This window comes from Pan paniscus, chromosome 23, assembly GCF_029289425.2.
Source record: "Pan paniscus chromosome 23, NHGRI_mPanPan1-v2.0_pri, whole genome shotgun sequence".
Taxonomy (NCBI): domain Eukaryota; kingdom Metazoa; phylum Chordata; class Mammalia; order Primates; family Hominidae; genus Pan; species Pan paniscus.
In genome coordinates, this window is record NC_085927.1 from 43,004,652 (window position 1) to 44,108,272 (window position 1,103,621).

At 43.3% G+C, this 1,103,621-nt stretch overlaps 1 protein-coding gene, 1 long non-coding RNA gene and 1 other non-coding gene across 8 annotated transcripts; 1 reads left to right on the forward strand and 2 right to left on the reverse strand.

The window, feature by feature from the left end:
- Positions 1-5,088: 5,088 nt before the first annotated feature.
- On the reverse strand, positions 5,089-857,248 carry LARGE1 (LARGE xylosyl- and glucuronyltransferase 1). 6 transcript variants are annotated; one of them, XM_003821497.5, is made up of 16 exons: positions 853,662-854,001; positions 790,455-790,517; positions 694,420-694,607; positions 581,446-581,747; positions 561,472-561,554; positions 539,664-539,787; positions 500,055-500,226; positions 369,477-369,581; positions 321,726-321,838; positions 319,453-319,578; positions 275,686-275,841; positions 254,146-254,309; positions 242,329-242,607; positions 222,808-222,954; positions 216,660-216,855; positions 212,669-214,210 (listed from the first exon to the last, which is right to left on the reverse strand). In XM_003821497.5, exons 3-16 carry the CDS (start codon positions 694,523-694,525, stop codon positions 214,013-214,015), a joined length of 2,271 nt encoding a protein of 756 aa, XP_003821545.1. In that variant the 5' UTR covers positions 694,526-694,607; positions 790,455-790,517; positions 853,662-854,001; the 3' UTR covers positions 212,669-214,012. The 6 variants fall into 6 exon arrangements, 5 of the variants coding, with proteins under 5 accessions (XP_003821545.1, XP_003821546.1, XP_003821544.1 ...); XR_010111820.1 differs by lacking the exons at positions 212,669-214,210; positions 216,660-216,855; positions 790,455-790,517 and adding exons at positions 5,089-5,991; positions 105,901-106,097; XM_003821498.6 differs by lacking the exons at positions 790,455-790,517; positions 853,662-854,001 and adding an exon at positions 856,136-857,248.
- On the forward strand, positions 47,566-67,683 carry LOC130541151 (uncharacterized). Its single transcript, XR_008955196.2, has 4 exons — positions 47,566-47,662; positions 48,140-48,270; positions 49,443-49,677; positions 55,226-67,683. It is a non-coding gene; the product is annotated as an uncharacterized LOC130541151 (long non-coding RNA).
- On the reverse strand, positions 635,910-636,044 carry LOC112438195 (small nucleolar RNA SNORA76). Its single transcript, XR_003026672.1, has one exon. It is a non-coding gene; the product is annotated as a small nucleolar RNA SNORA76 (small nucleolar RNA).
- Positions 857,249-1,103,621: the final 246,373 nt, after the last annotated feature.

The following is a 1,103,621-nucleotide window of genomic DNA, read 5'->3' on the forward strand; positions in this document are numbered from 1 at the left end:
CTCCAACCCTTTAAAGAAACCCTCATAGTGTCTGTCCAGATTGGATGAGAACAATAATGGGAAATAAAAGGATCAAGGAAATCCCAAATGAAAAACCCAGCATAGTCTTTAATGGCATTTGGCCCGCCCCTACCTCCATTTACCTGGCACATATCTTCTAAGCCTTAGTTTCCTTCAGGCTAGAGCACAGCTCCTCCAAAACTCCTCCCAACTGTAACCTTTGGAGCTGTAACATCATCATAATTTTTCTTAACTACTGGTTTTCAAATATGCACAGGAATGTTGCTTGGGGAAACATGGAAGGTGTGTATTCATGTCTGGGTCTGTAAATCTAAAAGGCCTCAGTGCTGTCAGTCTGAAGCAAGGAAGGAAAGAGGAAACAGAATGGGATAGAGGTTTAGATGAAAGCCAGATAAATTATTGCATGGAAAATTATTTTTTATTGCACTCTGAATAAGAAAAAATGGCAATTAGATGCAGGAGTGCTTAATGGTTTCTACTGAAAATTCAATGTATTGTAGCCACTTCTCAATATATATCACCAAGGGTTTTGCAGTAATGAGGTTCTCCCATCATGCATTGGAGGTCAGCTGCATTCTAGCGTTATTTATTCTTATGTACTGAGCTCATGTAATGAAAAAGGCCTGAAAACAGAAAATCACTTTCTGTAGAGTCAGTCCCTTTTACTCCTATCTCCTCCACCTTAGACATCATTTAAAGCTGGAGAAATGGCTTATGATTTTATAAATTGCTGGGTTTTGTGTAGGAGGGTCAACATGGATTAGGAACCAGGAGACCTGACACTAAGTCCTTGAATAACTTCTCTGAACCTTCTTCATCAGTAGAATGAGAGCTGACAAAAGGTGGCTTCCTAGGAGACTTGTTTATTTCTATTTGTACTCCACATTTCTTTTGGGGGATTTTTTTTTTTTTGTATGGTGACCTGGCAATTCCCAGGGACAGATTCTTGCACAATTTGCCACTCCCCAACTACCCCAAAAATCCTTGAAGAAAGGACGTTGTCTAAGTTGAGCCTATTGGATGCTCACTCCTGGGACTTTCCCTCACCCGAAAGTGACAAAGATGAAGAGAGAAATTGGACATAAGACTGCTTGCTTACAGTGACGGTGGTGGCAGCAGTTTCCTGGACTCTTGGTCATGAATCTTGCCGCCCAACCTCGTGAATTTCCTAGATTTCTGTTTCTCAAGTTTGGTCCTGCCATCCCTGTCCCCTACCCAATTTTATTTTGTGAGTCTCCCATCTCTGTTAAACTGTCTTCTTGTGTTAGCTACTCCAATTATTTCTCTTGCTTTTAACCAAAAATCCTCATGGATCTAGGAAGAAAAGAAACATATTGCATCATATGATCCTTTCCCCAGGGCAACAATTCAGCGCAGGAATTTGCATACAGATGGACGCACACACGGTGATAGGTATACATGTTCCCTCACTACTCAGTAAGAAATCCAACCCCATGGGGTGGTGGTGGTAGTGTTTAAAAGGTTATTTGTTTTTGAAAAGAACCCAAGTCTGCTATTCTTAACAGATTTTTTTTTTAAGTGAGCAGGCTCTTATAATAACAAAACCACTCTAGAAATAGCCCTCTCGTATGTAAATTTTGTAGTTTTTCAAAGTACTTTCATATAAATTCCCTCATTTCATATGCACTCCTGCGAAGTAGGCAGAATAGATAGTATTCACAGTTTATAGATTATTATAATCATAGCTACCATTTACTGAACACATGTTATGTACCAGGCACTGCTAAATGCTTTATATACCCATATGCCGATCTTGTTAAGGAGGTATTATTATCCTCATTTTATAGATGAAGAAATGGAGGGTGGCCCAAGGTCATATAGATAATACATAGTTGAGGTGAGAACTCGAACTCAGTTCTGTCTGACAACAAAGGCCATGTGTGATTTTAGCACACACAGCTTCATGTCATGTAACACAGCTGGTGAGTGACAGAGCTATACCTGGGACCTAGGCCCTAATTCAGGACAGTTTCCACTTCATTCAGCTAAGACTTAACCATATGGACCGAAAAGAGTGGAGTCTTTTTGGTTGTGCATCCAAAGCAAGATTTTTAAGGTGATAGAAAAAGCTCGTTAATATTTTCCCCTACATACCTATCATGGTGCCTAAACTCCATATCATTAAAGATGAATTGCTAGGTGTGAAAACTGATGGGAGTGTGGGTACAAATTCAAACCTGTCCCTGAGGGGTAAAATGCTAAGCTTTATCAGCTGGAGGAGTAAAGTACTCTTGAGTCTATCCAGAGGGTCAATGACAGGGTGAAATTAGGAGAACTGTTTGGTTTCACTTGTTTCCTATTTGAATTAAAAAAAAAATCTTTTGGGAAGATGGGGAAGTTAAGGATAGAATAAAAGAAATTTTGAAAGTATTAGTTTATTCCTCAACATGAGGCAATTTGTTTTATCTCTGAAACCTGGTCAAATGAAGAGAGTGTTTAGAACTTCCTAACATCTATGGTTCTTTCCTGGGATTCCTGAGTAAAGGCTCAGACGTGACATGTCCTGATCTGGTGTTGAGGTTCATTCTGAGCTGAAGACTTTGGGAGATTTTTGTGCTAGCTTGTTTGCAGCACAGAGCATTTTTGCTGACGTTGCAAAGGATTGTCATGGCAACCAGAGAAATAAGTTTCCAAGTCCTTGGAGTCCCCCTTAAAGGGAGGCAGATGTCAGTGGGTGTTCATTTGTAATTAAGGGTGCTTGAAGGTTTTAGCTGATCATGTCACTTTCAAAGGTGCTGTTCTAATACATCTGCCTCCACGACTCACCAGGGAGCAGCTGCAGCAAGGCAGAGAGAAGACTAAGTCCAGTGGGAACATCCATGAAAACACCTTGGCAGCAGTTCTCACTGCTGGCTGCATGTTAGAATCACCTCTAGAACTTACAATGCACCAGTGACCTGGCCTCCAATGCCCTTGGCCCCTGATGCTCCAACCAAATCAATTGACAGGGAGCGGGGCCAGGGTTTCAGAAGTTATATGTATTTTTCAGCCTCCCAGATGACACTAATGTATAGTCAAGGTTGAGAGGCCCTGAGCTGAAGTTAACGTCTCAGGTCCACTTCCTGGACTTTGTCTAGCGTCTTCATTTCAACTTCTTGTCTGTTAGCCTCTTCATTTTTCCAAACTTTGGGTGGATCGTGAGGCCAGGAGTTCGAAACCAGCCTGGCCAACATGGTGAAACCCTGTCTCTACTAAACACACAAAAATTAGCCAGGCATGGTGGCATGTGCCTGTAATCCCAGCTACTTGGGAGGCTGAGGCAGGAGAATTGCTTGAACACGGGAGACGGAGGTTGCAGTGAGCTGAGATCGCACCATTGCACTCCAGCCTGGGCAACAGGGCAAGACTCCGTCTTTTTAAAAAAAAAAAAAAAGTAAAATGGGCTTTGAAATCATATACACCTTGGCTTGGGTCTCAATTCTGAACTTCCTAGGTGTGAGACACTCTTTATGCCTCAACTACTTCATAATAATAGCTGCTTCTCAGGGTTGAGAAGGTAGGGCTGGAGGGACCATGGAACAATGGGTATGAACCATTCAAGTGCCTTCTGATGTTAGGGGCTAACTACGCCCTAGTGAAGACATTTCCTCACCAAACATTTTCCAATCACAATCATGTACCCAGCTTGAAATGTGTATCTATTTTGTCCTTTATAACTCTAAGCAAATCCTAAAAACTACACTATATTGAGTATGTACTATTTGTCAAGCCTTTTTAATAGCATTTGCTTGTTTTTATTTTATTTAGGTTTCACAAAACCCTCTAAAGTTAGTACTATCGTTGCTTAGAGAAGGGAACTGGTTTGTTCAAGTTTTTAGCACTTCTTTGTTGGTTAAACTGATTAATTAATCCATGCATTGCGTGTCACCCTTCTGAGATAGTGTATTTATATTCTTACAAGAGCCTTCTGGAGACTGAATACTTTTTCTCCGAAGGAGGACCATTAATAAGGGAACTCTCAGGTATGGTTGCAGGCTGACAGGGGTTGTGCTTTGTCACAGGACTCTGGACACCTTTCAAATTCTTCCATTTACACATCAGCTTATCCCTTCTGTGCATGATCTATTTTCTAGACCCATCTGTTCCCGTGCATGTGGTGTTATTTAATCAAGAAAATATTTTATCTCATTTCCTCTTTGGTGTGGAAGGAATAATTCGGCAGCAGTAACCCTCAAGCGACAATGTGCATCAAGAGAAAGGAGATGAGGTTGTCTCAACATTTAAAATGCTCATGTGCCACAAATCAGCTGCTTTACCTCTAGGGACTGTCCCTAATGACAGGTTCCCTTACGTGCTGAAGGAGGAGGGCACAATATGACGATATCCTTTGTAGCATTGTCTGAAATCATCCAACAGTTCATCAATAAGGAATGGGTAAGTATACAATGGCAGGGCCATATACGTGGAATATTACAAAGCACTAAAAAGAGTGTGGCAGATCCATATGTGTTATAATGGCTAAACATTATTGCTGAATGAATAAGGCAAATTGAAGAAAAATGGATATAGCATGTATGTACACACACATACATATACATACACATCTACTCTAAGATCACAAAAAGGGCCAGGCGCGGTGGCTCACACCTGTAATCCCAGCACTTTGGGAGGCCAAGGTGGGTGGACCACCTGAGGTCTGAAGTTCGAGACCAGCCTGGCCAACATGGAGAAACCCCGTCTCTACTAAAAATACAAAAATTAGCCAAGTGTGATGACACATGCCTGTAACCCCAGCTACTTGGGAGGCTGAGGCGGGAGAATCGCTTGAACCTGGGAGGCGGAGGTTGCGGTGAGCCGAGATTGTGCCATTGCACTCCAGCCTGGGCAACAAGAGTGAAAACTCCATCTCAAAAAAATAAAATAAAATAAAACACAAAAAGTGCTAACAATTATCTCTAAGGGCAGCAAGGAGAGAACCTCATTATATGTGTATTTTTGTGGGTGGATTCCAAAGAGGGCATTAGCCTTTTCCATTATGTTTAAATTTTTGTGATGTTATAATTATTATGGATATACAGTAATTAAAATTTAATTAAAAATCCAAACTCTTGCAATTTCTTTTTTTATTTGAACAATGCAGTACAATATTTTTAAATGGGAAGATTTTAGAATGGAAACTTGAAAAAGGGTTCTGTATTCAGTGCCATAAAAAAGAAAGCACATGAGATTGGGAGTCAGGGCATTCGACTGTGTGACCTCAGGCAAATCACTTCCCTCCTCTGGGTCTCTGTTCCTCCTCTGTAGAATGAGGGGTTTGGGCCTAGTCAATGGTTTTCTCATTACTTTCCAGTGCCCCAGGATTTGCCAGAGGTGGCTCAGGTGCCATTGCAAAGTGTATGTGCATGTGTTGGGGCAGGGGGCGGTGAGGCGTGGAGAGACAGAGATAGAGAAATAAAGACAAATACAAAGAAGGTTAAAAGGAGAGAGAGAAGGAAGGAGAAAAGAACTGAAGGCGGAGAAAGAGAGGGAGAGAGAAAAAGAGAGAGGGAAAAGATTTTCTTTTGTAAAAGAACCACTTTATTCAGATATGATTGACATGCAAAAGAGAGAGATTTCTAAGATCCATGCGGCTCAGCTATTCTAAGCAGAGGCAAGTAGCAACAGAAGCTAGACGACTGGCTTTAAATTTGTACCCTGTGTGTTGCGGGGAGGCAGTGGAGAAGCACCTGGCTGAAAGTTAGAGAACTTGCCATCGGCAAGAACAGATTCAGCCTGAACTCCAGCCATCTGGCCACACACCGGTACCTCCATGCTGGACTCCAGAGACACACTGATGCTTCCAGTCCTTTGTGTCGAGCAGAACAGGCATGAGAGGAGGACCAGCTGACTGGCCTTTCTTCAGGCTCTGTGAGACTGGATGCTAAGTTCCAGCAGCAATCCTGGTCACCTTCTGCTTGGACTGGCTCCGCTACACTGGGAGAGGGGCTCCCTCTCCTGGTTTTCAAGCCCCTGGAAGGAGAGCAGAGCTTAACTTCCAGAAGCAGATCATTGCTTTCTTCAAAACCATCTCCATCTGGACTTCAGAGGAGTAAGCATACCATAATCAGTGAAAGAAGGCATTTGAAAGCACTGCTTGGTCTATAAAATGCTATATCACATAGTGGCTGAAAAATAGTCATTGAAAGAATACATTCTTTTGACTTTTCCTTTCAAAGAAGAAACGAGATAATGGCAAACATTTACCTTGGCATTACTAGAGATTTGGGTTCAAATCCCAGCTTTACCACTTAAATAGTGTGTGTGATCTTAAGCAATAATGATAATGATAGTAATAATTAATAATAATACACTTGTGCACCAGCCTCTCTGCTAAGTATTTAACCTTCATTTTCTTATTGAATTCTTTCAGTGACACTTTAAGATAGGTATTAATACCTCCATTTTAAAGATAGAGACGTACGGGCTCAGAGAAGCTAAGAAACTTACTAAAGTCACACACTCTAAGAGTGCCAGGGTCAGGAGTTGAACCCAGATCCACATCCACATTCTTTGAAAAGCATTGCTTTTAACCATTCTAAAAGACTTCTCTGAGGCCAGGCGCAGTGGCTCATGCCTGTAATCCCAGCAGTTTGGGAGGCCAAGGCGGATGGATCACGAGGTCAGGAGTTCGAGACAAGCCTGGCCAAATAGTGAAACCCCGTCTCTACTAAAAATACAAAAAATTAGCCAGGCGTGGTGGCGGGCACGTGTGATCCCAGCTACTCAGGAGGCTGAGGCAGGAGAATCGCTTGAACCTGGGAGGCAGAGGTTGCAGTGAGCTGAGATCGCATCACTGCACTCCAGCCCGGGCGACAATGCGAGACTGTCTCAAAAAAAAAAAAAAAGACTTTTCTGTCTACTGAAGTTCAGTTCTTCCTGTCTTGTGAGATGATCATGAGGATCAATTGGACCAATTTATATGTCCTGTCCTGAAATCCAGAACCTGGAATGTATCACTAAAAGCAAGTGGAACAGAGAAAACCATGGCTTTTTACATGGAGGGAAATCTTTTATTATTAATACTAAAGCACACCTGTGGTTGTGATTTTTGTGATTGGGTCACCTCATTATGGGCAGGTAGCATTTTAATCCCTTGAGATTGTGCATAAAGATTTTTACCACCTTTGAAATGGAAATTCTTCTTCTTTCCCCCAAATATCTCCATTACGCTGCTATACTAGCAGGACGGGCAAAGCACATTCAAGACAGACAGAGTTGGGGCCGGGCACGGTGGCTCACGCCTGTAATCCCAGCACTTTGGGAGGCTGAGGCGGGCAGATCACGAGGTCAGGAGATCGAGACCATCCTGGCTAACACGGTGAAACCCCGTCTCTACTAAAAATACAAAAAATTAGCTGGGTGTGGTGGCGGGTGCCTGTAGTCCCAGCTACTTGGGAGGCTGAGGCAGGAGAATGGCGTGGACCCAGGATGTGGAGCTTGCAGTGAGCCGAGATGGCGCCACTGCACTCCAGCCTGGGCCACAGAGCAAGACTGTGTCTCAAAAAAATAAATAAATAAAAATAAATGACAGAGTTAGGAATTCTGCAATGCACTCCTCTGGCTGTGGCCACTGCTCCCAGAGTGACTATTTCTGCTCATTCATTCATTGCTCCTCTGGGAATTGGTAGTCTCCATCACTGTGTTGCCAGGCAACCAAAACAGCACCTGCCTCAGGAGGTGAACAAACCAATCAAAACACTTGAAGGAAAAGCTTTACCTGGTTGGCCTCCAAGATGGAAAAGGGGCTCTCCGGGTGGACTCAGGGCTGTGGCTGCTGGGATCAGCATCAGAGCTGGAGGGAACCCAGGAAACTAGAAACCTCTCATTTTTGTGACTTAAGTGGAGGCCTGTTTGACTGTGAAGTCCACAAGGTTACAAAGAAACTCTGTGGCAGAGCCAGGAGGACAAGTTGGATCTCCCAGTCCTAGTCTAGTGTTTCATCCCTTATACCTCATCGCCATCATTTCAAGTCATGTGTGTGGCACTGTCTATGTATGAGACTCCTGCTTGCAGTGTGAGGGATGCAGAAGCCATTTAGACGCCATTCCTCATTCGGCCGTCTAACAATGCTTTATTTCACTTCCATAATGAAGGCAATGAAGCATAGTGATGAAAGATTCAGGCACTCACAGCCAGACAGAGCACAGGGTTCAGCTCAGCCCGTTACTACTTATGGGAGAATGGATATTACTTAACCTGTCTGTGTCACGTTTTCTCAAATAAACTGATGTTAAGTATGAGAATTAAAGCACAAAGGAAAGTTCGGTAAATGTTGGCCATCGTTGGAGATAACACTTGGGGCTCTTGAACTTAGATTCTGAAACTGGGCTGCCTGGTCTCAAGTCTCAGCTCTGCCTCATACTCACCACATGATCACTGCCAAGTGACTTACAATTTCCAGGATTGGTTTCCCTATCTGTAAAATGAGTGTAATAATCGAACCTATTAGGTTCATTATGAGCTAAAATAATTTCATATGCATAAAGTGCTTAGAATACTTTCTGGTACACCATAAGTACCCTATAAATTTTAGCTAATATGATCCATCAACAAATATTTATTGAATACATTGTATGTACTAGGCACTGACCTAGGAGCTCTAGATATAAAACAAATAAAAAAAATAGGTAAATGTCTCTCTGCTTCATGCAACTATGACTGTTATTACATTCTTTTTTTTTTTTTTTTTTTTTTTTTGAGACGGAGTTTTGCTCCTGTTGCCCAGGCTGGAGTGCAATGGCGCGATCTTGGCTCATGGCTCACTGCAACCTCCACCTCCCAGGTTCAAACTATTCACCTGCCTCAGCCTCCCAAGTAGCTGGGATTACAGGCATGCGCCATCGCACACCGCTAATTTTGTATTTTTAGTAGATGGGGTTTCTCCATGTTGGTCAGACTGATCTCGAACTCCCGACCTCAGGTGATCCACCCGCCTCGGCCTCCGAAAGTGCTGGGATCACAAGCATGAGCCGCCGCTCCTGGCCTGTTATTACATTCTTAATAAAGTCTGTTTATTTCTCAATTCCTGCAAGGACCTGCAATTCCTGCAAGCATCTTAAATGCCCAGTATGTGTTTGGTTCACATTTGTATTACCTGTGCTTGGCACTGGGCCAGGGGTCTAGTACATGTTCAGTAAATATTTGTTTAATGAATGCTGGGCACTGTGCTATGTATAGAACAATGGTTTGCAACCAGAGATGACTTCGATCCCTCTGGGGATATCAGGCAATGTCTAGGGATATCTTTGGTTCTCACAGCTTGGGGGGTGGGTTAGAGAAGGTGGTGGTGGTGGTGCTACTGGCGTCTAGTGGGTAGAGGCAAGTGATGCTGCTAAAATCCTAAAGCAACCAGCACAGCCCCCATAACAAAGAATTACCCAGCCCCAATATCAATAGCAACAAACTGAAAAGCCCTGGTAATAGAACAGAGATAAACAAAGCCTTGTAATGACCCCTTCCCTCCAAAAGCTCTTGTTCTGTGCAACCGTGAGAGCATAGCACACTAAGTACTGTGCAGGGGGCAGGACTGTGAGAACATAGAGAAGAGGCACCTGAACAGCTGAGGCTTCTGGCAGAGGTGGTGTCTGAGGGGAATCTTCAAGAACATGTGTGAGTGTTCCAGGCACATTTTGTGTGTTCTGGGAGAAGTTATAGGACTTGGGGAAATGTGCAGGAAGGGTGAACAGCATGAGCAAAGGCTCGAAAGTAAAAAGTAGTTTGGGTTTCTTAAAGTGCAACAACAGAACAGGAGTGGGAGCAGAGGCTTGGCAGGCAATCGTGGAGAGCTGGGCGTGATGTGATCAGCCAGAATTTCCAAAGTCTGTTTTCTAAACACTAGTCCTTCAACACATGCCAGAAATAAAAAATTTAAAAAAATAAAAAAAGCCAACATCAAATAAGAATGAGAAAGTAGTGAATGCTACCTCCTACCCTTTTGGAGATTTGCAAGACATGTTGGTATCATGCAGCCTCTGACAAATCCTGCAGTAAAGAAACTTGATTGATTTCATTTAGTTTAACCCAGAGTCTTCCAAAGGTTTTTGACCATGAAAACTTCTTTCCCAGACACTTATGTACCTGGATTCTACAGACCCCACTTTGGGAAGAGGAGCCACAGGCTATGAAGATATTTATGGGTTGCCTTTAAGAAATACAGTGGCTGGATTTGAGTTTTGGGAAGATCTCTCTGGCTCCTATGTGAAAGTGGATTCAGTAGGTAGGAGATGTTTATACACGTTGTTAAAGTGTGTGTCATGATGCTGTGATGTATTGATTCCTGGGCTGTCTCCTCCACTAGACTCTGAAATTTTTGTTGTAGGGGGCACATTTGTCGATCACTGTATCCCAGTGCCTAGATAAGCTGGACAGATAATAGGCACATGCTCCTATTTTTAAATGAATACATGCATATTGTTTTCAGGCATTGTACTACACATTGAGGCTGAACAAGACACATGGAGCCCCTGTTCTCACACAGTTAACAGACCAGCAAGCATGTAGAAGATACTTTATATTAATACATGTTTATGGACTAGTGGAATGACTAGCATAATAAATAAGACAGAAAGTGGCAAGGATCAGAAATTGGGAAGGGCCTATGAATCTGTACTGGAAACTAGTTACTTGATTACTTCTGATGTCCAGGGGCCCACGTTTGGGAACTGCTGTGCTGCCAGTCAGAGATGAGGTCTCTTTAATTGGCCTGCCAAGATCAAGGCCCCAGCCTTCCTACACTGGCTGTTCCTGACTCTTCCCACGTGGGGCTATCAAGCCTCTGGATTCTCTGTTCTGGAGCTACTACCCGGCCGTTTCTGATCTTGTTTTGATCCTCTAAATGCAGCTTGGAGCACTACAGGTCCTTTATAGCCCAAACCCTGATGGGAACCATCACTTTACTGGACACCAAGTGGGTTGCTTGCTTCTGGTTTCCACCTCCCTGCCCTCCCCATGCAGAACGTACGCCTCCCTCATGGGACACCATCACATCCCTGGGTCCAAAAGACTGTCTCTCGAGATCTGCTCAAAAATGCCTATGAGGCAAAACATATTTCTGTTTTAATGTAGGCTGTGTACACAGTTAAGCTCTGTTTTATTTTTGATGTGCAAATTAAAAAGAAAAAGAGGAGGAGGAGGAGAAGGAGGAGGAGGTGGGGGAGGAGGAGGAGATGTCTGTATGGTATTTTAAGAGAGGCTGGAGCACTTTTCTTCATTTTGTCCTGGATAGGATTTTCCAGGGAAATGAAAAAGAATAAAAAGGCCCTGATTGACTGGTTCATGGCAAGGGGAATCATTTTCTTAGCTGGCTGATCAGGAGACAATAGATAGTTGTGATTGACTTAACTGGTGGTTTTTAAATTCCTGCTGGTGGAAAAACTTCACCAGAATCATTTGGGAAGCTCATAAAAAAGTGATGCTCAGGTCTCATCTGAGATTTATTGAATCAGGGCTCTAAAGGTAAAGTACCAGAATGTATATTTCTAAAAATATTCCCTGGAGATACTGATACATAGCCTGGATTGGTGGGTGGTGGGCTAGTGTGGGTCAGTGATGGAGCACTTCTCAGCTTGGCACAATCTCATTCTCTCATAAAGTCAATTCTGACTCTCTCTCCCAAGTCTAAATCCAAACTCAGCGTCACCCACCCCAGACCACAGGGCATAGCCTGAAGACCTTTTCTCATCCATTCTCCGGTCCAGCTCATGCCAATGAAGGTTGTTCGTAGTCCTGGCTGTCAAACACTGATCTATGAAACCCCAGGGCTGGCCTTCATTCCAGCTGCACCACCTGTTAATAATGCTCAGCACAGACATTTCTAGGCAAGGGAGAAAACCAGTTTTTCCTGCGGCCGTCTCGAGGGATATACATTTCCTATCATTACAGTTCATAATTTCCCTGATGATGGGAACATCATGTCAACTCTCATCCAATTTAAACAGGTCGTCTGTTGACCGATTTTCTTCCCCCATATGGGATGGGGTAGTTGTGAAATGCCTGCTATTTCTGTTCAGGAAAAGATAGAGGATTTTGTTTTATGTACTTTAAACTTCATTCCTAAAGTTTAAATAAACTTTGCAGACATTTTCTCATTTGCCTTCATCAACAACTCTTTAGTACAATAAAGGGTCTTGCAGGTCCCAATCCATCTCTGTAGAGTGGGGCTGAAATTTGAAGGATCTGTGTGCACACACGTAACCCTGATTATTGAACCCTGGACCAGCCTCTGAATATTAAAAATCATATTTTAGAAGTCCAATCTACCAATCAAAAGGAATTTTAAAGGAGTTTTAAGCTATGCCGGGTTCTCTTGAAGACCAATACATGGAATCCATTTTATAACCTAGAACAATTTTCTAAACTCCTCCTTAACCTTTCCCTCCATTCTCTCCCACCTCTTAGATGCTCTAGAGCCCACCCCTCATAAAGTCTCCTCCACTCTCTCTAACACCCAACCCTGCAACTTTTATTTTTATTTCCTCTTGGCATTCCTTTTGGATCTCTGAGCCTGACTTCCCATTCACATTCTTCATATTCTTTTGAATTTATATCACAAAACCCTACAAATTGGGATAGCAAGCCAAAACATCACTGATTGCTAACCAAGTAAAAAGAAAATTGCGTTAATATGAGTGAGGTAAAGGATTTGGTAGCCGAGAACATATACATGCTAATAAACCTTACCTCCTTCACATGTATGTTTGGGGTTATCATCTGTACTCCAGACAACAGCCCTGCAGACAGCGACTGTAAGTAATACCATTCCTATAATCCTCCCATGGCAGCATGAGGGCATCCACATCTCCTACCTTTCCTAACTAGAAGCTTCCTTCCTGGCTCTCACTCTCTCCCTTTCCCCTTAAACTCATCCGGGCTTATTGTCTGCTCATTCTGGTGATTCATATTATGTTTCTATCCCCTGGACTGATGTCAACAGGAAAGCAGTGTGACTGGCTGAATCAGCTGAGATGTAGCTCAGCACTTGTAAATGTCAGGAGGAGAACATGTGGCTTGGCTTTGTGTCCCCCTCCTCACTCTTCTTCTTTATGGCCAGGATCACCTACTCCTTTATCGGGACCGCTTCCCACCTCTCTCCTCCATAGAATTCCACTCATTCATACATTGTTGTGAGTTGCAATAAAGTACCTTTGATATGATTTTCCTCCATAATCATGACCGCAATGTGAGTCATGATCTGAGCAAGGAATGGCCTTAAGAAAAATAAATATATAAAAGTCATTGTTCCGGCTGGGTGTGGTGGCTCATGCCTGTAATCCCAGCACTTTGGGAGGCCGAGGTGGGCAGATCACTTGAGGTCAGGAGTTCCAGACCATCCTGACCAACATGGTGAAACCCCATCTCTACTAAAAATACAAAAATTAGCCAGGTGTGGTGCCGCGTGCCTGTAGTCCCAGCTACTCAGGAGGCTGAGGCCAGAGAATTGCTTGAACCAGGGAGACGGAGGATGCAGTGAGCCGAGATCACATCACTGCACTCCAGCCTGGGCAACAGAGTGAGACTCCATCTTAGAAACAAACAAACTAACAAACAAACAAAAAAGAAAAAAAGAAAAAAATCATAGTTCCATAATAAGCAGATCTACAGAGGAGAAAGGGTCCTTTGTCTTTAGTCTTATATCTGGGAAGTAAGTGAAGGGGGTCCTTGCCCCAGGGGCCTGGATTACTTTAGTCCAGCATGTTTTCTATATATTTGACATTTACTGAGTTTTTATTCTGCACCAGATACTGTTCTAAGTGCTTTACACATGTTAACATTTAAAATCATCATAACACAGGCATGTGATAGTTATTCATATTATCTACATTTTGCTGATGAGGAATCCCAAGCTTAGCGAGCTTATGTAACTTGGCCAAAGTTACTCAGGCAATGAGTGTTGGAACCAAGATTTAAATGCGTACCAGTGTTATAGCCCGAACTATTAACCATTATGCAACACCTGCTTCTCTCTTTTAATCCAAGTAGCTAATTGGATTCTTTACCAAGAGACAGTGATAGCCACCATTTCAGTGAAATAGCTATGTTTCTGTAGCTAGGTAAAGTCTTGGTAGGGAGGGAGATATGGTAGCTATTATGTGATAGAGTTGGAATCAAGTCCAGATCTTCTTACTCCAAATACCGTGGTCTTCTAACTTTAGAATAGTTGAAGAATTTCATTAGTAGTGACAAAGAAAATCCTGTGTCTATCTGTAGGAGGATTTACTTAATTTGTTTTATCAAAAAATGTATTTGATCTTCCTTAGGTGAATCAGTCACCTGGGCCTCATTTCCTCTGCTTCTGTTTCCTACAATTCTACACCATGTGGTGAGAAATTGTCTCATTATTCCTCAATGCTCCAGTGAGGAATCCTAAGTAAAACAGCCCTCATTGTATAGATAAGGGGACCGAGGCTTGGAGAATGTTAGTAACTTTCCATAATTACATAGCTAGTAGGTGGTAGAACCTGAATAATTGTTGAAAGGATCTTGGAGGAGAAAGATTTATGACAATTCGTATTTACTCAATGAAGACTTCTTTGAAAAGCTTTGCACTGACTATTATAGTAAATATGGTCTTGAGTAATTAAATCTATAATTCTATTTTCCTTCACAGTATCACATTCCTTCCTCTTCAAAGATGCTTCTCATAGCTGTTATAATTGAATAGGATTAGAGAAACATAACAAATGGAAAATTTTCCTTTCATGAGCTCTGGGGACTATCCACCTAAAATGTGTCTTCCAGATAAGATGATGTCATGCAGATTAGACATATCCTTAGAGAATGATAACACGTTTACTGCGAGTGAGTCACCTTCCTTTGGGATGTCAGAATTAGGCAATATCAAATCTAATAAACATCGATAGGCTGGAAAGAATTCTAATGTATTCAACAAGGTCAAAGAAATTCAGTGTCTAAGGCAAGGGCAGTAGTAACTTGAATCTATTTCTCCTCTACCTGACCTTGAAACTCATTTTCAACCCATGATTTCAAAAATATTAGGAAACAGGAAATAATAAGTTATACTGTTAGGAAATAAGTCTCCCTAACTGATTGGATAAGATATTTCTCTGGCACTTAAATCAGAGTACGTGACTTCTTCCTTAATTCCTATTTGAGAAAGTGTCATAGTAAACACACCCATGTCACTGGAGATACACACAATTCTGCTTGATGGTGACAGTATACTTGTGATGGGATTTATTATAAGTAGATTAGTTCTAGTAGCTTAGTTCTTGGCTTCAGCTATGTGGCCTTGTGGATGCAATTTTCATTCTCTGTTCCAAGGACTTGTGTTTTGTAATTTCTTTTTTTTTTTTTTTTTTTTGAGACGGAGTCTCGCTCTGTCGCCCAGGCTGGAGTGCAGTGGCGCGATCTCGGCTCACTGCAAGCTCCGCCTCCCGGGTTCACGCCATTCTCCTGCCTCAGCCTCCCGAGTAGCTGGGACTACAGGCGCCCGCTACCACTCCCGGCTAATTTTTTGTATTTTTAGTAGAGACGGGGTTTCACCGTGTTAGCCAGGATGGTCTCGATCTCCTGACCTCGTGATCCGCCCGCCTCGGCCTCCCAAAGTGCTGGGATTACAGGCGTGAGCCACCGCGCCCGGCCGTGTTTTGTAATTTCTAGGATTCTTCTGAAGATATTTTTGAGTACCTAATTGGATGTGTGTGTATCTGTTTTGAAGCACCAGATTTTCATGAATACTGAAAGGAAAACTTCAGATTTATTCTGTCAATGGGATTTTTCCTGCTGTCCGTGGTGCTGAATTGTATTATACAAGTCCTTCAGGTTTCAAGTGTGAATATTTCAGCTGGAAGAGGGAAAGGTAAAAGGGAAAGAGTTAGACTTCATAAAAGCCTACAGATCTGTCAAATAGTGTTTATCCATATGTCTATAAACAAAATAAACACAAATAAGCTTAAGATAAGCCATATAGCTATAGAAATTGTAACTTTTTTGAGAGACTCTTTCTTCTTTAGCGTTGTATCTTAAGAGCTGGGATGTTACTTGACCCAGAGTTCATTCTCAATGGATTTTCTTTTTAGTGAATAGTGAATAAATTCAGTCACAGTGCTCAAAGAATTGGATACATATTTAATGCTCAAGTGGGAGATCTCTGGAATCAGACTGCCAGGGTTCCTATCAGGGTTGTACTACTCACTGGCTGTGTGACCCTGAGCAAGTCATGTCACTTCTACCCAGTAAGACTATCTCAAAAGGTTGCTATGAGGATCAAAAGAGTTAATACACAAGAAATGCTCAAAACTGAACCTGCAACAGTGTAAGTGCTATGTATTATTGTTATTATTATTATTACTCCTTGTTTGCATTCCTTTTCAAAAGGAGATTTAGGAATAGTACATACAAGTTACATAATAATGATTAAAGTTATTGAGTGCTTATTATGTACCAGGCATACTAATTTACTAATTACTTACAATACTACATGATCTAGGTACTATTATTATTCCCATTATAAAGTGAGGAACCTCATAGAGTGCCTAAGTAACTACCCCAGAGTCATATAGTACTTTTGGCACTCAGATTTAAACCTAGGCTGTTTAGAAATCTGGGCTCTTATTTAGGTTTTATAAGACTAATACATCTAAATAAGACGCCATTTTACTGCTTCTTAATATTTGGATTCCCTAATGTTAGTAACGTAGAGAGCAGATTGGATATGAAAGGGGCATTTTCTATAAGTGATCAAGTCTTTCTTTAATACTGAGCTATAACAGCCTCACAATAAAACGAGATGAATTTCCAATATTTTAATCTTTTTTCCTTGAGGGGATAGAAAGAGAAGGGGTATTTGTCCATGCCTTTTCCAATCAGCACAATTAGCATGTAGATCCTAAACATATATTATGCATATTTTACCTGATCAACTTAACACAGGGATTAGAACATTTTATGCTTTTTGGTTTACTGTCTTCACCTCTAATTCAGTTATTAAAATAATTCTGATGGTGCAGTTTAAGGTTCATTTCATCGTTAGTCTAAATTTTAATAATACTGAACATTCTTCACTTTACATTTCACTTATACACTGAGTATAATAATCTGTAGTTCATGTCCATCTAGGATTAAGGTGTTTACGCACAATTGTTTCATTTCCTTTTTTTTTTTTCAAAACTAGTCTCCTTTTGAGTGAAATCTGAACTGCATGTACTATTTGCAATTTGCAGTAGAAGACTGGCGTAAAAAAGAAATAATGAAAGCTATATTAGTATTGTCCCAGAAAATAACTGGTAATGGTGTAATCAGTTTTCTCCGGTGATTTCTCTTTCCCTAGTTTTGACTGCTTTGCCTCCATCCATCTGAATGGAAAAAAAATGCTGAGTGCTTTTGCTGATTGCTGTTGGTCATGGACTACATTAACTAGAGTCCTGCAGCTTTACAGATAATTTGGTTTACACCTCTAAGTCTGCCAAATTATCATCATTTAGCCATATTCATATGAGGCTCTTTCCTCATTAGTCAGTGATAGGCATAGCTATAATACATCTTTAGCGAGAAATGTACCAGGAAGCTCAGGCAGTAGGAGCCAATATTTATTGAGCACCTACTATGTGCCAGGACCCAGGTTAAGTTCTTTGCTACATTATCTAATTTAATCCATGTAATAATCCATTACAACATGTACTGTTATTATACCCATTGTATAGGAGGAAGATACTGAGGCACAGAAAAATAAGTTAACATGTCCATGGTCATACCAGTTAGTTATGAAAATTACTGACCAGGATTTGAAGGCAGGCAGTCTGACTCCACAACCAATGCTGTCTGTCACTATATTGTATTGCCCTCTATGTACTCATGTTTTTTGAATCCTTACAAATCAATTCAACAACATTGAATTAGCCTTTATTTTGTGCCAGGGACTGTGCAAGATACCAGAGATGCTAAGATTATTAAGATGTAGTCTCTTCCCCTAAATTACTCATGACTTAGTGTGAAATTTGTTGTAATAAAGGCAGAGAGGGTCACAGAAAAGTAAGTGACTGCCTCAAAGGAGAGGGTTAGAGGCGAGGTCAGGGCAAGCTCCACAGATGAGATATCTCTTGATCTAAGTTTTAAAATGTGAGAGAAAACATCACGTGCAAAGGCATGGAAGTGTGAAACTACGTAACACCTTAAACAGGTGAGAGACAACACAGCATACTAACTACAAGCATGGATGCTGGAGCTGGATGGCCTGGGCTTGAACCTGGCTCTACTTGGTATCAGTGTTGAGTTCCTTAGCTTCTTGTGCCTCAGTTTCTCATCTATGCCATGAGGATGGTAATACTAGTAACTCCCTAGTAGTGTAGGGTGGTGATTAAATGATTAAGGTACATAAAGTGCTTAGAGGCAGCGGTGCCTGACATAAGTCTCCATGATATCTAGTTATCGTTCTTTTTTTTTTTTTTTTTTAGACAGAGTCTCACTCTGTCACCCAGGCTGGAGGACAGTGGCGCGATCTCGGCTCACTGCAAGCTCCGCCTCCTGGGTTCACGCCATTCTCCTGCCTCAGCCTCCCAAGTAGCTGGGACTACAGGCGCCCGCCACCACGCCCGGCTAATTTTTTGTATTTTCAGTAGAGATGGGGTTTCACTGTGTTAGCCAGCATGGTCTCGATCTCCTGACCTCATGACCTGCCCGTCTTGGCCTCCCAAAGTTCTGGGATTGCAGGCGTGAGCCACCACACCTGGCCATCTAGTTATCATTCTTATTACCTACAACTTTTATTATTTTTGATGCCTATTAACTCCTCACTGCTATGTTACTGATAAGATAGACTAGACTGGATCACACTCTATTATTTGTTTTCAAGTGTCTCTAAGCTTTTCAGAGGTACCAACCCAGTTCGTTTAAGGAAACTCTAGTTTCCTTACAAAGTTGGTTGGCAATAAATGAGTTGTCCATTCTGCTTAGAAGAACCTAGCAAGTAGTGCTGCTTGGAACTTTCCCCTTAAGACATAATTTTACTCTGAGCCCCCAAGAAAAGAAGAAGGAAGGAAAAGATGAACAGGAATGACTCGTTGAGGGCAAAACCCATGAAAATTGATCATGGCTCTTTTCTCCGACAATGGCATCATTGGCCTGGCAGAGCACAAGAGAGCTATCAGGGGGACTGTCCTCTTGCATGTGCTCAGGAACTTGTCCTCATTGCCTCCAGGTGCTGGGTTTCTTAGAGCCAGAGGTGGCAGGCATGTGGAGGGAAGGCTTCTGTGGATCCTCCCCTCTTCCTCTCAAATGTTCCTTTGTAGATTTAAGAATTAAAAAGTGCAGCAAAATTTATTTTATACTTATAGCCCCAGGAAACATGAGTTTTAGTCTTAGCTTCGACATTCACTGAGTAATAATTATTGCAAGCACTTATGTAGTGTCTACTATGTGCCAGATGTTTTTGAATCAAGTTACTTGCATCACCTCATTTAATTCTTACAAGAGCTCAGTAAGTTGGTATATATGTGTATTTGTCAAGCTTAGCTAGGTTATGCTGTGATAACAAACAACCACCAGATCTCAGTAGTTTGTTTCTCACTCGTGCTCTTTGTTCGTTGTAGGTTCATGGGAATTCCGTTCCACTCTGTCTTCACCCCAGGATGCAGGCTAAGAAAATGACCTTCATTCAGAATGTTTCAGATTTTATGTCAGAGAACAGGAAAGGGCAAATCTCACTTTAGCTCTTAAAAGCTTCCACAAGGGGATGACACAGTCACTTCAGCTCACATTTCATATCCAGACCTGACTTCGCGTGGGCATGGAACACATGGCTTATGTGCCTAGAAGTGGAAGAATCAGAATACTGGTGAACAGCTCTAATGACTAATATCATATATAATTATTAGCAGCATTTTGCAGATGAGGACGCTGAAGAACAGAGAGATTAAGTAACTTGCCCAAAGTTACATAATTTATAAGTGGCAAAGCTGGGATTTGAATTCAGGCAGTTAGCTCCAGAGAATACTCTTAACTGCTGTCCATAAGCCTTTTCCGAGGCACTGAACCTCGGTTCAGTTTACCCATCTGTAAAATGGGAAAAGCAACTTTTCTTCTATACCTTACAGGGATGCACTCAGAAGTCATCCATCCATCCATCTATCCATCCGTTCATCCGTTCATCCGTCTGTCTTCCATCCATTCATCCATCCATCCATCCATCCATCCATCCATCCACTCTTGTAGTAATTGGCACACAGTTCTGGACTGAACTGTTTTGCCTCAGAATTCATATGTTGGATCCCTATTCCCCAGTGTGAGGTATGTGGACATAGGGCCTTTTGAAGGTAATCACTCTCTCTTTGCCATGTGACAGCATAATGAGAAAGTGGCCATCTACTAGTCAGGAAGAGAACCTTAACCAGGAACTGAATTAGCTGGCACCTTGATCTTGGACTTCCCAGCCTCCAGAACTGTGAGAAATAAATGTCTATTGTTTAAATCACCCAGTCTATGCAGCAATCTATAGCTGCCTGAACAGATTAATACTGATACAATAGAAAGTAACTGGAGAAGATTCTTTGGATTAGGATGTCAGGGAAGGACCATCTCCAGAAGTAACCTGTGAACTAAGTTTTGCATGTGAAGACCTAGGAAGGAGAAAGAATGATAAGTAAAAGACTGAGGCAGGAATGAGCATGGCATCTTTGAGGAATAAAGGGAGTCAGAGTAGCTGGAATACAGTGATGAGGAAGAAAACAGTAGGCAATATGGGTGCAGGGGGAAGCAGAGGCCAAGTCATAAAAGAAAGATAAAATATACCAGGGATTTTTTCAAACTTTTTGAGAGATTAACCCTTTTTGAGAATCTGCTGAAAACTATGGACATGCTCATCAGAAAAGACCACATTCATATGACATTTTGCATAAAATACCAGAGGTTTTGTAGCCTTCTACCCTCATGTCTATCCAGAACCTAGACTGGGAACATCTGACAAATATAAAGACACTTTGAATAGCACATAGGGAAAGGGAGGGGAGAAAGAGATTTTCATTGTCTGCAAGCTTTCTCTGTGCTGGGAATTCTGCCAGTTATGATAGATTAATTATTTAACATTTTCCATGATCCCATTTTATAAATGATAAGATTCAGGGAGATTCAGGGAGGCTAAGCAATATGCTTTAGGCTAAATGGGTAATAGACAAAGAATTTAAATCGAGGTCAGCTTCACTCCATAGATACTATTGTTGTTCTTGTTGTTGTTATTATTATTATTATTAGGTGTAGGGTCTAGTTTTACCCTGCCAAGGGTATTTTAATTATTTGGTGGAGGCTCTACATTTTCAACCAGCCAAGAGTATCCATTTCCTTTTCACTGGCTCTAGTTGAATAGCAGAGCAGCTCAGATTCTAAGTTTCCATTTCTCTACTGCCACACTGATTATAATGTCGGCCTTTATTACTCCCAGCAGAGCAGTGAAATACAATCCCTACACCACTACTAATTAAGGCAGCTTCAATTCTATCTACATGTTCTTCCTCTGTGCAGATGCCAGCAGATCTGTTCCAAGACCCTTCCGGTTGTTTAGTATTCTGCTCAGAGGAGTCATTTGCTGATCATCTTCTTTCTTAATTAGGGATCTAATGTATTGCAGCTGACCCTTGAACAAGAGAAAGATGGAGACCTGGCTGGAAAGGAGGTGTGACCATTCATTTCAAGGTAATCAGCTTTGAAGCTGCTTGACATCCGCTATTGATTTTCTTGTGCCTGGAAAACCTCCTGAGAAAGGTTTCTGATCTCAGAAGTCTGAGCAATCTATGCATTTACTTATTCACTCACTGTGCAAGACCAGGAAATGGCCTGCAATGAAATGAGCAGAGAAATACCTTCTCTGAAAAACCAAATGCATGGGAATGATTTCAAAGCTCCTTCCGGACCACAATGAAGGAGAGATAGTTAGCAACAGACAAGTTCCCTCCCCTCCATAAAGCCTTATACAGAAACTAATACTTAATAAACTATCTTGGGAGGCTGAGGTGGGTGGATCACAAGGTCAGGAGATCGAGACCATCCTGGCTAACACAGTGAAACCCCGTCTCTACTAAAAATACAAAAAATTAGCCGGGCGTGGTGCAGGCGCTTGTAGTCCCCGCTACTTGGGAGGCTGAGGCAGGAGAATGGTGTGAACCCGGGAGGCGGAGCTTGCAGTGAGCTGAGATCATGCCACTGCACTCCAGCCTGGGTGACACAGTGAAGACTCCGTCACAAAATAAAAATAAAAATAAAAATAATAAACTACCATTTACAGTAGACACTCTAAATATATCATTTCTAATATAAAAACACTGTTGGTTTTATTGCTTTTTCTTATGAATGGGGAAATTAAGGCTTAGAGATGTGAATTACTTTGCCCATTGTCACACAGCAAGTAAATACCTGAAGTGGGGAGGAAAACCCATGTCAACGTGAGTCTCAAGTCTCTGTTCTTTCACTATGCTAGGCTGCCATAATTTTCTAGGTATGCATTTGCCTTCCTTGACTTTTCACTTGTTGTAATTTTGGGCCAGTTAAGTCAGCATCATTCAGAGATAGGGACTCCCTGCTGATGGAATTTGTCTTCCTTAGGTGTCATATCCAAGTAATTACAGAGTGCAGTAGAGCTAGATTACAATACTACACATTGTCAGTAGGTGTCACTATCTTATCTAAAGTGATTATTTGTTCAAAAGTACTCACTGAGCACTTGCTATATGAAAGTCTCTAAGGATACAGTCATGAACTGACAGAGTCTCTGTTTCACTCAGCTTACATTTCAGTAGGGGAAAGTCTGAACCATGAAAAAATATATAATATATCATATAGTGATCAGTGGAATAAATAAATGCTGAGATTTAAGGCTAAATTAATCAGCTTTGTGAGTTCAAAGTGTGTTGAATGAGGGAGGACTGTCTCTAATGACACGAAACCAGCTGCCACACAATGTAAGAGGCCATCTCTTGAGAAAGGTCCCTGCCACTGACTCAGTTCAATCAAGCAATGAAAATGATCAGTACTCCCACTTCCACAGTGAAACAGATTGGGAAAGGAAAACCTCCCAGCAAGAGTTTACAGGGTTTACTGCCTGAGTGCTCTACTTAAAACCCTTAGCTGTCACCTATAGAATAAGTCCCAATCTTAGCACAATCTACCAGGCCCCTCATGATCTAATTTGCCTCTTCAGCCTGATCTCCAGCCATATCTTCCTTACACTTTACACCCCAGTAAACCAGAACTGCTTTTCGTCTCCCACATGAGTTTGCTACTTCACTCCTATAGCCCATTGTTGAAAATGACCATTCCTTTGGAAAGTCATGTTTATTTTTTCTTATTTATTTAATCTCTACTCCTCTTTTAAGATCAAATTCAGTTATCGCCTCCTCAAAGAAGTCCTCCTTGGTTTCCCCAAGCTGAGTTAGGTACACTCTCTGATACTTCTTCAGCATCTTTGAATTCCATCCCTTGACTTCCATAATGTTTTATGATTGGCTGTTTCTGTGTTTAGTTTTCTGCTTGAAGGAAGGAACTAGGTCTTATTGATGTCTATACCCTCATTGCTGTCTGATAGAAATATAATGCAAGGTCAGGCACAGTGGCTCATGCCTTTAATCTCAACACTTTGGGAGACCAAGGTGGGAGGATGGCTTGAGCCCAGGAGTTCGAGGCCAGCCTGGACAACATAGTGAGACCTTGTCTCTCGAAAAAAAAAAAAGCCTGGTATGGTGGCTCACACCTGTAGTCCCAGCTACTTGGGAGCTGAGGTGGGAGGATTGCTTGAACCCCAAGAGGTTGAGGCTGCAGTGAGCCGTGATAGCAACACTGCACTTCAGTCTGGGCAACAGAGTGAGACCTGGTCTCAAAAAAAACAAAACAAACAAACAGAAATATAACATAAGCCACATATGTAATTTTAAATTTTCTAGCAACCACATTAAAAAGTAAAAAGAAACAGATGAAATTAATGTTCATAATGTACTTTATTTAACCCAATATATACAAATACTACCATTTCAACATCTAATCAACATGGAAAATTATTAATTAGATAGTTCACATTCTTTTTATTATAACAACATCCTCAAAATCTAGTGAGTATTTTACACTGACAGCACATCTTAATTTATAAGCTAATTTTCATCAAAAATATTTTATCTATATTTAGATTTTATAAAGTATATTCTCAAAAACAGTAGAATTGGCCAGGCACAGTGGCTCACACCTGTAATCCCAGCACTTTGGGAGGCCAAGGAGGGTGGATCACCTGAGGTCAGGAGTTCGAGACCAGCCTTGCCAACATGGCAAAACCCCGTCTCTACTAAAAATACAAAAATTAACTGGGTGTGGTGGCGGGCACCTGTAGTCCCAGCTACTCGGAAGGCTGAGGCAGGAGAATCACTTGAACCCGGGAGGCGAAGATTGCAGTAAGCCGAGATCGCACCACTGCACTCCAGCTTGGGTGACACAGCGAGACTCTGTCTCAAAGAAAAATAAAAAAATAAACAGTAGAATCACATGCTCAAGCTGTTTGAAACAAACTTAAAAGTTTTCTAAAAACAGAATGGAATACCAAAGCATCATTTTCATTTAATTTTTAAATCTATATTGACAAAACTGGCTCATCATTTTAGAACAATCAATTTGACTTTGAATATGCTTTGAAGCCAAAGCATATTCATTTCAAAATCATGTCTGTCCACAGTAAATTCACTAACTCTTATGTCAACACAGTATCAACACTGGGTTCAAACGGGTATTGCAAAAATTGGAAAGCAGCTCTAAATTTACTAATATCAATACAATGTTCTTCAAATTTGTCTTGTCATTTTTGCAGCCAATGTACATAATACTGTCAATTACAATCTTCTGCATATTAATTCACATTAGAAAAACGTGTAATATAATTATTGTTGATTTGTATAATGAAAATTATAATTTCAGCAAATTCTCATACTGGTCTTGCTGGGTCACAAATAAACCTTTTCTTTCCATGAAACTTCAAATTTAGCTTGTTTATATGAGTGTGATAGTGTCTAGGAATGTAAATCACAATGTCATTTTTTGTCTTTGATTTGGTGAATTTTGCTTCAAGCAAATGGAGTTAATAATACAGTAAATTTTTGTATAACTGTTCCACCACACAACTGATGAACACTAGCAAATATCACAAGATTGTTAAGTTAATTGTCTTCTATTTTGCTCAATAGATCCATAACTGGCAGTAATTCACAACTTTTACATGTATATACTGAAGAATTTTAACACCTGTGCACATGAGGCCTTTCACAGAATATGCTTCAGAAAAATATGCTTCAGAGTACAAATATTTTCATAGTACTTAGTGAAATGAAGCAATAAAGATAGTATCAGTCTGTTGTTTTAAATTCCAATAAATTTGGATTTTTAAAAAAAATCTAAAATAGTTTGAACACCATCCACCATGATAGAAAAATTTTCTTTCCCACATCTAAGTAAAATTCTTCTTTGGCAGATATAAAAGGGTTTAAAATAACTTTGCTACGAGTTCCATATTTTAGGTCATGGGTTAACAGATTTTTGTCTTCTAACTTTGCAAGCATTTTGAGACAACCTGCCCCCAGGTTGGGTAGTGTCTCTATTATTCTCAACTCATTTAAAGCTAAAATGAAGTCCTTTCAATTTATTCATATTTGAATAAATTTATCTTTGATATTGTTAGAAAAGTCTTCAATTATATGGACAATTGTTTGGTGGCATAATTGAAGTTCTTCTACTTTTTTTTTTTTTTTTTTTGAGACAGAGTCTCTCTCTGTCACCAGGCTAGAGTGCAGCGGCGTGATCTTGGCTCATTGCAACCTCTGCCTCCCGGGTTCAAGCTATTCTCCTGCCGCAGCCTTCCCAGTAGCTGGGATTACAAGCGCATGCCACCACACCCAGCTAATTTTAGCATTTTTAGTAGAGACGGGGTTTCACCATATTGGCCAGGATGGTCTCGATCTCCTGACCTTGTGATCAGCCTGCCTTGGCCTCCCAAAGTGCTGGGATTACAGGCGTGAGCCACCAAACCCAGCCCCACTTTTTGTAAAATATCATTTTTAGTCTTTTCCTTACTACAAGCTTGGATTCTGTTAAAAATCATTTAAATTTTTTGACATTATTTCTGATGCCAGGTGGCTAGTTCAGTTAATCATTTTTTAATTGTTCAGGAGGAACTTATCAAATTCACCAAGTATTTGCTATAAATGTCTCGATATTGTCTATTACATTTTTCTTTCTGTTTTGTTTCTTTCTTTTTTTCTTTTCAAAACAGAGGGTCTCTTAGATTTGTTCTGCTGAAGTAAATTGCAATTATCATTCATTGTAAAGTTTATAATATGCTTTCTTCCACTCCCTTATTTTTTTTCCATTCTAATCATAGTATTAATTTCTGCATCTCCATTATTTTAAGTAGAAAAAATTTGTCCATATTTATTTTTATACTAAAAAATAATTTAATTGTATTATAATTAAAATAATAACAAGTTCTTCAATTTAATTACCAATTAAGATTCACATAGTTACCACAGTAATTGGAGTTATTAATATAAAACATTCAAAGATACATGTTACAATATTGCATTGCTGTGTAGGAAAAAAACATTTCAACTGAATCAATCCATCCACACTGACTGGATCAGTGATGTACTTATGCATAATAGTGGAAGCAACATGTGTACCCAAAAAGTGCATTAGTATACAGCACTGCTATATGAGGCCATGCAAAGGCTAAAGTGAGGTAGAGTTCAATCAAAACAATAATGTTGAGTTTAATAGAAAAGTATTTTATGTTGTTTCCATTTTAAAATTTAAATCTAAATTAATAATACAAATTTTAGGCCGGGCGTGGTGGCTCAGATCTGTAATCCCAGCACTTTGGGAGGCCAAGGCAGGTGGATCACCTGTGGCCAGGAGTTTGAGATCAGCCTGGTCAGCAGGGCGAAACCCCATCTCTACTAAAAATACAAAAATTAGCTGGGCTTGGTGGCACATGCCTGTAATCCCAGCTACTTGGGAGGCTGAGGCAGGAGAATCCCTTGAATCAGGAGGTGGAAGTTGCAGTGAGCCGAGATCGTGCCACTGTGCTCCAGCCTGGGCAACAGAGTGAAACTCTATCTCAATAAAATAAAATAAAATAAAATAAAAATTTAATTTCTCAGTAACATAATCATAGATCAACTGTGTTTAATAGCCACACGTAGCCAGAGTAGCTACTGTATTGGACAGCACAGGCCTAACACACACACACACACACACACACATCATTGATATATACCCCAACTTTACATCTGAAACCCAGAAATTAAGACCTAAATATAGTTGCATCATACTCAACCATTCTGTAATCTAGGATCAATTACACAGAGAAGATATCCAATTTTTAATAGACTAGTGGGGATACTAGAGGTTGGAGGGGTCTAGAAAACCTTCTATGGTTGACAGCAGCATGGCATCATGGAAAAAGCACTGCACCTGCGGCCAAATGACTGGGGTTGTAGTCCCCATGCCACAGCTCATTAGCTGTGTGTGTTAGATTTCCCTTCTTCAAAAAAGACAGCTTATAATACTCCACATATTTGCTGTGAGGATCAAATAAAAATATTTCTATTCATAGGTTTTAAAACACAGTCCAAATGTTAGTGTTTTTATCTTGTCTGTGCCAGTAGGAAATCTGTCTCGGGCTGAATGCCACACCATTCAGAAAGTGTCCGTGTCATAGGAAGCAGGATGGCTTTGCTATGTTGTCAGGGAGGCCCGTGTTACTGGCAGAGCATGTGTAGGCTCAGTCAGTACCAGAGAGATGTCCCACTATTAGCCAATCAGTTGCACACAAAATCCGGACGCTAGTACTTAATCATACTTTCGTCTGTTTGTTTTTTAGGAGTGGAACTTAATAGTTAAGAGTACAGGCTTAAGAGCCTAGGGTTTTGAATCCCCGACTTTTAGAGAATTTAAGGTTTAGAATTTAGTACTCGTAAGACTCTGAGCACATTAACTTGCCATGTCTCATTTTTCTCATCTGGAAAATGGGGATAATGGTGGGTCCTATTTCACAAGGTTAATTACAGTGTGAGATAATCCTTTGAAAGTATTTAAAAGAGTGCCTGGTACATATTCAGTTCTCAATAAATGGTTAGCAATTGTTATCATCCATGCTGAGTCCCCCATGGATGAGCTTGTGGGAATTTCCCTCTTTTCGTGATTCCTATCCATCTACTTCCTCACGAGTTCCTCTGGGTTCCAACAGTATCCTGGTTTCATACTAGGTCACTGCAACTCCAGATCCGATTAATCACTGCAGGAGACAATACATCTTTCATTTTCTTCAGAACAGAGTATCTGTTAAGACAACTCTTCTTGCTGACTTTGACCACCAAATCCACCTCACAGCTGAATTCAGATGTGTTACCATGCTAGGTTGTTTCTTCTGTCTTCTTCTTCTCCTTCTCCTCCTTCTTCTCCTTCTCCTCCTCCTCCTTCTTCTTCTTCTTCTTCTTCTTCTTCTTCTTCTTCTTCTTCTTCTTCTTCTTCTTCTTCTTCTTCTTCTTCTTCTTCCTCTTCTTCTTCTTCTTCCTCTTCCTCTTCCTCTTCTTCTCCTCCTCCTTCTTCTGTTTTTGAAACAGGGTCTTGCTTTGTCACTCAGGCTGGAGTGTAGTGGCATGATCATAGCACACTGCAACCTTGAACTCCTGGGCTCAAGGGATCCTGCCACCTCAGCCTCCTGAGCAGCTGGGACTACAGGCACGTGCACCACATTCAGCTAATTTTTAAATTTTTTATAGAGATGGGGTCTCACTATGTTGCCCAGGCTGGTCTCAAACTCCTGGGCTCAAGTGATCTTCCTGCCTTGGTCTCCCAAATGCTGGGATTACAGATATGAGCCACCATGCCTGACCTTTTTCTGCTTCTTTATGTAGCCTTACAGAAGAACTTCCTCTTAAGAAGGGGACTGAGAGTGAAATGAAGTCTCATTCATTTATCCATTTATTCATTCCACAAATACCTACTGAGCACTTACTTTGTGTCTGATACTGTTTATGTGCTTAGGAGTCAACAGAGAATGAAATGATAAAAAAAAAAAAAAATTCCTGCCATCAGAGTTCAAGACCAGCCTGGTCAAGATGGTGGTGAAACCCCATCTCTACTAAAAATACAAAAATTGGCCAGGTGTGGTGGCGGGCACCTGTAATCCCAGCTACTCAGGAGGCTGAGGCAGGGAATTGCTTGAAGCCGGGAGGCGGAGGTTGCAGATAGCCGTGATCACACCACTGCAGTCCAGCCTGGGTGACAGAGCAAGACTCCGTCTCAATAACTAACTAAATAAATAAATAATAAAATAAAAAATAAATTCCTGCCCTCATGGAGCTTCCATCTTAGTGGGGTGAGTTGGACAATAAATAATCATAAATAAGCACATTATTCACTATGTTAGAAAATTATAAGCACTGAAAAACAATGAGCAGACTGAGGGGGATGGGAAGTGGGAGATGTGGGATTGGGTAATAATTTAAACAGAATTCTCCAGGAGGGTCTTACTGAGAATAGAGCACTGGGCACATGCTTGGAGGAGGTCGCAAGATAATCATAGGGTTATTTTGGAGGAAGAGGTGCCTGGCAGAGAGAGTAGCACTGGAAAACTTCTAAGTTGGGAATGTGTCTGAACTTTCAAAGCACAGCAAGGAAGCTGATGTGTCTGGAGTGGAGTGATAGCAATGGGGCCATAGCATGTAGGGCTTTGTAGGACATTGTAAAGACCATGAGTTTTACTTCCAACAAAATTATTTGGGGACACAGGATGTAACCATGGGGTTAGAGTTCCTATTGCATAGTTATTTCAAGTCTGATTTAGGCAGTGACAGTACAAATAGACCACAAAATTAGATTGCCTGAGCTGTCAGAGGCCTTTAAGGAAATTGAGTTCTCTTGCTTATCAATCCTTGAATTCTTTCCAAAGCATTGGTACCATATAGTCAATTTGCCTGTTCTTGGACACCTGGTGATAGGGAGCTCTCTTCTTCCCAAGGCAGCCCTCTTTCCAGTCCTGTATGGTAGAAGTCTCCCTTTTATAGAACTGACATCTGTCGGCCTGTCATTGCCATCCATCATCTTTATTTCTAACCCTTGGAGGCCTTTCAGGATAAGCATAATCTCTCTTCCTCATGACAGCCCTTCAAATATTCGAAGACGATTGCCATATCCCTAGAGTTTTCTCTTCCGCAAGCCGATCAACTCCAGTTCCTGCTATCATTTCTCACGTGACAATTATATCCGGCATCAGATCTCTCTCCTCTGACTCTGCTGCAGGTCTATATATTTGATGCCTAGAAGGGAAGCCAGGTGTGTCCAGCTGGGGGAGACCAGTTCAGAGACATCCCATCCTTGGGCCGGGGCAGTGGTTCACATCTGTAATCCTAGCACTTTGGGAGGCCGAGGTGGGTGGATTGCTTGAGGTCAGGAGTTCAAGACCAGCCTGACCAACATGGTGAAACCTTGTCTTTACTAAAAATACAAAAATTAGTCAGTGTGGTGGCAGGCGCTTGTAATCTCAGCTACTTGGGAGGCTGAGGCAGGAAAATGGCTTGAAGCCAGGAGGTGGAGGTTGCAGTGAGCTGAGATCGCACCACTGCACGCCAGCCTGGGTGACAAAGCAAGACTCCATCTCAAATAAATAAATAAATAAATAAATAAATAAATAAATAAATAAATAAAGAGACGTCCTATCCTTGGTCTGGGCCAGGTTCTAGATGATAGCATGGTAAAGCGAAAAGACTTTGAAGTCAGATAGACATGGACGGAAATCCCAGCTCTGCCCCTTCAGGGCGGTGTGAAAGGTGATTTAGTCTCTCCGAATCTTTACTTCTACATCTGTAAAGTGAAAATGGTAATACCGATCCTGGAGATTCATTGTGAGACTTTAGTGATTTGATGTGTTTACAGTTGCCTGGCACCTCATAGAGGTTCAAAGTTAATTTCAGAAATAGTCCTCATGTTCTTCTTCTTCGTTTTTTGTTTGTTTGTTTGTTTATTCATTTGAGATGGAGTCTCACTCTGTCACCCAGGCTGGAGTGCAGTGGCGCAGTCTTGGCTCATTGCAACCTCTGCCTCCTCACTTCAAGCCATTCTCCTGCCTCAGCCTCTTGAGTAGCTGGGATTACAGGCACCCACCACTACGCCCAGCTAATTTTTGTATTTTTAGTAGAGACAGGGTTTCACCATGTTGGTCAAGCTGGTCTCAAACTCCTGACCTCGTTATCCACCTGCCTCAGCCTCCCAAAGTGCTGGGATTACAGGCGTGAGCCACCGTGCGTGGCCCTATGCTCTTCTTCTAAATCCTTAATAAGACTATGTAGAATCTCCAGGTTTTTTTTTTTTTCTATTTTCTTCAACAAATTAAGAAATACAGAAGAGAAATTTCATTGGCTGCAGGTCCAGCTCCTCAGAGGCTGTAGAGGTGGTTTGGAGTCATGGGCAAGTCCTATGGGGAGGAGCGGTTCAAGTGATCTGCCTATGTCCTGGCTGCCTAACCTCAGAACAAATAAAGTGTAGACTTCTTTTCTTTTCTTTTCTTTTCTTTTTTAAATTTAAATTTTATTTTATTTTAAGTTCCAGGTTACATGTGCAGGATGTGCATGTTTGTTACACAGGTAAACAGGTGCCATGGTGGTTTGCTGCACCCATCAACCCATTAGCTAGGTATTAAGCCCTGCATGCATTAGCTATTTATCCTGATGTTTTCCCTCCCCCTCCCCCACCCCACCCCACAAGAGGCCCCAGTATGTGTTGTTCCCCTCCCTGTGTCCTTATGTTTTCATTGTTCAGCTCCTACATGTGGTGTTTGGTTTTCTGTTCCTGTATTAGTTCGCTGAGAATAATGGCTTCCAGCTCCATCCATGTCCCTGCAAAGGACATGATCTCGCTCCTTTTTATGGCTGCATAGAGTCTCATGGTGTGTAGGTACCACATTTTCTTTAACCAGTCTATCATTGATGGGCATTTGGGTTGATTTCACATCTTTGCTATTGTGAATAGTGCTGCAGTGAACATACGCATACATGTACCTTTATACTAGAATGATTTATATTCTTTTGGGTATATACTCAGTAATGGAATTGCTGGGTCAAATGGCATTTCTGGTTCTAGATCTTTGAGGAATCGCCACACTGTCTTCCACAATGTTGAACTAATTTGCATTCAAATAAAGTGTGAACTTATTTTCACTCAGGAGAGTGAGCTCCTTTCTTTGCAAAATGGGACAAAGATGTAACTAGAACTTTCTGACTATTTCAGAACATCATGGGCACAGCTCTGCAATGAGTCTGACTTTCATTGCTCATCTAAAGCTGATGATAAGGGAGACATTTTCTCCGAATGGTTGTAACTGTAAAGGGTGAAAAAGAAAGGCTTCTCCATTGCCCTCTGAAGCTTCTCTGAAAATGAACTGACAATAGGCGGATTAATAGGAGACAAAGGCATAAAATTTATTTAAGATGCATGGGGAAAACCACAGGAGAGTGATTACCCAAAACCCAGTAATGCTTATATATCCTTCTTCATGGGAGAGGTAGAGGAGGGAGAATGTAGGTAATTTTGAGGGGTAGTAAATAATTTCAGTAAACGTAAATGGACCCAGGAGACAGAAATTATCTTGTAAAGGATTCTCTTTGGAATGTGAATGAGCCTGAGATGGAGACAATATCTTGTAACAAAGTCCATCCAGGTGTGGTTACATTCCTCAGTCTTCTTTCCTGCCATAGATAATCAAATTTCAGGGATGAGATGGAAGGGGAATTGTGTTCTCTTTGGTGGGTCTACTCTTAAGACAGGTAAGGGAATATCAGAGTAAAATTCTATTCTGCACTGGGTGTGGGGGCGGTGGGGTGGAGGGGCTGATGGGAGTGGTCAGAAAGTCCTTGATTCTTTTTTTTTTTTTTCTTTCTTTCTTTTTTTTTTTTTGAGACAGAGTTTTGCTCTTGTCTCCCAGGCTGGAGTGCAATGGTGCAATCTCAACTCACCGCAACCTCCTGACTCCTGGGTTCAAGCCATTCTCCTACCTCAGCCTCCTGTTGGTCAGGCTCGTCTCAAAGTCCCGACCTCAAGTGATCTGCCTGCCTCGGTCTCCCAAAGTGCTGGGATTATAGGTGTGAGCCACCTTGCCCGGCTATTCTAAGGCAATTTCTAAAGCCTTCCTATTTTAGTTCAAAGTGCTCAGCTTGCATTGAGCATACTTTTGGGAAATCATTTTCTGAGCTCAAAGCACCATTCTTTCAGGGTTATCATTTTCTGAGCCCCAACATAACCATTTCGATATGGGAGCTAAGGAGCTGAGGAAAAGGCGTATCTGGCACATGACGAGGGCTGGTCATTTTGCCAAATCGAGCCCTCTTCTCCACTGTCCTCATTAGAGGCTCCCCATCTTTTGCACGGACCGTTGCACTAAGTGATCTTTTTACCAGGGCCCTGCCTCCCTTTCAACTCCAATTCCCTCTGTGACTCCTCTCAACAGCTCCCCTGGCAATCAGGCTCCTACACGATCCACACTCTGGTCTCAGCTAAACTTCCTAGCCTCACATCCAGCCCACCCTTAGCTACAGCCTTTCAAAATTCTTTGCCATCCTCTGACAATACCACCCGAGCCCAGACCTCCAGTCCTTTGCATTTGCTGTCAACTCCACTTGACGTAATGCCTTTCTCTACTTTTTCTTTCTTTCTTTCTTTTTTTTGATTAATGAACTCTTCTCATCCATTCTTTCACATCCTACTCAAATACCACCTCATTTACGAGATTCCTTCAGGAAGAGTTTATGACTCTCTCCCGTGTTCTTTTTTGTTTCGTTTTGGTTTTGAGACAGTTTCATTCTTGTCGCCCAGGCTGGAGCGCAATGGCGCGATGTTGGCTCACTGCAACCTCCACCTCCTGAGTTGAAGTGATTCTCCTGCCTCAGCCTCCTGAGTAGCTAGAATTACAGGCATGCACCACCACACCCGGCTAATTTTGTATTTTTTAGTAGAGATAGGGTTTCTACATGTTGGTCAGGCTGGTCTTGAACTCCCGACCTCCAGTGATCCTCCCACCTCGGCCTCCCAAACTGCTGGGATTACAGGCATGAGCCACCGCGCCTGGCCTCCCCTGTGTTCTTATAGCACTTTGCGTCGCATTGCACTTTGCATTGTATTATTCTTGGCTTATCGTATTACAACGTTCTGTTCATGCATCTCTCTCCTCCACGGAGTCTATATTCCTTTCCTAGGGCTGCTGTAACAAATTACCACAAAGTGGCTTAAATCAACAGATATTTATTCTCTCACAGTTCTGGAGGCTAGAAGTGCTAAAATCAAAGTGTCAGCTGGGCCACGCTCCCTCTGAAGGCTCTGGGGAAGGATCCTTTCTGCTTCTTCCAGCTTCTGATGATTGTCGGCAATCCTTATTGTTCCTTAGCTTGCAGCTGTGTCACTTCAACCTCTGCTTCTGTTGTCATATGGCTTTCTTTCCTGTGTCACTGTGTCCTCTCATTTCTCTTATAAAGACACTAGTCACTGGGTCAGGGTCCACCCTACTCCAATATGCTTTCATTTTAACTTGATTATATACGCAGAGACCCTATTTCCAAATGAGGTCATATTTACAGGTAGCGGGAGGGTTAAGACTTCAAAAATATCTTTTTGGAGGAGAACATAATTCAACCCACAGCACTAGGCTTTACATGTTTGTGCATTGCCACTGCCTATAAAAGGTGCATAAAAATGCTCATTAAATGATGAAGGAATAAATGAAAGAAGAGAGACAGAATAAGTTATCCCAATATACAGGTATTCGCTACATGCCCCATCTATGCTAGGTCCTGTGGTAGGCACGGAGGTCAGAGAGAATAAGATGTGGCTTCAACCATCGTTTCCTCCCCGTAATGTGCCTGAGCTTCCCAGTAGTGTGTCCTCTGCAGTCCTCAGCTCACCCTGAGCCCCTTAGCTTTAAATAGACCTACCCGCGTGTTTGATACCAGAGTGCTCATGACTAATTCAGGACCTTCCTAGCAGTGAGTTTTGGAGTACGGGAGTCCAGCTGGAACCCCCATTCCCCTAGGATCATTGGATCCTGCTCCCACTTGACAGCTGTGGGGATTTTACTTCCTGCGTCTAGGCATAGAATTAACCTACGGGCTCTTTTGAAACAAGTCCCACTTCCTCCACTCTGTTTTCCTCTGAGTTTTATTTCCCCATTTGTAGAAAGGAGATAATACCCAGGCCAGGCGCGGTGGCTCATGCCTGTAATCCCAGCACTTTGGGAGGCCGAGGCGGGTGGATCACGTGAGGTCAGGAGTTTGAGACCAGCCTGGCCAACATGGTAAAATCCCGTCTCTACTAATAATACAAAAATTAGCTGGGCATGGTGGTGCATGCCTGTAATCCCAGCTACTCTGGAGGCTGAGGCAGGAGAATCACTTGAATCTGAACGCAGAGGTTGCAATGAGCCGAGGTCATTCCAGTGCACTCCAGCCTGGGCGACAAGACCTAAACTCCATCTCAAAAAAAAAAAAAAAAAAAAAAAAAAAGGATATAATACCCAATTTCTCGAGGTAGTTGAGATAGGAAACATGGAAGTAATTGATGAAGCTAATTATTAGTTATTTAGCATTCAACATTTATTTTGTTCTTTTGTTTTTTGTTTGTTTGTTTTTGTTTTTGTTTTTTTTTTTGGAGACAGAGTCTCGCTCTGTCACCCAGGCTGCAGTGCAGTGGCGCGATCTCGGCTCACTGCAAGCTCCTCCTCCCGGGTTCACGCCATTCTCCTGCCTCCGCCTCCCGAGCAGGTGGGACTACGGGCGCCCGCCACTGCGCCCGGCTAATTTTTTTGTATTTTCAGTAGAGACGGGGTTTCACTGTGTTAGCCAGGATGGTCTCTATCTCCTGACCTCTTGATCCGCCCGCCTCGGCCTCCCAAAGTGCTGGGATTACAGGCGTGAGCCACCGCGCCCGGCCGATCTGGAGCATTTTTAAAGTATCTGGGTCTATTGACTCGATGACTGGATATGTTCAAATCTGAGTTCTTTACTGCAGAGGATTGGCTGTAGTTTTAATCTGGGCAAGACTGGGGAACCCCCAAATAACTCCCCAGAGACTTCTTGTGCTGGAATTGGAGGATTTTCCACACACACAAAAGGAAAGAGGGAGTGAGTGTTTAAGTACCACCCTTGGGTGTCTTGGGGTTTTTATGCTCCTCACCTGGGCCCCCTTCCTTTGCCTCCTGAGACACCAGATGGATGAGATAGCCCACGGAGGAAACACAGCACTGGAGGAAGAGATGGTCAAGGATAAGCCTTGGGCACATCTACATTCAGGGGATTAGCAAAGAAAGAAACAATAGCAAAAGAAAATGAGAGAGGTCAGGAAGTCTGGAGGAGAACCAGGAGAAAGCAACTCCATTTATTCTCCTTCCCCCAGAATGGCAGAATTATCAGACATCCTGTCTATATCTTGCCCTTCTGTCCTCTGGAGTCCTCTTCACCAGACAGTTAATTTCTTTAAAATGTTAAGTACTTCACCAATTGCTATAAACAGCCGTAAGGTGCACATCCAACACCCACCATGCAGATTAAAGTATTAATATGGAGAAAAGGAGCAGCAGAAGAGACAATCAAGTTTAATTTGATTTTTCCCCAAGTAAAGCATAAGTCAGTACAGAGTGCTGTATCTTAATAGCCTCTGAAGACACCTCTTTCCAAGATAATTAGCTCCCTTTCTCTGGATATTAGCATTATCAGCTCCAGTGCCTCCTATTAAGAGACCTTTGTTATCCCAATTATTTCTAATATGGCTATAGCTAATTAAAGAATTAACAGTTGAGGTCAAATAAGAGGAAAGTGGTTGTACTTTTTCTGATTGTCAGTTTCTTCATCTAAAATAACGGGTATAATATCACAGCTCTCTCAGGGTTGTTGAGGAAATTAAATGGTATGTTTGTCCAGTCCTTTGAATGGTTCTGGCATACATCAAGAACTTAATTATATGGTAGCCATTACTATATAACTGGATACATGAAACCCTTGGAATGTCCATTTTTCTATCTCATACACTTAGCATTTGCCTTCATAAAACTTTTATTGAAATGAGGCCATACAAATAAGCTAGTAAAATATATAAGCCAGGCACAGTGGCTTACACCTGCAATCCCAACAACTTGGGAGGCCAAGGCAGGAAGATCTCTTGAGCTCAGAAGTTTGACACCAGCCTGGGAACATGGTGAGACCTTGTTTTTACCAAAAGTCAAAAAAAATTAGCCGGGCGTGGTGGCACATGACTGTAGTCCCAGCTACTTCGGTGGCTGAGGTGGGAGGATCACTTGAGGCTTGAGGCTGCAGTGAGCTATGATCACACTCCACTACACATCAGTCTGGGTGACAGAGGAAGACCCGGTCTCAAAAATTAAATAAATAAACTTAAAAAATAAAAATAGGCCGGGCGCAGTGGCTCAAGCTTGTAATCCCAGCACTTTGGGAGGCTGAGGCGGGCAGATCACGAGGTCAGGAGATGGAGACCATCCTGGCTAACACGGTGAAACCCTGTCTCTACTAAAAATACAAAAAAAATTAGCGGGGTATGGTGGCGGGCGCCTGTAGTCCCAGCTACTTGGGAGGCTGAGGCAGGAGAATGGCATGAACCCAGGAGGCGGAGCTTACAGTGAGCCTAGATCGTGCCACTGCACTCCAGCCTGGGCGACAGAGCAAGACTCCATCTCAAAAAAAATAAATAAATAAAAATAAAAAATATAGTATGTTTTTGGCACAAATCTTACTTTGAGCTGGAGGCATTTGTGATTCAATAGATGCAGAAAGAAGCCTTCCTAGAGCTGGCCCTCTCTAACTAAAAGTGGAAAGTTCTGAGGAATGAGGACTGTTATAAATCCCACCCCACACTGCACCTTCTCCAGGGAACTTTCATGGCCGTGAAGAGGACAGAAAGTGAGAACCAAGATGGAACTGAATAAACAAGCTTCGCACTGTTAGTTTCCCCATATGCTTACCTTCCCACAGATGCCAACCTTGGAGGCCTAAGAGGCCTAGAACATTATCCTTTGTCTGATCATTTCTCTACAAATTTATTGTTCTTTGTTAAGATGCTACATAAGCCCAAATTCTAACCACCCCTTTCAGTTACCCATCATCAAGTTTCTCCCATGTGTTAATCAACTCTGTTTCTCTCCTCTTAATCTAGTTTGTGTCAGTCTAATTTGCAGGGTCCCAGCCAGAGAACCTAGGAGGGTAGAGGAAAAAGGTTTTGTATCCTTCCAAATATGTGTGAAATGATACAGAGCAAAATAAGGCATGGAAGATAGCTATGGAGTGTGGAAGAGGAGGATGCTAAGTTAATTAATTAATTAATTTTTTTGAGATGGAGTTTTGCTCTTGTTGCCCAGGCTGGAGTGCAATGGCGTGATCTCAGCTCAGCACAACCTCTGCCTCCTGGGTTTAAGTGATTCTCCTGCCTCAGCCTCCCAAGTAGCTGGGATTACAGACATGTGCCACCATGCCCGGCTAATTGTGTATTTTTAGTAGAGACAGGGTTTCTCCATGTGGGCAGGCTGGTCTCAAACTCCCGACCTCAGGTGATCTACCTGCCTTGGCCTCCCAAAGTGCTGGGATTACAGTCTTGAGCCACCATGCCCGGCGAGGATGCTAATTTAAAATAAGAACGTGGGCAAGGCGTGTTCCCAGTGAACATTTCTTTCCTCTTACTTATGGCTGAGGGCATCCTGAGGGTTATATTATGCTTCCTAATAAGGTTTGATTGTGGGCTTGGACAGCTTGAAGTTGGCATTGAATATAGTTGAGTAACCAGAGGATGACAATAAATATGTAAGCATAGGAAAATGCACAGATTGCTGAAGAGGCACATAGGTGTACCAGGCAGGGAACAGGATTGGCCAGATCATGAAATGCCTTCAGTGATGTGATTCCATGCTTCCTATGACGCTCTGGCCCGAGTCAGGAAGAGACACAAAATCCTCCACTGCATTTCCATAACAGCTATTTCAAGACTGGACTCTTCATAAAACTTTACAGAGATTATTGGATCACAGAGAAATACACACAGGGGAACAATAAATCTAAACTCTGTACTGTCTAAAATGGTAGCCACTAGACACATGAGGCTATTTTTAAATCTGAGTTTGGCCAGGCGCGGTGGCTTATGCCTGTAATCCCAGCACTTTGGGAGGCTGAGGCGGGTGGATCACCTGAGGTCAGGAGTTTGAGACCAGCCTGGCCAACATGGCAAAACCCTGTCTCTACTAAAACAAAACAAAACAAAATAAAAATTAGCCAGGCATGGGGGTGTATGCCTGTAACCCCAGCTACTCGGGAGGCTGAGGCAAGAGAATCGCTTGAACCCAGGAGGCGGAGGTTGCAGTGAGCCGAGAGATTGCGCCACTGCACTCCAGCCTAGGTGATAGGATGGGACTCCATCTCAAAAAAAAAAAAAGTAAAAAATTAAATAAATAAATAAATCTAAGTTCATCAAAATATCATAAAGAAATCACTTCCTCAGTTGTACTGGTCACATGTGGCCCAAGAGTGTAGCCACATGCGGCCCAAGACTGTAATAGCCACATAAGGCTAGTTACTAGTGTAGAGATAGAACATTTCCAACTTGCAGGAAGTTTTATTGGACTGTACTGGTTTAGGTAATATTTTTAGAGTGGTGCTACTCAAGTTTAATGTGTACATGTATTACCTCGTGACCTTGTCAAAAAGCAGAGTTTGATTCATTAGGTGCAGAATGATTCATTAGGTGCAGATTCATTCATTCTGCGTTTCTAATTAGCTCCCTGGTGATCCGATGCTGCTGGTTCACTACCACCATTTAGTAGCAAGAGCTCAGAGATTGCATCTTGTTCTCCAGTGCTTCTAGAAAATACCTGGTGCCCAGGGAGCTTCTGCATTAACTTCTATTTTTTTTTTTTTTTTTTTTTGAGATGGAGTTTCGCTCTTGTTGCCCAGGCTGGAGTGCAATGGTGCGATCTCAGCTCACTGCCACCTGGGAGGCAGACTCCCAGGTTCAAGCGATTCTCCTGCCTCAGCCTCCCGAGGAGCTGGGATTACAGGCATGTGCTACCACACCCGGCTAATTTTTTATTTTTAGTAGAGACGGGGTTTCTCCATGTTGGTCAGGCTGGTCTTGAACTCCTGACCTGAGGTGATCCGCCTGCCTCAGCCTCCCAAAGTGCTGGGATTACAGGCGTGAGCCACCATGCTTGGCCTGCATTAACTTCTTTCACATCCATTCGTGGTCTTATTTTGCCATTGGAGGTAGAATGCCTGCAGTGTATTATCCTCACCGTTCCTTACTAGATGATCATAACTTATGGCAGGTGCATGGACTAAAGACCTAAATGCTTATATTAAATTTCTGGCTTTAGCATTTATCAGCTGTGTGAACTTGAGCAAGTCACTTAACCTCTCTGTGTCTCAGTTTTCATAATCAAAACCGGGAAAATAATAATATCTTAGAATGCTTTCTGAAATTTTGTAAGTAATGTATTCACGTTAGCTATTACATTTATTAATCAAATAGGTTTGATTGCAAGCCTCCTTTTCTCATGTATCTCCTTTGTGCTAGGAACTAGGAAAAATAGATATGATCAAGACACAGTTCCTGACCTTGAAGGGCTCTCAGACAGGATTCCCAGATGTCTGGCATTGGCGTGGGTCTTTGGGAATGAGATTCTAAGTATTGTGTTTAATAAATGAAGTAGATGTCTCACAATGTCAGATGGCACACATTTCTATAAAAATAAATGCTTCTCTTTTACCTTGCTGCTTGGTGCTTCAGTTGACATTATAGGGCAACCCTGCTTGTAGCCTAACCAGGCAGATAAGGTACCTACATGTGCAATAGGAAGATATGTCACCAGGCTCAGTCCCTGCACAATGTCACATTCAAGGAAAGACAGCAAGCAGCCAACATTATTCAAAGCAAATTTATGTTTCTGTGAGTTCCTTTCAAAGCATGTCCCAAAGGATGCAATTTACAACTGAAAGCAGTGCTTTTAAAATCTTTTTGTTTTATTCCTTTCAATTTCCTTTCTCATTCTTTTTCCTACCAAATGTTTACCTGAAATGAAATCTGTGATTCTTTCCTGCCTCTTTCTCTCCGTTTCCCATTCATATGGTAGCCAAGCCCTGCCTCTCTCACATGCCCATCCCCTTGCCCACAAACTGTTTCCCTCTCCTTCCTCTTCCTCCAGTCCTGATGTTCACGGGCCCCAGTTCCTTTGTCTTTTTTTTTCCTTTTTTTTTTGAGATGGAGTCTCACTCTGTCACCAGTCTGGAGTGCAGTGATGCAATCTCGACTCACTGCAACCTCCACCTCCTGGGTTCAAGCGATTCTCCTGCCTCAGCCTCCCGAGTAGCTGGGACTACAGGCGCGGGCCACCATGCCCAGCTAATTTTTTTTTGTATTTTTAGTAGAGAAGAGGTTTCACCATGTTGGCTAGGATGGTCTTGATCTCTTGACCTTGTGACCTGCTCACCTCGGCCTCCTAAAGTGCTGGGATTACAGGTATGAGCCACTGCACCTGGGCCCCCCTTCCTTCCTTCCTTCCTTCCTTCCTTCCTTCCTTCCTTCCTTCCTTTTTTTCTTTCTTTCTGAAGGAGTTTCACTCTTGTTGCCCAGGCTGGAGTGCAGTGGCATGATCTCAGCTTACCCCAACCTCCGCCTCCCGGGTTCAAGTGATTCTTCTGCCTCAGCCTCTTGAGTAGATGGGATCACAGGCGCCTGCCACCTTGCCCAGCTACTTTTTTGTATTTTTAGTAGAGACGGGGTTTCGCCATGTTGAGCAGGCTAGTCTTGAACTCCTGACCTCAGGTGATCTGTCCGCCTCGGCTTTCCAAAGTGCTGGGATTACAGGGGTAAACCACTGCACCTGGCACCCCCATTCCCTGTCTACAAGCCTGTACTCCCGGCCCTTTCCACGCCTTGCAATCTCTTGGGAGAGGAAATCTGGCTCCGTTTCTCACTGTGTCTGGGTGGAAATCTGCCCATTTCCTGGATAACAAGGGAGAGTCAGAAACAGACCCCGAAAGAAAAAACTTCTTCCTTCATAGAAAGGATCTTGGAGGTTGTGGTATGCAGAATTTTTGGACGTCCCCTAGGATCTCCCGTGCCCCCCGCCCCCTGCCCCCCGGTGTAGATGCCCTACATAATCCTTGGGCCTGTGAACATGATGGATATTATTCCCGTGATTAGGTTATGTGAGATGACACATTCACTTTAAAAAGGGAGATCATTCAGCCGGGTGCGTTGGCTCACACCTGTAATCCCAACACTTTGGGAGGCCGAAACGGGCGGATCCCGAGGTCAGGAGATTGAGACCATCCTGGCTAACAAGGTGAAACCCCATCTCTACTAAAAATACAAAAAATTAGCCGGGCGTGGTGGCGGCGCCTGTAGTCCCAGCTACTCGGGAGGCTGAGGCAGGAGAATGGTGTGAACCCGGTAGGCAGAGCTTGCAGTGAGCTGAGATTGTGCCACTGCACTCCAGCCTGGGCAACAGAGTGAGACTCTGTCTCAAAAAAAAAAAAAAAAAAAAAAGGGAGATCATTCAAGGTGCACTTGACCTAATCAAATGAGCTCTTTAAAAGCAGAAGTGTTTCTCAGGTTGGTCACTGAGGAAGGAGTCAGAGATGTGCTCTTGCTGGGCTGGAAGAGGTAACAACCATGTTGCGAGCTGTCCATGGGGACCATGTGGCAAGGAATGTGGGTGTCCTATAGGAGGTAAGAGAAGCCCCTGATAAGGAAACAGGGACCCCAGTCCTACAACCTCAAGGAGCTGACTTTGGCCAACAACTTTAATGACTTTGGAAGTTGATATGGTTTGGCTGTGCCCCCACCCAAATCTCATCATGAATTGTAGCTCCCATAATTCCCACATGTTGTGAGAGGAGATAATTGAATCATGGGGGTGGTTTCCCTTATACTGTTCTCGTGGTAGTGAATATGTCTCATGAGATCTGATGGTTTTATAAGGGGAAACCCTTTCCACTTGGCTATCACTTCTCTCTTGTCTGCCACCATGTAAGAAGTGCCTTTCACCTTCTGCCGTGATTGTGAGGCCTCCCCAGCCACATGGAACCGTGAGTCCATTAAACCTCTTTTTCTTTCTAAATGACCCAGTCTCAGGTATGTCTTTATCAGCAGCATGAAAACAGACTAATACAGAAATGGATTTTTTTTCCCCAGAGTATCCAAAAAGAAACACAGACTGGCTGACACCTTGATTTCAGCCTTGTGAGACCCTGCAAACAGAACCCAGCAATGCTGTTGCTGGACCTCTGACCTACATACCACTGTGAGCTAATAAGTGGGAGTTGCTTTGGACCTCTAAGTTTGCCATTATTTGTTACCTAGCAATAGAAAATCAACACAGAGCAAGAGTAAAGACAGATAGGATAAGACAGCTCATACATGAATGATTTCTGTTTCTGTTGGAGATGAAAGTATTACTAGTCACACAGAGCAAGGGCTAGGGGCTAAATGAGCTGCACTGAAGGTAAATGCTGATAGAGGCCTATGGAGGGGACCTTGTGGCCCAGGGCAGCAAGAAATGCTCCATTGGAGAGATGGGGTACATGCGAGTGACAATGGGAAGAGTTGGTAGCTGGAGAGAACTGGGAAAGCCTTCAGGTAAGGGGAGTGATTTAAGCACAACTGTGTGAGCAGAAATATGCAAGAGGTGCTATAGGAAGAGTAGGGAGGCTGCCACCGATCCCATTTATCTTCCCTGTCTGACTTGGCTGAGGCCATTCCAGACAATTCTCTGAATATGTTATGCATTTTCACATCTGCAGGCATTTGCAGATACCTCTTCTGCCTATAACAACTTTTCTGCCTTCCTCCCTTGTCTTTTCAAGACCCAGCCCAAGGCTCCTCCCCTACAGTTCCCAGTCTCAAAAAGGTGAATCTCGAGCCCGTTTTCATGGCTCATAAATAGAAGCTGGGACTTCAATAGACTTTCTCTTTCTTTCTTTCTTTCTTTCTTTTTCTTTTCTTTCTCTCTCTCTCTTTCTTTTTTTGATGAAGTCTTGCTCTGTCACCCAGGCTGGAGTGCAGTGGTGCTATCTCCGCTCACCACAATCTCCGACTCCTGGGTTCAAGCGATTCTCCTGCCTCAGCCTCCCAAGTAGCTGGGATTACAGGTGTGTGCCACCACGCCCAGCTATTTTTTTTGCATTTTTAGTAGAGACAGGGTTTTACCATGTTGGCCAGGCTGGTCTCGAACTCCTGACCTCATGACCCACCCACCTCAGCCTCCCAAAGTGCTGGGATTACAGGCATGAGCCACTGCACCCGGCCTCGACTTGTTCTTTCTACTGTCCCACATTTAGTAAAGAAGGGAAAGAAACTCTTTCCCAGGTCAATAATCAACCTCAAATGTATCCTTTTGCTCTAATTCTCGTTTCCAAATGGCAGGCTTTCTTACAGCGGGGCCCACCCGCCCAGGCTGGCCAGGCTGACAGCCCAATTCTGTAGGAGCCCTTGGCTGTGAGTTTCTACAGTAGCTGGAACTGCGAGGAGCTTCCCGAGGCTCCCCGAGAGAACTGGAGGGCCCCAGGCTCTTCCCACGGCATCCTTGATCATGTTCTCGTTTCCTCCTCCAGAAACGTGGGGCTAAAATAAGCCCAGAAGCTGAGGAAGGGCTGAGTCAGACCCTCAGAGTGGAGCAATCACTGCACGGCTGCTCCTTGTAAGAAACATCCCGTTGCGCCTGAGTTGTTTATTGCCAGGAGCTGTAAGTGAAAAATGAGCTCTCCTAAGCCAGGCTGGGAGCAGGCTCCTCTTCCTGGAGATGGCACGATGCTTCACAGCTTGGAAACGTTCTGTGCCAGTATAAAGGGGGTGGCATACGTCCCTCGGAGCAGGAAAGCCTGATGACAAAGGGGAAGGAGCCTGGGCTGGAAGCCAAGTGGCACTAGGGTTAGTCTCAACTTCATTGCTTACCAGATATGTCAAATGAATGATACCTTTACCTGCTGAGAGTCTACCTTTTCTCAGTTGCAAGATTAAAATGTAAGCCCAGATGATGTCTGAGTTTCTTTCTGGCCCCGGCTTTCTTTTGGTTTGTCCAGGCAGCTCCGCAAACTCACTCTCAGGCCCTAAATGATGTGGGCTGTTAACGGTGGAGAAAGGAATTCCGACGTGGCCTATGGCAGCCATTGCTTCATTGAGTCTGGTTCAATCAGCACCCACTGATTGGGCACCTCTGCTGTCCAGGCATCTGGGAAATGGCTGGGGATACAGAGGTGAAAAAGACAGGGTTTCTTCAGGAACTCACTTTCCAGCAGGTGAGAGTATGAGTAGAAAAGGTGGACAAAACAAAAAGCTGCTTAACAACACAAACTCCTTTGCTAAGCCCTGAATGAATGATCCGGACAAGCTGCTCAGAATGAGGAACGGTTCACAAGAGTCCAGGTGGGAGTGGGCTTTAGCCGGAAATTCAATTCTGTTACCATTAGGTTGGTACAAAAGTAATTGCAGTTTTCGCCATTACTTTTTTTTTTTCTTTTTTTGAGACGGAATCTTGCTCTGTCGCCCAGGCTGGAGTGCAGTGGCACGATCTCGGCTCACTGCAACTTCTGCCTCCCAGGTTGAAGCGATTCTCCTGCCTCAGCCTCCGGAGTAGCTGGGATTACAGGCATGTGCCACCATGCCCAGCTAATTTTTGTATTATTAGTAGAAATGGGGTTTCACCATGTTGCCCAGGCTGGTCTTGAACTCCTGAACTCAGGTGATCCACCCACCTCAGCCTCCCAAAGTGCTGGGATTACAGGCGTGAGCCACTGCGCCCAGCCACACCATTACTTTTAAATAGCAAAAACCGCAATTACTTTTGCATCAACCAAATAGATTTTCCCCCTCTCAGTGAAGTTTTATTGAGAAAGAGGTCAGTAAGAAATGATTAGAGAGGTCAAAATTTACCTTCTTCAGATGATCTAACATTTTAATGTCCATGTAGTTTTTCCCAGACAGCAAGAATAATTCAGGGTTGGTTTTCATCCCAAAGTTTTCCCATACTTAAGAGAAAAACCATTCACACGCAGTGACGGGGGCCACTTAACTGAAAATACTTCTAATGCAAAAGAGTAAGAGACTAAATCATTACTGAAGAGTTCAGGTCCTATTTCAATGATACTCTCTCTCTCAGATTCACCACAGTCAGCACTTCCAAAATGTCTTTCAAACATTTAAAAAACATTTATTAATGACATTTGCATTTTAAGCCATAATTAAAACAAATGTTAAGATTTAATGACATATTTTAATATTTCCAAATATCACACTGCATGCAATGGCTCATGCCTGTAATCCCAGCCCTTTGGGAGGCCAAGGCAGGCAGATTGCTTGAACTCAGGAGTTTGGAAGCAGCCTGGGCAACATGGCAAAACCCCATCTCTACAAAAATGAGCTGGGAGTGGTGGCATGCACCTGTAATCCCAGCTACTTGTGGGGCTGAGGTAGGAGACTTGCTGGAGCCCAGGAGGTCGAGGCTGCAGAGATCCACGTTCGCACCACTGCACTCCAGCCTGGGTTACAGAGCGAGACTTTGTCTCAAAAAAAATCATTTAAAAAGCTACATTTACTCAGGCGCAGTGGCTCATGCCTGTAATCCCAACACTTTAGGAGACTGAAACTGGAAAATCACTTGAGGCTGCTAGTTTGAGACCAGCCTGGGAAACAAAGCAATATCCTGTCTCTACAAAAAAAGTTTTAAAAATGAGCTGGGCACAGTGGCACATACCAGTTGACCTAGCTACTAGGGAGGCTGAGGAGCAAGGATCACTTGAGCCCAGGAGGTTGAGGCTGCAGTGAGTTATGATTGTGCCACTGTACCCCACAGGAAGACCCTGTCTCTAAAATAAATAAATATTTTTAAAGGCTTTATTTAATTTTATGATTTTCTCATTGGGATTTTTTTTTTTTGCCATCAACTTTTTAGTTTGAAGCTTGAAAAATGAATTAAAATAAGCAAAATTTGAGACATCATGCATATAGAAAATGAATAAAACAAATGGAAGACTGAATAAAATGTACTACATTATATATTCATAAAGCAAACGCTATATAACCACCAATCAGGTTCTATGGATTCCCTCTATTTTCATCTGAATTACATGTGTGCCGTTGTAACTATAACTGTAATGCAGCACATAAGGCACCTAGGATGCTTCCTGATATACACTCAGTACTCAGCGTGTACTCATCCTAATTGTGAGTCACTGATTCATTCAACAAACATTCACTGAGTTTATATTATATGCCAGCTTTGTATCAAGCACTGGAGAAAGAAAAATGGCTAAACATAGTGCTCCATCCCATCTCCATGAGGGAGACAGACACGTGCAACTGAAAGTGATTACAGCTCAAGTTAGTGGAGAGCTCTCCCCAGTGACCCCAGGGCATAGAAGAAGGAGTGGTTTTTCTGCAGAAGGAAAAGGAGTTTGCCCATGAGCACGCTGGGAAGAGAGCTGTTTTTCCACCACAAGTAATGACATGAACAGAGTCACAGAGACCTGGGTGAGCAGCCTCATCCCTGTGCACTGTGGGGCAGGAAGGATGGGGGTTGGGGGATGAATCAGGGAAAGCTGAAGTTTTTCTTTGGAAACAGGGGAACTAGTAGAATCCTGTAAGTACATCAACTCTATGGCGAAGATTTTTCTGACAATGGGGTGGAAGTTTTGAGCATATGTGGAAACATCATTTACCTCCACATAGTAATAATAATAATTACTAATATTATTATTAGCAATTATACTACTGTTGCTGAGCCTCCTGAGCATTGCATATGTATTATGTCATTTATCACCACAAAAAGCCCCTGAGGTGTCTACTATTATTACTGAGAGGCAGTAGAATTTAATTATTATGAATGCATGCTCTGAAGCTAGATTATTTGTGTTAAGGTCCTGGCTCCACATTTAGGCAAGTAGCTTAATCTCCCCATGACCGAGTTTTCTTATCTTTATAATGAGGTAATAAAAGTGTCAAGCTGATGAGGTTGTGGAAAGGATTTAATAAAATTCTACCTGTGAAATGTTTAAAATAATGTCTGTCCAATACATTGTGTTTAATGAAGGTTGCCTTTTATTGACCCATTTCACAGAGGAGAAAACTGAGGCTTGGGGAGAGGAGGTCACATTTCAAAGGTCACCTGGCCAGTAATTTGAAGGTTCTGGAAACAAACCCAGGAAGTCTCAACACAGAGACCCATCTCTCTACCATCTAACAAGCCAGGTTTGGTTGCTAAAGTTGGGGCTTTCTCTGGCAAACTTTTGACATGCTTAACTCTGTTTCAAGGACTTTCTTTATTAAATTAAAAAAAAAAAGTTAACAGACAGGATCTGGCTCTGTTGTCCAGGCAGGAGTGCAGTGGCTATTTATAGGAATGATCATGGCACACTGCAGCCTGGAACTCCTGAGCTCAAGTGATCTTCCCGTCTCAGCCTCCTGACTAGCTGGGACTGCAGGCATGCACCACCATGCCTGATTCAAGGATCTTCTTAAGTCATCCCCTGCCAAAAGGTCCAGCCAGAAGGGGATGAGGAGATGTACCTTTATTTGCTTATTGCTACCTAAAGTTACCATTAATTAATTAATGGATTTTATCAAACATTTATTCACTTATGGATATAGTTTCAATGTTTGCCACCTCCAAATCTCATGTTGAAATGTGATCTCCAATGTTGGAGGTGGGGCCTAGTGGGAGTGGGAGATGTTTGAATTACGTGGGCAGTTCTCTCAAGAATGACTTGGTGTCCTCCCTGCAATAATGAGTTCACTGGAGATCTGGTTGTTTAAAGGAGCCTGGCATCTCCTCCTCTCCTTCTTGCTCCCGCTCTTGCCATGTGACACCACCTGCTCCACCTGCATCTTCTGCCATAATTGTAAGATTCCTGAGGCCCTCACCAGAAGCAGATGCCAGCAGCATGCTTCTTGCACAGTCTGTAGAACCGTGAGCCAAATCAATCTCTGTTCTCTGTAAATCACCCAGTCTCAGGGAATCCTTTACGGCAACGCAAAGTGAACTAACACGCTTACTCATCCCCTAAGTGTTCAGCATCGAATTTTGTCATTTCACATAAATTATCTCAGATACTGTCCACCACCAAAACTGTCTGACTATTCCCATTTTCTAAGTGGGGACACTGATGCTCAGAGGAGTTAAATAACATGTTCAAGGCCAGACAATTGCTATTGACATTGCAATGTCTACCCCACACCATCTGCAGGGGTGGGGCCTGATTAATGTGAGCTAGTCACAGAAATCACATCTCCATTTCCAGTGGGAGAATTCAGGCCTAAGCCAATTAGTGCAGAGCATCCTGCCAGCTGTAGGGATTAGTTCAGAAATGAGCGTACGTTTGAATAAAAAAGGTGCAAGGGGAAATTTTCTGGGGCTTCTGCAGATATTGTCCTCTTTCTCTGGAGAAAGCATCAGCAGGAGCCAGTTTGATCCTCTGACATTGCTGTGTGTGGATATGAGTTCTGGGGATGCTGCAGCCACCTCACAAGAAGCTTGTGCGTGACACTGGTGCAGCGGTGGGAATGGCCAGGAGCATCACGGAGACCACTGGATAAAGCCAATCCTGAAGCTTCCTGCTATGTGGGCCAATAGATGTCCTTATTGTTCCAACAGTCTGAGTAAGAATTTCTGCACAGTTCGCACAGCGCGGAATTTGGTTCCAAGTCCAAGTCCAAACTGGGGCTACTCCCCAATCCGTGCCTTCCTACCATGCACGGCTGCAGACTTGGTTCTTCTAGTTGTTTACCATCTGGCAGGAGGTTTTTGGCATTCTGTTACAGTGGCAGATTTGGTCATCAGTCACAATGCCAAGCTGATGGTGGTTTGAGTCATTGTTTTTCTGTTGGCCTATTTCTTTCATAATAAATATGTATTGCTTAGATAATAAAAACAACAAAGGGGAAAATTCCATGTGAGGCAGAGGTAAACAAAAAAGCTCTGCTTTTAGGAGGCTTATATAAAGATCAAGCTGTATGATGTGTGTTGAGCATGCTTTAAAGAATGCCAAACTGGGTGGGGCCCAAGACAGATAAAAGACACTAAGCCTTTTATCATACCACTAGGCACCAGTGACTTTTGAGACCTGGCAATTAATTAGGAGGAGCTGGTTGTAGTTATTATCAAACCTCCCTAATTTCCCCAAGTGAATGGGTGAGGGCTGGGTTGAGGAGAGATGGGGGAGAGGTGGTAAGAATCCTCTGAAGCCCATTTCTGGAACCTTGGTTTCTCAGGATCGCCGCTTCCTTGGTGGATTTCCTTTCTGCTCTCCTGCAAGTGTCCCTTGTGAGACTCTGACTCCGTAGGACTGGCCCCAGCTAACCCTTTGTTGCTAAGGATGTATCATCTTGCTGGCTTTACCAAGGGCGTTAATAAAACAGCTTCTATGATTATAGCCACACAAAGGTAGGCAAGGAAAAGACCCTAATTTGGAAAGCAGAAACCCACTCTGCAGCTGGAGCCCAACTCCTGACCTTCCCACCCCCAAAGGTATAGGATAAGATTCCTTTCCCCTCGCTGATTGGATTAATTTCAGCCTCACTGACAATTCCCCCCCTCCAGACTCATTTATCTACTGTTGTTTTTAACCTCAAAAAACGTCATGGCAACAAAGATCAGAGGAAAGATCACAGTGTCAAGTCAGAGAGACATATGCATTTGCAACCCACCTCTGCCTCTTGCTAGAACTCTGATTTTGAGAAGGTTGCTTGAGGTCAGCTCCCTCATCTGTAGGGGGTTGTGATGAAATAAATGATGTAATAGAAACCTTATAAATGCATGAAATTACTGAGGAATTTATGTGCTTTTGGAGGAATTATGGTGTAGGGAAGCAAGAGAGATGCCTTTATTTTCTCCCAGGAATGACAGTGGAAAGCAAGGAAGAGTGTTACAGCTGAGGGAACAGACAGTGGAAGGCCTGGGACAAATAAAGTCCAATATAGCTGGAACGTAGAATATGGGAAATAAATGAAGGCTCGAGATCTGAGGGTTCAAAGCCATATAAGGACTTAGCACATTATCCCAAGAGAAGGGAGGAGCCATTGAAGGGTTTTAAGCAAGGGAATAGCTTGACATGTGTTTTTAAAACTTTACTGTGCCTGTGTAGAGAATAGTTTGCAGGGGGTCAAGGCTGGAGCTGGCAGCCCGGTTAGGAGGCTGATGAACTAGTCCAGAGGATGGGTGGCGGCCTGAGCCAGAGAGACAAAAGTGGGGTCGAGAAAAGTGGATGGCTGTGCCACTTGCTATGGCTTCAAGGAAGTTACTTAACCTTCACTGAGTTAAGTCTCAGGTTTTTCCCCATTGTTTATGGAGGACAGTAATAGTATGTGCATTCTAGAGTTTTTAGGGGATTAAACGAGAGAATGCATATAGAGCGCATAGCACAGCATCTGCCACATCGTATGCGCTGGCAAGATGGAAGCGACTATTACCATTGTTAGTAGTGGAAGTCATGTTGGCAAATATCACAGGGCGCATTCGGGGCATGCTGCTTAAATGAATGAAATAAGTGAATAGACAGTGAGTGCCAGAAAAGGCCCTTTTCAAGACTGAAATCTTCTTTAAAAGGTATAAATGGTCCTGGTGAGGAAGGACAGAGAGAGGTAGGAAGGGTTGTTGTGTAAAGAGGTCAATGTGCTCTCTTGGTGAGCTCTTCTGAGAGTTAGGACACAAAGAGAATGTGTCCAAATGGTGAACAGGTGGGGCAAGCAGGCTGGAGTCCTTTTGAAGAGGGTCAGGAAACAAAAGCCTGCAAGCAGCACAGATGTGTGAAAAAGCTATTTTTAGTCTGGTACAAAAAGCCCACAGGAGAAGTACCACCCCTAACCGTAGTCCTCTTTGTCTCTGTCTTCTCTGCCGGGAAAATCAATCATCATGTCAGGAGGGCAGGTGTTAAAATTGGTCAGAGGAAATAAAAATCCACGAGAGCTGAAGATATAGTGAGAGAATGTTATGCTCTATTACATGTGTTCAAGTCTCGTTGCTCAGAGAAATGACATGTTAGGGTTCAACTCAAAATATAGATGTTTTGTTGTTTTTGTAGGTTTTAAAGGAATATATGCTCATTTTAAGACTCAAACTATCAATAGAAACATTTTAAGCACCAACTATATGGCAGGAAGTAAGTCTAGAGCTTTATGTATATTTACGTCACTTAATTATCTTTATTTTTTTTTGAGATGGAGTTTCACTCTTGTTGCCCAGGCTGGAGTGCAATGGTGCGATCTCAGCTCACCACAACCTCTGCCTCCCAGGTTCAAGCAATTCTTCTGCCTCAGCCTCCTGAGTAGCTGGGATTACAGGCATATGTCACCATGCCTGGCTAATTTTGTATTTTTTGTAGAGACGGGGTTTCTCCATGTTGGTCAGGATGGTCTCGAACTCCCGACCTCAGGTGATCCACCCGCCTTGACCTCCCAAAGTGTTGGGATTACAGGTGTGAGCCACTGCACGCAGCCGTCATTTAATTATCACCCAAACTTATTGTGTGCATATTATCACTTACCCATTCTACAACTAATGAGCCCAAGACCAAGAGAGCTTAAGTGACTTGCCCAGACTCGCACAGCTTGTTCTATGACCTGCTCATTTGGACAAGTTACTTAATCTCCCTATGCCTCAGTTGCTTCAACTGTTACAGAGGATAAGGACCCAGCTGGTTGGGCTGACTTGAGTTTCAAATTCTCTCTCCCAGTAGACTGAAGTGTGCTTAGACATTAGAACCACACTGTCGTTCAAAATCTTCTTTTACAACTTACTTACTTTATGTCTTTGGGCAAGCCATATAGCCGTGTGCCTCAGCTCCTCTTCTGAAAACTAGGGATTTTTTTTTTTTTTTTTTTTTTGAGACGGAGTCTCGCTTTATCGCCCAGGCTGGAGTGCAGTGGTGCGATCTTGGCTCACTGCAAGCTCCGCCTCCCGGGTTCACGCCATTCTCCTGCCTCAGCCTCCCAAGTAGCTGGGATTACAGACACACAGCACCACGCCCAGCTAATTTTTCTATTTTTTTTTTTTTTTTTTTTTAGTAGAGATGAGGTTTCACTATGTTGGTCAGGCTGGTCTCAAACTCCTGACCTCGTGATCCGCCTGCCTCAGCCTCCCAAAGTGCTGGGATTACAGTCATGAGCCACCGCGCCCGGCCGAAAACTGGAGATCTTAATAGTGACAATGGGCTGTTGCAAGGATTAAATTAGCTAATAGAGGCTAAATGCTTATAATAGTACCTGCTCTCTCATAGCTAATAGCTGATATTAATATAATTGGTAGCAGTAGTATTTCTATCCTGTCTTGTTAGGACAACATAACTTATCCCAGCAAAGTTCATTAGAAGAAAAAGAACGGACTTCCCAGGGCAGGCAGATCTCTTCTGAGAATTCAAGGGGCTCACACCTGTGAAACACTCAGAATAGTGCCTGGAAAATAGTCATGCTTATGCCCATGTTTAGTTATTATTATCTATAAATTCCACAACACAGCTCTTAACTTCTATTTGCTACTTCTTCACACTGCATTATGCCTAAAAAACTCATCATCCAGAGACAGATATTGTTGATAGTTTCTTGTGTATCTTCCCTTACTTTTGAAGCAACTACATAAATGTGTTTCTATGCCAGGTTCACATTTAACTGAGTTAAACATAGTGGGTGTGAACTCTGGCATTGGCAGATAGTGGCTCTGTGGCCTTAGGGAGGTAATTTCACTTGCCTGAATCATAGTTTATTTATCTGCAAAATGAGGATAATAATCTCATAGAGTGGTAGTGAGGACAAAACATACCATTTTAAGGCACTTAGAACAGAATCTTGTCACATAGACTTGAAAAAGACTTAGTAATTTAAAATAGATGTTCTACACAATGGCCAGAGTAATCCTTATAAATCAGATTGTGTTACTTTTCTGCTTAAACTCTGAAATTTTCTTATTGTATTTGGAATTAAATTCATATGCCTTACCTTGGTCTATGTGAAGTGTCTTGGTGTCCTGAAAAATGTTATTTTCATTTTCTACCTAGTTCAGAACTGAGGGAGATATAGATGAATGTTTGGTGTGTGTCGTTTACATCTGTGGGATAGTAGATATTACAAACTAAATTGTGCCTCTCACCCACCCAAATTAACATGTTGAAGTTCTGACCCCCCGTTATGACCATATTTGGAAGTGGGGCCTTTAAAGCGCTCAAAAATATTCCAGTTGCAGTCCTAGCATATGCAGACATCAGAAGTGGGGGATATGAATTTTCCTACTAACAATCTCCAAGGCCAGGCCAGGCACAGTGGCTCAGGACTGTAATCCCAGCACTTTGGGAGGATGAGGAGGGTGGATCACGAGGTCAGGAGTTCAAGACCAGCCTGGCTAAGATGGTGAAACCCGTTCTCCATCGCTTCTGCCTGGGCGATAGAGTGAGACTACCTTTCAAAGAAAAAAAAAAAAAAGAATCTACAAGGCCATGAAGGAGAGGCCCTAATTCAATATGACTGGTGTCCCTCTAAAGAAGAGAAGAGGCCGGGCGAGGCGGCTCATGCCTGTAATCCCAGCACTTTGGGAGGTCAAGGGGGCGAATCACGAAGTCAGGATATGGAGACCATCCTGGCCAACATGGTGAAACCTCGTCTCTACTAAAAATAAAAAAAAGTTAGCTGGGCATGGTGGCACACACCTGTAGTCCCAGCTCCTCGGGACGCTGAGGCAGAAAAATTGCTTGAACTGGGAGGCGGAGGTTGCAGTGAGCCAAGATCGCACCACTGCACTCCAGCCTGGCAACAGAGCGAGACTCTGTCTCAATTAAAAAAAAAAAAAAAAGAGATACCAGGGATGCACCTATAGAGAAAAGGCCGTGTGAGAACACAGCATGAAAGTGACCATCTGTAAGACATAAAGAGAGGCCTCAGGAGAAACCAAACCTACTGACACCTCTATCGAGGATTTCCAGTCTCTAGAACTGTGAGCGAACAAACTTCTGTTGTTTAAGTCATGCAGTCTGTGGTATTTTGTTACGGCATCCCTAGAAAACTAATACACTAGGTGTCCTAGGACAGCACCCAAAAAACAATCTTATATTCCAGATGACAGGCAAAGGTGGGCATTGACGAGGGTGGACCTAGGGACTTAAACAATGGCAGGACACCGTCTTTCTCTCCATATTTCAGATCCATCCACCTTCTTTTCCCGCAGGAGCTCTGACTGCAGCAGGTCGATGGCGACTGGCACTCCTAACCCTCCATCCTTAACAGGGCGTTTTGCAAAAGGAGGGGAGATTTGCTGTTTTCCAGCCACCTAAGATCAAACCTTAAGGTACTCTTTTGCCTTTCCCTGATTAGTTTCTTTTTTGTTTTTTTGAGACGGAGTTTTGCTCAGTCGCCCAGGCTGGAGTGCAGTGGCTCGATCTCGGCTCACTGCAAGCTCCGCCTCCCGGGTTCACGCCATTCTCCTGCCTCAGCCTTTTGAGTAGCTGGGACTACAGGCGCCCGCCACCACGCCCAGCTAATTTTTTGTATTTTTTTTTTTTTAGTAGAGACGGGGTTTCACCGTGTTAGCCAGGATGGTCTCGATCTCCTGACCTCGTGATCCGCCCGCCTCGGCCTCCCAAAGTGCTGGGATTACAGGCGTGAGCCACCGCGCCCAGCTCCCTGATTAGTTTCAATGATTATTTCTGGGCCAATCACTGGCCAGACAGCCTCATGCTCTGGGTTGAAACAAAAGGGAACATGATTTTTAGCACGCTGTGAGGTTTTCATAAAGTGGGGGTGGAGTTGGTTGTTGAGGGGAGGTGGGGATTCCTATGTAAGTCAGAGCTTAGGAAAATAGAGCATACTCCATGTTTTACAAGTAGCACGGGATTTAAAACAGAGCATTAGATGCTTCTAAAACTACAGTAAGGGGCAGAGGGAAATAAATCAGGAAAGGTCACAACTAATCTTTGTATGCTGCTAGTTTTCAAGGAAACAGGAAGGTGGAGGGCCCCAGGAAACTGCTGGCAATGACAGATATCTTCAGTACTGTGGTGAGTGAGTCACAGGAAAATGCCTAGAGGCCTCTCTGAGTCTCATGTCTACTGAAGTTCATATATCTTCTTGCTGTTTCCAAAGGAGCAGTGATTCTCTGTCTATCAATCATCTACCTTCCTAGTTACCTTCCTACTTACCTATCTAATTCTGGTCTTCCAAAACTTGTGTAAATTCCTCACACTGGCAGACTCTAGTTTTCAGAGATTCTGGGATATGTGGCTCACAGTCACAGGTTTCTGGCCCCTTTGATACATGGAAGAGCATAGAAGGGAGGATGGCATTGAGTTGCTAACACAGTCTGCTGCAGATCCTCAGAGTAAAGGATGTTGGACAAACAACACCCATGCTACCTTGAGTCATAGATATTGTAAGCACTTCTCTCACATTATTAACTTTTTTTTTTTTTTTTAACATGTAAGGGTCCTAGGGGAGCTTAATCTGTTTGAACAGCTTAGAGGGTCTTAGAGACATTGAGGAGATTGGGGAGGGTCAGGATACAGGAAAACATTTTCATTTCCAAATAGAGAAAGAAAATCGAAGTCATAAGCTATAAGTTGGTGAGCTTGGTGGAAATTCTAGGAGAGTTTCTAGACAGGAACATCAAGAAGATGGTACATGAGGACTTTGAAAATAAAACAGTGCTCACAAAGAGGCATCAGACGTTTACAAAGAACAAATTGTACCAAAATCACCTTATTTGTTTGTTTATTTATGAATGACTGAGGGGATTACTGGACCCATGGAGCATGTGGATTTTCATGAGGCATTTACCAAAATCTCATTATGTCTCTGTGAACAAATGGCAAAATGCTGGTGGCACGACTACTAAGTGCAATCATAACTGAAGGGCTGTGTCCTGAGAATGTTGACTAATGGACCCGTGTCAGCCTGGAAAAATGGTCTCAGTTAAGGAGTCCTGGCTTTGATTTTGTCCAGTTCAACCTTTTGATCATTGTTTCTTTTGAGAGCAGTGATGGCTCTCTAATCAAATCTGAGGATGCACCAAGGCAGAGAGAAAGGATAAATGGATTGTATAATAAAATTAGGACCAGAGGCAGGGTGGGGACACACATCCAAACTATATCCCAGCAAGGAAAAAAGACATGTTTCTCAGGAGGAGGCAGTTGGACAAAGCATTAGAAAAGAAGTATTATGGCTGGGCACAGTGGCTCATGCCTGTAATTCCAGCAGAGTGGAAGGCCAGAGTGGAAGGATCGCTTGAGCCCAGGAGTTCAAGACCAGCCTGGGCAACATCATGGAACCTCATCTCTACAAAATAAAAATAAAAATAAAAAATTAGCTGGGCATGGTGGAATGCACCTGCCGTCCCAGCTACACAGGAGGTTGAGATGGGAAGATTGCTTGGACCTGGGAGGTCAAGGCTGCAGTGAGCCATGATCATGCCACTGCACTCCAGCCTGGGTGACAGAGAGGGACCCTGCCTCAGAAAGAAAAAAGAAAAAAAAAAAAAAGAAAAGAGGTATTACAGTCAGGAAGAAGAGAGACAAAAAAGGACAATTCCCACCCACAGTATCTCATTACCACTTCTGGTTGAGTGTTGATTCTTTTAAATAGGTAGCGGCGGTCCTCCAAAGGTTCACAGATGTAGGCTGTGGTATCCTCCTTTTGCACATGTGACTCATAAGAAACAGGTCTAATCTTGGTACCCAACCAGTTATTTCCTGGAGTTTAACAGTAGTGCAGGTACTCAATACCACCTGATAATGACCTTTCTATTTTGGTTGTAATTGATCCTCAGAGGATCCATCTTTATAAGGTTTCAGTAAGACTAAGTCTCCTAGTTGAATGGGAGAGTTTATTTTTTTCCCCTGTGGGAGAAGGCAATACTACATTTCCATATTCTTGAAGGGCCTTTTGAATCTCGTCTAAGTTGATAATGTGGGTGAACAATCTATGTGTCTCTTCATCAAACAGGAGGTCTAAAGTTAACAAGGGACTTCCATTAAGTCATTTCAAATGGACTAAGCTTTAAGGTTTCCTTTGGAGCAAAAGGGCTATGGGTAGGAGAGGAACTGGGCCTCTAAGGTCTCTCGAGAGTTTTGCTAATGTCCTTTTAAAAATATGGCTGGCTTTTTCTACCTTCCCTGAGTATTGAGGCCTCCAGGAGGAGTGAAGATGATAGGTAATGTCTAAGCTAAGGAAAACTGCTGGGTCACCTTAGCTGTGAAGGAAGGTCCATTATGACGTTGCAAATATTTTAGTAACCCAAATCTTGGGATGATCTCTTTAAGTAAGAATCTGGACATTTCTAATGCTTTTATATATATATATATTTTTTTTTATTTTTTGGTCTTTCTAGGGAAAGCTTTTATCCACCCAGTGAAAGTGCATATGAATACTAGCAAATATTTTAGTTCCCTATAAAGTGGCATCTGGGTGAAATCTATTTGCCTGTTTTCCTCAAGGTATGTTTCTCAGTGTTCTATAGGTTTGAGTAGGGCGGCGGCATGGGGTGGCTTCCTGGCCTGTTATGGGCACAAAGTCCCCAGGCCCTGATGACTTTTTTTTTTCCCATGGTCTAGAACAGTTTCTTTCCCAAGATTTGAGAAGCCAATTTGAATAGATTCCTGTCCCAAATGTGAAGAGTCATGGAAATATTTCATTATTTTCAATTGCTTAGCTCCAGGGAGAAAGAGTTTGTTGCTTTCTAGCAACCACCCTGAGGGGTCTTTTTGTAAGCCTTTCTGTTCTGCCCACTTAATTTTTTCAAGGGTATTGTAGGGTGCCACTGACACGTGTGGAGTGCCTGGTATTAATGCAGTGACCTGTAATGCTGGTATTTTTTCAGTTGTGGCCTTGGCTGCCCTGTCTGCCAGAGCATTTTCTCTGATAATCGAGGTGTCTCCTTTTGATGTCCCTTGCAGTAGATAACTGCTGTCTCCTTTGGGAGCTGAACAGCAGCTAAAAGTTCCAAGATCTCAGAGAGATGTTATATGGGGGATACCTTGGCTGTTAATAGTCTCCTTTTTTCTTCATATGGCCACATGAGCATGGTGTACCAGGAACCCATATTTGAAATTAGTAAATATATTGACTATTGCAGTAAAAAAAAAGTATATTTTTTATATACCTAAGAGTAAATATATATACATACACACACTCTCTTAAGTCTATATATATGTATATATACACTCTTAAGTCTTTTCCCAATTGGAGGACCCTAATTAGAGTAATTAATTCTGCTTTTTGAGTGGAAATCTGGAAAAGTAAGTCTTTGGCTACCATGACTTCTTGCTGGATAACCACATCATAAACTGCCTTTTCTTTCTTTCTCTTTCTCTTTCTTTCTTTCTTCTTTCTTTCTCTCTCTCTCCTTCCTTCCTTCTCTCTCTCTTTCTTTCTTTCTCTCCTTCCTTCCTTCTCTCTTTCTTTCTTTCTCTCCTTCCTTCCTTCCTTCCTTTCTTTCCTTCTTTCTTTCTTTCTTTCTTTGAGATGGAGTCTCATTCTGTCACCCAGGCTGGGGTGCAGCGGCATGATGCACTGGCATGATCTCGATTCCCTGCAGCCTCCACCTCCTGGGTTTAAGTGATTCAGAATAGCTGCCTCAGCCTCCAGAGTAGCTGAGATTACAGGCTCCTGCCACCACGTGCAGCTAATTTTTGTATTTTTAGTAGAGACAGGGTTTCACCGTGTTGGCCAGGCTGGTCTCGAACTCCTGACCTCAGGTGATCTGCCTGCCTGAGCCTCCCAAAGTGCTGGGCTTACAGGCTTGATCCACCATGCCCAACCACAGCCTGCCTTTCTTACTCCCTCATGAATAAAGCTGCTCCTGCCTGTAAACCGCTCAATACCAGGGTTATGCAGGGGCTCATCTTTGAGGTCAGACCTGCTAGAATAGGTCTGATCTGTGTTTCCACATAGGAATGAATGAGCTGGGGATCTGCTTTTTGGGATGTGAAGTCTGGCAACAGAGTAGCACGTTTAAAACCTGACATAGTTTAAGGTAACATCTGTGGTGTCAAGCAGAAGGTCCTGATATTTAAACAACTTGACTACCTGTTAGCCATTGATGTCCTTTTGCCTCTAGGACCCCCTGTATTTGGTTGGGGGAAGGGTAATGACATCTAATTGTTGTTCCAAGGTAAATTTACTGCCTTTTGTTTTTTTCCCCCAACAGAGCGGTGGTGGGCACAGCTCAAAAGCATCCTGGCCACCCAGCTGCCAACTGGCCTAGCTGTTTAGAAAAGTAAGCCACTGGTTTAGGATTATTCTTGAGCCTTTGAGCTAGAACACCCAAAGATGTCCTTTGTTTTTAGTCACATAGAGAGTGAAAGGTTTGGGACATGTTCCCAGCATTTCTTTTAGGGTTAAGAATGCCTGTTGTGAGGTTCTGTCCCAATTGAAAGGCTTGTGATCACGCTCTTTTAGAGCTTTATAGAGTGGTTTTGATATGATCCCAAACCTGGGAATACAAATATGGCAGAATCTGGCCATTCCCAAAAAGGCACTTAACTGTTTCTTAGTCTGAGTGGGCTGGAGTGCCAGAATGGTCTCTTTCTATTCCTGGGCTAAGGTTTTTGTCCCAGGAATAAACACACATCTCAGATACTTCACCCTTTGGGCAGAAATTTGGGCCTTGTGGGGAGATACCCAGTACCCTTCTGTATTAGTCTGTTCTCACACTGCTAATGTGTGAGATATAAAGACATACCTGAGACTGGGTAATTTATAAAGAAAAGAGGTTTAATTAACTCACGGTTCCACATGGCTGGGGAGGCCTCACTCATGGCAGAAAGCAAATGAGAAGCAAAGTCATGTCTTACATGGCAGCAGGCAAGAGAGCTTGTGTAGGGGAACTCCCCTTTATAAAACCATCAGATCTCATAAGACTTATTCATTATCATGAAAACAGCATGGGAAAGACCCGCCCCCATGGTTCAATTACTTCCCACCAGGTCCTTCCCATGACACGTGGGAATTATGGGAGCTACAGTTCAAGATGAGATTTGGCTGGGGACACAGTCAAACCATATCACCTTGTTTTCCCAGAAAATTAAGGATCTGGATTGTGTTTCTGTCAGAGGATTTTAATCTTTCCCCTGAGTTATTTCTCTAATCTTGTCATAATTAACTGGCTTGACCACATACTTTTTCATGCCTTCTATTAAGTGAGTTAGTATGTGATTTCTGCATTCAAGATCTTAGGAATTGATCTGGAACTGCCTCACCCCCCTCCACACAGTAAATGGTATGGCCTTGGTTACGAGTAGCCACTCCATCTGCATGTTCGTGGGCAGTATCTAGAGTCTTTTTTTCTTTTCTTTTCTTTTTCCTTTTTTTTTTTTTTTTTGAGACTGAGTTTCACTCTTGTCGCCCAGGCTGGAGTGCAATGGCGCTATCTCGGTTCACTGCAACCTCCGCCTCCCGGGTTCAAGCGATTCTCCTGCTTCAGCCTCCTGAATAGCTGGGATTACAGGTGCCTATCACCATGCCCAGATAATTATTGTGTTTTTAGTAGAGACGGGGTTTCTCCATGTTGGTCAGGCTGGTCTTGAACTCCTGACCTCAGGTGATCCATCCGCCTTGGCCTCCAAAATTGCTGGGATTACAGGCCTGAGCCACCGTGCCCAGCCTCTTTTGTTGTTTTTCTATGGCAAAACAAGTGGATAATGATATTTGCATGTCGTGCCACCTTAAATCAAAGGACATGGCCAATTTAACAAACTCCTGTACAAACTTCCCTGGATCCTCTGAAAACTGGCCACATTTTCTTGCATAAAGCCAAATTGGACATGGAAAAGGTACATATATTCTGATTTTTCCACCATCTCTGTCAACTACCTGCTGATACGGACACAGGTTTGATTTGATGGGCTGATACGGGACCCTACTGCTGGTGGTACTGGTTGGGCTTACTTCCTTGGGCAGCAGGGGGCATAGGCTGGGATCTGTTGGTTAAGGGGGAGAAGTTCTTGATGACCTTGGAGTGGAATCCTGTGCTAGAGAACTGGTGGGAACCTTCTTAGAACTGAAGGACTGAGGAAGCTCCAAGGCGGGCTTGTAGGCGTTCTAGCTGGAGCAGCTAGGAAGGGGTAATCTAGGATATCTGGGGTAGCTTCTTGGTGCCAGAGGTGTTATGAGCCAGACACATTTTATAGCTATCTCTTAGGTCAGGATCTTGGTAGAGGGCCATAAAAGCCTGAACATAAGGAACTTCTCCCCATTTTCCTTTCTTTTTACAGAATAAATCTAATTGTAAAATAGCATTATAACATAAAGAGCCATTTCTAGGCCAAATTTGTTGATTCCCCAATTTGTATTCGACTCAGTGTTGCCATGGAAAATGAGTTTTTTTTCCTCTTTAAATCATCAGATTTGAATTTACTCCACTTGCCTAAAAGACATCCCGGTGGCAAGGCCTATGGGATGCTCACTGCTGTCCCCATGTCTAGTAAGGATTTCTACAGGAGTTTTGTAGTTAGTCTAAGTCTAGCAAAAGCTTAGTCACATTTTCCTTTCAAATTTTCACTTTTTGCAAAGAAGGTGTAAGTATAGGTAGCAAAGCATTACAAAAGCCAATTATGAGCTATGAATGGGTAGTAGAATGACGAGAGTGAATTCTACAGAGAGCAATGAAAGCATCTTAGTTTGGGCAGAGAGGGGCTAAACAGAAAGTAAACACAGAAGGGAGGAAGGGAAGGGGTGAACAGCATTTCTCAAGGGGAGACCTTGGAAGCTCGGATTCACCACAGAACCTACTTGGCAATGGAGACAACTGTCTGCAGGAGCCAAAATGGTGCCAGCCAGGCTTGTGGAACTGGGTGAAGGCCTGCCTAGGTGACCCCCAGCTTGGGTGGGCTTGGTTGCTAGAGGGGAACAAGTGTGGAGATCAGCAACCTGGTAGGTCCCACATGAGGCGGTGCTCTGGCCACTTGCCTGTCCTCTTGGCTCCACTGCCTGCCAGGATAAATGAGGGCTCTGGCCAGGCACGATGGCTCACGTCTGTAACCCCAACACTTTGGGAGGCCATAAGGGGGCGGATCACTTGAGGTCAGGAGCTCTAGACTAGCCTGTCCAACATGGTGGAACCCCATATCTACTAAAAATACAAAAATTAGCCAGGCATGGTGGTGGGTGCCTGTAATATCAGCTACTCGAGAGGCTGAGGCAGGAGAATCACTTGAGGCAGGAGAATCCAGGAGGCGGAGGTTGCAGGTTGCAGTGAGCCAAGATTGCACCACTGCACTCCAGACTAGGCAGAACAAGACTCCATCTCAAAAGAAAAGAAAGACAGAAAGGGAGAAAGAGACAAAGAGACAAAGAAAGGAAAGAAGGAAGGAAGGAAGGAAAATGATGGCTCTGAAAAGAGCCTTTGGTTGATGTTACACCTCTCTGCAGTGTCAGCAGCTCTTTGGTATTACAGTCTTAGTGTTACTGCTCTTGCAGTTTTGATGACCAATTTCCTCACCATCTCTCGCTGTCTCACTGATCATTGCCTCTTGCTGTCTCTCTCACTGCTTGCTGTCTCTTGCCATCTCTCACTATCTCACCAACCATTATCTCTCACCATTGCCTCATCAATCACTGACCACCATCTTCTCTTCACTCCTGGCTGACTCATCACCGATGCAGGGCAGATTCTTGGCTTTGCTCAGGAAAGAACTCAAGAGCAAGGCTGGGCGTGGTGGCTCACACCTGTGATCCCAGCCCTTTGGGAAGCCCAGGCAGGAAGACTGCTTGAGCCCAGAAGTTCGAGACCAGCCTGGGCAACATAGCAAGATCCTGTCCCTACTTAAAAAAAGAATTCAAGAGCAGGCTGGTGATGAAAGAAAGCAGCTTTATTGAAGTGGCAGCAGTGTCAAGTCTCTGTGACTGCTCCTTGTGGAGCAAAGCTATCGCATAGGCAGTGAACTGAGTAAAAACATATGGGTGGTTTGCTTTCATATTTATATCTACTTCTAATGACATGCTAATTAAGAGGCAGTTCTATTCAGAAATAGCTAGAAAATGGGTGATAACTCTCTGGGTATTGCCGTGGCAAAGGGTAGTAACTTCAGGCATCTCCAGGTGTCGGTAAACTGTGGTAGTGTCTTATAGGGATGGGCGGCGAGAGCAACTGGAGATGCTTTCAGGACCCCTTCCTGGTTTCTGCCAGTCTTCAGTCTGGTCTGGAGATGAGTCCCGCCTGCCTCCTACCTCATGTGGAGTTACTGACACAGGCATTCATTCAACAAATATTTTTTGAGAACTATAATCAGAATTTGGTTAGGTGCTGGGTACACATATGTGAAAAAAATGGACAAGATCACTACCAAGGAGGAATGGGAACATTTATTGAGCATCCTATATGTATCGTGCACTGTATTGAGGCTGTGAAGACGAGTACAGATCCTGCTTTCAATTTTTTTTTTTTTTTTTTTTGAGACAGAGTTTCACTCTTGTTGCCCAGACTGGAGTGCAATGGCATGATCTCGGCTCACTGCAACCTCTGCCTCCCGTGTTCAAGCAATTCTCGTACTTCAGCCTCCTGAGTAGCTGGGACTATAGGCCCATGTCACCATGTCCGGCTAATTTTTGTATTTTTAATAGAGATGGAGTTTCACCATGTTGGCCAAGATGATCTCGATCTCCTGACCTCGTGATCCACTCGACTTGGCCTCCCAAAGTCCTGGGATTACAGGTGTGAGTCACTGTGCCAGGCCTATTTCTTTTTTAAATACATTTTTATTTTATTTTATTTAGTCACCCAGGCTGGAGTGCAGTGGTGCAATCTTGACTTGCTGTAACTTCCGCTTCCTGGGTTCAAGCGATTCTCGTGCCTCAGCTTCCTGAGCAGCTAGGACCATAGGCACCTGCCACCACACTCGGCAAATTTTTGTATTTTTAATAGAGACGGGGTTTCACTGTGTTGGCGAGGCTGGTCTCAAATTCCTGACTTTCGACGATCCACCCGACTCAGCCTCTCAAAGTGCTGGGATTACAGGCGTGAGCCACAGCGCCCGGCTGGAATTTGGATTATTTCTATAACCTTGAGATAAGAAATCCTAGGGCTGGGGTTTGCTTAATGGGCACACAATATATGAAGAGCTGTTATATAAAATGAAGAATGGTCATGTGCTTATGTGGCTGCAAAGGATGGCTTTAGGACACGGCTGGAAGTTTCAGGGAACACACTTAGGGTTAGATGAGGAAAATCTTTCTAACAGAGCAGTTTATCTAGTGGAAGGATATATTTCTGAAGTAGGAGTTTCCATGTGATTGAAGACATTCAAACCAAAGCTGGAGAGGCCCCTTCTAACATATGTTGAAGAGTCACTCCCTGATTTGTGTTTTGGACTAAATGTCCACTGAGGTCACATTTAGCCATGAAATTCTTTGATTTTATAAACCTTTATATGTTGCATTTAAAAATTTTGTATCATGCATTGCTATTTTGCTTTGTGTATGTAAATCAATGCTTGCTGAATTCAATTGTGAACTTCCCCAGAGCCTGAGAAAAGGACTAGGTGGTATATTGAAGAGATCATGGATTTGGAATCTGTTCTAATACCAAAAAGCTATGTTCTTTGTGGGCAGGCTGTTCACCTTCTCTGCAACTCAACTTTCACATCTATAAAATGTATGTAGTAAAATTTAATTTATTCTGTTGCATTGCTATGGGGCAAGACATAATGTGTGGTAAAACACTTTGAACACAGTGACATACAAAACTGATGCACATTTAATGGAAGTTATATTTGCTTCGCTTCATTCTCATACACTGCTACCCCACTGGCACCTGACACTGTGGAATGCACAGATAAATTCTGTCCCCAAAGATATTGGAAGATGAAGGCCAAATGCTGGTTGCAATACTGTGGCCCAAGCCAGAGAATCCATGATGGCTGATTCTTTCCCCAAAGGCAGGGGGATTTTGCTCTGTATTCTGTTATTTCATAGCTCTCTCTTCTCCTTCTTTGCACTATTCCTTCCTGGGATCTTCAGTGTTCTTCACTTTAGGTCCTGAAGCTGCTTGTGTCTGGATCAGTGGTTTCTGAGCACCCTCTAGAGACAACAGAGGGATTTGTTCCATTTGAGAGAATAGATTTTTCCCATCATGTGGTTGCTGGATCAAATGGAACGCATAGGAGCAAGTGAGGAGGACCCAGCTTTCTTCAGCCCAGCCCTCCCTAGCACTGCTCCAGTGGGGCTGCCTTCTTCTATATATCCAATCCCCAGGTGTCCCTGAGACAATGAGCAACCCAGGATTAAGAAAAACCTTCCCTTCTCTTCCTAAGCACAAGTGGTCAAGTGAGAGTGTGTCTCAATGGGAACATAACTGAATCTCTAGTGAATTCTGAACAAGCCAATGACTCAAGTCCAGAGTTAAACGCACTAAATATGATGCATAAATTACCTCTTCTGACCATCCAGGCGGCATGTCTTGCTCAATCCTCAGGAAAAAGAAAAGAAAAACTTACTCAAGCACCATAAACAACAGAAAGCAATATGAACTCTTATTTTTCTTTAAATATTTCATCTCTAGTTCTTTCTCATATTCAACTCTTTTAAAGTTCCACATCATTCCTGTCCCTAAAGAAACTTAAAGAACAACATTCCTGTTTCTAGGATAGTGGAGAAGACAGTGAGGGGTAAGAGATCAAGGGACTGGGATGGGTAATAATAAGAAGGGTATGATAAAATCCACTTCAGGAGTGTCACACCTTGAATACGTAGCAAAAATGACTGACTGACTGAGAAATCAGACCACATATCCCTTTCTGAAAGAAAATGATGAAATAATTTCCTAGAGACATAGAGTGAGATATTGGGAGATAGAATTACAGACATCTATCTTGAAATTTGTTGAGTTTCTTGGCACTGTAAGTTAATGTTGTTCATCAAATCTGGAACATTTTGTCCATTCTCTCTTCACGTGCTTTCTACCCCTTTTCTTTCTCTTCTCTTTCTAGGATTCCCCTCATACATATATTAGTATGCTTGATGATGTTGCACAGATGTTTGAGGTTCTGTTCAGAGAAAAACCTTTTTAAAATTATTTTTCTTTATTCTTTCCTTTTAAAAATAATTGCTAGCTTTGATGAGGCTGCAGAGAAATAGGAATGCTTTTACACTGTTGGTGGGAATGTAAATTAGTTCAACATTGTGGAAGACAGTGTGGAGATTTGCCAAAGAAATCCCTTTGACACAGCAATCCCATTGCTGGGTATATACCCAAAGGAATAGAAATCATTTTATTATAAAGATACATGTGTGGGTATGTTCATTGTAGCACTATTCACAATAACAAAGACATAGAATCAACCCAAATGCTCATCAGTGATAGACTGGATAAAGAAAATGTGGTAGGCCAGATGCAGTGGCTCATGCCTGTAATCCCAGCACTTTGGGAGGCTGAGGCAGGCGGATCACCTGAGGTCAGGAGTTCGAAACCAGACTGGCCAACATGGTGAAACCGCGTCTCTACTAAAAATACAAAAATTAGCCAGGCATGGTGGCAGGCACCTGTAATCCCAGCTACTCGAGAGGCTGAGGCAGGAGAAGCTCTTGAACCCGGAAGTGGAGGTTGCAGTGAGCTGAGATTATGCCATTGCACTCCAGCCTGGGGGACAAGAGTGAGACTTTGTCTCAAAAAAAAAAAAAAAAAAGAAAAGAAAAGAAAAAGGAAAAGAAAATGTGGTACACATACACCATGGAATACTATGCAGCCATAAAAAGGAATGAGATCATGTGCTTTGCAGGGACATGGATGGAGGTGAAAGCCATTATCCTCAGCAAACTAGTGCAGAAACAGAAAACCAAACACCACATGTTCTCACTTACAAGTGGGAGCTGAACAATGAGAACACATGGATACAGAGAGGGGAACAACAATGGGGAGAGTCAGGGGAGGGAGAACATCAGGAAAAATAGCTAATGCGTGCTGGGCTTAATAACTAGCTGATGGGTTGATAGGTGCAGCAAATCACCATGGCACACGTTTACCTATGTAGCAAGCCTGCATATCCTGCACATGTACCCCGGAAATTAAAATAAAAGTTTAAAAATTGCTTGCTTTTAATTGATATTTTCTATTTGGTGAGTCATAACCTCAAAACACTACACATTCTATTATTCCATTTATGTAACCTAAGAAAATGATCAAATTTAGTGATGGAAAACAGATCAAAGATCGAAAGGAATTAGGGATGGAGAGGTGAGATTACAAAGGGGTAGCATGAGGGAGTTTCTTTGGGATTGAAAATCAGGTTTTTATCTTAATTGTAGTTGTGGTTACATGCATGTATACTCTGATGCATTTTCATAGAACACTCAAAAAAAGAAACAAAAGCAAAATACAAAAGGATATGAAAACTGGTGAAATTGCAATAAGGTTTTATACCTTATTATTATACCAAGGTCAATCCCACGGTTTTGATCACTGTATTAGAGTAATGTAAAGCACGTTGTGCACATGTACCCTAAAACTTAAAGTATAATAAAAAATATATATATACGCACGTATTAAAAAAATAAAAGTCATCGGTGTTAGTCCGTTCTCACACTGCTATGAAGAAATGCCCGAGACTGGGTAATTTATAAAGGAAAGAGGTTTAATTGACTCACAGATCTTCATGGCTGGGGAGGCCTCAAGAAACTTACAATCATGGTGGAAGGCAAAGGAGAAGCAGGCACCTTCTTGACAGGGCAGCAGGATGGATTGAGTGCAGGCAGAGGAAGTGCCAGACACTTAAAACCGTCAGATCTCATGAGACTCGCTATCACGAGAACAGCATGGGGCAAACGGCCCCCGTGATCCAATTACCTCCACCTGGTCCAACCTTTGACACGTGGGGATTAAGGGAATTACAATTCAAGATAAGATTTTGGGTGGGGACACACACAGCCGAACCGTATCATCATCGTGGGAAGTTAAGTTAAAAGCATATGTGAGCTCTATTATTTTTGCAACTTCTATTTCATTCTAAAACTATTTTAGGGCCAGGAACAGTGGCTCACGCCTGTAATCCCAGCACTTTGGGAGGCCAAGGCGGGCGGATCACAAGGTCAGGAGATCGAGACCATCCTGGCTAACACGGTGAAACCCCGTCTCTACTAAAAATACAAAAAATTAGCCGGGCGCCGTGGCGGGCGACTGTAGTCCCAGCTACTCGGGAGGCTGAGGCAGGAAAATGGCGTGAACCCGGGAGGCGGAGCTTGCAGTGAGCCGAGATCGCGCCAATGCACTCCAGCCTGGGCGACAGAGCAAGACTCCGTCTCAAAAAAAAAAAAAAAAAAAAAAAAGCAACTATCGAAAAACTTCATCTGTAAGTCATGATGCTTCAGGAAAGTGAAAGAGAACTTCCTATGAGATTTGCAAGTGGGTGTACTGTTTAAGGACTAGAATAATTAAATACATCTCTTATATCAGAACTGCTTTCCCTTCTTTTAACCTGCTATTATAGCCCAAGGTAAGGATCCGTGTAAAACCTACAAAGTTTCTACTTTTGTCCCCATCCCTCTCTGTCCCTGAGTCTGTTCTCTCTCTCTCTCTCAGTGTGCCACTGTGATTCTGTGTTTGACTCTTTTTCCTTTTTTAATGGCCCTTTTCTGCCTTCCTTTATCCCTATTCCCAGATGTTCTCTCATGTCTCATTGCCTATTCTCTCCCTAGCCTCCTGTATTAGTCTGTTCTCACGCTGCTAATAGAGACATACCCGAGACTGAGTCATTTATAAAGGAAAGGGGTTTAATGGACTCACAGTTCCACATGGCTGGGGAGGCCTCACAATCATGGTCGAAGGCAAAGGAGAAGCAAAGACACCTCTTAAATGGTGGCAGGCAAGAGAGCATGTGCAAGGGAACTGTCCTTCATAAAACCATCAGATCTGTGAGACGTATTCACTATCACGAGAAAAGTATGGGAAAGACCCACCCCCAAGATTCAATTACCTCCCACTGGGTTCCTCCCATGACACATGGGAATTATGGGAGCTACAATTCAAGATGAGATTTGGGTGGGGACACAGCCAAACCGTATCACCTCTGTATTAGTCCATTTTCATGCTGCTGATAAAGACATACCTGAGACTAGGCAATTTACAAAAGAAAGAGGCTTAATTGGACTCACGGTTCCATATAACTGGGGAGGCTTCACAATCATGGCAGAAGGCAAGGAGGAGAAAGTCACATCTTACATGGATGTGCAGAAAAACTCCCGTTTTTTAAACCATCAGATCTCATAAGACTCAGTCACTATCACGAGAACAGCCCAGGAAAGACCCACCCCTACGATTCAATCACCTTCCACCAGGTTCCTCCCATGACACATGCGAATTGTTGGAGTTACAACTAAAGATGAGATTTGGGTGGAGACACAGCCAAACCATATCAACCTTCATAACTATTTATTTGTGTATTTACTTATTTATTTATTTATTTTTTTTTTTGAGACAGGGTCTCACTCTGTCACCCAGGCTGGATTGCAGTGGCACAATCACAGCTTATTGCAGCCTTGACCTTTCTGGCGCAAGGGATCCTCCCCCCTCAGCCTCCCAAGTGGCTGGGGCTACAGGCGTGCACCACCATGCCTCGCTAATTTTTGTGTTTTTTGTAGAGACGGGGTTTCACCATGTTGCCAGGCTGGTCTGGAACTCCTGGGCTCAAGAAATTCTCCCACCTAGGCTTCCCAAAGTGATGGAATTACAGGCATGAGCCACTGCTTCTGGCCTCCATAACTATTTAAATATAATGTTGAATTAAAAGTCATTATTAGTATTTTTGTACTTAAAAATTTAATTTGGAAGCTCAAGTTTTTATGAAGCAAAGGAGTTTTTACTTTTGATTTATCAGCCTAATAACTCCTCATGTATGATAGAACACACAACACTTAAATTAAAATTTATTACAGGGAGTCTGGTTGTCTAAGATTTTTTCTGGCCTTTCAGCAACCACAGATTCTTTGGTCCTTCCTTGATGTGTCCACCCTCCTCAAGTAGCAAATCATTTGCTTCTTTTATTCCTCCTTGATTTTCACCACATCACTTCCAGACTGCCCTGGGAAAACGAAATTCTTCATCTATTATCGTGCACGTAACATACACTTTTAAGATGATAATTTATTCTTTCCCGTCTTACACTTTCTTTTTTAGGCTCTGGTTATTGTGTCCTGGGACATTTAGGGCAAGGTAGGAAGCAGAACCTCCTTTAAAGATATTTCCCCTATTGGTTTTTATTTCTAAAAGACTAAGGCCATTGAAGAAATTAGGCCTCCTTTATTTCTTCCTGGAGAGAGATGAAACAGTTTTTCCTTTGAGGAAGATGTTGAAGAAGGGATTGTTCATATAGTAAAAAAATATTTCAGGAGATTATGGAGAAAATTTACTTCCTGTAGGAAGAAGAAACAATTACCTGTGCCAGGGCACTTATTTTTATTTTTTTAATACTTTAAGTTCTGGGGTATATGTGCAGAACGTGCAGTTTTGTTGCATAGGTATACACGTGCCATGGTAGTTTGCTGCACCCATCAACCCGTCATCTACATTAGGTATTTCTCCTAATGTTATCCCTCCCCTAGCCCCCTGCCCCTGACAGGCCCCAGTGTGTGATGTTCCCCTCCCTGTGTCCATGTGTTCTCATTGTTCAACTCCCACTTATGAGTGAGAACATGCAGTTTTTGGTTTTCTGATCTTGTGACAGTTTCCTGAGAATGATGGTTTCCAGCTTTATCCATGTCCCTGCAAGGGACATAAACTCATCCTTTTTTATGACTGCATAGTATTCCATGGTGTATATGTGCCACATTTTCTTAATCCAGTCTATCACTGATGGGCATTTGGGTTGGTTCCAACTCTTTGCTGTTGTGAATAGTACCGCAATAAACATATGTGTGCATGTGTCTTTATCGTAGAATGATTTATAATCCTTTGGGTATATACCCAGTAATGGGATTGCTGGGTCAAATGGTATTTCTAGTTCTAGATCCTTGAGGAATCACCACACTGTCTTTCACAGTGGTTGAACTAATTTACACTCCCACCAACAGTGTAAAAGCGTTCCTATTTTTCCACAACCTCTCCAGCATCTGTTGTTTCTGAGCCAGGGCACTTACAAAGAGAATGTGTGCTGGGTTAAAGATGACTTCTCACTTTAAGCCTTCAATATATTATTTTTCATAGTGATCATAAAGCATTTAATAATTCAATAAGCATATTTAAGAAAAAACCATGTTCAGGGAGATTAAATAAATACAAAAATTTGCAGTACAATGAAAATCAAAGACAATCACTCCTTCAACTAAGTCAGTCCTACACTAGGATGAGTGCTGTGATGAAGGAACCAAAGGAACTAGAGAGGTTCAGGAAAGTTAACTTCCCCGTAAACCAGCAAACCAAATTTGAAACTTGATGCATTTATTTCTAAAGTCAATGAATGATCTTGTGCCAGTACAGGCTGTAAGTCTACCCATGTCATAGTATGCACTCACAAAGAACTCCCTTTTTTTTTTTTTTTTTTTTTTTTTTGAGACGGAGTCTCGCTCTGTCGCCCAGGCTGGAGTGCAGTGGCGCGATCTCTGCTCACTGCAAGCTCCGCCTCCCGGGTTCACGCCATTCTCCTGCCTCAGCCTCCTGAGTAGCTGGGACTACAGGCGCCCGCCACCACGCCTGGCTAATTTTTGTATTTTTAGTAGAGACGGGGTTTCACCGTGTTAGCCAGGATGGTCTCGATCTCCTGACCTCGTGATCCGTCCGCCTCGGCCTCCCAAAGTGCTGGGATTACAGGCGTGAGCCACAGCGCCCGGCCAAGAACTCCTTTTTATTTCCACATTCTATGTTTTAGGATAGTGGTCATACCTGTCTTAATAACGGCAGTCATTGAGCATGTAGAAGTTGCTGGACCTCCAGCACACCCCAGGCCCCCAGAAGAAGTGGGGCCTCCTGGTGCACCAGGTAAGAAGTCTATTTCTTTTGCTTTAAAATGCCCCTCTCCTTTTCTCCTTTTGTTTGGGAATGTCATCCTTCTCCTAGGCTCAGAATCTTGGAAAACTGATCATTGTAGAGTGATCATCAGCCCGAGTCATAGATCCAGTGGAAAAAAATGAAACTTTCTGGACGCAGATTTCTTTTATATGTGAAGAGTCAGATTCATAGGTGGAGGCAGATTTATGGTAGGGGCTGTGAAGCAGTTGCCATTTGTGATCAAAGAGTGCTGGGGCTGGGTCATCTGCCTGGTTTAGAGCCAGGAAAGAAAGGCAGCAAAAACTTTAGCAGGAAAACAGCCCCAGGAGAAGAGCAGGGTTGAACCATATTAACTGGGCAAATAACAGATTATCCTTGGGTTGGCTCTCAGTGAGCACATGGGTATGGCAGAAGGATTCATCTTAGACACTACCCACTGTAGAACAGGCCTGCAGAAGTCATTTCCTTTCCAGATTGGCTCAGGAGTGGATGGGACTTGATGCCCCTCTGCCTGTAGCTGAGTAAGGCTGGGTTGGATGAGAGTTTCAGGGAAGTCCACACATTGTGCAAAGTTTCCCTTGCTTCTAATAGAGGAGTCACTGGATATCCAGGTGTTGTCCTGCCTTGGGTTCAAGAGGCTATCAGTTTGGTGACTTCCAGTCTCATTTATCTCCAAGATAAAAGACCGAGATCCTTGGATTCAAAATCTCCAGGAAAAACAATATCATTAAATACATTTTAGATTAATTGAAGTTAGGGGAAAATAAACAACATTCCATAAATTTGCTGCTACATTTTTCTAAACCTTCATCATGAGCACAAAGCCTAATCTAAAAGTGAGAAGCCGACCGGACACAGTGGCTCATGCCTGTAATCCCAGCACTTTGGGAGACGGAGGTGGGTGGATCACTTGAGTTCAGGAGTTTGAGACCAGCCTGGCCAACATGGCAAAACCCTGTCTCTACTAAAAATACAAAAATTAGCCGGGCACGGTGGCACATGCCTGTAGTCCCAGCTACTTGGGAGGCTGAGGCAGAAGAATTGCATGAACCGGGAGGCAGAGGTTGCAGTGAGCTGAAATTGCACTACCGCACTCCAGCCTGGGCAACAGAGCAAGACTCCATCTCAAAAAATAAAAATAAAATAAAATAAAATAAAAGTGAGAAGCCAATAGAAATAAAATAATAGTTTATATTCATTTAGAACTATTGTTTCCCTGACACTGTGGTAAGTACTTTTATTGGATTGTCTCTTTCCTATCTTCTTGAAGTTTCATAATAGTCCTACGAGAATATATGATTGTTTCCTCCTCCTCTGTTGTGTGGTCAAAGAAACACAGGCTCAGAGAATTTAAGTAATTGGACTAGGTGCTGGACAATAGGACAATAGGACAATAGGACAATAGGACACAATGTGGCTTGCTCTCTTTATAAACCAAAAGTTCATATTCTTAAAAATGATGCTATGCCAACTGTATTAGTCTGTTTTCATGCTGCTGATAAAGACATACCCAAGACTGGGTAATTTATAAAGAAAAAGAGATTTAGCCGACTCACGGTTCCACATGGCTGGGGAGGCCTCACAATTATGGTAGAAGGCGAAAGGCGCATCTTACATGGCAGCAGACAAGAGAGAATGAGAACCAAGTGAAAGGGGTTTCCTCTTATAAAACCATCAGATCTTGTGAGACTTATTCACTACCATGAGAACAGTATGGGAGAAACCACCCCCATGATTATTAATTCCCACTAGGTCCCTCCCACAACATGTGGGAATTATGGGAGCTACAATTCAAGATGAGATTTGGGTGGGGCCACAGCCAAACCATATCACCAACAAAGCAATATTTTTTTTACAATTAACCTAAAACAGATTGATAGTGTTGAATTGACACCCTAATCATTGCTTGGGATGTTAAGGGCAAAACAGGAAACACCTGAGCAAGCATGGGGGATTTAATATAAATTTTGGGAACTTGGGAAGGCAATACAAAGCCTTAAGATGCAATTAGTTTCATGATCATTTAGGTCCAGAAATAGCCATGGTTGAAGTCAAGGATAATGAAGCTTGGGACATGTGATCCAGGGAAAGCTAAGTATATAGATCAAGGCAGGGTGGGAAATAAAGGAGTGGGTATTACCTTCCAAGGTGGGTTGTTTTGAGGGCTCTGTTAGGGGAGGAGAAAACTGAAGCTGATATTAGAACCACAAATATTAAGGTCAAAAAAAAAAAATAAACCGGAGATCTATATGTCTCAAAGAGAGCTTGTGAAGTTCCATAGCCGTGAAATGAAGGACTAAATGTTCCCACTGAGTTGTCAGCTTCTCGTTGGTTGTTTCTCAATTTTTCTGGAATGTCCTGGTGCCCCAGGTTTACCACAATATACAGGAGAAATAAGTGAAATGACAAAATGTCCCTGTCCTGATATAGAAAGGTCAGCCTTTACCGTGAAGCTCAGTGGAAAACTTCCTCTTCCTTCCAAGCCCATCATCTTCACAGGCGTCCTGTACAATGCCCAGAGGGATTTAAAGGAGGCCATGGGAGTCTTTGCTTGCAGGGTGCCTGGGAATTACTACTTCAGCTTTGATGTTGAGCTGCATCATTGCAAGGTGAATATTTGGCTAATGAGGAAGCAAATTTTGGCTAATGAGGAAGAAATTTCTAAGCAGCAAAGCATTCAGACCTTTAACAGACTTGGGTGCTGTTAAAGGCGTTCGGTTTCATAAGGGAGGCAGAGCATAAGAGTTCAGAAAATTTGCACCCTGATAATGTGATAAAAAAGAAAAACCCATTTTCTGAGGGGAAATTCAAGCTGGCTGCAGAAATTTGCATATGTAATGAGGAGCTGAATGTTAATCCTCAAGACAATGGGGAAAATATCTCCTGGACATGTCAGAGGTCTTCACAGCAGTCCATCAAATCACTGGCCTGGAGGCCTAGGAGAAAATGGTTTTGTGGGACAGGCCCAGGGTCCCTGTGCTGTGTGCAGCCTAGGGACTTGGTGCCCTGTGTCCCAGTTAATTCAGCTGTGGCTTCAGAGGGTGCAAGCCCCAAGCCTTGGCAGCTTCCACGTGGTGTTGAGCCTGTGGGTGCAAAGAAGTCAAGAATTGAGGTTTGGGAACCTCCAATCAGATTTCAGAAGATATATGGAAACCCCTGGATGCCCAGGCAGAAGTTTGCTGTAGGGGCGGGGTCCTCATGGAGAACCTCTGCAAGGGTAGTGCTAAAGGGAAATGTGCGGTGGGAGCCCCCACACAGAGTCCCCAGTGGGGCTCCATCTAGTAGAGCTGTGAGAAGAAGTCCACCATCCTCCAGACTCCAGAAGGGTAGATCCACTGACAGCTTGCAGCATGTGCCTGAAAAATCCACAGACACTCAGTGCCAGCCTGTGAAAGCAGCAGTGATGGAGTCTGTACCCTACAAAACCGTAGTGGCAGAGCTGACCAAGACTGTGGGAATCTACCTCTTGCATTATCATGACCTGGACGTGAGACATGGAGTCAAAAGAGATCATTTTGGAGCTTTAAGATTTGACTGCCCCACTGGATTTCGGACTTATATGGCACCCGTACCCCTTTGTTTTGGCCAATTTTTTCCATTTGGAACTGCCGTATTTACCCAATGCCTGTACCTCCATTGTATGTAGGAAGTAACTAACTTGCTTTTGATTTTACAGGCTGATAGGCATAAGGGACTTGCCTTGTCTCGGATGAGACTTTGGACTGAGGCCTTTTTTTTTTTTTTTGAGACGGAGTCTCACTCTGTCATCCAGGCTGGAGGGCAGTGGGGCAATCTCGGCTCACTGCAACCTCCACCTGCTAGGTTCAAGTGATCCTCCTGCCTCAGCCTCCCAAGTAGCTGAGATTACAGGCATGTGCCACCACGCCTGGCTATTATTTGTGTTTTTAGTAGAGACAGGGTTTCACCATGTTGGCCAGGCTGGTCTCAAACTCCTGACCTCAGGTGATCTGCCCACCTCGGCCTCCCAAACTGCTGGGATTGCAGGCATGAGCCACCACACCTGGCCAGGACTGTGGAGTTTTGAGTTAATGCTGAAATGAGTTGAGACTTTGGGGGATGGTTTGGAAGGCATGAATTGGTTTTGAAATGTGAGGACATGAAGTTTGGGAGGGGCCAGGGGTGGAATGATATGATTTGGCTGTGTCCCCACCCAAATCTCATCTTGAATTCCCATGTGTCATGGGAGGGACACAATGGGAGGTAATTGAATCATGAAGGCAGGTCTTTCCCATGCTGTTCTCGTGATAGTGAATAAGTCTCACAAGATCTGATGGTTTCAAAAAATGGGAGAGTCCCTGCACAAGTTCTCTCTTTGCCTGATGCCATCCATGTAAGACATGACATGCTCCTCCTTGCCTTCCACCGTGATTGTGAGGCTTCCCCAGCCACGTGGAACTGTAAGTCCAATTAAACCCTTTTCCTTTATAAATTACCCAGTCTTGGGTATGTCTTTATCAGCAGTGTGAAAACAGACTAATACAGGTGGTATCTCATTGTGCTTTTAATTTGCATTTCCCTGATAATCAGTGATGTTGAGCATTTTTCCATGTGCTTGTTGGCCATTTGTATATGAATTTTCTATTCATGTCCTTTGCCCACTTTTTGATGGGAGCATTTGTTTTTTTCTTGCTGATTTGTCTACTCCCTACTCTTTTTCCTCTCCTTCTGTTGCTTCCTTTACACATTTGTCAGTTCAGTAAATGGGGTCCTTCATTTCTCTCAGACTGTTTATTTTCCCTCATTCTTTTTTTCCTTCTTAGGATCACAAAACTTTTCATTTTCCTTTAAGTTTGCTGATTCTTTCTTCTGACAATTCAAATTTACTCTTATACCCCTCTAGTAAATTTTCTATTTCAGTTCTTTGCTGTACTTTTTAACTCCAAAACTTTCATTTTCTTTTTTATTTTATAATTTATATCTCTTTATGTGCTATTCTTTATCTGGTAAACTAGCTAGCCTATGGTTTAGCTTGCTATTCTCATGGAAATACCAGCCTCTTCTTAATTGCTTACCACCAAAATCTACATTGCCTTTAAGGGAACCCTTAGGCTTGACTTTCCCCATGCTCTTTTCCAAAGCAAGTTAGCTCCTTTGGGGAAAGAAATGACCTTTGTTTGTGGTCATTGCCTTTCTCTCCCCACTTGCAAATAATCTTTGGGCCATTTCTTCAGAGCTAGTGGGTGCAGAGGTGGTCTGATTCTTTTGGAGTGACACTCTTGCTTTATGATCAGGAAACTGGGCTGGAGGGCTGCCTCTGGTCTCCTTGGCTTGCTTCTCCAGTAATGGAACCTCTGCCCTATGAATGAGTTGGGTGGGAGAGGTTAGAGCCCCATTATTCTCAGCCTGCTGTGTCTGGGATAGAGCTTCCTATGAGTAAGGGCTTGGTGGAAGAACTCTGGGCTGCCCTCTCCTGGAATTCAGCCTCTGGAACATGGATCTGGGAGGGGGTTGGGGGTGGTGGGAAATGCTGGCAGCCTCCCCCTTCTGGGAAGATGCTGTGGTCCTCAACTGGGAGCTGGGGGAAGAAAGACCAGTCTAAGTGGCCCTACCCACCCAGAGCAGAGCTCCATCATACAGAACAGTGGGTGCAGTGGGGAAAAAAGGGGATGAATTGTAGCTCAAGTGCTACAGTCTCTTGTTCTTACTGAGATTTAGTAGGTGTGATGGTTAATATTAAGTGTCAACTTGATTGAAGGATACAAAGTATTGTTCCTGTGTGTATCTGTGAGGGTGTTGCCAAAGGAGATAAACATTTGAGTCAGTGGACTGGGAGAGGCAGACCTACCCTCAATCTGGTGTCCTCTAATCAGCTGCCAGCGTGGCTAGAATACAGCAGGAAGAAGTTGAAGGGATTTGAATTGCTGAGTCTTCTGGCTTTCATCTCTCTCCCATGCTGGATGCTTCCTGCCCTCGAACATCAGACTCCAAGTTCTTCAGCTTTTGGACTCTTGGACTTACACCAGTGGTTTGCCAGGGGCTCTCAGGCCTTCAGCCACAGACTGAAGGCTGTACTATTGGCTTCCCTACTTTTGAGGTTTTGGGACTCAGACTGGCTTCCATGCTCCTCAGCTTGCAGACGGCCTATTGTGGGACTGCACCTTGTGATTGTATGAGTCAATATTCCTTAATAAACTCCCTTTCATATATACATCTACCCTATTAGTCCTGTCCCTCTAGAGATACAGAAGATTTTCTTGAAAAAAATATTTCTTTACTTACTACATGCCCTTAGGACAATTTAAAGATACTTTACATTAAAAAGAAAAGATTTTTAACAATTATGGTTGCTGGTGAAGGAGTCATTAAAGCTCTTCATGCCGCCATCCTGGAGATCGTCTTTGCCCACAAATATTAACAAGTAGAACATAATATCTACTGAAATCTATGGAAAAAATTATTTACACTCTGAAAGGGGTCAAGTTATTCTCAGAATCTCTCTCTCTCTCTCTCTCTCTCTCTCACACACACACACACACACACCACTTTGAAATTCACATAATCTATCTTCCTTATATGACAAAAAAGAATAGCTCTAAAAACTGGCCTTGAAGATGCATATGAAGGGTTTGACAAACTTCAATGTTCCTTGTAGAACTTGTAGAAGTTACATGTCACTGAGAAGTGTTAGTGTTTGAAGAAAAATATGGAAAATATGAAGACGAAGTATATGACCTACATTTTATCTGCTGCATTCATGAAGCACTCAAAATTTATGGCAAAATAATTTTTTTGTTTTTAAATATTTCTTGCCTTTTTATGGTTACAGTTATATATGTATAAAATACATATAATTTATATCTATATTATACTTATATGTATGGATATAATTTTCTCATCTAAAGGACAATTTTTAGAGTAAAAGGGACAGTAGTTATAATGCTCCCAATACAATATGAAATGGTATTGGCATGATGTACATAAAATGAGGTTGTTCCAAGCCATTTAAGACAAGCGCCCACTCTACATACAATATGAAGTGAATTGTGAAGGCACCAGGTATGCTTTTGGTATATGTAAGATTAGTTTCTTGAACATATTTCTAATAGCTGTTTCAAGTTTTGTCTGCTAAATCTAATACCTGGGCCTCTTTAAAGACTATTTCTACTGACTACTTTTATTCCCTGCAAAAGGGTCACACTTTCCTGTTTCTTTACATATTCTACATTTTTTATATTTGAATATCATTACTAGTAGATTGTAACAATTTTGGATTCAGATGTCACCAATTTATTCCATACTCTGCTGCCATTGATGTCTCTTACAGCTCAAAATTACTGCTTACTTAACAACAAAACAAAACAAAACAAGACTTTTTTTTATACCCTAAGCCTGGCTTTCTGGGATTGTCACAGGGTCAGGATAGGTTAGTGGTCAGCCAATGATTGATCAGAGCTTGTGCTTAAACAAAGATCAGGCAATGTTCAGCTCTGTCTGCCTTTACTTTCTGTGTTTGCAGCCTTTCTAGTTAGCCAGGGACAATTGGCTTTGTGCTGCTCCTTCTGGTCTTTTCCTGAGCTTGAAAGAAGCCTGTGCATGTGAACAACCTTCCAGACCACAATGGATAAATATGATCTTATCAAAACCTTTGTTGGCTCTCGCATTCCCCCAAACCCCTTGTTAAATTTCTCGTGGGTCTATTGCTTGCTCCAGCTAGTATGAAGAGCTCAGACTAGCTGTGACATTGGCCTTCCCTGATCATTTGCTCCTTAAAACACTGTTGTTTTTGGCAGTGCCCTTGGGCATATTTCCCTCTTACTGCTGAAAATAAAGTCAGTAACCTCTGCTGCCAGTCCTCTCTGCCTGCCACACACTGATAGAACTTCTACACTCCAGAGCTGGGAGTTAAATAAGAGTAACCCCAAAGGAAGAAACCACAGGCTGTCCTTCCTGAGATTCAGTGGACAGTTTTGAATAAATACTCAGTTTTTGGTATGCATTGGTCATTTTCCAAAGTTTTTAATGTTTGTTTTTGGCTATTTTGCCCAGTTTTATTGTTGACTTTTGAGAGGATTGCCAAGCTCATCACTCAACGATTTTCAAAGGCTCACCCTCAATTAATTCAATTTTGATTAACTTGGGTTTACCTTGGCAAGCACAGAGCCTGGCTGGCACATGTGAGGATGTCAGTAGAAGGATTATTATAGCAAAGCAGAAAGTTATCAGAACATATGGAGAGCAAGGGAGAGAGAGAGAGACATTCGAGGAAAATGTTTGGGCTCTAAATTAGGAGGAAAATCTGTAGTGTCCTACATTTAACCCTGATTTGAACAACTAAGCCACTTCCTCTACCTGGCATCATTTTTTCAGCCTATGAAATTATGGATTTAGATGACAGGAAATGAGACATATTCCTTCTCTCATGTCTCTGGAATAGTCAGAGATGGGTTCACAAGGTGATACTGATGAAATGACCAAGAGAAAGGGAAGAGCCAAAACAAAGTTGATTGGCATAAGAGGCCCAGGCTTGACTATGAAAATTGGAGGTGGCTGGCTATCAAAGGTTGGTGAACATAAGTGTTTCAGTTTGAATGTCAATGGGTCAACTTTCCTTAATATATTTGAGATTTAGCTCTTCTGGTTAAAAAAATAACCCCAACTTCAGCCTCATGAGACCAAAAAATCAAATATTGAAAGAAATCAATGTATTAAACCATCCATCACAATGTTTCAAAAATCAAGCAGATATATCAGTAATAGGACAGGTAAGAAGATGGTCACCGAAAGAGCTTCAATGCCCAGAGAGAGGAAAAGCTCTTTCCATGAGCGTTGCAGGTAAGTTTTCTTATTAGTATCTATCATAATAAAATTAACCCATTGCATGAGTACAGAGCACTTTCTAAAGCACTTTCTTTTCCCTGCATGTGATTTTTTTTTTCATTAGAACAACTCTGGAAGACAATTACCCATAATTCTGGGCAAAAAGAAAGACACCTACTCAACCTTGCCAATTGGATATTGCAAATAGAAGAGATTAGAAAGAGTAGAAGCCAAATCTAGCAACCAAGACTCTTGCCTTCCATATAGAATTAATATCAAATCATTCAAATTAAATCAGGATCATTAGTACATAAACAAGAGTATGAATAACAAAATCCATTATACTGACTTTCAATTAAATCTTAAAATTTAAAATGAAGATGCTCATAGTCATAGTAAACCAATAACATACTACTTTGCTCTATATGTTAAAATTTTCTTAATGTCTTAACTCTTCTTGGTATCTGTTTCTGTTTCTGCCTTTCTTTATCTTGATTTAATTCCCAGATGTATTTTGTTTGACTGTCCGTATGTTTACTCTTTATTTTCTTTGATTCTGTTTTCTATTTACTATCTCTCTTGTCCTATGTCTGTTTCAATATACTGTTTATTATCTTTCAACTTTTCTTTTATAACTTCACTTCGATCTTAAAAGAGTATCACTTGAGTTGAAATTAGGGCCTGATTTCATGCCCAAAAAAATGATTGATGGCTTGTTTCAATTTGAAGGCATGTTCTAAAAGTTATGGTTACTGACTAATACCACTTAGAACACTCTACTTTCAAGGTGTAATTGATCATGTTGAAGTTAATTGTGTTTCCCAAGACAAAATTTTATAGTTTTTAATCATAAGATTAATAATTATATAGTTGTTGCATAGAATCAATTCTATAGTTGTTGCATATATTGATAACTACAGAATTATTGATTCTATAGTTGTTGCATATATTGAGTTATATGTATATATACATACATATATAGTTGTTGCATATATGTTGAGGTTGATTATTGGAGGCAAATAACAGATTCAGTGCTGTCAAGAATCTAATAGTGCTGCAAAGGGTTTAATATAAGAAGTGCACTCATAGAAGTGAGAATGATGCAACCATACTGTTATTGGCTTGACATCTCAGAGTGAAATGAAAGCCACTTAACTAAATAAAAATGCCAAAGGTGGTAGAAAAGAGTAGCTGGCTAATTCAGTGTTTGGTATTAATTCATTCACCACCCAAGAAGTATTCATCATACATCTTTTATGTTCCAAGCATGTAGAGATAGAGCAGTAGCAATAAGACATAGAATAGGAAATGGGCAAAGCAAATGCTCAATCATCATAAGGACATGATTACTCAAACTGATTATTTAAATATAATTGCTAAACAGATGGCAGGAGGCTGCAAGTCCCCAAGAAACAACCTCTACAGTTGGCATGTGTTTGAGAAAGCAGAATAGTTTTCAAGCAGAATGTATTCAAGCAGAATGGCTTTCTTGGATTTTGTTGTGCCCAATAAAATAAAACTTTTCCAAGTCTGGAGTAGAAAGGAGAGGCTTCTTGGAAGTAGCAATGCTTAATTTGGGCCCTGACGGGGGAGGAGAAAGTAGTTGAGATGGGAGGAAGGGCAGGAAGGAGGGAGATGTCCATGTACTATGAAATACAAAAACATATGATTCTATTTTATGTTTCTTTTGAAATCTAGGAGCCCAAGGTACACCAGCATGAAGAGGATCACCTGAGTTACCTGGAGATATTGAGATATGCCCACCCCTACCACCATGTGCCTGCTGTGTAAAGCTCAATGGGCCACTACCAGGACCATCCCAGTCCACTGTCTTCCAGGAAGCTCTGTACAACCATCAGAATCATTCTGACCTGGCCACTGGAGTGTGTTCTTCATTCTCCTGCACCACCCTCGTGTATACCACTTTGGTTCTGACATTGCACTGTTTCAGAATGCTGTCAAGGTGGGTCTCATGAGGAATGGTATCCAGGTCAGGGACAAACAAGGAGAGGCCAAGGACAGCCATGAGCAAGTTTCAGGAAGTTCCATCACACAGCTGAGAAATGGGATATGATGTGGCCACAGTCTAAGCTGGACAAAGCGGAGTCTGAAAAAGGAACTTATCTAACTGTATTCTATGGGTATTTGCTCAGTGGAAATTCAGAAGGCTGGAACTAACGGCATGGGCCTTTTCCTCAAGTACCTCTGCACTTAAGAAAGGATGCTTTCTACTGCTCTCAGCCCAAGTATTCCCTCTAGTATCATTCAATGGTGAATAGCTCACCAAATTGGCAATGGCTAAGTTTGAACAAAATGAATATATTAGCAATGACTGAAACCAATAAAGACCAACAACTCATCAATTTGTTGACAGTTTCTTATTTGTCATTCTCAAAATTCAACATCCTGGGTGGCAAAAGTATGGGGAAAATCAAACAAAAACCTCACAATAAAACAGGGAGAGAGAGGAAGCTACCCAGCCAGTTTACTATTGAATACACCATGAAAACTCCCATTCAACTCCTTTATTAAGCACTTTTTCCCACGTCTCTAAGGGACAAAAATCTTGCTCAAATTCCTAAACCTGTTTTGAGAATTAAGTATATGGATATAAAAGTAAATATCCTTGGGACAAATACAAGTTGCTTAAAGGACCTAATGAAAATGCTTCCCACCAGAGGATTTCCTTAAAGCACAATTGCATGGGTGGTGGCACCTGGAGACAGAAGGTCAAAGATAGAAGTGAGAGAATTTCTAAGGCTTCATAGATTTTAGACTCTTAATTTACTTCAGACTGTTAGCTACTTACCCAATACCCATTCTCCCTTTCTTCTACCTAATTTCTATTCTAGCTAATTTGTTCAAGTTGGCTCAAGGAGCCCAGTTAAGATACCTAATATGATTAGTCTCTATTACATTCAGGGTGGCCATAAAAAGCACCATCCTTTCCAATGACGTGTAAGTTAGTAGTGCTTTCAGGGTTCATATTTAAAAGGGGAAAGACTCAGTTGGCTTATGTCTTCAGGCTTTGGCCTCTACCCTTTACTCTCTCCATTTCTTCCTTTGCAGAATGTGGTTCTGGTGGCTGCAACAATCATCTTGCAGGCAGCAAACCAAAGCCACATATTCCATGGTGGAGCAGAAGAGAAGTGCCCCCAATCCTTGCAGACTTCCCTGAGCCTCTTGTCAACTTTATACTACTTAGGACTAGACTTTGGGGAAAAAAAGTCTTAGCAGGTTTTTTTTTAATTGAACTGTAAATTAAATACTTTAAAATGCAAAAATCTAAAGAGTGCATGGAATTTTTACTTACACATACAAGCATGGACCCACCATCCAAGTCAATGTATAAAACATTTCTATCACCCCAGAAATGTCCCCTGTGTCCTTCCAGTCTACAGCCGTGTCTGTAATGTTCAACCCATTAGTCTGACCTTCAGCATTATCAGTTATCTTTGCCTATTCTTGAGCTTCATATCAATAATATCATGAAATATAAAATCTTTTGTGTCCAGTATTTTTTCACTCTTCATAATGTCAGTGAAATTCACCCACACTGTTGTGTGTGACAGTAGTGTAGTATTTCATTGTATGGAGATGTATACCATTTAATTGTATGACTATACCACCATTTGTTTGTCCACCCTTCTGTTGATGGACATTTGAATGGCTTCCAGGGATGGGCTATTATAAATAAAGCAGTTATATACATTATTGATTATGCCTTTTGTAACACAAACTCTCATTTCTTTGAGGTACATACATCTGAGTGAAATTTGAGGATCTTTGAGTAGACGTATGTTTAAAAATTAGTAAAATAGACACAGATTTTTCAAAGTAATAGAACCAATTTATACCACCAACAAGAATATATGAGTGATCTAGTTGGGCCTCATCCTCACAAAGACTTTATATTATTGAGTTTTAAATTTTAACCATTTTGGTGAGTTTACAGAGTATAATTAGGTTTTGGTTTATTTTCTCCAGATAAGCAATAATGTTAAAATGTTTTAAACATTGTATTTGAAATAATTTTGGACTCACATAAGAGCTGCAAAACAATTTAGAGATTTTCCATGTAACCTCACCTAGGTCTCGCGATTATAGCTTTTTACATATATGTGATCCAATTATCAAAACCAGAAAACTGATATTGAAAGAATACTAATTCAACTTAGTATTGACTGTCTATATAAACAGACCTTATTTGGTTTTCGGCAGTTTTTGCATACGCTTTTTTTGGGTAAATAGTTCTATGAAATTCCTTCACATTCATAAATTCATATAACTTCCACTACAATTAGGATAATTTAATTACTGTTTAATTACCCCAGAGAAACATCATCATCCTACCCTATAAAGTAACAAAGCAAATCTATTCCATCAACCACTGATCTGTTCCCCATCTGCTATGGTTTAAATGTCCCTACCAAAATTCATGTTGAAATTTACTTGCCATTGTAACAGTATTAAGAAGTAATCCTTTAAGAGGTAAATGAGGGCTCTGTCCTCATGCATAAATTAATTCTGTTATCATGGGAGTGGGTTAGTTACCATGGAAGTGGGCTCCTCTTCAAGGGATGAGTTTGGGCCTGTTTCCTCTTTCTGACACCCACATGCCATGTGATGTCTTCTGCTGTGGAATGACCCTCTACAGATGTCAATGCCATGTTCTTGGACTTTCCAGACTTCAGAGCCTGGAGCCAAATAAACTTCTGTTCTCTATAAATTACCCAGTCTGTGTAACCTGTTATAGCAACAGAAAATAGACTAAGATGCCATCACTATAGTTTTTAACTTTGAGACTGTATTATAAATGGAATACTACAATATGTGATCTATTACTATTGGATTTTTCACACAACACCATGAACTTGAGATCCATCCAAGTTGTGTTCATCAATATTTTTTCTTTTTTGTTGCTCAATAGTAGGCCATTGCATGAATATGCCACAGTTTGTTTATCCATTCCCTCACTGAAGACCATTTGCGTTGTTTCAAGTTTGGGGCTATAACAAATAAAACTCCTATGAATATTCATGCACAAGTTTTGTTTGAACATAAATTTTTCTTTTGCTAGGATTCCCAGGAGCAAGATGGTTGAGTCATATAAAATGTATATATACAGTATAAAATTCATATAAAAATTTTGCCAAGCTTTTTTTCAAAATTGGCTGTATTATTTTACTTCCCATCAGCAATATTTGAGAGTTCCAGTTGCTCTCCATCCTTGATATCAGTTATGTTAGTTTATTATTTTAGCTATTCTGGTAGGTGTGTAATATCTCATTGTGGCTTTAGTTTGCATTTCCCTACTGGCTAAAAATATTAAATTTTTTTGTGTTAATTTACTATTTATGTATCCTCTTTGGTGCAATGTCTGTCCAGGTTTTGCCCATTTTCTAATGAGATTGTTTGGTATCTTACTAAATTTGGAGAGTGATTTAAAAAATATATTTACAATGTAAGTGCTTTTTCAGATATTTGATTCAGAAATATTTTTTCCTGGTTTATGGCTTCATTTTTGTTTTCTTTTTTTCTTTTTTTTTTTTTGAGACAGAGTCTCGCTCTGTTGCCCAGGCTGGAGTGCAGTGGCGCGATCTCGGCTCACTGCAACCTCCGCCTCCTGGTTCACTCCATTCTCCTGCCTCAGCCTCCCGAGTAGCTGGGACTACAGGTGCCCGCCACCATGCCTGGCTAATTTTTTTTTTATATTTTTTAGTAGAGACGGGGTTTCACTGTGTTAGCCAGGATGGTCTCGATCTCCTGACCTCGTGATCCGCCCACCTTGGCCTCTTAAAGTGCTGGGATTACAGGCGTGAGCCACCGCACCTGGCCTGTTTTCTTAACAGTGTCTTTCATGGAGTAAAAGTTTTAGATTTAATAAGGCCCACCATATTGGTCTTTTTTCTTTCATGAATCATGCTTTGGTGTTTTGTGCAAGAACTCTTGCCTAAACCTAGGTCATAAAGGTTTTCTCCTAAATATTTTTCTGAAAGTTTTGTAGTTTTACATTTAGATCTGTGTTTGTTTCCTATTGCTGCCATAACAAATTGCCACAAACTTAGCTGATGAAAACTATCAATTTATTTTTTCAGTTCTGTAGGTCAAAAGTCCTGATGAGTTTAATTAGTTACTTTACTCTTTCATAAAGCTGAAATCAAGGTGTCAGCTGGCTGGGCTCTTATTGGGAGTTTCCAGAAGATTGCACTTCTGGAGTAATTCACGTTTTTGGCAAAATTCAGCTCCTTATGCTTGTTGGACTGAGGTCTCTATTTCTTGGCTTGCTGACAGTCAGAGGCCAATCTTAGCTTCCAGAGGCTTCTTTCCAGTCTTTGCATTTCAGAGCCAGCAATGCATCATTGAATCTTTCTTATGCTTAGGATCTGTCTGAATTTCTATTCTGCTCTGGCTTCCTTCTACGTAATTATTTTTTATCACTTGTCTGTCACCTAAGTTGGAAAAAGTTCTCTGCTTTAAGGTCTCATGTTAAAACTAACCCAAAAGTCCCATAGACAGGTTTTTAAAAATAAAAGTAGAAATGGACCCTTCTGGTCTTAAAGCTTAAAACTTACATTTGTTTTATCTGAGTTTCTTCCTCAGGAAAGAACCCCCAAGCCTCTCAAAAAGTATCAAAGAACTGAAACTCACCAGATCACCACATCCAGACAATGAGACACCAGGCCCCTTGTTCATCGTGATTGCTTCCTTATCACCCCTTAGTTCCTGTTTTCCCACACATAGTTATATTTCTTCCCTGCTAAATAAACCCCTCATTTTAGTCAGTAGGAGAGATGAATTTGAGACTGATCTCCCATCTCCTCAGCTGCAAGCCCCTGATTAAAGGCTTCTTCCCTGGCAATCCTCATTGTCTCAGTGGTTGGCTCTCTGTGGGCAAGCAGCAGGACCTATACTGAATCCCTGGCATTTCAGTAACAATGTGATTAGATTGGGCCCATCCTGAAAATTCAGGATAATCTCCCCAGTATAAGGTCCATACATTTAATCCCTTCTACAAAGTTAAAATTACGTATTCCCAAATTCCAGAAATTAAGACATGGTCATCATTAGGAGGCCATTCTGTTTACCTCAAGATCTATCATTCATTTTTAGTTTCTGTATAAATTGTGAGACTTAGGTTAAGGTTCAATTTTTGCCTATGGAGATTCAATTATTCCAACATCATTTTTGTAAAAGACCATTATTTCTCTACTAAATTGTGTTTGCTTGTTGGCAAAAATAAATTTGCTTTTGTACTTGTATGGGCTTATGTGTGGACCCTCTGTTCTATTTTATTGATGTGTGAGCATATCTCTTTGTCATACCATCCTGTCTTGATTACTATAGCTATCTAGTAAGTTTATAAATCCTGTAGTGTGATTCATCAGCTTTATTTTTTTTAGTCAAAATTGTTTTCCCTAGTCTAGTTCTTTTTCTTTTCAATGTAAATTTCCGAATCAGCTTATCTGTATCTCAGAAAAAATCTGCTAGGGGTTTTGAGAGGCAGTGCATTAAACCTGTAGATATTTCAGGACAATTGATATCTTTACTATGCTTAGTCTTCCCAAACATTAGGCACAGTATGCTTCTCCATTTATTTTGGTCCTCTTTGATTTCTTTGAAGAGGAGCATTATGTAGTTTTTAGCATACATTTCCTCTATAGGTTTCATTAGACGTTTATGTAAGAATTCAATTTTTAGAGCTATAATTTATAGTATTGTTTTTTAAATTTATATTTCCAATTGTTCACTGATAGTATATAAAAATATGATTCATTTGTGTGTGTGTGTTGACCTTGTATCCTGTGACCTTGCCTAACTCACTGAGTACTAAGAGTTTCCTTTGTAAATCCCTTGAAATTTTAATATAGACAATTATGCCATCTGCAAATAGGAACAATTTTATTTCATTTATTCTCAGTTGGATGTCTTGTATTTCTTTTAATTTCGTTATTCCATTGGCTTCTAGTGCTATGTCAAATAGCAGTGAAAGACATCCTTACCTTTTTCCTGCTCTTAACAAAATGGAATTCAGTCTTTCACTGTTATTGGTATGATACTAGCTATCGTCTTTTTGTTGTTGTTGATACTCTATCAGATTGAGGAAGTTCAAGCTATTCTTAGTTTGATGAGAGGTTTTATTGTGAGCAGGAGCTGAATTTTTTTGAATGGCTTTGTCCATTCATTGAGACAACTATGAGACTTTTCTTTTTTAATCTGCTAATATGATTGATTTTTGCATACTGAAACAGCCTTGCATTCTTGCAATAAAATCTGCTTGGTTGTGGAATATTATTCTGTTTATATATTGTTGAATTTCTTTTGCTAATATTGTATTATGGATATTTGCATCTAGTTCATGGGAATATTGGTTTGTAGTTTTCTTCCTTTGCATTATCTTTGTCTGATTTTAGTATTGGGCAATGTTGGCCTCAAAAAAAAAAAAAAAGTTGTGAAGTGTTCCCTTATCTATTTTCTGGAAGTGATTGTATAGAATTGTGTTTATTTTTTCTTCAAATGTTTGATAAAAGTTGCCAGTGCAATCATCTTGGCCTGGAGAATTCTCTTTTTGGAAGATTTCTAACTTCAATTTATTTAATGACCCTGTAGGCATTTACGCATTCCTAGCTCTGCCAGCTCATGTCTCTCCAGGCCTCATAATTTCCCTTTCAATGCCAATCCTTGCCTGAAGAGCAAGCTTTCCTTTAGGAACATACCAGCCCACTATTGTCTACATCAGCTGAGAATTCTCCATCAGCTACAGTGACATTTTGATTGAGCCCAGTGGCATGCTGGCTGGTGCTGGCTGGTGCTGACCAAAACTGCACCTCTTCTCTGGTACAGGCAGTGTTTCAAAGAATGTTTCCACTCCTTGCCTCATGACATGTGGGAAAAGAGTGCCTACTGGCCCGAGCATTGTGCTGGCCATAAGATTCCCACTGTTCCCAAAACGCTAGCTCACATTGGATCACACCAGCTGAGAGGTCTTTTCAGTTCTAATCATAAGTTGACTTCTCACCTATTTTTACTGAGTATAACATTTTTTGGATTTTTTATTTTTATTATATTTAAATTTTTTAATGGTTAAATTTTAAATTTTTGTGGCTACATAATAGGTGTATATATTTATGGGGTACATGAGATATTTTGATATACATGTGCAATGCATGATAATCGCAGCATAGAAAATTTAATAATTTCTTGGTTATCAAAGGATCTGGTTTCTTTTTATTTTGCAGTACTTTGAATTTGTCACTTTATTTTCATCATATAAATATGGCTTTCATATTACACATATGTTAGTTCTTTAGATTATGTCCCGCATATAGTTTGTGCTCTATTTTGTTGTTTTTTATTTTGTTGTTATTATTATTATTATTATTATTTTATTATTATACTTTAAGTTTTAGGGTACATGTGCACATTGTGCAGGTTAGTTACATATGTATACATGTGCCATGCTGGTGCGCTGCACCCACTAACTCGTCATCTAGCATTAGGTATATCTCCCAATGCTATCCCTCCCCCCTCCCCCCACCCCACAACAGTCCCCAGAGTGTGATATTCCCCTTCCTGTGTCCATGTGATCTCATTGTTCAATTCCCACCTATGAGTGAGAATATGCGGTGTTTGGTTTTTTTGTTCTTGCGATAGTTTACTGAGAATGATGATTTCCAATTTCATCCATGTCTCTACAAAGGACATGAACTCATCATTTTTTATGGCTGCATAGTATTCCATGGTGTATATGTACCACATTTTCTTAATCCAGTCTATCATTGTTGGACATTCGGGTTGGTTCCAAGTCTTTGCTATTGTGAATAATGCCGCAATAAACATACGTGTGCATGTGTCTTTATAGCAGCATGATTTATAGTCCTTTGGGTATATACCCAGTAATGGGATGGCTGGGTCAAATGGTATTTCCAGTTCTAGATCCCTGAGGAATTGCCACACTGACTTCCACAATGGTTGAACTAGTTTACAAAAGATAATTTTAGACCAATATCCTTGATGAACATTGATGCAAAAATCCTCAATAAAATACTGGCAAAACGAATCCAGCAGCACATCAAAAAGCTTATCCACCATGATCAAGTGGGCTTCATCCCTGGGATGCAAGGCTGGTTCAATATATGCAAATCAATAAATGTAATCCAGCATATAAATATAGCCAAAGACAAAAACCACATGATTATCTCAATAGATGCAGAAAAAGCCCTTGACAAAATTCAACAACCCTTCATGCTAAAAACTCTCAATAAATTAGGTATTGATGGGATGCATTTCAAAATAATAAGAGCTATCTATGACAAACCCACAGCCGATATCATACTGAATGGGCAAAAACTGGAAGCATTCCCTTTGAAAACTGTTATTATTTTTTATCTATGCTTCAATTTAGTTGTTTTCCATTTTCCTGATGGTAAGTCCACTAGTTTGTCTTCTGCTGTGTTTACTTTGCTATATCCCAAGAGTCTTTTATTTTCCAGTGCTATATTATCAGCTTGGTTTTTACTCTGATTATAATTCTCTGTTCAAATATTTCAATTTCATCAACTTTGTCCAGCAGTTTTCCTATTTTATTTTCTGTATTAATCACAATTAATTGGAATTCCTTGTCTGCTACCTTAAACTCTGGATCATCTCTTGGTCTATCTTCATTGACTTTTAAATTTTTTCATTTATTTTTTATTTTATGTTTTATTTAAAATTTTTTAGGCATGAAGTTTCATTATGTTGCCCAGGCTGCACTTAAACTCCTGGGCTCAAGCGATCCTCCCACCTCAGGCTCCTGAATAGCTGAAATTACAGACACATGCCACAGCACCAAGCTTTCACTGACTTTTTATTTCTTGATTATCAATAACTTTTTCCTGTTTCTTTGAGTATCTGTTCATCTTTTTACTGTATGTTCAATATTGTAGGTGACAGGCTGTGAGTGATATGGATTATATTTCTGAAGAGTTTATATTTGTTTGGACAGTAGTTAAATTATCAATGAATTATATCCATCATTTCAAACCTTTCTTAAGGTTTGTTGTGGGTGAATTGAAATTTCCTGTCTTCATGGAATATCTTTTCTACCTGCAGCATAGTAGTTACTCATGGTGGGGTGTGGGGAGTGTCTTTCTGTAACTTAAATTAAGGTCTCTCCATTTTCTCAGACACATTTACTTAACACTCTGTGATTCCTGAAATTTCTCTTTAGTTTGCATTATCTTACCAACAATTCTCTGTAGCCCACTATATCCTTGAGCTTTATTTGCATAGTTTATAAGTGAATTAGGAACTTCAGGTGAATATTTGCAGATATTTGGGTTTCTCTCTCTGTGACTTCCTACTCTTTGATACTTGCCCTTCAAATCCTAGGGGACTGGCGGTCCCAAATTTTAATCTCTGTTTCAAAAAACCAGTGAAACCATCATTCTCTAAGTTTGGTTGTATTACACCAGGATGTTGTTTAGGAAATTCTCATAAGCAGAAATCTGGGACCAATGTGGGGTTCACTTCTTATCCTCTTCTGCCAAGGTCATATTCCTCTATTGGTTGCTACCCAGTGCCTACAAAGTGTCGCTTAATGTATTTTGTTTATCTGTTATAATTGTTTATGACAGAAGGTTAAATCCAATGCTAGCTAATCTCTAATGGCCAGACTTTGGACTTCTTGTTATATGGAAAAAAAAAAAAAACAGTAAACTCCTCTTTTATTAAGCTACTGAAGTCAGGTTTACATTTTTGTTTTTGTTTTGTTGTTGTTATTGTTTTTGAGACAGAGTCTCACTCTGTTGCCCAGGTTGGAGTGCAGTGGCATGAACTCAGCTCACTGAAACCTTTACCTTCCAGGTTCAGGCGATTCTCCTGCCTCAGCCTCCCAAGTACCTGAGATTACAGGTGCCTGCCATCATGCCTGGCTAATTTTTGTATTTTTGTAGACATAGGGTTTCACAATATTGGCCAGGCTGGTCTCGAACTCCTGACCTAAGGTGATCTACTTGCTGCAGCCTCCTAAAGTGTTAGGATTACAGGTGTGAGCCACTGCGCCCAGCCAGGTTTATGTTTAATACAGGCAGAAACAACCTTATATTTTCTTCTGTGACTACGCTTTCTCTGAGATCCATTATCTTTTTCACTTCTATAATTCCTCATCACTCTTTCTTCCTTTCCTTCTTCTATTTAAGAATCATAATAAGTTAGTCTTTTTTTTTCTTGGGTTAAATGGAAAATATTTATTTATAAAGATGGATAAGACTAGGCCTCATAGATAGACATATATGTAAGATACAGATTTGATATGGTTTGGCTGTGTCTCCACCAAAATCTCATCTTGAATTGTAACTGCCACAGTTCCCATGAGTCATGGGAGGAATCCAGTGGGAGGTAATTGAATCATGGTGGCAGGTCTTTCCCATGCTGTTCTTGTGATAGTGAATAAGTCTCATGAGATCCGATGGTTTTAAAAATGGGAGTTTCCCTGCACAAGCTTCTTCTCTTGTCTGCTGCCATGTGAGATGTGCCTTTCACCTTCCACCATGATTGTGAGGCCTCCCCAGCCACGTGGAACTGTAAGTCCAATAAACCTCTTTCTTTTGTAAATTGCCCAGTCTAGGTATGTCTTTGTCAGCAGTGGTGCCAATTTACTGTATCAGAAAATGGACTAATACAGTAAATTAGTACCAAGAGTGGGGTGCTGCTGAAAAGATACCCAAAAATGTGGACTTTTGAACATTTTTACAGGTAGAGGTACCTGTTACATTTTAACAGGTAGAGGTTGGAACACTTTGGAGGGCTCAGAAGAAGAGAGGAAAATGTGGGAAAGTTTGGAACTCCCTAGAGACTTGGTAAATGGCTTGACCACAATGCTGATAATGATATGGACAATGAAATCCAGGCTGAGGTGGTCTCAGATGGAGATGAGGAACTTGTTGGGAATTGGAGCAAAAATGACTCTTGTTACATTTTAGCACAGAGACTGGTGGCATTTTGCCCCTTTCCTAGAGATCTTTGGAACTTTGAACTTCAGAGAGATGATCTAGGGTTTCTGGTGGAAGAAATTTCTAAGCATCAAGGCATTCAAGAGGTGAGTTGGTTGCTGTTAAAGGCATTCTGTTTTAAAAGGGAAACAGAGCATAAAAGTTTGGAAAATTTTCAACCTGACAATGCGATAGAAAATAAAAACCCATTTTCTGAGGAGAAATTCAAGGAGGCTGCAGAAATTTGCATAAGTAATGAGAAGCCAAATGTTAATCACCAAGACAAAGGAGAAAATGTCTCCAGGGCATGTCAGAGACTTTTGAGGCAGACCCTCCCATCAAGGGCCAAAGGTTTAGGAGGGAAAAATGGTTTCATGTGCCAGGCCCAGGGTCCCTTTGCTGTGTGCTGTCTAGGAACTTGGTGCCTTGCATCCCAGCCACTCCAGCTGTGACTGAAAGGGGCCAAGGTACAGCTCGGGCTGTTGCTTCAGAGGGTGGAAGCCCCAAGCCTTGCAGCTTCCATGTAGTGTTGAGCCTGTGGGTGCACAGAAGTGAAAAAATGAAGTTTGGGAACCTCTGCCCAGATTTCAGCGGATGTATGGAAACGTCTGGATGCCCAGGCAGAAGTTTGCTGCAGGGGTGGGGTCCTCATGGAGAACCTCTGCTAGGGCAGTGTGGAAGGGACATGGGGGTCAGAGTCCCCACACAGAGTCCCTATTGGGGCACTGCCTAGTGGAGCTGTGAGAAGAGGGCCCAGCATCCTCCAGATCCCAGAACGGTAGATCCACCAACAGCTTGCACTGTGCTTCTGGAAAAACCACAGACACTCAACACCAGCCCATGAAAGCAGCTGGCAGGGCAGAATGGGGAAAGGGGGCTATACCCTGCAAAGCCATAGAGGCAGAGCTGCCCAAGGCTGTGGGAGCCCACCTCTTACATTAGTGTTATCTGGATGTGAGACATGGAGTCAAAGGAGATTATTTTTGAGCTTTAAGGTTTGACTGCTCCACTGGATTTCTGACTTGCTTGGGGCCTGTATCACCTTTGTTTTGGCCAATTTCTCCCATTTCGAATGGTTGTATTTACCCAATGCCTGTAACCCCATTGTATCTAGGAGGTAACTATCTTGCTTTTGATTTTAAAGACTTTTAGGTGGAAGGGACTTGCCTTGTCTTTGATGTGACTTTGGGCTGTGGACTTTTAAGTTAATGCTGAAATGAGTTAGGACTTTGGGGAAATATTGGGAAGGCATGACTGGTTTTGAAATGTGGGGACATGAGATTTGGTGGGGGCAGGGGTAGAATGATATGGTTTGGCTGTGTCCCCACCAAAATTTCATCTTGAATTGTAACTCCCACAATTCCAATGTGTTGTGGGAGGAACCCAGTGGGAGGTAATTGAATCATGGTGGCAGGTCTTTCCTGTGCTGTTATCATGATATCAAATAAGTCTTACGAGATCTGATGGTTTTAAAAATGGGAGTCTCCCTGCATGAGCACTCTTCTCTTGTCTGCCGCCATGTGAGACACGCCTTTCACCTTCTGCCGTGATTGTGAGGCCTCTACAGCCACATGGAACTGTAAGTCCGATAAACCTTTCTTTTGTAAATTGCCCAGTCTCAAGTATGTCTTTATCAGCAGGATGAAAATGGACTAATATCATAGTTAATAAAGACTGGCCTTTTGTAGTATTACAAAAGAAGGATAATTCATCAAGTGAGCTCAGAGTCCAAAGTGAGTGAATAATCATTATGAAGTAAGTAAGATAACTTGATGACTTTCATGTATAAAAAGCTGAGAGATTAACCTTCTGGTCCTTTTTAAGTTGATACTTTTTTCAGCCACTCTACCTATTAACCCATGTGAGCTTTCAAAAATGGAAATCTGGTCATGGTATCCCATGCTTAAAAACTCTTTAATGTTTTCCCACTTTTTTAAGGATAAAGACCAATTTCTTTGCATGGCTTACAATGTTGCACATGGCCTGGCCCCTCCCCACTTCCCATTTGCATCTCAGTCCCTTCCTTGTATTATTTACAGCTCTAACTAAACTGCCTTTTAGTCCTCAGTAACATGCTTGTACCAACAGAGAACCACTGCTCATTGTCTTACCTCTGCATAAAACTCATTTTCCTCCTACTTATCCATACTTCCATACCACTATCAACAATGTTGATGAGTAAAAATACTCATGAAGGATGATCGAACTGACTTGTACAAATCCTCCTTTTTTTGTATTATTGAAACATCATGATACCCTTCTTTTAGTACTTATCATAGCTTTAATTTTACAAAGAGAAAATCTGATAGCAATCAGATAAAAATAATACATTACTTTTCAAGAAAAACTAGCTTTCACAAAAGAAATTACGAAATTCAGAAGACAAAGGAATTACATCTTTAGAGTGATGAAAGGAAATGACTGCCAACCTAGATTTGTAGACCCAGTAAAAATAATCTTGAAAAGTCAAGGTGAAGAAGGAAGCTCAGATTTACATGAATAAATGAAGAATACCAAAAATAGTAAATTTGCAGAACAATGCAAAATATATTCTTCATTTAATCACTTTAAAAGATAATTATTGAAAATAAGAAAAATAACAGTGTATTGTATATTTAAAATATATGAGTGTGTAAAACATGTCAAAAATATTAGAAAGAATGAGAGAAGGGAAATGAAATTATACTACATTGAAGTTCTTATCCACTAAGTGATGTGGTATAATATTATTTGTAATTATACTGTGCTGAGTTGAAAATGTATATTCTATACATTGCAACAGCATTCTAAAATAATAAAACAAAATGGTGTAGATAACAAACCAATAGTGGAGATAAATTTAAATCTTTTGAAACAACTGCTCAATTATTGCAAAAGAAGGCAGTAAGAGAAAAATAAATGAACGACTAACAAATAGAGCCTATGTTTGAACATCAATTGACACAACTTCACTCTAGTTAGAAACCAACTTAGGTTGTTGGCCTCAGACATGAACAAAAAAATAAATATTAAGAACAATTGATATATTATAACATCTTCCCTCTAGCTTTGAAAGAAAGGCAGGTGAGAGAAGAATGAAATGACCAGAAGCATATTTATTATAATACAAAAACTTCCATCTGAATATCAGGATATTCAGAATATAAGGAAGAGGCCTCTCCATGGGAATTGTAGGTAACTGTAATCAGTGTTAACTGATAAAGAATTGAGCCCCACATGTTGATACAAGTAACTATCCAAAGTAATGTCTTCTGCTATCACTTGCAATTTATTTTATCATCAAAACTATCCTGAGATACAATTTTCCCGTAACACTGGACAAAGGGATAAATTCCATCTTAGTTCTTCAATCAGATATGGCAGATAGAATAGGGTGGAATTAGAAGTTAAATGTAGATAAAACCTTAGGTTGTCAATAGGTAATGAATTATATTGTACCAAATTAGTCCAGGGAAACTGTGACATTCAAAAAGCAGAAGGTTAAATAATGCAAAATGTTTATACATTTGACTATAGAATGTATATTTTTTATCAGTACTCTGATATATAACCTAATATTAATATTCTCATCCCTATAATCAAATATATCAACACTTGCAGATTCTCTGGGCCCTCTTTGTCTTCATCCCTGTTTCAAACCCTCATTTCTTCTCTCTGCCCATCTGGGTGTGGCTGTGTCTTCCTGTCACTTCCCCTTTCTGATTCCATCATTCTCTTCTATCTTGGCCTTTTCTCCACATTCTCTAATTGTCTGACAGTTCTCTGACTTATTTCACTATTTAACTAATTATAACATAAAATCAAAATCTAACACATAATATTTGTTGTATATACTAATTTCAATTTGAAGTTCTCAGTCTTTGACAAAAGCAAAATATCTGTACACTTTTCATTCACATATATATTCATTTATTATCTGTTGTCACTCTCTCTTCCTCCTGCTCACCTTTTTCTGTGGAGTATTTAAGGTCCCTAGTGTGCAATCATAAAATAAATTTAAAACATTTTACCAGATAAAAATTAGGAATGAAAAAAATTAAAAGACAACGCAAATACGCATTGATAGACTGATAGGTTTAAATGTAGTTACTCTGCCTCTTGGTACCTAGATCAATTTAAAATTTTTTTTTTTTTTTTTGAGATGGAGTCTTTCTCTGTCACCCAGGCTGGAGTGCAGCGGCACAATCTCGGCTCACTGCAAGCTCCGCCTCCCAGGTTCACGCCATTCTCCTGCCTCAGCCTCCTGAGTAGCTGGGACTACAGGCACCCGCCACCACACCTGGCTAATTTTTTGTATTTTTTTTTAGTAGAGACGGGGTTTCACCGTGTTAGCCAGGATGACCTCGATCTCCTGACCTTGTGATCCACCCGCCTCAGCCTCCCAAAGTGCTGGGATTATAGGTGTGAGCCACAATGCCTGGCAATCAATTTTAAATTTTACCTGAAAATTTGGATCTGAAACTATTAGTGGTAAAAAAAAAAAAAAACAACACTCAAATCAAAAAGAGAAACAAAATAACTTATGCACTTAGCATTTGCATAAAAGAAAGATATATCAATTACTTGAGGGACTTGAACTTATACAGAGGGAAATCTTTCCCATAAGTTTTCACATAGGGGACACAAAGTAGCATAATCAACTTCAATAAAAGCCTACAGCACATTCAGTGTTAAGCTTTACATTACAGTTGTAGTGTCCTTAAAATATATGACAAGTTCAATGTTCTAAATGCTGAGCAAATCAATTGATATCTCTCTTGGTTTTAGTGGGAACCTATTTGAATTACATTTTTTGTTTGGACTTTGTGTGTGTATGTGTATGTTGAGGACAGTTGGAAGGAGGAAGAGTTAATGAGTCTGTGTATCTGCATTCAGACGCTGACCCTTCCATATTGTTGAATGAGAGAAAAAATCAGCTAGGAGTTTCATACTTGGCTCCTCCATTACTTAGCTGACTTTGGGGGAGTCCAACCACTCTACCTTGCTGGCTTTCTATTTCCCGTTCTCTACAATGTAGAATACAATATGATTCTCTTCTTCACTTCACAAAGTTGTCATGAAAATGGGATTAGAGACATGAAGCAGACATGTCTGGAGACTCTATGTAATTTTTATATCCACCTTAAAATTACTGTGACAGATGCTCTGTGTTGTCATGTGAGTGATTGTTAACACTTTTAGTGGCAGTCCTCTCCTGTTCAGAAATCAGCACAGTGCATGCATAGGAGATGGGAGGTTGCGTGGAGGCAGTAATGTGCATATAGGAAACACACCCTATGTTCCAGACATAGTGATAGACCCTTTTCATACAGCATTTGCTTTAAGCTTCACAGCTGGCTGACAAGGAGTGTAGCATTTATTGCACTTCTCTAGATCTCAGGCTGAGTGAAGGGAAGTTGGCCTGGGCCAGATCTCCCAGGATGAAAGTAGCAGAGTGAAGATTTGAATTTCCCTTTCTCCGTCTGACATTGGAAAACATGTTTTAAAAGTGAGTGTGGTTTTTCCTCTGTATTAGTCCATTCTCATGCTGCTATAAAGAACTGCCTGAGACTGAGTAATTTATAAAGAGGTTCAACTGACTCACAGTTTAGCATGGCTGGGGAGGTCTGAGGAAACTTACAGTCATGGAAGGCACCTCTTCACAGGGTGGCAGGAGAGAGAAATGCCGAGCAAGTGGGGAAAAGCCCGTTATAAAACCATCAGATCTTGTGAGAACTCACTCACTATCATGAGAACAGCATGGGGGTAACCACCTCCATGATTCAATTACCTCCCACCAGGTCCCTCCCACGACCCATGGGGATGATGGGAACTAGAATTCAAGATGAGATTTGGGTGGGGATACAGAGCCAAGCCATATCATTCTGCCCCCGGCCCCTCCCAAATCTCATGTCTTCTTCACATTTCAAAACACAATCATGCCTTCCCAACAGTCCCCCAAAGTCTTAGCTCATTCCAGCATTAACCCAATAAAAGTCCAAGTCCAAAGTCTCATCTGAGACAAGGCAAGATCCTTCCACCGATGAACTTGTAAAATCAAAAGCAAGTTAGTTACTTCCTAGATACAATAGGGGTACAAGAATTGGGTAAATACATCTGCTCCAAATAGGAGAAACTGGCCAAAACAAAAGGGTTACAGGCCCCATTGCAAGTCCAAAATCCAATAGGGCAGTCATGAGACCTTAAAGTTCCAAAATGATCTTCTTTGATTCCATGTCTTACATTGTGGTCATGCTGATGCAAGAGGTGGGCTCTCACAGCCTTGGGCAGCTCTGCCCCTATGGCTTTGCATAATACAGCCCCCCTCCCAGCTGCTTTCATGGGCTGGCATTGAGTGTCTGTGACTTGGTCTAAATTGTTGGTGGACCAACCATTCTGGGGTCTAGAGGATGAGGATCTCTAGGGGAGGGACAAAATGCTTCCAGTCTGTTTGCTAAAGCATTTCAAGAACCACCTTTATTCCAGTTCCCAAGAAGTTCCTCATCCCCATCTGAGACCACTTCTGCCTGGAATTCATTGTCCATATCACTATCAGCCTTTTGGTCAAAACCATTCAACAAGTCTCTAGGAAGTTCCAAATTTTCCCACATTTTTCTGTCTTCTGAGCCCTCCAAACTGTTCCAACCTCTGCCTGTTACCCAGTTCCAAAGTTGCTTCCACATTTTCAGGTATCTTTACAGTAGCACCCCACTCTCATTATAATGAGATAATACCAATTTACTGTATTAGTCCATTCTCACACTGCTATAAAGAACTGCCCGAGACTGCATGATTTATAAAGAAAAGAGGTTTGATTGACTCACAGTTCAGCATGGCAGGCAAGGCCTCAGGAAATTTACAATTATGGTGGAAGGCACCTCTTCACAGGGCGGCAGGAGAGAAAAGTGCTGAACAAAGGAGGAAAAGCCCCTTATCACACCATCAGATCTCATGAGAACTCAGTCACTATCACAGAACAGCACGGCGGTAACTGCCCCAGTGATTCAATTACCTCCCACCAGGTCCCTCCCATGACATGTGGGGATGATGGGAACTACAATTCAAGATGAGATCTGGGTGAGAACACAGCCAAACTATATCATCTTCCCTATGACTTTTCTTTCTCTTTACTTAAAGTATCAGAAAAATCATAAATCAGGATCAACTTTGCTGGCAAGGAAGTTACTGATGGCTTGCTTATCTACAGAAGAAAGAATGGCTGCCTGGAGGTTGGGGTGAAAATAGAGGATGTCTGTAAATTGGCACATGAAGCCTTTTCGGGGTGATGGAAATATTCTAAAATTGAATTGTGGCAGTGGTTGCACAGCTCTAACAATTGACTGAAAATTACTGAATTGTACACTTATGACAAAATGTTATGGCACACTAAGTACCTCTTAAAACTTTCATAATAAGGAGATTGTCACCAATTAAAAGGTTAACACTTGGACGTGTATGCTTACAAAGTTCTTTCATTAGTGTTGGAGGTGGATTACAGTCCTCTGGGAAAATTTCCTTTAGTGTTTGCTCATGCCGGTACCCATAAATAGAGGTGTCTTCTCAGATTCTCTTCTCATGTCTACGTTGTAATTGCACTGCTTAATCAATGTGAGTAAAGGGGTGTCTGTCATTCCATGAAAATCCAGCATTTGCATATATTCTCAAATATTATGAGTTTCTTTTAAGTCCAACACTGTACTAGATACATCATATAAATTATCACAGATCCTTAACACAGTCGTCTTGGGCAGCCCTCATTGTCCCCATGTCGCAGGTTGGAAAAGTGTGCTCAGAAGAACTAAGTAAATTGTTCAAGCTCTGATTCTTTTTGCTATTTACCAATTTGTCACTTGGGCCTTGAATATATTTTCTATAACTCTGTATTACATTTTAAAATGAAGTGTGGTATGCTTTTACTGATGTAGGAAAAAAAACAGTTTCCAACATTTCCAATGACCATCTTTGTGTTTCAATACTCCAGAATGAAGTGAAGGTCTTTGGCTCCAAAATAATTGAAAGCTACTCCACTGTTTGGCATGAATTTGTCCATTACAGGTACATTCACTTAACAGGCTCTCTTTCCACCCATGTAGAAATACAAAAATAAGACTTAATACAGACGATGGCATGGGCTTAGTAACTACCCCTTTACGCTTAAACAGCTCATCGCCCCTTTACGGGGAAGGGCTAAGTGCAGTGTACGGTTTTATCACATTCCAGTGTAAGAAATGCATCGTGAAAAGCAGATGGAGAGGTGATGCTGGAGAGAGAGTGCATAGCTCTCATGGAAAAAGTCTTGTAGGATTTCTTAAACTGGTGATCTCTAGCTATTCTGTAAGAATAAAAAGAAATTTACGACACAGATATGAGGGAAACATTTAGCAAGTGGTGAATAGTAAATGAAACTCCCAATTGGCTTGTTTTTGAGGAAATTCCATGCTTAATTGTGTGGGCTATCAGTGCCAAATCATAACAAAGATAGCACCACTTAGTATATTTACTTAAAGAGTCAAAGGCTTGAGTGTCCTCGAGAAAACCTCTACGTCAGCAGAAGTTCAAGTTTCAGCAAACAATATTAACATCAAATACCAGGTAGCTATAGGTCGCCTTTCTCCCTGTTTGTGCCCCATTAAGAAGGGAGGTAGGAGGAGAGCATGAATATGACCAAACTCAAAATTATTTCTTGGGATTGTGAGTTTGCTGCCCCCTAACAGTGCTGGGAACATAATCCTTCACGAGGAGCAGAAACATCTTGCAGTTTATGTCCGTTTTTATCCATTGATCTCCTGCTGTCGATGTCTGACTTTTCGCTTTGTCTGTTTTATCAGTGGGAGCTGATGTCAACTCTTCAGAAATGTCAAGGTTCTGCAATTCTCATAGATTCCCAGGAGCTCGAAGTCCCCATGTACGTCTTCCAGGGATGAGCGGCACTCCAGGTGAGAAAATAAAACATTCAGATGTTATTGGTTATTTCTTTTCTTGTTTTTCTTCTATTGAAATATCCATAAACCAGTGAAAATATACAGGTGTTTCTGACAAGCAGTAATAATCAATGTAAGATTTTGTTTTTATTTTTTTATTTTTATGTATATTTTTATTTTTGAGACAGAGTCTCGCTCTGTCACCCAGGCTGGAGTGCAGTGGTGCGATCTCAGCTCACTGCAACCTCTGCCTCCCAGGTTCAAGTGATTCTTCTGCCTCAGCCTCCCAAGTAGCTGGGATTACAGGCACACAACACCACACCTGGCTAATTTTCGTATTTTTAAATAGAGAAGGGGGTTTCACATGTTGGTCAGGCTTGTCTCAAACTCCTGACCTCAGATGATCCACCTGCCATGGCCTCCCAAAGTGCTGGTATTACAGGTGTGAGCCACTGCACTCGGCCAAGACAAGAATTAAAAAAAAAAAAAAAAAAACTACCACAAACTCTCATCCCAAGCACAGGTAAGCACATAGGTCCTTAAAACATATGCTGAGGAACAGAAAACCGAATACCGCACATTCTCATTTACAAGTGGGAGCTAAACATTGGGTACTCATGGGCAAAAAGATGGCAACTATAGACAATGGGGACTACTAGAGGCAGGAGGAAGGGAGGGTGGAAAAACTAACTATGGATACTATGCTCACTACCTGAGTGACGGGACCAATCGTATCCCAAACCTCAGCATTGTGCAATAAACCCATGTAACAAATCTGCATGTGTACCACTGAATCTAAAATAAAAGTTTAAATTATAGAAAGAATAGATGCTTTGATTTTACCCCAGAAGAACTTCGGGGATAGATCCTGAAGAAGCCACAATTTGATGTTTATATGATTAAGGAAAAATCTTGATGATAGTTGAGATAGCATTAAAATTGGTGTGCTCTTTGAAGTGGCATAGTTGCTCTGTGCTCACCCATTGTTAACACTGGAGCACTGGTGAGTTTGCTGCAAGTCCAGGGATTTGCTGCAGTTTGGTGTCACCAACAACAACCTTGGATACAGTATTAGGAGATCTCCCATAGGTTCTGAGAAAATGCTCTGCCATTTGAACCTCACGGGAAGCCACTCACCGGTTTGATTCCTCATCTGCGATTTTTAAATCTAGCTGTGCTTCAAAATCATCTAGGGACCTTTACTAATATGCAGGTTTAGATCCAAACCCCCAAAATTCTGATTTAGAAGGTCACGGCATTATTAGCGAGGACACTGGGTTATTCACAGGCTCTACAGCTGATTGTATCACACACAGCCCAGCTGGGAAAACATCACTCTAACATCCCTTTTATCTCTGATATGATAACAATCCCTGGACTTCCCTGGGTCAACGTTTCCTTCGAGTCCTTAACTGCTGTTTGTGATAATAAAATCATATGATCAAACATATGAGATGAATTTGACAATCTAAGCAACTATTTATTCCATCATTGCTTCAGAAAAACACCAAGAGTACCAACTCTATGCTGGACACTGTATGGTAGCACTTCAGGAACAAAATCAAGTAAAATACCTGCTATGGCCTGTTTAAGGAAACAAAACAGGTACATAGAGGAGAGATTATTATTCAGTGCGGTAAACGCTGTGGCCAGAGTAAACACTAGATTTTGCTATTCTGATGGCATAGAGGAAAGGACTTCCTGGGAAAATGATGCTTACGATGATTCTTGAAGGGTAAATGAATGTTAGTAAGGAGGGTTAAAATGGAAAGAAATTAATAAACTGTGAAATGCATGAATTTCAAATATCCCGTTTCTGTTTACCTTGGTGTTTAAGACTCCCACGCCATCCAGGATACCTAGGGCCACCTGGAACTCCAGGAGACATTGAGAAGTCCTTCCCCACTCAAGTCTGCCTTTGCAGTGAAGCTGAGGGATCCCATCCCAGGCCCCTCCCAGCCCATTGTCTTCAAGGAAGTGTTGCATAATCATCAGGGCCACTTCAATCTTACCAAGGGGATGTTCCCCTGCATGTACCACCTCAATCTTACCACAGGGATGTTCACCTGGCATGTACCACCTTAATCTTACCACGGGGATGTTCATCTGCACCTACCACTTCAATCTTACCACGGGGATGTTCACCTGGCATGTACCACTTCAATCTTACCACGGGGATGTTCACCTGGCATGTACCACTTCAATCTTTCCACAGGGATGTTCACCTGCCATGTACTACTTCAATCTTACCACGGGGATGATGTTCACCTGGCATGTACCACTTCAATCTTACCTTGAGGATGTTCACCTGGCACATACCACTTTGGCTTCAACGTTGAGCCGTTCCAACATGCTGTAAAATTAGGGCTCATGAAGAACAGTACCCAAGTCCTCGAGAAGGAAGCCAACGCCGAGGACAATTACAGGCATGTGTTTGGAACTGTCGTCTTGCAGCTGATGATGGGAGATAGGGTCTGGCTAAAATCAAAGCTAGAAGCAAAAGAGAATGAGAAAGGGTTGATTCAAAGTGTGTTCTGTGGTTATTTGTTCTATGCAATTATACTGGCTAAGAGTAACCACACACTTCAATTCCTCAAGTGGGTCTAAATTTCAGAACGAAACTCCCCCTTCTCCAGTATATTTTTCCCTAAGATCATTACATGCATAACATTAAGAGTAACCCAATTTATCAATGTGAATGTAATTCCAAAAGCAGTAAAGATTAATAATCCATTAATTGGTCAACAACTTCTTATTGAAAGTCTATCACATTTCCAGTATTCTGCCATATCCTAGGAATTTCCAGGAGAGGATGTCAGAAAATCAGATCTAATTGGAAGCCTCTTGCCACTTGAAACTGAGGGGACCAGGAAAGTTCTCATTCCTTTTTGTGATTATGTCTGAACATTTTTCTCCATACTAAAAAAGTCTTAATTATAGCCCCTTCTATCACTTCAATTTTACAACTTACAGTACAGCTAGGAAAGCACATATCCCAGAGAGATGAAGAAAATTTGTTCAAAGTCACATGAAGTTGTGAATACATACTATTAAATGCATATTTTGCATTCGATGTATAGTGCATATTTTGGCCACTGTTAGAGCAAGGGGCAAGGGTATGGTTCGGAGGAGCAGTTTCTATGGCTTAATACCCATAAGACCCTATTAGTTGCCTGCTAAGTATCCATTCACCCATTCTATGTTTCAATTTATTCCTAACAGGTAAGGTTCCTGTTGCATTTTACAGACTAATAATTTGAGATTCGAAGAAGTAATCCTACTTATTCCCAACCAGATTGCTAGTTAAAAGCCTGAGACAGGATTCTAATCCCAGGTTTCCCAGGAATCCGAGTTCTTAACCATAGTGTTTTTGATTAGTTAATTGTCATCTACTCATTTCTCCAAGCTCTGCCCTTGGCTTTTGCTTTTCATTTCCAGCTAAGCCTTGGAGTACAGCAACCTACAAGAAGCAACCTTACTCTGGCTGGCATTTACTCTGTTCATTCTCTCCCCTAGAGCAGTAGCCTCAGGAGATAATGTCAGAAAAAACAAATTGTTGGCACCAGGATCTGCATACCCCAATTAACAAAATGATGCTTTCCACCCACCCTCCTGCAAATATTTGAAGCAGGAAGCTGCCCCTCCCACAACCTGGGTCAGCCTCCTACCAGCCATTCTTAAGACAAAAGTCTTTTTCCTTTTAGTGGGTGAACCTTCTCCAGGAGTTCTTTCTGGCACGCCTAGCTGTGGGGTCTAAGGCTTGGACCCGTCTCTGATCACCCTATCAAGGCCTTAAGTAAACAGTACAATATTGCCTCTTCAGATATTTACCCCTGGTACAACCAGCTGCCAGCAACAAGATTAATATTTAACCACAAGGTAGATTCACCCATTCTTACTGGCTCTGGATCTCAGCGTGGATAGGATTATAGATTATAATTCCTAGGCCATTTTTTAGATTTTCCTTCCAGCATGTCTGTTCTAGGAGTAGCTGTATATATAAGGCCAAAGTAAAGAGGCCATGCTACCTCCTACCCTGACTTCTATTTGAAGATGTATTCCTTGTGCTGAACCACAGGTTAGGAGTTATCACAAACCATTTTCGGTATAGGAAGTCAAATGCAGATCAAAAAGTCTAGAATTGGAGGCAATTTCCAATGAGAAAAATGTGCAGGAAGAAACTAACATTAAGTGCTACATATTCAAAACGGTCTAATAAACATAAAGCATGAAATGCTAATTAATGTTAGTTACTGTTTAATATGCATGCCATCTCTTTTAATCCTCATAACAACCTTATAAGGAAAATATCTACTATATATTATACTTCATACAAAGCAAACTATTTACATAACATTCCAAGTTTTTTCCCATTACCCTTATTTTGTTCTTTCTGCCTGGAATTCTTATGTTCCTGATCTTTGATGAACTCATCCATTTCCTAAGGTCTAGTTCAAATGTCTCCTTTAATATCTACATCAAATATACAAGTGTATAAGAAGAAGACTGTTTTACAAGAAGATATTAGAATTTAATTCTGAGTTGGAGTGGTGGAGCAGCATTGAACATAGTAAAGCAGAAGAACTATAATTCAACAGTAAATAATCCCTGGGTCTTTTCCTGTAAACCAGCACTTGGCCTGCAGTGCAAGGCCAAATAGCACACTGATGATTGTCAAAGATAAGAATAAAATTGCTTGACCCACCACTGGACTATAAATGCCTAGGAAGCAACCCAGAGCATGTGAGCAATGACTCCATTTCCGGAATATTTTTGAATGCAGGAGTGTCAAACAGTTATCATTTGCTTTTGTATAAGATATGATAAAGATTTTAAAAATCTGTCCTGTTACAAAGTCATATGTAATTGATGATAGATATTGTCTTGGTAAAATAAGGATTGAATTAGGTCTTATGTATAATGAGGTAGTAAAACATTTCATCATCTTCCCATGTGGGCCCTAAAATTCTGCTTGGAGACAGTGCTTCTTGTTATGGGAAAGTCTTGCTAAGAATTTGTGCTTGATGTGGGTTGCAACTAGAGTCAAGCCCACAAAGAAGGGAGCCAAATTAACATGCATATACCAGACATGACTTTCAGGCTATAAATCATATATTTTCTTGTTTTAGTCAGCTAAGTTTTACCTTTAAGCTTCAAAACTTAATGAACAAAAGTGAATAATTGAACCTCAGTAATAGATAACCCAGAGTTATAAAAATGTCCTGAGGGGCTGGGCGCGGTGGCTCACAACTGTAATCCCAGCACTTTGGGAGGCTGAGGCGGGCGGATCATGAGGTCAGGAGATTGAGATCATACTGGCTAAAATGGTGAAACCCCGCCTCTACTAAAAATACAAAAAATTAGCTGGGTGTGGTGGCACGTGCCTGTAGTCCCAGCTATTAGGGTGGCTGAGGCAGGAGAATTGCTTGAACCTGGGAGGTGGAGGTTGCAGTGAGCCAAGATCTTGCCAATGCACTCCAGCCTGGGTGATAGAGCAAGACTCTGTCTCAAAAAAAGAAGAAAAAAATGTCCTGAGGTTTTACATAGCACTGAGACACCAGGGAAATCCTTTTAACCTTTAGATACCTAGATATCTATCTATTCAAGTTACTGCTAAGGAACTTGCTATGGTCCAAATATTTGTGTCCCCCTTAAATGTATGTGTTGAAACCTAAGCTCCAACATGATGGTATTAGGAGGTGGAGTCTTCTGGGGTGATTAGATCATGAGGGCAGCCCTCATAAATGAGATTATTGCCCTGGGCTGGTGACACATGCCAGTACTTTGGGATGCCGAGGTGGGGGGATCACTTGAGTTCAGGAGTTCTAGACCAGCCTGGCCAACATGATGAATCCCCGTCTCTACTCAAAATACAAAAATTAGTCGGGCATGGTGGTGCACGTCTGTAATCCCAGCTACTCAGGAGGCTGAGGCAGGAGAATCGCTTGAACCCAGGAGATGGAGGTTATAGTGAGCCGAGATCATGCCACTGCACTCTGGCCTGGATGATAAAGCAAGACTCTGTCTCAAAAATAAATAAATTAACATAAAAATAAATAAAGGAGACTTCATAGAGCTAGCTTGATATGGTTTGGCTTGTGTCCCTACCCAAATCTCATCTGGAATTGTAATCCCCACGTGTCGGAGGAGAGACTGGTGGGAGGTGATTGGATCATTGGAGTGGTTTCCCCGATGCTGTTCTCGTGGCAATGAGGGAGATATCATAAGATCTGATGGTTTAAAAGTTGTAGTTTCCCCTGCACTCTCTCTCTCCTGCCCCCTTGGGAAGAAGGTACTTGCTTCCCCTTTGCCTTCTGCCATGAGTGTGAGTTTCCTGAGGCCTCCCCAATCACGCAGAACTGCTGAGTCAATTAAATCTCTTTCCTTTAAAAATTACCCCATCTTGGTATCTTTATAGCAGTGTGAGAATGGACTAATACAGAGAATTGGTACCATCAGTGGTACTGCTATAAAGTGGGTACTGCTATAAAGGTAACCTGAAAATGTGGAAGCAACTTTGGAACTGGGTAAAAGACAGAGGTTGGAACAGTTAGGAGGGCTCAGAAGAAGACAGGAAGATGTGGGAAAGTTTGGAACTTCCTAGAGACTTGTTGGATGGTTTTGACCAAAATGCTGATAGTGATATGGACGATAAAGTCCAGGCTGAGGTGGTCTCAGATGGAGATAAGGAAGTTTTTGGGAACTGGAGCAAAGGTCACTCTTGCTATGCTTTAGTAAAGCAACTGGCAGGATTTTGCCCCTGCCATAGAGATCTGTGGAACTTTAAACTTGAGTGAGATAATTTAGGGTGTCTGGTAGAAGAAACTTCTAAGCAGCGAAGCATTCAAGATGTGACCTGGCTTTTTCTGAAAGCATTCAGTCATATGGGTTCACGAAGAGATGGTATGAAATTGGAACTTATGTTTAAAAGGGAAGTAGAGCATAAAGGTTTGGAAAATTTGCAGCCTGACCATGTGGTGGAAGACAAAAACCCATTTTCTGTGGAGAAATTCAAGCCTGCTGCAGGAATTTGCATAAATAATGAGGACCTGAATGTTAATAGCCAAGACAATGAGGAAAATGTCTCCAGGGCATGTCAGAGACCTTCACAGCAGCCCCTCCCATCACAGGCCTAGAGGCCTGGGAGGGAAAAGTGGTTTTGTGGGCTGCACCCAGGGCCCCACTGCTCTGTGTAGCTTCAGGACTTGGTGCCCTGCATCCCAGCCACTACAGCTGCAGCTGTGGCTAAAAGGGCCAAAGTACAGCTCATGCCATTGATTCAGAGGATGCAAGCCCCAAGCCTTGGCAGCTTCCACGTGGTGATAGGCCTGAGAGTGCACAGAAGATAAGAGCTGAGATTTGGGAATGTCCACCTAGATTTCAGAGGATGTAAGGAAATGCCTGGATATCCAGGCAGAAGCTGGCTGCAAGGGTAGAGCCCTCATGGAGAACATTTGCTAGGCAGTGAGGAAGGGAAATGTGGGGTTGGAGTCCCCACACAGAGTCCCCACTGGGGCACTGCCTAGTGAGAAGAGGACCATTGTCCTCCAGACCCCAGAAAGGTAGGTCCACTGACAGAGGCACCATACACCTGGAAACACCACAGGCACTCAATGCCAGCCTGTGAAAGCATCCACAGGGGCTGTACCCTGCAGAGCCACAGGGGCATAGGTGCCCAAGACCATGGAAACCCACCTCTTGCATCAGCCTGCCCTGGATGTGCGACATGGAATCAAAGGAGATTGTATTGAAGCTCTAAGATTTAATGAATGCCCTGCTGGGTTTCAGACTTTCCTTTGTTTTGGCCAATTTCTCCCATTTAGAATGGGAATATTTACCAATGCCTGTACCCCCATTGTATCTTGGAAGTAACTAACTTGCTTTTTATTTTACAGGCTCATAGGGACTTGCTTTGTCTCAGATGAGACTTTGGACTTGGACTTTTGAGTTAATGCTGGAATGAGTTAAGACTTTGAGGGACTGTTGGGAAGGCATGATTGGTTTTGAAATGGTGGTTTCTCCCATGCTGTTCTCATGACAGTGAGGAAGTTCTCATGAGATATTATGGCTAAAAAGTGAAAGTTTCCCCTGCTCACTCTCTCTCTCTCTCTACTGCTGCCTTGTGAAGAAGGTACTTGCTTCCCCTTCCCCTTCCTTCATGATTGTAAGCTTCCTGAGGCTTCCCCAAATTTCTCTGCAATAGAATTTTTTCTGGATATTGTCTATGATGCGAATTCTCCACCCCTATCCTAGGAACTCTAATTACTCTAGTATATTTCACCTCCTAAGAATAATGTGCTAAGTATCATGTGATAAGATTCTAGTGCTCTATTCGAGAACTTCATGAAGCATACACAAGTATCAATAGTCAAACTGATCAAGTGGAAGAGAGGATATCAGAGATTGAAGATTAACATAATGAAATAAAGTGAGAAGACAAGATTAGAGAAAAAAGAGTAAAAAGAAATGAACAAAGCCTCCAAGAAATACGGGGCTATGTGAAAAGACCAAATCTACATTTGATTGGTGTGCCTGAAAGTGACAGGGAGAATGGAACCAAGTTGGAAAACACACATCAGGGTATTATCCAGGAGAATTTCCCCAACCTAGCAATACAGGCCAACATTCAAATTCAGGAAATACAGAAAACACCACAAAGATATTCCTCGAGAAGAGCAACCCCAAGACACATAATCATCAGATTCACCAAGGTTGGAATGAAGGAAAAAATGTTAAAGGCACCCAGAGAGAAAGGTTGGGTTGCCCACAAAGAGAAGCCCATTCGATTAACAGCAGATCTTTCTGCAGAAACCCTACAAGCCAGAAGAGAGTGAGGGCCAATATTCAACATTCTTAAAGAAAAGAATTTTCAACCCAGAATTTCATATAGAACGAAACTAAGCTTCATAAGCGAAGGAGAAATAAAATACAGACAAGCAAATGCTGAGAGATTTTGTCACCACCAGGCCTGCCTTACAAAAGCTCCTGAAGGAAGCACTAAACATGAAAAGCAATAAACGGTACCAGCCACTGCAAAAACGGACCAAATTGTAAAGATCATCGACACTATGAAGAAACTGCATCAACTAGCAGGCAAAATATCACAATGACAAGATCAAATTCACACATAGCAATATTAACCTTAAATGTAAATGGACTAAATGCCCCAATTAAAAGACACAGATGGCCAAATTAGATAAAGAGTGAAGACTCATCATGCTGTATTCAGGAGACCCATCTCACGTGCAAAGACACATATAAGCTCAAAATAAAGGGAAGGAGGAAGGTTTACTGAGCAAATAGAAAGAAAAAAAAAAGCAGGGGTTGCAATCCTAGTCTCTGATAAAACAGACTTTAAACCAACAAATATCAAAAGAGACACAGAAGGCCATTACATAATGGTAAAGGGATCAATGCAACAAGAAGAGCTAACTATCCTAAATATATAGGCACCCAATACAAGAGCACCCAGATTCATAAAGCAAGTTCTTAGAGACCTACAAAGAAACTTAGACTCCCACACAATAATAATGGGAGATTTTTAACACCCCACTGTCAATATTAGACAGATCAATGAGACAGAAAATTAACATGAATATTCAGGACATGAACTCAGCTCTGGACCAAGTGGACCTAATAGAAATCTAGACAACTCTCCACCCAAAATCAACAGAATATAGATTCTTCTCAGCACCACATTGCACTTATTCTAAAATTGACCACATAATTGGTAGTAAAATACTCCTCAGCAAATGCAAAAGAACGGAAATCATAACAAACAGGCTCTCCGACCACAGTGCAATCAAATTAGAACTCAGGATTAAGAAACTCACTCAAAACCACACAACTACATGAAAACTGAACAACTGCTCTTGAATAACTACTGGGTAAATAATGAAATCAAGGCAGAAATAAAGATGTTCTTTGAAACCAATGAGAACAAAGACACAACATACCAGAATCTCTGAGACATTTAAAGTAGTGTGTAGAGGGAAATTTATAGCACTAAATGCCCACATGAGAGAGCAGGAAAGATCTAAAATCGACATCCTAACATCACAGTTAAAAGAACTAGAGAAGCAAGAGCAAACAAATTCAAAAGCTAGCAGAAGACAAGAAATAATTAAGATCAGAGTAGAACCAAAGGAGATAGAGGCATGAAAAACCCTTCAAAAAATCAATGAATCCAGCAGCTGTTTTTTTTGAAAAGATCAACAACAAAATAGATTGACCATTAGCCAGACTAATAAAGAAGGAAAGAGAGAAGAATCAAATAGACACAATAAAAATGAAAAAGGGAATATCACCACTGATCCCATAGAAATGCAAACTACCATCAGAGAATACTATAAACACCTCTACGCAAGTAAACTACAAAATCTAGGAGAAATGGATAAATTCCTGGACACATACACCCTCCCAAGACTAAACCAGGAAGAAGTTGAATCCCTGAATAGACCAATAGCAAGTTCTGAAACTGGGGCCGTAATGAATAGCCTACCAACCAAAAAATGTCCGGATTCACAGCCGAATTGTACCAGAGGTACAAAGAGGAGCTGGTACCATTCCTTCTAAAACTATTCCAAACAATAGAAAAAGAGAGAATCTTCCCTAACTCATTTTATGAGGCCAACATCATCCTGATACCAAAACCTGGCAGAGACACAACAAAAAAAGAAAATTTCAGGCCAATATCCCTGAGGAACATCGATGTGAAAACCCACAATAAAATACTGGCAAACCGAATCCAGCAGCACATCAAAAAGCTAATCCACCATGATCAAGTCGGCTTCATCCCTGGGATGCAAAGCTGGTTCAACATCCACAAATCAATGGGCAAAAACTGGAAGCATTCCCTTTGAAAACTGGCACAAGACAAGGATGCCCTCTCTCACCACTCCTATTCAATATAGTATTGGAAGTTCTGGCCAGGGAGGAAGGGAAGGGAAGGGAAGGGAAGGGAGAGAGAAAGAAATAAAGGGTATTCAAATAGCAAAAGAGGAACTCAAATTGTCTCTGTTTGCAGATGACATGATTATATATTTAGAAAACCCCATCATCTCAGCCCAAAATCTCCTTAAGCTGATAAGCAACTTCAGCAAAGTCTCAGGATACAAAATCAATGTGCAAAAATCACAAGCATTCCTATACACCAATAGCAGACAAGCAGAGAGCCAAATCATGAGTGAACTCCCATTCACAATTGCTACAAAGAGAATAAATTCCTAGGAATAGAACTTAAAAGGGATGTGAAGGACCTCTTCAAGGAGAACTACAAACCACTGTTCAACGAAATAAAAGAGAACGCAAACAAATGGAAGAACATTCCATGCTCATGGATAGGAAGAATCAATATCATGAAAATGGCCATACTGCCCAAAGTAATATATAGATACAATGCTATCCCCATCAAGTTACCATTGACTTTTTTCACAGAATTGGAAAAAACTACTCTAAATTTCAAATAAACCAAAAAAGAGCCCGCATTGCCAAGACAATCCTAAGCAAAAAGAACAAAGCTGGAGGCATCACGCTACCTGACTTAAAACTATACTACAGGGCTACAGTAACCAAAACAGCATGGTACTGGTACCAAAACAGATACATAGACCAATGGAACAGAACAGAGGCCGCAGAAATAACACCACACATCTACAACCATCTGATCTTTGACCAACCTGACAAAAACAAGCAATGGGGAAAGGATTCCCTATTTAATAAATGATGCTGGGAAAACTGACTAGTCATATGCAGAAAACTGAAACTGGACCCCTTCCTTACACCTTATACAAAAACTAACTCAAGATGGATAAAAGACTTAAATGTAAGACCTAAAACCATAAAAACCCTAGAAGAAAACCTAGGCAATACCATTCAGGACATAGGTATGGGCAAAGACTTCATGACCAAAAGACCAAAAGCAATGGCAACAAAAGCCAAAATTGACAAATGGGATCTAATGAAGCTAAAGAGCTTCTGCACAGCAAAAGAAACTATCATCAGAGTGAACAGGCAACCTACAGAATGGGAGAAAATTTTTGCACTCTATCCATCTGACAAAGGGCTAATATCCAGAATCTGCAAAGAATTTAAACAAATTTACAAGAAAAAAAACCAAACAACCCCATCAAAAAGTGGGCAAAGGATATGAATAGAGACTTTTCAAAAGAAGGCATTTATGCAGCCAACAAACTTATGAAAAAATGCTCATCATCACTGGTCATTAGAGAAATGCAAATCAAAATCGTAATGAGATATCATCTCACTCCAGTTAGAATGGCAATCATTAAAAAGTCAGGAAACAACAGATGCTGGAGAGGATGTGGAGAAATAGGAATACTTTTACACTGTTGATGGGAGCATAAATTAGTTCAACCATTGTGGAAGACAGTGTGGCGATTCCTCAAGGATCTAGAATTAGAAATAGCATTTGATCCAGCAATCTCATTACTGGATATATACCCAAAGGATTATAAATCATTCTACTATAAAGACACATGTACATGTATGTTTATTGTGGCACTGTTCACAATAGCGAAGACTTGGAACTAACCCTAACGTCCATTAGTGATAGACTGGATAAAGAAAATGTGGCACACATACACCATGGAATACTATGCAGCCATAAAAAAGGATGAGTTCATGTCCTTTGCAGGAACATGGATGAAGCTGGAAACTGTCATTCTCAGCAAACTAACACAAGGAAAGAAAACCAATCATCGCATGTTCTCACTTGTAAGTGGGAGTTGAACAATGAGAACACACGGACACAGGGAGAGGAACATCACACACTGGGCCTGTCGGGGCTGGGGGACTAGGGGAGGGATAGCATTAGGAGAAATACCTAATGTAGATGATGGGTTGATGGGTGCAGCAAACCCCCATGGCACGTGTATACGTATGTAACAAACCTGCACGTTCTGCACATGTACCCCAGAACTTAAAATATAATAATAAAAAATTATAACTTATGAAGAAAGATTATAATGCCTTATTAAATAAAACAATAGATATGGATATTTAATATATTAGAGAGAACATTTATTCTTTTAATTATTCATTTAACAAACATGCATGGCATATCAGTTCAATGTCAAAATCTACCCTCTAAATCTAGATGCAGACTTTGTATCTCCTGCCTCAAGTAACACAAAAAGAGAGAAAATATAGAATTAATTCAATGTTCAAAATTCCTATGACAAGGACTATGATCAGTGTTAGCACATAATGCTGTGATTCCCATATCTTAGAGGATAAAGAAAAAAAAATCTCAGTCTAAAGTAGATAAAGAAGAAATATTTGAGTTGAGTCTTAACAGATGACTAGAAGTTGCTTGGAATGGGTGGATGTGGGATGGTGTAGGAAACCACTTCGTGTGAAAAGGATCAACTCAGAATCACCCCGTCTCACTTGATATGGTTTGACTCTGCATCCCCACCCAAATCTCTTCTCAAATTGTAATTCCCATGTGTCGAGGGAGGGGCCTGATGGGAGGTGATTGGATCGTAGGGGCAGTATTCCTTCATGCTGTTCTCGTGGTAGTCAGTGAGTTCTCACAAGATCTGTGCTTGAAAAGTGTGTGGCTCTTCCAGCTTCACTCTCTCTGTCTCCTGCTGCTACCTTGTGAAGAAGGTACCTTGCTTCTCCTTCACTTTCCGCCATGATTGCGAGATTCCTGAAGCCTCCCAGCCATGTGGAACTGTGAGTCATTTAAACCTCTTTTGTTTGTAAATTACCCGGTCTTAGGTAGTACCTTTATAGCAGTGTAAAAACAGACTAATACACCACTTTTATTTATTTTATGATTTAGGAAGGCCTGCATCACTAGGATCACCAGGGCCAAATGAGTTTCCAAAAGATATTGAGCAGTGTCCATACACACACAAGTTTTCCTTTGTCATGAAGCTGAGTGATATCTTCCCAGGCCCCTTGCAGCCCCTTGCCTTAAAGGAAGCCCTGCACAACCATTAAGGCCACTTTGATCTGAACACTGGAGTCTTTATGCTGTTCCTGGAATCCACCAGTTTTGTTTTGATGTTGAAACACACAAGCATCCTGTGAAGGTGATACTCATGAAGAAAGGCACTCAAGTTATGCAGAAGGAGGCTGAGGCTTAGAATGGGCATGAACAGGTTCAGGGACTGCTGTCTTAGAGCGGATGAGTGGGGACAGGGTTTGGATGGAGTCCAAAGTGAACCCACAACATGAAAAATGAATTCTTCAAACTATATTTTTTGGGGTTTTGCTTTATGAAAGTTAACTGGGGGAGAAGCAGTAATTTTTTCCTTTCTTCAAAAAGTCTGACTTGAAGAACAGAATATTCTCTTCCTCCTCAATATACCTAAGAGGATAATAGAGTTGAATAATTTCTAGTATACCAATGTGAATTTAGTACTAATGCTGAAACCATAAATATTATACCAGTTTATATTTGAACACTCAACTATAAACTGTTGGCATCCTCTCATGTTTCCAGAATTATGATAAAATGTATATGTATCCATGTCTTACTCCATTTTCTATTGCTATACCTGAGACTGGGTAATTTATAAAGAAAAGAAATTTATTTCTTACAGTTTTGAAAGCTGAGAATTCCAAGAGTATGAAACCAGCATCTGGTGAGGACCTTCTTGCTGCATCATAACAGGGTGGAGGGCATCACACGGCAAGAGGGCAAGAGCATGTGTGTCAGCCCAGGCCTTGATGTTTCTTCTTATAAAGCCAACAGTCCCATCATGGGGGCCCCACCCTGAAGAATCTTATCTAATCCTAATTACCTCTCCATTATCCCACCTCCAATCAACATATAAATTTTGAATAAAGTTTCCAACACATGAAATTTGGAAGGCATATTCAAACCATAGCAATCCACACATGCAGCTATGGGGGCAAAAGCTGTGAAGGAGCTATTCTAAATCAGAACCACCCACATGTACAGAGGAAGACAGCTGTCATTTAGAATGAGGTTGGAGCACTAGAAAAGCCCTTTGCCCCCTACACACTTATACCTGGATCTTTCTTCTCTTGAGCAAAATCTTTCCCAAATTAATTAAGAGTGAGGTTAATGACACAAATAGCCCTGGGAAATATAAAGTTTTTGCTTTTATTACATGAAAATTTACATGGCTTCATGATGCTTTCTGTGAGGCCAATTTCATGACAGAAGGGCAGAGCAGTACAAGATGCATAGGTACTGTTCAAGGAAATATTTCTGTTGTTCTGCCTTTATGAAGTTACATTGTGGCATCCTGGTAGCTCCTTAAATCAATGTAGTGTTTTACTCTTCTGTATATCCCAACAATTTGTTCTCCCTATTATTTAAGTACTTTGGGGGTTGTCCATTTATTTGCTGGGTTTCTATTTGGATTCAATTAGACTAGCAACTGCGAGCAGACTCCTTATTATGGAAAGGGTGGGCAGGTTCAAAGGGTTTTTCAAATACAATTTCCTCCTTACTGATTTACCACTTTAATCCCCTGCTATGGTTTGAATGATGGTGTCTGTTCCAAAATTTGTGTTGAAACGTAATGGCTACTGTGACAGTATTAAGAGGTGGGGCCTTTAAGAAGTGATTAGGTCATGAGGACTCTTCCTTTGTGAATGGGAGTAAGGCCCTCGTAAAAGAGAAGTCATGCAATATTTTGCCTTTCTTGCCCTTCTGCCTTCTGCCATGTGAGGACACAGCAGTCCTCCTCTTTGGAAGATGCAGCAACAAGGTACCATCTTGGCAGTGGAGAGACTGGGCCCTCACCAGCCAGCACCTTGATCTTGGACTCCCAACCTACAGACCTGTGAGAAATACATTTCTGGTCTTTACAAATTACCCAGTATCAGTTATTTTGTAATAGCAGCAGAAATGGACTAAGACACTCCCCTTCACACTTCAGTGATATAAATTTGAATGGTATAAATTTGATAAAGTTGATAAAATAAACAAATGTAAATGATAAACAAAGAGCACATGAAAAGATGCTCAACATCATTAGCTATAGGAAAATGCAAATCAAAACCACGATTAGATACCACTTAGGCCCACAAGAATGGTTATGATTTTAAAACGATAACAGGTGCTGATTAGATCATAGAGAAATTAATACCCTCAAACCTGCTAGTGGGAATGTAAAACCTGCTAGTGCCTGCTAGGCACTGTGAAAAACTGGCAGTTCCTCAGAAAGTTAACCATAGTGTAATCATATAACCCAGCCATTCCACTCCTAGGCATAGAGCCAAGAGAATTGGAAACATATGTTCACACAAAAATGTGTCACAATTATTCATAGCAGCATTATTCGTAACAGCCAAAAGGTGGAAACAACCTAAATATCCGTTAACTGATGAGTGAATAAATAAAATGTGATAAATCCTCGCAACAGAATGTTATTTGGCAATTAAAAGGAATGTAGTATGAATACATGCTGCAACCTGGATAACTCTTGAAAACATTGTTCTAAATGAAAGAAGCCTATTACAAAAGGGCACATATTGTATGATTTCATTCATATGAAATACCAAGAATAGGCAAATCGAGAGACAAAAAGTAGATTAGTGATTTCTGGGGGCTAGGATTGGGAGTAGGCATGAGGAGTGACAGCCAGTGGGTACGGAATCCTTTTGTGGATGTGGTTCTAAAATTAGCCTGTGGTGACATTTGCACTGCTCTATAAATGTAAAAACCATTGAGCTGCACACTTGAAAGTGGGTAAATTATAAGGTTTATTAATTATATCTCACTAAAGCTGCTTAAAGACCCATGAGTCTATTCTGATGTAAATACATAAACAGGAAAGAAGGGGAAGTTTTTCTTTACAGTAGAATGTAAAACTACATAAAGAATAATGGAGTTATAAATTTAAAATAGAATCTAAAATCAGTGGATAAAATTTTTATGAAGAAGAGGTCCAATCCAGCAGTTTAATTAGCATACTCTTTAAAGATACATGATTTTATGGAGTATCTACTGTATACATGATAATATTCTATTTTTATGTATTTTCATTTTTATACCATATCTCAGATCAATTGATGAGCATATCTCCATTTTAAAGATCTTTTATTGAGGCTAACTAAACTTACCTAACTAGTCAGAAGTTACGCTGCTAGGAAGTGGCAAAGAGAGTATTTTTTGAACTCAGACATTCTTCACGTGAGCACATTGTTAGGCTATTAGGCTACATTACTCTTTTTTTTTTTGAAATGTAGTCTCGCTCTGTCACCAGGCTGGAGTGCAGTGGCGCTATTTTGGCTCACTGCAACCTCCGACTCCTGGGTTCATGCCATTCTCCTGCCTCAGCCTCCTGAGTAGCTGGGATTACAAGCGCCCGCCACTACACCCGGCTAATTTTTTGTATTTTTAGTAGAGATGGAGTTTCACCGTGTTGGCCAGGATGGTCTGGATCTCCTGACCTCGTAATCCACCCACATCGGCCTCTCAAAGTGCTGGGATTACAGGCGTGAGCCAGTATGCCCGGCCTTTTTTTTTTTTTTTTTTTTTTACATGGAGTCTTGCTCTTTTACCCAGGCTGTAATGCAGTGGCACGATCTCAGCCACCTCTGCCTCCGGGTTCAAGAGATTCTCCTGCCTCAGCCTTCTGAGCAGCTGGGATTACAGTTGGATGCAACCACACCCGGCTAATTTTTGTATTTTTAGTAGGGATGGGGTTTCACAATTTGGCCAGGCTGGTCTCAAACTCCTGACCTCAAGTAATCTCCCCGCCTTGGCCTCCTAAAGCACTGGGATTATAGGCGTGAGCCACCGCACCCGACAGGGTATATTACTCTTGACTAATTTGCAGTCAATAACCAAATATTGAAACTAACAAACGATTAAGGTAAAATATAAGTAGTCCAATAGACTTGAAATGTTTAATATTTGAGTTTAGAATGTTTTATTATATATTAGGGTTCTACAGTCCCACAGCATAAGTGACCAGCTGCAAAATTTAGTACATAAATTTTGAACTAAAAACTTTTTGTACTCAAAACTTTTTGCTTTTTTACTCTTTCCTGTTTCTGTTTGTTTTCTCCCTTTCATATTGTGTGTGTGTCAGTGTGTCTGTATCTCTTTCAGTTATGTGTTCATGATTGATTTTCAACAAGGATGCCAAGACAATTTAATAGGGAAAGAATAGTGTTTTAAAAAATAGTGTCAGACCCTGAATAGCCAAAGCAATCTGGAGAAAGAAGAACAAAGCTGGAGGCATCACACTCTGTGATTTTATTATATTACAAAGCTATAGTAATCAAAACAGTGTGGTACTGACATAATAACTAATAGATCAATAAAACAGAAGATAGTCCAGAAATAAACCCATGCCTATGTTGTCTACTAATCTTTGATTACAGAATACACAGTGAGGGAACAACAGTATCTTCAATAAACTGTGTTGTAAAAATTGGATATCCACATGCAGAAAAATGAAATTAGACTTTTATCTCACACCATATACAAAAATCAACTCAATGGATTAAAGAGTTAAGTGTAACACCTGAAACCATAAAATGCCTAGAAGAAAACATAGGAGAAAAGCTCCATGACATTGGTCTTAGCAATGATTTTTTGGATCTGATACCAAGGGCGCAGGCAACAAAAGCAAAATTAAGCAGGTGGGATTACATCAAACTAAGAATCTTCTGCACAGTGTAGGAAACAGTCGACAAAATGAAAAGGCAAACTACAAAATGGGAGAAAATACTTGCAAATCATATATCTGATAAGCAGTATCATGTATACATATATAAATATATGATATATAAGATATATAAGGAGCTCATCTCAATAGCAGAAAAGTTAACCCAATGAAAAACTGGGCAAAGGAACTGAATAGACATTTTTTCAAAGACATACTAATGACCAATGGATAGATGAAAAAATGATCAACATCACTGATAATCAGAGAAATGTAAATCAAAACCATAATGAGATAGGACTCACACTTGTTAAGATGGCTATTATCTACAAGACAAGAGATAACAAGTGGTAGCAGGGGTGTGAAGAAAAGGAAACCCTTATACACTGTTGCTGGGAATGTGTATTGTTACAACCTTTATGGAAAGCAACATGGAAATTCTTCAAAAAAATTAAAAATAGAAATACCACATGATCCGGCAATCCCACTTCTGGGTACATATTCCAAAGTAATGAAATCAGCAGTGTCTCAAAGAGATAGTTGTACCCCTATATTCATCACAGTGTTATTCACAATAGCCAAGATTTGAAAACAACCTAAGTCTCTATTGATGGATAAAACACACACACACACACACACACACACACACACACACACACACACACACAGTATTTATCCATAAAAAAGAAGGAAATTTGTGATGGCATCGATTGCTCTGGAGCCCATTATGCTAAGTGAAATAAACCAGACACAGAAAAGTGAGTACTGGATGATATTTACTGTATGAAAGATGGGTTATATGTGGACGCTAAAAAGTCAAACTGACAGAAGCAGAGAGTAGAACGGTGGTTGTCAGAGGCTGAGGGGTAGAAGAAATGGAGAGATGTTGGTCAAAGGGTACAAACTTCCAGTTATAAAATGAATTAAGTTCTGGGGATCGAATGCACAGAATGGTGACTATAGTTAATGAAGCTGTATTGTTTACTCAAAATTTGATAAGAGAGCAGATTTTAAGTGTCCTCACCACCCCTAACCACCACACAGTGGTAACTATGGGTAGTGATGGGTGTGTTAATTAATTTGACTGTGGTAATCAGTACACTATATATATATATATATATCATATCTTTATGCTATATACCTTGAAAATGTACAATTTTCACTGGTCAAATATTTTAAAATAAAAAAATTGAAACTGTGTTGAGAGACACATGTTGAGCAGGGACATAAGGCCAAAGATTTTCAAGTGCTTGATATCTTGTAGAGTAAATAGCAGGATTACAATGAAACAAAGTATAATGAAATACCTAGATAAGCTGAAAATATTTGGAAGCTAAATACTACACTTCCAAACAAACAACAGTCAAAGAAGAAATCACAAGAGAATAAAAAATATTATAAATTTAATTATAATGTAATTACATCATATCACTACTATTGAGAAGCATCTAAAGTAGTTCTTTACAAAGTTTTATATCTATAAATTTTTGTATTAATAAGAAAAAATGGCTTAAAATAAGTTATCAAAATCTTCACCATAGGAGTTAGAAAAAGATAAGAAAATTAAAATTACAATTAATAAAACAGAAGTAAATTAGGAAGTCTACCAGAAATCAATGAAAGAAAAAAACAAAAAATTAATCATGGGAATGAAAAGATAAGCTACAGACTAGGAGACAATATTTGCAAAAACATATCTATACAAAAAACTCTTAAAACTCAACAATAAGAAAATGAACAACCTAATTCTAAAAATGGACAAAAGACCTGAACAGACATCTCACCAAAGAAGATATACAGATGGCAAATTAGCATGTTTAAAAATGCTTAATACTATTTGTTAAGGAAGTGTAAGTTAAAACAACGCCATGATATCACTATACACCTATTATTAAGGCCAAAATCGAAAACATTAACCATATCGAATGCAGACAAGGATGTGAAGCAACGGGAACTATTACTCATTGCTTCTGGGAATTCAAAATGGTACAGCCACTTTGACAGTTTGATAGTTTCTTATAAAATTAAACATAATTTAGTGTATGATCCAGCAATCACTCTCTCTGGTATTTATCTAAGTGAATTAAAAACTTATGGTCACGCAAAAACCTTTATTTGAACGTTGATAGTAGCTGTATTCACAATTGTCCAAACTTGAAAGCAACCAAGATATTTTTCAGTAGGTGACTGGGTAAATAAACTGTAATACATCCAGACAATGGAATATTATTCAGTGACAAAGATATAAGCTATCAAGCCATAAAAAGACACGGAGAAAATTTAAGTGCATATTACTAAGTGAAAGAAGCCAATCTGAAAAAGCTACATACTGAATGATTCCAACGATATGGCATTCTGGAAAAGGTAAAATTGTGGAGACAGTAAAAAAGAACAGTGTTTGCCAAGGATTAAGGTGATAAGAGGGATGAATTGGTGAAACATGAAGGATTTTTAGGGCAGTTAAACTATGTTGTATGAAACTATAACAGTGAATCCAACTCATTATAAAGTCATAGAAACCCGTAGAATATTTAACACCAAGAGTGATCCCTAATGTAAACTATGGGCTTTGGGTGATAATGATATGTCAATGTAGGTTTACTGATTGTAGCAAATGTACCACCGTGGCATGAGATCTTGAGAGGGAAGAGTCTGTGTGTGTGTGAGGAAGGGGTGTATGAGAACTCTCTGTAATTCCACTCAATGTTGCTGTGAATCTATAACTGTTCTAAATATAGTTTACTTACACAAATTAATAAAACCGAAAGTCTGTTCTTTGAAGAAATTCATAAAATTGTTAAGTCCCTTTGAAGACTAATAAGAAAATAAGACAGAAAACACAATTAACACTGTTAAGAACAAAAGAAGCTCTATTACTAGTGATCCTACTGACATGAAAGAATATTAAGGGAATATTATAAAGAATTTATAACAATAAGTTTGACAAATTTGATCAAAGAAAATTACTAGAATTTCTACCTTATCAAACCAGCACAAGATAAAATAGAAAATCTGAATTACTCTGTAGCTATTCAAGAACTAAACTTTAAAAAGTTCTTTATAATAAAAACCTACAAAAAAATTCTAGGCATAGTTTCACTGTTGAAGTCTATCAACCAATTATGGGAAAAAAATCAATCGCACACAAATCCAGAAAATAAGGAAGAAACAACATTTTCCAATTCATTTTATAATGCCAGAATAATACTGATACCAAAACTTGACCAAAACATAACAAGAAAATAATATATCAACCAATACTTTTCAGGAATATAGATGCAAAAAATCACCAAATGTTAGCAAATCAAATCCAGTGATACATAAAAAAGGTGACAAATCATAACAAGGTTTATCTCATGAATGCAGGTTTGTCTTAACATTTGAGAAGTAGCTACTGCATTAACAGAATAAGGACAATCAATTATGTTGATTAATGTAGCAAAAGTATATGACACAATTCAGTACCCATTCATAATGTACCTCCCAGCGAAATAGGAATAGAAAGCTTCCACTATAATCTGGAAAAAAAGTTACATACAAAAATCTTTGAGCTAACATAATTCTTAATGTTGAAACACTGAACACTTTCTCCTAAAGATTTGAAATTAATTAAGTATGACCACTCTTATTACTTCTACTCAGCATTCTACTGGGAGTCCTAGCCAGTGGAATAAAGTAAAAAATAAATAAATTAAAGCATAAGTATCAAAGAGAATGTGATTGTTTACATTGAAAACTCTAAGAAATCAAAAACAAAGTAAAGTAAAAATCTATTAGACTTAATATGTGAGTTTAGCAAGGTCACATGATATAATATCCAAACACATAAGTCAATTGTGTCTCTACATGTTAGCAGCATTGAGAAATAAAATTTTGAAAATTAATTCATAATATAGAGATGAAATATTTAGATATATAAATTTATGTATCTATATATTTTCTAAATGTTCAAAGCCATCAGTTCAGCAACATGGTGGGTTCATGAATTATGTATCCTGTCTCCATTAGTGTCAGAAATAGATGCACGCTTCTATGCTCAATTGATTTTTGAAAGGCACCAATGTGATTCAAAGTACAGCCACTATGAGAAATAGTATGGAGGTGCCTCAAAAAAACTAAAATTAGAACTACCGTATGATCCAGCAGTCCCACGACTGGGTATAAATTCAAAGGAAATGAAATCGATTTGTTGAGGAAGTATTTGGTCCTCCATGTTCATTGCAGCATCACTCACAGTAGTCAAGATATGGAATCAAACTACGTGCACATCAATGAATAAGCTCAATAAAGAAAATGTGGTATATGTACATAATAAATACTATCCAGCTTTTAAAAAGAAGGAAATCCTGTCATTTGTGACATGGACAAACTTGGAGAACATTATGTGAAGTGAAATAAGCCAAGAATAGAAAGACAAATACTGCATGATCTCACTTATATGTGGAATCTAAATAAGTTGAACTCATAGAAGCAGAGAGTAGAATTGTAGTTACCAGTGCTCAGGGATGGGAGTGAGGTGGGATGGGAGTGAGGTGGGATGGGGTGGGGAAATGTTAGTAGAAGAATAGCAAATTTTAGTTACATAAGGGAAATAAGTTCAAGAGATCCATTGAACAACATGGTGACTATAATTAATAATGATGCACTGTAGTCTTAAGAATCACTAAGAGTCACGCCTGTAATCCCAGCACTTTGGGAGGCCGAGGCGGGCGGATCACGAGGTCAGGAGATCGAGACCATCCTGGCTAACACGGTGAAACCCCGTCTCTACTAAAAAAAAAATACAAAAAATTAGCTGGGCGTGGTAGCGGGCGCCTGTAGTCCCAGCTACTAGGGAGGCTGAGGCAGGAGAATGGCGTGAACCCGGGAGGCGGAGCTTGCAGTGAGCCAAGATCGCGCCACTGCACTCCAGCCTGGGCGACAGAGCGAGACTCCGTCTCAAAAAAAAAAAAAAAAAAAAAAAAGAAAAGAATCACTAAGAGGAGGCCGGGCGCGATGGCTCACGCCTATAATCCCAGCACTTTGGGAGGCCGAGGCAGGCAGATCACGAGGTCAGGAGATTGAGACCATCCTGGCTAACACGGTGAAACCCTGTCTCTACTAAACAAAATACAAAAAAAAATTAGCCGGGCATGGTGGCGGGTGCCTGTAGTCCCAGCCACTCGGGAGGGTGAGGCAGAAGAATGGCGTAAATCCAGGAGGTGGAGCTTGCAGTGAGCTGAGATCGCACCACTGCACTCTCCTGGGCGACAGAGTGAGACTCCGTCTCAAAAAAAAAAAAAAAAAAAAAAAAAAAAAGAATCACTAAGAGGATAGATTTCAAGTGTTCTCCCACAAAAAAATAGTGTGTGCGGTAATGTCTATATTAATTAGCTTGATTTAGCCATTCCACAACGTATGCATATTTCAAAACATCATGTTGTATATAATAAACATACTCAACTTATATGCATCAATTAAAAATTTTTTCTAAAAAAGAAAATGTTTTTGCTGATAATAATTAAATAAATAAATAAATAAATACTCTTGTTCATAAGTCACCCATCCTATGGTATTTTGTTATAGCAATCCAGACAGACTAAGACACAAAATTAAGGAGAAACTCTTACTGGACACTAATGGAGACAGGATGCATAATTCACGAACCCACCATGTTGCTGAGGCCCAATCTGCCCATTTTGAACCGGGTCAATACTATCCCAACAAATAAGGAGGGGCAGGTACAACACAGGTCCATCATTAAGGGGAAATGGGATACAGAAGACTGAGCTCACACCGGGCCTGCTGCAAATGCTACTCAACAATAGGCAGCCTCTTGTGGCATCCAATAGAGGATGCATGACTCATATCATCCTCAAGCTGCTGGGCTGAGAGAACATTACAAAGAGTAGCTAAAGCAACAACTAAGGTGAGGGTCACTGCAGGGCGCCTTCAATGGCTGAACAATGAGGTTGACTAAAGCCATCTGGACTCTAAATACAAGCACACAGCAGAAGGGAACCAGGCACTGAATCACTTGCTTAGATATAATGACAATTGGAGCTGGAGGAGTTGCCAGCCTCATTCTCATGGGAGTCCTATTGCCCACACTCATACTCTGAACTACCCTATATGATAGCTGGACCACTGCCAATTTGGATCTCATGTGAGGGGATATGCCTGCTTTGAGTTTCTTGACTTCCAGGAAGGCACTTGCAGGAGGTTGTGGGACAAGGGCATCTCTCTATTGCCTGTCAGCAGTAACCTACAAAATAGGCGCAGTCATGGGCTATGTCAAGGTGGTCGCCAACATTGTCCACCCAGTGGGCTTCAATGATCATGGACACAAGGTGTGGGCACTCTCAGCCAGGGTTGGGTGCCCAGTAAAGTTATGATCCCTGGGCAGAGCCAGAAAGACTAGGCAATACAGGCCAGTCAGGCAACCCCCTTTTGACGGTTTAAGAGCATCTGAGATCCCAAGAGGTCCACAAAGCTGGAAAGAGTGGGAATATTAACCTTTCTTCTCATTTCTACAGTAGCCTTTGGTGTGCCTCACAGGACAACATCCTGATAAGAATTAGCACAGCCATGCCAAGAGGAGGCAAATGCACACAATGCTGGCTTTGTCGTCCCAGAATGAAGTCCCCCATGCTCCCATTGTAATGGCTTGGCCAGTATACAATGACTTGGATTTTCCTCAAGACAAATAAACTCACTAAATTCCCTAGTCAAGGTGGTGATGGATGACTAAATCATCCTCAGTTATCTGATGGTGGAAAAATCTTGGACATTCTGCCTTTTTCTTTCTGAGTTTCTTGATTCACACACACACACACGCACATACACACACTCACGATACTCATTCTTTTTATTGCGCTGCTTTCTAGTGGAAAGAAGGGATAACCACATGACCTCTACTTCCCTAACAAGAGAAAGGATCTCCAAGATTAACAGATCTTTGTAAAATTTGTGAGTGGTTCCAATAATGAAGACTGCCACATGATTCCCCAGATGGAGGTTGTAAGGATGGAGGACAAGCCCCAGTGCTGCTGGCATGTGGGAAAGAGCATTGTGGAAATGGAGTGGTGAGATGGTCAGCTGGGAAGAGAGGGCACAGACTGTTCCATCAGTTTTCCACACATTCACAGAAGCAAGGAATATTCATCGCAATATGCCCCAGATCCAGAGTTAGGAGTCGAAGGTAAACAAGTATGAGGAGGTAACAGTAACGCAGGGAGAGGGCACAGCAAGGACAGCCAGGCTTGCCGCATCTAAGCTTTTGATACCAGAATTCACAAGAAGTTGTCCAAAGGGACAAAGGGCAACCCCAGGGAATAGCCAGGCTAGTTCATCTGTCTACACTACTGGGATTATCCATGCTCATACTTTTATGAGATAATTAATATTTAAAACTGACTTGAATTAGCAGTAAGCAATGAGAATAGATGTGTAGCTTGGTTAGTATTTTTCAGGTCTGCAGTGATAGCACTGTATAAACAAAACATCATTTTTTTTTTTTAGCAGCAGCTCAATAGTGCTGGGGGGATTATGTACAGAATTGGGAAAGTAAGATTTGCTCTTAATACCAGGTCTTCTTGGAGACTGGGAAGAGTACTGTTACTCCCCAGCCTTCTTAATTTCCATAGAGTACATAAAAAGAACAGAGTTTGAATATTTCCTTTTTCAGACTTTAATTCCTATGGCTTAGACTACAGCCAGACCACATCCTCCTTCTCCAGCTGCAATACAGCTCCTTCTGCAGCTGCAATACCACTCCAGCTGCAATATGGCGGTTCCTGCTCATAGCCATCCTTGGCCACAGCATGTTTATTTCTCATATGGATGCCATTCCTCATAATACCCACATTTGCACAGCTCTGAAACAGCTCAAATTCAAAACCAAAGTGGTACACACTAGGGATGGTACAGGTGAATCCTTCACCAGAGAAATGGAAATGGAACTGAGTATTATAAAGGGCTTCCTTGAAGACAATGGGCTAGAAGGGCACTGGGAGGGGTCCGATCAGTTTCAGCACAGATGCAGATCTTGGTGGGGATGAACGTTTTTCAATATCTCCTTCTACTGCTCTTGGTCTTTGTTCTCCATAGAAACCAGGGACTGCTAGACTCCAAAATAAGCAGAAGGTAGAAATAGTTGACTTTGAAATCATGCATTTTATACTCAATGCATTTCTCCCTTCACTGCTACTTTCTCTTTTCTAGTCAAGGCTCAACTTAAGCATCTTGTATCCTGGGAAATCTTTTTTTGCCTTTCCCATATTTGGTAAAGCTCTCTCCTCTGCACCCTGGTAATAGCAGCACCTTGTGCTAAGTTTTATCACAGCCCTTAGCATTATGAATTGTAATTTTTCTTTTTAAACACCTGTTTCCTTGACTAGGCTGTGAGTCTGCGTTTTCTTCAATGTGGTATCTTAAGCACTCTCACAGTGTGTAGCATAGTTGACAGTTTATGTATGTTTGCTGAATGAATTATTGAATACATTCATAAGATGTTTTTTCAATATTATTTTACACAACTGCCCATAGGGTTTCATTACATAAAATGTAGAATTAAAGATGAATATTGGGATATGATGATGGAAACAGATACAGTTATGTAAAAAGTACATTCTGCTACAACTAAAAAAGAATTTAAACAGCAGTTCCTAAATTTACTTATTATTAGAACCATTGACAGAGATAGTAAAAATAAAATCGCATCTTGGCTATTCTCTGGCTTTTCTGAATCAGAATCTCTGGAGCGGTGTACCCAGGAACTAACATGTTTAATGAGGTCCCTGTTTAGCAAAGCCCATAGGTCAGTCTGATGCACAACCAGGTTCAAGAATCCCTGTGTTTGAAATAATGTCATTGGTTTTCAAAGGGGCTTCGTGGTGAGATCAGATAAATTTAGAATTAAAAGGAGACCTCAGATTCCTAGTCCATGGTTTCACCCATAATACCACTCTGCCCCCAGAGTTACAGGTGCTGTTGAAATGTTGGCCAGTGGTGCTGGCAAGGTGAGCACAGACATGAGTGTAACTCTGTGAGTGCCACAACATAATCTACAGGGTTTCTAGAAGGGTCATGTAGGCATTGGTGAGTGGCCCTTTCAGTGTCCATGTTTCTTTGTCCAAAATACATTACAGGAACTAAAATATTTAAAATCATAAAAATTTAAAATTGAACAGAACCAACCATGGAAACATATTTCTTATGATGTGTTCACTAAGCACATTAATCATAGATTTTCTCTACTAGCGTATCAACATAGACTGAATCCTTAAACCTTTTAGAACTGGGCTCTTATATGACTTCAAGCATAATCAGAAATATTTTTCTCAAGATTCTTATATGAAAACTGAACATTAAACATGTCTAAATATACTTCTTATTTTCCAACCCTGGATTAAGGGTCAAACTAAAAATCTTTTCATTTTCTCTTCTGATTTTAAGAAAACTACTTTAAAAACTAATCTTAGTATCTATTGTTTATGAAAGGCAAGTGCAGTGACTACATAAAATTTTGTGGAAGAGGAGTTTTACATATCGTTAGGAGTATCATCAGTAAAAGGAATTATTATTTGCCCTTTTAGAGGTGAGGGAACTGAGACATCCGAAAGGTGTTTTGATGAATATCTCACTTGTGTGTTAACTCAACCCTCAAATCTCCTTGATGCTTTATTGGAACCACTGCCTATTAAAAGAACTTTCTTCATAATCACCATCCCAGGTGTGAGGTGGCATCTCACTGTGGCTTTGATTTGCATTTCCCAGACGATTAGTGATGCTGAGCATTTTTTTCACAAGCCTGTTGGCCATTTGTGTGTCTTCGTTTGAGAAATGTCTTTTCAGTTCGTCTCCCCTTAAAAAAAAAATCTGGTTGTTTACTTGCTATTGAATTGTATGAATTTCTTACATAGTTTGGATATAAACCTCTCATCAGATGTACAGTTAACAAATATTTTCTTCCATTCCATGGGTTGTCTCTTTGCCCTGTTAATTATTTCCTATACTATGCATAAGCTTTTTAGTTTGATGAAACCCTATTTGTCTATTTTTGCTTTTGTTGCCTGTGCTTTTGGGGTCATATTCAAAAAATCTTTCCCCAGATTAATGTCAAGAGGCTTTTTCTCTGTTTTCTTCTAGTGGTTTTACGGTTTCAGGTCTTACATTTAAGACCTTAATTCATTCTGAGCTGATTTTTGTGTATGGGGTGAGATAAGAGTCCAATTACATTCTTCATGTGTGGATAATCAGTTTTCCCAACACCATTTATTGAAGAACTTGTACTTTCCTCAATGTGTGTTCTTGGTATCTTTGTCGAAGATCAATTAACTAATAAATTAACATTTTGAAATTGCATTTTAATTTTTCCGTTTGTCCTACTTTTCATTTTATTTGTTTTTATTTTTCACATATAACTTTATTCTGATTCTGTTTATGATGTGTGTGTGTGTATGTGTATGTGTGTGTGTAATACTCTGGACGCAATGAGGAAAAAAGAATAAAGAGGGAGAGACTGAGAGAGAAGAGAGTGGGTAGACAAAGGAATGAAAAAAGTATAGTTTAGTTAATTTCTGGATATTTTAACCTAAATCACTAAGTACAACCCATTTTATTACTTTTTAAAAATATTATAATCAGTGAAAAAGCAAGAGAGTTTAAGGAACGAATGGGCAGGAAACCATTCAAAGAATATTGAGAAAAGCAAAAAGAGAGACAGTAAAGAAATCAAAGGAAGAAATGATAATATAGGAACATCACAGCAAATCACATATGAGTAGAGTGATAAAGAAAGAAGCAGAGATAGATATAAGAAATCAGGAAGATAATCAGAATGCATTAATGTGCTATACAATGCATTACACATCTGGTTAATATAATACAGATGTCGGCCGGGCACGGTGGCTCATGCCTGTAACCCCAGCACTTTGGGAGGTCAGGCATGAGGTGGGCAGATCACTTGAGGCCAGAAGTTCAAGACCAGCCTGGGCAACATAGTGAAACCCCATCTCTACTAAAAATATAAAAATCAGCTAGGTGTGGTGGTGCATGCCTGTAATCCCAGCTACTCAGGAGGCTGAAGCATGAGAATTGCTTGAACCCGGAAGGCAGAGGTTACAGTGAGCTGAGATCTTGCCATTGCACTCCAGCCTGGGTGACAGAGTGAGACTATAAAAAAAAATTTATATATATATATGTTCATATGTTTTATATATATTGTTTTTATATATTATATATAATTTTTATATATTATATATGTTATATATGTTTTATATATATGTTTTATATATTAAATATGTTATATATTATATGTTTTATATGTTATATATGTTTATATTTATATATAATTTTACATATATATAAAAACATAGATGTCACATTATTAAAACAATATATTATTTAACAAAATATGATAAATTTTATACTGTCTGCTTTATTCATGTCATAAATTTTTATACTTACTTTTTATAATTCACAGTTATTTACATAAAGACTAAAAGAGAATTGGCCCCAATTTGACTTCCCTCTCTTCTTCATTCTGTTTCAAAATCTATGGTAAAGCTAAATGAAATATGTTTCTTTGTCCAAAGTTATGGTGAAATTGTTTCCTGGGGTTGTTATGGGCATAAATTAATTGCAGAAGAAAGTGCTTTGAAAAGAGTTCTAAACAAAGACAAATGGCTTATTTTATTGCAATCGTCCTTAACATATAAACTTATCTGAGACTTGCACGGCATGAACTCTTAGTCATTCCTCAGATATCCAGACTTAAGGACAGACGGTCATTTGCCAAGTTTTTTTTAGCTGTCATTTTCCTATCCCATCAATTTGATTTTCAAGGTTTAGAGATGGAGAGTTTATTCAATTGATTAAATTTTGGATTTTAGTCTCTTCTGAGCCTAATGTCTGGGTTATATGAAATATTTTTAGTATAGATATTAAGAGAAGTTGACATTGAATGTTAAGAACTTCTGTCCATCCACTTCTTGCAGTCTCTACTAAGATTAAGGGTCAAAACTGGGCCTTGGAAGTAGACAAAGTTTGGTTTGTTGCTTCTTCTCTGGCCTCTTCTCAAGCCCCACCCTGCAGGCCACATTCTTGAGATGCCAGGGACACGGAATGATAGTGCTGGAAGACTCCTAAACTTCCATATTCCAACTGCGTAATCTTACGAAAGGGGAATAGAGAGCCAGAGTGAAGGAGTAACTTTTGCCAGACCAGTCAGCATTACACCTAGGTTGATAGAAAGAGTGCTTCTCTTGACTCTCAGCCCAGAGTCTTAACCATCTGCTATTCCCCAAATCTCTAGACAACTCATTGCTCCGATATTTTAACTACCCTGTCAACACCCTAAAGTTGCCCAAGGTTTTTCAGCTTGCTAAGGGGATAATACATTAAAGGAATAAATTAACCAACTATTTATTTTTTAAAATCTGTGTTCAAGCATTTATCAGGAAGTGGTGTAGTATATGTGCCTGTATCAAGTTATTAGAACCGTCATATCTCAATCAAGATTTAAATTGGTTACTTTTAGTATAGAAAAATACCCTTATTTCAAACAGATGCTCTTAAATATAATAACTATATATCTCCAAAAGGGGTAAGTTGACAACTCCATAATTAGAGTAAGACATTTGGGCATTCCTCACTCAGCAACTGGTAAAATGGTAAGCAGAGAAAGATCTGAACATTATGAACTATTCTGAACTAACTGGTATCTGTAGAAAACTCGACCCAATAATTGCAGAATACATATTAATTTTAAGATTTTATATTATATTTATCATTATTGGCTATATTTGGGGTCATAAAATAAGTTTTATTAAATTAAAAGATTGAAATTACCCAGAATACTTATCCGACATCAGCAGAATTAAATTAGACACAAGTAACAAAAGGGTAACTAAGAAAACCACAAATATTTGACATTAAATTATAGATTTAAAATAATGTATGGGTCAAAGAAGAAATCAAAAAAGAAACCAGAAAACTGTTTGAATTAAATGAAAATGCAAATATATCAAAATCTATATGATACAGCTAAGGCAATGCTTAAAGAAATATTTATGACACTCTACACTTCTATTAAAAAAGAAGTAGTGCCTAAAATTAGTTTCTGTTTTTCTTTTCTTTTTTTTTTTTTTGAGACGGAGTCTTGCTCTGTCGCCCAGGCTGGAGTGCAGTGGCGCGATCTCAGCTCACTGCAAGCTCTGCCTCCCGGGTTCACGCTATTCTCTTGCCTCAGCCTCCCGAGTAGCTGGGACTACAGGCGCCCGCCACCACGTCCCACTAATTTTGTTTTTGTATTTTTAGTAGAGACGGAGTTTAACCGTGTTAGCCAGGATGGTCTCGATCTCCTGACCTCGTGGTCTGCCCGTCTCAGCCTCCCAAAGTGCTGGGATTACAGGTGTGAGCCACCGCGCCTGGCCTAAAATTAATTTCTTAACATACCACCTTTATAAACCAGAAAAAGAAAAGCAGAGTAAACACAAAGTAAATTAAAAAAAAAAAAGCGTAAGGATAAAAACCGGTATCAACAAACTGAAAAAGAGAGAAACAACGGAGAAAGATAAGAAAGCCAAAAATTGTATCTTTGAAGAGATCAATAAAATTGATAAATTTCTAGCTAAACTAAGCAATAAAAGACAAAAGAGTACGTATAACATATAGGAAAGAAAGCAGAGTTATCACTAAAGATGCTGCAGACTTCAAAAGGGTATGAAGCAAATATCATGAACAACTTTATGGCATTCAATTTAGTAAGTTAGATGAAATGGGGAAATGTATTTTTAAAAGCAATTAGCTAAAACAATGCAAGATGAAACAGAAATTCTAAACAAACATATGTCTATTAAAAATAAAATTTGTAATTAAAAATTATTTTTATTAAGAAAACATTATGCCCAGATTGCTTCACTGATAAATTATATCAAACAGCAAATGAATAAGGAAATTCACCTTAAATAAAATTTTTCACAAAATAGGGAAGAGGGAACAGTTACTTCATTCAACTTTGGGATCTCCACAACAATAAGAGTAAATACTAATAAGAATATTATAAATGAAAGAGCAAAAGGATGAGGAAGAGAGAGGGAGAGAGGAAACGAAGAATAAGGAGGAGGAATAAAAAAAGTAGAAAGAAGAAGAGGAGGAAAAGAGGGAGGAGGGTGAGAAAGGATGAAAAAAGAAGAGAAAAGAGAATTAAAGGCCACTATGCCTCATGGCTTTACACTCAAAAGTCCTTAACTAGCAAAATGAACTACTCATGACTAGCATAATGTAAAAAAATACATACATACAACATACTAGCATAATGTGTAAAACTGATAATTCCCCATGATGTGGTTTTCCCAGAAATTCCATGTTAGATTAACATTTGAAAATTAATCAATTAATTCAATATATTAACAGAAAAAAAGCACTTTTGATTATTCAACAGATACAGAGAAAAACGTTTGACAAAATGCAAATACACTTTCATGGAAACAAAACTGAGAAAAATAGTAAGAGAAGGAATCTATTAAAGAAGAGCTACAAAAATCCCACTGCCAACATAATTAATGGTGAAATATTAAATAATTTCCCACAAGAGTGGAAACAAAGCAAGGATACCTGCTCTTACAACTTGTATTCAATTCTGTATAAGAGGTTCCAGCAGTGCAGTAAGGCAAAGATACATAAAATAAAACAAAGAGCACAAATGTTTGAAAGGAAGGAAAACTGTCTTCATTTACAGAAAATGTGATTGTTTATATATAAAATTCAAATAAATTATAAAAATAATTACTAGAGTTAAAAAGTGAATTTATTAAATTTGCAGAATATAAGGTTAATAAAACTCAATTGTCTTATCTTCTAGAAATAAAAAAATGGTAAATGAAATTAAAAATTAATTTCATTTATACTAGCACCAAAAACATAAATGTAAATTTACTTAGGATTAATTTAATAAAAGAAGTATAATAGCCCTACTATAAATACAGAGTACTGTTGAGAGAACTTAAAGAAGTTCTAAATAAATGAAGATACATACAATATTTCTAAAATGGGAGTCTCAATTTTGTAAAGTTGTCAATTCTCCTCAAATGAATCTATATATTCAATGCACTCCCAATCAAAAGCCCAAAAGGCTTTTCAGAGACACTGATAATCTAATCCTAAAATTGTTATGTAAATATAAAAGGCCTAGAATAGCAAAGCAATTAAAAAATAACAGTGGTAGAACTGATATCAAAATTGACTATAACTCTATAGCAATCAAATCAGTATGGAATTGGTATATAAACAGACATATGGATCAATGCCACATAATAGAGTCCAGAAACAGACCCACTAAAATGTGGTCAAACGATCTTCAACAAAAGGCTGTGCAACAAAAAGAGAAAATTTTTATATCTATATAAAACATTGACATTGACCCTCAGCTCAAACCACATGTGCATACAAAAATTAGTTTGAAGCGGATCATAAACCTAAATGTAAAAGCAAAAATATGTAACCTCCAGAGCGGTGTGGTGGGTGGGGGGAACAGGAGAAAGACATTGATTAGGAAAATAATTTTTAAAAATATAACAAGCATGACGTATTAAGAGAAAAATACTAATGAATTGAATTGTATAAAGATTAAGAGTCTTTGCTCTTTGAAAGACATCTTTAAGGAAAGACACTTTTAAGACATCTGCAAGCTATGACATAAAATGTATATATCTGAGACAGAGTCTCACTCTGCCACCTGGGCTGCAGTGCAGTATCATGATCATAGTTCGCTGCAGCCTCAAACTCCTCTTTTATTAAATTTTTATTTTCAGATATTTAGGGGGCACAAGTACTGATTTCCTACATGCGTATATTGCATAGTGGTGAAGTCTGGGCTGTTAGTGATTCACCAGAATTCTTAGAATTTTTAGAATATTCACCAGAATAGTGAATATTGTACCCAGTAGGTGATTTTTCAACCCTCACCTCCCTCCCACCCTCCAAACTTTTATAGTATATATATACACCATGACACACACACACACACACACACACGCACACACACATATGTATCTAAAATACTATACTACATGGAATGTGAGATACATGTATATAGAACATTGTCTTCATCCAGTCTTCTGTAGATGGACACTTAGGTTAATTCCATGCCTTTGCTATTGTGAATAGTGCTGTGATAAACACACTAGTGCCAGTCTCTTTTTGATATAATGATTTGTTTCCCTTTGGGTATATACCCAGTAGTGGGATTGCTGAATTGAATGATAGACTTTTAGTTCTTGGAAAAATTTCCATGCTGTTTTCCATAAAGGTCATACTAAGTTACATTCCCACCAACAGTGTATAAATATTCCCTTTTCTCCACATCTTTCCCAACATGTTGTTTTTTGACTTTCTGATAATAGCCATTCTGACTGGTGTGAGATGGTATCTCATTATCTCATTGTGGTTTTAATTTGCATTTATCTGATGATCGTGATGTTGAGCATTTTTTAATATATTTGTCAGCCGCTTGTATGTCTTCTTTTTAAAAATATCTCTTTGTGTCCTTTGCTTACTTTTTAATAGCGCTGTTTGAGGTTTTTTTTTTTTTCTTATGGAGTTGTTTGAGCTCCTTGTAGATTCTAGATATTAGTCCTTTGTTGGATGCATAGTTTGCAAATACTTTTTCCCTGCTGTAGGGTAACTGTTTACTTTGTTGATTGTTTATTTTGCTATGCAGAAGATTTTTAGTTTAATTAAGTCCCATTTATCTACTTTAGTCTTTGTTCCATTTGCTTTTGAGAACTTAGTCATAAATTATTTGCCTAGGCCAATGTTCAGAAGAGATTTTTCTAGCTTTTCTTCTAGAATTTTTATAGTTTCAGGTCTTACATTTAGGTTTTTAATGCATCTTGAGTTAATTTTTGTATATGGTGAGAGTTATGAGTCCAGTTTCTTTCTTCTCCATATGGCTATCCAATTTTCCCAGCACTATTTATTGAATAGGGTATTATTTCCTCAGCATATATTTTTTTGACTTTGTCAAAGAGCAATTGATTGTAAGTATGTGGCTTTACTTCTTGGTTCTCTATTCTGTTCTGTTAATCTATGTGTCTAGTTTTATACCAGTACCATGCTGTTTTAGTTACTATAGCCTTGTAGTATAATTTGAAGTCAGCATATGAATTTTTGGAGGACACATTCAGTCCATAGTACGTGCCTTGTACGTGCAGACACTTTTTTTTTTCTTTTTTTTTGAGATGGAGTCTCACTCTGTCGCCCAGGCTGGAGGGCAGTGGCACAATCTCGGCTCACTGCAACCTCTGCCTCCCGGGTTCAAGCAATTCTCTGCTTCAGCCTCCTGAGTAGCTGGGATTACAGGCACCTGCCACCACGCCTGGCTAATTTTTGTATTTTTAGTACAGATGGGGTTTCACCATCTTGGCCAGGCTGATCTTGAACTCCTGACTTCATGATCCACCCACCTCAGCCTCCCAAAGTGCTGGGTTTACAAGTGTGAGCCACTGCGCCCAGCCGACACTCTTTTAATTGCTAGGAAACGTCAGTGAACAAAAGTGACGAAGATTCTTCCCCTTGTAAACTTTCACTCCAGCAGGGAGAGACAGATAAATATAGTAAATAAGTAAATTATATAGAACATAAAATGCTATAAATCACAATGAGATATTACTTTACATCCATTATAGTGGTGATATCAAAGAGAAAATGACAAGTTGTGGCGAGGATGTGGAGAAGTCAAAACCCTCATACGTCGCTGGTGGGAATGTAAAATGGGGCAGCCACTTGGGAAACTATTTTGGCAGTTCCTCAGAAAGTTCAGCATGGAGTTACTATATGATCCAGCAATTCCACTCCTAGGCATATACCCAAAAGATCGAAAACGTATGTCCACATAAAAACTTCTCAGAATTTATTCATAACAGCATTATTCATGTTAGTCAAAAAGGAGAAAGAACTGGAAGGTTCATCCACTGATGAATGAATAAACAAAGTGTAATATATCCATACAACCTGGATATATCCTACAACCTGGATGAAATTTGAAGACATTATGCCAAGAAAGAAGGCAGGCACAAAATGCCACAGATGTTGTGATTCAACTTATATAAAATGTACAGAATAGTCAGATCCATAAAGACAGAAAGTAAATCAATGGTTTTCAGGAGCTGAGCAAAGGAAGCATTGGAGAGGGAGTGCTAATGGGTTCAGGGATTCTTTGGGGGATGATGAAAATATTCTGGAATTACACAGTGGTGATGATCATCACAACTTTGTGAATATCCTAAAAAATCACTGAATGGTATACATCAAAGAGGTGATTTTTCTGGTGTAAGAATTATCTCAATGTTTTTTAAAAGGTCATGGTTGCTATGAAATGAAAGAAAAATAGAATAGGGCCGGGTGCAGTGACTCATGCCTATAATTCCAGCACTTTGGGAGGCCGAGGCTGGGGGATCACTTGAGGTCAGGAGTTCGCGACCAGCCTGACCAACATGGTGAAATCCCATCTCTGCTAAAAATACAAAATTAACCTGGCATAGCAGTGCATGCCTGTAATCCCAGCTACTTGGGAGGCTGAGGCAGGAGAATCACTTGAACTTGGGAGGCAGAGGTTACAGTGAGCTGAGACTGTGCCATTGCACTCCAGTCTGGGCAACAAGAGCGAAACTCCATCTCAAAAGAAAGAAAGAGAGAAAGAGAGAGAGAAAGAAAGAGAGAGAGAGAGAGGAAGGAAGGAAGAAAGAAAGGAAAGAAGGAGAGAAGGAAGAAAAGAAAGAAGGAAGGAAGGAAGGAAAGAAGGAAGGAAGGGAGGGAGAAAGGGAAACATAGAACAGGTAAGGGGTAACTGAAATGGATTGGGCAGACAGCTTGTAATTTTAAATAGGGTGGTCAAAATTATTTTCACTGAGAAGAGGACATTCAAGCCAGAATTTGGAAAGGTATGGCAGACGGTCTGGTCATCATCTGGGAGAGGTACTCCAGAAAAAGCAGAGGGACAGGAGGGAATCTGGGAAACAAGAAAAGCCCAGTGTGGCCTGAGTAAAGAAAGAGAGTGGAGGGGGCTGAGGGTCAGAGAAGTGATAAGGGCCAGATCCTGTTGGGTCTTGCAGGTCATCATCAGAACTTAAGCTTTTACCATGAGCAAAATGGAGATCCGCTGAAGCGTTTTGAGCAAACAAGTAGCCTGATCCAAGTTACATTTAAAGAATCATTCTGGGCTGGGCTTGGTGGCTCATGCCTGTAATCCCAGCACTTTGGGAGGCCGAGGCGGGTAGATTACGAGGTCAGGAGATGGAGACCATCCTGGCTAACACAGTGAAACCCCGTCTCTACTAAAAATACAAAAATTAGCTGGGCGTGGTGGCACACGCCTGTAGTCGCAGCTACTCGGGAGGCTGAGGCAGGAGGATCACTTGAACCAGGGAGGCGGAGGTTGCAGTGAGCTGAGATCACATCACGGCATGATAAAAAAAAAAAAAAAAAAAGGAATCATTCTGGCTGCTGTGCTGAGAAACGTAACAATTGTTATTACATTAGGAGCTTAGGTCTGCTTTGACATGAAGCACTGGGACACTAGAACAGAGAAAGAGATACTCTCCTCACTCCAAACTTTAGAAACTGGCCCCTAACAGGTGAATATGATCCACCGTTTCTGTACTGTGAGCAGAGTCTGTGCCACATTCAGCAAGAGTGGCAGGTCTCCTTGACCTCAGTGCTTCCCGGGGTGGACAGACTACGGCCACCTTATCTTTTTACACGAGGACTGTCCTTCCTCTCTCAGGCATGAAACCATAGGCCAGCTTGGCCATCTTAATCAAAGGGAACTTGAAGCCATTCATTTCATTCATTTTATTTCAAGAAGACATGAAATTATGTTTTATGCCAGGCCAATAAAAGACGACACATAATTTCCTTGGGCTTACAATATTTCTGCCTTTGGAAAGGTGTCTGAGAACTAAATAACCTGAAGTTTACTGTCTAGTACAGTGCAGATTGACAGTAGCTGCTCAATAAAGCATAGTGCCATTCTTCCTCTTTCTCATTCGCCTTGACTTCCCCAAGGTCTTCATTTTCAGAGATGGCAACTGATACCTAGAAACCCCACGAAGTTCTACAGTGTTTACATCAATCCCTCAAATCTGGTTGAACCCAAGAGCCAGAGACCTGCTGATTTTTCTGGAAAAATGGCTGTCTTAAAGAAGAACCAAAGGACACAGTGGAAAAGACAGCACCTAAAAGTTAGCATGGATGGAAGGGAAAAGTTCCTGGAAAGCAAGGCATTAGCAGGAATTAGCTAAGTTCTTGTCCACCCTTTGCTAGTGATGATTCATTTTTGTAGGATAATAATATAATAAGACTTTAAAAAACAAAATTTAAAAAACGTATCTCTGAAGTTTGACAGGCAAGATAGAACCTAGAAAAATAGAATCTAAACTCTCTCTCTCTCTCTGTCTGTGTGTGTGTGCAAGAGAGAATGAGAGAGAAAGAGAGAGAGAGACAGACAGAGAGAGAGAGGCTGGTGATTCAAGGTCCCAGTGCAGATAAACAGACTCACTCTTTCTCCTCCCCAAACAAAACTAGATTTTTTTATTTGTCACACTTGAAGCTCATCTGCTTTCCCACTCCCTCATTAAAATTCTGAGCTACTGCAAGACAGCCTCGTGCAGGATAATTAGAGCCTGATCTCCCAGGAGAATGCGGGGAACCAGGCTTGTGAATTAGCCTTTCCCCTTGGTGGGTGGACACTGCCACCCTGTGTTCAGATACTGGAAACCACTGAGCTCTGGCTCCTCAACTTCATAGTGCTTAGTCGATTCCCAGGTGTGCCCACAATATCAATATGTGTTGGTTATGGTGTGAAGGCTTCCACAGCTGTCAGTGTTTTCAGCCAGGGCATGGAGAGGTTGTTTATAGCGAGGGGAGAGGGAAATGAGATGAAGCTAGGGAGGCAAGCAGAGGTGATAGAACGCATGCTAGGGAAAAACCCACGAGGAACTGCCCTGGATTTCCCCAGCAACTCAAGCATTTGGATTTCTGTGACTTTGCTGCCGCTGCTACCTCTTCCCAGAATGCTTTTCCCACAGACTCTGCCTTGTGAAAGCCCACGCCTCTCAGAGATCTGGCTGAAGCATCACCTTACCTGTGAACCCCTGCCTGATCACCACTCCCCGGACCTTACCCTGGTAGAATCAGGGATTTCATTCTGCCCCATCATCGCCTCTTCCCTACACAACTTAAAGGTGGGTGTCAACATTTCCATATTTTTCTCCCATGAACCCTGGAGGCCCTGGAGTGTGACTGAACTTGTCTTATTGTTCTGTATGTCCCCAAGGCTTAGCAGATCTTTCATTAATATCTTTGGGAGAGCAAATGAATGAATGGATGGATGGATGAACAAAATAAATAGTATGCATATAACGTTTGGAAAATCAGATTAAAGCCTTTAAGGAAGAAAAATCAATGTTATTAGGAGAGGGGAGGAATACCAGAACTGAGAGAAGAAGTACCAGAATTGAGGGGCTGGAGAGGGCTGAAAACGGATACGGAGTGTTACTGAGTTGTAGGAAATAACTCATTTCACCACCAGAGAAAGAGCTATTTATGTAATACTAGAATTAATATAATAATGGTTATTATGTCAGAAGCACAAGAGAGTCATAAAATGGCTTATTAAAAGGGTTGCAACTCAGATCACTAAAACCATCAGAGAGGATTCCAACTTTGCATTTCACTAAAATGTAAGACTTTTTGCTTGAAAACGTCTCATTTAATGGGCTTATCAGCTTCCCAATCTCAGTATCTTCAAGACTCCTATAAACCTCCACTCTCCCTGATTCTAGCACCTAATTAATCAAAGTCAAGCACTGTTATCCCAGAAATGTCTCTTAAACACCTTAAGCCACCTCCAAACACTTTCACTTCTCCAAACCTTTGAATAGAAATGTGCTATTTCCTCTGCTGGGAGTATGTTTGAATCCCTTTTTTAAAAAAGGCTAAATTAGAGGTCTCCCTTATAGACTTAGCTTTGGGAAGAGCCTTTCCCATTTTCACACAGCAAAGGTGGCCATTCCTCAACTGTGTTCCCCTTGCGCTGTGTTCAAGCCTTAATTCCAGCATTTTTTTTCAAGCCTCTATTGTAGGAATTACTATAGAAGGGTTCTGTTGAAAGTATCTTAACCTGCTCCCCACTGTCTGAAAGCAACACCAAGGAGGTATACAGCTTCAGTATCTTTGTAGTCTTCCGTTCTAGCACATGGATGAAATATAGCAAAAGAGTGCTCAGAACACATTTATGAAATAAATGAATAAAGAAATGAAAACGAATGGACAAGCATGGAGGACATATTAGGTTGAAAAAAAATAGCTTTACCAGTCTGTGTAGCTCCTGATCACAACAGTATATACTGGTCACACCTTGTCCCATTATTTCCACCCAAAATCATACTCTTTCTTAAAGACCTGTCTCAGATGCTACCCCCTTCAAGCTTCTGTCTGTAATTAATCAACATGCAGCCCTTTGCTTCTGGGCAATGCTCACATGACACTCATCATTTACTACATTTTATGAGAGATCATGCACTAAAAAAATAAAAAATACCTAAAATAAACTGAGAGACTGCTATGTGCCAGCCACAGGGAAAGTCTCTTTCCAAAGCTGAGTCTCTAAGGTAGACCCCTAATTCAGCTTTTAAAAAGTTCCAGATGCTGAGCACAAAGAGTTGAACAAAATGGAAAAGGTCTCTGTTCTTTTGAAGCCTATATTTCAGTGGATGGAGACAGATAATAAATAGCACATAAACAAATAAATAAAAAGAGAGTTTCAGTGTTTTAAGGACAATAAAACTGGGTAATGTAATAGTGTTTCCCTCAGCATTCTCATTTGTAGCCAGCAGAATTCAGTTTCACTAAAGGAGAATTTATTAAGCAGGATTCCTTCAAAAACTCAACAGAAAGACCAAAGAAACAGGCTCTTGTCAAGTTTCCAGCAAAAAAATTGGACATTTCATCTCTAGCATATGATACATGTGGAGAGTCATTGATTTAGTACTACTCAAGAGGGGAGAAAACATTCATTGAAATCTGATCATATTGTGTGACTTCGTTGTTTTTTTCCGAGACAGAGTCTCGCTGTGATGCCCAGGCTGGAGGGCAATGGCCCGATCTCTGCTCACTGCAGCCTCCACCTCCCAAGTCAAGCAATTCTCCTGCCTCAGCCTCCTGAGCAGCTGGGATTACGGGTGCCCACTACCATGCCATGCTAATTCTTTTTTTTTTTTTTTTTTTTGTGAGAGGGAATCTCGCTCTGTTGTCCAGGCTGGAGTGCAGTGGCGCGATCTCTGCTCACTGCAAGCTCCGCCTCCCAGGTTCACACCATTCTCCTGCCTCAGCCTCCAGAGTAGCTGGGACTACAGGCGCCCGCCACCACACCCGGCTAATTTTTTTGTGTATTTTTAGTAGAGACGGGGTTTCACTGCGTTAACCAAGACAGTCTTCATCTCCTGACCTCGTGATCCGCCCGCCTCGGCCTCCCAAAGTGCTGGGATTACAGGCGTGAGCCACTGCGCCTGGCCTAACTTTTGTATTTTTAATAGAGACGGGGTTTCACCATGTTGGCCAGGCTGGTCTAGAACTCCTGACCTCAAGTGGTCCACCTGCCTCAGCCTCCCAAAGTGTTGGGATTACAGGCGTGAGCCACCGTGACCGACCAAATTGCATGACTTTTTATTTCCATTTTGCCATGCAAGTTTTCCCTTCCCTCCTGCCTTACTTACCTACAGATTCAGATTTTTTAAAAGGAGTTTATGCTTTCTATGACTTTTTGCATTAGGGTTGAAACTTTCAATCACAAGTCGTTTGGGACAGATAACCTACTAAAGGTCTAGAACAAATGACCAGCCACCCAAGGACACATATGCAGGCTGGCATGCCTGCAGCCAGAAAGAAACCATATGGAAAGCATAGGACAGTCCAATAGGTCTCTGCTCCTCCATAGGACAGTCCAATAGGTCTCTGCTCCTCCATAATAACTCTCTTGGAGAAAAGTTGGGTTCTGTGTCTAGTGTGAAACTCTCATAAATAGTTTTTTGAACAATCATGTACTTGGTGGACTACAAGACAAAATGATTTTGTTTTTCTTCTATCAGTCTTCAAACAAATGCTGTTGGCTCCTCCTTTCCTGCTGCTTCATGGCATATTGGGCAGATCCCACAGGTGGTGTTAAAATGTCCAGCCCAGTTAGTCCAGTTTAAAATTTTATTTTTATATTCAATTCAAAGCATTTCCCCTCTCCAGTGCAGAACTGCCTTGCATACTGGGAAGCAGGCCCTTTTGATTCTCCTTCATTATGGGAAATAGACTTGTTGGTGATACTGGAAGCTAGTGCCCCAAAACGGAGCACAGTGAGCCTTAAGCATCCCACTTTGTAAAATGAAAGCATGGTTTTCCTCTTCAGGCTTATTACAATGAGGTAAAGCTAGTACTATGGCCAACACTCATCCATACCCTCTCCAGTCCAAAGAAAAGACTAGAAATTTGAAAAGATTGCCTAAACTAAATTACCATTCCTTTTTCCTCCTAATGCTTTGGAGTTCTCCAAGATCAGGATCTGAGAGCAAGGATTATGGGTAAGTGGCAAAAGCACTTTTACTTCGCAGCTATAGTTGACGCTTCTTCCCTAGCTATTTCAGTGCTTCCAGAGGTCCCTGAGGCTTCTCACTGCATGATTCTCTTATGTGGGAGAACCTTTTTGACTTGACTTCCTCCAAATATCTATTCCCCTTCTGCCCCCAGGTAATACTTTCCAAAATACCTTATTGCTATGGTACTCCTCCCCTGCTGGCCAGATTCCTTGCAGGTAGGAGGGAGCAGCACTGGCAAGACAAGCTCGATACTGGCTGACTCTCAGTTTCCACATGGCCCATTGAAAACTCATGATCCTCACCCACCACAGAGTGAGAGCGTCGGCGACCCCATTATAAGCTTCTTTTTCCACCCAGCCATTGCTCTATTTCTTCTTTTTCCTTTGCTCACACAGACAGATTGAAGATTGGCAAATCCACTGCTCCAACAGATATCCAACAGGGCAAAGGGGATGCCAGGCTAACGTCTTTTAGGCATGTGTGGTCTCTGCAAGTGGTCCTTGCAGAATACTCCCTAGTTTGACTTGGGTGGGGAGCGGGCCCCATTAAGAAGGGAGGGGAGAGGAAAAAATAAAGTTTTTCTCCCCTAAAGGCACAATTACTCCATATTTTCACAAATTCCATTGAGTTTAGGCAATCTTTTCAAATTTCTAGTCTTTTCTTTAGACTGGAGAGGGTATGGATGAGTGTTGGCCATAGGACTAGATTTACCTCATTGTAATAAGCCTGAAGAGGAAAGCCATGCTTTCATTTTACAAAGTGGGATGCTTAAGGCTCAATGTGCTCCATTTCAGGGCACTAGCTTCCAGTATCACGAACAAGTCTATTTACCATCTTATTATACCTGTTTAGATGCAGGTGTTCTAGAAAAGAGAGGAATTAGGGTGAGGATTTTAGAAATGGAACGCTAAGGAAATGAGATCTATGAAAATTGTATAGGTCACATAGAACAGGCTGGAAGATCTCTCTGTGTTTTCTCTTCCAAGAAACTAAGAATATGTCAGTCCCCTTCACCTTGCATGGATGTTTTAGGTTTCAAGCAATCCAAGTCATCTTCAAATCTGCTTGGGTTTCTTAGCAATCAACAAGATAAGTACAAGGTAACTACGTCACAAAGATCAAACGTTGTTACTCATTGTAGTCACTGCATTCCAAACTTTCCCAGTGTAGTAGCCATTGGAGGTCTATGAGCATCCTTCTAGAAGAAAGAAGAGTCTCAAATGGACTCTTTACTAACCTTTAAAAACAAGTCACTTTTTTTTTTATTATACTTTAAGTTCTGGGGTACATGTGCAGAATGTGCAGGTTTGTTACATAGGTATACACGTGCCATGGTGGTTTGCTGCACCCATCAACCCGTCATCTACATTAGGTATTTCTCCTAATGCTATCCCTGCCCTAGCCCCCACCACCAGACAGGCCATGGTATGTGATGTTCTCCTCCCTGTGTCCATGTGTTCTCCTTGTTAAACTCCCACTTATGAGTGAGAATATGTGGTGTTTGGTTTTCTGTTCTTGTGATAGTTCGCTGAGAATGATGGCTTCCAGCTTCATCCATGTCCCTGCAAAAGACATGAACTGATTCTTTTTTATGGCTGCATAGTGTTCCATGGTGTATATGTGCCACACTTTCTTTATCCAGTCTATCATTGATGGGCATTTGGGTTGGTTCAAAGTCTTTGCTATTGTGAATAGTGCTGCAATAAATATACAAGTGCATGTGTTTTTATAATAGAATGATTTATAATCACTTGGCTATATACCCAGTAATGGGATTGCTGGGTCAAATGGCATTTCTGGTTCTAAATCCTTGAGGAATCACCACACTGTCTTCCACAGTGGTTGACAAAACATCACAAAAGTGCTGTGAACTAAACAAGTCACATTTTAACAACTATGTATTAAGCCCTTTACAGCTTTCATTGCTTAACTTTCTTTCTATAGCTCTTTTCCACCACCTTCACCCTCCAGAACTAACAAATGCAAAGGCAGGAGGTAGCAGATGCGATCTATGGTAATTTTCCTCCAACATTAGAGCTCTTCACAGTGATAGTATATTATGAGACTCACACAGGGTGCCACATAAAATGTATGTTTGTTAGATACCTTTCAAATTAAATTCAGTCACAGGAAAATATGATGTGGTGGGTTCAATTTCCACACTCTGACCCCTGCTCCAAAAAATCCATTGACTTTCCTTTATTCAGTTTTGCTCATAACAACAAACTCCTAGAGTACATTTCAACTGCAATTCAATTGATAAATATTTGCTCTACGTACAATATCTGGATTCATAATCACAGCCTACAGTAGCAGTTCTCAATCGTTTCTTTTAAATAATAGAGACAGAGTCTCACTCTGTCTCTCAGGCTGGAGTGCCATGGTGTAATCACAGCTCACTGCAGCCTCGACCTCCTGGGCTCAAGTGATCCTCACACCTCAGCTTCCTGAGGAGCTGGGACTACAGGCATGCACCACCAGGCCAGCTAATTGTATTTTTATTTTTCTGTAGAGATGGGGTCTGGCTATTTTTTCCGGGCTGGTCTCGAACTCCTGGCCTCAAGGGATCCTCCCACTTCAGCTTCCCAAAGCAATGGTATTACAGGCATCAGCCACCACGCCCGGCTGTGGTTCTTAATCTTAATCTTGGCTCCACATTAAAACTACTGGGGGATTTTTCAAAACTCTCAGTACCCACCCCAATCCTCTTCTAATTCACACAGAAGTTCTTGAGGGTGGGACCCAGGCATCAGTTTTTTTAAAGCTTTCCTGGTTTGCAGCCAAAGTTGAGAAACACTATTGGAAAGTCATCCGGAGCTGTGTTCTCCAGATCCAGGAGGCTGTCGCTTTCCATTAGCTCCTTCTCAACCTTGGTCCCTACCAGCCGCCCTCCCAGCCTCCACAGGCCTTTGGGGCATGTATCCTTGTCCTCTTTGCCCTCCACAGAGCATGGCCTGGCAGATAGACGGGGGTGGCACAAGGGTGACATCTAGTGGTTTAAAAAATGAAGTTAGCGTCTTAATGGTCCCATTCTCTGAAAAATGGCAAGAGAACGACACCGGCGGAACCTGGTCTGTGTGCCGCCTGGGATTGGCTCAGCCATGGTCTCCTGTCCTCTGCAACTGACGATGCTCTAGGAGCCCTACAGGGCTGAACCTCATTCTTGGAGGCCTCAGAGGGAGGTCCTCCTTGAACTCAGTCTTAGCCTTCATGCTGTTTTGCCTACCCCGCCACCAGGCTCGCTGCTATGGTGGCTGTTCCCTGCCCTTATATCACCGGCAGATATAGCCTGATGGCATCTAGCCTCAAGCCTGACCCACCACGCCATGCAAGCTTCCACCCCTGTTGCCATAGAGAAGCACTGGGCGCTCACACGCACACGGGCTCACCTGGCCTGGTTCCTTGGGCTGCAGGTGAATGGTGGACCTCTCTTCCCTCTCTGGCTCTCCCCTGTTCCCAGGCTGCCCCTATGCTCTGGGCCTCACACCACGATGCCTCTGCGGCTTCCCAAAAATGTGGGCGAGTCATTGCCCCGGGGCCTTGCATTCATTGGCTCTGGCTGCCGTAACAAGGTACAGGCAGACCTCGTTTTCCCGCACTTGGCTTTATTGAACTTTGAAGATAGTTGTGTTATTTACAAATCGAAGGTTTGTGGCAACCCTGCATTGAGCAAGTCTATCGGTGCTATTTTTCCAACAGCACGTGCTCACTTTGTGTCTCTGTGTCACATTTTGGTAATTCTCAAGTATTTCAAACTTTTTCATTATTATTATATCTGTTACAGTGATCTGTGATTTGTGATTTGTAATTGTTTCAGGGCTCCATGAACCATGTAAGACAGAGAACTTAATCTATAAATGTTCTGACTGGTCATTCCCTCATCACTCTCCTCCTCATCGGGCCTCCTAAGACACAATAGTATTGAAATAAGGACAATTCATAATGCTACAAGTGTTACACTTAAAAGGCTCTAAGTGTTCAAGTGAAAGGAAGACACACCTCTCACTTTAAATCAAAAGCTAGAAATGATTACACTTAGTGAGGAAGACATGTTGAAAGTGGAGATAGGCCGAAAGCTAGCCCTCTTGTCCCAAACAGCCTAGCTGTGAACACAAAGGAAAGGTTCTTCAAGGGAATTAAAAGTGCTGTGAGGCAGGGCGTGGTGGCTGAAACCTGTAATCCCAGCACTTTGGGAGGCCGAGGCGGTGGATCACCTGAGGTCAGGAGTTCGAGACCAGCCTGGCTAACATGCTGAAATCCCGTCTCTACTAAAAATACAAAAGATTAGCCGGGCGTGGTGGCACACACCTGTAGTCCCAGCTACGTGGGAGGCTGAGGCACGAGAATTGCTTGAACCCCAGAGACGGCGGCTGCAGTGAGCCGAGATCGCACCACTACACTCCAGCCTGGGCAACAGAGTGAGACTCTGTCTCAAAGAAAAAAAAGTGCTGTGACTCCAGTGAATGCACACATGATAAGAAAGCCAAACAGCCTTATTGCTGATATTGAGAAAGTCTGAGTGATCTGAATAAAGATCAAACCAGCTGTATAACATTCCCTTAAACCAAAGCCTAATCAAGGGCAAGACCCTAACTCTCTTCAATTCTGTGAAGGCTGAGAGAGGTGAGGAAGCTGCAGAAGGAAGTTTGAAGCTAGCAGAGATTGGTTCATGAGGATTAAAGAAAGAAGTTGTCTCCATAACACCAAAAGTGCAAGGTGAAGCAGCAAGTGCTGATGGAGAAGCTGAAGTTATCCAGAAGATCCAGCTAAAATCACGGATGAAGGTGGCTCCACTAAACAACAGATTTTCAAGGTTAAAAAAAAAAAGCCATCTAGGACTTTCTTAGCTAGAGAGAAGTCAATGCCTGGCTTCAAAGCGTCAAAGGACAGGCTGCCTCTCTTGTGAGGGGCTAATGTAGGTGGTGACTTCAAATAGAAGCCAGTACTCATTTACCATTCCAAAAACTTTAGGGCCCCTAGAATTATGCCATATCTATTCTGTCTGTGCTTTATAAATGGAACGACAAGCCTGGATAACAGCATATCATTTACAGCAGGGTTTACTGAGTATTTTAAGCCCAGTGTTGAGAAATATTATTCAGAAAAAATATTTCTTTCAAAATATTACTGCTCATTCACAATGCTTCTGGTCATGCAACAGTTCTGAGGGAGATGTACAAGATTAATGTTGCTTTCATGTCTTTTAACACAACATCCATTCTGCAGCCCATGGATCAAGAAGTACATTTAACTTTCAAGTCTTCTTAATTAAGAAATACATTTCATAAGGCTATAGCTGCCATAGACAGTGATTCCTCTGATGAATCTGGGCGAAGTAAATTGAAAATCTTCTGGAAAGGATTCACCATTCTAGATACTATTAAGAATATTTGTGGGCCGGGTGCGGTAGCTCATGCCTGTAATCCCAGCACTTTGGGAGGCCGAGACAGGTGGATCATGAGATCAGGAGATCGAGACCATCCTGGTTAACACGGTGAAACCCTGTCTCTACTAAAAATACAAAAAAATTAGCTGGGCGTGGTGGTGGGCACCTGTAATCTCAGCTACTTGGGAGGCCGAGGCAGGAGAATGGTGTGAACCCAGGAGGCGGGGTCTGCAGTGAGCCGAGATCGTGCCATTGCACTCCAGCCTGGGCGACAGAGCAAGACTCCGTCCGAAAAAAAAAAAAAAAAAAAAAAAGAATATTTGTGATTCATGGGAGGAGATCAAAATATCAACATTAATAGGAGTTTGGAAGAAGTTTATTCCAACCCTCAGGGATGAATTTGAGGGGTTCAAGATTTCAGTGGAAGAAGGAGTTGCAGCTGTGGAAATACCAAGAGAACTAGCATTAGAAGTAGCGTGTGAAGAGATGGAGTTGCTGCAGCCTCATAATAAAGCTTGAATGGATAAGGCCTTGCTTCTTATGCATCAGCAAAGAAAGTGGTTTCTTGAGATAAAATCTACCCATGGTGAAGCTGCTGTGAACATTGTTAAAATGACAATGAGGTATTTAGAATATTACATAAACCTAAATGATGAAGCAGTGGCAGGGTTTCAGAGGATCAACTCCAATTTTGAAAGAAATTCTACTGTGGATAAAATGCTATCAAACAGCATCTCATGCTGCAGAAAATCTTTCATAAAAGGATGAGTTGATCAATGAGGCAAACTTCATTGCTGTCTTATTGTAACGAATTGCCACAGCCACCCCAGCTTCCAGCAACCGCGAACCTGTCAGTCAGCAGCCATCAATCATCAAGGCAAGATCATCCGCCAGCAAAAAGACGATGATTCACTGAAGGTTCAGATAATTGTTAACATTTTGGGGGCAATAAAAATTTAAAGTATATGTAAATTAAGGTCTATACTTTGTCTTTTTAAAATATAATGCAATTGCAAAGTAAACAGACTGCAGTATACTGTAAACATTACTTTTATATGTACTGGGAAACCAAAAACTTTGTGTGACTCACTTTATTATGATATTTTCTTTTTCTTTTTTTTTTTTTGAGACAGAGTCTCACTCTATCTGTCCCCCAGGCTGGAGTGCAGTGGCGCAATCTCCGCTCACTGCAAGCTCCGCCTCCCAAGTTCACGCCATTCTCCTGCTTCAGCCTCCTGAGCAACTGGGACTACAGCCGCCCGCCACCACGCCTGGCTAATTTTTCATATTTTTAGTAGAGACAGCGTTTCACCGTACTAGCCAGGGTGGTCTCGATTTCCTGACCTCATGATCCACCTGCTTTATTGCAACGGTCAGGAATGGAATCTCCAATGTCTTCAAGGTGTGCCTATGCCACAAACTGAGTAGCTTAAACAGTAGAAATTTATTTCTCACAGTTCTGGAGGCTACAAGTCCAAGATCAAGGTGTTTACATGGTTCCTTTCTTCTGGGGTCTCTCTTCTTCACTTGTAGATGGCCATCTTCTCCCTGTGTCTTCAGATGGGTTCTCTTTGTGTATCTGTGTCCTCGTCTCTTCTTCTTATAAGGACACAAGTAATACTGGATTAGGGCCCAACCTAAAGACCTAATCTTAACTTAATTGCCCTTTAAAGTCCTGTCTCCTACTTCAACATACAAATTTGGGGGGCTGGGGGGAGCAAAATATATAAATAATAGGCATGTTTGGTCAGTGTGAGAAAGGTGCTCAAATAAAAAAATTCCTCTCCTTTCTTCTTCCCATCATGTATTTGGAGACACAGTCATTTAAGCAGCCCTTCTGAGAACGACCTCAGAGACCAAGGAATCTCCTGGCCCTTTACAAAGCTGTGGCCAGTCGCCAGCACACTCTTCTATTTGCTCTCCCTCCTTCCTTGCCACACTCCCTCTTTGATCTCATACCTACTTTGCTGAGAGAATGGTTCCCTACTGAAGTGTGTGCATGCAGGATTTTCCTTCAGGTTCCATTTTCGAGGGAGCCTGGTCTTTCACATGAAATTATCTGTTTTCGCCAACCTAAGGCAGAATTAGAACTTTCTGGGGCATCGACTTTGCAATGTGGCTTTATTCCTTTATGTTACAGCCTGGCCTCAGCTGGGACAGCTGAGGAGTGCTGGGCCAGAAAGCAGGGAGTAAAGACTTGAGGTGGCCCTGCACAGCAAACCCCAAGGTCCCATGAGCACCCTGGGCCCTCCTGGTGCCCTGGAAACCATTCTGCCCCCAAGGCCCTACTCTGGGCCTACAATGGGAGGGGGAGCCTCAAAAATCTCTGATATACTTTCAGGGGCATTCTTCCATTTTCTTGATGACTAGAACCTGGCTTTCTTCTAGCAATACTAAACTCCATACCAAATGGTTAATTGGCCACACCTTGATTTTCTCTCCAAAATGTGCTTCTTTCTTTATATCCCTTGTAAGCTGTATTCCTAGGTATACAGCACTAAATGCCACCGTGCCCGGCCTTACAGTCCCTACTTTCTTGTGATTCTTGGAGTCACCTTTCAAGTAAACTACTTGCACCAGAGGTCTAGTTTCATGGTGTACTTTTAGGGGGAACCCAAACTAAGAGCATCACTTTATGTTTATAGGTCATTTATTTATTAATAACAGGTTGTTTCTATTTTTGCCCATTTTCCTATAGGGATGTTTATCTTTCCCTTTTTAACTCATAATAGTTATTGTATATACTAAATATTGACCTTAATTATTTATGTAGAGAGAGAATATTTTATCCCAGTTTGTGATTATCTTTCCACTTTTCAATGGTGTCCCTGATGAGTAGAAATTTCAAATGCAATGTAGGAGAAACTGTCAATAATCTCCTTTATGATTTGTGTGTGTGCTTTTTTTCCCCTTAAGACATCATTCTTGAAGTCATAGAAATATTCCTCGTCTGTTTAAGGCTGGGCGTGGTGGCTCACGCCTTTAATCCTAGCACTTTGGGAGGCCGAGACAAGTGGATCACCTGAGGTCAGGAGTTTGAGACTAGCCTGGCCAACATGGCGAAATCCCGTCTCTACTAAACATACAAAGATTAGCCAGGTGTGGCGGTGCATGCCTGTAATCCCAGCTACTCAGGAGGCTGAGGCAGGAGAATCAGTTGAATTTGGGAGGCAGAGGTTGCAGTGAGCCGAGATCATACCACTTCACTCCAGCCTGGGTGAAAGAGCAAAACTCCATCTCAAAAAAAAAAAATTATTCATCTGTTTCTAAAATTGAGATTTCTAATTCAGCTGGAATTGGTATTTATTTGGTGGAACGAAAGGATCCAATTTTATTTTTTTCCATATGGATAATCAGTTGTCTCGATGCCTTTTACAGAATACCCCTTCCTTCCTGCATTGTTCTTCAATACTAGCTCTGTCACGTGCTAAATGTCCATATGTGCCTGGGTCTAGTTCTCTCTTTATTCTGCACCATTGTTCTGTTTGCCAGTTCCTGCATTAATAATACCACATGCTATGGTCTCAATGTGCCCTCCCCCCCAAATTCTTGGGCCAAATCAACAGTGTTGGGAGGTGGACCTAGTGAGAGCTATCCCACTCTTGAGTGGATTAAAAAGGGCTTGGGGGGCTGGGCGTGGTGGCTCACGCCTGTAATCCCAGCACTTAGGGAGGCTGAGGCAGGTAGATCACAAGGTCAGGAGATCGAGACCATCCTGGCTAACACAGTGAAACCCCATCTCTACTGCAAATACAAAAAAATAAGCCAGGCTTGGTGGCAGGTGCCTGTAGTCCCAGCTACTTGGGAGACTGAGGCAGGAGAATGGTGTGAACCCAGGAGGCGGAGCTTGCAGTGAGCTGAGATCGCGCCACTGCACTCCAGCCTGGGCGACAGCGTGACACTCCATCTCAAAAAAAAAAAAAAAAAAAGAAAAGAAAATAGGGACAGTAAGACAAGGATTGTAGAAAGCAAAACAAAAACAAACAGGAATTAATGATCATTTCACCATGGAGGGCAACAGAGTAAAGCCCCAGTGATACTCTCTGAGATACCATGTGGCACATGACCCCACACTGTCCCACAGAGGAGCTATCCCATCTGCTGGGTAAAGCCCTCAGGCAGAAAAGAAGAAAGATACATGCAGGAGACTGCAGTGGGAAGCCAGCAGAGGGCTTGGACATGTGGGAGCTAGAGGCAAACTCAGGTAAGGCAAGGAAAATGGAGCATTTGCTGCAGGTGCTCAGTCTCATTAATAGGAAAACGTAGATGAAAACAACAATAAGCATCTCACCCTTCTAAGATTGGCAAAAGTTAAAACGTCGGACAGTACTTAGGGTTGGCAAGAATGTGGAACAATGGGGACTCTTTCATGAAGGCTAATCAACAAGGAGGGATAGAACTGGACAAGAGTTTTCTATGCAAATGAAGCTCTCCCACATGTACACAATATTCATAGCATCATACAAAAGAATCTGGAAGCAACCTAAATATCTATCAACAGTAGAGTGAATAAATAAATTTTGATAGGTAGTTAACAATATCTAACAGCAAAAAAAAAAAAAAAAAAAAATAATGAGCAGTAGTTCTCCAGGACTGATAGCATTGGCATCGTCTAGGAACTTATGATAAATATTCATTCTCAGGTCCTTACGTAGTCCAACTGCAGAAACTCTGGGGGTTGAGCTCAGCAATCTGTGTATTACCAAGCCCTCCAGGCAATTTTAGTGCACACTAAAGTTTGAGAACCACTGAAGTTGAGCTATGGCAGCACAGATTAGTCTCCCAAACATAATGTGGGGCAGAAAGTCGGGTGCATGATGATACATTCATATGACACCATTATAGAAAATGTTTAAATGTTCACTATATTATTATATTGCCCATGAATGTAGTAAAATGTGAAGTAGTAAAATGAAACAGAAATGCATGGGAACGATAAATACTAAGTTCAGGCTGATGGTTGCCTCTGGGATGGAAATGAATAGGATATATAGTTTGCAGGAGTATACAGGGGACTTCAACTATATTGATAATATGGTATTCCTTAAATAATTTATTGTATTATTCCTTATAATAGGAATAATGGTTTAAAAAACATATAACATGAAATTTACCATCTTAACCAGGATCTCACTGTGTTGCCCAGGCTGGTCTTGAACTCCTGGCCTCAAGTGATCCTCCCCTACTTAGCCTTTCAAAGTGCTGGTATTACAGGTGTGAGCCACTGCAATTGGCCTTATCATAACTTTTTTTTCTTTTTTTTTTAGATGGAGTCTCACTCTGTCGCCCAGGCTGGAGTGGAGTGGTACAATCTTGGCTCACTGCAGCCTCTGCCTCCCAGGTTCAAGTGATTCTCTTGCCTCAGCCTCCCAAGCAGCTGGGATTACAGGTGCCTGCCACCACGCCCAGCTAATTTGTGTATTTTTAGTAGAGGTGGGATTTCATCATGTTGGCCAGGCTTGTCTCGAAGTCCTAACCTCAGGAGATCCTCCCACCTCGGCCTCCCAAAGTGCTGGGATTACAGGCATGAGCCACCATGCTGGGCCCCATAACTTCTTAATTATCTTCTTGAATACTTCATTTTTCTGACATTTAAGTCACCATCACTCACCTATATATTCCAACCATATTAAACATCCTCTGCATATTTTTTGTCCTTTCTCTCTGCCATGCCTATATGCATACCATTGTTTTTGCTTGGAATGCCCTTATCTCATACCTTGCATGCGCAAATACTATTCATCCTCCAAAACCCAGTTCATAGGTCAATTCTTTGAAGTCTTCCCTGATTTCAGTATTTGCAAGTGGTCTCTTCCCTCTTCCAAATCCCCATAACACTCTAGCTTCTCCTTTTTCGGGGTACTCACATCTGACTACCTTGTTGTCTGTACATGCCATGATCTCCTTGGGACAGAATTCATAACTAAGAGCTAAAATGTATTGGGTGCCTACTGTGTGCCAGGCACTGTACATATAGTACTATATTTATTTGCTCATATGATCCTTTTATCAACCTGATGAGGTAGGTAGTGTTAGCTCCATTTTACAGATAAGGACAGTGAGATTTAGAGACTCAGCCAAGTTTACACAATGTGGCAGAGAAGGCTGTGGTCTGGCAAAATGTATTGTTTCATTGCCATAATACAGAGTGGTTGCATGGAAGTGGAACCTAACATGACTATTCCCCAGCCACCTGGCATCCAGGCAGGACCTGTGACTAGTTCTCAGCAATAGAATCCAAGTGGAAGTGATGTGTGTCCATTCCAAGTGAAGGTATTTAAGAATCAGTTGTGCCTTTCCCCACTTCCGCCTTTATCTGCTATCTGGATGCAGAGAACTCTAAGGAGCCCACCGTAAAGAAAGGCTCTTGAATCTCTCTGACTACACCAATCAACCAGGAATATCCACCTGGAAGCACCACCTACATGAGAAACAAATGTATTGAGGCACTGAAATTGGGGAGTTTATACAGCAGCTGGCATTATCTTAACTAATTCAAACAGCTACTAAGGGGTGGAACTAGGCTTCAGACTGAGGAAAGCTTATTTTAGAGGCTGTGATTGGTATGAATCCATATCTATAAGATCAGAAGCCTGCACTTTTCACCACGAAGCCAGTGTCTCTCATCGAGTCAGTCAAAGGTCATTTCTATAAGGATTACAAAGCTGCCTGTAAAACATGTAGACATGGGACCTCACTCTAGATTTTCCAAATTAAAATCTTTGGTATTTGTGACAAAAATCTGCCTTGTTAACAATCTTCCCAGGAGAACCTGGTGTATGCTAAATATTGAGAAACTTCTCTATGAATGATATTGTCTCCTTCCTAATATTCAGCACAGTGTTTTACAGAGAATAGGGGATCCGGCAGCATTGCATAGGTCAATGAACAAAAGTGTGAGCCAATAGGGCATTTCTGTGGAAAGGGACCCCAAACTTTCCATCTCTTCTGGATCCTAAATCCAGTGCTGATTCCTTAAATCCTATTGGACAGCATCCCTCAGGATTCATTCTTGAGTCAGAAAGGTGTTCAACCATTGCCAGAAGTGACCCTCTACTATTCTTGATGCTGAAGCCTCACTTTGAAGCTGCCAGAACTCAGACGCCATGCCTGGTGGATTTATTGCCCAGCCTGCCCACGGAGCAGGTAATTAGTTTGAAATGGAGAGCAACAGTGAAGGTCAAACTCCCCCACTGTCACAAGGGACAGTTTGTTCCCAACAATTTCTCTCATAAAGGACCTGGAATCCTCCCCTCACACAGCCTTAGTCCTGAGAAGAGAGAAAAAAAGAAAAGAAAAGAAAAATACTTTCTCATAAAAGTCCACTCTAACCTTGATTTTTGTTGTAGCATTCTACAAGGGCTGATAACTGCTGGGATAATACAACGGATAGTGAATTTGATTCAATCCTGAATTCCACTGCAGAGGGCTCCTGTGAGAACCGCTAACCTATCTTAATGGAAGAGGACAAAGAAAGGTCACCTTTGGATTTGTGAGGTCACGCACAGCTCAGGAGGAATGAAATTTACTGAGTTTGCTGCCAGCTCAAGCCATTTTCTCAAAATGACCAGCTCTCTAGGGAGAGATATTATGCTCATACTGTTAGAAGCTCGGAGGCTAGGTAATAAAACAATATATGTTTGCTGTTTTGTCAACTTTGGTTTTTGCTTTAGCAGTTGTTTAAAACGTGAAAAAAATCAAAGAAGAACAGAAAAATAAACAAGCAAAAAGACTAAAGAGAGAGGGAAATGGAGAGTCAGCATATGAGGGGGAAAGAGCAGAGTGAATATAGAGACAGATAAAAGAACAGGGCGGAGTGAAAGGGGAAAAAATAGATTCTACCTCCCTCCTTTTTCATTTGAAGAAAGCTTGGACGTCAGCTTTTCACTTTCCTGATCCATAAAAATTGTCAGTGACCCTGTTTCTTCTCTCCTCTGAGCCTGGAACAGGTATTGAGGGATAATCTTAGAAAGTTTTAAATTGCCTGAGCACGGCGCTGAAGCTGCCCATTGACTACTGGGAGTCTGGTGTGTTCAACAGAGGATGCAGCACAGAAAAGGAATCAACCTCTGAATCTTGTACCTTTATCAGCCCATGCTGGCTGCCCTCCTCCCTCTCCTACCATCTCCTGGAAAAGCTTTCAGCTGAATCCTTCATGTGCACTCTCTCGGATAAACAGCTGCATGTAATCCCTTGCTATGCAGGGGACAGAGATTCGGCCTTGCATGGTTAGAGCAAGGATTCTGGGCTCTGATTTCCCCATTCCTCCCTCTCTTTCTCACTCCCACAGGAATGAGGCCCTGAGAAACTGGAAGGTCAGGGAAGATTCCTGTGGGACCCCTGGGTTTCCCCCTCAGCACACCCTCCCCAGACACACCTGACGGCAAAAGCAGACATCCTCCTATCATTAAGAAACTTATAAAATTATAATGTCCTTCTATCTTCAGCTTAATACCTTGCCGTTGTTAAAAAAAAAAGAGAGAGAGAGAGAGAGGGAATAACACAAAGGAATTAAGCAAAAGGCTATTTCCACACACGATTCTGATTACAAATTTAGTGCTGTGTACATCTCTAGCAAGGTCAATTACAAACATCGAGGGGAAATGCCTGTGCCGGTTTTTTTCCGTATCTCCATTCTCTCTCTCCTGCCAATCCTGATATTCTTCTGCAAGGGACCACCTGCTGCGTAAAGGTTGGGACATAGTTTTAAAGTCAAAAATTTTGCTGCTTCTTAGCATTAAAAAGATGCAAGTTATTTAAAAATGGGTATACATCTTCAAGGTCACTATTCTGGAATTTAAAAATCAAGCAAATGTTGAGTCATCAAAGGAAATTTGCATTTATTTCAATAACTGAGGAAAAACGACTAGAAAAAATGTAACCCAGCTTTTAGATGGATATCTCCTTACCCCCAAAAGATGGATTTATATCGGCTTATACCTCTCCCCAGTCCATGGCCTGTGGAAGTCCAAAGCTCTTTTCTTGTGTTTTTGAAAATTCTTGGAATCTTCCTTTTCCATTCCCGCCTCTACTTCCTGGATACTGACTCATTGTGGACTGCCTCTTTTCTGGGCTTTGGGTTGACCCAGATATGAAACTTCCTGAAACCTCCACTCACCAAATAGGAACCAGCCCCGCCAATCATCTGTGAACACTAAAGTCTTTACTAAAGATTTTAAAAGGGAAAGGAGGTTTATATGACAGCAATAAGAACACCACAGTCCTCCCCCTTCTTAAAATATCTACGGGCGGGCTACATATCAACTAAACATTTTCATTGGCCCCTCAGCTTGTTCCACTTAATTCTGCTGGCTCTTTGCCATTTTTCTCCCTCCCTCTCTTTTCCTTCCTACCTCTTTCTGGAGCATTAAAATGTAATTTCTCTCTATTTCCACTAAAGCCTTAGCTCTAGCCAGCATGTGGGTTGGGTTACAAGGGAAGGACTCACCAAGGAATCATTTCAAACACGATACTTAAAATACATTTAAGAAAAAAGAAAAAGGGCAGAGAAGTTGGTGGTCACCACTGCGTAGGACCTTTCTGTGCCTCCAGGGTGCTGCATCTGAGTGCTCCAACAGGAGAGACAGCCAGGGTTAGGGGTGAGGGGTCTAGAAGGGAGGGTTACCAGCATGAGCCTGGGGTCTGCACTGCTGAGAAAGAAGGGCCTTGGGGGAGAGCATTTATCCTCCATTCTTCATGTTTTCATATTGCAGCATGTTGAATGGTGCCCCCCCACAAAAAATATGTCTATATCCTAATTCCCAAAATGTGCAAATGTGACCTTCTTTGGAGAAAAGGTCTTTGCAATGTAATTAAGTTAAGGACCTCGAGATGACATTATCCTCGATTATCCGGGTAAACTCTCAGTCCAATAGCAAGTGATGTTGTAAGAGTCAGAAGAGGAGACTCGCACACAGGAGGAGAAGACCATGTGAAGACAGAGGCAGAAACTGGAATGAGCAGGCACAAGCCCAGGAACCCTAGAGCCACCAGAAACTGGAAGAGGCAAGGAGTAGAGCCTTCAAGGGGATCATGGTCTTGCCCACACTTTGATTTGGGACTTTTGGCCTCCAGACTGCAATAGAATAAATACCTGTTGGTTTTGGCACCTGGTTTTTTGGCAATTTGTTACTGCAACCCTAGGGTACCTCATTCACACCTAGAGGGGCCTCAATTTGAGTAATGTTCCTGGACTTTTTCCCCAGAGGGAGCAACATGACTTAAACTACAGAGTTGCAGGCACCCCCAGTCTCCCCTAAATGGGGTCTGCCTACATGCACACTTTTTCTCACCTGCTCGCTTACGTGTTGTAAAGAGCCTGCCCCTATCAGGGGAGACGCATGGGTGTGAAGTTGTACCAGCAGCTGGATGAATAAACGTGCCTTATTCAGGGTTAGTTAGCAAGATCGCTTTCCAACAGGCTGACCCACTTTACTCCAGTATCATTCATAATAACGGTGATAGTTTCATCTCTATCTGCCTGATTCTTTGGCCTCTCAGGTGGAGAAAGCAGACTGTTATTCGTTCGCTTCCTAAAGCCTTGAAATAAGTCAAAGGGGCAAGGCAGAAGCTTGAGCAGAAAATGAGCCAAGAATTTGATGGTAGGCAACATCCAGATTTAAAAAAACCGTGATACCTCACGTGGTGCCTGCCACTTGGGCATTTCAGGGATTGGCCTGTGCATTTGCTATAAGCACCTTTTCTTCAAGATACTTTACTTCCATCTACTAGAAAATGGTTATAGTAGGCTGATTGGGATAGAACCAGAGAGTTTACTTTCATCTGCCTGGAATCGCCACAATTCAGGTGCAAGCAATGCCTAAGATGAGAATGACGCCCTCCAGTGTTGTGTGGTGCCCAATCTGTCCTGTGGTCAGTAAGTGATGGTTCTTATACAATATTAGGGAAAAGGGTGATACTCATACGCCACACTTCTCCCTCCCTCGTTCAACAGAAGCAGCCCTCATGCAATTCAGCCCCTCAAAGGTCACCTACTAGATTAGGCTTGCACGTCAATGACTCGGTTTAGACTCAAGGAACCGTACTTGTTATACACTTATCTAAAAATGTGAAGTTCTGCCTGGACCAGCCTTTGACATTATCTTACTTTAGGTCTGGTACCAGACCCTTCCACTTAGAGTCACAAAGCACCTGGCCCTGCAGCTTGTTTTTGCTATAGGACAGTCAGTCAATCCCAAACAATTCACAAATGCTCACCCAGCCCCACCACTGGTCGGCATCCTCGTATGCTCACAGCCACCTCTATGCCCCCAGCTCTGCAACAGCCTAGCATAGTGAGGGGCACATAGAAAGTGCTCAGGATGGGCGCGGTGGCTCACGCTTGTAATCCCAGAACTTTGGGAGGCCGAGACTGGCAGATCACGAGATCAGGAGATCGAGACCATCCTAGCTAACGCAGTGAAACCCCGTCTCTACTAAAAATACAAAAAAATTAGCTGGGCGTGGTGGTGGGCACCTGTTGTTCCAGCTACTCGGGAGGCTGAGGCAGGAGAATGGTGTGAACCTGGGAGGCAGAGCTTGCAGTAAGCCGAGATCGCGCCACTGCACTCCAGCCTGGGTGACAGAGCAAGACTCTGTCTCAAAAGAAAAAGAAAAGAAAAAAGAAAAAAAAAAAGAAAGTGCTCAAAAAGTGCTGGATGAACGGATAGATGAATAAATGCTCTGTATGACTAGACAGCTCAGCTTCCTCCCTGAGTCAAATTTGCCTACATGGTATTCGTTCATAGATTGCCTTCATGACTTTTTCCATACCCATATTGTGCCAGCGCTATTATCTCCTTTAAATTGACTCACTTTTTGCCTCAAGTGATTTGAGTAAAAAACCTAACCTAAGGAGAAGCTCTATATTCTAAGAGAAAACAGGTGTCTTTCTACTACAGTAAAGTGTTCAGTCCAAGTACCATGGAAAACCATATCATCTATTACCTGTTGTGCACATATCACACTTTGAGTAGTGTGGGCCTAGGACTCGGGTCCACCGTGACCTAAACCGAGATCCAACAAGCTCCCTGGTGCCAGCTGAATAATGCATCTCATCCCAACCTGCATGCCTTGTCAAAGGTAGCACAGAGTGTCACACTTGTTAGCAACAGGACAAAAAGATGCTGGTGTCTAGAAGAACAAGGAGAGGCAGGACACAGGCTCACAGGATGTCAGCCCCTGTCAGAAGAAGACAGAGCCAGGCCTGTCAGCCAGAGGAAGTGAATCAGAACAATTATTCAAAGTCATTTGTTTGGAGGACAAGGGAGAAGAGATTGATTTTTCTTCTTTTGCAGGAAATGCTTAGGTGAGCACAGACCCTGCTGGGTAGGCAAGCACCTGCCAGGTCGCTGACTGGAAACCCAGGTAATTCTATACTCCACATTTTCTGGATGAAGGTCCCTCTGGCATGGGCTGTCAGGGCTGTCAAATGGCTCATTGAGAAAGCCTCTGCTCAGCATGCCAACAGAAGACACTGCTTTTCCACATCTACTCTGATGTCAGGGAAGAGGTGTCCCTGGGTGCTACAGCTGTGGGCATGATAGAGACCAACCAGGAGAGGCAAGGTAAGACGGTCTGCTTGGCAAAGCGGTTGAGGCTGTTCTGGGCCTGGGAGCAGGACACAAGGAAGCCACTGCCCTCTTGGCACTAGTTCTGGGTGCCTTGGGAGGACCTTAGTTCACAAAGGATACAAAAGAAAAATAAGGAGATCAATGATTGAGCATTTGCAATGTGCTGGGCACTGTGCTAGCTGCTTTAAGAATAAACATTGGATGCCCATATTCTACAGATGTTCAGAGTTAAGTCTTTATTTTTAAATAATCAGATAATATAAGCACTCATCCTACAGCTTGCTGGAAGGCCAGGGCATTTTCCAGGCGTTTCTCTTTTTTTCTTTTTATTTCTTTATTTTCTTTCTTTTTTTAAACTTTTATCTTAGGTTCAGGGGTACATGTGCAGGTTTGTTATACAGGTAAACTTGTGTCATGGGGGTTTGGTGTACAGGTCATTTTATCACCCAGGTACTAAGCATAGTACCCAATAGTTATTTTTTTTCTGACCTTCACCCTCCACCCTCAACTAGGCCCCACTCTCTGTTGTTCCCCTCTATGTGTCTATGTGTTCTCATCATTTAGCTCTCACTTATAAATGATAACATGTGGTATTCTGTTTTCTGTTCCTGAATTAGTTTGCTAAGGATAATGGCCTCCAGCTCCATCTATGTTCCTGCAAAAGACATAATCTTATTCTTTTTAATGGCTGCATAGTATTCTATGGTGTACATGTACCACATTTTCTTTATCCAGTCTACCATTGATGGGCATCTAGGTTGATTTCATGTCTTCGCTGTGGTAAATAGTGCTGCAATAAACATTTGCATGCATGAGTCTTTATGGTAGAATTTACATTCCTTTGGGTATATACCCAGTGATGGGACTGGTACATTGAATAGTAGTTCTGTTTTTAGTTCTTTGAGGAACTGCCACACTGGCATTCTGAGAATTTCCAAAGACTGCTTTATGTTTCAAAAATCTTTTTGCTGTTTGTCACCTCTCCTACTGGGCTGCTTCTCTGAGCTTAAGTCCGTTCACCATGGTTGCCTTGAAATCATGTCTCCGCATTGCCACCAGCCTCTCAGGGCCACCTTGCACCTTGCTATATCTATTTCTCCACCATAGTAGAACCGAAGTTCTTCTCGAAGTCCCAATACACAGCAAACACAAGGTCTTCAGGTTGGATGTGTTTTGCCAAAATGCAAAAATAAAATGAGGACATTACACTGTGACTGGATGTCAGGCATCATTGCTTCTAGGACACATCCACCCTGTCCCTTCCCAGGAGGCCACTCCTGTCACCAGGACCTACAGCCACTGACCTCTAGCCATGACGAGCTCAGCCTCACTTATCTACCCAGACAAGAATCCTGCTTTTAAAGTCCTACAATTACAATTCCAGCACCTTCTCATTCTCTGGGCCTGACAAGAGGAAGCAACAAAATAAAAAACTTAACGAAAACATCTCACTAGAGATGCACCCACCTATGATGAAGATAACCTTTAAATTATTAAGTAGAGGTTTTAAATAAGTGTCCAAAGCATATGCATTTGAAACTCACCATTCATCTTTAACTCTGAGTGACTATATTATTTATTTATGTAACAGATCCTTACATAAACACCTTCTAAGTGACAGCTACCAAATATTAGCTCATTTAATTTTTATAGTTATCTTATAAGATAGCGTCTATTTTTATGCCCATTTGACAGACAAAGACACTGAGGTACAGAGAGCCTTGCCCAAAGTCATACAGACAGCTAGTGGCAGATTAAGGTTTACAGCAGGTCATTTGGCTCTGTAGTTAGTGCTCCTGACTACTAGACCATGCTGCTCTGCAATGGTTCCCTTCTGCACAGAGGGAGGGCCAATCCCAAGGACAAACCCAAGCTTAAACGGTGAGGCCTTAGAGAAGAAATGATGTGTCCACTCTTTCCATCATTAGGGGTTCAGAAGTACCATGACTCAGACATGGAACTCCCTACCCTAGTTACATTATCTAAATTAGTCTTCAAAACAGCCCTACTAGTTTAACTCTCCATTGCTCACTCTACAAGTGGGGAAACTGAGGTACAGGAAGCAGTGAAGCTTAGATTTGACCCCAAACCTGTCTTTTAAAAATATGCTCTTTCCACTACACAGAACATTGTATCTACAGGATGCTACCAAAGATCATTTTAAAATTTGCTTTATTTCAAGTCTCTATCTGCAGTTCTAAGAACTGAAGCTTTTAGAAGAAATAAAGCTGGATCTAAAAGAAAAAGTTTTCACAATGCTTAGCTGCACAAGTAGTGTGCTTGGAGCTATGTATGGGGAAAAAAGGACAATTTGTCACGGTTCTAATTAAAAATGTAAACCTTTGGGCTAGGCACATTCCTATGCAGCTTACTTAATGTAATTCTTGCCTGTAGGTTTTCTTGTTCATCCATCATCTATTTGCTCATAGTCAGCAAGGATCTATTTTAAATGCATTCTTCTTCCCCAAAGATAATGATGATGATGACCGTAGTAATGGTAATAATGTCAACATATTTCTATTCATTCATTCAACATATATTTATTTAAGTGCTCACTTAAATAAGCATGAGGCTGTAGCATTAGAATGCCCAGATTTGAATACTGGCTCTACCACTTGTGTGACCACAAGCAAGTTATTTATTCTCTCTGTGCCTCAGTTCTTTGTTGTAAAGATAAAATGGAATTATACATCTGAAGTATTTAGAGCACTGCCTGGCACATAGGTAAGAGCTCAATGAATGTTCTTTGTTATTATTTGCCAACCATAACAATGGGTAGCAGTGACACAGATAAATGCAGCATAGCTGCAATTCAAATTAAATCATTATAATGAAAACGGAAGTGCATCCTTACCCTGACTGCTACATTGTTAGGCAAACATTACATGGGAATACCCAGCACAACTATTCTGCTTCTTGACTAGTGTCTCAAAATCAGAGTGGTGCTATGGAAGCTACCCTTAAGTGAACCCTGCAAACTCTTTCAAACATTGGTTCTATCTGAAAACTAAAGAACCATGATATTGGGTGAAGGCAATCTGTAACAACTTGGCAGGCTGAGCTGATGTTGCAGGACTTCCTTAGTACCATAAATATTGGCCAAAGTCAGGAAAAATGTAACACACAGTCCTTTAATTAAATACATCTTTCTCTGCAATACCAGCTTTGCTCCTGGCCTTTATGCTGAGCTCAGAGGAAAGAAAAAAATACTTAAGGGATAAAAACAAAATGGAAAATTAAGGCAAGAGTGTTAAGTAAGAGACAATGTTGCACTGATTCACAGGGGTCTTATCAATCAGTGGCTGGGAGTTTTACAACCACACAGTAGGTAGGAGATTTGGCCTGGGGAGGTGAGAGGGTGGAGAGATAGAAAAAGGGGTAGGTGGAGAAAGAAAGAGAGAGAAAGAGAAAGGAAACAAGTTGTAACACAGACCCTTGCATAAGGCTGGGAACCTTGAAATGCCATTCCATCTATGAAAAGGAGATAATATTTAATTATCCAGCTCAAGGAAGTTTGTATCTAACTGTAAGTGAGAAAATAAAGTTACCATAAGAAATGGAAATGCCAAGCCTGAAGCATGTGTTGTAGGTGATCTAAATTCATTCACATTATTGCCATAATTTTTAAAAGTCCAAATAAGAAATAAAGACAAAATCTGTTTTGAAATTAGTGTGACCACAAGGATCTTATCAGCTACAAATTCAAAACCACTATGTAAGGATAGTTCCAAGACACATGGCCCTCCTACAGAAGAAACATCATCCAAATATTAGTTTCCACTTAAGATTATAAACTAACAAAATAAATTATAATGAAGGAAATTCAGCAAGTAATAATGAGGAAAATTAGCATCTCGCAAACTAGAAAAAAGTATTTATATATGTGTGTGTGTGTGTGTATATATGTATATAATTAGAGACAAAAAGACAAAACAGAAATTATAAAGGAAGTATGAAAAAATAATATGAATATTTTTAAAATAAATAATACTTTGAGGAATAAAAGATAGTCACTAAAATTGTAAACAGTATGGTAGATGTAAATAGATTAGATACAGCTGAAAAGAGACTCAGTAAACCGGAAGATAAACACAAGGAAATAAAGTAGAGTTTAGAGCTTGTCACAGAAATTATGAGATATTTGAAAATAATAACATAAGAAGGTGCAAGGACATATCTTACAGGATGTTCAGAAAAGGAAAATTAGAAGATTCTAGTAGGAGGAAATAGAAAGACGGAGAGTAGGCAATATTTGGCGAGACAATGGCTAAGAATTTTTCTGAGTGGAAAAAAGATGACTTGAAAAGGTACATTGAGTCCTGAGAAGAATAAATTAAAAACCAATCCATATCTTAACACATCATGGTAAAACTTCTGAACAATAAAGACAAAAGTAAAACCTTAAAAGCAAGGAGAGGGGGAAAAATATCCTACAAAATAATTAGAATTAGATTGACAGCAGAGTCTCATAAAAAAAATTGAATTCAGAGAACTATGGAGTGACATCTTCAAACATTTTCAAAGTTCTTTTTTTTTTTTTTTTTTGAGACAGAGTTTTGCTCTGTCACCAGGCTGGAGTACAGTGGTGTGATCTTTGCTCACCGCAACCTCCACCTTCCAAGTTCAAGCAATTCTCCTGCCTCAGCCTCCCTAGTAGCTGGGACTACAGGAGTGCGCCACCATGCCCAGCTAATTATTGTATTTTTTTAGCAGAGATGGAGTTTCACCATGTTGGCCAGGATGGTCTCGATCTCTTGACCTCGTAATCTCGTAATCCACCCGCCTCAGCCTCCCAAAGTGCTGTGATTACAGGTGTGAGCCACCATGCCTGGCCTCAAAGTTCTCATGTAAAATAACTGCCATACTGAAATTTTGTGCCAGCTCTCTTATATTCAAGAGCAGTGGTGAGACATTGCTTTGGTGAGATTCCTAGAGTGATTATTTCTAAGTCTTGCCCTCACAGAGCAGGAGATTAGAAGGACCCTGAAAATCAGAGAAAAAAACAGTATTTATAAACCTAGAATTTGCATAAAGAAAACAAACATGTCTTTTTCTCCCAAGAAAAAGAAAGGAAGCCCAAAGCAAATAAGTTTGAGCTGATTTTAGGTTCTTAATCTATTCCAACTTCTGAGAGAAAATCCCTTCTCAGAGATAGGTGGGGCTCATATTATGGGTGGGTTATTGGACTGGCCCATGGGGCCTTAATGGTGGACACACAGTTGTCTGCACTGGTCACAAGAATTTTGAAATTGTCACAGATCTCAAAGAGCTTATAAATAGCTTACTAAAGGAAATAGGTAAGTTCATAATAATTATAAAGCATGTGTGTGCTCAAAAAGAGACCATTCAGACCATCCATAGACACCTCTATGACCATCAAGACAGCAGGTGTCCAACTCCTCGTCATCTATAGTTCAGGCTTAGATTGACATTCTAGGCCTTTCGTCATCGTGTCCTATTGTAACTTTTCCAATATAATCTTTCAATTGTCCCAGAATTAACCCTCTCCTTCTCAAATGGACTCTTCTTTAACCTTTAAAAAAGTCACATTTTAATAACTATGAATTAAATAAATATTGGTAAATATTGGCTGTTTGTTGGTTGATTTGTTGACTGTTTTAATAAACAAAAACAGTTCTTATGTTCTTATATCTTGGCATCTAATCTGTGCTAAACCACTGTTGACAAATTATAACACAAGACTGTACATTAAAAAGTGTAAATCTTCTCTATCAATCATGCAAGCCATGTGCCCTCAATTCTGGGTTGTGACAACTTTCACGGTATAGTACAGAACAGGAGTTTAGACAGAAGCTTTGGAGTCAGGTTCCTGAGCTGTAATTCTGATTCTCCAACTAGCTCTGTAACCAGGGGTAAGATATTTGATTCCTTTGTACTTCAATACCTAACTATAGAAATAAAATTATGAAACATTTCATAGGGCACTTGAAAGAATTTAATGAAGCAATATGTGTAAAATTGAAATGTGTTTGATACATAGCATGTGCTCAATATAAGTTAGCATAGGGTGCCATTATTTTTAATAGCATTTAAATCACACAAAGAAGGAAGAAACATCTGCTATTCAATTTATATGTTATTGCAGGTGAAGAGAAGGCATTTAAATGAAGATTTGGAGGGGACCATAAAACTTTTCCAATTTTCTATAATTCTACACTGACTCTCAAAATGTTGAGAAACTACGAAGACTAATCCAGGTCTTTTGATTCTCCGTCTATCACTCACTCCATTAATTCCACCGCTTGTACAATCCAAGTCTCCTGGCTCCTCTCTAGCACTTTCATCACTTTACTTTTGCTATTACAACTACAACTACTATTAGTACTTATATTACAACTATTGCTATTACTACTATTACTACAACCATCATTAATTCTGCTGTTGTGCTCTCCTCTCTACTAGAAACCATTTATGATGCATAACTTTTGCCAGACACCTTAAAGGTATTATCTCTAATCATCACAACAATCCTGAAAGAATTGTATGTATGTCCCCATTTTACAGATGAGGAAACTGTTAACTCACTTGCTAACCATTCACAGCCAGTTAGCAGAGGGGTCAGGATTCCAAACTAGGTCCCTCTGCTTCCCAAGACCATGCATTTTCACTTTACCAGTCTGCCTCTCTGCCTAAAAGTTATTTGAACACAATAGAGCAGATTTTCACCAAAGTCTTACAGCTGTTTCTCTCAGCCTGCAAAACAGATTGCTCCCAGTTGCTAAGCCTAAAGATCTGTGTCAATTTGTCAAAACGCCCATGGCGTTTTAATGATTTAGAAAAGCACAGGCCAATGGCTTTTTCTACGCACAGCAGATGCCTCTGTTCCAAGAACTATAACAGCATCAAAGTGAAGTGCACCCACTGATTTGCAATTTTTCCTGCAAGTGACAAGTCCATGGATGTGGACTTGCTGGGAGGTGGGGGGAACCAATGGCAAGGATGAGTTCTGTCATGCTCATCCGCCAGGAGAAAGGGAGCAAAATATGACCAAGATAAAACTACCTCAGGGTGGGAATCTGGCAGAGGATGGACTAAAGATTAGCTTAAAATAAGTATTTTCTTCCTTCTGGTATTTGGAAAGCCTTGACCCTTTAGCTTTCTTATTTTGGCTTTTGCCTTCCAGCTCCTGGCCTGATTATTTTGATAAAGTGCATCCCTAAATGATGGTCTCACTGGAGTCTAGTTTACAGAAATGCAAAGCAGTAAAGAGGAGAAGAAAGCTGTGCAGCATGGAAGCTGCAGATAAATGAGGCCTATTCTCAAGGCAGGGTGAAAAATGGGGGAGTAATGGCAGCCATTTTGCAAGGTGCTTGACTTATGGACTCATAAGTCTTTTAGAATCTGGAGTTAGTGCTTCAAAATGATGGAGAAAAATGAGAAAATGACTGCACACCAAATATAACCCATGTTTCTGGGGGCAGGGAGCAGGAGCCTATGCTTATGCCTCGTGTGGCATTTCTGTGCCCCATTCATTATCTGGCCTGGGGGATTCACGAACCCTGGAAAACTCTGAAAAGCTTCAAAGGTTGAATGTGCTTTGAATTATTTGAACTCATTCAAATTCTCATTTTTCCAAGGGCTGCTAAACCTCATCAGGAGCTTGTTTTCTAAAGCAGGTACAGACATCTGAGCATGCAAGGTAGCAAGGAGAAATTTCGAGTAGACTCTGGGGAGAGAGAGAACAGAATGAGTGTGGAGGAGAGGTAACTTCCGGGTATAGGAAGTTGTCTAAGTCAGGTTGTTAGCAGCCTAGGTGGTGGCGGTGTTAGTGATGATGATGATGATGATGATGACGATGACAATGATGATGATACAATAATAGCAGCTACCACTAGTAAAGCATTTACTTTATGCCAAGCCTGTGCTAAGAACCTTTATATGTGACATGTGTCCTATGTCTACAGGTGTCATATGTTTCCTCCTTCCTCTTGTCCTCTCTCTGGCTTTCACCCCATTCCTTCTTTACTTGGCCTCCTTCCTTCCTTGTTTTTAGTCTAGGATTGAAAAGTCTAGGCTGTGGGGGGCCTCAGACCATGGAGAATGCATGATCAAGTTTCCTGGGATAGAGGTATGGTTGGGCAGATGAGAAAAGAGTTCCCAGACAAGGGATGGGGGAGAGGGAACACCTAGCTTCAATGTTGGTGAAAGTCCCTAAGAAAAGGGCCTTGTAGTTTGAGACCCTGGAGATAATTTTCTTTGCTTTTTAAGGCTGCCATAACAAAGTACCACAGACTGGTAACCAATGGAAATTTATACATATCCTCATGATTCTGGAGGCCAGAAGTCCAAGATCAAGGTGTTGACAAGATGATCTCTCTCCTTGACTTGTAGATAGTGTTTTCTCTCTGCATCCATCTTCAATTGGTTCTTCCTGCCATTCAGATTGGCGTGCCTGTGTTATACTAATTGTGAAATATTTTGAACACATCTTGCCCATTTTGCCCTATACTTCTGTATTACACTGCCTCCCATGAACCAAAATGTCCTACCAAATGCCTTCACCCTAGGAAATGCATTGCATCATTCAAGATAGGCTGCAGTAACAGCCTTCATATCCAGCAAATTAATCTACAAAAGTCTTGCTCATGTTACATATCCAGCATGTGTCAACAAGGAGTCTGCTCATCCATATCACTCAGGGGCCTAGCAAATGAAGCCTTCATCTCACCATGTGCTTGCACAGTGAAAATGCTTGCAGAATGAGACAATGGTATATTAAACACTGACTGTCAATGCTCCTTCAAGGAAGTGACATATATCATGCCCACTTACATTTCATTGGCCAATGTGAATCACATTGGCATATGCCTATCTTCAAAGGGAACAATCCTACCTGTCATGTGTCTGGAAGGAAGGAACAATCCTACCTGTCATGTGTTTGGTGATGAGCATTAATGACTGCCCCACATACCTAGCACTTAGTGACAAGAAAAAAGAACCTGAGAATCCTAACTGTTTTGAGATTATGTTTCTGACACAGTGGATTTATAATAAAAAAGCAAGTTTTTTTTTGTTTCTTTGTTTTGTTTTGTTTTGTTTTTTGAGACAGAGTTTTGTTCTTGTTGCCCAGGCTGGAGTGCAGTGGTGCTATCTCGTCTCACTGCAGCCTCCACCTCCCAGGTTCAAGCAATTCTCCTGCCTCAGCCTCCTGAGTAGCTGGGATCACAGGCATGAGCCACCATGCCCAGCTAATTTTGTATTTTTAGTAGAGGCAGGTTTTCTCCATGTTGGCCAGGCTGGTCTTGAACTCCCCACCTCAGGTGATCTGCCTGCCTTGGCCTCCCAAAGTGCTGGGATTACAGGTGTGAGCCACCACACCCTAAATAAGCAAGTTCTAATAATATTAATTGTATTTTTTAAAAATTTGAGTTCCCCAACTGGAATGTGTACATGCTACACATAAATTATTTCATCAAATAATTACAAAAGCACTTTGAGATGAACATTTTGATTCTCCAGACAACAAAACTGAGCTATGAGAAATTAAATAACTTGCACGAGGACTCAAATAAATGGTACAGCTAAGATTTGGACCCCAGTCTACCTGACTCCCTTCTAACTTGAAAACACATATTCTCATTTGTTTATTCATTCAACATTTCTTTATTGAGAATCAACTATGTGTTCAACACTGTTAGGAAGTTGCCAATAGTGCAGTAAGCAAGAGAGACAAGGTTTCTCCTGCATGCAGGTTAAATTTTAAGGGAAAGAGTAGGAAATCTGGAATAAAAACCAAGTAGACAAATACATAAAGAAGAGAGTTTCAGATATCAGTAAGTTCTATAATGAAAATAACATGGGGTTATATATTCGAGTGGTTATTTTGAGGAGGTAATATTTGCCCTCAGACCTGCATGTTAAGGAGCTGACCATGTGAATGCTTGAGGGAAAAGTCATTTGGACAAAAGGAAGAGTTAGTTCCAAGGCCCCAAGTTTGGGACAAGCTTGGTGCACGTAACAAACAAACGGATCTCTCATGTAGTTGCAAATGTTAGCTGAGGCTGTAGTCACATGAAAGCTTCATTAGACTGAATGTCCAAGGTGGTTCAGGCATATGGTTGGCAAGTGATGGTAGCTGTTATCTAGGAGCTTAACTGAAGCTCCATCTGAACACCTTCCCCTACGTGTAGCCTCTCCGGGTGGCATGGACTTCTCATAGCAGGATGGCTTGGTTCCAAGAGGAGATGTCCAAGACTAAACATCCCAGGAGGCGAAAAGCAAAAACTAGCTTGAAACTGGCACCGAATCTCTCCTACAGTATTCTAGTGGTCAAAGCAATCACAAGACCTGCTCAGATTCAAAGGAGTTATACTGGGTAGAAAATGGCCTCTAAAATTTATATCTGCCCAGAATGTTAGGATATGGCTTTATTTTATAGGTTCTTTGCAGGTATAATTAAGATGAGATCATACTGGATTAGAGTGGGGCCTAAATCCAATGACTGGTATTCTTATAAGAGGAGATATTCAGACACAGAGAGATGCAGGGAAGAAAGCCATGTGATGATGGAGGCAGAGACGAGTGATGCAACTTTAAGTCGAGGAACACCAAGGGTTGCCAGCAACCACCACAGCTGGAGAGAGGCATGGAACAGATCCCCCCTTAGATCCCCCAAAAGGAACCAACTCTGCTGACACCTTGATTTTGAACTTCTGACCTCCAGAACTGTGAGAGCACAAATTTCCACTGTTTTGAGCCTCCCAGTTTGCATGACAGCCCTAGGAAACGAATACATGAGTGGAGAAACACCCCAGCTGAGTGTGCTAAGGTTGCATTACAGAAGAATAAAACAATGATGAGAGATAGTGGTGCCATCTTTGGAAAAGACAATCTGCTACAACTGTTTATATCCAAAAGCAATAATAGACTCAGTAGTTGTCAGCTTGGTTTCATTTTTCTTTGGAAATTCATATGTTCTGTTTCTGTTCATGACTGTGTGTATGTATGTGTTCCTTGTGATAAGTCTCCCAAAATCTTCTTTGGGAAGTGCTGGAACATGAGCAAACCAATATTTTCCCCTGGGTTAGTATTACAGCTTATACCTCAACCTGCAAGTTTCATGATTTTTTCCGCCAGACTGAATTTCAAACACTTTCTCAGCAGGATGTAAACATTGAACTCAAGCTTTGACAATTTCTGAGCTCCTGCTGTGGCTGAGATCAAGGAATCATAATTAATCATGAAGGTGTTGGTGGATGCTGCTGCTCCTCTCCATGCTCCTTCCCACAAAGCATTAGGGCCAGTCTAGCCCAAACCTACCAGGAGACCACAGGAATTGAGTAGATGTGGCAGCTACCTCAGGGTCTGAAAAGTTGGAGTCTGTCCCAATCATGGGAAAGAGAGACTTAAGTAAGCGTCCTGGGCCTTCTGAACATGCCTGTATAGGTTAGGAGATTTAAGTTATGAAGCCTAAAGACCATTGAATCGCTGGCATCTCATTGTCAAGTAAGACAGTGGATGTGGACAAGCTTTGAAATGTAACAAATATAAGAGAGTAGAGATCATCAGCGTGGTTAGAATTGGACCATAATGGTGTTTTAGTCCAACTCTTACCAAATCCTTCCACTATATCCCTCTGGAGATTATGCAGCTTGGTCTGAATTTCTTCACTGACAGGGAGATCACTGCCATATGAACATATTAAGGATCCAGCCATCAATGGTGAGGAAACTTGCTATCCGTCCAGACAATTTATTAGCAAAATATCACGACTTTGCCGTGCGTAAGTGTAAGAATTAAACATGCATGGTATATTTAAACCATGATAAGTTTAAACATGCATGGTAAGAAACACAAGTTGAGAAAGGAAATGTAAAATTAGTCCAAGATAACTGAACTCTGTGGTTTCCTGGTTCTGTCCTCTTAACCTAAAACCAAAACCAAAAAGACATGCAAATCCTGCTAAAGTTGACTTTACTAGGAAAAAAAAGAATATTTAAGGAAATGAATGTTTATGAGCTCATGTAATAAGAATTACTCCCCCTGAAAAAAAAACCCTGCAACTAATACATTAAATCTAAAAGAACTGTAAGTATATTTAAAATGAACAAAGTAATAAGAAATAGAAATACTGTAACTGGCAAAAGGGTCTGGCTGCTCACCACTTGTGGAAAAAAGTCAAAAATAATAACGAGTTGTGATAAAAGGGAGTGAGATTTCATTATCCATGCTAGCAGGGGAAGAGCAGAAAGCAATTCCACTCTTCAGGCAGGTGTGGGTTCCATCCTTGAAGTAGACTTTTGTTGGAAAGAGATATCCAGAGGTGCCTGGCCCCATCAAGATCCGACTCCTGAAGCTTCTAAGGAAATATATGACCAGATGAGATAGCATGGTCCATGCTTAACAAGCACTTAGGTAAATAAATGTGCATAAGGCACGGGAGTATAGTATGGTAAAGGAAAGGGAGTGGAGGCTCACATCACATTCAGAGGTTGTATTTTAAGATGAAAGGTAACATATATGTAGTTTGTCTCAAAGTTATATCTTGAGACCAGGATGGGGACGAGGAAAGGGGACAGAAGAAAAAGGTTTCAAATGCAGTTTGAGGCTGAGCTGCTAAGCTGCTGGTTACAATAATAATAAATTGGAAACAACAACCAAAAAAGCTGTTTAGAGTTTTTAAAGGAGCACAAATATAACTTCAATTAATTAAAAACTCAGCAGTTAGGTTAAAATCAAATTAGATGCAGCTAGAAAGAGAATGAGTAAACCAGGAAAATTAGCCAGAATGCAACAAAAAGAGATAAAGAGAAAATATAAAATAGAAGTTAGAGACATAGAGGATAAAATAGACTGTCTGGAATATATCTTGAACCTGTAAGTGGCTAGCCAGAGAACCTCAAAAACTGACATAATTGCAAAGAAAAAGTAATATATCTATAATCACAGGGTGTCATTGGACAATATCTGTCCTAGGAACTGATATATTTAGTATACCAAATATTAGTGGGAATTAGAACATTTAAACAATCTCATGAGCAAACTTGAGCTAATGGACAAAATAGAGAAATTTACCACCAAAGAAAATGCATTTGCTTTCTGGCTTATGTGAAATTATTGAAAAAATTGACCACAGAACAGCCCATAAGTAAAATCTCAGCAAGTACCAAAGAATAAATATTTTACAGTGCCATAAAATTAGAAATCAATAACAAGAATATAAAGCCACACTCACTTGGTAACTGAAAATACACATCTTTATCATTCATAGTTTGAAGGAAAAATTACAATGAAATTAGCAAACATTTAGCATCATATAACAATGAAACCAGTACATACAGAACCCTTTGTGACATTACTGAAGTAGTGGTTCCTGGAAAATGTATAGCCTTAAATTCATATATTGAGAAATAAGGAACACTGAAAATAATTTAGGAAGTGGTTACATTTAAGAAGATCAAAGAGAAATAACAGATTAAATCCAAAAGGAATAGAATGGAAGCAATAATAAAAGTAAGAGTCAAAATGAATAAAATAGAAAAAAAAAAGATCAAATCAAAGTTATCTTCAAAAAACAAATAAATTAAAACTTTGGCAAGATTAATCACAAAAAGGAGAGAGAAGGCAAAAATTAACCTTATTAGGAATGTAAAAAAAAAAACACCTCAACAGACCTGCATATTTTATAAACCATAATAGAATACTATGCTAAACATTATTGTTTCTCTGTTCATGCTGGAATTTAAGGGGATGGGTACATACCTAGTGAAACTGCTGCATCAAAGGGTATATACACAGTCTACTTAAATACATATTGCCAACTTCTTTCCAAAGTAATTAGTGTAATTTACAGTCCTACCAGGAAGATAGTGCCCACTTACACACAGGCTGGCCAGCATTTAGTATCAACAGATTTTTGTTGTTGTTGTTTGAAACCAAACGGGTGTGAAATGGTATATCACAATGGTTTTAATTGCACTTTCCTGGTTATTAAGCTGACAGTACTTCCATATATTTCCTCTGTGAATTATCTTTTCACATCTTTTGTACGCCTTACTATTTCTTTTTTTCTTTCTTTTTTTTTTTTTTTTTTGAGACAGAGTCTCACTCTGTCACCCAGGCTGGAGTGCAGTGGCGCAATCTCGGCTCACTGCAACCTCCACCTCCCAGGTTCAAGTGATTCTCCTGCCTCAGCTTCCCGAGTAGCTGGGACTACAGGTGCATGACACCGCACCTGGCTAGTTTTTGTATTTTTAGCAGAGACAGGGTTTCACTATGTTGGCCAGGTTGGTCTCGAACTCCTGACCTTGTGATCCGCCCACCTCGGCCTCCCAAAGTGCTGGGATTACAGATGTGAGCCACTGCGCCTGGCCTGCACCCCTTACTATTATATGCTTTGCGTTTTCTTTTAGATTTGAAGAACCTCATTATAAACTCTAGCACTAATCTTATGTCAGTTAAATGCATAGCAAATATCTCCTGACGTGGGAGAATATATATTTGCAAGTCTTCTTGTGAACATATGTTTTCAGTTCTAGGGAGCCAGATGCCTACGAGTGAAAAGCCTAGTCATCGTGGAGAAGTGCATTCAACTTTGTAAGAAACTGCCAAACCTTTATTCATAATGGTTGTATAAATTTTACATTACCACCAATAATGTATGAGAGTTCCAGTTGCTTCACATCCTCACCAGCATTTTGTTTTGTCTGTCTTTTTTCCTTTGGTTATTCCAGTGGGCATAAGATATAATAGTATCCCTTGTGGTTTAATTTAAATTCCACTGAAGACTAATAACATTTGCATATTTCTAATTAATAAGCCTTTTTAAGTGACTTTTCAAGTCTTCGCTTATTTTTATTAGATATTTGCCTTCTTATTATTGATTTGAAAGAATTATATTTATATGCTTATATTCTGGTTATAAGCCCTTTGTCATTATTTTCCAAAAACAATATTTGGTTGTTTCTGTACCACTTTCCTTGCTCCTTTGAATTGACTTGGTGCCTTGGCCAAAAATCAATTGACCACATACATGTGGGTGCATCTCCAGACTACCACATTCCGTTTATCTATTTGTCTCTCCTTGTGTCAATAACACTCTGTCTTGATAATGGTAAGTTTTGAGATCAGGTTGTGTAAGTCCTCCTAATTTTTCCTGGGTTTTCAATATTGCTTTGCTTTTTAAAAATTTTGTATTTTCATTTACATTTTAAAATAAACTTGTTAGTGGGATTTTCATTGGCATTGCACTGAACTCGTGGATCAATTTGGGGAGATTGGTCATTCTTATATATGGATCCCGTGGCCATCAACTTTAAGAACTCTTTCTCATCCATTACTAACTCAATCTAGGTTCAGATGCTACTCGTTTTCTGCTCAGTCTGTGTCTGAGCCCCTTATGCTCTTCATTTTGTCATCCAATTAACCTCAGCTTTGCATCAATACTATTTCTTGCTTTGGTGCCTATTACCTCTCCTCTAATCACCAATCCACAACTTACCTCCAAATTCAGGGCTTGTCTCATTCTTCCCAGGGGAGTGCTGCTCAGTCTATCTACTTAGTATTATAATTTCTCTGGCTTGGTATCAAGGCACTCCCATTTCCAGCTTCCATGAGATGTCCCAGAGGGCATGCTGCCGGGTGTAGCTGCATGGTCAAGCTTCTTCATATCTCTTGCCTCATCACTTAAACTCACTATTTTGTACTCCTGCTTCAGCTATAGGGAGCTACTGTTAGTTTCTTGAAGACATATGCTCTCTCTCTCTCACATCTGGACCTGAGCACATCCTGTTACTGCTACTTGAAACAATGTGATCCCCAGGCACACACCATTAGCTTAGAAGCCTCCCTTGATTGTTCAAGGCTGGTTGAGTCCTTTCTCTGTGCTCTCATGACAACAGTTCGCAATTCCTCGTTGCAGCAACTAGCTCATCATGCTCTTTGGAGGCAGAGACTGAGTCTTTCTCACTATTGAATTTCCAGCATTCATCACAGAGCGTGGCATATATAAAGCCCTCCATCATATGTATTAAGTGAATGGATAAATGAAAAAAATGTTATATATATGTACATATATACATATATATGTGTATATATGTATATATATGTGTGTGTGTATATGTGTGTATATGTATATATATTACAATGAAATACTATTCAGCCTTAAAAAGGCAGAGAATCCTGTCATTTAACACAATATGGATAAACCTAGAGGACTCTAAAGGCAAATACCACATGTTCTCACTCACAAAATCTAAACAAGTTGAACTCCTACAAGCAGAGAGTAGGATGATGGTTACCAAGGGCTGGGGGACGGGAGAGGATGGGGAAAGCAGAGCTGTCCATCAAAGGGTAGAAAGTTTCATTTAGACAAGAGGAATCAGCTTTAGTGATCTATTTCACAGAATGGTGACTATAATAAATAATAATGCATTACATAATTCAAAATTGCTAAAAGTAGATCTTAAATGTTTTCACCATAGAAAAATAAGTATGTGAGGTAGTGAATATGTTAACTAGCCTGATTTAATCATTTCACGTTGTAAACATATATCAAAACATCACATTGTGCCCCATAAATATATTTAAAATATTTTTTCAATTTAAAATAAAATTTTAAAGATAAAGAATGAATAGTAAGTAGACTGTCAGTATGTTCATAGAATACTCTTAGCAGGTGGGAACCCTGAATCACTAATGACCTCAGGGCAGTTATGTACCTCTGGTGGAGAGAGGTGATTCATTCTGCTCCCAGAACTTGTTAAAAATATCCCTTAACCACGGCTGGGCGCGGTGGCTCACGCCTGTAATCCCAGCACTTTGGGAGGCCGAGGTGGGATCACGAGGTCAGGAGATCGAGACCATCCTGGCTAACACGGTGAAACCCCATCTCTACTAAAAATACAAAAAATTAGCCGGGCGAGGTGGCGGGCACCTGTAGTCCCAGCTACTCAAAAGGCTGAGGCAGGAGAATGGCGTGAACCCCGGGGGGCAGAGCCCGCAGTGAGCCGAGATCGCGCCACTGCACTCCAACCTGGGCGACAGCGAGACTCCGTCTCAAAAAAAAAAAAAAAAAAAAATCCCTTAACCAAATTCAATTTATATGCACCTATCAATCTTCTAGTCTTAATGCACTTCCCCAAGTAGATTTCTTAAACTGGAACAGAAATGTGTTGGCTGAGTGATACATTCTCAGTCTATTGCTAGATAGACTGAGAATTGCACAGTGTTAGGTGAGTATGTTGGCTCTGTACTTTTTAAAGCTATTTTATACAATTTTGATTCATATGGACACAATCTCAGCACTCCTGCTGGGAACTAACAGAACCAAGCTTTTCTTTCCTTTTTTTTCATATATATGTTATCCAAGGAGGACAATTTTTATTTATGTTTTTCTCACAGGGTCTTGAGGGTGCTCAATTAACATATTTGAGTTGAGCAGTTGGTGAAAGTGAGAACTAAACTCTAGGGACATGTATGAGTTTGCTAGGGCTGCTGTAACAAAGTACCACAACTGGTGGCATATCAACAGAAAAGTATTGTCTCATAGTTCTGGAGCTTAGAAGTCTGAGATGTCACATAGGTTTGGTTCCATTTGAAGACTGTGAAGAACAGCCTGTCCCATGTTTCTACACCAGCTTCTGGTGGTTTGCTGGCAATCTTTGACATTTTTGCCTAGTACAAGCATCACCTCCATCTCTGCCTTCCTCTCCACATGGCATTTTCCCTGTGTGTGTCTCTATTTGTCTGAATTTCCCCTTTCTATAAGGACATCAGTCACATTGGATTGAGTGCTCACCTTTCTCCAGGATGACCGCATCTAAACTCATCTAATTCCATCTACAGTGACTCCATTTACAAATAGTCACATTCTGAGGTAGCAAGGGTTAGGACTTCAGCATATGAATTTGCATGGGGGGCAGTAGAGCTAATTCAACCCATAACAAGACAGAATTAACAATAACCATTGAAAACTTTAAATAAAGCTTTATATCAAAACATACTTTTAAGTAAAACTTTATTTAGATATAATTTATATATATTTTAAGTGTACAGTTTGATGCATTTTGACACATGTACACATCTATTTAACTTCTACCACTATCAAGATATAAAACATTTTTTATCACCCCAGAAAGTTCCTTTGCTTCTCTTTTTAATCAATATTCCCCAACCCAATCACCATTCTGACAACCACTTATTTGACTTCTGTCACCAATGATTAGTTTTGTCTATTCTAGAACATCAAATATTCCTTGGAATTATATACTTTGTAGTCTTTAATGTCAGGCATTTTTTCTGTAAACGTAATGCCTGTGAGATTCATCCATTTTATGTGTATCAGTAATTTTTTCCTTTTATTGCTGAGTAGTATTTCACTTCATGAATATACCAACATTTCTCTATCTGTTCATTTGTTGTTGGACAGTTGGGTTGTTTCCAGTTTCAGGCTTTCCTGAATAGGCCTTCTATGAGCATTCATGTGCTAATATTTTTTTGTGGGCATATGTTCTTATTTCTTTTGGATAAATATTTAGACATGAAAGTGTTGGGTCATGCATAAAGAGTTTTCAGGTCACCTTTTTTTATTCTGAAAGTAGTAAAATCAGCCAAGCACTTCATTGGCGTTAGGGACTTACCCATGGAGCCCATTCTCAATAAAAGTCCTGAAACCCACTCCAGGCAAAAGTGTAGGTATCATCATTCCAATAGTAAATAATGTGGTCATTTCACTTTGTGTGGTGGTTTATAGTTTTTTGTTTTGTTTTATATGTTCTGTTTTTTTCTGTTTTGTTTTGAGACGGAGTCTCGCTCTGTCGCCCAGGCTGGAGTGCAGTGGCGCGATCTCGGCTCACTGTAAGCTCCGCCTCCTGGGTTCATGCCATTCTCCTGCCTCAGCCTCCCAAGTAGCTGGGACTACAGGCACCCGCCACCAAGCCCAGATAATTTTATTTTTTTTTTGTATTTTTAGTAGAGATGGGGCTTCACCGTGTTAACCAGGATGGTCTCGATCTCCTGACCTCGTGATCCACCCACTTCGGCCTCCCAAAGTGCTGGGATTACAGGCATGAGCCACCGCACCCGGCCTATAGTTTTTAAAGTCTTTTCATATTCACTGTCTAGTTCAATTATTGTCACAAATTCTAAAAAGCTAAGCAAAGATGACCATCCCCATTGTGCAGATGAGGAAACTGAGACTCAAAAAGGCTAAGCAACTTTTTAGAAGAGAGCTGAAATGTGAATCCAAGCCTCTGACTTTTTATGCTCCCTGAACTCCATTCTTTAGCCCCATTTTATCCAAAATTCAGCTTGTTTGGATCAAAGTGGAAGGGAGTCCCTGGAAGAAGCACTTTGCAGGACAACCTAAGCCCCTTTGAACATGAGCACCAGATATGCTTTTAGGGTCTTCAAAGAAAAGATATACATTAGTCTCTGTAGGCAGTTAGAAATCAACTATGCCATCTGTCATCATCTTGACCTGCCACAGCTAAGGATCTTCAACTGATGGCGTAAATCATCGTGTCTAAAATCTGATCCATTCATGAAATAATTACAAGAAAGGATGTTGAAGTGGCGGAGCTCTTAGTGATCACCAGGATGCTTCTAATCATGGAGTGTATGTAAGGAGGGGGAGGGGAAGTGGATAACAACTCCAACAACTGGAACAGTGGCAAAAACAACAGCCCCTGCCCTCAAAATGCCCCACCAAGTCTTCGTACAAGGGGACTTTAAAAAGTTTGTGGAAAAATAAAATTAAAAGATAAAAATAAAAAATATAAATTTTATTTCTCAACATAAGCTCCATCAAGTTCAAGACACTTGTGTAAGCAATGATACCAGCCATTTAGTCCATCCCTGGAGAACTGAGGGTCCTGGGAATTTAACTTGTCAATGCCATCTTTTCTCATTATTAACTAAACTGAATGCCCTTTAAAGATTTTTTAAGATTAGGAAACAAAAAGAAGTCAGAAGGAGCCAAATCAGGACAGCAAGGTGGTTGTCTAATGATTTCTCATTGAAACCCTTGCAAAATTGCCCTTGTTTAATGAGAGGAATGGGCAAGAGCACTGTTGTGTTGGAGAATGACTCTCTTGTGGAGCTTTCCTGGGTGTTTTTATGCTAGAGTTTTGGCTTTTTCAAAACACTCCCATAATAAGCAGATATGATCACACTGTCGTCCTCCAAAATTCAACAAGCAAAGTGCCTTGAGCATCCCAAAAAACTGTTGCCAAGATATTTGCTCTTGAATGATCTGCTTTTGCTTTGACTGGACCATTTCTACCTCTTGGTAGCCATTAGTTTGATTGTGCTTTGTCTTCAGGATTGTACTGGTGAAGCCATGTTTCATCTCCTTACAGTTTAAAAAAATGCCTTAGGATCTTGATGCTATTTAAAACGTCTTTTGAAAGCTCTGCTCTTGGCCGGGCATGGTGGCCCATGCCTGTAATCCCAGCATTTTGGGAGGCTGAGGTGCACAGATCACCTGAGGTCTGGAGTTCGAGACCAGTCTGGCCAACGTGGCAAAACCCTGTCTCCATCAAAAATACAAAAATTAGCCAGGCGTGGTGGTGCATGCCTGTAGTCCCAGCTATTTGGGAGGCTGAGGCAGGAGAATCGCTTGAACCTGGGAGGCGGAGGTTGCAGTGAGCTGAGATCGCGCCACTGCACTCCAGCCTGGGCAACAGAACGAGACTCCATCTCAAAAACAAAAACAAACAAACAAACAGAATTCATCCAAAAAAATGAAAAGTGTCAATAAAAAGATAATAGGAAATATCTGAAAATGTATTTTATTAAACTTGCAATTCATGGCTTCTGCTGCTCAGGGAACTGTCAATCTTGAAACCTTGCAAATACTGCTGTAGCCATAGAAATGCAACATTTTAAAATAAAATAGCAACCTCTTTGGAAATCCAGTAAAGTTCTTTCCTCAAGTCCTTCCACCAAATAATGCTTTTTAGGGTGATATGAGAATTTTATGTTCAAGCGTAGAAGAGTCCAACACTGCAGAGACATCATTCAAAACATGTAGAAATCACACTATTGCTGAAAACCCCACCATACTAGTCAAAGCTTTTATGGAAATTTTGCCAAATTCCTTAATCAAGTAACACTTTGGGATATTATGTACTGTCAGTGATTTTATAAAGTAAAGTGGCCAGGCGTGGTGGCTCACCCCTTTAATCCTAGCACTTTGGGAGGCTGAGCGGGATGGATCACCTGAGGCCAGGAGTTTGAGACCAGTCTGGCCAACGTGGCAAAACCCTGTCTCCACCAAAAATACAAAAATTAGCCAGGCGTGGTGGTGCGCACCTGTAATCCCAGCTTCTCAGGAGATTGGGGCCAGAGAATAGATTGAACCCAAGAGGTGGAGGTTGCAGTGAGCTCAGATCGCACCACTGCACTCCAGCTTGGGTGCCAGAGTGAGACTCCATCTAAAACATAATAAATAACAACTTTTAAAAACTAAAGAGAAATTATTAAGCATGAATTTCCAGCATGTATTTTGCTTTACATTTGGATTAAACCACTGATAGGCAGAGTATGAATCAATTCCTCAAATACATGTAATGTATATATGATATAGAGTGTGGTCAACAACTTTTTATCACTGAAAGCCTGTGGCACAAGAAAAGCCTTTTAAAAAATTAAAGTGATTTTGTGAGCCATGAGAAGAACAGCACAAAATGTGCTGGGATCTATGCCAACAGTACACATAAATTTTTTCTAGCATTTTATTCACAGAGAATAATCAGTAGCCAACAATATGTCTCACAATCTTGATCTAAGGTTGAAAGACACTGTGAAAATTTTTACTATGAGAGAACTGCAGCCAGTATGTGTGTGTGTGTGTGTGTGTGTGTGTGTGTGTGTGTGTGTGTTGTATCTTTTCAGTGTGGTATGTTAAGAAAATGTCAGTGAATATAAAACTCTACTTTTAAAATAGTTGCACAGAGTGATTCATTAAAAAAAAACAAAACCAAAATGTTCTTTTTTAAAAAAAGTTAGCCATAAAAAGGAAATATTTCTTTGTGATTTAATTACTTCAATTACTTAGAATGGATTGATATGTTTCAAAATTGTAGTCAGTATCTAGAATAAACTGAATCTATCATTTCAGAGCTAAAGGAGCATAATTTATAATATTCAGGACACAATATTGGAATATCTTAAGAAGACCAAGCCGTGAAGAAATTTGTCAATCATTACAGCTGATAATTTTCTTCCTTTGTCAGTGAAAGAAACTAATGATATATTATTGATGATGTTTGAAAAATCACATCCAAATGCTGCCACAGATCACATAAAAATATTTTCCAGAGACACATTCAACCAAAGAATTGATTGATATTCATCTTTCAAGTTGAAAGATTAGCTGAAAGCTAAAACATTGCATGTGCTGTGTTTATGTCTAATGAAATATGGACAATAATCGTCAGTGATAAATCTATTCTTTCTGCGTCAATGTTTCATTTGAATATCAATAATTATCTAAATGTTCTTATAAGTATGAATGGGAATCTTCCAATATTGATGGGATAAAGAACAAGGCAGTGTACTGATTGTGGAGCCCGGACATATATCTCAAGCTATTCATTATCAAGCTAGACATAGATAACCTGACTGGTGCCTTGCCTGAAACAGATGCCCGTGAGCTGGTCTGGAAATGCTGAGGAACTGAGAAACACTATTCTAGAAATCCTGACTAGGTTTCTCTTTCTTCTGAAAGCCTCCAACCCTGGACCAGGGAATTTACCCTGAATCACAGATAAATTTGACTCTTGACAAATTTAACAATAGTACTCACTCTTGCCATTTCCTTTTGCCAAGATTGGAACCTCATAACTGAGGTTTGACTCATGACTCAATCTGATTTCTTCTTTTTTAAAGTCTTTACTTTTTAAGAGCAGTTTTAGGTTCACAGCAAAATTCAGAGAGAAAGATACAGAGAGTTTCCATATGCCACCTTCCCCAACACTTGTAGACTTTTTTTTTTATTTTTTTGAGATGGAGTCTTGCTCTGTCACCCAGGCTGAAGTGCAGTGGTGTGTTCTCGGCTCACTGCAACCTCTGCCTCCCAGGTTCAAGCAATTTTCCTGCCTCAGCCTCCTGAGTAGCTAGGACCACAGGTGCGTGCCACCACACCTAGCTAATTTTTTTGTGTATTTTTAGTAGAGAGGGGGTTTCACCATCTTGGCCAGGCTGGTCTTGAACTCCTGACTTCCTGACCATGATCCACCCACCTCAGCCTCCCAAAGTGCTGGGATTATAGGCGTGAGCCAACACGTGAGCCACGTGTAGACTTTCTATCAGCACAGCCCACCACAGTGGTCCATTGGTTACAATTGATGAACCAACATTAACGTGTCATAATCACCCAAAGTGCATAGTTTAGAGTTTACTCTTGGTGTGGTCCATTCTGTGGGTCTGGAAAAAATGTATAATGACATGTATCCACCATTATAGTACCATACAGAATATTTCCACTGCTCTAAAATTTCTCTGTGTGGTCAACTCCCAACGCTCCCTCCCCAACCCCTGATCTTTTTACTATCTCCACAGTTTTGCCTTTTCCAGAATGCCATATAGTTGGAATCATACAGTGCACAGGCTTTTCAGACTGGCATCTTTTACTTAGTAAAATGTGCATTTAAGGTTCCTCCGTGCCTTTTCATGGCTTAATAGCTCATTTCTTTTCAGAGCTGAATAATATCCCATTGTCAGGATGTACCACAGTTTATGTATCCATTTACCTACTGAAGGATATCTTGGTTGCTTCCAAGTTTTGGCAATTTTGAATAAAACTGTTATAAACATCCACATGTAGGTTTTCGTGTGGACATAAGTTTTCAACTCCCTTGGGTAAATACCAAGGAGTGTAATTGCTGGATCACATGATAAGAGTGTGTTTAGTTTTATAAGAGGCTGTCAAACTGTCAAATCAAAGTAGCTGTACCATTTTGCATTCCAACAGCAATAAATGAGAGTTCCTATTGCACCTCATCCTTGCCAATGTTCCAGATTTTGGCCATTCTAATAGCTGTGTAGTGGCATATCATTGTTGTTTTAATTTGCATTTCTCTGATGACATATGATGTAGAGCAACTTTTTATATGTTTATTTACCATCTGCATATCTTTGGTGAGATGTCTGTTAAAGTCTTTGGCACATTTACTAAGCTGGTTGCTTTTTTTCTTATTGCTGAGTGTTAAGTGTTCTTTTTATACTTTGGTTAGCTGTTCCTTATCAGATGTGTCTTTTGCAAATGTATTCTTCCAGTCTGTGGCTTGTCTTCTCATTCTCTTGATATTGTCTTTCACAGAGCAGAAGTTTTCTATTTTAATGAAGTCTAGCCTATTAGTTATTTCTTCCACAGATCGTGCCTTTGTTGTCGTATCTAAAAGTCATTACTATACCCAAGATCATCTAGGTTTTCTCCTATGTTATCTTCTGGGAGTTCCATAGTTCTGGGTTTTACATTTAGGTCTATGATCCACTTTGAGTTAATTTTTGTGAAGGGTATAAGTCTATCTCTAGATGTATTTTTTGCATGTGGATGTCCAGTTGTTTCAGTAACATTTATTGAAAAGACTATTTTTGCTCTGTTGTATTGTACTTGCTCCTTTGTCAAAGATCAGCTGACTATATTTATGTGGGTTTATTTCTGGGCTTTCTATTCTGTTCCATTGATACAGTCGTTCTTTCACCAATTCCACAGTGTCTTGATTACTATCACTTTATACTAAGTCCTTCAAGTCAGAGAGTGTCAGTCTTCCAACTTCATTTTTCTCTTTCAATATCGTGTTGGCTATTCTGAGTCTTTTGCTCCACATATAAACTTTAGAATCAGTTTGCCAATATTCACGTAATAAACTTGCTGGGATTTGAATTTGAACTGCATTGAATCTACAGATAAAGTTAGGAAGGTCTGATATCTTGGTAACATTGTCTTCCTATTCATGTACATATCTCTCCATTTATTTAGTTCTTTGATGTCATTCATCATTATAGTTTCCCTTATATAGACCTTATGCACATTTTGTTAGATTTTTACCTAAGTATTTCATTTTAAAGGTGTTAATGTGAATAGTCTTGTGTTTTTAATTTAAAATCCCACTTGTTCATTGCTGATATGTAAGAAAGCAATTGATGTTTATACATTAACCTGGCATCCTGCAACCTTGCTCTAATTGCTTATTAGTTCCATGCGTTTTTTGTCAGTTCTTTTGGATTTTCTGCACAGACAATCATGTCATCTGTGAACAAAAACAATTTTATTTCTTCTTTCTCAATATGTGTACTCTTCTTTCCTTTTCTTGTCTTATTACATTCATTAGTAATGCCAGTATGATGCTGAAAAGTAGTACAGGAGATATCCTTCCTGATTTTAGTAAAAGAGCTCTAAATTTCTCACCACTACGTGTGATATTAGCTGTAGGTTTTTTGTATTCTTTATCAAGTTGAGGAAATTCATCTCTATTCATACTTTACTGAGACTTTTAATCATGATTGACTTTTGGATTCTGTCAAATGCCTGTTATTCATCTACTTATATGATCATGTAATTTTTCTTCCCTGGCTTACTGATGTAATGGATTACATTAATTGATTTCAAATGTTGAATCAGCCTTGCACAGCTGGGATAAATCTTACTTGATGGTGTACAATTCTTTGTATGCACTGGTGAATTTGATTTGCCAATATTTTGTTCAGGATTTTTGCATTTATGTTCATGGGAGATATTGGTCTGTAGTTTTCTTTTCTTGTAATGGCTTTTTCTGGTTTTGGTATTAGGGTCATGCTTGCCTCATAGAATGATGTAGAAAGTATTCCCTCTGTTTCTATCCTCTGAAAGAGATTATAGGGAATTGGTACAATTTCTTCCTCAAATGTTTGGTAGTCAATCTTATCTCTTACTGTGCTCAATACCTGGGCCCTTGACACCCTACACTACTGGCCTTATTTGATATCCTAGAGCCAAATGCTTCCAACTTTGGCAGTAAGATAGACTACTCTGTTCTTTTGGATGTGGAACACCCACGTGTCCATTCTGGAGCTCATTGTTAAGAAAGACGTGCCTCTTCTTTACTCCTGATGGCTCTTTCTCTGTGGAGGGAGCTCAACTAGTGAAACACACCTGTACTTAACTATTTTTGTTTATCTGATTTGTGATTTTTGGAGAAGAAATTGGGTATGCATCAGCCGGTGACTTTCTGCTCTGTTTTTTTTCTTGGGATCATGCCAAACATGAAACAGGGTCTGTTGTCACATGGGCAATCTGGACATGATTCAACACTCCTGTGACATGGAGGATATATATGCTTAATTCTAGTACTAAAGATTCTCCTGGCCTGAAGATGTGTTAAACTTATCAATAGCAACTCTTGGTAATAAAGGTGGCATTTTGGTTTTCCCTTTGCTTGTTATTTTTATATCTCTCACACTTTGGTAAATTAAGTTGGAAAAAGAGGTGCTATTATTTAGCTTCTTTCAAACCCCATTGCAAACCTCTATTGCCAGATCAGTTTCTGCCACAGCTGTCCAACTTTGGTGATGGAAATTTGCACAGTCTTTCAGCTCAGTCTTTCTCACTGTTTGGGGAACAATATGCCTGGCTCATAAAGAAGTGCAAACTATGGTAAGACTGACAATTAGACAATAACCTCTGTCTATGGTGATCTACCCAGTTGAGTGAACATTTAATAACTACCAGCCAGTCCATATATCTCCATCTGGTCCATAAGCTATTAGAGTCCATCTCACAGAGCTTGCTGAAGTCTAAATGCATCCCAGTGTTCTACTTAGCTGGCAAAAGCAACAGAAAAGAAAGTGACACTAAGTTTGTCCTGACCTTTCGTTAGTAAAGGCTACTAAATAGATGGCAAAGCTAATCTTAGAAATTTTTTATTACCTGTATATCTGGGATATACTGCATACTCAACAAATGTTTCATGAATGAGTTAATTAATCAAATAAACCTTTGATAACTCCTAATAATTATTTTTAAGTTATAAATATTTATAAGCCATCTTTTTAATGATAATTCCTTCATTCCCCCCCCCCATTTTAAACTCATTAATATATATGTAGAATCCCTCCTTTTTCCCTTGTTGGTAAAACAAATCAATATTTACCTTACTCTAGCCTTCCAGCCTAACTCTCCTTCTCCATCATTTCTTAATGAGTAGTAATGTTGACTTCATCAACATGCATGCATTTTATTAATACATTCTGTGCCCTGAGATGTAATTATTCTGGTCCCGGGAATTTGAATTCATTTAAAGCATATTAAATGTTCTCTTATTATTATCTTCTATCTTTAGGGAAGTGTCCTCTTCAAGATAGCTTTTCTACCATTTATAGTTAGGAATTGTTCTTTTTGGCAGTAAAGCAAAGTAGGAATTGAGTCGTTTATTTTTCTGCCTTTTAAGTTTTAACATTCTAACATTTGCCCAAAGACGTGTGCCTTCCTTTGTTTGTTGGTGGTGTTATGTACAACTTTGTCAGCCTCTGCTCTTCCAAGCAACATTCTTTTGGGTTCATGTAATTCTTTGTTGGTTTTTCTTTTTGGCTAGGAATCCCATCGTATTCTTTACAAATGCTTAAAGAACAGAGTTTAGGAGACACTCTTTGAGGTCACTCCGTTTTTCTGAGAGCCCACTGCTAGAGTCAGGGTTTGTGTAACGTCATCATGGTCTTTGACCAAAGTGTGATAGACAAGGGATGGATACATGGGGAATCAGACTCTTTCTCTCAGCAATTTGGAGCTGAGACTGAATTGGCATTTTTAGTCTGCGCTGGCCATTAGAATGGGGAGATTATGAGCTCAGAAGGTGTGACGTGGAATGTAACTGGATTATACAGAAAGATTTATTGAAAGGAGAATGAACAGACGTGTCAAGTGAAGTGGAGACAGCAAACCAGGCTGTGAGACCCTGAGAAAGCTACTTAGCCACTCTGTTTGCTCGTAGATATGATAGGGATAATGCTGCCTATCTTATAGGGTTGTTGTGACAATTAAATTGATTAAAAACATAAAGTTCTTAGAACAATTATAATCATATCATAAGGGAACTAATAAGTGCAAGTCATTTTTATTACCCTTGTCTTTCCCCCAGGCCCTAAACTAATTAAAGAGTAGCACTATCTGTCTCAGAGGGTGAAAGAAGATGGAGGAACGCCTCTGAGACTGTAAGTATGTTGGGAGGAAACAGACTAGGTAAAGAACAGAGATTACATGGCTCATGCCTGTAATTCCAGCACTTTGGGAGGCCCAGGTGGGCAGATCACTTAAGGTCAGGAGTTTGAGACCAGGCTGGCCAACATGGTGAAACCCTGTCTCTACTAAAAATACAAACATTAGCTGGGTGTGGTGGCAGGCGCCTGTAATCTCAGCTACTCTGCAGGCTGAGGCAGGAGAATCGCTTGAACCCGGAAGGTGGAGGTTGCAGTGAGCCAAGATTGCACCATCGCACTCCAGCCTGGACGACAGAGCGAGACTCCATCGCAGGAAGAGCAGCACCTCGTGCAGCACTCTAGAGTAGTGTCTGAGGATGGGGCTGCACCTCGGAGGGGAAGGCTGCCTTCTGAGTCTGAGAAAGCAGGGGCTGGCTGGCATACTTTGCCAAAGGTCCCTATGCCCAGGGGATGGTGGGTATGACCAACACTGATAGCTCCTTCCCAATTTTCATTCTTTCCTTCTTCGTTTTTTTTTTTTTTTTTTTTAGTAAAAGAACGCTAAATCTTTAGCTGGCCACCTATGTAAAAGACTGCACTTCCCAGCCTCCTTTTAGCAAGGTTTGGTTATGTGACCAAGTTCTAGCCAATAAGATGCGTGGGAATAAGTGAAAGCTACCCAAAGTGGGAGCAAACAGGCTGTTTCTTCAGAACTTGCTACAGCAATGAAAGCAGCCACTACCATGTGCATTTGGCAGGGACTCAAAGGCAGGCCAAAGAGTAGGAAAGCTTATCATGAAAAAAAGAGGAAGGCTTCAGGAGTGCTCCGATTGAAGGTTTTTGGCCTGGGGAAGCTGGAGGTGGGCTAACTAGAAATGGGACATGGTGTGTGACTGGATTGGGGAGGATGTTTGGATTTCCCTCGTTGGGCCTGTGTTGGAAGCAGGGGACAAAAACTAGGACAGCTGGCAGTCTTTGACCAAGCTCTGACAATACTAGGCCCATTGTTGAAGAGGTTGTGGTTTGGTTGGTTGCTACAGAGGTTGTGGGTCAGAGTTCCATTGTCAGATATGGTCTGGCCATTGTCTATTTTATATACAGTTTCTCCGTGCTAAGCAAATGTGCTACATATCACTGTGGGGACATCTCCTTTCAAAGAAGGGATAGCTAAGGCTATAGACTCCAGAGCCAGAATGACTCAGTTTAAATTCCAGGTCTGCCACTTACAAGCTGTGTGACCTTGAGCAAGTCACCCAACCTCACTGTGGTTCAATTTCCAATTCTTAAATGGGACAATAATACAACCTGCCTCACTGGGTTGCTAGAAGAAGTAATGAAATAATATGTAAAGCAGTTAGGACAGTCTCTGGTCCATAGTACTTACTAGGTTTATTGATAGTATCATTCTTCTTCTCTTTCTCTACTTGGTCTGTAGTTCAAGCTCCTTAAACTATCTTGGACCTTGAAGCAGAATTCTGATGCTGGAGGTGGTGACATAAAAGGAGCTCATATCTAATAATCTCACAGTAACTGTTCCAGCCCTGCATGGTCTACCTGTAGATTTTTTTTTTTTTTTTTTGAGACGGAGTCTCACTCCGTCACCCAGGCTGGAGTGCAGCGGCGAGATCTCCGCTCACTGCAACCTCCGCCCCCCAGGTTCAAGCAATTCTCCTGCCTCAGCCTCCCTGGTAACTGAGATTACAGGCGTCTGCCACCACACCCAGTTAATTTTTGTGTTTTCCGCAGAGACGGGGTTTCACCATGTTGGTCAGGCTGGTCTTGAGCTCCTGACCTCAAGTGATCCGCCTGCCTCGGCCTCCCAAAGTGCTGGGATTACAGGCGTGAGCCACCGTGCCTGGCCCGGGAAGTAAACTTCTATCTTAGTTGAGTCATTGGTATTTTAACTTTCACATTCAGTAATACAGAATCCTTTCTCATATAGCAGGAAAGGAGTAGAGCTGCTAGATCTGAAATGCAGACTCAAACAGCAGGAAAAATGGAACAACGCGTGGACACTCTGGACTGCTGACCAAATGCTGGAGAGGCTTCCTCTGCTCTCTGGTATCCTCTTGGATGAAGTTGGGTGAGGATGTCTCCAAAACAATCAAAATTTTGTGTCCCTCCAGCCTGGCAAAATGAGAGCATCAAACCCAGATGTAAGTTGATTTTAATCAAAGAAAGCCATGCAATATTCTCGTATATCTGAGTTTGTTGCTTGAGATTCACAACAAGCTACACAGGCTTAGCTGCCCTTAGGTTTTTTAATTTGTCCCAGAAACCTTTAAATGCATTCCTCTTCATTTGATTTTTTAAGTTAACTCAAAGTGAATTTGTTAGTTGCACCCAAAAGGACCCGTACCTAAAACATAGGTTCTATCTGTGCAGCCACATTCATTTCTGAAACTATCTTCTTTTATCTCTGGCTAGGAATGTTTTAAATCATATTGTCAGACTCATTTTGAGGGTCCTGTTATCCAACTTGAGGTGTTTTGCTTTTTTGAAGAGTCAGTTCCCGGGATCAAGTTCATATTTCTCTTCCCGTTTGACAGCCGCATTATCAAAGTTTAGCGCCTGGGGTTTCCTCTCTTCACCCCCTGCAGATTCCATGCTGACCTGTTTCTTTCATTTCCTTGTCATTTCCAGGCAACCAGTCAGTTGTCCCTTATTGATCTAAATCAAGTCCAGAATGGCAGGTCTTGCTGCTTCCTCTGCCAGCCGAGCAGGGAACTGTCAGCAAGACAAGCCAAGAATTTATCAGCTGTAATTCTTCCTGCAGAATTGGTCTACCTAGAGATGTATAGCTCCTTCAATCTTTCCAATGTGGTTTTGCACATCTGCAGGACAATAGAAGAGATTCTCAGGCATGGTATGAGTAACATCTATGGGGAATGTCTGTGTTATTTAAACCATTCACAGAGCCAGCGTTCTTTGAAATGAGTTGACTATTAAATAAACCGAAGCCGAAAGTTGCAGAAAAGTTGAAAAGAACGCAGAGAGAAATGGGCACCAGGAGTGTGAAACTTAAACCTCCCGCTCTGCCACTAATTCACTGTAATCCTGGGCAAGCCATTTTAACCTTCTAGGCTTTACTTTCCTCATCTATAAAATGGGGATAATTAATCTCTTTTCTGGATAGCTTGCAATATTGTCTGGTAAAGTGCTTGGGAACATAATAATGTATAATATTGCCATGACCTGAATATGCCAACAATGCCAGACTTCCATTCCCATATTAATTATTGTTCCAGTCATGCATGTGGAAGGAGAAGAAAGAAAAGTAGCATCTATTCAGCACCAAGTAGGTACCAGGCACTATGCTAAGGATGTTACACATGCATTTTCATTTCACCTTCACCCTAGCCTCATGCGGTCTGTATCAGCTCATATATTTCTGTTCATTTTGTTCATATATTCATTTTGCAGACAAGACTCAAAGAGTTTACATGATTAGTTACCCACAGTCTCAGAGCTGGTAAATTTCAGAGACAAAATTCAAATTTCTGGGTTTACTCCAAAGCTGGTGATCACACACAGATCATTAAAAATGGAGGTGAGGCCGGGTGTGCTGGCTCACGCCTATAATCCCAGAACTTCGGGAGGCCAAGGCAGGTGGATCACCTGAGATTGGGAGTTCGAGACCAGCCTAACCAACATGGAGAAAACGCATCTCTACTAAAAATACAAAATTAGCCGGGTGTGGTGGTGCATGCCTGTAATCCCAGCTACTCTGGAGGCTGAGGCAGGAGAATCGATTGAACCCAGGAGGTGGAGGTTGTGGTGAGCTGAGATCGCACCATTGTACTCCAGCCTGGGCAACAAGAGCAAAACTCCGTCTCAAAAATAAACAAACAACAACAACAACAACAACAACAAAAAACAAGTGAAGGCTGGGCACTGTGGCTCATGTCTGTAATCCCAGCACTTTGGGAGGTGGAGGTGGGTAGATCACTTGAGCCCAGGAGTTTGAGACCAGACTAGGCAACATGGTGAAATCCCATCGCTACAAAAAATACAAAAACTCGGTGGCACACACCTGTAGTCCTAGCTACTTGGAAGGTAAAACAAAAACAAAAAAACAAAAAAAAAAGGCAGAGGGGAGGGAGGGAATGAGTAGCTGGAATTCCAAGTTAACCTTAAAGAAGCCATTTTCTCTTGGCTGTGAGGAGGAAGTAGACCTCCCTAGGAGATAATGCATCTGCCCAGAGGACACAGAAAGCCTTTAAACAGCCCTTAATGGGATAGGAGCAGGAAGGGCTTTAGAAATCATCTCAACCAACTCTCCCATGTTAGGGACGAGGAAGAGGAAGCTCAGAGAGGGGAATAAGTTGCTCAAGAATGAGCAGCTGTGGAGAGGTGGGTTTGGGAAGAGAATCTACATTCACTCATCCACCCATTCATTTAACAAATATCTATTTAGGACCTACTACATGTTAGGAACTGGAGCTACTCTGGTGAATGAAAACAGTTCCAGTTCTTACCCATATGTAGAAGTCACAGCCTTGAGAGAGAGGTAGTCATCAAACAAATCACTGCACAAACAAATGTGAAATTCAGCAGTGACCCATGTTAGGAAGGAGAAGTACTTGGTGCTGTGAGAGCATAGGTTGGGGGGATTTACCTGGATGGGGGGATCAAGAAATGTATATATATATATTTGAGACTACAGAGTCTTGCTCTGTCCCCCCAGGCTGGAGTGCAGTGATGCGATCTTGGCTTACTGCAACCTCCACCTCCCAGGTTCACCGCGATTCTCCCTGCCTCAGCTTCCCAAGTAGCTGGGATTACAGGCAACCACCACCACGCCCGGCTAATTTTTGTATTTTTTAGTAGAGATGGGGTTTCACCATGTTGGCCAGTCTGGTCTTGAACTCCTGACTTCAGGTGATCCACCCACCTTGGCCTCCCAAAGTGCTGGGATTACAGGTGTTAGCCACCGTGCTCAGCCAAGCAATGCATTCTTGAGGGAAAGATGCTAGAACTGAGTGCTGAAGAATGCCTGAGAGGTTGCTGGGTAAAGGAGCAAAGGCCATTTTAGGCAACTGGGTAGAGTGTGGTGTTAGATGCGGAGAAATAGAAGTGTCAGAGGCATTTGAATCAGAGCAACTCCATCTTCAGTGAGGACTAGGAACATGAGGCTGGGACTTTCTGGACTGCATTTCCAGAAAGTTCGGTATTTCTAGCCTCTAGATGTTTACGGTTAAGGGAACAAATTAATACGTTTACTAAACAAACCCAGACTTGGGAGCGTCCTGATATCCCAATATCTTGAGAACAGAGGCATTCCTAATTTTGTTTTAAAGATAATATCAATTCTTGCAAAATATAGTAACTAATATAGTAATTAAGAAAACTTGCTTTTGCTTTGTATCGTGGACTCGCTCTGATTCCTTTACCTCTCTTGGGGTCTGGATCGGGACCCCTTTCCTGTAACAGCAGGAGAGAACAGAACCTGCAGCACAATGTAGGCCTTGATATAAACTTTATGTTTCTTCTTCTTTTTTTTTTTTCCAAGACATAGTCTTGCTCTGTCATCCAGGCTGGAGTACAGTGGCACGATCTTGGCTTACTGCAACCTCCGCCTCCCAGGTTCAAGCAATTCTCCTGCCTCAGCCTCCTGAGTAGCTGGGATTACAGGCGCCCGCCACCACACCTGGCTAATATATTTGTATTTTTAGTAGAGACGGGATTTCACCATGTTGGCCAGGATGGTCTTGAACTCCTGACCTTGTGAGTTGCCCGCCTTGGCCTCCCAAAATACTGGGATTACCGGCGTAAGCCACTACACCCGGCCAACTTTATCTTTATTCTAAGAAATGCTGAAGGGTTTATCTGATTCCTGTTCCCATTCCTTACCTTTAACCACATTGACAAATAATGTTAAGGACAAGTGAGAGAGAAGGCAGATTCAATTACTATCCATGAGAAATCCAAAGGGCAACATACACACACACACACACACACGAATGGACACACACACACATACACACACTCACACTTACGAAAAAATTCCTTCACTTTTTTGCCACATCGTAGTTTTCTAGCAACCTGGCTGGTCAACTGCCTTCCATTTCTCTGCAAGCCTGATTTGTATGTGCACAGTACGTGTGTGTGCATGGACACACACACACACTTTACATGCATATCTTCATCTTAGCAAACAATGTCTTGACATTTCTGATACAGGAACTACAGAGCTTATTCTGATTAATCTCATTAAATTCCAATTAGTTTACCCACTTGGGTCATTGAATCCACAATTACTTGCTGTCATGATGGTGAAAATAAGGCCCATCCTGGCTCTCCAAATGACGACAATTCAATGGTGAGGTCTCTCCTGGTGTGATGAAGTTCCACTCTCTGCTTCCAGAAGTTAGAGAAGACCCAGGAGTGCCATTCTTAAGCCACTTTGGAAGGTCTGTGCTGCAACCTGCCTGCCTTGTTGAATGTTGAATGTTGCTCTTCCGTATCTACCACATGCGTCTGGTATTTTGACATGTGGGGTCTTGCTGACCCTGGAGAGACTGGCCCTCCCAGGTCTGGCCAATTTGCGTTCCATATGCAAATTAACCAAGCCCATGCTTATAACCACCCTCAACTCCCATTATCGAGCAGTTTCACTTTGGGCCATTATTCCCTTGCTATAAACATACCAGGTACCAAGCAACTAGAGATCACCCTTACACCAAAGAGCCCACTGAAATTATTCACACTAGCCAATCCTAAGCCTGTTTATCCTACCTCACCTGCTCCTTCCCACTGAAACCCTGCAAAGCCTCTTGCCCACATTTTCTTCCCACCCCCCTGCCTCCTGACCCACCCTGGTGCTTCCCCTGTGGCCCTGTAAGGCGTGGCATGCCCCCTCCTCTCCTCTGGGGAACGGTGCGTAACAAACTGCCTTTTCAACGGCATCCCTAAATAATAAAACCAACATTTAAAAACACCTTCCTCAAACTCTCTTCTTTCATTTGCTTCTGAGAAATCCCACTTGAAAGCTCTCTGGCCTCCCTGGCATGTGCTAGCTGGAAGGCATGGGCTTTGGGGTCTGGCTGACCTGAGCTGATAGCTCCACTGTGCCCCTTTCCAACCGCTGGGCTGTGAGTCTCTTATGTCACCTTCTCGACCCATCTGGAGAAATGAGGATCACGGCGTCTATTTCATAGGGTTTGCCTGGGGATTAAATGAGATAATGCCGGCCATGCATCTAGCAGAGGACCTGGGACAGCGGTTTGCTGAACCCACATTAGTTGCCTTCAGTGAACCGAGAGCCTCCTTTGCTGTCTGCCTCTGCCTGCCAGTTTTATTGTTCAGTCACGCAGGAATCTTGAGAAAACCCATGGAAGATTTATTGTAAGCTTTTCAACCTTTGCTTCCTTTATTTGTTAACCTCCATCCAACCAGATCCTTTTATTTTCCCCTTCATAAGCCCCTTGCAGGCTCTGGCAGGCTCTCAAAGAACACTTTTGATGAACTGTTTGGACCCAACACTCATCCTGGCTGCTCTCTCTTGCTGATGGCTCATTGAAGAGTGCTCCAAAGAGCACAGAATTTGAAAAAGGCACATCTCCACCCCAGAAATGTCAGGGTTTTCAAAATGAAATGCCAATGAATTGCCCAAGGGAAGAACCATGCCTGGCATGACCCAAAGTAACAGCAGTTCAGTCTCCGGAACATTATGGAATTTCAGTCAACAATCATTCAGCATGCATGTACCAGCACCCCTTCGTGCTCGCCTGTGCGCCGAAGGTGGGGACACAGTGGTGAATAAGACACGGTCCTTTCTCTCAAGCAGTGCCCAGGTTAGCCTGAAGAGAAGAGGGTGGTGGAGGTTACTTATTGTGACAGCTAGAGGCTTCTCCACACAGTACTGTAGCTGACATTCTCATGGTTTCCCTTTGTTTATCTATTCTATCTTTACGGAAGTTTTGCCATGTTTAAACTTCCAGAGAGCAATGAGAATGGAGGCTTCTGGAAGTGCTCTGGGGCCCTGTCTCAGGCTCCCCTCTCTTCTTTACCTATGCTCACTCCTTAGACGATCTTATGCTGCCTCTACCAAAGGCACGTGGGCCATTTTTCTGCGTCCCAAATTCAAATTGTAATTCAAACGTGGCTCTCAGGAGAATAGCATGTGTGAAAATCTTGTTTCTTTTATAAAAGGTATGACAAAGAAAAATAAATGAACAAAAACCAAGACATAATACAAAACAAAAATCAAAAAAGAAAAAAAAAAAGACCAAAACCAGCACTAAACCCTGTATTGGATTCCAGAAGTTGAGGAGGGTGAATTATACTGACTTTCTGTTAGTGTGGGGAGGTGTGAAGAAAATGAGACTCAGAATCAGAAGACAATGACTGCTCTGCTAATGAGTTTAGAAAATAATGCTCTTTTTGACTGTTTTCTCATCTCTGAAATGATTTTTGCTTCTCTCTGTAGTAGAGAATCAAACTCTACAGCAACCAGTTGCAATGCTGCCTGTGATGTTTGCTCTCAGCTCTTAAGCTCAATGCCTCAGAGGAATCTCTGTTGCAGGAATGCTCATAAGAACCAAACTCTTGGCTCTCTTTTCCCACTTAGTGAAGCACTACAGCTGAACAAGAGAAAAAAATAACGGATAAAGAAAGAGTTCTCTAGCAAATGATGCCATGTATTGATGGGGTGTTTGGAGTTGACAAAGTATCGTAAACACTCATGTTAGCACCTTTGATCTCCACGAAAGCCTTAACAGATGGGCAGGATTTCTTCCTTTTTTATAGGTGAGCAAACAAGGGCAAAGATGTAAACTGGCTTCACCGTCACCCGGCTGTTCAGTGGTGAGTAGAGACAGTGGTTCTGGCACATCCGACTTCAAGAATGGAGCTCTCATGCCCAGGCCTACCACTTCCTAAAAGAACTCCTGGAAATTGTCCCTTCTCCTTTGATTTCAGTCAAACCCTTTCTGGGAGTACACGGAACAGTTAGGAAAGTCCCATTCCTTTCTGTTGAAAGCCCCTTAGCCAGTCATCACTGTGGTTGCTGGTGCTACGACTGGGCCTCCTGCAGCCAGGGGACACAGGCTAGAGAGGGCCCCGGGTGCCTATCAGTGGCCCCAGACCATTGCTCTTCCTGAGCACACCTGCCGCTCATGCCACCTTGCTTCCCCATGAACTGTTTCCTCTGCTGGAAGATCTTCAGTGCCCCCACCTGTCAATGTTGGACTCAGAGTCACCTCCTTAGGAACCGTTAACTGATGCCCAGCCTGGTCAGGCAGCCCCTCCACACTCCTGCAGCATTCTATTACGCCTGCCAGTCAGGATGATAACCAATGATCTCATTCTCTTTCAGGGGCAGTGGGCTCCCTCTGCAGACATCCTTTCTTTCCTTCTTTCCTTCCTTCCCTTCCCTTTCCTTCCTTCCTTCCTTCTTTCCTTCCTGACTTCCTTCCTTCACTCCCTCCCTCCTTTCTTTTTCTTTCTTCCCTCCCCTCCCCTCCGCTCCCCTCCCCTCCCCTTCTGTTCTTTCTTTCTCGGAGTCTCACACTGTTGCCCAGGTTGGACTGCAGTGGACTGATCTCAGCTCACTGAAACCTCCATCTCGGGGGTTCAAGTGATTCTCCTGCCTCAGCCTCCCAAGCAGCTGGGATTACAGGCACGCACCACCATGCCCAGCTAGTTTTTTGTATTTTTAGTCAAGACGAGGTTTCACCAGGTTGGCCAGGCTGGTCTTGAAAACTCCTGACCTTGTGATTCGCCACCTCGGCCTCCCAAAGTGCCGGGATTACAGACATGAGCCACTGTGCCCGGCCGACATCCTTTCTTTGACCATAAATTCCTATCAGAATTCCTCTCTGTGTCAGACTTGTAAGAGGACCTCCAAGATTCCCAAGCCCTGGTGTATCTCCCTATATAATCTCTCTGTGAAGATGAGCAGGACCTGGGAATATGATGGGATATCACGCATGTGATTATGCTGTGTTACAGAAGACTCAGGTTGAGCAGGATGAAGGGAGAAGTGCTCTTGCTGGCTTTGAAGAGGTGAGCTGCTATGTGTCAGAGAGGACTCCTTTGCAGGGAGTGGTGTGTTCTCTCTAGGAGCTGAGAAAAGTCCTGGGTCAATAGCCATGTAGAGAGCAGAGCTCTCAGTCCTGCAACCCACAAAGAACTGAATTCTTCCAACAACCAATGAATTTGGAAAAGGAAGTCAAGGCCCAGAGGAGAACCACAGCATGGCTGACACCTGCATTCAGCAGCCTTGCAAGAGCCTGAGCACAGGTCTGCCATAACTGGTACTTGGACTCCTGATCCATGGGAACTATGAGATAATACATGCGTGCTGTTTGAAGCTACTTCATCTGTGGTAATTTCTTACACAGCAGTGGAAAACAAATACACTCCCCATGGAGATTAAATGCACAATGAAGGACCTGTTACAATTGGATGCCATTTCATCTCCCATCAGGGATGCAGAAGAGCACAGCAGTTAAGAACGAACTCTGGGGTTGAGCTACCTGGGTTCAAATCTCAGTTCTGCTACTTACTGTTACGACTTTGGGCAAATTACTTAACTTCTTTGTGCTTTGATCTGCCCCTCTGTAAAATGGGTCTAGTAAAAGTATCTATCTGAACTAACTTACCATAGAACTTACTAAATGTAAACGCTTAGAACTATGACTGAAGCATAGCAAGGACTACCCAAGTGCTTGCTCACATAATTAGCAAATCAACTGAATTTGTGTTTACAAACACAGAAGATCAACTCCTTCATATTATAGACATGGAAACTGAGCTCCAGGGAGATGAAGTGTCTTGTTTAAGGCCAGAGGGACAAGGCTAGAGGGATAGGTCTAGATTCACAAACTAAATTTAACCGTGAAGGTAAAGGCTCTGGGAGTCCATAGGATAAAAAGTTTCATCCTAATCCATTCATGAAGAAATCAGGCCTAAATCAAAGAAGGCAGTTTCAGGCTTCTCCGTACGAGGCATACAACTTAAATTAGGTTTGTAGTGGCTCACGCCTGTAATCCCAGCACTCTGGGAGGCCAAAGCAGGTGGATCACTTGAGGTCAGGAGTTGGAGACCAGCCTGGCCAACATGGTGAAACTCCTGTCTCTAATAAAAATACAAAAATTAGCCCACATGGTGGCACACACCTGTAGTCTCAGCTACTTGGGAAGCTGAGGCAGGAGAATCACCTGAACCCGGGAGGTGGAGGTTGCAGTGAGCCGAGATTGCACCACTACACTCCAGCCTGAGCGACAGAGTGAGACTTCATATCAAAACAAAACAAAACAAAACAAAAACTTAGTTTTGCCTTTTTGGCTTTTCCTTCTGGTGTGACAAAGTCTCTCTGCTTGATGAAATATTAGATGAACTCTAGTGAGCTCTCTTTCCAACTAGACCTTATCACTGGGCGCTGTCATCTTCAGCCTGCTGAGTTCAATTTTAACAAGAATCCTGCTAAGTCATTTTAGAGGAAATCTCTCCCCTTTGACATCTGATCAAATTCTTTTTTTTTTTTTTTGAGATGGAGTCTCGCTCTACTGCCCAGGCTGGAGTGCAATGGCACGATCTCGGCTGGGCTCACTTCAACCTCTGCTTCCCAGGTTCAAGTGATTCTCCTGCTTCAGCCTCCTGAGTAGCTGGGATTACAGGCATGTGCCTCCATGCCTGGCTAATTTTTTTTATTTTTAGTAGAGATGGGGTGATTTCACCATGTTGGTCAGGCTGTTCTCAAACTCCTGACCTCAGGTGATCCGCCCATCTCAGCCTCCCAAAGTGCTGGGATTACAGGCATAAACTACCATGTCTGGCCTGATCAAATTCTTTATACCCCACCTTTGGGGTCTAAGTTCTTGGACTGCCTCTAGCAATAATCCTGGTAAGTCAGTTTAGCAAGAACCAACCAACCCTTGATGTGTCCTCTGAATCATTTTGCATCCACTGACCCCCTCATTCCACTGGTTGGCTTTCCATCTCCAGCTATCCTTGCTGTATTCAGAGCTGAATCCAAGCGCTCTCTCGTCTTGACACCTATTGTGGCAATAGTCCTGAATAGAGTCTCACTTACCGTTTTGACAGGTGTTAGAATAATTTTTTCCTTACTAGGTGTCATCTGTCTTAGAAGCCTTCCATGATCCCCAGCCTGGAGTGAGCACCCTTCTCCCAAGCTCCCATCACACCCTGGGCACCACTTCCCTTTACCAGCCTGTACGTCACTACTCACACACCCATCTGTCTCCCATGAGGGCAAGGATAGTGTCTTATTCATTTTTGAATAATTATCAGCTGGCACAGCTGTTGGACCCCCCAGCAACTATTTTAAAAAATGAACCAATCACTTATTTACAGGAGGGTTTCTGTAGTGTCTAGTGGTGAATGCCAGACATGCTGTTAAGGCTCCACAAATATCTGGAAATAAGGGGATTCTTAAAGGTGTAAGGAGACAGTGTTATGTGTGGTCCTCTGCATCACAAGGGGGTTCGTTAGAAAATGCAGAATCGCAGGCAGCACCAACAGAGTCAGACTTTCCTGAGACCCTCACAAACGATTCATATACACATTCAAGTGTGAGAAGCACTGGTATAGGCCAAGAAAAGATAAATTCCCCAAGGACTAGGCATATTCTGGCTACTAAAGTCCTTTCTAAAGCAAAGATTCCTTAATCTTGTGTTTATCTGAATCCCTAGGAAACTATCAAGACAATTGAAAACATGAGAATATAAGATGGGATAAAAATCAGTAAGCAAGAACTCAATAAGGAAAAAAAAAAAAGAATGAAAGCAAACATGAGCACTGGGGCCACGTGGGCCTAGGTCTGATTTTCAGGGCTTTTTTTTTTTTTTTGAGATGGAGTTTCACTCTTGTTGCCCAGGCTGGAGTGCAATGGTGCTATCTCGGCTCACTGCAACCTCCACCTCCTCGGTTCAAGCGATTATCCTGCCTCAGCCTCCCAAGTAGCTGGGACTACAGGCACTCAACACCATGCCCAGCTAATTTGTTTGTATTTTTAGTAGAGATGGGGTTTCACCATGTTGGTCAGGATGGCTTGAACTCCTGACCTCAGCTGGTCTGCCTGCCTTGGCCTCCCGAAGTGCTGGGATTACAGGCATGAGCCACAGTGCCGAGCCAGGGCTCTTATTTAAAACCTCTCTGAGCTTCTGTTTCCTTATCTTTAAAATATGGAGAATACTACATCGTGCTTCCCATTGCTGATTAAATAAGAAAATGTATATTGTCCAGCATACGTTTGTTCTCCATGACTCTCCAGCAGGAGTATGAAAAGGCTAAGACGCTAACTGAGCGGGGAACAGCTGGTCTGGCTGAGCCTACGTATGACGGGTTTGGGAACATCATATGAGGCCAACCAACGGACTCCTGTCTGCTGATTTACTCCATGCTCCCTGTCCTTATACCTCACATTCATTTCACTCCCATTCAGGAAGCTGTAGAGAACAGTCTTGGAGTCAGAGGAAAAAAAAAAAAGAGTTTGATTTGTGGCTTCACCAATTACTCAATCTCACCAAGCCTCAGTTTCCTCGTCTAGTAAATAATATCTTTTCATAGCCAGTCACAGTGGTTCACGCCTGTAATCCCAGCACTTTGGGAGTCTGAAGCAAGTGGATCACTTGAGGCCAGGAGTTCGAGACCAGCCTGGCCAACGTGGCAAAACCCTGTATCTAGTAAAAACACAAAAATTAGCCGGGTGTGGTGGTGTTCGCCTGTAATCCCAGCTACTCAGGAGGCTGAGGCACAAGAACTACTTGAATCCGGGGAGGCAGAGGTTGCAGTGAGCTGAGATTGTGCTACTGCACTCCAGCCTGGGCGACAGAGGGGACCCTGTCTCAAAAGAAAACAAATAAAATCCCAAAAAATCCCTTCTCTCATGGGAGTCCTGTAAGCTACGGAAGCAACAAATTTAGCACTCAGCGCCCAAGGGCTCCATTAATGGTAGCTGCGATTGCTTAAAGACAGCTCTGAACAATATTAGAACGTTGAAGGCAGATCTGTTGTCAAAGGACAGGATTACATCAAAGTCTTCCATCAATTTCTTTCTGCTGAATTAGACATGGGTTATGTTCAAATAACTCAGAGTTAATGAAATTGTGAAGCTCAGAATTGCCTTTCGCTTACTACAAGATGCACTAGACTGCAGAAGGCATCACTTACGTAGGTTTTCCTGGGATTCGGGGGTCTGAGAGTGATCAGCCGATTGTGACCCAGTACCCAGGGACCACCAAGAAAACAGAGGAATTTCTCAGAGACTTCTAAGTGGAGCTTTTTACCTTGAGGCCGGATTGCTAGGCCACTGCACATAAAGAGGCCTCTATGCGCTCCCATTGCATTGGTGCTGGAATCAGTAGGGTGACGCAGTTTTCTATCACTTACGTAGAAGATGTTTCTGATCTTCTCAATATTAAATGTTGATCTTAACATTCATGGGGAAAGGAACCAAGTCACTTAGTTTTACCTAAGTATTATATAATCTTTGGGGAGGGTGAAGATTCAAAGCTGGAATATTAATGAGCTAGATTATGTGGGCCCATACATAATGGCAAAATTCAAGAATTTTTTTTTTTTTTGAGACAAGGTCTTGCTCTGTTGCCCAGGCTGGAGTTCAGTGGCGCGATCTCGGCTCACTGCAACCTCCACCTTCTGGGCTGAGGCGATTCTCCTCTCAGCCTCCCGAGTAGCTGGGATTATAGGCATCTGCCACTGTGCCCGGCTAATTTTTGTATTTTTAGTAGAGATGGGGTTTCACCACGTTGGCCAGGCTGGTCTGGAACACCTGGCCTCAAGCGATTCACCTGCCTCAGCCTCCCAAAGGGCTGGGATTACAGGCGTGAGCCACCATGCCCGGCCCCCAAAAGTCAAAAATTCTTACATCGCCGTTTTGATGTATCTTTTCTCCTTGCATATCTAAGAAACTAAAAAAACTATGAAGGTTCACATTTATATCCACACATAATAAACACGCATTCTAACACAAAAAGCATTTCAACTGAAACTGATGAATATATCTTAATAGCTGTTAAAAAACTTTTTTTTTTTTTTGAGATGGAGTCTCACTCTGTTGCCCAGGCTGGAGTGCATGGTGCGATCTTGGCTCACTGCAAGCTCCGTCCCCCAGGTTCTCACCATTCTCCTGCCTCAGCCTCCCAAGTAGCTGGGACTACTGGTGCCCGCCACCACGCCCGGCTAATTTTTTGTATTTTTAGTAGAGATGGGGTTTCACCATGTTAGCCAGGATGGTCTCAATCTCCTGACCTCGTGATCTGCCTGCCTCGGCCTCCCAAAGTGCTGGGATTACAGGCATGAGCCACCGCGCCCGGCCTAGTTGTTATAAAACTTTTAAGCAGGTAGAAAATAATCACTTTCATTGTCTGGTAATAAGGCAACTAAGTTAGTGACATATTATAGTACACATTGCCTTAGGGACCCACCTATTGAATCATCTCAGAAATGTATACATGTGGATGGTAAACCTTCCGAATCTGGCTTTTTAGCACTACCTGCCATAAAATTTTGTCACATAATATGCTATATAATATTAATAAACTCAAAAAATTACATATGCATAGACATATGCATAGCCTTGTGTATGCATGCTTATTTTTCATTCAAAACACTGAACTAACAAATCAACTTCTGAATTTAACCCTTGTATTTTGGTTATACAAGACAATGTTATGTTTTTAAAAAATACACGCTAAAGTATTTAAATTTAAAGGGGCATGGTATCTACAATTCATTTTCAAATGTTTGAGGAAAAAAACTATGAAGAGTTCATTTTCAAATGTTTGAGGAAAAAAACTATGAAGAGTATGTGGCAAAATGTTAACAAATGGTTAATCTAAATGTAAGGGATAAAGTTATTTGTATTATCCTTGCTATTTTCCTGTTAGTTTTCAAACTTACAGTTTCAAAAATAAATGAAAATAGAACAAAACTAAAACCGTTTATGTGAAAATCTTAAGGTGAAACCAGCCTTGGCATTATCTGTTTACTTTTCTGCTGTCTAGTGAATTGCACTTACATGAAAGTAGACCGTACCTGGTTCATTGTTGCATTCATAATGTCCACCAGTGAGTAGATGCTCAATACATTACTTGTGGAATTCAGAAAAAAATGATAAAAAGTGCAGTGAAATTACTGATGTTACTAGAGCCCTTATTTTCTTTCTTCAGCACCACTGCAGCATTACTTACCCAGGAATCTGTCAAAGCTTTGCTCTCAGTGAGCCCTGTCAATCATTTCATGACATTGTCCTGGCCTCAGTGATCAGATGGCCTTGGTACCACACCTTGGGAAACACTTTCCCAGAAGTGCCTGGCATTTTTTCATTCCAGAAGACATTATCTCTTAAGACTATATGAACGTGAGCCACCGGTGGCTCACGCCTGTAATCCCAGCACTTTGGGAGGCTGAGGTGGGCGGATCACGAGGTCAGGAGATTGAGACCATCCTGGCTAAAACGGTGAAACCCTGTCTCTACTAAAAATACAAAAAATTAGGTGGGCGTGGTGGCGGGCGCCTGTAGTCCCAGCTACTCGGGAGGCTGAGGCAGGAGAATGGTGTGAACCTGGGAAGCAGAGCTTGCAGTGAGCCGAGATCGTGCCACTACACTCCAGCCTGGGTGACAGAGCAAGACTCTGTCTCAAAAAAAAAAAAAAAAAAAAAAAAAGACTGTACGAATGTGTTACAACAAACCAATGACCAAATCCATTAAATATTCACAATCAGAAACCCCACATTTTTGTGGCACCCCCATTACCTCCTTTTGGATATCACCAGTTATTTCTTGAAATTAAAGGACACTTCTTAAAAGGAGTTTTGTTAAATGAATGGAAACAAAGATCACGGTATATCTGACATTAGATCCTATGGGTCTGAAACCTCTTAGAATGCATATGGCAGATAAGTGACATTTCATAAACTTGAATGGCACTAAGCTGAATAATAAACCCTTAGGGTTAAAAAAAATGAGGAAAACGAAGTATATGAAGTACATGAAGATACGACTGTACAAGCCTCGCAGCTAAGCTGATTTCAGTATTGTATGGGAAGGCAGTAGCACATTTTAGTGGAAAGACAGGGGTTTTTGAAGCCAGCCAGATTTTGGTTCAAATTCTGGCATTCCATTAGCAGCCTGTGTGATCTTGGGCAAGTCACATTAATTTCTCTGGGAGCTAGTTTTATTAGGTAAATAATGGGGATAATAATACCTCCCTTATTTTATAACATAGCTGTGAGGATCCATCATTGCCAACTACCATAGAAGTCTTGGTTCAATAAAGGGTAGTTCTTATTATCTCTACCAAGAGTGTGCAGGAGCTGTGTCTGAGAGGGGATTTGAATCACATTTCTTTCACTAACACAGAGCTCCCTAAAGGCCTGGTGACCACAAATGAAGCCTTAACTCAAAGACAGTAGAGCCTTTGAAAGGAACAGAATTAAAGTAGGGTCTGTCCTTTCATGATGGGGCACAAAGAGGCTATTAGTCAACTCAGCAAATATGTGCTCTGTAAATCAGCTCAACACATTCAGAGAGATCACTCTGAAGCAGCATGCTAAGTCGGGGTACAAGGGAGAGCTTAAAACTTAGTGTCTCTACCTGAGCCATGTAATCTAAGAAACAACCCAGGAGAAGCATTCAGAGCATCAATTACTATCCCCTAGAGTGGAACCCAGCTGTCTGAACATGATTATAGATCACCCAGGTCTATTTCAAATTAATTTTCAGGAAGTCCATGAGCATAGCAAGATTTGGCGTATTTTAGGAGATTGCTGTCTGGATTGTGTGTGTTATTGGATGGATGTTGAAGAAAGAAGACTAGAAATCCAAGAATCTTCCTACATAGGTTCAAATTCTCTTGTCTGTCACTGTTTCATATCTGTTTCCTTCTTATTGGGAAAGGAAGTAGCATTGCAGGTTATGTGCCTTTGGATTCAAAGAAGTAGGATTTGGTTTAAATTCTAGGTCTGCCATATATTAACCATGTGAATTTGGGGGAGTTACTTAATTACACAGAATGCATTCAGGTTCCCCAAGTAGAAATGTTAATATCCACTTTGCAGTTTTGCTCCAAGGGTTCGGTGAACTCATGCCTGCCAAAGGCTTCTGCACATAGTGGTTACTGAAAACATCTCAGTTCCCCTGCACACTGACTGTTAAGGGGGCCACATGAGGGAACCTTGTCCTTCCTCTCAACTGAAAGCCAAGATTAGTATTGGCTTATTTAAGCATGAAAACATCCGTGTGACACATTTAAAGGCCTGTTTTACCCCCCAGGGAATTGATGCAAAGGAATCAACATCTTTTGCAATTACCTCTGCCCAAATGGCTATAGCTCCCCACACATAAGCTGGGGCTGGCAGTGAACTGCTGCTCCCAGTGTAAGTTCTGGGAATGCAGGCTGCCGGCTCTGCGGACCTCAGCCTCCACTGGGTTGGCAGCCTCTCTGTTGAAGTTGGGCATCCGCCAATGTCTGAGCTCCAGCCTTAAGTGAGATTGGCTTACAATGTAAGGCACCTGTCTTTGGGGAAATAGGATTTTCTCCTGTTGGTGTGAAGTATCAGTTTCTGGCCTTAATAAATTCATTGTACGTGAAGGTACATCATCTTCTAGTTTATGCCTATTGTGTAAAAATAATTAGCACCTTTCATTCTCAGAAGTGACCCGATTTAGATGACAAATTACATGGTCACCAGCTATGGCCATAAAAATGCAAGTGAAAGCAAGGTGGCTGGGCATGAGTCAGGGGCCAAGCAAAATTTTAAAAATAAAAAGGCTTTAGGGAATTAAAAATGGATTTTTAACATTGAGGAACCAGTGCTACCATCAGGTTTTCACTTGGCTCGAGTAGTCGGTAATGATTAATTCAAAAACTGTATCGGTATGTGTACATCTCCTAACAGTGGTCCTCTCTAGGGAAGGAGGAGAAATTAGTGAGTGCCTCTGCATCTGTGTATCTGTCTGTGTGTGTTTGTGTGTACACAGGGGAGAGAGAAAGTCAATGATATGCTGCTGGTAAATATTTAACAATTAGCTCTTGGGGATGGGGACAGAGGAATCACTGAACGTGGAAACTGGAAATATGCCCAAAAAGGCCTTGTGAGTATGTAGAAGCTGGCCTGCCACACCACTGAACAAATTGGACTTTGACATGTACTTTGAAAATTTTTGTTCTGCTTTATACATATATGTCACTTTTTATTTATAAATGCTTGTATATAGGCTATATACTTGTATGCTCTGTCTACATATATATTTACATACATACATAAGCCTAGCTAGATCTATGCAAAAATTAGCCCTAATGGTAATTTTCCTAATTCTTGTATAAATTTCCGTGTAACATCCACTTGAGCATGTAACATCCTGAGTGATCTCACAAACCGGATTGCTATAGGGTCCCACATGACTACCAGGCCCAAGGATGGGATGTTCCCTTTACAATTGATTACCAGGATTTACCCTCCTAGCCCACAGCTGGTAGAAGACAACATCTGGCTCCAGTGTTGAGAAAGATGCTGAATGGAAAACTTGAAGATGGTTTGAGTTAGAGACAGAGTGGGATCTAACTTCAGGCAAAAGGGGAAAAAAAAGGTTAAAGTTCAAATGATGAGAAAAATAGAATGGGGGAACAGAAAGTGTGAAGTTGCTGTTTATCCACTGCAATTTAGCTCTCTATGTCAAGGTGTGTCTCAGTAGCTTCTTGCAAGAGTGGGAGGGGAATGGGGAAGAAACAGTCTGTACTTTCATTTATTAAATGCAGCTTTCGCTGGTCACATTGCAACTCAATACAAACAGCCCAGCAGAGGGTAGGGCATTAACTCTTGTTCTCATCAATGTAAACACAATATTAATATTGAAGATTAAAGAAAATGGGTAAAAAGTCCAGTGTCTCCTCAATCTCTGTGAAGGTGAAGGTGGTTGCCTACCCTTGGACAGGTCCCAAAGGGAGACTGAGGTTGTCACCTCTTCCCATCCACAGTGAAGCAGGCAAGAACCAGAGGAACCCAATCACTTTCTTCCTGTAGGTCTCCAGATGGATACGTGAATCTTCAGAACTGGGCTTTCATGAATTATGAAAGTTCTTCTAAAGGCCTGAGAGGTTCGTACCTTGTGTGTGCACTGAAATAGTTCCTTCAAAGCCCTTTCCCATGAATCAGTCACTGCCAATAGAAAATGTGACCGGTGTAAAACAGCCCTCGTAATTCCGCAGTCCCCATCGTAGCCCCTGGATTCTGGAGAGTAGGGAGTTCAAAGTCACGGGAGCCTCGGTGATCGTCCTGAAGGAAGCTGCCCATGTTTAAATATTGGCCGAAGATGCTTGGCCTCCTTCCTGGGCCACTGCTGATAGAGGGTGGTTGGTAGAGGCAGCTGATTTTCCTTTAGAGCCTCAAAGGATCAGATTTTCTATTTTGGATTGCCAGCCCCAAAAATAAACAAACAAAACCCCCAAAGAAAAACAAATAAAAACAAAACAGGAGTGACTCTGGGGATAAGGAAACCCATCAACCCCACCTCCAGGACCCTCTGGTTACAATGTCCCCATTGGGTTTTTCCAAGTGATTGGTTTAGATCATCGGTTTGCCCTCCGTTTGAATGCCCAGCTACATTGCAGGGCAAAGGGGAAAGTTTTCACTTAATAAAGACAATTTCACTTCTATTTCCTGGGACAAATAACCCCTAGCACCCTGACTTCCCTTTCTCCCCAGTTATGATGGGAAGCATAATTATTAAAAAGCAACCAGAACATCCTAAAGCCCTGCCTTGATCTTGTGGCTTTGCAGTAAGATGATAACCCTTTTACTCCCTGTCACCCCTTGATTTCCCATTCTTGAAGAGACTCATCTAGGTGGGCCGCATAGCTAACCTCTGGGAATGCAGGGTTGTGGGGCAGAGAGGGACTGGCTGGATCCTTGCCCAAGGTCTCTGTAGTGAGGGCAGCTTGGCTGGGCCAAAGAGATAAATAAAAACAAACCAAAAAAGCATGGCTCAATTTTGAATTTGAAGGCCGGGCCCCAAACAGCGAGTGGCACTTCCCCTACAGCATGTCTCCCCCTAGTGGTGGGCTTCTTGGTGCTAGCTGTTGTTCTCGGCTGTGAGATATTTCAGGGCAGCAAAGCCGTAGCGGCGGGACATGTCCTGCTGAAACTCTTCCTTGAGGGTTTTGAGACAGATGCGGTATTGCTTGTTGGAACGGAACTTGGTAATGTCGAAGCTGGGGGCATGAGGCATGTGGATCATGTAGGCGTTGGGCAGCACAATGAACTCATACTCCTGGAAGAAGACAAGAGCAGCGTGAGAACCTGCCAGAGCCGAGGGTCATGCATGATGAAGGCCCAAGCGAATGATTGAATGGCTAGTGAATGAATGACTTGATAATGGCACCCACAAGCAGGTGGCACAAGGACAGCATGACAGCTTTGGAGTGGGGTAATTCAGGGCTGTTTCCATGACCTTGGACCAGGAAACTGGCTTCTCTGAGCCTTCATGTTCTCATCTATAAGGTGAAAGTAATAATATCTTTGAATGATGACCATGACGGGAAAGCCAGTACTGTATAAACAGTGCTGAGCCGAGCTCATGGCCTAGAAAAGATTTCTTGATAAATAGATGTGAGCTCACACCCACAGGGACACTCTAGGATGACACACGCCATGGGATATTCTCTTGCTCGATTAACTGACATCTGTTTATGATTCCTCATAGGACTTGATGCGATCTGACAGCCTCAACAGATGAGTGCAAAAGAGGGTACAAAACAAGAATGAGAGACCAGATGAAATAAAAACAAATATTTCGCTGGACCTAAGCTCACCAAGAACAAACCTCTCCCTGACACATCCTTATCGCAGGTCACACTGTCACCCAGTATTCTCAACTTGGCAGAATACAGCTTAATACTCAGGCCAAAAATAAAAGGCCTCTGAATAACCAAAACAGGTGACCCAGATTTAGGTCATATTGCTTAGAGGAGAACTCAGCACACTTTTACTCAGATCTATTTACTCTCATTTTGGACATATTGTCTGACAAGCTTTTGTTATCTAGTTTCCCAGCTCAGAGCAGATAAGAATAAACTCAGGGATAACTGGGATGGGGAAAGGCGGCTGTTTTAGGTAGAACAATACAACAGCAGCAAGAAAAGACAGTTGCTGGTGAGGAATGAGTGAGGAAAACCATCAAAAGAAAATGCAAGATCTCCCAGAGCTGAACTGTCTGGGACATTTAATGGAGTTACAAAGAACCCCACCAACCGCACTAGCCCCATGGGTGTGGGTGTTAATACCTGGAGGTGTGCACTCATTATTTCCTTAAGGTACTGGAAAAGGTTAAGAGTATGTTTGGGACATGCTATTCGCAAAAAAAAAAAAAAAGAAAATATGCAACGTATTTTCAAGAATTCTGTCAAAACTGTCCAAAACAAACAAAGTCCAGGTCTCATGGCTAGAAAAATTAACTTTCTTTGAACTAGTTCATCTCACAGCACTGCTGGACACATGAACATGACATTCCTTTTAAGCAGAAGCTGAGGCTGACTGAACACTGTTGTCTGTGAGTGGCACTCTGCTCATTCAAAGTATTATAAAAAATATGGATACTGACAGCCCTGCTTTCTGTTGTCAAATATGGACATGATTCTATAACCTATCTACATCAGTGGTTCTCAACCCTAACGCTTCTCAATCACCTGGGACTGCTCTCAAACATATTGGAACTATTGGAAGGAAAGTCCTCCTGGTGATTCTCATGAACGGCCAGCGCTCAGTATCCAACCTTAGCTTTTTCTGAATTGGAGGTGCTCTTGTTGAAAAATATTTGCACTGTGCACCAGGAGGAGAGATCTTGGAGAACAGCATACAAAAGAAAAGAAAAAAAAAAAAAAAAAAAAAAGGCTGGGGCTGGAGGGACCGAGGAATCCTTCTTCTAATTTAACCAGAGCAGTTTTGCTTTTGTTTGTTTAACACAGGGGCTGAAAAACTGGAGCACGTCTGGTCCATTTCATGTTTTTGTAAACAAAGTTTTATTGAAACAGCCACACCCATTGTTTAAAGACTGTCTAAGACTGAACTACAATAGCAGAGTTAAGTAGTTGAAAAGGAGCCTGTAGGTCCCATAAAGCTCAAAACACTTACTATCTGGTCCTTTACAGAAAATGTGTGCTGATCCTTGGTTTCACCTACTAGAATTCTGTAGAAGATTCATACTTTGAAGTAGGAGCTCAATACGTATCAGTTGGATGAATGAAGGAGTTCGTGATTAAACACAGTCTCAAAGTCGCCACTCTTTTAGTAATGATGGATGCATCTATAAATCCTTTAGTAAAGGGTGGAATAACTAGCTGCATCTTAGCAGCATGCTTTGTCATGTATATGGAACTCTAAGGATGCTTCGTGTCTGTTACGTGACTCAAAGACCAAGTAATGAATGGTCACATTTGCTTGTCTTCATCATCAGGTTGGGTGAGGATGAGGAGATGAAATGGTTTGTCACAGGAAACTCACATTTACCTGGGTCTTGGCCAAGAACCCAACTCTCACCCAAGGGTTGAGGAAGGAGCAATGGTTTGGGATCAAGAGCCCGAGGATCAGTACTACCACGGGTCCTCAAGCATATCTTGTTCCCTCTTAGCTCACTGCTTTCTTGTCTCCAAGGATCCCTTAAGCTCTAGGATCTAGGCCTCTCCCCCGTCGACCGTACCAGGTGGATGCTCCGTTCTTCTCACCTGCACATCCAGCTCCATGATATGAGCCACTTTGTTCCAGCCAAAGCCTACAAACCTCCGGTCGTACTCCGGGCAGTCACGTCTCACAACAACATACGGCTCAAAATCGGCCTCCCACTCGACCCGGTAAGGCGTGGTGGCGGTCCGCCACTTGGCGAAGTTTGTGGGTGCGTGGCCTTTCGTCCAGACGTGGTACCTGAGACACACGGAGAAAAGCCATTGGGTGTAGGGAAGGAAGCCAAGCTCTCCAAATGCAGCCGATGTGGAGGAAGAAGGGGTGTACACTGATGTAGTCCTCGGGTGAGTTGAATTGTCTCCCTCCCAAAAGCTATGTTGAAGTCCTAAGCCCCAGTACCTGTGAATGGGACCTATTTAGAATCAGGATCTTTGCAGATATAATGAGGTTATCATGAGATCACAGTGGATTGGGGTGGGCACTAATCCAGTATTTGTTGTCCTTATAAGAAGGGGAAAATTTAGACACAGAGACACACAGCAAGAATACCAAGTATAGACATTGGGAGAGATTGGAATGACGCGTGCATCTATAAATCAAAGATTGCTAAACACTGCTGGCAATCACCAGAAGGAGGCCTAGGACCTCAGGGAAGAAGCATGGACCTGCTGACAGCTTGATCTTTGACTTCTGGCCTCCAGAATTGTGAGAGAATAAATTTCTATTATGTTAAGCCATCCAGTTTGTAGTATTTTGCTGCAGCAGCTACAGGAAACCCTAATCCCATCTGCTATCTGCACATTTCACTAACGAGGAGATTCTCACTATGAAAAGGAACTCCTGGAGGGCTCCATGTCATTTCTCAGGAATTGACTGCAGGTGAGCTTGTGTAGTGATTGCTGCCAGAGGTCACTGTGGTAGGAGTATCAGACGGTCCCCCATGACTCTCACCCCGTCCAATGCTCTCCCCTTAAGGCAGAACCTGTGAGTATGTATGTGATCACTCCTGGGATTATGGTACATTATATGGCAGAAGGGATGGTTCTAGATATAAATAAGGTTACTCACCACTTTACTTTGTGTGAAAATGGGAGAAGATTGAATCATGTGACCCTTTAGAGCTGGGTCTGGAAGAAAGCAAGGAGCTATGTTGGGAGCTGCCTATGGGGGCCATGTGGCAAATTAACCAGACTCTAGGAGAGCAGTCCCTGGCCAAAAGCCAGCAGGAAAATGGGACCTTAGGCTTAGGAATGAAAGGAGAGAAATTCTGCTAACCACCAGTGATCTGGGAAGAGGAGAACTGCAGGTCTGCTGACTCCTTGATTTCAGCCCAGTGAGATCCCAAGCAGAGAATCCAGTCATTCCATGCCTGAATCTCTGATCCCTAGAGACTGTGAGATCACAAATTTGTTTCAAGCTGCTATGTTTGTGGTAATTTGTTATACAGTAGTAGCAAATGAATACAATCATATAACCACAATAAGCAGCAGCTAATATCAGTTAACCACTTACTGTGTACTGGGACTATGTTAAATCTCTCTCTCTCTCTCACACACACACACACACACGCAGATATTGTTTTAAATTCTTATAACTTACCAAATGTCAAAGTACAAGTAGTCAGTGGTGGAGTTGTGATTCAAACCCGGGAAGCCTCGCTCAAAGGCCAGGAGCCTCCTTAAGCACTTCACCTCTCTTTTTTTATTTTTTTATTTTTTGGGATGGAGTCTTGCTCTGTCTCCAGGCTGGAGTGCAGTGGCACGATCTCGGCTCACTGCAACCTCTGCCTCCCCGGTTCAAGCGATTCTCCTGCCTCAGCCTCCCAAGTGGCTAGTACTATAGGCACGCATCACCGCGCCTGGCTAATTTTTGTATTTTTAGTAGACACAGGGTTTCACCATGTTGGCCAGGATGGTCTCCGTCTCTTGACCTCATGATCCGCCCGTCTTGGCCTCCCACAGTGCTGGGATTACAGGCATGAGCTACCACGGCCGGCTGGGTCACCTCTCTTATATGTCCCTGTCCCCCACACTTCCTGGCCTGTTGAATGAGTACTCAACAATTGTGCACTAAACTGAATGAATGAATGAGTAACCTAACAACATGAGAGGCACCTGAGACGGGTCCATGTGTGGGATGGCAATATGCCTCTGGAAGCTACAGAGAGACGGCAGGAAGCTGGGCATCTAGTGAAGGACTAGACAGGGCCCAAGAGAAGAGTTAGGAAGAGTATCCAGAGCTGAAAAGAAAAGCTTCATGAAATGAAAACAAGACAGAAGGGTGGGAACCCAAGAGCTTAGCTGCAGGGAGAGAGGAAGTGGAAGTCTGGGTTCCATCTCATCCTGTGGGCAGTCTCTCCAAAGCAAGGGAGGCGCTAACTGAGACTGAGTGTTCCGTGTGGCCAATGGGACACTTTCTGGCAGGGAATGCAACTGCTTCCTTCTTTTGCTTTTCTACCACTGAGGCTGGACTCCCCCCAAACCCTCAGGGAACTGGCCAGTGCGGCTGAATGGGCACTGGCCAATGGGTGGGCTTTGATCAAGTTGTGCTGTTGGGTGAGACGGCCAGGCTAGGGGAGGGCAGGAACTTGAACTTCAGCTCCATCAACACAGCAACTTCCATCAAAACCAAAGCCACTTAAATGGAAGAAAAATGAAAGGTGAAGCAATGCCATTTTCATGGAGTGTGGAAAAGGGATATTGCGGGAGATGTCAATTTCGGGCATGATCCAACAATTAGGCCCAGAAGCAGTTGCTTTTCCATTTGTGAACTTGCTGAACGGGCAGTCTTAACACCTGATGCCTTCAACAGAACTGGCACAGCACAGCTGATGGCCGTGAACTTGTATGAGGTTTAAAGCACAATGGAGCCATCAGGCCAGGGTTCAAATCCCACCTCTGCCACTTAGAAGCTGAATGCCTTGCAGAACAAAATGCTTTAATTAGCCATTAATTTCCTTTTGTGTCAACTGGGGAAAAGAATACCTATCTGGTTGAACTGCCAAAGAGCTTAAATGAGAAAATATAAAGAGTCTGGCACAGTATTGACATGTAAGAGGAATTCAATAAATGCTAGTTTTATAACAAAGTGGTTAAAAGCAATGGTTCTGGAGGCTGCCTGCCTGGGTTCGAATTCTGTCATTCAACAGGTATGGGTACATTAACTACTTGGCACCTTTGTTTCCTTCTCTTGGCAAAACGGACACAGCAATATCTACTTCATAGATTTGTGATGATTATGTGACTTAATTCACATACAGTACTCAGAGTAGTTTCTGATATATGGTTAACTCCTCAAAAAAAAAAAAAAAAAAAAGAGAAAGAGAAAATTCTCTTTATTATTTCTCCTGTTTGCTTCCCAGATATGATGTCAATTCCTCGTGGTCTGGCTCTCAGTGATATTGACAGCCATGTTATTGGTCATCCACCTTTAGAATCTAAACTCTCGGACAATTATAATGCGAAAAGGAAGGGAAAACAACGGGGGAGACGGCGCCATTGCACTCCATTGTAGGGACAGCTGGGTCAGTTCTAGTCATCTGGCTGAGGAGGCAGCTTTGATCAGTTCAGCCTGGACACTGGCAGCTTGCGGAAAGGCTGGGCAGCACAGGGTGCAGTCAAGTTACAATGAACCTCTCGTTAAAACAAGCCCCAGCCTGTGAATGACCTATTGCCAAATGCCAGGTAGCCTCCTTCCCTGCTAAAAAAGGGATGGGAAGATGAGAGAGGTTTCCTAGGTACAACTTACAGGATGCTACTGGGGAGAAGAGATTTGGGGCACTTTGCTTTAAGCAGTGGTTCTCAAACTTGAGTATGCATTAGAATGATCTGGAAGACTGGTTCCAATTCCAGAGTTTCTGATGCAGGAGGTCTGGGCTAGGCTTGAGCCTCTGCATTTCTAACAAGTTCCTAAGTGATGCTGAAGCCACTGGTCCAGGGACCGCATTCTGGAGCCACCGCCCTAGAGGACTTGTAGGGGTGTGGATGTTTTCTCATTCCAGGTGTGGTAGGGAGCAGATTTCGGCTGCTCAGAGGCTGAAGAGTATGTTATTTGGAGAGCAGGTGACAATAGCAATTTCTCGGAGACAAGGGCTGTAATTTAGCACTTGGCATGATGGCTGGCAAGCTGCTGGCCAGAGCAGCAATCATGGACACAGCAGGCCACACCCCAGCTCTTGTGGCCACAAATGTGGCTGTGAAATGAGTTCTCGGTTCACTGTGGTATGAAGCCGGCAGGAAGGATGCCTTGGAAATGTGTCAGGTGCTCAGCCATCAGACTATGGCATTCATGGGAGACTTATATTAAGGTTTGGTTTGAAAGTCTCAATTCTGAGGAGCAAGTTTTTACCCTGCATCTTTAAACACTGGTTAAAAAAAAAAAAAATTCAGGACTCAATCAGTAGCCAGATGGCATTCTGACTAAGAACACAGGTTCCTCAGACCTGGGACGAATCCAGGCTCTGCTATTTACTGGCTGTGTGTCATTGGGCAAGTTATTAAACTTCTCAGAGCCTCAGTTTCATTATCCATGCAATGGGGATGATAGTATCTGTCACGTAGGTTTATTGTGAGAATTAAATATGTAATCACGGTGCCTGGCACATGCTAAGCACACAATAAGTGGTAGTTATTTCTTTCAGAAAAGAAGGAAGGCTTGGGTTGGGTGGGGGGTTACTAACTCTTCCAGGCCACTTTCCAGAATTCTGGACAGAGGAAGAAGCCTGGAGTTTGAGTCTTGGCTCTACTGGGACCTCTCCACTCCTCAGTTTCTTCATCTGTATAAAATGTGAAAAATGACAGCCTCTAAACTGTTGAATGAACAACCCACCTCATAAAGTTATTTTCACAAGATAAAGTTGATTTGAGGAAACTTGCTAGAAATCTCTAGAAACTTAATTATGGTATGAAAACCCAAGTTATTAAGACTATAATGTTTTCAGTAAAATTCCGATGGTCTAGAAACATATGCTTTTTAGCTTCCAGGAAGTGTTGGCCATTCTGACATCATTCACAAGGGTGGCCTCACTTTAACACTGGAGCAGGGCCAGGCGCAGTGGCTTAGGCCTGTAATCCCAGCACTTTGGGAGGCCAAGGCAGGTGGATCACCTGAGGTCAGGAGTTCGAGACCAGCCTGACTAATATGGAGAAACCCCGTCTCTACTAAAAAATACAAAATTTGCCGGGCATGGTAGCACATGCCTGTAATCCCAGCTACTCAGGTGACTGAGGCAGGAGAATTGCTTGAACCCAGGAGGCGGAGGTCGCAGTGAGCTGAGACCACGCCATTGCACTCCAGCCTGGGCAATAAAAGCGAAGCTCTGTCTCAAAAACAAACAAACAAACAAACAAACAAACAAACAAAACAAACAAACACAAGCAAACACCTGGAGCAGGCAGAAGCACCAGCCCTCTCTTTAGACTGCTCAGTTACGGCACCTAGCAGGCCACCTACTTTCCCCTGGATCACTACATGTAATGCTGCAGCCTGTCCCCAGGACATGGAACCTGTTCGCACCTGTGCGGTGGTACAGACTCCTGGGACACTGGGGACAGGTGACAGGGGAGCTCCCTTGCAATGTTCCTGCAGGACTCAGGGGCCTGGGGAAAAAGGAAAATCAGGGTTCTGTTTGCGACGGTCACTTGGGCAATAGGAAAGCTGGCTGCCACATGTGCTGGGTCACCTTGATGACTTGAAGTTGTTGACACAACGGCTACACGTCCCCCAGGCCTCAGGGGCTCAAAGAACAGACCACTCATACCACAAATAAAAAGGAAAACTGCCACCGTGGTGCTAATAGAATGAAACCCACCTACCAGACGAATCAATGGACAAGCACACAAAAGAGAGAACTCGGAGCCAGGAGATGGGAGCAGGAACCTAAACTGAGTTTAGAAAAAAGGACAAACAGAAATAAGCTAAACCTTCCTACCCTTCCACCCTCCAAACATGCCTACGCTTCCATCTGAACACATAACGTCTGTCATCCATGCACAAAAAAGTACACGGCACGTACCGGCATGGGGAGAGGAGGGAGATTACAAGGGCGTTGTCTGGAGAAAGCGGTGCTTTCCTGGCCTCACAATGGACTAAGGCGAGCAACAAACTTCCAGATCGATAGCTTTGGCATCTGGGTTTCCCAGGAGAAAGAAGGCCTTCGAGCACCCCCAGAGTACAGCAGCTACAGCCACTCACCTGAATGTGAAGAGGGTCCCCATGTCCAGCATTGACAGCAACTCCGCTTTCGACTTGGGGAAGGACAGCCGGTAGCGCAGTGTCTCGAACGCGGGGACAATCATTGCTTTCTTGGTGTTGGCAAGATCGAGCTGGATGACAGACTTCCTGAAAAGAGGGGACAGGCAGAGAGACAGAGTCCCTGTGACACCAGGCCAAGGTCTTTCCCCCATGAGGGCGGGGTGGTCATTGGCCCGGGGAAGTGTGGGAAAGCAAGCTCAGGTCATCCTCTCAATTAAAGATGGGGAAACTGGGCCAGGTGCGATGGCTCACGTCTGTAATCCCAGCCTTTGAGAGGCCGAGGCAGGAGGATCACTTGAGTTCAGGAGTTTGAGACCAGCCTGGCCAACATGGTGAAACCCCATTTCCACTAAAAATACAAACAAATTGGCAGGGCATGGTGGCACACACCTGTAGTCCCAGCTACTTGGGAGACTGAGGCACGACAATTGCTGGAGCCCGGGAGGCAGAGGTTGCAATGAGCTGAGATCACGCCATTGCACTCCAGCCTGGGTGACAGAGATAGATTCTGTCAAAAAAAAAAGGGGGGGGGGGGGAAGGAAGAGAAAGAAAGAAAGGAAGAGAAAAGAAAGGAAAGAAAAGAAAGAAAAAGTAAAGAAAGAAAAAAGAAGGAAAAGAAAAAGAAAAAGTAAAGCAAGAAAAAAGAAGGAAAAGAAAGAAAAAAGAAAGAAGGAAAGAAAGAAAAGGAAAAAAGAAAGGAAAGATGGGGAGCCCTGGGAGGCAAAGCAAGTTGCTAAACACTTGGGGAACCCAGAGTGGAATGGGATCTGCTGTCCCCGAGACAGAGAACTTGGTCTTCCTGGAGAATAAACAGAGGGCAGACCAGACTGAGGGGCTGGGAGAACCTCCGACACGTTTTCAGTGTGTGCTCCTGCCAGTCAGGCACAGAAGGAAGGCTTCAAAGGACCACAGGGCTTAGAGCCCAGCCTGCTTGGTTCCCTGGGCTGGTCAATCACTCCGACTGCACCCCTGGCCGCACCAGAGCAGGTGGACAGAGAGCCGATGAGAGAATCACCAAACTGGGCACTTTCAGGTTCCATTTCAGCGACTCCTCAACTCCTTGAATTCTCCAGACTCCAAGCCTTTAAAGCAGCCAGAGCCACCCTAGGCAGCCAGTGCTGGTGAGATAGAGCTCTGGTATCCCCCTTGGGGAAAGTTAAAGTCTTGCCTTAGTGCCTGGCCTTCCACTCTGCTCCTCTGAGACCCGATCCTGCACGCCTGGGTTTGTCTGCCTTTTCTCAGCTCTGTGGTGGTTACTTGGAAAGGGAAAAAGGCTCATGGAGAGCCATCCATGGCCAGGCATTTAGTGCCATATGGCATGAGGCTTTTTTTTTTTTTGGAGATGGAGTCTTGCTCTGTTGCCCAGGCTGGAGTGCAGTGGTGCAATCTCGGCTCATGGCAACCTCAGCCTCCCGGGTTCAAGCGATTCTCCTGTCTCAGTCTCCCGAGTAGCTGGGACTACAGGCACATGCTGCCACGTCCATCTAATTTTTGTATTTTTAGTAGAGACTGGGTTTCACCATGTTGGCAGGATGGTCTTGATCTCCTGACCTCGTGATCCGCCCGCCTTGGCCTCCCAAAGTGCTGGGATTACAGGTGTGCACCACTGCGCCCGGCCAGCATGAGGCTTTTAATAAATGCAGACTGGATTTGAACCCTGGCAAGGTCACTTTATGAGAACTGCCATCCTGGGAAAGCGATTTAGCTCCTCACTACCTTTGGTCCCTCGTCCCTAAAATGATGGCAATAACATCTACCTCCTGTGGACCGAACAAGGTCGTCATATACTGCCACTTGGCACACCTGGCCGGGGCAGGCATGCTGGGACAAGTGGTCACTATTACACTGCAGTGCTATCACGACTCCCTGGCTTGGATATTCTGTGATCACTCTTGGCCAGGACCTAGGAATTCATTCTGGCTCCTGCTTGGACACTGACCTTTGGGTCTCAAGGTCATCATGGCTGTCTGTTTCCATCTCTGAGATAGAGAAAGCAGCCTTTCCTGGGGAAAAGGTAGGCATTGTAAGGCATTTTGAAAAACCACTGAAAGCAGCAGGCCTCCTTGGCCATACAACTATCCATTGAAGGGCAGGCATGGTGGCTCACGCCTGTAATCCCAGCCCTTTGGGAGGCTTAGGCAGGCGGATCACAAGGTCAGGAGTTCGAGACCAGCCTGGCCAATATGGTGAAACCCTGTCTCTACTAAAAATACAAAAATTAGCCGGGCGTGGTGGGGGGTGCTGGTAGTCCCAGCTATTCAGGAGGCTGAGGCAGAAGAATCGCTTGAACCTGGGAGACGGAGGTTGCAGTGAGCTGAGATCGTGCCACTGCGTTCCACCCTGGGCGACAGAGCGAGACTCCATCTCAAAAACAAACAAACAACAACAAAAAACTTGTCCTCCATTGCTGTATTATTAAAGTCACTTCACTCAACCAGACGTTGAGCCTGTGCATTAGCAGGGACTAGGGCTGGCGTGCAAAGAGGAATCATACCATAAGGAAGTGACTAAGTTAGCCCAGGCCTGAATGGGACAAAACAGGGTGGCAGTCCCAGAAGGACACAGGACATCAGCAGGGCTTCGTATCATTGAATAATGAGGGGGAACCTGGATCAGGTCAGAATAAGGACAGTTTCCTAAAACCATCCTTGGTTAATGGATCTCACCAGCTCCCAGTAGAGAGGGGGTGGTTGGGATGGGCTGGAAGTTCACTTTGGAACCCTCTGAATATCATTTGCACTTCACTCTTTACCACAGTGTTCATGTTAACTATATACCAAATAATATATAGCTCTCTCACCACTATTACAGAGGAGGTTCGTAAAGGACGACAACAAGATATAGAGTGTGGGCGAGCTCTACTTAGCCAGTCTGAGGGCAAGAGGTTTGAGTCAGCCTGTCCTGGCCTGGATTCTTCTCCCGCTTTGTCTGTCTGAACAATGTTAATTTTCAAACATCCAAGATTACCTCCTCTGTGGCCAGGCATCTAGTGTCAGCTAGCACTCTCTTTTAGATAGGGGCAGAGCTAGGCTATTTACCTTTCCCCCTGGAGAGGTGAGTACCTTATCTATTGATTCTGGGTATTGGGGGTTGGATATATGGATCTAAAGAATATGCTTGGACCAAGACAGCAAAGCCCTTGGAATCCCTGGGGCAGGGGGGAAGGTGTCCCAGTATTGGTGGGTGGTTGCTACCCATTCAGCAATCACCCAGCACCTATGATGTGCCAGGCACTTGAAGATACAGGGTGAAAAGAACAAGCAAAGTCTCTGCCCGCATGGTGCTTACATTCATATAAACGTCTCGAGATGCTAGAAGCCTCAGGACAAATTTCTCTAAACTGGGGCCCCAGATTACATTTGTAGCTGATTATTTTAGAATACAATGCTATAGAAACAGAATAGAAGGCTGCGAGGGCAGAACTATAGGGAATGGGCAAGATATAAAGACACATACACATATATACGCGATGGATACAGAGATCTACAAACATGGATGTTTGTATCTATATAAGGATCAAGTTACTATTATCATCAGTTGCTATAGGAGCTGCTTCTTGGAGATTAATTCCTGCTAGAAAATAATTCCCCTTTCTATGGGGGCAACCTGCCCCTATACATAGAAGCAAGCTCTCAGAGCTCTCTGCCTGCCCTACCTGCACCCCTGGCAAGGGCAGGTTGTTTAGGATTAGACACTTGACCCAGGCTGAGCACATCAGTTTCTTACTCTTGGAAATTTGAATAGAAATAGAGACTGGGAAAGCACAGAATTGACTTTCAGTGATGACAGACCATGCTCTACAGACTTCTGAACTGCTGCAGAGGGGACCAGAGCTGCCCTGGTTAATTGCTGTCTTACGTGTTGGTTTTCCAAGTCCTAGTTTGATTCTATAAGATAACCCATCCATTATTTGCTTTGTTTTTCTTTGATTTGTTTTTATTTTACTTAAGCTACCTGGTATTAGTTTCTGTTGCCTGCAACTAAACAACCCTAACCAATATACTGGAAGACCCAAAGCAGACAGACTCAGTAAGCAGCATGCCTCACAATTACAGTCCTAGCAAGCCTTATTTCCCTCTGCATAGATAGCACCAGATTCCAGAGTGCTTTCTGCAAACTCCCTTTCATCTCACTAAAATACAAACTGCCACAAAGATGGATCTGTCACCAGATAGATCCATTTCAGAGTCAGTTCAAGGAGGTTTCAATACCGATGTCCTGAAAGGGTCTCATTATGAAGTTGTTTCAGCAATAAACAAGGCTTCATGGTACAAACTCTGAGCTCATCTGTTTATTGAGAAGGTAACAGCAGCCTGGGTCTTTCTGCTCTGTGTTCTGTTAGTACATCTTACCCTGGATGGGCTTGCTGTCTTAGGGGTCAACAATTTGCAGCCATTAGTTCTCTGGAAAGTGAGTCCTGCAGAGGATGGAGTGCAGAGTCTTCCAGGAACAGTGGGGCAGGACGATGAGCGAGAAAGCTGGGCGAACAGCCAGGAGACCTGAGTTCTAGGCCCACCCTGAGAAGCTGAGTGACTTTGGGTCACTCTATTACTCTTTAGATTGCTAAATGTAGATTATTAAGATGGAAGCTTTGGAGGACAGTCAGGTGTAGTGGTCATCAGACCAGGCGTCTAGCTCTGACTCTACTAGGCTGTCTTCTTGGGCAAATCACTTTCACTATTTTGAGTCCTGGGGTTGATGCACTTGAAAAATATGTTGATGGGGATAAGCACAGTGCTTGTGGAAGGGCTTGCTACAAGGCCTGGCACACATTAAGCACGGGGTACATGATGCCTATGATGGTTCCTTTTCTGTATCAGATGGCCCAGGCTATGGCGCCCAGTTACTGGGTCACATACTAGTCTAGACACTGCTGTGCAAGTGTTTCATAGATGTGTTAAACTGCAATTACTTTTGCACCAACCTAATAGCTAACATGTACAATCAGTTACCTTTAAGGAAAGGAGATTTCCCTTGATAATGTGCGTGGGCCTCATCTGATCAGTTGAAGGCCTTAAGAACAAAAACTGAGCTTTCCCAGAAAAGATGGAATACTGCCTTAGGACAGTAACACAGAAATCCTGCCTCAGTTTCCAGCCTGCTGGCCTGCTCTGTCAATTTCAGACTTGCCAACCCCACAACAGTGTGAGCCAATCCCTTAAGCTCTATCGATCTATCAATACACATATCACTATCTAGCTCTGCATATTGATACATATATTACTATCTGTAGGATATACTATATACATCTCCTATTGGCTCTGTGTCTCTGGAGACCCCTGAGGACTGTGCTGGTAAGACATGCTGCTTACTGAGTCTGTCTACTGTGGGTCTTGTAATATATTGCTTAGGGTTGTTTAGCTGCAAGCAACAGAAATTAATACCAGGTACCTTACCTAAAATAAAAAGTGTCCTGATTCCGACCTGGTCCAGATTCCTCCTCATCATTCAATGATACCAAGCTCTGTTGATGTCCTTCTTGGACTGCCACTCTGTTCTTGTCCCCCACATGGGCCTGAGCTGACACAGTCACTTCCTTATGGTCTGACTCCTCTTTGCAGACCAGCTCTAGTCCCTGCCTATGCACAGGTTCAAAGTTTTGTTACCCTTGTCTTGTCCAAGACACCTGCAAAAACATTCACAAACCTACTACAGTATATTGGATCAAGGAATTATTATTATTATTATTTTAGACAGAGTCTCACTCTGTTGCCCAGGCTGGAGTGCAGTGGTGCGATCTCAGCTCACTGCAAGCTCCGCCTCCTGGGTTCACGCCATTCTCCTGCCTCAGCCTCCAGAGTAGCTGGGACTACAGGTGCCCGCCACCACACCCAGCTAATTTTTTGTATTTTTACTAGAGACAGGTTTTCACCGTGTTAGCCAGGATGGTCTCGATCTCCTGACCTCGTGATCCACCTGCCTCAGCCTCCCAAAGTGCTGGGATTACAGGCATGAGCCACCGCGCCCAGCTGGACCAAGGAGTTCTTAAAACAATCTAAATAACTCAGAACCTTGCTGATACAATGGGAAGCCCTGTGAACATAAGTGACTTGGAGCCAGACAGCAGCAGCTTCCAAACCTGACTGCTCCTCTCTCTCCTGACTTCAGGCACATTCTGCAACCTCTCCCAACCACAGGTTCCCCATCGTAAATGGAGATAATAAAGGCTTATCTCTCATCTCTCAGGGCTCTAGAGCCCAAAGCAGTGCCCGACTTAGAATTAACTCATTAACAAACAAGTCCCCTTCCCCTGTCACAGCTGAGCCTACTGGTGCATCCAAGGCAAGAGAACGGGCGAGAGTGAAGGAGGATTCAGAGAAGTCAACATACTACTTACAACCAGGGAAGACTTCTGCTCGCTCATCTACAGAAACAGAACTTATGAGATCTCGGTCTCTAGCCGGCCCTCTGAGTCCCTCTTTGTGTCAAAAACAATTCAGGTGTTGCTCAGAGTAAATTCACCTCTTCCAGCCTGGCAGAGCTAACCAGTGGGGAAACTGTGAATTTGATAAAGGTTATCCTCCAAAGCCCCCCACAGCCTCCTCTTCTGTATATCTTTTTCCCCCGAGCCCCTCCTCTCAGCTCACTCAGGTATATGGGTAGTTCGTATCCTCTTTTGCTCCAATCTGGCAAAACTGGCGAGCAGGGGAGGGGATGTGAGTGAGCAGTGAGGCTTCCCATGCCAAATGAAGGGGTAGGGGTGGGTGCAGATGGTAGGCTTGCCCGGGTTCTGCGTAAACCAAAGAAACAGCATGGACGGAAGGGCAGAGTATTAGCTGGATGGGTTTCCCTGATGCTACGGTGGCGTGGAATTACCAAGCCTCAACCTGACCCTGGCTGTTGATCTCTCTTTCACATACATGCACACCTCCCTCCCTCCATCTCATTCTCTCTTTTTAACTCCATCCTTTCCTCTAGAGGCAGGTCCCTGTAACGAGGGAAACAGCCCAGGTTCCTGGCATGAAGAGATTACGGGAAAGTGTCTCGGAAGACATAAGGAAACGCCGTGCACTGCCTAGTTCTGACAACTTCACCTCCTCGGAGTCACAGTGATTCACATTCTAGAGGCAGGCTGCTTGGGTCTGCATCCTGGCTAACTACTTAATTAATCTCTTGGTTCTGCAATTTCCGTATCTGTAACATGGAATATCTATAAAATGGGAGTCAGATAGAACAAGAAGAGGAGCCAGCAATGGGAACTCCTGGGAGGGACCAAGAAGATTGAAGAACCACAAAGAGACTGCGATGAGCACCTAAAAGCCAGGAGAAAATAAAACGTGTGCCATGGAGGAGTCACCGGCAGTTGGAGGTGGCTGAGAAGTCAAATGAGATGAGAGCTGGGGGCTGGCAACTGGGTTTGGCAACATGGAGGTCGCTGGTGGCATCTTCCCTGACTGCTAGCATCTAGGGCACCAGTCAAGTAGGTGGGTGTGAGGGCCATGGCCATTTAGAATTTCCCTTCCCAGCTAGGCGCGGTGGCTCACGCCTGTAATCCCAGCACTTTGGGAGGCCGAGGTGGGTGGATCACCTGAGGTCAGGGGTTCGAGACCAGCCTGACCAACATGGTGAAACCCTGTCTCTACTAAAAATACAAAAATTAGCTGGGTGTGGTGGTGCGTGTCTATAATCCCAGCTACTGAGGAGGCTGAGGCAGGAGAATCGTTTGAACCTGGGAGGCGGAGGTTGCAGTGAGCTGAGATTGCACCACTGCACTCCAGCCTGGGCAACAGAGCGAGACTCCATCTCAAAAAAAAAAAAGAAGTTCCCTTCCTCACCTCTGGTTCTGCAAAAATAAGTCAACACAGTGCAAGGCTGGATTGCTAATCAGGAAAAGGATCCACGTCACAACGCTGGCCAATTTAGTTTCATCTTAAGTGTCTAGAAAAATTAACCTATGTTGGTCCACAGGAGAGGATATAAGGAAAACTCTACGACCAACACCTAACTCCTTCACAGTGAGTGAAGACCCGGGAGAAGAGACCCTTGTGGTCCAATCAGACCCATCCTGGAGTCCCACAATGGTCAGGACTTGCCTGAAAATGGGATTCCAGTTACTTGCCAGTTTCCACCAAAGGAAGAACTCCCTAAATCCTGTCTGTCTACCCTTATGCATTCTCCTCTATTCAGCATTCCCTGAAATAACTTCCTCCTCTCTCACTGGCGCGTGCTTAGGTATTGTGCTATGGTGTCCCCCAACATTCATGTGTTGGAAGCTTAATTCCCAATGCAGCAGTGGAGGTGGGGCCTTATGGGAGGTGTTTAGGTCATGAGGGCCCCACCCTCATGAATACATTAATGCTATGATTAAAAAAAAAAAAAGCTTGACAGAGAGAGTTTGGTCCCATTTTTTTTTGCCTTTCCACCTTCTTCCACATGAGAACATGGCGTTCCTCCTCTCTGCAGGATGCAGTGTTCAAAGAACCACCTTGGGGCCGGGTGTGGTGGCTCACACCTATAATCCCAGCACTTTGGGAGGCTGAGGTGGGGGGATAACCTAAGGTCAGGGGTTCGACACCAGCTTGGCCAACATAGTGAAACCCCGTCTCTATTAAAAATACAAAAAATTAGCCAGGCATGGTGGCACGCACCTATAATCTCAGCTACGCAGGAGGCTGATGCAGGAGAATCGCTTGAACCAGGGAGGCGGAGGTTGCAATGAGCCGAGATCGTGCCACTGTACTCCAGTCTGGGTGACAGAGTGAGACTCTGTCTCAAAACAAAAACAAACACAAACAAACAAAACCCACAAAGAACCATCTTGGCAGCAGAGAGCAGCCCTCCCAGACAACGAATCTGCCACCAAGTTTGTTCTGACTTTCCAGCCTCTAGAACCATGGGGAATACATTTCTATTCTTTAAAAATTACCCAGTCTCCAGTATTCTGTTATAGCACCACAAAACGAACTAGGACATATTACAAACCCAATTTGATGCCATCTTCAAGAAAACAAAATTAGAAAAATAATCCATCACTGAGGTTAAGAAAAGGAGAGAGCACAGTCAAGTTTAAACAGGGACAAAGGATTCTGGAAGTATCTCTTTTTTGTGTCTTTCTATACTGGGGGGTTTGGGGGGCAACCTCAAGCAGCTGCAGGGCCAGGCCAGTGATGTGGATAATGGTGCAGGCTGATGGGGAGAGAGCACGATGCTCAATGGCAAAGGATGCCAGGCTTCCATGTCGAGGAGACAAAAGGGAGAGGGGAGAGCAGGGGATGGGATAAACAGGAGAGTCCACGCCTAGCTGCTCCTCAATTCCAGCTGTGTGCCTGACATATGGGACTGGAGCCACAGAGTCTGATATTTCAAGAGGAGCCAACTGAAATTATCTTCAGCACACCTGATGGCTGGGTACCTCTCATGGCATGCCAGTTTGAAGGGAGGCTGAACAGTGAGAAAAAAAGAGCATGATCTTTTTAATCGGATGACGTAGATTCCATCTTAATTCCACTACTTCCCTAACTGTGCAATCATGGGCCATTTTCTTAACACCCCGGGCTTTTGTTTCCTTATCTTGATAATAATAAATGCTTTATGGACTTGGTGATTAAGAGAACTAAGATAATATATTCATCAATTAATGAATATTAATGAAGCCAACACCTACACGTTGGGCACAGAGCTAAATGAACACATATAACTTTGTCCATGCATAGCTCACAGTGTAGGGAGGGAGGAAGACAGAAGCATACTCCTCTCTGTGTGCTGAGTCATGGAAGACTTCTCATCACTGAGATGTGTTCCAATCAAGAAGCAGGAGTTAGCCAGTCAGGAAAGGGTGTTCCAGGTTATTTGCAAAGCTCTGATAACGAGAAAGCATATAGGATTGGAGAAACTGAATTTCTCAGCACCTGCCTGGTATACTGTAGGTGGTTGATAAATTATAATAAATGCTTACATGCATTGAGTTTCAAGCCCCATGCTAAGTGCTTTATATGCATTACTTCTCTTAATTATTGCAACCTATGACTTACATGCTCATATTTTCAGTTTATGATAAAGATATTAAAGTTCTGAGAGGTTAACAAGTAACTACCACACAGCTAGTAGTTATCATCATCATCATATAATGATATTAATGAAGTCTGCACCAGCTTGAAATTAAGCAGGAAAGATCAATAACCACAAGATGTACTGGGACCAAGTCTGTTAATGCAGTAATTGTGTCTGTCTTCCCAACCTTGCAACCGGAACAATGAACTTCTTTGAGTTCATGGGTCAAGGCAGTAGTGGGAGAGTGGTTAGGAATGGAAAAAAGGGAGAAGGCAGGAGGCTACAATCTGTGTACCTATGTTCCTTAAATGCAATCTCATCCACATGGCAGATTCCACCTTGAAGGAGCAAAGTGGGGCGGAGGTCAGAAAACAAAGAGTATTATGAGATTGGGAACATGTGTACTGATCCTACATGTCACTGGCTTATACTAAGCCTCCTATACTGGCTATTTCCTTTCATTACCACCCATGAGTCTCTCAAACTATTATATCTGTCTTTGACTCTGTGGATCTGGCCAAAGTCAGCAATGTCCCCTCACTGTCAAGTCTAACAGATTTATCCATTCTCACCTTGTTTGAATTATCTCTGCATTTAGCACTAATGGCCACTCCATCATTTTCTTATTTTAGCTTATTCCTGGCAAGGTGTGTGGGCATGAACCAGTGAGCTAGTGATGTGTGATGAGAAGCAGCAGGGCCAGTGCAGACACAGGTGTGATCAACCAGTGAGAGGCAAAGAAGGGCACACGTGTGTGTGTACATGCATGTGGGTGCCTATGTGACTTTGGGAGACTACGAGAAGCCCTCTTGTCTCCAGCTGTCCCTCATAGCTGTTTAAACTGACTAGCTTCAATAGTGCTAGATGTAAGCATGGCTTTTGACCAAGGCAATGGGAAATCATGTGAATGACACCTGAGGATTTAGCAATCTACCTCAGGGTGACAATACATGGGCAGAGAGGAAGGAAGGAGCCATCTGTGCTGCTCACTCTGGAGGCCACCTCAGCACAGCCCTGTCCTCCTCTTGTCTCATCCCTAAACATAAAGGCCAGGGAATAGGGTTTGCTCGATTCTACTCCAGTTGTCTAGGAAATGAGCTCTTGGCTGACTGGCTTCCAGGAGCTATGTGGGGACAACAGCAAGGACTTGCAAATGAGGGAGATAGGGCAGCCCACAGAGTGCCACTGTAGAATACACACATAATACATGAGGTCAGACATGGGCATGTCATCTGACAGCCAGATGGGCTCACAGGCATGAGCAAGATCCGGTGATTCCTTAATGGGTGGCATTAACATTTCCAGAGGAAGAACCTGTCAGTCAGAGAGGGGCAGGTGAGAAAGAGAAGCTAAGAAGGAGCTTTTGGGGTAAATTTTACAAATAAAAAGTAGTAATGATTGCCATAGTTTACTGAGCACTTGACCATGTGCGAGGCTCTGTGCTAGAGACTCTGTCTCCACCATCTCAGGTAATGCTCAACATTCCTGTTTAATTACCCCGCTGTCCTGATGTTTACTGTTAGTAATAATAGCTAAACATTGTAGAGCACTTGCCATGTGCTGGCATAGAGTTAAATGCTGGCCGGGGATCAGGGGGGCCTGGCACTAAGGAGGGCAGCTGTGCGGCAGACTGCCTGGATTCAGATCCCACTTGCATGGACACTCACCAGCTCATACTCTTGAACACGTTACATCTTTGTGCCACAGTTTTCTCCTCTGTGAGCTGGGGACTGTATTAGCAGCTGTGCTGTGTGACTTTGTGAGAACTACATGGATTATCTGGTGCAAAGATTAAAATACTTCCCTGGTGTATAGGATACATTTGGCAAATACAAGCCATGATGACGGTCATGGCCATCACGATGAAGATAAAGTGGGCCTATCGGGCAACTGGATCAATAAACAGGCTAAGCATAGAACACCTATGGATAAGCCTAAGATGAGCCAGTTATCCTTTTTCTTTTCTTTTCTTTTTTTTTTTTTTGAGATGGAGTTTCTCTCTTGTTGCCCAGGCTGGAGTGCAATGGCGCGATCTCGTCTCACCACAATCTCTGCCTCCGAGGTTCAAGCGATTTTCCTGCCTCAGCCTCCTGAGTAGCTGGGATTACAGGCATGCACCACCACGTCCAACTAATTTTTGTATTTTTAGTTGAGACGGGGTTTCTCCATGTTGGTCAGGCTGGTCTTGAACTCCCAACCTCAGGTGATCTGCCCACCTCGGCCTCCCAAAGTGCTGGGACTACAGGTATAAGCCACTGCGCCCAGCCCGCCAGTTATCCTTTTAGTGCTGCTGTGCCCTTGGGCATGTTACTTAGCCTGAACGTCCTCATTTGTAAGATGAATTGTGGTGAGCCTTAATGGTAAAATACAGGTGAAAGGGCTCATAACAGTGCTTGGCGCGTAGTAAGTGCTCAGTAAATGTTAAATGTTATAGATACAGCAGAGTTAAGACAATGAATGGGCCCAAGGAAATGTTACCAGGTAATGTCTCTGGGCAGGCAGCCAGTCAGCTTCGCCTGGTGCCACCTCTACCTGGCTTTGTTCACATGTCTGCACTCATTCAACAAGTATTTATAGAACAGCCATGATGTGCCAGGGAAAATGTAAGGGGGTAGGTGGTTAGATGTCAAGCTGGGGAGAAAAGGGTCGAACAGAAATCTGGCATTCCTACACAGTGTCAGAATACAGTCTCTACCGAGTGTGGCCTATTTGTCCTCAAGAAGGGGGCTGGGCGTGGTGGTTCACACCTGTAATCCCAGCACTTTGAGAGGCAGAGGTGGGCAGATCACTTGAGGTCAGGAGTTTGAGACCAGCCTGGCCAACATAGCAAAACTCCGTCTCTACTGAAAAATACAAAAAAGTTAGCCAGGTGTGGTGGCACGTGCCTATAATCCCAGCTACTTGGGAGGCTGAGGCAGGACAATTGCTTGAACCTGGGGGGCAGAGGTTGCAGTGAGCCAAGATAGTGCCACTGCACTCCAGCCTGGGCGGCATAAGACTCCGTCTCAAAAAAAAAAAAAGAAGGGTTTGTCCCCAAGAAGGCAAAAGGCAGTGAGGACAGTAGAGATACTTTACACTTTGGGCATGGATTAAAGATGAGGATTCCTCACGCCTATAATCCCAGCACTTTGGGAGGCCGAGGTGGGCAGATCACCTGAGGTCAGGAGTTCAAGACCAGCCTGGCCAACATGGTGAAACCCTGTCTCTACTAAAAATACAAAAATTAGCCAGGCGTGGTGGCAGGCTCCTGTAATCCTAGCTACTCAGGAGGCTGAGGCAGGAGAATCGCTTGAACCCGGGAGGCAGAGGTTGCAGTGAGCTGAGATCACGCCATTGCACTCCAGCCTGGGGACAAGGGCGAGACTTCGTCTCAAAAAAAAAAAAAAAAAAAAAGATGAGGATTCTGCAGGGTCAGTGAAAGGGGTCAGAAACCTGTACCAGTCTCATGAATGTGGAAAGTCTCAGCAGAGTGAAGCTGTCCAGGACTTGGAAATGCCACGATGTCTCACGTCTTCCTCTCTCCTCATTTAGAGACCTTCAGTGTGCACCCACATTGGGTCATTCGCTTGTTAGTTTGAGCTCCTGTATCTCTCAGCCTCGTATCTGTGTGAATCCCGATGCTAGCAATGGCACATGCAGCTGCAATGACCACCAGGCTGTAAACTTGAGGGCCAGAACTTTGTCTCCCCTGTTCACTGTTCTAGCCCCAGCACCTGAAACAGTGCCTGGCCACGCAGAGACATGGAACAAAGAATGTTTCGGGCATTCCTGGGTGCTTTGCAAATACTATTAGCTCTTATCTTCTCAGTTCCTTAAGAAGTGGGGAAGAGGAAAAAGCAGTATGATTCCCACTTCACAGATAAAACAAGTTAGAGAAGTTAAGTGCCTTTCCCAAGGTCAAATAAATTCTAAATAAAGAGAACTCAGCATCAGTCAGTCATGGTGGCTCACGCCTGTAATCCCAGGGTTGTGGGAGGCTGAGGCAGGAGGACTGCTTGAGCCCAGGAGTTTGAGGCTGCAGTAAGCTATGATTGCACCACTGCACTCCAGCCTGGGTGACAGAGCAAGACCCTGTGTCTAAAGAGAAGTAAAGGAAAGAAAGAAGAAAGAAAAGAAAAAAGAAAACACAAGAAAAAGGAAAGATGGAAAGAAAGAAAAAAGGAAAGAGAGAGAGAGAGAGAGACGCGGGAAGCAGTGGCTCTTGCCTGTAATCCCAGCACTTTGGGAGGCCTGGGTGGGCGGATCACTTGAGCCTAGGAGTTCAAGACCAGCCTGGGCAACATAGCGAAACTCTGTCTTTACAAATGGTAAAAAAAAATTGGCCCAGCATGGTGGCGCATGCCTATAATCCCAGCTACTGGGGAGACTAAAGTGGGAGAATCGCTTGAGCCTGGGGAGGTTGAGGTTGCAGTGAGCCATGATTGCACCATTCCACTCCAGCCTGAGCAACAGAGTGAGAGAGAGAGAGGAAGCAGCATGGAAAGAAACAAAGAAAAGAGAGAAAATGAGAAAAGAGAGAAAAAGAAAGAAAGAGAGAGATAAAGAAAGGAAAGGAAGGAAAGGAGTGGAGGGGAGGGGAAAAGAGGGAAGGGAAAGGGGAGGGAGAGTCCTCTGCACTGAAACGCAGGTCTGAATGAACCCCGGGGACAGCAACATCACCTACAATGTAGCATACAGCCTGGCACATAGTAGATGCTCACTACACAGTTTTTGAAAGAATGAGTAGTATCAATATATAGTTTCTCATTTTCAGAAAGCGAAAAAATTGAGATGGTCACATGAAGCTACCCAGGCTGCACAGAAGGTGGCAGAGTTTGCAATGGCGGGGGTTGGGTTGGGGCAGGGGCCTAGCACAGAAGTCCAATACTGAATAGGCCAAGGGGCAGAAAATGAACTCCTGCTGGGCACCCGCCATAGCCCCACAGGAGGCTATCATTAGCTCCTATATTAATTGAGGAAGTGAAAGAATGAGGAGACGAAGCAAGCAGCCCCAAGTCACACACTTGATTAGTGTTGTGGAACCTGGCTTCAAAGGCAAGTCTGCGCAACTTCTGCCATGCCCCGCTGACTTTCGCCTGACATTTCTGAGATCAAAAGTGAAAGCTGTACATCCAGGAGCTCATTCTTCAGAAAAAGTAGATGAAGGGGCTGGAAGGAGATTTTAGTAAAACTCTGCAGCTATTGTCCATGCATACAGCTTATTCCATTATTTTCCAATTGATCTGTTTGTTTTGGCTGTAGTATTAGCTGGTTGCTAAGCAACTGCTCAAAGAGCTAACATGCTGAACTTTTTTTGGTAACCAAATAGAACCCCAAAAAAGGTGATATAAATCAGTGTTTGGGGGTACAAGCCGAGGGCTGCCGGTCGGCCTGCTCTGGTACCCTGGGGGTTTGGGAGTAACCTGGCCCCTTCGACAGAGTGAGCAGGCTGGCATGGAGGAAGGCTGCTTTCCTCATCCTCTAACGCTAACATTTAACCTCTCTGGGGCCTCAGTTTGGTCACCTGTAATGGTAGTTACCTTAAAGAGCAGTGTGAAGAACAGAGGTAATGACAGAGTGCAGCTGGCAGGGTTTCTGGCACATGGTAAGGGCTCAGTAACTTGTAACTGTCATCATTCTTAAGTAATTAACAAATGTGTTTTTTTGAGATAGGGTGTTGCCCTGCTGTTCAGGATGGAGTGCAGTGGCACAATCATGGCTCACTCTAGCTTCAACTGCCTGGGCTCAGGAGATCATCCTGTCTCAACCTCCCGAGTCGCTGAAACAACAGGCATGTTCCACAATGCTCAGCAATTTTTTTTCTTTTTTTTGGAGATGGAGTCTCACTCTGTTGCCAGGCTGGAGTGCAGTAGTGCGATGTCAGCTCACTGCAACCTCTGCCTTCCGGGGTTCAAGCGATTCCCCTGCCTCAGCCTCCCGAGTAGCTGGGACTACAGGCGTGCACCACCATGCCCAGCTAATTTATGGTATTTCAGTAGAGACGGGGTTTCACCATGTTGGCCAGGATGGTCTCGATCTTCTGACCTCGTGATTCACCCGCCTCGGCCTCCCAAAGTGCTGGGATTACAGGCGTGAGCCACCGCGCCTCGCCAATTTTTGAAATTTTTTGTAGAGATGGGGTCTCACTATATTGCTCAGGCTGGTCTCGAATTCCTGGGTTCAAGCAATTCTCCCACCTCAGCCTCCTAAAATGCTGGGTGACAGGTGTTAGCCACTGCACCTGGCCAATATTAATATCTTGACAGAGCTTGGGTACAGAATTTTATGGGAGATCAGTGCTGAGAAAGTCAGTTTCTAGAAGGGTCTGGGGGCTTCATTGGAGTCCTCAGCTGCCACAGCAAACAGCAACCTTAACCTCAACTCCCACCAGTGATGCTATGGTGTGCACAAGGGGCATCCACTAGTAATGTCTGGGTCAGAAACGAATCCATCTACTCACCAGAAAAAATGTCCCTGAAGCCAAGGGTAAGTTGATATGATTATGTCATATGAAAAGAACAGTGTCTGCTTATTTGGGGCTTCCGAGAGAATGACATTCCTCATTGATTCTCATAAATACTTTGGTGCCTAGGAATTGTCTAGGTCAGAGGTTACACTCTGGTAGTTTGGGGTGGGGGTGTGAGGGTCAAGGCAGCCTGAAGGCATATTTTGTCGGCCTCAACAGCATTTGAAATGATTTTTTTGCTCCAAATCATCATCTAAAAACAATTTTTAAAAATTAGTTGCCAACATTAAAAAAACATTTTATATGAAAATCCAGATTCCCAACTCCTCTTGAAAAATATGAATACCTAGTAACCTTCCCTGCCTCCCTAAAGCAATAATGGCAAGATTGTGTGGAGAGACGACTGGCTCCCTGAGACCAGGGCTCCGGTCTCTCTATTGAATTGTACTCAGCATTCTTGGGAAAAGTCTGGGAAGAAAGTAATAAAGTTTTAAAAGCAATTTGCAATATTTCAAAACCCCTGAGGGGAACCACATACCTTCTTGTGATAAGGTAGCTAAGGCCAACTACCACCTCAAGTGACTCTGCATTAAGCAAATGCTAAGTAGAAGGGCACACTAGCTACCTCACTTCAAGTAGGGTCTGGATTAGCAGTGAACGATGTCTTTAATTAATAAAACATAGAAAGACAAAGAAAAAAACTGTTCATACGTATTGTTTTTTAAAACTTGATGCCCATGAGGTCAAATAATTAAATAGTCCTTGCACAGGGAGTAGAGACCACAGACTCATATGGGGCCAGCTCACTTTCAACTGGCTGGAGCAAAGAAGAGTCCCAGAGGGGTGGAGGGTGGGCAGGGGTCCAATCCTGAAGCCTCTTTTCTTAGTCTAGGGTGGCACTCACTCCCATCATCTATCTGTTCCCTTGGGAGCCTGTCATCCTGGAAGCTGCCCAAGTTTCAGAATCTGCAGGCATCAGAGGCTGCAAGCCCCGTCTGGCCACATGGGGGCACCCTGGCTCCACACACTGGATTCTAAGACCCAGCAGGCACTGGCACAGGCGCTGGGGCTGGAGGGAGTGCTCCGTTTCTGCAGCCTGGTGGGTCAGGGGTTGAGGCTCATGGTGCTGGGTACCACAGCACCTCCCATTCCCGATTCAGGGTCATGCTGCCTAGGGGTCGCTGACCCTACTGTTTTTAACAGAGTCTGGTAGGGACTCCTCCCGCCCCAGGGGAGGGATTAACACTAGGAAACCCGGAGATGTCCCTGGAAGGACACGGACTCAGAAGCTGGAGAGAGAACACAGGCTGCCTGACCTTGCTCCAGACTGCGCAGGGCACGGAGGGTACGCAGGCTAAACCTACGCTTTGGCTTCCCGACAGTTTAAAGACTCCTAGAAGCTCTTTTAAGAGAGAAAGAGACAGAGGCAGTAAGAAAGATACTAAGAGACAGAGAGACAGAGTCAGAGGGAGGGAGGGAGAGCAAGAGAACAAGAGAGAAAGAAATCAGACCTTCCCTGGTTTGGGACAAACAGAAACCCCAGCGCAGCCCAACAATGTGTAGCAGGGTGACCGGCAGACCTGGGGCTGCAGACGCTGGTTCACACCCTGGCGTGAGCTCTCTGGACTTGAACTGTTATTTTGCTTCTCTGGGCCCCACTCTTCCTCCCTGTAGAATGCAAGTAGCTATACCTGCCTCTGGGTTCGATGTGTAGAACCAATGGGATGATATATGCAAATCACCTCTCATGGTACCTGGATCTAGGCAGGCACTCACTAGGTATTGGCATAATTCATGCTGACCAATGGCAGTAAATAAAGGATTTTTAAAAATGTCATTGGACCATGATACCGTGTGACTTTAGTTTTCTCATGTGTGAAATGGGACCTTTGGGCCATATGACTTCCATGGCTCCTATCAGTCCGAATTGTGTACTATTCTGTAATAAACACACTCTTCACACAGCCATCTAAGACTTCCATTAGCCGAGTGCTTTCTCCAGCTGCTGACACCCCGTCCCATGATGTGGGGGGAGCTGGAAAGGGACACTGGAGATTCACAGAAGCAGTTGTGATGGTGCTTATGCACTTGGCTCTGCAGTCAGACTGGCTGTTTCCACCCCAGTTTCCCTTTCCTAGATGAGTAACCCCGGGCCAACGGCTCCTGGTCTCGGTCCCACAGTTCCCCATTTAGAAAAGGAAGGTGATAATACTACCCACGGCAGGGACATTGGGGGAGGAAATGAGATCCTACCTCTCAAGCACTCAGAACAGTGCCTGGCGCGCAGCAAACACTTCCATAAGCACTAGGCATCATCATCACTTAGATTTGTTTAAAAGACTGGGCAATAATCTTTCTTGGGTTATATGAAGGTTGTCTGGTCCAAAACCAGAAGAAGGAGGGTATGTTTTCCTCTATTTATTATTATTATTTTTCGAGAAGGAGTCTTGCTCTGTCACCAGGCTGGAGTGCAGTGGAGCAATCTCGGCTCACTGCAACCTCCGACTCCCTGGTTCAAGTGATTCTCCTGCCTCAGCTTCCCAAGTAGCTGCGATTACGGGCATGTGCCACCAAGCCCAGCTAATTCTTTTGGTATTTTTAGTGGGGGGGGGGGGTTTCACCATGTTGGCCAGGATGGTCTCGAACTCCTGACCTCGTGATCCGCCTGCCTCAGCCTCCCAAAGTGCTAGGATTACAGGCGAGAGCCATCGCGTGCCTGCGTGAGGAGAGTATGTTTTCATAGATGCTACAGAAAAAGCAATAGACTGGCAGACAAAAAGAGATGTTCCCTGGACCAAGCTCTGCCATCAACATTTCCTTCTGCAAACTCAGGTTTCAGTCTGTTCACTGAGAACTCTATTGCTGGGTGGCTGTGGGCAGGTCCCTTCCCCTTTCTGGGTCTCTGCTGCCCCATCTGGAAAAGAAACCTGTTGGACTAGATGATGACCCTAAGGGCCTTCTGGTCCTGGCACTGCAAGGCCCTATGTGCCTTCTGGCCTGATGGCCAGGCCCCTGCAGGTCCTTACCTGAGGTACTCATAGAGCCCATACATGGGCAGGAAGTCAATGTCAGACAGGAACATGTAGGGAGTGCTGATGTGCTTCATGGCCACGTTGCGCAGCAGGTTCACGGGGTAGAACTGGCCCTCCTTGTACACGATGTGGTAGCCCACGTTGTGGCGGCTCATAAGCACCTCAGAGCCCTGTGCGTAGCGGAGGAACTGCTGGGCCTCGGCGTCTGACAGGTAGAGGGCCAGGCTGATGGGCCCCTCCCAGTGCTTGCAGATGGCCTCCAGCATCTGGAGCCTGGAAGAGACAGGGAGGGTGAGCCGCGGGACCTGGGCCATCCATGCATCATCCGCCTGGCCTGTTGTGGGGCTCTGCCTCCAGTGACACTTGATCAACCAGCTGTGGATCAAATCCCTGCTTTCAACGTGACTCACTCAGTTCCTTTACCTGTAAAACAGGCATCAAAACACTTACCTTGCTGGCTCTCATCTTTCCCTGCTTCCAATTGAACATGTGATATCAAGTTGTATCCCACTATAAGCCTTGGACTCCTCGTTTCAAAGCCAGGTGGTGAGTATATTAAATGATCTGAAGATCCCCTTCCAGCCCCAAAGTGCTACACTTCTCTCTCCACAAAGGTATAAAAAAGCTATGCTGATCTCCTAAGGCAGTGACCAGCCAGAGAGGACTTAGACAAACTTAGAGGCTGCTAAGTTACAAGGAATGCTAAAATAAACAGTAAACACAAGAGCTACAACTATAATTACAGATGTGCTGCAGTGTGCCAGGAGCTTCCCAGAATTCTCTCAACAACCTCGAGCACTAGCTGTCATTCTCCCCATTTTCCTGATGGAGGAACGGACGTGCTGTATGTTCAGTCAGCTTGGCCTCTTACACTTAGAGGCCAGACATGTGTAGACAGGTACCCTGATGGGACCCTGGAGTCAGGGAGAAAAAAATAACACTAAAAAAGGGAATAGAAAAATATGTGAATGTTGGAAACAAAAGTCTACCTGGGGTGATGCTGTCTGCATCACTCGTCTTCAGAGCCCCTACTACCCAGGGCGCCAGCCAACTTTGCAAGGCTACCTCAGAGATGCTGAGCCAGGGAGAGGGGGAAAAACAGAGCCCAGGGAAAAATTTTAAAAAAAAAAGTGTGTGTGGAGGTTTGCAACAGAGAGGGTTCTGCAAAGACGTTTGAAGATAAATCTATAAAGATATTTTCTTTCAAAGGCGTTAGAAGCATCCGGTACATAAAATCTATGGCTAAGAAACAGCAAAAGCCTACTTGAATTGTTTTTCCTTACCCAGCAAGAGGTACGTAATCAGCAGTCTCCTGGTCGAATGCCCACTTTATTCGGACGATTACCAGGAAATCGATTCCATGCATTTCCATGCTTCTAAACAAAAGGAAATGGGCACACCTATCTTGTTTCAATGGCCTTTTTGATGACTTCCAGAGTTTTCTCTCAGTAATTCTGTTAAGTGGCACTGCCCAGATTTGCTTCCTCGTTCAATAGGGAGGATTAAGATATTCACCAGTGCAAAATGCTCTCCATTTCTCATCCATTATAATGCTTGCTAGCCAAATTGACCAGAGACATTTCTTTTTCTTTTCTTTTTTTTTTTTTGAGACGGAGTCTTGCTCTGTCGCCCAGGATGGTGCAGTGGCGTGATCTCAGCTCACTGCAAGCTCCGCCTCCCGGGTTCATGCCATTCTCCTGCCTCAGCCTCCCGAGTAGCTGGGACTACAGCCGCCCGCTACCATGCCCGGCTAATTTTCTTCTTTGTATTTTTTAGTACAGACGGGGTTTCACCATCTTAGCCAGCATGGTCTCGATCTCCTGACCTCGTGATCCGCCCACCTCGGCCTCCCAAAGTGCTGGGCTTACAGGCGTGAGCCACCGCGCTTGGCCGACCAGAGCCATTTCTTAAAAAGGCACACATTCTCCATGACGCCTAATTGCACTGAACTTTGTACTAGGCTTCTTCTGTGGGAGCCTGAGGATCTGGAATTTTGAATTATGCCTCCTGCACCTGTTTTACCTTCTGCAAATGTGGGGGACTCTGCGCTTCACGAGAGGGCCATTTGTACAACTCCTCTGAGAATTGGAGAGCAAAAGGCAAGAATAATTTCTAGCATGCAGACATGAGACCTGCTGAAGGAAGTGGGTGGGAGGAGGGAGGTCTGGCTGGGCATGAAGAGAGGACCACTTCTCAGGATTCTCTCACTGGCTTGGTTTTTGCCTCTGTGTCTCAGTTTTCCAAGAAAGGAACCCCTCCCCTGCCCCGTGACCTGCCACAGTCCCTCTCCTAAGCTCAGCCAAGAGTTTAGGGTAAGAACAGAGAGGCCAGGAGCGGTGGCTCATGCCTGTAATCCCAGCACTTCGGGAGGCCAAGGCGGGCAGATCATTGAGGTCAGGAATTCAAGACCAGCCTGACCGACATGGTGAAACCCCATCTCTACTAAAAATACAAAAATATTAGCCAGGCGTGGTAGTGAACGCCTGTAGTCCCAGCTACTTGCGAGGCTGACGCAGAAGAATCGCTTGAACCCGGGGGGTGGAGGTTGCAGTAAGCTGAGATCGCACCACTGCACTCCAGAGTGAGACTCTGTCTCAAAAAAAAAAAAAAAGAATAGAGAAAAAATACTCAAGGTTCTCAGAAGGTGCTGTGCACATGAAAAATAAGTTGAGCTTTACAGATAACACAGCTGGATGATGTTCTGTGGAACCTCCACAAGCGAGACGGAATGGTGACACAACGCACTGCTGTTTCTATGCCCCCCAGCCTCAATCCCTCCAATCTTTAGTTCCTTAGAACCAACTTTTCTGCCAGGACCTGAACAACTGTGACAAACTGAGGTTTCTAATAATGATGGTAATATTTAAAGTGTGATCATGATCTCATCCATCTCCCCCTTTACCTGCTGCTTGTCATGCCTTTGCCACACTGTGGCTATCACATTTAATCCTCATAGTAACTATAATATTGAGATTGTCACCACCCTCTTACAGGCAAGGAAGCTTAAGGGGGTGAAATAACTTCTTTCAAGTCACGCAGTTACAAAGTGAAGGACATAGATTCACATTCGGGTCTACCTCACCCCAAAGCCCGGATCCAGGTCATTATTTACTATGGATTGGGGTTAGGCTGAGAACAACGTTCCCAAGTATCTTTGCTTCATTGCCTGTTTCCCCAAGTCAGAGCGTGTTCTTCTCCCGGTGTCAATGCCTCCCCACTCTTTCCCCTCCTCAGTCCCTCTTGGTATCTGTCTCAAAGTTCCACAATCCCCTCGGCCCTCTCCTCAGGTTCTATTTCTGCCTCTCAAACATGTCTTCACCTAATACATATTTGTTATTTCCAATGCATCGGATATACTATACAGACAAGGGGCCTGGGCACCAGCATTTCAGGAGCTTTTATTCTAGTGGGGAAAAAAGACAATCAACAAACCAGAGTTTGATTAGGGAGGTGATCAGGTCATGAGGGTGGAACTCTCATGAATGAGATTGGTGCCCTTTTTCTTTTCTTTTCTTTTTTTTTTTTTTTTTTGAGACAGAGTCTCACTCTGTTGCCCAGGCTGGAGGCAGTGGTGCGATCTCAGCTCACTGCAACCTCCACCTTCCAGGTTCTCTCCCCTTGTCTGTTCCCTAAGGGTCGTCCCCGTGCAGTTCTTGCTGATGCCAAGCTCTGTGGCCAGACTTTCTTTTGCTGGATGAGTCCATGGAAGAGCTGACCCTAAACCCAGAAAGCCTGTCTCTGTCCCATGTTGGTTCCCACTTCCCCATGGAGCCCACCACTGCTTCATCTAGGGAGGGGTGGGCAAAGGCTCAGAAATGTCTGGCAGATCTAGAAACAGGTGGGGGCTACTCCAGAGAGTCCCGTCCTCACGCAGTCTTTGTAGTCATAAAGGAAAAGGCAGGGAGACGGCCAGGTCAGAAACCCAGAAGACCAGGGCTGGAAGGAATTCTAGAGCCTCAGTGGGACTAAGCAGCCCAGGCAGTGATCACTCAGTGTCTGCTGGGATGGGGAACTCACACCCACCAAGGCGGACCATTCTAATCTGGTGCACTGCCCATGAGGCAGGCTGTGTAGCATATCACACAGCTTGCAACTGTAGGTTTTGGGGTCAGACAGGCCTGGATTTGTCAGTATTCCTGGGCAAGTGACAGCTCTTTGAGCTTCAATTTGCACATATGTATTTTGGGGATAATAAGGCCTTTGGTAGATTACAAAATAGCTATCAATCGTCCCTTTGCCTCTATCCATACCCTCTGGAAATAATCTCCCACATGAATCCTGGCCACATGACTTGCTTTGGTCCATGGGATATTAGCAAACATGACATGAGAAGAGGTGAGACAACTGGCTTGTGCCTGCCGCCATGTGAACTAGCCCTACACCACCTTGCCCTGGCATTCCCATGGTCCCTGCTGATAGCCAGACAAACCCCCGAAAAGCTACCTAGTTTACGGCAGACACAGGAATGAGCCCAGCAGAGTCTAGCCCACACTGCCAATCCAAAGAATCACAAGCTCATTCCAGTTCTTGTACTAAGTTGCTAAGACTCAGGGCAGTTTGTGAAGCAGTAACATTTAGTTGGATTTGAGGGTTAAATGAGATCATGATACAAAGTGTCTGGTGCAAAGCTAGATATACAGCAGGTACTCGGTATATGAGAGCTGTAATTTCCTCCTTAGGTTCTATTTCTGCCTCTCAAACATGTCTTTACCTAATAAATATTTGTTATTCCAATGCATCTGGTATACTATACAGGCAAGGGGCCTAGGCGCCTGCATTTCAGAAGCTTTTATTCTAGTGAGGAAAAAAGACAATCGACAAACCAGAGGTTTGATTGGGGGGTGATTAGGTCCTGAGGGTGGAACTCTCTTGAATGAGATTCATGCCTTTTTTTTTTTTTTTTTGAGACTGAGTCTCACTCTGTTGCCCAGGCTGGAGTGCAGTGGTGCGATCTCAGCTCACTGCAACCTCCACCTCCCAGCTTCAAGCGATTTTCCTGTCTCAGCCTTCGGAGTAGCTGGGATTACAGGTGTGCACCACCACAGCTGGCTAAGTTTTATATTTTTAGTAGAGGTGGGATTTCACCATGTTGGCCAGGCTGGTCTCGAACTCCTGACCTCAGGTGATTCGCCTGCCTTGGCCTCCCAAAGTGCTGGGATTACAGGTATGAGCCACCACACCTAGCCTTCATGCCCTTTTAAGAGGCCCAGGGAGCTAGCTGGCTCTTTCCACCACGTGAGGACACAGTAATGAGGCACTCTCTGTGAGCCAGGAAGTGCACCCTCGCCAGACACCAAATCGACCGAAGCCTTGATCTTGGACTTCCAGCCTCCAGCACTGTGATAAATACATTTCCATTGTTCATATATCAAATAATTTGTGGCATTTTGTTACGGCAGATAATGAGAAGGATCTGGCGTTGTGAAAAGTCTGGGGGGAAAGCTTTCCAAGAAGAGGGGATGGCCCTTGGGGTAACAATGGGCTCAGCATGTTCGAGCAGGAAGAAACAGGACCAGTGTGGGTGCAGCACAGGACGGTGAGGGGCAGGGGTGAGATGAAGGTGTCAGGGGTTGTACAGATGCCAGGCTGGATGGGCCTTGAAGACCACAGCAGGCGGGTGGGACACTGTTCCACATGTAACAAGAAGTCATCTGAGGGTTTTAATGCCATAACCTGATTTACATTTTTAAAACATCGCTCTGCCTGTTACATGGAGAAAAAATTACCTTTCACTCTCCAGAACGGTCAGTGCTTTCAAATGTAAGCTTCTTTAAGATCACCTGGGGGGCTTCTTAAAACCCCTATTTCCAGGCACCACCCGAGATTCTGGTTCAGGAGGTCTGGGGTGGGGCCTGAGAATCTGTATTTCTGACAAGCTCCCATGCAATGCTGTGTTGCTGGTCCCAGGAGCAGGCTTGAAGCAACGCTGTTCTAAAGAGTAGGGCTCTGTGAGCCCAGCCCATTCTCTCTCCTTTACTCAGAGAGAGCAGAGAAGTGACCTGTCATCCCCATGAGGCCCCACAACTGTAGTCAACACTTAACATCTTTGTCAAAAACACACTAAAGAAACAGGCTCTCCCTGGCGTGGTGTCAGAAGATAGGTGAACCCCTCGTGATCAGCTCCCTCTGTCCCTTTGCCATTGGTGTCTTCTGCTGGGATGGGAGGGAAGGGTGCTGAGCTGCTGAAGGAGAAGCAGATCTCCTGGCTTCATGGCCATGGTTGCAACGTTCATTCTTTCTGAACGGAATTCCAGAGGGAGCTGGGTACGGGAGTGCGAAGGCTGGCTCTCCTAATTCGTTGTGGCATTCACGTAGGGCCTACTTCTGACTCGAAGGTTTACAAATATATCTGAAACGTTTCTTAAATTAAAAATCAATCCAACAGGCACCAGTCAGCGTGCTGCATCATAATCGGATGTGTTGACAGAGTGGAAGTGGCTGCAGGAATTTCTACCATTCTTCATCAGCCTGCAGTGCCGCTTTATAATTTTTAATTGCGGCCCGCTAAGCACCTCTCATTAGGGCTTGGAATCCCTTGGGTTCTCTTGAGATACTGTCCTGATGGTGATACATGTCACAATACAGGAGTGGGTATCATGTGTCTGCTACGCTTGGGCTGTCCATGCTTTGAAGGGAAGACCGCTATGGTTGGTGTTTGCTGTATATGTGAGTGGGGCCCGGACTTTTTTTTTTTTTTGAGACCGAGTCTCGCTTTGTTGCCCAGGCTGGAGTGCAGTGGCACAATCTCAGCTCACTGCAAGCTCCGCCTCCCGGGTTCACACCATTCTTCTGCCTCAGCCTCCCGTGTAGCTGGGACTACAGGCGCCCGCCACCATGCCCGGCTAATTTTTTGTATTTTTAGTAGAGATGGGGTTTCACTGTGTTAGCCAGGATGGTCTCCATCTCCTGACCTTGTGATCTGCCTGCCTCAGCCTCCCAAAGTGCTGGGATTACAGGCGTGAGCCACCACGCCTGGCCCCGGACTTTCTTTTAAATGCACTGTGTCTGCAGCCCAGGCCAGAAGGATGGATCCCACTGGCAATAGAAGGAGGCACTTGGTTTTGTCTGTATTCTCTTCTTGCTAACTAGTGTATACAGAAGGATGGGTTTGAGCTGTTAATAACTAGAAACATGTTTGTTCTACTTGTTTGCAAATTCCAGATAGCAAATTCTATAGCCAGCAGAGAGGTGAGAAACATTAAGAAAAGGGAAATTAATATTTTCTCACATCAACTACTTACTAGGCACTTTACACCTTATTTTGTAGAACCCAGACAATAATCAGTAAATCTGATGTTATCACCATCTCATAGATGAGTCAAGTGAGGCTCAAAAAGGCTAAGTAAGTTGTTCAAACTTACACAGCTAGGAAGTGGCACAAGTGTACTTTGAATCCAAGTCTTGCTTTTTTTTCTTTTCTACTACATCACTTTACGTCTCCTAAATAACTATCATGTGCACATGCCTTCGTAAGGATGTTCAGATCTAGCCAGTATTTTACTGGATGTCAAATATGTGCTCAGGGCTTTTATAGAGGATCTCTTATTTACTCCTAAACAGGACCCTATGAGGCAAGTAATTTTATCCTTCTTTTATAGAAGGAGGAAACGGAAACCCAAAGATGTTAAGTGACTTGCCCAGAACACCAGCTGAGGATGAATGAGTTGGTGGGATTTGAACCCGGAGCTCTCTGTCCTTCCGTCTAGTGCCTTTTTACCCAATATCACAAATATTAAGATTCTGGTCAACAGTACTGGTATCATTCTGGGAGCCTCTGAATGTATGTCAGGACTAAGCACTGGCACGCTTTCTCTCATTTGATCTTTATAACAACCTTAGGGATGAGGATAATGATACAGTTACCACTTTCAGATCACAGATGAAGAAACTGAGGCTTAAAGAAGTTAAGTGATGCACTTTGGGAGGCCAAGGCGGGCAGATCACGAAGTCAAGAGATTGAGACCATGCTGGCCAACATGGTGAAACCCCGTCTCTACTAAAAATACAAAGTTAGCTGGGCCTGGTGGTGCGCGCCTGTAGTCCCAGCTATTGGGAGGTTGAGGCAGGAGAATCGCTCGAACCCAGAAGGGGAAGGCTGCAGTGAGCCGAGATTGCAACACTGCACTCTGGCCTGGCGACACCGCAAGACTCCGTCTCAAAAAAAAAAAAAAAAAAAAAGTTAAGTGACTTGTCCAAAAACAAAGTGACAGGGCAACAAAGAACCCACAGTGCCTGACTCCAGGGACCAAGTGTCATTCACTGTTATGCTACTCTTTACTTTGATTAGAAAGTATATCAGATTTCTTTGGTAGCCACTGGCCACTAATATTGACTCAGAATATTTTGCTGATAATCTGAATGCATTATCAGGAGGCCTGAATGCAACAGAGAGCCAGTGATGGTTGGAGAAACGGGCACCTGGCTTTAAGTGAAACCCTCTCACTTGCATGGATTATAGTACCTGAGTTTCAGTTAGCTCACGGGAGGGGACAGGTGCAGTCGAAAGAGACCAATCTAGACCATCATTCAGCACTGACATGGAGTATTCCATTTTCTTTTTACTATAAATGCCATGGAGGAGAAGGAAACACACATGTGAAAAGAGGGACTTTGTGGTGAGGTGGCTTCCTGATGTGGCTGCTTAGTGGTGGGGAGCCTGGGTGTCCAAACTGAAATCTGGGTGAGAAGCCAAAGGGACCTGAGAATTTTAGGGGTGACTCTGGGACACCAGTTGGGTGTCTCTATGGAGACACACAGGATGCAAGATTTGAGCTGGAAGGGCTGGCCACCTCCCCTGGTTTCCTTGAGGCCCTCTGTGATCCAGCCCTTGCCTACCTGGCCAGGTGTATTTGATCTCCTCTTTCTCCCTCCTACACCCTAAGCCCTAACCACACCTTACTATTGTGTTCCCCACTGGCCCTGACGTCTTCTCTGTCCCGTGAACATGCTGCACGCTCTACCTCAGGGAGCCCTCCTTCTCTCCTTCTGTGCCTTCTATCTCAGTCCACTCAGCCTCCAACTCAACTCAGGTACTACCTCCCCTCGGACACATTCCCTGCCTTTTCCTTTCTCCACTTCCTTGGGCTCTCATAGAATCGGTGCACCTCCTGCACGACACTCAGAACTAAACATCCTACTGTAGACCTGTTTACCTGTCAGTGACAGGCAGAGTTCTATGAGGGACCCCCCAGATTCCCGCCCCGCTGGCGGACATGCCCTGTGTTATCGCCCTCTTGGGTGTGGGCAGGGCTTGTGAATATCACATTGTGATCATGTGATGTTATAGAAGACTCCAGGGTCATGGGCCAGAGAGATTCTCCTGCTGGCCTTGAAGAAGTGGGCTGCCCTGCAGGGAGGGGGCTGCATGGCTAGGAACTGAGCATGGCTTCGAGGAGCTGAGGGGGACACCCATCAACAGCCAGCAAGGAAATGGGACCTCCATCCTGGAACTGAATTCTGCTCCAACCCAAATGAGCTTGGATGTGGATGCCAATCCCCAGATGACATCCCAGCCCTGGATAATCCCTTGAGATTTCAGTCCTGAGACCCTGGGCAGAGGGCCCTGCTAACATCTTCCAGATTCCTGACCCATAGTGGCCACAAGGTAACAAAGGTGTACTTTTTAAGCTGCTCAATGTGTGGTACTTTGTCACCTAACAACAGAAAACGAATGGGGTGCCTGAGCCCCACATAGGCTGCATACTCCTTGAAGACAGGGATAGGTCTTTTAACACATATTCCCCTCCCGCTAAGTGCCTGGTGCAGAACGGTGAGCGGTATTTGCCGAGTGATCATGTGGATGTGGAGATGAGAAAACTGTGGCCCCAAGAAGGGACAGGGCTCGCCAGGGCCCTCACAGCAGGTCAAGCATGGACCTGGTGCTAGAGCCTCCATGCTTGTCCCTTGCTCTTTTGTCCCATGCTGTCTTTACCCGTTACCTGCTAGGATCCGCAAGTTCTCTGTGCACAGGAGTCCCAGTGGCCTTTCTCCAAGTTCTTTTGGAGCCTGTGAATCCCCAAGAGACCGCCGGCCCCTGAAGCCATTGAATTATGCATGTGGTCATTTGCTTGCATGTGGCGGGACTCACAGAGCAAGGAATCCACTTCCCTGAACCACCCTCAACATGAATCATTCCATGTTGCCTCCAGCGCCAGGTTCCTCTCACTTCCTGGAGCTCTCAAGTGCCTTTATGAAAACGCTTTTGCGTCCAGGTGTTTGTTCTTTCATCAGTTTGTCCATTCTTCAGTCATTCATGACTAATAACACCTGGCATTTATGGAACACTTATGTGCCAGGCACTGTTCTCGGCACTGTACGGGCATTAGCTCATTTAATCCTTAGAACAATCCCATGGAATCTCACCCATAGGCTGGATAGGCATCTCTGATGTGGCTCAAAAGACAGAATGAGGAATCAAACTTCCTTCCTAATTGTAGGAGCTGAGGGGGGATGACATGTGAGGGACTTGGGGTAAGGGCAGCCACCGTGGGCCATGTGTAAATTGAAGCGGAAGCCAGTCAGACAAGGTGGGAAGGGGCACCTGGAATGGCCAGGTATAGAAAAGCCACGTAGCCCTGGCTGAGTGACCTTGGGGCTTCAAATCCATTCACTTCTTGGCAGCCAGAGATGTTTTTAAAAATATATAAATTAGGACAGGTGCAGTGGCTCACACCTGTAATCCCAGCACTTTGGGAAGCTGAGGTGGGAGGATCACGAGGTCAGGAGACCGAGACTATCCAGGCCAACACGGTGAAACTCCGTCTCTACTAAAAATACAAAAAATTAGCCGGGCATGGTGGCTGGTGCCTGCAGTCCCAGCTACTCGGGAGGCTGAGGCAGAAGAATGGCGTGAACCCGGGAGGCGTGTATTGCTGTTTATGTGACTAGCTCCATATTCTCAGCCCTGGCTACACGTTATAAGCTTAAAACAAAACAATGCCAAGGGCTCTATCCTACAAAGGTCCTTACTTAACTGCTCTGCAAGGGAGCCTGGATGTGAACGTGTTATACAACTCCTGAGGTGATTCAATCTCCCCGGACAAGGTTGAGAAGCAGTGCATTGGCCTGTAAGCTACATCAGGGCGGGGCTCATGACAGTACTGCCTGGAAATGCTTGATGGATGTTTGTTTCATCAATACACACAGAAGGAAAAGAAACAGCGTTGCTTTCCAGCCGCAATTGTAGCTCCAGTCTCCCCACTGTCCCTCTTCCTGAGGTAATTCGAGTAGGGCTCTACTTCTTAAGAATTGATCCTTTCATCTATCTTCAGACAATGATAAGATAAGAGCCCTTGGTTTTCGGTGCTGGGGAGGTGGTAGGGATGTGACACAGCTCACCCTTATCAGTACTCTTTTTTTTTTTCTTTTTTTTAAGATGGAGCCTTGCTCTGTCACCCAGGCTGGGGTGCAGTGGCACGATCTTGGCTCACTGCAACCTCTGCCTCTTGGGTTCAAGCCATTCTCCTGCCTCAGTCTCCCCAGTAGCTGGGATTACAGGCACACACCACCATGCCCAGCTAATTTTTGTATTTTTAGTAGAGACGGGGTTTCACCATGTTGGCCAGGCTGGTCTAGAACTCCCGACCTTGTGATCCACCTGCCTGGGGCTCCCAAAGTGCTAGGATTACAGGTGTGAGCCACCGTGCCCGGCCCAGGCTTCAATATTCTAAGCCCATGTGCCATCTCTTCCTGCTCCATCCTCCAATTTTAGCATAATGCACTGCGGAAGCAAGCACACCCTTCTCCATTGTCTATCCTCCATGCAAAGAGCCGCGGTGAGGAGACTGGGGTGGGTGAGGCCGTCTGCCATACCTGTCCATGGACAGCTGAGCGACCAGGGTGACGTCCGTGCTGTCTGCTGCAGGCTCATACTCGTAGTGCAGGAAGTACAGGTGGGTGCGGTGGACAGTGAAGCGCTCTCGCCGGAACTCATAGCACAGGTCGTCCTCGTCCAGCTCAGACAGCTGCTTCTGGAGCTGCAGGGCAGGAGAGAGGGCTTGGGCATGTGAAGAAGAGGTCCGAGGGGGCCCATGAGCTTGCCCCTTGAGCCCTGCCCTCCCCTGAGTTTATTACCCATCAGGACATTGTTGATGGGTCTGACGTACATGGAGGGGATCACCACTTTTATTTCCCTCTGGAACTTAATCTATTTCAAAAAGGTGATGGTAAAAATCAGATGCCTGGGGACCGGCTGTGGTGGCTCACACCTGTAATGCCAGCACTTTGGGAGGCCAAGGCGAGCAGATCGCTTGAGCCTGAGAGTTCGAGACCAACCTGGGCAACCAGGCAAAACCCTGTCTCTACTGAAAATAGAAAAATTAGCCGGACGTGGAGGTGTGTGGCTGTAGTGCTACTCAGGAGGCTGAGGTGGGAGAATCACCTGAGCCCGGGACATGGAGGCTGCAGTGAGCTGAGATGGCACCGCTGCACTCCAGCCTAGGCTACAGAGCAAAACCCTGTTTCAAAACAAAAACAAAGAAAAAAAAACAAAAAAAAGAGGATGCCTTTAACACCTGAGAAATGAGTCCCCTCTTAGCTAAGAAAAAAGGTGGAGCTCACTGAAAAACATATAACCAACCATAAACTCCTTAGAAACAAATGAGAAATGTTTTCCTAGACAACTCAGCATAAGAATTTCAAATAACATGGGAAAATGGGCCAGGCACGGTGGCTCATGCCTGTAATCCCGGCACTTTGGGAGGCCAAGGTGGCTGGATCACCTGAGGTCAGGAGTTCGAGACCACCCTGGCCAACGTGGGGAAACCCTGTCTCCACAAAAAATACAAAAATTAGCCGGGCATGGTGGCAGACACCTGTAATCCCACCTACTCAGGAGGCTGAGGCAGAGAATCTCTTGAACCCAGGAGGCAGAGGTTGCAGTGAGCCGAGATCGCACCACTGCCTTCCAGCCTGGGTGACAGAGTGAGACTCCATCTCAAAAAAAAACAAAAACAAACAAACAAAAAAACAAATAAAACAAATAAAAATAAAAATAACACAGGAAAATGCCCAAAGAAGAAAACGCTCAAAACTGACAAGGACCTCCGTATGACCTGATGCTTTTCTCTCCCTAGAGCTACTGATTTCAATTTTTGTACTAGGTCTCAGAAAAAAACAAAACAAAACAAAACTTAGCACGTTAACAAAACAGAAACTCTTTTCCTTTCATTTCACCTAAGTTTAATCAGAATCTTGGCACCCGTACTTTTTTCTCTTTTCTTTCTTTGAACTCTCTGAAAGTCTTACTTCATTAATCTGCTTGTAGAAGTTGTTTAACTAGCTGTACTTCTCTCTTCCTTCACCAACTTGTGAAAAGAGCAGGCACACCTGCTGACAGGGAGCTAAGAAGATAACATTTCAGATATGCAGAGGCAGATACACAGATGTGCAAATCTGCAGCTGCCCAACAGACATGGTCTCATGTGAACCCCTACCAGGCAGGTAGGCTGTATGTTTTACAGATGAAGAACTGAAATTAAAAAGTGACACAACTTAGCAGAAAGCTAATCCACAGTGACAAAAATTGAACCCGGGCATGTGGGGTGGGGGAGTGAAGCCTGGGAAGAGGCAAGAGAGGGTTGGGAGTGACAGAAACCCGCTCCACCATGACTGGAGCGATGGGTACATGGATGTGCACTTTCGTGAAAATTCAACAAACTGTGCACTTAGAATGGGAGGACTTGGCCAGGCGCGGTGGTTCACGCCTGTAATCCCAGCACTTTGGGAGGCTGAGGCAGGTGGATCACGAGGTCAGGAGTTTAAGACCAGCTTGGCCAAGATGGTGACACCCAGTTTCTACTAAAAATACAAAAAGTTAGCTGGACATGGTGGCGGGCATCTCTAATCCCAGCTACTCGGGAGGCTGAGGCAGAGAATTGCTTGAACCCAGGGGGCAGAGGTTGCAGTGAGCCAAGATCATGACACTGCATGCCAGCCTGGGCGACAGAGCGAGACTCCATCTCAAAAAAAAAAAAAAAAAAGAATGGGAGGACTTGTCGGAGGCAATCTGTATTTCCATAAAAACAAACTTTTAAAAAATAATAATTTGTTCTCATTGTTCAATTCCCACCTATGAGTGAGAACATGCGGTGTTTGGTTTTTTGTCCTTGCGATAGTTTGCTGAGAATGATGGTTTCCAGCTTCATCCATGTCCCTACAAAGGACATGAACTCATCATTTTTTATGGCTGCATAGTATTCCATGTTGTATATGTGCCACATTTTCTTAATCCAGTCTATCACTGTTGGACATTTGGCTTGGTTCCAAGTCTTTGCTATTGTAGTCACATGGACACAGGAAGGGGAACATCACACACCGGGGCCTGTTGTGGGGTTGGGGGAGAGGGGAGGGATAGCATTAGGAGATATACCTAATGTTAAATGATGAGTTAATGGGTGCAGCACACCAACATGGCACATGTATACATATGTAACTAACCGGCACATTGTGCACATGTACCCTAAAACTTAAAGTATATTAAAAAAATGATAATTTGCCAAAGGTCACAGGAAGGCTGGTTCCATTTTTTTTTTTTCTGTTAAATCAGCCTTGTCTATCACACGATAGAATACAGACAAAAGTTTACATGGCAAGGGTTACCAACCTAGCTGAATACCACAGAATGTTTTTCAAAGAAGGTGTACTTTTTTAAATCACCAAATCAACAGTGCAGCAGTCAATAAGAAAATATATTAACTTGCTTCTGTATAGCTTTGTACCTGTTAAGACCATTGCCTTGACAGATTACTTGACGGCGTTATTTCTCAAGATGTGTGCTATGGACGATGATGGCATTAATTGCTCCAATTCCTTCTCTCTCCCCCACTCCTTGCCACCCCAGATATTCTTGTCCTTTGCAGTGGTGCTTACTAAAGAGGCACAGTTTATTTCTCTAGTCTTGAATAAGGGCTAGAATCATGATGTACTTTTGTTAATAAAAAGCAGGGGAAGTAATATTGTCTCAGTCTTGAGGCTAGACCTCAAGAGAAAGTGTTTCTTGCACCCCTACCATTGCCATGAGAAGATGCCGAGGCTAGCTTGCTGGAAGATGAGACATCTGGGGCAGAGCAGCTCCTCCCCAACTGCCAAAGTCATGCAAGCCAGCCCGGCCCAGCTGCCTCAATAAACACTACTTATTTTTTTTTGAGACAGAGTCTAGCTCTGTTGCCCAGGCTGGAGTGCAGTGACGCGATCTCAGCTCACTGCAACCTCTGCCTCCTGGGTTCAAGTGATTCTCTGGCCTCAGCCTCCCGAGTAGCTGTGATCACAGGCACTCACCACCACGCCCGGCTAATTTCTGTATTTTTAATAGAGACAGGGTTTCACTATGTTGGCCAGGCTGGTCTTGAACTCCTGACCTCAGGCAGTCCACCCGCCCAACCCTCCCAAAGTGCTGAGATTACAGGCGTGAGCTACCGCGCCCGGCCAATAAATACTTCTTGAAGGCCACTGAGATCTTATTGGTTCTGAGCAATAGATACTGATAGAGTGCTATTGGTATTTTGTGGGGGGCACTTTTTTATTATGGGGACCTGTACCACATATTGAAGGACAATCAAACTCCCGAGCTCCTGCCCACCAAATGCTTATAGCATTCTCCAGACAGCCCTGTGATGCTCCAAATGTACTTGAACATTTCCAAATGCAGCTTGGGAAACTGGCTGAGATCCAATCATCTGTGAGACACTGTCAACTATCTTTAAAATTTTTAACCGTTAAAAGGATGCAATTAGGGATATTCAGCTTTTCAAGTCAATTTGCTGTCCCTGCCTATTTGAAGATTCTCACCATGCCAACAGTTTAACATAAGACAAGGAAGCTGAAATTCTCATTCCATCTAAGATCTATGACCCCACTGCTTCCTTCTGACCTGTATGATTAAATCCAGATTTCCTTGTTGACAATTACGGGCTGCTCCCTTTGACCCATGACCCCCACACTCTGTGGCCTCATCATTGGTCTATGTGCTCCCCAAATCTGCCTTTCCCTCACACCTCCGTGACTTTGTTCCGTGCCATGCTCTTCCCTCTCGGGGATGCCCTCCCTCACTTCACTCCACTCTCCTCCACCTAAAAAACCTTCCATTTACCTTTCAAGATTCAGCCCAGATGGCACCTGCTCTGTGAGACCTCTGCAGATCCTGCTGGGTAGAAGCGATCCGTTTCTTCTCTGCACTCCAAGAGCACTCAATTCGTAACTCCATTAAAGCACTTGTCAACTTAAACTGAAATTATTTAAGGGCAACTTTCCCGGTGAGACTGTGACATTTTACCATTGTCCTGAGCACCGTGCCTGGCTTGTGACAGGTGCTAATATCATGTGTTGCATGCCTGAAAAATATTTGCTGTATACAAAAAACCTGTAATCACTGTGAAGTTAAGACTATCCTTTCAATTTTCCTTTTGTGTCCTCTAATTATATGCACAGAAGGTGATCAATAAACCCATTCTTCAGCCTATGATTTACTTCAATATTTGCATCCAAGGGTCTGTGATGGCTGAAAAGCTTTTGGAGAGCAAACAAGCATGTGCCAAGCTCCACGTAAGGTGCTGGGTACAGGTGATTTCCTCTCCTCCCCAGAGCCCCCGGTGAGTCACTGGCAGCCTCATCCAACAGTTGAGAAGGGTGGAGGTGTCAAACCTGGGTCTGTGCCCCTCCACCACCATGCTGCTGCTTCAGGAAAGATGCCTGCTTGGCCTCATGTGAAGATGCAGATGCAGCACAGTGGCTAAGGACACTGGTTCTAACCCATTCTGCCTGGATCATCTCAGGTAAGTGGGTGAGTGACCTAACCTTTCTGAGCTTCAGGGTCCTCAGCTGTAAAATGAGGACGACAAAACTCACTACCCCAGAAGGTTATAGAAGGATTCTGAAAGATGCTGCATATAGAGAAAACAGCGGTTGAAGAAAACATTCAACAGATGTCACCTATTATCATAGCGATTATCACAGGAAAGGGAAACACCTGGGCCCCTGAAGACACCTACATGGACACTTTTTGCCCTCAAACCTCACCTGAAGGAGACTGTATGGCAAGGTCCTGGTGGGCAGGGATGGTAGGGGCTGGATGAGCCAGGGTGGCCTTTCTGATTCATAAATATTAGAGGGAGTCCCTCTGGCTTTCCCCTTGAGGGCCTAAAATATGCCTATAAACCATAATGTTACCTCCCGGGAGAAAATGTAACCAACTGCTATGCTCCTAAACTCCCTCACCCACACTGCAGAAGAGCACAAGAAATTATCCTCCACTGGAGACTAAACATCTACAAAATTCTTTGCAAGAGCAGGGTTGGCTTTTTTTTTCTTTGGTTTTGGTTTCTGCTTTAATATGTTCAGAAGAATGAATGGCTTTCAGTTCAATGAAGAGGACAGTGGAAATGTGTGTGGATGTGTGGGTGTGAGCGTGGGTAGGCAAATGTGTGTGGAGAAATGGGTCCTTCTTTGATGAGGCTTCAGACAAGTAGCTGGTCCTCACCATGTGAAAATGGGCATTAGTGAGTGGAGAATGAGAAACACATGCATGTATGGGGGTTTCTCATCCCCTTTACTGACTGACTGGTTGATTGACTGAGATGGATTCTCACTCAGTCGCCCAGGTGGGAGTACAGTGGCACGATCTCGGCTCACTGCAGCCTCTGCCTCCCGGGTTCAAGTGATTCTCCTGCCTCAGCCTTCCTAGTAGCTGGGATTACAGGTGCGCACCACCATGCCCAGCTAATTTTTGTATTTTTAGTAGAGACAGAGTTTCACCATGTTGGCCAGGCTGGTCTTGAACTCCTGACCTCAGGTGATCCACCCGCCTCGGCCTCCCAAAGTGCTGGGATTACCGGCATGAGCTACTGCGTCTGGCTTCTCCTTCTCTTTATATGCACACACAGGTACATACCCTTGAGTTGGGGAAAAAGACATTCCCAGGTAAATGGCTCCAGGAACCACTTTCTAAAAAGCATCCATATGGTGAGCTCCTAACAGCAGGAGCTGTATCCCCTTCATTTCGGAACCATCTGAACCTAGCAATATCCAGGTTCTATATCCAATGTTAACAAAGATTTTCTGAGTGGTGGATTCACAGATGAATTTTATTGGCTTCTTTATACTTTTCTGTAGTTAATTAATTCCCTGCATTTTTCTCAAATGAGCTAATGCATGTCAAGTGTTTTGTAAACTCTAAAGTGCTGCAGAAACTTAAGCAATGTGGTTATGATTATATCATGTACCTTTTCACATCCTAACCTAGGCTTGCTTATTGCTGACTGCGTGGCTGATGTGATCCATCTTGGATGTTCAGCAAGCCTCTGTTGGATGTGCTCAGCTCCTGTATGTTAGGAGAGGGAGTACTGGTCAACGGAGGTGCTCCGAGGACTTCCAAAGTACACCTTGCCCTAGTGGGATGGACTAGGGCAGTCCTGGAGAAGAGGCCACCTCCAGCTCTGAACTTCATGGTACCAATAATGGGATTTGGTGGCATCCACATCCCAAGCTCATTTGCAGCCCTTGCTGCTGTGTATAAAGGGTATTATCTAGGGAATATTGTCATTTACCAACCACAGTGGGTATTGTAGAAAAAAAGTCAGGTGGCCGGGCACCGTGGCTCATGCCTGTAATCCCAGCACTTTGGGAGGCCAAGGAAGGCGGATCATGAGGTCAGGAGATCGAGACCATTCTGGCTAACACGGTGAAACCCCATCTCTACTAAAAATACAAAAAATTAGCTGGGTGCAGTGGCGTCCGCCTGTAGTCCCCGCTACTTGGGAGGCTGAGGCAGGAGAATCGTTTGAAACTGGGAGGGGATGGTTGCAGTGAGCCGAGATCACGCCATTGCACTCCAGCCTGGGTGACAGAGTGAGGCTCTGTCTCAAAAAACAACCACCACCACCAAAAACAAAAACAACAACAAAAAACAAAAACAAAACAGGAAAGAAAGAAAGTCAGGTATGCTGTCAGACATACCTGTCCACAGGACTCTGGGGCAACCAGATGCCATCCTTGAACTTGCATGTTCATTTCTCCTCTACATGGTGCTTTGCACCTTGATCCACCTAATACTAACTGGGTACCTACTATGTGACTGGCGCAATGCTAAATGTTTTCAGGTGCATTGCTTCATCAATTTAATCCTTCAGCACACATATGTGTTGTACAAAGGAGGAAACTAAGGCTCAGGAGCTTTCAGTAATCTGCTTCAGTGAGCGAGAAGAAGTTCAGGATGGGAATCCAGTCTTCGGACCTCAAACCAGGGACATTTCGCAACACAATTACTTCTTCCCAGGAGATGGAGGTGAGAATCAAATGAGATGGTGGAAGACACAATGTTCCATGAACGAAGCAGGCCATAAAAAACTGTGGTCCCAATGCAGGAAAAAGACGAAAGGAAAAAGAAAAACCCACTCAAAAATAGAAGGGAACACATTATAATGTTAACAAAGATTTTCTGAGTGGTGGATTCACAGATGAATTTTATTGGCTTCTTAAACTTTTCTGTAGTTAACTAATTCCCTGCAATTTTCTCAAATGAGCTAATGCACGTAAAACTGCTTTGTGAACTGTAAAGTGCTACCCAAACCTAAGCAATGTGGTTATGATTATATTATGTTCCTTTTCAAATTCTAATTTAGGCTCGCTTATTCCTGACTGCGTGGCTAATGTTATCTCAATGGGGAGACTCTAGCAGTTTAGAAACTGCCTCCTTGGCCAGATGCGGTGGCTCACGCCTATAATCCCAATACTTTGGGAAGCTGAGGCGGGTGGATCACCTGAGGTCGGGAGTTCGAGACCAGCCTGGCCAACGTGGGGAAACCCCATCTCTACTAAAAATACAAAAGTTAGCCAGGTGTGGTGGTGGGTGCCTGTAATCCCAGCTACTCGGGAGGCTGAGGCAGAACAACTTGAACCCAGGAGGTGGAGGTTGCAGTGAGCTGAGATCACGCCACTGATCTCCAGTCTGGGCGACAGACCGAGACTCCATCTCAAAACAAACAAACAAACCAAAAAACAATAAAAAACCAAAAACAAACAAACCCCCCAAAAACAAACAACAAAAAAACCAAAAACAAAACCTGCCTCCTTTTCACCCAGGGTTTGGGTAATTTCTCTGGAGAGCCATGGAGCCGGAGGGAGTATTTCACTAACAGGGTCTGAATGCTACTGTACCCTGCTCTCTGGCCACTGCCACAGGGAACAGAGGGCTCCTGACAAGGGAGGCACAGAAACAAAAGACAGATTTCTCCTGAGATAAAATGCATTTGCTAAATTGCTTCTTTGGGCAGCCAGCTGAGGCAGAGGGAGATTTGGACTCAAGGAAAATGGCCCGTTAGGCAGTTTGCATTTATTTCTCCTCATCTTTAAGGACAGTGGCCTAGACTGACCTTTTGAGCTGCTGGAAATGATGGCTGGTTATGCCTGAGGATCCAGAGGGAGTACAAGTGCATCCTGTGCTCTGGCCTTAGAGACTTCTGTTCACAGTTGCACAAACTAAGGAGTGAGATTATGGGGATAACTGAAAAGCGAGACCTGATATCTCTGACACTCATTTTCTATGTGACCTTGAGCAAGTCATGTCTCTGAATTAGTAAGACAAAGGGTTTGGACTTCCTAAAGTGACGCTCAAGGATCACGCACTCACCGGGTCAGGTAAAGTGAGGAGAGCTTTGCAGGTTCTTTCTCATGTAAGACTCACATCAACTCTATAGATCAGGAACCACTCTTAGTCCTCTTTAGTAGGAGACGACATCCATCATCTGAAAGGTTTAGCCATTGCTTAAGGTTATACAGTGCGCGAACAGAGTAGCTGAGATTCAAACCCAGGTGTATTTCCTCTGACTTCTTGCAGGTAACCAACTCACTACAATGCCTAGTTGGTCAGCCTCTGGGCTTCTTTCTAGTTCTAACAGTAAACGATTCTGTGACTGCAGAGGACTCAACACATGTATTTCACACGGTGGCAGAAACATCCTGTGCTCACCAATATCCATATTTTGCTCTCTTCCTGGGCACAGAGCTAGGCTGTATCTCCAGCCTCCTTGCAGTTAAGAATAACTCTGTGATACAGCTCTGGCCACTGGAGTCTGGAAAGGCTCTGGCTAGTACAGGCACCACTCTGAAGCCTTGCTCAGGAACAAATTTTATTCACCTTCTTTTCTTGGCTGACAGCCAGAGCAAGAGAATCCTGTAGAGCAGGCTGGGGTTCTGTGGAGGGCAGAGCCACAAGACAAAAGGAGCCTGGGTCCTTCAACCTGCAGAAAAGCTACCTGCCAATCATGAACACCCATGTGGACTTTCTGCAAGGTTCCAGCAGGTTGAGCCACATTACAGCTGCTCGTGCTACCTTGACTAACAGGCACATCTGAATGCTTGTAGCCTGTAAGTGACGGAGACATAGTACGATGGACCAATTAAGGAGTCTCGGAGGCCCCGTTTCTTTCTTCCTGTGACACCCCTCCTTCTGATGTCTTGGGGCAATGGGTGAAATCACTGATGGGGAAATTACCACTCAAGCATGTTGCTTTGCACTTTCAACTTGCTTTCACTTTTTGGTGGCTTCGTATCCACTATTTCATTTTTACTCCTCCCCAATGCTTGCATGAGACAGGCAAGGCTGCCCTTAGGGTCCTCAGTTGACAGATGAGGGCCCAAGGTGCTCAGAGAAGCTGGGGCTCCAACTCTGGTCTCCTGAAACCTAACCCAGAGCTTGTCCCTGTGGTTTCCACAAAGCAGTTACATCTTATTAAGCCACAAGGACAGGCAGAAAAAGCTCACGACCTTCCTCGTTGCCTGCTGTGTGTATTAATCAACAAGTTCCAGGAACCCAAAGCATTTTTTTACTAAGGAAACCAAACTATGAGTCCATTTTCATTCTTTTGCAGGGAGGTAGGGGGCTGCATTCAGGACTGTTGAGTGAAGGTTCAGAGAGGGTCTGCCCAGCCCTGACCTCTACTTGGAGGAGATAAGAAAAAGTCTTGGTCTCCTCCCTCCCAGTCATCAGTATTAATTCATGCATCACATACAATTCATAGGCTCTTATTTTATGCCAAGTCTTGTGCTAGGAATAGGGAATGAGCTCCTGCTTCTGCGCTTGTATTATTCCTATGGTCTAGGAGGAGAGGCAATGAAGCCAGTCACTAATTACAAACACAGTGCAATCATAACACAAACCTTAATTCTGGGGGGCCTTTGCCATCTGCCACATTGTTCTAAGCTCCTGGCCCTGTCTTACTTTATTGATTCCTCTTAAGTCTATCAGATAGGAATAACTAATTTCCATCGTACAGATGAGAAAACTGAGGTGCAGGGAGTTTAAGCAGATCACCGGGAATCCCACAGCTGGCAGTCCAGCTGGGATTTCACATGAGGCAGCCTCATTCCAGAGCTGCCTTCTTATCTACTGTACAAGTAAGAGATGCTACTTGAGAAAGGGAGATATGGTAGAAAGGAGAGGAAGGGAGGGAGCTGCTTTATAGACAAGGGAGGGCCGAACACCTGGCAAGTGCAGAGAGATGACAACCAGTGCCTAGAGGGGTCAAACAGGGCTCTGTGTAAGTTGCAGCTGAACAGGATCAAAGCAGCCAGGCCACAAGGGGAAACCGTGGCCCAGACTTGTATCCACTGAGTCTCTTGATTCCACAGCTCCTCTTCCCTTCACCCCCTCTCTCTGGAGCTTAACACATTCCTGGAGGGTCCCTGGAGACTGGCCTTGAGCAGCCTAGCCTGCCTTAGGGTTTTGGGTCTGTCCATCCTGGGCTCTGCTGCCTGCTGCGTGACTGAAGAGTTGGCGACATGTGGCTCGCACGTGAGAGCAGGTATGCATTCTGGGCTTTCTCCGGGATTCTTCTGAGATACAGCTGTTTCCACAGAGCCATCTGTTTCTTGGCATTGCCTTGCAGGGTGATGCCATACAATGTTATAGAATCTGTTTATATGTGTCTTATTTTTAACTTCTAGTTGAGGTGATGCTGTTGTTTTTTCCTCTTAGTGGGCTTAGTGTCAGGGAACGTGGCCTTGGAAGTGGCCTGTCACCTTCATAGCGTGAGAGAGTTAAGCTTGGAAGCCTTCTTCATTTCAGAGGTGAGGCAGTGATCTCCCAGCAGTTGAGAGAGCGGGTATCCAAGACAAGCTTTCTGGAAAATACTCGTAACTATAACTGCCTAGATGGTGCAGCACTTTGAATACTTTAACCCCTTTAACTCTCCTCAAATAGCCTGGTGTGGGTGCATTTACTGACCATTTTACAGATGGGAAAACCGAGGTTCATGTAAGGCTAGAGTTATGCCTAAAATCATAGATCTGGTCTAGGGCCACGGGGTCTTGCTCTGTCGCTCAGGCTAGAGTGTGGTGGTGCCGTCTCGATTCACTGCAGCCTCGACCTCCCAGGCTCAAGTGATCCTCCCACCACAACCTCCTGAGTAGCTAGGACCACAGGCATGTGTGGTTTGCTTATTTTTCACAGAGACGAGGTCTCACTATGGTGCCTGGGTTGGTCTAGAACTCCTGGGGCTCAAGTGATCTTCCTGCCTCAGCCTCTCAAAGTGCTGGGATTACAGGTATGAGCCACTATGCCCAGCTTGGGCCAAATATTCTGAGTCCAAGTGGAGGGATGTTTCTGGCACACCACAAATGCTTCAAGAAAAGGACTTGTTATAGTTCATTTGTTCAACAAGATTTATTGAGCATGGATCTGGTACCAGGCACTCTTTAGTGAAGATGTACTGATGAATAAAACAGATAAAAAGCCCTGTAGTCACAGAGCTTACATTCTAGTGGGTAGAGACATGATCAACAAAAATAAATAAGTCATGATTATATTAGTGATAAGTACTATGGAGAAAAATGAAGGAGCCCTGGAGAGAGGGAGTGCTGGGGTATGGGACAGGCATTGCAATTTTAGATAGAGGAGTATTTTAAATAGTCGTAGAGAGACCACTCAACTATGAATCAGGGCTTGATACCGGCTTCAGCTCTGCCACCAACGTGTTTTATGAATTCACCTCTCTGAGCTTCTATTTCCTTCTGTATAAAATGGAGATAACAGCAGTGGCTCGCGCCTGTAATCCCAGCACTTTGGGAGGCCGAGGCGGGTGGATCACGAGGTCAGGAGTTCAAGACCAGCCTGGCCAAGATGGTGAAACCCCAGCTCTATTAAAAATACAAAAATTAGCCTGGCATGGTGGCAGGTGCCTGTAATCCCAGCTACTCGAGAGGCTGAGGCAGAGAATTGCTTGAACCCGGGAGGCGGAGGTTGCAGTGAGCCGACATTGTGCCACTGCACTCTAGCCTGGGTGACAGAGCGAGACTCTCTCTCAAAATAATAATAATAATAAAATAAAACAAATAAATAATAAAAAAGGAGATAACAGGAACTACCTTGAAGGGTTAGTGAAAGAGTAAGAAAACCGTATGCATATAACAACTAGGAGAATTGTGGAATAACCTGGATATATGTAATAATGTTACTATTACATTAATATGACATACATAGCTACATCCATTTGGGAAGCACTTCCTTGTCTTGTGGCTTTAGAGTTAGGTAGACCTGGTTTCTAATCACGGCCCCAGCACTTAGGAGTTGTGTGGTCTTGAACAAGTAAATCATTTCTTTGAAGCCTTCCTTTCCTTATCTGTGAAGTGTGACTCATAATGACTCCCTCTCTTTGTGGTGAAGATTAAAGTTGTATTTCCCTTTCTCTTTCTTTCCCTGTAGAAAATTTCCAATTCCCAAAAGCTAGAGGCAAGCAGAGAAAGGTCTTAGAACAGCACAAAGAGCTGTGCTCATGCAGGAGAGACCAGAATGACTAATACCTATCGTAGGGATACCCAGCAGGCTTTGGTTCCCTGCTATCACTAGGAGGCTAGGAGACCAATACTGATTACTCAGAGTGCTGTTTTGAGGAGGATAAAGAAGTTGGGCATAGGTGAATAATGCAGTCATCAATTAGTGATGTCTGCTGTGGGCAGGGGTCGGAGACACTGGCTGTTGACTTACAATTCCATATACATTCAAAAATTCATTGGTGTCCAGTGTATTTTTTTTTGTAGTTTGTGGATGTTTGGTATGTTTCATAATCTAGCTTTTAACATAACAACAGATCATTCTTTTACCATCAGTCTTTCTAAATTAAATACCTTTGTGGGTTTTTTTTTGTGGGGGGAAGGGGGCGTTGGCTGCCTTGGAAAGAAGGAACAAGGAGGCGAGCCCAGAAAGGGTTGTTCTGAAGCTGATAAGCAGAAAGTGACAGCTGTCAGAAAGGAATCCACAGAATAAGCAGTGAATAGTCTGGGGCCATTTCCTGCCAGGTTAAACAGTATCTTTCCTCCTCTGGACAACCCCCGCCCACCTCCTCCAGCCTTTTCAATGTAACCACAGTCATCAAATACTGTAAACTTAGTTTAATACTAAACTGAGTTTAGTGTTTGCTTACTAAAGGAACGGCATACACTTTAGCAGCAAGTTTCCTGTCCAAATTGGTTAAAACCCATCTATTTTAATGGTTTTTGCATTTAAAAAGATGAGGTTCCTTTAGTTGGAAATTCCCTTAGGTGGAGCAAGACCCTCTTGATGATAAAGCATCACCCTACAAATACAATACTTAGGGAGCATTGCATGTTTCTAAATAGCAAACTGAATGGAAACTTTCTATGCTATCTTCTGGGCTGTCAGGTACTAGGGAGGTGGAAGGATCCTTATTTCCTTATGTTTCATTAAAAAAAAGAACAACAACAACAAAAAAAACCCAACAAAACCTAGACTCCAGAGGACAGGGCTCAGATCAGTGGGTTCTTTACAGAGGGGAATATTTCAGCTCAACATGAGGTAGAACAATTTAGCATCTGGAGCTTTCCAATAGCAGAGTAAGCTGCCTTGGAAGGTGGTGAGCTCTCTGTCTTTGGGAGGATTTCAGCAGAAGCCAGATGCAAGCCTATTAGGGATACCGTGGAAGGATTCTGAATAGATAAAACGGTAGAGAATAGCTCTGATTATCCACCTATGTTCTGGGAGAGTCCTGGGGTTTCTTGGATATTCTTTTATAAATTTAATTTAATTTAATTTAATTTTAGGGACTGGGTTTTACTCCATCACACAGGCTGGAGTATAGCGGATCAATCATAGCTCACTTCAACCTTAAACTTCTGGGCTCAAACAGTCCTTGTGCCTCTGCCTCCAAAAGTGCAAGGATTATAGGCATGAGCTACCACACCCTGCCATTTCTTGGATATTCTTGAGGGGCTGGGTTGTTGAGGAAAAGGGAGAGAAATGCTAAGGTATAGAATTCTAACCTCCATCCCTATGTCAATCAATCAACTCATAATAACCAATGCATACCAAATGCTTACTGCACTACATAAAGAATTTACAAGTTCCAGGGAGAGATGCCCAAACTATGAGAGACAAGTGGCTGTGGCCAGTTAGCTACTGTCATTCCATAGCACTGGGGGAGCCTGTTCTCTTGCAAATCAAACTGTCTTGTCCTAGAGCAAGCAGCCCAACCAGTGGCTCTGAAATGGGGCTCTGCCCCTCACATCTTGGCTCCTTGATGAAGAATTACATCCCTGACTGGATGTCCTTATTTTCATTTTGGCAGCAAGGCAAACCAAATAGCCTCTTCTTCCTACCCTGAATTTCCGAATCAGTGGGGATACTTGGGATTGTCTGACTTAGAGCAAATGTGACACCTTCTCACATGCTTTACAGACAGATTTCTCAGAGACTCTACAGGTTCCCTTCTCTGCTATGTCTTTTTACCAGAGTTGCTAATAAAACCTAAAGCCTATGTGTGGAACAGTGGATTATGATCACATGGGTCAGGCATTGGGGTCTGTGAAGAAACTCATCCCAAGGCACACTGTGTTCCTGGTGCCAAGTCCTTCTTTTTTGGCCTTCAATTGTTCATAAAACCCCATGGCAATGGTGTCATGTACCCATTTCTCAGATGGTAAACCCAAGGCTCAGAGCGTTTAGGTGAATTCTCTGAGGTCATGTGTCTATTAAATGAGCGATTCAGACTACCAGAGAGCTCATACTCTTATTGTCATTATCAATTTCCCAGTGAAAAAATTAAAGTAACGCAAAAATTAACTTGTGCAGCTCTTTCTTTTCTTTCTTTCTCTCTCTCTTTTTCTTCTTATCTTTTTTTTTTTTTGATGGAGTCTTGCTCTTATTGCCCAAGCTGGATTGCAATGGCATGATTTCGGCTCACTGCATCCTCCGCCTCCCAGGCTCAAGCGATTCTCCTGTCTCAGCCTCCCAAGTACCTGGGATTACAGACACGTGCCACCATGCCCAGCTACTTTTTGTACTTTTAGTAGAGACAGGGTTTCACCATGTTAGCCAGGCTGGTCTTGAACTCCTGACCTCAGGTGATCTGCCCGCCTCGGCCTCCCAAAGTGCTGGGATTACCGGCGTGAGCCACCGCACCTGGCCTGTGCAGCCATTTTTATAGTTCTCACACTGACTTCATTTGACTCTCAACTCCCAGCAGGTCCTCGAGTGATCATGCTTGTGTTGGCTCCTGGTCTCCAGTGCTCATGTTGCTCCCTCCCACCCACCAAGTTTACCCTTCAGACTCCTTCACTCCTACTTATTCAACCTTTAAATCTCACCTCCTCCAGGAAGTCTTCCTCGATGCACCTTCTCTACCTAGTTGTGTAAAATGCCCTTCCCGTGTGCTCTCAAAGCACTACCACTATTCTGGCACTAACCACACTACTTAATAATCCTCTGCTTGTCTGTAACCCTCACTCGACAGTCACTCCAAGAGCCGAGCTTTAATCTGCAATGCTGCCTGCTGGAACACTAGCCCTGTGTCTGGCGACTAAGTGAATTAACAACTGGGTGGATGATATGGTTTGGCTGTGTCCCCACCCAAATCTCATCTTGAATTGTAGCTCCCATAATTCCTACATGTTGTGGGAGGGACACAGTGGGAGTTAACTGAATCATGGGGGCAGGTTCCCCCTATACTGGTCTCATGGTAGTGAATAAGTCTCATGAGATCTGATGGTTTTATAAGGGGAAACCCCTTTCACTTGGTTCTCATTCTCTCTCTTGCCTGCCACTGTGTAAGACGTCCCTTGCTCTTTCGCCATGATTGTGAGGCCTCCCCAGCCATGTGGAACTGTGAGTCAATTAAACCTCTTTCCTTTATAAATTACCCAGTCTCAGGTATGTCTTTATCAGCAGCATGAAAATGGACTAATACAGTGGATGAAAGGAGTCTTAAGTCACTTAGACACTGCCATCAGAGCCTGCTCCCATCTAGGATCTCAAGTCCAAAGAAGAGGTTCCTGACTTGGTTTCTTTCAGACTCACCACCATCTGTGCACTTATCACAGCTCTAATGACCTCTTCCCACAGAGCTGGGAGCATAGGCTTTGGGCTGGATCCAAGATCATACCCTTTCCCTCTGGTTGTGTCTGCAGATAACACTTGACATGCTGCGGAAGACCAGGTGGTAAACTCCCTACAGAGCTGTGGTTCAGGAGTGCAATGTTTACAGACTCTCTCTTTGCCCCAGCTCCAGCCCTAGCCCCAGCCCCAGCTAGCAGAGGAACAGGGCTGGAGCAGTGCACAGGAACCTGCTTGTCTTGACTTATGAGTGCTAGCTGCACCTGCTCTCATGTTCTTAGTACCCACAAAACAATCCATCTGCTCTCTCCATTCCCACCGCAACTGTCCTAGAGATCAGAGCCCCACCCATCATGTTTTTGCCTGGGATGGGGCAATGTCCTTTTTTTTTTTTTTTTTTTTTTAGATGGAGTCTCACTCTGTCACCCAGGCTGGAGTGCAGTGGCGTGATCTCGGCTCACTGCAAGCTCCGCCTCCCGGGTTCATGCCATTCTCCTGCCTCAGCCTCCTGAGTAGCTGGGACTATAGGTGCCCACTACAGGCGCCCACCACCACGCTCGGCTATTTTTTTGTATTTTTAGAGAGACAGGGTTTCACCGTGTTAGCCAGGATGGTCTTGATCTCCTGACCTCGTGATCCGCCCACCTCAGCCTCCCAAAATGCTGGGATTACAGGCGTGAGCCACTGTGCTCGGCCGGGGCAATGTCCTTTAAGTGGTCCCTCCAGTTTTGTCTTTTTCATTTCATCCTCTACCTTGAGTGATTTTTCTCTAATATAAATCTGCCCATCACTAAAACCCTTCAGTGGCTCCTCACTGCCCTGAGGAGAAACTCCAAGCTTCTCAGCACAGTCAGGGCGCCTCCTGGTCAGCTTTGTTCCTAGTCATGCCCCCAACATGCCTGTGCTCTGGTACATGAACTTCCAGCATGTTGTCTTTTAACAATTCACTTCTTCATCTGCTCTTCCCTTTACCTGGTGGTACTTCATTCTTACTTCTTAAATTTACTTAGTACATTCACTCAATAAATATTTATTAGGTGCTTATTATGTGCTTGGTTCTATCCTATGTTAGGACGGAGAACCTCAGAGGTGAACAGTACAAAGTCTTTAAGAGTCTTATGTTTTGGTATTACATTTATGAAAAAATGTAGGAAACGAACATATGAACCAGGTAATTGTAAACAGGAGTAGATGCTCTGACAAAAAGAAAACAGGGGCTGGGTGCAGTGGCTCATGTCTGTAATCCCAGCACTTTGGGAGGCTGAGGTGGGTGGATCACCTGAGGTCAGGAGTTCAAGACCAGCCTGGCCAACACAGTGAAACCCTGTCTCTACTAAAAATACAAAAAAAGTTAGCCGGGTATGGTGGCAGGCACCTCTGATTCCAGCTACTTGGGAGGCTGAGCCAAGAAGAATTGCTTGAATCTGGGAGGCAGAGGTTGCCATGAGACGAGATCGCGGCACTGCACTCCAGCCGGGGCGACAGTGCGAGATTCCGTCTCAAAAAAAAAAAAAAAAAAAAAAAAAGCCAGGTGCGGTGGCTCATGCCTGTAATCCCAGCACTTTGGGAGGCCGAGGCAGGTGGATCATGAAAGAGATCAAGACCATCCTGGCCAACATGGTGAAACCCTGTGTCTACTAAAAATACAAAAATTAGCTGGGCATGGTGGTGTGCACCTGTAGCCCTGGCTACTCAGGAAGCTGAAGCAGAATTGCTTGAACCGGAGAGGCGGAGGTTACAGTGAGCTGAGATCGCGCCACTGCACTCTAGCCTGGCGACAGAGCAAGACTCTGTCTCAAAAAAAAAAAAAAAAAAAAAACAAACCACCAAACAAAAACAAACAGGGCATGTCATAGACAGTGACTTCATGGGTTACTTTGTGTGGGGGTAGGGGATTGCAAAGTTTCTGTGATATCACAGCTGAGACATTTAAACACAGAGGGTCAGGGTGTTCCCGCCAGTGGGAACAGCAAGCACGAAAGCCCTATGGTGAGCCCGGAATGTAGAAGGCACAGAAAGGAGGTGGATGTGGCCCATGCATAGTGGTCAAGGGAGAGAGGGGAGAGAGACTGGGATGACAGGCATGGTGACTGCTTAGAGCAGGCTGCTTTCTCATTCATGGGCCTCCTGGGCCCCGATGGCCCTTCCTGTTGGCATCTCTAAGAGTTGTTAAGCGGCAGGCCACTTACATACAGGGGCGGGCTCAGTCTCTAAGTTCAACCCCCGTGAGCTACATGGCTCCTGGCAGAGGGCCAGCATTCACGCATTCTTCCTGAGCAAATAAATATGGTCACGGATTCCGAGAAAGACCACCGACGACTTCTTCACCTCGCCGATCCCCCCAGGGGAATGAGATGGTAGGAAAAGCTGGTGAGTCACTCATAAAAGGAGTCTCATTTCTTATGACACTGAGCAGCAGCATGGCATGGGAGTGCACCGATACAGATGATTAACTGACGGCTTCATCCTGCAAGGCTTTTTATGGGAGCCTTCTCCATGGAGGGGGGAAATAAACGAGGTACGAGAACAGTTTCCATTTAACGTTTGGAAAAATGTGCCGAATGGGCACTCAAATCTTGATGATGACAAATACTGATGTGAGCAAAGAGAACTGAAGGAAAAACTGAAAGAACAGTGTTTGTTGAGCCTCTAAGTGCTTCCCAGAATCTGAAAGAGTTCGAGTGCTTAATGGTTTTCTTTCCTTTATCACCAGACGCAAAGGATGGCAGATGCTGAGAAGGCCTCTAGGGTGATGGGGAGAAGGGCCGGAGCCAGTGGCGATCCACTGTGACTTGGGGACCCAGTCACAGAGAGCAGGGGCGCACTGTGACCAGGGTCATCCTGATAAAAGGCCAGGCGAGTACATGCCTCTGGTCCTTCCACAGGTGCCCTTCCCTGCCATTGGGAGCCTAAAAGAATTCTCACTACATCCAAAATAACTATAAAAAATAACTATAAAAACAGCAGCAACAATAAATCAAAATTCTGAATCTGAAACCCAACATACAACCTCCTACCAATCTGGCTCCTGCCTACCTGAGCCCTCCCTCCCCACCAGCTCCTAGGCACACTGGCCATCCTTCTGTTCCACACCCCGAACCTGTCCTGCCTCAGGGCCTTTGCACCAGCTACTTCCTCTACCTGGAACGTGCTCCCTTTGCTCTTCTCTGGGAGGCTCATTCATGTCATTTAGGTTTCAGACTAAACGTCACCTCCTCATAGAAATCCTTAAACCAGTGGAGCTGCTCACTAATACATTGCTATGTAGCAGTTGCCACTGGCTGATCATTGTTTTCTGAGAGTTTAGTTATTAACTGTGTCTCCTCCACCAGAATATAAATATCATGAGATCAGGAACAAAAGTCCTTTTTCATCTATGAATACTTAGTGTGCAGAATAAGTAGAAGGTCCTCAGTAAATGTTTGCTGCCTAAAGGAATGAACCAGGTATTTCTGTGTCTAATACTAAGGGTCAAGGAAAGAGCAGAGTGCAAATATTGACTATGCATGTAACACAGGGCCAACACCAAGCTAAGTGCTTTGCATGCAACTTTTCAGCTACTGTCAAAACATCCCATGTAAGTTTGCTGTTTTTGAGAGAGTCTCACTTTGTTGCCCAGGCTTGCGTGTAGTGGCATGATCTCGGCTCACTGTAACCTCCGCCTCCCGGGTTCAAGCAATTCTACCTCAGCCTCCTGAGTAGCTGGGATTATAGGTGCCTGCCACCATGCCTGGTAATTTTTGTATTTTTAGTAGAGATGGGGTTTCACCATGTTAGCCAGGCTTGTCTTAAACTCCTGACCTCAAGTGATCCGCCTGCCTCGGCCTCCTAAAGTGCTGAGATTACAGGTGTGAGCCACCGTGCCTAGCCCCACAGAAGTTTTTATTCCCATTTGACAGTTGAAGAAAATGAAGCACAGAGGTTGAGTCACTTATCTGAGATCACACAGGTAGTAACTGGAAGGAATTAAAGCCAAACCCAGGTCAGCCTGACTCCCCATGCCCTGCTTTTTCTGTTAAAGTGCCTCTTCTCTATATCCTAAGAAACTCACAACCAGTCTCAACGTTGCTCCTTGTTTCCTGTGGGGCCATGGGCAACCTGCCTAATCTCTCTGTGCCTCAATTTACTCAACTCTAAAAAGTCGGTTCTGGCTGGGCGTGGTGGCTCACACCTGTAATTCCAGCACTTTGGGAGGCTAAGGCAGGCGGATCATGAGGTCAGGAGATCGAGACCATCCTGGCTAACAAGGTGAAACCCCATCTCTACTAAAAATACAAAAAATTAGCCGGGTGTGGTGGTGCATGCCTGTAATCCCAACTACTTGGGAGGCTGAGGCGGGAGAATCGCTTGAACCCGGGAGGCAGAGGTTGCAGTGAGCCAAGATCACGCCACTGCACTCCAGCCTGGGTGACAGAGTGAAACTCTGTCAAAAAAAAAAAAAAAAAAAGTGGGTTTCTATGAACATCAAATGAGATACAGCATATGAACAAATTATAAGTGGTGAAGAAACAGAGAAACAGGAATAGCTATAGTAGACTATAGCTATGGCGGTGACTTAGTACCTACCTAACACTGTCTTCACCCATGCTCACCCTAAAGGAGCCAGTTACTTGTGAAAAGCTCTTTTTGTGTTTCCCCATGCACTGACTACACTGAATCCTGGGTCTCCCATGTGGGTATCATGTCCACAAAAACACTGGTGTTTCCTGGCTATGAGAGACACTTGATCTTTCCTTTCACTGGTGGTTTTGTTCATTCTGTTTCCTCTGCTTGGAAACTCACTTCTGACTTCACCTCGTCTGGAGCAAACATACCCTGTCTGCATCCACAGTGATGAGCATGCAAAGGACCCGCTGATGTACCTCTCTCCCCCACTAGATGGTGGACCCTGGGCACCGATGGCGTTGTGTTCACCTAGGTCCTGCCATGAGCCTGACATAGAGCCTGGCATGGGGGAGGTCCTTGATGGATGAGCAGAGAAGCCGCCCCTTCCCTGTCCAGCCTTGCGAGCCACTTACGTTTTCACTGTTGACATCAGCCTCACTGGGGCAGCCAAACAGTTCCCGCCTCAGAAGATTGCCGTCATACTCCAGGAAGGTCAGGTAGAGGTTGCGAAAAAACTCCACATGCTTGTTCTTCACCCGGAGCTTCTTGGGGGAGTTCCAGTGAATGACCTGGCAGGGAGATAAGGAAGTGGTCAGGTATGGCAGGGGTGGGGTGGGGGTCCCTCACAATTGTAGGAAGCCATGGCTCAGCACTGGGCTAAGCATTATTTGAGGGTCTGCTCATTCACTCATTCAACATTTTGGCAGAGTGGTTAAGGGTAAGGGCTCTGGGGCCAGGTCACCTGGGATCAAACCCTGCCTCTGCTCTAGGTAGTCCTTTAATCTCACACAAGTGACTGAATCTCTGTGCCTCAGTTTCCTCATCTGTGAAATGGGAATAATCTGTGCCAGTTATTACATTGTCATCTCTCAGCCCTAAGATGTGATGCTTACTTAGGCCACGACTCTACAAACCCTAATTCTGCTTGGCCACCTGCTGCCTGTAGGTGCCACCCAGAGGGAGCATGACTGGGACATGAAGGGTCTGGAAGGGGAGAAAGGCGCTTGCTCCTCCTGTTGCTTCCTGTCCCTGTGGGCATCACCCTAGTCCCATTTTTTCAGCCCAGCAGTGGCACCTCCTTCCTTTAGCAGCAGCTGCATCCATTCTGCAGTTTTTCCCACACTCAGAACACGCTTCGCTGTCCCTACTTCTCGGCCCAGTGATGCTGCCTCTGGAATCGGCTGGTGATGCCATCCTAGGGGTCTGGGTCCTGGCCCCAGGTTTTACTCATTCCTACCTCCTCCTCCTATTTCTTCAGCTCTAGGGTAGTGCTTCCCGTACCAAGTGAACACTTTATGCCTTATAACTATTTTTAAAGATTAAATTCTCTGTTCAAATAATTGCTGTGGTCCTAGCCTCCAGCTAGGACGTTGAATGATACACTGTCTCATAAAGCTTTTTTGAAAAATAAACAAGTTCATGCCTATAAAGCATGTAAATAATGCCTAGCACATGGTAAGTGCTCAGTAGATGCTGGTTCTGACTACTGAGTGCCTAGAGTATAGAGGGCTGGGAAGCAGCCAGAGACATGGGACACTGGGTCCCTCCCTTGGCACACTCATGGTCAGTTGGGGAAAAGTGTCCACAAACAGGTAATTTGAATGTGATAATGGAGAGACGATCAAGAAGAAATGAGAGGCCGGGTGCGGTGGCTCATGCCTGTAATGCCAGCACTTTGGGAGGCTGAGGCGGGCAGATCACCTGAGGTCAGGAGTTCAAGACCAGCCTGGCCAACATGGTGAAACCCTGTCTCCACCAAAAATATAAAAATTAGCTGGGCGTGGGGTCTTTCCGCACAAGGGGCGGAAAAATGTTGGTAGTGGTGTCGTGGGGTCATGCCCTGGACCTGAGAGGCCCATGGTCAGCACTCAGACTGCAGGTACTGCAGATTTTCAGCAGGAGGAACATCCGTAACTCTAGGTTTCAGAAAGATCACTCTATTCATAATGAAGAAGATGCAAGTCGCAGGATGGGAGATGCAAAACTAGAGCCTAGGATGATGGTTAAGAGTCCGCTGTAACTTCCAGCTGAGACAGAAGGCCTTGCAGACAGTTTGATGGGAGAGACAAGATATGCACAAGAAAAAAAAATCTGGGAAAAGCAATAAAATATTTATAAAATATTTATTTATTTGTTTATGACATGGTCATAACAAAGTGCACTCTTGGCTCACTGCAACCTCGACCTCCTGGGCTCAGGTGATCCTCCCACCTCAGCCCTCTGAATAGCTGGGACCAGGCACATGCCACTATGCACAGCTAAGTTTTTGTATTTTGTAGAGATGGGGTTTTGCCATGTTGCCCAGGCTGGTCTCAAACTCCTGGGCTCAAGTGATCCTCCCACCTTGGCCTCCCAAAGTTCTGGGATTACAGGTGTGAGCTACCACGCCTGGCCTAGAATATTTAATAGTACTAAATTTATTCTAAGAAAGCACCTTAATTTATTATTAATATCTGGTGGCATTCATTGTTAGTATTAAAAATGATTCATTATTACTATAGAATAACCATGATCAGCAAGACATAATTTGTATTAGTTTATTTAATACTCATAACAGGCCTATGGGGCAGCATGATTATTAATTCCATTTTACAGATGGGGAAGTAGAGGCACAGAAAGACTCTGTAATTTGCCTGTGGTCACAGAAAAGTAGGCTTGGAACCTCTGAAGCCTGGTTCCAGAGTCCACCTGCTTAACTACTCACTGGGCTTGCACTGTGTCTGAGATCAGCACACAGGGACCCAGGAGACTGATGGCTGGGCCAATCAGATGGCCTCTCACAGTTGAGCCACATAAGCTGAACCCTGAATGATGGGTGGAGGCAGAGGGTCCAAGGGGACAGGTTGAGCCCAGGTGAGGGAAATCACACACCATCAAAAACAGCTAAGCCAGGGAAAGACCCCATGAGGACTGCACTGTGAAGTGGCCCTGGTCATATATGATCATATTCTCAATGCTCCTTGGCAGACACCAAGGCAAGGCTCAGCCCAGTGCAATGGCGTGAATACCTGAGCACAGTCCCCAGAGAACCCTCCATGGGACACCTGTGACGGGAAAGGGAAGCCTGTACTGAGTGGCCACTGCTCATGCCCTTGGCTGGGAGCCTTCTCCTGGGGGGCTCACCCATGGGTTGAACACTTCACCAGCAGTTTTACATTCATTGGCTTCTTTTAGTCCTCACAATGACCCTAGCAAGGCATGCAATCGTAAAGGGAAAGAAACAGTGAAGAAGTGACTTGCCTATGGCCACCTGGCTGGTAAACATGGGAGCTAGGCTTCAAACACAAGCATGTCTGATTCCCAAGCCCACGTTCTTTCCTATACACTGTGGAGGACAGAAGCCAAGCTTTTAAAACATTCTGTTTCATGCTTTGTCTGATTATAGAGGAAATGAAATAGCTTTTCCCTCAATAGCCCCCTACTACCCTTACTCTCTCCTCCTGTGGGGGTTGAACAGTATATCAAATGTAATGGACTGTCTCCCATTCCCCCACAAAATTCACATGTTGAAAGCCTAATCGCCAAGGTGATGACATTAGGAGGTGGGATCTTCGAGAAGTCATTAGGTCACAAGGGAAGAACCCTCGTGAGTGGATTAGCGCCCTTAGAAAAGAGACCCCAAAGTGCTCCCTTGCTTGCTTCCACCATGTGAAGACAGATGGAAAAGGTGCCGACTATGAACCGGAAGGCATGCCCTCACCAGACACCAAATCTGCCAGCGCCCTAACCTTGGACTTCCCAGCCTCCAGAAACGGAGAAATAAACATCAAGCAGCCAGACTGGACTAAGACACTGAGGGAAGGAACTGGGTATCCACAGCTCAGTCACTTCTTGTTTCCCTCCTTTGGTTGGGTTCCATCTATGAGAGTCTGCAGCAGGGTCCAGAGCCTGCCATCTGAAGAGAGGACTGGAAGACCCAGCTCCCTCTGTCCTCTATTTTGGGAATGTGCATTAGCAATAACCATTGAAGTTGGCTGGATAAATACTGCTCTAGAAGACCAGTGTTCTCTCTCATGGCACAGTGAATTATGGGAAACCTATTTGGTCCAAACCACATCCCCACGAACTCCCATAACCAACAACGAATGATACAGTAGCCAGAGTAAGAACTATGAACCTCAGACCAGCCGAGGTCTGAATTCCAGCTATGCTCTTTACTTAGCTGTGTGTGTCCTTGAACAACTCGTTTCTCTTCTTGGAACCTGTTTCCTCAAGTGCAAGGTGGGGATCAGCAAGTCTGACAAAGTAGGTAAGACGGTTAAACAAACGCCTAGCTCAGTGCTTCCATGTTAGAGTGGTTCCGTAAGTGTGGGTTTCCTACCCTCTCAAAGATGGGGCAGGGAAGGAGGAGTTCTGCCCTCCTTTCTCCTTCCTGCTGGCATCAGTCAGAAAGCAAGCACTCAGCGTTCAGGAGGGTAGAGACGGCTGGCAGGGGTGAAACTATTTGATGAGGCTTACATTTCAGGGACGTATGAGTGTGTAATATGTGCTTTTCTTCTTGTGCCTTTTGAAGGGTAGGAGAGGGAAGACTCTCCCCTGAGAACACATTTGATCTGGGCATAAGATCCTGGGCCACGCATTAAAATAATTGCATGTGGGCTGGTGTCACTCACACCCAGTGGGGGGATCGTGTCGTCTTTGCGAATGATTCCGGTGCTTGCCAAGTGCTGAGCCAGCAGGAAGGTTGATGGATGTGGATCTGACTGAGGAAATGCAAGCTTCTTCAACAGGGAGAAACTTAAACTAAGTGAAAAGAAGGGCTGGCCTATGGACCCCGCAAACAAAGCTTAATGGATTGTGCACAAATCTGCCATGTACTTAAGAGACATGGTCTCATTAAATCCTCCAAACAAGCCCATTTGAATCCCACTGTCCACTTTATGGAGATGGTATGTGACTTGCCTATATCTCACAGCTGGTAAGTTGCAGTGCTGAGACTGGAAGTCAACTCTAAAGCCCAAACCTGAGGTTCTTAACTACTATCAAATCTAGTCCTAAAGGGCTGAGCATTTTACAGATGAGGAGAGTGAAATTTACAGAGAAATGAGTCTGCCCAACATCACATGGTGAGTCTGTGCCAAGTCAGGGTTGGGACTAGGACCCAGGTCTCCTGGTGCCCCACAACCCACCCCAAGCTGTCTATTAGCTCATCAAGCCTCATCCCACTCTGCATCTGTCTAGTTTGTGTATTCACTACAGGCAAGTGCTGGTGTTACATAAGAAGGAAGATGGGGGAGTGGATGGCGAGGTCATAGGCAAGCAAAGGCGGTTCTGAAGAGTGCTTTCCCATCCAGCTCCCTCTGATCGGCAAGCCCATTCAAAAATCTGTTAAGGTATATTCAGGTTTACATTTTGCACCTGAGTTTTTAATCATCAGGACATAGAATACTCCATTACCTTGTGCTAGGATCTAAATAAATAATATTTAGTTTGGTACAAAAAGTACTTGCGGTTTTCGCCATTAAAATTGCAAAAACTGCAATTACTTTTGCACCAACCTAAATAGCTATCATGTATTTAATACCCATTATATGCTAGACATTAGGCTGGTGTTTTTTGTTTGTTTGTTTGTTTGTTGTTTTAGAGATAGGGTCTATGCCATATCACCCAGGCTGGAGCACAGTGGTGCAATCTGGGCTCACTGCAGCCTCAATCTCCCAGACTCAAGTGATCCTTCTCCTGAGTGGCTGGGACTACAGGCACACACCACCATGTCCAGCTAATTTTGTTTATTTTTTGTAGAGCTGAGGTCTCACTATGTTGTCCAGGCTGGTCTCAAACTCCTAAACTGAAGTGAGCCTCCTGCCTCAGCCTCCCAAACTGCTAGGATTACAGCACTTTGAGCATCTGCATCTGGCCAGGCCAGGGTTTTTTATGTATGTATGTATCCATATACATATATATGATATTAAATACATAATACCTATTATTTACTTCTCTACATTGAATGTGATCATGGGATTATAGAGGAAACAAAATAGCTCTCACCTTTCCCTCAGTAGCCCCCTACTGTCCTTACTCTCTCCTGCAGGGGTTGAATAGCTTATTAGATGTAATGGACTGTCTCCCACTCTCCCTCAAAATTCATGAATGTGATTGTGGGATCACATTTAATCAAAACAACCTGGTATGGTGGTTTCTATTATTATCTTCATTTTACAGAGGATGAGTCTGAGCCTCAGACTAGCCCAGGGTCACTAAGTGAGTACATGCTCAAGCTTAAAACAAAATCAGATCTGTCTTGCTCAGTATATTAGTCAGGGTTCGCTAGAGGGACGGAACTAATAGGGTAGACATACAAAGGAGTTTATTAAGTCTTAACTTACATGATCACAAGGTCCCACAATAGCCTGTCTGCAAGCTGAGGAGCAAAGAGAGCCAGTCCAAGTCCCAAAACTGAGTCTGATGTTTGAGGGCAGGAAGCATCCAGCACGGGAGAAAGAGCTGGGCTGGGAGGCTAGGCCAGTCTCTCGTTTTCACATTTTTCTGCCTGCTTTATATTTGCTGGCAGCTGATTAGATGGTGCCCACCAGATTAAGGGTGGATTTGCCTTCTCCAGCCCACTGACTCAAATGTTAATCTCTTTTGGCAATACCCTCACAGACACACCTGGGATCAATACTCTGTATCCTTCAATCCAATCAAGTTGACACTCAGTTTTAACCATCACACTCAGAAATGATTTTCTTTCTATTATATCTCATTTATTTATTCAACAGATAGTAAGATGAGCGCTGATTTTGTGCCAGACACTGATCTGGGGGCTGTGAATGCAGAGATACACACAAGAGACCATACTCTCTTCCTGAAACTTACAACTTAGATAGAGAGGAAGGTATCACAAAACTGTCCATTTTAAACTACAAGTATGATAACGTGCATTTAAAGAGGCTGTTGGTGATTTTTCCTGGGAAGGGCGCATTAAGTGGAAAGAAACCAAGACCCAGAGTCGGAAAGTGACTTACCGAGAGTCACACAGCAGAGGTAGAAGTAGAGGCCAGCTTCTGTCTCCTGGGCCACTTCTCTTTCCACTAAACCACATCTCTCACTCTGAAAATCTGACTTAGGATCTGTGTTGCTGATATATATATATATATTTTTATCAGTGCTTGTCTGACTACTAAGAAATGTTACGTCTTGGTCCCTTGAGGGAAAGAATCACCCATCATTGTTGGCCTGGGGGCAGCAAGCTGGTGACTGCTAAAGAATGTCTTGTCCTGGTCCCTCGAGGGAAAGAATCAGCCATCATTGCTGGCTTGGGGGCAGGAAAAGCTGGTGGTGTAGGCATTTATTGACAGGCTTTCACATCTGAGACACAGTGACACTGGAGAATGCACCCAAAATAGATTTTTGTAAGGAGCTGATAAGTGCATGTGGATCTACAAGGATTGTGATGAAAATCTGTGATAACTTGTTCCACTTTCTGAGGCACGTTATCAAGTAGTAATAATAATAATTATTATTAGCAGCTAACATGTATCAGACACTTACTGTATGCCAGGCACTGCTCTGAAAACTTTGCTTCTGATAGCTCATTTACTCTTTACACAACTCCATGAGACAAGTGATGCTCTTACTATGTTACCTGTCAGATGAGAAAAGTTTAGCACGTTGCCTGAAGTTACATAGCTAGAAAGTAGGAGAGTCAGGATTTGAACCCAAGCAGATAGAAAAATTAGAATTCTGTGTCCCTTATTTCTCCCACATCTGTCATCATTAAATGAACATGAGATTGACAAAAGATGACAGGATCAGAAATGAAACCTACTTTCCCCTTCTAATACCCACCCCTGGGATACTAAGGCTGCAGGATGATTTAGGATTTCCCAGATACACAGGCAGAGCCTCCAGTCTGGCAGGAAGCAGAGAGAGGGAGGCATGGAAGCTGCATGCCAGGTGGGCTGCAGGAGCTGCCAAGCATCAGGGGCCCCATGGGTGTGATCTGATTGGATCTGAAATGCCTATAAAGGCTGAGTATATGTGCCGACTTGGAGTCAGCCTCCACTGAGCCAGAGAAAATTGACAGAAATTGATTACTGTCCAGGAAACTTAAACATCATCTGGGAAGGCAGCAGAAGTCAATGTGATTAAAGGAGACACGAGAAACTCTTATCACCAATCAAGGGCACAGAAGAAAGCAGTTCAAAGGCAGAAACAAGACCTCAGTGCAAGGACAAGGCTGTGGAAAGAGTCCAGCCAATACTTCTGATGCACTTAGACCCCAGAGGGTTCATAAAAGTAATTAACGGTGCAAAACAGCGAAGAAATCAGAGCCTGTGTGCAAATGGCCAGGTGAATAAGAACGTGGATCTTATCTCTTCCAAGTTACTGGGATAAGAGGCATTAGAAAATGGGTCTCCATCTCAACACTCCAACTGACCTTCTATGATCCACAGAATAACACCTAGCCTGATAGGTAGGCCTGATGCAAACTGCCTCCCACTTATGATTCCAGCTCTATATCCAGGCTAAAAGGCAATCCTAGTATTTCTTAAACCTGTCTCTCATGATGCTGTGCTTTTCCATGTGCTCTCCCCCTTGCTTGAATGTCCTTATTTTCTCTCTACAATGCCCTACCTTCTTTTCTCTTCCTTCCTTCCTTCCTTCCTCTCTTCTCTCTCTCTTTCTTTCCTCCTCCTCCTCCTTCTTTTTTTCTTTTTTTTTTTTTCTGAGACAGAGTCTCACTCTTGTCACCCAGGCTGGAGTGCAATGATGCGATCTCAGCTCACTGCAATCTCCACCTCCCAGGTTTAAGCGATTCTCCCGCCTCAGCCTCCCGAGTAGCTGGGACTACAGGCATGCGCCGCCACGCCTGGCTAAGTTTTGTATTTTTAGTAGAGACGAGGTTTCGCCATGTTGTCCAGTCTGGTCTCAAACTCCTGACCTCAGTTGATCTGCCCACCTTGGCCTCCTAAAGTGCTGGGATTACAGGCGTGAGCCTCTGCGCCTGGCCTCCTACCTTCTTTACTACCAATGCCAGCTCATCCTTCATGGCTGAGCTCAAAGGCACATGTTCTGCAAAGCTTTTCCTGAACACTCACATTGACACCTCCTTGCGTGTCTCCCCCTCCACCCCATTCTTCCTAACAGAACACTAACTTTGTTTGTAGTTGCAATGTCCCCTGCCCCTGTGAATGGATCGTGACCCAAGATCCAAGCCAATCATGATGATCCAAGTCTCTGATTTCCCAGACTACCTTGCAGCCAGGGGTGGCCACCTGACCCAGGAATGCCCAAAAAGTTACACAGGGAAGCATTCGATTTCCTAATAAAAAGGTTCACATATGGCTAGTGTCCTCTTCTCACTTCACTCACCTTTCTATCGTAAACAGAGATGCGATGACTAGAACCATGACAGCCATCTTGTGACCATGAGAGGTCAACACATTGCTCTCCTATGAGCCAGTGTCTGTGTTTGCTTACTCTAGAGTTCTCAGGTAAGAAATTCAAACCCCCTACTTTATTTTAAGCCACTGCATATTGAGTTTTCTGATTCTCATTGTAAGCATTCCTAACATAACACCCTAGGCAATTGCTAGGTCCTTCTTCAGTGCTCTACAGGCTCTTGCAGTTAGCTCTATTAGAGAACTCATCGCATGCTTCTTGTAATTATTTATTTACATGCCTGCACCTGGCAGCATTGGGATGTGAATTTCCAGGCTGGTAGGGAACTTGACTTATTATTCTTTTGGAGTGCCACAGTGCCTGGTACGCAGTTAGTATTTAGTAGCTGCCCTTTGGTTCAAGAATGGAAATCATGATGATGACATTCTCAATAATCCTCACATTCTGTCTGTCTACAGTAAATCAATGATTAAAGCTCTACTAATGTGGGATTTGGAATGGAGAAACATATTCCCCTTTTCTTTGTCTAAGGGACAAAGAGCTTGTCATTTTTTCTTGAAGGAGTTTAAGCTCCCGCTTGTTATCCCCTTGTTTGGATTTTCAAAGAGAAGGACAATATTTTCACAAGTCCTTTTCCTTGTCATCTTCGGGATTATGACACATGAGAGAAAAGGAGGAGCAGACAAACCTACAAGCCAGACCCAGCTCCAGCTCTGAGCTGCACTTAGTTGCTATGTAACCTGCACCTAGTTGCCTAATATCACAGAGACAGCCCCTCATCTGTAGAAGGGGTGTTTGAACCTAAGTACTTTGCAAAGAACCACAAGTACTTTGCAAAGTTGTGGTCAATATCAGGACAGATGAAATGATGGAGATAAAGGTATATTGCATGTGTTCATTCAGTTATAAAAGACATCTGGTTTAGACTTCATGAAAGAGTCACCTTACCAATGAAGAAGGCTGGATGAAAACAGAACCTCTATGGGGGAAGGAGGAGTAAGAAACAAGATTTTAAATATGGGGCTGCAGATTGTCACACAACCTGAGGGGCAAGGAGAGGGAAGGTACAGACAACACAGCCCAGAGACGAAGCCAGGCCAAGGGCAGGTCCTCCTGGCTAGACTTCAAGGAGTGACCCGAAAGGGGGACTATTCTGAAACACAGGCACTTTAAATTGGGTTTAAAGTACTGGGCAGATGGGAGGTGGAGGTTGCGATGAGCCAAGATTGCACCACTGCACCCCAGCCTGGGCAACAGAGTGAGACTCTGTCCCTGCTCCCCCGCCCACACCCCACCAAAAAAAGTACTAGGCAGAGATCAAGAGTGCTGTTGGGCAGGGGCAAGGCACTGATCTGGTAAGACTTAGGTTCAAACCATTGCCTTTTCTGTTACTCCAAACTACCTACTATATTTGAACCTCTATTTTCCAACCTCTTAAAACAAAATAATAATACCTGCTGCATGGGATCAATGAGACAAAAGCTGTAATGGCATTGTAGTAGGTAATTTTATGGGTCAACTTGACTGGATCATGGTGTGCCCTGATATTTGGTGAAACAATTATTTCTAGGTGTGTTTGTGAGGGTGTTTGCAAATGAGATTAGCATCTGAATCAGTGGACTCAGCAAAGCAAATGGCTCTTCCCAGTACAGGGAGCCATCGTCCAATCCATTGAGGCCCTGATAGAACAAAAAACCAAGGAAGGAGAAATTTGCTTTTTTTTTTTTTTTTTTTTGGCTCACTATTTGAGCTGGGACATCAGTCTTCTCCTCCTTTCAGACTGGAACCGATATGGTTTGGCTGTGTCCCCACCCAAATCTCATCTTGAATTGTAGTGCCCATAATCTCCAGGTGTTGTGGGAGGGGCTTGGTGGGAGGTAATTTAATCATCGGGGCGGGTTTTTCCTGTGCTGTTCTCTTGATCATGAATAAGTCTCACAAAATCTGATGGTTTTATAAAGAGCAGTTTCCCTGCACAAGCCCTCTTGCCTGCTGCCATGTAAGACATGCCTTTGCTCCTCCTTCGTCTTCTGCCATGATTGTGAGGCCTCCACCTAGCTAGGTGGAACTGTGAGTCCATTAAACCTCTTTTTCTTTATAAATCACCCAGTCTCAGATATTTCTTCATCGAAGTATGAAGATGGACGAATACAGGGATTTAACCATCAGCTTCCTTGGTTCTCAGGCCTTCAGACTCAGATTGAATTATAACACTGGCTTTCCTGGGAATCCAGCTTGTAGATGGCAGATGGTGGGCCTTCTCTGCCTCCATAACCCATGGGTCAATTCTCATAATTAGTATCTTCAGATACATATACATTCTATTTCCTATTGGTTCTGTTTCTCTGGAGAATCTAATATAGGTGTCCACCAAGGAGCCTGCAGCAGATCCGTGCTCAGTGCTTGTGATGTGAATCAAGTCTGTGGAATATACATGCTCCATTCCCACATGATTCTCTCTGAGGGAGGCTCAGCACTAGCTAAAGTGACACTGTCCAACATCCTGGACTGCTGGATCCTTCAATGCAAGAGCTGTGTTCTATCCAACTTTGCATGCAAAAGGAGGCTTGGTCAATGTTTGTTGACTCCCCATGGATTGTATCTCAGCTTTTTTATGCTCCCCATGAGCTGCTGAAGCTTCCCTTTCATCCCCCTTCCTTTTCCTTTCCAATTCCTGACAATTATCAGGTACTGCTATTAAATAAAAATTAAATAAAAATGGTGCCCTTTATACCAAGACATCTCTTTCAGCCATGGAAGTTTTGCCACAGTGCAGTCTAGGGTCCTGGTACTCATAACTCTTTGGCTCCTGTCACACAGATTCCTATTGCCTTTTGGTTTTTAGGAGTCTCAGCCAAAAAAGAAAACAAAAATTTCTGCCCAGACAAAAACACATCATTATCCAGGAAAGGGGAAGAAAAGAGACCCAACTCATTGATGACTTAGTCCTCTCACTTGGAAAATGTAGACACTTAGGCCAATGCATGAATCCCAGGCCTTGTCTTATATCCTATCATTGCTTATTCTGTTCTCTCTAACATTTCTTATTTTTCCCTGCCCAAGGAGGTAGAGGCTAAGGAGGGGATAAAAGGACAACAGAAAAATGAAGACTTTTCACAATACTCAGGGCTGGGAAGGTCATGAATCCATGAGACAGTTCAGCTGTATTTTCTCTAATGTTCATCATTTTCAATGTGTTGGGTTCCTTTATGCTATAAAACGGGGGTAAAAACCAATTTGAACTGGATTCTGTTACATGCAAAGAATTCCTGATGCTGTCTTGATAGCAGGACATGAAAAAAGATGCAAACAGTGTTAAGTGTCCTCAATGACTGCTGCCTTTATGCGACTTCCCTGCAGACAACCCACACAAGACCAGGAGTGATAACCAGCCCGTATTCTTCCTGTCTCTATGGAATTAATTACTAAGACTGTATTCACATTTTAGCCTCCCCACAGTGTCCTCCTCGGGGGTGTGATTGGAGGACAGGCAGGCTAGAAGGAAGCAGATCCCACCTCTAGAGGTTGGCATGGGATTCTTAGCTGAGGAATTTGACCAAGGTGGGTGGAGGAGCAGCTGGCTTGAGTCCCGTGGGATGTTGCTAACTTGGCCGAATTTCAGTAATGCCCTTGGGGGTGGGCACCGTAGGATTCGCTGCTTGGAAACCCTGGGAGAGGCAGCTGTGCTTCCTGGTTCCCAGCAGGCACCTTCCGTGAGGCCCACTATCGCTCTTTTGTCTGCCCTGCATCACCGTCCTTTGCAGAAGTAGATCAGGCCTTCTTCCCATGACTCTAATGGGGCTGTCAGTCATGCCTGACCAGCCAGAAGCCCAGACACGGACTCCAGCTGACCAGTGAGTCATTCCTGACCATTCCTAAGAACACAGGGATGGGTTCTTGCATGGATACCTGTCCCATGAAGGGTCAACAGAGTCCTTTTGAGGAGACATTAAGAGAAAAGGGGCTTCTCTCTTCAATTTGGGTTCATGAGTGCTAGTCACTCTTCCATTAGCCTTAGATTTCTTTATGTTTTCATTGCACGTTTTGCCTGAAATGACAATTGATCATTTGTTTTCTTGTGTGATAGCTGTATTCTGCACTAGAATGTAAGTTCAAGAAGAGCAAAGGCCTGCACTGTCTTGTTCACTATTGTGTAACCAGTGTCTAGCTCATAGCAAGTGTGCAATTAATATCTGTTGAATGACTAAGCTCTACCTACTGGCTGGAGGCCTCAGGAAGCCACCCTGCCATAACAGAGAAAAGCAAAGGCAGAGAGGGAGAGAGGGGAGAGGCTAAGTCATGTGAGCACCCATATGTAGCTGCATCAATGCAGAAGGCATGATATGGTGGCATGGCGCTCTCAAATATTGAGGTGTTCTGGGGTTTAAATGAATCTGGCAAAGTCTTCTATCAACCAACCATACTATTACTTATTTTTAGTGCATTTCATAATATTATTTTATAATTACTAATATTGAATTAAAATAACCCTCACAAAATGAATAATGCCTTAAAGAAGAGTCCTGCATTATAACCCAAAGTATAAAATAAATGAGTATATAGAGACATAAATGATTTTTAAAATAAATAAATATAAATGAGAAAAAGTGACCAATCTTTAATTACAGAGAAATTCTAATAATATATGTAGATACTACTACCCCCTTTGCGAGGAGATGGATCTTAATCCCTCCACTTCCATTGCAGGGTAGATATAATGACTCACTTTCAAAAAATAAAGTATCAAAGGGAAAATTAGAAACTTTTTTTTTTTTTTGAGACAGAGTCACCCAGGCTGGTGTGCAGTGGTGCAATCTTGGCTCACTGCAACCGCCTCCTGGGTTCAAGCGATTCTCCTGCCTCAGCCTCCCGAGTAGCTGGGATTACATGTGCGCGCCACCACACCCAGCTAATTTTTGTATCTTTAGTAGAGATGGGGCTTCACCATGTTGGCCAGGATGGTCTAGATCTCTTGCGTTCATGATCCGCCCGCCTCAGCCTCCCAAAGTGCTGGGATTACAGGCGTGAGCCCCCACGGCCTGGCGAAAATTAGTAACTTTATAGTGGAGAAACCTAGCAAACATTGCCTTTACTACATAAGAATGGCCAACATCCCTAGTAATGTTATATGTGGGCATCATGTACCTCCTGACACAATGTGAGGAGGAGGGCACTTCACATCTGTGATAGTCTTTCCAAAAATCTATCCCCTCAGTCTAATTGTGAGAAAGTATACTAGACAAACCAACTTAAGGGACATTTTAGAAACTACCTGACCAGTACTCCACAAAACTATTGAGGTCAGTCACGAAAAACCAGGAAAGACTGTGAAATTATGACAGACCCAAGGAGACTAAGGAAATAAAGCTTAAATGGAAACACTGAGTGAAATACAATGAAAGCTTGAAGTTTACTTGAAAAGCAATATATTGATGTTGGTTTGTCAGTTTTGATGAATGTACCACTGTTAGAAGATGCTGGCCAGGCACGGTGGCTCATGCCTGTAATCCCGGCACTCTGGGAGGCCGAGGTGGGCAGATCACCTGAGGTCAGGAGTTTAAGACCAGCCTGGCCAACATGGTGAAACCCCATCTCTACTAAAAAAAAATACAAAAATTAGCCAGGTGTGGTAGCAGGCGCCTGTAATCCCAGCTACTTGGGAGACTGAGGCAGGGAGAGAATTGCTTGAACTTGGGAGGTGGAGGTTGCAGTGAGCTGAGATCGCACCACTGCACTCCAGCCTGGGCGACAGAGCAAGACTCCATTCCCCGCCCCCCACCAAAAAAAAGATGTTAATGTGAGGGGAAATTGAAACCGAATGACAGATATATACAAACTCTTTATGCTACCTTTTAAACTTTTAAGTCTAACATCCTTCCAAATAAAAGTTTATAATTAAAAAAGGGAGTTCTACAAAGGAGCTACAGATTGAGAATACCAATAAGACAAGCTGATGTGAATAGCAAGAAAACAGCTGAGCTGACACTTCTGTTCCCAGTATAAGCTCTTCCTTAGCTCCATTACAAAGTAGAGAAATGACTCCCTAATTGGATCTGACAAGAAACTGGCAAAAAATGTAAATTTTCAAGACTATTTGAAATATGAATTTACAACCACTATCATTCAGGAAGAACTTCAAATTGTGTATTATGCCTTGATATATTACTTAATGTTAGTACAAAGATGTGTGATTAGCAAGACATTTAAAAACAAAGCATTCAGAATATGCAGATGAAGTCACCATAATTTCTGGATGATGTTTAAAGTCTTGTGAAAGTCGGTCTTAAGCTTGACAATGTTTCACTGAACTCTGTGAAAAGAGGTTAGAAGTCGCTTTAGAGATTTCTTTCATCAGAATAAAGGACAATAAAGTCCAGTAAGGAGAATACTTGTTTTTCTTTTTTTCTTTTTTCTTTTTTTGCCTTGGCAAAAATGGCTGTAAAAATACACAAAGATAATATGGTAACAAAATGAAGTAAGTTCCTTTGTCAGCAAATATTGCAGGAAGAGTCAGAGAAAACCACGCTGAAGGATGGAAGCAACTAGTATTAGACCGAATTACATGGGAGATTTGCTATGGAATTAAATCAAAGAACAGAGTACTGTGTGTAGGCTTACGCTACGTGATAGATTCTGTTTAGAGAATGAAAGAAAGAATGACTTTTTTTGTGAGCACTAAAGGAAAGCTGTCCTGCAGAGTTATACACTGAGCAGTAAATTCCTACTATAATGATAACAATATTTTATGAAAAGAGAGTATGTGGAATCATTAGAGGTACAGTGCTTTAACTGGAATAACAAAAGGATTATGGAGTAAGGTCACAGAGTCAGCACCATGCAATGAATTCCTTGACTCCATCATTGCTAAGCAAGCCTGCAACAGAGTACCTGAGGCCAGCAGGCACAAGCGCTGCTAGATGCCATTGATTTAGATAATTTTATAAAGGCAAGACTAAAAATAGCATTACAATTGTACAATACTTTCTAATGACATGAGAGGTGGCAATGAAAATCAGTAACACAACTTTGCTGGCTAACTCAAAGCAAAGGACATGTAAGAGATGGCACACGTGAAGAAAGGATGGTTGCTGGTAGTATTCTATCTCACACTTTTGAAAACACACACACACACTTTAAATCTGACCCTTCGGTGGAAAGGTGACAAATGAGAAAGTAAATATTGTGCTTTCAGACAGAAACTCTGAAACAGGATAGAGCTTTCAGAAAATAAATGTTTGAAATTGTTTCCATCGTTATGGGATTGTGAGGCCAAGAAATGATGTTACCTATCAAAGCCCTCATTTCTATATACTTAGAAAACTTCAAAATAGATTTAACTTTGAAAATTAACTTCCAAATAAAAAAAATTACAGTCTTCACTTAAGGTTGATAAGTTCTTGGAGGCTGCAACTTCAAGTGAAATTATATACACTATAAAGAAATCAATTTACCTTGTTAGTTGATATAAACAAGAATTAAGTTTCTATGGCACATAGTGTGTTGTTTCACTGAAAAGTCACAGTTTCCGTTAACCTATCGATGACATTAACTGAGGACTTATTGTATGGTGGGTTTTGAATGTGTTATCAAAATGCTAAAGAATATTTAATAAATTATCAAAAGCAAATGATGGTCATCAAGAGAGACTTAAATATAATAGCTGAATGCTACAAATATTTTTGTATGACTTTTGGATTAAACTGAAACAGTGAGTATAAAATGTATTCAGCCAGCCAATGATGTACTTTTTTTCCATTTGGATCTGTGAATTTTAGGAGGGATCTTTTTTTGCAGTCATAGCCATTAAATTCTAGTATTTGTATAACATGCCCTTAAAACTAAGACTATGAATCACTGTGTCACAAAGTACTAAACCAACATTTCAAAAATAATGAAGCACATTCAATAATATTGCTATGTTTAAACATATGAATACTTATGTTTTTCATAAGAGCAAAAGGGTTTATTATTACTAAATTAACTTAAAATTACTCAAACATATAATAAAATGAAACTTTTCTGTTTTATAGTGTATTCATGTACCACAGTAAAAATATGTTTGCATTGGAATAGGTCAGATCAGAAATATGTTAGTACTGTGACCCATAGTTTAAATTCCAAGCTCCTTAGTACACAGCCTGAACTCTCTGCTTATCTCCTTGTTATTTCTGGACACCATGATCTTTTAGGCCCCTGTGTTCATTCGTACTATCCATTTTTATGTAGCACCTTCATTTCTGACCTGGATACCTCTAAGCAATATTGCACAGTATTGTTCACATTATGTGGAAATTAGCAGTCGAAACTTCTGTATCCCGTTTGTAAGGCTCTTTCAGGGCAGGAATTATGATGAACTTGTCTCTATATCCTCAACTTCACTAAGTGTCTTCAAACTCTTGCATACAACGGGCACTCAGTACTGGGTAGCTTGCTAGGCTGAAATGTGTTTTGCAGCCCTTTCCTCAAGGATAGTTTGGATCTTCAAATGTACACCTGGATATGCTACCTGCCTGTCCCCTTCGTGATAACTGCAAAATTAAACCTTGGTCTCTTGCTCACCTTGGTTACTCTTCTCTGATCACGGCCAAGTTATGAACCCATGATCCATTCAATTTATGGTCTTTTCCGGAATCTCAAAAGCAGATCTACTAACTCCTCCTGGACCACCCTTTCTCTGCCTAGCCCTCCGGCTTTCTGAGGCCCAGTGTTAATATCATGCACCTGAGCCTTCTATAGGGGAGGCTCTCAGTTAGTGGCTCAATGTCCATGGTCACCAAATACTGCTTTACAATGGTGCTTCCTTTGCTCAAAATTGTGTTCTTCTTAATAGAGCCAGTATTTATGTAAGGAAGTGTGGGCTTCTAAGGAACTTGTCCTACCAGGCATTCTATAATCAAAGGGGTCTTTCCTGTGTGTTGATATGAAATAGATGTGGGAAATGCTGGGGATCCACAAAATCAATCAGATTTTCTGGCTGCAGGACTTCCTAATACAGTATTTGGTATGTAGTACACAGAACTCCGCTCTCCCCATCCTCCTCCCCAGTTCCCCCTTTTTAAATAAGTCCAATTAACAGCTCTTAGAACTGTTTGGACATATACTCTGGAAAATGCTGTCGTAGGGTAAAATTTCCAGAGACATCACTTTGCTTCTAGGAATCTTGTTGTTTCTAGCAATAACTGCATTGGAAGTTTATCAGCTATGTGTAACAAAGCCAATGAAGGACAACTGAAATCAATAAAACTCAAAAGAGTTCAGTTCTGAAAATTATCCAGGAGCAAAAAGTGGATGAGCGCTGAGGGAAGACAACAGACTCAAGCTTAAGTCACCCAAGGTCCCGTTTGCTTAGCCTGCCATTCTCTGGCATGATCCAAGGACACATGATGTGAAGGTCAGGTACTATCCCAGCTGTGCCACCAACCGGTGTTTAACCTTAGGCAAGTCATTTCCCCTTTGTGTGTCTCTATTTCCCTTCTTTGAAATAAGACAGTTGGCCGGGCACGGTGGCTCATGCCTGTAATCCCAGCACTTTGGGAGGCTGAGGTGGGCGGATCACTTGAAGTCAGGAGTTTGAGGCCAGCCTGGCCAACGTGGTGAGACCCATCTCTACTAAAAATACAAAAATTAACCAGAATGGTGGTGTGTGCCAGTAATCCCAGCTACTCGGGAGGCTGAGGCAGAAGAATTGCTTGAACCTGGGAGGCAGAGGTTGCAGTGAGCGGGGATCATGCCATTGCACTGTGCCTGGGCCATAGAGCGAGACTCCATATCAAAAAAGAAAAAGAAAGAAAGAAAAGAAAGAAAGAGAAGAGAAAAGAAAAGAGACAGAACAGAGGAGTAGGAAGAGTGCCTTTTTATGTGCCTGCCCACTAGCCAAATGGAAACTATTCCCAGAGAATGCTTATACACTGTTGGTGGGAACGGAAATTAGTATCTCTATGGAAAACAGCATGGAGATTTCTCAAAGAACTAAAAACAGAGCTACCATTCAATCTAACAATCCTACTACTCAGTATCTACCCAAAGGAAAAGAAATCATTGTAACAATAAGATAGCTATACTTGTGTGTTCACTGCAGCACTATTCACAATAGCAAAGATACAGAGTCAGCCTAAGTGTCCATCAATGGCTTAATGTAGAAAGAAAATGTGGAGTGTAGGTATATATATATGAATACTATTCAGCCATGAAAAAGAATGAAAACTTGGATAGGACTGGAGGCCTTATTTTAAGTGAAATACTCAGAAACAGAAAGCTAAATAACTACATGTTCTCATTTTAAGTGGGAGCTAAATAGTGAGGGCACATGGACAAAGAGCATGGAATAACAGACATTGGAGACTCTGAAGGGTGGGAGGGTGGGAGAGGGGAGATGGATGAGTAATTACGTTAATGGGTACAATGTACATTATTTTGGGTGATGGTTATCCTAAAAGCCCTGACTTCATCACTATGTAATATATCCATGTAACAAAACTGTACTTGTACTACTTAAATTTATACAAAAAAGATGCCTGGCGCAGTGGCTCATACCTGTAATCCCAGTACTTTGGGAGGCTGAGGCAGGCAGATCACCTGAGGTCGGGAGTTCGAGACCAGCCTGACCAACATGGAGAAACCCCATCTCTACCAAAAATACAAAATTAGCCAGGCGTGGTGGCCCATGCCTGTAATCCCAGCTACTTGGGAGGCTGAGGAAGGAGAATCGCTTCAACCTGGGAGGCGGAGGTTGAGGGGAGCCGAGATTGCACCATTGCACTCCAGCCCGGGCAATAAGAGTGAAACTCTGTCACAAAAAAGAAAAAAAAAATTATACAAAAAAGAATAATAGGTTTACTAGAATGTCTCAAAGCCTTGTACTACTTTATGTATTGTCCCTTTTAATCTTTTCATCTTTTCTATAAAGTCATGAAGATGACTTAGACTCATGAGGAAAAGTTCCTAGTTTTTCAGATGAAAAGACTTGGTTAGGGTGAGTTAAAGAACTCAGAGACAGCCTGGCCCAGAGTGGGTGCTCTGCCATGTCTGCTGGGGGAATGAGAGATCCCAGCATACAAGCCACAGGGCAATAGTTCCAAAGGACAGGCTACTTAAACAGGAGCCAGCTGCCTCATATTTAATCCTGAGGACTCCCTGAGTTTACTGGTCACAGCAGTGTACACAGAGATCATAAAACACTGACAGCCCTTGGACGTAGGTCATACAATGAAATGAAACTGGCACTGGCCTGAAGTGAAAGAGAAGTCGGACTAGAAGGTAGTAATTCGAGATTTTAGATCTTCTCCCCCAAACCAACTGTTTTTTTTCTTCCTCGATCCATCCCAATCCTCCAAAATCAACCTTAACATTCATCATTCTTATTACCCTGTGTTTTCCCTGCCTCATTTTTCACTGCAGTCTGCTTAGCTGTGACATGTTCAGTATGCTGATATATGGTAGCCCCTCATCTTCCCCCAAAGATGTAGAAACTGACACAACTCTATTATAAAATGTTTCAATGCTTGAGTTATGGGCTACTTTTTTTATGCAAATGCTATAAATTGCCCCTAAGAAGATATATCATTTCCTCCTATGGCTGGCATGTTTTCTCTTGGTTTTTCTCTTCTGCTTTAGGATATTTCTTTTAGGTGTACTCAATTCCCAATTTATAAATGGACTGGGGTCTAAAATTCAGCCTCTGAGTCTGTTGTTTAAAATTCAAATGTCCTGGCCGGGTGCAGTGGCTCACGCCTGTAATCACAGCACTTTGGGAGGCCGAGCCGGGTGGATCACAAGGTCAGGAGTTTGAGACCACCCTGCCTAACACAGTGAAAACCCATCTCTACTTAAAATACAACAACAACAACAACAAAAAATTAGCCAGGTGTGGTGGCAGGCACCTGTAGTCCCAGCTACTCGGGAGGCTGAGGCAGGAGAATGGCGTGAACCTGGGAGGTGGAGCTTGAAGTGAGCCGAGATCGCACTATTGCACTCCAGCCTGGGCGACAGAGTGAGACTCCGTCTTAAAAAAAAAAAAAAAAAAATTCAAATGTCCTTTCAAGGATATAGTATTATTAAGGGGCTCTGTTCTGGAGTTAACCCTCTAAAACCCACTTAATCCAAACAGAGTTCATGCAGAATAGCCCTACACAAGAGGACTGTATACAGTCCCATACAATAGTTCTATACAGTCATTATGTTATATATCATGTTTTCATTGGAAAATATTTTCAGGTAGAAACTCATTGCTGTATCAGAGGAAAATGCTGCGGACTTGGAATCAGACAGATGTGAGTTGGAATCTCAGCTCTGTCATATTTAGCTGTGTGACTGGGCAAGAAAAGTGACTTAACCTGTGTGATCCTTCATTTTCTGACTTATAAAATGAAAAAAGATTTACCTTGTGAGACTTGGGAAGATTAAGTGAGGTCATGCCTGGAACACCATTCCCACCCAATCATCCTGGAAAACTCCTTTTCATCTTTTGAGGCCCACAATGAAGCTGCGACAACTTACTTCTGTAGGATAAACACACCTGAGAGCAGCAACTTAAGCAACCCTTAGAACGACCCTGTATGGCAGACTCATCTTTTTTTTTTTTTTTTTTTTGAGATGGAGTCTCGCTCTGTTGCCAAGGCTGGAGCTCAGTGGCGTGATCTTGGCTCACTGCAAGCTCCGCCTCCCAGGTTCACACCATTCTCCTGCCTCAGCTTCTCGAGTAGCTGGGACTACAGGCGCCCACCACCACGCCCGGCTAATTTTTTTGTATTTTTAGTAGAGACGGAGTTTCACTGTGTTAGCCAGGATGGTCTCGATCTCCTGACCTTGTGATCTGCCCGCCTCGGCCTCCCAAAGTGCTGGGATTACAGGCGTGAGCCACCGCGCCTGGCCAGCAGACTCATCTTAACGTGTGTTCTGAGCTAGACAATCTAGGAGTGGCCAACCCAGAGATTCCTTCCTTGTCTATAAGGAACATCTGAGCCCATATATGGGACCAAAGTCCTGAGTTTTGGGTTAAATGAAGGTTGCCAGTTAGAGTTCTGTATTAGTCCATTGTCACATTGCTATAAAGAAATCACATCTGTAATCCCTGCACTTTGGGAGGCTGAGGTGGGCAGATCACTTGAGGTTAGGAGTTTGAGACCAGTCTGGCCAACATGGTGAAACCTCGTCTCTATTAAAAATACAAAAATTAGCCAGGCGTAGTGATGTGTGCCTGTAGTCCCAGCTACTTGGGAGGTTCAGGCAGGAGAACTGCTTGAACCTGGGAGGTGGAGGTTGCAGTGAGCCAAGACCATGCCACTGCGCTCCAGCCTGGGCAACAGAGCAAGGCTGGGTCTCCAAAAACAAAAACAAAAAAACCCTGAGGGCTGGTAATTTATAAAGAGGTCTAATTGGCTCATGGTTCTGCAGGCTGTACAGGAAGCATAGTGGCATCTGCTTCTAGAGAGGCCTCAGGAAACTTACAATCATGGCAGAAGGGGAAGCAAGCATGTCTTATGTGACCAGAGCAGCAAGAGAAAGAGGGAGGAGATGCTATACACTTTTAAACAATCGGATCTTGTGAGAACACTATCATAAGAACAACACGATGCGGACGGTGCTAAACCATTCATGAGAAACCACCCCCATGATCCAAGCACCTCCCAGCAGGCCCCACTTCCAGCACTGGGGATTACACTTCAACATGAGACTTGGAGGGGGACACAGATTTAAACTGTATCAAGGTCATTAGTGGGAGAGTGTTAAGTGAAAATGCTATATAAACTGCGTGATGTTTGCAGATAATTGCAGTTTTCCTGCCCAGCCCACCGCCACTGGGCTGTACGAAGGCAGATATCTTGTCCAGCCCACTGCCACTGGACTCTTTCTGTACATAAGGCAGCTCTCCTGTCCAGCCTGCTGCCGCTGGACTCTCTCCCCTGTATGTAATCCCCTGATAAAACACCATGTCGGCCAGGCACAGTGGCTCACGCCTATAATCTCGGTACTTTGGGAGGCCGAGGCGGGCGGATCACGAGGTCAGGAGTTCAAGACCAGCCTGGCCAACATGGTGACTCCCCATCTCTACTAAAAATACAAAAATTACAGGCGTGCACCACCATGCCTGTAATCCCAGCTACTCGGGAGGCTGAGGCAGAATTGCTTGAACCCGAGAGGCGGGGGTTACAGTGAGCCGAGAATGTGCCATTGCACTCCAGCCTGAGTGACAGAGCAAGACTCTGTTTCTAAATAAATAAATAAATAAATAAAAATAAAAATAAACCATGTCTGGTTCTGGTTTGCTGTCTCTGGGTCTCTTCTTCAGCCTCTTGGAGCTGATGACTTTCCTAATGAGGTTCATAGGGGTTTGACACAACAACTTCCTCTGAAATGTACTTCCTGTTGATTCCAGAAAGAGCTCAATGCATTCTACATAAACATTTTTGAAGCAATGGCCTGGGCCCAGCTGTGTGCATCTATTTCTTCTTAACTTGCATTTGGGTTTCCACTCTTTCTCGTGTAGTCCTTGCACTTACTCCCTGCTCCGGAGATATGAGCAGGGGAGGAGCAGAAGTTTTCACAGGACTGTGGAGAGGGGCAGCAAGGATGTTTTGGGGCTGAGGGGTAGTGTGAGGGCAGCAGATGGGGAAGGAAGAGAGTCCAGGTGTCTGGGAGTTTGGATATCAAGATTCAGCTCAGGTTTCCTATCTGAATCTGAATTCCTTGAGATTCAGATTCTGCATCACACTCCCCAACTGGCTCAGAGTCCCTCCTCTTTAGAGTCCCTCCTCTTGCTCTGTTAGGCTCCCTCACTTCCTTACATCACAGCACCTAGCAGACTCTATTGGAATTTTCCATTACTCACCAATTAGGTCTCACTAGAGACTTTTCTGAGAGCAGGAACCACGGCTTACTCAGCTCTGGGACTCTAGAAACCCCTAGAGAGACCCACTGGTAGACCCTCTGCTTGCCCTTTCCTGGTCATTACCAACTGATTCTGGCCAGAGCTTCATTCTCTAATGGTCCATCAAAGGCTCAAGAACTAGAGCACGGTTTCACAGAATTTCTCTCATGCTCCTTTCTCTAAACCAGCACACTACACACTCTGGTCTCCTAAGAGTTTGTGCTACTGGTAAAGTGATAAAAAGATGCTCCCTTGGGCCTTTCCCTTCTCTTTTTAATTTAAGACTCAGCCAGGGAAGGCTGAGTCATCAAGCGTAAGGACTAAAGAGATAACAATGAAGGTCCTAAAACACAAAGACTGAGGTAAAGTCAAGTGTATTTCTATGGAGCACTCAAGGGGCATGGCTGAGAATGGGGCAAAGAATAATGGCCTCAATTTTCTCAATAATGTAACTGAACCTGGGAGAGGTTAAGTGATTTACTCAAGTCCCTCAGTTGGTAAGAAGCAGAACTGTCATCAGAATTTACAAGATTGCTTGGCTCCCAAAGGATATACACTTTTGCCTCTTCAGTGAAAACACCTCTCCCCTTAGAAGTTCTCTTAACCAACCTCTACTTAGCACAAACTTCTCCATGGACACCTAGGGCAAACTAGATGCCCAAGGCTGGTAAGCCTCTCGCTAGTAGGATGTCAGAGGATGTCTGTTCCTACAAATGGGCTCTATGCTCAGCAAGAGTGAGCTGTGATTATTACCGAAGGTGTTTTTATATCTTGTGTTTCTCATGCAATTGGAAATCTAATTAAATATTATTTGAGTTTATGGTATGTAACTACAAAGAATTGCTGTTTCCCTGAAAGGCAAACTAAACGCTTTGCAACAGCTCAATGAAAAGAAGTCCCTAAACAAATTTGCTTTTGTGTTAGGTGTGGGTGAGACTAAAGGGGGGAAAATAGAACTAACCCAGGACCGTCCTCCAATTGTTTTGGAAGAGTCTTTAAGTTCTTGTTTCACTTTGAATGAAAGGACACTGATAACCACAGAAGATGCATGAGGGTGGTTTATGCAAGATAATACAGCACTCAATTAGCAGATCAAAAAACCTGGCCTGTGGATGAAAAGAAAGCAAATCAAGGTTAAAATATTTTTATGATTCTCACTTTAACTGACATTTTCAATCATCTGACCCAGCATGGGGCTCCCGCTTTTCCCACAGGTGGGCTGCTCAGGTTGACTTTCCTTTGGAGTAGCAGAGTGTGAGCTGAGGGAGACCAGGAGAGGCAGGGTCCCCCTGTCTACAGTAGTATCTGCACACATTCCAAAACCCAGAATGGTTGCCTGAAACCATGCAATAGTGCTGTATAAGTCCGTTTTCACGCTGCTGATAAAGACATACCCAAGACTGGGTAATTTACAAAGAAAAAGAGGTTTAATGGAGAACTCACAGTTCCGTGTGGCTGGGGAGGCCTCACAATCATGGTGGAAGGTGAAAGGCATGGCTTACGTTGGCAACAGGCAAGAGAAAGAATGAGACCCAAGGGAAAAGGGAAACCCCTTATAAAACCATCAGATCTCGTGAGACTTATTCACTGCCACAAGAACAGTATGGGGAAAATCACTCCCGTGATTCAATTACCTCCCACTGGGTTCCTCCCACAACACATGGGGATTATGGGGGCTACAATTCAAGATGAGGTTTGGGTGGTGATACAGCCAAACCGTATCACGTACCTAACCCCATACCATGTTTTTTCCTATACATACATACTTATGATTAGTTTAACTCATAATTAGGCACAGTGAAAGATTAATAACAATAAATTATAATAAAAGTGAATAATTATAATATGTCAGCAACACTGCTTTTGCACTTTGGGGCTATGACGAAGTAAAATTAGGGCGACTTGAACACAAGCATTGTGATCCCAGAGAGTCAATCTGATTACTGAGATGGCTACTAAGTGATTCACAGGCCAGTAGTGCAGACAGCATGGAGATGCTGGATGAAGGGATGATTCACCTCCCGGGTGGGACTGAGCGGGATGGTGAGACCCTCTGGGTCCTCTTGGTGCCTGGACATTTCTGTGGAGCCCTCAGGGATGACCCAAGAACACCGTGTGTCCCACCAGGCCAATCTGGGTCTCAGAGTCCTGGTCAAAGTGCATCTTTGCTATTTTTTTTTTTTTTTTTGAGACGGAGTCTCGCTCTGTCGCCCAGGCGGGAGTGCAGTGGCGCAATCTCCGCTCACTGCAAACTCCGCCCCCCGGGTTCACGCCATTCTGCTGCCTCAGCCTCCCGAGTAGCTGGGACTACAGGCGCCCGCCACCACGCCCGGCTAATTTTTCTTTGTATTTTTAGTAGAGACGGGGTTTCACCGTGTTAGCCAGGATGGTCTCCATCTCCTGACCTCGTGATCCGCCCACCTCGGCCTCCCAAAGTGCTGGGATTACAGGCGTGAGCCACCGCGCTCGGCCTATTTTCATTCTTTTTCTCCGCTTCCTCCCATCTTTTGTTTTTTCAATCCCGTTCCGCGTTTACGAAGGACCTCCTATTTGCTGTTTTTTATGTTCTTCCCTTGGGAGTACAACAGCCTCTCCTTACTCGGGGTTTTGCTTTTCTCCACTTCAGTTACCAGTGGTCAACCGCTGTCTGAAAATATTAAATGGCAGATTCCAGAAATAATTCATATTTTAAATTGCACGCCATTTTAAGTAGCATGTTTCATGCCACTTTACATAAGTCATTTAAGTTAAATAATACAGTATTCGTCCTTTTGTGTTTGGCTTAGGTCACTAAGCATAATGTCCTCAAAGTTCATCCAAGTTATAGCATATGTCAGTTTTTTGTTTTGTTGCCCAGGTTGGAGTGCAGTGGCACAATCACAGGTCACTGCATCCTCTGCCTCCTGGGTTCATGCAAACGTCCCACCGCAGCCACCCACGTAGCTGAGACTACAGGCACATGCCACCATGCTGGCTAATTTTCGTATTTTTTGTAGAGACGGGGGTCTTACTATGTTGCCTAGGCTGGTCTCAAACTCCTGGGCTCAAGCAATCCACCTGCCTCAGCCTCCCAAAGTGCTGAGATTACTGGCATGAACCACCATGCCTGACCTTCAGAATTTTATCCCTTTTCAAGGCCTGCCAAAGTTTTTAGTTGTACTTATTTTTATGTTTTTATTTTTGATATAAAAAGACTTGAGAGTTTAGAAGTCTCCTGTGCCCTGCCTGGTCAAGAAATGTCATTCATCAGGAGGACACAGGCCTTCCAAAGCACTACTTCTATCTGTTGTAATTCACTCACTGATGGCTGAACCTGACTTTCTTTAGAAAGTCATCCACTTCTCCATTTGTGGCCTATTACATCCAAGACCCAGATTGTAAGGTATATTCCACTTCAATTTTTCAATATAGTGCCAAAGTGTTTTCCAATTTGGTGTATCCATACACACTCCTATGGGTGACATAACAGACCACTGGTCAACTGAGACTTGATAGTATCACTCTTCCAATTTGGTGGCTATAAAATTATTTGTGGTCTTAATTTTCACTTCCCTGATGAACAGCGAGGCTATATATCTTTTCACGTGTTTATTGGCCATTTGCCTGGCAACCAAGTGAAAGGACTGTTTACATGTTTTACAGATTTATCATTCAATATTAAGAGTTGCTTATATATTTTGTTTAGTGCTCTCTTGTCAGTTACATGTGTTGAAGTATCTTTTGCTTTTCTCTCTCTCTCTTTTTTTTTTTTTGAGATGGAGTCTTGCTCTGTTGCCTAGGCTGGAGTGCAGTGGCACAATCTCGGCTCACTGCAACCTCTCCACCTCCCGGGCTCAAGAAATTCTCCTGCCTTAGCCTCCCGAGTAGCTGGGACTACAGGTATGCGCCACCATGCCTGGCTAATTTTTGTATTTTTAGTAGAGATGGGGTTTCACATGTTGGCCAGGCTGGTATCGAACTCCTGAGCTCAAGTGAGGCACCTGCCTTGGCCTCGCGATGTGCTGGGATTACAGGCGTGAGCCACTGCACCTGGCCTGCTTTTCTCTTTTTAATGCCTGTTTGATTGAGTTATTGATATCAATGTGATTAAATTTACGGATTCATTCATTTATGGTATGCGTTTTTGATGTCTTGTTGAATACATACTTCTCCATTCTGAAGTCTTAAGGCCAGTTTCCCTTTTCATTTAAAAAATAAAAGTTTAATTTGGCCCTTCACTTTCTAAGTTTCTAATCCATCTGGAATTAATTTTATGCATGGTATGAGACAGGGATCCACTTAAATTTTTTCCATGTGGATAATCAGGTGTCTCAGCACAGTTTATGGAAAAGTTAATCATTTCTTCAATGATCAGGTATGTTGCCTCTTCATATACCAAAATGCTTTCATAAATGTGTGCGTGCTCTTGCACGCTCTCCTCTTTCCAACTGATTAATTGCACGGCCCTGAGCAAATGCTCAGCAATAGTTTACTGTAGGTTTTCACTAGTTACTATTTATGAGAGTTTTTATCATGAATGAGCATGTAATTTTGTCAAATAACTTTCCTTCATCTGTTTATATGATTATTTGGTATTTCTCCTTTAATCTATTAACATGCTGAATGACACGTGGATTTTTCAATGCTAAATCACTCTTGTCTTTCCTGGAATAAACCCAACTTGGCAATGATATATTATCTATTTTATACATGGCTAGATTTGGTTTGCTAAATATTTTGCTTAAGATTTTTGCATCTATATTCATGAGTGAGACTGGCTTGCAATCTTCCTATCTTTGTGATGTGACTTTGCTTCTCTTTCGTCTTCTGCCATGATTGTGAGGCCTCCCCAGCCCTGTGGAACTGTGAGTCAATTACACCTCTTTCCTTTACAAATTACCTAGTCTCAGTCTCGAGTATGTCTTTATTAACAGCATGAGAACAGACTAATGGGTTAAAAAGTATTCCTCTTTTCATATTCTCTAGAAAAGTTTATTTAAAATTGGAAATGTCCTTGGATTAAAAAAAATTGGTAGAACTTATTTCTACTTGCCGTCAGGGGTACTGTTTTAAGAAGGTTTAATGGCTAGAAGATAATCTAAACTTTATACTTTTTTCTTAAATCGGTTTTGGTAAGTAACACATTTCTAGGAATTTGTCCATTTAACAAAAATTCTCAAATTTGTTCACATAATGTTGTTCACAGTATTCTATTTTTTTTTCAATTCTGCCAATTGATTGAAAGCTCCACCAACTGAGACTGTTTGCTTTAATCTTTGCTGTATATCTAGAACTCAGAAGTCACTTGCTCAAAAACATTGAGAGAATGAGTAAGTGGATCTGGAATTACGCGCCCGTATTCATTTCTCGGTGAGTTCACTTTCTTTTTTCTTGATGAGTCTCGCCATAGTTTTGTCTATTTTATTGGTCCCTTTCAAACTTTTGACTTTATTGATCAATTTGCTGACAAACTTCAATTTGATTGTATTTGAATTTAATGTTCTGTTCTGTTGTGTTTTGTTTTTAGAGACAGGGTCTCATTCTGTTACCCAGGCTGTAGTACGTGGTGCAATCACAGTTTACTGCAGTCTGGAGCTCCTGGGCTCAAGTAATCCTGCCTCAGCCTCCCTAGGAGCTGGGACTTGAGTAGCTACCACCACTGCCCCACTCCCATCCCCCCATTTATTTATTTTTTGGTAGAGATGGAGGTCTTGCTTTGTTGCTGAGGCTGGTCTTAAACTCCTGAACTCAAGGGATCCTCCCATCTCAGCCTCCCAAGTTGCTGGGATTACAGGCATGAGTCACCAGGCCCGGCCGACTCTAACGTTGTTTATATTAATATATCATCTTGAGTTGCAAACTTGGCTTATTAATTTTCAACTTTTCTTCTTTTTAATATAAACATTTAAGGATATACATTTCCTTACATGTTATTTTATCCCACTAATTTTGACATATTATTTTTATTTTCATTTAGGCTCTAAGTAGTTTTCAATTTAAATTATGATTTCTGTTTAGAACCATGAGTAATGTAAAAGTATGTTTCCAATTGTAATCAAATAGATTTTTAAAAATCTTATTGTTACTGCCTTATTTAATTTTGCTTTCTTCAGAGAACTATGGTATAATATCATTCTTTGAAACGTATTGATGTCTAGTACTTGGTTTCTTTTTAATAAATGTTCCATATGAGCCTAAGAAGGATGTATACTCTCAGATCATTAGGTACAAGGTTCCTTATTTGCCCAATAAGTCAACATGTTAACTGTGTAGTTTAAATCTTCTATAGTCTTAGTAATTTTTGTCTTTTGATATTTCAACATTTGAAAAAAATATGGGCTGGGTGCGGTGGCTCATGCCTGTAATCCCAGCACTTTGGGAGGCCGAGGTGGGAGGCTGATCACCTGAGGTCAAGAGTTCGAGACCAGCCTGGCCAACATGGCGAAACCCCATCTCTACCAAAAATGCAAAAATTAGCCAGGCATGGTGGCGGGCACCTGTAGTCCTAGCTACTTGGGAGGCTGAGGCAGGAGAATCGTTTGAACATGGGAGGTGAAGGTTGCAGTGAGCTGAGATCATGCCACTGCACCACAGCCTGGGCAACAGAGCAAGACTCTCAAAAAAAAAAAAAAAAAAAAAAAAGGAAAAAAGAAAAAAATATGTTAAATATTCCACGATGAAAATGGACTTATCAATTTCTCCCTGGAGTTCTAATGAGCTCTGTGTGTGTGTGTGCCTGTATGTGTATATGTATTTGGACAGATATATATACAGGCATAACTTGGAGATATTGTGGGTTTGGTTTCAGACTACTGCAGTAAAGTGATACCGCATGAAGTGAGTCACATTTTTTGGTTTTCCAATGCATATAAAAATTATGTTTAAACTACACTGTACTCTGTTAAGTGTACAACAGCATTATGTCTAAAAAATACGTACTTTAATTAAGAAATACTTTATTTCTAAAAAATGTTAATGATCACCTGGCCTTCAGTGAGTCACAATCCTTTTGCTGGTGGAGGGTCCTGTCTTGGTGTTGATGGCTGCTGACTGATCAGGGTGGTGGTTGTTGAAGGCTGGCGTGGTTGTGGCAATTTCTTAAAATAAGGTAACAATGAAGTTTCCCACATGGATCGACTCTTCCTTTCATGAAAAGTTTCTCTGTAGCAATTGATGCAGTTTGATAATTTTTACCTACAATAGAACTTCTTTCAAAATTGGAGCCAATCTTCTCAAATCCTGCCACTGCTTTATCAATTAAGTTTATGTAGTATTTTAAATCAGATATAATAACAAGGAACATTACCAAAATGTCACAGGAAGAGACACAAGTCCAAAATCCTGACATTCTCAGACAGGATTTATGGAATTTTCTTTGTTCTCAAGAGATTGATAAGAAATAGAATGGGATTCTCCAACATGAAAGTGTGCCAGGTTTTCAGAGACTCCAGCTAATTACAAGGCTTTCCTCATGCATGTTTTTGGATCAACAGCCACAACACAGATTATTTGAACTCCCCAAGCTTCTTTTTTCTATTTTCTTGGTTTTTTTTTTCCCCCAAATTAAGAGTTTGTGATTATATAGATAACAGGTAGAGCCTTCTTAGTTCTCTATCTCTACTTTTTTTACTGCCTACTTTAAATCTGTTGACTTTTCTTTTTCTTTTTTCTTTTAGAGACAGAGTCTTGCTCTATAGCCCAGACTGGAGTGCAGTGGCACGATCTAGGCTCACTGCAACCTCTGCCTCCAGGGTTCAAGCAATTCGCCTGCCTCAGCCTCCTGAGTAGCTGGGATTACAGGTGCACATCACCACACCCGGCTAATTTTTATATTTTTAGTAGAGACGGGGTTTCGCCATGTTGGCCAAGCTGGTCTCGAATTCCTGAACTCAAGTGATCCACCTGCCTTGGCCTCCCAAAGTGCTAGGATTACAGGCATGAGCCACTGTGCCTGGCCTAAATCAGTTGACTTTTCTGCTGGTGTTGACATAAAATTCAGTGCTTATGCCATTCTAGCCAAGATTAAAAAAAAAAAAAAACTCTTAAAGGGCTTTTAAATAAATGGCTTTACATATTACAACAGCTCCAAAGTAACCAACAACCTAGACATCTTTTGCAAATGTAAATTTGGGTTTGCCTGGCTACCAATTGCTTAGGGTGCTAGAGCAGTTAACTAAGGGGACTGATAGCCTAAAATAATAAAAAGTAGATAAATCATTATGAAGGTTAGGCTCTCAGGTCAAAATCTTGAGGTCAGAACAGTAATATAAGGTACCTCTTTCCAGCATAAAAACTGTTGTGTCTGCCACACAGGGGCCGTTAAAAAAGAAAATAGCTGGGAAACAAAACTCTTGTTAAGATGCTTCCCCATAACCATTGACTAGCAAAGGGGATCAGCGAACAAAGATAAATGTGTTACTAATTCAAGGCCACTGGAGATTTTGTTTTTCTTATACAATTCGTCACTCCCAGCTAAAATGTAAACTCATTTGAAGCTGAAGAAAGGAAACAAAAAAAGGTAAAAGAGGTTTTTCAAAAAACCAAACTGCTTTATCCAAAACTTTGATCCATAGCCTTCACTAGATTAGCAATTAAGTTTAGCTATGTAAAAAGGTCCCAATTTTGAGAGAAATATAATTTGAATGCAATCGTTGTTTATAAATGGGTGAGTTTGTATTACTATCTCATGGCTAAAATTCTAAAATAAAAGCAGTAAGATCTTTGTGTATGTATGTCTATGTGTTTAGGTGTGGTTACCAACATGTACATGTATTATGTTATATAATATGTTATGTTGTATTTAAAAAGTAAAATCTGGAATAGGTGTTATAATAATACATATTATATTATAGAACATTATTATCGAATTATAAATATTAATATTATCAAATCATTAAATGCCATCAATAATTTAATACTGTTAAATTATTAAATAATTGATATTAATATTAATAAATAATATTCAATAATTATTGAATATTAATGGATATAACATAATGAATAGTATTCATATAACATAACATGAATAATACATATAACATTTATTATTTTATGTTATGTCTACATAGTAAAATCTAAGAAATGTAAAATAAAATGTATAATGAAATATAATATTCATAGTATATTCATATAACAGAACACGAATAATACATATTATATAACATGCATTATGTTCTATAATATATGTTATGCTGTATCTACATAGTAAAATGTGGAATAGTTGGCCAAAAAAAAATCTCCTAAGAAATTTTATTTTGATTGGCTTAGATGAATTATCACACATATAAAATATATAGTAATTAACCCAAATGCCTTTTAGTTCCTGTGACTTAAATAAAACTTTGATAAATAAGATGGTTTTTAAATCATTGGTAAAATAAAAATAGAAATATCTTCGAAACTGGCAGCATACATTTTTGGCTGGGTTTTGTGTTTGTTTCTGCTACATGTTTTAAAGTCATGAAGCTATGAACTCAACTTGAAAACAGAATAATCTTTGTGTAACTCGTTGATAAGTAGGACTAATTTAATATTATTGGTTTAATAAAAACAGTTGTAGCTTCTGAGTTGTAGGCAAAATACTTATGTATTTTACTTTCAGGTTCTTACTTAAGCAAACACCTGATATTCACAAAATACAAAAATGGTTAACAGGACAATAACTTGAAATGATGATTCGCTTTGTGTAATATTTCAGTTTTCATAAGTAATCTAGGTGAATTGTTAAAAATCAGTAAATTAGGTAAATGTAAATGGAGTAAATGTTTGCCGGGTGCGGTGGCTCACGCCTATAATCCCAGCACTTTGGGAGGCCAAGGTGGGCGGATCACGAGGTCAGGAGATCAAGACCATCCTGGCTAACACGGTGAAACCTCGTCTCCACTAAAAATACAAAAAATTAGCCGGGCATGGTGGCGGGCGCCTGTAGTCCCAGCTACTCTGGAGGCTGGGGCAGGAGAATGTCGTGAACGTGGGAGGCAGAGCTTGCAGTGAGCTGAGATTGCACCACTGCACTCCAGCCTGGGCGACAGAGCGAGACTCCGTCTCAAAAAAAAAAAAAAAGTTTATAAAATAAACATTTGGAATAAATGGAATGTGGAATAAATGTTTATAAAATAACTTTTCATGTACTTTAAAATCATAAGGTTATGCTATGTTACATTAAATAAAAAACACTCATCAAATGTCTGGGTCATTTCCATAAAAATAAGAACAAATTGCTGAACATAAATATAAGTTGTTTTTGGCTTCTTAAATATATTTGAGTCTATTAAAACATGTTTCTAAAAGTTATAAAATAGTTATTATAAAATGCTGATATGTGACAAAATTTTTGGCTTCCTAGGTTTTCACTAGAAATTAAGGTTACTAAGAATAAAATCCTAATTAATTTATATATAATTCTGTATACTACGTGTATTAATCCATTTTCATGCTGCTGATAAAGACATATCCAAGACTGGGTAATTTATAAAGAAAAAGAGGTTTAAGGGACTCACAGTTCCATGTGGCTGAGGAGGCCTCACAATCAAGGTGGAAGGCAAAAGGCAAGTCTTACATGGCAGCAGGCAAGAGAGAATGAGAGCAAGCAATAGGGGAAACCTCTTATAAAACCATCAGATCTCGTAAGACCTATTTACTACCATGAGAAATTTGTGGGGGAAACTGCTCCCATGATTCAATTATTTCCACCAGGTCCCTCCCACAACATGTGTTAATTATGGGAGCTACAATTCAAGATGAGATTTGGGTGGGGACACAGCCAAATCATATCACAAAGTATACCAAAATAAGATGTGTTTTGATGAATGAAATTACAAGGCATAAAAACATGTTTCTTACTGAGAAAATAGAATAATTTTGTCTAGTTCAGAGGTTACTTAAAGGTTGCCTCGAAAAGTATATTTAGAATGGAAATAGAAACAAGACAGACAGGAATCCGTAAGTAGGAGAGTAATATGAAGAAAGTTATGGATATAAGGATGTATTTTTGGTAAGGATAGTTAAAAAGAAAAGAGCATTTCCTATGAGAAACAATCTTATGTGGTAAATTTTTGTCTTAAAGTAAAATGACTGGTTATTTAATAAAGAGAAAGTAAAGGACAAAGCAGAAAGTTTAAGCATGTTGTAAAAGGTCTGAGTAAGTCATGATAAAGTTTATGAAGGATAAATTTATAAAAGAAATTGTGGGTGTGATCAAGCTGCCTGTAATTAGAAGGGAATTATTTATAAGCCTTCCTAAAGATTGAGCTTTGCTATTAAAAATACACTAAAACAAAACTAAAAATTTCATCCCCTATGTTAGAACAACAAGGTTTTCTTGAAGTACTGATCTGCTCTTAGTAAAACCATAAGAGATTATAATTTTTAATTCTGAAATCTGTTTAACTGCCATCTTCTGAACTGCAGTTTCTATTTCTGCAAAATTTCTTCCTGAGATCCATTTAATTTCCCTAGTTTTGGGTTAGAAATGCTGTCTTCTTCATTTAGAATGGTAATTTCACTTCTTGAGGCAGAGGTTTCCTCTGGAAGCTTTTCAGATTCATGTCTCAGAAGTTCAACTTTTGCTATATCTTGCTGCATGTGATTTTCAGGTCATACATCATTGCCTTCTGCTCTTCCTCTTTCTACCCTTGAGAAGGCTTGGGATAACTCTCTCCTTTAAGTTTTCCATTCCTTTTTCCATTCCTTCCTGTAACTGTTTTTTTTCCCCCAGTTCTAACTCTGCTATTATGGCTTGTCCATTAAATGCTTATCTTGGGCTGGGTGCGGTGGCTTATGCCTGTAATCCCAACACTTTGGGAGGCTGAGGCGGGCAGATCATGAGGTCAGGAGATCGAGACCATCCTGGCTAACATGGTGAAACCCTGTCTCTACTAAAAATACAACAAATTAGCCAGGTGTGGTGGCATGCGCCTGTAGTTCCAGCTACTCGGGAGGCTGAGGCAGGAGAATCACTTGAACCCGGGAGGTGGAGGTTGCAGTGAGCCGAGATCGCGCCATTGCACTCCAGCCTGGGGACAGAGTGAGACTCCGTCTCAAAAAAAAAAAAAAAAAAAAAGTTTATCTTGAAGGCCTACAAAGGCAATGTTTTCCACCAGTATACCTTGATTTTGTACTCTTGGCTTTTCTTGACATGTCTGAGTTATCCCATGTAACCAGGAAACTTCCTGTGCTATTACTAAGGGCCATGTATTCCCCTGCTCAAGGTGCTAGTTTCCTTGTTTACATTCCTGTATAATATGGTATACATTCCTAATCTTGGACTCATTCTTTCTATGTCAGATTAAATTCAAGTACCCTTTTCATCAGGTCGACTACCTGGTTATCTATTACACATTGGCTTCTCACAAGGAGAAGCAATCAACCTGCCGAAGTTGTTTTTCACCTTTTTAGTAATTGGCCTAAGAAACAAACATTTTATATGTTATCAATATAATTTCCTGTGTTATCTTTATTCAGTATTTGATTACTTAGGAAAATGGAGTTTTGAAAGCACTAAGGTTCCACGTAAGTTTCTGTATCGTCTTTTGATAATCACTCTGGTTACATGAATGACCATTACTTCACAGTAACTTCTTATCAAGTGCTTTCAACCTTTTAAAATCTTTGGCAGGTTTCCCTGAATCAAAATTCTAAGTTAAGTTTTATTGACCTGAAATTAACCTTTGGATTTTCCAGAGACTCTGGAGAGTCTCAAAGAATGTATCTCTCATCTTGTAGAAATATTAAATGATTAGTCTTATTTTGTGAACTGCATGCTAAATGCTGTCAAATAATAAGTGATACTAGACCTTCTTTGCATTACATTTATGGGTATCTACCCAAATTACATAAAATTCTTAAAAATCTAATATGACATTAGTTAAAATTCTAGACATTATGTTGTGTGGCACAAAAATAACTAAATTTCCATGTTAATTGCTTATTATAATGAACTCCCATCAGATTTTTAGCCATGGGTATTCTAAGTTTTTATCCACATCTATTGTTTTGAATTCTTCTTTAAAGGCGTTTGCAATCAAATTTATGGAAGCGACTCTAACAAGTACTCTTAGATATAGGTTAATAAAAACTTTAAGATCAATGGACTAAATGCAAATGTTTGAGAACTCCAATGAAGAAACATGAATTCATGAAACTACTAATCAAGCTCAAGCAGAACAAAAATAAATTGCATGAGATTAAGTAACTGATAATGTTTTTGACTTTTATTTAAAACACTGTTAGTTCTTCACTTAAATGTTTTGTTTTCCAGATTTAAGGAAATTTTCTTCCCTAAGCTGTCTATAGTGCACAACGATTTGGTAAACTATATATTTGTGAACAAGGTAGAAGCATTTCCTTTTTCTTCCAATTTTATCTCTCCAAAGTTTGGAGAGATTTTGTGAGTATTCTTATTTTTTATGGTGATATGGTTATTTATACAAGTTCAATAACATTTGCTCTCTCTGCCTGCCACAGTGGCTCATGTCTGTAAGCCAGGTGGGCAGACCCCTTGAGGCCAGGAGTTTGAGACCAGCCTGGCATACATGGTGAAACTCTGTCTCTCCTAAAAATAAAAAAAAAATTAACTCTCTCTTTATAGCAGGATGTAATGGTAACAATTGGTTATATCATCAAGGCTTTGACTGAAATGTCATATCTGAGAATACGTATAAACTGCTTGACTTCTAGGGTTCTCAGCCTTAGAGTAGATGAATAAAAATTGTCAATTCCTGGCAGGTCCAGGAACATTAGTACTGTAAGTATAACCTAAAGTCTGTCTTGGGTTATCTTATTAACCTCACGAAATTTTTATTTTTATTTATCTTTATTTTTTATTTTTTTTTTGAGACATGGTTTCTCTCTGTCACTCAGGCTGGAGTGCGGTGGCACAATCACAGCTCACTGTAACCTCAGACTCCTGGGGTGAAGCAATTCTCCCACCTCAACCTCCCCAGTAGCTAGAACTACAGGCACTTGCCACCAGCTTAGCTTTGAAAGGTTTTTAAATCTGAGATTACTATGTGGTCAAATCACTGTTCTTGCAGGCAATATTTGATAAAAACTAAATTTATTTTAGAAACAAATTTGTCTTACTCTATTTTTGGAAAAGGCAATATCACCGTAGGAAGAAAAAGTTATGTTTCTGTTCTTTTTTTTCTTCCAGAAATATTTTAATAAAAATTGGCCATTTCCAAGAAACACTCACTGCATGCCCATCAATAAAAGAGAATGATAACAAAATAGAAAATTTCCCATATGGCTATGATTTAAAGAAAAAAATGCGGACACGAGTTATATTTCTAAAGAAAGCTAGAATACACCTGTTATTAGATGGTAGCTGTGTGCACTGTTTTCAAGTTCTTGTTATTTGCCTATAGAGCAATTTGCTATTTGTTATTTGCCTATAGAACTCTTCTAGATTTCTACAATCCTACTTTCTTCTATGGAGTTACCACAAATGGGAATTTCTCTGTTTTGGAAGCCCTATAAGATGAAACTAGATGAATTTTTAGAAACAAGTCTTGTGCCTGATGTCTGGGCCACACAAAGTTCACCAAACTGTCCCATGCCATTACCAGAGACATTCAAACTGCAAACCAGGACGAGAGTTGATTGTTTTCATGCTGTAGACACCTTTTTTTCAAGATGTCAGAACAAGGCTCTATATCATAATGATGTAACAAAGCCTACCTTTTTCACTTGGTAGGATAATGGTCATTTTGTTTATTCAATTGGTTGTCTTTAAAGCCTAGGTTTATTGCTCAAAGTCCTTATGCAAACTATTCTTGTCACATCACTATTAATTTTACTTTGCATTTTTCTCTTTAATTTTGTATCTGTTACTTGTTCAAATTTTTTACAGATGTACAAATCCTAACAGTATAATGCTAACCCAGCACTTTGAGATGGTAACATATGCCTATGGAACAGACAAAATTGAACTTAATTACAGACTCCAAGTAGACAGACTAGGAGCACCCCACTTAAACTTCCTTATTGCTCAAATGTGGTTAAAAAGGTTTTGACACTGACTCCTAGCTGCCATTCATTCTCTCCAACGTGAAACAAGACCAGAAACCTGGGAGAGGTCCATCCTGGCACTGAGAGACATGAAAACCTAACTAAAGGATGATTGAACAGCAACACTTTTGGGGAAACATCTTGATCAAAAGTGTGAAATATGAATGTTGCCAAAATAAAAATGGAGTCATTCGTGTTAACAAAACCCTGACAAATAGAACCAGGAAGGCCATGGAAAGAGGCTTTTCTTCCACAAGTGTCTGATAACAAGAATGATTACAAAAGACTCCATGAAAACCACAATCTTGCACAAATGCCATCGTAACTTTACACACACAAAATAAAAACTTCTGCAGGCACGTCTGCCCAGCAACTGCCTGTCCAGTCTTGGACTGGTGTCAACTTTGTTACTGATCCTTTGGCCAAAGATAATTATCTCTAAACAATTATAAAATCCTCTTCATTTTTCCTTTAAAAACCTTTATCTTCCTTTGCCTCCCTGGGTATGCACATAGTTTGCTATGGCATGTATATTCCCATTGCAATGCACTATTCCAGAATAAATATAATTTTCTTTTAGAGAGGATCTCTTCATTATTAAGGCTGACAATACTTTAGAAGTTTCTTTGCATGTTTGCAGAAAATTCTCTTTGTTATCTTATGCATGAAAGATTATTCTTCTAGGTATACAACCTGTTATTGTTTCTTGGCATACTTAAGATATGCCTCACTTCCAATTTTCTCTATTATCTCCTTCTGATAGTCCAATGAGACATATCCCAATTTCTTTGCTTCTTTCTCAGTTTTTCTATCTCTTTTCATTCTGTGTTGCATCTTGGGTAATTTCTTATACCTCTTCCAGTTCACTAATTCTCTCTTCAGCTGTGTTTAAGCTGCTGTTTAACATATCCATTTAATTTCAATAATCATATCTTTCACTTCTAAAAATACTATTTAATCCAAATAGGGCTATTCATTTTTTGAGAATCTACTATTCCTTCATCCTACTTTCAATATTCATTTTTTATTTCTACATGTAATAAAAATACTTATGTTTTATATCTGGTAAGTCCAATATTTGCAGTCTTTCAGATTTAACTCCAGTCTTCAGTTTTTGCACTTTCTCAGGGTAGCTTACTTCCTTGTGTGTTTTGTGATTCCTAACTGAGAACCTTGCTTTCCTTGTAACTTCCCCTAAAAAATTCTGAAGACTTGTTTTCAAGAATATTCTTCTAGATCAGATTTATGTTAGTTTCTGCCAAGTGCCTGGCAAATTTTTAATTTTTTTCTTCCCATTTTTGCTCCCACACATGTAATTTCAGCCCCCAAAATAATATGGGCATACGCTTAAAATAAAATCTCAGAGGAAACATTTCTCCCTCATTCTACCTAAAACCAAGGATGAAACAGACAACAACCTCTACTGTCTTCTTCTACACTCTGAGTTTTATTAACTGTTTATCTGCTGAGGATAATACTCTTTGTGGATCCTGACTTTATGTGAGGCCTTTATGTGAGGTCTTTCTTCCTGTGGGCCTAAGGTCCTGTGTATAGTATTTCAACAGAATAATTATATGTTTTGCCTGTTGGCCTATTGTCCCTCTGTATCCCATGATAGCATTCGCTTGTTTGAACAATAAATTATACAGTTACCTATTGAGAAAAACCACTGTTTTTCTATACTCTCACACAGAAGACTTCTGATGCCAGATATTGTGGGGTTATTTTCCTACAATGACCAGTTCTTCAACACTAGCTGGGTCCCTATAATTTAATACAACAGTGACACTACCTCCTTGACAAAAGCATCAGACTCCATGGGTTAGTGGCTTAGTCCCACGAGGCTGCCCACTTCAGATGCCAGTTGCAAAACCCAGTCTCCTGTCCTCTGACAGATTTGCTGTAAATCAAGGATTCCTATGATCCCCTCCTTGGGTTCCATAATTTACTAGAATGGCTCCTGAAACCCTGGGAAACACATTTACCAGCTTATTATCAAGGATGCAACTTGGGAACAGCCAGAGAGAAGAGGTACATAGGGCAAAATATGGGGGTGTGGGGTGAGGGGGTATGGAGCTTCCATGCCTTCTCTGGGCACACCACCCTGCAGCAACAATAGTGTTCACCAACCCAGAAGTTCATCAAATCTTGTTATTCAAGAGCATTTAAAGAGCTTGATTTCTAGCACACCCTCCTGCCTTCCCAGAGGTCCATGGAACTTTCAGTGGGGAGGTTTTTTTTTTTTTTTTTTGAGTGTCGTAAAGTCTTTATTTTACGAAAGAAGTCACACAGGCAAAGCTTTATATTTGCTGAGTGATTTCTTTCTTTCTTTCTTTTTTTTTTTTTATTATACTTTAAGTTCTAGGGTACATGTGCACAACGTGCAGGTTTGTTACATATGTATACATGTGCCATGTTGGTGCGCTGCACCCATTAACTTGTCCTTTACATTAGGTATATCTCCTAATGCTATTCCTCCTCTCTCCCCCACCCCATGACAGGCCCCAGTGTGTGATGTTCCCCACCCTGTGTCCAAGTGTTCTCATTGTTCTGCTATAAAGACACATGCACACCTATGTTTACTGCGGCACTATTCACAATAGCAAAGACTTGGAACCAACCCAAATGTCCATCAGTGATAGACTGGATTAAGAAAATGTGGCACATATACACCATGGAATACTATGCAGCCATAAAAAAGGATAAGTTCATGTCCTTTGTAGGGAAGCTGGAAACCATCATTCTGAGCAAACTATCGCAAGGATAGAAAACCAAACACCGCATGTTCTCACTCGTAGGTGGGAATTGATCAGTGGGGAAGTTCTAACCCTCTAATCACTTGGTCTTTCCATCCTGAGGCTCTCTAGCGGCCCTACTCTAAGATACCTCATTAGCATAAACTCAGGTATAACCCAAAGGGGCTCATATACATAATAAAAGCTGTTCTTATCACTCAGGAAATTTCAAGGGTTTTAGGAGCTCTGTTCCAGGAACCAGGGACAAAGACTAAATAGATTTCTTATAATACCAGGCTCACCTTTAAACCAGGCTCCCCGCCACTAGTGATCATCCCTTCCAAGGGCAAAGGTGACATTCAGTTGCTCTTTGCTTATCTTTTTGGATTCACTCTGTCATTGTTTCTGGCCTTTGCTTTCTTTACTTGCTTTATGAACCGATCAATTACGCTTTCAAAGCATGTAAAACATTTTTTAATCCAGCATTTTTACATGTTCTTTGCACAGTTGGTTTTATTTCATCCCCCTCTCCAAACTTTTTAATCCATGATATTCTTGACAATATTCCTGTCTGTTTCTTCTCTTTTCCTTATTTCTAACAAGCACATGATATACAGAAGGAACTGAATAAATGCCGATGGAAGGAATGAATGTTGCAGGCACCTCTGTTTTAAATCCTTTCTAATATTTTGAAATAAATTTCAAGTGCAGTTAAAAAAAAAGTTCTTTCTTTCTAATGCTATAATTTCACTCCTGGAAAGGCAAGCTACAACAATATTGGATGGAAGGGCTTCATGGACAAAGCTGTTAATTAAGATATAATTTATATTTATGAAAATTTGAAAACAACTAAGGTCAAGGGAGTGGCTAGGTAACAGACTAACTATTGGATATGATGTTCATTAACACCATGTGGCTCAACCAGAAAATGCTTACGATATGCAACAAATGAAAAGCAGAAAACCACATTTAACATGCGTTATGACTATAAATAAGACATAATACCCCCATGGGGACATGGATCAGAAGCCAGGTACAAAAGACTAATTTATTAGAAAAGCTAGCTTTGCAATCCTTTTTCCTTTTTAAAACTTGCAATGGATATAAACTTTATATGGAACAAATTCTTTAAGGATGCATGTATCTAAACCTCTGTGATACAACCTGAGAGGCAAAAGCCCTTGCTGTCAGACAGGCCTGCGTTGAAATCTTCGTTCTGTTGAATAGTTGTGGTCAATTCTTTACTCCTTCCACTGTAGGGAGGGAATTCTAACACACTCCTTAACTCACACTCCTTACTCAAAGTAATCATACGGGCTTAGTCATACAGTTACTTTGGCCAATGAGGGATATTAGCAACAATGACTCAAGGTTTCCTCTTGTGTATTAGGGCTTCCTCTGCCACCTCTGCCTCACCATGAGAAAACACCATACTGGCTTGCAGAGGGGACAGAGGACATCCAAGTTGCCCCAGTCACCAGCTGTCCCATCTGAAGCTGACCACAAATACTCTGTTAAACCAGTAAAAAAATGAACCATCCAACCAGCCTACAAACTCACCAACTATACAAATGGTTGCTGATTTAGGCCACTATCAGAATAGCTTGTTAGGCAGCATTATCTATAGCAGTAGATGACTAATATACCCTGTCTTCTTCCTCTTTCTATAGCCAGGTTCATTCACAGTGTTTGGTACCTACAGAGTGGTGATGAAGGCTTTTTCTGTCATTGTCCCCCCTCTGTGAGGAAGAATGAGACATTTATGCTTGCATCTCCCCCACTCACCCACCCACACCTGTCATAGCACTTTGTCCTTTTTAAAATACTTACTTCTTTGCACAGTTCTCTCCTCCTCCAAGTCATACATGACTTGGAAGCAGGTTAATTATTCCCATCCACATCTACAGCACCTGGCACAGAGTAGGCCCTCAATAAATGTTTTTGCTTGAGTTGAATGAATAGATTTCGGGAGCTGGCATGAACCAAAAGAGCCAGCAGCAGATGGCAAGAATAATAACCACACAAGCTGGTTCTTATGCCAGGAGGCTTTAGGCTTTCCAGAAAGCCCAAATAAGGGTGGAAAAAAACCAACACCCCACAAAGATGAAAAGCATACTCATTCTGCTCTCCTGTGCCCTTATCTCTCTCACCACATTGCACATAAATCTCCCAGCCATCCATGCCCCTGGGAGGTCCTCTCAGCCCACCTCACCCTACCTCCAGGGATGTCCCTGTGTTGACCCTACCTTTAGATCAGACACGTCTCTGTAGCACTGCTCGGAGCGGGTGTGGTCTGACAGCTGCACATTCCAGAAGCAGGGGAGCTGGTACACAAGGAAGGGGTTTTGTTTGATGACGGCATTGAAAATATCCTGGGGGATGAAAGCCAAAGACACAGTCAAGACAGTCAGATGGTCCAGCTGCCCATTTTGGCTCTCAAGGCACTGCATCCCCTGTGATAGGGCTTCTCTTGAACCTCCTGCTCTGAACACAGGCTGGCTCGCACTGTGAGGCATCTCTCTTGCCTGTTATCTCTAGGAACCAAGCAATAATGTTTGGATAGAGACGGGGGAATGCCCCAGGCTGACTGGAAGCTCCAGAGTCCTGCTGGTCTCATAAGGCCCTATCCAGTGAGCTCACATGTGCAGACATGGGGTGTCTTCCCTACCCTCACTGGCATATGAAAAATGAAGTCTCCTTCCCCTCTGGCCTCCTAGGCAGGAGCCCTGTGTTATCCATCCTGAGCCTCCTGGAGAGGAAACTGCATGATGACAAGTAGCCCCACTCATTCAGGGACTGAGACAAATTACAGATCCTCCCTTTCAGCAGTGCTTCCTGGGGCCTGCGGTGGACTCAGTGATGGATGCTCCTTGGATTTCTGCAGGCCATGGTGCCCAGGATACGCACTCTCCATTTCAAAATCCAACCCTGACTTGTCTAGGGAGGTTTTACCTTTTTTGGGCTCTTCTCCAAGCTCTTGCACCAGGCCATACTTATTAACTAGCTGCTGACAGGTGGTGCCGGGAGGTGAATTATGGGCCTTCGTGGCAGAAGATGGCTGAATAAACTATCCTCACTGGACACGGGCATACAATTGCTAGCTTTGGGGGACATGCTCAAGTTACTGTGACCCGACTTGAAATATGAGGCTGGTGGACGATTTTCCCTTCAGGTTTAAAACAGCTACCTGGGTATTATTTTTTTTCTTAAACTCATTCATTATACTCTATCTCATGTTTGAAAAAGGAAATCAGTTTCTGGCTGCTTGGGAAATACTGAATAATAATACTTTAAAAAATAGTAAAGTAATTATGCAGGGTTTCTTGTTTCCTCCGTATTATGAAACTTTGCAGGCATTCGACGAACCAGGAAATTGCACTTTGAACAAAAACATGCAGAGTGAGCTGGCTCTTTGGATGAAAAGGAAAGGGTGAAATGCAGAAAACTCAGAGAAATCATCTTTGTGCCTGAAGACAGCTACCAGTGCCACAGGAAGATGAAAATTTAAATGAGTGATCCTGGTAGACTCAAAGTCAGACTGGAGCCCTGTGCCTTTCCTAGGATGTCGAAATGAGGAATGGGTTTTTAAAAAATGAATATTTGTTGGCTGGGTGCAGAGACTCATGCCTGTAATCCCAGCACTTTGGGAGGCTGAGGCAGGCGGATCATCTGAGGTCAGGAGTTCAAAACCAGCCTGGCCAACGTGGAGAAACCCCATCTCTACTAAAAATACAAAAATTAGCCGGGTGTGGTGCCACACGCCTGTAATCCCAGCGACTTGGGAGGCTGAGGCAGGAGAATTGCTTGAACCCAGGAGGTGGAGGTTGCTGTGAGCCGAGACTGTACCACTGCATTCCAGCCCGGGTGACAGAGCGAGACTCCACCTCAAAAATAAAATAAAATAATAAAAATGAATATTTGCTAACAGTTCGGTAGAGTTCAAGGAGTTTCTGAGGCTTCCTGCATAGCAAGGTGGTTTCCTTGCAGTTTATTCTTTCTATTTAAGTGCATTTCCCTTGAGTAAAGGGACACTAGGACAGCATCTAAGCAAAAGGCTCAGGTTAAAGGTTAGACTCTATTTGCCAGGGAGGCCAGTGAAACCTTGCCTGGGAAATATGCTGTGGCATTCTGGGGTCCCAGAGAGCAGGCCCTGTGCACTCCACCTGGTGATGAAGAGGGCACCGACATCTACTTATGAGTCTGCATCAGTAGACGCTAAGCTCTATGAGGGCAAGTGCTGCATCCTTCGTCTATCTCTGTCATCCTTTTTCTGAACTTGGCTCCTGGTATACACAGTACTCAGCGAAAGTCTGCCGAATGAACAAATGAATGAACAAAGGGAAGGCACTAAGGAGTTGAGCTGTTGTCTTAGACTGACAAGAATAAGGCAGCTGTATCAGAGCACACAGAGTCACACAATACGTAGAAAACCATTCAGACCGATTTACTTTTAAGTTTCTTTGAGAAACAGCACCAAGCGCACTCAGGAATAGCTGCACCTTCGAACCTGGCCACTCACCTGGTCAGCTAAGGATGTAGAGAGCATGCCCATGAGCTCCCTCTCTGCGGTCAGCCTCCACATCTGCTCCCATTTCATCTTCCGCAGCTTATCCAGAAGTAACAGGATCACCCCTGGGCGACAGCACAGGATAAAAGAGAAAATTAAAAAATAAAAAAGATGGAGAGCTAGGCACACCTACTCACAGCACAGCCACAGTCTCTCGGGGATGATTGTCTTATGCAGACAAGAGGCCTATTCACTGCTGCAGATGAGTCTTCCCTCTAAAAATTCTTCCAATGAGGCTCCACAGTATGGGGCACCTGTTTTGGAGATGAATACACCTGGGTTCAAGCCTAGGACCTCCCAGTTACTCGATAGGAGACATGAAACCATCTCTCTGAGACCTCCTTGTTATATGGAGACTGGTCATACAGGCCTCAAAGGACTGTTGTAAGGAATAAGTGATGAGGGCAGGGAGAGCCTAGCATTGTATGGAGATGGACAGTGGTGCTGGCCGCACAACAATGTGAATGGACTTCATGCCACTCAACTGTACGTTTAAACATGGTTAACACGGTAAATTTATGTTATGTATATTTCACCACAATAATGAAAAAAAAAGATTCTAGCTCTGCACTGGATAGAGAGCACATTCCTTATAGACATTAGGTTCTCTCCTGTGTTTTTCCCCAGAGATATGACCACCTACCTAGGTTGAGCTGATAGGTGGAATCTGTACGATGTATACCATTTATCCGTACACACAAAAGCAGCTCCTCTGTGACTTTATTCTGGGTATGGCTTTGCCAATTTGCTTGACGATTACTGACAAGCCATATGGGCCTGTCTCAGTCTTCCTGATTTCAAGAGGGTCTTTTTGGCCCATCCACGCTGGGTCTTTAAGGTGAGCTCCAGAAGCCTGTGAGCTCATAAGAAACTAATAATAAGAGGTGGTTCCTCTTCCTTGATATCTTTTCTTGGTTACTTTCTGCGGGAGGGACCTGGGTGAATGGAGGGTTGTTTAGGGAGGGAAACTCCCATTGTCTATATCCTTTTGTGTTTTTTAAAACGCTAAAACAACAGCGGGGTGCGGTGGTGGTTCATGCCTGTAAACCCAGCACTTTGGGAGGGGAGGTGGGTGGATCACCTGAGGTCAGATTAGCCTGGCCAACATGGTGAAACCCCATCTCTACTAAAAATGCAAAATTAGCTGGGTGTGGTGGTGCATGCCTGTGATCCCAGCTACTTGGGAGGCTGAGGCAGGAGAATCACTTGAACCTGGGAGGTGGAGGTTGCAGTGAGCTGAGATCGTGCCACGGCACTCCAGCCTGGACGACAGTGCAGGACTCCGTCTCAAAAAAAAAAAAAAAAGAAGCTAAAACAACTAAACATATTATTCAGGCAAAAAATAAATACATCAGTTAAAATCTAAAAAAGAAAAATACATTTAGGCTTAGCTGAATGGCTGAGAAGCAACTATCTACCATCAGGTCAGTTAGAGCAAGCAGAAAAAGCCCTGAGCACAGAACACAAAAAGCCGAGAGAATTTCCCTGCAGGCCACTGCAGTCAATTTGGTGGGTGGAACTGTAGCACCCAGAGGCCCCCAAATCAATCCTCTTCAGGATGCTTAGCTCAGCAGAATGGTCAGTGGGGAAGACTCAAGGCAGTTGAAAAATGATCTTAGTTGAAACCTAGCACCTGCATTTCCAAGACTCTAGGAAAGAAACTGATTTCCCCAAATCACATACAAATGTCAACTCTAAGCCTCTTTACTTATTCCAGTGGCACATATTTAGAGAAAAGATATATTCACCATTTAGTGAAAGGTGTTTGGCCAGGTAGAGTTGAAAAAAAAATAGTATCTATATGGCTATGGGAAGAATGGGCTAATACACAGAGATCTGAACTTGTAAGTCTGAAGGACAAATTAGATCTGCTGCATAGGTCCTTTGTGCTTTGTTAGGTTTTTTGCACATCACATATCATTTCCCCTAATGTTCCCTGAGATCTCTACAAGATAGATTTTGTTATCCTTATTTTATAGGTGAGGAAACTGAGGGGCTAAATCGGACACTTGTCAATTCACAGTTCAAAAGTAGCTATGTCAGATTCAAACTCAGATCTGCGTGATTCCAAGGCCAGTGCTTCTTCCACTCAACCACATAGACTAGAGCCCCAGCAATGTCACTTTGAAGCCATGGGACTCAGGTCAAGATCTGTCTTTTGTTGACTCAGTTTCTATGAGTGTTAAATGAGAAAAATGCTACTTGCCCTGCACAGCTCAGAAAACTGTTGAGCACTCTTGTGGTAGGCTGGTAATGTTTAACCATCAGCTCTCTGGGGGAAAAAAACGGCCGGATTTGTAGCATTTGCCAATTGTCAAGGTGTAAACACTCCCATCATGGCTAATTTCAAGCTAGCAATGTCATGTCACTGAATATGGAGTTGGGGAGGAAGGTACACAGTGGAAATTGTTCACCATAAATGTATTATCTGATTGTTTTACTCAGATAAACAATGTGGGGGTGGGGGGCGGTAGAAAGAAAAGAAACATTTACAAAGTTACAAACCAAGAGAATACAGTGATGTAAGTCACTGGTGACTGATTTAAGAAAATATATTCCAGTCAAAAATATGAATGAAGCCGGGCATGGTGGCTCACACCTGTGACCCCAGCACTTTGGGAGGCCAAGGTGGGTGGATCACTTGAGGTCAGGAGTTCAAGACCAGCCTGGCCAACATGGTGAAACTCCGTCTCTACTAAAAATACAAAAAAATTAGCTAGGCATTGTGGTGTGTGCTTGTAATCCCAGCTACTCAGGAGGCTGAGGCAGGAGAAGTGCTTGAACCCAGGAGGCGGAGGTTGCAGTGAGCCGAGATTGTGCCACTGTACTCCAGCCTATGTAACTGAGCAAGACTCCATCTCAAAAACAAAAAACAAAAAACAAAAAAAGGGCGGGCAGGTGTGGTGGCTCATGCCTGTAATCTCAGCACTTTGGGAGGCCAAGGTGCACAGATCATCTGAAGTCAGGAGTCCAAGACCAGCCCCGCCAACATGGCGAAACCCCATCTCTACTAAAAATACAAAAAAACTAGCCGGGTGTGGTGGTGCACGCCTGTAGTCCCGGTTACTCCTGAGGCTGAGGCACAAGAATAGCTTGAACCCAGGAGACGGAGGATGCAGTAAGCTGAGACTGCACCACTGTCCTCCAGTGGGGGTAACAGAGTGAGACTCTGTCTCAAAAAAAAAAAAAAAAGAAAGAATTTCATTAATCTTATTACAAAAATGAATTATAATTAGGTTGGATAGACGCTCCAATGTATTAAAAAAATGGGGGGGGGGGGATGGTGGGAAGCTAGAAACAATGATGAAATATATTAATGCACATTTTTGAAGCCTCTAGAGAGGTCCAGGATAAACCTATGAGTCTCTGGTGACCAAGCTGAGAACTGATGCTTTTAAATGGTGTGAGACTTGGCAGATGTGATTTGCCAGGTTGCCTGAAAAGTCGGAATGTCTAAAACAGATGACTAAATGCAGAGATGCAGGATCATCCTCCCTGTTAGCCAGTCTTTTCTTCTGTGTGACTTTAATTTTTAAAATTATGAACTATTTCAAAACAATAGGAAAGCACACAAACTAATATAATGAATACCCACTACCTAGATATAATGGTTATTATAATACGTTGCCACATTTACTGTTAAAAAATTAAAGCATTACAGATAAATCTAAAGTTCATCTCATTCTACCTCCTCTCTTCCTCAAAGGCAGCCAGTATTCCCAGGGGTCTGTGTTTTATTTCTAGGCTTGTTTTTATATTTTTATCCTCTATGCACATAATAACACATGGTATTTTTAGTGTGTTTTGGATTGCGTATTTCCTATTCTAACTTGCCTTTTCACCCACTGTTATGTCTTTAAGATTTAACTATGTTAGTATTTCCTATCTAGTTTAGTCACTGTAATCACATCATCCATTTTATACATATACCACAATTTATCCATTCCTCTCCTGAAGGACATTTTGGTTGTTTACTATGTTTTTGCCATTATAAACAATGCTGCAATAAATATCCTAATCTTGATTCATGTCTCGAGAGCTTAGCTAGGGTGTAGCTTCCAAAGTTGGACCGGGATTGCCGTGTTGAAGGCGCTCCTTGTCTTGAAACATCTTCAACTACTCCATCTTCCATTTCTCTTACAGTCAGCCATTACTGAGTCCACAGATTCTAAATTTAAAACACCTTTTACATTTCTTTTATTCATTCATTCAACAGTTATTTACTGAGTAGCTACTATGTGTGAATTTATAGAAATAGACTTGTACTTATTTTGCTTCACTACTTTCACCAATCTCATGGGCTTTTTAAATTTTTTTATTTTTTTAGACAGAGTCTTGCTCTGCTGCCCAGGCTGGAGTGCAATGACACAATCTCGGCCCACTGTAACCTCTGCCTCCCAGGTTCAAGCAATTCTCCTGCCTCAGCATCCCAAGTAACTGGAACTACAGGCACACACCACCACGCCTGGATGATTTTTTGCATTTTTAATAGAGACGGGGTTTCGCCATGTTGGGCAGGCTGGTCTCAAACTCCTGACCTCAGGTGATCCACCCACCTCAGCCTCTCAAAATGCTGGGATTTTACAGGCGTGAGCCACCACGCCTGGCCAATCTCATGGGCTTTATTCAACATATTAACTCAGCATATATTTACTGGAGGTGTAACATTCATTCTTTGCCAGGCCCTTTTGTGGAAACACACATAAGACACGTACATCATTAGGATTCAATGTGATGACTGCAAACACTGAGATCATGCAGTGCTTATGAAGAGAGCTCACAGGAGGGAGGCCTGGGTGGCCTGGGCTAGGACTTGGTGAGGCAGTTGGGGAAGCTGTCTGAGGAAACACCATGGACAAAGGCACGGAGGCAGGAGATGCATGACAAGACTGGGCTACGCAAGAACTAGAGTGTATCATGGCCAGACAGTTTCAATAGCAGGCTTAGGCAAATGCCAGGACAGACGCCTGAACACACGCACAGGCAATAAATCAGGAAGAGCCTCGTATCTATGCAACACAGGTGCGTTCCAACCATGTTTATGCTGTTTCCTACAGAGAAAATGCTATTCTTAAAACCCACTGGGAGTTAAGCTGCTTATGGCTGGAAAGGCTGATCCAAGGGTTTCAGAGGCTCCAGGCCCTACCAAAGTATCCCCAAGGCCCAGGAGATGATTTTGTTGGCACTTGTCACCCATGTGTGACACAGTGGTTGGGAAGTCCTACTGAGGACAACTGAAAGCCAGACAAGGATGTAGAGCAAGAGAGTGACTGCAACAGAATCTGTTTTAGAAAAGCCAAACTAGCTGGGCGCAGTGGCTCATGCCTGTAATCCCAGCACTTTGGGAGGCTGAGGCTGGCGGATCACCTGAGGTCAGGAGTTTGAGACCAGCCTGGCCAACATAGAGAAACCCTGTCTCTACTAAAAATATCAAAATGAGCCGGGCATGGTGGTGTGTGCCTATAGTCCCAGTTACTTGGGAGGCTGAGGCAGGAGAATCACTTGAACCTGGGAAGCACAGGTTGCAGTGAGCCGCGATTGCATCACTGTACTCCAGCCAGGGTGACAGAGTGAGACTCAGTCTCAAAAACCAACCAACCAACCAACCAACCAAACAAACAAAAAAAAACCAAGCTAAAATGTTGCTGTCATTTATCCTGCCATTTCACAAGATCAAAGGCCTCCAGTATTTCAGGGTGGTCTTCAGAACAAGCTATAACCCCTTGGTTGTGGCCAGACCATCTGGTTCTCGCCATAATTTAATTTTCTTTTCTTTCATCAGACCACTTCATCCAGGAAAACTGGCACTCTGCCATAAAACAACCACAACCTCTGCCTCTGTGAACTTGATGAGCTGATTCTCAGGCTGCTTTTCTCTTTGGAATTCCAGAAAGTTTACTAAATATACCGCTCTCTGTACCCCGATTCAACCAAGAATCAGAATCCAAAGCAGACAAAAACATTCATGAGCAAACATGTCACAAAGCTTATGAATTTCACTCTCAGCTTCCTGAGCCTCCTCTAATCTCACAACATTCTTAGAAAGGGGGGCTGGTTAGTCCTGACTGCTGAGTTTGCATCGATGTGGGAACAGAGGTGCTGAGGATGGAGGTGATGTTTCCAATGTCACAGTGCTGGCAACTGCTTCCTACTGCCCTGTTTATCTTAGAACATAAGAACTAATAAAGACCCTGTGCTTCCTGTGCCAGCAGAGCCCATGGGTGGCTCTTCTTTGTACCTAGACATTTTTAAAGACCATGCTTCTTCTTAAACATGAATGTCACATGTGTGCTCGGCTGACACAGGCTCATGTGGGCTCCTGGGAATCAGGGCTCCCAGACACCACAGCTGGGCCACAGGCAAGCTGCTCTTGGCATGCCAAACCAGAGGGGACTCTGTTTGCTTTTGTTGTGTGTTTTTTTTTTTTTTTTTTTGAGACAGATTCTTACTCTGTTGCCCAGGCTGGAGTGCAGTGAGTGGCACGATCTCAGCTCACTGCACCCTCCGCCTCCCAGGTTTAAGCCATTCTTGTGCCTCAGCCTCCTGAGTAAGTAGGACCACAGGTGTGCGCGCCACCAGGCCTGGCTAATGTTTTTTGTATTTTTAAGAGAGAAGGGGTTTCACCATGTTAGCCAGGCTGGTCTCGAATTCCTGAACGCAAGTGATCCGCCCACCTTGGCCTCCCAAAGTGCGGGGAACACAGGTGTAAACCACCACACCCAGCTGACTCTGTCTACTTTTAATCATAGGTCCTGCATTCAGAAGTCATTTCGTCTATGATTCATTTCAAAATTTTTTTATTTGAGCACCTGCTTTGGTTCTATTCATTAGTTAACTGGGGACTTGGAAGTTTTTAAAACACAGTCCTTGTTCTCAGGGAGCAAGGCCTGACAGGGAAGAGAAACAGGTAATCACAAAAATGCAAAGCACTGTGACAAATGGGAGGTGGGGAAGAACTACGGGAGCTGGGGTACAGGTAAACTGACTGTGTCTCAGGGGAAGCATTAGGGGAAGGGCATCTTGAAATGAATGATGTCTACACTGAAACTTAAGGATAAAAAAGGTTATATAAGTGAGAGACAGGAAGAACAAAGGTCAAACCAGACAGGCTTCTCTCTCTAGGACAGTGATTTCAAAGGAATGGGTTGCTGAATATCTAGCAGGTAGCAAATACTGTCCACCACATTTGAACTGCAGACCTCAAAAGGTAATGACCCATGTCCCCCTCTTCTCCCAAAAAAGAAAATTTTAGAAAGGCTGCATAAAGTTGTCTAGCATGGATGAAAACATTTGTCTTTGCTCATAAATCTATAATTATCCACAGGTTATTTCCTTTTTTTTTTTTTTTGAGACGGAGTCTTGCACTGTCGCTCAGGCAGGAGTGCAATGGCGTGATCTCGGCTCACTGCAACCTCTGCCTCCCGGGTTCTAGTGATTCTCCTGCCTCAGCCTCCCAAGTAGCTGGGATTGTAGGTGCCCACCCACACCCAGCTAATTTTTTGTATTTTTAGTAGAGACAGGGTTACACTATGTTGGCCAGGCTGCTCTTGAACTCCTGACCTCATGATCCACCCGCCTCGGCCTCCCCAAGTGTTGCGATTACAGGTGTGAGCCACCGTGCCCAGCCTACCACAGGTTATTCCTATAACCAATATCCTCACATCCTCAGAGTGACACAGCAGAATGAATTCTGGGAACACAAGCTTCTTCTTTTTTTTTTTTTTGTAGCTATCCCAGAAGGGGAAGGAAAAAGAAAAAACTGCAGTGGACTTGGAAAACACACTCTTGGCTCTGAGTCCTGATATCACTGCTTAATATCAATATGATTCTTGAAAAGAGTCACTGTGTTTCTAAGCCTCAGATCCTTATTTGTAATATAGTGACAATCCCACATTAACTCCAAGGTGATTATGAGGAACAAAAAAGAAAATGGGGGCCCGGTGCGGTGGCTCACGCCTGTGATCCCAGCACTTTGGGAGGCAGAGGAGGGTGGATCACCTGAGGTCAGGAGTTCGAGACCAGCCTGGTCAATACGGCAAAACCCCGTCTCTACTAAAAATACAAAAATTAGCCAGACGTGGTGGTGGGTGCCTGTAATCACAGTTACTTAGGAGGCTGAGGCAGAAGAATTGCTTGAACCTGGGAGGCGGATGTTGTGGTGAGCCGAGATCGCCCCGTTGTACTCCAGCCTGGGCAACACAGTGAGACTGTCTTAAAAACAACAACAACAACAACAAAAACAAGAAAAATGGCATCTTTAAAGTATCTGGTACAGTGGAAGAGTGTCCACCAGGGCTGGAGTGGGAATTATTAATGGATAATTAATGTCCACACCTAGTAAATCATTTTTCTTTGTAACCCACTGATTATTCAAATAATCTTCAAAATTCCCGTGAGTGTGAAATGTACTGGACAACTTGAAATATTTGCAATATTTGCAAACATTTCCAGGCCCATAGCCTTCTCAGTGTTCTGAAAATAGTTGGCTTATAGTGTCACAGCCTGCATGCTTAGGAGATCTCTTGAGGTTATTCCAAGTGGCAGCTAAGAGATACATCCACAGGAAGAAAACAAATAATAATAAAGGAAAGAAAATCCACTGTATGGAAAATTATGAGCTTAAATTGTATTCTTAAGCAGCTAATGAGTCTGTTTAGGATGTTAAATATAATCATCATATTAATTTGAGCTTATAAGACAATCTGCCAGTTTCTTCAAAGGTTAGGAGTTTGCACTCAGGTCATAAAAGACTTGAGAAACAACATTTCCAAGAGAAACAGAACTCTGTTTCTTGACCTTGCTCCTATGGGGCTGGGGAAATATCCTAATTAATGGCTGTGCAGTGCTTTCAAAATATGAAGTGGTACATAAAAGCTTAATAAATGACAGTTACAGAAACTATACATTTCCTCATTAAGGTGTCTAATTATCCCTCACTGAACCTGCCTAATTCCCACTGGATTTAATATAAATTATGTGCACGTGTGCAAAGTAGAAAGAGGATTTTTAAGTGACTACTGCTTCAAGTTATGAAAATGGTTCCATTTGAAACTGGAGCCTTTTAAGCTGAAACAACATGGATTTGGCTTTGGAATGCGTGCCCCAAATCAGACTTTTGACCCTGCTTTTCTGCTGTCAGGAGGAAGGTGGTGCCAAAAAGCTTGACTTTGGCCTTTGCCTGGCATTCGCTGCTGCCTGATTCTCCCATTCCCATCCTTGTCGTCGGGGTCTGGGAGCTTGGAGCAAGCCCCTTGCCCCTGAGTGCTCTGCACAGAGGCAACATGCCTTAAATTTGACAAGGACTGTCAAGGGAGCTGGCTGGGATGCACGTGACCCGCAGCACTTTACCTACAGCTGTTGTGCTGGGAGCACAGAGACCAACGCTAAATAAATAAATGAATAAATAAATTAAAAATCAAAGGATTCTCTCATGAACATCTGGTCAAGCAGCAGGGCTTTTCATCTGTGGATCAGAGGGCAACGTTTTCTTTTTAGCAACAGCTCAGTAATCAAGATGGCAGGGAAAGAAAAGTAGGTATCTGTGCAGAGAGGAAAGTGAGAATAATGCTATTTTATGAGCTAGACATTATTTTTTGCCACTGCAACTGCCAAAAAAAAAAAAAAAGAGAAGCTAAAAAGGGTGACAATGATGATAATACCTACTATTTATCAAGCAACTGATGTATACTAGAGAGAAGGAACTTAACTTAGATGACCTCTGATTCTTTTTTTTTTGAGACAGAGTCTCGCTCTGTCACCCAGGCTGTAGTGCAGTGGCACAATCTCGGCTCACTGCAACCTCTGCCTCCCAGGTTCAAGTGATTCTTCTGCCTCAGCCTCCTGAGTAGCTGGGACTACAGGCGTGTGCCACCACACCCAGCTAATTTTTTGTATTTTTAGTAGAGACGGGGTTTCACCATGTTGGCCAGGCTGGTCTCGAACTCCTGACCTCGTAATCCGCATGCCTCGGCCTCCCGAAGTCCTGGGATTACAGGTGTGACCCACTGCACCCAGCCAGATGACCTCTGATTCTTATGACAAACTTGCAAAGTAGATGGAATTATCTCTATTTTACAGATGAAGAAACTAAGGTAGACAGAATTACCTCCATTTTACAGATGAAGAAACTAAAGCTTCCATATAACTAACGTGTGGTAAAATTAATTTCACTCTTTGATTTGTGGTCTCAACCATACCATGTTGCCTCCTGGGAGCATGTGTGTGTGTCTGTGTGTGTGTGTGTGTGTGTGTGTGTGTGTGTGTGTGTGTGTATCTACATGCTCATAACTAAATACGGTGAGGCTTTGCTGAATCAGGGGTCTAAAGCCAAAACAAAAGAGTAGCTCCTGGAGGAGCAGTAAGTAAATGTTTGAAGGACTTTGAGAAGACCACAGGCCATAAGCAGACTGCCTCTGTGAAAACCTGGGAAGATCCCAATCATTATAAAAGGCCGGGAAAGGGCTGGGCATGGTGGCTCAGGCCTGTAATCCCAGCACTTTGGGAGGCCAAGGCTGGCAGATCACGAGGTCAGGAGATTGAGACCATCCTGGCTAACACACGGTGAAACCCATCTCTACTAAAAATACAAAAAAAATTAGCCGGGCGTGGTGGCGGGCCCCTGTAGTCCCAGCTATTTGGGAGGCTGAGGCAGGAGAATGGCGTGAACCCCGGAGGCGGAGCTTGCAGTGAGCCGAGATCGCGCCGCTGCACTCCAGCCTGGGTGATGCAGCGACTCTGCCTCAAAAAAAAAAAAAAAAAAAAAAGGCCAGGAAAACTAGGGCTTCCCTGAGGACAGTCCTGTATGAAAAGGAAGCTGTAGGCCTAGGGTAGGGCCTGATCCAAGATTAGTGATAGTGGGTAACCGGATGGAGCCAATAAATATTCAACTCAGGACACTGTGTCAGAGCTAACTTATGTCAACTTTCCCTCCTGCATGGTAGGAACATTCCCTTCTTTCTGCATCTGAAACTATCCAAGTAACTTCATAGCATGTAGAGGACTACTTGCAGGCAAGAACTCTTTAAAACTTTTTTAGCAAAGGGGAATGCCTTAAGCTTGCATTATGAAAACTGTTTAAGAGAAGGTTCTGCCACTATTCCCTCCCTGGCCTGTTTTCATTCTTTAGGCCAGCTACAAGAATGTAGCTAGAATTGGGTTGGTCAATTCAGACCACATACCTCCTTGGCTCAGGAGGAGAAAGTAGGGACCAAAGTGCCTGGATGACTCCTTTGAATGAGGTTCAGAGGAAGTTTCAGATGAAACCTTTTATTCCTAAACTCAGTACTTCTCAGTGTATGATGTAGCATTCTGTAGGATGCTAGTAAATGTTGTGGAAGCAGGGCTAAATAAGTTAAATAAGTGTAGGAGATGATTGATTAGGGTTAAATAAAGTTAAATAGGTTTTGATATATCAGTGTGCACAGTTAATCTCAAAGGTGGTTACGGCTTCCAACACTGTCAGAACGATTTGCCCCTTTTCCCCCAGGAATCTAATAGGATATTGCTTGTCCCTTCAGTTTGAGTCCTCACTGGCTTCGGTCTGCACTTCCTCAGCTCTCCACCTCTAATGCAGGATCCACTACGTGAAAATGAAGATTTGCTCCTTAGTCCTTCAGTGGTTTTTGAGGCTTTGCTGGTTTGAACCAGTGAAATCCTATGGACACAGCGCAGCTGCTCAGCAGGAGGCTCTGGGGAGCGCGCAGACTCTCATCTCAGAAATGCTGATGAAAATCACCCTCAGAATCGCAACCTTCCTCCCTTCTGCTTTGAAGCACTAGAGTTCTCTTCTTATTCATAATCCAACAGAAAGTAAGTTTATTAAAAACCACTTAATTTAAAATCCCCTGCTGATTTTACCTGGGACTCACTTTTGATCATATAAATGAAAAGGTTCTGTAATCTAGCTTTTGCTTTTTAAATTATTTCTTCCTGAAAGCTTTTTGAGAGAGAAAGACAGAGTGAGAGACAGAGAGAGTGACAGAGAGACAGAGAGAGAGAGATAGGGAAGGAGGGAGGGGTGGGAGAGAAAGTGGAAATCCTTCCATCTCAAACCTTCCCTAACTTGGCTGGGTTTTTCTCAAGTGTGAATGGAATGGAGTGTGGTCACTCGCTCACTCATTCATTCAATAAATATATATTTTAGCAACACAGAGACAAAGAACACAGTCGTCCCTGCCCGAGAGAGCTCGGAGGTGTTATGGGCAAATAGAGGTATGTTCTAGGCAGACAGGGTGGGCTCCCGAAGGTGGGTGTGGTTGGATTTCATGTTGTGGGAAGTGGTTCTTTTAGACAACAACACTTCACTCTTCCTCTTTATCTCACTGGACAGAAATCATTTGGCCAAGGTTGTGATAGAACTAAGGACACAAATGGTTTGGTGGCTGGCAAATACTTTCAACAAAAACTTGCAGAGTACTTTTGTTTTTTGCTTTTATAAGCAAACTTTTTATTAGAGTGGAATGTACATTCAGAAAAGCGCATAGATCATAACTGTACAGCTTGATGAATTTTCATGAATTGAATAACTAGAACCCAGACCAAGAAACAGAATATCACTAAACCAGAATCCCCCTTACAGTCAAAAACCTACCCAATATCTTGCCATCATCTTGCCTTTTTTCTTTCTTTTTTTTTGAGATGGAGTTTCGCTCTTGTTGCCCAGGCTGGAGTACAATGGCGCGATCTCTTTTCACCGCAACCTCTGCCTCCTGGGTCCAAGCAATTCTCCTACCTCAGCCTCCCGAGTAGCTGGGGATAACAGGCATGTGCCACTATGCCCGGCTAATTTTGTATTTTTAGTAGAGACGGGGTTTCTCCATGTTGGTCGGGCTGGTCTCGAACTCCCGACCTCAGGTGATCCTACCACCTCGGCCTCCCAAAGTGCTGGGATTACAGGCATGAGCCATGGTGCCTGCCCTCATCTCGCCTTCTTACACAATAGCATAGTTTTATCCATTTCTGAGCTTTATATGCTTTGAATCATACAGTATGTGCCCTCTGTATGAATATTACATTTGTGAAATCCATCCATCCCATGCATGCCGTTGTCATTTGTTCATCTTAATGCTGTGTAATAATCTATGACATGATATCTTACTCTACCCATTATGTCACTGATGGACATTTGGGCTGTAATAAACATTCTTGAACATGTCTTTTGACGGCATGTGTATGCATTTCTGTTGAGTACATACCTCCAAGTGGAATTTCCAGGTCATTGAGTGTGCATGTGCTCAGGTTAAGTAGATATTGCAAAGTGGTTCTGAAGTATTCCAATTGCTCCGCAGTCCCACTAAAAACTGGCATTGTCTCAATTTTTGCATTTTAGGCATTCGGTTAGGTCTACACTTTGTATAGTGGTATAGCAATATGGATTTTAATTTGCATTTTTTAATGACTAATGAGGGTCATAGTCTTTTTATATGTTAATTGCCCATTCTGTCCTCTTTTGGGAACTGCCTGTTCTTTTGCTCATTTTTCTATTGGGTTGTCTGCCCTTTTTCTTACTGGTTTGGACGAGTTCTTCATATATTTTTCTTCCCACTTTTAAAGTAAAGGAATGTGGGTCCCAAAGCTGACTGGAAATGAGCGAATTTCTGGCTTTGTGTGTCCAGCTATGCACCAACAGAGACGCCCTTCTCAAAGCTGGCTGGGCATTCATGGGTGGGTGATGCCTGCTGCCTACTTTGCTAGTCTTTTCTGGAATCTATATTAAGCTAGAAAAAAAAAACCTCAAAGAAGGTTATCAAATCCATGCCCCATCTCTATCCCCAATGGCTTCAGGAAACTGAGGCTCAGAAAGGCTATGTGGCTGGTCAAAGCAAAACAACTAATATGAAGTTAAAAAAAAAGGTCAAGGATCTAAGTCCGTGACTCCCCCCACCTTTCCTCCTGAGCTATTTCTGACTCCTCCAACTCTCTGCTTCTCTATAATCCATCTGTTTAAGCTCATCTCAGCTTTCCTTAGTCCGTTTAGACTCACTTGCCGAACTAGAGGGATAATTCCTGGTCAACCCTGCAGATCTGAGGAGATTCCACAGACAGTTCCTTTTAACCACAGAGTGCTTTGCAAATAAAAAGTTGAGGAAAAGTGTTCTTATGGGTTGAATTATGTCCTTTCCAAAAGGTATGTTCAAGTCCTGACCCCCAATACCTATGCATGTGACCCTTTTTTTGGAAAATGTCTTTGCAGTTGTAATCAAGTCAACATGAGGTCATAGTGGATTAGAGTAGACTCCAATCCAATGGCTAGTGTCCTTATAAGAAGAAGAGAGAGAGACAGACACAAAGGGAAGATGGCCGACAGAGGCAGGGGTTGAAAATATACCCTAAGGAATGCCTGGTGCTACCAGAGCTGGAAGAGGCAAGGAAGAATCAGAAGAATTTTCCCCTAGAGGCTTCGGAAAGAGCGTGGTTTGGCTAACACCTTCACATGGACTTCTAGCCTCCAGGACTGTGGAAGAGTAAACTTCTGCTTTTTAAAAAAATTTTTATTTTAAGTTCTGGGATACAACATGCAGGTTTGCTACACAGATATACACGTGGCATGGTGGTTTGCTGCACCTATCAACCCATCATCTAGGTTTTAAGCCCTTCATGCATTAGGTATTTGTCCTAATTCTCTCCCTCCCCTTCCCCCCCGCCACCAAGAGGCCCCCATGTGTGATGTTCTGCTCCCTGTGTCCATGTGTTCTCATTGTTCAACTCTCACTTATGAGTGAGAACAGGTGGTGCTTGGTTTTCTCTTCCTGTGTTAGTTGCTGAGAATATTGGCTTCCAGCTTCATCCACGTCCCTGCAAAGGACATGAACTCATTCTTTTTTATGGCTGCATAGTATTCCACGGTATATATGTGCCACATTTTCTTTATCCAGTCTGTCATTGATGGGCATTTGGGTTGATTCCAAGTCTTTGCTATTGTAAATAGTGCTGCAATAAACATACGTGTGCATGTGTCTTTATAGTAGAATGATTTGTAATCCTTTGGGTATATACCCAGTAATGGGATTGCTGGGTCAACCACTGTGGAAGACAGTGTGGCGATTCTTCAAGGATCTAGAACCAGAAACTTCTGCTTTTTTTTTGCCCAGGCTGGAGTGCAATGGTGTGATCTCAGCTCGCTGGAAGCTCCACCTCCCGGGTTCACACCATTCTCCTGCCTCAGCCTCCCGAGTAGCTGGGACTACAGGCGCCTGCCACCACGCCCGGCTAATTTTTTGTATTTTTAGTAGAGATGGGGTTTCATCGTGTTAGCCAGGATGGTCTCGATCTCCTGACCTCGTGATCTGCCTGCCTCGGCCTCCCAAAGTGCTGGGATTAGAGGCGTGAGCCACCACGCCCGGCCAACTTCTGCTTTTTTAAGCCACTGTTTGTGGTGCTTTGTTACAGCAGTTCCAGGAAAGTAATATTACTGTCATTTTCCAGATTTGGACAGATTTTCAGCTAATCACTAAATCACAGAAGGCAAGTCATTTTGCACATTTTAGACAGTAAATGATAAGAAAAACCCAAGGCAGAAATCACGCTCACTTGTCTGTAGTTGTCTCTTCTCTCGCTCAGAAATCCATGAAGATGTCAAGTCCCTTAGAGGTCCTGCTCTGAGACAAGACAGGCTTTCACAGGCAGTCCATCAGAACGCAGGAGATAACATTTACTGAATGAAGATATTCTGGCTGTGTCCAGGCCACTGCAGTTACAGTAGTTATTAAAAACTCTCCAGCCTATTTCAGGAAGGAGGAAGTATTTTCTGCAGCTGTATAGCAGGAATAATATACTGAGTAGTACCAGGATATTGGTCTTAAAATTGCCACTGAATAAAACGGAGGACAACGCAATAACTGAAGAGCTGGGGTAGATGCAGTAGCATAGAACAGCACTGCAAAGCCATCTGGGGGAGGGATGGGAGGCTCTGACACCCCATGGGCTATATACCAGCTACCGAAAAATGGCTGCAACTCTGAACAGAAGTCAGATCTGCTGGCCAGTTTGTTGGATGGTATGGATATTTTAAATTTTTAACAAATAATGAATCTGCCTCTCTCTATCAGTCTGGCTAGATGCTTCACGGCACACGATGATGTCTCATTTCCCTCCCCAGAAGGGAGAGATGGCGTGGATGGCCGAGCAGCTCTGACCAGTTGAACATGTGCTGGCACCTGCTGGAATGTGGAGCTCCTAAACAGCCGAAAGGGCAAGAAGCTTTCTGCAACTTCCAGCTTAAACAAAGCGAGTCTGCATGGAAGGGCACAACTGAGTATGCCTTCATTATTCACTCATTCACATGCTCAGAAAAAAAAGCAGACGCTGAAAACACATTCAGGGAGGTGTGCAGAGGTCACAGGTGTCTTCTCTACTTTAATTCCTCATGTATGAGGTGAGAAGGATGAACACTTCGTGAGTGCCCCTTCTGTGCCAGACACATATTCTCAGTTTTTCCACTCCCAGGTCCATACTCTGCCCTTCTCTGTGCCCTGGGATCACCTGGCATCCCTGGAGGCTGGTTCCTGATCGGAAGCTTTGGCAACAGCTTGGAGGGTGGGAGGAAAGAGAGTGTGTTTCTCCCTCGCACACTCTCGCATGTGGGTGGGCAACGTTCCCAGCAATGGCTGTGTCCTCCACTTCAGTCTCTGCTTGGCAGCCATCTCCACGGTTCAAGCCTTCAGTGGCTTCTGGCACCATTATTGCTTCCCTTTGTATCTTGTTATGAGTTGATTGTGTCCTCCTCCAAATTCATCTGTTGAAGCTCTAATCCCCAGCAACCTCAGAATGGGACTGAATTTGGAAATAGGGTCTTTAAAAAGGTAGTTAAGTTAAAATGAGGTCAGACGGGTGACCAGTGCCCAATCAACTGGTCAGAAATGCTTGGCCATCCACGCCGTCTCGTCCTTCTTGGGAGGCAAATGAGACATCCTCGTGTGCCGTGAAGCATCTAGCCAGATTGGTGAGGAGAGGCCAGCCCATTATTCATTAAAAAAAAATAAAAAGAAAAAGAAAATGTCCATGCCAGCCAGCGAGTCAGCAGATAGGATTTCTGTTTAGAGAGTGGTAGCCATTTTTTTAGTAGCTGGTATACAGCCTGTGGGGCTTCACCCTCCATGAAGAGGCTCTGCAGTGCTGTCTCAGGCTAATCCAATAGGACTGGTGTCCTCATGTGAAGAAGCAATTAGGAGGCAGACATGCGCAGAAGTGAGATTACAGATGTAGGGAGAGGAAGCATCTATATAGAAGCCAAGGAGAGAAGGGTGCGATAAAACCAACCTTGTCAACACCTTGGTCCCAGACTTCTAGCTTCTAGAACTGTGAGAAAAAAATAAATCTATGTTGTTTAAGCCACCCAGTCTGTGGTATTTTGTTACGGCAGCCCTAGCAAACTAACACACATCTCTCAGCCCAGAACTGGTACCAGCTCTCAGCTTCGGCTAGTCCCTGGGTGCCCCAGCATCCCTTGCTGATGCCTTCAATCCTGCCCATTCACCCCCATATGCAGTCCCTTCATTCAAATATGCTGACTTCCAAGGGCAGATGTCTTCTTGATGGGATCCTGATTGTTATGTTACTTCAGTGAGTCCTTGTAACAGCCCCATGAAATTGGTATGTTTATGCTTGTTTTTACAAACAAGCAAACTGAGGCTCGGAGAGGTCATACAGCTGGTGAGTGGCAGAGCTGGGGTTTCAGCTGAGGTCTTTCTAACTCTGATGACATTGGCTTTGGTAGATCTGCTGTGTGATGAATGAAAGAGCCATATCCCAGAACCAGAGGCCCAGGGGCTGGGCATCACTAAGTCAACGTCTTCATTTTATAGATGAGGAAACCAAGACTTCGGAGTGAGGTCAGCAGCCTGAGGTCAGGAAGCTTATGCAGTGGCAGAATACAGGCTTGAATAAAAGTCTCTTGATGCTAGATTTGGTACTTTTTGCTGCTTCTCTGACTGATTTGGGAATGACAGCAAGAATACAGTCACCTCCCCAGTGCATACTTTGATGACCTGGGGCAGCTGAGCAAAAAAATCAAGGGTCAGGGTCCTAGCATCTACTCACACAGCACGCATGACCTTGGGCAGGTTACTTAATAACTGCTCTGTGCTTTATGGTACTCTTCTGCAAAATGGATATTCATCATAACTTATAGGACTGTTGGGAGAATCAAATAAGATAACGAAATACTCAGCATAGCACAGTGACTAATACACGTTAGTCTTAATTAAATAAGGGACTATTGTTATTACCTGGGGTATATTTTTAACCAAACTAGTTTCTTCCTATTGACCTGTAGGCACTGAATTCACCACTCACTGTCACCCAGAGGCAGAACAATAATAATGATGATACTGAGAGCTAACGGTGATGGCAGCAGCTTACTAGGACCCAGGCACTAGGCATGCCTATTAACTCTATTCCTTATAACATCACAGAAAGATTGAGTAAGCAATTAGCAAGTGACAACCCAGATTCAAATCCAGTTTCACTTGCTCCAAAATCCATGCGTTTTCTAATACTGATGCCTATGGGGTGATGTGGAATATGACTTACAGGGCTATGGCTGTAAAAAACAAAACAAAACAAAACAAACAACAACAACAACAAAATACTACATAGTACAATCTACATCTGTGCCTTTCAGAGCTGCAGTTATTGTAGGTGCTTTGTGGCACCAAACTCTGAGCTCCCAGAGGGCAGTGGTGTGTGTTACTGACTCCATACCCACAGCTTCCTGCACAGTATATGCCATACAGTAGGTCTACTCAATACAAGTATAAGCTCCTGCATTGGCAATGAACTGGAGTGAACTTGCAGAGAGATGAGACCATAACTTATTTCCTCTGGATCTCAACAAGCAGAGTCCTAGTGCAGAAGAGGGGCTAAAAAATTCCACTTGTGTTAACATCAATAACTGTCATCCTGAAGGACTAAGAAGTTGATTTCAAAAGAACATTTTAATGGGAGTAATAGGGAGTAGTGTCTCCTTATTTCCTAGCACAACCACAGTTCCACGGAAGGCTTTGTATTTGGCCACGTGCTGGTTCTGCAGTGTTGTAAACACTTAGAAGGTCTGAGGCCTAGGTTAATTCTAGTCTGCTACTTGTTTTCGGTCTTACCTGGACCATACCGGCTCATTTCTTTTCTTTTTTTTTTTGAGACGGAGTTTCGTCCTTGTCACCCAGGCTGGAGCGTAGTGGCGCGATCTCGGCTCACTGCAACCTCTGCCTCTTGGGTTCAAGCGATTCTCCTGCCTCAGCCTCCCGAGTAGCTGGGATTACAAGTGCCTGCCACCACGCCTGCCTAATTTTTGTATTTTTAGTAGAGACGGGGTTTTGTCATGTTGGCCAGGCTTGTCTCGAACTCCTGATCTCAGGCGATCCACCCACCTCCCAAAGCGTTGGGATTACAGGCGTGAGCCACCGCGCCCGGCCCATACTAGCTCATTTCTATAAACTTCTCTTTCCTAGTTTGCAAAATAGTTATGATGATATTATGTTTTTCCTTAGACCAGTATCTTCTGCAAGTCTCCTATGTACCAGAACCCATCTGAAAATAGAAATCCTAGTCCTTGGGAAGCCTATGTGCTAACAGAAGAGGGATAAACAAGTAAGTAGGTTAAACACATAGTCTATTGTATGATAAGAACAAAGCAGGGAGGGGAGATAAGGAAAGCTCAGCTGGGAGATGTGGTGAAATTTTCAACCGGTGGCTGCACTCAACTTCGCTGAGTGGTCAGCGAAGACTTTTCCAAGAAGATGATATTTAAGACAGGATCTGCAGGAGGCGAGGTAGCATGCCATGCTGATAAGAAGGAGGAACTCAGGCAGAATTAGCCACAAAGTGCAAAGGCCCTTAAGCCAGCTGATAAATTGGAAAAACAGCAAGGAGTGCCTGCCTCCTAGGCTGTTTTGAAAATTAAATAAGATAATAATCCATTTGCAATGCCACATTCATAACCAGTGCTCAATAAATGTTAGCTAGGACTATTAACATTATTTCTGGGGGGCACATAAAGGCCCCCTACCTAATAGAAAGTGGCTCTGGCAGCCATAAGGCCACAGTAATCCTTGGGGTCTGAACGTGCTCTCACAAACGAGCCTATCTACCCTCTGCCAGCCTGATCTGGGCAAACCCACAGGCTGTCCTGCTCACGAGGGAGGATTTCCTAGAAATTGGATTAGCGAGGTGTGCATTTAGTGCTGGGAAGTTAGAAGGGAGAACTAAATCCAGCTTTCTCGTGTCAATCGTTTAAACAGAATGTGCAAAATCATCCCGGCTCAAGCTTTGAGGCAAGAGTGATAAATGTACTTTCCTTGATCACTTTTCCAGTATTCAATAACCCCAAAGTAAGGGGGAAGGGGGTTGGAGCCAAACTTTGCAGTATCTACAGAGTACAGGGTGAACTTTCTCCCTAGCAAGGAATTTTGCTTCTGTTCAGTGGGGGGGAAGGAAAGTGTGGTGAAAGCTATACCTGAGCAATTATCCAGGGTGATTCTTAGTCATCACGGCCACAAAAGAGGCTCCCAGTTCGAAGGACTCTGCACTTTTGCATTGGGTAGTGGGGAAGAGGAGCATAAAGGAGTTTGCTGTCCTCTTGTTGGCTTTTAAGGTCATGGGACCGTCCTAAGCTCTGTGTCCTTTATTTTTGTCTTTGTTTCTTTATTTCTTTCTAGGGAGAAAGATCGTCCTGCATTCAGTAGATCCGTACAAGGACATTGCATGATTGCTACTGTTCAAAAGCTCATGGATATTCTCAGCCAAGTGCAGTCTTTGCCAGTGTGTTACAGAACAAAATGCAAATTCTGTGTCATCGTATCATGGCCCAGGAAGCTCTAGCCTAGCTCCCCAGTCTCAACTCAAGTTCCTCCTTCCAGCCTCCCACCTGTCAGTTCCAGAACAGGCCAAGCTGGAGCCCACATCAGGGCTGCTACATTCTCGTTCTCTGGCCAAGTGTGTGGCTGGCTTCAGGACGCGCTTCAGATCTCGGCTAAACTGTCACCTCCTCAGAGAGGTCTGTCTCTGTTGTCATTCATTACACAATCCTGGTTAATTACTTTAGGGAGTAATCAACATTACTATGTGTAATTTCTTTCTTCCTTCTTTTCCTTTTTTTCTAGGTGGGGAGTGAAGATTTCAACAGACCACATACTTAAGGCACTACAGGGGCAGGAGCCTTCTGCTTTCAATACGGAACGCTCCACGTTCCAGTCTTGACTTTGCTGCCGACAAATAGTGAGATTTTGAATAAATGGTGTAACGTTCCTTACAAACGATGTAGTGGGCATTAAGTGAGAGAAAGCACGGGAAGCACTTAGCACAGGGCCTGGTGCAGAGTCAACGCTGAATGAAAAGTCAGTGGTGATTTTAGTACAACAATGGGCCCTTACTATGTGTAAATTCCTCCCTTACGCTCTGTGAAGATCGATAGTCCCTGTTTACTAATCTGTGGTTACGTTAACTCATTAGAATAAATGAAGACCATTAAAAATCAGAGTCTGGAATCTTCGGAAAGATTAACAATTGCAATAGGAATGCATTGCCATTTCCCTTAACACATACATTTCCTCAATCTTATCATCCAATCAGTAGTATAGAGTCAATCCAAAGAACTTGGAAACCAGAAATAAACTTTGAAACCAGGCTGAATATGTGGTTGGTAGAAACAGGTATGGGAATCTGATGATACATTCTCATTAGGTCTCCAGACCTCAAGCAAGTGAGTGGTGACTCCATTCTTCTCTGAAGCCCAGTAGTAAGGCTTCCTCTATGACCACAGCTCTTCCCGCCGTGTATACCCAGACTTGCCTGGCCACACCCATTCCACAGCCTGGCGTGCCCCCTCCACCTGCAGGTCTTCCCTTCCCCATTCTGTCCAACATTCTGCGCAGTCCCATCCCTTGAGATCCGACCCACGAAGCTGCTCCTTAAACAATGACCTCTGCCCGATTTGCATCTTGGGATTTTTCTCCTATCCTCTCCGTCTTGAGACCTTGCAGGATTTCCTGCTTAGTACCACACTGAGACAGAGTTCAAAGAAGGCTGCGTGATGAAACATCCATGTTTTGACTTGAACGCACACACCCTCACTGTTTGTCTGCCCTTCCCTCTTTTGGGTTGCAGAGGTATCTAGCACACTTTAGATCTCGTTCAGTCTTCGAGACGACCCTCTGCCACACGTTTTCCCATTATCCGCATTTTCAGGTGTGAACACTGGCACAGAGAAGTTGGCATGCCCAGGGCTGTGTGGTGGTGTGTGGAAGAGTGGAATTTGGGGCCTCATCCTGATGATGACTCCATAAGTAAAATGTTTGACAACTATATCAATTATTAAGAGGGCTGAATGTGAAAATGCATTTATTTATTTATTTATTTATTTATTTTTTGAGAAGGAGTTTCGCCTTTGTCACCCAGGCTGGAGTGCAATGGCACGATCTTGGCTCACTGCAACCTCCACCTCCCAGGTTCAGGCGATTCTCCTGCTTCAGCCTCCCAAGGAGCTGGGATTACAGGCACCCGCCACCATGCCCAGCTAATTTTTATATTTTTAGCAGAGACGGGGTTTCACCATGTTGGCCAGGCTGGTTTTGAACTCTTGACCTCAGGTGATCCACTCACCTCAGCCTCCCAAAGTACTGGGATTACAGGCATGAGCCACCACGCCTGGCTGAAAATGCATATAATATATACTGAACTCTATGCCTATACCATATGCCAGGGACCACTCTATTATTACTTTTTTAGAGACTGGGTCTTACTATGTTGAGCAGGCTGGAGTGCAGTGGCTATTCACAAGCATGATCATCGCACACTACAGTTTTGAACTCTTGGGCTCCAGAGATTCTCTTGACTCAGCCTCCCAAGTAGTGGGAACTATAGGTGTGCACCACTGTGCCCAGCAGGACAACTCTAACTGCTGGGGAATAAAGGATTGAACAAGAGTAAGAAGACTCTGCTATTATAAAGTATCCAATGAATGTATTAGTCTCATTCCCTTTCCCTCTATTTCTTGTGCATATCTTTCCAGTGGAGAGTAGGATTAGCCTCAGGTAATTCTATCTTTCTTTTTGTGCCTATATAGGAAATTATATTTGTATATAATTAAGGTGGGTGAAGGTAACCAATATTTACTAGGCATCAATACTAATTCTAAATAACGGGTTTATGTTTCCTTTACAGTGGCTTTATTCAATCTCAGCCTATGAAGAACGTGTTATTATTCCTATTGACTAGATGTGGAAAGCTAACTGGTGCAGGCAAGATCCTAACCCAAGTCTGCTAGATTCCCGAGACCATGCTTTCTGCTATGCTGTGGACCTCGGTCAGCAAATTTTTTTCTGAAAGGGCCAATAAGTATGTATCTTTGGCTTTGGAAGCGAAAAGGACTCTGTTGCAACTACTTAATTTCTGTCTTTGCAGCCTCAAAGCAGCTGTCAATCTAAATAATAAGCAGAGAGACACTCTGTAAAAGAAAATATGTTTATTTGGGAATTAAATATTGTAATGGGAATACGCATGTCATAGTAAAGTCTGCGTGCATTCAGGGTGGTAAGGAAGATAAACTTTTTTTTTTTTTTTTTTTTTTTTGAGACGGAGTCTTTTTCTGTCGCCCAGGCTGGAGTGCAGTGGCGCGATCTCGGCTCACTGCAACCTCTGCCTCCTGGGTTCAAGAGGTTCTCCTGCCTCAGCCTCCTAAGTAGCTGGGATTACAGGCGTGCAACACCACGCCCAGCTAATTTTTTTTTGTATTTTTAACAAAGACGGGGTTTTGCCATGTTGGCCAGGATGGTCTCGATCTCCTGACCTCAGGTGATCCACCCGCCTCGGCCCCCAAAGTGCTGGGATTACAGGCTTGAGCCACAAAGCCCAGCCAAAGATAAACATTTTTAAAGGAAAAAATAAGGAGGAGTACATAATTGTTTTGAGTAATTATCTTTGGCTACAAAGATCAATGATAAGGATGACACTGGTCCAAGGTTGGAGAGGCAGATGTCCTTGCACACATGTTTTTGTGTAAGGTCGTGAGGTCTTTGTGCAAGGCTGTGTTTTTTGTAGAGTCTGTTTCATTATCAGGCATATAAGTGTGAGAATCATGCCTTCGTGGCCTTCCCCTATTTATCAGGGTTTTCTAATATTAGTGATTCCATCTTGATCCTGACAACTTTCATACAGCCATAGACAAAATAAAAATGAATGCTGTGGCTGTGAGCCCACAAAACTTTTATTAATGGACACTGGAATTAGAATTTCATATGATTTTCATGTGCCACAAAATAGACTTGTCTTTTTTTTTTTTTTTTCTTTTTGCCTCAACTATCTGAAAATGGAAAAACCCAGCTTGGGACATACAAAAATGGCCAGGGCGGTCAACTCCTGTTGTGAATAATTAAATATTCAATAGGCAGATATTAAATAGACTTCGAAAAGGGTTAAAAAAGAAAACCAATGTTTCCTCAGTAAATTCGCCCGGCCACTCCAACTTAATCCTAGGTTTGTTGACAAGGGCCGTGTTTTCTATTTCTTTTGTTGCCTCCCTTGAGCCTTGCTAGAGGTGAGTCTGTTTGCATTGAGCTCGGTATGAAGTCTATGCTTCATAAACGTTGGCTCAATAAGCAAAGCAGAACGAAGCCTGCTGAGATAGGCTATTTCTCTTGGATAATTGTCTTCATGGAGATTCCCTTCACTTGGAGCAGTCCCATAGGGCTCTGCCAACCAATTCAGGGGCCCTGTGTGCCATTCTGATTCAAATACATCTGATCTGCTGTGGTGAAATGTCAAATATGCAATAAAGGAGATGCGGCAGGCAAGGGCTCAGGGGGACAAGGAGGGGGCTATTGAAGCATAATGGTGGATGACAGGGAACAGCTTACCCTGAGACGGAAGGAGGAGGAGGAGGCTGGTCTCTTTCTCTATGTGATGTCACTGGCAGCCCCAGGGGAAAGCATAGGATAGCAGGTCAGGATCCAGGCAACAATAGGGATGTGAATACCAGGCAACAATAGGGATGTAAATAAGCCACTGATGGTACATCACTGCCTGTCCCCTTTTCCCAGTTGTCTAAGGGCTTTCTCCATCAGGGCACTTCTGCATCCAAATGGCTTGTGTCTGTAGCTCTTACTTGACAGTCAGCAGTCTGAGGCTAGGATTCTTTTACCCACTGAAGCATCCCCAGAGTCCAGCATGGGGTGTGACATTATGCACAGTTAATAATAATAATAAAACAAAATCCACTTGGGGAGGCTGAGGTGGGTGGATCACAAGGTCAGGAGATCGAGACTATCCTGGCTAACACAATGAAACCCCATCTCTACTAAAAATACAAAAAATTAGCTAGGTGTGGTGACACACGCCTGTAGTCCCAGCTACTTGGGAGGCTGAGGCAGGAGAATCACTTGAACCTGGGAGGCAGACGTTGCAGTGAGCCAAGATCGTGCCACTGCACTCCAGCCTGGGCGACAGAGTGAGACTCCATCTCAAAAAAAAAAAAAAAAAAAAAAGATAAGAAATCTTGGTTGAATGTCCACAAATTCAAGCAGCTATGGAGTCTAGCAGTTCAGTGATGGCTAGAAAAATAGGGTATAGGTAATGAAGAGGGAAAGCAGGTACAGAGTGGCTACGTTACAAATGGTGTCTTTATAATGCAGGCTTTGGAAGGAAAGGAGGACATGCCTGTCCAGTATATAGGGATCACCTGCTTGGTTTTACAAACTACTGAAGGAGGAGTCTCACCCTAGAGGTTCTAATTTAAGTGGTCTGAGATAAGCCCTGGGATGCCAGGATTATCTCAAATCTCCCAGGTGATTCCAACATGCAGCCATGATGGCAAGTACTACTGTAAATTTAGTAGACAGCACGACGTTGTTATGATGGTCCACAGCTCTCTAACCTATAGACTGGGGAGGGAGCTAGAAAAATCCCCAGAGCTAAGTAACTGCTTGATATGGTTTGGCTGTGTCCCCAGCCAAATCGCATCTTGAATTGTAATCCCCATAATCCCCACACGCCTAGGGAGAGATATGATGGGAGGTGACTGAATCATGGGGCCGGGGGGCGGTTTCCTCTATGCTGTTCTCGTGACAGTGAGTGAGTTCTCACGAGATCTGATGGTTTTATAAGGGGCTCTTCCCCCTTTGATGCTCAGTCTTCTCTCTCCTGCCGCCATGTGAAGAAGGTCCTTGCTTCCCCTTCATCTCCCACCATGATTATAAGTTTCCTGATGCCTCCCCAGGAATGTGGAACTGTGAGTCAGTTAATCCTCTTTCCTTTATAAATTACCCAGTCTCAGGTATTTTTTTTTATAGCAGTGTGAGAATGGACTCATATACTGCTCTACCAACCACTCTCAAGCACTGAAGGCCCAGGAAGAGATTGGAAGGTAGGCTTAAGCACTGGGCTCTGACATTTACTGGCTCTGCTAACTTGCAAAATCAACGAACCTTGGTGAGCCTCCATCAGCTTCCTCTGTAGAATGGGAATTACATGAGCTGGTGCACGTGAAAGCATGAATCAAATCTAAGCGATTAGTACTGTGAACCTGAGAGGCCCCAGAGAAATAGAGTGCCTCTTCCCATCACAAATGTGTCTTCAAGGAAACCACGTTCTGAATGATGGCCAGATTATTTTCCTTAAGTCAGGAAGATTTAGGATCATATCGTTCCTTCTTTCCCTTCTACTGCACACTGAACCATACAGGTGTCTGGATGCTTGGGTCGTAACTCCTGTTAGCTCTTGCAATGCTAAAGACCTGAGTGAGTGACAGAGAAAACCCCTGACCTTGTATGGGTCAGCAGAGTAGGGCAGACACATTTTCAGGAACGGCCACCCCCGTGTAAATACTAAGCCAGGTCAACTCACTTATCCAGGTGTTGGAATGCTGCAGCCAGGCAGAGTTAGCCACAGCAAGGAAATGTTTCTGCTTCACTTGGCCACTGGTCAACGATCCATGGCTTCAAACGCCTGGACCTTTTAGTCAGAGATCATCTGCCTAAATTGAAAAGCTCAGGTTGGGTTCCTATGGAGTAGCTCCTTGGCAAAATACTGATTCTTTGCAAATACACAGACTGTGTGCCTAACACAGAAAACAAACAAGCAAATCACATGCATACATAAACATGCACACATCTGTTTAATTTAAAATTTTATCTCGATTGTAAACTGACACATTTGGCAAATTTAAATTTTGATCTATCAGAATTTAAAATATCCATAACATTTAATATAGCAGTACCAGAATAGCTTAGGAGCTATTGTGTACCAATATTTGCATAAGCAAACAAACAAACAAACATGGGTAATGAGAATATCTATGTATGGTATTGTTTATAATTGAGGGGAAAACCTAGGTACAGCTAAAATACCAACTCATAAAAAATGGAATAAACGAATTATAGCACCCCCATCAAATGGCAAAACTATGCAGTTCTTAACAAGAAAGAAAATACACCATTGTATTAATGTAGAAGACACCCAATATTTTAAGTAAACAAGTCTATTCAAAAAGAATATGCACATATACAGAGAAATAGATAATTACATATGTGGAAAGCAGAAGTCAAGACTGCAAACTGTCAACAGTACTTACTTTCAGGGAATGTGAAAAATATATATTATTGGCCGGGCACGGTGGCTCACGCCTGTAATCCCAGCACATTGGGAGGCTGAGGCGGGCAGATCACTTGAGGTCAGGAGTTCGAGACCAGCCTGGCCAACATGGCAAAATCCTGTCTCTACTAAAAGTACAAAAATTAGCCAGGCATGGTGGCACGCGCCTGTAGTCCCAGCTACTCGGGAGTCTGAGGCAAGAGAATTGCTTGAACCCGGGAGGCGGAGGTTGCAGTGAGCCGAGATCGTGCCACTGCACTCTATCTTGGGTGATAAGAGTGAGACTCCATCTCAAAAAAAATTATATATATATTATTATTATTATATTTCAGCAATGCTGGTAAATGTTCAACAACTGACTCTTCAGAAAGAAAGAAAACCCCTGATGGTAGTGTTTTCCAATTTCCAGGTTGCAATAGTCCCACCATGGCAGATTTCAAGTTACCAATGCAATGCTACTGAATGGTTACGAAGGGATGTGCAGCACGACCCCGCTGCATGGCATTCCCGCCATACAGACACGGCAGACGCAAACAACCTTAGAAGCACAGAGAGTAAAGTGATTAGGAATTAACAAGTTTTAAGAGTTTTGAGTATTTGTTACCTTTGTTTTTCAAATGACATATTTCATTGTAAGTTTAAATAATGTGATTTTTATTTTATTTTATTTATTTATTTATTTTTGAGATGGAGTCTTGCTGTGTCGCCCAGGCTGGAGTGCAGTGATGCAATCTCAGCTCACTGCAACCTCTGCCTTCCTGGTTCAAGCAATTCTCCTGCCTCAGCCTCCCGAGTAGCTGCGACTACAGGCACGTGACCCCATGCTGGGGTAATTTTTGCATTTTTAGTATAGACAGCGTTTCACCACGTTGGCCAGGCTGGTCTCGATATCTTGGCCTCAGGTGATCTACCCGCCTTGGCCTCCCAAAGTGCTGGGATTACAGGCGTGAGCCACCGTGCCCGGCCTTGATTTTTAATAGTGGCTATGTTTAACAACTGGATCCCATATTTCCTAAAATTTAACAATAGGCTTTCACTAGCAGATGTGAGCTAGGACCCTAGCACATCACTGCATTTCTAGACTATTTTTGTCCTTTATAACAAATGTGAATACGAGTTGTCAAAATTCTTTTAAAAAATAGTCTAAAATAAAAAAAAATCCTATCCTTTGGCAGTAATCTAGAACCAGAATCTCATAGATTCACTAGTAACCGGCAATGTCTATAGTGGAGTTTTAAAGCAACTGAACCACTCTTTCTGAAAGAGTGGTATAATAATTTTTAACTTCTACTCCTACCTATTGTGTGGCACATTCTGCAAAAAGAGCCACAGTTTATTAAGTGCCTGCTATATGCCAGAATACAAATTTTTCCTACATATATTTTATATATATGCCTTATGATATCCCTACCTCTCCCCCGAAACACTCTGACATAGGCATCATTATTGGGGGCTTTTTATTTTATTTTATTATTATTTTTAGAAGGAGTCTTGCTCTGTCGCCCAGACTGGAGTGCAGTGGCGAGATCTTGGCTCACTGCAACCTCTGCCTGCCCAATTCAAGCAATTCTCCTGCCTCAGCCTCCTGAGTACCCGGGACTACAGGTGTGTGCCACCATGCCTGGCTAATTTTTTTGTATTTTTAGTAGAGATGGGGTTTCACTATGCTGGCCATGCTGGTCTTGAACTCCTGACCTTGTGATCTGCCCGCCTCGGCCTCCCAAAGTGCTGGGATTACAGGTGTGACCCACCGCACCCGGCCTACTGGGGGCTTTTTAAAACTGCCCACTGCCCTCTTGAACACAAGGCATAGTGAGCCCCCATTCATGAAGGGTGCATGCCATCCATGTTGTCACAGAGGGCAAGATTTCCTTCTTTTTAAGGCTGAATAATATTCCATTGCATGAATATACCACATTTTCTTTACCCATTCTTCTATTAATGGACATGTGGGGTGTTACAATATCTTGCCTATTGTGAATAATGCTGGAATAAACATGGGGGTATAGATACTGCTTTGAGACTCTGATCTCAATTCTTTTGGATATATACCCAGGAGTGGGACTGCTGGATCATATGGTAATTCTATTTTTAATTTTTGGAGGAACCGCCATACTGTTTTCCATAGTGGCTGCATCATTCTATAATACATTCCCAAAAACAGTGTTTAAAGGGTTCCATTACGCCAAGTGAAATAAGCCATTCACAGAAGCACAAAATACTGCATGATTCTGCTCCTATGAGATATTTAAAACGGTCAAACTAATAGAGGCAAAGAATAGAATCATGATTGCCAGGGACTAGGGGAAGGGAGAAATGAATTATTTCTTAATAGGTAAAAGTTTCTGTTATATGAAATATAACAGAAAATATAACTGGAAATCTGCTATAGTTAACAATAACAACAACAATAAAAGGGTGTGTGCCATAGGCCTTGGGGAGAAAAGGTTGAGGGCTGCAGATACCATGAGAAATGGCTAAAGATAAGCTGAGAGCAAGTGGGTAGGACGTAGCTAACAAAGGGGTTGACTAGGATTGGCAACTCATGTTCAGATGCTAAGAAAATGCAGCTGCTGATAATGTCATAGCTCTATGGCATCTGTAGCCTTTTATCTTATCAACAATATCATGAGGGATATTGCTTCCATTTCCAGGCATGTGCTCTGGTCTAAGTGTCTGTGTCCCCTCAAAATCCATATGTTGAAATCCTAATCTCCAAGAGGATGGTATTGGGGAGTTGGAGTCTTTGTGAGGTGACTAGGTCATGAGTGTGCAGTCCTCAAGAATGGGATTTGTGCCCTTATAAAAGAGACCCCAGAGAGCTAGCTCATCCCTTTCACCATGTGAAGGCACAGTTAGAAGGTGTCATCTATGAATCAGAAAGTGACTCCTCAGCAGACACCAAATCTACCTTGATCTTGGACTTCCCAGCCTCCAGAACTGTGAGAAATACATTTATGTTGTTTATAAGCCACCTGGTTAATGTTATTTTGTTATAGCAGCCAGAATGGACTAAGACAGTGTTATTTTTTTCGATTCAAACAAGAGGATCCTGGGGTGTGGAGAGGTGGCTTGAGTACCTTCAGGTCAGGATGCATGAGCAATAAAGGGCAAGTCAGGAGGAGCACCCAGCACCCTGCAGCCCAGCTGCACAAACGCAGATGCTCCAGTTCACAGACAACCGCAGGGGAGGCCCAGCTCAGGTGGAGGCGTTTTTTGTTTTGTTTTTGCTTTATTTTCCTTCTAATCAGCATGCAGTAGCTCTGTGATGTAATTAGTAAAGAGAGAGGAAAACCATGAAGTGGTGTTGCCAGAGCTAACCTGGAAATAGAATCATTTATAAGAAAAATAGCTCAGGAGAAAAAGTCTCAGAGTGACAGAAGCTGGGGAAACAGATTTCTTGCACTTCAGGCCAGATCCTGGAAGCCTTACATTGCATACATATTCTCTCCTGTGAGGGCTGGTGCTCCAGGAAGGGAGGAAGCAATGGTAGAGTAACTCTTCTACAACAGTGGCTTTTGCTCAGGAAGGCAAGCGATGGGAAATCTTGCCATCTTTTCAGGATGCAGCTGGGAAAACTCTCTAGCTGCTCAGTTTAATTAGAGCCCCCACCAAGTCTCATAGGAGGGGGCTCTCGCTTGGCTGCCTTGCTAGGGTACTGCAGAGAATGTAGCGAGGCTGAAGGCACTGCGGTGACTTTAGTGCCCTGGGCCTGTGGATGGGAGCTTCTGCATATGTTTCAACAGGCTGCAGCCACAGCCCTGAGAGATGAACACTTGGCTCAGGGTCAAGACATAAATGGAGACAATCAAGAGGGAAGAGGATGGTGGGTGAGGGCGGTTTCTCCTGAGGGCCAGGCGGGAAACTGGATTGTTTAAGAACCTTCCAGCTTGCTGGATAAGGCTGAACTGCCTGGTTACCATTCAGACCTTAGACCTCCCTGATTCCCAGCCTTGACATGACAGGAGCCTCTCGTCCCATACTCCCTGTGGCTGCACCACGAATCTTAGCTATCACTTACTGAGCATTTACTTTGTGCCAGCTATTTCCCATTCATGCCATTTTTTCTGCCAATCTCGTGAGTCTACACTGATGCTCCCATCTTCTAGGTGAGGAAAGTCAGACCATAAAAACCCAAAATGTGACAAAGGGATTTGCCCAAGACCATTCAGCTAGTCATGGGTGAGACAGAGCTTGAGCTCCTCCCTGCTCTTCCTACATTGGGCACATACTCTACAAGCTGCACCTTCAGTGAAACTAAAAACCACCGTGTGTGCTGCTCTGGCCATCCCAAGTATTTTCACACCTTCCAACCTGGGCTGGGGGCTTGCTGCTCTGTTGAACAGCAAGCTCTGCAAAGTCCATGCCACCATCCCCCACTTCCAGTTCTACCCACTTTGAAGCTTTTCTCCACCCACCCGTGCAGGCCTCCGCTCTAGCTCTCGGAATTGTGTACAGACTCCTCCATCATAGCGCAGGCCACATTGCATTTCATTGTCCTTAATCTTCTGATTTTTGGCTCTATGTGGGTCATCTAGTGTTTTGTGTGTTTTTTTGGGGGGCGAGGGAGGCAATGGTGGTGCAAGTAGACACTCATTTTCTTTTTTTCTTTCTTTTTTTTGAGATGGAGTCTCGCATTGTCACCCAGGCTGGAGTACAAAGGTGCGATCTAGGCTCACTGCAACCTCCACCTCCTGGGTTCAGGCGATTTTCTTACCTCAGCTTCTTGAGTAGCTGGGATTATAGGCACCTGCCACCAGCCCGGCTAATTTTTTTGTATTTTTAGTAGAGATGGGGTTTCACTATGTTGGTCAGGCTGATCTTGAACTCCTGACCTTGTGATCTGCTACCAAGGCCTCGGCCTCCCAAAGTGCTGGGATTACAGGTGTGAGGCACCACGCCCGGACTTTTTTTTTTTTTTTTTGAGACAGAGTCTCGCTGTGTCACCAGGCTGGAGTGCAGTGGTGTGATAGCTCACTGCAACCTCCGCCTCCCGGGTTCAAGCAATTCTCCTGCTTCAGCCTCCCGAGTAGCTGGGACTACAGGCGTGTGTCACCACACCCAGCTAATTTTTGTATTTTTAGTAGAGATGGAGTTTCACCATGTTGGCCAGGATGCTGTCTACCTCTTGACCTCGTGATCCGCCTGCCTCAGCCTCCCAAAATGCTGGGATTACAGGCATGAGCCACCGTGCCCAGCCTTTCTTTTTAATTTCTACTCCTAATGCCAATCATGATTCTAGGCACCCAGTATCTGCTGGACAACTGCCTACTAAATGGGCAGCCGGCAGGACCTAGGAATATGGAATGTTTCCCACCAGTGGCTTCTCAAGCCCCTCCTCCATTTCTAATCACCAGTGTGTTCCCTGCCCTCTGGGGAGAAATGCAGGTGGGAGTGTAGAATTCATTTACTCAGTCAACAAATATTTATTAAGAGCTTTTCACGCACCAGATAGGGACATAGGAACAAAGAAAACAAGATCTTACTCTCATGGAACTTTCATTCTTGTGGGAAGGACAGGGATATTAGCTTTCTATTGCAGCCATAACAAAATACTTTCGCCACTTAAAATCCACACCCTTATTATTTCACAGTTAAGTAGGTGAGAAATCTTGGGGGCTCAGGTGGGTCCTCTGATTAGAGTCTTGCAAGGCCAAAGTCAAGGTGCAGCCATCCAGGGCTCTTGCCCGGGGCTCTCGGGGAGAAACCACTTCTAAGCTCATCCAGGTTGTTGGCAGAATTCAGTTCTATGTAGGACGGAGGTCCCCACGCCCTTTCTCAATCAAATGGGAGCCACTCTCAGCATCTAACGACCATCTGCAACTCCTTGTCCTATTGTTTCCTCCATTTCAAACCAGCAATGGCAGGTTGAGTCCTTCTCCTACTTCAAGTTTCTGTGACTTCCCCTTTGACTCTATCTCTTCTACATCTAGGTGGAGGAAATTCTCTGCTTTTTTTTTTGAGACAGAGTCTCGCTCTGTCGCCCAGGCTGGAGTGCACTGCCACAATCTCACCTCACTGCAACCTCCGCCTCCCGGGTTAAAGCAATTCTCCTGCCTTAGCCTCTCAAGTAGCCGGGACTACAGGCATGTGCCACCATGCCTGGCTAATTGTTTGTATTTTTAGTAGAGACGAGGTTTCACCATGTTAGCCAGGATGGTCTCAATCTCCTGACCTTGTGATCCACCCGCCTCGGCCTCCCAAAGTGCTGGGATTACAGTCGTGAGCCACTGCACCCGGCCAGAAATTCTCTGCTTTTACAGGCTCATGTGATTAGAATGGGCCCACCAGATAATCCAAGATAAACTCCCTATGTTGAAGCTCATAATTATAGCTGCAAAGTCTCTTTTGGATATGTTATGTCCACAGGTTCCAGGGCTTAGAGCCTGGATACTAGGATGGGGGTGGGGGATTCTGCCTACTGTGATGAACAGCAGTCAAATAATCAAAAACATATTTTATAACATGGATGGAAAGTGCAAAGAAGAAATATAAATCAGAGTAAAGGGATGGAGACTGCTGCTTTGAATAGGATGGCTAGGGAAGCCCACTCTGAGGAGATGACACCTGATCCAAGGACTGAGGAAGTAATGGGATAAGCCAGAGAGCTGCTAGCAGAAGAGCGGTCCAGGCAAAGAGCTCAGATTGCAGGGGTGAGAATGTGCCTGGGCAACAGCCAGGGGGCCAGAGTGGCTGGAGGGAGGCAGCTGGAGTGAGCAGGGAAGAGGAGGGGACGTGGATAGGGAGAACTGGACAAAGCCAGCCCAGGCCAGCTCCCATACTATGAGGCTGAATTTTGCCATTATTCACTCTGCGCTAGTGGTGATCTTCAGGAACCTTGGGGCACAGGCAGGTCAACAGGACCACGTCATGGTTCCAAAGTGTGTTAGTATGAGTCAGAGAGCCCAGAGCGCATGGAGGGAAGAAAGTGAGGGCACTTGGGGTCTGAACACCTGAAGAATCCCATTGTATTAGTCCGTCCTCACCCTGCTATAAAGACATTCCCGAGACCGGGTAATTTATGAAGAAAAGAGGTTTAATTGACTCGCAGTTCCGCATGGCTGGGGAGGCCTCAGGAAACTTACAATCATGGTGGAAAGGGAAGCAGGCACGTCTTACATGGTGGCAGGCAAGAGAGAAGTGAAGTTGCAAGCACAGGAAAAATCGCCACTTTAAAAAACCTCAGATCTCATGAGAACTCACTATCACAAGAACAGCATAGGGGAACCACCCCCATAATGCAATTGCCTCCCATCAGGTTCCTCCTTTGACACGTGGGGATTACAATTCAAGATGAGATCTGGGTGGAGACACAGGGCCTGACCATATCACCCACTCATGCATTACTAGATGGAGGTGACAAGAGCAGAGGGTGCAGTGCCAGGAATGATGAGGGCCATGATCATGAGAGGGAAACACGATCACCCAGGTACACGCCTGCTTGGTGGCCTTCGCACGTGCCGTCCTCTCTATCTGGGATGCTCATTCCAGCTCTCAGCATGGCTGCCGCCTTTCCATCCTTCAGGTCTTAGCTCAAATGTCATCTTCTCAGAGACTCTACCCAAAGCAACGGTCCTTTCTAGAAGAATCCAATTCCCTCAAAACTTGCTTTTCTGTTAGGGTTCCACTACTGGTATTTGTGGCCAGAAGAATCTTTGTTTTTTGTTGTTGTTGTTTTTTGTTTGTTTGTTTGTTTTGAGATGGAGTCTCGCTCTATTGCCCAGGCTGAAGTGCAGTGGCACGATCTCAGCTCACTGCAGCCTCTGCCTCCTGGGTCCAAGCGATTCTCGTGCCTCAGCCTCCCAAATAGCTGGGATTACAGGCGCCTACCACCAACACACCCAGCTAATTTTTGTGTTTATAGTAGACATGGGGTTTCACCATGTTGGCCAGGCTGGTCTCGAACTCCTGACCTCAAGTGATCTACTCACTTTGGCCTCCCAAAGTGCTGAGATTATAGGCATGAGCCACTGCACCTGACCCAGATGAATCTTTGTTATGGGGGGACTGTCTGGTGTACTAGTGGCATCCCTGGCCTCTACCCACTAAGTGCCCGTAGAACCGCCTGGCTGTGACAGGAAAAATGTCTCCAGACATTGCCGGTGTCCCATGGGTTGTAAAATTTCCCACGAGCTCCCATGAGAAATGCTGCTCTATATCACTGTCTTCGAAACACTTATCTTCCAAAATTATTTATTTTATTCAACAACAAATACTTAGTGCCTAATACAGGCCAGGCATGATTCCAGGTACGGGGGATAAAGCAGTGAAATTCAGATGAGATTGGGTGCATTCAGGGTGGTATGGCCATAGACAGCAGTGAAATTCACAGAAAAAAATTACTACCTTTGAGGAACTTATATCCTCACGGAAAGACACAGGGAAATTAAAAGAAAATGAACCAAACTGTAGTTGGTCAGATGGTACTTAAAAGTGCTGGAGGAGAATAAGGTGGAAAACGGAATAGCATGAAGGCTGTAGTTTGGAGGCAGAGAGGCTCACATTTAAATAGGTGTGTTCAAAGAGCAGCAAGGAAGCCAGAGTGGCTGGAGTGGAGTGAGTGTGGGGAACACTTGCAGGAAACGACATCAAAAAAGCACAAGAAGGAAGATAGTTTCTCCCCCACAATAACCAGTAACCTCCCTGTAAACAGGGTTCCCATTTGTCTTGTTCACTGTGGCACCCCAGGGCCCACAGAGAAGCTTGGCACATTGCATGTGCTAGGTGCATGTTTAATTTCTGTCCAACAAATGAATGAACATGTGGATGGTCAGCCCTGGGAGAATGCTCAGCTCCAAATACCTTACATGGGCAAAAGACAGAGTTACTGTCAAAAGACACAGATGTAATCCTCTTTCCCCATTTACGTACTTCGAGTATTAAAGGAAAAGGTAGGCTGGGCGCGGTGGCTCATGCCTGTAATCCCAGCACTTTCGGAGGCCGAGGGGGGGGCGAATCACCTGAGGTCAGGAGTTCGAGACCAGCCCGGCCAACGTGGTGAAACCCCATCTCTACCAAAAATACAAAAAATTAGCTAGGTGTGGTGGTGCATGCCTGTAGTCCCAGGTACTTGGGAGGCTGAGGTAGGAAAGTTGCTTGAACCCAGGAGGTGGAGGTTGCAGTGAGCAGAGATCACGCCACTGCACTCCAGCCTTGGGCGACAGAGTGAGCCTCTGTTTCAAAAAATAAAAAATTAAATTAAAAAAAGAATAAATAAATAAATAAAGGAGTGAGAAAATACTAATATCTAACATTTATTGACCCAGACACTGTTCCATGCACTTTAAAAACATTATCTCCTTTTCTCCTGAAGGCATCTGTGTGAAATATGAATTCTTTTTATCCTGATATGAAAAAGTTGTTCATTCCCCAGAATAAGGGAGCTAGTAACAGGTGGAGGTGGGACTTGGACCAAAGACTGTTCAACTCCAGAATACAAGCAATACAGTCTCTTAATAGCAAAAATAAAATATGAGCTATAGGATCCCAGGCTGACCAATAAGGCAAGAGGCCAGACATACTGCAGGCCCTCAGTCTGACTCTTAAAAAACAAGGTAACTATGCCTACATTTACTATGTGCTAAACCTTGTCTCATCACATTAAATGTACTCTATTATCTCACTTACTTTTCACAACAATCCTTTCTATGGTACTTACTATAACCATCCCCAACTCACATATGAGTGAACTGGTGCTCAGAGACTAAGTGACATATAGGAATTCCTGAGGAAACCAGGGTGCCAGGACTACAGAAGGCAAGATGAGAAGGCATTGTCTGCTTTCTTTCAGTTAGATTTCTGGGGGTAAGCAGGTGGAAGAGGGAGTAGGTTTATTCTCTGTGAATCCAGGAGGCAGACCTGAGGCCAAAGAAGATTCTGGATCAGGATACAAAGTGAATAAGCTTTGGTTGGGTCACTGAATTTGGATAAAGGTTAAGTGGAGAGAAGTAGCCCATGGCAGTACTGCCAAGCAGGCTTTCAGCTGGCCGACTACTCTCTGTGAGCAAGGAGCATTATCTTACTCATTGCTGCCAACCCCAGGAAGGATTTTAAACACAGCACAGCTTTGCATCCAGCCAGCCTGTTGAACATTGGCAACACCTCTGACCTACGACTTTCAAAGCGGGCAGTGCTCCTTCCCAGGAGTGTCCAGCACAATGAAAAATGCACCCGCATAACATGTGGGTCCCACTGGCCGTTCATGTTTATAATTACACATAATTGTTAAGTATCTGTGTTAGTCTGTTCTCGTGTTGCTACAGGGAAATACCCAAGACTGGGTAATTTATAAAGAAAAGTCATTTCACTGGCTCACGGTTCTGCAGGCTTTACAAGAAGTATGGTGCTGGCATCTGCTCAGCTTCTGGGGAGGCCTCAGGAAGCTTCCAATCATGGCAGAAGGCAAAGGGGGAGCAGGTACCTCACATGGCCAGAGCAGGAGCAGGAGACAGAGAACAAGCTTGGAAGTGCTACACACTTTTTTTTTTTTTTTTTTTTTTTTGAGATGGAATCTTGCTCTGTTACCCAGGCTGGAGTGCAATGGCATGATCTCCGCTCACTGCAACCTCCAACTCCTTGGTTTAAGAGTTTGTCCTGCCTCCACCTTCCGAGTGGTTGGGATCACAGGTGCATGCCACCACGCCTGGCTAATTTTTTGTATCTTTAGTAGAGATGGCGTTTCACCATGTTGGCCAGGCTGGTCTCGAACTCCTGACCTCATGATCCTCTGCGCCCGGCCATACACACTTTTAAACAACCAGATCTCATGAGAACTCACTCACTATCATGAGAACGGCACCAAGGTGATGGTGCTAAACCATTCATGAGAAATCCACCCCCATGATCCAATCACTTCCCACCAGGCCCCACCTAAACACTGGGGATTACAATTCAACATGAGATTTGGGCAGGGAAACAGATCCAAACCCTATCAATATTTGAGCCTGGAACTAACACTACTTACGGGATATTTTTTAAAACCATTTTTTTCTTTTGCATGGTTTGAATAGTCACTGAACTTGGAGAACAAGTCAAGCGAAGATGGTACTTCCTGTTATCTGATACTTTACCAAGAGTTGTTCACTACTTTGGAAAAATGTACCACAAATTTGGCACACCCCACTCATGAAATGCCGAGTGCTGGTAACGTATCAGTACCATTCAGCATTCGTAGGCATCACAGTGAAGACAGTTCTATCCCAAATACAGGCACAGAAGCATCTGACCACTTTATTAGGTCATTTACTATAGCCAAGCCTGACCATTACACGTTGAAGTAAATATTATTTTATAATAATTTTATTGTATTTATTCTTTATATTAAAGCCAGGGCACTATATCAATTTTCTTTAAAAAAATTATAATTATGGCTGGGCACAGGGGCTCACGCCTGTAATCCCAGCACTTTGGGAGGCTGAGGTGGGAGGATCACTTGAGGTCAGGAGTATGAGACCAGCCTGGCCAACACAGTGAAACCCCGTCTCTATTAAAAAAAATACATAAATTAGCTGGGCGTGGTGGTGTGCACCTGTAATCCCAGCTACTCAGGAGGCTGAGGCACGGGAATTGCTTGAACCCCGGAGACGAAGGTTGCAGTGAGCAGAGATTGCGCCACTGCCCTCCAGCCTGGGCTCTGTTATGAGATTCTGTCTCAAAAAAAAAAAAAAATTACACTTGTAGGCAATATAATATAGATGTAATCCTTGAATTTCATTCCAGGATTATAAAAGAGGCATTCAAAACATTTGTTACAAATATGGGGCAAGGACACTGGGTGAAGGAACAGAAGGCATTTTTAGTATTTTTGTGGATACCCTAATACGAAATCTAATAAAATGATGAAATGAATGGTCCAAAGAAGATAAAACTCACTAGACCAATATAAAATTTGTACTTTAGACTCAATAAGGCTACTACAGAAGTACAGAAAGGGAAGCATTTGGCTGAAAAGTCATTCATGGAGCTTCTCAGTTGAACTCAAGTTCAATTTGAGCTAGAAGTGAAATGTGGCAGTAAAAGTACATCATCAGAGGCCTAGGTACTGGTTCTCAAACTTAAGTAACCATCGGAATCAAGTAGGGAGCATGTTTAAAAGAACAGTCACCCAGTCTCATCTCTAGACATTGAGATTCACTTTCTCTGGGGGCAGGGCCCTGAGGATGACATTTTAAACAGGAATTTTAAGTGATTCAGAACAGTGAGCGGAAGTTTACAGGTGGAGGTGTGAACCTTCACTTGTTTGATAATGGCCACTGCATATCATTCAGGTCAGAGTGTCACTTCCAAAGAGAAAAAGTGGAGCTATCTAAAGGTGGTCAACCAATCAGGATTGGAAAAGGTGTAGAAGCCATCTCTCACAGAATTCCTACATATGGACAGAAGGTTTTGGAAGGATGCTCGCTTCGGTTATGCAATGACACACAGCAGAGTGATTAAGCAGGCGCAATGATACGGTACCTGCAATGGACTGAATGTCATATCTCCCCCAAATTCACACATTAAAGTCCTAAACCCGTCCAGGCATGGTGGCTCACACCTGTAATCCTAGCACTTTGGGAAGCACAGGTGGGAGGATTGCTTGAGCTCAGGATTCGAGACCAGCCTGAGCAACATAGTGAGACCCTGTCTATACAAAAAATAAGAAAATGAGCCTGGGGTGGGGGTGCACAGCTGTAGTCCAAGCTACTCTGGAGGCTGAGGCGAGAGGATCGCTTGACCCTGCAAGGTCTGCTTGAGCCTAGGAGGTCGAGGCTGCAGCGAGCTGTGACTGTGCCACTGTACTCCAGCCTGACTGACAGAGCAAGACCCTATCTCAAAAAATAAAATAAAATACTTTAAAATCCTAATTCCTAATGAGACAGTATTAGAAGGTGGGGCCTTTGGGAAGTAATTAGGGTCATGAAGATAGAGACTTCATTAATGTGATTAATGACCTTGTAAGAAGAGACACAAGGCTGGGCGCGGTGGCTCACGCCTGTAATCCCAGCACTTTGGGAGGCGGAAGCGGGTGGATCATGAGGTTAGGAGTTCAAGACCAGCCTGATCGACGTGGTGAAACCTCACCTCCACTAAAAATACAAGAATTAGCCAGGTGTGGTGGTGTGTGCCTGTAATCCCAGCTACTCAGGAGGCTGAGGCAAGAGAATCGCTTGAACCCGGGAGGCGGAGGTTGCAGTGAGCTGAGATATTGCCATTGCACTTCAGCCTGGGTGACAGAGCAAGACTCTGTCTCAAAAAAACAAAAACAAAAAAAGAGGATATACAGACAGAATATTTTCTTTCCCTGCTCTCTGCCATGTCAGGATACAATGAAAAGGTGTCCATGTGCAAACAAGAAAGTAAGTCCTCACCAGACACTAGAATGGCTGGCTGGGTACCTTGATCTTAGACTTCCCAGGCTCCAGAACTGTGAGAAATGTTTGTAGTTAAGCCACCCAGTCTATGGGACATCTGTTATAGCACCTAAGACAGTGTCTACATCCTTGCAGCAGAAAGATGAATGAGAACCTACAGTACAAAAGAAAGTAGGGAGTAGACATTTCTATTGAGCATGATGTCAGAAGAACTGTTCTTAGAATAGCACACATCTTTCAGTGGGATTATTCTACAGACTCCATCTACAGGCAGTTTGTCCCCAATTTGTTTCCGTAGCTCTAGGATCAAGTAAAACTGGGAAATGCTTCTGGGTGTAATAGCTTTCTTTACTTCCAGACTTTATATCTCTAACATCCACATATGAATCTCCAAAGGGCAGACACAGTATGCAGGCACGATCTCGGCTCACTGCAACCTCCGCCTTCTAGGTTCAAGCGATTCTCCTGCCTCAGCCTCCTGAGTAGCTGGGACTACAGGCACGTGCCACCATGACTGGCTAATTTATTTATTTATTTTGTATTTTTAGTAGAGACAGGGTTTCACCATGTTAGCCAGGATGGTCTCGATCTCCTGACCTTGTGATCCACCCGCTTCGGCCTCCTAAAGTGCTGGGATTACAGGTGTGAGCCACCGCGCCTGGCCTCTGTTCACAATTTCTAAACACATATTCACATCCCTTGCAGTGACCTCTGGAATTAGTCTAGCAAACGCTAGTCTAGGGGTTATTACTGCAGGGCTGATGATCAATTCTGGATCTCAATCATGGAAGAGGCTCAAGTCATATTAACTTTATTTGCAGATACGCAAACGCCTCTCTATTAGATGATAAACTTTTTGAAGGAAGGTTCTTGGTATCACCCATTTAAAAAACAAAACAAAACAGTTTTCTACCCTACCCTTGCCAGTATTACAGGTATTCAGTAGCATGTAATGAATGAATAAATTATATTTAAATATAGCTCCTCTGGATGCAATTATTACAGACAGAAATCACCCAATCACAGTATTCTTTCAGAACACGAAGAGATCTTAGTTCCTGACAGCAGAGACAATTAAGATGCAGAGAAATGAAGGGACTTAGCCAGGGTTCCAGAATGCTGGATGTCAGAGGCAGAGGTAAGTTGAGCCTAGATTGCATATTTCTATTTATCCCGCTAAAGCTATTTAACAGTTCTTTGGCAAACTGTCAAATGTTTTCTCCTTTTGAATCTCTGCCACAGAATTTTCCATGGTATCTGACTTTACTGCCCATCGCCTTCCACGGTTTGCTCCAACCTCAGAGGTGAGCCAGTCCTTGAGCATTCCAATTTTGTTGTCCTGCAGAGAAGGATTCCGAGAGAAATTCTTCGTCCCTCCCTAAACAGCCAGGTCTCCATCTGCCTGTCTCTGCCCTAATTTGGGGGCTGAATGAAACACGATACATTTTATTTTTAAATTGTTTTAAAAAGCACGTTCTCTGGCTAGTGTTACACCCTTCAACTTGGGGAGGATGCACCTTGTGCTTGAGTCGCCCTTGGGATCCCATGCAAATAAACCTATCTGCAAACATGCCATCTTCTTTCTACCGACCTGCCTTCCCTCACCTCATTCTCCAAACCCCTGCTATGTTTAGCCCTCCTTCCCCTTTTCTTTGCTGTTGTTTGTTTTTAAGATATTCATCCGTCAGCTTAGGAACTGAAGAGAGCTGAATCTTAATGAGCCTGTCAAAATCCTAGGTGTATTTTTGTTGTTGTTGTTTTGTAAGTCCTGCTCACAGCTGAATGCTGGGTGAATGACAGCTTCTTGCATCTAGGAGATGATGCCTGGGCAGAGTGGTTGGAAACTGACCCGTTTCTGTGCAAGACTGTGAAAGACGCCTGTAATTTCACCCGAACAGTTATGGGCAAGAGCTTCGTGCTAGGATCTGCCTGGTTATCCATCCGAAGCTGCGGTGGCTCAGTAGCTTCTGGAATTAAGTTGGGAACAGCTCTAGTAAAAAGGGAAGGAGATAAATGGGAGATGGTGGAAAGATCTTCTCTAATCTTTTGTGGCCATGTAGGCTTTGTAAAAGCAGACTGGGAAAGAAAAGCAAACAAAGAGAACGGGGGAAACTGACTGGCTCTTGTAAGGGGAAAAGTCTAGTTTATAAGATAATTCAAGGAATTAACAAAGCCCATGCATGCTATGGTGCCTGGTATGATGCCTGGTGGAATGAGTCAATGAATGAATGTGTAGTGAAGAGGCTGTGTTTGATGTCTGCGGTTGAATCTGAATTAGCTGAAGAGTTACTCAGTTGGGCTATGGTTAGGAGGATAAATAAAAATCACAACCAACTTGCTAAAGTACTTTGGTTTACCCCAGGCACACGTGGCTGCGTCACCACAAAAGAGCCTCCGAGTGGGTTCTGAGGTCCCCAGTTCATAGATGAGAAGCCCAAGGCTCCCTGAGCTTGGGTAAGCTTTCCAAAAGGCACAGAACTCAAAAGCAACAAAGCCAGGTCTTGAAGGTAGAGCTTCCAACACAAACATCTCATATGCTTTTTCTGGGGATTTTCAAAGTAAAACACAGCAAGGAAGCTGATATGTGAACTAAATAGTCATTTTTTTTCCTAATGTGATATAAAAAGCTAACCTTTTCAGATAGTAAAGAGATACAGGAAAAACTGCTAGGTAGCTGGATTACACCTGGGGAAAGTAAAATACTTACTTGTTCTTTCTGACCGAAGGGCTTGGGAGACCTTAGCAAACCCCAGTCAATCACATAACCTCCTTTTTCCAGTCCGTAAATCTCATTCCCTGATAGAGCACGTGGCAGAAAAATGCAAGAGGAGAAAGACCAAGATTTACTAAGTACTTACTTTGTGCCCTGGATCAGGCTAGGCTCATTAAACAAGTTACAACATTAATTGCTAATCCTCACATACTAGGTTTGTTATGTCTTTTTTTTTTTTTTTTTTTTTTTGAGACAGAGTCTCAGTCTGTCGCCCAGCTGGAGTGCAGTGGCATGATCTCGGCTCACTGCAACCTCCACCTCCTGGGTTAAGCAATTCTCTGCCTCAGCCTCCCGAGTAGCTGGGATTACAGGCACCCACCACCATGCCCAGCTAATTTTTTGTATTTTTAGTAGAGATGGGGTTTCACCATCTTGGCCAGGCTGGTCTTCAACTCCTGACCTCGTGATCCACCCACCTCGGCCTCCCAAAGTGCTGAGATTACAGGCGTGAGCCACCGTGCCTGGCCTTGTCCTATCTTAAAAAAGGGAGAGAACTGCTGGGCACAGTGGCTCATGCCTGTAATCCCAGCACTTTGGGAGGCTGAGGCGGGTGGATCATGAGGTCAGGAGATCGAGACCATTCTGGCTAACGTGGTGAAACCCCGTCTCTACTAAAAAAAAAAAAAAAATTAGCTGGGCGTAGTGGTGGGTGCCTGTAGTCCCAGCTATTCGGGAGGCTGAGACAGGAGAATGGCGTGAACCCGGGAGGCAGAGCTTGCAGTGAGCCAAGATTGCGCCACTGCACTCCAGCCTGGGCGACAGAGCGAGACTCTGTCTCAAAAAAAAAAGAAAAAAAAAAAAAAGAGAGAACTGAGGTTCAAGGAGTGAAGTGACTTGGCCAAGTTGCATAAGAAGACTAAATGACTGTACTGCAGCTCTAACCCAGATCTGCCTGAGTTCCTAACATCAAGCTGAAGGCATAAGACAGGAGGTTCTGCTGGAGATATTCTTTTTGGAGGCTTCAGAAGTGCTGGGATTTAGGGTGGCAGGTTCTCTCCAGGGGTGTCCTCAGTTTCCATGAGAATCTACATGTCTGCATGACTCATTCACTGGGTGGTGCAATCCTTGGTTTTAAAGCGACACATCCCCTTCGTGAAAGCCAATTTTTTGCATTTTGATGTTGCCTAAGTCCTTTCATAATAATCACTCAGTGTCACTGGCTTATTTAAACGGACACATCACTTCAACAGGGCTTTCCCTCTTCTGCTCTGCCCTTTCAGTACCAGCGAGGAGGGAAGTAACTCACTGCTTTGACAAATCAAGTGGGAACTGGAGGTGGTTTATGTGCTCCTGTGTCTCCTGATGCTACATTCTATAGCAAATAGGGAAGGGCAGGAAGAGACATGCCATTTTGGTTGTAATAAATTCCCTAGTGTGCTACATTCTTCTTCTCCCTGCAAACCCGGATTGATGACCAGCGGCTTTTGTTTTACGCAGGAAACTGTGATCTTGATGCAGCATCCCTGAGGCACTGCAGTATATTTCTATGTGACATTTTCTATTATATATTTCGGAAGACAGAAACGGAATGTATACACCAGGGTTTTCCTGAGACTTCCTTTCTCCACCCAGAAACATGGGTGTCTCCACCTCCATGAAAGCTTGGAGGGAACATGTCTGAAAATCCAGGCACAAAAGATCAACACGGGGTGACTAGTCGTTTGCCAGAGGAAAGCACGTGGAACCCCCGTCCCTGGCCCGCTGTGGGTTCATGGAGGGTCCAGTCTCCAATGCACTGAGAAAACAGCGTCTGGGAGAGCTTGTTGGGACAGGAAACAGAGTGCCATGTTTAATCAGAGCAGGCCCTTGGACATTCTGCCCCAGAAACATCCTAGAGGCTTCCTATAGGGCAGAATCTCAGTCTCCTGCACAGACCTAGTCAATCAGACTCTTGAAGGGCAGAGCCCAGAATTCTCCATTGCTGAAAAGTGTTTAATCCTGAAGCCATTAAAGTTCAAGCAAGGCAGGTTGGTAGTTAACACCACAGGCTCCTTGACTTTTCAGGGTTGCAGCCTTCGATGCTCCAATCTTCAGTTTCCTCTGGTATAGACTAGTTTCTTCTGGTATAGGCATGGCACCTGCCTCATAGGATGAGTGTGAGGATCAAAGGAGATTGACAACCGTAAAGCACCTAACATGGTGCCTGGCTAATACTCAGCTGATACGTAGAGGCCCTGCCTTACCCATTATTGAAAAGAGTGAAATACCTCCTGACCTGCTAAGAGAACCACTGCTCTGATGCCCTCAGTTGCCTTTCCCCAACCTGGCCCCTCTCAGGAACTCCTCAGACTTCCCCATCATCCAGCAACTAAAGTATTAATGCCCAACACAGCATGGGAGACTCCAGGGTGGGAATCTGGAGTCTGTGAAGGGCTGGTGGTTGACATTCTTCAATTGCAACCTCTGTTTGCCTGGTAGGCGTTACAGGAAAAAAAAAAATTACATAGAGCAAGGCATATCTAATACTCAGGCAAATGTTAGCTAAGGAATGTCCCCGTCTCTCAGGATGGCCGTCAATACAGGGCTCCCTGGCTGCCTGCCACCTCTGGACATTGATGCTGGACTTTCTTTCCTTGTCCTCCTCTAGCTTTGACCCCCACTCTGACCCCATCTGTGAACTCTTACCTCTGGAAGCTTGACTCATGTCCCTTCTCCTTTGTTCTCTGGGATCCTGTGTTTGCATTTGACTTTTCTGGAGTCTGACCACCAGCTCTCAGAATTTGGGACTCTTTTTGGCTGATCCCACTACAGACTGGCCTCAGCCTCCAGGGCAGGCTTCACTTATCACTTTTAGGTGGTACTGTCCCCAGAGCCAGACACCTGTCCCAACCCACTTCATTTGCTGGTCTCAGATGCCAAGTTCCAGCCCTTCTTGGTCTCACCCATCCTACTGTTCCCTGAGTTCCACATTCTAGTCTGACAAAGATCAGGAGTCTGCATCCTTTGAGAATGGGATACCACAGCAGTGGCAATGAGGATGGAGGAGGGAGGCAGAAGGATCCAGAAGCATGTCAAAGATAGACACTGATAGGAATTGAGCCTCAGGAGGAAGAGGCTGCTCTAGTTTCATTGCTTATACACCCCATGAGGTCATGGACTGTGTCTGCTGCAGCTAGCATAGGGCCTCATACACAGTAAGCATTCAAGGGACAGCTGGTGAACAAGAAGGGTTGATGGATGAATGAAGGACACCAATAACAGAGAAAGAAACTGAAGAGGAGATGCAAGTTTGGGGCTAGTAACGAGGTAGAATAATGGATTTTATTTTAGACACATGGTTATAGGTCTGTGGTCCTCAAAAGTGCTGATTACCAAATATTTCTGCATTTTCTCCTGCCAGGCACATGTGGTCCTCAAAAGTGCTGATTAGCAAATATTTCTGCTTTTTCTCCTGCCAGGCACATGGTAGACTGCACTTGCCCACACGCTTTAAAGGGAGGCATGGCCACACAACATGCTTAGTCAATGAAATATGAAATTACGTCACTTCTAAACAAAAACTTTAAGAGATAATACAACTTCTGCTACTTTCCCACCACATACATGGAAGCATGCATGGAGATGAATCCTGAGTACCCACAGTGAACAAAGATCCCTGAAGACCTCAAGTGGACGTGGAATGTGATTGGCAAAAGTACATATCCGTTGTGTTAAGAAACTGAAATGGGGTTGTTACTGAAGAATGATATCTGGTCTGTATTAACAGAGCCAGGGAACCTATGGGTCATACTGATAAAGATATCCAATAGGATCTGGACTAGAGGTCAGGAGAGGGGCTTTCTGGTGAGATGCCACAGACTGCCACAGCCCAACGGTTACTCTGCCTGTGGCTATAGCACCAAGAAGGAACTGGAATGCAAACTGCTCACAAACCATCCACCACTGAATTCAAGCAATCAGGTGGCCTCTTCCTGAGCTTTTGCAATCTCCTCTCCTGAGGAAGGAGCACTGGGTCCTCATATCACCTTCTGCAACTCTTCCCATACCACCCTGAGGATTTACCTGTGTTGTAGCCTCTTCCAAGGGCTGGCCATGGGCGGTGATTTTTCCACAGGTTTCCAAGGTACCAGTCACTCTGGTTCTCCACCAAGCCCAGGACTTGCTGACCTGTGAAGTACAGAGAATACAAACATCTTAAAAGGAGAAGCCAAGCCATCTGGATCAGTGACTCTACTGAAGACACAGGGTAATGGCAAATCATCACAACAACAGTATTCACTTACTGAGAGGTTTTATGAAGTGCCAGCCTCTGACCTAAGAGCCTAACTTGCATTAACATATTTAATTCTCACCATTAGGCAGTCATTTTTATTATTTCCATTTTATAGAGAAGAAATAGAGGCCCAGAACAGTTAACTGATTTGCTGCAGGTCACCTAGTGAATCTGATAAAGCTAGAATCCCAAACCATTCATTCATTCATTCATTCACGCATGCATGCATGCATTTCTTTCCTAACTCATGGAGCACATATCTATTGACAGGCATACTATTTCTCAAGCATTCCCATTCTGGTATTTCCCACTGTACATTAATTTACTCGTTTTCTGGGAATGGACTGGGATTGGTTTCTCACGACAGGGAGGAGGGATTACCTTTGTTTGCTGAGACGAGAGCCCAAAGAGAAGAGCCACTCTTTGTCCACCTTCTTACAGGGTTTCTGTTCTCACCCTCACTGCTTCCTTTCAAATATATTTATCTTGTGTCAACAAGCATCATGTCAATATCATATCAATACAAGAGTGTTGTCTAGATAACACCTGCTCCTCTGTCCCCAGAGCTGGCGTTGATGTTGGCCTCAGTCTCTGCTGCATCTTAGCAACTTAGGCAAGTTAGCCTTGTAGTCAATCTCTTAGGGCGTACATGTCTCTGGGCCTTCACATCTGATCCACCTGGCTCCTTTAGACAATTCCATCACGCAGAAGGCCTTCTCTTGCAATTATTACCAATACCATTTCACAGCCTAGGAAACAGGCTCACAAAGGACCAGTGACTTGGACAGCTAAAGATGGAGCTAGGATAGACATCTACATTTGTTTGAAACAAAGATTCTTCCCACTGTCTTGATGCACTATTGCTTATCCTTACAAAAACAAATATTTTAGGCAGGAATTATCAATCCACGTTTTGTAGAAAGGGAAATTGAGGGCTGGGTGCAGTGGCTCACACCTGTAATCCCAGCACTTTGGGAGGCCGGGATGGGCGGATCATGAGGTCAGGAGATGGAGACCATCCTGGCTAACATGGTGAAACCCCATCTCTACTAAAAATACAAAAAATTAGCTGGGCGTGGTGGCAGGCACCTGTAGTCCCAGCTACTTGGGAGGCTGAGGCAGGAGAATGGCATGAATCCAGAAGGCGGAGCTTGCAGTGAGCCGAGATTGCACCACTGCACTCCAGTCTGGGTGAGAGAGCAAGACTCCATCTCAAAAAACAAAACAAAAAAAAACAAAAAAAAAAAAGAAAGGGAAATTGAGGTTTAGAGAGTTTAAATAACTTGGAAAAGTCACGCACCTAACAATGACTCTCTTCTACAGCTAACCAATACCTTTTGAATTTACACTCTTGTATTGTTGGCCAATTTGAGAAATAAAGACCTTTCTGACCAAATGGAGCCCATCCACACTTAAGAAAACACAGTGGTTCTTGTGGAACACTATGCTGGGTGATATAGCATCTCCTTGGTATGATGACAGCTCCCTGAAATGATGGTGTGTGGGTGTGGGGTAATTTATTCGATCAATTTTATTAAGCTCCTATCTAAATCATCACCCCGGGCACAAATACATACATTAGAGGCATGGGAAAAATACTACCACCCACTTTGTCATTGTATATGATGACATCTAAAACTTGTAGAATTCCTCAGAAAAACATAACACCAATTCAGGGAGTATAAGAGTCAATCAATCCCATGTGCAACAAGCTTAGGACATTTGTGCAGAACAATTAGATCTGAAAGGCAGGGTGCCCTTAGTTGGGAAAGCTGTGTGTCCTGTCCTGATGCTATGACCCAGCTAGAGACCTCATTTAATAACCTCACAGTGACGATGGGAAGTGTCATTGTTGGGGGAGAGGGGTGATACCTAATTACTAAGATAATTACTAAGGCCCCAGGTGGGTATCCCAAGGGTCTTTTGTTTTGTTTTTGAGACGTAGTCTCACTCTGTTGCCAGGCTGGAGTGCAGTGGTGCAATCTGGGCTCACTGCAACCTCCGCCTCCCGGGTTCAAGTAACTCCCCTGCCTCAGCCTCCCGAGTAGCTGGGACTACAGGCACACACCACCACACCCAGTTAATTTTTTGTATTTTAGTAGAGACGGGGTTTCACCGTGTTGGCCAGGATGGTCTCGATCTCCTGACCTTGTGATCCGCCTGCCTCGGCCTCCCAAAGTGCTGGGATTACAAGCGTGAGCCACTGCGCCCAGACTGGGAAGGATCTTTTATTAAATTTAGGGGGTCCATCTAAATTTCAGGTAAGGTCATCTTCAGATATCTGAAAGTCCAAATTTTATATGGTGGCATCCCATACATTTTATTTTGCCTGTTTACTTCTGCAGACAAATACTCTACGAGCTACACTTTATTCCTGCCAAACAAAAATATATAGTTTTGTTGCCTGTGGTCTAATTTCTACCTTGCTCATATAGCTCTCCCTTGGCAGGCATTGCCCTTGCCCCCCCTGCCAATCCCCACCCATAATCCTTTCAAGGTCCGTCTCCAGCATGAAGCCTTTTACGAATAAGCCCAAGTCTGAACTATTACTTTATCTTCATTCCCATATTAGATGGAAGACATCACTATTTAGTACTTCCTACTGTTTTTTGTTTGTTTGCTTTGTTTTGTTTTTTGAGATGGAGTCTTGCTCTGTCGCCCAGGCTGGAGTGCAAATGGCGCCATCTCGGCTCACTGCAACCTTCGCCTCCCGAGTTAAAGCGATTCTCCTGCCTCAGCCTCCTGAGTAGCTGGGATTACAGACACCTGCCACCATGTCTGGCTAATTTTTGTATTTTTAGCAGAGACAGGGTTTCACCATGTTGACCAGGCTGATCTCGAACTCCTAACCTCAGGTGATCCTCCCACCGCAGCCTCCCAAAGTGCTAGGATTACAGGCGTGAGCCACCATGCCTGGCTCCTACGGGTCTTTTGCCATCAGCTGACTTACACTCCATAAAAGATGAAGTTGGCAATATTCAGGCACCCACAGACCTCATTTATAAATAACCACTTCCTGCATTATTCCAAGGGCAAGATACTACAAGGTGTAGTACTGAACACACAGTAGGTGCTTAATAAATGTCTGCTAAATAAATGGCATCTAGTGGGTTAACCTTCCTGATCGGGTGTGTGTTAGTGTCCTCACACATCATTTCACCCTCTCTGTAGTCACCAATATTAACAGACCTTCCACCCAGCTCTGGGAACTCAGGCACCCGCTCCCCTGTATGGAAAACTGCAAAGATGGGGAGGCAGCACCCACTTGGGGTGCTCTACATAAGGCTTAAATTCAAGGTCTTCATCTCCAGAGAAGGAATGCTTTTCATGGTTAACCTAAAGTCACGTTATCCCAAAGAATAATATCCAAATTGCTCTTCATTCAGTTTGTACCTGGGCTGCGTTGCTTTTGATAGTACCACTTAACCCTTTCAGGCACGCCAATCCTCTTAAAAAATTCCTTAATTAGCAACATGATAGTTAGAACTTTTAATATCCATTGGTGAGAAAAAAACAGAATAATCAGCAGCTACTGAGACTTCATTTTGCTTTTTAAAAGAAATGCATTAGCTGCCATATCAATGATCAAAACAGTAGTAAGGGTAAGCGATGTTGCTTAGCCTCTCAACGGTGTTGAGTTTTGCTTTCAGGCTGTGCTTTCCCAGCTTCTGTGTGAAGAGGGAACCATGAACATCAATATAGTTGGAGATAAAGAGTGTGGACTGAACTCAGGCTGCCTGGTTCCGGTTCCTAGCCCTGCCACCTTCTAGCTGTGTAGCCGTGAAAAAAATTGCTTAACCTATCTCTGCCTTGGTATCTAACTCTTACAGCTGCTGTGACTTCACATGCTGGAATGACTTCACACATGTTAAGTTCTTAGAACAGAAGCTGGAACTCTAAGTACTGTACATATGATAGTCACTACCTATCCTAACCCGAAAGCCCCTGACAGACAGCAAGCTTATCCATGAGGTTTTCCTTGGAGGTCATCCAGCACAACCATTAGGCCATTCTCGAACTCTGCCTCTCTAAGTGTGGTCTGAGGACTATCTGTTTCAGAAACCCCTGAGATTCTTGCTAAAAGCACAGGCTCCTGGGCTTCATTCAACCTAGAAGTTAGTTATTAGTGGGAGGCTGCTTTCCCCTACTTCTCCGGTTTCTAGAAGGAGGGATTTCTTGACATCTTGAGCCGACCTTTTCTCTTCCCCATGGGTGTGAAAGGAGTTAACTGACTGGTGACAGTGATCTGACTGGTGACAGGTAACTCCTTCCACATCCATGGGGAAGAGAAAGGTGAGTTTCAGAGGCAACCAAGTTGATGTGGCCTAGCCTCTTCCTCTGTCCCTTCTTCCAGGAGCCAGCATGCCGACAGAGAGCCTGCATCGAATCTGTTCTTTCTTTCACGCTGTTACATTTTATAGAGCAGATCTCCTCTCAGTGAGGCTGTGGTTGTCTAGTACTTGTTGGGATAGCTGAGCAATTCCAACTCTGGGTTTTGGTGCTAGGAAAAGCCATTGTAGATACTGAAGGACTCTAAAGTTGAGTCCTCCAATTTCACCTTTATCAGTAAAATAAGGTGACATCTGGCTCTCCCTCCTTTATCTCTAAGTTGGTTCAATATTGGCAGGGGCGGGGGTGGTGCATATGGGGAAATAATATATTAATTCCCTCACTCCACAGTATTTCTGCATAAGAATTCTGGCCACGGGGTCTAGTAATTTGCATTGAAATAAACCAACTCCCCAGGTAATTCAGATGCACATTAAAGTTTGAGAATTACTGATTGGAGTTTGGAAGCTCCATTACTGCTTTAGTCAAGGGTAAATTTCACCTGCAGGGTGACTGGCACATAATAAACTCACGTGGTGTCTACATTCACCTCATAAACCAGTAGAATTCATTGGTAGTCTCCAATGCCATACTTCCTGAGTACAGTAAAGTGGTGAAGAAAATGAACACCAGAGCCAGACACCTGGGCTCAAACCCTGGCTCTTCCACTTACTAGCTATGTGACCCTGGACAAGGTACTTAGCCTCTCTGTGCTTGCTTCTTCATTCACTTGTAAAATAGAGAGAGTAAGTAACATACCTAATTTTTTTTTCCCTCTAAGCACAAGTTAATTTGTGAAAATGATGCTGTGTTTTGTGCTTATTCAAACATTACCACTAAAAGCGTCGATAAAATAGTAAAGCGTTCAGTAAGCATTTGCTCTTATGGAAGCACCCAGAACTCCCTGGTCCTACACTCTGCTCCATCTGCCTGGACCTCCAGCTCAGCCATTTCCTCCTGTCCTTAGCTGACATGGCCCTTAGTTTGCTGAGACGTTGGTTCAGCTTAGTATCGATTGAGGGTTTGAGTTGTGTCAGACACCACACAAAATACTAAGGAATCAAAGACAAAAAAAAACATAGTTCTTGCCCTGGGGGCAGCTAGAAGAGGAGACAGATAAACAATTTTGAAGCAGCATGTTATTAGCAATGACAGGGGGATATTAGCAAGATGGGGGAATAATAAGTAGGGAGTAATTGATTCTGTGGGGGTAAGTGGGTGATACCTGCTAGACAAGTTGGATGTCTCCCCTCCCACTGAGTCACCTACCACATCCCTTCCAGCACTGCAGCCAGGCCTCCCCAAAAGCTTTCCCAATAAGGGTTCTGTCGGGTAACACCCTTCTAGGAGAGAAGTCCCCTCTGCTACCAGGTGACAGCATGGATGATACAGGTGATCTGTGACAGTTCCAGCAATCCCAGCCCATCATCCAGGTGGCATCTAAATCCTGGTCTCCAGAGGCCCAAGTCTACAGCTGTAACCTTGATGGTGCAAACACATCTTCAGCTTGCCATCGTGTGAAGAGGTAAAATCCCAGGGGATTCCTTGGGGGAAGATGACACAGGTGGCTACAGGGTGCTGGCTTGCTCAGCATTCTGCACTGCCTGTCTCGTCTTCTCATGAGTTATTGTAATAAAACACTGTGACTCACAGAAAACGCTTTGTCATTGTTTTCCAAGCTGGGCCTGTGGTTATGATTAAGTGCGCTGTTCTCCATCTTCCTTAGTCTAGGCACAAGTTAACTTATGAAAATGAAGCTGTCTTCTTTGCTTATTCATACATCACCACTAACAGTCAGACAAGAGCGAACAAGCTTGCTATTCTGCTGGGGCCCTGGTGTTGGTGTCACCAGCCAGCAGATGGATGGCTCTACGCAGGGAACTCCCCTCTCTTCTTCCTTCTGCAGGCTTTGGCTCAAGGCCCGGCTCCTGCTGCTCAGGAGGTGAGAACCAAGGAGCAGAGAACCACAATTCTTCCACACAGTGCATCTGGCATGAAAAGGCTGAGCTGAGCATTCGTCCATTGGATATAAAGAAGGCAGCATGATAAATTAGGAAGACAAAGGATTTTAAAACTTGGCAAAACAGGATTCTAGCCCCACCTGTGTAGGATTTGACCAAGGTATAGCTTCTCTGAGCCTTGAGTTTCCTTATCATAAAAGGTTAAGTATAAAATCTATCTCTGACCTCTAAGAATGGATATTGAGATCAGATTAAGATGATACAAGGCCAGGTGCGGTGGCTCACACCTGTAATCCCAGCACTTTGGGAGGCCAAGGTGGGTGGATCACTTGAGGTCAGGAGTTCAAGACCAGCCTGGCCAACATAGTGAAACCCCGCCTCTACTAAAAATACAAAAAAATAGCTGGGTGTGGTGGCATGCACCTGTAATCCCAGCTACTTGGGAGGCTGAGGCATGAGAATCGCTTGAACTTGGGAGGCGGAGGCTGCAATGAACTGAGACTGCGCCACTGCACTCCAGTCTAGGTGACAGAGTGAGACTCCATCTCAAAAAAAAAAAAAAAAAAAAAAGGATGATAGATGTAAAGTGCTGGCTCATGGGAGATGCTCAACTAAAGGCACTTCTCTTCCTCCCTTTTGGGATGACCAGTGTTCATAATGTCTAGGTTTTCTTACCCAAGCGCTGACATTTAGGTGCATAGAATGGACTCTGCAAAATTTGGCTACATTACCCCTCACGCCATCCCTGCTGTCTCTCACCCCACTCCACCTTTCTGAAGCCTTTAGCGTCGGCGACATCTGTCCCTTCACTGATGTACTCCCTCTGAACATCCTTCCCCTACCTCCTCCATGGGGCTTCCCTCTCTCTGCCTCCCTTAACATGCTGGTGCTCCCCAACTCCCCTTCTTGGCCCCCTTTTGTTACTCTCTATTTTATCCACAGATGATGGGATCTACTCCGGTGGCTTCAGACACTATTGACTGGAAGATGATCACCAATCTCCGTGTTTAGCTCAGACTTCTTTCCAAAGCGCCCTACTATTCAATCTATGTATCAGCCCACCATCTTCTTAGGTGATTTGGCTGTTCCACAATGACTTTCAACGCAAGCTGACCAAAACTAACTCCACAATCTTCTCCTCCTACAAAATAGGTGTGACCCCTACCTGTTTTCTTGGTTGGTAGCATGAAGATCAAACTTGTCACCACAGCTAGAAGCCTTTTAATCAACCTTGAACCCTCCTGCTCCTCATTCCTCACATCCTTGCCATGCCCAAATCCCACAGATTTTATCTATGGAGTGTTTCTCAAATTCATCCCTTCCCTTGCTCTACCATGCTCTCCTCCTCTCTCTCTCTCCTGGATTAGCAGATTTGTACCTGATCACTTTTTCCTCAGGGTAGCCCTGTGCCATTCCATTCTGCCTACCTAGCCATAGAAATGTTTTGAAAGCACAAATTTGATGATTCTGCTTCCTTGATTAAAAAGCTTAAGTGCTCTAGGGGCCCATTATACTGCAGGTGTGTGGATGAATGGATGAATGAATGGGTGAATAAATAAAAAATACACATTATCCACAACCCACCATCCTAGCCCATCTGGAATTGGTAAATTCTATCTGAATGGAGTGGAAGTAGATGCGTACTAGTTAACTTCTCCAGGTAAACACCAGGAACAGGTGGCTCTAGCTGTGATCTGCAGGATGCTTTCAGTGCTATCTCCTTTTTTCCACCCCCAGAAAAGCTCCTAGGCACACAGAGGAAGTCTGCCAATCACTGCTGCTGATCAAACCAGCTGTGCTTATACCACTAGGTGAATATTAAAATGTTAAAACCAGAGGCTGCCCTGACTGTCAGCAGAGAACCTAATAGTGCTCTCCCAACCTCATATTTATTCTAATAAGCCATTTTAAAATAGAAAAGCGTTTAATAGTACCATTCAATGTGTGTCTGAGTGCAGGATGTCTATAAGTAGGAAAACATATAATATCATATCACCGTTTACTAAACCTCCTGAAAGAGCTGCTATACAGCCCCAGGTGTTCCTGGCTAGTCAATGTAGAACAAGAAAACATTTCCTGAGAAGATGCACACAGAACGATATTTAAACAACCCTGAATAGACTGAAAAGGAAAATTTCTGAACCTGCGTGTTTCACAGCTCCTACTTTGCAGTTCAGCTCCAGCTCAAAGCACCCTAGGATCACAGACAGTCAGATGAACTGTGATGGTCTTAATGACTTCTCTGGAACCATCTACCACTGCACATGAAGACTGCCAAGGGCGAGCGGTGTTTATAGAAACACGCAGTCAACGGAAGAGCCAGGAGCCAAAACCAAACTCTGGCTTGAAGTTCCTTTTTTTTTTTTTTTTATCCTATGTGTCTCAAACTCAGCTGCTGCTATTTTGTTTGAACTTTTTTTTTTTTTTTTTTTTTTTGAGAGGGAGTTTTGCTCTTGTGGCTGAGGCTGGAGTGCAATGGTACAATCTTGGCTCACTGCAACCTCCACTTCCCAGTTCAAGCGATTCTCCTGCCTCAGCCTCCCGAGTAGCTGGGATTACAGGTGCTTGCTGCCATGCACAGGTAATTTTTGTATTTTTAGAAGAGACAAGATTTCATAATGTTGGCCAGGCTAGTCTCGAACTCCTGACCTCAGGTGATCCGCCCACCTCGGCCTCCCAAAGTGCTGGGATTACAGACATGAGCCACCACAGCCAGCCTCTTTGAACTTTAATATAATTCTCCACCTGGTTTAAGTTCTAGCTCTTCTATATTTAATAGGTAATCTCTTTCTCTCTCTCTCTCTTTAATAAAGAGACAGGGTCTCACTATGTCACCCAGACTGGAATGCAGTGGCACAATCATGGCTCAGCGCAGCCTTGAACTCCTGGGCTCAAGCTATCCTCCTGCCCCAGCCTCCTGAGCAGCTACGGGACTACAGGTGTATGCCACCACATCCAGCTAACTTTAAATTTTTTTTGTAGACATGGGGGTCTCGCTATGTCGCCCAGGCTGGTCTTGAACTCTTGGCCTCAGGTGATCCTCCCACCTCAGCTTCCCATAGTGCTGGCATGCACCACCACACCCAGCTCATAGGTAATATTGAGTAAACTCTCAGTTCTTCATTTTTCTCATGTGTAAAATGATATCTATTTCATAGGGCTTCACTGGGACTCTTAATTAGGTTTGGGGAGCCCAGGTTTATATTGCATGTCCTTCAGATGCGATCTATGTACTCCAATTCATTGCCACTCATTTTGATTGCTTGGGTTTCAGTTTCTTGAAGAAGCACCTCTAACCCAGTTTATTCATCACTCAGCCCTCACTTCACTTGGAAAAAATACTCCACCCTTACTGAACTATGGCTCAGGGATAATCCCTTCTGAGAGGAAACAGAATCTGTGTCACTCTTGAAAGAAGAGTTAGGCTGAATGAGTGAAGATGAGAGAAAGAAAGACTTTGCTTATTATAAGCAAGACCATAACTAGCCATCAGTTAATCAAAACAGAAATGAGCTCCCTTTCTAGGGAGAAGCTTCCGATCACCGGAATGGTTCTGGAAGAGGCTGCATGATTCAGCCCTCATCCAGCAGGTATTTATGGAGCCCCAACTCTGCACCAGGATCTGTGCTAACTGCTACAGACACAGCAGGGAAGAAAACAGGCACGCTCTTGGCCCTTCTGAATTTTATCTTTACAAAGAGCTTCTCAAACGGTCCAGCTACCATTTGCCAGGCTCTGCCTCAAATCTCACGGATGCAGCTACTCGCAGGCTGAGCCCTGGGAATTTCTTTTTCAACAGTGGCCCCCATTAATTCTGATACAGGGTAGGTTTGGGGACTGCTGAAAGGGGGTGGTCACCTACCAGGCATGCTGTGGGAAGGGGGATTTCTGTACTGAGCAGAAGACTAGGTTTGAAGACCTCAAAGCTGCCTTCCAACCTGATTGGGAGCTCTCTTTATGCTATGTCAGTGATGAGTTTTCTCGACATTCTCATCAAGAACATCCCCATATTTGTTCTTCTTTTACTTGTGCTGTCCATGTGTGTATGGACAGCTGCCCTATGAGCAGAGTCAGTTTTTCTCAGTGCTGCTCCCTCTAGTTAGTACTTGGTCCAGGCACTGGGATACTGATTGCTTTTTTTTTTTGAGATGGAGTCTTGCTCTGCCGCCCAGGCTGGAGTGCAGTGGCACTATCTCCACTCACTGCAAGCTCCGCCTCCCGGGTTCACGCCATTCTCCTGCCTCAGCCTCCCGAGTAGCTGGGACTACAGGCGCCCGCACCACATCCGGCTAATTTTTTGTATTTTTTAGTAGCGACAGGGTTTCACCGTGTTAGCCAGGATGGTCTCGATCTCTTGACCTCATGATCCGCCCTCCTCGGCCTCCCAAAGTGTTGGGATTACAGACGTGAGCCACTGCACCCAGCCATTGATTGCTTTCTATGCATCATCAAAGAGATACAATGACACCACGAGGTGGGCAGTGTACTTATTTCTACCTTTCAGAAGGGAAATTGAGGTTTAGAGAGGTAAAGTCACATGTCAAGGTCAAGAAATCTCAGAGTAGGGGATTGCATTCCCACCTCTCAGTTACAAAAGCCCATGTTTTCACACCTACACTTATGGTTAGAACCATTTGCAAAGCATTTCTCTCCCCAAGGGAATGGCTACAGCGGGCATCACCATGGGGTAGACTCTAAAGGGCACAGAGAGGAAGGGGAGAAAGGGTGGTCGAAGTGCATGCCCAGCCCACCTGCTCCTGTCTGCACTGCCACCTGGGGTTGCAGGCAGGAGCCCAGGCCCCTCTGCAGAACCCTCTGGTGCCCACTGGGATGCTCTGAGTTTAATTTCCTTCAGTGTTAATCCCAGTACATTGAGCTGAGAGGACATCCTACCCAGGGCACCTCGGGAGCATAGAGAAGGAAGGCCCAAGATGCAGAAAAGGGTATCCAGTCCAATAAAGGTCCAGATAATGATTTCTTCTGCCAAGAGCCAAGAACAAGTCCACCCTCCCCAAACCCCAAGATATCCCCAGCAGGCCCACATTAACTTAATTTACAGTTTAAGACTTCAGTTCAATCTGAAATAATGATTTTTCTCTTCTTCCTTCCGTGATCTTTGGTCTTTGGAAATGGGAAAAACTAAAAAAGGAACACAGAGCTGCTGGGCTCTCTTCCAAGGCTGCTTTTATAACACTGACTCCCAGGACGCATGGCTGCCGCCACCTCTCAGACGAGGCCCCCACGAGGCGGCAGAGCTGGCCTCAGCCCAGCTACAACCTCCATCCATGGAAATTTTGGACTTGTCTTTTTTAAAAAACAGAATTTGTTGGCATCTTTTAGATACTTCACTCACAGATATTCCTTTGACTTACTATTATTAGTGTCTAAGAGAAATTGTTTAATTTGTTAATTTCTCCAGAATGCTGCAAAGCGGGGTTGTAGAATAAGCACTTCTATGTAGGATAAGGCCAACATTTAAGTTCTGGCTTTTTCAATTATTAACTGTGCCACCTGGGTCAAATGACTCAATTTCCAAACTTTAATTTTTATTTTTTTAAGAGTGGATAGCAGTAAAACTCATCCTACTTCTATCATAACACTGTTTTGACTGTAAAATGAATTGTTAAATTGTAAAATAACTGTCCAATTTTGATTAAGTATTATCACTATTACCAAAAATTTCTGGGTTTTAAGTAGTTACTGCTTAATTTTTTTCCCCTTATAGTATTCCTTTCTTCTTTTTTGAGATGGAGTCTTGCTCTGTCATCCAGGCTGGAGTGCAGTGGCATGATCTCGGCTCACTCAGAACAGCTACTGATGAGAGAGGCCCTCCCTGCATGGCGAAGTGGTTAGGAAACTTAAGCACAAAATCTCTTTCTGTTCTTAAGCCTGATCCTTGGGCAGATTATAAAGATGTAGTAATTCTTGTTGAATGAGGAAGAATGTGGATGAAATTCAAGCCAGGACTTACTAAAAGGATAAAGGTATGCTGGCTTGGCATCATTTGGTATAAGGTTAATGAAAGGCGTATTTCAAAGGTCTCTGTCAACATCATGAGATAAGTTATTCATCTATTCAACAAATATTCATTGCATCTATATCAGAATCAGAGTCTAGCAACAAGCAGGGCTGAGGCGGTCCCTTCCCTCAGTGGAGCTTACAGTTTTATTTTTTGAGACGGTGAGACATTGTCTTGTTCTGTCACCTAGGCTGGAGTGCAGTGGCGCGATCTCGACTCACTGCAACCTCCGCCTCCCAGGTTCAAGCGATTCTCCTGCCTCAACCTCCCAAGTAGCTGGGATTACAGGCGCATACCACCATGCACGGCTCATTTTTGTATTTTTGGTAGAGACGCGGTTTCGCCATGTCAGTCAGGCTGGTCTTGAACTCCTGACCTCAGGTGATCCACCCGTCTTGGCCTCCCAAAGTGCTGGGATTATAAGGCATGAGCCACTGCACCCGGCCCAGAATTGTGTTTTGAAGAGAACATCCTTGCCACTATGTGGAGTAGGATCAGGAATGATTTGAGGGGGTGGAAATCAAGCATTTACTTTTCATTCTTTCTTTTAGAGATATTCCATGATGGATACACAAGCCTGGAGATGAGGGGAGAGGTAAGGGCTGGAGACACGAATCATGGTCAGCAACATCTTCTGAGGGGCTTGTGTACAGGTGACATGCAGGGGCCGAGGGCCAAACCAGGAGCCGGGAGGTGAGAGTGCTTGTCTCCCCTGTGATCCACATAAGGGCTTGAGCCCGGAAGGAAGGGGCACGGCGGGCTCTGCAGCTCTGGTAACCCCAGCACGTCCCAATGCACAGCCTCCTAGCACTCTCTTCCTGCTTGCTGAACAGAATCGTTACAAAGGCAACACTTTGGCTTGTGTTAGGAGCCAATCTGGCTCTGCCAAAGAGGCGGTGAAGGTGAATTCAAGAAATTACTATGGTGTATGTCTTGGGGATGAAGAAGAAGTGCTTCTGGGCGTGGGGTAAGTCCCTCGGGAGCAGGTGGGCTGCACCACTGACTCAAAGGCAGATGCAGCACAGGGAGGAGGAGGAAGGACAGGCTGGGGAGAGTGGGTGGAAGGAGGAAGGGCTCAGCTAAGTATACTCATGCACACTCTGGAGCTGGTGTGTGGAAAGGAATGGAGTAATAACAACACATTCAGCCATAAAAAGGAGCACAGTACTAACAGATGCTGCCACCTGGATGAACCTTGGAAACCTTATGTCAAGGGAAAGATGCCAGACACAAAATGTCACATATTGCATGACTAAGTCAGTATATACCACATTTCACGTGATATATTCGGAATAGCCAAATTCACGGAGACAGAGAGCAGATTAGTGGTCAATGGGGGACAGGGAGAAGGGGGTGTGCAATGATTATTTGGTGGGTTCGCGGTGTTTTCCTGGGGTGATAAAGACATCTTGAAACTAGAGACATCAAGTGGTTGCAGAACGTTGTGAAAACACTAAATGCCACTGGATTGCACCCTTTAAAACTGTTAACTACATGGAAGTATGTGAATTTCACCTCCATAGAAAATTATGATGAGGCTAACGTGAAAGTAATACTTGGAGGGAATGCGTATGTCAAGTAGCTTGATTTGGTCATTCCACAATGTACACAAATATCAAAACATCAGCTTATATACCTTAGTATATACAATTTTGTTAATTAAACAATAAATTAAGAAAAGAAAGTATTACTTGGTATATGTCGATAATATTCTCACATAGTTTATCCTATTTAATCTTCACCACAAATGCTGGGGCTCCAGGACACAGTCCTCAGAGCTCTGCTGCTCTCTGTCCAGACCTGTGGTCTTGCTTGTCCCCTCTGGGCCACTGATCAGCTCAGCATCTCAGACTTTAAGGTGTCCCAGATCAAACCCTTGTTTTTTCCCCTCACACCTACTCTTCCCTCAGCCTTCCCCATGTCAGTCAATGGCAATCCATTCTCTCCCTTAAGCCAGAAAACTGTGGAGTCAGCCTCCCTGCCTCCCCAACTTTATTGAAGTGCCGTACAATTCAATGAATTCACCCATTTTAAGTGCAGTTCAGCAAATGTTAGTAACTGAGTGCAGTCATGGGTAGTGCACCACGACCATCAAGATACAGAACTGTTCCAAGGACCTGAAGTCTTCTTGTGCTCTTTTTGGGTCCATCCACTTCCCCACACACCCGCTCCAGGCAACCACTGATTGTCGTTCTGTCACTGCAGTTGAGCTTATTCTAGAATTTCATATAAATAGAATTATAATCTTAAAGCATGTAGTTTTTCCTGTTTGACTTCTTGTACTTGGCATGATGCTTTTGAAATCCATCCAAGTGTTATGTGTATTAATACTGCCTTCCTTTTTACTGCTGAGTGGTATTTCCAAGTATGGATATACCATAATTTGAGTGGAATCAAGACTTCTGTTTTCCGTAAGTTAAGCCTGAGATCCAAGCTGCCCGAGATCCAAGCTATAGATTTGCATATCATTGGAACACGAATAGTATTTTAAAATGTGAGCTCATTTAAAGAAGATGCTTATAGAGAAGACCAAGGCAGAGTGTTGGGACTCTCCACTGTTTAGCTGTTGAGCAAAGAGAAAGGGAACGCAGAAAAGGAGTATCCCTGGGCAGGGCTGTGCAGAGCTCCCCTAGGGTAACAGCAGAAGTCAACTTTGTGGTATTGTATTAATATAAAGGGGAGGCAATGGAGAATCCACAGGTGCGGGTTTTAGATTATCAACGTAGCAGAATTTTCTAGATCTAAAATTTGCAATCAAGCACTCTGACTCCAAAGATGGTATGTACTGCCAGTTCATTACAGCTACAACTGCATTTCACTCACAAGACAAGATGCTCCATCTATGGTGAGATTCACAATTGGCTTCCTTAACATCCTCAGTGAAAAACCAAGGTTTCTGAATCATTCTCATCAACTTTGGGTTAGGCTGCCTGGTATATATGCGTCTCAAAGCACATGCTTCGAGGAGAGCAATCAACTGCCAGTCTTTTGCCAATGAAACAATATGCTGGCCAAGCCAGCCCACTTTCAAAAGAAAGTTGAGCCCCAACCCACATTCCTGGCTGCCAGTGCCCTGAAACTGCCCATCAAGAAGACTGCGTCCCTCATGTTTATAAACAGTCTGCTATGTCTAAGGGGACTCCTGCATCGAGGATGAGGCTTTCGTACCTTTTTTTTTTTTTTTGAGAAGAAGTCTTGCTCTGTTGCCCAAGCTGGAGTGCAGCAGTGTGATCTTGGCTCACTGCAACCTCCGCCTCTTGGGTTCAAGTGATTCTCCTGCCTCAGCCTCCCAAGTAGCTGGAACTACAGGCACCCGCCACCATGCCTGGCTAATTTTTGTATTTTTAGTAGAGACGGAGTTTTGCCATGTTGGCCAGGCTGGTCTCGAACTCCTGACCTCAAGTGATCCATCCGCCTCCACCTCCCAAAGTGCTGGGATTACAGGTGTGAGCCACTGCACCTGGCCGAGGCTTCCGTACTTTTAAAAAATTTGATGCAGCATCACAGCACAGGAATCAGAGTTGCAAGGGCCTGTAGGATATTTTGGACCAAACTTCTCATTTGAATGATGAGAAAAAGAACATGAGAACTCCAATATAAAGAGGAGATCCCTTGGGAGGCCGAGGCAGGCAGATCACGTGAGGTCAGGAGTTTGAGACCAGCCTGGCCAACAGGGTGAAACCCCATCTCTACTAAAAATACAAAAAAAAAAAAAAAAAAAAATTAGCCAGGTGTGGTGGCGGGCGCCCGTAGTCCCAGCTACCCAGGAGGCTGAGGCAGGAGAATCGCTGGAACCCAGCAGGCAGAGGCTGCAGTGAGCCAAGATACTGCACTCCTGCCTGGGCAACAGAGCAAGATTCTGTTAAATAAATAAATAAATAAATAAATAAATGGATATCTCAATATGGTTAAAAATACTACACCTGGAAAAAAACCTTAATACTCATTTAGTCCAACCTTTTCATCGTATAACTGATGAAACTGACTTGCTGTGAGGGTAAATGATATTCCCAAGATCACACAGATGAGTAAAGGCCAGAACCCTTGTTTCCTAACAAAACTGTCCTTATTAGCCACGCAGTATCAGCCTGGAAATGAAGGTTGCTGAAATTAATAGCTAGAATGGGGTGTCTGGATGGATCCTGGCTTTGTTTAGGCCATCACACACACAAGAGCCTTCTCATCCAACACCTCCAAATGCTGAACAGCACACACTCCACATAAACACGGGGTAAAGCAGAGTATGGCTCTGTCAGCAAAGCCAGTGCAGACGCAGCCCACTGATCTCCCTCTTGCCACTGCCCTCTTCGGAGAGAATTCTCCCTTAGCAAGCCAAGGACAACACAGCTACAATGGCCAGCTAGTGGTCTTCTCCTGGCATGGCGTTAAATCACCAACAATCCCAACATGTAAGACATTGCCTTTGAATAGTTTTGATATCCTTTCCGATGGAGGCATCCAAGTTCAGGGTAGAAAAAACTTCATCTGGCAAAGTTTCAGAGATGGGGGTGGGCAGCGGTGGGAGAGAACAAGAGAGGGAACACATTTGTCTATATGCGCGTAGGTGACCACCAAGAAAAGAACACTCAGCTGCCAAAAAAATTCTTATTTTATTTTATTTTATTTCAATAGCTTTTTGGGGAACAGGTGATGCTCGGTTACATGAATAAGTTCTTTAGCGGTGACTTCCGAGATTTTGGTGCACCCATCACCCGAGCAGTAGACACTGTACCCAATGTATAGTCTTTTATCCCTCACCCCCTCAAACCCTTTCCCCACCGAGTCCCCAAAATCCACTCTATGGGAGTCTCTCATTCTTTTTTTTTTTTTTGAGACAGAGTCTTGCTATGTCGCCAGGCTGGAGTGCAATGGCATGATCTCAGCTCACTGCAACCTCTGCCTCCCGGGTTCAAGCGATTCTCCCGCCTCAGCCTGCCGAGTAGCTGGGATTACAGGCACGCACCACCACACCCAGCTAATTTTTGAATTTTTAGTAGAGACGGGGTTTCACCATGTTGGGCAGGATGGTCTTGATCTCCTGACCTTGTGATCCACCTGCCTCGGCCTCCCAAAGTGCTGGGATTACAGGTGTGGGCCACCGCCCCCGGCCAGGAGTCTCTCATTCTTATGCCTTTGCATCCTCATAGCTTAGCTCCCACTTATCAGTGACAACATACAATGTTTGGTTTTCCACTCTAGAGTTACTTCACTGAGACTAATGGTCTCCAATTACACCCAGGTTCCTCTTCACAAGGAGTCAGAGATGCATTCCAACCTGAATCTGCTCATTTGTTCATTCAGCTGTTTGTTTATTCATCCACACATTTATTCATTCAACAGTTATTTATTGAGAGGTGATTATATGTCAGGCACTATTCTGGACTCTGAGTGTTTAAAAAAAAAAAACAAAACAAATTCCTGCCTTGTTGGCACTTTCATTCCAATGCGGGAGCTGGACCACAAATAAATATGTAATGAAATGCTAAGTGGTGACAAGAGATGCTACAAAAAGGAAAGGAGATAAAGGGACACAGCAAGGGTGCAGGGTGAAGGACGGGTGGTCTATGTAGAAGACAGAAGGAGGGGCTTGGGGAAGCACAGCTGAGGTGACATTTGAGGAGAAAGGCCATTTCCCTTGCTCAGAGCAATGCCAGCAAAAGAAGAAAGAGTGGCAGAGAAGGTAGAGGTGGTGGCTTCTCCTCCAGGAAAGGGCCCATGGCAGGCCTGATACACCTGTTTCAGGCGAGCGGGCCACATAAAGAGGCTGTTGTCACAAGCTCAATCTGGAAAAGGTCACTAGTTTAGTAGCGAGTGGCAGGGCAAGTCTGCCTGGGGGGACATCTGTTCCTTATTTAGGGCTCAAGGCCACTTGAGAATGAATCGGTGAGGAAGGCCACATGGTGGATTTGTCAGAACAGCATTTCAGCATCATCAAAGGTGCTGGCAGGAGTGCCCATCTGGGGTACATAAAGGAGACTGCATAGAAACAACACGCTCCCTTAGCTCAGAGGTCTAGATGTTTAAATACGACCCCTTGAAAACAGCTGAGGCATTTCCATCCTTTTCCTTACTCAAAATTATTACAATTCTAATTAATGGATACTATAGCTTACAACATGCTCATTTCCTTTACTTCAAGAAATGAACCCTGCACTATCTACTATCTATGGCTTGCCAAAGGCCTGGTAGAGAGGAATTACCGTGACGGAGGATTGTTTGAAAGGCAGCAAGGAACCATAGAATGCTGTGTGCTTAAGCCATACCACCTTGGCCTGCCCTCCAGCTTTCCCAGAAGGAAACTGAATAGACAGAGACAAGCCAACTTCATCATCTCTACAGACAGGTTTGTAGTGCTAAAGCTAAGACACTGAAAGGTTGTTGTTTCAGGCCGGGCGTGGTGGCTCACGCCTGTAATCCCAGCACTTTGGGAGGCCGAGGCGGGTGGATTATGAAGTCACGAGTTCGAGACCAGCCTGGCCAATATGGTGAAACCCCTTCTCTACTAAAAATACAAAAATTAGCTGGGCATGGTGGTGCATGCCTGTAATCCCAGCTACTCAGGAGGCTGAGGCAGGAGAATTGCTTGAACCTGGGAGGCACAGGTTGCAGTGAGCCAAGATTGTGCCACTGCACTCCAGCCTGGGCGACAGAGCGAGATTCCGTCCCAAAAAAAAAAAAAAAGTTGTTGTTTCACTCTTAACTTGGACAACTACATACTTCAGACTGGTCTCCCAGGGAGTGACCAAAACTACCACCACTGGTGGTGAGAGTTTATAAAGCTACCAAGAATTGTAGAGAGTCAGCTACAGTCAGTGAGATAATGGTTCACTCTTATCACTGAAAAGCCAGGTCCTCTGCGTCCACCGTGATTTGGAGTACATCTGACTGGCAGTCTGAGGCAGTCCATCTTCATTCTGTCCGTGTCCATCTGTCTCTCTTTCCTGGCTCCTGGTTTTTTTTACTTGGTTCTCACTAAACTCACCTAGGAAGAGACTTTGTTCCAACCTCCAGTTTCTATGATGGTTTTGCTTCCACTAGAGATCTGGGTTCTCTCATAAGGGATTTCTAACAAAATCTCTTTGAAAAATGGAAAAACCAGTTATTTATCTTTTTCCTACTGCATTTTGAACATCTATCAGAGGCTGTTTTATTTGAATGTCTAATCAATACACTGAATTAAGCAATTGAGATAACACAAAGGATCAGAATCACAAATATCAGAGCTCATTGCCTTAGTGTCAAGTAATTATTAGGCAAGGCAGAGAGAAGCCCAGGACCACCAATACCGCTTTCCAATTCCTTGCCACATGGAAAAGTGTTCTGGCCCCGATTTAACATATGAGGTCTCTGCGTTGTGTATGCATCACTGCTTGCACTAAACAGAGCTATGTCGGTCATGAAACATCTCAATTTTATATTCCAACAATTACAGAGTTTCTGTGCTGTTTTCCAGGGGGTGCACGTACCATAAACCCAATAATTACAGATTTGTTTCCCATAGTAATCCTAGTTCAGGTATGTGTTAGTCCATTCTCACACAGCTATAAAAAAATGCCTGAGACTAGGTAAATTATAAGAAAAGTAGTTGAGTTAGGCCGGGCGCAGTGGCTCACACCTGTAATCTCAGCACTTTGGGAGGCTGAGGCGGGTGGATCACGAGGTCAGGAGATTGAGACTAGCCTGGCCAACATGGTGAAATCCCATCTCTACTAAAAAAACAAAAAATTAGTCGGGTGTGGTGGTGCGCGCCCGTACTCCCAGCTACTTGGGAAGCTGAGGCAGGGGAATTGCTTCAACCTGGGAGACGGAGGTTGCAGTGAGCAGAGATTGAGCCACTGCACTTCAGCCTGGTGACAGAGCAAGACTCCGTCTAAAAAAAAAAAAAAAAGAAGAAAAGAGGTTTAATTGGCTCATGGTTCTGCAGGCTGTACAGGAAGCATGGCAGCCTCCGCTTCTGGGGAGGCCTCAGGGAATGCACAGTCATGGCGGAAGGCAAAACAGAAACAGACACGTCTCACATGGTGGGAGAAGCAGAAAGAATGGGGGGAGGTGCCACCCACTTTTAAATGACCAGATCTCGAGAGAACTCTCTCATGAGAACAGCATGAAAGGGATGGTGCTAAACCATTTATGAAGAATCTACCCCTATGATCTAATCACCTCCTACCAGGCCCTACCTCCAACATTGGGGATTACAAGTGGATATGAGAGTTGGGTGGGGACACAGATCCAAACCATAGCAAGGTACGTACTGCTAAAAGCAATCCACAGATAAGGACTCTCTCCTAGCAAATGCTATTAATGTATTAATATGTGTGTTTGACAGAAGGTCTGTCAGTGTGTTTAAGACTTGACCCAGGACACCTTTCTTTCTTTCCTGGGTCCATAAGGGAGGGAATGGATGGCAATAGATTGAGGCCTTGTTGCCAATGCTTTCTTTTTGCCAGGAATGTTTTTATAGTAACTGATGTGCAGGGCACACAGATGGCTCACTCAAAGCAGCACTCTGGTATGTCCACACACTGCTGTTTCCACCACCTGGGCCGGGTGCTTACCAAGAGTGACTTGTGGTTGTTCCCAAACCTTTTATGTCATTTCTTGTTCTTACCATTAAGAACTCTAAGTAAATATTATGTACATCTATTAATTAGGAGTGTGGGAAGAGAGTTGTTTTTCTGAAAACAAAACAGACTTCTTTAGAAAGATTAGACCATGGTGAGCTGCTAAAAAAATTGCTATTGTGCCTGTAATCCCAGCACTTTGGGAGGCCGAGGCAGGAGGATCACCTAAGGTCAGAAGTTCAAGACCAGCATGGCCAACATAGTGAAACCCTGTATTTACTAAAAATACAAAAAATTAGCCGGGCATGGTGGTGTGTGCCCGTAATTCCAGCTACTCGGGAGGCTGAGGCAGGAGAATCGCTTGAACCCAGGAGGCGGAGGTTGCAGTGAGCTGAGATCATGCCACTGTACTCCAGCCTAGGCGACTGAGTGAAACTCTGACTCAGACAAAAAAAAAAAAAAAAAAATTGCTATTGGTTTAAACAGCTGGGAAGGATAGTAGAAGTCTCCTCGGAGTCTGCATTCTTGTGCGTGAAGAGTGAGTTTGAATACTACCTTTGCTTTAAGTAACTGGTATTTGAAACTGCATTGTGGGTATCGGGGCTGCAAGAAACACGACATCTAACTCTAACTGGTGGACCCTCACTCAGAGACAAGATTGTGACTGCAAAGTATCCCTATCCACAGCTATTCTCCCATCACACAGCAATGATTTGTCTGTACATTTTCTCCGTATGCTATGGCCAGCTTTGTAGCTGGCTGAGCAATTACTACAGGTAAGCGTTGGAAACAAGCAACAAGAGGTCTGAGTTCCAGGCTAGGCCCACTTGTTCTTAGACCTGGACCTCCACTCTTGCAAAATAAGATCATTAATATTTCCACAGAACAACTCACAAAGGTTCTTAGTTCTGATGGTCCAGGATTCTGTGGCTGCCAATTATTGCATAGCTGTTGAGCCACTGAAGACTTAGACACAATCACCAACCCCATCTATACCGAGCATCTTCCAAAGGATCTAATGACTCTGACCTACCGTATTTGCTGTATCAATACTCCCCAATTTTGGGTACTGTGAATTTTTCTTGGAGACAGGCCAATTTTGGACATATTATTGTTTTAATAGTTTTCGAAACAAAGTTTTTGGCTTGCCTGTGGCTTCTACATCTATGCCTCATCAAAGCATGGAATAAGGCTAAACATCTTGTAAAGTCCTTTTTGCTTTTTGTCTTTGTGCTTGATCTTTTCCATTTCAATTAACTTTCTATTGAAGTGTCATTGAATGAAAGACATCACAGAAATGGCAGAACCTGTTGTAAATGCAACCTTTTAGCTCCTGAGAGATTCTAATTCCATTCCACTTATGCAATTTTTCAGTGACAGTGACCCAGTAACTTAGGTGTAAGTCTCCTCATGATGAATCATTTTAAGAACTTGTTCATGGGAGCAGCTGCAACTCTGAGCTAATAGAACTCAACATGCAGTCCAGTGCCCTTCTGTAAATGTAGAATTATGTGCCAGGTAATGAAGAAGCTGGAGGGGCCACAGATAAAGACCTGGACTGGGAACAGGAGATATGATCAAGTCAAATAAGCTTCTGCAACTTATAAAACTTGGGTAGACAGAAGGTCCTTTACTTGTGCACTTGCAATGTGGAAACTTCGCAGAGAAGGGCAAAGCCAGGCACTAAGGCAAATGTGTGTCAACTTTTTCCCCTGCTAACAGATGGTAGTCACTTGTATAGCATCACTGAAGATGTAAGGACAAACATACTTAAGAATGTATCTGGCTAACAACTTTTCTGAACATAATTTTTATTTATTTATTTATTGAGACGGCATCTTACTCTGTCACCCAGGGTGGATGGAGTGCAGTGGCGTGATCTTGGCTCACTAAAACCTCTGCCTCCCAAGTTCAAGCGATTCTTGTGCCTCAGCCTCCCAAGTAGCTGGGATTACAGGTGCCTGCCACCACGCCTGGCTCTTTTTTTTTTTTTTTTTTTTTTTTTGTATTTTTATTAGAGACGGGGTTACACCATGTTGGCCAGGCTGGTCTCGAACTCCTGACCTCAAGTGATTCATCTGCCCGCCTCGGGGCTCCCAAAGTGCTGGGATTATAGGTGTAAGCCACCAAGCCCGGCCTAATATGTATTTCTTAATTCAATAAACATTTAATCAACATTTATGAAGTATAAAGGATAGTCCTTATTAAATTAAAAAAAAGATATAATTGCTGACCTCAAACACACTACAAATAAGTACAAAAGACATGTATATGCCTAAGAGACATAAGACAAAAAATGGAATGTAAGTAAAAGTGTACAAAAAAGTGTACAAAAAGGGAATGTAAGTAAAATCCCATGAAAATATTGCAAAAGAGTAATTTTTTTTGCACCTGAGGGAGCCAAAGCCTTACAAGGGAGGCAGCATTTGTGCTGGGTCTTAAAGAATAAGTAAGAGTTTATTGGGCAGAGTGGGAGGTGGAAGGCCTTCCAGGCTGAGGAAAGACCCTGAGCACAGCAATTGTGGTAGAGGAGTATAAGGTGAAGGAGAGGCTGTGTGTGTATATGGAAAACGACACAACCTTAATTTCAAATCCCAGCTTACCCACTGGCCAAGTGTATAATCTTTCAGCATCTTTTACTCTCTGAGCTTTGGTTTGCTCTTGTCAAATGAGGCTAATAAAACCTACCTGAAGTTTATTATAAAGACTAGAGACCATATCTGTAAAGCATCTAACTTGGTGCCAGATACTTCAGATTTGTTTAATAAATTTTTAAAATGTCTATTTTTTTTCTTTTTTTTTTTTTTTGAGATGGAGTCTCACTCTGTCGTTCAGGCTGGAGTGCAGTGGCATGATCTCGGCTCACTGCAAGCTCCGTCTCCCGGGTTCATGCCATTCTCCTGCCTCAGCCTCCCAGTAGCTGGGACTACAGGTGCTGCCACCACGCTCGGCTAATTTTTTGTATTTTTAGTGGAGACGGGGTTTCACTGTGTCAGCCAGGATGGTCTCGATCTCCTGACCTCATGATCCGCCCGCCTTGGCCTCCCAAAGTGCTGGGATTACAGGCGTGAGCCACCATGCCCGGCCAAAAATGTCTATTTTTACTGTTATTTTTTATTTTTTTATTTTTTTAAGACAGAGTTTTGCTCTTGTTGCTCAGGCTGGAGTGCAATGGCGTGATCTCGGCTCACCGCAACCTCCGCTTCCCGGGTTCAAGCTATTCTCCAGCCTCCTGAGTAGCTGGGATTACAGGCATGTGCCACCATGCCCGGCTAATATTTTCGTATTTTTAGTAGAGATGGGGTTTCTCCATGTTGGTCAGGCTGGTCTCGAACTCCCGATCTCGGGTGATCCGCCCACCTAGGCCTCCCAAAGTGCTGGGATTACAGGAATGAGCCACTGTGTCCAGCCCATTTTTACTTTTTTTTATTAGGAACTAAATCTAGAGGGAAGAGTTGGCTCAAGCTATGGATACATAAGTCTGGTCTTGACTCGAATGCAGAGGTGAGCAGGCATTACATATGCTAAACACGAGAACATGAAAATAATCCTTGCCCTACTTATCCATTAGGGTCTTTCAGAATCACAACAGCAAAAATAATAAACAGAAATGTCCACTCGATACCAGGTATAGTATAGGGCATTTAAAATACATTGCTTCATTTAAGTCTTCCAATAACCTTAGAAGACAAGTATTTTTTTTTTTAATTTCTTCTAAAATAAAAAAAAGTGTGCAGAACATGCAGGTTTGTTACATAGGTATACATGTGCCATGGTGGTTTGCTGCACCTATTGCTCTGTCCTCTAAGTTCCCTCCCATCACCCCTCGGCCCCCAACAGACCCTGGTGTGTGTTATTCCCCTCTCTGTGTCTATGTGTTCTCAATGTCAAGATAGGTATTTTTACCTTCCATTTAACAGAACGAAAACTGAAGCTCAGAGGCAGTGAAATCCCTTGTCATGCTGCTAATAAGTTGTAGAGCTGAGATTCAAACTGGGTTTTCTTCCCTCCAAATGCACAGGCCTCAGGCACTGTTTAGCATCTGCTCTCAATGTGGATCGAGGAGCATGATCCACGGTGAAAGTCTTTTACAGGGCAGTGAACAGTAAAGTCAAACAAAGCTTGCTCGCTCTCTTTTTTTTTTTTTTGACATTGCAGGGTTTGGCACAGCTCTGGGTTGTGAAATAATGGTATCCAACCTTCTGAGAGTTATCGCCTCCATAGAATCCTCCCTGCTACATTTATCTGATATTTACATTGCACTGCCAGCCCAGACAGCCCAATTCATACCCCCAATAGCACCCAAGAACAATGCAGGTAAGTTCCTGCTCTGTAAGCTGGTCCATAGTGGCTCTGAGCCTAGGCAATTTATCTGATATTTACATTGCACCGCCAGCCCAGACAGCCCAATTCACACCCCCAATAGCACCCAAAAACAATGTAGGTAAGTTCTTGCTCTGTAAGCTGGTCCATAGTGGTCTGAGCCTAGGCAATTTATCTGATATTTACATTACACCGCCAGCCCAGACAGCCCAATTCATATCCCCAATTGCACTCAAGAACAATGCAGGCAACTTCCTGCTCTGTAAGCTGGTCCATAGTGGCTCTGAGCCTAGGCAATGGGCAGATAAGTGGATGGGCACTGATAAGTGCTACAGAATCTTATCCTGCAAAGTGGGTACGTCCCACGACCTTGCTACACACACAGTGAGACAATGGCTGCCTCTGGACATCCCCCTGGGGTCTTCAAACACATGGCATGATGCTAAGGGGCTTACATACCGTCCAGCTAACTGTAGCAGTCAAAGGATGAGAGGAAATGTTTTAAAAAGGCGAAATGCAATTTCCTCCTCTATAAAGCCTTCCTCTGTTTTGTAGGCCAAATATAGCTCTCCTGCTGAGCTTCCACTGCTTCTGGACCATGTCTTCATTATAATAATTATCTTTAACAGTGACAGGCATCAGCATACTCTGAGGAGGTTTTAAAAAATCATATAGGTACCTGGTACCCATCTCAGAAGATTCTAATTTGCTAATTTCCTAACTCTGGGTTGGGCCAGCAAATTCGTGTTTCTAAAGAGCTTCCTGGGTAGTTTGGTGTCTGATACCATAGAGAAAAATAAATCATGGAAAACAAAACTCTGGCATAAAAACACATAAAAATGCTATGTAAAAATAATGTATGTATATATGCACATATGTGCATTTATGTGTGTGTAACAGAAATAGATGAGTAGGCAAGAACATAAGGCAGATCTTGAGTCAATAATGGAAACTGATAAGATAGCACAGACCCTGAGAGCTAAGCAAGCTGAAGGCAGTACCTGAACTGGGGAGCCTGCCTATCCCTATTGGAATTAAGCATTGGTTTTAATGGGGCAAACACATGAAAAGGAGACGAAGAGCAGGATTACATAAAAACACCCTAGAGAACAAAGCATAAAGACAGGATCCCCCAGAAGTCACACCTTTGATGGGTAAAGAAGTAAGAAGCCAGTTCTATAGGAAATTTGCCTGTCTTAGCCTTGGGTCTGGGTAAAAGACAGTGATCTCCACTGAGAATTCTTAATTCTAGGCCCATTCTCAGGGAGTTTGGGGGCCAGAATCATACCTGTCTTGTTGGTCTGAAAGCCAACCATCTTGTAGCCTGGCAGAAGCAAATACAAATCCTATCTAGAGGACTGTATTTTAAAACCTGGCCTCAAAGATACATTTCCAAGAACACGAACTTACCACAACATCAAACAAAAACTGCAGAAGTAACAATGAATTCAACCCCAGAAGACTGATAAAATCATCATGTACAGAACATAAGGAAAATCTGTTTAATATATTTCAAGAAATAATAGGAAGTAGGTGGTGGTTTTAAAATATGTCTCCAAGGATTGCTACAGCCCAGGAGTTGGAGGTTACAGTGAGCTATGATTGTGTCACCATGCTCCAGCCTGGGCCACAGAGTGAGACCCTGTCTCTAAAACACGGACAAACAAAGAAATAAAATATGTCCCTAAATTCTTTCCCTTTCTTCCCTTTAAAAGGCAGAGATTCCCTCCCATTTCAGTGACTCATTTCTAATAAATAGAATGGGACAGAAGTGATATTATGGGACATGTGAATCTAGGTAATAAAAATGTTATAACCTTTGGACACAGGGCAGGGAACATCACATACTGCGGCCTGTCATGGGGTGGGGGAAGGATAGCATTAGGAGATATACCTAATGTAAATGACGAGTTAATGGGTGCAGCACACCAACGTGGTACATGTACACATATGTAACAAACCTGCGTGTTGTGCACATGTACCCTAGAACTTAAAGTATAATTAAAAAAAAAAGAAAAAAGAAAAAAAAAGAGAAATTACAAAAAAAAATGTTATGACCTATGCCTGGCACGCACACACACAGGCACACACTCTCTCTGTGTCTCTTATTGTTTACTCTCTTTGGGAGAAGCCAATCTCCATGTTGTAGGGACACTCAGGATGCCCTATGGAGAGGCCCATATAGAGGAAAAATGATGCCCATGGCCTATAGCAGGAACCAACTTGACAGCTACTTGAATGAGTCACCTTAGAAGTCAATTATCCCTCCATGTTGATGTGTGACTACAGCTGCATGAGAGATCCCAAAAGACATTTGCCTAGCTGAGCTCCTCCTGGGTTTCTAACAGAAACTATGAGACATAACAAATCCAATTATTTTAAGCCACTAAGTTTTATGGTAATTTATTATTCATGAATAGATAACCATACAGATTATACAATTTTATGATAAAAGAACAAGAAAACTGTTAAAAATGACCAGGTGTATTTGAAAAGGAACCAAATAAATGTTGCAGAAGTAAAAAATGACTGGCAGCTGACTTATCAAGAGACAATGTAAGCCTTAAGGGAGTGGAATACCTTCAGTGTGCTGAGAGAAAATAAGTGTCAACCGAGAATTGTAGACCCAGGAAAAACACCCTTTGGGATGGCAAAATAAAGACATTTTTCAGATAATAAAAAACAGATGCTACTAGTACCAGGCACTTACATGAAAGCAAATTTTAAAAGATATACTTCAGGAGGAAGGAAAATAATCCCAGAAGGAAGGTCTGAAATGTGAAGAATAGTGAGAAAAGAAAACAGCAACTTTATAGATAAACATTTTAAAATATACCAACTGAGGCTGGGCGTGGTGGCTCAGGCCTGTAATCCCAGCACTTAGGGAGGCCGAGGTGGGTGGATCACGAGGTCAGGAGTTTGAGACTAGCCTGGCAAACATGCTGAAACCCTATCTCTATTAAAAATACAAAAATTAGCTGGGTGTGGTGGCATGTGCCCATAATCCCAGCTACTCAGGAGGCTGAGGCAGCATAATTGCTTGAGCCCAGGAGGCAGAGGCTGCAGTGTGCCAAGATCATGCCACTGTACTCCAGCCTGGGTGACAGAGCAAGACTCTGTCTCAAAAAATAAAAATAATATATATACCAACTGAAAAATCAACAAGGCTATCTAATTAATGAAATTAGAACAAGAATAAAATAGAACAAGCAAACTTTTAAAATAACAAGCATGTAACTCAGGAGGAGGCAATTAAACTTTCTAACGTCTCACATTGTGTTGGAGAAGAGTGAAGATATTAATTTCAGACTTGAAGTTAAATATTCATGTTAAGATTCTTGGTATATAACTTTCAGTCTAGTGGGGGTTAAAATTAGAATGAGAAATAAAAATCTACAGTCATTCTAAAGAAGGTTAGAAAGGAGAAATGAAGAAATCTAAAAAGTATGACAACTAGAAAGCACAATATCAAGTGGCAGAAATAACACCTGCCATCTTGGTGGCCGCAATCTAGTAAATAGACTCTTACTTTTTAGGTGAAAGATTTTCATTTGGGAATTTAAATAAATCCAACTATATATCATTTAAAAGAAAAACTCTGAAAATAAAAAGAGGGAAGAAGACATAAAAGAAAATACAAATACAAAAAAAGCTGATGAATTTGTATTCAAAATAGACAAAAAACACATTACTAGAAGTACTCTTTACATCATAAAAAAATTGAAGTCTACTGATAAATTATACAAGATGTACAAGACTTTAAGGGGAATACTGTAAAATGTTATTGGATGATATTAAAGAACAAATAAAATAATAACAAATCAGGTTTATAGATAGGAAGATTCATTATCACACATACAACAATTCTCATCAAATTAATTTATAGATAGAAATAAAATTGCAATCAAAATCCCAATGTGTGTGTATGTGTGTGTATTTGTACATAGGTAAAGAACTTGACAAACTTATCCCAAAATATATATGGTTAAGAACAGCCAAGATTGTGACAATTCATTGAGCTGGTACTATATTTTTTTGAGACAGAGTCTTACTCTGTCACCCAGGCTGGAGTGCCGTGGCGCAACCTCGGCTCACCATAACCTCCGCCTCCCAGGTTCAAGTGATTCTCCTGCCTCAGCCTCCCTAGTAGCTAGGATTACAGGTGCCTGCTACCACGCTCAGCTAATTTTTGTATTTTTAGTAGAGATGGGGGTTTCACCATGTTGGCCAGGCTGGTCTCGAACTCCTGACCTCAGGTGATCTGCCCGCCTTGGCCTCCCAAAGTGCTGGGATTACAGACGTGGGACACTGCACCCGTTTTATATACGTTTTTAATAGTTCAATTTTTAAGTTATAAAAAAGGGAGGAGAGCAGGTAAGAAAACTAGCACTACTAGCTATCAGGATTATTATAAAGGCATAATAATCTAAACACAATGTAGTACTGACTTAGGAATACATGAACAACCAATGGAACTTATTTATTCATATATAGGAACTTGATCTGTGACAAATAAGTGTGGAAAAGGTAATGAAAAAAATCTTGGAACAAATCACTACCATACAAAAAGTATTCAATCCCATATGAATGAAGGAGTTAAATGTGAAAGGCAAACCTTTCAAAAACTTAGAATACAATAAGAAGAGTATTTTTATGACCCCAGGTTTTGGTTTATTTTCATAAGTCGAATCCAAAAACATGTAAGACCGTAAAGAAAATGACTGATAAATTCAACTTCAGTGCAGAACTTCAGCACATCATAAGACATCATAAAAATTAGACATGCAATAAACTGAAGGCTGATAATTGCGGCATATAAAATTGGCAAAGGCTTAGTTTGCAGAACAGATAAAGAACGGCTACAAGTCAATACGGAAAAGATGAGCAACAAAAAAAATGGGCAAAAGATATAAACAATTATTTCTCAGAAATTCAACCAGCCAATGCACATACTAAATGTATAACCTCATTAATGATGAAAAAATGCAAATTAATATCTCAGGTATCATTCTTCTAGATTAGAAAAGATCGTAAAATGTGAAACAATAATGAATAAGAACTGGTTAAGATGGGTGGCAATAAGAACTCTTCATCACTAGTAGGGGTGTAAACTGGAATAACCATTTTGGAAAATCACTGGCAGTCACTAATAAAGTTGACTGTGTATACACACACATGCACACATACACGCACACATACACACACACTGCACACACACACTGCACACACATACACACATGCACACACACACGCACACATACACATGCACACATACATACACGTACACATACACACACACACATACAGACACACATTCTCTAACCCACTCCTATGTGTAACCTCTCAGGAAAACCCTAGGAGATATATAAATAGTACTCACAGAAGTATTAGGAATAGCCAAAAATGGCAAACATCCAAATGTCCTATGACAAAAGAATAGATCAATCTAATGTGACTTATTCGTATGCATCAGTGAAATGAATGAACTCAGTTTACATGGTGCGACATTGATGCATCTCACTAACATAATTTGAGCAAAAGCAGCAAGTCACAGAAGTATTAATATAGAATGCTTCCACTGTATAAAGCTAAAAGAGGCGAAAGAAATACATATTGCTTGTGATCGTGACTGTTATAACCACAAAGTACATGGAAGTGATAAATCCAAAATTTGGTGCAATAGTTAGCTCTGGGGCAAAGACCACATGGAGCTCCAAGTCTTCGGGTGAGGATTTGTCTTAAGCTGGATGGTGGGTGCATGGATGTTAGGTTTATTATTCTTTAAACAGAATGTAAACATTATATATGCTCCTTCCCAAGTAGAACATATGCCATAGATTTCACATATACCAACAAAAACAAAACAATAATGATTGCAACAAAACAAACATGGGGGTTGTGGATGAGGAAACAATAGGCTTTGCAGGGCGTTCTGCAGAAAACCTCCAGGTGGGTGCCAGTACCATAAGGCGTTAAGTGTCTATTCACACGTCCATCTTCCTGTTTTGACTGTGAAGCCAGCGAGGGAAGGAACTGCATTCTACACTTGTTTGCTTCTCCAGCCCTGGCACAGACAAAATGCACTGCTGATGTGCCATGAACATTCCTTAAAAGGCTGAGTGACAGTGACTCCATCCTCCTAGTGTGGCTCACAACAGGAATCTGCGTCTGCCCAAATTCCTCCTCTCTCTCACCAATGGCATCCCTATCATGCTAACTCCAAAATATATCTTGGATCTAGCCACCTCCATCTGCAAATACTGCTGTAGCAACTTTCTTACCTGGTGCTAAGTGGTCACCTTTCTTCCATGACGTCTTCTCCCATCCAGTTCCCTACTTGAAAAGTCTAGACATAAAAACCCAAACTTACTGTGGTAGCCTATATGTCCCTACCCAATATGTCCCCGCTCATTTCCATCCTCATTTCATAACACCACCTGTCACTCCCTATACCCCGGCCATGTTGGACTTTCCATCCTTCCAAGACCACCAGCTCTGCCCTGTCTCACGCCCACGCACATGCTGAAATGCTCACCCCAACTCTTGTCATGGTCAGTGCCTTTCTGTGTTTCCAGCTTGAATTTCTCCTCCTTGGAGAAGCCTTCCTTCATGTCCCTCTCTCCGAAGTAGCTTTCCCTGCCCTGCCTTACTCTTGTTCTCTCTTTCTTTGTTGCCTTCTAATGCCCATCACTGTTTTTTTCTTGCTTTTTCTCTTGCCTCTCTCTCTGTCATACTTGAACACCCAGGCTCTTGAGGGAAATCTATGACTTATTATTTCTAGGACCCGGTGGGAATATAGTAAGTGCTCAATAAATATTTGTTGAAGAAAAAAAAAAAAGGAAGGCTGCATTAAGTTTGAAGATATTTCTTAGATGAGCTGTGAATGTTACTTGTCATCCCAGGTATTTCTTTTTTTGTCTAATACCCTTACATAAATCAAACACCCACTATCCCAAGGAAAGAACACTTCTGTTGTAGAAAGGGCAGCAGATAATGAGCCCTGGCCTCATTCATCCCCTCTCTCTCTCTACACACACACACACACACACACACACACACACACACACACACTACATACACACACCTTAAGAGTTTGTTCTCACCAGGCATGGTGGCTCACGCCTGTAACCCCAGCACTTTGGGAGGCTGAGGAGGATGGATCCCCCAAGGTCAGGAGTTCAAGACCAGCCTGACCAACATGTTGAAATGCAGTCTCTACTAAAAACAAAAAAAATTAGCTGAGCGTGGTGGAGCACACCTGTAATCCCACCTACTTGGGAAGCTGAGGCAGGAGAGAATAACTTGAATCTGGGAGGTGGAGGTTGCAGTGAGCCAAGATCGTGCCATTGTACTCCAGCCTGGGTAACAAGAGCAAAACTCTCTCAAAAAAAAAAGAGTCTGTTCTCTCATGTTGATCCTAGTTTTCATTACTTATAAAGGAATGATATTGTTTCAACTGTGACTTCCATTTTTCCAGAGGCAGGTGTTAATTCCAAGAGTGAGGGCATTCCCTCTTCTCTTTGCCACCCTTCTTTGCTCTCCCACCTCATAGCTGTATCTGAAATTTGTATAAATTGTGACCCTCAGCTCGGTGTGCTCAGTGCTGAGACATTTCTCAACAGGAAAGAACAATTCAAAGGAAATGGTGTTGGCTGATAAGGGACCCAGTGATTATTGGCAAAAGTCCTCTAATCTCGAGCTGTTTTCCTAATTAACTAGTCCCTCTTTCCTTAAACTCCTGCATCTTCCAACTTTTTGTGATAGCTAATTCATTAAGAGGCAGAATCCAGAGAGAAGGCCTTTAGACTTTCCTCAAAACGACTCAGTTTAAAAGCAAATAGGTGAAGGATTAACAGAAGGTTCAAGTTTCATTAAGTAGATGTGTTGATGTTACCGGAAAGTAAAGTGCAGAGGGCTGAGTCTTCCATCCTTTGGAATAGAGCATCACCCATAATGAATTCTGAACAGCATCGCTTTCAACCCTGCGATATTTCATTCATTGATTTTACTGTCAAATGAAAAGGCACTGGTTCCAAGTGGCATTTAGTGAGACAGATGGGGAGTGACCCAGACTTCATTACTTGGCGGTTGCTCTCTAATTTTAATGCTACAGGGGTGGAAAGCAACAGAGGCGCTGGCTGCTCTGGCTCTAACATCTGGAATTGCTTTGGTTTTTGTCCAAGTTACCAAAACTTGGCTCTTCAGCCCCATCTGTCTTTGGAAATTGGCAGAGCTCAGTCTACCTTAGATGCCAGTGGAGTGCCTGACCAAGCTTCTCTCCTGTCATTCTGAGGCTTTGAGGGGCTCATTTGAGGCTGTGACCTCAATGTTCAGGCAAATCTTGCTAGCTGTGGCAGAAGACGACCAATCTGAAAGGAATGCAGATCTTGAAGGTAACATCTGGAAGCAACCTGTCATGTTTCCTAGGATGGGGTAATGCTAATCAACAGCGTTGATGAGCGCATGGAACACCAACAGCCTGGTCTCTGTTTTGATCTTGTGACTCTTTTATCAGAGCATTCATTCCTTTGTTGAGGACTCTCCAAATCAATGTCTCTGCACAATTCATCCCTCTCAAGCCTCAGCTGAGTTTTGGCCCCATATCACCAATTCTACCCCAGGCATCTCAACCAGGCTGTCACTCAAAGTTAACATGAAAAAAACCCATTGATCTGGGTGCAGTGATGCCTCTAGTCCAGTCCCTTGGAAGACTGAGGCAGGAGGATCACTTGAGTTCAGGAATTCAAGGTCAGCCTGGGCAACACAGCAAGCTCCCATCTCCTTTTAAAAACACAAATAAACAAACCCCAACATCTAATTTTTCTATTATAGTCACCGTCTTTAGGCAGCACATTCTGGAGTCTCAAATCCCATTACTTATCAACTTCTGATCAATAATTCCTTTGGCAAAAAGGAGGACACAAAATCAAAACATTTATTGAATATTTCCTAGGAACACAAGATCTGCATACATCTATTTTATTTTTCCCAGCGGCTCTCTGAGATACATATATTAATCCCCATTTGTATGGATTAGGAAACTGAAGTTGACAGTTTAAGCTACTTGTCCAAGGGCACACAGCTAGAATACGGTAGAGCCACGATTCAAATCCAGGTTTGTCTGATTTCAAAGTCCTGTTATTTTCATCACACAAAGCTGCCTCCCCAAAAGTCTCATGGAATCTCCCCCCTATATTCCACAGCAGACTCCCAAATCTCCATCAGTATTTGCCTCCGACTTACACCTTTTCACCAACTTATACCACTGCCAGGTGAATCTTCCTGTAACACCACACTCACCATACCTCGGGAGCTGCAAGTTTCATTAATTAAAAATCACAGAATTAGTCAAAAGGGCTATTATTAAAAAGTCAAAAAATAACAGATGCTGGTGAGGTTCTGGAGAAAAGGGAATGCTTATACACTGCTGGTGGGAATGTAAATTAGTTCAGCCACTGTGGAAAGCAGCTGGGCAATTTCTCAAAGAAATTGGAACTACCATTCAACCCAGCAATCTCATTATTGGGTATATACCCAAAGGAGTAGAAACAGTTCTATCATAAAGACACATGCACACATAGGTTCACTGCAGCACTATTCACAATAGCAAAGGCATGGAATCAACCTAGATGCCCATCAACAGTTGACTGAAAAAAGAAAACATTGTACATACACACCATAGAATACTATGCAATCATAAAAAAGAACAAGGTCACGTCCTTTGCAGCAATACGGATGGAGCTGGATGCCATTATCGTAAACACACTAATGCAGGAACACAAAATGTTTACCTCCAACAATTGAAAGCCAAACATTGAGTTTACATGAATACAAAGAAGAGAACAGAAAACTAGGCCCACTTGAGTGTGGAAGGTGGGAAGAGAATAAGGATAGAAAAACTATCTATTGCCTGTAATCCCAGCACTTCAGGAGGCCGAGGCGGGTGGATCACTTGAGGTCAGGAGTTCGAGACCAGTCTGGCCAACACGGTGAAACCCCCTCTCTACTAAAAATACAAAAGAAATTAGCCAGGCATGGGGGCATGCACCTGTAATTCCAGCTACTCGAGAGGCTAAGGCAGGGGAATTGCTTGAGCCTGGGAGGTGGAGGTTGCAGTCAGCCAAGATCGCACCACTGCACTCCAGCCTGGGCGACAGAGTGAGAGTCCATCTTAAAAACAAAAAACAAAAAACAAAAAAACATCTATTGGGTGCTATGTTTACTTTTTTTTTTTTTTTTTTTTCTGACACGGAGTCTCGCTCTGTCACCCAGGCTGGAGTGCAGTGGTGCAATCTTGGCTCACTGCAAGCTCCACCTCCCGGGTTCACGCCATTCTCCTGCCTCAGCCTCCTGAGTAGCTGGGACTACAGGCACCTGCCACCACGGCCTGCTAATTTTTTGTATTTTTTAGTAGAGACGGGGTTTCACCGTGTTAGCCAGGATGGTCTTGATCTCCTGACCTCGTGATCCACCCGCCTCAGCCTCACAAAGTGCTGGGATTACAGGCATGAGCCACTGGGCCTGGCCTACTATGTTTACTCTTTGGGTGACAAAATAATCTGTACACCAAACCCTCATGACATGTAATTTACCTATATCACAAACCTACACATGTACCCCTGAAACCAAAATAAAAGTTAAATACATCATGGCATTATTATTGAACCCTAAAAAGGCAGACAAGCCCTCTCTTGCTGTGGCTTCAACCCTAAACTCCTTGGCTTGGCTTCAATCTGCCACACAACTTTCAAGTGAACATTTATGATGTATTTACTCTATTTCAGGTATTGGGAATAATAAACAGGAATGAACAGTCTTTGCCCTCAAAGATCTTAGAATCTATTCCTTTTGCTCCACGTTCTCCTCTCTGTCAAAACACACCAGTGCATGCTGTCCTGACAAGCCTGGTCTCTTAACTGAAGCCTCTCAGCCCCGTGTGGGCACATGCTCTCCCTCACCTCCCCGGAAGGGCCCCTCATTCCTCTCGTCCATAAGCTGTCCTCACCTTGTGAGTTCCACTTCCTCCACACAGACCTTGACCTCTTCGTGGGGAGCACTTGCTTCTCTGAATGCAGGTCCCCATTCTGGTCTGGCCCACACCATCTAAGGTTTCATTTAGATTCAGTTCAAATGCCTCCTCTGAGTAAAAGGCAGTGTAGCCTCATAGAAACACCATGCATGAATCTGAGAGAGCTATTTTACAGCGTGGGACCTTGACCAAATCTAAGTCTCCCTGAGCCTCAGGTTAGACTTCTGTCAAATAGGGATATTAAGTTGGTTGTTGTGAGGACCATATATGATAATGTTTGTAAAATGACTTATAAACGTTGTAGGACTGACGAAACTTAATAGTCTTTCTTCTTCTTCTTTTTTTTTTTTTTGAGAGAGTCTCGCTTAGACTCCTAGGCTGGAGTAAGGTGGCGTGATCTCTGCTCACGGCAACCTCTGCCACCTGGGTTCAAGCAATTCTCATGCCTCAGCCTTCCAAGTAACTGGGGTTAAGGGCACATGCTACCATGCCCAGCTCATACTTGTATTTTTAGTTGAGATACATTTTTAGCAGAGATTTTTAGCACCACGGTGGCCAAGCTGGTCTCGAACCCCTGACCTCAAGTGATCTACCCACCTTGGCCTCCCAAAATGCCAGGGTTACAGGCATGAGCCACCAGACTCAGCCCAGTCTTTCTTCTAACAACAAGATATTGATTCTGGAAGCCCCGAACAACCCCATAAAGTACAAAAACAACTATAATAATAATACCTCTTATTATAACTGTTGCTTTTATGTGCAAAGCATTCTGCTCAATTTTCCGATGTGGCTCTTCAATAATTTTTTATGGTCTCTTCTCTCTCATCATGAATTTTTTGTATTTTATTCATTGCTTATTTCCAACTCTTGTGCCCCACCCAAAAGAATGCCAATATGGACAATGCTGAATAACTGATTGGGACCAAACACAGGGCTGCCCAGGAAACTCTTCCACTCAGAGAGGTGTAGGCCTTAGCTCCTCCCCAGGTGCCAAAGTACAAAAAGAGGCTGAAAGCACTGGGCTGATCTTATGATCAATAAAAGATAAGTGGGAGAGGCCAGGCGCGGTGGCTCACCCCTGTAATCCCAGCACTCTGGGAGGCCGAGGCAGGCGAATCATGAGGTCAGGAGTTCTAGACCAGCCTGGCCAAGAGACCAGCCTGGCCAATATGGTGAAACCCCGTCTCTACTAAAAATACAAAAATTAGCTGGGCGTGGTGGCGGGTGCCTGTAATCCTAGCTACTCGGGAGGCTGAGGCAGGAGAATTGTTTGAACCCGGGAGGTGGAGGTTGCAGTGAGCTGAGATCACACCACTGCACTCCAGCCTGGGTGACACAGTGAGACTCTGACTCAAAAAAAAAGAGTAGAGCCTCAGTGGAGAGCCAGGGGAGACAATGGGAAGACCATCCAATCAATTCAGTTACAGTTGGAGCTGAGCAGGCAATCCTGATTTAGTGCCATGGGTTATCTTTGAGCTGATTCTCCTGGTTGGTTTCATATTTTCAAGCATACTTTAAGGTCTTTGTAGGCAAAGATGGCAGTTACCTGCAGACTTTCCCAAGCACTTTGCAGGATGTTATACACAGAGAAAATGTCAACAGTTTGTACTGATGAAGGAGACAAAGAGAGAGACAAGCATGCAGAGGGAGAGGAGATAAAGAAAAAGGGATGCCAGAGAAAGGATCTTACTGTTGCTTACCTCTTTTTGAGTATTTCTTTCTTTTCAAATATCTAGTATAGTGGTTTCCAATGAGAGCAGGACTGATTCCTAGTGGGGTATTTTGGAAACCTCTGCAGGTGTTTTTTTGTTGTTGCTATAATTAGAAGATACCATTGGCTAAATTTAGAGGTGAGGTCAAGGGATGATCAACATTCTGCACTCTACAGGGAAATTCCACACCACACGCAATAGTCCCTTGCCTCTCATGACTTTCAAATGTCTCAGCAGATAGTCATTTTAGTGAAGAAGATGTCAATAAGCAGCTATGTATAAAATCTAAACCACATTTTACATTTAAACTCTGAGTGTTTCTGCACATTTTAATATGTGCTGAGTTTTCTAGCAAAGCATCTACCATGTAAATTGAGGGAAGATCGTACTCCACTTTGTTTGGAATTTTACCAAGAGCTGCTCGTCATTTTGTAAAGTAATGATACCAGTAGCAGTGCTGCTGGCAGCATCTGAGTCATCAAACGACGCACCTGTATCTTTCTGCATTTGTAGCTGTCACGTGTAAAGGAATTCTGTTGATGCCTGCACAAGATCATTTCGTCCTGTCTTCTAGAGCACTGGGGTGGTCAAATATCTTGGCTTGCCTGGGACTGAGGGGTTTCCTGAATGTAGAACTTTTAATGCTAAAATTGGGAAAGTTCCAGGCAAATGAGGATGAGCGAGCCACTCTACTGAGTATTAACATATTGAGATGCATGATACTTTCAAAATGATAGAACCTACACTTTTTCATATCTCTCTTTTTTTTTTTTCTTTGAGATGGAGTTTCACTCTTATTGCCCAGGCTGGAGTGCAATGGCGTGATCTTGGCTCACTGCAACCTCCGGCTCCCAGGTTCAAGCCACTCTCCTGCCTCAGCCTCCCAAGTAGCTGGGATTAAAGGCACCCACCACCATGCCCGGCTAATTCTTTTTATTTTTTATTTTTTTTATTTTTTTGAGATGGAGTCTCACTCTGTTGCTCAGACTGAAGTGCAGTGGTACTATCTTGGCTCACTGCAACTTCTGCCTCCCGGGTTCAAGTGATTCTCCCGCTTCAGCCTCCTGAGCAGCTGGGACTAGGGGCGCATGCCACCACCATGCCCAGCTAATTTTTGTATTTTTTTTAGTAGAGACGAGGTTTCACCCTGTTGGTCAGGCTGGTCTTGAACTCCTGACCTCGTGATCCACCATGCCCAACCAATTTTTTGTATTTTTAGTAGAGGTGGGGTTTCACCACGTTTGCTAGGCTGGTCTCGAACTCCTGACCTCAGGTGATCCACCACCTTGGCCTTCCAAAGTGCTGGGATTACAGGCGTCAGCCACCGAGCCCAGCACTTTTTCATACCTTGTACATACACAAGGTGCTGGGCATATGAAAAGTGATGGAAAAAAAATATTAAATGAATGGGAGAAGAGGGAGAGAAAAAACAGGCCATTTTCTCAGAGTTGCTAAAATTCTGTTCTATGGGTATGCGCCTTTCTAGAAATGTGCAGCTGATACCAAGGCGCACCTTCTCACCATCCCACAGTTTGAAGACATTTCATATTCTTATATTTTCTGCAAAGTATTCTCCAAAACATCTTTGGAGGGGAAAGGAGGTTGGTCTGCCTTCTGAAAAGGAATCATGATATCACAGGATCACATATTTCACAGGAACTTCAAGGTCACTAAATCTGGATAATCCTTTTCACTCAAAGGGCCTCAAACATATATTGTTGGCCAATGTATCTAGTCTTTCATTTTTATTTATTTATTTATTTATTTACTTTTTGAGATGGAGTTTCACTCTCGTTGCCTAGGCTGAAGTGCAATGGTGCAATCTCGGCTCACTGCAACCTCCGCCTCCCAGGTTCAAGCGATTCTCCTGCCTCAGCCTCCCATGTAGCTGGGATTATAGGCATGCACCACCATGCCTGGCTAATTTTCTGTTCTTAGTAGAAACGGGGTTTCACCATTTTGGTCAGGCTGGTCTCGAACTCCTGACCTCAGGTGATCCACCTGCCTCGGCCTCCCAAAGTACTGGGATTACAGGCATGAGCCACTGTGCCCGGCCCAGTCTGTCTTTTAAAAGGCAATACAACTAGACAGGTGCTGTGCTTGGTGACAATGGTAGAGACATGGCGCTTACCCCCTTATGCCTGGCACGCTTTGCATATTGACACTGCCTGCCTTCCACCTGCATACATGTGAGTCTGAGACCTCACTGTTATCAGAACACAAATCACCTCTGGAGTTTTGATAAGTCATCCCGAGCCTCACCTTGAACATCTGCTTTGAGATAATAAGGAATAACTGGGAAACAGTTCTCTTTTTGATTCATTTGTGGTCACAAGAGGAAACCAACCACAGCTTACAGGAAAATAAGGAGTGTGGAAAAAGAGTGGGGTGCTGTGGGCTAGCTGATGTCCCCAGAGAAAACTCAGCTGTCAGCAAGATGGCAATGCTCCTGCGTCCAAAACACAGCTGCTCATCTGTAATCTTGAGGCAATTTTGTTCAGGGGATAACTGGCTGAAAAGAAGAGAGCTGAAGTGAGAGGCCAGGAACTTGTTTCTGACAGTAATATCAGAAGATAAGGAGATGGAATGCCCTCTTTTGTCAAACTGCACCTCTTTTCACTCCACCATCTACAGGACGTGCACCAGGGAGGGGGAGCCAGGCTGAATTTGGGGGCAGGGAATGGCATAGTCTCCTCACTGGAACAGAGTCTTTGTGTTTAATATGAGGGGTTTAGAAGCTTTTTCAGGAATCTTGCCTAATCCCATATAGAAGATGAATACTGGGGTGGGACTACCAGGGTTTGAATCTCTGTTTCATCTCTTCCTATTTGCATCACTTTACCAGTCAAGGGCAAGTTGCATATCTCTTAATCGGTCTCCTTATTTGTTAAATAAGGATGATGATAATAGGATTTATGTGATAGAGATGGTTATGAAGACAAACTGAAGGAGATCAAGGTAGAGAAATGTTTAGACCAGTTCCTAGTACCTACGTGATAATCAGCATCAGTAAGTCATATTTATTTATTTATTTATTTATTTATTTATTTTGAGATGGGGTTTCGCTCTTGTTGCCCAGGCTGGAGTGCAATGGCATGATTTAGGCTCACTGCAACCTCCGCCTCCCAGGTTCAGGGGATTCTCCTGCCTCAGCCTCCCAAGTAGCTGGGATTACAGGCATGCACCACAACACCTGGCTAATTTTTTGTATTTTTAGTAGAGATGGGGTTTCTCCAAGTCGGTCAGAGTGGTCTCGAACTCCCGACCTCAGTTGATCTGCCCCGCCTCAGCCTCCCAAAGTGTTGGGATTACAGGCGTGAGCCACCGCACCTGGCCTAACTCATTATTTTTTTCACAGCTTTATTGAGATATAATTAGCATACTGTACAATCAGCCATTCTTTTTAACCATGTCTGCTGCCCAAACACCATCCAGAGCCCCTAATTTGGATAGGTGTTATTAGAGAATATTGTCTGTGAAAGGAAAATAAATCTTGGGACCCCAAAATCACTAAGCCAAAGATAAAAGTCAAGCTGGGAACTGCTGGCAACTGCGTCAGGCAAACCTGCTTCCCATTATATTCCTAAATAAGATAGCTACAAAGATTAAGAAAAAAAAAAAAAAAAAACTACGTATCTTCCTCACAATTTGGCCACAAGGAAATTCCCTGTGAAACTCAGTATCTTTATTCTAAAACAATTCTGCTGAACTTCACCTGGCAATGTAAATTGATAGCTGATTAGCTGATCTTCACAGGTGTGGGACAGACAGTCCTCCCTCTGCTCACCTGAGACAAACACATACCTGATTGCTTCCTCTGCCCTATTTATGTAAAAATGCAGATTCACTGAGCCAGACTAAGGCAAAAGTGACTATTTCTCCACCACTCTTCTCACTGTAAATTGTGTGTTCAGTGAATGGATGATCAAAGACACAAAAGAATGCAACCCTTTGTCTCTTATCTACCTATGACCTGGAAGCTCCCCCCACTACTTCGACTTGTCCCTCCTTTCTGGACCAAACCAATGCACATCTTATACATATTGACTGATGCGTCACGTCTCTGTAAAATGTATACAAGCAAGCTGTCTCCTGACCACCCTGGGGCACGTGTCTACAGGACTTCCTGAGGCTGTGTCATAGGCATGTCCTTAACCTTGGCAAAACAAACTTTCTAAATTGATTGAGACTGCTCTCAGATACTTTGGGTTCATATGTCCTTTAAATGAAGTAACATTTCCTTTTTGGTTCTCTTCCCTATCCCACCGCACCCCGCCCCCCAGCCCAAAGAATACTAGGGTATTAACTACACCCAAAAGGTGCTCTCCAAAGGTATACATTCATGACCAGATCATAAGCAAGGAGGGCAGAAGCAGAGAAACTCAAACGGCAATGTCAGAGTGTGGATAACTAACATTAGCAGAACGTGCACACAGGACCTTTCCATGCACGCAACATGCAGCTTCGGTGACACGACTCGGATGTGAGTCATGAGGTGCTGCCCTGCGATTCTTCGGCTCGGTGACAATTGCTGGAATCGAAGGACAGTGGGGAGCCTTCTGAGCCTGTCACAGTGCTCTTTTCTCAGGTCACAGAAATAACTTTCCTGGGAAAAGTTTCCAAAGAGATGAAAAAGAAACAGCTCAGAGCTGTGTGGCGGCTCACCGCTAAGTTTTCAAAGTGCCACTAGTGACAAGAAATTCTGGGAGGAATGTGCTCAGAAAAAGCCCCACCTGGGGCGTGAGAGACCCTGACACTTCATATGTACAGATTTCTTCCTTCTTAGTTGAATCAGGAGATCAAGTGACTATAATTACAGGCTGCAGCAAAAGCAAGGCCAGGCCGACGGGTCCCTTCCAAGAAAGGGTTTGCTGTCAGTTATAAGGAATGGGGAATTTTTCAATCTCTAAAGAACTCTTTGTTAAAAGTTTCTACTTGATACTTATGCCGTCTAAAGATGCTTTGTCAAAGTCCCTCTTTGTTTAGAAACTATGCTTGCTTGTTCTTTTGGGTTCAACAAAAGATCAGGGAAAAATTTGTCAATCTGTATTCCAAATAAGGTAAATGAAAACTGCCTGTCCTCATGGGACCTTAATTTCATGTCCAAGAAAAGTAGTAAAAGCGTTCAGAATACCCCCAAAGCTTGCCTGTGGTTAGACACAACTCCCCCCAGCCATGCACACACGCACCCCCACGTTCGCCACAAAATGCCAGTGAGCTCCGCCAGGTCTTAGAGCTCAGCTGAGTAATTCCACCTTCAAGCAATGGGTTAGAACCAGTATGGCTATGACCCGGGAAAGTACTAAGCATTGCAATTCATCGGTAACAGATGGAGAATTAAGGCCTTTGGTCACCATCAGTCTTTCGATGTCCTGCAAATTCCATTTCATTGCAGTAAAAATAGCCCAAGTGCTTGGATAAAGGATCCCTGACTGTCGCTGATCTAAAATACTCACCCTCTGCCGAAACCAAACCTCTTTCTACGTTTCTCAAATGGGCAGCATCTCTATTTGCATCTGAGTCACAGGTCTAACTCCTTCCTTTTCCTGGAAGCCTTCCTCTAACTCAATGGCTCTTTCCTCTACCTCTTCAGGGTTAAAGGTGAGCCCTATTTCACTCACCCACGCATAGGTTGATTAAGCTCTAATTATGTCAAGTTCAATGGGCACTGGGAGAGAGGAGGATAGGGCCCCATCTCTGCTCACAGTCCAGTCCAGAGGGAGCAATAACATGGACCACAGGGGCCATTCTCAGAGGAGAAGCTCATCAAATGCTTGGGAAATAAGCAATACTTTCCAAACGGGCTTCCACTGGACACCAGCGCCCTGAGCCACTGTGTGCCTGCCATAGTCTCTTCTTTGAGCTTCAAAACACATGGAAGTATACTGAAGGCTAAAGGAGCTCCAGGCTTAAACCAGTTTCACCCACAATCTCCCCAATGTATTTAGCCATGGAGGCTCTTTTGCCTAGAACACCTATTAACATCTTGTGTTCTGCAAAATAGTCTGGGAAACAACACCGCATTGCAAAGTAGGATGAAATAATGGCCATGAGAGAACTTCAAATAAAGAGCCAAAGGGCGAAACTTCCTCCATGCTGCTTTCCTAACTGCAGAAAGATGAAGAGGTCAAACAGATTTGTTTGGGAACTCAGTTTTGCCTTTTGCTATTTGCTACCTGTGACCTTGGCCAAGTCAATTAACCCCTCTGAACCACAATTTCTTCATCTGTAGAAACATAATGAACTGTCACAGGATTTCTGTGTGAATTAAATGAGATAGCACATGAAAGCATCTGGCACAATGCCTAGGAGGAATCTAGTAGGTGCTCAATAAGCATTTCTTTCTTTCTTCTCTTAGTTCCACTGTGTTCCCGTAGCAGGGATAGTCCAAGTCCCTGATGTGGCACTTAAAGATGTGAGAGGGCATCGCTAACTATCTTCTCCAGTGGACAGATTTCCTAGAACATGGATGTTGGGTACCGGGGGACTTAGACCTTCCATTTAGCCCCCAGAATGGAGCAGGTGGCTCAACATGTAGTTGATACCAAGGATTTTTACTGTACAACAGCTTTTCCCCCAAGGAACCTCACCATTCATATGAGTGTTCCTGGTAGCAAGTGGCATCCTTTTTTGTTTAAGCCTGAATTCCTGAGGCCAACTTTCCTCCTGCAAGCAGGTGCCAACTTCCTCTGTGGCCAAGAGAAAGGTGCTCTCCAACTGGGGGGCGAGGTCTCCCATGCACCCCTTGGTGCTGCCCTGGGGTTATGCCTGATGTTGCATTTACTAGACAGCCCTGACATTGTCCCATTCCCCCATTAGACCCTCTGCTCTTTCAGAACAGGAACATGGTCTTGTTTATTGGTATCCAACACCTAGCAAGCACCTGGCACCTGACGAGCATTCAGCAAATGATAGGTGGATAAAATGAATGGATGACTGGATGGACTACTGGATGAACAAACGGAAGAGGGAAAGGGAAGGGAGAAAGGAAGGAAAGATCTGGTCTCAATTCCATGGGAAGATAAACTCCATAGAAACAGGGACTTTGTCAGTTATTTTTACAGTCAACAAGACTAGAACAGTGCCTGGCATATAACAGAAACTAAATCAATGTTTCTTAAATGAAAGGATGAATGACTGAATAAGCCAAGCTACTATTTGGAAAATTAGCGGTAAATAATTCCTACTCACCAACAAATCAAATTGCTCTGAGATTACTTCCTGATCTGTTTGTTCCCCACAATTACTAGAATATTTTAATATTTATGTAAATCAAAATGAGGGGCAAGGGATACTAACAAAAGTAATGACTTTTTTTTTTTTTTTTTTTTCTTTTTTTGAGACAGAGTCTCGCTTTGTCGCCCAGGCTGGAGTACAGTGGTGCGGTCTCAGCTCACTGCAACCTCTGTGTCCCAGGTTTAAGCAATTCTTGTGCCTCAGTCTCTCGAGTATCTGGGATTACAGGTGTGCACTACCACACCCAGCTAATTTTTGTATTTTTGGTAGAGATGGGGTTTCACCATGTTGGCCAGGCTGGTCTCGAACTCCTGACCTCAGGTGATCTGACTGTCTCCACCTCCCAAAGTGCTGGGATTACAGGCGTGAACCACTGTGCCCGGCAAGAACGCCTCTTATCGGTCAAGCAATGTACAAAGTTCAGTGACTACATCAAGACGCTGACCCTGCCCCCCAGGAGCTACTCAAACCAATGGTGCCTAAACTGAACACAGAGAGTGAATGACAACCGAGGTACAAGGAACAGGCACCCTGGACGGCTTCATGCAGACCTCGGAGCAGGGCCGCGCCATCCCAGCTAGAGTGTGTTCTGCTAGAAATGCAGAGAGTGACAGTATCAATTAATCCCTTCATGATCCTAATGTCAGAAATGTAAGCCTTTTATGATGCAGTAAAACAATTTTTATGGGTTTTTCCATCCATCTCATGTCTTGATGTATTTTTTAATCAAAAAGGATAAGAACGAGAAGTCAAGCCGGTATAAATCTCCTGCTCATTTCTCTGGTTCTCTGCCCAGGGAGGGGAGGTGAGCCCCGTAGAGGTTCCTGTGCTCCCAGGGAGTATTTTCCAGAAAGCAGCCTTCTTCCAGTAGAGGAGAACCAGGCCCTGCTGTAAGTAATGTATACATTCTCCAAGGGCTGCATGTAAATGAAATCTCAGTAAATCAAATTTCATGTTTCCAATAACTTTGGATGCATTTTATCTTTATTTCTGATGATAAAACAAAAAAAATTCCTTTCATAAAATGTGCACACTTGAAAAAACACAAAAAGAGTAAGTTACTTGCAATCTTATCACTTAGAGATAATTTTATAATGCAGTCTTAGACTTTTATTATGTGTTTAGATATACAGATACATTTTGACAAAAACAGGATAACGGTAGAATTACTATATAACCTACTTACTCTTAACAGCTGTTCTATAAATACATTATTAACATTTCCTCATGTCGACACTCCACATTTTATGTATGATTTCCATGTTATTCAATTGTATGGATATACCAAAATTTAACAACTTAAATTTAAATTCATCTGTTTTTGGAAGTTGCCTATGTTTTCAAAATTTCCTCATCATAAATAATACTAAAAGCTACCTATTCTCATCTCTTATAATTTCCTGGAAATGAAATGGCTGTGTCAAATATATACATATTTTAAAACTTAGATACATACTTTAAAATTGCCCTGCAAAAAAAAATGCTTTAGTGATTTATACTTCTTCCAGCAAGGAGAAGTATTTACATTTTTCATACCTTTATTATCATTGGCACTATAGATACACACACACACGTACACACGCATATATATATATATATTTTTTTTTTTAAGCACTGCCAGTGTTTAATTACTGCTTTGGTTTTCAATTTTTTGTTTACTTTGTGAAATAGAGTTTTTTTAATGTGTTAAATGACTTATTTGGGTTTACTTCTTCAGTGGAGGACATTCATGTCTGTGGGCCATTATTTTTTTAAATGATTTGTAGGAACATTTTACATATCGAAATACTGATCCATGATTTTTAATCTATGGTGCACATTTTTTCTAGAATAGTTTGTTTCAAACAAAAATTTAATGGTGTTTTGTTACCTCTTCTCATGCACCCTATGAATTTTTCATTTGTCTTCTTGTCAAACAGTACCAGTAAAGCCATACTAAAGCAGATAAGAGAAACACCACCATTCATGGCAGGTATATCACTAATTTATCTGTTGGATGAGCAGAGATTTCATTCAAGGTGGATATTCCCCGGGTAAACCTTGCCCGTTAGAACAACTGCCAACATTCAAGGTGGATATTCCCTGGGTAAACCTTGCCCGTTAGAGCAACTGCCAACTGAAACAGAGGTTGACAGATGATGTAAAAATTGGTCATAAAGAGACCGGCACCAGTTCTCTTAGCAAAAGTCAGGCAGTGGCCACCTCATTTAGGACAATAAAATTTTGAGTGACATACAGGTCACAGACAGAGTCAAGAATCTGTAGTGAGGAAACCTGCATTAGAGTTTCCTTCTTTCCTACCTACCAGACAGTTAGGTCAACTTCTTTGATTTTCAGCTTTCTCACTACCTATCAGATATTATTAACATCATCATCATATCTACTGTACTCCACAAACTAGCTCTTAAATCTAACTGAAAGCACTTCTTGAACTGTTAAGTGTTATCAAAATGATTGCTACATTTTATGACCAATTTGAATCAGGAATTAGGTAGAATTATTTGGTTTGAGGTCAAAAGCATGAGTCTTGGAAGTTGACTTGCAAGAAAGGTCATTACCTAGAAAAACCTCTCGGAGACTCTATCCCTCTTGCAACGGGTCGGTGATGGCTATATTAGCAAAGACAAGGTGTTGTTATTCATGCTTTTCTCCTCCTCTTTCCTTTTTCCTTTCTTCTGTTTTTGTATTTCTCACACATTTATCGGGCATTAACCCACGGTGTTCTATGCTGAGCCCTGTTCCAGTAACTGGGGGCTCAGGGTTGAACAAAACATAATAGGGATCCTCAAGGGACTCACAGTTTCTGGATTTGGAAAACTACTTCCTGCATGTTAAAGGCAGGTCTCACTGCAAGTTAAAAGAGCATCACACACTGGGGCCTGTCGGGAGGTTGGGGGCTAGGGGAGAGATAGCATTACAAGAAATGCCAAATGTAGATGACGGGTTGATGGGTGCAGCAAACCATCATGGCACGTTCTGACCATGGTTTGGCCACCTTTGTAACAAACCTGCACGTTCTGCACATGTACCCCAGAACTTAAAGTATAATAATAAAAAAACACCAAACAATCCAATAATACTCTTTCAGTTATTTAAAAATGTACAATGAAATTATTATTGACTGTAGGCACTCTATTTAAAAAAAAGACTCTTGTCCCTATTGAGGTGTTGGGAAGCAAAATGGAAAGCTGGCTCCATAGTTCCTGGAAATGTCAAGAGTTTGAGCACTTGAGGCAGCTCCAGGAAGGTGGGGGTACAAATGGCACCTTCTCTACCTGATGCTGGGAAATCAGGAAAGCAGAGATTGCATGCGGGATGGACAGGACTTACGTGGCCTGGAAGCAAACCAACCAATGTAGCTCTGGAAACCTCTGCCGTGTATCTTCATTAGGTTGTAGTTATGCGTCTTGTGTTCTGTTTACTATTATCGTTTTCTTCCACCTCCTTTCTACTTGTAAAATTTCAATCTTTCCAAAAGTCTTGGCTGGCCCGCCTTCCATTTGGTTCACACTTGAGTGACAGCACTAAGGGTTACATGGCATCATCCGGAGGCTCGGCAGACAGGCCTCACCAGAGAAGGTCATATTCAGAGGACCCCAATACGGGCTTTCATCCAGCTCTCTCTCTTAGAGAGGAAGGTATTTTTACTTCCAGAGCCACTCTGGAGATCCAAGATTTCATTTTATTAATGGAAATGCTTCCCCTTGCAACCATCAGTCCACCAAAGCTTGGAAACACACTGATATTGGGGGCAGAGGTAGTGTCATGCAAAATTGGCTATTGAGTTCCCATGTCCAGAGGACTGAGAGGGTGATGGTGAACAGATGGGGACAGAAAGGACAGAGGTAAAAGAGCAAGGGCAGTGAAGAGGCAGGTTAAAGATGGTCAAACAACAGCTCTAGGCATTTAAGGAAAGAAACAGGTGAGTGTGGGCAAGGAAGTAGCCAAGGGGAACGAAATAGGAGGGGTCGGGCTGCGTTAATGGATGCTAGTAATGATCGCTGATGCTCTTAATTATAACCACAGGGCACTGAAGATCCTGCCTCGTTAAAGGACGATTAAATTATCTTCACTCTGTTAAACTGATGGAGGCAGGACAGTGGGCCACTGGCTTTTAGAATTTTCTACAGAAATAGGGATGAAAGAATTGGAGATCTGGAAGGAGTGGCATCCTAGGGTGGAGAATCCTGTTCCCCAAGGCCCCTGTTCCCCATGCATCTCATCAGCCTGCTGCTGGGCATGGCCTGGCAGCAGAGGCGGTCAACACGATCCTTTGGAAGGTGAGATGCGTGACCTTGACGGCCGGAAGTTTAGACTTTCTGGGAATCCTTGAGCATACGGGGTGTGGACAGTGAAAAGCCGCGACATGGGCCTCATTGCTACAAATACATTTATCTACCCGGGCTGTACACGTGACACCTTCCAAAGCTGCACCTCACCAAATACACAAAGACCCTGGGACAACAGACACCTTGGGGAAGAGTTTGATGTTCCTGGGTTTAAAAAGTTAGTCAGCTACAGTTCTAATGTTCCTCTCACTTCATCACACAATCTTTCTTGATAAAATCAATATTTATGGGGCTAGGTGCTATGGGTGATTCAAAGAAAAATGAGCCAGATCTCTAACCTTGAGGAGTTTCAATGTAATGATTATATAAGAATCTTTCTTATTCTAAAACCAATGTCATCATGATTTAAATGTGGCAACAGGACTTATCCAATAAATCTTACTGTGAATCATACTTGGAAAGAGAATAATGTTTCTGGAAAACAAATGTTAAAGGATGATCATTTTCCTCTTTTCCCATCTTCTTAGAGTTTCTGCATCTTAAAGCGAGAGCTATGTTACAGAACAGTTTGCAAGAAGGCTTTGAAGGGCTGTGACTCTTTCTGGAGATCAGAGCTTCAAAACTAGAATTCTGGCCTCCATGACAGAGGTGCTTCCACGACAGGAGAGTGCTGGGTTCTACTACCTTGCTGACTTTAAGTTAAGAGTCAATTAATGGTTGCTTTTACTTTGTCTCCTCCAAACTGTTTTGCACCCATCCGCCAACAGGTGCAGCATCAGGACTAAAGCCATGCCCCCCGTCTGGTTATTCCTGTTCAGCTTCTCTTCCTCTTCACATCCTCTGACCTCTCTTACCCATTCTTCCTTATTGTCATTTTTGTGACACTATTGCCACAATTGTCACTATTGTCACTTATTGTCCTAGAGTGATATCCACTCACCCAAAGTAAATAATGAGGTGTTTTTTTTTTTTTTTTTTTTGAGACAGAGTCTCGCTCTGTTGCCCAGGCTGGAATGCAGTGGCACGATCTTGGCTCACTGCAACCTCCAACTTCAGGGTTCAAGAGATTCTCCTACCTCAGCCTCCTGAGTAGCTGGGATTACAGGTTCCCACCACCACGCCCAGCTAATTTTTTGTATTTTTAGTAGAGACTGGGTTTTGCTATGTTAGCCAGGTTAGTCTCAAACTCCTTAGCTCAGGCAATCTGCCTGCCTTGGCCTCCCAAAGTGCTAGGACTACAGGCGTGAGCCACCGCGTCCGGTCTGAGTCTTTTTTTTTTTTTGAGACAGAGTCTCGCTCTGTTGCCCAGGCTGGAGTGCAGTGGCATGATCTCGGCTCACTGCAACCTCTGCCTCCCAGGTTCAAATAATTCTCCTGCCCCAGCCTCCCGAGTAGCTGGGATTACAGGCACGGGCCACCACACCCAGCTAATTTTTGTATTTTTAGTAGAGACCGGGTTTCACCATGTTGGTCAGGCTGGTCTTAAACTACCGACCTCAGGTGATCTGCCCCCCCTCGGCCTCCCAAAGTGCTGGGGAGTTTATTTTTTTAAATAAAAAAAGGAATACATATTCCTTGCAGGAAATTTAGGAAATAAAAATATGCAAACTAGAAATAACTGTAATCCCATTAACTAGAGATTGGGATGGTTAATATTTTAGTGAATATTCCATGACTTTCTGTCACTTAGACGTTGTTTTTTAAACTCTTGTCCTGATTTCTACCAAATTAGGTTCCAAGTTAGATCATTCCCCACATTCAACCATCAGTTCCAATGCCACATTATCCGTGAGGCTACTCTGATCCACACCCCCTATGTAACACAGTATCGCCTCTCCCCTCACACTCTCAACCGCACTTACTCAGCTTTATTTTCCACCATGGCTCTTATCACCATCTGACATACTATATATACATTTATGTATTTCCCCAGGGGAGAATATAAGCTCCAGGTGGGCAGAAATTTTTGTCTGTTTTGTTTGCTGCTATACCTCTGAGGCCCAGGGATACATACGCCCTGATTATCTCAAGAAGAGCAGGTGCTTCTCTTTCACAACAGTAAATAACTCTTAGAGACAAGGACCATCGCTCAGGACAATGGCCTTGCAGATGTGCTCCCTGGCACTTCTGCCAGCAAAGGGGAAGAAGAGCAAAGATATTCTGAGACTTGGCTCTCGTGTCAGCTCTGCTGCTAACTCTCTGGGTGATCCAGGGCATGTGGCTTGCCCACTCTGAGCCTCAGTTTCACACTGATAGAAATGAGAGGGCTGGGTGTGGGTGGTATCTGAAGGCGCTTCCATCTCTTTGTTCGAAGAGATCATACAGCCTCTACAGAGAAGACAGCATGAAGTTCCTGGGGCTCTAGACCAAAGCCATGGAAAGCAGAATCTGATCACCTATCCCTCCTTCCACTGGTGCAGGACTTGACAGTTTACAAAGTGCTTTTGCTTTCTCATTAAGTTTATCAATTGGCTAATCAGCACAGGAATCTCAAACAGAGCATCAACATCAAGCATGGAAAGCACCTAAAATGGCATGGCAGAGCCAGCAGGACTAAACAGAAGAGACAGAGAGAGAGACAGAGAGAGAGAGAGGAGAGCGCACACCAGGGAAAGACTGAGGAAATCCATTGGGGAAATTAACTGCAACTTCAGAGAGAGAGAGAAAAAAAGAGCACCAAAAGGCAGGGGAGTTAATTTTCACAGAATTCATCCAAATCTTATTTAAATACCCCTTTGGCAACTGTCACACTTCATGAATCCAATGGGAATTACACAATCCACTGTTGATCTAGTCGTCTTCATTGACTCCTGGTGCTTTCTCCGTGTCCCTCTGATGGAGAAAGGGGACCTGCATGAGTGTCTCCGGCTCTCATCCCCCAAACTTGGCTTGAAGATTGCAGAATCCTCAGAAATCTGAGGCTGAAACTTCTGCAACACATTTAGAAGAATATATCTAGGTCTCTATCAAATCTGTTTACTGGGTTATATAACTGTGCTCTTATTGTAATTCTGTGACCTTTATCAAAAGGCTAGATCCAAATTGCGGACACAAATATTCCTTTTTACATTCGCTCTGGATGAGTGACTGCAGCCTAAGTCTATTCTCTAGCCCTTTTGGATTGCTGCAAGCTTGCAGGAGCAAGCTTCCCGCCCCCCCAAACCCCTTAAGAAGGAATGTGCTTCAGGGCAACAGTAAACTTATGCTTATCAAATTATTCATTCATTCACCTGTTCATCCATCTGATGGATAATTACTGAGCCTGTACCATCAACAAGACACTGATTCAGGCAATCGGGATAAAGAGTCTATTCAAACTGGTGAGACAGATGCAATTCACTAGCATCAGGAGTTGGAAAGCTGCCTCCTGTCCTCATCACAGGTCTGCTGAATTCCCTGATCTCCACTCCATGTTGGTGATGAAAATCACCAATTCCTCTCGTTCTGATTGGCATCAGTCTAACGGGTTTCTTGACAGCAGCCTAAGGTCCTTCTCCCCAGTATCTACTCCTCTGCTTGCTTTTCTGGCTCATGAGTTTCTCAAGGCAGGACCTTTGGAGAGCCCTTCAGTTGTAAAGGCATTTCCTCCAGCTGCCAAGCTGGGTAATGAGAAAGTGCCTATCCATCTCGCAGGGTCAGTAGACTTACTGATCAAGAAAGACGAAGAACCTGCCACAAAGGATGCAGAGCCTGTGCTGTTGTTGAGATGGCCTCCTTTAGCTGAGTAAGAGGATAAATCTCACTGAAATCTAGAAAATAAGACTGCTTCTTGGCCTGGTGTACTGGAAAGCACACACCGACATGGGCAAGGAAGCTCTGTTCTGCTGCTCACTGACGGCAAGACCTCTTGGGCACTTGATGTTGAAACTCTGAGCTTCTGTTTCCCTATCTGCAAAGTGGAGATCATGTTATCTCCCTTTAAGCCTGCCATGAAGATTAAATAATTGTTATCATTTATTAAGCATTAACTAGAAGCCAGGCAGTGTGTGAAGCAGCTTATCAACCACAATCTTATTTAATTCAATTGTGCTACTCACGTTAGCCTCAGAGTAAAAGTACTGGGGAGGAATTTTGCCATTTGTTTCCCAGAAAAGAGGTTTTCTATAGTTCTGGGGTCAAACACTTTGCTGGTGCCCAAAGGACTTGGTGAAATTTCAAACACCGTTGACTTCCAAATGTCTAGAATTGTGCTGTTGAACATAGTAGCCACTAGCCACATGTGGCAATTTAAATTTAAATAATTAATCAAACTCCGATGAAATTAAAACTCAGTTCTTTATTCATGCCAGGCACATCTCCTGTGCTCAGTGACCACATGGTAGTGGTTACCATACCAAAGAGTGCAGATGTAAAACATTTCCATCAGTCCAGAAAGTTATGTTGGACAGAGCTTAGGGATGGAAAATAAGACATGGGAGGAGAAATAAGAGAAAAGTGAACAACAGGGCAAGAGAGTCAATTCCATGGAGGTTTGTAAAATAAAATGTTGGCATGTTTTCAATAATTTTTCATGGCTAACAGAGTGAGGCTGTTCTCATTTTGGGGCTGTCTTAACAAGTACTTTCTGGGGTATTTGGATGGTTTTACAGGACAGCTTTAGCAGCTATGGTTACTAACAGTTCAGCACCATTCAGAAGTATTATATTTTACTAATAAGTAAAGATAAAAATAAAGACATTAAAAAGTCATACAGAATCCATTCCCTTAAGCCAAATGGCTCACCTACTATCATTTGCCCTGACAATACTAATTCTGATAACCTAGCACTTAAGGAAGAGTTTCCCAAAAATAAATCATGCGCTAATCATCATAATCTGGGGAAATGCTTTGTAATATTCCAAGATGCAAGCAGTCATCATTCTAGACATAACCTACCTCTCTAAATCTCCCTGGGGCCACACCAAATGCTCCTTGCGAAGTGCAAATGTAATCACAACACCCAACTTCAAAAACTTCACAAAGCACTCCTTTCCCTGGAGGACCTATCAAAGTCTTTGTCATGGCATATGATCCCCTTCACAACCTAACTGTAGTTTACCACCTCCTCCTCTCTGCTCAGTCCACCAGCAGTAGTCTCATTTGGTCATTCATTAATTCAACAAATGTTTATTAAGTGCTTCCATGTCTACATATGATGCTAGGTGCTGAGGCTACAGAGGTGAAGACAAGAGAATGCAAAGTCAGATGCCTATCCTCGTGGAACTTATACTGTAGCAGGAGAAAACAGGCAGCAGAAAAGTAAATATTTAAGATACATAATGACAAATGGTGATAGGTGCTACGAAGATCACAAAATGTGTGGTCGTGGAGGGAGAGGGAAGAGGGCAACTTTCTTTATATTTAGATGTTACCTTCCCAGGTCTTTTCAAACTGTCAATCATTCATTCAAGGAATTTTTATTGAACACTTCACTATGCGCAGGGCAGTGTTCTGAGCACTGGGGTGAGGACAATGATATGGTCTGGCTGTGTCCCCATCCAAATCTCATCTTGAATTGTAGCTCCCATAATTCTTATGTGTTGTGGGAGGGACCCAGTGGGAGATAACTGAATCATGGAGGTGGTTTCCCTCATACTGTTCCTGTGGTAGTGAATAAATCTCACGAGATCTGATGGTTTTATAACAGGTTTCCCCTTTCGCTTGGCTCTCATTCTGTCTTGTTTGCCGCCATGTAAGATGTGCCTTTCCCCTTCTGCCATGATTGTGAGGCCTCCCCAGCCATGTGGAACTGTGAGTCCATTAAACCCTCTTTTTCTTTATAAACTACCCAGTCTCGGGTGTGTCGTTATCAGCAGCATGAAAGCGAACTAATAGAAACAATGAACAAAACAAAGCCCTGGCTTGAGGGAGCTGACATCCTAGTGGCAGAGAGAAACAAGAAGCAAACACCACACTGCAGGCGCTCAGATGAATGGAAGTGCTAAGTGGACACGAACAAGCGTAGATGGGGCCGGGCTGGGTGGTGTTGCTGTCTCTAAAGAGGGTGCCTGTCCCGGGGAAGGCAGTGACTTCACATGCACATCTTACTGTTTTGCTAGAACACGGTTTCCCCGCCTTGTATCCCTGGCCACTTCCTCCTCCTTTTCCAACTCCTGACTCCAGAAGCACTTTCCCTCTGGAGCTAGGGGGGCTCTGCTCAGGCATAATTACTTGCTCCCTCAACTGGATCATTGTAAATTATAAATAACTTGATTAATCTAGCATCATGCAATATTACATCATATTTATATATTCGGGTAAGTTATTCCTACCAAGTTCACATTACTAAAGGGCTGGGACTGCGTCTTATCCATCTTCGTTTATTCACGCCAGAAGCTCCATGGAACATCAACCATGAACCTTGCCCCGCTTCCCTACCAGAGAATAAAGAGGAATCCCTGTCATTTTGTCCTTATTTTCTTTCCACCTCATTCATCTCTCACAAAGGACTGAGATGTTATTTTAATGAAATAGTGCAATTTAAATGAAATAGTGCATGGAAAGTGTTTAGCCCAGTGCCAAGAACATGAAAACGGCTCAGTAAACATGTGTTGTTTCTATAACTACTATTACTACTCTAAACAGAATTATTTGTAGGCCAACTGTTTTCTAACTACATCACTCCATTCATTATCCAGTACACTGCTGCAACGCTTCTGATTTTAGTCTCCAACTAGAGTCAGATCAATCTGATAGTGGATGCCACAGTACCTGGGAATCCCATACAGCTTCCCGGCTCACTAAAGAGAAGGTTCACATTTGAAGGCATTGCCCCGAGTTAGAGGTAGTTACTGACTCTTTACATCATCTCTGACACTTTCCACATTCAAATATGGTGGAGATGCTTTGTCTGCAAAACCCATAGGACTGACACTTTAGTAGCTCTTCGCCCGTGACCCTGAGCCGCAGAGCTGCTCCACTTCTTGAGTTTTCTCTGTTGTTCACCTCTTCCTACCATTGTCGCCAGTTTCCTGGGTACTCTTCTCTCTTACTCCTGTTTTTCTCTTTATTGTTGCCTACATGTTCTCTGAGAGAAAGTGGCAAGAATTTCAGCAGCCCAGCCAGACAAACCTGAGCCTGAGACCCAAACATCCCCTTCAATTGCTGTGAGACCACCTCAGCCAGACACATCTTTGTTTACAAGGATCTTCTCTTGTAAAATTAGGACAACACAAAGCTGCTTTCAGGGCAGTTGAGAGGATATACATCTCTTAATATGACAGTGTTGGTACACAGTATATGGAATTGTTAATAGTATTGTTGTTCTATGTCTACCTCCAAATTTAGGGACATTCTAAAAGCTCGAGGGCACTAAAATGCTGTTTCCTGATAGCTGGCCACCCACTACATGTAATAATGTAAAAATGCAGTGCAAGAATTTTTATGTAGGAAAGAGCAGGAAGCGGTTTTACATATAACTGCATACAGCTAGAAAGAGGTTGGGGTCACTGTACCCACATGCATGGAGGGTCTGACAGAACCTCTGATAAAAGTAGTTAAAAAAGATGAATGCATTTTCCCAACTGAGCTATCCCATCCAGCCCAGATTCAATAATTTAAAAGACAATGCTCGATGCTCACTTCAAGGTGACAGAAAATTCTGAAGATGAAAGAATCTTCTCAAAACTTCCTTTTAATTAAAATGTTGGTTGCCTGGATTTCTCCTGAGCCTCAGCTCTTGGCCTATAAAGGAGAAATCACAAGGAGCTCTGCCTAGACAATAAACCACTTAATCTGAAATTGGAACTCAATCATAAGTTGATCTTACAGCCCCATTTTTGTGCCCAGCATTGGGTAGGTGCTAAAAGCTTTGGAATAATATGAATTTATCAGTCTTGAAGGCTAGTGCCGCATAGCTGAAACAAAATAAAACTGTCAAACTCAAACAGAAAAGACGAGGAATTCAAGATGTGGCTAAATTACTATGAAATAAAGACAAGGTCGGGGGGAAAGAAAACCATTCCCGAGGCAGCTGAAATGCAAAATTTTTGCTGAGATGAAAGGCCGACCCCTTGATGTGGCCGTATGGCCCCACAAATGGTAAGAAGAGTTTCATGGAATATTTCAAAATAGAAAGATACAAAAGTATCAGTGGCAGTGTTCTGAACAGAGTGGGTGCCAGAATAGTGTTGAATTACTAAATGAGTGATGACAGAAAGAAGAAAAAGCAGGTAGATAAATAGGTAACAGCAAGACTGATGGGGCCTTGTCGGCCACTGGCAGGTGACAGATGAGCCAATGCATCACTGAGGGAGATGCAAGGGAGGCATGGTGACACTCCAAGCTCCCAGATGAAGCCCCTATAGATGAGAGGCACAAAGAGCAAGGAGCTGGGGCTGCAGGGTCCAAAGTCCATGGCAGGAAGCAGGCCCATCTTGATTCTCTAATGTCTGCTCTGTGCACAACATTGCCAGTGACACTTTTGCGTCTTTCAAGTGAAGGCAAAGGAGTGGGGGGACTACACTGGGTGCAAACCACCTCCTGGGCACCACACTCTCCCTTTACATCTGTGAATCTCCTTTGTCCCCCCAAACCCTTTGAAATGGAAAGTGCCATCTTGATTTTCAGCAGAGGAAACTAAGCCTCTAAGTAACAAACTCCAGTTGCACAGCAAACAGGAAGCAGAGTGGGGACTCCGTGCTGGTGTGTCTGAAGGCACAGGCTGCAAGCTCCGGGAGCTTTGCAAATTCTTTCCCTTACACAATTCCTAAGAGCCCTTGAGAACGAATATATAGCCCAAATTAGCCTGCCAATGAGCGAGTGATTTCTTTGAAGTCTCAATTTTTAATCAATTGTGCACATTTTAAATTTTACCTCATAATATGGTTGTGTGCTAACTGAAAACAAAACAAAAAACAAAATATGTTTTAAATTACTTTCATATGAAAGGACGTCCTGTCCTTGTCCTGGGGGCTTTGAACAGTATCTGATAAAAGCCGAATCTCCACAGGGAGGGAGGAGGGAAATGTGGGCAGGGGGTGGGCAATGCGCACCCTGTTTTGAAAGGCAACATACTCTGCTGTGATGCTTCCTCTCTAACAATCCATTTTCAGGACAAAAGAGAAATTATCAGAGTATCCCATTAAATTCAAAATTGTGTTTAATGCCTGTGTAAGTGAGAAGAGTAGCAGTGCTCTGGCACATAACTCGAGGGTCCTCTTTCAAATTCCTTCCTGCTAAAACCATCTCTATCCAAATGGATAGCTCTACAAGCATGGTGGCCTTTTTTTTTTTGAGACATAGTCTTGCTCTGTCGCCCAGGCTGGAGTGCAGTGGTGCGATCTCAGCTCGCTGCAACCTCCACCTCCCGGGTTCAAGTGATTCTCCTGCCTCAGCCCCCCTAGTAGCTGGGATTACAGGCGCGCGCCACTATGCCCAGCTAATTTTTGTATTTTTAGTAGAGACGTGGTTTCACCATGTTGGCCAGGCTGGTCTTGAACTCCTGACCTCAGGTGATCCTCCCACCTCGGCCTCCCAAAGTGCTGGGATTACAGGTGTGAGCCACCGCGCCCGGCCTGAGCATGGAGTTTTTTAATGTGTCTACATCTGACATTTGTGGAGGTGACAAAATGGTTCAACCTAATGGTGATGACAGCCAAGTCTGAGTGCTGGTCCAAGTACTGGGCGATATGCTTTATTTATGTGGATAGTTCCAAATCAACACCCACTCCCACAACAGCAGCAACCCTATGAAGTAGGCAGTATGATCATACCCATTTTGCAGATGAGGAAACTGCAGACAGAGGGATTGAACCACTTTTCCAAGGTGACCTAGTTGGGATGTCTTGGGGCTGGGATTCATAGCCACACAGCTGCACTCAAGATCCTTTATTTTAAACAATGACTCCAAGTACCCAGCCTCTGTGGTCCACATCTGCATAGTATAGAGCTAATAAATATCAGTGTGCCCAGACTCCTGACATAATTAAGACACCCTCCAAACCCAGGTGCTGACAAGGGCTCTCCATCTTCCGACTGGGTGGCAGTCACAAGACACTTTCTATTTGCAAAGTACGCAGCAGTTGCTCAATCTCTAGTGAAGGCTCTCATTTAAAAGGTGCTACTTTGTGCAAGGCGATGCCCACTCTCTGGCTAACACAGGTCCAAGGACAAATACGAGAAATTAACTTTTTAAGCTCTTCAGCACAGATGCCAAGTTTGAGCACTAATTTATAGACAGCATTGATGCTCAACAGCTGTATAAAGCTGTGCTGAGAGAAAGCTTTGCATATGGTCTTTGATGAGCTCTGCAGCCAAAAAGCCCTGGTTGTGGATCTGGAATTTTTCCACTTATAGGTTATTGGGTTCTGGGCAATGAATTGAACTGATGTGCCTCAGTTTCCCTACCCATAAAATGGAGATGGCTTGTGTGTGCTGTTGTGAAGATTAACTGAGGACGTTTCCCTTGGTTAAATGCTACTTGACAGCTTACGTAAATGAATAAAGTGACTGAGCTGCTACTAAAATATAACAAAGATTAATGTATGTGGAAGTGCTCAGTATGGTGTTTAACACGGTTAGTGCTCAAAATGGTAGAAGAAAATGACAATGATTCCATTAAAAGATTAGCTATCATGCCACCATATTCTATTGTAATTGGTTAGATCCATAGCATTGATTCCTCACAAATCTGTATATTTTAAATGGTTCCAAACTCTTTTCCCACCAATTTTCCCAACTGATATTCACAACTACCCTAGCAGGTAGGCAGCTTAACTAATCTTACACTCATTTTGCAGATGAGAAACATGAGGTTCTGTGAGATTAAAGGACTTGCACAAAGCCACTAGGTTACTTGGCATCTCTGTCACAGCTAGGATGAGAAATCTGAGTCTCGTTTTCTCCTTTGCCAGTGCTGTTTCCAAACTGCCTGCAGGTTCTGCAAAATCACAGTGAAGAAAGATAATTGGCTCTCTGGGATCACAGGGCAAATCTGGGAGAGGGCAAGCAACTCTCCTCAAGTCTCTGTCCTTTCTTGGCGCTGCCTCTATGCAGATAACTGCACCCTAGGGCTCAAGGGGAGAGCCACACTCCACTCAGTAATGCTATCCCAGTCTGGAACTGTGTCTGATTTCCTCGTTCCCTCTATTCTCTCCCTGCAATTCATCAGCAAGGCCCACGTGAACATGATTCCACTGCCTAACACTCTCTTCCCCACCCACACCCCCACCCTCCGGACACACAGAGGCCTCCTTTCTCTCCATCAAACATCACAGGCTCTCTCCTTTGCATCTGCCTTCCCTCTGCTTAGAACACTTCCACAGCATCTTCTCTTGGCGGAAGCTTCTCATCCTTTGAACTTTCCTTTGAGTCTCCATCGTGTTGCAGTCTTACATCTTTCATAGCACTGACTGCTATCTGAATTGTCTTGCTTATTTACGCTCTCCCAAGCCCTTGACTGCCTTGGTCGCCTTATGCAGTGCATGCTATATAGTGTAAAAACAAGTTTTCCATCACCTGTAGCACTTGCCCAGGACAGAGCAAAACTAAAGTTTGGCTGGGCGTGGTGGCTCACACCTGTAATCCCAGCACTTTGGGAGGCCCAGGCAGGCTGATCACAAGGTCAGGAGTTCGAGACCAGCCTGACCGACATGGTGAAATCCTGTCTCTACTAAAAATACAAAAATTAGCTGGGCGTGGTGGCATGTGCCTGTAATCCCAGCTACTCGGGAGGCTGAGGCAGGAGAATTGCTTGAACCTGGGAGGCGGAGGTTGCAGTGAGCCGAGATCACACCACTGCACTCCAGCCTGAGTCAGAGTGAGACTCTGTCTCAAAAACGAAACAAAACAGAACAAAACAAAAAAACTAAAGTTTGTATTTCAATGCTACTGCTTTGAAACAGCTGAAGCCATAAAGGGGTCATGATCACGGTAGACTCTAACTGGATCTGCTGTGGTCTGAGGGTCTGTGTTCCTCCAAACTCCTATGTTGAAATCTAGTCCTCAGTGTGGTGGTATTAGGAGGTGGGACTTCTGTGAGTGTATTAGTCAGGATTCTCTAGAGGGACAGAACTAATAGGATAGATGCTTCTATAAAGGGAAGTTATTAAGGAGTATTGACTCACACAATCACAAGTTGAGGTCCTACAATAGGCCATCTATAAGCTGAGGTGCAAGGAAGCCAGTCCGAGTCCCAAAGCTGAAGAACTTGGAGTCCAACGTTGGAGGGCAGGAAGCATCCAGCATGGGAGAAAGATGGAGGCCAGAAGACTAAACTAGTCTAGTCTTTCCACGTTCTTCTGCCTGCTTTTATTCCGGCCGTGCTGGCAGCTGATTAGATTGTCCCCACCCAGATTGAGGGTGTGTCTGTCTTTCCTAGTCCACTGACTCAAATGTTAATCTCCTTTGGCAACACCCTCATAGACACACCCAGGAACAACACTTTCCATTCTTCAATCCAATCAAGTTGACACTCAATCTTAACCATCACGGTGAGTGATAATATCATGAGGGTGAAGTCCTCATTAGTGAGATTAATGCCCTTATAAAAGAGGCACAGAGAGCTACCCTGCCTCTTCTACCAAGTAAGGACACAGCAAGAAGGGTAATCCACGAACCAGGAAAAGGGCAATCACCAAGACACCGACCTGAGTCTGCCAGCAACTTGAACTTCCCAGCCTCCAGAACTGTGAGAAATAAATTTCTGTTTATGACCCGTTCCGTTTACGCTATGTTGTTAGCAGCCTGAATGGACTATCACAGGACTAAAGAAACACTCTTCTTTTCCGGCCAATGAACTACGCTATCGTTTTCAACAACTTTGTACAAATCTATGAACTTATTCTGTCCTGCCCAGAAAACAGTTTTCAGACTCTATCTGTCATTCCACCTCTTTTATCCCACTTCTGCACTTAAAAACTCCTAATTTTTCTCTTTGTGATGCACTCAGTAAATTTTTACATGGGCATCTGTTCTCTTGCCTATCAGGAAGTAAATAATAAATTCAACATTGTTTGGTTTATCTTTTTCATTTTATTTTTGCTTTCTGTTTATTTTTGTTTGGGATCTTGTTCATAAAAATAGGCTCTTTCTGAAGAAATCTGATACTTGGAAAGGCAGTATATGTAGGGACACAAATTCCAGACTCAGGGAAGTTGGAAACTAGTTCTGCTATTTTCTTTTTTTTTTTTTTCTTGGAGACGGAGTCTCACTCTGTCACCCAGGATGTGGAGTACAGTGGTGCAATCTTGGCTCACTGCAACCTCTGACTCCCTGGTTCAAGCGATCCTCCTGCCTCAGCCTCCCAAACAGCTGGGACTACAAGTGCATGCCACTATGCCTGGCTCATTTTTGTATTTTGAGTACAGATAGGGTTTCACTAAGTTGGCAAGGCTGGTCTCAAACTCCTCACCTCAACTGATCCACCCATCTTGGCCTCCCAAAGTGCTGGGATTACAGGTGTGAGCCAACAAACCCAACCTGCTATTTTCTTAGGCAAATGAAATGACCACTCCATGTCTCAGTTTCGTCACTATAAACTAGGGACAAAAATAACAATGCCTGCCTTCTGGTGACTGGCCCAGAGTAAGGGCTATGTAAATATCAGCTATCATAATTATTCTGCACAGTGTCTAAAAAGAGTCTTGTGCTTCAGTAGAGATGATTCACATAAGATCACTGCCAGAAGCTTAGGGCTGCATTCTTGTCAATTTTTCGATGTGACAAAACATACAAAGTGTCCGGTATATGTTCAATAAAGGACAGTAACTCTTCTTCTAGAAGAAGACATCAATATATTATTAATTACTTCTAACTTTTTCCTAACACTGCTAAATATCTGTAGTTCATATAAGTAACTAATGCTAATGATAACAATCATATATTACTGGCATCTTAGTGGTTTAGAAGAGCCTTTGCGTACTTGATCTCAGTTCATCTACACTGTACAAAGCAAGAGTTACAGAGTGCTTACTTTTCATTTATTTATTTGTTTGTTTATTTTTGAGACAGTCTTGCTCTGTCGCTTAGGCTGGAATGCAGTGGTATCATCTCGGCTCACTGCAACCTCTGCCTCCTATGTTCAAGCGATTCTCGTGCCTCAGCCTCCCGAGTAGCTGTGATTACAGACGTGTAACACCACGCTCAGCTAATTTTTTTGTATTTTTAGTAGAGACGGGGTTTCGGCATGTTGGTTAGGCTGGTCTCGAATTCCTGGCCTCAAGTGATCCATCCACCTCGGCCTCCCAAAGTGCTGGGATTACAGGTGTGAGCCACTGTGTCTGGCAGGGGTGTTTATTTTTCCAATAAGAAAGCTGGGGGGTGGAAATGGAATTGCACCTTGTCCCTGGCCCCCACGGTGGAGGAGAGGGTTCAGATTTAACTTTTTTTGCAAATTGCAAGATTTCCTTCAGCCTCAAATAACAGTAACAGTCCTCCAGGCAGGGCTGTTCTCTTAAAATAATCTCTACAACTTTTTAGAATGACTTGGTAGGAAAAAGCAAGCTGTGATTAGAACATTTTCTTCTCCAGAACAGTCATCAAGGAGGCTGGATACATATATTAACGATGCTGCTATTGTTAAAATCACCACTGCGGCAGCCGAGTGTCTTGGAACTGCACTCAGATCCTACAACATACTCTTCTGAACACCTAAGGGTTGGCATATCTTTCCCTTTCAGAGCTGATTTAATTTTCAGAACAAGCCAACATTCCCATGCACTTCCAAATCATGTAAATAAGATAAGTACTAACAGAGGATAGTAGGGCGTGTTCTTTATAAAAAATAAAACAGGCCAGGCGTGGTGGCTCACACCTGTAATCCCAGCACTTTGGGAGGCCGAGGTGGGCGGATCACGAGGTCAGGAGATCGAGACCATCCTGGCTAACAGGGTGAAACCCCATCTCTACTAAAAATACAAAAAATTAGCTGGGAGTGGTGGCGGGGGACCTGTAGTCCCAGCTACTTGGGAAGCTGAGGCAGGAGAATGGTATGAATCCAGGAGGCAGAGGTTGCAGTGAGCCGAGATCGTGCCACTGCACTCCAGCCTGGGGAACAGAGGGAGATTCCGTCTCAAAAAAATAAATACATAAATAAACAAAAAATTTAAAAAAAAATTGAAATAAAACAGTATAAAACAGAGACTCTTGTGGCTTTAAAGGCAATTGTGTATATAATTTTTGGGATGACAGACATTTGGAGCAGCCTCTTTGATACTGCAGTTTACCCGCTACCTTCCACACCTTGAGGCTGTGCTTAGTAGCAGGGTGGACTCTAGGGTCAGAGTGGAACCCAAGCCCAGGGCTTTCTGCCCTGAACAGGATTCGCCAAAGGAAGGTGCCTATAGTCGGCTAGTGCTTACAGCTTCCTCCTATTTCCTACTCTCTTCTCTCATTTTGTGGCAGCCGTTCGGTTTAGATGGGACTGACCTCATCCCTGATCAAAATACGGGCCCTGTCTAACTAAGGCAGATGGCAATTATCCACTTATTTAGTTATAACGATTGGTTAAGGAATGGGCATGTGACCTGAGATGGCACGATCATGGTGCAGCACAGGACTCTTCCTCTCTGAGAAATGAAAAGTGGAAGCCTGCAGCCCCAGGGGCAGATGGAAATCATCCACTACCAAAAGGGGAGCCAGCCCGAGGACACGGATGAGAGAACCTTGGAGAAGTGAGCCAGGGTCCCGTGACACCTGTCCTATCTCTGTTTTTTCAGTTAAATGAAGCAATCCATTCCTTCATTATTTAACTCAATATGGTAGAGATTTTATTGACTTACAGGCACGAGGAGTCCTAAGCTCCTCTGTCAGTTCCTACAGCATCTTATGCAATTATGTGTTGTAATAGGTATTAGATATGTAAAGATAAAACATGTAAATTTTTTCTTTTTTGAGATGAAGTCTCGCTCTGTCCACCCAGGCTAGAGTGCAATGGTGCGATCTCGGCTCACTGCAACCTCCGCCTCCCAGGTTCAAGCGACTCTCCTGCCTCAATCTCCTGAGTAGCTGGGATTACAGGCACGGGACACCATGTTTGGCTACATTTTGTATTTTTAGTAGAGACGGGGTTTCACCATGTTGGTCAGGCTGGTCTCGAACTCCTGACCTCAGGTGATCCGCCTGCCTCGGCCTCCCAAAGTGCTGGGATTACAGGCGTGAGTCACCACGCCTGGCCTAAAATATGTAATTTTATATCATAAAGATACCATGTATACATTGAAATATATGTATCATGTATATCTATAAGATAATATGTAAGTCTGCTTCTATGTTTCTTTTTTCTTTTACACATAAAAGCCTCTCAAAGTAGGAAGTGGGTCTAATTCACCTTTGAATCCCCCATGATTAGCACGCTGCTTTGCCAACAGTTAGGTGCTAAGTGGGAGATGATTTTCTCAAAAGACCATTCAATTTAAGCTTTGGAACATCTTCAGGCAGCAAAGGAATTAGCAAGGCACTTACTTTATCTCAATCTTCGAAAACTCCTAATCTTACCTGTTCAATTATAGGTACAAACACTCTTTGAGGACCATGATGTTGACAATTAAAGCAAAAGAAAAACATCATTAAAGTGTGGAATCTCCCGCAGGAGACTATTTGGATATAAAAATTCTAGTGAATTTGTTAAAGAAAAATTGGTCTCATAGCTTCCTGGTTTACAACGTGGGTAAGGGCACAGTGGAGCATCCCTCTGCCTGACTCTAACTGCAGAATCACTCTTTGGTGACTCTTTGACTTCAGGCAAACTACTTAACCACTCTAAGTCTTTGTGTCCTCATCCATAAAATGGGGATGATGAAAGCGCCTTTGCTTACATGATTGTTGGGAGATTAAATAAGGCAGTACACAGGAAGCCATTAATCTAATGAGTGGCATTATCAATAAATGGAATGGATCATTATCATCATTACTTCAACAGTGGCTTTCACAGAAGCCCATCCAAACAAGTGGCTTAATGGAAATTCACAGCTAAACTACAGGAAGGATTGCTAGCCCCAGAAGAAATAGAAGATCATTCACTCCCAGCATAGGTGCTAGCTCAGGGGAGAGGGACAACTATCATTATGAGACCAGTGAAAAGGGTTTAGAGACTGGGTGGAGGTGCGGGCGCCCATGGAAGGCTTCCTGGACAGCCTAGGACCCTCCATGATTAGAACACCCTAAGGAGGAATCAAAGACGGAGGGTGGAGGGTGACACTTCAAAGAAGCTCCAGGGCTGTATTTGAGAGGGAAAGAATTGAAATGGTACATTAAAGAGTCATACTCAGAAGGAGAGTGGATTAGAGCCACTCTCCAAGTAAGGGACGAAGCTAATGTAGCTTTTCTTGTCACCATCTGTAAAAGTTTATTATGTATACTTCAAAGGCAGTGAGTGGCAGAGGGGCTGGGGAAAGGGGCTGCTCCTCACAAAAACAGGAGCAGGAAACAGAAGACGCTGACTTGGGGAGAGGATGGGAGATCGCCTCTGTGTTTGCTGCAAAAGGAGCCAGGCCCTAGGGGGCATGAATCTGGACACTTACACCTGCGATGATCAGTAGCTGGCGGTGGCCACAGGGGAGAGGAGGATGGAGATGAGGGAGGATTAATTAACTTGAATATAGAGTGGGAGATGGGCTGGTTTCCCTGAAACTGCCCACTGGCAGCCCTCGATTCTGATCTTACTGTGCTCTGGGTTTCTTTCTTGGAATTGTTAGGAAATGATCCAAGTCGTTCTTAATCTCAACCTGCTTACCACCTGGCTGTCCATCAACACTTATTTGAATTGAACGCCAGGCCTGGCATCCAGATGGGGCGGCAGGCGGCCTGGACTATGACTCTCCACTCACCCAGGCATGATGTGGGTGATGCTCTCCTTCGAGCCCAAAGCAAGTGATTTTCAACGGCTTATAGTCTAGTGGGTGACATGGACGTTAGCTACACAGTCATGCAAATGCACTTCAGTGTAAAATAACAACCATGTGCTATGAAGGGGAAACACAGGTGCTTGTGGAGGTACAAAGTAGGAGGAACCGGGTGGGCATGATGGCTCACGCTTGTAATCCCAGCACTTTGGGAGGCTGAGGCGGGCAGATCACCTGAGGTCAGGAGTTTGAGACTAGCCTGGTCAACGTGGTGAAACCCCATCTCTCTATTAAAAACACAAAAAATTAGCCGGGCATGCTGGCAGGCGCCTGTAGTTCCAGCTACTCGGGAGGCTGAGGCAGGAGAATCCCTTGAACCCAGGAGGCAGAGGCTGCAGTGAGCCGAGATTGCACCACTGCACTCCAGCCTGGATGGCAGAGTGAAACCCCATCTTAAAAAAAAAAAAAAATTGTAGGAACCTATCTGGACAGGTGACACACTCCCCAGGCAGTGACAGCGGCAGTGAGCTGAGGTTGGAAAAACATGCAGAGATCAGTTAAGCAAGGGTGGGATGGTCGCCTAGGAAACAGAGGAAAGAAAGTTTCAGTACGAAGGAAGAGCAGGTGTAAAGGGCCTGAGATGGAGGGAGAATTATTTGCTCTGAAAACAAGGGACATCAGGGTGTCTGCAGAAAGTGAGCCACGGAGCAGGCATGTAGGGAGAGGTGAAGTTCAACAGGCAAGCAGGAATGGAGAACTGCCTTTCTCCAGCCTCCAAATATAATGTTGTATAGGTGCCACCCACCTCTGCATATCCTGCATATCCTGCCACATGCTTTTTTTTTTGAGACAGAGTCTGGCTCTGCCACCCAGGCTGGAGTGCAGTGGTGTGATCTCGGCTCACTGCAAGCTCCGCCTCCAGGGTCCACGCCATTCTCCTGCCTCAGCCTCCCAAGTAGCTGGGACTACAGGCGCCTGCCACCACGCCTGGCTAATTTTTGTGTTTTTAGTAGAGACAAGGTTTCACCACGTTGGCCAGGATGGTCTCGATCTCTTGACCTCGTGATCTGCCCACCTCAGCCTCCCAAGCCACATGCTTTTACAGTGCACAGCAGAAACTGAAGCACAAGTGCTGGGTGAATGAAAGAGTCCCTGCTATGCTCTAGGCCTCGTACCAGTCTTTTACACATCATATCTCATTGAATCCTCACATCCATTCATTTGTCTGATACAGAAAGAAAGAATAGCTAAAAAACCCAAGGTCACTGAGGTGGTGAGTTCAGGTTGAGGTTCGAATCAGGTATGCTTCAGAAACTCTACAGCATGGCTGTTTTGTGCAAGGAGGTCCAAAACCACCAGATGAGTTGCTGAACTAGAATAAAAGGGATGTGGGAAAGATTATCCGCAACACCAAAGACGTGATTTCTTTACTCAAAAATGCAGTGAAGAACAGTGGCCAAGAAATGGTCCAGCTGCCTTGGAAAATGGTTTAGGAGTTCCTCTTTTTTTTTTTTGTTTGAGATGGAGTCTTGCTCTGTTGCCCAGGCTGGAGTGCAGTGGTGCGATCTCGGCTCACTGCAACCTCCGCCTTCCGGGTTCAAGCAATTTTCCTGCCTCAGCCTCCCGAGTAGCTGGGATTACAGGCACCCGAGGAGTTCCTTAAAATGCTAAACACAGAGTTACCATATGACCAGCAATTCTGTTCTAGGTACATATGTACCAGGAGAATGAAAACACACATCCATGCAAAAACTTTTATGTGAGTGTTTATAGCAGCATTATTCACAATAATTAAGCACTCTGGGAGGCCGAGGCAGGTGGATCACGAGGTCAGGAGTTTGAGACCAGCCTGGCCAATATGGTGAAACCACGTCTCTACTAAAAATACAAAAATTAGCTGGGTGCGGTCGTGGGTGCCTGTAATCCCAGCTACTCAGGAGGCTGAGGCAGGAAAATTGCTTGAACCCGGGAGGTGGAGGTTGCAGTGAGCCAAGATCGCATCACTGCACTCTAGCCTGGGCAACAGAGCAAGACTCTATCTCAAAAAACAAAAACAAAAACAAAAAAACCAAAAAACAAAACAAAACAAAACAAAAACCATGAGAACAACCTACCTAAATGTCACTTGAACCGATGAATGGATAAACAAAATGTGGTTTAGCCATACCATGGAATATTATTGTGGCATAAAAAGGAATTCCATACATGGTATGATGTGGACAAACCTTGAAAATGTCATGCTAAGTCAAAGACACCAAACAGAAAAAGGCCATATGTTGTATATTATTACTTTTACAGGAAGTGCTTACAATGGGCAGTTCTGCAGAGACAGAGAGTAGATTAGTAGCTGCCTAGGGCAGCGGTAATGGGAAAATGCGGACTGACTGCTAATGGATGCAGGATTTCTTTAGGGAGAGTTGAAAACTTTAAAGTTGGATTGTGGTGAGGTTCACATCTCTGAATATACTAAAATCCCATGAACTATACACTACAAATGGGTGAATTTTTATTTATTTATTTTTAGACAGAGTCTTGCTCTGTTGCCCAGGCTGGAGTGCAGTGGTGCAATCTCAGCTCACTGCAACCTCCGCCTCCCGGGTTCAAGCAATTCTCCTGCCTCAGCCTTCCGAGTAGCTGGGATTACAGGTGCCCACCGCCATCCCCGGCTAATTTTTGTATTTTTAGTAGAGACAGGGTTTCACCACGTTGGCCAGGCTGGTCTCAAACTCCTGACCTCAGGTGATCCACCCGCCTCGGCCTCCCAAGGTACTGGGATTACAGGCGTGAGCCATTGGAAATATATCTTTTTTAAAAAGGATATTGACTAAAAGTTCAAACATTAGAGACTGGCAGGCTGGTTTCAAATCCCAGTTCTACTCATTACTAAGCCATGTGAAATAGATCAGATGAATTTCTCTCTCTAAGCTTTAGTTCCCGCATTGGTTCAAGATGCGTAACACCAACTCACGGGGTTGCTGTGACTATAAAATGAAATATTTCATAGGAAGCATTAGTCTCACATTTGCTATAAGATACTCACATTTAAAAAAAATAACATAGTAGTTAACAAAACATAATACCTTAAATAGACAATGATTTTGAAAACCACAAGTGGCATTTGAAAGCACAACTAATCATATTCGCAGGCAAGCACTGTATTGCTAAAGTGTATAGCATCTATCCTCATTTGGATACAGCAATAAGGCAAAGGTGACAACCTCCAGGTGGCAAAGGTGGTAACCTCAAGCCATGGCCAGGGGCATCAGGTATGAGGAGGCAACTACATCTCTAACTCCTCAGTACTGAAAGTTAAAGCCGCTCAACACACAGAGGATTCCTAAAGAGCTCGTATTACACAGTCTCGTGAGCACTGAACAGGCATGCAGCTTCAACAGCTTGTCTATCTACTGTCCTGTCCTCTCCCTGTGTCCCACAGTGAGCAGAGGAGACCTGTGCTCAGGACAGGACCACGATTAGTGGAATAGAGTGGCCTGCTAGAGCAGACATCCATCCTGTAGCCTCTGCAGAGGCTGGGTGAAGCTGAGGCTTTGAACTGTCAGGTTTGCAGGGGAATGCCAGGTTTCTCTCTGGAGCTACTGCTAATACCATTATCATAGTAGAGACGAGAGGATCCAAATGGGCTTTACTAATCCTCTGCCCAGCTCATGTGTCATCCCTACCCCTAGAAGGGAGGCAGAGACTGGGCTCATTTCCCTGGAAGAAGAAAAGGCTCACAGGGCCCATTATAGATGCCTCACACATCTGAAGGGTGATGCTGGGAAGAGAGATTTATTCTGCATGGTGAGGGGTAAAACCCAGAACAAAGGGAGAAGTTACAAGAGGAGATTTTGGGCTGAATATGAAGAACTTTCAAAAGCCAGAGCTCTTTGTAGACACAACGAGCTGTCATGAGAGGTAGCGAGTTCCCCGTCACTGGGGAGTCTGTGCACAGGCTACCTGATGACTTGGGTTAGGTGAGTGGCCATCCCAGGCTTTCAGGATTCCTTGTCGTGCTGCGACTGTGTCATTTCAGGAATCATCTCTTGATTCCTGTCACTTGCAATCAGTTTCCCTTCTTTTCTCTCACTTACTAATGCTTAATAAATGATGGATCTGACAACTTTGCTCTCAGAATGTTCTATGTTCTGTTCTATTATACAAAGCACCACATAGTTTGTATTGGACAAATTATCATGCCAATCCCTGACACCCCAGAGTCCTGAAGCATAGTAGGTGCCAATGTGCAAATCAAAGTGGCAGCATTCCCCAGGCTTTACAACTGCCACTCAATTAGGGGACTCACAGCCATGAATTCTCTGCATTTACCCAGCTTCCCTTTGAGATTAGATCTTCCCTGAAGGGAAGAATGGGGCCTCATTTCAAGGGCCTCATTTCAAACCTTCCCCTCAAAGGATGCCCTGAACATAGTATGTGCTACATTATATACATATATATATATTTTTTCTTTTTTGGACTCAGAGAAAGATACATTCTTCTCATTCAGGGCTGGAGAGGCAGCTGCTCTTTTGGAACAATTTTCCATTTAAACTGAGCAATCAACCCCAACTCTGCACTAGGCACAGAAGCCATACATCTCTTGAGGCCAGAGATGAGCGCCCCCAGAGCAGGGATCTGGCATCAGAGACTTGCTGTTCCTGTGTCCTCGAGGAAACCCTTCCTCCTCCCATAGGCTGAACCCAGCATGTACAATTCCACCCGGGGAGGAGCTGAGAAAGGGGCATGGAGCCAGATGATGACTCTGCATGGTCACAGATGTTCTCTTTCTTACGTCAAAACTGGAGGAGGATTCTGTCTTGTCTGGCCTTTGTCTAGCAGGCTGCCCACCTCTTCTTAAAACTCAGGAGAACTTGCCTGGGGCAGTGGCTCACGCCTATAATCCCAGCACTTTGGGAGGCTGAGGCGGGTAGATCACCTGAGGTCAGGAGTTCGAGACCAGCCTGGCCAATATGGTGAAACCCCGTCTCTACTAAAAACATAAAAATTAGACAGGTGTGGTGGCCCATGTCTGTAGTTCCAGCTACTTGGGAAACTGAGGCAAGAGAATCGCTTGAACCCAGGAGGCAGAGGTTGCAGTGAGCCGAGATCATGCCATTGTACTCCAGCCTGGGCGACAGAGTTAGACTCTGTCTCAAACAAACAAAAAAACTCAGGAGAATTATTAGAGCCAACAAAGCAGACTGTACCCCCAGACTTCATGTCAGCTATTTGGGAGACACAAGAGCAAGGCAGAGTTTGCTTTTAAGGTACTCACAGGCTGAAGAGGGAGTGGGAAGAAGAGGTAAGGGAATCGATGGTCATGATGGTATCACATGCTGTGATCCAAGTACACACCCCCCAACCCCTGTCACAGTGATAGTCAAGGGAAGCCTTAAGAATGAGATGGAATTCAGCAGGCTGATGACATGAACATCCCAGGCATAGGGACCAGCTTTTGCAATGGCATAGAGACCCGAGAGCAGGTAAGCTGTTTGCTTCAGAAAGGTGCAAATGAAATAAGGTTGTCTGAATGGGCATCTGGTGCTGGGAGTTAATCCTAGAGAGGGGCTCTGAGTGCAGAGCTAAGGATGCTGACAGTCCTGAAGTGTATGCCCAGGAGAAGGAAATTCTCATACATGCTACAAAATGGATCAAACTTGAAGATATCATGCTAAGTGAAATAAACCAGACACACACTAAAAAAAAAAAAAACCCAAACATCATATGACTCCACTTATATGGGATACCTAGAATATTCAAGTTCATTGAGACAGAAAGGAGACTGGTGGCTACCAGAAGCTGGGGGAGGGGAGAATGTACAGTTATTATATATATTAATAGGTATAAAGCTTCAGTTCAGGATGATGAAAAAGTTCTGGAGATGGATGGTGGCGATGGTTGTACCACAACGTGAATGCACTTAATGCCACTGAACTATGTACTTTAAAATGGTTACAATGGTAAAATTTTGTTAGGTATATTTCACCATAATAATGTTTCTGAAGCACGGTGTTCTGGTGGAAGACACACATTCATGACCACCCTCTTCTCATCTATGGAAGTTTAGGAACTCCAGCTTGCTCTACACTGGTGTGGTACCAGAATTACACACCTAGGGGGACTGTTGAGGATTCACACTTTACAAACAATCTAGCAGCTTTTAACAGCAATCACCTTCTGGAAGAGGGGAACCTTTAAATCCCACAATTCCTACCTCCTCCTTGCGTTTCTGACAAACTTCCCTAATTTTATACCTTTGGGTTGAAGGAAGAAAAGAGACAGAACTGAAACAGCCACACTTCCCTTTGATAATGTGCTCCCTCTCCTAATTAACAAGACCTTGCACAACTAAACATCTGCCAGCCTCAAAAACTTTCACAGAGATGAGCTTTGATCACAGTGGAGCACACAGAATCTACACTGAACAAGAGAATTTCACATAGCCAAAACCAGGTGGTGCTAGATCCCACCCTGCTCAATTTAATCTGACATTCTGAAGACTCTACTGGTGGGTGTCACCCTGGGCAAGGCACAGGGGCCACTGCAGGGCACTGGGAATGAGTAAAACACAATCACTGCCAACTTCAAGGAGCACATGGATCAAAGGCAGCCTTTCTCCTCTTCCAATGCACACTATACTCATGGGTAATCAGGTAAGAGGGTCATGTTAATTACACCCTTACCATTTTCTTAAAAGGGTTTTCTAAAACCTACATTTGGTAACTCAACACTAAAGTGTACATATTTGACTCTCTATGTGAAAATTCTCTTTCCTTGGTTTCTCTTCTTTCTCGCGACACTCTCACCAAATGCAGAGAACTGTCATGTGGTGATCTCATTCAACAATCTGTCATGCTTATAAATCACTTTTTGCTTCCTGGAGAAAGTTACAACGTACATCCATGACATCCTATCAGAATTATGCAGGTGTATCCAAAAGGTTGATTGGCAACTTTCATATATACCCCAACAGAACAATCTCATCCTGGCAAGCATTAAAAACTCATCGCATATTATTACTTCACGTGACATTTGTCTCCCGAGAAGCATCCATCCAACTGCGATGGTGTTTGCATGCAAAAGGAAAATATGGCAGTGAAGTGTGGGAAAAAACCCAGAGTGAATTCAAATGGTGGGGATGTCTTTGAACCACAACTGTTTTCCTCTCTAGAGTCATTAGTGCTAATTACTAACAACTACCCTGGTGACAAGTGCTGGCAGTTACTTAGCTGCTAATTGGCTTCAATTTACCGCTCTGATTGTGTGGTCACAGGTATATATTTGCTTGGGGAGTGAGGAAAAGAACAGGTATATCAGGCCTTAGGCTGTCCTTCCAAAAGACATCACCTGCCTGAAATGATCCGCCTAACCCAGTGGGTTTCAAACTTTCCCATGCATTATAATCACTGAGGGCCCCACCCCTAGGGTTACTGATTTAGTATGCCTGGGGTGCACCCCAAGACTTTGAATACCAGCAAGTTCCCAAGTGAGGCTGATGCTGCTGGTCCCAGGGCCACCTGTTGAGAACCACTGGCCTCATCAATACTCTCCTTCAACCTGATCCAAGACCCTCTCCCCATCTCATCTGTCTCATCTGCAAAATGGAGGCAGTGCAACAAAAACAATTGTCTTGGAGGTCCCAAGCACACATTCCATTGCAAGGATGAAATGGTGTCATGTTTAATAGAGAGTCCTCTATGGAAAGAGGGATTTTTATTTTTTTTTTTAAGAGACAGGGTCTTGCTCTGTCACCCAGCCTGGAGAGCAAAGCACAATCATACCTCACTGCAATCTTAAAGCCCTGGGCTCAAGTGATCCTCCCACCCCAGCCTCCCAAGTAGCCCAGACTACAGGTGCATGCCACCATACCCAGCTAATTTTTAAATTTTTTGGTACAAATAGGGTCTTGCTATACTGCCCAATCTGGTCTCAAACTCCTGGCCTCAAGTGGTCCTCCCACCTTGGCCTCTGAAAGTGCTGGGATTACAAGTGTGTGCCATTGCGCCCAAGATTTTATAAATGTTCTGTGTTTTTATAAATGATCTGCGTTTTGCCCAAACCTAATTGGGCAATTTAAAATCTCTCTCGTCTGCTTTCATTTAGACAGAAATGAATCGCAGAGAGTGAAGGAAAAGTGAGCGGTGCATGTTTACCTGGGCTTCACCGACCTATGACAATTTTGCATTTGGGAAAAAGTCTCGCTGCTCCCCTGTGAGCCCTCATCTCTGACCTTGCTTTGATCTACATTTGAAACCTAAAGAACAAGAATGTGTGAGTACAATAATAAAACCAAATCAATATTCCAGCACCTACCTAACAGATTAGAGAATAAACCTGAGAAATGAGCTCATTATTCTACTTAATAAACTACCATAAGCAAGCAATGTACTGGGAGTTAAGGATGTAAACACAATAATAGTAACTACATTTATTAGGCACCGACCATGCACGAAGCAGTCTAAACATGCAAGTCTTAATCCCTGCAGCCACCTTGTAAGGGGGTAGTGGTGATGACAGCAAATTCGAATAACGTGCCTACTAGGTCCCAAGTCTCCTCTAAGCATTTTATACATATTTACTGATTTAATCAATAACTATATGCGTTAGGAACTTTACAGATGAGGAAATTCAGCCATAGAGAGGAGACCTCTGACAATTGGCTTGTGTCTCCGTGCTAGTAAAAAGTGGAGGTAAAATTGGAACCCAGGCTGCCCGTCTCCAGAGGATGTGCTAATGACTGCTATACTCTATCACCTCCGTTGGTAAGTGGTATAGCCCACATTTCACTGATAAGAAAATATCAAAGTCCACAGAGGCTAGAAACTGGCTTGGTGTTTTCCGTTTTGTTTTTGAGACAGGATCTGACTCCAGGAGGGCAGGCTGGGGTGCAATGATGCAATCTTGGCTCACTGCAACCTTGGTCTTGCAGGCTCAAATGATCCTCTCACCTCAGCCTCCTGAGTAGCTGTGACTACAGGTGCATGCCACCATGCCTGGCTAATTTTTTGTATTTCTTTGTTGTTGTTGTTGAGACAGAGTTTCACTATGTTGCCCAGGCTGGTCTTGAACTCCTGAGCTCAAGTAATCCGCCCACCTTGGCCGCCCAAAGTGCTGGGATTACAGGCGTGAGCTACCACACCCAGCCTGGCTTAGCTTTTGGTTCTGAAGTCTGTGCTACATGCCCCAGGCTCTCCAATGACTGGCAAATGGTCCCTGTTCTTGAGAGAAGGCAAGCATATATACAAATGAACCCAATTCAAGGTGGCGGGTGCCGATACAGTTCTGTATTGTCGGGCAATCCATCACACACATAGTGATTTTCTTCCTGTTTTACTGATGGGCCATTAAATGACTGATGAGACCAAACCGGGGCAGCCAGACTTTGCTCCCATTTGGACAGATGTTTCCACATGTGGCAGCTGTACTCAGGTATCTTCACACGCAGCTTTTACTGCTGCTATTTCTTTATGTTGCTGATGCCACCCACATGAGTTGTACCTGTGTGTGTACTGCTGTATGCCTTGAGGTGGGGTAATCTGGAAGCTTAATACCCCATGTGGTAATATTTATTGAGTATCCTTTAAACTATTAAGAAGACTTTTAGTCTCTGATACAGACAACAAGGGTGATATTTCCCTGGCATTTAAAGAGGTTTTCTGTGTTGTTACTCAGAGTGAGGGGGGGATTCAGCTTTGCATGATAAACTCCAGGGCACGTCTAGCTCTGTAATCATAGTTCCCAAATATTCCATGGATTTTAGGTGACCTAAGAAGTACAACCAGTGGGACTGATCTCATGATCCAGTCTAGAGAATGGACCCTTCCTCTACCCCAGCAGCTGTGATGTTTGCAGACCCTATGACAGGGATGGAGAGCTTTACCCTGGAAAAGGACTTGGTAGAAGGAATGCATTCAGCTATGCATGGCCCTAGTCTGTCTTCTTAACTCTGACTACCTCCATTGTGAACTGCGTCTCTGGCAAGGCAAGTTCTGCTCATTCCATCCTTGTAAGACAAATCTGAGTTATGTCAAGGTTGCTTGTTTTCCACGAAACGAAATGTCATTTTTCTACTTAGTACCCAGCCTTTCCTCCTTTGATTCCACAGCCAGAGATGGCTTTTGTCAAACTAACTGCAATGGCTAACTCCCCTACAAGTGGATGGGACTGTAGCATATCTTCTTGTCTCATCTCTTTATTGTACCTGAGGCCCAGGAAAGGGAACTGTTTACTTGTGGGTTGATCATACAGTTGTTTTTTGTAAAGCCATGATTTTTTTCCTTGTTCTTAAAAAAGTCCTGTAAAAAATTAATGTCATAGAACTTCATTATGAGCTAAAATATTAAATTTACCTCTGACAGGGCTCTCTCTGACATTCTGGTTGCAGTATAAAGAGACACTTGCCTCTTAGGAAGGAAACTGATATTGTAGATTAAGAGAATTCAAATCCTTCGACCCAGAAATCATACTATGCTAATTTATATTAAAAATGAATCTGAAATAGGGAATGTTGTATGCCAAAGAAATTCAACAGTCTTTAATTAAATCTTCAAAATACCAGAAACATCCTAACTGGCCCAAAATAGGAGAATGCCTTTTAAAAAATTATGATTTATCACTAGATGGAACATTACCCAGTCAATGAAAGTGACAGTTACAAAGATCGATAATGTTAAGTGAAAATAAAAGGCAGAAGTCAGAATTACATATAGGAGGAAAACAACAGTCTTTAACAATATACAGAAAAGTAGATTGCAAGTAACTAATCAAATAATGGTGGGCCAGGCGCAGCGGCTCACGCCTGTAATCCCAGCACTTTGGGAGGCCGAGGCAGGAAGATCACCTGAGGTCAGGAGTTCGAGACCAGCCTGGCCAACATGGCAAAACCCCATCTCTACTGAAATACAAAAATTTAGCCGGGAGTGGTGGCAGGCGCCTGTAATCCCAGCTACTCGGGAGGCTGAGGCAGGAGAATCACTTAAACCTGGAAGGCGGAAGTTGCAGTGAGCAGAGATTACACCACTACACTCCAGCCTAGGTGACAACAGTGAAACTCCATCTCAAAAATAAATAAATAAAATAATGGTGATCTTCAGGTAGTAGTAGATGTATGATTCTTCTCTTTTCCCCTAATTTTCTCTTGTCTTCAACATACCCTGTGATGCTCACAATGTACTCTATAATAAGCAAACACATTCACTGTTTTTTTTAAATTGTTTTTTAAATGCCTGAGCCAGATGTGTGACATCACTCCAACCCAGGTTTATGCAAAAGGAGGTGCCTAATGCCTGAGGATCCCAGAAGATGCAAACCTTCCACCCAGATGGTTTCGCTGGTGAGACACAAGTGGAAGCACGGCTGTCAGGATGTGTACTGGTGTGACCATTAATCAAACCACTAGAAGTGAGGAATGTAAAAGAAAGGCACCGCGGGAGAAGCCCTTTTGCAGAAAAGGAATCTTGTGCTGGCTAGGAAAAAAGATTTGTAACAATGCAGCCAGTTAGTAAGATTAATGAAAGGAGAAACCACTTTGCATGGTGGTCAATCTTCAGTAATTTAAGGGTAATCGAGACTAATTTCAAGGTAATAAGAAAAGCTGCCCAAGTCTAAACTTTGGCTGAGATTCCTCTGTGAGCTAAATGGGCTAAATCTTGTGAAATCAGTGCATTATTGAGCATACAGCAACTCAAACACTTTTTGGTTCCTGTTCCAGACTGTTATATGGCCAGGGTCCTGAATCTTACAAATGGCATCCAGAATGATGGAGACCAGCAGAAGCAAGAACACACTCTACCTGAAAAAAATGCTGATAAGCAGATCCAGGAGGCAGCGAGATGCAACTCTCTTCAATACACAAGCAAAACAAACACATGCAAGAGAGGAAATTAAGTAAAATCTGTCTGGATTGCAACAGGACTGATAGAACCCTTGAGTTGGAAGAGACAAGAGTTCATTTTTCTAATCCCGGAACGCTCCCACATGTGAAAAAGCAGCATCTCTCAGGGATTGGAATGCTGGCTGAGAGACTGCAATGCCAGATACAGAAAGCTCTAGAGACTTAAGAGCTGATGTACACACACACACACACACACGAGTCATGTGCCACATAATGATGTTTTGGTCAACAACAGACAGTATAGTGTTGTGGTCCCATAAGATTATGACGTTGCATTCTTACTGTCCCTTTTCTATGTTGAGATACACAAATAGTTACCATTTTGTTACAACTGCCTACACTATTCAGTATAGTGACATGCTGCCCAGGCTGTAGCCTAGAAGCAACAGGCTATACCATATAGCCTAGATGTGTGGGAAGCTATACAATCTATGTTTGTATAAGAACACTCAGTGATGTTTGCACAATGATGCAATCACCTAATGATGCATTTCCCAGAACATATCCCCATCATTAAGTGTCACAGACTGCATATATGTTTATGTGAACCAGTCCCCTGTGGATACTGAGGGACGACTGTGTGTGTATATATCTCACATAGCTTTCTTTCAGTCGGCTAGTCTATGTGTGTCCACACACACACACACACACACACACACACACGATGATGCACAGTTATGCCTGCATATATGTGTATATATATATTCATAGACATATGCACACACATATGCATCACAGGTGTATACTGCCAGCCCTCTGTATCTCCAGGTTCTACATTTGCGACTTCATCCAAATGTGGATCAAAAATATTCTAAGAAAAAACAATCAAAATAAAAATCAACAAAAGTAATACAAAATTTAAAAATTCATACAGTATAATAACTATTTACATGGTGCTAGGTATAAGTAATTCAGAGATGACTTAAAGTATGCAGGAGATGTGCATAGATTGTATGTAAATACGACCCCATTTAATATAAGGAACTTGAGCATTGCTACATTTTGGTATCCGCGGGGTTCCTGGAACCAGGCCCCTACGGATATGAAGGGACAACTACGTGTATATATATATATCATATAGCCTTCTTTTAGTCGGCTAGTCTACATGTGGAGGAGAGACAATCACGAATTTCAGTCCTATTAAAGTGAGTCAGAAACACAGACCTATAAAGGGGTGAAACAATCATTTCATTTGATAGAAGGGGACAGCCAAGGCCCAGAGATAGTGACCTAAGCTCACTGAGGCTGTCACTGAGGCTGTCAATAACATGAACACACAGCACTGCGTGAACAGCATGAACCAGGCACTGTGCTAAGTGCTTTAGGTAAAGGATCTCCTCGCAGGCACGTAATGTTCCTATCTTTATTTTGCTATTGAAAATAAAAACAAATTGATATCGAGCAGTTTATTTGTTCAAGTTCTCAGAAAACAGTAGAGCCAAGAATGAACCCCTCCCATTTCAGCAGGTGTAGCCAAAAAAAAAAAAAAAATTAAAAAACAACAAAAAAGAATGAATGCTGCATGATGTGATTCCAGACCGCAAGCTCTTGACCCCAAAGCCACCCTTGTTGGTGCTGAGGCCCAGAAACCTAGATTTTAATGCAGGTCCCTAGACTTTCGCTCCAAATACTCCTTCTTTCACAGCATTGCAAGTGGCTTTTCCAGTGCAAATTGATGCACAGAGACCTAGAAAGAGAGCAGCAAATCTATCCATGACAAACTGTTCATCCCTGCAGACATCACATCCATGAAAAGGTAAACTCCGGAGGGTCTGCTTGCTGTTTGTTGCTGCTGTATTCTGAGGGCCTGTTAGCGTACCTGACACATGATTGGCACTTGGTATGTGTTTGTCGAATGAATGAACTCATTTTCACAGGGAGCAGAAAATAGACAGCCAGGACGATCTTTCCCAGAATACTGGAGCTAAACAAGAACTCTGGACTCATTAACAACACATTCAACGAGAAAACAGCCAGAAAAGCTACCCCAGAAACCCCCTCATTTTATACATTGAAGAACCCAGGCAGGGGAGGCAGTAGTCCCCGGACTTAATCTGCCCAAAAGGTGGTGCATGGAAAGTTCCCTGGTCGGCGTCCTGGATCTTACAAAAGGCTTCCAGAATGATGAACACTGGCAGGAAGAAGGTGCTCCTGCCCGACAAGATCAGGATGAGAGGTGACGAGTCCAGAGTCACCCCTCACCCTCCCCTTGGCCTCTCACCCTTTGGCTTGCCTTCCCCAGTTAGCAAAGAACACTCCCACCTGTGTATTCCACACACACAGCACCAGCATGGCACCTTGCCAGCTTCACAGAGTCCAGGAGTGAGCAACGCCACCGTGTCCGGGCCCTCTAAGAGCCTGCGCTTCACCAGCGTGAGAAGAGCAATCAATGATAAACAGATAAATCCATAGTGAAAGCTGAGAGTTTGTTGCAGAGGATGCAGGGAGGGTGTGAGGGATGCTGTTTGAGAGAAGACTGATGGCGGAGGCCCCTCTGCTAAGGTGAGCTCTGGGCAGAAACCTGCAGGAAATGAAGGAGCGAGGGCTAGGGCTATCTGGGGAGAGAGGCTTAAAGGCGGGGAAACAGTAAGCACAAAGCAGGCAAGGCAGATGTGTGCCTGGTGTGACGAAGGCAGGCAAGACATCCAGCGGGCTGAAATAGTGTGAGGATGTGGGGAGAGGCCCACATCCCTATGTCTCACCAGGGCCAGCTTTAGGGACACGGGATCTAAAGGGCCTTGTGCTGACAAAGACCCTGTGCTTGGTTTAATGGCTTGCTATCACCATTTTGAAACTCCTAACACATTTTTTTAAAAAAAGGAAGCCCCACCTTTCATTTTGCACCAGGCCTCACAAAGTATACAGCTGGTCCTGCATCCCATCAGACCACTGAGGACAGACCAAGATGATGGGGTGGAAGCCTCCCCAACTTCCTCCTATTATTATTATTATTATTTTTGAGACAGTCTCCTTCTGCCATCAGGCTGGAGTGCAGTGGCGCCATCTCCGCTCACTGCAACCTCCGCCTTCCGGGTTCAAGCGATTCTCCTGCCTCAGCCTCCCAAGTAGCTGGGACTACAAGCAGGCGCCACCACGCCTGGCTAATTTATTTTTAGTAGAGATGGGGTCTCGCCATGTTGGCCAGGATGGTCTCGATCTCTTGACCTTGTGATGCGCCCACCTCGGCCTCCCAAAGTGCTGTGATTACAGGCGTGAGCCACCATGCCCAGCCCACTTCCTCCTATTTAAGCACCTCTGTCCCCTGTTTACTAGACAGTAGTAAGTACTCAAGGGAACACATCATTTTCTTTTTATATGTTGACTATAGCCTTAAAAGGCAAACACGCACTCTTATATTGCTACCAACTCTTTGTTATCTACATTAAAAAAGGGACGAGGAGTGTGAATAATTCAGAAGAGCTGATGAAAATCCTCAGCTCTGGGAAGCAGCATGTGGCATTTTTTTCCCTACAAATTCCCCTTAACTGTGAATACGTATTAACTGATGATTCCAGAGCTATACACCTGAGCCACTAGAAAGCTAACTCTGGATTACTAAGAGAAGCCACCATAGGATGAAAAATTGGAAAGTGGCTACAAACTTATATCCCTCAACCCCTCCACACCCCTCTCTGTCCCATCATCACCCAACAAGTACTAAAGACGCACTCTAACCTCTAGGAAAGTTGTCCAATAAAAAGGGCTGAACTCGGTGGAGTAGAGCTACAAAAACATACATATAATGCACAAAGAATTCTTTTTTTGAGACAGTCTCGCTCTGTTGCCCAGGCTGGAGTGCAGTGGTGCAATCTTGGCTCACTGGGTTCAAGCGCGATTCTCCTGCCTCAGCCTCCCGAATAGCTGGGAATACAGGCATCTGCCACCAATATTAGCAAATATTAGCACCCGCCCGGCTAATTTTGTATTTTTAGTAGAGATGGGGTTTCACCATATGGGCCAGGATGGTCTCGAACTCCTGACCTTGTGATCCGCCTGCCTCAGCCTCCCACAGTGCTGGGATTACAGGCGTGAGCCACTGTGCCGGGCCGCACAGAGAATTTTGTATACAACTTCTGAGAGAGTCTGAGAAACCCTGGAATCTACCCACAGACCCGGAGTAAGAAGCTCTTAGGAAGGAGAATGCATGGCCTCAGTCCTGCCCTATGTCTGTATCCCACAGATACAATATACCTTAAAGAAGAAGGGGGAGACCTGGGTCAACAAGAGCAGCTTCATCTGGAAAAATCAGGCTACAAAGTCAGACAGCAGTGAGCAGGACTGGCCTGAAGATTATAAGGAGAACTGGGTGATGCCCCAAATTCACTCTCCTTGCTGTCGTTAGATCACTCCAACTCCTATAGATTTTTCTGGGATCTGAGGCTCCCTCTCTTCTCAAGGCAATGGGAACCAGGATTTGACTTGAGGAAATCATACAGCTGAGAAGATCTGGCAACTTCATACCTTAAGCCAAGAAGCTAGAATAATGGTTAATGTGCATGAAGTCCTTTATGCTGAGCGCTGCTCTAAATACATGGCATAGAGGAACTCATCTGTGTGTCACACAAATCCCAGGAATTACATATTGTGATCATCATCCCTATGTGAGAAAATTGAATCCCAAACAGTTGATTTAACAATCAACAGCCCAAGGTCACACGCCAGCAAATGGCAGACACAGGATTTGTTTTTGTTTTTGTTTTGAGACACTCTCACTCTGTCGCCTAGGCTGGAGTGCAGTGACACCATCTCAGCTCACTGCAACCTCCGCCTCCCAGGTTCAGGCAATTCTCATGCCTCAGCCTCCTGAATAAAGGCACATGCCACCATGCCTGGCTAATTTTTGTATTTTTAGCAGAGATGGAGTTTCACCATGTTGGCCAGGCTGATCTCGAACTCCTGACCTCAGGTGTTGCGCCGGCCTCGGCCTCCCAAAAGGTTGGGATCACAGGCACGACCCACCGCGCCCGGCCTCAGGCACAGGATTTGAACCCAGGCTGACTGGCTCTGGAGTCTGGGCCCTTCTCCCCTAGTGTTGATCATGATAGTGTCCAATATTCTTGTTCTCCAATGAGGCCCTCCCAGGTCACCAGGCCAAGGAGAATTTACTAGGACAGGAGTGGAAGTGTAACTGCACCCCCTGAGGGGACTGGAGTGGGGCAGAGAAAGGGGTGTGGTACTGACCATGGGGGTTTAAGTGTTGATTCTGATCACATCCTGACATACATCAAAAGAGACGGTCATGTGTACATATATCCAGGGACCCGCACATCCAGGGACCAACATCCTAGATGTTTCTGCCCCTGGATGTGTACACATATGACTGTACAACTAGCTGACCAGATGGAAGTCAGCTAGTTGGAACTTACCTAAAACAAGACAGCTAGTTGGAATTTGTTTTAGGCAAAAGAAAAGAAAAGAAACACTTTCACAGGCAGCTTGATTCCACAGAGCACTCTGGCTTTCCGCAGATTAAAAAAAAATCTCATGGATATGCTCAAGCTGAAGAATGAAGATCCAAGTCAAGACAGAGGAATCCTGACTCACTGCAATGATCTCTGGCAATTCTGCAGGTCCCTGAGCTGTGTGCGTGCGTGTGTGTGTGTGTGTGTGTGTGGTCACATATGCCTCAGAGAGGAGCATGCCTCAAAGGAGACCCAGGGGGGCTCCCTGGGGTTGGAGGGAGGAACAGTCAAGGCATAATTTCTGCCCCAGAGACAATGAGTTTAAAAGCTCCACTCTGCCACAGGGATATCTAAATTATACTTATGAAAACCTCAACTCTTTATTCATTTGCACCAGAAGGGGGCACTGTTACCTCTAAAACGCATCTCAGGCCACAGGTCCCCATAAAATAAAGTACCAGCCCCTGCACCGGCTCCCGAAGACACCCAGGTTCTGTCTCAGGCTCCAGACACTCCCCACCCACACTGGGAGTTTATTCCCAAATTGAAAAAACAAAAACACGTAAATGATGATTCTCTCCCAGCTTTCTTTGAAATCACTATTTTTACATCCTTGACTGCTCTTCTTAAAAGCAAGTCTGTCATTTAACCAAAAGAGGAAACGTAGTATTTTAGAAGTGAAAAACAAGGAAAAAAAAGAGAAAGAAAACAATTCATTCACCAGCCCACATTCTGTTTATGACGCTGGGTAAAAAGAGAACATTTCCAAGTCGTGTTCTTAAGCACAGGGGAATTTGTCTCTTCTTGATATTTAGTTTAAGTAGCATTTTCTTTTCCTTAGGATTAAGAAGTTTGTACTCCCTGGCTTCCTCTTGCTGAGAGGCTAAGAGACTGTTCGTCTATCTGTTTCAGTGGTTTTTCTCTCTCTCTTTTTTTTTTTTTTTGGAGTCAGGGTCTCACTCTGTCACCCAGGCTGGAGTGCGGTGGTGTGATCAGAGCTCACTGCAGCCTGGATCTCCTGAGCTCAAGCAATCCTCCCTCTTCAGCCTCCCAAGCAGCTGGGGCTACAGGCCTGTGCTGCCACGCCTGGCTAATTTTCTACTTTTTGTATCGCTCAGCCTCCTGAAATGGGGACTACAGACGTGTGCCACCATGCCTGGCTAATTTTTTATTTTCTGTACTGATGGGGGGTCTCACTATGTTGCCCAGGCTGGTTTTGAAACCCTGGGCTAAATCAATCCTTGCACCTCAGCCTCCCAAAGCGCTGGGATTACAGGCAAGAGCCACTGTGTCTGGCCTCAGTGCTTCTTAAACCATCCTGTACCTGAGATTCATGGGGGTGGCTGTTCTCCAAATCCCACAATCCCGCAGGGAGACAGCAAGCTTCTGCTCTCTGACAAGCACGGGAGGGGACTCTGAACTCTCTGCAGAACACAGCAGTGCTGAGCTGGGCCATCTCTAACTCACTTCCCCACCACCACCTGCCCCCACAGCCCACCTGGGCATTGAGCTGAGCCACATCAGCTTGCAGCTGCTTTCTGTTCACATCTGAATCCTAATCCCAGTCTGCTCTGCCTGACTCCCGGAAGTGTTCTGCGTCTTTCTGTCCTGGTTTTAGTAATGCTCTATGAGACATGATCTGACAGAAATTCATGGGATTCCGTGCAAAACACGAGCTGCTGTTTTGGGACTTCTGTGTGGGCCTCTCTTCCTTCAATGTAAAAAGAAAGCGTGGAGTGGCTCCGTGAACTGATTCCCAAAAGCTCACTTCCTTAAGGCATAACAAGCTTCCAGCTGTATTTTCATTGCACTGATCAGCACCTGAAATCAATGTATCTATTAGTAATAAAAATAAGTAGTAATTTTATTGTGTTGTTTACATGTGTCTGTCTTTGCTGGCAGGTGAGCTCCTTGAGGCCAGGGCACCGATTTTCAGTCCCCAGCGCTTGCCAAAGAGGAGCCTGGATGAGTGTATTTTGGCACTGTTGCCTGGTTGCAAAATGAGATGTCCCACTGGCTGGGAACTATGGGTTATTTCAGGAATGACTATAGGACAGTAAAAAGAGAACACAGTGAAGAAATACGTGGTTCTTAAAAAGTTTCTCCAAGAAGTAGCACACTATATCAGTCAGCATTGCTGTGTAACAAGTAATCCTCAAATGTAGTGGCTTAAAATGCAAGTAGGCAAGCTGGCCTGACACAGCTGGGCTGTTCTGGTTTGGGCTACGGTGCTCATGCCTCTGCAGCCATAAGTACAGCTGTTGGATCAGCTGGGCTGGCTACTATAGGGTGGCCTTGCCTGCTAGCATAGGATAGCTCAGATGATGGGGCCTCTCTCCACATGGGCTCTCATCCTCCAACAGGCTAGCCCGGGTTTGTTCACAACAGGGCAGACAGGCTCCCAGAGTGGCAGGGGGAGCCCCAGTGCTCAAGTACTTTTCAGGTCTCTGCTTGTGTCATGCTTATACCATGACATTGGTCAAAACAAACGACAAGACCGGCCCAGATTCAGGAAGTGGAGACAGATGCCTCCTCTTAATGGGAGGAGCTACACAGTCTTGGTGAAAGTAACCGATGTAGGCAGGGGAAAAACTTGTGGCCATTTTTTGCAAACACATATACATACACCACGTTTTTTCTACTCACATTCTAATGCAGAGTACTAGCAATGTCTGCAAGGGAAGCTGAGAGGTGTAGCTCTGTGTTAGTCCATTCACACTGCTACAAAGGAATACCTGAGAATGGGTAATTTATAAAGAAAAGAGGTTTATTTTGGCTCATAGCTTTGCAGACTACATACAAAGCATAGCGCCTGCATCTATTTCTGGTGAGGGCCTCAGGAAGCTTCCAATCATGGCAGAAGACAAAGGGAGAACAGGCAAGTCATATGGCAAGAACAGGAGCGGGAGAGAGAAAGGGCAGGTGCCAGCTTCTTTAAACAACTAGCTCTCATGTGAACTCAGAGCAAGAAGTCACTCATTACCATGGGGATGGCACTAAGCCATTCATGAGGGATCCGCTCCCATGACCCAAACACCTCCCATCTGGCCCTACCTGAAACACTGAGGATCACATTTCAACATGAGATTTGGAGGTGATAAACATCCAAACTATATCAAGCCCTTAGCTGCTGAGCTACTTCCCAGCTGTAACTGTATTACTGAGGAAGAGCAAGACAAATTTTGGTGAAGAGATAGCCACCTCTGTCACAGGCATTTTGTAGATGTTGCTGAAAGGCAGTTCACAGGGGATGTGCTCATTTGCACTCCCACCAGCATCACCAACAGAATGTGTTACCAAACTTACAGATTTTCAGTAATCTGAGAGTTAATAAATGGTATCTCTGGTGCATGCCTGTAATCCCAGCACTGTGGGAGGCGGAGGTGGAGGCGGGTGGATCGCTTAAGCTCAGGAGTTCCAAAGCAGCCTGGGCAACATAGGGAGACTTTGTCTCTAAAAAAAATACAAAAAAAGCCAGGTGCGGTGGCTGACGCCTATAATCCCAGCACTTTGGGAGGCCAAGGTGGGTGGATCATGAGGTCAGGAGCTCAAGACCAGCCTGGCCAACATGGTGAAACCCCGTCTGTACTAAAAATACAAAAATTAGCTGGGCGTGGTGGCATGCACCTGCAATCCTAGCTACTTGGGAGGCTGAGGCAGGAGAATCACTTGAACCCAAGAGGTGGAGGTTGCGGTGGGCCGAAATTGCACCACTGCACTCCAGCCTGGTCAACAGCAAGACTCTATCCAAAAAAAAGAAAAAAAAAAGAAACAAAAATTAGCCAGGCATGGTGACACACACCTGTAGTCTCAGTTACTTGGGAGTCTGAGGTGGGAGGATGGCTTGAGCCCGGGAGGTAGAGGCTGCGGTGAGCCAAGCCTGCATCACTGTACTTCAGCTTGGGTGACTGTTTTTGTTTGTTTTGTTTTGTTTTGTTTTGTTTTTGAAACGGAGTTTCACTCTTGTTGCCCAGACTGGAGTTCAATGGCGCGATCTCGGCTCACTGCAACCTCTGCCTCCTGGGTTCAAGCTATTCTCCTGCCTCAGCCTCCCGAGTAGCTGGGACTACAGGTGTGTGCCACCACACCCAGCTAATTTTGTATTTTTAGTAGAGACGGGGTTTCACCATGTTGGTCAGGCTGGTCTCGAACTCCTGACTTCAGGTGATCTGCCCACCTTGGCCTCCCAAAGTGTTGGGATTACAGGCGTGAGACACCCTGCCCAGCCCTCACTATTGTTTTTATTTGCATTCCTTTCTTTTTATTTTTGTGAGGCAGAAGTTGCTTCTCTTTCTGTGGTTAAAAACCAACAACCTGCATTTCCTCCTCTGTGAACTGTGTGTCGATACTCTGTACCCATGGTTACTTGTCTTTTAAAATACTAATTTCTAGGGGTTCTTTGTATATAATTTTGAGATTAGCCTATTGTCTGTGACATGAGTCGCAAACATTTTCCTCTTGGAAAATCTTAATGAAGGCCACCAGATTAGATGCAGTGTGGTTGCCCTGTTTTAAATGTCACCATTTGTCAGGAGCCCAGTAGAGGTTACACCTGCTTAATGCTATGCCATTATCTGCATTGTCCATCGTATCATTTCTTTTTTTTTCTATTTGTGTTACTATTTCCTGTCCTCATTCTAGGTTTTAAAAATAACTTTATTTTGAAATAACAATAGATGCATACGAAATTGCAAAAAACGTACAGAGAGGTTCTGTGTATCCATCACTCAGTTTCTGCCAATGTTGATATCTTAGATAACTCTAGTACAATATCCAAATGAAGAAAATGTCATGGGTACAATGTGTGTGTATAGTTCTATCCCATTTTATCGTATGTGTTCAAGAAACTATCATGGCAATCAAAATAGAGAACTGTGCCATCATCACTAAAATCTCCTTAAATCTACACCTCTATAAAAATCAAGCCCAGCCGGGTATGGTGGTTCACGCCTGTAATCCCAGCACTTTAGGAGGCTGAGACGGGCGGATCATGAGGTCAGGAGTTCAAGATCAGCCTGACTGACACGGTGAAACCCTGTCTCTACTAAAAATACAAAAATTAGCAGGGCGTGGTGGCACACACCTATAATCCCAGCTACTCAGGAGGCTGAGGCAGGAGAACTGCTTGAACCCAGGAGGCGGAGGTTGCAGTGAGCCGAGATTGCGCCATTGCACTCCAGCCCGGGCAACAGAGTGAGACTCCATCTCAAAAAAAAAAAATAATAATAATAATAAAATCAAGCCCATTTCCTTGCCAGGCTCCCCACATCTCTAACTCCTGGCACTCACCAATATTATCACCTTTCTAATCTATTTTCTAATTTACCCTCTTGTCATAAAATCTTCTCTAATAAGTTTCTTAGTACAGGATCAGATGCATAATTTGTTTACTTGAGCAAAAGAAATGTCCAACTCAATCCTGGGGCCACACAACGTCTCACCCCTCATCACTTTCCCATGCTCTCCCATTCGCTCCAACCCACCCTTTTCTGAAATTACACCCGGTACCAGACAATGATTTTCCTCCCGGAGGGTTTGGAGTAAGCCCTCTTTTCCCACTCCAACATGAGTGTGAGAAAGTGGAACAAGTCTCCCCCAGGGTGTGAGAAAACCACGTCACTCTTCCTGGTTGGCTGATCTGCCAAAACTTTCTAGGTAAAGCTAAAAAAAAAAAAAAAAAAAAGCAAAACCAAACCAAACAAAAAAACCTAAGTCCCACAGAAGCTATAAGCAAAGTACAGCCCACGGGGGAAAAGTACTGCAAAGAAGGTCCTTTCTGTCCCGTGTTTATCTACTGAATTAATCTCCAGATGGCAAAATTAGTTTGTTTTGGTAAAGAAACCAGGCAAGAGAGATCCCAGAGAATTGTCTGAAATCCAATAAGGTTGCCAAACACTGAGATGGCTTACTACTATTTCTTTAGCACACAGGTCTTCTGGTTTAGGAAGGTGTAAATATTTAATCTTTTGTTTAGCATCTTTCCATCAGGCAATGTGTTGATGTCATCAAGATGGAACTCATGGCTTACTCAAGTCAAGTGATAATTAGGGCACGGAGGAAGGAGGAAGAGAATGAAACCTGACTCCATTCTGCAGGTCTGCCACAGAGAACAGAGGGTCCCTTGACCTTCTGACAGTAATATGCTCAGCTTAATCCTTCAAGATTGAGGCTCAAAGAAAACACGTCTTCAATGAAACTGCTTCTGCTGCAAATTCCACTACCACCCCAGGCCCATAGTACTGCCTTGATTTGCAGCATAAGAAGCATGATCTCCAAGAAGAAATTGGAGGTATTCAGAATCTTGATTGTGACTACTGGGCAAGGTAGACAAAGAGACTGAAACAAGCTGAAAGTTGCATGAAACAGCCTCTCAAATAAAGCCTGTCTTCTGTTGCATGTCATTGAGAGTAAAGAAAAACAAATGCAAGTGATATTTGATCTACAATCAAGATGCAGGTCCCAGACATGAAAATGTATCTATTAAATACCATCCTGCCTTTAGCTCACGGTTAAACAACTTCATCTGTTCCTAGGTGACCCGTAAGTCCTGGGTCCCCTATGTTTCCCCCCAGCATACTGGATCCACTCATTATTTCTGAATGAGTGCTCAGAGAGGCTACAAGGACGGGAAGCTTCTGCAGGTCTCGACTCCACATTCGTCACCTGTGTTTTGCCTGTCTGGTTAGCTGGCATTCAGTGAAGACACAGCGGATTGGTATTCTTAGCATATGAACAGCTACTTGTAAAATACAGGCTTGCGAATGGTGCAGCCATTTGGAAAATGGTTTGGCAATTCCTGGAAATGTTAAACATGGAGTCAACATATTACCCGGCAGCCCCATTCCTAGGAATATACTCAAGAGAACTGAAAATGTATGTCCACACAAACTATGTACATAAATATTCATAGCAACATTACTCATGGTAGTCAAAAAGTGAAAACTGCCCAAATATCTATCAGCTGATGAAAGCATTACAAATGTGGTATATATCCATAAAGCGGAGTATAATGCGGCCATAAAAAATGTGCTACAGACACATGCTACAATATGGACTAACCTTGAAAACACTATGTTAGGTTAAAAGAAGTTACAAAAGATAGCAATGTTTTATGACTGTATTTATAAGAGAAAAAAACTATATTTTTATGAAAAAAAATTCTACAGAGGATTAGTGGAGAGCCTGTCTCAAGATTTTCTAGTCTAATGAAGGAAACATACATGTGAACAAATAGGTACAATGCCAGAGACTTAAAGAGGCCTGTTTTCGCCACAGATGACACTTAAAGAAAAGAGAGATGGACCTTACGTGGCTTGAGGGGAGAGAAGAGGCTTCAGAGAAAAAGCAGTATTCAATACTGGACTTGGAGCCTTTGCAGGCATTTATCAGATAAAGAATCCTAGAATGGGCACCTGTTCACATTTCAGCTAGGTGCCTGGACTAAGGGTTTTGCTTGTGATGAAACTTCTGTAGTGTACAAGATTCAGAGAGTGCAGTATCCGTGTGCTCTCACATGGCTCAGCAGAGAGCCTATGCTGGACAGGCGCTGGGAAGAGTTCAGAGTGAGAACACAGAACACAAGTCCATCGACTGCAAAGGCCGTTCTGATCTTCCAGGATAACTTTGATTTATTCTGTTTTCCTTTACTCTTGAGAAACTAAAACTTTCCATTTCCCGTACTTCCTTCTGTTCTCTTTGTACACTAATTAATCAAATACTCAATTAATCCACCATTTGATTAAAAAAATACACAAGGCAAGGGGTTGTGAATACAAAGAGAGAGTCACAGACACGCTCCCCTGCAGCTCACAGTTGACTACAGCATTTCTCAAAGCATGGCCTGAAGACAGCACCTGCATTACCAAGGGAGTTGCTTAAAAATGGAAATTCCGGCTGGGTGCAGTGGCTCACGCCTGTAATCGCAGCACTTTGAGAGGCCGAGGCGGGTGGATCACCTGAGGTCAGGAGTTCGAGACCAGCCTGACCTACATGGAGAAATCCCATCTCTACTAAAAATACAAAATTAGCCAGGCGTGGTGGCGCATGCCTGTAATCCCAGCTACTCGGGCGGCTGAGGCAGGAGAATCACTTCAACACAGGAGGCAGAGGTTGCAGTGAGCTGAGATTGCACCATTGCACTCCAGCCTGGGCAACAAGAGCAAAACTCCGTCTCAAAAAAAAAGTGAATTCCAAGGATAAAAACCCCTATAGGTCGGATGAGCTAGATTTGGAAATCTGTTTTCCCAAGGGTACTCCAAATGGTTCTGAGGCAGGTGGTTCACATACAAAGATAACGGCATTACCACGTGGAAGGAGCTCAAAGGGCCAGTGAGATGATGCAGTGGAGACACAGAGCCAAGGCGATCGGATTTATGTTCCCAGGGGACAGAAATTCTGAACGGCTTTTCATTGGTGGGTGGCACTCGGATGGCAATCAGTTCAGAGGCTCTCTCAAAGATGAGTGCCAACTTTAATCCCTCTTGCTGTCTTTCTCCTTGACATGCTCCTGCATCGGTGTGACACCCACCCCACCCAGAGTCTGAGGTTCCCTGGCTCCTCTACACCCTCTTTAGAGGGAAGGTAGAATCATGTGCCCAGATGTGGAACCCATTAAAGGAAGGTGACAGCACAAAGAGAAAGTGACTGGCCCCTTGACCAGAACAAACCATACTAACAAAAGGAAAGAAGGGAGGGGGAGAAAGGGCCCAGGAGACAGTGGAGGAGGTGTAAACAGTGGTTCCCAAATGACAAACCACACCTGCTCCTAGAGCAGGACTCAGCTGGCTGTAGGCAGAGGTGGAGTTCCTGTATGGAAAAGCAGAACAACTTTGGCGCCAATGTCTTTCTGGACTTGAACAGATCTTAATCTTTCAGGGTCCCCCAGATTTTCTGCTCTGTAACATCAGAATATTAATATTGATCTCTCAGGCTGTTGGAAAGATTAAACGAGAAAAAAGCCCATATGAGTAAAATATTCTAGCAACAGATCCTTGTACAGAGTAGACATACCCACTTTGTTCTTCAAACTGTGGGTTCTGGCAGAGGTTGGGGGGGCGGGGCGGGGTAAAATCTCACAAAATGTCCAATATTAAGGGTAATGCAGTAGTGTCAGCTAAAGAATGATGAAGTTCATAAATTTGGAAAGGAGAGCTTTATTTCTCATAAAGGGTCTCAGCCTGCATGGTGGCTATTCTAACAGGCTGGGGACTGTAGACTCCGTCAGAAACCAGAAACAGACACTTCACCAGAGGGAAAAAGGAAACAGAAATTTATGCTGATCAGGGTGACCAAATATACATATTCAATAAGCTATAGGAGGAGTCATGAATATTTATAAAAGGAGACACGTGCCCATGAGCAACTGAGCTTCATGGCCCTTCATGTGTCTCATGTACAAAAAATGGCAGAGTTAGCATTATCCAAGGGTGGAGGTTTTGATCCTCTGATGTCAAAAGGTGAAGCAAAGGACACAAAAACTCTTATTGCACATTCTCCATAGACTGGCCAGAACCACTCTGTGTTGGGTGATCTCTGATCAGGTGAAAAAGGAGGGGCAGCATCAGCAGGTTGGTAGATATCAGTCTTTTGAGAGGGCTGGTTTTTGTCAATCCCTTGCAGAAGAAAGCCTAACGGTGGTTAGCGAGGGAGGGGGCATAACGAGGTATGTCTGACACTGACACCCCCAACCCATCATGGCCGACAACTTAGTTGTCAAGGTTACTCTGGGGTCTCCTTGACCAAGAGATGGTCTGATTGGTTAGGGGGCTTAGGATTTTATTTTTATTTCTTAGTACTTAACATTTATTGAGTGTCTACTATATGCCAGGCATTGTTCTATGCATTTTGCATGTATGGAGTCATCTCTTCTTAGAACAAGCCTGAAAGGCGGTTCATGTCATCAGCCTCATCTTTTATAGGAGAGAAACTCATCAACTCACCACTTCCCTTATCTCACTCCCTACACGTGGAATAGCACTTTTTTTCCTCTAATTATTCTCTCTTTTGTCCTTCCTCAGTATCTTTCCTATCAGCTTATGCCTTAGCCAAAGGAAACTCTATAAAGAATTGGGAAGGGACTTTAAAGCTTATCTTGCTTTTTTTTCAGGAGTAGAAATGGTGAGCCCTCTCTAATCCCTGGCTCATCGCCTTTGAGGACCATGATGGCCCCTTGCCTTGGCAGCCCAAGCCCTGAGCTCTCTATCCTCCTTCCTTCTCATGGGTCCCTCAGGTTGAACCAGCACAACATAGCTGTGACTGGGGTGCATCAAATGCTACAGCTCGAATTACCTTCCTAATTTACTGTGGTTGCCCCATTACCTACTGGGAATCCATGCAAGAGCACTTACCAATGGGGCTGCTAAAGCAAAAAATGATAGCAGACAATAAAATATACACAAGACAAAAGCAGCCCCAACATGCCTAGCTATTAACCGGGTCAGAAAGTACTAAATGCCAAAAGGAAAGATGACGAGGCTCACGGCCTGCCAAATAGGCCAGTGAACTTAGGTGAATCACTTCCCCCATGCTGGCCATTATTTTCCCATCTGTGAAACGAAGGCAGGGGATCGGATCTTTTTCTGAGGTTTGCTGGAACAGATAGCATCTCTGGTTGATGAGAAGGCTGCATGTTCTAAGATGCAGGATGGTAAAACAGGAAGCACACGGGCTTCAAAGGCAAACCTAAATTTGACGACTGACTCTGTCTTTGCTGGCTGTGTGTCCTCGGAAGATTATTTCTCCTTTCTGAGCTTCATGAGGGATTCTCACTGCTATTAATATCTACCCAACCATCTTCCCCCTTCTCACCAGCTAACAGAACCATGTGTTTGTGTTTTGGCAGCAGCCGGAGACTGCTGATTTCAGGAAAGGTGGGCCTCTTCCTATCCTCAGGAAATAACTCATAATCTGTATAAACCAGACATGGTAATCCCCTTCCCTACTAGCAGCGATAGGGTCTAGGGTTCAGCTTATAACTAATTCCTAAACTATGAGATGTAAAGAGAAGTCTGCTTTGGAGGTTCCTATCCTAAATAAAAAGGCAGACTTCTGGGAAGAAGGGATTTTAGCTTTGCTCTTGCTTCCTGTTTGGAACTCTGAAGACAAGACACCTGGAGCTATGGCAGCCATCTTGCAACTATGAAGTGGAAAGCATGAAGATAAAAATCCAATGTGCTAAGAATGGAAAAAGGATGGAAAGAATCAAGGGCCTTGGAAACACTCTCTACCTCCTTATGTCTTACAGCACAGTTACTTGCAGCCAAAAGCTCTCCTAACTGAGACTATATAAATAACATCTGGCCCAGAACTTGGAAACGTTAAGAAAACTCACTGAAAGGTAGCAAACACCATTGCCTATTGGAAAGACTCTTGCTGAGGCATTTTTTTTTTTTTAGCCATCAGATAAGTCTCCTAATGATACTGTTTTTATATTTTCCTGGTAAGTTAAAACGAAAACAAAACAACTAGGCAGAAAACGTCCTTCTCCTTTAAGCACTCTTGTTTTCTCTGGCCTTACAAGATTCAGCTCACCTAGGCATTTAGAAGCTAGGCATAGTTGCGCTCTGAGGACCATGTCCCATGAGGCTCATGCATCAGCTTCACAAGTACAAGGCCTATCACACAGTCCCTGCAGAGCCTGAGTCTCCAGCGATGAGGACCAGGATCTAAAAGCTCCCTGTGTGATGAACTATCATGCAGATTCAAATTTGAGAAACAGCAGCCTACATGATGCGCCCTGGACTCTGATGTAATTATTTGGTTATCTAGTCATTTTCTTTGCTACTAAAAGAACAGTATCTTATTGACTGGCCATTAAGTACCATAGAGTACACACCAGAGACTCAGGAATTGCAGAGCCTGACTCTCTACCCAGTCATTCAATGCGGACAGGGCACTGATATCTGGTCTCACTCCTCATCTTCACACTAACAGATGTGACAGTCTTGGTGACTGACTTGCCCTAATTGTACTTTGGCCTCTCCATCCATAACCTGACACCTGACAATATCAAGCCAGTAGTACTATACTTGTAGACAAACTGGATCACCTACTCCATGTGCAGCATTCTTGTTTTGTTTTGTTTTTTTGAGATGGAGTTTCGCTCTTGTTGCCCAGGCTGGAGTGCAATGGCGCAATCTCGGCTCACTGCAACCTCCTCCTCCTGGGTTCAAGTGATTCTCCTGCCTCAGCCTCCCGAATAGCTGGGATTACAGGTGCCCGCCACCATGCCCAGCTAATTTTTGTATTTTTAGTAGAGACAGGGTTTCACCACGTTGGCCAGGCTGGTCTCAAACTCCTAACCTCAGGTGATCCACCTGCCTCGGCCTCCCAAAGTGCTGGGATTACAGGCATGAGCCACCATGCCTGGCCAGCATTCTTTTGAATTATATCAATTATCTCTCCAACTATCTGGATGTGGACACCACTGTGACCTCCACACTTCCTTTTGAGGAGCCTAATGCAGATTAATTTACTGACTGAAGATCACACAGCTAGAAAATGGCACAAGGAAACATGAATATGTTGCACCGATGCTGCTTTTGTAATTGTGTGCTGCTGTCTTAAGACAAAGATCCTGATGAACTTGGAATCCTTCACCTGGAGAAATGCAGCATGGAGGAGGGAAACCGCCCAGGAGGCTCTGATAGTAGACTTCAATTACCTGAAGGACTGTCACAGTACAACCAATCAGCCTCAGCTGTAGGGTCTCAAGGACCAAACTCAAAGAAGGGAGAGGAAGTTAGAAAGAATGGTTTAGGATGCAAGGTTTGCTCAGGCTGCCTGGAACAAGAGAAGATTATCTTGCCAGGTGAGCTTCCTTCCAATGGTTCCACGCAACAGACACTGCATGCCTGCAAGGTGGGGATTGCAAGGAGGCGCCTGAAGCCTCAGGAGTGCCTAGATGATCTAGAAAGCTGTTTTAGTACATTTTTGCAATCAACTTAGATGCAGGAGTGGTGCACCACTCTGATGTGCCTAGCATAGAGTGAGCATTTAATTAACACTTGCTAAATAAATGGATGCATAGAACAGGGATGAAGAGGACCAAATCTATCCCTTATTTCATTCCCACCACTTGCTAACTCTAATAATCTCTCCAAACTTTTGGTTCCTTGTACAAAGAAATCTTGGGCTTCAGAATTTCTTTTGACGTTTTATTTCCTCCCCACCTAAAACACCTGTTCTAACCACCTTTGAGAAATTTTTGGAGGCTACAACGTGGGATACAGAAAGCTTCTTGAGGAAAAATGTTCTGTTTTATACTTGTTTCTGTCCCCACAGGATCTAGGTTGGGTCTGTACCTGCAGCAGGGAAATCTCTAGATGTGCAAGCCCTGACAAGGGGGATACTAAAGAACAGCCATTTCCTGAACCCCAACTCTGTGCCAGACACTAATCCATATATTTCACATACATTATCTCAAATGATCCAGACACCAACACTCTAAGGCAGAGATTTTCATCCCCACTTTACAGATATAAAAACTAAGGCTAACAGAGGCTGGCTGTCACCAACTCAGGGTGAGAGGTGGCATAGTTCTTGCTTGCAAATTATTCTTATCATCATTATCATCCATGCTTAAAGTTTGAGGCTTCTTGGGTCCTTCTGTTGACATTTCTAAGACATAACATTCAGACTGTGCTGATTTGTCAGAATGCAAGAAAGAATTCAGCCCTAAGATCCATTTCCCCTATACATACACGAAGAATGTGTTCATTCCTTTGTGAGTGCCAAGCAGTGTTAGGCGCAATGGCCCTGGAACCTGCTGCTTGAAGATGTCCAGTTAGTCGTTTACTTGAAATGGCCACTGAGAGCACGAGCTAGTGCCCCAAAGGGCCAGTACAGAGCAAGACACGTGGTAGGTTACAGCTCAAAGAGGTGCGTGTTGAATCCAAATGTTTGATTTCATGGTCTTTCAGTGGAAGGAATGAGAAAAGTAAAAACGAAATTGAGAAAAAAGAAACATCAAGTATACGCATGTCTACTGCAGGGCCCATGTTAAAGAAGGGGGTAAAACCCAAGCTAAACTATGAGCATCCTGGGCTGAGTGACATACAAAGGGCCAGCCACTAACAATGGGTACCAGTCTTCCGGGAGCTAACAGATGTTCATTTTATGAGCAAAGACAAGTGCTGTTCGGTTTTTTTAGGTACCTATAAAAATTGAATAATTTTAAGCTATTCTAATAGCTGCCTGACAATTTTATTAATGTCGTCATCTGCCGGGTGGCCCTGTCCATGCCTGAAAGACCGAGTCCTCACTTGGGACTATTCATATCAGCTGAGTTCCATTCGAGCACCTTCCTTTTTTCAATTAGCTAGACAATGAAGATGCTGTCTCCCCATACGGCCCCTTGGAAACTTTGCCGCAGGCTGCCTCGATTGGCATACAGTTCTCTTTCTCGAGGCGATGAGGCTAATAGAAGCTGCGAAATCAGGCAGGGCTCCCTCAGCCTTAGTTGTTTAATCCAACAGATGTAAAATGCCCCGACTTTGTGGATTTTTACCAGTAATAAATGGGCTAATATCAAGTCGGGAAACGTTAGCCCAGCAACTGCACTCAATAAATGTATGTTTGTGTTTATTTCTCACGAGTCTAAAGTCATCTAAAAGAACCTAGATGGTAAACTGCCCCACTTCATCTTCTGATTTTTGACCCATTTTTTAAAATGTCAACACTCATGCTTTTAATTTCCTAAAGCTCTTCCTTGTTTTTCAAAGCTGCCTTTTTTAAAAAAATGTAGGATCGTGTTCATATTTGATGGGTGAAATAGCTGTTTCATCTTTCTTAGGACATTAATTTCAGGTTTTTCTTTTTTTGGACGTTTTCCGCTCTTCTCTGCCTTGACTGTTTCCTATCCATTTCTTTTTTTTTTTCTCATTTTGTCAAAACTAACCTCTGACTTTTTTATTAGAGCTTTTCATCCAATGTTTACTGACTCTTCATAATGCGGATGAGTGAGGTATTAAAAGTAGGTGGGCAGCTTTGAGTGTGTGGGTGGGCTTCTTGACTGCAGGCCTTCACTAAAGAGGGATGAAGTCGGCCGGGCGTGGTGGCTCAGGCCTGTAATCCCAGCACTTTGGGAGGCCGAGGCAGGCGGATCACAAGGTCAGGAGATGGAGACCATCCTGGCTAACACGGTGAAACCCTGTCTCTACTAAAAATACAAAAAATTAGCCGGGCGTGGTGGTGGGCACCTGTAGTCCCAGCTACTCGGGAGGCTGAGGCAGGAGAATGGCGTGAACCCAGGAGGCGGAGCTTGCAGTGAGCGGAGAACACGCCACTGCACTCCAACCTGGGCGACAGAGCAAGACTCTGTCTCAAAAACAAACAAACAAAAAAAAAAGAGGGATGAAGTCACTCACTGACTTCTACTGCATCCACGAGTGAGGGTCCAGTCAAGAAACCCCAGCTAGGGGAACCTTCATAAAGAGCTGCTAGCCAGGCATGGGAAATGTAAGAGCAAAGGGGGAATGCTGACCTGTCACACAAACGGCAACTGCAAGTGTCAACTGCAATCCTAGGGCTGGGGTAACACAGAGAAAGAGTTTGGATTATTAGAATTCGGAGCCCCACAGTGCTGGGACCCAGGCCTCCGAGGCGGGGCTGCCCCAGTGCTGGTTCTGGGTTTGGGGAGAGGATGGACTACAACTAGAATCAACAACACAACCAGGTGAGGTTGCAATGCTGGGCTGATTTTTACAAAAAACAGGAAGCAGACAGGCAGGAGCAAGTCTCTTCTTCCCCTCTGGACTCAGTCTTCCCATGGCGCTCCAACTGTAAAACCCCCAAAAGATACTGGCAATGCTGAAATGCAGAGTCCCATCCCCACCATCTCAGAGCAGGGTCCAGTAGGGTGGGTTGAAGCCGAGAGTGATAACTTAATACGACTTTACATGAGCACTTGGCATATCCCAAGCATCACTATCACAATCTTGGGCTGGGCTGTTTCCCCAAAGAGGAATCATACAATCTCTTGTCTGGAGGACAGAAAACTGGCCTCAAGCCTTCTGACTTCTGAGTAGAGGAAGGGCTGAGGGGCCTCCCCGGTCAGGGCGTACGCCTTCTGTTCATCTCCTTGGTTTCACTCCAGCACCCTGCCGCAACCCTATCTGTGCACAATGAAGTGTGTGTGTCCAGAGCCACGCTGATGCTGTGGGTCCAAGAGAAAACCTCCAGCAGGCCGGGCACGGTGGCTCATGCCTGTAATCCCAGCACTTTGGGAGGCCTAGGTGGGTGGATCACCGGAGGTCAGGAGTTTGAGATCAGCCCGGCCAACATGGCAAAACCTGTCTCTACTAAAAATACGAAAATTTGCTGGATGTGGTGGCAGGTGCCTGTAATCCCAGCTACTTGGGAGGCTGAGACAGGAGAATCGCTTGAACCTGGGAGGTGGAGGAAGCAGTGAGCTGAGATCGCACTATTGTACTCCAAACTGGGTGATGAGAGTAAAACTCCAAAAAAAAAGAAAAAAAAAAAGAAAAAAAATGCAGCAATATGCAGGGACCAAAGAGGAATATCTCCCTGGCTGTATAAACTGGAGGAGAGGTAGGAGTTCTAACTATTTCTTATACAAACTATTGACCAACCCCCTCATAGGGCTGGGGATCCATTCCATGTGGCATTTGGGAATACCTGGAGCCTCTCATGGCTGAGCCCTGTCTTGGATCAGCAAAGTCAATCAGCCCACTCCTTGCCTTGTTGCCCAGTGGGATCGCTGATCTGTGATGTCGGTTCCCCCATCCCATCTGTATTTTCACTCCTGAAATTTGCCAGCAACCCTTGTCTGTATTCTCCTCTTCCACTACCTTAGTCCTTGTGAACTACGCCTTCTTTTATTCCTTTCCTGCCATCTTGGTGGACTTTGAGAGACCATGGAAATGAGCTCATGTGTTCAAGTTGCCACGTTTTATAATTCGCATGAAACAAAAAAGTCCGCATGGTCACTTAAAACACATGTGCAAGCCCACTTTGTCCTCTGGGCCATCCTCTTGCAACATCTGCAGGGCATTACAATACGGCACTCTGAACAAGGGAAAGCCAAAATAATTTGGGTCATTTTGTTTGGAAAGAGAAGGCTGGAGAACAAATTAATGGTAGAGACGAGACTATTTGAGGACAATCTGCAGCTGTTCTCTTGCTCTGAGAACAGAACGAAAGGGCATGAGCAGAAAAGTGCAACATGAAGGATTTTAAGTAGATATGAAAAATCATCTCTCATGAAGATTGCTGTGGTGGCCACATTGGCCTCCCTACCTGTAATCTCTCTCTTTCTACAAATGGCCTTCTGTACGTTTCATGATTTGGGATCTCCAAATACAACAGAGCACGCATTTAATCAGTTATCAATTAATTACAGAAGGCTTAACATGCTGAGCACCATGCTATGCACTGAGGAGAGAGTGATAAACCAGACAGATAAGGCCCTTTCCACTCCACACTTGTAGCTTAGCCAGAAACAAAGACAAGTCAACAAGCATTTTCAATAAAACATAATTATCTCTCCTGTTTCACCTTTATCTACTTTCATGAATAAATTTGGCCTTATGATGCATCACAGAGTGGGCTAAGGCCCATGTTTCAGGACACGTACACCGTCCTTACCAGAAGGAGGTTTACCCGATGAGGCTGCCACGTCAGGCATGATGACTCCCATCTATCCCCATTTTCACACATGAGGAAACTGAGGCTTACAGAGGTGGAATAAAGTTGAAAGGCCATTTATTTTATTTATTTATTTACTTATTTTTTGAGACAGAGTTTCACTCTTGTTGCCCAGGCCAGAGTGCGATGGTGCGATCTCAGCTCACTACAACCTCTGCCTCCTGGGTTCAAGCGATTTTCCTGCCTCAGCCTCCTGAGTAGCTGGGATTACAGGCATGCGCCACCATGCCCGGCTAATTTTGTATTTTTAGTAGAGATGGGGTTTCACCATGTTGGTCAGGCTGGTCTCAGACTCCTGACCTCAGGTTATCTGCCTGCCTTGACCTCCCAAAGGGCTGGGATTACAGGCGTGAGCCACCGCGCCCGGTGAAAGGCCATTTAAAGAAGTGTGTTAGTTTTCCTATTCCTTCTGTACCACATTTCACTACAAATGACGTGGCTTGAAATCACACGTTGGTTCTCTGACAGTGCTGGAGGTCAGAAAGCCTGAAATCAGTCTTAGCAGGTTAAAGTCAAGATGTTGGCAGGGCTGGTTCCCTGCAGAGGCTCTGGGGAGAATTCGATTCCCTGCTGTTTCCAGCTTCCAGTGGCTGTCTGTATTCCTTGGCTTGTGGCCCTTAACTCCATCTTCCAAGTACATCACTCCAATCTCTGCTTCTATCATTATATCGCTTCTTCTCTCTGCAGCCAAATCTTCCTCCACCTCCCTCTTCCAAGAACACTCCTTCTATTTAGCGGTCACCTGTATAGTCCAGGATACTCCCTCCATCTCAAGACCATTAACTTAATCGCGTATGTAAAGTCCCTTTTGCTATACAGGGTTTATTTGTTTATTTATTTTTTTAAGACGGAGGCTCGTCTGTCACCCAGGCTGGAGTGCAATGGCGCAGTCTCGGCTCACTCCAACCTCCACCTCCTGAGTTCAAGCAAGTCTCCTGCCTCAGCCTCCCAAGTAGCCGGGACTACAGGCGCATGCCACCACGCCCAGCAAATTTTTTTTTGTATTTTTTAGTAGAGACAGGGTTTCACTATACTGGCCAGGCTGGTCTCAAACTCCTGACCTCGTGATCCACCCGCCTCGGCCTCCCAAAGTGCTGGGATTACGGGCGTGAGCCACCATGCCTGGCCCTATACAGGGTACTTTTTTACAGGTTCTAGTGCGTGGATTAGGCTGAGGATGTCTTTGGGGGCCATTATTCAGCCTATCACAGGTAGAAAGAGGAGGACCTGCGATTCCAACCTAAGTCCTATGCCTCTGAGGCAGAGTGCTCAACCCCTTGCAGGCCTGCTTCCGGTGAACTCTGAGCTTTAGCCACATCCACAGGTCATGGTGCCTCAAACAGCTCCTGCAGGATCATGCCTCCATGCCTTTTCCAAGGTGCTGTTTTTGCCTGGAATTCCCTGCTATTTGGACCCTCACAAACTACTGCCTAGTCTTCAAAGCCCAACTCTAGTGCTTCCCCTCAACCTCACCTACCCCAAGTGGAAGTAACTCTCCTTCATCTATGCCTGCACCGTGCTTTTGGAAACTCTCTGCATAAGCAATGGCCATATTACTTTGTAGTTATTTTTGCTTTTTTCTTCCCCTTCTCCATTTACACAGGATTTCCTTCAGAGCAAGAATCACTTCTCTTTCTTGTGCATTCTTTAGTGTCTTCTGTGTCCAACAATACCTGGCACATAGTAGGCATATTTCCACACATATTTCTGAGCTGAATTGAAGCTAGTTAAAAAATGAATAGCATTACAAAGGTACATTGTGCAATCTTCCCTGAAGGTTAATGAAAAACGAAAATGGAGCCACATTTTTTATTTTGTTTCCCCATCAATTTACTGAGCCCAGTGTTGAGCCTTATACTAGATGCTTGGAATACAGAGATAAATAAAACAGGGCACCTGCCTGGGAAGTAAGGAAAATGAGATGTAAGGCTCCCCCCACCACGTGGCAGCCACCATGCTTGGCACGGCCACACAAAGTAACTCAATGAAGGGGAAGGCCACTGGAAGACAAGGAAGCCGTCTACAAGAGATTACTCACTGCCCCTTCCAGCAAATGGGTTCTAGAAAATGAGCTTCTGATCTCCTCTCTGATTGCTGGCAAGTTTGCTGAATTTCAGAATGCTTAATACAGAGTTAAAAGGCATTTTAGGATATCTTCCAGTCCAGTGTTTTTGAAACTAGGGTTTGTAACACATTTGAAGGTTGTGAAAATAATTCAGTGGATCTGAGCAAGCATTTTAAAAATTAAAATACATTAAATAGATTAGAAAAGAAATATAAAAATTCACTGAACATAGTAAGGTCAAGTATTGTTTTACGAAAATATTGTTTTAATTGCTCATCTGCATATATGTGTGTATATATGCCTGTATAAACATACATACACACATATGTCTTTTGGATTGTGATGAAAAATATATTTCTGACTGTAGGATACAATCAAAAAAGTGTGAAAAGTATGGTTGGCCCTACATCTGCACTTCATAGATTCTTTGTCAAAATTTTCTGATTAAAAGAAAAAAAAAAGGCAAGTCCTGGTAACAGAATCCTGCCAGCTCTTTTAATAAAAGAACTGGTAAATAAATTCCCCATGCCCATGGGCATCCGCACTTCACACTCATCCTATCACCAACCCTGAGGACTGCATGTTCTTTTATTAAAGGAGCCAGTGGGATTCCACATAGGCCCAATGGGGTAAATAACTTGCTCAAATATATCCTGTTCTATTAGCTAGGCTGGCTTGACAAACTTATGTGGAAAGTTCCTTAAATAGCCTACAATGCAATTTCCTTCAGATTGTCACAATCAAGATCAGAATATCTAGAAATGGTCTAATTAAATCCTCCAAACTTTTTTTTTTTTTTTTTTTGAGACAGGGTCTCGCTCCACTACCTATGCTGGAGTGCAGTGACACGATCACAGCTCACTGCAGCCTCAAATTTTCCAGGTTCAGGTGATCCTCCCACCTCAGCCTACCAAGTAGCTGGGACCACAGGCATGTGCCACCACACCTGGCTAATTTTTGTATTTTTTTGTAAAGAAGAGGTCTTGCTATGTTGCCCAGGCTGGTCTCAAATTCCTAGGCTCAAATGATCCACCTGCCTTGCCCTCCCAAAGCGCTGGGATTACAGGTGTGAGCCACTGTGCCCGGCCCTCTAATCTCTTAAGATGTGTGGTAATAAGAAAAAATATGGGCTTTGAAGTTCTTCTGACCCGGGATAAAATTCCCAGCTCTACTGACCATGTGACCTCAGATGCCTGCGGGGGCTCAGGTCCTTCATCTGCACCACTGGCAGTGGCCTGGTGCACGGGGGCCAGTCCCTTTTACCCTGTGGAGGCCTGCAAAAAATAGGAGCTTGGTACACATTAACAGCTCCTGCCTTCTACTCCCCTTCTCTTTCTATGAATATTTGCAGAGAAGTTAAAAAATAACCACATGCCAACTACACTAATGAGTCAAGGAGAAGGACTGCTGAGAAAATGGCATTTCTCCTCCTTCGACAAAAACAACAGAGCCATGTGAACCTCCATTCTGTGACTGGGGCGCCAAGTGGCCGGGCCTTGCCAAGTCCCCCCCTGTGCTGTTTGCTAGTGAAGAGTTTGGAGTTGACTAAGTGCCAACCTCAGCTCGGCTGTGTATGCTTGATCCTATGACCAGCCCAGCCCTGACCTTTTCTGGTATTTATGATGTCGGATTGGATTTTGATCACTGTTTGAGCTCTTGACACAAAATAAACAGGATGACCCTTTTCCCTGGGAGGCACAAGTGCCAGGATTTTAATCCTGTCTCCAAACACTCCTCCCAAACAGTACCCTGCCCCACTGCCCCCATGGCAAAACAACCAAGACACAGTGTCTCTTTTGTTGCAGTAGCCAGCAGATCCTGGGATAGCAACCTTAGGGCAGTGAATCTCAACCCTGGCCACACTTCAGCATTATGTAGGGAGCTTTTAAAAATATGGCAGGCCACTGCCCATACCAGAGGTTCTGACTTGGCTGATATGGGGTAGACCTGGGCATCATTATTCTTCACGTGGTCCCCAGATGATTATAACTTAAAGGCAGTGTTGACAACAACTGCACTCAGAGAAGAGAAGGTGCCCAGTTTTCCTATAAAGTATGGCAGACGGGCACAGTGGCTCACACCAGTAATCCCAGCACTTTGAGAGGTGGAGGTAGGCGGATTGCTTGAGCACAGGAGTTCAAGACCAGCTTGGGCAATGTGGCAAAACCCCATCTCTATTAAAAAAAATATATAAAAATTAGCCAGGTGTGGTGGTGCACACCTGTAGTTACAGCTACTCATGGTGGCTGGGGTGGTGGGTGGCGAGGGGGGGGCGGTGGGCGGGTTGCAGGGGGAGAATCACCCAAGCCCAAGAGACTGAGGCTGTAGTGAGCCGTGATTGTGCCACTGCACTCCAGCCTGGGCTATAGAGCAAGACCCTGTCTCAAAAAAAGTGGGGGAAAAAAAGAAAAAAAAAAAAGAAAATATGGCAGGGAGAGGTTAATTGGATCACCAAGATTACAGAGCCAGGGCTGGGACTTGAACACAGGGCAAGCCGAGTTTTTGACTTTTATGTTTTAGCATAACAAGGAAAATGGTTGTGATGCAGAGTTAAGACGAAAAAGACTGGTATACAAACAGGATTATATTATGATCCCAATTTTATAAAAGAATCCATCCTATATGCACAGAAAAGCATCTGAAATATTAACAACAGCTGACTGTAGGTAGTAGAAATATACACAATTGAGTTTCATTCTTTACCTTTGTGCTGATACGGACATGCATTGTTTTATTCATGACACACATATATAAAGTGGATCAGTCTGGAGAACCTTAATGATGCCTCCAGCAGAGCAATCCATTCTTGAAAAGGTCTAGTCAATTCTTGTTTTTTCCTTCACTATTACAATGAGGCCCAGAGGGTCTTTTTGTGCTGACTGCCCTCATCCTGTCTGGAGTCATCGTCTTACTGTTCTACAAGGAAAACACATTTTCTTTCCAAAAATTAAAAAAAAAAGCAGTGCTGATGTCATGGGGTATCAGGGTATCTCTAAAAACTTAAGTCAAGGAAACAAACATTTGGGGTTGAGCCCCTACTGTATGTGTCTACGAGAAACATTAAGAGCTATTCAAGGCTGGGTGCAGTGGCTCATGTCTGTAATCCCAGCACTTTGGAAGGCTGAGGCGGGTGGATCACCTGAGGTCAAGAGTTCGAGAACAGCCTGGCCAACATGGTGAAACCCCATCTCTACTAAAATACAAAAATTAGCTGGGTGTGGTGGCAGCCGCCTGTAATCCCAGCTACTCAGGAGGCTGAGGCAGGAGAAACCCTTGAACCAAGGAGGTAGAGGTTGCAGTGAGCCAAGATCGCACCACTGCACTCCAGCCTGAGCAACAAGAGCGAAACTCTGTCTCAAAAAAAAAAAAAAAAAAAAAAAAAAAGAGCTATTCAAAAGCCCACTTCCATTGTAACTGCTACCAGATCTGTCTCCAGAGATATAGACTACAATCTAGCATGATTTGGAAGCCAAATGTTATGTTTTGAGATTCTCCCTGGGCTGAGCCAGCAGGTCGCTGTTCATTAGTTGAACTCTCATGGGAACCCTGTTTGGGGCAGATTTCGTCATTCTTCCTCACTCTGTGTCTCCATTCCTGCCTTGGACAGTGTTTCATGCCCGGATATAAACTCAGTGACTCAAGTCCCCTTGGTGACTTCAGGGTCCCTGTTATTTGCTCCTTTAAAGGAACAGAAGGGAGAAAAATATATCATAGAATCCAAAGAGTCCAGAGGCTAGAGACCTAATTTTGTTTATTCAATAACTAATATTTTAGTATCTATTAGGCTTGGATAGGTATATAGAACCTTGAAGGCACAGCCAGCAGGACTTACTGGAAGATAAATGTAGGGTATGAGGACAAGAGAGGTACCAAAGATGCCCGCTTTTATATGGTTCTGGCTTTGCCCCTGACAGTGTGAATTTGCATCAGATCCATAGACCTGAAAGAGACACTGGGCCCACCTACTCAAATCCATTTATTTTACTAATCATTCATGCTTTCTATAGTCACTCAGTGAAGCACTTACTGAACAGATAGCTTAGGATCAGAAAGGTAGAGGGACTTGCCTACAGCTAGTAAAGATGAAACACAGACTTGTATCCAAGCGAAGTCCTCTTGAAATTGCATCATCCAAGTCAAAGACCTTAGAACCTTCTTGACCTTTGCAACAAAAGGCACTGAGCTAACTCATGACCTCTAAGATCCCTTCCAGTCCTTCTTTCCTACATGTGTGCATGTCAGTAAAGCTACAAAATGCTCTGTTTCCCACTGCTTCTGTACAAGACTGGAAAGAAAATTTATCTTTCGACACATCCCTTTCCACTTTGACACTAATTTATTTTTTAATTGATCTCCCAATAAGGCACACACCTAATTGGCTTGAATGGTGACACAGTTAATTAGGCCAAAAAAGAAAAAAAGAAAAAAAAAAAGGCCCAGGATGGTGAGCCCAAGTAGTACTACTTAATAAGAGGGGTGGCCAATTTCTCAATGAAGAGGAATTTGCAAAAGGGAAGATCAAAGAGATAATTCAGCTTGGTCGGAATTTTAATTTAGGTCACTTTCATGGATAAATAGGCTGCAGATACCACCTTTTCCATCTAAACAGATTAATCCTCTAAACGGCTACAGAAAACTCATCCACGCATAAAAAATTTACAAATGCCTATGATAAGCTGGGTACTACGCTAGGCTATGGGGGTAAAGGCCCTGTCAATAAGGAGGCTCTGACAATATAAGAAGGGAAACGATGGTAGTAAGTGGAAAAGAAGTCAAAAGAAAACATTTTATTTACTTAGCATGGGTTCTGTCAGCCAGCATGCTTCTTAAGGTCGCAAGTGACAGAGACTTTACTGAGACTTAAGCAGTTTTTAAAAAGAGAAATTTTGCTTCAGGCATGGCTGGAACTAGAGATTCCAACACAGTGTAATCTAAAATCTGTCTTCTCTTTTCAAGCTCTCAGATCTGTTTGCCCTCTCAGACAAAGTGACTGTCTAGGAAAGAGGTAACACGGCAGGCTTGACACTGCTGTCCTTAGAACGATGAACTGCTTGCAAGACTGGCCCTTGGCTGGCATCTGAGAACTGGGGTTTTGGGAAGCTTCTGCTATTCTCTAAGAGAGCTCACTGTGTCTAAACTGCAAACAAAATGGTTTACGATAAACACCTGCTTTCCTTCTGGGAGTCTAGAATTTTGGTATGTCCTAGAGAATGTCCACATAACCAGCCCCCAGTAAAAATCCTGGGTGCTGCGTCTCTCATGAGATTCCCTTTTGGGCAACATTTCATGTGTGTTGTCACAACGTATTGTTGGGGGAATTGGCATGTCCTGCATGACTCCACTGGGGGAGGACTCTTGAAGTTTGAGCCTGGTTTCCTCTGGACTTCACCCCATGAGCCTCTTTCCTTTGTGGATTCTGCCTTATATCTTTTTGCTGTAATAAATCATATCTGTGAGTATGACATACACTGAGTCTTGTGAGTCCTCCTAGCAAACCAGTGAATTTAGGGGTGGTCTTGGAAACTCCTGGCGGTGTCAAAATGACAAATGGTGGTTCCAGCTTTGCCTCATCACAGTTTAGCAAATAGAGTGGAAAGAGTACCTTTCTACCAGGTGCGGTGGCTCACGCCTGTAATCCCAGCACTTTGGGAGGCTGAGGCGGGCAGATCCCCTGAGGTAAGGAGTTTGAGACCTGCCTGGCCAACATGGTGAAACTCCACCTCTACTAAAATTACAAAAATTAGCTGGGTGTAGCGGTACGCCTGTAATCCCAGCTACTTGGGAGGCTGAAGAAGGAGAATCACTTGAACCCTGGAGGTGGAGGTTGCAGTGAGCTGAGATCACACCACTGCAGTCCAGCCTGGGCAAACAGAGCAAGACCCCGTCTCAAACAACAACAACAACAACAACAACAACAACAACGAGTACCTTTCCCAACAGCACTAGCAAAAAGCCTTGGCGTAATGCTTACTAGTTCTGATTGGTTCAGCTTGGGTCACATATCTGCCCTAAACCAATCCCTATAGCCAGGGAGATGTCTGTGGTCTTGCAGCTGGCCAGGACTGAGTCATGTCCTTAACCCTTCAGCCAGGGAGATGTCTGTGGTCTTGCAGCTGGCCAGGACTGAGTCATGTCCTTAACCCTTCAGCCAGGGAGATGTCTGTGGTCTTGCAGCTGGCCAGGACTGAGTCATGTCCTTATCCCTTCAGCCAGGGATGAGATCAACACCCCTCACACACACTAAAAACCAACTGAAACAAGCAAGGAGAGATATCGTGTTCAACAGAAAAACAGCCATTCTGCGGATGTTACTGGAAGGAAGAAATGTATGCTGAGCAGGCAGAACACCACAACTACCACAGTAGAACACAAACGCAGTATATTATGAGGAAGCACGTGTTATAGTGAAACATCAAAACCACAACAACAAAAAGAAAAATCACAGACATAGAAGAGACGAATTCATTCTCTCAATCTAAATCTGCGCTTCCTTTTGTATTCCCTACCTAATCTGCAAACTGGGAAAGTAGGTCATGTACAAATCTTTTTTCTTTTGTACTACACCTGACCAGAACACCTATGTCTTTCCTTTTCTTTTCTTTTTTTTTTTTTTAGAGACAGGGTCTCATTCTGTTGCCTAGGCTGGAGGGCAGTGGTATGATCTCAGCTCACTGCAGCCGCAGCCTCCTGGGTTCAACTCAGCCTCCCAAGTAGCTGGGACTACAGGTGTGCACCACTACAACCAGCTAATACACACACACACACACACACACTCACAATTTCTTTTGAGTTGGAGTCTCGCTCTGTCACCCAGACTGGAGTGCAGTGGCACGATCTCAGCTCACTGCAACCTCCACCTCCTGGGTTCAAGTGATTCTCCTGCCTCAGCCTTCCAAGTAGCTGGGACTACAGGCACATACCACCACGCCTGGCTAATTGTATTTTTTGCAGACGTGGGGTTTTGCCATGTTGGCCAGGCTGGTCTCAAGTGATCTGTCCGCCTTGGCTTCCCAAAGTGCTAGGATTACAGGCATGAGCCCCTGCGCCCAGCCAACACCCAGCTAATTTTTATATGTTTTGTATGGACAGGGTTTCGCCATGTTGTCCAGGCTGGTTTCGAACTCCTGAGCTCAAGGGATCCACCAGCCTTGGCCTCCCGACGTGCTTGGATTACAGGCGTGAGCCATGGCAAGTGCCCTGGACACCCATTTTAACCCTTTAATAGCATTTGATTCTGCTGTTGCACTCAACCTCTGCCTTAGTTCAGGCCATGATCATTCCTTACATGAATTATTGACATGGCTTCCTAATTGGATGCTCTGTTTGTGGGTACTCCAAACCATTTCTCTGACAAGCGCACACTCACCTTTCTACACTGAGGACTGATTAGTATGACCTGGTCAGTCTTCTCCTTATGAGACTGTCAGTGGATTTTCAGTGTCTTCCAGAAAAGGCCAAACTCCTTGGCATGGCACAGCATGCTAAATCCTCCATGACCTAGCTCCTACCTACTTTTCGATCTGCCATCACCTTCCCAAACACTCCACTCTCACCAACCACCTGATTCTTTAGGGAATGCAACTGACATAGGGAACACACCACGCTTTATCATGCCTTCCTGCCTTTGGTCCATTCTGTGCCTTTTGTTTGGAATGGCCTATTTGTTCCCCTTTTCCCAGGTGGAGATCTCCAGCCAATCAACAAGGACTGATTTCTCTTAGGTTATGGGGGATGTCTTTCCCAGGTTCCGAAATTAATGACTGTCTCCATGGCAACACCATTATGTTTGGCACATGCCCCCTTTTCTCTCACCATAGTCCTTTATCTTTGTCTGCCCTTCCGAATTCTCAGTTAGAACGGGACCTCCATGAAGGCAGGTGAACCATCTTATCCATTCTTTTTTAAAATTTTTTATTTTTTTTGAGACACAGTCTCACTCTGTCACCCAGGCTGGAGTGCAATGGTGTGATCTCAGCTCACTGCAACCTATGCCTCCTGTGTTCAAGAAATTCTCAGCCTCAGCCTCCCAAGTAGCTGGGACTACAGGTGCATGCCACCATATCTGGCTAATTTTTGTATTTTTAGTAGAGATGGGGTTTCACAACGTTGGCCAGGCTGGTCTCGAACTCCTGACCTCAGGTTATCCGCCCACCTTGGCCTCCCAAAGTGCTGGGATTACAGGCGTGAACCACCGCACCTGGCCCATCTTATCCATTCTTACAAACTCAGTACTGATTTAGAGATTGATGAGGAACAGTGCTTCAAAACCTGTGGAATAAATCAACTCGTAATAGTGGAGATGGCTGTAATCTTGGCTCTGCCACTTGCCAGTTAGAAGATTTTAGTATTTAGTATTATTTAACCTTTTTAAGCCTTTTTTTTTCTCTTCTAAGATATGGACTGAACTGTTATCTGCCGGGTCTTTTGTGAAGATGAAAGAAGCTAATGTATGTATGATACCTAAACTGTATGTACAGCAGTCCCCAACCTTTTTGGCACCAGTGACCAGTTTCATGGAAGACAATTTTCCATGAAGGGTGGTGGGGGGGAGGGTAGGATGGTTTGGGGATGAAACTGTTCCACCTTAGATATCAGATAATCAGGCATTAGCTCGATTTTCATAAGGTGCATGCAACCTAGATCCCTCGCATGCGCAGTTCACAACAGGGTTTGCGCTACTATGGGAATCTAATCCCAACGCTGATCTGACAGGAGGTGAAGGTCAGGCTGTAATGCTTGCTCGCCTGGTTCCTAACAGGCCACAGACCACACCGGTCTGGCGCCCAGGGTTTGGGAACCCCTGGTCTAGACCATACCAGGCTTCTTAAAAGCAGGTTCTCATGGCTCACGCCTGTAATCCCAGCACTTTAGGAGGCCGAGGCAGGTGGATCATGAGGTCAAGAGTTCAAGACCAGCCTGACCAACATGGTGAAACCCCATCTCTACTTAAAAAAAAAAAAAAATTAGCTGCGCATGGTGGCATGCACCTGTAATTCCAGCTACTCAGGAGGCTGAGGCAGGAGAATTGCTTGAATCCGGGAGGTGGAGGTTGCCGTGAGCTGAAATTGCGCCACTGCACTCCAGCCTGGACAACACAGTGAGACTCCATCTCAAAAAAAAAAAAAGCAGGTTCTCTAAAAAATGTACCATATTAATAATAAGGGGAACAGGCTATAGGGTATATCAGAACTCTCTGTATTATCTTCATAATTTTTCTGTAATCTAAAACTGTTACCATAAAAAAGTTATTTTTAATGAAGAAAATAAAAAGTCCATCACTGCCGACCAACCCTACCCCACCCCCCAACTCCCAATATAAGGCAGATGTTTCAAGGACTCTTACATGGTTTGGGTTCTGTGTCCCCACCCAAATCTCACGTTCAATTGTGATCCCCAACATTGGAGGTAGGGCCTTCTGGGAAGTGAATGGTTCACTGGGGTGGATCCTTCACAAATGGTTTAGCACCATCCCTTGGTATTCTGGTGATAGAGTTCTCATGAGATCTGGTTTTTTTAAAAATGTGTGGCACCTTCCCCTACCCTCTTTTGCTTTTGCTTCTGCCATGTAAGATGCCTGCCCCCGCTCTGCCTTCTGCCATGACTGTAAGCTCCTTGAGGCCTCCCAAGAAACAGATACTGCCATGCTTCCTGTACAGCCTGCAGAACTGTGAGCCAATTAAATCTCTTTTCATATAAATTACCCAGTCTCAGGCATTCCGTTTTCTTTTTTTTTTTTGAAATGGACTTTTCACTCTTGTTGTCCAGGCTGGAGTGCAATGGCTCAATCTCTGCTCACTGCAATCTCCACCTCCCGGGTACAGGCAATTCTCCTGCCTTAGCCTCCCGAGTAGCTGGGATTTCAGGCATGTGCCACCACGCCTGGATAATTTTGTATTTTTAGGACAGATGGGGTTTCTCCATGTTGGTCAGGCTGGTCTCGAACTCCCAACCTCAGGTGATCCGCCCGTCTCGGCCTCCCAATGTGCTGGGATTATAGGCATGAGCCATCATACCCGGCTCAGGTATTTCTTTACAGCAGTGTGAGAACAGACTAATACAGGCTCCCTTTGTTATTTATATTGTAGTATACAATGTCTCAAAAATAAAATTTAAAAAGAGGATTATTGGCTGGATTTGGGTAATCTTCTCTTTTATCTCATAAGAATTTTTGCTACCATGGGATATGACCTGTGGTCATTTTTGACATCTAAGCAGTAACGAAGAGAAGCCTAAAATCATCATGCCTTCTTTGTCCCTAAAATTCATCAGGAGGCAAATAAGAAAATAAAAGCCAGACCTTCCTTTTCTGATGGAGGTGGTTATTAATGAAAAAAGTATCCCTTTGCTTCTAGGGAAGCTGGTAATTTCCACCAGGACCTACTCTGGTTGACAGTGTTCCTTTAAAAGGACCCTCCATTCATTTCAATAAGGACCCTCCATTCATCTCAATAAGGACCCTGCATACATACCTCTGCCTGCTGCATCCTTCCAGATGGGCAAGCCCAGTGCATGGTGCAGAGAAGAGACCAGCATATTTGTCTTCATTGACAGGCCACATATGTCTTTGTCATATATTAGATGCTTCTAATAATCTATGTATATGCATTTAGGAGGAAAAAAAAGTTGTGTCTTCTTGATAGTCATAGAATGGCATACACTGGTTCCTCTCTTCACAGATATGCAGATGAGCTGCAAGTTGTTCCCTCTTGTAATTTCGAGGGAAGATCATAAATTCTAATGGGTCCTAACTGAATCCGTGCCCTTTTGTGGATGTGAATGCTTTTGAGTCTGGTTAATTCGATCACACTTTCTCTTGGTATTGTGTATCCTTCTAGATCCAGGGGAATGAATGCATTTATTTATCTTCTGAAAGAGGAAATTCACTACTAGATGTTCAACTATCCATGGCCCTGGAAGGGAAAATTCACAGTTCATGCATCTTTTGAGGCTAGTGTGGATTACAAATAAGAAGGGAAAGCAAGTCAGAAGCACATAAAATAGGAGTTTAAGAAAAGTCAAGTCAAAGAGCACATGGATCGTGGACTATGAGTTATGCACTGAAAAAGAAGTTGTAGTGTTCCCAGCCCTGTGTCCAAGTGTTCTCATTGTTCAGTTCCCACCTATGACTGAGAACATGCAGTATTTGGTTTTCTGTCCTTGCGATAGTTTGCTCAGAATGATGGTTTCCCGCTTCATCCATGTTGCTACAAAGGACATGAACTCATCCTTTGTTTATGGCTGCATAGTATCCCATGGTGTATATGTGCCACATTTTCTTAATCCAGTCCATGGGGTCGGGGGATGGGGGAGGGATAGCATTAGGAGAAATACCTAATGTAAATGATTAGTTAATGGGTGCAGCAAAGCAACACGGCACATGTATACATATGTAACAAACCTGCACATTGTGCACATGTACCCTAGAACTTGAAATATATATATATATATAAATATAAATATATATATAGAAGTCGTGGAAGGTTTAGATTTCATTTCTTGGGCCAGTCGTTACTAACCACTTAAAACTACCAAGTCCACTACATATTCCTAAAGGACCCTACACATTTCCATCAGTAACAGTGGGTCATTAAGGAAGTGGTTCTCAACAGGGAAAGACATTTTCCCCAGGGGACATTTGGCAACACCTAGAGATATTTTTGCGTGTCATAGCTGGAGGGGCATAGGATAGAGGGAAGAGGCTAGGGATACTGCTAAACATCCCACAATGTGAAAGACAGCCCTTCCACCACAAAAAGTTATGAGATATCATCTTAAACTCAGTCAGAATGGCCATTATTAAAGACAAAAAATAACAGACATTAGTGAGGATGTGGAGAAGACGGAACTCTTATACACTGTTGGTGGGAATGTAAATTAGAAGAAAACAGTATGGAGAGTTCTCAAAGAACTAACAATAGAACTACCATTCAATCCAGCAATCCCACCACTGGATATCTAACCAAAGGAAAAAGAAATCATTATATAAGAAAGACACCTGCACTCATGTTTATCACAACACTACTCACAATAGCAAAGACACGAAATCAACCGACGCGCCCATCAATGGATAATGCAAATGTGGTATACAGATGCATATCACAGTACAACGAAATACTATTTAACCACAAAAAAGAATAAAATCATGTCTTCTGAAACAACATGGGTGGAACTGGAGGTTACTGTCTAAGTGAAACAAGCCAGACAGGGAAAGTCAAATATCACATGCTCTCATTTATAAATGGGAGCTAAAAAATGTGTACACATGGATGTAGAGAGTGGAAAAACAGATAATGGAAACTCAGAAGGGTAAAGGGATGGGAAAGGGGTGGATGATGAGAAATTAATGTGTATAATGTGCATTATTCGTATAATAGATACCCTAAAAGCCCTGACTTCACCACTACAAAATCTACACATGCAATAAAACTGTATATGTACCCCATACATTTGTACAACTGTTAAAAACACACAAAGACATATACAGCCCAAAATATCAATAGTGCCAACATGGAGAAACCCCGTACTAAGGCAGATTCTCCAGTCACTGGTGATGAGCAGGCCACTGCGGAGAGATAAGAGTGGACAAGAACCTGTGCAATTTGAAAAGACCCTACAGGTAATTCCAATACTTCAGCTACCCTCCTCCCCATGGCTCAGAATTACTGTTCAAAAGGCAGAGCTGTCAATGATCATGAGGCTGCTGCTCAGCCTTCACATGGCTATTAGTTCAATTTGGCCTGTTGCTTATGGAGAGTAGGAGTAACCCTGACTTTCATGTAGGATTCCCAGACAAGATACAACTAGAACAAACAAGAAAAAGGAAACTGGCTTCTTTTCTTAGCACATGATTCTAAAGGTGTGGACTTTATCCCCATAAATTCATTCAACAAGCCATTTGTTTCTTGCCTCAAGGGATTTGTTTATTGCCTTTATTAGGTCTTAACCTACTCACTCACCCTCTTTGTCCAGAATGTCCTTGGAAAGCCCTATCTCCTCTATGCATCCACAATAGCTGTGTCTGCAATCAAAATCTCTTCAACTGAAAGCAGCTGATGTTAAAAGTTATCTAGCAACCCCATCTCTACTAAAAATAGAAAAAAATTTAGCCGGGCGTGATGATGGGCGCCTGTAGTCCCAGCTACTTGGGAAGCTGAGGCAGGAGAATGGTGTGAACCCGGGAGGCGGAGCTTGCAGTGAGCCGAGATCGCGCCACTGCACTCCAGCCTGGGCGACAGAGCGAGGCTCCATATCAAAAAAAAAAAAAAAAAAAAAAAAAAAGTGATCTAGCTAAAAAAATTCACATTAATCACGGGTAATACTAAAATGTTCCCAGAAATATCAGATCTTTTCAAGGAAGGCTAAGTCAGTCATATGAATTTCTAACGGACTGAGCATTAAAGAGCATAACTTGTGCATATGGTAACAAGTAGGTGCTCAATAAATATTTATAAATGTCTGAGCAAGAAGAGACATCATGGCAGAGCAGGCTTCCTGGAATTCTGGATTTAATGCTGTTCTGCTTTTCAATATTTCTTCCTGATATTCTCAAAGAAATCCCAAATGTTTTTGTACCACAACTCTGTCCCTTGACCTCCCCTCTCTCCTTGCCCCCAACCTATACAAACACTTGCTTCCAGGAAACAGACAGTCGGTCTCCACATGGGAGGGCTTACCAAGAGATGGCACCTATCTCAACACGGGAGACACAAGCAGGATATTTCCAAAAGAAAAAAAAAAATAGCAATGGTGCAGATGCTCCAGGACCCTGTGGTCAAACAATAAAAGTTGATCAAGGAAGAGTCTGCTAAGACCCCCAAATCCTCTCTTTGACTGACTCAGCTCTTTCTTCTTTAGTCTACAGTCCTACTCGCCCTGCTTCTCCCCTGTACGACTCAAAGATAAAAAGAAAAGCTAGAGAGATATTGCTAATAAAAATAATCACAACATATTTTCTGGATTCTAAGAGGCTGCTGATTGTACGATATATCAAAACATTTGCCAGGAGAAAAAGACCATCTGTCAAGTTGCTTTTGCAAGTCACATCTCAGTTTCGGAAATGGGAAAATGTGCAAAGTCCTGTATCACAGAACTGAGATAATATGACAAAACACCTGCAAAATACTAGGTGAATTACATATTTTGCTCCTAACATAATATTCCCATTGAGAATGAGAAGCTGAATTGCGAAGTGCATGGAAGCGTGGGGCCTCAAACCCAGGTCTTGGAATCATCCCACTCTACAGCCTGTACTTTCCCCACTGAGATACACGGCCAGCTCTTTCCAATTAAGGAGCAAACCCCCAACTCCTATGCTTTTACATAACCATTTCTCAGGCTTCTTTCCCCATCTTGATAGAGATTATTTTTGGAAATGTGTTTACTCCAAGGCCTTGTATTATCTCCTTTGATATTAAGAACCTCTCCCATCCTGAATTGTTTAGAGGTATGTAGACAGCCATCTTATTGTGATTACAATAAAATGACTCAGCGGGGCACAGCGGCTCACGCCTGTAATCCCAGCACTTTGGGAAGCTGAGGCGGGAGGATCGCTTGAGCCCAGGAATTTGAGACCAGCCTGGGGAACAAAGTGAGACCCTGTGTCTGCAAAAATAAAAATTAAAAAAAAAAATAGCCAGACGTGGTAGCACATGCCTACAGTCCCAACTACTCTGGAAACTGAGGTGGGAGAATCCCTTGAGTCCAGGAATTTCAGGTGGCAATGAGCTATGATCCCACGACTGCACTCCAGCCTGGGTGACACAATAAGACCCTGTCACAAAAACAAAACAAAACTAAACAAAATAGCTCTAATATTAATAACAGCAGAAGCTAACACTGTCAAGAGCTTACTGTGTCAGGTATAGCACTAAGACTTTGAAATGTATCATGTCACGTTACCCTCACGCCAATAACCCATGGGTATCATTCTCCCCATCTTGCCCACAGGAAACAGAGGTTTAGAGTTGAGCAACACCCCGACGTTGAAAAGATGGCAAGAGGATGCAAAGCAACCCCAAGGAAGGGCCCTTGACACATCTGTCCCTCCCCTCTGAGAGTAAATACTTGAGTTGGGAAAGGGAGTGGGGAAAGAAACATCTCACATCTACCTCCAGAGATGTCTTTCCTCCCCCTTGGTGAGGAGCCTAAAAGGGTCCTCCAGCTCACCTCCGTGAGAGTCTGAGCCCTGTGTGTCTAAGAAAGACCCACAACTGATAGAGAGGTCCATGGAATCCTGGTGATGGATCCGTGAGGCTCCTCACTCCCACCCAGTAAGCAGCACAGAGCCAGGGACCCAGGGCATGGCTGACTTTTCAACGCAGCGGCAGCTGGAGGCAGCAGTGAACATCATTCACTGGGTGTGGGCTGTACAAGGAGGAGCTCAGGACACAATCAGGGTGAGTCCAGTGATCCCGCCTCATGAATTCCGCTCAGCATCCGTTCCGTTGCTCCCCCTCGCAAATCACAGCTTGCCAATCACACCGTGCCCAGTCTCTGTGCTTGCTGATTTCATCCTGCCCCATCCAATGAGCCCTGTGTTAGATTCATCAAATCCCCTCTGCTGTCCCTGCAGGACCGCGCACTACAGGGCTGCCCAACTGGATTCTACACTGGGGCTCACCTGGCCATCCAGAAAAGGAAACTGTAACAATCTGGTGAGAATACCTATTTTAACACCAAAAAAGCTCTATTTCAAGTTTATTAAAAACAACAACAACAACAAACACCTGAAGAGACCCCTGGCCCTGACCCTTCTTGTAAGATCTAGACCTGTTTACCCCATCTCTGCATGTCCAAAACCGAACTCGCCGTCCAGCGCTATTCACTCTACGTCCCCATTCGTCTCTAATCTGCATCCCTTGCTCTCACTCCAAGGCTAACATCCCGCTACGGGCCACAATGGTCTTTTGCTGAGACTGAAGCCTCCTACCTGCTGCCAACTCTTTTTGAAAGTACTGTTTTCCTGTCTCACTTTTTAGATCACCCCCACACATCAGCCAAAGGGATCTTTTCAAATCTTCTAAACTGTCTTTCAGTGACCTTTGGAGAAGACCCAAAGCTAACACTTAATAAGACCCTTTATACCTCTCTTACCTTATTCCCCACCACTCACTTCACCAAGAAACATCCGCTTTACTTGTTCATTTGACAAATAGTTATCGGGCACCTTCTATGTGTCAGGCACTGCTCTGTGCTGGGACACATCAGGCACAAAACAGACAAAGATCCCTGCCTTCCTGGTGCTTACACTGAGTTAGCCCACCACACCCATGGGTTCTGCATCTGTGGATTCAACCAACCTGGACTGAAAATACTTGGAAAGAAAACTGCCTCTGTACTGAATATACACAGATTTTTTTTGTCTTCTTACTATTTCCTAAACAATACAGTCTAACAACTATTTACTTAGCATTTACATTGTATTAGGAATTATAAATAATCTAGAGATGATTTAAAGCATACAGAAGGATGTCCACAGATGATGCACAAATGCAATTTTTTATATATCAGGGACTTGAGCATCTGCAGATTTTGGTATCCATGAGAGGTCCCTAGAAAGAACACACAATAACCAGATGGAGCCAGCTGTATCCTGGTACCTGGGTCTGTCCTCCCTATGGGGTGAGGCAGAGCAGCCCTCTTGATAAGTAATTAGATACTCATTAGAAGGTGATGAGTCCTCTTGAAAAAAAAAATATGAAAGAGCAGTGGAGAAAAATGGGATGGTGTCTCAGGCTTTAGGATTCAATGGGACAGTCAGGGAAAGCCTTGCTGAGAAGTTCAGGTTTGGGCAAAGACTCGAAGGGCTGGGATTATGGTAGCAAGACAGGGAATGATCTGGAGGAGGAGCATTCCAGGTACAGGAACATCAGAGCAGAGGGCCAAAGGTAGGAGCCTGTCTGGTCTGTTTGAAAAGTAGATTGAAGGGCCAGGCGCGGTGGCTCATGCTTGTAATCCTAGCACTTTGGGTGGCCGAGACAGGCGGATCCACTGAGGTCAGGATTTTGAGACCAGCCTGGCCAACATGGTGAAACCCCATCTCTACTAAAACTACAAAAAATCAGCCGGGTGTGGTGGTACATTCCTGTAATCCCAGCTACTCTGGAGGCTGAGACAGGAGAACCGCCTGAGCCCGGGAGGTGGAGGTTGCAGTGAGTGGAGATCACGCCACTGCACTCTAGAGTGGGTGGAGAGAGAGAGACTCCATTTCAAAAAAAAAAAAAAAAAGTGTATATTGAATGTTTATTTCCGTTTCTGTCTGGATCACTCTCTCTAATCTCTCTCTGGATCTCAGGGCTTCACATATGCTGCTCCCTCGAAGTGAGACCGGAGGCCAGTGCATCCACCTCTCTCCCTTTAGAAGCCCTCCTGACTCCCTCCAACTTCCCTCACTAGCAATGCTTTCCCTAAAATGTGATTCGACCTCACCCTGACTTTTCCCTTTCAAGAGACTTTCTACACTTGCATGTAACCATGTGTTCAGATGTATCTAGAATCTAGCGGTTAAGTGTCGGCTCTGAGACCAGCCTGGCTTCAGCCCAGGTTTTGCCACTAACTTGTAGTTAGTGATTTCACGCAACAGACTTAAAGAGTTTTATGAAGGCTAAATGAGATGGTTCAGGGCATGACACATAAAACACATTCAATAGATATTAGCAACAGGAGGGTAGAGCTAGGTCTGTCTCAGTTAATATTTTACCCCCAGGGCCTAGGGCAGGCCAAGAGCCTCAGAAGGTAGTAAATTAATGAAAGAATGAATGACTGAATGGGTGCAAAAGGCAAGGAAAGAAGGAAGGAAGGGAGGGAGGGAGGAAGGGAGGGAAGGAGGAAGGGAGGAAGGAAGGGAGGGAGGGAGGGAGGAAGGAAGGGAGGGAGGGAGGGAGGGAGGCAGGCAGGCAGGCAGGCAGGTAGGGAGGCAGGGAAGGAGGGAAGGAGGGAGAAAGGAACTCAGGAAGGTAGGGAGAGGTTAGGGTTGGTTTCTGGTCTGTGAACTCTCTGAAATTTCAGGCTGAAGAACAAGAAAAAAAAAAAAAAGAGGCTGGCTGCAGTGGCTCACGCCTATAATCCCAGCACTTTGGGAGGCAGAGGTGGGCAGATTATGAGGTCAGGAGATCAAGACCAGCCTGGCCAACATGGTGAAACCCTGTCTCTAGTAAAATACAAAAAATCAGCCAGGCGTGCTAATGCACGCCTGTAGTCCCAGCTACTCGGGAGGCTGAGGCAGGGGAATCAATTGAACCCGGGAGGCAGAGGTTGCAGTGAGCCGACATTGTGCCACTGCACTCCAGCCTGGCGACAGAGTGAGACTGTTTCACAAACAAACAAACAACCCTGAGACATACAAAGGAAAGAAGGGAACTATCACTTATTAGGTATTGTGCAATACAGAGCCATTACCTGACTTAATCACCAAAATAAACCCTATGGGGCGGTTATTAATGTATCATTCTCTCATTTTTATAGAACAACAACAAAAACGAGGCTCTGAGAAGTTAAATGATCTTTCTAATATATAAGACAAGGCAGATTTGCTTCAAAGTTAATCTGAAAATAATTAAAACCTCTTCACCCAATTCTGCCAGGGAAAAAAATCCTTGGTGTTGCTTCAGCGGTGTTCATCTTGGCTGGACCAATGGAAGAACCAGTAGTGTCTATCAAGAAAATCAAAGCGCTAGTTTCTGATTCTGAGTAGAAGGCAGGCTGGTTAAGAGAGGCAGAGAAAGCAGGAGGGTACCAGGAGGAAATAATGGAAGAGGTCATCAAAATTTTCCAAGTGGAAAATCAACTAGGAGCTAGAGGACGTTAAAGACCTAAACAAAACCATGAAAACTGGTAGAGAGGAGGGAACTTTATCAATACTGGGAGTGCAGGAGAACTTTTTATTTATGTATTTTTTGAGACAGAGTCTCGCTCTGTCACCCAGGCTGGAGTGCAGTGGTGCAATCTTGGCTCACTGCCACCTCTGCCTCCAGGGTTCAAGCAATTCTCCTGCCTCAGCCTCCCAAGTAGCTGGAATTACAGGTGACTGCCACCACGCCTGGCTAATTTTTTATATTTTTAGTAGAGATGGGGTTTCGCCATGTTTGCCAGGCTGGTCTTGAACTCCTGACCTCAGGTGATCCACCCGCCTTAGCCTCCCGAAGTGCTGGGATTATGGGCACGAGCCACTAAGCCCGGCCCAGGAGAACTTCTAAAGGCCCCGTACAGATTAAAAAGAAATGCCCAGGACTTTTAACAAAACTGTATGATTGCTGACCAAGAACAGGCCAAGCCTCGCCCTTTCCCAGCTGAATTCCAACGCCTTCTGTACTAGAAGCACATCACCTCTACAGACACCAGCTGTTGGTGTCATTTTAAAGCACTTTGAGAATTTCATCTTTTAAAATTTATGTTTTTCTTCCCCGGGGCAAAATAGTCTCTCAAGTTTGGGAACTGTCAGGAGTGAATGTGAGATGCGTGGAAATCTGTCCATGTTGAGCCCTAGAAGGGGGCACACTGGGCCAGCCAAGAAGGGAAGCCTTTAATCAGGAAAATCTGACTGGCATAAGGTCATGGGATTGTCTTGAAAGGTCTTCTTTGATTCCTTTCCTATGGGCTAACAGGGCGGGGGACACTGAGCTTCATTTGGAGATAAGGGAAGGCAGGAAAGGAGATTTAAAGTCAAAGAAAAAGGGGCCAATGGGACAACACCAAACTTAACCACAGGAGAGAGGAGGAAGGAAAGGGGAAAGAAACATGCAAGGTCCAAGTGTCCGTCAGGTACCAGGATCACTGAGTCACCTCCTCAAATTTCACACAACCACTGTGAGCAGATATCAGTATCTTCTTTCTACAGGTGCAGAAGCGAGGTCAAGAGTGGTTCAATGACCTCCCTAAGATCACCCTGCTGATAAAGTAGACCAGCAGGGACTTGAAGCTTGGTCTCTTTTTTGCTAAGCTCTTCTGACTCCACCAATTCCATCAGAGGAGACAGGCAGGGCGGCAAGGTAACAAAGAAAGACAAGACCTGAAGAAACTTCAAAGAGCATTAAAAACTCCTTCGAGGCAACTGATTATAAGCATAAAATTTCTACAAATGTCTTTTCAAAAGTAATACTTCAATGTTCTTCATGTTCAGCTTTTCTACATTATTGTACAGCCCCAATGGCTCTGTGGACAGAACTGTGAGGTAATGGAGCAGACACACATTAACGATGTCGGCCACCATCCCATTCACTCTGGCAGGAGTCCTTAGAGAAAATGGAATGTGGAAAAATAATGCACATTATCTTGTACAATTCTCACAAAGACCCCGTTAGCATTATTCCTTCTCTGAGCCTAAATCAACTAAGATAACCTGCTGTCTTATTCAGTTTGAGCTGCTATAACAAAATATCTGACACTGGGTAATTTACAAGCAACAGAAATTTATTGCTTGCAGTTCTAGAGGCTGGGCAGTCCAAGATCAAGGCTCTGGCAGATCAGATGCATGGTGAGAACTCTCTGCTTCATTGATGGTACCCCTTTTTTTTGAGACGCAGTCTCGCTCTGTTGCCCAGGCTGGTGTGCAATGGTGTGATCTTGGCATACTGCAACCTCTGCCTCCCGGTTTCAAGTGATTCTATTGCCTCAGCCTCCTGAGTAGCTGGGATTACAGGCACACACCACCACGCCCAGCTAGTTTTTGCATTTTTAGTAGAGATGGGGTTTCGCCATGTTGGCCAGGCTGGTCTCGAACTCCTGACCTCAGGTGATCCACCCCCCTCGGCCTCCCAAAGTGCTGGGATTACAAACGTGAGCCACCACACCCTGCTGATGGTATCCCTTTTACTGTGTCCTCACATATAAGGGATGAACAAGGTCTGTCAAGCCTCTTTCATAAAGGTACTAACCCCATTCATACAGCTGTCATGAGCTAATCACCTCCTAAATGCTCTACTCTTAACGCCATTGCACTGGGGGTTAGGTTTCAACATAGGAACTTTGCGAGGACACAAACCTTCAGGCCACAGCATCTGTCCACGGTGACAGAGTCATCAGGGTGATCCTGCCTTATTCTCTGGACATGCTGAGTCTCTGGGTAGAGCTCTTGGACCCCAACTCCAGCTACTTAAAGATGATGTTCTTGGAAGTCACATGCTGGGCCAGAATTCTGGAGACTGAGATTTTATTTCTCGAATCCTGTGAAAACTACACTTTTCTATGCTAATTTTGCTTCCCTGCCTTTGTTCTCTGAATGCCTAGATCACCTTGGGCCCACCCTCTACAACCTGGTGTATATGGTCACTTTGAGTTCTTTCACGAATCTAACTTCAGTCTCTCCAAAGACACTCTTAACTCCACCCACATGACAATGATTTCTCTTACTCCTCTTCAAGGGAAAGGAGGGTGCAGAGTAAAGAGGACTGGAATCAAAGTTAGACTGTTTGGGTTCAAATCTCGGTTTCATGACTTAAGAAATGTGAGACTCCAGGTAAACTATGCCTCCCTAAGCATCAGCTCCCAAATCTCTAAAATAGGAACATCAACAGTAATCACTTCATGGGAGGGTTGTGAGGATTAAATGAGTTTATCCATAAAGTCCTTAACAGAGTGGCTGGCACAGACTAAGTGCTTAAACATGTTAGTTGTAAGGAACAACACAGAGTCTATTAGGCCCTGAATGATACCCAGTGGCATGGCACATCTGCCGTGCCGTGAGGGTGAGGAAGGCAGTGCCCATGTACGCTGGATAGTTTGACCATACCTGCTGTAGGGTGAGAATTTTACTCTGTGGCAATAAGATCCTCTTAGAGGGGAGGCATCTGTGCTTATGGATCAAATCACTATCTTGAATATTCAGCACGGCCTTCTTCCAAAAGCTTCAGATTATGGGTGTGTATTTATTATTTATGCCTTCACGACAGCCTCCCCAAATGACAACAATCACATATTATTTCCAGTGTTTTGTGCAGTAAAAACTAAGGCACGCAGGGGTCCAAGGTGACACGTACTCAGCAGTCACACCCGTTCTAAGTGCAGTACAGCCTCCTGGGTCAGTGGACAGAGCACAGACTCCAAAGCCGTATGGATTGGGGTTCAGTTTCACTATGTAATAGCTCTCTGAGCATGAAAAGTAATTTAATCTCTCTTGAGCCCAGTTTATTTAACTTTTTTTTTTTTTTTTTTTTTTGAGACAGAGTCTTGCTCTGTCACCCAGGCTGGAGTGCAGTGGCGCCATCTCGGCTTACTGCAAGCTCTGCCTCCCAGGTTCACGCCATTCTCCTGCCTCAGCCTCCCGAGTAGCTGGGACTACAGGTGTCCGCCACCACGCCCAGCTAATTTTTTGTATTTTTAGTAGAAATGGGGTTTCACCGTGTTAGCCAGGATGGTTTCGATCTCCTGACCTCGTGATCTGCTGGGCTCGGCCTCCCAAAGTGCTGGGATTACAGGCATGAGCCACCAGTTTATTTAACTTTCAAGTGTGCAAAGCTTCTAGCTCAGTGCCTAGAACCTAAGACGTGCTTCAGAAATGGTAGTTAGCTTTCCCTCTGTTTTACAAACACTCATTTAGCCACCTGCCTCCTCAGCAGCTCCACCATTGTAATGGTGTGTTGAATTTGCGCCTTCCATTGAAGAACCAGGGGCTGCCCCAGGCCGGTTTTCTCTGGTACGCCAGGGAGAGGACCAGGTCAGGCAGAGTAGTTGCTAGTCAGACAGGTGTAAACTGAACACAGGTCAGACAAGAGCTGCAAGGACATCTGCCTGTGAAAATAAGTTTCCCATGTGAGGGACCCCTGCCAGGTATACCAGAAGCATCTCGTGAGAAGCATACCATACCCATGTCCAGCTCCCCTGAATGTTCTGTTAGGACAGGGCTGCCAGCCACTCTGGTACTAGCACCCCGGTGTAGCTACGGGCTCACCAAACAGTCTTACTCTTGCAACAGTCCCAACAGTAAGCTATTTGGCACCTAGAAGGAGCTCAGTAAATATTGACCGAATGGGTGGCTCCTGACCCTGGCCAATAATGGTATGTGTGATTCTTTCTGCTAAGAATTGGTGGTTCTGAAAATCTTCCAGCTGTTGGTGCAGGCTGGGTAAAGGTGCAAACCACTGACATAGGAGAGAGGTATCTGCTACTTAGCTGAAGTCGAGCTCAGGGAAGATGGGGACATCTCTAAGAGGCTTCTTCTGGTAGAGGCTGAGGATGGGTCTAACTCCTGAAAAAGGGTTCTTCGTAATTCTCCCGGTAATGAATTTAGGAACAAGGGGCTTTCACAGCACCACAAAGGAATCAAGCGCAATCTGACCAAGAGCCACTGCAGCCCCAGACAACCAGCTGTTCTCAAAAAGTGAAAAATTAGCCAGGCCGCATTGTATCAACATCACTCCAACCATTTACAGTGAAGGATGTCAACGACAATTGCCTTTATGAAGGACACTCTCTCTTGGATCAGAACATTCTACATTTATGCGCCTGACCTAACAGGCTTTCTTCCTATTCCATGACCTGGCTTCTAATAGTTTGGTTTAGAAAAACAATCACACACATACAAAAGTGATACAAAATAGGGACATATGGAGAAGAGATGAGCTTTACTTATTTTCTTTTCACCTCTGTATTTTTCCAGAAAAATTAGGGTGGGCATGGGAAAACTTCTGATGTTTTGTACTCCTTTGCTGGTGATAGATAAAAATGCAATGCACTCTGCCTTGTTTCTGAGTTCCTTGAAGGCAGGTGCTGCGTTCTCAACAGCTTTAGGGAACAACAGCATCTAATCTATTCCTCTTCACAGTGGGGGCCTAACAAATGCTAGAAATAAACCAACAAAAGAATGAACAAATAAAATGCAGCCCATTAACTCAGCTCCTTGCATTCAAATTTACCTTGTCCCTGTCCTGACCTTGGCCCATATACCCTGCTCAACCCCAGGAGCTGCCTTGAATCTGAGAGTCCTCCAAATCAAGTCCTTGGGCCAGCTATGGGAGCAGCAAGAGCTCTGGTGCCTTCCCTTCCACGGATGATATCAGCATATTTAAAATAACCATGATAATTCACGTTGTTATTGGCTACAGAGCGCCACTAGCACTATAGCCATTGCAAGCTGCAAGAGAATAAACGTGATTTCCTAGCTACAATCTCTGATGACCTGTTCTGGTGACTATGGTGGTTATACTTATCCAACGGAGACTTACAGCTCTAAATATATGCTGCGGGTTGAGTTTCTTTGGAAAAAGACCCTGAGATGGATGTCAGCATACAAGAGGTTTATTAGAGAGAGCTCTTGAGAACAGCACCTATGAAAGGGAAGGGGAGAAAGCAGGACTAGGCAGAGGGGAAAATCAGCCTGTGAGGCAGTATCCGAGTGTGGCAGATGATCCCGCAGGACCTCATGTTCATCAGCCATTCCGTGATGTGGGGCGTCCCAGGAAGGGGTGTGGCCACAGGCATGGCCACTCACTTCAACAGAGGCAACTTCAAAAAGGGCTGATGCCTTTTCTGAGAGCCCCCGCTGCAGGGACTGCTCCCAGCAGCTGGCGTAATAAGGCCTTTATTCCCAAAGGAAAATGTGGGAGTCTAGTACATACGACCACCATTCTCATCTGATGAGACAGAGCACAATTAGGAGCTCCTCCGTGACACCTTCCCAGCTACCTTCTCTAACCCTCTCTAGGAGAGGTGACAACTCTCACTGTCCCCTCATTACTCATCTCTTCATTTGCAGAGCCAGTCACACTGCTTGACACCCAGTAGGGATTCAATACACGCCAGTTGAAGAAACGCATCACTGAACACTCAACATCAGCATACAAAAATGAATAAAACACCATGTAATTATAGAAAAACTGCCCCTCGTGAGTTCACTGTGATCAGGAAGAGAAAAACAAACAGACATGATAGGGGAACTTGAAAAGAGCAGCGGATGGAAGCCAAGACACGGGCACTCTGATCTCAACTCTGGAAAAAGCCTGCATCCCTCTAAGCTTCCGTTTCTTTCTTTATGAAACAAAAGGACACGTCCACACGTTCTATGAAGATTAGAGAGCTGTGCCATACTCAGTTTCAACAGCTGTCCTAAATGATGTCATTGTTAGTGTCATTATTGACACGAATAAGAAAAGTAAATTTTGATCCTGATAAGGGAAAGAGTCCCGGGGATCAAAATGTCATTCCCATGATTTGGTGAAGACTTTCCTCAATTAGCCCAGAGCTCAGAAGCCCTGAGAAGGAAGCAGGGAGTGACCAGGGCAAGCAAGGAAATTTACTCTCTGTTCATGAATAGAAACAGAAACCAACAGGAATATCCTGTGATTTATGAAAATGCTGGGATTTAAAATTGCTTTCATAGGATATGGAGCTAAGAGGAATGGCAGAAGGGATTTTAAACACTGAAGGGGCCAGCGTGCAATTAAAAAAATATATAATAAGTAAAAATTTCACTGTCGAATTTCTTTCTCATTGTACTCATCCAGTATAGAAGAATTTTAAAATAATATAATTTTTAAAAAGACATCTGGGAGAGGGGTATTAAAATAACAGCCTAAGATTTGTGCTAACCTGCCACTTCTCTCACATATCCATGCCACAGTTAATACACCTACTGAGCTCACAATTTCCCACTAGGTACTCTCATATATCTTGAGGCCGTGACGAGAGTTACAATAATAGCTATAAAGAAACCCACCAGACTAGAAAGAATGTCTTGTAAAGCCAAATACATACATGTCCTTAAAATGATAAACCACAACGTTAATGAAAGCAAAAGCCATACGAACATTTTCAAAAACTCTAGAATCAATACTCATCTCTACTACCTCACAGGCTTTCTTGGCAATTAGACTATCCTTCGATAAAAAGAAAACCAATGAACACACGTCCCGACCAGTATGTGAACACTCCACTATCTGCACACAAAATACACACATTTGATATTTATCTGTTAAAAACATCTTCATTTACTAAAGACATGTAAACAAGTTTCTGTTTTACTCTATTATTTTTCAAATCCAAGCAGAGTTGATATTGAACCATATTTGTAATTCCTTACCCACTGCATTAGCACGACCTCATTCGAGGTGACCTCACCTTTTTTAAAGAGTCAACCCCTATTCTTGGCATGCTGATACCTACAAGGATATCGGGGAAAAAACAAATGGGCTACCATTACCTTTGAACTTGTGGAACACAGCCCACAGCTCTGCAATGTCAGTGGCAAAGGTGATATCCGTGTCAAGGACGATGACTCTCTCCAGGTTGGCAGGAAGAGTCTTGGTCAGGACAAGCTTCATCAGACCATAAATCCCAGAGTAATGTTTATTGGGGATCCAGGAAACTTCAGACTAGACAGAACAAGGCAGAGAGAGAGTTGGAGAAAGGGAAAAAAATTGCTATATTAATTCTTTGCTTAAACATTATAAATAGTGCCTAGCAACACAAAAAGTATCCAATAAAAATTTGTTGAATAAATGAATGAGTTTTCTTTTAAAGATTTATATAATTTGCATTTTGACATGTGAAGTTTTCTGGAGGAAAATGTATCTGAATTAAGGGAGAGGAAAAGTAATAGTTATGAAATAATTATTACTGCAAATCCTATGTTGAGATTTTTAAATAAAATTTTTGTTATTATAGAAATTAAATAGATCCACTAGAGAAAAAAAGGATATGCAAAAACATAAAGGTCCAAAAATTGAATCCCACTACAAATACTTTTGCAACCAGTATCAAATTGTTCCTATGTACGTATATTTCTTTAAATCATATTCCATTTATGTGTCATTAAAGATTAGTGGGTAATAGTATTGTTAAAGCTTATGCTTATTCTTTTAAAACTGTAATTGAATAGATTACTACTGCTGCCTTCTCTTTATTCTCAGATAAATAAGAGGACCTAGTCATCACGCGACACTCTTCACCTGACAACAACAGAGGACACACACATAGGACAGAAGGAGGACCTAGTCATCACACGACACTCTTCACCTCCTAGTCAAGGAGGACCTAGTCATCACGCGACACTCTTCACCTGACAGCAATAGAGGACACACACATAGGACAGAAACAAACCACCCATGGAGCACTGACATTATGATCCTCACATAACATAATGGAACAATCAATGGCTTGCAGATGGGCAGAGTCATCAGCGAGGTACACACACGGGTGCCATTTTGTGTCCAAAGGCAAGGATAAAAATAAAAGCACCAGTGTGATGAAAGCTCTCATCTATGCACAGTCATTTATGAAGATCATTGTGGGCAGAGACCCCAACCTAGCTGCTGTGGGGAGTTTCCATGGGAGCCAAAGCACACTTATTTTCAAGAAGGTAACACTTTTAATAGAACCCTTTAAAATGGGGAACATGGCCACCTTCTCAGGATTCCAAAAAATATTGATCTCCTTTGACCTTACAATACCATGTTGAGGAGATGTTCTTTAAAAAATTCAAATTTAAAAATTTTGTTTTAGACACCAAAGTTTTATTCCCAAAGATGTTCATCACCATGTTACCAAAGAACAGCCATCAAAATGCCCCAAAATGGAACAATTAATTCAAACATGATACTCTTTTTTTTCTGATAGCATACTATGTAATTGTTTAAAACAATATGGATCAAGATGTAATTTCTAAAAACCTGCATATGATGTTAAAGGGGAAAAAAAGCAAGCTTTAAAACTGTCTTTACTTAAAAACAACTACGTGTAATCAAACCAAATGAAACACATTCACCCAAATTTATGCAAAGGAAGAAAAAAATAGCAGCAAGACATCAAACTGTGTGCGGAGTTGGTTCCTTCCGGTGGGTTCTTGGTCTCGCTGACTTCAAGAGTGAAGCTGTGGACCTTTGTGGTGAGTATCACAGCTCTTAAAGGTGGCGCAGACCCAAAGAGTGAGCAGCAGCAAGGTTTACTGTGAAGAGCGAAAGAACAAAGCTTCCACAGCTTGGAAGGGAAGCCCAGAGGGATGCCGCTGCTGGCTGGGGTGGCCAGCTTTTATTCCCTTATTTGTCCCTGCCCACATCCTGCTGATTGGTCCATTTTACAGAGCACTGATTGGTCATTTTACAGAGTGCTGATTGGTCCATTTTATAAAGTGCTGATTGGTGTGTGTTTACAATCCTTTAGCTAGACACAGAGCACTGATGGTACATTCTTACAGAGTGCTAACTGATGCATTTACAATCCTTTCGCTAGACATAAAAGTTCTCCAAGTCCCCATTTGACCCAGGAAGTCCAGCTGGCTTCACCTCTCATCAATTTCAAAAAAAGGCATCCCCAACTCTGTGTATGAGTCCCTGTCACCTTACACCCAGGCATCATGGAGGAGGGGAAAAAGGACAGGAGTTCAAACCTGGGCTCTAGCCCCACACAAAGCATTTGATCTCTCTAAGCCTTGGTTTCTTTACCTGTAAAATGGAGTGTGTTTCAGAGATGGAATGGGTCTCATGAGTCAGCATGGGGAACCTGTCTCATAGCTGCCCTAAATCGGCCTCCTGTGTGCCACCATCACTAGACTAGGATGTTTGAAAAAAATGTGGTTACTTAGTTTTTTTTTAAGAGTAGTTGCTCATTTTTAAAAGTTGGTAAAATGGAGACGATGCCTACTTCACAAAGTGGTGTAAAAATTAAAATATATTAAAGGACTCAAGGGCGTGGTACACAAAATATACTCAGTAATAAGCTCCCGCCCTTCTTCCTGATCCCTGTATCTTATTCCATGTATTTAGCTATCAGTGCCTCTTTTGGTGCTTCCAGATGAAGGTAAGGGTCTGTGGGATGTATGCAGGAGAGCAAAACACCCTGGGTGGTAGATTCAGACATGCCTGAATTTAGATTCTGGTATCATCACTTAATCGCCATGTCACCTTGGACAGGTTTGCTCAGCTTTTCTGAGTTTCTGCTATTTATAAAGGTCATGATTTCTTTTTTTAAAAATTTTTAATTTTAGATTCTGGGGGTACACACGCATTTTTGTTACATGGGTACACTGTGTAATGGTGGAGACTGGACTTCCAGTATACCTGTCACCTGAATGTTGAACACTGTATCCAGCAGGCAATTTCTCACCCCTCACACAGCTCTCACCCTCCCTTCTTTTGGAGACCCCAGTGTCTATTATTTCCAACTTTGTATCCAGGTATGCCCATTGTTTAGCTTCCATCTGTAAGTGAGAACATGTGATATTTGATTTTCTGCTTCTGAGTTAGTTCACTGAGGATAATGGCCTCCAGCTCCATCCATGTTGCTACACTTACTTCATCCTATCAGGCAGGGTGTGGGTGGAAACAGCACACTCTCCTGGGGAATCTAAGGAAGATTTAATAAAAGGACTATTTAATCTAAGTATATGCAGAATTAGGGGCAGTAACAAGAACTGTGCAGTTACTTGAGGAGGGGAAGAGTACTTGGGGCCATTACCACCCCAAGGCTAAAAGGGCCTAGGCCGGCAGATGCTGGAATCCAGAGAGAATTGCTGTATGAGTAAGGCCACCTGGCTGAGGCAGTGACCTTCAGCAGAGGGACACAGCCTACCTGTGGCAACACATAAGCCAGAACAGGAAAAAACATCTCAACCTCACTTCCCTCCTGCCCACCAGTCTCCCGGGAGGGCAGCCCTCCAGTCAACCCTAACGGAAACCAGAGCGAAAGCGAGACTAGAGATGCTTTATGTTATGCATCAGCCTCATGGAGCATAAAGTGAGGGTTACGGCAAGAGAGGACCTAGAAGGAAAAACCTCACACAACCGAGTCATACAGTTAACACAAGGGCAAATTAAATGAACAACAACAAAATCAAAGCACAATGCCCTGGCTGGGCGCGGTGGCTCACGCCTGTAATCCCAGAACTTTAGGAGGCTGAGGTGGGCGGATCCCCTGAGGCTGGGAGTTCGAGACCAGCCTGAACAACAGGGAGAAATGCCATCTCTACTAAAAATACAAAATTAGCCGGGTGTGGTGGTGCATGTCTGTAATCCCAGCTACTCGGGAGGCTGAGGCAGGAGAATCACTTGAACCTAGGAGGTGGAAGTTGCGGTGAGCAGAGATCGCACCATTGCACTCCAGCCTGGGCAACAAAAGCGAAACTCAGTCTCAAAAAAAAAAAAAAAAAAAAAATAAGCACAATGCCTTGTATATAATAAGTACAAAACACATATCTGGAACAGATGGATGGATGGATGGATGATGGATGGCAGGCAGGCATAGGAAGGCGGGCGATTTGTCTACAATCCCACAGCCAGCAAGATGCAAAGCTCTAAGAGTCAGAATTTGCCAGGAGAAGGTTTGTGTTCTTTCCCCAAACTACATTATCCTTCCTTTAGAGTAAGCCATCACCGTTAAGATCCGAGGACTCAGTGAGGAATTCCCTCCCATGTGCTTTATAAACATCTTCCTCATGAAAGCCCTGGCCTTTGGAGCTCAGCTCAGCTTCCTCTCTCCTCTAACAATCTGCCTGAACTGAGGCTTGGCAATCATTAGTCCATGCTGCAGAGCTGTGCTATTTAATCAGACCTTTGATTAACTTATTCATCTATTTTGGTTACCATCAAAGCAGGAGAGCTGGGTGAAGACTGAACACGAGAGTGATGGGTTAAGCTGTCTAATTAGATTGCCCTGACTCTCCGTTTTATTTTTAACACACATGTGAGGCACTCAGTTACACTGCAAAACAGGAAGACTACAGGAATAAATTAATCTCAACATAAGCCCAGTCCTGAATGTCACTCCAAGTCCCCAACTTAATACATAATCAATTAAGTCCAAGTGTTCAATTGGTTGTAAAGGGGGCAATGGGAAGAGTTTGTATTCAGAAAGAAAGCCCCAGGAAAAGGTGGAAAATTAAGAAATTTGGTGGTAGGGAAAGAACATGTGGTAAGAAGCAGGTACATTTATTACAAATAGCTCACCCTCTTAGAGACGGCATGATATCTAGCACACTCTTCCCCCACCTCCGTCCACATTCTCCTCCTCCTTCAAGTCTCAACTTAGAAATCACTGCCTTCCAGCCACCCCCACCCCCACAGCCCCAGGCTGGATTAGGGGCTCCCAAAGCAAGAAGCAAGCTGTTTCCCTTCCTTCAGCACAGCATGTTATCCTGCTGGGTTCAATTTTCCATGCCCCTCTCCTGCACTTGACTGAAACTCCTTGAGGCAGGGACAATGTCTTTTTGACTGTGGTAACAACACAGTAATTATTCAAAAACTGTTTGATGAATGTGCATGACTATGGAGTCAGCCAGGCCTGAGTTCATTTTTCTCTGATATTTTCCTCACCTAGGAGCAGAAGTGTTCATGATTGCTAAAATCCAGGGTCAGGACAGAACAACGGAAGAGGCATAGTTTGTTGAGCCCTGAAGCCTAGGCTATAGAACTGGTTCTACTTTTAATGAGCTGTGTGACCTCAGGTAACTCACTTAACCTCCTTGAGTCTTAGTTTTCTCATCTGGAAAATGGGCGCCTACAATGTTATAGTATTCACAGGAGAAGGCATAGCATCCAGCCTCATGCGGGGCAAGCAACAGGTCTCCTCTAAGCCCACTTCTCCTCTCTCAGTGAATGCCTGTCGGCAATACCGAAGTTCAGATGACTCAGAATTTGGGGCATGATAAAAGCAGCAAATTCTGGTACCTTTGAAAGTAAAGGGGAAGTCAGGAATGCAGATGGTTTTGTCAGGGGAAATAAGTCACTTGTCACCTTGTCCTATGTTTCTGCAAAAAATGAGGCAGGCGGATCATGAGGTCAAGATATCGAGACCACCCTGGCCAACATGGTGAAACCCTGTCTCTACTAAAAATACAAAAATCAGTTGGGCATGGTGACGTGCTCCTGCAGTCCCAGCTACTCGGGAGGCTGAGGCAGGAGAATTGCTTGAACCCAGGAGGGAGAGGTTGCAGTGAGCCAAGGTAGCGCCACTGCACTCCAGCCTGGCAATAGAGCGAGACTCCATTTCAAAAAAAAAAAAAAAAAAAAAAAAAATCACAAGCTGAAATCTGGAAAATGCGAAGTCCCTCCCTCTGGTAGATCTCCAAAACTGGACAGCACACTTTGGGTTTGAGGAGGAGGAAAAGTGCGTGGGAGTGATTAGCCATGCAACCTTTTGGGGCAGTCTCTCCATGCAATCCACACTGGTATTAATCTCATTTCCATGCCGCAACACACTTCAGTCCAACCAGGAACTTCTTACATCATGGGGTCAATGGAGAGAAGAGCACCCTCGAAGGCAGGCTGAGGAAACCTGGAGGGCACCAGGCAAATTTTCCCGAGAGCATCCCATAGAGAAGTCAACACCTGGCAGAGTAATATCCCACCATGTTGTTCATCACTATCAACACGCCAAAGGGTTCATGTAATTAAAATGATAATAAAAATGAGACTTAGTTTATTTTAACAGGCAGATCATTATCCTTGCAATGGCTGTTAATAATTCTAAGCAGCATGGTCTAAACTTCAATCAGCAAAAATGCAGTCATGCCCAAGATTATCACCTAATTCACTTACATAAAGGGAGCACAGGCAACCCCAGGTTTTAAGGGTTTTATGTAAACTGGGGGGTTGGGGATGCTCTCAAAGGGAAATCTGCCTTCTTGAAGAAGCTGCCAATTACCAGGTAGACCCAAAGGGGAGCATCTATGAGGCGGTGTAAGTGATTCTAGGGTATATCTGATGCCAGGTGGTCCACAGAGAAGTTGACCAGATTAGCAGTATGAGCATGGAGGCAGAGAGCTGGACAGTGGACACACCTCACCTCTACAGGTGACTGCCCAAAACACAGGGGATGGAGGAAAGCCATGTCTCAATGGTGATGACACATTTCTGACCTTTGATAAATAAGGGAAAGACAGGAAAAGAGGCTGGTTTTGTCAGGAAATGATGCTCACTCCTTCTCCAAGATGTGGATTTCCAGGAGTCATTGAGATACCCCAGTAAAGATAATAATAGAAAATATGCCTAGCACGTGCTGGGTGTCAGGCATTGTGGCAAGACCTTTATATGGGCTGACCTATTTAAACTCCTCCTACCAAGATTAAGGGTTGTCTATTATTTAGTACCCAAAGTTTGGGGGTCCTTTTCCCTACCTCAACTTTCAGTCCCCCAGTCCTAGATACTCTACTCTGAACTGATGTGTTTCTCTCTTCCCCTCCCTTCCCACTGGACCTGGCTTATTCAATGTGCTCTTCACTCTTCTGATTTACTGCAGGGTCAGGACTGAGCCTCTGCCTCCCTCCAGACACATTTTCATTCCCCAAGCAGTTTTTCAGACAATTAGGTACAATGTCTTTAGAGCTGGGCATTCCTGGCTTCCAAATCTCTCCAGGGCTTAATTTTCTCACCTGTAAAAAGGGTAATAGTAGTATATCCTGCTTCCTTCCTAAGGCGTTACTATATATGTAATCTGTAAGCTCTCCTCTGCCATACTGGAAATATTTTTTGCTCAAAATAGATTGCTTACCCATATTAACATTTTGCTGTGGATTACAAATCACCTTGACATATTTTAAAAAATTAAAAAAAGAAGTCATCCCAGCTGCAGAATGTTTGAAAAGTCATTTGCCTTTCATGTTGTTTCTGAGTGGTTGTCTTGGCAACCAACCTATATGTTCAGAGTATAATTGTTAAGAAACAGAAGTGGGGCGGGGCTTGAGATGCTGGGACAGAGACACTGGCAGATGCCTTGGAAGAAGATCGTGAAATGAGCACGAGCTTTGGAGTCTGGCTGGCCCAATTCTGAATCCTGACTCTACCACAACCAGCCTGGCAAAGTCACCTCTCTAAGTCTCAAGCTCCCCACCCATAAAATAGAGAAAACAATACACATTGCATGAGGTTTGAAAAAGCATTAAATGAGGTAGGAGAGTCAAAGTGCCTAGCACAATGCTTGCCACATCAGGGCTCGATATGAGTGTTTAAAATGACACATGCCATTAATCCCAGCACTTTGGGAGGCCAAGGTGGGCGGATCACTTGAGGTCAGGAGTTCAAGACCAGCCAACATGGTACAACCCCATCTCTACTAAAAATGCAAAAATTAGCCAGGCATGGTGGTGCATGCCTGTAATCCCAGCTACTTGGGAGACTGAGTCAGGAGAATCCCTTGAGCCCGGGAGGTGGAGGTTGCAGTGAGCCAAGATTGTGCCACTACACTCCAGCCTGGGCGACAGAGTGAGACTTTGTCTCAAAAAAAATTAAATACATAAAAATAAAATAAAATGGTTAACAACACATAGTCTGGAGACTGACTGACTGGATTTGAATACTGGCTCCATCATTCACTATCTGAGTCATTCTAGGCAAGCAGTTAAACCTCTATGTACCTCAGTTTTCATCAGTAAATTGGGGCTACTTACAGCACATACTCCATGGGATTGTGAAAATTCTGGTGCTATATCTAAGCAATGGATATTGTTAACTGTTAATATTAGGACTGATGATACTAAGAGCAAAAGACAATATTCACATCTATTAAAGGCACCTGCTGTTGCACGCCTGTAATCCCAGCACTTTGGTAGGCCGAGGCGGATGGACCACCTGAGGTCAGGAGTTCAAGACCAGCCTGGCCAACATGGTGAAACACCGTCTCCACTAAAAATACAAAAATTAGCCGGGCATGGTGGTGTGTGCCTGTAATCCCAGCTACTCAGGAGGCTGAGGCAGGAGAACCACTTGAACCCAGGAGGTGGGGGTTGCAGTGAGCCGAGATCGAGCCACTGCACTCCAGCCTGGGCAACAAAGCGAGACTCTGCTCAAAACAAAACAAAAAAAGTCATCTGCATTTGTGAGTACTCACCCTTGGCAGCACAGAGAAACTCCAGTTTAGCTCAGTTGAGATCATTTAATGAGACATTTATGGAACACCTTAATATGGGGCAGGTACTGAGGAAGGCGAGGGACCAGGGTCCATGATGAAGGAAACATGGCTGACGTTCTCAAGGAGTCCATGGTCTAGTGGATATTCAGTATCCATGACTGCGCAAGTTACCTCAAAATGCAGCAGCTTAAAACAGCACCAGTTATTTATTAACTCAAATGGTTTGTGTGTGTCAGGAATCTCAGAGTACATTCGCTGGGTGGTTCTTAGGATTCCTCATGAGGTTGCAGTCATCGGAATACCTGCTCTGGGATGTAAGATCTAATTCTATGCTGGCTCCCACATACATGCCTGGCAGTTGATGCCAGCTGTCAATAAGAAGGCTCACGTTTTTGCCACTCCAGAAGTCTGCTTGAGAGTCTTTACAACATGCTAGCTGGCTTCCCCCGAAGTGAGTGGTCCCAAAGACAGCAAGGTGGAGGCAAGGTTATCTTGAAGACTTGGCCTCAGAAGTAACATGGCATCATTCCTGCAACATCTTATCGGTTATATAGGTAAATTTATGCAATGTGGGAAGGGACTAGACACGGGAGTGAATGAATGCTAGGAGGTGGGAATTACTGGGTGTCATCTTGGAAACTGGCTACCACATCTGTAATTATAGAATGTTATGAACTGGACTGTGATAAATTCCAAGTACAGCCATCCTCGGAGTCTGTGGGGTATTAGTTACACGACCCCTTTTGGAGATCAAAATCCAAAGATGCTCAAGTCTCTGATATAAAATGGTGCCCTATTGCATATAACCTATGCACATCCTCCTGTATACTTTAAATCATCTCTAGATTACTTATAACACCTAATACAATGTAAAAATTATGTAAACAGTTGTTATACTGTATTGTTTTGGGAATGACAACAAAAAACTCTGTACATGTTCAATATAGATGCAACCATCTATTTTTTTTTCAAGTGTTTTCAGCCCTTGGTTGGTTGAGATATGTATAGCAGTGGTCCAGTAGAAGGACAATTAAAGGGGAATGATAAGAAAGGAGGGACAACAATCAGATAGAGATGTCTGGAGGAAATAAACCTTAAATCTGGTCTTGAAAAATGGGTTGAAAATTGAGATTCTCAAATATTGGGAGAAAAGCATGATAGGACAAAGAAGGCACAGAGATATAAACAATTGTGTGTGTGTGTGTGTGTGTGTGTAAAATAACTATAGTCTGATACACTTCATGAAAAAGCTTAGAGTTGAAAATGATAGAGATGGATATGGAAAGGTAGGACAGGATCAAATGTTGGAGAAGACCAGGACCATATGCCATGCAAAAGAGCACTGGATAATATCCCAGAGACAGTGGGAAAAACAAAAGGGGTTTCATGAGCTAAGAGATGTGATCTCATCTGTATTTTTGGAATATACTCTAATGATTTATGGAGGAAAGATTAACAGAAGGCAGCTGAGAGGCATCAGAACCTTGGAGGAAGCCTGGTGAAAATCTAGATTCCCAGGATCCTATTGAGAGGTTACAATTCATTAGATTTGTGGTAGGGCCTAGAAATCCGTATTTTAAAACCAGCACCCCGGGTGATTCAAAAGCAAGTCTCCATAGATTACCCTCTAAGAAACACCAAGTTAGGAGACAAAGAAAATGCTATTTCTCAAGGTCTTCTTGGCTGAATCATTTACACTGGATCAACAACCAACTTATTGTTCAGAAACAAGTCATAAGATAGCCCCAAGCTTAAGTGCCCCACCTGAAACTAATACTTTGTTGGATTTATGGGAAGGGAAGACCTTTCTCAAATATTAATAAAAGAAAGTGTTGATGTAAGATCAGGAGTTCTTTAGCTATCTCTATACCTCATAGGCAGTTTATGACAGTGAGGCCAGGAAGGCTTCTTGGCTGTACTTCTTTTTAAATTTAGAAGTCCTGTTTAAATACAAGCAGCTCTAGGTCAGCTACAGCAAAATTCTTAGTAACCAGTATCAACAGGAGAACTGAATTACATATTTCATGCCTTCTTATATTAGCAACTTAGAAGGAAATGTTGAGAGAGCCTGGAAGCTGGTCTTTGCAGGTGACAGCAATCTCCCGTAAGCATCAATGAACATTTATTCAGACATACAACCCTAGCCCAAAATAAGATTAGCTGGCTTGCCCCTAAAAATGCTCATTATTCAGAAGTCTACTAAGCAACCATCTTCTGCAAACATAAATAATTCCAGAATGATGACAAAGGAGAAGTGAACCAAGGGGAATGTGATCGTGGATCTACAGACGCGTCCCTCCTCCTATCGGTGGCACAAAACCCCTTCCTCTCTCATCGCCCAGCAAGAAGCATCCTCTATTTAGCTTTGCGAAGCTTGAGGGGATTGGTCACTGGAGCATTTACAGATTGCCTGAACATCCTTCAGTACTTTATGTTATGAAATGGAGCATTTCAAAGCACTGGGAATTCTGATTTGTGAACTGGACTGTTACAGTGGTTTAATTTCCTGAAATATAGCTGCCTTCTTCACTAATAGATTTTTCAATGCACTGAGGAGAAAATTGCATTAGCTGCTGCGTAGCCTGATCTTAATATTTTTAGAAGCTGCAATTCTTCTTATTACCGTGCACAGTATGTATTTATGTATGTAGACTTAGCACAGTGTCTGACACATAGAAGGCACTCAATGAATAGTTTTGAAAAAGTGAAACAATGCATTTACACAGACAACACTTATTGAGAACCATTGCTTCTGATGGGGATATACTGATGCACCTGCTTCGTTCATTCATCATTCGTTCATTCATTCATTCAACACTTCAGCGACTTCTAAGTGTAAAGCTCTGTGCCAGATGATTGCTTTGAGGAAATAACAGTGCAGTTTGGGGAGACATAACAAATAATTTCAGAAAGGATGGTCACAGCTGTCAGGGTGGTGGTTTACCCTGATAGGAGGTGGGAGTGAGGGAGGTGGGGCATGGGATGGTGAAGATATCCAGGTGGCTTTGGTGCTATTCTTCTAGTTTTAAGTTAGATGACACGGTGCTTTATCAGGGTATGCCATAACCTGTCTATCTGTAGTCTTCCTATGTATGTGAATATGCTCATATATACAGATATCACCGCGAAAGCACATGGATAAACATGTGTGTGTATACATACCCTCTCTATCTGTGGAGGACTGGTTCCAGCACCCTCAAGGATACCAAAATCCTCAGGTGCACAAGTTCCCTGATATAAAATAGTGTAGTATTTGCATATAACCGAGGTATATCCTCCCATATACTTTAAATCATCCCTAGAGTGCTTCTTAATACCTAATGCAATGTAAATACGATGTAAATGGCTGTTATACAGTATTGTTTAGAGAATATTGAAAAGAAAATAAATATCCATAAATGTTCAGTTCAGGTGTAACCCATCTATTCTTTTCCCCTGAATACTGTCAAGTCTTGGTGGGTTGAACCCAAGAATACAGAACCCACAGATATAGATAGGTGACTATGTATGCGTGGTTTATTTAGTTATATTTCATTCCTGTTCAAAGTGCTAAGAAGAGAGATAATCACTCTGCTATTAAACGCAAGTGGAAAAAAAGACTTCGTTTCTGTTACCATAAATTTACTCTATTGCATGCATTCTTAACAGACACAAAAGTTGGTTCTTGTGGGGATCAAAAAAAAAATAAGATATTCCAATGGTTTGGTATTAAAATCTCATGTTAGAGGTTTAATCAGGGAAATAAAAAGTATAAAAAGGCACATAGGAGAGGGGAGTGATAATGTTTAAAAAGAGGTTAAGAAACACCACCCTCCAGGATCATACAACACTAAAATAGCCACAAAACAGAGAAGTATGCAAAAGCACACGCATACACATCTCAAAAACCTGCTCCCCGATCTTAGCCTCTGCTGAATCCAACAGTTCTTTCTTGCCTTTCTGAATTTAATCAGAAGGCAGCTGAATCAGAAAACACACTTCTCTGTTGTCAAGTTCATCTGGATATTTGGGGAGCAATTTCTCTCGCTCTCACAACCATTCCTTCTTCCACTCTTACCTCCGCCTTCCCATGGAGCCATCTAAAAAGGGCAGCCACATAGGCTGCAATTAAAGAAGCCCCACACTGCTCTACATTAATGAGGCACTTTGCTTTTCATTTTCAGAGGGCTCTTTAGCACTTTGTAGGTGACACCCTTGCCTGTGACAATCTCTGTTACTAGCTGCGGAGATATACCTTGCAGGTGAGTTTAAACACACGGACAGCAACTTACAAGCAGGCAAAGAGAGTTGAGGAGGATGATCCAGAGTTGTCCCTTTATTAATTTCTGATTGGTTTAAAAACTGTTTTCTTTCACCACACATAGAAGGCAAAAGTCTCCTGGTGTAGTAAAAGGAAAACCTTGTCAATGGCAGTCCAAATGTCTTCTGGCTGACAGCCAAAATGAATCTCTTCACTGGTCACCCTGAAAAGATGATGGCTTCACTCAGCTCTTGTAATACATCTAACAAACATTAACCAAAGGTCTTATTGCAATTTTGAATACTTTTAACCTTGACCTTCAAGCCCTGCTTCAGAAGATTTAGACTGTGGTAATATTGACATTCACCTCCCCCCGCCAACAACAGGCCTTTACTGTTTAATATGATGGTTGTCAAGGCAACCAGATTGTGAGGATGGCTGTCTAACCTGTCTAGATTTAGAATTTATCATACATGAGAATGCAGAAGGGAAAAATGTCACCCTTAAAAAGTACTATAGAAGACGGTACAAAGTACAAGGTAATTCCATTGTGCCTTTACTTCCACTTGGGGATTTGGCTACTGATCAAAGGAATTCCTAATGCTCTAAATCCCCTTTAAAAAAATCACCTAATTCCGAAAGTGAGTCATTTATCTAAACACTCATTGTGTGTGCCAAATTCTGTACTAGATACTAAGGAAAGAGGAGTAAATGAAAAATGTTCCTCTTTCTTAGAAGATCACCATTAAATGGGAGAAAATATTATTATGTTTATAATAACAATCGCATTTGTTGAATGCTTACTATGTAACAGACAGTATACTAAAGCAATTTACAAGTATCTTTTAATTCACCCAATAACCTTTATTACTGTGTGTGATGTAGACATCAAGGAAATCACCCAATTATAATGAATTATAGGAGCTGGGATTAAAAATCAGATTTGCCTCTTTCCAAAAACCTTAATCGTTTTTGGAAACTGATTCAAATATGATACTCACATGATTATTACACAGTGAAATCTGTATATAAATTCTTACCAACATTCTTAGAACATAGCAAAATTCATTGTACTCAGAAATGGGAAGTAAAATCAGGAAAGACGAAGGTGACTACTAGATTGAGCTCATACTGTTAGCAGTAACAAACATTCCAATGCAGTTATAATAGAGTCATACACCTTCTCAGAACAAATGTTTCTCCAATCTCTAAAGGACTGCAAGTGGCCAGTAACGCTCTACTGAGAAAGCTGTTAACACCAAAATACAAAGCAGGAAGGGAAGCTTGGAAACATATGTCCAGACCCAGGAAGATTGTTACAATGGATTTTTAACTTCTGTACTTTAGAGTGTGTGATATGGTTTGGCTGTGTCCCCACCCAAATCTCATTTTGAATTCCCAGGTGTTGTGGAAGGGACCTGGTGGGAGGTAATTGAATCATGGGGGCAAGTCTTTCCCGTGCTGTTCTTGTGACAGTGAGTAAGTCTCATGAGATCTGATGGTTTTAAAAAGAGGAGTTCCCCTGCACAAGCTCTCTCTTTGCCTGCTGCCATCCATGTAAGATGGGACTTGCTCCTCCTTGCCTTCCACCATGATTGTGAGGCATCCCCAGCCACGGGGAATTTTAAGTCCAGTTAAATCTCTTTCTTTTGTAAATTGCCCAGTCTCGGGTATATCTTTATCAGCATCATGAAAACGGACTAATACAGTGTGCCAGGGAAAGTCTCAGCCTTCTAAAACTAACGGCTAGCATTTGTACATTACGGAGGGTCCTGAGCAGGAGCCAAGTGGAGCCTGGATGTCCTCCTTCAGGACACTGATAAAGACCTGCTGCAGCCCCAGCCCAGGGCTGGCCACACTTTGGAATTACATGGGCGCACTACTGGGCCTACCCCAGAAAAACTAAACTATGACATCTAGTGGTAGGGCCTGGCATTGCTGCTTGTCTGGGTTTGGAACACAAGCCATGCTAAAGTGTCATCCAGAGTGGCCCCTAGCATTGTTTTGGTGGTGTTGTTTTGTGTTACCAACAGTACCAAGTGATTCTTAGGTGCAATCAAGCCTGAGGTACACAACAACTGGGAAGTGAGCCAATCAATTAATTCTAACTGGGGAAGATCAAGACCCAACTTAATAGCACAGCTCTGTAACTTTATTTTCTGTTTGCACAGAATTGCTGAGTTCCTACATAGTACACATATTTTTTAATCCCCTGGGAATATTTAAGCGTCCTTGATCTGGAAGCAACATGGAATGATGGCACAAGCACTGTCTTCAATACAAGCTGGAGTGTGGTCAATTCCCTTCTCTGAATTTCAGGTTTTGCATCTGTAAAGCAGACACAAGGCGGCCGGGCGCAGTGGCTCACGCCTGTAATTCCAACACTTTGGGAGGCCAAGGTGGGCAGATCACCTGAGCTCGGGAGTTTGAGACCACCCTGACCAACACGGAGAAATCCCATCTCTACTACAAATACAAAATTAGCCAGGCATGGTGGTGCATGCCTGTAATCCCAGTTACTTGGGAGGCTGAGGCAGGAGAATCGCTTGAACCCAGGTGGCGGAGGTTGCGGTGAGTCGAGATCGCACCACTGCACTCCAGCCTAGGCAACAAGAATGAAACTGTCACAAAAAAAAGAAAAAAAAAAAAAAAAGCAGACACAAGGCCACCTATTGCTCTGTCAGCCTGAAAATGGGATGATGTACAGGAAAATACCCAGCAGAGGACCTGACAGAATCGAGCTGCTGGTTCATTCTGAATCAAGAAGGAAGAAATATTTCATTATGTGACAGGTGGAATAAAGGCCTGATCACAGTGAGTGAGCTCGAGACGCTAGTCCTTTACCACATGTCATCAGTTGTGATTTTCTCTCCTTTATAACGGCTGGTTTTGGAGGGTGGGACTTATGTATATATACAATGTAAGGGCAATACACACACTCTGGGACACAATGTACAATAAGTAATAGCAGCACATTAATAATAACAGGGGATGAGAAAGGGGAGTTTCAGCAGTGCTATTATGCCTCTGAATAAGATGTTGATCATTGCTTGCTATTTTCTCTTCAAACATGTTATTTAGCCAGTAGTGAGCAGATTTAAAACCCACTGGGGTTCTTGAATTCAGCCTGGCTGAGTGGTTAAATCCAGTGAAAATATTCTAGTTAGATGAGTTTTTAGCCAAGGGAGTTGAGTATACAAAAGCATACATAACCGGTCAGTTTGTAAGACGTCCATCTTTCAAAAATGATAATAGGAATGATGATGATGATGATAAGAGTAATAAGAATGCATGTGCAGCATTTTCTCATTTTCAATGAAATTTTCCATCTATTATTTCATTGGATGCTTGAAATAAGTTTGTGAATTAAGCAAGTAAGGGATTCATATCTCTATTTTACACGTAGGAAACTAAGACTTAGAAACATCATTGTCTCACATTGCACTGCTAGTAAGTGGGAGAGTTAAAATTTGCCCCTTCTGACCTTCAGGAAAATCACTGTCATAATGTGGAGGGCCTCCTAACACCAGTACCTAATGCTGGAACTTTATCATGGGAAACAGATGGAATTAAGAGACTGTGAAGCACCACGTACTGTTCTCAGCAAGAAAATTCACATTTTGATACCTTTGTGCACCTTTTCCTAAAATCAGCTTGGTGAAATGGTACAACCAGGGATGAAAACTTGAAATGTTTCCAAGCTTCCTATCCAAAGAAACTTTGTTTAGAAATAAATAAAGTTATTTTGTTGACCTGGCTTGTTTTCCATGCTTCAGTTAGAAGACAGACAGAATCTGACTGGGCACGGTGGCTCAAACCTGTAATCCCAGCACTTTGGGAGGCTGAGGTGGGCAGATCACGAGGTCAAGAGCTCAAGACCAGCCTGACCAACATGGTGAAACCCCATCTCTAGTAAAAATACAAAAATTAGCCAGGGATGGTGGCACGTGCCTGTAATCCCAGCTACTCAGGAAGCTGAGGCAGGAGAATCGCTTGAACCCGGGAGGCAGAGGTTGTAGTGAGCCGAGATTGTGCCATTGCACTCCAGTCTGGGTGACAGAGTGAGACTCCGTCTCAAAAAAAAAAAAAAAAAAAAAAAAAAAAAAAAAAAAAATCTGACCCATCAGTGTCCCAAATGAGGAAAGAGAGTAATGAATGGACATCACCATGGGGTCACCAAGTGATAGATACATCTTAACGCTTCACATGGCTGGGAATAAAACGACACAAATCCATTGGACTGGCCTCTGACCTTAGTGCTTCCATTTTCTATCCCATCACCTTCACAGTCAGCACCTGCTTAGAGCGTGGAGTCACCCCAATTGTGTCAGTTTCTAATATGAAGGGCAATTTTGCCCCCAAAGTACCCTTGGCAATACTTGGAGACACTTTTGGTTGTCATGACTTGGGCATTGGGATGCTACAGGATCCGGGGGGCAGAGGCAAGGAATGCCACTCAACATCCTCAGACAGGACAGCCCCCACAACAAAAAACTATCTGGCCCAGAACATCATGAGTGCTAAGGTTGAGGCACCTTGCTCAGAAGTACCAGCTGAAACTCAGAAAAAAGTGGATGTGGATGAAGAGTCTTTGTCCTGGTACATGAGAGTACACATTTTGTCTAAGTTTTGACCTAATGGAAAACACTGCATTATCTGGAAGTAGGAAAGACCTTGAAAGAGGAAAAAAGATGAGTTTGAAGTCCTCAGAATCTTTAAAGAAAGAAAAGTGACAACTCTTTAACCCCTACATATGAGAGAATTGAATCAGACTTATACATGAAAGAATATAAAGTTTAGATAAGCAAGATTGTCCAGTGACTGATTCAGGGACATCTCTCTTGGCTGAAGGCAATGAACTAGCCATTGGCTGCCATTCTCTCAACAAGAGGGATTACGCCTTTCCACTGTACCTAGGCACCTTGGCCACCCAGCAGGTACGCCTCATCCAAAACCCAACTTCACAATGAACCAAGGGCTCCAAGCTCCAGGTGCTGGACAGCTGATGTTACTCAGCATTCCCCTAAATACTTCCACCAAAGTTCAGACTCTTGGCATCTGAGCCCAAATGTTAACTTCACTAGGTCAAGAGCACCCTCATGCTTGTCTTGTACAAAAAGAAGAGGAGAGTGAATTCCTTCAGCTAGATAGTAGCTCCAAGGTGTACCTGGCTGTGCTTTCAACCAGGAACACCTCTTTACAGGATGCTTAAAGAATGGGCATTTGTGCCCCCTGCTGATACTGTACTATGTTATTATTCAGGGGAAACAAACCACATTAAGTATGAGCACGTGTCTACCTTGGACAGCTCCAGTCACACATATTATACCCTGTCTAGATGACAAATAGGACTCTTGCTCTTCCTGCTAAAGCTCAATCCTTCCTCAGTTTTCTCCATCTTCCTACCACCACGCACCCACCAGCTTGTTCCAGAATTCTAGGAGCTAGACATGATCCCTCTCCCCCACATCCCAGATCTACCTTTCTGTCACAGCCACCATGTCAAACCCTCCCTGTCAAGTCAGCCGTAAAAATGAATCTGCCTCTCAACGCAGTCACCTCCACAGGATGAAGGCAGTGCATGGAGGCAGTTTTTCACCAAAACACCTTCTTTTTGAGAACCATCACAGGGCAAAATATTAAGTCTGGAGAAAATAAATCAATTTTATCTCTTGATTTTCTGCTCATCTACCAAGATTCCTGCCCTCAGGATCCATATTGTCACTAGGTCACTGGACTTGAAAACCTTAAGGTCAGGGTTTTGGACTTAGTAGCAATCAATGCCTCTCAAGGTATATAGCTGGCAACCTGTTGCAAGTTACCCGATAAATAAGAAAATTAGAACCTCGGAAAGAAATTTTACAACGCCTATCCCATTCAGCTCCATCTTCTGCCCCTGAGCCCACTGAATAGGTCAGGGACATTGATTTTAAAATGGATTCTGTACACTGTAAAATGAAAGTTCAATTTTCCAAATATAAGGACAGTTGGGTCCCCCCCATCCAGTATGAAGTGTGCTTCCCTCGCCTTGTCCATCCCTTCAGTAATGCACTTCAGTACACACATATCTCCCCCATAAGAACACACTTTGTGATAGATAGTTACTATTTTTACCTTGGAAACTCCCTTAGCACTTTCCAAGACACATACATAGGCATTCCATTTATTTGCTTTCTTTTAATCAAAATGTGGACATACTGACTATACTGATACTGAAACCTCAGAGATAAAAATTGGCCCAACTTTCCCTGCTGTGGGCATCCTGACCAGTCCTGGATGTTAGTTTGAGATCTGGTTTATTAGTTTCCTCAATTATCAAAAAGGTATGCCCTTCATAAGTGAAAAAGAGAAGGAAGTGTCAGGCAGAGAAAAGAAGTGCATTTCTTTCCTTTCTAATAGAAAAAGTTTAATAAGAGTATTAACTTTTATAGCTAAGCTGAGCAGATAAAAAGCAGGTAAAGGAGTTTTGCTTGGGAAAAAGTATTCTCTTCTTTGGGCAACGAAAGCCTGTCATTAACTCAAAGAGCAAGATAAAATGCTTTTATGCCTCCTCTTCACCTCCTCCTCAAAGCTTCTGTGTTCTTGACAATGATGTACCTAGCATGGGAACACCACACTTCCCCCCCACTCCTGGAAATCACAGTGGCCCCCAAGGCTCGGCTCAGGGTTCCCCTTTTTCTGTGAAGTCATCCCTGACTATCCAGCTGGTAACTGATTGGTACGACACTCTTCCCTATTTCATTAGTTTTCACTAAATTCTTGGAGAAGACGTGAGCTTTTCCTCATCTGTATTCTGGAACAGTGTGCATTCAGCAAATCCTTATCCACTGACTGATTTGTATCTAGGTACAGACCTGCGTTGTTTCCTCCTAATCAGATGAGAATTCAGCTACCTATTAAATAGAGTTAACATCAGGTTTTCCAAGCCAGCTGGTTTCCCTGTGCTACTGAAAAAAAAAACGAAAACTCAGCTGGCAGTCCATCCATCTTAATCTTGAAGGAAGCGGGACCTTCCCCACGTACGTACTGGGTGTCTCGGAAAATCCTAACATGATCCAACCCAAACTCCAAACTGGCTTAGAAGTCACAGATGAAAAAGAGAAAGTGGGCTGGGCACATTGGCTCACGCCTGTAATCCCAGCACTTTGGGAGGCTGAGGCTGGCAGATCACTTGAGGTCAGGAGTTTGAGACCAGCCTGGCCAACATGGTGAAACTCTGTCTCTACTAAAAATACAAAAATTAGCCAGGCATGGTGATGCGCGCCTGTAATCCCAGCTGCTCCAGAGGCTGAGGCATGAGAATAGCTTGAATCTGGGAGGTGGAGGTTGCAGTGAGCTGAGATCGCACCACTGCATTCCAGCCTGGGTGACACAGCAAGACTTCGTCTCAATAAAAAACAAACAAAACAAACAAACAAACACCACAGAAAAAGGAGTGTGAGAGGAGAGAGAAACTCACTTATATACATTAGTTATTCCTGCTTCTGAGATAAGCATTTTCTTCTCACAACAAACCTACAAAGGAAACGGGGGAGATTCTTTCGGTTGCCTATCCAGAGAGCTACACTTCAGATTCCCTACTGAGAAGGCTGAAAACACACAGACACACACACTGAGACACACACAGAAACACACACACAGGCAAAGGCACAAAGAATCATCACTTTTTCAGTCTTCCCTGAAGACAGGTCATGGGCCTGAGACACCATCTTGGCCAATGTACATGAAGCAAAGTCTCCTAGGAAATCTGGGGGAGAAGATTCCCTGTTTGGTAATGAGAGAGAGAGTGCATATGAGAATAAGGTTGCCTTCCCTCTTCCCATCTACAGTCCTGTAGGCAGCAGACTTCTGGATTTATTCTCACCCCTCGACCATGATGAGCCCATGGAAATTCCCAAGATAATAACCACCACTCTTGGAACTGCCAATCAAAGGGCTTCTTGATATTTGACACAAAATTAGTAGATTGTTTAAGGCACTTTACTCAGGTTATATATTACATCACAACATAAAAGATCAGGAAACTGATCACACAGGTAATGCAGGGAGGAAAATCACTGTAGCTGCACAAAGGGATGTAAAGTGAGTCTTTCGTGACCTCTCCCCATTAGGTTCCTTCATGCTCACCACGCCTGGCTTATTTTTGTATTTTTAGTAGAGACAGAGTTTCACCATGTTGGCCAGGCTGGTCTCAAACTCCCGACCTCAAACGATCCACCTGCCTCGGCCTCCCAAAGTGCTGGGATTACAGGTGTGAGCCACTGCACCCGGCCCACTCTCTCTTTTTCATCTGTTACTTCTAAGTTAGCCAGTTTGGAGTTTGGGTTGGATCACGTTAGGATTTTCTGAGTCACCTAGTTAAGTACGTGGGGAAGGTCCCAGTTCCTTCAGGATTAAGATGGATGCACTGCCAGTTTTCATTTTCATTTTTTTCAGTAGCACAGGGAAACCAGCTGGCTTGGAAAACCTGATGTTACTCTTTACGTGTTCCCAAAAGACACCTCCAAAATGACCTAAGTAAAAAGGGTAGGCGCTCACATGCACACAAAGCCTCTATAACTTTGTGGGTGCTCTTCTACCTGGATTATCCCTTGCAAGTCCTTCTTACAGAGACAATGACACCCATGATAGTCACAAGTCATACGCAGGTGAGCCAAACCCCGCGGTATGCTGCACCCTTACACCTGTGAATACGCCATGCTGCCCCCAAACAGGGAGAACAACACGGTTTTTTTTTTTTTTTTTTTCAGACGGACTCTTGCTCTGTCGCCCAGGCTGGAGTGCAGTGGCAGGATCTCGGCTCACGGTAAGCTCCGCCTCCTGGGTTCACGCCATTCTCCTGCCTCAGCCTCCCGAGTAGCTGGGACTACAGGTGCCCGCCACCACGCCCGGCTAATTTTTTGTATTTTTAGTAGAGATGGGGTTTCACCATGTTAGCCAGGATGGTCTCAATCTCCTGACCTCATGATTCGCCCACCTCAGCCTCCCAAAGTGCTGGGATTACAGGCGTGAGCCACCGCGCCCGGCCGAGAACAACAAGGTTACTATTCCCATTATCTATGTGAAGTCATTAATGACCCTCTCTTTCCTTCCCTCCCTCTGCTCCTTTCATAGTCGAAAGAAAAATATAGTTTTAAAAATTGTGCTACTACAGAAAGTCTGCAAAATGCAATGAAAACGAGAAAACTAGAATACATGTACCCAGAGGTAACATATTAAACACTGTCATATGATCTGCCTTTGTAAATAATTATATAACTACACAGACATCTTTAAACTTTGAAGGGAACTAGTTTTGTGTCTTATTTTAAACTTAATATTACATCATGAGTATTTCCCTTTCCACTTATTGAAGCAACATTCAACGTTGCTATTAAATCAATGAAATGTTATTTAAAAATGATTTGGAAAAGCTTCAACTATCTTATTTCAATGATGTACCATACTTTACTTACCCTTTCATGAATGTTGGGATTTAGGTTGTGTCTAAGATTTACTATTGCAAACAAACAATACCATGATGAAAATCCTTTGATTCCACCTTTATTTCCTTGGAGCAAAGAATTTCTGCATCACAGAACCTGTATATAATTTTTAAGAATCTTGATATTGCCAAAATATCCAAAAAGGATATTCTGATGTTGACTTACAATAGACAATTTAAGAAGGGTTGGCCCTCATAGATACTTCCCATTAATAAGTAATAAAAAATTTTAAAGACTCCTATATAAAATCTTATTTTCTTCTTTCTTTGAATATATTTGTATATTTTTACCATTTGCATTTTTTTGCGAGTTCCCTTATTCTTATTCTTTACCCATTTTTCTGCGGGTCTGTATTTCCTATTTATCTGCAACAGCTCTTTATGTATTACATGCTATATCTGTTTCAAGTACAATTTTTCCAATTTATCACTTGTCCTTTAATTTTGTTTCAGTTTATTCAGAATTTCCCCTTGATTTTTTCCATTGCAATTAATCAAATCTACTGGAGTTTTCCTTTAAGATTTTTTTTTTCATTTTCCTTAGGCACACACAAACCTTCCTCCTTCTTAGACCAACATTTTCATATTTTTCTTCTAGTTTTGTTGAATGTTTCTATTTTTAAATTCAAGCTTTCAATCAATACAAAATTTATTTTTTTAATCTGGTGATATCCTATTTGATCACTTCCCAAATCCTCAACCACATTAATGCCTTTTGTTGGAAAATCCATTCATTCTCTACAGGTTGGAAATTCTTTCTTGAGCAAGAGACCACGGATACCCAGAACTTAAGTTATCGGCCTTCTCTTTTTATGTTCACGGCAGATAAAATAACGTTACTGGAAATCCTCCGTGCTGAATGAAACAGCCTCAAAATTCTTACCAAGACTTCTTCATTCAAACACCTGGTTAGAGCCAACTATGAGCAAGCACATGCTAAGAACTGGGAAGCAGAAAGAAGAGCTGAGGGGTCCATCCACGTAGGCTCCACACTGCAGTGGCAAGTGAGACATACATCCACCAATACCCATGCATCAAAGGTATTTAACAAATAAGTACACGAGGATCGATGTCATAGAAAATGAAGTAACAGGTGGAAAGATAACCTATAGAAGGGGAACCCAAATTTGAACAGAATGCCAGGCCCAGAACACTTTCCTTGAGATGCTAACTGAGCTCTAGAAGAAAGATGGGGAAGGGAGATTCCTATTTCAGGTAACATAGTGAACTAGATAACCTCAAAACCCTCACAGTGAAAACATTTTGAAAAGTTAACAAAGAACATATATGTGTGCGTGTGTGTGTGTGTGTGCATGCGCGCATATAAAACTTAAATTGGCATCAAAGCAAAACTACAAAAATTAAAAGCAAGTCCAAGTTGGAAAATTAGAATATAAGTAATCCCTGAAATTCAGTATTGCTTTGAGGGGAATGGCTCTTGACCTTCTGCTTTCACTGCTGTGAGGGTGCAGGAGGGAGAAGATGAGGCCCATGACTTGGCTTAAGAGGGAGTCAGAGAGAGAACCTTTGTATAAAGTTAGGACCCGAATCCTACACTCTTAGTATAAAGGTGATTTAGAAACAAACCCCCCACACACAGAAGGGAGGAACAGAAAACACACTGATTTTTATCTGGATGACTACTAAGGTGGGGGTGGCAGGCCTTCCCTGAGAATTAGCACCCTCAAGATGGATCACACAGTGGTGTGTTGTCTGGACTCAAGCTATCTGGTGTCTGACAGACCTCAAATGCAGAATTTAATTCAAAGCGATTAGGACTGACAGGGCCTCAGGCGACTGGCCGCAATAAATGCAAATCTTCTTCCAGGCAAATACAACATTACACCTCCAAGCTTTCATAAATCTGCATGGAATTTCCCATAGAGTTCAACTGTAGTAAGTGAGGAGGAAAGGCTAGGGCCCAGGGCTAGGCTGCAGGGCTCAGTTCTTGTTTCCACCACTCCACAGCTAAGAAGTCTTGGTCTAGCTGCCTCTACTCTCAGGTTCCTCCTCTGTAAAAGATTATCACAGCACTAATTTCAAGGATCTGTCATGAGATTTCAATGAGATAACACTAAATGTTTAGTACTATGTCTGATACATGATAAGTGACAAGTAAATGTTGGCTATTATTGATTTTGATTACCATTTTTCAAATTTATATTGTTGTATACCTTTACTCATTGTTCTGTTTATTAATATTTCCTCCATTGTTTTATTAAATTTACCAGAGGTTTGCCATCTTCTTATCTATGGAAATTAATTAATTAAAAATTAATATTTTAATTAATTTAAATTAATGAAAATTAATATTTGTTTAGTTTTCTGTTTATTATTTTTCTTACTTCACAGACTTCTGCTGTGAACTCCACTTCCCTTCTGCTTTCCTTAGGGACACACCATTGTTCATATTTCAATTACCGCATGAAATGTAAGATTCATTTATCATTACCTTTGTTTTTGAATAATGAAAGAAGTGGAGGCTATTAAAATATCTCCAGTGACAGCTTTGGGCACATTCCATAAACTTTACTGTGAAATGTTCCTCTTCTGTTGATACCAAAACAGACTATAATTTTAGTTCTTATATCCTTTTGGATTAAATAGCATTTAGGAAGATTCTTTACCCTCCTCTACTTTCCAAGAAGTTTGAATTTCCCATTTAAAAGTTTGTTTCTGATATGTAGTTCTGCTGCACTGTGGTCAAGAGTAGGGCCTGTGTAATTTTTATGGTATGGAATTTAATGAAGTTTTCTTGTGCCATAGTATCTATCATTTGTGTAATTTTTTTGATAAACACTTCACTCATTTTTATTCCATATGATAGGCAGTTCAATAACTATTGATATTATGTTTTAAAAATCATTTCTGTCATTAACAAGATGATTCATCTTTCTTTTCTGTGGCCAAAGCTCTCCCAACATATATTTCTATCAATTTTTGTTTTTTGCTTAGTATATCTGGAAGTTTTCTACTTGGAAAATAACTTGGCTATTCTATCCTCTTATGGGTATTAAACTTACCAATTTAAAATTATTAGTTTTACCTGATTATATTTTATTGTATTTGATTTAGTCTAAAATTAACATACACCATATTGCTATTTAACCAAAAATTAAAGTTGTTATCCAGTAATGGAAGAGTTTAAAGCATTTACATTTATTAAAGTAATTGATGTTTGATTTTACTTCTGTGATAGTATTTTTATGCATTCTTTGAGAAAAAATTTTACATCATCACAATTCACCTCTTTTAAATGTACAGTTCAATTTAATAAATGTATACAGTTTGCAACAACCGCAGCAATCACTTTATAAAACAATTTGATCACCCTCAAAAATTCCCTAGTGTCCCTTTCTGGGTAGTCCCACCACACCACCCTCTGGCTCCTATTAACTTTGTCTTGCTTTCAAGAATGTCACATAAATGGAATCATTTACCATGTAGTCTTTTGGTCTGGCTTTCTTTCACTGAGCATCAAACCTTTTCACTGGCATTGCTGTATGTGCCATCAGTTCATTCATTTCCATTGCTGAGATATACCACAGCTGTTTACCAATTCTTCAGCTGACAGTCAGTGAAGTCCTTTGAATAAAGCTGCCATGAATATCCACATACAAGTTTTCCAGTGGACATAGGTTTTATTTCTCTTGGTTGAACACCTAGGAGTGGAACCACTAGGTCATATTGTGAGTGTATGTAATATTTTAAAAAGCTGCCAAGGCCGGGCGTGGTGGCTCACACCTGTAATCCCAGCACTTTGGGAGGCTGAGGCGGGTGGATCACGAGGTCAGGAGTTTGAGATCAGCCGGGCCAATATGGCGAAACCCCGTCTCTACTAAAAATACAGAAATTAGCTGGGCGTGGTGGTGGGTGCCTGTAATTCCAGCTATTCAGGAGGCTGAGGCAGAAGAATCGCTTGAACCCGCGAGGCGGAGGTTGCAGTGAGCCAAGATGGGGCCACTGCACTCCAGCCTGGGCAAAGAGTGAGACTCTGCCTCAAAAAAAAAAAAAAAAAAAAAAAAAGCTACCAAGCTGTTTTCTGAAGTGGTATACCATTTTTCACTTCCATCAGTGATGTCAGAGAGTTGCAGCTGTTCCACATCCTCACTGACACTTCGTATTGTGAGTCATTTTAATCTTAGCCATTGTAGTGGGTGTGAAGTGGTATCTCAGGATGGTCTTTAATTTGCATTTCCCTGATGACTAATGATGTCATTATTAATTTGCATTTTTCAGGGATTCATTGGCCACTCCATCTCTCCTTTGCTGACATGTCTCTTAAAATATGTTGCTCATTTCTAAATTGGGTTGTTTTCTTATTATTGGTGTAAGACCTCTCCATATATCCCAGATACAAATCTTTCATCAGATAGATGCTTGGCAAATTCTTTCTTTCAGTCTGTAGCTTATCCTTATAGTTTCTTATTAATGTCTTTGCAAGAACAAAAATCCTCAACTTAGATGAAGTCCAATTTATCAATTTTTTTCTTATTTAGTGTGTGCTTTTTATGTCTTATTTAAGAAATCTCTCTGCCAGGCATGGTGGCTCACACCTGTAATCCCAACACTTTGGGAGGCCGAGGTAGCAGGACTGCTTGGGCCAGGAGTTCAAGATCAACACGGGCAATATAGCAAGACCCGTCTCTCCAAAAAAAAAAAAAAAAAAAAAAAAAAATTTTTTTTTTTTTTTTTTTAATTAGCCAGGCGTGATAGCATGTGCCTGTAGTCCCAGCTACTCTAGAGGATGAGGCAGGAAGATTGCTTGCGCCCAGGTATTTGAGGCTGCAGTGAGCTATGATTCTGCCACTGCACTTCAGCCTGGGTGACAAAGGGAGACCCAGGGAAAGAAAGAAAAGAAAGGAAAAAAAAGAAAGAGGAGAGGAGAAGTGGGGGGGGGAGAGGAGGGGAGGGAAGGGGGACAGAGGGAGGGAGGGAGGGAGGAAATCTTTGCCCAACTTGAAGTCCCTATAATTTTCTTTGTTTTCCTCTATAAGTTCTACAGATTTAGCTCCTATATTTAGGTGTTAAGATTCATTTCAAGTTAATTTTTGTATGAAGTGAGGAGCAAGATTAATTTTTTCCCATGTGGCTATCTAATAGTTCATTTTTTTATTATTATTATTTTTTTCTGTCTCATCTTTGCTTCTTACTTAGGCTTTATTTCATTTGAAATAATCATCACTAACAAATTAGATCTAATTCTACTTATTTCATTGGGGTCATGTCTGAGCTTTGCAGAAACACCTTACCCTTTTTTCCAGGATAATCAAAGTAAAGAGTTAAAAGATACCACCTAAGTTACCCCACAAAATCCACTATATTTAACAGCTTTTAAACCCAACTCATACTCTCCAGTGTGTTTTAAAATGGCTGTGATCAGCTTATTATTTGCGTATGTTCTGAAGACAAATATTTTTTGGCATTTGCAATCAGCCTTGCAACTGACTTAAAACAATTATTTACATATCACTCTATGTGTAACTCTGTACACACTGTCTGCCCCTTTATAACAATACCTTTTCATTCCTGAATATTCATTTTGATCACTTTTTTGGGTGGCTTGCAAAGAAGCTATAGTTTCTTCAAGAACAATACACTTGTGTATATTTTCCTTTTTTTTCTGTTTTTGTTTGTTTGTTTGTGTGTGTGTGTGTTTTTTGAGACGGAGTCTTGCTCTGTCACCCAGGCTGGAGTGCAGTGGCGTGACCTTGGCTCACTGCAAGCTCTGCCTCCCAGGTTCACGCCATTCTCCTGCCTCAGCCTCCCGAGTAGCTGGGACTAGAGGTGCCCACCACCACATCCGGCTAATTTTTTGTATTTTTAGTAGAGACGGGGTTTCACCGTGTTAGCCAGGATGGTCTCAATCTCTTGACCTTGTGATCCGCCCGCCTCGGCCTCCCAAAGTGCTGGGATTACAGGCGTGAGCCACAGCGCCCAGCCTTTTTTCTGTTTTTAAAATTTTTTAAAATCTATTTATTTATTTTGAGACCAGGTTATGAGACTGGCTAATTTGTGGATTTTCTTGGTAGAGACGGGGTTTCGCCATGTTGCCCAGGTGGGTCTCGAACTCCTGGGCTCAAGTGATCCACCCACCTCAGCCTCCCAAAGTGCTGGGATTACAGGCGTGAGCCACTGCACCTGGCCTATTGGTGTATATTTTCTGAGTTCCTGCAAAGCCTATCATTTTTTTTCTGTCGCCTTATAACATGAGAGAACTTGGTTGGTATTCTTGGGTCTCTGTCTATTTTGCTCAAAACTCTGCAGACATTTTATTTGGACACCTACTCTTACAGTACAGAAGCTGAGGCGGGATTTTTATTCTTCCAAGATAATAAGCTTGTCTCCACCCTCTGCCCTGGTATCACCAGGTAGTGTTAAAAGCCAAGTTCCATACCTTGTCCACAGCCATCAACAACCATATGTGTTACTGAGCACTTAAAATACGCAAGTCCAAAGTGAGACGTTCAAAATATATACCAGATTTCAAAGACTTAATATTTACAATCTGTAAAATATCTCAGTAATTCTCAAAATACTGATCTCAGGTTGAAACGATACTATTTTGGATAAATAAAATTAAATAAGATGTATTATTAAAATGTATTGCACTGGTTCTATTTTGCTTTTCAGAATGTGACTACTGGAAAATTTAAAATCACACAGATGAGTTGCCGTTTTATTTCCATCGGGTAGCGCTGCTCAAGAGTCAGACTACCCAAAATTCATGTTTTGGTTCCACAGTGCATTCGCTGAGTAATCTGAACAAGTCTCTTTCCTAAGCTTCAGTTTCCTCGCCAGGAAATGGTAGGGATAAAAGAAGATTATGCAAGTTAAGCATATTAGGTTGGCAAATAATCAACTCTTAATAATGAGAATTACTATTCCTAAAAGAAGGATTTTGTTTTAATCCTTGCAATTCAAATAATTTTCTAGGGTGTACACTAATGTGGGCAACTTATCACCGATTTTACCTTAGTTGTCGAGGCTCCTTTTGATCTGCAGGTATACAATTCCTTTCTGTGCTTGACAATTTTCCTTGAGTTTCATCATCCTAGGGATGAAGCAGCCAACACCCTGGGCCTTGCAGTATCTAGAGCCCATAGTTTTCATTAACTTTTTCCAACAACACCTCAGCCACTCAATCCCAGGCTAACATGCCAAAAAAAGAACCCCAAAAAGGGCCTCATCGAAAATACCAAATCTCTAACATCTCACTCCTCAACTCTAGCCTTTTATCCTTTCATAACATTTGGACAAAGACTCTGTGCTCAGTGCAAATTTCCTAACCTCATCATAATTTCCAGTTTACCCTGCCCATTGCTTTCTCATTATTTGTCAAACACCTCTGGTCTTTCTTGTTTTGATCCCAACTCCGTCATTATAACCACACTCTTGAATCAATGAAGTTTTTTGTTTTTGTTTTTTAGATGGAGTTTTGCTCTTGTCGCCCAGCCTGGAGTGCAATGGCGCAATCTCAGCTCACTGCAACCTCCGCCTCCTGGGTTCAAGCGATTCTCCTGCCTTGGCCTCCCAAGTAGCTGGGATTACAGGCACCCACCACCATGCCCGGCTAATTTTTGCATTTTTAGTAGAGACAGAGTTTCACCATGTTGGCCAGGCTGGTCTCGAACTCCTGACCTTAGGTGGTCCGCCTGCCTCAGCCTCCCAAAGTGCTGGTATTACAGGCGTGAGCCACCATGCCCCGCTGAAGTTGTTTCTTAACACAAGTTTCTGGTAGGTAAGACTTGCGGTGCATGAGATAGCACTGCAGGGAAGGCTCAAAAGAACGAGATTCTGGCATCCACTCCATCCAAATGCTGCTCTCTTTAGCAGCATTTGGTTAATTCTTTTGGCAAATTCCTTAGAAATAAAACATAATAAAACACATGTCCTCTCTGTGGCATGGAGTTCTTGGGAGGACAGAATGAAAGTAGGTATATGAAAGCACTTCTCTCTCTTTTTTTTAATTTTTAGTTTTATTTTTTGTGGGTACATAGTAGGTGTATATATTTATGGGGTACAAGAGATATTTTGATACAGATAAAGCATTTCCTTATCAGTTAAATGAAGTATGAATGAGAAGACCACAATAAATAAGAATGAGAAGGAAACAATGCTCAGGATGAGAAAAAAGGTGAGTTGGGACACTTCACTGCTTTTAAATGAGTTTAAGACTCTGAGCTCAGACCAACTGTAGCTCAAGGTGGGGCATGTCACATATGCAGATCTAGACCAAGTGCTGTGATTTGCAGAACCACAGAGAATGTCTCTATCTATGGGATGGAGACACAATGGGGAGCACATTTAAGCAAGTCAGCAACCTGGAAGGCATTTATTCCACAAGCAGATCAGAAGACATGTTTTAAGGGTCAACTATCACCTAGGCTCCATGCACTGTCATTTCAGGTACAGTTGAAGAAATGGAGTAGTGATTACTGAGAAGAACAGAGGACTCACTCAGTAAATGTGTCAGGTCTTCAAACAACTGGTTGATGCACACTGTGTAGCTCAAAACATAGAAGCCAGGTATTTGCTGGAGGCCAGGATTGGCCAGATTTTGTCCAAAGGCTAGGCATGAACATAAATGTTACAGACCTTGCCCTCTAGATTCCCTCCGTCTAGCAGAGAAGGCAGATGAGGGAACAGACAAATGGTACACAGGCTTGCACTTGATCTTCATTAATGCTCAGGTGAACCAATGAGGAGAATGAAAAAGATGAAGATTTCAGTAAGGCATAAGGCGAATATTTCTAATAGAGTTTCTAAATATGGAACAGGGTCCTTTGGGAGGTAATGATCTCTTATCTCTGGAAGTATTCAAAAGCAGAAGATTAATGACCATTTGTATAGAATATTATAGAAGAAAGTGGAAGGTTATGCTAGATGACTGCCAAGTTCCTTTCTAATTAAGATTCTATGCTTCTCAAAAGGGGACAAGACCCATTCATTAGAAGACTGTTAAATAAAGAAAAATCTGCCTGTGTAAAAAGTGAATTGAACAAACGACATAAAAAGATTATTTTATAATGCAGATTAGAGTTTGCGTTCATTGTCTAAAATTTTCCATGTCCAACATTTCAGAGTCAAACATCAGTCTTATAAATACACAAAGGTATGCTTTCAAGTGCTTTATGCTTTTCCATGTCCATTCTGTGATCTTGCCCTCATTGTGTGAGACAGAAAAGCCCATGACAGAGGCCAGAGGTACACTGCTGACCTTGCAGAACCAGCTTTCATATTCAGAAACCACACAGATAATCCAAGAACCAATAAAACAATAAAGAAAATAGGAAAGTGGTGATTTTTCCAGACCTGTGCATAATATTTAACCTCTGTCACCCTGCCGAATAACACAGGACCACAAAGGAAAGAGGGAAGAAGAGCATAAATCCATCAACTATTCTAGAAAAATAAGCCAAAATGTAGACCCTCTGATGAGAGGTCGGCAGTCATTGTTGAAGGAGAAGAGGAAGGGTTGACATGGTGGGCTTAGAAAAGAAAAGATTGAAGAAGTTAATTACAGTCATCTTTAAATATATGAAAGTCAGCCACATTAGGAACAAAAAGAAGAAAGCAAGATTTCTTGAGTGCCTATTATGTGCCAAGCATTGCTTTCCATTACAAGTCCTCATTTAACTGCAATCAATCTTCACCAATAAGGGAGAGCCAGAAATACCCATTTTGATAGGCTATTTATTCACCTCTGTCCATTGCTCTGGGTATTAACACATTATTAGTGAACTGGGGGATTCCGAAGGCCACACACACCTTACTTCATTTCTCATGTTTCTGCAGGGCATCCCAGAGCAGATAATGCTCTTCCATGAGACATATCTATGTCTTCTCTCTTTCTTCTGCAGGCCCAGCTTCACTGGAGCTGCTCCAGCCTCATGAGAGCATTTCGTCACAGCACCTGAAGTTCAACCATTGTTAAGTGTGGTCCCCACTGAACTATAAACCAGGCCCAGCAGCCAGAAAACCCAGATCCCATTCTGGGAAAAGCTGTATGTTAGGAAGAAACATATGTGATCTCTTGTTGGGCAATTCAGTTACGCTTCTTGGCCTAATTCATGAAAAAAAAAAAAAAACCAAAACTTGTAAGTATTAAGCCTTCTTCCCATCCTAGAATCCTATGATTTCATGCTCTCTTCAGTCTCTCCCAGAAGAAAATGTCCAGTATTCAGGAAGCATAACTTCCCAGGAAACAGATAGGGTAGGCAGCAGTTTACCCACCCCCTACATGACAGGAACAATGAGTCTGCCTCCTAAAGGACGGCAGGGGGCTGGAAGATTACAGTTATCTAAAGACAACCTCTGCCATCCTCCACAGAGACCAGCACAAAGGCAATTAAGGATGAGTAGGAAGCCAGTTTTTAGAGTACACCATCAATATTTTCTGCAGCCACAGTCCTGAATCTCACTTCATCATCTTTCTGATGTTGGTAACAAGCGGGCATTGGGTCTAAGAGAAAAGGAGAAAAATTAGGGCTCCCAGCTAGACAGGTGAATCATGAAACAGCCACTGCCCTGCCGCTTCCCTTCCTGAGCTCGGGATCACGCGCACCCCAGTGATGGCATGGGGGTGACTTTCTGGGCCAGCTGGAGCAAGATCAAAGGCTGGTAGACATGTAGGGCCTTGTCTGAAAACTGGCAAGAAATGTTTTCCTGATTTAAAGCCAACTGTCTAGAGTGATGACTGTTAGTTTAGAACAGGATCCTTGGATGGAAGTGACAGAGCCATCCCCCTCCTCAGCAGCATCCTTAGAAGGGCTCCCTTTCATCCTCTACAGGAAGTACCATTCCCAGCAGGCCTTCCATGCAGGAGCCATGCTTAATATACTGGTTCTTCAGGAACACCCAGAGAAGGAACCTGCCCCCCTCAAAAGCTCAGAGAGTCCTTGTCTAGACACGATGACAGTAACTTAGCTGAAATAAGCCACAGAGAGGGAAACAGGACATAGGAGAAAGGGCACAGATACTGGAGTCAGACAGTTCTGGATATTCATCCTGGCTCTGCCACGTACAGGTTACATGATTTGGAGTTAGTTAACTCCCCTATGCCTCAGTTCCTTTGTATGTACAATGGGAATAATAACAGGACCTAGTCCATAGAGGTGTTGTGAGAAACAGACCATGAGAGAACCATGTAAAACATGAGAAATGAAGTAAATGATTCTTTATTATTATACTTTAAGTTATGGGATACATGTGTAGACCATACAGTTTTGTTATATGGGTATACATGTGCTATGGTGGTTTACTGCACCCATCAACTCATCATCTACATTAGGTATTTTTCCTAATGCTATCCCTCCCCCAGGCCCCCACCCCCTGACAGGCCCCAGCGTGTGATGTTCCCCTCCCTGTGTCCATGTGTTCTCATTGTTCAACTCCCACTTATGAGTGAGAACATACAGAGCTTGGTTTTCTGTTCTTGTGTTAGTTTGCTGAGAATGATGGTTTCCAGCTTCATCCATGTTCCTACAAAGGACATGAACTTATCCTTTTTAAAGGCTGCATAGTATTCCATGGTGTCTATGTGCCACATTTTCTTGATCCAGTCTATCATTGATGGGCATTTGGGTTGGTTCCAAGTCTTTGCTATTGTGAATAGAGCCACAATAAACATACATGTGCATGTGTCTTTATAGTAGAATGATTTATAATCCTTTGGGTATATACTCAGTAATGGGATTGCTGAGTCAAATGGTAGTTCTGGTTCTAGATTCTTGAGGAATTGCCACACTGTCTTCCACAATGGTTGAGTAAGTGATTCTTAAACAACAGATGTTAGACCACAGCCTGTGGGATCCAAAGCCATGGAAAAGAGGAATTTTGAATTCAAGTGCAACTCGACAGTGGTAACCAACAGTCATTCCCCAGGGGCTGTGGCCCATATCTTTCAAATTCCCTTAAGATCTCCGCTACATCCATGTCTACTGAATTATACAGTCCTCTATGTCATACCATTTCTTTTGGGAAGGGAAAAGTCAAATATCAGCGTCAGCACTTGTTAGCAGCCTAATCTTAAGCAAATGCTCTTCAACCCCACACTTTAACTTAAGTGAGGTGGAGGTAATCATACTTATCTTTCCAACCCCCAGGGTCATCATGAGAGATGAGTGACAGCACGCATCATTGACAAAGCTCTACGCAAAAATAAGTTTTCCTTCTGTAGACAGGAGCTCCATGTTTTGAGTGAGTGGAGTTCAGAGCAGAGGTACCTTCAGTCCTGGTAGCCTGTTGGTACTAGGAGTTGGAGGCCGGAAACAAATGGGCCATGTAAACATTGGGAAGACCAATGAGCATTTCACAGGCCACAGAGATAGGCAGGCTGAGCCATCACTATTTGCAAATCCCCACTAATTGGTCATTACAGAGAGAAGTGTACCAGTCCACTGCGAATTTCCCACAGTTCGTTTTTAATCATGCACCAATCCCTCACAAATGTCCTGTTCCCTATTACTTCATTCTACAGCACTAACAGATATCATAAGGGGCCCACAGGAACATTTCTGAGAAATGCCATTTCCAACAGCTGTACGAAGTGATTTCTTGGAGCTGTATCAAGGGAGGCCATCACGTGTGTCTGCTGAGGGTACCATCTGACATGCTTCCTGAATGCAACTGTGGAACCCGGCACAAGTCCATTTCTCTCCTGTTCTTCCTCCTTCCCTAAGGTCGTCTACTGGATGGTGTATTAATGTGTTTCCTTCCTAGTGTACCTGTCATGGAAAGACACTCACTCACCTGTCCCAGAGCTGCTCTTAGGAGATGGGCTGGTGCAAATGGAGCTGCCTTATCTATGCGACTTCAGGGTGGCTGGTGGGCAAACTCCTGGCTGCCCACACAAGCCTCTGGGACACAAATAGGCATTAGGAATGTGGTGACCCTGGGCTCTACAGTGATAAAGAAACGTGAATTCCTGGGCCTGACCGTGATAAAGAAACTGTGCCATCGGTTTTATTATTCTTAGGGACCCAGCTCTAAATTCATTGTGTATCAGTCATTTAGTAAACATCTTTATAAGCCAGTCGTTTAGCAAGCATCTTTATGAGTTTTAGCACACATCTATAAAGCTTCTTTTAAAAATGTTTTAGCAAACATCTTTAAAAGCCTCACGCCAGGCATTTGGGATACAAAGGTGGTGAAAAACAGACGTGATCCTGGTTTGGGAGCTTACAGTATAGGAGATAGACATCTATTAGCTCATCACACAAAAGCATGAAAGAATACCCTCTGTGTTGAGTTTACCGAAGAAATGTATGTGATTCTAGGAGAACATGTAACAAAGCAACCCCTATGAAATGATAAAGACAGGGAAAGTTTCCCTGAGTACATGTAACTTTAGCAAAAGAACTTGTTATTCATTAGCAATGGGGGAAAGGAAGGAGGTTGGGCAACAGTTTAATAAATAGAAGAAATAACCTGTTCAAAGGCGCTCTGGTGGGAAAGAAGGAGCAAAGTGAATCTGCAGGACTGGAGAGTGAGGAAGGACGCAAGTCGTGCAAGAACAACTTGGAAGGAGGCAGGAGCCAGCGTCCGCAGAGAGATGAGACTCAGTTAAGAACTGTGGCCTCAGCCGGGGGCAGTGGCTCATGCCCGTAATCCCAGCACTTTGGGAGACTGAGGTAGGCAGATCACCTGAGGTAGATGGATCACTTGAGGTCAAGAGTTCAAGACCAACCTGGCCAACTTGGTGAAACCCCGTCTTTAATAAAAATATAAAAATTAGCTGGGCCTGGTAGTGCATGCCTATGGTCCCAGCTACTCTACTCAGGAGGCCGAGGCAGGAGAATCGCTTGAACCCAGGAGGTGGAGGTTGCAATGAGCCGAGATCACGCCACTGCACTCCAGCCTGGGCAACAGAGCAAGACTCTGTCTGCAAAACAAACAAACAAACAAACAAAAACTGTGGCCTCTAGCTCAGAGCAGTAGGAAACCAGAAAAGATTTTACCCAGAGGAAAAGATTGGCATGACTGCGCTTGTTTTTGGAAAGCTGACTTTTGCTACTGAGAGAAAATATATGGGGAAGGAGAGGTGAGCAGTGGAGGGAAGAGACTAGTGTGAAAAACACTTGCCATTGTGCTGGGGAAAGATCACAAAGCATGGACTAGGTAGGTACAGGGGAGATGGAGCCACGCTAGGGTGTGATGTGGTTAGACCCAGGGCAAGAGAAAGGGACAAAGATGAGCTCTCAGTTCCAGATCAGCAACTAAGCAGATGGTGATGCCACTACAGAGGGGCTGTCAGGCTGGTGGAGTAGGCAGATCATGGCTTTGGGGTTGTTGATCTGGGTTATGTATAAACTAAAACATAGACAGACTAATAGATCATGGAGTCAGACAGGCCTGGGTTTTCATCCTGGCTTTGTCATGAACCATAGTTACTAGTATTATGAAAAAATTACGTTTTATAAATACTTTCATACTCACTGTTGTACTGGATTCTGACAACACTCTCATGGGATTCAGGAATGTGAGAGAGACAGGTGGTTAATTGGTAGGGGAATAAAAAGCAGGTGTCAGGAAACTTTGATGAAGTCTTCGATAGTAGACATCGGGTTAGAGGACAGGACTCTAGAGACGATATTCTTTTGAACGTATCAGATTGTATTTTCTAAATTATTATTTTTTAAGCCATGAAGGATTTATTTCGGATGTATATATATATAAAGCCAGCACGTAAAATAATAGACAGTTGGTCTCCCTGGATTAAAGTAGGCATGACAGAGTCAGAGCATCAGTGTTACCTCCCCTTCTCCCCTTTCATCAGAGACCTCATGGAAGGGGCTTCCAGGAGTGAATTCCAGTCCATGGTACCTTACTCCTTCAACTTCTTAGCTGTTGATGGATTTCACAACCGGCCACACCACCCAAGTGCATTTTAAGTCATTCTGGCCTTGGCTACAAGTGGAATGAAGCATTTTTAAGAAGCTGTCATGTCGTGTACACTGAGCCATCTTATTTCATCCCTTCCTTTGTGGCTGACTCAGTCCCAAGCCATCTGAGAGCTGAGAGAACCAAGGTTCAAAACCAGTTAGAGAATTCTTCGGCGGTAAACCAGGATTTGAAATTAGTTTTTTCCCAATCACTTTGTATTTTCTTTTTCTTTTTTCCTTTTTTGAGGAAAAAAAATGATAACAATCATTTAGCCATGATCTTACCACTATGACTGTACCACATCATAATGCATACCACTACAATTGTACCACATGCCAGCTCTATCATCCAGGCTGGCATACAGTGGTACGATCATAGCTCACTGCAGTCTTGAACTCCTGGGCTCAAGTGATCTTCCTTTTTCAGCCTCCAGAGTAGCTGGGACTACAGGTGCAGTCACCACATCCAGCTAGTTTTTTGTAGAGACACGCATCTCACTACGTTTCCCAGGCTGGTCTCGAACTCCTGGGCTCAAGTGATCCCCCTGCCCTCAGCCTCCAGAGCAGCTTAGACTGACTACAGGTGTGTGCCATCACACTTGGCTAATTTTAAAAAATTTTTTGTAGAGGTGGGGGTCTCACTATGTTTCCCAGGCTGGTCTCAAACTCCTGGGCTCAAGTGATCCTCCCCACCTCAGCCTCCTAAAGTGCTGGGATTACAGGCATGAGCCACTACGCCCAGCACACTTCGGTGTCTTCTTACAAAGTAAAGGGTGCAGGCTCACAGGGGACATGGCACTGGACTCCTACCCAAAGAAAGGCAAATGGTGAACACAGCGGCAGAGGCATCCTTCGGAACCAGCTGCTGCTCCTCCTCCCGTGTTGCTTTTCCCCCATGGTGTTGGCGCTAAGACCCTGGGAGACAGAGTGGCTTGCTTTCACCTTAATTAGCGCAGCAATTTGCTAAATTTTGTTTTTCCCTTTTTAAGAGTGTTAATCAATTTTAGCTTAGAATAGATTGGAATGGCACGCAAATTACCACGACAATCCCCAAATGCTAAATTCTGAACATCTCCATCAACCTCAGAGCCTGAAATATGTGAAAATCAGAAACTCTGGCTGGCATGTCACTGATCTATTAAAAATGCTATGGCTCTAAAATGAAAAGATAATGGCTTTATGAGGTTTGGAACAAGCAATTTGCCAGAGTCAGCCTCATGCTTAGGTGTTGAGTCCTTCCCAAGGTGATCAGAGACAGAGCATCAGTGTATTTCTGCAAAGTTACATGTTCCTCTAATCACAGCAATTTGTTAAATCCACAAGCATTAGTGGGTACCTACTATGCACCAGAAGTATAGAAAAGAATAAGATGCGGCTCCTCTCCTCCTACCCCATTAAGAAAGGTTCAGTAGACAGACAAGTGAACAAAAAATGTCTTCCTCTTTCCTGTGGAAGTCAGGCTGTTTTTTAAGAGGAGTTGGCACTGCAGCTGAGTCCTGAAGTATGAACAGGAGTTGTGGCAAGATAGGTGGGAAGGAAATATCAGATGGAAGGAACAGAATAAGCAAAGACTCAAACACAGAAGAGGGGGCAAAGGGAACCAGAGGTGTGCTCTGCTACTTAGAGTTAAAGGAATAGCGAAGGTTTACAGGAATGCCAGTGACAAGACCGGAAGTAGAATCAAGAGCCAGAATATACAGGACTTCTTAATCGGGCTGTGGGTCTCAACACGATGCAAGCAAAATGGCACTACGAAAAAATTGTAAGGGGATGAGATGACCAAAAAGGTTTCATTTGGTTGAAACCCCTCCAGCCTGACATAACCTTTAATATTTATTCAGCAGTGTCTTTTTAAAGCACATTCAAATATATTCTCTCATTTCAGCCTCTTAATTATCCCCATGAGTTTGGTATTTCATCCACCTTTTCTACTGATGAGAAAACAGGTCCGGCAGAGATGCGTGGTTTACTTTGTGTCTTCTGATCAGTAAGTGACAATATGCAAATTTAAACCCCAGCCCATGGTGGTCTGAGTTCAGCCTTTACTTCATTGGGTAACGGAACTCTCTAGATGACAGCTACCATAGACCACTTTCAGATTATACACCAGGCCAATGGCCTCCAGCGTCTCCAGAAAGCCTTGGTGGTCAAAACTCACAGAGCAAAGTGGATTCTGTGCACTCAAAGGGGTTACTTTAATACGTCGATAATAAAATCAGATTCTGGCTGCAAACAACCTCCTTATGCCCTACACATTTTCAGTTAGGAGCTGAGATTTCTGGCATTGCTACAGTCTGCTCAACCACAAGTAATAACGCTTCCAGCTAGAGGAGATCACGGAGGTGCCTCCCCTCCTGCCCATACCTTGAGCTCGTCTGCATTGTAGAAGTCCACACGCACAGCGGGCACCATCCAGGTCTGGAAGAGCGTGGCCAGGATCTGCTCCGCAATGGAGTCAGCAATAAGGTGGAAGTGCAGAGGGTTCCGTCTGTGGGGAGTGTGAGAAGGAAGGGTCAGGTGGAGAGGTACGGCTCTTTGAATTACAGCTGCAAAAACACACTCTTCACAGTTCCTACAGTGGGGCATGTTTCTAACGGCAATTGTGAAAGTAAATCTGGAATGTTATGAAAACAGTGCTCACTGGTGAGGCTGCAGGAGCTGAAAAGGAGAGAAGGCATCTTACCCAACCTCCGTGATTCAGAGAAGGGACAACCAACCACCAATCACTACTGACACCCAATTCAGGCCAAACACCATACCTATTATTAGGATTCATTTTTTTCTGAAAGCCGTAAGTAGAGCATGTGTTAACAATTTGGTCAACCTTTATATCTGACTTATCAGCCTTAACGCAGAAACACAACAACATAGGGTAAGTTTTTTAGACTGGCTGCAGGCAGCTGGCAAGAGACTTCTCCCATAGCACAGTGTAAGCTCTGTCTTCTGCTTGTTCCTCTCCAAAAGAAAACCAGGCTTTAAGATGGAGTCATCGGGAGCTCCCATCACCCAGTGACAGCCTGTCCTCACTTTTAATATTTCTATAGCTTTTATTCATTTGAAATAGACCACTTCCAGGTTGTATACTAAGCCAATGGCCTCCAGCCTCTACTGAAAGCTTTGGTGGCCAGAACTCAGACCAAAGTGGATTCCGTGCCAACCAAGTGGTTACTTTAATACTTTTGATAATAAAATCAGATTCTGGTGGCAAACAACTTCATTATGCCCTGAACACTTTCAGTTAGGAGCTGAGATGTCTGATGTTGCTTTTACTGAGGCAGCACCCGAAATACCAAGGAGCATTACGCAAGGGCAAAACTTCCGGAGTTAAATGGAAACAGGTTCCAAACCCAGGTCTGAAATGTATGAGTGGGAATCTTGAGCACGTCACTTACCCCTCTGCACTGCTATTTCTACATTCTGGAAAATGTGGAGAAAGACCTTCTCATCAGGCTGCTGTGTTGATTAAATAAAATAAGAAGTGCAAAATACGGCACATCAAAAATAAACATGGGATAATAATCAATAGCAGATGCGCCCTACCGGCTAGATACAAAGCAATATGTCAGTCAAGAACTACTAGCATAAATACTATTGTGCTACTACAAATAATGACATAAAGCGTAATGCCATGAATGAGTACCTACTAGAAATAAAGCACTGTGGGAAATACAAAGATGAGAATGACCCGGCCCGCTGACCTCAAAGAGCTCATACTGCTCAGAGACAGACGCGCGCAGTTAAATATAAGCACGGGGCAAAATGTGATAAGGACTACAAAAGAACACAAAGTTCCACGGGAGTAAGAGCAGCAGACAATTCTGACGGGGTCAGAAGGACGTGTAAGAGGAGAGGGAAGCTGTGCCCTAAAGGGAAATGCAGGACTTTGACAAGAGAAGAAGGCAGAGGGGATGCAATCTGAGGAGAGCAACAGGAGACAAAGGCTGGGCCCAGGGTGTATTAGGAGTGGGGGTCGGGGGCGGAGGGGCTTAGTAGGGCTCCAGGGTTGGAGCAGAGAAGGACATGAGAATGCAATGAAAGTTTAATTAAAACAGTTTGGACCGGGCACGGCGGCTCACACCTGTAATCCCAGCACTTTGGGAGGCCACGGCGGGCAGATAATGAGATCAGGAGATCGAGACCATCCTGGGTAACACAGTGAAACCCCATCTCTACTAAAAATACAAAAAATTAGCCTGGTGTGGTGGCACGTGCCTGTAGTCCCAGCTACTTGGGAGGCTGAGGCAGGAAAATTGCTTGAATCTGGGTGGTGGAGGTTGCAGTGAGCCGAGATTGCGCGACTGCACTCCAGCCTGGGCAACGGAGCGAGACCCCATCACAAAATAAACAAATAAAATAAAATAAAATAAAAATAAACAGACTAGACTTCAGGGAGGTGTCGGGGGCAGGATGACTGGCCTTTTAGCTCTCGGCCGTCGGCATAGTCACTCCTCACACCTGTCCTATGTTCCAGACATACAGACCATCTCTCAGTTTCCCACCCCCTACCCCGTGCTCTCTCTCCACCCTGGGCCTTATCATATTTAGCTTGCTCTGCAGGCATCTGTCCCGCAGTTGCTCATTCAATAAATCCTCACTGAGTACACCCTATTTGTCAGGGGATGAGCTGGATGCTGGGGACACAGTGGTGAGTCAGACATACCCGCACTGCCCCTGCTGTCATGGAGCTCACAGTCTTGCCCACCCTGCACCTCCACATTCAGCACTTGGTTATCTCTTAGTCTGCCTTAGGACCACCATCATTTGCTCCTAGGATCCTTTCCTGACTACCCACATCTAGGTCAGGGGTCCTTCCTAACTGTTATCCCAGCCATACGTACCGGCCTACTCATCCTTATGTAGTGGTTGCCTGTCTACTTGTCTACACCCCCCATGTGAGCTCAGCAAGCTCAAGGATCACATCAGATACGTTCAAATAGACAGGCCCATGATCTACAGCACAGTGCCTAGAAGAGAGTAGGAGTTGAATCAATGAACTGAATGGATAGATGGGAGATGAGGGGAACAGATGTAGACATGTCATTTAGGAGATCATTAGACTTGGTGGACGTGAAATGAGAATCCGATTAAGACAGTGTTGGCCAGGTGCCGTGGCTCATACCCATAATCCTAGCATTTTGGGAGGCCGAGGTGGGCAGACCACCTGAGGTCAGGAGTTCGAGTCCAGCCTGACCAACATGGCGAAACCCTGTCTCTACTAAAAATACAAAATTAGCCGGGCGTGGTGGCAGATGCCTGTAATCCCAGCTACTTGGGAGGTTGAGGCAGGAGCAGCACTTTGAACCTGGGAGGCAGAGGTTGCTGTGAGCCAAGATCGCGCCATTGCACTCCAGCCTGGGCAACAAGAGCAAAACTGCATCTCCAAAAAAAAAAAAAAGTGTCCATCCCAGGAAGAAAAACAAGGAAGCTGGATCTAGAGGATTTCAGGAGAACAGATCTTAGATATGAGAAAAAAAAGAGAGAGAGGGAGGAGCAGAAGGCAACACTGGGGTTCCTGGGTCGGTGGCAATGGCTCCAGGACAGGGAATACAATGAGAAAGGCACCTTGGAGGAGGACAGTGAGTCTGGGATTGGGCAACCAAGCTGAAGTCAGGGGTGGCAAAGCCAGTGCTGCTGCTGAATGGGTGGGTCTAGACCTGAAGAAAGTTATTTCTCAAGGCCAACCTGCCATACATGTAACAGGTGCCTAAGGGTAATAAACTGAATAAACAGTCAGCACTGCAGAATTTCCCCATGGGACCCACTGCCTTTTAAAGACTGCAACTTTCCCATAAAATTATCTATGCTCACCATGCTCAGGGGAAAGGGGCATATTTTCCCTAGAGCTTTCCTAAATGCCCTATAAGAAGCTGCCACTGGACCTTGGTGATGCTTGGTGGCATGAAGGGACAATGCTGTGTTTGCCCACTGGCCAGTGGCTTACCTGAGGGCCAAGTCAGAGGCAGCAGGACAAAGTCACCAGGGAGACAGACGGTCCATTTGGCCCTCAGTGTTTCCACGACTGTCTCCCAAGGCCACAGTTGCCATAATGGATTCTTATTAATGGAGAATGGATAAAGGTAAGCCTATATCATGGTCAAGTTGCATGTTCATCTACAGTAGAGGGGCAGCTTAATTTTAGCCATGGGGTGACAATAATAAATGGACCAAGCTTCTTATATTTGCTCTAACGCATCATACTTTCCACATTTCTGTATCTTTGCTTGTGCTGTTCCCTCTCCATGGAATGCCCTTCCCTGCTTGGAAGCCCCATGAATTCCTGTTCATTCTTCAAAATTCCCTTTGTAAGTCATCTCCTCCTGGAAACCTTCTTTGAGCACTTCCTCGTGTCCTTCTTCTGCTAACTCTGCACCTTGTGTGAAAAGCTCATCTGCCATCTGTAGCAAGGCATTGTGATATGTATTTAAACTGCTGGCTCCTTGTCCCTACTGTGAGACCACAGACGACAGAAACCATCTTTTCATCCCCATCCGCAGTATCCAGCAAAGAACCTGGTGAATCATGGGTCCTGAATAGATATTCCTGTAACAACAACAAAAAGCCAATGCACCTCCTTATATTATCACTGTAACCACCAGCACAGGAGGGCAGAAACAGTTGATGGCACACTTTGTATCAAGAGTTCGGAGTTTGGACTGTGTTCCAGAATGCCTGGCTTGGCATCCCCGCTGCAGTACCTACTGAGTGACTGTAAGCAAGTCACTTCATCTCTCAAGGACTAATTTTCTCATCTCCAAAGCAGGAAAGAGATAATGGGAAGCAAGGAATATTATATTGGATAATCGTGAGGATAAAATAACATAATAAACATAAAGTGCTTAGTAAAGTACTACCTGATATATGGTAAGATTTCAATACAGGTTATCTATTACCAATATTAACTTATGATACTGCTTTTTTCTCTACTACTTTTGCATCGCGTTTTTGATGAAGTATTTTCAATTAGTTCTTCCAAGCACAGACAAAAAACGGGCTGAATGAATATCTAACAAAGAGCTATTAAGCAATAACTACATATAAGTTACAACAGGGATACAGGTGATGAATGAGCTACGAGTGTCCTCTTCAAGCAGCTTACAATCTTGGAGAGTCAGAGGAAGACAGAATACAAAAAACTCCACAAACATCAGAACATGGATGCGCCGCTGTGCTGGGCTGCCACACACAACAGCTGAGCTTGAGAATGGCCCACTTCCCAGGGAGCCTTCCACATAAACCAACAGGTAATATGCCGGACACTCTCAGAGTTAGATGGAAAACAACCTGCACAACCATATATGACAACTCTACAAGGAGGAGCACAAAAGCTACATGGTGGTGAGGGTGAAAGAGATGACATTTTGGTAGTGAAGAATCTGGGAGGTTTCCATGAACTATGTGGCAATTAAATGGGAGCTCTAAATGGGTATAGGAGGAGAAAGGGAGGCATTCAGCAGGGAAGTGCAGTTGACTGTTGAGTAACATGGGGTTGAACTGTATGGGTCCACTGACATATGGATTTTTTTCAACAAAGTCTGGAATGGGAAACCCAGCTATACTGAGGGCTGATTTTTCCCACAGGCTGTGATACAGTTTGGGTATTTTTCCCCATCCAAATCTTATGTTGAAACGTAATCCCCAATTTTGGAGGTGAGGCCTGATGGTTAGTGTTTGGGTCATGGGGGCGGATCCCTCATGGCTTGGTGCTGTCCTCATGATGTGAATTTTCTCAAGATCTGGTTGTTTAAAAAAAGAGAAACTCTTTTTTTAAGAAGTTTTTTTAAGAGTTTTTAAGAGTTTAAGAAAAAAAGAGTTTCTCTTTTTTTAAACACTTTCTCTTGCTCCCACTCTCCTCTTGCATGTGATGTACCTGTTCCTGCTTCACCTTCTGCCATAAGTAAACACTCCTTGAGGTGTCCCTAGAAGCCAAGCAGATGCTGGTGCCATGCTTGTACAGCCTGCAGAATCATGAGCCAATTAAACCATTTTTCTTTATAAATTATCCAGTCATAGGTGTTTATAGCAAGGCAAGAACAGCCTAACACAGAAAAATTGGTACCAGGAGTGAGATACTACTATAAACATATATGAAAATATGGAAGCAACTTTGGAGCTGGATAACGTACAGGGGCTAAAAGAGTTTGGAGGGCTCAGAAGAAGATGGGAAAGTCTGGAACTTCTTATAGACTGGTTTAATGGTTGTGACCAAAATGCAGATAGTGATAAGGACATTGAAGTCCAGTCTGACAAGTTCTCAGATGCGAATGAGGAACTTATTGGGAACTTGATTAAAGGTCACCCTTGATGTGCCTTAGCAAAGAATGTGACTGTATTGAGTCCATGCCCTAGAGATCTGTGGAAGTTTTAACTGAAGAGTGACAACCTAGGGTATCTGGCAGAGGACATTTCTAAGCAGCAAAGTGTCCAGATGGAGGAGCAAAGAAATGATCTAAAAGTTGGAACTTAAAGAGGGAAGCAGGGTGTAAAAATTTGGAAATTTCGTAGCCTAACCATGTGGAAAAGAAAGAAAAGGCTTTATAGGGTGGTGGTGGGTGGTGGGGGAGAAGAACCCACAACTTGCTAGAGATATTAGCATAACTAAAAAGGGGCCAGGTACTGACAGCCAAGACAATGGGAAAAAGGCCCTGAAGGCATTTCAGAAGTCTTCCAGGCTGCCCCTCCCATTACAGGCCCAGAGGCCTAGGAAGAAAGAATGGTTTCCTGGGCCAGGGCCAGGACACCATTGCCCTGCACCACCCCAAAAGGCTGCTCTTTGCATTGTGGCCTCTCCAGTTCCAGCCTCAGCCCAAAGGGCCCAAGATACATCTCAGGCTGCAGCTTCAGAGAGTGCAAGCTATAAACCTTGGCAACTTCCATGGGGTGTTAAGCCTGTCAGGACGGAGAGTGCAACAGTGAAGGAGGCTTGACAGCCTCTACCAGATTTCAGAGAATGTATAAGAAAGCCTGGGTGCCCATGCAGAAGCCTGCTACAGGGGCAGAGCCCACCAGAGATGTTCCATTAGGGCAGTGCTTAGGGTATATGTGGGGTTGGAGACCCCACACAAAGTCCCCTCTGGGACACTGCCTAGCGGAGCTGTGGGAAGGGGGCCACTATCGTCCACATTCTAGAATGGTAGATCCACTGGCGACGTGCACCTTGTGCTTGGAAAAGCAACAGACACTCAACTCCAACCCATGAGAGCAGCTGCAGGGGCTGTACACTGCAAAGCCACAGGAGTGTTCCTGCCCAAGGCTTTGGGAGCCTGCCCATTGCACCAGTGTGCCCTAGGTATGGGACATGGAGTCAAGAATTATTTTGGAGCTTTAAGATTTAATGACTGCCCTGCTGGGTTGCAGACTTGTGTGGGGGCCTGTAGCACCTTTCTTTTGGCCAGTTTCTCCTTTTGGGAATAAGAGTGTTGACCTCATGCCTGTACCACCATTGTATCTTGGAAGTAAATACTGCGTTTTGATTTTACAGGCTTATAGGTAGAAGGAACTCATCTTCAGATGGGACTTTGAACTTGGGACTTTTGAGTTAAAAATGGAATGAATTAAGACTTTGGGAGGCTAGTGAGAAACAATGATTGTAGTTTGAAATGTGAGGAGGACATGACATTTGGGGGGCCAGGAGAGGAATGATATAGTTTGGATATTTTTCCCCCACTCAAATCTCATGTTGAAATGTAATCCCCAGCGTTGAAGGTGGAGCCTGGTGGAAGATGTCTGGGTTATGGGGGTGGATCCCTAATGGCTTGGTGCTGTCCTCATAATACTGAGTGACTTCTCATGTGAGCTGGCTGTTTAAAGATTGTGGCACCTCCCACCCTCTCTCCTGCCCCTACTTTCACCATGTGATGTGCCTGCTCCTTTTTCGCCCTTCTGACATAAGTAAATGCTCCCTGAGGCCTCCCCAGTGGCCGAGCAGATGCTGGCACCATGCTTGTGCAGCCTGCAGAACTGTGAGCCAATTAAATCTCTTTTCTTTCTAAATTGCCCAGTCTTAAGTTTCCCCCCACCCACCCCCAGCGAAAGAGTTTCGCTCTTATTGCCCAAGCTAGAGTGCAGTGGCATGGTCTTGGCTCACTGCAACCTCCACCTCCTGGGTTCAAGCTATTCTCCTGCCTCAGCCTCCCATGTAGCTGGGAATACAGACACCCACCACCACGCCCGGCTAATTTTTGTATTTTTAGTAGAGATTGGGTTTCACCACATTGGCCAGGCTGGTCTTGAACTCTTGACCTCAAGATCTGCCTGCCTTGGCCTCCCAAAGTGCTGGGATTACAGGCATGAGCCACAGTACCCAGCCTCAGGTGTTTCTTTATAGCAACACAAGACCGGTCTAACAGGGGTAGGTGACATACGGCTAACTACAGGACTTGAATATGTGCAGATTCTGGATACGTGGGTTTCCTGGAACCAATCCCCTCTGTATACCAAGGGACAACTCTGATAGAGTAAAAAAGTAACAAAGGTGGTAAAGTACAGAGCAGGTCTGTGAAAGAACAATAGTCATATTTGGGTGGATCATACAACAACATTTACTGCACACCTACTTAATGCCAGAAATAGGGAGGATAAAAAGAAAAAAAGAGAGACCACGTCTACAGGACAGACTGGGCTAGAATGTGTGAGTTCCCAGGAACTGCAAATTTCATTCTCTAAGAGAAACAGCCAGACAAGGTTTGAAGGCTCAGCAGGCAGCAAATAGAAGTTATAATTCTGGGAAGTTTTAACCCGGTTACAGAGCAGAAGGTGGACCAGTGTGGGGTAAGAGGAGCAAGCCCTTAAAGAAAGATGCTACAAACATTAGCATGGGGCTTCCTCCTTCAATCTTCTTCTGCCTCTGGCCTATTTAAAGCTTCTGTCCAGAAGGCAGAGTAAATCCAGAAAGAAACCTCACCCTCACCTTTATGGCAATACTAGGTGTCTGCATTGTCAAAGGGAATAGTGGGTTTCATTAGCTTGCCTGAGAGTATACAAATGCTTAATCAGAAAACACATGAGCCCCTCAGCCCAGGTGACAACCAAGACCTTGGCAGTTTGCTGATATTGTCTCAGCAATCAAAGGCGGGCTAACTATCAGCAGCTTGTGTCTGACTCCTATCAGACAGCATGCTTGAGGGGTTCCATTAATGTTCCACTTGGGGTACCATCATAAGAATGTGGGCCCAGACTGCAGTTCCTGACAGTGGCCTTTTCCTTTTAGGCTCACCAAGCCATGGCACAAGCACATGAAAGTACTGCCCAGACCACCTTTCTTGGAGCTTCTGTGTAAGCTGCAATAGTTCCCCTGAGCTTTAACCTGTGAATCTGACTGTCAACCAGATGGCCCCACTTTCACATCCTACAGGTCCCTGGGAATCAAGAAGCACCCAATTACAATGCTACTACACACAAGTTTCTTCTATTTTTGGAAACAGAGTTTTCACTCTTTTTGCCCAGGCCGGAGCGCAATGGCGCGATCTTGGCTCACCACAACCTCCGCCTCCTGGGTTCAAGAGATTCTCCTGCCTCAGCCTCCTGAGTAGCTGGGATTACAGACACGCGCCATCACGCCCGGCTACTACACACCAAGTTTCTAATGATTTGTGGAGTGTTTGTCTGGAACCTGTCTCTTCTTTAGAATGTAAGCTCCTTGGGGACAGAGACTGGGTCTTGCATTCACTGCTGCATCCTAGCTCCCAGAGCACCACCTGACACAGTAAGGAGGGGCTTTTGTTTATTCTGCAGGACTGCATGGATGAGTGGCTTCCTCAATTTGCAAAACAGAAATCAGTTTTCCCTCTCCTGGCTCCTTACACAGGTTTCCCCTTGAATTTCCTGCCTGGGTTAAAGGTGCCTCATTCACCCAGCCACATAAGCTAGAAATGGGGGCATGCCCTGGGCCCCCTCCCCAGCTGTATGCCACACACTCAATCAACCTCAAGTCCTGAAAGGCAGCTTAGCTTAATGGTTAGGAGCTGGGTCTTGAAAGCAAAACTGCCTGTTTTTTTTTTTCTTAACGTGGTTCTGTCATGAACAAATGTTGAACCTTGGGAAAGCTTCTTCACCTCTGAGTCTCAGTTTCCAAATCTTCAAAATGGGCTTGATCACAATAGCTCCTACCTTATAGTTATTGTCAGATCGATTGAGCTAAAACGTATGCGGCACTTACAACAAGGACTGGCAGGAAGTGAGGACTTAGTAAATGTTAGCCTCATTATCCTATCCAACCTTGGGGATATCTCATGAATATATTCACTCTTTTTTCTCATGAATATATTCACTGTTTTTCTGACTCTCTAACTCACTCTGATATATCCTCTAGCCCCTAAGCCATACGCTTGCTCTAATGTAATCACACAACCCCTTGCTCACTGTACAATATATAAGCCCCAGCCTCTTGCATGGAGCAAAAAAGACCTTCAATGATCTCACCCTGTCTGTCCCTCAAAGCTCATGTCTTCACACCCCTTCCTTAAACCCTGCACTCCAGCCATTTCTCCCTCAGTTCTGCCTGTGACCAGCTCCTGCTCCTCCTGCAGGAATAAAGTCAACAGCCACATTCCCAGGGAAACCTTCCACAGTCACCCCATCCAACGCAGCCCCATCTCCCCCATCACTCTCCATCCCACTGTCCTGTTAGATTTCTTCCTAGCATTTATTATCACTGGAAATCTCCATGTTAACCTCCAAGACTACCTCCTACCCTCCATGAGACTGTCAGCTGTGGAGGATAGAGCTTCTCCAGCTTCACAAAGTACCCCCTCTCTTGCTTACTCTCTCTACAACCCCAGCACTTAGAGGGCATCTAGCTGGTCTCGGGTGCAGTTCCAGGGTTGAACATGCTCTCCTGGCAGGCTTGTGCCCATGCTGTCGCCTTTTACTGGACCATCTACGCTTCACCCCGCTAATTGCGTCTGGCCTTCTGTTCTCAAGTTAGAGACCACAGCTCTGAGGAGGCCATTCCACGGTGTCAGACGCCCTTCTTAGTGGCTCCAGCTGAGTCTGTGCTCAAACCTTAGTTCAGATCTTTGAAATAATCGACTATTTACTTCTTCTTTGTTCCCTGCTAGATGGAATCTTAGCATGGGTGCTTTATTTTGTTAAGAATCTTATCCCTAGATTTTTTTTTTTTTTTTACAGCCCCTTACAGGTAGAAATACTCAGTGATTGTTTAAGGAAAGAATGAATAAACGAACACATGAATAATTACCAAAAAGATCCAAATGCCCTCAGTTTGACGCCATTACCAAAGAGATTCAAATGCCCACAGCTTGACATAATTACCTGGAAGTTAGGTACAGAGGCACTTAGAAAAAAATGCAGGAGCAAATCTTTTAATATTGGGTTAGGTAATTGTTTCTTAGATATGGTCCCTGAAGCACAAACAATGAAAGAAAAAACAGATTTCACTGAAATAATTTTTAAAAAACCTTTTCTCTTTTTCTGCTGCCTGCCATGTGAAGACACAGCAAGAAGGTGGCCATCTGCAAAACAGGAAGAGGGTCCATTCCTACCAGATCCCGATCTCAGACCAGCACCCTGATCTCAGACTGCCCCAACTTCAGAACCATATGAACTAAATTAGTGTTAAGGAAAAACAAAACAAAACAAAACAAAAAACAAAAAAAAAAGGAAGAAACTTTGTGCTTCACAGGACATGATCAAGAAAGTGAAAAACTACCAGAGTGGGAGATAATATTTTCAAGCATATATTTGATAAGCAACCTGTATCCACAATATATAAAGATACTTTACAGCTCAAACAATAAAAGGACAAGTAAGCCAATAAAAATTGAGCAAAGGATTTAAATAACCATTTCTCAAAGAAGATATACAAATGGCCAACAAGCACACGAAAAGACATTCAACATCATTAATCATTAGGGAAATGCAAATCAAAACCACAATAAGCCACTTACCCACTAGAATGGCAAAAATAAAAAAGATATATAACAAACAGTGATTAAGAATTTGCAGATATTGGAACCCTCAATGGTTACCGGTGGAACTGTAAAATGAAGCAGCTGGTAGGAGAAACAGTTTGGCAATTTCTCAAAAAATTAAGCATAAAAATAAAAATATCTACAAAAATATGAAAACAGATGTCAACACAAAAGCTTATACGGAACATTCTTAGCAGAATTGTTCATAATAGTAAAGAAGTGGATGGCCGGGCACTGTGGCTCATGCCTGTAATCCCAGCACTTTGGGAGGCTGAGGTGGGTGGATCACCTGAGGTCAGGAGTTCAAGACCAAGCTGGCCAACATGGCGAAACCCTGTCTCTCCCAAAAACAAAAAAAAATAAAAAAATTAAAAAAATTTAAAAATTAGCTGGGCATGGTGGCAGGCACCTGTAATTCCAGCTACTTGGGAGGCTGAGGCAGGAGGATTGCTTGAACCCAAGAGGTGGAGGTTGCAGTGAGCCGAGATCACACCATTGCACTCCAGCCTGGGCAATGGAGCAAGACTCTGTCTCAAAAGAAAAAAAAAAAAAAAAAGAAGTGGAAAAAACTGAAATGGCCATCAGCTGATGAATGGATAATACAATGGGGTATATTCATACAATGGAATATTTCTGGGTAATTAAAATAAATGAAGAATTGATACATGCTACATCACGGATGAACTTTGACAACATTCTGCCAAATGAAAAAAGCCAGTCCAAAAGACTAAATACTGTATGATTTCACTTCCATGAAATGTCCAGAACAGGCAAATCCAAAAAGACAGAAAGCAGATTAGTGGTTGGTATGGGATGGGAAGAGGAGGAAATGAGTAGTATTGGGGCTGGGGATTTCTTTTTAAGGTTATAAAAATGCTCTGATATTAAATACTGAGGATAGTTGCACAATTCTGTGAATTTACTAAACAACCACTAAATTGTACACTTTTAAAGAGCAAATTTTATCATATTTACTTATTCATCTCAGAGGAATAGGTAAATGCTGGAATGTTGGTCTGACCTGTGTATTTGGGAGAGGGAAGGAGGCCTGCTCTGCTTCTGCTTCTGGGCTTCCTTCCCTAGGGGGATGTGCTAAGCAGTAAATGGTGTGCCCATGTGGGAAACCCTGCAGTTGTCCAGGCTGGCCTCTGACCGGGAGGTAAGTCCAATTCATGGTGACATAAGTGAGAGCTCTATTTGTGGCCACAGTTGAAAGAACATTCTATACTCAAGACTAACGGCAATAAAGGAGGCTTATTTCATTCTTTATATGCGTGACTTCTGAGCCTTATTTCACATTTGGTTCCTAACTCAGGAAGGTAAGAAATAGTTTTAATGACAGAGCCCTGCAAATTCCAAAATCAGCCAAAGCCTATGAGTCTACATCCTATTCTCTTTTGTTCAAAGGGAGATTAGCAAGAGTTAGACAGATGTTAAGGACATATTTACACCAAAGAGAATTTCACCAACTGCAGATAATAAAAACTCATTCAGAGGAATAATTTTCTCAATATATGATTCAAGGCTATTTAGTTTTATATTTGTATAACATCTAAAATAGTCTTTTATGCCAGCTACCAGTTATAAATACACTTGCGAGCATTGCCTGAGGCCCCTTAGAAAAAGCTTCTGCCTGGCCAGGCCAGCTTGGGTACACATCTTAATACACAGTGGTCCCACATAGCATGCCTGGGTTACTGCAACCCACATATTGCTGCAGACATCAAGTGTGGTCCACAGACAGACCAGACCACAATTCTACACCAAAGAAGGAAGCAAGTGTGTGCTTCCTCTCCAGCAGAGCCTGCAGACTTCACTCTTAATGAGCAACACTTCTGCTCCCTCTGGTTTCCTTAACTGCTCCCTTGTTCCAGGCTGAGATGCAATAAATATGGTACTACAAAGAAGCAAGGATGATTAAGCCATTGCTTTCTTCCTGCCTTTCTTTCTTATTTTGTCAGGAATGTGCCATGGTCCCTCCAAGGCAATCTAGGGCCTGTTTTCATTAAAATATACAAGCACATTTGAGCTGAAATAATCTTTAATTATTAAATTTACAATGCAATGGCAATCTTAGAAAAAGAAAGCGCGTGTGACAGCAACCTGAATTCTCAGTGAATCTGTTGCACTTACAGATTTAAGAGGACTCATTTCAGAAAATCACTGCAGCTAGAACAAGAGTTTTTCATTTGAGAGTGGCCAAGTGCCTTTGATGATATGGGAAGATTCAAGGACAAGTCAGTGCCATATCAGAAAAGCTTTCCAAAAGAGAAGAACAGAGCAACTTTCAAGAAAAATCAAAAGGCCTTGTAATGCAGTAAAAGCAGCAAGGATTGTAGGGGCTGGCAGAGTCCAGGTTGGAGACTGATTCATCTGTGACCTTGAACAAACTATTTAACTTCCCTGAGCCTTGGTTTCCTCATCTGTTTATGGGGATAATGGCACCAGGTCGGGATAACATTCAAATACAATAGCCCATGTGAAGCTTAACATCTGCACTATAAAAAGCAGTTCCTTTTGGTTTTAATATTTATGGGTATGACCAAATATCATTGATCTCTTACCTGTTCAAAGATATCACCTGCCTATGCTATTTTCTTAAGACTTAACTAGAAATACTGATGCCCAGGCCTTTAAAACCTGTATTGATTCTACAGTTAACACCTCAAAAATACATACCTGGAAGGGGTGAGAATTGATAGAGGCAAAAGGCAGACAAATGCCTAGGCAGAAAGGAACAGGTCCCCAGTGAAATCCAACCTTCAAGCCAGAAACAGTCCTGGGTAAATTCTTGAACTGGATTGAGAACCCGCCTTCCTGTTTGGTGTGCTTTCCCCTAATTAATCCACATCCTTTACCTATTTTACACATATCTACCCTTTCCTAATTGGTTTTCTACACTATCATGCCCACCTTTGTGTGGTGTCTTTGCTTTAACCTCTTTTGCATAGTCACAAACTAATCAGCATGCACTTCCTATTCTGAGCCCATAAGAAGCCTTGAGCTCAGCTATATTGGGAACTCTTCCTGCCTTTGAGTAGGGGGACCACCCTGCATCCTCTCCCCACTAAAAGCTGTTTCACCACTCAATAAAACTTCCCATCTTGCTCATTCTTTGAGTGTCCATGTGCCTAATTCTTCCTGGTCACAAGACAAGAACCCAGACCTAGCTGAGCTAAGGAACAACAAATCCTGCATCAAAATGATTATGGAGATCACAACGTCTACACTATCACCCAGAATGAAAATTAAAAGTAAAAGTAAGAATAATGAGACTGGGCACAGTGGCTCACACCTGTCATCCCAGCACTCAGGGAGGCTAAGGCAGGCAGATCACTTGAAGTCAGGAGTTCAAGACCAGCCTGGCCAACATGGCAAAACCCCATCTCTACTAAAAATACAAAAATTAGCCAGGTGTGGTGGCAGGCACCTGTAATCCCAGATAGTTGGGAGGTTGAGGAAGGAGAATTGCTTGAACCTGGGAGGCAGAGTTTGCAGTGAGCCGAGACTGCGCCACTGCACTCCAGCCTGGGTGACAGAGTGAGACTCTGTCTCAAAAAAAAAAAAAAAAAAAGAAAAAAGAAGCATGATACTAAAAATGAGAACTTCTTTTTGTTGAGAAGCTCAGATTCTGAAGCTAGATTGCCTGGTTTCCAACTAGGCTCTGCCCATCTTCTCACTGAGACCTTGAGCCACGACTTACCATCTTGTTCCTTAGTTTAACTCTGAGTAAAATGGACATCATAATAGTGCTCACCTCCTGAAGGCATATGAGGAATCAATGCATTACTATCTGGAAAACACTTGGAACAGACCCTGATACACAGCAAGAGCTACATTTGTATTTGTTAAATAAATAAAATACAGACAAGTATTACATACAGCCTATCTTCCCATATTCAAAACGGGGCTCTAAGGCAGGTTGAGAAACAAGCCAAAGCTCCAAGATGTAGAGGCACGTGCTTAGGGTCACCCAGCTCAGGCCTGGTAGGAGCAGAACCGGAACCTAGTCCTGCTTCTTTGTTTTATTCAAATCCTATGCACAACTCAGACAGTTCTACAACGAATTCAAGCCTGAAAAAGGGATAAGACAATTAAAGGCAGATACTGGTCACTAATATGCTCTTTTATTCACCATGTCCTTCAGGGGCACAAGTGAAGTTTAAAAAAACAAAACCAAAAACAACTACTTGATATGCAAAGTAAGGCAAATAACCCAGCTTCATCCTGCCAACAAGGCTGTAGAGTGTGAAAGCAGATCATGCTAGCAAACAAATATTAAATTTTTACAAGCTGATCCACTTTCCTGCCCAGGAGGTAAACACTTAGTTGCTAAATAAATATTTCTTTTCTCTGCTCCCTAAGAGTTTAGTTTCCTTGAAGAGCAGCAATATTTCCCAGTTTATCTGCAACTGGGATTGGAGTCATAGGCATTGCCCCCAATTTTCCTCTGAATAGCCTGCCGTCTAGGTGATACAGACATGTATTGTGCTATTTTCTACTGGGTAACAAACAAACCTTTGTCATTTATAATTTGTATATATTTTTCTCATCCATCTTTCTTCTTCACCATAGAGGTTGTATGCTGACACAACCAAAAATATATGTAACACTGAAAACAAAAACAAGATTACGCCCAGGCATGGTGGCTCACACCTGTAACCCCAGCTCTTTGGGAAGCCGAGGCAGGTGGATCATCTGAGGTCAGGACTTCCAGACCAGCCAGGCTAGCATGGTAAAACCCCATCTTCACCAAAAAAAATTAGCCGGGCGTGGTGGTGCATGCCTATAGTCCCAGCTACTCAAGAGGCTGAGGCAGGAGAATTGCTTGAACCCAGGAGGTGGAGGTTTCAGTGAGCTGAGATTGCATCAAGATCAGGCCACTGCACTCCAGCCTGGATGACAGGACAAGACTCTGTCTCAAAAAAAAACAAGATTACCTTTATTTCTTCCACCCAAACGCAACATGCAAAAGTCCTATTTCTTATGTATTTTCTGCTAGTCTGCATTTTGACCCTGTATATGTGTACATGTCACATATATGCATGTGTGTGTATACTGAAATATATATTATGCATCCCATTTTAAATTATATTTTCACTTATTTTATATAAGCATTGCTTCATGGTATGCCATACTTTTCAAAACTGAGTACATGGTTTACCATAAGAGAATGTTCCATTATTTATTCTGTTCTTAAGTATTATCCAATTTTATAATTATAAAGCAATATTTTATAAAAGGTTTTTCTATTGTTAGGGTTCTCTTTTTAAGGGAGAGTCCCTACGGTGGTCATACTGGGTCAAGGTCTTCCCACATTGTATTAATTTCTCTCCAACAGGTCGCAGCAATTGTCAGCGTTGGCATTAGTGTGCAAGTGTGTCTATATTACTCTTTTACTATCTTTTGAAATATGTCATCAAGCATATGGCAGAAGTAAAACTGATGTGATGTAATGAAGCAAGCCTTAAATGAAAATTTGCACCAAATCTTGTCTGGAAAATAAATCTAATTACTATAATTAACAGTGAAAGCCAAAAGAAGCATCCTGCACCACTATTATTATATTATTCTTAACATTAGTAAGGTACTTCATTTGTCAATGTATTTTATAACCATGTATTACTTAATCCCCATAATGTGCTTGGGAAGCAATGAAGCTATTTATAGCTGGACTTTCTGAGCCGAAAGTCTTTCAAAAGTCCTTTTGTCTTGTATCTCAACTCATCACCAGCATATCAATTCACAGAATCATTCCCATTTGTATAATTTCAGGGATGACAGGAACTTCTGTGGTAATTTGGTCCAAGGTGGTCAGTAGTCATTAAAATGGTGTATGGTAAATGCACCTGACAGCAATAACTTAAGCATACCATGAGAATGACCCTGTTTGACAGACGTACCTGAATGTGTGTTCTGAACTGGAGAATCCAGGAGAGGCCAACCTGGAGATTCATTCCTTGTCTATAAGAAACATCTGAGCTCCCAAACTGTCCCATGGAATACAGGCCATACAGGGAATTGAGGCCCTGAGTTTTGGGGTGATTGAAGTGGTGCTACTTGGCAACCTCGTGGTGCCACCCCCACTGGAGGTTGTTAGGGAAAGGGTGCTGATATGGTTAGGCTTTGTGTCCCCACCCAAATCTCATTTCGAATTGTAATTCCTATAATCCCCATAATCCCCATGTGTCAAGGGAGAGACCAGGTGGAGGTGACTGAATTATGGAGGTGGTTTCCCCCATGCTGTCCTCATGATAGTGAGTGAGTGAGTTCTCACCAGATCTGATGGCTTTCTAGGGGGATCTTCCCCCTTCACTCAGCACTTCTCCTTCCTGCCATCTTATGAAGAAGATGCCTTGCTCCCACTTCACCTTCCGCCATGATTACAAGTTTCCTGAGGCTTCCCCAGCCATGCTAAGCTGTGAGTCAATTAAACCCCTTTCCTTTACAAATTGCCCAGTCTCAAGCAGTTCTTTATAGTAGTATGAAAATGGACTAACACAGGTGCTAAGCAAAAATGTTATATAAACTGCATGCCTTTCATAAGTAGTTGCAGTTTTCCTGCCCAACCTGCTGCCACTGGGTCCTGGGGTTCTCCTGACCAGCCTGTTGCCACCGGGCTGTACGTAAGGCAGATCTGTCCAGCCCGCTGCCACTGGAATCTCTCCCCATATATGTAAGCCCCCAGTTAAACCCAACGTCTCATTTGCTGGCCCTGGGTTTCTTCTTTGGCCTCCTGAACCTAGTGCCATGCCCACTGGAGTAGACAGGGGCTCAGCATAACAAATGGGATGCAGAATTTTCGTAGCACATACTAAGGATTTGCTTTCTTCTCAAGTCCTCACGCCACCTTAAAAGTATGACATGCCATCAGCAGCTAATAATATTACTACTGCTATTTTTTAATTTAACATCTTTGTGCTGCACAGTTACTGTAGGAGTAAAAGTTTACACCCAACAGGATTCCTACAATTTCAACAACTATTAGATTATCTGATTTGCAGCTAGGGCAACAGGAATAAAATTTATACACAACACCAGAGGTTTTTATGACCTTTAACTTTGCCATAATTGAGAAATAGCGTAATTGAATACCTGTACATCATGCAAAGGCCCTTTTCTAGAAAGTGGGTTTTTTTTTTTTTTTTAAATCAGGGAGAGACCTGATACGTCATGGCACCAAGTAGTAAATACATAAAAGTCTGAAGACCACTCATCTCATTCAATGCTTAGTGTACAAAATGCCTGGTTTTAAGCCACAGGACGAAGGCCGTAGTACTGAAAGGAGCCTTCAAAACTGCAGAGAAACAATAACAATGTGGAAAGGGCATCTCGCCTCAGGTCGGAAGACAGTAGGTCAAGCCCCATTTGGCCATTCTTTATTTGGTGTTTCCATTTCCTCTTCAAATATACAACTGAAATCATAATTCCAACTGGACAGCGCTACGAGGAAGAACTGACAGCCTCTACGGTGAACTGTTATCTATTTGTTGATTGCTTACTTCTCCTATCCACTTCTCCATTCAGGATGGGCAGTGAATTTGACGCTTGCTAACTTGCCAGCTTGCTGCAGGCACATAAGTGGCCCAGCAGAAGAACCGTACAGGTCAGCCCAGTAGAAACAACTGAACTAATAAGTAAATGTTTTAGACCATTAAGTTTTAGGGTGAACTGACACACAGCAAAAGTTAACTGATTTAAAAAAAAAAAAAAAACCTAAAGTCTAAAGAGTTAAAATGGCTGGGGGCGGTGACTCACACCTATAATCCCAGCACTTTGGGAGGCCAAGGTGGGTGGATCACCTGAGGTCAGGAGTTTGGGACCAGCCTGGCCAACATGGAGGAACCCAGTCTCTACTAAAAATACAAAAATTAGCTGGGTGTGGTGGCAGGCGCCTGTAATCCAAGCTACTTGGGCAGCTGTGGCAGGAGAATCGCTGGAATCCAGGAGGCAGAGGTTTCAGTGAGCCAAGATCATGCCACTGCACTCCAGCCTTGGCGACAAGAGCAAAACTCCATCTCAAAAAAAATAAAATAAAAAATAAAAAATAAAAATAAGGCAAAACGAACTGCTGACAATCACTCAGCAATATAGTGTCATGAATGTGGAACTGAACTAAGTCTGGGCTGGATATATTAATTAACTGATTGAATACATATCTTCACGTTCTTTATTAATGAACTCCCCCAGACTGACTTGTCAAATAAGTAAACATTTATTGAGCATGTAATACCTGTCAGCTACTTTGCTAAGATACTAGGGACACAGAAAATGAAGGCATGGGTTCTGTCTTCCAGAAAGCCCACCTTCTGCTACAGCAGACCTGTCATTAATAGATATATAAAATATAATGTAATAAATCTAATGATGGAAAGAAGCACAGGGGGTATTGTGGGCTGGTAGACGAGAAACCCCAACCCAGGCAGAAGGTTGGCTTCCTGTTAGAAAAGATGCTTATGTAAAGTCTTAAAGGCTAAGAGGGAGTTTGCCAAGGTGAGGGTGGGAGGAAATGGAGAAGGAGGGAGAAATGGGTAGACAGAGCAGCATAACCAGACACAACAGGCCGGACACGCTATGGGGGCAGTGGGGAGCTACAAGCAGGTCAGAGCTGCTGGAGTGCAAAGTCAAAGCAAAAAGAGGAGACAGAAAGCACTATGGAGATCAACCTGGTCTTTGTGCCATGGTAAAAGGGTTTGATTTCCACCCCTTGACAAGGAGAAGCCGCTAAAAGGTTTTGAGAAATCAGATGTGCCTGTTTGAAATGTCATTCTGGAATCACAGCAGATGATCTGAAGAGTAGAAACTGGAGAAGCAGGAAGGACACATGAAGGTGAGAGGATAGGTGGCCCTGAATGACATCAGTTGCAGTGGGGATGGAGAGAATGGGGAGAAAGTGAAAACCATCTCAGAGGGAGAATCACACAGCACTGACTGCAGATGGGCTTGTTGGAAGACACAGAGAAGGTAGAACCAATGACGAATCCCAGTTCCTTGCAGGGTTGGTAGGTCTTGAAGCCCACCATGGTTCCCATCTTTGTTTATGCCATTGACAGATTCAGGTGCAGCATTTTACACTGATCTCTGCTCAGTTGACCTCTGCAAACTTTTCACCACTATTCCTACTATGGAGAGCCTCCTGGATCCTGACTCATCCACCCAACAGGTTTCCATGCTGTTGGCTACAGCTGTGGATAAGCTTCATCCAAACCCTTGGCAAGAGTGTTAAAGCAGAGCCAAGGACACTGGCTGGAACTGTGAACACCATTCTGGATAGGACCCTGGGTATGTCTAGATGCCAATCAAAATAGTGAGGAACAGAAGGAAAGTTCCATGAGAAAGCAGAAGCCAATGCTGGAAGTGTCACATGGAGAAGAGATAAGCATCCAGAGGCATTATCACTTCCAGGTAGAAGAAGAACCAATCCTTAGGATGATGGTTCCCATGGGGGGGTCCATGAGAGTCAATGGAGATCATCCGCAGGTTGGCAAATAGTTTAACTAAGGCAGGACTTTTTTACAGTCAGAAATGCCCAAAAGTGGGACAGCCCACACCAGAATAGAGGAAGCAACCTGTCTATAAGAAAACACCACCGACTAGGTGGATAAAACAGGAGACATTTATTTTCCCACTGTCTATGAGGCCAGAAGTCCAGGATCTTTTGAGGCTGCTCTCTTGACTTGCATATGGCCTCCTTCTCAATGTATGTTCACATGGTCTGTGTTTGGCACATGTCTGTATCCTAATCTCCTCTTTTTTTTTAAAAGACACCTGTCATATCAGATTAGGGCCTACACTAATGACCCCATTTTAATCTAATTAAAGACCCTATCTCCAAATACAGTCATATTCTCAGGTACCAGGAATGAGGGACTCAACATAAGAATTGTGGTGGACATAACTCAATCCATAACACAACCTACCGACAAGGATGTATAACAACTGAGATCTGGTAAATGCTAGGCAGGGGAAGCTGATAGAGAGGCTGAAGCATCAGATTTGAGGTGTCCTTTAAGATTGCATTAGGTCTGAGAGTTACAATTCTAAACATGGCAAGACAGCACCTAATCGCTGTCATTAAACATTGTTAACACAATCATCTCCTCAGGGTTTCAGACAAAAATTACATTTTTATGGCAGCTAGAATGATTGATGAGAAATTTTGCTCCTATTTAACCCTTCCCCAAGGAAATACACAGGCAGGCAGTGACAGACCTCAGCCCACACAGCACAGAAGTTGTTCTTACCTATGGAACAGGACGGATTTGACCAGGGTGACGACATCCCGGCTGGCATTGTATCCGGCGCAGACAATAGCAACGTGGATTGTCTGGGAAGAAAAGAAGATGGGGTGAGCAGTCAGACAGACGGAAGGAGGCCTTCCTGGTGCTTCAGATCACACTAGAAAGAAAAATTGCCCTGATTTCTTGTTGGCATCATTAGAAAACAAAGGGCAGCTGTGGAAAATAACTCAAGACAGTTTTATTAAGGCCTTTCTAATCGGCTTATGGAGCTATTATCATTTGGAAACCATTAAGGCTCCTTCCAATTACATTTTGGGGACAAGAGAGATGGTGATTGGCTCAAATAGGCAAACAGTGAGTCTCCTGTCCCCAAGCTGAGCGACAATGACAATTGGTTAAACAGAGAGGAAAGAAATACATCTTGAAAGTATGAACCAACAATCAGGGATCTCAGACTAAGAAGTTATGGCTCAGAGAGTTTGTGAAATGTTCCCACAAGATGTGTTGGGTTAGGGCCAACCTAATAAAAGGGCCAAAGGGGACACAGGAACACCTCCGCACTCCATCTGGGATACAGTTCAAAGAACGGAAGACTGGCAGAATTGAAGGGAACCCAGGGGGTTATCTCAACTAAGTAGCCAGGAGCATGGGCCTCAGACATGAATCCTTGAACTCAGGGTGACCCTGGGAGAGCTGCAGGGTCCACTGACTCACTGCCATTTAAGCGTCATGACATGTATCTTGCAGGATGGTGCTAAGGAGTGAGGGAACAATGCCAAGAGAGGAATATGCTGCCCACCACACTACATTCCAATGATACCAAAAAAGGTCCTCCAGAGCTGGGCTTCCCAAATGGAGTGCCCAGGCAACTTAGTGTGCCACGATTGAATTACAGGTGACAAATATACTCATCTGTTTACACCCTCTAAGCTACTGGGCGGGGCTGGCATCCTCAGGCAACTTTTCTATTTTCCTCCTGCATCATAGCAGTTATCATTTTCTATGTGTGGCACAACTTGAAAAAGATCGGAAAGCACCACTCTAGGGCATCCCCGACGGGACATCATTATCCAGCCTCGGGAAGAATGGAGAGTTCACACTTCCGGATTTTGTCCTTTCTACTGAAGCACAGCCTTCCTTGAATGGAAACCTGCCTCTTAACACCCACTCCAGTTGCATTCTGTCCTGGGCATATTGTAGAACAATGACGTTTCCTCCAGCATTCAATACTTCCATTAAAGGAGGGGACCTGAGAGATGCCTTTTCTTTTCCAGAACTCCTCAGAGCCCTTGCTCCCATGACACGGGCTTCCAGATACCTTGTTATCCCAACCAGCCATGTCAAAATGCAGTTCTGATATCTGGGTCCATCCCATACAGGGCGATGTGACAATGTCCTCTGGTTCCCAGGCCTCCTTCATCACCCCACTGTCATATATCAGCACAGGAGTCTCGGCCATCAGGGATGAACCATCCCACACCCTCAAATCCACATCCATGACCCATTTAACCCCAATGACCTTCACCCCAACTTGGACACCTATTCCCTGTATGAGAAACTTGACCTTGGCTTCATATAGAATCTAATTTTCTCAGAAATCCTACAATTATGGGCTTGCCACATCAGCAGGACTCAGAGCCTCACATCACTCTACCGCTCCTCTTCCTCTATGGAGGGTCCCTTTGCCCTTGACTGTTAGGCTCCATGCCGGCCCCCACCAGGGCTCATCTGAACCATCACCCCACTCTGCTCTCAGCTCCCGTATGCACCCTACCCCCACATTCGAAATGCAAATCCCCAACCCAGATGGGTGCTACGGTCTCCACCTCTGCTCTTATACCTGCTCCCAAGAAGAAAGAGGAGGGGAGATGCAAGAGAGGAATGAGAAGCATCATGAAAGCTAGTATGTAGTGAGCAAATCATGACATTCCAGGCACTGTGCTTCATATTACCAGATTTCAGGCTCACAGTTGTATGAGACAGGAACAGTATTATCATTTTAGTATCACAGATCAGGAAACTCAGGCTTAGAGAATTGGGATTTGAATTCTGGAACAGACTGTTTTTGCTTTTTTTTTTTTTTTTTTGAGACAGAATCTCACTCTGTCACCCAGGCTGGAATGAAGTGGCACGATCTCAGCTCACTGCAACCTCTGCCCCCCAGGTTCAAGTGATTCTCCTGCCTCAGCCTTCTGAGTAGCTAGGATTACAAGCACCCACCACTACGTCCAAGTAATTTTTGTATTTTTAGTAGAGCTGGGTTTTTACCATGTTGGTCAGGCTGGTCTCAAACTCTTGACCTCAAGTGATCCACTCACCTTGGCCTCCCAAAGTGCTGAGATTACAGGTATAAGCCATCGCACCCCACCTAGAACAGATTCTTAACCCTGGTGGTACATCAGAAACAGATTTTTAAGATATACACTGTGCCCCAGGCCCTCCGTCCTTCAGACCAAGAATTCACAGTCTCTGATGCCCAGGATCTTCAAATGCTCTACTGGAAGGCAGTAGTTCTCAACCAGGGACATATTCACCTCCCCATCCTCCAACCCTTAGGACATCTGCAATGCCTGGAGACAGTCTTGGTTGTCACTACTTGGTGGGTCTCGGGTGGGGGGCAGGGGGATGCTACTGGCATCTGTGAGTAGAGGCCAGGGATGCTGCTCAGCATCCCACAATGCACAAGACAGCCCCAAAACAAAGACCTATCCTGCCCCAAAGGTCAAGAGCAGTGCTGTGAGAAAACCCTGTATGAGGGTTGAGGGAGCAAAATGAAGCAAAATGAAGTGATGTCAGATCCCTCTGGGTTTTCTGGTACCTTTTTTTCAGGCTAATTTATGCATATTTTAATTTCTCCACCTGTAAAAGAAAGACACCATTGCTTATCTCTGGATAATATCCGTAAAAGACTCAGGATGAAAGATTATAATGCAGATGTAACTGTCACCATTTCAATCATGAGGGAAATGAATAGGAAAACGCCTGCACATGGAAGACATAACTGGGAAGGGGATGAGAATGGGGAAAAACACGCTGAATCAGGCTCTTCAGAATCGCAAATATTTAAACATACAGCCTCAGAGATATCAAACTTTGTCTTGGTTTCAGGGTTCAGGGACTTTTTAAAATGGGCCCATTAAATGTAAGCACAAGCATGCACATTCTTGAACATTTTACATAATTTTCCAATCTCTTTAGTTTCATCGAATACACCTGCCACCATGAATAAATGCATCATCTGGAGGCATAGCAGCAGGGCCCTGCTCCCTGGGAAAGCAGAAAATCACAGTGGCATCCACTATGTTCTTAGAGGAGTTTTGGGTGTTCCAAAATCTGGGGTTACAGAAGTGAACCATGAGTGGGGCAGGGGTTGGAGTGGGAATGGGGAGAGTAGGGAGAAAGATAAACGATCCTTGAAAGAATGGGGTCACAAAAATGGTTTTGTCATGTGACTTTAGGGCTTGAAGCTATTAAGTTCATTTTTTAAGTTTCTTGGTGTGGTAGATTAAAAATGGTCACAACTATTCAATATTCCTCCTATCAAAGGGTGGGGTCTTGGCTCATGCCTGTGGCTCACTTTGGGAGGCCAAGGTGGGCGGATCATCTGAGGTCTAGAGTTCGAGACCAGCCTGGCCAACATGGTGGCACACACCATCACTGCAGGCTAATTTTGCTGTGTGCGGTGACTCATGCCTGCAATCCCAGCCCTTTGGGAGGCCGAGGCGGCGGATCACCTGAGGTCAAGAGTTCAAGACCAGCCTGGCTAACATGGTGAAACCCCATTTCTACTAAAAATACAAAAAATTAGCCAGGTGTGGTGGCGTGTGCCTATAATCCCAGCTACTCAGGAGGCTGAGGCAGGAGAATCGCTTGAACCTGGGAGGCAGAGGTTGCAGTGAGCCGAGATCTCGCCATTGCACTTCAGCCTGGGCAACAAGAACAAAACTCGGTCTCAAAAAAAAACCCCCAAAAAACCGAAAACCAAAAAACAAACAAACAAACAAACAAACCAAAGGGTGGGATCTGAATGTCAGAATCAGTGACCACTGGTCCTTGCACTAGGCCTTCCTGTCTATACCTGAAATTACAGTCATGCTTTGCTTAACAACACAGATATCTTCTGAGTAGCCTATCATCGTTAGGTGACTTTGTCTTCCGAGCAACTTTAGAGTCCACTTACACAACCTTAGATGGTATAGCCTACAACACACATAGGCTATATACTAGAGTCTACTGCTCCTAGGCTACAAACCTGTATACATGATACTACACTGAATCCTGTAGACAACTGTAACACAATGGTGAGTATTTCTATCTCTTAACATAGAAAAAGTATAGTAAAAATATAATATAAGAGAAAAAAATGGTACACCTGTATAGGGTACTCATCATGATTACAGTTCACAGAAATCGAAGTAGCTCTGGGTGAGTCAGTGAGTGAGTGGTCAAAGAATGTGAAGGCCTAGGACATTATAGTACACTACTGTGTACACTTAGTTTATAAACATGGTACACTTAGACTATACTAAATTTATAAAAAATATTTTTCTTCAATAAGAAATTAAACTTAGCTTACTGGAACATTTTTACTTTACAAATTTAAAATTTTTTTTTAACTATCTCTTTTTTTTTTTTTGAGATGGAGTCTCACTCTGTTGCCCAGGATGGAGTGCAGTGATGTGATCTCGGCTTACTGCAAATTCTGCCTCCCGGGCTCAAGTGATTCTCCTGCCTCAGTCTCCCGAGTAGCTGGGACTACAGGCGCCTGCCACCACGCCCGGCTAATTTTTTTGTATTTTTAGTAGAGACGGGGTTTCACCGTGTTAGCCAGGATGCTCTCGATCTCCTGACCTCGTGATCCACCCGCCTCAGCCTCCCAAAGTGCTGGGATTACAGGCATGAGCCACTGCGCCCAGCCAACTGTCTATTTTTTTTTTAAGAGATGGGGTCTTGCTATATTGTCCAGGTTAGAGTACAGTGGTTATTCACAGACATGATCACAGAACACGACAGCCTCGAACTCCTGGGCTCAAGCAATCTTCCCGTCTCAGCTTCCAGAGTAGCTGGGACTATAAGTGCACACCACTGTGCCTGGCTCTTAACTTTGTGACTGTTTTATAACAACACATAGCTTGAAACACAAACACATTGTACAGCTGTATGAAAATACTTTATATTCTTATTCTATAAGCATTTTTGTTTTAAAAATTATTTATTTTTAACTTTTAAAACTTTTTTGTTAAAAACTAAGACATAAACACACACCTTAGCCTAGGCCTACACGGAGTCAGAATCATCAATATCACTGTCTTCCACCTCCTTACCTTGTCCCACTGGAAGGTCCTCAGGGGCATTAACACACATGGAGCTGTCATCTCCTGCGATAGCAAGGCCTTCTGAAATACCTCCTGAAGGACCTGCCTGAGGCTGTTTTACAGTTAACTTTAAAAAAAATAAGTAGAAGGAATACACTAAAATAATGATAGTATGATAAATACATACACTGGTAACACAGCCATTTTCTCTGTAGTATTATTATGTACTGTACATAATTGCGCTATAGTTTTATACAAATGGCAGTGCAGTAGGTTTGTTCACACCAACATCACCAAACACATGAGCGATGTGTTGCACATGATGTTAGGATGGCTATGATGTCACTAGGCAATAGGAATTTTTAGCTCCATTATGATCTGATGGGAGCAGTGTGGTAAATGCAGTCCACTGTTGACAGATATGTCATTATGTAACATGTGACTGTATAGACGTAACACTCATGTTTCTCTGTCACAAAGTCCAGATGGAGGATGGAATGACGTTCCCGTTTGCTCCTCCAACTCACTCTCTACCCTTCTCCTAACAGTCCTGTGTCTGGAGAGTCTGGCCTTTTGTTTGTTTGTTTTTTTGAGACCGAGTCTCGATCTATCGCCCAGGCTGGAATGCAGTGGTATGATCTCAGCTCTCTCCAACCTCCGCGTCCCAGGTTCAAGCGATTCTCTTGCCTCAGCTTCTCAAGTAGCTGGGACTACAGGCATGCGGCCATCATGCCCAGCTAATATTTGTATTTTTAGTAGAGATGGGGTTTGGCCACGTTGCCCAAGCTGGTCTTGAACTCCTGGCCTCATGTGATCCGCCCACCTCGGCCTCCCAAAGTGCTGGGATTACAGGCGTGAGCCACCGCGCCTGGTCGAGTCTGACCTTTATAGACCAAGTTAAGTGGGCTCCTTTTGCCTCTGATTTCGGGTTGAGTTTGGTCATTGGGAGGCACCAGTGGGGGTCTCAGAGGTCAGATTTCCCCGGCTCCTGTCAGGGGCCCAATCCCACAGTTCCAGTCCTTGCTGGGTTTCTTAACACCTTCCTGCCTCTGTGTTGCCTCCCCTCAGCCCTGCCCACACCTCTTGGCCCCTCCTGGAATCATTTCAGCCCCTAAGCATGCAAGCAGTAACTTGCCAGGACCTGACCAACACTGAGGACTTTTCCTCAGCATCTCACTTGTCCTTTTGGCTGGAAAGAAAGCACAGAAGACTTTCAGGCATTCATAGATACTTGCTGATCCCTAAAGGAAACGGCACCAATGTAACAAACCTGAGAATTTATACATTTTATTTATACTTTTTAAAAGCTTTACAAAGCTCTTGAGTAATGAACCATAAAAGCTCTTTCTAAGGCAATGCTAAGGCTTCCACTAATTTCCTGTCATCCTAGACATGGTGCCCAGCACACTTTGAATTTTGCAGGCTGTACTTGATGATACAGGTAAGGTAGTGCAGAACTGTGAACTGGGTTCATTCCTGACCCCACTGGGGTCAAGGGATGACCTTGTCTTACAACCTGCAGAAAAGATTCATAACACTGATGTTTTTAGAGTTGCCAGTGTTCCAGGACTGTTCTGGGCTTGGAGGAAATAAAGGTAAATTTTAAAACAATCCCCATTCCCCAAAGTCAGGTGTGGAGGCAATTTGATAGTTAACCAGGAGATCCCACAGGAGAATGAGAGGCTCCTACGATGGCAAGCTGGGTGTCTTTACATCCCAGAGTGGCCAGCATCACCCAGATAAGGGACGATGCAGGGAGAGCATCTTGGAGGAGAAGGCATTTCAGTGACCACACAAGAGCAACTGGTGATATTAGGGCCAGCCTGGACTTGTGACTCTTTGCTTGTCAGGCTCCATGAAAACCTGAAAAATAAAGTTCTCCATGCTCTGCCTCCCAGCAGGAAAGAATCCCCAGGGGGCAGTTTTTCACAGATAAATATGGGGAAAAAAATCATTGTCCCAAAAGAAATTCACACCAAACTAAGGGATGCCAGGCAAGCTGTGGCCCTGGCAGAACTCTTCAACACCCTGCCAGCCCTGCTTCTCTTGCCCACAGGGCCTGGTGCTCCCTTCAGCCCATTCTGCCTGGGGGCACGATTCAGTTAAGCATCTCCTATCAGACAGACTGAGAGAGTGAGAGGCGAAACCCATTTCAACTTGGGCATCAGGTGTGCTATGGAAAGACAGGCTCAGCACAGATTCTGGATGGTAGCTGCAGACTTTTGGTGGGGTTGAGGGGGACAGGCAAGACCTCCCAGAGGACAGATGCTCTGACAGCTGGGGAGAAGCGAACAGCCGGGGTCAGACAGGCAGCAGCGAGGGTCAGAGGCAGGGGCAACGTAGTGTGAAAATCCCACAACAAGAGCAGAGAGACCTCGATTGGAGCTACAACCTTGAAGCTAAGTGGCCGCGTGACCTTGGAAGAGTTATTTAGTGTCCCTGAGCTTCACTCGCCTCATCCGTAAAACGGAGATAAAAACAGCTACCGATTGGGTTGTGTCAGGATCAAACAAATGAGTGCAAGAAAGTGCCCCTAATAAATCAATGCTTATTAATGTTTCCTGAATGAATAAACAGCACAAGACACTGTTCAGAGTCCTCCTGCTTTGACTTCATCATCTGTATAATGGGGGACATAATCTTAAAGGGCTTGTTAAGGACATGGAGTACGTGGCTCTCCAACTCCAGTATGCATCAGAATCACCTGGAGGGGCTTGTTAAAACAGAGTGCGGACTCCTCCCCAGTTTCTGATCCAGGATCTCTGGAGTGGAGCCTGAGAATAGTCTGCATCCAGGCGACACTGCTGCTGCCGGCCCAGGGACCACACTTTGAGAACCGCTGCTCTAGCAGAAGCACTTGGAAGAGACTCTATAGTAAAAACTCAACAGATGTTAACTGTGATTATTTTGAGAGAGTACGAGGGTGTGCAAATAATCTATTTCCAATTCCTCTCAAGTAGAGAGCACCACTTTTCTTCACTTGGACAAGACAAGGAAAGGCTGCATTCTTCTTTCAGCTACCACCACATGTCCCAAGGCCTTGGAATTTGTTACTCTTTCAGGGTGAGAAAAAACGGAAGGAGATGAGAATGGGTATAGGCTTCTACTGCAAAAAAAATTTCAAAATAATAATAATAATAATAAAAAGCCCTGGAAATCCAGAGAGCTGGATGCTGGTTCCAGTTTGTAATGGCAGACAGACCTGACAGCAATAACCTAGGCAATTCCTGAGAATGACCCTATGGTCCAAGAAGGATGTGTGTTTGGAGTTCTGAGCTAAGAATCCCGGGCCAAGCATGGTGGCTCACGCCTGTAATCCCAGCACTTTGGGAGGCTGAGGTGGGTGGATCACAGGTCAGACCAGCCTGGCCAACATGGTGAAACCATTTCTACTAAAAAAATACAAAAATTAGCCAGGCGCAGTGGCGGGCATCTGTAATCACAGTTACTCGGGAAGCTGAGGCAGGAGAATCACTTGAACCCGGGAGGTGGGGGCTGCAGTGAGCCGAGATCGCACCACTGCACTCTAGCCTGGGTGACAGAGCAAGACTCCACCTCCAAAAAAAAAAAAAAAAAGAAAAAGAATCCCACAGTGGCCAATCTGGAGATTCACTCCTTATCTATGAAGGAATCTGAACCCCTGGCCCATTCCCTGGAATGCAGACTGTACAGGGGATCGAGGCCCTTTATTTTTGGTTAAGTGATGGTTGCAGGGTGGAGACTGCTAAGTGAAAACATGATATCAACTGCATGCTTTTTACAAATGGTAGCAGTTCTGCTGTTCAGCCTGCGGTCACTGGTCCACCCCTGTATGTAAGTTCTCCATAAACCCTGTCTCATTCACTGGCTCTGAGTCTCTTCTTCAACCTCTCAGACACGTTGTTGTCCTTACTGGAGTCAAAAGGGGTCCAGTATGACACAGTTGTGCCAGCTAAGTGATTTGGGGCAAATTATCTAACCTCTTGGATCCTCAGCCACTGCCTCTATCAAACAAGGGATTTAGAATTTCTATACAGCATTTTCCTAACATCCAGGTTTTTCCCAAATTCAAGCTGAAAAAGGTGAGACACAGAGTGGTTAAGTAACTTGCCCAAGGTCCGAGGGCTCAGCTAGTCTGTGACAAAGTGATGGGTTGAATTCAGGGTCCTGCTTTTAAGCCCACAGTAATGGCCTCAATAAAACACATATGTACCTATTAACATTTTTAAAACATATGGCAAATGTAACCTCTCAAATCATGTTACAAACCTCCAAGGGCTCAGCTAGTCCGTGACAAAGTGATGGGTTGAATTCAGGGTCCTGCTTTTAAGCCCGCAGTAATGGCCTCAATAAAACACATATGTACCTATTAACATTTTTAAAACATGGCAAATGTACCCTCTCAAATCATGTTACAAACCTCCAGGATTTGGGAAACCACTCATCTAAATCTGTCCACTCTAAATGCTGAACCATGGATGCAAAGACAAAGTTATTTCAACTATGCAGAAAACAGAAGTAGATGCACCACCTGGCTTTGTAAGCCAAGCCTTCAGGGCTCAGCGAGGAACAGGTGTGACCACATGGGTTCCAGGGCCTGCTGTGAGAACAAGGAGTCTCTTGGTGTCCCCTCCATGGACAAGGCACATAAATGGATGATGAATGAATGAAGCATCCAGGATTTTCTATCCTGCATATCCCAGTCTGCTTTAGGATTGACTTTCTTGTGCTATAAAGAGCATAGCCACCTGAGAAATCAGAAACCCAAATTTTACACAGAAAACATTAAAGGATGAGACTGATTTTGGGGTGGGTCAAGAGAATTGTAATCAATACAGGGAGATCATATCTGGGGTAGGTGGGTTATCTAACAACACCCCAATACTGATCCATCATGGGGGCCTCTGGAAGACTGGCCTGGTCCAAAAAGTCCACACACATTAGCCAGACAATCACTCAACAATGATCAGTGTAGCGCCATGTTATGGTCATGCTAGATGACTCATCAAGCTTTCTTGTTTTTAGAATGTGCCTTCATTCTAGATTGCTCTGACCCTTCACCTCACCTATCAAACTCTTCCCCACATTTCAAGACGTAACTCCACCTCTTGGGACCTCAGTTTCCTCATCTATAAAGAGAAGTAATAAATGTGTCAACTATTTATTTCAGGGTTTTGCTCCGTCACCCAGGCTGGAGTGCAGTGGCACAATCATGGCTCACTGCAGCCTCAAATTCCTGGGCTCAAGCGATCCTCTCACCTCAGCTTCCTAAGTAGCTGGGATTACAGGTGTTCTCCACCATGCCCAGCTAAGTTTTGTATTTTTTTTTTGGAGAGATGGGGTCTCGCTATGTTGCCCAGGCTGGTCTTGAACTCCTGTGCTCAAGTAATCCTTCCACTTCGGCCTCCTAAGGTGCTGGGATTACAGGCATGAGCCACCATGCCCAGCCCCATGTCAACTAACTGTTGGGCAAATTAACTGAGATGACTCGCGTAAAGGGATTAGAGCCTGGTACCTTGTAAGTAATGGGTATGTATCAGCAATCATCAATAATAATAACAATTATAGTTTATTCTAAGCTGAACATTCTACATCTAAGGTCTGAGCCCCAAATTTCCTCAAATGTCAGGCATCAAGTTCTCTTCTTCTTCTCTCACTCTTTCCTCTACCTTCAAGTAAGGTTAGGATAGTATTTTTCCCATCATTGAAAGGAAGGTCTTCAAGGTGCCCAATTCCCTCTGTTCCATCAAATGCTGACACTGCCTTGTCACCTCTCCCCAGATAACAGGGTAAAAGACACAGGAATGAGGAGGTGAGACACTTGACTCATCATCTGGGCTGTGGCTGCAACTTTGTAACCTTAGGCAAGACCCTTTCATCATTTTTAAAATGAGAGAGTTGCATCTTTATTTGTTGTTGTCATTCTCAGTGGCACAATTTCTAAAATAAGTTTTACAAAAAAGCAGAATATGCAACAAGAGAAGGCTACTCTGAGGCCAGCACAGACAGGGGGCTGGCAGAGATATGGTCCCTTGCCTTGGCCATGGTGTGGTAGCCAGCCTCCAAGACTGTCTCCAAAGATCCCTTCCCCCTGGTTTTCATGCCGTGTAGCCTCTCCTATACTGTGTCAGAGCCGGGCTGTATGACCAATGGAATTCAGCAGAAGTAACGGTATAAGACATCTGAGGCTAGGTCATAAAAGTCGTTGTAGCTTTTTACTTCTTCTCTGTTTAAACTGCTTACCCTGGGAAAAGCTAGCTGATATGTTATGATAACACTTGAACAGTCCTAAGGAAATGAGAATTCCAATCATGTCAGTAAACTATATGGTTACAGAGTCTTCAGCCCCAATCAAACCTTCAGATGACTGCAACCCCTGATGTCATCTTAATTGTAATCTCTTTAAAGGTTGAGAGTCATAATCCCCAACCAAGCTGCTCCCAGATTCCTAATTTTCAGAAACTGTATGAGATAATAAATGCTTGACATTTTAAGTTGTTAAGTTTTGAGGGTAGCTGGCTATGTAGCAATAAGTAACTAACATATACAGGGAGGGTACCTAAGGTGCCCTGAAAATCACTGCACGTGACAATACCACCAGGTTCCTTCCAGCTATAACATCCCCTAATTTCAGGGCCTGAAATTTAAAGAGGACATTTTTATTTTTGTGGATTTACATCCTTGAAGAAGCCCCAAAGAAGGCATATGAAGCTAATAAAATGTGTGTCTAAATGCTATGATAGTATCCTCCAACAGCAATGTGGGATATGGAAAGATAGCTGGCAAACGCCTTCACTGCTGGGTTATTATGTAAAGTCCATGAAGATACAATAGAAAAAGTGCATTAAAATACTGTAAGGTTAGTTAGGACCCAGAATATAGGTGAGAAGCATCAAGTTTTATAAACATGTTGCCTCCAGCAAAATGCAAACGCCCCACTAAGCTAATAAATACATCCATAGTCTGGAGAATAATTTAAAACATTTCAGCTTCTTTTAGAAGAACAGACAGATCTTTGCCTAAACTCACTGAGGAATGATTACCTCATGGGGCTGCTAAAGCCCCCAAGGTGAAAGATGATCCCCATATAATGACTGGTAACCCTAAAGTCTGCAGAGGTGAGGCCCCTGTGAAGCACACAATAAGGATCTGGGCTCAGCAGCTGATGAGAGTCTGGGTCTCACAAGCTCTAATTCACAGAGCTTCAGTGCAATGGTTCAAAGAACAGGTTCTAGAATCAAACTGCCTAGGTTTAATCCCAAGTTCTACCTCTTTCTGGCTGTGTGACCTCGAAATAATTATAAAACCTTTCCTAGCAGTTTTCTTATCTGTCAAATGAAGATAAGTATGTTGTGTGAATTACATGAGATATTTTATGTAAAGCTCTAGCATGATGTCTGGTACATTTCAAGGACTGATTAACTGTTATTAACTATAATACATTACTACTGAGAAATGAAGTTCAAAGCAAGGAGCAGAAGGAAAAATGAGTACTTCCTTAAGGAGTGGTCTGACATCAGAGGATAACATTCATTCACTTTCCATAATAACAATATCCATTGCGGCAGTTCTTAAGTACATCCACAAATGCCTAGACGTTACTCTCATTGAGAGATGGGTATGTGCTGAGTGGGCTTTTGTGACCATTTCAACTAACAGAATACACTATCAGCAGATGTGACACTGTGTGGCTTCTGAGGCCAGGTCATGAAAAGTGCTTCCTTTCTGCCTTGCTTACGGGAATACTTGTACTTAAAGCCTTTAGCTGCCACGTAAGCAGCTGACTGCCTAGAGCTGCCATGCTGTGAGGAAGCTCAAACTAGCCCATGCAGAGACCACATGAGGACCTGAGTCTAAAAGAAAGGGAGGTTGGGTCAGCACCCACTCTTCCAGCATTGTACTGTACTGTTCCAGCTCCAGCCACACACTAATGCCACCTGTATGAGGGACCCCATACCAGAACCACTCAGCTAAGTCCTTCTCAAATCTCTGACCCACAGAAACCATGAGAGCTAATAAAATAACTGGTGCTGTTTTAGATTATTTAACTGTTAGGTGATTTTTCAGGTAGCAGTGGAGAAGTTGAATATTTATAATGAGTATATGTGACACTCATGCATAGTTAGCTTCCCCTGCCTCCACCTCATTTCATCCTCACAATTGCACTGGGAAGAACATGTTATTATTTTCATTTTATAATGATGAAATAGACTCCCAAAAGGTAACTGAATTGTCTAAGGTCACAAGACTAATGAGTAGCAAAGGAAAGTCTCCTGTTCAGGAATTCTGATACCAGTTCCAGTGACTGTTTTTTCTTCTGTACAATAGCTGAGTCCCAGAATAGACCTGAACCGGAAAGGCAAGAAAAATACACACATCCATACACACATGTGCATGAGTGAAGATCAAAGGGGATCGTTCTGCTCCAACTTCTGAGGCACACAGAGGCCAGGCCATCACTGAAACAGCACTGCACAGGCAACAGAAATATGCAAGAATAAGACAGGCAGCTATTTGAAAGACACATAATTAACAAATGATAAGAGGGCAAAGGGACTGATGAGGGCCCGTTGTTCCTATCACCAGATAGCTCAGCTGACAGCCTTGGCATATTGATAGAGGAGTTTTCAGAAATGCTTTTCGGAGCCCAGAGAAGTTTCCGCAACACCCACAGATGGTGGCAGCATCTCTGGTTACGTGGCCCTGCACCGTGACAGGATGTCAAGATGAGCTTCAGCACTTGGAACCAAAAAGCGCTGTGATGAAGGGAGTTTCTATTTTGACTCTACTGACTGACATTTCTTGTCTGCCTCTATGGCTTTTTCGTTAAAATCCTTAAAGACACCAAATGAGGGAGTCAGAGGAAGTGCACTGCTCATGGGTAGGAGGCCAGCACCTTGCGGAGAGTGTGCTTTGAAATATGACTGCAGCAGGCCAAGACTTTTAAGTGCATCTATTGGAGGTTCTGAACAGGACCAGGGGTTCCTCATAGAAGAATTCTACCAAAAATAACTTTTTAAGAATCTAAGAAGTTAACATGATCAGTAAACACAAAGAAAGAGAAGAAGAACAAAACCTAATTCTCAAGTGCAAAAGACTAGAAAATAAGTTATACTAAAAGTCAACATGGCAGTTCAGGCAGACACCCAGCTAGCTGCAGGAGTTTTTTTTTCATACACCAGTAGCAGCTGGAATCCCAGTGAGACAGAATCGTTCACTCCCCTGGCAAGGGGGCTGAAGCCAGGGAGCCAAGTGGTCTCACTCAGCTGGTCCCACTCCCACAGAGCCCAGCAAGCTAAGAACCACTGGCTTGAAATTCTCCCCACCAGCACAGCAGTCTGAAGTCTAGCTGGGATGATTGAGCTTGGTGGAGAAAGGGGCGTCCACCATACTGAGGCTTGAGTACGCGGTTTTCCCCTCACAGTGTTAATTGACTGTGCAGAATTCATGACGGCATGGCAAAGCACCTGGGGCCAGACTGTCTCTCTAGATTCCTCCTCACTGGGCAGGACACCTCTGAAAGAAAGGCAGCAGCTCCGGTCAGGGGCTTATAGATAAAACTCCCATCTCTGTGAGACAGAGCAACTGGGGCAAAAGGTGGCTGTGGGCACAGCTTCAGTGGACTTAAACATTCCTGCCTGCTGGCTCTGAAGAGAGCAGCCCATCTCCCAGCACAGCACTCAAGCTCTGCTAAGGGATACACTCCGCCTCCTCAAGTGGGTCCCTGACTCCTGTGCCTCCTGATTGGGAGACACCTCAAACAGGAGAGCTCCGGCTGGCAACAGGCGGGTGCCCCTCTGGGACAAAGCTTCCAGAGGAAGGAGCAGGCAGCAATCTTTGCTGTTCTGAAGCCTCCGCTGGTGATACCCAGGCAAACAGGGTATGGAGTGGACCTCCACCAAACTCCAGCAGACCTGCAGAAGAGGGGCCTGTTAGAAGGAAAACTAACAAACATAAAGCAATAACATCAACATCAACAAATAGGATGCCCACAAAAAAGGCCATCAGCATCCAAGATCAAAGGTAGATACATCTACGAAGATGAAGAAAAACCACTGCAAAAATGCTGAAAATAACAAAAACCAGAATGCCTCTTCTCCCCCAAATGATCGCAACTCCTCTCCAGCAAGGGCACAAAACCGGATGGACAATGAGTTTGACCAATTGACAGAAGTAGGCTTCAGAAGCTGGGTAATAACAAACTCCTCTGAGCTAAAGGAGCATGTTCTAACCCAATGCAAGGAAGTGAAGAACCTTGAAAAAAGGTTACAGGAAATGCTAACTAGAATAACCAGTTTAGAGAAGAAGAACATCAATGACCTGATGGAGCTGAAAAACACAGCACGAGAACTTTGTGAAGCATACACAAGTATCGATAGCCGAATCAATCAAACAGAAGGATATCAGAGATTGAAGATCAACTTAACGAAATAAAGTGTGAAGACAAGATTAAAGAAAAAAAAATGAAAAGTAATGAACAAAGCCTCCAAGAAATATGGGACTATGTGAAAAGACCAAACCTACATTTTATTGGTGTACCTGAAAGTGACCGAGAGAATGGAACCAAGTTGGAAAACACTCTTCAGGATATTATCCAGGAGAACTTCCCCAACCTAGCAGGACAGGCTAACATTCAAATTCAGGAAATACAGAGAACACCACAAAGATACTCTTCCAGAAAGGCAACCCCAAGACACATAATCATCAGATTCTCCAGGGCTGAAACAAAGGAAATAATGTTAAGGGCATCCAGAAAGAAAGGTCAGGCTACCTATGGAGGGAAGCCCATCACACTAACAGCAGATCAATATGCTGAAACCCTACAAGCCAGAATAGAATAGGGATCAATATTCAACATTCTTAAAGAAAAGAATTTTCAAACCAGAATTTCATATCCAGCCAAACTGTGTTTCATAAGCAAAGGAGAAATAAAATCCTTTACAGACAAGCAAATCCTCCTGAAGGATTTTGTCACCACTAGGCCTGCCTTACAAGAGCTTCTGAAGGAAGCACTAAATATGGAAAGGAAAAACTAGCACCAGCCACTGCAAAAACATACCAAATTATAAAGATCAATGACATTATGAAGAAACTGCATCAACTAATGTGCAAAATAACCAGCTAGCATCATGATGACAGGATCAAATTCACACATAACAATATTAACCTTAAATGTAAATGGGCTAAATGCCTCAGTTAAAAGACACAGACTGGCAAATTGGATAGAGTCAAGACCCATCAGTGTGCTGTATTCAGGAGACCCATCTCACGTGCAAAGATACACATAAGCTCAAAATAAAGAAATGGAGGAATATTTACCAAGCAAATGGAAAACGGAAAGCAAAAAAAAAAAAAAAAAAAAAGGGCAGGAGATGCAATCCTAGTCTCTGATAAAACAGACTTTAAATCAACAAAGATCAAAAGAGACAAAGAAGTGCATTACATAATGGTAAAGGGATCAATGCAACATGAAGAGCTAACTATCCTAAATATATATGCACCCAATACTGGAGCACCCAGATTCATTAAGTTCTTAGATATCTACAAAGAGACTTAGACTCCCACACAATAATAGTGGGAGACTTTAATACCCCATTGTCAATATTAGACAGATCAATGAGCAGAAAATTAACAAGAATATTCAGGACTTGAACTCAGCTCTGGACCAAGTGGACTTAATAAATATCTACGGAACTCCCCACCCCAAATCAACAGAATATACATTCTGCCCAGCACCATAAAGCACTTATTCTAAAATCGACCACATAATTGGAAATAAAACACTCCTCAGCAAATGCAAAGAACAGAAATCATAACAAACAGTCTCTCAGACCACAGTGCAATCAAATTAGAACTCAGGATTAAGAAACTCACTCAAAACTGCACAACTACATGGAAACTGAACAACATGCTCCTGAATGACTATGGGGTAAATAACAAAATTAAGGCAGAAATAAATAAGTTCTCTGAAACCAATGAGAACAAAGACACAACATACCAGAATCTCTGGAAGACAGCTAAAGCAGTGTTTATAGGGAAATTTATAGCACTAAATGCCCACAACAGAAAGCAGGAAATACCTAAAATTGACACCCTAACAACTAGAGAAGCAAGAGCAAACAAATTCAAAACCTAGCAGAAGACAAGAAATAACTAAGATCAGAGCAGAAACAAATGGAAAAACATTCCATGCTCATGGATGAAGGAGATAGAGACACGAAAAACCCTTCAAAAAAATCAATGAATCCAGGAGTTGGTCTTTTGAAAAGATTAACAAAATATATAGGCCACTAGCTAGACTAATAAAGAAGAAAAGGGAGAAGAATAAATAGACACAGTAAAAGATGATAAAGGGGATATCACCACTGATTCCACAGAAATACAAACTACCATCAGAGAATACTGTAAACATCTCTACACAAATAAACTAGGAAATCTAGAAGAAATGGATAAATTCCTGGACATATACACCCTTCCAAGACTAAACCAGGAAGAAATCGAATCCCTGAATAGACCAATAACAAGTTCTGAAATTGAGGCAGTAATTAATAGCCTACCAACCAAAAAAAGCCCAGGACCAGATGGATTCACAGCGAAATCTTACCAGAGGTACAAAGAGGAGCTGGTGCCATTCCTTCTGAAACTATTCCAAACAATAAAAAAAGAGGGATTCCTCCCTAACTCATTTTATGAGGCCAGCATCACCCTAACACCAAAACCTGGCAGAGACACAACAAAAAAAGAAAATTTCAGGCCAATATCCCTGATGCTCGTTTTGGGCCATCTCACCTGGGTAGCAGAGTTCCCATCCAAACTAACCCTTTCTAAACCAACACCATGGCTGTGATCTGCTAGCAGAGAACCTGAAAGAAATCAAATATGCCTTCACCAAGGCAAGAACAGAAGATCCCTAAATTAGGGCCCTCCCCAGACCAGCCAAGACCAAAGGAATTTGTTAACGTGGCTGAATGCCCGTTTTCATACATAGAGATATTAAGTAACAGAAGCCACTGACAGTGGTTGTCAAAGACTAAAGGGCACTGGGCCTGGCATACAGTCAGGGCTGAATAAATGTGCAGCATTTATCACGTCCTGACATTTGTATTTATTTATTTGTTTATCATCTCTCCCTCTACCTCTGATGACAGATGTAAGAACCAGAGGGAAGGGGGTTCTGTCTTTTTTGTTGTTGTTCACTGCTGTTTCCCAACACATAAAACAGAATGAGATACAAAACACGAGTGCAATATGTTTGCTGAAAGAATGGATAAATAAATGAATGATGATGATGGAGTAGAACCACCTCCTCGCCCAGGTTCTCTGGGCTTGGCTGAAGGACCAACTTGTGACATCCCAAATCCTGCTATGATGGACGTTTGTTTCACATCGTTCCTACTCATATGACACATTCCTCGTTGGACATCCTCTGTCGGATGCTGTCTACCTCTCCACCAATCCATTTTTCAACCAGGCTTGAGAAACCTGAGAAATGCTCCTATCCTCAGGGCCTCTCCTTGTCCTCCTCCCTCACCAGTGAACTTCCAAAGAACTTAGTCTACATCACTGAGGAAGCCATTTTTTAGTGACATTGGATAGTCTCATTGGATAGTATCACCAATATTACTAATAATCCCATTCACTAGAATAGAATACTACAGTTTGCAAAGCATTCTCTTTAGGGAGTTTGAAGTCTAACCACTCTTTATTCCAGAAAATGGAATAAAGAAACAGCAGGTCCTATCTATGTTTAACTAAGAATAGTAAAAACTAACCATAATTTTGAAAATGTACTACGTACTAGGCGCTAGTCAAGCCTTTATATGGCCATCCTGTTTAATTCTCACAAATACTCCATGAAGCAGGTATTATTTCCTAAAGTTTACTGATGAGACACCTGGAGTTCACAGAAGTTATGCAACTGGATCAAGGGTACTCTCTGCATAAATCACTAAAGCTAGGATATGAATTCAGTCTCGCCCATCTCTCAAAAGGCCTTCCTATGAATAGGCATGCCCTAATTCATCTCCACCATGAGAACTGGAAACAATGGGGAATGAGTGTATGTGTGTTCACTGCACATAGAAGCGTGGATGCAGGTATTTGAGGAAATAGAGGACAATAAATATCCCAAATTTCCAAAGAGCTGCTAAGAAAGAAAGCATACCCTAAAAGGGGAGAAGTGATATTAGGCTATAAAAGTTCAAATTACTTCTTTAGATAAGGAACAAGTCTGTGGTTCTGAATTGGAGAGGCTGTTTATACAGTGAAGTGATAATGAGGTCTAAGAGAACTGCCCAACTGGGCCACAACTCCAAGTGTACCATTCACACTATAGTCTAAGAAGCAGGGGCCTGCAGGATGACAGCTAGGTGTAGAAACCCTGCACATGTCAAAACGAACCACACAGAAACAAGCGGTAGGTTCCATCAGTGAGCTCCTCTTAATATCTATAGATTACGCCTTCTTATCCCCATTTTCAGATGGGAAAACAGAAGCTCAGAGAGGCTAAATGACTTGTCAGACCATTCAGCAAAGTTAGTGAGCAAGCCAGACTTACACACCCGGGCTAGAATCAAGAATGCCAGCTCTTGGCATCTGGCTGTGTTTCCAGGAGGCATTTGCAAGGGGTGAGGGCAATCGGGACTTTGGACAACTTCCACCCCAGGCTCCAGATGCCCTTTACCTCGCATTTCTCCACGACCGGCTGCTGCCCACACTCGGAGCTGTTGCCTGCCACGATGCCAGCCCGAAGGTTCTCGCTGTCTCCAGTGCCCTCCTCCATGGAGTAGGTCTTGGAGTGGTTGCCTCGGCGATGGGATGGGGCTCGGCCCTGGGCCAGGCTGAGCTGCCTACGGAGGGCGCGGTTCTCCTCCTCCACTTCGCGCATGCGCACCTCCAGGCTCTCGCGCTCCCGCTGGCTGGAGGCCGTGTACCTGGGGCTGTGTGCCTGGGACTCCAGCGGTGACAGAGACACGGGCTTTCCATCTGGGGAGCGAAACACCAGGGAAGCGTTAATCTGGATGAACCATGCCTCAAGCCCTTCCAAGTTCCCCAGACATCCCTTACTACATGGCGAGGCTCCTTGCACAATCCCATGTTTAAGGAAAACAGATGGAAAGTGAGTTACAAATAAACGCATCCAGATTGAACTGGGAACAAAGTTGAGAACAGAACAACTTATTATGGTGATAAAAGCTAATATGCCTTTTAGAGAAGGCAATCATAATAAAATTGCTTCTAATTAAATGCACTGTCTTCCTCTCCCTACTTGGCATGTTTCTAAGTAGGCTTCTTAACAATAAAGAATTATGAATACAAAGTGGGGGGATTGGGGAGAAAGACAAGGGAGGGGAGAAGGAGTACCAGGAAGTGGAGGGGAGCAAGAGGAAGAGAAGGAGTAATAAGGAAAAAATAATAGGCCAGGCGCAGTGGCTCACGCCTGTGATCCCAGCACTTTGGGAGGCCAAGACGGGCGGATCACGAGGTCAGGAGATTGAGATTATCCTGGCTAACACGGTGAAACCCGGTCTCTACTAAAAATACAAAAAAAAAAAAAAATTAGCCGGGCTTGGTGGCACACGCCTGTAGTCCCAGCTACTTGGGAGGCTGAGGCAGGATAATGGCAAGAACCCGGGAGGCGGAGCTTGCAGTGAGCCAAGATCGCACCACTGCACTCCAGCCTAGGCCAGAGTGAGACTCCACCTCAAAAAAAAAAAAAAAGAAAAGAAAAAAGATAATAATAATGACTAAGTTTATTGAGCTCTTCCTATGCAAACTCCTATACATCTTTCAAAATCCTGTTTTAAAAGCATCACCTCTCAGGGGAAACCTTCTTCCATTTGCAGGCAAGATATCCTTCCACATATTCCGAAATAATTTGTATGTAGCGCTATGAAAACATGTATCTGCCATACTGTATTTGGTAAACAGCTTTACTAAATGTTGCCTATGAAGACTGGGAGTTCAATGTAGGCAAAGGCGGGTCTTACCTGTCTTTGTGGTAACATGTTACAAGGTCTGAGAAATGCTGGAAGAGTGGATGCATGGCTCCATGCCAAGAATAAAATATTAAAAGCAACAAGGAAAAAAGAAGTAGAAGCATGACCCATCTCACGGTTTTCCCAGAAAAACAGTTAACCATTAAAGTGAGTGCCAGCAACACTCCATGTAACAATCATACAACCCTGCAATAAAAACTGAGGCACGGCCGCGTGTGGTGGCTCATGCCTATAATCCCAGCACGTTGGGAGGCCAAGACGGGCAAATCACGAGGTCAGGAGATCGAGACCATCCTGGCCAAGCTAGTGAAACCCCATCTCTACTAAAATACAAAAAGTTAGCCAGGCATGGTGGCACGCACCTGTATACAGTCCCAGCTACTCGTGAGGTTGAGGCAGGGGAATTGCTTGAACCCTGGAGGCAGGGGTTGCAGTGAGCCGAGATTGCACCACTGCATTCCAGCCTGGCGACAGAGCAAGACTCTATCTCAAAACAAAAAACAAAAACAAAAACAACACAAAAAACTGAGGCACAGAGAGGATAAGCAGGTCTCTCAATGTGATGCCACCACAATGGTGGTGTCAGAATTCGCACCCAGGTCTCTCTGATATCTGGGCCTGTACACTCTCCACTTCAATAAACTTTCATTATAGGCTATTCAGAGAGCTAACATTAAAAAAAAAAACACTTATTAGTATAAAAACCCCATATCCCAAGGATACTTATATCACCTTGTATACAGTAGGTGCTCAAGGCATGCTTACTGTTCAGGAGTCCCAGTGGCACAAGGCATACCCAAAGCTATCACTTATTTCTGTTTCCACTCTGCAGAAATCCTGGGCTCCAGCTACATTTATAGCCACCTCAGGGGTTACCAAGCAAAAAAAGCATATCTCTAGAAAATCATCCTCTCTCAGCTGCCTGTCAAAAAAACATTCCTCTTTTTCCATACTTCAAGTTTTTCCTTCCTGCCCAGACCCCTGAGCTTCAAAACTGTCCCAGAGAGTCTCTGTGACTCACAAACTTGAGGATCAAAGAATGTGATGAATTACACCCTGCAGGTCTCACTTGTGCTTGTGTCGGCCTCTGCCCAGGGCTTTTTGATGTATCTTTGGGCCTTAACAAATATGACTCATTTTTTTTCCCTCTTAATCACCTCAGGGTTAAACGCCTAAGTGCCTGGTCTTCTTCTATCAATGCAACAAATATGACTCAATGAATTGCACTGCCTGGGACCACAAATCAAAGGCCGATGCAGAATCGGTAGGGGATGTGAAATCACAGGTTGATTAGGGTTGCATTGTCACCGACTGGCCAATTACAAGCTTCAACCCAAGCTTTTGAAACCTGTCTCCCTGTTTGGTACAACTGAGAATGAAAAAGAATAGGCAGCTATTAATAATTGCATTTTCTCAACCAACATCGACCCTTTGAGCAGGGGTGGGTAAAGATGAACCTCTGGCTTCCTCGGGAGTTACACCTTCTGTAGTGTCTATCATGGATCTGCACCACGCTAGGTGGTTCATGCTGATAATGCCTTAGGTTGCTATCAGTACAATGAAGTAGTAATAGTTATCCCTATTACTGATGCAGAAACCAAGACTAAAGTTTAAACTGTGTTCCTATTATGTTGCAGTCTGACTGTAAACAAGGTCTCCTGGTCTTTGAGCTCAGCTATGCTCCTGCATTTATGTGCTAAGTTAGAGGTAAAGACGCTCAGGAGACTGAGAGGGTCTTCCTTCTCAGGAAAGGATTTTGGAGCATTTGGGCAGAAATGCAGGAAGCTCAACAGGGTCCCAGGGTCTCTAGAAAATTAACAAATGGGACCTGTGAGTTTCCTCTTTGGAGGAGTTACATCAGTGCTCTGAGCTTCGATTTTTTCTTCTGTGAAATGGGAACATAAAATGTTCCAGTAAGAGTGATGGGAGGCTTAAGCAAGATAACAAAATACAGAGCATGGTGTCCCTTATTGGGAGGCGCTTGGCATCAGTGAGTTCCTGTGACCCTTTCTCAGTGAGGGAAGGTGATGTCATGGGTAAGATGAGTTGATGATGTAATTTAAGGTGTAAAGCACGCTGTATTTTCAGAACACAGAGTTGTTCTGTGTGTTGTATGGGGGAACAAGCAGTCAATAGACCTTGGCTTCCTTTGAGATATACTCCGAGAGGAGGCACTGCTGAGCTTCCTGCCTTCATCCTTAGCCGGGTCATGGTTAATCCTTAAGAACATGGAGGAGCAAGCAAGCAGGCTTCACCAAAAAGGCCAGGTCACATTCTCTAGCCCCTCTCCTGAAAGTCCCATATTTTAAACATTTACGTAAATTATGATTGTCTGATTGTGGGCTTAAGAGAAATGCTATTGACATCCTGTGTCCATTTCTCCCCTGCTTTAGACCCCAAATGGTTTTAACCAAATTTAACTCTCAAAGACGTGCAGGGGTTTTCCCACTTTTAAAAGCCCTATAGATTTGTCACCAATGAAGCCACAACTAAATAATTAATGTCAGGTCTCAGAGGAACCAATGTTGAAAAAAGCAACGTTCATGCTGTGCCCAACTCCTGGTACGGAGGAAGTGCTCAATTAATGGCAGAATTGTCGTTTCCGGTTTGTTTGTTTTAAAGGTCCATTATCTTGAGCCGGCCCCTTCCTTTTCCTCAAGCCAGTTTCGCCTTCTGAAAGGCGGGGCCCTGGAGATGTGCTCTGAGTCCCCTCTCAGCTCTAACTCTCCGTAGCTGTGTGGTCCAGATGATCCCAACACCGCATGATCAGAAGTGAATAGTGGGCCCTGCTGCCTTGCCAGATTCACAGCTCATTCTCGTTTTATTCATCCTGACTTTTGCTTTTATTCCTGACTATTCCTTTTTCTGGTTCCTGATCTCTTTGCTCAGGCTTCTCCTGACTCTCTGGGAGCAGAAGGAGGAGACAGGGTCAGGGTAGTGAACAGCCAGCCTCCTTACGTTTCTCTGTTATGTTTTACAGGCACTGGTCCCTCCCAGGAACGCTCCTCAAGCTTTGTGTATAGGTCGTAGTTATAAAGCCATACGATTTTATGGCTATATAAACAACTGTGCCCACACTGATATTTCTCAAACTACCAGTGGTGAAGACAGCAAGAGAGGCATGGAAGCACAAGGAGCTTGGGTGAAGAACCAGTTTTTCTCCCTCCCCCAGTCCATCCTGGATAAAAATTTGCCCCTAACACTCAAAGGTAAAACAGAGCTTGGCCCACGTGTAACTCATCACTGGAATTAAACAAACTGGTCTACACTACGTTAATCAAGACTATTGATCATACACTTGATGCTGGCCACAAAGTCCATTTGCTCTAGATGTTTCTAAAATGCTTAGTCTCAAGTTCCATATGTATCTTGTTGCAGACCAGCAACAATTTGAGGATATGGTTAATTTTATGTGTCAACTCAACTGGGCCAGGTGGTACCCAAATATGTGATCAAACATCATTTTGGGTGTTTTTTTTTAAAGGTGTTTTTGGATGAGGTTAACATTTAAATTGGTAGACAAAGTAAAGCAGGTGTCCTCCCCTGGTGTGGGTTGGCTACCTCCCATTAGTTGAAGGCATGAGTATAACAAAAATACTGACCATCCTCCAAGTTCAAGAGAATTCATCTTGCCTGACAGCCACTGAATTGGGACATCATCTTTTTCTTGCCTTCAAACTCAAACTGAATCACCAGATCTTCCTGGGTCTCGAGCCTGCTGGAATTTGGACTGGAACTACACCATGAGATCTCCTGGTTCTCAGGCTTTCAGACTCAGACTAGAACTACACATCGGCTCTCCTGGGTCTCCCGCTTGCTGACTCAACCTGCAGATCTTGGAACTTGTCAGCTTCCATAATCATGCAAGCCAATTCCTTACAATAAACATAGCTGTATATGCACACTCTATTGGTTCTGCTTCTCTAAAGAGCCCTGACAAATAGAAGGACGAACAATGGCCTGCAGATCACACCTTGAGTGGCACCGCCCAATCTCCAGTCTCCATCCCCAGGTCCTGGCATGCTCCTTAACTTAACAAGCATTTGAGGAAGAGAGAAAGAGAAGAACTAACACCTATAACTTTTTGTTAAAAAACGGCGTAAAATGCCTAGCACATCATAAACTACCAGTTATTTTAAAAGACATCTCATTATAATATTAAATGCTGGGGAAGAGGGAGAGAGAACTGAGAAAAGCAAACAAATCAAGTAGATAAGAGCATGGGATTTGGAGTAAGAAAGAGCTGAGCTTAAATTATGGTTCTTCCACTTACTAATAAATAACTTAGGCAAAATACTTAACTTTCCTGTGACTCAGTGTCTTATATAAAATGAGGGACATGGGAGCATAAGCATGAGTGTGTGTGTGTGTGTGTGTACACACAAATATTACTTCATATCAAGCTTACACAGAGTAGATACTTGTATTAGTCAATTTTCACGCTGCTGATAAAGACATAGCCGAGACTGGGTAATTTATAACAAACAAGAGGTTTAATGGACTCACAGTTCCTCATGGTTTGGGAGGCCTCACAATTATGGTGGAAGGTGAGGGAAGAACAAAGGCACATCTTACATGGTGGCAGGCAAAAAGAGAATGAGAGTGAAGCGAAAGGGGTTTCCCTTATAAAACCATCGGATCTTGTGAGACTTATTCACTACCATGAGAACAGTATGAGGGAACCGCCCCCATGATTCAATTATCTCCCACTGCATCCCTCCCACAACACGTGGGAATTATGGGAGCTACAATTCAAGATGAGATTTGGGTGGGGACACAGCCAAACCGTATCAATACTCAAACTCTCTGCTGTTCTCCCAGCCCAAGCCCACTAAAGCTGCAGGCAGGGCACATAAAGGCAGAAGTGGATAGGATCCCTTGCGTGTAAGTGCCTTTACCTTTGTTTCTCTATTACCTTTCCTTCCAGGTTTCTACTCTTCAGATATACACAGTCTATGTATGAACATGATGTATCGTTCTATCATGCAATACGTGTGTGTGTTGATCTGCGGTTCAGCCCACTTTCAGCTTAAAATGTCAAACAAGACATTATTCAAAAACTAAGCTGACAACATCATCCTCCTCCCTGCAAAACTTCTCAACAAACATGAATTTATCATCGACTCTGAATCTCTGAATCCACTTGAGATGAATGTTCTGAATTAAGAATCAAAACATCTAAGATTCAGAACAAAGAAGGTAAATTGAAAATCAACCTCCGTGCAGTGCAGTGACAGAGATTAGGGACTTACCATCCAAAATGTCCTAAGTGATGATCTCAATCAATCTGAATGTGCTGAGTATCTCTGGATCTCTCCAGAGTGCTGGCATCTGGTACTGCATGTGGGATCCACCACTTTGAAATGAACAGGACTGGGACTCATTAATGCAGGCAGGGCCAGGGTCTGGATGGGCCTCCCATGAAGGGGGCTCAGACCCTTTCAGGGGTGACAGACCCAGATCTCTCTAGTCTAGGAAAGCAAACTCTTGCACTTAGTGCCAGATTTCAGGAAAGCTGTCCGGTTGCATCATCCTGCCCGTGATAAAGACACTACATCCCTAACCTTTATATGGCAAAATCTCCCTACGTACAATCTGTCACTAAAGCCTGCCAATTCTTTCTTCCTGATGTTTGAAGCACTTGCTCTTCCCATTTGATTTCAAACATCTCATCCGAAGCCAAGCCTCTTAATCTTATCCTAAAACAGGGGTCATCAAACTTTTTCTGTAAACATCCAGAGAGTCAATGTGCTTTACTTTGCAGGATATGCTATCTCTGCTTCAAGCACTCGACTGCCATTGTAGCATAAAAGCAGCCATAGAAATACATAACAAATGGCTGTGGCTGTGTTCCAGTCAAATTTTATTTCCAAACACAAGCAGAGGGCCAGATCAGGCATACTTTTTGGCCATAGATTATGGATCCTGTCCTAGAACATTGTGTGGGTCTCCTGGGCTAGTCCCCCTGCCTCCGATTTCTCCCTGTTCCTGTCAGCTCACTCGCAGGTGCCACGGATAACATTCTTCAATCCTATTTCCACCACGTTTGCAGTCTGATAATGCACAAAAACAACTCTATCTACTTCAAGGTCATCCATCAAATTCAACAAACACTTGGTCAGTTCCCCGAGTACACGTCCTTGGGTGCTGTGTCTGCATCATCTCATTTTAATTTATGCAATGCTGTCATGAAGTGGGTGTTCTCACTATTTCTATTTGACTAATAAAAAAAAAAAAAAAGAGAGAAACAGGCACATGATTTAACTGGCTCCATGTCATCCCAGCAACAATGGCAGAGGGAGAGTCTTGAACCCAGGTTCACTGGCTCCAGATAAATGGCTCTTTCCGCACCAAACCGGAATGTCTCCTGTTCAACACTCTCCGAACAAGTCCAGCCTAATTTGTGGTTGCGGTTGTTGTTTCTGCGTCATTCCCTGGTCCCTCAGGCCAGTGGTTCTCAATCTGGGCTTCCATTATAAAACTTAGGAAACAATATGAATGTGCACAGGTCCCAACCTAGATGAATTCATATAGCATCTCTGGAGGTGGGGGTCTAGTTATCAGCATTTAAAAAAAATTTTTAATTTAATTTTAAGGTCCGGGATACATGTGCAGGACGTGCAGGTTTGTTACATGGTAAACATGTGCCACAGTGGTTTGCTGCACAGATCAACCCATCACTTAGCTATTAACCCCAGCATCCATTAGCTACTCTTCCTGATGCTCTCCCTCCCCTGCCAACTCCCCAACAGGCCCCAGTGTGTGTTGTTCCCCTACTTGTGTCCATGTGCTCATTGTTCAGCTTCCACTTATGAGTGAGAACATGCGGTTTTTGGTTTTCTGTTCCTGTGTTACTCTGCTGAGGATAATGGCTTCCAGCTTCATCCATGTCCATGCAAAGGACATTGTCTCATTCGTTTTTATGGCTGCATAGTATTCCATGGTGTATATGTACCATATTTTCTTTACTGAATCTATCACTGATGGGCATCTGGGTTGATTCCAGTCTTTGCTATTGGGAATAGTGCTGCAATAAACATATGTGTGCATGTATCTTTGTAACAGAATGATTTATATTCCTTTGGGTTTTCAGCATTTTTAAAAACAGCCACTCCCATGGGATTCTCATGTGTAATGAAGGTTGAGAAATGCTGGCTGAGGCATTTCCCCAGACTCTCAGGAAGTCTTAGCATTGCCACGCTTAATTATAGTATTGCTCTGACCCTGCACTCCATTCCCTTACACAAGCCTCTACTGTATTCTCTCAGCAGCTTCCATCATGTGACCCAGACCCACGTGATTTCCCTGGTATTGTAGCTCCTCCAAGCGTAGGGCCTGCTTTGCTCCTCGGCATCGCCCTGCTTCCTGGAAGACAGTCTCCTTCAAAAGCAGTTCCCTTCTAGCCCAGCTGCCTGACTATCCCGCTTCTCTGGTTTCTGGTTCCTTTCTCTTGACCAATCACAGGTCACCTTATTCCAATATATGTTTCAATTTTTCATTTTCCATATGAGACTATATTCATTTAGCAATTTGTAATTTTTGTTAGAAAATGCCCTCCTTTTAATTAACATAAAGATTTCACACCCTCATTCAATGCCAAATATCTAATATCATTTGATATTTCAAAGTAAATTAAATATTGCAGCCAAAGTCATTTTAGAAAAATTTAGAAAACTCAGTTTGATCTTAAAAGTTAATTTTGATCATGAGATGTCCACAGGAGAGCTGAGTCTGCCAACGTGTCATCAGCTTTTCTTTTCTAGGCAGTTTATAAGTCACAGCAAGACACAGGTCCAGGCTGAGCCATTTTCTTAAGTTTCAAAAGCATGGAATCAGATTTGCTGTGGGAAGGAAAATGGCAATGATGACACACAAAGGCTGCTCGCTTTTTATGAGGTACACAGGGAATGTTTTGCCCCAAAATTCCCCTAAGTGATTTTCTGGAAGTTATCTTTGGCAACCAAAGCAAACTTGAGTTCCAGCAAAGGCCCTGGAGACAGATCTTCTGACAAAGATGGAAGAACAGTTAAAAAAAAAAAGGAGAGTTCCTCACTAGCTTCTAAAAAGAATTTGCAACCACAGTGCCAGGGAAAGAGGCCTGGATTCACTGCACCATAACAGGCTGAATGAGATCTGACTTTTGTCTTCCATAAAATCATTTCCAAGAACGTTAGCTTAAAGAGCTTCATTAAGTCAAGAAAATGAAGACATTTTTAGCACCAATTTGCTGTACCTATACCTGGGTTTAGACTATAAATGCTTGACGTGTGTTCTAACAAGCAATGATACCAGTTTTTGTCTTTTGAAACTTCAGGTTCAATGATTTCAAAGCTTCAAATGTTTTGGGGTGTGTTTGTGTGTGTGTGTGTGTGTGTGTGTGTGTGTGTGTGTGTGTGTGTGTGTGTTTTGCCAAATATGCTAAGTTTTGAAAGTTGGAGGCAGTTGGTCTTTGAACTGCTGTTACCATGGTGGGGCAATCATGTCTTCCTGCTTCTATAACTGGCCCGTCATATACCCAAGGAGTCTGAGTATGGACAAAAGGGCTTTGTTAGTAGGATTCAAATCGTCACCAAACAAGGCCAAAAAAGATAATGTATTTAGTGCTCTGTTTCCTAGAAAAATGGAAGGACTTGACAGCAGAGTGAAGGTCTTCTCTTAGATCACCAGGTGGTTTAGAAAACCGTCATTGGAGGGTAATGATAACAGTGTATACTAGAAAAGGTGAATAGATATTCACCGCAAATCTTGACAATTGATCTGTGTGTGAGAGCACAATAAATTCACATTCCAGTCATCTTTGAAGAGCCTCTGCCCCCAGTTAGCCCCTAAACTTCAATCATTTTTTACACAGCCTCGAAGACATCACCAGCGTTAGTGACGGTCTCCAGTGGTTGAGTCTGAGAAAGCATCCTTTCTCCTTCCCCAGTTTCTTGAGTCCTATTTCATACATATGCAATAGTTGGACACAATCCCCTTTGTTGGTAGATTCATCAAAACTAAAAGCTAAACAACCATAACGATTTTATCCTTTGCAAAGCATCAACTGAGTGTCCTCAATGTGGCTATTTACTATAAAATCAGATGCAGAAATACTATAGAATTTCTTAATTTTCTCTTTAGCAGCACTCGACATGAAAGATTTCATAAGTGTTTTTTCCACTGATTTAATTTTTTAAAACCTTTGCAATAAATGTGTTATTTGATATGAAATATTCATAGCCCTTATAAAATCCCACTAAAATGTTCCAAGAGTGAGGCGAATCACACGTGCTAAGAATCATATTTTACAGTAAAATTTTTAATGAGGTTTGATTTTTTTTTTGTAGCTAAAATCTTGTTCAAATCAGAAGACCCACATGGGATGATTTTTTAGCAAAGATTTTTAATTTTATTTTGCATTCATCATACTGAGTACGTTGAAAACTATCCTTTTCTCACTTTGTGAATCTATACTTGCTGTAAGCCTCAAACTGTCATTCCTGTTGGCCATATTTATTTACCAAAAAAGGTTCGTGATTTTTTTTTTTTTGAGCCAGGGTCTCGCTCTGTTGCCCAGGCTGGAGTACAGGGGCTCAGTCTTGGCTCACTGCAACCTCCACCTCCCAGGTTCAAGCGATTCCCTTGCCTCAGCCTCCCAAGTAGCTGGGACTACAGGCGCGCCACCACGCTTGGCTAATTTTTGTATTTTTAGTAGAGACGAGGTTTCACCATGTTGGCCAGCCTGTTCTCGAACTCCTGACCTCAAGTGATCTATCTGCCTCAGCCTCCCAAAGTGCTGGGATTACAGATGTGAGCTTCTGCACCTGGCATTTCTGTGATTTTTTTTTTTAAATGAGGAGCACTGACAATAATGTCTGGTTTGGGTTACAGAGGATGAAAGATTTCAATGGCAAACAGCAGCTATTTGAGGACGCCAGACAAATCAGCAAAGCCCTGACCCCATTCATTCCTGCTCCTTGGGCTTCTGTGCCCCTCCTGCTTCACTTGAGAGGAGAAATATCCAAGTGAAATTCAGATCTACAGAGAAGAGTTAGGGACTCTCATCAAAAAGGATCCAACAGAATGATGACCTTACATCATGAGTGTGTCTTTAATTGGACTGCATCAGAATTGAACTATGGTGTTCTGCTGTCCTCGGGAGGGAGGGGGACTACCAGATAACCCACTCAGACTTTGATATCCTTCTCTGTATTTGGAAGACAGTTGTTCCATGAATGTCTTGGGACTGTAAGAAGAAAACTGAATGTGAAACATGACTAAAAGTCTAGAGCAGGGGTGTCCAATCTTTTGGCTTCCCTGGGCCACACTGGAAGAAGAAGAATTGTCTTGGGCCACACTTAAAAAACACTAACACTAAGGACAGCTTAGGAGCAAAAAAAAAAAGGAAAAGAATCTCATAGTGTTTTAAAAGTGGCCAAATTTGTGTTGGGCCACATTCAAAGCTGTCCACAGGTTGGATAAGCCTGGTCCAGAGAGTGTTCCTTTAGGCTATGCGTCAGGGAGAGTGGTCAGTTTGCCTATCTGACCACTGCCCCTGAAATGGTGCACCTGCCAAACCTGAGCAAAAGTTCTCTTCCCTTATACTGCATGTAAGCAAGACCAACATGGGAGGAAGGCCCTGCCCCATCTTTTCAGGAGCTCCAGCATCAGTGAGGATGGACTTGACTTGCACCATATTCTCGGGGCCCTCTGACATACCCCATCTCCTCTACAGTCAACTGGCTTTGAGACAAATCACCGCCCTTCATCCAAACTCCCCACCCCTTGCCTAGCCTTCTATGGAGACCGCCTGCTATGCAAGCCACACTTCACCAGCAGTGTCCAACTCTGGCCTGCAGTGTTCACTCTTCGAGAGTGGAACCAGATGAGAGACAGAAATGATGGGGCTGGTAAAAAGAGGAATAGAAAGAGCTAGTTATCAAAGATAAGGGGGACTCTGTACTTGTTAAAGTTAGCAGTGGCAACATAGCCATCCAACGGCATGAGTAGCTGCCATCCAGAATATTCTAACCCATTCCAAAAAAAAAAATGGAAGCAAGTACTTTTGTGAATGTCATTGATTCCTTCAATGGCATCCCCCTGCTGTAGACTGCCCCTTCACCTAAATCAGTGTTATCTTCCTCAGCTCCATTGTAAATTAAAAACAAGAGAAAACAAGCAAAAGCCTGGCTGGACATTCCTTTGCCTGTAAGTGACTGTCCTCCTTTTTCCTATCTTCTTTTCCTTCTTCACAGTAGTGTCCAACCCCCCTTTATCAGTTTGACTTACATTAAAGTTATATTCCAATTCCCACAAGTATCTACATTAGAAAAAGAAATAAGCGGAGGAAAATGAAAAAAAAAAATCACCTCTTTTTTCACCCTTTCCTGACAAATCCAAACCATCCCTTAGGAGAAAATCAGAATGAGGAATGAGGTTTTATCGAAACCGATCAGGGAGAGAGGGGAATAGAAGATTTCATCAGGAGTTCAGCTTGACAGAAATAACGCTTTATTGGGATGGGCACTTGGCAAAGATAACATGTTACCAAGAGCAAGATAGATGTTTGGGTAAAATCTTGTGCTAATACTTATTAAGGTCAAAACCCGCCATCTCTACTTTTGACTGACGGGTATTTTCTTCCAAGTCCTACACCGGAGAGTTTTTATAAGGTGCTTCCAGCAGTCTTATAAAAGTAAGAAGAATAAAACTAAGAACCCTCAACTCAATACCACTATAAGGCAAAGTCAGGATTTTCCTCTGCAAGTTGAGAGGAATGATGGGCTTGAGTGCAGGAAGCAGTAACAGGCGCAGAGGACCAAGGGGAAGCCTATGATGGTGAAGCCTCCAGTACAGGATCCCAATTTCTGACCCCAAAAAGAAAAGCCCCTCGCAGGACAGAGGCCCACCTGAGGGACTGATCTCAGAGACAGTGTCAGGATGGGGATGACGGGGCTGACTGGCCAAGAGGAGATCCTGGTTCAAGCCTTGCTAAACTTTCTGAAATTGCTGGTGAAATCTACTGCACTTTATACTTCCATCTTCTGGCTCTGAAGAGTCCTCAGTGGACCAACGATCTTCACCAACAAGGATTTCAGGAGCCCCTACATATACAAGCCCTGTGCCAAGTTCCTGAATGCAGGGCTGGCAGTTGGAACAAGCATTAAGAATGCTGTATTATTTCCTTTGCATGTTTTGCCATTTGGTGAATTACCATGTACCCTCCAACACCTGGCTCAATAATCTCTTCTAGGAACCCTTCTCCAATCTGCCCAGGGTGAGTTGGCTCCTTCTCTTCTTTCACCATCCTTGGATTTCCTACTACCTTCCACAACATAGATAAGGTAGTGGCTCTCACCCCATGTGTAACAGCTCTTTATGCCACCTCCATTGTCTCAACACGTCAACTGAACACCTGTTCAGGGCAGGAGCCAGGCTGAATCACCTGTGCTTCCCAGTGCCTGGCACAACGTGTATACACCGTGGCCATTCTTACACACCCACAACACTGTGGAAGGAGATGATGACTTAGGAGTCCTTTCATGTCCCCACATCCAAACCACAGCCTTGGATTTCCACCTCCAAAACCTTCTGCTTCTTTTCTCAGCAAATGTCATCACTTTTGTTCCCCACTGCACAGGCCAAAAATCTAGGACTCACTCCTGAATTTCTTCCCTCATGTCCCACATGTACGTCATTAGCAATGTATTGCAATGTTGGTTTGATCTTAAAATATACCCTGGATACAAACACTTCCCCACAACCCCCACCACTATGACCCCAGTTCTGGGACCTTTTACCCGGACTCACTCAATAGCCACCTAACAGGCCACTCTGCCTCACTCATTCTACTTGTCACTCACAGCCAGATGGCCTTTAAAAATGGCTATCAGGGCCGGGCACAGTGGCTCATGCCTGTGATCCCAGCACTTTGGGAGGCCAGTGTGGGCGGATCACAAGGTCAAGAGATCAAGACCATCCTGGCCAACATGGTGAAACCCCATCTCTACTAAAATACAGAAATTAGCTAGGTATGGTGGCACATGCCTATAGTCTCAGCTACTCGGGAGGCTGAGGCAGAAGAAACGCTTGAACCCAAGAGGCAGAGGGTGAGCCAAGATTGCGCCACTGCACTCCAGCCCGGTGACAGAGCGAGACTCCATCTTAAAAAAACAACAACAACAGCAACAGCAACAACAACAAAAAAACTGGTTATCAGACCACATGTCTATCCTGTTCGAACCCAGGGCTTCGAACCTGCCTTCCCATCAAACTTAAAACAAAACTCAAATACCTTGCAGTGACTTACACATAAGGTCTCAACCACAGTTATCTTTCTGACGTCAAAATGCTCCTCTGCTCCCTGGGCACCAGCCATGCCGGCCTGGCATATGCTCCTGGGATACACAGCAAGCACTCTCCCACTCAGGGCCTCTACACTTGCTGTTGCCTCTTACCTTGTTCATTAGGAATCTGCTTAAATATAATACCATTCTTCAGAGCAGCATCTGTAAACCAGCCTTTAAAACCCCATCCCTGCCCACCCTGAGGCCACAGTGTTTCTTTCACTCTGTCCCCTGGTTTATTCTTCTCCACTCCACACATCACAACACTCTCCTCAAGTATAAACTTATCTGTTTCCTTTTTATTTGCCTGTCTCCACCTCATGAACACAAGTTCAATGGTAGCAGAGTCTTCTGTGGATCTGTTTCAACAACAGTATCTCCAGGGTCTGGAACCAAGCACACAGTAAGCACTCAAAAGACACATCTTGAATACTAAATCAAGAATGCAGGTGAATACAAGCAACTTTTGCAACAGTTCAGTGATGAGAATCGGATTTCAAATGAGGATCAAGATTAGGGCTCCCTTACTGACCAGCCACTTTGGCTGGATGAATGTCATACATTATCTTATATAGTGATTTCAGTTCTCTGAAACGGGTTTATTGTCCCCATTTTAAAGAAGCAGAAACAGGGCTGGGTGCGGTGGCTCATACCTGTAATTCCGGCACTTTGGGAGGCTGAGGCAGGCGGATCATGAGGTCAGGAGATGGAGACCATCCTGGCTAACATGGCGAAATCTCATCTCTACTAAAAATACAAAAACTTAGCCGGGCATGGTGGTGGGCGCCTGTAGTCCCAGCTACTCAAGAGGCTGAGGCAGGAGAATGGTGTGAACCCAGGAGGCGGAGCTTGCAGTGAGCCGAGATCACGCCACTGCACTCCAGCCTGGGCAACAGAGCAAGACCCCGTCTCAAGAAAAAAAAAAAAAAGAAAAAAAAGCAGAAACAGAGGCTCACTGGGCTTAAGTAAAGCTTAAGTAACTTGCAAGATTTACTGCAAAAAGAAGTTTAAAAAAAAAAGATCAAATTGACTCCAAAAAAAACCTCGATTTTCATTTCACTTTCTGCATCTAAATATCTCTTTCCAGGAAATAAAGGTTGTACTTCTATACAACAAGCTGGGGATACCCTCTTGCAAGATGCCACTTGCAGGAAAGAGAAGCAGCAGCCTCGTTTCAACAAGATTCAGGAAAGTAAGGAACTTGGTGCAGAAAGATGAATAACAAGAGAATCCAAATCATACCATTTTTAACAGTCTGCTGAACTCTACCAAGGCACAGCAAGAACAAGTGAGGCTGATAAAGCAGCCCAAGTATACTATTATTACACTCAGAGGGCAAGCATGGATGCAGAAGAAAGGAAAGAAGAATCAGAAAGAAGGCAATTTCCTGACATCTTAATCTGAACACCCTGGCTACCCTGCCTGGGTTGTCCTGTGTCCTTTCAAAAGGACACTGGCAGCTGCCTAAGCAGGAGAGCTACCGCAGAGAGTGCATGAGGCCATTATTTCTAGAGCTGTAAGCAATCCTGCTACTGCCAATAGAGACGGACCTATTCTGCCTTCTGTAGCCTACAAAACAGAAAGGAGGTGGGAGCAGGGAAGAGATGCACACATGATAATAAAAGGGGTCAGGAGGTCTCACCTGCCAGGCTCAGGTCAGACAGGAGAAGTGACACACAGGGGGAATCAGAAATCTTTTTCTGCAACCGCCAGTGGATTCAGAGGCTGGTGTGAGGCAGCAGTCTCCAGGATGGCCTAGAAATGGTTAATTCACAGTTTCTCTACTGATGAGTAGCTTCAGCTGCTCATCAATAGAATCTCCAGCTGATAATTATTAAGTGAAACTTGGGGCTTGCATTTGCATATGTAAAGCACACTTCCCTCCAAAGCCACAATGGGAGTGAGAATGCACTTCCTGATTGTACAGCACTGGGGAGGCTTGGGTGGGTGGGGCTTCAGTCTGCTTTGCATGTGCTTCGCCACGCTAATCAAGCCAGATATTCAGCAGAAATAAACCCCACATCCCAAAATATGCCATTTGTCAAAATCCAGAGCTCACATAAGAGACCTCTCTCTCTCCAGATCCCAGAAGGCTGCATTCCACCACAATAAGCCTCTATAAGGGTTATAATTACTCAGCCCGGTGCATGCACCCACGTGCACACACCCTCGCATATACACACACCTGGGTTGTTTTGCTGGATGATGGGAGAGTTATATGAGTTTCGCCAGAAAGAAGGCTTCCATCCTTCTCACATATTCCTGACACTTTTTTTTTCCATCTTTGCACCTGTGGACTAAGAAGCGTCAGCCCCAAACAAGCCAGAAGGAAATGCAAACAGCATCAAATTCTAAGTATCTGATGGCTTATCTCTATCATGACGTTTATCTCAGTCTGTGAGGAAAGTCACTGAGCTCCTCCTCCTACAGGAAAGGATGCCTTAACAGAAAAGCCATTACTCCCAGGAGAAAAGCCAGGAACACTGGCCTTAGCCTGGCTTGAAAACATCAGAGCCTTCTAAATACCAGTGTCAGCTGTAGGCACTACAGCCTGATTGTAATGAGAAAGCCACTGGGGCCAAGAAAAGGTGTCTAAAAGTATACTTAAAACATTCGAAAGACAGAAGCAGACAACAGGATTAAAAACATAATATAAATTATTAACTCTGGGTCTCTTCATCATTGGTTAAGATCATGATCCCCTGGTCCTCACTGTCATCTGTTAAATGGGGGTAAAAATAGGCATGCTCTTACACAGCACCATTAAGGCATGTATAAACTAGGAACACTTTAGTTTATCACATACAAACATGCATTTATTGGACAATTTTTGGATATGGGGCAAAGGCTTTTTCTATAAGGACATGCCCGCTGTCTGAAAATCCTACATTGCCTTCCTGGCATAAATCACAGACGTTGCCACGCACTTTTATCTTTTTTTTTTTCTTTTATAGTGTGGGGTAAACTTAAAAGATATGTGTAAACTAATCAGAGTACAGAATTCCTTTCCTATTTTTATCTTTTCCCCCATTTTTTAGTTGTCTTGCCAACATCTTATTTGACAGCTCTTCTTAAGGCAATTTGCTTTTAGGCTACTGTTCCAAAATACACAACTTATTATTTTTTATAGAAACATTCCTTCTTGCACTCATATTTCACTGCTTCATGGAATAATTAATTAAACTGTATTTGTTAATTATAGGTAAAGATATGCTATAATAAGCTTGATGAAACTGAGCACACAGTTTAACTGGTGCAATCAGCAATGCTAAACAGTACTAGAAAGTAAGCTGGTAGCTGGAGACTCCACATTCAGTGGGCAGTGAACACTCCTTTGCCAGAGGGAATGGAGGAATCCTTGCTTATTGGATGTGTTCTTCAGTGGAGATGAGTTAAGGATCTTCCACTGAGCACTTACCTTGTGATATTGTCGAATAAATGAGATGAAGCACTAGAGGCATTAGCTGCCCCAGCTAAGTATGAGATAAGGGCTTGACAAAACTTATTATTTACCTTATTATATTGGTTAAGTCACTTTCCCTGTAAAGTATGAGTGCTTCTCTGAAATAAACTCCCACATGCTTCTGAGAAAAATAATACTCCTTTAGATCGGCGGAACTTGGAGACAGATTTTGGAGTATCTGAGGCTGTGCTAGTGCATTGATCTCTCATGTCCATTGATGCAGGTACAGAAGAGAGAGTGATTGTGCCCACTCTACATAAGGCAGGTGAGACCCAGAGACTCACAGGCACTTGCCTAAGATCTACAGGAAGGTTGAAAGCAGGACCCCAGAGAGCATCAAATCCTTTCCTCTTTTGTTATTTCCCATTCCCTGAACCTGCTTTTAGTACACATTTCGCTGCTGCTTCTCACCTTTCTAACTTTGGAAGTAGTGTAAGTAGGTAATGGCGTAAAAAGATGGATAGAAACAGATCCTCCCTCGCAATAATGGAAGGGCAAGAGAGGGTTAATTTGCAGCACTCACAAGGACCCTTCAGCAGACCTCTGTCCTTCAGCATGAAACATTTCAGCCAACCTTGAGTCTTAACACCTCAGGCTATGTTACTGGCATCTCCCAGGCCCATAGAGTGGCAGCAGAGTGGAGAAAAGGCTCCCCTTGCTTGGCGGCAACTGAGCCATTACAAAGGAGGACTCAGAAGAGTTACTAGCGATGTTGACTTTGGGGAAGTAATTTTATATCCCTCAGCCTCAATTAACTGGGAACATAGCTTTCCATCTGTCTTTCAGGGCTGTTTTGAAAATGCATTTTTAAGCCTATGGGAAAGGCTTAGGGAAAACAGGAAATCTTAAGGGAATGGGACATGATGTTCTCCTTAAGTGGAGATGCACAGGACTTCACTGAGATTACTATTACTGTTATTATTGGCCAACATTCATACACCATGCTCTTCAATTTAGTAATAAAAACAGCCATCTGTGGTAGATGATAACATTAGTATCCTCCTATTATAGGGATAAGGCAAAACTAAAGCAAAACAATGTCCACAGAGCTCAGAAAAGCCACTTGAGTTCTTTTGGTCTGGAGGAGGAAATGCACATCCCTCTTCCTTGATACTCATTGTTATCAGAAGGTTCCTGATGTTCTATTAGTTCCAGAAACAGAAATACCTGCTAGCTGAGGCCTGGGGAGACCTTTCCCACCTGCTGTGGGGTAAAGCCCAAGATCTGCTCCCTGTGATTGGAGCTGCGCCAGAGTCCCCAAGCCTCCATCACCTCTCGATTAAATTACTGCAGCACATCTGTATTTTCTGTAATGCTGCAATATGCCAGGAGTTTGAGCCATCAGGCAACTTAATATATTTCCCTCTAAAGGAAAGAACACATACATTTGAAGCAAGTTATACCTACAATTTCTCAACAGAGACATGCATATGGGTCAATGTCTCACAACATGAATAAATGCAAAAGGCTCACACTGACCTGCACTGTTGTTGGTATTGTAATTCATGAGGCCTTTTGCTATAACTAGGGAGTGCCGTTGTGTGTAACCAAAGAGGATGTGAGGTTGCAGGATGCAAGAGACACTGCAAGTCCCCAAGGTCAGGATTTTACAAAAACTCTTCTCCTACAAATGAAAGGAGCCCTGTACTTGTCAACCTGTTTGTTTATTTGATTTTCTCCAGCCAACAAGCTCATTCTGGTTAAGATCCAATAGCAGTTATTCACTCATTCATTCACTCATTAAATTCATACATTTATGAAATATCTGCAGTGTCACTATAGAGTCCCTTTCCCTATCAATCACTATAAAGCCTAGTAGAAGAAAAAAGATAAAATCACACTGCAAAGAGAAAAATAGCAGGGTGAAGGACAGAGTGCTGAAGTAGCATTTGGAACCACCTCCCAGCTCAGTTTTAAAGATTAAGGGAAAAACTTCGAGGACTCATCACGTACATGTTGAGACTGGAAAGGTGAGCACCAAGACGCTAGATTGAGAGACATGTTCAAGCAGAGGAAACGGCATATACAACATCTTAGAACCATGGTTCCCAAACTGTGTGCCAAGGTGCCCCAGGGTGCCAAAGTGGACCCACGGGGGCACCGCAGGATACTTTAAAACTTCTAGAGAAGTGCAGCAATTCTCAGCACATGCTGGACACAGCCTCAACTATTAGCTCGAGGTAGTTCACAGTTTCAACATTAGAATGCACTAATTCCTTTGGTGGCTGTATTTAAACACAGCTGAATTTTCAGAACTTGCTATGATAAAAGGCAATAACTGCATGGAAATCAGTGTGCAACGCCTGTCCAATCTGATTCCAGAGTTTGAAAAATTGTACAGTGCCCAACAGGTCCATACATCCCATAAGCAAATAAATGTGGATAAGAGTGAAATACTGGTATTTTTCCCTTCAATTTATATGTATTCTTTTTTTCAGACAGCTACTAAGTTGTTAGGACATAAATGCTTAATAACAAAATAGGTATTTCATTTTACCTATGGGTGCTGTGAAAAAATGACTGAGATGCCAAAGGCACCAAAAAATGAGAAAATGTGAGATCCTATGGTTGGAGATCAGAGGGAGTAGAGCTTCCAGTGAACATAAAATACTGTGATCGGACTCAAGCCCTGGTCGAAGTGGGGACCAGTGAAAGAAAATGCTGGAAAGACAAGTGGATCAGATTCCAGAGGGCCTTCTAGGCACACCAAAAAACTTGGATCTTTATCCTGAGGCCAGGGGGAGCTAAAAAAGAGTTGTTCTCTAAACCTCCCTGCTGCAGGAAGTACACCACCACCTGAGTTTTACTGGATTTCCCCAGTTCCCAGAATGGCTACATTTCACCATCTATCATGCAGATACCACACTGTTGAGTCCATACTGAATGAGATGAAAGCCATCATGAGATGTCTAGAGAATGGCCTGTAATTACACCTAAACACTGAACCAAAGTAAATACTATACGTAAAGTGTAAAATGCTTTATGAAGAAAAGTTATTACCTAGCATTCACGTATGTGTGTTTCATACTCTACAATTAGTCAATCTACAGCAAAGTTGAGTCCTGCCTCAAACCCTCAAGCTGTTAATGTTCCCTTTCCTGGTTCCATATTATTACCAAAGCTTATGCTAGATAGAGCTAGAACCACTCATTCTCTAATCCCTAGCACAACATTTGGCTATGAAGAGAAAGAGCTATATGGTGAAATCTGAAATGCTTAACTTCACGATGCAATATGTTCGGCATGCAGAATCAACGTTATGTTGTCCTTTCTCTTAAGCATCGTTTAAGATTTTTAACCCATCTATGCCTAGTGTTCCATTATTGGAACACTAAGCATGTGGGAGTTATTGATATCCTACCGTTCAAGGTCATTGCCAAGGTCTGATTGCAAAAATTCAAAAAATTGCAACCTCCAGCATAAATGGATTAAGAATGGTGGCCATTCTTGTCTGTATGTGTGATATGCTTGACAATAAAGAATACTGACAATTCATCTCCTAAAACATTTTACATGAAGATGTTTTACCTTTCAAATGTTATGTTTAGGAGACATTTCTTACCACGCATAAAAAATATTTATCAATCTTAAGCTACACTTGCTCTATCAGCCAATTTATCAGGCAGTTCCAAAAGTTAGGAACCAGCTACATATTAGGTAATAAAAAAATCATCATGTACACCCCTGGGTTTTAGAAAGAAGAAGACCTACGAAGAGAGATGTTATAAAGCCTGTCCCAGCTAAGCACAGAAGAGGAGACAGGTACCCACGTGTCTCTCACGCTCTTTCTTATACTAGACAGAAAATGGTCAGAGGACCAGAGACTTTGGCCACTCACAACACCTCCCTCAGAAAAACCAAAAATTGCAGCAAGAAAAGCTATCCCATCTATTAACCCTTCCACCTCATTCCTGAGGTTTCAGTGAAGAGTGAGCTCTAGCAGAGCAACAAGCCTAACCTCTTGCCCCCACTTCCTTCCTAGGGAAGAGGAGTGACATCTGATTGCCAAGTCTGTGAGAAAGACTTTCCTGCTTCCATGCTCAGCCAGCCCTGCTCTCCTGTTCTTCCAGGGTCTGTCTGCCTGTAGACAGTATGTGCCATGTGTTCCTAGGAGAGGACTTGATACTGTTTGCTATGCTCCTGACCAATTTGGGTGAGGAAGTAAGTCTATCTGGTTGAGATACATTCTCTAAATTGTTGGAACAAAAAGTAATATTTTGATCTCTTTCTGCCTGGTCCTGTGTCTCTCAGTCTGTTCTCATTGCTGACATGTAAAAACTCAATGCTAGAAATAAGCTTAAGAACCAAAGGAGTTGGTAGAGAAGTAGATTTAAAATACCCCAAATCATTTGCATTTCATAAATATCTATACGGCACCTATTATGTGCAAGACAATATGCCAGGTGCTGAAGACAGTTGGTGAAGAAGGCAGATATGGTCTCTACCTGTGTGTTCTTTACAGCTCATCAGGAAGACAATCGATTGCCCAAATAATTATTTAGTTACACTGTGGTAAGTACAGGGTGCTCTGAGAGATTGTATCAAGATGCTTTGTGTTGGTCGGGTGTAGTGGCTCACACCTGTAATCCCAGCACTTTGGGAGGCTGAGGCAGGCAGATCACGAGGTCAGGAGTTTGAGACCAGCCTGGCCAACATGGTGAAACCCCATCTCTACTAAAAATACAAAAAAATTAGCCAGGCATGGTGGCGGGTGCCTGTAATCCCAGCTACTCGGGAGTCTGAAGCAGGAGAATTGCTTGAACCTGAGAGACGGAGGTTGCAGGGAGCAGAGATCATGCCACTGCACTCCAGCCTAGACAACAAGAGTGAAAATTCTGTCTCAAAAAAAATTCTCTGTGTTGGTAAATGGCCCCACCAGTTGAATAAGCCTGACCCACAACCTCCCTTGACGCTGTACTCTTCCATGCTGCCAACTGCACCACAGCTAATTCATCCCCTCTCACCTCTCAGATCCATCTCCACCCACTACTCCACATCCCAAACTCTCAGCAGGTCTCTCTGTCTGACAGCTGCAACAGCTTGCCAGCTGATCCCCTTGCATCCATTCTTGTCAAAAAAATTATTAATCGTGGTAAAATATTACGTATATTTTACGTATTACGTATTACGTATAACTTTATGTTACGTACATAAAGTTGACCATCTTTACCATTTGAAGTGTACAGCTCAGTAGCATGAAGCACATTTACACTGCTGTGCAGCCATCATCACTATCCATCTCCAGAACTTTTTCATCTTGTAAAACACAAACTCCAGACCCATGAAATAACTCCCCATTCTTTTTTATTTTTATTTTTATTTTGAGACAGAGTCTTGCTCTGTCGTCCAGGCTGGAGTGCGGTGGCGCAATCTCGGCTCACTGCAGCCTCTGCTTCCTGGGTTCTAGGACTCTCCTGCCTCAGCCTCCTGGGTTACATGACCACGCCCAGCTAATTTTGTGTGTTGTGTGTGTATTTTTAGTAGATACGGGGTTTCGCCATGTCGGCCAGGCTGGTCTTGAACTCCTGACCTCATGTGATCCACCTGCCTGGGTTACACGACCACGCCCAGCTAATTTTGTGTGTTGTGTATTTTTAGTAGAGATGGGGTTTCGCCATGTTGGCCAGGCTGGTCTTGAACTCCTGACCTCATGTGATCCACCTGCCTCAGCCTCCCAAAGTGCTGGGATTACAGGTGTGAGCCACTGCACCCCGCTAATTTTTTTTATTTTTAGTAGAGACGGGTTTTGCCATGTTGGCCACACTGGTCTCGAGCTCCTGACCTCATGTGATCTACCTGCCTCGGCCTCCCAAAGTGCTGGGATTATAGGTGTGAACCACCACACCCAGCCAACTTCCCATTCTTCCCTCCCCCAAGCCCCTGGTGGCCACCATTCCACTTTCTGTTGCTCTGACTTTGACAACTCTAGGAACCTCACATAAATAGAATCATATAGTCTTTACTTGTTTATTACTGGCTTATTTCACCTACTATCATGTCCTTAACTGGAATCCACTCTTGCCTCCCAATCTATTCTCTGCACAGCGGGAGCTGTTCAAAATGCCAATCTGATCTTGTCAGCCCTCCTTGCAGCTTTAGTTTCTCAAAAGACTAAGGCGAAACTCTTTTGCATGACTCAAGGCCGTGCATGCTCAGCTGACAGTGACTTCCCAGCATGGCACTCCCACTCTCAGTGCCCCAGGTATGGCAAACTGTCTCATCCATCTCTCCCACTGCCAGGCCTTTGCATGCCATTCCCACTGCATGGATCACTCTTCCAGGATCTCTGTCTACGCACTCCCATTGATCCTTCAGATAAAGGCCCATGGTCCTCAACCTCAGGAAAGTCTCCCCTGAAATCCCCAACACGGCCAATTTGTTGACTTCATGAGCTGTCTTGGCAGCATGGCTTTCTCCTCTGTGGAGCTCAATTGCAGTGATATCACAATCTATCTGTATGCTTGCATGCTTGCCATACCTCTCTCTTCTGCTGAGTGCAGAAGTTTCAAATGAGGAGAGGGAGTGTATGTTTTAAATTTCCATTCTATCTGCAATATCCAGCATATAGTAGGGGCTCAGAAAAAAAAAAGTTTGTTTGCTTAAAAATGAACCCAAGAGGCCAGGCGCGGTGACTCATGCCTGTAGTCCCAGCACTTTGGGAGCCCGAGGCAGGTGGATCACCTGAGGTCGAATGTTCGAGATCATCCTGACCAACATGGCGAAATCCCGCCTCTATCAAAAATACAAAAAATTAGCTGGGCATGGTGGCACATGCCTGTAATTCCAGCTACTCAGGAGGCTGAGGCAGCAGAATCGCCTAAACCCGGGAGGCAGAGGTTGCGGTGAGCCAAGATTGCGCCATTGCCCTCCAGCCTGGGCGACAAGAGTGAAACTCCATCAAAACAAACAAACAAACAAACAAAAAAAAGAACACAAGAGCAGAACCTGACCAAGACTCGTTCAGGAAAGGCATGCCTGAGAAAGTGAGATTCGATCCAAGAACTGAAGAACAAGAGGGAATGAATAAGAAGAGAATAACTGGGAAGTAGGGCATAGACTGTGGCAGAGCAGCACATATCTCAGATTGGACAGGTATAAAAGCCGTGGGGTAGGAAAAAGGTTGATGTACTTGGGAAACAAAAAACAACAAAATAAGACAAAACAAAGGCCAGTGTGGGTGAAACAGGGTGAACAAGGAGATCCAGCGGTGAGCTGCCTGACCTAATGACAATGGCAAATTGGTTCTCTCTGGAGACTTCTGGTTCAAGGAAGTTCTATTATACCTGGTACCACAATTTTGAGTCACCTGCCAAAGGAATTGTCTCTAAATAACTCTCCAATAACCACTCCCCTCACAAAAGGCGTTTACGACCCAAACTGCTTTATAGGTATCTTCTCAGTTAATCCCTTCAACAGCCTCTACAGTTGGTGTTCACTCCAATTTAGGGGACAGCATATTAAAAGTAAGACAAGTTAAATAATTGGAAAGTTAAATAATTGGCCCAAGGTCATTCAGCTGGTAAGTGAAAGGGCCTCAGGTGTGAACAAAAATCTGTCTCCAAAATCCACGATATTTTCACCAAACCATAGCTCTTACAAAGCCTGGAGGTTTTCTTTTCTTTTTTTTTTTTTTAAGTACTTATTTAAATTCTTGTTCCAAAGAGAGTTCTATGTTTTTATGCTTTAAAGGCACTAGCAGTACAAGTTGTAGAGTGATATTTTAGTAACAAAACATATTTTTGCACAAAACATCAAAAAGTGGCTTATGCAGATTCACTGCTCACTATACCGGCTGCAGAGACTTAGGTCACAGCTTGAGTTTACCCTAAAGAGACCAAATTCTGGAGATGAAACTGGACAATGAGAAGCCAGTCAGCAGCAGGTGGGAGAATCCTCTGAGAGTTGTCACCAACCACATCAAATTATTTGCACATGAGAGAATACGTCCAGCAGGTTAAACCTACACATCATATGTTACAGATTCAATGGCAAAAAAAAAAAAAAAAAAAAAGCTGGCTGGTTAAAAGCATTTTATAACAATAGTGATAGATAACTGAGGATGACATAAAATATACCAGACTTCTAAGTGAAAAGCCAAAATACATATCAAAGACCAAGAAACCTATACAATAAAATAAAAAGCTAAATCTACAATATGTGCCATCAGCAGGTACAGGAAAAGAAAAACACCACCAACAAAAAAAAAAATAAGAAAATCAACAATAATAAACAACATGTATATTAGAAGAACATTGTATTAATTCTCATCAAGACTGTAAGATCCTTGAACAGGGGTTGGCAAACTTTTCCTACAAAGGTCTAAATACTAAATATTTTAGACTTTGTGGGCCAAAATACTCAGTGGTGCCACTGTAGCTTGAAAGTGGCCACCAGAGATAGAGACATGGTTCTGTTTCAATAGAAGTGTATTTACAGACACATGTAGAGAGCAAGATTTAACCTGCAGGCCAGAATTTGGCAACCTGTCCTTAAAGGTCAAGAAGAAGACCTCTCAGATTCTTCAAAGCAATAAGATAGAGCTTCAATATCACAAAAGAAGGAAAATTAAAATGTTTCCAAAAGTTTTACTTTTCATAAAACCCTATGTTGTAAAGCAAATATCATTTATCCTCACTCTACAGAAGAAAAAATCGACGGCTCAGAGACCTTCGACCATTTGCACAGGGCCAGCCAGCTCACAAGTGGCAGGGCCAGCATTAGAACCCAGGTGTGTTGATGTGTTAATGCTCAGGTTCTTCTCACCATCCCCTGCAGCTAATTGCTTAATAAATGAGAAACAATTCCTTAGTGAAAAAGACGGGGGAGGATAATAAAATGATTCTCAAGATGTAACAGCTCCTAGTGTGATTCAGTCCACAGTCTTTCAGGAGTTAAAAAAAAAAGAAAAACTCACTGGAACTGGCCCAAGGAAAAAGGACAGTTTAACATAAACACATAAACAATGGAACTAGTAGAGGAACAAAGTATTCTGATTCTTGCAGGAACTGGAAACCCACTGGAAATTACGACAGTTATCTCTCCATATTTATCTCTGTCTCTTCCATCTATCTCCCCCTTACCCCTCCCTCACTGTCTCCATATTTTTTCTCCATCACTGTTTATCTCTTCTCTCCTTCTTTCTCCTTCTCTCTTCTCTCCCTGTGGCCCACCATGGCCCTCAGTCAGAAGCCTAAGGGTTTCTCACTCGTGCTTTATCTGGGGTTTGCAGCATTCTCTCTTTTCTACCAGCTGATAAATTCTTTTGCCCAAGGGTGCCTGCCTCTCCAGTCGACATGGGAACAAGGATGCCTGCCAAAGTGGTACCATTGCCCTGAGTCAGCCTCTCCTGGTCCAGACCAACAGCTTACACCCTGTTTGTCTGTCCAAATTCTTGAGACCCAATTAGTCACATGTGAGCACAAGAGTTAGCTAGGCGTGGGTTATAGGTACAATCTTAGTCCAGTTATGGCCAAAGATGGAACGTGGTCCTCCAGTACCAGACATATTTCAGAATGCAGGAGCTAGAGACAAAGTCAATTCTTGACAGGTGGGCACACACCTCAAGGTGTCTAATATCAGGAAAAGTGAGAGGACGACTGGGATCTACAATATGAGAAAACCAGCAGACAGATCAGAGGAACAGAAACCAACTGGAATAAAAAACGCATTTGTAAAATTTATGTAAAAGAAGTGGGACGTATTTACTCAATTCAGAAAGAATCTGGAGAGCTCAAAAAGAGACCAAATAAGAGTGACAGTCATATAGATGAGAAATCCAGTATGTAAAACTACAATATTATGCATGTGGAAAGGGTTCTTATTTTACGTAAAGGGATACTATTTCCACAGCTGCGGAAAGCTGCTTTTTATCCCTACAAAGGACAGCGTGAGAAGGAACAATACCTCGAGCTGGGCCCTCCTCTTTGACTTAAAGAATTTGACCATATATTCTAATATAGGTTGCTAATGGATACCATGAAATATCTAAAGTAACACAGACAACCTAGTATAAACCACCACCTAAATGCATACACAAAACATTTGGGGGAGGAGGGGTGACTGACATTGCAAAGAATTCCTCACTTTACATAAAAGTGCACTAGGAAGATGCTAGAATAGGAAGCCTCATTATTGTCTTTAATTTCTCCATTCTAGTGGTTCTTAGGAGACGAGAAGATAAACCTCAGCTCAAGTTCTATTTTCAGCACTGGCACTAGCAGCTAATTCTCTCTTTCCTGCTTCTCCAAGCTGACCCAGATCTCTCAGCATTTCTTAATGACATTCAGAGATCTGAGGAGAGTGTGGGTAAGATGACACACCCTCCACCAATGAGAGCAGAGCGCACCATGGGACAGAACCCTGCATGACTACCATGAGGAAGAGGCGCATCTGCGACCGTTTTGCCATGCGATGGTCAAGACACTGTGCTGGGAACCGAAGTACATTGCCCATCCACTTTCCCTGATGCGCATCTAACGAAATAGTTGATCACTACAGAAATAGTGCCAGTGCATTAGGACAGCGATGCTTAACCCTGAGTGTGTAGCAGAATTAACCTTAGAGCTTTGTATAAAAAATAGATAGCAAGCCCGGATCCCTTCAATTCAGCAGGCAGTGGTGGGGACCCCAGAATCGGCCACCTGCAGAACTCTCCAGATAGTATTTTTTGTTTAACATCTATCTCTGCCATTAAAATAAAAGCTTCTGAAGATCAGGAAGTCTGTTTATTTTGGTCATCCCCTTATTCTCAGTATCTAGAACAGTGCCTGACTCAAGCACTCAGATATTCAATCAATGAACAATGAATGTATAAATCAATCACCTATGTGCCAGACACTTTGCTCCTTACAGAGCGTTATGGATTTAATTGTGTCCCACCCCTAAAATTTATATGTTGAAGTACTAAGCCCCAGCACCTTAGAATGTGACCTTATTTGGAAATAAGGCTGTTGAAGACATAACTGGTTCAGATGAGTTCATACTGGAGTAGAAATGTCCACGAATCCATTATAACCAATGTTCTTATATAAAGGGGAAATTTGGGGACAGACACACACACGCGCACACACACACACACACGCACACACACGAAGAATGCCTTGTGAAGACTTGGAGTCATGCTGCCACAAGCCAAAGAACTATCAGAAGTTAGGAGAAAGGCCAGGTACGGTGGTTCACACCTGTAATCCCAAACTTTGGGAGGTCGAGGCAGGTGGATTGCATGAGGTCAGGAGTTCGAGACCAGCCTGGCCAACATGATAAAACCCTGTCTCTACCAAAAGTACAAAAATTAGCCAGGTGTGATGGCAGGCTCCTGTAATCTCAGCTATTCGGGAGGCTGAGGCAGGAGAATTGCTTGAACCCGGGAGGCGCAGGTTGCAGTGAGCCGAGATCGTGCCACTGCACTCCAGCCTGGGCAACAAGAGCGAAACTCTGTCTCAAAAAACAAACAAACAAAAGAAAAAAAGAAGTTAGGAGAGAGGCCTGGCACAGATCCTTCCCTGGCATCTCCAGAAGGAGTATGTTTTAGCCAATACCTTGATTTTGGACTTCTAGCTTCCACAAGCGTGACACAATCAATTTCTTTTGTTTCAGTCATCCAGTTTGTGGTACTTTATTACGGCAGCTGTGGGGACTTCAAATGGAGGGGATCACATTCCAGTCTAAAGTGGCTCATGGCCCTGACTTGTTCCACTCAAAACAATGTGCTTCAGGTCATGCATCCAGTTTTAAACACAGAGTTCCCTTGGAGTCTGTGAACACTGATGAAGGGCCCTAAGTAATGGCAGTAAGTGGAGAAGTAAGCGAGATGGTCCATTCCAGGGAAAACACATTCAGAAACAATGCAGAGGTACAGGTGTGTGTATGACAAAATCAGTCCATGGTCTACGCCTGAACTTTTCTAACTCCAGAATGGGGCTCGGGGCGGGTGCAGAAGAGACTTTTGATGCACAAATTTGTATTGATCAGGCTTTATTTTTACAATAACTACTGACAGAGAGCAGATCTCACTCTATCCATATCAAACCTTTGGGAGATTTCTAACTCCAGAATGGGGTGGGGGGCAGAAGAGACCTTTGATGCACAAATTTGTATTGATCAGCCTTTATTTTTACAATAACTACTGGCTGAGAGCAGATCTCACTCTGTCCATATCAAACCTTTGGGAAGGTCGTGAAAAACAACCTCAACAGTTGCACCATCTTCCTGGTTTCCAATGAACAGACTGTTAGCTTTTGGAGAGGGTGAAGGCCGCCCATGAGTGTGAAAGATGCAGATTATTCCTGCGTCTAACAAAGAGAATCTTGACTTTCAGATGTCTCATTGAGACATTATCCACAAGGCAAGTCATTATTTCAACTCAGATGTCTTCTCAGAATACCCCCTTATCATCTGCTTTAGGAAAAAAAAGAAAAAAACTAAAAAGATTATGTTGTGGGAAATGTCATCTGCCTGTTATGCAGAAGTGAAATTGAAGTGTTCTTTGTGTTAAATGTGACAATCATCACACTTGAAATCCAGAGTATAAATGTTACTAATACCCTCTGCAATCACCCACCCAGTTATCAGCTGGAGGAGGCTGCAAAGACAGATTCAGGTTTCTTAATTTCGCCACTTATTTTTTTCTTGTTAATTTAAAAATATCACAGTGTTTTAATTGCACTCAATTTAATGTACTATACCTGCCAGTTCCAACACACTTCATTATTTATATTGCTAGGAAAGCACTTAAAAATCAAATTGCATAATTTGTACTTGTACATCTTTAAGGTAGATTTATATCTGAAATTGTCAAATAGCTGGGGCCGTATTGCTCTGAATATTAAATTTTAACAAGTTGTCACCCCAAAACATTTGCAGGGGATGATGTGAATGGGCCATTAGTTATTTGTGTAGAAAGTTATTAAAACAGGCATTGAAATGTTAGTTCGTACTTTCAGTTGTTAGGAGCAAGGAGTCAAGGGCCCAACTACCAGGGTTCACGTCCCAGGTCTGCTATTTATTAACCCTGTATCCTTAGGTTCATGACTTAAGATTTCTGGGCCTCATCGTACTCTTCTGTTAAATAGAATACTAACAACATCTACCTCATACAGTTATAGCGAAGATTAAAACAGATAACATGCATAAAGTTCTCAGAACAGTACCTGGCACATGAGAAGCAAAATTTAAGCACTTGCTAGAATAAGTATTTCCTATACTATTAAAGATCACCATCATTTGCACAATAACAATAATCAGTCTCCCACTCTATATTAGTCTGATTTAATCCACCAGATCTCTCCAAAATTTCTCTTTATCAATGCTACGTCTCAAATGCAATAGTGGCTGGGGTTTCTGTGTTTTCTAAAAGTGTTTGCTAATTTGCAATTTTTACTTTGATAATTATCTTTTTAAAAATGTACAGAGGCACATTCAGGGTCATCTGGACAGTCATCTTTTAGCGGAGCCCAATGTCACAGCCCACTTTTACACCTAAGTCTATGCTCATGCTAGCCCCAGGTTGTACCCACTACCTTAACTGCCCCAGGCTGATCAGAAGATAACAGGAAAAGGCTAGATACCTAAATGATGCACTTCTACCATGCAAAGACCAAGAATCTGACGCAAAGTGGTTGGGTGCTCTCTGGTTGGAAATAAATATGAGCCATGGTGTGGTGCGTGGACACTGCAAATTCCATGGCAAAGTGATCCACACCATATTAACACAGCATCACCTGACACGTTAACGTGCTCATAACTTAAACTTTGTTAGTTTTATAGTTTTGTTAGAATTTATTATATAAATCTGTTGTACTCCTCCAGTTCATGCAGGCTCTCTCTATACAGAGGCTGCACCAAATTGCACATTTAAGTAACATTAAAATGAAAAGAATTGACGTTAACACAGTGGTCTGTGAAAATTGTACCTTGGGATGGCAAGATACTAAATTGAAGAAATTATGTCCAAATGACCTGTGGTCTGGCCCTGGCCTCCTTCTCCCACCCTTCCCACTTCTTCTCCTGCACCAGGACACCCCAGGCTGTTCCCTGTCACCCAGGCTGCTGCCATTGCCCCCAAATGGGAAATTTTTACTCAACTCTCAAGTCCCCCTCATCATAAATCCATGAGAAATCTTCCTGACTCCTGCTGGTGGACATTAGCACTTCCTGACTGGTTCCTCTGCCCTCATACCATCTTCCATTTCGGCAACTCTTTCATTGTATGAAATCCTTTATCATCACATCTAAGCTCTTGGGAAATAGTAGGTACTCTGAAATCAGGAACCATGAATCTTTGAATTACTGGATCTCTAGTAACACACACAGTGGCTGGCATAGAGTAAAAACTTGGTACAAATATGTTTGCAAGTATATGACCCACTGTGAGCCAGGCACTCTGCTGTGAGCTTGCTGCTATGTTATCTGAACCCAGAGGAAAACCAGAGACATATGGTTTTATTTTACTGAGGCTCAGGCCCAAGGCCATACCAATGGTACGGAACAAAGCCAGTGGTCCCATCCCAACTTTGCCGGCTCCAACCCACTTCAGGTTAGTAATGAAAACAATGATGATGGCAAAGACAAAGATGATGATCGAAATGATAATGGGTAACATATACTGATGGTCTCCTATATGATAAGAATTGTTCTAGCCATTTTGTGCTCTTAATTTATTTTATAACACCATAAGATATATGATGTAATCTGTCATGGTAATAAATTGACTTGACTGGGCTACAGGGTGCCCAGACATTTGGTCAAACATTATTCTGGGTGTGCCTGTGAGAGTACTTCTGGATGAGATTAACATTTGATTTGGTAGAATGAATAAAGAAGATTGCCCTCCCTAACGGGGAGGGGCTTCATCCAATCAATTGAAGATCTGAGTAGAATAAAAAGGCTGAGTAAAAAGAAACTGCCTGTCTGACAGCTGAGCTGGGACACTGGTCTTTTCTTGCCTTTAAACTTGAACAGAAATATAGCTGTGGGTTTTGAGTCTGTTGGCTTTCAGACTGGAACTATATCATTGGCTCTCCTGGGTCTCCAGCTTTGCTGACTGAAGATCTTGGGACTTCTCAGCCTCCATAATTAAATGAGCCAATTCCTTACAATAAATCTCTTTATATATTATATATAACAGAATCAACAGGATGGATGGATGGAAGACGGAAGGATGGACAAATAGACAGACAGATGATAGGTAGAGATAGAGGAAAACTGAGGAACAGAATGGTTAGGCAGGCAGACAGACAGAGAGACAGACAGACGATAGACAGACAAGATAGATGGAGATAGAGGAAAACTGAGGAATAGAATGGTTAGGCAATATACCCAAAGTCACATAGTTACTAAATGACAGAGATACTTTCTGAACTCTGCCAGTCAGGGTCCATGCCTTCTCTTCCCAGTAAGTTGACTATACAACACCAAGAAAACAGAGTATACTCTCTCTGGAGCCCCTGATGAAAAGCCCAGCCTGGGTCCAGAAGTACTAGAATGGAGCTGGGGGTTTACTGTAGGTAAAGCGCCACCAGAGTCTGGTCCATGGCAGCTATCTCAGCATCACCAGTGGTTGTAGTAATAGCAGCAAGACGGCCCTCACTGGAAGACTGTCCTTTGGCATGACAGCCAGGAGGGTGGGAAGGTGCGGAGAGTAAACCATTCTGAGATACTAACAGTTTTGTAGTGAGCTGCTCTTTAATAAGACACGAGGCAAGATTTAGTACCGAACGTGCTTGCTCTTAAGTCAGCAACATCAGAAATCATTGCACGTTGTACACCCGGTGAATGTGGAATGTGTTTGGGGAAGGAACGCTGTTGTGTGACTGGAATCCCTTCTCTATGTCATCCACTCCCTTCTCTGCCCTGGCTCCCCACCACCAACACCTTGGTAACAAATTTACGTAAGAGAAACATGACACAATTATCAAGGCCAACGGGAGTGCAAGGACCTAGAGAAGGGCCTCAGCCTCGGGCTACCCATGTGATTTATACCCTTCGCACCTCTGGCTTCCACAGGCCCTGATCTGCCCCCGAGAAACAAGACGGATAGAAGAGAAAATCCCATAGAGGTCACCCTGAGAACCTTTCCTTTGAGAATGAATCTGGTATTTCACTGATCTCCTGAGTCGCGCTGCCTATTAACAAAGGGATGGCCCATTTAGGGACAGTTATTGGTTGCCTGTAACTCCATGAGGAACTGAGGAAATTGAGAACCTAGCTCCGTAGAGGCCACTGTGTGCATAATGATAAGTTCCTCACTAGGACATGCAAGGATGAAGAAAAATATCGCCAAGCCAGCCAGGGTGGAGCTAAGAAGCTGAGAACTCATTCTAAAGCTCATCCCGGGATGCCACCCAACCCCATGTGCTTCTTACAGCGATGGCCTTCCCTTTTTTCCATCAAAAAGGGGGTGTGTGGCCTAGGAATCTGCATTTTAACAAACCATAGTTGATTCAGATCAACTTCTTCACCCGCTTTTTCAACCAAGGTTGTTCACCTTTCATTTCACTTCTTCAAGGTGATGAATGATGTCTGCTGAGGCTCCATGACCATCGGTTTCATTCTGAGGATTTTCAGGTGTCTGGGGGGTGGAGCCACCAAGCACAGACCAATCCAAGCACTGCCAGCTCCTCACACCAGAGATTTCCCTTGAGATGAGATGGGATGGAAACACAGCCAATGGGAACCCATCCTAAACCACACACACAAGGAAAGGGCAAGAGCTTCAAGACAGTGACTGGGGCAGCTGGCATATGCTCTGGAGATGAGAAGAGGGTGGACAGAGGTAGTGTGATGGTGACCTGGAAACCCTGGGCACTGGATGAAGTGCTGAACAAATGCCAGGGGGTATTAATATACAAAAGAAATCCCAGCCATCCTGCCTGAAATGCTGAACAAAGCACTTCCTAGAGGCATCTAATAAAGCATGTACAAATGCCTAAAAACAGGAATGTGAGTGACATCAACCTGTAGTCAAACTTGCATCCCTAATATCCAAATTATAGAACCCAGTCATATTCCTTGGGAGCATGTTGGGGACAGGGTTTTCTCTTTGGCATAATTAAGGCAAAGTCCTACAGCATTTCCTAAAGCAGATACAAGAATAATGGCTTCTGAATCAACTGTGGTTTTGTTAAAATGCAGATTCCTAGGTTATGCCCCCTGTCTGACTGAACTAGAATCCTAGGCATGAGACTCAAGCATATGAATTATAAACAAATTTGCTAGGTATTTTTTATTTCCACTAAAGTCTGTGAACACCGCTCTATCAAGTTCTGGAATCAGAACTGGGTTCTAATTCTAGCATTTAGGATTGAGGCAGCTTTCCAAGATGCGCCCTCATCTAAACAATGTTCCCACTGAGAGCTGACTATAGGTCTGGGAGACACATGTGCCAACAAAACTTCAGGAAAGAAAGAAATAACCATGACACTATAAAGCAAATACAGTAGAATGTGTGTCACACTCTCCTTAGTCTTGATTTTCTTAGCTGTAAAATGTGGACCATCACTGCACAACCCCACCTGTTGTGAGGCTCAACCAAGAAGACAAACATGCAGAGCAATTAATTAGCAGAGAATCTGGCACAGGATAAGTGCTCAAAAGATGATGAATTCATTTATGGTAGTATTTATTGACTCATCTATCTATACAGAGTGCATATAAATTCACTGAGAGTTCAAAAAAATGCAGCAAGCCATGGCAAATTAAATCAGCCAACTCTCTTTCCTTGTGGGCACCTAAAGCTAACCCATCTAGAGATATGTGGGTTGGGCTCAGGCAAACAAGTGGCGACTTGGTGCACAGCTGACCGGGCCCTGAGATGCTCAATGTCCCTCCCTGTGAACTGGAGCTTAGGATTGGTTCTGTCTCACCGCCCTCTTTCCTTGGTGTACCCAATCCACTAACAACCCCTGGTTCGAACCCCTGTTCAAGACCAGGGGTTCGAGACCAGACTGGCCAACGTGGTGAAACCCTGTCTCTACTAAAGATACAAAAAATTAGCCAGGCCGTGGTGGTACGTGCCTGTAATCCCAGCTACTGGGAAGGCTGAGGCAGGAGAATCGCTTGAACCTGGGAGGCAGAGGTTGCAGTGAGCCGAGATCATGCCATTGCACTCCAGCCTGGGCAACAGGGCAAGACTCCATCTCAAAAAAAAAAAAAAAGAGAGAGAAAAATGATATGAATAACTAACAAGCTGCACAGGTATCACAACATACCCTCAAATCCAAACACTTCTCAACATGTCCATTTGGCCTATCATGGCCTAGACCAGCCATGCTTTGGTCTTGGGGACTATGGCGCCCTTCCCTTCCTGGCCTCCTGACTGCAGTTTTCCTTCCAGCCCAATGCTCTCTGCATAAAGCAGATCCCTGCTCTGAGCCCATCAATGTAGGGTTGCCAGATTTAGCAAACAAAAATATAGGATGTCCAATTATGTCCAAACTAAACAATTATCCATCGTTTATCTGAAATTCAAATTTAACAGGCTGTCTTCTATTTTATCTGGCAACCCCAATGCCAGTGGCTTCCCACTGCACTTGGAACAAAGCTCAATCTCCTTGCTAGCATCTGTGAGGCCCCCGATCATGGAAGCTGACCTAACTCTCTGTTCCCATCTCTTCCTCGTTGCTGTCCCTTGAACATGCCAAGCTTGTTCTGTCTTGAGGATCACTGCACTGGCTGCTCCTTCCATCTGGAATATTCTTCCCTCAGATCTTTGCTTGGCTTTCTGCTCCAAGATGACCACCTCTTCTTTTTTTTTTTTTTTTTTTTGTTTGGTAGAGATGGGGTTCCGCCACATTACCCAGGCTGGTCTCAAACTCCTGGCTTCAGGCAATCCTCCTGCCTTGGCCTCTCCAAGTGTTAGGATTACAGGCGTGTGCCACCGTGCATGGCCTCAAGCTGACCTCTTCAAAGAAGTCCTCTCTGACCTTCTAAAATCCTACTCTCCATCCGATGCCTCAGTCTCCATCCCTTTACCTTGCTGCTTTTTTTTTTTAAAACAATATTCATTACCAGCCGATAGAACTTGGTTCTTATCCATTTCTCTTACTGGAAACTAAGTATTATGAGGGCAAAGACTGCATCTGCCTTGGTCATTAACATATCCCCAGGGCTGAGAACAACAGGGAGCACAGAGTAGGCACGAAGCAGACATTTGTTGAATGAGTGAAGGTTCCAGGAGGCGTCGCATGTTCTTGAGAGCCACGCCAGAAGTTCTGCCAGGCTGACACACCCCAGCAGGTGTTATTGACTTCTCAGTTATGTCACGTGCTAGGGAAAGTGTGGAGAGATGGGAGGGGAAGAGGAGCGCTCGGGACCGATGCACCCACTCACATGGAAGACGGAAGAGGTGGGAGGTGGGAAGAGAACCTGCTGTTCACCAGGTAGGCCTGATGCCAACCTAAGTGCTACCCACTTAACAAGTAAAAATACCCAATACTAATATTTGTCCTATTCTTTATCTGACGGAGCCTCCACTCACCTTCTCTCTTGATGGTAAACATAATGCAATGTCATACCTACAGAGAACTTCCATATGCTTATTCCCTCCCTAGACCCAACACAACCTCACATGGAAGGTATTCCTGCCCTCATCTTCGTGGGGAGAAAGTCAAGGCTCAAAGAGGTGATGAAACTTATCCAAGATAACGCAGCCAGTAAGTAACAACGTCAGGATTTAAATGCAACAAAACAGAGATAATGAAATGCACCGACCCTGAAGCCAGGCTCCTTGGGATGAGATCCTACTCGAACGCTGTCTCTATCTCAACGTCCACCTATAAAGTAGAGGTGAGAAGAGTCCCTCCCTCACAGAGCTGTGGTCAAGATTAAATGGGTGAGTACTAACTTGCTGGAAAGAGTGCTAGCCCATAGGAAGCAGTAGGCTAAGTGTTCATCATTACTTTAAGCTCAGAGTGTCAGAGTCCAAATCCCCTGCAGGTTGCATTGTTTCTTTTTTCTTTTTTTGAGACGGAGTTTCACTCTTGTAACCCAGGCTGGAATGCAATGGTGCGATCTCGGCTCACTGCAACCTCTGCCTCCTGGGTTCAAGCAATTCTCCTGCCTCAGTCTCCCGAGTAGCTGGGATTACAGGCATGCACCATCACGCGCAGCTAATTTTGTATTTTTAGTAGAGATGGGGTTTCTCCATGTTGTTCATGTTGGTCTTGAACTCCCAACCTCAGGTCATCTGCCTGCCTTGGCCTCCCAAAGTGCTGGGATTATAGGTGTGAGCCACCGCACCCGGCCCTGCATTGTTTTGAACTCAGACTTCCAAAAGTCATGCACCTTCAGCCTCCTCCCCTGGCCGTATCATCCTTTCTCTCCAGATCTTGGTCTCCTTTGCAAGTGGAGGGATGGTCATAAAGCCTTCCTCCCTTGCTGGGCTGGTCATTAAGCCTCCTATCCTGACCAACTGTGCTGTCCATAATGTGTCTATTTCTTCCACTTCTGATTGGTAGGGCACACTGACTGGTCCCAGTGGGCCCACTCCACCTCCCTAATTTTTCCACCACTCCTGAACCTCCTTCAGTGACCTCCCCCAGCACTGGCCCTAGCTTTGAAAAGTTTTATGCCTTTCCTAAGCACACATCTAAATGTAAAAACACTACATTAAGCATCAAGCCCTGGTTTAGCGCTTCAGGCCAGTAAATTAAAAGTTATAGTTCCCACAGTAACCATCTCTCTTCCTACTATGCCCATATTTAGAACTGCGTGCTACTGCAAGGGCTGACAAATTTACTGTCTCTCTCTCTCTCTCCCCTCCTGTGTGTGTATGTGTGTGTGTGTGTGTGTGTACACACATGTGTGTCAGGCTGGCTAAGTTTATGAGGAGTGCAAAATCTCAGAACTTTCCTGACTCTGGTGAGGTTAAATTCTCAGCAGCAGTGGATGCTGCATAGTTGCTCAAGCAGGAAGAACTCCAGAGCACACCCTGATGAATGCCCAGGAAGCCGCATTCAGCGCACTTCCAGGGCTTGGTTTGGCCAATATCGTGACAGATAAAACACAGAGAGATGAGACAGACAGAGGTGACCGAAGGGAAAAACCAAACAGGCAAGGAGCAGGGTTAGGGGAGAAGTGATTTGGGGAGCGCAAAAGAAAGAGGCAAAAAGGAAACGGGTACTGGGAAGAAGGAATATATTGAGGAGTCCAAAAAGTAGAAATGACAGAAAGAAGAAGAGATAGGCAAAATGCTCAGAAGAAGGAAATGTAAAGAAAAAGGTGAGGTGGGGGAGAATTAAAATGGACAGAAGGTCACACCTGTAATGCCAGCACTTTGGGAGGCCGAGGTGGGTGGATCATGAGGTCAGGGGTTTGAGTCCAGCCTGGCCAACATTCTGAAAACCTGTCTCTACTAAAGATAAAAAAAATTATCCAGGCGTGGTGGTGGGTGCCTGTAATCCCAGCTACTCGGGAGGCTGAGGCAGAAGAATCGCTTGAACCTGGGAGGCGGAGGTTGCAGTGAGCTGAGATGGTGCCATCGCACTCCAGCCTGGGTGACAGGGCGAGACTCTGTTTCAAAAAAAAAAGGAGGGAAAAATGATATGAATAACTAATCTTGTAGATACTTATAATGTACATCTTTCACATTACACATTACAGAGCTTTCACTCCCACATGATCACTAGACATCCGTCCTCCATTCCTCTCATGCTGGCTGCTTCCATGGGGAAGCTCCGCAGGGTATGAAGGGTAAGAGAGGGTACTGTGTGGCCAGGCTGCCCTGAGTTGCCTGGGGCAAAAGAAAAAGGCAGAAAGGAAATGGAGACAGGAAGAGGGAATACAGAACCCAAAAAGTAGAAATGACAAAAAGAAAGAAAAGTTAGGCAAAATGAAGTAACAGCTTCGTGACCTTCAGCAAGCTGGTTAATGTTCTTAGACTTCAGTTTCCTCCTTTATAAACTGAAGATAATGGCCCCCATCTCATGGGCTGTCCTCAGGACTAACTAAGTATACCCATGAAGCACCAGTAAGTGCTATGTGAACGTAATGGCTATAAAAGTTTGTCATTCAGCCCTCCCAGCAACCCCAGAAATAGGTATCTACATCCCCAGGTAAGGCTGGAAGAAGCCTGACCTGAGTTACTCTCCCAAAGATCAACAGGAGGTGGAATTCAAACACACCTCATGCTCCTTCTACTAGAGGCTTGGGGAAAAAGAGGGAGGGAAGTGTGGAAAACAGGGAAGAAAAGAAAGGGAGAAGGACCTTTCCCTGTAGGGTGAGGGCAGACAGAGTGAGAAGGCAAAGAGACCAGAGAAGAGGGGGAAAAAAAAAAAAAAAGGAATGGTAAGAGAAATCCTGAGGCCCACTTGACAAAGGCAGCCAAGGTGGAGGCTGGCTTGGGGGCCGTCTCCATCTGACATTAGGGGCCCCGCTAGCTGATGAGGCTGGCACTCGATGTTGCAGGCTGGCACCTTCTTGCTGTTCTGCCTACATGCCTGTCCCTCCCTCCACCCACACCTTTCCATGGCTCCATCCATCACCCTCCTGGTCTCATAAAGTACCGCTGAACTAGTGCCACAACACAGAGCAGGCGCTCATGTGGACCCTGCCATGGCGCCTCCACAACAAGCCTGCCAGTTATTTCCTAGCTCTGGAACCTACACCAGAGCTGGCGGGGCACCAGACCCCAAGTCCTCATCTCCAGGGGGACCCCAGGTTGACTGGGCAGCCCATGGAACAAATCAACCTTTGGCTTGAGAGCAGTGCAAATTTGCTATGGATGTCATTGAAAGAAATAAATATAGAAACCCCAGAATGGCTCTGGGCAACTGTTTTCCAAAGTCCAGCCACGCTCTGTTAGCAGATGTGGAGGCAGCCACAACTGCAAAATGTTAATCCAATTGACATTTTGAGGGAGGGAGGAGAGAGGGAGGGAGGGAGGAGGAGAAGAGGCTTACTGGTCAGGAGAAATGGTTTCACCCATTTCTAAAAGATGGGAAGGAAGAGGGAATTAAAAATAGATTTGTTGCTGCCCTAACACTACAAGCCATGCACACGACATTGATCACAGAGAGAATAAGCACGGCAGAGGATCAGATGCACCAGTACCAGTGGGCTCATTTCTCACCAGCAAATATTGACTGCACAGTAAGAAACTATGCAAGCTCAAGACGAATATGGCTCCTCATGGGGCAGGAAACAAGTCAGTCAGCAAGCAAAACGCATGCCTCTCTGCTCACATCCATACATCTCTACGCAGGTTCAGACATAAAAATCTGCTAAGCCCCATTAATCTAAGATTCCCAGCATGTCCTGGACCATCATGGCTGATTTCTAATAAGCATTTGCAAAGGCCATGAATCCACTTAACAATTAGCCTCTTCCTACCGTCTGGGTCAGATCCTTCAATGGGTCTCACAGGAAGACAATGGAAGACCCATATGGAACTTAGAACAGCCTTGGCCTAGGAGGGGTGGCCTCTCGTCTTCTCTAGGCAGCTCCCTGGACTCTAGGAGAGCAGTTCTCTACCTCCCTCTACCCCCGTATTTCTTTTCTCCTAAGTGAAGAGGGTTTACAGTATCTTGAATAGACCTTAGAGAAAAGTATCTCCCTCATTACATCACTGATTTGTTTCTGAAAATAAAACGTTTTGTGCCAAAAGGCTACCACGGAACCAATCTCCTATTATTTTAAGTAGGACAAATTATAATTAAAATTATAAATTATAATTAAAAATTAAAATTTATTGTATGCTAAGCAAACTGCCCACTTCCCTTTCCAATCAATGTCCAAAATGGAAAAGAAAATACCATTAGATAGTTGTATGTAAATGACAACTTCTCTTGTTAGGATGCAAAATGCTTAAAACACTGCTTCCTGATCTCAAAACTATTCATGCAGCCATCAGCCAACAGGGGCTATGCATGCAGTAACACGGCCTTCCCCAGTAACAGCAACATTTATTTTATTTTATTTTTTTGAGATGAAGTTTTGCTCTGTCACCCAGGCTGGAGTGCAACAGCACGATCTTGGCTCACTGCAACCTCCACCTCCCAGGTTCAAGTGTTTCTCCTGCCTCAGCCTCCTGAGTAGATAGGAGTACAGGTACCCGTCATCACAAATGGCTAATTTTTGTAGTTTTAGTAGAGATGGGGTTTCACCATGTTGGCCAGGCTGGTCATGAACTCCTGACCTCAGGTGATCTGCCCACCTTGGCCTCCCAAAGTGGTGGAATTATAGGCGTGAGCCACTGTGCCCGGCCAATGGCACCATTTTAGACCCTCATTATCCTTCTGCTGATGCTTAAGGTTTTCACTATGTGTATATATCATTCTGACTTTCTACCAATTTTATCAGTTCTGTAACTCAATATTTATCACACACATCATTTTGCTAAAAGTACTGTATCAATTTTTACAATGTAAGTATAAATTCTCTGTATGTAAACATCACTCCAAAAATATGACATATGTACTTTTTATGAAGTTTAGGCATTAAAAAAAAAAAAGGCAGAGAACTACCATTCAAACCTGCAATCCCATTCCTGAGTATATACCCAAAAGAATAGACATCATTCTATTATAAAGACACATGCACACATATGTTCACTGCAGCACTATTCACAATAGCAAAGACATGGGACAAACCTAAATGTCCATCAACAGTAGACTGGATAAAGAAAATGTGGTGCATATACACCATGGAATACTACGCAGCCATAAAAAAGAACAAAGTCACCTCCTCTGCAGCAACCTCGATGGAGCTGGAGGCCACTATCCTAAGCAAATTGACACAAGAACAGAAAACCAAACACCACACGTTTTCACTTACAAGTGAGAGCTAAACTATGGTTCGCAAAGGCAGAAAGAGCGGTACAGTGGACACTGGAGACTCAGAAGCGGGAAAGCTGGGAGGGAGTGAGAGCCAAAAAACTACCCGCTGGGTACAATGTACACTACTTGGGTGACAGGTCCACTAAAATCTCAGACTTAACCACTACACAATTCATTTTTATAGCCAAAAATCATCTGTAACCTTAAAGCAACTGAAATGAAAAAAAAAAAAATTAAAAAGAGGGAGGGAGTGAGGGAGGGAAGGAAGGGAGATGTCAGGAAAGAGCTCTCATTGTGTTATATATAATTTACCAAATTAAAACAAACAAACAAGAGTCATTCTACTGTGAAAACCTCAACCCATGGCTGGGCGCGGTGGCTCACGCCTGTGATCCCAGCCTTCGGGAGGCCGAGGCAGGCGGATCACAAGGTCAGGAGTTGGAGACCAGCTTGGCCAACATGGTGAAACCCCGTCTCTACTAAAGATACAGAAGATTGCCTGGGCATGGTGGTGCACGCCTGTGGTCCCAGCTGCTCAGGAGGCTGAGACAGGAGAATCACTTGAACCCCGGAGGTGGAAGTTGCAGTGAGCCGAGATTACACCATTGCACTCCAGCCTGGGCAACGGGGCGAGACTCTGTCTCTATTAAAAACAGAAAAAAAAAAAGAGAGAGAAAACAGAAAAGAAAACCTCAACCCAGAAGCACGCTGTAGGGTGTGCCTGTGTGTCATGGTAGACTTTATATGATAAGTCTTAGGTTGCAGTGCAACCCAGGTGTAGCCAGTGACCATTTTACTCAGGGACCCACCCTGGAGGAAGGAGCAGTATCTGCTCACAGTATTTGAGGCCCAATACAGTCCTGAGGTGGCTCCCTCTGTTACCACTGTCTTGATCTAGTGAATTCTGGAATCAGTTTTTCCTGGTGACATTAGCAGCTTGTCAAATGACATGTTAGATGTTAGGAAAGAGCTCTCATTGGTAAGATAAAAGTGCTACCAACAACGTGGACTGGCTACAGTAATATTAGAGATACTCCCCACCTTTTCATAACACAGAAGGAAAATCTAGAGAGGCTGACACCAACATTCTTAGCGATGCTGTCTAAGGGGTGATCCATAGCTATTCTGTTTCCAGCTGCTGCTTAGGAGAAATTCTGTTTGCCTAATGCCAACTATGAGGGTGACAGCAATGGTCCCTGTCACAGTGTCACACCTGCCTCTAGTGAACCTTTCTGTAAGAGAGTGGTCAGAGCATCTGAAAGGACAGAGGGCAGAGACATATCTCTACTGTTGGTTGAATCACTGTGCGCCTACTAATGAATGTTTGATCAATAAATGTCTCTTTGTGTGGCAGAATCTGGTGGAATATTTTTTTTTCATCACAATATGTTAGTAAAGTTCTAGTTTGAGGTTCCACCATCTTCAACTTTTTGGCCACTACTATTACCTACAAATTCAGCTAAGAGTTGTCCATGACCAAATTGATTTAGGTAAATTCACATACACATACATACACATGGAGAGAGAAGGTTGGGAGAGACAGGAAGGGGAAGGGAGGGAGTAGGGAGAATGAAAAAAATAGGATCAGGTAGCCCCCTAGTCTCTTCCAACTATAAATGTTTGCATTGAACCTTATCTAAGAGATGACTAGTGGTCGTGTTTGCATGCCAGCACTGACTTTGGGGGCATGAGCAAGGATGAGATTAGAGAATGAACCTTTGGGCTTATCTTTACAAAGTAAAAGAAAGAAATTAATTCAGTGCTTAGTGAGCATCTTTAGTGAATACTATATCCAGGCTACATCCCCAATGCCAGTTATTTCAGTCTCCTAAGATTTTAATTTTGTATACTCTCTATTCAATTCAGCAAAAATCACCCTTGTCCCATAAAGCAATGATCAGATAGCTGCAGTAATTTTTTCTTTTTTCTTTTTTTTTTTTTGAGACGAGTCTCACTCTGTCTCCCAGGCTGGAGTGCAGCAGCAAGACCTCAGCTCACTGCAACCTCTGCCTCCCGGGTTCAAGTGATTCTTGTGCCTCAGCCTCCCGAGAAGCTAGGATTACAGGCGCACGCCACCATACCCTGCTAATTTTTCTATTTTTAGTAGAGACAGGGTTTCACCATGTTGACCAGGCTGGTCTCAAATTCCTGACCTCAAGTGATCCATCCACCTTGGCCTCCCAAAGTGCTGGGATACCCAGCCATGATTTTCTTAACAAACAACTGCCACCTGACGCAGATGAAGGAAGGTACCACACATCCTATGATTTTATTTTCAGATTTTTCTCTAATATTTTATTATGAAAAATTCCAAATACACAGTAAAGTTGAAAGAATTCTACAATGAACATATATATAGCTGCACCTGTGATGTACCATGACCCTCTTACCATATTTGCTTTTATCATATTTATCCTTCTATCCATCTATCAACACATCTTTGGTTTTTTAATGCATTTCAAAACAGTAAGATAGTCAGCAGCACATTACTTCCTAGGCATTTTAATATGTATATCATTAACCAGGATTCAATAATATTTATGGGTTTTTTCCCCGCCTTCATGGTAAAAGTTACATATAATGAAATGCACAAATCACTGGGAAAATTTTGACAATGCATACTCCTATGTAACCCAAACACTTTTCAAGATGCAGAACGTTCTGGAGTGATGAGGAAGTTCCTTCAAGCTCCTTCTCTGACAATATCTGCATCCTCCCACCATAGGCAATCCCTTCTTGATTAAGCTTTGTTATAGATTGGTTCTTCCTGTCCCCAAACTCGATCTATTAGGAATCCTGAAGTATATACTCTTTGGGTAAGCTTTCTCTCATAACATCAAGTCTCTGCAATTCATTCAAGTTGTTTCATGTATTGCTAATCTGTTTTTACTTACCGCTTGGTGAGTGGCATACCATAATATTAACGGAACACATATTATTTATCTATTCTCTCAGTGATGAATACCTGGGCTGTTTTTGCAATAACAGTTTCATAGTCCAGCGATAACTACAACTGCAACTGAAGGGTCAGAGGGTAGATATCTATTCAGTATTTTTCTTTCTTTCTTTCTTTCTTTCTTTTTTTCTTTTTTGAGACAGAGTCTCACTCTGTTGCCCAGGCTGGAGTGCAGTGGCGCAATCTCGGCTCAATGCAACCTCTGCCTCCTGGTTTCAAGTCATTCTCCTGCCTCAGCCTCCTGAGTAGCTAGGACTACAGGCACTTGCCACCAACACCCAGCTAATTTTTTGTATTTTTAGTAGAGAAGGTTTCACTACGTGGGCCTGGCTGGTCTCGAGCTCCTGACCTCAATCAATCCGCCCGCCTTGGCCTCCCAAAGTGCTAGGATTACAGGCCTATCTATTCAGTTTTATAGGAAATCACCAGACCTTTCTTTAAAGGGGATGAACCATTTATATTCCCACCAGTAATGTGTGAGAGATACAGCTGCAACACATTCTTACCAACATCTGATGTTGTTAGTTTTGTTTTATTTTAATTTTAGCTATGCTGGTGGGTTTGAAATGGCATCTCATTGTGGTCTTTCCCGCTTCCTGTGAGTTGCTTGAACATTTTTTAGAATTCCATTGTAATTTACCTATGGTGGTTTTTAATGCATCTCTTTGTATAGCTTTTTGAATGGTTGCTCTAGGTATTACATTACATATGCATAATTTATCAAAGTCTACTGGGGCTGACATTTTACCAGTTCGAGTGAACTGCAGCACATTTAACTCCCGTTGTATCCCTTTATCCTCTCTCATTTACAATGGGATTGCCTTAAATATTTCCCTTACATATATCAAAAGCCACATTAGACATTTTCCAAACTCCTTTACATCTTGGACTCTGTTGTGAAACCCAGTTTCCACCAAGCAGACACATCTGCGTGAGATGACAGAGGCAAAAATGAATGCCAGGAGGTAGAGGATGCCCTTGGGCCTGCTTCTGCTGCCGTTTTCTGGCAAGCATGAACAAGGGATGTTATTTTCTTTTTGAGGCAGCTGTCGTTAGAGCTCTGAGTCCAGTCCCAAACTTCTCAAGTATCAAAAAGTACGGTTCTCGTCCTGCTTATACAGATCTCAGCAGATACAGCAGGGTCCGTAAGGGAGCAGCCACCCCATGGCTTCTTAACCACAGTTTCCTTGGTGGTCTGGTTCAATATGGTTCTCACCTTTGTCTCTAGCCTCTTAGGATTCTTCAAGGCACTTAAGAATGGCAATACATTGGCCGGGCATAGTGGCTCATGCCTTCAATCCCAGCACTTTGGGAGCTCAAGGCGGGCGGATCACGAGGTCAGGAGATTGAGACCATCCTGACCAACACTGCACTCCAGCCTGGCGACAAGGCTAGACTCTGTCTCAAAAAAAAAAAAAAAAAAAAAAAAAGGAAATACATCTCTTTCTGTTGAAGCTCATGCATCCTCTTGTCTGTAACTGAACTCTAATGGTTATAGTCCCACAGCTAATTACTGGCAGAGCTGGGATCAAAACTCAGATCTCTGTTCCTTCTTCTGCAGTGCGCTGCAGAGTCTTTCTCTCAACAATGTTCTTCAAAGAAGAAAGAGTTGAAAGTCCCACATTCTATTTTGAGAACACACACTGGGAATGAAATGTTTGTATTTCTCTGTCACATCCTTTTCACCCTACATGTGTGGTTATCCTTGCCTGGGTGAGTTAAACCGCTGCTCAGGAATGAGACACTGTGGGTGTTTCTTAGGCAGCACAAAGGTGACAGCAATGAGCATATTTTTCTGCCATGCCTTGCTACTGGGGCTGGATTAATCAAGACATTTGTTTCTTAAAAGATTCAACTCACTGCAGTAAACAGAGAAGGATGTAATCTGCAGTGGCTTCTCACACTTTATTGCATGTGGACAAACCCTTACTTATTTTTTATTTTTTAAGATGGAGTCTCACTCACTCTGTCACCCAGGCTGGAGTGCAATGGTGCGATCTCTGCTCACTGCAACCTCTCTCTCCGAGGTTCAAGTGATTCTCTTGCCTCAGGCTGCCAAGTAGCTGAGAGTACAGGAGCACGCCACCATGCTCGGCTAATTTTTGTATTTTTTTGTAGAGATGGGATTTTGCCATGTTGGCCAGGCTGGTCTTGAACTCCTAGCCTCAAGCGATCTGCCCGCCTTAGCCTCACTGTCACCCAGGCTGGAGTGCAGTGGTGTGATCTCTGCTCACTGCAACCTCTATCTGCAAGGTTCAAGCGATTCTCTTGCCTCAGCCCCGAGTAGCTGAGAGTACAGGAGCACACCACTACTCTAGGCTAATTTTTGTATTCTTTTTGCTTTTTGTAGAGATGGGATTTCACCATGTTGGCCAGGCTAGTCTTGAGCTCCTAGCCTCAAGCGATCTGCCCGCCTTAGCCTCCCAAAGGGATTATAAACGTGAGCCACTGCGCCCAGCCAACAAACCCTTAGCTTAGAACTCAAAGATCTGGATGGACATTTCAGCTCAGCTACATCCCAGGTAGGGCTATTTACTGAACCTTTACTAAAATTCCACTCATCCAGCCCAGCTGGCTTCCTTGCTGATCTTCCAACAAGACAAGCACACTCCTGCCACGGGAACTTCACACTTGTAATGTCCACTGGATGGAATCTGCATCCTCTCGATATTTGTGTGCTGTGCACCCTGACTTCACTCTAGTGTCTGTTCAAAAAGCTTTCCCTAACACCCTGCTCTCCTGACTTACTTTTTTCCCCGTAACACTTAAATGACTCAATCTTATATACCTATTTCTTCACTGATTATCCCCTGATGACTGGCACATAGCATGAACTCCATAAATCTTTCAAGAGTGAATGAATGCCTGCCTGCAAGTTTGACAGAGACTCGGGGTCCTCCTCTGTAGGCTGACCTCCCAAAGCTGACCTTGAACAAACGATGTAAATATGAACTGAGACTGGTTATATGAAAACCCATGATGGTGAAAACATGTGCTCGGCAAGCAGCGGGCATTTTACAAGCTTTATTTTTTTCTAAGAAAAACTATTTTTCACATTCTAACATCCCTGAAGTCGAGAAAGTTTGAGCAATCACTGGAGACCACACAGCAGGGGTAACACAGCTGTTTCCACTAGTGCCTTCACCTCTTCGCAGAATGGGTGTCACAGGCTTCAGTGAAAATCCCGGAGACAATGAAGGGAGTCATTCTTTTAACTGCTATGAACCAAATGGTTGTGGGAAGAGGCAGGAAGAAATGGAGAACCAGATGTGTTTAGCAACATTCCTAGAAGCAGAGCCAGGAGGAGGCCAGCTCCACAGAGCTGCAAAGTGGGTTAAGTGTCGTCTTCACAGGATTTTCATAAGAAATGCTGCATGCTCATGATGATGCAGAGGACGACACGATGTAGACAGATGCAGGAGATGACACTGAGTTGAAAAACGGATTCTGAAGAGTGAGATTCCAAGCAAAGAAGCTTTTGCAATATCTGAACCAATATATTTGCCTATACTTTTCTTTATGTGTAGGCATAGCAATAAAATATGACAAAAACCCAAGTCTAAAATAGTTCTTTCAATAAGCATAAAAGAAAGATTCAAAGGGATAAAAAAAAAATTGTGCCATGATTTAATTAAAAGATTTCTTGGCTTTACGTAAAACAATGCCATGTCTTACACTCAGCAGCATCTAAGGTTAGGTGAATTTGTTTGGAAAAAAATTGAAAAACAAGACTCCAAAGCACTCTTGATCCCAGTCACTTCTCTATTGGTTCATCCATTGATCTAATTTCTCTGTATTTAATTCCCATGTCTATTTCCAAGATTGATTTACATTGCAGGTTCCGATGCAACCACTGACTTACACTGCAGGTTCTAATGTAACCACTGTCCTTAACGAGTACATAGATTTGTTTCCTTCTCTCCAGGAGCATGAGATTTGTTGCCTCCAGGAAAGGCAACAAATCTACGTATTCCTTAAGGACAGCGGTTCTCAAAGGGTTGTCCTGGGAACAGCAGCATCACCTACACAGTAGTTAGAAATGCACATTCTGAGGCCTCCCAAGACCTGCTAACTCAGACACTGGGGGAGAAGAAGGGGTTCCAACAAGCCTTCTAGGTCATTCTGATGCATGCTGGAGTTTGAGAATCGATGCTCTAGGAAAAACACCCAGTACTATCTACCATCAACTTGACCACTCAAGTTGTCACCACTCACTGAAGTTTAACTACAACGTCCAGAGAATTAATTGTGTACCAGGCACTATGTGGAAGGCTGAATGCTGCCTCACAATCCAAAGTGGTATGTGTGTAAATGACTAAATAAAATGCAAAATGGGATGACATGAGGGCTGGCGGGGGTGCCAGAACTATGCTCTGTTCAAGGAAATAGAGGACTGATTCTGATCCAAGAGTCCCGGTGGACTTCATCTCTGAATTTTATAGGTGAAGAAGCTGTTCAGAGCCCACTGTGGTGCTCTCTTATTGATGGAGAGGCACAGTCCCTCTCCCCCAAATGCTGGTGGCCTGGAGGCGGTGTCTGAGCTGGCCTTGAAGAGTGAGTAGGAAACCCATAAGTAGGCAGAGGTCTTGAAGGACATTCTGAGTAGAGGGAAAAACAGAAACAAAAGCAGGGAAGTGTGAAAGTAATTATTTTGTTCTGGGAAGAGTGGGTAGCAATCTGCAGTAGTTTAGGTACCTTTTAAGCTTGTAGGAAAGGTTGACAAGGCATGAGAGACCTGGAGGGACAGGAGAGTGTAGCCCGAGAGTGGATTTCCACATCCGTGGTCTGAGGTGAGCAGCTGGCAGTGAGGACAAAGACGTTGACAGCAGTGTTTCTCACCCTGTAAGAGGAACATGAATTTCCTGGGATCTTGTTAAACTGCGGGCTCTGATTCATAATCTTGGGATGGGCCTGCAGTTGTGTCTTCTTGAGCAGCTCCCAGGTGATGCTGATGCTTTTTGTACCTGGTTCACACTCGGAGTGGTGATGGCCTGGAGGGGAACGCAGGTGCTACAGGGAGAGTACCTGAAGATGCTTGGAAATGATGCCTTTACATTGCTGTCAGGATACATGATTGGATGCGTCCATGATGGTGTTTTCAGAAGAACGGCAACAGATGGAAAGGAAAATGGGAATTGGAGGCAAAAGTTTTCATAAAGCAAAGGTGGAATGTGGACTTCTGCAGATGAAGAGGAGGTTGCTGGAAAAAGAACAGTGCATCCACTGCAATTAGTCTCGGCGGCGCGTGACAATAAATTCCTGATAACAGTGGCTTAAACCAAAGGGACTTTTATGTCTCTCTCACATCCAGAAAGTCAGGAGGTTGGTAGTGTAGGGTGGAACGTGATTTAACAGTGCCATTGACCTCCCTGGATCCCATCATTCTGCTTTACCATCCTCAGCTCTAGGTTGAGGCCCCTCAGTGTCCAATATCATGCTAGAGCATCAACATCCTTGTTGCAGGCTGGCAGCCAAAAGTAGTGGAAGAGAAGGCCAAAAACGGGGACACATCTCAACAGCAAAAGTGATTGTAAGTGGATTCCCTGAAGTTCCATGGCCATGCCCAACTGCCACAGGGGCAGGGAGACAGTCATTTATCTGGCTGCTTTGCTCTCCTGAATGTAAGCAGAAGTCTGTTCCTAAGCAGAAAAGGGACAATGGATATAGGGAAGCAACATGGCAGTCCTTGCTGCAAGTGGAATCCATGGTGACAACTCAAAAGGGGAGGGCACAATGAAGTAATCAGATTCTTAGGGGATATTTGAGTGTCGGCCTCTTGTGCTCGTGGGTGTCTGAATCTACTTGTGTCTTGCGATTTTGCTAGTTCATTAGTGTGAGTGTTCCTCTCCTCTGTCATAAAAACCTGTCCCAATCCTTCTCATCTGCAAGAGCCGGCTCCACTGCCATCTCCTCCAATAACTGTGGCTGCATTTCACAGAGTTGTTCCAAAAAGTCAAGGTAAAGCACTAGGAACAATGCTTGGCACATATTATGTGCTGGGAACATAATAACCGCTTAATAAATGCTAGATATGAATTATATGCACTAAGACCTTGCATGGGTGCAGACACATAGTAGGCATTCAATATGCATTTGCTGAATGTAATCTACAGCTTCTGGACTGACCTCTGTGCCTTAATTTTTTCCTGGGGCTCATGTGTCCACCACACCTACCATTCTCCAAGGCCCAGCCAAAAGCCAGAATCTAGCCCCCAATAGGGACATTATTTAGATAAAACAACATTTTTCCACAGCCATCCTAGTTTTCAGGGCCTTGCCAAGAAATAGAAAAGAAAAGCAATATAAATGTTAATAGGAAATTGTCTATTCACTTTTACTCAGGCTAATCTACAGCAGACCAACAAAGAGGGAATTAGACAGCCGAAGGGACAGGAAAACACGGGACCTTGACAAGCTGAAGCCCAGTGGACTGCAGTTTCTAGGAGGAAATGTAATTCCAGGCCAACAAGGAAGGCTACGTGGAAATCAGGACAAAGGGCTTCTCCTTGGGATGCCTCTATGGTGTGAGATAAGGTTCCTGCTGTGGTCCCTGTTATCCTGGGCATCCATCAAATTACAGCAGCTCCTGTCCCCAAGGACTACAGAGGCAAGAAAAATAAACCTATAACTACAATACAGTGTGAGGTAAATGTTACTAGATGTGTAGGCTCAAGATATTAGATAAGCAAGGAAGAGGGGCAGATTGCCAGAACAATGGAGCAGGAGAAAGATTAGGTACAAAGTTGTCTTCTTGTAGAGCAGAAGACCCTGAGACGGGGTTCTAAAGGGTGACTAGGAGTTACCCTGGCAAAGAAGGCAGGAAAAGGTGTTCCAGGTAGTGCAAACACCAGGTACAAAGACTAGAGTGCATGAGTGCATGTCCTTTGCAGGGACATTGATGAAGCTGAAAACCATCATCCTCAACAAACTAACACAGGAAAAGAAAACCAAACATCGCATGTTCTCACTCATAAATGGGAGTTGAACAATGAGAACACATGGACACAAGGAGGGGAACATCACACACCAGGGCCTATCGGTGGGGTGGAGGAAAAGGGGAGGGAGAGCATTAAGACAAATACCTAATGCATGTGGGGCTTAAAACCCAGATGACAGGCTGACAGGTGCAGCAAACCACTGTGGCACATGTATACCTATGCAACAAACCTGCATGTTTAGGACATGTATCCCAGAGCTTAAAGTGAAAAATAAAATAAAATAAAATAAAAAAAGACTAGAGAGATACATCATGATAGACTAAATAATGCCCCCCCGAAGATTACCACCTGATAATTCCTGAAATTTGTGAGTATCACGTTACATAACAAAAAAGGACTTTGTAGGTATGATTAAAGACCTAGAGGTGGAAGATGATCCCAGATTATCCTGCTGGGCCTGATATAATTACAAAGGTCCTTATAAGAGAGATGCAGGAAGAGTCGGCATCAGAGGGAATGTTGGTGTGATAATGGAGGCAGAAAGTGGTGTGATTCATTTTGTGGATGGAGGATGGGACCACAAGCCAAGGGATGCAGGTGGCTGCTAGAAGCTGAAAAGGGCAAGGGGATGGGATTCTCCCTCAGAGCTTCCAGAAGAAAACAGCCCTGTGAACACTCTGACTTTAGTCCAGTGAGACTGATTTTGGACTTCTGACCTCCAGAACGATGAAAGAGTAAATCTGTATTATTTTAAGCCACTAAGTTTACGGTGATTTGATACAGTAGCAACAGAAAAACTAACATATACGTGTTAAGGTGTGTCTTCCAGAATGTTAAGGAAGAACATCAGAAAAATGAATTAGAGTAGGCAGGCTCAGGCCAAGTCATGGGAGGATCTGTGCACCAGCCTGAGTTTAAGTTTTATCCTCAATGTGGAGCTTCCACTAAAGCATCTTAGCAGAGGGATACTAAAGCGCTGAACTGTCAAATTTCTAGATCTTAAATCTTAGGAATGACCACATGTCTAATTCTCCATTTTATTGACCCATTTCTTTTATTATAGACTGTAATTACTGTATAAAACAAAGTCATGATGTATACTGTATAAAACAAAGGACTATGGAAGGCTATTTTATGCCTCCAAATTCCACTCTAATGTTCTTGAAGATGCATACATGTATCTGCAGGGCTGTGACCCAGTACAAGCACGGGTGTGCAGACAGGGGAACTTACTGGAAACTGGGGATTTCTCCCCAGAATCCTGGCCTGATGATTGCTGTATGGCTACAAAGATCTCGTTCAAATGTCCCACCCTGCCCCAACTCCAGGAACGGGACAGGCAACCCATGCTCACTGAGTGCTCTCTTAGGGCCAGAAGCTTTGTGAACATTCCATCATTGAGCTCTCCATGATCCTTCTGGGCAGTACCCTCATCTGCCGGGAGCCTCTTGCAACTGAGCCTGATTCCCTAAGCACTACTGTTGCAAGGCACGACACTCATCAGTGAAGCCTGGAAAAGATGATAATCCACCTACACATGGTCCCTACCTACCTCTGCCCAATCTCTGTCTACACACAGAAAAGCACTGAAGGGTAAAATTCCAGCCGGCCTCCTCCTTCTCACTTACTCCTGATACACCAACCTTTATGCACTCACACACCCCTTGTCAGGGCCCCTGCCAGCTATGTCCTTGGCCGAATGTTGCTTGCTGCCAAAGGAATCACTTAGGTGGCCTCTAAGCAGCCCCGGATCTGACAAGCTGGGTCTGCTCTAGCACTGCTGCTAGACCCCTGAGGCCACAGCCAGACACGCAGAGGCTCTAAAGCAGTGCTCTGCCTGTTGCCAGAGCAGAGGACCCACACTAAGGAGGACCCAAGGCACAAGAAACCTGAGTTCCAATCCTCACTGCGACACTTCACGGCTGTAAAACCTTGGCCAAGTCACTGTCCTTCCATCAAAACAGTAGGGTGTGGCCATCACCAACACTTGCCACCATGGTGCACCCCATAAATTAGAAAGCTACACTTCTCATGCGTCTGACAGGTCCCACAGCCACAAAGGGCTCTGTGGTGGAAACACACACAATACAACACAACACAACACACATCTGGCAACACTGGGCACTGCTGAAGCCTCAATTTTGAGCTGTTTTCAACAGCATTGTCATGAACAGATTCTTGCAGAGTCTATTCCACCCCCTTCCATCTTTTCTTTTAGAGTCTATATTTGGAGACAGTATTTCCCTGAAAATAAAAGCATTGAGTTGAAGGGTCTGTCATGGAGTTAAAGGATACGCACAATTTATGGTTCTTGTGATGACCTGGCTCTCTCCAGGAAGAGCGATGTTGATCCCACCAGTAAGTCAGATCAGACAGCACTGCTCACATCCCTACTTCATTCCAGCATGGAACTAAGCACTTCAGTTATTCTTTTCCAATACCACACAATGCTCAGCCCCATTTCACTGATGAGGAAAGTGAAGTTATGGAAAGCAAAGCGACTTGTCCAAGGCAATGCAGTTATTTTGAGACAGAGCTGGGAGAAGAATTTAAGTCCCTAGAATCTTCCAACTCCATTGTATCTGCTGAATTATTCAGGTCTTTGAGTTATCCCACACTATTTCCACAGCTTTCATTTATTACAGATAACCATAGGCCAGATTCTAGACTGGCTACTTTATTATATACACTACCGTGTTCATCCAAGTCAATAAGGCAATAAACATGATAATGTTTTCGATGATGATAATAGCACCTACCTACTACTGAATGTTTAATACGTGCAGGCATTGTGTAAGGCACTTGCATTATTTTAACTCTAAAAATCTATGAGTTACCATTAACATGCCCAGTTTATAGATGAAAGAATTGGAGCTCGGAAAAGAGACATCACCCAAGAGTCCCACAGATGATAAATGGAAAACACATCCATCAATAAATGGATTTGAACACAGGGCTGGCTCCTAACAGTTAACTGCCCAGGTGGGCGACAAGAAAGAAGGTTTCTAAAGATGACAGTGAGAAAAATCAGCATTCCATGTTGGTTTGTCTTCCCTGCAATGTGCTGGCTGTGTGTCGTTTGATCAGTGCTGAGTTTATTTCAACCCCATCAGACTGGCTGCATACAAATGCATGTCTTTCTCTTCTGGGAGCTGCTTCCCATTATAGCAAACATGGATCACACGGCTCAGCCCACACCCCCACACAAGCCTCCAGGGTACCGCCTCCAATGGCCAAGAGGGACCTCGTCAGGGCCTGAGAACAGAGGGAAAGCTGCCTCTCATGGCACCATCTGCACTGCAGAGGAGGGAACAGGAAGGGGGAGCTCCTAGAAAGCAGCAAGAGTATCCTGGTATAAGGGGTGAGCTTCAAGGATAGGAAAGAAGCCACAGGTTCAAGTCCCAACTCGGCCCATAACTCAATGTGTTACCTGGGGTAAGTCAGTCTTGGTCACAGGACAACTAATAAAATTATTAAACAAGTAACTTGATGTAATTTCAGATTCTCCTTCTGGAAGGGGATGGAAGAGGTTCTAGTAAAAATCAACTGAATCGCTTTAAAGAAAGGAAATGATTCAGCAAATCCAGATAGAAGATACCTGGGCCTCAGATCATTTGCATAGCTAACCTACCTTCTTAGGAGTTCTTTTCGTCAAAAGACAGAGACACATAAATCTCTGTGAATTGGCCCTTTTCTGCCCTCAGGCAGGTACAATCTCAAATTCTTCCTAATCCATGACATCTCAGATCCTGAAACCACTGCAGAATGAAACAGCCCTATGGACACCCTGACTTTAGTCCAGTGAGACTGATTTTGGACTTCTGACCTCCAGAACTATAAAAAAGTAAATCTGTATTATTTTAAGCCACTAAGTGTATGGTGATTTGATATAGTAGCAACAGAAAACTAACATATATGTGTTAAGGTGTGTCTTCCAGAATGTCACCAGAAAGCAGCCTGAAAAAGCAACCATCACCCCATCATCCAGTAAGAATTCTATCATCTTCAGTAGATCCAGAACTGGCACGCGAGACCAATTCTAGCTGAATAATATCATGGCTACTAAAGATGTGGGAGGGAATGGGGAAAACATGCTGGCTTCCCTCCCTCACTGCCCTGACACTAGATGCATCTGTCAGGTGAGAAAGGGAGAGCTCCCGGGGCCACACCTGCCCCCTGGTACAAGCAGGCCCATCATTTTACTGTGAGTCCATTAGTAAAATACAGGGAGTATCCAGGTGAATAGGAAAAACATTCAACCTCCCTATAACAAAATTTATAAAATCAACGTTAGCTTGCCAGGGATCCTCTTTGACTGTAACTTAGAAAGTCTCAAGGTGTTAACAGCTGGAAGTGGTTATTAGGTTCCTAAAATCCTATAGATGGGGTTTGTGGCTATATTTCTGATGCAAAACCACCAAGACTGTCCAAGCACACACGCACCATGCTCCCTCCTTTCTCCAACTGCTCTCGCTTTGCAGCCAATCTTACTCCCTGGTCTCAGTTCTTTGGAATCAAGGGAACTTTCTAAAATATCAAGCTGCTTTAGAAAAGTGTCAATTTGTAAATTCTCCATTTGGCCCTGTCTACCTGCAAAGATACAGATAAGTCCGGGGGAAGCAAAAGAAGAGGATTTTGTGTCTCTTTTTAGTTTCCAGATGGAGCTGCCTCCCACAGTCGACCCACACACCCAAGTGGCTGATGTCACTGTTATGATTTTAGTAGCACTGTGAGGGCCCTGGGGGCGAGAACCCCCATAAAAATCAACAATATCAAGCACATCTGAGAAAGCCAGAGAGAAACTAGGGAACCAGAGTGTGCTTAGCTCTGGAAGTGTCTGCAGAATTGCCAAGCAGAGACCCAGGATATGGACATCTGTGCACACACACAAGATGGAACGAGCCAGGGCCTTAGAGAGGATGACACTTGACCAGGCAGACGATGTCCAAGCTGCTGAGAAGGATCCAGTCCCAAATATCACCCAGAAGGACCCTTAGGGAAAATTCCCTTGGCCACTGTGTAGAATGTCAGGCTCAGGACTAAGAAAGCACCTATCCCAGAGGAGAAAAGAGTGTTTTCAACCAAGCTTGGCACTGTTGTGAGTCCAGCCTCCACGGACTGAACAGAAGTTAGGAGTTGCTGATATGGAGCTGCTATTGGAGGGAGGGAGGGAGGGAAAGAGAAAAGAAAAATCTAAGGGATATGACAGTGCACTGGGCACTGAGGCTGTCCATGGGGAAAAGACGCTCTGGAAGGGGGTTGTGGTGGCCAATGCGTAGACAGAGACCCTCATACCCAGCCCAGCCAGAAGCCCTCCTGAGTGCCCCTCGCCATAACACAGACATTACATGCCTGCCTGAGGCATTTCATCCCTTCAGGTGATTGTCCTCATAGTATGTTGCTAGGACGGCCCTAACAGAATACCAGACTATGGGGCTGAAACAACAGGAATTCATTCTCTTAGAGTTCTGGAGGTTGGAAGTCTGATATCAAAGTGTTGGCAGGGTTTGTTTCTTCTTTTTTGTGTGTAGGAGACAGAGTCTCGCTCTGTCGCCCAGGCTGGAGTACAGTGGTGCGGTCTCGGCTCACTGCAACCTCTGCCTCCCGGGTTCAAGCGATTCTCCTGCCGCAGCCTCCTGAGTAGGTGGGATTGCAGGCATGTGCTACCACACCAAGCTAATGTTTGTATTTTTAGTAAAGTCGGGGTTTCACGATGTTGGTCAGGCTGGTCTCGAACTCCTGACCTCGTGATCCGCCCGCCTTGGCCTCCCAAAGTGCTGGGATTACAGGCGCGAGCCATCACCCCCAGCCCAGAGTTAGTTTCTTCTGTGGCCTCTCCTTGGCCTGCAGCTGGCCATCTTCTGCTAGTGTCTTCATGGGGTCTTTCCTCTGTATCTGTGTCCTAATCTCTTCTTCTTATAGGGACACCAGTCGGATAGGACTAGGGCCTACCATAATGATCTCATTTTACTTTAATCACCTCTGTAAAGACCCCATCCCCAGTCACATTCCTGAGTATCAGGGGTTAAGGCTTCAACACAACTTCGGACATGGAGGGGCACAATTCAGCCAATCACAGTCATTACCACTTTTATACCACTGAGCAAAATGAGACGCACAGGAAGTAAGTGATTCTCAGAAGCCACCCCGCTCATCTGCAGCAGAGCCAGGTTTAAAATCCAGACCTCCAAGACCCTGAAAACACGATCCCACCACGCCACGAAGCTGCCTAGACCTGTGAGGTTGCTGGCGTCAGGCCCTGTTTTACAAATAAGAGAGCCAAGGCTGAGGAAGGTGAAGGAACTTACCAGAGGGTCATGGATCTAAAAAGAGTGGCACTGGGACTCATATCTAGGGTCTATCTAGCTTTACCCCTACTAGTCGTTTGCATTGAATGCACGCCAAGACTGCACTTGGATTTAAACTCATCCTTGGTGAGGCAGGAGCGCCCTTCCTTCATAACTCATTCTCCTCTATTCAGGGTGGTCCAGGTGGCGTGGTTGTTTAGAGGTACCTACTCTCCATTTTAATTCTTTAATTCTTTTTTTTTTTTTTTTTTTTGAGACGGAGTCTTGCTCTGTCACCCAGGCTGGAGTGCAGTGGCGCGATCTCAGCTCACTGCAAGCTCCACCTCCCGGGTTCACACCATTCTCCTGCCTCAGCCTCCCGAGTAGCTGGGATTACAGGCATGCGCCACCAAGCCCAGCTAATTTTTATATTTTTTGTACAGACGGGGGTTTTGCCATGTTAGCCAGGCTGGTCTCAAACTCCTGACCTCAGGTGATCTGCCCGCCTCGGCCTCTCAAAGTGCTGGGATTACAGGCGTGAGCCACCACGCTCAGCTGGCCAATGCTACTTTGATGTACTTTCCTCTCTCATCAGACCTTTGCTAGGCAGAAAACAAAAAAAAAAAAAAAAAAGGAAAACTTCATCATCACCGTATAATTCCACTGTCCCTGTTGTCTATGTTCCCACTTGGAAAATGCTACTGCCGTTCAACAAATGTCTGTTTGAGTAGCTATACGAGCAAAGAACTACCCTGGGCACTTTCCAAAGAAGCAGAAGACAATAGCTCATGACAGCAAGGCAGTTACAAGCAATTCAAGGAGATTGAAAAAACAAAACAAAACTTAAGAATGCAGAATAATGTAATACAAATTGTATTCGGTGTTAAGCCTTTGAGGAATAACCAGTCTGGGGAAAGGTTTTAAAGACTAACGTCTTCTCAGAAGAGACTGAATCAGTGAATCAAAGAATCAAATTAAAAATGAAAACTGGAAGAATTGGCCCCAGAAAATGGCTAGGTCATGGTCTAATGGATGATCATGGTGATGAACCGGCCAGGGAGCTGAACAAGTTAGGAAGACAGTGGCAAGGAAGGCTCAGAAGCCATACTGTGTGTCAAGGGGAAAGGAACAACTCGTCCCTGGCTGGCTGGAGAAAGGAGAATGGAAATGACAGCAGCAGGTGCAGAGAGTTCCTGGAGGACCACAAAAGGTTCTTTTCATCAGAGGCATTTAGACTGGACACAATGGGCACAAGGCACTCATTTGATTTTTCTGAGCAGAGGAATAGAATGATGCAAATTCCTAAGGAATTCATAACATTCCAACAGCTCTGCTGTCATTTGAGTAGAATAAATCAAGATCACCACAATGGCAGGTACATCGATCCAAGTATAACGGAGTCGTCCTACACATTAGAGAAGGAAATGACAAAATTCTTTAAAACCAGGGGCACATTTCAATGGGAAGTCATTATTTTGAAAAAGGGGCATTAGAGTACAAGATAAATGCTGTATGATGTTTTTTCTCAAAAGACCAGTTAAAACTTAGAAATTTCCAAAGCAACAAATGACACAGCTGCAAAAGACCTTTGGTAGTAAACTGTCCCAAATCTTTATGTAAGAAATCATTCGCTCATCATTTATTGTGCCCCTACTGTGTACGAGGCACTGTGCTGGATATAGATCCCAAGCAAGCAAGAGAGGGCCAAGTGTTATAGGAGCAGTTGTAGGGTGACAAACACCGAGCTCCAGCTTAATCCCACAGAGGTACAGCAGTTTCCCCAGGTGAACAAGGTGAAGCAAGGCAGGAGAGAGAAGAGCCCTGCTAAGGGAGCCATGCAAGAGCAAGGGGTGGCCACCAGGCTCCCATGTTTTGTAACCTGCTGGAGCGAAGGGTCCAGGGGGTCTGCAGCAGGATAGGAGACAGGGAAGAACTGAGATCCGAAGGTCAGAATGGATTGGTCTCTTTCAAGGGTTCTAACCCCTGTGTTAAAATCCTCTGCTATACTACGCCTCAATCTAGAATTCTTCACACTTTCGTTCAAATGTGTCCTAAAATATTGAATAGACCATGGGTCTGAAGGATACCCTGGAAACCAGGAATGAGGCCGACCTCCTTACTGGAGAGAAGTTAGGTGAGCTGCCCACAGCTGACCGATACATAGGATGCTGTACAGGAAAACTGCCTGCTACCTATGGCCAAATGATATGAGCAGAAACACCTCTGAGACCAGACTAAAAGGAAAGAGCACAGAGAAGGGAAAAGGTAAGAATATGAGTTTGTTTGTGTTTGTTTTAGAGTTGGGGTCTCACTTTATCACCCAGGCTGGAGTGCAATGGTGTGATCATACCTCACTGCAGCCTCAAACTTCTGGACTCCAGCAATCCTCCTTCCTCAGCCTCTCAGGTAGCTGAGACTACAAGTGAGCACCACTATGCTTGGCTAATTTTTATTTTTATTGTTTTATTTTTTTTGCAGAGATGGGGTCTTGCTATGTTGCATAGGTTACTCTTGAACTCCCGGCCTCAAGTAGTCCTCTTGCGTCAGCCTCCCAAAGTGTTGGGATTGTAGGCGTAAGCCACCGTGCCCGACCTAGAAATACGGGTTTTAAACAGACATTATCTTCTCCAGATTTCAGAAAATAAAGGTAAGAGCTAACGTGTGCTGCATATTGAGTGGTGTGCCATTTTATAAAGGCAGAAGTCCAGAGAAGTGGAGTAACTTGTCCCAACCAAACCACACAACAAGTAGAGCTAATGCCAAGATTCAACCCCAGGCAGTTTGAGTCTGGAGAGCATTAACCACTACCACTATCCCATTTGGCACAACCCTGGAACCCTGGGGATGGGGGGAAAAAAAGGGCAAATCCTACCCGGACAGGGAAGCTGGAGCCTGGATTGCAGGCCTAATACTGGAAATGAATGGCCTTGAGCTAGTAAAGATGCCAGCCTCAGTGGGAGAAATGGCCCTGCACTGAGCATCTAAACAGCCTTCAGGCAGACACGAGAAGACGGATCACAGGCTCGAAGGCTTCTAGAGGAGACCAGCACAAGAGGGGCATGTTCACTGAGGCCATGCACCCACTGGCTATGAGGTGGGTCCACCCATGGGGTAACTAGGTGAGTCACACAGTCCACTCCATCATCAATGGAAATTCATCAGGAAACCCCTCCTTGACTCTGAGTGGTCAAGAGATGAAAGAAATGGGTAGAGAAGTGGAGGAGCCAAACAGTAATTAGAGTCACAGAAATTGAGGGGTGAGGGGTACAGTGTGTGTGTGTGTGTGTGTGTGTGTGTGTGTGTGTGTGTGTGTGTGTGTGTGTGCATGTGGGTAGCATGAAAAGCTGAGGCCAGCAAGAAAAGCCACTAACCTACTAGTCTCTAAAAAAGAAAGCAGAGGCAACAACACAGGGAAGAAAGCTTGACCCCCAGCATTCTTCAACAGCCTCAACCAGAGTGAAATTTAAATTATGTTTCCATGGTGCGGACTCTGCGCCTTAGGAATTTGCTCTGCATCGCCTTTGTACTCACAGAAGGTATATCATAAGTATTTGTCAACGGTGAGGATGACAGCTACACTTTTAAAGGTACCTAAATTGCCTACCCTGTGGCTAATCTGTTGTGTGTTTGTTCTGAAAAATTGCCCCTTTATGGAACCTCTCCATCTTGAGAGCAAAATCCCATCACTGGAGGGCTGAGATGTGCTAAGAAGCAGCTCAGTGCTTCATTTCATATCTATTTTCTTATAATTAATCAGTTTTATTTTAAAAAGAGGAGGGGGATAGATATATGTACAGATGAGGGAAAATAGATTCAGCTTAGAGAAGGATTATGCATAATAGTCCCAGAAGGTTTGGCTGTTCAGATGATCATTAAAGGAATGGATAGAGTTGGTTTCAAAAAAAAGTCTCAGCTCCCCCAGGATCAGATAAAGAAAAACGAGAGGGCTGTTTCCACCCCCTTCTGGAACCACATTAAAATGTATCCCTAAACAGCCTTTCGCTAGGAATCCCCCCTGCTATTCCACTAGTACATAAATGCAGAGAACCATATCTGGCTACTGGGAAGCACATCAATCACAGCTCAGGATTCATTCATTCCGCGGTCGCTGGTGGTTTATTTGAAACACACAAGCCAGCACACACAGCTGGACACAGCAAACCAGGTTGGCACTCTTAATTACCTAATTGGTGGTTCTGTTGTAGGCTCTTTTTTTTTTCAGGTTAAACTTTCTTAATGCATAAATGATCGATCCATGTATTTGTTTACTCTTCTTCCTTGATATTCAGCATTTTAAAATGAGTGCCCAGGGCTGGGCACAGTGGATTCCATGTGTAATCACAGCACCTTGGGTGTCCAAGGTGAGAGGATCACTTGACCCCAGGAGTTGAAGACCAGCGTGGGCAACATGGCGAGACACCGTGCCTACAAAAAATTTAATATTAGTCAGCTATGGTGGCATGTGCCTGTGTTCCAGCTATTTAGGAGGCTGAGGTGAGAGGATTACTTGAGTTTGGGAGGTTGAGGCTGCAATGAGCCAGGATGGTGCTGCTGCACTCCAGCCTGGGTGACAGCAAGACCCTGTCTCAAAGAAAAAGTAACATAACATAACATAACATAACATAAAACAAAAGGAGTACCCAGTGGTCAATAATGAAAGCAGAATCATCCTGGAAACTGGTCCATGAAGACTGACTCCTGCCCTCCTACCAAGTTGGCTACTACAGCTGAAGTGCCCACTCTCCTACCACTGTGGTGACCAGCAGGCCAGAAATGTTGCCCCTCTTCCATCACACACATGATCATGTAATTCCAAAGAAATGAGAAAAGCTGGTCTTGGCCTGGAAAAATGAGGAGCCCCTCGTTCAGAGAACAGCCTCACATTCAAGAGCATGGCAATAAAAAACTCCAGCTCTAGAGTCAGATAAGGCTGGTTCAACCCTTGGCTTCTCTGGCTGTGTACCATGGAGACGTTCCTTACCCTGACTAAGCCTGAGGCCTCATCTGTAAACTGGAGGACATAATTACACTCACTTGGTAGAATTACATGACCAAAGTCAAAAATGAGATAAAAGACAACACATAATCTGTTGGGGACAATGACAAATAATAACTGCTTTAATCATATAAATGCCAAATTAAGAACTGTAATATAAATTTACCTTGATAACAAATCAATTGAAGGAAGGAAAAACAAAAGAAATTGGCAGGATAATCTTCACTGCTCAGGTAAAACTGACTGTGGCATGGTCGTATGTTGCTACTCAACTTGTTCTCACTCAGGCCTGTGGCCTCCCTTGGCCCAACTGGCCTCAGGTACTTGCGTGAAAGAACAGCAACCACACGCAGGTCTCTGACCCATTGAAACCCCACTCTGCTCCATGTACCCTAAATTCCAATCTACGCCATCTCAGGTTATGGAAAGATGGCAGGTGATTACCTCGTGTGTAATGAACATAGGACACATTCCTCACCCGCTTCAGATTGTCCTCTGGAATTCAAAGGCAGTCCCCTCTCATATCCTTTGGAGGCATGCTGCCAGAAGGACTTGTTGGCAAGAGGTGGAAAGAAATCAGGAAGGAGAAGAGACTATTTAAGAAGCAGGACTATCTGAACTCCATGCTCAACTGATGGAGGCTCCACTTCCACCATCTTTGGGCTCCTACCTTTGCATGAGAAGCTTGGGCTAGAAAGAATCAGAATTAGGGTCGTTCCTTCAAAATCTTCACTTTACACAATCAAAAATGGATGTCCAGAGAAAATTAAGTAGTTGTATGAGATCACCCAGTTAAGTTACTAGCTAGGTCAGGCCTACAACCCAGAGTTACCTGCCTATCACCACAGGCATTTCTCATGTCTTAACATCACTCATGAATCTCTTTTGACCACCAATAGGGTGGTCTTTTTCCAAGCTCACTGAGTCCTCCCATACTTCTTAGAGGTACAACAGATCCATGTCGTCCTGCTTCTTTGAATTAATGTTCCTAAGGGCAGGCTGGTAACTGGATACTGGGTAACGCCTGGGTGACTTTTTCAAAGTGGTCTTCCTAGCTGGCTGCACTCTCATCCCCCAACTGCATATGCAGCTATCCTTTTAAACTGCAAAACAAACATTCTTCCATAGCCCCATCCCCTTGTACTGTCTACAGCAGTGGCTCCTAAACTTTATCCAGCATCAGGGTCCTCTGGAGGGCTGGGTTAAATGTAGGATCGCCAGGCCCTAACCCCCAGAGCATCTGCCTCTGAAATAGAGTCCAAGCATTTGTATTTCAAACAAGTTCCCAGTTCAGAAATTCTCTTCCCCTAGCTCCCCAAACAACACGTGGCAAGGACTGGAAAGCAGATGAGCCCCCAGTTGCAACTGCAGCGGCATCGCACAGGCTAGGCTAAAGTTGTCACGCTCGCAGGATCACAGACATCATTGAGCAAAGGGCCTCCATGGAAACGCGGCAGATCCCAGCTGACAATGGCTTTCCTTTCACTGTTCTGAAACCAGCACTAAGAAATTTCTCTAAAGAGTTACAAACCATCCACAAGTTTATTTAATTTTGAGTTAATTCCTCATTACTAACTACTAATTCCAAATTCATGTTTCCCTCCCAATACATTGTCCCAGTTCCTTGCACAATGTACACTCCAATTTCCATCTTACCCCATATACTTAAGTATGATCAACACAGGTCACAGGTAGCTCTTACTTTGGGAAACAGTGATAAGCCTTCAAATCTGTTCCCATAAAATGATTCCTATATCCTCAGGTTGATGAATTTAGGAAATTAAAATACAGGATGGCCGTTAGATTTGAATTTATGATAATAAATTTTTTGCATAAACATATGCCCTGCAATATTTAGGATATATTTATACTAAAAAAATTGGCCATTGTTTATGTGAAATTCCAATTTAACAGAGGGAATTACATTTTCATATGGCAACTCTACTTCATCTGTGCATTTGTTCAGAAATTTTTTTGTTTGCTTTTGTTTTCTTTGTTGTTGTTGCTGTTGTTTTGAAACAGAATCTCAGTCTGTCACCCAAGCTCAAAAACAGTGGTGTGATCACAGCTCACTGCAGCCTTGACCTCCCAGGCTCAAGCAATCCTTCTACCTCCTGAGTAGCTGGGACCACAGGCAAGTAGCACCACACCCAGCTAACTTACATTATTTTTTGTAGAGACAGGTTTTCACCATGTTGCCCAGGCTGGTCTCGAACCCCTGCATTCAAGAGCAATCCACCTGCCTTGGCCTCCCCAAGCGCTGGGATTACAGGCATGAGCCACCACACCTGGCCACCCCCAAAATATTTACTGAGCCTCTATTATGTGTCACTTGCTGTAAATACAAGACATGGAGCCAGAGTGTGTTAGTAAATGTTTAACAACCAGTTCCTAGGAAGTGGATAAATTTTACTGTTGGCTCATAGTTGAAGACCCTGCAGCCATCCTGCAAATATGAGAAGGCGAAAAGACCTGCAGAGATGCCCATTCAGAGCACAGACATTATGGAGCCACAAAACCAGGGTCAACAACCAAGATCTCGTTACAGATCAAATGAATGAGTTCTTACTTGTTTAAACCATTAAACAACTTAATTGTTTTTTGTTGTTATTGGAAATGACAAATGATTCCCAACTGATACCCAAAGGATACCCCTCTTCACTGTATATGTTGTACTCTCCCTCTCCAAATACATCAACACCTATTTCTGCATGGTACATGTTGGTGGGTCTCTTCTTTCCTCCCTCCATCTCCTTCATTTATTCACTCATTCATCCACCCACTCACTTACCTTCCTACCCATTCATCCACCCATCTACCCCCACAGTGCACCATGTATTTATTGATTCATTTTCTTGCAATATCCAATGAAACCAGGCTCTAGAACTATTGGGAGGCATACCAGTGAGTGCTTCTGACTGATTCTGAGCCAATCACCAACATTTTCCATCAAGGGCTTCTTTTGGAGGAGTATTTTGTGAATCTGCTCTCAGCTGCTATCACAGAATGAGAGCTTTTTCTTTTCTTTTCCAGTATTGATACATTCCTGGACTCTCTGTTGACCCAGTTCTTCTCCTCATCTACTCAGTATTTCCTTGGGGTCAGATTATAATCTTGGAGAAATCCAGAAAGCCACAGAGGAGCCCGTAAAGATCAATAAATCCACTTGAGAACACTCAAATCCCCACAGTGGAATCGAGGGCTTGAAGCCACAAGTTATCTGAGAAGGCTCTTGACCCAACAGATGCTTCTTTTGTGAACAATCCCAAGCACTAACGAATGTACTCAAGAAACCAACTAGCACTATTTCTGTGATGTGACAAATGAAAAAAGAAACAAGGAATGAAGGATGAAAACTAATAAAATCATACAGAAAACCACTTAACTAACCATCCTGAAATCTCATTTCAAATGCATTCTGCCGAAGTCGCTTTGTCCCCATGAGCCAGAGTGTCCACTCCTACTCCAGGCCTCTGTGCCAGGCCTGCCCAGACCAGTCACCACTCATGTCACCCCTGAGCAATCCCTTTATTTGTCATCACTCTGTTTTCATTCCTCCCATCTCGGCTCTAAAAGTTCCCTTTCTAATCTCCAGGTTCCTGCCATACTTTGTGAGATACGCCATTTGAAGAGAGGCTCAATCACAATATTGCAGTAGAGACAACCTTTCCATGTGGCTGCAGAAAATTCTGAACACTATCTAGGCTTTCTCTTCAAGCACACCAAATATGCCGTTATTTACTGTCACCTGAGGTTCCCTTATTAGCACACAGACTATGTCCAGAGAACAAACACCTGGGGATCAATACCAACAGGCTGACCAAAGAAGAGGCCCATCCTCCTGCTCTGAGAACCCCCGGCTAAGTGTGACCCATCAGGACCTCAGCTGCTCACCAAAGACAGCACTGTGGAGAGCCAGACCAGGTGCTGGGAAAAATCCAAGATAGTGACCAATTTATGAGAGGAACTAGATTGGACAAACTGGAAGGCACAGACTGAGGCTAAGAAAATAGGACAGGAGGCTTTTTAGAGGAAATCTGTTCATACTGAGGATAATTAATGAATGTGCTGAATGGACTCTCAGAGGTAGTCACAGAAGCCGAAGCCATGATTTTTAATAGACATAGGTTCTTATTGGGTGAAAACAACATGAGCTTTTTGGCTCGCCACATGGCCAGTGGGCTAAGTTCTTTCCATCCTGATCCACAGTTATTTTATGGTGAGGTGGCTTCCCTATCCTAACTCCAACCAATGCACGTTCATGCCCCTGAAGACCTCTCAGTGAAATAAGTGGAGGTGGAAGACAGTGATACTGATAATCCTGAACCTGTGTGGGTCTCAGCTAAAGTAAAGTGTGTACTTGTATCTTTGTTTTGTTTTCTTTTTTTCTGAGATGGAGTCTCGCTCTGTCGCCCAGGCTGGGTCACCAGGCTGGAGTGCAGTGGCATGATCTTGGCTCACGGCAACCTCCACCTCCCAGGTTCAAGCGATTCTCCTGCCTCAGCCTCCCAAGTGGCTAGGATTACAGGTGCCCATCACCACACGGCTATTTTTTGTACTTTTAGTAGAGACGGAGTTTCACCATGTTGACCAGGCTCATCTCAAACTCCTGAGCTCAGGTGATCCACCCGCCTCAGCCTCCCAAAGTGCTGGGATTACAGCCATGAGCCACCACACCCGGCTGTATCTTTGTTTTCAACAAAAAAGTTTAAAAAGTAAAAGTTAAAAGATTTAAAAACAGCAAAAAGCTTACAGTGTAAGGATATAAAACATTTTTGTACAGCTATACAATGTGTTTGTTAGAAGCTGAGTGTTACGACAAGAGTCAAAAAGCTTAAAAATATTTCAAAGTTTATAAAGTAAAAAAGTTACAGCAAGCTAATGTAGCATGACTAAAGATGGCAAAACAGTTTTACAAATTTAGTGTAGCATTAAGTGCGCAGTGTTTAGAAAGTCTATGGTAGTACACAGTAATGCCCTAGCCCTTCACATTCACACACCACTCACTCACTGACTCACCCAGAGAAAGAAATTTCCAGTTCTACAGGCTCCATTCATGGTAAGTGCCCTATACAGGTATGCCATCTATACCATATTTATTTATTTATTTATTTATTTATTTATTTTTTTGAGACAGAGTCTCACTCTGTCACCCAGGCTGGAGTGTAGTGGCACAGTCTCGGCTCATTGCAACCTCCACCTCCCAGATTCAAGCAATTCTCCTGCCTCAGCCTCCTGAGTAGCTGGGACTACAGGCGCCCACCACCATGCCTGGCTAATTTTTTATATTTTTAGTAGAGATGGGGTTTCACTGTATTAGCCAGGATGGTCCTGATTTCCTGACCTCATAATCTGCCTGCCTTGGCCTCCCAAAGTACTGGGATTACAGACGTGAGCCACCGCACCTGGCTCATCTATACCATATTTTTACCGTACCTTTTCCATGTTTAGGTACACAAATGCTTACCACTGTGTTACAATTGCCTCTGGTAGTCAGTACAGTCACATGCTATACAGGTTTGCTGCCTAGAGGCAATAGGCTATACCAGCAGTCCCCAGCCTTTTTGGTACCAGGTACCGGTTTTGTGGAAGACCATTTCTCCGCAGACAAAGGTTGGGGGAAGGGGATGGTTTGGGGATGATTTAGATACATTATATTTATTGTGTACTTTATTTCTATTATTATTACATTGTAATATATAATGCAATAATTATACAACTCACCATAATGTAAAATCAGTGGGAGCCCTGAGTTTGTCTTCCTGCAATTAGACAGTCCCATCTGGGGGTGATGGGAGACAGTGACAGATCATCAGGCATTAGATTCTCATAAGGAGCCCTCTTGTGCTCAGTTCACAATAGGGTTTGCAAGAATGTAATGCCACTGCCGATCTGACAGGAGGCGGAGCTCAGGGGGTAACGGGAGTGATGGGGAGTGGCTGTAAATACAGATGAAGCTTCTCTCACTAGCCGGCAGTCCCTAACCTCCTGCTGTGTGGCCATGTTCCTAATAGGCCACGGACTGGTACCAGGGGCTGAGGACCCCTGGGCTATACTATATAGGCTAGGTGTACACTCTATGATATTTATATAACAACAAAATTGCCTAACAATGCATTTCTCAGAATGTATCCCGGTCATATGCATGACTGTACTACAAAAGTACTACAATTACTTTTTAATAATTTGTTTTCTTTTCTGAGAGTGATTGCACCAGCACACACTTGAGGTCCAAGTCCCAGAGTCCAGAGAATGTGGCCTGTGGTTACATAAGATTGGAAAAGCAAATGTCAGAGAAGGAACTGGCTACAAAGTGGACAGGGCCTACATCTCACAGATCCTTGTAGGCCTGAAGAAGTGCAGACTGACTTAAGCCACTGGTGGTTTAAGCAAGGGAGTGTAGTGGCTGGTCTGCTGATCTGGTGTCACAGCAGAGATGATTCCTAAGAAAAGATAAGGCTTCTGAGGCCAGGGGGCTGCTGGGAAAAGAACAACCCAATTCCCAGGAATGCCCTCCTCAAGCAGGGAAAGAGAGCCTGCTTTGGGTGCGTAATTTTTGGGGTCCTTAGTGCTTACGGGATTCCTGGAGGAGTGAAAGGAAACCAGATATTCAGAGCATGAAAGTAAACCAAATCCTCTTGATGGAAAACAAAGAAATGGAGGCAAAGGAAGTGGAATTCAACAGTGTGGTGTCAACTAAACAACAAAACTGGGCTTTATCATTTGCAGCTGCTACAATATTTAGTGAGGTTATCTATGTAGAAGTGACTTTGGAACCAGGTATTGTGGAGAAGAAGAGGACTGAACTTAAGACTTGCTAGTTCTACCCTGAAATCCTGACTTTCCAGAGGTAGGACCCTGAACAAGACATTAAATCAGAGCAAAACACACATTCCTTCTGAATGGCAATAGTCTCATTCATAGAATATGGGCAAAAATTCCTGTTTCCACAGGTGTATTATGACGATTAGGTGAGAATTTGAATGTGCAAGTTTCTTATGGGTGCCATGCTTGATAACCACAGAGGACTATTATCAATTCATACAATATCAAAATTCACCCACTTACCTTAAATATCTGGGTGAACGTCTGAGAAGTGAGGAGCCCCTCCGCCCGGCAGCCACCCCGTCTGAGAAGTGAGGAGCGTCCTCCCTCCTCATCTGGGAGGGAGGTGGGGGGGTCAGCCCCCCGCCTGGCCAGCCGCCCCGTCCGGGAGGTGAGGGGCACCTCTGCCCGGCTGCCCCTACCGGGAAGTGAGGAGCCCCTCTGCCCGGCCAGCCGCCCCCTCCGGGAGGGAGGTGGGGGGGTCAGCCCCCCTCCCGGCCAGCCGCCCCATCCGGGAGGGAGGTGGGGGGGTCAGCCCCCCGCCCGGCCAGCTGCCCCGTCCGGGAGGGAGGTGGGGGGATCAGCCCCCTGCCCGGCCAGCCGCCCTGTCCAGGAGGTGGGGGGGGCGCCTCTGCCCGGCCGCCCCTACTGGGAAGTGAGGAGCCCCTCTGCCCGGCCAGCCGCTCTGTCTGGGAGGGAGGTGGGGGGGTCAGCCCCCGGCCCGGCCAGCCGCCCCGTCCGGGAGGGAGGTGGGGGGGTTAGCCCCCCGCCTGGCCAGCCGCCCCATCCGGGAGGTGAGGGGCGCCTCTGCCCGGCCGCCCCTTCTGGGAAGTGAGGAGCCCCTCTGCCTGGCCAGCCGCCCCGTCCGGGAGGGAGGTGGGGGGGTCAGCCCCCCGCCCGGCCAGCCGCCCCGTCCGGGAGGGAGGTGGGGGGGTCAGCCCCCCGCCCGGCCAGCCGCCCCGTCCGGGAGGGAGGTGGGGGGGTCAGCCCCCCGCCCGGCCAGCCGCCCCGTCCGGGAGGGAGGTGGGGGGGTCAGCCCCCCGCCCGGCCAGCCGCCCCGTCCGGGAGGGAGGTGGGGGGTCAGCCCCCCGCCCGGCCAGCCGCCCCGTCCGGGAGGGAGGTGGGGGGGTCAGCCCCCCGCCCGGCCAGCCGCCCCGTCCGGGAGGGAGGTGGGGGGGTCAGCCCCCCGCCCGGCCAGCCGCCCTGTCCGGGAGGTGAGGGGCGCCTCTGCCCGGCCGCCCCTACAGGGAAGTGAGGAGCCCCTCTGCCCGGCCAGCCGCCCCCTCCGGGAGGGAGGTGGGGGGGTCAGCCCCCCGCCGGGCCAGCCGCCCCGTCGGGGAAGTGAGGGGCACCTCTGCCCGGCCGCCCCTACTGGGAAGTGAGGAGCCCCTCTGCCCGGCCAGCCGCCCTGTCCGGGAGGGAGGTGGGGGGTCAGCCCCCCGCCCGGCCAGCCGCCCCGTCCGGGAGGGAGGTGGGGGGGGTCAGCCCCCCGCCCGGCCAGCCGCCCCGTCCGGGAGGTGAGGGGCGCTTCTGCCCGGCCGCCCCTACTGGGAAGTGAGGAGCTCCTCTGCCTGGCCACCACCCCATCTGGGAGGTGTACTCAACAGCTCATTGAGAACGGGCCATGAAGACAATGGCAGTTTTGTGGAATAGAAAGGGGGGAAAGGTGGGGAAAAGATTGAGAAATCGGATGGTTGCTGTGTCTGTGTAGAAAGAGGTAGACATGGGAGACTTTTCATTTTGTTCTGTACTAAGAAAAATTCTTCTGCCTTGGGATCCTGTTGATCTGTGACCTTACCCCCAACCCTGTGCTCTCTGAAACATGTGCTGTATCCACTCAGGGTTGAATGGATTAAGGGCGGTGCAAGATGTGCTTTGTTAAACAGATGCTTGAAGGCAGCATGTTCGTTAAGAGTCATCACCACTCCCTAATCTCAAGTACCCAGGGACACAAACACTGCGGAAGGCCGCAGGGTCCTCTGCCTAGGAAAACCAGAGAACTTTGTTCACTTGTTTATCTGCTGACCTTCCCTCCACTATTGTCCTGTGACCCTGCCAAATCCCCCTCTGTGAGAAACACCCAAGAATGATCAATAAAAAAGAAAAAAAAAAAAAATATCTGGGTGAAATAGGGAAAGGCAAAGAACAAGAAAGTACACACACCTGTGAGCATAAAAGGGCAACACACTTGTGAACATTCTCAGCAAGTGTCTTTAAAGACGATCTTCTAAGGCAAATCCATGCCCCCAACTGAAGGGCAGCTTATAAATTTGCCAAAGAATCAGAGCAGCCACATAGTAAATGCATGTGCGGCTCCTTAAAAGCTTATTAAATGGTGCAGGTTAAAGGTATCGTAGAAAAACTCTAAGTGGCATAGAAGGACAAAGAGCTTCTCACAGAAGCTCTGGACTGTGCATCCTGAATGGTCTGAGTGGTATCTTTTTCCTTGGTACAAGCAGGAACACAAAAGCCTTATGTACAACCCCCATACTGTTTTGTACTCTTTATTTTTGTTTTTGTCTTTATTTTTGTCTTTGGTATATTGTTTTATAGGCAGCAGTCAGAGCCACAATGGAGATCCTTGGGTAAAAAATTACTTTGTTGGCTGGGCGCAGTGGCTCACGCCTGTAATCCCAGCAGTTTGGGAGGCCAAGGCGGTTGGATCACCTGAGGTCAGGAGTTCAAGACCAGCCTGGCCAACATGGTGAAACCCCATCTCTACTAAAAATACAAAAAATTAGCCGGGCGTGGTGGTGGGCATCTGTAATCTCAGCTACTCGGGAGGCTGAGGCAGGAGAATCGCTTGAACCTGGGAGGCGGAGGTTGCAATGAGCCGAGATCATGCCACTGCCCTCTAGCCTGGGAGGGAGAAAGGAAGGGAGGGAGAGGGAGAGGGAGAGGGAGAGGAGGGAGAGGGAGAGGAGGGAGAGGGAGAGGAGGGAGAGGGAGAGGAGGAGAGGGAGAGGAGGGAGAGGGAGAGGAGGGAGAGGGAGAGGAGGGAGAGGGAGAGGAGGGAGAGGGAGAGGGAGAGGAGGGAGAGGGAGAGGAGGGAGAGGGAGAGGGAGAGGAGGGAGAGGGAGAGGAGAGGAGGGAGGGGGAGAGGGAGAGAGAAGAAAGGAAAGGAAGGAAAGAAGGGAGGGAATTACTTTGTCAATTATAAGTCATTAGGAAGATACTAAAGTCAATGATGTGGTGATGACAAAAATAACAGTAACAAATATTGTGACAAATACAACGGTAAAAGTCCTTCAAGTGAATGAAAACGTGTTGAGCACCTGTGATGTGCATGGAACCGAGCTGCACATTATGGGGGAAATACATCATTCCTGCCCTTAGAATTGAATGAACACTCAAAAACATCCAACAGAGTCACAGCAGAAGGCACGTTATAGTAAGTCACCCAATGGAGGGAAGTATAATGGCAAGACCAAAGACAGAAAAATAATCCTGATAAGACAGAATGGAAGAAACAGTGAAGAGGGACTCTACAAAAAAGGTGAGGTAGGTCTAGGAAGAAGGGGGTGGACCCTGCATGAGTTAACAACACAGAGACAGAAAAGGAACACGTGCATTTGGGGAACCATCGAGGCCGCAGCATGGGTAGACTGCTGATTGGGGTCGCAAGTGGGAGTTGAGGTCGGAGCTTGGGGGTGAGCTGTTTTGATGAAGTTGTAAAGGGAAATTAGAGCAAGATCCTGGAAGGCGGTAAGTGAGCCACTAACAATATCTGGCCTTACTCATTTGCTTTCTAGGCAATGAGGAGCCACAGAAAGCCTTTGAACAGGGAGTGGCACAGCCTTTGAGGAAGATTCCTCTGGAATCTATATGAAAGGCTGGAGGATAAAAGGAGGCCGAAAGCAAAGCCAAAGGGGTCAGACAGGAGCTAGCAAAGGCTTGTTCGAACAAGGAAGCCATTAGAGACAATTACAAGAAAGAGAAGTTTCTAGTTTAAAAGAACCTTATGAAGCTCTCGTTAAAAAGAAAATGGAGTTGCAGTAGTGAATTTCCAGGTTGGCTGCAGACCAAGCCCAGATTTAGGTTCACGGTGTAAAGAGCACAGCCTTCAGGGTCCAGGGGCAAAGGGAGGCATGCCATCTTTCTTTCTCCCAAGAAACAGCTCCAGGATGTGGGTGATGTACAAAGAAATTCTAGAATCAGCTCATGTCTACAGATGCTTTGGAAATCCATTGTGTCCAGTGAGGTACTGTAAGGTGATCAGTGGAAACAAGAATGAAAAATGTGCTTGCTGATTCCAAAAACCTTACACACAGACACACATACTGATATCAGGCGGATTTGGGTAAGGGTCATATGAAGTTAATCAACAAATCAAGAGAAAAGGGAAAAGGGACATGGAATTTGGAAAATGACTAAGAAATGTTGGAAGATAAAATCTGTGGTGTACCTTAGAGAGAAAAACTCCTGTATTTCAGGAGACTGCCATCCACACAGGCATTCTGAGCCCCCCTTTTTTCCCCCTCTACCCATGTGTGATGGTCTCTCTGCGGGACCTCATTCATTCACACAGCTCCCTATACCACCCTTAGCCTGAGAAGGGCCCGGCTGGGCCACCAACCCAATTGCGATTCATCACTGAGCCCAGCCTTTGGTTGCAGCCAAAACAGGAAAGAGAATGAAGGAGGCTGGAAATACCATAAAGACAAACTTGGAGCTAGTGCCAACCAAACCAATTCCCTGCTTCAGAAATGGAACGATGCTGAACTGTCAGCTGAAGAAGGCTGCACAGCTTGAAAGAGGAAGCGTCAAAGGAAGCTTGGTGGAGAGGAGAGTGTGAATAGGGAAGTGCCAACAGGGACACGTGCAGGGGGTGGGAAGGCAGGCAGGACGCCCAGTGAGAGTGACAGAGGCCAGCAGAGCACGAGTGTGCAAGGAAACACAGGGAACGAGAGGCTGCGTGGGTGACAGTGTGCCAGGGTGACAGGCGGATACGGCACATGACGCAGAGTGGAAGACAACCACAGGTAGAGAAGTGTCAGCAAAGGAATGCATTTTTTCTGTTCTCCTAACAATTCAGCACACATCAGATGGGAAGGGTGAAGGAGGAGAGCATGAGACAGGGGTGAAAAGCAGAGCCACAGGGACAATGAAGGACTAAGTTCCATAACACAAAGACCACGGGTCTTTCTTGACTAGACTGATGATGCTATGGGGGTGGAGGTGGAAGTGGGAATCTCTGGCTCTCAGCCACAGTTCTATAAGGGTCACCTTCGTGCCCTCATCTGTATGCTCCAGTAGGCTCATTACCCAGGAGAGAATTATCTCCAGATAGAGAAGGGAAGAGTTGATATAATGTAGACCAAACTCCACCCAGCCATGCCCACAGGCTATGGTACGGGAGACCCATCCCTCCCAGAAAATGGTGAACAAAGGCTCTGCATGCACTTATCAACTTTATAACAGTCATGGTAACTTCTTCTCCCTTGGCTCATTCATTTATTCATCCATTCATTCATTTGGCAATTATTACTGAGTGTCTGGGACAAGCTGGGCACTTCTAAGTGTACTGAACATGACCAACCAATCACCTGCCCTCAGGGAGTTTACAGTCCAGCGGGAGAACATAGAAAAGAGACAGTCTCGACAGCCAGCAAATACAGTGGAGGCATCAGGCAGTGATCAGAGTTGTGAAGGAAATAAAGGAAGGAAAGGTGGGGTGGGAGGAGGAGGGTTCTGGTTCTGACTTCATAAAGGGCCCTCTCTTACAAGGTGAAGTGTAAACAAAGAACTGCAGGAAGTAAAGGGGCTACAAGGGATCCATGGAAAGAGCATTCCCAGAAGGGGGGCCACGGCAGTGCGCACAGTGAGGAGAGCAGGTGTGTGCGAGGTGAGTAAGAGAAGACACAAGGGTGGGGGCCGCGGGAGGCAGAGCCAGGAGGGCAGGGCTGAGTGGCTCTGGAAGCTCTGGAAAGGCCAGCGGTCAGGTCTGATGGTGGGTCTGAGCAGAGTCGCTTTGTGACACCCTTCTGCTACTGCATGGGGCGAGGGAAGAATCCCAGGATGTGGTCTGGGAGGCAGGAGCACAGAGGCGACAGGGTGGTGACCTGCCCACTGGCCTCGGGCGGTATTCTGAATGCAAGGGTCAGCAGCAGCAACTGTGCAATAGTGCCTTTCTTTTCAAAGAGCCAGCTGCTCTGATTCACAGACAGTCCCTCCCAGTTGAGGGTTCATCAGGAACTAGAGGACCCACCAACAAGGTCATTTACCTGTCACCATTGCTGCATTCACTGGTAATCAAAAGGGGCAGGGTAGGGGAGGACCACGAACCCAAAGAGAAGGTCTGGGAGCACGCAGACATGCCTCTCAAGCCTCACAATTGTCCTTTTGCTGAATTTAGGTTGAAACAAAACGTTCAAAGCCCCCTCGGAAGCCCATCCACAGGTGTGTGACTGTGAACCGCATCATAATCTCCTAGAAAGCAAGAACATCAGGCTTATATTTTCCACTTGCCTCTCAGGGCTCAGAGCTCTGCAGTATATACAGTAAGCACCAAATGAACACTTTTCAGATAAATTAAATAACTGCAGAATAGTCATAATGACAGTGTTTTTTTTAAAAACAACATTTAATAATTGGTTACTCTATGCCAGTACTTTTCAGCCAGGGGCAATTTGCCCCCCTGCCGCGGAGACATTTGGCAATGTCTGGAGACACTTTTGGAGTCACAAATCAGGGGAGAGATGTTGCTGGTACATAGTAGGTTCGGAAAGCTGCAAAATGTCATACAGTTCACAAGACAGCCTCCCTGCCCCCCATAACGAAGGATTTTCCAGCCCCCAAAATCTAGCGCTTATAAATCACTATTTATTTTCACAGCTACTCTTTTTTTTTTTTTTTTCCAGTTGAGGAAACTGGGCCCTGAGACATTAACTTGCCCAAAAGATCACAGTGGGCAACATTCTAGAGCACAATGGAAGCCGACAGGTAAATAAGTAGATGGGTAGAGTGCAACAGACAGGCAGACAGATTGAGACAAAAATGGGAAAACTGGAAAATACGGAAAAGAACAGGGAATGGATGAAAAGTAGTCCTAAGCCAAGCTCTGCCAAGAAATGACACATGGCCCTGGGCCTTCCCCTCCTGACTCTAAACCTGAGAGCACACAGCTATAAAATTCCAGGAGGTGTAGAAGATCACTGACTTCCAGCTTTAACATCTTCAGGACAAGTTTTTCCCTGCAGCTGAAATATTAGCTTTATATAAATACTTGTAAACACGTGGCAATATTCACCGTACAAATCCTAAATTCCTTCCCCTTTACTCAGCAAAGGCAGGAGATGCCAAATGTCTTATGATATACTCCTCCCCTCCTCCTTTCCTTGCTTCTAAAAATATCTGTGAACAGCCACCTGTGCCAAGCACTGAGCCAGGGCTGGAAATATTTTAATGCCAGATGTGCAAAGTCCTTTTTAATATGGTGTATTTGTGAAGCTTCCATTACTTGGCCAGCCCCAAGGTGGGCAATTTCCCTACTGCACAGATGGGGCACTACACTGGGACTCCAGCTAACTTTATAAGCAGCAGGCAAGACTGGGGGAATTGGGGTGCAGGGACAGAATTCCCTCCCCACTCGGATCATGCCTCCCAGTCAGTGTCAATATCTACCTCTCTGCTCAATAAATCCTGATGATCATCTTAATAGAAATCATTACCTACTAAATGGCAAAGGAATGAGAAAGCAAGGCAATATGGATGAGAGAAAGAGGTTTTGAGATGAGATGTGAGTAGATTCGGAAAAGCCGGATAGGGAGAATCAGTCTGTCATGGCTAGCATGGATGGGTCAATGCCGGCAGCAGAAACAAGGCTCCCTGAAGGTCAAGGTGACAGGGGGAAGCCAGGAGGAGCTGGAAGACAGTTATGGATGGGCTCCAAATTGGTCCCTAAAGAAAATGATGTTTTCTATTTCTTATGACAATATTGTTATAGGGCTGTTAACAAGAATCAAGAAATGTCAGACTGTGCCAAGGGATGACATCCAGTAACAGCCTGAGCTGGTTTGATTAAGCCATTTAATTAGCATCTGTTTGGGGCTGGGCACTGAACAGAGGGTGATCCATTCACCATCTGATTCAATTCTCTCATTAAAGGAGGTAGTAGGTATTAATCTTGTATATATCGCAATGAGAAACCAAGACCCATAAAGGTGCTAATATTTTGCTAAACCAAATAAAGTAAAAGAGTGTATCTAATGCCCTGTTTCTCTCACCACCCTACAGCAATGTCAGTGAAGACGGAAAACAGAACGTGGAGAGAGATGTAGCTTACTAGAGCCCTGTGGCTTCAGTCCCCACCAGGAATGTCGTTTAAGAGGAAGGTGATCTAGCACAAATTCACATTTGCTTGAGGAAGAATACAAACGTATGTCTGTTTATCTTCTTGGTCTGGAAAGTATTATTATCATGTCCATCTTATAGATGCAGAAAGTAAGACCCAGAAGAATCACATGATACACGTGACATCACAAATATACTGGCTGATAAGGCTGGGACCTGAAACTAGTTCCTCTCTCTAAATGGCTAACACAGAAAACCAAGGCAAAGACAGTCAGGGAAGGCAGGGACTTCCTGAGGCTTGGAAAGGTCAGGGGAAGCTTCTTAGGGCAGGTGAGATTTGAGTAGAGCAGGGCCAGCATTAAAGACATCAGCAGGGAGGAGAGGTGAGATCAAAGGACTGGGGACAGGTAAGGGGTATTCAGGGGTCAGGTAGATGGATCTGCGCTCACAAGCCCTGATATCAAAGGCCAAGTGTCCACATAAACAGAGAGAAAACCCAAGTCTGATCCAGCAATGTCTTGCTCAAAGCCCTTGAAATGACTTCACATCAACTGTGCTACTCAATTCATATGATCTGGCTCCTGTCTACTTCAGTAGCCCCAACTCCACTTGCAGTATCCCATATTCATCATCTACACCTATACACACATGCAGGCTATTCCTCCAGCCTACGGACTCTTTATCCCACGAATTAAAAAATTTCCAGGACGGCCAGGCTCAGTGGCTCACTCCTGTAATCCCAACACTTTGAGAGGCCAAGGCAGGCAGATCACTTGAGGTCAGGAGTTCAAGACCAGCCTGGCCAACATGGTGAAATCCCGTCTCTACTAAAAATACAAAAATTAGCCAGGCACGGGGGTGCATGCCTGTAATCCCAGCTACTCAGGAGGCTGAGGCAGGAGAATCGCTTGAACCTGGGAGGCAGAGGCTGCAGTGAGCCAAGATCACGCCACTGCACTACAGCCTGGGCAACAAAGCGAGACTCCGTCTCCACCCCTACCACCAAAAAAAAAAAAAAAAAAACAGAGACACATTTCCAGGGGATTTCTTCCAGGTACCACCTGTGGGAAGTTGTCCCTGACACTCCAGGACAGACACACTCCCAGTAGGCAATGCCTGTTAGGCAGGTAGGATGCTATACTAGACTGGCCTGCTGTGTCCCACTTCCTCACTAGCTACTAGAGGGCAGGACCCATAGGTCTACACCCATGAGGTAGACACTCAATAATTATCAAGTCTACAAAGACATGGTTACGGATAGAGGAAGGGAGTAAATATAGTATTAGGTGAGTGAGTCCTTGGCCTGCGGTTGGCCTCAGCTTTCTGTACTTTGCCAAAGAAATAATATCTAGCTTTCTTTACTTGTCTGATAATGTTTGTAAAAAGATCCAGAAGCTCAAAGGTATTAACTGTTACCCGCCCCCAAAAAAAGGCATTCTTGGAATGAGCTTTTATTTCAGAAAAGAAACCAATTTATGTAGTGTCATCATAAAATAATGCATAGAGATGATGAACTGACGATGATATAGTGATAAGAATTCTTGTTTCATTTATAATATAAACCTTAATTCCTGCCCTCCCCCAAAATGAGTTAACTTACAATTAAAACACATGTATATAGAACACCAAAGTGCAGATTAAGCAAAAGGCAATATGCAATGGGGAAAGGAATTGGGAAGGAAATAATTACATGAAGTCACAGCCAAAGATACTGACTGCAATCAACCATCCAATTTTAAGGCAGCCTCAGAAGGAAGAGAAAAAGACATGAGTTGAATTAGGTCTCTCTCCTTTGACAGAAGGGACATTGAACAATGTCATGGGAAATGGGTTAAGCTTCAGCCTTTCAAGGGATATAAACTATCACTAATGCATTCCAGAAGATGAGGAATCAAATTTACTTGCTGTGCTCAATATCATGGGAGATAAATGTGCTAATAATATGATCAGTTAGGGTATAACCCACCAGACTTCCTCCATCTAATGACTCTGGTCTGCTTCAAAGTAGCCACATTAGGAGGATTTTCATTTACTTCCACTGAAAATGCCACCAATCCCTCAAAGAGCTGGGTGCCCTTATTTAAGGGCCTGCAAAGCCCATTCCCAAACAACAGGCCATATCAAGGACAATGAAGATCAACAACAGGAACACAGGATGGACATGGCCCTAGCCCCTTCCCTAAGCCTTGGTTCCTACAGTTGCAGAGATCTTTATCCCTGCTTCCTGAGGAAGGCTGTCAAGAGAAGCAAATGAGCGTACACACATGTAGAGGCTCTCATGCTTACCCGTTCTCCCCTCATCAAGTATTTATGGAGGACCTATAAGACGCCAGGCATGAGTCTCATTGTTGGGGTATGGAAATGACAGAAGTCCCTGCCCTCATGAAGTGTGTGTGTGCGTGTGTGCATGCGTGCGTGCGTGTGTGCGTGCATGCGTGCATGTGTGTGTTGAGGGAGACAGAGACCAAAATACAGTTAACCCTTGAACAACACGGGTTTAAAGTGCATGAGTCCACAAATACACAGATTTTCTCTTGCCTCTGCCACCCCTGAGACAGCAAGACCAATCTCTCCTCCTCCTCAGCCTACTCAACATGAAGATGAAGATGAAAACCTCTATGATGATCTGCTTCTACTTAATACATAGTAAATATATTTTCCTTTTGATGTTCTTAATAACAATTTCTCCTCTCTAGTTTACTTCACTGTAAGAGTACAGTATATAATATATAACATACATACAAACTACATGTGAATCAACTGTTACTGTTAAAGTTTCTGGTCAACAGTAGGTTATCAAGAGTCAAATGTTCAGGAAGTCAAAAGTTATATGCATCTCCACGACGTGCTTATTTCAGATTGCATGCCTGTACCAAAACAACTCATGCACGCTGTAAATCTATACACCTACTATGTATCCATAAAATTGTTTTTGAAAGCTTACACGAATTTTTGACTGTGTAGGGGGTTAGTGTCCCTAGTTCCCATGTTGTTTAAGGGTCAACTGTAATATGACTGTATTATACAACATATTAAAAAGTGGTAAGGAGAAAAATTAAGTAGGGATGAATGATGAGAAGTGGAGAGGGGGTTGCATTTCTATTTTATTTTATTTTTATTATTATTACTTTTTTTTTAAGACGGAGTTTTACTCTTGTTGCCCAGGATGGAGTGCAATGGTGCTGTCTCGGCTCACTGCAACCTCCGCCTCCCTGGTTCAAGCGATTCTTTTGCCTCAGCCTCCCAAGTAGCTGGGATTACAGGCGTGCGCCACCATGCCCGGCTAATTTTTTTCTGTATTTAGTAGAGACAGGATTTCACCATGTTGGTCAGGCTGGTCTGGAACTCCTGACCTCAGGTGATCCACCCACCCCCGCCTCCTAAAGTGCTGGGATTGCGTGAGCCACTGCGCCCAGCCTGCAATTTTTTTTTTTTTTAGACGGAGTCTTGTTCTGTTGCCCAGGCTGGAGCGCAGCGGCGTGATCTCGGCTCACTGCAAGCTCTGCCTCCCGGGTTCACGCCATTCTCCTGCCTCAGCCTTCCCAGTAGCTGGGACTACAGGTGCCTACCACCATGCCTGGCTAATTTTTTGTATTTTCAGTAGAGACGGGGTTTCACCATGTTAGCCAGGATGGTCTCGATCTCCTGACCTTGTGATCCGCCCACCTCAGCCTCCCAAAGTGCTCGGATTACAGGCGTGAGCCACCGCGCCCAGCCCGGCCTGCATTTCTAAGTAGCATGATCCGAGAGAACTTATTGAGATAGTGATATTGGGGCAAAACTTGGATATCTGAGGAGGTTAAATTCAGGAAAGGGAATAGCTAGTTGTATTCGTCAGAGCTGTTACATTCAGGAAAGGGAATGGCTAGTTGTATTCGTCAGAGCTGTAGCAGGAAAAAGATGCCATACTCAAACTGGGTAATTTGAAGAGTGTGTAATAACAGAGTAGAATGGTGCTTCCTGGGGCTGGGCGGCGGGGGGGGGGGGGGGATGAAATGCGGAGGTGTTATTCAAAGGGTAGAATATCACAGTTACACGAGATGAGTAAGTCCTACAGAGCTACTGCAAAACACAGAGCCTATAGTTAACAATACTGTATCGTAGCCTTCGAAGTTTGCTGGGAGGGTAGATTTATGTTAAGCCCTATCACTAATAATAAATAAAGAGGGCAGCAGGAAACAGAGGTGATGGATTATAGACTGTGGTGATGGGTTCACCAGTGTACATTTATCTGCAAACTCATCAAGTTGTACACATTAAATATGTACAGCTTTTTGTATGTCATTCATCCTCTATAAAGTCGTTTTAAAAACAAACAAGGCAGCTTTAGATATAGTCACTGAATCAGTAATTAATCTACTTAAAAGTCCTTGTATTCAGACCATATTTCGCTACAGGAAAATAATGATTAAGCATTCAAATGCCTTGCTTTTATTCAGCTATACTATGTCTTCTGAAATCACCTTATCTATTACGCAGTAAATTCATGAAACAAAAAAGAAAAGCAGGGCTTAGGGAAACAACAAGAGCTTCGGTAGCCCCAGGTTAGTGATAGTAGGCACCATGTCACCTCTAGGCCTGAAGTGGTCCCAGAAAGGACATCAGGAATGAGACACAAGAACAGCACAGAAAGGTCGTGTGCAGGAGCTGTGGTCTTCATTGCTTCGTTCCTTCTGCCCACAGAGAAGCAGCCTCGGGGAGCGGGCGGGGCTGGGGAATCCCTGGCCTCCCTCCTTTCCTTCTGGCTGATCTTCTGCAGGAGACCTCGCAAAAGGGAGCTGAGGGGCCAGGAAGCCTGTGGATGTCCTGAAGAAGAATGAGTAGATCTGAAAGGGCAGTAGAACAGAACCAGAATCCAGTGCAAAGGCCCTGGGGCAGGAGTTCGCATGAGAAGCGGGGAGAAGGAACCAGCCTATGATCCAGGAACGCAGTGAACAAGATTTGGGAAGTTGACAGAGAATATGAGGCCTCCTCTCCAAACAGAAACTCCAGGACGCTTGGTTGATTCACTGACACATGCACAGTGCTGAGCATATTACCAGACACCAGAGTCTGTGTTCCAGAAATGGAAGAATAGGTGAGTAATGAAAGTCTAAGTAAGCAAATTCTTTGCAAATGGGGAAAAGATTGAATGTATAGGACTGCATATATCAGAAGCCCCCTGGAATCTCTGCATCCAGAAGATTGCAGTCACCTTCGAAGCACTCACCACCAGAGTCTACTCGCACACTCTCCTGTGGCAGCCGTTCACCTCGGCCCTTTTCCTAGGGATTTGCCTTCAAGTCCCAGAATGGGCCTCAGGGTCTTTGCATTCGCCTTTCTATGAGTCTGAAACACCACCCACCCCCTCACCTGTGGGCAGGCAAAGCACCTCCTGTGTTCATGTCATCTCCTGTACCAAGCCCTTCCTGATGACCAACTTGGAGCCGGGTGCCCTCTAGCCATGCCTCCATGGCCGCCTATGATAATGTCCCCCATATCACTTATCATTCTGCTCATGAATTTGGCTTCATTCATCTCGCAACAACCCCAGAGTATTAAGCCACTCGAGGGTGGAAGCTGGTGCTTTTACCTCCGCACCTCTCATGCCCGACAGAGTCCATGGCAGAAGGCCGGCTCTCAGATTTTAGCTGCATTCCTGAATGAAGGAATCAATAAAAGCCACACAGCATTAAGTGGCAGACTCTAGTAATTTAATTCCTGGTCCCGGGCTCTTTGATATAAAATAACTCTTCTATTTTTAATACACCCCACATTCCTGAAGATGACACTACTGCAAAATTAAAGAAATGTGATGAACAGCTTACAACCTGCAACACATTCGGCAGCTCAAAATGACAACATTAATTTAATGAACTTAAACACTGGTGAACTTTTTAACACATCCAGAGTTATTTACACTGGGAAATGCATACTTAAGACTGCCTGCCAAAGAGACTCAAATAGAGATGACACATATATCTTTCACATGTTAATTTGCATTTTAAACTTTGAGCTTTGATACAGGTTGGCTTTTCTCTTTTGGAATGAAGAAATCAAGAGACTAATTTTTTACCCATCCATCCATCTATCCATCTATCCATCCATCCAGCCACATCTTTCCTAAGTGACAGGTAAATCACTAGTTGTTGGGAATGCAAAGAGATAAACCTTGCCATCACAGTATATTTAGGGAGACAGACAAACAGCAGTGAATATAATGTAAATTTAGTATAATAATCAAACGACAAAGTGCTAGGGGACACGGCTTGTTGAATGGCTTGCTGGGGAGAAGCAGAAAGACCATAGCATTCATGGAGATGGTGGGCATTTGTTTTCCAAGGCTACCATAACAAACAACGAATCACAACCTGGGTGGCTTACACAATAGAAATGAACTGCCTCACAGTTTTAGAGGCTAGGAGACTGAGATCAAACTGTCAACAGGATTGGTTCTGAAGGGTGTCAGGGAGGGATACGCTTAGGGCTTTCTCCAAGCTTCTAGTAACCTCAGGAGTCCTCAGCTTCTAAATGACATCCTCCGTGTGTCTCACATCATCTGATCCTCTGTACATGTCATTCTGTGTCCAAATTTCCCCTCTGCACAAGGACACAGTCAAATTGAATTACAGCCGCCTTAATGACCTCATCCTAGTTTGATTATCTGCAAAGACCCTCTTTCCACATAAGGTCACGTTCACAGGCACCAGGGGGTTAGGACTTCAACATCTTTTGTGGGAGACACAATTCTAGCCATATCATAGTGATGTGTTGGATCTTGAAAGACGAACATGAGCTTGCTTACAAGGACGGCAGAAGAGGGTACTGATGTGGTCAAAGGAACAGAGAATGGGAGACCATGGGATGGGGGAGCTGGTGCAGAGGTGAGGGATGACACTGGTGATGAGAGGCCTTGATGCTGGACTTCATCCTATTAGCAGTGAGAGACCACTGAAGAGTTTTACGAGAGGAACTAAAACAACAGTAGTATTGTGCTTTGAAACACTCTTTGTTCATCTGAGGGAGGGCTTTTTGCTTTCTCTCTTGCTTGTTTCTCTTTGTCCTGGGAAATTGCATGGAAGCCCTGTTTAGCTTTCATGTTTCAATGAGGGAGAGGAGTTTGGGGTTCATGCTTCTCTTTCCTAATAATCCTGGCCTCAGCTCTGGTATAGGACTGCTCTATAAACTAAGTGGAAAGTCATCACAAAGACCTTCTCCCACTTCTATTTAAACTGGGAGAGTCGGTGGTCACGCCCCTTCAGAGTAAGGGGTTCAGAGACACAGGCAAAAGGAAACATCTTCCATGCTACCTCTGGCTACCATGGAATGCCTCACACCTGTTTCCTGGAAACACATAATATCGAAGTTGGAAGGATCCATAGAAGTCCTCCAAAACATGTTCCTGGAACTTGGAAGGTGTAGGAGATCAGAATCTGCCAGCCCAAAATATGTCACTTTAGCAAAAGCATTATTTTGAATGAGAGACAACTGAGAAGAAACCGAACAAAAGCTCTCTGCCCTGCCTAAAAGCAGGACATCAGTTTACAAAGGTAGCAGTGTCCCTTCTCTCCTTCTTCCAGGAAGGACAAAGGCTGATCATGAAAGAAGCTTTGGCCCTTCTCAGCCAGGAGAAGGCACTGGAGGAATCTGCTTAACAAATTCCCATGTATTTGATATTTGCCTTCCCGCAGTTGCTGCACCTAGGGACTCGAAGCCTTTTTCCTTTGTTTTGTTACTTACCTAAAAACTTACTGTTCTTTGTTGAAGATGCAATATAAGCTGGATTTCTAAACCACCCCTTTGAGAACCATGCACTCCCTGGGTGTCCCCCCTGCATACATGAAATGCACACCTTAATAAACTTCTGTTTGATTTTCTCCTGTTAATCTATCTTTTGTTACAGAGGTCCGTCCTAGCTAAGAACTAAGAGTAGAGGGAAAATTGGGTTTTTTTTCCTCCCCAACAAAGGTATCTCAGAAAATACTCCAGCAGTGGAGGAAAGGGAGGGTTGAAAGAACTGGTGAATGAAGGGATCCAAGTCTCCTGGTCCTGTTTTGCCTTCAGCAGCTCCATTTATCTTCTTTAAATAATAAGTTTATTGAGATATAATTCATATACCAAGTAAGTCACCCTTTTAATGTGTACATTTCAGTGGTTTTTAGGGTATTCAGAGTTGTGCAGCCATCACCGTTATCTAATTCCATAGCATTTTAATCACCCAGAAAACAAACCCCAACCCTCCCTATATTCCCGCCTTCCTCAAACCTTCAAAACCACCAATCTACTTTCTATCTCTATGGACTGGCCAATTCTGACATTTCATATAAATGGAATCACATGTACATATGTGGCCTTTGGTATCTGGCTTCTTCCACGTAGCGTGTTTTCAAATTTCACCCATGTTATAGCATGTATCAGTACTTCATTCCTTGTAATATCTGAATAACATTCCATTGTATGGCTAGACCACATTTTGTTTATCCATTTATTAACTGATAGACATTCAGGTAGTTTTCACTTCCTGGTTATCATGAATAATGCTGTCTTGAAAAATTTTGTACATGTTTTTGTTTGAGAACCTGTTTTCAGTTCCTTTGGGCATAGATACCTGGAGCGGAATTGCTGGGCCACATGTCAACTCCACATTTCACTTTTTTTGGAATCACCCAACTGTTTTCCAAAGTGGCTGTTCCATTTTATATTCCCACCAGCAATGTATAAGTGTTCCGATTTCTCCCTATCCCCTCTAACACTTGTTATTTCTTTTTGATAACCGCCACCCTAGTGAGTGTGAAGTGGTATCCCATTGTGGTTTTGATTTGCATTTCCCCAATAACTAATGATGCTGAGCATTTTTTCATGTGCTTTTTGACAACCTGTGTATCTTCTTTGGAGAAATATCTATTCAAATCCATCACTCAATTTTTTAATTGGGTTACTTGTCTTTTCATTGTTAAGTTATAAGAGTTCTTCATCTATTCTCTACATAAGTCCCTTATCAGATAAATGACTGCAAATATTTTCTCCTATTTTGTGTCTTTTAATTTTCTTGAAGGAACCCTCTGAAACACAAAAGATTTTAATTTGATGAAGCTCAATTTATCTATTTTTTTCTTTTGTTGGTTGTGCTTCTAGTGTCATATCTCAGAAACCGTTGCCTAATCTAAAGTCACAAAGATTTACTCTTCTGTTTCCTTCTAAGAATCTCACAGCTTTAGCTCTGATCTTTTGGTTGATTTACTTTATTTTCATTTTTACTCTTTTTAGAGGATAGCAATCCATAAAAAAATGTGTTTTAACTCCCCCAACCCCAAGCCACCATATTTTAGATTCTAGAAAGGAGATAAATAACTTGCCATGGTCACAAAAGGAGTTTCAGGCATCGATGGACTCAGAGCAAGTTCTCTGCCTCAATGTCAACAGATGACTCTGGCTTCCCACAAAAGATGTACAGGTCAAACCTCCCTGACATGCACGAAGACCTGGATGCTGTGTAGGTCAGAAGGGATCCTCCCCTCTCTTCACAGAAGACTGTGGCACCCCCATGTAAACAGTCAGATTCAGATGTGCAGCAGCCTGAAATGACCCTGCGTCATTTGCTTCTTATTTGTCCCATAACTGTTTCTGATGAATCTCAGGCCCTACATTCCACCCTCGAAACCTACCCCAGGTATATAGGGAATAGAATGTCTTCTTCAAAGCCTCCCTTCCCCACATGGGCTTTTGTCTCATTCACTCAGCTGAACTCACTGAGCATTTACCAGGTACTCTGGCTTTGGCTTTGGGGATGCAAAATTGAATAAGACGACACAGCCCTGCCCTCCCAGAGCTGTCAGTTTTGTGGAAGCAACACACGCTAAGTCCTGGCATTTTAACACTTTCCCAACATTTAGTCATAACAAGCGTTAACTGCTAATATTAATTACTACACACCTGGCTCTATTTTTGTGCTTTAGGTGCATTACTTAAGTCCATAACAGCATTATGAGGTAGTGACATCACTGTTCCATTTTCCAGGACATATCACACACCAACCGTGTGCGAAGCACTCTACCTAAAGATCAGCGCTAACAGAGGAATAAGCAGAGGCCTCCAGGAGCAAAGAGTGAAAAGTCTGGCAAGGCTTCAAGTACGGGGGAAGTGGGTGGAGCTTTCACCGTAGAATCTTTCCTGGAGAAAAAGCAAAGAGTGGGGCAACAATAAAGGCATTAAAAATAACTGTCAAGTTGAAGAAAAAGTGAGTAGTGATGTGGCTGGATTCTAGGGAGATGGGGCTGGGTAAAGGCAGAGTGTACAAGCCTCTGCCAGAATTCACATTCACACACCACAGCCAGAAGAGCCAGCAAATTACATGGGGAAAAACCCTGCACAAGCTCGCCTTGTGCTGACATGTACTATTATTATACACTCTGTGCCTTTGAGACAACCTGCCACACACACACAAAGCCAGCAACTAAAAGGAAACTGGCATTAATACAATTCAGTGTGAGGGTATGATCTGGGGGTGTGGAGGTGGAGATGACGTTGTTTTATTTCTTACAATAATACTGGTATTTCAGGTAATCGAATTTGGTTCTTAGCGCTAATGTCATTTTCTGCTAATTTAATGTCCCAGGAATCCCTCCGAGTAAGAAGATTGCTCGTGGAATGCAAATAAAGCCCATTCTGGGAAAAATAACCATTTCCCCAACCCAGGTGTGCTCAAAGGCTGAACAAAGGCCAATCCCACAGAGTAGAGGGAGTTAAATAGATCCTAGGAGGTGGTCTGGGTATGAAGGCTGCTTGCTGGGCGAAGGGGCAGTGGTTATTTGAGATTCTTCATTGTGAAAGCAAACTAATCAGGCTCTCTAGCATCAGGCATTTGGAAAGCCAGCAGGGCACTCAGGGGCCTCAGATGACTCAGATGGGAGGAGAGGAGGGCAGGGAAATGAGGAAGGGGGAATAGTGTCCATCTGGCTAGCTCTGCTTCCAAAGGAGCACGAAGCATCCCTCAGCCTCCTGGTTGGGCAGTCGTAAGAGACCATGCCAGGGCCGGGCGCGGTGGCTCACGCCTGTAATCCCAGCACTTTCGGAGGCCGAGGCAGGTGGATCACGAGGTGAGGAGATGGAGACCACGGTGAAACCCCGTCTCTACTAAAAATAAAAAATTAGCCAGGTGCAGTGGCAGGTGCCTGTAGTCCCAGCTACTTGGGAGGCTGAGGCCAGAGAGTGGTGTGAACCTAGGAGGCGGAGCTTGCAGTAAGCCAAGATCACGCCACTGCGCTCCAGCCTGGGTGACAGAGCGAGACTCCGTCTCAAAAAAAAAAATAAAAAAGAGAGACCATGCTTCCCAGTTTCCATGGACTGGAAACTGTATGTCCCCATGTATGTCCCTATCCCCCCCCCCATTCTTAACAGTGTTCCAGTTTGGACAAGACATTATACAGTCATCCTAGATACAGTCGGCAGAGTATGACAGGAAGAGTGAAGAAAGCTAAGACAAAATTTGCAAGCCGTGTAACCTCAGCCTAGGTACTTACTCTCTCAGGCCTTAGTTTCCTTATTGGAAAAATGGAATAACAGTACATGCCTGGCAAGTTTGTCAAGATTAAATGAGATACCATGTGTCCTTTACCGTGCCAGCCCTGGGCTCACTGGGCACGTGTAGAAACTTGATGGGCGCTGAGTTATCACTGGCTGTTGGTGCACACTGGCAGGACCAGCCTGGGATGCCTGGCTTTGGGAATAGCTCTTTTCCATCCTAATTTCCTGATGAACTCTCGAGCCTCCCTGTCTCCTGTTCCTGCCCCTGGGCATCTGACATCCTCAGTTCACAGCTAACTGCAGAATCATAGCATGAAAAAAGGCATACTTCTCCAAGGGCTGAATAGGATTTCATAAACCAAAAAACCTACAGCTTCCAGCTGCGGTACTGTCCTAGTCTAATTTACCCTGCAGCCGCGCAAGACAATGAAGTTGGGAATTTCTATTTGAGGGAGTATTTTTCCCCTTCTCTCCCTCTCCTGACAGTGGTCTTCAATTACAGCCTGTGAAGCTCTGGGTGCAGGGAGGCTAAGGGAGGGAGTCAGAGAAGTGAACTCACTGAAACGCATCTGCAGAAGCAGATTACTAAATGTCCCACAGACAGTGGTACAGCTGACAGCGCCTGAGCTCAGTGGGGCAGCCTGGGGAGAGGAGAAGAGCAGGAAAAAATTAAGCTCTTCCTTGGGCCTGATGAAGATTAATATCTCCTCCCTGATGAGATGAGGCAGTTTAATCGCTGCTATTAATACAGAATCACTGAGAGCCAAAGATGAGGGCATGGAAGGAGGCAGGGGATGAGATGAGAGCACCTCAAGGTATGAGTACAGAAGCAGAGAAGCACCCCCTGAATGTAGAAAGACACAGCTGATTTTCTGCAGGGCTCAAAAGCCAATAGAGAAATTTGAGAGCTGAGGCACTGTGTGGTATGATACAGTGTTTCAGACTTGCTGTGTTGCTTTTCCTACTGGGATCATCCGACTGATTGGGTTAAACATGCTGATCTCTAACACCACATCTGGCATACGATCTCAGCACACAGACCTTGACCATCGCTTCCTGGAGAGCCCAACAATGGCAGGACTCAAGCGTGGTCTTCTGACTCCTCACCTTGGCCTATTCCTTGTCATGCTTCAAGATTCAGCCCAGGAGGCATCTTCTTCCACGAAAGCTTTCTTGGATGTCCCCAGATACTTAGGTGTCCCTTTTTCTGGATTCCTGAACACCAGCATACATACTTCTATTATAGCAAATATGCTAAATGGCAATAGTGAGTCCTTCCCTGCAAAAGAAGATTGCTCTCAGCCTTAAATTCTTGCTTCCCACCTTTCTATAATTTCCCTTTTTACTCATTAATCAGTGTTTCCATCATCTCATCTCCTGGTTTCCTCCGAGGACCTATTATCTTCAGAAAATGACCACTCGGAGAAAGGTCATTATCACCTAAGACTAACAAAAGAACAATTTTCATCAGGACAGAAACTATGTCTTAATCTTAGTGTCTTTCTCGGACTCTAGTCCAGTATCGGACGTACACTTGGTACTTAATAAATATGTGCTCGGTATGCAATGATCTAAGAGAAAAACAAGGAGTTAGGGCATAAATGGAGGCACCAAAAAATCAGCTGGCCACCTAGGGGAAACCTCCACATCCAAAAAGAAAGGTGCAAACCAAACCACTATGGAGACCTTGAAGTCCTGCAACCTGCTCAAAAGCCACAAGATCATTCTCAAAGGTGCACCATTAAATAAAAGCAAAAACAGTTCATGCCCTCCCCCGCCACCGCCATCCTCACTCACTCAAGCTCTGTGTGAATTTTCAACTCAAATATGCTCAGGATTCCCGACTCTCCAAATTCCACACCATCTGACATTTGGGCCTAAGAGTTTGAGAAATGTGAAAGAGGCATGGAAGAATCCCAGAAGAGTAGGCCTTGTGCAGAGCAATGTTTACCTTCGATTGTCACAGAATGATCTGGAACCATTTCATTAAATAGAAGGAAAATTGCAAATGTGAAGGCTACTAGTTTGGGATTCATAAAAGAAGGCAAGCCTTTGTCAAAATGTCTGCTGTGTGGATGATAAGCAGCACACTGAGCATGAAGGCCACAGGTGTGGAATAAACGCTGCAACATTGTAAGCACTGAGGTTTCTGGACCCCAGCATTTAATTAGATTACAGTCTTGACAATAGCTCACCTGATACATCATGCAATAACAAGCTCCCTTGTGTAGGTTAAAAATGCAAATTAAGTGTCAGAAATAGGAACACCACCTCAACTACTGAATGCACTCCCACTAAGTGCAAAGCACAGTAGATGGTTTTAAGAGGCCCAAAAGCCAGTTTTAACCTTCAAGGCACAGGTTGATAGCAATATAAATATCTACAGAAAGACCAACAACTGAAACATCAAATATTAGTCACCTGGATTAGTTGCAAACATTTCTGGTGGAGGGAGCTGAGACTCTCCTACACACCCAAGTGTGCTGCAGCCAAGTGCAGAAATGCGGAGCCAACAACTGCACCCAACACCGCTGGGCTTGGAGTCGCGAGAAGAGCAGGCTTCTGGCAGCACCAACACAGCCTGCAAATACCCATGACCATAATTTCTCATGATGCCACAGGCAGGATGAGGTGAGGACCCCGTGAAAGCGACTGCACAGAAACAGAGACACTGAGAAAGCACAGGCCAAGCGCCTGGAATGGCAGCGGGAAGAAAGAGCTCTGTCCTGCAATCACCTTGCGAGAAATCCCACCTTTCCAAAGCCCAGAGCCAGGAGGGGTGTGCAAGAGAACGTGAGTGGGTTCCATGCCCACCCTCCAGATGGATGGAGCCTCTGTTCGGGCAAAGAACTGCTCCTTGGCTGAGGGTCCCAGCAGAACCAGCTTCAGATACCCCACTTTTAACCACTCACAAATGAGAACGTACCAGTTGTCACCAACCGGCTGTGTTTCTGCAGTTCATTTAACCATTTGGGGCCTCAGTTTGCTCATATGTAAGATGGGGCTAACAAGGGTTCCTCTTTACAGGCTGAGACAATACAGCCTGGTAAGCAAAAGCACGGTCCCTGGAGACAAGACGGTGAGCCCTGGAGTCCCCCCAACTCTGCTTCCCAGGGGAGCGACTTTGGGAAAGTCATTGAACCTCTGTGTACTTCAGTTTCCTCGCCTGTAAGCAGGGATAACAGGACCAGCCTCATAGGGTGGTTGTGAGGACGGAATGAGTTCATCCAAGTAAATCACAGAGAACAGCACCTAGCATATAGCAAGTGCTCCACAAGCATCAGTGACTACTCTTCATGTGATGATGTAGCTGTTCTTTCCTATCCTGTTCTCATAAAGGAGGCGATCACTCACTCATCAACCTTCGTGCACCGAGCACAATGTGTGCAAGGAACTGTCATGTAGTATGAGTTCCCTTACTTGGCATACCAGCCCCTAAAGCAAGGACTAGGAGCCCACTTGGTCTGAGGTTCAGAAAGGTCAGGGGACCCCTCCAAGGCCATGTAGCCAGCAAGTCGCAGCATCAGATTCAGGGCCCAGGTCTTCTGGTGCAAGAACCCCTGCACTTTCTACCCTACCACATGGCGAGAGCACTGCCTAATAAAACCACGCAGATGCTTCAGCTTTACTTCAACCAGATTTTTCTTTATAATAAAAACAAAAGTACAATGTCTTTTTTACACTGGAAAATTTAAAAAGGCATCCCTATCTTTCTTTCCAAATAATGTCTTTTTTTTATTTTCCTAGTAAAGATGGTTGACACTGGCTTCTAGCTCACCTCACTACTGGATGTCACTGGTTCAAGAGTTCCAACACCCAGTGATAAAGTCTGTACCTTTGTCCCCTCCAAATCTCATGTTGAAATCTAATCTCCAATGTTAGCAGTGGAGCCTCGTGGGAGGGGCTTGGATCATGGGGGCAGATTTCTCATGAATGGTTTAGCACCATTCTCTTGGTGCGATCCTTGTGAGATATGGTTGTTTAAAAAGTGTATGGCACCTCCCCTTACTCTCTCTCCTGCTTCTCCTCTGGTCATGTGACACACCTGCTCCCACTTTGCCTTTCGCCCTGATTGTAAGCTCCCTGAGGCCTCCCCAGAAGCCAAGCAGATGCCGGTGCCATGCCTGTATAGCCTACACAACCGTGAGTCAAATAAGCCTCTTTTCCTTATAAATTACCCAGCCTTAGGTATTTCCTTATAGCAACGCAAGAATGGCTTAATATACCCAGGTAGAAGCGAGTTGGAAGTTCACTGTCAGATCTTTGATCAGCTATCAATATGTCCTGAACCAGCCATGGATCACTTGTCCCACACAGCTCTTCCCACCGACCTCTCTGCCAGTATCCATTTGCTCAGGTCAAAACCTGGAGTCATCACTGACTCTTTCTTTCTCTCTCCTTCACAACCCAAACATCACCAAGGCCTAAAACCTCTACCTCCAAAACCTATCCGCAGGCAGCCACTTCTGCCTCATCTCCATTGCCACTACCACCATCTAAGTTCAGGTCACCTCACTGCTTATCTGGATAAGTATGGTGGCTACCCAGCCGGTGATCTGGCCTAAATTCCTGTCCACCATAGATCATTCTCTATATAGAAGCCAGGCTTATTATCGCTCTTCGATCTGACCTCCACCACAACTCTCTGAGGTAGTCAGGGCAGATATCACCACCCCCATTTTACAGATGATGAAAGGGAGTCCTCGACTTGTCACATGGCTATTTAGTGATGAAGTTCATTATTCTACAATCCAGTAATTTGACTTGCACAAGACATTCACCTTCCCTGGGTTTTAATTTTCTCTAAGAGACAGATAATGTTAGCCCAGCTTGACTCACAAGGCTGTTGTGGAGATTCAATGAGAAAGTGAGCTCTTTCACATACCAGCTGAGTGACCCTGAGCAATCCACTTAGCCACTCTCAGTTCTCATTTTGTGCTTTTTCCATCATGCCCCGCTGGCTGTGAATCCAGTCCAACTGCGTGCAAATTACGCCTTTGCTTTATGTTTACTGAGCAACAACTATGTGCCACAACAGATTTTTTTATTACTCTATTTTATTTGCAATCACAGATCTGAAGTTTATCAATACATGATCTCCTCAAAAACGAAAGAAATAAAACAAGTATCTGCAATTTGCTGAGAACTTAATATGTGTCAGTTGCCTGCAAAACTCATCATTCTTTAGAGTTTCAAATACATCTGTGAGGACGCTATTGTTGTTTCCACTTATACATGAGAAAACTTACAAAAGGCAAGAGACAAGCCCACGGTCACCCAGCTGGTAAGTGGAACAGACAGGTTTCAAACCCTGAGTGTTCTGACTGCAAAGCCCCTGTCCGCTCCAGTCCTACTATCCCCACTCCCAGGAGGTGGATGCTCCTCTGTGATGGGAATGGAATGGGGATGCCTGGCGCACCTGGGAGCTGCTAGTCTTCCTCTTGCCCAGGCTATGTGGCTCCTCTGGGTCTTCCTAAATGACAACGTGCTTTCCCATGGGTCCTCAGAGCATGCCTGCTGCTGTGATGCCCTCTCCTGACCTCTGGCCCTACAGGGCCCTATTAGGTCTTATGTACTGTGTTCTCATCACACCGGGGACACACTTGGACTTCTGGATGGCTCTGCCACGCTCACGCCCTGGAAAACACCTCATTGTCCCTGTTTCCTACTGACTGGTACAGTGCTCAGCACAGAGGAGGAACTACCTACAGCCAAATGATTGTCATAGAAAGGAGGGAGGAGAAGGAGGAAAGACAGGCAGCAAGATGCACTGTATATATGGTGGGTGAGAACGTGGGCTCCAGGCCACACAAGTGGCTCTGCCACTCACAGGTTGGGACCTAGGGCAAGTTTCTCAACATCCTGCACCTGCCTTTCCCTCTAAAAGGAGGGTGATGCTAGTGCCTCCCTGGGTGATGTGTCATGAACATAAATGCAAGTGCTTTAGAGCAGCACACACGGCAAAGCCCCACCAAGTGTTAATTTCTATTATCCCACACTAAGGACCGAGGGAAGGAATTGCCTCAAAGCCTGAAGGAGCCAAGGGATTTCACCCAGGGAACAGAACAAGCGAAGAAGCCAAGAAAATATGCAATCCAAGGGTCTCTTTCTGATGACTACCTGTCACTGAAGCATCTGGAATGCAATACAGGGACTGTTTGGAGCAGAGGTGTGGACCAGAGGGAAAACAGCCTCCTTTCTATTTGTCAGAGAGCCATCAGAGCAGCAAGAGCTATTAGGAAGAAGACTGGTGAGAGCAAAATGAAAAAATTTTGTAAATACTCACTCTCGGTGATCTCTGCTTATCCGCCCCTTCATGCCACTCACCTCTGAGTGTTTATCCAAAACATGAAATTAAGCCGTGGGTGAGGTGCTCGTCTCTGTCAGACCTGTCTCCTTCAGTGCTGGCTCAGAACCAGTGCGTGTGTGTGCCCTGACAATCTGAGCACCCAGAAGGCTTATGTTCACGTCTGCACTGGGGATTTGAAGAGTCCAAGAACCAATCTGCCCCCAAACTATGCTCAAGTGAGCTAAGTGCAGCATTTTGAGAAGCGTTAACTCACAGATACAGCTTCTAGGAAAGGAAAGGCGAGGGCCCGGTTCTCGCTACTGCTTGGAGCAGGCTGACCCTAATCTGCCCTGAAAGGCTGGATCCAATCATCCATCAGCCACAGAAGCCAAGGCAACTGGCACAGGATCCCAGGAGGCAAAGAAAATGCATGGCTTGAAAAGTGATAAAAGACACAACCGAGCCCACTGAGCCTGGGTGGAAGTTCCGACCTAGTACATTTCCTAGGATCTGTGAGGCATTATTCACACATAGGGAGAGGACCAACTCTACCTGATCCCTGTGGAGAACTAACCAGGAGGGAGCGACCTTACATAGAAAAAAAAGAGATCTAGAATCATACCCATTTAAGAAATGAAAGAAACCTTAGAGAGATCACACAAGGCATGCCTGCCTGGGTTCAATCTCAGCTTTACCTATTTTCAAACTTCTCTGTGCCTCTGTTCCCCCATCTGCACAATAAGAATATTAGCACGAAAATTAGTCGGGTATGGTGGCATGCGCCTGTAGTCCCAGCTACTCGGGAGGCTGAGGTAGGAGAATGGCGTGAACCCGGGAGGCAGAGCTTGCAGTGAGCAGAGATCACACCATTGCACTGCAGCCTGGGCGACAGAGCAAGACTCCGTCTCAAAACAAAATAAGAATATTAGCACCTACTTCATAGGACAGTTCTGAGGAAGAAACTAGTTACTACAAGTCAAGGACTTGGTGCCTGATGTACAATAAATGCTCCATAAATAGTAACTAATATTATTTTTATTTCTGGCACTTCAAGATTCATTGAGCATCTACTCTATTTCAGGTATTTTGCCAAAGACTAAGGATTCGGATATGACTACGGAAAGGTGAGTCCTCACTATCTGAAGTGTGTGAAATCCAAACAAATAATAATAACAATGACTTGGCCAGCGGAATGAATGAATAACCTTGGTGATCCACCCAATGGCACTGGCACTTTGTGCTGGGCACTTTTCTAGGCAATGTTATTAGAGTCCACAGGAAAGTTCTAAAAAGGAAGTATGCTATATAAATGAAGTGCAATTCAACATAATAAATGATTAACAGAAGTACAAACAATACATTTGCCAGGCACTTGGTGTGAAAACTAAGATTTAAGTCAGAGGAGATAAAATAGGGAGTGAGGCTGTTGTGCAAGCCAAACAGTAGGCACTCCATCAGCGATGTTGTTACCATGCTGGTTATTATTAAATCCAAGTCCTGGAGCCCAGGAGAGGAGGAGGGGGCGCTGAGACCAGGAACCCAGAGGCTGCACTTAATCCAGGTCAAACTTCTCAAGTGGGCCAGAAGAGAGGCACTTGTTAAAAATACAGACACCTGGGCACCTCCCCTGAGGAACCCCATTTAGTAGATCTACGGCAGGATTCTGGGCTGTCTTGTTCATTAAGTGCCCCGGGGTGGACTGGAAGTCTATATATTAAACAAATGCCCCAGGTGATTCTTATCATCTAGCAAATGCTGGAACCAGAGATCTAGGTGACCTCCTTATAAGCAAGAAGAGGAAATACTCTCTCAGGTTCCTCTGAACTTTGATTAGCAGCTAAAGGCAAGTCCAGATTGCAAGGACTAAGATTCCCGAGGAGAGGAGAGCAAGGAATGAGAAGCCAGAGGCCAAGGTGCCAAGATCCACTTTGCAGGCCTGTGTGACAGGTCCCTGCCTACCCTTCCTGACCTCATCCACCATGTTGCTTCTCCTCTCTTCTCTTTCTCCCCAGACACCCAGACTCCTCCTTGGCATCCTACAAAAGCACCAAGCACTCTCCATCTCTTGCTCTTCTCCCTGCCTGAAACTCTTTTCCTTCCCCTCACCACCTGGCTCTGCTTAATGTCACCAGTAAGAGAGGCCTGCCCAGATCACCCTATTAACACAGCACTTCCCTTTCCCCACTCCTCACCAAGCCCATTGCCCTGGCACTATCATCTCACTTTGCTTTATTTTTCTTTGTTGCACTTATCAACACTCAGCAGAGCATGATGTTGTTCGATCATCATCTCTCTCCATCCACTAGGAAAACTAAGCTCCATGAGAAGAGGGGACTTGCCCATGTGGCTCAGGGCTCTATGCCCAGTGCCCTAGACAGTGCCTGACTGTGTGTGCGGAATGAATGAATAACCTTGGTGATCCACCCAATGGCACTGGCGCTCAGTGACCTCATCTGAAATGGTAAACCCTCCTTCCCTAATTAGGTTATGGGGGGATTATTTCACTGTATCAAGAAAGCTCATGTCCAAGAGGGCCAAGCAAATGAATCATAATTGTTATCAACAGGTGCAATGGAGAGGGTTCCCAGCTGGGACACCACCTCAAGCATCCATCACTGGCTGTGTGCCAGAAATGGGGCACTGTGTGCCCTCTGCTGGAGTAAAAAAAAAAAAAAGCCAACTATCCATTATCTAAGGCTCCACACCAGAAAGAAGGAATCTTGGCATGGCCAGGGTTCTTCCTATCAATGCAGGTTTGTTTTTTTTTTTTTTTTTTAGACAGAGTCTCAGTCTGTCACCAGGCTGAGGTGCAGTGGCATGATCTCGGCTCACTGCAATCTCCACCTCCCGGATTCAAGCGATTCCCCTGCCTCAGCCTCCCGAGTAGCTGGGATTACAGGTGCCCGCCATCACGCCTGCCTAATTTTTTGTATTTTAGTAGAGACGGGGTTTCACCATGTTGGCCAGGATGGTCTCGATCTCCAGACCTCGTGATCCACCCATCTCCACCTCCACCTCCCACCGTGTAGCTTTAAATATTCAACTCCGTTGACTCCTTGAGCGACCTGTTGCTTCCAGAAGTACAGTCAACATATCCAAAGCAGCTGCTGAGACAAAATGACTCTGCAAACCTAATCCATGCTAGGCACCATGGACTCGTTTTCATCTTGCAAAAACCCTCAACAGCACCCCCAATTTACGCACAGTCAATTTGCAGTAAGAGAGGTTAAGTGACTCAATGTGGACACACAGCATTTAAAAGGAGGACTGGGACTTAGACAGCCCCATCCAACATATCTGTTAGGAAAGTGATTAAACTCTGCATCAGAGGATGGCCCTTTCCTCTTTGTTCTTTAAAGTTCTCACTACAGGTCATTTTGATGAAATAATTTAATTTTCTCCAAACATGGCCAATGCATTCACAAGGAAGTGCCAGTGCATTTATGACCACAGCTGCAGTATGTTAGGGAGTCTCTCCCTGCCCCTTTCTAATGCCTAAAGAAGGCTGCTGAGGCTGTGAGCTTCATTATATCACAGTTCTCTAGGTTTCAGTTCCTCAGTTGTAAAACAAGGGTCTCTCTGGACCAGGTGGGTGACGTTTTTGCATCCCTCCCAGGAGACTTTCCAGGATTCTAGAAAAATATGAGAATGAAAGGAAAAACAAAGATTTGTTAAATGACCACTGTCGGATGTAACAGGTCATTTAGTCTTTATAACAGTGGTGTAAGCTACAGGTTGTGCTCTCCTCTATTTTTTGAGATGGAGTTTCGCTCTTGTTGCCCAGGCTGGAGTGCAATGGCACAATCTCGGCTCACCGCAACCTCCGCCTCCTGGGTTCAAGCGATTCTCCTGTCTCACCCTCCAGAGTAGCTGGGATTACAGGCATGTGCCACCACGCCTGGATAATTTTGTATTTTCAGTAGAGATGGGGTTTCTCCATGTTGGTCAGGCTGGTCTCGAACTCCCGACCTCAGGTACCCGCCCTCCTCGGCCTCCCAAAGTGCTAGGATTACAGGTGTGAGCCACAGCGCCCAGCCCTGTGCTCTCCTTTTTATGGAGAAGAAACTGACCTTCAATGATGTTGAGTAACTTGTCTATTTCACTCTGTGATTTAAATGATGTCTATTAAAATTCAAACTCCCATCCACTTGTCCTTGGGGGCTATGTTCCCCCAACCATCAACATTTGCCCTATAAAAAGTCCTTCTGTAATTTTCAAAAGTTTTATCTGTTTAGGCTGTAAGCCAGCCTAGATGACTCCTGATGTCCATTCCTTCTCTTGATTATATGAGTCTATGAGAGAAACAAAATGCAAACTGCATTAAAGGATTAACTGAATTTTTTCGTTATACTGGCTTATAAGAATCCTGCTAGCCACAGAAGTTCGCATGTCTTCTCTCTTGTCCAAGATACCCCATTTTCACTTGTCTCAGGGTTTGTCTCGTCCTTGTCTAAAGCTTGAGCATATCAACTTTGAAATGTCATCTACCAGTTGTTTCTATATCTGCAAGTTCTTGAGTGACTGCAGAGTAAAAGACCTTTTTAGACAAGGACAGGCTCCCTTGCTTACTATCTTGGTGGTCTTGCTCAAACGGTACAACGTCCCTGAGCCTTAGTTTCCTCATCTATAAAATGGGACAAGGATGAAGTTGTTTGGGGGAATAAATGAGATAATATGTGTAAAATTCCTAGCCCAGCACCAGGCCAAAAGGTGGAAACTCACAGTCTAAATGAGCCAGACAGAGTCAACCACTGCTATACGCAGATACCAGAAGCTCTTCCCTCTCAATTCTGTTCTATGTAAACGACAGTGCAGGGATGACACAAGGATCAACAAGGAAGGATGGAGATCGTGACAAAATGGATCATCCGAGCACTGTGCACATGGACAGCCAGTACTCAGCTCCAGCCAGTAGCTACTATGATGAAATGAGGGTCTGGTTTTGCAGATCTTTTCATTTTTTTTAGGGAAAGCCAAAAATCATGACTTCTTATGTGCAATCTCCCAATGTTTAACCATTAGCAACAAATTCAAAAATGGTAAAAGCAGTAGGCGGGCCAAACCCAACACAAGTGCAAGCCAGATGCAGCCAATCTTGGTTTAACATGTGATAAATAGAAACGATTGCTACAGTTTCCATTATTGTTATAGTTTAAATAGTACATTTCCTTCTTGTGTTTCTATATCTTCCACAATACAATAATAAAAGGTTTTTTTTCCATTTCCAGGAATAAGGATTTTTATGAAAATGCATGTTTGTTGGATAACACAAAGGAGAATATTATCTAATGTGGCTTGGGGTCAATATCAAGCAGTAATATTGTTTTACTATTAATTAGAGCTGTGTCATTGCAAGAGCTGGTAAGAATACTGGTCTTGTTTCCAACTGATGAAAACACTCATACAGATTAGGGTTTTTATGAGTAAATTTCAGATCTTGAAATCAGTGCTGTGATCCACTCTCATAGGGTGAATATCTGTCCAAATGGTATATCAGAAAGGAAAAAAGCCAATGTCGTTACATAGAAGTGTTAAACAATGATCTCTAAAGAAAAGTTTCATTCTTAAAAAGCATTTGAACTTCAAAGCCCAACAATGACATAGATTCATGTATCCCAAAGGTTAAGAAAATTCCTCTCATCTAAAAACAATGCAAAACCTACAAAATCACTTCAAATTCTGCTACCATCAAGATTTGCATAGTTTTTTGAAAACTAAAATAACATATTCAGAAAAATGAACAAGTCCTAAGTGAAATACTTGGTGAATTATCATAAAGTGAGCCCAGCTATATAGTCATCACACAGGTTAAAATTAAAATTAAGGCTGGGCGTGGTGGCTCACACCTGTAATCCTGGCACTTTGGGAGGCCGAGGAGGGCAGATCACCTTGAGGTCAGGAGTTCGAGACCAGCCTGGCCAACATGGCGAAACCCCATCTCTACTAAAAATACAAAAATTAGCTGGGTGTGGTAGCACACGCCTGTAATCCCAGCTACTTGGGAGGCTGAGGCAGGAGAATCGCTTGAACCTGGGGATGGAGCAGAGGTTGCAGTGAGCAAAGATTGTGCCACTGCACTCCAGCCTGGGCGACAGATTGAGACTCCGTCTCAAAAAACAAAACAAAAACAAACAAACAAACAAACAAAAATTGGAATTAAATTATTAGCAGCATCCCAAAGTCTTCCTTGGGCCCTGCCCCAGTCTCTGTTCTACCCTCCCTACCAGAGTTAACCACCATCTGGATTGGTAAGAGCCTACATTAATTTTTGCCTGTTTTTGAACTTGGTATAATTGGAATCCTATAGTATGTATTATTTTGTGTATGTCTTCTTTTGCTCAATACTGAGAGTAATTTCATTTTCATCACTCTATAGTACCTCACTATATAAACGTGCCACTATTCTTTTTTTTTTTTTTAAGACAGAGTCTTGCTCTGTTGCCCAGTCTGGAGTGCAGTGGCATGATCTTGGCTCACTGGAACATTCGCCTCCAGGGTTCAAGCGATCCTCCTACCTCAGCCTCCTTAGTAGGTGGGGCTACAGGCATGCTAATTACTACCTAATTACTACCAAGCCCAGCTATTTTGTATTTTTAGTAGAGATGGGGGTTCGCCACGTTGGCCAGGCTGGTCTTGAGCTCCTGGCCTCAAGTAATCTGCCTGCCTTGGCCTCCCAAAGTGCTGGGATTACAGGCGTGAGCCACCACACCCAGCCCCACTATTCTCATTTTAGTGTTCATGAACATTTCATAGTTTCCTGTCTGGTGCTATTATAAATAACGCTGATGTGAGCACTCTAGTACTAGTCTTTTGTTTCCACCTACATGCATTTCTCTTGGGTGTATTGCTAGGGGTAGAGCTAAGGGATCATGGGGTATGCTTGGCTTTGCTTGGTAATACTTTGGGTAAGTTTTCCAAAGTAGTTATATAAATGGCTATCTTTTACTTAAAATTAAGAGACCTATTCAAACATCAAAAGGACCCTCTGAATAAAATCCTCCCTCCTTTTGTTAAATTGGTATCCAAAATAAAAAAATAAAATAAAATAAAATTGACTTAAAACCAGGAAACCTGCAACAAAGAGCAGACATTCTGAACTTATCTTTTCAGAAAACCTTAACGCATCATCAGTTACTGATTAAACACCTATCATAGATGAAGTATTATGGTCTTAAATCATTCAGACAATTCAGACCAATACATCTAAATACAGTGCCTTTCTCATGAGCTGTAAATGAAATGTTGGATACATATATGTCAAATTCAAATGCAAGAACCCAAAACTCCAAGGGAAGGATGAGATGTCCATATGAAAAGTGCATGGCACACCATCTCTGCTCTATCCATAAAGGACAAGAAGAGGATGGAGAGGATGTGGGAGCATGGGACTGTGGGAAAGTGGCATGGAAGGCGGAAAAATGACCCCCCAAAAGATGTCCACATCCTAATCCCCATGGCCAATGAATATGTCATTTTCCATGGCCAAAAGGGCTTCGCCAGTACCATTAAATTAAGGATTTTCAGACAGGGTTGTTATCTTGGATTTTCCGGGTAGGCTCAATATAATTACAAGGGTCCGGCCAGGTGGGGCAGCTCATGCCTGTAATCCCAGCACTTTGGGAGGCCAAGGCGGGTGGATCACGAGGTCAGGAGATTGAGACTATCCTGGCCAACATGATGAAACCCCGTCTCTACTAAAAATACAAAAATTACCTGGGTGTGGTGGCACGTGCCTGTAATCCCAGCTACTCAGGAGGCTGAGGCAGGAGAATCATTTGAACCAGGGAGTCGGAGGTTGCAGTGAACTGAGATCACACCACGGCACTCTAGCCTGGTGATAGAGCGAGACTCCATCACAAAAAAATAGTAATAATAATAATAGTAATAATAATAATGGTCCTAATAAGAGGGGGGTAGGAGAGTCACAGTCAGAGAAGGAGATATAACAACAGAAGTAGAGGTTAGCATCACAGAGAAAGATTTGAAGATGCCACACTGCTGGCCTTGGGGATGGAGGAAGGCATCACAAGCCAAGGAAAGCGGGCAGCCTCAAGAAGCTTAAAAAGACCAGGAGATGGATTCTTCACTGGAGCCTACAGAAGGAACCAGCCTTGCCAACACCTTGACTTTAGCCCAGTGAGAATGATTTTGAGCTTCTGACCTCTGGAACTGTAAGATAATAAATGTATGGTTTTTTTTAAGCCACTAAGTTTGTGGTGGTTTGTTACAGCAGCCACAGGAAACTCATACAAGTTGCATGTTGGGACTCATGGCAACCACATTTCTTGATTCCTGGTCCAGGCCTCTTGCCATGACCTCTTAAAGGAGATGCAACCAATGGATGCAGCAGGGTTATTTTTTCCACCCTAGCAGGATAGCCAATATTATTTTAAGACCAAAGGCTATGTATAAGAAAAGTAGAGGTCAGGTCAGGTGCAGTGGCTCATACCTGTAATCCCAGTACTTTGGGAGGCCAAGGTGGGCGGGTCACCTGAGGTCAGGAGTTCAAGACCAGCCTGGCCAACATGGTGAAACCCCATCTCTACCAAAAACACAAAGATTAGCCAGGTGTGGTGGTGGGCACCTGCAATCCCAGCTACTCAGGAGGCTGAGACAGGAGAATTGCTTGAACCTGGGAGGCGGAGGTTGCAATGAGCTGAGATCGCGCCACTGCACTCCATCCTGGGCAATAGAGCAAGACTCCATCTTAAAAAAAAGTAAAAGGAAAGTAGAGGTCATCTTTGTAACCATCTCACAAGCAAATAATTGGGATAGACTTTACTGCCCTCTCAGATGCCAAGAACTTAAAGAGACTCTTAACAGTCCCAAGGTAAGAACTACAGACACATGCACTGGGCATTCTTTGGGATGCATGTGTCACCTGGGCACTATTCAGAGCAGCCCACTTGCATGCTCACATTTTCATTCATTGCAAGATTTTGCTCAAGCTCAGCACTAACACTTATTAAACATTGGCTGAAAAAGGTCTTTTTTTTTTTTGAGACGGAGTCTTGCTCTGTCACGCAGGCTCGAGTGCAGGGCACCATCTCGGCTCACTGCAAGCTCCGCCCCCTAGGTTCATGCCATTCACCTGCCCCAGCCTCCCAAGTAGCTGGGACTACAGGCGCCCACCACCACGCTCGGCTAATTTTTTTGTATTTTTAGTAGAGACGGGGTTTCACTGTATTCGCCAGGATGGTCTCGATCTCCTGACCTCGTGATCTGCCCGCCTCGGCCTCCCAAAGTGCTGGGATTACAGGCATGAGCCACCGTGCCCGGCCAGCTCTTCATTTTTGATCCATTTTTTTAAAAACACAACTTTTGTATTATAAGTCCCATTTCATTTTGCATTCGGCATCCTATGTTCTTATACTCCATAATATCCTTACTAAATGATACATTTGGACCACTGGCAGGACAGCAAAAATAGGCTTTCCTGCTAAAGCTGCTGCATAGCCTAGACTTGGGGGATACTGAAAGCTCCAGCAGATTATTCACCAATACCTTGTACAATCTGACTTCCCAGACCTTCCAGCACACTCTCTGGGCTGAGGGGTTGAGGGATGGGGGAGCAGACACAGGGCTGGGGAATCAGTCATGTCTGGAGAAACCATCCTTGGATAAAATGCACCACCCCCATCTCGCCTATTCCACCACACAAGTGCCCTGGGATTCCCCCATAATAATAATGCAAAGAAAAAGCTTTAACTTACAATTCTTTCACTCTCACTGCCAGTCTTCAAAATAGCCCAGTATCGGAACCGTATTTCTTTCTGTTGAAATTTACTGTGACAACACTAAAAAACATTCATTTCAGAGGGGGTTCACGTTGATAAAAACGGAACCAACAGGGAACTCAGGCTTTAGGAATGACAAAACAGGGGTGCAGGCTGACATCAGTTCAGAAGTGAAGATCCTCTGCCTTTTCATGACACTGGTTTTAAGTGTTCAGGACTTCACATCCTCTGAAGACATTTGCTTTTAAATAACACCCACATTGTCCCGGCCTGCCTCCCTGACAATGGGAAACCTTTGCACCGAGCTGGTTATGAATTATCAGAGGGCAGCATGTGTGAAGAGTTTTCTGAATGGCTGAAAAGCACCCTTTTTCCACATGCTGATAAGTCTCTAATAGCCGAACACATCTCCTTGATGGACAGAAAAGAAGAACCACATCCCACAATAAAACCCACTGGGCTTTGAGAAAAGGTGATTCTGATAGAAAATAACAGGCATGCTCTAAATTCAAATGGGGCTGCAGTTGAGCAGATTCACTCCAGTCCCGGAATTAACATCACGACCAAATGAAAGGAGCCACGTCCTCAGGTCTCAAAAATCACAGATGCTCACAGCACCAAGAGCCCTTCCCTACCAGTGGTTCCTGTGTCCCTCAATACCACAGTCCTTCCCAGGGAACATTCACTAAGGACACATTAGGAGTGAGTGCTCAGTTAGACACTGGGAGTGTAACGACGAATAAAACACTTCCTTCTCTCAAGAAACTCATAGGTAAGTGGTTAGAAAGACATCAAACAAGCAAAATATCTCTTGATGACTGCTGGTCATAGAAGTTTCCACATGGGATCTGGCATTAGGGGAAAATGACATTGAATATGGGCATTGAAGGTGTTGGCTGGGAGGGAGGGTTACAGAAAAAAGAACTGAATAGTGGGCAGTAAGACCGCAAGAGTGAAAATTAAGAATCAGAGAAATAGTTTCCTCAGGTAGTTCAACAGGGTATTATACCCTGAAGACAGACAGTATAGGTTGGGGAAAAAACAATTGTGGAAGACTCCAGAGTCATGGTAAGGAGTCCACAGTGGATCCAGGAGGCAATGATGAGACCTGTCAGTACTCAAAGTCGGAGGAGGGCACATGTGTTCGTTCACTCATTCACTGAACAAACATTTGGGGACCAAATCTTCTCCCGGCACTGCAGTAGGTGCTAGAGGTGGAAGGGCGAGCTAAAGAGACCCGCTTTCTCCATTCCCAAAGCTTGTAAATCTGCTGTGAAAACAAAAGATTATAAAAACAAGAAAAATAAAGAGCCCTGAGTATTAAGGGTACATACAAGGAGTTAGGTAAATAGGGAGCCAAGGAAGCCTGCTAGTTAAGGGTCAGGAGCAATTAATTGTGGAAGGATCTAGGCAGCCAGACAAAGAGGAAGGAAGCAAGAGCAATAGAGGGTGTCAGGGAGAAGAAAGAACAGGTGGGAAGAGCAGAGCCCACAGAGGGCGATGTATGCCAGTTCTTAAAGGAATCTGGCGTGGCTGGGTAGAGGATGCCAGATGATGGGAGGCAGGATGGTGGGGATTAGGGGATGGGCCAGAGGGGCTGACAAGGAGCAGAGCGGTGCTCTGATTTAGCCCTGAGGAGTCTGAAGAACGAAGGAGACCTGCAAGAAAGTGGGCTGTTGTGCTTAGTCCTGATCACAAACGAGGAGTGGCAGAGCCAGGGCGACAGCAGTGGTGAAAGATGGGAAACAACTGACGCAGCTACAAGGCCGAGCTTAGACTCAACAGGAGGTGGCAACCGAGACACGGAGTGAATGAAGGGAGACAAGGATTACTCCCAAGTTTAGGGCCTGAACGGCGTAGAGCTGGGAATGCTGACTGAGATGTTAGAGAAAGAAAGGTGGACTGGGAAAGAAATAAAGCAAGGAGTTGGGTTTAAGAACTAAGGGGTTAACGCACTAACAAAAACACCACCTGATGAGCGTCCTTCACCAGAGGTCACTGGGCCTTCAAAAGGTGTCTCAAGGAATGGGAATCTCATCTCTTTCCCAGATGGTGAACTCCATGCCTGACAACTGAGTCGCTGAAACAGGTGTTCTTTCTTACAGGGAGACAATGCCTGCCTCCCCATAACATTTATGCATTGATCCTGCTTCCATGCTCAGGAGCAAATCACAGTAAGCCTAAGCCGACTCCCTCTTAGTGTCATAATTCCCCTTAATCGGGGAAGATTCTGGTCATTTTCAGTTCACTTACATCAGATGTTAGAATCAGAAGCTTGTAGGTAGAATGTCGGCACCCTGCTAAGTGCACTCCACAACTTCATTTCACGTCGGAAGAAATGAAGGCCTAGCATGAAGAGCAAATGTGCCCCAGATTACCCAGCTCCTCTGGCTGAGCTGATTTGAGATCCTGAGACAGCTGACCCCCTCCAGGGCTCTCTCAATGTATCATGCTGCGGCGTGTAATCCAACTCCAAAACCCTATGCTGAGAGCAGCCACATCTCGGAGGGAGTTCTTGGCTCTGCTCTCAGGAGATCCATTGATATTAAACAGAGTCAAAAAATAAATAAACCCACATAAAGTATGAATAGTATTTCCATGAATACAGGCAGCAACTCTGCCCCTTATTTATGGTTTCACCTGCCACAAAACCAAAAATTCAAGGGTGTCAATAAATGGATTGTAACGTTGTTGTGATGTTTAATTACAAAGAAAATAATGTCTCTGCGGGCCCTTTGGGAAATGCACTGTTGTCTGCGGCAACTGGCAGGGAGCTTCATGGAGGCATTGCCTTTGTGTTCTGATAAATACTCAGACTTTCCCAGAGCCTCAGGATCTCTGGGTCAGGCAGGGTCAGATGGGTCACCTTGTGTAACTGCCCGTCTCGCTCAGCTCCCTCCCACGATACTGGACTTGTGTTTCTGCATCTTTCATGCCAGGTATTTCACTACCTCCTGGGCAGCTCATTCCAGCTCTGGTCAGCATGATCCTCATTATGAGGAGCTTGACATCTGGCTCCTTGCCACGTCCCTCCATAGGTTTGGGGCCACCAGAGCAATCCCAATCTTTCTTTCAGGCGACAGCCCTTTGTCTGTTTGCTGAAGCTGAGCATGTACACCCTGAGCCTCTGCTTCTCCAAGGTAAACATCCTCAATTCTTCCCACCATTTCTTACATAACCAGATTTGAACAGGCACTGTCACTCACCTGGATTTTCCTAAGCACGCTGCCTCATCTAGATTGTCCTTACAGCATACAGTCCACAAATACAAATGCGGCAGCCCGAATGCACACTAACTGACACTCAGTAACAGAAATCTGTTGCCTTTGTCATCCTAGCTAAAATACTGCGTTAACATGCCCACATCACCCAGCCCCTACTAAATGCAGCTCGTGATTTGGTCCCAAGTGTGGGGTTAATTCTAAAGGATCATGTTGATAGATACAGCACCTACACCTAGTCTGTCATGTTGCCTCAAAGTATTTTCATGATCTTTCCAGTTTCCCATAATCTATCTGCCAGTCTGGTGAAATTGCTCAAAGTTAGTGATCACAGTCACTCCACCGGCCACGATGGTTCTAAGCTGCCTTCAAATTGACCATCAACACATCTAACCATAAACACAGACAGTTATGAATTCTCCATAATCCAGATCAACTTCTAATCTTTTCTCTTTGGGAAACCATGCCATTTGCCTTTGGTGGCCATCCCAGTCACCCAATCTCACCCAACGTGTTTTAAGCAACTCTCCATCATCCTGTGACCAGAAATAGGCACAGGGCTTAAAGTTAACAAAAAAGTACCAGCCTCCCTCGCTACCCTCCCATAACCGCAGTGACTGGTTTCAGGAGGAGTTACCACAGGCAATTCAATCAGAGGCAATATTAGCGAATTAGCAAAAGGAAAAAATCCTCTTTCTACTGGGGTTGGTGAGGACAGGATGCAAGCCTGAAACTTCCTCTATGTAGATAAAGTCACCCTGAGAAAAACCAAGGCAGAGAAAAATAGAACAAAGGGATAGAGGGAGACCTAGCTATAAGTCCCTGGATCCAACTCTGCCTGAAGCCTGCCCTACCTCTGAACTTACAAATCCTATTAACTATCAAATTCCCTTTTCACCAAAAATCAATTGGGGTTGGCTTTCTGCCAAAGAGTGCAAATCAAAATTCTACAACTTTCCTCACCCAGATTGTGTGACACCCTGTCAAATCCCTGACCAAAGTTCAATCACTCATTGAGGCCCCGATCTATAGCATGGTATTACAGTTAAAAACTCAAGCTCTTGAGTCCAATCTAGGCTCCATCTTGACCACCTCTGGGACCATGGGCAGATCACTGAAGCTTATCTGCCTCATCCCCCCCATCTGTAAAATAGGTGTATTAAACGCACCTGGCACAAAGAATCATTGTGAAGAAAGAGTAAACATATGTAGAAGTCCTTATAACAATACCTGGCCTGTAGAAATACTCAAAATACTAGTTGTACTGTCGTCATCACTGTGATGACAAAATCACAGTGTCTGTCATCACTGTCATTGTTATACCATTATTATTATTACCAGCTTAGTTAAAAGTCGATGTTCTACTTATTAAACCTATACTAGCACGGGTGGTACCTCTAACTTCTTTTATAAAAAGGGCTTTTCCATGATCTCTGGGAGAATGTTTCCTTACATCAAGACCAACATCACCTCCCCTTCCTCTCTCTAGTCTCTTTTCCGAAAACTTCCCATCCACTGCCATGGCATAATTGGCTCTATCTACCTGCTTAGATGAAGGTTCTGACTGCTCCAGGGATGCACCTGAAGGGTGGGAACAGGGACAGGGGTGTGTCACCCGGCCTCGGCACTGGGCTGAGCATCCTGAGCCCTCCCTGCTAGACAGGCACACAGTTTCACCTTGTTTATATTCAGTCTAGCTAACTCAAGGCAAATCTCAGAAAGTGAAGTGGAGATCCTAATTAAAAGGTAGCCTTGAGCTGCCAATAAAATTATGCATAAAGGAAACGTTTAAAAACACAGTTGTGACTTCCTTGAGACAGATTTTCATTTGAGATCTTCCTTCTGAAATTCAAGTGTGGGGGTAAATAAAAATAAAGTCAGCTCTTCACCACTGCCGTTCCCTCTCTCTCTGAAGCCTAGAAAACCATCTTCACAGGCAAAACATTGCACTGTATTTGAAACGGCTGGCTAGAAAAATGGTGAGTCTTGCTGTTCCCACTGATTTCTGGAAAGTAGCAGGGATCATCATTTGTTTTTATTTGTTTGGGGAGAGCAAATCCTTTGTTGCCTCCCTGCGCTGGGCCACTCATGTAACTGATCATCTTTCATCCCCGGCCCAGGTCTGACAGCTCCAACAAACCTCTCCCACAGCACCCTGCCTTCCTCCATCACAACGCGCATCGCAACGTGCCGCGATCATTTCTTAGCCTATCTGTCTCCTCCACTATCCTGTGAATCTCCAGATCTGTTATCTCCATATTCTCAGCACCAAGTTTAGTGCAGGCATCCAATAATAACAACAACACAGCCAGGCGCAGTGGCTCACGCTTGTAATCCCAGCACTTTTGGAGGCCAAGGTGGGCAGATCACAAGGTCAAGAGATCGAGACCATCCTGGCCAACATGGTGAAACCCCATCTCTACGAAAAATAGAAGAATTAGCAGAGTGTGGTGGCGGGCGCCTGTAGTCCTAGCTACTTGGGAGGTTGAGGCAGGAGAATCACTTGAACCCGGGAGGCAGGGGTTGCAGTGAGCCACAATCGCGCCACTGCACTCCAGCCTGGTAACAGAGCGAGACTCCGTCTCAAAACCAAACCAAAACAAAACAAAAAAACCAGACAAACAAACAAAAAACACCACCACCACCACCACCACCACCACCACCACCACGACCACCACCACCACGATGTTGAATGGGTGAATAAATGAATGAAAAGATGGACCAACTCTTGAAACATATGGCTCCATGAATAGCTCAGTAATTTCTCCAGGGTCCAACCTTTTCTCCCATTATCGACAAAGTAATTGACTTGATTTGACATTTCTGTACCCACCACACTCCCACTGCATCAAGGTATGCCTTATTTTGCTTGTTTTTCCCTTTTTCTCCTCACACTGTTGACTGCTGCCAACTACCTGTGTGATTCTAGACAAGTCACTTCCCATGACTGGAAATACATATTCCTATTAGATGGCTTTGAGTTTCTTTTCTAGGGTTCTATGACAGCTAATGTTCCCTTTCTTCCCTCCTTCCCTCTCACTTTGGCTTCCATTCTTACCTTCGAAGCTCCCAGAAAACAGGTAAATCCAGGTGATGGCTGGGATGCAGAGAAGACTCAACGAGGCAGCCAAGAATTTCCGTCTCCCCCTGCAGATTCCCAGCATCCTCTCAGAAGTGGCAATCCCTAATCCCAGCGCCGTTTCTCTGTCCGGAGCATGAAGTCCTCGGCCTCCCTCATAATACTCTCTGAAAGGAAGAGCAAAGCGGAAGGCCTGAGTTCTTAGCACTGGAGATGGGTGTAAGTTATGGAAGAGAAATATCTCATAGATCCTGAAAGGGGTTCAACTAATCTAGGCTTCCTGCTAACCTTTCATCCCAAGAGATGATGCTGCCGTCTCGCAGTCTTCAAAACTGAGACAATAAATAAATAAGTAAATAACAAAAACTGTAAGCTCTCTCTCTCACACACACACAAACACGCACACACACATACACACGCACAATTTATAGTATAGGTTAACTTCGAGACCTGAACTAACATACTTAAAGGAGCATTTAGTTAGCACCTGTTATGTACCACGTATGAACCATGTGCTGTGTTTCAAAAGAAGACTAGAATAGGCTGGGCGCAGTGGCTCACGCCTGTAATCTCAGCATTTTGGGAGGCCGAGACGAGTGGATAACTTGAGATCAGGAGTTCAAGACCAGCTGGCCAACATGGTGAAACCCCGTCTGTACTAAAAGCACAAAAATTAACAGGGTATGGTGGCACGCCTGCAATCCCAGCTACATGGGAGGCTGAGGCACGAGAATAACTTGAACCTGGGAGGCGGAGGTTGCAGTGAGCTGAGATGGCGCCACTGCACTCCAGCCTGGGAGACAGAGCGAGATTCTATCTCAAAAAAAAAAAAAAAAGACTAGACCAGAGGATGGATTCAAATAGTGTAGTCTAATGAAAGAGACCAACAGAAAAGATCTATAACAACCCCAAGCTGAGATGTGCATGGACCACTCTGGAAGGGCAGATAAAGGTGCTGACTGCCCTGTGTGTGGTCAGGATGGCAGAACAGTTCCAGCATTCTGGGCAGAGGAGACTGAGAAAGGCAATGGTATCGACTAAAGAGCACATGCCAAGGCAAGGAGATGGGAGAGGCCACCACCTCCATCTGCATGGGACTGTACCCTAGTCACAACTGAAAGCCTAAACACACTCACTAGGGACTGTCTTCATAGCTTCCACCCTCAATATGGAAGAAGAGGTCCAGAGAATCACAGAAACCATTAAAACATGCAGAGAAGGGAATAAGAACAAACGGACAGCCTGGGGAGGGCATATCCTCAGACCACGGCAGAAGACTGGCCGTGATGTGTCAACGGAAGAGGGAGCAGGTTGGTGCAGACAAAGTGGATGGCCCATGATCTTTCACCTGATTATTTGACCAGGGAATCATGAAACCTACAAAGGAGTTAAAAAACCAATGGACCCTAAGACCTCATCTCTACCCACCTCCTGACATAGGTGTCACGCTGACTATAAGTGGAAAGAAAGATAAACCCACATGGTGCTTCCCTAACAGAGCGGAACTCACCCATTGCACACAGCTATAAAAAGCTTCAGATTCCCAAGGAACAGATGTCTATAAAACAGCTGGCTTGGTTCTCCCCTTCCATATTCCCAAATGCATCCTTCCCTCTTGGGTAACCCTTATACCGCCATGACAGTGGTCTGGTTGGACTGACTCCTTTCCCCACCAGCCTTAGCATTTCCAGAAGACAGATACCCACCCCATCAGATCCACCTTGCATTCTTTAAAACTTAGCATATTGCCTGTCAGCTGCAGGTGCCTGATAACTGTCTGTTAAATGAATACATGGAATCAGATTCTATCCAAAGGCCACCCTCTCAAGCTTCAGGAGTTTATGTTCAGTGAGTTGCCAATAATAAACACCTAATGGAGCCGATCACAACTGTCAATGCTGAGCCTGCTTCTGCAACCAATCTGACATGATTTTCTAAATGGAATTCTTTTGGAACAGATAAAAGACCACGGGGCTAGAGGGTGTAGAGTAGAAAGTAAAACTGAAAAAAGCAAAATCCTTTTGAACAGAGAATGTTGACTTGAAAAAAAGTCCCCTCTAGGGAATGTTCAGTCTAAAGCATGGAAAACAAACCCTACGTACACATTCCACCAGTCACAGAGAATGAGAACCACCAAGACCCGTGAATCTCTTAGGAGAAGGAAGTGCAGAAAAAGAGGGCTGTGCAGTTAGATAGATGTGGGTTCAAGCCCAGATGCTGCACTTGACTGGCTGTGACCTTGACAAGTCCCCTGTCTCTGGATAAGCTTCCTTATTCATCTATAAATTAAGATGATACCCCTTATCTTGGAGGGTTGCTTTGAGGCTCAAATGAGAGAGCCTTTGATGAAGTGCTTATCAAAGATAATTTAAGTACATTTCAGGGGCAATCCTTCCTTCCTGGAGGGCAGAAAAGCAGCCTTAATTAGTTTGCTTTTTTTTTTTTTTTTTTGGAGACAGAGACTCACTCTGTCGCCAGGCTAGAGTATAGTGGTGCGATCTCGGCTCACTGCAACCTCCGCCTCCCATGTTCAAGGGATTCTCCTGCCTCAGCCTCCCGAGTAGCTGGGATTACAGGCACACGCCACCATGTCCAGCTAGTTTTTGTATTTTCAGTAGAGATGGGGTTTCACCATCTTGGCCAAGATGGTCTCAATCTCTCGACCTTGTGATCCACCCACCTCGGCCTCCCAAAGTGCGGGGATTACAGGCGTGAGCCACCGCACCTGGCCCTTAATGAGGTTTTCATCTCTCTCTACTCCCACACTTCCCCCACAGGATTGGGTAGAAAACAGATTCCAACAAATAGGTATTGCCCAATATGCCAGATAGGTGATTTAAACCTGAAGGATCCACCTACTCAATTCTCCTTCCAGAGTTACTGTTCTCCCTAGGGATCTGTGAGGGCCTGGTTCAGGACCCCCCACAGATACCAAAATCCACAGATGGCTCAAGTCCCTCATACAAATGGGCATAGTATTTGCATATAACCTACACCTATCCTCCTATATATTTTACTCAAAATCATCTCTAGATTACTTATAATACCTAATGCAGGCCGGGTATTACAGGTGGCTCATGCCTGTAATCCCAGCACTTTGGGAGGCCGAGGTGGGTGGATAACCTGAGGTCAGGAGTTTGAGACCAGCCTGGCCAACATGACGAAACCCTGTCTCTACTAAAAATACAAGAATTAGCTGGGTGTGGTGGCATGTGCCTGTAATCCCAGCTACTTGGGAGGCTGAGGCAGGAAAATCACTTGAACCTAGGAGGCGGAGGTTACAGTGAGCAAGATTGTGCCACCGCACTCCAGCCTGGGCAACAGAGCAAGACTCCATCTCAAAATGGTAATAATAAATTTTTTAAAAACTTAACCAAAAAATACCGAAGGCAATGTGAATGCTACATAAATAGTTATACCGTATTGTTTAGAGAATGACAAAAAAGTCTGCACGTGTTCAGTACAGTTGCAACCATCCATTTTTTTTCCTGAAGACTTTCAATCACAGTTGGTTGAATCTGTGAATGTGGAACCCTCAGATATGAAGGGCTGACTGTATCACAACATTAAAATCACAATTTTTGTTTTCACAGTTTACTTACAGCAATAAGTCAAGGCAACTAGCAGTAAGTAGCACTTATATGTCAAGCACTTTTCTATATTTTTTTCACATATAGCTTCTTATGTAATTCTCAAAATAACCTATGAGATAAACACTATTTCCAGTCCCCACTGTACAGATGAGAAAATTAAGGCCTAGAGAGATTAATTAACTGGCCAAGGATTATACACTACTAGTAAGAGGCAAAAACACCTCAGGCTCTGCTCTCCCTCAGCAATTGATCCTAAGAACTCTTGCCAGAGGGTGTTTTTCCTTTTACTTTAACCTAAATCCTTCATATTGAATATTATGATTATTTCTTTCTCAGGGTGAAATATATCATAACTGTTAACTCTCATTCCAGAAAAAAATACAATAGAAAGGCAATAAAAAGCTATAGACAAGGGCTGGGTGCAGTGGCTCACACCTGTAATCCCAGCACTTTGGCAGGCTGAGGCGGGCGGATCACCTGAGGTCAGGAGTTCGAAACCCGCCTAGCCAACATAGTGAAACCCGGTCTCTACTAAAAATACAAAAAATTAGCTGGGCATGGTGGTGGGCGCCTGTAATCCCAGCTACTTGGGAGGCTGAGGCAGGAGAATCGTTTGAACCTGGGAGGCAGAGGTTGCAGTGAGCCAAGATCATGCCATTGCACTCCAGCCTGGGCAACAAGAGCAAAACTCCATCTCACACACACACAAAAAAAAGCTATAGACAAATTTAAACTTTTAAAGGAAGGGAGGAGGATAGGAACTGAACTCATTTGGCATTAATAATATTCAAATAACACTGGGAAAAAAACTCTTTAATAAGATACTTACTTTCCTCTTTTCCTCTCTCTATCTGCAGAAGTTAATATCAACACATACAATTTGTAGAAAGTTTTAAAACAGAATCTATGGTGGTTCCCCTTTTATGATAACACGGGCATCTGAAATTAAACCCAGCAGGTAAAAAATATTCCTTCATGAATTTCACTTTTAAATGACACCTCTGTGTACTAAAAACACATTTTTAAGAAAACTCTCAATCTATATCAGAAGTTACTCCAGGAAGTCAACACAGAAATCAACACAAGAAGAACGGAAGGAAGAAACAGGAGGTGGGCTGGAAATTACATCACGAACATGTGCAAATGTTGGCGAATTAACTGGGAAAACCAGCCTCTAATCTGCTGTCTCCCTACTGCTCCCTGGTGTGAGGGAGGCCTCCCCACCTGTTAACCCAGGTGTCTAAGAGTCATCCCTAAACACCTCTCCCTCAACTCCAAGATCCAACTCTTTGGCCAAGCTGGTCAACTCCTCCTCCTAAACACGTACTCCATCTGTCGTCTCCCATCTGTCTTAACCAATGAAATTTACATTTATGAAGAACATTGTATGAACCCAAAAAAATCACCATGATCTGTTTGTTTTTGTTTGAGACACGGTTTCTCTCTTGTGGCACAGGCTGAAGTGCAATGCCGTGATCTTGGCTCACTGCAACCTCCGCCTCCTGGGTTCACGCATTTTCCTGCCTCAGCCTCCCGAATAGCTGGGATTACAGGCGCCAGGCACCACGTCCAGCTATTTTTTTGTATTTTTAGTAGATACAGGGTTTCACCATGTTAGCTAGGCTGGTCTCAAACTCCTGACCTCAGGTGATCCACCTGCCTCGGCCTCCCAAAGTGCTGCGATTACAAGCATGAGCCACCATGCCTGGCTGATCTGTTAAGCTACAAACACAGGATTCAAAGCTAAATGTATTATATAATGTGATCACAAGTATCCTTCAGTCCAAAGCAATAAATTTTATATATGTGTACAAATAACCTATATACCTATATAAGAAAAAAAGGCTTAAATGTTGTAAATTATCTTTTGGTATAGAATATGACTAATTTCAACATATTTATATATATATACTTCCTGAAATTTTATACAAGGAGCCTGCATTGCTTTTACAATTTAAAAGTTATCTAAAAATTGGCCAGGCACAGTGGCTCACACCTGTAATCTCAGCACTTTGGGAGGCCGAGGCAGGTGGATCACCTGACATCAGGCGTTCAAGACCAGCCTGGGCAACATGGTGAAATCCTGTCTCTACTAAAAAATAAAAATAAAAAAAATCAGCTGGACGCGGTGGTGCATGCCTGTAATCCCAGCTACTGGAGAGGCTGAGGCAGGAGAATTGCTTGAACCGGGGAGGCGGAGGTTACAATTAGCTGAGATCTCGCCACTGCACTCCAGCCTGGGCGACACAGCGAGACTCCATCTCATAAATAAATGTTATTTAAAAGTTTTGATCTCTATGTCTTAATTATATTGCTTGCAATTCAAAATACCTCAGCACAGACAGTATAAAATATATATGCATATATATGCATGTATATATATGTGTATATATATATAAGCTTTAATATATATACATATATATTATATATATATAAGCTTTAATTTACAAGCTCAGTGCAGTGAGTTAACATCTCTCGTGTCCTAATTGGGAATACACCCTCCAGGGATGGCTAGTTACCATTTGAGAGACTCCAGTCAGAAGCCTACATTCCAAGCGTGTGCTCCAGCTATCTCTCATCAGCACCAGAGGCTGTCTTTTAATTAGCATCATGGATGTTAGAAATAATTTTTCATGGGTGTTCAAGATGTGTGGATTGTCTAGAAATACTGCACATGAAGAAGGAATAAAAATCTAAGAAAAAAATATATACACACATATACACACAAACACACATATATATGGGGAATAAAATGGCTCAAACCCTTCAGAATTGCTTAGGATCCCAAACTGATCCTAGGTGCATATAACAGTGGGAGGATTTGGACCACTGATTCTAACTAGAAGATTGCCTGAATCCTGCCACTCACACATTGTCACTCGTCTTCAGTGAACCTTTCTTACAAGGTGCTGTCCCAGCACCTAAAGAGAAAGAGCTGGACATCACCAAGGTTTTGTTATAAAACAGGTCCTATAGGCCGGGCGTGGTGGCTGACGCCTGTAATCCCAACACTTTGGGAGGCCGAGGCAGGCGAATCATGAGGTCAGGAGATCGAGACCATCCTGGCTAACACAGTGAAACCCCATCCCAACCAAAAATACAAAAACTTAGCCAGGCGTGGTGGCAGCTGTCTGTAATCCCAGCTACTCAGGAGGCTGAGGCAAGAGAATGGCGTGAACCCAGGAGGCGGAGCTTGCAGTGAGCGGAGATTGTGCCGCCTGGGCGACAGAGCGAGACTCTGTCCCACTCCAAAAAAAAAAAAAACCAGGTCCTATGGCAGATGGACCATTGAAAGATGTTAGCTTTATTATCATTATTTGTATTACTGTCATTATTATTTTCCTACTGCACACCTTTACCCAAGCCACACTCCAATGCACGCGTGCACACGCACACACACACACACAGTCTCCCGCCCTGCCTACTGTATCCTAGATGTCTTTCCTCCTCTCTGGGACGTCAGTAGAATCAAGTCTTCACTGCTTCTATAGGACTGCTCTGTCAAGTCTAGTCCCAGAGGCTCTCCCTTTTTGCTTCTCAACTCCAACAGGAGTCAGCAGCACACTCCTAATCACTTAATTATCTTCTAATCATTTCCTGTGCATTACTTGATCTCTCTTCATTGGACTAAAACCCCTTCTGGGCAAAGGATCTAGGTCTTCCAGGGTTAGTTTTAAGCCTCTCCCTGCGACCAGCATCTAAGACCAAGGAATGTTTACACTAACCCACCTCTACTCAAAGGGTGGTCCTTGAACCAACAGCCATCAGCATCAGCTGATCTTTTCAGATAAGCAGAATCTCAGGCCTCACCCTAGCCCCACTGAATCAGAACTGGCATTTTAACAAGATCTCAGGTGATTCATATATACACGAATGTTTGAGAAGCCTGTACTAAAGCACTTAGTAAATAACTGGTTAATAAACAGAGCTGGCCACCCCTTCTCCTCTCTGCTCCTCACTTCACCAGGGCAGGAATCCGCCAGTGCAGTAGGGCAAACTGTTCACATCCTAGACTTCCTTGATTGCAAATTTGTTACAACAGCTTTCTAAGAGATGAAAGCAGAGTTTCTCAACACGTGCCTTTTTCTAACTAAACAAAAACATCTACGGACTAGGGTCGGCTCTGATGATGTGCCCGACTTTTCATCAAAAACTTCCCCCACAAGTGAATACTGACTGAAGAGCACCAGCACCACTCACTTCATTACACCCACCTTACCAAATGGAAAACTGAGACTAAGAGAGGCTAAAGACACTGACTTAGTGGTTGGAAATCCTGGCACGCAAATTCTCGTATTGTTTCCTTTACGGTCTATCTCCCCTATCAGACCATCAGTGTCACAAGGGCAGGGACTTGTTCATTTTGCCCACTGCTGCCTTGTTCATTACTAGCACAGTATCTAGCATATAGACAAGAAGCTAATCAATAAATATTTATTGAATGGATCAATGACTGTCTCCATCACAGGAGCAGTCTCACTGGATATTCATTATCATACGAACTACTCCAATCACACGATACCCCTCAGCCCACCCTTCCCCTCCAAGCCCATCTATGGAATGCTGTGGAACTTACACTATGAGATCAGAAAACTCCTCTTTATGTTCAACCTCCTTCCTCTCACGTCATTCTGCCTCTTGCTTTTATGTGAAAGTGGAGCTGTCCCCTAAATCACTGCTTCCCCTAAAAGAAAGATCTGTTCCCCTCTTGCAAAGCATGTACCCAACTAAGGGAAAAGAAATGGGCCTCTGTCCTTCTGGCTTCCAGCTGTCTCTCCTGGATCCTCCTGCCACTCTCTCTAATGAAGACCCCTGTTCCACTGTGGCTCACTATCGTCCTCCCTGTCCTTGGCAACTACTGGTCACAGCTCTCATTCTTTTTTTTAAGCCAACAGGTTACAGTAATTTACTTCACATAAGAACAGCGTATTTCAGCCCTACGATTTCCATTTAATATCAACAAAAATAATCTGTATGGAAAACCCAGAAGCAATCATAGAACATAATATGCAAAGTGTGCAAATGTACTTTAAAATGCAAGTTATTCTATAGCATTAGCAAGGTAGAATGTCATAGATATTAAGGAATCCATCTCATTGTAGCTAATAATCTTTTTGCATGTATAGCCAATGCAAATGTACAAATTACAAGTTAGTGTTGATATTAAAATGTGTAACTCATCCTCAGATCATTTGTTTGAAGATACTAAAATAATGTCATGTTTATATTTCATTATTTATGAAAGTCATCAGCTCATTTCTAAAGCTTCATAAAGCATTGCACTGATAACGTATGTGTAGCCAGGAGAAACTGTTCCCTGAACCTAAAAGGTGAAAGACATGCCAGGTGCAGTGGCTCACGCCTATAATCCCAACATTTGGGAGGGCAAAGGGGGAAGAATTGCTTGAGGCCAGGAGTTCAAGACCAGCCTGGGCAACATAGAGAGACCTACCAACTCTAAAAAAATGTAAAGACTTTAGCTGGGCATGGTGGCATCTGCCTGTAGTCACAGCTACTCCGGAGGCTGAGGGAGGATGATCACTTGAGCAAAGGGTTTGAGGCTGCAGTGAACTAAAAATCACACCACTGCACTCCAGCCTGGGCAACAGAGTGAGACCCTATCTCTAAAAAATAGAAAATAAAAAAGCAAAAAAGGTGAAAGGCAATATCCTATATTGCTACTGCAGATCAAAAAAAAATTATATGTGTATGTGTATGTGTGTGTGTGCGTGTGTACATACAATCCCCCACATCACACCAAGAAACTGCCCATAATCCAAACGGGAGATCATTTACTCCTCCCATTCTTGGTAACTGTAATCTCCGCGTGACCATTCTCACATTCTTCCTCCTCTCCACTCACTTCCATGATGAAAATGCCCACCCAAAATATCTGCCACTTCACATGAACCAGGTTCACATTCTAGGCCTTGTCATCACCCAAAGGAGCACAACCTGCATGGTTTAAAATGTCAATATCCCGCACAGTGCCCCCCACAATCTCCCACAATCCCGTTGCCAGCCCTCCAAGGCTACAATTGCATAGATTCTTTACTGTCATCATGATCCCCAATCCACTGCCCTTTTTTATCATACTCTCTATCCAGGTCTAGTTTTTTTTTTTTTTTTTTTTTTTTTGTATTCTCTCTTGTTCAGCGTAGATGCTGCCACGGTTCGTTACTATAATCCCCTTCTGTAAGTACTCGCCCCTCCCTTAGCCCTTTTTGTTTCAGACTGCAGTAGCCTGGGAAAATCCAACGCTTCAGATGAATGCAACCCTCCTTGCTCTTCACAGCTTTATGTGTGAAGCCAAATGGGGTAGGAAATCACACTCTCAGGCTGGCAGATATGTTTCAGTTAATCATTTCTGATTTCAAATAGGCACTCAACTGCTCAGAAATGCTACTGCCTTTCTCTAGTAAACTCACTTCTCCAACCTCTGAAATACTTATTTCATACATTTTTTTCCTCAAACCTCTTCCTTCCTGAATGATAAATTTTAGGGGTATTCCAGGATTCAATGTGGGATCCACACTTTCTTTCTCTCCCTAGGTGAAAACCCCCATGCCAACAGCTTGCAAAACAATCTCCCGGCTGATGACTCCCATATTCCTCCCTGTAGCTCTGGCCTCTCTTCTTAGCTCCAGGTCCATGTGTACAATGACCTTCTTCCTATATACCCACTGGATAAACCCACAGGCATCTCAGCCCTCAACTCCTGATTTCCTCCTCCAAACCTGCTCCAGAAAGGGCAACATCATTTACTCCATTGCTCAAGCCACATATATGGGAGCCATTCTCAGTTCCTCACTCAAACAGCTCATCTTGGGCAATCCACGCATTCTCCAATTCAGGCAAATTTCTGCTATTCCACGCCTCGCATACATCGTCCTCTCTCCATTTCTCCTGCCACTATACGAATCGAAGCTACCATCGCCCCATGCCCGTGGCTTCTGCATTAGCAGCCTCATTCAAACTCCACTTGAAATTACTCAGTGTTGGCCAGGCGCGGTGGCTCACACCTGTAATCCCAGCACTTTGGGAGGCCAAGGCAGGTGGATCATGAGGTCGGGAGATCGATATCATCCTGGCTAACACGTTGAAACCCCATCTCTACTAAAAATACAAAAAATTAGCCAGGTGTGGTGGCGGGCACCTGTGGTCCCAGCTACTCAGGAAGCTGAGGCAGGAGAATGGTGTGAACGCAGGAGGCAGAGCCTGTAGTGAGCCGAGATCACGCCACTACACTCCAGCCTGGGCAATAGCGTGAGACTCTGCCTCAAAAAAAAAAAAAAAAAAAAGGAAATTACTCAGTGTCTCTCATCAACTCTTAAATCCAAACTCTTTGCTCCACCTAGAAGCACCTGACTTGACCTCGATCTCTCCGACCTTGTCTCTGGCCACTCTCTCTGCTCTACTCCAGCCACACTGACCCCTTCACTTCTGGAACATGCCTCAGGGTCTTTGCAAGTGTGCTCCCTGTGCCTGAAATGCTTATGTTGGGCTCTTTGCTGGACTGCATCCTTATCCCTCTAGACTGGATCTTGAATGCTGTCAACTCAGAGAACTCTTCCCAGACAATCCTGTGCCTCAGCAGCCCCCTCCCCAACTTTGTCTATCACCATGCTGCGGTCGTTTTCTTCATAGTACTCATCAAATTTCTAAATTAAACAATTATTTGATTGATTACTTGCTTAATCGCTGCTGCACCCACTAGATTTTAATCTCTACTTGGGCATAAACCATGACTACTTTATATTCAAGGTATATCCAGACGCATGGGAAGCATTCAGTGAGTATCTGCTGAATGAATGAATGAATGAATGAACGAATGTGCCATCATCAGGCGGCCTGCAGTCACTCTCGTACTGCTCCAATAAACCCTTTTAAAACAAAGGTCCAGCAACTAGCTGTCTGACTGTACAACATCTGTAACATGAGAAATGGAATCCACACAGCATCCCACACAGGTCCCTGAGGCAATGGGGTACTGCCCCTCAGACACCCTCTCGTACATGTGAGGTCATTTGCAAAGTTCACTTTGGTAACTTTCTCTCCTTCTCCCTGCTCCATGGGAATGACCACACAGGAAGCAACTGGTGCCTCCCTCCGGGTCTGGGGCCACGCGAGCATCTCTGTGGAATTTCCTCCCTGAAGGTGATCCTCTGGCTTGTCAAACTGGCACTTCCTAATGGCACTTGGCCTTGGAGGCACTATTAAAAATTCATCATGTGAACTCTAATTTAAAAGCCGCATGCAATATGCTCTCAAACAAACATTGAAAACTTCGAGTTCACTATGTTGAAAGGACCACAAGGGTCCACTCCTGCCAACTCAGTTTGTCTTGATCCTGCTGTGAAGTCAAATTCTCTGGCTGCAGAGAAACATCTACATTTGCCTTCCGAACCACTGTGGTGTCACTGATCGGGGCAGTGGCCCCCCTGAGGCATCCAACACAGTTCTCAACCACCCATTTTCATACAGCTCTGCAGTCAAGACACACTAGTTGTCACCTGAATTGTGCCCATCTTGTCTCTGTTATATAACAAGCAAACTCCAAGGCACAGTCTGCATTTCACATGGGCCTCACAGCATCTACAAAGCTCTGGAAGTCAGGAAACCTGGCCTCAAGCATCAGCTCTGCAGATACAAGCTGCAGGAGCCTGGCAACTGATTCGTTATCCTGGAGCCTCCCATCATTTTTCTGGGAAAGCCCATGGCAATATCAGGCACTCGTGGTTGTTGCAAGGATTGCAAGAGATCAAATGAGATCCAAAATACGATTATCAAACAACAATATGAGATGCTATGTAGTATCAATAGGACTAAAATAAATTGATTGACTATAGCTGTTCGACCAATCAAAATCTAAGGACAGTACAGACACTACTGTTTGTTTGCTTTGATAACCACAAATCATGTGTGAGGTGGGGAAGATGTGCTCTGATTCTGCCTCAAGGCTGTGTATCTTGGAAAAGGAAGAATTACTGAAAAAGGAAAGAATACTCTTACATCTACCAGAAGGGCGGGGTGGGGGTGGGGGGGCGGATGGAAAAAAACTCCTCCAAACACATTATTCAATATGCTACTGCTCTTCTTGAAGGGACCACATCCATTTTTCAAAAGAGACTACCCCTGTGAAACAAATTATGTCTCAAAATTTAGCACCAGAAAATGATTCTCTCATGAAGAATCAATAGGCTTCCTTGGATAAGACAATGGCCACTCTTACAAAACTTACCTTATTCTCCATAGTTGACTTAAAAAAAGGGTTAAAAAAAATAGGAGACATTAATCTTTTTTTTTCTTTCTTTCTTTTTTTGAGACGGAGTCTTGCTCTGTGGCCCAGGCTGGAGTGCAGGGGTGCGATCTCGGTTCACTGAAAGCCCCACCTCCCGGGTTGAAGCAATTCTCCTGACTCAGCCTCCCGAGTAGCTGGGATTACAGGCACGTGCCACCACACCCAGCTAATTTTGTATTTTTAGTAGAGATGGGGGTTTCACCATGTTGGCCAGGCTGGTCTCGAACTCCTGACCTCAGGTGATCCGTCCCCCTTGGCCTCCCAAAGTGCTGGGATTATAGGTGTCAGCCACTATGCCCAGCCAGACATTAATCTTAATATTTTATTTAACCTAGTATGCTTAATATATTAGCATGTTAACATGTAATCAATATAAAGCATTACTAATGAGGCGCTTTAGTTTTTTTTCTCATCTCGGTCTTCAAATACAGAGTGCATCTTATCATTGACAGCACATCTCAGTTTGAAGTAGCCACGCTTCAGGTGCTTAAGAGCCACACGGGCTAGTGGCCACGGTGCTGGACTGTGCAGGTTTCAGTATTTTCTAAACCTTTACATCAGACTGAGAATGGAGTTGAGGCAGACAGCCCAGGAAGCTTTGCCGTAATACAGGCTGGATAAATAGCAGCAGGAGTTAGTGGCAGCAGAACTATAGAGAACCGGATTTAACTGGATGTGACAGTGCTTAGGAAAGAAGAAAACATTTATTGGGCAACTAGGATACCCAGGTACCATACTGACACTTTCATATGGCCTTAATTCACTCGGCTTTTACAATCCATCTGTGCGACTCCACTTAACAGAGAAGGGCACTGAGGTTCAAAGAGGTTAAGTGGCTTAGGTCCCACAGCTGTAAGAGAGGCACTGGGAATAACCCCAAGATTTCCAGCTTCAAATTGAATGTGCTTCTCTCAATTTGGTAGCAAAGGCCTCCAAAATCGGATCCCTGTCGACCTCACCTTTCCAGCTTCATACCCTGGCATGGTCCAAATCACACCTTCTAATCCAGGAACACCACATGGGCAAAGCTGCTATGTGGCCTCACACTTCTCTGCCTTTCCACCTGCTGCCTCTTTTAACTGCTAGACTTTCCCACACCAACTCTGCTTTTCCCCATGGGGAGCCTCTAAGTCAGTGGTTCTCAATAGGGGGTAATTTACCCCCAGGGGACATTTGGCAATGTGAAGACAATATTGATTATTAAGACTGGGGGGTTGGCGGGGCTCAGTGGCTCATGCCTGTAATCCCAGCACTTTGGGAGGCTGAGGTGGGTGGATAACCTGAGGTCAGGAGTTCAAGACCAGCCTGGCCAACACGGTGAAACCCCCATCTCTACTAAAAAATACAAAAATTAGCTGGTATGGTGGCGCGTGCCTGTAATCCCAGCTACTGGGGAGGCTGAGGCAGGAGAATCACTTGAACCCAGGAGGTGGAGGTTGCAGGGAGCCGAGATCGTGCCACTGCACTCCAGCCTGGGTGACAGATCAAGTCACTGTCTTAAAAAAAAAAAAAAAAAAAAGACTTAGGAGGGTGGGATGCTACCAGCATCGGGTGGGTCAAGGTCAGGAATGCTAATAAACATCTTACAAGGCACAGGACAGTCCCACAACAAAGAAGGATTATGCCCCAAATGACAAGAAGGCTGAGACTGAGAAACCCTGGTTTAAGGCAAGCACTTCTTCAGAGAGGACCTTTCCCTCACTGAAAGGTTCCAAGGATGTTTCAACCAAGCACATGCACAAAAGATGACCTGCAAATTCACTGTGGTCATCTTTATCTTTTCCTCCAGAGTCATCTCCCTTGGCTTGGGGAAGTGAAGTGCACTGATCTGCATCCCAATGAGTTTTCTTAATTTCCACCCTTTGTATTGTTGCACACAATCTGGATTGTGCTTTAAAAGGGCAGGAACTCAAGTTTAATTGAGCCGCAGGCAGGTGGTGTGGACATTACTTCTAGCATAGAGATCTCTCTGGGGTGACACAGGTACAGAAGCAAATGGGAGGAAAGAATGGAGAAGTAATCAAAATTTTCCACTTACAATATTAACCTCTTTCAACAATGCATTGCCAAAGAGATCTTTAATGCAAATTTATCTTTCCTGAGGATATACATTCTTCCTGGGGTCAGACTACAGCTTCAGGAAGGCTGATTTTTATGTTTTTCTTCTGAATGTTAAATCAGCCCTTAATCACATCCATGGGACTACCTATGAAGCCCTGCCTTGGAGTATTTCGATCTTTGTTCTTCTGATTTTCATTCTGGAAACGGACGACATAAGCAGGAGGCCTTACATTTTCATTCTGCTTAAGCAAATACACATAAGCATTTCACAAGGACCAATACTGGGAAATGCACTCTGGCATTCCTTAGTGTTGAAGGGTCCTGACTTGTCTAACGTGCAGTGTATTGTTCTTCCAAGTTCCAAGGCCTAGGGAGATTTCATACAAATATCTCTGGTGCCAAATGATACAGGGAAGACAGCTATTGCTTTACCTTTTCTCTACCCTTTGCCATTCACTACGGTCCACAAGGCACCTACTGACTGGGGTACATGCTAGGCCAGGTCCCGGGCTGGAGAATGGGGATGCAGAGATGGTCAGGACATGGGCCCCTGCTCTTGAGGGGCCTCAAGAGAGTGTACAGGACAGTCAGGCAGACACAAACACCACAAACAAGAATATAAGTCGGGAGCCAGGGACACATGATTCTCAGGAAAAAATGAGCTGAGCCAGAAGATGGCACAATTTCAAAAGAGTGAGAAGGAGAGAGAAGTCATTCCTGGCAGAAAGAACCATTAGAAAAAATGAAAGGCTGGAACCACACAGTGTGGCAACCAATCGCTCCTTCCAGAAGAAAAGGTACAGAGAACACTCAGATAATGGGACTGGGACAGGACTTGAATGCTCAGTGAAGGAGAATCTGAACTTCCTTCCACAGCCCCTAGGGAGCCACTCGAGATTTCCGAGCAGGAATGATGGGATCTGTGCTTAAGACAATCAATGGCCAGGCGTCGTGTCTCACACCTGTAATCCCAGCACTTCGGGAGGCTGAGATTGGATGATCCCTTGAGCCTAGGAGTTCAAGACCAGCCTGGGCTACAACATGAGACCTCATCTCTACAAAAAAAGCATTTTTCAAATTAGCCAGGTGTGGTGCCACATGCCTGCAGTCCCAGCTACTTGAGAGGCCAAGGTGGAAGGATCTCTTGAGCCCAGGAGGTCAAGGCTGCAGTGAGCCATGATGGTACCACTGCACTCCAGTCTGGGCAACAGAGAGGGAGGGAGGGGAAGGGGAAGGGGAAGGGGGAGGGGGAGGGGGAGGGGAGGGGGAGGGGAAGGGGAAGGGAAGGCAGGTGAAGGGAGGGAGGAAGGAAGGACTAATGACCCTGAGGCCGAGCACAAGAAGGGCTTGTTTAGGTGGAGGCCCAAAGGCCAATGTGAAACTTTCTTCTGGGATGCCCTGCTGGGGGCCCTCCCAACAGTCATGCCCCTGTTTTGGGGGGCTTTCCTTGTTAACACATTGCAGATTCAGTCACACAGGGTAACACTATGCTGACGAGTGGGGCCTGTAGCTGCAGGGGATAAACCATGACTGGTCTCATGCTTTAGGGCACCATCTCCTTTGCCCAGAACTGGTTCAGGGATGACCTGTGACACAGTCCTAGTTATGAGGTGCAATGAAAGGAGAAGTCATCAAAGGGTCACCAAAGCCACCACAGGAGGAAAAGAGTCAGGAAAGAAATTCTTTTAGACAGATGGAAACATGAGTTGCCTCAGGTCACAGAAAAAGTCTCTATAAGGATAAAGCACAGGGACTCTTGATTCCAAGAACCTTGAATTGTACCCCGTGTGATGGTTTCCAACAGCAATGCCCTTTAACCCTTGTTTCAAGGTACCCCCTGATTTGAGCCACATAAATATCCTTGTAGTGAGATGGGCTTTTTCTTTTTATTGCAGCTAAATACACATAACATAAAATTAACCACTTTAACAAGTACAATTCATGGCATTTAGTACATTCAGGATGTTGAGCAACCACTCCTTTATCTAATTCTAAAACATTTCCATCAATCTGAAAGAAAACCAGTCACCTCCCATTTTCCCTTACTCCTCGTCCCTGGCAACCAACATCTGCTTTCTGCCTCTATAGAGTTAGCAGCTCTGTATATTCCATGTATGGGGGATCATTCAACACATGGCCTTTTGGGTCTGCTTCCTCTCACTCAGCACCATGTACCCAAGGTTTATCCATGTTGTAGCGCATGTCAGCGCAGTATCCTTTTTTTTTTGGAGAAAGAGTCTCGCTCTGTCGCCCAGACTGGAGTGCAGTGGTGCAATCTCGGCTCACTGCACCCTCCGCCTCCTGAGTTCAAGCAATTCTCCTGCCTCAGCCTCCCCAGTAGCTGGGATTACAGGCGCCTGCCACCACACCCAGCTGATTTTTGTATTTTTAGTAGAGATGGGGTTTCCCCATGTTGGCCAGGCTGGTCTCAAACTCTCGACCTCAGGTGATCCACCCGCCTTGGCCTCCCAAAGTGCTAGGATTACCAGCGTGAGCCACCGCACCCAGCCTAGCATCTTGTTTTACAGCTGATAAATAGTCCATTGCACGGATAGGCCACATTTTGTTTATCCATTCATCAGGTGATGTTATATTTGGTATGCTTTTACTTTGGGCCACCGTGAATAGTTTTGCTACAAACATTTGCGCGTAAGTACTTGTTTGAGATGAATGCCTTTTCTTAAGTTTACCTAAATCTCTTCGCTCTGCATACATGGGATTTATCTTTCCTATTATTAATGATTCTAAATTTCTAGAACCTAGCACATAAGGTTCTAGAACCACACAAGGAAGGGTGGTTATTTCATTATATATGTCTGGCTCTATGGTGGGTGCTTAATCCACCCCAAACTCCTAATATTTGTCTATCATTATTCCACCCATTATTGTACACATCAGACAACCACAGCTCAGGGTAGGTTAAATAATATGCCATACATTACACACAATAGTACAGAGTGGAACCAGGAAGTACCTAGCTTGTAATCTGGCACCCAGCAGCTCTACAGTGAGAAGTAATCAAGTTCCTAGGGACAGTTTGATCATTTTAAAACAAAAGGCCAGGCGTGGTAGCTCATGCCTGTAATCTCAGGACTCTGGGAGGCGGAGGTGGGTGGATCACCAGAGGTCAAGAGTTGGAGACCAGCCTGTCCAACATAGTGAAACCCCATCTCTACTAAAAATACAAAAATAGCCAGATGTGGAGGTGTGGTGGTGTGTGCTGTAATCCCAGTTACTTGGGAGGCTGAGGCAGCAGAATCACTTGAACCCGGGAGGCAGAGGTTGCCATGAGCCAAGATCGCGCAACTGCAGTCTGGCCTGGGCAACAAGAGCAAAACTCTTGTTTCAAAAAAATTAAAATAAAAAAAAAAGAACTAGGGGGTGGTAAGAAGGTACAGTCTACTGTATCTTCCTCTCCTAATTCTACTTTCATGGTATAGAATGCTCACTGGGCTACTGTATTAGTTTGCCAGGGCTGCTATAACAACAGTGCTACAAATTGGGTGGCTTAAACAGCAGAAACTTGTCTCACAGTTCTGTGGGCTAGAAGTTCAAGATCATGGTGTGAACAGGGCACGCTCACTCTCAAGGCGCTGGGGAAAGATCTGTTCCTGGCCTCTCTCCTAGCTCCTGGTAGGACCTTAGCTTGTGGCAACACAACTCCAACCTTCACGCGACATTCTGCCTGTGTGCACGTCTGTGTCCAAACTTCCCGTTACAAGGATGCTGGTTGTAATGGATTAAGGACCCAAGTGGCTTCAGTATGACCTCAACTAATTGCATCTGCAACAACCCCATTTCCAAATAAGGTCACATTCTGAGGCACTGAGGCTTGGAACTTCAACATATGAATTCTGGAGACAGAATTCAACCCATAACAGTTACCTGCACCATCGAGTAAAAGACACGAGTAAATCACTGTGAGACAGAGTCAAAAAGAGGCATTTCAGTTCCATGGGGTCAGTGATACCCAGTCCCCAGCAGCCCCTGTCGAAGAGCAGTGGGGCTGACTCCAGGCAGCTGGAGGATGGACAGGACGGCCTTGACAGCTGCCACAGGCCTCAACATTCTGAATGGTGTGAAAGAAGGAGCATGAAGCCAAGCTTTAGGAAATCTCAGTCAGCAACTGACTCTGACCCTGATGAACACAGCCTCTCTGAATTTCAGCATCCAAATTAAAATAACTGTGGGTTCAATAACTGATCTCTAACATCTAACACACAACATCTGCTTATCCATTCCAAAATCCATCAGGAGACATAAATCCCTCCTCTGCAGCAGTGCAAAACCATTTAGGGCTTAGAACAATTTCTTGCTTTCCTTGCTGCAGCTAAGAACTTTCAGCTAATGTTCTTGCAACCTTCAAAGTTACAGAGTAAGTCTCAGGCATCCCGGCCTCAATACAAAATCAAATTGTTCAGATATATCTCACTCACACAACACATTAGATAGATGTAGCACATAGAGTAAACACTCTGGCTAATAAGTGCTAGGTCATTAGTTGTGGGGCTGTCAGTAGAACCCAATAACTGTGATAGCACACAAAGCTGCCCCCGTCTTAGAAGTCAAGCTAAATGCTTTCCATTTTTATCACCCAATTCATAACCTTGTTGTCTGGCTTTAAGAATCAATAGCCTGGTGGTTTTGGTATCCAATAAATTTGTCTTAGTTTGGACGTTTTTCATTTCCCATGCCACTTGAAGAGAGCAGGGTACGGTAAATTGCTCTTCTCACAGGATTTGTTTTTCCAAATCTATAATTTCACACTGACGGCCAGGTGCTGTGGCTCACACCTGTAACCCCAGCACTTTGGGAGGCCAAGATGGGTAGATCACCTGAGGTCAGGAGTTCAAGACCAGCCTGGCCAACATGAGGTGGAACCCCATCTCTACTAAAAATACAAAAATTAGCCAGGCATGGTGGTGGGTGCCTGTAATCCCACCTACTCGGGAGGCTGAGGCAGGAGAATCACTTGAACCTGGGAGGTGGAGGTTGCAGTGAGCCGAGATTGCACCACTGCATTCCAGCCTGGGCAACAGAACGAGACTCTGCCTTAAAAAAAAATTCACACTGACATGTTCCAGAAACTAGTGAAAGCAAAGAGGAAAGAATGCAGACAGCAGAAGCCCCATCCAAAGACCAAGGCAGCTTCCAACTGTGATCACTTAGGACAATTCACTGAACAAGTTCCATATAAGCAAATGTCAACTGGTCTACCCCAGGGTGACCCATCACTCACCTAGCAAATAATACTTATCTAGCACTTACTATGTGCCAAACCCCGTGCTAAGTAATTTACGTAAGTGACCGCATTAGTCCATAAATTCCACTGCTTTATGCACACACACAAATAGATATACATAAGATATTTATTTCTATATTTAAATAGCACACTGATAAAAATAGAAAGCAATGCCAGCTCCGTGGATAACAGAAAGCAGCAAGAGACTGAAAGAACCAGCACACGGCAAAAGAAAATCAATGTGTGTGTGTGTGTGTGTATATATACATATACACACACACACACACTCAAGATCACTGAATTTAAGCCTGAAAGAGAGCTTGGGGAGGAGGTAGTTCTGTAATACAATGTAAATTATCTGCATGGGGAAAATGAGGCTCAGACAAAGAATTGGCATATCCAAAGTTAGCCAGAGGGCAAAGGATAGAATTAAGTCTGGAGTCCGAGTTCTTCTTTTTGGGTTCTGCTGTTTGTTTTATCCTCCTCCTTCTCAAATCAACTATTTTTAAAAATGTTTAAAGCACTAAAATATGGCAAGGTTCATGACTGAGACGCATTTAAGATGGGAGGGAGAGTAGCCCCTATCCTTTATGTCTCTCCCAGTCCATATCCACAGAGACAGAACATGGTTATCAGGAGCTAGAAGAAGAGGAGAGTGGCAGTGACTGATAATGCATATGGGGTTTCTTTTGGGAGTGAGGAAAATGTTCTGGAATTCGTTGTGACAATCACACAACCTTGTGAAAATACTAAAAACCACTAAATTGTACATTATATGAATTGTACATTTTAAACACACATTTAAATGTGTTGTTGTTTTACATCAGTGACACAAGAACAATGAAGAGTCAGGGCTTCATCACACAGATTAGCTACTACCAAAATAAAGAATCAAATTGGGCCGGGCGCGGTGGCTCATGCATGCAATCCCAGCACTTTGGGAGGCCAAGGCGGGCGCATCACGAGGTCAGGAGATCGAGACCATCCTGGCCAACATGGTGAAACCCCGTCTCTACTAAAAATAAAAAAATTAGCTGGGCGTGGTGGTGCGTGCCTGTAATCCCAGGTACTCGGGAGGCTGAGGCAGAAGAATCACTTGAACCTGGGAGGTGGAGGTTGCAGTGAGCCAACATCACGCCACTGCACTCCAGCCTGGCAACAGAGTGAGACTCTGTCTCCAAAAAAACAAAACCAAACAAAAAACAGAATCAAGTTTAAAAAAAAAAAAAAAAAAGAGAGAGAGAGAGGGAGTGTTCCACTTCCACTCATCACACCCTTATTTTTCCTGAGAAATTTCCAGACCGTAGCATGTTAGGCCATACACTACAGTGCTTCGGCCTGATTTAATCGGCATTGTAATGCTGTGGCACAAATGCTATGGTACTCAATTTACAGACGAAAAGACTAAGTATCCAAAAGGTCAGGAGATTCCCTCAAGATCATATAAAGGGCCAAAAGCTTGTCTTCTAGGTCTCCTATCACAGCACTTAGCAAAACATGTTAATCCACTGGATCTGTTTCTCTCTTATCAGAGTGATGAGAGTCCCTTTGAGCACTATGTTTCTTCAGAAAAAAAAAAAAAAAAATTTGCAAGAGCAGTTTGAGATTATAGCCAAATCATGGGAAAAGGGACTAGAAGGCTGAGATATTTAAAAATTTGTTTGGGAGGCTGAGGCGGTGGATCACCTGAGGTCAGGAGTTCGAGAACAGCCTGGCCAACATGGCAAAACCCCATCTCTACTAAAAATGCAAAAATTAGCTGGGCATGGTGGCGGGCGCCTGGAATCCCAGCTACTTGGGAGGCTGTGGCAGGAGAATCGCTTGAACCTGGGAGGCAGAGGTTGCAGTGAACTGAGATCATGCCATTTCACTGCAGCCTGGGCAACAGAGCGAAACTCCATCTCAAAAAACACAAATTTGTATGGAGAGTTATCATGAAAGGAAGAAGAGGTGTGTACTAAAAGTACTCTCCAGACAGAAGAGCAGTGTTTTGTTGTTATTGTTGTTGTTGTTGATTTAATCAAACAAGTATCCATTTGTGGCCTACTACATATGAGAAATTGCTTGCAACCCAGCCAAGGATATGGTCGCAGGATAAGAGAATGGCAGTGCTGGTGCCACTTCATGATTCTGACAATCACTGCTGCAGAACGGGCTCTAACTTCCCTGGTGGTTATTGACCACCAGGCTCTACTGGAAGTAGTGGAAGTAGTGGGCGGTAGAGGGAGATTAGAGTGGTCTTTCCTCAATGGGCTCTAAAGAGGACCTATGTGTTTAAAAGGAGCTTCCAAGTTGGTAAAGCCAATCAATTCTAAATCACTAAGACAATCTCTCTCTTTCTTTTTTCTTTTTCCCCTTTTAGTGCATGGCAGATCCAAGATTACCTCCAATCCATCCTTCAGAGACCTCCTCTTTGGTAAAACCAACTCAGACTCCTCTGGGCTCTCACTAGACTCTGCTTAACTAGAATGCCTTTTCGTTTCGCTTTGTTTAACAACTGCAACAACTGCTTTCTGCTAATGAACAAACCAGTAACATTACGACTTGCAGTAGTATTTTCTATCATATACTAAGCAGTATCTTTCTGCAATGCCAAGCTCTACATACACGAGTGCTTCGCATACATTGTCTTACTAAAATCCAACCCTGTAAATTAGTTAATACTATCCCCACTGTATAGAAGAGGAAATAAAGCAATTTGCTCAAAGTCACAAGCCAGTAAATGATGGAACAAAAATATAAACCCAGCAATCTGACTCCAGAATGTCTACTTGTCACCATATGGCCTGTGTTAGCGTGAGAGCTCCTGGAAGTTCACTAGAGAACTACTAACTTCTCGCTCAAATTGCAGGGAACAAAAATGGAAGGTAAGGATTTCTAGTGCACTAATTCACTTTTTAAACCAGTTCAGAGTTTAAGTGCTCCAGTGCAAGGTCAATAATGCATTGAAAAGTTACAATAAAAGTGGCATTCTACCCTCAAAGAAGTCTGTCCTGCTTTCAGGAGACAGTCACAGGTACTAATATGCACAAAATGAATCTTTATTTTATTTATATACACACAGAGTTTATATTTGTACATAAACAATATATATACCATATATTCATACAGTATGTATACTGTATAGTATATATACATACACACATACACATATGTATATACACGTGTATGTATAATGTACACACAGTTTATATTTGTATATATTTATACTATATTTGTACAGTATATATACTGTATATTATAGATGTGCGTGTGTACACATATATGTGTATACACATGTGTATACATGTGTACATGGGTACATACATGTGTATACACATGTGTATACGTGTACATGTGTACATACATGTGTATACACACATGTGTATGTGTATATACATATATGTGTATATGCACATATGTGTATATATGCATGTGTATATATGCATATATACATGGGCATATGTGTATATATATGTATATCTGTGTATATACATACACACACACCCCACTTAAGTTAGCCATCCATTTTATGAATTAGAAAACTGAAGTATTCAGATGTTACACAACTCATAAAGTCACTCGATGAGTAACGGGTGAACAGTATCTCACCCCAGGCCTGCCTGTTTCACATCCAGCACTCTTTCTAATACCCTAACCGATTACTACCAGAGTGGCTAGTGTGAATCACCTACCCTAGGCTAACAATGCACAACATGAAAGGAATCAAGACAGGAAGAAACCCAGTGCCTGGTTTCTACAGACCTCTGACAAGTTTAAAAAAGAAACAAACAAAACTGTAAAACCCATGTGTAGTGATCACAGGGCCAACTGGAGGGGAAAAAAACATAATTTGTTCGTTTACAAATACTTTTAAGCTGTTTGTCAAACAAAATGAGTTTGTCTGCCAGATGAGATCTCAATTTTCTAAGTTCATTAGCAGCTGATGAACAGAAAGGGTCACCTGGTGATTTCATAATTTGGCCCTGAATCTTGTCAAAGCCACTTAAAAAAAAAATTCCAAGCTGTCAAGAGAGAAAGGAAATGCCATTTTATCTAATTTGTGCACTATTTCTGTGCAAACAAGGGGTAGATATTTAGACATGCTGTATTAAGTTGCCATAACCAGGGCAGGGTGGTAAAAAAATAAAAAGGAGAAGAGGCAGGACTGTTTAAAATGCACAGTACCAGAAGCCACAGGCAGCACTAAATTGCCGGGAGGCCAAGTCTGACAGCATCTTTATTATTTTTATTTTTTTAATCCTGTAGGTAGCAAAAACATGCTTCTAAGTTACAAAAATTCCTCAAGAAGTCCATTGTCTTTTGGGCATAAGTAGGGCACAGTATTCAGGTGCTGGGAAGACAGGGAAGGTGGCTTTCCAAGTTCTAATAAGGCCCTTGTTAGAAGAAAAAGGCTCTTATTTTTACTATACATTCATTTTATACTGCAAAGGAGCACCAAAGTTCTTATTCAAGCATATTAATTGGAAAAAAGCATCCCCAATATATTCTCTCCAAATTGCTCCACCAGGAGCTATCAAGGTGAGATTCAATATTGCTACTCCCAGCCAAAAGGCACTTCTCTTTTGAGGAATTAATTAGATTTGGTCCCTGGAATTCCATCTCAGCCTCTCCAAAGCTGAGAGAGGTTACCTGGGAAAGGGTGGACTCTTCTCTCCAAGAGATAGGAAACAGTACAAAATATTCCAACCTTATAAAGAGGTGCCTCAGAAGGAGGTTGGGGACCTCTCTCTCTCCCTACTCCCTCCAGAGGGTCTCCGAGAATTCTCCTCCCTTCAGAGCCTCCCCTCCTGAGGGGGTCCCCTGGCATTTCCCTCAGGTCTCACTCAGCTTAATTCTCACATCCTTGAAGAGCCTTCCTCAGTACCAAATACCTGTCCTGCCTATAACACCATTACAGCTTAACAGTAAGATAGGCTGGGCGCAGTGGCTCACGCCTGTAATCCCAGCACTTTGGGAGGCCAAGGTGGGCGGATCACCAGGTCAGGAGTTCGAGACCAGCCTGGCCAATACAGTGAAACTCCGTCTCTACTAAAAAATACAAAAATTAGCCAGGCGTGGTGGCGCCTGCCTGTAGTCCCAGCTACTCAGGAGGCTGAGGCAGGAGAATCACTGGAACCCGGGAAGCAGAGGTTGAAGTGAGGCGAAATTGTGCCACTGCACTCCAGCCTGGGTGACAGAGTGAGACTCCATCTCAAAAAAAAAAAAAAAAAAAAGAAAGAAAAAGTAAGATAATGGTACACATGCACTGTAATAGGTCTTCCCTCTCAGAATGTTTTGCTTCATTCCACGTTAAGTCAATGGCATGCTATACTTCCATGTAACAGCTGGTATTATCTTCTACTCAATTTCAAGCAGGAACTAGAAAAGATCTTTGAGACTTCTGATTTGCTGGTTAACCTAAACCTCTGGAAAAGCACTGGAGAGGCAAGTTTTACAGAATATGGGGCACTAGTTAGACTGGTGACCTTATTCTCAGTGGTGATGTTATTGTCCCTGGCAATAAGTGAGTGCACTGATCAGGACATTTTCCCTATGCTCCTCCTACCAAGACAGGATCTTCATGGGTGATATCTCAATATTGTTCTGAAACAGCTTTTAATTTCCAGAATTTCAGATTTATACATTTGACACCTGATATAAAATAATATTTCAAAAGCAAATAAAGGTGATTTTATGACCAGTCCTGCCTCCAAACTATCTTCCTTCCAAGTCAACTCCAAAGTCTTCTTCCAGACCCCATTCACCACAGGCTTCCTGCATGAAGCCCTTCCCAACATGTTGCACTCAGCTCAATCAGAATGAGAAAAATCAAATATGTAAGTCAGCCTTAAAAATCTTCATCTCTCAGTTCAAAAGAACTTAGTGAGAAAGTTACCCCCTCCCTTGATAATTCTTCTAATGCATTCCAGGCAAGCCTCAATACACTGTTAGTGTGTCCTTACAGCCCTTCAACACTTGGTAAGAAGGAACTGAGAGTTTCCATTCAGATAGCTTTTGGCTAGTAGCAGCATCTAGCCAGACTTGAACATGGTTTAGTTCCTGTGGTTCCCTGCTATTTATAGAGAATGACATAAACTTCTTAATATCTTTAATGTATTTAAGTAAATAACAAGGTCTTAAAAAGATGTGGCCAAACACTATAAAGGGATATGAGGATGACAGAGTTCATGAAACTCTGCCCAGTAAAGTCCAGGAGGCCAGGGACCAAGCATCCAGCTGGTTCTCAGCTATGTCCACCATACTTGGTATTATTTGTTGGCTGTGTCCTCAACCAAATCTTACCTTGAATTGTAATAATCCCCACATGTCACGGGCAGGGCCAGGTGGAGATAAGTGAATCATGGGGTCGGTTTTCCCCATACTGTGCTCGTGGTAGTGAATAAGTTTCGTGAGATCTGACGGTTTTATAAAAAAAGGCATTCCCCTGCACAAGCTTTCTTGCCTGCTGCCATGTAAGACGTGCCTTTGCTTCTCCTTTGCCTTCCCAGCCATGTGGAACTGTGAGTCCATTAAACTTATTTCCCTTATAAATTACCCAGTCTTGGGTGTATCTTTATTAGCAGTGTGAGAACAGATGAATACAGTTAATTGGTATCAGAAGTGGGGTGCTGCAATAAAGATACCCAAAAATGTGGAAGGAACTTTGGAACTGAGTAACAGGCAGAGGTTGGAACAGTTTGGAGGGCTCAGAAGAGGACAGGAAGATGTGGGAAAGTTTTGAACTTCCTAGAAACTTGTTGAATGGCTTGGACCAAAATGCTGACAGTGATATGGACAATGAAGTCCAGGTTGACGTGGTCTCAGATGGAGATAAGAAACTTATTGGGAACTGGAATAAAGGTGACTCTTGCTAGGTTTTAGCAAAAAGACTGGTGACATTTTGCCCCTGCCCTAGAGATTTGTAGAAACTTGAACTTGAGAGAGATGATTGAGAGAGATGATTTAGGGCACCTGGCAGAAGAAATTTCTAAACAGCAAAGCGTTCAAGAGGTGACTTGGGTGCTGTTAAAAGCATTCAGTTTTAAGTATTCACAAAGATACGGTTTGGAATTGGAACTTACGTTTATAAGAGAAGCAAAGCATAAAAGTTTTGAAAATCTGCAGCCTGATAATGCAATAGAAAAGAAAAACCCTTTTTCTGATAAGAAATTCAAGCGTGCTGCAGAAATTTGCATAAGTAACGAGGAGCCAAATGTTCATTGCCAAGACAATGAGGAAAATGTCTCCAGGGCACGTCAGAGGTCTTCACAGCAGCCCCTCACATCACAGGCTTGAAGGCCTAGGAGGAAAAAATGGTTTCGTGGGTCAGGCCCAGGGCCTTGCTGCTTTCTGCAGTCTCAGGACTTGGTGCCCTGTATCCCAGCCGTGGCTAAAAGGAGCCAACATAGAGCTCAGGCCATTGCTTCGGAGGGTGCAAGGCTGAAGCCTTGGTGGCTTCCACACGCTGTTGGGCCTGGGGGTAAAGAGAAGTCAATAATTGAGATTTGGGAACCCCTGCCTGGATTTGAGAGGATGTATGGAAATGCCTGGATGTCCAGGCAGATGTCTGCTACAGGGGCATAGCCTTCATAGAGAACCTCTGCTAGGACAGTGTGGAATGGAAATGTGGGGTTGGATCCCCCACACAGAGTGCCCACTGGGGCACTGCCTAGTGGAGCTGTGAGAAGAGGGCCACTGTCCTTTAGACCCTAGAATGGTAGATCCAGCAACAGCTTGCACCAAGCCTCAGGCACTCAACACCAGCCTGTGAAAGCAGCCAGGATGGGGGCTGTACCCTGCAAAGCCACAGGGGCAGAGCTACCCAACTCCATGGGAGCCCACCTCTTGCATCAGCATGACCTAGAGGATGTGAGACATGGAATCAAAGGAAATCACTTCAGAGCTTTAAGATTTAACTGCCCCATATGATTTCGGACATACACAGGGCCTGTAGTTCCTTCATTTTGGCCAACGTCTCCAATTTGGAATGGGTATTTTTACCCAAGCCCTGTACTCCCATTGTATCTAGGAAGTAACTAACTTGCTTTTGATTTTACAGGCTTATAGGTGGAAGAGACTTGCCTTGTCTCAGATGAGACTTTGGACTGTGGACTTTTGAGTTAATGCTGAAATGAGTTGAGACTTTGGGGGACTGTTGGGAAGGCATAATTGGTTTTGAAATGAGAGAACACGAGATTTGGGAGGGGCTGAGGGCAGAATGATATGGTTTGGCTGTGTCCCCAAAACTCCCCTTGAATTGTAATAATCCCCACATGTCAAGGGCGGCACTAGGTGGAGATAACTGAATCATGGGGGTTTCCCCCATACTGTTTTCATGGTAGTGAATAAGTCTTATGAGATCTGAGAATTTTACAAATGGGAGTTCCCCTGCACAATCTCTCTTTCCTGCCACCATGTAAGACATGACTTTGCTGGTCATTCACCTTCTGCCATGATTGTGAGGCCTGCCCAGCCATGTGAACTGTGAGTCCATTAAACCTTTTTCCTTTATAAATTACCCACTGTCCAGTATGTCTTTATTAGCAGCGTGAGAACATGCTAATACACCTGGCATAGCAACTGACACCCAGTAGCCCCTCAATAACTATTATGAAGGGAAACTGGCCTACACTGAATCATCCAAGGATACAGCAGGAATTTAAACCAATATTTTTTTTCTCTAAGTCCAAAATATTTTTAACTCTAGAACTCTACACTCAACTACTTCAAAAGCCAATATATATTTGTTAAGTGAATAAAAGAAAACTAAGATGGTTCTTTTCCTTGAGGTATTTATAACTCAACAGAAATACTTACAATTCATACTGCTTAGAGATTTCCATCTATCTTTTTGCCTTCAGATATATGATGAAAGACCAGGCTATGCCTCTCCGGAAGCTGACCAAAGTTTAAATGTATCCTACCTGTCACACAGATTGAAAAACTCCGCATCCAGAGCATCTACTAATCTGACATGCCAACTTCTCAAGTTCTACAAAATATAAGATATAACTGACATGTACATCTAAAATCTCTGTTGAATTTTGTTTTCACAGCAATACATACCAAGAATATTTATTTAGATAACTCCAGAAGTTTCAATCCTTTTTTTATTTTGTTTTTGCTTTAAAAGGCCCACAAGCACATATCCTTTCAAGGTGAACACCAGGTAAATTCTACCAAAAACAACGGCAGTAACTTTTCATTTTACCTACCACAAACACAAATTTCTTAAGAGAATATAAAGGATAGATGGTCTGTTTTATAACTTGTACTAGTTATAAAGACAAGCCTTCTAAATGAAGAATGAAAACTTTATTCTATAAGTAAATGAGAAAAGCTCATGAGCGAGATAAATCGTTAAAATTAAAATGTCTTTGTGCTGTACACTGGAAAGGCTGTAGCCACCTTTAAACTTTCCCCAGGCAGTTTAGGAATGGTGAGCATGTCTGCGTAGTATCCTTATGGCTGGCCAAAAAAATTAAAAAAGAAGAACAAAGAGCAGTCTCAAGAATTAAAAAAGCATGATCCTTTGGGGCCGTATACCCTAGGAGTAAACTCTTCTGCACAACTCAGTAATTTCCATGGATTATAATATGGCACAAAGGGGAACTGAGTCATATTACAAAAAAATTTAATTATTTTCAGTCTTTTCTGTTTGCAAAGGAAGAAAAATACTAGCTTAGAACATTTTCCACAAAATCATTATGCCTCTTTGGTTTCATTTTGTGTTTAGAAATGTTGCCGCCCAAAGGGAAAAGTGCCACTTCATCTGAAAATTCATTTGTATGGAATATCTCACTGCTAACAATGCCTTATCATTAGGTTATTGGGCACTTTATGGATAAATTTCTGTTGGAAAAATGCTGCTAAAGAGCAGAGATTATTATATAGAAATCATTATAGACTTTCATTATGGAAGCCAAGCCAAAGGCTTACTACTTCTATTACCACCAGCACTAGTGCTACCACTATTACTGCCAGCACTAGTGCCATTGCTACTCATATTACTACTCACAACTACCACCATCGTCCTAGGAAAAATACTCTAAGTCTTGTGTCCAAGGGAAAAAGAAATTTTTATGTGTCTTATTTGTGAAGTGCATACTGCATGCTAAGACAGGCACTTGATAACATTACCTCGTTTACTACTCACAACAGCCCCAAAGGGTAGGCTTTTTTATTATCTGTTCCCTTTTCTATGTGAGAAATAGATGCCCAGAGAGCCTAAATGCAGAGCCTCAGAGTCCAGGAGCACTTAGCAGCAGAACCAGTGTTCAGACTCAGAGACGTCAATTCGGTAAAACAGAAGGCACTATGGCCACAGACACCCTAGGATTATACTTGTTAGGAGGTGATATGCTTTGGCTGTGTCCCCACCCAAATCTCATCTTGAACTGCAGTTCCCATAATCCCCACATGTCATGGGAGGGACCTGTTAGGAGGTAATCGAATCACAAGGGGTGGTTACCCCCATGCTATTCTCGTGATAATGAGTGTGTCTCAGGAGTTCTGATGGTTTTATAAGTGTCTGGCATTTTCCCTGCTGGTACTTCTCCTTGCTCCCGCCATGTGAAGAAGGATGTGCTTGCTTCCCCTTCCACCATGACTGTAAGTTTCCTGAGGCCTCCCCAATGATGCTGAACTGTGAATTAATTAAACCTCTTTCCTTTATAAACTGCACAGTCTGGGGTATGTCTTTATTAGCAGCATGAGAATGAACTAACACAGGAGGGCAAGGTCTAACCAGGAAAATCTGTTACTAGGAAACCCCTAAGAGGGCAGGATATTGGGGAATCAGAAAATAATGAGGCATCTTTCATTTCCTAAAGACAACGTTACAAACCAGAATAATCAAGTCACATATTCAAAACAAAAAAAAACAAAGCACAGAAGCAAAAAAACACAAGTTTTGAAACTCTTCCTCCATAGGAAATGTAGGAGTTCCCAAGCCCTCACCTAGTAGCATCCACAACCTCCTTTCTCTCCCCCATTCTTAGCCAAGATTTTCAAATTACTCAGGAGAAAACAGACCCCTTTCTCACTGTGTTCAGGGACTTCCCCAGAACCCCAGCCACGGGAAAAAGAAAGGAGAAGGTGGGGCCAGGGGAGGGGCTAAAGAAGACACTGACATTGAGCACCTCTTCTAGACCAAGTACCATCTCCTTTAATATCCACAAACAGCTTTCCACCCAAACAGCGAAAGCCGCTGAGCGTGCCCAGAGGAGGAGACGGAGGCAGGGAGTTCCACGACTGGCCATGCTGCAGCGAGCAGTGCCATGAAGATTTATGAGATGTTTACCACACTCCTACAGCATCACACAGGATAAGTGTTCAATGTGGCATTATTATTCACATTAGCAATCCAAAGAAGAGCTGAAAAACATGTTCTGAAACTTTAAAATGTCAGTCTCTCTCTCATCACCCTGGATCACAACGGGGCTGTCAATTTTAAAAATATCACGGCTGGAGGAGAAAAGGAAACAGCCAACCACCCCACATCTGATAAAAGATACTAGACTTTTCCAGGCTTCAACGAGGAAGGACAAAATCAGTCTCCGCTCCCACCTGGCATACATAATGCCCACCAGGACTGAGTGGGAGATAATCGTCTGAAACAGGGAGCAGCAGCTTCCAACAGAACCCCATGGTTACTGAAATGAGGCCTTAACTCTAGTTTTATTTATTGCAAATCCATTTAGGAAATGAAAGGTTCAGATGTCCAATTCCCACTCCCAAACCTGAAACCCGGCACAGGCTGTGAGAAGTGAGGAATATTGCTTCTTTTCTCAGGAGAACAGCTTTTATTCCAGAATACGGATAGCTACTGTCACTTCCAGAGTCCCTCCTACCTCCCGCAAGAACACAGGAAAAATCCTTCTCCCTAAATAGAACTTTTTCCAGCTCCTCTCTTAAGCTATGTGGTATGTGTAGCTTCATCACTGCAGATCGCTGCTTTCTCAAGTAAGGCAAGCACCCCCCAACTTTTTTTTTTTTCATAAGAATCTGTCCTCTTATTGCCTCTCTGTCATAATCATACAAAGAGGGGGTGGTGTGAGAATCTCTTGCTTTCATGCAAATGGATCTAAAAATAAAACAAAACTAATAAAGAAGGAATTGATAACCATCATTTTTTTTTCCAAAAGAATATGTTTTCATTTGTAAGTTTTCTATAGAGCCTCTGTCTCCTACGACTGCAGGGAAAATAAAGTTTATTAATGTTGAGGGGAAAACAGGGCCTGTATATTGCAAGGCTGCAAGCATGAAGATGGTAAGTTTATGCTAGATGGGATGCCCAACCCCCAAACTCACATATCCAGAAGCTTCCCAGGACCCACATTCAAGTCTGCGACGTATGTAGTTGGGCCCCACGTGTCTGTGCATATAATTTGTGAATAATTTGCAAATGCTGGTGGAGACTGTGCAGCCGTCTTTTCCCAAACACTAGACCACAAAAGATGGTGTCTGAGTCTGATTCTTCTCAGGAGGGAGGGAAGAAAGAAGGGAACCCTGAGATCGCCCAGACACCACCAATCCCAGGTGGGCCCCAAGGGCTCAGGCTGGGGCATGGAGTACCTCTGCCCACAGAACTTGTTTTTAAAGCCAGAACTGCTCTCGAAGAGGAGCAAGAAGGCAGCAAATACCAGAAGCCAGGCAACTGTCAGGGTGAAGAGCCTGGCCTCTTCAGACAGACAGACCAGAGTTCCAACCCCAGTCTATCCTTTTACTGCTGTGTGGCCTTGGACAAGTGGCACAAATCCTCTAAACTCAGTTTTCTTATCCATCCAGAAACCACAGACTCATTTCCTCAAAGTGGGAAAATTTCTTTCTTTTCTTTTTGAGACGGAGTCTCGCTCTGTCGCCCAGGCTGGAGCACAGTGGCACGATCTCGGCTCACTGCAACCTCCGCCTCCCGGGTTCAAGCGATTCTCCTGCCTCAGCCTCCCGAGTAGCTGGGATTACAGGTACGTGCCACCACACCCAGCTGATTTTTATATTTTTAGTAGAGATAGGGTTTCACTATATTGGCCAGGCTGATCTTGAACTCCTGATCTCAGGTGATCCGTCTGCCTCCGCCTCCCAAAGTGCTGGGATTACCATCGTGAGTCACCGTGCCCGGCCTTAAAATGGGACAATTTCAAGAGTAAAAAGGAACACTATTCATATAAAATGAGGCCAAACTCCCTCAGAGGATGCTTGAAGTGAGACTGCGTCAGCATTGTTTTCCTTTATCTTCAGCATGTCATAGGACTCAATGAATGGTAAGAGTTGTTGCTGATCCTATTTTAAGAGAACTAGTCTTTAAAGAGGTTTGAATTCAGTCTCCGTCTTTGTAAACTGTGTAATCTGGTATAAATTAATCCTAAAACCCAATTTCATCTAAAAAGTAGGAGTAGGATAAATACAGTAACAAGTTGTAGGGCTGCTGAAAGCTCAGCATGGGAGAATTTAAGTACTTAGCACTTAGCACAATTGCTGGTATACAGTAAGTATTTCATTAACAGCCATAATAATTACTACCACTACTTACTTATATGTAGGTTTACACAGACGCAAATAACTTGATCCTTGCAGCAACCATGACTATATATACACATTAACGGATCTATGTATAAGAAGTTTTAGGAGGGAGAGGGAGAGAGAGAGACAGAGAGAGAAACACACTAGACATAGTGGTTAAGAATATAGGCTGTGGACCATCCCATTACTGGGTATATACCCAAAAGACTATAAATCATGCTGCTATAAAGACACATGCGCACGTATGTTTACTGCGGCACTATTCACAATAGCAAAGACTTGGAACCAACCCAAATGTCCATCAATGATAGACTGGATTAAGAAAATGTAGCACATATACACCATGGAATACTATGCAGCCCTAAAAAAGGATGCGTTCAGGGACGTGGATGAAGCTAGAAACCATCATTCTCAGCAAACTATTGCAAGGACAGAAAACCAAACACTGTACATTCTCACTCATAGGTGGGAATTGAACAGTAAGAACACTTGGACACAGGGTGGGGAACATCACACACTGGGGTCTGTCGTGGGGTGGGGGGAGGTGGGAGAGATAGCATTAGGAGATATACCTAACGTAAGTGACGAGTTAACGGGTGCAGCACACCAAAATGGCACATGTATACATATGTAACAAACCTGCACATTGTGCACATGTACCCTAAAACTTAAAGTATTAAAAAAAAAAAAAAAAAGAACATAGGCTGTGGAGCCAGAGACTACCTGGGTTCAAATCCCACCTTTGCTATTTCTAAACTGACTTTATGCAAGTCAACTGACATCTCTGGGCCTCAGTTTCTTCATGTGTAAAATGTGGCATTTGTATGTACCTCATAGGAGTTCTGAAGTTTAAATAACCTAATCAAGGCATCATAATTAAAACAAATTAAGAGTTTGAGTATTACTCGGGTATACATCCATACACATACATACTCAAAGTAGCTAATTTAACATGTCATCAGCCCTTTTTCTAAGAGTTGGTTTCAACGAGAAGTGGAGAATAGGCAGCTAGGGATTCAGAATATCAGAAAAGAAGAAGGCAGACAGAGTTTGGAGAGAAGGCTGCACCACTGACCAGCGTCGCCGACTTCTGACTGGGAGGACACCAGGCAAAGCCACTACAGAAATGAACCTCTTTTGAGCCCCCGCTAGACTCAAATTCCCAGGGAAAACAAAAAAGAGAGAAACACCCAAAATAATCCAGAAGACTCGTAAGAAAAGCAAAATATAAATCTTTAAAAAATCAATCAAAGAAGGACGTGGGTCAGAAACATTATTTTCCAAGTAAAATTATCCCACCAAAAGCACCATACCAACACACCATTAAAGAAACTGCAGAAAGAAAACAGCAAAGTCCCTCTTGTGGAAGACCTTGGAAAATACAAAGAAACAGAGCCAGGTGGAGGAGGAGGGGAGATTTTTACCTTAAAGGTGACACAGTAAGACTTGGGCTTTTGTTTTTTTTTTCCCCCCCTGAGATGGGATGTCGCTCCGTCTCCTAGGCTGGAGATCTCAGCTCACTGCAGCCTCCGCCTCCCTGGTTCAATCAATTCTCCTACCCTAGCCTCCCGAGTAGCTGGGATTACAGGGGCACACCACCACACTTGGCTAATTTTTGCACTGTTAGTAGAGACAAGGTTTCACCAAGTTTGCCAGGCTGGTCTTGAACTCCTGACCTCAAGTGATCCGCCTGCCTCAGCCTCCCAAAGTGCTAGGATCACAGGCATGAGCCACCATGCCTGGCCAGACTTGGGCTCTTTTAAAAGCATCTCCAAAGTTGTAAATTAAAGAGAGTGGGAGCTTGGCAAAGAACATCAGGGACAGAAGAGGGTGATGGACCCGTGAGTGGCTAGGTATGTAAGTTGGCACAGAAGCAAGCAGAGGAAAAAGACAAGAAGGGGGAACCCCTCCAGCCAGTTCATTCGCCTTCCCTAGCCTGCACCTCCTCCCTTCTCAGCTCCCCTTCACCAAGCCCTTAGCTCCACCTTTCTCTGCCTTTGGGCATTGTTGACAGGTATTTTCTCCTCTTTCTTCTTCCCAAAACGATCTAGGGTGTCCAGAAGTCTGGGTCTGGGGAGGTATCCCACCATCCCAAATTTTACAGATGGTTTTGTAAAACCATTGTGTTAACCTACACAACCAGTACAATCAAAGCTCCCTTGCCATAGTGACTGATTCCAATGGGCATGAGCCAGAGTTACTCCAATGATGGAGGAGCCAATGGTGGTTGGAGGCAGAGGAGAAGCACATGGAAGAGGACAGAGCCTAGGAAACCACAGGAGACAAGTGACAGCCCTGACCAATCTCCCCTAAGCTGGCTCTGCCTCTGGAGTTCTCAGTTATGGCAAACTTCCAGTATATTCCCTCACCTGCATAAGCCAGTTTGTAGAGTCTGCTTCTCACAACCAAAGGCACAAAGGCATCCTAACTGATACAGGCACTTTGAGATCTGGGATCCTCCCTTACTTGCAAAATGGTTCTGAAGATAAACTGATTTTGAGTCTTATCTCAGCTTTGCCATTTACAACTGTAACCTAACCATCCCTCCTCGCCTCACTCCCATGTGGCTCACCTATAAAATGAGGATCATAATCCTAATGCACAGAGGTGTTGCATGAATTACGTAAAGCAATAAATGCTATCGTACCTACACATTAAAGTACCTAGACATTGGCTGGGTGCAGTGGCTTACACCTGTAATCCTAGCACTTAGGGAGGCCACGGTGGGTGGATCACCTGAGGTCAAGAGTTTGAGACCAGCCTGGCCAACATGGCGAAAACCCGTCTCTACTGAAATAGCCGTCTCTACTAAAAATACAAAATTTAGCCAGGCCTGATGGCAGGCACCTGTAAGCCCAGCTACTCAGAGGCTGAGGCAGGAGAACTGCTTGAACCTGGGAGGCAGAGGTTGCAGTGAGCCGAGATCTGGCCGTTGCACTCCAGCCTGGGCGACAAGAGCGGAACTCTGTCTCTCAATCAATCAATCAATCAATAAAATGAAGTACCTAGATATTAAAGTACCTAGCAATGTCTGAAATAGTGAGTATAGGTATTACACACATGCACATAGTCTGCATTTCCCTCTACAAATAAACATGTATATTACATGATGAAATGTACAAGTTAAAAAGGAACATAGTGAAAGCTTCTGGGATCCCGACGGCTTGAAAGGGAGAGCTGACAGAAGGAGCAACCACTGGAGTGCTCACTGGATGACCACGTCCTGCCTTTTCTCCATCTTTACCAACACACGTGGCTTTTTCGCAACAGGAACGTTCCACACTGGCACTGCTGCTCCAAACCCCGGACATAGGACCTTGACACGTTTTTCAAAGATATAATCTGAAGAGGATGGTGTAATCATTCAGGTCCCTGCACCCCAAGCTCCTTGACACACTGGAAGAATATGCACAAAGAAAAACTGGCACCTCGCTAGCTTCACGGGTCCATGACACAGGCTGCAAATGCAGACACCATGACCCCACCCTAAATCTTTCATCCGGAGGAATCCTCCAGGAGGGCTTTCCGTGCTGCTCTAAAATGGAGCACGAGCACATACATCCTACAGCAAAACCATAAAAATTCTGAATTGGAAGGAACCTTAAAAGTCAGGCATTTCAGCTTTCCACCCAACACTACTGCATCCCATTAAAAACAACAACACTGTGGACCTTGGCCATCTACAGTACTCAATTTGAGCTTCTGGTGTGCATGGATGATTTGGACAATTTTATCTAGTATTATTCCTCCAGATTCCTGGAGTTTCTTTTTCTCCAGGAAGTTACTGATAGCAACTTGATCTATGCATGGACGGAGAGCCAGAGATATGCCTGGTACCTTGCAAAATGTTCTCTGTGGTGGAATATCACGCCAAAGAAACACCTGCAATCCCGTGGGTAGGATGTGAGCCTATCCACGTGAAGTTAGACTAAGCATCTGGAGACGGGCATACCACTGCCCACTGTTTGATCAGTTAAGCAGCATTTCTGGAGCCAGGCTATGACCAGGCACTGCTGCTGAGAAAACAAAGGCATAATCCATGTGGTGGGGACAAACAAATCTACAACTAACTCCTTAACAAAAAGGGATGGCTGTTTTTGTAAACATATACAGACAAGAAACTTTTTTTTTTGAGAAGTTGTTTTGCTCTTGTTGCAGAGGCTGGAGTGCAGTGGTGCAATCTCGGCTCACCACAACCTCCCCCTCCTGGGTTCAAACGATTCTCCTGCCTCAGCCTCCCAAGTAGCTGGGATTACAGGCATGCGCCACCACGCCCGGCTAATTTTAAGTAGAGACGGGGTTTCTCCATGTTGGTCAGGCTGGTCTCGAACTTCCAACCTCAGGCAATCTGCCCGCCTCGGCCTCCCAAAGTGCTGGATTACAGAGGTGAGCCACCGTGCCCGGTCAATAAGGAACATTCTCACAAACAAAAGCAAGAGTGACTGAAAACGGACAGTTTGGTAATATGGAGGAAGAAGACTTTGTGTATTGGTATGGGGACATAGTTGGTTTAGGGGAGAATGAAAATACAGACCTCTCCATAGATAAGGTCATAGAAGAGCTAGGATCTGAAGTAGGAACTAGAATTTGCTGAGACCATGTGTGCTCACATGTGCATGTGGTGGGCTCTATTTAGCCAGGAAATAGGGAAGAAGAAGATCCTCGCTGCCCCACGCACTTATGGCTTGCTTTAATTTTTAAGACATCTAGCTCTATGAAGCTAAGCTTTTTGCTATCCCCTGACTCATTCCGTTCCAAAAGTTTAATGTGAGTACACCAAACTCTGCCAATCAAATAGTAAGCCCCTTGCAGGCAAGGATTATATCAAAAGCTCTGACTGCTAAATACCTACCTCCCTGTGTGTTTTTTAACTTTACAGTTATTTTCATTTTGAAATTATAGACTCTCAAGAAGTTGCAAAAATAGTACAGAGAGGTCCTGTGTACCCTTCATCCAGTTTCCTCCCAATGGTGATAATTTATATAACTATAATTATCAAAATCAGGAAAGTAACATCAGCAAGATACAATTAATTAGACTACAGACCTTATTCAGATTTTATTAGTTCTTGCATACATTCAGGCTTTTTTGTATTTGTGTGTAGTTCTATGAAATATTATCACATGTACAGATTTGTGCAACCACCATCACAATCAAGATACAGAACTGTTCTATCATCCCGAAGAAACTCCATTATGCTACCCCATTATACTCACACCCCACCCTAGTCCCTGGCAACCACTTATCTTTTCCTATGCTCTATAATTCTGTCACTGGGAGAAGGTTATACAAACAGAATCATATAGTCTCTAACCTTTTGAGACTGGCTTTTTGCACTCAACGTAATAGCCTTTAGCCCCATCTCAGTTATTGCACGCATCAAGTTCATTCCTTTTTCTCGCTGAGTAGTGTTCAACTGCAAGGATATACATTTTGTTCATTCATTCACCTGTTAAGGACTTTGGGGTGGTTTATAAGTTTTGAGCTATTACAAATAAAACTCTTAAAAAGATTTGTGTATAGGTATTTCTATAAACACAAGTTTCCATTTTTCTGGAAGTGTGACTTCCGGATCATACGGTGATATGGTTTGGCTGTGTCCCCACCCAAATCTCAACTTGAATTTTATCTCCCAGAATTCCCATGTGTTGTGGGAGGGACCCGGGGGAGGTAATTGAGTCATGGGGGCCGGTCTTTCCCATGCTATTCTCATGATAGTAAGTAAGTCTCACAAGATCTGAAGTGTTTATCAGGGGTTTCCGCTTTTGCTTCTTCCTCATTTCTCTCTTGCCGCCGCCATGTAAGAAGTGCCTTTTGCCTCGTACCATGATTCTGGGGCCTCCCCAGACATGTGGTACTGTAAGTCCAATTAAAACTCTTTTTCTTCCCAGTCTCAGGTATGTCTTTATCAGCCGCATGAAAATGTACTAATACATATGGTATATATTTAACTTTTTAAGAAATTGACAAACAGATGGTCATACCATATTACATTCCCACCAAAGATACAGTTTCTCTGCAACCTCACCAGCATCTGATATTGCCAGCAAATTTTATCATATTCATTCTAATAGGTGTGTAATGGTAGCTAATTATGGTCTTAATTTATATTTCCCTGATGTTGTTGAGCATGTTTTCATGCGCTTATTTCCCATCTGTGTATTTTCCTTGGTGACATGTCTAAGTCTTTTGCCCATTTTCTAATTGGATTGTTTGGTTTTTAATGTTGAGTCTGGAGAGATTTTTATATATTCAGGATACGAGTCCTCTGTCAAATGTGTCATTTACACACATTTCTCCCAGTCAGTGGCATCTCTTTTCACCCTCTTAACAGATTCTCCTACAAAGCCACATTTTAAACTCTGATTAATTCCAGTTCATCCATTTTGTTTTACGAATTGTGCTTTTGGTGTTCCAACTCCTTTTAAAATCCAAGATCAGAAGAGGTACCTGGACAAATTATCTGATACCCCCCACTTCCCCAGTGACTAGTTTCCTCATATGTAACACAGGGAAGATAATTATGGCATCTACTTCATAAGTTGTATCAAAAGAGTAAAGCTACATACGCACTTAAAACACTGTCTGACATCCCTAATGTTTGCTGTTACTATTTTTACTCTCTAATGAAAATAATATCTTCATTTGTTCAGACTACCTTATGAAAGTCCTCTGAGAAAATGCCTGATAACTAACTCTGGAGAAAAAAAAAAAGAGGGGTTAACAATCACACGTGCAAAGGAATGATTTGGTTGAGAGGGAGATGACTAATGAATCCTCTGAACACAGGTATCATGCCAAGTTTCTCAAATAAAAGGTAAATCAGAAACAAAGGAAATTCTGACCCCAGGCAGAGCCAAAAATAAAAGTAATAATTTGCCTCCCCCAACTCACAGCTGCTGACTCCATAAGCACTTATTCCCACTGCAAATGGCTCAGAATGGCAAGGGAAGCACTACAGAGATGGCTTCAGTCCCATCATCACTTAGAGAAGAGCTCTTAGGCCCTGCTGAATGTTCCAGACTAGACAGGCTGGGAGTCTTCCTTTGATTATCACTGGCAGGTGAATGAAGGCAGCTGCCACCTACCTTTAGGAATGCTTATGTCCCTAATTGTGTATTAAAGATGGCTCTGAGTAATCTTAAAGCCAAATGAAAAGAATATTTTAAATTAACCTTCGGGGAACTCACAGGAGGAGGTTTTCTTCCCCGTTCTGGTTATGAAGACAGGGACACAGGACATCTCCTGCACTGATCTCTTTGTATGGACAATATGCTTAGATATACAGTAGGTAAGGTGACAAGTAAGTCTTATTTGTCACCCTGCCCCTCTCCCCACTCAACCCACCAAGGTGAATTGGGCATGTGTACCTGTGTATCCCTAGAAAGAATTGTGCACATCTATCTAGGAATAAATATTTATTCCCAGGTCTATCTCCCTCTCCCTAAACAATACCACCAGGGTACGGATTCATTAGTCATCTCCCACCCAACCAAATCATTCCTTTGCACAAGAGGGCAGGGACCCTACTCAATTCACCCCAGTACTTCAGTGCCTTGAACACAGACTAACACATAATCAAAGCTCATGAATGTAACAAGCTGCCTGGCAAGGCTGGACAGATAGATGGGTGGGTGAGTGGGTAGACAAACAATCGGATGGACAGGAAGATGGGTGGATAGATCAACACACAAATGAAAGCTAAAAGATGACGACGGATACCAAGGAAGATCAAAATATTCTTTCTCAACACCAGCAAAGTCCACCAATGCCTTGAAGTCACTTCTCTAACTCCCCCAAGACAGCATTCATGACCCTCCTCTTAATAAAAGCTACTATTACATTATGGAATTGGTAGAGCACTCATTTCCCTCAATGTTCTAGGGGTTCTGCTTCTATACAACTTCTATACAACTTACATTTCCTATCTCAATTGAGCTTCAGAGACTTCATCTCTGTAGCTTCCATATTGCCTGATATCTGGAAATGTCTTGGGAACGAGTTACTCCTGGACACATTTGGTGGTTTGACTCGGTTTCTAAGGCAAACTGGAGTTTTACAAGTATGTTGTACATAGCTGGAATCCAGTAAATGCTAATGGAATTCATAGCTCCGTAAGATGATATGACTGGCTGTTTAACAACACCAACAACCAAAAATGCAGAGGAGGTGAGGTTCAACAATTCACTAGGAGGACTCGCCAGACTCAGCATGTAGATGTGGCTATGACTTACAGCATCTCATGGCTATGACTCATCACAGCAAAAGGACATAGAGTAGAACCAGCAAAGGAAGAAGGTCTATGAGGCAAAGTCTGGAGGGAACCAGGCTCAAGCTTCAAGAGTTCTCTCCCAGTAGAGTCACACAGGACACACTTAATTCCTCCAGCAATGAGCTGTGACCACACGTGTGAAAACATGTTTACGAGGGAAGCTCATTAGAGGTTCCGTGCCTAGGGTTTTCACCCAGGACTGGTTAGGCAGGCATCCAAAACTGTAGACTCCCAGAAGGAAAACAGATGTTCAGAATAAACTATATTGTTTGCATCAACAGTTTAAGCACAGTGACCCAGTCTTATCGGGTCTGAGAATGATGGGAACCCTCCTAAAATCCAAGTCCCCAGATGCCAGCCAAAGCCAACTTTGTAAGCAGGCCTGTTGAAGGATGGCAGTCAGGATTGTTATGTTAACTATCTTCTGTACTCTCTTGTTTATACAGAAGAGAATTAACACAGCAATCCTGGCTGCCATCCTGTACTCTCCTCCCTATACAGAAGAGAACATAGCAATCCTGACTGCCATCCTTAGAAAGGCCTGCTTAACATAACTTTTTGGGAAGTTAGTCAGTGATTCCACTAATGCTGCCTTTGTTGACAATAGTTTTGGATTTCTCTGGGAATTGCCTTTAGAGCCCTCTATCTATCCAAAATATAATAAATCTCCAACATTGAACGCAGACTTGATCTCTAATAGCCAACGTATATGCAAAAACCTCTTTGGTTCAAACCAGAAGTCAACAATAAAATAATAAACTGCACCTTTCTACCATGGTCTTCAGGCACAAAGGGCAAGGACCATTTATCCATTCATTCCATGAACATGTATTTGGCACCTTCTGAATACAAAACAATTTGCAGGTTGACTGCTTGAGACGCACATATCAAAAGGGAGGCTGCAAGAGATCCACAGTTCAGCTCCCTGCTGCTCAGTAAAACACACACTTACCAGGCACACACCTGGCACCTCTTCCCATGAACACTTTGCAGAAAGCCAGCTGCATATCTGTGTGTTTTGGGTACCTTGAACAACCTACTTTGATTTTCCCTGAAAGTAAGACTAAAGTGCCTGGCTTAAACAAAAACAACAACAAAACCCCGGCTCTAAAAAATGACTGAACTAGCCCCCAATGTCCCCAGTGCAACCCAGTTTTATTTTTCCAGAGCATGCAGAGAGTGCAGTCAAGTTCAGCCCCTCTTCTCTACCATCATGCATTTTCTAGCTGATCCCAGTCAGGTTCACGGCTTTCAATGGCCTGCAAAGGCCAGCAACCTCCAATCTGTATCTCCCACCCTAACCTTGCTCCAGAACTCCTGGCTCATATCCCACTGTCTGGCCCAATATATTCACTTGGACGTATCGAAAAAGCACCACTAATTCAATAAGACTGAAACTGAACTCCTAATGTTCTCTCCCAAGCTGGTTTCTCTTGCAATCTTCCCAGTTAGAATATATGGACAACTCCCGAACTCCACCAACGGTCTTCCTTTAGCTGCTCAAATAAAAAACTAGACACACCCTTGACTCCTCTTCCTCTGTTAGTCTCATATCCAATATCTCAGAAAATCCTGCTGAATTTACCTTAAAGACACACCTGGATTTGGACTATATCCCAACACTTTGGCCACTATACTTGGTCTAAGCCACCAGCATCTCCTGCTTGAATGAAACAACTGTCCTAGTTTCCTAACTGATCTCCCTTCCTCTATCCTTGTCTGCAAGCTCTGCTCAAGTCAGTAACCAAGGAGATCTTTTAGAAAAGCAAGCCAAGGAATCTCTTTCCTCTGCCCCAACCACTCCAATGGCTCCCAACTTCATTCAGAGTAAAGACTCAACCCTGGCCGGGCGCGGTGGCTCACGCCTGTAATCCCAGCACTTTGGGAGACTGAGGCGGGTGGATCACCTGAGGTCAGGAGTTCGAGACCAGCCTGGCCAACATGGTGAAACCCTATCTCTGCAAAAATACAAAAAATTAGCTGGGCATGATGGCAGGTGCCTGTAATCCCAGCTACTGGGGAGGCTGAGGCAGGAGAATTGCTTGAACCTGGGAGGCAGAGGTTGCCATGAGCCCAGATCGCACCACTGCACTCCAGCCTGGGCGACAGAGCAAGACTCCGTCTCAAAAAATTAAATAAATAAGTAAATAATAAAATAAAATAACAACCATCATTATACCTAACATGTCCTATTTTTTCTCTTCCAATTTTTTTCTTCCATTCAAAAAATGTTCACTGTCACAATGAACTTTGTCTAATGTGTCTTTCCCCTTGCTACATTTTATGATTATTATTTTTTGAAATTTATTAAGGTGACATTCACATAAAATAAAATGAACTATTTTAAACAACCCAGAGGCATTTATTTAGTGCATTCACAATGTTGTGCAACCACCACCTCAATCTAATTCCAAAACTTTTCCATTAACTCCAAAACAAAACCCCACACCCATCAGGCAGCTTCTGCCCTTTCTCCCTCCCTCCCAGCCCCTGGTAATAACCAATGTATGTTCTGTCTCCATAAATTTACCCACTCTGGATATATCTTATGAATAGGATCAAACAATATGTGATCTCTTGTATCTGACTTCTTTCTCTGCCCCTTGCTAGAAATTAAGTTTATGGCAACAGTTTTGCAAGCTTCATGTGAGGTGTTGGGAGCATCAGATACTGAAACCAAAACCAGAAGTGGGTAGCTGAAGCAAATGGAGCTAGGGACACACGTGAGCAAGCTGCAGTCCAAAAGTCTGGCCTCCAGGGCAGCCTAGAGTCTCACCAATAAGCCTGGCACATTTTCCAGCCCCAGTGTTTACAGGATCTTCTGCAGGAACACCTCTTGACATAATCACATACATCAAGAGGACAAACAGTTCCTTGAACACTTTCCGAGAATATGGCTGTATCATTACATTGAAATTATCTGTAATGTGACATCTCCTCAACCATAAGCTCCTTGAAAACAGGGCAAGAGCTAATTCATCTTTGAATCTGGGTACCCAGAGCCGTGTACGGGCCTTAGAAGGCTCTCAGTGATGCAATGATGCCAGCTGTGCTGCTCGGAGGAAGATAATAAGACTCAGAGCTGACTTCAAATCCTCTTCCTTGGCCGGGCGTGATGGCTCATGCCTGTAATCTCAGCACTTTGGGAGGCTGAGGCGGGTGGATCACAAGGTCAAGAGATCGAGACCATCCCGGCCAACATGGTGAAAACCCATCTCTAGTAAAAATACAAAAATTAGCTGGGCATGGTGTCGCGTGCCTGTAGTCCCAGCTGCTCTGGAGGCTGAGGCAGGAGAATCGATTGAACCTGGTAGGCAGAGTTGCAGCGAGCTGAGATCTCACCATTGCACTTCAGCCTGGCGACACAGTGAGACTCCGTCTCAAAAAAAAAAATCCTCTTCCTTGCAATTTCAAACCATGCAACTTCCACAAAGACAGCTGGATAGGCAGTTTGTTTGCAGCAGGTAAGGCAACAAGTCATTAAAAGCAAAGCTCTAGAGACAGTGTGTCTGTATGCAAATCCCAGCTCTCCCACCTCCAAGCTATGTGACCCTGAGTTAATTTCTTAACTTCTCTGTGCTCAGTTTCATTATCTGCACAATCAGGAGGACAGTCATGTTACCTGCCTCACAGGACTGTTTGGGATTAAATAAATTAATCTACACGATTAATTATTAGGAACCAGCATGTAGTAGGTGTTCAATAAGCATTCACTTTCGTAACCAGGTCTTTAGTTTTTTAAAAATAGACTTTATTTTTTAGGATCACAGCAAGATAGGAAGGTATAGAGAGATTTCCCATATACCTCCTGCTCCCACATATGCACAGCTTCCCCCAATCTCAACATCCCCCATCAGAGTGGTAAGTTTCTTACAACTGGTGAGCCTACATTGATACATCATTATCGCCTAAAGCCCACTGTTTACATGACAGTTCATTTTTGATAAATATCTTATTGGTTTTGAGGAATATGTAATTACACATATCATACAGAGTAGTTTTACTGCGCTAAAAATAGTCTGAGCTCTGCTGATTCATCCTTTCCTCTTCCCAACCCCTGGCAACCACTGATCTTTTTACTATCTCCAGAATTTTGCCTTTTCCAGAATGTCACAGTTGGAAAACAGTAAGTAGCCTTTTCAAATTGGCTTCTTTCATTTAGTCATATGTATTTAAATTTCTTCCATGTCTTTTCATGGCTTGATGGCTCATTTCTTTTCAGCACTGAATAATATTCCATTGCCTGGATGTGCTATGGTTTATTTATCCATTCACCTACTTAAGGACACCTTAGCTGCTTCCAAGTTCTGGCAATCATGAATAAAGTTGCTTTAAACACCTATGTGAAGGTTTCTGTGTGGACGTAAGTTTTCAGCTCCTTTGGGTAAATACCAAGTTGTGAGATTCTGGGTTGTATGGTAAAAGTATGTTTAGTTGCATATGAAACTGCCAAACTGTCTTCCAAAGTGGCTATACCATTTTGCATTCTGACAGCAACAAATGAGAGTTCCTGTTGCTCCACATCCTCATCAGCATTTGGTGGTGCCAGTGTTCCAGGTTTTGGCCATTCTAATAAGTGTGTAGCAGTATGTCACTGTTGTTTTATTTGCATTTCCCTGATGACATACGACATGGAGCATCTTTTCATGTGCTTATCTGCCATCTGCATATTTTCTTTGGGGAGGTATCTGCTAAAGTCTTTGATCCACTTTTTAAATTAGGCTGTTCTCTTCTTGTTATGTTCATCCAACTCCTTATGGGGAGAAAAGAAAGATGAAGTCTTGCCAGAGTGCTGAGACTCAGCAAGAACACAAGAGCAGCCCCTCCCTGCCCCTACCACCAAGGTGCTTGGCACAAATAGGTTGGGGGAAATCCAGATAGTAAGTCTTCTCCAGTAATATGCAAATGAAATCAAACAGTATTTATGGAATGTTTACAAAGCACAAGGCACCCTGCACGACGCTGGGATCGTAAAGAAGAATAAAGCCCCGTATTCCCCTGCCCTGACAATGCTCACCACCCCACATGTGAGCTGGATCAATTTCACAGTGACGAGTACACTGGAGTTGCACTTCTTTGAGGATGTAGCAAAAGGAACCAGTGTTTCATGCAAAGTCTATCCTCTTCGCATTTTCCCATGAACTGTTTGTGAACTTCCAAAGCAGTAGTTGAAGACAGACCCAGTAGCACCATTAAACCTATTTCCCCCTCAGCCTCAGAACCTGGGCACAAGCTCTTAACACTGCCTGGTGGGTCTCAAATCCCAGACCCATCTTCATCCATTCTTCTCTCCTTATTCAGAAACTCGGTACATCCTTCCCTAACCCCGCCCACCCACCCCATGTATTAAAAAGCTCAGGTCCTGCCAGGCGCAGTGGCTCACACCTGTAATCCCAGCACTTTGGGAGGCCGAGGTGGGCGGATCACCTGAGGTCAGGAGTTCAAGACCAGCCTGGCCAACATGGAGAAACCCCATCTCTACTAAAAGAACAAAAATTAGCTGGGCGTGGTAGTGGGTGCCTGTAATCCCAGCTACTCAGGAGGCTCAGGCAAGAGAACTGCTGGAACCCAGGAGGCAGAGGCTGCGGTGAGCCGAGATTGCGCCACTGCACTCCAGCCTGGTGACAGAGTGAGACTCCATCTCAAAAAAAAAAAAAAAATCAGGTCCTGTGTGATGTATTTCCCTAGCCTCCTGCACTTTTCTAGATGGAGCTACCATTTATACTTATGAACATATACAACTATATGTTCCATGCCCTCAATAAGCAGTGAGCTCAGAGAATACGCCTGTTTTGACCAGCACTGGTTCCCAAAAGCTTAGCACAACACCTGTGCATAGCACATAGGAAGTTGTCAATAAATATGTATTATTAGATGCAAGGACAGATGGATGAATAGACTGAATTTCCAGAGAGGTGTGGGCCTCACACTCTGCATGTCTAAACCAGCACTTTCCAATGGAAATATTATATAATGCTAGTTAGCCACATGTATAGTTTTTCATTTTCTAGTAGCCACATTTTAAAAAGAGCTAACAGGTGAAACTAATTTAAATAATATACCTTATTTCCTCCAACGTATGAAAATATTATTTCAACATATCATCAATATAAAAATAACTGAGATATTTTATAGTTTTCCATACTAAATATTCAAGATCAGATGCATATTTTACATTTAAGTACATCTCAATTGGGGTGCTAAATTTTCAATGACTGAAGTGAAATAGTACCTCCAAAACCAGAAGCTTGTGTTAAAAAAAAAAAAAAAAAAAACTTTACACTGCTTCACTTTTTAGATGTAATAAAGATTTTACAATTTGGAGTTCAGTTCCTCAGTGGTACTAGCCACATTTCAAGCACTTGTAGTTATAGGCGGGTGTTGCTACCACCCAGGAGAGCACAGAAAAAAAACTACAGTAGTCTGCATGCAACAGACACCAGATCTCTCACTCTGAACAAGACACAGCATGGGGGATGGGAAGAGAACTAACATTTATTATGACGAAATTATAAAACTTTTCAACCCATTATCTCATGGAATACGTAACAATCCTACAAAATAGGTATTGCTGTTTTCACGTTTGCAGGTAAAGAAATTGGTTGAGAGAGTTTACACTGACCAAGATCATATAGCTAGCAAGTGCTGGTCAGGATCTGAACCAAGGACTGGCTGAACCCAAAGCCATAGCCCGATACTCTTGGTCCCACAGTACTCTCTGGACCTCCGCTGAAGGCAGTAAAATCTCCCTCTTGACTCCCCAGAAGCAAATTACATAAGGCACATGAATCCAAGATTCTACCATGGTGTGGTGGTTCTCATATTGTTCACAAATATCAGCTCTTCAGCTCTGAGCACATCAAGGTAGAACTTCTCTGCCCCAGAACAGCCATGGGACCTACTCTGGCCAATGAAATAAGAATGCATGCAACTCACTGCAAGCTTTAAGAACCATTATGCGCCCTTTTCTCTCTACCTTAAGGACTAGCAAGAGTCCTGATAGAGACTGCCTCACTATCAGGATCCCAGAGTGAAGACAGCATGCAGCAGTGCCATGAGTAGCCTGTGATGGACTTGTAGTACGGGGTGAGGGATGAATTTTTTTTTTTTTTTTTTGAGATGGAGTCTTGCTCTGTTGCCCAGGCTGGACTGCAATGGCGCGATCTTGGACCACTGCAACTTCCGCCTCCCGGGTTCAAGCAATTTCCCTGCCTCAGTCTCCCAAGTAGCTGGGACTACAGGTGTGCGCCACCGCGCCTAGCTAATTTTTGTATTTTTAGTACAGACGGGGTTTCACCATGTTGGCCAGGATGATCTCGATCTCCTGACCTCGTGATCTACCTGCCTCGGCCTCCCAAAGTGATTTTTTTGTTCTATGTGAGATCTGTTACTGCAGCATAACCTAACCTGCCCCCGACTCATATAAACATGATTAATGCGTGAGTGGAAGATGGGTAAATTGGGTGTTCAGGGAAAAGTGGGTGATTCTGAGCTCTTGCTTATGTTAACTGCAATAACCCTGCAGTCTGCTCCTCCATAAAGTCAGTCAAAAGGCTATTAGACCACCAGCTGTGGTGGGGTCTGGTTTCATCCCTACTGGTATTACTGTATTTCTTACAAATAGCTCATTAAGGCAATTATCAGTCATTAGCACAGTAGCCTGAGCAACAGTACAAGCACACACATTAATAAAACATAATTTAGCAGAGCAAGTAAAGACATGAACAAACTAGGCTCCCTTGTGGGACACTCGTGGCTGAAGAGAATTTCCACTACACTAAAGCCAGGCACTCTGGAGAAGTATGCCAATCTCAGCACCTCTTAAGTGATCATTTGCATGAGTTCAGTTCAACCAACAAAACCTGAGTCTTGAAGGATTACTAGGAGTCTGACAGGGAGAAAAAGTTAACAGGCTTTCCAAGGAAAAAAAGATTTCCCAAATATTCACAACGTGGAAGAGCATGCTGTATTTAGGAAGTGGTAAAATCATGATTTGGTATATAGAGGTGGGGCCCAAGACCAGGAAAGAAGGCCAGAGCCCAACTGGGAACAGCTTTATTACGTCACGGTAAATTGTTCAAACTTTTTCTAGAGGCAAGAAGAAGTAATCAAAGAGGCTCAAGCAGGGAATGCCATGAGCTGCTCTGAGCCTTAGAAAAGTCATTCTAGCAGTATAAGAATGATGGATTAGGAGACACAGGAAGCAGGAGGCCGGAGCATCAGCTAGTGAAATACTTCAGGCCAGGGATAATGGGAGCCCAGCCCAGCACTGTGACAAATGGAAAGAAAAAGACCAGAACACAGGAAATGGGCTGACCAGGGCTTAGCGCTCAATTGCATGACCTAAGTAAGAGAGGAACAAGGAAAGGGGAAATTGGCTACAGAAAGTCTCTAAGGATGACTCTGAGATTTCCACCTTGGGTATATAACAATGCATTAAAAGGGACTACTGGAAACTAATTTGACAGGTTCAACCCAGGTGGCAAATGCAGAAAACGATTAACAACATGTACACACAGACATTAAAAACTCATTTATTTTCCCACTCAAGGGCACTTAATATCTAAGGTTCCAGGAGCACATGCCCCAAAGGGCTGGACCACGAAGTTAGGGCTATGCTAAGCTCCAGGTATGCTCTAAAACATATTGGGAATTGTGCCTGGCCTCCCCTGCCTTCTCACGGTTCTGACATAGCATCTCACCTGCCCAGAACTTGTGACAGTCACTTGGCTTCATTTTGGACGAGGCTCTTTTTGACATGTAATGTCTTCTATTCGTTACTTCCCCCAGACACATGCACAAGTGATGACTCTCTCTTTGCATACTGCGGTGCCTTTTCTCTTCATTCAGGTCTCCTAGGAAAACTGAGATTCAAACGAGAGCCTCCTGCTGTGCATTTTCCAGCCAGGGTGCATTGTCATTAGTGAGGCCTCACTCAATCACACGTTCATCTTTGATCCGCCGGGTTGAAGGCACAGATGGCGCAGGCCTCACCAGGCCATCCTGTCCATCTATCAGTCCCTCTGCAATGATCCCCTTGGGGTTCTGGGCTATTACCAAGTTTTCCTTTGTGTGGATATTTCATTCCATAAGCACAGTCAAGCCTCAACAGCTGTCCAGGCCAACAAAGATCAAGAAGTTTCTTCACAGTTTATTTGCTCATTCAACACACAGGTACTATGCCCTGACAACACGCCAGGCCCTGTGCTAGACAATGAAGCACAGAGATGAAAACCGTCTGTCCTTCAAGAAGTCCACAGCCTCCTCAAGGAGACAAAGATATTAAAAGACAAATAAAACAGAGATATTTAATGCAACTAGCACTGTTTGCTTTCTGGTTTTCTCCCATTAGGTGGTACCAAATTGGCATATGAATACAGACTATTCTCTTAGTATTGGTTTAAATGGTGGTATGAAGTACATCTACTGCATTAAGAAGTGCCACTCTAGGCCGGGCGCAGTGGCTCACCCCTGTAATCCCAACTCCTTTGGGAGGTCAAGGCAGGTGGATCATCTGAGGTCAGGAGCTCGAGACTAGCCTGGCCAACATGGCAAAATCCCGTCTCTAGTAAAGATACAAGATCGTGCCATCACTCCAGCCTGGGCAACAAGAGCAAAACTCCGTCTCAAGAAAAAAAAAAAAAAAAAAGAAGTGCCACTCTAAGAAGCAACAAGCTTCCCCAGGCAAGACTGTCAAGCCCTAGTCCTGAGAAGCTTGTGGAAATACACCAGGATTGCATGCTCTTTTGTTCATCTCCGATAGTCAAATGCCACAAGACCAGAAACAAAACATAGTTCCAGCAATGTCCCACACACACATCTTGGTGTAGGACAGATGTGTCTGACATCTGGGATCTCTTCTGCTCAACGGCCCACCAGATACATAAAACAGAATTGAGAATGGTGACCATTCATCTTCAGAAATGTTGAAGTCTTACTCATTCCCATTTGGACACAACCATTGAGGAACAACATACAGCTCCTGTTCGACCTAGGGGCTGTGGGCTCGATGACAAAACACTACTGCAGGATGTTCCATCTTTTCTGCCTAGTAAAGATCTCATGGTGAAATGCATCTTCACAGTGAAGACAGGAAGCCCAGGTACCCTTGAACTCCATCCTTTTCTCCATCTTGACTGGTATCTCCAGTTTTTCCCAAACTCTTGCATTCTGCGATGCTCCCAACTTCAGCCTTAAATACCTTATAGGAAAATCTCCACATTAGAACAAACGTCACATTAGAACAACTCAATGAACACTGAACAAACATGCAAGGAGGGAAACAAGTATTTACTGAGTGTTTAAATCATGCCAGAGATACTCCACACTCTTGCAACAAGCCTAAAACGTAAATATTAATTTTTCCTGTTTAGAGAAAAAACTTTAAAAAGCATCACTGAAGTTAACTTACGTATCTCGATGGGGGAAGAAAGACATGCTGAGGCCAAGAGTGTAAATCATATCTTGTCTCCAAAATTAATATCCTTTCCATGACATAGTATTCACTCTTGTTCGACCATTTCAAATTCCAGAATGCTCTCCAAGAAAGGCTAGTCAGATGGACTGTCAACCTCTTCTAAGTGCCTCTATCACTCAAATCATTCTCTTCAACCTGACCTCACCCCTGAAAATCTATCCCTAAAGCTAAGACACTAAGCACATGTCAGGCAAGCAAATCATGCTTTTCCAACAGTCCCCAATAGGGCCCAACAGGGTCAAATACTTTGGTTCCTGACACATCAGTAACAATAATAATGACTGTGATGGTTAGTTTTATGTTTCAACTTGGCTAGGCTATGGTCCCCAGTTACTTAATCAAACACTGTCCAGGTGCTCTGGTAGTTATTTTGTAGATGTGGTTAATATCTACAATCAGTTGACTTTAAGTAAAAGAGTCTATCCTCAATTGTATTGATGGGCCTCATCTAATCAGCTGAAGGCCTTAAAAGGAAAAACTGAGTTTTCCTGGAAGAGAAATTCTGCCTCTGCCTCAGGACCACAGCTTCATTTTCTGCCCAAGAGTCCAGCCTGCCAGTGTGACCTACCCACAACTTTGGACTTAGCCCTACAATCACATAAGCTAATTCCTTAAAATCAAGGGGTGTGTGTGTGTGTGTGTGTGTGTGTGTGTTTGTACAACTACACCATCCTATTGGGTCATTTCTCTGGAGAACCCTGACTGATACTAACATATGCATAATGTAATTTCATACAGGCTATTTGATACTCACAACAGGTCACCTATGTAAGTATGATCGCCTTTTGTTCAAGTGAAGAAACTGCAGCTCCCTGCCTGCAGCGAAACAACATGTGCAAGGAACACACAGACATTAAACGACAAGGCCATAATTTAGACTCATATCTTCAACTCAACATGGTATGCTGCTTTCCGCAAGACACACTGCCCTCCAAAAGTCACCATAATTCCTAATAAGAATAGCCCAGTAAAGGAGGAGATTTAATGATCTGCCACTGAATATATCTAGAAAAACAGTCCAAGGAAGATGCAAGCCCACAGCCCAGCCAAACTGGTTCTTCTCACTTTTTGTTGGGGCATCACAGTCTGGCAGCCTAGCACGTTCAGTTTCTCCCAGGACAGTAGTGAGACCAAAGGAGAACTGAAGAAGGGCAGAAGCTAGAACTTCCTCCGGTCCTCATCACCTCGTCTAAGCCAGAGACCTCACAGTCTGCACCCTTATCATTGTTGTCCAGCTGTTCAACGTGAATGGCAAAATCATTGCTCTTCATTAATTCACTGGAAGCCTTCATGCAAACCTCATTAAGAGGCACAGTAATTGTTCTGTGAATATTGCCCATTTTCCAATTATGTTCCTTTCCTCATGCCGGGAGAATGTGCCATCAGAGAAAAAGCACTGGGTTGCCTTCATCTGTTTTAAAATAAGTGGTTGAGGGACTGGCTTTTGATGGTGGCTTCTACAACCAGAAAGGACTCTTCAGCCAAGAACCATTCTTAGTAATCTGATGGTGTGCAAAGTGCAAACATCTGTCTATCAACCCAGCCCAGGGACTCACACACCTGGGCTTGCCACTTCAGGGAAGAGACTGCCTGGCCATGAGTTCTCAGCAGAGAACTGTAGCAAGGATCTGAACTCTGTCTTTCTGTGAACCACACCGGAAGGCATGTATGTATTCACATCCATGCAGACGGCTCAGCAGAGCCCTGTGAGTGTGCAGTCTCATGCATCTGCAGAGAACCAGAAAGGGTTTGTGGGGAGAGTAAAATCACGAGGAGAGGTGCCGTGGAAGTAAGAGATTCAGCTGCTAAACCATTTGCAGATCATCATAAGTACTACTTATGAGACTATCAACTGTTCATCACCTCCAAAAACACAGGCAACCCTCCTGAGTCCAATTATCTCCAAACTTTTCCTCTTTCGCATTCAATGTTGTCATTAAATAAGCAAACAAAGACATGGCCTGGTGTTCTGATGCCCACACTGTTTTTACAAATAAAAAGGGTCTAAGAGTGATGGGAACTCCAGGCCTGACTCAGCGAGCAACCTCTGTGGGCTGCGGGCGAAGAAATGAAGAGCAAAAATTCATCCATGAACAGGGCAGGACAGCATCTGGATTTTCATGCTTGGTTTCATCCTCCATAAGCAGTCTGGCTTCCAGGTAGGTAGGCAGACTCTTAATTTGTTCAAGTTGTTATAACAAAATGCCACCGACTAGGTAGCTTATAAACAACAGGCATTTATTTCTCATAGTTCTAGAGGCTGGGAAGTCCAAGGTCAAGACAACAGCAGATTCAGTGTCTGGTGAGAGTCTGCTTTCTGTTCACAGATGGCCCACTTCTTGCTACGTCCTCACATGGTGAAAGGCTCCCTTGTGCCTATTTTTAAGGGCACTAATCCCACTCATGGGGGCTCCACCCTCAAGACCTCACTGCTCAAAGGCCCAACTCCTAATACCCTCACACAGCAGGTTAGATTTCAGCATACAAATTCTGAGGGGGCGCAAACATTCAGACCATAGCAGGCAGGCAGGCGGGAGGGCGGGTGGACATACAGACAGACGGATGCACGGATGGATGGATGGATGGATGGATAGATGGATGGATGGATAGATAGATAGATAGATAGATAGACAGATAGATAGATAGATACAGAAAGACAGATACAGACAGACAATGTTTTTGGGGCCAAGATTCAAATTCAGGCATATCTGGCCACCAAAATTAATATCCTTTTCACAACGCAGTGTTCATTCTCAATCATTTCAAATTCCAGGATGCTCTCCAGGAAAAGTGAGTCTAACGCACTGCCAACCTCCTCTAAGTGCCTCTCTCACTCAAGTCATTCTCCTCAACCTGACCTCACCCACCACAATCTGCCCCTACAGCTAAGACCCTGGGAAGTCGGGGTGGAGGGGTGCATGTATATACAAACACACACATATACATTTATATGTGTATATATGTTTCTATACATACACACATGTGTATACGTATATAGACATACATACATGCATACACATATACATACAATCAAATATATACGCTGGAGGCTCGGCAGTTTCCCTATGGTTCGCCTCTGCCAGGCACACAAGTTTCTTCACAACCTGGTGCTTGCCAACAGCCTTGTCTCCCATCTAGCCCCTTTGAAGGCACACATTTTCAAAGTCAAATATCAGTAGACTTGCAGGTACTGACACCTCCACTTAGAGGTATTTAAAGCACTTGTCTACTAGATACTTTCTAAGCCCTTTGCATATATATAAATTCATTTAAAGCTCTAAATAGCTCTATGAGGGAGTCAGTACTGCCACCCCATTTTACAGCCATAGACAGATCACTCGTTTGTGTTTCTCTCTCTCTCTCTTTCGCAGGGGACCCGTGGGGCAGACCCCACAACCTTCATGGCTGCATACCCAGCACGCTATCCATTGTTCCCCTGACAGCCAAGCCCAATCCACTGCAGAAAAGAGGGTTTGAGTTGTTGCACATCCAGATAAGAAGGGACCACAGAGAGGTAACAGCAAAAGTCTAGAGCACAGAGCTGCTCGAACTGGACTCAGCTGCCTGGTGAACTTGGGGGCAGGGAAACTCATGCTGGCTAAACAGCTGTCTAATAAATCTGCCCTAGCATCACAGACAGGCTCTCACCGATATTAGCATTCAGTAGTACACCTTCTGTTGGCAAATGCTTCATTGTCATTTTTATTAGTTATGCCTTACAACTTCCCCGCTAGGTCAATATTATCAAGGGGGTCAGCGGTAAGGTAGGACAAAATCATTATCCACTCATGATAGATGGAGAAGCTGAAGGAGGGAGGAAAGGGGGAGGAGAGGAAGGAAGAACAGGGTAGCATGGTGGTGCAGGCAGCTTCACACTGCGGAGGAAGGGCCTTTACAGGCAGATGACCTAGGTTCAGACCCCAGATCCACAACTAATTTAACCTTGGACAGGTTCTATGCTTTAGTTTCTCTCCTGTAAAAATGGGGATGGTTCATGTCTCCACCCTTGGATTAGGCACTGGTCCCCCAGCCACATGGTAGCTCCTTCTCATAGGGCTTCTTGAGACTCACACCTTCCCATCCAGCTGTGCCCCCTCAAGTCACTTACCAAACCCTGCTGTCTTCAGTTGATTCAGGGCATGGGTTAAAATCCGAAATCGTCGTATTTGCTTATAGTTTGTTTGTAGTCTGTTGCTGCAAGGAGAACATACACTCTACAAGGACAGGAACCCTATCAGCTCACTCAGGGATGTCTTTCCAGAGCCTGATAAATTATAGGTGTTCAATGAATATTTTCTGAATAAATATAGGACAGGGGAAGGAAGGAAGAATAAGAGGGAGAAAAGAGGAGGGGAGGAAGTTCATTCAGCAGCTGCACCAGCTTGTAACTGACCTGAGAGAAAGAAGGGGGACTGTGGCCCTGAGAAGAGCCCTAGAAAAAGGGAGGTTCCCAATCAGTATTTGTTGATAGCCTGTAAAAGCCTAACTTTTCCCTCCTGAATAAATTAAGCTTGTTCCTTCTGCTTCTTGAGGGCAGCCTCTCTGTATCCTGCCCTTCTGTGCTTCATGGACCAGAAGAAATGATACACAGCAAATACCTACCGAACCATGAAAACAAAGCAGATTTGCCTGTGATTTTTGTTGGTTGTTAAACACTTTAGACACCCAAGGACCAGGGAGCCCAGTGGCTTTTTCGAGGCAAATTGGCAGGGTAAGAACTCAGCAGGGCAAGAGTCCAGGACTTCCCCCACCTTCAGGAAGTTTGTACACCGTGGTCTCCCTTGGGTGGGCTGAAAGTTCTATTAGTCTCTCCACAACTAGATTCTGATTAGGGCTGCAGGCTACACCGCATTCCTATTTCCCAGCACCATCCCAGAAACGGGTGCCTAATTACTTGGGCACATGGTATGTGCTCAATAAATACCAACTGATGGCTGATTTATCATCATGCTCAAAAACAACTTCAAAGGCCACCAGTTTGAGGAGGACTGGATGGAGTGACGTCACCAGCAGCCCAGTCCCAGATGTCAAACCACTTCAGAGTTCACATGGGCTCCTGGGGGCTTTGGGATCCAAAAGTATGGATCACAACAGCCAACTTTTGTCAGTCCCATCATCATATCTCATTATGTCTTCTCCCAGTGGTGTGTGAGTACAAAGCTCTTCATTGCGCTAATATTCTACAAAGTTCATGGCAGAGCTGAAAAATGAGCTATTCCACACATATGAATGCTCTGGATGACATTTTTAAAGTTCAGACCTTCTGGTCACAAGCTCTATCCCTCTGCTGTCCTCTAACAATCTCAGGTTTTTCTCCCCTTGCCAACTACGCCACCATCCAGGGCAACTCCAGCAGGCCTGTGGCTGTCCATCCACAGGCTGTTTCACCAAATCCTTAATTTCCCTGATACCAACAAACCTCCCCACCGAGCCTCCTTAGCACCAGCTCCAGCCCTTGACATCATCTAAGGGTTGAAGTCAACTGCCTTGACTTCAAATAATTAAGTTACCTTTATTAATTACCTAATCCCACTAAATCCACCTCATTTAATCCCCACCTCCTCAACCACCCTTTCCACTTTCCCATGGGGTGAAAGACTGCCCTGAATCTGAACCTTGCCTACTCCATAAAAAATCTCTGTAACCCTAAGGAAATTTGTGTGTTTCTAAGAAACTCAGTTTCTTCTCCTATACTCTGGGCCATTTGTGGACAGCTAGCTGTTCACCAAAGCCTGGGCACAGGATGAGACACTTCCTAGCCTCTATACAGTGAGGTGTGACCATGTGACCAAGTCCTAGCCAGTAGGACATGTGCAGCGTGATGTGGGCCCTACCCGCAGGTAATGCCCTCCGCTAGCTGGACATCAGTGTCTAGAGCTTGCATGTGGATGGTCCAGGGTGTTTCCTTAAGCCGGGGTCACTGTGTGGAGCAGAGACACCTCCCCTGCTTTCACTCACCCCACATAGTTACTCATTCTGTGAGTGCAAAATAAACATCCCGGGTCATTATGAATTTGGGGGTCCATTCAGCCTGCTTTAACTAATGCACCATTCTTCCTGCCTAAAGGAATAGTTATGCTGATTAAATAATGAAAATTTGCAAAACCCGCCATATAAGATCTGACATAAGGCCTGACAATAGATGTTTTTAATTTTTCTTCCCTTTATTTTCTCCCATAGCATATTGCCATAACTTCTATTCTCATTTTATGTTTATTAATTTTTTTAGAAACAGGGTCTCACTTTGTCACCCAGGCTGGAGGGTAGTGGCACAATCCTAGTTCGCTATAGCCTCAAACTCGGGGGCTCAACAGATCCTCCCACCTTAGCCTCCTGAGTACCTGGGACTACAAGCGCATGCCACCATACCCGGCTAATTTTTTATTTTTAGTAGAGATGAGATGGGGGTCTCGTGGTGCTGCCCAAAGTGGTCTAGAACTTCTGGCCTCAAGCAATCCTTCCGCCTCAGCCTCCCGAAGTGCTAGGATTATAGGCTTGAGCCACCATCCACAGCCTCTCATTTTAAAGTGTTGGAGCTAAATACTATAGGATAAAATAAAGAAGAAAAATATTAATCACACACCAATTATATTGGCAGGCCCTATACTTCCTCTCTACCCCAGTGCTACCATTTGATTCACCACCTTCTCATTCATCGTGGCACCTGAACCAGGCTTGCTATATCCACACTTGCCCTTTTCTTCTAGTCCTTGTCCCTGCTGCTGCTCAGGAGACACATGCTGTCTAACCAACCCCAGCAATGCTACACCCCTGCTGGAAACCTCCAGAGGCTCCTCCTGGGCTAAGTGCACCACCCCCTCTTCTGCCTCCCACATGGCTCTCTGTTCCAGGGTAGCTGACACCCTGCACCAACACAATACATTTACTCGTCAGTTTCACAACCCTGGACTGCAAGCTCCTTGAGGGCAGGAATCTTCCTTAATCACCACCGTATCTATTGCAGCCTTCTCTTTAGTCACCAGGGATACAGTGGTGAAGAGAACAAATATCTCTGTCCTCCCAAGATTCTCCTCCAGTTTAAGAATCTCTAATTGCTTCATGGCTGGCAGATGTTGTGACAAAGGCAGAGAGGGCATTAGGAGAATCCCAGCTTCACCCACAAATGCTGTCACTTCCTAAGCACAGACGACGTTGGTTATCTTCTCCAAGTCTCAACGTCTTCATCGTTACGAAGTTAGAAAAAAATGGCAGCTACTGAGGGCTACTGTAGGGTCAAAGGAGATGGTGTAGCCAAAAAAAAGCTTGGAACAGTGCCTGACACACAGCAAGCAAATACTAGTTTACCTCCCCATCCTGAAATGATAAACTCCTAGAGTGCAGAGGCCATGACTTACACTTCTCATTCTTTCCCCACCATGCCTTACAAATATAAACCACGTCTGACAAATGTTTGTCTGACTAATGAGATGGTAAGGATGTCCAAGAAAGTGAGCCAAAGGTATTTAGAAAGATTTCTCTCCACCAGCCTGCGTAAAGAGCGTCTAAGAGCATGCCGAGAAGGGAACAGAGTGGAGGTAACAGGCAAGTCTGCTCCAATGATGACTTGTACCCTCCTTAGCCCCAATCAATGACTCCCTTTGACCACTGTAGCCCATATTTTTCCCAGCAGAAAGGTGTGTGTATGTATACATATGTATGTGTGTATATGCTATGAAAGGAGTTCAATTTTCAATACATTATTGGAAATCTTCAACAATCATTATGATGAATAAGAAAAAAATAGGAACAGAGGAATTAGACTGAAAAGCCTGCCCAAGTGCATTAAAAACTTCATGTGAAGGAAATGGAAAACGATAAACAGCGATGTCCCAATCACTCAGGTTCCGTTTAAGTGACTTTTTTAGGTTTTTTTTTTTTAAAGAGCTGTTTCTATTGCGGGTATATTTAGTTTTAACTAAGTGAAAAGATACTTCCCTGATCTTGTAATCTATAATAAATATATTCTAAATTTTTCTTAATGATCCCAGTTAATTATGTATTCCCAACCTTGGCCTGATGCCTGGTATAGGCACTATGCAGCATTAAATCTCACTAAGCTGCCAACAGCACTGTGTGTGCCCTTGGGAGCTACAAACATGTCTGGACAATCAGCCCTACCCTATGCCATGGTTCCATTCTGCCCCAGTTTGAGTTCTTATAGCTGGTAGGCAGGGCTTTCCTATACTTCTCCTAGAGGTCGGATTGTCACTTCTTGCTCAGGTTTTTGGCCGGCTTCTGAAGTTCCCCTTTCAAATGCACTGTTGTGCTGATCTCCTATAGCTTAGAAATGCAAATGTAGCCCAGGCACAGTGATAGCTTAGAAATGCAAATATAGCCTACGTGCAGTGGCTCATACCTGTAATCCCAGTACTTTGGGAAGCTGAGGCAGGAAGATAACCTGAGGTCAGGAGTTCGAGACCAGCCTGGCCAACATGGTGAAGCCCCATCTCTACTAAAAATACAACCATTAGCCGGGGTGGTGGCAGACGCCTATAATCCCAGCTACTCGGGAGGCTGAGGCAAGAGAATCACTTGAGCCCAGGAGGCGGAGGTTGCAGTGAGCCGAGATCACGCCACTGCATTCTAGCCTGGGTGACAGAATAAGGCTCCATCTCAAAAAAATAATATGAATTAAAAAAAAGAAATGTAAATGTAAAAAGCTGGTCAGAACAAAGGGGAAGTCGTTAAGGCTATCAGAAATCCTCTGGTTTCTATCCTTCCAGTCACACGTAGGAATGATCTTCCTCAGCGCCTGGAAGTGAGCAGTGGCCATGTAACTTGCTTTAGCCAATGAACTGTAAGCAAAAGCCAGAAGTAGAACATGATCCCCCAAGTTCCAAATTTTCTGGCCACAGTGATCTATGACACTCCAGCTAGTGGAAACACCAGCATCCCAGGGTATAAGTTACCTGGGGAAGAATAAAACCCCCCACCTATATACCAACCACAGATGAATGTGTTGCATAAGAAATAAATCTTTGTTATTTCAACCACACAGAGATATTAGGGTTGTCCATATAAATAGCACAACCTAATCCATCCTGACAAATATAAATGATGTATTAAAAAAGAATAACAAGTCATGACTCAACAGTCAAGAGGCCTTCCCATGAGAAAAATTCATGAGCTTCAACACAGACCATAGCACATACCTTGGCTGCCCAAAGGCTGTGTGTCTGTGTGTGTGTATGTACACATGTATAAATGCTTTCACAGCATCATGGTACACCTGTTAATGCTGGCTTCCTTGCCTGTGTAATAAGCTGCCCAAGGACAGAAGCCTTATGTTTTCATCCTGTCTTCCCAGAATCTGATACAGTGCCTGGTACAGAGTAGAGATCAATAAATATTCATCTCAGTTAACCATCCTGCTATCTATCAGGAAGGAAAAATAATTACAATAGCTTATCTAAGTTTATATGGAACTTGTAACTGGAAAAGGAAATGAGGTCCAGCCACACTTCCAGAACACAGCCTCACGCACCCCTCAGATAGGTCCGATGACATGATTTGTCCCTGTCCTTGCCCTCCGCATCTGAGGACACAGCAATGACTCATCCCTATACACAGTGTGACTGTAGACAGATGCATCTGCACACAGCCAATGACTTCTCCTGCCCATTGTGCCTTCCCCATAGATAGTGAGGAATTTTCCAGCTAGGCCCATTTATGGAGAGAGCTCTTTCTGCTGCCCTTTGGGGTCAGGATATCTTTGTTCGAACTGAGTCATCTGCAGTTCATTCCTCCATGCTGTCCTGTTTAAAGGGCACGTCTCGATACAGGGCTTCACAGTTACCCGAGAGCACCACCCCACCGCCCAGTGATGGTTCATTCCTCATTTGCCCTGTTAAGTGTCTACCAGTTAATAGTAATTATTGCCATTAGCTGAGTGCTCAGTAACTTCAAGCCATCATAGTAGGTACTTATATTATTATCCCATCACATCCTCAGAACAATCCTTTAAGGCCAATATCATTATCCTCATTTTACAGATGAGAAAACGACAGACCCAAAAGGTTGATGCCACATGCCCGATTGAGTTTTGCTAACATTTTATTGACCAACATTTCTTCATTATATGTATTTCCCCAAGTCCATGATTTACTATATTAGTCCATTCTCACACTGCTATTAAGAACTACCTGAGACTGGGTAATTTATAAGCAGAAGAGGTTTAACTGACTCTCAGTTCTGCAAGCTGTACAGGAAGCATGGCTGGGAAGCCTCAGGAAACTTACAATCATGGCAGAAGGCAAAGAGGAAGCAAGCATGCCTTCACATGGTGGAAGGAGAAAGAGAGAGCAAAAGGGGAAATGCTATACACTTTTAAACAATCAGATCTCGTGAGAACTCATTCATTATCAGGAGAACAGCAAGGGGGAAGTCCACCCCCATGATTCAATCACCTCCCACCAAGCCCCTCCTCCAACACATGGGGATTACAATTTGGCAAGAGATTTGGGTGGGGACACAGAGCCAAACCATATCACTTACACACTCATTCATGCTATTCCTTTCACCTGTAGACATTCATTGAGGACCTGTGCTGGAACCACATTACCCCAACTCTACACACAAGGTTTATGTTTAACCACAAAATGGTGACTCCAGAATTTAAAAATATGACCAATTATAAAGTCCAAACATTTTCTAATAATAGTAGCATGTAACTCATAGGACTATAATGAAAATGAAATGACTTAATACAAGAAAAGTGTCAAGAGAAGTACTGGTACACGATATGGCTTCAATAAATGTCAGTTTATAACACTGAATATAGTAACAGCTATTGTCCAGCAACACATTTTTGCACAGTTTTGGGGAAGAAGGGACAGACACAGGTGGGCAGCAAGGGCCAAGTATAATGCTATATTCTACTACAGCTCATCCCAGGAACACTTTGGGTCTTTGTTTTCTTATTTGCAAGATGAGGGAAGTGAATTTGGTCATCTCCAGGGACCAGTCTTAAAATGTTATGATTTGTCATTCCAGCAGTTGATCAGTCGATGAGCAACTTAAAGACTGAGCTTCTCAGACAATTCCCCCAGTTTGCTCTGCAGAGAATGCTGGCTTCTACTACAAAGCACTATGGAGGCGCCCCAAATGACTTTGCATTATGAAGGAAATTCTTTGTAAAGGAATGTTCCAGAGAACAGTTTGTTCATTTCAGAATACGGATATTTATCCAATACCCAAATATGGGATGGGGTATTAGTCTGTTCTCACACTGCTAATGAAGACATACCCGAGACTGGGTAATTTATAAATTATAATAAAAGACATACTCGAGACTGGGTAATTGCTAATAAAGACATACCCGAGACTGGGTAATTATAAAGGAAAGAGGTTTAAATGACTCATAGTTCAGGGTGGCTGGGGAGGCCTCAGGAAACTTACAATCATGATGGAAGGGGAAGCAAACATGTCCTTCTTCACATGGTGGCAGCAAGGAGAAATGCTGAGCAAAAGGAGGAAAAGCCCCTTCTAAAACTATCAGATCTCGTGAGAACTCACTCACTGTCACCACTAACACAAGGACAACAGCATACGGGTAACTGCCCCCTTGATTCAATTACCTCCCACCGTGTCCCTCCCATGACATTGGCGATTACACGAACTACAATTCAAGGTGAGATTTGGGTGGGGCCACAGCAAAACCATATCAGATGGTGACAGAGAGAGGGAACGAAGCCCACTGTGGCTTTTTCCCACTACCCATCAATCCTGACTCCAACAGAGACTGGAAGCTGCTAAATTCCCCAGCTGCAATTAATAAAACAAAACAGCAGGTGTGGATGTGGGAAGGCGTTATGATGGAGGGACAAGGCTGGGAGACAGAAACTGCCACTCCTGAGTAAGAGCGCAGAGCTGGGGAGGGCAGTGCTGAGGACATATATCCTGCCAGGAACCTCGATGCCAAGGACAGAGAGACCCGCTGTCCAGATCACATTTCAACACAGGAGTGTTCATTTCTCTCCTTTTTTAATATAGTGGTAAAATTCCACGTCTGCTATAGCACAAACGGTGGCTTAAAACAACAGAAACATAACTCTCTCACAAGTTTGGAAGCCAGAAGTCCAAAATCAAGGTGCTGCAGGGCTGTGCTCCCTCCAGGGACTCTAGGGAAAACACATCTATTACTCGACTCTTGCAGCTTCTGATAAGTGCCAGCATTCCTTGACCTGTGGCTGCATGACTGCAGTCTCTACCCTCAGGGTCACACTGCCTTCTCCTATGTGTTCAATCTCCCTTTGCATACCTTTTTTTTTTTTTTTTTTAAAGATGGAGTCTCGCTCTGTCCCACAGGCTGGAGCACAATGGCGCAATCTCGGCTCGCTGCAACCTCCGCCTCCTGGGTTCAAGCAATTCTCCTGCCTCAGCCTCCTGAGTAGCTGGGATTACAGGCATCCACCACCGCACCCGGCTAATTTTTGTATTTTTAGTAGAGATAGAATTTCACCATCTTGGCCAGGCTGGTCTCAAACTCCTGACGTCGTGATCCGCCCGCCTCGGCCTCCCCAAATGCTGAGATTACAGGCGAGAGCCACCACGCCCGGCCTTGCCTCCCTCTTATAAGGAGACATGTGATTGCCTTTAGTACCCACCTGGATAATCCATGCTTCTCTCATCTCAGGATCCTTAACTTAACCACATCCACAAAGGGTCTTTTCCTATTTCCAAATCAGGGAACAGCTACAGGTTTCAGGAATTGGAGCCTGTTATCATTGGCCTACAATAGTTCTCATCTTACCTCATTTTTTAAAAAAACAATAAAAAAAAATTTAACTCTTTAAAACAGATAAATGAGAGTCAACACCCATCTCACCCTAGAATATCCAAGCTGGAAGTAGCCTTAGAAATCAGTTAACCCCAGCCTCCTCCACCTGAAAAGGGTCTGGGATGGAGGCAATTCACCCCGGATTACCCAGAAGATGCAGCCTACCAAACAAAAGCTACTTTTATCAATGCTTTCTCCTAAGACATTTAAAAGAGCTCACTGGACCGGGCACAGTGGCTCACGCCTGTAATCCCAGCACTTTGGGAGGCCGAGGCGGGCAGATCATAAGGTCAGGAGATCGAGACCATCCTAGCTAACACGGTGAAACCCCGTCTCTATTAAAAATACAAAAAAAAAAAAATTAGCTGGGCATGATGGCAGGCACCTGTAATCCCAGCTACTCGGGAGGCTGAGGCAGGAGAACGGCGTGAACCCGGGAGGCGGAGCTTGCAGTGAGCCGAGATCTCACCACTGTACTCCAGCCTGGGTGACAGAGTGAGACCCGGTCTCAAAAAAAAGAGTTCACTGAAAAGAATGTCCTATTACCCTCCTCGCCCCTCCGTCCCCCAGCCAAAAAAGTATACATAAACTTTTGGCACACGGACTGCAAAAAATGAGACACATCTTTACAGAGGGATATAATATACATTTAAAAAGCAATTCTGGGTTAGCCCCGAAAAGTGGAAATAAGTGCAAAAGTTCTGGCCTGAATTCACTCCTGGACAATACGAACTCAGATCTGTCCCATCGTGGCCAATGCAGGAGCCACAGAGGGCGTGTGATGAGAAGAGGCATCACATCAGGGCTGTTCTTTTCGAAGAAAAAGCTGACATCGTGGTGTAGAGCCAAGTGGGCCCGTCACGGAGACTGGGAAGGAAGCTACTTCCACTGTCTACTTCAGCGGTTCCCAAACTTTAGGAACATCACTGTCACCTGGAGAGCTTTGTTCAAACAGATTGCTGCCCTCCCCTCAACACCTCCTCCCCTAGAGTTTCAGATTCTAGAGATCTAGGGTGGGATTGGATAATTTGGATTTCCAACAAGTTCCCAGGTGATGCATACTGCAGGGCTGAGAAGCACAGTTTGAAAGCCATTGTCCTATGGAAGACTTAGCCCAGGGAGCAGAAGAACTAGAATAAAAGAGATGATATCAGAGAGAGTATTACAGAAATTGCTAAGATTTGGGCAGATGAGAAGAAATGAGATGGCGGAAGGGGGCAAAGGTGTATTCACCAGAAGAGACGCAGTGTAAAGGAAGAATTCTCAGGAGGGGAGAAGGCGAGCTCTGCACTGAAGATGCTAAGTTTAAAGGTGCCAGTAGGACAGATGGGGTAATTCACATACCAAGGGAGTAAGTTGATCCATGAGAAGAAGCCACAGAACCTGCAGGTGACCTGCCTTTGAAGGGCAGGAAGAGAGACGCTGACACAGGTGATTGGATGGGAGTTCTTAAAGAATCCAGGGCATCCTGAGACAGTCCTCTTCAAGGAAGGCAGACAGAAAGGCTTCTAAACAAGGAAGGAGAAGGTCAATGGCATGAAGTGCCACTGCAGAGTTCAGAAAACATGAGGATAGAAGAAAGGTGCTTAGATCTGACAACTAGGTCATCAACAGCACACAGCAGCAGCTTGTGGGAAGGAAGCCAGGTTTGGGTGGCAAAGCTAAGAAAGTGAAAACTTTAGCCACAGGCTCTTCTTTGAAGCCTAGTGATGAAGGAGGAGTGAGAAGTAAGCGACGTTGAGAAAGACAACTCTGAGGGTACCTTCCATGCCAGCACCCAGCACCCCTGTGGTTTCCCCAAAGGAACACACTGAAGTCTAAAGTCCCAGTCCCTAACATTGTGCCCAACACCAATGTTAGCCTCAGTAAAGAATTACTAAATGAATGCATGCATAAACGGATGAATGAGAAAACATAATAATGCTACAAGAAGAGAAGGAAAAAAGTTCTTTGCGCATAAATTTGGTGTATACCATTCCCTAGCTTTACTCAGCCACCACAGCCTCCTTGCTAATCAAGGTCCTTGTACTTGCTATTCCCTCTCGCTGGAATGTTCTTCCTCAATTATCTAAGAGGCTCGCTTTCTCACTTCATTCAGTGCTAGATCAAATGCTACTTTCTCAGAGATGCTTTGTGAAGTCTCTTTTTCTTTTCTTTTCTTTTTTTTTTTGAGAGAGTCTTGCTCTGTTGCCCAGGCTGGAGTGCAGTGGCGTGATCTCGGCTCACTGCAACCAACTCCTCCCACGTTCAACCGATTCTCCTGCCTCAGCCTCCCTAGTAGCTGGGATTACAGGCACGTGCCACCGTGCCTGGCTAATTTTTGTATTTTTAATAGAGACGGGGTTTCGCCATGTTGTCCAGGCTGGTCTCGAACTCCTGACCTCAAGTGATCCGCCCACCTCAGTCTCCCAAAGGGCTGGGATTACAGGTGTGAGCCACAGCACCCGGTCTTGTAGTCTCTTTTTCTAAAACAGCATCATCCCACCCTTCACGCATGGCCCAGAGAGCCTCTGACCCCACTACCATTAAACTGCCGTATTTCCCCTTCTCACCACTCCATGTCACCTGACGTATTTCATACCTATTTGTTTGTTTACTATAAGATCCACTGGGACAGGGCTTTGCTTTGCTCATTCCTGTATCCCCGGTGCTTAGTACAGTTCCTGGCACACAGTAGGTGCTCAATAAATATTTATTAAGTGAATGAATCCACTATATTACCTCTCAAAAATTCTCCCAGCCTTAATAGTTCCTTTAATGGTTCCTGGAGGAACGTGCTTGAACACTGGAAGGCATGGGGACTACTAAAACCCCTCCTCCTCCCTGCACCTGCACTGCAATCAGATGAAAACTGATGACTGGCAGAAAAATCCAGCCACCATCTGGCTGTTCAAGGACCCCTCCTGGGTGCTGACAGCATTGCCATTCAAGATAATGAAGATTAAAACCAACAGTGATCCAGGGGGACAGGTCCTCAGGAGGCAGCCCAGGTTGGACTTAACCCATTCTGAGCCAAGGAGCTCCCAGTCATCCTGAGAAGAAACCACTATTCCCTGCAAGGGTGAAGGCAGGAGGCAGACAAGGCCCCCTGCTTGAGAGATTATAGATGACTTGTCCAAGGAAAGGATGAGATGGAAGCAAAAGTGCTTTGGCAAGATAATGTCTGTGGGAAGATGAGGAATTCTCTCACAATGACAGATGTAACATACCATGTGCCCACCAGTCAACAAGGTCCTTTGGGCCGGGTGACAACCATGCTCTCTGCTCATTTATTAAAGCAACCGTGTGTGCTCCCACCGTGACACCCAAGGCCCGAGACCCATGGCCACTCTGTCTTCAGGAGACACTCCATCTGTAAAATTTACAGAGAGACACTGTCCAGCTAAATCAAATTCCATAAGCAAATGCTGACCACATTTGATTATAACATAAAACTTAGGGGAGCTCTACAGTGAAGAAGAGACCAACACCACGCAGATGCCGAGGCAAAGGGAGCTGGCTGCTGTCGAGTTCTTCCTTCCTTCCAGCTCACAGGTGAAGGAATTCTCAGGGACACATTTCCTCCACGAGAGGCAGGAGGAAATGGTTCAAAGCCGACTCTTGTGCCAGATGGCCTGCCTTTGAACTCCAGCTCTGCTACTTATCAGCTGTGTGACCTTCGACAGTTTATTGAACATTTCCCTGCCTCAGTTTCCTCAAGGGTGAAATGAGGATGCAACAAGTATCTAACTCCTACGGTTACTGCGAGAATTAAACACACCTCAAGCAAATGCTGATACAAGCAAGCTTATAGAGACTGGAGATGATGACAATGGCGGTCTTGGCCCATTCAGGCTGCTTTAACTGAATACCATAGACTGGGTGGCTTATAAACAATTTCTCACAATTCTGGAGGCTGAGAAGCTTAAGATCAGGAAGCAGCAGATTCGGTGTCTGGTGAGGGCACCCTTGCTGCTTCACAGACAGCAGTCTTCTTGCTGTGCCCTCACGTAGAAGAAGAGGTGAGGGAGCTCTCTGAGGTCTCTTTATATAAAAGCATTAATCTCATTCATGAGGGCTCTGCCTTCATGACCTAAATGTCACCTAAAGGCCTAAACCATCACCTTGAAAGTTAGGTTTCCTATGGATTTTGCAGGGGCACAAACATTTGGTCCACAGCAATGTAGACGACAATGGTGGTGATGACGATGATACTGCTCACGTATCAGCAGATATTCTTTTTTTCTTTTTTCTTTTTTTTTTTTTGAGACGGAGTCTCGCTCTGTCACCTAGGCTGGAGTGCAGTGGCGCGATCTCGGTTCCTGGCCTCAGGTGATCCACCCGCCTCTGCCTCCCAAAGTGCTGGGATTACAGGCATGAGCCATTGCGACCGGCTCATTAGCAGAGATTCTAAGGGTTCACAGGCAAAGTTGTGACACAAAAAAAGGAGTGTCAAGAAAACAATTTGTAAAAAGTCCCTTCTGATCTTGCATGTGCGCGCATACATACACCTCCCCTCTGCTTCTGCCTTCCTGTTCCTTCAGAACACTCTGAAGACAGGGAGCCAGGGCCTGGAGAGCTGGAAGATGTCAGGTGAGAGGGCGGGGAGCCCTGCCGTGAGGATGGAGTGGGAGGCTCATCAGAAGCTGCCTCTTCTCCTCTTGCCCTAGGACTGATGCCTGCCCAGGTCCCTAAGTGGCCCCTGGGGCCAGAGGAGCACTCTCAAGCCACTCACAGTGGCTTCCCAAAACCAGCGATTGGATTGGAAAAGTATTCCTAAGTTTTTAAAAAAAGATAACTGGACAAGAACTTCCAGTTTGCAAACTCAGACATAGACATACCACTAGTGAACAGTGGAAGCTACAGGGTCAGGTCCTAACACAACACACACACATGCATGTACACACACATACACACACACACACACACACATACACAGACTTGAGCCTCCAAAGAGGATAATGTTCAAGCTGCTTGGCCTAGCACACAAAGCCCCTCCCAGCCTGGCCCAGGCGTAATCCCGAGACAACCACTCCACCTTTCCAAGTCGTAAGCTTCTGGACATGGGTAGTAACAGCCCTAGAATAATGCTCTCTTTCACACCTCAAACGTTTCTCACCTTTCTGTTCCTGCAGTTCCCACTGGCTGCAAAGCCCTCCCTTCTTCCTTTCACCCGGCTAACACCAACTCAGCTTTCAAGATTCAGGAATCAAACATCTCCCTGGAAGCCTCTAGTCAGTGGCCCCTTTCCTGGGCTCCCATAATACCGTGCTTTTCTTACTGGAGTACCTTCAGCATGAGTCCTGGCACCTATCAGTCATAATGACCAGATTCCTAGGAAGCTCAGACATGCAGAGCTCACTTAGCTTGAGCTCCAGAACCAGAAGAAAGCACACAGCCATCTTCCTCTCTCATGTATGGAGTCCCATTCTCATCGGTGAAAAGTCCCAGACAGCAAAGCCCAAGCCCGAGGTACCCTGTGAGCTCTGTCTAAAGAGCAAGACAGATCAGGAACAGAACTGAGAGGGAATGGAGGTACAGAGGTCCAAAACACAACTGGAGGGCCCATGGGACAAACTCGAGCCTTAACACACACAGTGCTGTCAGTGACCAAGGGAGCCTGGACCCAGAGCCCCCAGGCTTCACGCAAGCTGTGGCTTGGACCCTCCAATACAGGCCTCAACAGCATGGAAGTCAGGAAGGGTCGATTAAGATGGGGCAACCCCAGAGGGCTCGGAATCAGCTGACTGTACCCCCTGTGCATAGGCTGTTTAAGCTGCAGACCCAGACTTGCTACTGGCTGGGGCTCCCAGCTGCCACCAAAAAGATATCTTCCCTGGGAACCGGTCCAGCTCAGCAGGCAAGAGAGCACAGAGCCTGACACTGACTCTGGCACATGCTGTGTGGTCTGGCACATGCAGTTAACTGGAACTCTGGACTGAGGCCCAGGATCTATGTCCAGTATACAGTAAGCACTCAATAAGTGCTAAATGTTATTAGACGACTGTTGTTGGACTGGGCCAGACATGGCCTGGCAGGCACTACGGGCCCATCTGGTCTGAGGTGTGGTGACTGCCCTCAGGTGGGTAAACACAGGCCACAGTGATTCAGTAAGTCTCAGAGGCACCTGTGCCTTCATCCTTCGGGAGAACTGCAGGATGCCCCAGTGCAGGGGTGGCAGTCAACTCCAGAACCCCAAGAGCACTGTGCTCACCAAGCAGATGATGTCTCAGCCTGTAGAGGTAGCTGACTTTTATTTATGTTAACCTTTTATTACATTATCTCCTCAATTAGATTTGAAATTAATGTAATACCGAAACATCTGAATGGCGGATTACCAATTATAAAGTCTAATCAAACCAGTGACCCTGGGTTACAGGCTTAACTGTGCCTCCCCTAAAATGCATATGTTAAAGTTCTAACCATCAGTACCTAAGAATATGATTGTATTTGAAGACAGGATCTTTAAGGAAGTAATTAGGGTAAGATGGGAATGTATGAGTGGGCCCTAATCCAGAATGACCAGTGTCCTTATAAGAAGAGGAGATAAGGATACAACACACAGAGAGGGGAAACCATATGAAGGCACAGGAAGACAGCCTTCCACAAGCCAAGGAGAGAGGCCCTGGAAGAAACCAACCTTGCTAACAACTTCATCTTGGACTTCTAGCCTGCAGAACTGTGATAGAATATATTTTTATCATTTAAGCCACCCAGTTTGTGGTACCTTGTTATGATAGGGCTAGCAAACTAACACACTAGGTGAGGTCAGTTGTGGTGCACAATTATTGTCATTTTTATTTATTTATTTTTGTTTTTGTTTTTGCAGATGGAGCTTCACTCTTGTTGCCCAGGCTGCAGTGCAATGGCGTGATCTCAGCTCACTGCAACCTCTGCCTCCTGGGTTCAAACGATTCTCCTGCCTCAGCCTCCCAAGTAGCTGGGGTTACAGGCATGCGCCACCATGCCCGGCTAATTTTTTGTATTTAGTAGAGACGAGGTTTCACTGTGTTGGTCTGGCTGGTCTCGAACTCCTGACCTCAGGTGATCCACCCATCTCAGCCTCCCAAAGTACTGGGATTACGGGCAATGAGCCACCGTGCCCAGCTCAATTATTGTCATTTTAGCAGAACACTGGAATTCGGGGAAGCTGAATAACTTACTGGAGCCACTCAGCCACCGAGTGGGAAAGCTGGGATTCAAGGTAATAAAGCCTGACTCCTTCTATCACCAAGAATATAATACTTACTCAACTAATATTTGTTTAGCATCTATTATGTGCTAAGATCTTTTTAAGGGCTAAGGATACTACAGCAGCCAAAACGGACAAAATTTCTTCTCTAGTAGAGCTTTCAGACAAATAGGGAGGAAAAATAATCATAATCAAGAAAATATAAAATATGTACCTGTCAGGCCTCTGAGCCCAAGCTAAGCCATCATATCCCCTGTGACCTGCACGTATACATCCAAATGGCCTGAAGCAACTGAAGAATCACAAAAGAAGTGAAAATGGCAGGTTCCTGCCTTAACTGATGACATTACCTTGTGAAACTCCTTCTCCTGGCTCATCCTGGCTCAAAAGCTCCCCCAGTGAGCACCTTGTGTCCCCCACCCCTGCCAGCTAGAGAACAACCCCCTTTGATTGTAATTTTCCACTACCTACCCAAATCCTATAAAACAGCCCCACCCCATCTCCCTTCGCTGACTCTCTTTTCGGACTCAGCCCGCCTGCACCCAGGTGATTAAAAAGCTTTATTGCTCACGCAAAGCCTGTTTGGTGGTCTCTTCACACGGACACGAGTGAAAGCACCTTCAGCAATAACTGGAGGGTGGTAGGAATATGAGCAAGTTTTTTTTCTCATCCCATTCTATAGTTTTTACTATAAACATTTAAGATGAACAAAATTTTCTTTCAAAAAAGCCAAATGGTAAAAGTGAATTGTCAAGAGAGCACTGCTCACTCCATTCACTGGTCTTTAAGTTTATGAAAAAAATTAGGCAGAGGCAAGTCATGAGCCCCAAGGAAAAGTTTATATCATGTTAATATGCCTCAGCGACAAAGCTACAGCTTTAGAAATGATACAGTTAGCATTTCCCATGCAGGATAATTTTTGCTCTAAAGTTTGAGGCCAAAGCTATTTCAAAGAATAACCATGTTCAGAGAAATGGATTTTGTTTCTCTTCACCCAGATGAGAATTCACACAATGGCTAGCACTCTCCACCAGGGAAAATTCTTGCAAAACTGGATGGAGCTGAATTTCACTTTATTGCTGGTGCTTATGCAGAAATTATTATTACATGTTCATAAGGGCTTTATGGTGGTATAATATTTTACTGCTAGAGAAGCATTCACACAATATGTGGCATTTTTAAGTGTCCTGTCATTTACAATTCTACACTTTGGAGTCTGTAAAGGCAGGCAAGTCTTTGCAAACCTCCTGTGATTTTCAACTCCCTGGACAGCTTGGCACTGTCTCAGCAGGGATTAACTGCACTGCTGCCTGCAATAGAGGCTGCAAGGACTTCCTAGTTCTATAACACTCCAAGAGTGTGAGGTGCTTTCACAGTCATGTTAATTAATGCATCGGATGGCATTCAGGATAAAACCCGAAATTCAGCAGCATTCCCCAGGCTGGTGGATCTGAGCTGCCTAATAGAGACAGGTGAGAAATGACATTTGAGAGCCTGGCAATATCCTCAAGCACTCACTTATTCATGCTAAAGACTTGCTGGCACTAACTGCGGCCTATTTTGAAAGTCGTTATAACGAAGAGCTAAGTTAGAAGCCAGGTTCTCCAGCTCACCTGGCATGGATAAATGTCCAAATTCCAAGCTTCCTTTTATCATCTTTAAAATAGGGGAAATTACGGCATACGGTTAAAGCGGTCCTGAAATAAAATCGAGTATGTGAGGTCTTGGTCTGGAACCTAACACACATTGGGCGTTAACTACCAGAATGAGCAAAGTCACTGCTAATCAGGAAAAAGATCCAGATGAAGCCAGTAGTTATAGCAATCACTCCATTCCTCTTCCTCCCAACTGTATTAGCTCTGGTTTAGCTTGACTTTACAAAGTCAGAAACAGCTCTGAACCCATAGATGGGATTCTGTAAAGCTCCAGATTTTGCATTCAAAATTCTGTGTGCATGCATGTACACAAACAAGCACTTCTGGGGAAGAGGCCACATTTCAAGAGACTGTCAAAGGGATCCGTGACCAGGAAAGGTTGACAATGACTAGAGTGCAGTCCAGTTCAGCCTGCTTCCTACAGAGCTGGTGTGATGGAAAGGAAAGACAGTGGAGGCAGATGGTTCCAAAGTTTAAATTCTGGCTCTGGCCCCTATTCACTAGTTGATCCTAGGGGAGCTCTCTACCTCTCTGAGCATGGTAGCTCCTATGTAATATGGGAAAATGGAAGCAAGACCACCAGTTGCAGAGTTATTAGGAAGATTAAATACAGTAACAAATACCTGGCACACAATGGTGTCAACTGTGTTAGTCTCCCCATTCACAGTCCCTGCCAGAAAACTGGAAGGTTCCCTCAGGCCAGCAGGACCAAGGACCAGCCTCGTCATATTTTTTTGTCCATTTGCTTCCTGCACACCAAGAACTCTGCAACTTCTACAACTGCTGTACCAGACCAGGCCCGATCTCACTTATCTAGGTTTGTCACCCATTTAAGTTTCAATGTTCCCTCTGTTCCCACCAAGTTCCACACCCAGGCATCTCAGCTGCATTCCATGGCTTCGAGTGGCAGCCCAAGGTAGAAAAAGAATGAGCTTCAGCAACAAGCCACCTGGGTTCAAGCCTCAGTCCTCTCATTTCCTAGCTGGTGACCTAGACCAGTAACTTAACCCTTCTGTGATTCAGATTTTTTATCTGTAAAATAGGGATGGCCATCATTATCTACCTTACCGGCAAAAAAAAAAATGAATTAATCCATGTAAAGTGTGAGGCCAAGACCTGGAACACTGTAAGTACCAACTACCATTATGACCTGATCACAAGAAACAGAGACTCAATAAGCCAGTTCAGATAACAGCAGTTTACCATGAACATACTGAGAACGAAAAGGGAGATAGGCCGTGCATGAATCCCAGAATAGTAACTGTAGTACAACCAAGCAATATAGAAGATGTGGCTAGAACCCAGGCAGCACACGGGACCTCCAAGTGGGAGAGTGAGCTTCGCCTCCAGCTAACTCTATAAGATCTGGCCCTGCTTTCTCCAGCCTCTTGTCCCACTGCTACATCCATGATTGTGATTGAAATGCCAAAGGCACAGGGATTTTGTAATACTTTTAATTTATGGGCAGTGAAATTTAATTTTCACATGCCACTCCATATATATATATATATTATATAATATATATTTTATATATATATATTTTATATATATATTTTATATATATATATTTTATATATATATGGAGTAGAGAGTATTACATATATACACACACACACATATATATACCTATACATACATACATACGTATACATATGGATACGAACAGGATATATACACACACACATATATAGTATACATATATGTGTTTATATATACATGTGTGTATGTATATATATCCTGTCCTGTCTCCCCCTGCAACATTACGAATTTTTAAACAACAAACACTTTCATGCATGCCCTAACATCTTCAAGAAAGGCTAATTCAAGTGGAGAGAGACCAGGACCAAAAGGATTGTGAGAGACAAACGTAACCATTGAAAACAGAGAAAAAGCAAGCAGCCTAAGTGAAAAGCATTTGTAAACTGCGAAAACCCTTGTGAGAGTCAGCTACGTAGATGCCTATGATCATCTGAGTCCATGAGGCATCTTCAGGATGCCTCAGAAGAAGAGCTGACCCAGGTGAGTGTGTTCGTATCAAACAGCTGCAGGTAGGGCTGAAGCCTATGGCCAGAGCCGGCTCTCAATGAGAACTTCAAGAGGCTCTGCAGCAAATGAGCCTCAGGTGTGCTAAGGTGGTGCCTTCGGCCCCAGGCCAGCAAGATATCTTCCACTTATCCCAGTACGCTGAACAAACATTATCATTTTCCACAAAGTTTCAGGGTGGGAAAGTTGAGGATACTCTACTTTAGAACACGGGCCAGCAAACTTTTTATGTGTAAGGCGAGATAGTAAATCACGTAAGCTCTGCATGCCATACTTTCTCTCTGGCAACTCGCAATCACTGTAGTAGGAAAGCAACCACAGCTAAGAGGAAACAGGCATGGTTGTGTGCCAAGAAAACTTAATTTATGGACAGTGAAATTTAATTTTCACGTGCTACAGAACAGTACTCTTGTTTTGATTTTTTTGGACACTTTAAACATGTAAAAGCCATTCTTAGCTCATGGGCTAAAGGAAGACAGACTGGCCCACAGAATGCAGACTCTTGCTCTCAATCATTACCCCTACACAATCTCTAGTAACATGGAACTTCAAGCTTCTGACATTCTATGTGGGGACTATGGCTGCTGAAATCTCGTCTATTCAATCTTCAGTAACTCATACAGCCACTAGGATCTCAAAAAATGTTTTTTGAAAAATTGGACAGGTGTAGTGGCTCATGCCTGTATTCCCAGCACTTTGGGAGGCCAAGATGGGAAGATTCCTTTAGGCCAGGAGTTTGAGACCAGCCTGAGCAACAGAGCAAGACCCCATCTCTACAAAAAGTTTAAAAATTAGCTGGATGTTGTTGAGCATGCCTGCAGTCCCAGCTACTTGGGAGGCTGAGGCAGGAGGATCACTTGAGCCCAAGAGTTTGAGGCTGCAGTGTGAGCTATGATTGTGCCACTGCACTCCACCCTGTCCCCAGCAAAATAAATAAATAAATAAATAATTGTCCTTTAGCGATTTCTATCCTAATAAAACATCTTTGGCAGTAGATCACCACTGCGTCCTGGAACAGTCCGTCCTACTGGTGGGGAGTTCCAGAGGTTAAAAGTTCTTCCTGAGATGATGTTCATCTCCCTCACTCCCCCAAAGGCTCCTGGGTCTCCCTGATTGTGTCTGCAGAATTAATCCAATCCATCTTACCCGTGACGGCTCTCCACGTTTTTTGTTTATATCAGGGAGGAAAAAAAATGAAAGGAATGAACTACTCCCATAATAGAAAAACCTTTGTCAGGAGAGGAAGTGAACGTAGAATTTCTGATAGAAAACAGTGCTTTTACCTACACAGTGGCTTCAGAAATAGCCCAGTCCATAGACCCACCAAAAAGTCAAGAAATGATTTAGGATAATATATTAGTTCATTTTTGCATTGCTAGAAAGAAATTCCTGAGGCTGAGTAATTTATAAAGAAAAGAGGTTTAACTGGCTCGTGGTTCTGCAGGCTTGTACAAGAAGCATGGCACCCACATCTTCTGCACTTCTGGAGAGGGCCTCAGGAAACTTACAGTCATGGTGGGAGGTGAAAGAGGAGCAGACACGTCACATGACAAAAGTGGGAGCAAGAAAGAGGGAGGAGGTCTCAGATTCTTTTAAACAACCAGATTTCTCATGAGTAAGAACTGTTTCATCACCAAGGGGTTGGTGCTAACCCATTCATGAGGAATCAGTCCCCATGATCTAATTACCTTCCACCAGCCCCATCTCCAACACTGTGGATTTCACTGCAACATGAGATTTGGAGGAGACAAACATCCAAACCATATCAGAGAGAAAAAAGCATGTTTTCCTCAACCCCTGGCAGAGAAGATCCCCATTTACACATATGTTGGAACAAACAAATAAATAACTGAACAAATAAGTGACCATATGTTAGCACGCCAATAGAGAACATTCTCATTCTACCGCAGCCTATATAGATCACAAAAACAGAACAACTAGTGAGAATAAGATTTAGTAGCCTGAACAGTTAAAATACGAATGCTATGGGGACCAATTGATTCTTTGCTAAAATTCTTAATTTCCCTAGAGACAGACTGACTGCCTTCAAATCACACGTTTACATGAATTAAAAAAATAAGAAAAGCGATTATTAACTACCTACCAGGTATGAGGCACTTTGACTTGCGTCACCTCATCTAACTTTCATGCATGCCTACTACAGGGAACTATGCCCCTCATTGTTCCAGAGAAGATCACCTGGACCCAGGAAACGTGGGGGCTCCAGGCTTCAAACCCAGATGCATTCAACCCTAAAGCCCAGGCACCTTCTGCTGTAGGAGACATAAAACTCTGCTGATCCCATTTACTTATGAAACGATCTATGGGCCAGATCATTAGAGAAAATGCCTCTAAAATGCCTCCGAATTGAAGGTGGTAAGAAACTATGTAAACCAACACGGGAAAATGAATACGCGGGAAATGCACACCCATACTAACTAGGTTTAGGATTTTGCCCGACTTCATATTCAATTATAAAACTATTTGATTTAATAATATATACAAAGCAGCACTGCACCAAATCGGCACCCCCTCAAGAAAATGCACATCCCCTCACTGTAAAATCTAGGAAAAATAATAGAATCCATGCATAAAAAGGGACCTAGTTTTTAAAAGACAAAAATGGTCATAAAAATGAATAAGAAATCCTGTTGCAGTTTTACTTCCTGTCTTTAAAAACTTTTTATACATATATTCTTTTAAAACTATTTTTGGAGACCAACTCACTTTGGCAAAATACTGAGAGTAATATAGTTTAATCCCTATTAGCTTGGAGCTGTGAAACTACATTGTTGATTTATTTCTCACACAGTCAAAATTTGGTGTGAAAGGTTCTAGCATCTTTTCTTGCAAATATCTAGTATTTTACCACTTTTAAAGTACTATTGGATCTATTGCCCTCCTTCATCTTTACAGCAACCCTAGATATAAGGTAAGTACAGACAGTCCCCGATTTAGGATAATTCGACTTAGATTTTTCAGCTTTTTTTTTTCTGGGAAAGGGTCTCGCTCAGTCACCCAGGCTGGAGCACAGTGGCGTGATCACGGCTCACTGCAGCCTAAACTCCCCAGGCACATGCTACCATGCCCATCTAATTTGTCTAGTTTTTATACAGACAAGGTTTCGTCACGTTGCCCAGGCTGGTCTCGAACTCCTGGGCTCAAGTGATCCACCCGCCTCAGCCTCCCAAAGTGTTGGGATTACAGGCGTGAGCCACCGCACCTGGATGACTTTCCAGCTTTATGATGATGCAAAAGCAATATGCATTCAATAGAAACTATACTTGAGTACCCATATAACCATTCTGTTTTTCATTTTCAGTACAGTATTTAATATACCTAGGCTTAGGTTGCATGATTTTGCCCAAATACAGGCCAATGAAAGTGAGCATGTTTAAGGCAGGCTAAGCTAAACTATGCTGTAATGTAGGTTAAATGTATTAAACGCAAATTTTGAACTTGATATTTTCAACTTACGATGGGTTTAGCAGGATGCAATCTATGCTAAGCCAAGGTGCGTCTGTTCTGTTACTCTCATTTTTTTTTCCTCTTACAAATGTACAAAAAATGTTTCAGAGTTTTTGAGGGAGCTTTCCAATGAAAGTGACAGAAAATCCAACTCAAACTAATGCAGGCAAAATAAAGGACTGAATAGTTCACAATCTGTAAGGTCCAGAGGTGAATCTACCCTCTGGCAAGGTTTGATCTGGGTCCAGGAGATGGCCTGGTCCCTCTCCACCTCAGCTCTGCTCTCATCCACACGGACTTCATACTCAGATGCCATGCAGTGGCAAGACAGCTACTAGGTTGGATGTAGCTACAATATCCGCAGCTCCAACCTCTGAGTTCAAGGCCAGTGGGAAAGAACACACATACCTCTCAACAGTCCCAACAAAAGCCTCATCACATCTTGCGGGCTCCAACTAGGTCATGAAACCACCTCTAAGCCAATTACTATAAGCCAGTATCAGGAATAATCTGAGTCCTATGTCTCCCCCTGAAGCCCTGCACAATATCATCTCCACCAAAGTCCATGGGCTAAAGGGTGGGTGTGAGTGTGGGTCTCCCTGGGAAAACTAAGCAGGGTGAATAAATACAAAGTCAGAAAGCCAAGAGATCCTCAGCACAGGCTATGTGACTTGCCCAGAGTCACACTGCTACTAAGAGACAAAATCAGGACTCATGCACAAATCTCCTGGGACCGAGTACTCCAAAAATAGTGGCAAATTATTTTAAAGCACACAGGTGAATCACAAAAAGTCCTCCAAACTGAACCTCTTGGTCACAAATAACAGTCTAAAATATTTAACAAACTGCCAACAGGACTTCAAAGAAAGCCACTTACAAAATAGAAAGTTTGTAAAATTAAACACAGTTACTGTTATCGAAATCGAAATCCCTTTATAGTTCTAAATGGTTCCTTACCATCTAGAAAGTCAGAACACTGTACTCAAAAGTAAAAGCGAAAAGCTTTTTGACCTATTTTTGTCTCTACACGGACGTAAAGCACCGAATCCTATTTATTAAGTGCCTTCGACGCACGCTGTTGCTCTGGCGATTCGCAACTCGAAAATGACACTTACTATTCAGCTAGAGATTAGAATCTCAAGCAGTAGGGCATTTTTTAATAAAAAATTAAATTAAAAATAGATTTGCCATTGTCTGCTTAACAAAACTAGTAGCTCTGCTGGCTTAGAGGGGAAATAACATATTTCTTCGGATTTTTATATATTCATCTGAGCAGTGCTAAAAAATAAAACAAAGTTACTAATATTCATATCTCGAGCAACTGTACATTGCTTCTAACTATACATTCAATCTCTCTGGCACATCCACTGTGGCCCTGAGCAGCCAGTACAGGCTCTTCTACCAAAACGAAGCAAGCCACTCTAAAACCTGATGCGTGCAGGTGTCACGAAACACCAGGTGCAGCTTGACAGATGTGAGCCAAATAAGGAAACATTCAGCCCAGCACTGCCCAACAGTCATGATGTATATTTTCTACATCTGTGCTCTAAAATATGGTGGCCACTAGCTGCAGGCGGCTATTGAGACTAAGGAACTGTATTTTTAATTTTATTCCATTTCAACTCATTTAAAGTAGCCACATGCCGCTAATGGCTACTGATCTAGAGGGCAGCTGGGATGTTACTCTTGAGAATGTCTCCAGCATTTTACCTGTTGCTCTCTCTCACTCACATTTCCCATTCTAGCACAAACAAAACAAAACAAAACAAAACAAAAAACCACAACACCTACAGTTCTCCAAACAGGGCATCTGTTTTGTTCCTCTGGGGGGGTCCTGTCTATGTTGTTCATGTGGCCCTGGATTTCCATACTCCTAGCCTTCCTGGCAGACATCCTTTTCATCCTCACAACCCAACCCAGGCTTTATCTCTTCTGTGAAGCTGTCCTTGATTTTCCGTTCTATCTTCCCTGCTTGTGAATGGGTCAGCTCTCCTTCCCCACCGCCCTGTGCGTGTGAACATTTTTGTTCAGTATACTGCAGTGGGTCGGGAGTATGTCCCTTCCAGACTGGAAGGCAGAGAGGGTGGCTGTAAGAATTGGCACTTTGGGTCAGGCACAGTGGCTCATGCCTGTAATCCCAGCACTTTGGGAGGCTGAGGCGGGTGGATCACATGAGGTCAGTAGTTCAAGACCAGCCTGGTCAACATGGCGAAACCCCGTATCTACTAAAAATACAAAAATCAGCCCGGTGTGGTGGCGCGTGCCTGTAATCCCAGCTACTTGGGAGGCTGAAGCAGGAGAATCGGCTTGAACCAAACCCGGGAGGCAGAGGGTGCAGTGAGCCGAGATCGCGCCACGGCACTCCACCCTGGGCAACAGGGCAAGACTCTGTCACAAAAAAAAAAAAAAAAAAAAGAATGAGCACTTTGGAGATGGCTGCTAGCATTAAATCCTGTCTCCAACACTTACTACTACCTCTAAGATCTCATGCAAGTTAGACGATCTCTCCAAGCCTCGGTGTCCCATCTGTAAAATGGGGTTATTAATGATAACCCTTCTTGATGGCTGTTGCAAAGATTAAGAAAATGTCCAAACACAAGCACAACATTTGCCTGGGTACCTGGCAAGGAGCAAAAATGTCATAACATTAATCTCTTATGTATTTTTTTCATTATATTATTAGACTGTGCATTTTTAAGTATAGACTAGATCTTAGCCATCCCTGAAACCCAGCAACACAGCATACAGTGGGTACCCATTAAAAATTAAAATGACTAATGATGCCTCCAGTGGATGGATGCCAGCCCTGAACTCAATTCTAAGTATTCCCCATAATGCTAAATGGCCTTGCTCTAAAGGTCAAACTAGGAAACTAAAAAGATGTCTCAGCTGGGCTCAGTGGCTCATGCCTATAATCCCAGCACTTTGAAAGACTGAGGTGGGTGGATCACTTGAGGTCAGGAGCTCAAGACCAGCCTGGCCAACACGGTGAAACCCCATTTCTACTAAAAATAGAAAACATTAGCCGGGCGTGGTGGTGCATGCCTGTGATCCCAGCTACTCGGGAGGCTGAGGCAGGAGAATCGCCTGACCCCAGGAGACAGAGTTTGCAGTGAGACGAGATTGCACCACTGCACTCTAGCCTGAGGGATAGAGCAAGACTCCCTCTCAAAAAAAAAAAATAAATAAATAAATAAATAAAAATAAAAAATTAAAGAGGTCTCAACAGAGGTAGACAGGGAAAGAGTAGCGGATGCAGGAAGATCCAAAATGCATATGGGGGTTTATTCAAACTGCACTCAAACCCTCTAGTAGTCCCACCACCATCCTCTCCAGAGGTCCCACCCCTGCCCCAAGCCCTCCCTGTACCCACAACCTGGCCAAACCTCTACTCAAATGTTACTGATGAAAACAAGTCTTATCCTGCAGGTTTGAGTGCAGTAAAAGAAGTTTAAAGGCCACTGGTCCAAAATGGCCGTAAGAGAATATATGTGCAACTCTGTTCCCACAGTCTGTTCCCGGCACCCTTCCTCCCACTTCTAGTTTACTCATCTCCTTTCTTTCCTAAGAGGCCAAGGCGGGCGGATCACCTGAGGTCAGCAGTTCGAGACCAGGCTGCCCAACACATTAAAACTCCGTCTCTACTAAAAATACAAAAAACTAGCTGGGCATGGTGGTGGGAACCTATAATCCCAGCTAGTCGGGAGGCTGAGGCAGGAGAATCGCTTGAACCCGGGAGGCGGAGGTTGCAGTGAGCCGAGATGGTGCCACTGCACTCCAGCCTGGGTGACAAAAGCGAAACACCGTCTCAAAAAAAAAAAAAAACCCTCCAATTTACAGACAAGACTTGCAACCCTAGATTCTGTGTTCCACAGTGTCCCTAACCCTGAAAGACAGGATACCTCTTGAGACCGTCCAAGGTTTCTTGGTTTTATTGAGGGCAAATAAAGATGAGAGCAGATGAAACAAGCATTAAAAATGATTAAGTGTTCAACATACAGGCTTTCTAGCCCAGGAAGAGTCCCAGTGAGACTGTTTGTTTCCCAAATTCAATGTATTCCTTCTGCTATAATGCTCCCTGGCACAGGGAGTTTAGTAAAGAGCAAGCTGGGAGCTGGGAGCATGCAGTAAGTGCATCTCCAATGGGGCTCTCCTTTCGGTGCTTTGAACACAGGAAATGATTTCAATTTCAGCACAGCTTCCACTTAGGACAATCAGGCAGCACTGGAAGCTGGAATGCAGGTGACCTATCTTCCTTGGGGCCCCTGTGCAAGAGGTCTAAAGGGTAATGACTGGGGACCGGCATGACTGAAGAGCGTAAGAACAGCTGCCATGGGGTCTGGGGATTGGCGACTTGCCTGCCGTGCGAACTTGGGTATATCACCTCCCCTCTGTGTGCTTTGGTTTCCTTGTTTATAAAACAAGAGTGTGGTTTCCAAACCTTTTTTTTTTTTGAGACAGAGTTTGGCTCTTGTTGCCCAGGCTGGAGTGCAATGGCACAATCTCGGCTCACTGCAACCTCCTCCTCCCGGGCTCAAGAGATTCTCCTGCCTCAGCCTCCTGAGTGGCTGGGATTACAGGCACGCACCACCATGCCTGGCTAATGTTGTATTTTTAATAGAGATGGGGTTCCTCCATGTTGGTTAGGCTGGTCTTGAACTCCTGACCTCGTGAGCCACCCGCCTCGGCCTCCCAAAGTGCTGGGATTACAGACGTGAGCTACCGCGCCTGGCCTCAAACTTTTCTTTCTATAAATAACAAGCCCCCTTTTTGTCCCCAATAAAATCTTCTGGGAAATGCAAAGATCTAAAACACACAGGTGACGCATCTGTGATTGAAGTGTATTTACAGGATTCTAAAGTCCCACTTACCTGAGTCTCTCTCTCTTACCTCCCCCAGCCCCTGGGAAACCCAGAATCCTAGAAGTTCATGGAATGATATTAGGGAACTAGATCATCTTTCTAGCATCACATCAAGTTGAAAAATTCCAGGATGGGACATATAATGGATCTTATTTATTTACTTATTTATTTTTAGTTTTTGAGACAGAGTTTCACTCTTGTTGCCCAGGCTGGAGTGTAATGGCGCGATCTCAGCTCACTGCAACCTCTGCCTCCTGGGTTCAGGCGATTCTCCTGCCTAAGCCTCCTGAGTAGCTGAGATTACAGGCATGTGTCACCATGCCCGGCTAATTTTGTATTTTTAGTAGAGATGGGGTTTCTCCATGTTGGTCAGGCTGGTCTCGAACTCCTGACCTCAGATCATCTACCCGCCTCAGCCTCCCAAAGTGCTGGAATTACAAGTGTGAGCCACCACGCCTGGCCTATAATGGACCTTATAATGCGTATCTTTAGGAAATGGCTAAGAAATAGACTAAATCATTATTTCACTTAACATTTGTATTATGAAAAATGTTAAAAACATTAAAACAACAGAGTCCCTATGTATCTATGACCCAATATCAGTAATTAGCAAGTCATGATAATTACAGCCTTGTTTCCTCTCTAACCTACTCATTCCCATGACTCCCTTTCTCCCCACCCCGTGATTACTTTGAAGCAAATCCGCGATATACTATCATCTTGGTCCTAAGGGTTTCAAAATCTTTATTTTTAAATCTCAATTTCATTACCACACTAAGAAAAGAACATTAATTCCTTAACTTCATCTAAAATCCACAAGCCACCAGTGCCATCAAATTTTCCCCTTTACAATTTCCTTGGTTTTTCCTTGGTGTAGAAGAACAGAGCTGTTTTTCTACAGTTTTCCGCTGTCTGAATTTTCATGACAGCGTCTGTTTGTCATTTAACCTGCATCTCTGCCCTCTGTATACTTCCTGTGACTTCATAGCTAGATCTAGGGTCTTGAACAGATCCAAGTTCTGTTGCGGGAAGTCAGGGACCCCAAACGGAGGGACGGGCTGAAGCCATGGCAGAAGAATGTGGATTGTGAAGATTTCATGGACATTTATTAGTTCCCCAAATTAATACTTTTATAATTTCTTATGCCTGTCTTTACTGCAATCTCTAAACATAAATTGTGAAGATTTCTTGGACACTTATCACTTCCCCAATCAATACCCTTGTGATTTCTTATGCCTGTCTTTACTTTAATCTCTTAATCCTGTCAGCTGAGGAGGATGTACGTCGCCTCAGGACCATGTGATAATTGCGTTAACTGCACAAATTATAGAGCATGTGTGTTTGAACAATATGAAATCTGGGCACCTTGAAAAAAGAACAGGATAACAGCAATTGTTCAGGGAATAAGAGAGATAACCTTAAACTCTGACCAACGGTGAGCCAGGTGGAACAGAGCCATATTTCTCTTCTTTCAAAAGCAAATGGGAGAAATATCACTGAATTCTTTTTCTCAGCAAGGAACATCCCTCGGAAAGAGAATACGCGCCTGGGGGTACAGGTCTATAAACGGCCCCCACTAGGTGTGCCCATCTTCTATGGTCGAGGCTGTAGGGGTGAAATAGACTCCAGTCTCCCATAGCGCTCCCAGGCTTATTAGGAAGAGGAAATTCCCGCCTAATAAATTTTGGTCAGACTGGTTGCTCTCAAAACCCTGTCTCCTGATAAGATGTTATCAATGACAACGGTGCCCGAAACTTCATTAGCAATTTTAATTTCACCCCGGTCCTGTGGTCCTGTGATCTCGTTCTGCCTCCACTTGCCTTGTGATATTCTATTACCTTGTGAAGTACTTCATGTCTGTGACCCACACCCTATTCGTACACTCCCTCCCCTTTTGAAACTCCCTAATAAAAACTTCCTGGTTTTTGCAGCTTGTGGGGCATCACGGAACCTACCGACATGTGATGTCTCCCCCAGATGTCCAGCTTTAAAATTTCTCTCTTTTGTACTCTGTCCTTTATTTCTCAAGCCAGCCGATGCTTAGGAAAATAGAAAAGAACCTACGTGACTATCGGGGCAGGTTCCCCGATAAAGTTCCATCAAGAGGCACATGACATCTGGTTGTTTCTCTTTTGTGATGCTGGCAACCATGGATTAAAACACTGACTTTATTAGACTGATTATTTTACAGTGTCTTATCCATCTTCCAAAATGTTTCATGCATACACAAATACAGAATATTAGATATTCACAGTTTTACCCAAACTGCATTCAACTACCATTGTTCTGAAACTTTTCATTTAATGACATGGGAGTAACAGTTTTTTAAAAAATCATAATTCCATAAGATATGCTTCACATGGTAACAATATTGAGTATAGGTTAGATTCTAACAATTTAGAAGACATTTATTCAGAGTAGTGCTTTATACATAGAAGGTGAATAATAAGTTGTTGCTGAATAAATAGCCAGCCCCATTAAATCCAGTCCACTTCTAAGCAGTGGTACACTGTGAACTGACGTGTACAAGGACTCCACCAGATGTACTACACGATAGACTCAAGTCTTCTAAAATTCCCCAAACATCTTTCTTCTCTCATTGTAAACTAGAAAAAGCCAAACAGTTCCTGGTTTTCACCATTTCTCACTTTGTGTTGTTTTTGAAACCACTGCCTAAAAACCCAGCATGGCTCCATCTTTTTACTGCCTTAACTCGCTCATTCAGGCTTTCTCCTCCCTCCAAATAGCTTAAGTATAAGCCATAGCCCCTGATCAAAAATCAAACCGGTAATTTCCACCACCCCCACTCATGCTAACTGGTGGTTACAAAAAAAACTGACAGCCTGTTTCAACGTTGCCAGAGTCTGAGGGACCCCAAAATGATCAATGTCACCATTTTGCTTCATGACTAGGAGCTTATTGTGCGAAAAGCAGCTACTCCCTATAGTCAATTAATAGTTCCATGAAAGAAGCCAGAGACGTGAGCAATCAAAACTAAATCAGGCAGCGTATTTATTTTTTTGAGTCCTCCGTATTTTTTTTTTCTAGAATGCTGCTGTGAAAGCTCAGAATATAAACAAGTAGGTGCTTATTAGGAAAAGACTAGTTGAAAATCTTTCGCCCAGCACATCTCAGCCACTGCAACAGTCTTCCTCACCAACAGGCTTACGTCTAAAGGACTCAGTGTGTGAGAATGAAAACGAGGTGGTGGATAAGCGGTTTTTAAACCAGGCTCATGGGCCCCAGGGGTAAGAAAGGGCAGGCACTGAGAGTCTTTGGCCAGCACCTCTATTTCTCTCTCCACCCCCAGCCCTGCACCCCTGCAGGCCACTGAATGACTCAGAGTAAAAGTCATTCCCTCCAGCACCCACAATAACCTGTCCCCACACCAGGAGCCCACCCCAGCCTGACTCAAATTCTGCCTTACTCAGGAAGGGAAGGAGGGCTCTTCCTGAAGCCGCGTTGTGCCAAAGATGCCCCACGCTCCTTGCACACTGCCAGACACTGGGCCCAAAAACTCCAGTGGTTTTACCAAAGGTATGCCTATCCCCCAATTAAAGACCCCTCATTCTGAATAAACCAGTATTCAGTTAATTACTCAAGACAAGCCCCTTCAATGGATCCCAGAGGGCCTCTGAGGCAGAGAGAGGGACCTGGGGTCAGGTCCTTGATCTGTCCCCCTGGGCAAATCACTTTCCTGAGATGCCTCTTCGGGTCTGTAGATTGGAGGGCCATATTCACTATCTCCTAAAGCTTTTAAAGAATCGAAAAGGCCAATTGCACAATAAAGGCAAATTCTTTCTCCTCCACCCCAGCCTGTCCTGCTTCACTCGCTCTGCTTCATTGTTCTTCATGGGTTTACACCCCCTACTTCATCTGCACTCCGTCCCAGAGAACAGTTCTTGGCCTGTCCACTCAGCAGACACCTTCTCTGACACAGGGACTGTGTAGAGAAAGAAGAGCAGGATAAATCCTCTCTGTTCTTGCACCATTTCTGGTCTAGGAATGATAGTGTGTCATCAGTCTCATCAATAGTTAATGCTTTTGCCTCCCAGAGTCACCCCAGGATAAGACGCTGCCTCAGAAGAAACCTGTCCCCTCAATGCCAGGTCCAGCAGACACACAGGCCCACTTCGCAGAACATCTCAACCACTGGGTGTCCTTAGCAAGCTAATGTCGTTTTTTCATCACTCAATCCCATTCCACTCCACCTCCCAGCACCCCATCATCTTCACCATAACTTCAACAGTATCCATGTATCTCAGAGGATACGAATGCTACAGGGTGAGGGCAGGAGCTCCAGTCTACTGAAAAAAACTCAAATTAGGACTACATCCTTCAAACGAGGGATGCGATACATTATTAACAGGCAGTACTCACTCATAACCTACTGGGTACTAGACACCAGGCTACGAGTTTTCAACATATTAATCCCTTTAGTTCTTTTTTCTTTTCTTTTCTTTTTTTTTTTTTTGAGACAGAGTCTCACTCTGTTGTCCAGGCTAGAGTGCAGTGGTGCGATCATGGCTCACTGCAACCTCTACCTCCCAGGTTCAAGCAATTCTCCTGCCTCAGCCTTCCAAGAAGCTGGGATTACAGATGAGCACCACCATGCCCAGCTAATTTTTTTGTATTTTAAATACAGACGGGGTTTCACCATGTTGGCCAGGCTGGTCTCAAACTCCTGACCTCAGGCGATCCTCCCGCCTCTGCCTCCCAAAGTACTGGGATTACAGGCATGAGCCACTGCGCCCGGACTCCTTTAGTTCTTATTACAATACTAAGGTATAGGTACAGTTGTTATCCCAATTTTCCATACGAGGAAATACAAAGGGACGGAGAGATTAAAGAAGGAGCGCAGGGTCAGATGGCTGGTAGTGGGTGGGGGTGCAATGATCTGGTTCTGTAGCTTGAGGGTCTTTTCCACAGAAAAGTAAAAGGAGGACCATACTTCTGTTGCAGAAACTGCCAGCGACCACAACCACTCATATTTAAACCCATCAGGAGAAAAGTCCTATTCACTCTCTGGACTGAGGATCAGAAGATCTCGGGCCACACCCAGGCCCTACCACCAGCAGCAGCAATAACACGGCCTTCAAACAGGGATTTCACCTCTTCTAACCCCTATTTTCCCATCTAAAAGACGAGTGTTCTAGATAATAGCTCTCATATCCTAGGATTATCTGCAAGGAAACCAGGGAGCAGAGTCTTAAGTCTTCCACACTTGAGGTCAGAGGGACCTAGTTCAACTCCGGGCTGTGAGGCCAGCTGGCTGGTGACTGTGGGTGGGTAATTTAACCTCTAGGTTTCCGCCTCCTCATTTGCAAAGAAGGATAACAATGAATTTACTGCAAGTACTAAAGGAAGCAACACCCACAAATGCTCAATCCAGTGTCCAGCATATAACAAACACCTAATAAATGACAGTCGTATTATTATTATTACCATTATTATTATCAAGATCTGAAATTCCACAGAAGGAAATCTTCCCCTCTTTAATACGGTACACTTTATAACCTTATTTGGAAGGATAATCTGGCTAACACATTTTCCCATTTAAATCTTTGAACAACCAAGTCTGACTCAGAGTGGAGGGGGATAGGGCGGAGGGCGTAAAGGTAGCAGCTGGATCCCAGGCCCCTCATCTGATGGAGGAAGAGTTTTGCTGGCTCCCCACTTATTCTAATTCTATCCCTGCCTCTCTCTTATGCCCCTCCCACCACACTCCTGCTCCCAAGACCCTATAAGTAACCTAACCGGTCTTAAAAAAAAAAAAGACACCACCTGAGCAAGTCTATAGCTGCTGAATGATAATGACAAGGTTCCTATGGCAACCCCCATTTCTAAAGTTTGGGTGGTGGAAGACAGAGAGGGATCATTTGGCACCTGGCTTATGGGTGAAACACCTTGAAACTGCATGTTTTTTAATTCTCTCCACAATTAGAGCCAGGCCTTACACTTTTCCAGCACAAGACACTTTACAAGGTGTTTCACACAAGTTAACTACCATGTGAGATAAGGAGGAGAGATTACTGACCCTGTTTTTTACAAATGAAAAACCTAACAATTGGACTTGTTAACAGCTCATATGCAGTAAATCCAGGATAAGACCTTGGGTCTCCTGACTCCTAAACAAGCGATTTACTCAAGACCCCACTGTGTCTTCCAGCCCTACCTACCTTCTCTCTACCGCCCCAGCCTTCTAGGCTTTCTCCTTCTCTCAAGTCACTTACTTCGAGGCACACTTACCCAACCTTTGCATTTCTGCCTTCTGTCACATCCTGCTCTGTTTCCACAATTATCAAGTGACTCAGCTCTCCAATTAAACTGTGTACGTGTCTATTCAATACCATTCAGCTGTAAAATAACCTACACATTTCTACAGTGATGCCTAGGACAAGGTTTTATTCACCAAGCGACTATGCCACCGGCTCCAGTTAAAGACTACCAGGAACATACCTGTAGTCAAACAAAGTTGGGTTCATTGGTTCACTGCAGCAAGGTGGACACTACACCAGGCAGAATTTCAGAGATCTCAGCAAGAGGATGTCAGGAGGAGCTCATTATACAATTTGGACTGCGTTCAGTGATTTAGGGGTAGGCTCAGGGAAATGTAGTTTTGCTCTGAATTGGGTGCTGTCAACAGAGCAGAAATTTTATGATGACGTAGCTTCCTAATTTTTATCTAAGAGGCAGGAGGAATAGAATGAGGCTAAAGCCATAATCGGTAAAGAAACATTCGTGTGAGCTGAGACTGGGGAATGTTTGGTCGTTTTTGTGCCTTGCAGTGATCTTGCTTTTATCTGTGCTCAGTGTTGATGATTGAGTGGTCTTGTTTTTGTCTTGTTCTATTAACAACATAGAGTGACTCCATCACTCTATATTGTATTCTGTGAAACTCTTTATGCCCAAGAAGAGAACACACAAAGGCCCCAGCTATTAGAGCCAGGCTGGCTCTAAGCAGATAGCAGCATAAGGAACTATTCTTTGTAATTTTCTCGACAACTTGTTCCACAAGTCACAATACCTGTTTGTGGTATTTACTTTGTACTTTTTAAAAATAAGACTCATGATGGAGAAGGCTGATGTGAGCCGACGTTGAAAGGTCAGCCCTGGAGCTACAAAAAGAGGCCTCTGAGCTGAGAAACTGAAACCGATGCTCCCAGATGAAGATTTTTTTTTCCTGCCATCAACTGTGGAAGTAATTAATAGTCACTTTTATTTCAGAATTTGTTTTATATTTAACAAAGCCTCCTGAGCAGCCCTTCATGGCTTCAAGGTGGTCTGGGCACAAGATCGATAAAGATTTCGCCCCTTAATTAGGTTACATTCCAGCAAAGGTAACATGTGTTTTTTGTCTATAAAAATAAACACAACAAATTTAAAAAAACATACAGTCTGTTAGAAAGTGGTAAGTACGATAAAGGCTGGGCACGGTGGCTCACACTTGTAATCCTAGCACTTTTGGAGGCCAAGGCGGGTAGATTGCCTGAACTCAGGAGTTCGAGACCAGCCTGGGCAACACAGTGAAATCCCGTCTCTACTAAAAATATATATATACAAAAAATAGGCCGGGCGTGGCGGCGTACACCTGTAGTCCCAGCTACTTGGGAGGCTGAGGCAGGAGAATTGCTTGAACCTGGGAGGCGGAGGTTACAGTGAGTGGAGATTGGGCCACTGCACTCCAGCGTGGGCAAGAGAGCGAGACTCCGTCTCCAAAAAAAAAGAAAGAAAGAAAAGTGATAAGTGCTATGAAAATAAAGAAAAAACAGAACAGGGTAAAGAGGGATGGGAATGCCAGGCGAGGGTCACAGTGATCAATGAGGCAGCCAGGCAAGCCCTCCGCCATATGAAATTGAAACATGAGAAAGTCTTGATGGAAATGAAGGGGGGGCCTAAACAAAGCCACCAAAGAGAAATTAATCCAAGGAGAAATTAATCCAAAGGGAAATCAGCACCATCGTCTCATTTCAGATATGCGACAACTGAGAACTAGAGAGGTCTAGGAACTTGTCCGAGACCACACAATTTGATGACAGAACCAGGTGGAACGTGGGTCTGCAGATTCCCTGTCACAAGCTTCCTTCCCTATAATGAACAGGATATAAGAGCATTCTGTATAGGATCAAATCCAGAAGTAACTCCAGAATCACAGGCAGAAACAGCCACTGCTTTTCAAGCACACACAGGTTTACAATACCTGTGTGTATCCATGCCAACCTGCAAAGTGTTAACTACCAAATGATCCTGAGAGGTCCAACCTTTAGCCTCATTCAAAACAGGGGAAGAGGAGGAGGCTGTGAGCATTTAAGTCCCTTGTTCAACATCTAGATGGCAAAAGGCAGGGTTTATTTTCAAACCCCAGCTGCATAATTTCATAGCTCTATTATGCAAAACACCACACACCAGTATGATGTTCACAGATACATGTGGCCTATATAACCCTTAATAATACCTACTTCACAGACAGTTGTGAGGCTTAAATAAGTATGCCCACATATGCCGAAGATAGCAAGGATACGAAAAAGTGCCAGTTCCTTTCCCACATGTGCTGAGTTGGAAACAGCTTGGTGCCAGAGCACGTCCACAAGGATATGTCTGCCTGTTGTGCCGTCTGCTGTATCCTCAGAACCTGCCTTGGGGCAGGCACTAAATATTCACTGAATGGATGGAAAATAGAAGTATGCAGGCTCTTCCTTCTGCTCTTTGTTCTCAATACTCTAGGGATCCCCGAGAACACCTCTCAGTTCAGCTGTGGACAAGAGGAAGCAAATGCGAAAGTGAAACTGCTCTCAGCAGGTCCCAACTGAGTCCCTACTGGGCAGGCTCGTGGCCAGCCAGATGCCCAGACCGGCCATACCAGACAGTCCTTGCAGAGGCTGAACAAGATAAATTGCCTATTGTGGATTAAGAAATCTATCAAAGCACTCTAGAATGGATTCCAAGATCCATTTGCATCAAAAACATGAAATCAAATGAGTATCACATTCAAGGACTTGGCATATCACAAACTCAGAGCTGATCAATGTAATTATAAATGCACTTAAGGGAAAAAAAAAAAAAAAAAAAAAAAAAAGAAAGGACCTTGCCCTGGGCATGAAGAGAAGCCATGACAGGCTGCTTTGTTAAATATAAAACAAATTCTAAAATAAAAGTGACTATGAATTACTTCAGCAGTTGATGGCAGAAAAAAAAATCTTGGTCTGGGAGCATCGGTTTCAGTTTCTCAGCTCAGAGATCCCTTTTTATAGCTCCAGGCTGACCTTTCTGACCTTTCACCATCAGCTCACATCAGCCTTCTCCATCATGAGTCTTATTTTTAAAAAGTACAAGGTAAATCCCCCAGTGTTCTAATCAAGCTCCCTTACTCACTTGAAGGGTAACCTTCATAGAAAAGAGGCCACTTGATAAATTCCAAAGCAAGTAAAAATAAAACATTATGAAGAAGATAGTCTAATCATCCCAGCTAATTACAAAAGCAGAGTACATCACTTTATTCTCCCCAAGTGTCTCCAGTTTATTTAAAAAAAAAAAAAAGGTCCAATTTAACAAAGACATTCTGTGTTACTGGTCTGAAGAGAAACAGAAGGAATCTTGGGAGATGCAGTTGTGATTTATAAAACCAAAGAGTTAGCTGTTGAAACAGTTATTCATAAATGTATCGGTGACATATGTAAATATATATGATATGCCAACTGGATGCAAGAGCCCGGCGAAGGTGCTGTGGGGTGCCATGTTGCATCAAGCGAGGCTGCGCCCTTCACAAGCTTATGGCTGATTGCAGCATTACAAAACCCCAGAGGCAGGACCACAAGGCATTCAGCAGAGAGAGAGAGCACTTTCCAGCTCAGGAGGCCCGGGCAGTCATTCCGGAGAAGGTGGCATATAAAGTGGGCCTTAGGCCGGGCGCGGTGGCTCACACCTGTAATCCCAGCACTTTGGGAGGCCGAGACGGGCGGATTATGAGGTCAGGAGATCGAGACCATCCTGGCAAACACGGTGAAACCCTGTCTCTACTAAAAATACAAAAAAATTAGCCGGGTGTGGTGGCGGGTACCTGTAGTTCCAGCTACTCGGGAGGCTGAGGCAGGAGAATGGCATGAACCCAGGAGGCGGAGCTTGCAGTGAGCGGAGATCGCGCCACCACACTCCAGCCTGGGCAAGAGAGCAGGACTCTGTCTCAAAAAGAATAAATAAATAAAAATAAAGTGGGCCTTGAAGAACGGGTGGGAGGTAGAGGGGTGGAGTGCGAAACTGTCAGAACCCTAACCATTTGCTAGCCACTCCATGTGCCCCCAACCTGCCCAACCCAGAAAGGATCAGGCGAGAGACCTCAGGGTCTGGAGGGCCCATCACGCCTCACCAGGGCTGTGTGGTACAATCCCCAGGACCCATGTTTCAGAACCCACGTGCCACACTCCAGCCGAGATGGCAGGAATCAGAATTTCAGGGGTGGGGCTTGGTCCTGTGCTTCCGGGAAAGGCCCTCAAGGAATTTCTGATGAGCAGCCCTCTGCCCCCGGGAACCACAGATTAACACCAGTATCTTAGTTTTCGAAGTGGAGCAAATGAAACTCAGAGTGGGGGGGTTCCTTACTTTTTCATCATCATTCTGATGAATATGTAGTGAATACCAACCTCAGGATACAAAAATTAATAAAGCCCATACCTGCCCTCATTACACGTTTTTTGCTCAGTGAGTCCTTACAGCAAAACCATGAAGGACTACTGTCATCTCTTCACATGCCCCCTTTTTATTAAGACAAAGAAACTGAAGCTTAAAAGGTTAAGAGAACAGGAATAATAAATGATGGAGTCGGGATCAAGTCTTGGCATCCTGAGACGCACCCCGCACCTCTGTGCTGCTTACTGGAGGCTTCCCGGGCACCCAGCCCTACGCTGGCACCTGGGCGATGACTATGCACAACAAATGGCCTCTGATCTCAGTAGGAATAGGGGGTTTAGGGGACAGCAGAAGAGAGCTGTCCAAGAGCCAAACTTCCACTGAAAAGATTTCAAAATGTTTCATGTGCAGAATCCAACCAGAGTGCTGAACTATGGCCATACCCGGACCAGTTCTCAGGGGGCCATGCTCCTCTGGAAATGTTCTCCACCCAGACAACCACATGCCTCTCCATGGAAGAGGGTCGGAACCATTCCCAACAGAACAAGCTGGGTGGGTGGGTGGTGGGTCTGAGCAGTCACTTCCCCCTCAGAGCCTCAGTGAGGTCCGTATGAAGAGGCCGAAATGAAGACTCAAGGCGCAGCTCCCAGAAGTGATAAATAGATCTACTGATCATCAGCCAAGAGAGTAAGACACAGGGGAAATCCCACCAGAACTGGGAATTAGACACCGTTTCCAGGTCCCTGTGAGGCAGCCACTGTGTCTTCTTTGGTGAAAGAACCAGATTACAGCCCTAAACTTAGAGGCGGACAACGCCAAGCCCTAGGCTGGTGCTTCTACTTTTAGCCGTGTGAGCCAAGCGAGGTAGCTTACTTCAGCACAGATCGCCCTGCTGAAAAACGGCAACTTGGAAAGGTTTCTGTGAGGATTTAATAAAACAGCTTTGAAAACGCTACACATCTTACCTGGCTCATGACAGGTGCTTTACAAACGGCTGATGCATCTGAATGCGTTTCTTAATGTAGGTTCTGAAAAATAGACAAGGCCCCTTTAAGGTTAGTTGTCAGATGAACCTGTCTGTCATTATCCTCTTCTGTCTCCCCGCCGCTCCCTAATTTTTGTTTTTCCAAGAGCAAGCAGAAAAAGCTAAAATAACTTTTTTTTTTCTTTTTTTGAGACAGAGTCTCGCTCTGTTGCCCAGGCTGGAATGCAGTGGCGTGATCTCAGTTCACTGCAACCCTTGCCTTCTGGATTCAAGTGATTCTTGTGCCTCAGTCTCCCCAGTAGCTGGGATTACAGGCTCAGCTAATTTTTGTATTTTTAGTAGAGATGAGGTTTTGCCATGTTGGCCAGACTGGTCTCGAACTCCTGGCCTTGAGGGATCCGCCCTTCTCAGCCTCCCAGAAGTGTTGGGATTACAGCGGTGAACCACCGCACCCAGCCTAAAAGAACATCTTTAAGTGAAGGTTCATGGGGCAGACAGATTAGTGGCTCTTTTATTCTAAGCTGGAAGCCAAAAGGAACAGACTCCCCTCAAGAGCAGGAGAAAAAAATCCATTGGGAGCTTTTGATACCCAGACAGCTGGGAAGCCCCAAAGGGCAAGAATTCAATAAATACTCCCACTGGACATGCAACGGCAAGAAACGATGCAATCAGAAAAAGGCCAAGTTAAATTACATGTTCACTTGCAGTAAGTTTTCAAGGACACATACTAACAAAACACTTACTGAAATATTTCTTATAGTTGTTTATCGGTAAATGTTAGTAATTAGTAATTAATGCTCTCCTAGATAAACAAAATGCCTATTTTAAATAGAAAATGATAATCGAGTGCATCAGAGAGAATCTCTGGCCTATCACACAAGAGATCTCGCCTTTGACACCATAAACCATATTACTGCACACCCAGGGCAGTTATCTGCTTAAGACCTGGGCTTGAGAAAAAATGACTAGCCTCCAGGAAACAACAGATGCTGGAGAGGAAGTGGAGAAATAGGAATGCTTTTACACTGTTGGTAGGACTGTAAATTAGTTCAACCATTGTGGAAGACAGTGTGGCGATTCCTCAAGGATCTAGAACCAGAAATACCATTTGACCCAGCAATCCCATTGTTACCGGGGTTCCTTGCTCCCAAGTTGGAACCGGGAGTTCCAACTCCCAAGATGGTGGCGGGCCGCTTCCAAAATGGCGGCCGGTCGCTTCCAAGATGGTGGCAAGCCTCGTGTTCTCTGACCTGGGGTTCTTGGCCTCACGGATTCCAAGGAATGGAATCTTGGGCCATGTGGTGAGTGTTATAGTTCTATTAGAAGCCATGAGTCACGGAAGAGAACCGTGGAACCCAGCGACTAGTGTTCAACTCGATTAGGACGAACCCAGGCACGTAGCTATGCAGGAACAACGGCAAGCCTTTAGCCCAATCGGGAGTGGCAATGGGCACCTTGCTGGATCAGGAGCCCAGTGGACATCCTGCTGGATCCAGAGGGATGGAAGTCAGCGGCGGGTCTGTGACTGTGGCAAACAGCAATGGTGGACAGCGAGCGAAAGCTCAGCTCCAGCCATAACAAACCCGGACCAGAAGAGAGTGCGGTTGCAAGATTTAACAGAGTGAAAACAGAGCTCCCATACAAAGGGAGGGGACCCAAAGAGGGTAGCCGTTGCTGGCTCGAATGCCTGGGTTTATATCCTGATCATTGTTCCTCCTGCTGTGCTCTCAGGCGATAGCTGATTGGCTATTTCTTTACCTCCTGTTTTTGCCTAATTAGCATTTTAGTGAGCTCTCTTTACTACCTGATTGGTCAGGTGTGAGCTAAGATGCAAGCACCCTGTTTAAAGGTGGATGCGGTCACCTTCCCAGCTAGGCTTAGGATTCTTAGTTGGCCTAGGAAATCCAGCTAGTCCTGTCTCTCACCATTACTGGGTACATACCCAAAGGATTATAAATTATTCTACTATAAAGACACATGCACACGTATGTTTATTGCAGCACTATTCACAATAGCAAAGACTTGGAACCAATCCAAATGCCAATGATAAGCTAGATAAAGAAAACGTGGCACATACACACCACGGAATACCATGCAGCCATAAAAAAGGATGAGTTCATGTCTTTTGCAGGGACATGGGTTAAGCTGGAAACCATCATTCTCAGCAAACTAACACAAGATCAGAAAACCAAACACCGCATCTTCTCACTCATAGGTGGGAATTGAACAATGAGAACACATGGACACAGGGAGGGGAACATCACACACTGGGGCCTGTAGGGGGTCAGGGGCTAGGGGAGGGATAACATTAGGACAAATACCTAATGTAGATGACAGGTTGATGGGTGCAGCAAACCACCATGGCACATGTATACCTATGTAACATAACTGCACGTTCTGCACATGTATCCCAGAACTTCAAGTATAATTTTAAAAAATTAAAATGACCAGCCCCAAGGGAGCTCACCTTATAAATGCAAACCTGTATCATGATAATAATGTTGTATTACTGTACTTCCTAATTTCAGAACGACATCTCATCATAGTCATTTTTAAAATATGGAAACAAACGCACGAGCTTTGGGAAAAGGTAGAAATGACACTAGGAAAACAACGGGTACCCAACAGATACAAACAAAAAGCCTTCACCTTACATTGTGGCCTCTGGCGGTATAAACTGGGTCCCCACCAGGCTTCTGGAAGAAGTGTTGTCTGAGTAGGGACTCAGAAAATAAAAGGGAGTTTTCAACAGGCCCAAAGCAGTTTCAGGCTTAACAAAGGCCACATTGTATAAAATTCTTCTCAACTCCTAAAGCTGGAGGATCCTTGGAAGTAAAAAGCAGTCAGAAGTCAGGTATCAAACAGAGACCGGGGCTTAAATCCAGGTATGTTTTCTTGGTCTTGAGTGATTAACGAAATCAACAAAATGTGGTCAAGAGCTGGAAGCAACCCATTATGACATGTATGGTTCATCAAGGACATGTTCAGCAACAGATACATGGGCAAACCAAGGTGCTATGTGGCATACACATAAAGTAGAAGGAAATATCATCGACATGCTACACCATGTGATGTAAACTTTGAGGACCTCATGCTAAGTGAAATACGCCAGTCACAAAACAACAAATACTATATCATTCCACTCATATAAAGTACCTGGAGGACTCAAACCCATAGAGAATGCTGCTTGCCAGGGGCTGGGAGGAGGGGAAAATAGGGAGTTCTTGTTCAAAGGATGCACAATTTCAGTTCTGCAAGATCCAAACAGTTCTGGAGATTGGCTGCACGACAATGTGAAGATACTTAACACTACTGAACTGTCCACCCAAAAATAGTTAAGATGGTCAATCTTATGCGTATTTTACAATTAAAAAATTTTAAATTTTTTGTTAAATTAAAAAAAAAATTTTTTTTGTACAGACAGGGTCTCACTATGTTGCCCAGACTGCTCTTGAACTCCTGGACTCAAGTGATCCTACCGCTTCGGCTTCCCAAAGTGTTAGGATTACAGGCGTGAGCCATGATGCCTGGCCTTTTTTGAATTTTTTTAAATCGAGAAGCTGATACTTAACCCCAGGGCTTGAAATAAGACTTAAATAAAATAATGTACACAGTCTAACCCATAGCACCTGGCATACCATAGATGTTCAAATAAATATTTGTTTCTCCCACTGTCTTTGTTTTCAGAATAAGAAATAAAGTTGTGGCCAGAGAAGTTAAGGGCCTGGAGGGGCAATCCTAGTGGTTGGGAACTCCAGGGTCACAGTGTCCTGGCTCCACACTGGATTCTCTACTCAGCAGCAAGCATGGCCTGAGGAAAGTGACCCAGCCTCTCTGACACTCAGCGTCCTGAGCTGTGAAGGTGGTGGTGGGATCAGCACCTCAGAGGGGGCTCTTCTGAGGATGGGCGTGCAACCGTGATCAGGAGAATGCCTGGCCCACACAAACATGACTTCAGCGCTCACCAGGGCAAAGCGGGGGCAAGACCAACACGTGCAAACTACCTGGCCACTACCCTGACCCTCCTGGGCCAGTCCCCCACTCCAGCTGCCCACAACAACTAGAATGGTGCATCTGCCTGCAAGCTGGAGTCAGCACGGGGAACACCGTGGGCGCAGCCAGCCTGAGGCCTTTCTGATGACCTACTGCACTGCCACCACAGCCGCGACCCTCGCCCATACATCCATGCACCCTCAGCAAGGTCCTTGGAGTGTGATGCCTGCACTCCTGGGCACTGTCGCTAGAGAGATTTCAACCCTGAATCTCAGGGTGGGCAACGCTTCCTTAGGCTGAGAGTGGGTAACGAAGCGGCATCGCCCAGGCAGCCTCTGCCTCGAACACCTCTCTTCTTCCTCCTTTTCTTCCACCCCCCCTTATTCCCATCTGTGCAGCAAGGAAAAGGTCAGTAAGCACAGCCCCATCTTGGTATTCTCTCCAAAGCTCCACATTAAAGGAAAACTGACATCTGCGAGGAGATAACAGCTAACTCGTTTTTCCCTTCGTTAACTTGGTGGCCGAGTACAGCCACCACCTGGGCTAAGCATGCCAGCCTTTGCTAACACCCATTCTGCAAAAGGACCAAGCACTGCAACTCGGCTAGCTGTTCCTCACTCCCACTCCTCACCCACCTACACACACACACACACACACACACACACACACACACACACACACACACACCCTTAGCCTACAATTTACAGCAACAACAAGAAATCATAACAGCGAATGTAGCATATTGCCATAGAACAAGCCATGGAATTTGCACAAGATCCCTTGGACAAGCAATTAACCTCACTAAGCCTCAGGCTCCTCACCCACAGAATGGCCATGCAGACACGCCTGGCCTCTCCATGTTGCCATGAGGATCCTTGACTGTCAAATCTGGAGAACTCTCCTACACAGCATTCGGTGCCACTCCTCAGTCCTGCCCCCCAGCACTTCGCGCCAGCCCCAGGAGCTCTTGCACCCGCAAATAAATGCTTTCACTCACTTCTGCTCACCACCCTTCGGCCAGAATGAGCCACATGGCCCTAGAAAGGGGCAGGGAAGGTGACCATTCCTATGTCCTCAGTAGAAGAAAAGTGGATTTTGGGACCCAGACATTCTTTTTTTGAGACAAGGTCTCACTCTGTCACCCAGGCTGGAGTGGCATGATCTTGGCTCACTGCAACCTCTGTCTCCTGGGTTCAAGCAATTCTCATGCCTCAGCCTCCCGAGTAGCTGGGATTACAGGCACGCGCCACCATGCCTGGCTCATTTTTTTGTATTTTTAGTAGACAGAGGGTCTCACCATGTTGGCCAGGCTGGTCTTGAACTCCTGACCTCAAATGATCCACCTGCCTCAGCTTCCCAAAGTGCTAGGATTACAGGCGTGAGCCACCGTGCCCGGCAGGAACCAGATGTTTCTAACACAGACAAATCCTCTGTCCTCGAGAGCTCACGGCAAGTGGTGAAGACAAGCTCCACAAACCCCTGGGAAGAAAACATCATGGAAAAGGCTGCCAAAGATCCTGTAAGCTGCCATGGGAGCAAAGGAAGACTCTGTTCAGCCCACCTGGGAGCCTTCGACAGAGGTGTGTGTGTCATCAGGGAAGCCTTCCTGGGGGAGGTTATATCCGAACATCTTGAACAATACAGGCGATCTTCTCAGGGAAGAGGATTGACGGCAGTCACTGAGCAAAGAGGCTCCTGGCCTTGATCAACACTACAATTTCATCTTTTCCAGTGTTGCGGCCTGGGCTCCTTCATAACTGTATCATAAACCCACTCCGAGTGGGTGTACCTGACACTGTGACCGCCAGGGCTGAATCACCAGGAACGCAGGAAGCTGAGGGCCAGCCAGACACCTGGGTCCCAAGAGAAACAGTGTGGGGGACACAGAGGCTAGATAGGCCTGGGTTCAAATCCCAGCTCTGTCACGTGTCCTCGGGGGCCACCATGACGTTTGTTTGTAGGCTTGGTGTTATAAGTTCTTCTTGTGAGAGCTGTGTTTTCATTGACCTAACAAATCTATTAACACAAAAAGGGCAGTCCATGGTCAAAATTTTTTATCAGAGGTAAAAAGAGTCAAAACAATATTGATGATTGATGTTCCTACTATACCTACATATTAGTATCTATCAGAGGTAGCACGTACCGAGTCCTCACCAAGGGCCTGGCCAATTTCTAGTCTATTATTATTATTGTTGTTATTATTATACTCTTTCACAGATGAGAAAATTGAGGCACAGAAGTCAATTAAGCTGTCCGAGAGCATAGGAATGTGTTGCAGAAAGCGGTTTGCCTCCATACTGAGCCCAGCAGGGAACTCACCGTTCCCACTTCTCACACAGCACCGTGGCACACAGGAACATGGGAGCCGACAGTTTAGGGTTCAAGTCTCAGCTTTGCCACTCAGTCACTCTTTATCTCGGGCGTGCCACCTCTGCAAGCCTCACTTCCCTCATTTCTGAAATGGGAGGTTAATCCAACCTCATCAGGTAATTGAGGCAAAGCACTTGCCACAGAGAAGCACTCAATAATGCTGTTGTCTTTATTTCCTTTAGCAGTCAAGAGGGTGGGGTCCCTGCCGTCTCGGCTTGCCCAACAGTCTCCTGCCCCACGATGGGGCCAGGGGATGGCTGACAATGCCTGGACAATCCCATCCCCATTTCTAGGAGACCTTGTAAGTTCAGGTAAACTTTATTAGAAATATAAAGGAGGAGCCGGGCCCAGTGGCTCATGCCTGTAATCCCAACACTGGGAGGCCGAGGTGGGCGGATCACAAGGTCAGGAGTTCGAGACCAGCCTGACCAACATGGTGAAACTCCCGTCTCTACCAAAAAAAAAAAAAAAAAATGCAAAAATTAGCTGGATGTGGTGACGCATGCCTATAATCCCAGTTACTCAGGAGGCTGAAGCAGGAGAATCACTTGAACCCAGGAGGCGGAGGTTGCAGTGAGCCGACATTGCACCATTGCACTCCAGCCTGGATGACAGAGCGAGACTCTGTCTCAGAAAAAAAAAAAATGAAAGGAGATAGGAGTACTTTTATTTTCAAAAAATTGAAAACTGTGGTTCCTGAACTGGAAGACACTAAAAGTAACCCAGGGTTTTGAGGAGGCCAATGTCTGGGGCCTGCTCCCATTGGACTGCAGTTTCACTTGAAGGCAAAGTCATTATATGGCATCCCACATCTGTTAATCTGGCCTAACTAATGCCTCCCATGTTTCCAGGTGAATGTGAGGCATATGGAGCTATGACAAGCATCACAGAAATTCCAACTCCAGTGAGGGGTGCAGCTCCCCTTTCTTCTTCCATTGCCTGGCAATGGTTTGTACAGAACCTACCAGGCAGGTAGAGTCTTGACCTGACAGAGACAGGAGGAAGCTGGGAGGCAGGGAAGGTCAAGAAGACCCTTCAGACCACTGATGACCATTAAGGTTCCTTGTAGGTTTAAGGGGCTCTCATTTACTTCAATAATCCTGGAGCCCCCATCAGTGCCTACCATGGAGCTAGGACCCAGCAAAGACATGGAGGCCCCTATGTTCAGGAAGGTTATTTACAATAAAGATGCAATAAAGTGCTATGCTGATATAAATAAATAGCCCAAAGCACGATACAGATACTAAGTACATACATGATAAAGACAAGAAGGGAACTTAAGAAACCAATGCTGGCTTCGTGTTGCTGGGGAAAGCTACATAGGCAAGGTGCAGGTGGCCTTGGAGTGGAGAGCGCCTAAGTCTTCTTCCTTTACTTGTTTCAAAAATGCATGCTTCTGTACATTTTACCAGGCAAGACTGTAAGCTCCTTGAGGGTAGGGATGGTGCCCTGTTTACCACACTATCCCCAATACCACGCATAGAATAGAGACTCAAATGCTGGATTGATGGATGGATGAATGGATAGATGGGCAGAAGGATAGTCAGGGCTGCATCACTGCCTTGAGACAGCAGCAGAAGACATATAGATTTAAGTGGCCAAAGCCCACAGAACAGGGCTTTCCCCAGAGGCCCATGGCCACATTTTCCCTGTTCCTACTTTCAGAATCTACAGCACTTTTAGCCCACAGTCCCTGGGTTTCACAATCACTGCCTATATTTGGACTGTACTCCTGATGTGGCCTTATCCTGCAGGCCTCTCTCTCTCACTCACTCTCTCACATGTCTCTCTCCATCACCTTTAACCTACTTCTGCTCCTGACCTGGATCCCTGGCCCACCCCCAGGTTGGTTCGCAGTTTCTGAAAGAGTCACAGCCGTGGGTGTCAGGCCCAGCCCAGCAGACAGAACACGTTTGGATGCACTGTTATCATAAAGTACTGCTGACCTCTACTGTGGAACAGAATTCAGTGACCTCTGCTTCCACGTCTGTGCAGGACAAGCTCCCTCTGCTTTTGCTCCATAGCCCCAAGTCTAGCCCAGAACCTACTCCCCTTCACCCATCTTCAAGAAGGGAAGGCACAGCTGGGAGCCATAAAATGCCACTATACCCACGAGCTGCAACCATTTGTTCCCTCCGGCAAGACTGCAGATAATTTCAGCCGGACCTTCTCTTCTTCTCACTCTGACCTCGAAGTAGATTTTGTTTCATCTGTTTGTTTTCATGACAGAACATCCTGGTAGGGAATATTGGCGTCTTTTTCTTTTCAAAGTGACACTGACACAACTCCACTTTGTGCAAACAAATGTTTTCAACCTAAATGAGTCATTTGGTGGGAACAGTGAGTTCGCAAGCCTGCATATAGGTTGACCCCTTTACCAAGGAGGGTGGCAGGTAGCATTGTGTTTGGGGCTGACAAATATTATGAACAATGAGATCTTTTCCATGGTGATATCCCTTGCTGTACGCAGGGAAAATAAGGAGAAAAATAGGGTGATAGTTGAAAACTCTGGGCCAGGCAGAATGCATCCTTGGGGAGAATCCAGCTGCACTAGTATCTTGCCATAAAATCTTGAGAGTAAAGGAGGTATTTAACTTCTGACTCTGGTTAATTCATTTGTGGTTCTCAGGATTAACTTGAATCATTTACTACATGTAAAACATTTAAAAAATACTCAGTATATAGTAAGCATTCAATGTTAGCTGTTATTCTTTTTTTTTTTTTTTTTTTTTTTTTTTTTTTTTTTTTTTGACAGGTTCTCACTCTGTCATCCAGGCTGGAGTCCAGTGGCATGATCTGAGTTCACTGCAACCTCTGCCTCCCAGGCTCAAGCAAACCTCCCATCTCAGCCTCCCAAGTAGCTGGGACTACAGATGCACACCACCATGCCCAGCTAATTTTTGTAATTTTAGTAGAGATAGGGTTTCACCATGTTGCCCAGGCTGGTCTCCAACTCCTGGGCTCAAGCAATCCTCCTGCCTCAGCCTCCGGCCTCAGCTCTGGGTAGGCCCAGAGTTAACTACCCCATGGTGGATGGATGTGGCCAACTCAGCTGTTGCCAGGTGACACTCATAAATGATCATAAAGCAATCTGCCTCAGACTCCTAAAGCACTGGGATTATAGGTATGAGCCACTGTACCCAGCCTGTTGTTCTTTAGAGACAGCATATAGGGGGCTGTTTTGCCCAGTATGGGAGTCACAACCCACATGTGGCTATTTAAATTTAATTAAAATTGAACAAAATTAAAAATTCAGTTCCTCAGTTGCACTAGCCACCTTTCAAGTACTCAGTAACTACCCATGTCTAGTGGTGACAACATCGGATGGTGCAGATGGAGAGCAGTTCCATCCTGCAGAAGGTTCTATAAGACAGTGCTGATATGGAGGTGAAGGAGTAGCTTGAAGCTTGAGGGTCTGTGTGACCTTGGGTGAGTTACCTCACCTCTCTGTGCCTCATTTCCTCATTTGTAAAATGGGGATAATGTAGCTACATTATTCAGTCATAATAAGGATTATCTGCTCTGGAAGCACTCACAATAATGCTTATGATAATGGTAAACACACACCAGATGGAGCCCTAGAATGGAGGATAGACACCCTTATGGTGCACGGTGGATTGCTGCGAGGATTAGAAAGATTTTTATAGAAAGCACCTCCCACAGGCCCAAACATAGCAGACACTCAGTCCATTCACTTTTTTTTTCAATAAATGTTCACAGAGCACCTACTATGGGTAGGCATTCTTCTAGGCACCAGAGACATAGAAATGAACAAAGGCCTTGCCCTCATGGAGCTTACAGTCTCACTAAAGGGGCTGATTATTGCTTACGCTAACAGGAACACCAACATGTCCAGCATATTACATATTCGCAGCAATGAAAAAGAAATGCCAACCACAAAGCTACCCACAAAGGTGGCATCTGACAAAAAGGGCTCTAATGAATGAATGGATGGATGGATAGATGAATGAATGAGGGTGTGGGGAGGAGGCTCAATAATGCACAAGCAATGAACTGGGCTCTGGGTGGGCCCAGAGTTAATTACCCCATGGTGGATGGATGTGGCTAACTCAGCTGTTGCCAGGTGACACTCATAAATGATCATAAAGCAGTCTGTAAACAGTGTTATGTATAAAACCTTAATCATCATGAACAGGAATCTTAAGATCCAAATGCCTGGGATAAACATGGCCTTTGCACACATGCCCTCTGCCTTCTATTCTGGACTCTGCTCTGACTCATCCTGTGGGCTGGGGCTGTTCACTCAGCGGAGGGACCAAACAGCCTTTCACTGGCCCTGGACAAATGAAACCCCCTAAAAGGGAGGTGCCCCACTGCCCAGAAAACCCCTCCCCAGCCCTCGGACTCACCTGCCGGCCTGAGCAATGTGCCTTCCAGCGCTGGTTCTATTATTCACGACAAGGGGCTTTCCCAGGAGGCAGCAAGTGGCACTATGCTGCCTGCGTTTCTATTTCCAAAATCTGAAAGCTCTGTTTCATAGGTTTGCAGCTCCCTGACAGCTAAATGTCATGGGATGGAGCCACGTTGAATCACTGGATCTACTTCGCACCAGCAGGCTGGGCCTCAGAAAGTTATTTCAAGTCCTCTAGTCCCGATCGCTCCTTTTTTGTTTAGTACGTAAAAATAGTGCATGCTTCACAACGTTGTTAGTAGGATTACATGAGAGAACTTAAATAAAGTGCCCAAGTCTTTGGTAGGACCTAGCTCATGTCCTACCTAGAACACCAAGATGGCTAGACAAGAAGAGGAGATGCAGCTCAAGTACCAGTTCGGTCACTATCTATCGGGGCCACCTGGTCTACCTGCGGCTTGCCCAATTCCCTCCTCATTCAAGAGGAGAGGGCCAAACCGGATCCAAGCAGCCTACCCTGTAATCTCTTGCAGCACACTACCCGCTCCATTTTCCCACAACCACGGTACATTTCATCCTGCTGAAAAGAATACAAAGCATATGAAAATTCAGTGCAAGAATTCATACCAGCAACCTCGTCCATCTGCATAAGACTTTGTTCCAAATGGTGACAACAGGCCCTTTGCTCATTACAGGTCTCACATGTGCATGGGTGTGTGGGAACAGCACCCTGTAATCCATGGGACTGAGAGGCAACTACCACAGCCGGCCTCGTCGGAAGCAGAAACACCTGAGAAACGCCAGGTTTGGAATGCTAGTTCTATGTGGTTTTTATACACGTACTAAAATAAAGAGCCAAGTTTTAGTGTAAAAATGCCTGTCTTGAATACCACACTTCGAGACGAGATGATGTCTAAGGGTCTTCCTGTATCTGATCTACAAGGATTCCTGCTAGGAGTTCACCTGGTGGGGAGGACAGGGCTGAAATGAGGTTAGGTGATGCTCCCCACGTGGCCTAAAACGATTACTGTCCCTCACTTCCCTCACCATCCCAGCCAGCATCTGCCACACCATGACCTCCTCTTGCCCATGGCCCTCCCTAACATGTCCTTAATTGAATTACAGGCAATTTCCACTCCCCTAACCAGGCAGATTCCTCCCATCAAAAACGTTTCTGTGCCTCTTATTAAAAACTCCTTCATTTGATGTCCCTTTCTAGTGATTGCCCACGCCCTGCTCTGGTCAACCAGAAATCACCTATCATGTCAAATCCCAACTCATCATGCATTTACTGTATGTCTACCCCATGGCAGGCACAGCACACAGACTTGACAATGACCATGGCTGACCTTGAGGGGCTCAAAACTAAATGGAAAGGGGGTTGCAAGGTACACGGATTCACGGCAAAACTAAATGGGCAGCCACTAGTACTTCAACAGAATTCCAAGGTGCCAGGCACTCAGGGCAGGACTGGCTGATTCCGAACATGGGGATGTGGAAAGAAGGGCCATGAACGAGGCTCCAAAAATGAGCAGAATGTAGACAGGGAGAGCAAAAGGGGGAAAGAAGGGAGACCCTTTCATTTGAAATCCAACTTTCTGATCAATGCTCATCATTCTGGCCCTCTCTTACCCTTGGAGCCAGCTCCTTTGGATCCACTTAAGATTTCTACTGCATCCTCCTCTTGTCTGTCGGTTGGCTACTCCCTGCTTGATCTGACCCCTGCAGGCCTACTCACCTTCCCTACTCCCCAGGCCCTGACCCAAAACAACACTCTCAGAGTTGGCATTAAGTGTGGCAAGGCTAAAATTAGGACTGTTTCCATAGATATCTAGACTTCTCTGTAGCAAATGTGTTCAGCTCCCTCCCAAGTGGAAAAAAAAAAAAAGTATTCTCCATTCTGACTGCAAAGCAACCCAGGGGTCTGAAAAATCGAAGCCTCCTCACATCTGGATGCGCCTCTGAGCTTCCCACCTCCATGGGAAGGAAAAGAGGAGCCTCCTCGGGTCTGTGCAGTGGTTTGCAGGGAAACTACAAAAGCCATTTGTCCTCACTGGATGAGAAAACACCAGGCAGAAAAGGAGGGGTAGCAACCATGGGAAGCACTCGCATGTCCAGACCACCGGCACATACGTGTGTACCCTCATGTCATCCTGGGAAGGGGGTCCCTTCTGGGAGGTGGTTCTCCTTTCTCCCCATTTCAGAGATGAGGCAATGCAGACCAGGAAAACTACATAATTCAGTGTTGCTGGAAGACGAGCCACATCACAGTGAAAAGATGGGAAACAGAAATTCAAAGATGTTCAGGGAACTGCCCAAAGCCACCCCACAAAGGGCCGTCATCAGGAGGACGGGGAAGCAAAAACAGACACCGCTGATGTTGAAGGCACTGTTTTGTTAGAGGTTCTGGGTTCAATACTTCATGTGGAGTCTCGCATTTCACCCTAGTTATGAGTTGAATTGTGTATCCCCCAGAAAGATGTGTTGAAGTCCTAACCCCACTCAGAATGTGACCTTATTTGGAAACAAGTTCATTGCAGATATAATTCAGTTAAGATGAGGTCATAGTGGAGAAGGGTGGGCCCTTAACCCAGTCTGACTGGTGTCTTTATAAGATGATGGCCATGTGATGAGACACACAGAAAGAGCTCCAGTGATGACAGGGGCTTAGAGGGACGCATCTACCAGCCAGAGGGCCAAAGAGAAGCTAGGCAGAGGCCAGGAAGGACACAGTTTCAGAGAGCATGGCCCTGCCAACACAAAACTGGTCTCTGGAATCGAGAGACATTATTGTCTCATTTCTGTTGTTTTGAGCCATCCAGTTTGTTATGGCAGCCTTCGGAAACTGATACAGTCCTCACCACAATTCTATGAAGACAAGTACTGACACAGTTGGGTTTTACACATGAAGTCACTAAATCTTCATTAACAACAAATACCAGTGACAGGTATCAACATGGTACCAAGTGCTTTACAGACAAACTCATTTTATTCCCACAACAACCCTAACCCCACAACATCCCCATGACTGTCTGTGTTGTTGTTGTTGTTGCTGTTGTTGTTGTTTGAGACCGTCTCGCTCTGTTGCCCAGGCTGGAGTACAGTAGCGCAATCTCGGCTCACTGCAACCTCTGCCTCCTGGGTTCCAGCGATTCTCTTGCCTCAACCTCCTGAGTAGCTGGGATTACAGGTGTGTACCACCACGCTTGGTAAATTTTTGTATTTTTAGTACAGACAGGGTTTCCCCATGTTGACCAGGCTGTCTTGAACTCCTGACCTCAGGTGATCCGTTCACCTTGGCCTCTCAAAGTGCTAGGATTACAGGCATGAGCCACCGTGCCCGGCCTGTCCCATTTTAAAGGAGGGAAAACTGAGGCATACAGAGATTAAATCATTTGCATAAGGGCACAAGGCTTGTATGTGGTCGAATGTGGATTCAAACCCAGATCCAGAATCTGTGCTCTGACCCACTATAACCAGAACAGTGTCTGATCTAGAATTGAACTCAGAAGGTCTGGTGACACAGCCCACATCCCTAGCCTCTTTTAAAACTTTGTATTCCACCTGCTAATAGAATGCTCTGCACTCAGGAGCACCTTAAAACATTTATTTCATGGCACAAATAAATTAATTAGATAGGCAGTGGTTTCCATACATCCCATTAGCTCAAATTAATGTATATTTATATTCATTTTAAGGCTGACCCAGGTCTATAGCAGCAACAGAAATCAGAATAGGAATACCTGGGGTGTCTAGAGTACAAAGCAGGCAGCGTAAAATAAAGCTCCTGTCTTACAAAGCTTTTATGTGCTAGGTCATTTCAGTAAGCATTTAATGAGCACATATTGTGTGCCAGCACTATGTCAGGTAAGGGGGATACAAAAGACACAGACTCAGCCTGGCAGGTGCTCCATCTGGAAGGACATGGAAATGGCCAAATTACCATATATCCAGGTAAGTACCAGGACTAAAGTCAGAACAGAGATGCTATTAGAGGACAGAAGAGAGGTATCAAAATCTGTTCAGGTAAATAACAGATGGCTCTGGAGCATCTGGTACCAGACCTTTGCCCTTAATTTAAAGCTTCTTATTTTAAGGCTAATCTAAACACCACTACTACCAACCTCCTTCCCCTGTGGGCACATAAGCATGCACACACACACACACACACACACACACACACACTCCTCTGTCTTCCCTCATTCTCTTTTTTCTTTCTCTCTGCAACTTTTCACTGAAACACTTGATTTTTTCACTGCATGAACCACACCGGTGACCTACAGAACAAATAGCAATATTTAACTAATGATTACTAATCCATAATGAAGTAAATAGTTAATTGATGACCTTCAGAAAAAAAATTTAAGGTCAGAGCCTTGAAGAACTAAAGTCCATAGCTAACTAGCAATGGTCATTAGTGTTAATTGATCTAAACAGTCTCAGCACCAGGAAGTCAAGTCTATTTCTAAATCAGCAAAAAAAAAAAAAAAAAAAGAAAAGAAAACAATATTGGAGAAAGGAATGAGGAACTAGGGTGGCAGGAGGTGGGAGTGATGGAGGGGGTTCCTTCGAGTTGAAGAACCTAAAATAGAGCATGCTCTGACATCAACCTTTCAGCCAGTCACTCGCCCACCCACAGAGGCTGGTCACTCCACACACAGCACGCTGTCTTGACTGCCATGTGGCGGCGTGGCTTAGCAGTAAGAATGCAGACTCTGACGTGACACTGCCTTCATTGTTTGCACTGTGAAATGGGCACGCCAGCATCCACTTCACAGAGTCATTCTCAGGTTGAGTGTACCAGAAGTGCTGAGAACCTTCCATGGCACAGAGCAGACAAGCAGTAAATGCTATCCGTTATTATTATTATTATTATTATTATTATTATTATTACTAGCATGATCTTTGCCATTAAAGAATTTAACACAGCTCATAAGAAAATACACAGCAGCTGCTATCCATCGTCATCACCAGTATCATCATCGCCATCCCCATCATCACCACCAACACCGCCACCCCACCAGCGACACACTAGCTGTGGACACATCCTTTACGCCCTTGAACCTGAGTTTCTACAGCTATGAAGCAAGTCCCATGGAATTTACAGACCAAACGCTAAGTGTAGGGCTCCCTGGGAGCTGGTCTTATGGAGCACACTGGCAGGAAGAGCCAGAAACTGAGTGAATTTGGAGCATGGAAAAGAGCCATGGCCAGGCGCAGTGGCTCATGCCTGTAATCCCAGCACTTTGGGAGGCCGAGGTGGGTGGATGACCTGAGGTCAGGAGTTCGAGACCAGCCTGGCCAACGTGGCAAAACCCCGTCTCTACTGAAAACACAAAAAAATAAGCTGGGTGTGGTGGCGGACACCTGTAATCCCAGCTACTCGGGAGGCTGAGGCAGAAGAATTGCCTGAACCCATGAGGTGGAGGTTACAGTGAACCGAGATTGCACCACTGCACTCCAGCTTGGGTGCCAAGAGCAAAATTCTGTCTCAAAAAAATAAATAAATAAAGTCATAGAAGTGAACTAGCTGGGAAAACACACAAGCAAGCCTCTTACATTAAAATCGGATCCTTTTACCAGAAAGCATGCCCACTCACCTCTGCCCAAACCACCCCCAGCAAAAGGGAGGCCCGGGAGGAGGGTGCAGATTTGGCCAGATGATCTGGAGCTGGGGGAATCCAGCCCCAATAGAGCATACCACCTCATTCCTGGGTGGCCTGACTTTGTATTTGGGTTTATTATCTCTGCCCTGCCCACACCCTTGGGATCGGGCGTATTTCTTTTTTTAACTCCCCTGGCATGAGCAGCGCACGACAAAGGCACACCTCGATTAGCTGGAGCGTTCCTGGCCTAATGAGACATGCTGTGGAGTTATTTGTCTAGTCTGTTCTGAATGGTGTCCGATGGAGCACTTCCTGCCCCCAGCTGAAAGCCCTGAAGGCCACGTCCCTCCTGGGGCCTTCCGGGAAGCTGAGATGCAGGCAGGCAACACAGAACGAGTGGAAGCATGGAGCAGGTGGCACTCAGCGTGCTCGTCTGCCTGGGGTCCAGCCTCTTCACCCACCCAGGAAGGTAGCATGTCACAACCATAGAACATGGGAAATGGCCACTGACCAGGGTCCAACAATGTGCCTCTGTTTACCCATCCACAACGCCCCATCACCAATTCTGGCACTAAAACTTGTATGATCCTTTCTCAGATTCATATGCCATTCTTTACCCTCCCACTGTCTGCTACCTTACATCCTTCCTCCTCCTCCTTTCCACCAGGCCTAGGATCTGCCTCCCACTTGGGTCCTGCCCTGCCCTCCTCACTCCATGTCACAAGAAGCCAAGTACAAGTCACTGGTTTCACCTCCCTCCTCCTCCTCTTCCTCCTCCTCCACTGAGGCTGCATCCCTTCTCCTCTTACCTCCCAACCCTGACATTTCTTCCTTCCTCCCCACCTGCCTGTATTCTCTCTCCCTCTCTCTCCCCCTCCTCCCTCTCTCTCCCTCTCCCTCCCTCCTCCTTTATTCTTCTCCTCCTGTCCTCTATTCTTCTGCCTCCGCTCAGGGAACTTAAATAAGCAAATGGTACATTATTTCCACAGGCCGCTTTTTGCATCCTACCTCTGTCAAACGCAAAACCTCTTCTTTCCTGGCTAACTCGGTCCTTTGTGACAGCCTGCCTGAATCCGGGGACAGGACCTAAGACATGCTGAGGTTAGAGGGACACAGCGGGCCAGGGCCACAGGCACGCCTCACCTCAAGGAAACCCCATGCAGACAAAGGGTAGAAAGCTGGTCTTCAGGTTTTCACTCCCCTAAGAGGCTACTGCAACTGTCCTCACTCCCCAGGACACCTCCTCTTCCAGGAGCACATCAGCCGCTGCTTTGATCTGACCTCACAACTTTTTCACAAAGGTCTCAGGGCGTGACCCAAACAGAAAGGCAATGTAACACGTGGCAGATGAAACGGAGCAATTTGCTCAACGAACTGCAGCTATGTTTATTATTTTAAATGGATTATAAAATAAAGAGTATTTGTCCTGCTTTTACTGGAAATGTTAGAGTTTGAGTGTATCTTTTTTGAAATATATTTCATTTTTAGGTAATAAATCTTGGGCAAGACACTATTTCCACCCAACGATCACTGGAAAGTGTGCAGTCAGGTCCCCCTGGGTTCAAATTCCACCTTGGTACTTAACTGTCTGTGAAAGTTCAGGCCAGTAACTTAGCCTGTCTGTGCCTCGGTTTCCTTGTCTGTTAAACATGGAATAATAAAGTTCCCACCACAGAAAAGTAGTCAGAGGACTGTAACTGACTCTGCCAACATTATATACATGTGTATGGAGCCACTGACATGTCAGATGCTATTCCAAGTGCTTTACATGGATTAATAATTCACACAGCTCTAAAAGGTAAGGACTGTTGTGATCCCCATTTTACAGAAGGTCAGCGAAGTTGAAAAACGTCCAAGATGACATGACTAAGCAGAGGATACAGGATTCACCCCAGGCAGTCTAGCTCCAGAGATACACCACTTCATCTATGAGGTTAGGCCCAGTGGCCAGCAAAGAATTAGCTGCTCAACAACTCACTCACTAGGATTATAATAAATATTACTAGCTTCATTTTTATAAGAACCATTGCCTCCAGAGGGGCAATTTTATTCTGGCTTTTGAATTAAATTTCAGAGCCAGGGCACTGACCCTCGTGCTATAATAATATGTATCTCTACCCACACCCCACCCTCACCATTCTGGAGAGAAAGGCAGGCTGGGGGAACTGCCTGCTTGCAGCTTTATGGGTCAAGCTGCAGTCTCTGGGCCAAAGAAGCTGGGGGTGTCTCCATCCCAGAATTGTTGGCAAATCTCTCTGTGGCCAGGGCCAACTGCAGAATGACAGCCACCACCTGTCCCTCTTGACTGGGGAACCATGGGGGCAGAGGGCTGTGCCACAGAGAGAGCAAAGCTCCTCCTGAACACACATGCCCATCTCCAACCATGCCAAGGGGACTCCAGGCTGAGCAGAGATGGCCCTCCCCAGCCCGCCATGCCTGCTGCATCCTCTGAGCAGTGACTGGTGCTAAAATCCACAGCAATCAACAGGCAGCAGCCCCAGCCATGTCCCATGCCGCAAAGCAGGTGACCGATGAATTTAGCTCGCACTTGGCAGCACAGGGCATTTTCACTTTGGTGGGAGGAAGCCGCCTGATTTCGTTTAATTGGAAGTTTCCCTCACCAGTGCCTGAGAGTGCTTGTCAACAGCAAGTGGAAGCGGGAAACACAGGACAATGAGAAGCCTGCCTGTCCCACACTCTGACACCTCCGGCAGCCCCACCTGATGGGCTCTGCTAGCCAGGTCACTTCTGGTAGGTGAGGTGCAGCCTTCAGTGCCCGGGGGCCAGGAGCGTGCTGCATCTGGGCTCTGGGATGCAGAGCTATGGGTTCCTCCTCCACAGTTTTCCAGCAGCCACTCCCAGATAGGATTCAGTCCAAAGATCTCAACCTAAATATCCCAATCTTGGGATTTTAGAACAAAACGTCATAGAAGAAAACATACAGGATGGTCAAGAACGCAGGCTTTGGAGCATGTAATTTCTGTGTCTGAATCACTGATCTATTCTCTCACCATGAGACCCAGCAGTTGGGTGGGCCTCTGTGGGCACAGTTTATCATCTGTACCATGAACATGGGAACCAGGTTAGAACCCCAGGCCTGGGGATAAAACAGGACTGAAACTAACTGGACCCCCATACTGGTCCCCATGATAACTCCAACCATTTGCTCAAAAGTGTGGGCCCACGAAGGTAATTTATGGAGTCACAAATCAGGAGAGCAGATACCCTTAGAGACACAGGGGGCAGTGATGGGAGAGGGGGAGGATGCACTCGGGTCACTGGTAACGTCCTATTTCTTGTTCTGGGAGCTGGTGATACAGATGTGTTACCTTGGTGAAAATTCACCAAGCTGCACACTTATGCTTTCTGTGCTTTGCTGCTGGTATAATATGCTATACTTCTATTTAAAAGCAAACTAACACAGGAACAGAAAACCAAACACTGCATTGTTCTCACTCACAAGTGGGAGTTGAACAATGAGAATGCATGGACACAGGGAGGAGAACAACATACAACAGGGCCTGTCGGGGTCGGGGCGGTGCAGGGCTAGGGGAGGGAGAGCATTAGGACAAATACCTAATGCATGCAGGGCTTAACACCTAGATGACAGGTTGACAGGTGCAGAAAACCACCATGGCACATGTGTACCTATGTAACAAATCTGCACCTTCTGCACATGTATCTCAAAACTTAAAACAACATAAAAAATAAATAAAATATAAAATAAAAATGTACTGAAAAAAAAAAAAGCATTGGCATGGGACACAAAAACTGGCCTTTATGACTGTCCTCGGCTCAGGGCAAGAACTCCAGATCTGAACACTCTGGTCATCTCTCCATATAAGCCCCCTTCACCCAGGGCTGTATTTATAAAACCCACCATCTAATGGTACCACTGTAGTTGCAGATGCCCCAAAAACTGTGAGCGATCATCACATCCAGTGACCTCAAAGCATCCTCTCTGCCTTCCGTAAGTATTTACTGAGCATCTTCTATGTACCAGGAATGGATCCAGAGGTAAACAAAACTAAGAAAGTCCCTTTTTAAAAAAAGCTGATTCTATGGGTCTGAAGAGAAGGGAAAGAATACCATTTACTGAGGCCCTGCTATGTATAATAATGGTGTCCTGGGGGTGCATCTGCCGTGTAATTTTATTGTTAACCCTGTTGTGAGGTTCAGTCTAGTCAAGATTATCCCCCCATTTGAGGTATAAACTACCCAGTCTACACCAAATGAAAGCCCCAAGTATCCTCCAAAAAACATTTTTTTCCCCAAGATTTTGTAAGAAACTAGCACAGCAGTGCTCTGAGGACAGATTATCTGGGTTCAAACCTTCATTGAATGACTTTGGCCAAGTTTCTTAATCTCTCTATGCCTCAGTTTTCCCATTTTCAAAATGGGAGAAATGATTACTTCTTAGAATTCTGGAAGGATGTAATATGATGATCCAGGAAAATACTACAGAACACTTGAAATGTGGCTACTCTGAAGTGAGCTGTGCTATAAATTAAAATACAGGCTGGGCGCGGTGGCTCACACCTGTAGTCCCAGCACTTTGGGAGGCTGAGGTGGGTGGATCGCTTGAGGTCACGAGTTCGAGACCAGCCTGGCCAACATGGTGAAACTGTGTCTCTACAAATACACAAAAATTAGCCGGGCGTGATGGTGCACATCTCTAGTCTCAGCTACTCGGGAGGCTGAGGCACGAGAATCGCGTGAACCTGGGAGGCAGAGGCTGCAGTGAGCCGAGATCGTGCTACTCCACTCCAGCCTGAGCAACAGAGCGAGACTCTGTCTCAAAAAAATAATAACAATAATAATAAAATACATACCAGAGTCCAAAGACAGTATGAAATAAAGAATGTAACATATGAATTTATATATATATATATATATATATATATATATATATATATATTTGGTTATGCTGGGCTAAATACAACATATTATTAAATTAATTTTACCTCTTTCTTTTTACCTTTTAAAAATATGACTACTAAAATATTTAAAATTACGTATGTTGTTTATATTGTATTTCTTTTTTTTTTTTTTGAGACAGAGCCTTGCTCTGTTGCCCAGGCTGGAGCGCAATGGTGTGATCTCGGCTCACTTCAACGTCCACCTTCTGGTTTCAAGTGATTCTCCTGCTTCAGTCTCCCAAGTAGCTGGGACTATAGGCACCCACCAACACGCCCAGCTAATTTTTGTATTTTTAGTATACAAATACATATTGGCCAGGCTGGTCACAAACTCATGACCTTGTGATCCGCCCGCCTCAGCCTCCCAAAGTGCTGGGATTACAGGCATGAGCCACCACACCCGGCTGGCTTATATTGTATTTCTATCTGACAAAATGCTGTTCTAGCTTATCAAACTGTTTTCCTAAACAAAGGCAATTCCTTTCTCAAAGGAATTTTCAATCCCAGCTCTTCAGAGAAAATGTTACATCTCAATATATAAATACGTTAACTTCATGGATGTAGAAACTAAACATGAACCTGATGATGTGCCTGAGGTCAAGCGGCTAACAAAGGTAAGGCCAGAATCTGACCCCAGATCTAACTCAACGCTGAGCTCAGCTCTTCCTGGTGCTCAACACTCATTTACCTCTACCTCTGAATCTAATCCTTAAAAGAGAGGCTTCTCCAGGCCATCACCCCAGGAAAGACTCCAGAACTAACATTCAATTACTTGTCCCTGGGATCACCGATGGATGCTGTGTTTAATAGGATAAGAGTGTTTGATAGCTTAAGATATGGTTTTAAAAGAGTGAGGGTAAATGTTTGCAGAGATATCATCAGGATGCATGATATTCAGATGCTTTCAATACTTGGCCATAGTGACATTTCTAGTCCCAGTTTCTTTTCTTCTTCTTCTTCCTTTTTTTTTTTTTTTTTTTAGATGGAGTTCCGAGCCCAGGCTGGAATGCAATGGCGTGATCTCAGCCTACCGCAACCTCTGCCTCCTGGGTTCAAGCGATTCTCCTGCCTCAGCCTCCCAAGTAGCTGGGATTACAGGCATGCGCCACCATGCCTGGCTAATTTTGTATTTTTAGTAGAGACAGGGTTTCTCTATGTTGGTCAGGCTGGTCTCCTGACCTCAGGTGATCTGCCCACCTCAGCCTCCCAAAGTGCTGGGATTGCAGGCGTGAGCCACCACGCCCAGTCTCTTTTCTTCTTATATACAGCACATCAAAGAACAGGGGATGCCTCAGGGCTGTAATGTTCAGGAGGGGCCACAACATCCCAAGCACACTAAACTAACATGGAATCCTCCCAGCAGCCCCATGAGACATGGATCCTGCATCCCCATTTGAAAGATGATGAAACCACTCACAGGAAGGCTTACTGATTTGTCCACAGCCACCCAGCTAGTAAGTGGCAGAGTAGACTTCAAACCCAGTCTATATCTAGTCTTCCCACTTAACAACTGCAAATCCACCCTTCATTTTAGGCCTCCCTGTCTTTGCTCTTCCTGTCCTCTGTGCTAGAATATGTTTTCCAATTGACTTATTCTGGCAGGTCTGGCTCAAACCACTTTTTCTTTAAAGCCAATACTGTTCTCTCCCTTTTAGTAAAATTAATTAACCACTCTTTACTTTGGTCACCCATGAACTTGAAACACCATCTATCCTGTACTCGCCATAGTATATTAGAATGTGTTGCTTATATGTCTGTTACCTCCAAAACAGCATCAGCCTCTCTTCAAAGAAGAGGCTATGCCTAATTCATGTAGGTATCTTTGGCTCCTGGCACGGTATCAGGTACATGGGAATTACTCAGTAAGTATCTGCTGATTAAACGAATGTAATAAGCAACCAGCTCATCTTGACACCCTGTTTTTTGTTCTGAGTACCTTTTTCCCAACCTGCTTCACTCTTCTGAATTCTGATGTTCTTCCCCATGGGTGGCTTCTCCACCAATCTGCTTGCATGGAGAGAGGCCAAGTGCACTGCTTTCAACTGTAGCTTGGTAACACCAATTGTCACCTCTCCATTTTTATTAATTGCTGAGTTAATCAAGCACTCCAAATTGTGTCCACCCATGTTAACATGCTCTTATTTCTGCAAGCATTTCCGGAAGACCAATAAAACAGGTTTAAGCTGAAGTAAAAGAATCCCACAGCCTTTTGGACCCAGCATGATTGCCATATTTTTCCAAATATCTGGGCCCAAGTCAGATCAGACGAAAGAAAGGTCTTGACCAAAATCTCAACCATCCGCAGCTTCTATGGAGCAAACAGCAGAGCAAACTATGATAGACTCTCTCATTTGAACATTCTAACTATCCTGCAAGACTGCCATTACCATGCCAGCATTCAGATAAGGAAACTGAGGCTTAATTGAGAAATGTACTATATTCCAGAGCCAGAAGAGACAGAGATAAGGCCCAGATCTTATCCGTGCACAAGTCATGTGCAGTCTCTGCCATGTGCGGCCTGAAGGGTACACTATTACCTGATCCTGTGGCCTGACCCATCCTCCCAGGCTTAACAGCTACGTTCTGGTCATTTCAGTGAAGCAGAGCCACCCCACACAAATGATGTGTTCTTTCCTCTGGGAAAGCTTTGCTAAACCTCCCAGCCATAAGGGACTGAGATGCTTTCATCTGAATCGTCAACTAGGTGTTGCTTTAAATTTTGGGGAAAAAAATTCATATGGCTATTTTCATTCCCTCTGCTCCTCTTACTTTTGACATACATATTAACATAAGTATATGCTTCTCCCTCACACCTGCCTCGCTGTGCACCATTCTGTGGACAGCCAACCCAGCAGCAGAGGGATGGAAGCGAGATTTATTTTATATGTGAATGTACTTTTTATTAGAATATATTTTATGTTTAATATACTTTGAATTTATGTTAATGTACTTTTTAGCCTTCTGATTGCAAAGAATAAATGCTATTCTTACAAACTGTCCTCCTGCAAACTGTCCTTGTCTACTTAATAAGTAGCTTTTAAAATTTTTTTTTTTTACTTTCAATAAAGATGCCACAGAGGCTGCTGGGCCAAAACGCGACGACATTCTCTTACAGGCTCCCATATGGAGAGTCTGACGTTCCAGATGCCTTCTTGTGTACCAGGTTTCCAGAACACAGTTACGAGCCCCCCGGGGCCGGAAAAGAAGCTCTGCACACACAACACGCTGCATGGCTTACTGTCCAGCTCAACAAGCAACTTGCTCAAAGCCTGTAGCAGGCCCTGGTGCCCCCAGAAGTCCCTGCACTAAATCGCCCAGGTGAAGTCACCTCCAGCTCTCCAAATGAGCAGCTGGAGGACTCAGAGGAAAGGTGAGCATCTGTGTGGGAAGGCTGGTCTAAACCTCATCACCTGGAAAGGATTTTTGAGAAATGAAAGGTAAAGAAATAAGAATTATAATTGGGTTTATCAAATGTGGGTAATAACTTGACCCTTTTTAAAGAAGAGAAGTGTGGTTAAAAGGCAGAGTCTTACAAAAATATGTTTCCATGGCAAATTATCACAGCAAAGAATCACAGCCATTTGTTTTTCAGATTCATCAAAATATAAACCCCAATTTGAACAGTTTTGTTTAAATAGTTCCCTCTCATAAAACATACAGAATATAGACCCATGGACCTTATTTTGAAAAAGACCCACCTACAGAGTATATTTCAACTCATGTTAAGCCTTGCGGTTTCAGGAAACAAGTTACAATGTCTCACTACAAAAGGTTAAGGAAATAGAAACCCTTAAGTGAGTGATCATCTTCAAGAGCCTGAATATGAAAACAGTGGCACATGGGGCAGGTTCTCCAGACATCAGGCTAACACTGCAAAGCCCTCAGGGCAGTACTGTAACCAGGAGGCCAAATGTGGCTGAATGAAAGTCTCCAATAGCACTTTAACAGAGGAGTGGAGGTACTAACACCTTTGCCACACCCGCAAATGCTATCAATTATCTTTGCGTTTTTTTTTTTGAGACGGAGTCTCGCTCTGTCACCCAGGCTGGAGTGCAGTGGCACGATCTCGGCTCACCGCAAGCTCCGCCTCCCGGGTTCACACCATTCTCCTGCCTCAGCTGGGACTACAGGCACCTGCCACCACGCCCGGCTAATTTTTTGTATTTTTAGTAGAGACGGGGTTTCATCGTGTTAACCAGGATGGTCTCGATCTCCTGACCTCGTGATCTGCTCGCCTCGGCCTCCCCAAGTGCTGGGATTACAGGCTTGAGCCACCGCACCCGGCCAATTCTCTTTGCCTTCTATGAAATGAAAAAAGGCCAGTAACCTGGGGCAAATGAAATGCCTGTGTTTCAAGTCAGTGCAGACTATATCCAAATCATACCAAGATGCCCCCCCACACCCAGTTCCACCCTCAGCAGTGATAAAGGGGCAGGTGAGGGAAGCAGATGCCAGCCAGGAGACCTCTCAGCAGGGGGGCATTGTTAAAGCTTAGGAAAAACATCAAAGATGAAACTCAGCCTCTCATCAGTAACACTGGAACAGGAAGGCTAATCTTTATCATATAAGGCAACTAAGACTACAAATGAGGTATTTTGCAAATAAAAGTTTCATACATTCCACAGAGTAAAAGGATGCACTGAATTATCTCACTTCAGCATGTCTAGGAAACCTGTGAGATTTGATCATGGGACAACAGGTATGCATCCCCTGCTTACATAAATGGGCAGGAATTTTAATTTTCTCCTGCCGTTCTCCTACCTTTGCTATGATTAACTTGAACTCCAAGAGCCCCAAATGATGGGGTTTTCAATAGACTGATGGAGCGCTCTTTTAACTAATCACTCCATAATCCAATTTTCCTCACGTGCGTCTACAAATCACCCCCATCTCTCCACAAATCCAAGAGGCTATGAGACATGACACACAGCCAGATGAATTATGTTGAAAATGGGAAAACTCATCACTTTGGGCCCTGGATTGCAAATAATAACCAAGAATGGGTTAGAAGATTTCTAAAGGTATGCTCGGATGCCAATGCCGGAGAAGTCTGTGCGGCAGGAAGCTGCTGTTATCTTTACGTTTCAGCCTCAGCAGCTTAAGACCCTTCCGGTGAGATATGATGCAAAGGGCCATGCACACACCTCCAGCACCCACAGTGTGGGGGAGTGCTGCTTTGCAAGCAGGATGATGCTTGGCTACCACCTTGCAGCCTCTCCAGGAAGTTTCGGTATTATTATTTCCATTGCAGAGTCAAGAAAATTAAAGTGTAATAAGATGAAGTAACTCAACCAGGGTCACAGAGAATGTAAGCAGCAGAGACTCAGACTCATATATTTCTCAAAGCCTTCCAGTACTGCTCCCTGGCCCAAGTCACCTACATCTCCTGCCTGAAGTACAGCCCTCCGCAGTCTCCCTATTTCAGCCTTTGCTACCTGGGGCCAATGCACAACCAAGAAGTAGCCTCGTGATCCTGATAAACATGAATCAGCTCATGCATCTTTTCCAATGCACACTGTGCCCAGGAGACCCAGAACAATTGGGTTCCTCTCTGTCATCCTCTCCCAATACTTTCCTAGGGGCTTGCGCCCTTCCAGGCACACGACCCCTCTGTGGTCTCTCTATTAGCAATTAAGAAATGGCCTGAAGGCCTTTGCACTGGCATGGGCCTCGGCTCTTTCCCCAGAAAGCCCCATGACTCATTCCTTCACCATCTTCAGGCATCTGCTCCAATTACCTCTGCAAACCCTCCCGGACCAACCTCCTTAAAACCGCAAACCCTAACCCACTCCTGCCAACACACACACTCCACCCTCCCTCTCTCTCCCTTCTGTATTTTCTTCTCTCCGAGTATTTACCACCACAGGAGACACAGTACGTTTTCCTTGTTTTGTGTGTTAGTCTATCTCCCTCTGCCAGAACACAAACTCCATGAAGGCAGGGACTCGTGTCCCTTGGTTTACTAACAGTCCCACAGTACTTAGAACAGTGCCTCATATACAGTAGTGCACAGTAAATAGTTGTGTGATGAATCAATGAGAAAAATAAAGACTTGAACCTATCTAAGTCAGGTGGTCTCTGCCCACCGACCACACCACCTGTCTCACCTTCAACAAGAATGTCAGCTCATTCAGGGCAGAAACCAAGGCCATGCAGTTGGCCTCAGTCAATGCCAGCTTCCTCTGTGTACGAATCATTACTGCAGCTGTCCGTCCACGCTGCTGGGAACACACCACTTTAAAGTGATCGTGCGCTTGCAGGGAACATTATCCTGGGTCACTGTACGTTGACCCTCTTTCCTCTGATGGCATTAACGAGTGTGCTCTTCACACACTGCTATCATTCAGGGTGAGTCAGTGTGGGAGAAGCAGCCCACTTATCAAACCCCCTTTCTCTTCTGAGGCCCCCATATTGTGCCAGCCCACGCAAAGGGCCTGACTATGGGAAGGCATGTGCCACATCCAAGTGACTGTCAGTTTGGCTGGAATGTCACAACTATGCAGGGAATCTGTGGGAGACCGGGCAAGACCAGATTGGGGAGGCCCTGAAAGGCCAGATGCCACCATCCCGCGGAGCTGCCAGATTCTCGAGGTCACAGCTTGCACTGCGGAGGGCCGGCAACCCCGCCTTTAATCTGCCTACCCAGGGAAGGAAAGCCTCCACCTCCTGCAAATCACCCTCTTAGTGGCATGCATGCACTTACTCCAAAAGTCAACCTTTGTCAACAAAGGACAATGACAGGAGCAACCCTAGGTTTCCTGATGGCACAAATCAACCTCCCCTCCTGTTTTCTGAAGCTCAAGCTCTCTGCAGCTTCTGAGATGCTGCCAAGCATACAAAGGCGGAGTCACCCTGAGCCCATGATGGCACCAACAGCGCATGTATTTGTGAGGCTTTCCACGCCGGGGGCGGGGGGGGGGAATTAATAAAAGGGCAGGTAAAACCTTGGGAAGAATACGAATAATTACTGGAACTTATTTAAATGCTGAGTTAGGCAGTTTTTCAATGATAACTCACTTCATCCTAATGCTCTGATTAACCATTATCATCCTCGTTTTGCCCATGCAGAAACTAAGGCTCATCGGCTAAATAATCCACATGAGCCAGAAAGTGACAGCCCTCGCTTTCAAACCTAGGTTTACAGGGCACAAGGGTGTGTGTTCCACAGGCGATACCATGCTTCCTAATACCAGTGACTCTATCACTTTTTAAGTTGCTGAAAATATAATTACATTGCTACTGAGCCACTTTATTTCAAGCTGATATCTTAGCTGACCCTCTGCGGAGGGGGCAGCTCCAACTCCTGCCTCTGAGACTTCATCCCAGGAGTAGAATTGGGGTACACACCAGTACTTCAGATGGCTAAATGCACGTGAAGTCCCGAGCCCCAAGTTCACACCAATCCCCCTAAGCCTCAGTCTGTTTACCTACAAAAATAGGAATGTTTATCTCATATCAATATCACAAGGCAGCCTTACGGAACTACTGATATTGATAGAGCAATATGAAGCTTGTTAATGTGCTTTATAAACTCTGAAAGGCTATTAAAACAAAGTTATAATTATAATGAAATCTAGTGAGTGACACCCATTCAGAGGTCTCACTGCAGGCATAAGCAGCTCAGCTACCCTCCGGGAGATGAAACACCCAACCTACAACTTCCTGTTCACCTTCCGCTGGAGCCCACGTTTCTCATAAAAGATCATAAAAGATGTGGCCGGGCGTGGTGACTCACACCTGTAATCCTAACACTTTGGGAGGCCGAGGCAGGTGGATCACTTAAGGCCAGGAGTTCGAGACCAGCCTGGCCAACATGGCAAAACCCCATCTCTACCAAAAAATACAAAAATTAGCCAGGCGTGGTGGCGTTCCTATAATCCCAGCTACTGGGGAGGCTAGGGTATGAGAATTGCTTGAACCTGGGAGGCAGAGATTGCAGTGAGCCGAGATCATGCCATGGCACTGCAGCCTGGGTGACAGAGTGAGACTCTGGTCAATAAATAAATAAATAAATAAAATAAAAGATGTGAGCCCCAGGAAGGGTATCACTGAATTAAAACTCCCTCCTGTGAGCATCTCAGGTAACCACGCAGCCAAGCTGAGGTGCAGGCTAGATCCACGGAAGCCAGCCCACAGCAATCCTGCTCCCTGGTGCTCGGTAAGGACCCAGTAAATTCCCACCTCCCATTCTCCTCTCCTACACTTGGGGACTCAGACACTCTGACTTAGGCCCTCCAGCCCTCCTACAGGATGTTCCTGGGACTTGTGTGACTAGGGGGCACATTTAGAGAAAAGAAACTGGCAGAGAATCTAGTTTGGGCTTAAATTGTTTTTATTCCTATGTTATTTAAACATTAAAGTGGACTGGGCACAATGGCTCATGCCTGTAATCCCAGCACTTTGGGAGGCCAAGGCAGGCGAATCACTTAAGCCAGGAGTTCAAGACCAGCCTGGCCATCATGACAAAACCCTGTCTCTACTAAAAATAGAAAAATTAGCAGGGCATGGTGGCCCACACCTGTAATCCCAGCTATTTAGGAGTCTGAGGCAGGAGAATTGCTTGAACTCGGGAGGTTGCAGTGAGCCGAGATCATGCACCTGGACAACAGAGTGAGATTCTGCCAAAAAAAAAAAAAAAAAAAAAGGAAGGGAGGGAGGGAAGGAGGGAGGGAGGGAAAAGAGAAGAAAAGAGAAGAGAAAAACATGTAAGACATTAAAATTAAAAAATTATTTGTATAGTAAATGTTTACTGAGCACCAAGTACCAGGCACTGCGCTCACCACTGCAGGATACAGTGGCAAGGAAAACGACAAAAAGATACCCCTGGCTCTTGTGAAGCTTCCAGTCCAGCAGGGAAGAAACAAATAAACCAGAACATCCCATAAAAGCCTTTAAAGTCAACTGGGAAAAGTGCCTCGCAGGGCTTTACAAATACAGAAGGCAAGTTTTGGTCTGGGCAAGGTGGTGAGGGTAGGGTGAAAAAGCGGTAATTAAACAGAGACCTGGGTCAGAGCAGGGGTTATCGAGGCCGGGGTGGGGAAGTGAAGGAAACAGAATTCCAAGTGAAAAGAACAGCACGTGAACATCGAATGAGTTCTGCTGTGGTCTGAATATCTATGTCCCCCCCAAAATTGCTTTGTCAAAATCCTAACCCGCAATGTGATGGTATTATTAGAAGGTGGGGCCTTTGGGAGCTGTTCATACGATGAAGGTGGAACCTTCGAGAATAGGATTACTGCCCTTAAAACAGAAACACTAGAGAGCTCCCTCGCCCCTTCTTTCACGTAAGGACGCAATGAGAAGGCCAAAAGACAGCAGGCCCTCAGCAGGTGCCGAATCTGCTGGTATCTTGATCTTGGAATTCCCACATTCCAGCACTGCGAGACCTAAACTCGTGTTATTTAAAAGTCACCTGGCCAGGCGCAGTGGCTCACAGCTGTAATCCTAGCACTTTCGGAGACCGAGGCGGGTGGATAACCTGAGATCAGGAGTTCGAGATCAGTCTGACCAACATGGTGAAACCCTGTCTCTACTAAAAATACAAAAATTAGCCAGGCGTGGTGGGTGGGTGCCTGTAATCCCAGCTACTCGGGGGACTGAGGCAGGAGAACTGCTTGAGCCTGGAGGTGGAGGTTGTGGTGAGTTGACATCGTGCCACTGCACTCCAGCCTAAGTGACAAGAGCAAGACTCCATCTCACAAGAAAAAAAAAAAAAAATCACCCAGTTGATGGTATTTTTACTTCAGCAGCCTGAACAGACTAGGACAAGGTTCTCATGCCTATTTTTGCTCTAAAACAATCTTGAAATCAAAACAAACTTACAAGGTTTACCTTGAAGATCAACGCCAATACAAGTTTCAGTGAACGTAACATACGTTTGTTTCTATTCCCCTGACCTAAACCACCACTTCCCAGAGGGAATAGGGTCCGCTTTGCTCAGGCTGGCCAGGTTCTCCTGAAGATGGTGGCCCCACCCTGTGCATGGAGCTCATTCCATCGTTCCTTCCCAATGTGGACAACACTGTGGAACCACCAATGCTCCCGTTCCACAGTCAGGCCCCTCTGCACTTCATTCTCTTTCTTCAATTGAAGAGGGACCACTTTGTACCAAAGCAATGCCTCACCTAGGACCAGTATTTGGTTGTAAGTAGTCACATTCGTGACCCAGAAGATGCTTATATTAATTTTAGATGACATCAAAAGGTCAATTTTTAAAAAACGAAAAAAAAAAGTAATAAAAAAAAGTCTTATAGAACATCCATGAGCCCACGAAGGAACACTGTTTGAGAAACAAACTCCTTCCTCCCTTCCATTTTGTCACCATCTTCAATGACCTCATGAAAATCCCTTCCTTCTGCATTTGCAAATGCCCTTCCATTTCCCTTCCAACCAAGAAATGATGTGCACGTGGTGGACAACTGTACTAATAAAGCTCGTGATAAAGAATATTTGTATCACACACGGGGGAGGTGGGTAACATTTATGGAGCCCTCCAACTACCTACAAAGCACCTTCGAATATATCCTCACACAGGCTGGGTGCAGTGGCTCACCGCTGTAATGCCAGCACTTTGGGAGGCCGAGGTGGGCGGATCACCTGAGATCAGGACTTAGAAACCAGCCTGGGCAACATGGCGAAACCCCATCTCTACTAAAAATACAAAAAATTAGCCAAGCATGGTGGTGCGTGCCTGTAATCCCAGCTACTCGGGAGGCTGAGGCACAAGAATCGCTTGAACCCAGGAGGCAGAGGTTGCAGAGAGCCGAGATCACAGCACTGCACTCCAGCCTGGGCAACAGGGCAAGACTCCGTCTCAATAACAAAACAAAAAACAAATATATCTTCATACAGCACTCACGAGTCTTGTAACATACTTCACTCCCTTTAGAGATGAAGAGACTGGTGGTTTTCGAGCAGCTTACTTAAAGTCCGTTACACATTTAAGTTCCTGATATAAATCAGCATCTGCCTGACCCTAAAGCCTGAGCTTTCAACCAGGATATCACCTCACTTCCCCAAAAGAAAGCATATACTGTAATCTGAAATCAAAACTGGCACAATAAATAACAGATGCCACCTGCCCCTAAAATTCTTACCGAGCTCCCTTCAGAAGCGTCTTCATTCTCCTTTTAATTTCGTGAGCTTTTTCTCAAGCCCCCTCATTCAACAGAAATGGAAAAGATTCTTATTCTATTGTATTGTCTTCCGTTTTAATTGTCAGGTTTGCAAGTGTATGTCTGACAATTTTCGTGGCAAAGGTCCAGGAAGCTCCCTCCTGGGCTAGGCAGACTTCTGCACACCGGCAGCATTTCTTAGCGCCATTTATGACATCTTTTTCAATGAGAGAAAAGAAAGTGTATTTTTTGGAGCCCATCCATTCATAAGTTTGAGATTCTGGAGCTGGAATAATACGTATCTGGAAATTTTGTGTAATGGTTTCCTTAAATAGACCCTTTATTCTTGGTCCCCTCTAAAGTCTAGCAGAGACATAAGTCAGGCTCTTCTCAAATAGGGACTCTGTTCAATCAACTCACGCCAAGACCATTGATTGGGAACATCCAACATGGGGAGGCAGGCTCTGGGTCTGGTGTTTGCAGGGGGTCCCGGAGGGGCTCATGGACAGGAAACAAAGGCGATGCAAGCAATACTCACGGAGGCACCTACAAGGGGATGGGGTCATTTGAACTGGGTCTTAAAGGGAGAGTGGTCTGGAGTGACCAGAAGATAGAGGAGGGGAGAACTGAATAAAAATGTATTCATTCATTCATAACTTTCTGAGTGTTCAATGAGGGAAGGATGTGAAGCTCGGTGCCAGAAACACAGTGTGAACCAGGAAAACGGAAACGGCCCCCGCCCTTGTGTAGTGTGAAACCTCATGGGATAGACAGATGAGGAACACACAGGCAAATGCAAACCACCAGCCATGTCAGTGCTGAAAGGGAGGCCCCAGGTTTCTGCCCCCCGTAAGTGGGGAGCCAGGCCAGGGCCCTGCCAAGCCCTCCCAGCCCAGCTGGCCCACTGGCTCCTCAGGCCTGGGAGAGAACAACGACAGTGGTCTGAAGATAGAGGGGAACTAGCGACCCATGTGCACCTGCCACATTCTAGGAACAGAGCTACTACAGCTTCAGGGTTAAGCGCATAATTCTGGTGTTCAAATCCTAGTTTCTCCCCTACCCAGCCCTGTAGCCCTAAGCAAGTTACCAAACTCCACAATGCCTCAGATGCAAGGCGGGGCTCACACTCCTGTTTATTCCATCTTAGGGTTTTATGTGAGGATTTAAAATGTCAAATGAATTCATTCATATAGAGGCTAAAAAGAGTGCTTGGCACAGTAGTTGGTGCTTAAAAAAAAATGAGCTTTTCTTCATATTTTTTTCAAATTAACCCGCACAGCAATTCTAGGAGGCATATTTTATCTCTGTTTCACAAATGAAAAAACTGAGGCTCAAAAAGCTGCAAGAAATGAAAAAACTGAGGCTCAAAACTCTGCAACAGAACTTCACCAAAATCTCACAGGTACATGCTGGAGTCTGAGTCAAGTTGAGAATCATCAAGAAATTGTTTCAAAAACCAAGAATCACTGCACATAATGCTGTCAAGGTTTAAACTACAACAAGCTATTTCAAATTTATTTTATATCTGCAAAATTCCCAGATCTATTCAAAAGGACCATGAGCTTCGTGATAAGCCAGCCCTCATAGGCAACAATTCCTCAGGTTGTTCAGGACAGAGTAGGTCATAATTTTGGGGTGGGGGCGGGGGGGTGCTGCCTCAGTTTCCCTAAAGCAACAGCATTAGGCAGGTGGAAATAAGGGGTTATGAGACTACAGAGACTCAAGTTTTCATGACTTTACTGGGCATAGCTGCTCAGAGATTTACTGCCCTAGCGCCAAGGCATGCAACAGCTCAGAAAAACAAACATTTACAACTGAGCAGCTACCTGTCCCCGAAGCTACCCTGGGCTCCATATGGTTCTGCGCATATGGGAAGCTGCATATGGTTCTGTGAACTCTTGTCTCCTCAACAGGCAGGCCCCTTGCTTCCCCCTTGCCTCATTCAGACCCCTCATTTGAGAGTCATTTCAGAGTTCACCAGCTCCAGAAATGTTATCTTTCAAGGCTGAATCAAGAGGCTCTCCTCTGTGCTCTACCAAATGCCTATAAAAATTTCCAATATCTCCACCACTAAACTTGCCCTTTTGTTTTATAGGAATTAGTCCAGAAATTCATTTCCTTACTGGCTATGACTTCCATATGGACATGGATGAAGCCATTATTCCTTTTTAAAAGATTTATTCACTTTTTGTTGAACAAAAACATCTTTTTGAGCAACGACTATGTGCAAGGCACCATACTATGTGCTAGCCATAAAAAAAAAAAAAAAAAAAAAAAAAAAAAAAAAAACTGTATTGAGAGGATGCCATTCTATTAGGAGAGCCAGGTGCAGGAAGGAGAATGAGAATATGATGTTACTGCATGACTTTACCAAGTAACTTACCCTTCTCTGGCTTGGTTAATTTACCTGGAAAATTGACCCAACATTAGTACCTACAACTCTTCAGATGATGAGGAGGATTACATGAGATCATACCTATAAAATGCTTAGCAAACACATCCCTGGCACACAGTACACAGACCAAATACATGCTGGGTAAAATTCTTTGTGATAAGCACTGTAAATGTTGGCTATTATCAAAAGGAGATGTTCTCTGACAGCAGCTTAGCTTTAAGTTGTAAGAGCTGGTTTTGGTTCATCGAAAGCAAAGTCATTAGAAAGTTAATGGAAAACTGGCATCAATGCATTGGCTGCGATGAAATCAACTTTGAAATATCACATATTTTTTAACTCACAATCCTAGTCTGATAGGATCCTAGTCTAATAGTTCTTCTATTCTCGACTTTGACAACATCACCTAAAAATGCCTTCTCAAAAGCCACTCTCACCACGAGTCCTTTCCTAAGACGTTTCGTACCTTCTCTACCATGTACGAGAGTTCACAATCTTGTCCTGGCCTTCTCACCACCCTCACAAAACTACAAAGCTTCTTTCAAACAGGATTCATGTCTGAATCATGTTAGCAACCCACCACATCAGTCATTTGTTGCATAATAATGCTACCTAATGAGCCATCCCAAAACCAGTGTCTTCAGGCAACGATCACTTATTTCCAGTCATGCACCTGCAGGTCAGCTGGGACTTGGCTGATCTAGACTGGGCTTGGTTTCTCACTGAGGGCCCATGAATTGGCTGCGTGGCTCTGATCCCCTCTCCTACTCCTCTTCTGACCAGCAGCTGGCAGGGCACACTCTTTGTGGCAAAGGCAGGGACACAAAAAAGCAGAAATGCTCAAGATCTTTTAAGGCATAGGCTTAAAACTGGCATACCATCCCCTCCACCTCATACTTCAGGCCAAAGCTAGTCACATGGTGAAACTTAACGTCAAAAGTCAAAGGAGTTGGGTAGGAAATCAGAAACGTGTGAAGATTTGAGGCCACAAATGCAATCAGCCTATCACATCCACCACTCAGGTGCTTCATGCATACAAAATGATCATCTGGCTCTGAATAAATGAACAAATGAATGAATGAAAGAAGACTGACTACATTTCACAGCCTTGTCAAGACACATGCCAGTTTCACTAGCAGCCACTGTGAATTCTAAAGGTGGTACAACAGTGGCACCCTCGTTAAATATTAGTTTGCTACAGGTCCCTAGACTCCACTGTACTTCAGCGGAAGAGGCAGCATTTCAAAAATGTGTATGTTCACAGTGTTATTTTTTCATGGATCTCTGATTGTGAAATAAATCAATATTCCCATTCACACACAAGAGCCCGTGTGCAGGCACAAATCATGCCCTATTTCTCAAAAAAGAAAAACGCAACACTGCTTTGCAAACGTGGAGTGAGGGAAGGCGATTAAAAAGGGAGAAGGTGAATAGGTGACTTTGAATCCAACCTACAGTGGTTAATTTTCATTTAACTATCTAGCTGAGACTAGGGGTTCAGCAGAAGCACATTAAATTCTGTGAACTTATGAAACGATGCATTATTGAAGCCACAGCAGGAGGAAAGGACTCGGTTTAGAACACATAAAAGACTAAAACTGGCAGAAGTGTCATTTTCCATTACAAAGTAACCGCTAAAGAAAATACATTTTAATTGAGAAAGAAAACACCAGCTCCAAAAGGGTAGGTAAAACAAAATGTATCCACAGCACTGTCCCCCTTCCTCTTCCCACCACCCCAGTAAATCCTGCAGTTCCTCCTGGAACTCAACCAAGGAATAAATCTTAAACTATTCCATGTCCTTTCTGGATCCACTAACACTAGTAGAGGCCACCATTTACTCCATTCACTCAACAAATATTTATTGAGAGTTCTCTATGCCTAAGACACAAAAAGACAGAAACCCTGCCGTCATCAGCTCACATTCAGATAAACGCACAGCATATTAACAAACGGTGATGCTATAGGAAAAAACAGAGCAGGGTAAAGAAGGCAAGCGTGGAGTTATCGGAGAGCCACAATTTTAAATACAGTGATAATCACCAAGTTTTTCACCTCCCGAAGTGACCTTAAGACTTCTGTGCTTCAACTTTCAAAAGCTGTTGAAATCAATCATTAACTTAAGTGGTACAGGTAAGCCATCATATCACTCATTCTAGCAGACACAAATATTGGGTTCCCCACTCACAAGGTGTTTGCAATCTAATCCCTCTCATCAAGCGGTATTCAGGTCTCATGGGAACACCACAAACCCCACGTTTAACCATGAACTCTAAGCAAAGACAAAAGGCAGTCCATGCAGGCCTATTATTAAGGCCTGCTGAACGTCACAAGTCTCACAGGGCACCTCCGCCCCTTTCACTACATGTTGAGTAGAAGTGCATTGAAGGCACTGAAGATGCAGGAAATCTATCGATTCCACAGGAAAAGCATGAGCAGGCCTCACTGGGTCCCCAAACTGGGCTCCCGGCCCTGCAGACCTGGATGCTCTAAGTCTAAGCGTCAACTCCCCTCCCCATCTAGAGGCTGACCCTATGAGCACTCAGGGTCAGCCTCTAGATGGGGAGAGAGGTTGTGCTGTTGGTCCAGACCCCACCCTTATCCTAAGGCTGTGTCTTCTCTACTTCCTGCTCAACCTGTACCATATGGAGGCCTCCTTCCCAGTGTTCTAAATCTTGGCTGCCTATGCAGATCACCTGTGGAGTTTTTGATCCTGGTCCCCAAGATGCATCACAAACCATTAAAAACACTATTTCTAGGGGTGGATCCCAGACATCAGCATCAGTTAAAGCTTTCCAGAGGATTCCAGTACACATCCTAGGTGAGAAACACTGTGGACCCCTACTCTACTCACTAGGGTGGCTACCCCAGTTGCAACCTTATTCCTGACCCCCTTGTCTCCTCTTCTTATTTCAATTTGAGGCTTTAGCTGTGTCCCCTACCCGACACTGTCCCACTGCTGTCCATCAGAATGAATTATCAGAAACTTCGAAGTAGCCTCTGTGTGCAGCAACTCTATTTTTCAAACAAAACTGGGACATGGGAGCTGGCAGAAAAACTACTGTGCTCTTCCGAGGCAGTGGCCCCAGGCAAGTTAGGACAGGGCTTTGGAGTTCTCATCCTTGTCTGGACCCATATCTGGTCCAAGGTCACACACATGTGTGTGACCTCGTACAAGGAAATGAACCTCATTTGGTCTCAGTGTGCTCCTCTGTAAGTCAGGCACCATGACAGCCACCTCATCAGGCTGTTGGGAAAACACAATGAGAATCATGAATCAAGCATTTGACATTCAGGAGGTGCTCAAAAAATGGCAGTGGCACTTCTCAATTTGTTACATGGGAGCCAGTCCCGGAAGAGCTTATATACCAAAGTGGAATGCCTGGGACAGTTTAATGGTTTAATGGGATAACAAATGGGGCAGAATATTTGCAATTAGAGCCACCCTAGAAAATCTGATCACCGATCACCTGTATTTTGTGTCATGAGCCTTATATTGGAGAGGCAAGTGGGGGTGCTGTGGGGGATGGGGAGGAGAGTACACCTCTACAGAGGTGGGCAGAGTTGGCACCCTCGGTCTCTGGATGGGACACACAAACCGGAAACCAGAGAGAGCAGGAAGGCATAGGGAGGACAAATTGGCTCTAACTATGAATGCACTTGAGCATAAACAGAAAACAGAAAAGCAGGCCATCTGCCCACTCACAGAGGACAAGGGGAGGAGATGGAGACCTGAGGTGACCAGAGTAGAAAACTAGGATGGAATGGACTCAGGCAGGTCTCCTGGGAGGCTACATATTAGTTATCTATTGCTGTGTAACAAACTGTCACAAAGTTGATGGCTCAAAACAGCACACATTCATTATTTCACAGTTCCTATAGCTCAGTGTGAGCCTGGGCATGGCTTAGCTGTGTCTATGGTTCATGAATCTCATAAGGCTACACAGCCAAGGTGTCCCCAGGGAGCTCTGGGGCCGAATCCACCTGCAAGCTCCCTCCTGTGCCGGCAGAATTCATTTCCTTGTGCCTGAGGTCCTTGCCTTCTTGCTGGCTGTCGGCAGGGGTCACCCTCTGCTCCTCAAAGCCACCCACAGTTCCTTGCCACATGGGCTCCCCCAACATGCCAACTTCAGCAAGCCAAGAAGGAAATCCTTCAGGGCAAGTTTGCTATGAAGATGGGGTCTTACATAAGGAAATATAATCACAGAAGTGACATCCTTCGCCTCTGCTCTGGTCTTATTAGAAGGAAGTCACAAGTCCCCTGCACACCCCAAATGAAAGGGACCACACAAGAGCAGATCAGGAGATGAGGATCATGAGGGCCAACTTAGAGTCTGCCTGCCAGAGATACCTTATTTTCACCGTAGTAAAATACACATCACATAAAACTTACAATTTTACCCATTTTTAAGGGAACAGTTCGGTAGAATCACACACATTCCTATTTTTGTGCAACCATTACCAACACCCACCTCCAGCACTGTTTCATCTTCCCAAACTGAAACTGTCTCCCCCTTAAAAGCTCACTCCCAATTCTCTCCTTCCCCTAGTCCCTGGAAACCACCATTTTACTTTCTGTCTCTACAAATTTGACTACTGTAGGGACTTTACATAAGTGGAATGATAAATATTTATCTTTTTAATGACTGATTCATTTAACTCAGCATCATGTCCTCAAAGTTCATCCATGTTGTCGCATGTGACGGGACTTCCTTCCTTTTGAAGGCTGAATAAATTCCATGTATGTCTACACCACATGGTGTTTAGCCTTTCCACTGATGAACACCTGGGTGGCTTCCACATTCTGGCTATTGTGAATGACGCTGCTATGAACATGAGTATGCAAATATCTCTTTAGAACTGTGCTTTCAACTCTTTTGGGTATATACTCAGCAGAACTGCTGGATCTTAAGGTACCAGGGGCACATTTGAGGCCAAAGTGTACCGTGTACTGGGGTCCAGTGGCTTGGGAACCTGTTAAAACTTTTGACAGAGGCATAGGAAAGTAAAAGGTGCCCGAGTGACTGACAGCAACGTCCTATTGTTAGCACCATCTCTCCCTCAATGATGCCGTCACCTTGCTAGAATGTTCAAACTTCACAGTGTCCACAGCACTCCATCTACTGAGGCCTAGCGACACTGACCCCTTCCACTCCCGGCTCCCACCCCTGGTGTGCTTGACTTTCGCTGCTGCTCCTACATTTTAAAGGAGTCTTTTTCAGTTACACTGTTTGAGTTTTCCGTAATTAGATACTCACTTGTTCTCTCTCAGTATTCAGAATGAAAGCAATGCTCTCTCCCAGCTGTGCTACAGGGGCCAAGTGTCAGATGCAACCCAGCACAGAACCTTCCCCGCCGACCAGACCGGATGGTGGGATATCAGAGAGAGGTCCTCAGAGAGGAAACACACGTGCTGCCCTGGAAAAGAGTCGAAGCTGCTTTTCTGGTTATCGCCCCTGTCTCTCACTTCCTGGATTTCTTCACCCCAACGTTAGCAGATCAGGGACAGTTTTGCAGGAAGGAGGCCAGTCATGCCTCCTTTGTGGGGCTCCCTGGAGAGCTTCTACCTCCCTTCCTTCAAAGCCCAGGAAGAAGCTGAAATGAAAGCCTCAGGTTGACTCACTCACAACTGTTGAATCCCACACACCCTTCTTTGCAAAGCAGCTGGCTACCACATTCAGAAGGCACTACAGCCTTTAAATCAAGCCCATTCTTTTGCAAAAACCCCACATACCTACTCCTCCGCTTTTATTTTTGGTCACCCAAAAAGCTGCAAGCAGTAAACTCTCATTGGTGGTCTACAAAGATAAAAGTCCCAGGGATCTATTATTATTTCAGGCAGAATAAGGGGTTCCTTCCTGTGGTCCCAAAGTAGCATAAAACGAAAGCAGGAGGCAAGCTGGGCCTGGAGAGCCACCTAGTAAGGCTGGCTATCAGGCAGAAGTCAGGACAGGGCAGCATGACGGGAATACGCAAGGGAGGCAGCCCTTATCTAGATCTATCCCAGCTCAGCCAGTGAAGGTGAAATCGGAGGGGGAATGCCAATGAAGCCAGCGGAACCTACAGCCAGCCAAAATGTGGCGCTTTATTACGAGAGTCTAAGTGACTGCAAACAGGCCATTATCAAATCTCTTCAGTGACAAAGCTCTGTGTTGAAGGGGACAAATAAAAATAAGTACATTAAGCACAATAAATCACAGAGACCTGTCGGTGAGACCCATTATCCCTGGGGGATTACGAGGCTGTTTTCCTCCCTGCTTTCAGCTATTGGATCCTGGTTTTCCCATCATTGTTTTAATATTGCAGCCATTACTCTCTGTGCCACGAAGTGCCTGCTGTTTCTCTGTAGTTCTGGGTGGCAAAGGCATAATTTGTTTTATGATTTGCTTGGGAGGGTAGCTGTTTTATATTCATCTTTAAAAAATACATTCAATGATTGTAGCAATGAGACCCTGTTTAAAAAACAAGAGACCCAGTCCTGTCACTCCTTTCAGCATACACGTGGCCACAGCTGTAGCCACCCAAAAGGTACCCAACAATTACCAAGAGGACTATGCAGTTTCTTTGGCGGCCCACAGGCCCCAAGAAAGCTTGAGCCAGGCTTAAAAGAGCTCCTGAATGATGCGGAAGACAGCCTGGGCTTGAGGGAGAAAATAAAAGGTTGGAAGTCAGGTGGCCTGAATTTTATCATTAACTTGGTGTGAGCCTACACGGTTCCCTTGATCTGGGCCCAAGTGCCCTGCCCCCCATCCACAAACTAAGGCATCCCATTGGTCCACATCCCTCTTGGGAGCCCAAAAGTTCTGCATTTCCATGAGATGCAGAGGGAGTGCAAAGCACTTTACACCACGTAACCCTACTTTTATTTCCTCCTCTCCTTCCACAAGATCATTACAAGATTCTTCTTAAGACTGGCCGAGTGCAGTGGCTAAACGTGTATAATCCCAGCACTTTGGGAGGCCGAGGCAGGCGGATCGCCTGAGGTTGGGAGTTCAAGACCAGCCTGGCCAACATGGGGAAACTCTGTCTCTACTAAAAATAGAAAATCAGCTGGGCGTGGTGGCACATGCCTGTAATCCCAGCTACTCCAGAGACTGAGGCAGAAGAATCGCTTGAACCCGGGAGGTGGAGGTTGTGGTGAGCTGAGATTGTGCCATTGCACTCCAGCCTGGGCAACGAGAGCAAAACTCCATTTCAAAAACAAACAAACAAACAAAAAGATTCTTCTTAAGATAAAACCAACCCATTATGCAATTCTCCAAGACATCTTCTACCAGTTCCTCCTTCTCCTATCCCTGCAGAAATGTTCCCTCCTGCCTCCTCATTCCCTGAGATGTTGTTTTCCAGGACCATTCATTATAAACAAGTCCTCACGCAACTGTATCCATCGGGAAGTGACAGGATGTGCTATTTATGCTGCTCCCTATCAGAAGTGAACAGGACCACAAACCCCTGCTGCTCTTCAGCAAGATGGCTTTGGACCCCTCCCTGCAGTATGGAGACATCAGTATTCCTTTCAGCCATTCCCATTTCAATTACCACTTCTCAATCTCGCCATGAAAAGAACACGTCTTGCAATGTAAGCTTCCAGTGTGGCACTGTACAAGGCGGCCATATAACAAAATTGATCCCAGAACTTCATCGCCCACCTGTGAGGCACTGACATCAAACCTGCCTGATGGTGCCCAACTCTCAAAATACCCTATAAAGGACTCAAAATCAAAACAGGCAAAAAAGTTACAGGCTCTCCCATGTCAAAAATGGAACTGGGTTTAACGGATCATCAAAGCCTGTTGAGCGGCCTCTTGGGAGTGGAATAGAGGATTCCTTCTAACCAAACAATGCATCAGGCTTTGCAAAATTTGATGTAACAAACCAATAAATACCAAGAGGAGTTATACATATGGTAGTTTTTAGCCCAGAACTGCAGGTGGCAAGTGACAAAAGGGATAGCTTTGCCTGGAAGCATGACAGCCAGGGGCCAACCTAATCTGCTCACAATGAACCAAGCCACACAGAATGAGAGTTCCAAGCAAGCAGGGACTGGGACTTTGTCTTGTTCTCCTCCTCACCCGCCCCCTCACTGTGCCCAGTACAGTGCTTGGCATATAACAGAGGGTCAACAACTGTGTGTTCAGTTAATCAGCAAATGAAGGAATGAATCTGAGCAAAGCAACATCGATGACCAGCAGCCCTCAGAAACTCTGATCCAATTGATGGGAATAACATGAAAATCTACTATTTAACAAAGAAATGAGACTTCTGCAGTGCTTTGGGCATCTCAAAGAATACATCCAGATGTATATATTCAGACAGCAATCTGTACAATGCTGTAAGTAAATGCAAGTAAAAGGCACAAATCCTTTAAATGTCAGTGTGTGGGTTTGGAGGGTTGTTTTTGGCTTATTTGTTTTGTAGCTTTTTCCCCTAACCATTGCAAGTTATGAGGAAGAAACAAAGAGAAATGCAGTCTGAAAACATTCTTAGCCTCTGCCCCAAGTGAACCTCTGTTGAATATCAAAATACAGCTCATGAAAACAAACCAAAAAACCAGAATACATTCCCACACTCTCCATGAAAGATTCAGGAGTTGGAACAGATATCTCAGGATTTACACTCAAATTGTACCACAGGGCAGCAGTCACTGGCCTGCAAGTCAGGACAAGGAGGAACACAGCAGTCCTGACGTCTAAGAAGATGCAGCTCAGCTCCCGGGTGGTGCTCCCCCTTGCAAGCCCAGCCCCGGCTCACTCTACGTTTCCACCAAACACACAGCTCAGGTACAACATGCTTACCTCCACAGGACTTAGACAATTGAAAATTCTCACAGACCACACCATGTGTCAGACCCAAATGCTCATTAGATGTCACGTGCTTGGAATGAAGAGCCTCTAATGTCCAACGGGCATCCGGCCATCACCCAGGGGATACGATTTCTAGATTGCTTTCTCATTAACTTGTGTTTGATCCTTACATTAAAGGCAAGAACAGATGACAGACCTTGTTTCACACAGGAGAAAAAAATGAAGCTCAGAGAGTATTAAGGGTTGAAATAATCCCCCAAAAGACATGAGGAAGTCCTAACCCCTGGTACCTCAAATTGTGACCTTCATTGGAAATAGGGCCTTTACAGAGATAATCAAGTTAAAATGAGGTCATTAGGTGGAACTTAATCCAATATAACTGCTGTCCTTATAAAAAGGGGAAGTTGGCTGGGCGCAGTGGCTCACGCCTGTAATCCCAGCACTTTGGGAGGCCGAGGCAGGCAGATCACCTGAGGTGAGGAGTTCAAGACTAGCTTGCCCAACATGGCGAAACCCCGTCTCTACTAAAAATATAAAAATTAGCTGGGCATGGTGACACACGCCTGTAATCCCACCTACTCGGGAGGCTGAGGCAGGAGAATCGCTTGAACCCGGGAGACAGAGGTTGCAGTGAGCCGAGATCGCTCTACTGCACTCTAATCTGGGTGACACTAGTGAAACTCTGTCTCAAAAAAAAAGGGAGGGGGGGTTGTTTGCACACAGAGACATGTACAGAGGGAAGACAATGTGAAGACACACAAGAAGAAAATAGCTATGTGACTGGAGGGACATGTCTACCAGCCAGGGATCACCAGGAATTGCCAGCAATCACCAGAAGCTAGTGAGAACCAGAAGAGTTCTCACCGAGAGCCACTGGAGAGGGAGTGTGGTCCTGCTGACTCCTCCAGACACCTTGGCTTTGGACTTCTGGCCTCCAGAACTGTGAGACAATTAATGTCTGTTGTTTTAGGTCATTCAGCACGTGGTACATTGTTACGGCTGCCATAGGAAATGAATGCAAAGAAAGTAAGCGCCTTACCCAAGGGGAGCCAGGAAATATTAGCATGGAAATAACAATAAACCATGTTCTGCCAAAACTTCTTGATCCTATGTCCTACTCTCTCAGACACTGTGAAATGTTTTCCATAAAGACAATCCCCTAATTAGTTGGGCGAGGTGGCACATGCCTGCAGTCCTAGCTACTGGAGAGGCTGAGGTGGGAGAATCGCTTAAGCCCAGGAGTTCAAGGCTGCAGTGAGCTAGGATCACACCACTGCACTCCAGCCTGGGCAACAGAGTGAGATAGCATCTCTATAAAAAATTAAATTAAAATGTTGAAATGACAATCTTCCAATCAGTTAACACAATCGATGTTGGCAGATAAAGGGGTGATGATACATGGATGACTTATTCAGGCCCTCAACCTGAACATATGCCTACTTTAACCACATCGTATAGCAAATGGCTTTCTACAATTGTACTGAAATTTCTGGTTTGCAGGCAAGCAAAATTTGGGAAGCGGATTTTTGGGTTCTAATGCGAAAAGACTACAATTTGAAAGCTGCTACCTACTCCCCACATCTTTTCGGCTGTGATGTTTCATTCTAAACAGAGACAGACCAGACAATGAACACACAAGCCACATTAAAACAGTAATTAGCGCAAGAGCGAGAACAATGACAACTTCTTGATAAAGTGGAACAATGAACAGGTTTGTCATAGGCAGAACCTTAAAGATTAGCTCTGAGAATGAACAGAAATCATTCCAACACAACAGTGGCACTTTTACGACGTGGGCCAAATGGACTCATAAAACCCCACACTTGAAAACTTTGGTCCGTAAGACACACAAAAAAACAAGACGACAAGACTCTCTCACACACGGGAGTGCTGGCGTGCCCAGCAGAGCTCTTGGCCAATCCACTGCTCCAGTGGGAAGAACAGCATGAGCTGTTGGTCTCAAAGACAGAGTCCTGCCTTAGGGCAGCCACCCATCCCATTCCCCAAAAAGTCATAAAACTCATTTCACAACCCAAGTCCACCCTCAGAGTATCGCAGAGAAGCTGTCAATTGCAAGGACAATGCTACAATTCCAACACGGCAGCACTGAGCCTAGGGAGGTGAAAGGTCCAGATTCTCACTATCCAACCCCAAGCATTTTTCGCAAACCCACAACCAGTTCTCATCTGTACGTTTTGTCTTCTCTCTACTCCTATTAAAGGGAAAGCAGTACCCGAATAATAAACTCTACATCAAACTTAACCATCCCTGAAACAGTCTGCACTGCCTAGGTGAATCTGTTACTAATTTGTGTTTCAAACAAGATATGTACATGTTTTTCAAAATACAACCCATTCACAGCATTAAAACAACAGATGATGTTATAGGCTGAATTACATCCCCTCCCCCAACTTCGTATGTTGAAGTTCTAACCCCCAGAACCTCAAAATGTGACCGTATTTAGAGACGGGGTCTTTAAAAAGGTGATTAAGGCTGGGCGCAGTGGCTTATGTCTGTAATCCCAGCACTTTGGAAGGCCAAGGCTGGTGGATCTCCTAAGGTCAGGGGTTCAAGACCAGCCTGGCTAACATGGCGAAACCTTGTCTCTACTAAAAATACAAAAATTAGCTGGGCACAGTGGTGAGTGCCTGTAATCCCAGCTACTCGGGAGGCTGAGGGAGGAGACCCGCTTGAACCCGGGAGGCGGAGGTTGCACTGAGCCGAGATCAAGCCATTGCACTGCAGCCCAGGCAACAAGAGCGAAACTCCATCTCAAAAAATAAAAAGGTAATTAAGTTAAAATGAGGTCATTAGGGTGGGCCCTAATCTACTATGACTGATTTCCTAATAACAGGAAGAGATTAGAGCACAGACACACGCAGAGGGGAGACCATATGAAAACAGCAGGAAAAGACAGCCACATATAAGCCAAGGGGAGAGGCTTTTGCCAACACCCTGATCTCAGACTTCCAGCCTCTAGGACAGTGAGAAAATACATTAATATTATTTAAGCTCCACAGTCTATGGTACTTTGTTACGGCCACCCTGGCAAACTAAAATAGATGGAATTCCACCATTCTGAATTTTTTAAAAAATAAATAAAATCACATAACAGTTTAAAAAAAAAAGAATGGCAAAACACATTGTCAGAGATTCTTCACCGTGTCCTTAAAAGTCTTGAAATTGGCCAGGCGCGGTCGCTCACGCCTGTAATCTCAGCACTCTGGGAGGCCAAGGCAGGCGGATCACGAGGTCAAGAGATCGAGACCAGCCTGGCCAACATGGTGAAACCCTGTCTCTACTGAAAATACAAAAATTAGCTGGGCATGGTGGCGGGTGCCTGTGATCCCAGCTACTTGGGAGGCTGAGGCAGGAGAATCACTTGAACCTGGGAGGAGGAGGTTGCAGTGAGCCAAGATCGCACGACTGCACCCTAGCCTGGCGACAGAGCGAGACTCCATCTCCAAAAAACAAAACAAAACAAAAAAAGTCTTGAAATGACTGATGCAGGGAATAGAAGGTATCACTGACGCCACTGTGTCAATGGGCAGATGAGTATCCTAGCAGGGAAAGTGTTGACTGGCGCTGGTAGGGGAAGTACACACAGGACAGTCAAAAGGTTTTATAGAGACCTGTGGTCTCTTTTGTATGACTTCTAGATCTTCAGATTAATCTTCCTACTGAATATTTTCGGCCATTCTGTCTACCCAGCTTCTCTCCTAGAACGACTCCTTCCCCACTCTCCAAGCAATTCAAATAGGACTGACTTCCTCCTACCAGCTCCGGGGATGTGGTGGAGGTTCTTCCAACCAGATTACAACATGGGCTTTCTTTTGAGATGGAGTCTCTTTCTGTCGCCAGGCTGGGCTCACTGCAACCTCCGACTCCCTGGTTCAAGTGATTCTCCTGCCTCAGCCTCCTGAGTAGCTGGGATTACAGGCGTGTGCCACCACACTCGGCTAATTTTTGTATTTTTAGTAGAGACAGGGTTTCACCATGTTGGCCAGGTCGGTCTCAATCTCCTGACCTCGTGGTCCCCCCGCCTCGGCCTCCCAAAGTGCTAGGATTACAGGTATGAGCCACCGCACGTGGCCACAACCAGGACTTTTGCCAGATGTACTGGGAAAAAGATGCTTTCCCTCAGCTACGGTGGTGAGGCGAGTCAGATGTGCACCCAGGGCTCCTGGCATCCCATGGGGACAGGCTGCCTGAGAACCAAGCCAACACAGAAGAAGGCAGAGCCAGGCATGGGGCAGTAGAGTCGGTGATGCTGTTCGAGGACTTAGATCCAGCCCTGCCTGACACTGCCCTCAGGTCTTCAGTTACTTAAGCAGATAAAGTGGAATGGTTATTTAACATCACTATGAGTTAGGTTTCTATAATTTGTACCTGAAACAGTCCTCAGTGAGCCATTGAGGCACTCTGGCATACACGATCACATGACTAGCTACATGTGTAAAAGTGTCATCAACATTTAAAGGATGTTTACATTATCCTGAAACCCAACAGAATTTCAAGTGTGCTTAATCAGGAGGGCAATGTATGAGCTTTAGGAAATACTGATGTCCTTTAAATTTTATGGAAAAAAATATTCAGGTGTATAAGGGTCTATGGCAGAAATCGACTTAAAAATTACCCACTCCAAACTTCAGTAACTGAGACAGAATAGTACAGAGGTATTTAAGTTTTTTTTTTTTAATTCCTTTTTTTTTTTTTTTTTGAGACAGCATCTTGCTCTGTCACCCAGACTGGAGTGCAATGGCGTGACCAGGGCTCACTGTACCCTCAACTTCCTGGGCACAAGGAATCCACCTCCCAGTCTCCTGAGTAAATGGGACCACAGGCATGCACCAGGATGCCCAGCTGATTTTTTTTTAACTGTTTTTTATACAGATGGGGTTTCACTATGTTGCCAGGGCTGGTCTCGAACTCTTAGGCTCAAGCGATCCTCCCACCTTGGCCTCTCAGTGTGCTGAGATAATAGGCATGAGCCACCATGCCTGGGCCCTTGAATTCTGAAATTTGAAAAACTTGTACTGCCGTGCCTATTTTTAGGCTGACATAAAGTTTTCATCCTAAACTACACAATTTCTAAGGATACAATTTTCAGCATATTGTAAACATTAACATTTTAAAATAAAACTTTCACATCACAGTTTTAAATGGAATCTAGCAATCTGATAGCCATCATTCATTTTAAAAATCCAACAGCAAGTTATTTTTTAAGAACTGAAAATGTTATATTATTCTCTCACATGAGAAAGGGGCTTAAATGCCCTGTTTCTGGCACCAAGTTTCAACACGTAAAAGACAAAAGGGAAAGAGGCAACCATGTGGCATTGCTGTGATTAGAAGGACCTCAACATACCAATCTCAAATAGTCCCTTTGTCAGGTGACCCTTGAGATTTTCATACCCAGAGCAACATGCCAGAATAAGACTAGTTCTGGCTAAGAGATGTGCCTTTATAAAATGAGGGAGGACAGGGCCCGGTGCAGTGGCTCATACCTGTAATCCCAGCAGTTTGGGAGGCTGAGGAGGGTGTATCACCTGAGGTCAGGAGTTCGAGACCAGCCTGACCAACAAGGTGAAACCCCATCTCTACTAAAAATACAAAAATTAGCCAGACATGGTGGCAGGCGCCTGTAGTCCCAGCTACTCAGGAGGCTGAGACAGGAGAATTGCTTAAACCTGGAAGGCGGAGGTTGCAGTGAGCCGAGATTGCGCCACTGCACTCCAGCCTGGGCAACGGAGCGAGACTCTGTCTCAAAAATAAATAAATTAATTAATTAAATAAAAATAAAAATAAACAAAATGAGGGAGGATAACCATGAAAGGGGGATTGGGAGAACCGTGGACCAGACAGGGATCATGTCAGGCTGATCAATTTCAGGGAAGGGCACATATGTGAGGCTGGAGATGTGAAAATTTATTTTCTTAGAAGTATCCACATCTGCATACTCCAGGAAAAGTCTTCATGTATTTCCCAGGGGTATGTATATTTCCAGTATTAGGACACCTGGGTTGTTGGATTATAGGACAGAGATTAAAAACAAATATTCTGAAAACAAAATTCATTTCCAGTCTCTGGGCTTTATTGCTTGAGCAAATAACCTCTCCAAGCCTCAGTTTCCTTAGCTGTAAAATGAAACTACTCAGCTTAGAGAGCTGTCAAAAGGCATAATACTTGTAAAGCACACCTCAGTACCTTTTCTTACAAACTGCTAAGGAAGGGGCCTTTCCTATCCCATTCATTGGCTGCCATCTCTCTTAACTGTCAGAGCCCAAATTTCCTATGAGAGAAAAGTGCAAGGTAGACAGAAAACTCCTGAAAAACTGCCTCAGGTGATTAGTGGGCAACCATTTGCTTTTACCTTCAGGGCCTCTGCAAATTTTCTGAGATCTCTGGACAGGGCTAAGAAGAGAAAGACTGGCCACTTCTTCATCCCCAGGAGCCCTTGGTTTCCTGGTTAACCAAGCACAATTACTATAAGGTGGGGAAGGCAAAGAGATGAAGGGAAAGGGAATGAAGCAACTCTAAATAACTGAGTGCTTTCTCAACATAATACACACAATAACAAATTTAATGAGCTCAAAAATGCTGTATTTCCAAAGGAGTTATAGATAATTCCAAGCAGAAGAAAAAGGAAAATGGCAAAAGCTAAGACCCAGAACAAGCACCCCTTGGTAGGGATTAAATCAGACCACTACTGGAGAAGCAGTAGGGCTTCCTGAACCATATAACCAACACCACGTGCCAAGTGCAAGTTCATAAAGTTTTGCTAGTGCCTGGATCACACAAACCTTCTGATAAGCCCAGGGCTCCTCTGTCACTCCTCTGTGATTTGCTAAGCAAACCTATTCATGCAGCACTCACGCCTGGCTTACAAGGGCAGTGCCATAAAAACCCAAATGGACCTCACGAATACTAGAGGCAATACTAAATATTCTAACATAAACATGTGGTTATGTGGAGAAGAGTCTTTAGGCACTGCTGCTAAGCTCCTGTACAAATTTATTCGATCCTCCCTAGCCAGTCCCCATCACCGTCTGATAATTTCTCCATCAATTATGACTGCCATTCTGCATCTGGCTCTTTAAATGGGGAATGCTATTAAACATAAAAGGTACAAGGTTCTTCAAGTCCTCCTACCTGCTAATCCTCCACTTCAATACTCAGCCCTTGAGAGCTTGTGTGAAGACATTTCTTTTTTTTTTTTTTGAGACAGAGTCTCGCTCTGTCACCCAGGCTGGAGTAGTGCAGTGGCGCGATCTCGGCTCACTGCAACCTCCGCCTCCCGGGTTCACACCATTCTCCTGCCTCAGCCTCCTGAGCCTCCTGAGCCTCCTGAGTAGGTGGGACTACAGGCGCCCGCCACCACGCCCGGCTAATTTTTTTTTGTATTTTTAGTAGAGACCGGGTTTCACCACGTTAGCCAGGATGGTCTCAATCTCCTGACCTCGCGATCCACCCGCCTCGGCCTCCCAAAGTGCTGGGATTGCAGGCTTAAGCCACCGTGCCCGGCCTGTGTGAAGACATTTCTAGGTCTGCAGTGATGACTAAGATGCATTCTCCCTCACCAGCACCACCAGATTTCCTGAAGGTATCAGTGTACCCCAGGAATGCCCAATGGCCATTCTGGTCATTGGTGAGAGGGGGAAGGTTTTCTTTAGATTCCGGAATACTTTGAGAGGCTAATTCACATCAACCCATCTACCACTGCAGCACAGTATGACACTCGAGGTTTCATCAGAAAGGGTTACATTATGCCTGGCCAGCAAATTCATTGAAATCTAAAACGACAACAACAACCATTTATTGTATTGACTGCATGTTCCAGGCATACGGTAAAACCTAGAAGATTCCCTGAGATGCAGTTTTACTGAAAGGCTCCCGCTCTCTAGCAAAACAGTCAGATTACGGCGCAGAAAGTGCAGCTGCAGAAGTCAGACTGAGGTGCAGATGCGGTTCAGTGCTCAGTACCAGGAAAAGCTTAAGAGGCAGGACTACCTGAGCCGGGTTCTGAAGGAAAAACACAAGTGTCCCAGGCAGATAAAGAAGGAAAGAGCTTACCGGGCAGGAGGGGTATGTGCACAGCTTGACAGGTGTAGGGGGAAAAAAATCAGTAAAGAAGAAAATGATTAAGTTACAGATTGGTGATGCATGAAATGGGGGGTGGCCAGGGGTGGGGGGTGAGATTGCAGAGAAAGGCAGGGCTGGTTCATAACAAGCTTTGTGTGTCCCAATATGACAGGTGAAGTTTTCCAGGGGCTGACGGTGAGCCAGTGAGGGTAAGTACACAGAACATCCTAGAGAAACCCTCATTCCTTAAAGATTAAAAATAAAGACTTGCTGTCTGTAAGGGATTGGATTATCCTATTTGAGAAATTCTGTTATCCAGAATGGCTTACCCCACAATGCTGAAAAGTGTGTACCGTAATCTCAAAGCAAGCTCCTCCTCAGGCAGAGAAACACCAGCCGTCACAGGAAGCAAAGAAATTGGCTTCACTTTTAAGATGAATCCAGAACCCAGATGTCAGAGCTCCAAGCACTTTGCTCTCAGCTCCACACAGCTGCTTTAGGAGCCACTCATGAGGAAAAGAAGAATTTTCTCTATTATACCCCTTATTGGGTGCCATCCAAGGCTAGGAAAAAGGTTGTTCTATAACCCTGAGCCCATTTGAACAAACCCCCAATAAGAGAGGCCCCGAAAAGTGTATTTTCACCAAAGCTCTACCCCAAGCCAAGCCAAAGGAGAAAGCGCTGTTTTAAGACTTGCTGCTTGTGTCACGAGTGGACTTTATTCCAACAAGGCCATATTACAGTGGGCAATGAAAGCCATCTCAGACTTCCATATCAAGCAAATGTTTGTGAGCCAGTGATTCAACAGAGAAAAATTCACAAGCTTCCCTGGGCTTCTGTCCTCCTGTAACAGTTCCAGCCCGGCGGCCCTTAGAACTTCATATATGAACTGGTACAAAATCCTGTCCAGTTGTCTCCCAGCCTCCATCTCTCCCCGCTTCAATTTGTCCCAGGCACGATGCAGGTGCACCTTCCAAAACCAGGGCCTTTAGCACACCTCATTCCCCTGATGAAAAGTCACCCTGCCTTCCCAAAGCCCACAGCCCCTAACTCACCAACTTCTTCTTTTGTTTTTTTTGTTTTTGTTTTTGTTTTTGTTTTTGAGACGGAGTCTCGCTCTGTCATCCAGGCTGGAGGAGTGCAGTGGCATGATATCGGCTCACTGCAAGCTCTGACTTCCAGGTTCACGCCATTCTCCTGCCTCAGCCTCCCGAGTAGCTGGGACTACAGGCGCCCGCCACCACGCCCAGCTAATGTTTTGTATTTTTAGTAGACACGGGGTTTCACCGCGTTAGTCAAGATGGTCTCGATCTCCTGACCTCATGATCCGCCCGCCTCAGCCTCCCAGAGTGCTGGGATTACAGGCATGAGCCACCACGCCCGGCCTAACTCACCAACTTCATCTGCAACTCCTTGCTAACAGAAACCCAAGCTGGCTTCCTCTCCAACCCAAAAAATATATTTGTGCTTGCCAAACTACCCTCCCTTAATCCTTCCATTCAGATTTTAACTGTCTTGTATCCAAAGACCCAACTCAAGTCCCACCCCTCCTTTGAGTTTGAGAAGCTAAAGGAAGCTCCCACCTCTGACTTCCCATCTGTGTTCAGCCACCACAGTGCACACATCCATTCACTACACTGCTACATCCTTTCTATTGTTGCTCGTAACTGTTCATTTAATCTTCTATTGTTGCTTAACTTATGACACATTTTTTGCAAGCTCTCCAACTATGTCCCTCGAGGGCAGGGACAGGAAGCTCTGAATTTAATATAATAAATGTTGAGTGGAGGAGTCGTAAGTACTAAGAGCTTCGCAAGGTGCTTTCATAGAGACAAGGATGGGTGTAATGTAGTCACAGCCTCTAATACCTAAATGAAGGAATAAGAATTAAAGTATGTAGATATTGACAATGCCTAGTCGAAGATGGCCAAGCACAGCCTTTGATTTGGTTTGCTGTTTGGTGACGCCTCCTCCTGCCCTATCCTCCCATCTCCTAATCACTAAGACCCAAATCTAATATTCTCATCTTGACCTCTTCAAGCAGAATGCTACCCAACACGCTGTCCTCTGGGCCCTTTGACTTTCACTCACCCCCTTATGAGACTCTTCCTCCCTCACCAAGACAAGGCTCCTGAATGGACGATGAGTAACTCTGCACCTCTGTGTTCCGCTGTCAAGCCAGGACCTGCACACAGTAGGAGCTTGATCAACGTTGGCTGAGCAAGTGAAGGAAACCCCACAAAGAGACAGTGTCACAGAGCCTACAGTCAGGAACGATTTCAGCCAGAGACAAGAGAGAGGATGGGGGGTTGGATCCAGCAAAAAAAGCAGCATAACAAGGCCACTCAAGTGGGAAAACAAGTGGCATTTTTAGGTGAAGCCTAGTAGGCTAGGAACAGAGAAAACCTGGAGAGGAGTCCTAGGAAATACAGCGAGGTCAGAGAGGCAGGGAAGCCAGGGGCAAGGTCGGTCCTGGAACAACAAACTGAGGAGTCTGAACAGCTGAGAGTTGAGTCCTGGCTCCTTCTTCATGGCTGTGGGCCTTGCACAAGCGTCAGTTTCCACATCTGTGAAGTGGGAGAGTGAGCACATCCCCCTCCCAGGGTTGCTGTGAGAATGAAATAACAAAAATGACCGAATGAGAGAGTGCCTGGCACAAAAGAAACACTGGAAGAAGGTGCTTTGGGTGCAGATTGGATGGAAGCAGAGCACGCTGCAGAGAAGGGAGAGCTGAGGACTAGGGAGCCTAGGTTCTGGTTCCACCTCCCCTCTGAATAATCATCTTGACCTCCCTTAGGTCTGGCCTTAGTTTCCACGGATGTAAAATGAAGGTGTTGGTCTAGTGGGGCTCCAAGGTCTCTTGCAGCCTTGGTAGTCTCTCAATACAGCAGCTCTGCCTTACAGACGGAAGGCATCAGAGAGTGCTCTTGTAACTGAGAAACCCAGCAGAGAGGGAGTCATATTGGGAAATGGGTAAAGACACCAATACGGTCGAGGAGAGTTCTTCCTGCTGGGGACCAAGTACTGAGTCCCTCCCTCCATTCTCCCACATCCACTTCATCCTCCTGACATGGAAGCGCCGCTCTACACCTAAGTCATTTCATAATCATCGTCATCCATGCTGGACAACAACCATCCTAAAGTTTCTCATATTGAAAATGTCTTTCCAGGCATTTTCAAGGCAACTTGTCATGTAAATGCGAACAAGCTTTACAGCATGTCCATTCTTCTCATTCCAGATAAGTTAAAATCCCTACAAACTCGGAGGAAAGAAAGCACGCATTTCGGTATTGTACTCTCCTTGCCTTTTTACAAAGCCATCAATGTTTGAACCACAACAATGATCCTTCAGAGAATTCATTCTGCTGATCTGAAATATCTTTCACATTTTTAAAACAAAAGCTGCTAGGAGACGCCTTGAGGAGCTCAAGTCTATCTCATCACCATTTAAGTCTACTGTTACTCACCCACCTCTCCCTCCCGCATCACCTCCACTCCAGTAATGAAAACATGACCATTCATTCACAAAACAAATCATTCAGTGTGGACACAACTACTTACTAACTGCAGACCTACTAAGCACCAGCGCCACTCCTGAAGAAAGGTAAAGCCCCACCGGCCTATGGGCTTGCCTCTACGCCTCCCTTGGCTTCTGAAACAACCACAAAATGCCATTTCCAGATGAGAGCTGACATCAGTCAAGGAGGCTCTTAAACAAACAGTGTTGGCACATGAAGGATCTACGCAACTGTTCTAAAAACAAAAGGGGAGGGGATGGCTTCGAGTTAGCCGCAGCAAGGTTAACCTTACTCAATAATAACAAATGTGCATTTAATGTATCCAAGGAAGCCACAGCAATCCCTAACCACAGAATAACACTCAAGAGCCCAAGATTCCCTTCTGAATTTAAAATTTAAAAAAAAGAAAAGGAAGAAAGAAATCCCTAGATGCCCACGTTCTGCTGTAAATCCTCCTAAATTCTATGGCTACCATGGAGAGCTGGAAAGATCGGCAAGTCCTTTCTTCCCAATTGGCCTTGGTAATTCAGAAAAGGACTATGTTAAAAGCAAAGCTCTCTCAGTAGTCAGGGTTCCATCTCCATCTGCGTCTGCTGCCTGTCCAAGGCACAGCCCCATAATGCGACAAAAGAGGCTCAAATTATGGGTGAGACTGCATTTTCAATTCCAGCCCCAGCCTGTGATTACCTGCAACTCCAGGTTGCCCAAAATTATCTCTGAAGCCTTAAACGCCCTACAGTTTATTCCATTCCTAGAACAAAATCTTTTTTGGAAAGCTTCATAAGAGATAAAGGAAGAACAACAATGAAAAAAAAAAAGCCCTAGATATTTCTGTTACAGTGAAGGAAGAACCAGCAGACAAGCATGTTTTTTTTTTTGAGACGAAGTCTCACTCTGTTTCCAGGCTGGAGTGCAATGGCCGTGATCTCGGCTCACTGTAACCTCCGTCTCTGGAGTTCAAGTGACTCTCCTGCCTCAGCCTCCCGAGTAGCTGGGATTACAGGCGTGCGCCACCACGCCCGGCTAATTTTTTGTATTTTTTAGTAGAGACAGGGTTTCACAATGTTGGCCAGGCTGGTCTAGAACTCCTGACCTCAGGTGATCCCCCCACCTGGGCCTCCCAAAATTCTGGGATTACAGGCGTGAGCCACTAAGCCCGGCCTGATTTTGATATTTTTTAATGTCTCATACACACCGCCTCTCCTGTATACTCAAGCAGAACAAAATGAATTCCATCTCTCTGCAATTATAAAAACTCAGAATCCTGGAAACTCTTACCTAATTTACTTTTTAAACCACTTCTGTTCTTGATATATTCTTAGAGGTAGAATGTGCGGGTGGTTAAGGAACTTATGAAGGTGGGTAGGTGAGTACTGTTATCTCCAGGAAGAACAGTAGTTAAATAAGTAATCTGCCAAAAGTAAGTAAGTGATGTAACTCCATGTGTTAGGTTAGCGGTAATGACAGTTTACATAACCACTGTACTGCTTTCTGCAATACAGTTGAATATTAGGCTCCTAGAGGGTTATTTGTTAAAACATTCTAGTTTATGTTTGAAAAGTCTTTGGTGTTTTTTTTGTTTGTTTGTTTTTTGTTTTTGAGAAGGAGTCTTGCTCTTTCCCCAGGCTTGAGTGCAGTGGCGGCATCTCGACTCACTGCAACCTCTGCCTCACAGGTTCAAGCCATTCTCCTGCCTCAGCCTCCCAATTAGCTGGGACTATAGGCGCGCGCCACCATGCCCAGCTAATTTTTTTTTTTCTTTTTCTATTTTTAGTAGAGATGGGGTTTCACCATGTTGGCCAGGATGGTCTCAATCTCTTGACTTCGTGATCCACCTGCCTCGGCTTCCCAAAATGCTGGGATTACAGGGGTGAGCCACTGTGCCCAGCCGAAAAGTCCTTGGTTTTGCACAACAGGTGAGGCTCCCAAAAGGGTCTATCATGATTGTGTTTATCAAATAATTTGAAATATAATAACCGAATTAGCTATTAAAAGGAGACTCACTATGAATCCCTTTAGTAAGGTAAAAATCTTTTTGTACTGCAATTAACTTATCTTAAATTATTTAGTTTTAAGATCACATTTTATATGCCCACTTCTCCTAAAATACAGCACTCCTCCACTTGGCTTCAACTCCCAAATAAGAATATAACAAACCTTCTATTTACACTGCACTTACTTCAGATCTCCTCTTTCCTCTACCCCCAGGAGATCAGCCATAGTGAGGAGCCCTCTTTCTAGCAACTCACACATTTGGAGGCATCAAACTAAGGCACTTTGCATTTTTCCTGGCTTGTGTATCTACCCAATTGCTCTTCTACTCTATTTTTCTTCAAAAGACCCTTGATATTCACCCAGCAGCTCCCCTACAAGGTAATCTCCCGTTCAGGCCAAATGAATGGGTTTCCCTTTCCAAGTTACATTCAGGGCTTTGCAAAATCCGGAGAGGTCAACTCAGCTTTTATTTACTTAATTATGAAATAATTACAAGATTCAGCATTGTTGCTGTTGTTTTTAATCACAAAGCACTTAATTCTCAAATAGTGGTCAAAGAACAGTGTAACATTTCAGAACTAACGGGTTTCCACCATAGGTAAGAAGTTAGCAGGCAAGTCTAGCTGCTGCTCTATGAAAATGGCTATGACCAATCACAAAGACTTTGTGATTCTTTTCTTCAGCCTTGTGTTATTTGCAGTGCTTGTGCTTTACATTTCAAGGAAGAGTGCACCTATGAATTGGTCAGGCCTCTTTCTTTCCATTTAAGAGGGAGAAAACTAGACAACCTAAAGAGTGGTCAGTGTAGAGGCTAAGCTAACTGACTGAAGCAAGCCCTTTCCCTCCCTGGGCCTCTAAATTCCTACTTACAAGGTCAGTAACACACTAATGTATAGACAGCGCCTGAAGCCCAGAGATGTCAAGAAATATTCTAAGGTCACACAGCAAGTTAGCACAGGATGCTGTAAGACTAAACCCCTGATCCCCTGGGGCTTGATTAAAGCATCCTGTCTCCCAATCAACATAGGGATGGATGATAGAGACAAGACAAACATACAAACACAAACACACACACACACACACAGAGAGAGAGAGAGAGAGGCTTCTAACTTTTATCCCCATTATCCTTCTGGCTGCTGTTTCTAAAAAATATACTAAATATACCTGGCCCTGGAGACTGCTTTTACAACTGTGATTTTCCACATTCTCTATCTAATATCCTCCAGGCAGTTACACTGTTGCTTGCTCTTCCTCACCATAGTTTGCTCATCCCAAGAAACACACATATGCACACATGCCCACCTACCCTCCCATTCTCAATATTCAAAACGCTTTATTTTCTAACAGCAAAGGAAGTTTAGACTAGAACTGAAATGATCATAATATGAATCTTGTTCAGGTGTTAAACACAACCATAACTCTACCCAGAGCATATCTGATAAAATGGAATTTGTTCTCACCTAAGTGTTTTTTTTTCATATTATATCATTTGCCAAGTAACATTGTCATTTTTCCCACTGCTGCATAATCACATAATGAAAGTGCCAGGTGTAATTCATGTACACAAGAGGGCAGACTTAGGGTTGATAAGGGACCCTTTCTTTATTTGCATTGTTAATAGTTTTTTAAAGAATAGGCAAAATGCTGTACGTAGAATGATAACGGACAAAAGAAAAAATTTTCTGTTTTTAATAACAATGTGGGATAACCAGTTAGCATACTCAGATTTTATCTCGCAACCATTCTTGCCACTATTTGAATACACAGAGCAAGAAGCGGGGACACAGTCCTCAGCATGGAATCCTATTAAATTATTTCTCTTCTAACACCGCGTTTCCCTCTTCGGGCACATCCCACCTTCCAGCCACACTAACTATGACTATTCTCCATACACACCACAATAGATACTTTTGGGTTTCCATGCTGTTCTTTCTGCCTGCGATCCCCTTCCTCCCTACTCTCCTGGGAAGTTCAAACTCATCCCTTGAACAAGTCTAAAGGATAGTACTTACCTGGTAATAGTAGTTGAATGTCTGGCCTGGGCACGGTGGCTCACACCTGTAATCCCAGCACTTTGGGAGGCCGAGACAGGTGGATCACAAGGTCAGGAGTTCTAGACCAGCCTGGCGAAGATGGTGAAACCCCGCCTCTACTAAAAATACAAAAATTAGCCGGGCGCGGGGGCGGGCGCCTGTAATCCCAGCTACTCGGGAGGCTGAGGCAGGAGAATTGCTTGAACCCGGGAGGCGGAGGTTGCAGTGAGCTAAGATCATGCCACTGCACTCTAGCCTGGCTGACAGAGCAAGACTCCATCTCAAAAAAAAAAAAGAAAAAACAAACAAACAAACAAATAGCTGAATGTCTGCCTCCCATAAAAGACTAGAAGCTAAATGAAACCTGACTCTGTAACCTCCACACAGAGCATGGCACCTGCCACAGGGTAGATGGTCTATTATTATTTGTTAAACGAAAAGATGAAAAGTCTTATAAAATACATTTAACGAAGCCTTTCACTGGTTGCTGGCTGCTACTCTCCATATGCCAATGTGACAGAGAAATGCTGAACACCTCTCAATGGCAAATACTCCATGTAGAGCAACCTCACCAACACTAAGCAGATTTTCCAAGGTGGCTGTATCCCCGAGGTGTGTCAGTGGCATACCTTTTGGGTGTGCCTTTTGGGTCTTATATCCCCCATCCCCAATGCAGTATGCTCCTCCTTTCTGAGAATCTCTAGCCAAAAAGACACCTTCATCTTGTTCACGGACCGTAAGGAAGGCCAGCCTCCTGCCTCTACTTCTGCCATCTGGCTTCCATCAAATTCATAAGACTTCATTCATGTCTCAGGATGACAGCATATATTCTCCACAGGATCGGTCTTCAATCGTTGGTGCTCAATGGCAAATGCGATGGTATTTTCCTGTTCCAATCTCTTACCCCTTGGCTGTACTGTGCCCAAGAGAATCAATCTATAAAGTCTTAATGTTAGAAATAAAGCTTTCTGCTGACCATTTTTCCTAGACCACAACAATAGCTCCCCTTCAACTACCTAAATGTGCACTACACGTATGGGTAAAGGGTCACAAATGCCGTCTACCAGACCCCAGAGTTCAAGGGAAAAGTAATAACTCAGGTGGGTTCACAGGTTTCAAACAGAGTCTAACTCTACATGCTGAACTGGGCCTTTTAGAATCCAGTGTGACCAACATCTTGGTGATATCTGCCTGTTTTTGTGACAGTATTCTAAACTAAGCAGGCTCTTCTTGGCCTCTACCTTGCATCTTTCCTGTCTCCCCGCTACCCCCACCTCTGGGATCAGCTTTGATAAGACTTAGCTACTTGGGTAAACCTAGGCAATGGGGCAGTCAGTGTTCTTCAGGGAAGTAGAATTATCTTCCAATTCTGCTGGAAGGGCTGTGGACATTAATGATTTCATACTATTAAAAGTGCAGACAGCGTCTGAGATGGAAGTGCAAGTACACCGTCAAATGTTATGTTAACATCTCTAAGTATATGGAATGTATTTTTAAGGGGAATTTTAAGTTTGATGGAGTCCACTGCAGAGACATTTTGAAGCCATGTGATTTTATGATGACTGCAGGGAATATGCAGTCAAAAACCAAACACCAAAAGTGTTGATTACAAACTGTTAGGGAACTTAAAGTTAGGATGGTCTAATATTCAAAGGATAGAGCCTTTTTGTAGTCCTTAAATACTTAGAGATTATAATTGAGTCTTTTCAGAATGTCACATAACATTTTGCAGTTAACTGGTTCTGAGTTGCCCAAATGACAATTTAGATGTGAGCAGGCCCATCCCTTAGGCACTCAGAATCCACTCACTAGTGCAAGCATGTACTAGATCCCAAAAAGTTCATCTCAGGAACCCTCAAGATAAACCACAGTCTCACGAACCCTCAACATAAACCACAGGCTCATGAACCCTCAAGATAAACCGCAGTAACATGGGCCCTGGTGTTTTCTTCTTCGATGGTGGAAAAGATAACTAGTCCCCCCTAGTGTCCTGCTACTGTAGGTGGCTGAAGGATGGCGACACTACAGGACGCACCCTCCCTGCACTGTGCATCAACTTTAAAGCGCAGCTCAGGAACCCAGAAACAAAGGAAACCTTCGTCACAACCTTCCCAAGAGATGGAAGCACTTCCGAGACCTACGATGAGATGAAAAAAACCTTTCATTTCATTTCTAAGGCCCTTCCAGGTATGGTTTAAAAGCCAAAGGAATCTGCATTGGCTCACATCAAAAAGTTAATCCACACCCCAGCACACTTCATTAAGTGAAGCAGGAGGGCCCACACTTGTCAGCAGCTACTGCTCACTCCAGAGCAATCCGATCTTCCCGTTTAAACCTCTCTCTCCTGCCAGGGGGATTTGATTCCTTTCCTCGCCACTCTTGAAAACCCACTAACCTCTAAATCTTGGTGATTTTTGCCTCTCTGTTCAAGTGAGTTTTCTTCCTGGTATGGAATTAACAGGGACAGGCTCGATAAATGTGTTCTCCACAAGCAATTTTCACTAAAGTACTCTTGAACAATAAAGGTACACTAAGAGATGTGTGAAATCTTAAAGCTGGCGTTTTTATTTCTTTTATTTTTACCCCTAGTGAGGACCAAGCGTGCCAGTGAGTAATTCATTCATGTCACCCATTTGTGAGGGATGGGAGAAGAAACCACCACCACTTGTTCCCTTCTTAATTTAGAAGCTTTCCTTATCTTAAGTCTATCAAAGCTGACTCCTGAGGTGGGAAGACAGGAGAAGTGAGAAGAAAAATTAACCTGAGGTGACTGCCTCCACGGAATGATAAGCACTTCAGGTCTCCACACCTGTGTCAGAGAAGAAAGGCATCTGCATGTCAGGGAGGCGGACGCCCCCACCTGCCACCCCCTCCGTTTCTCCCCTTGAAGGAAGCAGGAGCCTGATCTCCCCCCACTCCCTCCTCTCTCTCTCTCTGGGCACTTACATAAGACCCTGTAAAACTTCCAGTGACATTCACGAAAAATGTAAGCTGCTATTTTGCTCCCTCAGGAGATCATTTTAATGGACTGAGTGACAAAATTCACGGATTCTGAATTCAGCAGAAACCTGCTCAACCGAGGCACATCAGCACAGAGACGAAAAAAAAAAAAAAGAGTCCAACCCCATTAAACAGGGTCACCCAAGGGATGGATTCAGTGTGCAAGAGACAATCTGTTCCCTCCGAAGTGACCCATTTAAAATCAGATTGTTCTGGGGGAAGCTCACAGGTTTAATAAATTTCAAACAGGCAAGGACAGGCTTGTACAACTGAGGTTCCTTAAGAGGAACATTTAAAAGAGGATAAGGCAATGAACAAAATAACTTGAGGATACACAAACTTTGGAGTCCTCACTCCAAAACTTCAAAAGCAGTGACATTTACAAGAATGTCTGGATAGCTATACACTGATCACTCCTCACAAGCAGCTTTGCCTAACAGGAAAGACATGCTGGCTGGGCTTCCCCCCTACAGATAGCAATGCCAACCAACCACTCTGTCCTAAAGAGGGACTCGCAAGCTGTGGCTGCTCGCCCCCAAATTGCGCAGGACTGTCTGCAAGAAGGAACAAGAAAAGTTATTCACAGCATCACACCACGAAAGGTAGTTGCGTACCGCCCAACAGGGCCCTCTCCAAACACGGCAGGCTCCGCAAACCACAGGTGCTCACCGCTAACAAGAGGGCCGGGGGTGCGGGTATCGGTCACATGCCCTCGTGGTGTTAACCAGAAACTCCTCCTGGCTCGCTCCCTGCCAGCAGCCTGTGTGCCCAGAAGCCGAGCAGGCCCTGAGGGGGTCCTGGGGACTTCGGAGACTGGGGGCTTCCACCTCCAGCCTCTCCAGGGCTCCCGGCCGGGGCAGCAGAGGGTGTGCCCGGCCTCCCCGCCGGCATCCCGAGTACAGGGGGTACCAGCCACAGGTTCGGAGAACTTGTCCGGCGCTACACACCACGGCGCCCCCGCGGCGACTCTCGCGCTCCGGGGCTCTTACCTTGGCCGTGACTGCCGCCAGGCAGAGGGAGACACGGAAAAACCGGGTGGCGCGGCGGCGCCGCCGCCTACGAGGCGCAGGGGGTCCGGGTCAGGGTCCCGGCAGGCGCTGCCCTACTCGGAGCGGCGGTGCCAAGCACAGAGTTCGGGACGGCCCCCGGCTCCAAATGCCGCGGCGAGGGTCCGGGTCCCCCAAGCTGAGCACTGTCCCTTCTTCCTCTTCCTCCGGGGCCGCTGCCTGGAGCTGCTCCCGGCCCGGAGGACTCTTCCGAGCCAGGGGCGCCCCGCATGGGCAGGGGCCTGGGTCAGCCTCGGGTTGGGTCCAGGGAGCGACCGCCGGGGCCGACTCCACCTCCCGCGCTCCAAGCCGATTCGTCCCTTCAGGGCAGGGCCTGCCCGCGAACAGCCCGGCGAGACGAGCGCGGCCGCGCCCCCAGCTTCGGGCGCCCGGGCTCCGGCGCGGCGGCGGGGCAGGAGCAGACTGGCCGGGCCGGGCGCCGAGCGCGGCGGCGCGGGGGGGCTGCAGCCGGCCGCGGCGCGCTCTCCCCCAGGGCCTGCGCCGCCCGCCCGCGGCTCCGCGGGAAGGAGGCGCCGGAGAGGGCCTCGCCCCGGCCTGGGGCGTTGGGCCGGGGGCGCGGGGCTAGGGGAGGCGACCCGGGAAGGTCACGGGAGCGGAGGCGCGGCGAGTGGATCGCGGCGCGGTGGGTGCGGGGAGCCGAGGCGGGCGGCCCCCGCCGCCGGGAGCGCTCGCCGGCCTTGGCCGCCGCCGCCTCCGAGATGCGCCGGCTTCCCGGAGCGCCCGGCGCTCGGAGCTGGGCGGCCGCTGCAGCCGCCGCGGGCAGCCGGGCGCCGCTGGCCGGAGCCGGCGCGCGATCCCCGCCTCCCGCGCCCGGCCAGGAGTGGGCCGCCGCGCGGGGACCGGCAGGCGCGGGCGCTGGGGTCCGGGCTCCGGGCTGGCCCCGCCGCCTCCGCGTGCCCAGAGCGCCGGACTCGCTCAGCAGCTGCAGTGACTGTGTGTCTGTGTCATGTCTGTGCAGCCGGGGGGGACCGCGAGCCGGGGCTGGGTTCCGAGCGGGGGCGGGGCCGGCGCCCGCCTCGGTGCCCGCCCCCGACCCCGTGACCGAGCGGCCGGCCAATGGCAAGCGCCGCAGCCGCGCGGACCGAGAGTTCGCCCCCGCACAGGCTCCGCCCCCCGGCGAGACTCCGCCCCGGTGCTTCTTCAGCTCGCTGGCAGGCAGGCGGAAGCAACACCCGGAGCCGGGATCCCGGGCCGGGTCGGGATGAAAGGGTGCAAGCTGGGAGCTCCCCGCCCTTCTTCCCCCAACCCCGGCGGCTCCCGGCCGCCTCGGGCTTGGCGCGCCTCGCGGAAAGAGGGGGAAGGGAAGCGGGACGGGCCCGCAGCTGCCGTGGTAGAGAGGTTCGCAGGCTTGCAGGACCATGCAGCCTGCTCCCCAAATTGCACAAAACAGCCGTCGTGAGGAGTAGGAAGTTTCCCCGCCTCGGGTCGCAGCTTCTCTCGGAGGTGGGCATGGTGTGGGGCAGCCGGAGTCTGTGAGGAGCCCCGCCGAAGGGCTCTGACGGCATCTTTCTGGGATCGGTATCCAAGAATCCTGTCCAAGGCTTCCTCTTCCTCTGAGGAAACTACATTTCTTTTTCCCCCACCCCAAACACACACCCCATGCACGCACAACACGCCCCTCCCCTGCTGATTTTATTCTCGCTCTTTCCCTCTTGGCATAAGAACCCGGCGCGCAACATCCCTTGAATGGACTTCCAGCCTCCCAGTTCTAGGGACGAGGGTGGGGGTACGGCGAGTCCTCCCGAGCCACAGGAGGAGTGGGTGAAATGGGTCGGGGCACAGGAGCGGGGGTGTGAGAATGGATGGAAGGAGGATGCCCTCGAGAGAAGACCCAGAGGAGGCGAAAGCAGAGAGGCAGGGAGAGAAAGAGGACGCCGAGAGCTGCACAACTCGGACTCGGAGACCGGAGCTCCGGGCGCGCGATCCAGCTCCCGGGTTTTTCCGCAGCTCGGTCCCAGGGCTTCTGGGGTCCCCTTCCCCCCGGGTCTCCACCTCTCCCCAGCGGGGCGGGCCGCCGGGTCTTTGCCTTCCCTCTGCGCGCCTCTCCGCTCTCCAGGACTCGAGCGAGGCAGCGGGAAGCCCACCCTAGTTCTTGGAAGGGGCAGGGGAAGGATGGGCTGGGGAGGGGGCGCGCGGGAAAGGGCCGCCGAGCTTGGGTTGCCCAGCTGACCCCACTCCTCGAGGTCGGGCTGGGGGGGTGGGGCGGCAAGGGCTTCGGAGGCTTGGCCCCTGCTTGGCTCCGGACCTGGCTCCCGCCTCGGTAACCACACTCTCGGCCTTTGGCTTGACCGAGCTGGGACCCTTCTCCCATCCCCCTTCCCTCCAGCCTCGTGAAACAACGACCCCCACCAGCAGCAGCAGCGCCCGCTTTGTCCCGGCTCCGGAGCGCTGTTTACCTAATCTCAGCGGCTGACCGAGCCCAGCAGAATGCGAAAGGGAGGCAGCGGTGGTACAGCAGCGTCCCCGGCGAAGAAGTAAAAGACGTTTGCTTTGGAGCTTCGGGATAAGTTAACTGCGAAGCTGGGGTCCTGCTGTCTTATCTCTGCGGGGATGAGCCTCACCGTGCACGTTGGCAGGCATAGCAGATTCTATCTGTTTCTGATGCCATTACCGTGTCGGAGAAGAACATTATATGAAAAAATATTATCTAATATCCTAGAGACCATTAAAGTGTCAAAGTTTAATGCCAAGTCTTTTACCTCGAAGGCTGCTCAGTTCTTCCTCTGACGTGCAGCCCTGTTCCAGAACGCGCTGAAAACAAGGGGATCATTTTTATTTTTTTGCCGCCCGAATGTCCTTCCTTCCTACTCTCTTCCTCCTCTCTCACCCCCACCCCCTCCCCGGAACCGGGTAAAGTTAAAGCGAGAATTTGTACTTTGTTTTTACGTTTTGCTTTGCTTCACTTCATTAGTGGTGTAAAATGCATTATTACAGCACATTAGCATATTAATAAAGGTAACGTGACTGAGGAAAGGAAAAGACCTGAAATTTACAAGCGAAGGAGAAATAATTGAATAACATCAGAAACTAAAAGATAAGCTTGCGGGAAAGAAACATCTCCATTATAATTACTCAAGTGAAGTACATTCTCTAGATGGAATCTAAGAAAGAAAAATGTGACCATGATGTGGGAGCTAGCAATGTTCACGCTGGTCAGTAAGGCACGTTGAAGACATAATGCCTTATTAGTGGATTTCACAAAGTGTACTTGCATTGGTCAATAAGCACCTTAAATGTGGAAAAGCTTTGTTTTATCAAATCAAGGTTGCAAGTGCCTGCAGTCAGTGGCATAGCTAATGCTCTAAATGATATTAATGTTGTCAGACTGAAATATGCCACATACTGAGTCCTCTGGTTAGTACATCAAGCCCCACGTTTAAAGTATTACGTTGGAAAATTGTAAAGCTCCTCAACTCCCCAGTCCAAGCAACTAAATATGTATATACATATACATGGAAACCCTGAAGTAGGATGTAGTTACCAGGAATTATAGCCTTTTGACACAACCAAGATACAAATGTCTTAAAAGGATTTCCGCTACGATATAGTATGAGAATGCAGAATAAAATATGTAAAGTGATATATCTGTTATTTCTAAAGAATGAGCGCAGCTTTTGCTGAGAACTGAAAAAATGAAAAAAAAATGAGCTATCTAAACCAACTGTTATCTATTTATCTCCACACAGTTATTGTACCTGTCACTGAAGAGATTCGGAAAGGTCTCATTTTTTATTAGGGTCAAGGAGACCGAATCCTAAGAAACCTGAGGTCTTAAAGCAGCCACTAGGGGGCCCTAAAGGCATCTCAAAGAGGAAGCCAGGAAACACTCTCACCTCCGTTTTTCTGTGTGCCTGATACTAGGAACTGGGGAATCTAAAGGCACGTTAAGAACACAGTGCACTGTAGTCCCAGCACTTTGGGAGGCTGAGGCGGGCGGATCACATGAAGTCAGAAGTTAGAGACCAGCCTGGCCAACATGGCGAAACCCCGACTCTACTAAAAATGGTAAAATGTTCCGGGCGTGTTGGTGGGCGCCTGTAATCCCAGCTACTCAGGAGGCTGAGGCAGGAGAATTGCTTCAACCGGGGAGGCGGAGGTTGCAGTGAGCTGAGATCGCACTCCAGCCTGGACGACAAAAGCAAAACTCCCATCTCAAAACAAACAAACAAAAACATAGTGCAAAGTTTGGAGGCAAATCTAGTTTTATGTAATAAATGACCTGAGTCCAATTTTGACTCCTAAGTCAATTTAGTTTCTCAACTCTTTTCTCACCTCCAAGAAAGGAAATATTGTATCCTTGAGAGGAGGGTTACCTAATACTCTTAACTGTCTCAAAGTCAGCACATTTCTGTTTGCCATTCCAAACAGGACGTTCTTTCAAAGATTTGAGGACTGTTTTCTGAATGTTTTGCACATTCTTCAAGAGCTACATAACAAGACGATTGAATTCTCACAAAGAGGATATTTAAAAGATTAAGCAACCTGTACAGCAGGGCACCCATCTGCCAACTTAATTGAAGTCAAGCCAGCCACAGGGGCACTAGCATTAGAGCTGAGTCCTGAAGCCTTCTGCTAGGCCAGACATTTATTCTTTAGTGCTGGGTTCTGGTGAAATGGTGGTGTTGATGTTGGGAGGAAGGAGTGGTTCCTGCAGCAGGGGTGAGGAGACAGGGTATAGTGGGAATGGCAGCCAGTAGTAGTGGAGGGGTGATTACTCCAAGGGCTACTTAGCCAGTATGGAAGGATTGCAGTATCTTAATTAATGTTATATTTATCAAAACATCTAAATGTCGGGTCTGATCCTACAGAAAGCTGCCTAAAATTTTTAACTAGCAATTAAATTTTCATGGCTTCCAGATCCTTAGCAGTCACATAGTATTTTTTCCATATCTTACCAGTAGGTAAAGTTAAGATGTCCTTTATGAGAGTCAAGAATCAAACAGCATTCAGATAGCACAGGTTTGAAAAAGCCTAGTTTTCCTTAAACCAATGCTAGACAAATATCTGCCAAAGATGCTCTGTCCTGACACACTTCAAGCAAAAATTTAAGCACTGGGCATGAAACATTGCTCTTTTATTTAGGCCAATAATCAAAAGACATTGCTGAACAAAACAAATGTCTCCATCAGGGCTAAGCAAAGAAGAAGTCACCTGTTAGGTAAAGAATGAAAAAACATTGCAAAAGCCACCAAATTAACACTAATGGAAGTGTGATTTGAACATAATTTAAGTAAAAACAAGCAAGTCCAGAATGGAGACATGAGACAGGGAATGGGGATAAAGTCTTTCTTTGTGGAATGAAACTATTTTATGCTGACATCATCATGTTCATTAACAGGCGAGATACAGGTATGCTCAAAATAGCATTATTAACCTCCAGAAGACTTGCCCCTGCAAAGCTGAGAGCCAGCTAATTAGAACAAATTTGGCTGTAGATAGAGAATCCCATTGTCTTTTAGGAGAGAGGGTTTATTCACTCGCCAGCTGTGAAAGTCCGTCAGAGTAGGACTTTGTCAGGTATTGGCTCTCTGACCACCTTATGATAAAATGCTGAACTGGGGAGTCAAAGCCCCTCTAGAGACAGAAAGGAAAAAATCAGTGCCAAAGAGGTCAACTCAAAGGACAAAGGGAGCTTTTCTTCTCAAGGAAAGGGGAGCTCAAGCTAGTGGGCCATAAGATCCTCAAGACAAAAATGAAAACAAAAAATTTAAACATTGGTAAAAGCACCAGAGTCCTGAAATGAAACATTATGACATATACCTTTTGGAGCTCTTTAGTGTGAAGCCCTGTTTAAAGGGTGTGTTTTTATCAGTTTGTGTTTTCTCCTCCCTCTGTTTAAAGAGCTATGAGGCAGAACATCTCAAAGTTTACTGTGTAGCCAGATCACCTGGGGAATCTTGTTAAAATGCAGATCCTGGTTATGTAGGTTTGGGGTGAGGCCTGAGACTCTGCTTTTCTTTTGTTTTTTGTGTTTTTGTTTGTTTGTTTTGAGACAGGGTCTCGCTCTGTCGCCCTGCTGGAGTGCAGTGGCGCAATCTCGGCTCACTGCAACCTCCACCTCCCAGGTTTAAGTGATTCTCCTGCCTCAGCCTCCTGAGTAGCTGGGATTACAGGCACCTGCCACCACGCCCAGCTAATTTTTGTATTTTTAGTATAGTCGGGGTTTCGCCACGTTGGCCAGGCTGATCTCTAACTCCTGACCTCAGGTGATCCGCCTGCCTCGGCCTCCCAAAGTGCTGGGATTATAGGCGTGAGCCACTGCTCCTGGCGAGACTCTGCTTTTCTAAAAATCTGCCATTCGTGGACCATGCTTTGAGTAGCAAGAATGTAGAAGACGTTTGTTGGAAGCCGACAACATCCTTCCCTCTCTTTCCTCTTCCTAAGAGTATTTCCTTGGTTAGGATTCTTCAAAACCCTGAGACAAGGACTTTGCGGCAAGAAGCTTATTTGGGAGGTGATTCCAGGAACCGGAGTGCTGCGATTTGGGTATTTCCTGAAGTTCACATGTTGAAAGGTAATCACCAATGTGATTGTATTCAGAGATGGAGCCTTTAGGTGGTGACTAAATCATGAGGGCAGGGATTAGGGCCTTTATAAAAGGGCTTGAGGGCGTGGGTTTGTGTTCTTCCATTTTTCTGTCATGTGAAGATACAGCAGGAAGGCCCTTGCCAGACACCAAACGCCAGTGCCATAATCTTGGACTTCCCAGCCACCAAAAATGTAAAAAATAAATTTTTGTTCTTTATAAATTACCAGTCTTAGGTATTTTGTTATAGCAGCACAAATGGACTAAGATAGAGTGAAGGTGTGGGGAAACAAAATAGGTAAGGAAAGAAGGCTAAGGAAAGGTGAATTAATAAGTGATCAACATGTGCTCAGTTCTGAGAGTATGCTCAGAGAGATCGTGCAGAATAGCACTGCCCAAAATAACTTTCTGTGCAATGGAATGACCTATCTGCACTGTCCAATATGGTAGACACTAGCCACATGCAATTGTTGTGTACTTGAAATGAGGCCACTGTGACTGAGAACTGAATGTTTCATTTTATCTATTGTCAATTAATTTGAATTGTAATAACCACATGTGTTGGCTTATTGTGTTGGACACTACAAATGTAGAACATAACTTAAGAACCATCTCACTAGGTCAAGAAACCTAAAGAAATATTTATCCATCAAACTCCGTCATCTGTTGAGGGTGGTTCCTGGGAATTCATAACGCCTGAGACTTCACTTGTGCTTCCATGGCCCGAGAATAACCTCAGCAGAGAGTTGCAGGTGCTTAAGGTTGGAAGTCTTTAGTGTATATGGAAACTGCCCATCAAAGGTGGAGGTGATCACCCAGGTGAGCCTAGGGGATATGAGCAAGGCATTGAGAGCATTTGCTAAAAGAATCCTGGTTTTATTTTGATTCTTATTCTCAGTTCCAGGAGCAGATCCTGAATAGCATAAGCTAATCAATATATTCCATGCCACTGACCACTATCATTGGTTCAAAGCTGAGTAGATAACCTAGGCTGGTCCAGTCGGGGTGAATCTCACAACTCTTATGTGTATGCTGGATCACTAAAAGTGTGTTTTTACCTTCTGGACCAATTTGATGTACCGATACAAAGCTTAGTATTTCTGCAGTCATTTTGCCACTACAGAGGATAAAGCTGACACTGAGGATAACAGAGCACAGAGAGACAGAAAACTCAATCCATATCAGTTAGTGATACTTTGAGCTGCAAATAACAGAAATACCCAGCTAACCTTAAATAATAATGATCTCACGTAATGATAAATCTCGAGGTAAGTAAGTCCAGGTTTGGTGCAACCGCTCAACAATTTCGTCAAGGACTAAAGATCTTCTAGTCTTGATATTCTGCCTCCTCAGCATATTGGCATTCCATGTTTCCTCATGATCACAAGATGGCTGTGAGAGCTCCAGACATTGTGTTCCCAAACCAGCATCCAAACTGAGGCAGGATAGTCAAGGAAGTAACCATGTCCTCGGGATGCAGCAACTGTACTAATTGCACCATCAACACAGTAAGCCCCAGCATTCATACTGTAGTCAAGCCCACTCAAGCAAAGCTATCTCCTGTTGGGAATTTCCCCTGTGCAAAATGCATGTGCATTTTTATTTTACCTGTCCTCAGACTGACCCTTTGCTCCTTGTAATGATAAAAAAAAAAGCACCCCTGGGTGGATATTTAAGATGCTAATGAGACATGCAACGTATGAACAAGCATGTATGGCTACTGCGCATGGGCTTCTAGAGGGGCAACCAGAACATGCTTACTAGTAACACCTCTCCCCCACCCCGTTATGAATAATCATATAAGACTCCCATAAAGGGAGTCTCCCTAGTGCCAGTCTTTGCTGTCTCATCCTTAGGAGCAGCCCGCCCTGAATCTTTTCTCAGGGTGTACTGTCTATTCTGCACCTAGCTTTCATAGCATTCTTCCTCCTTTGCAATAAATTGCTCTATGCTGCATCGCCTTTGCTGTGTGTCTCTTGTTTAAATTCTTTTAAACTAAGAAGACAAGAACTGAGGTTTCACAACAGCCATTAACAAAAGCAGGGGGGTAAAAAGCATGTAGAAAGAGGCTTCCCTTTCATTAGTAGACTTCTCCTTGTGATTGACTTAAGTTTGTCATGAATCACCGTCTAGAAATGGAACATTTTTGGATTTTGTTAGCAAAGGAGGAGAAGTGGCTCTTGGGTACCAACTAACTACCTGCTCTAGGACCCTTGATGATATCATTAAGTCACTGAATGAAACCAACCCTGACATTTGTCCTGACTCCAAGGTCCTTGTTTATGTGAGCCAAAAACATCTACCTATTGTGTAAGTTTTAATTGAGTCTTCTCTTACTTGAACATCCTAACTGATACAGGTAATAAAGACCTACTGTCAAAAGATTCAGACTCAGCAATTCTCATCCACCCTATTCCTGGATGCAATTATAGCCAATGCTGGAAGGGTACAAGGGGCTCCCTTTCCTCCAGAGTGAAATTCAGTTTGGAAATTATTTGCTCTTCTATAATGGTGTGAACAGAGGCCTAGATGACCCACATGCATCATTGTATTAAGAGGGGGAGCCTTTAGTAGGTGATTAAGTCATGACAGCAGGGATTAGGGCCCTTATAAAAGAGCATGAGGGAATGGGTTTGCTTTCTTCCACTTTTTTGTGAAAGAAAGAAAGTTCCCATCCTCCACCCAACACTCACCACATATGGTTGTTCTGCTCAGCCACACCTTCCTTTTGCCTGGGGGACTGGGTATCATTCTAATTTCCTATTGCATCTGCAATCAAATCCTGAGACCCCACCTGTTTGGTTGGTCCTTCTGAAACCCCACCTGCTCGGTTGGTCCTTTAACCATCCTTGCCTCTGCCATGTAGTTTCTGCTAGTATTTCTATCGTGGGACCTGGAGTCTGCTTCCAGAACCCTTGCTTTAACCTTGGTAGATCTATGCTCTGGCAAGAATCTGACTTGAGAAATGCTGATGATTTAAAGTTCCTGTAACAGATCCTTTATTCACCTTGGCACTTGGAGCTTCGGCTTTGATTTTTGTATGCTTGGACTTGAGTGGGCTGTGCTCACAGAATTAGGGGATTTGGATTGATGACCTCTGTGAGAAGAGGGCATGTAATTGTGTCCCAGTTAAACTCCCAGATCCAAGCCTCAAATTGGTTTTCTCTCTCTTGGGAGATTAAAGAATGTCTGGATGCCAGGGAGGGGCTGTCTGGCAGTGTAGTGAGGAGTGTCTTATCTTAAACCATATTTTAAAAGAATTTCTAACTTAAAAAGATTTTAAATGGAACCTGAGTATTTAGGAGTGGAAACCGAGTGATTATGTGGCCCATGATATATTGGGTAGCTGCTATTCACATGCTCAAGTGCTATGCATTCTACGGGGTGAGAGTAGTGGGGAGAGTGTACTGAAAGAAATGTGGGTATGGTTCCTATACCTGAGAATCTCCAGATCCAATTCATGGAACAAAGCATTTACTTTGATGAGTTAAATGACTTTGCAAGTATTAGATAAATGGAAGAGTTGTCACTGAGTAATCATGAAAGATGCATTGAGGACAACCAGTGCCGTCAATCTGGAAGAGCAAGGCTACCGTGGTCCATCTTGTCTTTGGAAGACTTCTAAAAGGAGGAGGCCCTTGTTGGACCTTAAAGATTTGTCAAGATTTGGCCGTCTGTAAAGGGAAGAAGTTTCGAGCTTTGAGAAACAGCAGGGATGTTAAGCAGAAGGTGTGATTGCTATGGTAAAGCATTTGTTTAAGAGATCAGAGACTGAAAAGCTAAGTTAGATCCAGGATTAGTTGAAAATACATCCCTGCTTTGTGTCAGTTACTATGCTGACCATTGAGGATTTTAAGAAAAATAACGACAGTTCTTGTTCTTTTAGTGGCTCACGGTCAAGTAGATAGAGATAAAACACTAAAAGGTAATAAGTTAAATTCTTAACTATTCATGAGCTTCATCTACTGTTTTTCCTCAATCACCCATCCCTGTCCAACCTACCCTCAGAATATCCTTCAAATCCATTCCCTCTGCTTCATCCAAACGGTTACTGTCTTACCTCAGACCCTATCTCTCACCTGGAATCTCACAAAACCCACCTGTCTATCATCAGCCTCCTACTATAGCCTTCCTCCCACCCCCCACTCCGGTCCCCCAGTTCCTAAGTGCTAACCAAATTGCCCCCGCAGAGTAAATCTGGGCATACTTCTTACTTTTTTTGTTTTTTGTTTTTTGAGACGGAATCTCGCTCTGTCCCCCAGGCTGGAGTGCAGTGGCACGATCTCGGCTCACTGCAGGCTCCACCTCCCGGGTTCACTCCATTCTCCTGCCTCAGCCTCCCAAGTAGCTGGGACTACAGGCGCCCGCCACCATGCCCGGCTAATTTTTTGTATTTTTAGTAGAGACGGGGTTTCACTGTGTTAGCCAGGATGGCCTCAATCTCCCGACCTCGTGATCTGCCTGCCTCGGGCCTCCCAAAGTGCTGGGATTACAGGTGTGAGCCACTGTGCCCGGCCTTCTTACTTCTGTTTACTTATTTATTCTAGTTCCTTTCAAAAAATATCAATAATTCTTGTTTGACTTCCCTATGTGGGGATCTGGGATACTAGCCCCAGACTGTGGTTAGGGTAGCATTCAAAAGGTAAGGATAAGATTTCTCCGTGGGCTCCAGAAAGTACAACCAAGACAGAACCCAAAATCTAGAGCGTCCCTTAAAAGCCTCAAATGAAATATCACCCCAGAAGTACTAATTGGAGTTGAATAGAAAGGAAGAAACCAGGGAAAATGTAAAAAATTAGAATAATGATTTCCCATGGGGAGTTGCAATTTGCAACTAGCACTATTCAAAACACCTTCATGCATTACCTCATATAATTATAGTAAGCCCTGTGAGGTGTTAACAGTTACTGTTACTGTCACCATCATGGCCACTTACAGATTAGATAACTAGGACCTAAAGCTGTCAGATAACTTACCAAAGATAACACAGTAACAGTGGACCTGGAATCCAAACACAGGCGGTTTATTTCTAGATGTGTGCTCTTAACCACCATGCCACCTTGCCTCTACAAAGTGTCAGTACTTAAAAAAAAGAACAGAATAAAAGGTAAGACTAAGACATGAAGTTGGAGGGACAGCTCTGAGCCACTAGAAGCAAAACCTCAGGGGCTTTCTGAAGGTTGTTCGCAATCTTTTTTTTTTTTTTTTTTTTTTTTTTGAGATGGAGTCTTGCTCTGTTGCCCAGGCTGGAGTGTAGTGGCGCGATCTCGGCTCACTGCAACCTCTGCCTCCCAGGTTCAAGCAATTCTCCTACCTCAGCCTCCCGAGTAGCTGAGATTACAGGCACGTGCCACCATGCCTGGCTAATTTTTTTGTATTTTTTAGTAGAGATGGGGTTTCACCGTGCTGGCCTAGCTGGTCTCGAACTCCTGACCTCGTGATCCGCCCGCCTTAACCTCCCAAAGTGCTGGGATTACAGGTGTGAGCCACCGTGCCCAGCTGGTTGTTAGCAATCTTTTTTTTTTTTTTTTTTTTTTGAGACGGAGTCTCACTTTGTTGCCTGGGCTGGAGAGTGGCATGATCTTGGCTCACTGCAACCTCCGCCTCCCAGGTTCAAGCAATTTCTCCTACCTCAGCCTCCCAAGTAGCTGGGATTACACACACGTGCCACCATGCCTGGCTAAGTTTTTGCATTTTTTTAGTAGAGATGGGGTTTCACCGTACTGGCCACGCTGGTCTTGAACTCCTAACCTCGTGGTCTGCCCGCCTTGGCCTCCCAAAGTGCTGGGATTACAGGTGTGAGCCACAGCGCCTGGCTGGCTGTTCGCAGTCTTAACTAAAGAGCTGGGGAGGGAGTGGGTAAAGATTCAGGATAGTGCCTTGTATTTATTTTTTGTCTGTATGTGCCATCTAATATTAAGTGTCATTCACTATCTCATTATTTTCAACCCAAATCATTGATAAATGCCTTCTAGGAGGGCGACCCTGGTTCATCTTCCACATTACTGACTTACATTTCCATATGTTCAATTCTGCTCTTTACGGCTTCATTGTAGACTTTAATTTTTCCATTTCTGTTACATTTTTCATTCTCCTTACAATCCTTATTTATGTCACCAGTCTCCCTTTTAATTTCATTTTCTTTTTCTTGACATCTTGGCCTTTCTGCTACAGTTTTATCGATGTCAAGCACATTCTAAAGCATTACTTTATTTCCCATAGTAAATCATTTGGAGACAATTTCTCTTTCTTTAAGTCTTTAAGATATTCCCTTTCTTTCCCTTTCTCTTATTGTGCAGTGTTTTCCACTGACTTAGTGTGGTTGGTGCTTTCTTCTCATTTATCCTCAAGTAAGAACAAATCCATCTACACCCAGTGTTTACTAATACCCTAGGTTGATGGATTTCCCATCGCCCAATTCTCAGAGCAGTAGTTTTGAACTATTTTTCAGCTCTACAGCTAGACAAAAGGTTGATATGCACAAATAGCTCCTGGCTGAAAGTCCCCTCCCTGGCTGACTCACATCTTATGTGGCTTTGCTGAATCAAAACTAAAAAAACTCGTCTTTCTCTTCCAGCTGGCTCCCTGATACTCTGAACAAGTGGAGTGTGCAAAACTACAATTCCCAGCTCTTCCTCTCACTGCGTGTCCCTATTCTGCTTTTCCTGTGGTGTCTAGACCTTTCAGAGTCTGGTGAGTCAATACCTAGAGTTTCTCAAATAGAAGGCAGGTGGTTGGAGTTCTGTTGAAGGTCCCATCTATGCATTCCAGGCTCCTGCAGTTTCTACAGGCCCAATAAAGGTAGCGCATGATGAAGCTTCTCCATCGCCACCCATAGCTGTGTAGTTGAAAATAAAAACTTGGTAAAGACAGGTAAAGTCCATGCTGAAAACTGGTGGAAAAGGTCTCTAATGGAGACATCAGAGTTGATGAACATTAATTCATTCAACCGGGATTAGTTGAGGGCCTACCGTTCTAGACTGGTGCTAGTAATCAACAGAACAGACATGTTCTTTGTCTTACAGAAGGTATTCTCTAGTTGGACAGACAAACATTAAGCAAATGAACACAAATATATACATAATTATTAAGTGGGGCAAATGCCACAAAGAAAATGAGAGAGGTACTATGGGACATAACCAAAGTTAGAGTTCAAGACAGTCTTTCTGACAGTGTGGGAATCTCTCAAGGATCTAGAACCAGAAATACCATTTGACCCAGCAATCCCATTACTGGGTATATACCCAAAGGATTATAAATCATTCTACTCTAAAGACTCATGCACACATATGTTTATTGCAGCACTATTTACAGTAGCAAAGACTTGGAACTAATTCAAATACCCATCAATGATAGATTGGATAAAGAAAATGTGAGACATATACACCATGGAATACTATGCAACCATGAAAAAGAATGAGATCATGCCCTTTGTGGGGACATGGATGAAGCTGGAAGCCATCATTCTCAGCAAACTAACACAGGAAGGAACAGAAAACCAAACACCACATATTCTCACTCATAAGTGGGAGTTGAACAATGAGAACACATGGTCACAGGAAGAAGAACAACACACACCGGTGCCTGGCTGGGAGAGTGAGCATTAGGACAAATACTTAATGCATGGAGGGCTTAAAACCTAGATAATGGGTTGATAGGTTCAGCAAAGCACCACGGCACATGTATACCTAGGTAACAAACCTGCACATTCTGCACGTGTATCCTGGAACTTAAAGTAAAATAATTTTTAAAAAGACAGTCTTTCTGAGGAAGGGACATTGAGGCTGAGATATAAAGTAGGAGTAATGGGCCGGGCGCGGTGGCTCACACCTGTAATCTTAGCACTTTGGGAGGCCGAGGCAGGTGGATTGCCTGAGCTCAGGGATTCAAGACCAGCCTGGCCAACACAGTGAAACCCATCTCTACTAAAATACAAAAAATTAGCCAGGCATGGCAGCATGTGCCTGTAATCCCAGCTACTCAGGAGGCTGAGACAAGAGAATTGCTTGAACCTGGGAGGTGGAGTTTGCAGTGAGCCGAGATCATGCCATTACACTCCAGCCTGGGCGACAGAGCAAGACTCTGTCTCAAAAAAATACATAAATAAAGTAGGAGTTATTCAGAGAATTAGTGAGTTTAAAAAGTGTTCCAGGTAGGAGGTATAGCATGTGCAAAGCAATGAGGCAGGAGAACCTGCCATGTCTGAACAACTAAACAAAGTTCAGTATAGCTGGAGCTTAGTGAGTAGGAGGGAGAGTCTTGAAGAGAACAATAGGACATGAACAGCTATTGAGGGTATTTAGGGGAATCAAAAGAGATGAATAAATGGATTGCCAAGTAGCAGTGTGGTCCTACTGAAAACTCAGGCTTGAGTTACCTTGAGCTTCCAATTCTCCTGCCTCAGCCTCCTGAGCAACTGGGACTACAAGCGTGCACCACCAAGTCCAACTAATTTTTGTATTTTTAGTAGAGACAGGGTTTCACTAATTCACTTAGCATGAATTAATGCTGATCCGAGTCAGCACAGTTCTGGAACCTTCTCCAACAATATTCTGTCACTCTGTCTTCCAGTTTTGCCTCTGTTAGGACTAGCAGGAAACCCAGCTCAAACTTTTGTCATGCTCTCAACTGCATCTCTCTAATTCTCACTGCAATACAGACTTGACCTCCTCACGTAGCCTAATCTTAAACTCTATTCTGGGAACACCCTGTCTTCAACAGGGAGGTTACCTGAAAACTGTCAGTGATTCTTTGACTCAAAACTGAATTGGTTTATGCTATTCTCTCTCACCCCATCCCCTTCTACCTCCCTCCCAGTGGGAATAGGATGGCATTTTAATAATCATGGATTTGGCTGGGCGTGGTGGCTCATGCCTGTAATCCCAGCACTTTGGGAGACCAAGGTGGGTGGATCACGAGGTCAGGAGTTCGAGACAAGCCTGGCCAAGATGGTGAAACCCCGTCTCTACTAAAAATACAAAAACTAGCCGGGCTTGGTGGCGCATGCCTGTAGTCCCAGCTACTTGGGAGGCTGAGGCAGGAGAATCGCTTGAACCCGGGAGGCGGAAGTTGCAGTGAACCGAGATCATACCACTGCACTCCAGCCTGGGCAATAGAGCGAGACTCTATCTCAAAAATAATAATAATAATCATGGATTTGCTGGGACTACTTCCTATCAGCTGCTTGGCTTCAAGCTTCCATTTTAGAGAGCTCATGGCCCATCCCAGCTTCCCTTTAGAATACAATTTATCATCTTATTTTATAAACCACTGGCTCTTTTTTTTGGTTCAAGCATCCACCTTGACTTCTCATTCTGGAAAGCCCCTAATGTTACATGGATAGCATTTACATATGGCATCTTTAATCCTTCCAACCGAATGTCTGGAGGTGATTCTCAGTGTTAACTTAATCTTCTCCACCTGCACCAAAAATTAATTTCCTATTCTTTAGACCTTGGTAGAAACCAGACGATTTGGTCACCACCCTCCATGTGGAGGCAATATTCAGTTACAAAAAGTAATTAAATCACCCTGTTCAACCTTCCTTTTGCCAGACTGATTTAAATCCCTGAAATCATTTTTTTCCCTTTAGGTCACATATTTAGGCCCTATGTACTTAAAGGGCTTTCAAGAGCATGTCTTATTATTTACCAGGGTAAAAGCTTTCCAGAAATAATAACAACCACAAGGACAACAATACCTTACAACTTGATGGCATTTAACTTTTTTTCCCAGTGCTTTTTTTTTTTTTTTTTTTTTTGGCAAATACATTATCTTCTTTTACTCACTTAATGACTGTGAATTAGGGAAGGTAGATATTATTTTCTCTGGGAAAAACAATAAAACTCAGCCTAGAGTTACTCCAGTAGAGGAACAGGATCCAGTCGGACCCATGTAAGGCTTCGACCTCATCACTGTAGCCTCCCTCAGAACCTCAGCTGACGTGCTTCTCTGTGGACTGCCTCCACATTTTATCAAAGGTCACCCAAGGATAATAATAGCCAACCTTTATTGAGCATTTAATGTATGTCAGACACTGCACCCCCTGAGTCCTTTATATGCATCTTAGTTTTCCAGCATCATGATGAAGGAGATGGCTCTATTATTAGACAAGTAAGGTGAAGCTCAAGGAGGTTAAAGGACTTGCTCGGGATCATCACAGCTCAAACAGCAGAAGCTTCAGTCCCTGTGTGCTTAGATAGAAGGCCTTACTGCCCCAAGAATCAACTGAATGGACCTCTCCTCTATGTTCATTGTGGAATTCTTGGCGAGGACATTGTCTGTCACCTTCTGGAATGTTCTTATATAATACCTCCTTTCGGAAAATTCTTTCAATAGGTACAACATGCTTTCTTGGAGGAAAAAGTTTGCTGTTGTTAACATTGTGGTTTTTGTTTTGTGTTTTGTTTTGTTTTGTTTGAGACGGAGTCTCGCTCTGTCGCCAGGCTGGAGTGCAGTGGCGGGATCTACCTCCGCCTCCTGGGTTCAAGTGATTCTCCTGCCTCAGCCTCCCGAGTAGCTGGGATTACAGGTGCCCGCCACCATGCCTGGCTAATTTTTTGTATTTTTAGTAGAGACACGGTTTCGCCATGTTGAACAGGCTGATCTTGTACTCCTAACCTCAGGTGATCCGCCCGCCTCGGTCACCCAAAGTGCTGGGATTACAGGCGTGAGCCACCGCGCCCGGCCTGTTTTGTGGTTTTATTACTACTTTCAGTGAATAAAAAGGTGTGTCATAGTGGAAAATAACAAGAGTTAGGAATTCGTTCTGGCTTAGAATGCTTGTTGGGAATCGAAACTTGATGGGTTTAGCTGCTGCTCTGTCACCTGCATGCTTGTGTAACTTTATACAAGTTGCTTTATCTCTTTGAGCCTTGATTAATTTAATTTCTGAAGTGACAAAGTCATAGCAAATTTAAGGATTGCTATAAATGCTGGAGATAATACATGTGAGAATACTACTGTAGTATTAGTGTGTCATTTCTGTGGGGACAGGGGACTACCCAAGGTTGGAATACCCTTCTTTTTTTGTTTGTTTTCCTTTGTGCGTGTGTGCGTGTGTGTTGTGCTGTGTTGTGCTGCTGGAGTGCAGTGGCATGATCACAGCTCACTGCAGTCTCGACCTCTCAGGTTCAAGTGATCCTCCCTCCTCTGCCTCCAGAGTACCTGGGACCACAGAGGCATGCCACCACACCTAGCCAATTAAAAAAAAAAAAGAAAATTGTAGAGACAGGATTTCACCATGTTGCCCAGGCTGGTCTTGAACTCCTGAGGTCAAGTGACCTGCCCACCTTGGCCTCCCAAAGTGTTGGTATTACAAGTGTGAGCCACTGTACCCAGCCAGAATATCCTTCTTACTCAGGATGAAATTCTCATTACTTTGGTCTTAGTGGAAAATAGGGTCCCAATTTCTTTTCTTTTTTTTTTTTTTTTAGATGGAGTCTCGCTCTGTCACCAGGCTGGAGTTCAGTGGCACAATCTCAGCTCACTGCAACTTCTGCCTCCAGGGTTCAAGCAATTCTCCTGCCTCAGCCTCCCAAGTAGCTGGGACTACAGGCACACACCACCACGCCCAGCTAATTTTTGTATTTTTAGTAAAGTTGGGGTTTCACCATGTCGGCTATGCTGGTCTCAAACTCCTAACCTCATGATCCACCCGCCTCGGCCTCCCAAAGTGCTGGGATTAGAGGCGTGAGCCACCGCACCCAGCCCAGGGTCCCAATTTCTGATGTGGAAACTGAAGTAGAGTACGCATCACCAGCCAGGGTCTCCTGACTTTGATCAAAACAAACTGATTCTGGATGACTAAGCTGAAGAGAGCTAACTTACATCATTGGGAGGGATGAAGAAAGAAACTCAAGAGCTTAGGAACAATGCCTGAAACCATGCTGGGGAGCTGGCCTGTTGAGAAAACTGCTGTGCTGCCCCTGAGTACTAGAGTTTGCACCCTTGTTAGGAACTCAGTATCTTGCTACAGCTTCGATGCCACTTCTGCATGACAAACTCAACCTTGCATCCAGCAACCCCACAAAATGGGTGCTCCACACAGAGCCTGATTCCTTGTGTAGTTCCCTGCTGATGGGTGAAGCTGAGGTCACATGTCTGGGTCAAAGCTGCAAAGGTACCTGGAGGAGAGATTTTTCAAATTTCTGCCTTGGGAAGTTGGGACCCACTGGGGCAGCGTGGACTACTTAGAGATTACGAGATGTTCAAAGGGTCCTGAGCAGCCAGAACACATGGATAATAGATATGCAAATGTCTATCAGAGGGCAGAGATTCCTCTCTCCACACGCTTGCAATGAGAGCACGAGCATGTGACCTAGGCTGAACCAATCAAATGTCCCTTTTGAGGAAGCAAAACAAACATACAGGGCCATACAGAGTTTGTTCCTGGTGGACAGAGCAGAATCAAAAATCTGTGGCAGCAGCAGTGACTCTCGAGAAATGACAGTACCTACAGTAGCACCCTAACCGGATTCTCTCTGAGAGACATGGCCTTGATCATGATTTTTGTGTCTTCGCTTTCTTTAATGCTACATTTGTTTTGAGCTTTAATTTCAATTCCTTCCATATATTCTGTGAGCTATACAATAACCTTCCAATAAAATAATTTTCTGTCTGATGTTTGCAACCAAGAACACTCATTGGTACATAAATTGCCACTAGTGAGTAGGTTACAGACAATGGTAGACTATCAGGGGAAAGGGAATAATCTGTAATCATTTCTAGCCTAATTGGGGTTGTGAGAATCTGGCAGACTAAGGTATATGGTGGTCTGACAGTTAATTAAATCAATGCATCTGATCCCCTCAAAGGCATAGTGAGTGTTTGCTGTCATAGAACAATCTAAAGGATGTTATTGAAATAGTCTGAGATACTTTGTTTAAATAAGAAATCTAACAGAGTGAAAATGTTTATTTAATTTTCTTACATCCATGCATGTAGTATAAACAGAGAAGTACTAATAAAACCTTTCTGGTTTATCAAAGAAACTTCACAAGTACTTGTAGCCTTTATAAAAATGAGGATATCACTCTACATATTATATTCAGGCATCAAATAATTAAAATAACAGACAATTGCAGCATTTTTTCTTTAGGTTAAAGGTAACTTTTCCAGACCGCTGAAACCATCTCATGTCTGAGAGTTTTACAAGACGCCTTAGTTGGGAAAATGTACTTACACGTATGGCATCCTCACACAAAATCATATCTGCTTTTCTGTAGCTGAAGGGAAAGAGTGAACATTTGTCTCCTTATTTTTCTTGAGATTTCTTTCATCAGAGGTTAGAAGGTACAGCTTCAAGCTTAGTAATTAAATCACATTGTTAGCTGTGAGGGGGGTAAACAGGTTGAGAAGCTTTAAAACTTAAAATATGGAAAAGACAAAGGCAGAAAGAGAATGGTATGTGTCGTGTTTGTGTTGTGTTTTGTATCTACAAAAGCATGAGGAATTCTTGGACTATAGGTGACAACATAAAGAGATGAAATGACATCCTCAAATCTCTAAAATGTTGGCTTAGAACTCAGAAACCAGGAACTCTGAATGACTGTAGTTAAATAATCTCCTATCTATTATAGCTGAAAACCAAAAGCAAAGTTTGATTCTGTTGATTGCCAATGCAATGTCTGTTGAATTCACAGCATCACCAAATGTCTTTTAACTAGGTTATTGTATAAACTAGGTTATTGTTGACAAAATAGCAGGCCCTCAAGAGTTGGAATAGGGATATATAAGAGGATTCAGAGCACTGGACACTCCCAGCCCTCAGTAATTCTCCCACTTAGAATTAAGTGAAGCAGCTGTTCCTCCTCATGTTTGATGAGGCTCTTTTTCTCTTGCTTGAAGGTATTAAAACTCTCTTGCCTAAGGCCATTATCTTTGAAGAAGAAGCTAGTTCTATTTATGTGCTCCATGCCTGTAAATAAACTCATATGCTAGCATGCTCTGAGCTGGGAGTTCGATTAAAAACCGTAGTCTTAGTGAAAAAGGGTCAGTTGCAAGATAATTCTGATCTGGGCACATATTCTTTAGACTCAATCCAGTGTACTAGCTCAAACAACTGCAAGTCGTTCTAATTGATGGCTTGGTTGGTTGACTAAAATGTATACACAAGCGCACACACGCACACAGACACACACACACACACAAGACTGGACCCCAAATGATTTTGAAGACACAAATAAATTGCATCCATCCCTTGCTCAGGTTCCAAGTATACTTACGCCTTTTACTCTGCTGCCATTCCACATCTATGACATCATGGGATTTTCCAGTAACAGAAGAGGAAACCTTTGAGTTAGGTGTGCAGTGAGTCTGCCCTGTGTACATAAGCTAAGATCTAGCACTGTGGTGGCCCTCACGGGTGGTCTTGCAGGAGAGTGAAGGAGCACCATCTCACCATAGGCAGTGTTTCAAACAGAACATTTCATAGCTCATTTTCAGTTGTAAAAAGGATAGCTGCATGGGTATTATGTTAGTGGAGAGCAATCTCTTAAAGGCTTTTTTTTTTTTTTTAAATATAGGAAGAAGGGTTATGGACCTCAGTGACCATTTATTTATCTGTTAGACTACCCAGCAACTGAATATCATTCTTTTTTCTTTCTGGCTCAGAATTCTTTAAGGATAATGTCTCAGAATGTACAGTATATAAATTCTTTTTAAATATATATTTTATTTTATTTTTCTTTAAGTTCTGGGATACAAGTGCTGAACGTGCGGAGTTGTTACATAGGTATACATGTGCCATAGTGGTTTGCTGCACCTATCAACCCGTCATCTAGGTTTTAAGCTCTGCATGCATTAGGTATTTATCCTAATGCTCTCCCTTCCCTTTCTCCCCACCCGCAAACAGGCCCCAATGTATATGTTTATTGCAGCACTATTTATAATAGCGAAGACATGGAATCAACCCGAATGCCCATCAAAGATAGACTGGTTAAAGAAAATGTGGCACATATACACCATGGAATATTATGCAGCCATAAAAAAGGATGAGTTCATGTCCTTTGTGGGGACATGGATGAAGCTGGAAAATATCATTCTTATTATGGTGAAATTCTCTTTTGGAAGGACCTTGGTGAGATACAACTCCACCTTCAATAAGGAAGCTGAGGAAGGGCAGAAGTTCCCTTTCTCTGGCAGCTAAGACATGGTGCACTCAATAGAGGCTGACCAAGTGAAAGCCACAGAGTCCCAGGGAGGCACATGCAGTGGTTCAGATGTGGTCGTGTCCTAAACAGACTAACTATGAGATACGTCCTTCCCTGTGGTCTCAGCTTCCCAGGCCCTGTTATTTCCTGCCAGTTTTCAGTATGGAGTTTACCAGCCTTTCCTTCCCAAAATGTCCTTTTCTGCTCTGCTTAACCAGAAATGGTTTCTGTTGTTTGTAACCCTAAACCCTGTGCATTAGAAGTCTCACTGTATGATGCTTGCCACATAATAGATGACCAATAAATAATGACTGTTGTTTTTCTTATTAACCTTTATGATTTTATTAACTAATCTCCAAAGCCCTCTGTCTCATTCTATCAAGTACAATCATTGTTAGCCTGTATTAGCATGATCCTTCCATCTACTTTATCATTTCAGTTGTCTTTTTGTAGAAGCCTTCATGCTCTTCTTTGTCAGTTTGTGATACTAGCAAAATTGGAGGTTTCGGGACTATTCAGAAACAGCTAGTGATCTCACTGATATTTTGGCTACAGATTTTGGCCAGATGGTATAAGCCGATCTACCTTCAGCTATAACATTCAGAAATTCTACTTAAAAATTTAAAAATGATTTTGATTAAGACTTTAAAGAGTAATATATATTTTACATTATATATTTTATTTTCTATGTGAAGAGTGTGTACTTAGTTAACTCATGAAAGCTAACTCAGAAGAGTTGTGATTGATCTAAAAGTACAAAATATTATTGGTAAAGGTGGGAGATAAATGATTATCACTTAAATTGTGGTAAACAAGAACCAGATATGAAAACTTTAGTGGTCATCATGGAAAATACTGTTGAGCCAAGTGCCAAATACAATAATACTTCCCCCTAAAAAAGCTTCAAAAAGCTGCAGTCTGGCCTCATCAGACATGCAGCTGTTGCACAGCACAGTTTCTCTGAGACAAATACATTCTCTCTTGGGGTTTTAAAGGGCAAAGCACAGATTTTCGATCGTGAGTCTTTATTTCTATTTTTTATTTATATTTTTGGAGAGACGGAGTCTGGCTCTGTTGCCCAGGCTGTAGTGCAATGGTGAACTTTGCTCACTGCAACCTCTGCCTCCTGGGTTCAAGCAATTCTCCTGCCTTAGCCTCCAGCCTCCCGAGTAGCTGGGATTACAGGCATGCACCACCGCGCCCAGCTAATTTTTGTATTTTTAGTAGAGACAGGGTTTCGCCATGTTGGCCAGGCTGGTTTTGAACTCCTGACCTCTGGTGATCCACTCACCTCTGCCTCCTAAAGTGCTGGGATTACAGGCGTGAGCCACCGTGCCTGGCCATGAGTCTTTATTTCTTAATCTCCCTTCTAGCCCTTCCTACATCTCAGGAACGCCTTAACTATTTATCTGGTCTCCTTTTTCATTAACCTCTTCCTACTGTATTTCCCAAGGAATCAATTAGGAAAAAGAAAAGCAGGGCTTTTATTGTTGTGGTTGTTTCATTTGTTTGGGGTTTATTTTTATGAAGGTTTTAAACATTTTACTGTCCAGCCTCACTAAATTTGTAATGTAACAGACGCTTCCAGCCAGTAGGTCACAGGAGGAGTTTGGAGCTTCCATTGTCCACAGAAAATTTTTGATTAGTTGCCGTAAATGTATATCCAGCAGGAAATAGCCCAAGGCAGTGTTTCCAAAACTGTTCCTTTATCAATCTTAGCACAGAAAACCAGGCCTTTGTTAAATATTTTTTAATAAAACACTGTTAGTCGGTGGGGCACGGTGGCTCATTCCTGTAATCCCAGCACTTTGGGAGGCCGAGGCGGGCGGATCACAAAGTCGAGAGATCAAGACCATCCTGGCCAACATGGTGAAACCTCATCTCTACTAAAAATACAAAAATTACCTGGGTGTGGTGGCACGTGCCTGCAGTCCCAGCTACTCGGGAAGCTGAGGCAGGAGAATTGCTTGAACCCAGGTGGCAGAGGTTGCAGGGAGCAGAGATCGCCCCACTGTACTCCAGCCTGGCAACAGAGTGACGCTCCATCTCAAAAAAAAAAAAAAAAACAAAAAAACCCAAAAAACAAAAAAAACACTCTTAGTCTACTCAATATACTTTTGCACTGAATAAAGGTCCCAGGAGGACTGATTATTCTCTACTCTTTAAAGCAAAGCAACCTGTCTGCCTACTGCTCACATGCTGGCCAGGCAGTAATTCTGCCATACACACTGTGTCCATTGCCTACTGCCAAGGCCATTTGCCCTCATCCTTGCTGGCAAAGTCTCAAGCTTCAAAATCTACCAAAATTTACCATCTAAATCTACATCTCCCCTGCTGGACACTTTAGAAATGTGACTTAGTTCTGGCCAATGAGATGTGAGAAATATGCTGAAGCTTTGGGATATAGTTTTCACTACTGACAAAAACAGACAGTGGAAGAGATAGGCTCTTTCCTTCCTTTGGACATTTCAGTGTTTGCATACAATGCGTGGAATGGCAGCAGCCATCTTGTGAGCATAGTTTCACCAAGGACAAAGCTGATAAAGCTAGCGCCATGGTACAGTTGAAAATTAGAAGAGGCCGGGCGCAGTGGCTCAAGCCTGTAATCCCAGCACTTTGGGAGGCCGAAGTGGGTGGATCACGAGGTCAGGAGTTCGAGACCAGCCTGGCCAACATGGTGAAACCCCGTCTCTACTAAAAATACAAAAATTAGCCGGGCATGGTGGTGCATGCCTGTAATCCCAGCTACTCAGGAGGCTGAGGCATGAGAATCGCTTCAACCCAGGAGGCAGAGGTTGCCATGATACGAGATCCCACCACTGCACCCCAGCCTGGGCAACAGAATGAGATTCTGTCTCAAAAAAACAAAACAAAACAACAACAACAAAAAACAAACAAACAAAAAAAGAAAATTAGAAGAAATATGGGTCCTTGATGATGTCACTGGATATTGAATTAATCAACTCTGAAGCCACTCTCCTTCAGGATGCTCGTAATTTGAAATTTTAAAATTTCCTTAACTGTTTAGATTGAGTGGGTCCATGTTTTCTGTTACTTGTAGCTGAATGCATTCTCATACATGTATCTCAAGAGTCATTCACCTAGGTACTCCAATCCCCCAATAATTGTAATGATCAATTTTATGGTTTTCAAACCCTACTGTGTATAAAAGTGTTTATTTTTGGTAGTTCTCTGTGGTCACCTGCCCAATGCTCAAGAATTACCAGCTGATAAAATGGAACACCCATCATCAAAGTCCTAACTGGAGATGCAGAGGAATTAAGTCCTAGAAATAAAAACAACAACAAACACTTATATATGTTTACTATGTTCCAGGTACTATTATTCTAGGTGCTTTGTATCATGTGTTTTGAGAAGTTTTCCCTGTTAAGAGGTAAACAGAGAAGTAGCTTGAGGGTCAGGGAAGGTTTTTAGCAATAGTACTCATAGGATTTTCCTGGCACCAGCCCAACACCCACAAAATTTAAGAGTATGTCTGTCAGCCAGGCGTGGTGGCTCACTCCTGTAATCCCAGCACTTTGGGAGGCCGAGGCAGGCAGATCACCTGAGGTCAGGAGTTCGAGACCAGCTTGGCCAAAATGACAAAACCCTGTCTCTAGTAAAAATACAAAAAAATTAGCCAGGCGTGGTGGCATGCACCTGTAGTCCCAGCTGCTCAGGAGGCTGAGGCAAGAGGATCACTTGAACCGGGAGGTGGAAGTTGCAGTGAGCCGAGATCATGCCATTGTGCTCCAGCCTGGGTGACAAGAGCCAGACTCAGTCTTAAAAAAAAAAAAAAAAAAAAAAAGAGAGTATGTCAGTCTTCAGCCCTTGGATCATCTACTCCAAGCAAAACTGTGTTCTAAAAGCCAAGCCCTTAGTCCAAACTCATGTTATAGTTACCAAAAGACACAAAAGAGAATCAGTGGTGTCTGATGGCTGAAGTGTAGGCATAGAAGAGAAAAATCTTCCTTGGTTAAGCCTTATTAAAATGACAATCATTCTGCACCAGTGGAATAGAATCCAAATCATTCTGAATTTAAAGTTCATTGAGAGAAATTGCCCATCAAGTGCTTAATTTTGGCACTATCCATTTACTGTATCTGGAGAGGGGACTTGATCTATGTACCTATTTACCACTTAGGCAGCAAATCAGGTCTGTGCTGTAAGAGTGGGCAGTTCACATATGTTTGCCTTCTTGAGAAGTTTAGAAACACTTGTTGGTCCTTGCTATCTCTAGTTCTCCTGCCAGTTACTCTTCCACCCACTCCAGTAAAGTTTCTGGTGTTGTTACTTCCAGGAAAATGACTCTCGCTAAGGTTGCCACTGACCTCCACCTGTCTAGACTCAGTTCTTATTTTTGACTTCTTCAGTAGGAAGGGTGTTTTCGTTACTTAAGTATACTTGCTTCCCAGCCTAGCGTCTGACATATACTAGGTACTCAATAAATATTTAAGAATGAATGAATGAGAGCATGCTCTAGGTCACACGATGTGTTGGGGGCAGAATCCAGTCTATAATTTCAGAGTCCAGAATTCTTGCTATTAAAGCATAGTTTGACAGAGCTTTATACAGTAAGGCTGAGGTGTATAATTTTTACATTTTTGAAATAATGGAACCAAAAGAATGGTTTTGCTTCCTTGCTTTGATCAACAACGAAATCCGGCAGTACATTAAGTCTAGGAGTCACCTCCCCTTTTCAAATGTTTTCCTCAACAAATTTCACTGCCCAGCAAGCAGGTGCATGATGGAACATTTTCAGAAAATTCATCACACAGACTTCAGTTTTGTTTTAGTTTCCACGCCCTCCCTCAACTCTCCCAGTAATGCTCTGAAAGAACAATTAAGCCCTGCATTTTTGACGAGGGGGGCAGGAAAAAAAATCTGCTTTTAAAAGCTCTGTTATCTATCATGTAAACTGCCAGCGAATTATTACAGTGTACCAAATAGCCAAAAGTGGTGAGTATTCTTTGTAGAGATTGTGTCAACATCCAAGAGCTGGGCCAAGAGAAACCAGCTGGGAAATCCTGCTGCTTAAACCAAAGACAAGCTATGAAGTCCACATAACTTCCCAATTTACCACTTACGCAGCAAATCGAGATTTTAGTTTTGGGTTTTGTTTTTTTTTTTTTTTGGCACAAAACCTTATGAATTCCAGATAGAAGTAAAGGCAGTTGATTTCATAGCTTCTTTTGAAAGGAATGGCCTCATGTCATTGCCAGTCTTTATGGGAAAGACAAGTGTTAGCTTATTCTAGAGAATAACTGTGCTTGGCTAATAATCCTCTCTCTCTCTCTCTCTCTGTCTCTCTGTCTTTAAATGGAGACCCTATGGAAGTGGCATTTACTCATTGCGTCTAGACGCAGAGTAGCTGGAGAGGGTTTCTGAATGTCAGTCAAAGTCATTGCTTGGAAAGAAGGTCTGAATATTAGGCCTTCAAGATGGACCAAGGCTGTTAGCTAGAAAATGGATAACGGGATTGGAAGTCTGAGGAATTGGGACCAGGTGAGAATGTAATTTGCTGAGTGGTCCTGGGAAAGAGGGTCAGACCAGGTGACACTGGGTATTTGAAGTCCAGGTTTATGAATCAGAGAGACAGGCTCTTGCAGGGCTGAACACCAATGGCCTTTTGCACCTAGAAATGTTCTTCTTCACATCTTAGGACATTGATAAGGTGCTTTCATGCAGCCAACACAGCCTTGTCTGCTAACCTTTGTAGGTTTCGCTTCACCACAAAACTAACAGCAGAAGACAATTTGGTGCCTGCTTTGTTATCACCAGTTATGTGTCTTGGTTGCGTTTAGAATAAAACAAAAATTTGTCTGATATGTGCAACACCTTGCTTTGGGGGGCTATTTTCTCTCTGAAGGGCAAATATACCCTCAAACACATTTCTGCCAATTCTTCCAATCTCCTGTATTCTATAAACACTATGCTAGCTAGTTGTTAGCCAAACATGGATATCGCAAAGGTTGAAATTTAGGGTAACAAAGTAGGACATTTCAAAATCAGGCATCTACCGAATTAATAACCTATTTTTAGTGATGAATTTTTATGGTGACCTCTCTAAGCTCATGTTATATTTTTTATTTTAAAGCAGAGGCTTTGGGGAAAGTGGAATGTTCACATTTAGTACAGCCCATGGCCTTGAACTTCCCAATAAACAGGGAGAACACAGGACTCTCCATGACGATAAACCAAGAATTTAGGAGGAACTTAAGATTGTTATGTGGGGGCTGGGTGCGGTGGCTCACACCTGTAATCCCAGCATTTTGGGATGCTGAGGCGGGCAGATCATGAGATCAGGAGTTCGAGACCATCCTGACCAACATGGTGAAACCCCGTCTCTATTAAAAATTCAAAAATTAGCCAGGTATGGTGGCGCAAGCCTATAATCCCAGCTACTCGGGAGGCTGAGAGGCAGGGGAATTGCTTAAACCCAGGAGGTGGAGGTTGCAGTGAGCAGTGAGCCGAGATCGTGCCACTGCACTCCAGCCTGGGCAACAGAACAAGACTTCGTCTCAAAAAAACAAAAAAGATTGCTATGTGGGGCCATTGCTAGATGTGTCTGGTTACTTAGTAAAACCAGGGAAGGTGTGAGAGAGAGAAGGGAGGGCTAAAATCATCCCATTTGTGGGGAATGGAACCTCTTACAGTAGCAAAGGAAGGATACATTCTAATATCCAAGTATTCCAGTCTCCAGTGACCACCCCAGTGTTAAGGTTTCCCAACAAATGGGTGGAGAACATCTTCTGGAATTTCATACACAGAGACGTGTAGATATACAAGTAGGTTACTGCTTCCACAAAGGTCCATCGGCAGGTAGTCAGCTCCAGGCACCAGCTGGTGCTCAAGAGTAGAGCTTTGATTCCTTAAGGTCAGGGATTGTGTTAGATTAATCCTGCAATCCCCAGGGAATGTTAGTTTTGTTTTCTTTTGTTTTATTTTGTTTCGAGACGGAGTCTCGCTCTGTCACCCAGGTTGGAGTGCAGTGGCGCAATCTCGGCTCACTGCAAGCTCCGCCTCCTGGGTTCACGCCATTCTCCTGCCTCAGCCTCCCGAGTAGCTGGGACTACAGGTGCCCGCCACCACGCCCAGCTAATTTTTTGTATTTTTTTGTATTTTTAGTAGAGACAGGGTTTCACCGTGTTAGCCAGGATGGTCTCGATCTCCTGACCTCGTAATCCACCTGCCTCGGCCTCCCAAAGTGTTGGGATTACAGGTGTGAGCCACTGTGCCCGGCTCCCCAGGGAATGTTAATAAGTGACCCAATGAATGAATGGCAGGAAATGATGCAGAGCAGGCCATGCCCCCATCATGGGTCTGGAAGGAGACACCAGGCTGATTATTGTAACAGAAGCCAGTTACAAGGGACAAAGGGTGGCCTTAGGGGACAAAGAGTGTCATTAGCTTCTCTATATTGGGTCACTCAGAGGGGACTAAAGCTCCTGAATAGGGCTGGAGCCCAGCTTTCCAACTGGGGCAACCCATCAGATTCAGATAAGCAGAGAAAGGGCTTGATGCCAAGTCCCAGACTAGCGCTCCAGAGTGCTCCTGCGAACTGGGCTATAGGTGAGTATCAAGAGGCTGCAACTACAGGGAAAAGGACAGGGTCCCTAAGACTAGAGGAACCTCACCTGGGAGGAGGAGGAAGCATTGGGTTGGTGCTGGGATTTATCTGTCTCATATCTTTTTTCTTTTTTCTTTTTTTGCAGTTGCAAGATTTAATAGAGTGAAATAGAGTGAAAACAGAGCTCCCAAACAAGGAGGGGACCCAAAGGGGGTTGCCGTTGCTGACTCGAATGCCTGGGTTTATATCTCGATCCTTGTCCCTCCCGCTGTGCTCTCAGGCAATAGATGATTGGCTATTTCTTTACCTCCTGTTTTTGCCTAATTAGCATTTTAGTGAGCTCTCTGATTGGTTAGGTGTGAGCTAAGTTGCAAGCCCCGTGTTTAAAGGCGGATGCGGTCACCTTTCCAGCTAGACTTAGGGATTCTTAGTTGACCTAGGAAATCCAGCTAGTCCTGTCTCTCAGTCCCCGCTCTCAATAGGAAAACCCAAGTGCTGTTGGGGAGGGTGGCCGACGACTGCTCTTAACTGCTTCCTGCTGAATTGGGGCATAGTAGGGGTTGTGCGGTTAAGGCACCCCTCCCAAGGAAATCTTTTTTGTTTTTTTAAATCCCCTCTGTTTCTCCTTCTTCAGTCAAAACTTCCAATGGCTAAGGCTGCTCTTAGCTAGATTTTAAATCTGTTTAAATCTGTCCAAAGACCCACAGGCTTAAGTCCTCCAGGGGATGTATACCAGGCTGATATTCAGATATACACCAAAACAGGCATACTGATGGTTAAAATACTGAAACATTCTGTGCTGGTGGGTAAACAGCTGTGATGCTGAGACCCCTGAGTGCTACTGCTCCTATCCTGACCACCCAGCTTCTCCCCTGGAGAATTGGATCTTTCCATTATCCAGCAACTAAAGGGGTAATTTCTGGCACAGGAGGTGCTGAACCTATTCTGGGGGGTAGAAGAGGCTCTGCCATGCAGATCATTAAAGATTTTGAGTATCAATCACACTTGGATTCATCCCCAAGGCTAAATGAACCACAGGATCACCAGTGGATGGGGGGTGTCTGAGAGATATCTTTAAGTAAGTAGTCTTATGGGGGTGATATGGTTTGGATTTGTATTCCTGCCCAAGTCTCATGTCGAATTATAATCCCCAATGTTGGAAGAGGGGAATGGTGGGAGGTGACTGGACATGGGGGTGGACTTCCCCCTTGCTATTCTCGTGATAGTGAGTTCTCATGAGATCTGGTTGTTTAGAAGTCTGTAGCACCTCCCCTTTCTCTCTCTCCTGCTCCCACCATGTAAGATGTACCTTCTTCCCCTTTGCATTCTCCCAAGATTGAAAGTTTCTTCTTTTTTTTTTTTTTTTTTTTTTTGGAGACAGAGTCTTGCTCTGTCGCCAGGCTGGAGTGCAGTGGCACGGTCTTGGCTCACTGCAACCTCCGAATCGGGTGTTCGAATGATTCTCCTGCCTGAGACTCCAGAGTAGCTGGGACTACAGGCGTATGCCACCACACCCAGCTAATTTTTGTATTTTTAGTAGAGATGGGGTTTCACCATGTTGGGGTCAGGATGGTCTCGAACTCTTGACCTTGTTATCCACTCACCTGGGCCTCCCAAAGTGCTGGGATTACAGGCGTGAGCCACTTCGCCTGGTGGAAAGTTGATTGAATCCTCCCCAGCCATGCTACCTGTACAGCCTGCAGAACCATGAGCCAATTAAACCTCTTTTTAAAATACATTATCCAGTTTCCGGTATTTCTTTATAGCAATTTAGGAAAAGACTAATTTATAGGGGTGTTTGGTAAATAGAGGCCAGCTAATTTTTACTCTCCTTAACACTGAGTCCAGGTGTATTAGTCAGGGTTCTCTAGGGGGACAGAATTAATAGGATAGATATGTATGTAAAGTGGAGTTTATTAAGGAGTATTGACTCACATGATCACAAGTTGAGGTCCCACAATAAGCTGTCTGCAAGCTGAGGAGCAAGAAAGCCAGTCCGAGTCCCAAAGCTGAAGAGCTTGGAGTCTGATGTTGGAGGGCAGGAAGCATCCAGCACAGGAGAAAGATGAAATCTGGAAGACTAAACCAGTCTAGTCTTTCCACATTCTTCTGCCTGCTTTTATTCTAGCCATGTTGGCAGCTGATTAGATTATGCCCACCCAGATTGAAGGTGGGTCTGCCTTTTCCAGCCCACTGACTGAAATGTTAATCTCCTTCGGCAACCCCCTCACAGACACACCCAGGATCAATATTTTGCATTCTTCAATCCAGTCAAGTTGACATTCAGTATTAACCATCGCACCAGGCCAGTCCAACAAAGAGCAAATCCATGGACTCAGCCTTGTCCAAACAGCTTCATGTACTGACCACTGCTTGTCTTTCTTTTCTTAGAGCTGCTTGACACCCAGGAACTCAAAGAAGTACGGATTTATGTCTTGGGCCAGAGTGTGTTGGAACAGGGACTAAATTTTGGAAGGCTGAGAGTTTCTTTCTTTTCTTTCCTTTTTATTTTATTTTATTTTTTGAGACTGAGTCTCGCTATGTCGCCTAGACTGGAATGCAGTGGCATGATCTCAGCTCACTGCATCCTCGACCTCCTGGGCTCAAGTGATCCTCCTGCCTCAGTCTCTCAAGTAGCTGGGACTATGGGTATGCATCACACTCTGCCAATTTTAAAACTTTTTGTGGAGACAGAGTCTCACTCTGTTGCCCAGGCCAGAATGCAGTGGTGTGATTACAGCTCACTGCAGCCTCAAACTTTTGGGCTTAAGCGATCCTCCTACCTCAGCCTCCCAAGTATCTGGGACTATGCACCACACCCTGCCAAGTTTTAAATTTTCTTATAGAGACAGGGTCTCACTATGTTGCCCAGGCTGGTCTCTAAATGGTTTCTTGTATGAAGTCACAAACAAAACCCATGGTGAGAGCTATATTTTTTTTGTTTGTTGTTTGTTTACCCTTTCTCTGGTTCTAGCTCACCTTTCACAGAGTTTCCTTCTCACCCGCCCTTGCAGTTGCATAACCCTATCGAGGTCAATCAGATTTTCTCTCAAAGGAAATGGAAGATGCTAAAATTGGTCTGATTGGGACCCCTAGGAAGTACTATGTTCCTGTGTCTGACACGCTCAGAGTGGCCCCGGTTCCCATCTGACTGTTCAGCTCTATGACTTGCTAAGTGATCTCATTGTCCTTCTAATAAGGCTTCTTTCTTTACTTCTGTTGCTCACATCCTAAGAATTCTGAATGGTACACCTGGATAATAAGAAAACAAATTCTCAGGGGAAAAAAAATGTAAGTGTACGATCATTAAAAACCACGTACACAATTATTTTACTTTACTCCTGCGTGGACAAACTTGGAAACCAGTCAATAGTTTCATCTGTTGGATTTGAACTTCCGAACTTCAGAAATAAGTATTCCTGGAAATAAGTATTGGAAATAAGTATGGAAATAAGTGTTTCTGCCTCTAAAATACTGTCAGCTGAACATTTTCTAAATAGAGTTACGCTTAAAATTGGCTTTTGGCTCCTATGCTGTGTGGCTATTGTCTCTGTCACTTGGCAGAACCATAGGAAAAGAACAAAAAGGGGGTATTATTGAAAGGCTGATTGTTGATAGACTTGAGCCACAATGAGCCAACCCATGTCTGACATTCTTTCAGGGAAGTCTAGTTATTTAGTAATTCATTTCCTGCAGGAACAATTTACTTCACGCTTTTCTCTCATCCTCAGAAGACTTTGGAGGTGACAAGCACCTTCCGAGCTAACTCTAGGGGCTCGGATCAGGAAAAAATATCTTGGAAACAGCAGTGGGAGAGATTAGCAAGGGTGAATAACTCAAGTTTACAAAACAGTAAATGGAGAAACCAGCGATTTTGGATGCTGATCATTTATTTTGACAGGTGTAGTTTATCTCTGCTCATTTATAATAATTATACATTGTGGAGACTCATTATCCTGCCCTCCTCCTGTCTCAGTGCTGAGAGCAGTTAAAAGTAAATTTGGCAAGTCTGTAGGGGGAGTGAGATAATGGGTGTTAATGACCAAACGGGAAATCTATACTTGAGCCACTTGCTGTGAGGGTGGCATACTGATCATTGAAGGTGTGCAGTCAGGCTTTCAAATAACATTTCTAACTCTTGGGATTTTTTTCTTCCTTCAGTGTTTCGTTGGAATTGAACATATTCATAGAGGCACTCTCCCATTTCTTGTTACCCTCCCTTCTCTTAAGAACACTAATCTTGACTGGGCTCGGTGGCTCCTGCCTGTAATCCCAGCACATTGGGAAGCCAAGGCAGGTGGATCAGGAAGTCAGGAGTTCGAAACCAGCTTGACTAACATGATGAAACGCCGTCTCTACTAAAAATACAAAAATTAGCACGTGCCTGTAATCCCAGCTACTTAGGAGGCTGAGGCAGGAGAATCACTTGAACCCTGGAGGCAGAGGTTGCAGTGAGCCGAGATCACGCCATTGCCCTCCAGCCTGGGTGACAGAGTGAGACTCCGTCTCAAAAAAAAAAAAAAAAAAAAAAAGAACACTGATTTTTCAGATTCTAAGTTCAGAGAAATACTGGTTAGATGTTTTGAAAGATCCTGGTATGGTTACTATTTTGACCAAATAATTTGGGCAGACAGCAAAACTGATTGGTTAATCACATGGATGTTGGAGCCAGAGAGGTTATAAGCTTTGCTACTTACTAAATGTGTTTCCTACAACTCGGTTTTGCTATCAGTTTCATGGGGATAATAATGGTACCTCCGTCAAAGGTGTGTTCTTCCAACTTGAGTAGAAATACCTAGAACCACATGCTGGCATGTATTAAGTACTATGTAAGCATTTATTATTATTGTTATTAGTAAAAGGGAGGTGACTATACCTTATGAGCAATGCAATGAGTATTAAATAATATAATTCATATAGTGCTTTCAAAAAAGATTAGTTAGGCTTAGTAGCTATTCTGATTTTGTGGTTTTAAAGTTCTGAGCTCAGAATTGCCTGAGAAGTGAAACTTCACATTATTACATGCAGCATTTTATACAATTTAGTTCAAAAACATATATATATGTGTATATATATATATATATATATATTTTTTTTTTTCTTTGAGATGGAGTCTCACTCTGTCACCCAGGCTGTAGTGCAGTCGTGCAATCTTGGCTCACTGCAGCCTCCACCTCCTGGGTTCAAGCAATTCTCCTTCCTCAGCCTCCTGAATAGCTGGGATTACACGCACCTGCCATCACGCCTGGCTAACTTTTTTTTTTTATGTATTTTCAGTAGTGATGGGGTTTCACCATGTTGGCCAGGCTGGTCTGGAACTCCTGACCTCAGGTGATCCGCCTACCTCGGCCTCGAAAGTGCTGGGATTACAGGCCTCTGCCACCTCACCAGGCCACCCAAAAATATTCTGAGTGTTCACTCTTGGCCAAGTCCTGGACACACAAAGATAAATAAGGTTATGATTCTAACCCTCTGAATAGGAAGGAAAACACAAAAGCAAATATATTACTAGGGCTAGAGGAGACCTTGAGAGACCCTGTACCCCAGACAGAATTGACGTTAAAACAACATACATTGTCTTTTGGAAGACTTGCTGAAAAGGCTGTTCTCAATGACTCCTTAGAATGAAATCCCTGGGTCTCTTTCCCCACTTTTAACCTGAATGTCTCCTCCCATAAATGAATCCACGTCCTCCCACGTTATACAGATGAAAAGTACTCTTTTGCCTCTTCAACATATGCTCTGATTCTGCTTTCAAATTGATTGACTCAGGACTGCCATTTGCCCATCTAATGTCTCTGTTCAAATTAGTAAAGGATGTTTCTTGAAGTTGGTAAAGTGTGCCCTGGTGAAGAATAACTTGCACAATTGTAGGGGAAAGTGCCATGATTCTTGACTTTCTAACTTTTTGACATCTCAACTCTGGGTAACTCTGCAAACTGAGATATCCTTTGAAATCTCAGTGCTTAAGAAACTCTGCATTAGGGAAGCTTTTTAAAAAGGCAAATTTTGCCATTTTTTTAAAGAGGGAAAGCAAGAAGTGAGTTATATAGAGAAAGGTTTTGGATGTCAGGTGCGTTGGCTCATGCCTGTAATCCCAGCAGTTTGGGAGACTGAGGCGGGCAGATCACCTGAGGTCAGGAGTTCAAGACCAGCCTGGCTAACATGGTGAAACCCCATCTCTACTAAAAATACAAAAATTAGCCAGGTGTGGTGGCGCATGCCTGTAATCCCAGTTATTCATGAGGCTGAGGCAGGAGAATTGCTTGAACCCGGGAGGCGGAGGTTGCGGTAAGCCAAGATCACACCATTGCACTCCAGCCTGGGCGACAGAATGAGACTCCATCTCCAAAAAAAAAGAAAAAAAAAAGGTTTTGGTTATACAGAGAAAGTGATGTAGAGAGGCTTGATATTAGAACTGTTGTCTGTCACTTCTATGACTTCTGGCCTTATCTACCTATTAGAGGCTGGGATGACTTCACCATGATTCTCAAATTGCAGTGACTCGGAAGCTCTCCATCCCATATCTCCTCTCCTGCTTCAGCTCTCCTCATTCGCCTCTACTGCTTTGGCATCTGCTTAAAGGATCCCTACATGTAGCTGTCATTGCCGTGATGTCATGAGGATGCCTAGATCCATGCAAGTGTGGAGTGACTCAATTCTTTCCAAATTGCCAGTTCTTGGGTGCAGGGTTCTATGCAGAGGTGGGGAGAGACACCCCATGATGTAACCTACCACACTCTTTAAAGAGACCCGCAGAAGTCTTTGAAATCCTGGTAAGACCATCTGCCTCCCCACAACAAACTACTCACTAGGGCAATCCCTAAAGGGAGTCCATAGTGAAAATTGCAAACTCACCTTCCCCTACAAGACCACTAGCACTGATCCCATGATGCCTTCCATCCCTGTTACCTCAGTCACCATCACACTCCCAGGCCTCTCTGGCCATCCCTGGCCCCCTGGGCACATCTCTAGACCACCCCACACATTCACTAATTTGACCCAATTTCATACCCATTTACCTTGTCCTCTGATGCACACTCACAAATTCTAAAGCTGTAATCCCTTCTCTCTGCATCCCCTTCCCCTCATTACCCTAATGCCTCTGAGAGCACTGCCTCCTTGGCAGCCCTTTCAAGAGCTGGTTGAATGGTGAAACCCCATCTCTACTAAAAATCCAAAAATTAGCTGGGCGTGGTGGCGCATGCCTGTAGTCCCAGCTACTCAGGAGGCTGAGGCTGGAGAATCACTTGAACCTGGGAGTGGAGGTTGCAGTGAGCCGAGATCACGCCACTGCACTTCAGCCTGGGAGACAGAGAGAGACTCTGTCTCAAAAAAAAAAAAAAAAAAAAAAAAAAAAAAAAAAAAAAAGAGCTCGTTGATATTCTGTATCTGCACAAGGGTCACCAGGAGGCTAGGAGGTGAGATACGTGTCCTCAGTGATTGTCACCGTCTCTTCTACCTACTGTCCCTCCATTCTGAAGCTACAGCTGTGAACGAAAGCACAGAAAGTCCTTGACTTCATGGTGGGGCATGGTGACAAATAACAAATGCCCATGTAACATGTTGGCTGGTGATAAATAGCACAGACAATAAAGCAGGGTGGGCAGGGGATGGACAGCAGTGAGAACTGTAAGAGAAAGCTAGTTGATAGGGAGTAAGCTGTGCAGATATCAGAGGGGAAGGATGTGTAAATACAAGACTTCAAGAGCAACATTTAGGTAAGTGATTTGCCCAGCACCCAGGCCTCTGTCCTCCATTTCATACCCTTCTCACCTCGTAGGATCTCATTCCACCCCCAAATGTCAAGGATCTTTTCACATGGTTAAATCATAGACCTTGTCATTAGCCATAGCTCGGCTATCTTCAAATTCTTCATTTAAACATCTCATTTGCTTTGATAACCACTTCCTGTTTTTCCAGCTCATTTACTTGACTACCATTCTATCCCCACAAACACACACCTCCAACCTCACCAGGGCCTCTGTCAACCCTAACAGTGTTTTACTATCTGTCACTCCCTCCTTTACTCGGTGTAGATAACATTGTCCATCCCTGCAATCAATCCCTGGTGTATACCCTGTGATACTGTTTGGATATTTGTCCCATCCAAATCTCCTGTTGAAATATAGTCCCCAGTGTTGGAGGTGGGACCTGGTGGGAGGTTTTTGGGTGATGGGGGCAGATCCCTCATGGCTTGGTGCTGTCCTCAGATAGTGAGTGAATTCTCTCAAGATTTGGTTGTTTAAAAGTGGGTGACACCCCCCCCCCATCCATCTTGCTTCCGCTCTTGCCATGTGACTTGCCTGCTCCTGTTCCACCTTCCACCATGGGTAAAAGCTCCCTGGGGCCTTCCCAGAAGCCCAGTGGATGCCAGCACCATGCTTGTACAGCCTGCAGAACCATGAGTCAATTAAACCTCTTTTCTTTATAAATTCCCCAGCCTCGGGTATTTCTTTAGAGCAATGCAATAACGGCAGTGTACTATACCCTGCTTTCCTTCTCCCACCCTTCACCTCCATCAAATGAGCATGCTAGACCCCATATACTCTGCTGTCCTCCTCTGCTTCTATGCCTAAGTAGCAGAACACGGAGGTAGAAAAATGCACATGGGGACTGAGCTGGTGGATCACAATTCAAATTATGATAATGACTCCTAGGTGGACTTTAGCATTGTCTGGCAGTCCTAGATTTTCCTAATCCACTCATTCTCTAACCCTTAAGACTGCTATTTAATAACTTCTCTCTTCTCAACTTCCATCCCTGCTCTAGCCTCTTCAGTCCAGCTGATGACCTCATGTCTTATGGTGCTGTGATGATGGAATCAAGCAGAAGAGAACTGCCTCATCTTGACACTTTCTAATCTACTCACCAATCTTCATCGCTTCCCCCATACCCTGCTTCCCCTGCTGTGACAGTGGGCAAATTGGTCCAGCTCCTGAATCAGGCCAGTCCTGGCTGTGGCACATTAGACCTTATCCTGCCCCCACGATTTGCTGACTTTGCTGCTCCTTCAATTATCCCATCTATTTCTTGCATCATCAACTTCTCCCTTTCTACTGACTCATTCCCACCATATGTATACATGTAAGAAATATCTATGATATTTACACAAAATTAAACTATCCTTAGGTTTTGTTTCTCATTCCTGGCCTGAGCAATTTCTTTGCTCTCCCTTAAAATGAAACTTGTAAAAAATTTGTCTATACTTGCTGACTGCAATCCACTCAACCAAGCCACTCCAAATCTCTCTCTTCTTTAATTTACTCTATTTAGCACTCCTACAACACTGTCTGCACTGAAATTGCTCTTTTCAAGGTTCCTGTGTCTTCCAGCCAAATTCCATGGCCACTTTTGTGATCTTTATCTCACTTGGCCTCTCAGGAACATTGGGCACTCTCTTCTTCTTGACACTTTTTCTTCACTTGGCTTTTGCGCCACCCTAACTCTTTTAATTTTCCTCTTCTTCCACTGGCTGCTCCATCTCAACCTCCTTAGCTGGTCTTCCTCTTCTTCCTGACTCTTTATGCGTTGCTATTTCCTAGTGCACAGTTTTATTTACTTTCATTTCCTCTGTGAACTCACTTAGCCCCATGGGATTACATTTATGACTCTCCAATTTTTTTATACTCTCATTTCCTCTCTGAGCTCCAGAATTGTATACTCAGCCATCTATTTTGGATTGCTATCTTTTCTTTTGGGGGGGGTTGGGGGGTGGGGACAGAGTCTCACACTGTTGCCTGGGCTGGAGTGCAATGGCATGATCTTGGCTCACTGCAACCTCCGCCTGCCGGGTTCAAGTGATTCTCCTGCCTCAGTCTCCTGAGTGGCTGGGATTACAGGCGTATGCCACCACTCCCGGCTAATTTTTTGTATTTTTTGGTAGAGTCGGGGTTTCACTATGTTGGCCAGGCTGGTCGCGAACTCCTGACCTCATGATCTGCCCTCCTTGGCCTCCCAAAGTGCTGGGATTACAGGCATGAGCCACCGCGCCCGGCCTATTTTGGATTCACCCAAATAGGTGAATGTCTAAATTTCAAAAGCACATATCTTGGTTCTTTATTCCAATCCTCTTCTCCCTCCTCAGTAAGTGGCACCATCATATATCCAGTTGTTCAGGCTCCAAACCCAAGGAGTTCTTGCATTCTCACTTTTCCTTAACCCAGGTCCAATGTAACAGCAACAGCATAAGCCTATTGACTCAGCTTTCAAAATTGATCCCATATAGATCACCTTTGACGACTTCATCTGTTACTCTTCTAATTATAGCACCCACCATGCTATAATCCCTGTGGCATAATAAAATAATCTCTTGGTTAATTTTCTCATCCGCTTTTGCCACCCACATTCAATTCTCCACATAATAGGTGGAATGTTCTTTTAAAACCATTAATCAGTTCATGGAGCTCTGTTGCTTAAAACCTATTCATGACTTCCCATGACACTCAAGATAAAATCCCCAACTCCGTCTCATGGCCTCCAAGGGCTTGTATAATCAGCCCCTGGTTATCTCTTCAAAGCCATCTTCTATCACTTGATGTCTGGAATGCTCTTTCCTTCATGCTTTTGCATAGCTTGCTCTCTCACTTTATTTCGGTCTCTACTCAAATGTCTTCTCTTCAGAGAGACCTTCCTTGCCCACGCTGTTTGAAACAGTGCATCTCATTACTCTTACTCCCTTTAACTTGTTTGTTTTCCTTGTTGCATTTATTCTATGACTTTTTAAAATGTATCTGTGTTTAAAGATTCGGTGTAATTCATATATTAACAGACTAAATTTAAAAAGCCATATGCTATAGTTTGAATAATGATGTCCCCTCCAAAATTCAGGTTGAGACTTAATTCCCAATGCAGCAGTATTAGGAGGTGTGGCCTTTGAGAAGCTCTACCCTCATGAGTGGGATTAGCACCCTTATAAAAGGGCTCAAGGTTGAAGAGAGAGAGTTCTCTTGCCCTTCTGTCCCTTCCATCATGGGAGGACACAGTTCCTCCTCTCCAGAGGATGTAGCAATATGGCACCGTCTTAGCAGCAGAGAGCAGCCCTCACCAGACACCAATCCTGCTGGTGTCTTTCTTTTTAATTTTTAATTTTTGTGGGTACATAATAGGTATATATATTTATGCAATACATGAGATCTTTTAATACAGGTATGCAATGTTTGATAATCACATCATGGAAGATTGGGTATCCATTCCTTCAAGCATTTATCTTTTGTATTACAAATAATCTATTTATACTCTTATTTATTTTAAAATGTACAATTAAATTATTACTGATTATAGTCACCCTGTTGTGCTATCAAATACTAGGCCTTATTTTTTCACTCTATATTTTTGTATTCATTATCCATACCTACCTCCCCCTCACCCACCCCACTACCCTTTCCAGCCTCTGGTAACCATCCTTCTAATCTCTATCTCCACGGGTTCAATTGTTTTGATTTTTAGATCCCGCAAATAAGTGATAACATGTGATGTTTGTTTTTCTGTGCCTGGCTTATTTCAATTAACCTGATGACCTCCTGTTCCATCCATGTTGTTGCAGATTACTGAATCTCATTCTTTTTTATGGCTGAATAGTACTCCATTGTTTATAAGTACCACATTTTCTGCTGGTGCCTTGATCTTGGACTTCCCAGCCTTCAAAACCATAAAAAATACATTTCAATTATTTATAACTTACTCAGTATGTAGTATATTGTTACAGCAGCACCAATGGAGTAAGATACCATATGATTATTTCGACAGATGCAAAAACACATTTAACATAAGTCAATGCCTAGTCATGATAAAAATCTCTGTACAAACTAGGAACAGAAGAGAACTTCCTCAATCTGTTAGAGGACATTATAAAGAACTTGTATATCTAACATCATAATTAATAGTAAAATATTGAATCATTCCCCCTAAGATTAAGACAAGCATGTCCACTGTTACCATTCTATTTATATTGTACTGGATGTCTTAACCTTTATAATAAGGCAAGATAAGGAAATAAAAGACATAAAGACCAGAAAGAAAGAAGCAAAATTGTCTCTATTTGTAGATGTCATGGTAATTTACATAGAAAAGTCCAAGGAATCCACAACTACTAAAACTAATAAATAAATTTGATAAGGTTGTATAGAATGTTAATATAAACAGGAACTATTTTTATATATTAGCAGCAAACAACTGGAAAATGAAATTTTAAAATTCCATGTATAATTGCTTTAAAAACACAAAATACTTAAAACTAAATTTAATAAAAGTCAAGATATAATCACTAAAATTGTGAAACATTACTGCAGTACATAAAATAACAAAATAAATAGAAACATATACCATGTTCAAGGATTGGCACTCTCAAACTTACATGTTTTTGCTTATATGTTTATTATCTGCATCTCCCCATAGGATACAAGCTCTTTGAGGGCAGGAATTTTTTTCTGTTTCATTTCTTGATATATCTTCAGTGTCTATTAATAGTGTCTGGCACATAGTAGTTGCTCATTAAATATTTCTTGAATGAATAACCATCTTGGGTCCCAAAGTAGCTTTGATTTTGCTCACATCTCAAGGAAAACAAACAAACAAACAAACAAACAGAAACCTGTCTGTCTTGTTCCTATCTAAAACCAGTTCTTGTAGCCAGCCAGATGGAGGACATTCTCTTCATAGTCTTCCTCTCTTCTGTCCCCAGACCCTAGCAAGAACTCTAGTCTCTACCGCTGGTCTCTAAACAGAGGCCCCCAGAGTAAATGGCATGCACAGATTCTTTGCAGTACCCAAATACATTCTTAGAACAGGCTCTGGTTGCCAAGGGTAAAGAGGAATAGATTTAGGGTCAGGCACGGTGGCTCACGCCTGTAATCCCAGCCCTTTGGGAGGTTGAGGCGGGTGGATCACCTGAGGTCAGGAGTTCGAGACCAGCCTGGCCAAAATGGTGAAGCCCCGTCTCTACTAAAAATAGAAAAAATTAGCGAGGTGTGGTGGCGCATACCTATAATCCTAGCTTGGGAGGCTGAGGCATGAGAATAGCTTGAACCTGGGAGGCGAAGGTTGCAGTGAGCTGAGATAGCGCAACTTCACTCCAGCCTGGGTGACAGAGAGAGACCCTGTCTCAAAAAACAAAACAAAACATAACAACAACAAAAAAGAGGAATAGATATGGGTCTAGGAACAGAGTTTCATGGGACTGGGTAGTTACCTTCAATCAGGAGCCAGAAATCTAGTCACAAAGAGGGAAGTTAAACCGTGTGATGATTCCCAAGGGGGAAGTGCAGATTAGAGCTGTGAGACAAAACCAAAGAGAAAGTCAGAACCAGACCTGGTGCGTTGGCTCACACATGTAATCCCAGCATTTTGGGAGGCAGAGGCAGGCGGATCACGAGGTCAGGAGATTGAGACCATCCTAGCCAACATGGCGAAACCCCGACTCTACTAAAAATAGAAAAATTAGCTGGATGTGGTGGCACACGCCTGTATTCCCAGCTATTCGGGAGGCTGAGGCAGGAGAATAGCCTGAACCCGGGAGGTGGAGGTTGCAAAGAGCTGAGATCATGTCACCGTACTCCAGCCTGGCGACAGAACGAGACTCTGTCTCAAAAAAAGAAAAAAGAAAGAAAGAAAGTCAGAACCGAGAATGAAGTAGGAAGAGCGAGCACAGAAAAATCCTTAGGACCAGGCTTGCCCCTCTTCTGGGGAGCAGAGGATGGCTCATATATAAAGGGTTGGAAACCTCAAAGGACCTGAAGTCAGCTATGGGCTTAAAGCCCAGGTATATATGCGTGGGGAAAGCTCTGGCTTTCCTTGAGGAGAGTTTCTTTTTCTATAAAATAGAAATTTTCATGCCTGCCATGGCTACTTTATAACAACATTGTAATGATCAAATGAAGTAAGATAGGTACCATGGAGAGATTATTGTTATCTATTAGTCAGCATTATCATGTTTAAGGTTCTGAAGAGTAACCACATTTAAGTTCTTATGGTTCATTATTTAATTTGAAGTGAGTTTCTCCTAATACAATATTCTTCCATATTCAAATATAAATATAAGAATTCATTTCTGCTGCCACATCTAGGATTGTAGAGAAGATAATTCATATCTTTGGTTACCTGCAATAGTGTACAGAACTGCTAGTGACTATACCATCTCCTTATATAGTTGGAAACCATCTTTTCCAACTTCTTTTATTTAATTCCACACTTGATCTTGTTTTCTAACTGCAGAATAATCCATGTCTGGGGCTCTTTTATAAATTATCCACATTGTTAACAACACACAAATAGAGCACAAAATAAATACAAGATTCCAACAAAGAAGCATCCAATACCTGGAATAAAGATAGAATTAACCAAAAATAATTACATAAATATCCAATGTAAAAATCTCAACGTGGATCACTCTTAGCCACAACATTAAGCAGTGGACCATGTTCAGCTTAGGTTTATAATGAAATCTCCCTGGTTAACTCAATGATTAAAAAAAAAAAAAGAGGCCCTCCTGGCTCATATAATAACAAGCATAAAATAACTAGAGAGCATCATTAAAATTAACTATACATTGTGCTGAAGTAGAATATTTAACAGTATCGAGTGCTTTGTCATTTATTACATAGAAGAGTTGTAAGTAGGTCAAACCAGTGACAAGACATGTCACATCACTCCAGAGCTTCACAGACAGGCATGAGTATTTCATGTTTGAACATTTGCTTCTCATCATTGTTTTTTCTTAGCAAGTTTACCTGACTTTAGATTGGTCCGTGCCCTCATCTACAACTATAAAAAGCAATTTCCCAGTCTAAACCTCATCTACAACTATAAAAAGCAATTTCCCAGTCTAAACTATTGTTTCTGTGGAGCTGATAGGTAGAAAAGTGAAACTTAGACATACAAGTGGAGGAAAGAACATGTTTCTGACTTGTCTAGATTCTAAATGATACTAAGACATGAGCCATATGGCCACGGCCTTGAAGCTAGGAAAAGGCCAAGCTGGAGTCTTAACTCAAGTCTGATTCTAAACATTGTTCTCTTTTACAGAAATGGCTCTGTCTCTTGTGGGAAGAATCACATAATGCTTATAAAGGGTTTGGATAAAAACTAGTGACAACCAGAAATGTAATAAAAAGCCATTTTGTACAATGGTTTGAAATATTCCATTCCCACTTGATATAGGGATTTGTGATGGTTTTCATGACCCTTCACATCAATGACAAAAATAACCACTGGCCCAATTGCTTAGAACTTGAAATAAATCAGAGAAATGCAATCAATCAGTCAAATATTTTTTGAGTGTCTTCTGTTTGCTCAACACTAGACTAGACTCTGTGGGAAATGATAGCTCACATATCAAAGTTCTTTGGAAAGCAGGAAGTGAATGTCAAATAGTACTTTTAGGGAAAAACTGCAGGAGGTGGTTCAGTTTCAAAGACCTTAAAATCTTAACGGGGGAGGGGGTTTGCAAATAACAATCCATCTTCATTATCCAAAGTAGCATATAAAATGTAATTAATTGGTGATTGGACCAGAGACCAATACACTTTTTCTTTAAAGAGCCAGATAGTAAATATTTTAGGTTTCGTGGGCCATATGGTCTCGGTTGTAGATACTCAACTCTAATGCTGTAGAGCAAAAACAGCCTTAGATAATACATAAAGGAATAGGCATGACAATGTTCCAGTAAAACTAGCTACAAAAGCAAGTGGCCAATTGGATTTGATCTATACATAGGCACTTTTCCAGCCTCTGGTGCAGACTCTGAATGTGAGAGAAGGGTACAAAAGTGATTACTCTTGAACAGTCAGGGAAGACATAGATATAATCATCTTTCATACAGGTCCCACCCTTCCTCCAGGCACTCTATTATAGCTCATTGAATTTTGAGGCCTCCAGGGTGAGTTGCCCAAGGTTACACAATTTAGTAATACGTTTACCTAGACTTAAACCTAGGTTTAAACAACTTCCATTCTGTATTCTTTTACCACAATAAACTGCCACCTTTAGCAGAATCACCCATGTTCCCCCCTCACTGTATATCTTAGGGAACACAGAACTTGAGCGGTGTGGACCACTCTGTTGTACAGACCAGGGCTCAAAACTCACACAGAATACAATGGCCTCTTGGAGAATCGGTGCTCACACTTTGCCGCACATGATCATCTGCTGGGAGTTTTAGAAAATTCTGAAGCCTAGCCCATGCTACATATCAATTAAAATCAGAATTCCCTAGGGGTGGGACCTAGGCATTAGGATTTTTGAAATGTTCTCAGGTGGTTTCAAAGTCCAGCTAAGTTTGAGAACCACTGCTCTGAAGCACGATGTTGTCATCTATGTGTGTCATATATAAATGGTATCTCCTGGAGTGGCAAGGTGATGGTCATGGGGTAAACCTCATTGACTGATTAAACAGATGCCATTAATTAAATAATTCACAAGATATTTATAGAACACCTTGTTGGTACCAGCCACTGTCGTAGGTCCTGAAGAAACAGTGAAATGGAATGGGCTAGCTATGGAAGAATCAGAAACCTGCCCTTGATTATGTCGAACTTTGTAGTATTTCTTGAATTTTCTTTATTTCCTTCCTGTCTCTGCTAATATTTAGTAAAGGCTTTGAAAATTGCAACCCCCTCTTCTCCTTGCTGATAAAAAGCACTTTCTCCCAATTCTGATTATAGTAAGAATATAGCTAACATTTACTGAATACCTATTATCTTGCAAAGGTATATGTGTACGGTGTCACTCCAGTTCTGTGATTGTGCTTACTATGGTCAGCTTTGGTTTACATAAGGTCAAACAGTTTCAATGAGTTGCCGAAGGTTACCTGGAGAATTAAGGCAAAGGTAAGATCTATATTGGGATCTGCTTGATTCCATAACCCAGTGCCTAATCACTAGGAAATACTGCCTGGGTCACCTCCTCAATAAAAGTTGGCCATCCATTGAAATAATGAACAGTGAAAGGAAAACCTTTCCTTTGGGCCAGATAATGAATAATGGAGGAAGAGTGTCCCCTTGGACATGAGGAAGGGGTAACTATGGAAAATAATGAAGAAAAACATTTCATGTAAGAATTCCTTTGGTTGACAACCTCTTGCCCACCTGGAGGATTTCATTCTAGAGCTTTTCTCTATTCAAATCCTACAACCTGCATTTTGGATTCAGAGTCAAACCTGTTTCATTAGAAGCAGAATCTTGAAGAATGTGAAGCATCAGGATAGCTGGAGAAAATAATGTCTTCCAGACTTGAATGCCACCATTTCAGTGAGGAATTCCTTTTCCTTTCCACTTCCTCCAGATACACGGAGAGAATGAATAGTTTCTCCTTGCGTCCAGAGCACTTTACACCTACCCAGAACCTATAGTCCTCATCACAGGTATTTCCAGTTATTATTATTCACTCATCTGCCATCCTCATTACACAGTGAGGAGATGTATTACCATATTAACTTATATTATCACTAGTGTATCCTCAGCCTAGCATAGATCCAGGCACAGAATAAGTGGTCGATTAAAGTTTGTTTTGTTCCAGAGGATACACTTTCAACATCTAATAATAATAGCTTCCAATTTAACAGTTCCACTTGGGTGCCAACTATATGCTGGGCATTGTGTTCTATTTCAAAGATCTTAGTTCCTTTGTTCTCACAACAAATATTTTGTAACATTTTTCCTATCAGAGTGGGCATTTTCCATTTGGGTACCCAACTGCACATTTCTGGAATAGCTCAATAGTACGGTCATGGTGGAGGTAATATCTACCTCCAGTGATGGAGACTGAAGAGGCCTCTTTTATCCTGGCAGAGATAGCAGCAGCTTGTGAGTGACATAGCTGTCACAACTGAGAACTTCGAATTTTGAGCCAGGAACCCAACAACATAGGGCTAGTTGGAGGTGATATTCGTGCCAGCAGCTGCTATGTGGTTTTTCCATGGTTCCTTCCACCTAACCCTCTGGTGTCTTTGCAAACCTTTACCAGTTTTCCAAACTGTTCTTCTTCCAGTTTTGCATTGACCCTGTAAGCATCTATTGTACTTCTAATGAATTGCTTTTTTGGTTAACATTGCTGAATCATTTATGTTGATAGCAACTGTGAGCTCTGATGAACTTACTCATTTTGAAGATGAGAGAGCAGGTTGCTTTTCCGTGGTGTTAAAAGGTAAACAGAGACACAGTATCTTTTTTTTTTTTTTTTTTTGAGATGGAGTCTTGCTCTGTTGGCGAGGCTGGAGTGCAATTGCAGGATCGTGGCTCACTGCAACCTCTGCCTCTTAGGTTCAAGCGATTCTCCTGTCTCAGCCTCCCGAGTAGCTGGAATTACAGGCACCCACCACCACGCCCAGCTAATTTTTATATTTTTAGTAGAGATGGAGTTTCACCATGTTGGCCGGGCTGGTCTCGAACTCCTGACCTCAGGTGATTCCACCCTCCTTGGCTTCCCAAAGTGCTAGGATTACAGGTGTGAGCCATCGTGCCTGGCCCATAATAACTTTTTTTTTTAAAAAAGAGTTTATTAGAGCAAAAAGCAGTTCATGAATCAGGATGCCCTGAACCAAAAGAGGCTTTTGTAGAGTGAATGCAGAAATAATAGAAAGAAAATATTTAATTGGTTAAATATTTAATTGGTTATAAAGTTGCCTTATTTGGTCTATCTCCCTGAAAAGTTCCTAGTTATCTAATTATAAATCATTGGCTGCTTCTGGTTGGTTGAGCTGAAGTTCTGGTTTTACTTAATATAGGCATGCAAAAGAAATAGCTCGAAGTTAAGTTTTGCTTATGTTTGCAAATCAAGCAAGGTTAAGGTCACTTATGAGGCCTAACTGGCTTTTTCTGCTCAGGGATTCTTCTGGCCTATTCTTTGTCTTAATTTACTTTAGTAATGGCCACATGGCTCGTAAGAGAGAAGGAGGATCTAAATGTGCTTCTCTCTTATTCTAAACCCCATGCTGTCTCCTTCTACTCCACTGTTTTATTAATCGAGGGTGCTCAAGGTATGTTTGCTGTTTATGATGCTGCTGCCAACATTCTCAGGTTAATTATTTTCTTTCTTTCAATTCAGGAGCCATTTAATTCTTATAGCTCTAGCATTTTCGTGTGTGTAAGTGTTTTAGTCTGGTGGCTGACATTTAGTAAGTATTTACATATAAGAAGATGATTATTCTTTTGTTCACTTATTTCTAACCTTTATTAAGTGTTTACTATGCGGCTGGTATTGTATTCTGTGCTTTATCTGAATTTCCTGATTCCCAGCACTGCGACAGGATACAACTAATTTTTATTATTCCTATTTACAGATGAATAAATAGGGTCTTAAAAAGATTATGCATCGTTTCCAAAAGTCATGCAACTGATAAGTGTTGGACCAAAGAGTCACTGAGGACTGATTCCCTAATGGATGACCCTAACTTTTAAACTTACTTGAGTTACTAAATTCGAGCCAATGTGCACCCCCAAAAGAGTTAGTTTAACTTTTCAGATTAAAAGGAAACTTAGAGGTCACTACTGCTGCAAATAATTAGCTCAGCCTCATTTGAAACTCACTGCCTTAACAAGATCTGGTTTGATAATTCTAACTTCACATCAAAGGTTGGAAGAAATTTCTTCTAGGACAAGTAAAGCTCGGAGTAAATGGTTCTTTCCCATCTAGAATGAATTCATGAAGGCAGAAAAGCACTATGCAATCATATTTTACATATCATTTTTTCTATGGATTAGCTTCTTGATGGTGTTTTTAATTATTTAAAAGTATTGAGAAAAACGCTTAAAACAACAGGTTTTTCCTATCTCTGGCTGATTTCTGTCTGTTATGGGCCATCCATTAAAGTCACCTGGGGTTGGTTACCTAGGAAATGGCTGACAGACTGGGGCTTTTAGATTGATCACCTGATTTATGCCAAGAAGGTGAGTCATGTGATGGGAATTTAGTTGCTTCTAAGTGGAAGAGTAGAAATTGCTGAGCATTAAAAAAGAACCACTGGAACCTTCATCCTCCTTCCTTAATTTTAAAGACGAAACAAATGATTTTCTTTCAGGAAGATATAGATATCTAAGTTCATCTCCAGAGGAAGGGAGTCTAATGATTCCAAGACCATCTCAGACTTCATGGTTATGAGACACTATATTCAAGGGGTGTGTGTGTGTGTGTGTGTGTGTGTGTGTGATAAAAGCAGACACAGCTACCTCTTAGGTTAGTTCCTGTGCAGCCTGTTCAGTTTCTCTGAGAGCTAAAACACTGTTATCTGTATGATAAACAGAGAATTAAAATTCATCAGGAATGAACAGAACTGATCAAATTTGGAGTTTTTTTTTTTTTTTTTGTAGAGATGGGGTCTTACTTTGCTGCTGAGAGAAAAATAAAGAAAACTAACATTTGCAAACTAGTAACTGTGAATAGTACCTTCATTTTATATCTCATTTAATCCTAAAATGAAAAAGATATTAGTATAATAATTTTTAGAATTTTCTTCACCAAACATTTATTGAGCACTTTATATGTCTGCACCAAGGTTTAGAGAAGATAAGTAACTTATCTAAGGATTAGAATTTATTTTTGTTCTTCTCCAAACGTTTTTTCCCAATCAGTGTATTACTTTTCTGCAGGGTATTTTTATATCAGAAAAGTGGAAAGTTAATGAACAATATGGAAGTATTACTGGAAGAAGTTATCTAGCTTGCAAAACTCAGATGTTCATGCATGCACACACAATTTTCCTTTTTTCTAAAAATTCCTCTAGCAGGTCAAAATTACTTTGGAAATTGCCATCTCTCTTGAATTTGCCTACCATGATGTATGAGTGGATTATTAGTAAACACAGCAAACTTTTTTTTTTTTTTTTTTTGAGATGGAGTCTTGCTCTGTCGGCCAGGCTGGAGGGCAGTGGCTCGATCTCGGCTCACTGCAAGCTCCGCCTCCCAGGTTCACGCCATTCTCCTGCCTCAGCCTCCCGAGTAGCTGGGACTACAAGTGCCCGCCACCACACCCGGCTAATTTTTTGTATTTTTAGTAGAGACGGAGTTTCACAGTGTTAACCAGGATGGTCTTGATCTCCTGACCTCATGATCCGCCTGCCTCGGCCTCCCAAAGTGCTGGGATTATAGGCATCAGCCACCGTGCCTGGCCAAAAGCAGCAAACTTTTATGAACTATTTACATGTGTTAGGCATTGTGCTGAATACATAATCTCCTCAATGCCAAGGCAACCCTGTAAGAGAGGAGCTGTAATTACCCCACATTACAGACAATAGGATTAAGCTTTGGAACAGTTAAGTGACAAGTCCAAGGTCATGCCCCAGTAAACGGCAGATTCATTTATGGTACCTAGGTCCAACTCGAGTTCATTCTCATAATTACTGTAACATTTGCTTTCCCTTTGAGCTAGAACAGATTTTCTTCACCAGCAAGTGGGAGCGGACATCAAAGATTTTTAAATGAAAATTATGGGAGGAAAATTGAAAGCCCTCTGCATTAACATAGTTCCCCTGCAAATGAAGACATTAATACGATCCAATTTTGTCAGGAGAACCCCTCAATTCAGAGTATAGAACGTGTTTTGCTGCAGCAAATTTTAAAACCAACATTCTGTGCAGAATTCTCAGGCATCTTCACATCTCCACGTGACAGACATTTTATATTCCCTAACGTGGTGCCAGGACAGGTACCGCTCATGATGGGGTTAGGGAATTTCTTGCTGTGAGGTTTAAATAGGATAATGCATGTTCAATACCTAGAAGAATACTTAGCCCAAAGTCAGCGTCAACACATGGTAACACTCCATGTACAATAACAACCACTGTATATCATAGAATTCATTTATATAATAATGATACACCGATACTATTAATTTCAAGACTTACAACCACTTCTCCCCATCTCTTGAAAAAAAAAAATAATCCACTGGCTCTGAAATTCCACCATCAAAGCTTTGTTCCTTTCCCTTTAGGCTCCGAGGCTTTCTAAAGTGCAACTAGTCCAGGGAAGTTGTCAGCGATGTCAACCTCAGAGAAAATGAAGGGTTTCAACCAGGCTTAACTGAAGGGAAGCGAGGGAAGATCACAGAGGCAGGGTGTTAGAGCAGGGAGGGCCTTTGGGAGCACAGAGTCTTTTTTCCCTATCGCCTGATGGATGAAGAAACTGGGATGTAGAGAGAGCTGGTGAGTTGATCTTTCTTCTTTAACGTTTGTCCCATTCTCCACCAGGAGTGAAGATGCGTGTGTGTGTGTGTGCACGTGTGTGTGTGTGTATGCTTACTTATTTTGTGCATCGGGGGAGTGTTTGAGTCACTAATGTTGCATAACAAACCACCCCACACTGAGTGGTGTAAAACAATGCCCATTTTGTTAAGCTCACAGATTATGTGGGTTGGGAATTCATGCAGGGAACAAAGGGGATGGTTTGTCTCTGTTCCACAATGTTTGGGGCTTCACTTGAGGACACTCAGACAACTGGGAGCTGGAGTCATCTGGAGGCTCCTTCACTCATGTTATCGTCTGGTCCTTGTGCTAGGATGACTCAGAGGCTGTGCACAGCTGGGTCTGTCAACAGAGCCCCTCTATGTGGGCTCTCCATGTGGCATGAAGGCTCATTTCCGACAGGGAGTGTCCCCAGAGGGAGCATTCCATGAAAACCAGGTGGGAGCTGCCTGGCCTTTTCTTACCCAGTATTGGAAGTCACAGAGCACTTCTGCCGCTTGCTGCTGGTTACAAGGAAGTCCTACAATCAGCTCAGATTTCAAAAGGAGGAGAAATGGATCCGACCTCTTGACAGAGGAGTGTCAGGGTCACATTGTAGAAGAGCCTGAGGGATGGAAACGGTGCTGCCGTCTTTGGAAAATACAATCTGGTCCAGGGAGGAAAGCAGAAATTTATAACTTTTCCATCATTTAAAGAGACCTTTAAAATGTCTCTCTTGTCAGCCAGGAGTGGTGGCTCATGTTTGTAATCCCAGCACTTTGGGAGGCTGAGGCAGGAGGATGGTTTGAGGCCAGGAGTTCAAGACCAGCATGGGCAACACAGGAAGACCCTGTCTCTACAAAAAATTTAAAAATCAGCTGTGTGTGGTGGCTCAGGCCTGTAGTCCTAGCTACTCAGGAGGCTGAAGTGGGAGGATTGCTTGAGCTCAGGAGTTTGAGGTTGCAGTGAGCCATGATTACACCATTGCACTCCAGTCTGAGCAACAGAGTGACACTCTGTCTCAAAAAAAACAACAACAACAAAAAAAAAACAAACCCAAGAAGTCCTGAATGTCTAAAATTCTCTCTTTCCATTCTCCAGGCACCTAGCTCTCCCCCCAGACATCTTCAGTTCTGGCTCTGAGTGGGATAAAATGAGTTCATGGACTCTCAAAGCCTCCCATTCAAGCCCAGCCCCTAAGAGGAGCAGGGCCATTGGGCAGTTTCCTCCCTGCAGCAGGTTCCCAGACAGGACCAGGTAGCTGCGCGGAGCACCAGGGAGCTCACTGGGCCCTGGGGAGACATTGGTCCAGCAGGACTGCCATGTAGGAATTCATGGGTGTGAGAGGGAGCCTGAACAGGTGAGGCTGTAATAAAGTGAAAACTTGACATTGTTGGCAACGGGAAGAAAATAAAATTGAGTATAGATGCCTGTGTATGAGCGTATGGGTGTATGTTGCTGAGATTGGGAGTAGAAAAAAAGACCCCCAAGGAGATGAAAAGGCTTGGGAATCAGGCTAGCAATGCTAGAGAATCCAGAAACTGCTGTTCTTGGGATTAATTTTTCCAGGTCAGCACTCATTCAAGAAAGGAAAGAAACCAGCAAGGGTTGAGAACCCACTGGATGTCACACACTCTGTTAATTACTTTTACAAATTTTCTTATTTAATTCTCTCAGCTAATTGACTAAGTTGGAAAGGCTAGTAGCCTCATTTTATATCAAATGATCAAACTTTATATCAAACTTGATCAAAGTCACACAGACGTAAGTGCCAGAATCTAGAAGACAAGACATTTCTTGGTACTCCTGGACCTGTGATATTATAAGAAAACCTACTTCTTTTAAAAGCATTAAATAAATGAGAAGATATTCCATGCTCATGACTTGGAAGAATTGATATTGTTAAAATGTCACAGTACCCAGCAATATCTATAAAAATGACATTCTTCACAGAAACAGAAAAAACAATCCTAAAATTTATATGGCATCACAAAAGACCCTTAATAGCCAAAGCAACCTTGAGAAGAAAGATCAAAGCTAGAGGCATCAAATTACCTGACTTCTGAATATGCTGCAAAGCTATAATAATCAAAATAGCATGGTACTGGCATAAAAACAGACACATAGATCAATAAAACAGAGTAGGGAACACCAAAATAAATCCCTGCACATACAACCAACTGATTTGAAACAAAGGTTTCAAGAACACACAATAGAGAAAGGACATCTCTTCAATAAAGTGTCTGGGAAAACTGGATATTCACATGCAGAAGAATAAAGCTAGACCCCCTATCTCTAACCATATGCAAAAATCAACTCAAAATGGATTAAAAACTTAAGTGTGAGACCTAAAACTATGAAACTGCTAGAAAGAAACATAGACTTCATCACATTGATTTGGGCAAGGGTTTTTTGGATAGGACCTCAAAAGCACAGACAACAAAAGCAAACATAGACAAATGGGATTACATCAAACTAAAAGCTTCTGCACAGCAAAGGAAACAAGCAACAGAATGAAAAGACAATCTATGGAATGGGAGAAAATAATTGCAAACAATGCATCTGACAAGGTGTTAACATCTAGGATATATAAGAAACTCAAACAACTCAATAGCAAAAAACCAAAAAATCTGTTTTAAAAATGAGCAAAAGACCTGTTTAGACATTTCTCAAAAGAAGACATACAAATGGCCAACAGATATATGAGAAAATGTTCAACATCACTAAGCACCAGGGAACTGCAAATCAAAAGTGCAACAAGATACCATCTCATTCCAGTTAGAATGGCTATTATCAAAAAACACACACACACAAATGCCAGCATGGATGTGGAGAAAGAAACTCTTATACACTGTTGGTGGAAATGAAAATGGCAAAGCAATTATGCAAAACAGTATGGAGGCTACTCAAAAAATTAAAAATAGAACTACCATATGATCCAGCAATCCTACTACTGGGTGTATAGCCAAAGGAAATGAAATCAGTGTGCCGAAGAGATATCTGCACCCCCATGTCTATTGCAGCACTGTTTACAATAGCTAAGATATGGAATCAACTTAAGTGTCTGACTACAGATGAATGGATAAGGAAAATGTGATATATGTATATATCCAAGTATGTATACATATATATATATTTGTATATATATCCATATATACAATGGAATACTATTCAATCACAACAAAAGAATGAAATCCTGTCATTTGGAGCAATATGGATGAACCTGGAGGACATTATGTTAGGTAAAATAAGCCAGGCACAGAAAGACAAATACCACACTATTTCCCTCATATGTGGAATCTAAACATTACATTGATTTTGTATAAGTTGAGGGTAGAATAATGGATACTAGAGGCTGGGAAGGGTAAGGGGGCAGTAGAGAGAGACTGGTTAACAGATACAAAGTTACAGTTAAATAGGAGAAATAAGTTCTGGTGTTCTATTGTTGACTATGGTTAACAATATTGGATTGTATATTTCCAGTAGCTAGAAGGCCAAAATTTGAATGTTCTCACCACAAAGAAATAATAAATGTATGAGGTGATGGGTATGCTAAAACCCTGATTTAATTTGTACACAATGTATACATGTATCAAAACATCACACTGTACTCCATAAATATGTACAATTATTATGTGTCAATTAAAAACAAAAAATATAATTTTTAAGAAGCATTGAATTTCTCTCTTTACAGACAGTATTATATGAAAAATCATAAAAGAGACAATAAATAAGTAGTTATGGTTGAAGCAGGGATGGGAGACTAGAGACCCACATGGCTGACCTCTCTTTAGACCCAAAATGGTAGCCCCCAGTAGGTCTGGGGAACCCCAGGGTTCCATAGGACACTGTTTGAAAACTCAGTTAGTTAGTATCTTTAGTAGCCCCAAAAAAGACACCATAATGTGCTCTCCAGGCTCTTTGTTCATACGCTGAACTACCTGAAGGCATTCCTCTCTCTTTATCCATCCAAATCTTGTTCATTCTCCAGTGCCATATCCTCAGGAGATCTTCCCCAGGGTTGGTTTATTTTCTTTCTCTACATTCTTGCCTCTGGAGAGCTATAATAATTTCATGGCTCTACTTAGCTCCATGTAATAATAGTTCTCCAATTTATAACATCAGTTCACTATTTCAGCCATCTCCTTTGAGTTCCTGACTCACATATCTAAAATTCTACTAGACATCTCCACACAGGTGTTGAGTGGGAATGTAAAACTTAACATATTCAAAATAGAACTCTTGACTTTCCATTCTCATTCTCTTCCCAAACAAGGATTTTGTTAATTATTTTTTCTTCTCGTCTTCCTTATAAATGGTACCATTGTCCATCCTGACCATCGTGAGATGGTTTCCAAGACCCGAGTCCCAAGGCAGTGGCCAGGTTTGATTCTGCTTCAGAGCATTCTTCAATATTGAAGTGGCTGCAATGGAGAGAGTAGATAATATCTCAGCTTGAGGTAGATTGTGCCAATGATAACACTGTCAGTAATTAGAGCAGGACTGACTCATTCCTCGCTCCTCAAGCAGGCTAGATTCATAGTGGGAAAGGCATACCCCAGGAGCCAGGAGACTCAGAACACAGAAGATCTGATATATTTCAGCAGAAGTTAGCTACTGGTGAAAATTCCTGAGATCCTGAGAGTCTGGGCTCCCCTTCACCCTGGGAGACATTAATGTCATTGTCATAACTATGTTTGTTCTTGGACTGAGCAGAGACTTCCCCGCTGGATTTAACCTTCTTGAGATTGGTGGTCATGACATGGTCTTCATATCATCTACTCTCATACCCTGTGTATAATTGCTTCTCAACAAAGATATGAGATTGATTTGCTTATTTATATGCCATAAACAATGGATAACAAAGCTGGTACATTAATGTGATTTCATATTTGGATATAAATTCACCTTCTTAGAAGAAATGACATCTAAAAAGACTGAATGCTTTGCACAACTGTGCCTCAAATTTCTGTACCTTGGTGCATTGTTTGTACATTACTCAGATAACATAGCATAGGGAAGGGGAGAGGAACTAAAATTTGTTAGGCATGCCCTTGGTGCTGTGATATTTATATATGTATTTTGTTTCACTCTCACCACAGTTCATTGAGGAAAGCAAAGCTAAGAAAAGCCTAATAAACTGATTAGGTTCACCTTGCTAGTATAAGTAAAAGGGTCAGAATTTGAATCTGGATTGAGTTGATTCCAATTTATAGGCAAGGAAGCTAAGGTTCAGAGAGAATTAGCAATGTCTTCAAGTTCAAAGCCAAGACATGTGTCTGTATCTGTCTGATTCTTAAAACTATGCCCATTCCATTGTATTACTCCTCCCATCAATGCCAATTCCATCTCTGATAATGTTGATCCTGATAGGATGAACTATATGAGAAGTATTGGATCCAGTTCTCTTGACTAAAGGCAAAAATCTGAGAATAATTTCCCGTAAGAAAGTTGCTAAGCCCTGATATCTCCTAGGAATATTGAAAATGGAAAGTAGTTGAAAGAATTGGTAAATGCCTATTATAATTTGTCAAACATTTATGCCTCCTCTTAGTTACCTTCTTGCTGGAAACAAATAGTGTTGTTCTGAGGTACTGAAAGAAATGTTTTTACAGTGGAAATATCAATTTATTTCCATAATAGAAAATTGACTATGTTATTGATCAATATGTCCCATCTGCCAAGTCTTCCTAATTATAAATTTGAAAGGTGCACCTAGTAGCATAGTAACTGTCAAACAATTATTGATGGAAAGCTGTTGCTATAAGTCTTGATATGGATTCCTCTAATGACAAACTGACAAAGAATGAGACAGCAAATTAAATATGTTTCATTTACTAAGTGAAGTGTTTTTGTCCAAATCTCTCTCCTCAGAGTTAACAAAATAATCCCGTGAACTGTTTACTCCTCCAGAGACGTAGGACCTCACCAAGTGCCAGCCCTGAATAATACTTACAAAATTGATATCTTGCATCTCAGATTAAAGCTGTGCTAATTTTAAAAATCAACTGGTTTATGTAGCTTTTTATTTTTGCTATCTGCTCAGAGATTCTTACCATCTTCATTCTGCTTCACTTTATGCACAATAATTTTCTCACTTAAATGTCAACATCTCCAATAATATTATCCAAACAGATTGTTACATGAGATTTCAAAAAACATTTTGTATGTTTTATCTGCAATTAAAAATCTCGAGATGGTTCCTTATCATGATTTCCGCTCTAATTTGGCAGGGATTAAAGTTTTAGACTGTCACAGGCCAACACTATGTCAAACTGGATGAACTTCTGATGAACACACACTGTAGAGACTAATAAACTCTAATTACACCACAACCCTCTTCTGAAATGGACACTTCCAATTCCATACACCACAAATATTGGCCCAGAATCAAAGATGAATTCTAAATGAATGCTTTTATTTCATCTTAGATAACAGAAAGAAGTCCCGTTGAAGATGGGAGAGAAAGGAAGCTACCTCCATAGAGTGATGTGCCTAGCATCAAATGTGAAGGGTAAAGGTGGGAACCCAGTTACCTCTGAGTCCCTCTTATGCCAGGTACCCACAATTACAAGGTCAAAATAATGTCTTTCTCATTCAGACTGTTCAGCATTCGTGTGCCCTTTAAATCAGAAGCCACGCATCTTTCTTTAGCTGTGAGAAATGTTTCTTTCTCTTTTTCATTTTACTGTTGTTTCTCCTATATATATATATATATATATATATATATATTTTTTTTTTTTTTTGAGACAGAGTCTCACTCTGTCGCCCAGGCTGGAGTGCAATGGCGCAATCTTGGCTCACTGCAACCTCTGCCTCCCGTGTTTAAGTGATTCTCCTGCCTCAGCCTCCTGAGTAGCTGGGATTACAGGTATGCACCACCACACCCAGCTAATTTTTGTATTTTTAGTAGAGACAGGGTTTCGCCATGTTGGCCAGGCTGGTCTCGAACTCCTGACCTCAGGTGGTCCTCCCGCCTCTGCCTCCCAAAGTGCTGGGATTACAGGCATGAGCCACGGCATGTAGCCCAGCAGGGTTGTTTCTTCTGAGGCCTCTCTCCATGGCTTGCAGGTGGCTGTCTTCTCTGTGCATGCCCACATGGTCTTCCCTTTGTGCACGTCTGTGTCCTCATCTCCTCTTCTTATAAGGACACCATCATATTGGATTAGGATTCACCCATTTGACCTCGTTTTACCATAATCACCTCTTTAAAGACTTTGTCTCTAAGTACATTCATGTTCTGTGGTACTGGGGGTTGTTGTATAGATGTTATGTTAAATAATTACTTCATCCCCATGTGACCATCTCACGTCATAATCAAATGACCCTAAATCCCTCACTAACCTACCCCCGCCCTCACTAAACTTAATAATAAATGCTGATATATCCAGTGCATCGGCGGCACCACGGGACCAGAAGGCGGTGACCCCCATGGACCCAGCTTTCACTATCTTGTGTTTGTCTATTATTTCTCGACCTGCCGATCCACCTGGGAACAAAGAAAGAGCCCTGCTGCATTGTGGGCTGCTGGCCAGATCCCGCGATAGTTGGGGCTTCAACATATGAATTGAGATGGGGGCAAAATTCAGCTCTTAACAATGTCTGACAATTAGTAGTTATTCAATAAGTGTTAGTCCCTCTTTTCCTTCTATCATATATATTGCCTTCTCCTGCCCATCCTTGCAATAATCACTGGCATTGTGATAAGAATACCATAGGTACTAAGTATATTTTTATAAGCAAATTATACTTAGAATAAGTGTGAAATGCATTTACAGAAGAAAAAAAAGGCTAGTCTTGCACAACACACAGGTAAAACTTATTTAACTATAAAGCTATCCTTTTGTATTTAATTTTTCCCACATTCTTTTAAGAACTAAGAAAATTCAGTTTGGGAGTCTAAGGAGGGAGTATCACTTAAGTCCAGGAGTTTGATACCAGCCTGGGCAACGTAGTAAGACCCTCTGACATGTGCCTGTAAGCCTAGGTACTTGGGAGGCTGAGGCAGGAGGATTGCTTGAGCCTAGGAGTTTGAGGTTACAGTGAGCTATGGTCATGACACTGAACTACAGCCTGGGCAACAGAGAGAGACCTTGTCTCCCACCACCACCAAACAAAAGAACTAAGAAAAATTCATTGAGTAGCTTCTATCTGCTGGGCACATGCTTGTCTTATTTAATGACATCAACCTGCTTGGTTGGGCATTGTTCTTCCCATTCTGAGATGAGGAAAGTGGACATCGAAAGCATTAATTACTTGCCCAGGCACTGGGTGAGGACAACTTTGTGGATACCAAGATGGGGAAGACTCTGGCTCTGACCACAAAGCACTTACCATAGAGTGAGAGGGACCACTTTCTGCAGCTGACTCAAAAGCCAATTAGAAGGTGACAAATGCCATAACTGAGTTTAAATCCAAGGCTTTTGGAGGTACACTCATTTAATTTAGTCTTTTTTTTTTTTTGTCACCCAGGCTGGAGTGCAGTGGCACGATCTTGGCTTACTGCAAGCTCTGCCTCCCGGTTTCACAGCATTCTCCTGCCTCAGCTTCCCGAGTAGCTGGGACTACAGGTGCCTGCCACCACACCTGGCTAATTTTTTTGTATTTCTAGTAGAGACCGGTTTCACAGTGTTAGCCAGGATGGTCTCGATCTCCTGACCGCGTGATCCGCTCGCATCGGCCTCCCAAAGTGCTGGGATTACAGGCGTGAGCCACCATGCCTGGCCTAGTCTTTTTTTTTTTTAAACAAAATTTTACCCTTCCCTAAAGTAGAACCAAGGTACAACGTTCCCTATACATTCTGCTTTGTGGAAGATTCTGTGGCCTTCTGGAGGGATTCCTTCTGTGCTGACTGAGATAAAGAAGGAGGGAGATGAATAGGAGGAGGATGGGTGGAGCAGGGGTGGCGCTCAAGGTCAGGAAAGATAAGTAACTTTTTTTTACCATTAGAGGCATGAGTGCATACATGGAGGTCCTATTATCCAGCTGCAGCATGGTATTTGCCCAAGAGGGAATAAAATGAAAGCCACATGAAGACCCAGGATTGCAAAATGCTTTGCAGATGAGTGAAGCATTTAAATACTTGATACTTAATATCAGCAAGTCATCCCATATTTAATGACTGACAAACAAGAACTGCTGAGGATAGAGAATCAGGTCCCGGTTTTGGATTAGAGGCAGTATAGAATTATGGCAAGATCTTGGGCTTTGGAAAGGTCAGGCATACTCTGTTGCTGTGATATTCTTGGTGTGACCTTAAGCAGGCCACGTATCCTGTCTGGGGCTCAGTGTTCTCACCTGTAAAACAAGAATGCAAACACCTAATTGAAGGGTGATGTGGGGTTAACTGAGATGAGTGATACAGCCCTGTTGGAAGCTGGGGAGTAAATCTCATCTTCCCAACTTAATGTGCCGATTATTCACCAGACTGCCAAGAGCACTCCTAAAGCCCTCACAAATCTCTGTTCCTGCTGCCATTGCCCTTCTTCCTCTACTCATCATCTTTTGTCTGGATGGAAAGGGTCACCTTCTAAATGTCCTCCCATCTCCAACATGCAAATTTAATAATACCCTTCATCTGTGTAGATTCTTTCTTTGACATACAATTATCTGCAGAGTGAAATTCACACGTCTTTGTGGGGTATGTGGGCTCCTCCCCATTTACTCTTTGCTTGCTCTTTCCCCTCTTCCCCTGTCTCACCCCTGCCCCATCTGCCTCTCCTGTTGGAGAAACACCATGTCCTCTCTAAAATGCCTTTTTCCCACTCCTCACAGCTGCCTACGTTTTTTTTCCTGTTCAAAGTTTTAGCTTAGGCCATGTGAAATGGAACTGTCAATTTTTCTAAACTTTCTTCATCTGGAAAATGGGCTAAAAATTTTACTTGATGGCCGGGCGCAGTGGCTCATGCCTGTAATCCCAGCACTTTGGGAGGCTGAGGCGGGCAGATCACAAGGTCAGGAGATCGAGAACATCCCGGCTAACACGGTGAAACCCCGTCTCTACTAAAAAATACAAAAAAAATTAGCCAGGTGCGGTGGTGGGCGCCTGTAGTCCCAGCTACTCGGGAAGCTGAGGCAGGAGAATGGTGGGAACCCGGGAGGTGGAGCTTGCAGTAAGCCGAGATTGTGCCACTGCACTCCAGCCTGGGCGACAGAGCGAGACTCCATCTCAAAAAAAAATTTTTTTTATTTGATAAGGTGGTCATGAAACTCAGTTTAATTAATATACAGTATTTAACATAGTGTCAGATATATAGTAAGTGCTCAGTAGATGGTTACTACTACTATACTTTTATTAGTATTATTAGCACACAAAGAAAGTAGAGCTTAACCTCTGGATCAGGGACCAAGGACATTTTCCCAGAAGAGAGGATGCTTTCACTGAGCCTCAAGGTACAATAGTCTTTCTCTAACTGGGAGACAGAGAGGAGGAAGGGCATTCCAGTTAGCAGAGTGGGACATGCAAAGTCTCAAAGGTGAGAAAGGACATGGTATGTTTGGGAAGTGGAGAGAAGATGAATATGCTTGGGTTAGGATGGAACAGGAAGAGGAGGGCGGTGGGCCTGGGTGGAAGCCGTCCCCGTCACCCTGCCTCCTTCCATTCCCCAGATGTCTCCCCTTTCCCCTCCCTCAGCCTGCTATGCCCTCCAGCCCATCTCACCCAACATTGCCTGTCACTGCCTGTCAAGGCCCATCCCATTCTAAAGTCTAGGTCCAATATTACTTGTTCCAGGAAGACTTTTTAAATTTCACGAGGGCAAGGACCACATCCGTTTTGCTCACTGTTGTATTCCAAGCATCTAGCATAGTGCTTGGCATGGACTAGGTACTCATTTCTTTTTCTTTTTTTAATAAATGAATAACAGCAAACCCTATAGTTACTATCCAATGTCTGTTCCCATTTTCTCCTTGCCAACAGAATGTTCCTGTAGTGGAGGGTAGCAATTTTCCCAGCCTCAGGCAACAGATCATGATTAGTCTAGTACAGTGCTGTCCAATAGAAATATAATGAGAGCCATGAATGTGAGGCACGTACGAAATTTAAAATTTTCTAGTAGCCACATTGAAAAAGTAGGTAGGAACAGGTGAAACTGATTTTTATTTTTATTTTTTTTTCAGACAGAGTCTCACTCTGTCACCCAGGCTGGAGGGCAGTGGCATGATCTCGGCTCATTGCAACCTCTGCCTCCTGGGTCCTGGATTCAAGCAATTTTCCTGTCTTAGCCTCCTGAGTAGCTGGGATTACAGGTGCCTGCCACAACACCCGGCTAATTTTTGTATTTTTTTTTTTAGCAGAGATGCGGTTTCACCATGTTGCTCAAGCTGGTCTCAAACTCTTGACCTCAAGTGATCCATCTGCCTCAGCCTCCCAAAGTGTGGGATTACAGGGGTGAGCCACTGCACCCGGCTGAAATTGATTTTGATATTATATTTTATTTAACCTATTATATCCAAAATATTAACATTTTAACATATAATTCATTTGAAATAGATTCTTTCACTAATTAATGAAATAGTTTACATTCTGTTTTCTGTGTTGTCTTTGAAATCTGATGTGTATTTTGTGCTTACAGCACATCTCTATTTGGACCAACCACATTTCAAGAGCTGAAGAGGTACCTGTGGCTAGTAGCTCCCTTATTGGCCAGGTCAGGTCTAACCAATTGTAACAATCCATTTCCTACTTTCCCAGACTCCTCTTCAGCAACAAGTGGACATGTGACCCAGTTCTGACCAATGAGCTGAAAAGGGAGGTCAGCTGGGCCTTCTGGAAAAGCTTTTGCTTTCCTGATTAGAAAGACAAATATGGCTATGTCACCTCTTCCCTCTTGTCTTTCTTTCTGTCTTTTTTTGTGTGGGGAGGTTATTTTTTAGAGACAGGGTTTCACTCTGCACTCAGGCGGGAGTGCAGTGATGCCATCATAGCTCAAACTCCTGCACCCTCAAACTTCTGGGCACATGTGATCCTCCTGCCTCTGCCTTCCGAGTAGCTAGGACTCTTCTTGTCTTGAAAGCAGATGTGCATTTGGAGGTGTGACCATTGATTAAGCAATCATAAAGAACAGGGGTTGGAAAACTTTTTCCATAAAGGACAAATAATAACTATTTTAGCCAATATTTTAGGCTATGTGCATTATAGAGTCTCAGTTGCAACTACTCAATTTTGCTGTTGGAGTTCAAAAACCATAGACAATATGTAAACAAGAGAGAGTGGCTGTGTTCCAAAATAACCTTTCTTTGAAGTGCATTGGATTTGCTTGTGGGCCATAGTTTGCCATCCTTTCCCATCAAGAGAATTGCAGAGACACCAGCCCTGACATTGTGAAGGCACTTCCAGATTTTTTGTTATATGGGAAAAAAATAGATCCCTGTTTGTTTAAGTCACCATGAATTGGTTTTCCTGTTACTACTGTGGCTGGCAGAAACCTAATGAATACTTGAAAAATAGAATCAGTGTGCCAGTTACAATTAATAGCCTTTTCTTTTTTCTTATTTATTTATTTATTTTTGTAGAGACAGGATCTCACTATGTTGCTTAGGTTCGTCTTGAATTCCTGGGCTCAAGTGATCCTCCTGGGATTACAGGCATGAGCCTCCATGCCCAGCCATAATTAACCAAGTTTTCTCCCAAGATACTGTGCCTTTTAAAAATATTAAGATCAGTATGATGATCGCAACATTAATACCATCAGTTGAGAACTACATTTTTATAAACTTTAATTCTGACAACAACTGCTAGTATTCCTGATTCTTTGAGGAGGAAATTGAAGCCAGAAAAAAAAAAAAAAGTGATCCTAGGTTACGTAGCTAATAGACAGCAAAAAGGATTGGAATCTAGATCCTATCTGATTCAAAAATGAATCAGAAATATTTGTGAATTACCTATTAAGTGCCAGGAATTCTTCTGGTGATTGGCAAGATCAGTGAACAGAAACAAAGATTTCCACCCTTGAGCTTACCATTTTGGGTGGGGGAAGAAGGCAATAAGTAATCTGCAGTGGTTTAGGAGGTGTTTGGATAAACTATAAAGGAGAAAGTCAAGCAGGAGTCTTCCCTTTGTGCCGCCTGCCTCTTTGTACTTCTTTGAGTTACGTTTATCAGAGGCTGCCTTATGTAGGGATGACGTGAATGTGTGTCTGCGTTTTCCCCTAGATTGCAGCCTTTGGTGAGGAGGGCCTCTATTTCATTGATCTTAATACAGCTACAGCAAACAGCAGGCATTCCATGCTTGTTGGATAGAAATTCAATTGAACTCACTTTGGCATCAGCTGTTAGGTTGGAAGCCGCCCAAGAAACGTATGGTTTTCAGAAAGGGTAAGTTCAGTTCAAAGGTTCAACAGATATTTTTGTGAATGCCCACGTGCCAGGCACCATGCTGGGCTCAGTGCTCCCAGGAGACGGGTCAGTCTAAGGAGGTGGCTATCTGGGGAAGCACTCGGCTTGCCAGAAGCAAGATAAACAAGCCAGGGTTCAGCAGGTCAAGCAAAGACTCTAGGGACAAATCCTTAGAGGGAGAGACCTTGCCAGGGACTCCCAGTAGTACCAGCTGTAATTGTCCTCCCAATCTGTCACCCACTCAGATGGTGGCATGTTTATTCTCCCATCAGTGACTCTTGTTCCTGGGCCAGGGGCATGTGCTTTTTTGTTTTACTTTTTTTTTTTTTTTTTTTTGAGACAGAGTTTCACTCTTGTTACCCAGGCTGGAGTGCAATGGCGCAATCTCGGCTCACTGCAACCTCTGCCTCCTGGGTTCAAGCAATTCTCCTGCCTCAGCGTCCCAAGTAGCTGGGGTTACAGACATGTGCCACCATGCCTGGCTAATTTTGTATTTTTAGTAGAGACAGAGTGTCTCCGTGTTGGTCAGGGTGGTCTCGAACTCCCAACCTCAGGTGATCTGCCCGCCTCGGCCTCCCAAAGTGCTGGGATTACAGGCATGAGCCACTGCGCCCAGCCTGTTTTTCTTTTTAAGGATGTCACCAGTGCATACAACCTCTGTTTGCGAACCTGCCACAGAGAGAAAGTGTGTGCAGAATGTATTTGCATTTCGTTTGATGCAGGTGAGTGCCTTTCAGGGTCTGACTAAGGAGGTCACTTGAGTACTCAGGGTTTGGAAGACTCAAGCCACTTACAGGGATTCAACAGAGTGCGACAATGAGAGATGGTGAGCAAAACATTCCTGAGACCTGAGACCTGATCTCGGGACCAACTCTGCCAAATACCCTAAGACCAACACAGAAAAATAAGAAGGCCCATGGGATGCATTTCCTGTTCAGGATGGAAGTCACTTTATAAAATCCTATGGGGTGTGAGGAAGCCTATTCTTGACTCAGATGATTCGCTTTACCGGAGAGAGGAATCTAAATGAGAAACCTGACTCTGCTTTTTAGCCATTTAAAAGTTAATATACAAGTGAATTTCAGTGATGTCAATTTGATCCCAAAGTTAGATCTGGGACTGTAACTCAAAGTTAAATGGACTACAGTTAACTTACTCTGGGTCCAGGAACTTGGACAGGTCCCATCTGCTCTCTGAGACTCAGTTTTCTTATATGTAAAATGAGGGGTGAGAGACTAAACTATCTCTAAGCTCCTGAGAGCTTTGCCATTTTAGGATATACTGTAAATAGATTCATAATGACAAGGACTCAGGGGTTCCTAAACCTAGCATCAGGAACAGCTAAGGAGTGTGTTAAAAAATAAAGATTTTTCTGATCCAACCCTGGAGAATCTGATTCAGTATGTCTCAGTTAGGGCCTAGAAATATGTATTTTTAATAGGCTCAGGTAATTCTTCACAGCTTATGCTCAGCCTGGCTGGTATTTGAGAGCCACTAGAGGAACTGAAAGCCCTTTGCAGACAGCCCAGGTCTGGGTCATTTTCATTATTTCAAAAAGTCTCATTGGATAAAAACACTGACCTCTCCCCAGTTCCCCTAGCCCCCATCCTACATTCTGGGCCTTGAAACCAGCCACAATTGCAGATAACTTTCAGCTGCATTATTCAGCCTCATTTGGGGGGCAGGGGAGAAGGCTTTGTATTTTGCATTTTTTGATTCCCTTTTGTTAGAATACAGTCCCAAAGAGGCGGTGGGTTTTAAAGAGGGGACAAAACCCTCCAACTCTAACTTGACTCACCGTATGATGCTGGACCAGGAACTCAGCCGAGCGTCCCAGTTTTCCTGGTCTGGAAAATGGGGAACGTGAGCTGTGGCCTGTCCCTCATGTCACATGCTGCTAGCAAAAATTTTTTAAAGCTTACAAATGCTTTGAGGATTAATAAGGTGCTTGGAAAAAGGGCAGTTTCTAAAAACGTGGTGTTTGTATTCAACATTGATGGGGAGCCAGTGGTGCTATGTGTGCTGGAAAGAGCATAAAATTAGCGGTGATGGTGATCTGATTTGATTCCAGGGGACTGAAATATCTAAATACAAAATCCAGGCGAGACAAGCCTTGACAAAGGACAGGTGTCTTCTCACAATGTGACACATGAGACAAAGGTCCTTAGCTAAGGGTGGGGAGGGAGGAATGCGGGAAAGTCATCTGGCAGAAAAGAGGAAGACAGGAGTGGGAAAACATGGCAGGTCGGCCAGGCAGGATTAGGGCCCATCTGAATTTCCATCTGAATTTAAGGAGAGGGCTGTCAGCTACCTTGTGCGTGTTTTCTCAGCCACATACAACTTCCTGGGACAGGCAATGAGCAGACTGAGTGTTGAAGTTGACCAGGATTTAGGTTTTTCCAGACTAGCACAATGGGGGAAGGGCAGAAGAGAGAGTTGATAGAATATGCAAAGAGGGGACTGGTGATGCCAGGCACCCCGTGTAGAGGCAGAATTGCCCCCTTCAAAACTCTCCAGGGAAGAGCCGAGTGAAATGCATGCATTCTCTCCGAGGGGATGCAAGAGAAAGTGGCTGGGCCACCAATTTTCCAAGGATTTCAATCTCTCTTCCCCTCCCAGTGGGGATAGAGATTGCAAGTATTTCAAAAATGGAGAGTCTTTTTTTTTTTTTTTTTTTTTTAGATGGAGTTTCGCTCTTGTTGCCTAGGCTGGAGTGCAATGGCACAATCTTGGCTCACCACAACCTCTGCCTCCCGGTTCAAGCAATTCTCCTGCCTCAGCCTCCCAAGTAGCTGGGATTACAGGCATGCACCACTATGCCCAGCTAATTTTGTATTTTTAGTACAGATGGGGTTTCTCCATGTTGGTCAGGCTGGTCTCGAACCCCCAACCTCAGGTGATCCTTCAAAAGTGCTGGGATTTCAGGTGTGAACCACTGCGCCCAGCCAAGAGTTTTTTACTCAAAGTAAGAAAACAGCATGCATGGGAAAGGAGCTCTATTCCCACCCAGTAATAGAGCTCCTGGAAGTTGGTGCTGGGAGTGTTGCAGGGAAGAAAGGGTTAATATTATCTGAGTGTGTGTGACTGTGAGACCCCCTTCATTCAGGACAATGTTTACTTACAAACTGTGTATTGTGTGCTCAGTACTAATCAACTATGTATATGTTAACACACAGAAAAATATCAGACATTTAAAAAAGAGATTAAAAGTAAATAGAAATTCTAATATTTTCTTCACACACTCCCAGCACATCAGTATTTTTATTCCCTATCTAACACTCCTTCTTTTGGAGACCAATTCTCTAGCCTATGCTTCCATGAGAATCACCTGTGGATCTTAAAAATGCATATTCTGGCCGGGCGCAGTGGCTCATGCCTGTAATCCCAGCACTTTGGGAGGCCGAGGCAGGTGGATTACTTGAGGTCAGGAGTTCAAGACCAGTCTGACCAACATGGTGAAACCCTGTCTCTGCTAAAAATACAAAATTAGCTGGGCGTAGTGGTGCGTGCCTGTAATCCCAGCTACTTGGGAGTCTGAGGCAAGAGAATTGCTTGAACCTGGGAGGCAGAGGTTACAGTGAGCCGAGATTGCACCACGCATGTGCCACCACACCCGGCTAATTTTTGTATTTTTAGTAGAGACGGGGTTTCTCCATGTTGGCCAGGCTGACCTCAGGTGATCTGCCTGCCTCAGCCTCCCAAAGTGCTGGGATTACAGGCGTGAGCCACCGCACCCGGCCAACACCTTGCTTTTATTTTGTTTTGTTTTTACAAAACGCTGGATCCTTTACTATGTCGTCTATAGGTATGAGTTTGCATCTTGGCTGCATTCCTAATCAATACGACCTTGGGTAAGTCGCTGAACTCTTTGTGTCTCAGTTTCTCCATCTGTAAAGTAGGGGTAACAAGAACACTACAATGAGGTTATTGCCAAGATCAAATGAGTTGTATGTAAAGTGCCTGGACCACTCCCTGGAAGATAGAAGGTGCTCAGTAAATATTATCAATTATTATTTTTATTATCTTTCCTACCAAAAGGACAAGTCATCTTGTTCCTGGGCCAGGGGCATGTGCCCTGGCCCATGTGTACTATAAACAATATATAGACTAGATATAGCAGGTTGCAGCACTTCTCAGACTAGATGGAATAGGCTCACCAGGTGAGGGAAGCAGGAGATGTTCTCACTGTATATGTGCTTCACACACCCTCTGCCTTGAGGTTCAACTCAGTAAATTTGGGTTAGGGGGTTAGCAATCTGAATTTTTGTTTTTGTATTGGGGCCTCACTCTGTCATCCTGGCTGGAGTGTAATGGCACAATCATGGCTCACTGTAGCCTAAACCTCCAGGGTTCAAATGATCCTCCTGCCTCAGCCTCCTGGGTAGCTGGGACTACAGTCATGTGCCACCATGCCCACCTAATTTTGTTGTTGTTGTTGAGATGGAGGGCCTCACTATGATGCCCAGACTGGTCTCAAACTTCTGGGTGGCTCCAATGATCATCCCACCCCAGCCTCCCAAAGTGCTGGGATTACGGGTGAGAGCCACTATGCCTGGTCTAGCAACCTGAATTTTATTTATTTATTTACTATTTATTTTATTTATTTTTATTATTTATTTATTTATTTATTTCTTGGGATCGAGTCTCGCTCTGTTGCCTAGGCTGTAGTGCAGCAGCACTATCTTGGCTCACTGCAACCTCCGCCTCCCTAGTTCAAGCGATTCTCCTGCCTCAGCCTCCTGAGTAGCTGGGATTACAGGTGCGCACCACCATGCCCAGCTAATTTTTGTATTTTTAGTAGACACAGTTTCACCATGTTGGTCAGGCCGGTCTCGAACTCCTGATCTCATGATCCACCCGCCTCGGCCTCCCAAAGTGCTGGGATTACAGGCGTGAGCCACCGCGCCTGGCCCTGCAACCTGCATTTTAAATAAGCTCCACAGGTGGTTGTGTGGTCAGTGTCCTGAGGACTGTGTTTAGAGAAAAGCTGGTTGTTCATGTCTCAGTATTCACGTCTAAGCCAGTGTGTGGCCTTTCCATTGTTTTGGTCTTCTCCCTACAAGCCTGCACAGCTGATAAGAATTCTGGGCTCTGGTATTTAAATATCACATCATCATTGTTTTGCTACTTATCTTAGGCAGGTATTTTGAATTCACCTGGCCCAAGGCTTTCTCATTTTAGAGCAGCCAAGCTCGGATTCAGCTCCTGGATCCAGGTGCAGTGGGCTCCCAGCTTTTTCTCTCCCTTGACTACGTGGGCTGAGAGGGGCTGTGTCTGCTCCAGCTGCTTCTGATTAAATTACCCTGTCATCCAGCAAGGAATGCCAGTGTGCCTAGCTTGGAAAGGGCAGACCGTGCCTGTTCACCATGGCATCCTGGTCCTTGGCATTTCACATAGGGCCCAGAACACAGTAGAAACTCAATAAATGCTTGCTGAACGAATGAATCAAGTTGCATTATATAACATGTGCAAACAGACTCTCATTTTATAAAACAATCAATGTGTGTTGATCAAAATGAACTCAGTGCATCTACCTTACATTAAAATATGGGTCAGAAACTACCACCTTGAAGACATTTTTCAGAAGCCCAACCAGCTTAGTATGTACTCCTTGACTTCACAAGGAGAATTCCTTAGCCGAGAGAGTGCTGGAGAGGATGCAATCACATTGCTGGTCTGCAGAAGGGGCTCAATCAAGTGGTTCCTGCCCTCGTTCCTCTCCTGTTCAAAGAGTCTGTAAATTAGGATTCCAAATGGTGACAGCTCTGGACAGATAAGGAACCCGAGGCCCAGAGAGGTCAAGTCACATGCTCTAAGGCACACAGCAAGTAAATGACCCACTGAGGATTTGAATCAGAGCCAGATGCTGCTGCCTGACTTCAATCTCTTTTCATCTAATTGGTTAACAAAGGTTGACTCCCTAGCCATTGCATCAAATCACACCTAAGGCTTGTTAATGCAGACTCATGGGTTCCCCTGTTGATTAGAACTTTGTGGGATAGGGGCCAGGAATCTACATTTTTAATAAAACACGCCAGGCGCGGTGGCTCACGCCTGTAATCCCAGCACTTTGGGAGGCCAAGGTGGGTGGATCAAGATGTCAAGAGATAGAGAGCAACCTGACCAACATGGTGAAACCCCATTTCTACTAGAAATACAAAAATTAGTCGGGCGTGGTGGTGCGTGCCTGTAATCCCAGCTACTCAGGAGGCTGAGGCAGGAGAATAGCTTGAACCCGGGAGGTGGAGGTTGCAGTAAGCTGAGATCATGCCATTGCACTCCAGCCTGGGTGACAGAGTGAGACTCCATCTCAAAATAATAATAATAATAATAATAATAATAATAATAATAAATAAAACAAGCAGGTAAATTGTATGTATGCTGAAATTTGAGATCCACAGCATGCCAACATCCTCTCTAAGTAAGGAGATCCTTAAATTTTATCTCAGAGATGATCAGTTTCCGAACTCCACTCAGTCATTATTTAAAAAATATTTTTCTAAGCTGCTGCAGCAAATGCCTCATTGAAACCCACCATTAGCTGCCAGTAGCACTGAATAAATGGTGTCATCCTGTCTAAACCTCCACTTCCTCCTATCAGCACCACCCCCATAGCAGGTGCTCTAATTCTCCCTCTCACCAAAGAACAAAGGGGTGACTTTTAAAAGCCGTCTAGAAACATGAGGACCAGCTCTTGGAAGACCCCAGAGAGCCGTGCCAACTTTCTTAAATTCAGACCCTGGAGTCATTGCCTAACCAGGATGGGTTCTGCAAGACAGCCAGGGACAAGGATTAAAACATGCATTTTTAAGAGGGTAAACTGGAGTCCCTGATGAGTTAATCTTGGGAGGAAGAGGTATGCCAGAGATACCATAGACAGGAGTTGTGCTCAGGATAAGAACAGCAAGGACACAGCACTCCCTGGGTTCCTTAGCAATATGCCTTCACCGGCAGTTTAGCTAACAGTGTGTCTCTAGGGCTTCTGTTGCTATCAAATTTATGCCTTATGAAATGTCAAAAGGGAAGCACTGATTCTTCAATACAGCAAGAAATTTCCTTCCTTTTTCTTTCTTTCTTTGTTTTTTGTTTTGTTTTGTTTTTCATGTAATGCCCTCCTGGAGGGCTTTTGCAACCTGGATAAATATTTCTCTTTCAATTCAAACAGACAAGCGCTTATCACTTCTCAGGGAAGACACCATTGCTTCTTTATGAGGCTGTTCTGCAAAGCAGACGAGTCAGGGCATCCCGGTGCGTGCCCAACGCTGAGCGTTTGCACTGAGAGCAGAATCACACACTCCTTTACCCGACTGAGTTACTGGAGAAGAGAAATAATGCATTACTCTTATTAAGCAGGCAGCATTTCTCTTTTTTGCATAGTGCCCAGCAGCCTGACTATACAGAGGAACTGGAGACACCTCTAAAGGCTTTGAAACAAAATGGCCTCTGAGTCTGATCCATTCTTCCCAGGTCATACCTCCTCCATGAAATCTGATGGGATTTGTGCAGACCACTGATTGCTTCCGCATGGGAAACTAACATGTCTGGGGCCCCTAACGTGGGCCAGATTCATTGTAGACATTATCTCATTTATTCCTCCATGCAACCTCATGGAGTGAGGATTATCAAACTCATTTTGTAAATGAGGAAACTGAAGCTCAGAGTTTAGGTTGAGGAATTAAGCAAACTTGGAGAGAAACATCACTTTCCCAACTATTTAGCTGGCTGATGTTGCGTAAGTTGCTTAACTCTTCTGAGCTTTATGTCCTCATCTATAAAATAAAAATTATATTGTATTTTTTAGATTCATGAGAGCTAGTGATTGCAATTATGTATATATTGGGCTCAGCATTGTGAGCACTAAATAAAATTGTGGCTATTGCTATTATTATTATTACTCTGGAAATCTCCTAAGGAAGAGAGGGGCAGAGCAGGAATTAGAACCCAGGTCTGGGAGGTTCCAAAGCCCATGGACTTTTCCTGGGTGTGCCCATTGATGTCTGCATTTGTGAAGCCATATAATGTTAGGGTTTTCTATTTATGTGCTTTTCTGTACCATTTCTCTGAGGACATGACCATGCAATGAACTTCCTTTGCTTTCACCATTTTCCTGGGTGCTGGTGTCCAGCAGGTGCACCCTAATCACCCAGAGTTGGCTTAACTCTGCCCCACCAAGAGTAGTGATAGCTTTCTGGTCCTTTCTAAGCACTGGCATCAAAGTAATGAGTCCTTAAAAAAACTCTTTTGGGAAATCTGTGAATTATCTTGAGTATCTTTCTTTTTTTTTTTTTGAGATGCAGTCTTGTTCTGTCACCAGGCTGCTGGAGTACAGTGGTGCGATCTCGGCTCACTGCAACCTCCGACTCCCTGGTTCAAGCGATTCTCCTGCCTCAGCCTCCTGAGTAGCTGGGATTAGAGGCATGTGCCACCACACCCAGCTAATTTTTGTATTTTTAGTAGAGATGGGGTTTCACCATGTTGGCCAGTATGGTCTTGATCTCTTGACCTCGTGATCTACCTGCCTCGTCCCCCCAAAGTGCTGGGATTATAGGTGTGAGCCACCGCGCCTGGCCTATCTTGAGTATTTTTAAAAAAACAAACCCACAATCTGATTTTTTGGGAAAAAAAATACCCCACAGGAACAAACCAGATTAAATCAAATTAAATGTAGAACTGACGACATTGCAGCCGAAGCCCCCCCATGCTGACTTTCTTTGGGTTATTTGAGAAAGACCCCCTCAGCAGGCCCACTGAGTCCCAGAAGAAAGCCAAAGTCAAGTGGAATAGATGGGAATTCTACAGGGTTGGTGGTCTCACCTTGGTTTGCATTTCTCATTCTCTTATTTGGGAAAAATTACCTATCCTGAAAAGAGGCAGGGAAGGATCTGAAATCTCCTCCTCTGTTTGGCTGTGCTAGACTTTGTCTTAAAGACCCCTCAATTTATAAGGAGGCAGTGCAGTATCACATGAAAGGCAAGGTGTCTGGTGACACTAGGACAGACTCTGTATGAGAGCAGGGGCATCTATTAGACCCCTCAATTTATAAGGAGGCAGTGCAGTATCGCATGAAAGGCAAGGTGTCCGGTGACACTAGGACAGACTCTGTATGAGAGCAGGGGCATCTATTATTCACTGCTATATTCCCAGAAACAGGAACACTGTTGAATGAATGACCATGTAAATGAATGGACTAAGACTGCTTAGGTTTGAATTCTGGCAACACTTCTTTGCTGGAAGCTCAGATGAGCTTCTGAACTTGCTGTATTAGTTTTCTATGCTGCATAACAAATTACTCAAAACTTAGTGGCTTAGAACAATGCAAATGTATTATCTCACAGTTACCATGGGTAAGGAAGCTGGGTGTGGGTCTTCTTACCTGGCTGAAATCAAAGAATTAGCTGGAGCTGCAATTCTTATCTAAGGTTTGAGGTCCTCTTCCAAGCATATGGGTTGTTGGCATAATTCATTTTCTTGTGATTGTAGAACAGAGATTCCATTTTTCTGGTGGCCCTTGGCCATAGGCTATTCTCAGCCCCTAGTTCTTAGCATGTAATTGTCTCAGGCAGCTCACAACATCTCTTTTTTTTTTTTTTTTTTTTTTTTAGATGGAGTCTCGCTCTGTTGCCAAGCTGGAGTGCAGTGGCACAATCTTGGCTCACTGCAACCTCCGACTCTCTGGTTCAAGCTATTCTCTTGCCTCAGCCTCCTGAGTAGCTGGGATTAAAGGCATGCACCGCCATGCCCAGCTAATTTTTGTATTTTTAGTAGAGATGGGGTTTCACCATGTTGGCCAGGATGGTCTTGATCTCCTGAACTCGTGATCCACCCGCCTCAGCCTCCCAAAGTGCTGGGATTACAGGCATGAGCCACTGCACCTGGCCAACTCTTTATTTTCTTCCAGGCCAGCAGGAACTTGTCACTCTGTCTTCTTTAGTTTGTGACTGATGGATTTGCCTGTTAAAAACACACGATTAGGTCAGCCTCACCCAGGATGATCTCCGTTTTGAGTAACTCAGCTGATTAGGAACCTTAATTACATCTGTAGAAACTTATTTTGCCATATTACACAACCACGGGAGTGATAACCCATTGTCTCTGTAGATCTTGCCCATACTCCAAGGGGAGGAGATTACATAAGATGATATGGTTTGGTGGTGTCCCTACCCAGATTTCATCTTGAATTGTAGCTCCCATAATCATCACATATTGTGGGAGGTAATTGAATCATGGGGGTGGGTTTTCCCCATGCTGTTTGTGTGATAGTGAATAAGTTTCATGAGATCTGATGGTTTTATAAAGGGCAGTCCCCCTGTACACACCCTCTTGTCTGCTGCCAAGTGAGACGTGCCTTTCCTCCTCCTTCACCTTCCACCATGATTGTGAGGCCTCCCCAGCCACATGGAACAATGAGTCCATTAAACTTCTTTTTCTTATATATTTCCCAGTCTTGTATTTGTCGTTATTAGCAGTGTGAGAATGGGCTAATACATAAGATCATGAGTCACTGACAGTGATTTGAGAATTCTACCCACCACAGTTCCTTGTAGAAAAAGGATGATAATACCACCTATCTAATAATATTGTTGTGAAGATTATATCGCATGATCTAGAATAAATGCTTGTCATGGAAAAATCATGTGGAGTTAGCATTCAACTCCAAAATATATGTTTGTTTTAATGATATTAACTGTTTTCCCCCTCTGAAAAAAATAATTCTGAACAAAATGGATATTCCAAGAACAGGTACCAAATTTATCCTGCCTCTTTTTAAATTCCCTGACACATCAATGTGTTTGAATATCCCTGTTGAGAATTACAGCCCTAGAGCAGTAGAGCAGAGGTCTCCTAAGCTTTTTATCTCCCTTATTATATATCATAATCAGGAAAATATTTAGCATATTTTTAACATCTGTATAATTATTGATAATTTACATGCATGTACTATAGTATTATATATTAAATACGTGAAAAAACATATCAAACTGGGAACTTTTAAAGGATGCAATGGAAAATAAATATGATTAGAAGTTCTAACATTTTTTGCCTGTGCCCCAGTGGATCATTTTGTAAAATCCCTGGTGTAGACGCTTCCTTTTGGAGATCACTAACCTAAAGGATGTGGTATAAATTGTACCAGCCATCACCTACCTTCCTGGCCCCATCCCATTTTGTAAGGAAGGTGTTTTGGTGCATGGCAAGGCATACAGAGCTGTAGGGGAACCTCTCTTTACACTTTTCATAGCACAAGAAGTAAACCTTGTGGGGAGAAGGATCAAAGATATACAAAAAACTCCTCCCTTCTTTCTCTCTCCTTTTTTTTTTTTTTGTTGCTGTGAAGGGCAAAAAAGGCCCAGAGTGGAGACTAGGGGAAGAATCCCAACAATTAATGAACATGTACTTTGTGTCAAGTTCTGTGCTAGGTAGCTATTAGAATTCCTGTTTGACACATGATGGACATGGAGGAAAATGGATGGACAGAGAAGTAATAAAACTGAGCCTAGCTCTACCCAGTGGAGTTAGGATGCTAACTTCAGTTTCATTCCAGTGTCTGAGTTTTAACCATTGTATGATTTTTGAAAAGATTAAAGAAGGAGTGTGTGGGATGGGCATGGTGGCTCACACCTGTAATCCCAGCACTTTGGGAGGCCAAGGCAGGTGGATCACCTGAGGTCAGGAGTTTGAGACCAGCCTGGCCAACATGGCAAAACCCTGACTCTACTAAAAATATAAAAATTAGCTGGGTGTGGTGGTGCACGCCTATAGTCCCAGCTAGTTGGGAGGTTGAGGCAGGATAATCGCTTGAACTCAGGATGCAGAGGCTGCAATGAGCCGAGTTCATGCTGTTGCACTCCAGCCTGGGTGACAGAGGGAGACTCCATCTCAAAAAAAAAAAAAAAATTATATGACCCCTTTAAGAATAGATAGGGAGCTAGAGCTATCAGATACTCCATTCTACTCCTCTATAGTTTGCAGGCTGAAGTTGAGCCAGAAGATTCTCTTGCCAAAAGGGTCTTCAGAAATCACCTAGACCAGGGATTGAAAAACTATGGTTTGAGGGCCAAATCCAGCCTGCTTCTTATTTTTGTTAATAAAATTTTCTTGGGACACAGCCAGTCTCATTCATTTACATATAATCTATAGTTGCTTTCATGCTACAACAGCAGAATTGAGTAGTTTTGACAGAGAACGTATGACCTTCAAACCGAAAATATTTACTCTGTGGCTCTTTGCAGGAAAAGTTTGCTGACCTCTGATCTAGTCCAGAGGTCTTCAAGCTATTTTGATATGCACACGCAAAAACATTAAACACACATCCTTTAACCTACGTATGTATATTTGTTTACTTACAAAGTATTTAAAGGTACTGCCATTCTAATACATTTTCCATCATAAAACATTTACCAGAAATAGAAATATTAAAATGAGTTGAAAATAAAGAGAAGATCTAGTATTGTCTTCTAGCATCCCTCAGGGTTGTTTTGTCCTTTCTTTCATCAAGAGATATGCAAACTGATCCAGAAAATGATTCTTAAACTTGATGCCATAAGGTGTTCCATAAATAATAAAAGAATTATGTCCAACGATATGAATTAAAATTCAGTGAAGCCCTGAATTTCTCACATTTGTCCCTCTGCTATATTGTATTTATATGACAGATTTCATTAAAAAGAGAGTTTTGTTGCTAAAAATTGCTTCAAAATGGACCAGAATCCTGTTTTCCGTCATGATAGAATAACTGGAAGTGGACTTGTCCTCCCACTGTAAACTACTAGAAAACAAGACGAAATATATGAAACTGTTTTTAGACATTGGGCAGCAGGCAGTGTAGGGTTATGATCCCTAAGAAACGTGAAACAAACATGTGAGTCTCAGCCTGGTCTTGGCTTTCTGCTTGGAGGCACTATCTTGACTACCTTGTATGGTGGTCTTGCTGAAATAGAGATTAGGATTGGAGTTCAGGGAGGCTGCAGTGTCTGGTATTTATGATACATAGAACCAGAGGAAGGAGAAATGCAGAGAGCTCCTACATAGAGATCTATTCAAGTCAGTTAGTGAGTACTAAGCTATGTGTGTAGGGTGAAACTCCGTGAAGCTGGCCATAGAATGGCCAGCGAGCTATAAGCTGATGAATTCTCAGAGTTCACACAGGGCCAGAGATATATGAGTAGTGACTAGCCAGAGTGGAAGAGCTCATTGGACACTCAGGATATTCCTTAGAGATCCAAAGGGATCATGCCTTAGTAGTAGGCTGGGGTAGCCATAGAGACTATTATGTATCTGGCCTGACACAGTTGAATTTTTAAAAATTCAACACCTGTGAAAAATAGGGGCAAAATTTAAAAAAATAAGAAAGGGAAGGTAAACTTGAAGTAATGTATCTACCTGCCAGAAAAAATCTCATATTCTTTAAAGGAAAACAGTAGAATTTAATCCAATAATAAAAGACAATCTCACATACAAAGAAACAGGAAAAAAAATTAAGCTATAGAAATAGACCTAGAAATGACAGAGATGATGAAATTATCAGACACGAACATGAAAAAAACTATAATAAATATGCTGATGGATTTAAAGGAAAATATGAACATAATAAGGAGAGTAAGATATAAAAATGAATCAGATGAAACTTCTAGAAATAAAAAAATGCAATATCTTAAATGAAAAATTTACTGGATGGGATTAACAATAGATTAGGCACTGGAAAAACATCAAATGAACTTGAAGGCATAGCAATTGAAATTTTCTAACCCAAATCAAAAGAAAGAAAAAAAATGACAAAAAAATGAATAGAGTCTCAATGACATGTGGCTCTTGATATTGTGAGACACTATCAAATGGTATAGCACGAGTGAAATGGAGTCCCAGTAGACAGAAGCAGGATCAGAAAAAATATTTAAAGATGTAATAATTGAAAATTTCCAAACTTGTTTAAAACTATAAACCCATGGGTCCAAGAGGTTCAGCAAACCTTAAGCAATATAAGCACAAAAAACACACCCAAGGTATGTCCAAATCAAATTGCTGAAAACCAGTGATAAGGGAAAAAACAATCTTAAAAACAGTCAGGAAAAAAAAAAGAGACATTATGTGCAGGGAAGTAGGGATAAGAATGACTGCAGGATCCTGACAGAAAGAAAGCAAACCAGAAGACAATAGAATTGCGTTTTTAATGTACTAAAAAAATTAAAATCTACTGTTACACATTGAATGTGTGTCTCCACCCCCTCCACCCCCAAATCATATGTTGAAGCCTTAAATGCCAGTGTGGCTGTATTTGGAGTAAGGAAACAGTTAAGATTAAACAATGTAATAAGAGTAGGGCTCTGTTCTGATGTATTAGTGTCTTTGTAAGAAGAGATACCAGAGAGCTCGCTCTTTCTCTCTCTACCATGTAAGAACACAATGAGACAATGGCGGTCTGTAAGCCAGTAAGAGAGCCTTCACCAGAAACTGACCATGCTAGGCCTTGATCTGGGGCTTATAGCCTCCAGAACTGTGAGAAAATAAATTTCTGTTGTTTAAGCCGTACAGTCTATGATATTTTGTTACGGCAGCCCAACCAGACTAGTATACACACCAAATCTCAAACTCTCCCAATACAGAATTTCATACCCACTGAAAATATTATTCAAATACGAAAACAGAATAAAGATATTTTCTGAAGAACAAAAGCTGAGCGAATTTATCATTAATAAACATATATACAAGATTTATTAAAGGAAGTCATTCAGGTTGAAAGGAAATAGGACTGATGAGATCTATGCAAAGTAATAAGCAGCTCCAAAAATGATAACCATGTAGGTAAATATAAAATACTTTTTCTCTTCTCTTAAAAAGTGTCTTTAAGAGATAGCTGACCATTCCAAGGAAAAGTAATAGCGATGTATTCTGTGGTTTATAACATATGTAGAAATAAAATGTTTAGTAACTGTTAGAAAATATGAGAGGGACAGATGAAACTATATAATTGCAAGGTTCTTATATGTGAAGTAATATAATATTATTTGAAGTTAAATTGTAATAGTTTAAAGATTCATGTTGTAAAATCTACAGAAATGACTGAAAAAATCAAAGAAATCATTTATAATAATAAGCCAACAGTGGAGATAAAAATGGAATATTACTAAATACCCAATACAAAAGAAGACAGAAAGGGAAAAATGGAAACAAAGAGCAGATGAGACAAATAGAAAAAAATAGCAAAATCATAGATTTAAAAGATAGTCATATTGATAATTACACTAAATATACAGGGTCTAAGTACTCCAATAAAAAGGCAGAGATTGTCAGAATGGATACAAAGAGCAAGACCCAAATCTATGCTGTCTACAAGAAATTCACTTGAAATATAAACTCAGAGATAGGTTAAAAGTGAAAGGATGAAAAATGACATGCCATATGAACACTATGCGTAAGAAAGCTGGAGTAGCTATATTAATATCAGACTAAGTGGACTTCAGAAGGAAGGATACCATTAAGAATATAGAATCACATTTCATAATGGCAGATAGGTCAATTAATCAAGAAGGCACAACAGTCCTTATTATTTCCATACCTAATAACAGTTTAAAATATATGAAGCAAAACTTGATGAAAGTGAGAAGAAAAATACACAAATCCACAAGTATAATTGGAGAGTTCAGCACTCCTCTCTCAGTAATTGAAAGAACAAGCAGACAGAAAATCAGTAAGGATTTAGAGACCTGAACAACATATCAGTCAACTTGACCTTATCGGCATTTACAAAATATTTTACCCATCAATAGCAAAATATACATTTTTCCAAGTGCACATGGAACATTCACCAAGATTGGCATAAATTAAGCTGATATGTTCTCTGAACACAGATAATTAAATGAGAAATCAATAACACAAAGCTGTCTGGGATTTACCCAAGTGTTTGGAAAGTACATAATATATTTCTAAATATCCAGTGAGTCAAAACATAAATTGCAAGAAAAGTTATAGAATGCTTTGCATTAAATGAAAAAGCACATAACATCAAAATTTGTATGATGCATTAAAGCAATGCTCAGAGGGGAATTTACAGTTTAAAATGCTTATATTATAAAACCAATTCCTTCTTATGCTCCGATTTTGCAGGTAAGAAAATTGAGATGCAAGCATGTTGAGTGATATACATAAGGCTGCATATTGGTTAGGGTAAGACTTAGAATGAGACTCTTCTGGATTAGTTCTCTTTCTCTTTTACTGTGCCTTTTAATCTTGTTTTTTTGGACTGTGCTCAGTGTTTTCAGAACAATGTGTCCACTCAGTGTTTTGTCACCTCACTCTCTGCTGAACTCTAACCCTGAGTCATTATTCTTTACAGTTATTAATAAGCATGTTGGGAGGATGCAGAATGTGTTGGTGTAAAGCAGATGCTAAGAAATCTCAGGTCAGGAGAAACAGACTGGCAGTGTGGAAGAGGTGGTTGCTGCTGTGCCCTCGAAGGCATCAGAAGCAAGGGGACATGGAAGAGAGCATCTGTGGAGCACCTACTCTGTGCCAAGTGCAGTGCAGATTGATTTCACAGCAACTCTTACATAGTTCAGTAACCTGACTAACATTATGCAACGAGTGTCAGCTCTTGAATTTGAACTTCATACTGTACAAATCAAAAAACCCATGCTTAGGAGGGGTTGAATTATTGCTCCTTCTATTGGGCTTATGTTCAATTCAGACTCCAGAACTCTTATCCATTGCAGCACATTTATTCTACTTCAGGCAGGGAACAGACACAATTATGCTTTTCCTTTTCTGACAATTAACCACCTTTCCTGGTTTTTATCCCCAGCTGTGCTCCTGATGGTCTTTCCTCTCAGGAATCTATTCTCGCTGCATTACCAACACTGTGCTTGCTACAAGTCAAAGTTGCCTCACTCCATTTCAGTAAGAATTTTTCTTTTATCAGGCAGTAATCCTCTTCCTTTTTGGGAGCTGCCAAAAAAGGCCATAATCTCAATCAAAAAAAGATTTTGTGTTTGAAGTCAAAGCTGGCCAGTGCAGCCCATGGGGATTATCGGGCAGGGACCCTGTGAGAACATCCAGCCTGCTGGCCTTGTGCATGCTGAGCTTCCTGCATGTCCACAGCTGCAAGTCAGTGTGTGCATCTGGGTCACTCACCTGCAGAGCTGGACACCCTCAGGGGCCTGGCTGTGCCCTGTCAGAGATTACCCTCATAGACATCCTGTGCCTCCAGATGTCTCATGGGACATGGAAAAGGGGCAAGTCCAACTTCTTTGGATGGCTTTTCTAGCAATGCTCTGATCCCTACACATAGATTTAAATTAGTGCGAGCAATAAAGCATAATGTGGCCTCTGGGCCAGGCCTGTTAGTGTTTGAACTCTGATTCTACAACTTACTAGATATGTGACTTGGGCAGGTCATTCATCTTGCAGCACTTTAGTTTTCTCATTTACAGAATGGGCATAAGACTAGTCCTTACAAGCCAGGCATGGTGACTCACACCTGTAATCTCAGCACTTCTGGAGGCTGAGGCAGGTGACTCACCTGAGCCCAGGAGTTCAAGGCCAGCCTGGGCAACATGGTGAAACCCTGTCTCTCCAAAAAAATACAAAAAATTATCTGGGCATGGTGGTGAACACCTGTAGTCCCAGCTACTTGGGAGACTGAGGTGGGAGGATCACTTGACCCTCAGGAGGTTGAGACTGCAGTGGAGCAGGATGACACCACTGTACTCCAGCCTGGGTGACAGACTGAGACCCTGTCTTAAAAAAAAAAAAAAAAAAAAAAAGAATAGTTCTTTCCTCATGAAGCTGACTCCAGAATGCTTATCCATTGCAGCACATTTATTCTACTTTCAGGCAGGGAACAGACACAATTATGCTTTTCCTTTTCTGACAGTTATGCTTTTCCTTTTCTTCCCTGGTTTTTATCCCCAACTGTGCTCCTGAGGTTGTGAGAATTAAATGAGTATACACACACACACATACACATACACATACACATACATATATATCACAAAGAAGAGTATTGTTGGCTTATAGTAGTATGGTATAAACATTAGTGAACATTATTTTTCAGGTTTTCACTAGGAATCTTTGTTGAACAGGGCCAGTGGTTCCCTCTTCTGTGTTGTTCTGCAATCTTGGTTGCAAGTGACAGAAACTGAACTCCGCCTGGCTTAGGCCAACATGGAAGTTCAAGGGTAGGTCTAGCTTCAGGCATGCCTTGTTTAGAATCACATCTAACATTTGCAAATGTGAAGTAATAGTCCCGGAAAAAATGGAGTTAGTGGCCTCATTCAGAGATTTTTTTTTTTTTTTTTTTTTGAGATGGAGTCTCACTCTGTCACCCAGGCTGAATTGCAGTGGCACGATCTCGGCTCACTGCAACCTCCGCCTCCTGGGTTCAAGTGATTCTTCTGCCTCAGTCTCCTGAGTAGCTAGGACTACAGGTGCATGCTACCAGACCAGGCTAATTTTTGTATTATTAGTAGAGATGGGGTTTCACCATTATTGACCAGGCTGCTCTTGAACCCCTGACCTTGTGATCTGCCTGCCTTGGCCTCCCAAAGTGCTGGGATTACAGGGGTGAATCACCGTGCCTGACCCAGAGATTTTTTAAGGACTTAAATATGAGATGACTTTATTTTTGAGGCATAGTTTTTTGGAGAAAAACACCTAAATATCCAGGTACATTTAAACACCTAAATATTCCTCTTCTAATATTGATTCATTCATTTCTTCAATCAGTCAACAAATATTTACTAAACACCAAGTGTGTGCCTCTCTGTTCATAACACAGGAGACAAAGCATTAACATCCCAGACGAAAAGCCCTGGCCTCCTCGAGGGACTTATATTGTAGTGCTGGTGGGAAGAGAGGGACTATCAATACAATAAATGAGTAAATAATAGAATATGTTAAAAGAACATCATAACTACAAAAAAAGAAACGAAGAAAAAAATAGGGATGGCAGTTGGCGAGTGCTGCGATTTGTTTCACATGAAAGTGTAGATTTTAAAAATTACTCATGGCATGGCATAGATAAGAGAGGATATTTTATAGACTGGAGACCAGCCTAATGTTCAGAAACTGACGATAGTTACCCTTCTCTAGAGGGAGACACAAAGCCCAGGATTTTCGAGGGATCTTGAACTTTTAAGTACTTTTGTCATTGCCCTCCACAGTGCTCTAAGGATACAAATGACCCCAAGTTTTCCAGTTAATAATGTGGCAAGACAAAGCGTTCTCACAGGGAGGCAGTGAGGGTCCTGGTGAGAGGGCCTGAGTGTGACACTCACATGTCACCATGCCTCATGTGAGCTGAGGAGCCAGGAGGGAGCCAGCCTGCAGGGCACGCCCGAGGAAGGGTTCTTCCCTTTCATTTGTGGCCCAAAAGCTCTGAATCCCCTGAGAGCTATTGCATGGAGGCATCAGCTCCATGTGCCGCTGAAGGCAAGGAAGCCAGTACAATGTCTGCCCTCATTCAGGCTGGTGTTGGAAGCAAGACAGGAAACACCACTCTGCTCTTGAGTAAACACCCTTCTTCTGCTGGGAACGAGTTTCAGGCTCTGTCTGCATGGCCACAAGCCTGGAAAAACGGTATGAAGTTACTACTCCTTGCATCTTTTGAGGTCCAGGGCACCCACTGGCCTGTGCTTTTCTTTTTTCTTTTTTTCCCATTTGTTATTTATTTGTTTATTTGTGTTTAAGTTCTGTGTAGAACATGCAGGTTTGCTACATAGGTATATACGTGCCATGGTGGTTTGCTGCACCCATCAACCCATCATCTACATTAGGTATTTCTCCCATGGGCTGTGCTTTTCTACAAAATCAAGGTCACTGTGACCACAGAGACATGAACCCCAACATCTACACACCCTTATCCAAGAGACTGTGTGGGGAAGTGGGCTTAGGGTCTCCCTTGAGGAGTCGGTTGGCTCTGTGTTTCTGGCTCTGTCTTTCTGTTGGTTCCTTGCTGCCTGCCTGCCTGAGCATGCTCATCCCAGGAGTCAGAAGGCAGTAGGATACTCAGGCCTCTCTCTGAGCCACACACTCCACAGCAGTGATGTATTAGGCTCAAGGGAAGATCTGGGTGAAGCACAACCTTGGCAACTATTCTGTAACTGTTCTTCCTGTGTAAGCACAGGGACTGGTTTCTGGGCCAGGGTCTGAGCAATCCTGTACTGCTAAGAAGCACGATTAAGAGACTGAGGGTGGAGACCTATCCTACAAGAAGAGACTCATGGATAGAATGACATTTTGGAGTCAGGCAGAAATGGGTTCAATCCCGTTGTATTAGTCCATTTTCATGCTGCTGATAAAGACATATCTGAGACTGGGGAATTTACAAAAGAAAAAGATTTAATTGGATTTATAGTTCCACATGGCTGGGGAGGCCTCATAATCCTGGTGGAAGGCGAGGAGGAGCAAGTCATATTTTACGTGAAGTGGCAGCAGGCAAAGAGAGAGAGCTTGTGCAGGGAAAATTCCATTTGTTTAAAACCATCAGGTCTTGTGAGACCCATTCACTATCTCCAGAACAGCACAGGAAAGACCTGACCTCATGATTTGATCATCTCCACTGGGTCCCTCCCACAACCTGTGGGAATTATGGGAACTACAAGATGAGATGTGGGTGGGGACACAGAGCCAAACCATGTCATTCTGCTCCAGCCCCTCCCAAATCTCATATCTTCACATTTCAAAACCAATCATGCCTTCCCAACAGTCCCCCAAAGTCTCAACTCATTTCAGCATTAACTCAAAAGTCCACAGTCCAAAGTCTCCTCAGAGACAAGACAAGTCCCTTCTGCCTATGAGCCTGTAAACTCAAAAGCAAGTTAGTTACTTCTTGTATACAATGGGGGTATAGGCATTGGATAAAAACAGCCATTCCAAATGGGAGAAATTGGCCAAAACAAAGAGGCCACAGGCCCTATGCATGTCTGAAATCCAGTGGGGCAGTCAGATCTTAAAGCTCCAAAATGATCTCCTTTGACTCCATGTCTCACATCCAGATCATGCTAATGCAAGATTCCCATAGACTTGGGCAGCTCTTCCTCTGTGGCTTTGCAGGATACAGCAACCCCTCCTGGCTGCCTTCATGGGCGAGTGTTGAGTGTCTGTGGCTTTTCCAGGTGCACAGTGCAAGCTGTCAGTGGATCTACCATTCTGGGGTCTGGGGGATGGTGGCCCTCTTGTCACAGCTCCACTAGGTGGTACCCCAGTAGGGACTCTGTGTGTGGGCTCCAACCCCACATTTCCCTTCTGCACTGCCCTAGCAGAGTTTCTCCATGAGGACACTGACCCTACAGCAAACTTCTGCCTGGGCATCCAGGTGTTTCCATACATCTTCTGAAATCTAGTTTGGCAGAGGTTCCCAAACTTCAGTTCTTGACTTCTGTGCACTCACAGGCTTAATACCACATGGAAGCTGCCAAGGCTTGATGCTTGTACCCTGCTGAGACCAGCTCGGTCAGGGAGACCTAACCTAGAGGAATTAAAGACACACACACAGACATATAGGGGTGTGAAGTGGGAAATCAGGGGTCTCACAGCCTTCAGAGCTGAGAGCCCTGAACAGAGATTTACCCACGTATTTATTAACAGCAACCCAGTCATTAGCATTGTTTCTATAGATATTAAATTAACTAAAAATATCCCTTATGGGAAACGAAGGGATGGGCCAAATTAAAGGAATAGGTTGGGCTAGGTAACTGCAGCAGGAGCATGTCCTTAAGGCACAGATCGCTCATGCTATTATTTGTGGCTTAAGAATACCTTTAAGCAGTTTCCCGCCCTGGGCGGGCCAGGTGTTCCTTGCCCTCATTCCTGTAAACCCACAACCTTCCAGCGTGGGCGTTAGGGCCATTATGAACATGTTACAGTGCTGCAGAGATTTTGTTTATGGCCAGTTTTGGGGCCAGTTTATGGCCAGATTTTGGGGGCCTGCTCCCAACAGTACCCTCTGAAGCCACAGTCTGAGCTCTACACTGGCCCCTTTTAGCCACACTTGGAGCTGCTGGGATGTAGGGCACCAAGTCCCTAGGCTGCATATAGCACCAGGAACCTGGGCTGGGCCCACGAAATCACTTTTTCCTTCTAGGCCTCCGAGCCTGTAATGGAAGGGTCTGCTGTGAAGGTCTCTGACATGCCCTGGAGACATTTTCCCCATTGTCTTGGAGATTAACATTCGGCTCCTCATTACTTATGCAAATTTCTGCAGCCAGTTGAATTTCTCCTCAGAAAATGGGATTTTTCTTTTCTACTCCATTGTCAGGCTGCAAATTTTCCAATCTTTTATGCTGTGCTTCCCTTATAAAACTGAATGCATTTTTTTTTTTTTGAGACAAAGTCTCACTGTGTCGCCCAGGCTAGAGTGCAGTGGTGCGATCTCAGCTCACTGCAAGCTCTGCTTCCCAGGTTCATGCCATTCTCCTGCCTCAGCCTCCCGAGTAGCTGGGACTACAGGCACCCACCACCACGCCTGGCTAATTTTTTGTGATTTTAGTAGAGATGGGGTTTCACCATGTTAACCAGGATGGTCTCGGTCTCCTGACCTTGTGATCTGCCCGCCTCGGCCTCCCAAATTGCTGGGATTACAGATGTGAGCCACCACACCCGGCCAAAACTGAATGCTTTAACAGCACCCAAGTCATATCTTGAATGCTTTTGCTGCTTAGAAATTTCTTCCGCCAGATACCCTAAATCACCCCTCTAAAGTTCAAAATTTCACAAATCTCTAGGGCCAAGACAAAATGCCACTCGTCTCTTTTCTAAAACATAACAAGAGTCACCTTTGCTCTAGTTCCCAACAAGTTCCTCATCTCCATCTGAGACCACCTCAGCCTGGATTTCATTGTCCATATCATCATTAGCATTTTGGTCCAAGCCATTCAACAAGTCGCTAGGGAGTCCCAAACTTTCCCATATTTTCCTGTCTTCTCCTGAGCCCTCTGAACTGTTCCAACCTCTGTTTGTTACCCAGTTCCATAGTTGCTTCCACATTTTTGGATATCTTTTCAGCAGTGCCCCAGTCTACTAGTAGCAATTTACTGTATTGGTCCATTTTCACACTGCTGATAAAGACATACCTGAGACTGGGCAATTTACAAAAGAAAGAGGTTTAATTTGACTTACAGTTCCACATGGCTGGGGAGGCCTCATAATCATGGTGGACAGCAAGGAAGAACAAGTCACATCGTACATGGATGGCAGCAGGCAAAGAGAGCTTGTGCAGAGAAACTCCCGTATTTTAAAACCATCAAATCTCATGAGACCCATCCACTATCATGAGAGCAGCACGGGAAAGACCCGCCCCCATGATTCAATCATCTCCCACCGGGTCCCTCTCACAACATGTGGGAATTATGGGAGCTACAAGATAAGATTTAGGTGGGGACACAGAGCCAAACCATATCACTCATGCGGTCTGTAAATTACTTAATCTGAATCTCCTTCTCTGTATAATGAAAATAATGGAACTTGTCTTGCAGGACCGTTGTGATGCAATTGAGTAGTTATATGTATATAAAATCAAACACAGCATTATGCAATGCACAGATGTGCATTGCAGACACTATAAGAGAAATAATAACAGGAACATTATTATTATTAAATGTTGAGGTATTAACCAGGGTAGATATTCATGTCTCCTCCCTGGACACCCTGTCAGACACAGATGCTGGTTTGGATGCCCCATGATGTAACTCATGGTGGCATTTGCTGTGCAGCAAGGCAACAACAAACAGTGGAAGAGACACCAGATTCAGAATCACAGGGTCTGAATTGAAATGCCAGCCAGCTCTGCCACAGACTAATTTTGTAACCCTAGGCAAACAAGCTGAGTCTTAAAAATTGATATAAATTCATACATGAAAATAAATATTTAGAATATAGTAATAATGTATAAAGGACAATAAGCTGAGTACAACCCCTCAGATCATCATCACCAATACCTCCGAAGACACCTGTGAATCCTTTCCTCCTCTTATCCCTCCCTACTCTCTGCTCTGTGCCATCCTCCTCCTCCCCCCTGAAGTTTAAATTTATCATTCCTTGCAAGTAAGCTTTTTTTTTTTTGAGATGGAGTCTCGCTCTGTCGGCAGGCTGGAGTGCAGTGGCGTGATCTCGGCTCACTGCAACCTCTGCCTCCTGGGTTCAAGTAATTCTCTGCCTCAACTTCCCGAGTAGCTGGGATTACAGGTGCCTGCCACCATGTCTGGCTAATTTTTGTATTTTTAGTAGAGACGGGGTTTCACCATCTTGGCCAGGCAGGTCTTGAACTCCTGACCTCGTGATCCGCCTACTTCAGCCTTCCAAAGTGCTGAGATTACAGGCATGAGCCACTGCACCTGGCTGCAAGTAAACTTCTTAATCTCTCATACATTTGTTAAGAAGACTGAATGAACCTTGTGTATGGACAGTGCAATGCAGATGGCCAAGCCAGTTTTTAAATCTGTAATAATTATCTTGCTACAGACCGGAGACTCGACGCCCACTCATTGCTTTTTTTTGCAGCAAGACACCCCAATTTCAATAGTCAAGTGCATTTTATTTTCTTGCTGTGTGCCCCATTGCAGGGTGGCAACTCCTATAAGTCCCATCTCATCTGTTTTGGGGAACTGAGAAATCAAGTCAAAATTTTAAAAATTGTGTCTGAAGTGAACTGGCTCTCCTTTAGCCCAGGGTGTCCTGCTGGAAAAGATGGCATGAACTTCATCATCTGCTCTTAGGGACATTTGCCTCCATGGTTCAGAGGCCTCTGTTAATTCCTCAGATGTGGGCTGTGTGCTGAGGAGGACTGGCTCTCCATATTTAATCTTTCTTACATTGCTACTCTGCTTTCTCATGCAGCAAACCTTTATTGTGTGCCAAATATGTTCTACAGTTGACCCTCGAACTGCAAGGGTCCACTTATATGCACTTTTTTTTTTTTTTTTTTTTTGAGATAGAGTCTTGCTCTGTCACTCAGGCTGGTGTGCAGTGGCATGATCTCGGCTCACTGCAACCTCTGCCTCCAGGGTTCATGCCATTCTCCTGCCTCAGCCTCCCGAGTAACTGGGACTACAGGCACCCACCACCACGCCTGGCTAATTTTTTTTTTTTGTTTTGCTTTTTGTTTTTTTAGTAGAGACGGGGTTTCACCATGTTAGCCAGGATGGTCTTCATCTCCTGACCCCGTGATCCGCCCGCCTTGACCTCCCAAATTGCTGGGATTACAGGCATGAGCCACTGCGCCCGGCCAATATATGCACACTTTTTTTCCAACTAACTGCCGATTGAAAATTGAGTATTCTTGGGATAGGTAAGTCCTGATAGGGAGGGCTGACTTTTTGTAGCTATGGTTCTTCAGGACCTACTTCAGGACTTGAGTAGCAGGAACTGTGGTATACACAGGAATCCTGGAACCAAGCCCCCATGTATACCAAAGGACAACTGTAGTTGGAAGTAGTTTTGAAGTACAGTTTTTTCCCCCAAGGAGCTCCTGGTTTTGTGGGGCAAGGGCATACATGGATAGTTATGCCACTGCGTACTCTGTGCATGTGCCAATTATGCTTCAGGTGCTTGGGGACAACAGGGGAAGAGGACTAAAGCTGAGTGGTCAAGCAGTGTTTCCCAAAAGGGATACCTGAGCTGGGTTCTGAAGGTAGAGTAGGAGTTGGCGAGGCCAAGATGGCGGGGATGGGCATGGGAAGCTGAAGAAATAGCAATGCAAAAATGTACTCCTCAAAGAGAACAGCGTGTTCCTCCCTGAGTCTTTCTCACCTTGGCCAGTGGTGCTTTTTCTTCCAGGATGCTGGACACTGAGGAGTCCTCCTGGGCATTGTTGCTTCCCTCATACTCCCTGTCAACACATCTTATGTGCAGTCACACTATCTTCCAAGGGACTCTCAGGACTTCCCCTTCTTTCCATATCTATGGGAACCATGCTTGCCAGCTACGCTCCCGCTTAGACTTCTGGGATAGTCTCCTAACTGCTCTGCTCAAATCCATCTTTGCCCCCAACCGATCTATTCTCCATCAGCCAGAGTGAACTTTCTAACAGTAATCTGTGCACTCTTTTGCTTAAATCTTTCTTTTTTACTTTACTTTTCTTTTGAGATGGAGTTTCGCTCTTGTTGCCCAGGCTGGAGTGCAGTGGTACGATCTCTGCTCACTGCAACCTCCACCTCCTGGGTTCAAGCAATTCTCCTGCCTCAACCTTCCAAGTAGCTGGGATTACAGCTGTGCGCCACCATGCTCAGCTAATTTTGTATTTTTAACTGATGCAGGGTTTCTCCATGTTGGTCAGGCTGGTCTCAAACTCCCAACCTCAGGTGATCCGCCCGCCTTGGCCTCCCAAAGTGACGGAATTATAGGCATGAGCCACTGTGCCTGGCCCTGCTTAAACCTTTCAAAGGCATCTTATAATCCTCAACATACCCTGCTAACGTCTGTACTGCAGGCTTTGGGACCCTCATGGACAACCTCTACCCACCCTCCACTAGCACCTCCTGCCTCTCTCCCCTTGCTCTTCATAGCAGCTGTGCTGGCCATTTTCTCTGGCTTCTTTTGGGTTTTCTCTCTCTCTCCTCTTTTCAGTGGGACATTATACATTTATTTGTTATGTGTGTAATTTAAGTCTCACAAAAGAAAATAATATGAAGAAGCAATATACAGAGATAATGTCTAAAACTAATAAAAGAAATTAAAACACAGATTGAAAGATTCTTAAAAGTCCCAAGAAGGATGTATACGAAGAATATAGAAATTTGTCAGAGGACCTAAAATTATGGCTGGCACGTAAACAGAAACAATGGAAGCCAAAAGGCAATGGAATGATACCATCAAAGTGCTTTTTAGAAATAAAGTAATTTCAACTTTTATTACAGATTAAAGGGTATACGTGTAGGTTTGTTACATGGGTAAATTGCGTGATGCTGAGGCTTGGGGTTCCAATAATCCTGTCACCCAGGCAGTATGCTTACTTCCAGGTTTTCTCTTTGTCTTTGATTTGTCATCATGCTGGCAGTTTTTAAGCCCTCAAAAGCGTCCAGCTCATTCGTTTCTCAATATCTTAGCACCTGCTCTCCACTCTGCTCCCACTTGCTGTCTGGCCAATTTACACTCAACTTTCAGGTCTCAGCTTAAGTACACTTTCCTCTGAGAAGTCTTCTCTGAGCCTCCATTATTTAAAAATTTCTTCTCCTAACACATTGTAATTTTTCCTCCTGTAGAACTGATCATAGTTGGTAAATTAAGCATCTACATGTTTGTTTGTGTCTTTTACCACACTCTAAGTTCCAAGGAGGCAAAGATTATGGCTCATTCATCACTCTATACTCAATGTCATATCAATCAGTACACAGCACATAGTAGGTCTCAATATGTGCAAGTTGGATGAATGGATAGAAGGAAGGAGAATCGTAGGGGAAACACATACATCTGGGTTAGAACAGTCAGGGAAGGTCTGTGTATTAGTTTCCTATTCATGCATAGCAGTTACCACAAATGTAGCAGCTTTAAACAACACACTTTTTCTCACAGTTTTTGTGGGTCAGGAATCTGGCACAGCTTAGATGAGTTCCCTGCTCAGGTCTCAAAAGGCTACAATCAAGGTGTTGGCCACACTGTGGTTCTCATCTGGGGCTTAGAGTCCTCTTCCAAGTTCACTGTGGTTATTATTGTAATCAGTTACTGTGGTTGTAGGACAGGGTCTCAGCTACCTGATACTGCCTTTCTTTAGAGGCAGCTCACAATGTAGCTGTTTGCTTCCTTCTTTGATATTAGCAGGATAATCTCTCCGAGCATCGCTTTTTTCCTAAAATAAACTTTTAACTTAGAGTTGTTTGAGATTTATGAGAAAGTTAAAAGATAACACAGAGTTCCCATATATATCATACCCACTTTTCTCTATTTTTAATGTCTCACATTAGTATGGTACATTCTCCAAAACTAATGAACCAATATTGATGCATTATTATTAACTAAAATCCATACTTTATTCAGATTTCCTTAGGCTTTTTCCTAATATCCTTTCCTGTTCCTTGTTTTTACATTGTTACATCTTTCTTACATTATAACTCCATTTGCTCATGCAGCAAGCTTTTCTTTTTTAGAGACAGAGTCTCAATCTGTCACCCAGGCTGGAGTGTAGTGGTGGGATCTCAGCTCACTGCAACCTCCATCTCCCGGGTTCAAGCGATTCTCTTGCCTCAGCCTCCCAAATAGCTGGAATTACAGGTGTGCACCGCCACGCCTGGCTAATTTTTGTATTTTTAATAGAGATGGAGTTTCATCATGTTGGCAAGGCTGGTCTCGAACTCCTGACCTCAGGTGATCTGCCCGCCTCAGTCTCCCAAAGTGTTGGGATTATAGGCATGAGCCACTGCGCCTGGCTCACGCAGCAAACTTTTATATCCAGGATGCCACATTGTATTTATAGTTTATAATATATATTTACAAATGCAGTCAGCCCTCTGTATCCATGCATTCCCCGTCCTGAGATTCAACCAACCTTGGATCAAAAATATTTGGAAATAAAACAATAAAGTTAATAAAAATTAGAAAAGCAATATGGTGTAGCAACTATTTACATACCATTTATATTATATTAGGTATTATAAGTAATTTAGACATGATTTAATGTATGGGGAGGATGTCCATAGGTTATAGGTAAATACAGTTATCCTTCAGGATCCTTGCAGGGATTTTGGTTCCAGGACCACCCCGGGATACCAAAATTCTGGGATACTCAAATCCCTGAGATAAAATGGCATAGTATTTATGTGTAAACTTATGCACATTCTCCTATATACTTTAAGTCATCTCTAGATTATTTATAATACCAAATACTATCTAAATGCTATGTAAATAGTTGTACTGTATTGTTTATGGACTAATGACAAGAAAAAAGTTTGTGCATGTTAAGTACAGACATAATTTTTTTTCAAATATTTTCTGTTTGCAGTTGGTTAAATTTATGGATGTGAAACCCATGGGTACAGAGGGCCAACTGTACTATGCCATTTTATGTAAGAAACTCAAGCATCTCTGAATTTTGGTATACAGGGTCGTGGAACCAATGCCCTGTGGATACTGAGGGACAATTATAATTGAAGTCCTCTTTCACATAACACTACACCACTTCACAGGTTGTACATGTATCTTAACAGAGTATTCCCAATTCTTTCCTTCCATCTCTTATGATATAGCAGTTATTTATTACACTTATTCATATGACGTAATCATCATATATATTATTCTGGTTCTTTGTTCTTTCTTTATGCACATCTATGTTTGTGACCTATATGATTTTCCTCCTGCCCGAAGAACTTATTTTAACACTTATTGTAGGGACATCTGTTAGTGATAAAAATCTTTCCCATTTTTTGTAGGGACATCTGTTAGTGATAAAAATCTTTCCCATTCATTTGTCTGAGAAAGTCTTTAGTTCTTTATTTTCATAGATATAGATTTCTATGTTAGTGAGTTTGTTTCCTTTCAACTGTACATATTTTGCTTCACTCTCTTTTTGCTTGCATAATTTCTGATGCAAAGTCTCCTGTAATTCTTTTTGTTGTTTTTCTATAGGTAAAGTGTATTTTCCTTGTGTCTTCTATCAAGATTATTCTATTTTCCTTTGGTTTTCTGCAGTTTGAATATGATACATCTAGATATTTTTGTTTTTACTGTTACTGGTATTCTCTGGATCTATGGTTTTATGTTGTCATTAATTATGGAAAATTCTTAGCCATTATTACTTCAAATATTTTTTCTTCTCTATTCTTTTTTTAGAAATAGTACTCCAATTATACATATGTTACACCTTTTGATGTTGTCCCACAGTTCTTGAATGCTGTGTTCTGTTTCTATATTTTGTTTTTGTTTTTCCTCTTTGTATTTTATTTTGGGAAGTTTCTATTGACTTATCTTCCAGTTCCCTGATTCTTTTATTGGCTATGTTGAGTCTACTGATGAACCCACTGAAGTCATTCTTTATTTCTGGTACCATGTTTTTTGGTTTTAGCATTCATTTCATTGATTGTATTTTAGAGTCTCTGCTTATATTACCCATCTATTCTTGAATGTTGTCTCCTTTTCCCATAATATATTAATCATGGTTATTTTAAATTCTCTGTCAGATCATTCTAACATCATATCTGAATCTGATTCTGATGATTGTTTTATCTCTTCACCGTTTTTTCTTGCTTTTTGGCATACCTTGTCATTTTTTTGTTGAAGGCCAGACATATTGAGTGAGGTAACAGGACTTGGGGTAAATAATCTTGCTAGAAGTTGAGCTCTGTTTAATGTTTGCTGTCACTATACTGCCAGAGGCTTCAAAAATCTCCAGTGTCTCCCTTCTTTAATTGTGACTGAATTTTTCTCTTCAGAGAGGATCTGTGTTGCAGGTCTTTCACCTATGAATTGCTGTCATTTTACTGGAGCCCTGTTAGTATAGTGGTAAGCAATGAGCAAAGGGGAACATTCTACAGCCTTCCATTTAAATCTGTCTTCCAGTGAGCTTGTGTCTTAGAGCTGTGATCTTCACAAGTGTTTCTCCAGTCATATAGCTTTTTATTTTTGCCACATCTCCAGTGTTCTTATTTCTTTGAAGCCCTGACCTCTGCTGACTTTGTTTCTTTCTTTCTTTTCTCTTTTCTTTTTCTTTTTCTTTTTTTTTTTTGAGATGGAGTTTCACTCTTTCACCCAGGCTGGAGTGAAGGTGGCACAATCTCGACTCACTGCAACCTCCGCCTCCCGGGTTCAAGCCAATTCTCCTGCCTCAGCCTCCCGAGTGGCTGGGACTACAGGGATGCGCCACCAAGCCTGGCTAATTTTTGTATTTTTAGTAGAGATGGGGTTTCACCATGTTGGCCAGGCTGCTCTTGAACTCCTGACCTCAGTTAATCCACCTGCCTTGGCCTCCCAAAGTGCTAGGATTACAGATGTGAGCCACCAAGCCCAGGACCTGCTGACTTTGTTTCTTTTCCTCTTAGGTGAGATGCTGAAGAGGACTGGAATGGGAAGAATTCTTTTCCCTCCAGCTGGATGGCTCTGGAACTTCTCCTGAAGTGTAGCCTTTGTTATGGAAAAGATTAGTCTAGTTGTATTTCTAAAGGATTACTCTTCCTCTCCTCCTACCAGAGCCAGAAAGAGGATCCTTCTTGAATTTCGTAAACTTGGGAAGGTTCCTGGAGGTAAAGTTCACAAATGTGGCAGACCGTGTAAGAATGTGGCTCCTAGGAGTTTCTCACTCATGGCTGTCTACACTCAAGCTCCAGCAATTTGCCAAAACTCCCACTTGAGTCTTCCTACCAGTTTATGATTCCAGGGGTTTCTGCTCTAGGTAAGCAGATCTCATCTGTGTTTCTCTGGACAAGACTGTCTCTCCAGATTTTAGAACAGCAGTTTTTCCCACCTCTTCAGTTCTCTTATGGATCCAATAACTTTATTAATTTTTAGGTTGTCCAGTTTGTTTCATAGTATAAGGGTGGGACAATTTCTAAGCTCTTTATGTGTCTAAGCTGAAACTGGTAGCCCAGTATTAAACTCCTTTGAAGGAGTTTACCTGATTGGGTCAGGCCCTCTCTGGATAAGCTCCCTTTGGATAAACCTAATCTCAGGAGAGATGTTTCACTGTAGTCATAGGTACTACCCACACTTGAGAAGAGGGGGTTCTACAAGGTGTGTGCACTGGGGCTGCAATGTTGAGAGACTGTCTTTGAATTCTGCCTACCACAGCTTGCTGGAGGAGGTGATACCTGAATTTAATTCCAAAGGATGAGTGAAATGAGCTGACCTAAAAGATGGGAAAAGCATGCAAAGCAGAAGGAACAGCATGTGCAAATAAATAAGAAAGAACACAGCATAGATGTTAGCAAGATCCAGATGCTATGCCCAAAGAGATCCAACTGTGTCCATTAAATATGTGCAGTTTTTAAACTATTATCAATTATACCTCAATAAAACTTAAAAAAAGGATCCATATGCTGACTTCCTTTACTCTGGGGTCGCATCTTGAGATGAGAAATTTCCTCTGGAGCTCACTTTGAAGAAACAGATAGCTAACCAGCAAGAATTAAATATAAAGAACTCTCTCCATTGACCAAGAGAATCTTGGATTATTAATTCTGAATGTCAGCATGGTGGGGTCACCTCCGGGGATGTTCTAGGTAAGCATGTTTCTTGTATTTGTGGTGGTTGGGTTGATGGATATGGTTATTTCCTTCCAGAAATGTTGCCACCTTAACTCTAATGAACTATAGCTTTAATGAACAAGGTCTTTCCACAGAAGTCTTGTGTCTCTTCAATTATGTCTTGTTAAGCAAACCTTTTCCTTATTTTCTTTCTCCAAACAAAAAGGTAAAAAAAAAAAAAAAAAAGAAAAAAAACCCCCAAAACCAAAAACTCTACAACTTTTTTTTTTTTTAATCCAGGGGAAAGGAGTTGGAATAATTATAGATTGTTTCCCTCTTGTAATTATATAAATGTTATTCTTTGTGTGGACTGTCCTTTCACTGGACATTTTTTTAATCAAAGATGTTTACATTTCTGCAACACATTTGAAACAAACGAAGCAGCCATTCTGCAGGGAAATGGCATTGATGGTTGCCATGGAAACTGTGTGAAGTCACAGAAAGTAGATTATCTCATAATGCATTACCAAGTGTCAGAAACAGGCAGCCTGACTAGAGAACAAACTACCAATTAACGAGCGAGGAAACAGGGCCAGAGAATTGGAACAAAATACAAGGCTGCCTCTTAAAGGTCATGTTCAAGCTAATTTATTGGTTATTTTGCTCTACCCAAACCCAATTATTCTGATTGCTTTCCACCCATATAAATCTACTGTAACCAGTTCAGACTTCTGTATGAAGAATATCCAGAAAAGTAGAATTTTATATTTTGGAGAAATTTTCAGGATTAGTTTTTTTTTTTTTAAATCCTTTTGCTCACTCAGTGACATTTTCCAGTTATTATCTTTGTATTTATGAAAACATTTGGGCGGCAGTACATGTAATTAAAGGTGTGAGTTCTAGCATCAAATTGTTTGAGTAAGAATTCCAGCTTTACCTCTTTTTAGTTTTTCGGTTTTGTACAAATAACTATGCCTCTAAGCCTTGGCTTCCTTGATTTTAAAGTGGGAATAATAATACCATCTATTTCTATATCTTGTAGGCTTATTTTGTGGATTAAATGAAACTAATCCAAACAAAGAGCATAATGCCTGTGTTTTATAAGGGTTTGGTGGTGTTTATCTAAAGAAGGTATCCAGATTTTCTACATTAAATGAGGCCTGTTTTTGCAAAGTCAGGAATTTAAAAAAAAAAAAAAAAGCTCATCCTGTTAAAAAAAGAAAAAGAGAGAGAAATATGTGTTGATTACAAAGTCTAACTTCAACTGTCATCAAAATCACCTAGAGAGCTTTATCAAACCGTAGGTTTTAGGGGCCCACTCCAGACCTACTGATGAGAATCTCTTGGTACGGGGCACAGATACTTGCATTCTAAATGACCTCCCTGAGTAAGTCTGTTTCAAATTAGCCAGCCTAAGAATCCCTTGTCTCCTAAGAGTCATTTGGTTAAAATGTGTCCATTGGAACGCATTTTTCTAAATCCTATTTTCTGGGTTTGGTCAGCTCATGCAGGGTGCTGCCTGGGTAATGAAAATTTTAACAGGCCTTGAAGGTGATTCTGATGCAGGTAGTACGAAAAGCATAAAGTATAAAAAAGAGTCTCTCCAGGTCCTTTTCCCACTCAACCTCACTTTACCACTTGGAAAAAGAGGCTCTCATGATGTTCACAGCTGCTTAGGAGTATGGATGGTTTTTCACAGGAAGAACAAAGAGGCTAAAACTTCTTTCTTCCATGTAGCAAGCTGTTCTCTCTAACTCTTTGGTAACCCAGGCTGCTTCCTTTCCTCTACTTTCCTTATAAGGCCAAATAGAAACCAGGCTGGAGGCCAGGCGTGGTGGCTTATGCCTGTGATCTCAGCACTTTGGGAGGCCGAGGCGGGTAGATCACAAAGTCAAGAGATCGAGATCATCCCAGCCAACATGGTGAAACCCCATCTCTACTAAAAATACAAAAATTAGCTGGGTGTGGTGGCACATGCCTGTAATCCCAGCTACTTGGGAGGCTGAGGCAGGAGAATCTCTTGAACCCGGGAGGCAGAGGTTGCAGTGAGATGAGATCACACCACTGCACTCCAGCCTGGAGGCAGAGCAAGGCTCCATCTCAAAAAAAAAAAAAAAAAAAAAAAAGACAAAAGGAACCAGGCTGTGACCACTGGGAAGGAAGCCCCCCATGAGTGGTTTAGCCACTTCTATTCTCAGTGAGGAAAAAAACATCCCCTTTGGACTTGTTCTTCTTCATTTCCTTTAGTTACTGGAATTGAGATTTAAGGAAATGATGTGCTGGCTTAACAACTGGGTCTCAGAAAAACATATACACACACAAACAAGCCCTGATTTGTAGCCCTTGCTGATTCCCATGGTGTAAATACACCAACCTACGGCTGATTTCAAGCTGCCAACCATGACATTACTGAACACAGATGTGGGAAGAGACAGGGACAATCTGTTCTCCTGAGCCAATCCAAGCCAGCTCCAGTACATCTCTGGGCCATATCAGATGACTAGGTTGTGGACCCATTAGAAATAAAGCCACAAAGGAACAGGCCACGTGGCTGAGGTCACCTAGCCTTGGCCTTAAGCCGGAGGGACAGGTGAGGGTCTTCCTTACGGATGTGTGACTCAGCTCAGTTTCCCAGGGTAGACAACCACACACAAAAAAGTGTAAATAAATTTCTTTGCAAACGCTGCCTTCAGTAGGTTGGTAGTTGCTGCTCGGGGTGCTGTGTAGAAGGATGCAGAGGCCCTCTGTTGGCCTCACAGGATGATTACTAGGATCCCTAGTGAGGTTTGAAGTGAACACGGAAGAGAGGAGTGAAGGCACATGTGTTTGCCATCTGTGTTGTGGGGATTCCATTCACTCATTCATTCAGAGAATACTGAGTTTCCATTAAGTTTCAGGCACTGTTCTAGGCACTGAAAGTAAAGGGAAAAGTGAGATAAAGTTCATGTGGAGTTTTGTGGGATTGGGCCTAAAGCTCTAATTAGTAATAAGAATTTCCCATCTGCATGCAGTTTTTATACCTAAACAGGTAGTTTGCCAAGAATTCGAGGGTCTTATTCAAATAGCTTTCCATTAGAAAAATGAATGAATTCAGTATTGAGAGAGGCTCTAGGTCAAGACCCATCTCTGGAAGGAAGAAAAGGAAATGAAAGTACAACTGTAGGAGAGGAATAAAGAATACCTGTTCTGTCAAAGAAGATGCATCCAATGATATTTCATTTTCAGGAAGGAATGAATGGACAACTTAATATATTTTCAGTTGTGGGCATTTCCTATGCCAAGACAAAAACTCTGTGGTCTAGCTAATGTATGTGGGGCTTAATACCTAGATGATGGGTTGATAGGTGCAGCAAACCACCATGGCACACCTTTACCTATATAACAAACCTGCACATCCTGCACATGTATCCCGGAACTTAAAATTAAAAAAAAAAACAACAACAACTCTGTGATCTTACACACAGAGATAAGTTGGTTCTGTAGAAAGATGCAAAGATTTTGAAGACTGATAGGAATGGATTTGAATTCTACTTCTGCCACGTTCTTAATTTTCCCTCAGCAAATGTGTACTGAATGCTTATTTTCTGCCAGGTCCTATGCTAGGTACTGGGAAGCACAGGGGGGAGTAAGATCCTGCCCTCTCTTTAGGGAGCTCATGGTCTATTTAAGAGCGGTGTGAGAGGTGTAGGGCAAGATAGTGAACTTCACCAACTTCATGCGTAAAATGCATATAGTAACTTTTTTTTGAGATGGGGTCTTACTCTGTCACCCAGGCTGGAGTTCAGTGGTGCAATCTTGGTTCACTGTAACCCCCACCTCCTGTGTTCAAGTGATTCTACTTCCTCAGCTTCCCGAGTAGCTGGGATTACAGGCACGTGCCACCATGCCCAACTAATTTTTGTGTTTTTTTGTAGAGACGGGGTTTTGCCTCATTGGCCAGGCTGGTCTCGAACTCCTGGCCTCAGGTGATCCACCCGTCTTGGTGTATAATAACATTTCTGATGTGCAAATGCTGCCTTCTACGTTCTTCTAATAATACCATTGAAGGGCATGGGGGATTGGATGAGACAATGCAGAAAAACAAAACTAGTGCCTAGAGACACCCAACATACATTGGTTTCTTTGTCCATGTTCCATTCCATGTTTCCTTTATAGCTGTTGGAGGTTAGGGCCACTCACATGATGTGTTCTCTGCCTGCTCCTCTAATCTGGTCAAAATAGAAATCAAGAGCAGCCTCAGGAGGAAAATAACTCACAAAAATGCAACATGGGGTTGGAGGAGTTGGCCTGATGTCTGGAGGCTCTTTCTCATGTGATTTGCTTCACCTGATTCTAAGTCCACCTTACCTTGGCAACCATAAATTTTACCCTAAAAATCCACTTACATTTCAGTTGTTCAGGAATTGAAATAGTTTCTCCACAAAGAGGATGTTTTAATTGGTTTGAGGGCGACCCACAATGACACATGAAGTTGACATGCAATTTCATCTAACTTATAAGTTCTAGAGGTTCCCTGAACCCCAGGCTTCCATGAATATTGAGTTATCAGGGGACACTAGGCTGAGATTCAAGAACCTGGCCCTGGGTAGCATGAGTGGAAGCTCTCTCTGCAACAGCCAGAGATGGTAGTGCTGATCAACTCATTATCAATATAAAATGATAATGAGTAATGGTAATATATTAGAGATGGTCTCCATGTAAGCTTCAAACGTTTTGCTATCTTTTCCCTCTTGCTCTCTCTCTCTGTTTTTTTTTTTTTTTTGAGGTGGAGTCTTGCTCTGTTGCCCAGGCTGGAGGGCAGTGGTGCCATCTCCACTCACTGCAACCTCTGCCTCCCAGGTTCAAGCGAGTCTCCTGCCTCAGCCTCCCCAGTAGCTGGGACTGCAGGCATGGACCACCATGCCCAGCTAATTTTTTTGTATTTTTAGTGGAGACAGGATTTCACCATGTTGGCCAGGCTGGTCTTGAACTCCTGACCTTGTGATCTGCCTGCCTTGGCCTCCCAAAGTGCTGGGATTACCGGTGTGAGCCACCGTGCCTAGCCTTGCTCTCTCTTTTTAAAAGCAGATTCTTCTCTTCTCCCTTCATTGCCAAGTCATCTGCCAGCTGGTTGGATCCTGGAGAAGTGGAGTAGTTTTGGGGAAGACAGTGGGATCAGGGAAAAAAGGGAATGGAAAGGATGGGAAAGGGGCAAGTGAAAGGGGGAGTAGGGTGGGGAAGACTTGAATTATTGAACATTAAGGAAGGCATTTGTATTGATTTTCATCTCGTCCATAGAGAGGTAGCAAATGTAGTGGGTGATGGAATTTTGTCTTTCCTCTCTTCCTTCTAATACCACATGTGAAAGTGTAAATTCTAGGGTCACTTTGTGCCCATCTAGTGGAACCAGTAGATTTCCAGCTGGCTGTGTGTATGCATGCATTTAGATGCTCTGAGCATGTGATTCAGGGAAGACTGATGTCTCTACACTCTAAAGCCTTTATTTATTTACTTGCACATGACATATTTAATTCCAAGGTGCTCAAGGCATTTTTGCAAGCATTAAATTAACTGTTAATCCTCTCTCTGTATATATAAAGCAGTGAAAAAAGTCTTTTATTATAAAACATTGTGGACTAAATCTGAAAAACAGACTTAACAGGAATAAGGATAATTAAGGGGGATGAAAAGAGAAAGACGCAATAGGAAAAGGAGACCCGAATGAAAAGAAAAGCCTTCTGTGGCTCCCCGCCAAGGATGGAAACCTCTGGGAGATTTTCTCTTCAGCCTGGGGCCAAGCCAGCCATCCAGCATTCCAGGTGGTGACTCTGTATGTGTGTTTCTAGGTTTACCTAGTAGCTACCTAACCTGGGGTAAGGTACGTCCCCACGTGAACACTAAATTTCCATAGCTTTAAAATGGGGATTACAACAGTATCTACCCCATAGATTTATAGTGAAGAACACACAGTAGGGATGCAATATGTGTTACCTGAATTATCATCATCACCATCATCATCATCCATAAACATCAAGCAGATTTCTGTCTTGATCACTGTTGGCAAAGGGATTGTTTTGCCCCAGCCAAAATTGTGTCTGAAAACTCCCAATGATAGATATCACAGAAATGTCTGCAATTTGCCACATCTCCCTATATCAATACCCTTGACAGTGTGACTTTTCAGTTCCTCCTATGGGGTGGATTCTACTTACTTACCTCTTGAAGATGGATTTTGCGACTTGCTTTGGCCATGAGAATACAAAAGAAGTGACATTGTTCCAGTTCTAAGTCTAGACCTCAAGTGGCCTTGCATGCTTTGATTTGTTCTCCTGGAAAGTTGTCCTGCCATCATGAGAACAGATCCAGGCTAGCCTTCTGATGATGAGAGAGGTGTGGTCCAGCAGTCCTCAGCACCCCAGCTGACAGTCATCCTAGATTGATCAGTCCTCAGCCACCTGCAAGATGACCGCAGACACAGGAGTGAGAAGGTTGATACAGGCTGTGCCCAGCCCAGATTAGCAGGGCCACCCATTTTACCTGTAAATCCATGAGCAATAAAGAATGATGGCTGTCTTGAACTGAGAAGTTTTGAGAGTGTTTTTTTTATGCAGCAATACCTAACTGCTACCACCCTCTTTTCAGGTTTACTTTTTATTTACTTACTTATTTGAGATGGGATCTTGCTAAGTTGCCATAGGGAGGGTTGGTGGGAAGGTTGGTGGAAGCCACATAAAGAAATTCCTTCAGTATCTCTAGAATTGTCACTGCTATGGTCTGAATGTATTTTCCAAAATTCATTTGCTGGAATTTGATTTTCAATGTGATAGTGTTAAAAGGTGAGGCCTTTAGGACATGATAAAGTCATGAAGACAGGCCCTCATGGATGGAGTTATTGTCCTTATAAAAGGGCTTGAAAGGGCTGGCCCATTCCTTTTGCCCCTTCCATCTTCTGCCATGTGAAGACACAGCAAGATAAATGACCCAGGCTCAGGTATTTTGTTATAGCAGCGTGAACAGACTGAGACAGACACCTATCTGTCTTAGTTCACTCAGGCTGCCGTAGCTAAATGCTATGGACTGGGTGGCTTGTAAACAACAGAAATTTATGTCTCACAGCTTGAGAGGCCTGGAAATCCAGAGCATGTTGTGTGACCAGTGAGGGCCCTCTTCCTGGATCACCAATGGACTTCCTCTTGCTGTGTCCTCACATGGTGAAAGGGGCAAGTGAGCTCTCTGGAGTCGTTTTTATAGGGGCACTAATCCCATTCATGAGGGCTCCACCCTCATACTCTAATCACCTACCAAAGGCCTCACCTCCTAATACCACCACGCTGGTGATTAGGTTTCAGTGTATGAAACCTAATATGGGATGGGGGCACAGACATTTCATCCATGTCATTATCTCTCCATCCACTTTCTCAACCTTCCCTCTCATCTCCTTCTTCTAGTCTTGCCTACCCCCTTCCTCATCTCCCACTCTCCAATCCATTCTCCTGTCAGAACAACTTTTTTTCTGAAACGTGAATCTTGTCCTGTTGCTCTCCTACTTCAAATCCATTGTGGACTTTCCATTGCTCTCAGAACGAAGCCAAAACTCATAGCATGGGACATAACACTCTCTATGGCAATCTCTCCCTTGTCTCCCACATGTTATGTATCTGCCTGTGCCTCCCACCTGTTACCTAAGATCTAGCTGTGGCTTTTGGAGTCTCTGGGGAGCCCAGGCACAGGTTTATCCTTCCTCTTCTGGGTTTTGAACACCGTGAGAGAAACAACCCAAAGGAATCAGAATACCAAAATATCACCTCTCATGGTGATAAGAGCTAAGTTAGATGACACAGCTTGTGTGAGTAGCATGGACCCACTAGCTGAATTCCTTGAACTGGGCAAGTTATCCATCCAGCCACAGGCAGTGCAGGCTCAGGGAATCTTCAACCAGTAAACATTAAATGCATGACATGAACATGCATAGAACTTCCACTCTTTGCATGTAATTTGCTCCCAAGAAAATAAGGGAGATCTATTTTATATTCTTTCCAAATTTAACAATCAGATAAGTCAGTCCACCTCCCCTGGGATGGAGTGAGTAAAGGGTGGAGAAATGCCATCTGAAAGACTTCAGGAGAAGGGGTGATGTATCTCCCTATCAGTATTGAACACTCATGGTCCTCTGAACACACTCTGCTGCTTGTCTCATATCACTGTGTGTTTGAATATGCTGGTGCTTCTGACTGGAACACTCTCATCTGCCCACTCCTTGTCTATCCCCATTTGTTTAACCCACTCCTACTTAGTCTTTAGAACACTCTCCTGAAAATTAAGTGAGAACTATTAGTTGACCCTCTAGGAAGTGTCTGGAAATTAAGAGCCCTTTAATAATTTCTTATTGAACACATGGAAGTGGTATTTGACCTTGACCTTGATCGAAGGGTTAGATCTGGACAAGTAAGCTTGGACAGTAGAGGAGAGGCTTGAAGAATTTTTTTAGGCAGAGAGGATCTCTCGAGCAAATTCAGATATGAGAAATACATACTGAGTGTGGTTGGTTTGGCTAAAGCATGGACCATACAAAGAGAAGTTTGTTACATCAAGTTAGAAAAGTTGGTTAAAGCTAGATTGTGAAGGGTCTTGAACGTCAGGCTAAATATTTTGGTAGGCAGTAAAGAGCCATTAAAGAATTCAAGCAGATTAGTGCAATCAATAATATATTCCTGACATTTAGGCAGAAAGTGTCTAGTTTTGCCAATTGGCAAGTTTTTCACCTGTTGAGATGAGTTTTGGGTACATCCCTATGTGATTTTTCTCAGCACAGCACCTTGGATTGCTAATAATTTGTTTCAAATCACATTCACTTAAAAAGAAGTAGAGAGGGTAGTAGAGAAATAGATGCATGAGAAATTCCTGTAATTCAAAATAGACAAGGTTTTCTTCCTCTTCCTCTTCCTTCTCCTCCTCCTTCTCGTTGTCTTCTTCCTCTTCCTCCTCTTCCTCTTCCTTCTCCTCCTCCTTCTCGTTGTCTTCTTCCTCTTCCTCCTCTTCCTCTTCCTCTTCCCTTTCCCTTTCTCCTTCTCCTTCTCCTCCTTCTTCTTCTTCTCCTTCTCCTCCTCCTCCTTCTTCTTCTTCTTCTTCTTTTCTCTCTCTCTCTCTTTCCCTTCTTTGTGGGTGTCCTGGGGAAAAGAGTACTCTTTTATTTGGTGATGAACAAATGTAAATCTCCAATGTTGGTGAAGAAAAGTTAAGAGAAGTTTGTTTGTACTCTCCTGGTTTATACCATAAGCTACCAAGTGGGAGGTCCAATTAGAAAAGTTTCTCCAATTTACTGTTGGTTGGTCAGCAGCAGCTGCGACAGCTTGGGAATTGACTTCCTCAACCATGCTCAACTCACAGCTGCACTTCAAGTTGTTATAAAATGACCTTGAGGTGAAGTCGTCATGGGCTCTGAAGACCACATCAGCCCTTTGATGTTATTAGATTAGTGATGCGGGCAGCTCTGTGGAAGTCAAGAGGGAGAATGCAATGAAGGAAGACTTGGGAGGAGACCCAATGTGATAGATTAATTACATTAATGGTTCGTATTCCTTTCTCCTCCCTATATCCACACGGTAACCATGTAACTTTGTAGCGTGCTCCCACTCTGAATCTGATGCTGGGTTTAGCCATGTTACATGCTTTGACCAATGGGATGTTAGCTAATGTGACTCAGGCTGAAATTTCAGAAAACTTTTATGTGATTGGAACTGCTTTTGCGCCTTGGTATCACCATGAGAACATTCTTGGGCTCACCTTTGGGAAGATGAGAGAAATATGGTTGTCCAGTTACTCCAACCAGAACCATCCTAGAGTAGCTGACAAGTAGGCAACTCTTACATATGTGGGCAAGTCCACACAGCTGAGTCCAGACAGAGTCAGAAGAGCTGCCTACCTGAACATGACAGATGTGCAAATGCTAAATGCTATTATTGTATGCTACTGAGGTTTTGTGGTTGTGTGTTACATGGCATTATTGTGACAATAGATAACTGATACAGCCAATGACTATAGTTGGTGTGGGAAAGGGACATTTGCAGAATTGGGAAACACCCGGGAGTTTCATGCCCTATGGCTGTGGCACTCAAACCTGAATGAGTCTCCCTGCTTCCCTTCTTGTCTTGCTATAGCAGGTGCTATTTTCCTTTTTCCCTAAAGTTTTAATTTTTAAAGTTGAAGTTATACCTTTATCAAAGTTGAGAGAGAGACTATAGCATAGTGTATATTCTTGGGTTCACAAATAGCATTTGCAGGATCTATAAACTAGGATGGGAAAATACTGCATTTTTCTTTTCACTAATGTCTCCCCAAAATTTACTCTTGAATACAGGCAGCTGAGTAATACATGGTTGTGTTAGCAGTACCTGAGAGACTTTGTCAAGAATAGAAACTGATATTTTTATACTCCATTAGTGTTATTGCTCATGGCTACTTTGGAATTGTGGTAGATAGTAGACCTATCACTGAAACTTGCTGTTACTGGGATAACAAGGAAGCACATATATTGTCATATTGCATTTTAAAATATTTTGATAACTCTTATGGAGATACAATTAGTTTCTACTGTAACTCTATGGGCTTTTAATTTGTTCAACATTTGAAACAAAGGAGATCCTAGGCTTCACCAGAATGCCAAGGGGTAAAGGCTTAGAAAATTTTAAGAACCCCTGGTAGAGTGACTGAGAGTGGTCACACTAGATCCAGTCTGCTGGATTATACTCCAGCTCTGCTGCTTACAAGCCCTGTAATCATACAGTAATTACTTAACCCCTCTGAGCCTCAGTTGTCTCATCTGGAAAGTAGAAATAATAATAGGGAAAAACTTGTAGAATTGCTGTAAAACTAAATGAGTATAATGTGTGCAGACTGCTTAACACAGTACATGGCTCAACACAAGTGTCCATATCTTTCGTATCTTTAGCTCTAGTAAAATATTATTCTTCATGCATATTGTTTAAAGGGTTGAATAGTTGTACAAGCTTTCTTGCATAAAACACCAATTCTCTGACCCTTTTGTCCAGCTTTCCTTTCCCCAGAAAAAATACTTACAATTTTTTAATTGACAATTTTGATGTTTACTTTTCCGTAACTAAGAAACTATGTTGTTGATACTTGTTGCTACTTGTTGATTTTTCAGTTTTAGACATTATCTAAGAATTGGTTCCACCAGACGTGCATTTTTTTTTTTTTGAGACAGTTTCACTCTGTTTCTCATGCTGGAGTGCTATGCTGTAATCATGGCTCACTGCAGCCTCAACCTTCTGGGGTCCACCGATCTTCCTGCCTCAGTCTTCTGAGTGCCTGGGACTATAGGCACATGCCAGCATGCCTGGAATATTTATTTATTTATTGTAGAGACAGGGTCTTGCTCCGTTGCCCAGGCTGGTTTTGAACTCTCCGGCTCAAGTGATTCTCTCGCCTCGGCCTCCCATAGTGCTGGGATTATAGGCATGAGCCACTGAGCCTGGCCAAGATGTGCATATCCTTGCCATACTTTCATCCTCCTAATCAACATCATGATTTTGATTAGATCAATATTGTTTGTTTATATTATCATGACTGTGTAAATGCTATTCACAGCTGAGCAATGTGGTATGTTATGATTACTTTTCCTTTCCTGTAAACTTGGTTTTCCCTGGAGCTATTGATTGTCTTGTTTTTCTTTTAAATTTCTTTGTTCTCATCAGTAATTGAATCTAGTCTTTTCCGTTTGTCTAAATTTCTTCTTTTCTCAAGACGTAAAGATGTTTTGGTTATTTTCTACCTGTTTAATATTTGTGAGTAATATACACTGAGCCTTTAGGCCTGTTCCACCATAGATTACCAGCCCTTTTATTCTTAGAGCACAGATCTCATCTTGTAATATTCCTTATCAGTCATTCTGGGGATTCTTTTCACCTATCTCCTGGGGACTATCTCTTATTTCTAATATCCTGTATCTTCTCTGTGGGTTACACTTTCTACTTTGTGGTTCGTATTTTCTAGTAGTTTCTTGGGAAAAGAGTCAGAATTTTAAAAAAGGATTCACATGTCTGAAAAATAATTAACTTTATTGACTCTTGATTGATATGTTAGCTAGGTATAGAATGCTACCTTGAAAATAAATTTTCTAATGAGTTTTAAAGACATTCTGTTCCCCTAAATTGCCACTGCCTTCTAGTATCTGGTGTTGTTATTAAGAAGCCTGAAGATTTTTTTTTTTTTGAGACGGAGTCTTGCTCTTGTTGCCTAGGCTGGAGCGCAGTGGTGTGATCTCGGCTCACTGCAACCTCTGCCCCCCCAGGTTCAAGCAATTCTCTGCCTCAGCCTCCTGAGTAGCTAGGATTACAGGTACCCACCACCACGCCTGGCTAATTTTTTTGTGTTTTTAGTACAGACAGGGTTTCAGCTGATCTTGAACTCCTGACTTCATGATCCACCCGCCTTAGCCTTCCGAAGTGCTGGGATTACAGAGGGGAGCCACTGTGCCTGGCCTGAAGACTTTTTGATTGTTTGTCTTTTGTATGTGTTCTTTTTGCCCATTCTGTCTTGAGAACTTAAAGGATCTCTTTATCTCTGGTGTTCTAAAATTTCATGATTATGTCATTTGATTTGGGTTTATTTTCATCCATTTGTGTGGGGCATTCAATAAATTTTCACATCTGAAAAAACATACTATTTCTATATATTCTTGAATTATTTTTAGATGCCTCTCTTTAATTTTTTTTTGTTCTCCTTTTCCAGGACTTTAAAAAGATTACATGTCATCACCATGTAATGTGTACATATGGTGGTATAATTATGACTTTGTCACATGACTTTGATGACATTGGCAATTAAAAAAATTTTTGTTGTATAAATTTAAGGTGTACAACATGATTTTTTGATATACATATGTATAGTGGAATAATTGCTATAGGTGAGCAATTTAACATATCTATTATCTCACATAGTTACCTTATTGTTTAGTGGTAAGGCCACCTAAATTCTACTCTTTTAGTATAGTCCTCATGCAATACCGTAGATCTCTGTATTTACTCATCCTACATAACTGCAACTTTTTACTCTTAGACCTGCAACTCCCTATCCCCTTCACCCCTAGCTACCTTTGATAATCACCATCTACCTTCTTTTTTCTGTGTATTGGAGAGTGTCTTCCTCTTTTCTAAAAAAAAAAAAAAAAAAATCACATATAAGAGATATTATGCAGTATTTTTCTTTCTGTGTCTGGCTTATTTCACTTAACATAATCTCTTCCAGTTTCATCCATGTTGTCCCAGATAGTAGGATATCCTTCTTTTAAAGCTGAATTATATTCCATTGTATACATATACACCCCAATGTTTTCATCCATAAGAACATTTAGGTTGTTTTTGTATCTTGGCTATTGTGAATAATGCTGCAGTGAAGATGGGAGTGTAGATATCTCTTTGGTATATTGATTTCATTAACTTGGATATATACTCTTAAGAGGCATTGCTGGCTCGTATGGTAGCCCTTCCCTTCCCTTCCTTTCTTTTCCCCCTCCACTCCCCTCCCCTCTCCTCTCCTCTCCTTTCCTTTCCTTCCTTTTTTCTCCCCTCCCCTTCCCTCTCCTCTCCTCTCCTTTCTTTCTGATGGAGTCTTGCTCTGTCACCCAGGCCAAAGTGCAGTGGCACAATCTCGGCTAACTGCAACCTGTGCCTCCTGAGTTCAAGTGATTCTCCTGCCTCAGCCTCCGGAATAGCTGGATCTGCAGGTGCACACCACCACACCTAATTTTGTATTTTTGTAGAGACAGGGTTTCACCATGTTGGCCAGGCTGGTTTTGAACTCCTGACCTCAGGTGATCTGCCCTCCTTGGCCTCTCAAAGTGCTGGGATTACAGGCATGAGCTACCGTGCCTGGCCAGTAGTTCTAGTTTTAATATTTAAGAGATGATCCACACTGTTTTCCATAATGGTGGTACCAATTTACATTCTTAACCAACAGTGTACAAAAATTCCCATTTTTATTTTCTACATATAGGATCATGTCATCTACACTCTCACTCACACTTATCTCTTGTCTTTTATATAATAACAATTTGAATAGGGGTGAGGTGATGTCTCAGTTTGGTTTTCATTTGCATTTCTCTGCTTATTAGGGATGTCCAGCATTTCCTTATATGTTGGCTACTCATATATTTTCTGGAGAAATGTCTATTCAGGTTCTTTGCCAATTTTTAATAAGTTATTGGTTTTTTGTTGTTTAGTTTTATTTTGTTTGCTATTGAATTGTGTGAGTTCCTCATATATTTGAGAAATTAACCCTTTGTCAGAAGCGTGGTTTACAGATACTTTCTCCCAACTCATTTTGCCTTTTCATTTTGTTGATTGCTTCTTTTGTTGTACAGAAGCTTTTTAGTTTGTTGTAGTCCCATCTGTTTATCTTTTGCTTTTGTTGCCTGTACTTTTTGTGTCCTATCCAAAGAATCATTGCTAAGACCAATGTCAAGGAGATTCCTCCCTGTGTTGTCTTCTAGGAATTTTATAATATTAGGTCCTATATTTAGGTCTTTAATCCATTGTGAGTTGATTTTTGTATATGGTTTAAGATAAAAGTCCAAATTTATTCTTTTATTTGTGGATATCCAGTTTCCCCGAAACTACTTATTAAAGAGACATTCTTTTCCTCATTGTGTGTTCTTGATATCTTTGTCTAAAATCAATTCACCATAAATTTATGGATTTATTTTTGGACTCTTTATTCTTTTCCATTAGTCTATGTGTCAGTTTTTATGCCAGTACCATACTGTTTCGATTATGATAATTTTGTAATATAATTTGAAATCAGGTAGTGTGATGCCTCCAATTTTGATTTTCTTTCTCAGAACTGCTTTGGCTGTTCAGGATCTTTTGTGGTTCCTTAACATCTTATAATTTTTTTCTATTTCTATGAAAAATGCCACTGGAATTTTGATAGGGACCAAGTTGAATCTGTACATCACTTTGGAATTTTAAACATTTTTAACAAGATTGATTCTTCCAATCCATGAACATCGGTTATCTTTTAATTTATGTCTTCTTCAATTTCTTTCATCAATGTCTTAGTTACGTAGTGTACAGATCTTTTAGCTTCACTGAATTTATTACTAAGTATTTCATTTTTGATGCTATCATTAATGGGATTTTTAAAAATTTTTTCAGATAGGACACTGATACACAGAAATGCAACTGATTTTTGTATGTTGATTTTTTATCCTGCAACTTTATTGAATTTGTTTATTAGTTCTAACAGTTGTATGTGTGTTGTGTGTATATGTGTGTATGTGTGTAGTCTTTAGGGTTTTTCTACATATAGGATCAAGTCATCTGCAAATATGGATAGTTTTACCTCTTCCTTTCTGATTTTGATGTCTTTCTTTTCTTTGTTTGATTGCTCTTGTTAGTAATTACAGGATTGTGTAGAATAAAAGCAGAGATAGTGGGCCTCCTTGTCTTTGCACCAGATCTTAGAGGAAGAGCTTTTAATTTTCCCCCATTGATTTTGATGTTAGCTGTGGGCTTTTCATAATAGCTTTTAATTTGTTGAGAAAATTTCCTTCTATACCTAATTTGTTGAGAATTGTTATCTTGGAAAGGATGTGGAACTCTCTCAAGTGTTTTTATGCATCTATTTAAATGATCATGTGTTTTTAAATTTTTTATTCTGTTAATGTGGTGTATCATATTAATTGATTCATGTATGTTAAATTAACCTTGCATTCCAGGGATAAAACCCACTGGGTCATGATGTATATTTTTTTTGATGCGTTGTTAAGTTCAGTTGCTAGTATTTTGTTGAGGATTTTTGCATGTATGTTCATTACAGATATTGGCCTACAGTTTTCTTTTGTTGTAGTATCTTTGTCTGGCTTTGATATCATTTTGGAAGTATTCTCTCTAGTTCTATTTTTGGAATAGTTTAAGAAGAATTCATATCAATTCTTCTTTAAATGGTAGAACTCAGCTGTGAAATTGTCTGGTCTGACCTTTTTTTTGTTGGAAGGTTTTAAATTACTACTTCAATTTTTCATTTGTTATTAATCTGTTCAGGCTTTTTATTTCTTCTTATTCAGTCTTGGTAGATTGTTTCTTTCTAGGAATTTATTTCTTCTAGGTTATCCAGTATTTGGTATATAGTTGTTCATAATAGTCTCTTATTATCCTTTTTGTGTTTTGATGTGTCTATTGTAATGTCCCCACTTTCATCTCTGATTTTATTTTTTGAATCATTTCTCTTTTTTCCTAGTTAATTCATTTAAGAGCTTGTTGATTTTGTTTAATTTGTTTTAAAAATAACTCTTAATGTTGTTGATTTTTTTGCTATAGTTTTTCTATTCTCTAGTTTATTTATTTCTGCTTTGATCTTTTTCATTTCATTTATTCTGCTAACTTTGGGTTTATTTTGTTCTTTTCCTAGTTCCTTGAGAAGTAATTTCAGATTGTCGAGATTTTTCTTCTTTTTTTTTTATAATGTTGCCATATATTACCCAAAACTTTTCTCTTACAACTTCTTTTGCTGCGTCCCAAAGGTTTTCTTATGTTGTGTTTCCATTTTAATTTGTCTCAAGATATTTTTAAATTTCCCTTTTAATTTCTTCACTGACTCATTGGTTATCAAAGATCTTCCTTCATTTTACCCTCTCCAGAGAAACAATCCTTTTCAAAAACAAATCTTTTTCAAAGTGGAGACCAATTACTTAACTTTGTGTCAAGAGAAAGGTGATCTGTATATCTGTGAACTTAAGACAATTTTTCACAATCTTTCTTACTTTGATATTCTTTTCTCCTGCTTGTAAAGTATCTAATGGCACCGATTTCTGAGCTTTCTGAGTATTCTATTATCTAAGTCAAGTTGGTTGCTGTTTTCCATACTTCCAGCAGAAGAATCTGCTAAGTCATTTACCACTTGTTCATGTGACTTCCAACTTTGAGAATTTTTTTGTGCCGTTATTTTCATTATTTTGGGTGTATGCCTTAAAACTTAAACTAAAGAGCTTCTGCACAGCAAAAGAAACTATCATCAGAATGAACAGGCAACCTACAGAATGGGAAAAAAATTTTACAATCTATCCATCTGACAAAGGGCTAATATTCAGAATCTACAAATAACTTAAACTGACTTACAAGAAAAAAAAACCACCCCATCAAAAGTAGGCGAAGGATATGAACAGACACTTCTCAAAAGAAGACATTTATGCAGCCAACAAACATGAAAAAAAGCTCATCATCACTGGTCATTAGAGAAATGCAAATAAAATCCACAATGAGATACCATCTCATGCCAGTTAGAATGGTGATCATTAAAAAGTCAGGAACCATGTTAATTATATTTTTAACGGAGTTACACAAGGGAGAGAAAATAATTGTGTGTGCATGCATCTCTCTTTTTCTTCTGCTCATGGGTGTAACCCATTGTGATTACCCAGAGTTTTTATAATCTTCACATTGGCATCAGAATGGTCTTTTAAAAATGTGACCCAAAAGATTATGTCCCCTAGATGAAAATCTCAAATGACTTCTTTTAACACTTAGAATTAATGCAAGTTCCTTGTCATGACACTGCATGGTCTGGTGCCTTTCTACCTTTCTAACTTATTTTCATACCTTATTTAATACTCACTCTATTTTGGCCACGCTGGTCCTCTTTCTCTTCATCAAAGATGTTAAAGTTAATTCCACCTTTGGGACCTTTGTTCCTGCTGTCCACCCTGTCTGAAATGCTCTTTCCTGGATCTTCCAATCACTAGTTCCTTGGTTTCATTTAGGTCTCAGTTCAAATGGAACTTTTACACAGAAGCCTTCCTCACCACTCAAAACATGCCTGGAGTAGAGGCTATTGCTAATTACTAGTTAGTTAGTGTGTAAGTAAAGGAAACTTTTTAAATAATCTCCTCCTTCTTGATATTTTCCTGCCTCGTAGAGCAGCATCCAACAGTCTAGAACCTGGAAGAGAGGGCTAGAGGGAGGAGGTGAAGGTGAAGAGTGTAAATTCTGTGCTTTAAGAAGAAGTTACATCCACATGAAGAGCCCCATGCTTTGTGCCTATCCTCCATGTTGGGCTTCTATGCAGCATTGTCCACCTCTGGTGCTTTCCTGTGGGTTATCTCCAGACCAGGAACAAGCTTGCTGTCACAGCTGGAGAGTGGCAGATACTTAAAACTAAACCTAACAAAAATAAAAGTTTTGCACCTTCAGCTTTTTCCTTTATTGTATCTCCTTTTTTTCGGTTTAGTAGTAGTCTTTGAATATTTTTACTTATGAAACCTAAAAATAATTGCGGACAATAATATGTCCCCCAAAAGGTTTTGAATTGACACCTACAATGTGTATCTTAAGTTTAAATAGTTGCCAAGGAAGAAATTTTCTGTGAATTATAAATAGTAACATTTTAAAATAAAACTGCCATATTGTGCTTAAATGTATCTATAAGCAATTAGAAACTCACCATCATATATTAAAAATATGCAAGAGTAATTTATTTTTGGATAACAGGATATTTCACATTCTTAGGTAAATATTGTTAGGCATGGGTCAAAGTACTGATTTCTAACATTAAGCTTTGCCCTTGTCAGAAATGTTTACAGGACAGGCAAAGCAAGGCAGTCCTGTGGAGCCCCGTGATTTAGTGTGGCTTTCCAGACTCCAGTATTTCATCCAGGCCCATTAGTGCCTGGTAAGTTTTCATATCTCTAGACAAGACACCATGGTACAATTCAAGATGAATAAAGGGCATGTCTTTCTTTTAAAGTCAAAGAAGGTGATTGAAAGAGAACATGGAAACAGAGAGCCTCTGCAGGAGCCTGTTCAGGCACATCAGTTTTAGGAAAGAATACATTTGGAAGTTGAATGTCAGGACATTGATTTCTTGAAAACTATGCCTGTCCAAACGTTTCTTGAAAAGACTTCATCCTCAGGGGCATGTGCACCCACCTTTGAAGGCCACATATTTCCCTGAAAGTGCTCTCTCCTGGGATTCTTCCCACCTCTGGCTATGTTTTTCATCCTCATTCTGGCATTATGGTCATATGCCTTGTTCCTAAAAGCTGGCATGCTTCACAGGCTCTGTTCATGGTAGACATCTCTTCTTAGTACATAATTTCCTTTGATAAACTCATCCATACCCTATATTTGCTGATAAATCTCAAGTCTATATCTTCAGATCAGACCTCTCTTCTGAGCTCTGGATCCATGTAGCCAAATTATTTAAGATAAATTTCCACTCTGCTATTCCACATGCCACTGCCATTCTGTCCACTATCACTCTCTTCTCCTTCCCTCATGTTTAATCCTCCACCAATATCCAACCACTTATAGTTTCCTTAGGGAATCATGCTTTTCCGCATCACTGTCTTTTTGTGCATGCTTTCCTGGAACATCCACACACATTAGTCAGCCTGTCCAACTCATCCCTCAAGTACTAGCCTAACCATGACCTAACTGATGATGCTTACCCTATTGTCCCAGGCAGACTCTTCCTCTTATGTCCCCACTGTACTCTGTCCTGTATACACAATTAAGACAGTTGTCTTTTTGTTTTGTAGTTCCTTATTTGCTTGTCCTAATTTGCATTCATTCATTTGGCACAAATATATTGAATTTCTAATATGTAATTGGTAATATGTTAGGTCATGAGAGAAGAAAGACAAAGAGAGCACTCACTTCAAGAAGTGTATGTCTCTTGAATACCCCCCTTATCCATTCACTTCTTCTCTCACTTGATTCTGCATTCCTCCCAGCAACTGGACAGGAGTCACTGTATTAAAAGAGGCTTAGTATACAGAGAAGGTCTGCAAGTAAATGAATAGATCTAACCTAGGTGCTTTGGACGTTGTGAAGATGCTTTGAGACTTCAATGGCAGGCATTGGGTGTGCATATGCTGATACTGGGTACCCTCAAAGGATTTATGGCCTCACTCAGAGTAGTGAGAAGGGTGGCTCATATATTTGTGTATGTATCTGATTATAAATTATATGCTCTATATTGTCCCCTAACTTCTGAGAATGAAGAATATTTCTTAGGAACTTAGTTATTTTTAAGTGATGTTAGAATTCTGTTTTTCTCCCTGACAATTTGTGTTCTTTAGTTGTTATAGTCTGCTTCCTCCCTACCACCTAACAGCTTCTGTCTCTGTCTCTATCTCTCTGTCTGTCTCTGTCTCTCATGCCCCCACCCTCCATTCACTTCTTCTCTCACTTGGTTCTTCATTCCTCCCAGTCACTGGACAAAAGTCACTGTATTAAAAGAAAGGAAGGAAGACACTTTCAAGGCATTAATTTTTCAGAACCATGGACAGAGGGGTTCCTCAACTGTTTTGCTCATGGTGTTCTTACTTGCTAGATTTGAGCCCAATCTGGAGATGAGGAGAAGAGTGGGCTAAAATCATGAAAGAAGAGCAGGCAAAGGTAGGATGCTGACAACTTCTGGTGAGGCAGAACCTGCACGTGGTGCTGTCGGTGTCAATTCCAGGTCTGGTTATCTAAATGTTGATGGGTGTCTTCATTCTCTTGACTTTGTGCTGAGGCCAGGCCTTCAGCAATGAAATTTTTCAGAGCAGGGAGGAAGAGCACAGCATACTGACTTCCTAATTAAGATTTCCTAGGGCTAGGTTGAATTGGCTATTGTTTCCTCTGTAAACACTAATGGACAAAGAGTCAAGAGTGGCTGATGGCACACTGGTTGGAAAATAAGGGGCATTTGCAGATGGATTAGGAAAGAACATGTCACACCCAGTTAATCAAGATTAGGGAATAACCAGAGTTTATGTGCAAAAGAATTTTAAATCCCATGTAAGCTGGCTTCATAGGCTTGCTAATGGAATTTATGCAGTGCCTGATACTGAGGGGACAGAGAAGAGATGGAGACATGTCAAGTTAATCTTTTCAAGAGTTTTTCTTTTCCTTCTCTAACTCTCTGAACACTTAATTGATTTTTCAACCAGTCTAATTTGGGTAACACAATAAATACTTATGGGAGAACGTGTCTGTGGTTAAAAGCCCATTTTTAGGTGTCAGATATACACATCACCTAAATTTAAGTAATTCACCTACTTTTTGATTTCCATGTAACCTTGAGCAAGTTATTAAATTTCCATAAAATCCCAGCCCTATATAGTCCTTGTGAATGGCAGTCCTGGAGTTGTACAATGCATGGATCTCCTGGCTGTATATGGCTGCTGGAAGCCTCATGATCTCATCTGAAAATAGGGATAACATCTTCCTCATGGCAACGATGGGAGAGTTAGGTAGGTTAATGCACATAGATTGCTTAGTTGGGTAACCGACATAGAGTAGCTGTGTAATAACTATTGGTTATTAATACAGTTATGTGCCAGCGATTTTATAGGATTATTAAATTTAATCCCCACAGTCATTCCTATAAGGAACACCTTGCCCAGGGTCCTACAGCTAGTAACTGAAACATCTTGCCTGAATTTAATTTAGGCAGTCAAACTCCAGAGCCTGTGCTCTTAACCCACATATCATGAATAACATGTCCATTTTCCTTCTTTCCTTCCTCCCTCCCTTTTTTCCTCCTGCCTCCTTCTCACTGCCTCTCCCTCTCTCCATCCCTTCATCTTCACCATCATCATCATCACAATCATTATCATTACTCTCTATTATTTACCTGTCTACCTATCTCTATCAACCATCTATCTTTCTATTTACACATATTTATGTACATATAGTTAGCCCAATAATACAGAAAACAAAACTGAAGCTTAGAGAACTCAACAGATCCCAGATAACAGAGCCAGTTTTCTAGTCTAGAGCTGTTTGACTCCAAAACCTGTGCTGGAATGATTTTTTCACTACATCAAGATTATGACTAAATGTAGTTGTAATTCTTTCTCAGCGCGGTTATTTTCAATTGCACTGGTATGAAAGAAAAATATAAAAATGTCAGCTCTCTCCCTCACCCATTTGTGCTTCTAGCAAACAAGAAGGCACATTTTAATAAGAGGCATCAGAGCTGATATTTTGGGGATAGATGGTACATACTTTCAGGAATTAGGATGTCACCCTTTATCACTCACGCACTGTTGAAGGCTGTGATGGCTTCGTGTCTGGCTGTTCTGTCCTTTTTCCAAGCGCCACCGCAAATACTACTACTGTTTTAAAAGCAATGAGCTTGCCTAGAGAAAACCAGCACCCATAAAAGTGTGACACGCCCTGCACGTGTTTATAGAAAGACACTTTATGGAGCCAGCACAATTATCTGCAGTAACAGAGGAGAGTTGGCAGCATACAAATCTAAAACAGCAGGCAACCCTCGAATCATCACTCTTTGGCTTTGCAATGCATAGAATTCATTGGGATAATTTTGCATTTGATTAACTTTCCTAATTAGGCTTCCCATAAACCAGCATGACCTCTTCAGCGTCTCTCCCAAAATACATAAATCCCTTGGCAGTAGTTTCCAATTATTTGGGAGCTGACTCCTGGTTAGTTCCCTTTCCCATCTTTGTGTCAATTGCTCAGACTTATTTCCTCTCTCCATAATGTCCTGTGCTTCAGCCTACCCTGCTCACTCTCAGTGGATGACCTCACTCCAACCCCACTAAGAAAACGAAGACATGCCAGCATAATTTTGTTCAATTTCTCTCACATCCATCTCCAAAGAAGATTTCTAAGTAAGCACGTGTCACAGCTTTCCTGGAAACTCTCATTTTTAATTATTCTTTCCTATTTTCCCAGTAAACCTTAGAAATCCTTCGAAATGCTAATATTTTTGAACTGAATACAAATGTCCCTAGATTGCCTATCTTGGACCCCAAATGACACAAACTGCTTTGTGTTCAGATATTTAGTGGAAAAATGTGGGCACTTGCCCAAGTCTACTGCTTTCCGTACCACTTCTGAGGAAGAGGTAGTCCCCGCTCCTTTCCAAAATAAACCATCCTCTGTGTCCTGGTTCCGATTTCCTTTCAGGAGACAATGATATTTCTTGTTTTCTTCTATTTTCAAGCTCTTCATTTCTAGTGGCTCCTTTCGTTAGCCTCCAAAAGTACTTTGGTGATCGCCTTACGAAAATAAAAAGAAAGCAAAAACTCCTTACAAAGATTAAAAGAAAGCAAAAATTTTTCTGGAACTCAGCATTTTCCTCAAGCTGCTCCTTGAGGAAGGTGATTTTTTTCTTCTCTTTGATTGCTATGATTTGTCTTTATCTCTCACTCATTACCCAACCTGCAGTGGTCTTTCTTTTGTTTTATCTTTTCACTGAACGTGAACTTTGCAAGGAGACCAATCACGTACATGTAAACATTTTTCACATGATATTGTTTTTGATGTCTGTTCTCTCCCACTAGACTTTCTGCTCTGTGAGGCCAGGGAGCCTTATTAATTCTGTGTATCAGAATTCCACACAGGTTGTAGCATATTGTAACCATATCAATCTGTTCTCATGCTGCTAATAAAGACATGCCCAAGACTGGATAATTTATAAAGGAAAGAAGTTTAACTGCCTCACAGTTCACCATGGCTGTGGAAGCCTCAGGAAACTTACAATTATGGCATAAGGGGAAGCAAACATGTCCTTCTGGCAGTGCCAAGCAGAAGAGGGAAAAGCCCCTTGTAAAACCATCAGATCTCGTGAGAACTCACTATCACGATAACAGCATGAGAGTACCCCACCCCCATGATTAATTATCTCCCACTGGGTCCCTCCCATAACACGTGGGGCTTATGGGAACTACAATTCAAGATGAGATTTGGATGGGGACACAAAACCTAACCATGTCCATAATTTAGCTAACATTCATAGAATGAAGGAGCTCTGCAAAATTCAATGCATCCTTTGCATTGTCACTCTGATGGTCTTCTCAGATGCATTTGCTGCTGCTGACTCTCCATCCTTCTTGAAATTCTCATAATCTGGATTCTAAGCTGTAGCTCTTTTTCTCTATTCTTATCTCAACCTGCTCCTAGAAGTAATGAGTAGGGTCTTTTTTATCCTGTACCCCTAGTGTCTTACACAGGATTGTAATGAATTGAATGGGTGAATCACACTGGATATATAAAAATTTCCTGTATTCTGCTTTCATTCCAAGTCAGGTATTACCTAAATATATTTTTAATTCTGAGAAATGTCTGGTCTCTTTAGTATGTGATAGTTTGAACTCCACCTTATTTATACCCATGGATCATAAAACACTTGCTGCTAATAAGTATGGAATGTTCTCTTTGTATTTAACCTCACATTTTTTTGAAATAAGTAGCCTAAAGAAGTTTTAAATCGAATTTCAACTAAGATATCTGATTGAAGGTCAAGTGTGCCTTATCTCTTTTGCAAGAAGAAGCAATAAATGTGCCCAAAGCTACCTGCAAGATGAGTGGTTAATGTGAAATTAAAAGCTAGACTTACTGCCCTCAAGACTATGTGATAGGCTGATTGTAAAAATCGCTTTAATTCTTTATACCTTCCTCTATCCTTGCCGTTTGCAATGTGATTTCATTCAGCAGCCTTCTCACCCCTGCCCTTGAACCTTGGCTGGCTTTATGACCTGCTTTGGCCTGTCGAATGGGTAGAAGTGATTGCGTGCCAATTTCCAGTTTCAGCTTAGGGCTGAAGCAGTCTGGCAGGCTTCCATTTGTTTTCTTAGAACCCCATCATCTCTAAGTGAGCAAAATCAGAGTAATGCATTAAAGTAAAAATCATGTGAGGTGAAGGTGAATCACTTCAAATCATACCATCCTAGACCAGCCAACACTCAGCCACTGGCCAGCTGACTGCAGATACATGAGCCAGCCTAGCCAAGATCAGCCCAGTTCAGTCCAGCCCAGCCCAGCCCAGCCCAGCCCAGGAACACCACTCTGTAAACCCACAAATTTATGAGCTAAATAAATGCTGAGCATTTTAGGACATTGTATTTTAGGATGATTAGCATATCTAGACAATAGAAAAGGCTGAATCAAAATTGTCTGATTGGTGTGTCTGACCATCTTAATGATGAAATCATAACAACTGTCTGATTGAGCCAGCTGTTGTCTTGACTGTTTTTTTAACAGCTTTATTGAAATATAATTCACATGCCATACAATTCATCTATTTTAAGCGTATAATTCAATAGTTTTTAGCATATTCACAGTTGTGCAACCATCATCACAATCAATTTTAGGACATTTTATAACCCTCCCCCACAAAACCCCATACCCATTAGCAATCACTCCCCACTTCTCATAACCTTCTCCCTCAGCCCTAGGCAAACACTAATCTATTTTCTTCTCTATAGATTTGCCTACATGGAAATAGCATATAAATGGAATCATGCGATATGTCATCTTTTGTGATTGGCTTCTTATACTTAGCTATGTTCATCCATGTTGTGGCATCTATCAGTACTCACTTATTTTCATTACTGAATACTATTTCATAATGTGGACATAGCATGTTTTATTTTTTCATTATTCACTTGAATATTTGTGTTGCTTTCACTTTTTGGCTATTGTGATTAATGCTGCCGTGATCATTTGTGTACAAGTTTTTGTGTGAACATACATTTTCATTTCTCTCGTCTATGTACCTAGGAGTGGAATTGTTCAGTCATATTGTAACTCCATGTTTAATCTTTTGAAGAACAGTCACATTATATTCCAGAGTGGCTGCACCATAGTTCATTCCAACCAGCAGTATATGAAGGTTCTAATTTTTTCACATCCTCACCAATACTTGTTATTATTTGTATTCTTGATTATAGCCATCCTAATGGCTATCTTGTTATGTTTTAATTTGCAATTCCTTGGTTGCTAATGACATTGAGATCTTTTCATGGATTTATTGTCACCATTTGTATATTTTCTTTGGAGACATGTCTATTCAGGTCCTTTGCCAATTTTTATTTGGGTTTTTTCTCTTTTCATTGTTGAATTATATCTTGATTGCTAGTTGCTGTGTCTAACGCTAACATTTCAGTTGAAATTCAGTTCCCCAATATTTTTTACTAAACTTTGCTTTAGGTCAGTGGTTCCCATCATGACTGACCATCAGATATAAAACCGTTTTGAAAACGTAACATCTTGGGTGGGGTGTGGTGGTTCATGCCTGTAATCCCAGCACTTCGGGTTGCCAAGGCAGGTGGATCACTTGAGGTCAGGAGTTCAAGACCAGCCTGGCCAACATGGTGATACTCCGTTTCTACTAAAAATACAAAAATTAGCCATGTGTGGTGGCACATACCTGTAATTCCAGCTACTCGGCTGAGATACGAGAATCGCTTGAACCTGGGAGGCAGAGGTTGCAGTGAGCCAAGATTGCACCACTGCATTCCAGCCTGTGTGATGGAGTGAGACTCTTTCTCAAAACAAAAACACAAACAAAACATAACATCTTGGGCCCCATCTTTGGAAAGTCCAATTCAGTAATCCAGTAGGGAAGGGGAAAATTCAGGAATTTGTGTTTAAATTAAAGTACCAAGGTGATACTACCAATCAGCTAAGTTTGGAATCACTGTCTTGGCCCATATATTCCTAGGTGAAGTAATGTTTAGAATGAGGGGACTTTCTTGTGTATTGCAGGCCAATATCAGGAAGAAAATAAAGGCCTCCAACTTGTGTACCTTGATATATTATTTTCACTATGTTTTGTAGGCTTAAGAAATGCTGCGTTTGGATAGAAGCAATGGGCAAAGGATGCACGGATTTAGCTGTAATACTTTATGAACAGCTATTGAGAAGTACAGACTCACTTTCTGTAAATTGTAACTCACAGGCCCCAGAGGAATAAACTAACAAGAACTCAAAGAAAAAAACAAATATTTACTATCCCCTGCTATGCTCAGTAGCAGTTGTCCACATAGACCCCTGCCTGGGAGATGGGGAGGGGAGTGGGAGAAGGAGGCATTGAGCAGATTGTGGAGGGCAGTCATGCAGAGATGGGAGCAGTGGAATGGTCTTGAGCATATAAAATCAGGGTGTAGGTACCAATTAAACATCATCAGCTTCCATAGTCCAGATTCAAATTCTGAGAGAAAAGTGCTATCACAGACCCTTTGACAAAAGGTCCGAGAAGAACTCCAGCTTTTGGGTTGGGCACTACTGCTAGCAGTAATAAATGTACTTTTAGTCTTTACTCTGTAAGAATTCTTTACAAAGAGATTTGCGGCAGAGTTAATTATGTAACCAATCCATTTAAAAGCAGGATATGAATTTGTAAGCCATCCTCGCACCTGCTTAAATAAGGACAGAAAAAAGCCTAGAAGGAAGTAAACCAAAAGATTAACATTCTGAACATTACCATTTTTCCAAAGTCAGAATTAAGTGATTTTTTAAAAAATTAGTAAATTTCTTTTCCGAGGTTGGGAACATTTAGATTTAAGCGCATGGAATCAAGAGCCAGGCTGCCTGGATTTAAATCCTAGCTCTGCTACTTATTAGCTTTGTGATCTTGGAAAGATTAATACCCACCTCTGTGTCTCAGTTTCATCTTCTCTAAGATAAGAATAATAGTAAGATATTTTTCACAGAGCTGATGTGAAGATTAAATGAGCTGATCTATTTAAAGTGCTTGCTATGGGTATCTGGCATTTGGTAAACATTATATATGTTTTAGGCACATATATAGTCAACACTATATATGTTTTAGACACATATATAGTCAACACTATATGTTTTAGACACATATATAGTCAACACTATATATGTGTTTACTAAATAAATGTATAGTGTTTACTAAATAATATCATCATCATCACCACGGTTTTAATGCCATTGATTTTTTGACTGGCTCATTCATTCATTTATTCATTCAATTCAATTCATTCATTCATTCATTCATTCAGCATTTGCCATGTGCCAAGCCCTGCACAAGGCATTAACGGTACAGAGATAGGAAAGCGGGGGTCTTGTTCTCAAGCTCATGAAGTTCCAATAGAAAACCACTCTCCTGGCCAGGTGTGGTGATTCACGCCTGTAATCCCAGCACTTTGGGAGACTGAGGTGGACGGATCACGAGGTCAAGAGATTGAGACCATCCTGGCCAACATGATGAAACCCTGTCTCTACTAAAAATACAAAAATTAGCTGAGTGTGGTGGCACGCGCCTGTAGTCCCAGCTACTCAGGAGGCTGAGGGAGGAGAATCGCTTGAATCCCGGGAGGCAGAGGTTGCAGTGAGGAGAGATTGCGCCACTGCACTCCAGCCTGGTGACAGAGCAAGACTCCGTCTCAAAAAAAAAAAAAAAAAAGAAGAAAGAAAACTACTCTCCTTTTCTCTCTTTCACTTTGGGTGGGGTGTTCACAGCCTCGGGCTGTATCTAGTCTAGAGGACTGCAGAGCTGGTGCCATGCCCATTTTCTGAATTCTACTTTATTCTTTCTGTTCGTCACTGTTCACTCACAACAGTACTTTATGCACATTGTGCACTTAATAAGATGCGAGGCACCACGCTGCGTGCTTTCTAGACATCAGGGTATTTGAGACTTATGTTTGCCCTTCAGGGAGAATATTCTGATTTCCATTATTCAGATGAGAAAAATAAGCCTCTGAAAGGCCAAGTCATTTGCCCAAATTCATAGAACTACTAACTGAGAACCCAAAGCAGAAACTATTAATGGTGACACGATTTTCTCTCTGAAGTTTCAGTTCATGTCTATTGGAATAGGCATTTTCATTAACCTCTTCAGCAGTAGCTCCTAGTAGATTTGCTATTGGGTTTCACATCACATGGAACCAGGTTTGTGAAGAAGGTGTGAAGGTTGAGGAGATATCTGAGTCAGAAGAAAGCATTCATCCGAATGACTCATAGTTTGCAGTCACAGAAATGTAGTCAAAATTCCTCGCCAACAGAATTAGATCATGTGTCTTTAAAACCCTTCGCATCTTCCCAAATTCCAGAGTAATGAACATTCAGATGAAACTCCTTAAGATATGAGGCAGATAATTCCTTTTTGTAGGAAGTATGTACTGGTGATTTTTGAAGAAAGGCGGCCTCCCAAACCCATCTCAGATGTATTTTGCCCCACACTTGGAGATAAGTATTATTTCTTATGTTGAAGTTTAACCCTAATCAAGCTAGTGTTTCCAGCCAACCCACCCTCCCTGTGCTTTGAAAGACTGTTATGTGCCTCTCTAGCTTCCAGGACACAAAGGGCTAATAAGCCATAGCCTGAGTGAGTTTTTATAGAAAATATTCTTTCTTTTTCAGTCTGTTAAAGTTTGGAGAAGGTGATGAGGAAGATCTATTTGCTGCTTTATCTCAGTGTATTCAGTGCAAATGTTCGGCACCTGAAGAGACATTTAATACCTGACACCATGTTGGTGCTATATTTTGGCTGCCATTATTATCATAGAAATTGCTTGGCAACTGGAAGGAAACAAACAAAAAAGGACTTTGATTCACATGGCTGATTCCAGATTCTTAGTCTTTGGACATTTTTATACATTAATTATTGAGTTCATTTGGCATTGTGTTTCTGCAGTCATTTAAGTTCTGATGAGCAAAACCTCTAGAGTGAAGTTCAAGTTTGTGCGCACAATTCTCTGCACTTCTCAGCCTGGTCTGAACCCCTGGGAAAACTGTGCCATAGTAGGAATTGCCTTTGATTGGCTCCTTTCCCTATAATTGATCAATTCACAGCAAGATTCATTTTTGTGTCCGTTTATCATTCTTGTGGATTTGGAAAGTAATCAGGCATTAGCTGGTAAAAAGTTAAGGTTTACAGTAGGACTTGTTTAAAACAGATGTTTATAGTGGACTTTCAGGTGACATGACAGGTGAGGAAGAATGATTTGTGAAAAAGAAAATATGTTGAAGATTGGGCTCTGCCACTCTGCCATCTATGGTGATTGAAAGTTTTTCTAATGAATCAAATTTGCCATGCAAATATGTTTGTAAAGTATGCAGTGATCATTATTTCAGGTTATGGTAGGATAAAGTTCCAAGGTTTCTGGAGTCCAGCTGTGGGTAGAGTGAAATACTAAGGGATAGTGCCTGCTAGGTTTGGTGTACCTACCAAACCAACCTCAGGTTTCCAGGTGGAATGTAATGCTGGGAAAATGTAGGCATTCTTTTTATCTAATTTTGGTAATATAACTGAAGACAAAGTCTTTCTAGCTATAGGAGCAGAAGAGCAGGTTGAAGAGAGAGAATTGAACTGAAGCCTAACCCAGTAGCTTTCCTGATTTATAACCTTTAATAGAGACATATTTGTTTATTCTTGCAAATATCTTCTGAAAAATAATAGATTCATGGAGTAAGGCTACATTGCTGGCTTAAGGTTCTACAGCTAGTGATTTCCAGGACAAGTTCAAATCCGGGCAATCTAGCAACTGAAATGAGGTATTGCATTTAAAGAGAAAGTTATCCTAATTAGAAGATACACCTAGCTAAATGTTTGACATATTTATTAATGTAAATAAATTTAATAAAACACGCTTTCTGGTGTTCCAGATACCATAAAGACATCTAATTCTACATAGGAAATGTTAGGGCTTCGTAGAAATTCCCAGAACATCTAACTAAATTACTTCATTTCATAGATTAAAAACAAACAAACAAACAAAACAAACAAACACCATCAGAGAGGCAGAAAAGAGAAGCAATCCACCCAAGGTCCTCCCAGTTAATAAGCTGCAGAGGTGGAGGTTTTTCATCTTCCATTGCAGTGGACCATCCTTTTCTCAAAATGCAACCCACAGGGCTTTTCAGATGCTGACATATGAAATAATGGAAGCATAATTTTGAAATGCAAAGTATTTTAGATTATGTGTACTACAAATATCCTTGGTTGTAAAATTGGGGTCACTTACTTGGGAGAATATTGAGGGGTTGAAAAATGCCTCTTCATGGGATATGAAAAATACTTTGTCTGAAGCAACGGAGATGCTTCACATCTAAACCTATCATTCATCCATCCATTCATTCATCTATACATTCACATCCTAAATTCTTTTCTTTCCCTCTCCAACATCCAATCAATTAATATGTTTGATATTGTAGTTCCCACCTCTTTAATATATTTTGCATCTACCGTCTCATCTCAATCACCACTGCCGCCACCTACAGCTCCCAAATTTACCCCAAGTCAGGGCAGCATCTCAGTTCCCCTGACCATACACTGCATTCTAACTAATTGCCCTGACTCTAGTTTGACTATACTGCAATAGTCAAACCTGCAGAAGAGTCAACCTGCTCTTCTGCAATGTCATTCCCTGGATTAAAATCCTTCTAGGCTTCACCATAGTTGCAAGATAATGGTGATTTCCTATTTTTAGCTTAGTAGGCTCTCTATGACCTCTTCCACCAACTTTATTTCCTTTCACTGTCCCTACCTCCCATCCCTACCACCACCTGTTAATTCAGAACATATCTGATACACATGTGCTGTCAATAAATGTTTGCTGAATTGGTGAATGGACAGCTACAACAACCCACTTGCCCTTCCCTGAATGTGCCATTTGCTCAAGGCTTTAATGACAACAATTGAAGTAATAGTAAAAGCAGCTACTAATATTGGGTGCTTATGTTAGACCAGGAACTATGTAGATAATCTCATTTGATATTCTCAATACCCATAAAGTAGTTTCTACTGTTTCCCTGTTTTTACAGATGAGAGAGCTGAGATAACCAGGTAACTAGATAACTCTCCAGCTGGGAAATGTGAAGCTGGATTTGTGTCTCAGCCTTTCTGACCTCAGAGCCACCAGTATTCATCATCATTATGCTTACCACTTTACTACTTCTATCCCTTAGAATATTCTTTCCCCAGTGCTTGAAATCCCAATCTCCCTTTTTATCTGATTCAACAAACTCTTGTTTTGTCTTTTATTATTTTATTTTTAAATTTTTTGTAGAGACAGGGTCACCCAATGTTACCCAGACTGGTCTTGAACACCTGGGCTCAAGAGATTTTCCTGCCTCAGCTTCCCAAAGTTTTGGGATTATAGGCATGAGCCACGGTGCCCAGCAATTTTTTTTTTTTTTCAGATGGAGTCTCACTCTGTCACCAGTCTGGAGTGCAGTGGCGTGATCTCGGCTCACTGCAACCTCCACCTCTTGGGTTCAAGCGATTCTCCTGCCTCAGCCTCCTGAGTAGCTGGGACTACAGGCGTGTGCCACCATGCCCAGCTAATTTTTGAATTTTAATACAGGCAGGGTTTCACCATGTTAGCCAGCATGGTCTGCATCTCTTGACCTCATGATCCACCCACCTCTGCCTCCCAAAGTGCTGGGATTACAGGCGTGAACCACCATGCCTGGCCAGTGCCCAGCTCTTTACTTGTCTTTTAAACCCTAGGTCAAATATTACCTCCTGTGATCCTTGTATGACTTCCCTCTTTTTCTGTTTGTTCTAGGTTCCCCTCTTCTGTTTTTCAAGCACCAGCTATCCACAGTCTGTAAACCCCCATAAAATTGCCCAGTATGATTCAGTCTCCTACTTTTACAGATGAGGAGACTGAGGCTCAGAGCAGGGAAGAGACGAGCCCATGAACATGTTCCAAGTGAGACGCAAACTCAGACTAAAATCCAGGTTTCCCAAAGCCCAGTTGTGTTAGGCCATTCTTGCATTGCTATAAAGAAATACCTGAGACCAGGTAATTTTAAAAGAAAAGAGGTTTAATTGGCTCACGGTTCTGTGGCTGTACAGGAAGCAAAACACAGGCATCTCCTTCTGAGGACTACTCAGGAAGCTTCCAGTCATGATGGAAGGTGAAGGGAGAGCAAGCATCTCACGTGGCAGGAGCAGGAGCGAGAAAGAGATGTGGGAGGTGCCACACACTTTAAAATGATTAGATCTTGCAAGAACTCACTCATTATTTTAAGGCAGTACCAGAAGGATAGTCCTAAACCATCCATGAGAAATCTACCTCCATAATTCAGTCACCTCCGCCAGGCCCCACCTCTAACATTGGGGATTACAATTCAACATGAGATTGGATGGGGACACAGATCCAAACCATGTTACTAGTCCATTTCACCACTACACAGGCCTTTTCCATATTCTTGCTGATTTTCATAATAGTTGGTAAAATTCTCTCATACAGTAGCTGTGTAACCTTGGGCAAGATGCTTGATCTCTCTGAGACTCACTTTCCTCATTGAAATTGCTCCTCATGATATTGTTTATACAAAAGTTTGTTGTGATAATTAATTGAGAGAAACTGCATAAGGTGTTTAGTGCAGTGGTCTGCTGCATTGTACAACTCCAGGGGCACCATTCCCATTGGATTCCTACATGATTGTCCTGTTCAATAAATAGTACTTCAATCATTGTTTTTTTATTTTCTAAGAGATGCTTCTTTTATGTACCTCCTTGCCTAGGTTTTCCCCCACTGTGGCTTCTTGTTCCCCATGTGAAGGCTGGATGCCTTGTGAGCTAGGAGGGCTAGCTGACTTTGCTCTCCTGGGTTCTGACCAGCAGTCTGGTGAGAACACCAGTCAAACCAGTGTTTTTACCATTGGGCTACTCAGCTAAACTGATCTGGACTTCCTAACCTCTGAGTATTCCCTATACAGCTACTGGCTGTAAAAGCGACTGGAAATCTAGCAACCCTGAACTAATGAAAGAAATACAGTGTCAGATGGCTTTCAAATTTAAAGGGCAAATGCTACTTTGAAGAAAGGTCTCTTGATGAGGTTGTTCTTTCATTTAAAACAGAATGTGGATGCAATCACCTGGAACATCAGTAGAGAAGTCCTGGGTATGAGGATGACAGTCCTTAGATTTGAGGGAGTATTAAGTCCTTTAGGAGCAGGCAATATTATGAGGCTGTATCCAAAGTGAGTTTTGGAATTGAAATTGGAGGGCTGTGATGATGAGCTGTTAAAACTGGAAAGACTCGAGATAGATTCAATCTGGATTTCCTAGTTTCTGCTTGTGTCATGTTTCACAAATTACTTGGTACTTCTAAGGCTCAGGATCCTCATTTATAAAATGAGAATATTCACAATACCTAAGTTGGAGGATTATTCATTTGTTATTAGGTAAATATTTATCAAGCACCTATGATATGCCTGTCCTAGATGTTGGGACAACATCATTGTGAAGAATCAAATGAGCTAATATAAGGCAAACACTTCGCCCAGTGCTTGCATTCAATAAAGTGTGCAATAAATGGCAGCTATTTGTATCACATTTTCTTATTCACTAAACTGAACCACGATGTATTTTGAAGGCTGTCCCCTTCCCATGCATGATATGCAGGATCCTTGTAATTTCAATAATTGCCTGATCCATAGAACTAGAATACGGGGGAAGGGAAGAAATCCAAGCACCAAAATGCTGAGCTAAAGGTCACAAGATATCAAAAGCTTTCAGGGGATGATGGAAGGCTGTCACCTGAGACACGGCTTCCTAAATTAGGGACGAAGGTCTCAGTGGCAGGCTGATTTCTTTCATCTCTTAATATTGTGTCTTCCAGCTCCTTTTAATGGGCTGTGTTGAGGAAGGGCATAAAATAGGACAAGAATCAGACAGTATGCAGGAAGGGTTTTTTCTCATTAAAAAAAAATCAACCTTGCTCAAGAGGTCAATTTTCTAAAATATAGGTGGTAAATTCTACAATGTATCTATATCCATGATAACCCTGATGAAGACATGTTTCTTCAGGTCCCTAAGGGCTGGGCTCGTATAAAGAAAATCCTAGTGTCAGACATAGAGAACACTAAAGACACCACATGCTCATCTAGAAACCGCATTGCAGGTCCATGGGGAGGAGACAGGAGAATCATTTCAGGGATGTTCCACAGTCCAGACACTGTGCTAGAGATTAGGGATAAGAGGGTGATGAGAGATAGGTAAGGTCTCTGCCTTCATGGAACCCATAGTGAGATGCAAGACACAAGACAGAGGTAAGCACACTAACTAGTTACAAATTGTGTCTGCAGGGATCAAGAGGAAACCACCACTTTAGATGGGGGAGTGGGGCTCAGAGAGACCTCTCTGACCAGGGGCTTTTTAAACTGAGACCTGAGAACCAAAAAGAAGGAACATGAAAAACAGAGAAAGAAGTTACCAAGACAAAAAGATAGCATGTGAATAAACCTCTAGGTAAGGAAGGACTTTGAAGCCTGGTGTTTTCTAGGAACTGAGAGGAAGCCACAGTGAATGGAGTTTGGGGAGCAAGGAGAAGGTGGTAAGAACTCATATCAATGGATAAGGCAGGCTGTGGGAGGGAGTCAGTCCTAGTCGAAGTCAAAGGAACATCTTTGGAGCATTGGAGGACTAAAAACATTTAAAAAACTTTTGGCGGGTGCATCACAAGGTCAGGAATTCGAGACCAGCCTGGCCAACTGTCTCTACTAAAGATACAAAAAATTAGCTGGGCATGGTGGCACGTGCCTGTAATCCCAGCTACATGGGAGGCTGAGGCAGGAGAATCACTTGAACCTGGTCGGTGGAGGTTGCAGTGAGTTGAGATTGAGCCATTGTACTCTAGCCTGGGTGACAGGGCGAGATTCCATCTCAAAAAAAAATTTTCTTTTGAAATAGTTTTATATTTACAGATGAGTTGCAAAGATACTACAGCGATTTCTCCGATACTCTTTCCCCAGTTTCCACTAATGTTCATATCTTACTTAACCATGGCACATTGATCAGAACCTACAAATTAACACTGGCACAAGACTCGTAACTCCAGATCACTGGAGGATTCTAAGCAGGGAGTTGACTTACTTTGGTTTATGTTTTAAGGAGATAGCTTAGGCTACTGTGTGAGAATGATCAGAGTAGGCTAAGACTGGCAATGGAGGACCAGTTAGAAAGAAGGCCTGGGCAGAGGAATAAGTGAAAGATGTGGGGTGTGGCACTGGCAGCGAGGATGGGAGAAATGAATGGGTATGGGACCCAGGGTTGGATGGGAAACAAGGAAAGAGTGAGGGAAAAGAAAATGATGCCCCCTAAACATGGAACTGGCAGTAGAACAAATGCTAGTGATGTTAGCTGAGACGAGGAAGACTGGTAAGGGGAACCAAGGGTGGGAGAGGTGTAGGGAGAAAATAAAAGGTTCAGTTTCAAACATGCAAGTCAATGTGTGATGCCTTGAATTTTTTAGATAACATTCTATGTAAATAAAATTGATCATTATTACTACTGGAAGAGAGCCTCAATTAGGGGCCTGTTCAGATTTAATACTTCTTTCCAACTCATACCCTTTTAACTAGAAGGAAGTACTAGTATTAAACATTATTGAAAAGTCAAATGCTAGATTGGATTCTTGTTAATTGGATTCTATTAATTGGGTTCAATCAACAGGATGGCTTTTCGCAATGGAAAATGTGCTGTAGTACAGCAAATATTTGAAGAGATGAACTCTCTGGATTGCACCCTGAAAAGGGAAATCAAGCAATGACACACAAATCACAGCCTGGGAAGCACCCAGCCAGACGTTGTACAGGGCTCTGCTTCTTATTGGCTAGAGATCTTTGGGCTCAATTTCCTTACCTGCAAAGTGGAGACAAGAACACATCTTTCAGAGTGTGCCAATTACATGACGTGACATAGTTTATAAAGTGCCTGGTGCTTGGCATGTAAATCTTGTTTCTTTACTCCCCCTCTGGAAGATTTCCTTGGTTAACAACAGCAACCTCTTGCGTTTTAAAAACACTTTTTAATTTTTGCAGTGCTTATATGTACAGTCTAATTTTCTCAGAAATCAGAATAAAATTGAAGTATTTTTATTCTCTTCAAAGTGAGAGAAAACTTCAGAACATAATTAAGTGATCTGAATTGACTTAATTTGGTACGGAATTGAGGGCTCTCAGCATGGGCTGATATCCTTGACCATCACATTAACCTGCATAGACTCAGAATCTCATGATCCCAATGCTTCACTACCCAAGCATCTTAATGTCCTCACTGACCTTTTGCATTGAACTCTCTCTGTTTATCTCATCATCAATTAGTGGCTTCTCACCCACTTTGGACAGAACATAGGGCAGGGAGTGTCACATGCCCTACACTCAGCCTTTATTACGAGGCAGCTGGTCTGGGGTTGCCATCACTGTGCTAGGGCTCAGGTGACCCCTTCACCTTCTCCTGGGATTCCTCTGTCCCTCTAATTTTCTCCACCTTTCCTTCTGGACCATCAAAAGCCAAAGCTGCACAGGTAGGTCTTGCTGCACAGGTAGATGTGCACACCTTGTCATACTGCCTGCCTTCATGGACACTCGCAAAACTCTGCTTGTCTTTGGAGTGTGTATTTCCCCAACTCTCAAGCAGATGACCTTCCTCTTAATTTGACTGAGGAATTGGAGGTCATTTTATCAGAGCTCCCCAACCCTCTGTTTCCCTGTCATTCATTCATTACCTTCTTTATCCTTTCAATCATTCCTTCAGTTACTCAAATATTCAGTAGCCTGCCTCTCTCCCACCATCATACCTTTCCCCCTCATTCTCATTCTCTCACAAGAGGTAGGCAGGGTCTTTAGAGCTACAGTTTTTGAAAGTGACAGACAGGTAGCTCTCGACTGGCATTTTCTGGGTTGGATACATACCAACAAATCCTTAAGGTTGAGGTTCATTCTTCTAGTTACTGAACCCACTTACCCTCCTTCACCAGCAAGTACAATTATTATCTAGAGTAGAGTTGATTTGGCTCCAATAATGGGGCCTCAGAAATCATCTTGTGCACTGTGTCCCATCCCAGAAATGAAAAAATGGAGGTCCAGAAGGCTGAGCTGGCTCCTTGAGGTCAGCAGTGTGACATAGTGAAAGTACCTGGGCTATAGAGTCAGACAGATAGGCACTACACCCTTGCTCAAGCAACTCCTAGCTATGTGTCCTTTGGCAAGTGACACCCTCTCTCTGAACCTCTTTTCTTTTCTTTTCTTTTTCTTTCTCTCTTTTTTTTTTTTTGGTGGAGTCTTGCTCTGCCACCAGGCTGGAGTGCAGTGGCACGATCTCTGCTCACTGCAACCTCTGCCTCCCGGGTTCAAGTGATTCCCTTGCCTCAGCCTCCTGAGTAGCTGGGACTACAGGTGTGTACCACCATGCCTGGCTAATTTTTTTGTATTTTAGTAGAGATGAGGTTTCACCATGTTGGCCAGGATGGTCTGGATCTCCTGGCCTTGTGATCCACCCACCTTGGCCTCCCAAAGTGCTGGGATTACAGGCATGAACTACCACGCCCAGCCTTTCTGAACCTCTTTTCTTATTGAAACGCAAGACAATAGTACTTATCTTGCAGAGTTGTTGTAAAGAGTTATTCTAAAGAGTGGTTCTAGAGAGCCTAGTGCATTACCTTACAAAGAGTAGTTGCACCCTAAATGATGGCTATCATTAGCTGAGACCCAAACCCAGAAAGCCAAGATCTTAGTCCAGCACTTTTCCATTACCCTGAGCTGATGCATACTCAGACTATAAGGTTTAGCTCTGAGGTCTTTTTTCTGCAAAGGCTTCTAGTATTTCCCCCTCAGAGTTAATCTCACCTTTCTTTTTGGCTTATGGGGTTTTCCTTTTACCTCTTTTTTTTTTGGCAGTCATTTTCTTCTGCCTTGTATTATAAGTACCTGTGTACCCTTCTGTCTCCTTCCCTAGATTGCATAGCTTGAGGGCACAGTAGTGTCTATAGATTTTTGTGTCTCTTTAACACAGTAATCCTCAAACTCCAAAGAAGATTAAAAATTCCCAGGGAGGTTTGTTAAAAATGCAAATTACTCAGTCCTACCTCTAAAGCGCTGATTCAATAGGACTGGTCCATGAATATGGATTTTTAACAAATAAAGTGTGGGTGATTCTGATGTAGGTGAATCACAGCACTTGGGGAATTATAGCTCATCTACCTATTTTAGCATATACTGGGTGCTCCGGAAATCTTCATTAAGTGAATTATAATAAGGTGTACTATATCATTTATCTATTGCTACATAATAAATTACCTCTAAAACTCACTTGGAGGATTTTAAGCATGGGAATGGTATAATCTTATTGAAAGTTCACTCTAGCTGCTATATAAAGTGTAGGTAATGGAGACAAGAGGAGAAAGAGAGGAATCAATCAGCAGGATATTGCAGCAATCCAGGTGAGAGGTGATGCAAGAGCTGATGGAGCCTCAACTGAGGTAGTGGCAGCAGAGGTGGCCTAAAACAACAATGCTTTATGATATGATTCCTCATGGTTCTGTGGGTTTCCTGTCTGAGTGTTTCTGTGGCTGGGCTGGGCTCCTGTGGCTACATTCAGCTGGAAGGTCAGCTGGGGCTGGATCAGCTGGGCCAGCTGAACTTCTCTCTCTATGGGGTCTTTCATCCTCTAAGAGGCAACACCCAGTTTCCTCACACGGTGGCAGCAGCATTCCAAGAGGACTAGTTTCTTTGCACAAGCATTTATCAAGCCTCTCCCTGTGTCGTATTTGCTGATATCTCATTGGCCAAAGCATGTCACATGGTCAGAGGTAATATGGGAGGGGACTATGAAAAAGTGTGACTAGTGGGAGACATGATTCATTGGTAGAGTTGCCAGAGAAAATACAGATAACCAGTTGAATTTGAACTTCAGGTAAGTGAAGAATATATATTTTTAGTGTAAGTATGCCCCATGCAACATTTTAAATACACATGCTAAAAATTGTTAATTTTTGTAGTATAAATATGTCCTGGGCAATATTTGGGACATACTTATACTAACAATTATCCTTTGTTTATCTGGAATCAAAATTCAGCTAGTCATCTTATATTTTTATTTGCTAAGTCTGGCATCCCTAGATTGGGAAATGTTCTTATAATAATCCCTCACTTACACTATTGTCTTTTTTAACCTTTACTATGAAATTGCTGATTTGGACTTTTCTGCCTCAGTCTGTTCCAAAAAAAGGAACACCCCCCCCTCCCTTTTTTTTGTTACCCATGTGTACGAAGAAGTATAATGTTTTGAGTTCTCCTACTTGATGTTTTCTAGATTTTCTGAGGCACAGTTTCTCTTTTCTCACGTGTGGTATCTCACCTCTTGCATCTCTTCTCCTTGAGATCAAGTTTGCTCCTGCTGTCACTATCATCTCTAGTCTTCCTGAAGCAATTCTCTTCTGCTTGGGCCATACTTTCTTCTAGACACTGTCTCTTTATCTGTTTTATATTATAGATTCCTTTGGCAGTCTAGTGAAGCTTATGGACTCCTTCTCAGAATAATTATTTTAGATGCATAAGATAAAACATGGCCGGGTGCAGTGGCTCACGCCTATAATCCCAGAACTTTGGGAGGCCAAGGTGGGCAGATCACCTGAGGTCAGGAGTTCGAGACCAGCCTGGCCAACATGGTGAAACCCCATCTCTACTAAAAATATAAAAATTAGCTGGGCGTTGTGGTGCATGCCTGTAATCTAGCTACTCAGGGGGCTTAGGCAGGAGAATTGCTTGAACCCAGGAGGCAGAGGTTGCAGTGAGCTGAGATGGCACGACTGCACTCCAGCCTGGGTGACAGAGTGAGACTCCATCTCAAAAAAAAAGATAAAATACAAAGGAGTACCAAATAATTATATTCAAATTCAGTTATTAAGATAGCTATAAAAGAAAACAAACCAAAATTATGATATAATGATGCATGTGTTTCTTTATTAATGCATTAAATAATAAAAACCTAGATGCAGGTCTTCTTTGAAGTAGATGAGTATAAATGGTATTTCCAGGTATCTGCAACAGCTATAATATGATATAAAGATATTTGTGATTGATTTTGGTGACAGAGTCAAAGATACTGAAGGAAATGCCAAATATCAGAGGTTAGTGAATAATGACGAACAAATGTTTTGCCATCCAAATTCATAGACCCCCGAGTTCTATCCACAACTCCCCAAGGTTTTTAGGTTAAGAACCGCTGGATCTAGAACAATCTGAATCAGTCCTCTCCTTTCTCTGGTGTTCTTCTGCCTCATGTAACAGAAGCATCTCATTTCACTTTAAATTACCACTGATTAGCTACAGTTGAAAGCATCGCAAAACAATTATAAGTTGCACATTAAGACTTTTAGAAAAATTAGTGGAAACTTTGGAGATATTAGCCAAAGAATGAAGTTGAGTACACAGTGAGTTTTTCTGTCCATTTGTTTTCTACCTATTTTAGGGACTGAGGCTTTCCAGCTTAAGCTCTCAAAATGAATGCAAACCGTGATCTGTAATTTTAGCTTACAATTATTGTTGAACCAAATTGTTCCTCTGCCTGATATGGTTATTGATTATCATATAGTTATTTACTCAACATCATTTCCTCTGCAAGTGCTTCCCTTGCTCTGTGAAGATGACGTCACTGATCGAATGTCCTTCCAGGAGGGGTGATTTGGACTTCTGTGTCCTCTTCTATTCGGCTGCTGAAGCTCTTGGCTTCAGGATACCATCCTGTCCTGCCTAGACTCCTACCTCACTAGCTTTCTCATTGTCCTCTGCTGACTTATTATCCTCTGACTGGTTTCAAAATAATAGACTGCCCCTGGGCTTAGGTTAGGCTTCCTGTCTTGTTTGTATCCTTTCCTTGAGTGATCCAGTCCAAGCCTTTGTAAACTATGTATTTGGTGATAATGCAGAAATTATCTCTGATCCTGACCTTCCTGTGTTCCAGATTCCCATACCCATCTGTCTTATTTCACATGTCCAATTCAGCAGCCTATGAACATCTCAAGTGTAACATCAGCAAAGTTATCACCTTTACTCTCCAGCTTTGTTGTTCTTCTAGACATCTCAATTTCAACAGATGTCAACATTATCCATACAGTAGCTCAAGCCAAAACAATTGGAAGACATTCCAAATTCCTTTATTCTCAGTTTAAGGGAGCTTAACCCCCAACAACTGCAAATTCTGATGGCTAACCCTCCCTCCAGAACCTGACCACTGTTTAGCATCTCCACTGCCACTACCTCTGCTGAGGCTCCACCATCCCTAATATCACCTCTTACCTGGATTTCTGCAATAGACTCCTGACTGATTCTTCCCTGACTGAAAATAGGGGAGTTATCTGTTCAGGACTAAAATTTGGGACAAGAGGTGGGAGAGGGGACTCTTTATGTCAGTTCCTGGAATAAGAAGCAATTTGGAACCCGTAATAAGGACAGTAAAACATTGGATGCCCACCATTCTGCTAAGTGCACTAAGAGTAGTCTCCAAATATAGAGATATGTGTGACTCATTTTTATGTCTGGGGCATTACCCTGGCCAAATTATTTCTCATATTCTATTATTAGAGAAAGAGATAGAACTTTTAAATGTTTAGATTTTTCTGTCTTTGGTTACCTCTCTCAGTTGATCCTTTAGTTCCATTGCATAGTCCAACAGGAGTATCAGTTCCAAGAGAAGTTCCTCTTCAAAGGTTTAGTTTGTTTAGTTTCTTTGTTCTCTACTTTCAAGGTCAACTTCCTTATCCTTTGTGCCTCTCTGCTCCTGGTTCCAGTAAACAACTCTCCAAATGGTCCTTATCTATAGAGCCCACATCTGCTACTCACTCTATAATTTACCCCTCCCACTGTAATGGCTCTTTCCACCAAAGCTGTCTTTCAAGTTAGCCAATCAGGTTCAGTTTAGGTTGTGTGGTCCAACTCCAGCCAGTGGAGACAGGACACAGTAGTAGGGACAAGCTGCGTTAGGAATAAAAAAACCCTTTCCCTCCTTTGTTTGGAGTGCTCTCATGGCAATCAGCCCTGCGAGAAGCACTCTTCTACAGAAGTAAATTTGCCTTGCTGAGAAATCTTTTGTTTGAGTACTCATTTTCTTTGAGACTCTGAGCTTTACTTCCAACAGAAAGAAGCTCTTTGGTTCCCATTTTTACCAGTCACCAGGCTGTTCTCTGAGTAACCTCTGAGTAATAAGGGGTTTACTGACATTCCAGCCACTAAGCTGCCTCTGTATGACAATTGAATTATGTCCTATAATTGCCCCCCAGGTTGAGGCCAGGTCTGGTCCTGGGTGGGTACCAGTATGTGTAGGTGGGAGGGGTGAAATGAGGCAAGAGAAAGGAGGGAGCCCAGGCCTGGGGACATGGCTGCTGCTCAGCAGGGGTGAGGAGCAGGACAGCCTGGCAGGCAGCCAGGGCACCTCCCTCGCTGTAATTGCCAAGTAGCAAGTGAATAAGCCCTTCCATCTGCTGGGAAGCATACATTTGACAAAGAGACTCAGGAGCGGGAGGATAAATGGTACCTGTGCAATGGAGGCAAGGAATGCTCATATAATCTATTGTTAAACGGGACTTTTAAGATTCATCTATCCAGATAAATGCTCCTCATCTTGCTGTACTTGGAAAAAACCAAGGCTGTGGGAGGGAGGAGGACTGTCAAATTCACAGAGCTATCAAGTAGCAAGCTTAGACTCCTGCCTCCTTAGTGTAATTTAAGGAAAGCAAGAAGCATTGTGAAATGAGGATGGGATAGGATGCTAACTATATTCCAGAATGGTTAGGATGTTTGGTCTTGGTATGAGTCCTAGGCAGGCAATGATAAATTCCTCAGATCTTTGTTCCAAATCAAATCAGCCTGGACTTCCTACCTGAGTCATAGTTACATCTATCCAGTTGCTTCTGTATCATTTCTGTGTGGCTTTTTCACAATTGCCTTGAGCTATTTGTGGTGGTCTGGCACCCAGCATTCATTCCAAAGTCCTTCTAGAGTAACTTCCTATACTAGTGAGGCTGGAAAGCTAGCAATATATTATATTAATTATACTTCCCAGACTCCCTTGCAGCTGGCATTGCAGTGAAATCAGGTTAAAAATCAGGTTCCTCCAATTATAGACACTTTCATGATATTTGGAAGGTAAAGGCCATCTTCCTGCTTCAGTAGCTGAGATGTTAGATTTTTCTTCTTAGGGGTTCCAGGCCCCTATCACTGCCTTCCAGGATGTGGAAAAGCTGTTGCTGCTGAAGTGGCAGCAAGAGTGGCTTCTCGATTCTTGGGTCACAATGACAATGGCATATTGTTAAAGTCAGTGGTCCTGGTTGTGGCCTCTGGATTTTCCAGGTTCCTGATTGTGGCAGAGGCAGAATTTCCCCCAGCAGGCAAATTCTCACTCATTGCTAGAGGCTGAGCATGGGGCTTGTTTCCTCAGTCCTTCCAGTGATTTTCTAAGTACCTGGGGTATATTGTTTGCAAAAATGGCCACAATCCCTTCTTCCTCTTCATGTCTATGCCTCTTTGCAATGAGGCTTTGCAGCTCATTCCATCAAGAGGTAGTCTATTTTCCCACTCTTAGAATTTGGGCTGGATGAGCAGGCACGGTGGTTCACGCTTGTAATCCCAGCACTTTGGGAGGCCTAGGTGGGCAGATCACCTGATGTCAGGAGTTCGAGACCAGCCTGGCCCACATGGCAAAAACCTATCTCTACTAAAAATACAAAAATTAGCCAGGCATGGTGGTGGGTGCCTGTAGTCCCAGCTACTCAGGAGGCTGAGACAGGAGAATTGCTTGAACCCAGAAGACAGAGGTTGCAATGAGCCAGGATTGTGCCATTGCACTCCAGCCTGGGTGACAGAGCAAGACTCTTTCTCAAAAAAAAAAAAAAAAAAAGAAGAAGAATTTGGGCTGGCTTTGTAACTTGCTTTAGCCAACAGAATGAGACAAAGTGACATTGTGCCCATTTGAGCCTACACCTTAAGAGGCCTTGTGTGCATTTTCTCTTTTGCAGCTCTTCCAGGAGTCATGTGCATTGCCCAAGCTACCCTGCCAAGTGATGAGAAAGATGTGGCCTAGTGATCCTCATCACCCTCAACCAGTAGCCAGTCAATGCCCAGAAGCAGAGCTGCTTTAGCTCATTTACAAGTGACCATAGACAAGAGTGAGGCCAGCCAAGACAAGAAGAACTGACCATTTAAGCCCAGTTCAGATCAACAGCCTGTAGAACTGTGAGCTAAGTAAATGGCTCTTACTATAGGCCACAAAGTTTTGGAGTGGATTGTTATGTGGTAAAAGATAACTGAGAGAACACATAATTCTGGGAATTACATCCATTACTGCTTAAAATAGCTAGAGTGGTTTCTGTTGCCTGCAATTGAGCCTTGCCTATGATACACTTAAATTCAGCGTTTCCAAAATCAAGCTCATCCATATTCCCTGACTGAACCCTGGTTCCCTTCTGGTGTGTTTGCATCGAGTCATTTGCAACTCTTTCTTCTCCTTTAACATTGGTATCTGATCCATCACCAAGATTTGCCATTTTTATTTCCCAAATATATATTGTGTCTCTCCCCTGTCCACAACCACCCTTATCCACATCACTTTTATTTCTTGCTTGGGTAACAATAGCCTCCCCATTGGTTTTCCTGCTTCCATTTCTGTCCTATTCCTAGCTCTTCTCTACAAAGCAGCTTGGTGGATATTTTAAAAATGGAAATCTGATTGTGGTCTACAAACCCTTCCATGATGCTCTTCACTAGCATTACAATGCAGCATTTTTATCTTGTCTTTCCAAGCTAAACCCTCTCCCTTTCCTTTAGTTTCTATAACCTTTTTTTTTTTAATCTTTCCATCTCAAGGCCTTTGCATATGCTATTACTTATGCCTGCAATACTTTTCTCTCTCTTCATCTGGTTAGTTAATACCCAATCTTCAGAGCCTAGAATGTAAGTAATGTGGCCCACAAGGCCTACAGTGCTCCCTCTCCACAAACGTATAAACGGAGACAAGGTCAAATCCTCCCATTGTGTGTTCCAGTGAAACTTGACACAATTGAAAGTAAATAATAGTTTTTGTCATTGTTTCTATACTCTCTTTTTCCTCTTCCAAGTTCCTTGAGGGCAGGGACCTTGGTTACAGTTTATTCTCAATAGTCAGCAAGGTACAAATTGGAAAGGAGACACTCAAGAAATGTGTTACATGAAAGAATAAGGCACAGACTCATCCCTTAGATTGGCTGCTGTTTAGGAGACCCTTTGATGCATGGAACTCTCACTTGGGTGCCTGCTAATACACAGGTTCCTGGGCACTGTCTCCTTATGTTCTGATCCGGCAGGCCCGGGCTTATATCTGGGTATCTGCATTTTCAGCAGGATTTCCAGGGAAATCTCCATGGACTTCACTTGGGCAAAAGATCTAGACATAGGGTTTTAAGGAAACAGTGTAGGATTTCCTCATTTGTTCAGTAAGTATTTGTGATGCACCTGCTATGCCTCTGGGTGTGTGGAGGATGCGTAAGTCATGGACCCAGATTTCAAGCATTTCATTTTAACTGGGAAGTTGAGCTTTTCAGTATCAAGCATTTAAGTGGATGGCATATGATGGGATTTCCTAAGAAGAGCTTTCTTTTATGGAGCAGAGATTTATAGGGAAGGGAGAAAGCAAAGCTCTTAAGAGGTTAATTTCTCACTTGAGGCTTGGGAGGAAATTTGGCCTACTGGGAAGAACCCTGGCTTTGGTGTCTCTGTGGTTTGGTATTCCATCTCTTCTTGAAATAACTGTACAACTTCGGGCAAGTTGTTTTAAGTTTTTTGAAGCTTAGTGTCTCCAGTCCATAACATGGGGATGAAGACAAGAAAATAATTTCTATCTTACAATATTGTGTGAGTACTAGAGATATTATAGTTAATGTACTTAGCCCAAGGCTTTAACTTATGCTGAGTCCTCAAATGGTGAATTGTGTTATCATTACTGAATCATCAAGCTGTACATCACTGTTGCCCTGCCTGATTGTAACTCCAGGCTTCAGTGGGAGAGGAGCTTATATGACTAAAGAGACGGGATCTGGGTTTAAATGCTCACCTTGCCACTTATTAGCTGTCTGACATTCACCACATACTTTGTGTTTTGAATCTCAGTTTGTTCATCTTTAAATGGGGTGAGAAGATCTACCACATATTCTTATAACCTGAGTTAAATGGGAAAAAAAAACCTAGGTAAAGAACCAAGCATAGTGTCTTGAACATATGAAGTACTCAAAAAACACACACTTAGAAGCTTCCAGTATTGAGATTAAAGAAGGAGTCCTCTCAGGAAGGATTATCTACCTGCTATTCAAGAAAGAGGCTCAGGAGTCACAGAGAATAAAGTAAACAAACATTAACTAAAGACCATGTATCTGAGAAATTTATGAGAATCTGGGAACTTGTCAGTTAAAATACAAGGTTCTTTTTTGTAAGAGATACAAAAATCTAACCCTAATATGCTTGATTAAAAAAATTAGACCTTTTACATAACTGATAGCTTATGTAATTGACAAGTTCAGGACCAGGGATAGCTTCAGGCATGGCTGTACCCAGAGGCCCACATGGTCATTGTGATGCAGTCATGTTGTCCCACCTCATCTTCTGCTTTCCACTGTTGAAACCGTTGGCTGGCTCCCCAGTGGTGGTGGCAAAATGGTTTCCATCAGTTCCTGGCCTTCATCCTGTTCTCTCCCCAACTTAGGCAGAAGGAACATTGCTCTTCCCCTACCTTCAGGATAAGTCCTCAAATTAATGATGATTGGATTGACCTGGGACATTTGTCCACCTGTGAGCCTATGACTACGAACAGAAGGATGGAATAGCATGATTGGCGCAGGCCTGGGTCTCGTGCCTACCCCTGAATCTAGTGTGGCTGAGGCTAGCTAGACCCAGATCCTAAAGACTCAGAGTTAGGGAGCAGTGGATTCCCCCCAAATGTGAGTGTTACAATTAGAAGGGGGAATGGGTGCTAGAAAATTAAAAACAACATATTCCACAAAGACATTTCTTTTTTGTACTATTGTCATTCACCCCTGTCTACTTCTCAGCCCTGAAACCCCAAGAATAAAAAGACAGTGTGCTTGTTTTCTTCAATGAAAATTGGGAGTCAGGACTGTATCTTGATCTGAAACTAGTCTTTGGTGAGAGACAAAGTGTGAAAAATACAGGAAGTTCTGGCAGCTGTGATGAGGACCAGGAAGCAGGATTAGTCCCCGGAGGCTGTAAGAAGGGAAAAAAGGATCCAGGGGGAGTCAGTCTGGGAGAAATTTACTTACTTCAACAGCCTGGTTCTTAGACACCGACTGAGCTACCCAGTGTCTCCCCTCTAACTCTCACTCTCATCAGAAAATGCTGCTTGTGGGTCAAGGCAGCCTTTCCTGGCCTGAGTTCCTCCTCACGGGTCACCAGCTGAAGGGCAACCATCCTTTTCGGAGACATGGCCGTATCCATTGGGTGGCACATTAAGCCACTCCCCAGGGGGGCCAGAGCTATTAAAATAGAATCCATCCCCAGGAACTGAGCAAAATGCATTGACCAGCCCTTCATCAAAGCAGCGGCAGGAGCCAGGTTGCAGCACCAGCAGGATCCCTGCACTCAGCATTTTCCTCGCAGAAAACAAGATCACTAAATGACTCCACCTCCTCCCTTTGCCTGTGTACCCCAGAGATTGCAGGCAGCCCTTGCCAGTCCGTGCATTTGCTTTATCTCTGTGCTCATCCATTTTTCTTCTTGTCGTGGAAAAAGACTTAACAAAACACTCACATTAATAATTCTGATCCCCTGTAAATGGCCAAATCCTCAAGAGAGGCCCTTGGCCTCTCTGTCCACATTGCCTCCTCCCCTCTACCATCCTCACTGCAACAAAACAACATCTCTTTACATTTATGTCAGTCAAGAATGGGGTAATAACTTGTAGCTCTATACATTCTGGCTCCCTCATTATTAATCATTCCTTACTGAAAACATTAAAGTAGTTTCTGACTTGGACTTTTGTTTCCAAAACAATGCTGATACTTCCTTAAAGAAGCAATTTCATCAACTTGTCAAGGAGCTGGCCCTAAAGCAGAGGTCACCCATAGGTGAGGCTATAATTAATTAGAAATCTGGAATGATTATGGACCTGGGTAAAAGCTTGCCATTATATTTTAAGATCCAAGGGAAATTTTAAACCATGTAGCCCAGTGTTTCTCAATTAGGGCTCAGTTCCTGGCTCCCTAGTCCCCCAGGGAACATTTGGCAATGTCGGGAGACATTTTTCATTGTCACAATTCCAGGGGGGAGGGGTTGCAAGGATGCTACTGGCATTGAATAGGCAGGTGCCAGGGATGCCCCCTCAACATTCTTGAATGCACAAGACAACCCCACAACAAAGACTTACCCAGTCCCAATGTCAACAGTGCCAAGGTTGAGAAAGCCTGATGTGTAGAATAAGGATTAGTTATGATGCATTCATTAATTCTTTGATTTGTTCATTCATTGAGCACCTGGCTATGAAATACCCTCTATGTGTCAGGCATTATTGTAATATCATGGATTTCCTTGTGACTGAGACAGAGTGCCTGTTCCCATGGAGATGTTATTTTAGTGCGACACTCTGGCAATAAGTAGATAAACAAATAAGATAACTTAAAAGGTGATATATGCCATAAATACATACATACATACATACATACGTACATACATACATAAATAAAAGCAGAGCGAGTTTGACGTCGGACCAGGCCATGTTAGATGGGGAGATCATGGGAAGCCTCCCTGAGAGTCAGCAGTGTGAGAGTTGGAAAGGCAGCCAGCACAGGGCGAGGGAATTCATTTCAGGCAGGGAGAATGGCAAGTGCAAAGGCCCCAAGGTAGAAAAATCTGGGTTTGTTTGGGGAAGAGAAGGAAAACCAATGTGACTAGAAATTCTTGAGTAGAAGGGAGAACGAAAGAGATCAGAAAGGAAAGATTGGCTTGGATAGACCATGGGGATCAGAGGTTTGCAAACTTGTTCTGTAAAGGGACAGATCATAAATGTTTTCAGCTTTGTGGGCCATGCTGCCTCTGTCACAACTACTCAGCACTTCTGCCATGGTACAAAGCAGCCACAGACAATATGTAAATACATGGGCATGGCAGTGTTCCAATAAAACTTTATTTATAAGATCACATTGGCCAGGCGCAGTGGCTCACGCCTGTCATCTCAGCACTTTGGGAGGCCGAGGCGGGTGGATCGCCTGAGGTCAGGAGTTCGAGACTAGCCTGGCCAATGTGGCGAAACTCTGTCTCCACTAAAAATACAAAAATTAGCTGGGTATGGTGGCACTCACCTGTAGTCTCAGCTTCTTGGGATGCTGAGGCAGGAGGGTCGCTGGAACCTGGGAGGCGGAGGTTGCAGTGAGCCGAGATTATGGCACTGCACTGCAGCCTGGGTGACGGAGTGAGATTCTGTTTCAAGAAAAAAAAAAAAGATCAGGTTATGGGCTGTAGCTTGCTAATTTCTGGTATAAGACTTTGAAGGACACGGGAAAGGGTTCAAATTTTATTTTAAGTACCCATGGACAATTTCAAGCAGGGAAGAATAATTACATTTTAAAACTAAGGTTCACAAGAATAACCCAGTCCCTGGCTTTGTGATCTTAGGCATATTATTTTCCCTTTCTAGGTCAGATTTTCCTCATTTAAAAAATAAAATTGGCTAGTTACCCACTTAGATTGATGTCAGGAGGTTGACATAGATGGAATGAGTGAAGTGCAGTTTGCAAAAGCGAGTTATTGTGACTGTTAAAAGTGTTTCCACCTGTGGAGGCCCCAAAGCCCTTCCATGTATTTTTGCAGCCTTCTAGTATGAGGGATGGCTCTGTTTCAGAGCTGGAGGAACTTCCTGGAACTCCAGGAGGCAAAATTACTCACTTGCAATCGCATAAGGCATAAGCAGTTGTGTTTGGGCTCCCGCCCGCCTGTCTGCATGCTTTTCAGATCAAATATAGACTTAGTGCTCACTGCCTCGTGGGTGCTGCTTCTCTGCTCGTAAGCCTGTATATGAGCTTTATTTTCTTTGCAGAAGAGTCACCTCTCTATGAAAAACACCTTTACCTTGCTTATCCTTGACAAATGCACCCAGCAGTCTGGCTGGTCAGTGCTGGAGGTTGGGGAGAGGTGGGGGTTCAGAACACATAACAGGGCAGGGAACAAGATGGACAGGAACTGAGTCCTAGAAACTGGACATGTCTGCAAGAAAGGACCAGGCTCTTGGAAAATGCTTAGTGAAGCCTTCCCTGCCGCTGAGACTAAACAGAGTCAGGGGCTCCCTATTTCTTAGGACAGGATTGAGAGTGCTTCCATGGCCCCCTACAATCTGGCTCTTAATCATTTTTCTGCCTCACCTCCTATCAGTTACTCCCCTTGTGCTGGCCATGGTGCTCTCCAAAGATGCCAAGCATATTCTCTTCCCTGGGCTGTTGTGTGACCTGCTCCCTCTGTCTGAGTTACATTTCCTCTACCTCTTTCTTTGTCTGTCTGGTGACTTAATGTAAGTCTCTTCATCCACATTACATCCTCAAAGTGGCCTTTGTGACCAACTTATTTTCAATTGCACCACATTCTCCCCACCGTTTTCTATCCTTTCATTCTGCTTTATTTATTTACTTATAGCATATCATAGTCCTACCTGATATTATATTCTATGTTTATGTGTTTACTGTCTGTCTGTCTGTTCCATTAGAATATACGTCACATGAAGGTAGAGATTCATCATGTACATGGATGCATTCCTACCTCCTTCCAAGTGCATTACACATTGTAGGCGATTAATACATTTGTGTTCAATGAATGAAAGACCTTTAGTTGGAAAGGGACAGATACCAGGCAGATGGTCATTAAGGAGTTAGTCTGGCAGGAGTTGAGCTCTCTAGCAGGTGGCAGGAGCCCAACAGTATGAGATCAGGGTATACATAATATGCAGACTGTATTAGAGTAACACCAGCTGTTAAAACAAATAAACTCCCATATTTCAGTGACTTAAGACAATGTTTATTTCTCACCCACATAACACTGATTTTCCTATTAATGGGAGACTTTTCCCTAGGTGGTGATTTAGGAACCTAGGCTTCTTTTGTTTTGTGGTGCTGCCATCCCCAAGGACCGTGAATTTCTCTGCCTCCAGTTGGCGAATAGGAGAAGAAAGAGTGGAGAAGGTATACCTGCTTCTCACCCACCTTGGCTCAGAGGAGACCTTCACTACTTCCACTCCATTCCTTTGGTGAGAAATGATCACATGTACCTACCTAGCTACAAGGGGGCGGGGGGCTGAGGAAAGTTGCCTCTCACTGGGTAACTGCTTCCCAAGAATAGCTTCATACTAAGAAACACTCTGTACTAGGCACCCCAAATGTTGACAGATAGTTGACTATATCTATTACATAGTCCTAGCTCTTTCATTTCCTTTCCTCTGTTCTACCTTGACAATCTTGCCCAAGCACTAGTTCCTACAAACAGCCTGTAGACACACTCATGTTTCCCACCCTAAAACCATTTCTCCGGACCCTAAGCTCTTTTAAGCTACTGTCTTCCCTTCATTATTGATGAACTTCTTGAAAGAATCCTTTACTGATTTCACTTTTTATACATATTATTTATTCCTTAGCTTACTGAAATTGCTCCAACTCAAAGTCACTAATGACCTGCATCCTAAATCTGGCATTCCTCCTCAGCCTTAATTCTGTGTGTCTCCCCTGCAAAATTTTACACCGTAGAGCACATCTTCCTGCCTGGAGTGTATGACTTTCTGAGCATCCACTCTCACAGTTCTCATCTTACCTCTCCCACTGCCCTTTCTCAGTCCCCATTCTGTTGTTTACTCAATGTTGGGGTCGTCTGACTTCTGCCCTTAGGTTCCTGTCTCCTCTCTCATCATATATATGTATACATATTTTTTTTTTCTTTTGAGATGGACTCTTTCTCCGTTGTCCAGGCTGGAGTGCAGTGGCACGATCTCTGCTCACTGCAACCTCCACCTCCCGGGTTCAAGCAATTCTCCCTGCCCCAGTCTCCCGAGTAGCTGGGATTACAGGTGCATACCATCATGGCTGGCTAATTTTTGTATTTTTTAGTAGAGCGGGGTTTTGCCATGTTGGCCAGGCTGGTCTTGAACTCCTGACCTCAGGTGATCCACCCGCCTCGGCCTCCCAAAATGCGGGGATTACAGACGTGAGCCATGGTGCCTGGCTGTTTCTCACCATATTCTGAGACTGAAAATGCCTTGCGTGACTGGAACTTTTTGTGTTAGTTTCCTGAGGCTGCCATAACAGATGACCACACACTGAGCGGCTGAAAACAACAGAAATGTATGCTCCCACAGTTCTAGAGGCCAGAGGTTCAACAGCAAGATGTCAGCAGGGTTGGTTCCTTCTGGAGGCTCTGAGGGAGAATCCATTCCATGCCTCCCACCTAGCTCCTGGTAGCTCGGGCAATTCTTGACATTTCTTGGCTTGCACTGCGTCACTCTAATCTCTACCTCTGTCTTCACGTAGCGTTCCCTCTGTGTTGTCTCAAACCTCTCTTCTTTCTCTTAGAAGGATAACAATAATTGGATTTAGAGCCCACTGTAAGCCCGGAATGATCTCACTTTAAGAATCTTTAACTTAATTACATCTGCAAAGACTTTAATTTTACATAAGGTCACATTCACAGACACTGGGGTTAGGATTTGGCCATGTCATTTTGGGGAACACTATTAACTCGCGACACCTCCTAAATCTGTACCTCTGACACCAGCTTCTCTCCCGGGCTCCAGACCCACATTTCCAATTCCCTACCACACGTCTGCAAGCACAGGATGCAGAAGAACCTCACATACACATGTCCAACCTGGCATTTAGCATTTTTTCTTCTTAATTCTAATCATCCTCGGCTTTCTCTTGTGGGGGATGGCTCACCATCTGTCCACTCTTACAAGCGAGGAGCATGAGACTCATCCTGGATTCCTTCCTCTCTTACCTCCCACCTCCAATCAGGCACTGAGTTATGTTGATCCTCCTGGGACATATCTCCCAAACTCCTCCATCCCCACCATCTCCAGCTTGGTACAACTCTCCATATTTCTCACCACCGGTTTTCCGGTAGTTTCTGAACTAGCTTCCTTCTCTGCTTCCTCCAGTTTATCTTTAAAACTGCAAATAGAGTTTTCCTCCTAAAGACTATGAATCTGATCATGGTAGAAGTCCATAATCTTTTATCTAAAACTTTGAGACTTCCAGAAATTCAGAATCTTTTGGATGGAGGAATAGCCAGATGTAGTGTATTATGTAGGTCTGGCATTGTACTATGGGCAGTACCCCACACCCAAACATGTAAGAGTGAAATACATGAATATTCACATGAGGAGGGATAAATAAAGACCATAAATAGCCTCCTGTACATTCAGACAGTGTTTGCTGCCAAGTGATTTTGTGCCAAACTTAGGAAAAAACCTTCAGTTGTCAGTTTTTAAAATTTCAAGAGAGTGGATAAAGGATCGTGGTCTTGTACTTTCTTTCTCGAAAATTCTCTAGTTTCTTATTGTCTCTTTCAGCAGGGTTTGAAAAACAGTGGAGGAGACGAGCTCAGAGGTTATGCAACAGCAGAATGGTCTATTATGTGCCAGGCCTCACCATGGACTAGGAGGCCCTTTGCAACCTAATTCCTGCCCACCTCTTGACCTGAATTTGCACTGCTGTGTCTCCTTCCTCTTCCCTTTGCCCCACCTTACCAGTAGACATTTCTGTTCTTGAAATAGTCCTGACTCAGGCTTTGCACATGCTATTCCCTTGTCTTAAATGCCTCCCTTCTATATGTAGCTGGTTTCTTCTCCTCATTCTGACTTCACCTTAAATATCATCATCTTTTCACTCCATCCTACTAAATATTTCTTCCACTTTCCCCTAGAGAAGGCGATTGGCTTGCCACCTGTTCTGTTTCATTCCTTATTCTTTTACTATTGTCTATTATTCTTTTCCTGTTGTCTAAGGCTGCTTTCATAGTACAACAGGAGAGTTGAGTAGTTGCAACAGACTGTGTGGCCCCAAAGCCAAAAATATTTACTCTCTGGCTCTTCACAAGACAGGTTTGCCAGACCCTGCCCTGGAGTTACTATATAGCAATCAGCTATATGATCTTTATTACATTACTCTATGAAATTATCTTATGTGTTATTTCATTCTCTTCTTCTCTACTGGAATGTGAATTTTATGAGAGTAGGGACCTTGCCTCTGTTTGCTCATGGCTATAATCCCAGAGCATCTGAAGACATTCAATAACATATTTTGTTTGCAGGACTAAATTAATACATGCTGGGTATATGCTGTGAGCAAAGTTGGTCTGACAACCTGCTAAGGGGCTCAACCTGCCACATATGTACCAGGTGGGGGAGGAAAGAATGGGATCAGGAGGTGGAGTGTATTTTCCATCTTTGGATTTTGGTTTCTCAAAGTAAGTAGCCACCCACCTTCCCATATCTGTCATTTAAAATGTGTCTTAGTTTGTTTTGTTTCGTGTTGCTATAGCAGAACACCTGAGACTGGGTAGTTTATAAAGAAGAAAGATTTATTTCTTATAGTTCTGGAGGCAGGGGAGTCCAAGATCAAGGTGTCAGCAGCTTTGGAGTCTGGTGAGGGCTTGTTCTCTTTTCCCAAGATGGTACCTTGAACACTGCAGGAAACTGTTCCTCACATGATGCAAGAATGGAAGAGAAAAGTGAGGGAGAGGGAGAGAGGCAGAGAGAGAGAGAGAGAGGAGGAAGAGAGACAGAGAGAATGAAGTGGGGGGAGAAAGAGAGAGAGAGACCAAACTCATGCTTTTACAAGGAACTCACTTCCATGATAATGCATTAATTTACTCACTTCTGCCTCATGGCCTAATCACCTCTCATGAAGCCCCACTTGTCAACACTATTGCATTGGAGATTAAGTTTTTAACATTTTTTTGGGGGAGGGGATGCGTTCAAACCACAGCAAAGCATGAAAATAAAATGCAAAAAATCAATTTCACAGCCCAGCTTAGGATTTAATGGTGCGCTCTCTACAATAGGCTATTGAGGTAATGAGGCTCCCAACCTTCTCAAAGGGCTCCTGCAACCATGCAAAACCTGGCAAAAATGCATGCAGCTGGCTCAGGCCACTTCCCTCCAAGACACCAAACCTCCTTCAAAATCAGCACATTATTAAAATATTTTGGTTCCTAACACTCCCCTGGCTTTGTTGACTCACAAAAATGGCTTTACCACCCCCACAATGGGGCTGTAATTGATGGAAACCATCATCCTTTACATAGTGCTTTCTTGGGTACAAATGATTCTTTACAGAAAGAGAAGGACACCAGCTTTTCCCAAATTACATTTTGCTGGATAAATCAATAGCAATGACTTTCAGGCTCAGGAAGTACTTTTGAGGAGGAAAAGATGCTCGTTCAAGTGAAGGTGGGTTGGGGAGTAGGAAGAGGCAGCCGGGCCGTGCTGGGTAGATTTCACACTCAGGCACCATCTGCTGGATGTGGAGGAGAGATGGAAGCATGTCCTCTCTATAGGCGTCTGAGTAATGGGGATGTGTTATTTTAGAAACCCTGAGCATACAATAACCACTCTTGACTCCTGTCTTTTCCTTACCGTCTGCACCCAGTACACCAGTAAATTCTGTAGGTGCCACCTCTGAAATATTTTCTGCCCCATTATCACCATTAGTACATCTTGGTCAGCCACTGTCAGCTCACACTTGGACTAATGCAGTGGCCTCCTAACTGGTTTTCCTGCATCTACTCCTGCTATAGCTTCAAAAACCCATTCTTGTCAGCTCAGCCAGAGTGATCTCACCAAAACATAAGGCCATCTGTTCTGCTTAAAACCCTCTGATGTGCTCACCATGGCCCAGGAGGCCCAAACAGTCCTGCTGTTTCATAGTCTTTGAGCTCATCTCCTCCGCCCTTTCTTCACTCCCACCCTTGTTCCCCTTGCCGTATCCCCAACACCCTAAGCTTGCTCCTCCTGAAAGCCCTTCCCCAGGATGCTCATTCTTCCTAGCCCAGTGTTGCTGATTTTCCCACCGGCTGCTTCTGGTCATACGGATCTCAGCTCAAATGTCACCTCCTCAGGGAGGCTGCTCTGACCTCTTGTCTATAAGAGCCCTTCAGTGACTTTCTCTCATATCTCTGCATTATTGTCTTCGTCGCAGTCATCCCTCTCTAAAATATCCTGTTTCTTTCTTTCTTTTTTTTTTTTTTTGAGACGGAGTCTCACTCCGTCACCCAGGCTGGAGTGCAGTGGCATGATCTCGTTTCACTGCAACTCTGCCTCCCAGGTTCAAGTGATTCTCCTGCCTCAGGCTCCCAAGTAGCTGGGATTACAGGCATGCACCACCATGGCTGGCTAATTTTTGTAGTTTTGGTAGAGACAGGGCCTCATCACATTGGCCAGGCTGGTGTCAAACTCCTGTTTCTTTATTTCTGTACTTGCTTCTTATCTCTCTTGCTTTGCTTAATGCTTCAGCCCAACACTGGGCATAATGCTTGTGTGCCCAATGCAGAATAGGCACTTAGGAAATAGCTATTGCAGGTCTGAATGCTACTTACCTAAAAGTAGTGAGTCCCTTATTGAAGAACTGATCATTCATTCATTCAGTACATTTCCTGAGTGCCTGCTTGCTGCCAGCAACTGTGCTAGATAAATTCTGCAGGCAGAAATAAGAAGACACAGTGCCGCCCCTAGGTAACTTTTTCTATGGGGTGGACGACTGATGTACCACTGGTGGCAGGCAGAGGTTTCAGCCTGGTAAATGCAAGTTCACAGAGCCGTGGACAACAACAACAACAACAATAAAAACCTTGCAGGATCACCCAAGGCTAGAACTGATATCCTTCAATAGAGTGGAGAAGACTTCCTAGAGGAGGCAGCATTTGAGTTGGGTTTCGTAGGATGATTAGGAGATTGCTGTGAAAAGGGATGGAACGGATCTAATGACTGGTCAAAACTAAATATAGCAGAAGTAGAAATAATGTGGGAAGATTAAGAAGGAGACAGATTTCCATAAAGCTTTGATTCTATGTTATTTCCAGCAATGAAAAGAAAGAAGAGGGAGAGAGAGGGAGTTCCAGGGAGAGAGGAGAAGTGGATGTGAACAGCCATTCTTTACCTTCTGTCTTTTCTTCCAAGTGATTGTGATGCTATATTCCTTCAATTAGTTATCCCACAAACACTGAGCACTCCAGTGTCAGGTGCGCCCAGGTGCTGGGGATACAGTAGTGAACAAGACGGGTGATAACGTGCTCTTGGGCAGTTCGTAGTCCAGAAAAGGACAGATTTGTGGACAGAAAGCCTAGTGTGGATGTGGTCCATCTGCTCAGTGTTTTATCTGGGAAACTGAGTCCTTGCAGCATTGGCAGGAAGGGTATGGTGGTTACACGCACAGGCTCTGGAATCTGATCATACCCAGGTTCTAATCCGGCCTCTGACATTAACTGGATGTCTGATGTTGGAATCAGAGTTTCCTCTGGAGAAGATGTGGGTCTCAGTTTTCTCTCAGGTAGTGAAATAAGGCAGATCATCTGGTTTCACTGAAGCAAGGGGATGAACTGAAATAATGCATGTAAAATGACTAGTGATGTCTAGCATATCACAGGTGCTCAGTGCACGCAGCTGTTGTTACCATCATGGCCCCTGTTAGTAGAGCCCTTACTATGGGCCAGGCTGTGTGCTAAGTGCTTTACTTGGAGTTTTCCAGTTGTCTTAGTCTGTTCAGGCTGTTGACAAAATACTGTCAGCTGGGTGGCTTATAAACCACAGAAATTTTTTTCTCATAGTTCTGGAGGCTTAGAAGTTTAAGATCAAGATGCTGGCAGACTTGGTGTCTGGTAAGGGCCCGTTTCCTGGTTCCTAGATGGCTGTCTTCTCACTGTATCCTCACATGGCAGAAGGGGAAAGGGAGATCTCTGGGCCTTTTTTAATAGGGGCATTAATCCTATTCATGAGGGTTCCATCTTTATTACCTAATCACTTCCCAAAGGCGCCACCTCCTAATATAATCACATTGGTGATTATGTTGCAACACGTGAATACTGGGTGGATACAAGCATTCAGACCATTGTATGAGTGAATCTGCACAACTCAATGACAGAGGTATTATTATTATTATTATTATCTACCTTTTATAGCCAAAGATGCTGAACAAAGACATTAAGTAAATTTCACAAGGTGATACAGCTAGTAGGTCACTCCAGCAGTGGGTAACTTCAGAACACTCTGGGCAGTGACTTGTCTCCTGATGGCCACAGAGACCCTGCTGCTCCCCTGGGCCAGGTCTGGGCAGCTACCAAAGACTCACCCGATGTGACATCTGCCCAAACAATGTCTGAGACTTTCTTCACAACTCTTGACCTCTTCTTCTGACCCTTCAGCCCACTGACTGTTACTGTAGGCCTGCAGTTTGCCTTCTGACCCTCAGTTTCTGTATCTGTCAAATGAGGGAGTTGTACCCAAGCACTCCTGAGATTCTGAATGTCTACATTGTGGGAGAGGCTGTTGGGATGAACTGAGCAGCAAAAAGAAGGCCTCTGGGCCCTCCCTGAGAGCCTGAGCATTTTGGAGGGAGCTCCTGACCTCACTTTGTGAGTCACTGCTTGTTTCAGGGAGAGCACTGTCTTCTGGCTCTCATCTCCTCCCGCTGGCACCCTTGTTTGAAATTCATTCCTACAGGATTATCTGGCAAAGTGCGTGACCCTGGGCTCCAAGGGGTCCTCAGGACAAGCTTTAGGCAGAGTGGAAGCATAGCTCTGTGATTCTAGTGGACAGCTGAGATTGCTTCTAGGCAGCAGTGAAGCCGGGATATTTATGGGAGAAAGATCCTTTGCCCCTTCTTAAATTAATTGCACTTGACAGGGGTCAGCCCTCCTTCACCCCCAGAATCCATCGCAGTGAGGGAGGTTGTTCTCCCCTCTGCACAGACAAAACCCAACAAGGATGTCATGAGCTGCCTCAGACGAGGTATCTGACCTCAGGTTGGAGGACCTGAATTCCAGTTTTGACTCTTTCACGGCCAGTGTGGTGGTCTTGGCCAAGTCACATTGTCTCTCTGTGGCTCAGGTCCCATCTGGAAGATGGAAATAATATTTTCCTTATAGAGTAATAGTGAGAAACATGAAACAATGAGCAAGTGAAAGCTTCACCCAAAGCACCCTGGACCCATGTAAGTGCTCAATGCATGTGAAGAATGAATGAAAGTAGAGGGATATTTGGGCCCAATGAGGAAGACTCTTGGAGGAGTCATACCTGTCCCAGGAAGGGGTCTTCTGGCTCTGAAGGTCATGAGATCTCATTTACTTGGTCAGACTAAGGTAGGACAGCCACTTGGCACTTGGGTAAGTTTCTTCATCTGTTTTGTTCATGGCTGTATGTTGCGTATATTTCAGCACCTGGCACAGCACAAAATAGGTGCTCAAGAAATGCCTGGATGAACGAATGATTTGGCAGAATGAATTGACGCAGTGGTTGGGGTGCAGGGTTAGGCTGGAGAGTGTTTAAACTTGCTTCCAGTTCAGAGACTTTATGAATGTTTGAACTTTAGAGGGGGCCTTAACAACAATATTCTCTATGCTTTCATGAATTAACCACTGCCCAGCCTTAGCCATCTCAGGCAAATGCTGGTCTGAGGGAGAAAGACAAAGACCATCTCTTCCTTTGGGTTACCTGGAGAGGGTGTTTGGAGAAGGAAATAGGGCTCTTTATGGAAGAAATGACCTTTTCTGCCCTTTGTGCCACCTGCCCACCCCCACTTCTGAGGATCAGGACTCTGAGACAGGGAGAGGGGAGGTTCCATCCTATTGGACACACTTGGCCCTCTTCTGTTAATTCACTTGGCTTTCTGAGACTGCTGAACATGCTTCAATCTTCCCCTACAGCTGGCATTTGTGTCTATGCAGAGAGCATGGTTGGAGAGATTAGAGGGAGGAGATACTGACAGGAGGGCAGAAACAACAGCTTCCTGCTCATCTCTACAAGGCAGAGTGATTTTCAGCCAGGTTTTTCTTCCTCCCAGACACCCCAGCCTCCCTAAGTTCTCTCCCTGGTCATTCACTCCTCTTATCTGCATTTCCTCAGGCCCAGGGAGTATCTGAGAAGGGAGAACTATAAATTATGCTGTCAAATTGGATGGTACAAGAAGGTGGCAAGGAGATGAGAGGCAGGGCCTTTCCAGATAGCAACCAGATGAAAACACATTATAAATAAGGAATGGGGGGCCACCGTCTGCACACTCTGTCCTTGACTTCTATACGCAGGCTCCATGTTCTTGGCAGCCAGCCAAAGGCCGGTCTACAGATTTATTTCCTTACCTCGCCTGGCATGAAATTGTCCTCTGGATTGCACCTGTGAGCAGCCCATTCACATTGCCTGGTTTTTGACCCAGTTCTCTTTTTCCTTTCTGTCTAAAAGGATGAGCCATGTGACGAACTGAATGTTTGTGTTCACCCCACACCCCTAACAAACCCTGAATTCATATATCAAAGCCCTAATCTCCAGTGTAATGGTATTTGGAGGTGGGGCCTTTGGGAGGTAATTAGTTTTAGATTAGGTCATGACCATAGAGCCCCAATGATGGGATTAGTGTCCTTATGAGACTGCAGCCCACTGTCTCCCCACCAAATGAGGATACAGCAAGAAGGTGGCCATACGTAAGCCAAAAAGAGGACCCTCACCAGACACTGAGTCTGCTGGCACTGTGATCTTGCACTCCTTAGCCTCCAGAACTATGAGAAATAAAAGTATCATTTACGTTATCCAATGTGTGGTATTCTGCTCTAGCAGCCTGAGTAGACTTAGACAAGCTGCAAAAGCCAACTGGATTGTGGGCTCCATGAGGTTGAGTCCGATTTATCTTTGAAACCCTCTGGGTCTAGCTCAGCAGATGTGGTTACAGAATAAGTATTTGTAAAATGAATGAGTGAACAATTTTTTTTCCAAAGGCAATTTCCTGTTCTTACTACCATCTTCTTTCTCCAGATTGTTCCTGATCTTCTTTTGCTTCATGTAAGTATGAATATGTAAACGTGCATATGGCTGCAAATAAAAGAAAACCTGGATGATGGTGGATGACACCATTAAGCATTTGTTGTTTTCTTAACAAGACAGGAGGTAGGCAGTCCCAAGTTTAGTTCATTGTCTCAACATTGTCATCAGGAACCCAGGTCCTTCTGCCACTTCCTATTTCGCTATCCACTGGACACTTCCCATGAATCCTGTTGATTTATGTGAACTTTCTCTTTTTCCATACAGATTTTTTTAGGATGAAGATAAGCCTTTAGTGCACTGGTTGTAAACTGATGGCTTCATGACATGTGTGTTTAGCTTTCAATATTTAAAAAAAAATTTCGGTTAGCTTCCAACATTAAACTAAAAAGCTTCCACACAGCAAATGAAAAAATCAACAGAGTGAACAGAAAACCTGCAGAATGGGAAAAAATATTTGCAAACTATGTAACCAGCAGGGGACTAATACTGAGAATTTATAAGGAATTCAGACAACTCAACAACAACAACAAAATCAATCTCATTAAAAAGTGAGCAAAGGATACGAATAGACATTTTTCAAAGGAAGACATACGAATGGCTAAAAAGCATATGAAAAACTGCTCAACATCACTAATCATCAGAGAGATGCAAATTAAAACCACAAGGAGATATAATTTTGCACCAGCCAGAATGGCTATTATTAGAAAGACAAAAAATAACAGATGTTGGCAAAGATGCAGAGAAAAGGGAACGTTTATACAGTGTTGGTGGAAGTGTAAATTAGTACAACCTCTATGGAAAACAGCATGGAGATTCCTCAAAAAACTGAAAGTAAAACTATCATTTGACCAATTAATCCCTCTACTTAGTATCTACCAAAGGAAAAGAAATGCTTGTATCAAAAGTATACCTGCACTTGTATGTTTATTGCAGCACTATTCACAATAGCAAAGATATAAAATCAGCCTAAGTGTCCATTAATGGATGCTTGGATAAAGCAGATGTGGCACATATACATAATAGAATATTACTCAGCCATGAAAAAGAATAAAATCATGTCTTTTGCAGCAACGTAGATGAAACTGGAGGTCATTATCTTAAGTAAAAGAATTCAGACACCAGAAAAACAAATACTGCATATTCTCAGTGATAAGTAGGAGTTAAACATGTAACACATGGATATCGAGTGTAGAATGACAGATAGTGGAGACTTGGAAGGGTAGGGGTGCAGGAGGAGGGTGGGTAATGAGACATTCCTTCATGGGTACAATGTTGGTTTTTCAGGTGATGGATATACTAAAAGCCTTGGCTTCACCATTATGTAATCTATCCATGTTACACATTTCCACTTGTACCTCATGAATGCATACAAATACAACATTTTAAAAAATATGGGATGTTTTACATGAAACTCCAGAATTTTGAATTCACTTTAAAAATTACAAAATCTGGAAACACGGCATAGCCACAGTGAGCAGAAACTGGTGGTGGTTGACCTCTTTAAATAGAATGAGTGTCGTCCAGTTGTCCCGGGTTCCACCACTCCTTACTGGTTACATCAGATCAGCTTTACTCATTCATGTTACCTAAAACATCCCTGTAGGTAATTGAGTCTGAACCCCTACTTTAAAGGACTTTCACTCCTTTGGTCTGTGGTTTAAGGCCATCCAGGCAAAAGCTTTGTTAGCTACTCACTCCCTGGATTGCTCTAGACTACATCACCAAATCATCAATTGTTGGTTCTTTGTGGATTCCACCCATTGGCTCTATAGGAATCTCCAACTGTCCCACTCTTTGAACTGATGTTTTAAACATCCCACTTCAAAATGTGAGGCACTATTAAGGTTTTGCATGCATGAGACTATAAATTAATATACTAATGTTGTAATAGATTTGGAAAATACAGAATAATGTAAAGCAATGAGAATCAATCATTATTTCACCACTCATATAAGCCTATTAATACTTATGAATGTGTATATTAATAACATACTGGATTTATTGGGCACTTACAATATGTTAAGCTCTATTTTAAGTGCTGTACATACATTATTTTATTCGATTCTCCAAACATCCTTACGAGGTAGATATTATTCTTATCTTCCTTTCACAAATGACAAAGTTGAGTCATAAAGAAGTTTAATACACACAACTAAGGACACACAACTAATACATGTTGAAGTCTTGCTTTAAATCAAGCAGTCTGGCTCTAGGATGCACATTCTTTTTTTTTATTTTTTATTTTTTTATTTATTTTTTATTTTTTATTATACTTTAAGTTTTAGGGTACATGTGCACATTGTGCAGGTTAGTTACATATGTATACATGTGCCATGCTGGTGCACTGCACCCACTAACTCGTCATCTAGCATTAGGTATATCTCCCAATGCTATCCCTCCCCCCTCCCCCCTCCCCACCACAGTCCCCAGAGTATGGTATTCCCCTTCCTGTGTCCATGTGATCTCATTGTTCAATTCCCACCTATGAGTGAGAATATGTGGTGTTTGGTTTTTTGTTCTTGCGATAGTTTACTGAGAATGATGGTTTCCAATTTCATCCATGTCCCTACAAAGGATATGAACTCATCATTTTTTATGGCTGCATAGTATTCCATGGTGTATATGTGCCACATTTTCTTAATCCAATCTATCATTGTTGGACATTTGGGTTGGTTCCAAGTCTTTGCTATTGTGAATAATGCCGCAATAAACATACGTGTGCATGTGTCTTTATAGCAGCATGATTTATAGTCATTTGGGTATATACCCAGTAATGGGATGGCTGGGTCAAATGGTATTTCTAGTTCTAGATCCCTGAGGAATCGCCACACTGACTTCCACAATGGTTGAACTAGTTTACAGTCCCACCAACAGTGTAAAAGTGTTCCTATTTCTCCACATCCTCTCCAGCACCTGTTGTTTCCTGACTTTTGAATGATTGCCATTCTAACTGGTGTGAGATGATATCTCATAGTGGTTTTGATTTGCATTTCTCTGATGGCCAGTGATGATGAGCATTTTTTCATGTGTTTTTTGGCTGCATAAATGTCTTCTTTTGAGAAGTGCCTGTTCATGTCCTTCGCCCACTTTTTGATGGGGTTGTTTGTTTTTTTCTTGTAAATTTGTTTGAGTTCACTGTAGATTCTGGATATTAGCCCTTTGTCAGATGAGTAGGTTGCGAAAATTTTCTCCCATGTTGTAGGTTGCCTATTCACTCTGATAGTAGTTTCTTTTGCTGTGCAGAAGCTCTTTAGTTTAATTAGATCCCATTTGTCAATTTTGGCTTTTGTTGCCATTGCTTTTGGTGTTTTGGACATGAAGTCCTTGCCCACGCCTATGTCCTGAATGGTAATGCCTAGGTTTTCTTCTAGAGTTTTTATGGTTTTAGGTCTAACGTTTAAATCTTTAATCCATCTTGAATTGATTTTTGTATAAGGTGTAAGGAAGGGATCCAGTTTCAGCTTTCTACATATGGCTAGCCAGTTTTCCCAGCACCATTTATTAAATAGGGAATCCTTTCCCCATTGCTTGTTTTTCTCAGGTTTGTCAAAGATCAGATAGTTGTAGGTAAGCGGCGTTATTTCTGAGGGCTCTGTTCTGTTCCATTGATCTATATTTCTGTTTTGGTACCAGTACCATGCTGTTTTGGTTACTGTAGCCTTGTAGTATAGTTTGAAGTCAGGTAGTGTGATGCCTCCAGCTTTGTTCTTTTGGCTTAGGATTGACTTGGCGATGCGGGCTCTCTTTTGGTTCCATATGAACTTTAAAGTAGTTTTTTCCAATTCTGTGAAGAAAGTCATTGGTAGCTTGATGGGGATGGCATTGAATCTGTAAATTACCTTGGGCAGTATGGCCATTTTCACGATATTGATTCTTCCTACCCATGAGCAAGGAATGTTCTTCCATTTGTTTGTATCCTCTTTTATTTCCTTGAGCAGTGGTTTGTAGTTCTCCTTGAAGAGGTGCTTCACATCCCTTGTAAGTTGGATTCCTAGGTATTTTATTCTCTTTGAAGCAATTGTGAATGGGAGTTCACTCATGATTTGGCTCTCTGTTTGTCTGTTGTTGGTGTATAAGAATGCTTGTGATTTTTGTACATTGATTTTGTATCCTGAGACTTTGCTGAAGTTGCTTATCAGCTTAAGGAGATTTTGGGCTGAGACAATGGGGTTTTCTAGATAAACAATCATGTCGTCTGCAAACAGGGACAATTTGACTTCCTCTTTTCCTAATTGAATACCCTTTATTTCCTTCTCCTGCCTGATTGCCCTGGCCAGAACTTCCAACACTATGTTGAATAGGAGCGGTGAGAGAGGGCATCCCTGTCTTGTGCCAGTTTTCAAAGGGAATGCTTCCAGTTTTTGCCCATTCAGTATGATATTGGCTGTGGGTTTGTCATAGATAGCTCTTATTATTTTGAAATATGTCCCATCAATACCTAATTTATTGAGAGTTTTTAGCAGGAAGGGTTGTTGAATTTTGTCAAAGGCTTTTTCTGCATCTATTGAGATAATCATGTGATTTTTGTCTTTGGCTCTGTTTATATGCTGGATTACATTTATTGATTTGCGTATGTTGAACCAGCCTTGCATCCCAGGGATGAAGCCCACTTGATCATGGTGGATAAGCTTTTTGATGTGCTGCTGGATTCGGTTTGCCAGTATTTTATTGAGGATTTTTGCATCAATGTTCATCAAGGATATTGGTCTAAAATTCTCTTTTTTGGTTGTGTCTCTGCCAGGCTTTGGTATCAGAATGATGCTGGCCTCATAAAATGAGTTAGGGAGGATTCCCTCTTTTTCTATTGATTGGAATAGTTTCAGAAGGAATGGTACCAGTTCCTCCTTGTACCTCTGGTAGAATTCGGCTGTGAATCCATCTGGTCCTGGACTCTTTTTGGTTGGTAAACTATTGATTATTGCCACAATTTCAGCTCCTGTTATTGGTCTATTCAGAGATTCAAATTCTTCCTGGTTTAGTCTTGGGAGAGTGTATGTGTCGAGGAATGTATCCATTTCTTCTAGATTTTCTAGTTTATTTGCGTAGAGGTGTTTGTAGTATTCTCTGATGGTAGTTTGTATTTCTGTGGGATCGGTGGTGATATCCCCTTTATCATTTTTTATTGCGTCTATTTGATTCTTCTCTCTTTTTTTCTTTATTAGTCTTGCTAGCGGTCTATCAATTTTGTTGATCCTTTCAAAAAACCAGCTCCTGGATTCATTAATTTTTTGAAGGGTTTTTTGTGTCTCTATTTCCTTCAGTTCTGCTCTGATTTTAGTTATTTCTTGCCTTCTGCTAGCTTTTGAATGTGTTTGCTCTTGCTTTTCTAGTTCTTTTAATTGTGATGTTAGGGTGTCAATTTTGGATCTTTCCTGCTTTCTCTTGTGGGCATTTAGTGCTATAAATTTCCCTCTGCACACTGCTTTGAATGCGTCCCAGAGATTCTGGTATGTTGTGTCTTTGTTCTCGTTGGTTTCAAAGAACATCTTTATTTCTGCCTTCATTTCGTTATGTACCCAGCAGTCATTCAGGAGCAGGTTGTTCAGTTTCCATGTAGTTGAGCGGCTTTGAGTGAGATTCTTAATCCTGAGTTCTAGTTTGATTGCACTGTGGTCTGAGAGATAGTTTGTTATAATTTCTGTTCTTTTACATTTGCTGAGGAGAGCTTTACTTCCAACTATGTGGTCAATTTTGGAATAGGTGTGGTGTGGTGCAGAAAAAAATGTATATTCTGTTGATTTGGGGTGGAGAGTTCTGTAGATGTCTATTAGGTCCGCTTGGTGCAGAGCTGAGTTCAATTCCTGGGTATCCTTGTTGACTTTCTGTCTCGTTGATCTGTCTAATGTTGACAGTGGGGTGTTAAAGTCTCCCATTATTAATGTGTGGGAGTCTAAGTCTCTTTGTAGGTCACTCAGGACTTGCTTTATGAATCTGGGTGCTCCTGTATTGGGTGCATAAATATTTAGGATAGTTAGCTCCTCTTGTTGAATTGATCCCTTTACCATTATGTAATGGCCTTCTTTGTCTCTTTTGATCTTTGTTGGTTTAAAGTCTGTTTTATCAGAGACTAGGATTGTAACCCCTGCCTTTTTTTGTTTTCCATTTGCTTGGTATATCTTCCTCCATCCTTTTATTTTGAGCCTATGTGTGTCTCTGCACGTGAGATGGGTTTCCTGAATACAGCACACTGATGGGTCTTGACTCTTTATCCAACTTGCCAGTCTGTGTCTTTTAATTGGAGAATTTAGTCCATTTACATTTAAAGTTAATATTGTTATGTGTGAATTTGATCCTGTCATTATGATGTTAGCTGGTGATTTTGCTCGTTAGTTGATGCAGTTTCTTCCTAGTCTTGATGGTCTTTACATTTTGGCATGATTTTGCAGCGGCTGGTACCGGTTGTTCCTTTCCATGTTTAGCGCTTCCTTCAGGAGCTCTTTTAGGGCAGGCCTGGTGGTGACAAAATCTCTCAGCATTTGCTTGTCTGTAAAGTATTTTATTTCTCCTTCACTTATGAAGCTTAGTTTGGCGGGATATGAAATTCTGGGTTGAAAATTCTTTTCTTTAAGAATGTTGAATATTGGCCCCCACTCTCTTCTGGCTTGTAGGGTTTCTGCCGAGAGATCCGCTGTTAGTCTGATGGGCTTCCCTTTGAGGGTAACCCGACCTTTCTGTCTGGCTGCCCTTAACATTTTTTCCTTCATTTCAACTTTGGTGAATCTGACAATTATGTGTCTTGGAGTTGCTCTTCTCGAGGAGTATCTTTGTGGCGTTCTCTGTATTTCCTGAATCTGAACGTTGGCCTGCCTTGCTAGGTTGGGGAAGTTCTCCTGGATAATATCCTGCAGAGTGTTTTCCAACTTGGTTTCATTCTCCGCATCACTTTCAGGTACACCAATCAGACGTAGATTTGGTCTTTTCACATAGTCCCACATTTCTTGGAGGCTTTGCTCATTTCTTTTTATTCTTTTTTCTCTAGACTTCCCTTCTCGCTTAGTTTCATTCATTTCATCTTCCATTGCTGATACCCTTTCTTCCAGTTGATCGCGTCGGCTCCTGAGGCTTCTGCATTCTTCACGTATTTCTCGAGCCTTGGTTTTCAGCTCCATCAGCTCCTTTAAGCACTTCTCTGTATTGGTTATTCTAGTTATACATTCTTCTAAATTTTTTTCAAAGTTTTCAACTTCTTTGCCTTTGGTTTGAATGTCCTCCCGTAGCTCAGAGTAATTTGATCGTCTGAAGCCTTCTTCTCTTAGCTCGTCAAAGTCTTTCTCCATCCAGCTTTGTTCCGTTGCTGGTGAGGAACTGCGTTCCTTTGGAGGAGGAGAGGCGCTCTGCATTTTAGAGTTTCCAGTTTTTCTGTTCTGTTTTTTCCCCATCTTTGTGGTTTTATCTACTTTTGGTGTTTGATGATGGTGATGTACAGATGGGTTTTTGGTGTGGATGTCCTTTCTGTTTGTTAGTTTTCCTTCTAACAGACAGGACCCTCAGCTGCAGGTCTGTTGGAATACCCTGCCGTGTGAGGTGTCAGTGTGCCCCTGCTGGGGGGTGCCTCCCAGTTAGGCTGCTCGGGTGTCAGGGGTCAGGGACCCACTTGAGGAGGCAGTCTGCCCGTTCTCAGATCTCCAGCTGCGTGCTGGGAGAACCACTGCTCTCTTCAAAGCTGTCAGACAGGGACATTTAAGTCTGCAGAGGTTACTGCTGTCTTTTTGTTTGTCTGTGCCCTGCCCCCAGAGGTGGAGCCTACAGAGGCAGGCAGGCCTCCTTGAGCTGTGGTGGGCTCCACCCAGTTCGAGCTTCCTGGCTGCTTTGTTTACCTAAGCAAGCCTGGGCAATGGCGGGCGCCCCTCCCCCAGCCTCGCTGCCGCCTTGCAGTTTGATCTGAGACTGCTGTGCTAGCAATCAGCCAGACTCCGAGGGCGTAGGACCCTCCGAGCCAGGTGTGGGATATAGTCTCGTGGTGCGCCGTTTTTTAAGCCGGTCTGAAATGCGCAATATTTGGGTGGGAGTGACCCGAGTTTTCCAGGTGCGTCCGTCACCCCTTTCTTTGACTCGGAAAGGGAACTCCCTGACCCCTTGCGCTTCCCAGGTGAGGCAATGCCTCACCCTGCTTCGGCTGGCGCACGGTGCGCGCACCCACTGGCCTGCGCCCACTGTCTGGCACTCCCTAGTGAGATGAACCCGGTACCTCAGATGGAAATGCAGAAATCACCGTCTTCTGCGTCGCTCACGCTGGGAGCTGTAGACCGGAGCTGTTCCTATTCGGCCATCTTCAGGATGCACATTCTTGTAAATGACACCACACTACTCGGTATGTGCGTGCGTGCCTATTTCACTTATAGTTTACTGGAGATTGCATCAACCACTCTGGGAAATAGTGCAATGAAAATCCCCTGCTGAGTTTTTAAGGAACTCACTGAAATGACCCAAGTAAGCCCTAGTATTTGGGAGTAGTTCCCCTTATTTTTCTGTTTCAATTGCTATTCCCTCTTAGCTTCCTCCTGGGCAACCAGAATCCTTGTCTGGTTGACTCAAGGGGTCAAGACACTGGCAAGGCATGTCTTTCTACATTTGGTGTTGCTTATTAATAATGTGAAGCTGATAATTTTTGAATTTTTTTTATTGTACTTTAAGTTCTGGGATTCATGTGCTGAACGTGCAGGTTTGTTACATAGGTATGCACGTGCCATGGTGGTTTGCTGCACCCATAAACCTGTCATCTACATTGGGTATTTGTCCTAATGCTATCCCTCCCCTGGCCCCCCACCCCCTGTCAGGCCCCAGTGTGTGATGTTCCCCTCCCTGTGCCCATGTGTTCTCATTGTTCAGCTCCCACTTATGAGTGAGAACATGCAGTGTTTGGTTTTCTGTTCTTGTGTTAGTTTGCTGAGAGTGATGGTTTCCAGCTTCATCCATGTCCCTGCAAAGGACATAAACTCATCCTTTTTTATGGCTGTGTAGTATTCCATGGTGTATATGTGACACATTTTCTTTATCCAGTCTATCACTGATGAGCATTTGGGTTGGTTCCAAGTCTTTGCTATTGTGAACTGTACCACAATAAACATACGTGTGCATGTGTCTTTATAGTAGAATGATTTATAATCCTTTGGGTATACACCCAGTAGTGGGATTGCCGGGTCAGATGGTTTAGGGTCAGGGGAAAGAAGCAAAGGAAATGAACTTTTATTTCAGAGCTATTGTGTGTCTCGCACTTGACTTTCATGATCTCACAATGCCCTGTGCAAATGGGCATTGTTAATTTCCTTCTTTTTTTTTTTTTTTTGGTGAGGAAAGAAAGACAGAGTCACATGTTCAAGGGCACACAACCAGAAGCAGCGGACTAGAATTCGAATCCATGTGGAGCTAACTTTAGAGTTCATTTTTTTTCCAACTCTTCTGTAACATGCTGTATTAGATAATGTCACTAATTATAATTGAAAACATAGCCATCACATAATTTTGTCAGAAGAATTATGAATAATCTGTTGAGAATGTTCTCTGTCCTTTCTTACGGGCATCACTGGGAGATATGTGTCATCTTGTAAGTTGATGGATTTATGGGTACACTCACTTTATGTCACTGAGCTGACCTTCATAAAGCTGGTGTAAGTTAAAGTTTTGAACGTAGAATCACTTGAAAGGGCTTTTTTGTGCACTCAATATAAAGGTGGAACCCTAATGTATTGTAAATCAATATAAAGGGGGAACTGTATGTGTATTAGTTTGTTTTGTGTTGCTATAAGGGAATATCTGAGATTGGATAATATAAAGAAAAGAGGTTTACATTGGCTCACAATTCTCTGGCTGTACAGGAAGCATGGTACAGGAAGCATGCTTCTGGCGAGGGCCTCACAAAGCTTACAGGCCTCAGTGTAAGATTCTCTCATGCTGTGATAAAGGGAGCAAGAGAGAGGAGGAAGTTCCAGGCTCTTTTAAACAACCAGATCTCATATGAGCTCACAGAAAAATAACTCACTCATTACCATGAGGAAAACACCAAAACTTTCATGAGGGATCTGCTCCCATGACCCAAACATCTCCCACCAGGCCGCACCTCCAACATTGGAAGTCACATTTCAACATGAGATTTGGAAGGGACAGAACATCCAAACTCCATCAACATGGAATATAACTGCTCTGTCAACCTCTCTTTCACGAAAAATCTGATTTTCTTTTCCTTTCTTTTTTTTTTTTTTTTGAGACAGAGTCTCGCTCTGTCACCCAGGCTGGAGTGCAGTGGCATGATCTCGGCTCACTGCACCCTCTGCCTCCTGGGTTCCAGCGATTCTCCTGCCTCAGCCTCCCAGGTAGCTGGGATTACAGGCACTGGCCACTATGCCCGGCTAATTTTTGTATTTTTAGTATAGACAGGGTTTCACCATGTTGGTCAAGCTAGTCTTGAACTCCTGACCTCAGGTGATCTGCCCGCCTCGGCCTCCCAAAGTGCTAGGATTACAGGCATGCACTACCACGCCCAGCCAAAATCTGGTTTTCTTAAAGGGAGGTACCCCTGTTGTGATGATGTATGACTGTACACAACTATAGTTCTAAACCATCTTTGATTTTAAAAATTCTCCTGATTTATTAGAGCAGCATTATAGTACCATTTATGATCTTCTATTACATGATATGTACTTTTGAAGCACAAAGGCAACAAATAAATGTCTTTTGAATGAGTGAATTTAGTGAGCAAATACTATGTGACAAGAATGAAGGTCTGAAGGGAAGACAGATATGTAAACACACAGATACAATAGTGTGATCAATATAACCAAATAAATGTTCTTCTATTGTCTATCATCCATTTATTCAAAGGCATTTAATATTTAGCTCCAACTATGAGCCATGCTCTAATGTAAAGCCTGGATACACAGTGAAGAGAAAAAGATATGTGCCCTTGTTCTCTTGAGCTTATGGTTTTTCCACACATATCTGCATAGGAGGTAGCATATAATGTTGTCCACGTGCATAGGTACTAGCCCCAAACTGCCTGGGTTCAAGTCCTCCCACTTGCTAGCTCTATGACCTTGGGTAAGTTATTTAAAATTTCTGTGACTTAGTTTTCTCTGGTGTCTTATGGACCCAAAAACAGTATAATACCTACCTCATAGAGTTGTTATGAGGATCGAATAAATTAGTATTTGAAAATACTTAGATTAATGACCTTCTCATAGTGAAGGCAAAATGCCATTTGTCAATGAAGCAAGTAGAATGGTATGTAATAAACCTGAATTGTTCTACTTTGTGAGATCCACATTCCGCCTATACTATCTATTATCTCTAAACGGACACATTTTAAAACTTAAATGTTTATCTACGTACTACCAAACATCACAACTAAGCCTCATTTTGCCAGGTGGGATACATTGTCATAAATCTAATGATGGCACAGGGCACTTCCTCTCTGAAGCCCTCTTTGTCCTCCAGGCAAGATCAGCAATACCATCCTCTGTGCTTTCACATACTTTGTGGCAAGCTCTAGTAAGTGCTTATCAGAATGCCTAGAGCTCAGTCCTTACTCTTGGCCAGTTGGCCCATAGGAGGCTGATCCTTTGGTTTGCCCTGCCCATGTGGTCCCAGACCTATAAATATTGGAAATCAGAAAAATTCCACCTTGTGGAATTTTTAAGACATAGGGAAAACTTGGAAAAGCTCTTTGCATGAAGTGTTCAATAACTGTCAGATATCTTTATAGGGGTATCTTTGTGCTGATGTGTCCATCAAGAGAACATACACAGAAGTGACACTTGCCAGGTAAGGAACACACCCACCTGAGATTGAAGGGGCTTTGGAATGAGCATGGGGCAGAGCTAAGGAGGGTGTGTGTCTGGAGTAGGTGGGAATGAAGGGTCATGGAGCTTTGGAATAAGCATTGGGCAGAGCTAAGGAGGGTGTATGTCTGGAGTAGGTGGGAATCAAGGGTCATGTTCTGAAGCTGTTTCTGACTCCATCTTTATGAGGTAGGAAGGAAAGGAGCAGAAGCTCACGCATTCTGCCCGAATGGCCAAGAGTGGGGGCTGAACTCGAAGCTGTTGCTGCAGAAGAGAGGAAATTAATACCTTTTATCTTGGGAGTCTGGAGGAAGCCATGTTTCTGTTTATTTCAAAGGGTTTAGAAAAGGGTTCACCAGGCAAACAGTAATAAAAATTCATCCTAGGTAGAGGGAACAGCATAGAACAAATGCACACAACACCATGAAATATTTGGTGGATTATTGACATTTTGACAGTATTTGAATTTAGCAGGTCACCTGAAGAGTTTCTAGAGAAGAGAATATAGAAGTAAGTAGAGAATTAATCATTAAGGTCCTTGAGGGTCCCAAGATGCTCCTGGTTGTATTAAGAGTTTGAATAAAAATGAAAAATTCCCCATGCTGAACCACTTCTGCTGAGTGCATTCTGAAACAAATTTTTAAAAAATACATTTCTTTTTAATACTTCTGCATTAACCAGTCTGAGGAATCTGGCATTTAGAGACATAAATGTTTCTGAAATACCCCACCACAGCAAAATATCTGAAAATGTTTCTTAATTGTTAGAAAAAAACTATTTCTGTACATGCCTGGAATGAGTTTTTTTAAACACCACCCTTCAACAGACCATCTTTCCGGCCCCAAGTGGCTGAGGATGGTGGTGCTAAGTGGTTTAATAGAGATGCTGTTGTCTCTCTCTTGCATATCACGCCTCCACTTCAATGTATAATTTTACTTTTTTGCTGGGTAAGTGCCCTAAAAGGTTGCTATAGATGTATACCCAACACGTGAAAGAGTGTCAGATGATCAGTCAAGCTGCCTCTATATAACCGGCCTGGCAAAGGCATTTGAAAATCCTTTTTCCAAAATGTACTTGAATCCATCCCATTTGAATGAGCTCCATGCACATTCACCACAGCCATCACCTTTTCAATCTGCCTCAAGCAAATACATGTCCTTAAACAGCTTCCTCTGGAAAGCAAACTTCCCAAGGGGAGGTGAGAGGAGGGTCATGCTTACTTTACAGTTGAAGGCAAATGGAAATGTACTGGATTCCATTCTGAGCCTTGGACAGTGGGCCTCTCTGCTGCCATACCCCCTCCAAGAAACACCCCCTGCCCTGGCCCTTGGTGTTCACTGACCTTGCCCTTCCTTGAATGCACATATCAATTAGAGTTGGTACTAGGCAGTTTAGTTCTTGGATATCAGCTGTCTTGAAGTTCTCTCTAATTGTCATCGTCATTGCTATAGGCATCAAAAGTGCTTATAGCTCCAGAACATGCCACACTCTCTCATCCCTCTGGGACTCTGCTACTGCGCCTGCACCCTCTCATCCCTGAGTGCTGCTCCTGCTACTTGGAATGCTCATTCCCTCTCTTTGCTGCTAGACTGTAGTCATCTGTCTGGGTTGCTACAACAAAATGCCATAGACAGGGTGGCCTAAACAACAGACGTTTATTTTTCACATTTCTACAGAAGAGAAATTTCAAGATTAAGGTGACAAGAGATTCAGTTCAGGTGTCAGTTCTTCTGGAAAGCCTTACCTAATTCCCTCGACACTGGCTGCATTCCCTCTCTGCAAATTCCTCTTATCACAGCTCAATTGAGCTGTGCCACTGCAGACCATTTATTTGCCTCTCTTCCTCACTAGATTGTGAGCCATTTGAGGGTGGAGGCTTGTCCTTCGTTTTTTGTACTATGCAGTGTTTGTAGGAGGTAGGAAGTGTTCAAATAACGATTTAATGAAAGTAGGAGCAATTACTTTTAGAAGAAATGCATAATGGATGAACTTATTGTCCACTCCTGGTAACACCCCCAATCACTACACTCTTTGTAGGGCTTTTACTGTTTTCCTAGTTTCCTAGGGAGATAGAATTAGTGATGCTTGATTCCTCCTTGGATGGCTGTTTCTAACCCTTTCCTGGTCAGACCTTACCCAACTCACCCTGTGCCTCTTGTTCCATCTGTGTCAATATGTGTATGTGTAAGTATGTGTGTGTGTTTCTGTAAGTTCTCCATGGGCTATATAGCAGTGGTTCTCAATCCTACTTATATGTTAGAATCACTTAAGAGCTATTATAAAGTTAATGCCGTTAGCAGAACAGATCATGAATGTCAATTTATATTGCAGATACCATGAAAGCAGCTTCCATTTGGGCTTCCTAGTTAACCAACCTCCTAACTAGGGTAGGGGAAGGAAAATAGCTCCGACATCTGTTCAGTGGGACCTCGAATTTTCAGCCAATGTGTTCAATTCAGTCCTTGTTTGATCACCCAAAAAAAGTCATCAGTTTAAGTCAAAGTATATTTCTGAGTTCAGGAAAGCAGATTCTTGGGACAGACTCTCTAAGAGTGACTATTCGTTGGGCAGGATGGGAGAAATCCTTTTATTCATCAGTCTCCTACTGTTTGCAACTTCTTGTTTTTTTTTCACGTTTTCTAACAATCTTAGATCTCTGGACAATATGCATGCTTCTGGTGGACAGGGAGGAAACTCACATTGAGATGAAGAGAAGAAAAACACAAGATCAAATGCTTGTGCTCTGTTCACAGCTTTATTCTGGCATATAGTAGCTGCTCAGGAAATATTTGTTGAGTGGTTGAGTGACTAAACATTTTCTCCTTACACTTCTTTCTTTGGCAAAATTTTGTGTTTCTCCCTTCCTCAAGAATATTAAGGTTTGTCTAGGAATCCCCATTAGCCTAGACCAAATATAGGGTGGTGGTTCAGGCAGGTTACTGAACCATGGTTTTTAAGCCTGGAAGCAATTTTCTTTGTGGATGGCACTTTCACTAAGTGTGGTTAGTATGTGAGTCTAGACACCTGGTGAGTGCTCACCTCCTTCATTTGGAGCTGCCCATCTGTTTCTGTTTCTCCCATTCTACATTGTAAGCCACATACCCTGATCGCTACGCTCCAACTTCCTAGGGTCTTTACTGTTCTCCTAGTCTCCAAGGGCGATGGAAGAAGTAGTGCTTGATTTCTCCTTGGATGGCTGTTTTTAACCCTTGCCTGCTCAGACCTCATCCTACTCCTCCTGTGCCTCTTTCTCTATCTGTGTCAGTATGTGTGTGTATAAGCATGTGTGTGTGTTTCTTTTCTTTCTTTCTTTTTTTTCCTCAGGCAGAGTCCCACTCTGTTGCCCAGGCTGGAGTGTGGCAGCACAATCTTGGCTCACTGAAATCTCTGCCTCCCAGATTCAAACGATTCTCATGCTTCAGCCTCCCAAGTAGCTGAGATTATAGGCACATGCCACCATGCCTGGCTAATTTTTGTATTTCTTTTTTCTTTTCTTTTTTTTCTTTTTGAGACAGAGTCTCACTCTGACCCAGGCTGGAGTGCAGTGGCGTGATCTCAGCTCACTGCAACCTCCACCTCCCCGGTTCAAGCTATTCCAGTGGCGTGATCTCGGCTCACTGCAACCTCCACCTCCCCGGTTCAAGCTATTCCAGTGGCGTGATCTCGGCTCACTGCAACCTCTGCCTCCCTGATTCAAGCGATTCCCCTGCCTCAGCCTCCCGAGTAGCCAGGACTGCAGGTGCATGCCACCATGCCCAGCTAATTTTTTTGTATTTTTCGTAGAGATGGGGTTTCACCGTGTTAGCCAGGATGGTCTCGATCTTCTGACCTCATGATCTGCCCGCCTAGGCCTCCCAAAGTGCTGAGATTACAGGTGTGAGCCACTGCGCCCAGCCTAATTTTTGTATTTTTAATAGAGATGAGGTTTCGCCATGTTGTTCAGGCCGGTCTCGAACTCCTGGCCTCAAATTATCTGCCTGCCTCAGCCTCCAAAAGTGCTGTGATTACAGGCATGAGCCACTGTGCCTGGCCAGAGTATGTGTGTGTGTTTCTTTAAGTTCTCCATTGGCTATAGTGGTGGTTTTCCTGCCACTGGCTGTATTTTCTTATCTAGTATTCCCTAGCAATCCTTGGTTCCCTTCTTGCAGGCTCTACTACCATAGTCTGCTATTGTATACTTGCTTATTCAAATCTGTTACATCACACAACATTAGTTTGAATTTGCAAAGCTTTTTTTCTCTTTCTTTCTTTCTTTCTTTTTTTTTTTTTTGAGACAGTGTCTTTCTCTGTCCCCCAGGCTGGAGTGCAGTGGCATGATCTGGGCTCACTGCAACCTCCGCCTCCCGGGTTCAAGCAATTTTCCTTCCTCAGCCTCCCGAGTAGCTGGAATTACAGGCACACACCATCATGCTCAGCTAATTTTTGTATTTTTTGTAGAGACAGGATTTCACCATGTTGGTCAGGCTGGTCTCGAACTCCTGACCTTGTGATCTGCCCACCTTGGCCTCCCAAAGTCCTGGGATTACAGGCGTGAGCCCTGGCACTCAGCTGCCTCCGTTTTTTTATGGGTGGATATGTGTGCTGGAGTCTGTGATCTTGGTTATTTGCTTCTGTATTTGCTTTGCTCCATCCTTAGACTTCTGCTTCTCTGCAGAAGTTTCCCTTGGAAACTCTGAGTCCTCTTACTGGAGCATGTAGGTATTTATGGTCCCTTGGCCACAGATGCAGCCCACAGGAGCCCAGGGCGCTACCTCCAGCTCATCCATTGATACACTCCCATAGCAAGGTTGGCACCTTTGTCTCTCTCTGTGCCACTTAGGCGTGACCCTAAGGCTAAAATCTGGGGCAGCTGATGCATCTCCCACCACATTTTCCTTCCACTCTTCATTAGAGAAGACATTTGTTTTCTCACCTCCCACATAGTCTGCATCTTTTTTTTTTTTTTTTAATTTTTATTATTTATTTTTTTTAGACAGTGTCTTACTCTGTTGCCCAGGCTGGAGTGCAGTGGTGCCATCTTGGCTCACTGCAACCTCCATCTCTTGGGTTCAAGTGATTCTCCTACCTCAGCCTCCTGAGTAGCTAGGATTACAGGTGCGCACCACCATGCCTGGCTAATTTTTTTTTTTTTTTTTGGTATTTTTTGATACAGACGGGGTTTCACCATGTTGGCCAGGCTGGTCTTGAACTCCTGACGTCAAGTGATCCACTCGCCTCAGCCTCCCAAAGTGCTGGGATTACAGGCGTGAGCCACTGCACCTGGCCAATCTGCATCTCACTCTTATCTGTCTTTACCACTCTACTAAAATATCTCATGAGAAGATCTCTTAAGATGGGGACATTACTAAATTCAGTGGACGCTTTTCCACATTGATTTTGCTTGATCTTGTAGCAGTTGTCATTATTCTTTTTTTTTTTTTTTTTTTTTTTGAGACGGAGTCTTGCTCTGTCGCCCAGGCTAGGGTGCAGTGACGCGATCTCGGCTCACTGCAAGCTCCGCCTCCCGGGTTCACGCCATTCTCCTGCCTCAGCCTCCCGAGTAGCTGGGACTACAGGCACCCGCCACCATGCCCTGCTAATTTTTTGTATTTTTAGTAGAGATGGGGTTTCACCATGTTAGCCAGGATGGTCTCAATCTCCTGACCTCATGATCCGCCCACCTCGGCCTCCCAAAGTGCTGGGATTACAGGCATGAGCCATCATGCCTGGCCTTCAATACAAGTTTACAAAAACTAGTTGTGAGTGGATTTTTTTTTTTTTTTTGGATGTAGATAAAGAATGTGAGTTTTTGACCAAGGAGATTTGCGCTTGAAAAGAAGTTCTTCGTGGGGATGCAGGAATCCCAACCACAAGGAGTTTGCAGAAAGTTCATGGTGTTTTTGGGCTTCTCTAGGCCCCAAAAGTGGGAAGTTGGGGCAATCATACCTAGATATCAAATACTGGAGATTTAACTTCCCCGGAGTTTTAACCATATAATATTGGGTGAGGCTTGAGGAGGCCAGACACAGATGAGGAGAGAGAAACTGGAAAGGGTTTTACAGTTTTGTCATGCGAAGTTCCCTGCAGAGACAGCACCCATGCAGGGGAAGCAATGGGGTGGTCCTGAGGCAGAGGGAGGGAGGGAAATCCCGGGCAAGAGCCTTTCTCGTGGCTTCCGTGGGAAGGAATGAGCAGGGCAGGGCAAGTAGGCTAGGGCTGACTAATTTAAATAATTCCAGTGGGTTCTGGGGCATAGAGGCTGTCCTTGGTTGTCTGATCCCTGACCCTAGGATGATTAGGGTGGGTGTATAGTGGCCCAGAATGTGACCTGTAAAAGGGAGATGGTTGGGGTGTGGACTAAAGCAGCTACTCAAGAAGGAGGAACTGACTGGCCTCCAGCTAGGGCCTCAAAAGTAGATCTAGGCAGCATTTTAACACTACATTATTCCTACCTAATTCCCCACTCCTCTGAAGTATGGACTCTGGCAGGGTAGTGATGGTTTCTCTCCAGTTCATTGATGTAGTGTTAGGACCTAGAATAGCACTTTCCTCGATAGTATTTCCTGGGTAAGTGCTCAGTTAATAATTGTCGAAAGAAAGAATGTATATAATGTCTTCAAAAAAATTGAATGAATACAAGGAGAAAATTTATAGATATGTTAAGAAACCCATTGGAAGATCTCCAATAAGCTCAGGTTTTTGAAAGATGGTGGCCAGATTCAAAAGTGGAGTTTTCAACGTGAGAGAAAAGTTCACAACAAGCGTATCCTTACATATCCTGAACCATACAAAAATGATGCTGCCAGCATTACATGAAGCAAGGCAAAGGAAAAAGAGAAGCCCACTATTTGAGGAATAAAAAAATGATGTCATCTCACATGTTAGAAATAAACTTCAGGACGATTCAATTCTGAATTGTCTCCATCCATATCCACGTGGGAAATATGATTTATTATGGACATCTAATTTTTGCTCCTCTAATTTTGCATCCATTCCTCCTTCCTTTCGTGTTAACAACAGAATCTTCAGGGGACCACTCATTCTCTCCTCTTCAGTCATGAGGCTCTACAGGTGACTTCAGCTCATGCTGAGATCTGACCCATCAGAATCAAGTGAATAGTCTGAGATCAGATTTATGATGCGGACAAAGCTGATGAGAATACGCCCTGTAGTTCTGCTGGAACATTGGGAAAAAGAAGTCCTCTTTCTGCTGGAGCTTCAAGCTCGTAGAATGAAGACGGCTGGCTGGGGACCATCTTGTAACCATCAAAGGCAAGCCCATGTGAGACTGAAGCCAGTAGAGAGGAAAACAGAACCAAAAGATGGGACAGATATTGGACAGTTCTCCTGGAGTACCTTAGGCTTTTATTTACATTAGTCCATAAAATCCTTTTGTTTTCTAGTTGGGGTTTGAAACTGGGTTTCTTTAGCTTTTAAATGAAAGGGGTTCTGCCTAATTCAAGATATGAACGGACAAAGGTGAATAAGCAGCGTGGAGGTAGAATGCAGCCCCGTACAGGTGAGATCACAGGTGGCATCGGAGAGGAAGGGGGAAGACGGTTGCTCTAAATGAGGTGACAACCCGAGTCCTCAAAGATTGCATCCCAGGGTGCTAGAAGGAATGTCAGATGGTCTCAGAGCCAAAGTCAGTGATCCTAGAAATCAAGACGTCAAGGAATGTAAGAACAAACATCGGCATGTTTTGTCCCCGTTTTTTGTTTTGTTTTGTTTTGTTTGTTTTTTGAGATGGAGTCTCGCACTGTCACTGGGGAGGAAGTGAGATGGCGCCATCTCGGCTCGCTGCAACGTCCGCCTCCCAGGTTCACGCGATTCTCCTGCCTCAGCCTCCTGAGTCGCTGGGACTACAGGCGCACACTACCACATCCGGCTAACTTTTTGTATTTTTAGTAGAGACAGGTTTCAGACGGAGTTTCGGTCTTGTTGCCCAGGCTGGAGTGTAGTGGTGCGATCTCCCTCACTGCAACCTCCACCTCCCAGGTTCAAGCAGTTCTCCTGCCTCAGCCTTCCGAGTAGCTGGAATTACAGGCATGCACCACCACGCCCAGCTAATTTTGTATTTTCAGTAGAGATGGGGTTTCTCCATGTTGGCCAGGCTGGTCTTGAACTCCTGACCTCAGGTGATCCACCCGCCTCAGCCTCCCAAAGTGCTGGGGTTACAGGCGTGAGCCACCGCACCCAGCCATGCCCCCATTTTTAATAAAGTGTAACCTGAACACTATAACACACTGAACTGAACTTTAATTCCATGGAGTTCCAACACAGCAAAGAGATGGTTTATGGACATTTGAGAAAAACAAATCACTTGCAGCTAACATATATACTCACTTGCTAAACTCACAACTTTGCTTTAAAAGTAAAGTTTTGTGATTGGCAGATAATGAAATGCCTAAGATATAATAACTATAATAATGATAATAATGATAATAATGACACTTCCTGAAGACAGGCCCCTTATGCATCTTATTCATAGCTCCGTCCCTTCACCTAGAACAGTGGCTAACACACAATAGATGATCAATACATATTTCTCGAATAAATGAACAACAAGCCTCGTATTTATTGAACACTATGTGCCAGAGAAAGACATGGAAATAAAATTTATTAAAATTACAGATAATGATTATAATAACAACACTTACAGAACAAACTGTGTGGCAGGAATCAATTTAAAGTATTTTACATATATTACATCTATTAACTTCATTAAATGCTACAGACTGAATTGGATCTCCCTCAAAAAAAATCATATGTTGAAACCTGAACCCTCAATATCTTAGAACGTAACTATATTTGGAGCTAGATAGGGCCTTTAAAGAGGTGATTAAGTTAAAATGAGGTCATTAGGGCAGGCTCTAATCTATGACTAGTATCCTTATAAGAAGAAGAGATGAGGTCTGGCCATAGTGGCTCATGCCTGTAATCCCAGCACTGCAGGAGGCTGAGGCAGGAGGATCCCTTGAGGTCAGGAATTTGAGACCAGCCAGGGCAACATAGAAGGATGCCTGTGTCTACAAAAAACATTTTAAAAAAGTTAGCCATGTGTGGCTGTATGCACCTCTAGTCCCAGCTACTCAGGAGGCTGAAGTGGGAATATTGCTTGAGCCTAGGAGTTTGAGGCTGCAGTGAGCCATGATCGCCACTGCACCCCAGCCTGGGTGACAGAGTAATTCTGTCAAAGAAAAGAAGCAAGAGATGATTAGGACTCAGACACACACAGAAGGATGGCTATATGGGAACGCAGGGAGAAGATGGCTATCCTTAAGCCAAGGAGAAAGGCCTTAGAAGAAACCAATTTTGCTGACACCTTGATCTAAGACTTCCAGCCTCCAGAATTGTAAGGAAATAAATTTCTGTTTTGTAAGTCACTCAGTCTAGGCCACGTGTGGTGGCTCACACTTGTAATCCTAGCACTTTGGGAGGCCAAGGTGGGTAGATCACTTGAGGTCAGGAGGTCGAGACCAGCTTGGCCAACATGGTAAAACCCTGTCTCTACTAAAAAATACAAAAATTAGCCTAATGTGGTGGCATGCACCTATAATTCCTGCTGCTAGGGAGGCTGAGGCAGGAGAATCTCTTGAACCTGGGAAGTGGAGGTTGCAGTGAGCCAAGATTGCACCACTGCACTCCAGCCTGGGAAACAGAGTGAGACTCTGTCTCAAAAAAAAAAAAAAAAAAAAAAAAAGTTACTTAGTTTATGGCACTATGTTATGGCAACCTTAACAAACTAATCCATTAACTCTTGTAATAACCACGTAGTCTGACTTCAGGGTTCATACTCCTAACCACTGTGTTACACTGGCTTGCACACAACAATGGCTAACGTTATTGGCCACTTGCCAATAGCTGCTCAGTAGCAAGGTGGCTGCCTAAAACGAAACCTTCTGTAGTGCCTCATGCCTTTGTCAGTTTCCTTCAGCATTTTGTTCCCACTTTTATTACTTATTCTTCTATGTCTTGCTTGTTTTACCCAGGTGCGGTGTGCTTGCCCTTGGTCTGTGGTACTTGGGAAGAGACCCACAGGTTGCTAACTGAGATCTCATAGAATCTCATGGGATCTACCATCCTTTTCCATACAGTACGATCATTTGGTCAACTAAATACCAGAGAAGTGTAAAGCAAAGATCGTTTATTCATTCAACAGACTGACTTGCTCAGTTCTTTTTATCTGCCAGACTGATCACACACTGAGGCTGGAGAAGTGAATTATCTGTCAGCTATGGCATGCAGCTCTGCCATCTTCTTGCTGTGAAATGAAGTTGATATTCTTCTACAGAGGGCCGTTGTGAGGATTATTAAATAAGATGGTTTATGCAAAGTGCTCAACACAATGCTAGTGACGGAGATGGCCTTAACTTTCCTCTAGGCTTGACTTGACTTTAGACAGACTTCTTTCTCACTTGGGGTCTTTCTCTTCCCTTTTTAGAGCATTTACTTTAGAAAATCATAATTGTGAATTCTTTCTCTGCCCCTTTGAGATGTAAATCTTTTTATTTTTATTTTTGAGATGAGGTTTCCCTCTTGTCGCCCACGCTGGAGTGCAGTGGTGTGATCTTGGCTCATCACAACCTCTGCCTCCCGGGTTCAAGAGATTCTCCTGCCTCAGCTTCCCGGGTAGCTGGGATTGCAGGTACCCACCACCACGCCTGGCTAATTTTTTGTATTTTTAGTAGACACAGGGTTTCATCATGTTGGCCAGGCTGGTCCTGAACCTCTGACCTCAGGTGATCCACCCACCTTGGCCTCCCAAAGTGCTGGGATTAGAGGTGTGAGCCACTGTGCCCAACCATAAATCTTTTAGATCGCACTGCTGCACTCCAGCCTGGGTGACAGAGCAGGACACCATCTCAAAAAAAAAAAAAAAAATTCTCATATTGTTAATGAATTTGTGTTATGTGGCTCAATTATATTAATAACAATTGAATTTCAAATAAAAAAAAAATCCTCTTGCCAGTGGACAACCCAAGAATGTCTTTCTCTAGGACCTGGTAACCATCCTTTTGAAATGTAATCATCATGGAAGAGAATCCCTCTACCTATGGGAGGGTAGGAGCCTAACTTTCAGTGGGCACCTTGCTCTGTGTTGTAAAATTTCTTCCTGTCAAGAAGATGCAAGAAAGCTTATTTTCCTTTGGGTAAGGCCAATTAGCAAGCACAGGTCACCTATGGTCCAACTCACCCTGGCTCTTAAAAACTCCCCCACCTTCAAAAGAAGACATTCATGCAGCCAACAAACATGGAAAAAAAAAAAGCTCATCATTAACGATCATTAGAGAAATGCAAATCAAAACCACAATAAGATACCATCTCATGCCAGTTAGAATGGCCACTATTAAAAAGTCAAGAAACAACAGATGGTTGCAGAGAAATAGGAACACTTTTACACTGTTGGTGGGAATGTAAATTAGTTCAACCACTGTGGAAGATAGTATGGTGATTCCTCAAAGATCTTGAACCAGAAATACCATCTGACCCAGCAATTCCATTACTGGGTATATACCCAAAGGAATATAAATCGTTCTATTACAAAATACACGCATGCGTATGTTCATTGCAGCACTATTCACAATAATAAAGACATGGAATCAACCCAGATGCCCATCAACAATAGACCAGATAAAGAAAATGTGGTACATATATACCATGGAATACTATGCAGCCATAAAAAAGAACGAGATCATGCCCTTTGCAGGGACATGGTTGGAGCTGGAAACCATTATCCTCAGCAAACTAATGCAGCAACAGAAAACAAACACTGCATGTTCTCACTTGTAAGTTGGGGTTGAAAAATGAGAACATACGGACACAGGGAGGGGAACAACACACACTGGGGCCTGTTGGGGGGTGGGGTAGGGGGAGAGAGAGCATTAGGAAAAATTGCTAATGCATGCAGGGCTTAATACCTAGGTGATGGGTTGATAGGTGCAGCAAGCCACTATGGCACATGTTTACATATGTAACAAACTGGTACATCCTGCCCATGTGCCCCAGAACCTAGAACAAAACAAAGCAAAACAACCTCTTCTACCCTTTGGTTCAGTGCAGTTGACTTCAGATTGAGTTCTGGCCTCTCTTCCCAATTGCAATACCCTTGACTAAAGCCTGCCTTGCTGTTTTTTTTTTGTTTTTATTTTTTTCAAAATATTGATATACCTAGTTGAATTTCTTCTTTTCTGTTTTGTTCCAGTTTTCTGGAACAGGCACTGCAAATGAATTACTTGGAAAATATCACACAGTTAACATTGACCATAGAAGCCATGTTGCATGTCAATAACAGTGCAGATGCTTCTGAAATGCCAGGTGTTTCCCCATCCACATTATATTTATTTTATTATTATTATTTTAAATTTATTTTTCCACAATTTATTGGGGTACAGGTGGTATTCGTTACATGAGTAAGTTCTTTAGTGGAGATTTGTGAGAACTTGGTGCACCCATCATCCGAGTAATATACACTGCCCCATATTTATTGTCTTTTATCTCTCACTCCCCTCCCACTCTTTCCCTCAAGTCCCCAAAGTCCAGTGTATCATTTTTATGCCTTTGTGTCCTCAAAGATTAGCTCCCACATATCAGTGAGAACATATGATTTTTGGTTTTCCATTTCTAGTTACTGCCTTGCTGTTGAACTTAGTGCACTTTTAAATTTTGACACCAGGTATACAGTAAGTGTTCAATAAATATTATGCAGTAAGTCTATTATTATGCTGCACTTTCTGACCTCAAGAACCCCTTATGGTCTTCCGGTGAACGGTGTGTGACGTGACCAAGGTAGGGCTGACACCAAGTTAGGGCTCATTAATGGTTAATCACCTCTGATTTCTCCATTATTGTGTGCAGGATGTGTGTAAATCATGAGCATGTAGAGGTGTGTAAGAAGTAATCATTGCCCCCCCCCCATGACCTTATAGTCACAAAGTCTGTCATATAACAAGCATTCTATGATCATGTGGCAAGATTTTAGAAGAGGTTGTGCAATCAGCTAGGGAGTACACAGGCAGTGACAAAGCTCAGCCTGGTGACTGGGGAAGACTTCATTTTACCAAAGAGGGACCAGCAGGAAGAGGAAGAGGGAAGACACAGGGTCAGAAAAGCATGTGACATGTTGGAAAGCAGGGAGCCGTTTCCTGTAGCTGGGGTTCAGTGTATAGAATTTGGACTGGGGGCCAGGCGCGGTGGCTCATGCTTGTAATCCCAGCACTTTGGGAGGCCGAGGCAGGTAGGTCACCTGAGGTCACGAGTTCAAGACCAGCCTGGCCAACATGGCGAAACCCCCGTCTCTACTAAAAACACAAAAATTAGCCAGGCATGGGAGGTGCCTGTAATCCCAGCTGCTCGGGAGGCTGGGGCAGGAGAATCACTTGAACCCAGGAGGCAGAGGTTGCAGTGAGCCAAGATCACGAGACTCCATCTCAAAAACAAACAAACAAACAAAAATTGGATCAGGGAAGTGGGAAGAGATGAAGCTGGAAACATAAATTGGAGCCTGATTGGTGAGGTCATTTTATGGCCACAGCATTCGCAGTTGATAAGCAGGCATGTTGCATGGAAGTCTTTTAAGTAATAGGTGCTATAGCCAGTGTTTGATTTAAAGAGGTCAATGCTGATAGTGTGTAGGTTAGATTGAAATGTACAGGGTTTTCATCAGGAACAGGAAGGTTAGCCAGGGGGGTTATTGGAATTGTTTGGATAAATGATGATGCAGGACTCAACAGTGGCCATGGAGGTGGAGAGGTGGGGAGGGATGTGGGGAATTTATAAGAGATTGGCAGGGAAGAAAGTGGAGTGTAAGGTAGTGGAAGGGATCATGCGAGGTTAGAAAATGGCATAGATCACAGTAACATTAACCAGAGCAGAGAGTGCAGGAGGAGAGGCTGCATTGGAGGCAGAAGGGAGGCAGGGAGAGAGATGATGGATTCAGCTTTGGACTTACTGCATTTGAGGGGTTTGCAGTATATCAAGGTGGAGTTGACAATTAGACCTTTACATTTGAGTCTGGAGCCTAAGAGAGAGTTTAGAGATAAAGGCCTGGGACTGGTTGGCATTTAGGTTACCACTGAAATTCCAGGCACGATTGAGTTCTCCAGGGGGAGTATGATGAGAATAAAAGAAAAGAAAATATAAAGGGGCTAAGATAGGTGGACACAAAGAATCTAAGTTTATGAGTCTATCTCCCCATAATTGGAAACACTACTCATAAGAACCATTCTTCCGAAAGAAATTGGCACAGTTAAATGGGACCAAAAGAGACCACGCCCTTTTAGGGAGTCCCGTTAGACTACAAACTCCTTGAGGTCAGCCAGCACATCTGCCTCAGTGCATAGCCCAGTGTTTGGCACATAAGCATCCCTCCTCTGTGTTATGAATGAATGAGGATTCATTGTAGTTGGCATACAGAAGACCAAGAGACACCTGAAGTCTGTCCTGAAAGGTTTGAAGAGCCAAGTGGACACCGCAAGGGTCTCACTGGTTTGAAAGTTCACAATTATGGCGTGGACATTATAAAAAAAGTCAATTTCAGCTGTTACATCAAAGAAGAGCTTTCTGAAAAATGAAGGATTGAGGACCGGGCGCGGTGGCTCACACCTGTAATCCCAGCACTTTGGGAGGCCGAGGTGGGTGGATTGCCTGAGGTCAGGAGTTTGAGAGCAGCCTGACCAATATGGTGAAACCCAGTCTCTACTAAAAATACAAAAATTAGCCAGGTGTGGTGGCATGTGCCTGCAGTCCCAGCTATTCAGGAGGCTGAGGCAGGAGAATTGCTTGAACCTGAGAGGCAGAGGTTGCAGTGAGCTGGAGTCGTGCCACTGCACTCCAGCCTGGGCAACAAAGAGACACTTCATCTCAAAAATAAATAAATAAATAAATAAATAAATAAAGGATTGAACAGTGAGTCATGAGTTTTATGTCCCCAGAGGCCATTAAGCCTGAGGCTGGGGTGGTCTTCAGGGATGCCGGAGAAAGGATTCCCTATTGCCTGAGGGTTGGAGGTAAACCCCTCTGAGATCCTTTCTGCCCTGAATTGAGACCTAACTTGCAGGATTAATGGAAAAAACTTGTATATTAGAATGAAGTTCATCAACATTCAAATACCAGGTTGGTGGCTTTTTAGCTGTGTAATCTTGGACAAATTATTCACTCTTCCTGAGTTCCAAGTCTTCATTAATACCATGGGCTTATGATGCCTATAGTAAAGGTTAGGATTAGGGTTTGCTACTTATCATAGAAAAGCTCAGATACCACTGACTTGAATGAAATAGAAATGCGGTTTTTATTTCTCCCAGAAATGTAGTGTGTAGGTAGGGATTCTAGGGCTAGTGTGCAAGTTTCTTTTATTTTTCTGCCCCACCATCCTCATGTTCATCCATCCTCATGTTCACCTCAAGATTCAAGCTACCTTTAAGGACCACCCCTACCCCCACCTCCACATTCTAGGTTGCAGGAACTGTGTGGGTGGGGTGGGGGGAAAGACAAATATAGGCTTGTTTTCCTGCTGAACCAGTTTCCTTCTGCTTTTACCTAATTGGCCACAGCTTAGTCTCATGGCCACAACTGACTGCCAGGGAGGCCGAGAAATGTTCTCTTTGCTCCTCCTTCCCCAAGCAATTATGACTCTATCACTAAAAAAGAAGGTAGAATGGATACATGAAAAATAAAGTAGAGGTTCCTCTTCAAAGACTTTCCTCCCAGTCTAATTAGGAATAAATAGTAACTTCTCTTAAAAGCAAAATTTATTCAAAGACCTGTGCTAATATTCTTAAATATCTGCTAGCCATAATAAAGAAATCGATGTGCTTTATGTTCTTAGCTCCCACAATTTAGCCTAAATATTTTCCCTGGCATGCTTATAGTAGTCCAAGCAAGCATTACGTCATAGCCTGTTCCTCTTCCTTATCTGAAGGTGTTTTTACCTTTCTCAGCATTCCACAAGTTACTTCCTCCTTCCTTTGTTCTCTGCCTTTGCCTCGTTTAAAAAGTTCTAAGTTGCTAGCCAATCAAGGCAAATACAGAATGTGAGGTCCCATTCCAGCCAGTAGAAACCGGACACAGCAGTAAGGTGGAAGCGTCAGGTTATAAATGACCCTGTCTCCTTTGTTCAGTGTACTCTCATGGCAAAACTGCTGGTGAGTGTACCCTTTCTGCAGAAAGTATAAAAATAGCTTTGCTGAGATTTATGTTCAAGTGCTATTTCTTTACAGCACTGAAGAACAAGCATTTCAAACAGATATCATGGCACAATTGCCACTGTTTGCTCCTCCCCCTGGCAGAGTTCCATGTGGGTGAAAGAGATAATCCAGTATATATCAAATGCTTGAGCATAGTAGATGCTCACTAAATTGTCATTCTATTCTTATTCTACAGTAATTTGCAAGCAGATGGAACTTCAATATGGCAATAGAGAAAGAATCAATTAGACCAGAGTCTCCTCAGGAAGACTTTCTATAGGTAAGATAGAAAAAAGAATTGTAGTTTCCATTAATTGGCAATAGTAGGAAGAGTATTACAGAATAGGGGAAAATAGGAGGATAATTGTAATAATTGTAATGCCCATTTGCTGAGGTTATGTGCCAGCCACTGTGCTTAGTGCTTGGCCAGTGTTGTTCTCATTGAATTCTCATAACCACCTTACGAGATAAATGCTATATTTGACCCTGTTTTACAAAGGAAGAAAATGAGGCTTTGAGCAGTTCACTGACTTGCCTGTGTTCAGGTAACTACTAAATGTTCAATCCAGAATTCATACTCAAAGATGTCAGGTTTTGAAGCCTGTAGTTCTAACCATGAGGCTGTATTACCAGCACCATTCATTAATTCCTGCAAGCATTCATTCATGTAATGCATATTTATTGAATTTCTACTCTATGCCAGGCATTGTTTGGAGCCTGGGGATACAGAGGGGTACAATACAGACAGTGTGTCTGTTTCAACAAATTTATATGCTGGTGGTGGAAATAAGTAAGTAGAAATAAATAAGTAGAACCCTAAGTGAACAAAATAATTGCAGACACTGATAGATGTCATGGAGGAAATAGAACAAATAAAAGACTTGGCTGGTGGAAGAGGCTGCTTTCAACAGGGTCCAGGAAGACTTCTCTGAGCTGGGGACTGGATGGTAAGAACCAAACAAGTGGCCAGGCACAGTGGCTCACGCCTGTAATCCCAGCACTTTGGGAAGCCAAGGCAGGCGGATCACCTGAGGTCAGGAGTTCAAGACCAGCCTGGTCAACATGGTGAAACCCGTCTCTATGAAAAAAAAAAAAAAAATTAGCCGAGTGTGGTGGTGGGTGCCTGTAATCCCAGCTACTCGGGAGGGTGAAGCAGGAAAATCGTCTGAACCTGGGAGGCTGAGGTTGCAGTGAGCCAAGATCATGCCACTGCACTGCAGCCTGGGTGACAGAGCGAAATTCCCTCTAAAAAAAAAAAAAAAAAAAGAAAAGAAAAAAGAACCAAACAAGTAATGATTTAGGTCAGGGAGATTCAGATAGAGGGAGTGGCGTGTCCCAAAGGAATGTACCTGGCTTGTTTGAGGAAGGAAAGGGAGACAGCTGGGCCTGGGGCAGGAGAAGGAGCACCTGTGATGGCAGAGCCTTAGCCATTGCAGAAAGAAAGATTCAAGACTCTTCTAATTAGATTCTTTCTGGAAAGAGGGTGCTGGAGAAAAGGACAAGGCACTGTTTTTCTCTTGTGTTTTTAGAGTATTCTCCCTTATCTGTGGCGAATGCATTCTAAGACCCTCAGCAGATGCCTGAAACTGCTGATAATACTGAGCCCTATACATACTGTCCTATGTTTTCCCTGTATATTCATACTTTTGACAAAGTTTTATATATAAACTAGGCACAGTAAGACATTAACAGAAATAACTAATAATTATTAGTAGTGAAGCAAAAATTAAGTAAAATAGGATTACTTGAACACAAGCACTCTAAAACCTCAAGAGTTGAATTGATGACTGAGATGACTACTAAGTGACTCTGGGGCTGGTAACACCTGCAGCGTGGATACGCTGGACAGATGGAGGATCCACATCAGGTTGGGACCGAGTGGCGATTTCTTCATGCTACTCAGAGCAATGTACAATTTAAAACGTACAAATTGTGTATTTCGGCCAGGCACAGTGGCTCACACCTGTAATCCCAGCACTTTGGGAGGCCGAGGTGAGTGGATCATGAGGTCAGGACTTCGAGACCAGCCTGACCAATGTGGCGAAACCCCATCTCTACTAAAAAAAAAAAAAAAAGTAGCCGGGCATGGTGGCAGGTGCCGAGATTGCGCCACTGCACTCCAGCCTGAGCAACAGAGCAAGACTCTCTCTCGGAAAAAACAAAAACAACAAAAAAGAAAAAGAAATTGTATATTTCTGGAATTTCCCGTTTAATATTTTCAGATCAAAGTTGACTGGGGGTAACTAAAAACCTCAAAAATCAAAATCACGGATGGATAAGGGGAGACTGCTGTATTTATAATTTTTTTCTTTATTTTTTAGTGTTGGGTATGTCAACCCATGAGACAACCATGAGACAAGGAGAGTGACATTTTGTTCTGTTTAGGAGTCCATCTGATTGCATGTGGCCCCATCTGGTTCACTTCAGTGAGAGGGAAGCATGACTATTCCGGGGTGGCCTTTTCCTCTTTCCAGGTTAAACAAGTGTTTGTGGTTGCTGTGGAGCATGTGAGAATGATGGAAGGAGTTCAGCAGTCACCACTGATGATTGAGCACACCCTGCATGCACGGTCCTGTGCAGGATGAAGCTGTCCCTGGTCAGGGAGCTGCAGAACCACAGCTCCTGCAGAATGGGTGAAAGCTGAGCTCATCATATGGAACTGTCCAAGGTACAACACCAGCACGTGGCTGCTTCAGCATCTTATCCTTGAGGAGTAGGCTCTGAAGTTCAAGAAACACAGGGTCAAGGTTTTGCTTAGCAGACTGGCCTTAGACCCTTGGGAATCCCCCAGAGTCTGGAGCCCAGGACAAGAGTGTCTGGTGGGAGAGCAATGAGGCCCAGGAAGGGAGCCAAAAAATGTCCCTCAGGGCCGGGCGCGGTGGCTCACGCCTGTAATCCCAGCACTTTGGGAGGCCAAGGCAGATGGATCACATGAGGTCAGGAGTTTGAGACCAGCCTGGCCAACATTGTGAAACCCCGTCTCTACTGAAAATACAAAAAATTTGGTGGGCATGGTGGCGCATGCCTATAATCCCAGCTACTCGGGAGGCTGAGGCAGGAGAATCACTTGAACTCAGGAGGTGGAGGTTGTGGTGAGCCGAGATCGCACCATTGCACTCCAGCCTGAGCAACAAGAGCGAGACTCTGTCTCAAAAAAAAAAAAAAAAAATCCTTCGGAAGCTGAATGAGACCATCTCTACTGCATTTTGTGTAGTCCTGGGTCATGACAGTTGAAAGGTTGCAGAGACAATTGAGAAGAAAAAGTGGGCAAGATTGAAGAATGTGAGCGGTATCAGTCCTGAATGCCAGAAAGGGTAAAGGGACAGAAGTCAGCTGTTCAGGAAGAGGAGCTGACTTTGGATTTCAGTTTAGAGTCCTGGCAAAGCATCCAGGTAACATGATGAATTCTGGAAATGAAGCAGGGCTTATAAATGCACCTTTAGGAATCTCCTGGTGAAAATTTCAGGTCAACAGTAAAGGTTTTTGCAGTCTAGTGAGCCACAGGGGACAATTAAATCAGGTCTCTAAGGTGGTGACCTACTAACCCACACCTCATGCCGGCCTTGAAAACTGTCTGAACAGGGCTAGACTGGGGCAATGGGAGCTGCTACTTTGGGGTTGGGAATGTAGGGGCTGTGAAGGGGCTTGGCTCTCTGAGAGATGCAGGAAAGTCACATCCTCCTCTTTGTGCCACCTCCTGTGCCGCTGACCGCTCCATCTTTTAGCAAGCCATTTTTCTTAAGTACTAAATGATGGAAGACAGACAATTAAGCCAGAGCCCAAGTACTTCATCTGCTGTTAGTTTCCTTAATTGTATTTCCTACACATTCTTTATAAATAGATTTAAGCAAGACACTATGTTCTTTAAATTGTGCATTTTTGTTGCTATGGAAACGGTTGCTTTTATTTCCACCCCCCACCCCCCCCCTCCCCAGCCTAGCCATAAAGTGGAAGTTAGCACCTGTTTTTCTAGACAGGTGAATTATCTACTAATCCTTGTCTTTTAAGGAAGTCTTAATGAGCGGGTCAGAATAACCTGCTGATGGTGTCGCTTCAAGAGAAGCATCCAGTGAGCAGCTGTGATTTTCAGTAGACAAAATCCATTATTGCTAACCTTTCATATAAGCGACTCATAGATTCATAGACTGTAGGAACTGGAGAGGAATCTCTAAAGAGATAATTCTTATAACAACAATTTGGAATCACCTTATAGATGCATTCAATGTGTTAATTAGTTTCTAAAGGAACTCTGAAATCAAATCATTTGTTTGAAAACATTTATTGAGCATTAGTACTGAGCTAGAGTAGACACAGGTAATCATCCTGGAACATTGCATTGTGCCTGTCACATGAAAGAGACTCAGCAACTATTTCTCTGTGAATGAATAAAGCTGCCCCCTCCTCCAGGCCGGTGGGAGAGATGGACATTTTACAGGTTATAATGTTCTACGCCATGTGCATGGATATGGCATAGAAGCATACAATAGGTCACATCTCTGACTCCTCTGTTTTTTTGCAAGGATGGGTTGGGCACGTTGGCTCAAGCCTGTAATCCCAGCACTTTGGGAGGCTGATGTGGGCAGATCACCTGAGGTCAGGAGTTCAAGACTAGCCTGGCCAACATGGTGAAACCCCATCTCTACAAAAATACAAAAAAAAAAAAAAAAAAGTAGCCAGGCATGGTGGTGGGCTCCTGCAGTCCCAGCTACTTGGGAGGCTGAGGTGGAGGAATCACTTGAACCTGGGGGGCCGAGGTTGCAGTGAGCCGAGATTGCACCACTGCACTCCAGCCTGGGTGACAGAACGAGACTCCATCAAAAAAAAAAAAAAAAGTGGAGGATTAGAAGAGAAGATATTTGTCAAGATCTTGTGGCTAGTCAGTGTCAGAACCAAGTCTAAGACCCAGGTTTCCTGAATCCCAGTCTGATAGCGTTTTCCTACATCACATGGACTTTAAAACAGTGCTTCTGATACATCAATGGCCACAGGGTTGACCTGGGGCTATGGACTGACTCTTTGTGGAAAGGAAAGGATCAAAGCAGCCTCAGGGTCTGGCTAGCAGAACTCATGGGCAGCCCCTTCAGGGGACAACTGTCAGGGCGAACGTTTCCATTTTAAGACCTATGTCGCTCTACTGAAGAGACAGTTTTCCAGGAAAGAGAGCCTCACTGACCTAGCTGAGGTCCAGGGCTGACTCCTCAGCCACGGGAAGTTTGGGAACTCTGAAGAACAATTCAGGGTATACTGCGTCCATTGCGGCGGCATAGTTCTAAACGTGAAGCAGAGATGCTTTCACCAGAAGAAGCAGGAATGCACGCCAGACTGTCAGGAGAAACAGGTGTCTGATGAAGAATTTCTCCAGCTAAATGCCCATACATCCACATTCAATTAGCAAGCAGCCCTATGTCTCACCTTATCCATTGCCAACTGCTTGGTCCAGGCTAGCCGTCTCCCGTGGATCACCGCCTTGCTCCCAGTTATCTGCCTGCTCCACGTTGCCCCCTGCAGTCTGTTCTGCACACAACAGTTTGAGAGAGCCCTTTAAAGCACAAGTTAGATCAAGTTACACCTTTACTCACAACCCCTCCGCAGGACTTCTATCATCCTGGCAATTAAATCCAAATGCAAAGTCCACACATTGCTCTGCAAGGAGCTACCTGCCTTCTGCTTAATCTCTCTGCCCTCCTCTCCTGCCGTTCTCTCCGTGGCTGTCTGTACTCCAGCCCCACTGGACTTCTTCCCATTTCCTGCACCTGCCAAAATGTTCTCATCTCAGGGTCTTTGTATTTGCTCTTTTCTGCCTCCTAGTTGCACTGTTTATTCCCTTACTTAATTCGAATTCCTGTTCCTATTCCGTCTTCTCAAAGAGAGCTTCCATTTCATGTTGCCTGAAAAAGCTGCCTGCCAGCCTGGACATTCTTTAGCCTCTTAGCTTTATTATTTACAGAAATATATATTCGTTCAGTGTTTCTTTTCTCATTAGAATGTAAGCTACACAGGGTTTCCTTCGTAGCTCAAGAGCCCAGGAAGGAGTTGGCACTAGTAGATATTGTGAGAAGAATGAGTGAGCATACATCTATGTTTAACACACACACACACGCACACACACACACACACACAGATCTTTTTTCCTATGATTTCAGGTGGTCCAAATAATTATCTTACTCCAAGTAAAACTAAAGTCCTGGCTGGGTGTTTCCAGGTCCTCTGAAGCTTGGGGGTCCCTGCATCTTAGCTTAGAAACCTCTGCTATGATCCAAGTATCTCCAGTGCTGAGCGAAAGGGGTCCCAGTGATTCAGGAACTCCCACCACACTCTTCTTCCTCCCCAAGCTGGCTTTTCAAAGGGCCATTCCATTTTCTACCCTTGAGTGACAGTGACACAACTGGAATTACAGAAGAATTACCATATTAGGTTGGTGCAAAAGTAATAGCAGACTTTGCCATTAAAATCGATGGCAAAACCACAATTACTTTTGCACCAACCCAATAAAAATAACAAAAATTAACACCTGTCCAAGGCACATAATACAGTATGTTAATTACAAGGAGCCTAGAATATCATTTGCTAAATACAAGGACAGGACAAAATTTCAATTCAATTCAACAAATATTTACCGAGCACTCACCGTGTGTCAGCCCATCTGCTAGGTGCCGGGAGAATGGCAGCAAAGAACAGTAGCACTTACTCAGGGGGCTTACATTCAGGAGGGAGTGGGCAGACAATGCAATAGAATTGGTTATAGGTCTGCTGGAGCATAAATAATAAGGTGACCAAGACAAGAGAGAAAAATCAAATCAGGAAAGGGGAACCGGCAATGTCATTGATGGAGAATCCTTATTCCCTAAATAAGGATTTTAGGGAAGACCTTGCTACTAGAACAAAGGGTTGAAGCAAGTGTGGGAGGATGTGAAGATAATCTTGAGAAAAGCATTCCAGGAAGAAGAAAGAACAAATGCAAAGGCCCTGAGGTGGGAGTCAGATCCGCCATAACTAGGAAGTACCTGTCGCAGGGATGGAGGGAGCAGTGGGAGACGAGAAGGAAATATGGTCGGACAAGAAAATGTATGGCTTTGGGTGCCTTTGCAAGGACTTTAGGTTTTTTTATTTGTTTGTTTGTTTCTGTTTGTTTTTTTTTTTAGATGGAATTTCGTTCTGTTGCCCAGGCTGGAGTGCAATGGCGCGATCTTGGCTCACTGCAACCTTTGCCTCCTGGGTTCAAGCACTTCTCCTCCCTCAGTCTCCAGAGTAGTTGGGACTACAGGCACGCGCCACCACGCCTGGCTAGTTTTTGTATTTCTACTAGAGATGGGGTTTCACCATATTGGTCAGGCTGGTCTTGAACCCCTGGCCTCATGATCTGCCCGCCTCAGCCTTCCAAAGTGCTGGGATTACAGGCGTGAGCCACCGCGCCTGGCCAGGACTTTAGTTTTACTTGGAGTAAGAGAATTCTTTGGACTTCTATGAGCAGAGGCACAATATGTTCTGACTTGTGTTTTAACAGCAGCACCCTGGCTGATGTGTTGAGAGTAAACTGTAGAGAGCAAGCAGGGAAACAGGGAGATCATTAGGAAGATCAATCATCATCAAACAAACAAAACCCACCTTTATTCTCTTTCCTGCTCTGGTGGGTCTCCCTTGTAGTCAATATCCTGGGAACTCAGAAAGATTTCATTACTGTGGATGAATAAGTTTAGCCTGGGAAAGAGTTGCCGTTCCCTCTGGGTATGCCCCAAACTTCCTGTACAGAGGAAATCAAGACATGTGTGTTTGTTCCTTCCAGGTGGACGGTCCCCTGGAGAGCCCGCTGTGTTGGAAGATGTAGAATATTCATGTAGGTATACAGCTGGCAAGAGGCTGGGTGATGGGGAAAATGATAAGAAAGGGCGCTTAAATCAGGAGCCATCTCACAAGTGGAAATTAGTTAAATTCAGTCAATTGCTGACTGATTTTATGTTATGGAACTCAAATGCTCTGAGGCCCAGTCAATCGAAACCCTGTTTCGAAAATGAGCCAGTTACGGATGGATCTGCTGTTCTATTATTAAAAGAAATGGATCTGTTCAGAGAGTAACATACGTAACACTAAGAGCCCGCTTGGTGGATGAATGCACTTGGTTTTTCTTTATTGCCTAAGACCTGGGATTAAATTCTGGAGAAAGTCAGAGACCTGCAGAATTTTTACTGACAAGGCATTCCAGGTATCATGTGATCACCTTCATTTACTAATCCTAAAATTGAGGCTCAGAGAGGGCCAGTAAATTGCTGTGGTGAACCCCCTCCAGATTTTGGTGGCTTCCTGCAATAAAGTGTTATTTCTTGCTCTCATCACAGACCAGTGTGGCTAGGCAGGGGCTCTGTTCCACAGAGTCCCTCAGGAACCCAGGCTCCTTCTACTATACCTCCTGGCTCCTCCCACTATACCTCCTGGCTCCTCCCATCTGCAAGTCCTCAGAGACATCTCAGTTTAGCTGGAGAAAAAGTGTAAGGATCATGAGAGGTTTGTATGGGTCAGACATAGAAGTGGCATGTATCGGCCAGGTGTGGTGGCTCATGCCTGTAATCCCAGCACTTTGGGAGGCTGGGGTGGGTGGATTGCCTGAGGTCAGGAGTTCAAGACCAGCCTGGCCAACATAGTGAAACCCCGTCTCTACTAAAAATACAAAAAAATTAGCCAGGCATGGTGGCAGGCGCCTGTAATCCCAGCTACTCAGGAGGCTGAGGCAGGAGAATCGCTTGAACCTGGGAGACAGAGGTTGCAGTGAGCCGAGATCACACCATTGCACTCTAGCCTGGGAGATGAGAGCAACACTCCGTGTCACAAAAAAAAAAAAAAAAAAAGAGAGAAGTGGCACGTATCATTTCTGCTCACATGCTGCTGGCAGAACTCAGTGTCATGGCCACCAAATGAAAATATAGTCTAGCTGTGTGTCCCTGAAGAGCACATGGATATTGGTGAGCACTGGCCATACCCACCAGAATTAGTGGGTACCAAGCACTAAGTGACGGTGCCAGGCCAGAGAAATGCCACAACAGACAAGAGGGGATATGCCCAAAGCTTCTTTTGATTCTGTCCTTTCTTCCCTTTTCCCTTTCCCCCTCCCTCCCTCCCTCTCTCCTTCCTTCCTGTCTGTCTCCATCTATCCTTTCCTTCTTCCCCACTCCTTCTGCTTATCACCCCCTTTCTTTTCACAGATATCTGGTGAGCATCTACTAGATGCCAGGGTTGGGGAGAGTCAAGTTGAAGCAAGCATGAACCCTCAAGGACCTACCATTTCAAGGCAAGAAATAGACACAAATACAGTTATGCACAGCATAATAATATTTCATCAATGACAGGCTGTGTATCTTGATCCCATAAGATCATAATAGTGTGTTTTTACTATCCCCTTTCTATGTTCAGATATAGCTAGATACACAAATACTTACCATCGTCTTACAACTGCCTACAGCATTCAGAGCAGTCACATGCTCTGCAGGTTTGTAGCCTAGCAGCAATAGGCTACACCATATAGCTTTGATGTGTAGTAGGCCAGACCATTTAGGGTTTATGGAAGTGTGCTTTATGAAGCTCGCACAATGATGAAATCTCCTAACGACACATTTCTCAGAGTGTATCCCCATTGTTAAGGGATGCATGACTGTTCTTAGAACTGAGGTGGAAGTGACAGATGCCACAGGGTGGCTAGGGTGCTCTGGAGAGAGCCGGAGGTGAGGAACAGGAGAGAATGGGTGGACTTCCAACGGCGTCATTCCCTAACTGTGCCTTCTGGACCTGCATAACCTCTCTGAGCTTATTTCCACACCTGTGCAATACAGACAGCAATATCCTTCAGGCAGTGGTGGGATGGAATGAGGATTTCTGAAGATGCTGCTACGGTGTGTTGTTATGCTCCATGCATGTTGGTCTTCTTTTCTTTGGCCAGGAGGAGGGGGAGATAACTTCCTCCCATTGAAGCAGAGAAGGCTGATGATGCAGGTGGCATCTGAGCTGGATCTTGAAAGATCAACTCTTCGCTGTACTGGGATATCTGAGGGTCAGCTCTGGGCTGATTGAAAAATTCTGCATCCACATGACAGTGGCTTGGACCATGGCATGTTAATTTCCTATTGCCGCTGTAAAAAGTTGCCGTGAATTTAGTGGCTTAAATAATACAAATGGATTCTCTTTCAATTCCGGGGGTCAGAAGTCTGAAATGGGTTTTGCTGAGCTAAAGTCAAGGTATTAGCAGGACTGTGTTCCTTCTGGACACTCTGGAGGAGAATCCAGTCCCTTGCCCTTTCCAGCTTCTGGAAGTCACCTGAATTTCTTGGCTCCTAATCCAGCCTCAAAACCAGCAGCATGGTCTTGCAATTCTGTCTGACTCTGACCCTCCTGCCTTCCTCTTACAAGGACCCTTGTGATTGTGTTGGGCCTACCTGGATCACCCAGGGTCATCTCATCTCTGTGATGTAAGGTAGCCTATTTACAGGTTCTGGGGATCAGAACGTGGACTTCTGGTCGGGTATGGGAGGGCGGTGTTATTCCTTCTACTACACATGGCAAATCTGATTTTCACAGAGTTTTCACTCTATTAAATGCCTTGTGCTGACTTGGGTACTGGGAAGAGTATTTCATGCCTTCTTCAGTACTGAAGAATCTGTACTGGGTACCACTTCAATGCCACGCAATACAAGTTTACTCCTCTAATTTCCTAGATGCAGGATGGGGAGAGAGAGGCATACAGCTGATGTCTCGCCACCTGCTAATCATCCCTCCCCCAATTAGCTAATCCTGGAAATCCCACACTGTAGATATTTATTTCTTTAATATAAGCCTTTGATTCTTTCAAACAAATGTGTGAGAAAAAAAAAAAGGAAATGGAGGAGGGAGAAAGAGAGTAACATTATTTGTTGTTATCAGTTGTTTGAATTTCAGTATGAATTAATTTTTGATTATTTTTGTTGTTGAGAAAAAATTTAATGGAGATAAGAAGAGAATAAAAGGACTTTTAGTGTTTAGTTGTGTAGAAGGAATGGAATCCATCAGACAATGTGTTAGGGGTGGGTTTGGGTGGAAGTAAGAGCTGGAGAATGTGATGCTGGAGGCTAAAGATCAAGTAGCTCTTTCAAATGTGGGCTCTACCATCCAGTCTTGGGCTCTGGCTTTTCCAGGCTGTTTTGACTGGCATTTCTCAGTAAGCTCACCTAGAATCAATAAGTTTATCCAGAGTCTGCTGTTTGAATGTGTAAGGTGCCTCTTCTCCGCTGCTATGACCGTCACCATTGGAAGCCCTCTAGTGGACAGGATCTAAACAACTTGAAACATGCACCCGTGCCTTGGGAGCCATACTCTGGTTGAAAGGGACCTGGAGGGGAGAACCCTCGGGTGTGACCCCTTCCCCTAATATGATTACCCAGGCAAAGGGACCCAAGCCACCTCTCTGCACTCCGGAGATCTCCACGATTCTGCCATCCTTTTTGGCATAACCCCAGGGTTACGTTAATGGAAACAGGACACTTATTATTGAGCTGGTTTTGCAGGGCTAGTGTAATGGAGAGCTGCAAGCTGGAAAATACATTGGATTAAGGACAGCATAGTCTTTCATCAGCACAAAAAGGAGACATAGGTCAATATAGACTTTCTGCTTCTGTGGAGTTAGCCCTTTAGTGTTCCATGTGGGGTGAGCAGGGCATGCCTTTGGGTGACCAGCAGAAAGCGGCCTAAAAAAGAGAGGTTATCACTGATTCAGCTCCAGACTGCAAAATATGACATCAGGGAGTTGTATTAGATGGCTCAGGCTGCCATAACACAATACGAGACTGGGAGGCTTAAGCAACACAAATTAATTTTGTCCAAGTTCTGGAGGCTGGGAGTCCAAGTTCAAGGCGTGGCAGCGTGGGTTTCTCCTGAGGCCTTTTCCCATGCCCTGCAGATGGTCACCTTCTCACTGTGTCCTCACATGGCCTTTCCTCTCTGTGCAGGCACTCCTGGTGTCTCTTTCTCTTTTCTTATAAGGACACCAGTCCTACTGAATCAGAGCCTCACTCTTACGACCTAATTTAACCCTAACTACCTCCTAAAGACCTTATTTCCAAATATAGTCACATTGGAGTTAGAAGTCCAATGCGAAAAACATCAATTCTGAGGAGGATACACAATTCAATCTAATAACATGGATGGTATTTCTTGGGGAAAATACATATAACTTGTAGGACAAATGTCTATTCGGGGGAAAAAAAAACAGCTACTGAAGACAAATTTCATTCTGGAAAAAATGTCCTATGGAAACATATACTTTCCAGCAAAAACACACTGGCAAACATATACATCGGAAATTATTTTTATTAAAAATCCCCCCTCCCAAGAAAAAAATATTCTCTAGGGAGAATTTTCGTTATAAAAATGTTCACTGTGAAAATATTTAATAGGAAAAGTATCCATTGGAAAAATCATTGCCAAAAAAGCAAGGGAGGGTGATGACATACTAGAGAAATATTCTTTCTAGGAAAAATGCCTTTCAGGAAAAATTTTACTGGGAGAAATGAGGACTCAAAAAAGATGCATGAGGTGGGCGGATCGTGAGGTCAGATCGAGACCATCCTGGCCAACATGGTGAATCCTCGTTTCTACTAAAAATACAAAAAAATTAGCCAGGCATGGTGGCGGGCACCTGTAGTCCCAGCTACTCAGGAGGCTGAGGCAGGAGAATGGCGTGAACCCGGGAGGCGAAGGTTGCAGTGAGCCAAGATCGTGCTACTGCACTGCAGCCTGGGCAACAGCGCGAGACTTTGTCTCAAAAAAAAAGAAAAAAAGAAAAAAGAAAAAAAAGATGCACAGAGGAAAATGTCTACCAGAAAAAAAAAAAAACTTAGTATGAAAAATACCTATAAAAACATATCCTGAATGGAACAAACACCCACTGGGAAAATATGCATAGAAAAATTATGTTCATCATGAAAACAGCCTTTGACTATGTACCTGTAAAAATCAGGAAACTATCATTTATTTTGTATACACCACGTGTCATGCATTCTTCTCAGAGTTTCCCACCTATTAATTTATTTATTCCTCATGAGAGCTTTATGAGGTGGGCACTATCTATGCTCCAATTTACATATGAAGAAACTGATGCGCAGAGGTTGGGTAACTTGCCCAAGTCTGCACATGAAGTAAAGGGCAGTCCTGACTTTGAACTCAAACAACGATTCATTCATGCAACATTTATGAAGCACCTACTGTGTGTCAAGCACTGTGTTAGGGAATGAGGTCTAACACTGGCTGAAACATAAGCCTCAGTTTTAAGAAATTAACGTGGGAGACAGATTCATAAGCAGACTATGAAACTATAGGGAAATGAGCCTTTGTACATTCGCCTTCACATTGGAAACTGAAGCAAAATGCTCCCACCAGACTGAAGTTTCTTTGTGCGTTTATGAAAGAAGCTGCTGTCCTGGGTCTGCGGCAAACCACAGCTCCCCTGGGAATAACAGCCTCTGGGAAAACATAAACACTCAGGAGAACCCTCATGAGTGCATTGGGAAACATAATCCCAGGAGAAAGTATGAATACTTGTACCTGATGGGATACTTATTTGAAACCTAGTCCGGTAGAAAGTCTTCTCTCCTCTTTCCGGTCCAGGTCTTTGCTCTTGGCCACATGAGCTCAGCTGAGATGGCCAAGGAATGCAATGGCTTGAGTAGTGAAATGGGCTGCAGGAGCCTTGTTGCAAGGGGGGAATTGGATGAGATCTGGTGGAAGTTCTGAGTTCTCTTAATTTTTAAAAACCATTACTTGCTTATGGTCTAACCCCACTCATATGTTAGCTCCATGAGGTCAGAGCTCCCTGCCCATGTAGTTCATCTGTGCGTCCCCTGTGCTTACAAAAGTTGGTGCTCAATAAATACATAGTTCCAAAAGAGGGGATGTTGATCATAGTTATAGCAGAGATGTTAACTGCATGGATGCTGGAGATGACCTAACCTGAATCCCAGCTCTACCATATCCTGGCCGTGTGGACTTGGCTAAGATACTTGCTAACTCTGAGTCTCAGTTTCTTCATCTGTGCTGTGGGGACGATACTACTGTTTTTGTATGGTTTTTGGAGAGATTAAATGACATAATGCCTGTTGAGTACTTAGCCTGTATTTGACACTAGGTAGAGGGTCAAAAATTAATTGGAACTTGTCCCTCCCTTCATGAAGTTTATGGTCATGTGGGCTATCCCCCAGCTACCAGCCCTCCCCACAAAGCTTCAAACTGGAGGCAGGGACCCAGCAAAGCTGGTTATTTAAGTCTGGAATCTGCAACTCAAGTTTTCTTTCTTCCCTGTTGTCTCTAGAGATTAAGTGTGCTGTAGGGTTCCATCTGCTTCTGTAATAAAACATAAATTATTAAAGCCATAAAATATTGATGAACTGTTTTATAAAACAGAGAGACTTTAATGTATTGATTATGAATTGAGAAAGCCTTAATGAGTTTCAGGAGGAGAAATAATTGGGCAATGATGCTGTGTTGATTCCTTCTGTGCCCCTGAATGAGAGGCAGTTATGAAAATAAGTTCCTCTTGTGCCATTTTGCATCACTGTCATCTTGCATTTGTGCCATGGTATGTTTAAAACCTATGCTTCCATGAACATTAAAAGCTAACCAGAGGGAAAGAGAGAGAGGGAGAGAGAGAGAGAAAGGGATAGGAAAATTCCTTGTTAAAAATCAACAAAGTATTTTAAGTGGAAACTTCCTTGCTTTTATTTAGCTCCCTACGTGGCTCCCAGAGACCCTGAAAAACTGATGGTTAACACTGTGGCTGTTTCATTTTTAGATGGTTCATCCAACAAGAGTCTCTTATTAAAGTTCAGGAGGACTCCTCTCTTCCTTTAATCTTAGGATGAAGAATCCAATAGCCAGAACTGAACTTGTAAGAAGGCAGGACAATACACTTATTTTACAGATGAGAAAACAGAGTTCCATGGAGAGATAATGTCTTGTCCAAGATCCCACAAGTCATTAGTTTTTAAGACTTGGCCTGGCACCTAGGTCTTCTGACTCTGGTGTTGGTGATTCTTCTTCCATTTCTTAAAGGAGGACTTTTGGAGGATGAGAGTTGTTTCAATGTGGAGCGGGTTTTTGGGTTTTAGTCTTGCTGAATAGCATGGAAGCAGAGAGACTAAATGGCCTCTTGACCTCTTGGAAGGCATGTTACAGGGGGATTTGAAATTCCATGGAGTAACGCAGTCACTGCATTAGTCATCTATAACTGGCCTGCTGATCTTCAAAATCTCCCAGGTCAGACTCAGGCTGGCAACTTCAGACACAACCACATCGTTGTGATTCTCAGGAATATCCAGTGAGGGGAAGAGGCTGCACTAGTTGCTGATGAATCCCTCACAGCTACTATATGAGATGGGAAGGATAAGCCTAAGTATCCATGAAGGACTCTAGGCTCAGAAAGTCAATGGAGTTGCCCAGGTTCACACAGATCGTTGGTGGCAGAATCAAGGGCTAGGACCATTATATTTGGAGAAGTAGGTTACCATTCCTGTACAAATATTAAATACCATACTGCCTTTTTATTATACTTGGAAGAGTTCACTGCAAGGGCAAGAGTGATATGTTTTCAATGAGACCGGCCCCTGCTGGTCTCATTGAAAACACATGAGGTGAGGGGTTGGTTGCTGACTTCATTTTGCCTTCACTTGTTAGGTCTGATGCTTGCCAGAAAAGTTGTTGGGAAGGACACGGTAACATTCGCAGCTAATAGTCACTGAGCACTTTTGCTGTTCCTGACAACTATGCCAAGTACCTTTGCTCCCATTAGCTCATTTCTCTTTCATAGCAACCTTTGAACTAGGGAATGTTATCAGTCCCATTTTATAGAGGAAGGAATTGAGGCACAGCAAGGTTAACTGAGTTAGATAGTGAAGCGAAGATTTGAGCCCAATGACAGGCTTGGAAGCCTACAGGCCTAACTGGGTAACAATTGCAGATATGTTTCTTCTGTCTTGAATCATGCTGCTTCATTTGATGGTACTGACCTCTTGTTTCTTCTTGAAGCTGTTGCGTATTTTGGCCTCAGCTGTGACCACTTCTGGGTCTCTTTCATTTACCTCCTTCCAGTTGCCAGCCACAGCCCCTGGTAGTTTCCCAGTGTTCTCTTATAGCCTTCAGTTACTTTCACTAGACATGGGCTTCTTGGGCAATCCCAGCTAAATGCATGCATTTTGCATTACCTTGCTATTAACTACACTGCTGACTGTCAATTCTGTATTGCCAGCCCTGAACTCTTCCTGGTATCAGGGTAATCCTGGTCTCATAAAATGAGTCAGAAAAGTGTTCCCTTTGCTTATATTTTCCATAAGAGACTGTGTAGAATTGGTATTATTTATTCCTTAAATGCTTGGGAGAATTTGCAAGTGAAACCAATGGGCATAGAGATTTCTTTTTTGGAAGGTTTTTTAAACTCTGAATTCAATGTCTTTAATAGTTATAATTCTATTTGGGTTATTTCCTCTTGAGTGAGTTAAAGCAGTTTGTGGTTTTCCAAGGAATTGGTCCATTTTTGACGATTAGTCAAATTTATGTCAGTTGCTTAGTAGAGTTGTTCATAATAATCCCTTTTAATCCTTTCAATGTCTGTAGGGTCTGCAATGATATTCTGTTTTTTATTTCTGATATTGACAATTTGTAGCTTTTTTCTTTTTTTTCTTTTTCTTTTTTTTTCGAGATGGAGTCTCGCTCTGTCGCCCAGGCTGGAGTGCAGTGGCACAATCTCGGCTCACTGCAAGCTCCGCCTCCCGGGTTCATGCCATTTTCCTGCCTCAGCCTCCCGAGTAGCTGGGACTACAGGTGCCCACCACCATGCCCGGCTAATTTTTTGTATTTTTAGTAGATGGGGGGTTTCACCATGTTAGCTAGGATGGTCTTGATCTCCTGACCTCGTGATCCGCCCACAGCCTCCCAAAGTGCTGGGATTACAGTGGCTTGTTTTCTTAAAATCAGTCTCACTAGAGGCTTATCAGTTTTTTAATCTTTCAAAAACAGTTTTTGGTTTCACTGATTTTTTTTTCAATTTTATTGATGTCTGCCCTTTGTTTTTCCTCTTTTGCTTGCCTTGGGTTCATTTTGCTTTTCTTTTTTTTTAGGTTTTAAGGTGAAAATTATTCATCTGAGTCTTTTCTTCTTTTCTAATGTTAATATTTAATACTATAATTTTTCTCTAAGCAATGCTTTAACTGCAGCTCACAGATTTGGTATAGTATATTTTTATTCAGTTCAAATTATTTTACTATTTTTCTTGACACTTTTTCTTTGATCTACTGATTATTTAGAAGTTTACTGATAATATGCAGGTGTGTTGGAATTTTCCAGACTTTCTGTTATTGTTTAATTCCATTATAGTCAAAGAACATAACCCATATGATTTCAATTCTTTTTAATTTGTTAAGATTTGTTTTATGGCTTAGAAAGTAGTCTATCTTGGTGAATATTCCATGTGCACCTGGATAGAATGCTTATTCTACTGTTGTTGGGTGGAATGCTCTGTAAATGTCAATTACATCCAGTTGTTAATCTTATTGTTCAGTTGTTTGACATTCTTGCTGAGTTGTTGTCTATTAGCTCTATCACTAGAAGTTTTAAAATATCAAAGAGAATTTTTAAAATATCAAACAATTGTTGTACATTTGTCTATTTCTATCTCCAATTCTGTCATTTGTACTTCATGTATTCTGAAACTTTTTGGCTTGCATATACATTTCGGATTATTATTTTTTGTGTTGAATTGACCCTTACATCAGGTTTTGCCCCTGTTTACTCCTGATAATTTTCTTTGCTCTGAAGTCCATTTAGTATAGCCACGCCAGTTTTCTTTATATTGATGTTTGCATGATATGTCATTTTTAGTTTTTTTTTTTTTTTTTTACTTTTAACCTATCTATATCATTATATAAAAAGTGAGTTTCTTGTATACAACATATACTTGGGTCATGTGTTTTTATAAATTCTGAAAATCCTTGTCTTTTATTTAGTGTATTTAGACTATTTACATTGAATGTAATAATTGATATGTTTTGGTTTAGATGTGTCATTTTATTTTTTATTTTTTTCCTTTGTTTTTATTCCTCTATTTCCCCTTTCCTGCCCTCTTTTGGGTTATTCGAACATTTTGAAATATTCTATTTTAATTTATATGTGTAGATTTTGACTATATCACTTTTTATAGCAATGTTAATGTTTAAAAAAGGGATAACAATATACATACTTAACCTATCACAATGTACTTATAATCAAGTTTCATCACTCCAAGCAGACTGTAGGAACCTCATCATCATATAGGTCCCTTTACCCTCCCACCTTTATTTTATCTCATATATTGCATCTAAGTTTATTAAAATTTTCATCAGAAAAATGATATAGTTTTACTTTCAACTGTGAAATACATTTTTTAAAATGCAAAAGGAGAGAATTGTCTATTATATTACCCTGATATTTCCTATTTATTTTGCCCTTCCTCCATCCTTTTTAATTGACAAAGAGTAATTGTATTCTTTGTCAATAATTGTATTGTATTTATAAATATTGTATTTATTTATTCATTATTTATGTATTTATTAAATATTTATAAATATTGTATTTATAAATATAATAATTGTATTTATAGGCTATGGTGAGAAGTTTTGATATATTTATACATTGTGGAAAGCTTAAATCAACCTAATTAACATATCCATCACCTCACCAAGTTACCATCTTCATTCTTAATATTGCAAGATTCTCTGGGTTCATGTCCCTTCCGTCTGACAAATTTCCTTTAACAAATAATCTGTACTACAAACCTCCATGACACAAGTTTACCTAAGTAACAAATCTTCACATGTACTCCTGAACCTAAAATAAAGTAAAAAAAAACCAAATTAACAATTCCTTTAAAGCAGGTTGCTTTCAAGAAGTGTTATAAAGGAATTTGGTTTGTCTTCATCTGGGAATGCCTTTATTTTCACTTCATTTTTTATATAGATCACAAGCTATAGAATTCTAGATTGGTAATTCTTCTCTTTCAGCATTTCAAAAATATTAGAGAACTAATGCTACAGAAATATATGTTCCTACTGTATTAGTAGTACCACATACTACTACTATTAGTAGTAGTACATAAGTAGTAATATTATAGTACTAATATTATAATACTAAATATTATAGTACCAACATTAATAGTGCTATTATAGTTCTGGTCTCCATGATTTCTGATAAGAAATCCAGTCATTTGAATTATTGTTTCCCTTTAGGTAACATGTTGTTTTTCTCTGGCTTCTTTCAATATCTTTATCCTTGCCTCCAGTTTCAGCAGTTCTTGTTTGTTTGTGGTTTTTTTTTTTTTTTTTTGAGACGGAGTCTTGCTCTGTTGCCCAGGCTGGAGTGCAGTTGTGTGATCTCAGCTAACTGCAACCTCCACTTCCCGGATTCAAACGATTCTCCTGCCTCAGCCTCCTGAGTAACTAGGATTACAGGCGCATGCCACCACATCCAGGTAATTTTTGTATTTTTAGTAGAGACGGGGTTTCACCATGTTGGTGAGGCTGTTCTTGAACTCCTGACCTCGTGATCTGCCCGCCTCGGCCTCCCAAAGTGCTGGGATTATAGGTGTGAGTCACTGTGCCCAGCCCAGTTTCAGCAGTTTGAGTGTGATATATCTTTGTATGTGGATTTCTTTGCATGGGTCCTGTTTAGGATTTAGTGAGCATCTTCAATCGGTAGGTTTAGCTTTTGCCACACTTGGGGAAATTTTAAGCCTTTATTTTTTCAAGTATTTTGTTACCATCACACTTTCTCTTCTCCTGTTTGGACTCTGATGATATGAATATTATACATTCTGTTTTGCTATAGTGCCACATGTATCTGAGGGTCTGTTTGTTATTTTTTTTTCCAATCTTTTTCTCTCTCTGTTTTTCAGATTGGATAATTTCTATTGATGTGCCTTCACATTCACTGAATACTCCCTCTGTCATCTCCAATCTGCAGTGGAGTCCATCCAGTGAGTTTTTCTTAAAAAATTCGATTATTATATTTTTCAATTTCTATGTGAATTTTAAATATATCTTCTATTTCTTAATGAGGCTTTCTTTTTTAAATTAATTTCAAACTTTTTTACAATTGTTAGAACGTTTGTGTAATGACTACATTAAAGTCTTTGTCAGGCAATTCCAACATCTGTGACATCTGGGCATTGACATCTGTTGATTGCTTTCCCCATGGGAGTTAAGCATTTTCTGGTTCTTGGTATGCTGAATAATTTTGGACTGGATCTGAACATTTTGAATAGGATATTATGCAACTTTGGGCCTTATTTAACTCCTATAGAAATTTTTTTTTTCCAGCAGGAAATCAATCTGGTTAGCTTCAGGTAGCAAGTTTCAAACCCTCTTCTGTGGACTGTGGTTCCAATATCAGTTCAGTTTTCAATCTTTGGTAGTGATATTTAAATACACCAGATGTCTGTACCACCCAGTGGTCAGTCTAAGAACCTGGCGTGTGGTATGTTAGCTCAGTTCTGAGTTCATTAAGTATGCTGATTAGGATGAAATCCACGCAGGAACGGCTTGGATAAGAGCACAGAAATTCATGAACCACTTTATGCAGTCACTTCCTTGAGCTCCTCTGTTTTATGTCTCTGGCACTTTACATTTGCCTCAGACTCTCTTTTTCTTCCTTTAGCTGGAAAGTTGGGGCTTTAGTTACCTTACTCTGTCATGCACTTAGCTGTGCCTTTATCCAGGGTTGAGCTTCAGGAAGACAAAGGAAAGGAGACTAATGTAAGACTCTTAATAGTAGGGACACTGGATGTGGAATATTTAGAAACTATAACTTTTCTGTAACTCCAGAAGGATTCTAATTTTTTAAAAACAATCAGTGTTTGCCTCATCTCTTGAGTCATAGGTCCCCTCCCTCAGAATGTTGGCTCCTGTGACCTTCTGTAGAGGCCTCTGTTACCAACATTACAGGATGGTTTGTGGACTGGGTATGAGCAAACAGAGAGAAGGAAGAAATGGAGATCTCCACACTCCCTCTGAGTGTGAGCAGTTCTCTTTCCTGTGCTTGGAGCCGGAACTAGAAGGTCTCTTTTGGAGCTCAGTCTGTTCACACACATGCTCACTTCTAAATTTCAACCTGTATTGCATTCAGGTGGGGGGATACTGGAGGAAAAGCAATGGTAGACTCACCTTGGTTTGGTGGCATAAATTCCCGTCTTCTCCAATCCACCTGCTGTGATTTACTTTTCAGAATCTTTAGCTGCTCCATGAATTCTGCGTTCAGTTGAAGGAGAAAGGGGGAGTGTGTTGTTTTCATCTTTTTTTTCTTTCAAATTTACCTCTTTAAAAACATTTTAATTATTATATATAATATATATAAGAAAAGTATACATAGTGTAAATATATTGTTGCATGAGTATAAATTGATAACTGCGAAGCAACCCCGCAGGTTAAGAAAGAAAATATGAATGGTAGTCCTGAAGCCTCCATGACAACTCACTCCCTTTCTGCTAGAAGTAACCATTATCTTCTGATTTTATGGTAACTATTTCCTGACTTACCTTTTATTTACTGCCTGTACCATACCATAGTGTGATTTAGTTATATCTTTTTGAACTTTATATAAATTAAATCATACTTTATGTAATCTTTTGTGTCTGGGCTCTTTTCATCATTGTTCATGAGATTCACCAATGTTGTCTGCAGCTGCCATTAATTGATGATCACCTTTGTATTCCACTGAAAAAAATATATAACAATGGATTTATGCATTCACATGTTGATGGGCATTTGGGTTGTTTCTAGTTTGGGGCTGTTATGAACAATGCTTCTGTGACATTTTTATACATTTCTCTGGGACTGCATGAGCTGGATTTCCCTGGAATAAATACTGACCCAGTGGAGTTGCTGGGTCAAAGCATATATCTTCAGCATCAATAATAGTGGCAAGCTGTTTTCTCAAGTTTTGTTCCAATTTACACTCTTACCAGTAGATGAGAATCCCTGTGGCTCCACTGGGGCTGTGTCTTAGCCATGTTTGTACCTATCATGCGTGACACAAATGATGTTCAATCTGCATTTGTTAAGCCATTGAACTGACAGCTGGCTATGACTGTGTTATGTGTGACTGGGATGAAATTCTTTTGTTCAGATTTGCAAAAGCCTTGGGTTACGCTCTATTTTCATTAGAAAGGAATTGAGGACATGTCACAACAATTATCTCCTGTGAAAAAATGTGCTCAAGAAAGCTAATGATGATTTGTGAAGGGGAATGAAGATGCTGGGTCTTCTGAAGACTTTGATGGCATATCAAAGGCCATCATCTTGTTACTTGAGAGTGATAGGTGTGGTGGGAGGCCGTGGACAGAGGGATAATAGCAATATAAAAGAGGAATTATTTCAAGAACCACAGGACTGGAAAGAAAAGAATAACTGAGTAAATTCCATGGTTAAGGAATAGCATGTGAGGCATTGGTTGTTGTGTGTCAAGAATTACAATTCACTCCATCAAAGTGATGGCATTCAAGACTAGATGGAAAGAATTCAAACTGTGCAGTGTTGGAACAGATGAAACCACTCCATTTCTGGACTCCAATTTTGGGCATTGACTTTGTCTTTTAAACTATTTTAAACAAATGAATCTGAAAAATCTTCAAAACCTGGGTGACAGGTTAATATGTAGGGATAATCTCATGGTCTTACAAGGGTAAACTACAAAATATATAAAATCCTTCTGAATCTGGTTCAGATGAAAAAGTTGCTATGAGAAATAGGATATTCAGAATTAAGTGTAAATTATCTTGGAAACTCACCGAAGAGGTAAGTTTTTGGACAACAAAATCAAATCCATTCAATGTAGCAGCTGGATTAAATAATGACAGTAAACATTTATTATTATTACATTTATTTTAAATGCCAAGCTCTGTCTGGGTGCTTTATGTGGATTTTCTCAATGAATCCTCACAAAAACTCTATGAAGTTGAAAATATTATCCCTATTTTACAAATTGGGGAAGGGAGGCAAAGAGGGGTTTGAGTGACTTGCTCAAGATCACACGGCCAGTTAATGTTGCGGGGGAACAAAATATAGGCAAAGAGATCCCAGAGCCTACATTCTACTCTTTTTTTTTTTCAATTTGACTTCATTTATTGAGATATTGCATACAGCCAATGGAAGCGAGGATCTACTTGCTTATCTCACAGAACAACCAAATCACTAAGAAGAAACATGACGAAGACTTTTATTTTAAATCCGAAGGTTAAAAATAGTAATGTGTGCTGCCTTTGGATATTACCCTTATGAAATGAGAATAAAGTTAAGGTTTTTTAAAGAATAAACTTCAGAATTGCAATTTTACGATATATGTTTGGCACTGAAGTCTAGTACGTGATTAAGAACAGACTCTGGAGTCAAACCCTTTGGGTTCAATGCCCACCCCTGCCATCTACTACCTCTGGTGACCTTGGATGAATTTTATGACCTTTCTATGCCTCAGTCTCCTCATCTGTAAGATTGGGATGTTGGGGCTCAGAAATTAAGGCACCCCCAAAATGAAGGCATGAGAAGCAAAATTCTTCTCTGACCTTCTCCTGTTTTCCAGTTCTCAATCTCATTTTCCCCTGAGGCCAGTCATAGAAAGTAGAATCTCTCTTTCCCAAGGCAGGTCATAGAAACCAGAACCCCTTTTCTCCAAAGCCAGCCATATAATAGAAAATTATTACTCTAATTTTTCCTCCTCCTTTCTATGCAAAAACTATTCATAAATTATCTGATCTACTTGTTTGATTGTAGGAAATAAGACCCCCATTCCAGGGAAGGCCCTGCCCTATAGCCAGAAAGATGCAATTCATGGTCAGCAAAGCCAAGGAGAATCTGGACAGACAGGCCTTTCTGGGTTCCCCAACTCAGTCTACTGCATTAGATCATAGCCTTTTTGTCCGGTCGTATTTCTACAGGGCTATTCATTCGTTATTGAAGCTAAGCATAAAAATGGACAATTTCCTCCATATCTTTGGGTCTTCATTTTTTTTTTAAAATTATACTTTAAGTTCTGGGATACATGTGCAGAACGTGAGGTTTGTTACATAGGTATACACATGGCATGGTGGTTTGCTGTACCCATCAACCCATCATCTACATTAAGTATTTCTCCCAGGCTTTCTACTCTTTTTTTTCCTTGTTTTAAATATTAATATGTATACAGTAAAACTCATTTTATTTTGCTGTTCAGTTGATGAGTTTTAACACATACATAGATTTGTACAGCCACCTTCACAATTGTGACACAGAACTGCCTCATCATCTCAAAATTCTCTCTTATGGTGTTCCTTCATAGTCCCACCCTTCCCTGACCCCTTGTTTTTGATTACCACTATAATTTGTTTTTTTCCAGAAAGTTGTATAAATGGAATCTTATAATGTGGAATCTTTTCAGATTGGCTTATTTCACTTAGTATAACGCCTTTGAGATTCATCTAATATTGTGACTGCAACTGTTTTTTTTTTTTTTAAGTTCTGGTTAGTGTTCTGTTGTGTGGATGGACCACAGTTTGTTCATTCATTCTTTTGTGAAGGACATTTTTGTTGTCTCCAGTTTTGGGCAATTTTGAAGGAAGCTGCGATAAATATGCATGTACAGGTTTTTGGCTGAACATATTTTCATTTCTCTAGGGTAAATATTAAGAGCGTGATTTCTTGGTGAGGTGGTATATGTTTACAACTTTATAAGAAATTGCCAAAATGTTTTCCTGAGTGGTTATATTATTTTTCATTCCTATGAGCGATGCACAAAATATCCAATTGTCTCACATCCCTACCAGCACTTAGTAGTGTTAAATTTTTAAAAAATGTTTTATGTTAGCCGTTCTCGTGGACATTGACTTTGTCTCTTAAACTAGTATAAACAAATGAATGTGAAAAATCTTCAAAACCTGGGCGACAGGTTAATAAGTAGGGATAATCTCATGGTCTTACAAAAGTAAACTACAAAATGTGTAGGTGTGTCTCATGATTTTAATTTGCATTTTGCTAATGACCAATGCTGTTAAGCATTTTTTCATGTGCTTATTTGCCATCTAAATATCTTCTTTGACAAAGTGTTTGTTCAAATCTTTTGCTCATTTTCATAAATTGGGTTTTTTCCTCTTGGTGAGTTTTTAAGAGTTTTTTAATATATTCTAAATACTTTTTTTGTATGATACGTGATTTGCAAATATTTTCTCCTGATCTCCAGCTTATTATTTCATTTCTTAACACTGCCTTCAATGGATCAAAAATTTTTAGTTTTAATGTAGTATAAATTTTCAATTTATTATTTTATGGATCATGCTTTTGCTATCGTGTCTAAAAATGTTTTGCCTAACCAAAGTCCAAGATGGTTTGCTACAGTGTTTCTTTGGGGCTTTATATGATTATGTTTTTCATATACATATTTGTGTATATAATCTATTCTGAGTTAACCTTTTATAAGGTAAAAGATATAGTTCAATGTTTATTTTCTTACATATGGATACTTAATTGTTCCAGTTCCATTTGTTGAAAAGACTATTATTTGCATTGCCCTTGAAACTGGAATTGAAGAAATCCACATAAATCTACTCACATTTTGTCAAAAACCAGATGACCGTATTTGTGCACATCAATTTCTGGACTCTGTTTTAGGGGTTGGCAAAGTTCTTAAATGGCTACATAGTAAATATTTTAGGTGTGTGGGCCATGAAGTCTCTGTTGTGTGAAAGTAGAAACAGACAATAGATTTAGGAATGGGAGGGGCTGTGTTGAACATGGGAATTGAGAAAAAGGGAAGAGTTGAAGGCAACCCTGAGATTACCTTTTAACTTAAAGTTATTTGAGCTTTCTGTTGCTGGAATTCTGGATAAACAGTAGTTAACCATATTAGCCACCTATGTGTCCTCTTCCACAATACATAGGCTAGGGTTCTCAAATTTGAGTATGTATGAGAATCACCTGGAGGGCTTGTTAAAAGACTGCTGGCCTGGCGCAGTGGCTCACGCCTGTAATCCAATCACTTTGGGAGGCCGAGGCAGGCAGATCATGAGGTCAGGAGATGGAGACCATCCCGGCTAATGCAGTGAAACCCCGTGTCTACTAAAAATACAAAAACATTAGCCAGGCTTGGTGGTGGGCACCTATAGTCCCACCTGCTTGGGAGGCTGAGGCAGGAGAATCACTTGAACCTGGGAGGTGGAGGTTGCAGTGAGCCAAGATCACGCCACTATGCTCCAGCCTGGGCCACAGAGTGAGACTCAAAACAAAAACAAAAACAAAAACAAAGCAAAACAAAAAGACAGACTGCTGAGCCCCAGGGTGTCTGACTCAGTAGGTCTTGGGTGAGGCATGAGAATTTGCATTTCTCACAAGTTCTCAGGTGACACTGATGTTGCTGGTCCTCATTCCTGCACTGACTGCCCAGTGAATGCACCGTACCATGTTTTCTGCCCTGGGGCATCTCTAGATTTGTGGCATGGGATTGTAGGATGCTTGTGGCAAATGTGCCTGGCATTCAAACATGTGCTACCTGGAAGTGCAAGGCAATTAGTACCCCATGGCATGGCAGACTTTTGAACCCTAGGGGATATGAGCTGGTGAGCAAATGTTGGTGGACAATTCTGAGATGCATTCTCCAGTTCTCCTCTGAAGGTCCCAGGGGAATTGTGCCCCAGTTGTCCGCTGTGGCAACCAACTCGATATCACACATCATGCCCTTGTTCTGTGTTTCATTATCTACAGCCTCCCATTCTGCTCCCAGGATCACTTTCCAAAACAAACTGCCTGCACACAAGTCCTTGACTCAGGGTTTGCTTTCCAAGGGGAACTCAGTCTAAGGCATTTGCTGTGGTTCTCAATCTCTTCCTCTATCTCAATCAGTGACACATCCTAATAGTTACCTAGCATGAGAAACACAGAGTTCCTTAGACTTGGTGGGCAGGGATTAAGTATTATTCATTTTTGTACTCACTGCACACATGCTAGTGGCTGACATGTAGTGGTGTTCAGAAAATTACGAAGATATGAAACAGTTAAAGTATTTTTAGACTTATTAAATGAGAGTCGGTAGACAGGAATGAGCAGGAGTGAGTGGCAGATGTGCAAGTCTGGGTGGAGAGAGAAGGCTAGCTTGCAGGCAACCAGTGGAGCACCAAGCAAGATGGCAGCTAACAAAATGCTCGTTAAGATTTGAGGCTATGGAGGTCTCAGTTGGAATCCAAACTCCACCATTTCTTAGCTTTGTGGCTGGGGGCAAGTTTCCCTTTACACTTTGCTTCCCACATCTGTAAAATAGAAGAACAGTAATATCCACCTCATTGAGCCAAAAGTGTAAGGATGTATAGAAAGCACCTAGCATGTGTCTTGGCATAGAATAGGTATTTGAGAAAGGTTAATTCCTTCTGTGTCTGGCCACTTACTCATCAAGGGTGCAGTGGCAGGAGGTTGGAATGCAGGACATCTAAGATTTATTACACTTGCAATGCTGTAGGCGATTGTGACGGTAGCCAGGTACAGGTTATTAACAATAATGAAAATAAGAATGCTTATCTGTAGTAGCTAATGTTAATATAGTGCTTGGTAATGCCAGGCACTGTTCCAAGATATATATTTGATTCTAATTTAATTCTCAAGCTACTGTATGAGATAGAGCACAGTATACAGTACTTCCAATTTTACAAATGATAAAACCAAGGCACAGAGAGGGCAAGTGACTTGATCAAAATCACACAGCTAGTAATAGGTGGAGCTAGGATTGAAGCGAGGCAGTGTTTCTCTTAATATTGTGCCGTCTTTCTGAGAGTTGACTGCTGTTCCTCTCAGCACTTAGACTAGTGTGGTGCATTACAGGAACTACAGTTTGTACAGCAATTTTACATGTATCATTTCTTTGAGCATTACAAGTGGAGAGAGGGAAGAGTGTTACAATATCTCCTATGGAAGATATGTACAAAAAATAGCTTTTTCCATAGCTGGTATGTTCACTCCACTTGACCCCACTCCATATTGTTAAATGCCTCACACTGAATGAGCCGTATACTGAGCTATGTAGAAGTGAGGAGGACATTACCTCTACCAATAAGGAACTGCCTCTACCCTTAAGAAGGGTGGAAGAGTGAACACATGCACAGAGAAACGCTGTGTATAAGTTGTGGAGGTCATCGTGTGGGGAGAGCACAGCAGGAGGAAGTCGACCATGCCTGGGAGGTCTGGGATGGGTTCCAGAGGAGGCCACCATCATGCTGGTATCTCCAATGCCACCCTTCCTCCTCATCAGCTCTCTGTTATTGAAATTGCTCTCTTAACGTCTTCACCTTCCCTCAAAGAAGGACAGGTAGAGAGAGACAGAGAGACAGAGAGAGAGAGAGATTATAGCCTGAACATGTCAATATATAAGAGCTTAAAATGTGAATTATTGGTGTTTGCACAAAGCATTTGCTTCTTGTTCATCCCTGGCTATTTATATGAAAAGTTGCCCCAAAGAATGTCAGGCTGTGGAATGAGTAAGACTGAGATGCCCAGGCATTGCTGGCCCCTTTCATGTTATTTGTGTACATGGGAAATGCAGAAATCCAGTGAAAAGTCTTTTGTTTTAAATTGGTCTGTTTGATGTATCTGAAATGGATAGATTATGCTGCTGGCTTAATACAGAAAAAATCTGTCTCTGTACTCCTCTCACAGGGCCTTGGTGTCACTGTTTCCTTTTCCATGAAAGGCAGGGGGCAGGTAGACAAAAGCAAGAGGTGACTGAACCCTGCTCAGGGGAGTCCTTTTTCTACCACTGTTTTCTTGATGGGGACTTTCAACAGCACCTCCAGACCTTTTACACCTCCTACCTCCAGAGTGATGGAGTGAACGATCCGGTTGGGGACCACATTTCTGCTTAGATGAATGTAGCAAAGGGGACTAATTTGATCTCTCTCTCCTTCCTCCTCCACATGATCAATAGAAGACAAATGCCTGGGTAAATGCCTCTGCTCCTCAGACGCAAACATCCTGCTGATGTGCTGGTCCTAGTTCTGGATTGGGAGGTTAGAAGATAATTGATCCATGTAACAATCCCGCCTGAACCCAGATCTCCCAACGTGGGTTTTGTGCCAGATGACTTTTGTTTGCCCCTTCAGGTTCATTTCCTACCCTTTTCTATTCTTGTTGCATTCCAAACTACATCCTGCATCAACAGACTACTTTGCCCTCTGGTTTCAGACTGGGGAATTCTGGAAGGAGATTAAAAGGCAGGAGGAGAGTAAGGTCAGGGTATTTATTCCCTCAGCTCTCTGTCTCTCTGCCTGTCACCATTGGTTGGCTGAGTCTCTTAAGTGGAGTCTGTGGCTCTATCAGGTAACCACTCCCTCCCCTGGTCCCTTCCCTCGCAGGCATAGTAACAGCTTCTAATGTAACTGGGTCTGGTTGCTTTTCCTAAACCTTTCCCACACCCTTGGAAATAGTCACTTCATTAAACTCTCCTCTGTAACTCAGCCTGACTGGTTAGCTTCCATCAACGGGACAGATGGCATTTTCCCAATATGGCTACACCCATCTATATCTCATCCCACATGTGCCCCTAAAATGTGATACTGAGACTCCTCCAACAAGAGGTGGGAAGTCTGTGTTCCTTTCCATTAAATCTGGGTAGGACTATGAAAATAGCAGAAATGATGCCACGTGACTTCCAAGGCTAAGTCATAAAAGACAATATGCCTTCTACTTTGTCCTCTGGGGGTGTTTGCTCTTGACCCCGGCCAGCATATGGAGACAACAGGTATCAGTGTCCTGGCCATAGGTCCCAGCTGACAGCAACATCAACTGCCAGGTATGTGAACAGATGATTCTAGCTCTCAAACTTTGAGCTGCTGTAAATGATGCAGAGTAGAGCAGCACTAACCTGTCCCCAGCCACCATCTGGGCCTGTCCAAATGGCAGCTTTATGGGCAAAATAAATATATATTTTTAAAAGCCACTCAAGTTTATAGTGGTTTGTCATATAGCAATAGATAACCAGATAGTCAGCAATAAAGTTAATATTTGACCTCTATTTCTACTCTTGTGTTTTATTTCCCTCCTTGTTTAGAAATCTGGGCAGGGAGGAAAAGCAGATTTATTGGGTGGCCTCAGAGATGCCAACATTCACCTGCTGCATTCCAGTCCCTCTAATGGAGATTTTACAATGTCTCCTCACGTATCCCTCACCACAAACCCAGGTGGGAGGTATTATTGTCCACATCTCCCAAGCCAAGAGATTATGGAGGCAGGTGAAAGATGAAGTAACCAATCCAAGGTCAGTCTGAGAGTCAGTGAAAGAGTCTGAGGTGTAACCTAGGTTGGCAAAACTCCAAATCCCGTGTTCCTCATATGGTGCAAAGCCATTTTATCTTCTTATAATATTGTTATAAAAAGTGCTATTCTCCATTGTGACTTGCTCACCAGGTTTTGGTCTGTAGAGTCTGTATGCTTTTCATTTTGAAGGGAAAGGAATACTTTCTGATGTCCTGGCTGTCATTTATTGAATCCTGTTTCATCAAGTCGCTGTGTGTTGCTCTTGGAGTGTGTTATCCCACTGGGCATCTCTGCTTTCCCAAGTGGCCCCTCAGAACCTCAGGCTCTCAATGTTCTTTATACACACTGATGGAGTGCTCCTTGAGGGCAGAAGCTATGACAATTTGTTCTATACCTCCACCTAGTGCCTACAGTTTCACTAACTGCTTAACAAGAATCTACAAAATGGGCCGGGCACAGTGGCTCATGCTTGTAATCCCAGCACTTTGGGAGGTCAAGGTGGGTGGATCACCTGAGGTCGGGAGTTTGAGACCAGCCTGACCAACATGGTGAAACCCAATCTCTATTAAAACATACAAAAATTAGCCGGGCTTGGTGGCGCATGCCTGTAATCCCAGCTACTCAGGAGGCTGAGACAGAAGAATCGCTTGGACCTGGGAGGTGGAGCTTGCAGTGAGCCGAGATGGTGCCATTGCACTCCAGCCTGGGCAACAAGAGTGAAATTTCATCTCAAAAAAAAAAAAAACAAAACAAAAAAACAATATGCAGAATGTCTGAATGCATGTTTGTTTTCATCAGGTAAAAGGTTTGATTTGGGCATTCTTTCCTTCTTTCATTTATCATCTGAAGGCCTCCTCCATCATTGTATCTGACCTCTAGGCAGACAGAATTTCCCATGCTGGGGACATGTGCTTCATTCTTGGGCCAGAGAGCCCATCCTGCCTGGCGTATAAGCTACAGTTTGCTGACTCCATAGTCCCAAAGTATCCGTCACTCACCAGCTTTGAATCTAATTTTTAGTCTTTTTCACCTTTTCAATGACTGTCTCCACTATACCAAACTGCTGCTAGAGGAGTTTTCCTAAAAAACACTCATTTGATAAGTGTATTGTCCTGCTTAATCTGCCATAACCCGTTAGTTTCTGCAAGATACACCCATCACTTGCCGCATGTATTAGGATTCTCTAGAGGGACAGAACTAATAGGATATATGTATATATGAAAGGGAGTTTATTAAGGAGAATTGACTGACAGGATCACAAGGTAAAGTCCCACAATAGGCCATCTGCAAGCTGAGGAGCAAGGAAACCAGTGATGGATCAGTCTGAGTCTCAAAACCTCAAAAGTAGGGAAGCTGACAGTGCAGCCTTCAGTCTGTGGCCAAAGGCTCAAGAGCCCCCGGGAAACCACTGGTGTAAGTCCAAGAGTCCAAAAGCTGAAGAACTTGGAGTCTGATGTTCGAGGGCAGGAAGCATCCAGCACGGGAGAAAGATGAAGGCTGGAAGACTCAGCAAGTCTGCTCTTTCCTCTTTCTTCTTCCTGCTTTATTCTAGCCCCACTGGCTGCTGATTAGATGGTGCCAACCCAGATTAAGGGTGGGTCTGCCTCTCCCAGTCCACTGATTCTTATGTTAATCTCCTTTGGCAACACCCTCACATACACACCCAGGAAAAATACTTTGCATCCTTCAATCCAATCAAGTTGAGACCCAATATTAACCATCACAGCACACATAAGATCCTTCATGAACCCTCTAATGCTCTCTGGAGTCGAGGGCACACAGGGCTTCTCATCATAGTCCTGACAAAAACCTGACCCTCCGTGATTTTATGACTTTGTTCTTGCTGTAACGATCTCATCCTTTCTTCTCTGCCTGGTGAGTTCCTCAGCTTAAATGTTACCTCTACTGTGATGCCTAACTCCACCAGGCAGGTAAGCTCTTCTCCACTCTGTATATTCGCAGCATTTTGTTCATGACTCTTTTCTAGTATAGCATATTGTTTAGTCACTTGTGTGTTTACATGTCTTATGCCCCCATTAGTCTGCAAGCTGTTTGACGGCCAAGATTGGGGTTTTGTTATTAATGAAGCTGGATGATCCTGCTTCTGCTATGAACCATAATTTCATAGTAATTAAGAGTTAAAACTTTGGAATCAAATTACCTGAGCTGAAAACCCGGTTCTAGCCTATACTCACTGGCTCTGAGACCAAAGAAATTTACTTAACTTCTTTAAGCCTCAATTTTACCTCATTTTATTTTCTCTTTTCTTTTCCTTCCTTCCTTCTATTTTTTTCTTCTCTCTCTTTTTCTTTTTTTTTTTTTAGAGATATGGTCTTGCTCTGTCACCCAAGCTTAAGTCAGATGATGGGACCCTAGCTCACTGCAGCCTTGAACTCTTAAACTCAAGCAATTCTCCTGCCTCATCCTTTCAAGTATCTGAGACTACAGGTGTATGCCATCATACTCGGCTAACTTTTTTTTTTTTGTTTAGAGATGGGGGTCTCACTGTGTTGCCCAGGCTGGTCTTGAACTCCCGGCCTCAAGTGATCCTCCTATCAGTCTCCCAAAGTGCTGGGATTGCAGGCATGAGCCACTTTTTCAGCTTTCTTTTTAAAAATAAGAATAATAGTACTTATTTACAAGATTGTTAGTATTAAACGATTTATCCCATATACAACTCTTGCCACACAGTAAACACTTAAATATTACCTGTGAGTATTATTATTCACACTGAACAATTACCACATACCAGTTTAGTTCATCAAATCTCACAGGAATTCTATTAGGTAGGCATTATTATTCTCATTCTACAGCTAAGGAAACTGAGCCTCAGGGAGAGTAAGGAACTTTTCCAGGCTTATGTGGTTGATGGGTGGTGGCGCATCCAGGCTGGGATGCTTGCAAGGGGCTCAGTACAAGTTTGTCGAATCTATTTGAGGAGCCTGTTCAGTCTTTGTCCTTTCTGGTGACCAATGCAGACTTCCAATTGCCTTGGTTGCTGGAGCCAGAGTTCAGCCCCAGGGGAGTTGGTCCAGTTTTTCTGCCCTGCAGCCTTCCATGTTGTTCAGGTTCTGAGCCTGACTGCATATGGGTTGGGTTTGTTTGTTTTTGACTCCATTGAGAAGATGTCTCCCGGCCCATTCCCAGGTCAGTACACAAACTCATTCCATCTGCCTTACAATTAAGATTCAAAAGCAGACGGCAAGTAAATCTCTCCCTGTGCACCGATTCCAATCAGCAATTATGCTCTTAATGACCAGCTAAAAAGGAATTCACAAAAGCAAACCACAGTATTAAATATAGAATTGTATTGATGCTGACCTGCTGGGAGCACTTTCTGTTCCTTTTCCAGAGTGATGTCTGAGAACAAGGATATAATCTTCCTTCCCCAAACATTTTTTGCCCTTTTAAGTAGAGTCATCTCTAAAATAAAGATTTGTGGGCCGGGTGTGGTGGCTCACGCCTGTAATCGTAGCACTTTGGGAGGCTGAGGCAGGTGGATCACCTGAGGTCAGGTATTCGAGACTAGCCTGGCCAACATAGTGAAACCCCGTCTCTATTAAAAGTACAAAAAATTAGCCAGGCGGGCGCCTGTAATCCCAGCTACTCGGGAGGCTGAGGCAGGAGAATCGCTTGAACCCAGGAGGCGGAGGTTGCAGTGAGCCGAGATCATACCATTGCACTCCAGCCTGGGGGGAAAGAATAGAATGCAAGGAGGTAGCCGTTCCCCAGAAGACATGAAAACACCATTTTAAAACCACAGTCCAGGGTCACATCGTGTTCTCCATGAGTTGTCATAACGTGATGAGGCTGCAAGCTCTGCTTCCTCAGACCCACCCGTCTGGTGATTAAGACGTCCCCTCTATGGATGAGTCCAGGTGAGCTGGTGCTTGTGCCAATGCATTATGGGGGAGTGGAAGAAGAGACATTTGAAAACCAAACCAAAAATTCTAGCACGCTTGTTGATGAACGCTTATGCTAGGCCAACCTCTGTGCTGAGATCTTTATACTTGTGATTTCTTTGGGACCTGGGAAGAGTCCTCGGAAGGGAGCCACTGCCATTGTTCCCGTTTAACAGATAAGCAGAGTTCGGAGACCTGATTTAGCCAAGGTCACCTAATGATGGCCTAAAAATCTCCACCCAAGTATAACTGATTGGCAAACTTTGACTTTTGACTACAAACTCACGAGAGAATAACCCTGAGTCCCCCAGTTGTGGTGATGGGAATGCTATGAGCATGTTTTGACTGAGTGTGTCCCGGAATGGTATTTAGTGCTTTCACAAACATTAAGCCACCTTAGCCTAACAAGCACCTTCTTGGGTAGATACTGCCAATTTTTTTCATTGTGGTGGCCCAGCTCCTAAGTGGAACAGCCTGGGCTTGTCCTAGTTGATCACACTGCCTCTCTGGTATGGCGATTGGGGTCAGCAGTGGGGATGGGCAGGATGAAGCTTCTGCTCTTTTATGGGGTGAAGTGGGTGAGAATAGCACCTTGCTTCACTGAAGTTGCATTCTCCATTTGGAGAAGGCCAGCTGAGAATAGAAACTCACTCTCCACTCTTTCCCATGGAGCTCAATGGCCCAGGGAACAACTTCAGAGAGACTATATTAGTTTGCGAGCACTTCCATAATAAAGTACCATAGCCTAGGGAGACTAAAAAACAAAAATTTATTTTCTCATAGTTCTGGAGGCTGGAAGTGTGAGATCAAGGTGTCAGTAGGGTTGGTTTCTTTCAAGACCTGTCTCTTCCTAGCTTGCAGATGGCTGTCTTCTGTCTGAATCTTCACCTTGTCTTTTCTCTGTGCATGTCTGTGTTCAAATTTCTTCATCTTACAAAGACAGCAGTAGTATTAGATAAGGGCCCACTCTCATGACCTCACTTTACTTAATTATCTCTTTAAAGACTGTGTCTCCAAATATAGTCACATGCTGAGGTATTGGGAGTTAGGGCTTCAACATACAATTTAGGCCATGGCGGAGACCCAGTAGAGTTTTTTTTTTTTTAATCAAACATCCATAACTTGATTTTCAGTAAGTCCATATGGCAAAAAACCCCAAATCTCTCTAATTGTCAGATTCCACATTTCTGAAACTGGCAGGTAGTTGTGAGAATAAAATGGGACAATATATTTAAAGTACAAAGCTGTTTAGGTTCTCAAAGCATTAGTTCCCATCACTGCTGTACAGACTCTCTTCCCAACACCATAGCTGTGGCTAAGTCCCGATTGTATTCCCAAAATGTTTCTGGCTGTTCTGTGGATGGCTAAAGGCTAGGGTCAAACGCATTTCATTTGGGGAAAAAATGCTGCTTGAATTTGTGGTGGTGAACTTTTTCTTGCCCATTCTCTCTAGCTTGTACTTCTATGGTGGTAGAGACAATGCTAAATATTCACAAAATCTTGTTTAATATTCATCTTCTCGTGCATGCAGGCAGAGTATAGTTCCCAGCTATCCTGCAGGTAGGTTAGAGATACATGACTGGGTTCTCGCCAACAGCATGTGGGCAGAGATTACATAATCTACTCCCAGGCCATGCCAATATTTTGGATAATTTTTTACTATCAGAAAAGTTATAAGGATAGTATAGAAAGTTCCCATGTATCCTTCACCCAGCTTCCCCGGATGTTAGCGTCTTGCGTAATTATGGCACATTGGTTAAACCTAAGATATTAACGTTGGTACTTTGCTGTTAAACAACAGACTTCAGATTGCCCTTGTTTTTCCACTGATATACTTTTGTATGTTCCAGAATCCAATCCAGGATATCATATTGCATTCAGTTATCATGTTTCCTTAATCTTCTCCAATCTGTGACAGTTTCTCATTCATTTCTTCTTTCATGACTTTGACAGTTTTAAGGAGAACTGATCAGATATTTTATAAAATATTCCTCAGTTTTAGTTTTTCTGATGTTTTTCTCATTATGAAACTGGGAGTATAAGATATAATCCTATAAGGAAGAAAACTACTGATGTAAAGCGTGTTTCTTATTGCTTCATGTAGAGGGTCCATGAACTCCACATGACTTAGCACTGCTGGTGTTAACCTTAATCCCTTGGTTAAGGTGGTATCTGCCAGTTTTATCTACTTTAAGGGTAGTACAGATACTCCTTGACTTATGAGGGGTTACATCCTAATAAACCCATTGTAAATTAAAAATGCTATAAATTGAAAATGTGTTTAATACACCAAACCTACCAAAGATCATAGCTTAGCCTAACCTGCTTCAAACATGCACAAAACACTTATGTTAGCCCACAGTTGGACAAAATCATCTAACACAAAGCCAGCTTTATAACAAAGAATTAAATATCTCATGAAATCGTGTAATTTATTGAATAGTGAAAGTGAAAAACAGAATGACTGTATGGGTACTCGAAATACAGTTTCTACTGAATTCATATTGCTTTTGCACCATCCTAAAGTCAAAATATCATAAGTCAGAGATGTTTCTCATCTCCATAATTTAATCCTTGGAGATGAGTCAGTAAGTCCAGCCTACTCTCAAGGGTTTATTCTAGCTTCCCCTCTTTGCTTATTTTTAACTTCTTTTCTGTGACAGTAAAAAATGTAGTTTCCATTATCTACAATTTATTTAGTTATTTGTTAATCCCAGTATACAATTAACACACCATTTTTCAAGGTTAATTAGGTCAACTCCCTTTTTTTCTACTCCCATCGGTGAGGTTATATGATATATTTGTATGTTTGTAATACAGTTAGATTTCTTTTTTTTTCTTTTTTTTTGTTTGACAGAGTCTCACTCTATCCCCCATGCTGGAGTGCAGTGGCATGATCTCAGCTCACTGCAACCTCTGCCTCCCGGGTTCAAGCGATTCTCATGCCTCAACCTCCGTAGTAGTAGCTGGGATTAGAGGCACCTGCCACCATGCCTGGCTAATTTTGCATTTTTAGTAGAGACAGGGTCTTGCCATGTTGGCCAGGCTGGTCTTGAACTCTGGACCTCAGGTGATCCGCCTGCCTCAGCCTCCCAAAGTGCTGAGATTACAGGCATGAATCACTGCGCCTGGCCTAGATTTATTTTTCATAGCCTGGATTCCATCCTGGTTTCCCTGGACATCCTAGTCGCTTTTTATAAAAACTGTGTACAGTACAATTGACTCTGTAAGAATTTTGACAAATACATAGATTCATGTAACCACCACTTCAGGGCCACAGAGAATCGTTCCACAACCCTGAAAAATCCCTTATATGGACTCCATGCAGTCACCCCCTTCCCTTCTCCCAACCCTTGGCAACCACTGATCTGTGTTCTGTTCCTAAAGCTTCGCCTTTCCTATCATATCATATACATAGAATCATATGATATGAATGCTATGAAGTATTTTGGTTCTGGACTTCTTTCAATTGACAAAATACATTTAAGATGTATCTATGTTGCTGTTGAATCAGCAGCTTGTTAATTTTTTTTTTTTTAGAGCTGAGTAGTGTTCTATTGTATGGTTGTGCCACAGTTTGTTGATCCATTTAGAACTTTGCATATTTTTTCCTGCCCGATAAAAACATTGCTGTCATTATTATTGTAAAGACCTCATGAACATCCTGTTTTTGCCTTGCCCTAACCTTGAAGTGGGACTCAGTACCTCTTTATAATCACTCCTGGAAAGAATCCTCTTTTCAAAGTATTAGTGAGCAATGAAAATTTTGCTCAAGATTTTGTAGAGGGAATTCAGAAGGGCTTTACATGGTACACTCTGCAACAAACACCAAATTGTGTGGTATTTCCAGATACCCCATCGTGTGTGTGTGTGTGTGTGTGTGTGTGTGTGTCTCTTCTTCTTTCTCCTCCTCCTTTTTGTTTTTTTTTTTGAGACAGAGTCTAGCTCTGTCACCCAGACTGGAGTGCAGTGGCACCATCTCGGCTCACTGCAACCCCCGCCTCCCAGGGTCAAGTGATTCCCCCGACTCAGCCTCCTGAGTAGCTGGGACTACAGGTGCGCACTGCCACTCCCAGCTAATTTTTTGTATTTTAGTAGAGACACGGTTTCACCATGTTGGCCAGGATGGTCTCGATCTCCTGACCTCTTGATCCACCTGCCTTAGCCTCCTAAAGTGCTGGGATTACAGGCGTGAGCCACTGTGTCCAGCCTCTTCTTTCTCTTTTACCCCACTCAGGGCTCCAACATCTAGGTGGTGCCTTCCAACTCCCAGACCTTCTTCCTCTCCTCCTTTCCATTACTCTCTCTCATTCCCTGTCTCCTGATGATCTAGAATAATTTAGCTCTGATTCCTCCAAGCTTACCTTCCACAACCATCACCCTGCTCAGCAAACAGAGAACCCTGTATTCACCAGATTTTGTCTTTCTCAGTAAGTAATGCCTATGTTTTCTATCACATTATTTTTTATAACTTCCTACTGTTGATGTGAGGGCTACCTGAATGAATGAGGTAATGTATATGAAGCCTTTTACACAATAGCTGGCATATAACAAAGTACTAAATAAATTGTAATTTTTATTATTGTTATTTTATTATAACTACTCCTGGTAAGAGATGGCTAATGTAGGAAGCTACCAAATAAAGATGTATTACTTAGATCTTTCATGGCTTGTTTTACCTTTGACAAGAAAAGAGACTTCTAGAAAGAGGCCTGTTCAAGGATGAAGCTCAGAAAGACTTCAGGAAACCAGGAACCCCTACCTCTGAAGCAATTCTTGAAAGCCTTGGTAGGAGTGATTATTGATTAAGTGTCTGCAGTTGATCTACCCCAGGGGTGAAGGTTGCCTGCTTACTAAGAAGAAAACCTGCTGACCACTGGCCTTGTTAGACAGAACCTTGCTAGGTTCCTGGAGAGGTTTCCTGGCTGAGGTTGAGAGACAGAAATTCACCCATCTGTCAGAGAGTTTGCAGGCCCAGCCCAGCTTGAAAAGCAGGGCCATGTACATGACCTTGGGATGGGCTTTTGCTCACATCTTCACTATTCTGATACCCACAGTCTGATTTGAGATTCTGGCTTGCTTACCGTGCAGCTGGATGATGTAAACAAGGTGTATTTTTAGTCTCTTGCATGATCTCTTTTAAGTTAGAACCAAAGTTGTCATCTTCCTCTTAACACAGGCTCCTCCTCTTCCAGGGTTCCCTTTCTCAGGAAGAGCAGCACCATTCACACAGCCATCCCCTGAAGCCTCCCTGAATAGTTTTCTCCCTGATCCAGTCACTTTTTCCGTCCCATAGATTCTACTTCTACAGTATCTCTCAGCTCCATCCCTCTCCACTGCCTCTGGCTTCCTTTATGCTCTCATCAGCTCTTTACTGGCCCAGCTTTTGCTAGTCTCACTCCTGCTATAATAAAACAAGGCAAAACCTAAGTGACTCCCTCATCAGTCAGGTTATGCTATCTTATATGTGTAATGAAACAATGAACTCCAAAATCCCCAGGGCATTCAGCAACAAAGGCTTATTTCTCACACACACACTACACACTTCTCATTAGTTGGCTGTATTTCTCTGTTCCACATTACTCCAGGCCATACTCTGGAATGGAGCAGCTACCTTATGGAATAATGATGGTCTTTCTGTCTGAGACAAGGAGAAGGGGCCGGGCATGGTGGCTCACACCTGTAATCCTAGCACTTTGGGAGGCTGAGAAGGAGGATCACTTGAGCTCAGTAGTTTGAGACCAGTCTGGACATATAGTGAGACCTCATCTCTAGTAAACATGAAAAAAGATAGCTGGATGTGGTGGCTCATGCCTGTAGTTCCAACTACTCAGGGGGTGGGGGTCGGGGTGCTGAGGCAACAGGATCACTTGAGCCTGGGAGGTGAAGGCTGCAGTGAGCCATGACCAAGCTACTGCACTCCAGCTTGAGCAGCAAAGCAAGATTCTGTCTCAAAAACAAACAAACAAAAAAACAGAACAAAACAAAAAACAAAGAGAGGGAACATTCCTTCTATGTCACAGGTTATGAAAAAAAAAAAAAAGGGAACATGGTGAATTGTTTCTAAAACATTTTCCTGGAAGTAACACAAATGACTTTTTGTCATATTTAGTTGGCTGAAACAAGTCTTAAACCTGATTTCAATGGAATTTGGAATTATAATTTTAATCAGATGTTGGTAAGCACTTAGATAGTCTGCCATACTCCTGTTATATAAAGTCCTTAGCTTGGCAACAATTGATATCCATTGGGGTCTTGCGTCACATCTGGGATGAAATCCTTCAGCATTTGTATGTACTTTTCCATTAGGATCTAGGCACTCATTCACAGCTCCATTTTTCTAACCATCTCTCCACGAGTTTATCTAACCGACATATTTTCAGCCAATTCTTGCGTAAGTAATTGGGCATACAGGGATAAATAAGACACAAAACCTGTCCTCAAAATTTCATAAATGGAGAGATATACAAACAAGTGCACTAAAAGCTTAATTATAGAAAATTATGAACATATTCAAGTATGAATAACCTAGTATCATGAACTCCCTTGGACCAGCATCCAGCTTCAGCAATTATCAATTCATTGCCATCATCTTTGTCTCTATCCCCACCAGTATCCCCCATATTATTGTTTTTTAATTGGAATTTTTATTGAGATCGTTGTAAATTCACATGAAGTCTTAGGAAATAACACAGAGATCTGTGTATCCTTCATGCAGTTTTCCCCAACACGAGCTTCTTGCAAAACTATATGCAGTACAATATCACAACTAGAATATTGACATTGATACAATCTATCAATTTTATTCATATATTCTCAGTTTTACTTATATTCTTATATTCATTTGTGTGTGGATGTATTTTGTCCATGTTATTTTGAAGCAAATCTGAGACATTATACAATTGCCCCCAAATTGGTATAGTATATATGTTTACAAAATAATGACTCCTTAAAAAATATTATCATTACCATACCTTAAAAAGTTATTCCTAATTCTTTAATGTCATCAAATATTAAGGTAGTATTCAAATTTCCATTTTCCATAAATGTCACTTTTTAACAGTTTGTTTGAATAAGGTCTACACCTTGTGACTGGTTGACATGTATTTTAAGGCTCTTAAAATCTAATGTATACTTTCCTCCTTCCTCTTCCTCTCTCTTTTCCCCTCGCAACTATCTCTTTTGTCCTTTATAGTTTCCCATGAGTGATTATATCCACGTTATATTTAAAAATGTTTCCCTGTCCTCTTTATTTCCTGTACATTGGCAGTTGGATCTCAAGATGTGGTCAGATTCAGCTTCAATATTTTTTGGCAAGACTCTTCCAAAGGAGGCACGTAAAGTCTGGCTGTCTCTCTTTTTTGTGACATTGGTGTTCCTTGTCAATGTTGATTAATCAGGGGTTACAAAATGGCAACATTCTAATTCTATTGCTCCTTTCTGATTCAATATAAAATTACTGATTCCAGAAAAATCAACTTATCGCCTCTACTATTTGGTTACCAAGAAGGCAGGTATTTAAATAGTAAATTGAATTCTCTAGTATCTTCCAGTAATGACCAATTACTTTAAAAATTGTAGGCATCATTATGTACTCATGAGTGAAAACACATTTGATGTATTTTAATCCATTGAAGTTATTTTTCGTTCCTGTTCAAAGTGTTCATTTTTGGCCCATGGGAATCTCTTCAAGTTGGCTTCTGATTTTTTCAGCATTAGTCTTGGTAGTCTTTGATGGTTTCCTGGGAATCTCGTATGGCAAAATGTTAGGCTCTCTGTCCATTTCCTGCTCCAGACATGGAATCAGTTGTTTCTCCAAGGAGTCCTGATATATTCTACTCTACGTGTATGTGTGTTCAACGTTCACATGTAGTCCTTGTGTTGCTTTTGCTACAGCGATTTTGGCTAACTGAAGCTCACACTCACGTGGTGGGAACCCAAGAAGGGCTCATGAGAACAATATTCTCTTAGTCCTTTTTTGATGACAACCATTTGTTTAGCTGCCTTTTTGTTTTTGGCAGGGTCTAGCTCTGTCAGCGAGGCTGGAGTGCAGTGGCACGATCAAAGCTCACTGCCCTTAAACTCGTAGGCTTAAGTGACCCTCCTACCTCAGCCTCCTGAGTAGCTAGAGCTGCAGAAATATGCCACTGTACCCAGCTAATATTTTTAAATTGTATTTTGTAGAGACTGAGTCTCATTGTGTTGCTCAGGGTGGTTTCAAACTCCTGGCCTCAAGCAGTCCTCTCGCCTTGGCTTCCCAAAGTGCTTGGATTACTAACGTGAGCTCCTGTGCCTGGCCCATTTGTCAGCTTTTATACCTGAAGGTTAGCTTGGCTATATACAAAATCCTTGGCTCACTTCTTTTCTTTCTTTTGGTATATTAAATATGTTATCTATGGTCTTCTGACATAATGTACTGCTATCAAAAAATTTGATGGTCATCTGATATTCTTTCCCTTATATGTGACTTACTCTTTGTACTTGGATGCTTCAGTACTTTTTGTTTTTTATGTAAGTAAAGGAATTTTGTTAGAATATTTCTCTATATTGCTTGGCCTGGTTTGACTGTACCTAGATATAAGATGTGCCCTTTGAAATACAGTCTTAAACTTAAAACAACATTTCATTTTATTTATCTTTTTTTATACTTTTAAGTTCAGGGGTACATGTGCAGGTTTGCTATTATATATACATAGGTAAATTGTCATCGGGGTTTGTTTTACAGAGTATTTCATCACCCAGGTATTAAGCCTAGTACTCATTAGTTATTTTTCCTGATCTTCTTCCTCCTCCCACTGTCCACCTGCTGGAAGGCCCCAGTGTGTGTTTTTCCCCTCTGGGTGTTCATGTATTCTTATCATTTACCTCCCACTTATAAGTGAGAACATGCAGTATTTGATTTTCTGTTCCTGTGTTAGTTTGATAAGGATAATGACCTCCAGCTCCATCCATGTCCCTGCAAAGGACATAATCTTGTTCCTTTTTATGGCTGCATAGTATTCCATGGTGTATATGTACCACATTTTCTCTCTCCAGTCTGTCATTGGTGGGTATTTAGGTTGATTCCATGTCTTTGCTCTTGTGAATAGTGCTGCAATGAACATACGCATACATATGTCTTTATAATATAGCAATTCATATTCCTTTGGGTATATACTCAGTAATGGGATTGCTGTGTCAAATGGTATTTCTGGTTTTAGGTCTTTGAGGAATCGCCACACTGTCTTCCACAATGGTTGACTAATGTACACTCCTAAAAACAGTGTGTAAGCATTCCTTTTTCTCTATAACCTCACCAGCATCTGTTATTTTTGACTTTTTAATAATAGCCATTCTGACTGGTGTAAGGTAGTATCTCATTGTGGTTTTGATTTGCATTTCTCTAATAATCAGTCATGCTGAACTTTTCTTTATATGATTGTTGGCTGCATGCATGTCTTCTTTTGAAAAGTGTTTGTTCGTGTCCTTTGCCCATCTTTTAATAGAGTTGTTTGCTTTTTCTTTGTAAATTTAAGTTTCTTATAGATGCTGGATATTAGATCTTTGTTGGATGCATAGTTTGCAAATATTTTTTCCCATTCTGTAGGTTGTCTGTTCACTCTATTGATAGCTGCCTTTGCTGTGTAGAAGCTCTTTAGTTAATTAGATCCCATTTGTCAATTTTTGGTTTTGTTGTAATTGTGTTGGTGTCTTCATCATGAAATCTTTGCCCATTCCTATGTCCTGAATGGTATTGCCTAGGTTGTCTTCCAGGGTTTTTGTAGTTTTAAGTTTTACATTTAAGTCTTTAATCTGTCTTGAGTTGACTTTTGTATATGGTATAAGGGAGGGGTCCAGTTTCAATCTTCTACATATGTCTAGCCAGTTATCCCAGCGCCATTTATTGAATAGGGAATCCTTTCTCTATTGCTTGTTTTTGTCAGATTTGTTGAAGATGTGATAGTTGTTGGTGTGTGACTTTATTTCTGGGTTTTCTATTCTGTTCCATTGGTCTATGGGTCTGTTTTTGTACCACTACTATGCTGTTTTGGTTACTGTAGCCCTGTAGAATGGTTTAAAGTTGGGTAGTGTGATGCCTCCAGCTTTGTTCTTTTTGCTTAGGATTGCCTTGGCTATTTAGCCTGTTTTTTGGTTCCATTTGAATTTTAAAATAATTTTTTCTAGTTCTGTGAATGATTTCAATGATAGTTTAATAGGAATAGCACTGAATCTATAAATTGCTTTGGGCAGTATGGCCATTTTTTCGATATTGATTTTTCCTGTCTGTGAGCACAGAATGTTTTTCCGTTTGTTTGTGTCATCTCTGATTTCTTTGAGCAGTGTTTTGTACTTCTCCTTGTAGAGATATTTCACCTCCCTGATTAATTGTATTTCTAGGTATTTTATTCTTTTTATGGCAGTTGTGAATGGGATTGCTTTCCTGATTTGGCTCTCAGCTTGACTGTTGTTGGAATGGAATGCTAGTGGTTTTTGCACATTGATTTTTTATCCTGAGATTTTATTGAAGTTGTTTATCAGCTTAAGAAGCTTTTAGGCTGAGACTATGGGGTTTTCTAGATACAAGATCATATTGTCTGCAAACAGGGATAGTTTGACTTCCTTTCATCCTATTCGCATGCCCTTTATTTTTTTTTTCTCTTGCCTGATTGCCCAGGCCAGGACATCCAATACTATGAGGATTGGTGATGGAGGGCATTCTTGCCTTGTGCTGGCTTTCAAGGGGAATGTGTCCAGCTTTCACTCATTCCATATGATGTTGGCTATGGGTTTGTTATAGATGGTTCTTATTATTTTGAGGTATATTCATTCAATACCTAGTTTATTGAGAGTTTTTGACATGAAGGGGTGCTGAATTTTATTGAAAGCCTTTTCTACATCTATTGAGATAATCATGTGGTTTTTGTCTTTAGTTCTGTTTGTGTGATTCATCATGTTAATTGATTTGTGTCCGTTGAACCAACCTTGCATTCCAGAGATAAAGCCTATTTGATCATGGTGGAAAAGTTTTTGATGTGCTACTTGAATGAGCTTAAAACAGCATTTTAAAGTAATTGTTTTTTGAGTTATAGTTTTAGGATTTATTTTGTTTATTTTCTTTGGCTTTTTTCTTCTAGCACTCTATGCGCATGTTGGGTTATCTGATTATCTTCTATATTTGTCACTGTCTCTTGTGAATTCTTATTTATTTCTTTTAATTAAAAATTTCTTCTGTTCATCTTCTGTCTCTTTTATGGTACTATCTGGGCCAGGTGCAGTGACTCATGCCTGTAATCCCAGCACTTTGGGAGGCTGAGTTCAGCAGCTCACTTGAGGCCAGGAGTTGGAGACCAGCCTGGACAACATGGTAAAACCCTGTTTCTACCCAAAATACAAAAGTTAGCTTAGTTGGGCATGGTGGTGCTCACTTGTAGTCCCAGCTTCTCAGGAAGCTGAGGCATGAGAATTGCTTGAACCCAGGAGGTGGAGGTTGTAGTGAGCTGGAATCATGCCACTGCATGCCTGGGTGACAAAGCAAGACTGTGTCTCAAAAAAAAAAAAGTACTATTATTTACTGTTCTGTTCAGTGTCTTCTATTTTAGTCTTCATTTCTGAGCTCTTTTTTTTGAGACATAGTCTTGCCCAGTTGCCCAGGCTGGAGTGCAGTGGTGCACTCTTGGCTCACTGCAACCTCTGCCTCCTGGGTCCAAATGATTCTCCTGCCTCAGCCTCCCAAGTAGCTGGGATTACAGGTGCCCACAACCACGCCCAGCTAATTTTTGTATTTTTAGTACAGATGGGGTTTCACCATGTTGGCCAGGCTGGTCTTGGTCTTGAACTCCTGACCTTGTGATCACCTGCCTTGGCCTCACAAAGTGCTGGGATTACAGGTGTGAGCCACTGCGCCCGGCCATTTCTGAGCTTTTTTTGTTGTTGTTTCTAATTTTTTCCTGAGTTTTATCATTCTACATTTTAGTGTATTTTATTCTGATATGTGATGCTATTTCTTAATAGCTTCTATTATTGCTTCTAATTCATTTTTGTTTATTTTTAAATATTAGGTTATAAACAGTTTCATCTGTTCCTTCTAAAAATTTTTGTCTTGCTTTCATGATATGTAAGGACATTATTTTGCTCTTAATTCACTGTTTTTATAATTATGCATGGGAATTAAGCATAACATTTTCTGATGCTCATTTTTATATGAAAGTTATTTTTCTGCAATTTTTGGAGGAAGAGGTAGGTCAGGATGGATTTTATAGTATTAGAGCTTTAGAGTTCTCTTTTCTGCTGTTTTTGTAAAATGTTAGAAATTCAAGGACTTAACTAATTCTGAGATCTCGTGGCTTCTTTTTCTTCTACTTTAGTCTGGACTTTGTTGCCTTTTGTCTTTGTTGTTTCTGTCCTGCTCAACTTCAACTCTATTCCTAGTATGTCTCCCCAGTGTGAGACTTGATGTTGAAAGGGTATTTATCATATGTTGACCAGTTAGTTTTGGGCATTCATAAAGCACACTACTTCATCCCCTTTGGATCTTGTGTGAGCCCCTTTGTATTCACTCGGATATTATAGAGGAACAATTCTTCCATAATGATATGGTTTGGCTATGTCCCTACCAAATCTCAACTTGAATTGTATCTCCCAGAATTCCCATGTGTTGTGGGAGGGACCCAAGGGGAGGTAATTGAATCATGGGGTCCAGTCTTTCTCATGATATTCTCGTGATAGTGGATAAGTCTCACGAGATCTGATGGGTTTATCAGGGATATCTGCTTTTGCTCCTTCTTCACTCTCTCTTGCTGCCACAATGTAAGAGGTGCCCAGGTGCCTTTTGTCCTCTGCCATGATTATGAGGCCTCCCCAGCCATGTAGAACTGTAAGTCAAATTAAACCTCCTTTTCTTCCCAGTCTGAAGTATGTCTTTATCAGCAGCATAAAAACGGATTGAAACACATAGCGATCGCTATTGTCAAGTTGATATATTGCACTTATTAATGAATATGTAATGCTATTTTGGGAGTAGTTCTGGTCTCAGTCTGTCAGCTACTCTGTTGCTTCCTTCTGCCTTACACACAGGTGCTGATGCCATGCAGCAGGAATAGCAATGGTTTGTCATCTCTGGGTCTTATTTTGGTGTTTGTGTGGACTTCTTGTCACCTGGTTTTGCTGTAGATATTGTCTGTGGAATTTTGGCTTTGCTTTCTTAGTTGCTCCATATATTTTTTTTATGGGAGGGGATTCAAAAACTACCATATGTCAGTAGCTGTCTTTCCAGGACTGCAAAATGTGGTTTTAGAAGTCCTAAAATGGCTTAGACACAGGCTGCTGTTGAAGTGCAGAGAAAGTCAGTGCAGAAGTGGGTGCAGGGAGGGTTTGGCTTGGAGGTCAAGGAAGGTACCTACAGGAAGTAAATTCTGTCTGAACTGAGCCTCAGAAGGAGTCATTTGAATATGAAAAAGGGAGCAAGCTATGAAGGCAAAGGTAACAGCATATGTGAGTGGTCAGGTCCATGAGATGGCATGTTGTGAGTGGGGAATCAAAGGTCCTAGCAGATGCTGAATGAGTGTCTGTTGGGCGTGGAAGTGTGGTACCTCTCTGAATGTAAGCCTCTGTTTCCCTGCCCCAGCAACCTTGTTTTCCAGGATAGATTGGTTTTTATATATTGCTAGTTCTCACCTTTCTGGTCCCTGTGTAATTCTCATTATTCATTGCTTTTTACAATCCTCTTAGTTGAGAGCCATCTGTGAAGTTAATTTCAGCACTGTTTACTCTTTCCTCCTAAATCACTAATGAAGATGAAACATTCAATGGAATTGAGCTTTGCAGTGCTTTCGGGGAAATTCCACCGAGGCTTGCTCTTGTTCCATGTAATCATCTTGAAATCAAACATGTTATCACCCTTTGGTCAGTTGTTCATGAGGCTATTGAGTTCAAGTTTGTACTCATTTAAATTCATTTTTTTTTTAAGATTCTATTAGGTAATCCAGCTTTAGTCTTCAACAAAACAATAAAAAAGGTTTAATCTCACTAGTAATCAAAGATATGCAAATTAGGACATTATTGAAGGGTTTGTGTTTTTCACTGACAGTATTTGTAAACATTTTAAAAGTTAGCACCCACTGCTGGTGAAGTGTGTTGAAATTAACATTTCCAAATGCTTTTAGAAATCAATATGGCAGGCCCGGCTTGGTGCCTTACACCTATAATCCCAGCATTTTGGGAGGCTGAGGCGGGCGGATCACCTGAGGTCAGGAGTTCAAAACTGGCCTGACCAATATGATGAAACCCTGTCTCTATTAAAAATACAAAAATTAGCCGGGCATGGTGGCACACACCTGTAGTCCCAGCTACTCTGGAGGCTGAGACAGGAGAATTGCTTGAACCCAGAAGGCGGAGGTTGCTGTGAGCCGAGATTACACCATTGCACTCTGGCCTGGGCAACAGAATGAGACTCCATCTCAAAAAAAAAAAAAAGAAAAAAAAAATCAACATGGCAGTTTAGCATCAAGGCTCAAAGAGGATTTACCCTTTTCTTCGTTTTTTTGTTTGTTTTTGTTTTTGTTTTTACCAGTAGTGGGAATTTATCCTGAGAAAGTATTTCTGGAAGAGAGAAAAACCTTGCATGAATATGGTTGTTGAAATATTTAGCTTCATGTAATAAAAATGGAAACAAAATCTACCAGCAATGGGAGAATTATTAAATAAATTAAGGTCCATCAACTGAATGAATAGGAGAATCTCAATAATGGGTTGCTGCTATTATTACTGTTATTAGTATCTCTGTTGCTGTTTTTATTCTTTGACCCTACATACATGTTGGTTTTTTCCCATGGCACTATGACTGCAACTCCAGTTTACTAATAAGAACATATTTTGTCCCCTAAAATAATTATCAAGAAATGACATTAAACCAATAGTTGTAACTTAGTGCTAAACTGTGGTTTACTATAAATAAGAACTTTGTAATATTAATACACATCTTCAAAGATGAAATAATATATGAATCTTCATAACAGAAAGTTACTTATCATGCCCGTAAATTGGAACCAACCCACATGTCCATCAACTGATGGTTGGATAAATAAAATGTGGTGTCTTCATACAATGAAATATTATTAGGTCATAAAAGGAAGGAGTGATACAAGCTATAGCATACATGAACCTTGGAATTATTATGATAAGTGAAGGAAGTCAGCCACAAAAGTTCACATTGTATGATTCCGTTTATATTAAATGTCCAGAATATGCAAATCCATGGAGATAAAAAGTAAATTAGTGATTGCTTCTGGCAGAGGGGGATGGAAGAGTGGGGAGTGACATGGGGTTTCTTTTTGGGGTTAAAACAATGTTATAAAATTGATTATGGTGATAGTTGCACAACTCAGTGGCAATACTGAAAACCATTGAATTGTGCACTTTAAATGGGTGAATTGAATGGCATGTGATTTGTATCTCAATAAAACTGTTACCAAATAAACTGACTACACAAAGCCCAATTATCTAATCAACCTCTATAATAAGCAATGATTCGACCTTTGAAAAACTTAAATAGAATGCTGCAGCATTAATGTAAGCAATTCTTTAATAACACAACCTCAACTTTTCATAACTATTCCATAGCATAGTAGAGCTCTGATTTTAACATCCTCTCATTTTTACAGTTTTCAAGCAGCGAAAACAGTTTGTGGCAATTTGCAAGACTCTGGCAAACCACCTGCACCTTTCAAACTAAAGATTTTGAACTGTTTGGTCTCCTTGTAAGTTTAGAAACAATATCAGTTAAAATCAATTTGGCTGAAAATGACAGATACCTTGAGACATAATATTAAATTAAAGATAATAGATAAAAGTTTATTTCTCCCTCACATAAACATATTTAATCCAAAGAGGACAAGCAGTTGTATGATCACTGGGGACCTGTTCCTGTCTAGCTAGTTAATCTACCATTTCAAAACAGTGTTTACCTATTACCCAAGCAGTGTACACTGTACCCAGTATACCCAATAGGCTTTTATCCCTCTCCCCACTCCCATCCTCTCCCCCCTAGTCCCCCAAATCCATGATATCATTCTTATGCCTTTGCATCCTCATAGCTTAGCTCCCACTTATAAGTGAGAACATACAATATTTGGTTTTTCCATTCCTGAATTACTTCACTTAGAATAACAGCCTCCATGATGGCTGTTCAGGTCCTGCCAACCCATCAGCATTTCAACCAGGAGAAGGAAGGATAGACAGAAGAGAAGGGCATGGTTTTTTATGAATGGATTTATTCTAGAAATCAGACACTACTTTCTTATGTCTCTTTGCTAGAACTTAGTCACACACTATAATTGGTTGCCAAGGAGGCCAGAAAATGTTTTTATTTTGGGTGGCCATGTGCCTAGCTAAAATTTGGAGGGTTTAGTGTTATAGAAGAAGGGGAGAATGGATTCTTGGGAACTACCAGTTCCTGATACAAAGTGTCTCTGCCCCTAATTTTTCATGTGCTTCCTTCAGCTGGGGTAGAAATGCATTCCAAATTCTTGGCTTTGAAATTAAACTCTGTCCTAGAAAACCACCTAACCTCCATGAAACTGTTTCCTCTCCTACAAAGTGAGAAAATATTCTCATCTCATTTGACTGTGGGAAGGGTTAAGCATATTAATATATGTCGAAAGTGTTTTATAATCTATAAAGCAGTGCACACATGATAGATTTAACTTGAAAAAGAGTATACATAGGTAGGATATAATCATGGTTTTAAAATGTCTGAAGCACTCCCTAGGGAAGTCAGAAACTTAAAAAAAAAAAAATTCCCTATCACTCCAGAGGGCAAAATGGGTTCAGTGATGAAAGTCAGAGGGAGGCAGATCTCAATTGAGTCTGCCTTCTCTACAGTCCAGGGCTGTTCAACAACAAGAAGATGGCTCCTTTCTGGCCAGGCACGGTGGCTTGCCTGTAGTCCCAGCACTTTGGGAGGCTGAGGCGAGTGGATCACTTGAGGCCAGGAGTTCAGGATCAGTCTGGCCAACATGGTGAAACCCCTTCTCTACTAAAAATACAAAAATTAGCTGAGCATGGTGGTGGTGTATGGCTGTCATCCCAGCTACTCAGGAGGCTGAGTCAGGAGAATCACTTGAAGCTGGGAGGTAGAGGTTGCAGTGAGCCAAGATCACGCCACTGCACTCCAGTCTGGGCAACAGAGTGAGACCCTGTCTCAAAAAAAAAAAAAAAAAAAAAAAAGGCCAGACGCGGTGGCTCATGCCTGTAATCCCAGGACTTTGGGAGGCTGAGGTGGGCGGATCACAAGGTCAGGAGATCGAGACCATCATGGCTAACACGGTGAAACCCCGTCTCTACTAAAAATATAAAAAATTAGCCGGGTGCGGTGGCGGGCGCCTGTAGTCCCAGCTACTCCGGAGGCTGAGGCAGGAGAATGGTGGGAACCCGGGAGGCGGAGCTTGTAGTAAGCCGAGATCGCACCACTGCACTCCAGCCTGGGTGACAGAGCAAGACTCCGTCTCAAAATAATAATAATAATAATAATAATAATAATAATAAAATAAATAAAAAATAAAATGGCTCCTTTCTGCAGAACTGTGCTCTTTGTATTTATCTTATCTTCTAGTGGAGGGCTTTGGCCAGTTGTTGGAGATGGGGTGTGTTGATGCCTCATGCATCTGCAAAGCAGGTAAGCCAATGTCCACTGTCTCAGAACCACTTCCTTATTACCACTGTCTTGCAGTGTGGCTAAACATAATATCTACTGTCAAAAAGCTTATAATAGAGAAAGGGATTTAAAATATATAAAAATAATGGTTGTTCATAGTAGAAAGATAGATAAAGTGAGATTGGACTTTAGGACCAATGCAATGAAAAGAACATGTAAACACTGGAAATAAGGACTCCCTAAGCTCGTACCTTCTTAAATAGTGTAAAAAAAAAATACTCATTGAATGTTGAATACTCTCAGCTCAGAGATAATCAAGAGACAGTTCATTCTTGAGAGTGCAGGTTTTCAGAATGTTCTGAGAAAGAGTGAATGATTTTAAGGTGAGTTAAAGTTGAAGTGTAGTTGGGAATCGAGGGAGGGGAAGGATGTGGAAAGATTCCAGTAGTATTATTAAGAAAATTGATTAAAGCTACTCTAGTAAAAGTAGGAGGAATTACATCAATAAGACAAATGGTACCTCCGGTAACTCTGAACTCAGTATTGATAGAAGGGTTGATGGAGAGATCTGGGAAATCAATGAAACTATCTCTAAAATTTCAAGGCAATTGATTGAAAGAGAGTAAGGAAAACAGGCAACAACAACAACAACAAAAAAAAGTCAGCCTTTTATCATTGCAAATGAGGCCACATTGTTGATCACCTGCTCCTAAAGTCAGACTCAATGCAAGCTTCAGGAGGAAAAAAAGGGTGTCACATAATCTGAAAATAGGTTAGGCTGCTCTGTTGTATTTATAGGAAGAGAATGATCTAGTTCATGTATTCTAAGTAGTTCAACTTTTATATACGAAATCAAATCAGCCCCATTCAGAATGATAGACTCTTTACTGTCTTAAATACCCATCCTATCATTCTGCTTGTGTAGAAAAGAAAAAATCAAAATGTCCAATCAAAATGTTCTGATGCTAACACGAAACGCACGATGGAGGGTGGTGCAGGCAGATTCACCCCTGGTGTCTCCCATTTTCTCCTTCACAAATTCCTAGTTCACTTTTGAACTTCTTAGCCAAGAGTCTGTATAACCCCAAGCCTCAGCCTCAATCAACCTCAATAGTTTTTCCTGAACTTAAGTTATTGAATAAACCCAGTATTTTGGATCAGTGAGGAAAAGCCTGAACTTTTATGTGTGTTATTATATATGGTACCTCTTAGTTATGGGAATTCTCAGGAAATGGGTTGACCTGATTATTAGATATTTTTATGTAGGGATAGAGTGTGGCCAGTATCTCCCTAACATTCATTTCTCCTTCTTCCAATATAATCACCATAATTTTTTTTCAAAAGATAACTACCCATCCTCAGTCTTTCCTTCAACAAATGTTTGCTGAGGCCCTGTGATATGCTTGGTACTATCATCAGTATTAGGGATATAGTATGAGCCAGACAGATAAGATCCCTGTCCCCATGGAATCTATGATGGTGCGGAAGACAGGAAATAAATATATAATTTATGGAAGTGATCAATCTTATCAAGAACATTAAAGTAGGTAAAGTGTAGAATTTGACTGGGGAAGACTGGAGAAAAGGAATATGTGTTGGGGAATTTTCATTGAGGAAATTCACTGATTTGGAAAACTGAATAAAGTAAGGGATGGTTCTAGGGATGAACATTCCAGGTAGAGAGCAAAGCAAGTGTGGATCCCTGTGGTGGCAGCAAGCTCGGCATTTTCAAGAAATTGTAAGATGATCAGTGTTGCTGAGCAAGAATGAAGAAGGGTGAGTGGAATAAGATGAGAGCAGAGAGATAAAAGTGGGATCTGGGCCGGGCACAGTGGCTCACGTCTGTAATCCCAGCACTTTGGGAGGCCGAGGTGGGCGGATCACGAGGTCAGGAGATCGAGACCATCCTGGCTAACACGGTGAAACCCCGTCTCTACTAAAAAACACACAAAAAATTAGCCGGGCGTGGTGGTGGGCACCTGTAATCCCAGCTACTGAGGAGGCTGAGGCAGGAGAATGGTGTGAACCTGGGAGGCGGAGCTTGCAGTGAGCAGAGATTGCGCCACTGCACTCCAGCCTGGGCCACAGAGCAAGACTCTATCTCAAAAAAAAAAAAAGGGATCTGTATCATGTAGGATCTTGTGGGTCTCAGAAAGGAATTTAGATCTTATTTATTTATTTATCTTTTGGGACAGAGTCTACCTCTGTCACCGAGGCTGGAGTGCAGTGGTTTGATCTCAATCTCGGCTCACCGTAACCTCTGCCTCCCAGGTCCAAGAGATTCTCATGCCTCAGCCTCCCAAGTAGCTAGGATTACAGGTGTGCACCACCACACCTGGCTAATTTTTAGTATTTTTAGTAGAGACTGGGTTTCACTGTATTGGCTGGGTTGGTCTTGAACTCCTGGCCTCAAGTGACCCACCCACCTCAGCCTCCCAAATTGCTGGGTTTATAGGCGTGAGCTACTGTGCCCAGCTGGAATTTGAATCTTATTCTGAATGGCATGTATGCCATTGGAGGGTTTTGGGTAGCAGGGAGATTTATATTTTTTAAAGATTACTCAAGCTACTATGTGGAGAAGAAACTATAGGAAGCAAAAGAGGAGTTTTTTGCCAGGAGTTCAGTTGGGAGGATACTGCAAAGTGAGATGTAAGAGGTATTTTGAAGGAGGAGCTAAAAGAACTTGCTGGTGGATTGGACTTGGAATGTAGAGGTAGAAAAACATCAAGGTGATCTCTCAGATTTTGCCTTGAACAATTGGGTGGATGGTGGTGCCATTTAATGAAATGGGGAAGACTCAGAGAAGAGTGGGGCTGCAAACCAAATATACCATTTTAAAAAATTAAAATTTGAGATGAATAATAGACATGTAAGCACAAATTTGTGTAGGAGACAGTTCCATACACAAGTCTGGAGTTCAGGAGACAGGTCAGAGCTACAGGTATATACTGAGAGTCTTCCAGGTATCGATGCTATTTAAAGCTGTGGGACTAGATGAAATCACCTAAGGAAGAATTGTAGACAGAGCAAGGAGAACCAAAGACAAAGCCTAGAGTTTCTCTGTGAAGTTCAAGGTGAGCTGACTTAACCTCCAGCTCCAGATGTAACTGTGTAATTCAAAATATGCATCAGAGGTAATCTCACGACCTCTGGGGCTATGAGGAGGAAGGACTTCTCTTCTTGGCTGGATTGAGTTCAGGGATATGTAAGCCTGGGGTTTCTAGGGGCAGTCAATTGAAGAGAACCCATCGGAGAATGAAGTCAACACCAAGAAAAGCAGAGCCAACAGATGAAAAGAAGGATTTCTATTGATGCCACCCAAGAACTTGGATCAAGGCATACCTGAAGCTCAATTTACCCCTGTTTTTCTTTTCTGTGACATGGGTCAGCAAGATCCCTTTTTCTGCTATTTTGAATTGGACTTTATGTCTTTGGTGGCTCTCCCTCACCATCCCACTACATATCCCATACAGGCTAATCAACATGTCAAAGTTCACACAGTTATTGTGTACCCCTGGGCTCAATCTCAAGTGTTCTGGTTGGTCGTCCAAGGTTACTTTTTTTTTTTTTTTTTTTGAGATGGAGTCTTGCTCTGTTGCCCAAGCTGGAGTGCAATGGCACGATCTTGGCTCACTGCAACCTCCGCCTCCTGGGTTCAAGGGATTCTCCTGCCTCAGCCTCCTGAGTAGTTGGGATTACAGGCATGCACTACCATGCCTGGCTAATTTTTGTATTTTTAGTAGAGGTGGAGTTTCTCCATGTTGTTCAGGCTGGTCTTGAACTCCCAACCTCAGGCAATCCACCTCGGCCTCCCAAAGTACTGGGGTTACAGGCATGAGCCACTGCGCCTGGCCCAAGGTTACTTTTCACTACATCTTCCTACCTGTATCACTTACTGCCGTGTGTATAACTTCCACATTTTCTTTCTTTTCTTTTCTTTTCTTTCTTTCTTTTCTTTCTTTCTCTCTCTCTTTCTCTCTCTCTCTCTCCCCTCCTTCCTTCTCCTTCCTTCCTTCCTTCCCTTCCTTCCTTCCTTCCTTCCTTCCTTCCTTCCTTCCTTCCTTCTTTCTTTCGACACAGAGTCTCACTCTGTCACCTAGGCAGGATTGCAGTGAACCAGTCTCAGCTCACTGCAACCTCCGCCTCCTGGGCTCAAGCAATTCTCTCGCCTCAGCCTCCCGAGTAGCTGGGATTACAGGCATGTGCCGCCATGCCCAACTAATTTTTGTATTTTTAGTAGAGACGGGATTTCACCATATTTTCCAAGCTGGTCTCGAACTCCTGACCTCAAGGGATCTGCCCGACTCAGCCTCCCAAACTGCTGGGATCATAGGTGTGAGCCATCATGCTTGGCCCACACTTTCTATGTTAATCTAATTTAGATGATTTAATCTATATACAGTTTCTATATTAATCTAATTTAGATGACTTAATCTATATACAACTTCTATATTAATCTAATTTAGATGATTTTCTGATGGCCGTGTGCACACAAGTGATATAACTGGATCTTCCTCCTGGGCTTATGTAAGCTGAATGCCAGCAGCAATACCCACTCTGTTAGGGGCTCAGTTTTGTACCCTTAAAATTCATATGTTCAAGTCCTAATTTCCAGTACCTCAGAATGTGACTATGTTTGAAGATAAGTTCTTTAAAGAGATAATTAAGTTAAAGTGAGGTCTTTAAAGTGAGCCCTAATACAATATAACTGATGTCTCAAAGAAGGTAGTACTGGGAAGGAAAAACACAAAAAAACTGTTGTCTTCATTAGAAGGGAAAATTTGGACACAGACACGTGCACACACAGAAGAAAGCCCATATGAAGACACAATGAGAAGGTGAACATCTAAGGCCAAGGAGAGGGGCCTCTGAAGAAACCAAACTTGCTAACACCTGGGGCTCAAATATCTAACTTCCAGATTTGTTAGAAAATAAATTTTTGTTGCTTTAGCCACCCAGTCTGCGGTATTTTGTTCTGGCCCCTCTAGTGGACTCTTACACAGTCTGCGAGAAGAAGCTGGGAATAGAGAAAGTTCCAGATTGGCTCCCATCAGCTTGTCCGCCATTGTCAATGGCTCCAGCCATGAGCCCCTGTGCTAAATGATGGACTCTCTACCGTAATCAGCAGCATATTTACAGCAAGAGGGCAATTATCTGAGGTCCAAACTCTTAGTCCTGGGCTGAAAATAGCACTGGCTGTATAGATTTCTATGAGAACAGCCAATGAGTTGCCATCTCCAACATCGTCCTGTCTCTGGGTCTCACAATTTTGCACTTAGGCAGGGAAATTCTCCAAGGCCCAGATACTCATCCATTGACCAGACATTGAGTGAGCCACTTCTGAGTTCCACAAATTACGCTGAGTTCTGGAGACATAAACTAGGCTAGGAGCTTGTCCCTCACACTCACAGTCTAATACGGGAGACAAACCTACAAGCTTAAGGGCGGTGGGATGAACTCTATGACAGAGTGCGGTACAAAGTGCTGGGGGCACGCGGAGGCCAGCATGTGGTTCTGATCGGGTGATCACAGGCACCTTCATGGAGGTGGGGGTACCTTAAACTGGACTTACTAACTTAGATGTTTCCAGGAACCAAGATGGAGAAATGAATACTTAAAGTGATCAGATACAGGATAATAGGGAGTGGGAATGCCTCATGCAACTGGAGAACACCTGTCTTTTCCAAAGGGCATGCAGATTAAAGCTTTAAAGAACATTGGGCCTGGGCGTGGTGGCTCATGTCTGTAATCCCAGCACTTTGGGAGGCCGAGGTGGGCGGATCACGAGGTCAGGAGATCGAGACCATCCTGGTTAACACGGTGAAACTCCGTCTCTACTAAAAATCCAAAAAATTAGCTCAGTACGGTGGCAGGAGCCTGTAATCCCAGCTACTTGGGAGGCTGAGGCAGGAGAATCGCTTGAACCTGGGAGGCGGAGGTTGCAGTAAACCGAGGTCGCTCCACTGCACTCCAGCCTGGGCGACAGAGAGAGACTCTGTCTCAAAAAAAAAAAAAAAAAAAAAGAACAGTGTACTGGCTAAATAATTCCAGCTGCAAGGTGCTGTGGGTTGCTGGTTTTCCATCTCTGCTTTTGAATCAGGAAGAATTCTCTGGATAGACAAGGCAAAGAAACACTCCAGGGAGTAGTTAAAAAACCCTGAGGAGGCCGGGTGTGGTGGCTAACGCCTGTAATCCCAGCACTTTAGGAGGCTGAAGTGGGCAGATCAAGAGGTCAAGAGATCGAGACCATCCTGGCTAACACGGTGAAATCCCGTCTCTGCTAACAATACAAAAAATTAGCTGGGCGTGGTGGTGGGCGCCTGTAGTCCCAGCTACTCGGGAGGCTGAGGCAGGAGAAGGGTGTGAACCCGGGAGGCGGAGTTTGCAGTGAGCCGAGATGGAGCCACTGCACTCCAGCTTGGGCGATAGAGCGAGACTCCGTCTCAAAAAAAAAAAAAAAAGAGAAAAAAAACCCCTGAGGGTAGGCTCCTTCTCAGCAGGGAGAATACAGCACTCCCAGGCTGAGGCAAAGAGTAGACACAATGTGAAGCTTCTCCTGGCTGGTTGGTCTCCTTGCCTGATCCTAACTCCTCCTACTCAGACAACACTCGAGCATTCTGGATCATCTGAAGGGTCCGGAATGCCATCTTTAGCCTTACATGGCTATTTAAACACTCTTTAAAAATTTAGCCATACTTTTTGGATCCTGATCGAAGTGGCAACTTCATCCTCACTCTTTGTATACACTCTGACCTCAGCTTGCCTTCCTTTTGAAACAGTCTCCTCTGAATTTTGGATTTCACTGAAGGCATGGATTATATTTCATAATAACAATGATCATGGTTGTAGGTTTTGAATCAAACGCTTGGGTGGAAATCCTCACTCTTCAGTTACTAGCTGTATAACTTTGGAGAAATTCACAAATTGATATACTTCCTCTCTCTGAGCCTCAGTTTCTATTTCTGTTAAATGGGTATAATGAGCCTCACTTCATTTTATTTATATGAAGAACTCGGCACAATTCGTGGCACATAGGCAGGCATCATTCTGAGGAGATGAATGGACAGTGAAATATCATCTGCATTCCCACTCACGAACTTATGCCTGGTTCCTAACTTTGCCTCCATTGCCAGATTCTGGACTCGTTCTGGGTTTGCCCATTCCTCTGCTCCATCGATATCCTCTACTGATTCACTATCCTAGACTCCCAGACAGCCTTGTAACTGAACTCAGATTGGGCTGCTCTCTACTGGAACAGGCAGACACACAGGAAACGGGGTTTGGTGGAAGGAAAGCAGTTTGGACTATTCAAGTGTTAGCAGGTTGGGAGATGGCCAGACTTAAGTCTCAAATTCTCAGGCTGGCTATAGAGGTGTTAAGGGGAAATGTGGCAGGAAAACTCTCAGCAGGAGTGGCATGGGGTGCAGGTTTGCTTGTCATTTTTTGAGGGCTCTTTTTTTTTTTTTTTTTTTAGACGGAGTCTCGCTCTGTAGTCCAGGCTAGAGTGCAGTGGTGTAATCTCAGCTCACTGAAGCCTCCGCCTCCCAGGTTCAAGCGATTCTTCTACCTCAGCCTCCTGAGTAGCTGGGATTACAGGCATGTGCCGCCCTGACCGGCTTATTTTTGTAGTTTTAGTAGATACGGGGTTTCGCCATGTTGGCCAGGGTGGTATCAAACTCCTGATCTCAAGTGATTCATCCACCTTGGCCTCCCAAAATGCTGGGATTACAGGCGTGAGCCATCACGCCTGGCCTGATGTCTCCCTTGAGTAATGGACCATCCAGAGGCTCGGTTGACATCATCTCGGCAGGGATTGGGTTATGGATTAACGGCACACAGATTTCTTCTCAGAAGGGAGAAAATTGCAACTGTCATCTCTGCCTCATGCCTGGATTGTTTTAAGATTGGTCTTTGGAATTTTCCTTTTATTTATTTATTATTTTTGAAATGGACTTTCACTTTTGTTGCTCAGGGTGGAGTGCAATGGCGTGCAAAAGCTCACTGCAACCTCTGCCTGCCAGGTTCAAGTGATTCTCCTGCCTCAACCTCCCAAATAGCTGGGATTACAGGCGCCTGCCACCACACCCAGCTAATTTTCTGTATTTTTAGTAGAGACAGGGTTTCACCATGTTGGCCAGGCTGGTCTCGAACTCCTGACCTCAGGTGATCCACCTGCCTCAGCCTCCCAAAGTGCTGGGATTATAGGCGTGAGCCACCATGCCTGGCCAGGCTTTGGAATTTTCTAGCAAACAGGCAGTTAGATGTAAGTGTAGCAAGAAACAAAGTGCAGGAGGAGTTACTTTTAGAATAGGCTAGCAAACTGACTATGCCACTGACAGCCTTAGCTTTCCAGCTCTTCCATCCCTCCTTGCATGCGACCTGCTCTGTTTTTGCTGCTGGTCTTGGTGCTGACATGGGTGGAGCTGACTGCAGGCAAGATATTAAAACCCATCCATCAGGATCAGGAGCTTTTTCTCAGCACCAGATGGAAAAAGCTCTGGATCATTCTGTTCAGACAAAAGAATTCAACTTTTCCCCCTGATGACCCTCTTGGTCTTGCCGCCAGGGTTCTCTCTTATTTTCATTGACAAATAACACTCCCTATTGGGAACAAGACATCCTGGGCTCTGTGTTTCAGTGGGAGTTGGTAAACTTCTAAAGCCACTCAGTCTTCAGGCTGGGATTTTACAGCAACCCCTGTGGTCCTCCATAATTGCTCGGAAATGCATGGTGTCTCCCGTCATGTTGCTTAATTAAAATTCAGTTCTGTTCAACAAAGTCACAATTAAGAGGTGTTTTTTTTTCTTTCTTTTTCCTGCTATCATTTTCAGACCCCTGATTGTGGTGCTTCCTTGCTTAATCTGGAAATTGTCCGAAATATTTCCATGGGCAGTACATGAGGGCCTGGCAAGTTAGCATTGTAGCAATGCCTGGAAAAGCAAGGCGCTATGTTCTATTGAGTTCATATGAAGTGGTACTTTTTGTTACTTGTGTCATTTGATCTGCTTTTGGCAGGTCATTATCCTCATTTGTCTGGAGCAGATAACTGAGGCTCAGAGAGGTTCAGTAGCTTGCCTAAGTTTGCATAGCTCAGGGCAGAAGCAAGAAATTAAAATACAGAGTCAGCTATCTTGATTATGTCATGGGATTAATACTAAAGATTAAAACACCCCCACAGAGAATAAGTGCTCAAATATCTAAAGGTTTTTGGAAGAAATTAACCAATGATGATTGGAGAGAGGAAATTCAGCTGCGACCTTCAACCTCCTAAATTTTCGAGAATGAGTCAAATAACTGATGTGTCTTATTAATTTTTCTTCTCTCAACATCCAGAGTAGGTCCAAACTGTGGTCAAACCCTCTGTGCCCCATGTATTATATAGGTACCTAATCAACACTTGTTCAATTAAAAAAATAATTTGCATAGTACAGTTACAAATTGAAATTGCATTAGCAATGCTCAGTGTCTAAACGCTCTTGAGAAAAATGGCTCTGAAGCACCGTCCTTTTCTCCGCAGCAGGACGCCAAGGGAACTGAATTCTGACCGCTTTGACTTGGAGTTTAGCATTCAAGAATTAGGAAGATTATTTCCTTGAACTAGTCTTTTCTCTCTCTGTAATTCCGATGCTAAGTAAGGATTGACCCTGGCTCTTCTTCTCCACCCCCTCCCAGCGTAATTATCTCTCCAATTAGAGAGCAACCAAGGGACAACTGAACTGGAGGTTCTGCAGAATTACAACTAAGCACACAGCCGAGGAATCTACTCAGCTTTGATCTCTTATCGCTCTGCACACACAGCCCTTTCTCTGTAAGGCTAGCTGCTCTCAGCATCACTGTGTCTAATCAAACGTGTCACACCTCCACTTAGGTAAATTGGGTTTATTGGAGAAAGGAAATTAAATTAAGTCTGTTTATGAATTAATTGTGACTGTCTAGGTTTAGTCTATCATATTATCCCATTGTGGTTTATCAGGATCAAAAATCTGCTGACCCAGTTAAAATATATACATAACCTTTATAACTAGAAAATAGGCATAGTGTTTTGGGTAGCAAAAACAGCAAAGGGAAAATGAAAACTTAGAAATGGAAAGGCAGAAGATAGACAGGATATCAGCTGGTTCACTTTAGAAGAGAATGTAAAGAAAGGTTACAGACACCAAATACCCCTTAGTTTACACACACATGAAGATATAGTGGCTGGTATATAATAGGTGCTCAATAAATATTTATTTAAATGATTGGAAAACTAAATTGATGAATGAATGGGTACATTGTCATCATCTTTATCACCATGATCTAGAGGTCTTCACTGAGCCAAGAGTGAGCCATGTTACATGGTAGGTACTCTCTATTCAAGAGCAAAACAAGTATTTATTAAAGGCCTACTGTATTCTAGGAACTGTGCTAGGTTCTAGGGACATAAGAAAGACCCACTTTCTGCTGTCATCTAACATTTAGTCTAGGGGAGAACACAAAACACTGAATTTGTGATGAAGGAGACCTCTGTGATTAGAGGATCTGGGATGCTATAGAAAAAAATAGTGAGAGTCATAGCAAGAACTGGGTCATGTTTCATGGGACGTGACCACAGAGCCTACCAACTGGACTTGAGCAGCATGAACAGGGGTTAACAAGAGGAATATAAAATTGCTTAGGTCAGTTATTGATAGGGTTATTGATGGGGGCTGTCCTGGTTTATACTTGGTTTCCTGCTGTAATTGTAATAGTGCCCACTTCAACTTCCAAAAGTGCCCTAATTTGGATGATAAATTATACACTTATTCTAGTTGTTGAAAATTCCTGTGAGCTGCTGATGTGTTCAAGAGAGTAGCAGTTAGTAGCTGTCAGCTAGTGGTTCTATAAGGTGGAGCATGAAGAGCTGCTGGTGGGCTGGGATGACCTGATTGAGAAATCTTGTGCCAAAGAGGCTTTGAGAAGAGAAAGTTCAAAAATGAAACCCTACCTCATCACTTCCAGAATGTTGATTCTTTGAGCAGCCTATATTTGGTGATATTCTTTGCAATGTACGGTGTGGGTCTCTGTGCCTTATTCCCTAATGGTAAGAGAGAGAACAAACAGATTGGAGGTTTAGGTCACTGGTCAGTGGAGATCAGCATCCCGGCTTGGGCAAGCATTCATCGGCCACTTGCAGGTAAGGAGGCTACAAAACAGAGGTAATTAGAAAACCCTGTCTAATGTATCACCCAGCTGGAAACTGAGTGATGGAGACCCAGTAAAGAAGAGAAAACCTAATTAGACTAAGTGAGAATTTCTTCTGGAACAGGAAAATGTCAAGAATCTGGCAGAAGCAATTTTTTTCCAGTAGCATTTGAAACCAGATAAATCCATTTATTGTCTTTGTATAGTCATATAATTTCTTCTACAAAATGAAATATCAATATTTCCTTTGCAAAAAGGGACACAAGGGAATCTCTCTCATCTGCCACACACACATTGAGTAGTTAAACAATATTCAAGGAATAACAAAATGAAAAAATCTGGACAAAGACTGAGATCCCATAACTTAAAATAAATTCAGATATGCAGGCAATTTAAATAATAATAAATAAATGTGATAGGCCGGCATTTAAAAATTATCATCAATTATTGGTGAATCAAACTATGCTTCTGCTTCCAGATTTTCTCCTCTCTCTGCCACGAAAATCATCATTATTAATGAGTGCTAACATTTTAAATCTTCTAATAACTCAAAATGGGAAGATTAGAGAAGGAATAGGTAGGCTATCAGTATAACCCATTTTCAATTTCAAGTT

Bases quoted from the DNA above. Each gene is read 5' to 3' on its own strand.
- LARGE1 (XM_003821498.6), bottom strand. From the start codon at position 694,525: ATGCTGGGAATCTGCAGGGGGAGACGGAAATTCTTGGCTGCCTCGTTG. The intron at 561,555-581,445 runs GTAAAGGGCATC...TTTTCTTCCCAG, and splicing joins CGGTCGTGGAGAAATGCGAG to ACAATCCACGTTGCTATTGT. The intron at 216,856-222,807 runs GTGAGTGGCTGT...CGTGTGTCTCAG, and splicing joins GGGACCCTCTTCACATTCAG to GTACCACGTCTGGACGAAAG.